This window comes from Notamacropus eugenii, chromosome 3, assembly GCF_028372415.1.
Source record: "Notamacropus eugenii isolate mMacEug1 chromosome 3, mMacEug1.pri_v2, whole genome shotgun sequence".
NCBI lineage: Eukaryota > Metazoa > Chordata > Mammalia > Diprotodontia > Macropodidae > Notamacropus > Notamacropus eugenii.
The window spans coordinates 193,438,973-194,544,628 of NC_092874.1; the positions used below are offsets into that span (position 1 = coordinate 193,438,973).

Consider the following 1,105,656-nt stretch of genomic DNA (forward strand, 5'->3'; position numbering starts at 1 on the left):
ACCCCTTCTTATGTTCCCATTTCTATTCCACCTTAGCACAGGCCCTCATTGCCACTTGCCTGGGTTAGTACATTTGTCTCCATTCCTTTGTCTCTTTCTTATCCATTCTTTAAATCAATTCTAGACTAATCTTCTTATGCATAGATATAACATGCAATTCTTTAAGATTCATAACATTTGGTGGTTTGAAATCATGTACGTAAAGTTCCAATCAGGGATATGCTGAAGCCAGATCCCACTGGCTCATGAAAACCCATTGGGAGTCTTTATATCTCAGAAATTGGCAAGGTACAAGTCAGGTCTTAATTTATGGTTTTTGGATTATCTAGCCTTCAGAAAGTAATGGAGAAAATGTTAATAATGAAGACTAAACTTAATATTTTTCCTGGAAAGCTGATTGTTAAACATTTGCCAGGACACCCCTAGTTCCAATTCATTTGCCTGGCATTCGAGGCTCTCCACAAAGGTGCTCACCTCTTTTCAGTCTGATCTTATAATACATTTTCTCCAGGCATTCTGCAGTCCTGTAGGAGGAGGACCAGATTAGAAACTCACAGATTCTATCCCTAGCTCTGAGATCAAGATCACTTTAAACAGGGTCTTCCCCCTCTTCTTTCTCCTTCTCTTTCTCTTCTCCCCATCTTAGGAGAAGGAAGTTTTTAGCAGTTAAGCCCGTTTTCCTTTCGGCATTAATATTCCCCTTTCCCTTGTGCAACAGAGATGCTCCCTCCTCCTGGTCACTGAGCAGTCAAATCTGAGAAATAAAAAAGTTTTAAAGTCTTAATAAAACTAATTCAAAACTCAATATTCCTATCATTTTTGGACTCTTCTGATTTAGAATTTAAAGGGGTATCACAGGTCCTCTAAGCCAACTACCTTGTTTTACAAATGGGGAAAAAGAGGCTGAGAGGGACAAAAGCAAAATGTGCTCCAAATCCCATTGATAAATATATTGCAAAGAAGTGTCCCTGTTTGCAAAGGCCTCTGGTATGAGTTTCTAGGTCTCTAAGTCAGTTTCAAAAGGAGGCTGACTTCATCAGGGCTGACAATCATCCTGACATGAAGCAGAGGTCTGTGTCAAAAGTTCAGGAGGAGGCAAAACAGGATAACAGGGAAAGGAAGCAATCTAGTCGACCTCAATTATCCTAAGCTTGAGACCTAGCATCTGGCTCCCAGGCTGCAAGAGGCCAGAAAGGGCAGTGTCCAGAGCCAGCCTACCAAAACAGTCATCCTGTTGGGGAAGCTGGGGCAAGAAAATGCCCAGGGGGCTGCACCAAACACTTGGCCAAAATGAGAGCCAGTCAGTGAGAGATGGAAGAGCCCTGGTGGGCCATTTAGTCAGGATGACTAACTGAGCCAGACTTAATGATACAGTATGCTCACAGCAGCCAATAGGAGGAAAGGAAAGGCTTAAGTATAGGTCTTCCTAGAGGCAGGTAGGTGGATAGGATGACTTAGCAAGGACTTCCTGGGGATCCATGAATTCTGTGTAATATTTCTCCTAGCAAGAAGAGGAAATAAGGTATTCAATATATTATGTAAAACATCTTGAGTTGGAAGGGCATAGCTGGTACCCAGTAAACAAGGAAACGTCAATAAGAGAGTATATTCAAACTGAAGGCAGATCAATATCCAAATAGGACTCGAAAAAAATGCAACCAGAACTCTAATCTTAATCAATAATACTAGATAGCCTGGTGACCTAGTAGATGACAAGCTGGAACTAGAAGTAGAATGACCTGAGTTCAAATTCTATCTCATGTAATTACTATTTGTGGCCAAGGAACTTGACCCCTTTCAGACTCAATTTCTTCATGTGTAAAAAGGGAATGATGATAAAACCTACCTCACAGCATTGTTCTAAGGGATTATCATGAGGCTAAAATGAGATAATACATGTAAATTATTTTTCAAACCTTAAAGCCAGTTAGTTAATAAACATATATTAAGCTCTTACGCTGTGCCAGGTACTGTGCTATGTGCTGGGGATACAAAAAGAGACAGAAGACAGTCCCTGCCCTTGAGAAGGTAACAGTCGAATGGAGGAGACAAGAAGCAAACAGATACGTACACATAAACTATACACAGGATAAATAGGAAATAATTAGCAGAGGGAAGGCGGTAGGATTCGGAGGGATTGGGAAAGGCTCATATAAATGCTAGCTATTCTGATTAATAAAAGTGCCAAAGAGATTCTCAGCATGAAATCTGTCTAAATCTCTCTCCATACAGAGCATTTGATCTGGAGTCTGAATGTAATGTATGCAATGGATCCACAAGCATCTATTAAGTGCCTGCTATGTGACATCCACTATGCTAGGTGCCAGGAATACAAAGACAGAAACCATACAGTATCTACTCTGGAGGAACTTCCATTCTATAGCAGAATAGAACATATTCATAGAAGAGTCAATACAGGATATTTACATGATACATAATACAAAGTGATTTCAGGGGGTAAGCACTAACACTTGAAGGAATTAGGACGGTCTATTGGAGGAGGTGGAGTTTGAACTGAACCTTGAAAGAAGGTTGGGATATCAGGAGGTGGGGATGAGGAGGGAGAACATTGCAGGCATGGGGAGAGCCCATGCAAAGATATGTAACTGAGAGATACAATGTGTTGTACAGGGAAGAACAAATGGGCCAGTTTGACCAGAGTAAAACAAGTGAAGGAGAGTGATGTGTAAGCAGCCTGGATAGATTGGCTGAAGCTAGGCAGGGAAAGGGTTTGAACGACAAATAGAGGAATGTGTGCTTTGTCCTAAAAGTAAAGGAAAGCAACATAATCATATCTGGGTTTTTTGGTACTCCCTCCTCTTTTCCACTCCTGAAATTGACTTGTATTTATGCTATGTCTATATATATATGCTTACATGTCTACATGTGGTTTCCTCATAGAATGTTAGCTCCCTGAAGACAGACTGTTTTTTTGTTTTTTTAACACAATGTCTAGTCCAGAACGCATACTTAACCAGTTCTTCTTTATTGTTTGATGGGGCTGGTCATGAATGATGACCACACAAAGGAAATCTAGAAGGATTTATTCAGTAGTTAGAAAGGGAAAAGATGAGATAACAGTGTTGCCAAAAATCCAGAAAGTAGAAAGTATCCAAAAGGAATGTGTGGTCAACGCGGGCAAATGCTGCAGAGAGGTCAGAAAAGATGAGGTTATAGAAAATGTCATTGGATTTGGTAATAAAGGGATCAGTGGTGACCTTGGAGATAACTGCCTCAATTGATTGGTAAGGACACAAGTCAAACTGCAAGTAATTGAGAAATGAGTGACAGCTGAAAAAGCTGAAACAAAGATGGCATTTTCTAGGAGTTAAAAAGAGGAGATATGAAGAATAACAACTTAAGGGCTTGGTAAAATCAAGTTACATATATATTATACATATATAGGTAGATAGATAAATATGTATACATATATTGTTGCTGTTGTTTGTTTTTAAGATGAGGGTGGGGAGATGGGAATATTTTTTGACTCCAAGGAAGAAGAAAGAGAATAAGAAGAAGTTTAAAGTTAAGGAGAAGGACCTAAGATGATGGATTAGGGGCAGCCACTCAGCTGAACTTTCCCAATGTTCCCCTCCAAAAAACCTTAAAATAACACCTCAAATCAAATTTTGAAGTGGCAGAGCCAACAAAAAGTAAAAGTAAGGAGTTTTCTGACTTAAGAAAAATTTAAGAGGTTGGCAGGAGAAGTCAGTAACATTGTGGTGGAGTTCTAGCACTAGTCTATTATGAAGCCACACATGTGGGAGTGACAGTCATAGTACCAGTGGTGTCAGGAACTCCTAACCTTGAGATTTTGAGGGATTCAGCCAACTACTAAGAAAGAGATTACAGGGGACTCTTTGCTAACAATGGGTACAACTGGCACTAATTGGCATTTCTATTGCCCACATGCAGTTCTAGGTCACAGTTTCAGGGCAGAGAGATGTGCTGGTGGCCAGTCACAAAAAAGCAGAGGCCCTGTCACAGTGCCAAAGCAGAGAGGAGTACTAGTGCATGCAGCTTCAGGGGGACATGGACCGTTACTTAGTGAAGACCAGAACACAGAGCAGGAGAACAGTGCGCATACCTCTCCCTAGATCACACTACCATGAAAGCACTGAAAATTTGCAGGCCCCCAGAACTAGCTCTGAAAACAGTAGCACCAAAAAGGCTTAAAGCTTGGGAAAGTACCTCTCCAACCCCAGATGAGCAGAGCCCAACTTTAACATAAAGTTCAAAGTGGAAAAATGAGCAAATAATAGCAAAATGAATTTAACAGCAACAAAAAGCTACTGTAGTGTCAGGGAAGACCATAAACTCAGAAGGAAGAAGATAACAAAGAAGACAACAGCTCCAAAAAAAGAAGCCTGAAAGAAAAATGTCAATTGAACTCAAGCCCAACAGGAATTCCTGAAAGAGTTAAAGAAAGAGATGAGTGGTAAAGGAGGGAAAATGGGAAAATAAATGAAAATGATGCAAGAAAATTAAGAAAGCAGAATTAATGGTTTGGTTAAAAAGACACAAAGGGGCAGAGCCAAGATGGCAGAATAGAAAGATGAATATACTCTAGCGCTCCCCCCACAGCCCACAAAATACCTGTAAAAAATGACTCTCAACAAATTCTAGAGCAGCAGAAGGCATGTAACAATAGGGTGAAAGAGGTTTCCAGCCAAAGGCAACCTGGAAGGTCAACAGGAAAGGTCTATCTTATGGGATGCTGAGCAGAGCCCAGCCCTGGCCACAAGGCACTGGGAGGAACAGGACCTGAACAGACCTCTGAGGCAGAATTCCCAGCAGGGAGGGTCCCAGATCCCTCAACCCACAAGTGACAAAGAAAGCTCAAAAGTTCAGTGTGGGAGTGCTTTCCCAGCTGGGCGAAGGGGAGTAGGTTGCCCCCAGCATTGGCCCCAGGCAGCAGCAGTGGATGGTAGGGCGGGCAACTACAGTGGCTGCAGAAGCAGGCTAGGTCCATTGTGCATGCAGCTCGGCTTAAAGCCTCTGGAGAAACTGAGCAGGTAATCAGAACCTCAGCCCTCAGTGGTGGCCCTGCCCTCACTCAAAGCCCCTGGGGGAATTGAGCAACTGATCTGAATCCTTGAGTATGGTACTGGGGGGAGGAGGAGCACTAGCACCCTCCTCTTGACAAAGGATTCAGAAGTCAAGTAACTGGCTGGTAAAATGCCCAAAAAAGGGAAAAAAATAAGACCACAGAAGGTTACTTTCTTGGTGAACAGGTGTCTCCTTCCATCCTTTCAGATGAGGAAGACCAAGGCATATTGTCAGAGGAAGTCAAGGCTTGTGCCTCCAGTACCTCCAAAACGAATATGAAATTGGCTGAGGTCATAGAAGAGCTTGAAAAGCATGTCAGCAGCTTGCTAAAAGAGAATCAAAAAAAATGCTGAGGAAAATAACACCTTTAAAAATAGGCTAACTCGATTGGAAAAAGAGGTCCAAAAAACCAATGAGGAGAAGGAGGCTTTAAAAAGCAGAATTAGCCAAATGGAAAAGAAGGTTCAAAAGCTCACTGAAAAAAATAGTTCTTTAAAAGAGAGAGTGGAGTTCAGGGAAGCTAATGACTATGAGATAAACCAAGAAGTTACAAAAAAAAACCCAAAAGATTGAAAAAATAGAAGATAATGTGAAACATCTCATTGGACAAACAACTGACCTGGAAAATAGATCCAGGAGAGACAATTTAAAATTATGGGACTACCTGAAAGCCATGATCAAAAAAAGAGCCTACATATCATCTTTCATGAAATTATCAAGGAAAACTGCCCTGATATTCTAGAACCAGAGGGCAAAATAAATATTGAAAGAATCCACAGATCACCTCCTGAAAGAGACCCAAAGAGAGAAACTCCTAGGAATATTGTGGTCAAATTTCAGAGTTCCCAGGTCAAGGAGAAAATACTGCAAGCAGCTAGAAAAAAACAATTCAAGTATTGTGGAAATACAAACAGGATAACACAAGACCCAGCAGCTTCTACATTAAGTAATTGAAGGGTATGGAATATGATATTCCAGAAGTCAAAGGAACTAGGACTAAAACCAAGAATCACCTACCCAGGAAAACTGAGTATAATACTTCAGGGGAATAAATGGTCATTCAATGATATGGAGGGCTTTCAAGTATTCATGATGAAAAAACCAGAACTGAATAGAAAATTTGAGTTTCTAACCTAAGAATCAAGAGAAGCATGAAAAGGTAAACAGGAAAGAAAAATCATAAAGGTCTTTCTGAAGCTGAACTGTTGACTTTACTACATGCAAAGAAAATATGTGTTATTCTTGAGACTTTTCTCAGTATTTGGGTAGGTGGAGGGATTGCACACACACACACACAGAGTACAAGTTGAGTTGAATCAGAAGAGATATTGTCCATAAAAAAATAAAATTAAATTAAGGGGTGAGAGAGGAAAATATTGGGAGGAGAAAGGGAGAAATGGAATGGGATAGGTTATCACTCATAAAAGAGATAAGAAAAATCTTATTCAAGGGAGGAGAAAAGGGAAGAGGTGAGAGGGGAAAAGTGAAGCTTACTCTCTTCACATATGGCTTAAGGAGGGAATAACATGCTCACTAAATTTGATATGAAAATCTATCTTGCATTACAGGAAGGTAGGAGAGAAGCAGGGTGAGGGGGATGATAGAAGGGAGGGCAAATGGGAGAAGGGAGTAACTAGAAGTAAACACTTTTGGGAAGGGACAAGGTCAAATGAGAGAATAGAAAAATAAGGAGGGACAGGGTAGAATGGAGGGCAATATAGTTAGTCTTACACAACATGACTATTATGGAATTATTTTGCAAAACAACACATAGATAGCCTGTATTGAATTGCTTGCCTTCTCAGTGGGGATGGGTGGGGAGGGAGGGAAAGACATTGGAATTCAAAATATTAGAAATGAATGTTGAGAATTATTATTGCATATAACTGGGAAATAAGAAATACAAGTAATTGGGTATAGAAATTTATCTTGCCCTACAAGAAAAGAGAGAAGATGGGGATAAGGGAAGGGTGGGATGTGATAGAAGGGAGGACACATTGGGGGAAGGGGTAATCAGAATGCAAGGTTATTATGGGGTGGGGGAAGGGGAGAAATGGGGAGAAAATTGGAACTCAAGATTTTGTGGAAATGAATGTTGAAATCTAAAAATAAATAAACAAACAAATTTTAAAAAAAAGAAAAAAAGAGACAAAAATACTACAGAAAGTAATACCTCAAAGAATAGAATTTGTCTAATGCTAAAAGAGGCAAGAAAAATTCACTTAAGAAAAGAATTCCTTAAAAACTAGAACTGGACAAATGGGAAAAGAGATACCAAACATATCACTGAAGAAAATACTTAAAAATTAAAATTGGACAAGTGGAAGCTAATAACTCCAATAAATTCAAGACACAATAAAGCAAAGTAAAAAAAAAAAAAAAGAATGAAAATAAAACAAAATGTGAGCTATTTCATTGAAAAAAAAAACAAAACACTGACCTGGAAAATAGATCAAGAAGAGATAATTTAAGAATTATTAGACTATCTGAAAGCCATGATCAGAGAAAAATCCTAGACATCATATTTCAAGAAATTATCAAGGAAAACTACCCCAATATCTTTGATCCAGAGGATAAAATAGAAAATTTCCAGTGGATAGAATCCATTGACTACCTCCTGAAAGACATCTCAAAATGAAAATTCCAAAGAATAATATAGCTAAATTTTGGAGCTCCCAGGTAAGAGAGAAAATACTCCAAGCAGCCAGAAAGAAACCATTCAAATATTGTGGAGCTACAGTAAGGATTATATAACATTTAGTGACTTCTGCGTGAAAAGAGCAGAGGGCTTGGGATATGATATTCTGTAAGGTAAAGGAGCTAGAATTACAACCAAGAATAACTTTCTCATCAAAACTGAGTATATTTTTCAAAGGAAAAATGGAATTTAATGAAATAGAAGACTTTTAAGCATTCCAAATGAAAAGACCAGGACTGAAATGGAAAATCTGACATTCAAACAGAAGGCTTGAGAGAATAAAAGAGCAATCATAAGGGATTCAATAAAGTTAAACTGTTTACATTCCTATATGGGAAGATGATATAAATAACTCCTAAGAAGTGTATCATTATTAGGGCAGTTAAAAGGAATTTATATAGACAGAGGACATGAGTATGAGTCAGTTATGATAGAATGAAGTAAAAATTTTTAAAAATGAGTGGGTGAGAAAAAAGTGCACTGGGACAAGGGGGGAGGGAGAGGTAAAATGGGGAAAATTTTCTCACATAAAAGAAACTTACAAAGAAGAGCTTTTATAATGGAGAGGAAATGGGCAGGATGGCAGTCAATGCTTGAACCTCACTTTTATTGGAATTGGCTCAAAGAAGGAGCAATATATACATACATATATATAGATATAGATATATTACTCAATTGTGTATAGAAATGTAATTTACCATTGCAAATCAAATGGAAAATGAATTGGGGAATAGCAGAACAAGTTGTAGTAATGAATGTAATTGAACACTATCGTTCCATTAGAAATGATGAGCACAAGGATTTCAGAAAAACCTGGAAAGATTTATATGAACTGATACTGAATGAAGTGAGCAGAATCAGGAGAATATCGTACACACATATATGTATATATATATACACACAATATATGTACAAGGCATCCTTGGTATTCTCATCAGATTTGTACATGACACAAAGCTAGGAGAGATGTCACAGTCTAGATGTCAAAGTTAGGCTCCAAAAACAATCTTGATGGACTACAGCAAACTCCAAAATTTTTTTAGGCATACCAGTAAAAAAAAATATTTCTGAGGACATATTCTTGAATATGAATATATGTTTATAAATTATATACATGTATAACTATGCTAATATAATATATATTATAAATAGAAATTAAAGCATGAGATAAAGATGGAGACAATATGTTAAAATATTTTTATTTTTGAATGATATAATATCTTTTTGTCCTCACTAAATTATTTTAATAATATTTTTTAAAGTATCTAAAAATATATTATGTAGATGGCTGTCAGGGCAAGGATATTGGGGTTGGGACTTTGGTCTATGCTAAGAGGTAAGGCAAGTTTGTAGTTGTAGGTGTGAAGGCATCAGTACCTCCACTTTGGCTGAGGCAGCCAGGGAGGAAGTGCGACTGAAGCTGGAGCTTCATACCAACATTGTGAGATGACAAACTTTGATAGAATTAGTACTTCTCAGCAATACAATGATCTAAGATAATTTCAAAAGACTAATGATGGAAAATATTGTCCAGATGCAGAGAAGGAACTATGAAGTCTGAATACAGATTGAAGCATAGTATTTTCTCTTTTGTTGTTCTTTTTCCCCCTTTTTTATTGTTTTTCCCTTTTGCTATGATCCTTTTTTCACAATATGACTAATGTGGAAATATGTATAATATAATTGCACATGTATAGCCTATATCAGATTGCAGGATGTCTTGAGGAGGGGGGATGGGAGAAAGAGGGAAAAACTTAGAACTCATCTTATAAAAATGAATGTTGAAAACTAAAAATCAATAAAATTTCCTAGTTTTATATATAATTTATATATAATCATTGCATTATACGCTATCTTCTCTTTTGTTCTAGTCTCTGAAGAACAGATCACTTCTATTTGCCCTTGATACCATCCATTCTTAGTTTTTCTATGAATTTGCTCCTTCAATTATCCTCTCATGCTTACCTATTAGAGAAATAGGAGGGGAAGAGGATAAGAGAAATGGGGGAGGGGAGTGATGGTGGGAAGGGAAGATTAAGGGAAACAGTGATTAGAAGTGAAGTAGGCTTTTGAGGACAGACAGGGAAAAGAGAAGGGCAGAGAGAGACAGAGAGAGAGACAGAGAGAGAGACAGAGAGAGAGACAGAGAGAGAGACAGAGAGAGAGACAGAGAGAGAGAGAGAGAGAGAGAGAGAGAGAGAGAGGAAAATAAGATAGAGAGGAAAATAATCATAACTGTGAATGTGTATAGGATGAGCTCACCCATAAAATAGAACAACAGAGAAAATGGATTAGAAACCAGACTCCAACAATACATTATTTACAAAAGATACACTTGAAACAGAAAGACACAGAGAGTTAAAATAAAAGGCTGCAGCAAAATATAATATGCTTCAGCTAAACCAAAAAAAGGTAGGGGTAACAAACAAATCTCAGACAAAGCAGAAATAGACTCGACAAAAAAAAGTAACCAGGGAATTTACATTTTACTAAAAGGTACTATAAGCAATAAAATAATACCAAAAAATTTTAAGATCAAATTTCTCTGATAAAGGACTTATTTTTAAAATAAATACTGAGAATAGGACTGAATCGAATTTATAAAATATGTACCATTCCCTAATTGATAAATGGTCAAAGGTTATGAATGGGTAGTTTTCAGAAGAAATCAAAGCTATCCATAGTCTTGTGAAAATAATGCTCTAGATAACCACTGATTAGAGAAATGTTAATTAAAACAACTCTGAAGTACCACCTCATACCTACCAACAATGAGAAATGCTGGAGGAAATGAGGAAAACACAGATATGCTAAAGAACTGTTGGTGGAGTTGGAACTGGGCCAATCATTCTGGAAAACTATTTGGAACTATGCCCAAAGGATTATAAAACTATATGTACCCTTTAACACTGCAATATCACTATTAGGTCTATATCCCAGAGAGATCAAAGAAAAAGGAAAAGGACCTATATGTACAGAAGTATTTATAGCAACTCTTCTTGTTGTGGTAAAGAATTGGAAATCAATGGGGTTGCTCATTAATTGGGAATGACTAGACAAGTTGTGACATATGATTGTGATGGAGTACTATTGTGCTATAAGAAATGACAAGGATGATTTCAGAAGAGAAAAAAAAAGCATGGCAAGACCCATATGAACTGGTGCAAAGTGAAGTGAGAACCAGGAGATTATTGTGCACAGTAACAGCAATGTTGTAATGATGATAACTGCAAAAAACTTGGTTACTCTGATCAATGCAATGATCCAAGACAATTCCAAAGGACTTATGGTGAAAGCTGATGAACTCTGAGTGTGGACTGAAGTATGATTTTCTCACTTTTTGTTTCTTTTTTTTTATTTTAGATGATATGAAAATATGCTTTTGCATGATTTCATGTATATAATTGATATCATGCTTCTTGCCTTCTCAGTGACTGGAAAAGGGATGAGAGAGAGAGAATTTGGAAATCAACATTTAAAAAGAAAAGAATGTTGAAAATAAATAAATTGGGAAAAAAACAAAAACAAGTTAGGAGAGAGAGGGGATAATTGAAGGAGCAAATTCCTAGAAGAACTAAGAGTGGATGGGATCAAGGGCAAATAAAAGTCATCTGTTTTTTCAGAGACTAGAACAAAAGAGAAGTTAGTGCATAATGCAGTGATTATTTGAAATGTCAATCTGAGGAGTTTGCCTTGGGTTGACTTCATTTTTTTTTTTAGTGAAATATGAAGCTAGGTCCTCTTCCCAGATAGAAGGAGTAATAAAGGTATGGGAAAGTGACTTAAGGCTTCAGAAGAGAAAAGGTTGAGAGCAGCTTCTGTGGAGAGTGTAATAGAGGGTCAGTCATGAGAGAATAAAGGAATTGGCTTATAGTATTGATGTTCCAGTTGAGATTGAACACTGTAAATTTGGAGTGGACTCAGTACAGTTGTGTGCCTTTCTCCATTTTCTCCATATCACATAGTCAGTGTCAGCGCACTAGGGCATGGCTGCACTCACTTTGTCCTTGTTCAACAGCAGTAATGACCAAAAATACAGTGAAAAGATTTGACTCTAGCTCCTCTCAGACTGGAAACAGATTGAGGATGGTTGGTTGCTGTGGGGAAAAAAATGACAAATAGGAGAGAGTGCACAACTTACACAACTGGCACAAGTGACTAGTGGAAGGTGGAATAAGCAGGGCATGGACAAAGCACTCCTTACATCTTTATTTTGACATTTTTCTCAGGCTATCCAAAATCCTTTCATGGGCCACAAGCTGCTGGTGGACTGTATGTCGTGCAGGCCTACTCTAGATTCCTGTTGAGAAAATCTGGGTTCAGATCCAGTGAAAATACTTATTATTTATTTGACAATTGGCAAGTTATTTTACCTTTCTGGGACTTTGTTTTCACATCTGTAAAATGAGGGGACTAGATTATATGATCTTTAAAGTTCCTTCTAGCTCTCAGTTCCGTCTAGCTCTCAGTCCTTTGATTCTGTGCTCCTACTTTTTCTCAAACTTTTCCCTTGCTTCTGTCCATTGATGAATCTAAAAAGGAATGTGAGCCAGTCAACTTCTTGAGCTAGGGCCTCATTGTGTGAAGAATCCTACATTGGTAACACAGAGATAAGGCAATGTAGTTCCTAACTTTTAATAGGATGGACAGGACACATACACATGAAAAATCCAAATTAGATCTAGAATCAAGGAGTTTTAAAACTGAAAGAGATAGTCCCACCTCTTTATTTTACAGGTCAAGACACTGAGACAAAATAAGTGAAATGACCAACTCAGGATTACAGAACTCTTAAGTTCTAGGGCTATTACTAGAATTAGAGTCTGCTGAGGCTTTCTACTGAATCCATAAATGAGCAAAATCTATGGCACAAGTAGATATTGCTTCATATAAAGCAAACAGCAGTGTACTGGAAATCATGAGAACTGGATTCTAGTCTCCAGCAGCAGAAATTGAGTTAGTGTACTTCCCACTGGACAGACTGGTAGACATCAGAGAGGAGTTGAGTTGTTAGATTATCCAAAAAAGTATTTATAAGATTCAATTATCTGGTAAGGACCTTGAAGACTCATAGATGTTTAGAGTGAAAGAGAATACAACCCAAACCCTTTAATTTTTAGATGAGATAATTGAGGCCCAGAAGACTTAAATGACTGGCCACATGACTACCTAGTTATAGAGCTGGAACTGAAATCCAGATCTCCTGACTTCCTAGTCCAGGGATCTTCCTAATTTCATTCAATAAAATGGAAGCAATGACAGTGGTATGAGAACCAGGTGCCCCCTCCACTTTCTCGTCATATCATCTCTACTTGTAGCCATGTCTAGGGACAATAAGAGAGATCTTCACGGTAGGGGTGAGGGTGCAGAGAAAATGGAGAAGACAGTAAAATCCAGGAAACTAATAGCAAACATGTGCTCATTCTGTTCTTTATTTGCAAGAAGAACAAGCAAGGCTAAGATGTAAGCAGGGTCTTAACACCAGCTTATTGCTGCTTGGAGAACCTTTAATGTTGTCTAAACATAATTTGGGCTGTTTATATGGGAGTAGCTACCGTACCGCATATAGCTCTTGGAGTGTTCTATTCTGTGTCTCCTGAACTATAGAGCAAAAGCTGCTGGCATTGATTAGGAGAAAGCCATTTCAGACAGGAAATGGTGGAGCTGTTTAGCTTTTATCTTCCCTTCAGGCTAAAGTGAACCATGGGGCTCCTTCCACTGCAGTAAATAGGAGAAAGAGTTTTGGCTTTGGACTCAGGAGATCTAGGTTTGAATCTTTACTAGCTGTATGGATGACCATGGGCAAACCACTTTATCAGTGTGGGCATCACTTCATCAACTATAAAACAGGGGGAATTTTATTGTGCAAATGGTTGTTGTGAGGAAAGTACCTAAAGAGCTATGGAAATATAAGTGCTGAAGTGAGTTGGACACAGTAGGAACCCTAGGCAAAGTTAATGTCCACTAGTGAGCCACTTGGTGGTTTCCTGGAGAATTTTCCAAGAAAAGCAATTAATAGTTAAAACTTTGGGTCTAGTTGGCTTTACTCCATTTCTCTGCCCCCATACTAACTCCTACTCTGACTAGCCTTTTTTTTGACATGGTTGATATACTAATGACTTCTAGATTCCTACTCCAATGATTTATTGTGGCATGGAGGTGATCCTGAGTTGACACCAGCATGAACTAAAGTTGATTCTAACAAGATGGGTACACCTTGAAGATAACCCTGCCTGGTAACATGTTGTTCAAAGATTAGCTTAGTTTAACACAGAGAGGATCATTATCAGGTTGGCACTTAGGTAGATTTTTATGGATATGACAATTATATACCCCAAAATACAAGATGACCTCCAGTCTCCTATAGCCTTTTTTTAAACTACCAGTTGAGGTTGCTGAGAATCACATTAACATAAGTGTTCATATTTCAGATATGAGCTCTCATAATCAATGATGCTACTAGAGGAACTGAACCTTACCAATGTAGACATTCTCACTCTACATGGAACTGAAAGACCTAAGGAAGTTTAATCTAAATGTATGGACAGTTCATAGGTTCTCCTTGGATGGGCAAATAAAGAAGTTGATAAAGTTGATTTTACTATATATTGAAAAGGCAAGGGGGAAACAGAGCCAAGATGGCTGAGTGAGAGCTCATACTCACTTAAGTTCTAAGACAAACTCCTTGAGATACCTCTAAAAAGAGAATCTGAACAAATTTTAGAATGGTAGAATCTGATAGAAGACAGACTGAGACAGATTTCCAACCCAGGACAGACTGGAAGGTCAATGGGAAGGATTTGTTGCATGGGGCAGGAGGAGTGCACAATGCACAGGCTGTACCAGCACGGACCCCACCATAGCAAAGCTGAGCAGGAAGCCCCAGGTGATCTGAAGCAGAAGCCTCACTTCAGAATCTCAAACATATCAGCCCAGGATGAGAGTCCAGTGGAACTGAGCAAGAAAGAACCGCAGAACTCCAGGTAACTGCAGCAGCCACTCTTGAGACTATCAGCCCACAGATTAAATGCCTGTAGGTCACCTACTTGAACTTCCAGGCACCAAGATGGTGGAGTGATCCATAAAGGCTCTACCTCTCCCCTTGTTGACCTTGAAAAACCCATAGAATCCCCAGGAAACCCCAGGAAAAATCCCGTAACAATAGGAACAGACAAAGGGGTAAACAGTCTCTTAGCTCTTTAGGCAAGGAAAATCACAAAGGGGGGTCCCTCTTGCTGTGGATGAAGGGGACTATTTCAGGGACTGGAGCTGCCCTAAGCAGCCCCTCCTCAGCCAACTGCGGGAAGGTCCTGAGCCCCAGGAGAGTAGAGCCCATAATCTCCAACACCAGGCATGCTTCAGCACAGCCAGGAAAAGAGGGAAGACACTAGTGCAAACATTAGTTCACCAACCACTGAACCTGCCTGTGCTCAGGAGAGGAGATCTCCTGTGGTCAGACCACCCCTTCCCCACACTTAACACAGCTAGCTCCAGGGTAACTCTGAGGAAACTCAGAAAGGCTTCACCTGGCCTATGTTTTGGCACATAAGCCAGCTCAGTACCAGGTAAGCTACAGCATTCTAGCCTCTAGCTGAAAGAACCAGAGGCCACAACACACAAAGCTTCAAGTTCTGAGCCCAAGAACAGTGGGACAGAGCTCCTTGTGCCCCAGAAGCAGAGATCCACTTTAAAAGCCAGGAAAAGGGTGATCATCATGAGCAAGAACCAAACCAGAAAAGATAAGATCACAGAATCCTTCTATGGGGATAAGGATCAAAACATAAATATCAAAAAGGGCAGCATTGAGACTGTACTCCCATCTGAAATTTCAGAAGGGAATATGAACTGATCTCAAGCCCAAAAAGTATTCTTGGAAGAGTTCAAGGAAGATTTTAAAAGTCAAATTAGGGAAGTAGGAAAAAAAAGTGTCCAATGATTTGTAAAATATGAAAAAAGAAATCATGGAAGAATTTAAAAGGAAAATTGGACTAATGGAAAAGGAAGCACAAAACCTAACTGAGAAAATTGGACAAATGGAAAAGGAAGTACAAAAACTAACTGGAGGAAGTAACTCCTTAAAAGGAATAATTGGACAGATGGAAAAGTAGATGCAAAAGTTAACTGAAGAAAACAATTGGATAAAAATTAGAATTAGACAAATAAAAGCTAATAACTCTATGAGACATCAAGAATCAGTCAAACAGAATCTGAAGAATTAAAAGATAGAAGACAGGGCAAAATATCTAATTGGAAAAACAACTAACCTGGAAAATAGATCCAGGAGAGAAAATCTAAGAATTATTGGTCTACCAGAAAGCAATGATGAAAAAAATAACCTGGACAATATCTTTCAAGAAATCATCAAGTAAAACTGCCCAGAAGTCCTAGATCAAGAGAGCAAAATAGTCATAGAAAGAATTCACCATTCACCATCTGAAAGAGATACCAAACTAAAAACACCAAAGAATATTGTTAACAAATTCCAGAACTATCAAGTGAAGGAGAAAATACTGCAGGCAACTAGAAAGAAATAATTCAAATATTGAGGAGCTACAGTCAGGATCACATAAGACCTTGCAGCTTCTACATCAAAAGATCAGAGAGATTGGAATATGATATTCTATAAAGCAAAGGAGCTGGGACTACAACGAAGGATCAATTACTCAGCAAAATTGAGCATAATATTTCAGGCAAGGAAATGGACATTGAATGAAATAAGGATTTCCAGACCTTCCTGATGAAAAGACCAGAGCTCAATAGAAAATTCAGTCTTCAAACACAAGTCTCAAGGAGGCATAAAAACGTAAAGAGGAAAAAAAAACTTGTTATTCAATATGGGCAAACTGTTTACATTCCTATAAGGGAAGATGATATGTGTTAATCTTGAGAATTTTATATTTATTATGATATATAAAAGGGATATACATAGATAGAGGGAGTGGGTATAAAGTAAACCATGTGATGATAAAAATGTGATTTAAGGGTGCAAAGGGATTATAACAGGAGATGTGAAAAGGAGGAGGCAGAAAAAAATAAATTACATCACAGGGAGAGGCACAAAAATATAGTACAGTAGTGGGAAAGAGGGGAGGGAGATGAGTGTTGTTTGAGAGTTACTCTCATCTGATTGAGTTCAAGGAGGGAACTACAAATGCAGTTAAGTATAGAAATCTAACTAGCTCTATAGGCAGTAGGAGGGGAAAGGGGAAAGAAAAGGGAGGGAAGTCTAAAAGGGAGGGAAGAAGTAGTAAGGGAAAAGGGGAGTAAAAGGGAGAGGGCCTGAAAGAAAGGAGGGAAGACTGAGGGAGGCAATAGTTAAATTAAAACTCTATTGTGGAAGGGAAAAGAGAAGGGAGAACTAAAAGCATAAATGGGAGGAAAGAGGATGGAAGGAAAGCCACAGATAGCAATCATAACTGTGAATGTGAATGAGATGAACTTTCCCATAAAATGGAGATGGATAGCAGAATGAATTGAAACCATAATCCAACAATATGTTGTTTACAAGAAACATACTTGAAATGGGGGCATACACACAGGGTAAAGGTAAAAAGGTTGGAGCATAATATATTGTGCTTCAGCTGATGTAAAAAAAGCAGGGGTAGCAATCCTAATCTCAGACAAAACAAAAGTAGAAACAGATCTAATCAAAAAAGAAAAAAAAGGAAGGAAACTATATCCTGCTAAAAGGCACCATAGGCAACAAAGCAATATCATTACTAAATATATATGATCCAAGTGGTATAGCATGCAAGTTCTTAGAGAAGAAGTTAAGGGAGTTACAGGAAGAAATAGACAGCAAAACTATACTAGTTGGGGACCTCAACCTCCCCCTCTCTGATCTTGATAAATCAGACCTCAAATAAACAAGGAAGAAGTTTAGGAGGTGAATAAAACTCTGGATAAGGTAGATATGATAGAAAAACTGAAATGGAGAAAACTGAATGGAGATAGAAAGGAATATACCTTTTTCTCAGCAGTACATGGCACATATACAAAAATTGACCATGTACTAGGCCATAAAAACCTCACAGTCCAGTGCAGAAAGGCAGAGATAGTCAATGCATCCTTCTCAGATCACAATGCAATAAAAACTATATGTAATAAAAGGCCTTGGAAAGACAAACCAAAACTTAATTGAAAACTAAATAATCTAATCCTAAAGAATGATTGGGTTAAACTACAAATCATAGAAACAATCAACAACTTCATTCAAGAGAATGACAATAATGAGACAACTTACCAAATCTTATGGGATACTGCAAAAGCAATCCTCAGGAGAAGTTTTATATCTTTGAATGCCTACATGAATAAAATAGAGAAAAAGGAGATCAATGAATTGGGTATGCAGCTGAAAAAGTTAGAAAAAGAGCAAATTAAAAATCCCCACATAAATGTCAAATTAGAAATACTGAAAACCAAAGGGGAGATTAATAAAATTGAAATTAAGAAAACTATTGAACTAATAAATAAAACTAAGAGTTGGTTTTATGAGGAAAACCAATAAAATTGATAAACATTTGGTCAATTCAATTAAAAAAAAGAAGAAGAAAACCAAATTACCAATAGCAAAAATGAAAACCGTGAACTCACCTCCAACAATGAGGAAATTAAAACAATAATTTTAAATTACTTTGCCAACTTTATGCCTAATAAGTTCAACAATCTAAATGAGATGGATGATTATTTTAAAAAATATAAATTTTCCCAAATTAACAGAAGAGGAAGTTGAATACTTAAATAACCCCACTGCAGAAAAAGAAATTGAACACGCCATCAATGAACTCCCTAGGAAAAATCTCCATGGCCAGATGGATTCACAAGTGAATTCTATCAAACGTTTAAAGAACAGTTAATTCCAATACTATACAGAGTATTTGGGAAAATTGGGGAAGAAGGAGTCCTACCAAATTCTTTTTATAATGCAAATATGGTTCTTATACCTAAACCAGGAAGAGCCATAACAGAGAAAGAAAGTTATAGAACACTTTCTCTAATGAATATAGATGCAAAAATTTTAACTTAGATTAGCAAAAAGAATACAGCAACTTATCATGAGAATAATACATTATGATCAAGTAGGATTTATACCAGGAATGCAGGGCTGGTTCAATATTAGGAAAACTATTAGCATTATTGATCATATCAACAACAAAACTAACAGAAACCACATGATTATCTTAATAGATGCAGAAAAAACTTTTGACAAAATACAAGGCCCATTCCTATTGAAAATGCTGGTGAGCATAGCAATAAATAGAACTTTCCATAAAATAATAAGCGGTATCTATCTAAAACCATCAGCAAGAATTATGTTCAATGGAGATAAACTAGATGTATTTCCAATAAGATCAGGGGTGAAGCAAGGATGTCCATTATCACCACTGTTATTCAATATGGTACTAGAAATGTTAACTTTAACGATAAGAGAAGAAAAGGGAATTGAAGGAATTAGAATAGGCAAAGAAGAAACTAAGTTATCACTCTTTGCACATGATATGATGATATACTTATAGAATGCAGAGAATCAAATACTTAGGAGTCTACCTGCCAAAACAAACCCAGGGATTATATGAACACAATTACAAGACACTTTTTGCACAAATAAAGTCAGATTTAAGTAAGTGGAGAAACATTAGTTGCTCATGGGTAGGCCGTGCTAATATAATAAAAATGACAATTCTACCCAAATTAATATACTTATTTAGTGCCATACCAATTAAACTATCAGACAATTACTTTCTAGAGCTGGACAAAATAATATCAAAATTCATTTGGAAAAACAAAAGGTCCAGAATATCAAAGGGACTAATGAAAAGAAATGCTTGGGAAGGTGGCCTAGCGCTACCAGACCTCAAACTGTACTATAAAGCAGCAATTATCAAAACCACTTGGTATTGGCTAAGAAACACAGAGGTAGACAAGTGGAATAGACTTGGCACTCAAGATGCAGTAGGCAAGGAATATAGCAACCTTCTGTTTGATAAACCCAAGGACCCCAGCTTCTGGGATAAGAACTCATTGTTTGACAAAAATTGCTGGGAAAACTGGATAACAGTGTGGGGGAAATTAGGCATAGACCCATACCTGACACCGTACACAAGAACAAAGTCCAAATGGGTACATGATTTAGGTATAAAGATTGATACCATGAATAAACTGGAGAAGCAAGGAGTAGTGTATTTATCAGATCTATGGAGAAGGGAAGAATTCTTTACTAAAGGAGAGATAGAATGCATTATGAAATGCAAAATGGATAACTTTGATTACATTAAACTGAGAAGTTTTTGCACAACCAAACCCAATGCAACCAAAATCCGGAGGGATGTAGTAAATTGGGAAAGAATTTTTACAGCTAAGCTCGGGGATAAAGGCCTCATTTCTAGAATATATAGAGAACTGATCCAAATGTATAATCATACAAGTCATTCCCCAATTGATAAATGGTCAAAGGATATGAACAGGCAATTTTCAGAGGAAGAAATTAAAGCTATCTATAATCATATGAAAAAATGCTCTAAATCACTATTGATTAGAGAGATGCAAATCAAAACAACTCTGAGGTACCACATCACACCTATAAGATTGGCAAACATGACAGAACAAGAAAATGATAAATGCTGGAGAGGATGTGGGAGAGTTGGAACACTAATTCATTGTTGGTGGAGCTGCGAGCACATCCAACCATTCTGGAGAGCAATTTGGAACTATGCCCAAAGGGCTACAAAAATGTGCATACCCTTTGACCCAGCAATATCGCTACTAGGACTATATCCCCAAGAGATCATAAAAATGGGAAAGGGTCCCACATGTACAAAAATATTTATAGCAGCACTCTATGTAGTTGCCAAAAACTGGAAGTCAAGGGGATGTCCATCAATTGGGGAATGGCTGAATAAATTATGGTATATGAATGTAATGGAGTACTATTGTGCCATAAGAAATGATGAACAAGAAGACTTCAGAGAGGCCTGGAAGGACTTATATGACCTGATGCTGAGTGAAAGGAGCAGAACCAGGAGAACTTTATGCACAGCAACAACCACAGTGTGTGAGAGTTTTTTCTGGTAGACTTAGATTTTTGTAATAACACAAGAACTTCTTACCAAAAAAAAAAAAAATCCCAGTGGAGGATCTCAAGGCAAAATGCCTGCCATACTCAGAGAGAGAAATATGGAAGTCACTCACATATTGTAGCAGATCATGTTTGTGTATGTGTATGTGTTTGTGTATCATGTTCTGATTTGTTATACGATTTCTTTCATTTATCTTAGTCTGACTACATAGCATGACTATAGTGAAAATATACTCAATAGGAAAGTATATGTAGAATCTATACAGAATTGTATGCAGTCGTGGGGAGGGAGGGGGGTAGTGGGGAGTAGGTGGGGAGGGATAAAATTGCAATTGTATGGCAGTGATTGTTAAACATTACAAAATAAAAATATTAAAAAAAAAGAATGCAGAGAATCAAGCAAAATACTACTTGAAATAATAAACAATTTTGGCAAAGTTGCAGGTTATCATGTAAACCCAGATAAATCATCTTCATTTCTATATATTACTAACAAAACCCAATAGCAAGAAATAGAAAGACAAATCCCATTTAAAGCTATGATAGACACTATAAAATAGTGAGAGTCTACCTCCCAAAAGAAACCAGGGACTATATGAACACAATAACAAAACACTTTTTTGCACAAATAAAGTCAGATTTAAGTAAGTGGAAAAACATCAGTTGCTCATGGATAGGCTGAGCTAATATAATAAAAATTCTACCTAAATTAATTTACTTATTCAATCAAATTGCCTGATAATTATTTTCTAGAGTTAGAAAAAATAATATCAAAATTCATCTGGAAGAACAAAAAGTCCAGAATAGCAAGTGAACTATGAAAAGGGAAGGTGGCCTAGCCCTACCAGATCTCAAATTGTATTATAAAGCAACAATTATCAAAACCACTTGATATTGGCTAAGGAATAGAGGGGTAGATCAGTGGGATAGGTTAGGTACTCAAAACACAGTAGCCAATGAATATAGCAGTCTACTGTTTGATAAACCCAAGGACCCCAGCTTCTTAGATAAGAGCTCACTTTTTGACAAAAATTGCTGAGAAAACTGGATAACAATGTGGCACAAACTGGGCATAGACCAATGCCTGACACCGTACACAAGAATAAACTCCAATTGGATACATGCCCTAGGTATAAAGATGGATACTCTAAACAAATTAGTGGAGCAAGGAATAGTGTATTTGTCAGACTTATGGAGAATGGAGACATTTTGATCAAACAAGAGATAGAGAACATTATGAAGTGCAGAATGGATAATTTTGATTACATTAAATTGAAAAGTTTTTGCATAAACAAACACAATGCAACCAAGATTAGGAGGGAAGCAGAAAACTGGGAAAGAATTTTTACAACTAGTGTCTGTGATAAAGATCTCATTGCTAAAATATACAGAGAACTGAGCTAAATTTACAAGAATACAAGTCATTCCCCAATTGATAAATGGTCAAAGGATATGAACAGGCAGTTTTCAGAGGAAGAAATTAAAGCTATCTATGATCATATGGAAAAAATATCCTAAATCACTGTTGATTAGAGAGATGCATGTCAAAACAACTCTGGGGTAGCACATTACACCTATCAGATTGGTTAACATGACAAAACAGGAAGATAATAAATGTTGGAGAAGATGTGGGAGAGTTGGAACACTAATTCATTGTTGGTAGAGCTGTGAGCTTATCCAACCATTCTGGAGAGCAATTTGGAACTATGCCCAAAGGACTACAAAAATGTGTATACCCTTTGACCCAGCAATATCTCTTCTAGGACTGTATCCCAAAGAGATCATAAAAATGGGAAAAGGTCTCACATGTACAAAAATATTTATAACAGCTCTCTCTGTGTTGGCCAAAAACTGGAAATCAATTGGATTCCCATTAATTGGGGAATGGTTGAGCAAGTTCTGGTATATGAATGGAATGGAATACTATCGTGCTATAAGAAATGATGAACAGGAAGATTTCAGAGATGCCTAGAAGGACTTATATGAAGTGATGCTGAGTGAAAGGAGTAGAACCAGGAGAACATTGTACTCAGCAACAAACCACAGTGTGTGAGGAATTTTTCTGGTAGACTTAGTCTTTCACAGCAATGCAAGGACCTAAAAAATTCCCAATGGACCCTTGAGGTAAAATGCCTTCCACTTCCAGACAAAGAACTATGGAATTGGATTGCAGAATGAAGCAGACCATTTTCTCTTGTGTTATGTTTTGTTTTGTTTTTCAGGGTTTCTCCAATTCATTTTATTTGTTCTATTCAACATGAGTAAGGTGAAAATGTATTTAATAAGAATGTATGTGTAGAACCTATATAAGATTGCACACTGTCTCATGGAGGAAGTGGAGAGAGAAGGGGGAAGAAAGAGAAAGAAGGGGGTAACATCTAGGATATATGGAAGTGATTGTAGACAACTGTAAACCAATAAATTAATTTAAAAGAAACATTGTAATCTGCTTGAGGGTAGGAACTCTTCTTTCACTTTGGCTTTCATTTCCCCTGTGATTAGAATAGTACTTAGAACATAGTGGAGACTTAAGAAGTACTTGTTGGTCAATGAATGCCATGGAACATAGAGTCATCTCCTCTTGCAATCTGGTGTAGATTTAAGAAATGCTTTTTGGTTAATTAATTCCATGGAACACAGTCATCTCATCTTGCAATCTGAGCTTATGATGACTGTAAACAAAAAGATCACCATGAAGATAATGACAAAATTTGTTTTAAAGGATAAAGAAGCTGCAAAGAACTTGACAGAGTCTTCCGGACCAAGAAAATATATATCTTCTCATTTAGTGACTTCAATATGGAGGTATGTAAAGGGGAGAATGGAAGAAAATATGATGAAAAATATGATCCAAGAGTAAGAAATGTAAATGTTTCCAGCCTAGTAGATTGATTACAGAAAAACCTCAGACCTATAAATCATGAATACTTCAGTCAAGCAGAGGATCAGAAGATTCTGGTCAGAGTAAGCACTGAGCAGTTCATAAGAACTGAAACTGACCATATTCTGACAGGGAAGAAGTAAGTAATTATTGATGTGTGGATAATTCAGAATCAGCTTCTCATGTGTAGCATGCAAGCAGGTCATCGAATAGCAAGATTAAAGATCAAAGTCCATAACAAAATGGAAGGACAAAGATGAAGAAACTTGCACCTGCTTGCACCTAGTTGTACACTGTAGTTCTGACTTGATCTATTCAAAAAAGACATTCATATTTAAAAATTGGAAACGGATGAATGTAGAAATCTAGTCTATCACCATATCTTTTTTTTAAGTTTAATTTCCATAAAATAACTGCCATTGTAGTGACAGGTAGGGTTGGTCAGTACAACATCCTGAAGCAACTAATTTTTCCTCATCCCAGCTGATAAAATAATAGTAATGTAAGGGGCTGGTAAGAGAGACAATAAGCTGTTACTACTTTAAGAGTAAAGAAGTGCTGACACATTCCTACCTCCTTTAAGAGATGTGAAGACATTTTTTGATCAAATTTGATGGAATTAGAGTCTTCAGCTATGGCCCTGGTGGCCCTTTGAATAGCCAGACATGCTCCCAAGGGACCTGGGGAGTTGAGAGAAAAGACAGCTCCCAGCAGTGTGAGCTCTAACAGTGGAGAAGAGAGCCAGCTAGGAAAGAAGAATGTAGCCCTTGAGAGGAAATCATTCCTCACTTCTTAGAGGGCTGGAGGAAAGGGATTTTTTTTTTATCCCCACCTCCATTAGCCCTGGAAACTTGTAGGGGAGTTACTCATGCAGTAAGAGACATGCATAATGCCCATCAGGGTAGCAAATATAAAAGCCACTGGAGTGACACGTCCAGCAGAAATGCTGTGCCTAGAGGAAGAAGTATGAGCATGCCACTATCAGAAGGAGGAAGGAGAAGCAAAAGAAACCAACATTTAGTGTTTACTATGTGCCAGGCACTGTGCTAAGTGTTTTATACATATTATCTCATTTGGTCCTCACAATAATCATCTGAAGTAAGTGCCATTATTATCTCCATTTTATAACTGAGGAAACTGAGGCAGAGAAAAGTTAAATTCTTTCCACTGACATTGCATGTAGTTGTGGGAGACTGCAACCCAAGTTTATGGGAAGAATTATTTTGTAGCTATTCCTTATTTTGTCATCTCAGCGAAAGCCTTTGTTTTGATTTGATTGTGTCCTCTGACTGACTATTCAAAGGGAATGCATCTATGGGATCTTGCTGGGTTTAGTTTTACAAGCCTGGCACATGAACCTGTGGTCATGATGCACTTGAGATTGGCAACCTGAGAATGGAAGCTAGTGAGGGCAGTTCCCAGAAGGAGGATGCTTCTCCACAATGACCAAAAGAGACAAATGCAATCTCAGACAGATAATGCTTGCTCTCCTAGACAATCAGAGAGTTAGAAGCTGGAAACAATCCATGCATGGTTAAGTGTGCAGACTTCTTTGTAAAACATCATAGAGCAGAATGGCATAAGATTGTGAGTAGAATCAACTTTTTAAAAAAGTGGAAAGATTTTTTAAAAAGGTGAAAGGTTATAGAGGAGAAAGTAAATCTGCAGAAAATTTGAAGAGATAAAATATTGTTATTGTTGCAGCTACAATTGATAATGGCATTAAATATATTTGAAAATCATTTTTTATCTTACTAGGTCCTCATAGCAATGCTAAGATAGGTACATCAAGTATTATTTTTCCAATTTTACAAATGAGGAAACTGAAGGCCAGAGAAGCTAAATGATGTGCCCAGGATGACAGAAGTCATTTGATTATCTCAACAGCATATATAGATGAAAATGCAAAGAAAACAAATAGATAGGAAATGAACCTAGTTGTCAGTATTTTATAGTGGCCTGTTGTTATCCTCCATGACAGTGTGACTACCGTTTTTGGACTCTAACACCTTAGTACCCTGTGTGACATATGAGAAAATAGAAAAGGCTCTTAAAAAAATTCATAGTCCAAGGATATAAACAGATAACTTTCTGATGAAAAAATCAAAACAATTTATGCCCATATGAAAAAATGCTCTAAATAATTATTGATTAGAGAAATGCAAATTAAAGCAACCTTGAAATGCCAGATTAGTTAAAATGATTGAAGGGGAAAGTGACAAATGTTGGAGGAAATATGGAAAAATTGAGACACATTCATTATTGGTAGAATTGTGAATTGCTCCAACCACTTTGGAGAGAAATCTGTAATTATGCCTAAAGAGTTATTAAACTGCCTATACTCTTTGACCTAGTAAGACCATTAGTAGCTCTATTTCCAAAGATGAATAGGAAAAAATTAAAAGAACATATACATTCTAAAATGTTTATAGCAGCTCTCTTTGTGGTGCAAAGAACTGGAAATTACAAGAATGCTCATCAATTGAGGAATGAGAAGTTGTGGTATATGATTGTGATGGAATACTACTGTGCTATAAAAAAATGATGAGCTCTGTGATCATAGAAAAGCATGGGAAGACTGGAACAAAATAATGAAGAACTAAAAGAGTAAAACCAAGAGAACTTTGTATAATAGGCAGTATTGTTTTAAGAATGACATTGAGCTTTGTCTGAGTTACTTGGACTATTATTAAGACCCAAATTAACTATAAAGGACATATGAAGAAAGACTATCTGCATACAGAGAAAAAACTGATAAATAGAAGTTTGTATATAGTAATTTCCATATATATACATATGCATGTATTTGTATCTAATGGTAACCATCTCTAGGGAGAGGGAGAGGGAAGAAAAAAGAAATTTATATGTTAACTTCAATATATAATTAAAAAGAATAACAAGTTATACATAATAGATTCATGTACAATCATATTTTTATTATACTGTTATAAAAATGCTTCTTTATTCCATAAAGTAAAAATAAAACAAATAAATGTAAAAAAAAAGAAAATGAGGTTAGGAAGAATAAGTGAATTAGAGCAAGGACACATAGAAGAGACTTGTGTTGGTTTTAGTAAGATATTAGAAGATTGGAGGAACTCATTTTTAAATTATCTCTAAGAGAGGAAGACATCAAAAAATTGAAAAAGTCAAGGATGGCATTATTGCCTTCCCCCCAAAAAATGATTGAGATAACAATCATAATTATGAGTCCATATGCCTACTTCATCTCTAAAACATCTTTATGAGACTATCACAAACATATACTACATACCTCCCTAGTGAGAATTTTTGATGAAAATATGAGAAATAGGCAATCATCCATGAAAAATTATTTATAGTGGAATATATCTGTATAGTCATACAACCAGGAAAATATAAAGATACAACTGTTTATGGTTTGTTGATTACAAAAATTCATTTGACTTAGGAGACCCAAACTGAGCCTTGAAGAATGTACTCTAACAAGGTGTCTCCCCTGAACCCATTAAGATCATGAGAGAGAATTTTACACAAGCAGCCAGCATTGCTGCATTCTTTAATGAACCTCTCATGATCACTATCAAATGAGGCTTAAAATAGGGGATTTATCTTCACCAAAGATGTTTGTCACTATCATGGAAGGTGCTCAATGCTGCACCCAAATGGAAGATACACTTCCTTGAGATGGGGAGGCCCTCCAGATGCTCCTGTTTATGGGTAACATTGAGTTGATTGTATCCAGCTGATCATGGGGCCACTATCACTAATGAAATCCAGAGCTATGAAGAAGAGAATAGCCTAGATATCCACAAACCAAAAACTACATTGTTCAAGAATGCTTGTTACCCAGACTGTTGTATAGTTAGATGGTAGTCCATTGAGTTAATACAGAAGTACCTATGTCGTGGACATGTATTTTAGATGAGCTTAATAACAATTTTGAAATTGTGCGATGCTTTTAGCTATCTCAAATGGCTCCTGGACACAAAAACATGTCTTTTTAATTCCAATATTCTTTTTTTTTTAATTAAATTTATTTATTTAACTTTTAACATTCATTTTCACAAAATTTTGGGTTACAAATTTTCTCCCCTTTTATCCCCTCCCCCCCCAAACACCAAGCATTCTAATTGCCCCTATGGCCAATCTGCTCTCTCTTCTATCATCCCTCTCTGCCCTTGTCTCCGTCTTCTCTTTTGTCCTGTAGGGCCAGATAGCTTTCTATACCCCTTTACCTGTATTTCTTATTTCCTAGTGGCAAGAACATTACTCGACAATTGATCCTAACACTTTGAGTTCCAACTTCTTTACCTCCCTCCCTCTCCACCCCTTCCCTTTGGAAGGCAAGCAATTCAATATAGACCAAATCTGTGTAGTTTTGCAAATGACTTCCTTAATAGTTGTGTTGTATAGGACTAACTATATTTCCCTCCATCCTATCCTGTCCCCCATTACTTCTATTCTCTTTTGATCCTATCCCTCCCCATGAGTGTCGACCTCGAATTGCACTCTCCTCCCCATGCCCTCCCTTCTATCATCCCCCCCACCCTGCTTGTCCCCTTATCCCCCACTTTCCTGTATTGTGAGATAGGTTTTCCTACCAAAATGAGTGTGCATTTTATTCTTTCCTTTAGTGGAATGTGATGAGAGTAGACTTCATGTTTTTCTCTCACCTCCCCTCGTTATCCCTCCACTAATGAGTCTTTTGCTTGCCTCTTTTATGAGAGATAATTTGCCCCATTCAATTTCTCCCTTTCTCCTCCCAATATATTTCTCTCTCACTGCTTGATTTCATTTTTTTTTAAGATATGATCCCATCCTCTTCAATTCACTCTGTGCACTCTGTCTCTATGTATGTGTGCGTGTGTGCATGTGTGTGTGTGTAATCCCACCCAGTACCCAGATACTGAAATGTTTCAAGAGTTACAAATATTGTCTTTCCATGTAGGAATGTAAACAGTTCAGCTTTAGTAAGTCCCTTATGACTTCTCTTTGCTGTTCACCTTTTCATGGTTCTCTTCATTCTTGTGTTTGAAAGTCAAATTTTCTTTTCAGCTCTGGTCTTTTCATCAAGAATGCTTGAAAATCCTCTATTTCATTGAAAGACCAATTTTTCCCCTGAAGTATTATACTCAGTTTTGCTGGGTAGGTGATTCTTGGTTTTAGTCCTAGTTCCTTTGACTTCTGGAATATCCTATTCCATGCCCTTTGATCCCTTAATGTAGAGGCTGCTAGATCTTGTGTTATCCTGATTGTATTTCCACAATACTTGAATTGTTTCTTTCTAGCTGCTTGCAATATTTTCTCCTTGACCTGGGAACTCTGGAATTTGGCCACAATGTTCCTAGGAGTTTCTCTTTTTGGATCTCTTTCAGGCGGTGTTCTGTGGATTCCTTGAATATTTATTTTGCCCTCTGGTTCTAGAATCTCAGGACAGTTTTCCTTGATAATTTCATGAAAGATGATGTCTAGGCTCTTCTTTTGATCATGGCTTTCAGGTAGTCCCATAATTTTTAAATTGTCTCTCCTGGATCTATTTTCCAGGTCTGTTGTTTTTCCAATGAGATATTTCACATTATCTTCCATTTTTCCATTCTTCTGTCTTTGTTCTGTGATTTCTTGGTTTTGCATTAAGTCATTGGCCTCCATCTGTGCCATTCTAATTTTGAAAGAACTATTTTCTTCAGTGAGCTTTTGAATCTCCTTTTCCATTTGGCTAATTCTGCTTTTGAAAGCATTCTTCTCCTCATTGGCTTTTTGAACCTCTTTTGCCAATTGAGTTAGGCTAGTTTTCAAGGTGTTAATTTCTTCAACATTTTTTTTGGGTCTCCTTTAGCAGGGAGCTGATCTGCTGTTCATGCTTTGACTTCATGTCTCTCATTTCTCTTCCCAGCTTTTCCTCTACCTCTCTAACTTGATTTTCAAAATTCTTTTTGAGCTCTTCCATGGCCTGAGCCCATTGGGTGGGCTGGGACACAGAAGCCTTGATTTCTGTGTCTTTGCCTGATGGCAAGCATTGTTCTTCCTCATCAGAAAGGAAGGGAGGAAATGCCTGTTCTCCAAGAAAGTAGCCTTCTATAGTCTTATTTCTTTTCCATTTTCTGGGCATTTTCCCAGCCAGTGACTTGACCTCTGAATATTCTCCTCACACCCACCTCGCCTCCTGGTCCTCCCAGCCAACGTTTGGGGACTGAGATTCAAATGCTGCTTCCAGCCTTAGGGCTTTTGGCGGGGGCAGGGCTGCTATTCAGTGTGAGAATTAAGTTCAGGTGGTCAGGTCAGGGCAGGGCCTCCTCTCAGGCTCAGTTCCCTCAGGTGGTTTATGCACAGACCTTCCACAATGGATCCAGGCTTCCGCCCGCTTGGGGAGCCTGGGTCTGCAGCCGCCTCTCAGCTTCTACCTCCCGGGGGGGCCTGAATTATGGGGGCACCCCACTCCCCTCTCGCCCCACCAAAGAGACTCTCTCACCGACCCCCGTCACCTGTGGGTGGAGGGACTTGTGGGGCCACTGGAGATCCCGTCCCTGAAGCCCGCTCGGATCTTTTCCTCTCGGTGCCGGGGCTGCAGCAGGGCTGCACTCAGCTCCCAGTCCTGGCGCCCAGTCCGCAGTGCGAAGGACCCCCGCGAGAGGTTTGCAGGTCTCTCCGGAATAGAAATCTCCCTCGCTCCAATACTCCGTGGCCTCTGGGTGCAGAATTCGCCATGAGTTACTTCCCTGTAGCCGTTCTATGGGTTGTGGGTTCAGAGCTATGTGTATGTGTGTCTTTCTACTCCGCCATCTTGGCTCCGCCCCCCCAATATTCTTTTATATTCTCCCAGTGAGATATACATTCACACACACATGCACGCACACACCCACATATATGCATACATAAATCTAAAAAATAAATAAAAAATGTAGGTGATTGTCGGAAATTTTAGGAGAAAACGAGAAAATGATAGGAACAAGTAGACTAAAAAATCTACCTAATGATGATTTGTGTCATATAAGGGGTTATCTCTCAGGAAATGCATAATCAGAAAAGGAGCTTAGACCATCAGGTACCCAAGGAATGAGGTTGGCAAGGAGTATACAAAGGAAAGTTTCTCAAGCAGGAATTGAAAAGGGAACTTTTAATTTAAAACACTGACGCCTTCCTGAAGCCTGAGATTGGGAGGAGAAGAAAATATGGTTTTTATCGTCTCTTGTGACAGGCCAAGGTCTCCCAGTGTATCCTAGGTCATCTCCAGTCATCCTGAGGAATATCAGGTCACTGGATTCAGATGGCTCTGGAGGAGAAGTGAGGATGGTGACCTGCACAGCCCTCCCTTGCTCAAAAGAAAGTCAAATGCAAGTCATGTCACCATTTCTCTGATGGAATGGTCTTTTTCGGCAACAAAGGACAAACACAACAACCCTGTCAAGCATATGGGTCCGGAGAAGTGAAAAAAATCACACTGGGGGAAAATGCCAGAGGAGAAAACATTGAGGAGGATAGGAGAAGGTGGGGTGTTTAAGAGCCATTGAGACACATTCCCCTAGAGGTGAGAAGGTAAAATGGGGCCTTAGGAGGTGATATTGTTTTCATCCAGAGAATGTGCATCTCAGGAAACCTCGAGTAAAGTCTCCTCTGAGTACAGTATCATGCTGTAGGTGCAACATTTTCCAAATCTAGACTGTTATATAAATGTTATCTGCTGTTACTGTTATTATGCTACTGATGTCCATAATGATGACAGTCACATCACAACCAAGGTAGAAGGGGACTGGTATTTTATTTGAAACTTTAAAATTTATATGCATTAATGATGATAGTCTATGAATCCCTTTCTTTGCTTTACCCTTTCTTGGTTTAGGTAGTAGTGCTACATTTGTTTCATGAGTACTGTTTGGCAGAATGTCTTCCTTATCAATTTTTTAGAACAATTTATGTAGGTATTAAATTTATTTATAATAGGCTTTTATACATAATTAATACCTATATAATTTATATTTATTTATACCTATGTAGCTTATATAGGTATTATTATTTTTTTTTTTACAAATCTGATAGTTTGTTTGATATAACTTTTCTCTTAATGTATATAGACCAACACTGTGCTTCTCCTCTGGCAGTTTCTTTTTGGCTAGCTCAATTTCCTTTTCAGACTTTTGTAGATAACCCTCTATTTAAAAAACATTCTCAGTTTTGCTATTGTAGCAAAGATCTACCTATTCTTTTCCAATTTCCTACTCTAATAGTTAAGTTTAGTCCTGAAGCAAGACTTAAGTACATTGCCCACTCAGGTTTCTGGGTGCACTCCTGAGGGATTTGAGATATTTCTCTAATATTATTGGGTTAAGCTGTTATACAATGTGTTCCCCTTACTGTTGAATGCCAGTGATTACTAACCAACTTCTACTTAATCAATTAATATCAATTAGGGTTTTTAAAAATATATGTACTTTATTTTTAAATCCATTTTTATTGATATCATTTTTAACATTAATATTCTTAACCTTTTCCCTTCCAAGGAGCTAACCCATAGAATAAATACTATTTTTAAAGAGGAAAAATAAGTTGAGAAAATCAGCAAAACACACCAATACATTGATAAATAGTCTCAAAATATACGATGTACCACACCTGTGCACCAGAAGACATCTAGACAAAGGAGGAGGATATTTTCTCCTATCTCTTCTTTTGCCATACTTGTTCTTTGTAATTTTACAAAATTCACTTTTGATTACTTTATGGTTGTTTTTTTTTCCATTTATATCACTGTAGTCATGTAATTTCTTGGTTTTGCTTACTTCTGTCTGTGTTGTATCATATAAATCTTTCCATGCTTTTCTGTATTCACCATACTCATCATTTCTTAAACCAAAGTAATATTTTGCTATATTCATGAAACACAATTTGTTTAGCCATTCCTGAATAGATGGGTATCAATTTTGTTTCCAAATCTTTGTTATCATAAAAAAAGAAATAACATCTTTAGGTTACAAGTCTAGCAGTGGAATCATTGAACTTTATTTATCATGATACAGAAGCCTTCTCACCCTGGAAAACACTGTTCCTCCTTTCTCTTATTGGTCAATTTCTCTTAGAATCTCTATTTTAAGGTAAGTGCCTAGTCTAGCCATTTTAATGCATTCATTTCTTGGTGGGATTCACTCCTGCTTCTCCATACTTCTCTCTCCACTCATTTCTCCACCCACATGGGTATTCCCTCCACTTCAGCTTCCTTTTATGCGTTGTTTTCTTCCATTAAAATTTAAGTTCCTTGACGGCAAGGATGATTTTCTTGTTGCTTGAACTTATATTCTCACTGCTCTACATAGTATTTGGCAAGTAGTAAATGCTTAATAAATGCCTTTTGTAATTAAACTTAGGGAAATTTTAATTCCTCCATTTTCATAATTCCAAATTGCTTTCCAAAATAGTTGTCTCAATTCACAGGTTCACCAACAATGCACTAATGTGCCAATCTTTCCACAAATCCAGCAACATGGATTAATTCCTTTTCTCATCCTTGCCAATTTGAAAGTTATGAGTTGAAAAATAGGGTTATTTTGATTTTCATTTTTATTAATATTGGTACTCTGTAGCATCTTTCACATGGTTGTTAATGATTTACAATTCTTTTAAAAATTATTTGTTTATATCCTGTGGCTACACTGTGAAAATTCCGACACGATGATTTTTTCTCCCACTTGACTGCTTCTCTTTTCATCTTGGGTGTATTAATTTTGCTTGTGCAAAAGCTTTTCAATTTCATATTGTCAAAATTATCTATTTTGTCTTTTGTAATTTCCTCTATCCTTTGGTTGTGAACATATCTTGTAGCCAGAGGTTTGAAAGGTTTGTGATCTGCTTCACTTCCATTTTTATGTGGTCTTTGATATTGAGGTCATATCCATTTAGAATGTATTGTAAAATATTTATTATTTCTGCCAAACTCCATTATTAAAATCCATTTTATCAAATAGAGAATTCTTTCCCAAGTAACTTATGTTTTCTATTTTATAGAACACTATTCTTGAGTTTCATTGTTTCCAATTCACCTTTTCCCAGTCTGTTGCATTGATTGACTTCTATATTTTATAACCAATACCAAATGGTTTTGATGTTTTCTTTTTCAATTGCTTTTTACTCATGTCCAACTCTTTGTGATTCCATTTGGGGTTTTCCTGGCAACGTTATTGGAATGGTTTTCCATTTCCTTCTCCAGCTCATTTTACAAATGATAAAATTGAAGTAAACAGGGTTAAGTGAGCTGTCCAGGGTCATACATCTAATAAATGATTGAGGCATAATTCAAATTTGGAAAGACAAGTCTTCCTGACTCCAGGCCCAGCACTCTACCCACGGGGCTACCTTGCTACCCTTGGTTTTGATGACTGCTTCTTTATAATATATTATGAAGTCTGGAAATACTATTCTCCCTTCATCCATATCTTTTTCATTATGGAACAAGAATAAGGGGAAAAAATATCACATAAAAGAGGTGCCCAAATAAGAGCTTTTGCAGTGGAGGGGGAATGGTAGGGTGGAAGTGTGGGCAATGCTTGAATGTTACTCACATTTAATTGGTTCAATCAGGGTAAACATATATACATACTAAACTGGTAATAGAAATCTATTTTACCCAACAGGGAAGTAGGAGGGGAAGTGAACAAGACAAAAGGAGTAGTGTTAAAAGGGAAAGAAGATAAAAGAAGGCAGTGGTCAGAGGCAAAACAGACTTGAGAGGAGGGACAAGATGAAAAGAGAGAGAAAGATAAACAGAAGAAAACAGAATGGAGGGAAATGCAGTTAGTAATCATAAGAGTTAATGTGAATGGGATGACTAACCATAAAGTACAAGTAGACGGCAGAAACTAGAAACCAACAATATGTTGTTCTGAGGAAATGTACTTAAAACATGGGCACACAGAGAATTAAATTAAGGAACTGAAGCAGAATCTACTATGCTTCCGCTAAAGTTAAAAAAAAGGCAAGGGTAATGGTTTGTGCAAGATTGAAAGTATAAGAAAAAGGGGACAGCAAAGGATAAGATTGGTAGAGTCCTGGAAGCAACAAACATGAGCTTGGACAGACTTCCGGAGATAGTGGAAGGTATAGGAGCCTAGCGTGCTATGGTCCATGGAGTGATAAAGAGTTGAACACAACTGAACAAGTGAAAAACAAAGGCAATCATGTTGGAATACTAATTCTGGAGAGCAATTTGGAACTATTCCCAAAGGGCCACAAAAATTTGCATATCCTTTGAGCCAGCAATATTGCTGCTAGGACTGTATTCCAAAGAGATCATAAAAAAGGGAAAAGGTCCCAGATACATAAAAGTATTTATAGCAGCTCTCTTTGTGGTGGTCAAAAACTGGAAATCAAGGGGATACCAATCAGATGGGAAGTGGAATGGAATACTATTGTGCTATAAGAAATGATGAACAGGAAGACTTCAGAGAAGCCTGGAAGGACTTATATGAACTCATGCTGAATGAAAGGAGCAGAACCAGGAGAACTTTGTACACAGGAACAACCACAATGTGCAAGGAATTTTTCTAGTAGACTTAGTCCTTCACAGCAATGCAAGGACCTAAAAAATTCCCAATGGACTCAAGGCAAAACACCTTCCACATCCAGAGAAAGAACTATGGAACTGGATGGCAGAATGAAGCAGACCATTTTCTCTTGTGTTATATTTTGTTTTGTTTTGTATTGTTTCCATGGTTTCTCCAATTCATTTAAAGTCTTCTATGCAACATGACTAAGGTGAAAATGTATTTAATAAGAATGTATGTATGGAACCTATATAAGATTGCATGCCATCTTGGGGAGGGAGTGGGGAAAGGAGCAGGGAAAGAGGGGGGAAAAGTCTAAGATATATGAAAGTGAGTGTAGAAAACTGAAAACTAAGAAAATAATTTTTTTTAGAAAAAGCAATCATGATCTCAGAAAAAGCAAAAGCAATAGACCTAATTAAAAAGAATAAGCAAAGAAATTACATCTTGCTGAAAGAAATCATAGAAAATGAAATAATATCAATATAAAACATATATGTATCAAAGGGCATAGCATCAAAATTTTCAAAGGAAAAGTTAAATGAATTATAGGAGGAAATAGACAGTAAAACTATTCTAGTGGAGGATCTCAACCTTACCCTATCAGAGCTAGATAAATCTAACCAATAAATTAAATTAGAAAAAAGTCAAGGAAATTAATACATTCTTAGGAAAGTTAGATATAATATACCTCTGGAGAAAACTGAATCAAAGTAGAAAAGAGTATATACCATTTCCTAAGCTGTACATGGATATATGGGGTACATGGGGTGTTTAGAGAGGACTAGCATCTCTGGTGTGAGGACTTACTGAGCTCTTCTCAGGGCTACTTTTGATGCTCACTTCATCCAACTCTCTCCTGTGGCTCCAAAAAGCTGTAGCACGTGCAGCAGCCACACCCCAGTATACTGATTTGGGTGATTGGCTAGTTCACAGTTGAGGGTGATAAAGTCCTTAAATCTGTTGATGGTGATTAGGGGGATATCTACTCAAAGCACGTGAAGACTCCTTAGCAGAATGGGTAGATGAGAACAACTTCTTCCAAGGGCCATTAAAGTAGCTGAAGCAGGCACTGTGAAAAGCTTAGTGCTTAGTCAGCCATCAAAGATGCCAAGGTTATCCACTGCAACCTCACCCATCACCAGTCATCTTAATTTGTGTCCTGCCTTTGGATTTTGATGACTCAAGAAGAGATAGAGAGGCTGATAAATTTGTGCAACTCTGTCTCACTTCAATTCAGTTCACACGCAAATCAAAAAATCACCTGTAATGTCACTGGTCCTCTTTGAAAACAAAGGATAATCAGTGGTGGATGACTTGGCTGCGACTGAGCTATGGAGCCTATGGACTCCAGGCCCAGGGAACAGCCTGCAGCCCCAGACAGCCAGCTGTTTCTTGTGAAAGGTGGAATTTTTCTTGCTACAGTTGCTGCTGTAACAGTGTTTACTGGTTTTGTTACAACTTTGTCACTGGCTAAAAAGAAAAGCCTTCAATGGTTCAATAAGGGAATTACTACCACTGATGCTTTACCAGAAAGTGGTTCTTTTCTTGACTTGTGAGGATTTGGTTGGGGCTCACTTTATGAATGGGTAAAGCTGGTGTAATCAGTTTTGCAGTCTGGAAAATTTTAGGAGCTCACAGTATGAAAGATTTTCAGAGTCAAATGCAATCAATATTTCCAGTGATTTCCAAGAACTTTGGGTCATCTGTCCCAAGTTTCTGGGAGGAAACATTGCAATCCAAATGAGACGAACATAAAAGAATTCCAAAGTGATTGTTATAGGGAAAGTAGCTTGGAGATGCCAAAATAACCATCCTCTTTAAAGGAAAAAAGAGATCAAATCGATTTCTACTCAGGAAAATGAACAAATCATTGATGGAACATGGACTCTAAGCCTGTCAGCATCTTCACTATAGTCTATGAAAACTCAGTCTTTCTGCATTTGCTTTATCTCGGAATCAAATGGGAGAGGCACATGTTTTCCAAGGTTTGGAGGGTTGTTTTGAAGAACATTAGTCGTAAGTAAGTAAATAGCCTCCCTTTGTGGAGGATATACTAGTAAAGAAAGTTGGACATATTTCTATAAACTTTAAAAACAAATCTCTCACTTGAAAAGTCAAGTTTCATTATAAATAGTCTAACAAGAATCTTTATAAACTTTTGTTATTTTTCACCACCAAGTTGGAAGACCAACCTAGAAATTAAAGGTGATGCATTTTCAAAATTTTAAAGATAACTTTAAAAAAATATTAGACCATAAGCTCCTTGAGAGCAGGGACTGTTTTTGTTTGTTTGTTTTTCTTTGTATCCCTAGAGCTTAGTATAGTACCTGACATGTAGGACGTGCTTAATAATTGCTAGTTAACTGACATGGCCCTAGCTAAATAATGAAATAATAGTGGCTCATTCTTTTAAATTAAATGAGTTAATTCCAAAAACCTCCCAAGTTGTGTGATTATCTGGCTATACCTGGCACAGTAATAGATAACTGAGCTGCCCAAACATTCACCTCTTGGTGCACATCATAATATTAGATCATTTGTCTGAAATGCTTTTTCTTTTGCTTTGTTCACTCATGTAGTGCCCCACTTAAAGGCCATTCATTATATTTCTACGTCTTATCCATTGAGGGAAATAAAAAACCAGCAACAGATTAATGTAATTTATTGTCTTTGTCATGTTGTCATTGGCATAAAGTGTACATTTGTGAGATAATTTAATACTAGATTCTTGAACACTATTGTTAGATTATAATTTTACCACAGGAAAGTAGCATAATGTTGAATCTACCCAACTAACAAATGTGCTTAACCAAAAACTCACATGGTATTGAGTCTAACATTCAATATTTAGTCTAATAATTCAAATGAATTTTCTGTGAGTAAATTTCTAAGGAATTTGTTATTAAGAAACACTCTGCTTTTCTGTGGTCTCTTTCAGAAACTCATGGAGAACAGTGCCTAATTGCAATCAGAGACTTAAAATTTTTTACAAGAACAAGAAATTTATTTGTTATTCTGAAACCTTTTAATTCTAATAAAAAATTAAATGTCAAGTGCATAATTTAGCATTTCCTCCAAACCATGATGCCACACTTAAATTGCTGAATTGTGATTAAATGGGTGTAATCAGTGTCTGGGTTTCTTATGTTGTTTATTACAAAAATCTAAGACTAAAAAGAAATTATAGTGAAATTTAGGACTACATATATAGTATGTATGTGTACAGTCTCAAGGTTCATCTCACTCATCTTTCATTTTAAACTAAATAATATAGGTGAAAAAGGTTTATAGACTTGGGTGAAGAAGACAAATCCAAAGGTCAGAAAATAATTCAAAGTGATGTTTTTTCTAACATGTGCATCAGGATGACATACATTGATACATGGATTAGTATGTATCTAGGTCTCTATGAAAAAATGGAGTAAGCACTATAGAAAGTACCTGTAACAACCTGTAGTTAGAATTTAAGATTCTTGTTTTTCTTTGCATGCAGAATTCCTCCATAGAATAGGGGAGGGGAGGAGAAAGAATGCACTTTTTCTAAGAAAATAGAACTGAAATTAACTTGTAATAGATTAATTATTTAGTGCCCATGGTTTGAAACAAACTTTTAGACTGTAAGCCCTTGAGACAGAGAATATCCTTTATTCTTTGTAAAACCCATTGTAGCACCTCCTTCAATGTTATGAAAGTTGTGCAAGATTTATTATCTCTTAATGTCGACGACAACCAATTCAGAAAATCTTGGAACATTTTTTTTACTAATTGGCAAAATAAATGGCAGAGTAGGTGCAGCAAAAACAAAAACAAAAAAAAGAAAGAAAGAAAACAAAAGACAAGCAGCAACAAGATTTCACCTTTATAAAAACTGACCGTGTATTAGGGCATGAAAGTCTCCCAATCAAATACAGAAAAGCAGAAATGTCAAATGTACCCTTTTCAGACCATAATGTAATAAAAATTAAATTTTATAAATGACTGTAGAAGTATACCTTAAAAGTTGATTGGAATTGAAACAATCTAATCCTAAAAAATGAATGAGTCAAAAAACATCATAGAAAAAAATTATTTCACTAAATAAATTTCACTAAAAATAATAACAACAATGAGACAGCCTTCCAAAATTTGTGGGAGGCAACCAAAGCAGTACTTAGGGGAAAACTTCAATCTCTAAATACATACTTCAATAAAAGAGAGAAAGAACAGATCAATGAATTGGGTATGCTACGAATTTTCTTTTTAAAGAACGAGTTAAAAATCTCTAATTAAACACTAACATGAAAATCATAAAAACCAAAGGAGAGATTAATAAAGTAAAAAAATTGAACTAATGAAATTAGGAGCTATCTTTAAAAAAACTACTGGTTAATTTAATTTTAAAAGGAAATTAAAAACAAAAACGAAAAGGGTGAATGCACTACCAATGAAGACAAAATTAAATCAATTATTAGGAGTTATTTCACCCAATTATATCCCAGTAAAACTGACAACCTAAGTGAAATGGATGGATATTAACAAAAATATAAACTGCCTAGTCTAACAGAAGAGGAAATATGATTTAAATAGCCCTATCTTAGGAAAAGAAATGAAATGTCATCAATTAGCTGCCTAAGAAAAAATCCCACAAACCAGATGGACTTACACGTAGATTCTACCAAACACTCAAGGAGCAATGAGTTCTAATACTATATAGACTATTAAAAAAAGGTAAAAGGTAAAAAAGGTAAAAGGTAAATTTTGTGACCAAATTCCTTTTATGACACAAATATTGTGCTTATACCTAAACCAGAAAACAGCAAAAACAGAAAGAAAATTATAGACCAATTTTCTTAATAAATATCAATGCAAAATTTTTAAATAAAATACCAGTAAAGAGATTATAACTATATCACAAAAATCATACATTATGAGCAGGTGGGATCTATACTAGGAATTAAAGTCTGGTTCAATATTTGGAAAACTCTCAGGATAAGTGATTCTATCAATAACAAAATAAACAAAAAAAATCATATATATCAATAGATGAAGAAAAAAGCTTTTGATAAAATACAAATCTCATTCCGATATAAAAAAACAACACTACAAAACATAGGAATAAGAGGAACCTTTCTTAAATTGATAAGTAGTATCTATCTAAAACAAATATAATTTCTAATGGGGATAAACTTGAATTCTTCCCAATGAGATCCAGGAGTGAAGCAAGGATGTCCATTATCACCACTATTCCTTCAATATTGTAATAGAAATGCTAGCTATAGAAATAAGAAAAGAAAAATAAGTTGAAGGAATAAAAGTAGGCATTGAAGAAGTAAAACTATCACTCTTTGTAGATGATATGATAGTATACTTAGAGAACCCTAAAGAATCAAATAAAAAAAAAAACTAGTGGAAATAATCAACAACTTCAGCAAAGTTGCTGGAAATAAATTAAATCATCATCATGTCTATACCAATAAAACCTAGCAGTAAGAGAAACAAAGAAAAATTCCATTTAACGTAACAGTAGATGATATAAAATCCTTGGGAGTCTACCAGCCAAGACAAACCCAAGGATTATATAAACACACACACACACACACACACACACACCCCTTTGCACACAAATCAAAATAGATATTAACAGTTGGAGAAATAGTAATTGTTCATCCGGAAAAACAAAATGTCTCTTGACATAACAAGGGAAGTAATGGAAAGAAAATGTGAAGAACGGTAGCTTAGTGGTTCCAGAATTTAAACTATATCATTAAAACAATTTGATACAGGCTGAAAAACAGAATGGTGGATCAGTGGAATAGATCACGTACACAATAAACAGTAGTAAATGACCATAGTAATCAAGTGTTTGATAAATCCAAAGATTCAAACTTTTGTGGTAAGAACTCAACATTTGAGAAGTTATTGGGAAAACCAGAAAGCAGTTTGGCAGAAACTAGGCATAGAAGAACATCTTACACCATATAATGAGGTAATGACAAAATGAATAAATGATTTAGACATAAAGGATGATGTCACAAATAAATTAGAGAAGCATGGGAAAACATGCCTGTCAAATCTATAGATAAGTGAAGAGTTTATGACCAAACAAGAGATAGAGAACATCACAGGATGTAAAATGGATAATTTTGATTACATGAAATTAAAAGTCTTTCGCACAAATAAAGCAAATGCAGCCAAATTTAGATAGAAAACATAAAATGGGTGAATACATGCTTCTTTGATAAAGGCTTTCTTTCTCAAATATATGGAGAAATGAACCAAATTTATAAAATAAGAGATATTCCCCAGTTGATTAATGATCAAAGAATATAATCATGCAGTTTTCAGAAGAAAAATAAATGCTATCAATAGTCTCATGAAAAAGTGATCTAAATCACAATTGATTAGAGAAATGCAAATTAAAACAACTCTGATACCTATCTGATTGGCTTACATGACATAAAAGGAAAAGAACAAAAATGCTGGAGGGAATGTGAAAAATTTGTGACCCTAGTACACTATTGATAGAATTTTGAACTGGTCTAACCATTCTGAAGAGCAGTTTGGAACTGTGCCCAAAGGGCTATAAAATTGTATATACCCTTTGATCCAACAATACCACTAGGTCTGTATCCCAAAGAAATACAATACACAAAGAAATACACAAAGTCTGTATCCCAAAGAAACCAAAGAAAAGGCAAAAGAACCACTTTGTACAAAAATAATTATAGCAACTCTTTTTGTGGTGGTAAAGAATGGAAAATTGAGGGGATGTCCATCAATTGGGAAATGGCTAAACAAGTTGTGATATATGATTTTGATGGAATGCTATTGTACTGTAAGAACTGAGGAGCAGAATGGTTTCAGAAAAACCTGGAAACACTTATATGAAGTGATGCAAAGTACACATTAATAGCCATAATGTAAGGATGAACAACTGTAAATGATTTAGCTACTCTGATCAGAACAATGATCAATAACTATTCCAAAGGACTCATGAGGAAAAGTTCTGTCTGTCTCCAGAGAGAGAACTGATGAACTCTGGCTGCAGTTTGAAGTAAGCATTTTTAAACTCTCTTTATTTTTATTGTTTTCTTTTGTTTGTTTTCTTTTGCAGTATGGCTAATATGGAAATATGTTTTGCATGATTTACATGTATAATCGATATCAAATTGTTTGCTTTCTCAAGGAGGAGGAGAGGTGGGATAGAAGGAGAGAATTTGGAACTCAAAATTGTTTTTAAAAATTTGTAATTTTTTTTACAATTACTTAGGTAAAATTTAATTAAATAGATAAAAATAATTTAGAAAATTAATTAACAGCTCAGTAAAAAAGGCATAGTGAAGAAAATAACTAAAAACATGTTGTTAGTTTTTTTAAAGAACTAGTATTTAATATTTTTTTGTTTTCCAGTTTATTTCTCTAATTTTTATTTTTTTTCTCTTCTGCTTATTTTACTTTGTCTTTTGTTTTCTATTTGGGTTTAATACATGGTTCCTGGGAGGGTGCTAGTTGTTTCAGTCCAGTATGTTCCCACTCCCCTCAACCACTCTCTGGCTCAGTGTAGCAAACATAGGATGGGAAAAGCTGTAATGATTTGCCTAGTGGATGAATTTTTGCCTAGCAAAATATTTCAATAGGTGAATCCTCACATCAACAGATATTTATTATGTCAAGAAATGTTTATTAAGGACTTATTATGTGCCAGTCACTGTGTTAAATGCCAGGGATACAAATACAAGAAAAAGGAGACAATCTCTACCCTCAAGGATCTTACCCTAATGGAGAAAGAAAAAAAAAGGGGGAGAAGGAGGAACCTTTATGAAAATATGGGGGCCAAGTAAGGAGAATAAAGGATGACTGATCTGAACTCTTTCTCAAAGGAAAGTAATGCACAGGGCCAGAGGGAGTTGTCAAAGTCCAAAGAGCAAAGCATGGCTGATCTGAGATCTTCACCAAAATGGAGGCTCCAGGGAGAGCTACCCAATGGAATAAGGGGGTTCTTGAAATGGAGAGGGAAGGCTATTGAAGCATGTTGATAAAGTCTAGAGAGAAATATCTTACACAGAAGGGGGTGAAGCTCCATGGTCTGTAATATTACAATGGAGCAATGCACTTGGAGAGTTGGGAGAGGGAAAAGGTACCCATGTGGGAAAAAGGTGGAAAAGTCTGAAGACTCAGGAGGAGAGCCAGGAGAGAGGTATGAATGGAGAGAAGTTCTTGTTACAGGTAGAAGTTAAGAATACTTGAAGTCTAACACTGACATGAACAGGTAAAGCTCTTGTTAATATTGGCAGGAGTGGAAAATTGTTGAATACAAGATCTTCCCTCTGTGTCCATTTTACTTCTATCTCTTCTTTTTCTCTTTGTCTTGGATCTTTCTGTTTTATGTTCCTCTCTCACAAGACCATACCCCAAGTTGCTGCTGCCCAAATGATGTGATCCCTGCTTCCAAGACCTAAGGATGCTAGGCTATGTGGGCAAATCAAAGCTCTGGAAACATGCAACAATGGCAGTGGTAATTTGTTTTATCCTTGTTATTACGTCAACAGAAACAATAACAGCAGCAGTGGTGGCAACAATGATAATAATACAAGGATACTTCATCACTTAGCTTAGGCAGATGGGTCCTATCATCTCCATATGGAAACACTCAGGTCAACAAGGCAGGATGTGGTGACTTGTGTGGTCTTTGGACATCCACAAAATCTGAAAGGTCCTGATGTCACCAAGGTGGACTTTTTATGCTCTTAGGGTGCCATATTGATATGGCCAGAGGCTACCAGAAATTTGTATCAAGGGAGGAACAGCTGGAGCCTTGGTTCTCTGGAGCCAATCAAATCCTGGGGATACTTTTTTCTCTTTTAGGGAGAATTAGCCATGCCCACATGAAGGGAAAAGGAGAAGGGAAAAGGAAGTGGATTACTAATGGGTAGGTATTGGTTTTCTTGTCTCTACAACTAGACTGTGAGATCCTGAAATATAGGACTGTTTCATATTTCCTTATTTCCCATAGTCATTCATGGTCACATGGTGCTAGGTCTGCAGTAAGACGTTATTTGTTAATTAATGGGTGCAATGATAGCATCTAATTTATGAGAATGGTCCCAATCAAAGTATTCCATCAGAGTCCTAGGACAGGAGATTGCAGCTGATAAGCTAATAACCCACTATATCTTTTTGCTGACTTCCTGTAACCAAGTCCTCTTGCCCCCAGAGGTGGGGCTGGTGTACAGATGCCTTTACATTTCTGGCCCTCAGATGACATTGAAGGCTGTTTCTGTGTAGCCAGGCCAGCTCACCCTAAATGAGTGTTCTGAGAAATGCAGATGTTGGCTGGATGTTTTTTGGTTTCAACCAGTGTCTTCCAATTTAAAGACTGGGGGAAGGGAGAAAAAGGCCTCTAGAGAGATTTTTTTAAATCTTTTTTGCTCCCCTTACACACACACACACACACACACACACACACACACACACACACACACACACACAGAATGCTCTCCCCACCTTCTTTCTGGCATTCTGTACTCAGATAAGCAGGATTCTTTATATCCTGATTCTACCTTCCCAAAAACTGTAGAGAGCTCTGAACTCTGAAGTAGACCTGAGATTCAGGTTGTGAGAAATATTGGCAACAGAATTATAGATTTCAAGCCAGAAGAGAGCTCAGAAGACAGTGAGACCACTTTCATCCTTTTTATGGATGAGGATAGTGAGGGCAAAGACTTGCCCAAGAATGCTCAGGTAATATATACCAGATATGGGATTTTAGCCCAGACCTTTGAGTCTAAAAATAGTCCTCTTTCCACTATAACACAGTACACAATTGAGAGCAAAGAAACATGGACTCTAGTAAAATGTATTACCTTAGATAAATCACTTAACCTCTGACCTTTTCAGTGATTTCTAAGTTCCTTTCAAACTTCAGAGGTCTCTGATCTGTTTAGTAGCTGAGTAAAAATAAAATAAGACAAACAAATTAAAAAAAAAACACTAGACTTGGAGTCTTGAAGAAGATCTAAGCTGAAGGCTCAACTTTGATACTTATTACTGTGTGCCTTGGACAAGTCACTTGCTTCATTTTTCTCATCTGTAAAATAAGCATTATTGTTCAGACATTTTCTATTCATGCACAGCTCTTCATGACTCCATTTGGGGTTTTCTTGACAAAGGTACTGGAGTAATGAGCCTTCCTGGCTCCAGGACTGGCACTCTATACACTGCACCACCTGGGTATCCTATAAAATGGGGATATACTTACATATTCGCTGTGTAGGTTGTTGCAGGGATCAAAATGAAGCTTCTATCTAAAGTACTTTGTGAGAGTTGTGATTTCATGATTGTGTAGATTCCCTCTTTGTTCATTACTGGCCAAACAAGCAAACAAACCAACCATCACCAGGTGGCTAAGTTTCTGGATAACGATATGTGCTTCTCTATCAACCGGACATAGTCTGTGTATAACATATGGCCCCATAGGAATGATAATGTCTAAAACTATATCTTATTTGTATGTGATTGTTCTTATGCTGTCTCACTATTCGACTATGAGCTCCTTGAAGACAGGAACTTCTTTTTTTTAGCTTTTGGGTTTCTTTGTATCCCTAGTGCTTAGGAGAGTGCTTAATACATAGTAGATATTTAATAAATTGATCTACTTCAAGGCTTCCAAAATGGTTTACAGACATAATTTCAGTTTATCCTCACAACAACTCTAGAAGGTAGGTGCTGTTATTATTGTCATTGTACAAAGGAGGAAACTCAGACAAGCAGAGGTTAAGTGACTTGTTCGGGGTCATGCAGCTAGTAAGTATCTGAGGCAGGATTTGAACTGAAGACTTCCTGACTTGGAAGAATCTTGCTTGTCTAAGTCCAGAGTGGAAGAGGGAAGGCAAGAGAGAGCATTCTTCTGTCCAGCATTCTGTTCACTGTGCCATATCTGTGTTGTTCAGTCATTTTCAGTTGTGTCCAATTCTCCATGACCTCATTTGGGTATTTTTTTTTGGCAAAGATACTGAAGTGGTTTACCATTTCCTTCTCCAGCTCATTTTGCAGATGAGGAAACTGAGACAAACCAGGTTAAGTGACTTGCCCAGGGTCACACAACTAGTATCTGACATTAGATTTGAACTCAAGAAGACTCATCTTGCTGATTCCAGGCATGGCTCTCTATCCACTGCTCCACTTAGCTGTCCACCTTATCCATGGTAGGGAGTAATATAAGAGTTTCAATAGTTTTTGTTGTCATTATCCAGCTGTTTCATTCCTGTCCAACTCTTCATGTGGTAATAATTAGGGACAGAAATGGGAGTCCAGAGACTGGATTCTGGTCTCTGATCTATAACTAATTTTGTGTAGGCAATGGTGATGAAGCTTGGGTGAAACATAGTGAGGCCTAGCACAGGAAGAGGAACATCCTGGTGGAGAAACAGGCCTGTGGGGACACTGTGTAGATGGTGCATTGAAGGTTTCACGTTGCCAGGGAGCAGTCTGGTTTGTAAATGAGACTGTCCTTCCAAAATACTAGGAATGCTATGAAGCAGTCTGCTGAAATATTCTGTAGCTGTCCACATTGAGCAGCCTGATCTGTAGGACCTCCTTGAATGAAGTGGAAAGTGCATCCTCAGTCTACTTGGAATAAGATGTTGCATGGAGCTTGGGGGAGAGTATTGTACATCCTCCAGGTAAAACTCATCATGTGCTTATGTACACAAAGAGTTAGGAAAGATGACTGGGCTTCAGCCAGTTGGGAGATCCCCTAAGCAGGGTGTGCTGGAATCAATTTTCAGCATGTGCATTTACACCACAGGTTGTATTTGTCCTTCATTTTCGAAGAGGACCACGACATCAGGGAGATGATGACATGACTTGCAGTTGACTTTGATTTGAGGGAGAGAGGGTTGTGCAAGGTGACCAGCCTCACTTTCTCCCCCAGAGCCATATGGGTCCAGTGGCCAGATATCTATCAAGATACCTAGAGATGGTCCAGAATGCAATGGGAGACCCTAGCCCTTCAAGGCTAAGGCATTTTCAGGTTCTCACTTTGAGGAACTCCTATTCAATGAATAGGCTTCTTTAAGAAGTGAGTAGTCAAGGGATGGTCCCTTTAATTAAAAAAAATCAAACTGGGAGGGGAAGACCCCTAGGATTGTTGGTCAAAAGAGAAACAGTTACTATTGACATTTACTCTGAACCAGTTGGGCCCCAAATCTAGCCATTAAGTGGTACTTGGGTTGGGACCTATTGTCCAATCTATGAACTCCAGAGTGAAATAGGTTTAAGGTTTGGTCTTTGAGGAGAGAGAGAGAGGGAGGGAGAGGGAGAGGGGAAGAAGGAGAGAGGGACAAGGAGGAAAGAAGGAAGGAATATAGCCAGTAAACTTTAGTTAACTGGGCTGCTTTCTGTCATTAAAATTTATAGGGAGAGGGAAGAGGGGAGAGGAGAGAGGAGAGAGGGAGAGAGGGAGAGCAAACACTCCAAACAAAGGCTTGAGTTATTGTTTTGTTGACTGCCCATACTTAAGAAAGAGCTAGAGAAAAATGTTAATGATGGAGATTAAACTTTAACATGTCACTGGGTACAGTGGTCCACACCACTGCCTGAGGGCTTACAGTTCAGTCTTCCGGAAGAGGCCCTGAACTTTCACAAGTGCCATCCCCATTCCTAGAGTGAATTTTCTCTTCAGCTGGGCTTTATGGAAGTCTTCTGAGGTTCATGTCAGGTGCTGCCTCTTCTATGAGGCAGTTATAGAGACTCTAATCACCTGGTGGAGGATTTAGATGGATACCTTGCTTACATGGGAATAACTGATGTTTTTCAGAGGAATCATAAAAACACTTGGGGACTGAGGTCTTATTTAAAAAGTACAATCTATTTAGCTGGGGCAGTTTAGAGACCTGTGACCTTTGAAGTGAAAGGTGAGTCATGGAGAGTCCGGAGGTCTTTGTTTAATTGGATATAGGAACCTGAGTGGAAAACCAGACGTAGGAACTCCAGGAGAAGGCAAAGACACTTTTCTGGCAAAAAGCTGTTTGCCAGAATTGTGACTGTTAGATTCAGTCAATTAACAGAAAGCTTCAACTAAGTAATTCCTGTTTGGAGAGAGAGAGAGAATTGATTTAATTGGTCTGGAGTTCTGGTGATGGCTCTTGTCCTTCAGTGTCCCTAGAAGCTGGAGAGAGATTAAAGCCTTTAAAAGGGTCTGTTGCTCTCTGTTGCAGCAGGGGAAGAAAGAACTAAAGGGAGGTAACAGATGCTTTGTATTTCATTGGGTTGACTAGGTTCATTTGCCTTGCATAGAAGTCAGCCTGAGCTGTGGTGCTGGAAGTTCTGTTCTGATTGGAGAATACAACATCCAGGTGAGTGAATAACTGGTTAGGCTTGTCATAGCCCAGAGATAGCCTTTGAAGTGCTCTGGTTTAAAGGGAACTGCTATTCACATGTCTAAAAGGCCTTTGAAGGATGATTCTTAGAAGAGGAAAGGATTTGCCTAGGTGAAGAGCGATGAGACACAATAGACAAGCAGAGAAGCAGTTTCATGGGGTACAGATGTTCCTGAATAGACCAATGATATGAAAGCCTGAAGTCCAAAATTGTAAATTATCCTAAACATATGGATTTTCCTCCCTCACATGCTTCCCTGCCAGTTTTCCATAAGTGTGTTCATTTTCCCCAATAGATACTGAGTGTATTGGTGGGAGAGGCTGGTGCAGGTTTATGTATGAATTTTTGAGGTTGTTTATTGTTCATGCAGTTGTTTGAATATATGATCATCTATGATGTTATTATTCATATTGCCTTATTCTTAAGTAAATGATTGTTAAAATTTTAAAATATTGTTATTGTAAATTGTTGGTTATGCAAATATCATGAACACATATACATGTGTTCTAAATGGCTAGTTGAGTGAGCTGGAAGTTTATTGGTAGGGGCTCAAGAACTAGAAAACCTTCAAGATCTTGACACTAAGGGCTGACTGTATGGTAGAAATGATGTCTACTGTTAATATTTGGAAGCATGATAGACTCAGCTGCACAGCTGGAAATGTTATCTGTGTTCTTATCTGAATATAATTTGGAATTAGGGAGCAAATAACCTGGAAAGTCCCTGCCATACTGGCTACTTTTTGACTAAAAAATAAATGATCCTTGATATTTGATTGGTTCAGAGGTCTAATGACTGAACCCATGTTATAACTTTCCATTTGCCTAAGGCATAAAAGCTGAGCACACAAGTAGCTGGGGATCCTCAGGCTTGATAAATTCCCCACTGCCCTTCAAGTCAATACACTCTGCTAACCACACACACCTCTTCGGGCAACTGGGAGTTGAGAGGTGCTGTGTGCAAAAGCATCAGATTTAAACTAGGCGTAGAATAACATCTCGCATCCTAAACCAAGGTAAGATCAAAATGGGTACATGATTTAGACATGAAGCATGATCAAATCTATGGAGAAGGGAAGAATTTATGATCAAATGAGATAGAGAACATTAAGAAATGCAAAATGGATAATTTTGATTACATTAAATTAAAAAGGGTTTACACAAATAAAATCAACGCAACTAAGATTAGAAGGAAAGCAAAAATCTGAGAAACAATTTTTACAGCAAGTATTTCTGATAAAGGCCTCATTTCTCAAATATATAGAGAACTGAGTCCTTGATAAGAATACAAGTTATTTCCCAATTGAAAAATGGTCAAAGGAAATGAACATGCAATTTTCAGATGAAGAAATCAAAGCTAACTATAGTTATATGAAAAAATCACTATTGATTAGAGAAACACAAATTAAAACTGCAAGGTACCAGCTCACAGCTATTAGATTGGCTAACATGACAGAAAAGGAAAATAACAAATGGTGGAGGGCATGTGGAAAAATTGGGACACTAATGCATTGTTGGTAGAGTTGTTAACTGATCCAACCATTCTGGAGAGCAATTTGGAACTAAGCCCAAAGGGCTATAAGATTGTGCATAACCTTTGATCCAGCAATATCACTACTTGATCTGTATCCCAAAGAGATCATAAACCAGGGAAAAGGACCAACATGTATAAAAATATTTATAGCAGCTCTTTTTGTGGTAGCCAAGAATTGGAAATTGAGGAGATACCCATCTGTTGGGGAATGACTGAACAAGTTGTGGTGAATGAATGTTTTGGAAGACTATTGTGCTATGTAACAAATGATAAGCAGATGGATTTCAGAAAAATTTAGAAAGGCTTACATGATCTGATGCTGAGTGAAATGAGCAGAATTAGGAGAACATACACAGTAATAGTAATACTGTGCAATGATCAAGTATAACTGACTTAGCTCTTCTCAGCAACACAATGAGCTGAGACAGTTTCAAGAGATACAGGATGACATCCAGAGAAAGAACTGTGGAGTCCAAATGCAGATTAAAACATACTATTTTCACTTTTTTTGCTTTTTGTTTTTCTTTCCCATGGTTTTTCCCTTTTGTTCTATTTCTTCTTTCACAATGTGACTAATGTGGAAATATGTTTAACATGTTTGGATATGTGTAATCTATATCAGATTTGCTTGCTGTCTTAAGGAGGGGGGGATAGAAGGAGGAAAAAATTTTGAAACTCAAAATCTTTTAAAAAGTAAATTTTGAAAACTATCTTTATATGTAGTTGGAAAAAGTAAAATACTATCTACCAAAAAGTGAATTAAGATTTTACAAATGCAACAGATTTAAAGTTGGAAGAAGTGATCTTGGACATCATCTAGTACAACACATCGATTTTTACAAATTAGGAAACTGAGGCCCTAGGAAAGCAAATTATTTAGTCAGGGTAATCTGGATTGGCACAACTCAGGCTGGTCTAGTCATTCAGGTTTTGGATTGGAATGAAATGCTCATTAAACAAACAATAAGTAACAAAGGAAGCTCAATCAACAAAAATATGGCAAGTATAATAAAATATTAGTGCAATTTCTCAAAGAGATAAAAAAAAAAGAACAACCCATATGTTCCAAAACATTTATAGCAGCTCTTTCTTGTAGTGACAAAGATCTGGAAATTTAGTAGGGGTCCATAAATTGGGGAATAGTTAAATTATGACATATAAATGTAATGAATTATTATTAGGCCATGAGAAATTATGAATAATATAATTTATGAGAAAATAGTATAATTTCTGTGAAGACTTGCATACACTGATACAGAATGAAATAAGCAGAATCAGGTGAAGCATTTATAAAGTAGCAACAATAGTTGAAAGAAAAACAAGATTTAAGAACTCTGATCAAAGCAACGACCAGAAAACTCCTGAATACTGATGATGAGATATCCTACCCACCTCCTAATAGAGGGTGATGGAAGTGACATAAAAATTGTCCAAGGATTGATTGATTGATAGTATGACTTCCAATCATACTTTTGAACATGCAGAGATAATTTAATAACCTGTTTATTATATGCTTAGAATAAACCCATAGATCTTAGTTCCTCACCAGGAGGAATATAATGAAATTTAAAGAGGGCAAGAAAGGGAAGGTAAAGATTTATACATTAAAGAACGTATAGCAGAAGGGGAAGACTGACATCAGGTAAAATTGTAGTCAGTAAAATCTAAGAGAAAAGCTGAAATGTACAGACTAACCAGAACCCCAGGGTTAAGTATCTGACATGCATTTAAAGTGAATATAGTAATAAAGATGAGCCAGAAATTCTCTTATCACTAACCAGTTTATCACCTGAGCCAAGGCTTGTTGATTCAGCTTAATTCTGCAGGCTCGAGCTGGTGATATGACTTACTTTCTCAAGCAACTGGCAGCAATATTCTCCTATGGAAGAATTAAGGTGCAGAACGAGATGTACATTTTTTTTGAACACGACAGTATGTAGATTTGTTTGCTTGACTGTTTATTTGCTAGAAGGATTGTTTTTATTTGGGAGTGGGTGGGAAGTGAAACTAGTAACAGTGTTGTCTCTGCCCTGCACCAAAAAAAAAAAAGAAGAAGAAAAGAGGTTATTTAAGCATTGATGTTATTCACAGAGGAAAATGGAAAGAAACACAAGTAGTATAGCTTTAAAAGTAACCCTGAATTTTTCTTAATTCTTAATTTTCTTAATTCTCAAATTCAAACTTCTTAATTCTCTTTTAAAAAGCAAGCTATAGATAATATTGACAGTTTCACATGTAATCATCTTTTTCTCTTCCATTTTGCATATGAATATGTTCTCTTTGAGGGAGATCCTTATTAATTGCAGAATAAAAAAAAAATTAAGTATTTAAAAAATAGTTCAAATCCCATCTTCCACAGAGGACTTTCCTGGTCCTCTTATGTCATTACATTTTGTCTATTTTTGCCTATGCATTTTATGTACCTAATTATTTCCATATTCACTCTTTCTCCCTCTCCTATCCCTCTCTTTGAACTCTAAGGTCTCTTCTAGGTAGATTCTACAGGAAAGATTTCTTGGAAAAATAGAGTTTAGAGGTAAAAGGGGTGAAATGGTCTATCTGATGTGAGAGGTACTTGAGATTATGTGCTGAAGGTAGGGAGGTGAGAGGAATTTTTTTTTTTTAATTTAGCTTTTAAAAAAAGTGTTAGTCATGTCCCTTGATTGTGATATTCATATTAAACTTTCCATTACAGCAAGTAAAGTTAAGTAAAACCAAAAGATGGTCACTATGTCTGATTGTGTATGGCATACACCACATCTCTAGCTCTTCACCTCTCCTCTGTGAGCAGGAAAAATGTGTTGGTCATTACAATTAATCAGTGTGAAATTGTTGTGTTGTTTTAGTTTATATCACTCTATGAATTATTTTCCTGGTTCTTCTTTACCTTTCTCTGCGCTAATTCATATAAATCTCATATTTTTTTTCCAAATTCCTCATACTTACTCTTATAACATTCCATTACATTCATATCCCACAACATGTTCAGCTGTTCCCTATTGGACAGGCATCATTTCTACCTCCAGTTTTTGGCTACCACACAAAATCCTATTGAGAATTTTATTATATTTGGAACCTTTCTGTGTTTTTTTTTTTACCTCTGTAACATTAACACTCATTATTAGTGGGATTAGTCACAAGTAATGAAAAATTAAGTGATTTTTCTCACTTCATTGCTCATTGGTTTTCACTATAGTTGGACTAATTCATAGCTCCTACAACATCATATTAGTGTACCAGTTTTTCCCTAGCCCCTCTAACACTGACTATTTTAGTCTTTATCATCTTTGGAAAGACTGAGAGGAACAGCAGCACTCTTCTCATTCCTCAGGCTACTGGGGTACAATGTCAGATGGGTCAGTCTCCCTCCTCTTCTCGTTGTACTGTCAAAATATACTCCAAGAAAAAAAAAGATTACCCAATTACTGGTCCTGAGCCACAATGCTAATCTTGTCAGATAATTCGCAAAAGAACAGTGGCTGAGTAAAGGCAGGCCCAGTTCTGGGTTGTCTTGGAGTTCTGTCAGCTGCTGCGTTGACTGGATTTTCAAGCATTTGGGTCAGTGCTGGGGCTGGTGCTGAGCCAATCTTATTGACTCAGAAGGGTCAGGAACTGGCAGGATTCTGAATTCTGTGAAGTCACAGTCTTTTGCCCTTGATCTCATACCCTGGAGCCTAATTGCTGTGCATTAGGCCTGAAATATTCCTTTTGGGTCTTCATACTTACATACAAGTACATACATGCATGCAAATACTTCATAGTACAAGCTATGTACAAACTTACTTGTTACAGAACCTGAAGAAGATGGCTTGGAAGTTGACCCTAAAAAATTCATTTGTGGCAATAATGTCATTGTTGTTCAATCATATCCAACTCTTCATGACCCCACTTGGAGTTATTCTGGCAAAGATACTAGAGTAGTTTGCTATTTCCTTCTCCAACTGATTTGACAAAAGAGGAAACTGAGACAAACAGAGTTAAGTGCCTTGCCCAGGATAACACAGCTGGTAAGTGTCTGAGGCTGGATTTGAACTCAGTCTTCTTGACTCCAAGTCTGGCACTCTATCCATTGTGCCACCTAGCTGTCTTGTGGCAAAAATAATTAGCTCTAAAACTTGTCTGCCCCTTTTTTCCTCTTGCCTTCTGAATTTCTGTCCTCAGAACTCCCACAAGGGACTATGTGATAATCAGTGATGGAATTTCCTATCCTAGAAATCATTTAGAATTGGATAGATTAACTTCATAATGGGTTCCAAACCACCTTTACTCTCACCACAGGAATTCTTGTACTTGCCAAGGTCGGACTACAATTGTTTCCTAAGGAAGTTTAAAGATATAAATCAGTCTTCACAAAGAGGAAACCAAAAGAACCTAGAAACAACCTCAGCCAGCAAACATTTGATCTTGCCAAGAAAAGAGATGACATCTAAGGATAACAGAGATTTAGATTATAAATTCATTTGTAAAGTCTTACAAAGGAGAATAATGGAAGATTATAAGCTACAGAAAGTAGCCATGTAGGGAATCTAATCCAAAAAGCATTTATTAATCAAAAACTGGAAAAAAGGAAAAACAAGTGAAAATGGACTTTGACATCACAGTTTCTGATGCGCTCCCTGGGGAAGTAGAAATAGGGTAAAAGAAAACAAGTATGAGAAGAAGTAAGTATACATGGGGAAGTCTTGTGTTTGCCTCCATTCTTTAAAACTATTTTTAACATTTTTTTATCTTCTTAGCTTTAGGCATGCCATTTCCATCAGCAGAATATAAGTTCCTTGAGGGCAAACACTCTTTCATTTTTGTCTTTGTATTTGTCAATCAATGTAGCTACTTTTAGATAGCCCCATTCAGTGCAATGATATTCCTGTGGCTTTCAGTTCTGGGTATTTCATAATGAACCTGTCTCTACACATGAGAGTGCACAGATCTGGGGGTAAACTGGAGCAATGTGAAGGAAAGACCTGCTTTTACAGCAGGTAAGAAAAATAATAAAAAAAAATTAAAATGGTACAGAGGTTACAATGAGAGAGGGATGTAGGTGGGAAAAGAGGTGGGCCATTCATGTATTGAAGACAAAGCAGAAGAACCAGACAGAAAACGCAATGCAAAGAGACTTAGAGGATATCCCCCAACATGTTGGGTAGAACTTCTATGGGAAATCATGGATAAGAGTTGTAGAGCATGAGAAGGTATACATGGTCTGAAATGCAGGGCTGGAAGGAGTATCCATGTTGAAGAGATCATAGATTCCTTGAAGGATGATACTTCTGAGGTCAAAATGACACTGTTTCGATGGTAAGGGGACATCTGAAGAAGAATGGTGCTGGAATACAGGGCAGAATTGTCGACACGATTCTCTCTGTTTCCCAAAGCCTGTTTTCTTTTAGGCCTAACCTTACTTTCACTAGGCCTTGAGCTCTAGCAACTTACCAGTTGCTGAAATATTTATTACAATATCCAGGAAATAATGCGTGTGTTCGTCCTTCATTGCTGAAGAAGACTATGCCATCAGAGAAATAATGACATGATTTGCACTTGACTTTGTTTTGAGTGAGGGAGGGCTGTACAGGGCACCAGCCTCACTTCTCTTCCAGAGCCATCTAAATCCAGTGACCAGATATTCATTAGGATGACTGGAGATGACCCAGAATGAGGCAGTTGGGGTTAAGTGACTTGCCCAAGGTCACACAGCTAGTGAGTGTCAAGTGTCTGAGGTGAGATTTGAACTCAGGTCCTCCTGACTCCTGCACTGGTGCTCTATCTACTTTACCACCTAGCTGCCCCTGGGGGATAGTGGAGATTCCCCAAAGAGAGTTTAGTCTATGAAGCATTGGAATGAACTATTCAGCTCTAAGTCTGTGATCCTTTGCTCTCTGAACTTTTTCATTATCTTACCTGGGTACGCAGTTGACACGTCCATGATTTTTGAATTGTCAGCAAATAGGAATAGTTGGACCATGTCTTTATCTATCTTCCTTAAACTGCTTATTCCAATCTGATCGCTATTGCTGGCATTCCAGAACTATATCAGAAAACGGTGGGAGAGTGTACATCCTTGCTTCATTCCCACACTATTGGAAAAGGTTCTAAGGCATCCTTACTGCATATGATGCTATATGATAGCTGATCTTTTTGATATTAAAAAAGTCCCTTGATGCCAATATGCTATAGGCATTGTTTTTTTTTAGCATAAAATAATATTGCATTTGGTCAAAGGCTATTTTTCTGAATCTAATAAGATGATCATGTAGTTTTGGATGTTTTAGTTTGTTAATTAGAAAATTAAAATAAACTGAGAGACAATGGTCCAAGCATGAAATTAGTTACACTAGCAGTACCCAATAAATTGGCATCTCAATAACCAAAGGCCCTGAGATAGGGCTCACCAGCCTTTACATAGTTTTAGGGAGTACAGAGTTGGGTAGGTGGAGAAGACAATGTAATTGGTTACAGGGCAGACAGAACCATGGAGGTGCGGACAATATGATTGGTTACATCTGTCCTTAAAGAATGATCAATTGATTTAGAGATCTCATCTGCATTCTGAAGACCTTGTTAGTGGACTAGGGATAACAGTAACCCTGGCTCCAAGGAGGGTTTGTTGGGGATATAAGACCCTCCTTAATTGTGTAAGGACATATGATATACTTTATGGAAATATACCAGATCAGCTTGTAGACCTTTAAAGATAAGGTATGGTAGATAACAGATGTGGATGCTTTTCTTTGATGATACCTTTAAACTAACTCAGAGCAAAGCAAAATTCCAGAGCTCAACTCAAGTATATAGCAAGGTGGCTTGAGGCAGTTGCACTCAATTACAAAATCAATACAGCGTAAAATTGCTTACATTGTCGAATCAATATAGTAGAATTCAAAGATCTTAAATATAAATAGATAAAACAATAGGAAAAACAGTAACAACAGAAGGAAATATGACATATGCAGTATAATCTAGAGGTAATATTAATTTTTATCTTTTCAGGTTTTTAATATAATTAATTATGTTGATTATTTTCCTAACGTTGCACTATTCTTGCATTCCTGGCAAAAATCACACTTGATCATAATGAATGATTTCTTATTATTGGATTACAGTTTTCTTTCTGTATTTTGTATTTTACTGGTTTAGTTATTAGATATATATTTATCTCAATAAAAAGTTCTGATAGGCTACTTTCCCCCCTCAGTTTTTGAGAATTTGTGAAGTATGTGAATAACTTTTCTTTAAAAATCTGATAGAGTTCTCCTGTGAGTACATCAGGACCAGGAGATTTTTCTTGGGTACTTCTCTTACAGCTAGATCTCTGAGATTGGGTTATTTAAGATCTCTTTTTGGTCTTCTGATAGTTTTGAGTATTTTATATTTTTGAAGACATTCCTCTATTTCTTTTGAGTTTTTGATTTTGTTAGCATAAAATTATGTACAGCATATTCAGGTTATTATGTTTATTTCTTCTGGTTTTGCTATAAAATACTCAAAACAATCGGAGAGGACAGAAAATCAAATCAGTAAAATAACAAATGAGCAAAGAGAAATTATAGTTATAATTTATATTATATATAGTTATCATTTCACTTTGCTCATTTGTTATTTTATTGATTTGATTTTCTGTGCTCTTTTTAATCATATTAACTAAAGGCTTATCCATCTCACTAGTCTTTTTATTTACCATTCTATGGTTTATTTTCCAATTTGTCTATTTCCCATAATATTTTTAGTATCTCCTCTTTTGTGCTTCTTTTAGATTTATTTTCATATTGGTTTTTCAAATTGTTTTAATGCATATTACATAATTAATTAATTAATTCTCTCTTTTTCTGTTATGTTAATATGTTTGTAAAACCAATAATGTTTATTTTTTCTCCAAAAAGAAATGTTTAAAACTCTTCTTTATCATTGAATATTTATCTTTCTTCAGGCATACTTAAACTGAGATTTGCAGAGTAGATCACTTTTAGTTGCCTCAGCTCAATTATTTTCAGAACACATTATTCTGTTTCCTTCTACATTTTCCAGTAGATGCAGAATAGTTTTGCATCATTCAAATGTCCTCTTCTTTGTATCTGAAGATCTTTCACCTGATTACTTGCAGAACATTATTTTGGATTTAATTGTTAAATTTAACCGTTATGTGCCTGCAATCTTCTGTTTGGCACTCTTGCTGTTTGCTTTTTTTTTTTTTTTCCTGGAATCCATGTATGAATTCTTTCAATTGAAATTTTTTTTGTTCAGAATTTCTGGGCAGTTGTATTCAATTATTTTCTTCATTTTGTTAAGTATTTTTTCCCCTTTCATGTTCTTCAGGGAGATCTATGATCCTTAGCTGTATCTACAAATCCTGTCTTTAAGACCAATATGTTTTACTTATAGCAAATATATTTTCTTTAATGGCATTTTTTCTTCTCTTCCTCTAAATTATCCTTCATTTCTTTATAATTGCATCCCCAATCTGTTGTTCTCTTTTGTTTCTTTGGTGAGACTTGCCGTCATAGATTACGGTGTTTATACTCTTCCCATTACGTTTGCTATGGAGAACAAGAATTCTGCTCTCTTTATTCTCATTTCTCTTTGAACTACTTAGGAACAGCATACTATTATAGTATGTTCTTCCCACATTCCACAGAGTCCTCTATTTCTTAGGAGTTGGATCATTTTCCTTTGTTCTACAGTATTTTTTCTTAGATTCCTGAACTCATTTATCATAACTGAAGGTCAGATTTCCTTCTGTTGTTACTGTTTTTCCTATAGTTTTATCCATTTATGTTTAAGATCTTTGAGTTTTCTTCCTCCTGAATCTTAGGTCATTTGTTTTCTTTTTTATCCTTGCTTTCCCTATCACTCACTTTCTGATGCTTTCTCCTCCATGGTTTCTTTGGGGGCTGGATTTCAAAGCATCTCAACTTTTCCCCACATTGTTCATGATTCAGTAACCTAGGTCTCTGCCCCAAGTGACTTTTTGGGTGGTGAAAACTGTCCCCAGCTGGATGCTGTGCTCTTTCCCTCAGGCTTAAAGAGGTATTGAACAAGCCCTGTAGAGTCTTGTCCTGATTCTATCCTGCTCCCTCAATTCCTTAGTTGTCTGGCCTGGCGCCAGCAGTTCAGACCTTTGCAGCACTGTTGCTACAGGTTTGTACCCCCTGGAAAAGTTTCGCTACTGAGACGCTATATTTTCCTGGCAAATTTTCATAGCCTCAATGTGGGGTCTCCATGACACTAGACAAAAGGAGGGGGAAACCCAAATATTGGGGATTTATTATAAATCTGTGGTGTGTCTGCTAGCGTAACTTTTGCTGCCAGTAGTGTGGGAGAGTGAGCTCAGCACCATTAAGCATCTAGTTCATGGGTTGGGGGTAATGGTGGTAGTATTTCATCTTCTTTTGGATTCTGGATTCCTAGGCCCTGGGAACAGCTCCAGTTGCTCTATGTTTGGTGCATGACTTCTGTTTTGGAAAGGTTTAAGAGGTCATGGGGATCAGAAAAAAAACTTCTGTCTTGTTCACATGGCCCAGAAGCTGTTGGTTTTTTCCTAATACTAAAGTTCATGAGGCCCCACTGGTTTGTTTTGTTTATCAATTGATATTGATTAGACATTCAAATTTAATTAGCTTCTAGAAGTGGGTATTCATTAAGGTTACATAGTAAGAACAATTGGTATAAGCATTTCCCCAAATTGGAGGCATGATCTCATAAAAGTACATACAAATTCCAGGAAAAGATGGTTTAAGCTTAGGGAGCACATATAGCAAAGGGGTAACTGCAACTCCTTGTGGCTGAAAGCTTTTTTCTCCCCTTATAAAAACACAAAGTTCCCCGTAGGCATGTATTCCCTTCTGCTGGGTACCTTGTAGAATCCCAAAGCTGCCTTTACTCTTTATATCTAGTTTATCCTTCACTCTCAATGCAAACACTGCCATCAGCTGTTCAGGAGACATTGCTAAGATACTTATGAAAATTCCTAAATATCCTAACCTTTTGGAGTTTACAAGGTCATATTCTGGTGGGAGAAGTATAGAAAAATAGAGGCTCTGCTCCTTCCTCCCCTCTCTCCCCCAGTAATTTCCTCCCAGGGGAAAGGAAATCACTACAGGGGTAGAGGAAGGGGATTTCCCCTTAATTGGCTGAACTGTTCTCTCTTCTAGACTGAGCCACCATTCACAGAGTGTGGCTAAGTCTCTTCACCCAATCATAGTACACTTCCTGTATAGCTTCTTTTTATTTCTTCTGATAGTTTTCACATCTTCCAGACTGATTAAGGACTTTCCATACCTAGTTTAAGGCCACTGATTTCTTGGTTCCAAAGGAATGTTCTATCTGATAAGGTAAGCTAGAGTATCATGTTCATTACTTTAATTGGGGTGAGGTATTTGATTAATTCATTCAACTGACTCCCCTTATGTTTGGAACAGATTTACTGTGCAGAGGAGATGAAAGGTTTCAATGAGAGTTGAGAAAAGGTATTGAGAAAACGTAAGTTATCTTCAGCATGTACATGTCTTAGTCATTTTTGGGTTGTTGGAAAACCCCCATTTGGCTCCAAGTAAAGCTCATTAGTGGCATAATAAGGATGGAGGATCTGCAAAGCTTCTGGGATTCCAAGAAGGGCTAGGATGTGACTCATACATTTCCTCAGGATCAGATTAGCCATAATCATTACTTTTCCCTGTAGAAAAAGGGTAGGGTGTGGGGTATCAAAGGGTGGGGGAATGTTGAGAAACAAGAGTCAACCCCCCCAAAAAAATAACCTTTTGTCATGACTGGGATAATGCTAGGAAGTCTGAAATTCTCGATAAGATATCTAGAGGAGAAGTCAATTTCATTTCGACTCACAAGTTTTCCAATCTTACATCAGGGTTGAGTTCTCTGCTTCAAGTCAAAATTAGGCCATGTAGCTGATTTCTTTGAAATAATCTCTTGAAAATACCTCATTTATTGGTTAGAGCTAACCTTTGGGACTCTGGAGCTAAATAAGATAACTACTGATCAGGCTGAGCAAATTCCCACTAACTTGAGTTTCTACAGTGATCATACTTTAGAAATCAGGGTATCCAGAAATTGCCCACAATTTATGTGCTTACACTGGTTTGTTTGAGCTGAGTGAGACTAAGATAGTGGAGTCTGATGACTTGCCATTAATGTTTCCTGTAGCCCTCTTCTCAAAAAAAAAAAAAAATACTGGGCAAATAAATGCCTAAAACTCCTCTAGGATGTCCAAACCTATAGCAAAGCCTGATAGTAATAGAATTGTGGGTTACAATCATTTGTAAATTTCAGGCTGAGCAACTGGGGCTGGGAAGATATGCGGCAAAACTTGTAATTTAAAGCATAGTCACAGAAGTGAGTAGGGCAGGGAAATTAGAGATCAAGCACAATTACAAAACAGACCCAGGTGAGCTAAGTGTTCATAACCAAGTACCAAAATTAAGCACAAGACCCAAGTAATAGTATTAATAGATGTAACTCAAGTTCCAAGCCCATTGGTATCATATTCTCTTTTCATTAGTGGAGATCAATACTCTGCATGTTGGGATAGAGTTGTAGAGACATTTCTTCGAACCTTCTTTGAGTCCTGCTATAAAAATCTTGAAGTATATGGGAAGGTTATCCTTATTGATGGCTTCCTTGGTTTGTTTTCATTTTAAAAATATTTTATTTTTAATTTATGAAATAAAAAAAATGCTCCATGACATGTAGGATGATAAAAAAGAGATGATTGCAACTGAAACGGCAAATCTCTTAATGTACAACTTGGTAGTCCTTTTAAATATATAAAAAAAATACATCATGTGAATTTCTTTTTCCCCTCTTTTTTCTTTCCTCCCCTCACCACTTTAAAGATGACTACTATTAGACACCAGAAAATATACACACGCATACATACATACATATATGTAAAATCATTCTATACATACTTCTATTTAATAGTTCTTTCTCTGGATAAAGATAGTAGTTTCTTTTATATGATTTTATAGTTAACTTGGGTACTTAAAGCAGTGAAAATAAATTAATTGCTTCTAAAACAATATTGCTGTTATCTTAAAACATATATATATTTACGTATTAATATAAATATATATACATGTTATCCTATAATATCCTATAATGGAACCTCTTGGTCCCATTCATTTTGTTCTTCCTTATTTCATGCAAGTCTATCCATGTTTTTCTAAAATCAAGCTTACGATTTCTTATAGCACAGTAGTATTCCCTCACAATCATATACAACAACTTGTTCAGCCATTCCACGATTGATGGGCATCCCCACCATTTTTAGTTCTCTGCCACCACAAAGAAAGCTGCTATAAATCTTTTAGAACATGTAGGTTCTTTTCCTTTTTTCCTTAATCATCTTTGGAAATAGACCTACTAGTGGTATTGTGAGTCCAAGGATATAGGCAGTTTAATAACTCTTTGGGCATAATTCCACATTGCTCTCCAAAATGATTAGATCAGTTCACAGTTCTAGCAACAGTAAATTAGTGACCTCATTTTTCCACAACCCCTCCAAAATTTGTTGCTTTTCTCATCAATCATTTTAGCCTATCTGACAGACATAAAATGGTGTATCAAGGTTGTTTTTAATTTCTATTTCCCTAATCAATAATGATTTATAGCATTTTTTTCATGACTATAAACTGCTTTGATTTCTTCATTAAAAAACTGCTTTTTTATAACCTTTGACCCAGGACTGGGTCAAATTAAGGAATGATTCATGCATATAGAGTTCACAAAGTTCTTTGTATATTTAAAATGTGAGACGTTAATCTGAGAATGTCTATAAAACTTTTCTCCCAATTTTCTGTTTTCTTTCCAGTGTTGGATACATTTGTTTTATTTGTACAAACCCTTTTTAATTTAATGTAATTGAAATTATCCATTTTACATCTCATTGTGATCTCTCGCTCTTGTCTACTTATAAATTGTTTACCTATCCATAAGTCTGCTGAGTAACATATGTTCCATCTTATATATCATGTATCCATTTTGATAGATGGTATAAAACTGGTTTTTATGCCCAGTTTTCCCCCCAAAGTTTTGCCAAATAATGAATTCTTAAAGTTATTATATTTATTTCCTACTGTGAATTGTATGTCCACTCTGTTCCATTAATCTGTACCAGATAGTTTTAATAATTATTGCCTTATAATATAGTTTAAGATCTGATACTGCTAAACTTCCTTCCTTTACATTTTTTTGTTAGTTCCTTTGATATTTTTGTCTTTTTATTCTTCCAAATGAATTTTGTTATGTTTTCTAATTAAATAAAATAATTTTGGCAATTTGAGATGGTAAAATTGTCATTTTCATTATAGTTGCCCTTCCTGCTCTCATGAACAATTAATATTTCTCCAATTATATAAATCTGATTTTATTTGGATAAAAAGTTTTTTTCCCCAATTTTGTTTATATGGTTCCAAGGTTTGTTTTGGCAGGTTTACTCCCAGGTATTTTATTCAGTCTAGAGTTATTTTAAATGGGTATCTTACTATATCTCCTGGTGGGGTCTTGCTTGTGATATATAGGAATGCTGATGATGTATGGGAATTTAATTTTATATGCTGTTATTTGGCTGGAATTATTAATTGTTTCAACTAATTTTTTAGTTAAGACATTAAGATTTTCCAAGTATATCAATCATATTGTCTGCAAAAAGATATATATAGTCCCCATTCTGATTCCTTCTCTTTTATTTTCTTCTGTTTTTGCTATTGTTAGGATATCGAACACAATATTGAATAATATTGGTGACAACGGGCATCCTTATCTTATACCTGATCTTATTGGGAAGTCTTCTAGCTTATCACCATTATAAATAATGCTTGCTGATGGTTTTATATAAATACTTTTTATATCAATTTAAGAAAAATCCATTTATGCCTATACTTTCAAGTGTGTTTAATAGAAATGAATATTATACTTTATCATAAGCTTTTTCTGAATCTATTTATATAATAATAATATGTTTTTAAAACTTTTATTATTGACATAATCAATTATGTTAATGGTTTTTCTTATTTTAAACCAATCTGCACTCTTGGGAAAAATCCCACTTCATCACAACGTGTAATCTTTGTAATACAGTGTTGTAATCTTTTAGCAATTATTATATTTAAAATTTTTACATCTATATTCAGTAATGAAATTGGTATATAATTTTCTATCTCTTTTTATTCTTCCAAGTTTACGTATCAGTATCACATTTGTTCATAAAAGGAGTTGGTAGAATCCCTTCTTTGCCTATTATTCCAAATAGTTTATTTAATATTAGAATTAATTGAGCTTTAAATATTTGATAAAATTCATTTGTAAATCTGTCTGGTTCTGAGACTTTTTTCTTAGGAAGCTCATTTATGGCCTGTTCAGTTTCTCCTTCTGAATAGTTCTATTTAGTTATTCTATTTCCTCTTCTGCTAATCTAGGCAAAATTGTATTTTTGTAAACTCTTTCATTTCTTTTAAATTGGTTTAGAAGCTCAGTGATGGAGTTTCTGTTTCAAAGGCTATATTCATTTTAATTACTTTATTTGAATAATTTCAAATAGATTTCCAAAATGGTTGTTCTATTGCACAGCTCCACTAACTATGTATTATTATACCTAACTTCCCACAATTCCTCCAACATTGACTATTATTTTTTTTTGGTATTTTTGCCAATTTATAGCATGTGAGATAAAAACTCTAGGTTATTTTGAGTCTCATTTCTTTTATTAGAGATCTGAAGCAGTCTTTTATATGGTGGTGCTTGTAAATGTTTTGTAATTCTTCTTTGAGAATTATTCATATCCCTTGACCACTTATTGATTGGAAAATGGTTATTAGTCTTATTTATATTTACTAATTACTTATATATTTTGAATGGCAAACTCTTATCTGAGAAAGCAATACAAAGATTTTTCCCCCATTTATCCAACATTCTTGTTATCCTTAGAGATAGTAAAGTCATCTGTTTTATCTTTTGCTGTTGTCTCTATCTCTTCTTACGAACACATGTCCTACTCATAGATGTAAAATGTATATGATCTGTTTCTTGTCTAATTTTTTACGGTATGCCCTTTAAAATATATTATAAAATATGGTAAAAAAAAAAAAAAAAAGGTATTACGCAAAGCCTAATTTCTGCCAGATTACTTTCCAGTTTTTCCCCAGACGTTTTTGTTGTTGTTGTTTTAATCAAACAAGGAGTTTCCCCCCCCCACCCCAGGAATTTTTTCCTAGGTAATTTTCCTAAGAAAGTAGAAGTTTTTCACTTCATCAGAAACTGTGTTGTTGAGTTATATTGTTACTGAATCTCCCTTGCATGGTCTGTTGGGTTCTATTTTTTCACCAATATCAACTAAATAGATTTAATGACTGCTGCTTTATATAGAGTTTGAGATCTGAAAGTGTTGTTTCTCCTTCATCTCTATTGTCTTCATTTACCTCGATAGTCTAAATTTTGTGTATTTCTTTTCTTTTTTATTCAATTTTATTTTTAAAATTTTCTCTCTTGTACCCATTGAGAAGGCAAAAAATAGAAAAGTTATTAGAAACATGAAGCAATGCAAAACAAATGTCTGCTTTACCATATTCAGAAAAAAATCAAGAAAAATAAAGAGACAACAATATGATTCAGTCTGCCCTCAGAGTTCATCAGTTCTTTCTCTGGAGGTGGAGAATATTTTTTTTTTTATCATGAGTCCTTTGGAATTGTAGGGAAGATGATTGTATTGATTATAGTTGCTATATTTTTCAGAGTTGACTATCTTCGTTACTTGCTTACATAGTTGACTATCTTACTATCTTACTGTTACTATGTAAATTTTTTCTCTTGGTTCTGCTCGCTTCATTCAGCATCAGTTCATGTAATTCTTTCCAGTTTTTTCTGAAATCCACTTGCTCATCATTTCTTATGACACAATAGAACTTAATTATTTTCATATATGGTAGTATGTTCAGCCATTTCCCAACTGATGAGCATCCCCTCAATTTCCAGTTCTTTGCCACCACAAAAAGGAACTGCAAATATTTTTGTACAGGTAGGTCCTTTCCCATTCTTAATGATCCCCTTGGGATACAGACCTAGTAGTGGTTTTGCTGGATCAAAATATGCACAGCTTGGTTGCCCTTTGGACATAGTTACAAATTGCTCTCCAGAATGATTGGATCAGTTCACAATTCCAACAACAACATATGCATTAGTGTCCCTATTTTTCTGTATCTTCTCCAACATTTCCCATTTTCCTTTCCTGTCATATTAGCCAATCTGATAGATGTCAGGTGGTACCTTAGAGTCATTTTAATTTGCATTTGTCTAATCAATAGTGATTTAAAGCATTTTTATATGAGTATTGACAGCTTTTATTTCTTCATCTGAAAATTTCCTGTTCATATCCTTTGACCATTTATCAATTGGGAAGTGGCTTGTATTCTTATAAATTTGGCTCAGTGTTCTATATATTTGAGAAATGAGGTCTATATCCGAGACATTGTTTGTAAAGATTATTTATTATTATTTTCCAGCTTTCTTCTTTCTTTCTAATTTTGGTTGTGTTGATTTTATTTGCACAAAATCTTTTTAATTTAGCACAATCAGATTGTCCATTTTACATTTGGTAATGCTCTCTATCTCTGGTTTGATCACAAATTCTTCACTTCTCCATATATCTGCTCTCCTAATTTTCTTATGATATCACTCTTTATATCAAATCATGTACCCATTTTGATCTTATCTTGGTATATATTGTAAGATGTCAGTCTATGTCACATTGTTTATCAATTTTTCTAGAAGTTTTTGTCAAACAGTGAGTTCTTATAAAAAAACTGGGGGTCTTTGGGTTCATCAAACACTAAGTTACTGTGGTCATTTATTACTATATCTTGTTTATCTAATCTAGTTTGTTGATCTGCCGTTCTATTTTTTAGCCAATAGCAGATAGTTTGGATAGTTACTACTTTATAACATGATTTGAGATCTGGTATAGTTAGACTGCCTTCCTTTGTTTTTTTCTCCATTAATTCCCATGATATTCTTGATCTTTTGTTTTTCCAGATTAATTTTTTTTAGTTCCATATTTTTTTGGTAGTTTGGTTGGTATGGTATTGAATAAGTAAAGTAATTTAGGCAGAATTGTCATTTTAATTATGTTGGCTCAGCCTACGTAGGAGTAATTGATACCTTTCCTCTTTAGATTTGATGTTATTTATGGAAGAGTGTTTTATAATTGTGTTCATTTAATTCCTGCATTTGTCTTGGCAGGTAGACTCTAAATATTTTATTGTCTACAGTTTTTTTTTCAAATGGAATTTTTCTTTCTATCTCTTGCTGCTGGGCTTTGTTGGTAATATATGGAAATGCTGACGATTTATGTGGGTTTATTTTATAAACTGTAATCTTGCTAAAGTTGTTAATTATTTCAAGTAGTTTGGGGGTTTCTTTTTAAGGGGTCTATTTATGTCTTCTTCAATTTCTTTTTCTAAGATAGAGTTATTTAAGTATTTTATTTACTCTTCTATGAATCTAGGCAATTTTTTTTGTAAATATCCATTTCCTTTAGCTCATCAGTTTTATTGGCAAATAGTTCCTAATGATTAATTTAATCTTTATTAGTTGTAAATTAACCCTTTTCATTTTTTGATACTAGTAATTTGGTTTTCTTTTCTTTTTTGAAAAAATCATATTAACCAGTTATTTAACTATTTTATTATTTATTTGGTCCCCCTCCCCCCCATAAAAGTAGCTTCTAGTTTTACTTTTTTATTTCAATGGTTGTTTTATTTTCAATTTCATTAACTCATTTGATTTTCAGGATTTCTATTTTGGTGTTTGAATATGAGTTTTCAACTTGTTATTTTTTCTAGTTTTTGTAATTGCACACCCAGTTAGTTGATCTGTTCTTTTTCTTTAATTGATATATGTTTAGAGGTATAATTTTTTTCCAAGTCAAAATTTATATAAATATTAGCAATGATAATGATGATGATGATGATGAATATTATCCCATTAATTTTGGCATGTTATCTCATTGTTATTATCTTTAATGACATTATTGTTTCTATGATTTCTCTTTGACTTGCGCATTCTTTAAAATTAGATTATATAGTTTTCAAGTGATTTTTAATTGATGCTTAAAAAACCCTTTATTGAATATAATTTGTATTACTTTATGGTTTGAAAAGAGTGAATTTAATCTTTCCTCTTTTCTGTACTTGTTTATTAGATCTTTGTGTCCTAATATATATTCCATGTATAGCTGGTATACACCTTTCTATTCCCATTCAGTATTATCTGGAGGTCTTTTATATCTAACTTTTCTAACATTCTGTTCATCTTCTTAAATTCTCTCTGATTTATATTATGATTAGATTTATCTAGATTTGAGAAGGATATAGGAAAGTCCCACATTAGTATAGTTTTAATGTATAATTGCTCTTGTATCTCATTTAACTTTTGCTTAAGAATTTGGATACTATGCCATTTGGTGAACATTTGTTTAGCATTGAAATTAATTAATTATCCTGGAGACCTTTTAGTAATATACAGTTTTAGTTAGGTCTATTTTTGCTTTTTCTTTGTCTAAGATCATGACTTCTATCCCTACCCTTCTTTACTTCAGTGAAGCACAGTAGATTCTGCTCTAGCTTTTTATTTTAACTGTGTGTCTCCTTCTGTTTCGAATTGGTCTCATACACAATGTATTGTTGGATTTCAGTTTCTAATCCATTTTGCTATCCTTTTCTGCTTTAGAGGTGAGTTCCTCCCATTACCATTCATTGTTAAGATTTCTAACTACATTTCCCTCCTTTCTATTTCTCCTTCTCTTTTTTACTCTGCCCCCTCTTCAAAAGACTTCTGAAGCCTTTTGATGAGGGTGAAAGAGGAGAGTGGAAAAGTTGGTTTGAGGTTTGACATCAAAGAAACTAATCTTGGTAACTAATCCCATCTTTTGTTGTTTTGTCATTCAGTCATGTCTGATTCTTCATAACCATATTTGGGGATTTCTCTGCAAAAATACTAGTGTGGTTTGCTATTTCCTTCTCCAGCTCATTTTATACATGAGGAACTTAAACAAATAGGGCTAAGTGGCTTGCCCAGGGTCACAGAGCTAGTAAAGTATCTGAAGCAGGAGTTGAACTCACAGAGATGAGTCTTCTTAATTCCAAATCCTGTGACATATCCATTGTACCACCTAGCTGTCATCACTTTCTGGCAAGTAGAGGGGGAAGAAATGGAAGCACTGTCAGACTTTATATTCTTGAACTCAGAGACCACCATAGATGGCAACTGCAGCCATGAAATTAAAAGATGATACCATTTTTTTTCTTCATGGTTTTCTCCTTTTGTTCTGATCCTTCATTCCCAACATGACTAATATGAAAATACGTTCAATATGACGGTCCATGTATAGCCTTTGTCAGATTGCATACCATCTTGGGGAAGGAAAAGGGTAGGGAGGAGGAAAATTTGAAACTCAAAATCCTATAAAATTAATATTGAAAACTAAAAATAAATTTTTAAAAATAAAATAAAAGATGCTTGTTCCTTGAAAGGAAAGTTATGGTACATCTGGACAGCATACTAGAAAAGAGAGACATCACATTGCTGACAAAGATTCATATACTCAAAGCTATGGTTTTCTATTAGCAATGTATGACTGTGAAAGTCAAACTATAAGGAAAGCTGAATACTGCAGTATCAAAGCTTCTGAATTGTGGTGCTGCAGGAGACATTTGAGAGTCCCTTTGACAGAAAGAAGATCAAATCAGTCAATACTTAAAGAAATTAATTTAGGCTGTTCTCTGGAAGATCAAATACTGAAACTAAAGCTTAACTATTTTGGCCACATAATGAGAAGATATGACTCATTAGAAAAGACCCTGATGTTGGGAAATATGAAAGGCAAAACAGAGAGGATATAGTACAAGATGAGATGATAGAGAATGTCATGGAAACAATAAACATGAACGTGGACAGACTTTGAGAGATAATGGAGGATAGAAAGGTCTGGTGGGATGTGGTCCATGGGGTCATGAAGTGTTAGACATGAGTGAACAACAACAATCTGTCTTCCTTTTTATTCTTTCCACCTTTTTCTTAGTTCCTTCCCCTCCTGTTTCCCTGTTGGATAACATGAATATCTGTACCCAACTATGGGTACATGTGTGTGTGAGTGTGCACACATGCACATGTGTACATCCATGTGCACATTCCATCCCTGAACCACTTTAGATAAGTGAAGGTCAAGCATTGCCCTTTCTACCCCTTTCCCCTCTCCACTGTACAAACTCTTTCTTGCACTCTTCTTTTAAGTGAGACAATTTTTTTTCTATTCTGTCTCTTCTTTCCCCTTCCTCTTCAAGGGCATCCCTCTTTCTCCCATTGTTATTTTGAGGTAATCCCAACATAATAATATCACACCCAAGACTTCTATTTAAGTAAACTCATTCTAAGATCTCTGTTGATGATAGAGTTCTGAAGGGTTACTTTATTAGCTTCCTATATAAAAACGTAAACAGTTTAACCTTCTTTAGTCCTTTATTATTTCTCACATATGCTTACCTTTTAAATCTATCCATCTATCTATATAATTTATTTAGTATTTAATTTTCTCTGGTTACATGTAAAAACAATTTTTAAAATTGGTTTTTGAAAACTTTGAGGAGGACAGAACCCAGATGGAGGAGTTGAAAGATGCACATACTCTAGCTCTTCCCCCACAGCCCATAAAATACCTGTAAAGAAAGACTCTCAACAAATTCTAGAGCAGCAGAAGCCACAGAACAACAGAGTGGAGTGTAGATTTCCAGCCCAGGGTGACCTGGAAGGCTGACAGGAAAGGTCTGTCACACCAGATGTGGAGTGGAGCCCAACCCAACCTTGGCCATGTGGTGCTGGGAGAAGGAGGACTGGAGTGGGCTTTGGGACAGAATCCCTACCAGCAGCAGTAGCTATTCACAGATCCCTTAACCCACAGGTGCCAAAGGTCAGCAAAAGGGCTTTTGCAACCAGAGTGAGAAGGGAACAGGGTCCTCCCCTAGCCTCGACCCTAGGTGGTAGCAGCAGCAGCAGCAGTGGTAGCAGCAGCAGAAACAGGCAGCAGGTGGCTACAGTGGCCACAGCAGCAGCTGGGGTCCATTGTTGGAGTGGCTCAGCTTAAAAAGCCCCTGGGGGAACTGAGCAGCTGATTTGAACCTCAGCCCTGAGTGGCAGCCCTACCCCCACCTAAAGACTCTGGGGAAATTGAACAGCTGATATGAATCTCAGCCCCAAGCCTAGCCAGAGAGTAAACTCCTCTCCCTTGACTAGGCCACCTTGGAGGAACTGAGATTTTACAGAGTATACCCTACTCTTGACAAAGGAACCAAAAGTCAAGTAACTGGTTGGGAAAATGCCTAAAAAAGGAAAAAAAGAATAAGACTATAGAAGGTGAACAGATGTTCTCCCTTATCCTGTTGGATCAAGAAGAACAATGTTTACCATCAGGGAAAGACATAAAAGTCAAGGCTTCTGCATCCATAACCTCCAAATTAAATATACAATGGTCCCAGGCCATGGAACGGCTCAAAAAGGATTTTGAGAATCAAGTAAGAGAGGTGGAGGAAAAACTGGGAAGAGAAATGAGAGCGATGCAAGAAAATCATGAAAAGCGAGTTAACAGCTTGGTAAAGGAGACCCCAAAAAATGCTGAAGAAAACAGCACCTTTAAAAATAGACTAACTCAATTGGAGAAAGAGGTCTAAAACGTCAATGAGGAGAAGAATGCTTTAAAAAGAAGAGTTAGTCAAATGCAAAAGGAAGCTCAAAATCTCACTGAAGGAAAAAGTTCTATAAAAATTTGAATGGAACAGATGGAAGCTAATGACTTTATGAGAAACCAAGAAATTACAAAACAAAACCAAAAGAATGAAAAAAATGGAAGATAATGTGAAATATCTCACTGGAAAAACAACTGACCTGGAGAATAGATCCAGGAGAGACAATTTAAAAAGTATGGGCCTACCTGAAAGCCATGATCAGAAAAAGAGCCTAGACATCATCTTTCATGAAATTATCAAGGAAACTGCCCTGATATTCTAGAACCAGAGGGCAAAATAAGAGTCTGACAGAATATCCTCACTGACCTTCAAAGTTGTCTTTGGTGTTTGTGGGCTGAGAAATCTGGAAACCCCACAGTGCCAGCTATTCAGTCTTCTTAGGCCTACTCTGGTTTTGCTGGTGCCAGTCTGTGCTAACCTGTGCTCATTTCTCAGCCTGGTGCAACAGACCTTTCCTGTTGAACTTCCAGGTTGTCTTAGGCTGGAAATTTGTCTCATGTTATCTTTTTTTGTGGATTCTGCTGTTGTAGAATTTGTTTAGAGTAAATTTTGATGGATATTTAGAGGGATTTAGTCTTGATTCTTGGGCTTGGGTCAGATTTTCTATTTAACTCTGGCCTGTTCATCAAGAATTCTTGAAAGTCCTCTATTTCATTAAATGTTTATTTTTCCCCTGTAGGATTATACTTAGTTTTGCTGGATAGGCTATTCTTGCTTATAATCCTATATCTTTTGCCTTCCAGAATATAATATTCCAAGTCCTTTTATAGTGGTAGATGCCAATCTATAATTACACGGTATTTGAATTCTTTCTTTCTGACTATCTGCAATATTTCCTCCTTATTTGGGATTCTACAATTTGGTTATAATATTCCTGTGAGTTTTCATTTTGAGATCTCTCAGGAGATGACTAGTGGATTCTTTTGATTTCTATTCCGCCCTCTGATTCTAACATAACTGGGAAGTTTACCTTTATAATTTCTTGAAATATGATGTCAGAGCTCTTTCTTTGATAATGGCTCTCAAATAGTCCAGTGATTCTTAAATTCTCTCCTCAATCTATTTTTTGAGTCAGTTATTTTTTTTATGAGATATTTCACATTTTCTTTGACTCTTTTGGTGTTTTGAATTTATTCTATTGTTTCCTCTATGTCTTATTGAGTCATTAGCTTCCCGTTATTTAATTCTAATTTTTTAAGCATTCATTTTCTTCAAAAGAGGTTTTGTACCTCTTTTTAGAATTTGGACAACTAAGGAGTTATTTTCTTTGGTATTATTTTTTGCCTCTTTTTTTTTTTTTTGACAAACTTCTGTTTTCATTTTTTTTTTGCATAGAAAGAAAAGCTGTTTCTTTTCCCAGTTTTCCTCTACCATTCTTATTTGATTTTTAAAATATTTTTATTTCATTTTTGATTGTAAAAAATCCTTTATGCTTTTCTGAAATTCTTGTTAGGTTCGTGTCCAGTCTGAACTTTTCTTTGTAGATGTTTCAAAGTCAATGTCTTCTGAGTTTTTTTGTTTCTTTGCTTTTGCTCATTTTTCCAGTCTTTTTTTTTCTTTACTTTATGTTAGAATAGTGTGTTGTTCACTCTCTTGGGGGAGTAGGATCATTAGTCAGATTTTCTGTCTTTTACATCCTTCTGCTGTTTTCATAGCTCAGTCTAAGGGCCTATAACTTTTGATGCTTTCGATATAGTAAAATCCATTCAAAGGTCTCTTCACTGCCCTCCTGTTCTGCATTCTGGTCCTTACATAGGTAGGGGTCCTGCCCCATCACAACTGAAATTATGAAATGAACTGCATAATAGGCAACAGAGTTGCCTTCTACAACACCTGCTACTGTACTGTGCCTCTGGCCAACCTGCCACCTCAGTATTAGCACACCTCTCTATCTTCCTAAGCTGTCCTAAATTGGAAAAAAAAAAAAGATTCACTATGCCTTTTTTTTCCTTTTCTCTTTAGAATTGAATTTAACATTTTTCCCCTTTGGTTTCTTTTAGCAAAGGGTTTGGAGAGAGTTTTAGTAGTTGTGACCTTTCACCACTCCATCTTGATTTTTCCCCTTCTGGTTTTCATTCTAAAAATGTTTCAAATGCCTCTTTATTATTGAGCATTCATCTTCTTTTCATTTATGGTTAAGCTTAGATTTTCATGGTAGTTCAACCTGGGGTAAACCCTGAGCTCTAATTTTTCTTCAGAATGTATTATTCTATATCCATTTGTATTTTCTGGACATTCAAATATTCTTTGCTTTGAATTTGAAAATCTTTTTTCCTGATTGCTTGTAGAACTTATTGTTTCTGATTGGAGTTATTAAATTTAACCACTATATGTCTTGGAGTCTGCAGCCTTCATTTGTTTATTTTTGTTTTTTTTTCCCCTGAGAGGCATCTATGAATTCTTTCAATTGGAATTTCATTATCTAGATTCAGAAGTTCTGGGCAGTTCTCTTCAATTATTTCCTTCATTGTGGTATTGTTTTTTTTGTATTTTTATGTTCTTCTGGGAGATCTGTGATCCCTAGGTTGTCTCTACACATCCTATTTTCTCTAAATCAGTATGTTTTGCTTGCACAATGAATATATCTTCTTTTAATAATAAAAAATGTTTTTGCTTCCCTTCTAGATTGTCTTTCATTTCTACATATTTGCATTCTCAATCTGTTGTGTTCTCTTTTTTATTTTTAGTGAGACTTAATATCAGCAGTACCAGTTTTTATTTTTGCTATGCAGGCCATAAATGCTGCTCTCATAATTATCATTTCTGTTTTGAACCACTCAGGAGCAGCATATTGTGGTCACATGTTCTCCTCACATCCTATAGTGTCATCTGTCTCAGTAAGTGTTGGGTCATTTTCCTTTGTTTTGCAATATTCATAAATGCTTGAACATATTTGCTAGATCTGGAGACCATCTTCCTTCTGTTGTTAATGTTTTCTTTATAGACTTATCTGCTTCTAATTTACATCTTTGAGGGTTTTTTTTTTCTTTCTGGGCCCTTTGGTAATTTTAGTCTTTTTTTTTTTCCTGTTTTTCTTCTAGTCACTTTCTGACTCCCTCCCCTCTGAATTTGGTTTCCTTCAGGGATGGATCTCAGTTACTCAGCCTTCTTTCATGTTGAACAGTTCATGGTTCACCAGCCTAAGTCTCTGCCTCAACTGACTTTTGGGTGATTAGAACTGACTCCAGGTGGATATTGTCCTCTTTCCCTCAGTCTTAGTGGAGTGTCACACAGTACGCCCCTCTCCCCATATGTATTGTCCTGTTCTTTCTCACTCCATCTATTTTTTAGTCCATTGGCCCAACATCAGCAATTCAGAGCTTTGCAATGCTGGTTAGCTGTGGAGTTTTAGCCCCTGTCAGGCTTCTTCTTCTAACATTTTGCAGCCTCCTGGCTGTCATATCTGAAGTGGACATTATTCCCCACCTCCCCCGGAGCCCCTAGGTTGAGAAATGTCTGTTGAGTTTCTACGCAGGGTTGGGCCTACTAGCCACTTTCTGTTAGTGGCTACACTTTCTGTTGTACCCTTTTGCCTAGCAGCTGCCTGGGCCCCCCCTCTCTGTTGTACCCCTTTGCCTAGCAGCTGCCTGGACCCCCCTCTCTGTTGTGCCCCCTTGCCTAGCAGTACCTAGGAACCCCTGTCAAAACTGTTCTGTGAAAAATGTGTGCTATTGGAACCGCAAGACTGTACCGGGAATTGCTAAGATGCTTAAAAGGCACACACACCTTTGTTCGGGGCTGCCTCTTCTGAAGACAGCCACCAGCTAATAAAGACGCTCCCAAATTCTCAATTGACTCTTGCCTGTGCTTGTTTCAGTCCGTCCATTTCAGTATCCAGGCAATATTCCACAGTCTGGAGCATGGTAATGAAAAGATGTGGTGGGAAACCATCATGTGAGAATAGGGTTTACTTTGGTAATCTTATATATCAAATCTTTGATTCTGCTAATGTAGCCTTGATTTTGGTAGGTTGGGAGGTGAGATCATGAGTTTCAATTGTTCCTTTTTGGTTGTTTTATTTTGCTTTACCTTTTTTTGAATTCTGGGTGTGCTAAACCGTGGACACTAATGAAGTTGCATTGTCTTTAGCACATTTATTTGTTTCACAGAAGTTCAAGAGGTCATGAATATTAGAGAAAAAGTATAGTCCTCTACTTTGTTGTTTATGTGACCCAGAAGTCCTCATCTAGTTCTATAAAAATTAGTTCTGTTTCTCAGATCATGTACTGTTCTGCTACTAAATTGATCTTTCTTATTTTAATGCATCATTCTTTCTTTCTTTTTTTTAAAATTTATTTATTTAGTTAATTTTTAACATTCATTTTCACAAAATTTTGGGTTCCAAATTTTCTCCCCTTTTGTTCCCTCACCCCACCCCAAAACACCGAGCAATCTAATTGCCCCTATCACCAATCTGCTCTCTCTTCTATCATCCCTCTCTGTCTTTGTCTCCATCTTCTCTTTTGTCCTGTAGGGCCAAATAACTTTCTACCCCTTTACCTGTATTTCTTATTTCCTAGTGGCAAGAACATTACTCGACAATTGATCCTAACACTTTGAGTTCCAACTTCTTTACCTCCCTCCCTCCCCACCCCTTCCCTTTGGAAGGCAAGCAATTCAATATAGGCCAAATCTGTGTAGTTTTGCAAATGACTTCCAGAATAGTCGTGTTGTATAAGACTAACTATATTTCCCTCCATCCTATCCTGTCCCCCATTACTTCTATTCTCTCTTTTAATCCTGTCCCTCCCCATGAGTGTCAACCTCACATTGCTCCCTCCTCCTCATGCCCTCCCTTCCATCATCCCCCCCACCCTGCTTATCCCCTTCTCGCCCACTTTCCTGTATTGTAAGATAGGTTTTCATACTAAAATGAGTGTGCATTTTATTCCTGCCTTTAGTGGAATGTGATGAGAGTAAACTTCATGTTTTCTCTCACCTCCCCTCTTTTTCCCTCCACTAATAAGTCTTTTGCTTGCCTCTTTTATGAGAGATAATTTGCCCTATTCAATTTCTCCCTTTCTCCTCCCAATATATTTCTCTCTCACTGCTTGATTTCATTTTTTTAAGATATGATCCCATCCTCTTCAATTCACTCTGTGCTCTCTGTCTCTATGTGTGTGTGCATGTGCATGTGCACGTGTGTGTACGTAATCCCACCCGGTACCCAGATACTGAATAGTTTCAAGAGTTACAAATATTGTCTTTCCATGTAGGAATGTAAACAGTTCAACTTTAGTAAGTCCCTTATGACTTCTCTTTGCTGTTCACCTTTTCATGGTTCTCTTCATTCTTGTGTTTGAAAGTCAAATTTTCTTTTCAGCTCTGGTCTTTTCATCAAGAATGCTTGAAAGTCCTCTATTTCATTGAAAGACCAATTTTTCCCCTGAAGTATTATATTCAGTTTTGCTGGGTAGGTGATTCTTGGTTTTAGTCCTAGTTCCTTTGACTTCTGGAATATCCTATTCCATGCCCTTAGATCCCTTAATGTAGAAGCTGCTAGATCTTGTGCTATCCTGATTGTATTTCCACAATACTTAAATTGTTTCTTTCTAGCTGCTTGCAATATTTTCTCCTTGACCTGGGAACTCTGGAATTTGGCCACAATGTTCCTAGGAGTTTCTATTTTTGGATCTCTTTCAGGCGGTGATTGGTGGATTCCTTGAATACTTATTTTGCCCTCTGGTTCTAGAATCTCAGGGCAGTTGTCCTTGATAATTTCATGAAAGATGATGTCTAGGCTCTTTTTTTGATCATGGCTTTCAGGTACTCCCATAATTTTTAAATTGTCTCTCCTGGATCTATTTTCCAGGTCAGTTGTTTTTCCCATGAGATATTTCACATTATCTTCCATTTTTTCATTCTTTTGGTTTTGTTTTGTGATTTCTTGGTTTCTCATAAAGTCATTGGCCTCCATCTGTTCCATTCTCGTTTTGAAAGAACTGTTTTCTTCAGTGAGCTTTTGAACCTCCTTTTTCATTTGGCTGATTCTGCTTTTGAAAGCATTCTTCTCCTCATTGGCTTTTTGAACCTCTTTTGCCAATTGAGTTAGCCTATTTTCAAGGTGTTATTTTCTTCAGCATTTTTTTGGGTCTCCTTTAGCAGGGTGTTTACTTGTTTTTCATGCTTTACTTGCTTGTCTCTCATTTCTCTTCCCAGTTTTTCCTCCACCTCTCTAACTTGATTTTCAAAATTCTTTTTGAGCTCTTCCATGGCCTGAGCCCATTGAGTGAGCTGGGATACAGAAGCCTTGACTTCTGTGTCTTTCCCTGATGGTAAGCATTGTTCTTCCTCATCAGAAAGGAAGGGAGGAAATACCTGTTCACCAAGAAAGTAACCTTCTATAGTCTTATTTTTTTCCCTTTTCTGGGCATTTTCCCAGCCAGTGACTTGACTTTTGAATATTCTCTTCACACCCACTTGGCCTCCAGATCCACCCAGCCAGGGCTTGGGGTCTGAGATTCAAATGCTGCTTCCCAGCCTCAGGGCTTTTGGTGGGGGCGGGGCTGCTAGTCAGTGTGAGATTAAGTTCAGGTGCTCAGGTGAGGGCAGGGCCACCTCACAGGGCTCAGTTCCCTCAGGGGGTTTATGCACAGACCTTCAACAATGGATCCTGGCTCCTGCCTGCTTGGGGAGCCCTTGTCTGCTGCCGCCTCCTCTGCTACCTCCTAAGGGGGCCTGAGTTATGGGGGCACCCCACTCCCCTCTCGGCAAGCTGAGAAGACCCTCTCACCAACCTTTGGGGCCCGTGGGTGGAGGGACCTGCACAGCTGCTGGAGATTCCTGTCCCTGAAACCTGCTCGGATCCACTCCTCTAGGTGCCACACTACCAAGGCAGGCCTGGGCTCAGCTCCGGGTCCGCAGAATGATGGACTTTTTGCGAGAGGTTTTCAGGGCTCTCTGGAACAGAAATCTCATCTGCTCCTTTGTTCTGTGTCTTCTGCTGCTCCAGAATTTGTTGGGAGTTCTTCTTTACAGATATTTTATGGACTGTGGGTTCAGAGCTAGCGTATGTGTGTCTTTCTACTCTGCCATCTTGGCTCTGCCCGCTAATGAATCATTCTTTTTTTTTATTTTTTTTTATTTTTTATTTTTTACTTTTAACATTCATTTTCACAAAATTTTGGGTTACAAATTTTCTCCCCTTTTATCCCTTCCCCCCCCAAACCCAAGCATTCTAATTGCCCCTGTGACCAATCTGCTCTATCTTCTATCATCCCTCTCTGCCCTTGTCTCCGTCTTCTCTTTTGTCCTGTAGGGCCAGATAGCTTTCTTTACCCCTTTACCTGTATTTCTTATTTCCTAGTGGTAAGAACATTACAGTTGTTCCTAAAACTTTGAGTTTCAACTTCTTTACCTCCCTCCCTCCCCACCCCTTCCCCTTGGAAGGCAAGCAATTCAATATAGACCAAATCTGTGTAGTTTTGCAAATGACTTCCATACTAGTTGTGTTGTATAAGACTAACTATATTTCACTCCATCCTATCCTGTCCCCCATTACTTCTATTCTCTTTTGATCCTATCCCTCCCCATGAGTGTCGACCTCGAATTGCATTCTCCTCCCCATGCCCTCCCTTCTATCATCCCCCCCACCCTGCTTGTCCCCTTGTCCCCCACTTTCCTGTATTGTGAGATAGGTTTTCATACCAAAATGAGTGTGCATTTTATTCTTTCCTTTAGTGGAATGTGATAAGAGTAAACTTCATGTTTTTCTCTCACCTCCCCTCTTTATCCCTCCACTAATGAGTCTTTTGCTTGCCTCTTTTATGAGAGATAATTTGCCCTATTCAATTTCTCCCTTTCTCCTCCCAATATATTTCTCTCTCACTGCTTGATTTCATTTTTTTTAAGATATGATCCCATCCTCTTCAATTCACTCTGTGCACTCTGTCTCTATGTATGTGTGCATGTGTGCATGTGTGTGTGTAATCCCACCCAGTACCCAGATCCTGAAATGTTTGAAGAGTTACAAATATTGTCTTTCCATGTAGGAATGTAAACAGTTCAACTTTAGTAAGTCCCTTATGACTTCTCTTTGCTGTTCACCTTTTCATGGTTCTCTTCATTCTTGTGTTTGAAAGTCAAATTTTCTTTTCAGCTCTGGTCTTTTCATCAAGAAAATTTGAAAATCCTCTATTTCATTGAAAGACCATTTTTTCCCCTGAAGTATTATACTCAGTTTTGCTGAGTAGGTGATTCTTGGTTTTAGTCCTAGTTCCTTTGACTTCTGGAATATCCTCTTGCATGTCCTTCGATCCCTTAATGTAGAGGCTGCTAGATCTTATGTTATCCTGATTGTATTTCCACAATACTTGAATTGTTTCTTTCTAGCTGCTTGCAATATTTTCTCCTTGACCTGGGAACTCTAGAAATTGGCCACAATGTTCCTAGGAGTTTCTCTTTTTGGATCTCTTTCAGGCGGTGATCTGTGGATTCCTTGAATACTTATTTTGCCCTCTGGTTCTAGAACCTCAGGGCAGTTTTCCTCGATAATTTCATGAAAGATGATGTCTAGGCTCTTTTTCTGATCATGGCTTTCAGGTAGGCCCATACTTTTTAAATTGTCTCTCCTGGATCTATTCTCCAGGTCAGTTGTTTTTCCAGTGAGATATTTCACATTATCTTCCATTTTTCCACTCTTCTCTCTTTGTTCTGTGATATCATGCTTTCTCGCAAAGTCCTTAGCTTTCATCTGTGCCATTCTCGTTTTGAAAGAACTATTTTCTTCAGTGAGCTTTTGAATCTCCTTTTCCATTTGGCTAATTCTGCTTTTGAAAGCATTCTTCTCCTCATTGGCTTTTTGAACCTCTTTTGACAATTGAGTTAGGCTAGTTTTCAAGATGTTAATTTCTTCAACATTTTTTTGGTTCTCCTTTAGCAGGGAGCTGATCTGCTGTTCATGCTTTTCTTTCATCTCTCTCATTTCTCTTCCCAGTTTTTCCTCCACCTCTCTAACTTGATTTTCAAAATTCTTTTTGAGCTCTTCCATGGCCTGAGCCCATTGGGTGGGCTGGGACCCAGAAACCTTGATTTCTGTGTCTTTCCCTGATGGTAAGCATTGTTCTTCCTCATCAGAAAGGAAGGGAGGAAATGTCTGTTCTCCAAGAAAGTAGCCTTCAATAGTCTTATTTCTTTTCCCTTTTCTGGGCATTTTCCCAGCCAGTGACTTGACCTCTGAATATTCTCCTCACACCCACCTCGCCTCCTGGTCCTCCCAGCCAACGTTTGGGGACTGAGATTCAAATGTTGCTTCCAGCCTTAGGGCTTTTGGCGGGGGCAGGGCTGCTATTCAGTGTGAGAATTAAGTTCAGGTGGTCAGGTCGGGGCAGGGCCACCTCACAGGGCTCAGTTCCCTCAGGGGGTTTATGCACAGACCTTCCACAATGGATCCAGGCTCCCGCCCGCTTGGGGAGCCTAGGTCTGCAGCCGCCTCTTAGCTTCTACCTCCTGGGGGGGCCCAAATCATGGGGGCACCCCACTCCCCTCTCGACCCGCCAAAGAGACTCTCTTACCGACCCCCGTCACCTGTGGGCGGAGGGACTTGTGCAGCCGCTGGAGATCCCGTCCTTGAAGCCTGCTCGGGTCTGTTTCTCTCGGTGCCGTGGCCGCAGCAGGTCTGGGCTGGGCTGGGCTCCGCGTCTGCAGCGCGACGGACCTTTTGTGAGAGGTTTGCAGGTCCCTCTGTGGGTGGAGGGACCCGCGTGGCCGCTGGAGATCCCATCCCCAAAGCCTGCTCGGATCTTTTCCTCACGGTGTCGTGGCTGCGGCAGGGCTGCCCTCAGCTCCCAGTCCCAGCACCCAGTCTGCAGCGTGAAGGACCCCCCGCGAGAGGTTTGCAGGTCCCTCCGGAACAGAAATCTCCCTCGCTCCAATATTCCGTGGCCTCTGGGTGCAGAATTCGCCGTGATTTACTCCCCTGTAGCCGATCTGTGGGTTGTGGGTTCGGAGCTATGTGTATGTGCGTCTTTCTACTCCGCCATCTTGGCTCCACCCCCTTAATGCATCATTCTTAATGGGAAATGGAAGTCATCATGAATAGGAGGTATATGGTATAGATAGGAGGGTGGGTGGGGTTAGACTCTGCCATTTTGAACCTCATGTCATGAGCACTCATTGTATGTATGTATGTATATTTATGTACACACACACACACACACACACATATATATATATATATATATATATATATATATATATATATATATATATATATATATATATATACATATGCATATATACACACATCAAAGGAAAACATAATGATTACTCATGAGTGGATTTCATTCTTTATGACAGAAAATTTCAGCCCAAGATCACAATAAGGCTTTCTTTGGTTGATATTTTTAAGGCACAATTCAAGGAAACCACAGAAACCATGAAAAATTAGTTTAGATTAATGCTTTTTCTCAAAATCATTGCCTAGTGACTGAAACTAATACTTGGGCATCACTTGATATGTTTTTGATGGAGTCCATTCAAAGCTTAAAAAAGCCAAACCACTACATAGTTATTCATCGTCAAAGAAAAATATTTGTTTTAAAAGCCAAGGCATGTTAGCTGAAGACGAAAAATGGAAAAAAACAAATCTAATAAGTCTTCAGTGAGAATTGGGAAGTGGCATGGAAATTAAAGCTTCCCTCATATATTTTTCATTGAGAATCTCACTTACCAAATGGTATTTATCAAATATTTGCATTGATTTTAAGAATATCTGGAGGGCATAGCTATGTTCTGTCAGGAGGTATGTAGCACAAAAATAACTTTGCCTATGCGCAAAGTTGTCATGAGGAAATCACTTCGTAAATTTTACATTCATAGAAACAAATTGTTTCAATTCCTTTACTCCTTCCATTGAACTTCCAGGTTTAGGCTAGTATGCACTAGGAAGTCATGACATAGCATCTGAGTCAGGTACTACAGTGGAACTTCAGAACGTTAGGGTGGGATGTCATTTTCCTGTGCAATGGGGGGCTCAGACCTGGTTCTGAGTGAGTAAATTCACATTAGTCACGCTCTCTTAGATTTAGGAGTTTCTCAAAGCTATCCAGAAGAGGAGGAGCTTGGGCATAGATCATCTACTTTCTAAGAACCTGTGCTCACAACAGCACAGTAAAGCACATGACTATCAAAGTGAGTATGGGATTTCCATATTCTGATCCTTCTTGTTAAATAGGATCAAGTTAGTGGCTAGCAGCAACATCTTGTGGTTGAAATAATAATGCTTAAGCAATGTGAATGTGGCATCTAGTGGATTATAAATTCTGTTAGTGCAGGAATTAAAGTTATCTAAATTTGCATCTTTATTACCAACTAGCACTGTGCCCTAAAAGCACCTAATTAGTATTTGTTGAACAAATATATTTTCTTTTATAAATCTTCCCTGTGCAAGTGACGTTCTTATGTGTTATTCTTCCCTCATCCCCACTCAGGATAAACATTTGCTAATAAAGGTGTATGGGATTTACCCTACATAACACTAACCAGTTCTTCCTCCTTCCTTTCCTCATATTTTTTATGATTCCCTTAAATTTTAACCCTTTAGACCTTTTTAAAAATAGGATTTAGAATTAGAATAGACCCTAAAGACCATCTAATCTGACTCCTCATTTAACAAATGGGGAAAATGATACCAACAGAGGCTAAATGACTTGTTCAAAGTCGTACCAGTTGAAAATGAGAGTCAGGATGTAAAGCCAAGGCCTCTGAACACAAATCCAGTTTTTTTTTTTCTCTTCTTCCACATTGCCTCACTTGATGATCCCTTTTTTATTCTTTCTCCCTTAATCTATTTTTTCATTTAAAAAAATAGCCTACAAACACAAGGGGATTGGTTTTATTATTCAGTCTTTTCTTTCTAAAAGTTAGTTTTTCTTTTCTGTATTTGAGACTGAGTTTCCTTATCTTGCTAGACTGGAAGTGCAGCAACCACTCACAGGCTCCATTCCACTGCTGATCTGCATGGAAGCTTTGATCTACTGCTTCCGATCTGGTCTGGTTTGTCACTCCTTAGGCAGCCTTGTGGACCCCTACTGCAGGAGGCTTACCATACTGGTGCCAGACTTAGAGAGGACACTTTCTAAACTGTAGATCTACTGTGGCTCAAAACTTCTCAGCTTAACCTTCAGAGTGCAGTAAGGTTTAAGGTTTTGGGAAGGGAGAAGAGAGGAGGGGAGGGGAGAGGAGGAGAGGAATCTAGCCAGTAAAACCCAAGTTAACTAGGCATCTTCCGGCCATCCAAATTTACCTTTCTTTAGAGAGGAGAAGGAAGGGGAGGGGGAGACAGACAAGAGAGGAGGCGCTGAGTTACCCAGCTGGCTGGGTCCCCTTTCAGGCACCTGCATCTACTCACAGATTGCTGTGTTCATCCTTCGTTGCCAAAGAAGTCCATGCCTCAGAGAAATGATAACATGACTTGCACTTGACTTTGTTTTGAGTAAGGGAAGGCTATGCAAGGTCACCAGCCTTACTTCTCCTCCAGAGGTATCTGGGCTTAACCAATCCATCTTCTATTTTCAGTTGCTTACCTCTGGCTTTCTCACTTTGTCCCTTCAGCCTTTCTATTGTTGTGGTACATACTTTTCTCCTGCACGGATCCCAAGGGTGAGTATCCTAATCCTCCTTGATATAGGGGATATGGAGGCTTGAGTGTTTCTCTACTCAGATTAAATGCCAAAGAATAAGCTTGACCCTCACTCATTTTCTATTCCCTTTGCTTTAAACTAAATGTGTTCTCTGTCTGATTAAGGAAAAATAAGTACACTGGTAGGGACTCATGAGATACAGTTTTGAGTAGATACAGACCCACAAAGTAACTTGAGCCTGGGCCTGTCATGTCTAGGAAACTGACCATTCAAGTTGGTAGGGTGTAACCCCCTGGGGTTACAATAACAAGAATGAGTATTTCTTTAGCCTTTTATGGTTTACAAAACACTTTCGACAAGTATGTGAGGTAGATGGCACAAGATGAAAAAAACTAAATGACTTGCCCAAAGTTACCCAGCTAAGAAAGAATTTGTAGTTTTATCTTCTGACTTCTAAAGCCCAGTCTCTTTAATACGCTATGTTGCTTCTCATTGAAAAGAATGAAGACTTGTGGTTATGGTGCTGAGTAATACAGAGGCCTATGTTCAGGGCTCCATGTCTGTTTTCCAACTGGCAACTTCATTTGGACTTTAGTATATGTGGTTCCTGATAGAAACTGACACATGTTTCTCTGAGAAATATGCCACAGGCCAAGTGGAGTCCATTCTGCTATGATCAAACTACAAGTTGGTTATGATGTAGGATCCAAGGTATGTCTCCATGTCAAGAAAATGCCTCTTTGCCTCAAGGGTTTGTGGCTTCCCTGCTAATAGAGACAGACATACTGGCTGAGAAACTTCAATCTTTTTGCTCCTTGATCTAGTGAGGCCTACAGATCACCAGAGGAAGGCAGAGGCAATAAAATGCTAAGGTTCCTGTAACTCATGTGGAATAAGTACGAGTTGGTTCATTAAATGTCAGGCCTGGTTTTAGCACTGTTGTTCCTTCCTAAATGTTTAAGCTACCCTGAGGTGTGAGAAAGCCCCAAGTAGAAGCAGGTTCCTTAACAAAATCTTTCTGAAAATTTCTTTCAACCAAATTTGGGATGGGGAGGGGAGCGGAGTGAGGAAGTGTACGTCAGGGTGGACTAAGCATGAAAGATTTCTGTTTAAATCTTCCATCCACTGCTTTCGAGGGCTTCTTCATCTCCCAGCTGCTTAGGTTTGTAGAAACAAGGGGTGGGTGCTGGGGGCAAAGGAAGGAGGGAGAGAGAGAGAGGATGCAGGAGGTTTGCCAGATGTGTGAACATGGTTCCATCCTGAGGAAACATCTGCTTTCCTTTGTGAAACACATGGCACATCCTGAATGATGGATCTTGCTTTCTGGCTCCCTCTGCTGGCACTTATCACTTCTAGAGCTCTGATGGGCAGTGGGAAGATCCGTGTGACACACTAGGAGTTCTCCATGTCTTGGAGAACAATTACCTTGGCCACTTTTGATTATGCTGCCTGGGTTTCTCTCATCTTTGGCCTTGAAGGTGAATTGAGAGGGGAAATGAGACTATGGGATCATTGGTATTATGACTATGGGTTTCCTTGCCAATTTGATGGGAAAAGTGCAGTAAGAGGAAAGGGCCTAGAAGTGCAACAAAGGGGGTATAAGTTAGAAATGCTGAAGGTGGTGGCAAAGTAAGGGTGAAGGTGGTAAGTAACGAAATGTTCTCTGAAAGCCTATATCTGCCTGGAATGAGTTAGCTTCTGGTACCTGTGGAGTCAGGGCCTTTGTTTCTCTGAAGTTCCATTGTCCTCTAAGATGAGATGATGATTTGATTCTCATCAACATAACCACCATTTCGCAAAATGATCTACTGTGTGTGACTCTACTGAAGTCCCATTTTGGGGGGAAAAAGAGAAAAATAATTTTAATTTTCTAAAAAATAGTCCTACTCCACAATCTTTGTGTGATGGAAATAACCTTGGGGTCTTGAAGTTGGTGCCAGAGAGCCACAAGCTTTGGCAAGTTCTGTCAAGGTAGAAAGGCTCTGACTAATGGCTTAGCTATGGAAAATGGACTATTGCAATAATGTGTTGGTTAGTTTGCCTCCCACAGATCTCACCCTTCTCTAGCCTACCCTCCATTTAGCTACCAAAATGATCTTCTTAAAGCACAAGTCTAGTCATGTCACACACATACCACCCCCTCTTCAATACACTCCAGTGGCTCTGTATCACATCCAGAATAAAAAATAATGTCCTCTGTTTGCATTCAAAGCCCTTCATAACTTAATCACCCCACCCTACTGACTTTCCAAGTTTCTTATTTCTTTTACCGCCTTTTCCCCTTACGTATTCTTCAATCCAGGGACACTGGCCTCCTTATTCCTCCTTGAACAAGGTGTTCCCTCTCTTTTCATCAGGAATTTTCACTCATTGTCACTCATTAATTCTCCTCCTCCTCTTCAACATCTCCTGGGTTCCCATCTTCTCTAGGAAACCTTTCCCAATTCCTCTTAATTTTAAGACCTTCTTTCTTTTGATTAATTCCAATTTATCTTGTATGTAGCTTGTTGTTTGCAGGCTATCTTCTCCATTAAATTGTAATCTCCTTGAGGGCAGGCACAATTTTTGCCTGTTTTTGTATCCCTAGCTCTTAGCACATGGTACTTGGCATGTAGCAGGTGCTTGATAAATGTTTCTTGACTGACTGGACTGGACTGGAGGTTTCTAGGCTGAGCTTTGTTGCTAAATTGTTGTATTATCAAATTACTTCATGTCTCTGGGCTTTAATTCTCTCATTTGAATAAAATCATCTTCATCTAAGGATGATGATACTTGTCCTGATGACGGATACTTCAGAAGTTCACATTTCAAAAAGCTTGGACTACAGTATTGGAAACTTGAATTTTACCAAAGAGATTAGCAGACAAATTCTTGGTTAATTTGCAGCCTGGCTGGGGAGATTAAGGATACTAAATTCTGGTTTAGTTAAGATTCAAGGTCAGTGTGACCTTGGAAGAGTTCTTTGTATTCTCTGTGCTTCATTTTTCTAATCTGTAAAATTAGGTGGTTGGATTAGAGGTTTTTTTGAGGTTCTTTTCAGTTCTAACAGTCTTGGTAATGATCAAGGAGTAGCAGCTCAACCATGTCCCAGCAAAGGAGAAAGATCTGATCAGCTTCTTTATACTAAAGTGCTAATGGTTTGTGGTATTAACCCCAACTCAGGGTTATAGCTGAAAGCCTGATCTAGAACCTCAGCTAATTATGTAACCATGACAAAGACACTTTGACCTCTGTGAGTCTGTTTCCTCATCTGTGAAAAAGGAATAATAATGCTTGTATTGCCTGACTAACAAGAATTTTATAAGAAAAGTTTAATGTAAATTCCAATAGTTATTCAATGTTTACCTCACAGGAATGCAATTCCTAGGGGTATAATGTCAGCATCTGTGATCCTAGGTTTAAGGAGACGCTTTTTTTTTTTGGTTGCTTCTTTCCTAGTTCCCCTTAAATCATATCACATGAACAACTGTCAACTTCATCTAGGTGTATTGGTTAATTATCTAAATTATCTAATATTTCTAAATAATTATCTAAAAGATGTCCCCAAAGTACAGCTCTCTATCCCACTCTTCACACTGATTACAGATCCAAGGAATTTTCTGGAGTTGGGTTGACACATAAAGCTAGCCTAGGGCTGCATGAGAGGTCAGGGGTCTTCCCACTTTAAAGTCAGGCTGCTAAGTAGAGTGCCTAGGGTCTCAAGTTATTGCTATTTCTTCTCTTTTCCTAGATCCTTAGAGGAGAGACTGGAGAGTAGTCAAAGCAAAAATGTTTATCACTCAATCAACAAACATTTAATAAGGACATTAAGAACGATACCAGGCATTGGGAATCCAAAGTTAAAAATCAAATAGTACCTGTACTTAAGGAACTTATATTCTTTTATTATGGGGGGGGGGGTAGGTGAAGGGGAAGAGACTTGCGCATATATAGGCACATGCCTCCAGCTAAATACCTCTATATTTTCTAATCTGATGTTTGTGGTTACTGGATATATGCTGTATTGAAGAGCAGGGATCTCCATAGATCTGAAGTGAGGTGGAGATGAAGGGTAAACTTTGGAGGGGAAATAGAATCTGAGATAGGAATCAGTGGGTGTGTGGGATTAGAAAAAGAGGGTGTCAAGAAAAGGAGGAAGTTAGTTAATATACACTGGCAATACAAGGATGACAATTTGTCCCCAGCCCTTATTTGAACTATCTAAAATCAACTTGGAAATGCAGGGATAGGAGTCACCATTAGGAAAACAGTCCAATCCCTGATTTTTTTTTTAATTTCCTGTCTCTGGTTTGACCTTTCCATCCCCCTAAAAAAAATCACACATGTATTCCGTGCCTATTCACTCTGATCTCTGTTCTGATAGGGAAGAGGAAAGGAGAGCAACAACTTCATCTCTGAATTCGCAACAGAGGAGAGGAAAGCTGAATATATAGTTTAATGAGAATCCTAGATATTGGGGAAACAACTTCCAGAGATATCAAAGAAAGATGAAGCAGAATCTCATGCTTTAGGGGAATTCAACCCAGCACAAGAAGGATAAGAAGTTCTCAAGAAAGAAATTCTGAAAACATGAATAAAAATTATTTGGGGGAAAAAAGAGAAAGGATAGGGGCTCTCTAAAGAAATGAGTGTGGATGTTTAGAGAAATGACTGATCATCTTAGTTTTTAAAGACACAGAAGACAGAAGCATGAGCAGGTAACTGTGGATAAGTAGAAAAAGTGTGCCATGGTCCTGTAACAATAATGTGAGAAATTCTAACGCTCCAAATGAGCTATGTGATAAAGAGTGCTGAGGAGAGGAAAAAGGACTTTGTATATTATGCTGGTTAAAGATGATCAACAAGATATAGGCACCACTGGCCAATAGATGCAGGGCACTAAAGAGAAGGCAGAACTACTAAGTACCTAATTTGCTATTATTTATTCTTTAAAGGAAAACTATCTCTGGTCTGTAAAAGAGAGGGGAAAAAATGTTTACAAAGATTTGAAAACCAAAATGAGTGAGGAGATAAGGAATAGCTAACTTCCCCTGGTGGGTTCTTCCAACAGATTCAGATGGCCTACATCACAGGGCCCTGAAAGAATTCGCATATGTATTTACTGATCCAGTTAGTGATCATTGAGACTGTGGAGAATGGGAGAAGTGCCACAAAAAGGGAACATGTTGTTCTGATTTTCAAAAAAAGAGGGAAAAGTCTGCAAACTATAGGCCAGGGAACTTGACTTCTATTATTAGCAAAATTCTAGGAGATGTTATCGAAAGGATGGTTTCTGAAACCACGAAAGGGAAGTGGTGATCATTAAAAGCCAGCATTGGCTTTTAGCCATGCCAGACATCTTATTTCCTTATTTTACCAATTTACTATGATGATAAATTAGAGGAATAGTATAAAGAGTTTGCATTTTTTTAAAAAAAATGCTATTCCTATAGATTATGTAGAGAGATATTGGTCAGATAATAGTGTACTTAAGTGGATGGAACTAGTTGAATGACTAGATTGAAGGAGTAGTCATTAATGGATGGATATCAAAGGAAAGTCATTGCGTCTATGAAGTAGTTTAGGAATAGGAAGCCCACCCTGAAGGAGGCATCCATCCATCAAAGGACCCCAAATTTAGGTAACAGATCTGTTAGAAGGACTGCTCTCTTGGGGATTAACAAGCTGGGTTAACATGAGCAGTGCCTTAACCTCTCAAGCAACTCTCTAATATGACAGGTTACAGAACAGTTGTCAACCTGTATTGGTGGAAGGAGTTTCCACACTGAAAGGTCTTTCACCCATGAAATCATATATTCAGACAAGAACAAAATTAACCCTAAGTACCTACTTCAAAGGGTTATTGTAATCATAAGTTTTATGAACTATGTAGTTTAATTACAAACTATTATGATGATTACATGGGCACGAATAGAGGAGAGAATGGGTTTGACTGTACAAATATGTATGTCCTGTGGGACCATGACATTCCATCTTCTCATTCTGTGTGTTTTTACTGACTATTCCCCATGATGCAATACTCTATCTCCTATTCTCCACATACTGACTTCCCTGAAGTCTTAGCTAAAATCCCACCTCTGCAAGAAGCCTTTTCCAGTCCCCCTTAATGCTACGGCCTTTGTGATTATATTTGATTTATCCTATAAATACCTTGTTTGTACAAAGTTGTTTGCATGTTTTCCCTCCACCCCCACCCCCATTAAAAGTGTATGCTTCTTGAGGGCAAGGATTATTTTTTTTTTGCTTTGTATCTTCTGTGCTTAGTACAGTACAATACCTAGCACATAATAGATACTTAAGAATTGCTGGTAGACTTGACTCCAATATACTTTTCTACCCCAATGCCAAATACAAAGGACCAGCCTCTACTTGTGGAGGAGGGCACAGATTTATTCATTTTGGCCACAGAGGGCAGAAAGGGTCAATGGGTAGAAGATTCAGGAAAGTTCAACAAAAGGAAAAGCTTCCTAAGGAGACTTAAATCCTAAAAGAGTTAAAGCTTAAGAGATGTAGACCCACTATTCTTATGACCTTTATGAGCCAAAATCTCAAACTGAACCCAGAAGCAGAAAGCTCCATTACTTTGTCCCCAATGGAATCATTCCCAACAGAGTCTATACACCAAGACCAGAAGGTAACAGGCCTGGTGGAACATCACCAGAGAACATCTGTGACCCTGTAAGGCCATGAAGTGTCCTTCTACATATGTGGCCACTTGTGTTCTGGGTACGTGTACTCACCCATGTGTGTTTTCTAGGAGTTTTCATGGAGGGCAAGGGTGAGTAATAATATTGTATCAAAAATACCTGAAAATTATAAATGTTCTAGGTTTATATAGCTCCGTATATTTATATGTACATATGTTTATATATAATATGACATATACAAATATAAAATATTTGAGGGAAAATATGTTTTCAGTTTGGCAGGGAATGCTTTTATGGCTATTTCTCTTGGTATGCTTTTTCATTAAAATGCCTTTGATTTGGGTCCTGTGGTCCCACTGGGTCCCATCGGTGGGGATGCATGTGCTATTTTTTTTCTTTCTCTTGTGTAAGTGCAGACCCTCAGCACACCTTGAATGCATGGGGTAGCTCTCTGAGGGCCTCCAGAAGCTACTGATTGGAGTCACTGCCAGAAGCTGGAGTACCTTCAATAACAGAAAGTATCAGGAAAGAAGAGGTTTTAACTTGTAAGTTCCCTCTAACTCCTCAATTTATTATGAGCCATCCATGTTTCCATTTTCCCTTCAACATGTCCTGCCTGCTCAAACCTGTGTTATTTCTCAATAACAATAATTTTATCCCATCGTGGAGCTGCCAACACATTTTACCTATAACAACCTAGTGGAGGTGTTTTTAATCCTGTTTTATTATTGTTGAGTTGTGTCTGATTCTTTGTGACCCTACTTGGGGTTTTCTTGGCACAGATACTGGAGTGATTTGCCATTTCCTTCTCCAGCTCATTTTACAGATGTTCCTCACCTGAGACAAACAGGATTAAGTGAATTGCCCAGGGTCACCCAGAACTCGGATCTTTCTGGCTTGATAGAGTCACCTAGCTGCCTTTCCCTGTTTTACAGTTGAGAAAAAGGAAGATTAGAGAAATTCATTGTTGTGATTATGATTACACTATTAAGAAATGCTGCATCTGGGATTTGAACCTCAGAATCTCTAGGTCTGAAGGTACTTCCGATGTCATTTAGTCCAACTCTTGCCCACACAGGACTCTTCACTGCAACATTCCCCAAAGTTGTTATTCAGTACTTGTTTCAAGATCTCCCATGCTTCTGAGGCAGCTCATTCCACTTTGGGAAAGTTCTAATTGCAAGACAATTTTTCCCTACATGAAACCTCCCTACATGTGACCATGGCGGGGCTCTCCTAATTCTAAGTCCTCTGTACCATGCTGTCTCTCCAAGGCCACTGATCCTTCATGTAGACTGAAAAAGTACACCTCCACTATAATGTCATTCCATCAACCACCCTCCATGTTTTTCACTTTAATGTGCTTTTTTTGTATTTTTGTCAAGCCAGTTAATGACATTGGGGAAGATATGCCTGTATTTTTTTATGTGAAGGAAGCAGGTAAGAAACATAAACACACCTTTTATGAAGACTTTTATTTTATTATTTTCAACCTGTACCATGATAAGATGATGGTTTAGCATACAATTTGGGTAATCTCAATTAAATGGTTTTGCATTCTCACCTCCACATGTCTAGGTTACCTGTAACAGTAAGACCCATAACAATTGTAGTGGATGGGGGGGAACAAGGAAAGTTGTGTGAGATGGCGATGGTCTTAGGGCAAAAGCTTGGGGTGAGGGAAAAGGAAAATAGGGACATCTGGGCAGTGCTATCAGGGATAGCATAAAGCTTTTACTGGTCTTCTTTTATGGCCCCATTACTTTCTGGGTTCCTGCTAAGCAAAAGGTTTTGGTATCTGAGAGAGGACTTGGGTGGAGGGGAAGGAGAGAAAGGTTCCTATGATCTTAGAACTCTGGAACTCTGTGGGGAGAGATCATTGCTGTTAGCCTGATCAGCTCATAAATGTTACCAGTCTCAAGAGGGTCTGAAAGAAATTTAAGTTTCATGTTCTTGAGAAGCAGCAGCATGTTTGTCTCTCCTTTTCTCTCTCGAGTTTTCTCTCTTGCTTTTTAGTTTCAAGATCCTATGAGACAGGAAAAATATGGGCAGAAGCACACATCTACCCCCACACACCTCTATGTAGAAAATCTGTGTGCTCTGATGTGTGAGTGTGTGTCAGTCTCTCTAGCGGTGGGTCCTCCACATTTGTGTCTGCCCGGTTACCTCTAAGCATCACACGACGGTGTGCTGGGAGGTGGATGACACATGACTGCCCCTCTGACTCCTCCTCTGACTCTGGCTGGTGTGGGGGCTCACGTGAGGGCTGGAGTGGCGGCTGGAGCGGCAACTGGAGAGGCGGCTGGAGTGGCGAGTGCTGCGAGTGGGGCTCTTGGGACTGCCACGCTCTCCCTGGCTCTGGCTTCTCTGGGAAGAGTCCGTCATCTTCAATTTCTCATTCTCCTCTTTCAGGAAGAAGTCCACCAGCAGGCTCTTCTCTTTTTTGATCTGATCACTGATGTCCTTGGGAATGTCTGGGATCATCCAGTCCACAAGGACGCTGAGGAACATCACAAGGTTCTGCCCAAGGCAAGAAAGGAGTTGGGGGAAAACAGACAGCATAAAGTGAACACTGGCAGGTTTTAAATAGTGTAGTGGGAAGGGCAAATTGGACTCTGGGTCAGCAGACCCAAACTGAGTCTTAGGTCTGACATTCCCCAGCTATGTGACCTTATCTGGCACTTTCCCTCTCCAGGCTTCTTTCCTTATCCCTAAAGTGAGGGATGATCTTTGATATCCTACCCCTTCTACACATAAGTCCTGCAGTATTAATAGGAGGTTAGCTGCTTCCTTCTTTGCAGCACAGTTTTTCTAATCCCCCTATTTTTGTAATTCCTACACACTTCTTCTTTTACTGGTCCTTTCAAACATCTTCCTTGCTGCCTCTGCCTACTTCAAAATGTTCTGTGCTCCTGCTGCTGGGCATGTGCATAGTGTTATTTCTTTCACCTTTCTAAGATGACTTACTGTTGCCCACCATTGCCTTATGATCTTTGAGGATTACCACCTATTGGTGGTCGCCTTACTCTTTCATCTTTCATAATACCCTGGCCAGGTACCAACTATACTACCCAAGCTGGACTTTTTGTGACATCCCATTAATCTCCCTTCTCTCTTATCTCTTAACCTCAGTCTAGGACCACATACGGTATAATCTCCCACCTGCATATTGCTTCAGATCTTTAGAGGGAAAACTTTGTAACAATTACAATGCTTACACAGCTGTTAGGAGGTTACAAAGCACCTTCACCATTTCAACTAGGTAGAACAGGTATTATTGTTTCCACTTTACAGATAAGAAAGCTAAGGTTCCAAGAGGATTGCTTGTGGTCCTAGAACTAAGCAAAGATTTGATTGCAAGTCTTGTGATTCTAAGGTCAATGTCCCTTACTCTAGACTTTTCTACCCTTCATCAAGTCACTCTTCTGTCAGTATAATTATCTACCCACCTTTCCCCCAAAAAACTCTTTCAACAACTTTGTTTACATTTTTTTTATTAAATGCAGAGCAATAAGAGTAACTCACACTTCTATAATTCTTAAAGTACTTTGACACCTCTTAACTCTGTGACCTCTGAACACCTTGGACTCTCACCACATTCTCTAAGATATTTAGTTGCAGAACAGGTACTGAACCGTATCATATATACAAGTTATGTACTCTGTAGGAGTTAAATCATAGATCCAGGCCAAAAACACAGGAAATTTTTTAAACAAACTTCTTTCCTAAAAATAATCTTGTGAGGTATATTTCTCTGTCTTGTCTTCCCTAGTGAACAGTGATGAAAGCCAGTGATGGAGTCTCAAATTCTGTTATCTTGGGGCCTTTTTCTACCTTTAAAATGCTGTAAGTCTTATGATTCTAATATCTTTCTTATGCCTCAAGGGTCTAATGGTCTCATATTTCACAGGGTACGGTTATCTAAGAAAGCTGAGGAGTACTCAGAAATGAAATGTCAGCAGTAACAAGCAGAAACCCCAAAGACCAATTTGAGTGTAAGGGGAACTCATCAACCAAATCTGATTCAAAAAAAATAAATGGATATAGGGAGTGGAAGAAAAGGTAAATTACTGAGGACAGACATGTAAGAATAGGATCATAAATGATAATACTAAGAATGAGCTATGGTTGATGGATACTAAAGCCAAAACAAGATGGCTTTAAAAAAAAAAAAAGCTATTTTGGAGAAAATGATAATGGATGAAGGTAAGAAGGCAGAAATACTCAACACTTATTTTGCTTCTCTTTTGTCTTCCAGGGAGAATGATCTTTGTTCTTGGAAATGTAGAACAAAAAATGGTTATTAAGGAGTAGAAATTCATTGTAAGGTATCAATTAGCTGCCTCGATGGTCACCCTACCCAAAATAATTACATCTTCAGGTATTGAAATAAAGGTTAAATATCATAATTTTCAAAACAGGGGAGGAGTCTAGAAATTATGGGCCAATGAGTAGAACTGTGAGTCCTCAAAAAACTGTAAAACACATTATTCAAAGGACTGATTTGGGGGTCGTCAGAAAGGCAAGCAGTGCTCACCAGAAACCAGCACTACATCAAGAACAGGCCATGCTTTTTTGCCATGTCATGACTAGCCTGGTAGTTAAGATAAATAATAGGAGCAGAATATTTTTACATTTCTCCATCTTGTCTACCAGAGAGTTTGAGGCAGGCAATGAACAAAAGTGGCATTTTAAGTTCTTTGAGGCAGGAGAAGATCAAAGAAGGGATATGCCTTCTGCTGGTGGTACACAGAATGTTAATAATAGGTACGAGAAGGCAGAACTGCTTAATATTTATTTTGCTTATGTGTTTTCTCCTAGGGATGGGAGATCTTTCAATTAAAAAGAACCAAACAAAAATTGGTCAACAGTAAGTTGGCACCCAATGTAAGCAAGGAGATAGTAACAGATCAGTTAATTGCTCCTGCTGAGTTGTTCCACCAGACCCAGTTTACTGAAAGAACTGGCAGATATAATTAAATTAATAAGCTACAGTTAGTAATCTTTCAAACGTATCAGAGAGGTTCTAGAATACTGCACAAGCACAAATATTGTCTTATTTAAAAAATAATAGACTATAACTTGCAAACTCTAGTAAGTGAGCTTGACATTGATTACTGTTAGAATTGTAGAATGTATTATTAAAAAGATATAAAGCATTTAGAAAATGTAGTGATCACTAAGAGAAAATTTTATCAAGGCAGGTCATGCAAGACTAACCTCATTTCAGAGAAATGCAGGTAATAGAACTTATCTAGAGTTTATCAAAGCACCTGATAGTCTCTCATGCTGTCTTCATGGAAAAGATGGGGGCAACTTGGGTGATGTGATTATACAGTTATATCTAGATTTGGATGTGGTTAAATGACTGAACCCAAAGAATTCCATTAATGAATCAATGTCAACTTGGAAGAAAGTCTATAATAGAGTGTTCTAGGGATCTACCTTTGATTTTATTATGTTGTTCAACATTTTTGTCAGTGATTTGGATAAAGGCACAGATGATACATAAACATGTGATACAAAATTTGAAAGAATAGCTTACGTTTTTTACAAGAGTGTTAGGAACTAAAAAGTTCTTGACAAGCTAAAATGATGGGTCACATTTGGATAAGATAAAATTTAATTTATCTTTATTAATAATAAAATAATAATAAGATAAAAATTTAATAGAATTAAATGTAATGTTCTAAGAAGTAGTGGAGTTGCTAGAGGGTTAGCCTCTAAGTCAGGAAAATCTCCTTCTGAAACTAGCTGCATGACCCTGAAGAAGTTACTTGAGCTCTAGGTGATGCTTTGAGGTTCTTAGTTGGAAAAAAAAGGTGCTTACTTGCATGGTAGAGGGAATTTCCTCATTTGGTAGTTTCCTATATCAATGAAATCACAGGTATGATCCCTATCCCCACCCTAAATGTAAAGTTCTATACTTGTGTTTAAAAAAAAACCTAAATTTTACAAATACAGGATTAGAAAATATAACTAGATAATCATTCATCTGAAAAAGTTATGGAGGTCTTAGTGGGCTACAAGATCAATATTAGACAAGGATGTGATATTGAAGTCAAAGATTCTAATGTTAATTTCAACTTAATTTGAGGAGGCCATAGTGGCCACAACATGGGGCAGTTCCACTACACTCTGTCCTGGTCATTCCTGTGTTAATTCCTGGAAATTGCATTTTGGGAAGATATAAACTAAGATGGCAAGGGACCTGGCAATCATATCATACAGAGACTGAGTGTTTACCCTAGAGAAGAAAAGGAGCAGGGGACTGAAGAACAGGATAGGACATGATTATTATATTCAATAGTTGAAGGCTGCCATGGGGAAGAGGGATCAGACATTTTGTGCCTAGCTACAGGGCAGGATAGATCTAAGGGCACTGAATGGAAGTTACACAGAGGAAGATTGAGGCTTGATACACAGAAAAACTCCCTGATGATCAGAAATGTCTCAAAGTAGAATGGGAGGTAAGGGGTTCCTTTTCACAGAAAATCTTTTTAGAAAGAGCCTGAATAATCAGCTGCAGAAAGGTTGTAGTAGAGGGTCTATTTTTAGTGTGTATCAGATGTGAAAACCTCCCTAATGGTTCTTCCAGTTCTGAGACTCAGTGATTCCATGCTTGGGGTTTGCTCTACCTAAACCTTGTCAGTTCAGTGAGCTCTTGTACAAGTAATCTGTTTCTTCTAGGAATCTGGGGCTGCACTAGAGAAATGTTATTTCACAGTCAGCTTGTAACATAAGAGAAATGTGACATGGTAAAGTTAGGAGTGTCTTGGGGGCAGGGGGGGCTGAGCACTTTTTCAAATATATCTCACCATCTTTTAGTGGAAAGAATGGTTGTCTTCTTTGAGTGAAAGACTAGATTCTCTAGTCTATAGGATGAAGGGATATTGAGGGGGGAGTACGTGGGATACCTTAGAGCCCTCCAGAGACCCCCCTTCAGGGAGTACAAAAGCCTTAGGGAGCCATAGAAAAAAAGAATATGCCCCTTGCACTCCTCTTTGCTTGTCAGATGCTGCGGATCTGAGTGGGAATCTGGGGCCCTCTGGCTCAGCATCGCAACTGGAGCCACAGCTATTGTCAGAGATAAGGGATCAGGGGCTCAGGTTTGCTATTCAGCCAAAATCTGCCTTTCATAGCCCCTTCCTACCAGATGTCTCAGGGAGTAAAATAATACCAAAATGAAGGAATGGAGGGAAAAGTGAAGAGTCAGGAACATAGCTCTTTGCTCAGGTTAGTGAGAGAGAAAGGTAATTTGTCTGAGTTAAGAGTTGGGAATCTTTTTTCCCCCTGCTTCTCTCCCCTACTCCCCATTTTTAGCTCTCCCTTGTGTTAAGTGGGAAACCATAGTTTCCCACCAGGCCACATCTGCCTCATTACTTGGCCTTTTCCCTTGCTTCTTTTTCTGGGAAGTCTATTTCCTTCAGAAAAGCCTCCCTGATGCTTCCTTGTCTCCTCTGACTAAAGATTCAGGAGACATCTGACTTGTGACCCAGAGACTCACACGAATATGACAAGGAAGGCAGCCAACATTTTTTTTCTATTTTTTTCTTTCTTTTTATTCATTTTCTTTATACTGGCTGCTGAATTTCCACTTGGCCAGCCTAAATTCAGGTGAAACTCTGGATCTTGATGGGGGAAGGGCAGGAGAGAAGACAGTGAAAGGGGGATGTGGGGGTGGTGGTGGAGTGAATCAGGGTTATATTTGATCCACCCAGCTGACTTACCTGGAAGATGATGACAAAAGCCAAACGGGCAGACAAGACAGACCAGTACTGCTTTGAAAATTCGTATTGGTTTGGGGCCCATGGTGGCTCTCGGTAATCCTTAAATCTGTCCAGGGAGAAAAGGTGAAGATTAAAGCTAGAACAAGAATTGGGTGGAGGATTAATTCAGTGCAGTATCTCTCTGGATGAAACCCCTAAGTAGAGACAGCAGTGAGGCCCTGCAGGAATACTTGCCTTTAATGAGCAATAAGAAATAGCTCACATTTAGGTAGTACTACATTCATAAGAACAATGAGATAGGCCATGGGAATATAACTTATTCTTATTTTATACATAACCATGGCTCCCTGGCTACTTCTTGGAGAGAACTGTCATAGAGATGTCAGACTCCACAAAGAAAGAATAGTCTCTGTCCCCTTGTGTGTCACCTGGAAAGAAGGAAAACAGGTAGGGCTGAGCACATGTATCAGATCTCTCGGCTCCTAAACCTCTTCTTCCTCCAGGACTTGTGGAGATTGTGGACATGGGATGGTAGTAACCAGATATGCTCCTGGCCTACCCCTATCCTTCTTCCTCCTCAGGAGAGGAAAAGACCATAATGTCTGACCCTATTGCCAGCCCAAAGTGGCCAAATCTCATTTCTGTTGTTTACTTCCTAATTGGGTCCTTCCCTCATGTATCATAAAGAAAACTATGGTAGGCACTTAGATCCTTGTTGGATATGGAGATATGGGAAGAGATTTGATCCCTTTCAAGAAATGAGTGACATCTCTATTTCAGCATGGCAGAGGGGAGGACTAGAAACTGACTCTGCTTGGATTTGCCCACCAACAAGATATAACCATGTCCTTAAAACACAATTTCTGGATAAATAAAGGAGTCTATAAACATATACCATAATTTCCATACCCCTACACCTAACATATAGATTTGCCTTTGAGGCAATGGTTCATAATGTGGATAAACCTGATGAAAGGAACATTCTGAGCCAACATCTCCTTGACCAACCTCACATAAAGGGATATTGGGTACTCAGAGGAATCGTCTTAAATGGGACTTTTTCCTTAACCACGTCAATCCCCATTTATTGTTATTACAAGGACTTCATGGTCTAACATCTATTACAACCCTCCATTTACATATCCTCCAAGGGACCATTATCACATATGGATTAAGCTCTCAGAAGCATAGTTATTTGCTTATGGTCAAATACAACTAGTAAGAATTGGAGCTAGGATTTGAACGCTGCTTTCCTGACTTACTTTCTGCTGTGTAAGAAGGGAAAGAAGGTAGAATTCTTGCTCCAGCCTTCCTGGAATATAGAAGAAGCATCTAGGTGGATAGAGTGCTACCCTTTGAGCCAGAAAGACCTGGGTTCAAATTCAGTTTCAGACATTTGCAAACTACAAAGCTGGGCAAATCACTAAACCTCTCCCAGCCTTAGTTTCTTCATCTGCAAAATCATCTATCTCTCAGTGACAATAAAATGAAATATTTGTAAAGTGTTTTTCAAACTTGTATTGCTTAAAAGCAATATAAATGTTGTTACCAATTATTATTATCATTTTTATATATATTCTATCACATTCTCTTCCAGGACCCTTGGTAGCCTCCTACAATTCCACCTCTCCCAGTTGCCTTGGCTGAATCTACATGGTAAGAAGGAAAACACTTGCTAGAGAAAGAAGGGAATATCTTAGCCCTGATGCCCTGGGAAGACACTACTCCAAAGTCAAACCCCTTGGATAAAACCTACCTGAATTCGTTTCTCAATGATTAACAAATGTCTACCCCATCGTACTGTCCCTACCCAGTGATCTGAACCCGAGAGCCAGTGTTCAAGCTCTGTTCTCCATTCCCACTGCCTGTTCCCCTGTTTCCATCCACTCCTTCACATCCCACTCTAAATCTTTCTACCCCTTTCAGTGTACATTTTGGAATGCCTGCTTCATAAACAACACACTTCCTTTTTCCTTTCTCATGTCTTTTATCTTCTTGCATTCACCAAGATGTGATTCCCTCCATTATCATAAAGCTTCCCTGGCCTCTCTTTCCAGCATCGATTACACTGTTTCACCTGTACCCTTACTTGACTATTCATGGTGGGGTAGTTGAAATATCTCTTTGCTACTTCGAGACTTTCCCTCTACGCCTGTCACTTCATCACTTCTCCTTTGAGGTTCATTCAATCCATATTTACTCACCTAATCAATATTCTAGTAACTTATCTATCAACCAACATCCTTCTTTCATCGACAAGCTTGTCTCACAGGCTTTTCCTCTTCCTCAATTTCTGTCCTCATACTAGGGGACTTCAAAATCATATTGATTCATCCTCAAATACTCTAACCTTCTAGTTCCCCAATGTACTCACTTCCTAGGACCTACTCCTCCGCCCTTCCTCAGCTACCAACAGATGGTCCCTTCATATTGCCACTATGTACAAATACTCCACTTCCATGTTTATGAACTGTCTTCTTTTTATTAATGGTATCCCCAGAGCTTAGCATAGTGTCTGACACATAGTAGGTGCTTAATAAATTTTTAGTAGATTGGATGATGTATAAAATTCCCTTGTCTGAACATAATCTGTTGTCATTACCCCTCTTCCTCTACCTTGCAACCTGTAACCCTATGATTCTGTTCATCACTCCACCCTCCAATCTCTCCAACCCTTGATTCTTTCTCAGACCATCAGCCCTGCACTGGCTACATTCTTATCCATGATCCTTCTTGGTCTTTTGGTGAAACTAGATCAACTCTACGTTGTCCTTTTCTTTCTAGAGTTCCTTGTTCTCTCATTGCCAAATGCGCCCTGCCAAGTCTTAGATTACACCTGCCATCTACTGCCTTCACCCTTATCCATGGGCTGGTCAGTGAAACTGGAGAAATTCATAAAACTATGTTGACTGGGTCCATTACAAATGTATATTGTGTGCTGTCAACTGGGCTCTCACTATAGTAAGGCAATTTTTGTACACTTCCTAATTGGTTCACTACCTACTCACCACAGCTGTTTGTCTAAATCTTTTTCTCCTTCCTTAAACCTCTTGTGGCTCCCTCTCCCTACACCCTTTTAAATGAGAACTTTGAGGCTATTTACTGAGAGATCCGTTTTCTCCTCTCTTCTTCAGAGCACATCCCTCTGATGGCTTCTGCCACCTTCTCTTCTTTCACCCTTTTCTCATGTGAAGAGGTGGTCCTTCTCCTTGCCAAGGCAAACCCACTATCATGAACAAGTGATTTCATTGTCTTCAGGAGATTACTCCCTATAGCATCAGACCAATCTTCAGTCTCTTCCTATATATCAGTTACTTCCTTATTGCCTACGAATATACCCATGTCTCCTCATCCTCAAAAAAACCTTCATTTGATCTATTATCCCTAATATTGGCCTATATTTCTCCTCCTTTTTGTGACTAAACTCTTAGAGAAGGGCATCTATAATAGGTACTCCCACTTCCTTTCCTCTCAGTTTTCTTTTTTTTAATTTTATTTTTAATTTATGGAAAAAACAAGTATTTTATAGCATAGTACAATAAAAAGGCAATTGCATATGAAACTTTAAATTTATTATACACAACTTACTATTCCTTTCAAATATACAACAAAATTATTGTGCAATTTTTTTTCTTTTTTTTCTTCCCTTCCTGTGCCCTCCCCCTGTCACCTTAGAGATGGCTACCATTACTTTTATTTATCAGTTCTTTCTCTGAACACAAAGAGCATCTTTCATCATATGTCTGTTAGAGTTAATTTGGGTATTTGTAATAGACAAAATAACTTGTTTGCTCAAACTATTTAAAACAATATTGCTGTTACTGTATACAGTGTTCTCGTTGTTCTGCTTATTTCACTCTTCATTATTTCCTATGATTCCTTCCATGTTTTTTTTTCTAAACTCATTGAATTTATTTCTTATAGCACAGTAGTATTCCATCACAATCACTGTCTTGACTCTACAGACTGGTTTCTGACCTAATCAATCAAAAGAAATTACTCTTCAAAGTTACCAATGATCTCTTACTGTCCAAATCTAATGCCATTTTCTTAATCTTTATCATATTTGACTTTTTTCTGCCTTTGATGCTATTGATCACCCTCTTCTTGATATTCTTTTCTAAAACTAATCTGTCTTCTGCTTTTTTCTACTTTTCTTTTCAGTCATGTCTGACTCTGTGGATCTATTGGTCAGTTTCTTTTGATGGATCTTCATCCAGGTCATGTCCATTAACCATAGGTGCCCCCTAAGGCTTCCTCCTGGGACCTCTGTATTCCTCCCTCTGTGCTATTACTTTTGATGATCTTACCAGCCTCCATAGGTTCAGTTATCATCTCTATGGTGATGATTCTCAGCTCTACTAACCTGGCTTTAGCCTCTTTTCTGACTTCCAGTCTCTAATCTCCAATTGATTATCTGACATCTTTACGTAATATCCTGCAGATGTCTTAACTCTGTATGTCTAAAACTAGACTAATGTTTATGCCTTCTGTTATATGTATATCTCCAAATTATTCTGACTATAAATTTTTGTACATAGCTATTTGAATGTTATTTACCCCCATCAAATTGTAAGGTCCTTGAGAGGAGGGAATTTTTTTTTTTGCCTTTCTTTGTATCCCCGGAGCTTAATTACAGTTCTTGGCAACCAATAGGTACTTAATAAATGGTTATTGACTTGACTTACAAGCATTCTTTCCATTAGGCCAAAATGAGAAGGGGTCACCAGGTCAACTGACAAAAGCTTGAGGGCCAAAGTAGCCAAAAGTCTGATGCCCCACTGTGTACTATGGTGAGCCTGGGTTCTTGAAGGCTTTGCCAGTGGATCCCAATCCCAATCCCTAGTAAGTTGTACCAAGCAACAAAACATTTGAATACAGATTGTGCCAGTGATATTGAAGTCTAGCTGCATAGAGAGAAGCTCATTACCATAAAGTTGATTATCAGGTGATGATTTATTTTGTTTGTTTGTCACAGAAGTTCATGAAATTACCTAAGAGAGACTGTAATTTGTTTTGGTGGAAAGAGCATCAACATACATGACATAAGGGGGTCTTCTGAAATCTTAAAATTGAAGAAGTGGTAGAAAGATCTCTCAAGTTCTAGGCACTGCCATTTGCTGAGACCCTGAGCAATTATTCTTCACATTTAATTTCTCTCACTCCTGGTTTCCTCATCTATAAAATAAAAGGCTTGGAATAGTTGAATTTAAGGAGTTGAATCTAACTCCAAAATTATACATTATATGCTTTTAAATTCCATACTTCCAAAGAATCTCTTAACCTAGAAATAATATTTTCCAAATTCTTCCCCAGTATCTTAGACATATGTTAGCGATCTGTGGTGTATTAGAGGAGGGCAGGTACTGCTGTATTTGTAATCATCTTGAAAAAATACATAATTCATCTATCTTGTTTCCCCTATAAATTCCCTATAAATTCTTGAGAACAGGGTCCACGTTTCTTTCATTTTGTGCACCTAGTACAATGTTCTATATCCTGTGGTCTCTGTGATAGTTTACAAAACAATTTTTAAGAGTAGCCCTGGGAATTTATTATTTGCAGGGCAACTAGGTGAACAGAGTACTGGGTTTGGAACCAGGAAGACTCAGCTTCAAGAGTTCCAATCTGACCTTAGACATTTACTTGCTGTGTGACTTTGGGCAAATCATTTAACTCTGTTTGCCTCAGTTTCCTCATCTGTAAAATGAGCTGGAGAAGGAAATGGCAAACCACTCCAGTATTCACCAAGAAAACCCCAAACGAGGTCACAAAGAATCAGACATGACTGAAAAATGACTCATTGTTATTCCCATTTTTTCTAAAGGAGAAAATGAAATTCAGAGAGATAAAGTGACACACACACCCCCCCTTAATAAATATTGAATTGATTCCCACAATTAATGACAACTAGATTTTGAACATAGTGTCAATACTAGGGCTAGATTGGAATCTTCTGGACCCTGCCTTCCTAAGCTACACAGCTAGATTTCTATACCAAAAGGTAGGTTGACTAATCAAGCTGGGGATCAATTAAGGAATGGTGATTGACAATCAGTCTCATTTGAATAACCACATTCCACAGTTTGTATACCAGAGTGGAAATGTATGTAAGGATAGGAGATCTAAGTGATTTAATAAGACCAAAAGTCAGCATCCTGACAACAGAAGTGTCTGCCTTTGCCTTCTTCCCAGGACCCTTTAAGAGAGCTTGGGTCATTCTTTATCTTTGGCTTGCAACCCACAATTCCTTATGACGCATATTAAAACTGGCCCACTTTCCCAGAAAACAGCTCTGTCAAGAGCCTGAACTCACATATTTCTGAACTTCTTATCTTGAAATAATGACAATTTTTGGGACAGGAGGAACTATGCTAGTTCATGGAACTATTCTTGCCATGGAGTTCTACATGTTGCCAGGGCTCAGTAAAGGATAAATGATCCCTAGAGAAGGAAGGGAAGGGGTGAAATGGGGTCACTGGTCGACCAATGCTTTGGGAGGAAATGCCAAGTAGAGACAGTACTGCACTTGGTTAGAAGTCTAAATCACTTCACCTGCTGTGTCCTCAGTTTGTCTTTCTATAAAATGAAGAAATTGGACTAGAATCAGAGCTTCTTAAGCTTTCTTGTGTTATGGTTACAGTGGCAGTCTGGGGAAGACCTTTCTCAGAATGTTTTTAAATATACAAATGGCATATGAAAGAAAACAAATTTGAATCCCTGGAAAGGACTGATAAATAGAAGTATGTATAGAATGATTTTACACACACACACACAGACACACACATTTGTGTCTAATGGTAGTCATCTGGGGGTGAGGCAGAGGGAAGAAATTTACATGACAGGTTTATTATATATTTAAAAGAAATAGCAACAGATTTGCAGCTTTGTGTGCAAGCATTTTTTGTCATACTATATTATAGAAATGCTTGTTCTATTACCTAAATTAAATGTGCAAAATAGCATATAAAGGGAAATAATTATACTGAAATAGTTATCAAAACTTTTTAAAAAGTTTATGAACCCTTGGTTAAGCACCTTTTGTCTAGGTGGTCCTTAAAATCCCTTTAAATTCTCAAAGTCTGTGATTCTGAGTTGCTAAGGAAGTCAGAGTACATTACATCCCCACAGTTTCACAGACTAGAGATTAGGAAGTAATAGTGACTGACTTTTGCACGTAGTTTTTTTTGGGGAAAGGCCTTCAAGAATGAGAGCTAGCCCTAATATTTTCTTTCCTCCCAATGGCCCAGTTGTTGGTTCCAGATCAGTATAAAAGCACAGGGATCTCTAGTCATCATGGAAAGGGCAGAAGAAACACTAAGATACCAGGAATGGGAGAGAGAAAGCCAGAGGTAGGGGAAAGAGATCATATGTGTGTGCACAGGGATATGGATAGAGGCCAAGGATTTGAGAGCTGATGCCCCCCACCCCAAACCCCATCCCTCTGCTCCTAGCAGCTGATTGCAGCTGTTGGTTAGCAAACTTGGTCTGATACCCAGATGGAAAAGGAAGCTTACTATAGCCAAGTCAAACACCGTGGGATTCAGTCATGTCCATCCACTATTGAGGGCAGAAATGCATTCAGTTCTGGACAGTCCTTGTTAACAAGGAGAGAGTGTGGATAAATGAGTCATGGAATATTAAAGCTAGAAGAAACCCACCTCATCTATCTCGTAGCTCTAGACAGCTCCACATTTAAGTGAATTGGGGCATGTTGTTTTCAAGAACTCTGGAGAAGTCTACAGACCTTATTTCCCCCAGGTCACTCCTAGCCATTGGAACACTTTTTACTGTATGGAAATCCTTGCTGGGATCTCTCCTCCTGCACCTAAATTCTTCCTTTTCTTCTCCATTACTCCTAAAGAAAGAACAGCTGGCCATTGACCTCAGTATTGTAGACATCTCTCTGTCCTAGCTTTTCCATGCTGAAAAGAATCCATAAATAATCCAATTCTGGTCCCACCTCTAATGCTAATGTACCGCAGCCTTTGGCAAACTACTTTGCCCACCCTGAGAATCTGAGAAATGTTCAGAATCTGAAAGATGTGTCATAAGGCCTTAGAGGGGAAAGTAACAGCACAATTTACCAGAAAGATCTACAAGAAAATAAATCCATGCCAATGGGTTTGTTATAGCCTCTGTGTTAAGGGCTTACAGATTGCAATTAAACATCAAACCTGGTAGCAAGGAAGAATACGAAGCAAAGGCATGGGTTATGTTTCTGTTTGCCTTTCTTTGCCAAAGTAAGTGTTTATTTATTTAAGGAAGCTTCTTCAGTACTTGGAAAATTAAAAACTTCACATGTAAAAGCCAATTTCACAATTTTAAAACAATTTTAACCCAGTAAGTCAGTTTTATCAGATCTGTTTCTGTTAATAATTCTAATCAAGTCAGTGAAAGACACTTACACAATTAATTTTGAGACTGTAATTATAAATAGATGAAACCATAACTGATGGATTTCTTTTTTCCCCCTCCTATTAATAAGCAGGATTAATATTTTAGCTTGGGGTATACATTATAAGTAAATAGCTAGGAAGTGCCTACCTTCTGGTAACAAATCAGAGAATAGACCACAGGTTTCCTTGCCTCTCAAGGCTTGTTATTTTTCAAAGCAGATTTATAAGCACACAAATGGAGCCACTTGAGGTCATCCATGCTACTGGCTGGCAAGAGCAGAGTAATTCTCCCAACTATTTAGGCTTGAGTGCTTCTAACCTATACACAGACTGAAGTCATTCTTTTGAAAACTACAGAGATGACAGTAGCCCATGTGGATTAGTAAAGTTCCTGTCTGTAATGGCAAGCTGGGGTTCAGTACTGAAGCAAAATGAGAAGCTTATAGATCATTAAAAGGATAACAAAAGGAGGTTTACTTAGACATAGCATTGAAAGGATATTCAACAGTGATACTGCCCTACTTAACTCCTCTCTAACTTAAGGCCCCTCTTCAGGTGTCCCTTCCCAAATGACTTGTCATCATAGCAGGGTATAATGACTTCTTGACTTGCATGATCCTGGGACATCAGTTAAATAAATCTGAAAAGCCTTTTTTATGCCTTTAAGTGACTAGAAAACCACATCAATATATACAGAAGCCTCAAGGAAGCTGAATCAATGATTTTTTGCCTCCTGAACCAACCAAAGCTTATGGATGGCTTTCTCGCCTTTTAGGGGAAATAACTAGCCTAACCTCTGTGGGGGAGAGGGGAGGGAGAAGTGTCTTGGTAGATAGTGATCATATCACACTATCCGATTCTTCATTCACATTCGCCTGTAAAGGGTGGTACTAGGGATCCATCACCTAGTCATTCGCTTATCCCTCTCCCCAGTAAGTCCTAGAACTCTTCTATAAAGTAGATATTGCCCTTGCCATGGCTCAGTTTGTCTCATTTTCATTGTCTCATTTCTTGCTAAAAGGAACCATAGACAAGAAGGAATATCAATACATACACACACACCAAATGGCATAGCATTCAAACTCCTAAAGGAAAAGTTAAATGAATGACAGGAGGAAGTAGACAGCAAAATTACTGGGGAATCACAACTGTCCTCTCAGAGCTACATAAATCTAAGTATAGAATAAAAAATCAAGAAGTCAAAGAGATGAATAGAATCTTTAAGAAGTTAGACATGATAGATCTTTATAGAAAATTGAATGGGAATAGAAAAGAGTAAACCTTTTTCTCAGCCATATATGGCACCTTCACAAAAATTGACCATACATTAGGGCATAAAAATTTCCCAATCAAATGCAGAAAAGCATGATATTAAATGCACCATTTTCAGAATAAAAATTACATTTAATAAATGACCATGGAAGCATATATTAAAAGGTAAATGGAAACTAAATAATCTAAAACCCAAAGAGTTTGTGGGTCAAAGAACAAATCATTTAAACAACCAATACCTTCATTAAAGGGAATGACAATAAGAGAAAGAGAAAAAAGAGTCAATCAATGAATTGGGAATGCTACAAAAAAAAAAAACTTAGAAAAAGAACAAATTAAAAATCCTCAATTAAACACCAAAATGTAAATACTGGAAATAAAGGAGAGATTAATAAAATTGAAACTTAAAAAAAACTTATTAAGCTAATAAATAAAACAAGGAATTGTGGTAAAAAACCACAATGACAATAAAATCGATAAACCATTGGTTAATCTGATTTTGAAAAAAACAAATTAGTAATAATAAAAATTAACAGGGTGAACGCACCACCAATGAAGATGAAATCAAAGCAATTACTTAGAAGTTATTTTGTCCAATTACATGCAAGCAAAAGTGACAATCTAAATGAAATGGATGAATATTTACAAAAATATCAACTGCCCAGATTAATATAAGAGAAATAGAATACTTAACTAATGCTATCTTAGAAAAAGAAATTGACTCAGCTATCAATAAGCTTTCTAAGAAAAAAATTCCTGGGATTAGATGGATGTAAAAGTAAGCTCTACCAAACATTTAAGGAACAATTAATATCAACACTATATAAACTACTTGAAAAAATAGGAAAAGAAGGAATCTTATCAAATTCCTTTTGTGATACAAATGTGGTTTTGATACCCAAACCAGGGAGGGCAAAACAGAGAAAGAAGACTATAGACCAATTTCCTAAATGAATATAGACCCAAAAATTTTAAGTAAAATACTAACAAAGAGATTACAGCAATATATCACAAAGATTATACACTATGACTAGGTAGGATTTATACCAGGAATGCAAGGCTAGTTCAATATTAGGAAAACTATCACCATAACTGATATATCAATAATAACCAAAACAACCAAAAATCATGTGATTGTTTCAACGAGTGTAGAAAAAGCCTTTGACAAATACAAATTTCATTCTTGTTGAAAAAAAAAAATACTAGAAAGCATAGGAATCAATGCAACCTTTCTTAAAATGAGACACAGTATCTATCTAAAACCAAGAATAGACATTATCAGTAACTGGTATAAACTTGAAGCATTTTGAGGATCAGGAGTGAAGCAAGGATACCCATTATCACCATTGTTATTCAATATTGGAGAAGATATGCTAACTATAACAAGAAAACAAGAAAAAATTGAAGAAAAATATGCAATGAGGAAACAAACTCTCACTCTTTGCAAATGAAATGATGCTACACTTAGCCCTAGAGAATTAACTAAAAAACTAGCTGAAATAATCAATAACTTATTCTATGAACCAAAGCCTCATGGAATGATACAGTGGGGAGGAGTCTTAATCATATGATCATATTTGAGGAATAGAGTAGTGTCCCTGGAGTCAGGAAGACTTCCTGAGAGACCTTAGAGATCAGATCTAGCTTATTCCCCTCATTTCAGAAATAGTTCAATGAAAGCCCAGAGAAGTGAAATGAGAAATTATCCAGTCTTGGGACAGTTTTTCATGTAGTTCTTGTTAATGAGATTGTTGAGAGACCAGGGGAGGGATGGGAGAGATCCAGCCAAAATTTTTCCTCTAGAAAGCATTTTTTAAATGCCTGACACCATACACAAGAATAAAATGATCTAGGTATAAACACTGATACTACGGACAAATTAGAGGAACAAGGGATAGTGTTTTTGTAAGATTTATGGAGAATGGAGAAATTTATGACCAAAGGAGATAGAGAACATTATGAAGTACAAAATGGATAATTTTTATTACATTAAGTTGAAAAGTTTTTGCACAAACAGACCCAATGCAATCAAGATTAGGAGGGAAGCAGAAAACTGGGAAAGAATTTTTACAAGTAGTGTCTGTGATAAAGGCCTCATTTCTAAAATATACAGAGAACTGAGTCAAATTTACAAGAATACAAGTCATTCCCCAATTGATAAATGGTGAAAGGATATGAACAGGCAGTTTTCAGAGGAAGAATTAAAGCTATCTTCAGTCATGTGAAGAAATGCTCTAAATCACTCACTTAGAGAGATGCAAATCAAAACAACTCTGAGGTACCACATCACACCTATTAGACTGGCTAACACGATAAAACAGGAAGATGATGAATGTTGGAGAAAATGTGGGAGGGTTGGAACACTAATTCATTGTTGGTGGAGCTATGAGCTTATCCAACCATTATGGAGAGCAATTTGGAACTATGCCCAAAGGGCCACAAAAATGTGCATATCCTTTTACCCAGCAATACCCCTCCTAGGACTGTATCCCAAAGAGATCATAAAAAAGGAAAAAGGTCCCACATGTACAAAATTTTTCATAGCAACTCTCTTTGTGGTGACCAAGAACTGGAAATTGAGGGAATGTCCATCAACTAGGGAATGGCTGAACAAGTTGTGGTACATGAATGTAATGGAATACTATTGTACTATAAGAAATGATGATCAGGTGGACTTCAGAAAAGCCTGGAAAGACTTATGTGAACTGATGCTGAGTGAAAGGAGCAGAACCAGGAGAACATCATATACAGTAGCAGCCAGAGTGTGTGAGGACTATTTCTGATATGTAAGGACCCAAAACATGTCCAAAGGACTCTTGATGCAAAATGCCATTCACATCCAGAGAAAGAACTATGGAACTGGAATGCAGAGTGAAGCAGACTATTTTCTCTTGTGTTATGTTTTGTTTTGTTTTTTTCTCATGGTTTTTCCCATGCGTTTTAATTCTTCTATGCAACATGACTAATGTAAAATGTGTTTAATAAAAATGTATGTGTAGAATCCATATAAGATTGCATGCCATCTCAGAGAGGGAGAGAAGAGGGAGGGGGAGAAAATTTAAGTCTTATGGAAGTAATTGTTGAAAACTAAAAACAAATAAATTAACTTTTAAAAATAATAAAAAAGAAAACATTTTTTAAATAATAAAAGGTATTTATATAGTGCTTTTAAGTTTACAAAAATTTTACATATGTAAGAGTGTGCTCTTTTTGACTTCAGCTAAAATGAAAGCCCTAAGGGATAAAAACAGAGACAATGAAATATTGGGGTGAGGCTCTTTCAGGTGTAAATGAAGCAATCAACACCTTGTAAAAGATTCTTTGAGCAAATTAATGCACATAAAAAGGCCAATAGAGTCAATTAATGTGAACTTGCCTCAGGGCACAATATCCCTCAGTGCCTTTTTCTGAGACTACTCGTTTTGATTAAGACCTAAAGGCAATCTGGTTGGTTGTTATAAATTGGGGTGTGGTAATTCACAGAGGTAATCCAGCTCTGAACCAAGAAAACTGTCAAATGATAACTCCAAGCCCAGGCTCTAATCTTCAGAGAAATGTTCTGTTTTTGAGTTCTTTCTTGGTTGTGTCTAACTCTAATCCCTTTAGTAAAGATATTGGAATGGTTTGCCATTTCCTTCTCCAGCTCAATTCACAGATGAGAAAACTGAGGCAAACTGGGTTAAATGACTTGCCCAGGGACACACAGCTACTAAGTATCTGTGGTCAGATCTGTACTCAGGTCTTGCTGATTCCAGGCTCAGCACTTTAGCTGCCCAGTGCTCAGAGAAGTCTCTGACCATGTCTGTCCTTCATAGTTCAATTGAAAGGAACATTATAACACCCTGGAATGAGGTTTCCAAACTTATTTGACCTACTACCTCCTTTTTTAAAAAAAGTACTCAGCACCCCCCAATCTATATTTTTTTAACCCTTTAATTTTTTTTGAAATTTGTATCATTTCAAAAAAATGTAAAATTTTTTTTTTAAAAAAAGAGGTATCTTAAATTTAATAATTTATTATAAATTTGTGGGGTTGTCCTGCATTGAAATTTTGATGATGCAATATTGTATCATGTAATCATATTGTATTATAAATTCCTGCTAATGCATGATGGACTACCCAGCAATGTGGGACACACCAGTCTGCCAACACTTGCTTGTTAAGACCTGTTGGCAGACTTGATCACTGATCAGTTATAACTTAAATTTTGTGTGTTCATTTGGAAAATAATGTAATCACTATGACTAACTCTGTCATATAACAGATGAAACATGTAGGAATTGTTTTTCAAAATGTTCTTCTCTTCTGTCCTTATGCTTCTATCACCCACTTATTTTTATTCAATGCCCCCTAATTGCCCCTGAGGCTACTACCACCCCCCTGGATTGTTCTAGTACCCCCTACGGAGTGGTATCTCCCATTCTGGGAACCTACGGTTTGATGAAAGAGCATGGTAATACCCAAATGAACATGAGACTGGAGTGAGTAGAGGCAACAACAGCCCATGGAAAAGGGAATCCAATTGTGCTTTGAGAGGATCTAGGTCAGCTTTACCACTCATCTGGCTGTAGGAAGATAGCCCAGACTAATAATGGAGTTGGAAGAGCTAGGTGATATGACGAATAGAGTGCTATTCCTGGAGTCAGGAACAATTATCTTCCTGAGTTCAAGTCCAGCTTCTGAGTGAGTCTGGGCAAGTCACTTCACCCTTTTTGCCTCAGTTCCTTATCTATAAAATGAGCTAGAGAAGGAAATGGCAAACTCCTCTAGTGTCTCTGCCAAAAAACTTTCCTAATGGAGACTGACTTTTAGTCATGACTGAAACGACCAAACAAAAGCAGTAGTTACTTGTGATCACTGACACTAACTTTATGAGGACTCTGAGAAAACAACATTGTGCTGTGCCACAGCTTTGAACTGCCTTGTTCATATGTATTTCCCACACACCCACCTCACTACTAGTGTACTTTAAGTTTATGCCCACTGTTCCCCAAACTCTTTGAATCTTTCTGAAGAAAGTGGAGCCTAGACTTTGAAGGGGAATGCATTGTAATTATAGTTCTTGCTATACCATTTGAATAAATACTTTTTCTAAAAGCTGAGTCTACTAATTGGTTGTTAATGAGAAATACATTGATGGAGGTTCATGAGCTACACTGTTAGGAGTAATCACGCATAAGATTACCTACCTAGAGAATCTGAGTTTGCAGTCACCCATATGGATTTTCACATTAAGGGAGTGATGCTACACATGCATTATCTTATGGTGTCATAATTTATTTTTTTGCAAGCTTTGGGGCTCATAGAAGTTAAATGATTTGCCCATGATTACATAGCTAGTAGGTGTTAAACGTAGGATATGAACACAGGGTCTACTGAATGTAAATCCAACATATTACCTCACTCTATCTAAAGATGAGAAGTTCAAGGTAAGGATGGGAAGGATCATTAGTTTTAGATCAAGAATGGGACTTTTATATGATAAATATCCCCCTATCCCTCAAAACAACCCCCTTAATCTTATGAACAAGGAAAGCAGAGGAAGATCTATGCCATATGCAATCATTAAACATTATTTTTTAAATAACATTTCAACTTAACTGTGAGCTAGTTTAGGGGGTCTGTCTGCCTCATATGCTAAAAGCATGTGGTAGCTTAAAAATCATTTGAAGGGTCTCAGTGCTATGGGAATTAATGCCATATTAATGCCAAACATAATCAACTCCAATGATTTTAAACCATGAGAGCTTCTTAAAAATTGCCTTCTGAAACTGGCCTTTAACAAGAAAAAGACAGTATGGGCAATTAGAAATGAATGAGAACTATGTCAATCTGGCCAGCTGATAAAGATCAGGAAAGAGCATACTAGGGAAAAGCTAAATCTGTACATTTCAACAGGGAGCAGATGATCAGCAGCTCCAGGCTCCAAGAGAATATGGAAGTACTTAGGAAATGCAAATAAACAGCCACCACCCAATGTCTTCTTTCAGGATGGCGGAATTATGCTTGCCACCTCCAAACAGATGGGTGACAGTGGCTCTGGGGCCCTGTCTGGCTCAGAAGCCAAGCTTATCCACTAGTGCAGGATAAAGAGGCCCAAATAAGGGACATGAAGCCCAGTTCTCCAAGGGACAGCCCCCATCCAGCCTCCCTGGCGACACTGAGGTCCTTCAGCCTCATCAGATGCTAATCACGTCCTGTGTATTGACGTCACTGGACTGTTTATGGAGCATCTTTGCCAGAGCACTCTGACTGCCACAGAAAATGCTGTTTCAAATATGTTGGAATGCATCCTGCAGGATTAGTCAGAGTTTACTACCTTGCTTTGCTACTTTCAGATACCTGATAAAGCTAGGTTAGAGCCCTGGAAGAATTTTTGTTTGACCATGTTTATTTCCCAAGGTCACTGAAAACCAATAATGAGTCAATATATCATCAATATTTTTTGCCAGGGGCAAGGTTTGCAGTTAAATTGGATATTGTTGCTGTTGTCTGTCCTTTCTGAAAGAGGACCATGACATCTGGAAGGTGATGCCATGACATGCAAGTGAATTGGTTTCAAGTGAAGGAGGGCTGTGCAAAGTCATCAGACTCTTTTCTCTAGAGCCATGTGGGTGCAGTGGCAAGATATAGATCAGGATGACTGGAGACGGCCCTGGATGTAGTGGGAGACCTCAGCCTTTTTAAGCTAAGGTCTTTCCTAGGTCTCAGCCTGACTGAGGCAGTGCTCACTCAGCAATTAAGGATAGGTAAGAACAGAGACTTGAGAAAGGACAGCCTACCTCCAAATTATAGAAAGATTTTCTGTTTTCTTTTTCCTTCATTTCTTGTTCTAAGACTGCCCCAACAATGCTCCAGAGAATTCAGTTTTGTCTTAATTATGATCCTTCTGGTACAGTTCCTGGGGCACAGAATTGGTCATTTTTTCTACCATTCTTAGAATACACAATATTTGGATTAAGTGCTAATTCCCAAATCATAGACTTGTGTAAACGTATAACACTGGAACAGGAAGGGACTTTTCAAGTCACCTAGTCTAACACTTTCAATTTACGGACAAGAAAACCAAAGCACCGAGAGGGAAGATGGTTTGTCCAAGATAACACAGAAATGAAAAGTGCTATCTCATTTGACCCTCCCAACAACCCTTTGCTGAATTCCACTACCTCTGCTTTTTAGCACTCTCTACACTGTAGAAGTCAGGTGAAATAGATTGACCAAAAAAGAGCTTTGTCCTGGATGTCCAAATCTAAAGGAGCCATTTCCTCTGCTACCTGAAGGTCCCAAAGTGATTTAACTCATTTAACTAGCAGATGTGTAAGCAGACCACTATGGTCACTATCTTTCTATTTCCTAAACCATTTGTCTAATATTGATATCACTTCCACTTGTCTGAGTCTCATGTCTATTCTGAATATACATAAAACTCTTCATTCCTCTGTGGCAGCTCATTTTTTAAAAGATTTTTTTATTTTAAAAAATTACACAAAAAGTCTTGCAGAAAAGATTTTTGAAACCAAAGGCTCAGCAAACAGTCATATCTCTACTGGTAGTAACTTCCCTAAAAATTCAACTAGCTCCAAAGTTTACTGCTGCATTCATTTTATCAGGATTTTGCAAATTTACTGAAGAATGGAGAGGTAGTACCTAGGAGTAGAAATCACTATTATTAAGGCATGACATTACTTCCAGTAAAGTCAATCATAACTAAACCTAGCTTCTCTAAGAAACTCCTCAGCAAAATTTGAAAAGCAAAATACAAGTAAACTTCTTTGTACAGCCCAGAACTACACAAGGACATGTCTAGAAGTCCATTGTCTCTCTGGTCAGGGCCATGCCAAAGGGACCTGAGGCAAGAGAAATGTCCAATAAATATGACCAGAGACCAGCTGGAACTTAGCCATGTATAACTGGAGCCATCATAGAGGACACAGGTAGGACAGTAAACAAGGAAATAGAGGCAGCTCTGTCCATGACCAGTACAAGACTTTGGGACAGTAGTCAGAGTTGCATTAGAGTACAAGACCAGCTCATGGTAGGTCACATCAACAAACACTGACGAAATGTTAGTCAGTCAACAAACATTGACTAAACTTCTACCATGTGCCAGACACTGCTGAACACTGGGGATAAGAAAAGAGGCAAAAAAACCAGACTCTGCCCTTAATGAGCTCACAATCTAATGGGGGAGACAACAAGCAAAAAAATATGTACAAATATGCTACATATGGGATAAACAGGAAATAATTAAAAGAGGAAAGATATTAGAATTAAGAGTGATTGGAAAAGGCTTGGAAGATGTGATTTTAGTTGAAATTTGAAGGAAACCAGTAGGTAGACATGAGGAGGGAGAGCACAGAACCATGAGGAACAGTCAGATAAAATCCCCAGAGCTGAGAGATGGAATGTCTTGTTCTAGGAACAGCAAGGAAACCAGTATCACTGGATTGAAATGTATGCAACAGACAATAAAGTGTAAGACTAGAAAAGGGTGAGGCATAGGTTATGAAGGGCTTTGGACAAGAAACAGACAGGGAACCACTGCAGTTTTTTGAGTAGAGACTGGAGCAGAGGAGGTAAAAAGGGGGTGGGTAGGGGAAGATGTGTGACGTGGTTTCATCTCTGCTTTTAGAAAATCACTTTGTCAGAGCCAAGATGGCAGAGTAGAAAGACACACATATGCTAGCTCTCTCCTCACAGCCCCTAAAATGCCTGTGAAGAAAGACTCTCAACAAATTCTAGAGCAGCAGAAGTGGAGAACAACAGAGTGGAGAAGATTTTCAGCCCAGGGTGACTTGAAAGGGTGATAGGAAATGTCTATTGAACTGGATGCAGAGCAGAGCCCAGCCCAGGCTTGGACCGGCTCTGGGAGGAGGACCAAGCAGGCCTGGGGGCAGAATCCCCAGTAGCTGAATCCCCAGTTGCAGTAGCAGGGGTTTGAAGATCTCTCAACCACAGGCACCAAAACTCAGGGACAGGGTTTTTTCAGCTAGCCAAGAAGAGAGAAGGCCCTTCCCATAGCTCTAGCCTCAGGCAACAGCAACAGAGGCCACAGCAGCCCCGCATCCATTGTTAGATCGTAAAACCCCTGGGGACACTAAGCAGCTGACTCTCACCTCAGCCCTGTGTAGAGGCCCTGCCCCCACCTAATTCCTGAGGAATTTGAGCAGCTGATCTTTATCTCACACTGAATGAGGGCCCTGTCCCTGCAGCTTATCTGAATCTCAGCCCCCAGTGCTGGCTTGGCAAAATTGGAGGCAAGGTGGTTGCGAAGAGGAAACTCTGCTAAGATTCTGGGCACAAAAATCTCTGGGTGCTTCCAGACTGGTGTACATGCTTGATTGTGCCACCTTGTAGGATCTTACAAATCCCCAGAGTATACTCTACTCTTGACAAAGGACCCAAAAGTCAAGTAACTGGTTGGGAAAATGCCCCAAAAGGGGGAAAAAAAATAAGACTATAGAAGGTTACTTTCTTGGTGAACAGATATCTTCTCCCATCCTTTTAGATGAGGAAGAACAATGCTTACCATCAGGGAAAGACATAAAAGTCAAGGCTTCTGTATCCCAAATATCCAAAATAAATATTCAATGGTCTCAGGCCATGGAAGAGCTCAAAAAGGATTTTGAAAATCAAGTTAGAGAGGTTTGTGGAGGAAAAACTGGGAAGAGAAATGAGAGAGATGCATCATGAAAAGCAAGTCAACAGCTTGCTAAAGAAGACTCAAAAAAATGCTGAAGAAAATAATACCTTTAAAAATAGGCTAACTCAATTAGCAAAAGAGGTTCAAAAAGCCAATGAGGAGAAGAATGCTTTAAAAAGCAGAATTAGCCAAATGGAAAAGGAGGTTCAAGATCTCACTGAAGAAAATAGTTCTTTAAAAATTAGAATGTAACAGATGGAAGCTAATGACTTGATGAGAAACCAAGAAATCACAAAACAAAACCAAAAGAATGAAAAAATGGAAGATAATGTGAAATAGCTTATTGGAAAAACAACTGACCTGGAAAATAGATCCAGGAGAGACAATTTAAAAATTATGGGACCACCTGAAAGCCATGATCAAAAAAAGAGCCTAGACATCATCTTTCATGAAATTATCAAGGAAAACTGCCCTGATATTCTAGAACCAGAGGGCAAAATAAATATTGAAAGAATCCACCAATCACCTCCTGAAAGAGATCCAAAAAAAGAAACTCCTAGGAACATTGTGGCCAAATTCTAGAGTTCCCAGGTCAAGAAGAAAATACTGCAAGCAGTTAGAAAGAAACAATTCAAGTACTGTGGAAATACAATCAGGATAACACAAGATGTAGCAGCTTCTACATTAAGGAATAGAAGGGCGTGGAATATGATATTCCAGAAATTAAAGGAACTAGGGCTAAAACCAAGAATCACCTACCCAGCAAAACTAAGTATAATATTTTAGGGGAAAAAATGGTGTTTTAATGAAATAGAGGACTTTCAAGCATTCTTGATGAAAAGACCAGAGCTGAAAAGAAAATTTGACTTTCAAGCACAAGAATCAAGAGAAGCATGAAAAGGTAAACAGCAAAGAGAAATCATAAGGGACTTACTATAGTTGAACTGTTTACATTCCTACATGGAAAGACAATATTCGTAACTCTTGAAACTTTTTGCAGTATCTGAGTAGTTGGTGGGATTACACGCATGCACACAGACACACACACAGAGCACAGGGTGAATTGAAGAGGAAAGGATCATATCTTAAACAAATGAAATCAAGCAGTGAGAGAGAAATATATTGGGGGAGAAAGGGAGAAATGGAATGGGGCAAATTATCTCTCATAAAAGAGGCAAATAAAAGACTTTTCAGTGGAGGGAAAAAGGGGGAAGTGAGAGAAAAAACATGAAGCTTACTTTCATCACATTGGACTAAAGGAAGGAATAAAATGCACACTCATTTTGGTATGAAAACCTATCTTACAATACAGGAAAGTGGGGGAGAAGGAGATAAGCAGGGTTGGGGGGATGATAGAAGGGAAGGCAATGGGAGGAGGGAGCAATTAGAAGTCAACATTCTTGGGGGGGGACAGGGTCAAAAGAGAGAATAGAAGAAATGAGGGGCAGGATAGGATGGAGAGAAATATAGTCTTACACAACACAACTATTATGGAAGTCATTTGCAAAACTACACAGATATGGCCTATATTGAATTGCTTGCCTTCCCAATGTGGATGGGTGGGGAGGGAGGGAGGAAGAGAAGTTGGAACTCAAAGTTTTAGGAACAACTGTTGAGCATTGTTCTTGCATACAGCTAGGAAATAAGAAATATAGGTAATGGGGCATAGAAATTTATCTTGCTCTACAGGACAAAAGAGAAGATGGGGATAAGGTAAGGGAGAGATGTTAGAAGGGAGGGCAGATTGGTGATAAGGGCCATAAGAATTCTCGGTGTTTGGGGTGGGGGAGGGGAGAAATGGGGAGAAAATTTGGAACTCAAAATTTTGTGGAAATGAATGTTGAAAACTTAAATAAAGGAATTAAAAAAAAAGAAAATCCCTTTGGTGGTTCAATGGAAGTTGGAGAGACTTGAAACAGACAGATTCAAGTAAGACTATTGCATTTGTCCAAACATAAGATGATGAAGACTTGCATCAAGATGGTATAAGTATCAGAGGAGAGAAGGGGCCATTGCAAAGGTAAAACAGGCCTTGGAAACAAAATGTATTTGGTGGGAGTGGGGGGAGTGAGAGATAGTGAGGAGTTGAGAATGACACCTAGGTTGTAGACTTGAGGCTCTGGGAGGATGGTGTTACCTTCAACAGTAATAGGGAAGTTATGTGGAGGGGGGAATTTAAAGGAAATTAAAGAGTTCTGTTTTGGACAGTTGAGTTTAAGATGTCTACTTAACATCCAGCTTGAGATGTCTAAAAACCAGTTAGAGACATGACATTGGAGATCAATGGAGAGGTAAGGGCAGGATATGTAGATCTGAGAATCATCAGCATAAATCCAACTATAGAGAAAGATGAGAAGAGGGCCCAGGACAGAACCCTGTAAGATACCTGTGTAACCATAAAAGGCTATGACCTAGAGGAGGACCCAGCAAATAAGACTGAGAAGTAGCAGCCAAATAGGTAGGAGGGGAACCGCCAGAGTGATGTTCTGAAACCCAGAGAGAAGAGAGTCTTAAGGAGAAGAGGTAATCAATAGTGTGAAAAGCTACAGAGAGGTAAAGAAGAATGAGCATTGAAACAAACAACATTGAATTTGACAATTAAGAGTTCACTGGTTGCATTGGAGAAAGCACTTTTGGTGGAATGCTTAAGAAGCTGGATTATAAAGGGGTGAAGAAGTGAGCAAGAGAAGAGAATATGGAAATGCTTATTGTAGATGACCTTTTTCAAGGATCTTGGTCACTGTGCAAGGAGATAGAGAAAGGCAGAAACATTCAAAATGCCTAGGAAACCTCCAGGAGGTTGGATATTAATATTCCAGAAAGTCAAGGATAGATGATATGGAAAAAAGACAGAGGCACTGGGGCTGTCATCTCCAGAAGTCCTGGACCCCCAATGGACCCCCAAGATCCATAGCCTGAGCTATGTAGCAGAAGACAGTCTCCTGAGTGATTGTGAATGAAGGGGAAACAAGAAATAGTGCTGAGGCCAATAGCTGCACTGGACCAGCAAGAGAAAGCAGCAGAAGAGAGTCAGGGAGAAAAAAAAATTATGGAAATGCTTGTTTTATACCAAAAAACAAAAATAAAAGAAATGTAAAAAAAAAAGAAAAAGCATTCACTGGTTCTTCTTTCTCTCTAATGCTCTCAGCAATGTGACCCTTCATGAGGACCTTACTACCTCATGTCTAGGTCACAGTTTCCTAAATTTTCCCACCTCTAGTCAATTTTCCTAAAATATGATATGTCATTAAATTCTCCTGCTCAAAAATATTCAATGACTTCCTATTCCTGATTGCATCAAGTCTTAACTCCTTCCTATGCCTGGATCTCCAGGTCTCTATAATTTGGTACCAACTCAACTTTCCAGTTGTATCTCTCCCCCACTGCCACTTTCATATAGTGAAAATACATAAAAATATTGAGATAAAAATAGAAACTATATAGAGAAAACATTATACATATATACGTGTTTTTGTGTGTTTACATATGTATATGTATGCATTTGTACACATACGTATAAATACACAGGGCAGCTAGATGGCTCAATGGATAGAGTCAGGAAGATCTGAATTCAAATCTGGCCTCAGACACTTATTACCTGGGTGACCCTGGGTAAGTCACTTAACCCTATTTGTCTCAGTTTTCTCATATCTAAAATGAACTAGAGAAGGAAATGGCGAACCACTCCAGTATCTTTGCCAAGAAAACCACAAATGTCACACAGAGCTGAACACAGCTGAAAGAAGTGAACAATAATAACAACAAAAACCAGAGAAAATATATAATATTTTCTCCCTATATCATTAATGTTGTACCGTTCCTCATCTGCAAGATTTGGTTCAGGTCATCATGTCAATCTACCTGCTTGAAATGCCCTGCCTTCTTTGTGGAGATTCACCTGATTTTATAGCCTTGGGTTACTTGAAGTGTTCAGGAAGCTGTGGTCTCATGGTAAACATTCAATTGATAGTCATTGAATTGACTGAAACTGAAACTGAAATTGACTTAAAACAAATTCCTTGTTTTAAGGAATGACAGTGAATATGGCTTTAAGAAAATCACTTTGTCTGCCTCTAAGCCTGTTTAATTTTATGAAAATGAGAAAATTTTCTCAATGCCTGGTTCTGTGTTAGCAGGTGAATCAGTTGATGACACATTTGGACTTAGAACCAAGATCCCTTTCCCAGATCACCATGGTACAGAGGTCACCAGTCCTCAGAAGTCTGCTGCCCCCACCTTCTTCTCCCACCCTCTACTTTTATCAAGAAGAACATTACCTGCAGAACAGAACCTCCTGGTCAAAATTTGAGTTCTGTGGCTGTGTCCCTTCCTTCAGCTGGCTGACATTGAAATAGGACAGAGTATGGTCGATGAAGCCATGAAGAGTCCCATTATGACTATAGGAGTATTGGTACACAAGGCGGGGGATGAAGTCGGAGGTGACAGCAATGACAAAGGCCTAAGAGACAAAACCAATTTGCTGTTGAATAGTGATATGGGATGCAGACAGAGGTATGTGATCTGGGGTGACATCTGATTGCTTTGCTTCAGCAAACACCCATTTCTAGGGACTCCTTGGGATACTGTCTCTGATAAGGTCCAATCATAATATAGCATGGGTGATGCTAAGGCAATCCTTTATGCAATTTAATAGACCAATAAGTCACTTATAGGTCTCTGAGGTCACATACCAGATTTGCCATCAGATCCAACAAAGGACATTGGCAAACACTGACCAACTTTGGAGAGCCAGTGTGATTTGCTTTAAAGAACTCGACTCTAAGTCAAATATTATGTTTTCAAATTTCACTTTTGCACATAATTGATCATGTGATTGTAAGCATGTCACTTAAACTCTTTAGATGAGCTTCAATGTCCTCCTCTATAAAATGGAGAGAAACATAATTGTTTTAGCTAAGTCATAGGATTATTTCAACAATTAATGAGATAACTAATGGGAAAGTAATTTGTAAAGTATAAATGGAAAGCTTTATCATTACAGTGTTAGAGCTGAATGATATCTTTGTACCAAATAATGGTCTCCTTTCCTGCATGTCTTTGAGAGGGAGCTTGGTGTACTGGAGTCAGGAAGCCCTGGACTCAAATCTTGTCTCTGATATGTGATCATGGTCACTCACTTAACTTCTCTAAATCTTGGTTTCTTCATTTGTAAAATGAAGGGGTTGGACCAGATGACTTAAAAAGTCCCTTCCAGTTCTAAATCTTTGATCCAAAGGTCTTGATTACATGAAATATGAGATTAGGCCCAAGATAACATCTTGTGTGCTGTATTTGTTTTATATACATACATACATACATACATATATATATACACACATATGTGCATATAAAACATACAGCACATAGAAGTATTCATTTTCTCATGAGTGACCTGGGAGAAATGATTACCAATGATACCATTTTTCAGTTTCTTTGAGGTATTCATTTCATCTTTATCTTTATTTCTTCACAAAATATTTTCCGTACATTATCTCATGATAGATGTCATTTCTCCCATTTTATTTGGGAGGAAGTGAGGCAGACTAGATTTTGAAAACAGAGTCTGCACCCTATCAGTGTTTAGCACAGCATCTCAAATATATACATGTTGAATGAATGAATATGTATGAGAATACATGTAAGAATATCTGCTAGGGAGAAAAATACTTCATTATTTTCTTTCTTGCCAACGATAATGGCGTTTTTGCTGAAAGAATTGAGAAGACAGCTAGATGATGGCACAGTAAATAGAACATTGGATCTGAAGTCAGGAGGACTTGAGTTCAAATCCAACCACACATACTTCCAATTTATGGGATCCTTAGCAAGTCACTTAATCTCTCAAACCTCAGTTTACTCATGTGTAAAATGGGTATAGTAAGTGCTTACCTCTCAGGACCATTGCAAGGCTCAAATGAGATATTTGTAATATACTTTGCAAAGTTTAAAGTGCTATATGTATACATGCTCATTTTTATTATTATAGTCTAGATGCACCCGCAGAGTAGATTTCAATTCATTTTCTATTACTTTGTTCCAGTGGTCCAAAGTAGATGCTTCCTAAATCCAACCTATTAGCAGCAAAACTCAGGAAAGAACTGACTGATCTTCCCTTCCATCAAGTCATTTTCTGCACTTCTATGAACAAAATGGATTTAGAAACCAAAAAATTGTTGTGGTTGAGAGGGAAAATAGGCAAAGATCTTTTGTTTCCTGAGCTAAGCTATCTCCCTATTAAACTAGACAAGTAGCTTAGAGATTCCATTGTCAAAAAAGAAATTGAAAAGTAGGAAGTTTTTCAGTCATAAAATAATAATGTGAGATGGTTCTTTTAGGTGTGTCAAGTATTCTTACATATGTTAACTCACTTGATACTCTCAATAGCTCCATCATATAGCCACAGCAAGTATTATCCCTATTTTATACATGAAGATACCTAGCCTCAGAGATGTTCAGTGACGTCCATGTTGATGTCCACAGTAACACACCTAGTGCATGTTAGAGACCTGCCGAAATTCATTTAGGGCACTTTCTGCAACTTAACACATGACTCATGATTCTAAATGAAGGCATTTTAGAGTTAAATAGAAAGGAGACATGCATGAGCTGTTCCTGCTGCTGGAAAGACCTGGACTCATCTGGTAGCACTCGAAGGAAGGTCAAAGGTGTCATCCATTTATACACTTACATTGCTAATAACGGAGAACTTTCCAATCCCTGAAAGGATGTCAAACCAAATTCCTGCAAGAAAGAAAGGGAAGATGCCAGGTCACTCTCATCACTGCGTTGCTTGATATCACTGTAGTATAACAGTGAAGGGAATGAAAGTGCTATTGTTCAAGATGAAGATTTACAGATAATTCATTTAAAATCGACAAACATTTATTGAATACCTAAACTTTGTACAAGGCAGTATGCTAGGTGAAAAGGAGATACAAATACAGGTAAGACCCTGACCCTATTCTCAAGAAGATCATATTTTCCTGAGGGCAGGGAGAGGTTTGGAGATGGGAAAAGGAGAAGGATAAATGCACACATAACTGTGGTACATGGGAAAGTGAGTGCAAGGAAGAGAACTAGGAAAAGTGGTATGAGAAATTTGAAGGAAAGATCACTTTCATCTGGGAATGGGATGGGAGAAGGCTTAGTGAATCAGAGGATCATGCAGTTAAAGTAAGAAGGGAACTGATAGGTGCTTCTCAGTGCCCTAGGCAACCAAAATTATAAATTGCATAGAAGGTGCAATCTGCATTTTTAGTGGATGTTTCCTCACCTGAGAGTTCCCTATACCAATGAAACCACAGCTCCCACCCCATCCCTATCCCAATGCTGTAAGGAGAAGTATAAATACTGTCATGCTAGAAAATGTTTATACTTCAAGAGCTTAACTTAGCCTGTGACCATCGAGAGGGACTGGTCCTGCACAGTGTCTGAATCATAATTCACTTATTTATAAGATGCAAAAGGTATTCTAATCCAACCTCCTACTTTTAGACTTGAGAAATTAAGGCAAAGAGGTTGAATGGTTTGACTCATACAGATAGTAAGCATCTTAGATGTGATTTGAACCCAGGCCTTCCTGATTCCAGTTTCAACTCTCTACCTACTATACCACACTGCCTCTAAGGACATGGTACATAAACAAGGCCCTGAAGGACCTTCAACGGGCAGATACCTGTCTGGGGTAGTCCATTCCAGGGAGGAGAAATATCATAAATAAAGCTACAGAGATAAGATCAGTGTGAAAATAAAGACTGAGAATAGTCTGGCTTGACTGATCACTGTATAAACATACATATATAATATGAAATATATATATGTATACATATATATATGAAATATATATGATGAGGAGTAATTACAGATGAGAAAGGACAGGTGGTTTCGAGCCAGAATACACACCTTGTAAGAATTTAAAATATACTGACCTGTTACAAAAGTTAAGCGTATGGGAAGAATTCTTTGAAACTCCTAAGAATGGGGGAGTTAGATGTTGGTCTAGGAGATTCCAGGGTCCCTCCTACCTGAAAGTGAGGGAATGGAAGGAGTAGCCTTTGGAAAGCGTTGTAAAACTTGGTGATTGAAGGATTAAGTTTTAAAAGCAAGGCTAGAGGTTGAGAGAAGAGGCCTTTGAACCACAGGTGGTAGGAGCTGGAGTGTACCCGTTGTGGGGAAAAGGAAAGACAACATACCTCATAGCTGGGTTACATACCTATATCTTTGGTTCTCACAGCATCAGGACGTCTCAGCTCTGTAACAAACTTCTTTGCATCAAGCCTGATTTCAATAACATTATTGAGGAGGGCAAACAATGGAGCCAGAGGAAAGGAGGCCACAAACAGGCTGACAAATCCAAATTGGATAACTGAGAGAAAAAATAAACATCATAGTTTTAAGCAGAAAAGAAGCAGCAATAATAATTTTGTTCAGATACTATGTATCAGACCAATGGCTGTCCTTCCTCTTTTAATCATAAAAAAAAAAACAGCTGATGTGTGAATAACTAATTAGGTGACTCAGTGATGAAGGGCTGGACCTGGAGTGAGGAAGACCTGATTTCAAATGCATCCTCAGACACATACTAGCTGTGTGACTCTGGACGAGTCACTTAATGCCCGTTTCCACATCTTTAAAACAGGGATGATAAGAGCACCTACCCCCTAGGACTGTGTGAGGATGAAGTAACATAATATTTGCAAAGCATCTTGTAAGCCTGAAAGCACGATATACATGCTGGCTACTATCATATAGCATTTTATGGTTCCAGTGGACTATATAACATTGTCTCATTCGATTTAGAACAACTTTACAATGTAAGAAGTGCAAGTGGACTCTCCCCAGCATCCTTCACATGAACAAACATTAAATGACATAGGAACTTGGAGTCCTATTGAGAGCAAAGAGCGGGGCCACGTCTCAAATTCTTTTCCTTTGATTTCAATGTTTGTACTCTTTCCACTACACACAGTAGGACTCTCCTTCCATGCTATGCTTCCTTCCTTACTAGGAAGGCATAAAGCAAAGTAACTCAAGGTCAGCCAATGGCATTTTCATTTGAATTCAATTCAACAAACATTTATTTTGCACTTATCTTGTGCAAAGGTCCAATCTAAACCATGGGGATACAAAGATGAACAGTGCCACAGTCCCTATCCTCAAGACACTTGCTACTTACTCTAACTGGGATACAAGGGAAAGTAGAATTGGGGGGAATTTGAAATCCAGAGAAAATGATCTTGGAAAATCTGAGGGAATGGGGAATGCACTGCATGCAGAACCTTATTAGAATCTATGATATGAGAAGATACATTCAAAGCAACTTCCCCTAGAAAGTCTATGACCTAGTAGAGAACATAGGGTCACTATTTGCCTTACCAAATTAAGTACACTTAAAAAAGATTGGCTCCATGTGAATATATGACCATTGTGTGCAGTGCATGCTGAGAGAACATGGAACCATGAAGAGCTTGGAGGTGAGTGTGAGTAATCAGATGATTCCAAGAGATCTCCCTGAAGCACTGACTCCTTCCTTTTGGACATTTCAGTCTGTTTCTTAGGGTGCCAGATTTTATAATGACAAAGGACCACAGAAATCAATCAACTAACATTTATTAGGGGCCTACCACAAGCCAGGTGCTGAGGCACAAAGACAATAATTAAAAAAAAAATTTCTGCCCACAAGGGCTAACATTCTATGGTGGAGACAACGTGTACACATATAAAGACTATCCTAGTTTAAAGTCTCATTTTGCACATGAGCAAATTGGGGACTAAAAAATCCACCTTGCTATGAGGTATAATGTCTTTCTTTTTCTCTACCACTGGCATACTACATACCTAAAGTCATACAGATAATAGGCAGTGAAGCCAAGATTTGAATCTGGCTCCTAAGCCTTTGGCTTAGTGGTGCCAGATGTGGGGTCAGGAGGATCTGAGTTCAGATCCACTTACTAGCTGTATGACTCTTGACATGTCATTTAACCCTGCCCATTTCAGTTTCTTCATCTGTAAAATGAAGGGAGAAGGGAATGACAAACCACTCCAGTACCTTTGCCAAGAAAATCCTAAATAGGACCACAGAGAGACAGACATGACTGAAACAACTGAACAACAACAACCTAAGCTTGCCATGACATAACTCCAGCCTACAATCCTTCAAGAGTTTATACCTCCAAGCCAAGATAAGAATGGCTCTCTCTCCCTGAGGCCAAAGAATGAATACAGCACAGAGGCCCACATGTACATAAGCATTTCAGATGTTTCTGGAGCTCCTCTCAAATACACCTATAGATAGGCTAGTGGTGTCAAAGAACAACAGGTAGAATGTGTTGAGACATGACAGAAATTACATATATATGTGTGTGTGTGTATGTGCATGTGTGTGTACGTATGTGTATATATATATTTATAAATGGGATGCTGGATATGAAGTGGGGGAGGAGAACTCCTGCTTTTCTTATTGTCACAGAACATGACACCATACAGAGTCGGGTCAAACAATAAACTAAATCCTTACCCATAGGAGGTTTGGGGTAATGGCATTGTTGTTGAAACATTTCAGTCATGTCTTCATGAATCCATTTTGGGGTTTTCTTGTCAAAGATACTAGAATTATTTGGCATTTTTTTTCCTCTACCTTATTTTATAGATGGAGGAATTAAAGCAAATAATGTTAAGTGACTTCCTCAGGGTCACACATCTAGTAAGTGACTGAGGCTGGATATGAACTCATAGAGATGAGTCTTCCTGATTCCAAGTCCACTGCTCTGTCCATTATGCCACCTAGCTGCTCTTTGTAGTCTGAAAGGAATGGAGAGGAATCTGGGGAAACTGACAATAGAGGAAAAAATTCAGACCCCACAGGTGGTAACAGTGAAATAAGCCGGTAAGCATGTAGAAAGCTGGAAAATGACATGCAATGGGAAGAGGAAGACGAGTCACACTGACGTGGGGGTACTCTGCTTTTTGTACCTTTTTAGTAGGCTTTTGACAAATGGGATCGTCAAACCAGACTGGCATGGTCAGTAGAAAGAGTACTAGCTTCAGAATAAGGTCACATGGATTTGAATGCTGGCTCTGACATTTACTAGCTCTGTGGCCCTATAGATGAGTCATTTAATTTCTCCAAACCTCAGTTTCCTTATCTGCAAGATGTAAATAATAATACTTTTGCTATCTTGAGTTTTTGTGTGAAAAGCCCCTTCTAAACCTTAAAATGTTACCTAGAGCTATTGTTACTAATACTTAACTTGATACAACAAAGATATGGTTTTATATGCCTTAGCAGAGTCCTAATGTTAAACTCTGCTCTGTGGGGGAAAGGGTCCTCTTTTACCTGCAACCTCCTTTAACAGAGCTCCATGCATCCTCAAGTCCCCCATCTGGCAAGTGTGGAGGGAGGAGAACCAAATCTGTACATTTCTCTGACACTGAAAATATATAATATCAACAAGAACTTACACAGGAAGGCATTGATCAGGGAAAGGGTGGCTAGAAATTTCATGAAGAGATCTGGGTTTGAATTCCACCTCACTTGTTAGTTGGGTGCTTACACACTAGTTACTTAATCTCTCCCTGCCTCAACTTCCTTTCCTGAAAGATGGTGACAATAATACTAAAACTACTGACTGACAGGGGATTATTGCGACAGAAGTGCTTTGCAAATCTTCAAATGGCATATAACTTTTTTGAGCAGGTAGGGATCCAGTGGGGGACTCTTGATGAGGAAGCTCATCCTTCCAATGCAGATTAATAATTATTCCACAGTTCAGAGTCTTAAAAAACTGTCTGGGGATATTGAAAAGTTAAGTGACTTGGCCAGGATTATACAGTTAGTCTGTGTCAGGATCCAGGTCTTTGTGAATTCCAAGGTTAGCTCTCAACTCCATTATTATCCTATGGGCTAACAAACAGACTCCAGTCTTTGTTTAAATCGATAAATAGAGATATATAGAATGTATAATCATTAATGCTTTGTTGTGTGAAGAAGTGGTCTGCTAGCAAGGACTTAATCAGAGGAAGTATAATTTGAAGAGGCCCTTGACCCCATGAGGTAGATTCGCCAAGTTGACAAGAAGGTTCTTCTAGATTGCAGGGGCTAGTGTGGCTTTCAAAAAGACAAGATGATCAAAGGAGGGACAGCTTCTAAGGTCTCTTCTAGCACTAACATAGAGCAGCTAGGTGGGTCTGTGAATAGAGCACAGGGCATGGAGTGAGGAAGATCTGAGCTCAAATACGGCCTTAGACACTTACTAGCTGAGCAGCCCTGGCAAATCACTTAAAATCATCTATGAAATGAGTTGGAGAAAGAAATGGCAAACCATTTCAGGATCTTTGCCAAGAAAACCCCCAATGGGGTCATGAAGAGTCAGACATGACTGAAAAACAACTCAACAAATAGCTTCCAAAAGGGCCAGAGGGTCAAAGGGATAGAATAGATGATTTTTAAGGACCCTTCTAGCACTAACATTCTATGATTCCCAAACTCCTTGGGGAGCCTCTGTCAGGGGCTCTGGGGGAAATTAAAGGAACCACAAATCCCTATTCCCTCCTCCTCTCCCCTGCCCTGCCTAGCTTCACCCTTCAAAATGCTGAGGATCCTCAAACTCTAAGGAAGAAGCAAGATAGAGAGGGTGAGACAAAAGTCACTGTATGGTCATATATTTTATTCATACAAAGAAAATAGAAAGACAAAATCTAAAACAAGTAATTCTTTATAATTACAGTCAAGAACTGAACACATTGGTTATGGCATTCTTCAACCATTCAGTGACTTTTGTCTTCTGTGTCTGTAGAACATATGTTCCCCCAAATGGTAATGGGTTCCATCACTGATGCTCTCATCAGCTGAGCAAAAGGGGCGGATCCTCAGCTTCTCTTGCTGTGCAAGGGGCCCCCTGGCCTGGGTCTATAAGGACACAGTGCAAGGCAGCAGTCAAATTCCCCTTTATTTCATCACTCAATCTTATAAAATTGTGCCTATCTATCTATCTATCTATCTATCTATCTATCTATCTATCTATCTATCTATCTATCTACCCACCACCTCAACACCTCCAAAAAGCTGTGATTTTGTTGGTGTCTATGCCTTAATAGACAGTTCAGTTCACAGGGAGGCAGTATTGTGTTGTAGGTGTAACATCATACTTAATGTCAGAAAGACCTGGATTCAAATTTAGCCTCACACACTGGCTAGCTGTGTAACCCTGGGTAAATCCACCTCACACTTGACCTCTCTCAGCCTTAGTTTCTTCACCTGCAAGATGGGGATGATAATAGTACCTAACTCCCACAGTCGTTTTGAGGATCAAGGGAGCTAATCTCTACAAAACACTTTGCAAACCTTTAGCTATGTAAATGATAACTATGCTAATTATTATGAATTACTATGGCTGAAAAATTCACCACTACCCTGAAGCTAATCTGCTGATGAGTCTTTCCAGACTTAGCTAGGCTGATCTTCACATGACAGACATGCAGTATTATCACCAGCTGTACTTTCCTACTTGGTAGGACCTATCGGAGCTCATTCTCCACTGGCATAACTCTTGAGAATCCAGGGTGATCGACACCCCATTATGATCTATCAGAGTAAGACTTCACTGAAAGATATACACACGGACAAAAATTACTGTATTGCCTTTCACATCTACCACTCAGTAGGCTTCATTTTGGTAGACTGGTTATGTTGGATATTGAGGACTATTCCAAATGGAGAGCATGCATCTCTGGAGGGCCACCTATTAAATTAAAGCAGAAAAGTCTTTGTGGATAGGCTTGGTATGTGGACCACACACAGGCTTCTAACTGAAGGACAGGCCTGGATAATTTCAGAGAGACTCATCAGGTCAGTTACTATGTCCAAACTTATTTTAGTCACTGAAACTCATAAAAATGGTTTGCAAAGGTATGGAGAGGTTGAGATCCTTCTGATGGAAAGAGAGTTCACACTGATGAAATTGACAGATCCTCAAAGTATATATGCAGGTGACACCACTCCTGATCACATGGTCTCAGCTGTTCTTACCAGCTCTTGGGATGAACTGGCTCTGAGACTGCACTTCTTTGTTGGGGCCATTTTGTAATCATTGGCACACACGGATGAGATGCCTGGTACAAGTAGGAATGCCTAAACTGAACCAGTTCTTAGAGGGCTCAAAACTTGGCTTGCTCTGTACTGTGCCTCTTGCAGTTCTTTGATGGACAGAGGACTTTGTGATATAAAAGATACTGGCAACCACAATTCTAGCTGCCACCACCCTTTCCATCAGTTAACCAATAAGAATTAATTAATACTCTTTATACCTATTACATGCCAAGTATTTCAGATATAAAGACTAAAATGAAGCAGTCCTCACCATCAGAGATTTATACTCTATTGGGGGAGACAAAATGCACAGGATACATACAAAATAAATACAGGGTAATTTGGAAGCTGGAAAGGAAGAACAGTGCCACCTCTGATGAACTACTGGTAAATAAACTATTAATAATGAAAATAGATGCTAACTGACATGATATTTATACTGTAATGCTATAAAGAAACAACTTTGAAAGTTTTAAGACCTCTGACCATTGCAATGACCAACTATATAATTCCAGAGAATTGATAATGGAGATTCTACCCATTTTCTGACAGGGAGGTGACAGATTGTGGGTGCTAAGTGAGACATACATTTTTAGACATGGCCAATCAGAGAATATATTTTGCTTGACAATGCATATTTGTTATAAGTTTTGTGTTTTTCTTTTTCTTTATCTGAGAGGGATAGAAAATAAATGCATATTAATTGAAAAAAATAAAGGAAACAGTGAAGAGGCATATACTATCATCATGCAACTTGTCTTCTTTGTGACTATCCAGTTTTGTCTTGAGCTACATTTGCTAATCATTTATTAAGCACCTACTATGTGCCAGGCACAAAGACACAATGAAACAATCTGTCCTCTAGGTTCTTATATTGTATCGGGAAGAAACAATATAAATACAGAAGAGGAAATAATATATCTGTAGTAAATACAAAGTAATTTCCAGGGGCAGTGCAGGGAGGGCACTCACCGCTGAGGGGCTCAGTAGAGCTCTTGTGCAAGAGATAGTATTTGAATGGAACCTTGAAAGAATACAGAGCTTCTACAAGGCAAAAGTGAAGAAGGCTTGTATCTGGGCATACAGCTGAACTCATGCAAAGATAAGGAAATGGGAAATTCAGTGTCATCTACAGGGAACTGCAAGGTAAGTTTGACTAGAATTGAGGATGCATGAAAAAGAATGCGTGATTGGCCTGCAAATATGGGACATTCCCAGATTGTGAAGGGTTTTAAATGCTAAATGGAAGAGTTTATATTCTATCCTTGTGGCAACTGGGGGATCACCGGAGTTTCTTGAGCAAGAGAGTAACGTGTTTTAGGAATAATATTAATTTGGCAGTGATGAGAGGGATGGTCTGGAGAGAGAAAACCCTAGGAAAAGGGAAATCAAATAGGAGGATATTGCCCAAATGAGATATGATGATGTCCAGAACTATGTTAATGGCTGCATGGATGGAAAGAAGGATTTGAATGCAAGGCACATGGAAGTAGAATCATCAATACTGGCCAACTGATTAAATATTTAGGGGCAGTTCAGTGGCACAATGGATAGAATACTGGGGCTGGAATCAGAAAACTCATCTTCCTGAGTTTACATTTGGCCTCAGAAACTTACTAGCAGGGCAACTCACTTAACCCTTATTTACCTCAGTTTCCTCATCTGTAAAATGAGCTACAGAAGTAAATGGCAAAGAAAACTTTAATGGATCTAGTATCTTTGCCAAGAAAACTTTAATGGATTCGTGGAGTCTGACATGACTGAAAATGGCTGAACAATAACCATAAATGAGAGACTTTCCCCAGTCTCCTCAGCTGGTCTTAATGCCTTCTCTCTGAGATTATTTATATATTTACAAATTGTCACCCCCATTAGAAAGTGAGCTGTAGGAGGATATTTGCATTGGTAGAGTTTCCTGTTCTGTTCCCCACCAAACAAAAACAAACAAAAACCAAACAAATAAAAGTGGGAAGGGCCATAGTAATAGTTAAAATAAGAGAAAAGACAAAGTAATGAAACTCAATGGTGTAACATTTCCCCATAAACTTCCAAAAAAAAAAAAAAGCCCAAGTCAAAGCAATGAACCTTTTGGTGAAGGAGCTTATGGGTTTTGTCTTTGTTTTCTTTTACCTGCTGGGACTCAGTAAGGGTCACAAACTCTGCTGGAATGGATCTGAAACTGGAGATAGTGAATTCTCTATCTTGAGCTACTAAAAAGTGTAAAGGAATAAATGAAATTGATAAGCTCCTCAATATGAACTTTTAATTTCTATCATTTGGGGGTAAGTTGCTGAAAAGGAGACTGCTATAAACAGCCCATTAATAAAAATACAAGTAACCCAGTAAGGGAGGCTAAGCAGAGTTTATTTCATCAGCCAAACTTTCAACTACTAGGCTGCATTGCTTTGCCTTCTAATTACAGACAAGGAAAACCAAATGTGTTCAGCAGTTACAGGACTGCATGAAGGCGTGACATGGAAAATGTTCTTAACTGTTAACTGACCCCATTAAAAGGGAGCAGACAAGGCTTTTACAAGATCGTCAGCAGGGCTTCGGTAGTTTCAGAAAACTGGAGAGGATTTTGCAAGAGTCTGGAGAAAAGTTCATTAGTGAGCCAAGGGACATAATGGGAAATTATCCTCAAGCAAAAGAACAAGGCCTCCTTAACTTTGGAGAAGAGAAGGCTGAGAGGGAATGGAAGAATTCAAAGTATTTTCAAGTGTATAAAAGCTTATTAAAATAGCATCTAGAGTCTAGAGCCTATAAATTAAATAATTGTAGAGTTGGAAGACACTTCAGAGGTTACTGAGTCCAATACCTGATTTTATTGATGAGAAAAATAAGCCCAACAGATTGTTAATCAATAAACATTTATTAAACATTCACTATATGCCAGGCATGGTGCAAAGTAGTAGGGATACCCAAGGTAGTAAAGGCAAAACAGAGATTCAAACTCAGGTTCTGGACTCCAAATTCTGGGCTCTTTCCTCTGCACCTGACCGCCTTCTACATATGGACACGTGGTGAGAGCAGGAAGGAATCTTAGAAATCATCTAACCCACCCTCTCTTTTTAGGGATTAGAAAACTGAGGAACAGAGACATAAACAACTATTCCATAGTCACAGTGGGGTCAAGAAGCAGAGCCTCAATTCAAACACTGGGCTCCTCTCCCGTTTTGTTTTGTTTTTTTTAACTATCCATTCTCCAAATGCACTGAAATCAGAGACAGAAGGGGAAAGTTGAAATCGTAATAATTTACTGAATTTAAAGTTGTAAGGTCCTAGAAAAGTCATTTATAAAGAATTTTCTTCCTTAAAGACCTTTAAAAATAAGGAATTTCTCCATCAATCCTCTAAATTCCCCTACACACACACACACACACACACACACACACACACACCTTCCAACCATGGTATACATAAATACACACACATACATGTTTACTGTATGTATATATATGTGTGTGTGTGTGTGTGTGTGTAATCTTGACTACTATTATGAAAGTAAGCTTTCTTCTAGGCCAGATATTCAATGTTTTTTCATCGTAATGTGATGTAATAATACTACACAATTTTATCTATTCAGTCCAATTCTTTACCTACCTAGTGGGGTAAAACTGCATTGGGAATTTGATACAAAAGTAGGAGAAGTCAATATGAAATTATGTTGACTTTTCCTCTTATTGTTGAGCCATCTTTGCATCCCTGGTATAAATTTAACTTGATTATAATAAATGACTTCTTGGATCAATCTCTACAGTCAGTTCTATAGGATTTTATTTTTAAAAATTTGAACTGATATTCATTAGTGCTATTGGCCTACAGTTCTCCTATCTTTTTGTCCTTCCCTAGTATAGATATTAGGACTATATTTGAAACCCAAGCAATAATATCCATGAAAAAATGATATAAATCAATTATATTAGAAAACATAAATAAAACTAACTTTGAGGTCCTACTTTACACCCAAAATGGGCCAAAAATGACTAAAAGAGGAAAATGGCATATTATATGAGGTTGTGGGAAAACAGGAACATTAACGCACAACTGGTAGAGCTGTACATTGGTATGACGATTCTGGAAAGCAGTTTGGCATTATGTCCTGTCCACTATATTCTACTAAACTGTGCTTATACTCTGACATTGAGATACCTTGTTCTATACCTCAAAGAGATCAAAGAGTAAAGAAAAGTACTTACATGTACAAAAATATTTGTAGTAGCTGTTTTTTCACAGTGGCAAAGAAATGGAAGCTAAGGGGGCTACCCATCAATTGTGGAATGACTGAACAAATTATATGAATATTACTTCATAAGAAATGAAGACGTTTTAGAGAAACCTTGGAAGACTTGTATGACCTGATGCAGAGAGAAGTGAGTAGCACTGGTAGAGCAATTTATACAATAATAATAGTATCAAGAGGAGAAAAAACAAACTTTGAAAGATTTAAGAATTCTCATCAGTGCAATTACTAGCAATGATTTCATAAGACTGATGATGAAGAATGCTACTGATGTCCTAGCAGAGAGGGGGTGAAATCAGAACGCAGAACGAAACCCATTCTTCATGGTCAATGTGGGAATTTATTTTGCTTGATGATGAATATCGTTTACAAAGATTTTGTTTTCATTTCTCCCCCCGGGGGAAGGAGGCAAGAAGAGAAAATAAATACTGAATTGAAAAATTAAAATAAGTAAATAAAAATCTAGAAGTTAGAGTAAAGACTGTAAGTTCACTATGAGTGATCAGTATAGCTTGGCAAACAAATCAAGTCAACGTGATCTTAGGTTTCTTTAAAAGAATACAACTGTACCACACTGGATTTGAATTGTGCTCTTGTCAGACCTCATCTGGAATGTTAAGTTGCATTCTGGACACAACATTCTAAGGACATTGATAAACTAGAGTATGTTGAAAGAAAATGATCAAATGTTGAAGAGTCTTGAAATCATGGAAGACTGGCAGAAAGAACAGGGACTGTCAGCTTTGAGAAGAGAAGATTTAATGGGGATACATCTGTCTTCAAGTATCTGAAGAGCCATCATGTGGAAAAGGGATTCTCTTTGACATGAAAGACAGAACATTTAGACAGTTTTAGGAGGGGAGAAAAACACAAATATTGTAACTATTAGAACTGCCCCAGATCAAATGTACTATAAAGAGTAGTGATTTCTTCATGAATGGGGGAATCAAAGCAAAAGACTGGTGGCCACTTGCAGGAAGCTCAAAGTGATTTGCTGATAATTGGGTTCAGACGCTGCATACAAGTACAATGTCAAGAAGCATGATGCGACAGCAGGTTGTAGAACACATATCTGCAGTTTATATTATTGCAAGTCCTTCCCTCAAAGGAGATTTTATATGTGTGTATATACACAAATACACATACACATGCATGTGTATTAATGTGAATAGACATACATGCATGTAGATATAAGAATATACATGCATATAATATATGTGCATATAAACACATATTCAAACCTGAAAACCTTATTAAAATGATGACGTTGTTGTTGTATCAGAGACTGATCTTGAAGGAAACTGAGCCATATTTGATCAGACATATTGGTGCATGTGGCCACTGTGCAGTAACTCTACTCTAAGAACACTTTAGCATCTACAGCTCCTAGATGGACTATCCCTGCCCCTACAGGTCTGCAAGTTGGATTCCTTGGGGCAGAATTATCAAATTTCCTTCCTGGAGTGTCTGGAATCAGATTAAAATGTAATTGGGAAATATTTGCAAAATAAATAAAAATATAATAGAACATACATAGTTAATATGTGGTTTTCTAAGTCAATATGCAGCAGCAGGGATCCTTATCTATGATTTAGTAGCCCTGCTTCTATTTGAGTTTGCCGCTGCTGCCCCAGGGGATGACTGCTCCAGGTTCAAGATACTCACAATTCTAAAACTACAACTCATGCATTTTCATGCTGTGATGACCTTGTCTCTAGTCAGTAGGAGGGCACAATTAGCTCAAAGCAAAGGCATGTAAGCAACATTAGCCACAAAACATGTCCCCCATAAATCTGGAGCTCATTCTCGAATAAATGCACACAGTGTTGTCAGTAGGAGGAAGAGATACCAAAAAGAGAACAAGGACACCCCAAGGCATGTGTGAGAAGGGACAATTTACAACCCCCATACTACAGGGCTGCAGGGTCCCAGAGGTCCTCACGCTGTTCCCACTGACCTTTATCTCACAGTTTCCATAGCACTAGATTCAGCTCTGAGCTCTATCATCACCACCGCCACCTTCTGTTTCAGCTACATTGCGGCCAAGAGTACTGTTATGTACTTGTGGAATGAAGAGGGCAAAAGAATAAGCATTTATGGATCACCTACGGTGGTTCAGGAATTGAGTCAAGCACTTCACAAACATTAGCCCTCAAGAACCCTGGGAGGGAGGTGCTCCTATTACCTTCATGTGCAGTTGAAGAAATTGAGACTTAATGACTTGGCCAGGTTCACACAGTAAATATCTGAGGTCACATTGATGATCCACAGTGTCATCTAGCTGCCTCAGTGCCTCTGATAATGACTTACAAACTAGCAGATGAAGTCTTGGCTCTGGGACCTGCCAACTTCAGAAGAGGATACTGATTCCAGACTCTGCACTCTCTACTCCATTCACTGACTTGACTTGATCTGTAGTTAGATTCCCCTCTCAGGCTGCATGTGGCCATTGTTTCTTATGGCCATGTGTTTCCAGGGCAAGATGCTATTGATAATGGACAGTGGGGAAGCGAGTAAAATTCCTTCCCACTTCCTTGTTGTGTCCTTTTGGCAACTCAGTTACTTCAGTTATATTTACCTCTCCATGACCCCATTTGGGGTATTCTTGGCAAAGACACAGGAGTGGTTTCCCATTTCCTTCTCTAACTCATTTTACAGATGAGGAAACTGAGGCAAACAGGGTTAATTGACTTGCCCAGGGTCACACTGTTAGTCAGTGTCTGAGGTTGGATTTGAGCTCAGGAAAAGGACTACAGGTCTGGCACTCTATCCATTGAGTCACCTAGTTGCCCTATGCTGTTAGGGACAGAAATAAAGGGGAGGGGTAGGGAGGAGGAGGGAAGGCCTCTTTGCCCTAGAAGTTCACACAATCCGTAGATGTGGGTGGACTCCTTCCTCTGATTGGCTGATTCCTCCCAGGATCTCCATTTTATGGAAAGTACACAGGCCAGTTATGTCTTCATTCCTCTCCAAGCTCTCCTTGTGACTCTGGACTTTTTCTCCCTTGCCTCTCCTCCCCTCCCCCTTCCCCTTTCCACCTTCACAAAATGGTAACTTTTGTGGGAGCACAGCTGTCTCTGTTTGCCGTTAGATTCTTTGGACTGAACACAGTTCTTAACACATAGTAAGTACTTAATAAATGCTTATTGATGAAAAAAACAGTTCTTCCTCTCCAGTAGCTGCAACTCCTTTATACTTTCTTACCGGGTTACTTAGGGAATTTCTTAATTTGGTCCAAGATTGTTACACATTTTTGGGGGATCATACATTTAATCAGATGAACCTCTTCTATCTAGAATGACATCCTGCCACATTTACAGCTGGGCTATCTCTTTACTCAGGCTGGGTAAGTTCCCTCACCTCTGTGGACTCCCGTTTCCTCAAGTCAAATGGATGAGCTGAACTAGATGACCTTCAAATGCCTCTCATCGTGCCCCAATGATCCATCTATAATTATAGCCTTTGTCTTGTCTGTGGCTAAAGACCTGCTATTATGAATGGCTCTTTAATACATAGAATCATTTGTCGTTGTTCAGCTGTTTTTAGGTGTGTCCACCTCTCCATAACCCCATTTGGGCTTTTCTTGACAGAGATATTGGACTGACTTGCAATTTCATTTATTTATTTATTTTACAGACGAAGAACTGAGGAGAACAGTGTTAAGTGACTTGCCCAGGGTCGCAGAGCCAGTGTCTGAGGTCAGATTCAAACTCCGAAAGATGAGTCTTCTTGACTTCAGATCTGACATTTTATCTACTGTACCACCTAGCCTAGAATCAGAGTATAATGGAAATCACACAAAGCAAAGTGATGATGATGATGATGATGAGATGAGTCTTGTGAAGTAGGTAGTGCAAATCATATCATTTCTGTTTCACAGATAAAGCAACTGAGGCTTTGAGAAGTTAAGTGACTCAGGCACAATCATACAACCAGTGAATTCACAGAAATTTGGGTTCAAACTATGTATCTGATATTGATTGGCTATTCAAGTCTGTATAAATCATTTCTCACCTAAGTCCTAGTGTCAGCAGTAACAAAAAATATGATTAATCCACAAACAACCATTATTCATTATATAGTTATTATGTGCCAAGCACCGTGAAAGGGGACTCAAAGACAAAGGTGAAGCAGTATCTGCCCTCATAGAGTTTAGATACAAACAGGAAGAACAACACACGCAAGATATATGTAGGTATATGCATGTAGGTATGTACATGCATTACACATATATGCATGTGTATATTATGTGCATGTTTGTACATGTGAATTCACATGTATATAAACACACATTCACACATGCATATATGTATATGCACACATGTATGCATGCATGTGCACACACAAGTACTGTGCACATGCACATAAGTATGTGTATGTATATGCACAAACTTAAGTGTGTGTGCATTACATGCATGCACATATGCACATATGCAGATACACAAATGTATACCATATACATTATAGCTATGTAATACCATGTTATTTATATATGTTATACATGTTTGTATTATAAAATGTTATATATACAATATGTGTATGTGCCCTATGTTATAAGGTGATGTATGCTATGCTGCATATTAAAGGTGTGTTATATATCATATATGTCACACATGTGCTATGGGTTGTATGTTATGCACTTGTCATATGTTATGTACATCATGTGATTGTACAACCACAAATTATGTCATATATGTTTCGAATATAGCATGGACATATGTTAAACTGTTGTGCATAGTTTGTTAAATGTATATGTCATGTATGTGTTTGTAGGAATTCTATGTTATGTATCAGCCGCACATGTGTGTCATCATCGACATATAGCATGTATCACATATGACAAATGTGGCATGCCTTCACATTTCATATATGTCACACATTCACTATATGTGTTATGCATCGTATATTAGTTGCACAACCACACATAAGATATAACATATAGGTGGTATGTGACATAAAGAACAGTATGACACATGACACACAGAACATGTGTGAAATATACAACATACAAATGTCTCACATGTCATGTGTAAAGTAACATGTTCAACATATGTGCAGTTGTGTAATTAATATATTGTGTATACAATACATGGAAAAATGTGTGAAATATGTAACATACAACACATGACAATATGATACATGATATATACAACATGCAAATGGTTCACACAACACATGTAACATCCAACATGCTCATGGCATATGTGTGGTTGTGTAATCAATACATGAACATGTAACGGCAACCGTGTGAAATATATAACACACATGGCATATGTGACATATGTGCTGCATACTGTGTGTCATGTAGGTTACGTTCGCTACGTGTTGTGTATGTCATATATTACGCAACACGTGCCAAAGAGCATGTTGTAGGTTTCATTGTTCTGTGAAACCATGTGCGTTGTATGTCATATGTGCTATATCATGTGCTGTGTGTCACATATGTCACACAGTTCCATGCATTGTTTGTGTCATATTAGTTATACAACCACACATATGGCCTAGAATGTGTTGTATGTTACATGCAACACATTTATGTTAAATTTGCATGTTAAATTTGTGTTCTACCTTATGTGTGGTTGTACAATTTATACATGACACACAACACATATAGCATGTATATGCACATATACACACATATGTATATGTCACATGTGCATGTACACATATGCATGTATACATACACTTGTGTGCCCGTGTGTATATACACATATATGCGATGTGTGCACATGCATGTGTGTATATGCACATACACATGTATCTATATGTACGCACACATGTAGACATGCATATATACATGTGTGTATATACTTATACAGTTTTATATATAGTTTATATATAGTTATATTAAAAAACATTCAAAACAGATGCAAAGTAATCTTGGAGGAAGGAGACAGTGGAAAAGGAGAGTGGAGTCAGGAAACACCTCTTATAGAAGAAGGTAGTTCTTGAATTGGTTCTCGGAGAAAACTAAGTATTCCAAGATGTGGAGGCGTAGAGGAAGTGCTCGTGCAAAGGCCCAGAGATGGGAGGTACAGTGTCACATATGAAGAAGTCCAAGAAGGACAAATTGGCTGGACCATGGAGTGTATGGAGGCTGAATAATATGTAATAAAGTTAGAAAGGTAACAGAGCCAAGTTGTGATAAGTTTAAGCTTATAGTTGATACAAGAGGTAATAGGGGAAAACTAGAGTTAATATATTAGGGGACAGCACTTTGGCAGGGGATGAAAGCTGGATTTTAGTGGAAGTGATTGGAAGCAGGGGGACCACACCTGTGAGAGGGGATGAAGGTCTAAACAAAGATGGTGGCTGTGTGAATGTAGAATGTGGGAAAATGTGTCATTTATTATTTCTACACACTTTCACTAAAAAGAAGTCTTGTCATGTCAGGGGGATAGTGGCTGCCCTAGTGGAAGTACAATTTAATGTTTAGTAAGATCCTACCTTAGAACCATGCAACCTTATTATTGCATGGTAATCTGAGACTATTTACTGGATAGGGTGACCAAGACATGAATGAAAAAAAAAAATCAGACACATAGCCTGACAACTCCTTTTGCAAAAGACTCAGGGAAAATGAGCTTTATTGACCTGTAATCTGTGATATATCACTGTAGGACTTCCTTATAGATAAGCCCACTTACAGTGCTTTTTGGTACCACTATCACTAACGTCACTTGGATGGGGTCCCAGAAGAGTCCACTTTGAACTATTTCAAATTCTTCCCTTTAGCAAACAATTTACAGTACTACATTTCAGAACACACACTTTGTGACTACACAATAGCAAAATTTCCTGGAGGAAGACATCATCCAGTGTAAAGTAAATAAGGTGCTGTAACAGTTCCATCTCTACCCCCAGTTCCTCATATGATCTGGTGCAAGACACTTCTCTCTTGGCCTTCATTGATAAAATGGTGGTGGATTGAATTAGATCAGGCCTGCATGGCATATGACCTATGCACTTCTTGCAGATGACCAAAGGATTTCAGGTGGCTGCAGAAAATGGAACAGTCCTGAACAACATTTAAGGTTAGGGTTAGAGTTGGAGGAAGGCCTGAATTAGATGAACTCTAATATTCTTTTTCCAATTCTAACAATAAAGAAAGTGTGGGCGAAAGCCAAAACAATCTTATTTTTTTTTTTTTATTTAGCTTTTAACATTCATTTTCACAAAATTTTGGGTTACAAATTTTCTCCCCTTTTATCCCCTCCCCCCCCAAACACCAAGCATTCTAATTGCCCCTCTGACCAATCTGCTCTCTCTTCTATCATCCCTCTCTGCCCTTGTCTCTGTCTTCTCTTTTGTCCTGTAGGGCCAGATAGCTTTCTATACCCCTTTACCTGTATTTCTTATTTCCTAGTGGTAAGAACATTACAGTTGATCCTAACACTTTGAGTTCCAACTTCTTTAGCTCCCTCCCTCTCCACCCCTTCCCTTTGGAAGGCAAGCAATTCAATATAGGCCAAATCTGTGTAGTTTTGCAAATGACTTCCATAATAGTTGTGTTGTATAGGACTAACTATATTTCCCTCCATCCTATCCTGTCCCCCATTACTTCTATTCTCTTTTGATCCTATCCCTCCCCATGAGTGTTGACCTCAAATTGCACTCTCCTCCCCATGCCCTCGCTTCTATCATCCCCCCCCACTCTGCTTATCCCCTTATCCTCCACTTTCCTGTATTGTAAGATAGGTTTTCGTACCAAAATGAGTAGGCATTTTATTCTTTCCTTTAGTGGAATGTGATGAGAGTAGACTTCATGTTTTTCTCTCACCTCCCCTCTTTATCCCTCCACTAATGAGTCTTTTGCTTGCCTCTTTTATGAGAGATAATTTGCCCCATTCAATTCTCCCTTTCTCCTCCCAATATCTTTCTCTCTCACTGCTTGATTTCATTTTTTTTAAGATATGATCCCATCCTCTTCAATTCACTCTGTGCACTCTGTCTCTCTGTGTGTGCATGTGTGTGTGTGTAATCCCACCCAGTACCCAGATACTGAAATGTTTCAAGAGTTACAAATATTGTCTTTCCATGTAGGAATGTAAACAGTTCAACTTTAGTAAGTCCCTTATGACTTCTCTTTGCTGTTCACCTTTTCATGGTTCTCTTCATTCTTGTGTTTGGAAGTCAAATTTTCTTTTCAGCTCTGGTCTTTTCATCAAGAATGCTTGAAAATCCTCTATTTCATTGAAAGACCAATTTTTCCCCTGAAGTATTATACTCAGTTTTGCTGGGTAGGTGATTCTTGGTTTTAGTCCTAGTTCCTTTGACTTCTGGAATATCCTATTCCATGCCCTTCGATCCCTTAATGTAGAAGCTGCTAGATCTTGTGTTATCCTGATTGTATTTCCACAATACTTGAATTGTTTCTTTCTAGCTGCTTGCAATATTTTCTCTTTCACCTGGGAGTTCTGGAATTTGGCCACAATGTTCCTAGGAGTTTCTCTTTTTGGATCTCTTTCATGCGGTGTTCTGTGGATTCCTTGAATATTTATTTTGCCCTCTGGTTCTAGAATCTCAGGGCAGTTTTCATTGATAATTTCATGAAAGATGATGTCTAGGCTCTTCTTTTGATCATGGCTTTCAGGTAGTCCCATAATTTTTAAATTGTCTCTCCTGGATCTATTTTCCAGGTCAGTTGTTTTTCCAATGAGATATTTCACATTATCTTCCATTTTTCTATTCTTCTCTCTTTGTTCTGTGATTTCTTGGCTTCTCATAAAGTCATTAGCCTCCATCTGTGCCATTCTAATTTTGAAAGAACTATTTTCTTCAGTGAGCTTTTGAATCTCCTTTTCCATTTGGCTAATTCTGCTTTTGAAAGCATTCTTCTCCTCATTGGCTTTTTGAACCTCTTTTGCCAATTGAGTTAGGCTAGTTTTCAAGGTGTTATTTTCTTCAACATTTTTTGAGGTCTCCTTTAGCAGGGAGCTGATTTGCTGTTCATGCTTTGACTTCATGTCTCTCATTTCTCTTCTCAGCTTTTCCTCCACCTCTCTAACTTGATTTTCAAAATTCTTTTTGAGCTCTTCCATGGCCTGAGCCCATTGAGTGGGCTGAGACACAGAAGCCTTGACTTCTGTGTCTTTGCCTGATGGTAAGCATTGTTCTTCCTCATCAGAAAGAAAGGGAGGAAATGCCTGTTCACCAAGAAAGTAACCTTCTATAGTCTTATTTCTTTTCCCTTTTCTGGGCATTTTCCCAGCCAGTGACTTGACCTCTGAATATTTTCCTCACACCCACCTCACCTCCTGATCCTCCCAGCCAGTGTTTGGGGTCTGAGATTCAAATGCTGCTTCCAGCCTCAGGGCTTTGGGCGGGGGCAGGGCTGCTATTCAGTGTGAGATTAATTCAGATGCTCAGGTGAGGGCAGGGCTGCCTCTCAGGCTCAGTTCCCTCAGGGAGTTTATGCACAGACCTTCAACAATGGATCCAGGCTCCTGCCTGCTTGGGGAGCCCTGGTCTGCTGCTGCCCCTCAGCTTCTGTCTCCCGAGGGGGCCCGAGCCATGGGGGCACCCCACTCCCTCCTCGACCCGCCAAAGGGACTCTCTCACCGACCCCCGTCACCTGTGGGTGGAGGTACTTGTGCGGCTGCTGGAGATCCCGTCCCTGAAGCCCGCTCGGATCTGTTCCTCTCGGTGCCGCGGCCACGGCAGGGCTGTACTCAGCTCCCAGTCCCGGCGCCCAGTCCGCAGCGCAAAGGACCTTTTGCGAGAGGTTTGCAGGTCTCTCCAGAACAGAAATCTCCCTCGCTCCAATGTTCTGTGGCCTCTGGGTGCAGAATTCGCCGTGAGTTACTTCTTTGTAGTTGTTCTATGGGTTGTGGGTTCAGAGCTATGTGTATGTGCGTCTTTCTACTACGCCATCTTGGCTCCGCCCCCCAAAACAATCTTATCAGTGCTAAGGACTATAATGCTTAATATTTAAGTATGTCCAGTGATCCTGGATCTCTGTTCCTTAGCCAAAGAGGATGAGTGACCTTGCTTATTTCTTAATAAGTTCTTTGGGAAAGAGGCTTAATAGTGGAGATTCCCTTGTGGCTTCCCACTCCAGGTTTCCCAGACTAATTCCTTCCTTTCATGTTTCCTTCTGTCTGGTGACCCCAGTTCCCCATCCCACTGCAAATGCCCCTTGCATGATCCATTGAAGCCTTACCTCTCCCTAATCTTCCCTTTGGTCCTACTTTAGGATTATAACCTGCCCTTTTCTCCTCTCCTTTTCAGTCGGACCTCCCCCCATCCCCTGCCCCTTGTACTTGTGTTCCAGCTCAATTTAGAAAAAATGTATATATAATAAATGTATATATAATACTCCTCTCCTTGCCTAGCCTCATGCCTTGTGGGGCCATTTAGGCTGACAGGTTCAGAGCTGAGCAGCTCAGCATGCTTCCTGTCCACATGGGTGGTCCGGATTGCTCAGCAAGGAAGTTGACAGCTGAGTAGGGGAACACTGTAGGATCACAGTGTCAGGCAGAGGGAGCAGACAGCTTCAATTTCACTGGGCTTGTCTTTGTTTGTAGCTTGGGCTAGAGGTTGGGAGGTCTGCCCTGATCAGAAGGAGAGAGGACCGACATTGTGCCCCATTCTCCCTGCTCCATATTGTTCCTGTGGACATCTTCACAATGGAAACCTGAGTTCTTGTCTCAACTCTATCTGTGGCTTCCTGGGGGTCCTTCAGGAAATGGACTTTACCTTTCTGGCTGCCCATCAGTTGACTTCAATAATACAGAGATCTTTGATTCCTACCATCTTCATTTTACCAATGAGACAATGGAGGTTCAGAGAAAGGACTTTCCTAAGGTCACACAGTAATTTAGTGGCAGATCTTGGACTAGTCCCAAAACCTTCTGACTCCTTATCCAACGTCTTTTCCACAGTACATCTAACTGAGATCACAAAGAAGATCAGGATAGAGGGTAGAATATAACTAGCAAACTTCTGATTTCTAGACTAGGATAATTTTTTTTCCTTCAGATAGTCACCTCTAAACTCAAAGGATGCTTGGTGAGCAGGCAGATGTTTGAAGGAAGCAAAAGAGAATGGGTAATTATCCACAATGCATCCCTGTTCAGGCAAGCATAGAGAAGTAAGCATTTACTTAGAAAGTGTGACCCCAGTCTTGATGAACTCCTCTTGAGCTGGAGGGTGGGCCCTGTAATTGGAATTTAGGTTAAATCCATGCCTCAGCAGGCAAACTATTTCTATGATTCACTTCCACCAAAGGCATGATCCCAGAGAGGGACAGAGGAAGTTATAGCCAGGGAAGGTTTGCTTTGAGTACCTCCCATTCCTTGCATGTAAAGAAATATCTTATTCATTTTGTATCCTCCTCAGAACTGTACATATAGTAGGCACTCCACAAGTGCTTGTTGAATCTAGTGGATTAATAAGTGAATATATCTCTGACACCAAAAGAAGCCCCAGTTATACAGGGTAAAGGGAAGTTGTACTTATATTTCTTCATTTATAAGATAGGAAAAGTTAAAAACAATTCCAGAATTACCAGGGGATGTAAGATAGAATCATAAATTCAGAGAATGCTAAAGCTGATGGGACCTTAAAGAGAATCTGTTCCAATTCTCTCATTTTACACATAGATAATTCAAATCCTTTGGAAACATACTGCCCACGTGACCTTAGCTAAGTCACATAATGTCACTGGAGCTCAGCTTTCTCGTTTGTAAAATGAAGTGACATCGATGTAGTCTGAGGACCCATCCTGCACTATTGTCTATAGTGTGATCCAGACTTTAAATCAATAGGTCAGACAGGTAGAGGGCAGTGGTATTAGAGAAAAAGATAAAAAGCGAAGTCTAAAAGGAGATGAGAAAGAGATGCTCATTTACCATTGAACAACAAATCAGCAGTAATCCACTTAGCTCCAGAAGCTGGATAAATGAGCCAGATACTTGGAGCTTGGTTATAGAATAGGACAGAGGAGAGAGTATCTCATGTCATTGACCCTCTTCCTGAAAATGAGTTCAGCCTTTCTGCTGAATGAGTTCTGCTCATCTAAGAACATGAGAGACGTAAGGGAGACATAAGTCTATTTGACCACTTGAAGATATGTCCCCAAATCAGGTTAGATAGAGGGCTTCTGATTCCCAACCCTAGCCATGCTCTTCCTATGCAAGAAAAGGGAGTACATGAAATTTCATCTCACCTGGGCACCACAACAAGCTCTATGAACAAGAATTTGATTTCCTTTCACTGTGTGTATTCCAGGGAGGAAACCCTTTTAATTATCCTTACTGATTCTAAGATTCTAGTGTTTGGGGTTGTGTTTTATAAAACTCAAGAGGAAAGTTAGAAAGGGGATAAGTGGTATCTACAGGGCAGGAAGAGTGATCTCTTTGCCAATCTCCTGGCCTGGTCTGCCTTCAGGGATAGGAGAGAAATGCTATGGCATCACCTGTTCCCACCGGTCCCCTTGCCTCATCTGCCTAACCCTGAGAACATATAACCTTGAAGTTGACCCCGAGTGAAGTTAATAACCCTCCTGAACTCATTCAGCAATGATTAACTGCCTCTCCCACCATAAAACCATCCTCAACCCAGTGATCCTGGGATTCTGGCTATCATATAAGTCTCTTTGTTTATCCTCTACTACCCATTCCCTCATTCCTATCCCTCAACTCACTACCACCTTTCAACATCACACTTTAAAACTAGCCTCTTCCACCGTACTCTCTGGAAAATGTGCTCCATAAATAATAAACTTTCTTTCATCTTAAATATTTTCCCTTCCTTCTTTCAACTTCTGGCTTTGAGAACTGGTTCCCTCTTAATAACGCAGTCTGCCTAGCCACCCCTTCCAGTAATGGTTGCTGCACTTTTACTTATTACCCCCAAACTCACTAGTCAAGTTGAGATGGTACTGGCTCCCCATTGCTATTTCCAGACTCTCCCTCTGCTGCTTGCATATTATTTCCCCTCCAGTAGTAGACTCTGGGGTAGGAGATAGAGTGCCAGCCCTGGAGTAAAGAAGACTCATATTCCTAAGTTCAAATCTGGGCTCAGACATTTACTAGCTGTGTGACCCTGGGAAAGTCACTTCACTCTGTTTGCCTCAGTTTCCTCATTTGTAAAAGGAGCTAGAGAAGGAAATGTCAAACCATTCCAGTATCTTTGCCAAGAAAACCCTTTAAAAGGTTTCACACAAAGAGTCAGACAGGACTGAAAAACAACTGAACAACAAATATCCCCCCAAATATCCCTTCAAACCTTCTCCACTACAAGCCCAATGAGGAATCAAAATTATGATAGAAACAGTGTTGAAGTGAAGACTAGACTTGAAGGCACATATGTCACAACCTGCCATACATGTTACACATGCAGCATACTGATCGTGGAACTATGCCTCATGTCATACATGTCTCATACATGACACTGACACGTGCTGTCCACACTATGTATGTGCTGTATGTTAAATATATGTGTCATATATGTGATGTAGGTGTTGTGTTGTCTATTAATCACACAGCCACATATGATACATGGCACACTAGTGAATGCCATGACATATGCTACATGTATATGACATACATTCCAAGTGTGCCATGTGCTATATGTAAGTTGCCCCACATGTGTTCCATGTGCTGGCACATGTCATGTCATGAGCAGCATGTGTCAATGTCATATATGAGACACAACATACATTTATGCGATTGCACAATCAGCATGTGTCAAGTATGACAGGTGTGTTACATGTATGACACATACATGACCTATGTGATAGCACGGCTTAATCCACAGCATTGCATACATAGCATATATATCATATGACACGTATATAGCATATAAAAAGACATAACACACATATATAAGCATGTATAACACATATACAGAATGCTTATACAACATGAACACATATATGACATATGACATAGATAGGATCTATATGGCATGTGACACATGCCATATACAATATACCTATATACAATATATCAGTCATTCAATTATGTCTGACTCTTCATGATCCCATGAACCATAGCATGCCAATAACAGATACTGGAGTGGTTTGCCATTTCCTTGTCTGGTAGATTAAGGCAAATAATGGTTAAATGACTTGGCTAGGGTCACACAGCTAGTTTCTGAGGCCAGATTTGAATGCAGGTCTTTGTAACTGTAGGCCTAGCGCTCTATCCATTGAGCCATCAACTGCCTCTACTACTCCATGCAACCCTTCATTCATCACATGCTCTCTTGGCCAGTTATCCACAGAAAGCTGGAGCAAAGAAAATTGATTCAATGGAGTGAGATTCATAAATGCTACTAATATGCAGTCTGATGGACATCCCAGGTTTTCAGCTGTACTGTTATCTACTTGCAGTCCAGTTGTTTGGGAGTTGCATATAGTGTTCACTCCTTCTTTAGGCATAACCTCAGCTTTGGTGCCTTGTGGTCTTCTGAACAGGGCATCTGCATCCTAAACATTAGGATTTCCTGAATGGTAGTGAATGTTTCATAAATAGCTGATACTGCCACTAATCCATCATCCAGATTGGGACTTAGCAAAATATGTCAGGGGATTGTTGTCAACCCACATTTGTAATTTTGCTCCATATACCGTCTCAGTGGTTGCCTACTTCAAAGACGAATGGAATATACTGCATGTTGCTCAGACTTATGCTAGCAAATGCAACTGGTTTCATGTGGCCATCACTGTTTTGGTATAGGACTGCTCCCAAGCCCTCCAAGCTGGTGTCTGCATGCATGACAAATGTCTCGTATGGGTCCTCATACGCTAACAGACACACACATGTGAGGCAGCAGACCAAGACTTTAAAAACTTGTTCAAATCTGTCTGTCCAATGGTCCTCAAAGTGCTCTGTTAGTTCTGATGGGGGGAAAAACCTTTGTGTTTTTTGTCTTTCTGCTTCTTTGCCTCTTCAATCATATATTCCTGAATGAGGTCATTCAGCAATTTAGCATAGCAACACAGATTTTAACAACATTTTGGTAGTACCTACTAAATCTAAGAATTTAATCTAATTGAATTCTCAAATTTTAAAGATTTTTTAACCATAGCCAAGTGAATGGTTTTACCTTCTCTGGGTCCATGTTGTGCTACAATGTGATCCACACACTTACTAGAAGTTGAAACTTGTCAATGAAGATCCAGTCCATTTTCTTTTAGCCAATCCAACACTTGTATAACATCTCTTTATGTTCTTCTAGGGTAGTCCCAAAAATGATGACGTTATTAAGGTACACCAACACTTAAAGGTAATTCATGTCTCCATTTACTTTCTCTATTGGGGAGAATCTTTGGAAGATAGCTTGTGTTCCTGAGATGGCTTTGGGACATACATTTGAACTGGTGAAATTCACCTGGAGGGATGAAAGCATCTTTTCTTAACTTCCTTTGCGATAGGAATCTAGTAATAGCTGCTGCACAAATCCAACCCAGGAACAATATTGGCTGCATAACATAATTGAGGGCATCTTGAACCCCTGGCATGGTGTTCTGGTCCACTTTGGTCCTCATGTTCTTTTTTTCCAATTTTAAATAGATTTTATTCCAGGAGAAGAACTGCATTTCCACTTGTTCGTACTTATTTGTACCCATAAAGCACAATGCTGTTCACTTCTCTCCCTCTGTATTCAGAATGCCCAGATTTACACAGTTGCTTAAATGTTACCTTTAAACCACTCCTGCCTTGGCTAAAAATTCGAGCCCTTCAATTTTTGGAAAGCTGTGTGGAAAGCTCTTTTTCTGGTATGTTTAGGCAACCTCTTCAATGGTGAGTCCAAAAGAAGCACCTTCAGATGGGGCTGCTCCATCCCCTGGGAGCGCACCAGGCATGTCTCTTGACACGCTCCTTCCACTCTGGTACAGCTTAGTAATGATGGGGTTGCAGACCTTCTCCAGTTCCTTCCCCTGACACTCTAATTCTTCCTTCTCAGCAGTCTGGTTCTTATCCAGCCAGTTGATTATTTCATTACATTTGTCAAGGATCTTCTGTTTATCTTCATCACCAGTTTTACCTTGTAGTTTTTCATCCTCTGTGGTAACCTTTATATTGAAAGGATAAGACTCCAGAGAATTCTTGGAAAACACCTTATCTCTCTGCTTCTCATCCTCAGCTTTGTATTTCTCAACCTCCTGGACTATATACTCAATGTGTTCTTTGTTCAGACATCCTTTATCGTTGGTGATGGTGATCTTGATCTCCTTTCCTGTGATCTTATCCACCACAGAAACATTGAGGATGCCATTTGCATCAACGTCAAATGATACTTCAATCTGAAGAGCACCCCTGGGTGCTGGGGAATTCCTGTGATCTCAAATTTCCCAGCAGGTTGCTATCCTTTGTCATTGCCCTCTCACCTTCATAAACCTGAATAAGCACACCAGGCTGGTTGTCTGAATAGGTGGTAAAGATTTGTGTCTGCTTGGTGGGGATGGTGGTATTACATTTGATCAGAACTGTCATAACTCCACCAGTAGGTTCCTTCTCATATTTATCTCCAGATAAAATAGCTGCACCATAGACAATGGCCTCATCAGAACTGGTACTCTTGTTGAGCTCCTTGCCATTGAAGAAGTCTTGACTTCTTTGATTTGTCCCACCAGGACAATGTAACGAATCTTTGATTTATTTAGCTTGACATTTCTTAAGGCCTTTTCTGCAGGGTTCAATGTGCCATGGAAGAGATCAGCATTCAGCTCTTCAAAACGGGCTCGGTGATTGATGTATACAGGTCAATACCTTCATAGAGGAAGTCAATCTCAATACTGGCCTGGGTACTGGAAGACAGAGTATGCTTTAAACATTCACAAGTGGTGTGAAGATGGTGAACAGCCCTCTTGTTCTCACTGACAACCTTCTTGTGATTTTGCTTGAACCATTTGGTTGTCAAAGTCCTCCCCACCCAAGTGGGTGTCCCCAGCTACGAAGATGCCATTTTTGTCTTCCTGAAATCTAATGGGCCTGTCATGGGGTTGTGTGTCTGATGTGCCAGTGACATCAGTCTGAAGGGAGATGCCATGGCAAAGATGCCATCTTCAATGGTAAGAATGGGATGTCAAAAGGGACACTTCCAAGGTCAAAGATCAACTCACTTTTCTCAGTACCAACCTTTTTGTCCAAGTCACAAGTAATAGCAGCAGTAGTTGGCTTGTTGATGATTCAGAGCACATTGAGACCAGTGATGGCTTCAGCATCTTTGTTGGCCTGATGTTGGGAATCATTGAAAGAGGCAGGTACTGTGACCTCAACCTTTGTGACAGTTTTCCCAAGATAATCTTTCAAGGTCCCATTCTATTCACAAGTGATTTTAGCCTGTCTGCAGTCATTTTCTCTACAGCTGTAACAGAGGTCATCTTCTTCCCTGATATTCTCCAGATGATGGTGTATGTGTGACAGTTTCTCATGTATTATGTTCTCAGTACTTTTCTCAGGAGATTAATGTTGTCCCTGACTCTCCATCAAAGCTATTTTTAAGCTTCCATTTCAATTTTTTCTTCCCCTATTCCATTTTATATCTTTGGTCTATATTTTCACATGAATTTCCCAACTATGTACATGTGAGATGTCAGAATCCTCAGGATGAGACTACTCCTCTTTTTTCACTCCCCTTTTTATTAGGAGACCCCTGTTTTCAAGAGCTGAAGTCCAGCAAGCAAGCTGTGCCCTGAGCTTGGCATAACAACAATCCATTGTGTTCTCCCTCTTGATGAACTCTGCTGCAGCAAAATCACAGAACTGTTTCACACTAGCCCTAGGTGCTCGCTGAGCTCAGACAAGTATCTGTAGGAACCACTTTCTGGTTATGAAGTCCTGGTATGAATCAGATTTGCCTCATTGCTGCTCTTAACCCCCATTGCCACGTCTACAGTACACTGTCTGTGTCTTTGTCTAGCCACTAGTCTATGTATCAAGACTTGGCACTGTTGTAGTGGGTGGTCTGCTAGGTATCAGAGCAGACCCCAGCACACGTGTCTAGTTTTCTTCATCCAACAGAATAAAGAAGGTTTTTTGCCCATAACTTCTAGAAGCTCTTTGGTCATTTATTTTTGGGGTTTGACAGGGATTTCCTAGTAGTTATCTTTTGCGACACCCCGGGTCTACGGGTCTATTTTCCACACTGCTTAGAGTATCATAGCTCTTCAGAACTGGATGGGTTCTCCTTAAAGTCTTGGTTGCCCAACTGTAGTCAAGCAGCTAGGCAGAACAGTGGCTAGACTAATGGGCCTGAAGTCAGAAGGATTTGGCCTCATATACTTACTAGCTGCACAACCCTGGCCAAGGCACTTAACTCTGTTTGCCTCAGTTTCTTCTGTAAAATGAACTGGAAAAGGAAATGACAAGCCACTCTAGTGTCTTTGCCAAGCAAACTCCAAATGGTGTCACAGAGTCAGACACAACCAAAACAACTGAACAATAGAAACAATTTTTTTTTTATATTTGAGGCCTGTGTGAGCTCACTCCAACTTGACCTAGTCCTTCGTGTCAGACATTTCTGCTCCCAGTTCTATTCATTTCTATAATTTAACATTCACACAAAGCACAGTCACATGGCTTTGCACCTCTGTGCTGATATATAGATGTAACCAATGTGAAATATGTATGACTTGGTATTTGACCATCCCCAAATAATTTTTTTAAGATTTTTGTAAGCACTTTTGCCATATCATGGCTAGAATCTTGGAATCAGACTTCCCAAAAGTATAAAAGCATTTCCTTTGAGACTCCCCATAAGCTTGTCCCTCTTCATTATGTTAGAGGCCCTCCAACTATAAAGTGCCACTGACTCCCACGTAATTTAGGTTTCCATGTTTATTCCCTGAGGGCATATTGCACCTCTTCTGAGAAAGTTTCTAAGTTGGGCTAGATATGTTTCTCTGCCAAGATTTACTTTGTCCTATGCCTGCCACCAAGCAGAGCTTTTCTGCCTGATCCAGTTGGCCTTTCCTCCTTTTCACTTCCAGAAGAGGGAATTGGTTTTGTTCCAACACTGGCTTCTATGAGGTTCCATTGATTTGTCTTCCTGAAACCTAATGGGCCTGTCATTGGATTGTGTGTCTGATGTGACACTGACATCAGTCTCAAGGGAGACATCCTGCCTTGGACATCTAGACGAAAGTAGAGGCACTCTTTGCCTGATGGAATATAGCCTCCCCATCAATAGCATATTTGTTGTCTGCTGCAGCCAGCCAAGAATTTTCCTTAACCTCTTGAACAGATGAGAACCCAAATGTCTTTTCAAGCTTGATCCTCAACTGCTTTATTTTTCTGTCCGCTTTGCTCACTAAAGTCATCATTTTATTAAAAGCCTCCTGTGCATCACATGAGTGGGGGAAGGGAGTCCCAAAACAATATCCAGTAACTGTTCACTGTTTGAATGTTTTTTGGAAACTTGTTACATTCATTATAACTCATCTGTAAGTGACTAATTTATGGTTTTCTTGTTGAATAAAACCTCATGAGAATGATCTCTTTTCATTCCTTCATGTCATTACCAGGTGAGATATTAGAAAAGAGGTTTTTTGACTCTTTAGAATGAGGGCATTGTTGGCAAGTAGAGGGAGCATAATACAGTGGGAAAAGTGCTACATGTGGAATCAAAGGAACTGCATTCCCTATCACTATCTACTATTCCTGGCCCCCCAACATAGGCCCTCCCTTTTAACAAATGTTTACAGTGAAGCAAAACAAATGTCTACATTGGTCATGTCTGAAAATGAATGCTTCATTTTACACCTCTAGTACCTACTCTCCTTGCCAAGAGGTAGGAGAAATAAATGTCTCATCAAGAATTTTCTGGAGTCACTATTGGCCAATGCATTGATCAGAGATCCACAGTCTTCAGAAATTGTTTTCCTTTACATTATTGTGGTTATCATATAAATTGTTCATATTCTGTCCATTTCATTCTGCATCAACTCACACAAGTCTGCTATTTCTCATAACAGAACACTATTCCATTACGTTATCATAATTTACTTAGCCGTTTGCCAATTAATAGTCACCCACTTTGTTTCCAGTTTTCTTTTTTTGTGACAATGGAAAGTTCTGCTATAAATATTTTTATGATTATGTGGGTCCTTGTCCTCTTTCTTTGAGTCCTAGTAGTAATCCTACTTGGTAAAAAGGCTCATGAAGTTGAGTATCATTTTTGATATAGTTCCAAAATATTTTCCAGAATTATTGGATCAATCATAGTTCCACCCACAGTGAATTAGTGTGCCAGTCCTTCCATAGCTCTTTCAACAGTTTTCCTTTTATGTCATCTTTGCCAATCTGATGGGCATGAGGTGGAACCTCAGTTATTTTAATTAGCATTTCTCTTATTATTAGTGATATGAAAATCTATTTTGACATAGTTGCTGACAACTTGCTTTATTCTTTTGAAAACTATATTAACTTGTGGGGATTATACATACATCATATGTATGCACATTTATATATGTATACATATATATGTGCATATTTATATATGTATATGTATGCATATATATATATATATATATATATATATATATATACATGTATATTAGAATAAGACATTTATGGGAGAAATTTGATCCAAAAATATTCCCCCACCTAGTTGTCTCCCTTCAGATTCAGACTGGATTTTGTTTTGGCAAAACTTTTTCAGTTTTGTATAATAAAAATTTTCCATTGCTTCTTTTGTGATAATCTTGGCATCTTGCTTGGTCACAGACTCTTCCCCTGTCCATAGTTATATAGGTATTCTCTTCCTCTTCTCCTCTAACTTGATTATGTATGACTTTTTTATACTTCGGTCATGTATCTATCCAACATAGCCCACAACTGGTAACATAGGGGCTACCCGCACACCTCCAAAATGAGGGATATCAACCCAGAGAGTCCACTGTACTTCTCAATATTTCTAATTATTAGTAAACTTTTCTTGACATGAAAGCAAAATTTGCTTTTTTTTTTTGCAACTTCTATTAGTTCTTCCTTTGGAGTCAACATAATAGATTTAATCTGTCTTCTATATGAGGGTCCCTCAAACTTTAAAAAGCATTATCATGTTCCCCAGAGGTCTTCACTTCTCCATACTAACCATTCCCAGATCCTCCCTTTGATCCCCATATTACATGGACTTAAATCCTTCCACTACCTTAGATTTCCTCTGTCCTGTCAGAGTCCTTCTTAAAATGTGGCTCCCAGAACTGAACACAATATTCTTAATGTGATGTGACCAGGGCGGAGTAAAGCACAATCATTTTTATTCATTCCTGAAAGTTAGCTTTCTCAATGAAGCCCAACATTGTATTAGTTTTTTTTTTTTGGCTTTTACACCACACTACTGATCTATAATGAGTTTGAATGACAATGATCATAGTAAACATAGAAAGCTACAAGAAACCACAGAGATAATTAGTCCAATCCCCTCATCTTAAATAAGAAAACAGACCAAGACATGAATGGACATGTCCATGGTCATACAGTTAGCTGACAACAGACCTAGGCCTTGATCCTAGGTCTTTTTACTTGAATTCCAGGGTTCTTTTTATGAAAATAATATATTATCCTGAATAAGACTAAACATCTATAAACACAAGCCCAGTTCCCACCCAAGTTTTACTCATTAGATGAAGATAAGTTCTTACTCATTTCCATATATTCAGGAGTCAATCCAGTATATGGCTCCAAGCTATAGTCCAGGTCCCACTGCTCAGGCTGCTTTAATTCTGAAGAGGCAGTTTCTCCAGGCTCTGTCTCATCCTTCAGCTTTCGCAATAATTTCTTGAGTTTTCTGAGGACAGAAATGGGCCAGTTACCAAAGACTACATGTAAGAATAACAACTCATGTTTATATGGTGTTTTAAGGTCTGCAAGTTGGTTTCCTTCTAAAACCCCATAAAAGGAAGGCAGTGCAAGCATTATTATCCCCATTTTGTATGAAAGGAAACCAAAACTCTGAGGGGCTAAGTGGTAATAAGTATTAGAGCCAAACGTTGAACCCTCCGATTCTGTTTTGACTATGTCACTCTGCGGCAGGGACAGTCCTGCCAGAATTTCTATCTTTCCCATTTCACAGAAGAAAAGACAACATGAGGATGTAAGACAATTTTCATAGTTAGAAAGACAGAAATGATTCCAAAATTTGCCTTTCTTTAAAAAAGGAATAAAGTGGGTAGGGATTTTTACCAAGGTAGGGATGCTTAGTTGGCAGTGCTTTCTTTAAAAAAAAAATTTCCACTTAGTAGTATTTTTTTTTTCTGACTACATGTAAAGATAGTTTTCAACAGTCATTTTTTATGAGATTTTGAGTTCCAAATTTTTCTCCCTCCTTCCCTCCTGTCCCCCCCCCCCAAGACAGCAAGCAATCTGATATAGGTTATACTTGTACAATCATGTTAAATATATTTCTACATTTGTCATGCTGTGAAAGAAGAATCAGAACAAACCATGACAAAGAAAAAACAAAAAAGCAAAAAAAAAGTGAAAATTAGAATGTTTTGATCTCCTTCAGACTCCATAGCTCTTTCTCTGGATATGGATAGCATTTTCCATCATAAGTCTTGGAATTGTCTTGAATTATTACAATGCTCAGAAGAGCTAATCTATCATAGTTGATTATTATATAATGTTGCTGAAACTGATACCGTAACTGTGCTCCCTTCACTCAGTATCAATTCATGTGTTTTCAGATTTTTCTGAAATCCACCTGCTTATCATTTCTTATACAGCACAATAATATTCCATTATCATCATATACCACAACTTGTTCAGCCATTCCCTGATAGAAAAGCATCCTCTCAATTTCCAATTCTTTGCCACCATAGAAAGAGGTGATATATTTTTGTATGTGTATCTAGGTCCTTTCCCCATTTTTATGATCTCTTTGGGATACAGATCTAGTAGTGGTATTGCTAGATCAAAGGGTATGCATAGTTTGATAGCCCTTTGGGCATAGTTTCAAATTGCTCTCCAGAATGGTTGGACCAGTTCACAACTCCACCAACAATTCATTAGTGTTTCAGTGTTTTCACATCTTCTCCAGCATTCATCATTTTCATTTTCTGTCATATTAGTCAATCTGATAAGTTTGATATAGTGCCTCAGAGTTGTTTTAATTTGCATTTCTCTAATCAATCGTGATTTAGAATATTTTTATATGACTACAGAGAGCTTTAATTTCTTCATCTGAAAACAGCCTGTTTATATCCTTGTACCATTTATCAATTGGGGAATGACGTGTATACTTATACATTTGACTCAGTTCTCTATATATTTGAGAAATGAGGCATTTATCAGAAACACAGTTTATAAAAATTATTTCCCAGCTTTCTGCTTTCCTTCTAATCTTGGATGTATTGGTTTTGTTTGTGTAAAACCTTTTTAACTTAATGAAATAAAAATGATCTGCTTTGTATTTCATGTTTCTTCCTCCATTGACTTGACAGGTAAACTATTCCTTGTTCTCCTAATTTGCTTATGGTATCACCCTGTATGTCTAAATTGTGTACCCATTTTGACTTTATCTTGCTATAGAGTGTGAGATGTTCTATGCCTAGTTTCTGCCATAAATTTTTCCAGCTTTCCCAGTAGTTTTTTTCTATCCCAGTAACTAGAGTCTTTGAATTTAAGTGCTTCAATTTTAAATGGTACCCTAATCCAGTTGATACAATTTCTTTGCACAAAGCCCAGGGATGAAGTAGAGGGCATTCTTATCTAGATAGGAGTTTAGCTGGAAGACTTCTGAAGTCTTTTCCAACTCTGAGATTCTGTGAAATCCTTATGAAAGCCGTTCTAGCAAAGGCTGGAGTTAAGTTTAAGGCAGATTTCAATCTGCCTTGTATGAGTATATATATGAGTTGATGGTGCTGTTTTGTTGGGGTTTTCTTTTCAACTCTCAGCTAGGAATTCACTTTTTCTCCTGCCCACTGCCTGCTTCTGTCACTGTCAAGCCATCTGATCTTCAATAGCAAGGTCCACTGATCAATCACTCAAACAGCAAGTATTTAAGGGAAATGTTTCAGACTGTGCTTTCTAAGTTCTGGGCACACAAGACAAAACCAATCCATGCTTCAAGAAATTTATATTTAATAATTGGGGGGGGTGGGGGTGGAGAAAGTACAAATGGAAACCTAAGCATTAGACTCAGAGTGACCTGAGTCTTATTTAAGCTCTACCCATTTTAAAAATATCAAAGAATGGAGATAAAGGAGCCTTGAAAAAAGGCTAATAGGTGACTTGATCACTCATGGAATTGTGGTAAAATCAATGAAGTTCTTCATGGAGGATGTGAACTCAAATCATGGCATCACTATTTACTACATCTGAAATCACAGGCAGATAACTGAACCTCTCAGGGCCTCCATTAACTCATCTGCTGAATGAAGGGCTGGGATTACTTAATTAGTAAGATTCCTTTAACCTTTGAATCCTATGATTCTAACAAGGATGCTGAACTACTGAAAATATAGGTTTGAACCCTAACCTCTGCGGGTCACCTTCTTCCTACTCCCTGAGCCATAGTCCAGAAATGTGGCCCTAAGTAGCAGATATTTAAGTTAAACATGAACAAAAATGTTTTTACATGTTAACCTTGACATATCTAAAACTAAATTCACTACCTTTCCCTCTCCCAAAAGCATCTTTTTTGTTAATTTCCCTATTATTATGAATGGTACCACTATCCTCCCAGTCATCTGGGTTTACAACCAAGGTATCATCCTCAACACCTTACTCTATCTCATTCTCTATATCCAATCAGTTACCAAGCCCCATTCCTCTTTTTCTAGTCTTCTTGCATCTTACTTTCCCCATGTGCTCTGTGAACTGGTGACACTGGCCTTTTTTCGGGTCCTCCTGCAAGATTCTAATATCCCAACTCTGAACCTTTTTACTAGCTGACCCCATTCCTGGAACACTCTCCTCATCTCCATTTCCTGACTTCCTTCAAATCTTAACTAATGACCCATTTTCTGTAAGAAGCCCTTCCCAGTTCTCCTTAATCTTATTGTCTTCCCTTGGAAATTATCTCCCAGTTATCGTGCACATCTTATTTGTACATAGTTGACTGCATGTTGTCTCTCAGATTGAGAGCTCCTCAAAAGCTGGAACTTTTTGCCTTTCTTGTACCCTGGCACTAAACACAGTGCCTAGCACAAAATAGGTACATAATAATCACAATAATAATGATAATAGTAACGACAATAAGCTTAATAAATGCTTGTTGACTTGACCAATGGATATCTAATAAAAAAGTGTTTAATGATTCAATGAAAAGATAACTAACATACCCTTCCCCAACCCTTCACCTCCCACCCTTAGCTCTTTCCAAAAATCTCTTTGGGGGCAGGAAAGAGTGGCTGCTACAAGGAATTTTAAAAAGACCGAGTCTTTCCAGAGTAGGAATTAACAGAAATCCTGTAAGTTATGTGACATACAGATGGGATGTTTGGAAAACTTCAGATTATGATTCTGACTGTTTATGATACACTCTCTCATTAAAATGATTTCTTTGATGTTACCCCATTTTCTTTCTATCTGTGCTTTCCTGTCCCCCTTTAATGACAAGTTCATAAAATATCCCCTAGAAGGCATGGAATTTTTGATTTTCTATTTCCTCAAGGAGTTGTCCAAATGTAGTAGTAATGGCAGTTGTAGCTCAGTCCTTAAGATGCTTGAGGTACCTGCTATACGAAACAAAAACTCTAAAACTTGGGATTTTGCTATCTTGACTTTCAATAAAGAAGACTGAATAACCCCTCTGATTAGAACTGCACTCTCTCACAGTTCAAAGAGGTCAAAAAGGCCATCTAGTTCCAACCTATATGGAAATAAGAATTCTCTCTATAATACACCTGCAAGTAGATATCATACCCACTAAGACTCTCACCTATATGGTCCTGAACATGCTACCTCTCTTAAAGCAGGCTAAGATTTTAGTATGCTTTGTCTGTCATATCACAATGTTAACTCATGTTGAGCTGCAGTACACAAAATTTCCTGGATATTCAACCATACCTCTTCCATTGAATGAATGCTTCTACAACTGATTTTTTGAGCCTAAGTACAAGACTTTACATTTGTTTCTATTAAATTTTATCTTATTAGATTTGGATCAATGTTCTAGTTTATCCTGGTTCCGTCTTTCATTGTATTTGCTAACCCAGTCATCTCTGTGTCACAAAAGACACATGAAGTAGAGGCACAGTGAGTTTAAGGGAGCTGTCTAAGGTCATAGAGCTAGTAAATGACATAGCTGAGATCAGGGTCCAAGTCTTTAGATTTCAAACTGCCTCTATTTTTCACATTAATGACTACTTTGGGCTATAATCTAGGAAAGGGCCACATTTTACTTATGACAACACCTTTCTATCTTCTGTTATGAGGAACTGCCTAACAGCACTGCCTAACACTTAAAAAAGCAACTTTTAAAAGTTGCATTCAACTTTTCTTTGAAAAAAAAATAATCATGGCTCTTCAGAGAAAGAGCTATCCAAAAGTGGTATGGGTTGTTCTGTGAGATAGTGGGTTTGAGTCTTCAAACAGAGGCCTGTTGACCATTACCAAGGCAGAATGTAGAGGGGAACTCCAGTCTATGTATGAATCGTTCTGCATGACCTCTGAAGTCTCTTCTACTCTGAGACTCCATGACTCCATGGAAGTGCTCCTTTTCAAATGTGTTCCAGCAAAGCTGGACTTGAATTTGTCGAGACTTCAAACGTGGGTTTTTTTTTTCAGGCATAGCACATATTGAGGCTGCCTACAAGAGGTTTCTTAGGCTGGTCTGGCCACAAAGAGGGAAGTTCTAAGGGTAACACTACAATCTGGACTCAAAACCCATTGTGCTTCAACCAGATGTTGGAACTACAGTAATCAGCTGTAGAAACACATGGAAAAGGGGCGAAAACAGTCATCCTAAGCTGTAAATAGCACAAGATTTGGTTCTTTCATTCTGCTTACCATACCCAAAGACTTCTTGAAAATATCTGTCAATATACATCAGGCTCTGACCCTGAGCCTAATGGTCTGAAGCCCATCATGTTTATAGTTATCTGACTGTCTGGGCAGCATCTGCTACAGTTGTTTAAGGACATGAAACCAGAGAGATGCGTGAGTGGGGAGAGTGTGTAAGGACAGGACACGCTACCAAGTTTTATCAATTATTAGCTGAAAAGCTGCACTCAGAGCACTTAATGACCCTAAGTTTATTGCCTCCCTTGCAACAATTTATTTTTCTATTTTGAGTCGAAAGTGGCAGCCACCATCTTCACAAGCATCTCAAGAACCAGACCCAGAACATCCATGAAGTTAGCATGGACTAGTGAAGAACTTCCTCAGATGGAGTCTGGTATGTGATGAGGAGGCAAGGGGAGAAGGAGGGGAAGGGAGATCACTTCTCAAGGCTACAAAACCCTTCAGTTTTCAATGGTGGCCAAGAGAGTTAATGCAGCTTTTCAATGTTATCCTAGGAGGGCTCTAGTGAAGTGCCACAAAACTCAGTCCTTGGAGATCTAGATAGATAGATAGATAGAGAGAAATACATACATAGATATAGATAGATACATAGATAGAAGTAGATACAGATACAGATATTTATATGTGTGTATAGATATATACATGCATACATATACATATATATGGATGTATGATATTTTTGATCAATACTTGGATCAAAGTATTGACTGCATACTTATTAAATTTGTGTATGATAGGAAGCTGACAGTGACACAAACATGTTTTTTCAAGCACACTGACAGTTTGAGGAATTCACTTCTTTCTCTTTTTTGAAAAAAAAAACATTTGCTCATCTTTAGTTCTGAAGTACTAGTCTCCTTTTTTCTTTTCTTTTCTTTTTTTTTTTTGAGGCCTTTGGGGTTAAGTGACTTGCCCAGAGTCACACAGTAAGTATCTGAGGCTAAATCTGAACTCCAGGGCTTGTCATTGTGTCAACCACCTAGCTGTCCCATCCCTATTGTTTTTAAACGATCACTGGAAACACCTCAGTAATCACATTCATCAATTCTTTCTATCTCCTCCATAAGACTTCTCTGAGGAAAGCAATTGGTAAGCTGTAGAGTACTATGAAAATCTGAAATAACCAGATAATTTGTTCCATCTCTCAAGTCTAAGAACTTAATCTACTAATGTTATTGCTCAAAGTGTGTGGAATTCTCCACTGGGATATCTTAAGGACATGGACACAGACACACACACAGCCTTTATTATAGACCTGACTCACTTTTTTAATCAAAGGTAATATAATTCTACTTCTCTATCCATCTCATTTACCAGACTTGGTTCCATATAACTTTTGATTGATACAGAAAATCATATCTATCCTCAAAGAACAAAGATTTAACACCATAGAGGATATTCAAAAGAACATGATGCAGATTCTGAAGATAGTTCCAAATATATTTTGGGCAAAGTTGATACCTATGGAATAAATTGACAGCCCCTCAAGGGCTGTTTGAAAGATACCATAGCACAAATAAAAGGGGGCATCACATTTGAAGCCAAGGACCGTGGGCTTAAAAATGGCTCTAGAACTTGATTGTGTCTGACCATGTGATTTGACTTCTATATACCCGAGCTTTCTCATATATAAGTGGAGAAAATGATGACCATTCTACCCTACCTTATGGGATTATTGTGAGGAAGACACTTAAAGAATCTTAAAATGCTACATAAATAGTTATTGTAGCTCACTACTCAGCCGGGTGCATAAGTCTAGGTATATTTCCTTAGAAGTCAGTCTCATATTGTTGTTATATATACATCTCCTTATGAACCGAGTTCCCATTCATACCTCATGGATTAGATTCAGATTAGATTTAGAACCCAAAGGGACCTTAGAAACCATGAAATACAACTCCTCATTTTACATATGAAAAGGCTAAGGAAGAAAGAAAAGTGAAGGGCCATGCCCCAAATTATACAGCTAACATGTGTCAAGGCAAGCTGAAAATCCATGTGTTGACTCTAGACCTTATTATCTTTCTAGAACTCCACACACACAATAGGGAAACACCGGTACTTCCAAAGGAAGGAGAATAACAACACAGGAACCAAGCAGAAGATATTTTCTGTGTCTGATTTCATGTCTTATCCGCCTTTTCTGCTTGCCCTTTTCCATAAGGGATAAACTTTGTTTTCTTCAAACATCATATAGGAAGAGGGACATAAGACATAAAGGGATGCAGCCAGTCTCTCCTAGCAGGCATTGCAAGGAACCCAATCTAACATCTTCAAAGAACGACCGAGCATGAAACCTAAGGAGCCACTTTTTACATGACTTTTGTATGCATATATGGTAGCCACAGAGGTGATGGGGAGAAAGTCTGTTAGTACATAAAGAAGCATGACCCCAAGCATCATTTTCAAACACGCTGCCCTGACTTTATAAATAGAGTCCACCGAACATAACAACCTGTTCCTGACAACTTAAGACCATTATTATGAACATCTACTATTGTTTTATTGTATAATACAGAGAAACATCCAGGGCACACTGAAGTGGGCAGGGATACTTGCTCCTCCATTAAATGGCCTTAGACTACTCATTATTTGAGATCTTACGTCTAGTGTTTATGGTTTTTGTCTCCTCTGTTCTCAAGACTGTCAGTGCTACTTCTCAGTACCGCCTAAAACAGGATCATAACCCCCTTCCAATTTCTTTTATTTTCCATTCAATTCAATAAACACTTAATAAGCATCTACTCTGCTCAAGGCCATGTGCCTTCTAATTTGCTGTAGGCTTGGTAATCAGATAACATGCACATTAAAATTACATGTAAAATTAGAGTAAACAAGCTGTGAGTATGGCCCTGAGGGGCTCTCTTATGAATAAAATTTATGAGTTTTTGTGAATAAACTTTGTGACATTAAATTTGTCTATCCAGAGACTTTTTTGTTGGTTTCCATCCTCTATCCTGAATGTGTACTAGGTAGATAAATTTGTAAGTTAGCTGAGTTCAGGACTCTCACTCCTCAGTGCTTGCTAATTTGACTTCTGAACTCATTACTCGAATGAGAAAGCCCTCTTCTAAATGTTAGAAGTGAGCCCATCTAACAAGTCCCCAACAGTGAGAAACATGCTCACCTTAAGCAAAGAACAATCCCTGTTGTAAGATCAGGAAAGCTTTTATTAATCTTTACATTCATTCTCCCTGAATGAATGGGTAGGGTTACAAGAAGACTGCTACAACATGTTCAGAAAAATGGAGCTTCTTATACTGTTTTCCGAACTTTGGATCTCCCAAGACATTGTCCCCTGGCCATGTGACTTTACGTTCTCCTCTCTGACAGGCTTTTCCTCATACAGCTCATTGAGCCTGAGCATTAGTTTCCAACCTCTAACCTGACCATGCTAGGTCACAGGACTCTGTGGAAACAGAACTTTTTTGTTTCCCACATAAAATAAAAAAAAGAAAACAAAACAAAACATCAGATTTCAAATTTGTTATATTTTATTTATTCTTTCTCCTTTGTGATCTCTTTGTAACATCTGGTACCAATTGACCACCCTCTTCTACATGTTCTCTCTTCTCTGGGTTTTTGTGATATTGTTTTCTCTTGGTCGTTCCTTTTCTGTCTCATTTTCTGGGTCCTTATCATTCATACCCCACCCCTTCTGTTTGTAACCTCTAAGCTCTACTCTGACTCTCACTCTATTCTGTCTCTTGATGACCTTAGCAGCCCATCATCTCCATGATGATGACTTCAAGATCTCTATATCCAGTACCTGGTCTCTAATCTGATCTGCAGGACCACATCACCAAGTGGTTATTTCTAACTCAATGTCCCATGAACATCTCAGGTTCAATATATCCAAAATAGAGCTGCTCATCATTTTTCTTCCCAAACCCCCTACCTCTTCTAAATTTCCATTTTTCTTTCAGGGCTACTATTATCCTTGCCATCACCCAGCTTAAAAATCTGTGATATCCTCAAATACTTAATCTCCCTCTTCAAACATATCTAATCAGTTTCTAAATCTTGCTCCTTTCTCTATAACTATTCATCATTTCTTTCTCTCCACTCTCAAAATCATCATCCCATTTAAGGCTTCTCACCTTTTTAACAGACTATTACAATAGCCTCCTAATTGATGCAAGAGGTCAGAACCAGGAACAATGGGTGGAAATGTAAAGAGGCAAGTTGAACTTGATATCAGGAAGAGAACTGTCCAAAAGTCTAACGGGCTGCCTTGAGTCATGGAAATTTTCCCTTGTTAGAATTTTCCAGGCAGAGATTGGATGACCACTTGTTGGCTATATAATAGAATGGCTTATTTTTATTTATGGGTTGGATTGAATAGCCACTGAAATCCCTTTGTACCCTGAAATTCTGTGATTCTGGGGTCTCCTTGTCTCAATCCTTTCCCTACTCTGACACATGTTCCACACAGCTTTCAAAGTGATTTTTCTAAGGCACATATAATTTGTTCTATCATTCTCTTACTCAGTTAACTTTAGTAGCTCCTTACTTCTTCAAACATCAAATATAAACTTCTCTGTCATTTTAAGCCCTGTGCAACCGTACCTCAATCTACCTTTCCAGTCTTATTACCTACTTATGTACAATACAGTTTAACTAAACTGGCCTACTTTGTATTTCTCATACAGAATACAGTATCTCCCATCAATATGTGTTTGTTTTGGCTGTTTCCCATATCTGGAATTTATCCCCTCCTCACTGGGGCCCATAGGATATTGAGTCTAGGATTCCTACTTCCTTCCAAGACTCATCTCCAGTATCACCTTCTACATGAAGCCATCCTGATCAGCAACAGCTACAGTTTCCTTCCCCAAATTCTCTTGTATCTATTTTTATCTCTGTGTGTGTGTGTGTGTACTTACATGCATGCATGCACATACTGTCTCTCCCTCACTAAATTATAAACTCCTTAAGAGCAGAGATTATTTCATGTTTGTTTCTGTATCACCAGAACCTAGTATTTAGTAGGCACTTCAGAAATATTTTTGATTGATTTTTATGTAACTAATCTATTTTGGTGGTGCTCCTAGGTCTGCAGCAGGAAATGAAAGAGATAGTGAACTTAGCTTTAATGATCTAATATGACTCACCAACTTCCAAATCTAACCTTTGCAATTGCCATTACCATCCAAGATACGAATCTAAATAGAAACCTAGAGTATGGCAGATTGATTTTTACTCCAAACTCAATAGCTATTCTTTTCATCTTATGTGTCGAATCTTTATTTGTGTTTTCCTGCTCAGACAGCAACTAGAATTGGGGTAAGAGGGGTACCTTGTAGTCACAGGTGACAGTAACTAGTTTAGATTTATGGAAAAGGAAAAAACTAGGCTAGAATGTCCTTACTAGAAGAGACTTTAGTAATAATTTAGTCCAACCTCTTCATTGCATAGGTATGGAAATTAAAAATTAAAAATATGCAATGACTTGTCAAGTATTAAATAGCAATATAATTCTACTTCTTTTTCAACATTCTACAAAATCACAATATCTAAGATCTACAATCATACAAACTGTTAATTAATATCAGCCAATTACAATAGAATCACAGACTTTCAGATGTGGAAGAGACCTCAGAAGCCACTTAATTTAATCCATATCTTCATAAGAATCCCCTCTATGTAACATCCCCTATGGTAATACAGGGAACACACACAGTGGTTACCTCAAAAAAAATAACCCATTTCAGTTTGGAGGATTTCTAGTTGCTAAGTACATTTTCCTTAAATTCATCAAAGATCTGACTTTCCATAGCTTCAATTCATTGCTCCTACTCCTGTATTCTGGAGTCAAACAGAAAAAAGATAATCCCTCTTTCCCATGCCAGCGCTTCAAATACTTGAAGATAACTATTATCCCTCTCACAAGGTTTCCCTAATGCAAGACAAATCTCACTTCCTTTAACCAATACTAGTTGGCACAGTCTCCATTTTCCTCACCGATTCTAGTCACTCTCTATTACTTATCAATGTCCTTCCAAAAATGTGGTGCCCAAAACTAAACATAAACATAATACTCCAGATATGGTCTGACCAGAGAGTTTCACCTCCCTAAGCTGGACTTTACACTTGATAGAATCCCAAATCACATCACCTTATTTGGTTATACCCCATGCCTGGAACTTTCTCCCTCCTCATCACTATCACCTAGATTTCTTCAAATCTCAGCTCAAGTCCCACCTTCTACAAGAAGTCTTTCCCAGTTCTCCTTAATCTTAGTGACTTAACTCTGAGACCACTCTGAGACTACTATACACCGAAGTACAATGGGCTACTTTTTGAGGTTAACCACAGTGTGTATGCTTCCTGTGTGACCACTAGGGGTGTTATGTAGAGGGGATTCTTATGAAGATATAGATTAGATTAAATGATTTCTGGGATCTCTTCCAGATCTGAGAGTGTGTTTCTACTGTAACTGGTCAATATTAGTTAACAGTTTGCATGTTTACAAATTTTAGAATCTGTAATTTTGTAGAATGTTAAAAAAAAAGTAGAACTATATTACTATCTAATATTTGACAAGTCATTTCATGTTTTTAATTCTTAATTTCCACACTTATATAATGAAGTGGTTATACTAAATTATTATTTTACATATCTTGTTTGTATCTAGTTGTTTGCATGTTGTCTCTCCATTAGACTATTAACTCCTGAAGAGCAGGAAATGGTTTTTTGTTTTGTTTTGCTTTGGGTTTTTGTTTTTTGCCTTTCTTTGCATCCCCAGCACTTAAAACAGCAATCTGGCACATTATAGATGTTTAATAAACACAAATTGACTGACTGGCTGCTAATATATTAAGCTTGTGGTCTATTAAAAATCCCAGTTCTTTTTCTAAACAAACTACTAAACTAGCTGTCACTCCCTCCCTGCTGTACCCATCTTGTACTTAACAAATTCAGCTTTTTAACATGTCTTTCTAAATTAAATTAACCTTTTCAGCTTGTTGAAATATTTCTGAGTCCTGCCTCCTAGTATGGTGCTTTACACTTAGTAAACATAAAATGAATTCTTATTGGCTGACTGTCATCCAATAGGTTAATAATCCCTGCAATGTTAATTTCAAAGTTAATAGAACCCTTGATCATCCAATCTAACTGATAACTTAGTGGGAATCTCTTCTAAAAACATGTTTAACAAAGGATCACCCAGATTCTACCTGAAAATCTCCAATAATGCCCACATTGTTGACTGATCGTGCCTATACTCTTTGATTGTTTACATCAGCATTGTCTATCTTAGATTTCAAATACTAGAGGATAAAGACCATGTGTTAGACTTGCTTTGTTTAATCATGGTTAGACAATTTTTGCCTATCAGGCAAGGAAAATTTCTGTGACACTGGGGAAATTGGGCAGATATTTTTTGGCATTGGTCACTTTCTGAATGAGATCAATTAGGTCCAGAAGATGTGAAAGGATGATGAGGAAACTGAAGTGTCTCTATCATATGAAGATCAGAGGATAAAAGATATAAGGTTAGAAGGGATATTGAGAGCCTTATAGTCTAACCACTTCTTACAAATGAAGAAATTAAGACCCAGAGAGATTAATTGACTTTTCAAGACGACAAATGTAACAAGTTATCAGGTCTGGTATTTAAGTCTAGGTCTTCTGACTCCAAATCTGATGCTTTCCCTCCCCCACCTCCATACAATGAAGGAAATGAGGATATTTATGCTAGAAAAGAGAAGACAACTTAAGGAGTATATAAATGTTTTTCTCAAGAAAGACAGATTAGATTTTTTCTGCTTTTAGTAAGAGCCTTTAAATATTTACGAAATGAGAAAAAGGCAGATTTTTGGTGTGATATAAAGAAAAACTTGCTAACTGATTGGTGCTGTCCAAAAGTGAAACTGTCTACTTCAAGAGCTAATCTCATCATGAGAGATGAAAGGCTGGTTGAACACTTGTGGATGGAGGTAGAATGGTTCATTGGGAAAAAAGCATGACTTTGGAATCAGAAGACCCAGGTGCAAATATCATCTCTGACATACACAACATATACGACCTGGGACAGGTCACAACCTCCCTGGATTTCAGTTTCATTATCCGTTAAATTGTGGAGTTGGAATAGTTGGTCCCTGAGGTCTCTTCTGACTCCAAATTTACAGCATGATCCTAGCAAAAATTCCTTTTCAAACATGGGATGGACTTGAGAGAACAGAGGTGTCAAAGTCACATTCTATAGGCTGCAAAGATCATATCTGACTCTTTGTGACCCCATTTGATGTTTTCTTGGCAAAGATACTGGAATGGTTTTCCTTATCCTTTTCCAGTTCATTTTACAGAGGAGGAAACTACAGGAAACAGGGTTAAGTGACTTGCTCATGGTCACACAGCTGGTAAGTATCTGAGGCCAGATTTGAACTCAGGAAGATGTGTCTTCCTGACTCCAGGCTCTATACTTTATGCACTCTGGAGCCACCTAGCAGCCCTACAATGGAACATTGATAATGTTAATTTACCAATATGCAGTCCACAAGGATCCATTTCTATCTGAATCTGATACCACTGGAATAGAGGACCTCCAAGGTCCCTTCCAGCTTCTTAGAGTCTATAACTCCGTGGAAAAAGGCAATAATCAGGTAGAGGTAAGGATCAGTACTCAACCAGTAACTCTGTTCTGGGAGGAGCAGGAGATCTGCATAAGTCACCAAGAAAAGCCACAACGTCCTTGCTAAAATACTTGTTTCTTCACTATAGAGTAGTTAACCACTGCTTTCAATTGTTGTTTGTGATGGTGGTGATGATGATGAGGATGATGACAATGATGACAAGAATGATAGGACTTTCCTTTGGGTACTAAGAAAAAGGTTCTCTTTGTTTCTTTTCTGAGCCTGGGAGAGATCTAATTTCTTGAAAGGGAGAGGTGTACTCCATCGCAATCATGCACTGCAACTTGTTCAGCCTTTTCCTAATTACTGGGCATTCCTGCAATTTCCACTTCTTTGTCACCACAAAGAGAGCTGCTATAAACATTTTTAAACATATTATCTTCGGAAACAGATCTAGTAGTGGTATTGCTGGGTCAAAGGGTATAGGCTTGTGATGGAATTCTACTGGGCTATTAAGAAATGATGAGCTCAATGACTTTAGAAAACATGGAAAGACTTGTATGAAATGAAGAGCAAAATGAGCAGAAACAAGGGAAAATTGTATGCAGTAAGAGCAATATTGTTTTAAGAATGACTTTGAGCAAATATGAAGAAAGATACTATCTGCTTCCAGGGAAAGAACTGATAAAACAGAAGTATTTATAATTTTACATATATATATATATATATATATATATATATATATATATATATATATATATATATGTGTGTGTGTGTGTGTGTGTGTGTGTGTGTGTGTGTGTGTGTGTGTGTGTATGTGCATTTGTGTGTATATATATGTGTGTATGTATGTATGTATGTATATTTGTGTCTAATGGTAGCCATCTTTAGAGCTGGGGGAAGGAAGAAAAAAAGAAATGATAACTTAATTATATATTTAAAAGGAATAGAATGTTGTATATAATAGTTTTGCAGTTTCATGTGCAGTCATCTTTTTTTATTATACTGTGTTATGGAGATGCTTGTTTTATTCCATAAATTAAAAAAAAGCAAATTTTAAAAATTAAAAAGAATTTTAAAATTGGAATTTAATTTTTTTAAAAAAAGGAAAAAATTATGAGAGGGAGAGGATTGTTGATTAGGTAAAGCTTCCTCAGGAAGCTCATCTAAATTGTGCTTCAGAGCTGTCATTGTTTTCTGAGGGAGATTACAGAAGTTCTTCTCCTCTATCACACCTTTCGGAATGCTACAGTCTAGGGTAGTCAAGTGTAAGCCAATGTGGAGACAAGAGGGTAAAGTGGGAATTCAGTTGATCCCCTTTGCATCTTCAGGAGTATCTTCATTATACACAGATCTGGTCATGTCAATATTATCCCCCAAGCCCTTCACTGAATCTTACAGTATACATATAATATTATTACCTTTCTGGAGGGCAGAGTATTCAATAGGAGACTGGATTTGTTTTGCCCTTATTTTGTCTTATGGCCTTGGTTAACATTTTAAATACCCTCCTCCTCCTGCTCTGTCCTCTCCATGCAACTGGTGAGCCTAACTAAGCTAATTTCAGAAAATAACCTTAATCAGACTATACCTCTGGGGCCACATTTGGATCTGTCATGTATGACCTGTAGCTCCTATAGGCCTCTCATTTCTGCATCAGAATATTCTATTACACTAGACTCTATGAGGCCATCAACAATCAGGTGACTTGTTGGTTAATGGTGATTGCAAATGTGGCCCTGGAGTCACATCACATTGTACCATTAGAATGATAGTGAATGAAAGAAATGTTTTCTTCTGGCTGATTTCAATATAGTTGTAGCTTTAGCTTACTTTCACTTAAAATGAATTGCAATTATTCTTTATCCTGTTGGCCATAACCCTTGAACACTGTGACTAATTTCAATCTTCCCCTTCCTCTAAAACACTTCATCCTTAGCAGGTGCCAAGAATCTAACTTTCATAGAAAACTGATATTTCTGGAAAAAATCCCTTGCTTCCTTAATTCAAAACAATTGCTGAAATGCACTAGACTTGGGCATGAAATATTCCAGAAACGCTACACCATTTAAATGGCCCAATTTCTTCCCTTCATTTAAATGTTAACAAGTTCAATAAGACATGAAAAGATGGTGGCATGATATAAACCAGGCCCAAAGGAAATTAATCCCTGTCATCTGTGTTTAGTCACACTCTGTGGGTCAGGCTGTTAGGCCATATCCCCTTTAATACCTGGGAGATTGAGGATAATTTGTATCAATGGCTCCAAATCAGTAAACCCATGTAAGAGAGAATATTTCCATGCTGTGTTCATTTAGCTCTTGATGACACTAGAAAAGTTCATCACAGAGACCCTGCCCACTGGCTTTGTGGAGAGCAGATCAAATTGCCCAAATTATATCCAAGGTGGGCTGCTTTTCAACACTCAGGACTCAAACTGTATTCCATCAATAGTTTCTCAAGTCTCCAGAGAAATCAAGATTGGGCTCATACAAGAAGAGTGTCACTTTGATGACTCTTGGGGCAATGTGCAACAAGACCTGTAATATTCATTGAATGGTACCCTCATCTTTTACTACTAGCCTTTGCTACTGAAAGGCCCTTGTTGGTTTTTGGATTTCTTAATGGAGTTTTTTATGGTATTCTTGTCTTTAACAGTGTAGTGAAAAGAATTCTGAATTTGGTGTCAGATGTTTAGGGTGCAAATCTCACCTTGGATGCTGGCTATGTGACCACTAGCACCTACACTCTCAGAATTTTAGTATTCTTACCAGTCAAATGGGAATAATATTTGTATTATTGTTGTGATGGAAGTACTTCATAAACTTAAAGGATTAAATAAATTAAGCTATGATTATCATTATAAGTGACTCTCAGGAGCTAGATTTTCTCTGCAAAAGTGAATTGTATTAGATAAGCTCTAGATCTTAAGAGAATAAGGTTTGGGGGGAAAATGGTAGACTAGGAGCCAGGTTCAAGGTTCAACTCTTACTCTCTCTGTGATCTGAAGCAATTCATTTCACCTTTGTGGGCCTCAGTTTAGTTGTTTTTGTTCAGTTGTTTTCAGTCATGTCCAACTCTGATGCCATTTTGGGGTTTTCTTGGCAAAGATACTGGAGTATCTATACTCTCAACCTCTTCTATAGCTCATTTTAAAGATGAGGAAACTGAGGCACACAGTCAATGTTTGAGACCAGATTTGAATTCTGGTCTTCCTGTCTCCAGGCCTACCACTCTATTCACTGTGCCACCAAGCATCCCAGGCCTCAATTTATTCATTTGTATAACGAGGAAATACTATATCATCTCTAAAATGCTTTCCAGCTCTGAAATTCTACAGCTCTATGAACCTTATCTGGAGCTTCTCAGATCTACTACTATGATGTCTTCTCTAGCCTCATCCAATTCAGGAGGCTATAAGTGGACCCTGACTAGAAATGTGTATTATACATACATTGTTAGAAGTATTAAGACAAACTTTGTGCAAAAAATCTAGAAAGATATGCTTATGGAAAGAACACTAGACTGAAAATAAGGAAATTTGGATTGTAGTTCCAACTGCCATGATAGCTGTGTAAACCTTGGGCAACTCACAACCAACCTGGGGCTTAGTTTTCTCATTTATAAAGTAAAGGAATTAGACTAGATGACCTCTAAGGTGACTTCTAGTTGTAGCATTCTATGATTTTACCTCCACACCATCCCTGGGGTTGGCCGGCCATGATTCTATTGTCATATCTCACTAGTAGGTAGCTGAAAGTTCAATAACTGGTCACAGCTACTGGGTCCGGAGAAAGAACTAACATTGGCAACTGTAGCTCTGACATAGAATACCAGTATAGGAGGAGGAGATCTTGTTATCGTCATTAATGTTATTAATGATAATAACATTCAATAGCAAATTTTATATGGTACTGACTATGTGCCAGGCCCTTTACAAATATTATCTCATTTAATCCGCACAGCAACATTATTATTCCCATTTTACAGATGAGGAAACTGAGGAAAAAAAGAGGTAAAGTGATTTGCCAGAGTTGCACAGCTAGTAAGGATCTGAGGCCTGATTTGAATTCAGGTCTTCCTAACTCCAGGCCTATCACTACCTGACTCCTCTATTGCAAAAGAACAAATGCTTTCCTACCTAGTCTTGGGGCATCTATGTCCCCTACCACCACCACCACCAAGGTTCCATTGATGTGCTATGCGTCTCCTTGGAGTCATCTTTCTCCCTCTCTCTACTGCTGTTCCCTCCTTGCCTACTGCTTCCTTTAACTTCTGCCTCCTTCAAGGGATCATGGTAGTCTGAGATCAGTTGTGAACTCTAGCATATGGATCTGGTGAGACTATCCCTAAGGGGAAAGTTTATCTTCTCTATTGGTATGACTGTATCTGATTTAGCAAACTATCCTAATATCATAAGATTATAGCTATAGAGTTGGAAAGAGCCTTAGAATTTATCTCATTTTAGAGTTGAAGAATACATATTTAGAGGAGGAATATATATACATACACATACATACACACATATAGTATGTATATATCATATACATTTTATATATACACACACACACGTGTGTGTGTGTGTGTGTGTGTGTGTGTGTGTGTGTGTAGAATATCAATATACAGAGAACTTAAAGGATTAACTACAGGTAACAAAGTATTGTTTGGTGACATAGGGATTGGAGAGCTCATTCTATTATACTATGCTACTCACATCTTTTATAGAACTCATCACAGAAAATGCCCAGAATCTCTTCCAACACGGGGCTTTGTGTCCCTAGATTTGTCTCCCCTCCAAATAATGTTGTCCCACTTTCTGGAATTACTAGATATAGCTGTTCCTAGGGAAGTTGGACAGTTGGAAGGAAAAGAAAGAAATTGGAATGTCAAAACTAGAAGGAGAGATGCAACTGAAGTCAGGACCAAACTCAGGTAAAGTCAAGACAGAAGAACATTGGGAGGAAGATGTCAGAATGCCCACATACGATGGCAAAGGATGAGAGAGGGCAATCAGAAAACACAACAAGAGGAGACAAAGAGGCAAAAACAAAATCAAAAGCCAACAGAAAAGTTGAGGTCTGAGGGTTCTGGATACTCACAGTATGAAGTATGCAGAGAACAGAGTACAAATCAAAGGGTAATAGATTTTCACAGAATCAGAGTTGGAAGGAAATTGAGAGGAAAAGGACACCCAAACCACAATTAGAAGGAAATCCCTCCATAGGTCACTTAACAAGGAATAATCCTTTTGTGTGAGGATCTCCAAGGAGAAAGGAGCCCAGTACAACAGTAAGTCAAGAGGGGGGGGCAGGGATCTTTTCTTGTTTGTTTGTTTCCTCGGTGCCTAACATAATGCTTTATACTCAGGAGGTACTTAAAATGATTGTCGGATTGAATAAAATTGTACTTTCCCACCTCTGTACCTTTGCTCCTGAGTCTGAAATGCCCTCCTTTTTACCTTATCACTGCCTGTTGAAATTCAAACTAAAATAATAACAGATCACATTTATTTAGTAATTTAAGAGTAGTCTCTATATTAGTCCCATTTTACAAAAGAGGAAACAGAGTCAGAGAGTTAAACAACTTGCCTAAAGTCATTTTACAACCAATGAGTGTCCAACCAGTGACTGAGTCCCAGGTTTACTGACTCAAATTCCAGTGTTCATTATGCAATATATACTAATTTTTACCCACCTGTTAAGACCTAGATCAAATGCCACTTCTTCCATTAATATTCTCTGATCTTTGCTCTAGCCTAGTTAGAAACAATTACTTTTTTTCTGATTTAACAGAGCACTCTATATACTTCTTAATCCTTCACCAGGATCTACATTATTTGCTAGTTATTTGTATGTTTTATCCCGTCTCTCCTGTCCAAAACAATTCTCTTTGTTCTTCATCATTTTAAGTTTTCTGAGGACAGGAACCATTTTTCTTTTCATCTTTGAATCTCCCCTGTTTATACAGCATGTTCTATACACTCTCTGCATATAATGTGGGGAATATGCCCAGCCTATTCTGGGGATGGTCATCTCACCCAGCAAAGATGTTGGAAAGAGATGGGCTGAAAGGTTTGGTACTTACGGGATACCAATCTCAAAGATGTTGTTCTGGATGAGCTGCTTCCCCAACATGATAATACTGAGCTGAAGGCAAAGTTCCATAAGGCAGCCCCCTGGAGCACACTGTGAAGGGATACAAAGAAAGTTTGTGGGACTGGAGGTATAGAACCGTAACTCTAGGGAGATGAGGATGTCCTGAATTTTCTGGATGTCTCCAGTCATTCTTTGTGCATTCCACTGAGGTCATTATCTCCACTCCCTGCCCAAATGAGTTAGGACTCTACTCTTGGAACCACCCTGGACTTTGATAGGATTAGTTCTTGGCTTTACCAGATCAGTAGGGTTACCATAGTTAATATGGTACTTCCTAGTAGGGGTACCATACTTAATTCACACTTCCCCCTTCCTTGCTTCTCTTTATGTTTTATATTCCCCTAATAGAAGGTAAATGCTTTGAAGACAGGAACAGTTTTAGTTTTTATTTATATCCTCGGTGCTGAGCATAATGGCACCTGGCACATGTTAAGTACTTAATAAAATTTTCTTCCTTCCTTCTTTCCTTCCTTCCTTCCACTCTCTCTTTCTTTCTTTCTTTCCTTCTTTCTTTCTTTCTTTTTCTTCCTATTTAGATGAGGGTCATAGTAGTGACACTTGCCTCTTCCATTCGGTAATTGTCAAACACATACACATAACTCCCAGGCCTGCCGACAAACCTGAAATTAAAAAGCAAGGCAACAGTTAGGGAAGGGAAAGAATAACTATATTGTTAGAGGATATGATTCATCTGTGAAATGGCATCCCTCCAGTGTCTTTCTTTGAAATGTCAGTATAAATATCCATGGGGAGGGGGTAAGTATAGATCAATCTTAATAATAGGTAGATTCATCTGGGGGTCAGGCAGCTTTGGTGTTATGCAGAAACCACAAAACTTGGGCTTGAGTACCAGCTCTACTACTTACAAGATGCATGAACTTACAGTAAAGTATGATATGGCAGGAAAAATACTGGCTCTGGAGTCAGAGGTCATGAGTCCAAACCTTGCCATCTTGGGCAAGTTACCTCTTGGTCCTCAGGTTTCTCAGCTATAAAGTGAAGGGGTACATTTGTTGATCTATGAGGTCCCTTCCAATTCGATATCCTATGAACTCTCTAAGACCAGCAAGCAGATAAGATTAGATGCAATATATGTGGCGGTGATGCGTAGCATATCTGGAAATGACAGGGAGTCATTGTAACTTCTTAAACAAGAAAGAGGCATGGGCAGATGTAAACTTTAGAAGGTCTATTCTGGTTGTTGTATGGAAAATGGGTTAGAGAGAAGGGAGGCTGGGATGAGGCAAATCAAAAGAAGGCTATCCCTTCTTTTATATGGTGAGAGATGATAAGTACCTGAACTAGGGTGGTGCTCGTGAGCAAAACTGAAACCAATTCAGTTGTAAGAGCTTTAGTGGAGACAGAATTGATAAGACTGACCTATCAATTGTAAATGGAGGAAATAAGGCAAAACAATAGCTCATGAGAAAAAAGGCTTGGTTTTTTTAATGGACTGAAAGGGTGATATGAGTCAAAAATGTTATGTGGCCTCCAAAAAATATAAATATAATTTCAAGTTGAATGAATAGAATCACAGTGTCCAGAACAAATGAGGTGATTATCTGTTTGTATTTTACCTTGGTCAAACTGTTGGGAATATTTTTTCCAGTTCTTGGAGCCACATTTTAATTTTTTTTAATTGGGGGGATATTTCTGAAATCCACCTGCTCATCATTCTTTATAGCATAATTAGTAGCATTCCATTATATTCATATACTTGTTCAGCCATTGCCTGATGGGTGTTCCCTCAGTTTCTGATTCTTTGCCACCACAAAAAGAGTTGCTATAAATATTTTGTACGGGTAGGTCTTTTTCTCCTTTTTTACGATCTCTTTGGAATACAGACCTGGCAGTGGTATTGCTGGATCCAAGGGTATACACACTTTTATTGTCCTTTGGGCATAGTCCAAATTGCTCTTGGGGTTACATTTTAAGGAAGTCATTAATTATTATTGAATAGTCATAGGAGAGTGAACAGGAAAGCAAAGGAACTGAAAACTGTAGTTGAAAGAACTGGGTAAATCTAACTTAGATTAGAGAAGATTTGAGAGGATATCATAGTTGTGTGCTCAAGTATCTGAAGAGCCACATAAGGAAAAAAGCTAGATTTATTTCTACTTGGTCATAAAGGGCAAAACTAGGGGAAATCATTGGGAGGTACAAAGAGGCAGATTTAGGCCTCATGTAAAAAAACTTCCTAACAGTTATGGCTATCCATCAGTAGACAGGATTTCCTTGGAGCCCAGTGAGTGCCCCATCATTAGAAGCCTTCAAGCAAAGAAAATAACATTGTTCATCATCTACATGGCATCATTTTGAGGACATGGAATGTTATAGAGTATGATTCTTATTTAGTTATCAGTTAAACTAAAAGAACTAATTCCCTAAAGGGAACACCATTCTTTCATTCATTCCAGTTCATAACCCAGGAGTGATCCTTGATATTCTACTTTCCCTCTTCCATCCCTCCTTCTCACCTCCACCAATATCTAACTGCCAAGGCTTGTTGATTCCACCTTCTCAAAATCCCTCTCATCAGTTTCCTTCTCTCTACTCATACCATAACTAGCCTAGCCTGGACTCTTATCATTCTTCACTAAGATGACTATAAAAACCTAAATGTTCTCCTTGTATCCAACATGTCCCCTCTTCAATTCATCTTCCACAGAATTGCCAAAATTATATTGTTGAAAGGAAAATTCTTTGGGCTTTCACCTTGATTAATGAGGCAAAACTCAGGACAAAGAGAATTAGAAGGAATTTATTCCAAGTAAGTTAAAGGAGGAACACATTGAGAGGCTGATCACTAGAGATTAGCAAAGGCTTCAAGGTTGGGACAGCTTTTATTGATAACTTTCTTAAGAGAAAGACAATTCATATAGGTTACTGATGCCAGTAAAAGAGGTTGGACCCTTGCACCTCAGTTCCTCCCCAAGGTAGCAAGCACATGACAATTTACAGGTATGATTACAAGCATTACAGGTACAGGACAAAATTGCAGACTCATTGCCTTTCCCAACACTGGTTGGCAAGCAGGGCTGAGAATGATATGAATCAACATAGCTTTCATTAATATTCCTAAAACACAACTATGTTCACATAACTCCCTTACTTAATAAGTGTCAGTGGCTCCCAATTGCCTTTAGTACATTCAAAATTCTCTATTTCACATTAAAGACTTTTACAATTTGGTTCTAGCATATCATGCCAAGGTGATAAAACATTGCTCTCCCTCATGTATGCTATAGGGCAGTATAACGGTAATTTACATGGGAAGACCTTTCCCACTCATTAATAGGCCTGCCTGGGTCACATGGAAGTCTGAGTCACATGGTGCCTGTGGTGGGAGGAGCTTGCTGAATTGGTGGAACAGAAAGGGTGGAACAGGAAGAGGCGGAGATAGAGCACAGCTGAGAGAGAGTTTGGTTATAAAGCTAGTCAGAGCTAGGAAGGATATGGACAAACAGGCAGCTGGCTAGTGGGAGTGAAAGGGCTTGTTTGTGATTTCTTTAATGGAGTTGGTTTGTGGGAAGCCTAGCAGGGAGAAGGCTTGGGGATGGTCTTTTTCTCTGCACTGTTACTATGTATAGATTTTTGTTACTATGATGGATTTGGCTTTCGGGTGTCTGAATAAATGTTTTAATTCTGTCTTCCATGTGGAGAGTCTGTTGTATTTTGTGATTGCATCAGGGATATTCACAGCACTGTAGGCTCTGTGAATATAGGGTTGGCACTATCGACAGTTAGGTGGTTCAGACCTGAGTTCAAATCTGATCTGAGACTTACTAGCTGTGTGATCTTGGGCAATTCACTTAACCTCTGTTTGCCTTAATCCCTTGGAGGAAGAAATAGCAAACCACTCTAGTATCTTTGCCAAGAAAATTCCATGGACAGTACTGGGGGTGCTATGGACCTTGGGGTCATAAAGAGTTATACAACACACACCTGAAAAATACATGCTATACTCCAGCCAAAGTGAAATCAACCTTCTACCTCTCCTCTCCTGTCTCCATGTCTTTGCAAAAGCTGTGCTCTATGCCTGGGAGGCTCTCCTTTCTTATTATGACTTCTTATAAACTCATTTCCCTTAAGGGCTCAATTGCCATCTCCTTAAAGAAGCTTTTCCTGATTCCCATGGTGGTTAGTCCCTCCACCTCAAGTCACCTCAAATCAAATTATTTAAGCAATAAACATGTAATATTACTAGAATGTTACTACTAGAATGAGAGCTCCTTAAGAGTAGGTATTGTCTTATACCCAGTGCCTAACATAGTTCTAGGTATACTGGAGGTGTTTAATAACAATAGCAGCTAACATTTACATGCTATCTTTAAGATTTGCAAAGAATGTCACATTTAATCTCATTTGATCCCCACCACAACGATATGAAGCAGTTGCTGTTACTGTTCTCATTTTGTCATTATTTAGTCATTTGGTTGTATCTGACTCTTCATGACCTCATTTGGGGTTTTCTTGGCAAAGATAGTAGAATGGTTGTCATTTCCTTCTCCAGTTCATTTCACAGATGAGAAAACTGAAGTAGAGTTAAGTGACTTGCCCAGGGTCACACAGCTAATAAGTCTCAGGTTGGATTTGAACTCAGGTCTTCCTAACTCCAGGGATGGCACTCTATCCTCTGTGTCACCAAGCTGACTGTTCTCATTTTACAAATGAGGAAACTGAGGCCTAGAAAGATTAAATGACTTACCAGGGATCAAATAGCTAACAAGTGTCTAAGGGAGGATTTGAACTCAGGTCTTTCTGACTCCAAATCCAATATTCTCACCAAGTATGACACCTCATTGCCACATAAATGCTTGCCAACTGATTGATCTGAGGTATTTTTCAACTCTGAGTTTATGTGATCCCCTCATTTTTCCAGGATTACTCCACTTCATTGACACATAAAACTGGTATTTGCCTCCTGAGTACAGCACCCATTTCTTCTGCTTCCTCTGGATTCTGACTCTGGTTTGAATCACTCAAGACATCTAACAAATATCTAGTGCCCATTTTGTACAAGGTCCCATGCTTGGGACTAGGGATGCAAAAATAAAATAAAATAGCACACATTAAAAGAATCCTTGCTCTTAAATAGCTTACACCCTATTCTACTGGGTTGGGAATAGAATATGTATACAAGTAAGTAAATTCAAAGTAATTTCAAGGAGAAGGTTAATAATCTTCAGGCTCAATTTTCATGAAAAGCAGTATCTATTCCCCACCCCTTTGACTGTGTTACCCAGTACTCTGTGGATTGTCTGTACTCCGGCTCTTCCCTCACCTTGGCACGCAGGCTGCCTGCATGGGACAACCACTAACCCAAGGTTGATATTCCTGGTCAACCAGGCGTGTTGTTTGGATTCTCCAGTGGTTTGTACTTGCTTGTGCCTTTTCTCCCCTAGTTAGTAAAGCTGACAGTTGACTATGCAAATAATATCACCCTTTGCAGGAACATTAATTTCCCAGGGGGGAAAAGGAATGGAAGTATATGAAATTCAAAGTAGAGATTACTAGAAGCAGAAGCAGAAATTGCATTCTTTGCAATTTCTTCCTTCTATAATACAAAAACTAGATGAGGAAGGTTTTATTCACTTTTCTGAGCAGGATCTCAGAGCTTCTGTAAGAGAAACTGGACAGAAGTAGAACTGAGCAAGGACAGAAAATGACTGTATTGGTGCTTTCCTTGCTCTTACTGACTTTGGATCCTTTGGTCTCACATTCCATTTACATTGATTTGCCTGGCCTAGCTTAGTTGCCTTTGTGAATTCCTACCTTTGATCTGAGTCTGATTTTTAGTTTTTCACATGAATCTTGATTTAGACTGAGGATAGAGAACCTGAAGCCTTGAGGCCACAGGTTCCCCACCCCTGATTTAGACCATGTCCTCTCTCTCTTTTTGCTCCCAGTCTCCTCATAGAAACTGAGGCCCAACAGAAGCAGGAGATACACAGGCCAGACCACTTGGTGCCAATGGCAGAACAAGAGAAACCTCATTTGTTAATGCAGCAGAATCCCAACGCAGTTATTAAATAAATGTTTGTGGAATAGATAAATGTTCCTCATCCAGGCAGCCTTCATTCAGCTGACATCTGGGGGCAGCAAAGGATAGAGGCCCTAAGAAGGGGAATTTGATTTCAGACTGTCAGTGAAACTTAAAGGGAAGCAAACATATCTCTGGACATTAGCATAAGCAAATGTACAGATACTAAAAAGGGCAGTTTGAAAATATGAGATGGAGAGTAGTTCAGTTTGGCTGGGACTTAGGCTAGATGAAGAGGGGCAGTATGAGATAATGGTGCAAAAGTATGTTTCAGCCAAATTGTAGAGGGCCTTGAATGCCACATTATCGGTTATTTATACTTGATTCACTAGACAATGCACAGTGAAAGTTTTCAAGTGTACAGATGAAGTGATCAGAAAAGTGCATCAAGAAGACAACTCAGATATTTTTGTGAAGGATAAACTGAAGAAGGCACATTTAGAAGGCAGAAAATACATTAAGAGACTAGGATAATCCTCTAAACAAGAAAAGAGGTAGGGCTACACTACAGTGGTTACATTAAGACTGAAAAGGAGAATTATTGTTGAAGTCAAATAATAAAAGCAGCTGACATTTTTATAGCCCTTTGATGTTTATAATCAAAGAACTTTCTATACATTATCTAATTTGATTCATTTTGAGGATCAAATTACCATACCTACTATAAAGTAGATATTGGTAACTTTTTTTTTCCTTTAACAAATAAAGAAACTTATTGGAGGAGGAGTGAGAAAATAAGTGCCTTCATGCCATGTTGATGGGTTGAGAACTGACCCAGACATTTTGGTGAGCAACTTGAAACTATGCCCAGAAAGGTACCAACTTGTGTATATCCTGTGATATTATCCAGCTATCCCACTAGTTGGTCTATACCCAAGGGAATCAAAGAAAGAGAAAAGGGATCTATATGGACAAAAATCTTTAGAACAGTTCTTTTGGTGGTAGTCCCAAATAGGAAATTTAAGAGGCTTTCTTCCTATTGAGAAGTAGTTAAACAAAGTGTACTTTTTGGATCTAATAGAATATTAATGTTCCATAAGAAATGAGAAAATGGACAGTGTTTACAAAGATAGCAGGAGAGAGAAAACAACCTTGAAATCAAGACTTTAAGAACTCTGATCAATACATTGATAAACCATGAGTCCAAAAGGATGAAGATGAAATACATCACTCACCTCAATGACAGAGAGGTGATAAAATGCAGAAATAAATATATTTTTGGACCTAAAGCGAGGTGCTGCAGTAGAAAGAACACCAGGCCTGGAGTCAGGAAGACCTGAGTTCACATCCAGCCTTAGACACTTAGTAGTTGTCTTGGGCAAGTCACCTGTTTGCCTCAGTTTCCTCATTTGTAAAATGAGCTGGAGAAGGAAATGACTAACCACTCCAGTATCTTTGCCAAGAAAACTCCAAATGGGGTCATGAATAGCTGGACACAATTAAAACAACTGAATAACAACAAAAAAAGTGGGAATTTATTTTGCTGGACTATGTAGCTATGTATTGAAAATTTTGTTTTTGGTTTTTAAAAATTGTTTAATTGTGAGGGTAATGGTAGGAACAGACTAGTAAAAAGATTATTACTTTAAAAAGAAAAAAAATTACAGGGAAAATTGAAACTCAAGAGAGATTAAGTGACTTATCCATGGTCGCACAGCTAGTACAAATCATAAGCAGGAGTTAACTTCAGGTCTTTCTTGACTTAAAATCTATACTTTCCACTATGCACCACCTAGCTAATACTTTCTATGTTATCTGTACTTTGAGCATTTTCCCCTCCACTTTCTTATTCTAAGTAGAATTGACAGTATTTGTCAACTGATTGGGTGTAGGAGATGAGAGAGGAAAAAAGTCAAGAATGATAACTTAAGTTTCAAGCTTGGGTGATGGAGACAATGGTGCCCTCTACAGAAACAAAAAGGACATTATCTTACTTGACTGGGTAGTTCAAATATTACTCTTCCCACTTGGAAGGTTAGGAAATGTAAGTGGTCAAGGTCCCAGGCTTAATAGTCATTTCACCACCCCATACTGTTTCTGGCCCAGAGAAATTGAGTAGCCACTTGGACCTAACTGCATAGGATGAGCAGCCCAGGAGGCTACGAGAGATGGGCTGCCTCCACTGCCCAAGGGGATGTCCAGCCTACTGGCAAAGTAAGGTGGAGTACATTGGATAATACTGGAGAAACAACCCTCTGCACCAATGAGGCTTACCTCCCTTTGAAAAAGGCCACGTAGAAAATTGAGGAATAGGCATTGACAAACTTCAGCAGGAAAGCTTTGAGGATCAGTCGTTGCTCAAAACTCTCTTCTGTTCTCGGCACCTCTGTAAGAGAACAACAAGCCTGAGCAGAGCAATGAGACCAAGGGGATATCTATGCCTCTCTCTCAAACCCACAGATCCAGTAAGATTGGGGAGCTGGGTTTGAATCCTATCTCTGGTCTTTTGCAGCTTTTGTGACTACAAAAAAAGGTAGTTCACATAGTTAAGGCTCAGTTTCCTCATCTTCAAAACGGGGACATATACACATGTGTCATATATCTCAAGAGATTCTTTTGAGGGAAAAAATATGTATGTGTATGTATATGTATTTCATTCATATACAAATTTTAAAAATACTAAAAATTACATCAACAAGTAGTGTGCTCCAACCTGATTAAAATGAGCTGTTCATGCTGAAAATCAGGGAATGGATAAAAGAAGAGAAATCAAGAAAAGACAATTACTAGTTCCCAGTACACAATAAGTGCTTAACAAATGCTTGTTGACTGGCTAAGGAAGGTTAATTGATATAAATCGATTACAACAACAAGGGGATGAAGAGTCAAGAAACTGATGTTCTTGCCAAGTGGAGACATACATCAGCTAATGGCAATGCTGATTTACAGTATAAACTTGTTTGTAATAGCTTACTGAGGAGCATGGTAGAAGATGACAAAAAGTAACCTCTCATAAAAGAACACAAAAGAAAGTGGAAGGGGAAAAATGCACAAAGTATGAATAACATAACATAGGGTAGCTAGATGGTGTAGCAGACAGAGTGATAGGCATTAGGAAAACTCATTTCATCAAATCTGGTCTCAGATATGTGACCCTGGACAAGTCACTCATCCATTCTGCTTGCCCTATTTTTCTCATCTGTCAAATGCTGAAGAAGGAAATAGCAAACCATTCCACTATCTCAGCCAAGAAAATCCCCAATGAGATAACAGGGTTGGATGCAACTGGAAATGACTCAGCAACAATAATGGCTAACAAAGATAACGTAAAGAGCTTAAGCCAAAGGGATGAATTTTTGATCTCACAGATATTGTTAAGGCTTGGTATGATGAGGTCTATTACCAGAATACTTCTCGAAAGAGTATAATGAAATAGGATAGGCAAAAGAAGGCATAGAGTAGCAATCTATGTTAAAAAGGTATATACACTCAAGACAACCCAGGGAATCAAAGGAGAAGCATTTAGCTAAAGTCCAATGGAGGCAGAAGCTGAAGTGTAACGATTAGGTGTTCTGAAACAAATGACAAGCCTTCCACTGAGACATGATGGAGAAGTGAGGGAGAACTTCAATTAATCCAGACATCTGCTAGAGTTATCTCTGCCACAAGCAGAGCAATGAATAATTTCTTCACATACTTTAATGATAATTTCCTCTTTTAAAAGGTAGAGGAAGCAACAAAATGAAATGCTGTTCTGGATCTAATTTACACTGGCCGCAAGGAATTGGTTACTGTTTACTATGGTAGAAATGCTGGAACCCTAGGAGAAAGTGATTATTCCATTTTAAAGTCTGTGATAGAGGAGGAAAAAAAAGCTGTGCTTAGTCTGATAGGTTTCCTAGATTTGAGAGAATACATTTCAGAGGTTAAGAGAAGGTACAGATAGGATCTCATGACCTAAAATTCTATGGGAGAATTCAACTCAGGAAAAATGGGCAGCCCTTAAGGCATCCTTTTATTTCAGGAAGAAAGGAAACAGAGATAGATAAACACCCTTTTCCCCTCCCTCCCCCTAAATTAGAACATTGGGGTTCCATTGAGTTCTCGACAGGCCCAAGCCTTCCTATATCCCTTCCCTCAAAGTCATAAGATTTTAAAAATTAACTATATTTTTCCTTATGGTTCAAACCCACCCTGAGAGGAGGAAACAGGTGAGAGATGTAAGGAAAGAGAAACCCCTCCTTAATATACTAGAGATACCTAGGAAAGGACAAAGGTCTGGCTGATTGGAATAGGGAGGGGGAGGAAATGGAGGTATATTATTTTTCTTTGGGTAGATGGAGGGCTGAAAACAATTTCCTTTTAACCTGACATTTATATCTTTACAGTTTATGTGAGAACAAAGCAGGTTTGGGTGAAGTCATTTCTCAGGATGGGGAAAGAGAGAAAAACATACATTAACACCCATCTCTTCTTGGTCATAGTCTTTCTCTACCCATTAACTGAGAAACAGTTAACTGAGAAAAGTGAAGGAACAGGAAGTGATGGGAGTCAGAGAAAGAAGGGATGTGTGAAGAGTTCCAGTCCACAGCTCTTTCCAAGAGAAACTGAGAGAGTAGGGGAAGGGTCTTCCATAGGGAAAAGGGATCTGAATGTGTGTGGACTTGGAAGCAACCAGCCATGTCTGCCAAGGCAAGGCAACCCTGCAACATCTCTTCCATTGGGGTGGGAAGCTATGCCAAACCCATTTCCTCCAGGGCACTTTGAGGTGACTCATCTTCCTCCTGTAGTAGATCTGCTTGTTCTATGGCCTTTAACATACTTTTCTTAAAGGTATCCTGGACATCATCCCCCATCAGAAATTCATCCAAGATGAAGTAGGCCTTCTCAAAGTTGAAGATGATGTCTAATTCACATAACGCTGCCAAAATATTTGTCCAGGAGCTTCACGTATCAGTGGATCAGTTCCACTGTGATGAGCTTATTATTTTGGCCCTCAATGGCGCAGCAGAAGTAGAGACAGGCATATCTCTTATTGACAGCTTTGAAGTCTCTCTACTTCAGGAAGCTGCACATCTTGGGCTTTCTGGCCAGAACCATCTTTTTTTCTCTCCTGACATAGCCAGGTACCATTTCTGCACCCGCAGTTTCCCCTGCCAGCTGAACAGTAGCATGAGCCATCTAGAAGAGGCATGCGCTGCCCCTTCGAGCTTTGACCCCCAAGATGTTCCAGTGGGTGTAGCCCATGCCCCTCACTTCCAGAGGTTCTTAATCTTTTGGGGTCACGATAGTCTGTGTCTTTGGCAGTCTGGTGAAACCTAGGGACCCTTTCTCAGAAGAATGTTTTTAAATGCACAAAATAAAATACATAGGTGTACAAAGGAAATCAATTATATTGAAATAATTATCAACTTTTCTCTAAAGTTCATGGACCCTATGTTAAGAACCTCTGTTCTAAGGATACAAAGAGAAATAATTTCTCTGAGAAGAAAAAAGGGTATATTCTAAAAATAAACATTAAAAATGTACATAGAACTACCACTAGCCAATTTGAATTTTAAGACATGTAAAAATGATGAAAACAAGTACAAGTGATAGAGATAAGTTGAAAGAAGAATGACATGTCATGGAATGACCTTGTAAGAACTGTGTCAAGAATACTAAAGGCGCTAGCAAGGAAACTAAGGATCACAAAAATTGGGGAATAGAATAGGATCAGAGAGGGTCAGCATGGTTGCTTGGGGGGAACAGAGTAGTAATAACTGATGACACAGAGAAAGCAGTAAATACTCAATTCCTTTTTTGCCTCTATTTTTTCTGCCAGTGAGAATGATCTTTGAACATACATGGTTAATAGGGAGTTATTTCTGAAGAGAAGTAAGGAGATAATATGAAAACACACTGCTCGTGACAAATCCAAGTCACTTGAAACAAAGGAATTACATTTTCAAGTACAGAAAGAACCAGAAAGATCAATGGCTTTGTCAATAAGACTGAAAAAAAGGAGAGGTTTTTTTGTTGGACAAAGGACAAATGTCTTGATTTTTTTAATGGAAGAGAATGGAATCTTCTAACATAAGATAGTAAGTTTAAGCTTTATTCTGGACACATTTCGGAAGGTAGATGAGTCAACATTTAGAAGCAGCAGTGATCATAAAGATATTTGTAAGATCAAGTAATTTGAGATGAATCCTTATTTCCTTTTCTTTTTCGAGATTGAAGGATCATTGATAGAAGCCCAGAAGGCACCTCCATGGCTGTCCCATCTACCAACCCTCTCATTTTACAGAAGAGGAAACTGAAGCCCAGTAATTCTAACTAACTGGCCCAAGGTCACACAAGAAGTGAGTATCATAGGTAGAATTTGAAGCCAGGACTCAAAATTCCAGAATCAGTATTCTTTCTACTACATCACACTAGGAAATATTATAGATAAGGTTTCCTTAGATTTTAGTTAATAAAGTCTTTCAGTGTAGTTTTGTGGGAAAGAGAGAGATATAAACTAAGCAATAGTACAAATAGATGGATTTGGAACTGTTTGAATGACTGGATAGTATGACTGGTATGGCACTGAATAAATAGATTAATTTAGGTAGAATTGTCATTTTCATTTTACTGGCTAAGCTTCCCCATAAACAATTAATATTTCTCCAGTTATTTAGATCTGACTTTATTTTCGTGAATAGTATTTTATAGTTGTGTTCACATAGTTCCTGGGTTTCCCTTGGCAGGTAGGCTCTGAAGTATTTTATATTATCTACAGTTATTTTAAATGGAATTTCTGTTTCTGTCTCTTGCTGCTGGACTTTGTTGGCAATATATAGAAATGCCTATGATGTATGTGGGTTTATTTTGTATCCCGCAACTTTGCTAAAGTTATTAATACTTTCAAGTAATAATTTTCAAGTAGGATGTAACTGATAGTTTTTTTCCAGCTTTTACCTTATTCTCTGGTTCCTTCAAACTGAGTTATTTCAAGGAACTCTTAGGATCTTTCCTGCTAAGGTACTTCCCATCCTGGTGCCTAGTCTCATCTCTGTTTCAGCCCCTGGGGACTGGAATGCTTCTCTTAAACACTTGAAAAAAGAGGATTTTCATACACAAAGCAAAAGATAAAAAGAGGATTCTATATGAAACCATGAATCTCCATTTCATACTTTTTTCTTTCAAAAAATATATTCTATACATTACTTTCAAAACTATCCTGCTCATCTGTGCTTCCTTCTAAATTTTATTCTGTCCTATGCATTAAAAAAAAGTTTCAATGACTCTATTTGGGGAGGGGCATCTCTTTTGTGAATCCCCTCCTCCCCCGCACTCTTCCTCTTTCCCTTTTCCTCTCCCCCCAACTAACCTAGAAAAAGAAAGTGGGTGAGGGTGGTAGATGGTGGGTGGGAAATCCTTATAAGAAATACATGTAATCAAGAAAAATGAATCCTTACAATGGCTATATCCAAAAATATTTATCTGCACCTTGTGTATTCTTCTCATGTACCATACCAGACTCTATGAGATTCTTATGTATAATAACAACAGCAATAAATAGCTAGCATTGGTATAGTACTTAAAAAGTTAGCAAAGTACTTTAAATATTTTATCTCACTTGATCCTCACAATAACCTCGTGAGAGAGCTGCTGTTATCTCCATTTTACAAATGAGGAGACTGAGGCTGAGAAAGGTCAGGTGACTTGACCAGAATCACATGGCTACCCCCACCTTTTACTCAATTAATTGTTTCTAAGATTCTCTAAGTATATTATCATAGCATCTATAAAGAATGAGAGTTTTGTTTCCTCATTATTCTAATTACTTTAATTCTTGTTCTTCCTCTTTCTTCATAATAGCAAATAACAGAAGTGAAAATGGGCATGCTTGTTTCACCCCTAATTGTACTGGAAAGGTCTGTAGCTTATCCCTATTACAGATAATGGTACTGAGGATTTTACATAAACATAACCTGTCACTTTAAGGTAAGCTCCATTATTCCTATGCTCTCTAGTTTTTTCAATAGGAAAGGATGCTATGTTTTTACAAAGGCTTTTTCTGCATCTATTGAGATAATCATATGATTTATGTAGGTTTAGTTATTGATATGGTCAATTATGCTGATAGTTTTTTTCTAATATTGAACCAGTCCTGAATTCCTGGTATAAATCTCCCCTGGTCATAGAGTATTATTCTTATTATTTATTTCTGTAATCTCTTTGTTAATATTTTATTTAAAATGTTCAGATCAATATTCAAATAGGGAAATTGGTTTATAATTTTATTTCTCTGCTTTGGCTCTTCCTGGTTTAGGTATAAGTACTATATTTGTGTCATAAAAGGAATTTAGTAGGACTCCACTTATTTTTCAAAATAATTTATATAGTATTGGGATTAATTGTTCTTCATTTTTTTCTTTTTTAAATTTATTTGTTTATTTTTAGTTTTCAACATTCATTTTTATAATATTTGAGTTCCAACTCTCCCCTCTGCCCACCCCAAGAGAGCATGTATTCTGATTACCCCTTCCCCAATCTGCCCTCCCTTCTCTCACACCCCTTCTTTCCCTTATCCTCATCTGCTCTATTTGCTTGTAGGGCAAGATAGATTTCTACACCCTGTTACCTGTATATCTTATTTCTCAATTGCATGTAAAAACAATTTTAACATTCATTTTTAAAACTTTAGTTCTAACTTCTCTCCCTTCCTCCTTCCTACCCATCCACACTGCAAAGGCAAGAAATTCATTATAGATTATACATATGAAGTTATGAAAAACACTTCCATAGCAGTCATATTGTGAAAGACTAACAATATTTCCCTCCATCCTGTCCTGCCCCCCCCAATTATTCTGTTCTCTTTTGACCCTATCCCCCCTCAAAAGTGTTCACTTCCAATTAGCCCCACCTCCCATTTGCCCTTCCTTCTATCATTCCCCCACACCTAGCTTATCTCCTTTTCCACTACTTTCCTGTAGTGTAAGATAGATTTTCATAACAAATTGAGTGTGCACGTTATTTCTTCCTTAAGCCAAATGTGATGAGAGTAAGGTTCACTTTTACCCTCTCACATTCCCCCTCTTCCCCTCCAATGAAAAAGTTTTCTCTTGCCTCTATTATGTGAGAGATAATTTGTCCTAATCTATTTCCATTTCTCCTCCCAATATATTCCTCTCTCACCTCTTAATTTTATTTTTTAGATATCACCTTTTCCTATTCTACTCACCTTGTGCCCTCAGTCTCTGTCTCTGTCTCTGTGTCTCTGTGTGTCTCTCTCCCTGTCTCTCTGTCTCTCTGTCTCTGTCTCTGTCTCTCTCTCTCTCTCTATATATATATGTGTGTGTGTGTGTGTGTGTGTGTGTGTGTGTGTGTGTGTGTGTGTGTGTATTTGTAATCCTTCTAACAATCCTAATACTGAGAGAAGTCTCAGGAGTCAAATTTATTATCTTTCCATGTAGGAATATAAACAGTTCAACTTTAGTAAATCCCTTGTGATTTCTCTTTCTTGTTTACCTTTCCATGCTTCTCTTGATTCTTGGGTTTGAAAGTCAAATTTTCTACTCAGCTCTCTTCTTTCATCAAGAATGCTTGAAAGTCCTCTATTTCATTGAATGAATATTTTCTCCCCTCAAGTACTATATTCAGTTTCGCTGGATAGGTAATTCTTGGTTTTAATCCTAGCTCCTTTGACCTCTAGAATATCATAATTGAAGCCCTCTGATCCTGTAATGTAGAAAAGGTTAGATCTTGTGTTATTGTAATTGTAATTCCACAATACTTGAATTGTATCCTTCTGGCCGCTTGCAATAATTTCTCCTTGACTTGGGAGCTTTGGAATTTGGTTACAATATTTCTAGAAGTTTTCCTTTTGGAATCTCTTTTAGAAGGCAGTTGGTAGATTCTTTCAATATTTATTTTACCCTCTGGTTCTAGAATATCAGGGCAGTTTTCCTTGATAATTTTTTTGAAAGATGATGTCTAGACTGTTTTTTGATCATGACTTTCAGTAGTTCCATAATTTTTAAATTGTCTTTCCTGGATCTATTTTCCAAGTCAGTTGTTTTTCCAATGAGATGTTTTACACTGTCTGCTATTTTTTCATTTCTTTGGTCTTATTTTATAATTTCTTAATTTTTCATAAAGTCATTAGCTTCCATCTGCTCCATTCTAATCTTTAATGAATTATTTTCTTCAGTGAGCTTTTGGACCTCATTTTTCATCTGACCAATTCTGGTTTTTAGGGCATTCTTCTCATTGGCTTTTTGGATTTCTTTTGTCATTTTGGTTAATCTACTTTTTAAAGTGTCATCTTCTTCAGCAATGTTTTGGGTCTCTTTTAGTACATAGCTGACTTGTTTTTCATGATTTTCTTGCATCACTCCCATTTCTCTTCCCAATTTTTGCTCTACTTCTTTTACTTGGTTTTCAAAATCCTTTCTGAGCTCTTCCGTGACCTGAGACCAATTCATGTTTTTCTTGGAGGCTTTGGATAGAGGAGCTTTGATTTTGTTGTCTTCTTTTGCAAGTTTTGGTCTACTTGTCACCAAAGTAAGATTCTGTAGTCTGATTCTTTTTTCCAGTTTTTGCTCATTTCCCCAGCCATTTACTTGACTTTTGAGCTCTTTGCCAAGGTAGTTCTTTGCTTGCAATGGGACTGGGGTTTGTATTGTCAGCCACTCTATCCCCCCATAATCTGTGGGCCTTGAGCTCCAAAAAACAGTGGCTGCAGCTGGCCCTGCTGATGCTGTGGCTGCCAAGGGTTCCTCAACTCCCTCCCCCCTCTGCCACCCTGGGGCTGAGGCCTGACCCCTCTACTCTCTCACACATGTCTCACAAGTTTTTTTCCACTGACCTTCCAATTTGTCCTCAGCATTTTGGGGTTGTGAAGTCTGGAAACCGCCACAGATGTGAGAGATTAAGTCCTCTGCAAGACCTGCTTAGGTCCATTCTGTGCTGGCACAGCCCACCCTGGACTGTGCTCTGCTCCCAGCATGGCATAATAGACACTTCCCAGTGACCTTCCAGGCTATCTTGGGCTGGAGATTTGCTTCACTCCATCATTCTGTTGGTTCTGCAGCTCCAGAATTTATTTAGTCATTTTTTTTACAGGTATTTGGCTGGGCTTAGGGGGAGAGCTCTAGAAAGTCTGTGCTGTTACTCTGCTATCTTGGCTCTGCCCCATGGATTCTTTAAATGTTTGGTAGAATTCTCTTGTGAAACCATTTGGTCCTGAGGATTGTTTCTTAGGATGTTCATTGATGGTGTGTTCAATTTCTTTTTCTAAGATTGGGTTACTTAAGTATTTAATTTCTTCTTCTATTAATCTGGGTAATATATTTTTTTTTGTACATACTCATCTATTTCATTTAGGTTGCCAAATTTATTGACATATAATTGGACAAAATAGTTCCTAATTGCCTTAATTTCCCCTTCATTGGTGGTAAATTCACCCCTTTCATTTTTTATACTATTAATTTGGCTTTCTTCTTTCTTTTTTAAATCAAATAACCAATAGCTTATCTATTTTATCCCCCTGCCCCATAAAACCATCTTCTAGTCTTATTTATTAGCTCAATGGTTTTCTTACTTACAATGTTATTAGTCTCTCATTTGATTTTCAAGATTTCTAATTTGTTTTTTAACCAGGGATTTTAATCTATTCTTTTTCTAGTTTTTTTTAAAGTTGCATGCCCAATTCAATGATCTGCTTTTCTTCTATCTTATTGATGTAAGCAATCAGAGGTATGAATTTCCCTGTAAGTATTGCTCTGGCTGCATCTCATAAATTTTGGTAGGTTTCTTATTGTCATTTTCTTTAATGAAGTTCTAAACTTTCTATGATTTCTTCTTTGGCTCACGTATTTTTTAAGATTAGATTATTTAGTTTCCAATTAATTTTTAATCTTTCTTTTCATTGTCCATTATTGCAATTTTTAAAGCATTATGATCTGAAAAAGGATGCATTTACTATCTCTGCTTTTCTGCACTTGAGTGTGAAAATTGTATGTCCTGATATACAGTCAATTTGTGTGTGTGTGTGTGTGTGTGTGTGTGTGTGTGTAGGTGCCAAGCACTGCTGGGAAAATGGTTTATAACTTTCTATTTCCATTAAAATTTCTCCAGAGAGCTATCACAGATAACTTTTTCAGAATTGTACTTACCTCCTTAACTTCTTGTTTAAATTTTTTTTTTGCTCAGATTTATCTAGTTCTGAGAGGGGAAAACTGAGGCTCCCCACTAGCATAGTTTTATTTATTTCCTCCTATAACTCATGCAATCTCTTTAAAAATTTAGATCTTGGTGGGATAGAGCCAAGATGGCAGAGCAGAAGGATGGACCTGCCCTAGCTCTCCCCCCAGCCCATAAAATACCTGTAAAAATGACTCTAAACAAATGCCAGAGCAGCAGAAGCCACAAAAAAACAGAGTGAAAGAGATTTCCAGCCCAAGACAGCCTGGAAGGTTGACAGGAAAAGTTAATCTCACTGAGCTCAGAGCAGAGCACAACGCAGCCTTGGCCACATGGCACAGCACAGACAGGACTAGAGTAGGCATTAGGACACAGAATCACAGGCAGCGGCTGTGGTTCCCAGATTTCTCAACCAACGAAAGCCAAAGACAGCTTAAATGGTCAGTAAGAAAGCTCTTTCACCTGGGTGAGAGGGGAATGTGGTCTGAGCCTGGCCCCAGGGTGGCAATAGTGTCTATTTTTGGAGCCCTCAGCCTAAAGACTCTGGGAGAATCGAGCAGCTGATCTGAGTCTCAGCTTTGAGTGGCAGTCCTGGGGTGAGGAGGAGTACTGGCATGGTGGAGCTGATTGTGGCTGGGCAGAGGGAATCTTACTCACAGATCCTGGGCAGAAAATAGTAGTTGTGGTTGCTCATAGGCAGGAGTGCAAGGCAGTAGAGGGGTAAACTCCTCTCCCTTGATTGGGACATCTTGGAGGAACTGAGAACTTACAGGTCCCTAGAGTATAACCTCCACTTGACAAAGGCTCAAAAGTCAAGCAACTGGCTGGGGAAATGTCCAAAAAAGGGGAAAATAAGGCTACAGAAACTTACTTTTTTGGTAAAAAGGTATTTTCTTCCATCCTTTCAGATGAGGAAGAACAAGGCATACCATCAGAGGAAGACATCAAAGTCAAGGCTTCAACATCCAAAACCTCCAAAATAATGCAATGGTCTCAGGTCACAGAAGAGCTCAAAAAGGATTTTGAAAATAAAGTAGAAGAGGTGGAGGAAAAATTGGGGAGAGAAATGAGAACGATAGCGATGCAAGAAAATTATGAAAATCAAGTCAACAGCTTGCTAAGGGAGACCCAAAAAATGCTGAAGAAAATAACACCTTTAAAAATAGATTAACCCAAATAGCAAAAGAGGTCCAAAATCCCATGAGGAGAAGAATGTTTTAAAAGTCAGAATTGACCAAATGGAAAAGGATGTTCAAAAACTCACTGAAGAAAATAGTTCTTTAAAAACTAGAATGGAACAGATGGAAGCTAAGGACTTTATGAGAAACTAAGAAATTATAAAACAAAACTAAGACAACGACAATGTGAAATATCTCATTGGAAAAACAACTGACCTGGAAAAAAATCATGCAGGAGAGATAATTTAAAAGTTATCAGTCTACCTGAAAACCATGATCAAATAAAGAGCCTAGACATCATCTTTCAAGAAATTAATTATCAAGGAAAACTGCCTTGACATTCTAGAACAAGAGGGTAAAATAGAAATGAAAAGAATTCACTGATCATTTCCTGAAAGATATCCCAAAAGGAAAACTCCTAAGAATATTGGAGCCAAATTCCAGAGTTCCCAGGTCAAGGACAAAATATTATAAGCAGTCAGAAAGAAACAATTCAAATATTGTGGAAATACAATCAGGATAACACATGATTTAGCAACTTCTACACTTAGGAATCAGAGGGCTTAGAATATGATATTCCAGAGGTCAAAGGAGATAGGATTAAAACCAAGAGTCACCTCCCCAGCAAAACTGAGTATAATACTTCAGGGGAAAAATGTAATTTCAATGCAGTTGGGGACTTCCAGGCATTCTTATTGAAAAGACCAGAGCTGAATAGAAAATTTGACTTTCAAATACAAGAATCAAGAGAAACATGAAAAGGTAAACAGGAAAGAGAAGCCTTAAGGAACCCATTAAAGTTGAAATATTAACATTCCTACATAGAAAGATGTTATTTGTGCCTCATGAGACCTTTTTCAGTATTAGGGTAGTTTGAAGGGATATATGTGTATGTATATATTGTATATACATACATATATATCTGTAGGTATGTATGAATATGTATGTATATAGATAGATATTTTATATGTGTAGGTATATAAATGTACATGAGTGTATGTGTATATGTGTATGTATGCATGCATACACATATACACACACACATACATATAGATAGAGGGTACAGTGTGAGCTGAATATGAAGAGAGAGTACCTAAAAAAAATAAATTTATTGTTTAATGGAATGTACTAGGAGTAAGCAAAAGAGAGAGGTAGAATGCAGCAAATCATAATGGAGGGGAAAAGGGTGGGGAGATGAAAGGAAATAATTGAGCCTTACTCTCATGGGATTTGGTTTAAGGCAAGAATAACACATACTCAATTGGATATGGAAATCTATTTTACCCTGCAGGAAGGCAAGGGGGAAGAAGATAGGAGAGGGAAGATAATAGAAGGGACAGTAAATTGGGGAAAGGGATAATCAGATACAAACACTATTGTGGGAGGACAGGTCAAGGGAGAGAATGAAACAAATGAAGGGCAGGATAGGACAGAGAGAAATGTGGTTAGTCTTTTACAACACAACTATTATGGAAGTGCTTTGCATTGTTACACACGTATGACCTATATTGAATTGCTTGTTTTCTCAGTGAGGGTAGGTGGAGAGGTGGGGAGACAATATGGAACTCAAATGTTTAAGAATGAACGTTCAAAATTGTTTTAGCCTGTAACTGTTAATTAATCTATACAGGTAATGGAGTATAGAAATCTATTTTGCCCTACAGGAAAATAGGGGGAAAGGGGATGGAAGAAGGGTGGGCAGTAGAAAGGAGGACAGACTGAAGAAAAGGGTGGATGAGGTGCAAGCTGTCCTGTGGTGGATGGGTGGGTGGGGAGAGATGGGGAGAAAATTTTGAAACCAAATTTTTGTGGAAGTGAATGTTAAGAACTGAAAAATAAATTATTTAAAAATTTATATGTTTTTCAATTTTCCTCCTCACAAGTGTTTTACTTCTGATCACCAACTTCCCCAATCTACCTTCCCTTTTATCATTCCTCTCTCCCCCTTATATTATTCCAATTCTTTTTTACTTCCTTATATAGTAAGATAGATTTCTATATCCAACTGAATGTGTATGTTATTCCCTCTTTGAGCCAATTTTGATAAGAGTAAGGTTTAAGCTTTTCCATTCATACCCCCCATCTTATCTTCCCCTCCACTATAATAGCTTTTTCATGGCTTTATCATGCAGGATAATTTACCCCATTCAATTTCCCCTCTCCTTCTTCCAGTGCAATTTTCTTTCTCACCTCTTTATTTCATTTTTTGGGGTATCATCCTATCAAAGTCACCTTATATCCACACCCTCTGCCTATATAGACCCCTTCTAACTGCTCTCATAGTAAGTTGTTAAGAGTTACAGATATCATCCTGCCATGTAAAAATATAAACAGTTTAATCTTATTGAATTTCTTTGATTTCTTTTGTTTCTTTTTTACCTTTTTATGTTTCCCTTGAGTCTGTTATTTGGAGGTCAAATTTCTTATTCAGTTCTAGTCTTTTAATTAGGAATGCTTGAAAGTCCCCTATTTCATTAAATATCTATTTCCCCATCCCTCACCCCTGAAAGATTACATTCAGTTTTGCTGGGAGGTAATTTTCGGTTGTAATTGTAACTTCTTTGCTTTCTGGTATATTATATTCCAAGCCCTCAGGTTATTTAATGCAGAAGCTGCCAAATTCTATGTAATCCTGATTGTAGCTCCAGAATATTAAATTGTTTCTTTTTAGCTGCTTGTAGTACGTTTTCCTTGATCTGTGAGCTCTGGAATTTAGCAATGATGTTCCTGGAAATTTTCATTTTGGGACCTCTTTCAGGCAGTGATTAGTGAATTCTCTTAATTTTTATTTTGCCCTCTGGTTCTAATATATCAGGGCAATTTTCTTTGATAGTTTCTTGAAAACTGTTTTCCAAGTTTTTTTTAATCATGGTTTTCAGGTGGTCTGGTGATTCTTATATTATCTCTTCTGGATCCTTTTGCTAGGTCAGTTGTTTCTCCAGCGAGAAATCTTATATTTTGTTCTTTTTTTCCTTTTTTTGTTTTATTGTATCTTGAAGTCTCATAGAGTCATTAGCTTCCACTTGCTCAATTCTAATTTTTAATGAAATATTTTCTTCAGTAAGCTTTTGTACTTCCACTTACATTTCGCCAATTGTATTTTTTAGGGAAATATTTTCCTCATTAAATGTTTGTATATCTTTTCTTATGCTCTTGATTCTTTTTTCACAATGCTCTTGCATTACTCTCATTTCTTTTCTCAATTTTTCCTCTTCTATAATTTGCTTTTTAAAATTCTTTTTAAGCTCTTCCAGGAATTCCTTTTGGTCCTGAGACTAAATTACATTTTTCTTTGAGGCTTTACATGTACCCATTTTGACACTATTGTCCTCCTCCAACTTTACATCTTGATTCTCCCTGTCACTATAGTAACTTTTGATAGCTAAGTGCTTTTTTTGCTCATTTTTTCTGCCTTTTTTTGACTTGGTGTTTTCATGCAGGTTGGGCTCTGGTCCTGCACAATCCCAGGCTTTTTGTACTGGGGCTTAGGGTCTTACTGCTGGCTTTCACTGAGCTTCAGGGGTTAGCTGCTTGATTTCACTGGAGAGTAGGTTTCCCTTCTGGCTTGTACTTGGGGGCCGGGCTTCCTCTGGGTGTGGAGCTTAGGCTCTGGCCTGCTCCAGGGGTGGGACCTTGCCACTGGGTTGTTACAGTAACAGAGCCTTTCTGGTAACTGACCTAGAGGAGTGATCTTGTTGCTAGTATGCCCCAGGGGTGGGACCCTGCTGCTAGGTTGCTATGGAAACAGGGCCCCTGTAATATCAGGACCTGGACAGTGAATTCTTAATATCCCTCAGCTTTTTGGTTTTCTCCTTTTTGACACACCCACAGTCACAAACAGGCTCATGAGATAGGAGAGAAAAGATATTTGATACCTCAGGATGCTACAGATCTTGGCATCAAACAGCTAAATTCAAACTAATGCTCATAACCATAATCCTTTTTCAAATAATCATTTGTGCTGATTATTTTATCTTAATAATTAACATTTTGCCCCACTCCAGTTAACTGCTGCTCTGTTTACTTAGGTTACCAAAAGATCTAAGCATTTTCCCCTCCTTCTCTTCAAGTTCTGACCCGACAGCCTCCCACCTGACTGATTTACACAACTCATCGGACTCTCCTGAGGCTGAGAACCCAGAATCCTCTACATGAACTTAGTTACCCACTCATCTGGAGAAAAGAAACCTGAGTCCCAAGGGTCTAATGGTCAAAAGCTTGAAAAATGTAGCTATTGATCCTAAAGACTCTTTCCATTCTTGTGATTCTAAGCTCAATGACTTCCCCCTCCATTCAAAACGGGTGAAAAAAATCATCCCCTAAATGAATAAGGCAGGGAAGATGGCATCTTCTGGGTGGCCTTCAGCTACTACCAGATGTGTTCAGAATTGCCAGATGTACTCTGCTATGTATGGTCACTGAATAAATGAATTTGCAAGATTTCTGGTATGGCTTCTATCATATAGATCCAAATGCTTAGCAACATCTGTCTACTGGTTTTACATGATTAATGTGGGAGGCATTAGAATATTTAATCAAATTTATGTTGGTGACTAGGAATCTGCCCTGAAGGCCTGAGTTATAAATGGCCAAGCCCTGTGGACAGTCCTAGATTTGAAGGGTTGAGGTCCAAATGTAATGTAGGTAAATCCAGAGACTGGAGAATGGGGGTAGCTGCTACATTTTATTTCCTCTCATAATCCTATTCAGACTGGCCAGACCTAGATCTCCCAATTATTTCAGAGCAACAGGGCAAGAATTTCCTAACAGCTCTTTGTGAAGAGAATCTGGTTCTTTCAGAATGATTGTTCCAACTGGAAATCATGCCCTCCTCTCTGTGATGATAAATCAAAGGGCTAGTTATTATTTATTGGTTTCATTTCTAAAAATCAAACTCGAGCTTTAAGTGCCATGAACAACATAAATAATGGGAATTGCCAATAAATAATCCGAATCCCCATGACGTACCACTAAATCAGAGTCATGCCCCACCTTATATAGAGGAACCCCCTGTGCTCTGCTGGGAGTTCCATGACCGTGGCCTTTGTTGGGTTCTCTGGGGAAGGAGAAAGGTTTAATTTTCTTAATATGGGATGGGAAAAGGAACAGCAGCCTGGGTTTCCTGTACTGTGGAAGAGATGGAGGCATGGGATTTTAAAAGGAACATGGACCAAATGCAGCACTGAACTCTCTAGACACCCTCCGTTATAATCCTACTCCAAAAGAACAGAAATCAGAAGGGAAAGAATGAGCAGAACATGATTGTATTGGCTGTCAGCACCTACTCAGTGTAAGATGAATTTTGCCAAATACTTTGGACAACCTTTGCTCCAGGCTATTAGGCAGTATTTCTAAGAGTGCCCAGCTCTGCTTCTAAAAAAAAAATATGATTTCGAAGACCACTAAATAAATGTCCTGTCCCATATCTTTCTAGGGAGACCCTAAAACTAGGCCCACTCAAGGAAAGAGCCTACATCTTTCTTCAATGTAATTATAATTTTTGTTGCTGTTGCTTCAGTCATTTCAGTTGTGTCTGATTTGTCTGATCCCATTTGGGGTTTTCTTGGCAAAGATACTGGAGCGGTTTGCCATGTCCTTCTCCAGCTCATTTTCCAGAAGAGGAAAGTAAAGTGAGCAGGGTTAAACAATTTGTCCAGGGTCACACAGCTAGAAAGTGTTCAAGGCCAGATTTGAACTCAGGAAGATGAATCTTCCTGACTTCAGGTCCGGCAATGGCTCTCCTTATGGTGCTCCACTATTAGGACTATGAATAGAAGAGATGACCAGAGCCAAGAAGGAAAGGGCAGGATAACCAGGTAGTATAATGGATAGGGCACTGGGCCTGGAATCAAGAAGACCTAAGTTCACATCCAGCCTCAGATACTTACTAGCTATGTGACCCTGGGTAAATCATTTAACCTATTTGCCCAGTTTCCTCATTTATAAAATGAGGATAATAATAACACCTACCTCCCAAGGTTATTGTAAGTATCAAATGAGATAACAATTGTATAGCACTTAGAAAAATAGTTAAGCCCACTATATTAATGTTACTGATGATGATGATGAAGAAATGACCAAGAGCTAGGAGGACAGGGCAGGATAGCTAGGTAGCTCAGTAGATAGAGCACTGGACCTAGAGTCAGGAAGACCTGAGTCCAAATCCAGCTTCAGACACTAGTTCTGTGACTCTGGGAAAGTCACTTAAACTCTGCCTCAGTTTCTTCAACTGTAAAATGGGGATAATAACAACATAAGGACGTAATATTTGCAAAGTGTTTAGCAGAGTACCCGGCATACAGTAAGTGCTTAATAAATCCTTCTTCCCTCCCTCTCTCTTTCTTCCTTCCTTCCTTGTAATTAAAAGTTCCTGAAATGCTACCTACTCCAGCTTGATTAGAGGAGACCAAGGCAATCTTTCTTGACCCTTTCTTACCTATAACTGTAATTACTGGCAGACAGAAAGGTCAAGTGGAACTGAAATACCAATGACTATTTCCCTCCTAAAATTATGTATACTAAATGTGACCCATGTGATCAGTTTTTGAAAACCTTCTCATTTTAAAGAGACAGAACCTAAGCTAGTCCCAGGGTGATAAACACTTTAAGGCATCTCCTGCTTCCACAGAAACACCACTGCCACGAGGGTGGAAGAAGTATTACCTGCAATTTATTCAGAACTTTGAAAGAGCATTGCATTAACGAACTCCATAAATCAATAGGACAGTCACAGTCCATTTCCAAGTCCATATTCTAACTAATGTCAGACCTGAGCTGTGCCTGGGGGAGCAAGTGAAGGAAACCCCTCTTGGCAGTGGGATATTCTAGGCACGCCTGGGTGGCTTTGGGGGAACCTCAACTGGAACCGAGTGGGAAGTCTGAACCTGTGTGGGTGAGTCAGTCAAAGAGCATGAGGTGCTAGCTCCCTTCCCTGAGGGCAGATCAAGCTTTCAGAAACAGCAATGTTTCCTGACAGCACTAAGGGCTGCCATCTGGTCTTATTTCTGTTTTTCTCTCTGTGTATGCTTGGGGGGGTGGGGCAGAGGAGGGAGAACCCACCACCCCTTTTTTCTCCCTGTAATGTTGTTGTCTTGTTTGTGCTGTGGGGAGGGAAACATCCAGGCGAGAGCCAGCTGTGTAACCAGACAGCCAGCTGTGGGAGTAGGGGACAGAGGGGAGGTTTTAAGAGTTCTCTTTCCACCCCCTCAGTTACTCTCTTCTTCCACGAGAAAGGAGAGAAGAGACTCAGAGGGGGTGGGAACTTAATACGTTTGGGTGTTTCTAGGACACACCTGCCAGGCCCAGCTGTTCTGAAGGGCTTCCTAACTGGAGGGAATCCGTGGTCCCAAGGGCTGAGAGATGGGAGACCTGAACCTACTAGCACCCTGGCTGAATGCCAGGATTCCCAAAGCCTTCTGCCTAAACCACCCTGAGGCATCTGACTTGTGAAGAAATGGGCTTACATTGTAAAGGGATAGATTTAGGTTAAATCTAAAGAGGAACATATTTGCAGGCTAATGAACAGGAAAGAAGATGCCACCTCCTTTCCCCAAGGGCTTTAAAAATCTTTCAGAGACATCCAACCAGGAAGCCTAGGTCTTTCTCTGATGAACCAGTCCAAAACTACTACTATAAGAAAGCAAAACCCTAACAATCCCCAGGAGAGATCCATGAAATCAAAGGTTCACATCCTACATAGACTAGCTCTTTGCCTCATTCAATAGTCACAGGCTACCATGACTCTGGGCCATCCTACACAAGTTGCCACTGGATATGAGGAAGACAGGTGAGACTGGCAACTTTATCCTTACTCAAAAAGCAAACAAATCTCAGGAGCGCACGAACAAGGATCACAGCACACAAAGCGTCCTTCCACAAAGTACCAAAATGTGTCCTCTTTCTGGTTTCTGGCAACACTATTGCATTAAGGAACAGAAGGGATTGAGACTGACCTTCGTGTACCTGCCTTGAGCCTGAGCAAGTACCTAGTCCAGCAAAAACACATTTAATGGCAAACTTAGAGCTCTTGGCTGATGCTGGCTTTCATTCTCTGTCCATTTCAGTTCCTGAATAATCCTGACTCCTGCTTTTGCATGGAGATTCTACTCTTTCTAGGTTTCTGGAACGAGCGTTAGCCTGGACTCCATCGGACATATATAGGTAGGATCATACAACCTGAGGCTTCCAGCTAGAAAAGATCTTAAGAGTACATCTAGTCCAATACTTTCATTTCATAGATGAGGAAGCTGGATTGGTTCTGCAAAAGGTAGAAGTTGCAAAGATAATCTCTCTAACAATCAGAACTATCCAAAAATGGAATGAGCAGCCTCAAGAAGTAGTGAGTTGTCCCCGCCTGGATGTCTTCATCTATTTCTAAGAGACAGGTATTAATTAAACACCTACTATATGCAAAGACACCGTATCAAGTGTTTTTTGTTGTTGTTGTTTTTACAAACATTGTTTCGTTTGATCCTCACAACAACTCTGGGAGGTAGGCACTATTGTTATTCTCATTTTACAGATGAGGAAACCAAGGCGGACAAAGGTCAAGTGATTTGCCCACCTAGTAAGTGTCTGAGGTCAGGTTTGAACTCAGGAGTTCCTAATTCCAAGTTCAGGGCTTTTTCTACTGTGCCACATAGCTGGCTCAAGAAAATGTTAGATTACCAATAGTTTAGTATGTTGTACATGCAACTTAGGTTCAAGTTTGGGTTAGTCTGAGTGCCCTCATAGCCATCCCTTCTGGTTTTGAGAGTCTATGAGGTAGAGTGACTTGGTTGTGGTTGCAGGTAATCACTGAGATTTGCTGTTCTTCTGATTTCTGGTTCTCATGCCCACCATCTTGCCCTCATTCTACCATCCTCTAGAACAGTGATATCAAACACATGCAAAAAAAACAAGGATCTCGCTGCTAGGTGATTTAGAAAACTACAAATTAACATTATCTATGTTTTGTTGTATTTTTATTTATTTTGTTAAACATTTCACAAGGATATTTTAATCTGGTTTAACCAGCACTGGGGATATGACCCTTTGTTCAGCACCTCTGCCCTAGAACATGCCTTTCTTTCAAAAGTCCTATTTGTCAGAACAACTTCAAGTTTATCCAAATTTATTCTCCATTCTCCCAAGGAAAGCAGGATGGCCTCACACATGTGCTTGGCTCAGGATATATGTTCTTGATCAGACTGGGGCTATAATGACTATGGCTCCTTTTGTCTCCAGTGCTCTGAGTCCAATAAAACCTGGGCCACATTCAGACAAACACTTTCACCCTTCTTTCTAAAAACACATATTGTAAATATTTGGAGGAAAATTAGATCCATCCACTTACACCCAGAGCCTTGAAACATTATTCTTTAAAAAGCTATTTGATGTCCCAGAAACCACTTTTGTCTTTGGTATTAATTTTGCCTCCAACCTCCTTTTTCTCTCCTAGTTAGTATTAACATATTTCCCTCTACAATGGATAGAAAATTAATCGTAACCATGCCAGAAGACTGACATTGTTGATATTTTAGAGCAATTCTGATACCCTAGTTATCCTAGTGATTTTCAGCTGGGAGAAAACCTAAGCATTGGGCTTGGAGTCTGAAACTCAAAGTCTACTTCAAAAGTTGTTCTAGTTTTGACCTTACTTGCTGTGTTATGACCTCAATTTCCCACGCATATAGCTTTCCAGTGCAGGTTTGTGATGTCTAGAGCTCCCTCCCTTCTGACAAAACTCTGCTCAAAATTCACCCTCTACAAGAAGCCTTGTAGACATAAACCTCCCAAACGCTGGGCGTGTTTATATACTTAGTCATTTGTACTTTTCTGTCCTGTTCATTTTAAATATTCTTGAATTTCTTCTTGTGCTTTCTCTTTTATTGACTAAGTTGTGAGTCCTTTGACAGTGGGGATCACCTCTCCCATTTCTTTAATGTTTCCTCAGAGACCACGGCATGGGGGCACTCAGTGGAAGTGTAATGACTGCTATTTAAGCAACGGGGCTGATTAACCTTTGTGCTGCCACCAGATAAGGAACCAGATATCCAGGGTTCTACTCCAAACTCTGCTCCTCAAGTACCTGTGTCACCTTGGGGAAGATATTTAACTCTCACTGAGCCTCAGTTCCTTTAGCTTTTCTTGATGGAACTATATTAACCTTTATCTTTCAAAGAGGATGAAGACTACTACTGTTTCTTTAAGAAAGAGAGTTGATAAAAGTCTCCATAGCCTCTGTAGAAGAGGTCTTTGAAACAGGAGTCAAAATGAGGAGACTAAGCTAGAGAACTTTGCAGCTCATAGGATGATATATTAGAGATGGAAATGACCTTAGAAGTCACAGATTGCAATCTCCTTATTTCATAGATGAGGAAAATAAAGCCCAGATAGGTTAACTTGCCCAGAGACACATATATGTTTAAGCTAATATTTATATCCTGCTTCCTGATTCCACTGCTGTAATCATTGTACAACTTTAATGGTCTATGAGTCTACAAATTTGCATATAATATTGAACTTAAGTATCTCAACTAATATCATTGATTGAGTTACTACTGTACCAGTTTTAGATCTGCAGTTGATTAACTTAAGGTCATTAATAACAGTTTGCATTTACACAGAGTTTTATATACATCAGAATCATAGGAACATTGATTCAGAGAGAGAAAGGACCTTTGAAGTCAACTAGTTCAACCTTCATCACTTTATAGATGAAGAATTGAAGCCAGGAGAGGATGATGGACCTGCCCATGTTCAAAACAGGCAGGGAGTATCAAAAGAAGGATTGGACCCAAGATTTCTGACTCTACAGCTAGCATGCTTTCCATTGTCTCACTGGGTCCCTTTTCTTAACTGTCATTGTTCTTGACCTCTCTCTAGCTTCTGGTACTCTTGATCATGCTCTTCTCCTTGATACTTTCTTCTCTCTAGGTTTTCATGATATTCTTCTTCCCTCCTATTGTCTGATTGTGCCTTCTCAGTTTCCTCTGCTAGATCTTCGCACAGTTGTCTCCCAACACTTTGTTTGGGGGCCCCCTTTGTTTTCTCTTTCTACATTTTGCTTGATGATCTTATGAGCTCCCATGTATTCCATCATCACCTCTATGCTCAGACCTACTTAACCAGTCCTAACTTCTCTCCAGACCTCTAGGCTTCATCTTCCATTGTCAATTGAACATCTCCCAAACTGGACGTCCTGTAAACATTTTAAACTCAACATGTCTTAAACTGAACTCATTCTCTTTCTCTGAAAGTTATTCTGTTACTGTCCTTATTACTGTCAAGGATACCACTATCTATTCCTTCAACTCTGAACTCAAGTGTCATCCTAGTCTCCTCACATTCTCACACTACTTATATCCAATCAATTGCAAAGTTCTGTTGATATTACCATCATAATATATTTCATATAAACCCCACCTTTACCCTCTGATGCTGACGTCACCCTGGTGCAGGTCCTTATTACTTCATGTCTAGAAAATTCAGGGGAAAGATTGGTTTAAAGCATCATGCAGGAGGTTTATGTAAAATATTGTGACAGTGTGTTTATGGCCACTGGGTCAATGAGACATTGGGAATATTTTTCTAGTGAGACTATAAAAATGTCCCACAGACCATGGAAAAATGTACCTGTCATATCTATGGATAAGAAAAGAGAAGATAACAGAAGATAAAGATAATTGTGGATAATTTTGATTACATGAAATTAAAAGGACTTTTACACAAATAAAACTAATGCAACCAAAATTAGAAGAAAAACAAAAAACTGGGAGAAAAATTCTACAGCAAGTTTCTCTAATAAAGGCTTCATTTCTCAACTATTTGGCAACTGAATCAAATTTGTTTTTAAAAAATGTGAGCCATTCCACAACTGATAAATGATCGAAGGATACAAACAGGCAGGTTTCAGAAGAACTCAAAGCTGTAATAATCACATATAATGCTATAAATCACTATTGCTTAGAGAAATGCAAATTAAAACAACTCTGAGGTACCATCTCACATCTATCAGATTGGCTAATATGACATAAAAGGAAAATGATAAATATTGAAGAAGATGTGGGAAAATTAGAACAATAAGGCATTGTTGGTGGAGTTGTAAACTGATCCAACCATTCTGGAAAGCAGTTTGGAACTATGTAAAAGGGGTTATAAAACTATGAATAATATCCTTTAATCCAGCAATACTACTACTAGGTCTGTATCCCAAAGAGATCATAAAAAAAGGGGAAAGGACCTAAATGTAGAAAAATATTTATAGCAATGTGGTAGCAAAGAATTAGAAATTGAGGAAATGCACATCAATCAGGGAATGGCAGAACAAGTTGTGACATATGAATGTAATTGCATGTTATTGTGCTATAAGAAACGAGGAGCAGGAGGTTTTTGGAAAAACCTGGAAAGACTTCCATGAATTGATGCAAAGTGAAATGAGCAGAGCCAGGAGAACACTGTACACAGTAACAGCAATATTGTAGTAATCAACTGTGAAAGACAGCAATTCTTGGCAATAGTCTGATTAAGACAATGATCCAAGACAATTCCAAAGGATCTATGATCAAAATGCTATCCATCTTTAGAGAACTGAAAAAGTCTGAGTGCAGGTTGAAGCATACTTTTGTGTGTGTGTGTTTTGTTTTGCAACATGGCTTATATAGAAGTATGTTTTGCATGACTCCACATATATAATTGATATCATATTGTTTGCCTTCTCAAGGAGTAGTTGAGAGGTAAAAGGGAGGAAAAGAATGTAAAACTACTTTTTTTAATGAATGTTAAAAAATTTTACACATAATTGGGAAATAATTGATGGAGTAAATAAAAATACATTTTGAAAAATTAACAAGAAAAGAGAAACAGAGAAGGAGAGAGAGAAAAAGAGAGAGGGAGAGAAGAAGAAGAAGAGAAAGAGAGACAGAGAGAGAGACAGAGACACAGAGAGAGAGAGAAAGAATGAGAATGAGAACGAGAATACAGAAGAAACTAAAACATTAAAAACAGAATTGGTCAAATTAGGGGGGAAATGTTCCACAACATGGAAGAACAGTTCAGACAGCCATCTGAATTTTCCCTCAAATTCCTTAGTTTTTCTTAATTAATTCCTCTTAGTTCCTCTTTCTTCTCCCTTAGAAACTGTCTCCTGACCTCTCTAATTTCCAGCTTGCCTCCTTAGAGACTTCATGGAATTTCCCTCTTTAGTGACACCAGGGTGTCTCTCTTTGAAATGAGATATTTCACTCCCAGAAGAAGACCTCATTCACCCTTTGAATTTTTTTATATATCTGTGTAACTTCTATAATTTCTCTTTGTTACTTAGTCAGATAAATAGATTTTCTCTCTATTCGCCATTTGTGATAGTCTTTTCTGTAACTAGCATTTAGTAGGAAAGGATCAAACTGAAGAATAAAAGCCCCCATTGTAAGAGATAGCAACAGAGAATGTGGTGGCTTTTTGTAGTCAATTATTTCCCTAGACCAGAAATACTGGAGGGGTTGATAGATATAATTCTAGTTCACCTCTCAGAGGTTCAAGAATAGAACTGAAGTTCTTCTCTTTCTCTCTTCAAGGCAAGAACAGAAGGTGACCTTGGTGAGCAGTGGGCAGGATTCTAGGGATGTCTATTGATGCCTTCCTATCAAGGCATTGATTTAGGAAAATCACATGGGCTTATACATTTTCCATTGGCATGTACACACCTTATACTTTGTATGGGGAAATGAACCTCTCTAAACCTCTGGTTCCTCATATATACAGTGGTGATAACAAATATCACTCGGACCTACCTCATACCATTTTGGATCGATTCAAAAGAGGTAATTGGTGGGAAATGTTTTGCAAGCCTTAAAGTCAGCTATTAGTATCTCTTCTGAATTCCTTCTTAGCATTTAAACCCCAACTTAAATGGAGAATTTAGAGCCAGAGTATACTCAAATCACTTGAGTCCTATAGATCATAGTTCTCTCATCTATAAAATGAGAGGGTAGGATGGGATAATAATCTCTGTGATCATGTATTATATTTTTTTCCTCTGAATAATTGGAACATTCTGTACTCCTCTTGAATACCTGTCATATTCTAATTTGTAGTATATGTATTTTTGTACACATATTTCTCCCTTCTGGATTACAAATCACTAATATGTACCAATAATAATAATAATAATAATTAATAATAGCCAGCATTTATATACTGCTTACTATATGTGAGACATTACGCAAAGTGCTTTGCAGATATTATCTCATTTTAACCTAGAACAGCTTTTTGTACATAATAAACACTTTATAATGGATGTCAAACACCATTGTAGAATGAATGAGACTGATCTTAATTTCTTTCATACAGAAGGAGAGTGATAAACCAGGTGACCATGAGAATTCCTCTAACCCCATATTTCTATGATAGAGTTTGAGCTCCTTGAGAAAAGAAATGTCTAATTATTTTCTACTTTTATCCATAGAATTTAGTGTAGTACTTGGCACACAGTAAGCATTCGATAAATGCTTTTTCATTTATTCAAGTGGTTTTCTTGACAAGCTCAAAGTTTCCTTTTAGTCCTAAAATTAGGGGTTTTTTTGGATTATTTGATAGACAAAAATAGTTCCTAACAGGCAGAGATTTAAGAACCTTCATTGCTATTAGCTATCGGTACTCAAAGTGGGCCAGAATAAGGTGGGACTACATCACATAGTGATAGTAAAATGTGTAATATTAAAAATAATAGTAATAGTAATATAGTACAATAGTAAAATTAGTAAATAGTAATAGTAAATATATACATATATATATATAAAATAGTGCAATAGTAAAAAAAAATACAATTTCTAATCACTGAGTCTAGTGGCATAGTACCAATTTTCGTGAGCCATTTGGCTACAGCACCGTAGATCTCATCCAGGATAAGGATGACTATCAGATTGAGTAGGACTGCCGTTGCTGTCACTGTCGCCCGGACATTGGAGCGGGTAGATTTGTTGAGAGACAGGGCAGCTGCAACTGTACTTCGGTATACAATCACCCCAAAGACAATGGAGAATGTCAGTGCGATCTGTCAAGGGGAAAAACAGGGAGAGGAATCATTCAAACCTAGTTCTGCTATTTGCTAGCTTATTGTAAAAATGGAGTTTCATATGGAAAATGAGGAGGTTGATAATATCTTGTCACTTCTAGTTTTAACATTTTGAGGGTCTATGAGTAGAGTCTTAGGCACAGATAGAGTGGAGTGTACACAAATGGATGGAACAGCCACACCAATAAGATAAAAAATCACTGAAGAAAGAATAATGAGCAACAAGACAATGTGTAATCAATATGTAATTAATTATCACATTGCCTTTCAGGCAAGATATGCGTTCCTATATAAGTTCAGAATTGCGAGAAGTCAATAGCAGCTGAGGTGACCATGAACGTCTTAATGGAGGTTTTAGGACTTGAACTAGGCTTTCAAAAACTGGCAAGATTTAGAGAAGAGGTAAATAGAGGCATTTTAAGCATTGGAGTAAAAATTGTGAATATAGGTTTAAAGGTAAGGAAAGTAGATTATATTCATGGGGGAGGAGGAACGGAGGTGAACATTATTGAAATAGGGAAAGTTGTAGGATATGTTTGAGTAAATAGGGTGAGTCCATATCATTAGAACTGAAACTTATAAGATGGGAAATAGGGAGTCATGGAAGGTTTTTGAGCTAGGGAACAAAACAGAAGCTGGAAATTTTGGAGGGACAGGATTAGTCAAGGGAGGAAAAAGAGGAGGAATCAGAATTTGTTTCTTCAAGCTTCACTTTAAACAAAGGAACACTTTGAGACTTCTCCTCCAACCAACTATTTGAAATGAAGAGCTCAGATTTCTCCATTTGGTGCAGAAATCTCTTGCCGTGACGCTGACTTAAAGCCGCTGTTTTCAGAAGGGAAATTTTACCAGCCACTTGACCTCTGGGTGCCCTGTATTTCCTCTCTCTGGAAATTAAGAATAATAAGGGGTTCTCCCTGCCTGCTACCCCTCCCCCCATATCATACTCCCTCCCATACTAAGGAAAGGTCATTACTATGTGTCAAGCACAGAAAAATTAGGAAAAGAAAGCTACCCCTGAACAGGATTAGTCTGAATCAGGATCCAATTTCGTAACAAGCAAAAAATTACCCTGTGTCTGAGTTGCCCTGAACTAGATTATATTTTCAATTTGCATCACTCATGTAGTTTTCTTTTTTGTGATCCAGGAAAGGAACCTGTTCTAAGTCATATCTCTTTCCTTTAAGGGGATGATGAGGACAAGCTAAATGAAAGACATTGGGCAAAGGAAGAGGGGAAGAGGCAACTGTTACTATCCTTCTATTGTTGTGGACCAAACAGGGTACAAGAAGGAAAGAGATATGGCCCCTGGTGGGGAAGGTCATAGGAGATGAAGGGGGCACTTTACTGGGTGGTTAGAAACTATTCTGTCTAGAACCAAGAACAGCAAAAGATTAGATGAGAAAAACATGGTTTGGGGAAGCCATTTTATGTGGATGAACTACTTGGGGTAGGGGAGAAAGTAAGGATGGTAAACAGCCTTGAGGGTTAAGAAATATCTGCTATGTAAGTAGAAAAACCAGGATATGACATCACCATTCTCCAATAATGTAGACATTTTCACTCCCAATTCCTTTGGGGTTGTCACTGCCAGACAGTGAAGGCCTGGAAAATGTGGTATGATTATTTTCTCCCAAAATCACTTTTGCAGTGATGGTTCTTGGTAGTGCTGATGAAGCAGAGGGAGACCTGAGGCTTATGATGGAGGAGGATGCTATGGTTCTGGGTCAAAAAACAATGGCAGAAATCTCTCTTTTGCTATGGGGATCTGGAGAGCCCTAACAGGAGCAGGGAGGGGTTGACCTACATTCTGTTTGCCTTTAGCTTTTCTCTTCTCTGAAAGTATACATACACAAAGGACTAAGCTCTGCTCAGGAAGTCAAGACATCACATTTTAGTTAAAGAATGTCCTCTCACACTAACTCTTTGCTCCCCGGATATACTACCTACCTACCCCTTTCCACCACCCCTACTCCCCCAAAAAAGTCCAAATTATTTGCTTTGAGATCTCCCAAAGCTCTCATTTCCTATACTTCTCATTTGGCATTTAATATATCTTACTTTGGAACCACAGAAATCTAGTGCTGAAGAAGCATCTAGGAATGTTCTCCTGACTTAGAAGACCTTTATCTCAACTGTGGCTATGTCATTCATTACACATATGAAGTCTTGTCAGTCACATGTTCTAATTTAACTTCTCTGAGACTTAGTTTTTTCAAAATAATGTAGTATAATGACACTGGTACTATCTTATCTATATCACAGGGATTTGGGGCAAGATCAAATAAGATTACACACATAAAATGTAGAATCAATACAGAGTGTATAGAATATAAAAGGTCACTAAGTGAGACTCATCTTTCTGAGACCAAATCTGTCCTCAGACAATTACTACCTCTCTGTGGCCCTGGGCAAGTCACTTAACCCTGTTTGCCTCAGTTTTTTCATCTGAAAAAATGAATTGGAGAAGGAAATGGCAAACCACTCCAATGTCTTTGCCAAGAAAATCCCAAATGGGGTCACAGAGTTGGACATGACTGAAACAACTAAGCAACATAGAGAATATAAAGTGCATTGTATTCATTAAGAGCTTTATAAGATGAACTATTATTTTTAAGGGATGTTAATCCAACCCAATTTCCTCCCATCTTCTACACCACTTTCAGATGAAAAAAAAAATTTGTTTGGGTTCCCACGGACTCTCAGAGACAAACTGGGATTTGAACCCAATTCATTTGACTTCTAGTCCTGTGCTCTAATACTCCATGATATGTTATTCATGATGAATTTTTGTACACATTCTGTCTTTCAGATTAGACTGGGAGCACATTGCAGGCCAAAATTATGACTTATATGTCTTTATATTGCCCATTGTGTTTAGTATGATGCACTGAAAAGGCAAACAGTATATGTTTATCTCTCTTCTATCATGTAGTGACATTCATAAACAGCTACTAACATAAAGGTGGTAAGTAAGAAAGAAAATAAGTACAAGACAGGAACATGTCTAGAAAGCAGTTTGCATACTCATAAATGGCACAGCATAGTGACCCAAAAAAGCTAATATTACCTTAGGTTGCATAAAGACAAGCACAATATTCAGGACTAAGGAGTGTGGTACACCCTTTGTACTCTAACCCTGTTCAGACCACATTTGAAATACTGGGTTAAGTTCTGGGTCCTACCTTTTACAAAGGCTATTAATAAGCTGGAGAGACACCAGAGAGTAATCACTAAAATGACAGACCACAAGATCCTCTGATATGCAGATCGGCTGAAGGAATGTTTAGCCTGGAGAAGACTTAAGAAAGACATTATGACTGTCTTTACTTGAGGGATTATCATGTGGGACACAAATTACATTTGGTATGAGAAAATAGAACTATAGCTATCCATAAAAAGATTTAAAATGAACACAAATTAAAAAATTTTAAGTATTAAAGTCATGCATCAGCAAATTGGGCTCCTTGGGAAGTAGTTGGCTCCCCCTTCCCTGGAGTCAATCAAGCAAAGAAAGGATGTCTACTTGTCTGGCATGTCCCAGAAGGGGCTTTTGGTTCAGATATGGTTTGTATTTCCTAACATCTGAGGACCATGCTGACGAATTCTGTGATTTTATGTGGAATGGAGGTGCTAATATTTGTACCACCCAACAGAGAGAGTTGTGGGAAAACTGCTGTGTAAATGTTTGTGTACTTTATAAATGTGAATTATTATCAGCACTGCCAGAATTCGATATCATGATCTCATTCCCATAATAGGCAAATGATGAATGAATAAAAACGCACATTGACATAGTACGTTAAGTTCATCAAAGTGCTTTCCCCACCATACATTTGTGAAAGCATTATTGTTCCCATAGTCCACATGAGAAACCTGAGGAGACATGAGATTTGCCCATTCTTATATATAGCTAATGTCTGAGGCTACACTTGAACCAGTTCATTAATTCAATAAGCATTTTGTTGCCTACTATGTGTCAAGTAATGTACTATGCACTGGGGATACAGTAACAAACAAAAAGATAGTCCCTTAACTCAAGAAACTTACATCCTGTTAGGAAGAAACAATTTGGACACAGACAAGTTAACACAAAATATTATACTTGCAACTGAGAAGATCAGAAAAGGTTCCACAAAGGAAACAGTACTTGAGCTCAACCTTGTTAAGGATTTTAACAGACTGAAGTGAGGCAGTAGTGCTTTCCTGACAAGGGGTAGAGTATTTGCAAAGGCATGGAGTTAGGAGATGAAACACCATATACTGGAAATAGAAGTAGTATTGTTTTGCTGGAACATAAAGTAATTGAAAGACACTAATATATTGTAAATCTAGAAAGGTAAGATGAGGTCAGTTTCTTAATGGCTGCAAATGTCGAGCATAGGATATATAGCTAAGGACTTCCAGTTAAGTTGGTGGCAAGAAAAGTTACGGAAGAGCTTAGTTCTCTCCTCTATAGTCCAGCAATGAGCTAAAAATGGGATAGATAAAATAATTATTAAGAAATCCAAAGATTAACAAAAGTAAGCTCCTTCATCCGGCCAAGGACAACACTAAAATATAGCCAGAAGCCATGAGCACTTCAAGAGGCAGCCAGCCAGGAATGCCAGCTATAGCTCAGGGGAACAAGGAGAGCCTTAGAGGGGAAGAAAATGATTTAGTCACAAGGATTAAAAGATCACTGGGGAAAAATGAAGGAGATAATTAAAAATATAATTAAAAATTAAATAATAGCTCTGGAAGAAAGAATTAGGAGAATACATATCTCAGAACAGAAAGCAGAAAACCTTACCAAAGAAATGGACTTCCTGAAAATTAGGACAGCACAGATAGAACTTAATGAAACCATGAGGCAAGAAATATTAGAACAAAATAGATGGAATGGAAAAAGTGGAAGAAAATATAGGGTTATCTGCTATAAAGAACAATTGACCTGGAAAATTAGTTAAGATAAGATAATTTAAGAATCATCAAACTCCCTTAACACCATTACTAGAAAAAAAAGCCTAGATATTTTATTTTAAGTAATCATAAATGAAAACTGCCTAGATTTACTAGAACCAGAAGATAGAGTAAAAATAGAAAGAATCCACCAGGAAACTTCTGAAAGAAATCACAAAATGAAGACTCTCAAAATGCTAGAGTCCAAATGCAACGGTTTCAGGTCAAAGAAAAAAAAAATACTAAAAGCAGCCAAAAAGAAAAGAATTCAAAATATAGGAACCATAGTCAAGATCACAGGAGACTTAGTGACAACTACTATAAAGTGGGGGAAAAGTCCAGGAATATTGCTATTCCAAAAAGCAAAAGATAAAGGCTTATTGTAACCAAGAATTACCACACAAAAGTGAACATAATCCTTCAGGGAAAAAAAAAATGAATCTTTAATATAATAGAAGACTTTTATTCATTCCTGTAAAAAAAATTAGAGTTGAATAGGAACATTTGAAGCCTTTTCAAGAAGGTCAGGGATATCTATTATTACCAATATTATGTGATAAAATTCTAGAGATGCTAGCCATGCCAATAAGATAAGAAAAATATATCGAAGGAATGAGCAAGTGGAAATAAAATGACTGAATTTTTTCAGATGACATTATAGTCTAGCTTAAAGAATTGTAGAAAGAAAATTCAAATTAATTGAAATAACAACTTCAGCAAATTATCAGATTATAAAATACACCCACCTAAATTATCATTCATTCTCTACAATTCCAACAAAATCCAGGAGGAAGAAATGGAAAAATAAATTCTATTAAAAATGACAGGCTGCAATACCTGGAGTGATATTAATTGCTCATGGTTGAGCCATCCCCAAATAATAAAAATGATAATACTCTCTAAATTAACTTACTTATTCAGTACCATATCATCCATATTACCAAAACATAACTTTAGAGAGCTAAAAATAATAAAATTCATCTGGAGGAACAAAACCTCAAGAATCTCAAGAGAAGTTATAAAAATAGTGGGAAGGAAGAGGACCTAACTCTACCAGATATCAAACCATAATATAAAATAAGTATTCTTCAAAACTATATAGTGCTAATTAAAAATAGAAAAATTGATCAGTATGGCATAATAAGAACACCCCTGGAGTGTAAAGATTAGTAGTCAGCAAAAACTACTCAGGAGAATAGAAAGTGGTCTATCAGAAATTGGGCTTTGTTCAGCATTGTATACCGCAATGAGTTCCAAATGAATCCATAACCTAGATATTAAAGCTCACATCATTTGAAGGATAAATATGATGAATAGAGAAGGCTATCTCAACAACTGAAGAAAAAGGCTAAGGGGGGGCTAAGCCAACATGGTATCTATGTGAGTGAAAAGAAGACAACAGAGATAAGAGATGTTATGAGAGGTTGTATAGTAGATTCAGTGTTAGATTTGAAGTCAGGAAGCCCAACATTCATAGCAAACACATTATCATCTATGTGACTGTAGGCAAGTCAATTAACCTGGAAATCTTGCCTTCAGAATCTTGACCTTGTAAATAAACTTCTTCAACTTTACACTGCTCTCAATCTTTGAATCCCTTAATCCCTTGTTTTCTAGCTTCTCATTTTGTTCCAAATACCAAACTCCTAGAGCACATTCAACACCGACCTTCTCTGCTCATGTTCAAATGCTGTTGACCCCACTGAAGGAAGAAAATAAATATTCACTCACTCCCTACAATGATTTTTTTTTAGAACCCTTTTTTTCTTTCTCCAGCTGCCTACATTATTTTCTCTCTGGTGTGGGGTGCAGTGGAAAGCCATCCATAATGAGCTCCCTCTTTTTTTAAATTCTGTACTTCACATCACCTTAGCATATCCTCTGTTTTTTAATTTTCATCTTTATGCTGATGATGCCAAAATCTATATATAGAGTTTATATCATTTTGTCCAGTCCTAATCTTGTTATCTCAAGAAACTCAGTTTGGCATTTAAAATCATTCTCATTACATGTATATCTTATCATTCTGTGTTAATTACACAAAACAGGAAAATGATACATGTTGGAGAAGATATGGAAGAGTTGAAACACTACTTCACTGTTGGTGGAGCTGTGAGCTGATCCAACCATTCTGAAGAGCAATTTGGAACTATGCCCAAAGGGCTACAAAAATGTGCATACCCTTTGACCCAGCAATAACACTTCTAGGGCTGTACCCCAAAAAGATCATAAAAATGGGAAAAGGACACAAATGTAAAAAAAAATATTTATAGCAGCTCTTTTTGTGGTAGCCAAGAACTGGAAATGGAGGGGATGCCCATCAATTGGAGAATGGCTGAACAAGTTGTGATATATGAATGTAATGGAATACCTATTGTGCCATAAGAAATGATGAATTGGAGGACTTCAGACAAACCTGAAAAGACTTATATGAACCGATGCCAAGTGAAATGAGCAGAACCAGGAGAACATTATACACAGTAAAAGCTACTGTGTGTGAGAACTGTATTTGATAAACTTAGCCCTTCACAGCAATGCAAAGACCTAAAACATTTCAAGACTCATGATGCAAATTTGATGCCATCCACATCCAGAGAAAATGCTATGGAGTCAGAATGCAGAATGAAGTCGACTATTTTCTCTTGTGTTATGTTTTGTTTTGTTTGGGTTTTTCTTATGGTTTCTTCCATTTGTTTTAATTCTTCTATGCAACATGACTAATGTGAAAATGTGTTTAATAAAAATGTTATGTGTAGAGCCCATATAAGACTGGATGCCATTGTGGGGAGGGAGAGGGAGAAAATTTAAAAATTTGGTAGAGAAAAGACCTCTGACCTCTTCTGGTAACAGCTAACCTATCATAAAGCAAGGCTGGAGGAACGAGCAGGCATCCTAGGAAAGAATCAGTGTTATCAGTATACTTTTCATTGCTTACCCATGCTCACCATTTGCATACATGAGCACCAAGTTCTGCTATTATTCTGCCATGTCACATCCTGCCTCTATTTCCCTCCTCTTGCATGACTGAGGGTTTGAGTAGGGAAGAAGAGGTAAAAGAAGAATGAGACTTCCAGGGTCTTGCAGAGTACAAAGTTACAGCCACTTGGACAATGTTTTTGCCTTATATTGTGAATTGTGCTCTTTAATATTTAAGACCTACATGTTGACTCTGTTAATAATGAAAATACTACGTCTAGTACTATCACACTGGTCCTTGCTTTTGGGGAAAATCAACTCCATTAAGCCAAGTTTATATGACTAGTGCTCCCTGAAACATAATATATTCAAAAGGTAAGGATAATAGTGGGTAGGAATTGAGAGCTCATTTCAGTTGAACAGAGCCACAAATATAAACACACCTGATAACAAGTGATATCCCATAGAAAGAGGAGAAATTAAAGAACAGAAATGTGCTGATTCAGGTAAATGTTGAAAATTTGGCATTTAATACTGCCTCAGTGGAGCATGCTCCAATAGTGAGTATGGGACCATCAGCACCACCTGGTGGGTAAATGAGCATTTAGCTAAAGACTGGACTTTAGTAGGGGAAAAATGGAAGAGAAGAAAACAGAATACTAGGTTCCACACTGGTTGATGAAACCTTTACCACTGTTTTTATAGATTACCCTCTTACCCATGATCCCAACCCCAATAACGATTCCAGGAATGGGGTAGCCCTTGACCGAGTAGAGTCTGGAATTGTTGAGGCTGAAATAGAACCTACTCACTCAAAGGGTAGAGAGGGAGATGAATTTCATCTTTCTGAATTACTCACAAATTTACTCCATGTCTTTATTTTCTTGTATAATTATTATCATTTTTTTCTTCTAATTGAAAACAAAAACTCTTTTAGATAATAAGTTCCTTGAAGGATAGTGCTATAAATTCTCTTTAAAAATGTAACAAAGTGCACAAGTATTGAAAACCTTCCACTCTCCCAATATTCCCATCAGTCTGACCTTCTACAAGGAGATTCCTAGTAAACCAAATAAATCAATAATCTTAACCAATAATCTAGCCTCTGATGGTGCCAAGTGAATTCAATTTAATTAGATTTAATTTAATGTACTGAGCTGGGTACCACAAAGGTTACAAAAAAGTATGTGACATTGTGCTTGTTCTCAGGTTCCATGAGGGGGGAGGTTATGTTCAATCTGAACTCTGTATCTTATCTAGCACCTATGATCTCTATTATATACATAATTAAATGTTTGCTGGTAAATGGATGAATGGATGATGATGCGGATGACAATAATGAAAATTCTAGTTCATAGCTGATGATCATTTACAAGTTAGCTGCAAAATGTTCTTAGTGCCAAGATCTATTCTTTGAATGAGAAACTTCCCCTTCTTTTTTTTTCTCCACCCCTCCCCATAATTTAATGTGTAGCCTTACCTAGAAATTTGTTCAGGCTAAACTACATTAGCAGTTCCCTAAATAAAGTTTACCATTTCCTGTTTTTATGCATTTTTCCCAGGTCATTCACCATGCCAAAATGGATTTCCTGAGCACCTTTCTTTAGAAGATTTCCTTGATTCTCCTTGGTGTTCACTCTCAAATTTACCTGGCATACTTTGTCTGAATTTCTTTGCCTGAATTATTCCATGCCTCAGAGAATCACAGAATTTTAATTTAGAAAGAACTTCAGCAATCTGGACAAGTATGGATTCAAAAAAGCCTCATGCATAAAACTTAGTTAACACATTTGAAAAATCATGATCCCATGTCTTCCTGACACGTAATGGTAATTTAAATGGGGAGATCTTTCCCATTCATTAATAGAGCCACATGACCTGCCTGAATCAAATGGATGCCTGAGTCACATGAGTCTGAGTCATGTCTAGCCTGTGGTGGGAGGAGTTTGCTGAATGAGTGAAACAGGAAGGGTAGCACAGGAAGAGGCAGAGCTAGAGCAGAGCTGAGAAGTTAGTGAGAGAGCAGTCAGAATTGAAGGGAACAGGCAAGCCCATAGCAGGTTGTGGGTATGAGAAGGGCATTTTGTTTAAGGGGGCCTGTTTGTGATTTGTTTAAGGGATTTGGTTTGTGGGAAACCTAACCGGGGGAAGGCTTGGGGATGGTGTTGTCCTCTGCATTGTTATTGTGTATAGATTTTTGTAGCTTTCTGGTGTCTGAATAAATCTTTTGGTTCTGTCTTCTATGTGGAGACTACAGTGTAGCACTTTGTGATTTAGAATTGTGCCGGGATATTCATGGCCACCATAGGTGCTGTGAATATTGCCTTGGCACTACAACTTGAAAACATAGTTGTTGTCGTTTTAAAATACCAGTTTCTCCTAGTGATGCTATGCTATTATCGTTGCAAACCATGGAATACCATAATCTCTGAAGAATCAAATCCGTCAGTGACCCAAAAGACAATGCAGAAATGTATGCTACAACACATTCCTAGTGATAATCTATGCACAAAAAGTAACATACTAGCATTCAGAATTTATATGATGGGAAGGGGGGAAGGAATCATTCAACAATAGGGAGGAATAACAGATGGACAGCCTAAGTAATTCAGTGTTATGCATGTAACTTAAAATAATTAAGGAATTCTAGCACATTAGCACATAAATCCTCTGTACAGGATTTAGGGAAAAAAATGGACAAGAATAAAGAAGGATGAAAATGATGGACTATGATGAATATTAACAGAGAAAGTATTTCTACATCTCCAGAGTGCTTAATATAATGCTTTGCATATAGTAGACAAATAATAAACGTATATTTTTAACTGAATTGCATTGAAATCAATTCTAACTACTTGAGAATTCAAACATTCAGAGACATTACCATGAACAAGATTGAAGCAAAGTTCATCAAGTACCCAGGTAAACGGTCTTTCCAATTCAACCTGTCATCCTAAAAGGAAACAAAAATTAGGACAAACATCAGCAAAACAATTATATACATTTAATTCTTGTGTGTCTTGGTAGGTAAGCTCCCAGATATTCACATATTCTCTAGTTATTTTGAATGAAATTTCTTTTCTTATCTTTTTTTTTTGATAGTATAAAAAAAGCTACTGATGTTTGTCAATTTATTTTTATTGGCTATCAGTTTTTTAATTACTTTCAGGAACCTCAAGGTTTTCTAAGTAAAATGTCATCTCAACAGCAATAATTTTGTTTCATATACCTGTATGCTTATTTCCATAATTCTATTTCTTGTCTCATTGCTATTTGCTAACATTTCCAGAACTGTGTCAAATAAAAATGATGACAATGGACATCATCGCTTTATTCCAAATTTTATTGGAAAAGTCTCTTGCATTTTTCAATTACAGATTATGGTATGCTAAGTCTTGTTTTAGATCATATTACATAAAGTTCCGTTTTTTCCTATACTTCAGAATATATATATATATATTAACAATAAGAGGATGTTATATTTTATCCAAAATTTTCCCTAATCTATTGATATCACCATGTGATTTATGTTGTTCTAACTATTTGTATAAATTATTAGGTTAACAGTTTTCTGAATTAATCCTAAACTATAGATATAAATTCAACCTGGTCATAACATAATCTTTTAAATATGTCTGTTTTAAAATATGTTGCTATCTTCTTTGCTAATATTTTATTCAATGTTTTTAAATAAATATTCATTAGTTGTTAACCTATAGTTTTCTTTCTTTGCTTTATCTCACTTTGTTTTATATATCAGTATCATATTAGTAGTTTGATAAGTGACCTTCCTCCCAGTTTCACAGAACTGTCATAATTTCTTTTGCATTTTTGATAGGATTTACTTGTAAATTCATCTACCCCTTTTGTTTCCTTTGTGAGTTCACTTGTAACTTGCTTAATTTTTATTTCTGTGATTAAATTATTTACTCAATTTCTTGTTCTGTTAATTTTTTTATTTTAAATTTTTTGTAAATGTGCCTCCATTTCATTTGTCAATTCTATTGGCATGCAATCAGGAAAAATGTTTTGTGGTGATTTCCTTTATTTTCTTTCCAACTTTGTTCTGAATTCCCTTTTTTCATTTTTTTAAATATGGGAATTTGGTTTTTCTCTTTTTGTCATCAAATTAGCTAATGCCTATTTTTAGTTTTTCTTTCAAAAAGTGTTACTAATTTTGTTAGTTTATTTTTTGTTTTCAATTTTGTTAATTTCTTGAGTTCCAAGAATTTTATATTATGTTTAATTTAATTAAAATATTTTGGTTTCCTGGGGGATTTTGTGTTTTATTTTATTTATATTTGTATTAATTTTATTTTATTTTATTTTATTCTTTCTCTCTTTTGTTGATTAAAATGGTTAGAGATATACAGTTTCCCTTAATGACTGTTTTGGCTGCATGCTAAAAGTTTCAGCATGTTATCAGATTGTTGTTATTTTCTTTAATGAAGTTATATATTGTTTTTATGATTTCTTTCCTTAGTCACATAATCTTTAGATTATATTCTATTTTATCCATTTAAATTTGAATACTTCAAATAATATTTTAAAAATTGTATTTGTTACTTTTTGTTGTCAGTACATGATGTGTTAAATATTTCTGCTTTACTACATTGGTTTATGAATTTTTAATGTCCAAGCACATGCTTTATTTTTGTTAAGGTACAATCCAAGTCTGAGATACAGATACAGACACACACACACATACACACACACACACATACACATACACATACACACACACACACTTTTGATTTTCATTCTATAATCACTAGAGATCTATCATGCCTAGTTTTTCTAAAATTCTAGTCAAGTACTTTACTTTTTTTTTTTGGTTTTCATTAAGGTATAAAATGTGCAGTTACGGTCTTCAACTACTATAGTTTTGGTATCTATTTTTCCTCATAATTCATTTAGGTTTTCTTTCAATACTTAAGTGTGATATCATTTGGTCCATAGAAGTATTGATAGTAATTCTGTACACATGGTGCCTTTAAGGATAATGTAGTTTCTCTGTTTATCTTTTTAAACCATGTCTGTTTTTTGATGTTACTTCGCATGGAATCAAGATTTTCACTTTTTTAAAAAAACTTGCCTGAGATATAAAAAATTTTATTTCAATCCCTCATTTTGACTTTTAGTGAATCATTATGTTTTAGATATGTTTCTTTTAAATAGCAATATAAATATTGCTGGATTCTTCTTTCTACTCCATTCTGCTACCTTCCTCTATTTTCTAAGTGAGTTTATTCTATTTGTATTAATGGTTATGATCATTAATTGCATTTTCTTTCATCCATCATTTTCTCTTTTCCATTCTTCCCTTCCTACAAAGAAAAATAAGGTAGGGCAAGAAAAGTAATATAATTGACATAGCAATCTATACTTTAAAGTGATATAATTATATTTCTCCACCACATATTGTTTCACAACGTTCGCACCTTGATTACTGTTCTTACGCTGTCCTTGGTAGATGTGCTATGTACCAAGCACTGTGTTAGACCCTGGAGCTGCAAAGGTAAAAGTAAACAATTCCTTGCTCTTGAAGGATCTCACATTCTATCAGGGGAGACAACATATACACATGTAAAAAGAATAAATGCAAAATGAATGTGGTGGTAGTTTAGGGAGGGCATTAGCAGTACGGGGGCACTAAGATTCAGGTAGAAGATAGTTTTAAGGGGAGGGAGCTGTTAAAAATAGGAGTATTCCACTGTGCACAATGGAAGGATAAGATGTAGTTGGACAGGGATGTTGAGGTAGTTGATGGATGTGAGAGTAGGGATCACATGAAAGGAAGCTTTGGAAGCACTATGTATCTTCCTGGTCTAATGCAGATAACAGGGAGGAGGGAAAGATGTGAATTCTAAAAGGGGGATTCTTGGAGGAAGTGGGATTTGAAAAGGGATAAATTGGAAAGTATAGTTGAGAAATCTGAGGGAAAAGAAAAGAAAATATTTGTTTCCTTTATGCACAGTCAAACTCCAAGACCATGAAAGCCCAAAGATCTATGTGAATTGGAGGTAGTGTGATGTAGTAAAAAAAGGACACTGGATATGGAGTCAGAAGACCAGGTATGAGATTCAGTTCTGACCTTGAACAATTCACTTTATCTCTATAACCTCCAGTTTCCTTATCTATAAAATGGGATAACACTACCTGCTGTAGGACTATTATTTCCCAGCATACTTAAGTGAATCAAAAGAGACAATGAATTTAAAGGGCTCTTATAAAACTTAAAGCACCATATAAATGTCAATTGTTATTAGGGTAAGCAGACCGATGGGACAAATTGTTCCAGAAATCAGCACTAGGAGTAATGAACCTAATGTATTTTTGGGTCCAGATGTAGCCTATTGTGTGCATAAATTACTCTGGGTGTGGGGACTGTAATTTAGGGTGGAAATAAATAATTCAGGTTGCCAGCACTGTAAATTAACACACCTGCTGGGATGGGATGGTCTGAGATGGGATCAGATGGGATAGGACTGGATGGGAAGGGAAGGAATAGGGAGGGGTGGAGGCATAAGGAGAAGCTTCGTGGTTGTTTTAATGCATTTTTTTTAAAGAGACTGATGCTTCTAAACCAAAGTCTGTTATGAAAACTTATCCCCTGACTCGACAGAATCAGAGCATCCCCAAAATCTAAAGGCTGAAAAAGAACTCAGAAGCATCTGATCAAAAATTTCCTCTATAATATTCCCCACACAAGTGTCCTTGTGGGTTTGTGCTGATGAAGACCTGTAATGGGAGAATCCACTTTCTCTCATGGTTGTCTTGTCCACTTTTGGGGAGCTTTAATTATTGGAAGTTTTGTAAATTTGACTCCCTCCAGCTTCTATCTATTGTTCCTAGTTCTTAGTACCAAGTTTATTCCCTCTTCAAAAAAAAGGACATAGAGTCACAGAATTTGAGAATAAGTTGACAATTTAGTGGCTATCCAGTCCAACCAATACCTGAAAGAAACCTTCACTATGACCTGAAAAGCAATCATCCAATTTCTGCTTGAAGACCTCCAACGTGAGGAAACTCATTTCTCTCTAAAATGGCCTATTCCACTGTTGGACAACTGAATTTTTAAAAAGTTTTTCCTTACACATTAAACTTAAATTTGCTTTATTTTTTTTGTCACTTGCAACTTGTTCAGATTGAATCCCTTTTCCTCATGATAGCTGTTTAATGGCTCAAGGACAGTTATCATGTGTCATGTTACTTCATCTTCTCCTTTCTAGACTAAATAGCCCCAGTTTCTTCAACTTATCCTTCTACAACATGACTTAGAGGCCTTTCACCATCCTGAATGCCCATTCCCCAGCTATCAACATCCTGCTAAAACTGAGACAGCAACAAATGAACACAAATACTCCCAATCTGATCTGATGATGACTGAACCCGAGATATTCTCCACTCTATATACCTTGAATCTATGTTCCTTTGAATACAGGTAATACATTAGCTTTGGGGGTCTTCCAACTCACATTTCTGAATTGTCTTGAGCTTGAAATCTATGAGAAAACTGTCAAGTCATTTTGAGATAGCTTCCATTGAACTTTTTCTTCCTTAACTTAGATTTGGGAAGTTTATTGTTTGGACTTGCAAAGAGATTTTACTTTTACTTTGGATACATTTCATCTTATTAGGGTCAGCTAGTCTGTTGAGATTTTTTTGGATCCTGACTCTGGCATCTGGTATATTAGCTATCCGTCTGAGTTTTGTATCATCTATAAATGTGCATCATCACTAGCAAACTATTTATACCTTTATTCAAATCACTGAAAAGAAATGTTAAACAACACATGACTATGTTTAACACAGACTTCTGGGATACTCTACTGTAGTTCTGGGGTACTCTACTCTAGCTCCACACACATAGACATGAAGCACTACCCATTGCATTACTGTTCTTTGCACTGTAGTAGAACAAACACTGGCTCTGGAGTCAAAGAACCAGGGTTCAAATCCAACTTCTTATTCTTACTAACCATATGACCTTGGACAAGTCACTTGATCCAAGTTTAAGTTTTCTCATCTGTAAAATAAATAGGTTGAACTAGATGGTGTCTAAAGTCCCTTATAGCCCTACATCTATGGTCATATATATTTAAGAAATAGATCATTTGCCTTCTGAATCTTTTCTTCTTTTCATCTCAATCCTATGCCACCAGTGTTCTAGCCCTTGCATACTTTCACCACCTCAAATTATTCTCTCAAAGAAAGATTTCAGCTTGGGCTATGCTGTTCTTAAAGTGTGCTTAGAACTGACTATATAACTCCCAAAACAGCCTTACTAGGCTAGAGCACAGGAGAACTATTATCTCTCTCAGGATGGATACTAGCAATCATGTTAATGCAGATCGTGATCAAATTAGCTTTCTTTTGCAATCATGTCACACTATGTACTTACAACACCCTTGCAGTCCCCTAGGCAAATATAATCCTTTTTCCTAAAGGGTCTTTCATTTTCATAAGAACTATTGTCTATCTACATCTCCATGATTCTGTATTTATGAAGCTGACTTTTCAAATCTAAATGTAAAAATTTAAATTCAATTTCAACTGACTATTCAATTGCTGATGGTCATCCAACATGTTAGCTTTCTTTTTATCTTCATGCCATCTGCAAACATGAGAAACTTGCCATCTATGCCATCGTCTAAGGCATTAACAAAAATGTTGGCTAACACAGGGTTAAAGGCAGCACATGAAAACACAAACCAAGTTCCTCGTCCAAGTTGGCATTGACTCATTTGTGACTCTGCTGTTCATCCAACTAGTTACAACTCTGGCTAACTATACCAACATATAGACTATATCTCTTCATACTATACACAAACATAAGAAGACACACTGCCAATTTTATTTTTGCTAAAATCTAGGAATGCTATGTTTAGATGACTCATCAGATTTATCAGTTAATTTCCCTGTCCAAAAAAAAGGAAATGAAGGTAGTTTCAAATAATCTATTTTTGATGAAGCCAGTACTTTTCATCTGGATTGGAAATGCTAGGTGATATAACTACAGATACCTAGTGTTCTTTTCATTTTTATATTTATTTTTCCTTATGTACGAACCAGCATATGAAAGGTCTTAAATCTATTAACTGAGTATCAGGCAAAGGAGATGAAAGTGTTTAGCTTGAGGAGAAAACTCATGAATATGATACCTATTTTAAACTAGGAAGGGCTGCTATACTTTGTACCTTCTAAGAACGTATGTGATATGTGAGGAAAAGGAATTAGACCTACTCTGTTTGGCCCCCTTAGGACAAAACCAGAGACAATGTATGGAAATCGTAGAGAGTTATGTTTTTAGGCTTTCTGTCAAGAAAAAGCTTCTTACCAGTTAGAGCTATCCCAAAGCAAAGTGTGCTGCTTTGAAAAGCAATGAAATCTCCCTCACTGGAGATCTCAAGCAAAAGCCACATACTAGTTAAGGTAGAGATTCCCCTCAGGTGTGAGTTGGTCTAGAAGTGTGCTGAGATCCCTTCCAAATCTCATCCTTTGACTCTGAACAACCTTACTTAATATGTTTCACCTAAGATGGGAGAACTGATTAGTCACACATTCAAATGAATGTCATTGATGGAGTGTCTTTAACATGTGCTCTGGATGTCATTTTAATATATGTTGTTGTAAATCACAAATTCTGATATGTTTTATTTACGTGAATGTAGTGTTGATATGCACATGCTAGCATCAGTGTTTTGTATATATCACCGATTACTTTTATGGCATGTATTCTAGCATTTCGTTTTATGTATGCACATCCATTGCTATATGCTTATGGCATCTTTTTTTATGAACTATATTTACATATATGCCATATGCCATTTTGTATGTCATTGTTATATGTACTATATTTCATCTAATTCATGTGACATATTTTGATATGCAAAGTTGTCTTATGTGCTTTGATTATATGCCCTGATGAATTGAATGTCTTAATACCTAGTGTCATGTAATACCACTGTGTACGTCATATCTTAAGCACATGAGAGTTTGTACCAAAACTGTGTTAACTCAGCTAGGTGCATTACCTACATGATTCGTCCATTTTTGTATGTTCCTGTGTATACTCACTGACATTTTTATGTATTCTGTGTGATTTGTGGAGACTGAAAATTTTTTACCTATGGAGGATGTGGTGATGAGCTCAAAGTTCCTTTAGTCTTAGATGACCATTTCTTCATATGAAAATATAAGAATGTGGCTAAACAGGTAGGAGAGATCTACTCCCTTGCCATCCTCTGTGGCATCTCCCCAGCCTCAGGCCACTCCAGAAACCATATTACTGCTTGACTGCTCACATAGCATGAGTGAGATAGGAGTCAGCAACTTGATCCCTTTCTCTCTCCCTTCCTCCAAACTTTCCTTCCTTCCTTCCTTCCTTCCTTCCTTCCTTCCTTCCTTCCTTCCTTCCTTCCTTCCTTCCTTCCTTCTATCTTCCCTCCTTCTTCCCTTCATCCCTCTCTCTTCTCCATTTCTTCCTCCCTGCCTCCCTCCCTTTCATGCTTCTTCCTCCTTCCCTTCCCTTTCCTCTGCCCATCCTTCTTCATGAGAGACAAATGAGGTTTGGTATTGAAACAATTAAGCAGGCCTGAACTCCACAGCCGTTTGGTGATAGTTCAGTGAATTACTCCTACATAGGTAATCACTAAGTATATAAAGATATATACCTAGTGGGAAATCAAATTCAGTAAGATTAGGGAAAGTACCATAAGTTTTCCCTTCTGAGGGTTCTGACAGAGAACTAAACTTATGGGCAAAAAATTAGTACAAAAGAAATCATTATGCCTAAGAAAATCTGAATTCTATTCTGTATCTTAATGGGTTTGGTGCTTTGGGAGAGAGGGAGGAGAATGGGGAAGAGAGAGAGACAGAGAGAGAGAGAGAGAGAGAAAAGAAGAAGAAGAAGAAGAAGAAGAAGAAGAAGAAGAAGAAGAAGAAGAAGGAAGAGGAGAAGAAGAAGGAAGGAAGGAAGAAAGGAAGGAAGGAAGGAAGGAAGGAAGGAAGGAAGGAAGGAAGGAAGGAAGGAAGGAAGGAAGGAAGGGAGGGAGGGAGGGAGGGAGGGAGGGAGGGAGGGAGGAAGGAAGGAAGGAAGGAAGGAAGGAAGGAAGGAAGGAAGGAAGGAAGGAAGGAAGGGAAGAAGGAAGGAAGGAAGGGAGGAAGGAAAAACCCTACTGGCTATGAAATGTTTTCTTGCTTTCTAAATATGACTCCAAAAAAAAAAAAGAAATTGGCAACTCCATAAGGAAAGTACAAAGAGGCCAGAAGGCTCTTCCCCCTGCAGTACTCTTACTGGTGCTGCTCAAGCTGAGTTATAGGAAAAAAAATAAGCTTTTAACCTAAAAGAGCAGAGTGGCACCCATTTTTCTCATGAGGATAGTCCTTTAGCCAGACTTCAACTGAAATCAGACTCTCCAGAGCCACCTGCCCATAGGAGCTCATGCCTGGCTGTGCCAGTATTAGCTACATGCTCAATGGAGGAGCATTCAGCTAATTAGCGTTCAGCTGAGAAGCGTCCAGCAGAATAGTGACTAGTAGAGATGTATCTGGTGGAAGAGCGTCCAACAAAGATGATTCCTGAGACCAGCAGTGTGCAGGGCCTATGAAAGCATAATTATGACATCACTAAAAGACATCGATGGCTTCGCAGGACCTGGATCATAATGCGTCTCTATATTTGTATTCTGCTGCATGTGTCTGCCCCATTACTCATGGGCCATGGTCACTCGTACGGCCTACCTGCAGATCCTTTCAGGACATACTTTACCTACAGATTTTCTCTTTCAAACATTTGCCTTAGTTACATGTGTTTCCAACATGTGTGTCTTTTTGTGCATCTGTCCTGGCTAAATGTGTTCCCTATGTGTTTGCCTCTCTGTGCATATGCCTTGGCCATATGAGTTCCCAATGTGTGTGGTTCCCTGCATGTTTTCCATGTATGATTATGTTTCTGACCGATGCGTGCATGTGTGTATGTGTGTGTGCATTCATGTATGTATTTGTGAGAGACTGTGCCTCAGGTTTATGGAAGAAACCTTTAATTGATACTTCTCTGACTATGGCATTTCATTATTTTCCTTTGCTTTGAATGATGTTGGTGGGGACTCATGAGTTGTGATTTATTTTAGCAGTGGCAGAGTCACACAGTACCTTGAAGCTGGCATAGGCTTCTCTAGAGGACTGGCTCTAGGATCTGGGGGGCTGACTCCACATACTTTAAGTGTGAGCTATTATTATTTTTACACCATGACATTGTGTGGTTTCTCTTCTGCATTAGTCCACAAGATTTAGCATAAAGCTTTGTACTGACTGTAGATCTTGACAGTGTCCTTGGATAGGAAGTATGCAGCAAGGTTATTCAAATCAACAGGTGATATTCTATGATTATTAGGAGCTATAAACATCACTAGAAGGATATTGTCGATAGAGACGAGGACCTTTGTTTCAGGAAGAAGCTTGGGATTATTAAATTCTCACAGGCAGTCCTACCCTTTCTTTTCCTCTTGTTCAATCTGGATTCCAACTCATTAATCAATCAGTGGAACTGTCCAAGACATATGTACAGATGGACCAACTCTTTGGGTTTCCCATGCAATTGTGTAGCACAGTCTATACAACAGACTTTCTTCATCTATTTGAAGTTGTCTGCAAATAGCAGTATCTGGAGGACCTCACTATCTATAACAGAGGCATCTTGCATTTTGACTCTGTACAGTATGTTTGCCATGATAATGACAAATGCCTTGATTATCCCAAGTCTGTCTGTTTTATGTTCCTTTGATAGCAATAATCAGAAAGTCATCATAAAAGTTATGTCCCTTGTTATATCTTTCAAAGAATCTTCTATGGTTTTGACACATCTTAAAAATACCTTATTGGAGGAATATTTTATTCTACCAAATCAAATTGACATACGCACACACATACACACACACTTTGGCCAATGCCTTTGAGGAGTCTGGCTGTCTAAGATTTGGTACCAAAACCATACCTCCTTTCATGCAGGTATTGCTGGGATATCTTCAGCAATTGCTATTGATTGGAATAACCTTGCTGCATACTTTCTATCCAAGGATACTGTCCAAGGTCAACCCAAAGAACCATGGGAAATTATGGATATTAGGATACTATAACATGTTAGTTACGACTTGTACAGAAAAAGTGGAATAAACGTCATCAGAGCTGTACAAACAGAAAAGAAGTTGGCCTAATAATGGATAGAAAGCATGGAATAACTGACAGTTTTCATCTTCTTTTGGTATCCCTGAGAGAGTAAGAGATCTAAAGGAAAGACTCTACAATTCCATAAGAAGGATTCACAAAGGACATGGATAAATGTCTGACAGAATAAAGAAGATACACGTTGGTTGCAATGTGCACTAGTGGAAGGAGTGCACACAGTGATGAGATCACAGATTCATCAAAACATAGAAGTACTGATGATGTTCTGGTTATTATTATGATTAGGGATAAGGATCAGACTGTGCATTGGCATAGGGAACTCCCAGGTGAGGAAAATCCCTCTATCAGAGCAAGTCCCATCTTCTCTGCAACTTACAGTCATAGAGCTGCCTAGAATGATGAGAAGTTAAGTCACTTGCTCAGGGTGACATCTAATAGAGGCAGGCTTGAATCCAAGTTTTCAGCTTGGTTTTCTCTATGCTGTTATGGTACTTCTCATTATCAATAATTATTATAACACATTTAGATTTAGTGCTTTGTGCTTTACAAAATGCTTTCCTCACAACACTGTAAGATAGGTAGGCAATGTGTGTATGTGTTTATACACACAAATAAGTGTGTGTATGCATGTGTAATTATTCTCATTTTACAAATAGCGAAACTCAGAATCAGTGATGTGAAGTGATTTAAAACTAGGAAGCATCAGAGCCAGAATTCAAACTGGTGTTCTCTCAAATGAACCCAACAGAACCCACTGCCTTGATGGAATCACCATCATCCTATGGAAAAATGGAAATTTCTTCAGAAAATAGGAAGCAGCATTTTCCTACTAGATAGACTACTCTTTCAAATAATCACTTTATATCAAAACCCTGTCACTACATAGGACATGCGAAGGAAGATGCTATCTGCATCCAGAGAAAGAACTGATAAATAGAAGTATGTATAAAATGATTTTACATATATATATATAAATTTGTATATGTACGTATATGTGTATACACATATGTATATACATACATATACATATTTGTGTCTTTAATGGTAGCCACCTCAAGGGTAAGAGGGGAGAAAAAAAGGAAAAAAAAGCTACATGATAACTTTATTATATATTTAAAAGAAATAGCACGCTGTACATAATAGATTTGTAGATTCTTCTATAATCATCTCTTTTTTTCCTATTCTACTGTTATGGAAATGTTTGTTTTATTTCTTAAGCTCAGAATAAAATAAGTAAAATATTTTAAAAGCCCTGTAAAACTAATAGATATTAAACTGTATATTCAACTCGTGTTTACTTTCTGATTGAGAGACTCAGACAATAATAAACAACACGTCATCCAAAAAATTAACTGAAACCTCAAACTCATCTTTATGCATCTTTGGATTATATTCAGACATAAAGGTGAGAGGTGCACACAGAAATAAGGGCAGTTGTGGTTATTGGAAAGAGTATTAGAATTTAAACCCAGCACTCAAACTTGTGAGCTCTGAGAACAGGCAAATCACTCACACTTTCTACTCTTCAGTTTCCTCATATGTAAACTAATGATGACAATTTTTCACCTCCCTGAGTTGTTATAAGGAAAGTACTTTTTAGAATGTAAAGTAACATATAAATAACGCAACTCAATATACTCATTTTGCAGATAAGAAAACTGAGGTCTAGGTAACTGAGTTGTCCAAGGCGATAAAAAAAGTGAGTCAGGACTATAACACAGGTCTCTTGGCCACCACACAACTTTGTCTAATTTTGCGTTGCTCTTGGGGATAGAACAGGAATTAAGAGAATGGTACACAGAAGTAGATGTCCGTTCACCATAAGAAAATAAAACTTTCTCATAGTTGGAACTAACAAAAATGTGAACTGCTTTAAAGCTCCCCATTCCTGGAAGGGTTCAAACAGTGCCTGTGGGACCCCATATCAATGATGCTGCCTTTTGTCAATTTTGTCTGTTCCTTTCTTTCTATTCCAACACCCTTTTTGCATTTCAAAAACCTTTCCAATGGTCTCCCTCACTTTGGTTTCTTCTCACCCCACATCACTGCATAGCGGTTTTATGGTCTCCTAATGCCCTTCAGGATGCCCTAAGACCCATGATGCTCTAGGCCTTCCTTTTCCTTTACTGGCACATCAGATTAGTCACAAGTTCTATCATCACACAACCCCCATCAGTCCCTTTTCAGTTCTAACTAACCATCACCCTAGTTCCCTCTCTGACCATGTGATGAAGTGGATAAAGTTCTGGGATTCTAGGCAGAAGTTGTACTTGGGATCCCTCCTGGAATTAGGGTTAGTTAGGGAGGAAGAATACTGAAAGTTGGGAGCATCAAGGAAGGCTTTGTGCAAGTTTTACTTAAGCTGCTATCTTGAAGGAAGAGAAGGATTCTCCAAGGCAGAGGTAAAAAAGGGAGTACATTCCAGGTGCAGGAGATAGCCAGTGTGCAGAAGTTCAGAAATTGGAGATGGGATGGCATGTGTGAGGGAGGATAAGTGAAAAGCCTCCACACGATGGTGTGTCCCAGACAAACTAGAGCCAAGGGTGGGGAACCTGTGGCCTTGAGGCTGCCCATGGTCTTGAGGCTGTCAGCTCCCCACCCCTGAACTCAACTAAGCACCATTTCCAGAAAATGCCTACCACTTCTGCTTCTGTATTTGATATTCCCTTGGCCTAGAATGTTCTCCTCTCCTAAAATTTTTACCTTTCTAATCCTTGTCTACAGTTTGAAGTCAGTTCAAATGTCATCTTCTCCATGTAGGCTGCTCTGATCCCTTTGGTTGGGAGTTTCTCTGAAACCTAACGTTTCATTTGCATGTCTCTTGGCACATGCCATCCTATGTGTTAGTTATATAACATATAAAAATATAGCATATATAATACACACACACACACACACACACACACACACACACACACACATATATATATGTTTACCACAAATTGTAAGCTACTTAATTATCTTTATATCATCTCCTGCCACCTAGAACAGTGGGATGTGTTTAGTGCAGCACAGCATATACATGATAGATTTTTATTTAATACATACCTGTTGAACAAGTGAGACAATGAATGAATGGTAAAACTCATGAACCAAACTGTAAAGTTTGTGCATAGGGCATGTATCTTCTGCAAGCCACAAGAGAATTCCAATTCAAATCCCAAAGCAGTGAACTAGATTCACATCCCATATCCCTCCTTAAGGGGCCAACACAATCACAACTACCACGTAAACACATCAACCTCTCCTCATATATCCCTGGGAAATCTCACTCAGTCAGAATTGACAGAACTTAATAGGTCCTGGCAAAGAACACTGTCTCAAATATAGCAGATGGCTGGCACGTGGCCCCCATAGATGCTGGCTGCCTCTCCTTAGAATAGAGCCCCCTAGGAAGGGAATAGAGCCCTGATGGGCCAGCATGCCTGCCTACATATTAGCTGTCTCCAGGTGGAAGTGGAAAATGGAAAACACCCCAGGACCTGAGGCAAGGTCAGTGTGGGAGCACTGAAAACATAACTGATGCATAAAAATCTCTGACAGTTTCCTATTCCTTGATGGATCAGGTATAGATACCTCTGTTAAGCTTTCACAGTCCATGATGATCTCACTTCTACCTTTTGTATTTCTTTGTTTTGGGCCTTAATTTTTGATTTTATCTGCTGATTTGATATAACTCTGTAACTTATAGTAACAGTACAGAAGCCACATATTTGACCCAATGGCTCTTAAATATATGTCTGAAATGATCTAGCACCCAAGATTTCCAAATATTAAGAAAGAGAAAGACAAAGCCTTCAGGAGGAGGAAAGAACATTTATACACCTGAAAATTTATACCCCTCGCATATCAGTTTTGATGCAAGGTGGCTTTGCCGGGACTCTGTTGAAATACAAAGGGGAACTTGGCATATGGACTAAAGCATGGCTAGAAGTTATCATATTTTGTCTTCAAGAAAGGGAAGTGATTTTCTCAGGTGTATATATCAGAAGCAAGACTGAAACCTAGGCTCTTCTGTCTCCAAAGCCAGCTTTCTATCCACTACCATACCACACATTCATTCTCTCTGTTTCTGTCTCTCCCTCTCACAATACTTTCAAACATAAATCCTCAGCCCAGTCCAGAACAATCCCAGAAAATCATAAATTTGGAGCTGAAAAAGAAGTTAGAGGCCATTTAGTCCAAACTCTGTAATTTGTAAATGAGAAAACTGAGGCTCCAAAGAGGTTAAGTTATTTGCCTAATGTCATTCTAACTGGTAGAGTCAGGATTCAAGCCCAGGTCTTCTTACTCTAAATACAGTATTCTAACCATGGCACCATACTGCTTTGTTTAGTCCAATTCCATCACTTTATTTTTCTTTTTAATTTTTTAATTTAAATTTATTTAAGTTTTCAACATTCATTTCCACAAAATTTGGAGTCCATCTGACCCCTCCCCCCACCCCAAAATGCCGAGCATTCTAATTACCCCTATCATCAATCTGCCCTCCCTTCTAACATTCCTCCCTTCCCTTATCCCCATCCTCTTTTTTGTCCTGTAGGGCAAGATAACTTTCTATACCTCATTATCTGTATTTCTCGTTTCCTAGTTGTATGCAACAACAATACTCAACAGTTGTTCCTAAAACTTTGATTTCCAACTTCTCTTCCTCCCTCCCTCCCCATTCTTTCAATATTTATTGATTTCAATATTTATTTATTTATTCAATGGATTCTTTCAATATTTATTTTGCCCTCTGGTTCTGGAATATCAGGGCAGTTTTCCTTGATAATTTCATGAAAGATGATGTCTAGGCTCTTTTTTTGATCATGGCTTTTGGGTAGTCCTATAATTTTTAAATTGTCTCTCCTGGATCTATTTTCCAGGTCAGTTGTTTTTCCAATGAGATATTTCACATTATCTTCCATTTTTTCATTCTTTTGGTTTTATTTTGTGATTTCTTGGTTTTCTGACAAAGTCATTAGCCTCCATCTGTTCCATTCTAATTTTTAAAGAATTATTTTCTTCAGTGAGTTTTTGAACTTCCTTTTCCATTTGGCTAATTCTGCTTTTTAAAGCATTCTTCTTCTCATTGATTTTTTGGACCCTTTTTGCCAATTGAGTTAGCCTGTTTTTCAAGGTGTTATTTTCTTCAGCATTTTTTTGGGTCTGCTTTAGCAAGGTGTTGATCCACTTTTCATGCTTTTCTTACATCTCTCTCATTTCTCTTCCCAATTTTTCCTCCACCTCTCTTACTTGATTTTCAAAGTTGTTTTTGAGCTCTTCCATGGCCTGAGACCATTGAATATTTATTTTGGGTGTTTGGGATGGTAAGCATTGTTCTTCCTCATCTGAAAGGATGGGAGAAGATATCTGTTCACCAAGAAAGTAACCTTTGATAGTCTTATTTTTTCCCCCTTTTTTGGGCATTTTCCCAACCAGTTACTTGACTTTTGGGTCCTTTGTCAAGAGTAGGGTATACTCTGGAAATCTGTAAGATCTCAGTTCCTCCAAAGTGGCACAATCAAGCATGTACACTGGTCTGGGAGCTTAAAGAGATTTTTGTGCCCAGAATATTAGCAGTTTCCTCTCCACAGTCACCTGTGTTCCACCAAGCCAGCACTGAGGGCTGAGATTCAGTCAAGCTGCAGGGGCAGGGCCAAGGCTGGGCTGGGCTCAGCTCTGTGTCTGGTGCAACAGACATTTCCCATGGGCCTTTCAGGTCACCCTAGGCTGGAAATCTCCTCCACTCTGTTGATCTCCACTTCTGCTGCTCCAAAATTTGTTGAGAGTCCCTTTCTACAGGTATTTTATGGGCTGTGTGGGGAGAGCCTGCATTTGTGTATCTTTCTATTCTGCCATCTTGGCTCTGCCCCCAATCCCATCACTTTAGAGACAGGAAACTGAGGTCTAAAAAAGTTAAGTGACTTACCTATCCAAAGTCTTACAGTTGGAAGCTGTACAGTGCCCTCCACTTTCCAAAAACAGATTTTCATGGGTTTGAGGGGCTGACAAAAATATTTATTTGTATTTGGAGAATATTATAATAATGAATAACTAGGGGAAACTGTCCTAATTAATATAAGAATATGAACATTTTCAAATGTATTTGTGATGTTTATTTGTCAAATATTCCTTCCAATGATGCTCCAATCAAAACCTAATCATGCCTGCTTATCCTGTAAATTCCTCTTTTCATGGATTCCTATAAAGTTGCTACAAGGTTGGCATGGGGACTCACCCAACATTCTGGTAGATGTCTTGTTGCAGTTGTTTTCTTGTTTTGTTTTGTTTTTGTTAATATCACAAGGAGAATACTACTTGGCTGTATCCTAGATATCAATATAGTACCACATGACCAGTCCATTTTTTTTTCAATCATACTTGTCATTGGTGACATTCTTTATTCTAGCTCATCATAGTTCCTTATTTATTACATGCTGCTGCCTACTCAAACTCACTGGATACATTCTGTTGCCCTCTGAGTGGTCCTTATTTTAATTCATTGGAGACTGTAATATTCTATGACTCTCAGTCAAGCAGTAATAGCTGCAGAATATTGGTATTAAAAAGATGTGATTTTATCTCTGAAAACCTGGGGTCCTTAAAAGAAGTTTGCAATTTCTCAAAGGCAGTTTAGCCCATTTTCCTCCCATGGGCCCAATTCCATATCCATTTCTATTATTTGTGCAAATTATGTACAATTTCAATAGATTGCTGATTTAACTGTATTTAACAAACTGGATAAAAGGTATTTCTCATCTACTTGATTTTCCATTGTTCCCTCCATATACCATGCTCATTTCTTCCTAGTTCATTATCTCACTCGTAGGACTCTTTCCTGACTCCCCTCCAGCCTTTCCAGATCCTACCCATTCTTCCAATATCAACTACTAGCTCTTCCCAAAGCCCTAAAAGCCCAAATACTCTTCTATGACAATATCTTCCTTCACTCTTATCAGGCAGATTTTAAACAATGGAAGGTATGGCAAACTGGGAGGAGCACTGGGAGCTCAAGAGGAGGGGCTAAGATGGTGGAATGAAGCTGAAAATTTTGCAGAATTCCTTCAACATACCCCCTCTAAAGAAACTTAAAAAAACAAACTACAAATTAAATTCTGAGCAGGAAAGCCAACAAAAAGTCAGTGAGTGATTTTTTTCAAGCCCAGGGAAGCTTAGGAAGAAAGAAAAAGAGGTACAGACACTGGGGTAGGGGCTAGCCAGGAGGGCAGTATGACAAAAGAAGCACTAGCTATGCCCTGTGGAGCTGGGAATTGAACACCTGGTCAGAAACAGAATATATGGAAGCCCTGTACCAGAAAAGAGAGCAGGAATTGGTGCCATTTTGTAGTACTGTCACTCATTATCCAATTCTGAGTTGCAGCTTTAGTGTAGAGAGGAATGGCTGAAGTTATGAGAGAGCAGGGTATCTATCTGTGTAAAAACTAGAACCCAGACCATAAGGGCAGTCTCTGGACTTTTTGGAACACATCACTTTGAAATCACTGAAAACTTATAAGCCTACAGATTTAGCTGTGAAAGGAGCAGATGAACATAAAAGAAATAAATTTAGGGAAGACATCCCTCCTACCCCCAAAGGTGAGCAGAGGCCAATTCTAACATAAATTCCAAAGTAAAGAAATAGGCTGGAAAAATGAGCAAACAACAACAAAATTAACTGGACCATTACAAAAATTACTACGGTGATAGGGAAGCTCAAGACAAACTCAGAAAAAGACAATGAATGGAAAACATCTATGATGAAGCCTCAAAGCAGAAGTGCATACTGGACACAAGTCCAACAAAAATTCCTAGAAGGACTAAAGAAAGAGGTTTTTAAAAAGAACAAAAAAAGGGTTTTAAATATCAAGTAAAAAAGATAGAGGAGAAATGGGGAAAAGAAATTAAAGCAATACAAGACAATTATGAGAAGAGAATTAGTAGCTTTGCAAAGAGATGCAAAATACTGTAGAAAATAGCTCCTTAAAAATAAAAACTGACTGAATGGTAAAAGAGATACAAACCTTACTGAAGAAAATAACTCCTTAAAAAGTAGAATTGTTCAAATAGATGCTAATAACTTCATGAGACACCAAGAAACAATAAAACAAAGTTAAAAAAAAGTCAAAAGAAAGGAAAAATAGAAAAAATAGGAAATATCTAATAGGAAAAACAATTGACCTGGAAAATAGATCAAAGAAAGATAACTTAAGAATTATTGGAATACCTGAAAGCCATAATGATAAAAAGAGCCTCAATATCATATTTCAAAATTATCAAAAAATACCCAAATAGATTAGAATCAGAGGGCAAAATAGACATTGAAAGAATTACTTCCTAAAATCCCTAACTGAAGACTTCCAATAATTGTAACCAAATTCTAGAGCTCCCAGGTCAAGAAGAAAATACTATAAGCAGCCAGAAATAAATAATTCAAGTACTATAGAGTCACAATAGAGGATCATGCTGGATTTAGCAGTTCCCACTAAATAGTAATGGAGGATTTAGAAAATGATATTCTGGGAGGAAAAGGAACAAGGGATTACAATGAAGAAAAACATACCCAGAAAACATGGGTATAAGCATACATGGATATGGATATTCAATGAATTGAGCACTTTTAAGCATTCCTGATGAAAAGACTAGACCTGAATAGAAAATCTGACATTCAATATAAAACTCAAGAGAAACATAAAAAGGTAAACATGAGTGAAAAACCATAAGAGATTTAACAAGGTTAAATTATTAACTTCCTATATGAGTTGATGATACATGTAAATGTCAAAAGCTTTATCATTAGGGTAATTAGAAAGGCCTTAGGGGGCATAGTTGTGGGTCTATTATGTGAGGGTGATCACAAAATAAGAGTGGAAGGCTGAGAAAGAGGGATATATGGGGAAGAGGAAAGGCAAGGAAGAAGGGGAAAATTTTGTTATATAAAAGTTATGATATATTAAAAAGACATACAAAAAAGTCTTTTTTACAAAGGAAGGAAAAATGGATGAGGGGGAGGGAAAGTAGGCCAATGCTTGAACCTTACTCTCAATTGTTAAGGATGGAAGAATGTATATATGCACTTTGTTGGGTATAGAAATTCTTCTTACCCAATAGGAAGGAGGGAGGGGGGAGGAGGAGCTAAGAGAAAGAGGGCACTGTAAGAGGAAGAGTAGATTAGGGGAGGTAATAGTCAGAAGCAAAACAGACTCTTGAGGAGGGGACAGGGTAAAAAAGAAGAGAAGGAACAATAGAAGAAAATAGAATGAAGGCAAATACACAATTAGTAACCATTACTGTGAATGTAAATGGAATAAACTCATCCATAAAATGGAAGAGGAGAGCAGAATGGATTAGAAACCAGAATCAAACAACATGCTATTTGTAAAACATACTCTTAAAACAGAAAGGTGCACACAGTCAAAATAATGGGTTGGAGCAAAATCTATTATATTATACTTCAGCTGAAGTAAAAAAAAAAAAGTCAGTTGTAGCAGTCATAATCTCAGACAAAACAAAAATAAAAATAAACCTGACTATAAGAGAAATCATCAGGGAAATTACATTTTGCTAAGAGGTACCACAGACAATGAATTAGTATCAATGCTGAACATATATCCACCAAACAACTTAGCATCCAAATTCTTAAAGGAAAAATTCAATGAATTACAGGAGGAAATAGATAATAAAAACTATATTATTGGGAGACTTCAATTTACTTCCTTTCAGACCTAGATAAATCTAACCATAAAATAAATAAGAAATAAGATAAGGTGATGAATAGAATTTTAGAAAAGTTGGATATGATAGACCTCTGGGGAATATCAAATGGGAATAGAAAGGAGTATACTTATTGTTAAGCAATAATATGTGCCAATAACTTTGTGAAGTCTACAGACTATGTATTAAGGCTTAAAAATCTCACAGACAAATGAGATGGCCATGTTGTTCAAATGCCAATTGCACACTTGCCTAAAAGACTATTTTATAGAGAACTCATACAAGGCAAGTGCTCACATGGTGGTCAGAAGAAGAAATACAAGGACACTCTCAAGGTGTCTATGAAGAACTTTGGAATTAATTTCATGACATGGGAGACACTGGCACAAGAATGTCCAGCATGGGGTTCCCTCATCAAAAAAGGTGCTGTGTCTATGAGCAAGGCAGAATTGAAGTAGCTCAAAAGAAACATGAGATGCACAAATTTAGAGAATCTACCCCAAATATTCAAATGGAATATTTGTGCTCAACCTGTGGTAGAGCACGCCAAGCTCATATTCATCTGATTAGCCACATTTAGACACACTATAACTTGACTCTAACATAGTGATGTCCTCTTTAAGAACAAAGGAAAACAACTTACCATAATAACTATGTATATGAGCACTCCTTCCTTTCCTGAATGCTCAGCTTCCTTTAAAGTTAATCTTGGGTGTCACATTTTACATATAAAGCCTTTCCTGAACCGTTTAACTCAGCTTTGGATACTCAAACACCTTACCAGCTTCTTCAGCTTCCTCTGCCCCTCTGATTACAAAACTGGAGCACTACACACACCCCCAAAGCATTCCTTTATGAAGAGCTGGCCCTGGACTCTCTGGCAAACTCTCCATTTTCCATCACATGTTTCTTCTTGATTTGAACTCCAATGAACATGACACCCCATGCTGGGTATCTCTCAATAAACCCCATTTCTAATTTCCTTTTGTATGTAGACTTCCTCCATTAGATTGTAAACCTCTTGGGGGCAGTCTTTCCTTTATTTATTTGTATCCCTAGATCTTAGCATAATGCCTGTCACACAGTGGGCACTTAATAAATGTGTACTGAATTGAATTAAATCCTGCCCTCTCTCTCTCCCCACTATATGTTAATGTTAGCTCCCAAATCAAATTACCTTGCATTTACTTCTATGTATTATATTCTCTCCCTCTTCCCACCCTATTGCATCCAGAGAAAGAACTGATAAATAGAAGTGTGTATAGAATGATTTTACATAGATTTACATATTTGTGTCTGATGGCAGTTACCTAGGGGGCAGGGAAGAAAAAAAGAAATTTACATGATAACTTTATTATATATTTAAAAGAAGTAGAAGTTGCACATAATAAATTTGCAGTTTCATGTGCAATCATCATTTTATTATACTATATTACGGAAAGTCTTGTTTTATTCCATAAATTAAAAATAAAATAAAAATAAATTAAAGAAAAAGAAAATGTAACTTTCTTGAGAGCAAGGTCTGCTTTATTTTTTTTTTTTTTTTACTTTGTACCTCTGGAGCCTGCGACTTAATAAACATTTGTTGATCTGAGTTAAGTTGAAGCCATAGGAAGAATGAGTATCCATTCAGTAGCAGAAAGTTGCTAATACTGTCAAAAGCTTAAGAGAGATGAAGGGGGATGAGGTCTGAAAGTAGCTTGGGGGACAAAAACCAGATTACAAACATGAGAGACTGAGGGAATGGTTATGCCAAACAGAAATAATGAAGTCATCAGGAAAGACAGGTTTAGCTGAGTTCTGGCAAGTTGAGTTTGAAGGTCTAAACTCCTCAGAGGGCATTGGCTTGTCAGAAAATTAACAAAGCACATTCTAGTTTCCTTTTAACGGAGAAGTTTTCTTTTCTTGTGGAAAGAAAAAGAAGACTTTTTTTCCTTTTGAGGAGTTTTTTCCCCTCTTTGCTTTTAGTTCTCCATAGTGTGACACTTCTAGAATGTTATGGGGGGCAAAGGGAATAGAGAAGTATTTCAGAATGGTGTGGGGAAGAAAGGGAAAGGGAGGTGGTTCTAAAAATAAATCAGTAGAATTTGGACAAGATACACAGGAGGGAAGGTGAGATGGTGGTAGGAGAGGAAACAGAACCCAGAGGAGAGAGAGAATATGTATACACACTTCTTTCCTTCTATAAACAATCAACCCCCTTAGCCCCTGACCCATCAAGGCCCCATTACGAGGAGTTTTACTTTTAAGCCCTGGTTAGAAAGGGTCTATGGCCTGGCCTTCTGGGTAATCTAAACTGGCAGGATTTTGACATGTAGTTTCCAGGGGTGGCCTTGAAGACATCCATGATGTTAATCTAGAAAGACTCTGAGTTTGGAACATTAGCTGCATATATTAATCTCCCATCCCCCTTCCTTAGGCCTCCCACCCTCTACCTCACAGATGTGACAAGCTAATTTAAGCTAAGAATTCTGAGGGTCTGTCTAACCAAAGTATGGGCCTAACGCTTGGCAGATGGATCCCAACATGCCCTTGAGTGTGGGAGGGTGAGAGAAAGAAAGGAAAAAAGACTGAGTATTGGGAGTGAGTGAGTCACTTCTGTCAAAGGACAGATGTTGGCTAGCCTATAAAATGTGATCCCTTCTTGAAGAGTTAAGAGGAAGGAAGGAAGGAAGGAAGGAAGGAAGGAAGGAAGGAAGGAAGGAAGGAAGGAAGGAAGGAAGGAAGGAAGATTAGTTTAGAGATAAGAAATAACTTCCTGAAGTTGGTGGGAAGGGGAAAGCATTGTGAGTCTATGGAATTAGCTGTTAGAGTCAGTTGGGGTACAGATACACACACATATACACACACACAGACAGACAGACAGACACACACACACACACATACACACACACTAATAGGGTAGGTGGAGATTTTTGAGATACACTTTGTCTATATCTTAGGACTCTTAGAACCCTTGCCAATCCAAGAATTCCACCATCTGTGTCAGTAGTAAATGTAACACTGCCCATTTGAGTTATAGAGGTAGTATAGCTAAGTATTAATATACTATGTGTTAAATGAGAACATCAGGGTCCAGCCTAGTTCATCCAATCCATCCAGAGTGTGTCTCATATGCTTTTATGCAGACGTGACTTTGGGGTCCTTCAATAATGCCCTCTCCTCCATCCTTTCCATCATTCATACCATACTATTCCTCAAGTTTGGGTAACTCGTGCCATCTGTCTCTTCTACTGCTATCCTTAAAATATTATTGGAAGAAATTTCAAAATCAAGTTGACTGGATTTGCTAAAAATTATGCTAGCTAACTTTAACTGAGTCCTTAAAGCTGTAATGCAATCCCAGTTCTTCTATTAACTTTTTATCACATTTCCTATGGCATCTGATAGAAATCTTCCTTCTCCTTTAGCCTCCAAATCAGTCTACAACTTCTTTGCTCTTAGAAGAAGACATTATATTTTGTATGACTTCTATATAATGAGCATTGTTGTTCTTGCCTTCTCAATGGGTGGGGGAGGGGTAGAGGAAGAGAGAGAAATTAGAACTGAAAATAAAATAAAATTGAATTAAAAAAAAACAGGACTTAGACCATTCAGTATGAACTCTCCACTACCCTCCTCTAAATTCTTTCCTGTTTCCTTTCAAATCTCAGAAGACACTTGCTAAATCACCAACTGCTCACATCCTTGGTCCATCAATTGTCTCTCCTCCATCTACCCATAGCCTTCCTGTATTAATTATCCCATCTCATGCATCTTTATTATTCTTCTTTCCAATGGCTCTTTCCTTTCAGCTGATACACTTCTTCAAGTTTCCTCCCTTATCTTAAAAATAAAGACAAAAAAGGGCAGCTAGGTGGTGTAAGGGATAAAGCACTGGCCCTGGAATCAGGAGGACCTGAGTTCATATCCAGTCTCAGACACCTGACACTTATAAGCTATGTGACCCTGGGCAAGTCACTCAACCCTGATTGCCTTGCCAAACATAAAATAAAATAAAAACAAAAAGCCTATTGATCTTGACACCTCTTAAAAACAAGATCTCTTCTCCTAGCTTGCTCCTTTCTTTTAATACCAACTCCTAGAAAGAAAACTCTATACTTGTTATCTTTGCTCCATTATCATTCAGTCACTCCTCAAATACCTGTAAATAGACTTTTATCTCCACCACTATAAAGAAACATTATTTCATAGTACTAATTTCACTACAAAATCCAGTTTCTGCCATGATTTTTGACATTTCGGTAATATTGGACAGGAGACCATCCCCTCCCCTTTAGTGGTATCTGTAGCATAAACTTATGGCTGTTTGTCACCTTTTCTAGTTACATCTTCTCTTTCTTCTTTATTACTTCTTCATCTTTCTCTTAAACCTGGATGTTCCACAAGATTCCATTCTAACATTTGATTTCACTATACTCTAGCCCTTGATCTTCCATGCTACTTTCAGTATCATCTCTATGAAGAGGACTCCTAAATCGGTACTTACCTTTTCTGTCTTCCTAGAACTCCAGTCCTGTATTTCTAACAACGAGCTTAATATTATTTGGATGGCTTTCCAGCATCTAAAACCCAAAATGTCTAAACCTGAACTCAGAATGTGCACCCCACTAAACCAAGACCTCTTCCTAACTTGTCTATTTCTATTAATATAACTCCCATTCTGCCAGTCACTCAGGATTATAACCTTGGCATCACTTATTACTTTTTTCCTACTCCTTCCCCATATGTATGTTAGATACAGGATTTCTCACCATTGATCACTTATCTTCTTTTCTTTTGTAATGGTGTTGATTCAAACATTCAGACCTTTATTCCAAGACCACTAGATCAGCCTGCCAACCATTATTCCTGCCTCCAGACTATTCTACCTCCAAACCATCCTAAACACTGGCCAATATTTATTGTTATAATTATGTTATTCTGCTATTTTTCAAAATTATTTATTTATTTTTAGTTTTCAACATTCATTTCCACAAGATGTTGAGTTCCAAATTTTCTCCCCATCTCTCCTCTCCCCCCACCCCAAGACACCATTCATTCTGATTACCTCTTCCTCCAATCTGTCCTCCCTTGTATCACACCTCTTCCTTCTCTTATCCCAATCACCTCTATTTTCTTGGAGGGCAAGATAGATTTCTATATCCCATTGCCTATATATCTTATTTCTCCTTTGCATATAAAAACAATTTTGAACATTTGTTTTTAAAACTCTGAGTTCCAACTTGTCTCCCTTCCTCCCTCCTCACCCATCCCCATTGAGAAGGCAAGCAATTCGATATATGTCATACATGTGTAGTTATGCAAAAGACTTCCATAAAAGTCATGCTGTGAAAGACTAACTATAACTTCCTCCATCCTATCTTGCCCCCCCATTTATTCTATTCTCTCTTTTGACCCTATCTCTACTCTAAAGCATTTACTTCTAATTATGCCCTCCTCCCATTTGCTTCCCCTTCACCCCTACTTTCCTGTGGTATAAGATAGATTTTCATACCAAACTGAGTGAGCATGTTATTCCCTCCTTAAGCTAAATGTGATGAGAGTAAGGTTCACTTTTTCCCTCTCACCTCCCCTCTCTTCCCTTCCATTGAAAAAGCTTTCTCTTGCCTCTCTTATGTGAGAGATACTTTGCCCCATTCTATTTTCCCCTTTCTCCTCCCAATATACTCCTCTCTTACCCCTTAGTTTTATTTTTTAAATATCATCCCTTCCTATTCAACTCACCCTGTGCCCTCTGTCTTTATCTACATAATCCTTCCAACCCCCCTAGTACTGAGAAATATCTCAACAATTATAGGTATTATCCTTCCATGTAGAAATGTAAACAGTTCAACTTTATCATCCTTTATGATTTCTCTTTCCTGTTTACCTTTTCATGCTTCTCTTGATTCTTTGTTTGAAAAATCAGATTTTCTATTCAGTTCTGGTCTTTTCATCAAGAATGCTAGAAAGTCCTCTACTTCGTGTAATGAACATTTTTGCCCCTGAAGTATTATACTCAATTTTGATGGGTAGGTGATTCTTGGTTTTAATCCTAGTTCCTTTTCCAAGGATTCCAAGCCCCATGATCCCATAATGTAGAAGCTGCTAGATCTTGTGTTATCCTGATTGCATTTCCACAATACTTGAATTGTTTCTTTGTGGCTACTTGCAATATTTTTCCTTGACCTGGGAGCTATGAAATTTGGCTACAATATTCCTAGGAGTTTTCCTTTTGGGATCTCTTTCAGGAAATGAATGGTAGATTCTTTCAATATTTATTTTACCCTTTGATTCTAGAATATCAGGGCAGTTTTCCTTGATAATTTCTTGAAGGATGATGTCTAAGCTCCTGAACTGTGCCATACCCACCGCATTGTGCGATAGACACTTCCAGGGGACCTTCCAAACTGTCTTGGGCCAGATATTTGCTTCACTCCATTCATTCTGTGACTTCTGCAGCTCCAGAATTTATTTAGAGTCATTTTTTACAAGTATTTGGCTGGCCTTGGGGGCAGGGCTCTAGAAAGTATGTGCTGCTACTCTGCCATCTTGGCTCCACCTCTACTCTGCTATTAAAAAAGATATTTAATGGCTCCCCTTTGCTTACCAGATGAAAAGTTGAAACTCTTGAACATGAAATTCAATGTCCTTCATAATTTGTTTCCAACCTACCTGTTTAAATTTATATCATATTACTCCTCTTTCTATATTTTACATTCTAGGCAAATTGAACTGCTTCCTGTATCTAATTCTTGACCTTCCAACCCCTATCTCAGTGACTTTCCATAAGCCATTATTCATTTTTAAAATGAACCCTCTCTTTCATAAGCCTGATGCAGAAGAAATAGAGCAATGGATGATTTCAATTATCAAACCTATTCTTATTCTGATTCATATTCTCTCTCTCTCTCTCTCTCTCTCTCTCTCTCTCTCTCTCTCTCTCTCTCTCTCTCTCTCTCTCTCTCTCTCTCTCCCTCTCCCTCTCTCCCTCTCTCCCTCTCTCCCTCTCCCTCTCCCTCTCCCTCTCCCTCTCCCTCTCCCTCTCCCTCTCCCTCTCTCCTTTCCTCCCTCCTTCCTTCACTTTCTCTTCCTCCTTTCTCTATCTCTGTGTCAAAAGAAAAACAATCTAATAACTTTTTGCCTTGCCTTAATGATAACTTCATCTATTGGTGTAGGTGAAAGGATAATTCTTACATGGGTCTGATTTTAACATAGATTAACTAGTTATTGGAATGGAAATGGCAAGAATCCCAAGCAAAATTACCCTCCCCAGAGTTTGTGATAGAAGTGAAGAAATCTGGGTGTTCAAATATACAGCCTAACTTTTGTTTGGAAAGACAAGTTTCAAAGGGATCAGAGGAAGAATACACAGTATCCTGTGGATTAAAAGTCTATATAGGAGAAGTCTGATGAGGAAAGGTGGAAAACTCTCATGAGTAACATGTTGAACACACCAAGCAAAATAACACTGATGAGGAGGGGGAAAAACTGTCTTTCAGAAGCAATGTGAATGCACAAGGAACTTGTCAACGGACATAGATTTTTTTGTGTTGTTTTGTTGTTCCCACTTAATAGTATTTTAGTTTTTCTAATTACATGTAAAGATGGTTTTCAACATTCACTTTTATAAGATTTTAAGTTCCAAAGTTTTTTTCTCTCTCTCCCTTCTCTCTCCAGGACAGAAAGAAATCTGATATATACTAAATATGAACAATCATAGTAAACATAATTCTATTTTAGTCATGTTGTGAAAGAAGAATCAGAACAAAAGGAAAACAATGAGGAAAAAAAAACAAACAAAAAAAGAAAATAATATGCTTTTATCTACATTCAGACTCCACAGTTCTTTCTCCAGATGTGGATAGCATTTTCCATCATGAGTCTTTTGGAATTATCTTAGATCATTGTACTCCTGAGAGAAGCTAAATCTATCAAAGTTGGTCATTACACAATGTTGCTGTTACTGTGTTGTCCTGGTTCTGCTCACTTCACTCAGCATCAGTTCATATAAGTCTTTCCAAGTTGTTCTGAAATCTGTCTGCTTATCATTTCTTATAGCACAATAGTATTCTATTACATTCATATACCACAATTTGTTTAGCCATTCCTCAATTGATGGACATCCCCTCAATTTTCAATTCTTTGCCAACACAAAAAGAGCTAATATAAATATTTTTGTACATGTGAGTCCTTTTCTCTTTTGTATGACCTCTTTGGGATACAGACCTATTAGTGGTATTGCTGGATCAAAGGGTACATACAATTTTATAGCCCTTTGGGCATCGTTCCAAATTGCTCTCCAGAATGGTTGGATCAGTCCATAAATCCAACAGTGCATTAGCCTGATAGATTTTTTTAAAGGGAGGTACAAAAGATGGAAAATGGGGCAGAAAGCAAAACACAAATATAAATACTTGAAGCAGTACTAAAGAAATGATGTCAGGAGTACTAGAGCTCAAAATAGGGTGAGAGTAAGAAAAGAAAGGAATAAAAAAAAGTTTGTGTAAAGGTATGCTGGAAAAAGAAGGATCAAAGAAAGGTTGTTGGTTTGGGATAGATAGAAAAATGATACTTCTCAGTAAATGAAAGATAGAATTGCTCAATCCTTACTGTTTTTATTTTCTCTGCCAAGCAGAATGGCCTTTGCATTGAAGAGGACAGAACAGAAATAGTTAGAAAGAAACTGATAATGTAAATAGGTAAGGAGTGAGTAACAGTACCTAGCTGATCTTAGCTAAAGGCACCTGGTCCAAGTGAACTATATCCTTGGACATAATGACAGAATTGGCATACGGATTAGTGAGTCACTGAATTACTCTTAAAGGTACTATGGAGAACAAAATAGGTGATGCAGGACTGGAGAAGGCAGGGGGAGGGAACCAGCATTTATTAAGTACATGCTGTGGTATAAAACACTGTGCTAAGAGTTTTACAGATAACTTATTTGATCCTCACAAAAACCCAGTGAGATAGGTGCTATTATTATCCCCATTTTTACATGTGAAGAACCTGAGACAGAAATGAAGTGACTTTCCCACAGTCACTCAGCTAAGAAGAGTCTGAGGCCAGATTTATAAATATAGATCTTCCTGACTCTTGGCCCAACACTCCATTTCAATGTTTTGTTCTAATTTTCCAAGAAGAGAAAAGAAGAGAATCTGCAAACTGGGTAAAAGTCTATAAACTTGACTTTGTTGGGAAAATTCTAAAATGAGTCAACAAAGGGATTGTTGTTTAACATTTAGATAAGGAAACAGTGATCACAAAGAATCAGCCTAGCTTCAGCTATTACAGGTCATCTTATACTAACCTAATATGCTTTTCTGATAGCATTACTAAACTAGTTATTGCTGAGTCATTTCAGTTGTTTCTGTCTCTTCATGACCCCATTTGGGTTTGTTTGTTTTGGGAGGGGGACATTAGAAAGATTCTGGAATGGTTTGCCATTTCTTTCATTTTACAAATGAGGAAACTGAGGCAAACAGGGTTAGATGACTTATCCAACCTCACACAACTAGTAAACACCTGAGGCCAGATTTGAACTCATGAAGATGAGTCTTCATGATTCTAAGCTGAGCGCTCTAACCACTGTACCACCTAACTGCACTAAACTGGTAAATCAGGGAATTATGTAGTTATAGTTTACCTAGATTTTTAGTAAAGCAATTTCATATTATTCTTGCATAAAGATATGGGCTACCTAACAATACAATCAGATGGGTTCAGAAATAGTTTGTTGGCCACACTAAAAGATCTATTTAGAAGTTGTTGAATGGATAATCTCAAAGAATCAGTGTTAATGGTATGACATTAACTTGGCAAGAAGTGTTCAGTTGAGTGCTTAGTACTACAAGCTTCAACATTTTTTTGAATGACTTAGATGAAGAAATAGATAGCATAATCATTAAAGTTACAGAAGAAATAATATACACTCTATCCCTTAGTCAAGAGACAATATACATGTGGGGCAAAAAAGATAATGAAAAGACAAATGCTTAATAAATATATAATTTGTTAAAATAGTAGCAGCAGGGGTAGAGCCAAGAAGGCAGAGTAAAAGCAAAGACTTGCTTGAGCTCTTCCTCAAACCCCTCTAAATACCTGTAAAAAAATGACTCTAAACAAATTTTAAAGCAGCAGAACCTGCAAAATGACATAGTAAAACATATTTCCAGCCCAAGAAAACTTGGAAGGTCGATGGGCAAGGTCTGTTGCACTAGTCTGAGAGACGAGAACAGTCCAGGGCAAGACACATGAGGACAGACAAGGCCCCAGCAAACCTAAAGCAGGCCTCAGGGGACTGAGTCACTGGCAGCTGTGGCTGTTTCCAGACTTCTGAAACCACAAAAGCCAAAGACAACTTAGAAAGTCAGTAGAAAAGGTCTTTTGGATCTGAGTGAGAGAGGAGTGTGGTCTGGACACAGTTCCGAGACAGTGGCAGTGGTGACGGCAGCAGCTGCCTCCAGAGCTCTTGGCCCACAGATGGTGGGGGAACTTAGTAGGTAATCAGAGGGGGATTGGGAGGATCTTTTTATTGGCTTTGAGGTAGGATTCTCTTGCTTTGTCTGTGTTTGGATTTGGGTCACAATCCTGGGTGGCAGTCTTGTGGCAAGGAGGAGCTGTGGCATGACAGACCTTGTGGTGGTGGTGGAGAGGGAATGCTTCTCATGTTTCCAAGGCAGAAAAGGGTGTCTGTGGTCACTCACAAACCAGGGCACAGACCAGGTGAGGCACGAACATCTCTCTCTTAATCATACCACCTTGGAAGAACTGAAAATTTACAGGTCTCTAGAAGTATCTTTGAAAATAGCTGCACAAAACTCCTGAAGCCTAGAACAGTATACCTTCCACACTGGAAGCAGTGTTTTACTTTAACAAAAATTTTAAAAGTCAAATAATTGGCTGGGAAAGTGAGCAAACAGTGGGAAAAAATTCAGATTATAGAATCTTACTTAGGTGACAAAGAAGATCAAAACATACAACCAGAAGAAAACAAAGTCAGGTCTCCTACATCCAAAGCCTTCAAGAAAAATATGAATTCATCTCAGGCCATGGAAGAGTTCAAAAAGGATTTTGAAAATCAAGTAAAAGTAGTAGGGGAAAAATTAGGAAGAGGAATGAGAATGATGCAAGGAAATCATGAAAAATGAGTCAACATCTTGGTAAAGGAGATCTACCTCCCAAATAGTGAAGAAAATAACACCCCAAATAATAGACTAACTCAACTAGTAAAAGAGGTCCAAAAAGTCAGTGAGGAGAAGAATGCCTTAAAAAGCAGAATTTACCAAATGGGAAAGGAGGTTCAAAATCTCACTGAAAAAAATAATTCCTTCAAAATTAGGATGGAGGGAGTGGGGCCAAGATGGTGGAGTAGAAGAATGGATCTGCTCTAGCTCTCCCCCAATAAGCCATAAAATGCTCATAACAAATGCCCCTAGACAAATTCTAGAGCAGCAGAAGCTACAAATTGACAAAGCAAAACAAATTTCCAGCCCAAGAAAGCCTGGAAGACTAACTGAGATCTGAGCAGAGCATAGCCCAGCCTGGGCCACATGTTATGGATAGGACTGGAACAGGCTTCAGGGCATGGAATTATGGGTAACAGCTGTGATTCCCATATTTCTCAACCCACAAACACCAAAAACAGCTTCAAAGGTCAGTAAGAAAGCTCTTTCATCTGGGAAAGAGGGGAGCATGGTCCAGCCCCAACCCTAACCCCAGTCCCAGCCCCAAGTAGCAGCAGCATTCCTTTTTAGGAGCCCTCTGCCTAAAAACCCTGGGGGAATCAAGTGAATGATCGGAATCTTAGCCCTAAGTGGTGGTCTTGGGATGAGGAGGAGCACTGGCTGCCATGGTGGAGCTGTTGGTGGCTGTGGAGAGGGAATCCTACTCACAGTTTGAGGGCAGAAAAGAGTGCTTATGGTTGTTCACATATCAGAGTGCAGGCCAGGAGAGGAGTAACCTCCTCTCCCTTGATTGTGCCACGTTGCCGGAACAGAGAATATACAGGTCCCTAGAATATACTCTCTCCACTTGACAAAGGACTCAAAAGTCAAGTAACTGACTGGGAAAATGCCCCAAAAGGGGAAAAATAAGACTATATAGAAGGTTAGTTTCTTAGTGAAAAGGTATTTTCTTCCATCCTTAGAGATGAGGAAGAACAAAGCATATGATCAGAGGAAGACATCAAAGTCAAGGCTTCTACAAATGAAATCTCCAAAATAAATATGGAATGGTCTCAGGCCATGGAAGAGCTCAAGCTCTAAAAGTATTTTGAAAATCAAGTAAGAGAGATGGAGGAAAAATTGGAAAGATAATGAGAGTAATGCAAGAAAATCATGAAAAGAAAGTCAACAGCTTGCTAAAGGAGACCCAAAGCATGTTGAAGAAAATAACACCTTTAAAAATAGACTAACCCAAATGGCAAAAGAGATCCAAAAAGCCAATGAGGAGAAGAATGCTTTAAAAAGCAGAATGGGACAAATGGAAAGGGTAGTTCAAAAGCTCACTGAAGAAAATAGTTCTTCAAAAATTAGAATAGAGCAGATAGAAGCTAATGACTTTATGAGAAACCAAGAAATTGAATGAACCAAAAGAATGAAAAATAGAAGACAATGTGAAATATTTCATTGGAAAAACAAATGAACTGGAAAATAGATCTAGGAAAGATAATTTAAAAATTATTGGTCTACCTGAAAAATCATGATAAAAAAAAAGCCTAGACATCATCTTCAAGAAATTATCAAAGAAAACTGTCCTGATATTCTAGAACTAGAGAGTAAAATAGAAATGGAAAGAATTCACTGATCACCTCCTGAAAGAGCTCCCAAAAGGAAAACTCTTAGGAATATTGGAGCCAAATTCCAGAGCTCCCAGATCAAGAAGAAAATATTACAAGCAGTCACAAAGAAACAATTCAAGTACTGTGGAAATACAATCAGGATAAAACAGGATTTAGCATCTTCTACACTAAGGGATCAGAAGACTTGGAATATGATATTCCATAGGTCAAAGGATTAAAACCAAGAATCACCCACCCAGCAAAACTGAGCATAATACTTCAGGGGAAAAAATGGAATTTCAATGAAACAGAGGACTTCCAAGCATTCTTGTTGAAAAGACTAGCACTGAATAGAAAATTTGACTTTCAAATACAAGAATCAAGAGAAACATGAAAAGGTAAACAGGAAAGAGAAGCCTTAAGAAACTCATTAAAGTTGAACTGTTTACATTCCCACATGGAAATATGTTATTTGTGCCTTAGAGATGAAGAAGAACAAAGCATATGATCAGAGGAAGACATCAAAGTCAAGGCTTCTACAAATGAAACCTCCAAAAGCAAATACAGAATGGTCTCATGAGACATTTTTCAGTATTAGGGTAGTGAGAGAGAATACATGTGTGTGTGTATGTGTATATTATATATATATATATGCAGGCATGTATATGTACATGGGTATATGTGTGTATGTATGTGTGTATACACACACCACACAGAGACACACATATGTACATATACATATATATGTGTGTGTATATATATACAGAGAGAGAGAGAGGGCACAGTGTGAGCTGAATATGAAGGGAAAATACCTAAAAATATAAAATCTACTATTGAATGGAATGTACTAGGAGTAAGAGAAAGGGAGAGGTAGAATGTAGCAAATCATCTCACATAAAAAAGGGAAGAAAGAGCTTTTACAATGGAGGGGAAAGAGGAAGAGGAGATGAAAGGAAATAACTGAACCTTACTCCCATGGGATTTGGCTTAAGGAGAAAATAACACACACTCCATTGGACACGGAAATTTATTTTACCTTGCAGGAAGGCAAGGGTGAAGGGGATAGGAGAGAGAAGGTAATAGAAGGGACAGCAAATTGGCGAAAGAGATAATCAGAAGCAAACACTATTGTGGGATGACAGGTCAGTGAAGAAAATGGAATAAATGAAGGGAAGGGGATAGGACAGAGGGAAATGTAGTTAGTCTTTTACAACATAACTATTATGGAAGTGTGTTTTGCATTGTTACACATGTATGACCTATATTGACATGCTTGTTTTCTCAATGAGGGTGGGTGGGGAGGGGAACTTTAAGAATGACTGTTAAAAATTGTTTTAGTATGCAACTGGAAATTCAGATATACAGGCGATGAAGTATAGAAATCTATTTTGCCCTACAGGAAAATAGAGGTGAAGGGGGGTGGAAGAAGGGTGGGTTAATAGAAGGGAGGACAGACTGGAAGAAGGGGTGGATAGGATGTATGCTATCTTTGGGTGAGGGTGGGGAAAGATGGGGAGAAAATTTTGAATTCAAATTCTTGTGGAAGTGAATGTTGAGAACTGAAAAATAAAAAAATTATATATTTTAAAAAATTAGAATGGGCCAAATGGAAGCTAATGATTCTGTGAGAAATCAAGCAAATATAAAGCAAAACCAAAATAATGAAAAAATAGAAGACAATGTGAAATATCTCAATGGAAAAACAATTATTGGATTACCTGAAAACCATGTTTAAAACTAAAGCCTAGATATCTTTCAAGAAGTTATCAAGGAAAACTGCCCTGATATTCTAGAACTAGAGGGTAAAATAGAAATGGAAAGAATCCACCAATCACTTCCTGAAAGAGATCTAAAAAGGAAAATCCCTGGAAATATTTTAGCCAAATTCCAGATTTCTTAGGTCAAATATTGGAAGCAGTCAGAAAGAAACAATTCAAGAATTGTGGAAATACAATCAGGATAGCACAAGATTTAGCAGCTTCTACATTATGGGAACAGAGGGCTTAGAATATGATATTGGAGAGGGAAAAGGATCTAGGATTACAATGAAGAATCACCTGCCCAGCAAAACTTAGTATAATCCTTCAAGAGGGAAAAATTGACATTCAATGAAAAAGAGTACTTTTAAGCATTCTTGATGAAAAGACCAGAGCTGGATAGAACATTTTACTTTCAAATACAAGACTCAAGAGGAGCATGAAAAGGTAAACAGGAAAGAGAAATCATAAGGGACTTATTAAAGTTGAACTGTTTATATTCCTACATGGAAAGATGATATTTGTAACTCATAAGCCCTTTTTTAGTATTAGGTAATTGGAAGGAATAGACACACACACACACACATACTGAGGGTACAGGGTAAGTTGAATATGAAGGGATGATATCTAAAAAATTAAACTAAGTTTTGAGACAGGAATGAGTGGGGAAAAGGAGAAAGGGAGAGGTAGAATGGGGTAAATTATCTCACATAAAAGGGGCAAGAAAATGCTTTTATAGTGAAGAGGAAGAGGGAATAGGTAAGAAGGAATGAGTGAAACTTCCTCTCATCAGATTTGGCTCAAGGAGGGAATAACATACACACTCACTTAGGTATGGAAATCTATTTTACCTTACTGGAAAGTAGGAGGGAATGGGATAAAGGGGGAGAGTAATAGAAGGGAGGGCAGATTGGGGGAGGTTGTAATCAGAAGCAAACCCTTTTGAGAAGGGGCAGGGTTAAAAGAAAGAACAGAATAGATGGGGAGTGGGATAGGATGAAGGGAAATATAGTTAGTCTTTCACAACATGACTGTTATGGAAGGGATTTCCATGACTACACATGCATATTGTGTAGTTTGAATTATTTGCCTTCTCAATGAGGGTTGGTGGGGAGGAAGAAAGAGAATTTGGAACTCACAGTTTTTAAGAAATAGAATGTTAAAAACTGTTTTTACATGCACCTGGGAAATAAGATATACAGGCAATGGGTATAGGAATTTATCTTGCTCTATAGGAAAATAAAAGGTAATGGCATAAAAGGTGGGTGATGCAAGGGAGGGAAGATTGGGGGAAAGTGTAATCAGAATGCATGTTGTTTTGGGGAGAGAGAGAGGAGGGAGAGATGGGGAGAAAATTTGGAACTCAAAATCTTATGGAAGTGAATGTTGAAAACTAAAAATTAAGTAATTAAAAATTTAAAAAAATAAAAATAGAAGCAGCATTTCAACTGGGTAGGGAAGAGACCATGAGGAGGAATAGGAGGAGAGTGAATTCCATTTCCTGTATGTTGTTTTCTGTTTAAAGAATTACCTACTTTATCAAGCCTATATACTAGTGGAAAAGCCTCAGCTGCCTTCCATGCCAGATCTTCTTTGGGGTTGTGACAAAAGGCAGTTCCCATACTTAGCTGGGGAGTATCTTTATCATGTAGGGAATGGTGAATAAAATAGGATTATCCTCTTCTTTTGCTATACATTTTTTCCTTCTAAAAACACAAACAAAAAAGGCTAGCTAAAGAACACTGGCTGGTGGAGTAAGAAAGAAAAGAAGGCAGAAAAGAAGGAAGGATGGAGGGGTGAAGGAAGGAAGAAGGGAGGAAGAGAGGGAAAGAGGGAAGGAAGGAGGGAGGGAAGAAAGGAGGGAAGGAGGCAAGAAATTGTGCCTGGGATGTGGGTTTCTGAGAAAGGGAATAACAATTGTTTTAGCTATTATTCAGACAATATTAGGTTCTTTCATTCTAAGATGTCCTAAGAATCACTAGATTATATTAAAAAATGAATCTTTGGATTATGAAAGTGTGAGGCAACAGAATGAGAGGATATAAAGAGGCTTTCTCTGAAGATTAGGTAAATAATCAGGAAATGGTTAACGATAATAACTTACATTTATGTACTGCTGAATAGTGAGGTCAGTCTTGCCATTCCAAGACTCAGACATACAGTCATCTCCTTTCACTAGTACTAGATGAATGGAACCCATTCATCTCTCCTGGAGTTTCCTCTCTACTGCTGTGTTCAATAGCCTGATCCAGAAGTCTGAGAGCTATATCTCAGCATCTATTATTCAGTGTTATAGGTGTGAGTGGGGGCATGTGCTGCACACAACCTCCCACCTCCGGGAGGGATTCTTGAATCAGCACTTTCCAAAGTGAAAGCCCCAGAGGGATAGGCACAGCAGGTGTGTTCCCCAGATCCTTTCTGTGCCCTGGGCAACACAGTTTATGACATTTAAAGTCGCAGATCTTAGATGCCTACGAGTGGCACTACTTAATAGATACCAAGGGCAAGTTCAGTCATAAATCTCAAATATTTAATAAGTCAAGGCCATGCCTAAGATGGCCAAAATCCCTTCCAGGATTTACCAGTGATAAGCAGGATCTGGCAGAATTGGGCTCGATTTCTGAAGGTAGTCTTAGGACTGAGAATTCTTGGATGAAACATGAAGTTTGAAGGAGTTACCACATCATAAAACATCCCTTTCCAGCAATAGCAAATGTCTTCTTCTTATCTATCCTATCCACCTTTTAATGCTATGATAAAAACAAAACAAGACAAAGGCAAACATAGTCCTTCAAAGAAACTTTCTCGAGCGCACCCATTACATATAATCACAAAGACACTATATGCATCTCATCATTTATATATATTTTTGTATGCATTTCTGGTGGTATTTTCATCCATGGCTACATTATATTCTCATTTTTATCACAGGTGTTGGGAAATTGGGAACTGTATTTTTCTACTTCTTTTATATCCTCCTCAAAGTGCCCAATATATGAACTACACATTGAGTAGCCACTGATCATATACAGCTCTGTTACAATATGACAATCTCCCTTCTTGCATTTTCCTATAACATCTTCTTTTAGTTATTTTTTAAAAATCTCTTTTTTTCAATTCAGGGAATAAAACAAGTATTTCTATAACATAGTACAATAAAAAAATGATTATCCATGAAACTGCAAATCTACTATGCACAACTTTCTGTTTCTTCTAACTATATGATAAAGTTATTATATTTTTTTTAAAAAAAATATTAAAACAATATTTCTGACCTCCCCTCCCTGCTTATAGACCAGAAGTCCAGACCATAATTCTCTTTCCCTTCTCTCAAGATGGCAGACAAAAGGATCCCAAAGGAATCAAAGGAAAAGAAGGTCAAAAACGGAGAACAAAAAGGGAAATGTGGCTGAAAAGGTGGTGAAAAAGTCTTGAAAGCAATGCAGTCAGAACCCCATCCTGACCCAAGGGATTGGTAGATACTCCAGAGCTGCAATGTATTGCTGGAGAGTCATGTACAAGAGGAAATGTGCTGAACCAAAAACCTAGATTGAAAGAGGAAAAAAAAGAAAAGGTGCCAGATACTATCTCAGCCAGCTGGCAGTGACAAGAATGGAGGAACACATGTGGCAAAGATTCACAACATGCCTAGTATTACCCTACTGAGAATGTGCCTTGAAAGCTGCTAAGTCATGGCAAAAAGCTCTTCAAACCAGCAAGTGAGGAGACTTTGAGCTAGCTTCACCCCAGGCACTGTTCCAGCTTGCTCACTGGCTGCCATAGGGGCAAGTGAGTGGTTTTTCTGAAGCAGCTGGCTAGTGGCTTGCTACTGGTTACTGGACCTCTGACCATCAACTATGTTCCTCTGAGAAGGACCCATCAGAAATTTATTAGTGTCACCTCTACCAGGGCTAATCTTTAGGTTGCAAAAATTCCAAATCATCTTACTGATACTTACTTCAAGAAGAGGCTTCATAAACCTAGATACCAAGAGGGAGAGATTTTTGGTATGGAAAAAGAGAGATATGAGATTATAGAGCATTGTGAGGCTGATCAGAAAACGGTGGACTCTCAGGTCCTGCCCAAATCAAGAAAATTCCTCCGTTCCATGGCTATCTGTATTCTATATTCTTTCTCTCCAATAGAGTTATCCTTACAAACTGGTGTTTTAAACACCTTGCAGAGAACTCTTATTAAAATATTTGGAGTAGCTCAAAAAAACATTGCTGTTATGGTATACATTGTCCTCCTGGTTCTTCTCACTTCATTATTTCATGCAAGCTTCTCCACATTTTTCTAAAATCACTGACCTCATCATTTCTTATACCACAGTAGTATTCCATCACAATCATATACCACAACCTGTTTGACCATTCCCTAATTGATGGACACCCCTGCAACCTCCAGTTCTTTGCCATCACAAAGAGATTTGCCACCACAAACACATAACTATATCTATCTAATCTATTTAAATTATAAATATGGAACTATAACCATGTGTGTATGTGTATATATGTGTGCATGTGTATATATATATGTGTGTGTGTGTGTGTGTACGTGTATATATGTGTGTGTGCATTCATATAATATCTTTTGGGGACCATGCCATTGCATTTATCACATTAGGTTTTGTCTCAGAATTCTTTCATGTATTTGTCATCTACCTGTCCCTAACTCCATTAGTTTTTAATCTCCTTGAAAGCAGGAATTACCTATTTTTGTCTTCGCATCTTTATGGCTTAAAACTGTACCTGGTACTTAGCAAATTTTAAATATTTATAAGTTCCCCAATTCACTGTTTTCAGTATAGACTACAATGCCCCTCCACCTCATGGCCCCTCATTCTAACTGATTTTGGCCAGATCTTTCCATAAATCCTCCAAAAAGGATGTATCCAATGTGCTAGATTTCCCTTTAGCTCTTCTAATAAGAGAATTGACAAATAGCAGGCACTTTAGAGATGATTTTTTAGAAAAAATTTATTTTTATTTCATAGAGTAAAATAATTCCATAACGTAGTAGAATTTAAAAAAAAACAAGATGATTGCACGTGAAACTGCACATCTATTACATAAAACTTGTTATTCCTTTTAAATATATAATAAAGTTATTGGGCAAATTTTTTTCCTTTCCTTCTGCCTCCACCATCATCCTAGAGATGGCTACTATTAGACACAAATAAATATGTCTAGATATATATGTATATATGTATATGTGTGTATAATATATACATGTATGTATATATGTACATATATAGTCAAAATGGATACATGATCCAGATATTAAAGAGAAAATACAAGAAAATTAGAAGAACATGGAACATATTACGTATCAGATCTATGGACAGACAAATAATTTATGAATAAGCAAGAGATAGAGAACAGAGTGGAGTGTAAAACGGATAATTTTGATTGCCTTAAATTTAAAAAGATTTTGTACAAATGAAACAAATGTAGCCAAGATCAGAATACTGGGGAAACATTTTTATAGACAGTTTCTCAGATAAAATATCTCATATCTCAAATTTTTAAAGAATTTTATAAAATTTATAAGAATATGAGTAATTTCCCAATTGATAAATGGTCAAAGCATATGAACAGGCATTTTAAATAAAGAAATCAAAACAATTTAGAGTCACATGAAAAAAATGCTCTGTCATTACTGATTAGAGAAATGCAAATTAAAAGAGATTTGAGATATCATTTTACACCTATGAGGTTGGTTAAAATGATAGAAGAGAAAAGCAACAAATGTTGGAAGGGATGAGGAAAAATTGGGACACTGATTCATTTTTGGTAGAATTGTGAATTGATCCAACCATTTTGAAGAGCAATCTGGAATTATTAAACTGTCTTATACCCTTTGACCCAACAAACTACAAGATCTGTTTCCAAAGATGAAGAGGGAAAATGGAAGAGGACCTTATCTTCCAAAATATTTATAGCGGCTGTCTTTGAGTTGGCAAAGAACTGAAAATTTCGGGGATGACTGTCAATTGGGGAACAATTGAACAAGTTGTGGTGTATGATTATGATAGAATACTACTGTGCTATATGAAATGATGCTAGAAAAACATGGACAGACTTGCATGAAATAATGAAGAGGAAAATAGGCAGAACCAAGAGAATGTTGGTAACAGTAACATAGAACAACTTTGAGCAAATAAGTCATTTTGACTATGATATCTATATCTATACATATATCTATACATATGTATATGTGTGTGTGTGTATATATATACATACATAAATACATACATACATATATATATATATATGTACCTAAATTGACTACAAAGGACATATGAAGGAAACTGCTATCTGCATCCAGAGCTGATACATAGAAGTATGTATTATTTTACACGCACACACACACACACACACACACACACACGCACACACACACACACACACCCAACTATGTACACACACGTGTATGTATCTGATGATAGCCATCTCTAGGGTGGAGGGGAGGGAAAAAGGAAAAAGCAGAAATTTACAAGACAACTTTATCATATATTCAAAAGATGTATCAAGTTATAGATAATAAATTTACAGTTTCAAATGCAATCATCTTTTTATTTTATGTTGTAGAAATGCTTATTTTATTCCATAAGTTAAAAAAAATAAAATTCAAAAAAAAAATTTGGATGACCCCTGCCACCTTACAGGTTGGTTCATTAGGACCTGATCTTGACACTATTTGATAGTATACGTACATGCTTTTGTCCTGAGGCTTTTGAAGTAAAGGGCAGTTTTGAAACCTAATAAATAATTACTCATGGACAAAAAAAAATCTCATTGGGATACAGATCTAGTAGTGATATCACTTTGTGCCTAATTCCAAATTATTCTCTAGAATAGTTAGATCAGTTCACAACTCCACCAGCAGTTCATCAGTATATCTATTTTCTCACATCCTCTCCAGCATTTATCATTTCTGATAGGTGTGAGGTGGTACCTCTAAATTGCTTTAATTTGCATGCTGTAAATTGCACTAAATCAATAGTGATTTAGAGGATTTTCTCTGAATAAGATAGCTTTGATTTTTTTTCTTCTGAAAACTGCCTGTTCATATTCTTTGACCATTTGTCAATTGAGGAATAACTCATATTTATTTTTTAAAAATTTGACTCAGTTCCTCATATATTTGAGAAATAAGGTCTTATTAAAGAAACTTGCTGCAAAATGTTTTTATATTATTCACTGTCTATGATAACTTTTAGCAAAATGTAGGTTCCCTGATTATTTTTTTTAGTTAGATACAGTTTTTGCATTTGACTTGTCTGAGAACATGATTGCTAGTCTTGCTTTTTGTTTTTTACTTCAGCTGAAGCATAATAGATTCTATTCTAGTTCCTTATTTTAACTGAGTTTGTATCTGACATTTCAACTGTCTCTTACAAACAACGTATTACTGGATTATGTTTTATAATCCTTTTGCTTTCTGCTTCCATTTTATTGGTGAGTTCACCTTATTCACATTCACAACTATGATTACTGTGTATTTTCCTCATCTTATTTTCTTCTTTTTATCCTTCTCTCTTTCTTTTTTATCCCATCCCTCCTCAAAAATCTGTTTTACTTTTGACCCCTGCCTCCCTTAATCTGCTCACCTTTTTACCACCCCTCCTTTTATTATCTACCCTATTTCTCTATCGGGTAAGATAGATTTCTATACTCAACTGCGTCTGTGTCATTTTTCCCTTTTTGAAACAATTCTGATAAGAAAGAAAGTTCAAGCATTTCTAGCCACCAATCCCTTATTTTCCCCTTTACTGGAAAAACTCTTCATCTTTTACGTGACAATTTTCCCCATTTTTCCTCTCCCTTTTCCCTTCTCCCAATGCATCCCTCTTTCTTCCCTCTTCATTTTTTTTAAAACATCCCAATAGAGCTGACTCATATTTAGACTCTCTGTCTATGTAGGCCCCTTTTCACTGCCCTAATGATGATAAAATTCTTAGTAGTTACATGTATCATCTTTCTAAATAGGAATGAAAACAGTTGACTATCTTACGGTTTCTCTTTCACTTTTACCTTTTTTATGCTTCTCTTAAAACATGTGTTTGAATGTCAGATTTTCCATTCAGCTCTAGCATTTATCAGAAATGCTTAAGAATCATCTATTTCATTAAATATATATTCACTCCCACTCACCCCCCCCCCCCAAAGTATTATACTCAGTTTTCCTGGGTAAGTTTTCTTAGTTTAATCCTAGCTCTTTTGCTTTCCACAATATCATATTCCAAGCTTTCCATTCCTTAATGTAGAAGCTGCTAAATCTTATTTAATATTGACTGTGGCTCCCTCCCTGATATCACAACGGTATATTTCTAGCTGCTTTCAATATTTCCTCCTTGACCTGAGTGTTCTGGAATTTGACGATAAAATTCTTGGGAGTTTTCATTTTGAGATTTCTTTCAGGAGGTAGTTAGGAGATTCTTTCAATGTCTATTTTTATCTTCTGGATCTACAATATCAGGGAAGTTTTCCTTTACAATTTCTTGAAATACGATGTTTAGGTTCCTTTTTTTTCAATTATAGCTTTCAGATAGTCCAATAATTCTTGAATTTTCTCTCCTTGATCTCTTTTCTAGCTCAGTTGTTTTTTCAATAAGATAGTTCATATTTCTTCAATTTTTTCCATTCTTTTGACTTTACTGTTTCTTGTTGCTTCATAAGGTCATTAGCTTCTACTTGTCCTATTCTAATTTTTAAGGAAGTATTTTCTTCATTTAGCTTTTGTACCATTTTCCATTTGGTCAATTTTGTTTTTTGAGTCTTTTTTCTTCAGTGAATCTTCATACCTTCTTTTCCATTTGGCCTATTTGATTTTTTAAGGAGTTCTTTTCTTCAGTGAATTTTTGTGCTTTTGCTTTTGCCATTTGGTCAATTCTGTTTTTTAAAGGTGTAATTATTTTTTTTTTAGTATTTTTGTGCCTCCTTTACAAAGCTGTTTAGTCTCTTTTCACAACTTTCTTGCATCATTCTCACTTTTTTTTTTTCTCAATTTTTTCTTTATCACTCATATCTTTCTCTAACTCTTTGAACTATTCTTGTTGGGCTTGTGTACAATTATCATCTTTTTTCCTTTGATACTTTGGCTATAGCTGTTTTCACATTTTTTGTCTATTTCTTCTAAGTTTTTGTTTTAAGGTCTTCCCTGCCATCATAGTAGCTTTTTATGGTCATTTTGCCATCTATTTTTCTTGACTTTGAACTTTTTTGCTAAAGTTGTTTCCTGCTTACCTGAGGGTGGGGAGACACTATCCCCAGCTTTGGGCTTTTTTGTGTTGCTACTTTCAGGTGTGATCCAGGGAGAGGTATAGTCACTACTCTCCTGGTTTGCATTCTCATTTTTATCCAGGAAAGGATTCCCTATAGTTACAGGTACTAGTATTCCTCTCTGCCCTGGAACTGCAACCCACAACTGTGTTTGGGCAGTGTAATTGAAAAACAACACCAGGTTCTGTACTCAGTGCCAGCAAAGGGTCCCCCATAATATTCTAATCAGTTTTCCAACCTCCTTACTTTACCTGGGCTAAAAGCTCCCAAATTATTACCATTATTGCAGGGGCCTTCAAGACTTACTGGGCATGTTGCTGCCATGTGCACTCTGGGCTGGCCCCAATGCCAGTGTCACAGAACTCTCCTGTTGATCTCCTAAGCTGTTTTGGGCTAGAAAATTATCTTCCCCTGACCTTTTCTTGATTCTACTGCTCCAGAATTCAATTTTAGACTTTATTTTAAAGTAGTTTAGAGGGTAATATTGAGAGAGTGTGGCTGGATTGATGCCTCAACTCTGGCTCTGCTTCTCCTTCCACTTCTTAATCCTACAAATTATGCGAAATACTTTACAAATGTAATCTCATTTAAGCCTCAAAAAAACCCTCACAAGTACAAGGTAAGTAGCACATGTACAATTATTTTGTACAACTATTACAAATGAGGAATCTAAGACTCAGAGATTAGACTCAATTTGTCCATTGTCAAATAACAAGTTAGTGATGGAAGCACGATTCAGACCCACATCTTCCTCACTGTGAGTCCAACACTCTAACTATATTATTCTGCCTCTCTAGTATTACTATCATATTTTTTTAAGAAAAGGTAACTGAGGCTTAGAGAGTTGAGTTTATTCCCCCCATATCACACAGTCCCAGTGGAGCTGGGACTTGAACCCATTTCTGATTCTTATGAAAGGTGGAATTTCATAGTGGCTAGAGAAATGGCTTCAAAGCCAGGCGAACCTGTGTTTATATCCTGCCTTTGACTCATACTGTCTGTGTGACTTTGGGAAAATTACTTAAATTCTTAATACTATAGATAACTCTCTAAGACTAAGTCTTAGAGAATTGCCAAGCTGCATTGTTAAAGAGAGTTTCTTTACCTGAGTGTTCCCTATATTCATATTAATGAATCACAAGTCTACTTCCTATTATATTCCTACATTATATTTGGAGTCCTTCCAATTGTCTGATTCTTTGTGTCCTACCTTTAACTTCACTGTCTCTCTTAAGAGAACTCTTTGACAGGACAAAAAAAAAAAAACCCACAAAAAAAACACCAACCATGTGTACCAAGGATAATATTTTGTAAACCATAAACCTGAGTTACAAATTTTAAAATATCCTAGATTTAATGTATTCTTGTTTGTATTATTTCACATCTGTCATCCTGACTTCTTGCCTGATTTATAAAGCATTTCCTCCAATATATTTGCACTCCCTAACTTCTGTCTTTTACCCTTCTAGTGTCACTTTAATCTTCTGCTTAAAGGCACTCCAAGGTTCTAGTCCCATCCTATCACAGGCTTTTTTTGGTCATCATCTAGGTCCTGATTTCTCACCTTATCTCTGGGATTTGCCCCCATGGCCATAACAAGAATGATAGCAAGCAGGCTGACTTCTACCCTACCAGGAGAAAGTGACAAAGAAGGGTCAGGTGAAGAATGGGAGAAGGGGATAAAAAGTCTCCTGCTCTGAAACGGGGCCACAGAAACATTCTGGTGTTCTTTTCTCTGAGGCTCAGCTCAGGAAGTAAAGCCTATTTTACCAACTAAACTCCTCCTTCTCTTCCGGCAAATAATTGTCCATGTCTTATTTGAAAACAATCATATCCATGGCAATAAAGCAACAATAAACTGATTTTTTTTTTTGCTAGATGTTGACATTAGCCAGGCTTTCCTGGCTAACATCAGCCTTAGGTACTGTGTCTTAACTGTGGCATGTTTAAGTTAGAGTTCACATGAAGAGATAGACAGCAAAGAGCACAGTCTGCTTTAAAGTGATTCAACTTGAATAAAGGAGTTTTCCTCTGTGGCTTGGTACCTGACATCAGCCTCAACCGAGGTAAGTCATTCAAGAGGGCTTCCATTGGCTAACCAGTATCATGAATGGAGAAACTAAGGCAGTGAGTGGAAAGGTGCCAAAGTTTATACCTTTCTTTGTTTCCCAATAATAGAAAATGTCCAACCAAAACCTTGGATTCCAGAATACTTGCAGATATAACTAAATAAAGTGAATTAATCAGAAGAAAAAATTAATCAAAAAAATCTTGGTTCAGATAGGTTTCAGTGATGTAAGAACAGTAAATTCACAGTTGCAACTAACAATGGATGTCTTGCAGCAGAAGTTAGCTAGCACTTTTGGACAACTGGGTGTTAACAACACTTGGCCGGTTCTGTGGATTCCTGAAAGTTTGCATCCCTAGCTGTGTGTGATTCTTAATCCCTTAGCTCCTGTTCTATTTGGTTACTGGTCTAAGACCTCTGTCTGGAAGTCCTGTTGGTTCTATTAGACAATAGGTTACACAGCCTCAGACTGGGGCTCTTTCAAGAACCAGACAACCTCAACTTTCTATTCTAGACACATAGCAGTCACCCAGCATGACTGTCCCACCCTCCACCTTCTATTGGCCCCAGTTGGTGAGGAATGACTCTCATTAGTTAGTACTTAAGAACTGAAGTCTCAAGGCTGTTTCCTCTAGTCTGCCTCTGTAAAAAGGAACAATCCATCTGTACCTTAGAGTCCTGATATGTCTAAAAGGCACATGCAGAATTTTTATATTCCTCTATATTCTAATTACAGACAGAATATCTCAAGAAACTAAGGTGGTTGGGAGGTCATAAATGTCAAATCAGCGAAAATGAGTAAAATGTTGGATTATTTGGACATGCTAAGTCTCCCACTGCAAACAGATAATCAAAAACTTGTCACTGCCTGGGGAAATCAAGGACTAGATGACATCACAGGAAAAACTCAATCTAAAGATACTGAGACAGAGAAAGCATAATGATGTGTTTCAATGGATAAATGAATGAAATCTCTGCCGGCTGTAGGGTAACTAGCTAGCCACATCTGATCTTTGAGGCCCTAGATGTAATGTTAGGAATGTAATGAAAGTTAGACAGTGTACTGAAAAATATGTCAGACTTTCCTTTCTATTTCCTTTTTGTTAGGAAATGGAGCTGGGTGTGCTTTTGAGGTGAAAGAGGAATGAACAAGCATAAACTTTACTGTACAATTTAGTAGTGGCTTTTGGATGAATCTGACCTTATTCTATGATCTATCCAATTCTCCAATAAGGTATGTGTGTGTGTGTGTGTGTGTGTGTGTGTGTGTTCTGGAGAAGCATAAATCAGGCACCGAAACTGCCATGAGTCTTGCTCGCTCCCAGCATTCACCAGTCACCATTCACTTTTCACTCCTCTCATTTTCACTTTACACTTTCCTCCTACTCTTTTTAAATGTTTTCTTGATATCTTTTTTATATCATATGCATATCATGATATATAACTACTGCCACCCCCAAGGTTACCATAAAACCCTTCCTTGTAATAAAGAAAAAAAGTTAAGAAAAACTGATTAATAAAGCAACTCTGCTTGACAATACACACACACATACACACACACATATATATGTATATGTATATATATATATATATAACACTGTCCCCCAAATTTACTAAGAGGAAATATGTTCATTATGTTCTCTAGAATCAAGATTTCATCACACACATTCCTATCACTACGTTTGGATCCATGCGGTTTGATCCAGGATACACCTGCCTGCTTCTTCTCTTTATCTAGCTTCTTTAAACATTCTAGCAAAAATACTATTACAGTCACTCTCCACTTGATTCAATTCTCCTTTCCATCATCAAGAATCCAGAAATTAAGCACAGGGTCATCCCTATACTTTCTTCCACTTAAGAGTTCTGTAAACCCCTATGCAACCAACTGTACTGCAAGATCATTGTAGAAGCCATGGGCTCCTACTCATTGTGGAACAAAAAAAAGTCAGATATTTTGGAACCTTACTGTCAGGCTTAGTGAAAGCAAAACAAAGGATGTCCTCGAAGGGTTTTGAATCAAGCAGGACTGAATATGTATCAAAATAAACCTATGTTCCCATATATGTCCTGCAATGTGTGCTATTTGTTCTAAATCCCTTGGACCAGCCTTGTGATTTAGCCAAGTCCCATCTCTAGTGATTACCATCTGCTAATCCAGACCATTTCTGTGGTTTCCAATACATAGGATACTGTTTTCCTACCCCACAGTTGTTATGGGATGCCAAAACTTGCTACAATGACATCAGGGTTTTTCACAATGGAATATAAACATCTTAGAAAGGTTAGAAGGAGGAAGATGCTATCACGAGTGAGGACATATTGAGATGTACCTTACCTGGAATGTCTTATTAACTAAAGAACTGAGAGAAAGGTTCCCACAAACACTGGTCCCATATAATCCATATCCAGAGTAAAAATTCAGTGAAACTGTCAAGAATATAAATCCTGAGAATGGTATCTTATGAAGGGATGTCTTACTCTTCAGACCCATGACTATGAGCTAGATAGTCAATAGAACATAAAAAGCACTGCACATGAAGTCAGATTTTCTGTGGTTCTTAATCCTGACACTGCCAATTTTAGTTGAATGACCTTAGGCAACTTCCTTGAACTCTTTATGGTCATATTCTATATAGTATATATAGATATATAGATATATATATTATATATATAGATATATAAATATATATAGATATATATATAAAACTCTACATAGTCATAGTCATCTCTATGTGGGGTCATACTACATGCTATTAATTCTCCTTTAACTACATACTCTCCAGACAGGTGGTAGGAGAAGGGAGAAAAAAAAATGGTTCTTTCTTCTTAACTTGGTGGCACACAAAAAATACAGTCAATCCTCAACATTTACACATTTAACTTTTGGAACTTCAAGCATAAGCATGATTTTATTAGTAACATCATTTTCACTTTTGCATGAGAGGTATATCCTCAGATTTGTGAACTGGCTGGTGTCCTACCAGGCTCTTCACTGGTCTTGTTCACCCTAATCTTGAAAAGAGCTTCCCATGCATTCATTGCATCTTTTCATTATTTGCCATTAAAACTCAAGTTTTGGGTGCAATTAAGACCTCAAAGCATAGTGGACATCTTTTGGGCTCTAAGCTCAAGTGTGCAAAATCAGTGGTGTGACTTAGTGAAGGTGTTAGATAAATTTCATGTCTGAATGTCTACAGCTGCTGTCAGCAGCCAGTTTGGTGTTAATGAGAACCCACAAAAAGGAGAAAAGTATTTCAAGCTTGTGTGTTCTTCATGATCTCCATCAGCTGTGAAGGACAGAACTTCAGAGGTGATGCCAAGACTCTACCAGTCCCACTCTGACAACAGCAACTAAACTCCCAACAACCTCTACCTTGGTTTTCAGAAAGTGGCCACAGTAGGAAGGTTTCCAGCATTATAGTATACAGTATAAGGCCCTCACGTCATCATCTGAGATAGTAGAAGATTCAGATTTAAAATGTTTCAGCTTTAAAAACTGTATTTGTTGTACAGGACTTAGGGTACTCCAGATTTCACGTGTAATAAAAAGTGAATATTGTCTGAAATCAGTGTGTGGTTTTATTATTATTATGAAGATGTCAGTTCAAAAGATCACAGAATTCTAGGCAATCAATAAAAATGTTTTGCATGTTACCAATTTTATTTTGTGTATTGCATATTTTATGGGTTATTACATGGATATTGTATTAGAAAAAAATGCTTAATGGCATAATTGAAGAATAATTAATATTTTGTTATAATCATATGCAAACATTCCATTTCAGCAATCTCTAGCAAAAGACTGAAGCTTTTGGTAGTCATGGAAACTTAACCTATTTCCTATCAGTTCAGTGTTCAACATTGATTTATTTTTATTTTTGTACCATTTTTTAGGAATGTTATCTTCACAAAAATTGAGGATTTGAGCAAGGTAATTCATTATTTCTGTCTTCCTGATAAGAGTAAGTTTAGCATTTCTAAGGCACTTTCTGCTAGTTGGGGAAACATTACCTTTTATTCAAGGTTATCTACAAATAATTTAGAAGGATAACATTTTAGAGTAGAACAAGAGGGACCTTAGTAACAGACTCCTCAGTGAAGAAATCCACTTTACAACATTTATGATGAGTGGTCATCCAGCTTCAACATCACCAATATTGACCATTTTACTATTCCATCATCATCATCACTAGAACACTTATACAGAGCTTAAAGTTTTGCTAATAATTTACATATGATATCCCATTTAATCCTCACAACAACCCTATGAGGTAAGTGCTTTCATTTTACAGATTTCCATTTTACAGACGAGGAAATAGTGGCTTGCAGATGTTAAATGACTTATTTATGGCCACATAATTATTATTTTCCAGCAGCATTTGAACTTCCAGACACCAAATGCATCCTGCTACACAATCTGCCACATTCTACATTCTAAGGCAGCCTATTATCGAAAAGTGCTAATTGTTAGAGATTGCTTCATAATGAAATGAAATCTGCCCAAACCTGAAACTTCTACACATTGGTCTTGATTCTGTCCTCTAAATGCTGAACACATTCCCTCTTTCACATTACAGCACTTTGTGTATATAATGAAATCTATCATTTTCCCCTTCTCTGAAATCTTCTTCAAACTAACAAATATTAAGAACAATTTCAACTGTTCACCAGATAAATCATTTCCAGGCCCCTCCAGAAACATTCTAATTTTTAAATGACTTTAAAATATGGTACTTAGAACCGGGCACAATATTGAGAATGTAATGTGATCAGGAAAGAGCACTGTCTTTATTCTGGATACTTTGTTTCCATTAATGTATATTATTTTGTATAATAATGTAGATCTATTAATGTAGATTACATTTGCTTATTAAAGCAACCATGTCATTTTGCTAGTTCATATTGTGCCTGACACCAACTAAAACTCCTGTTTCTGTTTGTAAATTAATTTAGTGATGATTGAGTAAGTAGTTCAATCCATGTACAGGAAATTGTCAACTTATGAATAGTTTTAAAATTGAGTTCAGTAAGAAGACAGTTCTTCATAAGGAAAATTTCAAAGGATTTCTAAGAAAAATTTCTGATGAAGAAAAAGGAATGTTTCTAAAGTAACTGAAGTGGAAGCATAAGAAACTTACCAAAAAAAACTCTGAATTTAAAAAATGTCCAGAAGATGGAAGCAAGGATAGATCATAGGAAATGAATTTTAAAAATGTGATACAATACTATAAAAATGGTGTCAGGACTGCTTAAGCTCAGAATGAGTTTATGATAAAAGGTAAAGGTGAACAACCAATTAAGGAAGAGGCCAAGTCAAAATGGAGGAGTAGCAGGAAAAAGTATAGTTCTTTCCTATATAACTCCTCAGCAAAGATGCAGAAAATACACTAAACTAAGTTCATATTGGGAAATCCAAGAAAAAAAGAATCACAGTAAGTCATACTTCAGCCCAGGTCAACGTAGGGACATCTGGGGACTCTACAGACAGGGTATGGGCAGAAACATGTTGCAAGGAGTATTTCAGTCACAACAACTGAAAGAATACTGGGGTATGCTCCAGACAAAGATGTACCGGCCTCATACAAGGGAGATGTGGGGCATGACTTTGTGGCAGATGTGGGAATGGGTGCGAACTGGCAGTTCTGTTTTTCACTATGTGTAAGACCAGTAGGAGCTGAAAAAATGATTTGTCTCTAGAGGTGGCATTAAAGAAGAGTGGCCATAGTCCCTAGCTATACATGAAACAAGTTCAAGAGAAAACAATAGCTCTGTGACTCTGACCCTAGGAACATACTGAGGTCTCAGTTGCAGCATGTAGCCCAGTCTTAAGTATGCAATGGAAGAGACAAGCCATCAATGCATTTTTTTTGAGTTGGCTGATAAAATCTGAGTGTAGCAATCTGCTGGAACTTCCAACTAGGGACAAGCCAGGAAGAATGTTATACAGACCCAAATTCAGGTCAATAATTCAAAGAATTCAGACCTGCAAGGTAGATATCAGACTTTTTCTTGGATCACACTATTTAGGGAGCCCGGAAAGATTACTGGCCCCCAGCTTGAGCTGTTGCTGAGATCTTGAAATAACACAATACTTAATACTTCAAGAAAGCAGTAGAGGACCTGAGAAGATGAAATCCAGTCCAAACATTCTCCCCAAAAGTGCACAGAGCCCAACATTAACATAAAGTCTAAAGTTAGAACACTGGAATAGTAAGCCAACATACAAAAATCTCATCAAAAAAGAGCTATTATGTTGACAGGGATACTAATAATACAAATGTAAAGGAAAATAATGACCCCAAAACATGTACAAATAAAACTTCAAAGAGAAACACAACTTGGTCACAAGTAAAATAAGAATGCTTGGAAGAAACGAAGCAAGATCTTTTCATTTAAGAGCTAAAAATCACTTTAAAATCAAATGAGTGTGCTAGTGGAAAATCCGGGAAAACAAGTGAGAGCAAGGGAAGAAAGGAAAGAGAATTAACAACTTGGAACAAGAAGTATAACATCTTACCTAAGTAACAAACTCCTTAAAAATTAGAATTAATGAAACAGAAACTAATAATTCCATGACACAGCAAGAAATAATTAAAAATTTTTAAAATAGAAGGAAATATAAGGTATCTCATAGAAAAAGAAACTGGTGTGGATAACAGATGAGAAGAGAAAATTTAAGAATCACTCAAATATCAGAAAGCCATGACCAAGAAAAGAGAGTAAATATGTTATTTCAAGGAATTATGAAAGAAAACTGTCCAGATCTTTTAGAATGAAATGGCAAAGGAGAAATACAAAGAATCCATTGGATACCCTCGTAAGACAACCCCAAAGTGAAAACTTCCAGGAATATTATACCCCAAATCTAGAGCTCACAGGCAAATAAAAGAATACTATAAACTGCTAGAAAGAAAGATTTCAAATACTTAAGAGCCACAGTCAGATTCACACAAGATTAGCAGTCACTGCTATAAAGAACTTGGAATTCTGAATTCAAGAAGACAAAAGAAACAGACCTACAACCAAAAATAACTTCCCAGTAAAATTAAGTATAATCCTACAGAAGAAAAAATCAATCTTTAACAAAACAAAAGACTTCCAAGTGTTTGTAATGAAAAGACCAAATTTATGTAAAATTTGAAGTTCAAACAGGAATGAAGGGGAACACATAAAACGTAAATACAAATAAACAATGGTAAGGGAACAAGTCAAGATAAACTGCTTACATTCAATATGGGAAAATGATACATGTCTCCTGTATACTCTATGGTCATCAGGATCATAGACAGAGAGATGAACAAAAGAGAAGACGTGGCTCTGTCATTTTTTTTTTATTATCCTAAAAGACAAAAAGAGAGAAAGAATACTCTGAATGGGAAAAAGGAAGAGGGAGGATGGGAAAATTTATCTTACATAAATGGGGTGTGTAAGTAGAAGGCCATAGAAATTAGGAGGAAGGGATAGGAAGAGTGGTTGATACTTGATCATCACTCATACAAACTGGTCAAAAAAAAGAAAAATACATACCAGCACAAACAGTTGGGTACAGAAATACATTTCATGTAATAGGGAAGCAGGAAAGTAGAAGACAGAAAGGAGAGAATGACAGGGAGGATGAATTAAAAGCAAAATTAGTCAAGCAGAACAAACTCTAACTAAGAAGGACATATTTAAAAGTGGGGATCAAAAGAAAAAAACGTTATTCCCTCTGTGTGAAGGAAAGAGAAGAAAAGGGGAAACAAAAATAACTGACATAGGAAATAGATTCAGGAGAGACAATTTTAAAATGATTGCACTACCTGAAAGTCATGATTTTAAAAAAAGAGCCTAGACATCATCTTTCAAGAAATTATCAAGGAAAACTGCCCTGATATTCTAGAATGAGAGGATAAAATAGAAATTGAAAGAATCTACTAATCATTTCTTGAAATAGATAGCAAAATGCAAACTTCCAGGAATATTATAGCCAAATTCCAGAGTTCCCAGGTCAAGGAGAAAATATTGAAAGCAGTCAGAAAGAAACAATTCAAGGATTGTGAAAACACAGGATAAAACAAGATTTAGCAACTTCTATATTAAAAGATCAGAGGGCTTAGAATATGACATTCTAAAGGGCAAAAGAACTAGGATTACAACCAATAATCACCTACCAAGAAAAACTGACTATAATTCTTCAGCGGAAAAACTGGATATTCAATGAGATAGAGTACTTTCAAGCATTCTTGATGAAAAGACCAGAGTTGAATAGAAAGGTTGACTTTCAAATACAAGACTCAAGAGAAATATAAAAAGGTAAACAGGAAATGGAAATCACAAGGGACTTATTAAAGTTGAACTGTTTAAAATTCTACATGGAAAGATGGTAATTGTAAACTCATGAGACCTTTTTCATTATTAGGGCAGTTGGAGGGAATATATATAAACAGAGGGTACAGGGTAAGTTAAATATGAAGGGATAATATGAAAAAATAAAATTAAAGGGTGATGGAGGAATGGATGGGGAAAAGAGGAAAGGGAGAGGTAGGATGGGGTAAATAATCTCACATAAATGAAACAAGAAAAAACTTTTATAGTGGAAGGGAAGAGGGGGAGGTGAGAAGAAATGAGTGAACCTTACTCTCATTGGATTTGGCTTAAGAGGGGGAATAACATACACACTCAATTGGGTATGGAAATCTATCTTACCCTACAGGAAAGTGGGGGAGGATGAGAGGGGTAGTAATAGAAGGGAGGGCAGATTGGGGGAGAGGGCCATCAGAAGCAAACACTTATGAGGAGGGACAGGGTCAAAGGAGAGAATAGAATAAATGGGGGTTGGGATAGGATGGAGGGAAATCATCTTTTACAACATGACTATTGTAGAAGTGTTTTACATGACTACACATGTATTACTTATATTGAATTGCTTCCCTTTTCAATGAACATGGGTGGAGAGAGAGAAAGGGAAAAAATTTGGAACTTGAAGTTGTAAAAATGAATGCTAAAAACAGTTTTTACATGCAACTGGGAAATAAGATACACAGGCAATGTGATATAGAAATCTCTCTCATCCTACAGGAAAATAGAAGAAGGAGATAAGAGAAGGGGTGGTGGTGACAGAAGGGAGGGGAGATTATGGGAAAGGGTAATCAGAATGCACCCCATTATGGGACGGGGAAAGAGGAGAGATGTGGAGAAAATTTGGAACTCAAAATCTTGTGAAAGTAAATGTTGAAAACTAACATAAATAAATAAATAAATAAATTGAAATGTGAAAAAAGTTTTAAAAAGATAAAAAATCAGTGGAAAAAAAGAGAAACAGAATCCCAACAATATGCTGTTTATGAGAAACACACTTGAAACAAAGAAGCACACATATTTAAAATAAGGAGTTGAAGTAAAACCTATTGTGCTTCAGTAGAAATCAATAATGTAGGGGCATTAATTGTGATCTTTGACAAAACAATAGAAAAAGTAAGATTAATGAGGAGAGATAAACAAGGGAACTTCATTTTGCTGAAAGATACTATAGACAACAAATTAGTATATCTACAAAATAGTATATCTACTGAATAAGAGAGCATTTAAATACCTAAAAGAAAAGTTAAATTAGTTAACGTAATAGTGGAAGACTTCAACTTACTGTATCTCAAACCTAGATAAATCTAAACTCAAAATTAAAAAGTAAAGTACCTGAATAGAATTTCGGAAAGTTGATATGATAGACTCCTTGAGATTTAATGGGAATAGGAAGGAACATAAGTAATTACTAAGCTGTGCATGGCACTTTCAAAAGAAAATTTATCTTTAATTAGTGCATAAGAACCTCACAAACAACAGTAGAAAAGGAGAAATATTAATGTCTCTCTTATTAACCACAATTCAAGAAAATTATATTTAACAAGACATTGTTGATGGAATGATAAATTAAAGATTAAATGTTCAATTGTTTCAGTTATACCTGAATCTTTGTGACCTCATTAGATTTTTCTTGGCAAAGATTCTGGAAGTTTGCCATTTCCTTCTCCAGCTCATTTTATAGATGGGGAAATTGAGACAAATGGGGTTAAGTGACTTGCCTGGGGTTACATAGCTAGTTAGTGTCTGAGAACTGATTTGAACTCAGAAAGGCAAGTCTTCTTGACTCCAGATCTGACACTATTCACTGTCTTACCTGGAGACTATGTACTTTAATTCAGAAAGAAAAGGTCAGCCAAACAATAAATCATAGAAATAATCAATAATTTCATTAAAGATAATGATAACAAGGGTGGAGCCAAGATGGCAGAGTGAAAGCAGGGACTCACTTGAGCTCTTCCACAAATTTCTTCAGATACCTCTAAAAAGTGAATCAAAACAAATTTTAAAGTGGCAGAATTCACTTTGAGTGTGGCAGATTTCCAGCCCAGGACAACGCAAGAGGTCAATGGGAAGGATTTATTACATCACCTTAGGGGAGTTCAGAGCATGCAGGCTGCACCAGAGACTTGGCCAGAGTGCAGCAAGAACACCTTGGATAATCTGAGTGGTAGTGCCAATTCCCAAAACTCTAAGCACAAGGTGGGAGTCAGGCAGAGCTGGGTGAGAGAGAAGCTTGGAGTCCATGGCAGTAGCAGTGGCTCCTCCTGGGGCTATCAGCCCACAGACTGGATGACTGAAAGTACCTACTTGAACTTCCAGGAGCCAAGATGGTGGAGTAAACTGTAATTGCTCTCACCCTCCATTGTTGACCTTGAAAAACTCAGAGAATATTGCCCCAGGAAAAATCCAGGAATAGTAGATCCAGCAGAAGGGATACATCAGTCTTTTAGCTCAGGAGGTAGGGGAGATTGATGCAAAGGATTCCTCTTGCTGTGACTGAAGGGGACCAGTGCAGGACCAGAGGAATCCTACCAAGCCCCAATTCAGCAGACCAGCAGGAGATCCTGAAGCCCTAGGGATTGAGCCATTAAACATCAACACCAGGACCCCAGATAGGCCTTTGCATAGCCAGGGGAACTGGCAGACACCAGCACAGATAGGGGTCCACCAGCTGCTGTGCCTGCCCGTGTTCTAGCACAGCCCCAGGGGAAGAGCAGACCTCCAGCAGCCAGACCACCCCTCCTTCATACCTTGCACTGTGAGTTTCAGTGTAAGCCTGAGGAAACTCAGAAAGACTTCATCTGGCTTTGGCCCTGGCACACACCAGCCAGCTCAGCACCAGGTAAGCTGCAGCATTATACAGCTTCTAGCTGACAGAACCAGAGGCCACAACACACAAAGCCAGTAACCAGGACCCTATCTGCCAGCACAAGAAATGTGGGATAGAGCCCACTGTATCTCAGAAGAAGAGATCTACTTTAAAAGTCAAAAAAAAGGCAATCACCATGAGCAAGAAGCAAATTAGAAAAGCAAAGACCATATAATCTTATTATAGGGACAGAGAAGATCAAAACACAAATTCAGAAGATGACAGGATTGACACTATACTGAAACCTCAAAAGGGAATATGAACTGGTCTCAAGGTCAAAAAGTATTCTTGGAAAAACTCAAGAAGTCAAATTAGAGAAGTAGAAGAAAAATTGGACAATGATTTTAAAAACACAATTGACAAAAATGAAAAAAGAATTCACTGAAGAGAATAGCTCCTTAAAAAGTAAAATTGGCCAAATGGATAAGGAAGTACAAAACCTAACTGAATACCACATCACACCTACAAGATTGGCAAACATGACAGAACAAGAAAATGATAAATGCTGGAGAGGATGTGGGAGAGTTGGAACACATATTCATTGTTGGTGGAGCTGTGAGTTCATCCAACCATTCTGGAGAGCAGTTTGGAACTATGCCCAAAGGGCACAAAAATATGCATACACTTTGACCCAGCAATATCACTACTAGGACTGTATCCCCAAGAGATCATAAAAATGGGAAAGGATCCCACATGTACAAAAATATTTATAGCAGCACTCTTTGTAGTTGCCAAAAACTGGAAATCAAGGGGATGCCCATCAATTGGGGAATGGCTGAATAAATTATGGTATATGAATGTAATAGAGTACTATTGTGCCATAAGAAATGATGATCAAGAAGACTTCAGACAGGCCTGGAAGGACTTATATGATCTGATGCTGAGGGAAAGGAGCAGAACCAGGAGAACTTTGTGCACAGCAACCACCACAGTGTGAGAGAGTTTTTTCTGGTAGACTTGGAACTTCATAATAACACAAGAACTTATTAAAAAAAAAAAATCCCAATGGTGGTTTTCTAAGGCAAAATGCCTTCCACACTCAGAGAAAGAAATATGGAAGTCATTCACAGAATGTAGCAGATCACATTTGTATGTGGGTGTGTGTGTTTTTGTGTATTATATTTTGATTTGTTATATGATTTCTTCCACTTATTTTAGTTCAACTACATAGCATGACTATAGTGAAAACATACTCAATAAGAAAGTATATGTAGAACTATACAGAATTGTATGCTGTCATGGGGAGGGTAGTGGGGGGTAGGTGTGGAGGGGATAAAATCTTAATTTTATGGTAGTGATTGCAGAACATTAAAAAAATAATAATAAAATTAAATAAAATTTAAAAAAACCTAACTGAAGAAAACAATTTGTTAAAACTTAAAATTGGGCAAGTAGAAGCTATTGACTCTATAGGACATCAAGAATCATTCATACAAAATCTAAAGAATGAAAAAATAGAAGGAAATGGAAAATATCTCATTAGAAAAACTGAAAAATAGACCCAGGAGAGAAAACCTAAGAATTATTAGTCTACTGTAAAGCCATGATGAGAAAAAGAGCCTGAACAGTATCTTCCAAGAAATCATCAAGGAAAACTGCCCTGAAGTTCTAGATTCAGAAGGTAAAATAATCATCGAAAGGATCCATCAATTACCTCCTGAAAGAGATCCCAAATTGAAAAGGCCAAAGAATATTGTTGCCAAATACCAGAATTATCAGGTCAAGGAGAAAATACTGCAGTCAGAAAAACCAATTCAAATATTGAGGAACTACAGTCAGGATCACACAGGACCTTGCAGCTTCTACATTAAAAGATTGGAGGGATTGGAATATGATACTCTGTAAGGCAAAGGAGCTTGGACTGCAACCAAAGATCAATTATCCAGCAAAATTGAGCATAACCTTTCAGGAAAGGAGATGGATATTCAATGAAATAAGGGATTTCCCTTCCTGATGAAAAGGTCAAAGTTCAATAGAATATTTGATCCAAGACCCAAGAGAGGCATGAAAAGGTAAACTGGAAAAAAGAAAGATAATGACAACAACGAGACAACATCCCCAAAATTTGGGGTATGCAGCTAAAGTACTACTTATAGCAAAATTTAGGTCTTTAAGTACTTGCATCAATGAAAGAGAGAGTGAGAGAATGAGAAAGAGCACATATCAACAAACTGGGCATACAACTAGAAAACCATTTGTTTTTTAAAAATTTAATTAAACATCAGAATACAAATCCTGAAAATAAAAAGATTTTAACAAAGTTGGAAGTAAAAGAATTACATTAATAAATAAAAGTACAAGCTTCTTTTCTGAGATGTTCAATAAATAAGATAAATTAATAGTTTAATTAATTTTTCAATAAAAAAGGAGAAAATCAAATTGTCAGAATCAAAAAATTATAAAGGCGAACTCACAACCAATAAAGAAAAAATAAATGAAGTTATTATGAACTATTTCCTTCAGTTATATGACAATATAGTTGACAATCTATATGAAATGGGTAAATATTTACAAAAATATGAAATATCCAGATTATCAGAGCAAGAAATAGAGAAATTACATAATTTAGCTTCAGAAAAAGAAAATGAACAAGTCATAAATTAACTCCCAAAGAAGAAAAAAATTCAGGATCAGGTAGATTTATAAACAAATTTTATCACAAATTTAAAGAATAATTACAATATTGTGTAAACTGTGAAAAACAGAAAGACAGAGTTTCTACTAATTTCCTTCTATGACACAAATATCATCTTGATACCTCAACCAGGGAGAGTCAAAATAAAGGGAAAAAAAAGCACAGACCAATGTCTCCAAAGAATATCAATGCAAAATTTTTAAATAAAATATTAGCAAGGATACAATAGTAACATATCATAAAGACCACATACCATGAAAAGGATGAATTTACACCAGGAATTTAACTCTAGTTCAATATTGGGAAAACTATAAATATAATTTGCAATGTTACTAATACAAAAATCATATCATATTAAAATAGATGCTAAAAAAGCTTCTGACAAGATCAAACACCCACTCCTATGAAAAACACTAGAAAGTACAGGAGTAAATGGGACTTCTCTTAAAGAAAAATAGCATCCTTCCAAAACCAAGAACTGGCATTATTCATAAGAATTTCCATTATAACTATTGCTAAGATTGCAAGTTTGATTACATCAAAAATTAAGTTAACATAAATATATTTAGCTGTATTAAAGTCACATCTTAACTTGGTAGCAACCTCTCTAACTTAGCGTACCCAACAATCTTCTGGAGGTTTAGAGTCAATTGCCATGTCTTCATTTTAATGAGACCACTAAACTTCTACTTTCTTTGACCAAAGATCAGGTTCTGGACCCCTACAATTTGAGCCATAATTACGCACTGTCCTTGCTGAATTGAAAAGAGTCTTGTGCCACCAATATTTTGGCCTTCTTGACTATAGTATGACTTTTACTTCATTAATAAAGGAAGAAGGGTGGCTTCCAGCATTACCACCCCACCCTTTAGTTGCTTCACCCATCCAGTGGCTTACTACTCTGCCCAGCATGACTCTGTTACTACAGGGCTTTCTCCAAGTCTTGTGAAACTCCAGAATATGGCTACACTTAATCTCTAAATGATAAATTTCTACTCTACAATGGATGTAAACTAGTAAGAAGTGCATGTGCTTATTTTTAATGGATGTTGCAACTTATGAAGAATAATAGTAACCTAACCCTAAACTATGATTAAAATGAAATGTTGCTATTTGAGGCAAAATCTAGTAGGTTTATAATTGATATTATTCTGAGTTTAATTTCAAGTATGATTGTCAGAAATGTCATTGTGCCAATGATCCATCATGTAGTAGCTCAATGGGAATGAGATCTGCGAACTGCTACTAGTGGATATCTATCCTTGTGGAATAGTTGAGGAAATGACCTTGAGAAACAACCAGCACTGATATTGTCATAAGCATGTTCTTACATATTTTTATCCTGAAAAATAATTTATTTAGCAGTGAATATAGTGTGTTACATTTGAATATTAAGGTAAACTGAGAGATGATGGTCTGAGCATGCTCAATTTATTAGGCTAGCAGTATCCAATAAATTGGGTCAATAGCATCTCTTGATGATCAAAGACCCTGAGTGGGGGCTGACAGGGTCTTTTAAATCTAGATGTTTCTTCTTTCTGATTAATCTAACAGTATATCATTTGAACCTCCCCTTGCAAAGGTAAGACAATTCCAATTGGTAGACATTTTAATGAGAAGGTAGGTTAAGTGTCAATCCAGATCCTTCCCATTACCTCCTCATTGGGAGACAGAGGTAATCTTTAGGCTATAGGATTAGTCTGCAGACATGGGTGTTGTCTACCACAGCTTTGATTGAATCAAATTGAATTTGAGTTAAGTGAGTGGTGGGTGAGGTTACAAAGGAACATGCATTTAGCTTAAATAGGTAGTGGGTGAGGTTTCAAAGGTGGACAATAGCAGGGTGGAGATACAAATTAAAATAATACAACTAAGACTCAAACAACTGTAGGTCACCTGAGTAAAGGGTGGAGGTAATTACAATATAAAAGCTTGACCTTTAGGCAAGTTTCTCCATGATTTAGGTGAAAAGTGAAGTTACAAGAGTAACTCACACCATGTGGGAGAGTACTAAGCCTATTCCAACTTTACTATGTCTTAAAAATTAAAGCCAATTTTCAATTTTACAATTCCCTCTTTGATTTTTAAGAGGTCATACCTCCCATGAATCACTTAGCCTGATTAAAGTTACAAATCAGATTACGGCAACAACAACAAAATTCAGTATGTATATCAAACGCTAATGTTTAATAAAACTGAAGTAATCATTACAGAAGCAAAAATGCTGTGCAAAGGAGGCTAGTATTTCTGCTTCTTTTAATGTTGTAACCCCAATATATGAGAAAGAGGACTAAAGAAATTTTAATCCAGATATTCTACTTAAATAGGACTAAATTGAGAGGAGAGAGACACCCACACCATCAAACTTAATCTCATAACTATTCATCTCTTGATCTTTGAATGACTGGCACATTGACAATAGATCTATAGTGTCCTACAGCAGTAAATCAAAATGAAACTGACAGAATAATCATAGGGAATGAAGAAGCAAAATTAACAATTCTTGTAAATGATATGGTGATATACTTAGAAAATCTCACAGAATCAAATAAAAATACAGAAAACAATGAATAACTTTAGTAAAGTTGCAGAATATAAAATAAACCCACACAAATCATCAGCATTTATGCATATTACCGATAAGATTCAACAGAAAAATGTAGAAAGATGGATTCCATTTAAAATAACCATAGACAGTATAAAATACTTGAAACTGCACCAACCAAGATACACATGGGAACTATGTGAATACAATTGCAAAATACTCTTTATAAAGTGAAGATCTAAATAACTGGAGAAATATTCATTGCTCATGAGTAGACTGAGCCAATATAATAAAAATAACAATACTTTATAAACTGATTTACTTATTCAGTGTCATACTATCAAGACCAAAGATCACTTTACAGAGCTACAAAAAAAAAAAAAAAAACATTTGGAGGAAGAAAAGGGTGCTCGTAGATTTCAAACCATACTATAAGCTATAATGAGTAACACAAATTGGTTCTAGGTAAAAAATGGAGCTGTTCAGTGGAGCAGAATAGGTATACAGTATACAGCAACAAACAAACACAATATTATGGTGTTTGATGACCCAAAGATCCCAGTTATTAAGACTAGAATTCACAATTAAACAAAAATTGATGAGAAAATTAAAGAGTAGTCTGACAGAAACTAAATATAGATGAACACGTCACAATCATAAAAAACAAGAAAAGCTTCAAATGAGTATATGACTTAGATATAAAAAGTGATTTCATGAATAAATTAAAGGATCACAGAATAAATGGCCTGTCAGATCCATAGATATGGGAAGAATACTTGACCAAAAAAAGATTGAAAGGTTCACAAGAGAAAAAGTGGACAATTTTGATTATATAAAATTGTTATATTTTACACATAAAAACTAATGTAGCTAGAATTATGAAAAAAGTAGAAAATTGGGAAAAGTTATGTGTAGCAAATTCCATTGATATAGGCCTCATTTCTAAGGTATATAAGAAACTAAGACAAATATGTTAGAATTAAAACCATTTCCCAGTTGATAAATGGCCAAATATGAACAGATAGTTTTCAGAAGAAAAAATCTCACTTATCAATATCCATATAAAGAAACATTTCACTAGTAATTAGAGAAATGCAAATTGAAACAGCTCTGAGGTACCACTTTATGCATCAGATTGGCAAAATTGACAAAATGAAAAATGTTAATTGCTATGAAGGGTCTATGGGAAAACAGGTATTTTAAATGTACCATTCATGAAGCTGTGAATTAGTCCAATCATTCAAGAAAGTAATTTGTAACTATATCCCCCCAAAAGTTATTAAACTGTCTATACCCTCTGACTCTGCAGATTACATCTGCATTTTAAAGATCAAAGAGAGAGGAAAGGTAACCATATGTGCAAAGATATTTACAGCAGCTTTGTTTGCAATAGCAGAGAGTTAGAAACTGATGGCATACCCATCAATTTGGTAATACCAGAACAAGTTTTGGTACAGAAAGGTGATTGGAATACTATTGTGCCATAAGAAATAATGATGGGGATGGTTTTAGAGAATCCTAGGAAGACTGAACAGATGCATAGTCAAATGAGAAGAACCAAGGGAACAAATTATACAGTAATGGCTAAAATAGTAAAATATTGTAAAGACAAACAACTATGAAAAACTTAAGAAATCTAATCAATATAATGACCAACCACAAATTCAAAGGATTCATGATCAGACAGACTATCTTCTGATAAAGAGGTGATGGATTCATAGGACTTGCTAAGATATCAATTTTTTTTGACATGACCAATGAAGAGTATGTCGTGCTTGCTAAATATTTCTAGAAGGGGATTTTGTTTCCTTGTTTTCACATTGTGTGTCAGGGCAAATGGAAAGATCAGAGGGAGGGAAGTCAGATCTTTGTTTGAAAAAATAATAACTTAAAGGAAAAGGAGATATAATGCAGATCCAAAGAGATAAGAAAGTTTAGAAACAAACTGAATTTTTGTAGACTATGAGGTTTTGGGTTTTGTCAAAAAAGAAGAATTTTACATCTACTCCTTAAGGAAGGAGATGTTTACAAAGACATGGACCTTTTGGAAGGAAAAGTTATCCTTCCTGATGATATGTAGTATTTTACGGATACCAAGAAACTGGCATAGATTTGGAAAATTGGACTGGAATGTAGTTTCCTTCAAGCAAGTAATGACTTTGAAAGCTGAATGAATGGTTGTGTGTGTGTGCACACATATGCATACAAATATAAAGACACATATGTGTGACCCCTATTTATATTTATTCATACTTAGTATATTAGGAATTAGGTCCCTGCTCAAGTTCCACTCAATGGTTGTTTTTTGGACCCTCCTGACTTAGAGTGAATGTCAATAGTAACTATTACCCTTTGAAACAACAATCCTGAGGGTCCTGAGGCCCTTCCCAGCTTTATTTATTTATTTATTTTTCCTTTTCTATTTAAAGGGGCCATCCCCTGACTACTTCTTAAGGAGGCCTCTTCACTGAATGGGCATTACCTCACTTAAAGTGAGTACCTGAAAAGGCCAAGGTCTCCCATTGCATCCTGGGAAGTCTCCAGGCATATTGATGAATATCTATCTGGTCATGGGATCCAGATGGCTCAGGAGGAGAAAGTGAAGCTAATGACTTTGCACAGCCCTCCTTCACTCAAAAGAAAGTCAAGTGCAAGTCTTGTCATCATTTCTCTGATGTCACGGTCCTCTTCAAAAACAAAAGATGAACACAATTCTTAAAAGTATTGGATTTCTAGTGAGGATTTTAAGTTGTAAAGTAGCAACCAACTTGCAACCCATGGATGGAGTTTTCACACTGGAATTTCCTACGTTAAAGAAATCACAGAACTGGTCTAAGAATTGTGGCCAAAATTCATAAAATATCTGAGAGCCAATATATCAAGGTATATTCAGAGATTTGCATAAATACAACTAAAAAATGTCCTTTAAGTAAATAATTACTTAAATAACTGGAGAGATATTCAAGGCTTATGGTTGGGCAGTGGCAATATATAAAAATAACAATCCTGACTAAACTAGTGCACATATTTTGCATTATGCCAATCATAGGAGGGCACTTCAGATGAAATGGCAAAATTCATTTGGAAGAACAAAAGGTTTAGAATATCAAGGGAAATGATGAAAAATGTAGAAATGAAAGAATAATACTTCTAGATGTCAAATTATAGTAGGAATAAAAATCATGAAACCTATTTGATACAAGCTAAATAATAGAAAAGTAAAGCATTGGAACGAGAAACAAATGTTCTTCATAATTCTGAGTTTGACAAAGCTGAAAACATAGACAAGATCCACCATTTGACAAGAATTGCTGGGAAAACTAGAAAGCAATCTGGGAGAAATTAGTTTTAGACCAACATTTTAAACAATAAGTTCCAATTAAAATGGATGTTATCTATTAGCATCATATTTTTAAAAATTAGATAACTAGATCTGGCACCTGTCACAGACATTTCTGGCAATAACTCAACAAAGGACAGAGATGATTATAAAAGATAAGAGATAATTATAATTACATGAAATTAAAACACTTCCAAAAAGCAAAATGAATTCAACTAGTATATGAACAGGAGGAAGTGGATTGGAAAGAAATATTTCTTTCAAATATTACTGATAAGCATCTGTTATCCAGGATATATAGAAACTAATGAAAATATATAAGAACAAAACCATTTTCCTATAGATAAGTGGTAAGATGATGTGGACAAGTTGTTCCCAAAAGAACTGCAAAGTATTAGTAACTATATGGAAAACTATTTCAAATCACTAATATAATAAGAGAAATACAACTCAATAAATCTGACTCACTTTACACTCAGCACATTGTCAAAGATAATGAAAAATGGAAAGAGTCAGTTTTGGAAGGATTGTGGAAGAACATGCACACTAGATCATTGCTGGTGGGAACATGAAATGATTCTACCATTTGGAAAGCAATTTGGAACAATACTAAGAAAGTGATTATCATGTCTAATATCCTTTGATTAAGAGATCCCACTGTTAGGCATATAACCCTAGGAAGTTGAAGATGAAAAGAAAAGTTTCACATACTCCAAAATAGTCATAGAAATATTTCCTGTAGTAAAAAAAAAAATTGCAAATAAAGTAGGGGCGCAAAGATTAGGGATGACTAAACGAGATTTGGTGCACAAATGTAATGGAATATTACTGGGTTGTAAGAAAAAAAATGGATATGATGTATACAGAGAAACATAGGAAGACGCATATGAACTGATGCAAATTGAAGTTAGCAGTGGAAAACAATATGCAGAATCACAACAACAGAAATAACAGCAACAATAGAAAATCAGAACTGAATGCTAGGAAATCATAATGATCAATTTTGGTCCCAAAGAAAAGATATCAGACAGTACTTACCTGAGTCTCTGCAGAGACAGGGGACTATACTATACCACACTTTTTTTATCTGTTTATTTTTCTTTTTTATTATTATAATAGATGGTTCTTTGAGAGGGGAAGGAGGAAGAATATATTGGGATTTGAAAGTGGAATAAAAATAAAATACATCAATAAAAATGTATCTAAAAATAAATGTACTAGACAGATGATTATCTATTGTGTTTCCAAAGACCTTCAGAGGAAATTCCACTGGATTTTTATTCTAAGAAATATCTCTCCATAACATACATATACAGAAACCTACCCTGTCATCCGATAAATTTTTTTTCCCCTTTGGAAATATAAGCAGGACTAGCAAAGCTGAGCAAAGAATGCCTGTGCTTTATGTAACTCTACTAAGGAACGAAGACTTCTATCAAGGCCATGATCTGGACTTCAAGGAATTTCATGGTAGGTAAAAGAATCACCTTTCCTAAAGGTTTTAGGGACCAAGGGGAATAACTAAACAGTTTTCGTGTTTTGAATTCAGACAAGAAGATGGAGTAGTGGAATTGTAGAGCATTTTCTGCCCGAATATCATTTTAACTTTAAGGCTTGTGCAGAGGTGAGGAGAATTCTTCAGTTAAAAAAGAACAATTTTAGCCTTTTGAGGGAAGAAGGAGAATGCAAAATATATTATCAAAATGCAAAGATCTGAGACTTCAGACAACAGTGTGGGTTTTCAGGCAATTATTCCCAGCTAGGACCATTGCAAGACAATTTAACTCTTCTCCCACCAGTTCTAGCTATTGGCAACCTCTCTATGGAGAATAAGTGGTCTGGGCACAATCCAAACCAAGCTGCTAACATTCTGGAGGAAGGGGTGGAGGTGGGAGGAGGAAGTGGTGGGGAGAGAAAAAGAAAAGGGCAGAGGAGGGCTAAGAAAGCACAGCTGAGTAGCCTGGTGTGGGATGGGGAGGAGTCTTCCAAGGGTTGCACCATTTGCAGCTGCTTGATTCACACTTAATACTACATATACAATTAGGATTTTCTTGCAAGTTCTGACCCTATGTTGTTGGCCTTCCAGCAGCTTCCTAAAAGGGGACTAATGGAGTTCTACAAAATGTACCATGACTATAGGTTTTTTCTCTTAAATTCTAATAGATTTTACTCATGTAGTCCAGCCCTTTGCAATCTGTCTTCAATTTAGGATTGTTTCTACTATCCAGGCCCTTAATTGCTATGGGGCTTTTCCATCTCTCTTCTTTCTGTGAATTTAAGGTTCAGAGGTCCCTTAGCTCCTTCCAAGAGCCAAGTAGTACTAGGTCAATGAATTTCACATAGTTCTCTGGACTGAAGAGCTGTTTTCACCATCATATTGTTCCTTCACAAACTAAGAATGACTCTCATTCCCTCCCACTCCCTTTACCTCCTATTTGTCAAGAGCAACCAAGTGTCAATCAGTCAAGAAATGTTTCTTGACTTAATATTAAGTACTGAATGTTAAGTACCTACTATATGCCAGGCACTGGGTGTGTGGAATACAAACACAAAAGAAATGAAATACTTCCTACTCCTAAGAAGAATTCAATACAATGAAGCATATTAGGAGTCCTGGACTGAACAAGAAAGTCAGTGTCCAGATCTGACTCTGGAGTTAACTATAAGATCTTGGCTTTTAATTTTCTGGGACCAGTTTCATTATTTGGAAAAAGAAGGGAAAAAGCTGAAAGATGGTATGATTTTATCCTGAGAGTAAATCCCAAGGTCTGAGCTCTTCTTAAATATTTTTCCCCCTTTTCTCAGACAACAGAGACTTTTGTGGGGCCACTCAACTTCTGCCTGTTTCTCTGCTATTCAAACCCTACTCCCCTTTAGTTGGTTGGTTGGTTGTTGTCCTTCATTCTTGAAGAGTACCGAAGTGACATCACTATGCTATAGTCAAGTTTCAATGTGTTCTACTGTAGCTGATCAGACCAACATGAGCTCAGAATGCTCTGTTTCAGATTGGACACAAAAATAGTTCATGTGAACATTTGGGGTGGATACTCTAAATTTGTGCATCCTATGTTTCCTTTCAGCTGTTTCAATTCTGCTTTGTTCATAGAGCACAGCACCTTTTCTGATGTGGACATGCCATGCTGATCAGTCCTGTGCCAGTGTCTCCCATGTCACACAATCAATTCCAAAGTTCTTAAGAGAATACCTTGAGAGTGTACTTGTACCATTTCTTCTGACCACCATGTGAATGCTTGCCCCATGTGAGTTCTCCATAAAATAGTCTTTTTGGTAAGTGTTAAGTCACATCCTATAAGGCAGCTAGGTGACAACCCTGGAGTCAGGAGGACATGAGTTCAAATTCTGCCTCACTAATTGTGTGTTAACCCTGTCTGCCTCAGTTCCTCATTTGTAACATGAGCTGGAGAAGGAAATGGCAAACTGCTCCTGTCTCTTTGCCAAGAAAACCCCAAAAGCAATTTTGAAGAGTCAGACATAACTGAAATGACTTAGCTAAATCACATCCTATTCTGAGAAGTATTCTCTGACTATTAAATTCTCAATTTCTCTCTCTTCCTTGTGAGTCAGGATCATTTTCTATATCCAGGGCATCATCTGGAACACTTAGATTCAGTATTGGGCACATGGAGACTCAATAAACTTCCTCTTTACCTATGAACTCATTCATTTTCACAGTTTTAGCCTATAATCAATTATCATCCATAACTCTAGCCCATACCTGTTAACCATACTCCAGTTCTGTTTCTAGATACTTATAGGAGTGTAGATTTTCAGTTGAAAGAAACCTTAAAAGGCAACCAACATTTCAGGGTCACTGTTGTTCACTTCCTAACAGGAAAAATGCAAATTTCACTCATAGATCCTTGGATCAGAGCAATGGATGTTGAGCCTGGAGGACCCAAGCTCAAATCCAGCCTCAGCCACATACTAATGTGACTAGTCACTTAATCTATCTGCCTCAGTTTGCTCATCCATAAAATGGGGATAAAATAATCGCACTTACCTCCCCCCAGGGAAGTTAGTGTGAGGATTAAATGAGATAAATACATGCAAAGCACGTTGCAAACTTTAAAGTTCCATGTAATTGCCATTATTATTTAATTTAATTAATATACATTGAGCCTAAATTTTCCTCTTTGCAACTTCCATCTATTCCTCATAGTTCTGCTCTCCAGGTTCAAAAGGAATAAAGTTAGTTCCTCTTCCATATGACTTAGAGACAGTTATCATGCATCTCTCTCCCCCTTCCACTGTCTTCACTCATTTTCTGTTCTCTAGGCTAAACATTTCCAGTTTCTTCAAACAAATACTTATAAGGCATAAAGTCAGTATGGTACAAAGGAAAGAGCAGTGACTCTCCTCTGGACAAATTATAGCTTATGAATGTCCTTCCACAAGTGTTAGTGCCTAGAACTAAAAACAATGCTCCAAATGCAGCCTGACTAAGGCAGGGAACAGTCAAACTTGTCTATCATGTCCTTGTTCCTGGAAACCATACTTCTCCATAGTAGCCCAAGATCACAAGAGCTAGTTTGGCATGTCACTGCTGATTCATATCAAGCTTACAGTCTACTAAAACCCCCATATCTCTTTCAAATGAACTTCTGTCTAACCATGACCCTGCTGTCTTATATTTGTGAAGTCAAAGTACTGAATCCAGGTATAAGATAATTATATTCCATTCAATGTGATAGCCTGTCCAAATTTTTCTGGATCCTGGTTCTGTAACCAATGTCTTAGTTATTTTTCCCTAATGAAATCGATGGATTGAATAAGTATGCCATCTAGTATGCCATGCTTTCATCCAAGGCACTGGTCAGAATATTAAATAACATAGGACTATGTGCAGGTCCCCAGGGTACTCCACTGGAGACATCTTTCCAAGCTGACATCAAACTATTAAGAATTTGACTCTAGCCATTCAACAAGGTATGAATCATTCTAATTTTACTATCATCTACCCAACATCTCTCCATATTTTCCACAAGAATAACACAAGATAATTTATCAATAAACATAGCATAAGCTTTTGAGAAAAACACAGAATTCATTTATGTTTTTAAATGTCCCAAGAATAATAGTTATGGAAAATTTCTTCTTTAATATTATCAGGATTATCTATCTAAAAGTATGAGCTAATGTTATCACAATGATGAAATACTAGTTTTACTGAATTGACTTGCCTAGGCTCACGCAGCTAATAAGTGTTTGAGGTTGGATTTGAAGCCAAGAAGGGGAATTATCCTGACTCCAGGGCCAGTACTCTATCCACTGTGTCACCTAGCTGCCCAACAAGAACAGAGATTATGCACAGCAGGACAGTGTTCAGTACCCCCAAGAACACGAAAACCTAATTGGGGAAGAATTTTGTACTCTTAAAGAACTGCCAAAGAAAATGAAAGTAGTTTGGACAATAATGATAAGAGTGAAATCTTGGACTATATACCACAGTAAGCTCCAAATGCATAAGCAATTAAATATAAAATGTCACATTGTTTTTTTTTAATTTTAAAGGAGAATGGAAGGTGATAACTTTTATACTTATGACTGAGGGAAATTCTTAAACAACAGATGGAGGGAGTCATCAAAGATAAAAAAAAGATCATAATTATTAAACATTAAAAAGCAGAGTGTTTGAATAAAGGTAATATATCTGAAATAAAAGCCAACTTTCAAGTAGAGAAAAGTCTTTGCAGCAAACATCATTAATAAAAGTTTGATATCTAAGTTATGTAGGAAACTGACACACATATATAAGACACTGAAAAGCAAATAAAGAGTAAGATTGTATGGTTTGTCCTCGAAGAGGACCATGACATCAGGAAGATGATGACATGACTTGCAATTGACTTTGATTTGAGTGAGGGAGGGCAAGGCAAAATCACCAGTCTCACTTTCTTCTCCAGAGCCATCTGGGTCCAATGGCCAGATACAGATCAAGACAACTGGAGATGGCTCAGTATGCAATGGGAGATGTTGTCCCTTTTAAGCTAAGGTTTTCTCAGGTTCTCAGTTTGAGTCGGGCAATATCCATTCAGTGAATAGGCCTCTTTAAGAAGTGAGTCAATGTGAACAAAGCTTTCAAAAGAAGCATTGAAAATTATCAAAAATCATATGAAATATTATGTGAAGTCATCATGAAGTTCATTAGAATATAGTAACCCTGAATAAGACTAAAGGAAGGTACGGAGGATGGTGGGAGGAAAAGGGGAGAGGAAGGATTGGAGAGCCAATTGTGCTCCTAAAGCATTTGTAGTACCAGAGATCTGGGGTTCAAAGGCTAGGAATAAGTGATGGCTAGATGCAGAGACAATCAGGAAATGGTGCTTAGCTAAGTGATTCATGAGATTAAGTGATCTCTACTGCTACCAAGTCTGGAATCTTTCAGTGGAAGAGAACATTAGAGGTCATCTTATTCAACCCATACCTGACCAGGAATCATCTCAACAACATGCCCCACAAATGGTCATCAAGTCTTTGTTCAAATATATTTAATGATAGAGAACTCACTATTTTCCAAATCAGTCTGCTCATTACTGGAAAGCCAGTAGGAAATTTTTCTTGCTAATGAACCTGTCCAGTCACTGCTCCTAGTTCCTCTGGTCTTTAAATTCACTACAGTTGCTGGTTCTCTGCAGCATAGTCTTGAATTATATATTAATTGAACTGACCATTGAATAGTGTGGACAGAGCATTAGGGGAAGAAGAAACTCAAAGTTATGCCCCCTGATGTAGGGAGGTTTAATGGTGAAAACAAAACAACTCATGAGGTTCAAGATCTGGTTTTACCCCTTATTGACAGTACCACAATAATCAATTTCACTTCATCTCTGTAGGCCTGAGCTCTTTCATCTGTCAGATGAGGTTGTTGTTATACTAAATCTGAAATTCTCACCCTAGAGTACTAAAACTCCCAAAAGTTAAGCAGATAGATTTCAGGGGATCCATAAAATTGAATGGAAAGAAATTTATAGCTTTATTTCACTATAATTGGTTTCCTTTGTAATCTCATATATTATTTTATTCATTTAAAAGTATTATTCTGAGAAGGGGTCCACTTCAGTGGCCTGCAAAGAGATCTGCAACACAAAAATGGCTGAGGTTCAGTTCCCTATTTGTAAAGTAAAAGGGTTAGACAGGTGCAGTCTAGAGTACCTTAGAGCTCTGTATCCTACACCTGAACCAGCACAGATAGATAAGGCTCTCCCATGACTATGAAGCTTGTTTCCTTCATAATGTGTTTCATTGATTAAGAGTTCCCAGGTTATATTCATTCTAAAGTCCTCCTGGAAGGTGAGGTAAGTTATTCCTTCTAGTTCAATTCTTAAAGCAGATAGCTACTGAAAAAAAATACATTGAGGAAGAGTCATTGTGATAGCAAGTGCTGCTAATATTTCCAACCAAGAACGATGGAGCCCAATGTGAAAATCTTCGCTTGGAACTAAAGCAGAAGCAGGCAGATGAGGTTGGTTCCCTCTGAGATACACAATTCCGTACATTTTATCTAATTATCTAGTGGTATGCCATGTATAGTCTTAGAGGGTAGGAGAATAAATGAGTAAGGTACATAGGACTTCCTTGAAGATAGAGACTCTGCAGAGGTAAGATGACTAGAGGGAAAGGAAAAGGGAGTTCTTGGCATCTTCAGGGAATTAAGAACACCCTGGTGTGCTGACAGCATCACTATCCCCTAACCACTGTGGCATGATTCTCACTAGCAGCCAGGATGCCTTGTTAATTCAAAGTTAACCAAATTCTACTGTTGGACCAAGTCCATGAAAAACACAAGCTGAATCCCTTTTCCACCACCAGCTGTCTAGGGTCCAGGCTGGAAAAAGTCAAGAACTTTCACAGCTCCTTCCTTCCCTTCAGGGCTCCACTAGGACCCTATTATTCTGGGGCTTCAGCTCAGACCATCCCTTTTCTTTCCAGCTCTCTGTCTTGCCAGAGAAAGAATAAGCTACGGAAACTGATGGAGACTAACTCAATTCTTTTGACTAGAATATCATGTGGATCAATGCCTATTCTCTTAATAACTTCACTTCCCAGATTTTATCTTTTTTGCTTTCTTCACATTCCTTCCTAGCCTAAGTATTTTAGGGGAGGAATAGGGTACTGTTGGCCTGCATGCAAAAGAATGAACTAACTTTGAACAAATATGCAAGAAATCCCACTTCAACATTTCTCTGGCTCTGAGTACAATTGAATTGAATGTCAGAGAATTTCATCAATACTTCTGCTAGAGCAGGGGTTCTTAACCATAGATCCATGAACTTTTTTGACAATTGCATTTCAAGACAATCAGTTTCTTCTGTCATCTGATATATTTTGTTTTAAGAATTTACAAACAACACTTTGAAAAGGGATCCATGAAACAAAACAAAACAAAAAAAAGTTAAGAATCCCTGTGCAGAGTTTTTGCAGATATATCTTAAATCAAATCAACTTCTAGGATATGATGAGCAGAGTATGAACTGAGACAGGTGATAAAGTAAGGGAAAGTCAATGAGATTTTTAATCAAGGATGTAGATTCAGGGAATAAATGAACTTTAAAAAGGAATGAATGTAGAAAGAAAGGAATTTTCTAAAGCATTTATTAATCTCTGACTGTATGTAAGGCACTATACTAAGCACTGGGAATATAAATAAAAGTGTAAAGCTTTCTTAACTCTGAAGGAACCTGTAGTGTTATCGAGGAGACAGCATAGATTGGGGAACATGACAGTCATCTTTTAATATCCAAAGGGCTGTCACATGAAATATGACAATGAGGGAAGCCCCATGGTACAAAGGAAAGAGTTCTGGATTTGGTTTCAGAGATCAGAGTTTAAATCCTGTCACTTGTGTACCCTTGGGCAAGCAAGTCTCTGAGTTAGTAAGTCAACAAGTATTTATTAAGTACTATGTGCAAGGCACGATACTAAGCCCCAAGGAAAAACAATCCCTGACCTCAATGAGTTCACATTCTAACAGGGAATACAATATGAAAACAACTGGCCAAACATAAGATACATACAGGGCAAAATTGGAGGTAATCTCAGAGGGCAGGTGAGCACTAGGAGTAGGAGGGAGCATGAAAGACCTCTTGCAGAAGGTCACTTCTGAGCTGAGTCTTGAAGGAAACCAGGGAAGCCAGAAGGTGAAGACAAGGAGGGAGGGCATTCCAGGCTTGGAAAATGGTCGGTGAAAAAACACACAGTTGGAAGATGAAGTGTTATGTTCTTAGAACAGCAAGAAGGCCAGTATTGCTGGATCACAGAGTACGTGTAAGGAAGCAAAGTGTAAGAAAACTGACAGGTAGGAAGGGGGCTATTGGTGAAGATGTTTAAAGGTCAAACAGAGAATTTGATATTTGATCCTGGAGGTAATAGGAAACCAATGGAGTTTATTTTGTATACCTGTTCCCTTGCCAACTGAGATAGAGTTCATTCTCTGTTTTACAAAAGCAGTTTAATAAAACCTGTTTTCTATGTGTGTATAAACATGCATATAAATATATAGGGACATAAATATGTGTGTATATATATGTATATGTATATATACATAAACATACAAATATGCATATACATCTATACATCTCTATATATGGCAGAAAGTGGCATAGCGGATACTGTGCCAAGAACATCTGTGTTCAAAGACCACATGTTGGCTGTGTGATCCTGAACAAATCACTTGAACTCTCAGAGTTCTAGGCAACTCTAAAACTATAAATTGCAGAAAAGGTATTGATCTGCATGGCTAGAGGGAATTTACCTATTCAGTAATTCCCTATACTAATGAAATTATGAGTACATGGTGTATCCATAGATAGGTATCTCTTTGTTGTATACATATAAATATACACACATATATACACACATTCACTCAGAGATACATATATATAAATATATCAGTATGTCTGTATATATGTGTAGCATATATATATCACATATCTATCTATACATATGCATGTTAAATTACAAAAGAGTTAATAGGATGGACAGGATTCTAGGGACCCATTCTCCAGTTTGCTATGGATACAAATTTTGTGTTATTCTCAGAGGAGAGCACTGCTGATGTATACAAATATCACAAAGCCTAAAAATAAAAGAAAAAAATAATTTGCTTGTTTTGGGAGATTGGTTGACCCTAGTTGCTCTATAAATTGCTTCCAGAAGAGAAAGTTATCAGAGGGACTTTCATAACTTTGCTGTTGATCACTCACCAACCAGGACATATTCTCAGTTGGAACTAAATTAAAAAAGAAAAAAAAAACTTCATCATTTGTTCCACTGATAAATGTTTGTTGAATTAAGTTGGATTGATTCCCACTCCCCAAATCAGTCCTGATCCACGAGATGAAATTTCCTCAGAAGAGTTTATGGTCCATTCATTGCCCAAGAACCATTTTTTCCACATAAGTAACTAGTTCAGAAAACAAAAAAAATTAATAAACTAGGGACAGAACCAAGGATCTTTAGTCTAATGCTTTCTCAGATGAACTGTTTCTGCCTCCCCCTGAAGTACTAAAGCAATGGATTTAGAAGATGTAGATGGGTGTATAACGTAGGGCATGATAAATACAACCTACCCATCCCAACAATGAGATGAAGAATCTCCTGGTCACATTCAGCACATGCAATTGAAATAATGACCCCAGCAGTAAATCTAACTTCCATTAGATACATGTTCATGTATAGTGAAAGTTTCTGGTTCTTTCAAAGAAGCTAGAGAGAATGCAAAAGAAGGCACCCACAGAAATGCAAAATGGGGTGTGATATTTTTGATATTACCTTAAACCAGAAAGACTATTACCCTCTCTTCACCTAGAGACAGCTAGGTGATGCAGTGGATAGAGTACTGGGCCTAGAGGAAGGAAAAACTGAGTTCAAATCCAGCCTCAGACACTCAATTAGGTGTGCAACCATGGGCAAATCATTTAACTTCTGTTTGCCTCAGTTTTCTCGTCTGCAAAATGGGGGTAATAAATATACCTACCTACTAGACCTGTTGTGAAAATCAAATGAGATAATATTTGTAATTAACACAGGAAAGTGACTAGCACATAAAAGGCACCATATGCATGTTGATGATGATGATGAGGAGGAGGAGGAGCAGGAGGAGGAGGATTCACCTAATCCTGAAAAACTTCAGCAATTTTGGAGGCCTCTATTTATCTTTAATCTATACAGGGTAGAGAGACAAGTCATTCATGCTAAGACTTCATGGTACGATGGAAAGAGAACTGGATTATAAGTCAAGAGACTCAAGTTTGAAGTTTACTCTTTCACTGATGAACTGTGTGAACTTGAAGAAGTCACTTTCCCTGTGAGTCTCAGTTTTCTTCATCTATAAAATGAGGGTGCTCAACTAAGTGGGGTTGCCAGTCATGGCACATCTTTCAGGAGTCAGTGGACCACTACTACTCCTTCCCTCCAAGAGCTATTGAAGATTATCTCAAAAGCTTCTAGGTATATCCCCCAAATTCCTTTAGAATGAGACAATCAGTGGTGATACTTATTTTGGTTATTTAGGGGAGGACAGTACAGAATTTCTTCAATACAGAAAAAAATCTACTCATAAAATGAAAGAAATAGTTAAGGAAGCTGAGATACTTGTTATAGGATGTGCCCATAGCAGTTAGCCTATATGAAAAACTACGTAGGGAGAAGTTATGGAAGTGATCAGAGCAGAGCAGATCTAAATCAGGCATTAGGGGTTTAATCACATCAGGGTTTGTATATTGGCATGCATGGGTTAAAATGATGTTGAGACAGTTGCTGCCAGTAACACTTCTCCTATGGAAATAAAATGTTAAAACAAAGTACCAAATGTGACATTTGTATGTAGAGACATCTTTCTTCTTCACTCCTAAAACACACTTCAATTCTACAAGCACAGTGAGCACCTACTATGTGCAAGACCCTGTGCAAGATATTGGGGGTATATAAACAAATAAAAAACAACCTCCTTCCTTGAATTTAAATCCTTGATTTAAAGAGTATGTATTACAGAATCACCCAATATTAGGGCTAGAAGAAACCAAATGTTGCTCAGTCATGTCTGACTCTTCCTGACCTCATTTAGGGTTTTCTGAGCAAAGATACTGGAGTGGTTTGCCATTTCCTTCTCCAGCTCACTTTACAGATGAGGAAATGAGGCAAACAAGGTTAAGTGACTTGCCCAGCGTCCCAAAGCAAAAAAGTGTCTTAGGCTAGATTTGAACTCAGAAAGATGAGTCTTCCTGACTTAAGGTCTTACACTCCATCCACTGTGCCATCAAGTGCCCTTTAAAGGAACTTTAGGTATCTGTATCAGCAAGGGCCTTGACACATCTAGGATGGCCTGCTGTATAGGTTCTTAGATCTGCTTTTCTTAGAGGGAAGGGCAACTTTTGAGGGGTCAACAATCACTTTGATCAAGCACATGTATCATTCGCTTAGCTCGGGCGATAAAGTCAGCATCCTGAACTTCAGAGAAATAATAATCAATAGACAGGGCTTCCAGCTGCCTGATCATAAGTAAAATATAGATCACAGATCAACAGACAGATCCAACTATCTGACTATACATACATAGCTACCAGAGAGAGAAGCACCAACCATTCTATCTACTCCAATCTCCTCATTTTACATAAACATTCAATGACTCTCCCAGGATCACAATAAGTGGTTATATTTCTTGGCTCTGAATCCAGTGTTCTTTCTATTTTTTACTATATCATAAGGTCCTGCCTTTAATGATACATTAGAAAATTGGCAATGAAAGATACAGTAAACACTATTTAGAAGAATCTCTTTGTTTTAGGGATGAAAAAATTAAAGTCCCGAATGAGATATTAGCATCCCCCAAATTTAGTAGCACCTTAATAAAAAAGACTAGAATCCAAGTCTCCTGGTTCCCCTTCTAGGTATCACTGTATAGGGACATAAAGGGGAAAAAAGAAGTAAAGATTCTGACATGCACTCTTAGTGGAGAAGTGCTCTTCCTGAGTGGGGCAAGGGAATAGGATATGATCATTTAGCTTTTCTAATCTGCTGGCTGCCCTACATTCCTTTGACCATGGCAGAGCTTCTCTAAACCTTTTTCTTAATCATGTTACAAAATATCTATATCAATACATGTTGGTATAAGCAATCTATTTTTAATAAAAAGCGTACACACATAGAAAAAAATGTGTTGCACTTGGTTGCTTGGTTAATGATGCTGATAGAAAGCCATTTGAAAAGCCCTGGCACCATCATGCATTTGGGAGTAACTCTCCCCAATTTCATACATAATGTCTAAACCATCTTTGCAAACCTAAACCAATAAAATTATGTCAACTGCCATATTGCTTAAGATCAAGGGGGTGCAACCTGAGGCTCATGAACTTTTTAAAAAAATTTTTGATAATTGGCTTCCTTTATGATTCTATGTGTTTTAGTTTATGTATTTAGAAACATTACTTTGACAAGGGGTTCATGATACACAAAACATTAAGAAGCCCTGCCTTAGATTTTAAGCCCTTATTCAGCAAGGACTTTGTCTATTTAATTTTGGGGTGTGTAGAACATGAGCACAATGCTGTGTTCAATTGTGCAATTTATAATAGCTTTCAGAAATGATGATCGTTGGTGGTAGAATGATGGATGATGTTAGACTAATAATGACAGAGAAACCCATTAGGAAAGCCCAATGCTACACTCCTGCTGGACTGATTACCAATTCCTGAACCACCCCAGAGAATCTGTAGAAGGGACAGGATACAGAATTGCCTGATATTTCCATTCAAGATACCACAGTCCAAACTCCCAAACAATACTCGTGTTCTTTCTCTGACTCATTGTGGGTCTTTGGCCTGGTCACTTCATAGTCCCACGCCTTTAAATAATCCAGATGGCAAATGGTTTATGGCAGTGTTGAGAGAATTAATTCATTCATGTTTATAAAAAAGCTAGCTGCAATTCTTGGATGGGAACTGCTATATGCTAAGAAGTGCAAATATTTGGATGAGTACTTTGCCAGGGCAAATTTCCTAACATGAAAGATCTAAACTAAATGCAGATGCCCAAATTCATGATGATATTTATGGAAGCTGGCCTGGTAGACTGTGTGCCATTATAATAAAAATGAATTTAATGTCAAATTTATGCAGCAACCAAAATTCTACCAACCTGAAATAAGACTCCAAAAATAAGAGAATCAGAATCTGAGACCGAGAAGAGACCTCAGAAGCCCACTTGAAAATGTGGTAAGTGGTCCTTCATCCTCTATTTAAACACCTCAGAAGAGATGATCATTTCCTGTACAATTCTCCTCTTCTCCAGACTAACCCTCCCGAGTTCCTTCATCTGCTCATCTTATGGGACAGTGTCAAGGCCCTTCACCATCCCAGTTGCCATCCTTTGGATTTTATCCAAAGATCAGCACCCTTCCTAAACCAAGACTGAAAACAATATACCAGATGTCTTAATAAGGCAAAGAACAATAGGACTTTCAAAATCCCCTTATCTGCAATGTATGGATAAAAAAATCATAGGTTCCCTCTTGCCAGAAGTCTTCAACAGATGTCAAAGAGTTTGTCAAGGAGCTCTTGCTCAGCTTTGAGTTCTGTGCCTCTTTCTAACTATGAAATTCCATGTTCAACATCTCACAATTAAGAAAAAAGCACTAAGAATGAAACGTAGCGGAAGATGGCGAAGAAAAGGCAGGGCCTTGTCTGAGATTTACCACTCTTCCCTCCAACTTTAAATAATGCCTCAAAACAAATTCGGAAGTAGCAGAACCCACAAAAGAATGGGGTAAAACAATTTTCCAGTCAAAGAAAACTTAGAAGGTCAGAAGGAAATGTTTATCATGCTATAATGACAGAGGATTGCAGTCCTGTGCAACAACACCTTGATAAGACAGAAGGTCAGGCTTCAGCATGGCAGCAGCAGACAGTAATGGTGACTGAAGTGGCAGCAGCAGCTTTGAGAACTCTCAGCCCATAGACAGTAAGGGAATCAGACAACTGCTCAGGAGGAGATTACAGAGGTCCCCTTGCTAGCAGTGGATGAAGGACTTTCTTGTATTGTCCATTCAGGGATCTGGCTCACAATATTGAGCTGGGGTCCTAGTTTAAGAAGGAATGCTGGCACATCAGAGCTTGAAGCTAGATCAGGGACCCTGGTCACAGTTTCAGGGTGGAAAAGAGTGTTTGTGGTCATGCACAGGCCAAGGAGTAGTAAACACACTTTTACTTAGACAATTGCACCTTGGGAGAACTAAAAACTTACAGATACCCAGAACGAGCTCTGAAAACATCTACACAAAAAACCTGAACCTTGACACAATGTACTCTCCAACCTTGGAGGAAAACCCAGTTTTAACATAAAGTTAAAAGTTAAGAAATAGGCTTTGAAGATGAGCAAACAACACAAAAAGAACCTGATTGTGGAAAATTACTATGATGACAGAGAAGAACATAATACAAACTCAGGAAAAAACAACAAAGTCAAAATTGATAAATATGGGGGAAATTATCTGACATAAAAGAGGTATGAGAGTTTTTATAGTGAAGGAGGAAATTAATACTCTTAGTAAAGTCAAAATGAGTTATTATGTAAATTATATATGGATTATGATTACATGAAGTCAAAAGAGGGATCGCCTATTGATAGTAAGATCCAGAACAGGGCTTGTTAATCTGGGATCCAAGCATTCCCAAGGAATCTGTGGATAGATTTCAGGGTATCTGTGCGACTTGGATGGGAAATAAACTACTTCTTTACTTTCATAAACTTTTAATTTTCTTTGTAATCGTGTGTATTCTATTTTATTCAATTGAACATTATTTTATAAAGGGTCTTTGGACTTCATTGGACTGACAAAGGAATCCATGACACAAAAAGAAGTCCTTGTCAGCAGATGTCATCAAACTGATTACATAAAGTGGCATATTTGGAATACTACAGAATAGCTCAGTGAAATTCATAACCACTCAAAAACAGGCAGCCTAACAGAGAAAAAAAGAAATGAAGAATGCCTATTGTAAAATGATGGTGTACAGTTGGATAGGGAAAGACACTGAATTCACTCATTAGTCTATTCATCTTTGACGGTCAATTCATATATACATGAGTTGTGTCTAGAGCTGTAGAGGAGAAATTTGCTTTTGGGGAAATGTGCTCTACTTTCAATAATCCCAAATATCTCCTTGACACAAAAATCCATCTTTCTAACACTGTAACATCAGTGATGATACATATTCATCATGCAGTTCATCACTGTAACATCAGTGATGATTCATATTCATCAAAGAATCACAATCACAGGTTGGCCAAAAGGTAATGGAGAGATGTATGGTAAGTTTCAATAGGTACCAACGTACTGCCAATGATGACTTGTGTACACGAAGCAAAATAAAAGATATTATGTAGGAAATGCATGCTTGGACAAAGAACTTGTGTAAGGCCTAACAGAGAAACAGGCACAGTGTTGCCCTGGACCCATGGAAGTTCAAATGAGCTAGAGGATGGCCTTTAGTACATTGAGTAGGTCCTCTACAGCAGATTTATAGAAAGACATTGACAAGAATCATATGAGAAGGCATAGCTGGATTGTAATCTCTCCTACTAGGGGGTGTAGCCAGGGCTGACCTACCTTCCATTATAAGGAACTGGGGCCCCTGTAGGCATAGAATAGTGAAAAGAATACTCAAGTGGGAACAAGGAGATGTGCTCTGCTCCAGGCTACACCACTAATGAGCTAAGTGACTTTGGGCAAGTAATTTGACTTCTCTGAATCTGACTTTGCATTCCTGCAAATCAGGGAGTATAGACTGGGTGATTTTTAAGGTCCCTTGGAGCTCTAAGATTCTATGATACTAATTCTTTAAAAGTTTCTATGTATCTTTCTATTAATTTCACAAAGATGCTACACTTATTTTTTTTAAGCACAGATCTAGTGATGTCATTTTTCTTATTAAAATTCTTCAATAGCTCTGAATTGTATATTAAATAAAGGTGAAATTTTGCCTCACATGCAAAGCCTGACATTGCTCACCACTATCATTCTCATCATCCTCATGTCATCATCACCTCCCACCTCTACCCCACCCCTCGGAAAATCTCATCATGGAGATTGCACCAGTTTGGGTATTTACACCTCATCAGTACTTCTCTGATTAGAGCACTGGAGTTTGAGGCAACAAGTTCCACCCCTTCTGGTTCCTTATTCCTTTTTTTTTTTAGTTTCCTTTTGTGTGTTGTGTTCCCTTGTTAGGAAGGATTTTCTTTTTCTTATTTGTTTCTTGTTTAAAGGGCAGCTAGCTGGCACAGTGAATAGACTGCTGAGCCTGGAGTCAGGAAGACTTTCTTCCTGAGTTCAAATCTAGCCCCACATACTTACTAACTGTGTGGCCCTAGGCAAGTCACTTAACCCTGTTTGCATCAGTTCATCTATAAAATAAGCTGGAGAAGGAAATGGCAAACCACTCTTGGTAAGTTTGCCAAGAAAATCTCATGGACTGTGTTGTTCACAGAGTCATGAAGAGTCAGATATGAAACAAAACTCTTTCATCCTTTCACAATTTCACTCACCACACTGACTTTTCCAAAACTTTTTAACCCTCCCAAACCTTCTATAGCACCCTTTCCCACCCACACTCCCATGCTCTGAGCTGGGAACCTTGCCTCATATTTCACTGGAAAAAAAATGAAGCTATTGACAGAGAACTCCCTTTTCTGTCTTGTTCCTCATCTCATATCACTAAAATGCTTCCTGCTACTGTGTCCTCCTTTACCTTTTATTCACAAGAGGCAGCCCTTCTCCTTGCCAAGGCAAATATCTCTGCATGCATAAGTGATCCCATTCTATCCCACGTTCCCCAGCAGATTGGTCTGATCGGCCACAGTTGGACACACTGAAACTTGACTCTAGCACAATGATGTCACTTTGGTCCTATTCAAGGACGAAGAACAACCAAGTAACCGACCAGGTTTTCATGATATTGCTCCATTCACTGCTTTGCTGGATGTTCATTCGCATCATGCTCACTGATGTTGGATATCCCCCAAGCTCTTTCCAAATAAGAGACTGTAGCTCTGATGGTTACAATTATTATACATTATTATGCAGATGACTCCCAAAGCTACCTATACAGCCCTCACCTCTCTCCTAACCTCCAGCATCTCATCTCCAGCTGACTATTAGACATCTCAAATTGCATGTGTTATAGAAATCATAAACTCAACATATCCAAAATTCATTATCATTCTCCCCCACCCCAAAACCTCTCCTCTTCCTAACTTCCCTATTGTTCTCAGGAATACAACTATCCTTCTGCTGACTCAGGTGCAAAATCTAGGTTTCATCTTGAACTCATTCTCTTACCCTCCTGCCCCCATATCCAATCAGTTGTCAAGTCTTCTCAATTCTATGTCATAACATCTCTCCTCTATGTTCTCTACTTCTTTTTCTCTTTCAACTCCAATTGATCTTCCACTCAGCTGTCAAATTGATCTTCCTAAAATGTGGTTATGACCATATCACCACCACCATTCACCCCTCATTCAATAAACTCTGGTGACTTCCTATTGTCTCCAGGACAAAATATAAAATCCTCTGGTTTTTTAAAGCTGTTTATAGTTTGGCCCCTTCCTACCTTTCCATTCTTCTTACATATCACTTCTTTCCATAGTCTACAATCCAATGACTCCCAGTAATTCTTTGTATAATAAGCTTCACCTCGTGCCCTTGCAATCAGCTTCCCACATCTCTGGAATGCTCTCCCTCCTCATTTCCATCGCTGTTTCACTGGTTTTCTTCAGGTCTCAGCTAAAGTTCCATCTTCTGAAAGAAGCCTTTTCTAGCCTTCCTTAATCTTAGTGCCTTCACTCTGAAGCTACCGCCTATTTATCCTGCATATATCTTGTTTGTACATAAATGCTTGCAAAATAGGTGGTTTTCTGAGGAAGAAATTCAAACTTCTAATGACCATATGAAAAAAGTCTTTAAAATCACTAAAAAATGCTATTCAGGCATTTTTCAATGATTTTTCATGATCCTATTTGGGGTTATCTTGGCAAAGATATTAGAATGGGTTGTCATTTCCTTCACCACTTCATTTTACAGATGAGGAACTGAGGCAAACAGAGCTAGTAAGTATCTTAAGCCAGATTTGAACTCAGAAAAATGAGTCTTCCCGATTCCCAGCCCAGTGCACTACCCACTGGACCACATTAAAAATTAGAGAAATTCAAATTAAAACAATTCTGAAGTACCATCGCATATGTATTAGATTGTCAAAGTTGACATAATAAGAAAATGACAAATGCTAGATGGGCTGGGGGAAAATAGCTACTTTAATGCATTACTGGTGGAGCTATGAACTGGTCTAACCATTCAGGAAAGCGATTTGGAATCATAACTCCAAAACCTGTTAAACTGTGAATGCCCTTTGAACTACAGATACTACTAATAGATTGATATCCCTCCCATGTTTTATAATGGCAAAGAGATGGAAACAGAGAGGATGCCCATAAATTGGTGAATGGCTGAACAAGTCATGGTATATGAAAGTGATATAAAACTATTGTGCTATAAGAAATTATGAAAAGGAAATCATTTCAGAAAAAGCTGAGAAGACTTAAATGAGTATATTCATGCAAAGTGAAATGAGAAAAACCAGAAGAACAATTTAAACAAGAACAGTAATGTTGTGTAAAGATAATTAACTTTAAAAGACTTAGTAATTCTGATCAACACAATGACTAACCATGATTCCAAAGGGCTCATGATGAAACACACACTTTAAACTGATGGACTAAAGAATATAGACTAAAGCACATTTTCTTCTTTTTCCTTTTTGGGGGGAGTGGCAAGGAGGGGAGTGGAACATGACCAGTATGGAAATTTATTTTACATGACTTTACATATTTGTAACAAGCTTGGATTTTTTTTCCCTTCTCAATGAAAGAGGAGTGGAAGGAAAGTAAGAAATCTGAACTAAAAGGAAATTAAATTAAATTAAAAAAAATTAAACATAATTATTTGCATGTTGTCTTCCTAGTTAGACTATGAGAGCAGCGACTAATTTTTGCCCTTCTTTGTATCCCAGCACTAAACATAGTGGTCTGGCATATAGTAGAGCATTCAATAGCTGTTTAATAAGTGATAATGGACCAATTAGATTCTCTGTGCTTTTATATCTCCTTGTCTTTTTTCATGATTTCTCCTGTGATTTGTATGACCTCTGCCCACCCCACCACAAATACATACACTATTTGAGTTTCTACACATCAAATATCACATGCTACAAGAGAGTACTGGTTATCACCTATCTTCCTTCAGATCCCTCATAGGACATGTATCATGTAGTATGGTTAAATGTGTATGTGCCATTGTAGCCATTGATGAATTGTCAGTTTCATGAAATTAAGGATGGTACCTCAAAAGACTTTTTAAATTTTTATCTCCCCCCCATCAAAGTACAGTGCCACATACAGTAAGCATTGAGTGTTTAATGAATTCAATAAGAAAACTGTCTCACAGAGGAAAGTGGCATGGATTAACAGCTCCCATTTCAAAATGACACATAAGAATTATAGTCTGCTACAGCTTCATGCAAACTAAGCATATAGCAAATTTTAACATTAAGACCTTTCTATCAGATCTGTACTTAACATCCAACAGAAGTACAGCAGAAAGATCATAATTCACCAAAAAGAAAAAGAAAAAATTCAAATGTAGTCCCAAACACTTTCCATGAAAAATTTTCCATTATGAAAGCTATATACTAGCATGATAAAATGGAATAATCCCTGTACTTGAAGACAGACGAGCTGATTTCAGGTATGACCTATATTTTCCATGTGCTGTGTGACTTTCAGGAAAAGTCACTTCCCTCTCTGTAGTGATTTCCTCCTCAACCTGTCAGGCAATTCTTCATAATATAAAAGGAAGTAGGGAAGGAGTCTTAGGCAATGACTTAGGTTGTGTCTTTTTTTTAATAAAATGAGTATAAAATTGTGCCTTATAGCCTCAAAAAATATAACCAGACTCAAATAAAATTTCTATCATTTAGTTCAAACTAATTTTATACATAAGGAAACAGGTCCAGATAGGTTAAATAATCTGATCAAAATTACTTTGTCTACAATTTATGTGTGTGTGTGTGTGTGTGTGTGTGTGTGTACACCTATCTGTGCACAGGTTGTTTCCTTCCAGCCAACAAAATATAAGCTCTTTGGGGTTGGAGACTATTTCACATTTTGCTTTTCTATTCTCAATGTCTAGCATAGAGCATGACACACATTGCTGGTGTTGAGTCATTTCAGTCTTTACTGACTTGACTCTTTGTGACCCCATTTGGAGTTTTCTTGGCTAAATACTGGAGTATTTTGCCACTTCCTTCTCCAGTCTATTTTACAGATGAAGAAACTGAGGCGAACAGTGTCAAGTGACTTGTCCACAGTCACACAGATAAGTGTCTGAGGCCATATTTAAACTCATAATGATGAGTCTTCCCGATTCCAAGCCCAGTGCTCTATACACTGTACCACCACACGCTGTTCTAAAATACTTTTTGAGTGATTGATTGATAAGGTTAGAGATGGTTTTTATTCAAGGGATTCAATGAACAATGGGAATAACTCTCCACTATCTTTATGAGTCATCTAAATTCCATCCCACCTTTGCCCAAAAGAATAGAGAATCCCACTGTCATCTTTCTCAGGGCCTCCCTTTCTCTCCCCTCTGTCACTGTCTCTGAGCTTCCTGTTGTTGATGTCTTCCTTCTTGTCAAAGGCAGCAGAGTCATACATAATGTATTTCCCATGTGTGTTTGCTGCTAGAGCCAGAGGCATCTGCTGTAAATGTTTTAGCTACTTTAACTTTAGATGAGTTCTCTTTTGAAATAACTGTCCCCAGGGTGGTGTGCTGCAACAGTAAATTAACACGCATCTCATCTGAAGTTCTCCTCTTGGCAAATGTTCTCCTAGTTTCAATGATTCTTATAAAACATTCATTGAGTATAATACAACAAGCAAGGCCAGGGAGTACCTGGAGGACAGATCCTTTCATCCTTATAGGTTAAATGCTTGGGTGAAAACTAGTTCTATGATGTAAATTCCAGGAATAAGTTAAACAGATTGTTATTTTTAAAGTCCCTTTAATGCTGGTAAGTGATCCAAGCAAAGGTTATACTAGCATTCACACTTGCCACACAATACGCTTCCTACTGATGAGCATCAACCATGTTGGTTCTTTCAATATTGTTCCTCCAAATTAGTTTCTCTTTTAGGACTAAATAAAAATATCAGAACTAGAAGAGACCACAACAATCTTCAAATGTATTCATTACACAAATGAGGAAACTCAGGCTAAAAGAGGTTAATGGTCACAGAGCCAGTAACTGAAACCTTGGTCTTCTAGCTCCATGTTCAGTGCTCTTTCCACTTGACTATATATGCAGCAAATGGGTTATTCCTAAGACTACCTCTTTTTCCTCCATTTAAACAGATATTTATTAAGTTCCTATGATGAGCAAGGAATTAGAGCTCCAAAGTCAACCTAACTACTTGTAACCCTCACTAGCCAATCAATGAAGCTTTAGAATTTTTAGGTCTTTCCACGTGTCTCACAGATAAAATTTATTTTATATATTGGCTTCCCCAGCTAGAGTATGAACTCCTTGAGGATAGAGACTCTTTTTTTTTTCTATCTGTATCTCCAGCACTTAGCACACTACTTGGCACAGAGTAAGTACTTTATAAATTTTTTTACTCATTTATTTTTTTAAAAAAATGAAAAAAGTCCCTTCCTATGGGATATTGCTATTGCATTCTACTACAGAGAAACAATAGCTAACTAAAAAACAAAAAAGAAGACAATTTGAAGAGGGAGGAAGGGAGAAGAGGAAGGAAGAGAGAGGAAGAGAGAGAGAGAGAGAGAGAGAGAGAGAAAGAGAGAGAGAGAGAGAGAGAGAGAATATGGTGACAAGTATGAGGATCAGGAACAGCTTGCTGTTGGAGGTGCCATCTCAACTAATTCTTGAAAGAAATTAAAGATTCTAAGAGATGAAGAAGTGAGAGATGGGATGCTGAATTTGGGTAAAAGCATATAACAGAGTTTGGTTAAAAAGCATATGTGAAGGGGATTGATATGAAATAAATTGGGGAACAGACTGGAGTTACTTTGTGAAAGTTTTTAAATGTCAAGTTGAGAGTATTTTATCAGAGGAAATAGGAAGACAGAGAAGACTTGAATAGAGGATTACTCGAATGACCAGATATTTGTGTTTTAGGAAGATCATTTCAGGAGATGGGGAAGGGAGTTATAATTGGGGGAAACAATCAATTCTCTTTTAGAAATACACAGAATAGTGTATTAATTTGCATGTGTCTATATGTCTTTGCTCTCCATGCCCTAACACATCCCTTTCTTGGAAAATGTTAAGCCAGGGAAACATCAATAAGTGTAAACCTGGAAGCCAGAACTGGCTTCTTCCTTAGAGGTGGTAAGAAAAAGTTTCAGAGAAAGGGACTGGGATTTTTTCCTTCTGTAATTCACAATAAAGGTAATTAATTCTACTGAATCAGATTCAATATTGTGGGGTACATGAATTGATAAGGAAGAGGAATCCATCATTTTTCATTATTTTTCTCCAGAATCTATCCTCCTTCTGAACTTTCCTAGTTGCTTAAGTTTACATCAAGACATCACCCTTGGTTCCATTTTCCTTATCACATGAGCCAATAGATGTTAAATCTCATCATGACTATCTCCAAAATATTTCTCATTTCCTTTCCTTTCTCCTCACACAGCCACCACCTTAGTTTTCATTCCCATTTTGTCTGGACTCCCGTGACAGCCTCTGAAGCATTCTCCCTATAGTGAATCTCTTCCCTATCCAATCCATCCTCTACACAGCTACCAAAGTGATTTGTCTAATGTGCAGGTCTGACCATGTCATTTCTGTACCTAATAAACTCTAATGATTCTCTATTGCCTATATGAACAAAATATATTCTTCTATTTAACTTTTAAAGTACTTTTACAACATGGCTCACCGTTCCAACCTTATGATGCATTTCTCCCTCCCTTTTACTCTATGGCTAAAGTGTCCTTGTGGATTTTCCTCACATAGTACTCCATTTCTCATCTCTATGTCTTTAAACTGGCTATGTCCCATACCTGGGAATGTTCTCCCCATCTCATGTCCATCTCTCAGAATCTCTTGCTTCCTTCAAAATTCTATTCCTGTCACTTTTTACATGAAGCCTTTCTTCTGGTTTCTTAGGCTTTGTAAACATAAAATCTTTCTTGCACCCCACCCAACTGCTAGTGTCCTTCTTCCCCCAAATTTTCCTTATATTAATTGTAAATATATTTTGTTTATGTTTATTTATGAACAAGTAGTCACCCCAATAGAATAAGGGAAAATTGCTTTGTTCTGTTTTTGTTTGTATCTTACGTTTGTATTTCTAGCACCTAGGACAGGGTCTGAATAAATACTTGTTGATAAATTGATCCAAGAGTAATGGGTACCACTCATTTACATTTATGGTAAAGTCACATAACTTTGCCAAGGCCTAGTTCTCTCATCTGTAAAATGAGGATAATGTTATTTGTACCACATTCTCTACAGGTTTATTTTGATTAAAAAAAAACTGTGTATACCTATATAAATGTAGATGATAGGATTTGAACGTAAGTCTTCAAGAGCCAATTTAATCAGCACACTTATATCAAGAAGCTGCCACAGTGTTAGGCAGTATGCTAGATGCCGGGAATATAAAGACAAGACAATCAGAGAATTGATTAACTGATGGTAAGAACTCATTTACAAGCTTTATCTAGTGCTAGCTCTTAGCCTGCATCAAGAAAGGTAGAGCTTTTAGGAAGAAACGTGAGAGTTCCACCATATTTTTGGTCTTGTCAATCTGTATCTAAAGAATTCAGTTCTGGGTGCCACAGTTAAAGAAGGACTTTAATCAACTGTCAAGAGGTAGGTAGCCAGAAGGATTAAAGCACTTGTGACTATTTCTACATAAATATGTTGAAGGAACTAGGGACATTCAGCTTGGAAGGAAGAGTTATTTTCAAATAGTTCAATGGCTTTTATTCAAAGAGGGATTAGTCTTGCTCTAGTCTTTGATCCCAGAGGGCAGAACAAGGAGTGATGGGTGGAAATGGAAAATAGATAAATTTTGGTTTGATATCAGGTGAAACTTCCAAACAGATCTTTCTATATGTAAAATGGTTTGTCAATGGAACTAATGGGTTCCCCCTAACTGGAAGCATTTTCAAATAGAGACTGAATGATTACTTTAGGAGAATATTTTATTGGATTTTTTAATGTAAGAGTTGGAAAAGATGACTATTGAGATTTGGTTTTCCAACTTTAAAATTCAGTGATTCAGATCATTCCCAAGAAAAGTCTAGTTTTTATTAGGATTTACATTTTAGATCTCAAAAGGGCCTTTAGAAATCAGTTAGTCTAATCCCCTGATTTTATACAGTATGAAAATAAGAATTTCCAATATTATAGGGCAGAAAAGTAGGGGAGAAGAGGAGAGGAAAGAGGGAAACGGAGAGAGAAAGCAAACACTAAAGACAGAGCTAAGACTAGAAACTCAAACCCAGGTCTCTTAATTCCCAAACTGATATTCTTTCCACTGTACCAGACCAAGAAGCATCAGTAGTTATGATCTTATTCCATTCCACAGCTATGAGAAATAGACAATGGATGGGGATAATTGGCCATATGTGACAGTAGGTGTAAAAATAAGGCAGGTACAGTGAGTATAACAGAAAGAGCCAGGGTCACAGACTAAATCTTGAGTGCTCTTCTGTATTTATCCCACAGCTACCTTTCCTGACTTATTTACCAATTTAAGTTCTAAAAATGTAATCTATACCTTCTTAAAAGTGACATTTTTCCACCAAAAGGAAGATTTTGCAGCTGAGTTCCTTAATTTTTGTAGCAATTCATCCTAAGTATTAGAATCTTAGTGAGGACAGCAACACGATAATATGTTTCAAGTCAACAATTATGTATTGTGTAAGGCATTGTATTAGGCAGTGGAAAAGCAAATTCAAAACCAAAACAGCTCCTGTCTTCTAAGAGCTTAGATTTTATTAAGGGGAGGTAACACACATAGAAATAAGTGTAGTAAAGAAGGATTAGACCACTAAGAACTGAAAGGGATCAGGGAAGGCTTCACAGAAGAGGTGACACCTGAGTTGAAAGTTTAAGAAAAACAATTCTTAGATGAGAAAAAAGTATATGGCAGGCATGGGAAAGAGTTTGCAAAAATATCCCAGAATGGAGTTGGGCACAATGGAATGACATGATCAGACCTGGGTCTTGGGAATAACATTTTGGTAGCTAGGTGGAAGGTGGAATAAAGAAGTGAGAGACTATGATGGACAACACTTGGGAAGCTATTACAGAATCAGCTCAGGAGCAGAACTGGGAGAGTGACTGTGTGAATAGAGAAAAGGAAATACTTACAAGGGATATGACTGGTGAGGGCTTTGGGTTATAAACTGGGTACCTAGGAAGAAGAGGGTATACTCAACAGAAGGAGAAAAGTTTGAAGAAAGTGTAGACTTAGAGGAAAGACTCTGAGTTTCATATTAAACATTTTTTTTTTATTTTGAGGTGTTTACAGTGCATCCAGAAGGAGATACCCAGTAAGTAATTGGTGATATGAGATTAGTCAAGAGGAGGATTTGGACTGAATATACAGATTTAGGAGTCATCTGCTTAAAGATGATACTTGAAGTCCATGGGATCTCATAACATCTACAAAAGAACACAGGTAGAAAAAAAAGAAAAAACAACTCTGTCTGGGGATTGTCTACACTAAAGGAGAAAGAGATAGACAATTAGCTAGGAAATGAGACTGATGAAGTGTTTAGATGAGGAGAAGAACCTGGAAAGAACCAGAAAACCAAGGGAGCCAGTGGTATCAAAACTATAGAGAGGTCTAAGAAAAAAAGGTGAGCATGATTTAGAAATGCTGTTGGCTTCAGAGATCAGTTGGATTCAAGTGGTGGTTCAGCAACTTGATTGCAAAGGATTGACAAACGAATGAGTAGTGAGGAAGGAGAGACAGCAAGTACAGACAAATGTTTTTGGGAAATAGACTGAAAAGAGGCAGAGGGGGATTTTTCTGAGATGATAGCTGTAAAAGATGAGCAGATTAAAGGAAATGTTTTTAATTGTGTATTTTATATTTTAAGGACAGAGTAGAACAGGTGAACCAATGTGCTGTTTACCTGAACCCTGAAATTCCCAATTTTATCATCTTTGACAATTTTATGGATTAGAAATGATGTAAGGACATATCGGTCAAGATGGCTGTGTCAACAAGAGGCATACCATCCAACTATCCTAAACTTGCCCTTCAATTAAACTGTAAAGTGTTCACTAGACCAAATAATGATCAAAAAATTCTTGGAAAAAATATAATGACGTCTTCCACCTTGGAAATGCACAAGAGGTCAGCCAGAAACTAGAAGGCAACAGGGAAAGGAAGCACCATTAAAGCCACTACCAGCACAGAGTAACCTCTTGCTATAATCAGAGATGGCCCAGGGATCTGTGCAGTCTGCAAAACTCTCTTGAGGCAACAAGATCAAACACCCTCTCAAGAAAACCCCAGAGAGGTCAGAAGGCTCCAAGGTAGGGACCCTGAAAGTCCTCGGAGTAGCAGAGAACAGAAACTAGTACAGAAACAATTAGCCTTAGGCTGGAACACCCTAGGCACAAGGATTCTGTTGTTTCTCACACAGGAGGCCCAGAGGATCCACTGTATTGCACCACAAAGAATCAGGGGAAGGCTAGCCCTAAAAATTAGAGGTCAGCACAGGAACCCAGGGTGAAACTAAGCAGATCTAACCACCTCCCCTAAAGCATCAGCAAGGGGCAGATCCTGGGCATTAGTATAGACCCCAATTAAAAAAATAAAACTGGAGTGCTGTGTAAAGCAATGAATTCACTGAAGAGGATAAAAAATTATTGTAGATCTAGCAGTCCATCAAAAGAAGGAATGACCAACTCCAAAACAAGCATAAGCAGGGATTCAAATAAAATATATTAAAAGGTAAGTGGAACAAAATGAAAAAAATGAAACAAGATTCTCTGATTCTATGAAAGCAGCTACTTACTAGGTCAAATACAAGTAAGCCAAATAACATAAAATGGCTTATTTATTCCAGGTCTAGGAGAATTTAGAACACTGTGAAAGCACACAGGATTTATTTAGTCAAAGAACCCTGCCCCTCAGTACCTAAGTGAAATAAGGCAAGCCTCTCCAGGCCTCAGTTTCTTCATCTTGAAGTCCATTCCAGGTGTAAATCTATGATTCTTTGTAAATAGAGGGAACAACGCTAGATAGGGAGAAATTCAAGTTCAGGGGATGGAAAGGCAGGGATAGAGAAGAATAAGGAGGGAGGAAGGGAGGGAGGAAGGGAGGAAGGGAGGGAAGAAGGGAGGGAAGAAGGGAGGGAGGAAGGGAGAGAGACAGACAGACGGACAGAGACAGAGAGAGAAAGAGAGAGAGAGAGGAATGAAAGAGAGAGAAGGGGAGGAAATAATTCTAAAGTATTTGGAATGGAGAGGAGGATGAAAATAATGTCATTTGATGAGTGTTTTTTGATAGTGAAATTGTGGTTACTGGAGGTAGCGCTAGTGATGATTATTTTTCCTAAGAACAAATAAATAATTTCCAAACAACACAACTCTGAGCAAGCAGAAGGCTTCTCTGTCTTATACTGAAGTACTATTGAAAAGACAGCCTGCGATCTGGTTTAAAAAAAAAATACCACATTCCTTTGCCTTTGACTCTGCATAATTTTGCATGTTAAAATGGAGAAGTCTTAACTCTAAGGATGTAAAAAGAAATAAAATGAATTCATGACAAATTTGAATTCAAATACAAGATACAGCAAGGGCAAATGTGAAAAACAAAACAGATTTTTAAAAACCTATCATTTCTTTCAGTCCATATTTGGTAGGGAGAGAAACACAAGTTGAAGATAGATGAGGAGAGTAGAAGAGATGTACACCATCTATAGTATCTTCTGGAATGTCTAACAAGGCACCATAAAAGTCCAAAATGCAGCACAAATGAGGAACCATCATTCTATATGTGAATTTTCCAGGATTCCTGAGCAAGCAGCAGGATATTAGAGATGATAATGGCAGCTTAGGCAGTTGACCTCAGGCCTTGGTAGTTTGATCCCCACCAGACATTGTGTAGCGTATCCTCTGAAATTACTAGTGAACCTAGAAGCTTAAGAATTTGATAGAGCCAAGGAGAACAAGGTCTAGATTGCTTCCCTCCCTTCCCCTAACATACTCTATCCACCTTTCTTAGAGTGAAAAAAATAGTTGAGAGCAAAGCATTGACTGAAGTACGTCTTGACTGCAGCAACAAAAAGAAAATTCTTAGTCTCATTTATTTTAATTCATCTATGAGGAAGGAATTCATCCACTTCCAATATTCTAACCTTTCATTTATCAAGTAGTTCCAGAAACAACAAGAAAATAATCTCGAGAAGTTAAAATTAATAAGGACAAGTGAACCCCAGAAACTTACCTCATCCTCACTCTCATTTTTTTCTGTTTCCATTTTCTGGACATGGGTCTGATGCTGTTTCAGTATCTTTTTGCGAACCCTAGTTTCATATTCAGGCCGGCAGTGTTCCTAGAGCATAAGATAAGACCAGAAGAGAAAGGAGGTCAGGAAGACTAAAAAAAAAAAAAAAGGAGAGTTCTTAGCCAGTGGAAAACAGCCAAACATCACAAATACATGAAAACTATGTTTCAGATTGGGCAAGGTAAGTCAATAACTGTTACAAATCAATCACAAGGAGTGGGGACCAAAAACACAACAGAGAACACGGGAAGAAGGAAAACACAGACATCTGTCACCATCTGAAAATCAAACCTGAATATTCTCCTTGGTGTAGTGCGGATGTTGAGGGAAAAAAAGAGGAGATATTAGCAGGTCAGCTGCTTCAGAAGAAAACCACATGCTTTGTATCAGAAACAGTTTAACTGAAAACACAATAGTGGTGCTGGCCATCCCACCAAAATCAGCTCCTACCCAAAACATGAAGACCCGGTCAGTCATCTCTGAGCCTGAAGGTCAGATGTGTCCCTACTGCTGGCAAGTAAAATAGGTATAGAACATCTGTTTGGGCTCCATTACTCTACTTCCCCAAATAGTTGATAACAAACATCAAAAGGCAAAACCATCACTTGGCTCAACCTTACATTGGATCCAGAGCTAAAAAGGACTTCCGAGATCTTCAAAGTCCAATTCCCTTATTTTACAAATGTCAAGGGAAGTTAAGTGATTGGGACAAAATCACACAGGGAGTAATTACTCTGTTTTACACTTGAAATATAATACTGTGTATAATAGCTATTTTGAACTGCTATCTTGCCTTCTCACCCAATTGCAAGTTCTTTGAGGATAAGAATTTTAAACCTTGTATTTCCTTCACAGCACCTATCATATTGTACACACTGTTTCATTTTATGTTATCAGAGCTGGGATTCAAATTCAGGTCCAATAATCTGAAATTCAGGGCCATTTGCATTATATCATATTACTACCATTAATTTTCATCTCATTCCAGGAAGGGTCTTTTTTTCCAGCTATGTAAGGCTGCTAATAACTTGTCTGAGGGTATATTTCCAAATTATGTAGAAAATACCCCCTCTTGCCTTCAGTTCTTCATTCAGTTCATTGATCCCTCTCCTAAACATTTCTCTGCTCATCTTTACAACTTTGTTCAAAAATCCATTCTTCCAAGAAACCATTCTTGACTTGGGTTATCCTACTCTACTGCCTGTAGCACATTGATTGTGTTCTTTATGGAAATAGTACTATGTTATAAATTCCTTTAGAGATCTGAGATCTGTCATATCTCTATTTCCTTCCCCATAATAGGTGATGCAAGGACGTAGACACATTGAATACTCCCTCCACAATATGTGACTAAAATGACTTTGCAGAAGACCCCTAAGGAGAGGAGTCTCATTGATTGTATCTGCCCAGTTCATGGTCCTTTTGAACTTTGATCAGGCTTCAGCTTGCCAAAGATTTCATGTAATCAAATATTTTCAGAGATATTACTGATGATGATGACAATGATGATGACTCACATTTCTACAATGCTTTAAGGTGCCTCCATTTTGCATATGAAGAAACTGAGGTTCCAAGAGTGATTTGCTATCAAGTGTTAAGTGTCACAGCCAACATCAAGGTTCTAATTCTGGGCCTTCTATAACTAGCTCTGTGACCTTGGGCAAATCATCTTACCTCTTTGAGCCTCAGCTGCTTTATCTGTAAAGTGTTTAGTCTAAATTCCATTTAAGCTCCCTTCCAATTCAAAGTCTGGAGGTTCAGTTTTCCATTGCAGCTCCAACACTGGGTGACCTTGGGCAAAATAATTTGCTTCTCTAGGCAAAGGCCCAAGGAAAGGTTTCTCCACCTTAAAAATGAAGGAATTGGACTAGATGATCTCAAAGCCCTCAAAGCTCTCACATTCTTTGAAAAGAGATAGTTGAATCAGCTAGAAACTCAGGAAGCAAATGATATGTGCAGCTATGGGGCTCTATTAACTACATGCCATTCACCATTTATCAGTCAGAACATGGGGGAAAAAGAATTCTTCACTCATGTGGCAGCTGCTTCAACCTTTATAGATGACCTTTAGGAGCAGCTCTTGCAGGACATTGAATCTTCCTTGCCTGCCCCCACTACATATCACCTCAAGCTGCATTTTCTTGACCCTCTTCTCCATCATCAATACTCCCTAAGATTAATAAAAGGCACCTATGGCTAAGGAAAGCTGTGGAAACCAAAACAAACTGGGCTAGCTGGGCTCCATTACTAACTGCAGCCAGAGAGAAAGTCATCTTGGCAAATGGGAAAAACTATTGGATTTGGAGTCACAGGAGGTACCAGGGTTTGAATTCTGGCTCTGCTACTTTTTTCACATTTCTATTTACCACGAGCACCCAACAAAACAGTATTTGTCTCATCACACCCTGAAGCAATTTTCTTTTTTAGTTTAACATCATTTGTTCTGGAAAACTGGTCTTTAGGAAAATCCACCCTTAATCTTTTTGTTCTTATCCCAATTTCCCACAGCCAGAATGATCTGCCAGAAATTTTGTTGTTCTTTCCAACAACATTAAGGAAGATTTGACAACCAGTGCCCTTCTCTCATCCCTACCCCACTCCCAAGATGATGCAAACAATCTGACAGAAGCTGCTTGGACATACGCATAAAAAAGTTCAAGGATAGCAAATACCAAAGTCTTTGAAAGTCTACCTATGGCTCCTTGTCCCCAAGGAAAGAAAAGTTCTAAAACACCATCCATAATTTTTTTTTTAAAAAAGCATTTCTATCTATGTTGATTTTTACCTGATTCATTGTCTTTATTCTGACTGGGGGTGGGGTGGGGATTAGGAGAGGAAAATTCCATTTCAGGGCCACCACGAAGACCCAGTGCTTGTCAGTGGTGCAATTTGATTTTATAGAAGAGGATATAGAGGCTCCAGGAGCATCTCAGGAAGGAAGGAAAGCAAAGAGCAGACACTACCAAGTACCAGCTTTTTTCTCTCCCCGCCTCCTCAAGACAGCAGAAACTCCCGGGGGAAGGGGAGCCAGATGTGCAAGGACAGACAGATGTGTAAGAAAACTCACTTCTTCCTCTTCTATGCCAGTCAGGTCCCAAAAGTAGCCTAGTCTCATCTGTAGTCGCTTCCAGTTTTCCAGAAACATGGTGGCTTAGGGTGAAGAAGTGAATGACAAAGAGAGAGACAGAGAGACAGAGAGAGAGACAGATAGAGAGAAACAGTCTGTTAGATTTTTCAAGACAATGCTTCGTTGTACCCCGTGTGTTTCAAAACTGGAGCCCATACCTTCCTCTTATGACATTTAATTCATCCCTTGACTTCAAAGCAAGACCAAATCCAAAGCAAATATTCCATATCCTCAGGTACCAAGAGATATACAAAGAACCTCCACTCTCCTCTCATTGTATGTATACTCACACACACACACACACACACACAAATTCCATTCCTTAAATTATATTACTATTGAATGAATGGAAAGAGCCCACTGATAGTGGGATGATAACAGTGGATGTAGAATGAAGAAAGACTCTAAAGATGTAAAAGAAGTTCACAAAATACCTACTATTCATGCAATTTTACTATAGTACAATCTCATGTTCTGCTTTTTTTTTTTACTTATTCCATTAAAAAAATAAATTCTAAGTATGAACTAACTATATATGCCTGGAAATTCTTTTGTCCTTAACTTCATGTGACTCAAGAAACCCTCCATAGGACGACAGAATCTGGGAATTAGAAGGAATCAGAAATCACCTAATCCAACTCCTTTTCTTCTCTGAGGTCACACAGGTACAAAGCTCCAAATTAGGAATTCACATACTTCTCAACATTTTTCATGAACCTAATGATAAACTTAGCAGACTTTGCACCAGAATAATGAGGGTTGTATTTATATTTCCAGGGTTAGCTGGCAGAGTGCCTGGCACATAATAAGCACTTAATAAATGTTTTATCTATCTCTCTATCCATCCACACAATCCAGTTTATTTGATATGGAAACCATAAGAATGAAGGCAATCATAAGGAAAGCCATGGTTTACAGGATTAGGGAAATATTTGTCATACCACATTTTTAATTTACAAGATCTACCTTAAGTGCTAGGCACTCAATAGATGATTAGTGGACTGGCTTGAATGGAATTGAAGTTAGCTAAATAATTCTTACATGGAAATTACAGGAAATCTTAATCTCTAAAGAAGACAGCAAATATATGCTTTCAGAAATACTCATATTCTCCTTCCCAGATTTGGCAAAGGGAGAAAAATCTTCCTCTCTCCCTAAAAAATGCATTTTGGGGTACAGGAGAAGAAATATTGAAAGAGGAGATGAAAAAGAAAAACATTAAGATATGGAAATTCTGGTAACTCTGCCCATTTAGAATCAAAATCCCTCTACCAATTGTTCCAGAGCACCACTTACCCCACAAGGCCATGAAGATGGAGAAAAAGACGGTGGCAGGGTTGTCAAAGAGGTGACTGGCCCGTGCTGTGCCACATGCACTACTGAGGTTCCAATAGTCACAGGATTTGTCACAGAGCGGGCACATTGTGAAACCGTTCTTCTCATCACACATCTCTTTGCTGAGGGGACAAAGGGAGGCAAATGGTTCAAACTAGGTCATGGGTGATTATACCTCAATGGTCTGTAGAACCCAATTATATAACTTTCAATAAATTCTCCAACCATCAGCTGACCTTGAAGAACTCATAGATCTTTATAGGTAGTAGGGCTGGATGGCCCAACTTCAGAATAGCATTTTTATTTTTTGGTTTCTAAGGAAATAGTAGGAGTTGTTACTAGAGGTGCTGTAATGAATGCCATAGATTTGAATCTTGTGTAGGTCATCAATTTGACGTTCCTGTATGACCATACCTTATAAATATATGGAGGAAAGATGAGACAAGGAGTGTAGAGAAACTGATGCAAACCTTTTCTATGTAAATCTGTTGGAAAAAATAATTTAAAGCCCCTTCAGTCACCCACTAAAGTAGAGTTTAGCACTAAAAGAACTGCATTTTCCCACAAAGGCTGAACTTTTCAGGATTTCTGTCTGACTTGTGGTTGTAACAGAACAATAGAGTAGTAAGATTTAACCAAATTGACCTTACATATGAAAATCTGGAACAAAATTCAGGAATTCTGAGATGCTCTAGAAATTCATTCCACATCAAAGTCACATCTGGTGAAACTAGAACCCTCTTACTCAACAGCTGGTCCTACTAAAGAAAGTTCTATCCCAGGAAATGGGCCTTAGTCAATCTACCGTCATCTACCACCAAGTCAAGACATCACCCTTGTGATGTCATCAGTCCTTCTCAAGAATGCACAAACAACGATATTCCTGTTTCCACTGTTTGTAGGTTTAAACTAACTCCCCAGAGCTAATAAATACAATGTAAAAAATTTTTAAAAATATGGCCTACAGGCATCCTAGGGGACTCTCAGATTTTTGGATATCTATTCTTGGCTTCACTGCTGATTTACAACAACCTCTGTGAGGAGGAGGAGTAGGAGCCCCACTGAGAACTCAAATAAAACTAGACAACTGGAACCAACTTGCTCACTTACATTCTTCCTTTCTTTCTTTGATCCTTTGCCTTGCCTTCCCTGACCTTCCCCCTATCCATATAGGGTATGGGTGCTCTCCCCAAAGGAATGTAAATGTTGATTGCTGAAATCTCTCAAGATATATTGGGGTTTATGGACTAGAAGGACCATGCTATAAATCAAATCACTCTGGCTGTCATTGATGAGCCAGCAATAGCTCCCAGGTCAAGCCCCACATGGTCATTATTTGGGTCCTAACTGGCTCAGAGTGAATGTAAGTAACAAAGGTTTCTGTTTGGGTCAGAAACTCTGAGGGTCTTCCCCTCCTAGATTGATTTTTCTCTTAACTATGCAAAAGCAGCTATTCTCTGCCTCATTTCTTACCTAGCCTTAATTACTGATTGGGTGTTTCCTCAGTTAAACTGAGACCTTTATATTAAAGATCTTAGCTTAAAAAGGCCAGTTTCTCATTGTATCCAGAGTCATCTTCAGTCATCCTGATCCATGTCTTGCCACTGGACCCAAGTGGCTGTAGAGGAGAATGTGAGGCTGGTGACTTTGCACAGTCCTCCCTCACTTCAATCCAACTCACTTGCATGTTATGGCATCATCTTTCTGATGTCATGATCCTCTCTGAGAACTAAGGACAAACAACAACTGATTTACTATATGATCATGCATTAGCCAATCCTGCCCCTACCTGGTTGCTCAGAAAGGAACAAAATAAACACTTCACTAGAATAAAAAGAAAGAAGAGGTTGAAATTTCTATTATTTTTCATGACAAAGGTGTGTGAAAAGAAGACCATGCAAACATGGCAGACGGGGATAGGAAGTGGGCATCATATGAATGTTACCCATCTCAACTAGACAAAGATCGATTGAACAAACACAAACATACTTATACAGAAGAGTTTGGTATAGAAAACATCAAACTCAAAAGAGAAACGTGATAAGAGAAAGGAAAATTCAGAAGAGGAAAGAGTTGGAAGAAAAACAAACTTCAGCTTTGAGGATTGATCCTAAAGGAAGAATTAAAAGTAAAAGTAATACAAGGTAAGAACTAGTGATCAGGATCTGGGTCAGGGGAAGAAAAGATGGATAATGGAATAGAAACAGATTGTTTCAATTAAGGAACCTCTGGTACTAATCAGTTTCTCTTTCACCACCATCTTCTTGAGAAAAGCACTGGGGTAAAGCGCTAAGCAGGGAAGCAGAATGAGAGGATGTGATGGAAGGACATGCAAAATTAACAAACATAACAGTGAATATGAATTATGAGAATTCACTTATGAGAAAAGAGAATAGCAGAATGGATTAGAAAGCAGAAAACAACAATTTGTGGTTTACAAGAAGGATACTCAAAGCAAAAAGATACAATAGAAAAAAGAGAGGGATGGAGAAGAATTTATTATACTATACAAGTAAGCTAAAACAATAGGGACAATAATCATGATTTCAGACAAGACGACTGTTTTGTTGATCAAAGTGGTCAAATTAAACAAGGAAATTACACTACACTTAAAGTCACAATGAGCAATTAAATAGCATCAATATTATATATCCATATACGTACACATGAACATACACATAGAGAGATATGTATACATTTGCATATATATGTATGGATGAGAGTATGCATATATGCAAAAAATGTTTAGATGTGTACATATGTGTATATATATAATATAAAAAATAAATACTACATGTCAGTACACACACAGACAGAGAAACAGAGAGGATATATTATATGTACTGAATGGCATGTCACCTGAAATATATAAATGAAAAATTAATCAATTATAGGAAGAAATAGTTATACTGGATCTGAATAGAACTTTGGAAAAATAAAGTATAATAGATCTTTGATGATTACTGAATGGGCACAGAAAATAATATACACATCTCTGAGCTACAAATAAGATGTTTAGAAAAATCAACTCCTTGTTAGGACATAAAATTTTCATAAACAGATATAGAAAAGTAGAAATATTAAATACATACTTTTATTAAATGCAATCCAACAAAAATAAAAATTAATAAAAGGTCTTTAAAGAAAAGTTTCAAATACAAACAGATATAAATAATTTAATATTGAATGACCAGTGGATCAAAGAAAAATCATAGAAATAATATAAAATTTCATTAAAGAAAATGAAAAAAATGAGTCAAACTTTTGGTATGTGGTCAAAGCAGTCTGGAGGGGAAATTTTATCTGCTAAAACAAAGAAAGAAAAGATCACCGAAATAAACATACTATCAAAACATTAAAAAAGCAACAATTAAAAAAAAAGCAAATACAGAAAGTGAAATCCTGAAAAATCAAAGAAACAACACAGCTGAAGCATAAAACACATTAAATTGATCAATCAAATGAAGATCTATTTTTACACTAGAAATAAATAAATCTAACTAGTCTGAACAAAAGGAGAAAATCAAATTTCCAATATCAAATGTGAAAAAGAACTCACAATAAATGAAGAAAAAATAAGTGAACTTATTAGAAACCATTTGCCCAATTATATGCCAACAATCTGATATCTTAAATGAAATGGGTAAATATTTATTAAAATATAATAAATCTATATTAATAGACAAAAACAGAGAATTTAAATGAGCCAGTATCAGAAAAAAAAAATATTTGTACAAGCTATAAAAGAACTTCCAAAAAAAAAGGTAAACTACTTAATTTATGAATTCAATCAACCTTTTAAGGAATAATTAATTTCAATAATTAATGATACTCTCAAAGGTGGAAAGCTTTTTATAATTTTTATAATTCAAATATGATTTTGATACCTATTCTAGAGACAAAAGAGAAAAAGAAAATTATAGCTCAATATTTCCTAATGTATATTGACTCAAAAAATAATAAAATACTACTAAAGAGACCACAGCAATATATCAAAAAAGATTATGTACTCTGATGAGGCTAGACTTATGCCTGAAAAGTAGAGTTGGTTCAATATTCGGGAACTCCTAAAACATAATAAAATATATTACTAACAACAGAAACATAATTATATCAATAGATACAAAACTACTTTTGACAAAATACAGCATCCATGTTTGTTTGAAAATATACATATACATATACATACACACACACACACACACACACATACACATATATATATATATTTTAGAGCACAGGAATGAATGAACCTTTCCATAATACAACATACAGTTATTTCTCTAAACCCAAGATCTAGCATTGTATGTAAAGGACAAATACTTGAGTCCTTTTCTAATAAGACCAAGAGTTAATTAAAAATGTCTATTATTATAATTATTTGATATAGTGCTAGAAAAACTAGTTATAGTGATAAAAAAGTAATAAAGGAAATAAAGACAAAGTAGTAACAAAATTATTGCTTTTGCAGATAATATGTTGACCTACTTAGAAAAGCTAAGAAACTCAACTAAAATTGAAATTCATCAGCATAGCAGAATGTAAACTATAACCACACATAAATCATCAACTTTTCTATATATTCCCAATAAAACCCAGTAGGAAATGATAGAAGGAAAAATTCTATTCAAAATACCTGCAAATTGTATAAAATATTTTGGAGTCATCCACTTATCAAGAAATATACAGAAACTATAAGAATACAACTATGAATCACTCTTTACAGAAATAACGACAGAGTTGAGTCATTAATTTTTTTATGATTGGGCAGAGGTGATATATTAACAATGACTGTACTGTCTACATTAATTAAATCTATCAGTGCCACATCAAACTACCAAAAGAATTGCCTTAGAGAGTTAGAAAGAATGCTAACAAAATTTATCTGCAGATGAAGGTGATCTACCCAAACCAAACTTTAAAATATCATAAAATTATAATCTTCAAAATTATTTGGTACTGGTCAAAAAACAGAAAAGTTGATCTTTGCAATAGATCAGGTACATAATATGCAACACAAACATAGCCACATGGTATTCAATAATTCCAAAGACCTGTAATGCTCAATGAAGGTAAAAAAGTTCAGTGTTCAACAGAAACTGCTGGGAAACATGGAATGCAGAATGGCAAAAACTAGGTTTCACAATATCTCTCATCATCTGCCATAATAATAATAGTTTTCTTAAAAGATAATATTATAAACAATTAAAGGAATAGGGAAGGGGATATCTTTCACAACAACAGATAGGTAGTTCTTCATCAAGGAATTTGAAAAGCATCTGCACAAACAAAATCAGTGTGAATAAAATTAGGGAGGGAAATAGTTAAGTTGAAAAAAATTTTTTGGAGCATGTTTCTCTGATGAAGATCTAATATCCAAGAAATTTAAATAATTGATTCAAATATACAAGGACCATTCTCCAATAAGTGAAAGGATATAAGCAGACAGTTCTCAATAGAAGAAATGCAAATTTTCAACAATCATATAAAAAACACAAATTAATAAGAAGAATGGAAAATAAAACAATTCTTGAGTTCTACCTCATACTCATTTAATTGGAAAAGATGACCCAAAAGAAAGGAAAAATGGCAATTACTGGAAAGGATGTAGGAATACAGGCACACTCGTGTACTGGTAATGTAATTGTGAATAATTTAAGCTATTCTGGAAAGCAGTTTGAATCTACATACAAAAAGTAAACTGCATACCCTTGACTAAATAATACTGTTACTAGTCTTATGTACCAAAGAGATCAAAGAAAAAGTACACATATCTACAAAAATATTTATAACAGTATTTATTGTTGTGGCAATGAATGAAACTCAGGGAAATGTTCATCAGCTGCAGAATAGCTGAATAAGTTATGGTAAATGAAATAATATAATACTACTGCATCTTAAGAAATTACAAAAGGGATAATTTCATACTGTACTAGGAAGACTTGTATGAACTGATGCAAAGTGAAATGAGCAGAACCAGGAGAACAATTTATGTAATAATAAAAACACTATTATTTAGAAAGAGAAATTTAAGAGCACTGATCAAAGCAATGATCAAATATGGCTCTAGAAAATCTATGATGAAAAAATGTTGACCATATTCCCTAATAAAGGGGTGAAGCACTTAAGATGCAGAAAGAAACATTTTTCCAGACACAATCATTGTTTGAACTTGTTTTGCTTGGCAATGATTACATGGGCTTTCTTTTTCCTTTTCTCCCTAAAAAGAGGTTGGAAGATTGAGGGAGACTTGCAACAGCAAAGTAAAAAGTGAAGAAATAAAAGAAAAGGAAAAAGAGAGAATAAAACATTTTTAAATACAGGAAACAGAACACAGGAAGTTCAGAAGGAAGCACCAACATATAGGATAGCATTGAAAGTAACATATTGAATTTATTATGTATTGTAAAAAGCAAGCTGTATGGAACAGATATTAATCTTTATATTCCATTTTGTGTATTTTTGGTGTTTAAATTCAGAATAAAATATTATTTGTTAAAAAGCAAATAATTCCAAAGAATTATTAGCCTGCAATTTTTCCAATTCTGTGTCCCCTACCTAGACAAAAACCCTCCTCCAAGAGGTTCCACAATGAATAAAATTAATGAAATCATCTATCTTGACTTTCCTAAGTCATTGACCAGGCAGTAAAAAACAGTGTTCGTAAATTTGGAGGTCAGCTGCAGAGAAACTGTGGATTCTGTGAAAATCAAATTTTGACCTGCCTCCAGAAGTAGGAGCAAAGAGTGCTTGGAACTCTAAACTTCAGTTATGCTTTCTACATAAAAGGGCAGCAGAGGGTGCTACTGAGCTGGGCTAGTAACAAGAGCATGAGGAAGAAGACTGCTGCCTTAATAAACTGTTTCTCAGTCCCCAGAGGCAAAGAATTTGGTAGAAAAAGTAGAACCAGTCCAAGGAGGTGTCCAGATGTCTCTTTCCCATGTCCTTGGAAAGTCAATATTAACAAGAGACTGGAAGGCTTATTGAGAAGTGAACCTGCCAGTTAAGGACCAACTTTCAGTCTGTCATGATGTTTACAAAGCATTTCCTCATATATAAAGGGAGAGTATTGTACTAGAAACTGGCTAGAGTTTCTCCCAGTTCTGAGATTCTGATACAACCAATTGCTGAGAGTAAAAATGTCATCTGTTAATAGAATAGAAAATGGAGAACTATGTCTAGAAATCTTGGCTTTTTGTATTGTCAGATTTTGAGGGTTTCTTGTCTCATTAAAAAAAAATTGTTTGCACTCAAAATGGTAAATGATAGGACTTTAGTAAGTTCAAATGTACAATTTTTATCCCCAAGTATTTTTTATAGAGGCTGCAGAAAAAAATCAATTAAGGTCAAACAATTGTTGGGGCTGTTAATTTTCAGCAGGGAGAGTGATCCCTAAAAGGAAATATTCATTCATAAAAATGTTTTGCTTAAGTATATTCTGATTAAGTATTCTAGGAGTTAAGCTGCTTTCTGGTAGTGAATATACCAGTGCAAGGGATCAAATCTTTTCCTTTTGCTCTAGAATTCCATATTTACAAGGCAGGAAAGAATGATAAGAATTGTATTCAGGAAATAAGCACTTAGTTGATGGATAGAAAGCACTTTGTATTAAAAAAAAGTTCATTATTAATAAAATATAATATTACATCCTGCCTTTGATCATCTGCACAAAAGCAAGTCAACTGCCCCACACATATGCCAAAGAATATATAATACAAAAATTATTTTTAATGTGATATTGGAATTCGTTATCAGGAGGACTTTTTGTTGCTTATTTTGCAGCAAGCAGTTCACCTCTTATGATGCTCAGCCACTAAATAATATTTTAATGATGTTGTTCAATTGCATCTGACTCTTTGAGACCCCACTTGGAAAAGATACTTGAGTGGTTTCCTTCTCCAGCTCATTTTGCAGATGAGGAAAATGAGGCAAATCAGGTTAAGTGACTTGCCCAGGGTCATATAGCTAGTAAGTGTCTGAGGCCAAATTTGAACTCAGGAATATGAATCTTCCTGACTCCAGGACCAGCACTCTATCCTGTGCCCCCCAGCTGCCCCTTTAATGTAACTATACATTAATATCTTATACAATACCTTAAATAACCTCTCAAGTTTGCTGAGTAACAAAGGAAACCAATCTAGAGCTAACATTTTCCCCCTAGATAATATACATAATCTATATTCTTCATGAGTAAGGGATAGAGTTTACTATAGCTACGAGCCCAAAGATATCCTTCTCTACCATATCATCTAACTGAGAAGTAAATATGACAGAGCTAACAAATGGTTTTTATCAATAACCAGATTTTTGAAACTAACAGGGAAGAACTACAAAGCCAATTAATGAATTATTCATCTCAAACCACAGTGCACTAAAACTTATCTCAAAGGACAAAAGAGGGGATTTGAGAATTTTAATCCAGACTATTTTGCACTTTAGACTCATCAAATAATTGCCTTATCCTCTAGTTGCCTTTGCACACATAAACACAGGTGCTTAGCAGATGTTTGTCAATAAGCCTACCAGAGAAGTATTACAAGTATAGAATATACACACATAAAATACTAGTTAGAATTGCTATCTCACAAATCAAGTTTACCCACATAGACTCCGGAAAATTTACTATGATATGTATAACCTCTTATCTCTAGAACTTTCCCTAAATGCCACACCCTGTTCTGATACTGAATAACTGGCAGTCTCCAAAGAAGTCTCCAAGTCAGTAAACAAAATGCTGTCTATAATGGACATGGTTGTATAATATATATGCTTATAGTAAATATAAGCTGAAAATTTCCAGCTTTAGCAGCCACTTTTACATACTTTCACTTCTGGAGAACTATGGCATAATTTCCATGTCCTAATATAAACCAGCGTACAGCTACCCCACCCATGTCCTAGCGGTGGTGGTGGTAGGTTTTTCTTGCCCATGAATGCACAGAACTGTACTTTCAATCAAACTAAGTTTCAGAATTGTGAGAATTAACAGTGGACAGCATAAACACAAGGTCACTGTTTCTGAAGTGGGCATTTAGGTCATCTTAAATCTATAGTAGACAGAAGAAAGAGAAGGAAGCTAGTACCTTGCTGGCTGACCTAGAAAATAATAATACTCTTTCCTATATTATTATTTGGGATGTTTCCCAAACTCTTAGTCAAGTACATCATACCTAAGACCCTTGTGCGAGGGACAATTTACGTGAAAATATATAACCCCCTTTCAGATATGAATTCCTATTTTTTTTCTGTAAGACATCTTGAAACATATATACACCATATATTCATATCATTTACATAATCATTCACATAGCTCCCATAAGCTCCCATTCCTTCATTTGGTAATGAACTGAATCATTTAAAAAGTGACCCCTTTCCTGTACACCAGTATATATTCTTCCCAGTCTTTAAATCATAGTTAAAGATCATTTCTTTTATGAAGTTTTACTGATTATTGCCATCAAACTGCAATCAGTCAAAATAATCCCAGATTAACCACTGAATCCCAATGCAATCCTCAACTAGAATAAAATGTCTTTGGATATTTGCATAGATCACATATTTATTTGGCTTCTTGGACTTATTAAATTATAATTTCCACATACACAATTTTAACTGTATGCCACAAATGACTAGCATGCTGCAATACTTGTTACTGCTACTAAAATACAAACTCTTCTCTGACAGTAATGGAATTTGAAATTGGTTGTTTCTTCTCAAACCCTTACATTCTTTTCCAGTGATCCCCATTCTCTTGTATGACTACCACCTTTCTTACCAATGGTTATTCCCTTTAGTTCCATTTTTCTTATTGACTACTAAACTCTTCTCCAGGGACTTATGTTCCTTTTCAAGACAGAGAATCACAGAATCTCAATGTTAAAAGGGACCTCATAAGTCATTTATTTCAACTTCTTAAATGAAATTAATCCCTTCCAAAATATCCTTCACAGATAATCATCCAGCCTCCATGTGAAGATCTATCTATCTAATATTGACATGAGGCAGGTCATTGCACTTTAAAATTTTTGTTATACCCTTAATTACTATTAACAAAGACAAATACATATGCAGAATAAAAAATTAAAATTACATATCTAGCTTTTAACAGTAAAAGCAAATTACTTTTGCTCTGTGTCCCAAGTCCATCTTTAGTTCTTATTTTTCCATATTTCTTTATGTTTATAATCACTCTTAAAAATATAAGAATATTTCACTTAGTTATTCTTCAATCACTGAATATATAGATTATATCCATAGGGGTTATTAGGAGGGGATATAACCAATAGATTTAGCAAATAAAAATGTTTGTAAAGCTATAAGTATTTTTGAATAATTCTTTTTCTTCACAGGACAATACAAGTAACAGTAAAATTGAAAGATCAAAAAGATGCAATCTGTTTTATTCCCATGATGTTCTACGGAATGTTTGTACTAGTATACAGACCAATCAACAACATATTAAACTATTTTCTACAACCCCACCCACATTCAGTTTTATAATCTTGACATACTAATGGGAAAAGGTGGTAGTATCTTGATTTTGTCTTGTTTTACTTTTTTCCAGTATTGGGGAATCTGAGCCTCTTTTCATATGATTACTAAGATTTTGAGTTTCCTGCTTTAAATATTGTCTATTCACCTCCATTGACCATTGTTCCAATGGGACATACATATTTGTCATACATAATTATGTATCAGTTCCTTGTAGATTCATTCTGGATATTAGATCTATTACATCTGACATATATACTACAAATATTTTTTTCAAATCTATTTTTTTTTGTAATGTTGAGGGTACTGCTTTTTATTTTATAAAATTCATTTATTTTTGAGTAATCAAACACTTCAATTTTATGTCCAGTGACTTCTTCCATTTAAAAAAAATTAATACAGTATTAGAGCAGAACTATAACATGTCTAGAAATGTTGAATCTTAGGTTCTTCCTTATTGGAGTCAATGTATCTTGTTTGTATACTATTATCATTTGTCTTCAGATATATAGATCTGTTCTGACAAACTGGGACCATGGTCTGTGTATACTTATGACTGACTTATTTTTGCTAATTCTGGAAATTTTTATTTCAGAATAATCTGGCATATCATGTTCAGGTTTTTTTTTTTCTCTAAAATCTCTAGGATGTCAATAACCTTAAGATTATTGGATCTGAAGCTATCATCTGGGCTTACCATTTGATTGTACATAGCTTCCCATTCTTTTTGATAATTCAGTGATTATCTGAGCCTGGGTTTCTTCCAATAGATATACATTGCTACAACTTTGTTTTCCGTTACAGTAAGTCTGTTGTTGCTTAAGTTGGTTGATTTCTTTTTTCAGGTCTTCTATTTTTATTTCATCTATTTTCTCTACAAATTCTCCCTAATCTTTTAAAGTTCCTTATTACTCTAACTTGAGTTTCCCAATAATTTAACTTTCTTCTGACTTTTTTTTAATCATATTATTTTCCTAGCAGTGTTAATTCCTGCTTAATTTCTTTAAAAGAATTATTGATCTTTCAGCTGTAGCCCTGAGTCTCAAGCTCTGGGTTTATAAGAACAAGTGTGTCCAATAGTTGGTACTCCTCAAAAATCACTCTTTTGGGCTTATTTTGTTCATACAGAACCTCTTCTGGAATCCTAAGATTATAGCTCCTGACTAGGTCTGCACAGTTGAGGATAAAAGTGCCCTAGCTCTCATGCAAGACTCATGGTAACAATAAATACCAGATCCAAGACAGTTTTTATTTCACCCCATAGAAAGAATGCAGAAAAGTACCAAAGAATGCCAGTAGCCCATAATAATCAAGACACTTTCCTCCTTTCCAATGAGTTCTACTTTCCTCCCCAGGGACAAATATAGTCATCCAGCTTTAATATACTAACCTAAATGAAAAGAAAAAACCCCCAAACTTGAAGTTTTTAGGGAGTCAAACCCCTTCAGATCATCTGTAGGAGAAGCACCAGGGTCACACATTCAGTTCTTAGTCCAGGAACTCTCAGTACTCCTCTACAAGGCAGAGATTCATGAATTCTCACCACTCCTCCAGTAGGTGAGGGTTAGGAAACTCCTACCATTTGGCTTTGGATTCCTCCCTCCCCCAGAGCTGCCATCTTTCAGACCAATAAACTCTGCCTCTGTCAATGTCTTCCATTACCACTATCTCTGGGGCAGATGGGAGAATACTTACTATATAGAAGGGTAGTCTTCATCTCCATGCCCCCAAGGATCTAGTTCTTTCATCTTTTGTTTCTGGTAGATATTCAGCTCCCCTTCTTCTCCTCCATGATCTCAGTTTTACTTAGTTTTATAAAACCATTTGTTAGCTTGACCTAATCAAATCATGCCTGACAATCCAATACACAGGAATATTTGCCACTATCAATGGGGCAGGTGGCCTGGTAAACAGAAAATTGACCTTGAAATCAAGAAGACCTGAGTTCTAGTTCAATGTCTGACACATCATTAGCTGTATGACATTGGGCAAGCAAACAATGGTTGGTACATAGCAAGCACTTTATAAATCTTGAATGACTGAGCAACAACCTATAGGACTATCAAGTTACAGAGATGGTGCTAAACTGCATTGGTAGAGGACATTTTTTCACCTGGGATTTCCCTATACCAATGAAATCATAAGTTTAATCTCTATTCTATGTCAGTAAGGAACAATCAGAATCTTCTACACAAAATCAAAGGCTAAAATAAAGACTCATACTGATGAGCCATACTCATGACCAATATTTAATGATGATAGCTACATCTCTCGAGGGAATATAAATTCATTAAGTTAATCTCTTGGTTGAAGAAGTAGTTCAGTGGATAATGTATTACTTTGTTTTTCTACTTGAATTGCTTCAAGTCCTTAAGGTTTGGATTTGGTGGGGGTTTTTTCAGTTTTCCTAAAAATTTATTCATAGTCTCTTTTGTTTATTTTCCATTTTGATTTCTTTCATGGTGCTTTTTAAATAACTATTTTCCTTATTTTTGGTGTTTTATTTCTCTCTCTTTGAGAAGAAATACAATGGTCCCAGCTCCCCTTCTGCTGTTATGGATAGAAACCAAACCATTATATTTTTGGAAAAGACAGGATACACTCTCTTATAATGAGTAGTAATGTACTTCCCTTTAGCTTCCACCCACTGATACTAGTTCTGCCCTATGAGGCTATACCATAAATCTAATCATGTTTTACATGACAACCCCTCTTATGTAACTGAAGAGTTATTGTGCCTCTCCCTCCAATTTTTTCCAGGCTAAACATCCCCATATTCCTTTAAAAGATCTTTGTATGGCATTGCTTCAATCCTCTTTATCATGTGGGTTCGATTTTTATATATGTGTTTTCATATTTTCCTTCCTTGAAGATGGTAATTAGAACTGCATATAGTACTCCAGATATGATCTGAACAGAACAGATTACAGTGGGATTAGCATTTCCTTTTGACATGAAGGAGGGCCAGAAATGCTACATAGATATTACAGATTACAGTGGCACTGATTCCCTAAAACCCTCTCCGACCTCCATGATGTAGAAAGGATAACTGTACGTACTACTGAAATCAGCTTATCAATTTTCCTTCTACAACTGCCTTTTTCCTGTGGCTTGAAACAATCTCACTTTTGCCTCACTTCTTGTAAATTGTGTAATCCTCTGCCCAAGATGGATGTGACCCTCAGGTAATCTTAAACTTATCCCCTCCCTTATTACTATATTTTATGATAGACCGTTTCCAATTCAGACATTGCAGAAAAGTCTGGAGTCAACAAATATTCTGACCTCTATTTGCTAATGGATATGTGACATTTTGATCCTATAAAGCATAGGAATAACCTCTTAATGAAATGGCATCACCCACTTTGACCAGCTGTTTTTTAAACTTTTTTAGAATATTGCTTTATTTAAAGCAATACATAGCTTTAATCCAAGAAAATTACTGAGGTTACCACCATGACGACCTCTAACTTCTGCTCTGTGTTCTAGGGGATAGAACTCTCTGTTTCTTAAATCAGCATCCACTATTCTTTTAATGGAAAGAAGACAAACTCTTTTGTCCCCAAAAAAGTTCTCCATTTTGAATTTGGTAACAGAAGGCATGCCTTTGGAATGGCATGTATCTGAACTAGAAAACTAAAATTTGCTTCAAATAATTGCTCATTATTTGGGAATTACATCAAGGAAGGACCTTTAAAGGCTTATGTTAAGGAGAATACACATTTGGGGTTGAATGACCAGGTTTATGAATAAATGATTCAAAAGAACTTTTAGAAATTGTATCTGGAAGTATCCTAAATACTTTAGTTTCCTCAGCATTCTGGAGACCTGGACTTTTTAGCCCTGGTCCTTTTTTTCTTTTTTTTAAATGGGCTATGAGAACCTGGAACTTAGTCACAGAGCAGTTCCATTCCACTCAATCCTATACAGTACATCCCAAGAGGTTGCAGCACCTCAAATTGAGATTAGCCTCCCAAATTTTTATTGCTCCGCTAATAAATTCAGAATAATGGATCACCAAACACATATAAGTCTCAGTTGAGAAGATAGCTACAATGCAAGAGGTAGTTCAACAAAGAAGGACTCTTTTGTTTCTCTGATAATTAGTAATCATAAGAGTGCTACACTAGGACTAAACAAGCCAGAGATGGCATACTATATTGTAGTGTTCCCTAGGGCAGAATGCCATGTCTTTTTACCTAGACATATTCCCTACAGGCAAATAATTGGTTTACTCTGGCTTACTGAATAGGACTTGGTAAAATTTTGGACAGGGATAAGTCTAAGTAATTTGAATATGACCTATATTTTGGACTGAGAGAAGTCTAAGTAAGTCAGAATGCTCTAATCCAGATATGACAGAAAAGTAAGATCCCAAAGATATCCTGTCCTTTTCTAGATGTATTTTTTTGTTCACTGATTAATATCTATGGATATACCACATATAGGTATGACATTTCAATCTTTTAATATTTTGTAGTCATTACTTAAAGAAGTTATGACACCCAAATTGACCAGTCATCTTTTAATAAAACTTGGAGCAATCTTGCTTTTCTAAAATGAATAAGTGGTTTTATCCCATAGCACCATCATTTTACAGATTAAAAAAAAAAATCTGCTTTTATCTTATCTATCATTAAACTCCAGGTGAATTTTCCTTTGTAGTCTAACTGATTTAGTCAATTTCTCTGAACCAAAAATCCTGATTTACTTTCTCTGTGCTTTATTTATATCATTCTACTCACCTTCCTATTCCTCTCCAAATGCAACATCATTCAAGTCCAATCATCATCATAAAGTCTACTATTTCCTTGAATCATCAATTAAACCTCTTATTATTATTTACCTTTGCATGTGCTAATTTCTTTTCTCCCCAACTAAACTGTAAGCTCCATGTTGGGTAGAAATTTTTGTCTCAAACTTCCCCAGGTTGCCTTCTGTCATCACAGCATGAGGCAGTTTTTGGTTCTAAAATGGATACATCTTCCAAATTTGGGGACAAAAATAAAACATTACCCTTTGATGCTAAAACTAATAAAAAAAATTAAAATCAAATGGATAAGATTAGCCTTCTTCAAAACCTACCCAACTTATGGGGCAATTTTGGAATGGGTTACAGAGGACACTATGGTATCTCAGTATAAGGAGATTATCAGGTCTCAATATCTCATCAGAGAAACACAAATCCAAATTTAATTAATGGAAGGAAAAACATATTGAGTACAGAGTTGTTGAGCACAGAGTTGACTTCATCCAGGAGACCAGGTCTCAGACAAAAGATATTTAAGCCTTTTGCTGAAATAATGCCCTTATTGACCCAAGTTAGAGCAAGAATGACACAATAAAACTGGGATGAAAGTATCTGGAATAATGGCAAAAGTTTTGGGCTTAGAATTAGAGAAACTGTGGGTTTAGATCTCAACTTTAATATTCCTGTGTATCTTTGGGCAAATCATTTTGCCCACTCGGATCCCCAGTTTTGCATTCATTAAATTTCACATACTGAGCAATACCAAACCGCATTTTTCAACTTCTCTAACAATTCTGCCTTACTCACTTTGGTTGTATTTGTCACAAACCTTAGAGCAAAAGAATCAGTGTGTAACTGGTCAAGAGCTGCCTGCCTAGATGCCCATCACCATTTCCCTTCAATGTGAAATGTTCTACTGAGATCTATCAAAATGGCTTTTAATGCTCAGCACATTGCCATCCTTCATGTCTTCTACTTCTGCTTCCATCCCAACTTGATTCCACAAGCTTATGGGGGATAAGTACACTTTTACTACAAACTTTACAAAGTTGTAAGAAAGTGCTTTGTAAACTTTAGGGGCAACAGAAATGTGAATTATCATGATGAGAGCAAACCAATTTATTGACATTTGACAGACAACTCAATCATCTCTTATGATTACTTACCTAGGAATATCATCTTCTATTGTTGCACAGCCATAGAGGAAGACTATCACTCCAATTAATGAAGCTGGAATGAGGAATGCAGTATATAAACCCAACCAAGCAAAATAGAGGCCAATTTTTTCTCCAAAATACTTTCTGGAAAACAAAAAGAAACATATATTAAAGATCTTATCATTTGTTTCATTTCCAGACATCCATCCATAGGGGTAAACAAATCTAAATCTGCCTCTTTGAAAATAATTCTTATAGTTCCTAGGCTTGCCAAGCAGGACAAATTTGATCCTTCTTCCATACCATCACCATTAAAGTATTTAAAAAGTTTATTTCCTGCACTAAATCTTCACTTCTGCAGGCTAAAATCTTCCCATTCCTTCAACCAATACTCATACATAATGGACTAAAGGCTCTTTACTAATCCAATTGTCCTTCTTTGGACATTTTCTACTTCATCAATGTTCTTCCAAAACTGGTACCCAGAAATGAACATAATACTCTAAATATGGTCTAACCAGGAAAGAATATAGCAAAATAAAATGTTTCCTCCTTTATTAAGAAATACTTGTTACATTAATGAATGCATGATTGGGGGGGAGGGTGTAGATACAAATAAAGTAACATACAGTCTCTATTTTTCAAGGGAGAGGCCACTTCTTTTATTCATTTATTTTAGTAACATTTATTAAGCACTAACAATAAGATAAGAAGATTACTTCTGGCTAAGAAGTTTATGAAAGGTTTCATGGAAGAGGTGGCACCATAGCCAGGGTCTTGAATGATTAGAATTTTAAATAGAAGAGATGTAGAGTAGAACATTTCAAGTACAGGAAATTGTTGGAATAAAAGCATGGAGGTCAGATAGAGTTAGAGATTTGAGGAGAAGAGTATTCCCATTTTAAACTCCCCAAATTATATGAAGGGGAGTAGTATGAGATCAGGCTCAAATATATATTGGAGATAGACTGGTTTAATGCCAATTCAATACCTGCTGCTATGAATTTGCATACATATTTTCAGAGTAGACTGGCAAAATATAATAAACTCTCTTCTTCAAAGGCAAAACCAAAACATTTATTTAGAACATCACTATTAGAATACCAGGAAATAAGATTTAGCAAGGTACTCATCATCAATCCAGAGAGCACCAACATCTTAAGTATTCTTTCTGTTATGCCTCCCCACAAACAAGTTCCCCTAGGCAAAACTCTTCCCTCTATCTGTTCATGTTGACTTGTCTCTCCCCAATATTCTATTAAGGTTAAAATTTCATTGGGCAAGCTCCTCCCACAATGGGTTCCATGTGACTCAGATTTCATATGACTCAGGTTGTATCACAGCTATGAGCTGGGCCAGAGCTCAAAGCAGGTCACATAGGTCTACTATTGGACGGGGAAGATCTTCCTAGGCCATTAACATTACAACTGAGGAGCCCTTTAATGCCAACCAGAGGATGTGTAGACAATGGAGAGTCACTGAAAACTTTTAATCAAGGGAATGGAATGATGAAAGTGGGTGTGTTAGGATTATTACTTAAAGAATGAAGAAGAGAAGGAGAAAATGAAAAAGTGGGGAAAGAGAAGAGGAAAGAAGAGAAGAGAAGAAAGGAGAAAACATGTTGAAGGAAGAATGCCAAAAATGAGCAAGAGGAAGAAGAAAAGGAAGTAACAGTAGCTAAGACCCTAGATAATCCATAGAATAGATACTCTGCACTTAAATCAGTGAATAATCACATCATAGCTTGTAAAACTATGTACAACTCAATGATTAATTACTTCAATATGAGCTTTTTTCTCTTACCCTACCCAATTAATTTCTCCAAAGTAAAATCAAACTGAATTGCTAGACTTCAGTCAATATGTTTTCACAGTAAAAGAGAAACTGAGGATTGAATTAATAAATTTGGCAAATTTGAGACATTCTTAAAGCCCATCTAGATCAAGCCAATCTTCAATTACCCAAAATACATATTCCTTAAAGTGCTATACAATGTCCAATTACCCCCGGCTGCTTTCAACTGAATAGGCCATACAGTGTAGAACAGAGGTGGGAAACCTGTGGCCTTCTAGGTCCTTAGGTATGGCCTTTTGACTGAGTCCAAGTTTTACAGAACAAATACCCTTAATAAAAGAATTTGTTCTGTGAAGTGTAGATTCAAAGGGCCAAACCTGAGAACCCAGAGGGTTACATGTGGCCTCCTGGCTACAGATTCCCCACCCCTGGTGTAGAAGCTATGGTAAGACAATAATAAAATCCTTATAAGTTATGTCTCAACAATGCTGGAAAATTAGAGCCTACTCTGATGGATTTCCCTGAAATAATGATACTTGACAAAGGCTTTAAAATGGAAGGGGGAAGAAAGAATTAAGGATAAAAAGCTGTCCCTAGGCAAATTTAAACAGGTCAAAATCAACAGCACTCATTTCCTCACCCCATTTTTCTGCGCAACCTTTCAACATACTGTAATATGCACATGCTATTTCTCCTTTCACTGGGACTCTCCCTTGTAGGACCCAATCTGTCCTATTCAAGTTAAGAAATTTCCCTCATCCCTATTCTGCACCAAAATTTCCTTTTCCTGTGTCTCATTTTCTCAAGAGCTTGCCTATATTAAGTAAGCTAATCTGATAAACCAATCTGTGCTATTAAATGAGTTCATGTCTGCTGTGACTTATTACTGTGTCCCAAGTAACATAACTGCTATTTAACAAAAAACAGGATCAAATTTACTGGACTCTGGGTGCCCAAAGCACTTTAGTAGAGGAACAACTCATGTTAATATATCACTTTAAGGGTCACAAAGCATTTAATAATCCAAATGGCTGACTCTCAAAAGAAGTTTAGAAATCCCAAACTTCAAAAGAAGCCAAGGAACAAGGCAAAATCTCCCCAAGATGGATATTAAATTGGTCCAACATGATGTGTTTTCAATAGTGTAGACGCCCTGATCCAGCATCATTTGCCTTTCTTCATGTTTGCAAATTGGCCATAAATTTAATGACTGGATGAGTCAACATGGGGTAGCGGAAAGAATACAAGTACGGAAAGTAAGATTCTAGTCCTTATACTATAGTTGACTGATTAATTTTATCCTTTAATAAGTGATTTAATCTCTCTGGTCCCTTTAGATTCCCCGGTTGTTAAGTAACTTAGCATAATGAAAAGATGGTTGTGTATGGGCTTAGGTTCTGTAAGGGCTGTATGAATAAAAGAAATTATCATTTTTCTAATATCTCTCAAGCTATCAAAGTTAAGATGACAAATGTAATTGTCTAATTTTCTGTAATTTTTCTCATTAGCTTTTAGAAAGCCTGTCACCAAACAGTTCAATAAAATATCTTAAGCGCTTTAAAAATAATACTTTACGATCCTAGGATAATTTCAACTGATGACAAAAGCTTCAAAAGATTGAGAGACCACATAAGAGTGGAAAGATTAATGGACTAGAAATTAGGAGAACTAGGTGGTGTAAAGAAGAGAGTGCCAGGTCTAGAGTCAGGAAAATCATCCTCCTTGGTTTATTTAACTGTAAAATGAGCTGGAGAGGAAATGGCAAACCACTCCAGTACCTTTGCCAAGAAAACCCTAAATGGGGTCATGAAAAGTCAGACATGACTGAAAAATGACTGAATGACAAAAAAATTTAAGCCCAAACTCTGGTACTTGCTAATCATATGACCTTAAGCAATGTCAGTTTCTTCAATTGTGAAATAAGGTGATTGGACTAGATCTTGAAGGTACTTTACAACTTTACAGATATTCCATAATCTCAAGAATTTAACAAGCCAATATGCTGTATTCAAGGCATTATGCTGAGATGCTGAGATGCAAAAATAAGACAGAGGTCTTATGAAAGAGAGAGACACAGATATAAATTTGACCCCAGTTTTAATACCTCCATACACAGAGAATATGAATAATGTTACTGTACATTTGTAAATGGAAGCAATCTTGGGTGAGAGGCAGTTTATCATTCTGCCTACTATTAACTACCAAAGCTGGAGAAAAATGGTAGTAGATACTGAGAGAGAAAGGTCTAAAAGAACTACTTTTCTGAGAGACTAATGGAATTAATTCTCATCTTTGAAAAAGACTAAAATAATATTTCTTGAAAGAATGAAATTTAATTCTTGAGTTGTGACTGCCATCCTGAGGGAACTGAAGGGTGGCCCTGTGTTTCCACAGAGTTAAGGAAAAGTCAATAGCAGCAAGTGATAGTGAGAATGACTCTGCCTGAGATCTATCTCATGTGATATAATTATTTAAACATGTCTTTGTATTATTTATTTCACTCTTAAGAAATTGTATAACCAGTAAAAAACCAGTAATCCAGTAAAAAGCCAGGAAAAGCAGGAAAAAAATGAGTTTTTTTACACCTAAAGGTCTAAGGGTTTGAAAGAAAAAGGAGGAAAGAAAGCTTATGAAAAGTAAGGCTCCCCTTGAGTTTGAGTTTCAGTTGTTGTTTAGTTTTGTTTTATTTTTTGTTTGGGGAGAGGGGGATGTTTCTCTGCAAACTGAAATGGTCACTCAGAGCTAATTGGTTAATGAAACAATCTGGGAATTTCTGTTAATTTACAAGGAAATGTCAGAATATACACAATAATTTCATGAGATATCAGGGAAAAATTTTAAGGAAATTAATCAGCAGAAATTTTAAAAAAAGTTGAACATACTAAGAAATCTGTTGATAACTTCTCATAGTTGATTCATGCCTTAGATACTGAATCACTGTCCTAAGTTCTTTTCTAATGGACTTTTGTTGAAGGTGTGGTGGGATCTGCTTTGAATACCTACATAATCTTTTCAAGCAATCAATTAAGTGGTCATAGTCATCAGAAGCATATTTGAGATTCTTGACAACTTTAATAATGGTTTTAATTACATGATATATTTTAAAAATTACATATACATGAATTGGATTGGACTGGATACTCTGTCACTCAACTTCTGTTGCTCATAATGAGTGTAAGCAAAAAGACATCATGAAGATGATGACATGAAGATGTAACTTAAGCCCTAACTCCTGGACAAGGAAGCAGAAAATAAGTCTACAAAGGACACAATAACACCTTCCAAACTAAGTTACCATAAAAATTTAACACTATATAACTTTAATGCATAGGGGAGAATGGCCAAAAAAAAAAAAAAAAGGTTGGAGAAAACAGTTTAGAATCAAGAAATAAAAAAGGTTGAAAAACTTGTAGATCATATAAAACTTCATGCCACACACACACACACACACACAAATTAAATGGATTGTATTTTCACAGGAAACAACTAATTGGTAACATGGGAGTCATTTCTGAATCAAATATATGTATAAAGTCAGAAAGTCTACGTAGAGAAAAAGATCAAACTCAAAAGCAGAAGAAAAATTTAAGAACTGAGAATGTATGCTGTACAACTAAAAGAATTCCAACTTAATGTAGATAAATTAGCTCTCTTCACCAAAACTTAGGAAGAGAACCAGGTATGGAAGAAAACTGAACCATTAGGAGAGGAGACAGATTTCCTTCTTCCACAAACTCACACACCATCAATCATATCATCTATTCAATCAGACAGTCAGTCAAGCACCAAGTATTTATTAAAATCTTAACAGATCCCAGACACCATATTCCCAGACATCATGGTTCAGTGATACAAAGACAGTCAAAAATATTCCCTAAGCACAGGGAGCTTTCATGCTAATGGAGAAGACAACATGTAAATAACCATGGACACTCAAGATACATACATACAAACACATGTATGTATTAAGAGAGAGAGAAAGTAGATATAAAGTAATCTCAGAAGGAAATAAAAAACAGTAGGGAATGGGAAGAGAGGAGGATGGAGATAGAAAAGGCCTCCTGTAGGAGATGGGACTTCAATTATTGAAGCTAGGAAGAGACAGAATTAAAGAGGAAGAACATTCCAAGTATTGGGAACAATCAGTACGAAAGCACGAAGATGGGAGATGGTGGGTCCTATGCAGTTGTTTGGATTGCAACATACGCAGAAGGAATAAAAGGTAAGAAGACTAAATAATATCAAAGGTATTAATGATGAAAATGCAAAGGAAGGAAGCCTAGCCATACCATACTAAACTAGCCATACTAAAACTATATTACAATGGCAATCATCAAAACTACCTGGTACAGGCTAGGAAATAGAGTGACCAATCAGCGGAATAGGTTAGGTACACAAGACAACAGTGATAAATGACTATAGTAATATATTGTTTGATAAATGCAAAGACTCCAGCTTCTGAGATAAGAACTCACTATTTGACAAAAAGTCCTGGGAAAACTGGAAAATAGTATGGCAGAGACTAGGCAATGACCAACATCTCACACCTTATCTCAAGATAAGGTAAAAATGGGTACATGATTTAGACATAAAGGGTGATACCATAAGCAAATCAGAAGAGCAAAGAATAGCTTACCTTTTATATCTATGGAGAAGGGAAGAATAAAAGACGAAATAAGAGGTAGAGAAAACTATGAAATGCAAAATGGATAATTTTGATTATGCTAAGTTAAAAAGTTTTTGCACAAATAAAAACAATGCAGCCAAGATAAGAAGAAAAGCAGAAAACTAGAAAACAATTTTTTCAAACAGCATTTCTGACAAAAGCCTTATTTCTAATATGTATGTAGAGGATTGAGTAAAATTTATAAGAATATAAATCATTCCCCAATTGGGTCAAAGGATATGAACAGGCAGTTTTCTAAGGAAGAAATTAAAGCTATCTATAATGATATGAAAAATGCTCTAAATCACTATTGATTAGAGAAATACAAATTGAAACAACTCTGAGGTACCACCTCACACATATCACATTGGTCTATGTGACATAAAAGAAATATGATTAATGTTAGAGAAGACATGGAAAAATGGGAAAACACTACTAGGTCTGTAAAACCGAGATCACAAAAAAGGGAAAAGGACCCACATGTACAAATATACTTACTGTAGCTCTTATTGTGATGGCAAAGAATTGGAAATGCCACTCAACTGAGGAATAGCTGAACAAGCTCTGATATATGAATGTAATGGAATATTATAGTTCTATAAGAAATGATGAACAGGTAGATTTTAGTAAAAAAAAACAAAAAACAAAAAACCAGGTTTTACTGAAAGACTTAGATGAACTGATGCTGAGTGTAACAGCAACATTGTATGATGATCAACTGTGATAGACTTAGCTCTTCTCAGCAAGACAATGATCTAAGACAATTCCAAAAGACTCATGATGGAAAATGCTATTCATATCCAGGAAAAGAACTCTGGACTCTGAATGTGGATCAAAGTATACTATTTCCACTTTTTGTTTTTTCTTTCTTTCTTGTGGTTTTCCCCTTTGTCCTGCTTTTTCTTTCACAACATGACTAATGAGGGAATTTGTTTAACATGATTGTTGATGTATAACCTATATGAAATTGCTTGCTGTCTTTGGGGTAGGGGGAAGAGAGAGAGACAAAAATTTGGAAGTCAAAATCTTATAAAAATGAATGTTGAAAACTATCTTTACATGTAATTGGGAAAAAAATACTATTAAGTGCAAAAAGAAAAGGTACTAGAAATAATAGGGAGCCCTGGAGCTCAATGAATGGGGAGAAGAAGTGATAGGTGATATGTGCTTTGTAAAAATCATCTTGGAAGATGGCAGAGTGAAAGCAACAACTCACCTAAGCTCCTGGACAAACTCCTCTGGATATCTCTGAAAGGAGAATCTGACCAGACTTTGGAGGTGTAGAATCCAGTGGGTGAGAGACATTAACAGATTCGGAGCCCAGGTTGGACTGGAAGGTCCACGGGAAGGATCTGTTCCGCGGGGGTAAGCCCCCAGCGCACAGCGCAGCGCGGTCAGCGCAGCAGGGCGGAAGGGACCTGAGAAGCCCGAGAGTGGCGGGCGAAACCAGCAGAGCAGGAGACAGGCCAAACCGAGCCGGTGAGAGCCGCTGAGCGCCAGATATCAGCGCAGCAGCCCTTGAAACCTTCAGCCTGAAGACTAAACTTTGGTAAGTCACCTACTTGAACTTCCAGGAGCTAGGATGGCAGAGTGATCAGTAAATGCTCTCTCCTCCCCGCTGATGACCGTGAAAGAACCATAAAATTCTTCCCCAGATTAATCCTGGATCAGCGGGAACAGCAGAAGGGGGCAAATAGTCTCATAACACCAGAGGCTAGAAAAATAGCAAAGGGGGATTCTTCCTACTGTGGCGGAGGCGATCTGGAAGGACAGACGACCCAGGGCAGAGAAAATTCTCACTGAGACCCAGGCAAGCCTCAGAGCCGGGAGACAAGCCCCAGGAGGGGCGGGAACACGCATTGGCTTCTAGGCGTGCCCCAGCCCTCCAGGGGAAAAGGGAAGACAATAGGGAAGCTGGGATCACCATCCCCTGACCTTGACTTTGCCTCAGGTCAGCTGAGGAGATCTCCTGAGACCAGACCACCCCTCCCACACACCTAACAAGCTAACCCCAGGGTTGATCTGGGAAACAAAAAAAAAAGCCTGCTTTTAGCCTAGACACACATCAGCTCAACTTAAAGATCTGTACCTTCTGACTGAAAGAACCAGAAGCTACAACACTCAGCCAACATCATGAATCAGAAAAAGCAGACGAAAAGTGAAAAAACCATAGAATCTTTCTATGGGGATAAAGACCAAAACACAAACACCAAAGAGGTCAGAGCTGAGACTGTACTTCCATCTGAAACCTCAGATGGGACTATGAATTTCTCACAAGCACAACTAAATTACCTGGAACATCTGAAGAAGGATATAAAAGAAAAACTGGCCAATGATTTTAAAATTATAAAAAAAGAATTCACTGATGAGAACATCACTCTGAAAAGGAAAACTGAACAAATGGAAAAGGAAGTTCAAAAATTAACTGGAGAGAATAATTCCCTAAAAGGAAGAGTTAATCAAACGGAAAAGGAAACCCAAAACCTAATTGGGAAAATTGATCAGATGGAAAAGGAAACCCAAAACCTAACTGGGAAAATTGGTCGAATGGAAAAAGAAGTACAAAAATTAAATGGAGAAAATAGCTCCTTAAAGGGAAAAATTGGTCAGATGGAAAAGGAGATGCAAAAGCTAACTGAAGAAAACAATATGATGAAGATTAGCATTGGGCAAGTAGAAACTAATGACTCAATGAGGCAACAAGAATCAGTCAAACAAAATCTAAAGAATGAAAAGATAGAAGAAAATCTAAAATATTTAATTGGAAAAACAACTGACCTGGAAAATAGATCCAGGAGAGAAAATTTAAGAATTATTGGCCTGCCAGAAACCCATGATGAAGAAAAGAGTCTGGACAATATCTTCCAGGAAATCATCAAGGAAAACTGCCAAGAAGTACTAGACTCAGAGGGCAAAATAGTCATCGAAAGAATCCACCGTTCCCCTCCCGAAAGGGATCCTAAACTCAAAACCCCAAGAAATATAGTTGCCAAATTCCAGAGCTATCAAGTGAAGGAGAAAATACTACAAGCAGCTAGAAAGAAACAATTCAAATATCAAGGACACACAGTCAGGATCACACAGGACCTTGCAGCTTCTACATTAAAAGATCGAAAGAATTGGAACCCAATATTCCATAAGGCAAAAGAGTTGGGACTTCAACCAAGGATCAACTACCCAGCAAAGTTCAGCATAACATTTCAGGCAAGGAGAAAGTCATTCAACGAAATAAGGGATTTCCAGAGCTTCCTGACCAAAACACCAGAACTCAATAGACAATTTGATCTTCAAATGCAGGTCTCCAGAGAATCATAAAAAGGTAAACAGAGGGGAAAAAACAAAAACAAAAACTTGCTACTCAATTAGGGCAAACTGTTTACCTCCCTAAAAGGGAAAATGATACCTGTTAATCTTGAGAACTGTGCAGCTATTATGATAAAAGGGATATATGTAGAGGGAATGGGCATAAAGTAAATGATGTCATGTCAAAAATATGATTTAAGTATGAGAAGGGATTGTAATAGGAGGTGTGAAAAGGGGGAAGCAGAAAATGGCAAATTATATCACAGGAAGAAGTACAAAACTATAGTAGAGGGAAGGAGGGGAGGGAGATGAGCATTGTTTGAGAGGTACTCTTATCTGATTTGTTCAAAGGAGGGAACAATAATCTTAAGTAAATAATCCTAACTAGCTCTATAGGTAGTAGGAGGGGAAGGGGGAAGAAAGGGGAGGGTGGCTAAAAGGGAGGAAAGAAGCAATAAGAGTAAAGGGGACTAAAAGGGAGGGGGGCTAAAAGAAGGAGGGGAAGGCTGCAGGAGGAGGGGGAGAAAAGTGAATACTATTGAGGAGGGGAAGGGAGACGGGAGAGCTAAAAGCAAAAATGGTGGCAAAGAGGTTGGAGGGAAATACACAGATTGTAATCATAACTGTGAATGTGAATGGAATGAACTCTCCCATAAAACAGAGACGGATAGTAGAATGGATTAAAAGCCATAATCCAACAATATGCTACTTACAAGAAACACATTTGAAATGGGGGGATACACATAGGATAAAGGTCAAAGGATGGAGCAGAATATATTGTGCTTCAGCTCATGTAAGAAAGGCAGGAGTAGCAATCCTAATCTCAGACAAAGCAAAAGCAGAAATAGATCTAATCAAAAGGGATAAGGATGGAAACTATATCCTGCTAAAAGGCACCATAGACAATGAAGCAATATCATTACTAAACATGTATGCTCCAAGTGGTATAGCATCCAGATTCTTAGAGGAGAGGTTGGGGGAGTTGAAGGAAGAAATTGATAGCAAAACTATACTAGTGGGGGACCTCAACCTCCCCCTCTCTGAACTCGATAAATCCAACCTCAAAATAAACAAGAAAGAGGTTAAGGAGGTAAATAAAACTCTGGATAAGGTAGATATGATAAATCTTTGGAGAAAATTAAATGGGAATAGAAAGGAATATACCTTTTTCTCAGCGGTACATGGAACATTTACAAAAATTGACCATGTACTAGGACATAAAAATCTCACAATCCAGTGCAGAAAGGTAGAGATAATCAATGCATCCTTTTCAGATCATAATGCATTAAAAATTACATGTAATAAAAGGCCATGGAAAGAGAAACCAAAAATCAATTGGAAACTAAATAATCTAATTCTAAAGAAGGGTTGGATTAAAGAAGAAATCATAGAAACAATCAACAATTTCATTCAAGAGAATGACAATAGTGAGACAACATACCAAAACTTATGGGATACTGCAAAAGCAGTTATTAGGGGAAGTTTTATATCTTTGAATGCTTACATAAATAAAATAGAGAAAGAGGAGATCAATGACTTAGGCTTGCAGTTGAAAAAGCTAGAAAAAGAACAAATTGAAAATCCCCAAGTAAATACCAAATTAGAAATACTGAAAACCAAAGGAGAGATTAATAAAATTGAAATTAAGAAAACTATTGAATTAATAAATAAAACCAATAGTTGGTTTTATGAAAAAACTAATAAAATTGATAAACCTTTGGTCAATCTGATTAAAAAAAAGGAAGAAGAAAATCAAATTACTAATATTAAAAATGAAAGGGGTGAACTCACCTCCAATGAGGAGGAAATTAAAACAATAATTAGAAACTACTTTGCCCAACTTTATGCCCACAAATTCGATAATCTAAATGAGATGGATGAATATTTTAAAAAATACAAATTGCCCAGATTAACAGAAGAGGAAATTGAATACTTAAACAACCCCACATCAGAAAAAGAAATTGAACAAGCCATCAATGAACTCCCTAGGAAAAAATCTCCAGGGCCAGATGGATTCACAAGTGAATTCTATCAAACATTTAAAGAACAGTTCATTCCAATTCTACATACACTATTTTTGAAAATTGGGGAAGAAGGAGTCCTCCCAAATTCTTTCTATGATACAAATATGGTTTTGATACTCAAACCAGGAAGAGACAAAACAGAGAAAGAAATTATAGACCAATTTCCCTAATGAATATAGATGCAAAAATTTTAAATAAGATTTTAGCAAAACGAATACAGCATCTTATCACGAGATTAATACGTTATGATCAGGTAGGATTCATACCAGGACTACAGGGCTGGTTCAATATTAGGAAAACTATTAGCATTATCGATCACATCAACAACAAAGCTAACAAAAACCACATGATTATCTCAATAGATGCAGAAAAAGCTTTTGACAAAATACAACACCCATTCCTACTAAAAACACTGGAGAACGTAGGAATAAAGGGAACTTTCCATAAAATAATAAGCAGTATCTATCTAAAACCTTCAGCAAGCATTATATGCAATGGGGATAAGCTAGATGCATTCCCAATAAGATCAGGGGTGAAACAAGGTTGTCCATTATCACCACTATTATTCAATATGGTACTAGAAATGTTAGCTGTAGCAATTAGACAAGATAAAGATATTCAAGGAATAAGAATAGCCAAAGAAGAAACTAAGTTATCACTCTTTGCAGATGATATGATGATTTACCTAGAGAATCCCAGAGATTCAAGTAAAAAATTACTTGAATTAATAAACAACTTTGGCAAAGTTGCAGGTTACAAAATAAACCCACACAAATCTTCTGCGTTCCTATATATTAGCAACAAAGTCCAACAGCAAGAGATAGAAAGAGAAATCCCATTTAAAGTTAGGGTAGACAGTATAAAATACTTAGGAGTCTACCTGCCAAAACAAACCCAGGGACTATATGAACACAATTACAAGACACTTTTTGCACAAATAAAGTCAGATTTAAGTAAGTGGAAAAACATTAGTTGCTCATGGGTAGGTTGTGCTAATATAATAAAAATGACAATTCTACCTAAATTAATATACTTATTTAGTGCCATACCAATTAAACTATCAGACAATTACTTTCTAGAGCTGGATAAAATAATATCAAAATTCATTTGGAAAAACAAAAGGTCCAGAATATCAAAGGGACTAATGAAAAAAAATGCTTGGGAAGGTGGCCTAGCGCTACCAGACCTCAAACTGTACTATAAAGCAGCAATTATCAAAACCACGTGGTATTGGCTAAGAAACAGAGAGGTAGACAAGTGGAATAGACTTGGCACTCAAGATGCAGTAGGCAAGGAATATAGCAACCTTCTGTTTGATAAACCCAAGGACCCCAGCTTCTGGGATAAGAACTCATTGTTTGACAAAAATTGCTGGGAAAACTGGATAACAGTGTGGCGGAAATTAGGCATAGACCCATACCTGACACCGTACACAAGAATAAAGTCCAAATGGGTACATGATTTAGGTATAAAGATTGATACCATGAATAAACTGGAGAAGCAAGGAATAGTGTATTTATCAGATCTATGGAGAAGGGAAGAATTCTTTACTAAAGGAGAGATAGAAAGCATTATGAAATGCAAAATGGATAACTTTGAAACCCAATGCAACCAAAATCCGGAGGGATGTAGTAAATTGGGAAAGAATTTTTACAGCTAAGCTCGGGGATAAAGGCCTCATTTCTAGAATATATAGAGAACTGACCCAAATGTATAATCATACAAGTCATTCCCCAATTGATAAATGGTCAAAGGATATGAACAGGCAATTTTCAGAGGAAGAAATTAAAGCTATCTATAATCATATGAAAAAATGCTCTAAATCACTATTGATTAGAGAGATGCAAATCGAAACAACTCTGAGGTACCACATCACACCTATAAGATTGGCAAACATGACAGAACAACAAAATGATAAATGCTGGAGAGGATGTGGGAGAGTTGGAACACTAATTCATTGTTGGTGGAGCTGTGAGCGCATCCAACCATTCTGGAGAACAATTTGGGACTATGCCCAAAGGGCTACAAAAATGTGCATACCCTTTGACCCAGCAATATTGCTACTAGGACTATATCCCCAAGAGATCATAAAAATGGGAAAGGGTCCCACATGTACAAAAATATTTATAGCAGCACTCTATGTAGTTGCCAAAAACTGGAAGTCAAGGGGATGTCCATCAATTGGGGAATGGCTGAATAAATTATGGTATATGAATGTAATGGAGTACTATTGTGCCATAAGAAATGATGAACAAGAAGACTTCAGAGAGGCCTGGAAGGACTTATATGACCTGATGCTGTGTGAAAGGAGCAGAACCAGGAGAACTTTGTGCACAGCAATGACCACAGTGTGTGAGAGTTTTTTCTGGTAGACTTGGATTTTTGTAATAACGCAAAAACTTCTTATAAAAAAAAAAAAATCCCAAAGGTGGTTCTCAAGGCAAAATGCCTTCCACACTCAGAGAAAGAAATATGGAAGTCACTCACAAAATGTAGCAGATCATGTTTGTGTACGTGTATGTGTTTGTGTATCATGTTCTGATTTGTTATACGATTTCTTTCATTTATTTTAATCTGACTACATAGCATGACTATAGTGAAAATATACTCAATAGGAAAGTATATGTAGAATCTATACAGAATTGTATGAAGTAGTGGGGAGGGAAGGGGGTAGTGGGGGGTAGGTGGGGGGGGATAAAATCTCAATTGTATGGCAGTGATTGTTAAACATTAAAAAATAAAAAAAATTTAAAAAAATAAAATAAAAAAAAATTAGATTAAAAAGCTCAGGGATACACTTTAGTCTGAGACCGGGCAGACATCTTAATTGACTCTGTTATGTTATTTGTTAATTTGTAAATTCTCTCTTTTGTTCTTGTTTCAAAAATTTAAAACTGCTCTTGCTTTAAAAAGTTGAAACATAAAAGGGGGATAGATAATTGATGGGTAGGATTTCTGAACGCAAGGACCCAATCTGGGTCAAAAGGAAAAGAACTTTGATATGGTAAGACAAGGTTTAGGAATGTCATTACAGTGGAAATGGGAATCTGATCAAAGGTCATGAAGGACAAATGCTGAATCCTTCATAGCCCAATAAATTATTGTCAGACTTCTTTATTATTGAAATATTCTTTCCCAAAGTGGGATAATTTTCTTAAGATCACAGAAGAAATATGACATCATCAGCAAAATCATTATCTGTCTCACATTAAAGAGTTTTATCATGACAAAAAAAAAATCATCTTGTCAGCAGAGGAAAGGATGCATTGGATTAGAAAGAACTGAAATAGAGAGATCAATGAGAAAGCTAATGTGATAATCCAAGTGAAAGATCCTGAGGCCTTGCACCAATGCCATAATTACGTGATTGTAGAGTATGGATCATATGAGAGATACCATGAAAGTTTGAGGAGTCAAAGGTAAACTGAGGTTGTGAGTCTGTATGACTCAGAAGATACTGTTGCCCTTGAGAGAAAAGGAGTTGGGGGGAAAGTGGGGAGAAAAGATGAGTTCCATTTTGAAATGTTGAATTTGAGAGGCCTCCAGGATATTAAGTTTAAGATGTCCAACATGCAATTGGTGATTCAGGTACTGGAGTTCTGGAGAGAGATAGAGATATGGATATAGAGATCTGGGAATAATCTTCATAGAGATAACTGATCTCATGACAGTAGGCAAGATCACCAAGGATGAAAGCATAGAGGGAAAAGCAAAGAGCTAGGACAGAAGCCTGAAGAACACTCATGGTTCATTAGTTTGATATGGAGTAAAAACTAAAAAGGGATATTGAAAAGATTGTTGGGCAAATAGAATCAGTAGAAAGCAAAAAAATAAAAAGTCCAAAAACTAAAGACAAGAGCGTATTTGGGAAAAGATTATCAAAAGTGCCTAATGATGTAGAGCAATCAAGAAGGATAAAGACAGAGAAAAGTCATTAAATATAGTAAAGAGATCATTGGATCATCACTTTGGAGAGGGCACTTTCAATTAAATGTTGAGGTTTTGTTTTTATTCAGTTGGTTCAGTCATCTCCAACTCTCTATTACCCTGTTGGGGGGTTTCCTGGCAAAGATAATGGAGTGGTTTGTCATTTTCTTCTCCAGCTCATTTTACAAATGAAGAAACTGAGATAAGACTTAACAGAGTTAAATGACTTACCAAGGGTCAGATAAGCTAGTGAGTATCTGAGGCCATATTTGAAGACAGGTACTCTAGGCTGGGCATTGTATCCACTGTACCACCTAGCTGCTCCCGATGATGTAGGAAGTTACATTACAGAGGGTTTATAACAGAATGAGAGGAAAGGATATAAAGGCATCACATGTAGATAGCTTTGTCAAGAAGTTAGAAATAAAAGGGAAATGGATGTAGGATGATAGCTAGCAGGAATGGAAGGATTAAATAAGAGGTTTTTTAAGGATAGGGAAGACACAGATGTGCTTAAAGACAAAAGAGAAGGCGTTCTTGATAGTGGTCATATGGATAGACAGGAAGAAAGTGAATGGGGATGATAGTGGAGAAATCTGTTGAAGAAGACAAGAGAGGTTGGGATCAAGGATGTAGGTAGAGGGGTTGGTCTTGGAAATGAAGACTACCTCTTCATTTGAGCTCAAAGTGAACAAGGAGATACTGAGGGAAGTTATCAGTCAACAAGCATTTCTTAAGTGCAGGCTTTACAGGCACTAGACTAAACATTGAGGATTCAAAGAAAGGCCAAAAAGAGTCTGAATGACAATTCAGTTTGAATGACAAAAGAGTTTGAATGACAATTTTTCCCCTGAAGTATTACACTCAGTTTTTCTGGGTAGGTGATCCTAGTTCGTTTGACTTCTGGAATATCATATTCCAAGCCCTTCAATACCTTAATGTAGAAGCTGCTAGATCTTGTGTTATCCCGATTATATTTCCACAAACACTCTAATTGCATCTTTCTGGCTGCTTGCAATATTTTCTCCTTGACCTGAGAACTCTGGAATTTGGCTACAATACTCCTAGGAATTTCTCTTTTCTGGTTTCTTTCAGGAGGTGATTGGTGAATTCTTTCAATATTTATTTTGCCCTCTGGTTCTAGGATATCAGGGCAGTTTCCCTTGAAGGAGCTTCCATCTTAATGTATAAACAAGACAAAAAAACAGTATATAAAAGATAACTTTGAAGGAAAGTCACTCACAGAGAGGTTTGTGGGGAGGAGGGATGGAGATAAAGTGTGAGGAAGGAACTAAACGGCCTCTAGGAAAATATAGAACTTGAAATGAGTCTTGAAGTAAGCCATATAAGCTAAGAGGCAGAGGTGAGGGGCACCTTCCAGGCACGAAGATTCATGTACATTCCAGCCTGCGCAAAGAAAGGCAGAGTTAGGAAACAAAACATCATGTGTGAGAAACAAGAAGTTGTTTTGTGAAGCTGGTCTGTAGAATAATGAGGTGATACTGCATTTAGAGCAGTTTGGTAGCATAGGAGATGCAGCGCCAGGCCTGAAGTCAGCAAGACCTGAGTTCAAATCCAACTTCAGACACCTACTAACTGGGTGACCCTGGGCAAGTCACTTAACCCTGTTTGCCTCAGTTTCCTCATCTGTAAAATGAACTGGAGAAGAAAATGGAAAACTTCTCCATTGTCTTTGCCAATAAAATCCCAAGTGGGGTTACAAAGAATTGGACACTACTGAAAAGACTGAACAACAACAATGTTCCTTTATGCAAGTAAAGTACAAGAAGAAGCGGAAAGTATGAAGGGTCCAGATTGAGAAGGGCTTTAAATACCAGAGGACTCAGAGTTGGTCCCAAGCTAACAGGAAGCCACTGGAGTCTATTTCATAAAAGAATGATATTGTGTGATCTTCCCTTTAGAAAAATCAATTAGGTAGCTGAGTGTGAAGAGACTTAAGGCAAAGAGATTCATTAAAAGGCTATTGCAATAGTCCAGACAAGAAGTAACAGGTGTCCTAGTATAGTAACTGTGATGTATAGAAGAGATTCGGGGAAACAGAAAGGATAAGATGTAACAATAGATTGGATAATTCGGTTTGTATAAAGGAGAAGTTGGAAGATGTAAGCACACTGTTCAGTCTTTGACCTTTAATTTCCAGCATCAAGCAGTATCTGGCACATAGCAGACATATAAGAAGCCCTTGGTTATTGAATGGCTGAGACTGAGATTCTAAGACTAGATGACTCATTGGGCATGATCCTGAGTAAATTGAAGAATTAGAAACTACGGTCTTTGAGGGAACATCAATATATATATATATACATATGCTGGGGGAAAAAAAGAAAATATGTGCATTAGTCTTCTGGAATGAGAACAGGATATGAGGAGGAAAAACATATTGTGAGCCAAGCACTAAACCATGGAGTTCATTCAAGAATGTCCTGGGGCTTGTCACTCGCCCCACAGAAGCATACCCTTGGTAAAGGCAGACAACTGGAGAAGTTTGTGAGTAGACAGAGGCTTAGTTCTGGTCCTCTAGGCTTGAGTGATAGAAGGAAAAGGTGAGCCCAGTAGTGATGCTTCAGCAGATGCTTCACCCAGGGCAGGCAAAGAAGTGACACCAGGAAAAGAGAGGATATTTAGAACTCTGCAATTAGGAATTGCTTTGGCCATTTATGGCTATAGGCATCTGCCTCACAGAACTTATCTTCCTTAGAGATAGCCTAGAATGTCAAAGCTGAAGGAGATATTGCCATGTGAGGTAGCTAAGTGTCCAACCACAATCATAAAATCTATCTTGTGGGAACACAGCTATTACATTGACTTCAGTAGGAAAAAAAATTGTTTTACAGCATACACTGGATCAACAGTGGGACATGCATTTTTCATTAGTGGAGCCTGCAGCATACTTGACAGTGCAGGAGGTTAAGGCTTGAAGTTTGTTGTGTCAAATGAGTCTGTCATTTCAGAGCTGGTGGACGAGATGATTAACTGATGGTGTTCACCTGATCCTGGGCATAGATAGACACTATGATATAATAGGGAAAGTCTTAGGTTCAGAGTCAGAGAAATTGGATTCAAATATTATCTCTGCCACCTACTGCCTATAGATTCTTGGACAGATCACCTCATTTCTTTGTGTCATAGTTTCCTCATCTGTGAAATGATAGAGTTGGACCATATGACTTCTGAGGACCCTTTCAGCCTATGAGCCTTGAATAAGTGCCTCTAGCCTTATAACTGTAAATTACTTTTGTTTAATCATTTCCAGTACTCTATAATTCAAATCCAAGCCCTGATCAGCTAGCAAGGTCAGCAAACATTTGATCTCCTTGCCAAAGAAAAAGATATGGCAGCCAAAGACAACACCAGTTTTGAATATAAATTCATTTGCAAAATCTTATAGAAGAGGTTAGGGAATATCATGAGCAATATCACCTCATAAAACAGTGAGAAACAATAAAGATAAAAACAAGTTTATAGAAAGCTTGGCAAGCAACCCAATTAATCCAGATCATTCTGTGCATATTTAAGGAAGAAATTGGAAGGAGAATTAAAAAAACAGGAGAAAAATGGAAAAGATCTGTGAAGACATCTACAACAGTCATTCCATCACTCCCTATGCCTCACTTCTCCTAAACTTATTCTTTATCCATATTGTGACCTCTAGTCCCTCCACCCCTCAGTAGTCTTTCAGGCCATCAATGCTACTCAGGCTTCCTTTTCCTCCCTTCCCAATCTTGATTAAACAGTTAACCAGTTCAACATTACAAGGCCTTTACTCTAAAATTTCTTCCCCTGTCCCCCAACTTGTTTTATCACCTCTCCTAACTTGCCAAACCCAAACCTTGCATTGTTCCTAGGAGCAGCTTCCTCCACTTCTACTCACTCATACCCAAATGCAGCAGCGGGGAGTCAAACAATTGAGATAATTGGGTTACATTTGTCATCTAACCTCAACTGGATCATTACTGCCAAAAAACAATCCTCTTATTCCTTCCTAATTAATTCTCTGTCACACTTCTCATAGTGGCAATTCTAAACCTTCTTTTCTCTCATTTCTAATCCTTTCCACCCCAATCCGATTGAGAACTGCCTCCCCACTTTATTAAGAAAATTGAGATCATCTCTCATCCCCTACTCTACAACCCCAAAAAGGCCTTGAAATCATCTTTGATTCTTTCCTCCTTTACTCGTCCCTGATAAAAAAATCACCCTTCCTCCAACCAAAACCAACTTCTATTTGTAGCACTAATCCCCTCCCTTCCTGTCACCTCCAACAGATTGCCACCATAATCATCCCCTTTCTTAGCTTCAAACTCTCCCTATCCATTAGCTCCACTCTGCTGCCTACAAACATGACTAGTTCTGCCCCATTCTTTAAAATCTTCACTTGAACCTACCGTTTAAGTCACAATCCTTTCTTTCTCTTCTCTTTCATAGCCAAATTCATGAAAGGAATTGTCTCCTGTCCTTGCCTCCCCTTTCCCTTGTTCTCTTCTCTATCCTTTGCAGTCTGGCTTCCTACGGTATCACTCAACTTAAACTTCTCTTTTCAAAAGTGCAGGTAATCCAGTTGTGAAAGATTTAGCTACACTGATCAAGACAATCATCCAAGACAATCCAATGCCTCGTGACAAAAAATGGAATCCAGTTCCAGAGAGAGAACTAACGAACTCTGAGTGCGAATTAAAGTAGAAATTTTTCTTCTTTTTTTTCAGCATAGCTAATGTGGAAATATGGTTTGCATGACTTCACATGTATAATTGATACTATACTGCTTGTCTTCTCAGTGGTGAGAGGGAAGGGACTGGAGAGAGCGAAAGAATTTGAAACTCAAAATATTTTTTTAAAAGAATGTTAAAAATAAATGCTAAATTTAAAAAAATTACAAGTGATCTCTTCATTGCCATATTTGATGGCTTCTTCTCAACATTCATCCTTTTTTCACTGCCCTATAGAATTTTAAAGTATTGACCATCTTCCTTTTCTGGATACTCCTTCCTCTATGGATTTTCATGAGACTATTCCCTTTTTTTGGTTTTTCTTCTATTTGTCTAACTGCTCCCTATATTGCTGGATCATAATCCATGCCCTTCCTTGTTTTGAAAGCCATCTGCAGAAGCTGCAAGGTATGGAGTTTCAGGGATATACAAAGATCTTTCTATACAGATACAATACTCCTGAGGTTTTAGCAGACAATCTAATGACTTTTGACTGAGTTTTACCAAATACTGTACCAATTGCAAAGGTGGAGGGGAGAAGCACTTTAACTTATTAGTAATTTGTTTTCTTTTAAATTTATTCTTAGGTTGTATTATTGCATTTTATGGTCCACTGGTGCTTCATTGCATTCTAATGCAGAACCTGAAATATCAGATTGGCACGTCTTGGACCTGACCCAGAATACTGGCTACAGTTACTATGCTAAGGCTCTAGGGGGAAATTGAAATAGTCTCTGTCTGTCATATGTATGTAAGTAAGAATATACGCATGTATATCTTATACAAAATCAATGTCAGATAATGTTCAGGAGGATGTCATCAGCATCTAGTGTAGGAGGGTGTGATGGACCAGGAATAATTTCATGTGGACATTGGTCTCCTTCAGGAAAACTTGCTTTACTAACAAAGAATATAAGCTTCATGAAGGCAGGGGCTGTTTTGTTTTGTATGTGTATCTCCAGCATCTAGAATAATTTCTTACACAAAGAAGGAAATGAATATCTATTGAATAAAATGGATTGTAGAGTTCTGACACCAGGACATGAACATCAGCAAGACAAGGCTTGTTAGGAGGGTGTAGAACCCAGAGTCCAGAAAGGCAGTAAAGAGTCTAATGACTGTCATAGTTTCAGCAGGGAAGAAGCCAAGAGTAAGGTTGTATAGTTCATCTCCCCAACCCCATGCCCAGGTTTGCTTTAAAAATGAACTTGAAGCAAGCTTAGCTATTCTCATGAGTCAAATGTGTTATACCAAATCGATTGAACTTCCAGCCCTTGTCATTTTCTTGCTTTTCTTTACAGGCAAATGCTGTGAGAAGGATAGAAGCTATGTGCAAGTGACATTTCCAAGTCCAAAACCCCTGCAAACACCACTATACATCAGGATGACCACTCGAGGGAAATGGATCCAAAACAAGAGTCATAACAGACACCATTTTGAGGAGTCCATTGGCTTTGCCAGACTGCAAAAACATGGATTACAGTCTTTCCATTGCTTTCCATTGCTCTTACATTGAAACACATTCACTTAAAACCACTTACCCTCCTCCATGGGCGAGAAATCTGAGCACCACTTATACAAGCAATCTTTCTGACCCTCTCCTCTCGTAATTGCAATCAACTGTTCCCCTTCTATCCAACTGCTCTCACAAAGCACAAACTGCAGAAGCTTCTCACAAAAGGGCCTGTACAGAAGCTGCCTTTCTAGCAGTTGTGCAATTGCACAACCTCCTGAAATCAAGAGTAGCAAAGAAGTAGATAGGATTGAGCTTCTCACAAAAGGGCCTGTACAGAAGCTGCCTTTCTAGCAGTTGTGCAATTGCACAACCTCCTGAAATCAAGAGTAGCAAAGAAGTAGATAGGATTGGAGAGATCAGGTGAAGGCTCAGGACATGGCAGTCAGTCAGTATCACAAGCAAGAGCCATGATATTAAGTTAGGGAAAAGCTAGTTAATGCAGGAACAGTGAGGCAGTTACCATGAACCTAGGAAAGGTCTAGATAACAGAAGCACCAAAAATTTAGAAAGGCAAATTTCAGCTTGATAAACTTATTTAAAATTGGAGTTATACAAAAGTGAACTGGGCTTCCTTATGCATTAGTGAGTTTTCCCTCACTAGAAGACTTTAAGGAAAGACTAGATGGCTACTTACTGAGAACAATGCAGAGAAGGTTTTCTATGGATTGGGCTAGCCACTCTATTAAGTGCCTTGCCTTCCCTGTGTGAGATTTTGGAGGAGGGGGGCCTTTTTTTTTTTTGTCTTTTCTTTTTTGCCTGTCCTAAAACCTGAGTTACAAATGTATTTTAAACCTCCAGTCTTTGGGACCAACCAGGTTGGAACTTAGCATACTACTTCAAGATTTTTGAATAGAATTTCTCTAGCATTTGGTAGGCCCCAAAGTAACTGATCTAGTTTCTGAAATTCACTTTAGAATGGGTTTTCAGGCTCTTTCTCCAATTGCTTTTTTGAAAACAGCACATGCAATTCATCTTATGTGGAATAGAAATTCATGAGAAACAAGAAAAGTTAGGCATCTTTTTTAAGAAATTGGAAATAGATTCTCAAATGAGTTTAACATTTGGCCAGTGAGACGACTGGAGTCAAACAATCTTTAGCTGGAAGCATGGGGCCCTAATGAAGGGGTTTGGCATTTCAGTTGAACAAGAGGAATGATTTCTGGGTGTGGCTCTGAAGTTGGGGGTGGGAAAATTTGGTCAGTTCTCGTAGGCAAATAAAGGTTTTCTTCTTCTTCTCTCTTGTAAGACTATTATAAGTAGGAGAAGGTGTTGGGAAGTAGGGTGTAAGGGTAGTAAGAATGGGGATGGGGAAAGCAGAAGAAGCATATATAAACTAGTTTAAGAGATATTGCATTGGAGGAGGAGGAAGAAGAAGCTGGTATGAGGGTTGGATTAGGGGTGTAGCTTGTAAAAATGGCTTCTAGAACATCCAGCAGCTCTTGCCCAGCAACAGTTTCTTATGATTTCAGCCCCAATACATTAGAAACATATGGACCAAATTCCTGCCTGCCCCCTTCCCTCATCTATAGAAAAATACACAAGGCTTTCAAAATTAAGAAGAAACACAAAATCTAGAAACCAAAATGTGTGGGGTAGTTTTAGACAAATTTATAAAATTCTGGAAAAATAATGGAAGATAATTAACACATCTGAGAAGCAGTGGCACCCAGCCCTGTCATTAATGTTCACAGCCAGGAAAGCAATGGGTATAAGGTAGGAGGAACTATGTGGTTTTCCTGAGGGATCTAAAGAAACATAGCTGCCAAACATCTTAGCACTCAGTTGAATAGGCAAGCTATGGTAACATTAGCATAAAATCTATAGGCTAATTGCAAGAGTTACTCCAACTTTAGTCCTTGGGAATTACCATTGAAGGGAAAATGACCAGCTGTACTCCATCTTCTCAGAGTAACATACGATGGTTTCCAGTGGACTGAGGAGAATATTTGTTGGACATCAAGAAAAATGACTAGTCACTCACAGGTGCCTAGTAAAAGGTCAAGTACCCAGTAGGCATTCAATAAATGCTTATGAATTAAACTGATTGACAATCAATGAGTATTTATTAAAGACCCACACAAGTATAGAGAAATGTGGCATGCTGAGGAAGATTCTTCATCTACTCAGCACCTAGCATAGTCCTCTGCTTATAAGAGGGATATTCAACAAATATTTGTTGAAAGAAAGAGGGGAGGAAGAGGGAGGAAGATAAAGAGGAAGAAGAGAGATAGAAAGGAAAGAAAGAAAGGAGGCACAGAAGGAACAAAGGAATGAGGGTAGAAAGGAAGAGAGGGAGCAACCTATAGAAACTTGAGATGTTTTTCTGCCCTCTGAGAGCACTCTTTGGAAAGATAAGGCACAAACTAATAATAGAAGACGTGATAAGTGACAATTGAGCATTTTGGGAAATGTGTCAATTGTTCTGGATTCCAGTTTGGAATTAGGCAAAAAAAGAAAGTTAACTGCCCATATTCTCTGATCTAGTGATCTCACTTCTGAGCAATACCCCAAGGAAGTCAAAGACAGAAATAAAGATTGATTATGTAACAAAATACACACAGTAACAAAAAACTCAGAATTAAGTGAGTCCAATTGTAGAATGGCTTAAAATAAGATATGATACGTAAATGTAAAGGAATATTATTGTAATTGTATAGCTTGAAATTATAAGTACAAGAGAAATGTGGCAAAGCTTGAATTAAATGATGTGGAGTTTAAAAAATATTTGTGTGTGTATAGAGTGATAACAACTCTAAATAACAAGGGAAAAACCCAAGAAGGTTCCTCGAGAAGAGCAGAAAATGAAACACATCTCACTCATGACAGAGAGATAAGAGCTTATTAGGACAGATAATGTATATATTGTTAGGCATGGTCTTTGAATCAGATAATTTTACTTGACTGCTTTTCTTTGTCCCTTGGTATGGTCTGAGGTGGAGAGGGAAGGACTGAAGACAAAAGGCATCATTAAAACATCCTTTAAGAGAAACTTCTTAAAGGCAAGCAAAAAAGGAGGCAATCACTTTTGCCTAGATTAGCAGTCAGGGAAGTGCAGGGAGAGGTGGACTTGGAGCTAGACATTGAAGGAGACAGAACTTGAATTAAGTAGTCAATTGTACACTCTATAAAGCAAGGAGCTCTGCTTTCTCTAAAATTTGTGCCACACCTTTTAGGGCAGATTGCTCTGCAGGTAATAGACACCTAATAAATGTTTGTTGAAATGAAATTAAATAAGAGGAAAGTAGAGGAAATGAAAAGATGGGTCCAAATTTGATCATCTGTGGGGAAACGGGAGGACATTGTATAAAAGGAAAGATGCCATAGCTCTCCAGTCAGATGAAATTTCTTAAATGGCGAACACCTGTCTAGCATTTTGTGCATCCTCAGGCACTTGGTAGAAACAATACTGGGTGGTGAAAATTCCACTGGAATTAGAGGGCTTGAGGGCTCTGCTAGTACTACCTAAAGGACCTCATGCAAATCACTTTCCTCTCTAGGTACCTGTAAAAAGGAGGGGTTTGTACTGGATTCTTCCTAAAGCCACACCCAGCTCAAAATACTTTGATCTTACATTAGTATTAGGCATCAGACTACATAGTCAAGGAAATCATAAACTATCCTCTTTTTTTTTTTTTTTTTTAATATTTAAGAGTAGAAAAGCTCCTATTCTCTGCCTCCCTTGGTTAGGTATGTGTATACTTGTTTCTGGAGGCAGAGGAGTGAATGAAATGACCTGTTCAAGGTCCTAATATTAGCTACAGGATTCAATATCTACAATTTGAAACCTGACTGGACGTTCATCCAATCAATTATGGAAATGTAAATGTTCAGTGATGGTATCAGATAGAGATCTCACTCAGCAAAAAGATTCTTATCACTTTCTTCTGTCCAGTAATGAGCCCTTCTCCCATTTCCACATTACTAACTTATCCTATGCTAGAACCACTTAAGTCTGAACCACTCTACCCATATGCATTCTCATCTTCACAGTTCATCTAAAGGGCAATCAAAAATGTAAAGAAAGAAGGGGCCTTGGAGTACAATGAGTCCAACTCCCCAATTTTACAGATGAAGCAAGGGAAGATTTTGCATCTGAACTAAGTATGGTCCTTACTGATGACTCCTAATCCCATCTTCTCCAAGATGCCTACCCCAAACTCGTCAATAACACTCTTCCTCCTCCTATTATATAACAAATTCCCAAATGATCCATCAAACCTCTAATAATAATGCAAAAAGAGGGGGTGGGGGCAGCAAGTGTCTCTGATCTCCCTGAGCTTGCTACTCTAATGAACATACGTTCTATATTTCATTACTTCAGGAGCTATGATTTATATAAGTATGCTCTCCACCAATAGAAATAGTAACTTCTATGATGTTTTGGTCTTTATGAATTGCCATAGCAAAAAACAAAAACATTTGGTGGTAAATACACTTGCGATTATCTCTCTGAGCTTCAGGTAACCATAGGATCAAAGATTTTGAGCTGGTAAAGGCCACTTAGAGAAGCCACTGAGTCCAACTCCTTCACTTATTGGACAAGGAAACAAACTAGTAAGTTTGTGCAAGGATTCAAATTCAGGCCTGCCTGACTCCAAATCCAGTACTTAATTCACTCTGTTACTCATGCTGCTCTAATGAATCGGTGAGAGGCCTTTATTTAAAGCCTTGTTGACTAATAGTTCCTGTTCAATCATTCAGTTGTGTTCAACTCTTCATGACCCCATGGACCACAGCACACCTCTATCATCCATGCAGTTTTCTTGGCAAAGATACTGAAGTAGTTTGCCATTTCCTTCTCCATTTCATTTTATAGATGAGAAAATTGAAGGAAACAGTGTGAGGTGACTGACTTAGGGTCACATAGTTAGTAAAGTGTCTGAGGTCAGATTGGCACTCAGGTCCTCCTGACTCCAGAGTCATCAATCTACTCGCTGAGTTGCCTAGCTGGTTTGTCAGAATGTGCCAAAATTAGGCTCTACTGACATAGCCTTTGAAAATCAAAGTTCAAATTCAAGTCATGAGACAAAAGCATAGACAGGATTTTAGTAGAGAATCATTTATATGTTTATTGGATTTGTTTACCTGATATCTCCAAGACTAGCCTGAAATCTCATTACTAGACTAACTGCAGAGACCTGCTTGCCTTATCTTTGCATCTCCTCAGTGTCTAAGATAATATATTGCACATAGTAGGTACATAATAAATATTTAGGCAACTAAGTGGCACAGAAGAGAGTGCCAGGGCCTGGAGTCAGGAAGATGAGTCTTCCTGAGTTGACATCAGGCTTCAGACACATACTATCTGTGTGACTCCAGGAAAGTCATGTGTCTCGGCCTCCATTTCCTTATCTGTAAAAATGAACTAGAGACAGAAATGGCAAACTTTTCCAGTATCTTTGCCAACCAAACCCCAAAAGAGGTCACAATGAGTTGGACACAACTGCAACAACTAAATGACAACAACAACAACAAATAAAAACTTATCAAATGAATATTAGCAATAGATGCTTGTTTAGTGTCATTAAAAGGGAAATGACTTCTCATTTCATAGGAGATGACCCCCCCTAGTCAGCTGATAGCACTTTATTCTATTCCCAAAGCTTTCTGTGTTAGAGATGCAAACTCCCAAGGTTATAGACTCCACTACTTAATGCGTTCATTCTTTCTGTAATGCTAGAGGAGACACTGAGCAAACAATGAAGTGCTAGTTGGAAATAATTAGCTAGGCACCTAACAATTAGCAAGGCAACCACAGAGATAGTTAAGAGCAATTTATTCTGCTGCAAGATGAGACTTTGCTTGTAAACATACCAGCAGTGAAGACTTGCCAAAACCACTATCTGCTCTAAGGAACTGAGAGTTTGAAACCAACTGAAATACAAACTACGCCAAACAGTAGGAACTGCTCATATTTTGAAGGAGGCTCTGAAAAGATTTGTTCTTCAAAGAATTTTTGGAGAATAAGACCTTTGTGAACATTTATGAGATAACAGAACTGGCTGTTTTGGAAAGTCTTTTCCTGGAGATTAAAAAAAAAAAGCAGATATAGCCTGAGATGGAATGAACAAAATATGTTGTTTCTTCTACCCCCAGCCTTTCTAGACAAGATCCCTTTGCTAAGAGATTGGTATAATTGTGGAAGAAAATCCTCCATTTAGAAAGAGATGGCTCAAGGAGGAGGGGGAAGAGTTTTCTCAAAGTGAAGCATTCCTTTGCTGATTTGCTCCATATTAAGTGCATTTACTAGTAGGAGAATCACAGAACTTAAGAACTGAAAGAAACCTTTAACTAATTAAAAAAACAACAACAAAACATTTATTGTGAGAGGCATTGTGTGTGCTGAGAGCTGGAGATTTTTTTTTTTAATAGACAAAATGAGACAAATAAAAAAGCAAACATTACAAGCTAGAAATGTGTTGAGAATAAAGGGTAAGAAAATTTGAGAAAAGACAAATTTCTTTTGGTTTGGGAGGGGTCAAAGTAGTCTGCACTGAAGAAGGATCACATGACTGAATTTTGATAGAAAGGAGAAAAAGCAGGAAGTAGATTCCAGGCAGAGGGAGACTGCCTGTGTGAATACCCAGAAGCAAGAGAGCACAGAAGGTGATCAAAGCACAGATAACAGACCAATATGGCTGGAATCTGCTAGAGTTTTGTGTTAATATCAGATCAAGAAAGAAACAATTCAAATATCAAGGTGCCTTAGTAAGGATTACACAGGACTTAGCAATTTCAACATTAAAGGATCAGGGTCTTGGAATATGATGTTCTGGAAGGCAAAGGAGCTTGTATTACAATCAAGAATCAACTACGCAACAAAACTGAGAGTAATCTTTCAGGGGAAAGATGGACATTAAATGATGTAGGAGACTTTCAAACTTTCCTGATGAAAAGACCAGAACAGAAAATCTGATCTTCAAATATGAGACTCAAGAGAAGCATAAAATGGTAAATGGGGGGTGGGGTGGGGAGAGAACTCATGTTATTCAATAAAGTTAAACTGTTTACATCTCTACACAGGAAAATGATACTTTTAACTCTTGAGAACTGTATCTCCTTTAGGGCAGTTACAATGAGTATACATAGACAGAGGGTATGGATATAAGTTGACTTTGGTGTGATGATATAACAAAAAAATTAAGGGGTTAAAAAAAGGATTACACTAGGAGGAGAGGAAAGGGGTAGGCAGAATATGGTAAATTGCATCACATGAAGAAGTGCAAAACACCTATTACAGTAGAGGAAAAGAAGGTGGGGGAGCACTGTCTGAACTTTACTCTCATTGGATTTGTCTCAAAGAGCCATAACATATACAATCGGTTGGGTATAGAAATTTATCTTACCCTACAGGGAAGGAGGAGGGGAAAGGGGAAAGCAAAAGTATGTGCAGGGGTGATAGAAGGGAGGGAAGTTTGAGTGAGGGAGGTGGTAATCAGAAGCAAAACACTAGTGAAGAAGAATAAGGTGAAAGGAGAGAGAAAAGTATAAGAATGGGGAAAAATAGAATGGAAGGAAATTTACCGTTAGTAATCATAACTATGAATGTGAATAGGATGAACTCTCCCATAAAACAGAGGCTGATAAAAGAGTGGAATAAAAACCAGAATCCTACAGTATGTTGAATACAAGAAACACATTGGAGTAGAGGGATACTCACATAGTAAAAGTAAAAGGCTGGAGCAGAATATATTTTGCTTCAGCCAAAGTAAAAAAAAAAAAAAAAAAAAAAAAAAAAAAGCACGGGTACCTATCCTAATCTCAGACAAAACAAAAAGCAAAAAATGATCTAATTAAAACAGATAAGGGGGGGCAGAATCAAGATGGTGGAGTAGATAGACACACATACACTAACTCTTCCCCCACAGCCCATGAAATACCTGTAAAGAAAGATTCTGTACAAATTCTAGAGCAGCAGAAGCCACAGAAAAACAGAGTGGAGGAGATTTCCAGCCCAGGGTGACCTGAAAGGCCAATGGGAAAGGTCTGTCACACAGGACATGGAGCAGAGCCCAGCCCAGCCTTGGTGGTGAGGCACTGCACTGGGAGGAGGACCAAAGCAGGCCTCGGGGGCTGCAGTAGCAGCAGTCTGGAGATCCCTCAATCCACAGGTGCCAAAGGTCAATGAGAGAGGATTTTTCATCTGGCTGACAAGGGAGCAGGGTCTTCCCATAGCTCTGGCCTCAGGTGGAGGAGGCAGAGGCCATGTCAGGTAGCAGCAGCTCCCACAGCAGCCCGAATCCATTGTTGGATCTTAAAGCCCTTGAGGGCAGCTGATCCTATCTCAGTCCTGTGTGGCAGCCTTGCCCCCACCTAAAGATCCTGGAGGAACTGAGCAACTGATCTTTATCTCACACTGAGTGGCAGCTCTGTCCCTGAAGTTTATCTGAATCTCAGCCCTCAGTGCTGGCTTGGTGGAACCGGAGGCCAGGTGGCTGAGAAGAGGAAACTCTACTACTCACAGATTCTGGGCACAAAAGTTTCTGTGTTGCTTCCAGACCAGAGTACACACTTGACTGTGCCACCTTGGAGGAACTGAGATCTTACAAATCCCCAGAGTATACCCTACTTTGACAAAGAACCCAAAAGTCAAGTAACTAGTTGGGAAAATGCCCAAAAAAGGGAAAAAAATAAGACTATAGGAGATTACCTTCTTGGTGAACAGATATCTCCTCCCATCCTTTCTGATGAGGAAGAACAATGCTTTCCATCGGGTAAAGACATAAAAGTCAAGGCTTCTGTATCCCAAACATCCAAAATAAATATACCATGGGCTTAGGTCATGGAAGAGCTCAAAAAGGATTTTGAAAATCAAGTAAGAGAAGTGGAGGAAAAATTGGGAAGAGAAATGAGAGAGATGCAAGAAAATCATGAAAAGCAGGTCAACAACTTGCTAAAGGAGACCCAAAAAAATGTTGAAGAAAACAACACCCTGAATAATAGGCTAACTCAATTGGCAAAAGAGGTTCAAAAAGCCAATGAGGAGAAGAATGCTTTCAAAAGCAGAATTAGCCAAACAGAAAAGGAGGTTCAAAAGCTCACTGAAGAAAACAGTTCTTTAAAAAGGAAAATGGAACAGATGGAGGCTAATGACTTTATGAGAAACCAAGAAATCACAAAACAAAACCAAAAGAATGAAAAAATGGAAGATAATGTGAACTATCTCATTGGAAAAAAAATAAATCTAACTTGAAAAATAAGCAAAAAAGAAGTTAAGGAGGTGAATAAAATTTTAGAAAATCTAAATATGACAAACCACAGGAGAAAATAGAATGAAGGTACAAAGGAATATACCTTTTTTTCTCAGTGGTATAAGGCACCTACATAAAAGTTGACCATGTATTAGAGTATCAAGACCTCACAATCAAATGCAGAAAAGTAGAAATATTAAATGTATCCTTTTTAGATCATGATGCAATAAAATTGACACGTAATAAAATAATCTCACTGAAAGAGATTAAAATTAATTGGAGGGGGAGGAGCCAAGATGGCGGAGTAGAAAGCTGCACATAGGCTTAGCTCTTACTCTACAGCCCATAAAATACCTGTAAAGAAGAACTCTCAACAAATTCTAGAGCAACAGAAGCCACAGAACAACAGAGTGGAGGAGATTTCTGTCCCAGAGAGACCTGAAAGACTGACAGGAAAGGACTGTCATGCACCAGACGTGGAGCAGAGCCCAGGCCTGCCTTGGCCACACAGCACCAAAGGAGCAGATCCAAGCAGGTTTCAGGGACAGAATCTCCAGTGGCACTGCAGATCCCTCAACCCACAGGCACCAAAGGTCAGTGAGAGGGTCTTTTCAGCTGGCCGAGGGGAGATTGGGTGTCCCCATAACTCAGGCCTCCTCAGGTGGCAACAGCAGAGGTGGCAGCAGATGAGGCTCCCAAAACAGGCAGTAGCCCCATCCATTGTTGAAGGTCTCATCAGAAAGCCCCTGAGGGAACTGAACCCTGTGTAGTGGCCCTGCCCCCACCTGAGCAGCTGATCTTAATGTCACACTGAATAGCAGCCCTGCTCTCCCCAAAAGCCCCTGAGGCTTGGGAGCAGCTCATTTGAATTTCAGCCCCCAAGTGCTGGCTTGGTGGAACTGGAGGCCAGGTGGTTGTGGAGAGGAAACTCAGAAGTCAAGTAACTGGCTGGGAAAATGCCCAAAAAAGGGAAAAAAAATAAGACCATAAAAGGTTACTTTCTTGGGGAACAGGTGTCTCCCCCCATCCTTTTAGATGAGGAAGAACAAGGCATACTGTCAGAGGAAGTCAAGACCTCTGCCCCCAAAGGGAACTTAAACTGGGCTCAGACAATAGAAGACCTTAAAAAACAAGTTAGGAGCTTACTAAAGGAGAACCAAAAAAAAAATGCTGAGGAAAATAACAGCTTTAAAAAGAGGCTAACTCAATTGGAAAAAGAAGTCCAAAAAAACAATGAGGAGAAGGAGGTTTTAAAAAGCAGAATTAGCCAAATGGAGGAGAAGATTCAAAAGCTCACTGAACAAAATAATTCATTGAAAGAGAGAATTGAGTTCAGGGAAACGAATGACTTTGAGTTAAACCAAGCAGTTAGTAAACATTAAGCAGTTAGTAAACAAAACCAAAAATTTGAAAAAATAGAAGATAATGTGAAACAACTCATTGGAAAAACAACTGAGCAGGAAAATAGATTCAGGAGAAATAATTTAAAAATTGTAGGACTACCTGAAGGTCATGATCAAAAAAAGAGCCTAGACATTACCTTCCATGAAATTGTCAAGGAAAACTGCCCTGATGTTCTAGAATCAGAGGGCAAAATAAATATTGAGGGCGGAGCCAAGATGGCGGAGTGAAATCAACAACTCACCTAAGCTCCTGGAAAAACTCCTTTGGATATCTCTGGGGGGAGAGTCTGACCAGACTTTGGAGGTGTAGAATCCAGTGGGAGACGGACTTTGACAGATTCGGAGCCCAGGCTGGACTGGAAGGTCCACGGGAGGGATCTGTTCCGCGGGGGTAAGACCCCGGCGCACAGCGCAGCGCGGTCGGCGCGGCAGGGCGGAGGCGACCTGAGGGGCCCGAGAGTGGCGGGCGAGACCAGCGGAGCAGGAGATAAGCCAGGCTGAGCCAACGATATCAGCGCAACAGCCTTTGAAATCTTCAGCCTAAAGACGGGACTTCAGTGGGTCACTACTTGAACATCCAGGAGCTGGGATGCCGGAGTGATCAGTAAGTGCTCTCCCCTTCCCCCCCCCCATGACCGTGAGGGAACCATAAAATTCTTCCCCAGATTAATCCTGGATCAGTGGGAACAGCAGAAGGGGGCGGGTGGTCTCATAACACCAGAGGCTGGAAAAGTGGCAAAGGGGGATTCTTCCCACCGTGGTGGAGGCTATCTGGAGGGACAGACTACCCAGGGCAGAGAAAATTCGCACTGAGACCCAAGCAAGCCTCAGCCCAGGAGACGAGCCCCAGGAGGGGCGGGAACACGCATTAGCCTCTAGGCGTGCCCCAGCCCTCCAGGGGAAAGGGAAGACAATAGGGAAGCTGGGATCACCATCCCCTGACCTTGCCTTTGCCTCAGGCCAGCTGAGGAGATAGCCTGAGACCAGACCACACCTCCCACACACCTACCAAGCTAACCCCAAGGTTGATCTGGGAAACAACAACAACAACAAAAAAAAAAAAAAGCCTGCTTTTAGCCTAGACAAACATCAACTCAACTCAAAAGATCTGTATCTTATGACTGAAAGAACCAAAAGCTACAACACTCAGCCAACATCATGAATCGGAAAAAGCAGACGAAAAGTGAAAAAACCAAAGAATCTTTCTATGGGGATAAGGACCAAAACACAAACACCAAAGAGGTTAGGGCTGAGACTGTACTTCCATCTGAAACCTCAGATGGGACTATGAATTTCTCGCAAGCACAACTAGATTGCCTGGAACGTCTGAAGAAGGATATAAAAGAAAAACTGGCCAATGATTTTAAAACTATAAAAAAAGAATTCACTGATGAGAACATCAATCTGAAAAAGAAAATTGAAGAAATGGAAAAGGAAGTTCAAAAATTAACTGGAGAGAATAATTCCCTAAAAGGAAGAGTTAATCAAACGGAAAAGGAAACCCAAAACCTAATTGGGAAAATTGATCAGATGGAAAAGGAAACCCAAAACCTAACTGGGAAAATTGGTCGAATGGAAAAAGAAGTACAAAAATTAAATGGAGAAAATAGCTCCTTAAAGGGAAAAATTGGTCAGATGGAAAAGGAGATGCAAAAGCTAACTGAAGAAAACAATACGATCAAGATTAGAATTGGGCAAGTAGAAACTAATGACTCAATGAGGCAACAAGAATCAGTCAAACAAAATCTAAAGAATGAAAAGATAGAAGAAAATCTAAAATATTTAATTGGAAAAACAACTGACCTGGAAAATAGATCCAGGAGAGAAAATCTAAGAATTATTGGCCTGCCAGAAACCCATGATGAAGAAAAGAGTCTGGACAATATCTTCCAGGAAATCATCAAGGAAAACTGCCCAGAAGTACTAGACTCAGAGGGCAAAATAGTCATCAAAAGAATCCACCGTTCCCCACCGGAAAGGGATCCCAAACTCAAAACCCCAAGAAATATAGTTGCCAAATTCCAGAGCTATCAAGTGAAGGAGAAAATACGACAAGCAGCCAGAAAGAAACAATTTAAATATCAAGGTCACACAGTCAGGATCACACAGGACCTTGCAGCTTCTACATTAAAAGATCGAAAGAATTGGAACCCAATATTCCGTAAGGCAAAGGAGTTGGGACTCCAACCAAGGATCAACTACCCAGCAAAGTTCAGCATAACATTTCAGGCAAGGAGAAAGTCATTCAACGAAATAAGGGATTTCCAGAGCTTCCTGACCAAAACACCAGAACTCAATAGACAATTTGATCTTCAAATGCAGGTCTCCAGAGAATCATAAAAAGGTAAACAGAGGGGAAAAAACAAAAACAAAAACTTGCAACTCAATTAGGGCAATCTGTTTACCTCTCTATAAGGGAAGATGATACCTGTTAATCTTGAGAACTGTGCAGCTATTATGATAAAAGGGATATATGTAGAGGGAACGGGCATAAAGTAAATGATGTCATGTCAAAAATATGATTTAGGTATGAGAAGGGAATGTAATAGGAGGTGTGGAAAGGGGGAAGCAGAAAATGGCAAATTATATCACAGGAAGAAGTACAAAACTATAGTAGAGGGAAGGAGGGGAGGGAGATGAGCATTGTTTGAGAGGTACTCTCATCTGATTTGTTCAAAGGAGGGAACAATAATCTTAAGTAGATAATCCTAACTAGCTCTATAGGTAGTAGGAGGGGAAGGGGGAAGAAAGGGGAGGGTGGCTAAAAGGGAGGAAAGAAGCAATAAGAGTAAAGGGGACTAAAAGGGAGGGGCGCTAAAAGAAGGAGGGGAAGGCTGCAGGAGGAGGGGGAGAAAAGTGAATACTATTGAGGAGGGGAAGGGAGACGGGAGAGTTAAAAGCACAAATGGTGGGAAAGAGGGTGGAGGGAAATACACAGATTGTAATCATAACTGTGAATGTGAATGGGATGAACTCTCCCATAAAACGGAGACGGATAGCAGAATGGATTAAAAGCCATAATCCAACAATATGCTACTTACAAGAAACACATTTGAAACGGGGGGATACACATAGGATAAAGGTCAAAGGATGGAGCAGAATATATTGTGCCTCAGCTCATGTAAGAAAGGCAGGAGTAGCAATCCTAATCTCAGACAAAGCAAAAGCAGAAATAGATCTAATCAAAAGGGATAAGGATGGAAACTATATCCTACTAAAAGGCACCATAGACAATGAAGCAATATCATTACTAAACATGTATGCTCCAAGTGGTATAGCATCCAGATTCTTAGAGGAGAGGTTGGGGGAGTTGAAGGAAGAAATTGATAGCAAAACTATACTAGTGGGGGATCTCAACCTCCCCCTCTCTGAACTCGATAAATCCAACCTTAAAATAAACAAGAAAGAGGTTAAGGAGGTAAATAAAACTCTGGATAAGGTAGATATGATAGATCTTTGGAGAAAATTAAATGGGAATAGAAAGGAATATACCTTTTTCTCAGCGGTACATGGAACATATACAAAAATTGACCATGTACTAGGACATAAAAATCTCACAATCCAGTGCAGAAAGGTAGAGATAATCAATGCATCCTTTTCAGATCATAATGCATTAAAAATTACATGTAATAAAAGGCCATGGAAAGAGAAACCAAAAATCAATTGGAAACTAAATAATCTAATTCTAAAGAAGGATTGGGTTAAAGAAGAAATCATAGAAACAATCAACAACTTCATTCAAGAGAATGACAATAGTGAGACAACATACCAAAACTTATGGGACACTGCAAAAGCAGTTATTAGGGGAAGTTTTATATCTCTGAATGCTTACATAAATAAAATAGAGAAAGAGGAAATCAATGACTTAGGCTTGCAGTTGAAAAAGCTAGAAAAAGAACAAATTGAAAATCCCCAAGTAAATACCAAATTAGAAATACTGAAAACCAAAGGAGAGATTAATAAAATTGAAATAAAGAAAACTATTGAATTAATAAATAAAACCATTAGTTGGTTTTATGAAAAAACTAATAAAATTGATAAACCTTTGGTTAATCTGATCAAAAAAAAGAAAGAAGAAAACCAAATTACTAACATTAAAAATGAAAGGGGTGAACTCACCTCCAATGAGGAGGAAATTAAAACAATAATTAGAAACTACTTTGCCCAACTTTATGCCCACAAATTCGACAATCTAAATGAGATGGATGAATATTTTAAAAAATACAAATTGCCCAGATTAACAGAAGAGGAAGTTGAATACTTAAACAACCCCATCTCAGAAAAAGAAATTGAACAAGCCATCAATGAACTCCCTAGGAAAAAATCTCCAGGGCCAGATGGATTCACAAATGAATTCTATCAAACATTTAAAGAACAGTTAATTCCAATACTACATACAATATTGAAAATTGGGGAAGAAGGAGTCCTCCCAAATTCTTTCTATGATACAAATATGGTTTTGATACCCAAACCAGGAAGAGACAAAACAGAGAAAGAAATTATAGACCAATTTCCCTAATGAATATAGATGCAAAAATTTTAAATAAGATTTTAGCAAAACGAATACAGCATCTTATCACGAGATTAATACATTATGATCAGGTAGGATTCATACCAGGACTACAGGGCTGGTTCAATATTAGGAAAACTATTAGCATTATCGATCACATCAACAACAAAGCTAACAAAAACCACATGATTATCTCAATAGATGCAGAAAAAGCTTTTGACAAAATACAACATCCATTCCTACTAAAAACACTGGAGAACGTAGGAATAAAGGGAACTTTCCATAAAATAATAAGCAGTATCTATCTAAAACCTTCAGCAAGCATTATATGCAATGGGGATAAGCTAGATGCATTCCCAATAAGATCAGGGGTGAAACAAGGTTGTCCATTATCACCACTATTATTCAATATGGTACTAGAAATGTTAGCTGTAGCAATTAGACAAGATAAAGATATTCAAGGAATTAGAATAGCCAAAGAAGAAACTAAGTTATCACTCTTTGAAGATGATATGATGATTTACCTAGAGAATCCCAGAGATTCAAGTAAAAAATTACTTGAATTAATAAACAACTTTGGCAAAGTTGCAGGGTACAAAATAAACCCACACAAATCTTCTGCATTCCTATATATTAGCAACAAAGTTCAACAGCAAGAGATAGAAAGAGAAATCCCATTTAAAGTTAGGGTAGACAGTATAAAATACTTAGGAGTCTACCTGCCAAAACAAACCCAGGGACTATATGAACACAATTACAAGACACTTTTTGCACAAATAAAGTCAGATTTAAGTAAGTGGAAAAACATTAGTTGCTCATGGGTAGGCCGTGCTAATATAATAAAAATGACAATTCTACCCAAATTAATATACTTATTTAGTGCCATACCAATTAAACTATCAGACAATTACTTTCTAGAGCTGGATAAAATAATATCAAAATTCATTTGGAAAAACAAAAGGTCCAGAATATCAAAGGGACTAATGAAAAGAAATGCCTGGGAAGGTGGCCTAGCGCTACCAGACCTTAAACTGTACTATAAAGCAGCAATTATGAAAACCACTTGGTATTGGCTAAGAAACAGAGAGGTAGACAAGTGGAATAGACTTGGCACTCAAGATGCAGTAGGCAAGGAATATAGCAACCTTCTGTTTGATAAACCCAAGGACCCCAGCTTCTGGGATAAGAACTCATTGTTTGACAAAAATTGCTGGGAAAACTGGATAACAGTGTGGCGGAAATTAGGCATAGACCCATACCTGACACCGTACACAAGAATAAAGTCCAAATGGGTACATGATTTAGGTATAAAGATTGATACCATGAATAAACTGGAGAAGCAAGGAATAGTGTATTTATCAGATCTATGGAGAAGGGAAGATTTGTTAACTAAAGGAGAGATAGAATGCATTATGAAATGCAAAATGGATAACTTTGATTACATTAAACTGAGAAGTTTTTGCACAACCAAACCCAATGCAACCAAAATCCGGAGGGATGTAGTAAATTGGGAAAGAATTTTTACAGCTAAGCTCGGGGATAAAGGCCTCATTTCTAGAATATATAGAGAACTGACCCAAATGTATAATCATACAAGTCATTCCCCAATTGATAAATGGTCAAAGGATATGAACAGGCAATTTTCAGAGGAAGAAATTAAAGCTATCTATAATCATATGAAAAAATGCTCTAAATCACTATTGGTTAGAGAGATGCAAATCAAAACAACTCTGAGGTACCACATCACACCTATAAGATTGGCAAACATGACAGAACAAGAAAATGATAAATGCTGGAGAGGATGTGGGAGAGTTGGAACACTAATTCATTGTTGGTGGAGCTGTGAGCGCATCCAACCATTCTGGAGAGCAATTTGGAACTATGCCCAAAGGGCTACAAAAATGTGCATACCCTTTGACCCAGCAATATCGCTACTAGGACTATATCCCCAAGAGATCATAAAAATGGGAAAGGGTCCCACATGTACAAAAATATTTACAGCAGCACTCTATGTAGTTGCCAAAAACTGGAAGTCAGGGGGATGTCCATCAATTGGGGAATGGCTGAATAAATTATGGTATATGAATGTAATGGAGTATTATTGTGCCATAAGAAATGATGAACAAGAAGACTTCAGAGAGGCCTGGAAGGACTTATATGACCTGATGCTGAGTGAAAGGAGCAGAACCAGGAGAACTTTATGCACAGCAACAACCACAGTGTGTGAGAGTTTTTTCTGGTAGACTTAGATTTTTGTAATAACACAAGAAATTCTGAAAAAAAAAAAAAATCCCAATGGTGGACCTCAAGGCAAAATACCTTCCACACTCAGAGAGAGAAATATGGAAGTCACTCACATAATGTAGCAGATCATGTTTGTGTATGTGTATCTGTTTGTGTATCATGTTCTGATTTGTTATACGGATTCTTTCATTTATCTTAGTCTGACTACACAGCATGACTATAGTGAAAATATACTCAATAGGAAAGTATATGTAGAATCTATACAGAATTGTATGCAGTCGTGGGGAGGGAGGGAGGTAGTGGGGGGTGGGTGGGGAGGGATAAAATCGCAATTGTATGGCAGTGATTGTTAAACATTAAAAAAATAAAAAAATAAAAATAAATAAATAAATAAATATTGAAAGAATTCACCAATCACCTCCTGAAAAAGACCTGAACAGAGAAACTCCTAGGAGTATTGTGGCCAAATTTCAGACTTCCCAGATCAAGGAGAAAATACTGCAAGCAGCTAAAAAGAAACAATTTGAGTACTGTGGAAATACAATCAGGATAACACAGGATCTGGCAGCTTCAACATTAAGAGATCGAAGGGCTTGGAATGAGATATTTCAGAAGTCAAAGGAACTGGGATTGAAACCAAGAATCACCTACCCAGTAAATGTCAGGATAATACTACTTCAAGGGAAAAAATGGTCATTCAGTGATATATACAACTTTCAATCATTCATGTTGAGGAAAAGACCAGATCTGTATAGAAAAATTTGACTTCCCAAGACAAGAATCAAAAGAAGCATGTAAAGGAAAACAGGAAAGAAAAATCATAAAAGACTCTCTAAAGCTGAACTGTACATTACTACATGGAAAGAAAATATTTTTAACTCTTGAATATTTTCTCAGGATTTGGGTAGATGGAGAGATTGAACATACACACACACACACACACACACATACACATAGATAGATAGAGAGTACAGGGTGTGTTATATCAGAAGAGATGATATCCACACAAATAAAATAAAATAAAATAAAATAAAAACTTAAGGGGTGAGGGAGGAAAATTCCGGGAAGAGAAAGGGAGAAGTGGAATGGGGCAAGCTATAACTCATAAAAGAGATAAGAAAAATCTTATTCAATAGAGGAGATAAGAGAGAAGGGGGGGGGGGAATAAAACTACTCTCTCCACATGTGGCTGAAGGAGGGAATAGCATGCTCACTAAATTTGATATGAAAATTCATATCACACCACAGGAAAGTAGGAGAAGAGCTGACAAGTGGGATGAGGGGATTGTTAGAAGTGAGGGCAAATGGGAGAAGGGAGTCACTAGAAATAAACACTTTCAAGAAGGGACAAGGTCAATTGTAGGGGGAAAAAATAAGGGGGAATAGAGTGGGACAGAGGGCACTATAACTTGTACTACACAACATGATTATTATGGAAGTCCTTTGCAAAAGAATACATATTTCATCTGTATTGAATTGCTTCCCTTCTCAGTGGGGATGGGGAGGGAGGGTGAGAAGGAGAGAAGTTGGAATTCAAAGTATTAGAAACGAATGTTAAGAATTTTTATTCCATATAATCAGGAAATAAGAACTACAGGGAATGGGGTATAGAAATCTATCTTGCCCTACAAGAAAAAAGAGAAGATGGGGATAAGGGAAGGATGGGGTGTGATAGAAGGGAGGGTACATTGAGGGAAGGAGTAATCAGAATGCAAGATATTAGGAAGCAGGGAGAGGGGAATGATGAGGAGAAAAATTGGACATGTTACAAAGTGAGGTAAAAGCAATTAATATTAAAACAATTTACTGAATTAATTACTGAGAATAAATCAATGACATCTTTAGTTTGGGGAAAAGAATTTCAGCCTAAATTTCCTAGAGAAAGGTAGCCTCGGGTAAAGTTTGGCATTGATGGAAAAGTTAAGGCTTTAATGGTAAATTTGATTTTGTGACTGCTATTTAATCAGGAACTAGAACATGTATAGAAAGGCATGTAAACCACTTAAGACTTGCCTCAAAAGATGTTCCTTAGCCCAAGTGAAATTATAATTACATTTGAAACCTGGTTATTGGAACTTGCCATTTTTTAGATGTTATGGGACTACTAAGTGACTGTTCTTCTGAGTCTAACTCCAGGTATGGGTAGCAAGAAAGGCAATCTGAGCCTCCAAACTATGATGTCAGTAAGCTGGTGAGATGCTGGTATGAACTGCAAAAAGTGATCTCACGGGAAGGGTGGGAGAGGGGCTGTTCAGCCTGGGCTGAGGTAGGATTCTCCTAACTCAATATCCCCACTGACACCTGGCAGACCTTAAGCCTGACTGAATGCAAGTGGATAATCTAATTCTGCCTGGAACTGACATGAAGTTGGGGAGATATTGTATCCCTGCAATGTCCCTACTCTTGGTGGCAATTTCTTATAGCCAAAAGGTTTGCAAGTTTAATAAATACCAGATCCATTCAATTATAGATTATTGGCAGGGGAACATCTGAGGTTAAGTCTAAAATTAAGCTATTAGGCATAGGACTTTAGACCAACAGCAATAAGTTAGGGTCCTTTAATTCTTAGCAATACTGTGGAGACAATTAGGTCAAGAGCTTGTGAAGTTAGCAACTTAAATGTTATTTGTGTCTCAGTTGGTTAATGTTAAAAAAAAAAATTCTTTTGTGGTCCATATTGTAAATGCTTTAAAAAGAAGTATCACCTGACCAAAAGTTTGAATTGTTTTATCTATTATAAACTGTGTTAAAAAATGAAAAATTAAAATTAAAAAAAATAAAACAAAATAAAATTCTCTTCACCTCCTTAAAAAAAATTAATTGGAAACAGTAATTTAATCCTAAAGAATGAGTGGGTCAAACAAAAAATCATAGAAACAATCAATAATTTCATCAAAGAGAAATAATGGCAATAATGAGACAACATACCAAAATTTATGGGATGCAGCCAAAGCAGTTGTGGGGGGAAATTTTATATCTCTAAATAGCTTCATAAATAAAATAAAGAGGAGACAAATGAATTTGGAATGCAACTTAAAAAGCTAGAAAAAATTTAATAATCCCCAATTAAATACCAAATTAGAAATTCTGAAACTCAAAGGAGAGATTAATATAAATGAAATTAAGGAAACTATTAAATAAAACTAAGAGCTAGTTTTATGAAAAAATAATAAAATGGATAAACTTTGTTTAATTTGATTTTTAAAAAAGAAAGAAGAAAAACAGATCAAAAATTAAAGGGGTAAATTCACCACCAGCGAAGAGGAAATCAAAGCAATAATTAGGAGCTATTTTGCCCAACTATATGCCAATAAATCTGACAGCCTAAGTGACATAGGTGAATATTTACAAAAATATAAATTGCCCAGTTTAATAGGAGATGAAATAAAACACTTAACCCCATTTTAGAAAAAGAAATTGAATGAGCCATCAATGAACTCACTAAAAAAAAATCTCTAGGGTCAGATGGATTTACAAGAGGATTCTACCAAACATTTAAAGAACACTTCATTCTAATACTGTATTAACTATTTGGAAAAATAGACAAAGGATTCCTACAAAATTCCTTTTATGACAAAAATATGGTGCTGATACCTAAACCAGGAAGAACCGAAACAGAGAAAGAAAATTACAGACCCCCTTCCCTAATGAATATTGATGCAAAAATTTTAAATATTAGGCAAAGAGATTACAGAAATTTATCATGAGGATAATACACTATTACCAAGTGAAACTTATACCAGAAATGCATGACTGGTTCAATATTAGGAAAACTATCAGCATAACTGATCATATTAACAACAAAACCAATAGAAATCATATGATTATTTCAATAGATGCAGGAAAAGCTTTTTTGATAAAATACTGCACCTATTGTCATTTAAAAAAAACTAGAAAACATAGAATAAATGAAGTGTTCCTTAAAATGATAAGTAGTATCTATCTAAAACCATCAGCAAGCATTATCAGTAATGAAGATAAGCTAGAAAATTTCACAAGAAGATCATGAGTGAAACAAGGATACTCATTATCACCACTATAACTTAACATTGTGCTAGAAATGTTAACGTTAGCAATAAGAGAAGGAAAAGGAATTGAAGGAATTAGACTTCCATGAGCCAAGATGGCAAAGTAAGAAGTAAGTAGTTGGAGTTCTCCCATATGCACCTCCAAACAACCATAAAATGGCACCCCAGAACAACAGATATTAATCCATGTCTGATTTCTGCCATACTGCTTTCTAGTTTTCCCCACAATTTTTTTTTACCAACAATGAATTCTTATCCCAAAATCTTGTCTTTACATTTGTCAAATACAAGGCTATTATGTTTATTTGCTGCTGTAAATGGCATGTTTATTCTATTCCATTGATCTATCTTTCTATTTCTTAGCCAGTACCATATAGTTTTGATAACTACTGCCTTATAATAGTCTAAAGCAATATTAATGAATGTTGGCTGACATATAGTATAGTTTTCCTGTTTTCCCCTTTTGGTTAAATCTATTTTAGCTTTAACTTTTCTGCCATCATGACTACTACTCCTCCACCAAAGCAATGAATCATTAGAAGTATAAGTCTCTTGACAGTTAATGGGAGGACTATTTCTCCCTGGGGTTAAGAAAGGGATTTCCCTAAGTCATCAAAGAGGAAGCTGCTTCTTCCTCCTAAAGTTATCCCTAGGAAAAAATGACTTCCTGTTAACATACTACATCGCTTTCCCCTTTTGAATATCATTCTTTTGCTGGATTTTGTTCAGTTTTAAGCTATTTTGGATTTTGCCTTTTCTTAAATTGTCACTAGGGAGGACAGATGTGATGCCCTACACAGTATAACTCAATTTTTCAGAACCCTTTTCAAGTTTTGTTGTTGTTGGATTTTTTTTTTTTTTTTTTTTTTTTTGTGAATAGCTGTAACTTCACGCACAGTTCACCTGGAAACTTTGCCTTATACTCTTTCTTCTCAAGATGGAAGTCACTCTGCCAGCTGTCTGAAAACTGGACCCCTAAGCATCATGGCCACAGTTCCACAGACAAACCAGACCTCATCCAGTGAAATTTGCCTATGACTTCTGAGGCTAAGGGAGCCATTTGGCTATAGGAAATATGCTGAGGAACATGGGAGCCAAACTAAAACCCAAGAAGGTTGTGGATGAGTGTAAACAGATAAGTGATGAAATGAAAACAAAATTAATTGAGAAGATCATAAATAGCCCTTAAAAAGAAAAGCCCTTAAAAATTAAAAGGAATTGTTCTCTATTAGGTGGCTTCCCTTGGACAATGGGCCACATAAAAATGTTTGTGGACAAGAAGGAAAAGCTAGATTTAGTGATCAAGTTCAGGATTATTGACTTTCTACTTATCAAAAGAATCACAGGAATGCTGATTCATTTTATAAGAGGCCAAGCCAACCAGAAGGAATCCAATATCCATCAGCAGTACATGAAAGATGAAGTCCTAGAGAACCATGATTCATATGATAATGAAAATATATTAAGGTACCTAGAAGTACCTTTTCCTCCCAATCATCTCCCCTTTACCACTGGTGAATTACTACAGTAAATGAAGGCTCCATTCCACTGTGGAAGCTTCTCAGTCACCAATAGCATTGGCTAGTGGCCTTGTTGCTTTCTCAGAAGTCCCACCCAAGTGACTACAGGCAAAGGTAAGCCAAACCTTCCCTCCTTTCTGACTCTCCTATTATTGTCAAAGATATCATCATCCCCTCAGTTATCCAGAACCACAACTCCTCTTCCCCCCAAAATACAATTAGTTGCAAAGTCTGTGAATTTTACCTTTGCAACATCTCTCATATACTCACTCACCTACCCACTGATACTACTGCCACCATGGTGCAGGCCTTTATCACATCATGCTCAAACAATTGCAATAGCCTGCTGGGTGGTATCCCTGTCACAAGTGTTTGTCTTCTCAGCTCTCAGACTGATCATCCTAAAACTGAAGATCTGTCACATCTCAATTCAGTAAATTCTAGTGGCTTCCTATGACCTACCACTAGGATCAAAGAGAAAATCCTCTATGAGACTTGTAAAATCCTTTATAACTTCTTGCTCCCACCTTTCCTATCTCTTTACAGCTTACTCATTTCCATGGAGTCTGAGATCTGGTGACACTGAACTCTTTGCTGTTCCTTGAACACAGTAATCCATCTCATGACAACGCATTTTCATTGGCTGTCCCCAGTGCCTGAGCTCTCCCCTTCATTTCCATCTCCTACTTTTCTATGTAAGGAGTCTCCTGCAACCCCCCAAATTTCCCTTAATGCTAGTGCCTTGCCACTAACATAAACTCTTTCTTGTTTGTCTGCATAGACTAACAGCTCCTTAAGAGTAAGGACTGTATGTGTGTATGTGTGTGTGTGTGTGTGCATGCATGAGCACATACACATGTGGGAGTTTTCTGTTTTGGTTTTGACCTTTCTTTGTCTCCCCAGAACTTAGTAAAGAGCCTAACACACAGTACATACTTAATAAATACTGGCTGACTCACTGTCTTGATTTGATCACACCAATGAAGACCAAATCCAGAGCAAAATCCTGCTCTTTGAAGTGTTAGTTAAAAGGGAAGGACTGAAAAGCTAAGAATGAAAAGAGACAAAAAATTAAAGTATTAGAATAATTAGGGGAAGAGGCACTTGTTTCACTAGGGTTTTTCTCTTTCCCCATTCCAGTGGGAGTTCTGTAAACAAGAGTTACAGAAGTCTGGTTAGAGTCTTCAAAGAAATAGCCATCCCTAACCATCACAATCATCCCTCACCCCCAGGATTATGCTTGCCAAGTTTACTAATTGTTGAAATCTGTAACACTAACAAAAGTTTATTTCTTACAACAAGGTTGGGGCAACATCAGTTTAATCGGAGTCACTGGTGGATGAATCTGTTCTCTACTCAAGGTATAACATAAATAAGCTTTGCTGTTGAACTTTGGATGAATTCACTCGCTAGAGGTTACGCTGCGCCTTCAAAAGACATCTGCCACTTTTTCAAAGATCCTCTGACAACCAGAGTGGGATGATCTCATGGTCCCAAGGGCCAGAACATCCCTAGTTCCAGGTGTGTATGGAAAGAGCTAGCATGGCCAGGAGGCAGGAGATAGAGCAGGGATGAAAGAGAAAGGTCCTGAGGGTTCACATGGCACAGTAGAAAGAGTCCAGATGAGTTCAGATCCAACCTCTGATACCTTCATTTGGATGACCTTGAGCAAATCGCTTAATCACTTGTCTAAGCCTCTTCACTGGAAAAGAAGGAGAATAGACTATAGATATATCCTTCCAATCACTGATCCAAGATACGATGAGGGCTGGTGTCTTATCCACACTATCTTGCCTCCTAACTAGACCATGAGCTCCTCAAAGAAAGGGAACTTGCCTTATTTAAACTCTGTATCTGTCTCAGAGTCTAGCAAGTTGATCTGTAATAAGTGTTTATTGCAGGATATTATAGTATGGTATTATTTATGGTATTGTGAAAAGAGAAAAAAAATGAGGAAATATGCTAGAGACCTGAAAAGACTGTGAGGAGATAGATAATTAGGAACCAGAGCTGGTAGAAGTTTAGGTTCAGGGAGAATAGGATCTTTTCTGGATTGTTTGTGTTTTCATCTCACTCATGGGAGAACTAAATATATTTAATGCTTATTAAATCTTATTCACAGAGACTTTTGTTAGTAATTATTCATTTTCCTTGTGGTCCCTTTTTATCATGTAATCTAATTGATTACATGATATGCACTACACACTATGTAAAGTGTATACTTCCCATAACATTACAATAATTTATAGTTTTATAACACTTGAAGGCAGGGTCAGGAACCTGCAGCTTCAAGGCCACATGTGACCCTCTAGGTCCTCAAGTGCAGCCCTTTGACTGAATCCAAACTTCACAGAACAAATGCCCTAAATAAAGGATTTGTTCTGTAAAACCTGAACTCACTTTCCTCATCATAAACCTGTCATGGTGCAAGGATTATCATCATCTTCATTTTACAGGTAAGAAAATTGAGATTCAGAGTTAAAATGATTTTTCCAAGGTCAAAAAGCTAACAAATGTTAGAACTTAAATTCAAACCTAGATCTGCTCACGTATACAGTCCTGTTTCCACTATAATCATACTGACAATTTCATATTCCTCACCTGCTGTTTAGATAAACTATTGCCAGTTTTCCCTAAAAAGATCCATGGTCCTAGACTTGATTGTTAATCCCTGTGGAGGGAGAAAAGGTAGAGGAAATGTAATTCCACAGCATGAAGATGAAGTGGGCCACAAATTTCTTGAGACAAGTAATCCTGATACAATTTTATTTTGTGACAGTAATGGTCATGAATGCTGACATGAGGCTGACTTAAAATATCATACTTTGACCAGATGAAACCAGATTGAGCTGGCTTTCTCATCTTTAGTTAGTTCTCTGCTAGCTTGTGCTAATTCTCTTGCCCTTTACACATGTTGTAGTGTTTGTTTTCTTTTGTTGTATTATTAAATTTGTGGTTTTAAAGAATGAATATTATTACAAAGAAACATGCAACATTTGTAGCTCTTAAAGAGCATATGTTAATGGTTGATAAGAGATACTGCAAGAGCTATTGGTATTGGATTGTCAAACATTTCAGGGGATCATTAAAGCCCATAATGTAGGAAAATATGATAAACACACACACACATACACTCACACAGAGCAAAACCAGAGAAATTACTGTTGTAAAACAACCTAATGAATCCCCATAAAACAAGCAAGATTTTTCAAAGCAACCTGCAAGAAACTTAGGAAGAAAAATACTCGTGATGGGCAAAGCAATACAAAGACTGGAGTATTAAAGATTAAATGGCAATTTTTATTACCTATTTCACTCAAGGATATACCAAAAACACTGCCACAAGAAATCCATCTCAGCCTGTAAGAACTGGCCATTACCACCCAGAAAATTTAGGGGTGGAGATTTGTTATTACTTTAAATATATCGGGAAAATCTTATCTCCTTTAAGAGAATGATGAAGTCTGATAAATGTGCTGATGTACTGAGAAGCAGATTTGTCCAAGAATCATAGAAATTCCCAGACGAAAGTAGAATATTGAAGCATAGCTATGTACCATGCCAATATCACAAAAGCCCAACAAATTTATCCAAGAGATGGAAACAAATATGTTTCAATGGTGTGAGAACTTGCTGGAATTAAACTTCATTGAAAACCTATAGGCTATAATCAAGGCAAGTTTTGAGAAAGTGGACTGTTTGTTGAAGATAAACCTACTATCAAATCTAATTTCATAATGAAGAATTCATAAATACATGTCAAAGTCTTATGAAGTTAATGCCAAATCATGGAGGAAATATTACCTATTAAAAGTTTTTGTAAAGATATAAAAGTTCCAACACATATTGCATGTCAAGAAGTTTTATTTTATTTTGTCCCAATTAATTGGTACATCTCTGTATCTCAATTGATTTGTACTCCTCAATAAACCTGATATACCCCATGTAAGTATGGTGCAGAAATATGGTAAGACATGACCAGTGTTCTCCACAACCAAGATTTCCTATGGGCAGGCTCTTGGACCTTCCCTTAAGAGTCATATTTGCCTCTTGTTTGCCAACTCTCCTGCCACACAGCTGCCATCCAACACCCTCCAAGCCACACACTAAAATGCCAAGCAGAATGTTCCACTCTTTCAGAGCTTGAAGTGTCTTTGATATACTCCATGTGTCCCATCAGGAAAACAGACATTCATCAAGTCTCCAAAATATAGCAGATGTGATCAAAGAATTAGAGGCAAAGGGAAACTGAGCTGGGGGAGGAGAGAATGTAGAAAGAGAGAAGAGTGACAGAAGAATGGAAGTAAGAAAATAAGGATGAGAATTGAATGTCACAAGGACTGGATGGGTAAAAATACTGTTAATAGAGACATGGTTCTAGTCACAGTCATGGTCACTGAATGTTAGTATGAGGAAAAGTCCTTGAAGATCCTCTACTCCAGTCTCCTTGTTTGAAAGAAGAAAAAGCAAAGGCTAAATGTGGGAAAGTGACAATCCCAGATCCATGTCCTTGAATTAAGTTCTTGCTAGTCAAACTAAGAGCATCTTCTCTATAAAAAGGAAGACAAATAATTTACAGAGTAAGAAGGCACCATGGCATGGAAAGAGCATTGATCTTGTAGTTAAAAGAGCTGGATTTGAATCTTGGACCTGCTACTTCCTACCTGCAAAGGCCAGCCAGTCCTTTCTTTGGACTTCAGTTTTCTCAACTGTAAAATGAGAGGTTGGATCCAATGATCACCAAGATTTCTTTCCAGCTCTGACTTCTATTAATGGGAGAGTGCTTTTTTATCCTCTAATTTTAATTTTATTCTGTATTTGACAAACACCAATAAACATGAACATTTCCATACAAGAAGAACAGAAAAAAAGCTTACATATGAAATGATGAATCTCTATTATATGCATCTTTGGCTTTTAGAAAAGTATGTAATAAATTTGATAATTTAGTTTCAAAGCTGTCCTGCTTATCTGTCTCCATCTGAATTTCCTCTTTTCTCTTCAGTGTATACTTTTTAATCCTTTAATGATGTTTTCCTTCTTTTCTTTTTCCTTTTGGCACCAATATCAAATCCAGCTCATAAACAACCCACAAATTTAAAAAATATTTTAAAAACATTCCTCACAATAAATAAGCAAAAACAGTAAAAACAAATCCACAGATTGATAATATTCAAAAACATATGTTTCATTGTACACCTCTAATCCACCACTTCTAGGTCAAGAGGGCTAATTCACCATTAGTCTTTTGGAGTTGAAGTTAGCCATTGCAATCTTCAGAGTTGTTAAATCTTTCAAAGTTATTTTTCTTTACAATGTTGTAGTCACCGTATAAAATGTTCTTTCAGTTATGCTTACTTCATGTGGCATTAGTTCATAGGAGTCTTCTCAGGTTTCTCAAAACCTCTTTATCATTTCTTATGGCACTATTCCATTATATTCATATACTATGATTTGTTTAGCCATTACCCAGTTCGTAGCATGTCAAATTCTTTCACACACAAAAATATTCTACTGTGGCTGTGTTTATACATATGAATTCTTTCTCTTTTTCTTTTATCTTCTTGGGCTAAAGTCCTAATAGTGGCATAAAAGAATCAAAAGGTATGCATAGTTTAATTACTTTCATGGTAAGCATCCAAAATGCTTTCTGGAATGGTTTGACCAATTTACAGCTCTATCAATCATATATTTATGTACCTGCCTTTGATAGCCACTCTAACAATTGTCTTTTTCCTTTTCTGTCATCTGCCAATCTCAGAGTTGTTTTAATTTGCATTTACTTTATTGAATTGGAGAACTTTCATATGATCCTTCATACTTTACTTTTCTTCCATTGAGCACCAACTGTTTGCATTTTTTGACCGTTCCCTCTGTATCCTCCCACATTTTTTTTTAGGTCAAGAACTCTTTTCCTAGTCATAGCCATGAAAGACATTTTTTCCCTACTCCTCTAATTTGTTTATGAGTGCATTATATCATGCAAGATCTTAATCTAAATTTAATTTCTGATAAATGGCTTTCTAGTTTAGAAAGATTCTTTTTTTGTTAGACTAGTAGCTGGGCACATTGAGTTAAATCTGAGTTAAAGGTTAAAGGTTGAGTTAAAGGTTTCTTTAAGTAAACTCTCTGCAAAAAGTATTTTTTTCTTCTGACAACTTATTTGATCATATTTTCTTGTCTTATTTGTATAACTAGCATTTCTAGGACTATATCAAATAATAGTGGAGATAACCAACAGTCTTTCAGTATCTCTAGCCTTATTAGAAAGGAGTCCACTGTTTCTGCATTACATATAACAATGCCTTTTATTTCAAGACAGATATTATTTACCACACAATGTAAAGTTTCAGTCATTACCATTATTTTATGTGTTTTAACAGAAATAGATTTTATACTTTATCTAAAGTTTTTTTCCCCTGCATCTATTGGTATAATCATTATTATTATTATAATTTTTACATTGACAAGCTTTCTTATGTTGAAATCAACCCTGCATTTTTTGTTATAAATTCAACCTATTCATTATATATACTCTTTTTTATATAGTGCTATAATCTTTTTTGTTAATATTTTATTCAATATTTTTGTATTGATATTCATTAGAGATATTGGTCTATAAATATCTGTTTTATCTCTCCAGAATTTAGGTATCAAGACTATATTTATGTCAAAAGAGGAATTTGATAGGATCCTTCCTTTTGATATTTTTGAAAATCGTTTATGTAATATTTGAATTCGACAGTATAGTTGGTGCAGTGGATAAATATTTGAATTGGACAGTATAAGGGGTGCAGTGGATAAAGTCCTAGAGTGAAGAAAACCTAAATTCAAATTTAGTCGATAATTACTAGCTGTGTGACCCTGACTAAGTCACTTAACCCTGTTTGCTTCAACTTCTTCATTGGTAAAGTGAGCTGGAGAAGGAAATGGAAAAACTCCAATATCTTTGCCAAGAAAACTCCAAATTGAGCCACAAAAAGTTGAACTTGACTGAAATGACTGAAGAACAATAATAATATTTGAATTAATTGTTCTTTAAATGTTTAATAAAAATAACTTGCAAATCAATTTAGTCCTGAGTATCCATCCTCTCTGTCCCTTCTTCCCCTCCCCACCCTGCGTTGGAAAGTTTTCCCTTTGGAGCACATCATGATTTGTTCAATTTCTTTTCTGGATATTGAGCTATTAAAATTCCCATTTCCTGTTGTGTTAATTTAAGTATTTTAGATTTTTATAAATATTCATTCATTTTAATTTCATTAACAGTTTTATTGAAATATAATTGGGGAAATAGTTCAATTGTGTTTATTTCCTCTTTTTGTCATTAATTATTTCTAAGTTTTAAAACTGGCAATTTGTTTTTTCTTTCTCTTTTTAAAAATTCAAATTTTTTAATGGTTTATTTTATGTTTAAAAAGCTTCCAGGTTTTTTTCTAAATTTATTTTATTTAGTTTCAATTTTATTAATCTCTTTTTTAATTTTTTGGAATTTCAGCTTAGTGTTTAGTTGTGATTTTAGAAATGTATTTGTTTTCTTGCTTTTTTAAATTGCATGACTAATTCACTGATTTTTTTTTTCTCTCATTTGTTGATGAAACTGTTTAGAGCTATATAGTTTTCACTAAGGACTTCTTTGGCTACATTCCAAAAGTTTTGGAAAGTTGTCACATTATTGTCATTTTCGTTGATGAAATTATCTATTGATTCTATGATTTGTTCTTTGACCTATCAAGTACCTAGTTATTTAGTTTCCATATCATCTGAAGCCTGTCTTAAAATATCCTTTATTGGTTTTATTTATTAAGTTGCAACTAAATGATGTTTAACATTTCTGTTTTATGCATTTATGAGCTTTTTTGTAAAAATGACATACAAAGTTGAAAAAATGTTTACTGCCTTTTATTCTCATTCATTAATCACAAAGTATCCATTGTATCTAACTTTTCTAACTTTCTATTCATATCCTATTTTTTCTGTCCTTTTTATGGTTTCAGATTTTTCTAAGTCTGAAAGAAGTATATTGAACTTTCCCACTCTTATAGTTTCCCTGTCCTATCTACCTCTAATTGAATTAATTTTTCCTTTAAATATTTAAATGTTATGGTAGCTAGGTAGTGCAGTGAATAGTCAGGCAGAGTCAGGAAGATTCATTTTCCTGTGTTCAAATCTACCCTCACATATATACTTGCTTTGTGACCCTGAGCAAATCATTTAACCCTGTTGTCTCAGTTGACTTACATATAAAATGAGCTGGAGAAGGAAATGGTAAACCACTCCAGTATCTTTGTCAAGAAAATCCCAAATATGGTCACAGAGAGTCAAACACAACTGAAAGCAATTGAACAACAATGGATGTAATATTGATACTATTTGCTTCTGTGAAACATAACATAGTAGAGTGGATAGAGATCTGGCTTCAAAGCTAGGAAGACTTGGATTAAAATTTCACTTCTGATACATACTGATGGAATGGCCCTGGGCAAGTCATTTAACCTTTCTCAGTGCTACAGGCAACTCTTTAATACTATAAGTTGCACAAAAAGTACTGACTGACCAGCATTGGTAAAGAGGGTTCTTCATCTGGGTTTCCTAGATCAAGAAAAACACAAATTCAGTCTCTATCTCTATTACTGTCTAAGGTGCCTTTAAGCATAATGTAGTTTCCCTGTTTCTCTTTTAACTATATTTTTGCTGTTGTCTTTTCTACTATCATGATTGTTATCACTGTCTTTTCGAGTTTGCCTATAATAGCACAATAAATTCTGCACCAGCTTGACATCTTAACTGTGTGAATCTTTATATTTGTGTTTCTTGTGCTCAACATATTGTTTGCATTCTGATTTCCAATCCATTCTGCTATCCCCTTCAGTTTTATGGTGAGTTCATACCATTCATCTTTAAACTCCTCAGTTCTCCCCCAAGCCATCTTCCCTGCCTTAGCCAATCTCTCCTCTTCTCTCTATTTTAACTCTTTAGCAAACCAATTTATCTCAACACACTCCTCTCCTCTCTTGATTCATTTGCCCCCTTATCTCCAATTATGCTCCGCTGTTGAAGCTTTCGTCTTGGATCACTCCTACCATTCGTTGCTCTCACACCAATACATGCGCTACTGAATGAATAAGGAGAAAATCATATAATTGTACTGATTGGATCCAATACCCTATTTATGTTATATACCTCAACTGGGTCTGCACTGCTATCATACTTCCTTACCAATTCACTATCTTTCCTGCCCCATTCTCTTTTGACCTCTAATCTCGCATCTCCAACTGCCTTTCAGATATCTTGAACTAAATGTCCAGTAGACATCTTAAACTCAATATGTTCAAAACAAAACCTATTATCTTTCCCCCTAAATCCTCCCTCCCCCAACACACACTTTTCCTATTACTGTACAGGGCAACACCATCCTCCTAAGTGCTCAGCCTGACAACCTAGGAGTCATTCTGGATCCCTCATTATATCTCATCCACCATATTCAAATTGTCATCAAGGCCTGATGATTTCACCTTTATGACAACCCTCAAATACTCACCCTTCTCTTGTCTGACACCATGACCATTCTAGTAGGTTCTCATCACCTCACACCTTGCAATAACCTGCTGCTAGATCTGCCTGCCTCAAGTCTTTCCCTACTCCAATTTATTCTCCATTTGGTCACAAAGTGATTTTCCTAAAATGCAGATGCAATCATGTCACCCCACTCACACTCAATAAACTCCAGCAACTTCCAGAAGCAAATACCAAATGCTGTGCTTGCCCTTCAATACCAAAACCCCACCTACCTTTTCAGTCTTGTTACACTTTACTACCCAACATGTCTTCTTTAATCCAGTGACACTGGTCTCCTGACTGTTCAAAAACAAAACAAAGAACTCCATCTCTAAGCTCCGGTGATTTTCTCTGGTTGTCTCCCATACCTGGGATGCTTTCTCTTTTCTTCTCTAACTACTGACCTCCCTGGCTTCCTTTAAGTCCCACCTAAAATCCCCCCTTCTACTGGAAACCTTCCCTAACATCTCAATTACAGTGTTTTCCTTCTTTTAGTTATTTCCTTTTTATCATATATATATATATGTATGTATATATGTACACACATATATATACACACACATATTTACATATATATTATATATACATACACATACATACATATACATACATATATGTATGTAAGTGTGCGTGTGTGTATATATATATACATATATATGCACATACATATGTATATTTGTTTGTATGTTGTCTTCCCACATTAGATTGCAAGCTCCTTCAAAGTAGGGATATCTTTTGCCTCTTTTTGTATTTGCCTGGCACATAATAGGTACTTAATAAATGCCTACTGATTGATTGACTTCATGATCATGGCCACCAAGCTACAGAATACATAAATCCTCTCTCTTCTAGTACCCATGGAGAAAAGACCTAACTGCCTAATGAACGTCGGGTATGGTGCTCACATGTTTGCATTCAGTTTGTACTGAGTGAAAGTAAATTTATTTGAACTTTCCCCTTTTAAGTATTCCCTTAGAAATTGCATTACAGTAGCAAGAGCTCATATTCCTTTACACATTGCTTTATGGTTTATGAAGTAACTCGTAATGCATGGGGTTCATAGCATCATAGAAGTATAAGATTTTAGAGCGCATTTAGAGGGCCCTTAGAGATAATCTGGCAACAAGAGTCCTTGACCTCGGATCCTTAAACTTGTTCTTTTTTAATATTTTGATAGCTATATTTCAATATAATTTATTTCTTTGGTAATCTTATTTATTTCATTTTATGTATTTTAAAAAGCAATTATTTTGAGAAGGGGTAGATACACTTCATTAGGCTATCAATGGAGGTCTCTGACACAAAAAAGTGTTAAGGATCCCTATGATCTAATCTGATCTTATTTTATTGATAAGGAAACTTAGATTTTAAGAAATAAAGCCACTTACCCAATATCACACAATTTTGGTAACAGCAGTGGTAAGATTTGAATTCAGATCTGACAAATCCATTGATCTTTCCACTTGCCCATACCCTTCAAGCCCTTTAAGAACATGGTAGATAATATTGATGCTTTCTTTCCCAAATGTAGGGGTGTAGTTCAAAGGATATGTGAAGGACTTCCAGCTGTGTGAAATATGACTCCAAGTGAAGTGTGCTTGTCTCAACCCAATAAGTATATATCAATTTCCTGTCATTATGTCATTATTATTACTACTGTTAATAGAATTGAAGATAGCTATAAAAATCAACCTTTGACCTCACTCTTTCCACAATAAACAATTCTAAAACTGTCCAGACCATGTCCAGTTTGATAAATCATCATAACAACAAAAAAACAAAATTGGTGGTACCCACCAATCAAGGAATGCCTGAAAAACTGTTGTATTAACATAATGGAATGCTGTTGTATTATAAGAAATGATGAATATGGAGAACTCAGAAAAATACAGGAATACTCTTATACAGGGTAACATAAACAGAACCAGGAGAATGAAACAATGATCAGAACATTTCTAAAAGGCAACCAAACGCTGATTGATTAAATTTGATCATTCTTGGTCCTAAAGAACAGATAAAAAAGACTTTCCTCTAGTTGATAGGAAAGTTGGAGACTACAATGCCAGATGCAGTTTCTGTGAAGGTAAGTTTTGCTTAACTATCTTATTATAAGGGAAATTTCAAGAGGGTAAGAAAGGTATATCAGGAAATGACTAACATGAAAACAAAAGATATCAATAAAAATATTTTTTAAAAGTGAACTCAGTTACAATAGAAGAAAAGAAAGGAGTCAGATCAACAATTCAGACTGATTTCTCTAACTATGGCCCAGGAAAACAGCTTTACTAATTAATCTCTACGTCTACTAATCATCTCCCAATGATGAGTGCTACAACTTTTTACTGCCAAAGGTGATCAAGCTCTAATGGTCAGATAACAATCTTTGGTAATTGTCTAAATGCAAATCCTAATACTCAGAGATTCTATGCTCAAACATTTAGAACTAGAAAGGCTCTTAGAGACAATCTAGTCAAAGCTCCATCCTTTTATAGAAGAGGTTTAAAAAAGGGGAGGTTTAAGATATTTGCCTAAAGTCATGCAGATACCAAGTAGTAGTCAGGATTCAAACCAATGACTTTGACTCCAAATACAGAAATCTTTTGACTACATCAAATGTCTTTAAGTGTTTTGAGATCTTTCGAAAAGTGATACAGAGGGGCATGGTTCTTCCAGACTGAGATCTTATTAGTACAGTTGGATTATTGCTACATTTTTCCCTTCTTGTTTCTGTCTGTGACTTCCAGACCCACAAAATACTGGGTTTTTTCCGCTCCTAAAACAGAGGCATGTGGCTATACACAATGCTCGGGTGTGCCCAGCTAATTAAATTTAGCTATCTTTGGGTTGTTGTTGTAACGTGTGTCCCAACAATGTTATTCAATGCCTTAAAACACTCTTTGTTTATGTTGGTTACATACCCATGTGGTGTGGGTGGGGAACATCACTCAAGGGAATATCCTTAGCAGAGATGGTAAGCTTTGAGGTTCCAGAGACATGTGGCCAAAGTGTTGGCTCCCAGAGCTGAAATCTATCCAAGGTAGCTTATCCAAATGCTGGTCCCCACTCTTTAGAAAGGACCACTCCCTTTGTGTTTGCCTATAGCACTTGTCTCCCACAGAATAGGAAGCAGACAAAGGGATTCCTTATTACCACATCTCATGGAAGAACAGAGAATTTTGAGAGTCATAGATTCTCACAATCACAACAATCATTGTAGCACAAATCTAAGAGGACAGTAGCTTATCAAAATCCCTCCTCCATGTTTTGGCCACTTCTAAATCTCAGGAAAAAATTCACGAACCTCTTTTCATTGAGCATTCCATCATTTCTTTTCCCCAAAATATTATAGATGATTTCATTGCCTCAATGGGATCTCAGCCCTTGAGTTTTCCTCAGTTCTTCTGAATTAGGATTATCCTTCTCTTTCTGAACTCACTCTTTACGTTACATTTTTTTCTCTTCTAACACAGAAGGCCTTAATCTGAATTGTTGCAACTCATCAAACTATGTTCTTTCCCCCCTTCAAAACTCTACTTTCCACCTCAAATTTACCTCTTTCATGAAATTCACCATTTCTGGACAACCTCGTCCAGAACTAGTTACAAAAAAGTTTCCAATATCCCTTGAGCCCTGAGCACTATATAAATATTACCAACTGTTATTTCTCTGCTCTTTATGTCACACATTTTTTTCATATATGTGTGTGTTCCTTCTCCCCACACTGCCTTCAAAGTTTCCTAGCTTCTTATTATGAATAGCCCTATAAAATGGGACTTTATGCCTAGTGGCAGAGCTTGAACTAGGAATTTTTTGCCTCTAGAGCAAATTCAGTTGGGTGAAGAGGCAACTTAGAGGATTAATTATGATTAATGAGTGCTAATGTACCAGGAGAGGAATTGACCTGACCTTGAGAGAGTCCAGCTTTCACCTTAGGAGAGTTAGGGAGTGAGAAGGTCTAGGAGAGCGTTGGCATGGCAAGGGATTCCCAGGTACGATGGGAAGGAAGGTAACTATTGCATTACATTACAACACAGGCCAACAGAGAACCATGAGGCAAGGCAATGAGTTAGAGGTGAACACAAAGATGAAACATGCCTACCCACATGTTTGGAAAGGAAACATATTTCCTTAGATTGTGGCATCCTAGGACAAAGTTAGAGTCCTTAGTGAACACTAAAACCACACTGTGAATTGCTTTTAACTGACTGATATTTATTTTAGAAAACTCTTTTGGGAAATGAAGTGAATGTACGAGGGAACTCCACAAATAAGTATACAAAAGGAATTCTGCAAAGAATCTTTTTACTATTATAGTTTTATTCTATAGTTGATTTACTCCCTTTCAATCCAAGAAAACAACCCCAAATAGAGAAGTCTTTGGATTTTCAGTAAGTGAGGTATTTTTTTGTGTGTCACAATTAAATCACTGCTATTTCTGGGAGTAGACAGTAAGTATAGTCATTATCCCTGTTGTACAATGTTTTTTAAAAGTTAGACTCAGAGACTTGACTATGATCTCATGGCAGGGATTCAATCCCAACATTCCTTACTACAACTGTTCTTTCTATTACATGACTGCTATCTGTCCATTCTCAGTCTCACTGTCCCTTCTCCTTCCCTTTTTGTTCCACTTCCTCTCTTTCTAGGTGAAGAGTTCAAGGATAAACCTGAATTCTCCCACTCTTCTTACTTAGCCTCATATGATCTTCTCTTTCCTTTCCCTTTTCCTCTGAGCCTCCTTTATTCCCCATTTCATTGGAAACACTAAGGAATGGAGGAGCCAGAAAGACAGTTAACAATATGCTGTGCCTAGAGCCTATACTCACTGCAAACAGAGTCATATGTTTACTCTGATTCTTCAAATATTCCATGGCATGATGGATATCGATAGTCATTCAACCAAAGAAAATTGCAATCCACTGGTGCCTTCTCACCCACTGGACTTCTATCTATACCTTCTCAGAGACCCTCAGGATATACCAGACACTATAAAGACTTCACTCCAGGCAGTTGCTAGTAGAATAACTGTGCTGTTCATCCATTTTCCTTTATTTAGATATCACAGAATCATAAATTTAAAACTAAGAAGGGGTTTCAGTGACCTTTTAATCCAACTCCCTCCACATTTTAAATATGAATAAAATGGGGTCCAAAGAAGTTATGTGATTTGACCAAGATCACAGAAGAACAGTTAGGAATATGAACCAAGATTCTCTGACTATACATCCAGCAGCCTCACCACTGTACCACACTGCCTCCATATTCTACATGAGCATCCTAGGTAATATAATTTAACCTGTTCTTTCTGCCTCCAAGTCATAATATGAAAAAAAAGTTCCATTATTCAGTTTTATAAATCAATATGAACCTCAGTATCTATACTAGATGCCAATGAGAAGATAACAAAAGGTTAGACTATCCTACTCCTACCTTCAGGGAGTTTATAATCTACTGTAGGAGACAGAACTAATATACATGAAAACATTTAAAATACAATATAACAATAAACAAAAAATAGCACGAGGAAAAAATTCATAATACCATCTCTCCTAATGTGATAAACATTTATTAAGGAATGAACAGTGGATTTTCCATCAACCTCACCAGTCAATAGTAAGAATGGAAGTCGAAACAGCCAATGTAGTCATTACAAAACCAACATATTAAAGGTCGGGCGGGGGAAAGGAAAGGGGTATACAGAACCAATATGGCAGATTAGAGACAGAAAACCAGACAAACTCTCCCAATATTTCCCTCCAAAAATCTTTAAATAACACCTCAAATGGAATTTGGGAGGGGAAGAATCAACAAATGTCAGGGTGAGAATTTTTTCCAGCCCAAAATAATTTAGCAGGTCACAGGAGAGGTCCATAGCACCAGAATAGGGGCAGGGACAAGTCCAGAGTGTAGCAGAAACAATAACAATGGTGGGCCTTGGGGCAGCTACAAAAGCAGCTTCAGGAGCTCTCAGTCCAGACAGTAAGAGAGTCAAACAACTGGTCAGAATAAGATGACAGGGGGCTTTTTGCTGGCACTGTTTGCAGCTGGCACTGCCTGGAAACCTGATTGCCCATACATAGTCCTGGTTCTAGTTTCAGGACAGAGAGGAGCTGATGATTGATCACAAGGGAACAGGGGCCCTTGTCAGAGCTCCAAGGCAGGAAGGAACACTAGTGCTCACAGCAATAGAGCAAGGGACCTAGTCACAGTTCTAGGACCCAAAGGACTTGAACCTACAAAAGTGCAGGAGCCCTTCCTGGGTAAAGACTAGAGTGCAGATCAGGAGAACAGTGACCACACTATCCCCAGATCACAACACCTAAGAAGCATTAAAAACTTGCAGATTCCAAGAACTGGATCTGAAAACAGTAGCACAGAAAAGTCTGAAGCATGACTCAGTACCTCCCCATACCTAGGTCAGTGGAGTCCAATTTTAACATAAATTTCAATGTCAGGAAACTAGCTAGAAAAGTGAGAAAACAACAACAAAAACATGACCAAAAAAGGCTATACAGTGGCAAGAAAGACCAAGACACAAATGCAGAAGAAGACAAGAATGCAAAAAAAAAAAAAAAAAAAAGCTACCACCAAAGCCACAAAGAAAAATTCTAATTGGACAAAAGTCAAATAAGATTTCCTGGAAGCATTAAAGAGATAAGAGTGGCAGAGGAAAAACTGAGAAAAGGAACAAGAGTGATTCAAGAAAATTATGACAAGAAAAACTTTTGTTCGTCCTTCATTTTCAAAGAGGATCATGACATCAGAGAAATGATGACATGACTTGTACTTGGCTTTGTTCTGAGTGAGGGAGGGCTGTGCAAGGTCACCAGTCTCACTTTCTCCTCCTGATCCATCTGGATCCAGTGACCAGATATCCACCAGGATGACTGGAGGTGGCCCAGGATGCAATGGGAGACCTTGGCCTTTTTCAACTAAGGCCTAATCAGGTACTATGAAAAGAAAAATAATGGCTTGGTAAATGATGCTCAAAAATTAGTGAACAAAATAACACTCTAAAGAACAGAAATGGAAGGGGGGGAGCCACAATTTGCTTGAGCTGTCCCCCAAACCTTTCCAAAATACCTGTGAAAAATGACTCTAAACAAATTCTATAGGAGCAGAACCCACAAAATGACAGAATGAAACAAATTTCCAGTCCAAGACAACCCATAAGACTGATGGGAAAGGTCTATTGCACTAGGTTGGGAGAGGAATGCAGTCTAGAGCAAAATGTACCAGCACAGACTGGGCAACTAGCAAACCCAGAGCAGGCCTCAGAGGCAGCTGTGGCAGTTTCCAGATTTCTCAACCCAAAAATGCCAAAGGCATTTTAGAAGGTTAGTAGGAAAGGTCTGTTAGCACTGGGTGAGAGAAGAGCATGATCTGACCCAGCCTCAGGGCAGCAGCAGCAATGGCTGCTTTGGTATCCCTTGGCTCACAGATGGTGGGGGAATCAAGAGGCTGATTAGAGGGGGATTGAAGGAATCTCTTTCCTGGCAGTGAGGCAGCATTCTCTTTCTATCCTTGTTCTGGGATCTGAGTCATAGTCCTGGGTGGCCAACCTGGGGTGGTGAGAAGGGTTGGGATGGTGGACCTTGTGATAGTGGTGGAGAGGGAATCCTCCTCACAGTTCCAAGGCAGAAAAGAGTGCTTGGGGTCACTCATAGACCAAACAGGCCAGAAGAGGAGTAAACACCTCTCTTTTGATCATTACCACCTTGGAAAACATGAAAATATGCAGGTCCCTAGAAGTATCTCTAAAAACAGCTGCACAAAAGCCCTAAAGTTTGGGACAGTACACCCTTCACGTTGGAAGTAGAGGCCTACCTGAAAAGGAGTTCAAAAGTAAAGTAATTGGCTGAGAAAAGGAGCAATGAATGGGGAAAAACTCAGACTATAGATATCTTACTTTGGTGAAAAAGAAGATCAAAAAAATAAAACCAGAGGAAGACCATAAAGTCAAAGCTCCTACATACAAGAAAAATATGAATTGGTCACAGGCCTCAGAAGAGCTCAGAAAGGATTTTGAAAATCAAGTAAAAGAAGTAGAGGAAAAATTGGGAAGAGAAATGAGAGTGATGCAAGAAAATCATTAAAAATTAGTCAACAGCTTGGTAAATGAGACTCAGAAGAATGCTGAAGAAAAAATAAAACCTTAAAAAGTAGATTTGATCAAAGGGCAAAAGAAGTCCAAAAAGTCAATGAGTAGAAGAAGGCTTTAAAAAGCAGAAGGGGTCAAATGGAACAGGAGGTCCAAAAACTCACTGAAAAAAATAATTCCTTAAAAATCAGAGTGGAGTAAATGGAAGTTGATGACACTATGAGAAATCAAGAAATTGTAAAACAAAACCAAAAGAATGAAAAAATAAATGACATTGTAAAATATCTCATTGGAAAAACAACTGACCTGGAAAATAGATCCAGGAAACATAAAGATCAAAGCCAAGAATTACCTACCCAGCAAAGTGAGTATGATCCTTCAGGGGTGGGGGGTGGAAAATAGATATTCAATGAAATAGAGGGCTTTCAAGCATCCTGATGAAAAAACTAGAGCTGAATAGAAAGTTTGACTTTCAAATATAAGACTCAAGAGAAGCATGAAAAGGTAAACAGGAAAGAAAAATCATATGGGAATTATTAAAGTTGAACTGCTTACATTCCTACATGGAAAGATGATATTTGTAACTCATGAGACCTTTCTCAGTATTAGGGTAGCTGGAAGGAACACACAGCCATATATATAGATATATATAGAGATATATAGATATACGTTTCATATATGTGTATATATCTATATCTATATATGTGTATATGTATAGACAAAGGGCACAGGTGTAGTTGCATATGAAGAGATTATACCTAAAAAATAAAATTAAGGGGTGAGAGAGGAATTGTACTGGGAGAGGGAGAAAGGGAGATATAGACTAGGGTAAATTATCCCAAATAAAAAAGATAAGAAACAGCTTGTACAATGGAGGGGGAGAGGGATGAGGTGAGAAGGAATGAGCAAACCTTACTCTCATCAGATTTGGCTTATGGAGGGAATAATATACACATTTAACTGGGTGTGGAAATCTATCTTACCCTATACAAAATAGGGGAGAAGGGTATAAGAGAGGGGGGAATGATAGAAGGGAGGGCAGATTGGGGAAAGGGGTAATCAGAAGCAAACACTTTTGAGGAGGGACAGGGTCAAAAGAGAGAATAGAATAAATAGGGAGTAGGATAGGATGGAATGAAATATAATTAGTCTTTCACAATATCACTATTATGGAAGTGTTTTGCACAACTACACATGTATAACCTATATCAAATTGCTTGCCTTCTCAATGAGGGTGGGTAGGGAGGGAGGAAGGGAGAGAAGTTGGAACTCAAAGTTTTAAAACTGAATGTTAAAAATTATTTTTACATGCAACTGAGAAATAAGATATATAGGCAATGGAATATAGAAATTTATCTTGCCCTACAGGAAAATATAAGAAAGGTGTAAGAGAAGAGAGGGGACAATAAAAGAGAGCACATATTTGGGGAAGGGGTAATCAAAATGCATCTCATTGTGGGGTGGGGAAGAGGAGACATGGGGAGAAAATTTAGGACTCAAAATCTGGTGGAACTAAATGTTGAAAACTAAAAATAAAATTAAAAAAAAAGAATTGATAATCAGGATGCTCTCAGGAAAACCTGGAAAAGCATACATGAGTTGATATAAAGTGAAATGTACTGTATACAAATACTGTAAGATGATCAGCTGTAAATGACTTAGCTATTCTCAGCAATACAATGTTCCAAGACAACTCTTAAGGACTTACAATGAAAAATGCCATCCATTCCCAGAGAAAGAACTGGTGGTATCTGAATACAGATTGAGGTACACTTTTTTTAAACTTGCTTTATTTCTCTTGAGTTTTTTTAATCTATGTTTTCTTTCACAACATGACTAGTATGGAAATGTTTGGTATTACTACTCCTATATAACCTATATCGAATTGCTTGCTTTCTCAAAAAAGCGGAGTGGGGAGGGAGGAAGGGAGAGAATTTGAAACTCAAAGTTTTAAAAACAAATGTTAAAAATTGTTTTTACATGTAATTGGGGAAAATAAAATACTAATTTTTTTTTTAAAAAAGAAAAGACCAGAGCTGAATAGAACACTTGACATTCAAACAGAAGACTCAAGAGAAGCATAAAAAGGACAAATATGAAGGAGAAATCATAAGAGACTCAATAAAGTTAAAACGTTTACATTCCTGTATGGGAAGATGATACATGTAATTCCTAAGAACTTTATCATTATTAGGCAGTCAGAAGCAGTCTACATAGACAGAGCGTATGCTTATGAGTCAATTATGTTGCAACCATCTCAAAGAAAAATAAAATAAAGGGGTCAGAAAGAGTGCCTTCATTCCTGGGAGAAGGGGTAAGAAAGAGATAGAATGAGGGAAACTTTTTCACATAAAAAGGCATGCAAAGAAGACCTTTTACAGTGGAGGGGTGGTAGGCAATGCTTGAACCTTGCTCTCATAGGAAGTGGTTGTGTATGCATGTATGTATATGTATGATATATATATGTATGCATGTATACATACATATGTATACACACACACAAACTCATTTGGATATAGGAATCCATCTTGCCCAACAGGGAAACAGGAGGGTAAAGGGATGAGACAAAGATGGGTGTTGGGAAGATATGATAAAGGGTAGGGCAGATAAAGGGAGATAGCATTCAGAAACAGACTTCTGAGGAAGGATAGGATAAAAAGAAAGAAAGAAGGATAAGCAGAAGAAAATAGGATGGAGGGAAATACACAGAAATTATGACTGTGAATATGAATTGGATGAGCTCCCCCACAAAAGGGAAGCAGATAGCAGAACGCATTAGAAACCAAAATCCAAAAAATATGTTGTTTACAGGAGACACACTAGAAACAGAAGGACACACACACAGAGTTAAAATAAGGAGATGGAGCAGAATCTCATGTTTTAGCTGAAGAAAAAAAGGCAAGGGTAGTAATCATGATCTCAAATAAAGCAAAAGTAGACTTAACTTAAAAGAGATAATCAGAAAACTACTTTTTGATAAAAAATGCCATAGACAATGAATATAAAAAAATTATATAGCAAATTTCTCTGACAAAGTTCTCTTTTCTCAAATATACATTCATACACATAAATATACATAGACATATATGAGTGTACGTATGTGTATGTGTATATATACATGTATGTGTGTATATACATATGTATATATACATATATACATACATACGGGGGGGGGGAATTGAGTCAAATTTATTTAACAAATGTCATTCCCCAATTGATACACTGTCAAGGGGTAGGGACAGGCAGTTTTAAGAAGCAAAAAAAGGTATCTAAAACCATATTTTAAAAAAAACACTAAATCACCATTGTCACATCTATTAGAAATGACAAATACTGGAACTGATAAAGGAAAATAGATATACTAATGAATTATTGGTAGAGTTGTGAACTGGTCCTAGCATTCTGGAAAATAATTGGAACTACGTACAAAGGGGTATAAAACTGTGCATATTCTCTGACCCAGCAATACCACTACTAGGTCTGTACTACTAAAAGATCAAAGAAAAGAAAATGATCTATATGTATAAAAACTTTTAGTAATTTTTTGGTAGCAAAGAATTGAAATCAAGGGGATTTCCATAAGTTGGGGAATAGCTAAACAGATTGTAGCATATGATTATATGGAGTACTATTGTGCTATAAGAAATGACAAGGGGGATGGTTTCAGAAAAACATGGGAAGATCTATATGAACTGATGCAAAATGAAGGGAATGGAACTAGAAGACCATTGTATCCAATTACAGAAATATTGTATGGATGATCAACTATGAAAGACTTAGCTGCTCTGATCAGTACAACAATCCAAAATGATTCCAAAGAACTCACAAATAAAAATGCTATCCATTTCCAGAAAGAAAATTGATGAACTCTGAGTGCAAATTGAAATATAATTTTCTCACTTTCTTTTTTTTCTTGCTTTTTGTAACATAGAAATATATTTTGCATGATTTCACATATTAAAAAAAGCCCAATTAGGTTACATAAAGGTAGAGGTTCATTCAGATTCAGGTAGAGGTTGTTGATATACACTCAATTCCAACACATTTAGGATTGTCTTTCTAAAATTTACACTAAAGCATTAGAAAGGAGTAAGAAAATGTAAGATCCAAAGACACTGATAGAAAAAAAAATAACAGCAAAGGAATAGATAGAAAAATTATAAAAAGAAAACCTATAAACTCCAAAGTCAACCCACCTCAATGGGTTGTGAGGATATTATTGTATTCTACTCCCAAAACAACAATGAATGCCCATATTGAAAACCTGGACTCACCAACTGAGACTTAAATCATAACTCACATTTGTATAAAGAGCCAAGCTTGGAGTCAGGAATACTTGAGTTCACATCTACCTTAGATCATTACTAGCTGTGTGACTCTGGGCAAGTCACTTAACTTCCCTACCTTAGTTTCCTCCTTTGCAAAATGGGGATGATAATAATAATAGTACCTACCTCCCAGGGTTGTATCAAGCGAGAAAAAAATTGCAAAGCACTTAGCACATGCTACATCAATGTCAGTTATCATTATTATTATTATTATTACACATATATATATATTACTTTCAAAAGTTTATTCCTTAAACTAACTCTAAGAGAGAGATATCACAAGTATAAGTATCATCATTTTGCCAGTGAAGAAACTTAGGGTCAGAAAGGCGATGTTTGCTTACTCACACAGCAAACCTTGGAATTAAGCCCAGGTCCCCTGGATTCTATTTCATTGCTATTTCCATTGTACCCGACTGTCTCTCAAATTATGGTCCAAACTTTTCTTTAAAATGGTAAGAAAGTCTGGGGTTAATTTCATGGAGATACCCATCAAAAATGCTTAAAATATAAGGGTCTTATGGTCATCCAGAATAGTCACTGATCAGAGCATTCCAGTCTCACTAGCAGCCACCATCTAAACTCCCTACCAAGCTTCTGTCTTAAGGAGTTTCACAAATTCTGGGAGACAAACTAACAACCTCAGGGGTACAGGTGATATTTTCATAGACACTGCTGACCAAAGATAAGGGTTTCAAAAGAGAAAATCATTCGGGGTAACTGAACACAGATAGTTCAAAAAAAAGATGCTATTCAGGAATGAGATCTAAGGTGACTGGCAAAATTATAGAAGAGTTGTTTTCTACTCTCAACTGTTTATTCTTTAACCTAACAACTTTGACAAATGAGAACTATGCATGAAATAAATCATAATTAAGATTAAATAAGCAAGATAAGAATACAAAAACACTGCTCAAAGTAAAAAAAACAACAACAACAACAAAAGAGGGAATAAGAGACAAAAAAGTTTCCAGGGGGCTAAAGATTTAAGGGCTCTTAAAGAGCCAGGAAAAAAAGAATTACTAAATAAATATTCTATGACTTAAATCCCATACAACAGGCAAATCACTACTCTTGAGGGGGTAAAAGAGTGAGAAATCTTTTCTGTAGGGAGAAGGCATTTTTAGTAAATTCAAGGAATATGGAATAGAGCAGGTACAGAGGTGGTAAAGAATCCTGTGGGAAAATATCAACATCATATTAGTATAAACACAACCAAATAGTCATAGGTAATAAAGTGCTGATTTAAAAGGGGAATATTATAAAGAGCAATTCAAAATAAATTAATGGAGGAAAAAAATACTGCTTTGTAATTATGATAACCAACCTTGACACTGGAGAAGAGCTGACTTGGTCTATGTGTTGGTTGTTTTTCAAAACATAGTTAATATATCATTGCCGTGTTTATTAAAGGAAGAAGGCATATCTGTGTACAATTGTGTTGTAAAAGAAAAAGACAATAATAAAAAAAAATTTCTAGGGATTTGGATTTCTGGATCATGATTTAGATTATATTAAATTTTCCAAATTGTAAGGTGGCTAGAGCATCAGGCCTGCAGGCAGGAAGACTCATATTCCTGAGTTCAGTCTCAGACATTTACTAGCTGTGTGACTCTGGGCAAGTCACTTACTCCTGTTTGTCTCAGTCCTTCATCTATCAAATGAGTCGGAGAAGGAAATGGTAAATTACAACAATACCTTTGCTAAGAAAACTCCAAATGTGGTCACGAAGGATTGGGTATGATGAAAATGACTGAACAATAACAACTCCAACTGACTATGCATGTAAAGTAGAGATTATTTAATACAGTAAGTACAAATGATGTCAATTTTGACTTGTTATATGTAAATCTCAACATGGCATGATTTGCAACATCCTCCCATCAATAAATATGGGCTCATCTGTCACCATTATGTTTACTATATTTGAACATGAAGTATGTATATGTAATCATTGTGTGGTTATTTAACCTCAATATAATCTATTTTAGAAAATATAATTTAAGAAAAAGAGAGAGAGACAGAACAGGTTTGAGAAGAAAAATCTATTGGAGCAGTTGAAACAAGTACAAGCAAATTTAGCAGATACAGTTAAATAGTAGAGAAACAGAAAGACAAAGTATAAAGTCATAATCCAGAAAATAAACCCCACAATATTTTTTTACTGGAATTTTCAAGTATTGTTATTGATGAAGAGGAAAGAACACTGTGTTTTCTTTGTATAAATATTTTAGCCACAGATAGTACAAAACCTAATGGCATGACATCTTGAAAGTGCACATGCTAAAACTATTGGCAAGTAACATTTTCAACAGACATCCAAAGGATTTCCTGCATCATATAACTCTACTTACAGAACTCCTAAGTGCAAAAAAGTCTTTTACTACAAGAGATACAATGATAAGTAACCATGACATTGGAGAACCTAGAGATAAAATTGAAATGATATTTGGAAAGTCCTATGATGAGTGGTTTTAAAATGTTACCACTTACAGATAATATGGTGGGAAGAACTGTATGTGTATTATAAAGACCTAATGTAATCAATTAATTGAGAAACTAAAATTTTCCTTTTGTTCACCGTAAGTGAAAGAAGCCCCAAATGCTAAAAAGTGTTAATAATTTTGCAAAAGAAAATGTCAAAACCTGTTAGGAAAGATCAGTTATTTTGTAAACATATTGATAGCTATGATCAAAACAGATCAACATAATTGACAGATTTTTAAATGAAATTAAATAATATAGGAGAATTGAATTACACTCTTCATTAATGGAATTATTTTGACGTCAGGATGAAGCAATGATCTACAAGCACTAGTTTAAAATGTGGCTCCTTAAGAAATATGGACTGCATACTTCATTGACAGTCTCTTGTATTTTAAATTATTAAAATGGAGCTACATGTAGGTTTTTAAGTTATTATGAGAATAATTAACTATTAAAAAGAAGTCCATTAACAAGGTAGCTTTTCGCAAAATTCTATGACAATATGGGAGCAAACTATCCATCATTTATTATTGCAAAACATGTTGACAAAAGAATTGCTATTTTTCTTAATAAAAATAATAAAGATTGAGGAAATTCATTTTCACATCAGAAATGTCCTTCCTTGAAAGTTTAAAAGCTTATAGCTCTAAATAAATCAGTAAAAGTCCATCAAATTTGTATTCTAATCCAAAAAGACAGCATTGAATATATGAAAAATTAAGATAATAAACTTAAAGAATTCAAATTAAATATTACAAAGTAAGCACTCAAATAATTATAGAATTACCATTATGCCCAAATATGATTATATTTATAACTCTTTTGACATGAACAAATATCATACATTTAATCATACAAAAACAAATCTGAACAAAAACAACTAACAGACTTGTTTTGTCAGATTTTGTTGAAACTTGTATTTGAAACTGAAAATCTCATTTTGTTTTGTCTAGTGGCAAATAAAGAATTTTCTGATTTATTTTGTTGAAGTGATACTTTTAAGATTTACTATTGTTAATAGCTTTTACTTGTAGGAAATAGGTTTTTCTTCCGTACCTCTTACAAAGATAAAATATCAGTCTTGGTTGAATAAGAATAGAAAAAAGCACCAGATTTGGAGAAATCTATAACCTAAAATCCCACTAATCATATCAATAATGATAGCTATTTTATCATTTTTATGTTACATGTGAAAATTATAAAATGTTTAATTATACATAAATATCCATGCCTATTATATTATTCAATGAATATTTAATGTTTATTCTGTGTTTATTAAAGACTGATTTTTAATAGACTATTTCTTAATAAAAAATACTTTTTTTGATTAAAATTGGGGAGTGCTCTATTTCTGTTTTTTTTTTCTTTTAAGGGATGTATAGAAGGTTGTATTGCTTCCTACAGTTTACAAACCACTAGTTTATAAAAAAGAAAGGATGCACTTTCAGTTAAGGATGAAGTATACTTAATGAGTTCTAGTAACTCAATTCAAGAAACATTGTTAAAAAACCTAAAATAAGTGTACTTGTGATGGATCTATCAAGCCTGCCCAAAGTAGAGATACTTCTAGCTGGATCAAGATGCAGAGTAATGCAATTGTTGACATTTTCTTACCAAGGACTCAGAATAATAGATTGGTGGACTTGTGGATAACATGAGTATATTCATATGTGGAATTCAAAGGACAAAGGGATACAGGCAAAAGCAAATGAGATTTCAGGAGATATAGTTAGAGAGGCTTTACCTTTTATCTTGGTCTAATGGGCTTTGATAACTGATATGACCACCCATACAGAAAGGAACGATTTTTGTCACAGCTGGCCATGGAAATCGTATAGAATCTCTATTCTTATCTATGCTTATCTATATCAGATTTGTGGTATGGATAATAAACTACAGAGCAATATTTTGATAGGTTTTTTAATATTTAAAAAATACCTGCCTTATAATTGAAATAAAGGAAAGTACTTATTAATCAGATGGCTAATTTACAGAAGTTAATGTCATCTTATCATAAAAACCTAGATAATTGATCATTTTCTTTTATCTAAGATGTAAGAAAAAAGTTGTTGCTATTCCTTCATTTTGAAAGAGGACCAAGTACGTCATGAAGTGATATCTTGACTTGCATGTGAATCAGATTTAAGTGAGGTAGAGTTGCACAAAGTTATCAGCCTTATTCTCTGTGCTTGAGTGAAGTCTAGCACACAGTCTGTGCTGCTCTCTTAGCAAATGTTGTGATTACTAGCACTCACTCTCCCTGTATCCAAAGTACCAAAAAATGGGAGCTGTATATTAGACAGATAAACTTCCTCATCTGTCCTTCTCAAAGCCTGAAAGCGTAGAGGAGTAATATATCTGAAAGAGGGAGTTAGATGTTAGAGGAATTTAAACTTCAGGCTAAGAATTTTCTGCTTTTTCCTAAACGTCATAATTGTCAGCCACAAAAAAAGGGGGGGGGGGAAGTGTAGTAGCAGGGGAGATATCTATGTTTTAGCAATGTCAATGGGGTAGGAGTGTGGTAGAGATTTGGAGACAAGTTAGGAGGCTTTTGCCATCATCATGATGAGACGTGAAGAGGGCTGGAAACAGGGTGACTTTTGTGAGTGGGGAAAAGAAAACACATCTGAGAGATACTGTGGAAGAAAAATCAGCAAAACTGGTATGCCACTTAATATGGACACAGAGGAATTCAAGGTTGACTCCAATGTCATAAATCTAGATGACCAGCAGGTTGATGTACAATCAAAAGAAAAAGAGAATTGAAAGGAGACGTTAGTTTGGGGGGAAAAGGAATGTTTGCTTTGGGACATGCTGAATTTGAGATGCCTATAAGACATCTAGCTAGAGATGTCAGCCAGCATTTAGTAAGTAATATGGGACTGGACCTTAGGGAGAGTTAGTTACAGAGTAATGGAAAGTTCTCAAGTAAAAAATTTTAGATAGAGTGACCAGTTTAGGCAGAGACAAGATGGCAGAACAGAAAGACACTCTTCCCCCACAGCCCATAAAATAACTGTAAAGAATGACTCTCAACAAACTCTAGAGCAACAGAAGCCACAGAACTATGGAGTGAAGGAGATTTCCAATCCAGGGTGATCTGGAAGGCTGACAATGGGAAAGGTCTGCTGCACTGGATGTGGAATGGAGCACAACCAGCATTGGCCACATGGCAGCAGGAGGAGCAGGACCAGAGCAGACCTTGGGGACAGAATCCTCAGCAGCAGCAGAGGTTTACAGATCCCTCAACCCACAGGCACCAAAGACAACTTCAAAGGTCAGTGAAAGGGCTTTTTCAACTGGGTGAGAAGGGAGAAGACTCCTCCCCTAGCCCCAGCCCCAGGCAGTGGTGGCAGAGACAGCGGCAGCAGCAAGCAGTGGCTGTGGTAGCTGCAGCAGGACAGCAGCTAGCATCCATTGTTGTAGCCCTCAGCTTAAAGCACCTGGGGGAATTGAGCAGCTGATCCAAATCTCAGCTCTGAGCATGGTCCTGGGGCTTGGTGGAGCTGGAGGGGGTTGCAGAGAGGGAATGCTACTACTGACAGATTCTTTCCAGAAAAGTTTTTAATCATTCCCAGGCCAGTGCATAGGCCAGTGATTGTGCCACCTTGGAGGAACTGAGAGCTTACAGGTCCCCAGAGTATACCCTCCTGTTGACAAAGGACTGAAAAGTCAAACAACTGGCTGGGAAAATGCCCAAAAAAGGGAAAAAAATAAGATTATAGAAGTTTACTGTCTTGGTGAACAGGTATTTTCTTCCATCCTTTCTGATGAGGAAGAACAATCCTTACCACCAGAGGCCTCCAAAATAAATATACCATGGTCTTAGGTCATGGAAGAGCTCAAAAAGCATTCTGAAAATCAAGTAAGAGAGTTGGAGGAAAAATTGGGAAGTGAAATGAGAGAAATGTAAGAAAATCATGAAAAGCAAGTCAACAATTTGCTAAAGGAAACCCAAAAAAATGCTGAAGAAAATAATATCTTTAAAAATAGGCTAACTCAATTGACAAAAGAGGTCCAAAAAGCCAATGAGGAGAAGAATGCTTTCAAAAGCAGAATTAGCCAAATGGAAAAGGAGGTTCAAAAGCTCACTGAAGAAAACAGTTCTTTAAAAATGAGAATGGAGCATTTGGAAACTAATGACTTTATGAGAAACTAAGATATTACAAAACAAAACCAAAAGAATGAAAAAATGGAAGATGATGTGAAATATCACATTAGAAAAACAATGGGCCTGGAAAATAGATCCAGGAGAGACAATTTAAAAATTATGGGACTACCTAAAAGCCATGATCGAAAAAACAGCCTAGACATCAACTTTCATGAAATTATCAAGGAAAACTTCCCTGATATTCTAGAACCAGAGGGCAAAGAATTCACTGATCACCTCCTGAAAGAGTTCCAAAAAGAGAAACTCCGAGAAATATTGTAGCCAAATTTCAGAGTTGCAAGGTCAAGGAGAAAATATTCCAAGTAGCTAGAAACAATTCTAGTATTGTGGAAATACAATCAGGATAACACAAGATATAGCAACTTCTACATTAAGGGATCAAAGGGCTTGGAATATGATGTTCCAGAAGTCAAAGGAACTAGGATTAAAACCAAGAATCACCTACCCAGCAAAACTGAGTATAATACTTCAGAGGAAAAAAAATGGTCATTCAATGAAATAGAGGACTTTCAAGCATTCTTGATGAAAAGACCAGAACTGAACAGAAAATTTGACTTTCAAACACAAGAATCAAGAGAAGCATGAAAAGGTAAACAGGAAAGAGATAAAGGACTTTCTAAAGTTGAACTGTTTACATTCCTACATGGAAAGACAATATTTGTAACTCTTGAGACTTTTCTCAGTTTTTGGGTAGTTGTTGGGATTACACACACACACACACACACACACACACACACACACACAGAGCACAGGTTGAGTTGAATCAGAAGGGATCATATCTAGAAAAATAAAATTAAGGGGTGACAGAAGAATATATTGGGAGGAGAAAGGGAGAAATGGAATGGGACAAATTATCACTCATAAAAGAGGCAAGAAAAAGGTTTTTCAATGGAGGAGAAAGGGGAGGAAGTGAGAGGGAAAAAGTGAAGCTTACTCTCTTCACATATGGCTTAAGGAGGGAATAACATGCTCACTCAATTTGGTATGAAAACCTGTCTTACACTACAGAAAAATAGAGGAGAAGGGGACAAGTGGGGTGGTAAGGATAATAGGAGAGCAAATCTTTTGGGGAGGGATAAGGTCAAATGAGAGAATAGAATAAATGGGGGGCAGGATAGGATGGAGGGAAATATAGTTAGTCTTACACAACAAGACTATTATGGAAATCTTTTGCAAAACTATACATATATAGTCTATATTGAATTGTTTGCCTTCTCAGTGGGAATGGGTAGGGAGGGAGGAAGGGAGAGAAGTTGTAATTCAAAGTATTAAAAATGAATGTTGAGAATTGTTTTTACATACAACTAGGAAATAAGAAATATAGGCAATGGTGTATAGAAATCTATCTTGCCCTACAAGAAAAGAGAGAAGATGGGGATAAGGGAAGGGTGAGGTGTGATAGAAGGGAGGGCATATTGAGGGAAGGGGTAATCAAAATGCAAGGTGTTATGGAGTGGGGAGAGGGGAGTGATGGGGAGAAAATTTGGAACTCAAAATTTTGTGGAAATGAACGTTGAAAACTAAAAACAAATAAATAAACATAAAAAGTTTAGTTACATAAAAACAAATTATTCCAATCAGGAATAAAGGATAGATCTATTGTCATTGTAAAGACAAAGAGGATAAACAAAACTTAATTAAAAACACATAAAGGGGATAGAGAGAGAGGTAATTCAAAGAGACCAATCATTCACTGCTCAGCTTGAATTTTTAAAAGTATATGAGGTGGACTGAGTTCCATCTTCTTGTCTTCTACAACAGATGTCAAAGATGAACAGTGATCTTATTGGTACAGGCAGCTTCTGGTAAGAAAATTCCATTTAAAATTGCAGATCATCCCTTATTTTGTAAGGTATAGTCTTAAGTCATAAAGGGTCTTTTAGAGGTTGATTGACTTGCAGAGGATCACAACAAAGTCAGTATATGATCAAGGTGGGCCTTTAACCCAAGTCTTCTTGACTCTAAGATGCTTCTCACACTAAACTACTAGGTCAAGCAAATGTTTGCAGCTTATCATACTTGAATGTCAGCAAGGCATTTGACAAGGCAGCCCAGTGGATGGACTGCCAAGTGCGGAGTCAGAAAAGCTAATCTTCCTGGGTTCAAATCTGCCTCAGACAACCAACTAGCTATGTGACCCTGGGCATGCCACTTAACTCTGTTTGTTTCACTTTCCTTATCTATAAAATGAGCTGGAGAAGGAAATGGCAGACCCCTCCAGTGCCCAAATGGGGTCACAAAGAATTGGACATGACTGAAAATGACTGAAAAACAACAACAAGGCATTTGACAAATTTGTTCATGCTATCTTTATGGACAAGACAGACAAATGTAGAAAGGATGGTAATTAGTAGCTAGGTACTCTCAAAACTGAATAACCTAAAACACTTAAGTGTAATCTTTAGTAGATCAACAGCAATTTAGATGGAGTTCTCTAAGTATATAGTCCGGAGATCTCTGCTAGACGGTGTGTTGTTTTGACATTTTTAGCAATAGTGCAAAGGGGAAAATGGCATAATTATAAATTTGCAAATAACACAAAGCTCACAATGATAGCTACCATGTTATAAGACAGTCAGGATCCCAGGATTTTCATGAAGTAGAATGTTGGGCTGAATAGAAGAATAATGGGGGCCATATTTTAGAAAAGAAATTACCTAGCTAATGCATGACCAGAGGAAGACATCCAGGATGGCAAGTTCATGCCATACATGGGTCAGTTGAATTTAGTAGGGATGTTTAGCCCAGAGGGAATATTTAGGGGAGTATAAGGGATAGAATCATAGTTGATTAATAGGGAATAGTAGAAAATGTACTGAACTCACAAGTCAAAAGACATGGATTTGAAACCTAACTTTGCTTCCCAGCTGTGATGGTGGAAGTCATTCACACCTTTTTGGGTCTTCTATATTCTATAGAATAAGGGTACTGGCCTAAATAGAGGCAGATAGGGGACTCAGAGGATAGATCACTAAGCCTGGAGTCAGGAAGACCTGAGCTCAAATCCAGCCTCTGATATTTACTAGTTATGTGTCCTTGGGCTAGTCACTTAACCTCTGTTTACATTAAACCTCTAGAAAAGGAAATAGCAAACTACTCCAGTATCTTTGCCAAGAAACCCCATGGATAATATTGGTGTGCTATAGTCCACAATGTCTCGACTGAATAACAACAACAAATTGGACTAAATGTTCACTAAAGTTCTTTCTAGCTCTAGCATTTATACATGTTTGAAGAAATGTCAAATTGAAATTTTGTGGTTTTTAATTCTTTTTCTTTTTGGGGTGTGGGAGAAGAGAGGGAGCTTAACTTGAGATCTCAGAACTGGGGAGAAGTGAGCTGAAGTAACAAAAAGGCAAAGTTACATTTTGTGTAAGGAAAAAAATAACAATGGGAGCTATTCCAAAAGTTTAAGTCTCAGGAAACCATGTATTCCTCTTTACTGGTAGTACTCATGTAGGGGATGGATCATTTTCACTGGGGGTACTTTGGGAGGAGTTCCTGTTCAAGTATAGTTCAAATATAAATAACCCCTGAGCTCTCTATTTAATGCTATTCTAAAATTCTTCAAACTCGGTTGGTTCTGTAAACACTACAGCTGATTTTGTAAGATGCAAATAAATAACAAATAACCAAACTAAGCCAGACTAATGTCCATTCGCCATACTACCTGTCTCTGAAAGTGAGGGACCATGGTTTTTCTATGGTCTTAGCAAATTACTCCATATTCCCCCTACCCCCAGAAAAAATTCCCTTAATTTCATTCATTCAAAAAGTGGTTGTAGCAACAAGGGAAAATTCTGTTCTGGATGTAATTTTCATTAACTCCTGCTAATATGTTAGTTGTTAGGATGAAACTAACAATTTTGTCCTGGAGTTTGTGATAGAGGAGAAGAAATTCAGGCAAATTATGATCATAAAGACTGGATTTACTTTCTTTTTCTAATTTTAAAAAAAACATTTATTTTATTTTTAATTTATGGGATAAAACAGGGATTTCCATAACAGTATAATTTTAAAAATGATTGCAAATCTATTACATACAACTTGCTATTCCTTTTAAATATGTAATAAAGTTATCGTGTAAATTTCTTTTTCCTTTTTTTCCCTTTTTTTCTTCCCTTCTCCTACCTTCCAGAGATGGCTACCATATAGAAAAACATGGGAATACTTGAAAGAAATAATGAAAAGCAAAATGAGCAGAACCAAGAGAACACTGTATACAATAATACCAATACTGTTTTAAGAACAACTTTGAGCAACTAAGTCATTTTGACTATTATAAATACTAGACTACACTGTCTGAATGGGGACCCAGCTAACTGGGCAACTCAGCTCATCTGATCCCTTCTGCACCGCTCCCCCCCTTCCTTCTCCTCTCCAAAGGAAGATAAATTTGTATGGCCAGAGGACACCCAGTTAACTTGGGGTTTACAAACCAGATTCCTTCTTTCTTTCCCTCCTTCCCTCCCTCCCTCCCTTCCTTCCTCTTTCCCAAAACTTTAAACCCAGTGCACTTTGAAGCCCATATATTGCACAACAATAGGTCCCTGCCCAAACTTCACTTAATGGCTCTTTTCCAGTCCCTCCTGGCTTCAGGATGATTACCAGCAGTAACTGTTGCTCTTTCCCTCCCAGCTTGATTTACTTATCTTTTTCTTTTGCTCATTAGAAGGGCCATTCCCTGATCACTTCTTAAAGAGACCTATTCACTGAATGGGCGTTACCTCACTCTAAGTGAGTATCTGAATGAGCCAAGGTCTCCCATTGTATCCTGGGCCTTCTCTGTTCATCCTGATGAATATCTGGTCACTGGATCCAGATGGCTCTGGAGGAGAAGTAAGGCTAGTGACCTGCACTTCCCTCCTTCAATCAAAACAAAGTCAAGTGCAAGTCATGTTATCATTTCTCTGATTGACAGTCTTCTTTGAAAATTTAGGACGAACACAAAAATGCTCAAATTAACTAAAAAGGATATATGAAGTAGGATGCTATCTGCAACCCAGAGAAATAAATGATAAATAGAAGTATGTGTATACAATGATTTCACATACACACACACACTCACACAAGCATATTGGTGTCTAATGGTAAGCAGACTGGATTTTGGGGAGATTAAATTTCAGAGGATTCAAATAAAATATAAGTAGATAGATTAAAATCTATTTGGAAAGTCAATTCATGAAGAATGGGAGATTTTCAACAGTGAAATCACTAACAAAAAAACATAAAAATGAGAAAACGTGGCACTAAATAAATCATGAAAAGGACATTTGTTTACAGTTTGAGAGCTGAAACAAGAAAGTAGAATGTCATCTTGTTTGACCTTAGTTGGGAATAAGTGCATTGGACAACTCAATTTTTTTGTCACTCAGCATATGTACACAAATGACTATGAATAAATACATGGTAAGTTTTGATTTGGGCATTACACATAAATTTTAACCAGTAACTAAATTCACAACTATGGAATCCATGAATAATGAGGATCAACTGTACTGTCATTTTTTTTATAAACCTCAACCTAACTCTATATTATGCCTTAAGTCAGCATCAAAGCTAAGACTCTCATCACTGATAGCCTAGAATAAGAAGTTTCCAAACATTTTTGGCCTATAGCCCCCTTTTCAAAAAGAATTTACTCAATACACTCCCCATATCTACATTCTTTTACCCTGTAACAGTTTTTTTTAAACTTGTATCACCTGAGGCTACTGCTTCTCTCCCCCCCCACCCCAATTGTTCTAGCATTCCCCAAAGTGAGTTATTGTGCCTTTTGAGAACCTTTGGTTAGGTTACTGCTGCAGTCTCCTCATTAATCTTCCTGCCTTCAGTCTTCCTCCACTCCAGTCCACTTTCCATACTGTCACCTAAGTGATTTTTCTTAAGCACACATCTGATTTTATCACTTCTCTACTTAATAAACTCTAGTGGCTCCCAATTTCACTCAGGATCAAATATAACCTCCTCTTTTTAACATTAGAAGTTCTTTATAACCTTGTCCCAACCCATCACATTAAGTCTTTCAGAACACCTTGTACTCGGCCTTCTTTCCATTTCCTAGTCTGTAAAATGAGGGCATTGAATGCATTACCCCATGGTCCCTTCTAGTTCTAAAGCTATGCTGCTGGGATCCTTCTAGTCAACCAAGTTGACAGTAATTGGAGACTCTTGATTCTCTCTCACCCCACAGAGTCAATTAGTAGTCAGGTCTTCTACCTCTACATATCTCCCTGTCTATTTCCTCACCACCCTAATTCTAGGATACAACAATTCTCAAATGGACTTGGGACAAGGGACTCCTGACTACAAATCTCTCTCCACTGCAATTCATCCTCCCAACCACTATCAAGATGATATCCTAAAACACAAGTTCAACCATGTCACTCACTCCCTTGTCCAATAAACTCCAGTGGTTCCCTAAGGGAAAAAGTGGTAGAGCCAAATCCTTTCTCCAAATGAGAGAGAACAGGACAAAGGTCTTTGATTTGTTTTTGTATGTTTGACTTCTCTTCCTAATTAGACTGTAGGCTACCTAATGGCAGAGACCTCACCACTTAATTCTTCCTAGAGAAGAGAAAACATAATAATTACTTTAAAATTCCTTATCAAACTGAATTTAATTGAAGACTATGGCTGCTGACCATTAGAGAACAAAGTAGTTCTCTAAACGGATGTAAAAGACAAAAAAAAAGACAATGATAAGGGATGTTGGACAAGGGTATGTGAGATTCATGGTAGTTAGGTGGCACAATGGAGAGAGCACCAGGAAGCAGGAAGACCTGAGTTCAAATTGAGCCTCACATATTAATTATCTGTGTGACCCTGGGCAAGTCACTTATCCCTATTTGCCTCAGTTTCCTCTTCTATAAAATGAGCTGGAGAAGGAAATGGCAAACCACTCCATGATCTTTGACAAGAAAATGGGATCACTTAGACTAAGACATGGCTAAAGCAACTGAACAACAACATGTGAGGTTCAGAGGATTATTGATTTATTTCAAATCCACCTTTTGTAGGTGAAGAAACAGAGACCCAGAAGGGCCAAATGACTCATAAGGTCACAGAAGTCACTATACTGAATTATCCCAGGTCTTGATTTTGACAACATAAAACTGAAGTGAGAATAACCTTTATTCCCTTAATAAAGATGATTGTCAACTTAATATATCTAATTTCATTTTGTGTTCAGCCTACATTTTGTGAATGTTGTTTTGAGTTAGTTGAACTTCCATAAGTTGCTTTTTTCAATGCTGACATGAACATTTTGTGGTATGATGGAGTAAACAATATGCGTGTATGTATTCTTGAACAGAGTGAGCATATGTGGACCCTCTGATAGGACAGACTACCAAAGAAAAATAAATATTATAAATAACTTTGTCAGTAGCTTATGCAATGAATTACCTCAAAACTAAGAGGTGAATAAATTAGGAAAACCCATGGCTAGAGTTATAAGAAACCCACTAGAGGCCCTAGTCATCAGCCTGCTCCTGGGTGTCAAACTAGGATAGTTTCCTAAGTTCCACCTCCCCCCAACTCATTCCCCTCTGGACATCCTGTGCTGGGCAGTGCCCATCGATAGAGGCTTGACAGACAACCACTTGAGAGGGAGATATACAGCTGGGCAGAGAGAGAACCTTGTCATGAGCATCGATGTGAAAGATATCACAGGAAGCAACTAAGAAGTTGGTGGTTTGTTCTTAGAGGTGACTGACGTTTATATTGTCTGCTCTTCTTGATTAATAATGTTTGATTATGTGCATTGAGAAGTGGAAAGAGCCCCAAGCCTGGAGTCAGGAAGACGAGTTCAGATCCAGCCTCCAAGACTTCCTACCTGGGTGACCCTAGGCAAAAGTCACTTAACCTCTGTTTGCCTCAGTTTCTTCATCTGTAAAATGGGGATAAGAATAACAACTACTTCCCAGGGATGTTGTGACAAGATTTGTAAAGCAATTAGTACAGTGCCTAGAATATAGTGTTATATAAGTATTAGCTATTATTAATATTATTGTTGTCTTTATTATTTCCATCGTACAACTTAGCATATGTAACAGCAAACTGGCCACAAGTGTATGTTGTGTGTTACTTTCCTTAATTTCCCCTTTTCCTCAGTGGAAAAAAGGAAGGAAACAAGAAATCTAAGTCCTTGGATATAACCTAGACCTGATGAGGCTCTAACTCCAAGGCTTGTCTCTCATGCTGTTAGAAAAGAGGCAGATAAAAAATCCCCTTCCGTTAAACACCAGGATCACAGTCCCTCTGCTGCATCACAAAGAATACACTCATTTGTATGATCACTTGTACACTGAAAGTTTGCCTGACATAGTGGAAAGAACGCTGAATTAAGAGGAAGGCTAATTAGTGTCTGAGTAGCTGGTGATTTCAATTTTATGCATATATATGCATATGTGTATGTATACACATATATATATGTTCTACTCTGCACAGTAATAGCAATATTGTAATGATAACCCACTATGAAAGACTTAGTTACTATGATCCATACAATGATCCAAGGCCATTCTAAAGGATTCATGATGAAAAACATGTTATCCTCCTCCAAACAGAGAGTTAACGAACTCTGAGTACATATTGAAGCATATTTTTTTACTTTCATAAATTTTTTTGCAACAAAATTAATATGGAAATATGTTTTGCATGACTTCACATACATAATGGGTATCACACTGCTTACCTTCTCAATAGATGGGGGAGGGGATGAAGGGAAGAGGAGAATTTGGAGCTCAAAATAAAAAAGGGAATATTAAAAATAAAATGTGTTGTGAAATAAGGTCAGATTCTAGAAATGCCATGTGGTATGGTAGTCGAGACCGGTCATCTAGTTCTAAAATCTTGTTACTTTGGACAAATAACTTGAGGTTCAGTCTCTGTATTTATAAAATAGGCAAAAAACCTTGTTTTTGTTTCACAGGATTGTTATGAGGATCAAATGAGGCACCATGTGTGAAACAGCTTAGCTATCACATATATATATGTATATATGTATGTATACACACACATGTGTATATATACAAGTGTGTATGTATATATGTATATATAAAATATACTACTATAAGTATAATATATAATAGATACTATAAAGTGTTCTATAAATACAAAGGATTACTATAATTATATACACCGAATACTTAATCTCCACCTTCTCCACCCCACTTCCATTCATTTCCAAGCTAACCCATTATGGGAACTCTGGATCCTACTCCTTTTTTAGTTGTCCTAAAAGTCTAAATGTTCTCCCTTCCCACTGGCTTTTATCACTTCTTGTCTTTCAGTTCCATCCTTTATTTCCAGGACAAGACCACTGCATTTTTTTTTGTGGCATTCATTTTTCTCCTACCCTTCCTGTCTGTATTCTCAGCTTAGATTTCAGAACTCACCACTACTCCACACTACTACTACCTTTCTCCTCTAGAATAATAAATTATTCCATAAGCATTTACATTGCTCTTTAAGGCTTAGGAGGTGTTTTACATGTTATATGTATAATGGTTTGCCTAACACGGTGGTGTTCTCCAATCAGGGAATGCCTAGGAAAGTCCCCCTCTAATACCTCCATGTTAAGGGATTTGGGCATGCTCCAAAGGCCCCATTTCATATCATTTCATCTTTCAAATGAGTATCTTCAATTTCCTTGCTGAAGTAATAAAATCTCTTTCTCAAGGTTCTTTTCTCCTGGCCTCTGGGATATATGCTGGGATATATACCTGCTCCCAACCCCCCACAAATCCCCACAATATGTACTTTCTGACAAATCCCTCCTTACATCCTCCTGATTTTCTTCACGTACTCCTCTGCATCACATCTCCCATATGTCAGTCTCAAGACCCTTCACTCCCTCAAGGAGTTCATTTACTAGCTGAACTCATTCTAGTCAAGGCAATTCTATAGACGAGATTCCTCTTGAAGAGTTCCAGGGGGCTTTCTTGAGGGCAAGTACCAAGTCTTCCCTTCATCCTCATAAGACTGGGCTACAGGAAACGATCTAAATTTTAGATCTTTCGCTGGTTATCCCACTTCATCTTCTTCTGTCTGGCAAGTAACTTAACTTCCGCTTGCCTCAATTTCCTTATCTGTAAAGTGGGGGTAATAATAGCACCTACCTCACAGGGTTTTTGTGGGGATCAAATGAGACAATAATTGCAAAGCCCTGAGCACAATGCATGATACATAGTAAGTTCTAAGTAAATGTTAATTATCATCATCGTCATCTTTACTATCTAGCAAATACTTTGAGTACTTGACCATGCCTGAGACATAGTGTGCCAGAAACTGAGCTTGATGCCTTTCTCCCCAAAAGCTCCAGACTGGATGTCATATCTGAATCTTCATCGTCTCTAATTTTCAAAGTGTCACTGACCTCTATGAGGCACAGATGATAGAGACCTAGACCTGAAGTTGGGACAACCTGAGTTCAAATTCCACCTGAAACACCTACTACATGTGTGGCCCTGGGCAATACTTGTCTGCCTCAGTTTCCTCATCTATAAAATGGGATAATGATAATAATAATGATGATGATGATAAAAATAGTATCTACCTTACAGGGACATTGTCAGGATCAAATGATAATATTTATAAAGTTCTTCAAAAACTTAAGGGGCTATAGAAATGTTTTGTTGAGGTTGTTTAGTCATTTTCAATTGTGTCCAACTCTTCATGACCCCCATATTTGGGGTTTTCTTGACAAAGATACTGGATTGGTTTGCCATTTCCTTCTCTAGCTCATTTTACAGATGAGGAACTAAGGCAAATAGATAGGGTCAGTGACTTGCCCAGGATCACCAAACTAGTGTCTGAGGCAGGATTTGAACTCAGGTCTTCCTGACTCCAGATCCAGTGCTCTAGCCATTGAGGTACCTAGCTGTAATCAGGAAGACTTGAATTGAAATCCAGCCTCAAACAGTTACTAATCGGATGGTCTTGGGCAAATCAATTAACCTCTACCTACCTTATTTTCCTTATCTGTAAAATAGGGATAAAAATAACACAACTCAAAAGGTTGTTGTAAAGATTAAATGAGATAAAATGTGGAAAGCCTATAAAAATGCTTATAGTTATTATTATTATATAAAAAAATCAACCTGAGGCAACATCATTTTATAGGTTAGGAGTTGGGTGGGTAAGGAACTACTGGGAGAAAAAGAAAATGAAGAAAGGCGCTTTCTGGATATGTCCCTGCCTACTCAGTCTTTGTGCTCTGATAGCTCCCTCGATGAATCATAAGCAATTGTGTTTGGGGGGGAAGAAGCTTCCAAATGAAAATATCTCAGAATAGCGCCTGTATATTTAAATGCTCCAGTGGGATTATGACTGAGGCAACTTACAATTTTCTTGGAAGAAGCTAGAGGGTGTCATAGTGGAGGAGAATGGAGAAAAAAAGATAGAAATAAAAGAAGTTTGTAAGAGCTAGACCCTGGAATCTCTAGCTCTTCCAACAAAAGTATAACAATTTCTGGCCAGGATAAGCTGAGCAAATTCCCATGACTAATCAATCAATAAGTATTTATTAAGTTCCTGCTATGTGTCAGACACTGATCCTAGGCCCTGGAAATACAAATACAAAAAATGAAATACTCCCTATTCTCAATGAGCTTACAGTCTAATGGGAAAGATAACACATTTGTTTACATATAAATATACACATGTATATATGTGTATATACACATGTATGTATATGTGTATACCAATATTAATATACTTTATTATATACTTATAGAATATATAGAATATAAAATAAGGACCTATTAGTTAATTACAAGGTAGTTTGGGAGAGACAGAACTACCAGTTGGCAGCTTCAGGAACGGCTTTATTCAGAAGATTGTGCCCGAGTTGTATCATAAAGGAAGAGAGGGAATCTGTGTGCTAGAGGTAAGTAAGAAATGCATTCCAGCCATGGGAGACAGCCTGTGCAAAGGAGATGCTCCTATAGAGCAGAGGTGGGGAACCCGTGGCCTCATGGCCACATGTGGCCCACTAGGTCCTCAAGTTGTGTCCTGTTTACAGAACAAATCCTTTTTGTGGCCTCAAGGCCACATTATCCATTGTTTTGGATTATCTCCATTAACAGGATCACAGTATTATAGGATTTAGAGCTCAACATGACCTTAGAGGTCATCTGGTCCATCCTCTACATTTTACATAAAGGGAAACTAAGGCCCAGATACTTGCCCAAAGTTATAAAGGCAATATTCTTTCTAACCTCAATTAGCATGATATTGGACAAATTTCTACATTCAGACTAACAAGTAGAGAGAAACAGAAATGTGCCACAATTTAAGCTAACACAAGATCGCTCTTCATAGAATCAGCCTTGTTGAATCCAGGGACACCCCAAATAGAACCCAGAGGTATGGGGTAAGGAAACACACACACACACACACACACACACACACACACACACACACACACACCTTTTAGCAGCCCACAAGGCAGTGACTAGGAGATTCACAAGGGAGCTTCCCCTCCATGTTTTCCAAACTATAATCTTTGTTTCTCTTGGGCAAATGTTGGCTGGAAGTTTCCATGCGGGAGCACTAGAGCTTGAGCTGTACCCAGACATCTGGAGTTCCCAGGGGAACCACACCATCTCCACTGCATAGTATACACAGATCAGATTTACATACTGAGGTGAGGTTTCCAAAGCCAAGGGAATATCCCAGCCTAGGGAATCCTTGAACAGGGAGGAAATAGAACTGGGGAGGAGGAAATCCACAGTCTAACAGTGCAACCTGCTGGGCTTTAGTTAGAGTGCAACCAGCTGGGGAGGACAGGGCAGCAGATCACAAGTGAGCAGCGTTAACTCCTTTGTTGCCTTTGTCCTCCAGATAAGAGTTTTAAAATCAGGCAAACTTATTGTAATGAAAGTCATGCTGAAGGTTACCTCATCTGTAAAATCAAAGGCTTGTATTAGATAATTTATAAGGTCCCTTTTAACTCTAATATCTATGACCAATCATCTATCAAACCATCAATCAACAATAATTTATGAAACACCTATCATCACCACAACGTAGCTTCAGCTAGGTCTTAGCCAGCCAAAGAGACAAGGTGGCTAGATGTGGGCCTTTTGAAATGGATGCAAGATTCCTCCCCTTCCCCGCACCCCCAATTCTCAATTATTTAATTTAAAACACTTGAAAATGTTCTTGGTGGTTGTTGACTAAGGATGATGGATTCAGAGGTGGGTCCTGGAGATAAGAGATAAGCTATTCAGACAGATTTAGGATAGCCAACACACTCCTGGGAACTGAGGGATCCTTAGGAAAGGACCTAGTTTTAACTGCAATATTGATTCACAGAAGAGCCCTCGGCTTATGGTGATATTTTAACACCCACATTGAAAATGGTGCTAATATCTTGGGAAGAGGCAAAAATCACATCTTGTGATCCTATGGTCTCCAAGGGCTGAGGATGAGATGGAGGCAAGAACAAATATGGTAAGACTCAAGAGAAGCCTTCTTTGGTCTCCTCTTGGTTCTTCATTCTTATCATGCCCTCTAAAACTGTCGGTGTCCTTCAAGGCTTTGTCCTAAATTCTCTTCTCTTTATCCTCAGTAGTCTTAGTTAGGAACCTACCTCATCAGTTCCTTTGGAATAAATTATCAACTCTATGCGGATGACTCCTGTGTCTATATTTTACAGTCCGATATCACAAACTAGACACCTCAAACTAGATATCCCACAATGCTTATGTGAACATAAAACTCAACAAGCCAAAAAGAGAACTCATGATCTTTCACCCAAAACATTCTTTTTTTTTCTTGAACTTGTCTTTTTCTTTCATAAGTATTACCATCTTTGACGTGAGCCAAGTTCACAACCTCAGGTTATCCTTAACACCATACTTTTACTCATCCCATATCAATCAGTTGCCATTTCTTACTTCAGAACATCTCTCATATTCACCCTCTTCTATCTATCCATCTAGTAACCCCCTTATTTCAAGCCTTCACTGACTCTCACTTGGACTATTGCCATGACCTCCTAATTGGTCTTCCTGCCTCAAGTTTATCCTACTTCAGTCTATCGTCCACAGCTGCCGCTCCCTTTAGGGCAGGTGCGACAAATCACTCTTTTCTGCAGTGATTCTGTGACCCTGCCTATTTCCTCTAGGATCAAATGCAAACTCTTCTGTTTGTCTCTCATTTTCACAACATTGTCCTGACTCTCGTTCTTTATATTTGTATGACCAGTGACTAAAACATTGTAGAAAATGAATAAATGCTTATTGATTGATTAGAGACCTGGAGATACAATCATGGGCCACTTTGATCCCTGCCCTGACTTGTTTCTACATTTATTACCTCCATAGCTGGGTATTTGGCAGGAAATGATAGGGAAAAGAAAGATCAGGAGAAAGAGTTAGGGGATAAATCATTCACTCCAGAGTCAGCTTAGCAGAGATAGAACAAAAGTCACAGAATTTAACAGCTGGAAAGTTGTGTGGCTAATAAGTGACAGGAGTGAGTCTCACTACCAAGAATCTCATTTCAAATTGAGTCACATTATTACTTAATGTAAGGAGTAGGCAGGAGGTAACCTTTCTAGGGAACACTAGAAATATTTTTTAATTCCATTTAGATTTCCTTCAGCTTTTGTTTATGGTACAAAAGATCTTTTTTAAAGACTAGTCAGTGGCACAGACCCAGTGATTCATAGAAATCAGGACCTCCCAAACTTCTTCTGAATACATCTTTGGGTACCTTAACTCAGTTTTTCAACCATCCCACTCTTACAGCATCTCCCCTTCCCTCTCCTACATGTATGAGATCGCCCCATCTTCTGTCCTCAGGAGCTATCTTGGCTCTATACTTTCTCCTATACTGAATTTCTCATTTCTCTGATCCTGCTTGTTTCTCCTCTAACATTCCCCTTCTACTATTCCCTACCTACCTACCCCCTGCCTTCTTTTTTCCCTAATGCAGATACTTCTTTCATTACCAGAAGTACCTAAAGTTCAGAGATAGTCTCATGAATCTTGATAAACCTTTCCCCTATGCACACACCATAGTGTCTCCCATTTCCACCCAACCAAACATCTCTCCTTCTCCTGAAGTCATAATGTCAAAAGCCTGCAGCGTCTGTCCTTCCCTACTTGGTCTCTGGCCCTTAGGTCCACAAAGATCCACAAAGACTGTGGGAGCTAATGTGAGGCAAGGGGTGGGGGCTACAGATGGCTAATGACTACAGCTTGGCTGGGTGGACCCACGTCTAGACGCAGAGTCTTCCAAGCTTTCTGTCCTAGAGAAACAAAAGGGCGCAGAGCAGTCCAAAGTAAATTCTTCACCTGCAGGTGATTGCCTTCAGTGGCCAAAAAAAAAGAAAAAGTACAAATTGGATCCAGTCACCTGCATCTCCTTAGGGAAAGGGAGGGGTTGTATTGGTCAGTAGTTTTTAAAATTATGCTTTTAAAAACGGAGGAGGCAGAGGGAACAAAAAACAGGGTGGCCGCCTGGGATCCTCATTTAGAAATCAAAGCCCAAGAAAGGACTGATGTGATTCAGAAAACAATCTAGGAGGTTGGCAGCACCAGCTTATATCAAGAGCCTTGCCCATGTATTTCCATCCATTTTCCCTTCTCCTAGGGAGAATACATTTTAGCACTGGAGAATATAATCTTCTATTCCCCCAATTACTTCCAAAGGACAGAAAGTCAATTGCAGGGACAGACGGACCATAGTGCTTCCACAGAGAGAGTCCCACACTCAGCAAGCGACCCAAAAAGATGAATGCCAATAACCAATGGATGAAGAGTATAACATACAGATCTACAGTAGCCCCTCTGCTCCATATTATCCTTTCCTCTCCTTTCACTGATTAAAATTCAAGAAATATAGCAAGAGAATGAGGATAAGGAAGATGATAAAACTCTTTTTGTGAATAACAATCCACATGAGATCTGGGCAATAGATGTGGCTCCTGTGATTAATGCTAGTCATCAATTAGCAGCTGAACATATAGCCACCTCATTGGGAGGGCCACAGTTATTATCAAAAGCAGCTAAAGCTACAAACTTGGGAAAGCCTACTCAGATCTTCATCCTCAGGATGCCACTTAAAGTTGCTTCTCAAGGGAAGAAAGAAGAAAGAAGGCATTTATTAAGCACTTACTATATGCAAGGCACTGTGCTAAGTGCTGGGGAAATAAATAGCGAAGGCAATCCCTGCACTCGGCTCACATTTTAATAGGGGAGATAATACATCCGGAAGGTTCCAAAACGCATCGATTGGAACCTGGAGAATGACTTTGAGAACAGGATTGACAGTAGGATCAGGGTGACTTCCACTTCCAGGATTCCTTTGTTCATCTGCCACTGGTGGCAATGATGAGGAAGATGTGTATCTTTCCAATAATTATTTTTCCCCCTCAATTATGGCTGTAGAGCCTAGGCAGGAAGCTGGTCTAGTGGCTTGGTAAGGCATTGTTATTCCCAGGGTTCTTGGGCCCAGAACCCTGAGCTGTCTCCATCAGGGTCCAAGGTCAATGTGGTGGTAGTGGTGGTGATTGTTCAATTTGCCTGGCATATGCTACCTCTCCCTTAGGGTAGCTTACTAATTCAGCTAGCCTGGCTTGATTGAAGCTGGTGACAGAGACTCAGAAGCAAAAGAAGGATCCTTTCCTGATGTCTCATCCTTCAGATACATCCTTCCAGCTTTGGGGAAAGAAAAAGGCTTAGGTAGAAGTAAGGGACACAATAGTGTGGATATTTAGGTGAAGGTTGCTCACTACAGGATGTGTGAAGGTGAAGATACCACTGGAAATGGAAATAGCATCTTTAAGCCTGGCACCAAAGGCAAGTGTACAGGAAGCCAAATTTATTTGTTCATCCTAATAGAATCAATTGCATGTTGAATAAGAAATCTACCCCTAACTCCTCTCATCTGCCAATCCTCAAAAGCTAGCATAGTGATTTATGTATAGTAGAGGCTTAAGAAATATTTGTTGAATTATTATCAAAGTCTATTAAATCAATAAAAGTTCATATATCACATACTTGTTAACTGAGTATAACTCCCTGAATCCAAGAGATTCAACCCAAAATGTACTGTATAGCAGCCAACCAGATTTTTCATCCAATTCTAGGTTAGTTAGGTCTCTATCTCTACTGTCTGTTCCACTCCAACATGTACTTTCCAAAGAGGGAGTATAAGAATGCTCCAGCCAAGGGTCATTAACTGCATTAATGGATGTAGTGTTGAGTCTGGACAAAGACCTGAGTTCAAATGTGACCACAGACACTTAGCTATGTGACCCTGGGCAAGTCACCTTACCTCTGTTTCCTCATCTGTAAAGTGGGGAGAATAATAGCACCTACCTCCAAGGGTTGTTGTGAGGCTCAAATGAGATAATATTTATAAAATGTTCAACACAATGCCTGTCAAAGAATAGGGGCTGTACAAATGCTTATTCCTTCATTCCATCTGTAAAATGGGAATAATAATTTCATCTACCTCCCTGAGTTGTAATTGTAGAGTGCTTAGCTCAGGGACTGACACATGACAAATGAGGTCACAAAGAGTCAGATAGGACTGAAATGACTGAACAACAACACTGTTATTTCACAAAAACAGAACATTAGGCCAAACAAGCATATAGGGGGAAATGAGTTCCATGGACCAGGACTCTTTATAGCCAGGACTCCAACTGTAGCTTGAATCATTACTGTAAACCATCTGATAGGCATCCCAGGCAACATGCCTATGGTGGGGTTTCCCAACATGGGGTCTGCTGATGAATGACAGACTCTCGGGTTTCAAAGGGACCTTAGCTGCCATCTATTCCAACACCTGCTAAAGCAGGCATTTTCTCCACAACATCCCTCACAAGTTGTCAGCCAGCCTCTGCTTGAAGACTTCCAGGGATGAAGTTCTGACATATCCATATTGCAAAATGGCATGGCTTGAGGTTACAGTATTAGCAATCTGCCTGCAGGAGTCTCACCTATAGTAACTGCCAGAACAAAAGTCATTCCACTGGTGACCAAAAATATATCATAGGCAAATTTCCAGACCTGTTCACTGGACAGGGTTTACATATCATTTGTAAAGTGCTTAGCACAGTGCCTAAAACACACTTAATAACTGCTTATTCCCTCTCCCCCATCTTCCCTTTAGGGCCAAAGACAGAAAAAAATAAGACATTCTTTTCCCATGGTGCATACAAAAAAAAAAAAAGAAATCACATTCTCCCTCTGAAAGAGTCTTACTCTTGACTACCAGATATTAACCAGATTTCTTCATCATCATCATCCTCATCAAGCTTTTTAAGCACTTACTTTGTGCCCAGCATAATACAAAGACTAGTCCCTTTTACACAAGCACAGTACAGTAGCATCCTGGGGTGCTTTTATTTTCTCATTCCTTTCCAGAAATTCCAGAGCAGACAAAATAAGAATGGAGAAAGGTAAGAAGAATGGGTGTTGCTAGATCAGGCCCAGATCATCATGATACAGTGGGAACGAGGAGACTTTTCCAAGGGATTTGAACCCAGGTCTTCTAATTCCAAATCCCGAACTCTTTCTACTATATCAAACTGTGAAGACACAATGCCACCTGTAAAGAACGTTTCCACAGCTCCAAGAAACTTCTGTATCAAAACGAGGACAGTGAGAACTGGACTCAAAGGAAGACTTAAAAAAACATGAAATGTATGGTTTTTTTGAGCTCTAAATACACCTGGATGTTTTTGTCCCATATGGGATAGCTGGAGAATTTGCCTTTGAGAAAGCAAAATGAGCACAACCTGATAGAGATTTAAAAGAATGGCAGATTTTTGCAGGACATAAAATAGCATTAATAACAAAATGGCCAGTGCAGTTGGAATCTTAGGGCAAAATCACATTAGAGAAAGATGATACAGGTCTCCAGGAGAAGATTGGCTCACCAGCGGATAGCATTAATTTCTATAGGCTCAGAAGCAAGTCTTTCTATTCTCATTAACTTTCAAATAAAATCATTCATACTTTGAACTTTGTGGGGTGAACTGGTGACTACCCTTGGGAACTTGTCAGATCCTGCAGTTCCCAGATCATCTTGGTGTGGGTCCCAATTAAGAGAAGAGGGAAGTTGTCCAGAGTATCCCAGGATTCTTCATGTTGGGAGGGCAATTAAGACACAAGGGTTATATTTACATTGCTTCCTCTCCTCTCCAGTCTATTCATCCCTCCATCACCTTTGCTCAAACCTACTGAGGAAGGAGAACAGGGGACAAAAGAAAGGAGAGCAGAGCAATAAATCCCTCTGCCTAAAAGTCAGTTTGTTTGGGCATCCCCACCTTCTACAGCATCCACAGCCTAAGCGCACCCTTGGTTTCTATTGTCCAAGTCTTACCTGATGAGATCAATAGGTTGAAACTTATAAAACACTCCATAGCGTGCCCATTCTTGGTAGAGGAGCTAAAAAAAAAAAGAGAGAGAGAGAGAAAGGAAATACAAAAAAGAAACAAGTCAATGTACTCATCTAGAAACCCCAGAATTACCAGCATCAAGGTCTCTGTTCAAACCTATTCCCAAGACTATTGGGTTCAAGTGGAGTGTTGCCTAAGAAGTATAAGGACCAGAAAAACTATTATGTTATATCATAGCAGAAGGTATTCATGACTAATAGGAAACTAAAGCTACCTCCTCATCCCCAAGAATATATGCAGTTCCAGAAGCCATGGGGTTTACTGCTTTATTGCCTTCTGGAAAGGTTCCACCCAAGCTTTACGTTCCCTTTTCTACTCTATTCTTTGGTTTAAAAATATCTAGTCCAATAAAATGATTCCCTACCCTACCTTGATTGAGGTAAGACTAAAGTGTGGACTGAGTAAGAATAAATAACAGTAACTAAAGAGTAGTGGAGAACCCTGGGTTTGGAATCAAAAGACCTGGGTCCCAGTCTTGGCCCTTATTCTTAATAACTGTGACCTTGGACAAATTATTTCATTGCTCTGAGGTTCATTTTGTTCATCATTTAAATGGAAGCATTAGATATATGGCCTCTGAGGTTCTTTCCAACTACAACTTTCTCTGATTCTGTGAAAACACAGGCTTAATGTGGCATTCGCAGCAACGATTTCGAGTCTGGCTTAAGAAAATGAAAGCTCATCTAAGAACAACGCCAGCAGCCAATTATACTATGTGGTTTTCTAGCTTCAGAAATACTGACAAGCACCATAGCTCCTATGCCAATAAATAAAGTAATTTAATAAAGCAACACAAATCATTCATTACCTCGAAATTCATGCTTAACACGGTCATTGTTGCTTGATCATAGAATAAACTTTAACATGATTTTATCATTTATTATAGCAGGTAGTTTATTTCCATGTCTTTTTAATAAAAAACGCACTGGAGAAATCACTTTGTTTGGGTCTGTGTGTGTGTTGTTTATTTTGGTTTTGCATTGCTTTTCTCTTTCTACAGAAATCCAGTATTGTGTAATGGAGAATCAACTCTCCATTGCTGCCTTATAATAAGTATCAGTTCCAAATGGCTCCATTCCTTTTATTAAGGGTCTTTGGTTACATTGTATCATTTCCATGAAACCAAAGAAGTTTCTGGCCTGGATGTAGAATGTATATTATCAGAATGTCTTGTGACAACTGACAAAAAGAAGTCCTCCTGTACCCTGCTGAAACCAACAGAAATTATTACCTGCCCCTCTTCATAGAGGAGGGAACAGAGGCACAGAAAGGAGCCCCTCAAGCCATAAGCAACGAGATCAGAGTTTAGATGTTCCCCTCTGTAATACAACAGAGCTCAGAAAGAGGGCCCCCAGGCCAGCTGTTCCTCCTTCTCTTCTCAAGTCACTCCTATAAGATGTTTTCTTGGTTGCCTCCCAAGTGCAAATCACAGTCTCACTAGTACTCAGTCATGGCAATGATGTCAAGTGGGGCCTAGAGGGAGGCAAATCTGCGTCACAAAAGAAAGACATTGCTTCCCTTAAGGGCCCAAGTCACATTAGTGCCTGGCAATTTCAACCCAAACCCAACCTTCTTCATATAAGCTGGGATAGAAGAGAACTCCTGTCCACCCTGAAGATCAAAATGTAAAATTCCCTAAGAAGGCAATCACTGCAATAGACAGTGCCCAAGAGTCAGAGTTCAGATCATGAGTTCTAACCCTAGTTTCGGCCCCAGACTCGTGAGTCAGAGAAACTAGATTCAAACCAGGTACAAGGTTCTGACATCCAGGCTCTCTCAGGTATGACCTTGGACTAAGGACAAGATCTCTGAAACTCTGAATCTTAATTCTCTCATATATAAAATAAAGAAGTCAGCATAGATGATGTATAAAGTTACTTCAGTTCTTAATCTATGATCCTATGATCTCAGATAGGTCTTCTCCTTCTCTAATTTCTTATCCGCAAAATGAACCAAATTGTCTTATCCCATTCCACAACTATTGACAAAAGCTCAAGGAAACCACTGGCCTACTTAAAGAAAGTGGTTTGTCAATCAATGGAAGAATAAAAAATAATTTATTAAGTCCTTGCTAGATGTTAAGCACTGGAACAGAAAAGGAGAGAGTCTCTGCTCTCAAGGATTTCACATTATGATAGAAGGAGACAACATCTATTTTGCTCAGTTGTTTTTCTTCCATGTCCAACTCTCCATGACCCCATTTGGAGTTTTCTTGGCAAAGATCATGGAGTGGTTTGTCATTTCCTTCTCCAGCTCATAGGAAATGGAGGCAAACAAGGTCAAGTGACTTGCTCAGGGTCACACAGGTAGCAAAATGTCTGAGGCTAGATTTGAACTCAGAAAGAAAGGCTTCCTGACTCCAGGCCTGGTGCTCTGTCCACTGTGTTACCTAAATGCCCACAACTATAGGAGAGTTCAGAACAGGAAGGGGGATTCAAAGGAAACTACTGATAATAGAGAAAACTAAAAATGCTTACAGGTGTAGAGCTACCCTGGACTAACATATACATACATACATGTCTATATGTGTATGTGTGTAAATGTATATATACTCACACATGTATGTGTATACATACACATAATACACATGTATATACACATGTACATATGTGTGTGCATAGATATGTACACATATGTATGCATGTATGTGATACACACGTGTGATGTTTTATATCATATATACACATACATACATATACATATCCACACATATATAATAGATTGTGCAATACACAAGCAGATTGAAGGTGCTAAAATGATGATATATCACTTGCCCATTTTTCTCTTTCTTTGGCCAACTGGCATGCCCACCCATTCTACCCTTCAGAGGGCAGGAAGGTAAAGACTGGAAAGTGCTAGTGGTCCTTGCCCTACATGATATTTAAACACTGAGAAAAGAAAGGTCCTCTAACTGAGGAAATTCTAAGACTTATAACAAGGCTGACTGATGTAAGTGATTATAGAGACATTCTCTACAGAACGGAAGTAATGACTCCAAGTCCAATGAAGGGTTATCCAAAGGGAAAGAGATACACAAGATAAGCTTTCACAATCCCTTCCAACCCAAGCAATCAGAGATTCTGATTCTAGAGACTTAGAATTTAGAGATGGAAAAGACTGTAAAGACTAAGTGATCCTGGACAAGTCACTTAACCCTGTTTACCTCAGTTTCCTCATCTGTGAAATGAACTGGAGAAAGAAATGGGAAAGCACTCCAGTATCTTTGCCAACAAAATCCCAAATGGGGTCATGAAGAGTCCAATATGACTGAAAAGGGATTGAACAACAACAAATGGTTCCCAGAAGCTCACTAAACTTTCTTCACAAAGAGGTTTGGGCAAAATACTAATGCCTGTAATTATGCCCAAGGGTGTATAACCCAAAATAGTCTGGACCATTTGTTCAGTAGTACCTAATGAAGTGGCTAGGTCTGGCAGTGGATGAAGTATTGGACCTGAAGTCAGGAAGACCTGAATTCAAATCTGGCCTCAGACATTTACTAACTGGTAACCCTGGGCAAATCACTTAACATCTGTTTGCCTTAATCCACTGAAGAAGGAAATGACAAACTACTCCAATATTTTTGCCAAGGAAACCCCATGGACAGTATGGCCCACCTGGTCATGAAGAGTTGGATATGACTGAACAGCTGGACAATGATCTAATGAGGAGTATAGATGTAGTAGAAAAGATGGTGAAACACAGCTCTGTGGAAGATCAATGGTTTTGAAAGTTCATTTTAGTGGAAAGAACCATTGAATTTGGATTCAGAAGACCTGGGCTTTCATATAGACGTTGTCATTTATTTCCTGTATAACCTTGACTAAGTCATTGCAATTCTGTGGGTCTTAGTTTTCTCATCTACCAAATGAAAGGTTTGAACCTGAGGTCAGATTTGAACTCAAGAAGATGAATCTTCCTGACTTCAGACCTGGCACTCTATCCACTGCACAGTCTAGCAGCCTTAAGCTGGGGACTATATTCAAAGGCTAAGATTATCTGTAGTAAAAATTTAAGTCCCTCCTGTCATCTTCTGACCAAAGGTTAGCAAGGTCTTGATTTCCTCATCTGTTAAATAGGCACTACTGAGAATGACTGAACAGACCATCAATGACAAGAAATCACATATAGTATGATGAAGTTTATGCCTCCTGAACCACTCTAGGAGTTCAAGTAGCCCTGAAATGCTTCCCGGGTAAATCATCCTAGGGCAGCCATACCCAGACTGAGAAGAAAGCAAATACTAAGGCAATTCAGTAGCCAGAGAATGAGATTTGGAATTAGGAGACCGGAGTTTTCCTCCTGACACTGGCCCTATTGGTGTTTGGGGGCAGATGAACTTTATCTGTCTCAAATTCAGTTTTCCCATCTATAAAACTGAGATGGAGATGGCATGGGACTGTGAAACTAATTCCTGCTTCTTCGTATCTCTGAGGGAAGCTGAGAAGAAAATGTAATAATCCATTATGATCATGCCAGAAAAGGGTTTGCAAAAATTACAAGATTGTTTTAACATTCTTTTTGCTCACATCACTTTGTAACAATAAATTTCATAAACTAAGTGTATCTAGAAGGTGGAAAATCTGGGGCAAGGACTTAAATTCTACCCAAACAAATATTTTTTCCATTCCATCAAACTTTATACCTCAGTTTCTCCCTATAAAAAAATGGGTCAAGGTCTGGGTTCTATACATCCATCTGACAGAATTAACTGTTAACCTTTAAGCACTTAATGGAAGGATAGCTCAATAGCTATTCCCCACTGAAGGAAGCAGAAGTGTTCTTCCAATACCCAAGTCACCTGCCCCTCCCCCATTGCCTAGGCTTTGAGGCAGGGATAGCCCTATCTTCTTCCACCCTTGCTCTCAGAGGAGAGGGATTCTCTTCTTAATTGGTCTGCAAGAGGGTAACGAGGTTGCCTGTTCCCAAATGGAACTGAGTCACTCAGGCTATACCAAAGCAGACAGGAAATGCCGCTCGTAGGGACTTGCCAGGCCTGCCTAGAATCAGGCTTAGAATTTGATCTTGGGGCCCAGGGGAATCCACAGGAATGGAAGACAGCTGGCAGAAACCAGTAGATGACAGCAAATACTTAATGAATTGAACTGGTACACATCCACAAAAAAGAGAGAGGATTCCCTTTGTGAGGTAATAATTTTCCCTCCCCCAACTGTAATCTTTGTGCATATCTTAATAACTCTTAGGGTGTTGCAGTCAGGAGTTTTTTCCTTGTATCCAACCCAAATTCCTCTTTCCTGTGGTGATGTCATAGAATACATAGCTATAAGCTATATAACACAGATTGTTAGCACTGAAAAAGACCTTAGAGATCATCTCAGTCCAGTCCTTATTTTACACATAGGGAAACTAGGATCAAGACTTATCCAAGGTCATACAGCTGGTACGTGGATGGCAAAGCCAAGGAGACAAACCCAGTTTTCTGGCTCCAATATGCTCTTCTATTACAAAAAGTCTAATGAAAACAAAATCATTTGCCTTTGTAGGATTTACTTTTTCTTCTTCATTGGGGATTTAAAATGCCCCTTCCAATAATCCCTTGATATAAGAACATCTGGTATTTAATACAACTGAAGGGAATGGATAGAGTCAGTAAAATGGACTCAGTAAGAACTAACCACTGAATTACAGAATCTCATAGCTAAAAGGGACCTCAAAGACCTATTCCAATGAGGACCTAAATAACATAATGAAGCGTTCAACCAGCCTTTGTTCCAATACTTATAGAAAGGAGGAACCCACTGCCTCCAGTAGTGGCCCATTAAACTTTTGAATTGCTCCAGTTATTAGAAAGTTTTACCTTACATCAAGTCAAGCTATGTCTCTTTATAACTTCCACCCTCTTTGGGTTCCAAGTAGAACGGGCCTAATTCCCCTTCCACATAACAGCAATCCATGTAGCCATTATCTCCCCCTAGTGTTTTTCCCTCCAGGCTAAACATATGCAACTCTTCAACCAATTCTTATCTGTCTTGGTCTCATAGCCCTTAACTATTCTTGTCATGCTTCTCTGACACCACTCAGATGGTCAAGCTTTCCTAAAATGCAGGGCCCCGAACAGACTACTGTACCACATTTGGAATCTGACCAAGGAATAGTAGAGTAGGACAATTACATTCCTAGTCAGTACCTTTCAAAGCAAGCCAAGTTCAAAGTAGTTTGGGAAGGACATCATGGTTTTGAGTCATATCGAACTTTTAATACTCTACAACTCCTGGATATTTTTCAAGATGAATTGCTATCATGCCACACATTGTGCACCTTTAAAAAATTCACAAAGGTGATGTGTTCAAACACAAAAATCAGACATGAAATTTATAACTGATAAATATTAAACAGCACAGGCCCAAGAACAAATCCCTGGTTTACTCTACTGGAGATCCCCTTCCTAGCATACAGTGAACTGAATTCATTTAACTGTCATTATCAAGCTGTCATTCCTCCATGTTTTTCACAAGGATAACATGAGATTTTCAAATGCTTTCCTGAACTCAGATAAACTGTATCTACAGCATCTCTCTGACTAACCAATCCAATAACTTTGTCAAAGAAAGAAATGAGGTTGGTCTGGCAAGAACTGCTCTGGATGAAGTCACGCTGCCCCATTATCATCTGACCACTTCCTTTGTAAGATGTTCATCTCTCTAATAGTAGAGTCTGGAATTTTTGCCAGGAAATGAAGTCTATGTTAGTAACCTACAGTTTGTGGATTCCATTCTCTTTCCTTTTTTGAAAACTGAGACATTTGTCTTTTCCAGTTCCGAGACACCACTCCCAAACTTCATAGTCTTTCAAAGATCTTTGGTAGTGACTCAAGAATCATATTTCATCAGTCTTTCAGTAGGCTAGGATATTGAGCTTCTGGACCTGATGACTTGAACTCATTAAGAGTAGCAAGGTATTTTACTTATTTATTTTACAAACTCACTAGTTATATTTGGTGTCAATTTCCAATCAACCATTTTTCCTTGATTCTTGCCAGTCCAAAGATTATCTTGCCAGAGATAATAGAAGCAAAGGATAAGATAAATAGTTCTACCTTTTTTCTGTCTTTAGTTACCATCATGCCATTCTCTAGAAGTAGCAATCAACCTTTGTTTTTTATCTTTTTTCACATAATAAAAAGAATAGCATCCTTAGAAGTCCTAGTCAGCTTCAACAAATCCTGACACTATCCTTACAGCATTTTGCCATACTACCACATTTATCCTCAATATCTGTCATTGCTTGCATCTCCTAAATCTGTCAGTCATTCAACATGCATTTTTTAAAAAACATTTAATATATACTAAGCACTATGTTAGGTGCTGTAAACAAGGTTCCAATGGGGGAGATGACATACAGATAATTATTTCTATACAAGAGATACATATTGTGGATGGAAGGTAATTTCAAAGAGAAGGCACAAGAAACAGACTCCCACAAAAGATGGAAATTGAGTTGTCTTGAAAGAGGACAGGGAAGATAGGAGGGAGAGCAGCCAAAGAAAAGGTAAAGTTGGGAGATGTGGTGCCCTATTCTAGGAGCAGCAAACAGAACTATATAACTGTAAGATAGAGTACGTGGAGGGGAATGACACTTTATCCTTCTAGTGAAGGCTAGAAAGGTAGGAAAAAGACAAGTTGTGAAGGGCATTACAGATCACACAAAATATTTTCCATTTGGTTCTGGAAGTAATAGAATACTACTGAAGCTTTATTGCGTAGCAGAGTGGCATAGTCAAACCTGTGATTTAGAAAAATCATCACCACTTGAGTGAAGGATGGATTGAAGGGGGGAGAGACTGGAGGTGGAAAACCAATAAGACTTATTACAATAGTCCAGGTGTGAGAAGGAGGGGGCCTGCACCAGGGTGGTGGCAGAAAGAGGGGACATATTTGAGAGATGTTACATAAGACTTGGCAATAGATTTAATATGTAAGGCAAATGACTGAGGAAGTCATGGATGACAATGAGGTTATGGGAAGATGGCAGTGCCCTTGATGAGAATATGAAAATGAGGAATGGGGAAGGCTTTGGGGGAAAATGATGAGTTTTGTTTTGGACATGTTGAGTTTTGAGATGCCTGTACAACATCCAGTTCAAGAAGTCTAAAAGGCAGTTGATAATGCAAGACTATAGCTTGGAAGAGAAAGCTGGAAATCATCTGCAAAGAGATTATTGAAACCCATGGGAGTTGATGGGATTACCAAATGGGACAGCATAGAGAGTTAGTAAGGAGTTAGTAGGTGAAACCTGGTCCAGCAAAGGGGATAGAGAAAGAACTATCAGACATAGAGAAGGCCCAGGAGACATTAGAAACACAAAAAAACAGAGAAGAAAGAATATCCAAGGAAAAGGTGGTATCAACAGTGTCTAAGGTTGCAGAAAGATCAAGAAGGATGAGGGTTGAGAAAAGGCATTGAAGAGATTTTTAGTAAACTTGGAGAGAGTAGTTTTGATTGAATGATGAGGTCTGAAGCCAGATTTCAAAAGTTTAGAAGTGAATGAAAGGAGAGGAAGTAGAACATGAAAGTGTCCACAGCTTTCTCAAGGAATTTAGCTGAGAAAGGAAGAAGAAATATGGAATGATCTTTCAGATACCAGTCTTCTTTAAAATCAAAGTTAGCGAGTTTCCAAATTATTCATTGTTCTGACACAGAGACAGACAGAGACAGAGAGCGAGATAGAGAGAGAGGGGGAGAAAGTGAGAGAGAGGGAGGGAAAGGGAGAGGGAGAGGGAGGAAAAGAGAGAGAGGGAAAGAGAGAGAGAGAGACAGAGAGAGAGAGACAGAGAGAGAGAGACAGAGAGAGAGAGACAGAGAGAGAGAATTCGAGAAAATGACTTCACACTTGGCTCATGATCCATTTCCTGAACTCAGTTATTTCTGTCTTCTGTCTCAGGGGTCTGTAGTATGCTCTGATATCAATATTGCTTCTTTCTTCCTTCAAAGCTCTGCTTAAGCACCAACACCTACACAAGGCCATTGCTAATCTTCCTACCTGATTCTGCTTACCTTTAAAATTACCTTGTGTATAAATATTCTGTATAAGTCAACTAATCAACAAGCATTTATGACATTCCCAACTATACACCAGACTACTCATCAAAAAAAACTAAAATACTTTGTCCTTAAGAGGTTTATATTTTAAAAATATAGATAAAATGCATCTATGTGCACATATATGTGTATATGTATGTACATATATCTAAGATATTCATATACAGAACATATATAAAGCAGATGCAAGATAACTTCGTGGGAGGAAGGCATTAGCATCTGGGAAAAATGGCTTCATGCAGAAGGTGGGTTATGAAGGTCTCAAGAGGCAGAAAGGACAAGGGACAGCATTTTTGGCTTTGGGGACAGCCTATGTAAAGGCATGGAGATAGAAAATAGATTTTTCCTGTGTGAAACATCAAAAAGGAGTGTTTAAGGAAGGTAAATAATGGACAATACGGCTGGAAAGATAGGAAACAGCCAGATTGTAAAGAGTGTAAAGCATCAAACAGAAGACTTCCTACTTAATCCAATGGAGTTTATTGAATAAAAGGGTTATGTGGTCAACCTTGAATTTTAGGAAATCCCTTTGGCAGCTGTGTGGAGAATGGGTAGGCTGTAGAGGGTCTACTTATATGTATACAAAATACTTTCCCCAGTAGACTGTAAAGCACTTTGATGAGAGGGACAATTTCAATTTTTATCTTGGTACCACCAGATCCTAATACAGTGCCCAACACATTATAATGTCTTAATAAAAGCCAGTTGATTGGCTAATGGATAAGAAGGATTAAAACATCCAGAAAGGAAGAGGAAACACATTCAAAGTATGATAGCTGGCCATGGAATGGAAGGAAGGCACAGATGTTATAAAGGAATTGGTGCTTTAAAATAAATGAGAAAAGGGGAAGGTTTCAGTAATCTCAGGATTGGGACCCTAACCCCCACCTCCACCAAATTTTCTAACCCTATACTAACAAAGTCATCTTCTACCTACCTAAACACACACTTCCCAAGAAATACTAGTGGGAACTGAACATCATTCCTAAAATGATGATGGTCTGAGGCTGATCTTAAACTTTCCTCTTTCTCCCCTTGGAAAAGCAGATTCCAAAAAATCATCCACCTAGACCAGGATAAAGGCGCTTTGTTTCAAACATCATGGGGACTTGTGGGCCTGTGTGTGTGTGCTTGGGTAGGTATGTATACACCAAGTTAGTTTCAGCACCAACAGGAACAGACCCCTTTCTCTCCTCAGTAAACCCTTTATAACCTTTCTAGATAATGTATTTAGAATTCTCAAGCCTCTCCTGGCTTTCCCCACCACCTATCTCTGGCCCAAGGATCCTCCCATCATCACCAGATGATTTATGGCATCTTAAATATTATTTTAAGTAAGCCCTCTTTAGGAAAGCAGACTTACCAGTTTTCAAAATCATCATTTCCAAAGCTAAACATAAGCAATTTAGGTATTATCTGTTGTTTTGGCTTATTCATGCCCTGCCTCTCCTTTCCTAGGCCTGATAAGTGAAGCTTGACTGAATTTGACTTCTGAGCGGCTAAATAATTATTCACCAACAAATGTGAGAAACAGAATCTCAGATAGGCTTACTAATATTCAGCAGGGAATCCCTAAATAAAGAGAAATTTAACCATCATTTAAAGGGGAAGCAAATAAATGTGAAGAGTGAGAAGATAGAAAATAGTTGGTATGAAAGAGGTGAGATGGGATAGGGAAAGAGGAGTATGGAAACGTTTCCCTCTTTCCCTTTAAATCTGATCCGGGACTTTTCAGGAAATTAAACACCGAGGCTATTAGCATCAGATAGAAAACAGATGAGGTTAAGACAAGGAAATACTACAGCAGATTCCCTGGGCAGGCAGTGAGGGCACATGTGCAAGCAATCTCAGCAGTATTTCTGGAAAAGACCTTTTATGTTTTTAATACTTAACACTTCATAACAAGGCCTAATAGGCAGGATAAAAAGAAACCTATTCAAAAGGCAACTTGGGGGATGAATGCTTTTCCAGACAACAGCTTTGGGTAGGGGGTGGGGAAGTCTTGGTCCCACCTCCTCCTCCTTCCCACTCTAGCCCACCCATTAGCCAATTCACCGTCCCCTACCGATGGGTTATGTTGGGAGGTTCCCACAAAATTAAGTAGGAAGATATCTTCAATGAGCTACTGTTGAGCTGTTGGAAGATAGACCAGTCCAAAGGTGGCAAGTTATACCAGCTTCTTCCTTAACCCTGGGAAGTGTAAAGGAGGGACTTTCTATAGACCACCAAGAGTCCTGCCCTGTGCACCAAGGTTTCAGGTTCCTTTTGGAGAGTGTTGTGCCTGAAAGTGATCATATCTTCCTACATTATTAAATTTTATATGCTTCAATTATCAAAAATCTACCATTTCCTCCTCCATTGAAAAAAAGGAAAAAATAATACATAATATATACGTCTATAGACAAGCAAAAGAAATTCTCCCGCTGGCTGCTGTTAGAGAAGAGGGGAGAGGGAGAGAGAGAGATGGACATATATACACACACAAACATATACCACCTATATATGTGTGTGTATGTGTATGTACATATATATGTGTGTGCATACATGTATAGAGAGGAACACACACACATCTGTGTGTGTGTCTTTGTTTGTGTGTCAACACTCAGTGTGAATCCATCACTTGCCAGGTGGACAGGTAGCACATTTCATCATGATTTAAAGGTATCTTTTTAAAGAGCCCCCTTTCCTCCTAATTCTTGACTCCCAGAATCATTGAATTCAAGATTCAAAAGAGAGCTCCACTATCATCTAGTTCAACTTTTCAACAAGACATCCCCACTATAGAGGTCCCCAGATGACCTTTAATAAGTTTTTCTCTCTCTCTCTACCATGTTACTCATTTATAGGTATTGGCTACACCCTATATCCCCTGCACATTCAGATAAGAAGACAAATTTTTAAAAAACGTAAGGAGTTTGAAGGGTGCTGTAAATTATCAGAGCCACAGAAATCCTGAAGTAAGCATTCTTACCCTCTATATTAAAACAGCAAATTTTAAATGGCATTTAAAAGTCACTCCTTTCATCCCAAAGTTCTAGCACATATGAGAAATCAATACCCGGGGAAATGTACAGCTGTTCTCCCCTGAAAGGTTTGTGGTACAGAGGGAGGATTCCAGTGCACAGAGAGAGAAACTGAAGCCTAGAGAATATTTCTAATGGTTCCTATATCAAGGCAATTAAAGACTTAAGAAGATCAATATTCAAATTCTGATCATACAGATACTGTGTGATCTTGAATGTCACATAACTTTGTGTCTCAGTTTCCTCACATGTAAAATGAGGGAGTCAGATTCAGTGGCCTGAAAGCTCCCCTCTAACTTGAAAGTTCTGATTTTCTGACACTCAAGCAATGGATATTTATGGACCACTTATTATATTCAATGTTCTGGACAAGGTATTTTATAGAATATAGAATCTCTGCCTTCAAGGAGCTTACAACCTAGGTAAAGTTACTAGTCACATATAAAGAATGTGGAAGAAAGAGAAGACTGGGGTTCTAATTTCCAGTATTTATCTTAGGACATTATTTTGTCTTCTAAAAAGACAAATCCCCAAGCAAGGGGTAAAGTTTGAGCAAAATAGTGAATACTGGTGTATGAAGTTGTTTTGTTCTCAGTCTTTTTTATTTTGATGTCTTTTGATTCGTGCATAAATTGGATTTAAGTGAGGCAGAGTTGCACTAAGTCATCAGCCTCACTCTCTCCTTCAGAGTCATCATAGTCCAGTGGCAGGACAGAACCAAGATGGCTGGCGATGGCTCAGGATGCAGTCGATGATCTTGGTGTCTTCAGTGTCTAACTAAGCTCTATGAGCTCCACATTGCCTCCTTCAGCTGCCTTCATGGCTTTGGGAACAAATTGCTCTCATCTGCCCATTCCACCAGAGCAAGTCTTCACATGCTTGAGGTAGACACCCCCCTAACTCATCAATGGGTTTGAGACCCCTTGGTTACCCTCAACCTGGTTTGGCCCATCTGTCAAAATGGTTTACTGGGGTGTGGTCCTCTGTATGCTGCAGCTTCTTGGAACCACAGGTTGAGTGGAACAGGTGGACACCAAAGGTGGAAAGAGCCCTGAAAAGGGCTCAGCAGCCATCACACCAAAAAGTACTGGTCCTCCCTGAACACACCCCACACCGTTGTTCTCAATCAGATAGTCAGGAAACTAGATAGATAGATAGATGGATGGATGGATGGATGGATGGATGGATGGATGGATGGATAGATAGATAGATAGATAGATAGATAGATAGATAGATAGATAGATAGATAGATAGATAGATAGATAGACAGATAGACAGACAGACGGACAGATATATACAAATAAATGAGCGATAGATAAACACACATACACACACATAAATAAACAAACAAGCAAGCAAACAGATGAGTGAGTGATCAGTCAGGATAACAGCTCAGTGTCCCCCCAGGAAACTCTTTAAAGACTGTAAGTTACAGAGGTACTAATCTATTTTGGTAGAGGGAGTTTCCACAAAGAAATTCCCAACACTAAAGGTGAATGTCTCACCTCTTTAGCTCCTCCCAATTCTCCATTCCCTCATTGTTCTCATGGGCACACAATACACTATCTTAAGTCTATATAGCCTTGTCTATATATCAGGCTTACCTTTCTGTCATTCATGTCAGTCTCAGGACCTTCATATTCACCCTGAAGCAAAGGGAGGGATAATGGATGAGTCAAAAAATAGAGAACTGGTGTCCCAAAGCTTTTTAAAATTCTGACCCATCAGAAATATTATTATTTTTTAAATTATTGATGTTTTTATACCATCTTAATTTCCCATCATATTCACCCTCCCTCAATCAAATGTCTTCATTTATAACAAAGAAAAAAGACACAAAGTTCAACAAAACTAACCTAGACTACACATCAACCAATTATATATAATGTTTCACAAGTTCACAGTCTCCAACCACAACAAATAGGACATGCATTGTCCTATCTCTTCTTTGGCGTCAGTCTTGGTCATCTTAATTACACAGCATTTAGTATCAATTTTTTATTGTTCTTTCCATTTACATTGTCATAGACATTATCTATGATGTTTTCCTGGTTCTGTTTGTTTTGCTTTATGTAAATCTTCCCACACTTCTCCATATTCTTGATCTATTTTTTTAAGTAATACAGTAGACATTTGTAGTAATTATCAATTGACATCTTTCCCATGTAGAATGTATCCACCATGTCTTTTTCAGAAAAAAGCTCATGTTCGATAATAGTGTTTGCTATAAATTTATTTAATTGACTTATATGAATTATCCTACTATGTCCATGTACCATATCTATGGTTATGAAAAGAACTTCCAAAGTTGTGAGGGAAAAAAATTCATAGATGAGAAATTTCTATGCCATCAATCCAGATATCATGTACAGTCCCCTCTTAATTAATCCAGGGTAAGTGAGGTCATCTGTAGATTATCCAAGCTTTTGACTTCTTTTCTTTTACCTCCATCATTCCTTCCACCATCTAAATGATTAACTTTCTTTCATCCCTCCATCAGGTCAAAGACAAGGAAAGGAGAAAACTTAAACTAAGGACAATCTATTTTGACCCTTGTTGTGAAATGCTTGAGGCTCATCAAATTCAATGGATATATATATATATACACACACATATATCTTTAACTGTGTTAGAAACTGATGACAAAAGTCCAGACATGGGGAAAGGGGGCAACTTGGCATAAGTGATTGAAAAAGCTAACCTCTAGTCAGGAAGTTCTGGATTCAGGTCCCACCTATGACACATACTGAATGTATAACCCTGAGCAGGATATTTAACCTCTTTATGGCAAGTTTCTAAGACTAACTTGCAGAACAGTCAGTGATCTGAATAAAGGAGGTTCCCCCCTAAAAAAATCCCTACACTGATGAAATCACATGTTGGGAATAACAAAAGATGTGTTAGAGAATTATCCATGGATTTCAATTATCCATGCTTTTTTGACCCATCATCCAGTTTTTCCACTCATTATCCAAGACTGTTGAGTGTCACTAGAAAAATGTAATGAAATAAAATGAAAAAATATAATGAAATCAAGCTGGTTTCATCCACTCACAATAAGTGATCAACTCACTGCTTTCATCTTTGACTCTGCCTCATTTCTGTGATCAGGCTAAACCTTTTCTTTTCTTGAGGTTACAAATAATGTTCCCCCACCACTAACATTTAGCCTCCTATTTCACTGAGAAGATTGAGAGCATTGGATGGAAGTTCTCTCAGATTCCCTCCATAAGTTGAAATTTCTAAGCATTTTCACCCCATCTCTCCTCTTCCCTTCCTCATCTCAAAAAATAGACATCTGTATTCCTTATTAGGGCTAATTCCTCTCCCTGAACTTTCCTGTCATCTGAACCCTTCGTGCCTCTTCCAGAACATTACTCCAGTAATTACCCCTTCTCTTTCATACATCTTCAATCTCTTTATCTCCCCAAATGGCTCTTTCCCATCTATCTGTAAGACATACTCAATTCTCTCCAACAACGGTCCCCCCATATAACCCTTCCTTTGACTCCTCTGCCCTATTAGCTACCATTCCATCCCTGGCATTGCCTTTGCTGACAAAAGTTTTAAGGAAGTTATCTTTATCTGGTACTTTCACTTCCCCAGCACCCATTCTCTCCTTAATATGAGGCAGCTTTTTGTTCCAGCCAATGGTGGGGGTTTTTTCATTCCTCAACTCCCTTACCTTTCCTGAAAGATTTGACAATAGTAATCATCCCTTCATTCTAGATATTCTTTTCTGTCTTACCTTATTTACCACATTCTACTAATTCTTCTCCTACCTCAATAATGACTACTTTTCTATCTTCTTCACTGTTGGGCTTTCCCAAGGTTCTGTATTTGGCTTTCCTTTTTCTCTTTCCCTACCTCCTATCCCTTGGAAATCTCATTCTTTCCCATGGGCTCAAAGATCTCATCTTACAGATGACTCTCAAATCTATGTCTCCAGACCTGACCTATCCTTTGAGTCACAGAATACTGTCCATATTAATACTTTAAACTGAACATGTTCCAAAATAAGCTTATTATCTTCCCCACAAGAATCTGTTCTATTTTCTGCCCCTTTGTGTCAATGGAGCCACCATTCATGCAGTCTCCCATAAGCTTTACCGTTATCTCTGCTCTTCTCAGTTTTCAAGACTTATGTCAAATTGGTTCAAAAGTATTATTTATTCTAACTCTGCAATGTCTCCCACATATGTCCTATCTACTCTTTACCCATGGCTCTCCTAGCACAAATCCTCATTACCAATTACCTGAAGTTGTCATGTTCATACTTCATTGCTGAAGAAGACCATGGCATCAGAGACATGATGACATGACTTGCACTTGACTTAGTTTTGAGTGAGGGAGTGCTGTGCAGGTCACCGGCCTCACTTTTCCTCCAGCGCCATCTCGATTCAGGTACACACTTAGGATGAGGTAATACCCATTCATTGAATAGGCCTTAAACAGGTAACTCATCTCCTCTTCTCCTTCCTTTCTTCCCCTCCCCTTCCTTCTCCTCTCCAAAGGAAGGTAAATTTGGATGACCAGAAAATGCCCAGGTAACTTGGGTTTTACTGGCTAGATTGTTTTCCTTTCCCTTTTCCTTTTCCCTTTCCTTTCCTTTCCTTTTTCTTCTCTCTTCTGAACCCTCTTAGCTTAAGGGTGATTATCGGTGGCCTGATGTCTTTCTTTTCCTAATGCAACAATCTACTAATGGATCTTCCCATTTCTCATTTTTCTATTTTCTGAAACATTCATCCCACCCCTATCAGATAAATTTTCCTATACTTCAAAAGTCTTCAGTAGCTCTTTATTGTCTACTGAATAAAATCCAAATTCTGTTCCCATCATTTATCTCCTAAACATAACTTGATTACTCATGTCTCTGCCTTTGTTTACTCCTTTCCATATGGCTCTAATGTATTATGTTCCATCTTTTCCCAAAGTTGGCCCATCCTTGAATGTCCAGCTCAAATGCAATTTCTTCCATGATACCTTCCCTGATCCCTACTACCCCTGCTCTCACTGGTAATGCTAGTCCTATCTTTCTATTCACAGACCTGACAAAGTAGAAGGAATCTCTCTCATGACTTCTAACGCCAAAAATCTGCAATAAGATTGATGTAGGTACTCCCTCCAATGATGCAGATCTCAAACCACCCACACCTTACTTTTAATCCTGTGTGCTTTTGTCCATGTCCACCCAAAAATTCTCCATAAGGGATTAGGAGGGTCATCCAATTAACTGACTACTTTCTTCTAGATGTCTTGACATTACATGGATACCAAAAGAGCACACAGGCTATCAGTTACCCCCTTGCTCTCATTACACAATCAGCCTGCCTCCTTTTTCAGTTACATATATCCCTGATGATATCTGTTGTACCACTTACCCTGGTTGGTTAGTGATACATTGCAGAAACACTACCTCTCCACTGAACTCTGAGTGGCCCTCAATTTTAATTCCTGGGGAGTATATTTCCCATGATTTGCTGCCACCAGAAGAAAATCATTGCTAAAAAACTGATCTTTGTTTCAGAAAGAAAGTTTGGGTCATTAAAAGCATGATATAGTTTCCCAGAAGCAATCTAATCCAATCCTCTTTAATTCTAAGCCAAGTTCACTGTTCATCTGCACTGCCTGTCCAAGATATATGTACTTATGGACCAAATTTTTACAGGCAGTCAATTCAACTACGTATCATAGTCAAACAATATGTATTCTTTATCCACTTGTTTGTTTGTTCCCCCCCACCTTGGGGGATAGTCATCTAGAACTCTCTGAGTATGCCTCTCATTGAGGAATCTCTGCAGTCTTTAGGGGCTTGATGGCATTAACACAATGTCATTTGCAGACAATAATATCTGAAGGACCCCACCATCTATAGGAAATTCCCTTTCTATTTGGATTCTGTACTACATAGCTTCCATGTCAGTGAAAATATCTTTGACAAGCATATGTCTTCCTGCTTTTGCGCCTTCCTTGATGTTAATACTCTGACAATCAAACACAATTATTTATGTTGTTACATCTCTCAAGGAATATTGCATGCTTCTGGAATATGCATATGAAATAGTTTATTGGAGGAGAGCTTTTAGGTGGCATTTTGCTCCACTAAACCAATTTAATTTGAAGTTTAGCTTTTTTTTTAAATTAGTCATCAATAAGCACAGTGAGATCTTGTATTTTTCATACCTCCCAGTCAATTATGTGACTCTGGTATAGACTATCATTCATGAAAGTCTGCCTGTTCTCATTCCAAACCTCCATCAAATATGACCTCAAACACTGGGTGGATAATTTTAACAAAAATTTTCTAGAAATGAAAAAATAAGCATATGGATCAGTAGTTATTTTTTTCCTTGATGACCTTTTTTCAGTAAATGAAAAGGTCTGCGTTTTTCCCTAAGCATTTGATGTCCTATCCTCTTTCAGAGATCTAGAGAATCAGTCTCTTAACAAACACCAATATGTTGCTTCCAACACAGATCACCCCTGTGCATATTTAGTTGGTCCAGCTGCTCTCAGCATTTTTGTTTCTTTAGTGCCATTGCTACATCCTCGTGTAGCATGCTGAGGATTATGGTATTAAGACTCCAAATGTGGTCACTCCAATGAAATTCATGGAGAACAGAATCAATTATGAAAATTTCCACATATTTTCCATTTTTTTGGTCTTGTTCCTTCTTCTCCTTCTTTCATTTTCGTCTTTAGGATGATCTGGCTTAATTGTGTCTCTCCCCAGCCTCTTTATAAACGTGGTTTCCCCTCTAACTGCTTCTCGCTGCTAGGTGAAGTGCATGGCTCATAATCTTCCACCATCTTTCTCCATAAGACTTTAAAAACTGAGTTCCTATCCTTAACTCATGCTGCCTGGGGCCTCCATGTCTCTCTGCTTGCATAGAGAGAGAGTACTGCTGATTGAAGCCGTTTTTAAACTCTTTTCGAATTTTTCATTCTAGTGACATTTACATTGATTAAAATTCCTTGGGAAATGCCAACAGTGAATGCAAATGTCTGTTCTTTTAATTCTTCCTCTCAACGCCCCTTTCTTTGGTCTTACTATGCTATTTAAATGGGTTAGAGTTTACCTGAACTGTATGCCATTATCTTCTCACTTTTATCTTTCCAGTTTGGTACTGATTTTTATGTTTGTCCTCACAAGTCTAATTCTATATAAACAATGGATTCAGAAACAACTCCCACATTGACAACTGATCTTTTAGAACATAAACAATCTCTTTTTCTATAATGGTATTCGATATTCACCTTATCCAGACCCTCCTGACAACTGTCTTGAAGAAAGTATGCAGACTATAGAGTTGTGAGGCTGCTTGTGGAGATTTTATCTTCATTTATTTCTAAATCCTAAATCATATTTTTTTGTCATAACCTTCATCATCAGGTTCTATGACTACCTTTGCCTTGAAGTCCCTGACCATTAAAGTATGCATTGATTTGAACTGAAATTCTTGTATCAGGAACTTCTATGCCTCATCTTTTGAAAAAGATGTTCATGTACATACCATGTTTGCTTTGTAAGTCATCGTGACAATATGACCAAATGTTTCATGAAATAATGTTGCTTGTTGCCTCTGGGTGCCCAGTAATACCAGCTCCACTAATTTCTAGACTTACCATTCCAATGAGTCATGTTTTCATTTAGCTATGACTTTTTTCTTTTACTGTGGCTTTATTTTAACTGAAAATGCCAAATATGACAGAATTCAGTTTCTCCACTGGACTAGTATTTGGACAAGGATTTCACATTTATAGTAGCAACAATTAAGATAACATACAAACAGGCTATGAGCTTACTGAATTAACTTCTCAGATATTGTTATAGGGTTACACATATTCACATTCACACACACATATTCTTGCTGATATCAGAGCCATGACTTTCATATATACATGCAAAGTGGTACCTGTTGTTTTTTCAATTGCTTTAAATTGTTTTTCAAATGATAATGATAACAGGATACCTACATCGTGAAGTGGATAGGCAGCCTCATAGATATTGTGTGCTATTAATGAATTAATACCTGCAAAAGAAGGAAAGACAAAGATGGTCAGTATCTTCAAGGGTAGAATCTGAATAGCATGACCTTGTGGTTGTGTTTGTCCTTCATTCTGGAAGATAATCCGTGTGTATTTATATTGTTAATAAGGATGGGTGATAGAGTGTAACACTGAAATTAGAGTGCTAAGCTTGGATTCAAGAAGGTATGTGTTAGATTCCTGCCTCTGATCATTCACAAGATACTTAATCATCCTTGACTTTTTCTAAATCCCCTATAAAGGATTTACTTGAAGTGCTAAAGTCATTACCCTGGTTCATGCACTTGTTCAATGTCTATTGTACTATATGAATATTATTCCTTTCCAACAGTATCTGTGTTGTTTGTTTTAGATCATAAGTTTCCAGGGATCAAGGACAAAATTGGTGCCTCTTCTTTTGTCCGTTATGCAGAATAGCACCAAAGAGATAAGCATTTACAAAAGGAAAGGAGGAGAATAGGGAAGGGAAGGAAAAAGCAGGGCAGTAGAAAAAAAAGGAGAAATAGAGAAGGAAGAAAGTAGGGAAATTTGAAAAGGGGGAGAAGAAGAAAATAAAGGTAAAAAAATTGGAGGGTTTTTGGGTAGAGCCAAGGTGTTGGAGTAACAGAAATCAGTGCAATGATGAGCTCCATTTCCCTCATTCCCACCAAAAAAAGTCATCCAAACAGTTCTAGAAAACATATCAGATCAAATTCTGACAGGGAAATTTAAAAAAAAACAAAACAAAAAAACATGGTGAATCATTTTTCCAGCCCAAGACTGCACAGGGATACAGACAGAAAGGACACTGGGGATGGGACCTGGTGTAGGGTGTGAAGGACACTAGCACCAAGGAAAGGCTGTGAACCTGGGCAGGGGATGGTCCCAGAACCATATCAGAAACTCGTGGACACATACCAGAATACCATGACTAGAACAGGTGCAAACTGTCTGCCTTGTTGCCAGTAGTAACCCAGTTCCTGATCAAAGATTCAGAGCTTACAGAAGAGAGGAACTGCATTCATCCTCCCCTCCACAGTGGTGTGACACAGATCCCAGGAGCAGAGCACGATGTCAGTTCTAGCTTCCAGCTACTCTGAAGCCTTCAGAAAAATAATCAGAACAGCAATCCCATACCAAAAGGGAGCTAGCAGTTCTGTTACTCTGAACTAACAGAGTTTTCCAGATGGCTAATAGTGGCTCAGTCTAGCAGCAATCCACTTTTGTTCAAACCCAAACCTAGGTCAGGTAATTAGTTAGCTCACACCAGAAGAGCAGCAATCACACTTTACCATGGATCAAACCACTCTAAGAATGCTGAAAGAACATAGGTGCTGAGTCTGAGCTGTCCCTGAGATCCTAGAACTATACTCATTACCCCAGTAAAGCAACAAAAGGACCAGCCTAGACCTTCCCTACAGAACTTTATAGAATCAGGCCATAATATCAAGTCCAAAGTTGGGAAGTGGTGTGGAAAAATGAGAAGGATTTTTTAAAAAAGAATCTCATTACAAAAAGCCATTATGCTAACAAAGATGCTCAAGACGTAAACACAGCAGAAAATTTTAAGAAAAGCTTCAAAGGAAAAACATAGCTTCAGTCAAATTCAACTAGAATTCCTAGGGAAAAAAATGAAACAGGAGGTTAAAGTGATTCCTCTAAAGGAAATGAGACTGCTAGAGGAAAAACTTGGACAAGAAATGAGAGCTACGGAAGAAAGAGTTGGAGGGGGAATTTACAGCTGGGCACAAGCAACAAGTTCCCTGAAAATTAGAATGGACCAGAAAGAAGCCAATAACTTCATGAGACAAGAAATATTAAATCAATGTCAAAATTTATCAAAGAGAAAAAATTGTAAGACTACTTGAATACCTTGATCAAAACAAGAGCACAGGCATCATATTTCATAAAAAAAAAAAAAAAAAAAAAAAAAGATCTTCAAAGAAAACTTCCCAGATCTCTCAGTACCAGAAGGCAAAATGGAAATAGAAGGAATCCACCAATCACCTTCTGGGGGAAAAAACACTTCCAGGAACATTGTGGCTATAATTCAGAGACAACAGGTCAAATAAAAAATACTACAAGGAACCAGAAGGAAAGAACTCAGTGAAGGAGGAGCCATTGTCAGAATCTCCCATGATTTAGCAGCCATCACTTTGAAGGAACAGAGAGCTTGGAATATTATATTCCAGAAAGCAAAGGATATGAACTTATAACTAAGAATTACTTGTCTAGAAAAACTGAGTATAATCCTACATATGGGAAAATGGATTTTTTTAATGAAAGGGAGGACATCCAAGCATTTCTGATGAAAAGAGCAAAGCTATGAACTTTGAAGTTCAAGCACAGGAGTTAAATGGAACATATAAAGGTAAACATAAACAATGATAAAGGACTAAAGAAGGGTGCTTATATTCTAGTCTGCAGAAGTGATACATATGTCCCCTTTGAGCTCTATCACCATTGGGGTGAACCTAAGTGAGTCTGTTATATTTTAATAATTTTAAAAGAAGGATGGAAAGGGAAGGGAAGAGAAATATAGTAGGAAAGGAAAGGAAAAATAAGGGTGGGGAAAATTATTTCACATAGGGTATGCAAGTAGACATCTATACAAATTAGGAGGAGAAGGTATGGGGAACAGCTGACACTTGAACCTCAGTAACATCTAAACTGGTCAAAGGAGGGAAGAATATATATACACACATATACATGCATGCATGCACATAAAGAAGCACCCACACCCACAGAGTAGGATATAGAAATACATTTCACTCAACATATAGGAATGAAATAGGAATGAAAAGGGAGAAATGGGGATTAAAGGGAGGGATTCATCCTAGGCAAAATAAACCTTAAGGATGCTCAAAAATATAGTCCCTATTGAAGTAGCAAAGTATGGTAATCTGAAGGGATGCCCATAACTGAGGAATGGCTGAACAAGTTATGGCATATAAATGTAATAGGATTCTATTGTGCTTTAATAAATGATTAAAGAGATGCATTCAAAGAAAGGTGGCCAGACATACAAACTGATACAGAGAAAAGTGAATAGGACTAGGAAAACAATTCATACAAAGATAGCAATATGTAAATAAGTAAAGTCTAACAATTTGGAAAGTATTAGGAACTCTGAGAGTGGAATGGTCAACTTCAATTCCAGAAAACTAATGATGAAACATGATGCCCTCTCCTGTTAGAGAATTGAAAGACAGAATACAGAATAAGGCATGTCTAGTTTTTGGACAAGGCCAATGTTGAAATGTGTTTCACGAGACTTTATGTGTTTGTAGCAAGGGTTTCATTTTTCCTTAATTTTCAAAGGTACAGGGAAAGAGAATGACCTAGGTGAGGAATGAGAAGGCAGCATTTTCCAGATTTTAAAAAATATTTTTAAAATATTAAAATGTATTTTTAAAAATATATTTTACTAAAAAAAAGTTTTGTTTTTGCTTTCCCACTATCCATATCTCTCTCTATATATAGATAGATATAGATATATATCTCCTCTGTAGTCAAACCAATACAGAGAAGATTAGTAGAATGTAAGGGTGAAAAATAGGTGAGTAGGATAGGTGAGTAGGAAAGGAGGGGAAAAAAATACCTTATGACACTAGGCTAAGAAACCTGATCACTCATAGCTCTAGCTAAGGTACAAAGGTGGATAACCAAATTAGACTATATCAACATTGTTAAAATTCATCCCCTATCCACCTTCCCTGTCTTTCAGTTTCTATACATAAATTCAGAACCATTGAAGTCACATTCAATTATCTCTCAATCCTCTTCTTAGAATTTAGTAACCATGCTCTCTTATTCAGCTGGTTCTAGGGTGCAAGGTTTGAACCCAAGAAGACCATGCTGCTACAGGAGATGACCCCACTACGAGATTACTGCCAACAATGGCCAGGAAGAAGGATAACTAATTCATGTAAGGCTATAGGGGACAGTAGGCTAGGAAGGGACAATCATCCCAATGAGTTGAAAACTTGGGTGGATTAGAGCAGAGATATCACCAGGGGTTGGGACTTCTTTTCTGATTTTAAGTTTCCTGTATATCAACAACATAAAACAGTGAAAAAATTGGAGGAGTTTTATTTGGAGGAGGAAAGGATAGAAGAATGCTTGGGTTACTCAATGAACTGCAGATTTGTGTTACTCTCAGGACTGTAATTTCACTCTGAGCATCATTAATCAGTTCAAGAATGGTAACCACAGTAATGTGAAGTCACCCTACAATAATCAAGGGGAAAAGTCCCAAGTGTCAGCAAGGGAGGGGAAGAAAGGAAGTTCAAAGTTTCAGAACGGCTGTCGACATGGATAAAAGCTGAAACATCACAGGCTATCAGCTCCCCTACCTCTACCCTCATCATCCCTCCCCACCACAAAGGGTTGCCATGGCAACTGGGGCCAGGAAATAGCAGAAAAGCCACTTGGGGGGCATCTCAAAACAGCAGGAAAGAGACAGAGCAGGTGGTTAGGCCACTTGGCCTTCCTCTGGTTCCCACTGTGTCCTGAGCACTATGGGTCCAGCAATCTGGGTCCAGATTGGCAATTAAGACTTGTGTCTTCCAATTCAATTTCTCTGACCAATCTCTCCTTTCCTCTCCTCTCCCAATCAAATCAGGACCTATTCTACAATTTTATAATCTTAGAAGATTGTCTATGCCATTCAAAAGTTATGTGACTTACTCAAGTCAAAAGCAGAACCTAAATTCAATTCTTTGTGATTCCAAGGCTGGCTTTCTAGCCATCATGACAAACTGCTCTCAACTTCTTTCGGAATCTAAAAAGGATCTGTCACAAAATGATCTACTTTCCCTGAACTCTCCCTGTGACCCTCATTCTTATTCCTTGTCCTGCAGTCAAATGCTTCTAGCTAGGGTACCATAAAGACCTACATGTCATATTTAGCATTTGTGCCACACAATTTGACTCCCAATTGTTTGCTGCTTTGTACTTTTTATGAATTTTCATAGGTGTTACTACAGTCTTGAGTACTTATGAACTTCCTGAATGCCTTCTTCTGGTTTTTCCGCATGTTTTATAAGCATTTAGCCTCTGTTAAGCACATAAAAGGTGCCAGATGAACATTTATTGACTGTCCTTACCTATCCTTTTTCCCCATGAAAAGGACGCCAAGCACCCAACTCCTTGCCTCGTCCATGTGATCCTGGCAATTACTTCAAGTTATGTCAAAGACCCAAGATCTACCCCAATGACATTTCAAGGGCCATTTTGTCAGTGGCTTCTGAGCAATGTGGGTAGCAAATAGTTCAACAGCTTTCCTTGGTCCCTTGGTCTGTACCCCAAACTCAGAATTCAACATACTACTCTTAATAGAGTAGGAAATAAGTTTAAAGGGGAAAAAAATCAAATGTTTTGAAAGGAGATCTTCCTTTGAAAATCATTTTTTCCCTCCTTTTTAAAAAAATTGGGCTAATTGATTCCATCATGTATAATCCATCTGGCCATACTAAGCTTTCTTTTTCAGGATCAGATCTAAGATTTTTCCTCCCTACAACCACCCCAGGGTACACCCAGACCCTCACCACAGGGCTCCCCTGGGGTGAGGAGTGGGAGGAGGGTAGATTAAGCATACTGGATTGGCTGACCTGGGCCCCATAGCCTCAGTTTATACAACATATTGGAATGGGGAATTCCTATCAATGTTAATGGGCATCTTGTTACATTAAAAACAGCTTCCTGGGAATCTAGGAGGTAGCTGGTTTGCACAATGGATAGACCATTGGACTTAGAATCAGGAAGATCTGAGTTCAAATTTGACTTCAGACACTTACTAGCTATGTGACCCAGAGTAGTCATCCTCAGGCTCAGTTTCCTCCTCTGCTAAGTGAGAATAATAACATTATCTACCCCCCAGGGATTTTGCAAAGATAAAATGACACAATATTTGTAAAGTACATTGCAAAACTTAAAGTGTGATATAAATGTTATTTATATATATATTTACATATATAAAAATGTATATATATGCTTACATATACACATACATATATGTGTGTATACACACACCACACACATACATACGTATGTGTGTATGTATATATATATACATAGATAGATAGATAGATAGATAGATAGATAGATAGATAGATAGATAGATAGATTAAATGTACAGAAGAACCTTGGGGAGAAAATCCCTCAAATCTAACTTTTCATAGGTATTGTCATGGTTTAGATATATAATATATGCATGTCTATGTATGTGCTTATATACACGCATACATAATCACACTTATGATCAATAATCAAATTCAATAAACATTTATTAAGTGCCTACTATGTGCCAAGCACCATGCCAAGTGATGGGGGTATAAATAAGAAAAAGAAAGATAGCCCTTAATTTGCAGCGAATAGAAGACCAGACCTTTTTAGATAACCGTTATATAGCACTTACTATGTGCCAGGCACTGTGCTAAGCTCTTTACCAATATTTCATTTGGTCCTCACAATAACCCTGTGAGATGGGTGCTATTACTATTCACACTTTACAGATAAGGAAACTGAGGCAAGCAGAAGCAAAGTGACTTACCCAGGGTCACATAGCTAGTACGTGCCTGAGGTCAGACTTGAATTCTGGCCTTCCTGATTCCAGACCTAATATTTTATCCATTGTTCCCCATAGTTGCTCTGGCCTTAGAGTCCTTGCTCTGGCACATACTTGACCATGTGAACATGAGCAAATTACTTAATTTCCCATTGTCCAAGACATCTCTCAGATAATTTATATTTGTGTATGTACACACATACATATTGTAGTAAATTTACTTATCCATAATTATATTATCATCCCCATTTCTTAGATGAGTAAATTGAAAGTTAGCAAAGTAATATGTCCATGGTCATATAGCTATGAATAATGAATCTAAGATGCAAACTGAGATCTACCTCTTTTTCTACCAGGCCTCTCTGAGAGTTTCTAGAGGACAAAGGGTATGAAATATAATGAAAACTAGTTTCTGACAGACTTGCTGCTTGTTTTCTTGCCTGATACCATTTGTGTCAGGACCAAGAGATAGAACCTAGGCTTTCAGGGAGCTGAGGACTGAATGTCAGAGGTTGAGGATCTTGTGGGGGCAATTCAGGAAAGGGGACGACAACTAACAAGTGACTGCATCCCCCAGTGTCAGGAAATAGTCTGAGAGCTAGTGTTGCTTTGGGGTAGGGTGGAAACCATCCTAAGTGTGGAAAGGAAGGAATGTGTACCAAGGGTTGGCATTTGGGCTGTTTCTGGGAGGCAGCTCTTTGGGATGAGTTTGGCATGAGAAGGACCCTCTGGATACATATGGGACCAAGTGGGAAAGTGTGAAATCAAGGCATCTTAGAAAGCAGAAGACACAGTCAGTAGGCATGGGAGAGATGTGAAAGAATATGAGTGCAAGGACAAGGCTAGGTGTCACCCTCCGCTGTTTGCTGAGATCCAATTTGCTAGAGACTACCTACAGATCTTGGTCCTGGTGCTCCATATCCACAGAGCAGGAAGAGAAGTGATGAAAAGTTGTTAACCAGATTTTGGCTTAGATAGCTTGTCTAAGCTGCAACAAGTCTCTTTTGAGCAAAGAGTCTAGAAACAGAGGTACTCTGAGTGAAAAGGTTATAGGTTATGAATGACTTTGACAGTTTCATGATACTACAACCTGAATAAAAATTTGAAAATAAAACAAATTTTCCTAGATAGTCTCATGGGCACCTCCACCTTGCTAAAGATGAAGAAAAAAATCAAGTAGCTAAAGTTTATGGCTTGACTCTCAAAGAGAATCTCACAAAATTGATAAGTACCTGTTTGGTGACAAGGTCTAACAACCCTCTTCCCTCTGGGACAAACTCAAAGGAACTTTTATCTACCACACAGGTATTTAGAGGATGATGATGTCCTAGCTCCTGAAAATCCATTTGGTTTTGATTCTCCCCAGAATAGGTCCCAGCTCACCAAACATTCTTCTTTCATCCCCATTCTCCAGCCCAATAAAAATCTAAACCAGATCTGCTACACTGTGCATTTAGCAGAAACTATATTTACCCATCACCAAATTGTCTTGACATGTGCTTAATTACTTAAATGCCTTTAATCCCGGGTCTTTTCTTCTAACAAAATATAAACCAGCTCAGCTGGCTAAATGATAAACCAGATGTTTACAACATATAGCTTGGTCTGGCTTTGGTCAAAATAATTAAGACATCATCTCCTGAATAGAGAGGGAGGGGGCATCCAAAGCTTCTATTTGTTTAAGTGCTCTGACACCAAAAGATCCATGAAAAGAGAGATCCATCAATCAGCAATTTTCTGTCCACTCAAGGTAACAATGGGTTCCATATGTAGGCCCCTTAGATATGGTCAAAGTGGGGTCTTCATGCTCTCTCTGGCCACAGGACCTCAATGGCAATGAAAAAAAAGAATCCCTAAAGAATCTCCCTCCCTAAAAAAAAGACTCTAGACTTGAGATCTTGTAAAATTTCCCCACAGCCTTGTGCAGTCCAATTTAATGTATTGATTTTGAGATATTAATAAGCCTGAAAAAATGATTCAAACTTAAGAGAAATCAGGCTCTCGTTAAGCCCTTTTGAATCAAATGTTTTCATAGTAATCATTTTCACACTAATTCTAAACTCTTCAAGACTACAAGCTCTTTCTATCACTTGAGGCATCATTATAGTCATATAAAAGCTACTCCTCAAAGTCATGGTAAATGTGGATGGCTCTAAAAGGACTTTGACTGGTTGCTAAAGTTTATTTACCTCCATAGAGAACACAAAAGAAGCTTATATAAAAGTTCCTCAACAGCCACAATTCTCCTGCCTCTCTAGAGGATTTTGAGCAACTACTCCCCCTCTGCTTGATCTCACATTCCCTCAGAAACTATTTGGTCCATGACTCACAGTGTCCTGTGCTACATAGAATTCCATTATTAATACAATCATAAAGATAATTTTGTTCAGTGACTGATTATGAATGCCAAATGCTGCATAAAACAGGGAAACCTTATTTGGCAAAGACATTTGTCATTTTTATGAAGGATGTTCATGAAGGATCCAAATGGGAAAAGGTTACCTATATATTGTGCCTGGGATTGTACCAGAGGAATTCATTTAAGCTACTTACCCACTGCTTTCTCCTGAATAAGATATAATCCTATATCAAGGTAGAATTCTCCATGATTATGGGTTCTCATTGTCTTCAGTAAAGATCATACAATACTTGGGTGTTACACACTTCAGCATATCACATTACACCTTAGGAGGCTCTCAGACTTACTTTTCAAAAGGAAGCAGAAAGCTAAGATAGAGGAACATAGAAAAGCAGTCAGATATAATGAGAAAATTCAATCTACATCAGATTTGGAGAGGGTTCTGTACATCCACAAGACCAAGATAGATGCCTACGGTGCACATGAAGACTCAGAAACACCTAATGATCCAAAGATGTCGTTTTCATGAGACAGAAGAAGGAAAGGGATTCAGAAACGCAACAAGAAAAGGTGGGAAAAGAGATAGAGTCACCCAATCTCATTCAGATCTGGAAAGAAGTCTTTGACCACACCCTTTTTTAGTCCCAAAGGAGAAAGATGATCATTCTTCCTATGTACCAAACAGAAACATGAACCTCTACCTTCTCTGGTACTGTGAGTCATGTGGACTGTATAGTTTCTGAGTGAAAACACAGTCCACTATGGGGTAAAGCTATTTAAAATCACCAGGAAAGGGGAGAGGAGAGTTTTCATGACTATTGAGCGATCTGTGATATCATTCTTCATTTTCTATGAGACTAAATAAAATCTATCATATAGTCAACGTCTTGTAAACCTAAGTATATGTAGTAGAGGTAAGAGTCTTCTTTTGGGAAGAAACACAAGTGAAATTCTGATATTACTTGTGGAAAACTTGGAAGAAACAAGAGGCAAAACAAATTAGTAAGTAGTTCAAGAATGTATGTAGGTTTATTGTGTCAGGGGTTCAATGAACACAAAGGTTAAACTAGCATGATCTTAATATATGCATGATTTTTGTTGAGAAATATTCTTTAAATCAACATTTTGCTCCGCTAAGTTAAATATATTTTTAAATTAATGTAACACTCAATAAATACATCAGTATCTTTTATTCTATTCATCTTTCACTATAGAGATGTGATCTTCTCTCAAAATTATTTGCAAAAAACCTATCTATTCCTTTCTGATATGTTCAACAAGGATAACATAAATGTTTGTATACATCATGTTAAGAAAGAAGGCAAACTGATTCATAATTACTGATGGCTTCTCAGTCACTTTTTTGGGGGGAGAGTAATAGGGTTTGAGCTTTTCCCATTATTTTCTCAGCAATCAAATACATACTTTAAAAATCTAAATTTTTTTAATGCCTTGTATATCTGCATTGGCTTCTTTATACAACACCAACCTTCCTTCCCACTGGAAATATTTTGTTTTGCACCTTCAAGATTTTATTCATAGAAGTGTCCTATCTTCCTCTCAGATTTTCTTTTCATGTAGAAGTTTAGGTCACAGGTTCCTACTTCTTAAACTTTTTGAAATCTCTTTCGAACTCCAATGTGCATATCAGACTTTGTTCAACTTTCCTTTCATTGTTTATCCTGAAATCTAACACGAAGTGATCACTTTACCCCTAAGAAACCCATCATGCCCACTTCACCAACCAAACCTCTTAACTGGTAGGAACCAAGTCCAGAATAGAAGCTCCCTTCTTTGCTTCCTCTGCTTTTTGAAGGATGGAGTTACCACTAAAGCAATCCAAAAACTTTCCAAATGCTGTCATTTTAGCAGTGAGGAGAACTCCACTACGTGGTCTCTGTGAACCTCTTGCTTCTATACAAGTCTGTTTGTCTACTTCCCAAACTCTTTGTCTATTTCCCCCTTCTGACCAGGTGATCTGTAGTGTACTTGCAATATACTCCAATGGCAATACAGCTTCTGTTTATCTCTCCTCTGATATTCACTGAACTACTCTATACTTCCTCTCTCAACCCTTATGTTCCCAGGAAGTGAATTTGAATTTCACAGCATATATTCATAATATACAGTGCTTCTCCCACCCTTCCTTCTCCTATCAATTTTGTGCCTTATTCTCATTGTGAGTCCTATTCCACAAAGTATATGTGATATCTATAAGTTCAAATTTGCACACTTCCACTAGAAATGTTGCGATGCTGATTACTGAAATTTTCTAGGCTTTTATATAAAAGTTATGGGTTTTATTATTAGCTTCTTAATAAGATTGTGTTTACTTTAAATTACTGAGCATAAATACTGCTATTCTCCCTACATTGCAATTGCTCTGTTCTTTGGTACCTACCTACCTTGGTCAATACACATAAGGCAGTTTTCTCCTTCTCAGTTTCAGACCCTTTTGATCAGATTTTCAAGACTCTAGGTGAACATATTTTTCTAGTCCTTTGTAGATGCACTCTGTCCCTAGCCAATATTCCTACATTTTAAGTTATGGTCTGAAAATCTCTATCCTATTCCCAGATACTTTTTTTTTTTTTTAACAAACCTGCCTATCTCTTCTGAACAACTTAATTTCATTATAAATAGTTTAAAAAGTCCAAAGTCTCCACTTTCTTGTTCTGGACTCCATTCTCTCTAGCACTTTTTTCTTGATTCTTGATTCCTTCTTGTGGTATCATTTCCTGACACAGGAATCCCCAGCAATTGGCAACATTACTCATAACTTAAAAGTCTTGCAAGACTCTCTCTCACATCACAGAGGTATACCTCAGTAATGTAGGAGGACGCTGTAATTAAGGTCATGTCTACAATTAGCTAAGTTAGCAAAAATTCATCAAGCAGGATTATTCAGCTCGTCTTCCACTCATCCTTACTAGATGACCTCTCTCTTTGGAGGCATCCTGTAGAAAGGTCATTTCTTGGTGTATCAGAAGCTGTTTCCAAATCTCAAGAGCTCCCCAAAAGTTTCCCAAGCTATTCCAAGTGTTCTCCACTGCTTCTTCTCTTTCTTAGCTACATGACAAGGATGAGAACACCATTAGACCTCTTCCAATTCTTTCTTCCCCTTTCTTTTTACCTTGAAGTCTTTCCTCCATTCTCTTGGCATGGATTCATAACTGACCCTATGAAAACATTTCCCACAATTCTTGAAGATGAGAAAATGTTCATTATGAGGAAACATTTTCTGGGTTATATTTCTCAGAAGATGTGATGTGGATAAGCCCAGACATGATAATATCAAAAGTCAAGGACTTTAACTAGTGGACAAAATTCTTCAAGGATGGACACTTAAAAAAATAGGGAAGCATAGGCAAGAAGAAAGGAGAACACAGTGAGCAGGTATAAGCATGGTGTAATAAGACACAGAATGAATGAATGAATGAGTGAATGAATGAATGAAAAAAGCATTTTTAAAACTTAAGATGTGCAAAGCACTAGAGCTCCAAATAGCATTGTGAGACAGTCATTTTCCTAAGGTGCTCACATTCTAAAGCTTTAAAGATCCAGATTTCTGTAATCTTAAAAGTCGTTGTTGTTTAGTCATTTTCAGTCATGTCTCACTCTTTCTGACCCCATTTTTGGGTTTTCTTGGCAAAGATACTGAAGTAGTTTGCCATTTTCTTCTCCAGCTCATTTTATAGATGAGGAAACTGAGGAAACAAGGTTAAATGATTTGCCCAAGATCACACAACTAGTAAGTGTCTGAGGTCAGATTTGAACTCATAAAAATGAGTCTTCCTGATCCCAGGCCCAGCACTCTATCCACCCACCTAACTGCCTTTTCAAAAGTCATAAACAAATTAAATATATTTGTATCTTTATATAATTTCTTACATTCAGAGACAAGGAGGAAAGCATTAAACACTTTGAAATGATGACAGTATAAAAGGAATATACCCAACTGAATATACCCAAGTAGAGATGATAAAGTAATTCATTTTCTAAATCTACATCAAGACCTAAAGAAAAGAGATAACATGCCATCAATAAACCCTGGAACAAATCAATGCTTCCCAACTGTAGTCTGTAGACTAGCATTCAGTCACTATGTTGAAATTTCCTTCAGCTCACAAAACTTTTACTATCAAAGGTTCTTACTTTGTAAAAACCTATAAATTAAAATTGGACCTCTCCTTGTCTTATACAATGCCTCTCTCTTTTGTTCTCCCTAGATGATGGCCCCCTATTCTGAGCCACTGAGAAGCACCATGCTGATATTATGGACATGAGAGAAGTTGAAGGGAAAACAAAATGGAGCTCTTTTACCAGTCTGACATATATTTGGGATGGAAAACAGTGACTCCTGAAATGACTCCTTTAGGTTCTGATATTTCATGAAATTCTAGAACAAGATGTATAACAAATGTGGCAACTGCCATATAAATTTACACAGCCCTTAGAAGTCACACTTCTTCAGAATTTAAACCACCTAAGGTTTCATTGTCTGGGCTATTTGCTATGTACACCTAATGAAGGCATTCCCTCATCCAAGGAAAGAAAACTACAAAGACTAGTCAAGTCTCTAAACTGGCATGCCTCTGAACAGTTTCTAGGGAAAGCTACTATTTCCATAATCCTTTTTCCTCCACTATCCTAAAAATGAAAAAATGGCAATAAAGACCAAGAAAGGCAAATTCCTCAGAACCACAGACAGCTGAGCTGAAAAGACCTTTGGATGTCATGTAATATGAATCCTTCATTTTACTTAAGTAGCTCCAAATTAGGGAAATGATCTGCCCAAGGTCACTTGGTTTGTCCACAGCAAAGCCAAGCCTAGAACTTAGATGTAGTCTAATTCCTAGTCCAGTGACCCTTCAACTACCAGGGGCAGGGAACCTGAGGTCTTGAGGCCACATGTGACCTTCCAGATCCTTAAGTGTGACTGAATCCTTTTGACTGAATCCAAATTTTGTAGAATAAATCCTGAAGACCATTTGCTCTTTGGAATCTTTCCCCATAGTACATATCCACACAAACCTGAATAAAGGTAGTTTGGGAAGGAAGGTTCAGACTAGCCAAAGAGGAACAGGGGAAACCCATTGTATAATAGACAAATTGGGGTTAATGATTATGCTCATTGCAAAAAAAGAGTCTTACCTTATATAAAAGGATTGACTCATCCTCTTAAATGGGAGTTTCTTTGTATTTAATTGTTGGTTTATAAACACATGACTATATTTTCAGAACCAAAAATCAGATCACTGGGTAAGCAACACCACTTGGCTGCCATGACTGGTTGGGCTTCTGTATTAGAGTGGTGCCATAGCAATCGGAAATATCCTAGCAGATCAGTACAATCACAGGACTGCCCACCCCATAAACTAAACACCCTTGTGCTGGATATTACACTTAAGTTAGCACAGACTAAGATGACATTAGGGGTTTTTTTTGTTTTTTGTTTTTTTCCCTGACAGCCATGTCGCACTGCTGACTCATACTAACTCAAGGAAGTCATAATCCCTAAAAGCCAAATCTTTCTCAAAGCTTGGAAACCATATGTCGTGGAAAGAGCACTGGACTTGGGAGGGAGAAGAGCTGAATTTGAGTTCTACCAATGGAGGTGCTAGCTGTGTAACCCTAAAAAAGGACCTCAGTTTCATCATCTGTAAAATTAGGGGTTGGACTTAATTATTTCTAAGGTCTATGATTCACTAATTTCATGAAACCAATTATTTTTTAATCTTTTCTAAAGTCTCCCACAAATTAATGATAAAGCATTTCAAAAATCCTAATTCAAATCAAATTCTAAATCAAATCCATTGACATTAATTGAGCAGTATGAAACTCTTCAAAAGAAACTTTAACAGCAAAGAATACCAGAATTTGCTGTTACCAAAGTACTCCTCTGGGACTTCATGAATACCAGAATTCCAGGTTCTCTATAATCTGGAGCTAATCTACTCACTGAGCCTTATTTATTTTCATGATTCTCCCTCCCATCTCCATGCATTTGCTTCTACCATCCCACACACTCAGAATGGATTCCCTCTGCCCTATCTCCATCTAATCACAATAATAGTTCATAGTTTATGTGTCACTTTGAGCTTGACAAATCACTACTGAGTGCTACTGAGGTAGAAAAGGTGATCATTATTGTTGCTATTTTATAGATGAAGAAACTGAGGCACATAAAGATCAAATACTTTGCCTACTGTCCCCCAGGTTAGAAAGTCCAGAATCTTTACTTCATTACTGGTTGAAAGTTCCTTCCTTGCTTTTTGCTCTAAATCTGATTTCACCTCCTCCATGTAACCTTCCCTGACTCCTACTCACCTTGCCTCTAAGGTGGAAGTGACTTCTCTCTCCTCAGATTTCTAAATCACTTTACCTTGATTTGACTTATCCCATCCTTGTTGCATCATAGCTACTTGTGTATCCCATTATTGGATTTTAAACTGCATGACAGTAGGACCTAAGTTTTATCTATCATTGTATTCCTATCACTTGGCACAGTGACTTTTAAAAATTAGGCGCTCAAAAGAACATTTATTTCATGAATGAATGAATGAAACAAGTTTGAGGAAAACCATCTCTGAGCAAACAGTCCCTGACCATCAGGGGATCATAGGAGCTTCAGCAACAACCAAACAGTGCTCCCAAGTTAGAGGGTTTCCTTATCTGCCATTTTTATTCTATTCCTCAAACTCTCCTAGGAAATTAATTAATGGATCAAAATTCCATAGTCTTAAAATGCCCTTGTGAACTCACTCTCAGTCTGAGTGCCATACAAAAGTCAATCTAACATCACTAAATTCCTCTCTGCCAGATACTTCAACTCAAATGCAAAGACTCATTCCATTATGGCCAGTCTTGTTTACATCATAGCAACATCTTATAAATGTGGAAAAGAAAACAGCATTGGATAAATATCATAGTTGTCTGCAAAATCTGAAGGGTGGTTATGTAAAAATAGAAATCGTTCTATATTATTCTAGAGGACTAGACCAGGACCAATGGGTGGACATTGGAGGGAGACAAAGTTTGACTTAATATAAGTAAAAATGTTCTACATTTCTAAAAATAGAATAGCATTTACTATGAGCTAGAGCTAAATACTAGTACTACTTACTAGTGAGCTTCCTGCTTCTATATGTATATCAAGAGAAATCATAGGGAAACACTTTATCCAAATACAAATCCAGGGAACGAGGCAATTAAATTAGAACAGACATTCTTAGTTTATCTTTTTTTTAACCCATCAGCAAGGAAGAGGTAGGAAAGCACAGTGGAAAGAGAAGTGATCTTTTTTCACAATGCTTAAGCATTTCAAAGATGTTTGCTGAATAGAATAAAATTCTTAAATGGAATGAGAACTTAATGGGCTTGTTAAGGTTGAAGGAACATTGAAAATCATCTAGCTTTCTTCAAGGCTCACATTACATACCACCAACTACAGAAACCTTTTCTGATACTCCTAATAGATGTATTCCTCGGCACAGAGTACAGCACCTTCCACGTTGTAGGCACTTAAATTGGATAGAATCTAGTCCAACCCACTCATTTTACAGATGAGAAAACTGACAGCCAGAAGGATTAAGTGATTGACTCAGATTCATATATAGAAAGTGAAGACCTGGGATTCAAACTCAGGGCCTCTGGCTCAAAGTCCAAGGCTCTTTCCACCCATTTGAAATAGAAGACCCCTAAGGTCTCTCCTATTTCTTGATGTTTTAATTCTTCAATTGTTTCAGTTGTGTCTAACTCTTCATGACCCCATTTGGGGCTATCTTGGCAAGGATACTGGAGTGGGTTCACCATTTCCTTCTCCAGGCTCTTAAGATTATTTAATTCACACATGCACATTCTTATTCTATCATGCCTGTTTCATCTGTCACCATGAGGGTTGATATAACACCAGACTACAAGCAACTAGAGGCCCAGAACTGTATGTCTAAAATGTTTCTTATCACCTACATAACACTGCTGGAAAACAGATGGCTATTTAAAAGACTTCAAAGATACTGACAGCAAGGTTGAGCAAAAGGTGGATGTAGGTGAAGGGTGGAGATAAATACAGAGAGAAGGAAAAGCAATTGTACTAGGATGAGGATTTGAGGAAAGGCCAAGGGCCAAGGAAGGGAGCAGGAACCCCTACAGGGATGGTATGACAGCTGGTCTTTTTAGGAAAAGTCTGTGCTTTCTCAGCCTGTGCTGAAGCACCCATCTGTGTTTATGTGTGGGTTGAGGGGGGCACAGGAGGGGTTGTTTATTTTTGTTGGTGTTTTTTTTTCCCACCAACTGAGTTGTTGAAAGAAGAGTACTTAGCGGCTCCATCAGCACTCTCGTCCACGTGACAATGAGCAAGTTGTACTCACCCATCACGTTGTTGGCGCGAGAACAGGATGTACGTTTCAAGATTTCATGCACCTAAAGAAGACAGGAAAGCCATGAGACCAGTTATTGTGTTCCTGGGCGACATATACATCTAAACATCACATGTGGGTTTGAGGGAAAGGGGGCTGGTGAAGAGACAGGGGAGGAGAAGGGAAAAGGGTATCTATGCATTTTGAGTGAGCTAAGCAAAAAGTCAAGCATATGTTGAACTCATGTACTGAATGCCAAACCCAATCAAACTAGAGTCCTGCGAGAGCACAAAGAATTCAGCTCCCCTATACAGTCCCTCCCCTTCATTCCACCTGGAAACAAATACGTAAAATGCAACACACTGTCATCCATATACTATTATACCACTCTCTGGGATTATGATGGTAACCTCTTGAAACTTTTTCCAATTCCCAAAAGTGGGAAAACACAGTGAACTCCTGTAAAGACCCAAAAGGAACTAAAGGGATTGACCATCTCTGGGAAGGAAGATGGAGGTCTTTGAGTAGGATGTTGGAACTTAATGAGAGAAAAGAAAATTTCAGCAGAGAGCTGCCCTTTCTATTACTTATGACTGTGGATACTGGCACAATTGAGCATTCACAAGCATTGTGGCTTATTATTGATCACTGATGGTTTTCAGTGCTTTCCAGTTAGACAGAAAACTCCTGGTGTATCCCTCACGACACCTGAGAAAGGGTCGAGAACATAGTAGAAACCTAACAAGTAGGACGCCTTAAAATCCATATGTCAGGAATAAAAAAAATCAAAATAGGAGCTACATATTCTAAGACCTGAAGGAAGTAGAAATTTAGTTTTGGACATGGGCTCTAACTTCAGGGATCTTATAATTTAGTAGGGATTATGAGGTAATAGGATCATAGTTCTAGAGCTGAAAGGGAATACCCAGAAGGTCATGTGGTCTAACCATCTTGTATTACAGATGTGGAAACTGATAGTTAAAAAGAGTTAAGGAAAACGACCACAGGTCACACAGTGACAGAGCTGGGATTTGAAGTGGGGTCATCAGACTCCAAATCTAAAATACTTTCAACTGAACCATACTGCCTCTAGGCAGGTCTAAAATTCTACCTTTTTAAGACTTTCATGAAAATCTGTGTCATAGGTAGGAGGAAGGGAGGATTTTAGTGTGCTCTACTTAGAAGTCACCTAAGGTATGCAGCTAGGTAGTTGCAGTGGATAGAGTGCTGGGCCTACAGTTAGGAAGACTCATCTTTTTGAGTTTAAATCTAACCTTATCAGCTGTGTGACCCTGGGCAAGTTACTTTGTCCTGTTTGCCTCAGTTTCCTCATCTATAAAATGAGCTAGAGAAGGAAACAGCAAACCAGTTTAGTATCTTCACCAAGAAAACCCAAATGGGGCTCACAGGGAGTCAGATAGGATTGAAACAAATGAACAATAACAACAAGAAGGGAACCCTGGTTACTCAGTATAAAGCTGTTATTTCAGACTGGCGAAGAGAATTAAAGCAGGGGACAACTCTGAGAGAGGCAGGTAGGTGATGCCATTGTACAAAGAATGCTGGTGCTGGAGTCATGAAGACCTGACTTCAAATCCAACCTCAGACTCTGAGCAAGTCACTTAACTCCTCCCTGCCTCAGTTTCCACATCTGTAAAATAGAGATAATAATATTGTCTACCTGCCAGGGTTGTTGTGATGATCAAGTGAGTTAAGTGATGGATATCTGTAGTAGGTGCTATATAAAAACTTGTTTCCTTCCCCGATGACCCCCTCCCAAAGATTGTATTTTGGAGGAAACAATGCAAACATGGCTGATTGATGGGTACAGTCTGAAGATGAATGTTTATGCCTCTCTGCCAGGGTATACTGAATTGCACCGAAAAATTGCTCTAGGATGAACATCTGTCTCACCCTGACCCCTACAAAGCAAAGGGTACAAGGAAGCCAAGTGTATCTGTCTTGTCATTTGAGCCAAAAGGCAGACAGCTGGGGCAGGGACAGATCCCAGCACTGGGTTGAAGAGTGTATGCCCTATGGTAGGGCAAGTTGGGGCTGCAGGAGCAGTGCTGATGAAGGAGAAGAACCTTGTCACTCCAACATTTCTTACATCTTATAGCCTAGCCCCAGAGTCAGCGGGAGTGGTGCATAAATAACTTCCAGTACAACTGGATCCAGCAGCCTCTAATCCTGCTTGTAATATGAGGCAGTAATTAAACAGTGATAATAATTAGGAACAGTATTTATATGGCATTTTATTATTTTCCAAGCATTTTGCAATTATCAGTTAATCTCCTTTACACCCTATAACTACTACCACCCCACTCACCCCAAGAGACACGCATGGAACTCAAACTGTGGAGAGATTTAAGTTGCTTGAAATAACACCAGACCAAGGGAGTGGAAAGGTATATGCTTCTTGTCACAACAACAAAAAAGAAACACCCATAAAACAGGTTAGTTTCTTTCTGACAAAATCAATGTACCCTTCCTGTTGTTCAGTTGTTTTCAGCCATATCTGACTCTTTGTAACCCCATTTGGGGTTTTTTTTGGCAAAGACACTGGAGTGGTTTCCTTTTCCAGCTCCTTTGACAGAAAGGGAAACTGAAGCAAACAGGGGTAAGTGACTTACTCAGGGTCACACAGCTAGTAAGTGTCTGAGGCCATATTTGAATTCAGGAAGATGAAACTTCCTGACTCCAGGCTCAGCGCTCTTTCACTGTATTACCTACCTCTATATCCTAGGTGAGTTCTAAGAATATTCTCAGGATAACATATCTCAAGCCATTGTAAGACTAAAGCACTAAGGGAATCAATCCTTTTCATTGTCTTGCCTCCATGGATACCTGAAATTTGTCCTGCTCAAGACAGGTAAAAATCTAGTTTTTTTCTTATGACTTTAATGACCTTTATGACCTTGAATAAGTCATATTACCACTCTAGCCTCAGTTTCCTCATTTGTAAAATAAGGACACTGGAACAGATGACTTTTAAGGTTCTTATAGCTTGCTTTCTTACCTTGCCGTCTCCACTTGGACCATCTTCTTCTTTTCCCTTCTCCTTTTCCCCCCTCCTCCCTCCTCCCCCCACAGTGAAAAGCTAGATTCTGCCCCCTGGAACCACCTGAAATTTTGATAAGCTAGCTTTGGCTTTATCTTGCTGTCTGTTAATGAATTGTTGACTCCTTTGTTTTCGGTCATTCCAAGAATTAATTTGGGATCAACAGCATTTCCTCACCATCTTCATGCCAAGCTGAAGGGGAGTACCTCTCCTCCACTCTCTGATTTCTAGCTCCCATTTATGTGCTAACTTTATCAGATTGTAAACTCCTTGAAGGCAGGGATTATCTTGCTTGTAATTTTATCCCCAGTACTTAGTATAGCATCTGGCACAAAGTAAGTGCTTGACAAATGCTTTCCCTATCTATGTAAATCTTAGGATCTCCAAAACGTGAAAATGCTATTGCTGTTCTCAGTCAACCTCACTCAAGTTTTCCTGTCTCTCTACTTTAACCCCAGGACTGTCTTTCAGGTCCCCAAATTTCAGTCATCACAAAACTAACTCCCTTTCAAATTCCACTCAATGGCATTGGGAAATTTCATATTACTCCTAGGATTTCTTTCTCCTTTTTGTTCCCCTTGGAAAAATTAATTCTTGGAACAAATGAAAACAAAGGAGTCAGTAAATAAAAAACTATGCCTCTATTAAATCAATTAAAGTTGTGTTCCTTGAAGGGAACAGTGTTAACAAATGTTTAGTAACCAACAGCACAGAGTAAATGGAGAGTCCGTTAACAGACTCAAACTTGCTAAGGAACCGTGGAATCTGAGAAGAAAATGGCCACTTGTCCTACTAGAAGGGCTTCATCCAAAGCAAAATCCACACAATTAGGCTTTCTTTAGAGTAGGCTGGTTCTTGATATTTGGTAAATATTTATTTCCAGGGCTTTCCATAATACAAATGACCAAGAACTCCTTGGAGAGGAGAAAAAAGGGAGGCAGAGGATAAGGGGAAGTGGTCATTGATTGGAGAATAGCTAAATGAATCTTAGCACAGAAATGTAATGAAATAGTTCTGTGCTATAAGAAATTATAAATATGATGAATACAGAAAGTGTGGGGAGGCAAGTGAACTGATCCTAAGTGATTTAAGCCAAACTAGGAAAAAATATACACAGTGTCTACAACAATGTAGATGGAAAGAATAACAAAGCAATTGAAATTTAAAAGATTATACATGTAACATACAATAATATACGTACAATATAAAATATATATCATATGTATCATTATATATAATATATAATAATAAATTAAGAAGATTATAATACTCGAGCTTGTCCCCAAAGAAGAAAGATGGGAGGCATCTCCCCACCTTCCTGGCAGAGGTGGAGAACCAACTACCTATGCCAGATTTTTGCCAATGTGTTAGTTAGTTTTGATGAACTTTTTTTTTTTACTGCTTTCTTATAAATGACAACCTCTGAAAGATGTTAAAGAGGGATACATTAGGAAATGTAGGTGATTAAAAGCAAAAGCTATTAATAAACTTTTTATTAATAAAACTATATTGAGAGATAGGAAACCTGGGTTCTTGTCCTAGCAGTTACTGCTAAACTATAATGTGACTTTGGCCATATTACTTCAAGCCTGTGGGCCACAGATTCTAGATGTGCAAAACAGTGGGTGGACCTGGACTTATCTCAAGGTGGATCATCTAATATTCTAGCATCCTGGGATTATCAGAAGATACTCAATTCTGGAAGAGTGTGTAAAGGTATTGCCTCCCAAACTATCAAGCACAGGGAGGTTTGTTTGCCATCTCTTTTGCCAAAGGGATTTGCCTCACTGTTGCTTGGCAGCCTCTAAGCAAATAATGTCAGAGTCAGCAGGTAGAATCAAGCACTCTTCCCCAACCCCATCCACTTGCCACTCCCTCCTCCTTACTCACAATGCGGCTTCTGGTGGCATTGTTAAAGAAGGTGTCCTTGTCCTTGATGTTGTACCTGTAGAGACCAAGAAAATTATGAACTTCTTCCATGGACCACATATTGTCCCACCATGTGCTCTATAGCTGGGCAATGGCCAGGCAGAATCACATAAACTCAGAGCTGGAAGAATCTTCAGAGGCTAACTAGGCCTTCCTACAACCCATCAGTAATCTCTTCCACAATAATATCAATCAATCAACAAGTATGTATTAAACACCTACACTATATCAGGCACTGTCCTAGGACCTGGGGATACGAGTGCAAAGTACAAGAACAAAGCAAAAATAATCCCTTCTTGTAAAGAGCTTATATTCTAAAGACTGAAAGAAAAGTACATAATCAGGAAAAATGTAAATGAATATGAATGTATACAAAGTAATTAAATACAAGGTAGTTTGGATATGAGCATTTGGGGGGATCAGGAAAAGTTTCATGGAGAGAGTGGTATCTGAGCAGCATCTTGAAAGGTGGGACTCCATATGAGGCAGAGATAAGGAAGGAGTTTGTTCTGGGCGGATAGCCTTATGTCGAGCAAAAGGGTTTAAAGATGGGAGATAGAAATATCAGGTGTAAGAATTATGCAGAAGGTTAGTTTGGTTATATTGCAGAATACAGGGAGGGGAGCATGTACAATGAGCCCAGAAAAAAATAGATTAGAATCTGGCTGGGTAAGACTTTAAAAGCTAACAGAGGAATTTGCATTTCATTCTGGAGGCCACAGGAAGTCACTGGAGTTGATTGAGAAAGGGAGTCACAAGATCAGATTTATGCTTAAGGAAAATTACATTGGTATTAGTGTGCAAAAAGAACTAGAATGGGGAGAGACTGGAGGTAGGGAGACCAATTAGGAGGAGAAAAGGGGTCAGATGCAAGAGAGAAATGGCAAACTTTAGCAAATAATTGGATATATGATATTAAAGAGTGTGAAGAGTTTAGAATAATTCAAAGCTATTAACCTAGGATACTGGAACAATGGAGGTGCCTGTGACAAAAATAGAGAAGTTTGGAAGAAAGAAGAGTTTGGGGAGGGGGAAGTAATGAATTCAGCTTTAACTATGTTGAGTTCAAGATATCTCCACCAGGATATATAATTGAAATAACCAACAGGTATTTGGTGATGTGAAACTGAGGCTCAGGGAAGACACAGAAAGAGGGGAAGAGGAAGGAGGGAGGCACAGAGAAAGACAGGTCTAGGAGTAATATGTACTGATAGTTAAATTAGAGCTGATGAGGTTTCCAAGAATGATCATAGAGGTAGAAGGAAGAAGGCCCAAGACAATGCCTTCAGGTAACATCAACAGGTAGGGATGATGGATATGATGACTAAGAGGTGATCACAAGAGACGTGGAATATGAATGAGGGGAACAGAGTATCATGAAAACCTAGAGAAAGAGCATCCAAGGGAGAAGGTAGTCAACTAGGTCAAATGCAATGAAAGAGTCTAAATGCATTAGGACTGAGAAAAGACCATCAGATTTAGCAATTAAGAGATCTTCAGTAACTTTGGAAAGAGCCATTTCAGTTGAGTAATGAGGTCAGAAGGAATGAGAGTGAGGAATTGGAAGCAGCAAGTGTATATTATTCCTTTTTTTTATGGAATTTGCCTGAGAAAGGGAGGAGAGATGGAGGTAACAACTGGAAGGAAAAATGGGATCCAGCAAGGGATTTTTTAAGGATGGTGGAGATGAGTATTTTTGTAGACAATAAGGAACTAATTGATGGATATAATGAAGATTGTAGAGTAAGGGGAACTGACTGAAGATGCAATTTGCTGGAGAAGATTGGAAGGAAGGGATCAAGTGAACATGTAGAGAGGTTGACCTTGGCAAGTAGAAAGTCCAGAGACTGAAGGAAAGAAGGAGAGAATGGGAAATGATTTCAAGAGTTTTTAAGATAAAGAAAATGAGGTAAGAGAGAGCTCACATCAAATGACCTCAGTTTTTTCAGTAAGAGGCAAGGTCTTCAGTTGAGAGAGAGGAGAAAGGACTGGGGATACAAGAGAAGGTCTTCTGTGGGAAGTGACATAAGGAATTAATGAGGGAGGAATAAAGTAGAGGGGGAGAGGGAGGGAACAAGCCTTTATTAAGTCTACTATGTGCCAGACACTGAGCTAATCACTTTATAAATATCATCTTATTTTAAAAGGACTGCCTTGCTGCAATGAGGGACCAGTTGAAATTAGGGAACGTGAATCTGTAATGTACGCAGTCAGCATGAATGGGAGACTTTCTCCAATTTTATTCAGCAGCTCCTCAATAGGAATGGGGGAGTTAGATGGTGGGAGTAATCCAGGGCAGATATTTGACCAGAGTCTTTGTAGAAAAGAGTACATTTAAGTGCAATCCAAAATCTGTATCCTGGAAGTTAAGTTTGGGACAAAAACTGGATGGAAAACTTCCTGTTCTTTATGAAATAATAGGATTTAGGACTGCTCATCTAGTCTAAACTCTTTATTTTAGAGACGGAACTAGAGAGGTCAGTAAAGGGGTCACCTGTACAGAGTCACATAGTAGTAAGACATAAAGGGTTGCAGCCTTGATTGTGATAACGCTAAGGACAAAGCAGGAGGAGAAAAGAGGTCAATTTGCTGTAAAAGGCAACCCTGTAGACTTTGGCAATCCTAGGTTATATGAAGCCTTCATTCATTATTCCTTCAAGTTTAGTATTAGGGAACGTATTCTATACATCAGGGCTGCTTAGTAATGCAGATAGAGGCTAGTCATTTCACAGAGAAGAGTGATGGGTTACTCATGTAGGTTTTCCACCTCTGGTATCACAAGCAGGGGAAATATCCTAAGCAACAAAGGCATGAGACCATAAACAGTCCATGGTATCTCTCTTCTACCATCATGAACATTCATTTGGATACTCCCACTGTGTTTCCTTCAATTTGATTAGAAGATGATGGTGATGATTATTAATAAATGGGGAGTCATTTCTCCAACATAAGATTCCACTCTATTCCATAGCTCAGTACAATAGTAGCTCACGGCTTTGAGAATCCTACAATTCATACTTAGGAAAACAACAAGGAATTTTCAGAGGAAGAAATTAAAGGTATCAAGAACCATATGAAAAACTGAACTCTGAGTACAGATTGAAACATTTTTCTCTTTTTAAAATTGTCTTTTTTTAATGTGGCTAATGTGGAAATTTTATTTGCATGACTATGATGTTTGTAATAAGTTTTGTTTTTCTTGACTTCTGAATAGGAGGGTGAGGGAGACAGAATTTGGAACTAGAAAAAAGAATTTTTAAAAGTCTCTGTACTTCAAAAAAAATCAGAAAGAAAGTAGACTGAACTATGATTTCATTAGTATAAGAAATTCCTAGCTGAGTAATCTCCTACCCTTGCAGTTCAGTTAACTTCTCTGCATCTTAGAAATGTATAAAGCACCTAGGGGTTAAGTGACTTGCCCAAGGTCACATAGGCAATACATGTCAGAGGAATGACTTGAATCTCTTTCCAGCTTCAATGTCAGCTGTATATGCACAATGACATGCTACTTTTCTTAATTCACTCTTATTCTGTCAGAAACATATGCCTTCATTGTCATCATTTCCCTCACCTTCAGGAAAGCTTCAGCTTTAAACTTGTCTGCAGAATTCCAAGACTACTATTAGCTTGATGCAGTAGAAGCAATATTTTAACTCCTCTCACCCAATCAGGTTAGTTTGTTGTTGTTTTTTTCTTTCCTTAAAAGATTGAGAAATTCTTCAAGATCTGATTGGCTCAGTACACTCAGGGCTCAAACTCATGATGCCACTTCCTCACTACAGTCACAAGGAGCTGGAAAAGCTAAAGGATGATTGGCTGATGGATCAACATGGAATCAAATCAAGCCGAATCAACTCTCAGTGTCTATCCATATCAGATGTTATCCTCCTGCTATGGCTAAGTAAATCTTCTTTTGTTCACTGTTGAATGATTTATGAATGTCTCGTTTTGTTACATTATCAAACTTAAAGTACCAGGTAAATGTCTCAGGTCAAACCTAGATCAAAACAACTGTCCTGACAAGACAATGAAGTGAAGGATTGTACATTTTTAATCATTGTCTGACTACATCCTTCATAATAGCTAACACAGTATCTTACAGAGTACCAAGTTAATATTTACTAAATAAATGGATGAATATATATAAAGTTCCTACTAGTCATGGGAGACAATATAATATTGCAGAAACAAAACACAAAACAAAAAATATGTAGTAGAAATAATACTGAACTTTTAGACAATAGATGTAGGATTCAATTAAAATACATCTGCTTACCGCTTGTGTGATCTTGGACAAGATGCTTGTTAACCTCTCAGGGTCTCAACTTCCTCATCTATAAAATGAGGAAGTCTAACGAAATGACCCCTAATCAGTCAAGCTTTAAATCTATCATTCCTTACAGATCTAAATTTTATGATCATCTAATTCAGTGTCCTTCACAATTCATGATGAATGTGAACATAGTTCATAAAACACAGCAATTTTTCCTATAGCCACAAAGCCCACTTGTGGAGGAGATGAAGCCCTTACTCTTCTCAGAATAATCAGTTTCTGAGCTGAGCTCCTCACTATTACTTGGGCCATAAAAGGGATTTTATTTGGATGGCAGGTATGAGATACCTCACCACAAATCAATCACTCAACACATTTTTGGAACAGTCGACTTTGAACAGTGAAGAGCAATGAACTAGAAGGCAAACCTTCTGAATAACAATTCAGTAGGAGGAAATATTGTCTGTGGTTAAGTGAAATCGCATCAACAGTTATCTGCCTTACGTTGGCTAGAGTGGCACAATTTAGGCCTCCTCTCTCCACCATCTCAAAATAAGCCTTCTTCAAACTAATTCCTCCTCTGCCATTTGACTGATAAGTGAAATCTTTCAGCAAGAGCATCATCCTACTATCTTCAATCTCTGGTTTCCATTAAATGTAAAGGCTCATACCTAGACTCTAAAATTTATGGACAAGTTAGACTTGTGGGGAATATTTGGTTGTCCATGCCTCTCCCTATAGGGCATGGACATGTCTGTGAGTCATTATTAAGGGGACAAAATTCAACTCCTGTTTAAGTTTCAGTGACAGTGATGACCTGGAAAGTGATTTAGTTGACTTGGACTTCTTAGAAAGATAGAATCTTATCAGAGGCTTGATTCACTCTCTTGAAGTAGTCTTTGAAAGACAGAAGACAAATAGGTTTTTTTGCCTTTCCTTTTGGTGTCTTTCTTCTAGCATCTGTACATGTGAGATATCTCTATCTCAACCCCAATTCCTTGCTACCTAAGATCTAATGATCAATTTAGGGCAAAAGCACATGGAAATGCTTGCCCATAGTTTTATGAGCACAGGTTGAGACAAGGTCAGACCAAAGCGACTGTTTTCCCAGCCAAAGACAGCAGCAGTGCATGAGCAAGAGTTCCTGCAGAAGCACATGGCCAAAATTGCCTAAAAGGAAAGTCCATGAATAATATTCTCGAACCCAAATCTCCTGTATAAATGAAAGGAAGTCTTGATTTCCTGGGGATCTTGATGTTATAGGCACTATGTTACCATAATTTTAGTATTCTAGCCATTGAAGGGAGATTCATGGAGCAGAGTCAGTGTTTAGTATTGCTTTACAAAAAAAAAATCAGCATAAGAATTCAGTAATCTGACATTCAAAAAACATAAGGGTAGATGTTTCACTGAACAGAACCCCAAATCTGAAGCAGTAGTAGAAAAGATGGAATGATGCAATCATGTAAAGATGCAATGGGAAAGCAGAGACAGACACTCTACAATCTGGCTTCTGACTTCATGCCTTGCCCAAAGTTACCAGTGATTTCTTAATTACCAGATTTAATGTTTTTTTTCTCAATCTTCATCCTTCTTGAAATTGCTAATCACCACCTCCTCCTGAAATCTCTCTCCTCTCTAGGCTTTCATGACACTGTTTTCTCCTGGTTCTTTCCCATCTGTCTGACTATTTCTCAGTCTTCTTTGCTGAATCTTCATCTATCTCAATTCCTCTAACCGTGGGTAACCCCAAAACAATGCATTGGGTCCTCTTCTCCTTTTACACTATTTCATTTGGTGAATTCCTTAGTTCCTGTGGGTTCAGTCACCATGTCTGTGGAGATGCTTCTTAGATCTCTCTGTACAATCTGAGTCCCTCCTGAGCTTTACTCCCCCATAATCAACTGCCTTTGGGCACCTCAAAGTGGATCGGCTTCTCAAACTCAGCATGTCCAAAACAGAACTCATTGTCTATCTCCCCCCTCCCATCTTCTCAACTTCCCTCTTACCCTTCCTCCAGGTTGTCCAGGCTCAAAACCCCAGTGTCATCTTTGACTTTTCCCTCACACTGGAATTCGATCGCAGAATGAAGCAGACTATTTTCTTTTGTAGTATGTTTTGTTTTGTTTTATGATTTCTCCCATTTATTTTAATTCTCCTATGCAACATAACTAAGGTGAAAATGTATTTAATAGGAATGTATTGTAGAATCTCTATAAAACTGTATGCCATCTCAGGAAGAGAGTGGGGAGGTAAGGGGGAAGCAGGGGAGAGGGGAAAAATATCTAAGATATATGGAAGTGATTGTAGAATACTGAAAACAAATAAAATAATAATTAAAAAACTTTTCCCTCACACTCATCCTAGTCTTATGATCTGTTGCTAAATCTTGTCATTTCTGCCTTTATGATATCTCTTGTTTGTGTTCCTTCTTCTCTTCTCAAATGGCCACATCATATCTCACTTGGAAGATTGTAATGGATTCTAGTTTCTCCCCCATTCCAATTCATCTTCTACTCAGCTGCCAAAGTGATTTTCTTCTCCATTACGCTCTTCTCCCAGGCCAGTTCACCGGCCTATTTACTGTTCCTCAAACACAGCACTCCATTTCCCAACTCCAGCCTTTTCCCTGGTTGCCCCTTCATGCCTGGAATGCTCTCCTCCTGTGCCTCCATTTCTTAGCTTCCCTGACTCCTTTCAAAGACTCAGCTCAAATCTCCGCTACTCCAAGAAACCTTTCCCAGTTTCTTTTGCTGCTAATTCTCTCCCGTCTGAGGCTGGAAATAGAAGAATGGGGAGGTAGAGAAGGAATTGAGGGAACTCAACTCTCCTTCCCCTAACAAACACAGACTCTTGTATCTATATCCTGCATGAAACTAGTTATTGGTTTATCATCTCCCCCATTAGAACATGAGCTTTTTGAAGGGCAGGAACAGTGGTTTTGTCTGTTTGGGGGTTTTTTTTGTATCTCTAGCGCCAGTTCAGTGCTCAGTACACAGTAAATATTAATAAATGCTTACTGACTAAATGACTGATCCAGCCACCTACTACTATTATACTGAATTATTTGGACAGTGTAAAATATGATCGCCAATGGAGACTGACGGGAGTCCAAACCACAGGGGAGCACTGCAGGTTTGGAGAGGTTGTGTTAGGACTCTGTGGGAGAGCTAGAGATTCATCAGAATTGCAGGGTGTTACTCGGCTGACAAATCCAAATTTCAATTATCCTTCTGAGGGAGTCCACAGCACTGAATTAAAGGGACGCTGGATCCAGGTGGAAAAATAAGACTTATCAAAGAGGGGGAAGAATTTATTATATAAAAACTACAAGAAGGACTTTATGTTTCCTATATTTGTATATAGACTCCATAATATAGGGGGTGAAATAAAAGTTATCTTCTACCCGATATGTATGTTACGTTGACTGCATGTAGAAGAGCTAGGGATATGTTATTTACACTTGTAGAAACTTAGACAGGAAGTATATATATGACCTATATTTGGAGATAATTGGGATGCGATTCAAGAGGGGTAATCATAAGCCAAATGTGATGTTTGGTAGTCTACCCCTAAGACCAGATCCAGTTTATGTGAGTCAGAGTCTAACACTAACTGGAAAAAGGCAGAATTATTATAGCCTTCTAAACCTCCCAACTAGAATTTTAGATCTGTAAAGTGCAAATCACCTTGTCTGGAACTCTTTTGCGTTCAGGGTTCCCTACAAACAACTCTGTGTCCTCTCTTTTCCTCCTCTGTTGGGTTCCAAACAGCTTTCCATCCTGAGTTCTTTGCCCTTTCATCCTGGGCTGTTGGTCCATAGACTCCACTGGAATATTACTCCCATTCTAATTCCAAACATCAACAAGTATTTCCCTTTTATAGTCTCTCCAGAATACTCACTCCTGCTTCAAGACTATCTTTCTGGAGGCTCCCCACAGGTCAAAGGACTCAGGAATAAGAGGCTGGGAATAGAAGAATGGGGAAGTAGAGCAGAACTGAGGAGACTCAACTTTCCTCCCCCTAACAAACATACCCCCCACACATGCATGCACATATGCATACATGTACACATACACGTACATGCACATACCCAAGTACACACACACACACATGCACATAAATGCAATGCTTTCCAGTTTGGCTATAATCTTCAAAATCCAAAATCTCAATAGGGCTTTCTGCTTTAGGCAGATAATTAAATGGATTTTTCATTCTTTCTCCTTAGTCTCCTCAAAATAATTAAAAGCTACCTCCCTAGACCACCAACTCACTACAAAAAGAATAAATCTTTACTATATAAATAATACATTTATAAATATAAAATAACACATATAAATAATGTAGAATATAAATTATAAATGAGGCTAATAACATCTCTAATACCAAACTCAGAAGACCAAATGAAATAATGAGACACAGTACTATGGTAGAAAGAGCCCTGAGTTTGAAGTTAGAGACCTGAGTTCAAATTCCTACTCTGCCACTTAACACCCCTGCGACACTGTTTTTCTGACCTCAGTTTCCTCAACTAAAAAACAAGAAAATTGGACTAGATAGCCTCTGAAGAACATTTTAGCTCTAAATCTATGATCAACCATCCATAAGCATTTTTGAAGTGCCTACTATGTGTTAGGTATTGGGGATACAAACACAATGAATTTTTTTAAAATGCAATTCACAAGGAACTTGCATTTTACTGAGCATCCATGAGTAGATGATGTCTAATTTCTTTCCATTGCTAATGTTTTAGGCTTTATAATACATTCAAAGTTTCTTAGGAAATGTAAAATTCTATATAAATGTCAAGTATAATTAACATTACCCTAACCCTCCCCTGGGACAGACATCCATTTTTTTAAAATTCTGTGTCCCATGTGACACCAAACCAAATACTCACAGATACAGTTTCTCCCTGGAGAAGGGGTAGGACAGATTTTTCATCTTGTTGTTGCTGTGTTCCGGTATATGGGGCAGTAAAGGCAAAGTCAACTTCTGCACAATATCATTGAACTTCGCTGTAATGGTGTTTTTTGATTTGATTTCATACATCTAGAGAAAACAAAGCCATAAGGGTAAAAAGGAAGCAAACAAAAGATGAGGAGAAATGAATCCTTATTTCTTCTCCCAACCTCATAATGTCAGGATACCTTGGCTGATACAGCTGATACATTTTGGAGGAAGACATTTTCTAAAAGAAGACCTGTTGACTCTTCCTTCTTTCAAATGCCTTTACAAAGAGACCTTGGATTGAGTCATGAATGCCATGTTGGTGAAGTTGTGAACTGATTCAACTATTCCAGAGAGCAATTTGGAACTATGTCTAAATGGCTATAAAACTGTCCATACCCTTTGACCCAGCAATACCACTACTATATCTGTATCCCAAAGAGATTTCTTAAAAAAAAAAAAAAAAGGAAAATGACCTATATGTACAAAAATATTTATAATAGTTCTTTTAGTGGTATCAAAGAAGTGGAAATTGGGGAATGGCTGAACAAGTCGGTATGTGATTGTGATGTAATACTATTGTGCTTTTATGATGAGTAGGATGTTTTCAGAGAAACCTACAAAGACTAACATCCAAAAATCCAAAAGACTAGCATGAATTGATGCAAAGTAAAATGAGCAGAACCAGGAGTACGCTGCACACAGTAACAGCAATGTTATACAATGATCACCTCTGAATGACTTCTCAGCAATACAATGATCCAAAACAACTCCAAAGGATTTATGATGAAACATGCTATCTACCTCCAGATAAAGAGCAGATGAAGTCTAGCATACTTATTTTTACCTTCTTTCTATTAATTTTTAGTTTTCTTTGTTTCTTTGGTCTCTGTTTCTTTCACAACATTGCTAATATGGAAATACGTTTTGTGTGAGTGCACATGTATAACATATATCAAATTGTTTGCCTTCTCTGGAAGGGAGAGGGGGGAAGGATGGAGGGAGGGAGGGAGAGAGAAAGGAGGGGAGGGAGGGAGAGAAAAACAGGGAGAAAGAGAGAGAGAGGGAGAGAGAGAGAGAAAAAGAGAGAGAGAGAGGGAGGGGGAGAGAGAGAGAATTTGGAACTCAAAATTAAAAAAAAAAAGTCGAATGTTTAAAATTGTATTTACATGTAATTGGAGAAAAAAAAGTAAGTAAGAAAGAAGTCTTGGCAATAATTTACTCTTATCTATGCTAATACAGGAGAGAATAGTAAAACAGTGATTTAGGTTCTCCCAAAAAACTTTTAAAAATTCAATAATCTTAAAATAATAGAATTTCCTAATAAAAGGGACTTTAACAATCACCTAATCCAATTCCCTCACCATACAGATGAGGTATGGAGACATAAAGTGACTTACTGAAGGTCATTCAAGTGGTTAGTGACAGAATCAAGGTTAAATCCCAGGTCCTCCAACTCTAAATCCAGTGTTTTTTCAACTATCCCATCCTGACTAGCTTCCATTTATTCACTACCTTAAGGTTTACAAAGTATTTTCCTAACAACCCTGAAAAGTACGAAATGCATGTCTTACAACTTCCCATTTTACAGATATGAAACACCTTGGCCAAAACCAGATGATTAATGAGTGGCTAAGGAAGGACTTGAATGCAGGTCTTCTACTAAAAAACCCACTATATCAAATCATTTCCATTTGTCTCTGGGCTTAGGTGATCCTTTTGGGAGCCACATATTAAATTTCTTGATTAGGTTTTTCTTTCCATTTCTTGAATACATATTACTATTATCCAAAGCGTATAAACTCCCTTGCATTTTTATCATTCATCCTTCTTCTCCACATTGGACTGTAACTTCTTGAGTATCAAAGGCACTAAATTAAAGCTTATTGCTGCTATTAGTGTGACCAGGAGGACAGAAAGGACTGGAGGTAACCTCACAAACCCCATCTATTCCACCACCTCTCTGTGATAGCTCCCTAGCAATACTAGTGATTAGAAAATAATTATTTTCATTCATCAACACTCACCACCTTCAATAATCCAATTATCCATTATCCTCCCAGTAAGGACAATCCTTCCACAGATGCCAAACCCGACTCCTCTCTGTACTCTATAAGATTCTTTATGAGATACTCAGCCTCAAAACTGCTTTCTCCCTCCAGTGATCAACCCCAAATTTAGCTTAGCTATAGCCTGTTACTGGCCCACATTCAAAATCTTTCTGGCCTGCTAGGACTTGCCAAACCTCACATTCTGCCAGCATGCTCTTTGTCAAACCAAGGTCATCTCCCCACAAATCTGGTCTGGCATTCAAGGCTCTCCACAATCTGGCTCCAACCTATCTCTTGAGGCTCATGTCCTCCAACTTCCCTCCACACTCAAATACCAGACAGACGGAGGTGTTCTTTGTCTCTTTGTTCGGTCCTCTCCTGTCTCTTTGGAATTGATTCCTCCTGATCTCTGTCAAAGCCACTCTCTTCCTTTGAGACATCGGAGATGGACTTCAGTGAAAAATACATATACATACCTCTGATACAATGTGCTTATTCTAAGGATAATCTCTCTGTGTTGCTATAAAACTGTATTCCCCCACCCACCCAACACATACTCGCATATATTGTCTCTGCAACCTAGGACCCATTTTGCAGGCTGTCTCCATAATCTGGGTCCCTCAGTAGGGCTCTGGAGCCTTCTCTGCACATTCTTTCTTTGATTACAGAAAGAGAGTGCTGTCTCCTGACAATGTCCTGGTGGAATGTCTGTCTCCCTGCCTTCAGATGCCTGATTGCATTCAGTGTTAGGGACCTTCACAGAGCAAATATTTCCTTTTATGTAAGGAATCCTCACTTCCTCCATTTCATCTCTAGCAATAAAGAGTCCAAAATCATTACAATCACAATCCTAGATTCTGATGAAAAATTCCATATCCTTCATCCTTCCTCAACCTCATCTCCAGGGTGAGTTCAGAAAATGCTCACAGATCCTCAGCTGATCCTTTCTGTGTCTATCCTCTGAAGTCTTAAGGGTTACTCAAGTGTTTAACAATGAGCCTTGGAGACAACTGATCTGCTAACCCCAAAATCCTTCTCCCTGATAAAAAAAAAAAAAGTAGGCAGCCGTAGGTGGAGACAACCCTACACAATGTGTAGATGAAGAAAGTGCAGTGCCCTGGAACAGAGAGGCACTTGACTGAAGTAAGGGAGTGAGAGGTAACAAAGTCAGGTGTCACAATAATTCATATCGAGAGAGTGAAAACAGCCTTATTTCCTACATATATGATTGCATGTAATGATAAATTACATATGATACATATAATATATAATGTATTATTATATAAAATATTATATTAATATTACATATTAATACATACCATATTAACATTACATTATTACACCATTATTAATATTACATATTACAATACACACCATATGATTATATTACTACATACATGTTATATAACAATATTTCATATATTATATTCTAGTTATTATTTACATTTAAAAGATAAAGAAACTGAAGCTTAAGAAAGTTAAAGGACTAACTCAATGTCATACAACTATTTAAGCACAAAAACCAGGATTCGAATCCAGGACTCTTTTGACTCAAAACTCAATGCTTCTGCCACTACTGGACACTAGGGAGAACTCAAATACCTTTCCTCCAAGTCCCTATGCCTAAGACTATGTCCAGAAGTTCATTGTAAGTACTAAGCACCACAATTGTTACAAAACTAGAAAGAATATAGACTATGGAGCCTGAGGATATGGGTTCAAATATGACTTAAACACTTACTGGCTGTGTGATTTTGATCAAGTCACTTCCCTGGGCCTCCTCTGTAAAATGAGGGGGTTGAACCAAACTTCTTCTAAGTTCCTTCCAACTGAAGCTCTATAAACAAATGAGTTTTCTTCCCTCCCACCCGTCAGAGAGTATCAGTTTCCCAAAGGTGGTTTCTATTTTCTTTTAGATCTAAATATTGGTTCTGAATCATAGTGATTCCATGAAGCAAGGCCAAGGTATGACCTTTAAAGTGGAAACGGAATGCCTCAGAGAGCAGGAGATATCCTGAGGCCAAAGAATATGATGGGGAAGAGAAAGAAAACACAGCAGTCCAGGATCCCTATCTAGAAGTTAAGCCAGGCAGTTTCAGGATGCAGAATCATAAATTCAACTTAAAGGGTGTGATGCAGACTCACCTTTCTCCACAATGAAATGCATACACCTCTTGCCACCATCAGAGTCAAGGTCTAAGCCAAGAGAGGATGGTAGACAGTACTGGTGGCAGACAAAAATAAAACTCAGGCTCCAGTATTGCAAAGCATCCAGTCAAAACCTACAAATATATACCCCAAGTCTGATTCATTTTTCTCCAAACCCTGGCCTGGGGGAAGGGGGGTGGGGCATCTTTTCTCACTGACAATGGCTATGATGGAACTAGTTTACAACAACAACAACAAAAGTACTCAAGGACCTTGAAGGATAGTTTCTAAAAATCAATAAGAATTTCCTATAATACAGTGAAGAAGACTAGATTTGGAACAAAGAGATATGGGTTCAGTGCTTGACTCTTCCTTATCCTTCTAGCTATGTGACCTTAGGCAAATTACTTAACTTTCTAAGTTTCATTTTAGTTTTCTATAAAATGGATATAACAATGCTTATATTCACATTCTCCCAGGTGTGTTGTAAAAATATCAAGGACATTATCATAAAATGATCCCTCTAACATAGAGTTCATTCTAGAGAAGGAAAGTAGACATGGTATAACTTGGGGAGAGCCAACTTAAAAAGGTTCGGAGAAAGGGGGCAGAGCCAAGATGGCAGAGTAGAAAGATGCACATATTCTACTTGCTCCCCACAGCCCATAAAATACATGTAAAAAATGACTCTATACAAAGTCTAGAGCAGCAGAAGCCACAAAACAACAGAGTGAAAGAGATTTCCAGTCCAAGGTAGCCTGGAAGGCTGACAGAAAAGGTCTATCACACAGGTGCATGGAGCAAAGTGCAGTCCACTGAGCCCAGCCCAGCCTTGGTCTTGCGGCACCAGCAGGAACATGACCAGAACAAGCCTCAGGGGTGGAAGTCCCAACAGTAGCTTTGGTTCCCAGATCCCTCAACCCACAAACGCCAAGGACAGCTTCAAAGATCAGTGAAAAACCTTTTTCACCTGGGTGAGAAGGGAGCAGGGTCCTCCCCTAGCCCCAGCCTCAGGTGGTGGCGGCCATGGCAGTGGGTGGTGGCGGCAGTAGCAGCAGCGTCCATTTTTAGAGCCCTCTGAATAAAGTCCCTAGGGGAATTGAGTCACTCATCTGGGTATCAGCCCTGAGTGGCAGCCCAGGGGTGAAGAAGAGTGCTGGCTGGCATGGTGGAACTGGTGAAGGCTCTGGAAAGGGAATTCTACTTGCAGATCCTGGGCAGAAAAGCTTTGGTAGCTCCCAGAACAGAGCACAGGCCAGGAGAGAAGTAACTCCTCTCCCTTGATTGTGCCACCTTGGAGGAACTGGGAACTTACAGGTTTCCAGAAAATACCCCTCTCTTGACAAAGGACTCAAAAGTCAAGTAACTGATTGGGAAAATGCCCAAAACAGGGGAAAAAAGCAAGACTATAGAAGGCGACTTTCTTGGTGAACAGGTATTTCCTTCCATCCTTTCAGATGAGAAAAAACAATGTTTATCATCAGGAGAAAACATAAAAGTCAAGGCTTCTGCATCCAAAATCTCCAAAATTAATATGCAATGATCTCAGGCCATGGAAGAACTCAAAAAGGATTTTGAAAATCATGTAAGAAAGGTGGAACAAAAATTGGGAAGAGAAATGAGAGCAATGCAAGAAAATCATGAAAAGTGAGTCAGCAGCTTGCTAAAGGAGACCCAAAAGATGCTGAAGAAAATAACACCTTTAAAAACAGGCTAACTCAATTGGCAAAAGAGGTCCAAAACGTCAATGAGGAGAAGAATGCTTTAAAAAGCAGAATTAGCCAAATGGAAAAGAAGGTTCAAAAGCTCATGGAAGAAAATGGTTCTTTAAAAATTAGAATGGAACAGATGGAAGATAATGACTTTATGAGAAACCAAGAATTACAAAACAAAACCAAAAGAATGAAAAAATGGAAGATAATATGAAATATCTCAATGGCAAAACAACTGACCTAGAAAATAGATCCAGGAGAGATTATTTAAAAATTATAGGACTATCTGAAAGCCATGATCAAAAAAAGAGCCTAGACATCATCTTTCATGAAATTATCAAGGAAAACTGCCCTGATATTCTAGAACCAGAGGGCAAAATAAATATTCAAGGAATCCACAGAACACTGCCTGAAAGAGATCCAAAAAGAGAAACTCCTAGGAACATTGTGGCCAAATTCCAGAGTTCCCAGGTCAAGGAGAAAATATTGTAAGCAGTTAGAAAGAAACAATTTGAGTATTGTGAAATACAATCAAGATAACACAAGATCTAGCAGCTTCTACATTAAGGGATCGAAGGGCTTAGAATATGATATTCCAGAATTCAAAGGAACTAGAATTAAAACCAAGAATCACCTACCCAGAAAAACTGAGTTGGCCCAGAGCAAACATTGCAATGTCACTAGCAGTGGGCCTTGGAGGTGGCTGCAACAGTGAGCAGTAGCAGCTTCAGGATTTCTTAGCTCAGTTATTAAAGGGGTCAGACAACTTGTTTGTTGTGTTTGTCCTTCGTTGCTGAAGACTATGCCATCAAAGAAATGATGACCTGACTTGCACTTGACTTTTTTTTTGAGTGAGTGAGGGCTGTGCAGGTCAGCATCCTCATTTTTCTTCCACAGCCATCTGAATCCAGTGACCTGATATTCATCAGGATGCCTGGAGATGGCCCAGGATGCACTGAGAGACCTTGGGCCCTTTAGGGCAAGGTGTTTGAAGGTACTCAGAGTGAGCCAAGGCCCATTCATTGAATAGGCCTGTTTAAGAAGTAGCCAGGGCATAGCCCCTCTAATGAGATAAAAAAAAAAAAAGAAAGACATGTGGCTGGGAGGGAAACAGCAATAGTTACTACTGATAATCAGTGTAAAGCTAGGAGGGTCCAGAGGAGCCCTTAGGCAGGGGCCCATTAGTGTCCCAGCTTCAGAGTGCATTAGGTTTAAGGTTTTAGGACAGGACAGGACAGGACAGGGGGAAGGGAAGGGAGGGGAAGTGAAGGGAGAGGAGGGGAGGGAAGGGCTGGCAAAACCCAAGTCAAGCGGACATCTTTCAGAGAGGAGAAAAAAGGGAAGGGGAAGGCAAATAGGAGAGGAGGAGTTGAGTTATGGGTCCCCATTCAGCCAGCTGCGTCTACTCACAGGGTTGTGTTCGTCCTTCATTGCTGAAGAAGACCATGCCATTAGAGAAATGATGACATGACTTGCACTTGACTTTGTTTTAAGTGAGGGAGGGCTGTGCAGGTTACACACATTGCCAGAGCTAGCTCAGTGTTAGGGAAGCTCCAAAGAAAAGTGTGGGAGAGAAGAGGTATAAGACTGACCACCAAACTGAAGGTCTACAAAACTGTTGTGCTGGCCTTATTGTTGTATGCCTGTGAAACATGAACAGTCTACCAGCACCATAAACCGGGAAACTGAATCATTTCCATTTGAACTGTCTTAGGAAAATTCTGAAGATCACCTGGCAGGTTAAGGTACCAGACACTGAGGTCCTTGCTCGAGCTAAACTGCCAAGCATTCAAACTATGTTTCAGAGAGCTCCACTCCAATGGGCTGGCCATGTTGTTCGAATGCAAAATATATGCTTGCCAAAAAGACTATTTTATGGAGAACTCACATGGTGGTCAGAAGAAGCGATAGAAGGTCACTCTCAAGTTCTCTCTCAAGAACTTTGGATTTGACTGTGTAACATGGGAGACACTAGCACAGAACCACTCAGCATGGCAAGCCCACATCAGAAAGGGTGCTGTGCTCTATGAGTGAAGCAGAATTGAGACAGCACAAACTAAAGGTAGGATGCGCAAATTTGGAGTATCCACCCCAAATGTTCATGTGGACTATGTGTGTCCAATCTGTGGTAGAGCATTCCAAACTCATATTGGTCTGATCAACCACAGTCGCACACATTGAAACTTGACTTTATCATGGTGGTGTCATTTTGGTCCTCTTCAAGAACAAACGACAACAACCATAACCACCACAGGGGACAGAAATTACAGGGGATCCTTTGCTGGCACTGGGTACAGCTGGCAATAATTGGTAACTCAATTGCCCATACTCAGTTTCAGGTCACAGTTCTGAGGCAGAGGTATGTGTTTGTGGTTGATCACAAGGAAGCAAGTACCCTAGTCACAGTTCCAAGACAGAAGAGAGCACTAGCCTTGAAGCTACAGAGGAGCAACGGCCCTTCTTGGGTAAAGAACAGAACCTAAACGGCAACAGTGACGACACCTCTACCCAGATCACATCACATTGGAAGCATCAAAAACTTACAGGCCTCCAGAACTAGCTCTGAAAACAGCAGCACAAAGAAGCCTAAATCTGAGGACTGTGCTTCTCCATCCCTAAGTGAATAGAGTCCAGCTTTAATATAAATTTCAAAGTCAAGAAATAGCCTGGGAAAAAAATGAACAAACAACAACCAAAAACAAAGAGAACTTGATCATAGAAAGCTATTATGGTGGCAAGGAAGGCCAAGATACAAACTCAGAAGACAAGAATGTGAAAACAGCTATAACCAAAGCTCAAAGGATAATGCTAATTGGATAGAAGCCCAACAAGAATTCCTGGGAGAGTTAAAGAAAGAGAGGAGTGGTAGAAGAAAAACTAGGAGAAGGAATGAGAGTGATGAAAGAAAATTATGGAAAGAGAATTAACAGCTTGGTAAAAGAGGCACATACACAAAAAAAATACTTAAAAAGCAGACTTATACAAATCGAAAAAGAGGCACAAAAGCTCACCAAAGAAAATAATTCCTTAAAAATCATAATTGGGTAAGTAGAAGCTTATGAAACTTCAATAAACAATAAAACAAGGTCAAAAGAATTTTTTTTTAAAGTAGAAGAAAATTTGAAACGCATCATTGGAAAAAACAACTGATCTAGAAACTAGATCCAGGAAAGCTAATTTAAGAATTATTGGTCTACCTGAAAGCCATGATTTAAAAAATAGCCAACATGTCATATTTCAAGAAATTATCAAGGAAAACTGCCCCTATATCTTATATCCAGAGAATAAAATAGAAATTAAAAGAATGAATAAATAACTTTCTGAAAGTGAAACCAAAATAAAAACTTCCAGGAATAATATAGACAAATTCTAAAGTTCCTAGGTAAAGGAATAAATATTGCATGCAGCCAGAAATAAACAATTCAAATATCATGGAGCCACAGGTAAGATCACATAAGATAAAGCAACTTCTATTAAAAGAAGGGAAGGGCTTAGAATATGATATTCTGAAGAGAAAAGAAGCTGGGATTATAATCACAGATCATATACCCAGCAAAACTGTGCATAACCCTATAAAGGTGGAGGGCATCAATAAGCATCTAATGAAATAGAGGACTTCCAATAATTCCTGATGAAAAGACAAGAGTTGAATAGAAAATTAGATATTCAAACAGAAAACTCAAGGAAAGCATAAAAAGGTAAACATGAAAGAGTAATTATAAGGGACTCAATAAAGCTAAATTATTTACATTTCTATATGGGAAGATGATACATGTAACTCTTAAGAACTTTATTATTATAAGGGTAGTTAGAAGCAGTCTACATAGACAGAGGGCATGGATGTGAGTCAATTATGTTGCAAAGATCTCAAAAAAGATTAAGAAAAGAAACTATATATATACACATATATATACTCAGTTGGGTACAGAAATCTATATTACCCAATAGGTAGAGAGGAGAAGAAGGTGATAAGGTATGTGACTGGGGGTGTTAAATGAGAGGGTCAATTAAGGGAATCAGTGGTCAGAAGCATAACAGAGTTTTGAAAAGGGACAGGAGAGAGCAAGAGCAAGAGAGAGAGAGCGAGAGCAAGAGAGAGCGAGAGCAAGAGAGAGAGAGAGAGAGAGAGAGAGAGAGAGAGAGAAACAGAAGAAAATAAGATGGAAAGATACACAGTGATCATAATTGTGAATATGAATGGGATGAGCCTACAAAACAGAAGCAGAATGGATTAGAAATCAGAATCCTATAATACATTGTGTATGAAATGGAAAGAAAGAGTTAAAATAAAGGGCTGGAAAAGAATCTATTATGCTTCAGCTAAAGTAAAAAAAAAAAATAATAAAGTCAGGGGTAGCAATCATCTCAGAGAAAGCAAAAGCAAAAATGAATCTAATTAAAGGGGATAATCAGAGAAACTACACTTTGCTAAAAGGTACCATAGAAAATGAAGTCATGTAAAAAAAATTGTATAGCAAGTTTATCTGACAAAGGCCTCATTTCTCAAACATATAGGGAACTGAATCAAATATATAAAATAGGAGCCATTCCCTAACCAATAAATGGTCAAAGGATACGAATAATCAGTTTTCAGAAGAAGAAATCAAAGTTATTTATAGCCATTTGGGGGGAAAAAAACATGCTCTAAATCACTAATTAGAAAAATGCAAATTAAAACAATTCTGAAATACCACTTCACACCTATCAGAAATGACAAAAGCTGGAGATAAGGAAAATAAGTAAACTAATAAACTGTTGGTAGAGTTGTGAACTGATCCAACTACTCTGGAGAACAATTTAAAGTCATACCTAAAGAGCTATAAAACTGGGCATACCCTTTGACCCAGTAATACCACTACTAGGTATGTACCCCAAAAAGATGAAAGAAGAAGGAAAGGGTCCTACATGTACAAAAATATTTAGAGCACTCTTTTAGTGGAGGCAAAAATTGGAAATTGAGGGGATGCTCAACTGGATAATGGCTGAGCAAGTTTTGGTATATGATTGTGATGGAGTACTATTGTAAATATTGCTATTATAATGATGGGGATAGTTGTAGGGAGAAAAGTATGGCAAAATCTATACGAACTGATGCAAAGCAAAGTGGAAAGAAGCAGGAGATCATTTATGCACAGAAGCAACAATGATATAGTGATGAAAAACAGAGGCTCAGCTCCTCTGATTAATACAATGATCAAGATAATTCCAAGTAACTCATGATGAAAAAAATACTATCTATTTCCAGAGAAAGAACTGATGAACTCTGAGTGCAAGGCAAGTATAATTTACTTGCTTTTATTTTCACTTTTTTTGTTGTTGTTTTTTTGCAGTATGGCTAATATGGAAATGTTTTGAATGCTTTCACATGTATGATTAATGATACCATTTGCTTGTCTTCCCAGTGGGCAGAGGAGAGATGGCAGGGAAAGACAGAAATTGGAATTCAATTGAAAAAGAAGACAATGTTAAAAATAAGTAAATAATTTAAAAAGAAAAAATAGATCATGTCATAGGAAGATCTATATGAACTGATACAGAATAAAATAAGAAACCCCAGAATATACACAATGAACTCAACAATGTAAGATTACTCAAAGGCAATTGAACTTCTGAGTAATAGAAAAAAAAATTATCATCCTAGAAAACAAATAATGAAACATCCCTCCCTCTTCTCAGGAGAGAGGTAAGGGATAACAGTGCATATACTGTCATATAAGATCATTACGTTGGTTATTTTAGCTTATTTTTATTTGTTACAACGGAGGGTTCAATTTGTAGGAGGCAATGGGGGAAGATTTTACAGAAGTGGTGGTAATGTAAAAAGACATTAAAATTCATTTTTAAAAGGACAAATTCTAACCAACTCACTTCATCTTTTTACATAAGAAAACTACACTTTTATGTCAGGAAGATACCCAAGAAATAACATACCTAGGTTTAAGTAAAATATTTTATTAAAGCTTCTCATGTTATCCTTCCGTGTAAAATGCAGAGATACAGCTAGATGATAGGGACAGTTTGAGCAAGTAACTGAGTCCTAAGAGGGACTAAGTTGGCAACAAATGAAGATGCAGTCCTTAGCAGAGTGTCTCAGGAAGCTGTCCTTGATCCTGGGTTATTTCATACCTTTTTCAAAAAGTTAGATGAAGGCTTAAATAGGATGCTTGTCAAATATGCAAATGTCATAAAGCTGGGAGTTACAGCTAACACTGCATGAGAGGGTCCAAATCTAAAAAGACCACCCAAGCTAGAAAAATGAGCCAAATTAAATAAAGATGGAATTAAATAGGAACAAGTGTAAAGTTCTACATTAGCCATGTCATATTTGAAACATGCTGAGTTTGTTATCTATGAAACCCCTAGGCTTATTTCACAGGAATGATTGCCTAAATTTTTGAAACCTAAGTGTCAAACTTTACACAATACTCCAAGTGAGAACTGAAGGAAATAATTGGGACTTTTTAGAAAAGACTTCAGGGGAAGAGGAAGACTATGAGAGCTGTCCTCCAGGATTTGAAGGCTTATTATATAGAAAAGAGATAAGATTTGTTCCGTTTGGCCACAAAGAGCAGAATCATGAGCCATGAACGGAAGATGGTGAGATAGAGACTTAGGCTTGATCTCAGAAAAAAAACATCCCAATATTAAGAGTTATTCAAAAGCAAACTAGACCACAAAAGGATGGAGGAGGTTCTCTCTTCCTGGAGATCAAGAAATTGGATCAGCTGTGGAAGGAATTTTTGATTAAGTATGGCTTTCTTAACCCGGGATCCATATGGGCGGAGGGGGGGAGGGTCCGTGAAGTTGGATGGGAAAAAATTACATCTTTATTTTCACTTGTCTCTAACTGAAACTGAGCATTTCTTTCAATTATTTCAAGACATTATTCTGAGAAGAGGTCTCTAGGCTTCACCAGACTGTCAAAGGGCTGTAGGACACACAAAAAATAAGAGCCGCTGAAGTACATGTTCTCTGAGCTCTTTTCTGTGTCTTGGATTCTATGACTACATAAAACTTAAGGTGCTACATAAATGTGACATTTCATTACCCCTTCTAAGAGATACCAGAGAAGCAGAATGCATGGTTCCAGCCTTTGGGGAACTTAACATCTAGTGGGGAAGATAATATATTAATGCATGAAGAGAAATTGACATTCCAATAGAATGTCAACTTCTTTGGGACAGGAATTGTTTGTCTTTGTACCCCTAGGACCTAGCACAGTGTCTGGCATGTAGCCTAACACTTAATAAAAGTTCATTCAACTGAATTGAATAACTAATATAGCAGGCAGTTATGTGATAAGTGACAATTAAGTGGTATTGAGACAATGACTCTATTTTTCAAATCAAAAATCGAGACACGTGATTTAGCAAAGGGAAAATGATTTGTAAAAGCCTTAATTAAAAAGTATAGAGGCAGCTAGTTTGCTCAGTGGATAGTGCACTGGGTCTGGAGTCAGGAAGATCTGAGCTCAAATCCAGGCTCAGACGATAACTAGCTGTGTGACCCTGGGCAAATCACTTTAACTTCTGCCTTAATCCACTGGAGAAGAAAATGACAAACTACTTCAGTAACTCTGACAAGGAAACCCCATACACAGTATTGGTGTGCTATGGTCCACAAGGTCACAAAGAGTTGGACACAACTGAACTTTTTTTTTTTTTTTTAATGAAAGCTGTCCCTCAAAATCCGGAACATCGTAGATAAAGATTTTAGTACTGTAAGAATTTAGAATGAAGAAAGTACGCATTGTTGTGGTCAGGAAGTCTTCTTAGAGGAGGGATGACTTGAGCAGGTTATTTAAAAAGCATAAGCTGCAGGTGGGTGAAGAGAGAGGGAATGAGGAAGGAATAGGAGGTAACTCCTAGCCCTAGTTCCCTCACTTTCACACCCCCAACATTTGACAGTGACTTGAGCATTGTTCTCCCCTGGAGAGAGTCCGCAGATGAATCTATCTTCTGGCTGGTCTAAAGCTCATCCACACATCCTCACTGGAAATCCCCTACCTATCCCAGATCTGACCCAGAGGGTTTGAACAAAAACAGAGCAAACTTGGAAAGCATAAGGAGAACAATTCCAGTGGTGGTCACCAATCCTGGTTATTCTCTCTACAGCTGCTCATGGGGCTAGCTTGGGGAGAGACAATGATCTTCTCTTTCATTGCCTGCTGACCCTAAGACAGTCCCTCAGAACCAAGGACTCTGGCCGAGATTCACCTTTCCCAAACTTCAGCCATCATCCAGGGGCCAGAGCACTCCTTCACAGCAGGCTCTAGGAAAGCCTCCTCTTTCTATTTTATTATTATTAATACAATCATCAGCAACAGCAGCATCATTATGACTATTGTTCTTGGCCATCGGAGAATTATGAACATCCCAAGATCAGTGAGACACATGTGTGCCAGCTGTTCCTCATTAGGCCTTCCCTGGGTACATGATACGCCTTTCATGTGCTTAAAATCATAAATAATTTTTAAAGTATGTTGCTCTTTTTTTAATTTCAGGATTCAAATATGGTTCTAATAAAATCCTGCTTTGACCTCATTGTCACAGTCTAAGGATCTTACTGAGGTCCTTTTGTATTTCTTTTTCGCCCCTTGTGTCCCTAGGTCTCTTTACTCTGAAGGGGTGAATTCCGGAACCCCTAACTACAAGTATCAGTGTGGTCTAAAAGCTCTTCCCTTTTCTTCTCTGCATTAAAAACATTTGTACTTCAGAGAGTACTGAGAAACAAGACAGGGATGGAGAGACTCTGTATAGATTAATACATTCAGCTCTCAGTTATCTGTAGGTAGATTATCGGCAGTCGCTGAGAGCTGCTTTTCCCTTAACAGCTGGAGCCGAGCTGACTGCCAGGAGAGTAGAGCCCGGAAAGAGTCAAAATCAGGAAAGAAAGATTTGAGAATGTCCTTTTTAGGGCAAACTGTGCTTCTGGTTATACTCTCTTTTTTAAAAATAAATTTTATCAGTATCTCGAGGTTTTTTTTTTTTTTCACCATCAACAAATGTTTCCTCAGGATCTCTCCCTTGTCCCTTCTCAATTAATAAACACGTGTTACAGACCTACTATGTGCCAGGCAATATATTAAGTGCTAAGACGACAAAAAATAGCAAATGACAACCCCTGCCCTTAAGGAGCTTAGAGTCATTTTATATAACTAATAATATTTTTAAAGACAAGGAAAAAAAGGAAGGGAAAATCTGCAAAACTGCTCAATACATCACAAAAGTCTGAATAGATGTGCGATTTACCACACTCATGGAAAAGGGAAAAGTTATCTTCTTCTCTTTCTTCTTTGCAGTCATAATTATATTTATAATTTCACAACATTCATTTTTGGTTTGGGGTTTGTTTGTTTTTTGGTCGTTCTTCCATTTACATTGTTGAAGTTAAATTGTATGCTGTCCTTTTGGCTCCGTTTATCTCACTCTATGTTGGTTCACGTAGATCTTTCCATGCTTCTTTTTATTACACATATTCAGCATTTCTTACAGGACAGTGATATTGTTACTTTCCACAATTTGCTTAGCTATTCCCCAATCAATGGGCATTTGCTTTGTTTCCTATTCTTTGCCATCACAAAAGGTACTATCATAAATATTTTGGTGTATATAGAGACTTTCTTCTTATCATTGGACTCCTTGGGGTAGTAGAATCCCTGGGTCAAAGGGTATGGACATTTAGTCACATTATTTGCATAATTCTAAATGGCTATCCAGATTCACCATTCCACAACCATGCTCTAGTGTGCCTATCTCCCCATAATTCCTCCAACATTGACTATTTCCATCTTTGCCAATGCATAGAGTATGAGCTGAAATCTCAGGGATGTTTTGATTTGCATTTTTCTTATTATTAAAGATTTGGAGCATTCTTTTTTTTTTGACTGTTAATAGTTTGCAATTCTTTTGACAACTGTGTGTTCCTATCTTTTGCTTATTTCTTGGGAAATTGCTTTTAGCTATACCTATATAATATGCATACATATATATATAAACATATCATATGTATGTGTGTATATATATACATATATATATGTTTGTAACATAAGTGTAATATTTTGCATTTATCAATTTCCTTGAGGTCAAGAACTGCTTAAATTCTCAGATCCTAGCACGCATATAAGAAGCACCTAACGCAATTTCTAATTGAATTTAGCCCACCAAACTTCCATATATTTTGTAAAGCCAACTCTTTCATCCAGTATTAGCTATCCTACCCATCTCTGGGTCATTTGTAAATTTGATAAGCATTCTTTCTATGTCTCTGTGTAAACAACTGATAAAAATGTTTTTAACAGCACAAGGTCAAATTCAACTTCCTGTATCAATTCATGAGAAGTCTCCCTCCAAATTGACACTAATATAATAATGCCTAATCATTGTGTTCAATTATCCAGCCAGTTCTGAATCTAACTATACTACCAGCTAGCCCACATCTCTCCATCCTGTCCATTAAAATATCATTTAAATAACCTTTGAAATCAAAGCAAGCTCTATCTGCAGCAATCCCCCAATGTGCTAAGACATGAGGCAAGTCTGATATGCCCTATTCTTAATAAAGCTGTGTTGTCTCTCTGATCACCAATTTGATTTTCTAGAGGTTCACTGACCACATCCTTAATTATATACTCTAGCTCATGGACTCATCTTTTACATTCTCTATTCTCTTCCCTTTCTTCAAAATCAGGATGACATTGAACCTTCTCCAGGCCTATGGTTCCTCCCACATTCTTCATGAGAATCAAAGATCATTGACAGTGGCTCAACAATCACATTCACCAGTTCTTTCAATAGCCTGGGAAGCAGTTTGTCTGTCGCTAAAAATTTTAACCCATCAAGGATGGCTAAGGAAGTTGTCTCTTATCTCTTTATTTATCTTGTATAACACTTTCCTATTAGTTATTTTTGTTCTGTCCTTTCCGATCCATTTTCCGTGTCAGAGAAAAATTCAAGACAAAAAAAAAAAGTTGAGTTTATTTCTGCCTTCATTCAGTCTAGTGTCTATTTTATTATATTGCCTAACCCCAAAGATCTACTAGTATCACTCCTTGATAAATCTAAAAAACAAAACCAAAAACACCTTTTTACTGTTCTTATATTTCTAACCAGTCTAAGATCACTTAGAGTTTTCATAATTCTGACACTATTTTTACAAAACCATGCCATCTTTTTGTATTTTAGAGGACTATGGAAACAGAGGTTGGAGTCATTCAAATATGGCCTCAGTCACTTACTAGCTGTGTCATTTAATCCTGTTTGTCTCAGTTTCCTTATCTGTAAAATGATCTGGAGAAGGAAATGGCAAACCACTCCAGTTTCTTTGCCAAGAAAACCTAAAAATGGGTCACAAGGAGTCAGACATCACTGAAATGACTCAACAACAATAAACAGTAGTTGGGAAGTTTTATTCCATTTTATTTTTCCTTACAGAAAGCCTAAATTTGCACCCATGTAATATGTAGCAAAACCACAATTAGAATTCATATCTTCTTATTACAAACCTCTTTCCCATTGATACTACACTGTTCTCCTTTTAAGTCTCCTACAACTCCCATATAAGAGCCTCCATATTTGCAGGGACACTTAACAACAATGCAAGAGTTTCAATACTCCTAGACAAGGGGGAATAAATATATAGATTATATGCATAAATATATGATGGGTGTATATATATATATACATATATTTCTATCTACATACAGATATTGATATGTATAGATATATAGGATACTGGAAGAGAGATCACTCATTGGCTTGACATTGTCCCTCTAAAATGCCATATTCATTCCCACCCCTGCATTCTTACTTATGTTAAAATATCTGTCTTTCTCCCTTTGCCCACCCACATCTTCTCCATCCTTCATGGCTCACCTCAAGTCTCACCTCTACCAGGAAGCCTTCCCTGACCACGTGTCTTTTCCTGCTCTGGATTCTCATCACACTTAAAAAGTTTACATCCATAAGTCCTTTATTGTGCTCTGATTATTTTATGTGGATTTTGTCTTCTTGACAAAGATCACAAACTCCTTGAAAGCAGAGCCTGTGTTTTTATCTTTGTGCATATCTAACATAGCTGTTAACATAGTACTGAGCACACAACACAGTAGATGCTCAAATATTTGAGGCATTGATTTTGTCTATTCTGTCCCCTACCTCTACAGTCCACACTCCCTTAGGCTTTCTGGGGAGACAAAATACTTCTCTGTTTGCTGGTGGCACAGCAGTAGCCCTGCTTGTCTTAAGGATCCAATCTCTGGAAGGCTGGAGAAAGTGGTGTCTACATTCAGAATTACACTTAATGCTTTACATTTGTACCATACTTTACTGTTTGCAGACAATTTTCAAATCTATTCTAATAATTATAATAATAATAGCTAATATTTATATAGCGCCTACTATGTGTCTGGCACTATGCTAAGCACTTTACAAATATCATCTCCTTTGATCCTAAAAATAGCCCTGGGTGGCAGGTTCTGTTATTATTCCCTTTTTTCAGAGTAGGAAAGAGGTATACAGAGGTTATAACTTGCCGAGGGTCACTCGACTAGTGCGGGGGCCAGGATTTAAACTCATCTTCCTGATTCCAGACCTGGTGTGGTATGCCCCATGGTCCCACCTATTTCCTTAGTGAGACAGAGCAACTTATCCCTATTTTAAAACGAGGAAATGGAGGCCAGAGAGATGTGAAGTGACACCGGCCATGACTTGTAATTAGGTCTTCTGATTCCAAGGGCAGCGTTCTTGTTACTATATCACACTATACTTAGATACATGCTGTGAGCCCTATGAGGCAGTCCAGAATCTATGACAAGTCAGAGGTCATAGACTGATAGATCATTGACTGGAATGTACTTCAGAGACAATCTGGTCTAACATCTTCATCTTACAGATGATAAAACCAAAGACAAGAGAAGTCAAGTAAATTGCCCAAGATCATATAATTAGTATCCGAGGTAGGATTTAAATGCAGGTCCTCAATTCTATATAATGAGCTAGAGAAGGCAATGGCAAACTATTGCAGGATCTTCACTAAGAAAATCCCAAATGAGGTCATGCAAGGTCAGACATGACTGAAAAATGTCCAGACAACATCTGACTCTGGAGTCCTGTGTTCATTCCATTGTACCATAGTGGCATAACAACTGGATCATACTGAGGTATCATGTCCATGGGGATGAAGGAAAAAAAATTGGCCAGGTCCTCCTGGGTGAATGGGCTCCAACTTTTGAAAATCAAAGTCTTCTTTCCCTTAGATTTTAGGTAACATTTAGTTCTTAAAGAGTCAAAACAAAGTCACATACACACGCACAGAAGCACACAAAGTTATTTCTTGTTCAACTATATTGCTCTTAACAATTACATTCTGGTCACTGGATTCAGATGGCTCTCGAGAGGAAGTGAAGCTGGTGACCTGCACAGCCCTCCTTCACTCAAGACTTGGCCAATTTGATAAACATGAGTTGAAATCTCAGATTTATTTTCATTTGCAATTCTCTTATTAGGGATTTGGAGCATTGTTTCATGTATTTATGATTAGCTATTCTTTTAAAAATCAGTTTTTATATAACCTTTAGCCACATGGCTATGGAGAAATAATTCTCAGTCATATACTTGAAACACTTTCCTATATATCTTGAATAATAATTTTTTTTTTATCTAAGATATTTAGAGCAAAGAAATTGTTTGCCATTTGGTTTCAATTCTTAATCTAGTTACGTTGATTTTATTAATACAAAAGCCTGGGTATAGTGGGTAATAGCACTGGAATTAAGAGTCAAGAAGACCTGAATTTAAATCCTGTCTCAGACACTTAATAGTTGTGTAAGCAAGTTAGAGCAAGTCATTCTGCCTCTCTAAGTCTGTTTCCTCATCTGTAAAAAGGGGATAATAAAACACTAACCCCACAGGGTTGTTGTAAGGATCAAATGAGATAACATGTGCAATGCTTTGCAACTCTTAAAATGTTATACAAATGATAGCTATTATTTCCTTTTGTAAGCTATGATCGCCACTATTTCTGTTTGGTTATGAATTCTCCTTGGCACAAAGGTCTGAAAGGTACTTCTCTCCCATTCTCCTCTGTTTTAATAATATATTTTTTCGTTTCATTTTTGCATTTGAAATTACGCCTCCTCTCACAAAAAGCCTTTTCAGAGAAGTCTAGATGTTACTGCACTCTTTTTTCAAACTATCTTCTCTTTACATATTGTATACTTTAGTAGGATGTAAGCTCTTTGAGAGAAAGACCTATTTTTCATTTTTGTATTTCTATCACCAATACCTAGAATCATGCCTTGTTTGTTTGTCAGATTAAGTGGACTAACAAATAACTGACAGACACCAGCAAACTTGGTAAATGTGATCACAGAAGTATATTATGTGCTTCAGCCTTGAGGTTAAAACCAATATGAAGTAAGGGGTTTGAAAAAGATATACAAATGTGTGTAAATACATATGTATGTATGTAGTTCAGTTGTTTCAGATGTGTTTGACTCTTTGTGACCCCATTTGGGGTTTTCTTGGCAAAGATACTGCAGTGGTTTGCCATTTCCTTCTCCACTTCACTTTACAGAGGAGGAAACTGAGGCAAACAGGGTTAAGTGCCTTGCCCAGTGTCACACACCTGGTCAGATTTGAACTCAGAAAGATAAGTCTTCCTGATTCCAGATCTGGCACTCTAGGTACTGTGCCACTTAGTTGCCTATATTCATACATATATGTGTATATGTGCATATATGCACACATATGTATGGGTGTATATACATGTATTTATGTGTGTATATATATGCATGTGTGTATGCGTGTATGTGTGTGTATATCCAGTTACACATTATTCTTTCTTTTTGCTTGGTAAAAATGCTTCCCTCATAATACTATGAAATGGTTTGTGGTATAAAAACAAAAAGCACGAATAAATAACTATTTTTAAATCTTTCAAGGATGCAAATCAAAGCAACTCTGAGGTTTCATCTTACAGTCATGAAATTGTTAAATGACATAAAATAGAAGTAATTCATGTTGGAGGGGTTATGGCAAGACCAGATACTCTAATACATTGTTAGTGGAATTGTGAATTGACTTAAAGATTCTAGGAAGCAGTTAGGAATTATGCTTAGAAAGTAACTAAAATATCTATATCCTTTCACTTGCAGATACTATTGTTAGGTAAAAACAGAAAGAAAATCCCATATACACAAAAATATTTGTATCAGTTTTGTTTTATATATGTATATATACACACACACTCGCAAATAACTAGAAACAAAGTCTGCTTTGGTTTTTGTCCACTAAAAAAGGAATGGTTAAACAGAGTGATAAATGAATATAATGGAAAACTGTTACACTGTATGATGATATGAAGAATGTGGGAAAATGGAGAACATAAAGAATAATGAAAACATAATTCATTAATAAATTAGACAAAATAATTAAAATAAAATTAATTTGAAATTCTTATATGTGAAGGTGTTTTAAAACACATGCCTGAGTCTATTTGTCATTTTTGTTCCACTGACTACCTCCCCTCCCCTTTATGCTTGACAAATTTTACTTGACTTTTAGGGAAGAAGCATTAAAGAAAACCAAAAAAGAACTTGAAACATTTTGCATTCTTTCCGCCGTATTTAAATGGCAGGCAGAATGCATGCACCCATAAAACCTTTAAAGATATAAAACATAGTCTGGGTCCTTTCCCCTGTTTCTCCATTAAAAGCAAATGTTTGGGATTGGCTGTACTAGGACAACAAGGGAAAGGCTCCCAGCAACAGTCAGCCTTGTATGAAAAAAAAATTGTTTTCTTGAAAAAAACAAAGAATAAAAATGAAAACTAGTCCATTCAGAAAGAGGTATTACGAGGACTGAGTAGATGCCACATAAGGAGCATATACATATACATCAGGAATTTCACCTCATCATTTCATACCCAGGTAGCCTTCTGGATCTCATGATCTCCAGAAACTCATCATTTTGTAAGATGAAATCAACTCTGAATTCACACCTCCTCAGATCATTTCCCACCCAGACTGAAGGACTCCATTTTTTTTTTTTTACATATTGTCTTCTCCCATTGGATCGTAAGTTCCTTGAAGGGGTCATTACCAGTCATCTTGAACAATGGCCTCTGATAACTCTGGAGAAGAGAGTGAGGCTAATGACTTTGCATAGCACCATCAAGACTTCAAGAAAGAAGACCAAACTCCATGAGACCAAGAATTATCTTTTGCCTTTCTTTGTATCCCCAGAGCTTAGCACAATGCCTGACACGTAGAAGCTGCTTCATGAATGTTTATTGACTATTAACTAGAAGATAGCAGCACCTTAAGCAAGAATCCACATGTTCTCCATCCCTCATAAAATTGAGGAACTTCTCTCTACATGTGCTACTTTTTGGTGACCAGAGTGGTTTCAGTTAGCATTTTAAAGACTGAAGAAACTCTGAAGTGCATTTACACTAATCCCATCATTTTACAGATGAAGAAATCAAGAGAGGTGACCTACACAAAGAAACACAACTAGGAACAAGTACTCAGATCTTCTCAGTTCCAAGTTAGAGCTTTTCCACTGAACCAGTAACATGATCCAAAACGTATGGTCAATAAATGTTTGTGAAAGAAGAGCTGGGAAGGAGGGGAAAATAAGGCAAAAGGGTGACTCCTTTAAGGCTTTCACGTAATATATATATATTTTTATGCTTAAATATCTAACTTCACATGCGCAGGGTCATATTGAGAGACATGGAAATGGTACTTCCTTTACCACAACCTATGTTGGGATTGGGGTGGCACTAATATTGGATGAAGGTACAATACTTTTAAAATGAACTTAAGAATTGATCCTGATAGTAATTATTTGTTCAGTTAACCAATCAGTAAGTATTTGTTGTACTGCTACCTGTACTAAGAGCTATGACAGCTACAGCAGAAATAACACTGTTGTAGAGGGGACAGGACCAGCACCCCCAAAGGTACAGAGGACAACAAAAGACCTGATGGTGTAATGCTGAATATAAGTACAACTAGGCCAGCTAGGTGTCACAGTGGATAGAGTACTGGGTCTGGAGTCAGGAAGACTCATTTTCCTGAGTTCAAATCTGGCCTCAGACACTTACTAGCTGTATGACTCTGGGCAAGTCACGCTTAGGTTTGCCTCAGTTTCCCCCATCTGTCAAATGAGTTGGAGAAGGAAATGGAAAACCACTCCAGCATCTTTGCCAAGAACACTCCAAATGGGGTCATGGAGAAGTAGAAATAACTGAACAGCAACAGTATAATAGGAACTCGTAGAAGTGAGCAGATGGAAGCAGTAAGGAAGACCAAATGAAAAGTGTGGTTTTGAACCAGGCCTTTAAGGATGGATAGGCAGAATGAGACATCTATTTTTGGACACTTCTATGTGGGAATTTTTGTTGCTTGTCTATGAATAATTGCTACAAGGATTTTGTTTTATTTGGGGGAGCGGGCACAAAGAGAAAATTAATACTTCTCAATGAAAAAAAATTATTATTTTTTAAAAGTATTATATGGTCAAGTAGAAAGGAACACTGTTTTCTACCTGACATGGATCGAGGGAAGTGAAAGCTTCTGAAAGTGTTTTCTTTCCCTGAAGAGGAGACTTAGGGAATAAACAAATTTACACCTCTGAGGAAGATGATTTCTAAGTCCTCTTCTTGTTGTAAATTCCCTAATCCTATGAACTCAGTTCTAATGTTCATATCTACATACTTAAGATTAAACATCTAAATGCAGTATGAATCTCAAGAACTCATTTCTTTCCAAAGTTCAGGAATACAGAAAAAGTCCTACAATGCTGTCTTGTTTTAAAACAAAACATCTACCAGATCACAAAAAGCTAGAGGGTTACCCATAGATATAAGCAGCATTTTCTAGTTTGATCCACAAATAGGATATTACTACAGTTAGGAAAGGCTGGTAGATAATGTGTAGAACAGGTGAAATGCTATACAAGCATTTACAGCAGTCTAGAGGTGGCTTTTTCATGGGGAATTTAGCTGAAGAGAAAAAAAGACCAGAAATATTAGTCTGGCAGACTGTTGTTTCCAAGGTCAGAATCAGAAGAAAAATCAGCATTCTTGTGAATTGAGGTTCTGTTTATACTTTTTGTTTTACTTGGAGCTGTTCATGAGAATTCTTTATCTGATGGTCCCAGCTCTGCTACCCAAAATTCTTCTTGATAAACCTGGGATGCATTATGTATAAAATTCAGATCTGCTTAGGAAAATGCTATTTTGTGTCCATTAACTGATGGATTTAACCAAGGCAAGAGCTGTTACTCAAACTAGTGATTATTCTCAGGAATAAAAATGCAAGCAAATAAAACATGAATTTACTAAGCAGCTCTTTTCTACTTTTGATTACTACTTTTTATCTCTAGTACGTGTGTGTGTGTGTGTGTGTGTGTGTGTATGTGTGTTAGGAGATTCTATCCCCTCCACACATTCAACAAGCATTTCCCAGTCCCTTTCTCTGAGCATATCCAAGAAAACATTTTGGAAGGAGCTCATTGAGAACATCGCATACCTTACATGGTGCACCAAGATTTCAATTTTTACATTGTGAGGTCTAATGCTAGTCAACAAGCATGAGCAGTTAAAATGTAGCTGTTGTTCAGTCGTTCAGTCAGGTTCAATTCTTTGTGACCCTGTGGACCATACTGTCCATGGGATTTTTTTGGCAAAGACAATGGCGTGGTTTACCATTTTCTTCTCCAGTGGATTAAGACAAACAGAGGTTAAGTGATGTGCTCAGGGTCCCACAGCAAGTGTTTGTAGCTGATTCTGAATTCAGGTCTTTCTCATGCCGTGCTCTATGTTCTATCCACTGTGCCACCTGGCTTATACAGAATAAGTCATCAGTCATCAAGGATAAAGCCAGAATTAGAACTTGCTTGCCCTTGCTATCGACTTTGGGTTCCCTGATCCTTGATTCTTCTCCACTGAACTAGACGCCCACAAGTCACAGAATCAAAAAATGTCAACACTGATATGCACCTTAGATAATATCTAGTCCTCCAATCCTGCCTTCCCAAGTTTCTATGGCTTGAGTCACTTTTCCCACCAGGCACCATGATTACTCTGAAGCAGATCTCTCCCATGAAGCCTTGCAGTTATGTTTATAGACCCCATGGTCTCTGTAAAGGAGATCCCTGAACAAACATTTCTAGGGCCATCTGTTCTTAGCCTCTCTGCTAATTTCTAGGACATGGACCTGGTTCTGTGTAGATTTAAAGGGCCAGGACTACTTTTCTATCATGGATTCAGATGTACACTTTGGAAGAGAATAACTTAGAAAGAAAGAATAGCCAAAAACTGTCCTTTCTTCTACTCTACCCTTTGGGGAAGCTACAACCCCCACCCCCTCACCTAGTATAAAAAAGGCAACATTAGATGGTTTGCACATAGTTTAAAAAAAAACAAACCTAATTCCTGACTATGTAGAAAGAAAAAGTCTGTATAAAAGGTCCAAAGAATAGTATGTTTAGCTTAAAAAAATGCAATTTTATTACATACTTCCCCTGGAAATTCTTAAACAAATATTCCCTGTCAATTAGCATTTATCAGCATGAATAAATTAAAGTTAAGGACATTTATAATCACAAGTAGCCTCCGCATTGTTCATACTCGGCTAAATTGTCCGTTGTTGTTTCAGTAGCGTCTGACTCTTTGTGACTCTTTTTGGAGTTCTCTCAGTAAAGACAGTGGAGTGGTTTGCCATTTCCTTCTCCAAGCTCCAAAGATGAAGAGACTGAAGCAAACATAGCTAACTGAATAACTTATTTCCTAGATAATTCAGCAACAAATATAGGGTACCAGGTGGCACAAAGGGAAATTTTTTTCAGAGCTCTTGACAAATGATGACAAATTTTCAGTTTAGTCAAGTCTGGACTTTATTGCAGGTATTACTTAAGTTTGTAAATAAATTCACTTAGAAAAGAATTCCCAGCAGAGGGCAAAACTAACTGTCCCCTCTTCATTTCTTTTTATTGCCTCTATGTTCCCATCTTCTCTGTCATAATAGTTCTCATTTTCATAGCATTCTCTCATTGTGGAAGAGTCTGGGAGGTATTATTATCCAGAATTTCCAGATGAAGTAACTAAAGCTCAAAAAGAGTCTTGGAATCTTTTGATACCAAGTTAAGTCCCCTTTTCACTAAACCACACTCCCCCGCCCCAGGGCACAGAGAAGAATGTGCCCAGACAAAGCCCATAAAAATAGATACCAAGGGAAGAGAGAGTCTCACATGAGAGGGGAAAAATGGAAAAGAAAAGGGTGAAGATGAGAGTAGTTTTAGACACATTCACCTTGAGGGCATCCCATGTGGATATGTTCAGGAAATTACCAGAATCTTAAAATGTAGAAAGAGCAAAGACAACAAGAAGCAAAACGAGACTTCTGGATGTGACCACTGATCTCCTGCAATAAAAGAGTCTGAGGAAAATGGAAAAACAAGGATCACAAATGGAGGGGGTCGGGAAGAGGGTCAGTGAGGAGACAATGGAAGCAGGGATACATCATCAAGAAGTGCAGTCATGGGAGAGTTGGAAACAACATGTGCTAGAGAGAGAAAGGTGGTATTTCTTTGGTCATTTACTCATTCAACAGACCTTTACAGAAAGCTTACTATGTGCTAAGTGTTAAAGAAGGCACAAAGTTAATGACAAGTAATGATAATTCCGTTTTCAAGGAGCTGAAAAACAGAAGGCAGATAAAAGCAATATTATGGGAAGCAGAACTGGCAGGTGTTGGTAACTGATTGGATGAGGAAAGATCCAAGATGGTTACAAACCAGGGTGACTGGAAGAGTAATGGCACCGTGATCAGAAATGGGGAGGAGCTGGTTTTAGGAGGGAAATGGTAAGTTTAGTTTTAGACACTTTGACCTTGAGAGGCTGATAGGGCACCCATGTGGATGTGTCCAGGAAATTACTAGAAACCCAAGTCTTGAGTTCAGGAGAGAGATCAGGACCAGGGCCGGTGACTTGGAATCAGGCACGGGGTGACTGTAGAAATAATGAGGCTGTCAATAGAGAAGTAGGTAGAGAGGGGAGAAAGAAGGGCAGAAAAAAATAGCCCTAGTGAAAAGCCCTTCCCCAGAGAGGAGAATGAAACAGAGATGATGCTAAAGTCCAAAAGGTGGGACTCTTTGGAACAAAGGCAGCAGGAAGACCTCACCCAACCTCTCCCAACAAGCTTCACATTAACTTGGGAGCAATGGACTCCCCAAGCTAGTGGCAGGGTCTTCCTGCCTTCTTCCTGCACACAGTTCCTGAATGTCCCTCACAAAATGCTGGCTCCTCTGTTGTTATTTTCAGAAAATAATCACTTCCTTCCAACTTTCTCCCTCCTGGTTAATTTCTGTGTTTCACTCTGGACAAGTTATTTCAGATTTGTCAAGGTCTGTGATCGCCATTTTGTGATTTCCTTTCCATGTCTCAGTTTCTCTAGGAAGCAGTTAAGGTCCCAACCTCTATCACCCTGTATAATGTCCTAATTCCTCCTCCATCCCCCACCCTGATCTTACCACCTATGTTCTGGCATTCATTTCATCTCTGGACATGATGAACTTGTTCATTCCTTAACTGTGATTATTAAAGACAATGTGGATGCTCCTGGCACCAAGAACAGTCTCTGAAAGAAACATCCAGATTCTCCTCCCCTCTCTCTCTGACAGGTCTGTTTCCCTGCCTACCTGGGGCTCTAGTGAGAGGGTAGATATATTTGATTCAAAGAAAAAAAGCTACTATGTAGAACTACAAGTTTCCCCTTGTTTATACTGCCCCTGCTAGGAAAATCCCAAATTATGAAATTCTAAAACTAATGAGATACAGAGATAGAGACAGAGAAGGGACTAGAGAGAGAATTTCTATAAGCATGTCCTTTGAAGTGGATGAGCCTACCAGAGCACTTCTTTACTGATGTATGACTCTAACGCAGAGTCATGGAGGAAAATTCCTCCTTGCTTATTTGTCTAAACCCCTCTCTTCTGGAGCCTCCTGGTTTAAGAGCGATTATCAATAGTAACCGTTGCTATTTCCCTCCCAGCCAGATGTCTTTCTTTTCTTTGTCTCATTAAAGGAGCCATGCCCTGGCTACTTCTTAAACAGGCCTATTCAGTCAATGGGTGTTCCCTCACCCTAAGTGAGTACCTGCATAGACCTTGGCCTAAAGGGGAACCATTGCATCCTGGGCCATCTCCAGTCATCCTGATGAATATCTGGTCACTGCATTCAGATGGCTCTGGAGAGAAGTGAGGCTGGTGACCTGCACAGCCCTCCCTCACTAAAACAAAGTCAAGTGCAAGTCACGTCATCATCTCTCTGATGGTATGGTCTTCTTCAGCAACAAAGGACGAACACACAAACCCCTTTGACCCCTTGTTCACAAGAGACTCCTAGCATTGATCGAGGATACATAAGTCTATGAAAATAAGACTTGATAACATTATGCCACATAGAGAGCTAGAGACAGGTCAGTATACATTGCTCTAGAGGGAACCACATGGACTAAGAAATCAGTACCAGATGGATCTAGAAAAAGAGAGATTGAACCTTGAAAGGCCTGAGATAGGAGAGATGGAGCTTTGATAAGAGGGTAAAGGTTCTATAGATCACTTGAAGACGGGATAGAAAATTGGAGCTCCTATGGGAGAAGGAAGGATTAGGGTTTATAGCCTTAGGGCACCTTTTTCAATCTGGGTGAGGCAGAGAATTTTCTTTTTTCTCTTTATATCCCTAGCACTTACCACAAGGACCCAAAGGGGAAGAAGGTTTTCTACTACCAGGAACTACATGCACAGAGAAACAACTTGTATATACTCCTTTTTTTGCTGATATTGTAAATGATATGGACTGTGTAAGTCCCAAGGAAAGGTGGGACCTACTAGAGAGGAGAGGAAAGTTCTAACGATCCAGAGGCTCGTTCTATATTTTTTTGTTGTTGGGTTACATAAAAACTTGTCCCATACTTAATGTCTTCTTAGCCTGAATATTTTCTGGGGAATTCAGAATACTATGGGAAAGAAACAAAATGAGCCAGATGCTGAATTTTTAGGATTTCCCTGGGTGGAGATGTAGGCTAGAAAGATTTTGTGGGAGACATAAGCCAGATACCAACATTGTCACATTGTCAGGGATCTTTGGATGGAGGCATATACCACAGTGACCATGTTATCACAGACCATAGTCAAGCTATACCTAGGTCCATAACTAAACAGGGCTCAGAAAAAAAAACAACCAGGTTTAATAAATAATTTAACCACATCTATGCACACAATCTCAAGAGTCAAGTCATAAACTCATCCATTTCTAAGGATCTTTGGGCCCAACCCTAAGCACTTCTGGATCATTCTATGTGTCCTGCGATTAAACTCAGACACACACACACACACACAGACACACACACACACACACACATATAATCTTGCATAATCCAGGAGTAAGCTTCTTGTGAACATGGACTATCATGGTTTGTTTTTTCTTCTTTTTTCTCTTCATATCCCTTGCATTTAGCACAGAGCTTAGTACACAGTAAGCAATTTTTTTTTATTCATTCATTGAGGAAACCATCTTTGAATTAGTTTACCTATCTCAGTTTCTTCACACCAAGTACATAGCATTCAAATACATAATTTGTAATAACCAAGTTAGAATGGCAAAGAGTGCATATATGGGGCATGGAAGACGGAGTAGGATTTGGTTGGGAAAATAGAAAACAAAAACAAGTGAGAAAAACAGCAAGACATGACAATCCAATAAACATGCTAATCATCCTAAGTGACTTGATTACAGACTATGGAATAGTGTAAACAAGACCTAACCTATAAATTATAAACTCTAGCATTCCTGGTACAATGAACATTTCATTACAGACTCATATCTAATCAAAGCATATCTAAGCATATAAATTATTCTGGCAGGAAAACCATTTGGGGATACAAAGGGATTGAGAAAGGGAGGAATGTGGAAGTAGCAGAGGTAATGAGGGAATAAAGAAAAGAAGCAGGGAGGGAAGGAAAAGGGAAGTAAGAAAAGAGTAGGCAAAGAATGGGAAAAAGAGAGGGAAAAGAAGAAGATACTGTTGGTGACAGGGGAGAACTCGTAAAGGTAGGCAACACTTTGCTGAGTATATGCACACACACGCGAGCATACACACACACACATACACACACACACACACACACACACATCTACTCAAAGGATCATCCTGAGAGACCAGGGTCATTGCTGAAGGCAGGGATTTGCTCACCTTCTTTTGGAGGAGAGGCCAGCAAACAGAAAAAAGAATAGAAAAGAAAAAAAAAGTGAGTGACCAAAAGAAAATCAGACATTGACATAAACCAAGGAGCATAAAGGGAAAGATATGAGCAAAACAAAATGAATATCCAATATAAATTGTAGAAGGCCCTCTATGGGAGCAAAATGACCAAAGAAATCTTAGTCGAGGGGAAGCAGAGAGGGAAGCCAGTTTGAGAATAAATATTCCAATGGTAGAGTGACTAGTAGTCAATTAAAAGGCATTAGAGAGAGGAATGCTCCAAGCAACGAAATACACTAAGTTTGTAATTAAAAGGTTAATTTTTGACAGATATACCCTCACATAATCTTTCCCCTTCCCCCAAAAAATGACACTTCAAGGATATATTTAGTTAATATCATCTATTTATGTATTCATTCAATAGTGATTATTCATGTCTCAGTCTTCTCTATATTTTGGCAGAGTATAGCATTGTCTGTTTTGAATAGTTACTACCTAAGGGCAGGAATCTGTGTCTTTCTAATTTTCTTTGCAAAGCACCTACTACCATGGTATCATGCACAAGGAAAGCATGCTTCTTGGTGATGGTGATGGTGCAAATAATAACAACCTCAGTGGTGATGGTGAGGATAGCAGTGGAGACCGTTATGACAGAGATGTGGGTGAGCACAGTGATGGTGGTGACAAGGCTGAAATTCAGAGTAGCATGATTATGATTACGGCAGTGTTCCTTGTTGTGATGCTGAAGATGATGATGATGGAAGGAGGAATAGGACCGGTGGTTTCATTAGTAAAGGGAACTCTGCCCAAATAAGATGTCCTCTTCCTATGGTAAAACTCCTTGAAAGCTACTGACAGATCCTCACACTCAATAATATTAATTAACATATTGGTTACCCTCTAGACAAATCTACTCTCAGTATTTGGTGGCCCTTGTGATTGAAAATGATACGGATAATGGGGATCTATGTTAGGAAGTCAAAGAGAACAGCAGCATGTGCTGTCCTCATTCCAGTGTCCAGATTCCCAGAGAAGCAGCTAGCAGTGAGGAAGGCCCAAAGAGGAAGGGGGAGGGACAGTTCAATGTTTTTGGCTTCATCACAAGCATAGTCCAAGCAGTGCTTCTTCTTGCCCTCAGGTGAGAGCCCAGTATGGTGACAAAGGACTCAAAGTCGTTCCTTGCCCCTAGTTTCTGGTGTACCAACCAACAGGTATCTGGGAAGACGACTCTGCCCATACTCCCCAGTCAGGGCCACAAACTCCATGTCCCCAGAGCCATGAGTATGAGTTTAATTTCACAAAGCCCACATTCCACCTGCCTCATTTGACACACCCCAACCCTCTCCCTTCTCCAGCCCCCTAGCCTTCTCAGCCTAGAAGCCAGGCACACTTACTTTTTTGGTGGGGACTTTGATCTTCAGGAATTCAGCCTCTCGGGTCAGCACCTGCCATGGGGCGTGTATCCGGACAAAGCTGGACCCCTGGTTCTTGTTCTGTAATGCACAGGAGGCAAAACAACAATGTGAACATGAACAGATGCTTAAGCTTAAAATCCCAGCCTTCCATTTCAGAAGCCTAGAACTAAAACTTGGATATAGTTCAGTAAGGGAAAAAATCCAATGGTCTGGGAACCAGGAGACTCTCTTCTCGTCCTGCAAATAACTAGCTGGGAAACCATAGGCCAGTCAATTCACATTTGTGAATCTCACTTTCCTCAACAGTAAAAGGAAGGCATTGGATCAGATTATTTTTCTAAAGTTTCTAACAAGCACTAATATTCTAGTCACAAGATTTAGAGCCAGAAGGGATCCCAGATATGATTCAGCACAATCATTTTGCAGATTAAGAAAGAGAAACTGAAAGACATTAAAAAAAGTAGTTTAGGATCACACAAGCAAGTAAGTGCATGTAAAAGACAAAAGTCAGGATTTGAACCACCGTGAAAAGAAGGGATATCAAAGGTCATCCTGTGTAACCTGTACCTGAAGAGAAATCCCCTTTACTCCACCACATGAAAATTTCCATAGATTGAGATGTCATCCACTATCTCCCAAGGTAACTCACTCCATCTCATGAGAAACTAAGGGTGAAAATGAGCCAAATAAAAAGATTCATTTAGAAATCCCCCTGCCTTCCTCCAAAATTGACTCAAGTCCACGGAAACCCAGGGATTCTCTTCTGGGTCATAGGGCTACATAACAAAGGATATTTTTATTCCCTCTCTGTCAAAATGGACTTAATTTGATTGAAACAAAAAAATGCATATAAACCTGTAACCGTGATTTCATCACGGGAACCACTTTTGCACCAAAGTATATTATAACCCCTTTACACCTTAGTGGATGTAAGTAACCATGCCCAACAAAAGCATCACCTGGTGTCACATCCTTCAGTGATAACTTATTTAGGCATTATCAGATAATAGACATAGGTTCCATACCCTGGTTCCTACTCAGAGTTGTACTTGCCAGAGCATAGATCCAAAGCACAGAGCCTCTGAGAACTTCTACATCATGATGAGATCACAAAGTAAAACTTTTTGAAGTAATGAAATAAGTCTGAAGTTCATCTGTTATGAACAGGTCTTCAACAATGGCCAGCTTTATTCATTCAAAAGCTTCCCCATGAATCATTGCAACATACAACTACAAGAGCTCAAAAGGTTAAAAAGAAAAAAGAAAAAACCATGGCTTACACAACTCAAAAAAAAAAAAAAATTCACCGTAACACAGCAAGCCCTGTCCTTCTTTCCCTTTACTCTCACCCTGTCTTTACCTAATACAAATCCTTTAACAAGCAATCGTGTATTTTTAATAAGGCTACTTTAGTATTAGACCAGACGGTATGTAATCCAATTCAATCCAACAAGCATTTATTAAGTGCCTACTATGTATAAGGCAAAGTGAGAACTAGAGATAAAAAGACAAAAAATGAAAAACAGCCCCTACCCTCAAGGGGCTTATAATCTTTCTTTTTTATGGCGGAGGCAAGGGAGGGAGAGCAGGATGAAAAGGGAAAAACAACATATAAGTAACATGCGAATTACATTTGGGGGTGTTAAGGCAGTATGAGAAAAAAAATTGCTTCCTTCATTTTAGGGATATGGTTAGTGAATCTTTCAGAGCTATAGCCCTATAATCGATACCAGAAGACTCTAGCACAGGAAAGTTCTAGTGGTTCAGCTGTTGTCTAGTCATAAAAGAGGAATATATTTGAAATTGATCACCATGTGTGACACAAGTCCATTCATCTAAATTAAATCTAAAGAACCCACCCAGGTCCAGTTGCGTAGTTTCTAACAAAGAAGAGAGATAACAGCTTTTAGTAATAACATTTCAGAAGCCCCAACTCCCTTGGTAGAACAGCATTTGAAAGGCTCTTATTGACTCATTCCCTCCAACAATATGCCTCAGGTAAAATGCAGCATCCTTTCAGTCTAAACTTGATGCTGAGCTTGACGAAGCACAATAGTGAAAACTCACATCAAGTTCCAACACATAACTTCTAGTTCACCTGAGGTAAATGAAGATCTATCTTGCAAAACCACCATGTCTAGCAATCTTTGTGCTGCAAATAAGACACATAGCTGTAATTCTTGTGAAATTATGCTAGAAAAAAAGCTGCATGTAGTAGAGACCCATGATTTTGTAAGCAATAACAAAAGAATTGCAATTACAAAATTACCAAAAAAAAATACAATTACAAAAATATTTCTTTAATGGATTTAAGAGTAGTTCAAGCCAGTTTCAAAGGAAGACTACAATAATTAAGAAATTGTTCCCTTGAAATGATACTGTAAAACCAATGAGTAGTCTGACCTGTGCCTTCCTTGTCACCTCCTAGAGGTAAAAATAATTGCTTTTGGCAGGTCATACATAGTAATTTAGCACGAATTACATTCCTTACAATCTTTTGAATAGCAGAATCATTTCCAGGCCACCAAATGGAAGCTCCAACCGATAATTTCATGTGAACAATTACCAGATTTGCACATGTAATTAGCCAAAATAACATGAGATTAACATCTGGAATAACGCAGCTTCCCTTTAGAAGGCATCTTTCACTAGTAGATAACTCATGTTGATGGCCTTTCCACATCCTGTTCAAGGTGGAGATCTATGATCTCACTAAGTTAGTGAAGTGATGTGGTGGGCCTAAAGGGAGCAAAAAGATCTAATTTAAGAATTTCCAACAGAAGTAGAACAAAAACTGGGACCTGAAGTAGCAGATGACTTATGGTATTCAATATCCAACATTACTCTTCCAGGTCCTACGGGTTGCATGGGAGACTCATACTGCCTACATGCTGACATAATTAACTTTAGATTTATACTTAGAAAAGAATCCCACAAGAGGTATGACTGTGAGAATTTTGTATATCCAAGGAAATGATGAGGAGTTCTTTGTAATTTTGTCCATACCTCTATTTTATTGGTACCATTGTGCTTGAGAGATATTGCTTTAAATGTTGCTTCAGGGTCATCCAGCATTTTGCAACTGAGAATAGCTCCTTAGGTGAATCATAAACAGTTATGATAGAGGGCAGTTTCATTTCAGGAGTCATCCTTTCCCTGCTCTACATCCAATCAACAAAATGCAGTTCAATCCTTTTGTAACTTCTGGCACAGCAGGAAATACTAGAGCAATTTTTACCATCCCACATTGTGTCTTGCCCACTTTCCAAGGAGTTGAAACATAAATGGCCGCCCCATATATATCTGCAAGGATAATGAGGTTCCTGTGGTTGGGGGCACCACAATGTTCAAAAAATTGGGAAGAGAATCCAGGTTTACAGAAAGAAATGTCTTCTATGTCAATTGTGTGTGATATGGAAAAGTAAGGGCATAATAGTCCATGTGGGCATTCACCATAGAAAGGTGGTTCTTGCTCAGCTAAAAATGGGGAAATATCACGCAAATTTTTTTTTTAATATAAAGCCAAACCTCAACAATTTGAAAAGAAAAAACCACTGAGAAGATATAAGAAGATGTTCTAGGGCAAGAAGCAAGGGCTGGCAATAATCCAAGAATACAAAAGAGCACATCACAAAAAAGTGGCAGAGTCAAGTACAGTAAAGGTCAGAATGAGTTAACAATAAAATACTAATACATGTTGCTGTTGTTTTTAATTATACTAAAAAGAGCAGATCCAAAAAGGGAGAGGACTTAGTTTAGAGTATGTAGGATGATGACAATGAGTATAGAATGAAGGCAAAATTGCCCACTTGAGTTCAACGAATCAACCTCATCAGTAAAAGATGTGAGGTGTGACCAGAAATTTGTCTGAAAAAGTTTTATAAGTTTTACTGAAATGAAAGCTCAATATTATTCAACAGTGAGATACAGAAGTCAAAAATATGGTGACCGTAAGCTGCTTTAAAAGATGCATAACATCCAGGGTCAGGGAAGTGAAAATCCCACTACATGCTGCCATGAGTGAAATGTTCTGGGCACTTCATATTACTGAGGGCATTGATAAATTAAAGAGAAACCAGAGATGTCAATCAGAATGGTGAAGGTCCAAGATTATACTATATGAGGGGCAACTGAAGGAACTGGGCATGTCTAACCTGAGGAAAAGAAGACTTGGGGGAACCTAACCCAGTGTCTTCAAGTATTTCGAGAACTATCAAGCAGAAGTTTAGTCCCATAGGGTAGAATTAAGAACAATAAAGAAAAGTTCCAAAAAAGGCAAATCTAAACTTGACATCAAGAAAAATTTCCTCAAAACCACCCCAAAGTGGAGTGGACTATCTCAATAGTCAGTTGGTTCTCCCTCATTGTAAAGACTAAAAGAATGAATAAGCATTTGTTAAGCACAAACTAGACTATAAGTACTAGAGATACAAATGCAAAAGCAAAGTAGTTCCTGTCCTCAAAAAAATCTTTTTGTTTTGTTTTGTTTTGTTTTAAATTAATGGAATACAGGGAAGGGAGTTTTTGGTCTAAATATCCATTGGAGTGGTGAACGTAACAGTAGGACACTCAGCCGCCAGACCCTTTTCCAGTAGCAATGTTAATAATGATCTGATTACTGTTCCCAGAGGAAGGGAAAGAAGAAGGAAGGGGACTTTAGAGGGTGGCAGCAGGACAGATGATAAAATGGCCAGGTAAGCCTTGCATTCCTGGTAGACGGCTGGATGGCGTGTGAAGTAGGTGTGGGGCCAGTTAGATATGGTTCTTTAGGTGAGTTTTCATTCACTTCTCCACCAATTAGGACAGTTCAGGTTTAGAGTGGATGATCTGTTAGTGGATTAACTAGTGGGGAATAGAGGACTGGGGAGATAAGGTCTGGCAGTCCAGGTAGGGAGAAAAAGGGGAAACAGAGCAGGGCATATGGCAAGATGCCTGTGTAAGCTCTGATTTCCGAGTAGATAGCTGAATACAAGATGAAGAATGACTGCCTTCAAACAAAGGCTGAATGAGCATATGGAAATATTGTGTAGGATATTTTTGTTCATGTATCATTTGGGATGGTGGCTTCTGAGGTCCCTTCCAATTCTAAAATTAAGTAGTTTTTTTTATATTTGTCACAACAGAAATATGTTGGCCATTGTACATATAGCAAATGGAGTCAGATGCTAAAGAATACTAACTTTCAAAGATGTTCATGGTGTAATCACCCCCCCACCAGAATCCTGACATCATTTTAATATCAAGCCTAATGAAAAGGGAAATTGAGAGTGGCACTTAGACATCCTTTGTGGGGGGCAAATAACTATCATAAAATATGATCAGTCATGAATAACCTCAAATTCAATACCATATAGCCTCCAGCTAGGATAGTATGGCATCATTTTTTAATTCCTTTCCTTAGTGACTTTGAGAAAGGCCACACACACACACACAGACACACACACACACACACACACACACACACACACACACACAGAAAATTCAGTGCAATTCAACAGTCATTAAGTACCTAGCATTACAAGAGACTTTGTTAAGGTACTGTGGATACAAAAATGACCCATTGCCTGCCCTCATGGAGTTTATAATCTAGTAGGCAGACAAAACAAGTACATAAATGAGCATGATACATGAAAGAATGTAAAATGGACAAAGGAAATATCCAAAGTATTCTACAGATTCTTGAGGGATAAGAACCCTCAGGGGTTTACTTTTGAATCGATTTTATCTCCGTAAACACTGTTCCCACATTTTCTGTTTGTCAGTATCTCTAAGAATCTTATCCAATTCTAAAATCCTAATTCCATAATTCCCTCTTGCCTTTCTTAAAATTCTCCTGGAAGCCAGTGTGGTATACCAGGAAAAATATCTGGTTTTGGAATGGGAGGGTCTGGATTCAAATCCTAGCTCTTCCATTATTTAACATCTATGAGCCTCATTTCTTCATTAGTAAAAGGAGATGTATGGATTAAATCAAAAGTCCTTTCTACCTCTAACTCCACGATGCTGTGAATTTCTCCTGTATATATAAAACAAATATTGCTCACACTCAAAGATTAAACTGAACAAAAATTATAAAAATTATAAAAATTCCTACAGCTATTTCCCACTATCTCCAACCAAGTGCAAGATTTTACACGGATCAAATCAGAAAGTCTAACACCTTCTGCACATGACATCAACTTTGATTTACTTGAATATTGCTATGATGTCCCTCCTGAACTTCTCTTCTGCCAATTCTTTCAACTCATCCTCATATGTAATGAATTCAATGCCATTCACTAATCTGGTTTCCCTCCTCTTAATCTCAATTAACTCTCAAACATAAATCATAATGTCCAAAAAAAGTCTGACAAGGGCAGAGTGCAGTGGGATTAACACCTCCCTTTTCCTAGAATCTACGTCCTACCTAATACAGTTTAAGACTATATTAGCTTTTTTGGCTGCCACATCATCCCCTCCCCCTGACTTATATTGAGTTTATAATTCACTAAAATTCTTAGATCTTTTCAGAATAAATGCTCCCTACTGATTCCTCATCCATTTTATACTTACAGAATTGATTTTTGTACCTAAGTGCCAGACTTCACATTTATCCTTGTTAAACTTCTTGTCAAGCCAATGCTGTAGCCTGTCAGTATTCTTTGGACCCTCCCTCCATCTTCCAGCTTAGCTATGCCTTCCAACTTTGTATCAACTGCAAATCTGAGGACTGGACCATCTAGGGTCTTTATCCAAGTCACTGATAAAAATATAAAACAGGACAGGACAAACACATATCTTGTAGCCTTCTTTCATCAGTGGGTAGATGCCCAAGCTTGCAGTACTCCTCTCTGACCTCTCATCCTAAGATCAGAAAATGGAGAAGTAGAGGAAGTGGGATCCCTCACGTTGGCATCAGTCTGAACTAAGGGCATATGAGATGAAAGTATAATCTTCTAGGATTATGAATCCACGCACTTTGTATCTTCTGTAGAAGAAGGAGAAGGATCCTTAAAGTTAGTCTTGATTTTTCCTGGCACAGACTCACGAAAGGGGGAAACAAAAATTCTACAATCTGGAGGCCTTCAGGACCCATACCATCACTAGCATGTGGAGACATTCAAACTCTAGCATAATAGACTTGTAGAATCTTTCTATCTTTGAAGCTTAAAGCTTAAAACTTCACTCAGACTTGTGGGACACAAAAAAGAGAGTGGAAGGAGGATTTGACTGGGAACTGGATGACCTAGATCTGCTGTTCAGCATGTGACCTTGACTATATCAATTAATCTGCCTCAACCTCAATTTCCTCATCTATGAAATGGAGGGGTTACACTAGAGAAGCCTCAGTATTTGTGAACTAACATTTATTAAGTGTTTTAAGGTTTGCAAAGAGCTTTTCATTTGAGCTTTAGGATGGCCCTGTGTAATAATACTGAATTTATTATTATCCCCACTGGATAAAGCTCAGAGTGGTCATATGACCTATTCCCCTGCTTACACAGCTCATTTTGGAGGTGAGATTTCAATCAAGGTCTTTCTGACTCCCAATCTAGCAGTCTATTTACTATCTCAGACTGCCTCTCCATGGTCACTTCTCATTCTAAATACTATGATGCCTTTAACTGACAAAGCCAAAAGTCTTCAAGAGAACTCTGAAGAAATAAACTCAGACTAAAGAAAACTAGACTGTGAACATAAAAGATTTTCAAGAGAAATTTTAAAAAATACTCTGTGATTTGAGCCTAGCTGACATAGATCCTATCACTGTGATGCTTGGGGACTATGGTTTGCAGACTAAATGAAAGTGACATAGACTAAATCTATCTGCAGAAACTTGGGACGGGAAAAATAATCAGTCCAATATAGTTTAAGTAAGGATTTGCTCAGAGGCAGGGGAATGGATTAGGTGGTTGCTGTTAATCCCTTCTGACCTGAGAAGTATGATTTCAGGATGGTTATTATTACCAAGAAAAAGCCTTCCTCTTCCTCACTCAGGGGGCACTTCTTCCAGCAGATGAAGACGAAGCCCAGTTTGAAACAATCTCCCCCTATTCAGCCAAAACATTCCATTCTTCAGTTTCATCCTGTTGCTCCAAGATCTGCCTGTTGAGTTCACCCTTAAACACACCTCTCCCCTCTCTGGCCTTGGGACTGTGGTCCCTCCCCTCAGGCTGCATTCAGCCGTCTGGAAGAGGGGGTGGTCAACAAGAATACTAATTAAATCTGCAGATGATAACAAACTGGGCGGTGTTGCAAACAGCACCAGAGAGGATGGGGAAATAAATGAGAAGGAGCCTTAGGGACTTTCAAAAATATGGGACAGGAAATAACAAAATGAGATTCAATGTGGAAAAATGCAAGCAACTCTATCTGGGGGAAAATAATCAGAAACATAGACACTGAAGGGGAAGGGGAAACTGGAAAAGAGCAGGGTAGAACTAAGGGCAATGATGGAGAGAAAATAGATGGGAGCAACGGGGAGGGCAGTAAGGAATAAGACACAGAGAAGGAAAGACAGAATGACTCAAATGTTTTCTTGAATTCTTATGGTTATCAATCATTAAGGTCCAGTTCAAATCCTACCCCTTCCATGAAGCCTGTCCTGACCAGTCAAACCTGCCTCCCCCTTCTGGGAATTCTTACAGCATTTATTGTCTGGACTATTTATTTGGCATCTAATAGAAACAGTATTGCCTTGTATTGTTGGTATCTTTTTCTGTGCATATGTCTAATCTCTCCAACTAGATTAGGATTTTCTTCAGTTCATGAACTTTGAATTCTTTTTTTAAAAAATACTCTCACAGCACCTAGCATGGTGCAGAATATTTACTGGTTAACTGATTAAGACACTGTATCGGTAGGGCTAGTTCTGGAATGGGAGTAGTGGTATTAACACAAAGCCTGGCACATAGTAGGTGCTTAGTGTTTACTGTTTGATTGCTGTAAGATCCTACCACTATGTTGCCAAAAATGTGGGGAATAGGGGACAAAGGAGAATTAAAAAGGACAGGTTTTATGGGCTAAATAAAAAACTGTCAAATCTCACAAGGACAAACACAGATCCCCAAGTCCAGCCACCCGAGACATTTATAATCCATTCAACTATACAATCTTTTACCCCATAGCACTCCATGTTCTTTTCACAAAATATGACAAGATACTTTATCAACAGCTTTATAAAATGCAGGTAGAAAATGAGGTTAGTCTGAGGCATGATTTGTTTTTGATAGAGTCATGCTGACTTTTTATAATTACTATTTCCCTTTCTTAGATATTCAACAATCACCTCTTTAATGAGTACACTGTCCAACAGATGGTCATGTGCGACTGCAATGGCATGGAAATGGGGTAGACTGAAAATGGACATAAAGATCATCAAGTCATCTGCACAGAAATGATGATTAATCCATCAGGAGATCATGAGGTCACCAAGTGAGACAGACAAAGGAAGAAGAAAAGAGAGCCCAGCACAGATTCTGAGAATAGCCACCCTTAAGGAGTGTGATACGGATCATGAGCTAGCAAAGGAAACTGAGACTTCTACCCGAGAGGCAGTTACAAAAAGAAACAGAAAAGAGTAGTATTATGAAAACCCAGGGAGGAGAGAGTTTCCAGGAGGAGAGGATGCTCAACTGGGTTAAATGTAGCAGATAGGTTTTTAAAAATACTAGGACTGAGAAAAAAAACTATCAGGTTTAGCAATTAAGAATAACTTTGGAGATTACAGTTTCAATTGAGTGATGAGGTAATAAACCACAGTGCAAACAGCTGACAAGTATGAGAGGACCAGAAGTGGAGACAGCAATATGTATGTAGCTATTTTAAGGAATTGGACTGAGAAAGACAGAAAATATGTAGCTTGAGAGGATATTAGAGTCTAGTAAAGTGAGGTGCGTTGTGTGTCCATGTTTAAAGATAAAGGAGATTTGGACATGTTTGTGGGTAGCTGAGAAGAAACAAGAAGGTTAATGATAGGGATGGGGGATTTCTTCTCAGAGTCATGGGAGCTGGCTGGGCCCTTGTGTCCTCTTGGAATGCCAGGGGACTACCTGCCAGCCATCTGTCCATGCCTCTGTTTCCCATCCTCAGGCCTCCAAGGCCTCACTGACAGCCCAACTTCAGTCAGTTCAATCTAGTCTAGACTGCCCAGGCCCTTCAGTATATCCCACAGCCTGGAAGGATAGTCTAAGAAGCAGTCATCTGTGGCCAATGCATTTGACTAGGTGTAGCACAACAACCTGCCAAGTCATCAGAGGGCTGGAGAAGATCCTCTTCCGCAGCAACTGCAGCTGAATCTGGAAACTGCAGGCTTGAAAAGTGTTTCAACCTTCTTATCCTGAAAGTTCCCTTCTCAGCCTTTCCCTCCTTAGAGAAACTATACCTCAATAATACTGGAGAACTGGACCATTTTCATGGCAACTCATGACCCTGTCAATATAGGAAGTACAAGATTTCATGGTCCCTCTGCAAGAAAGTCTTTCCTAGAAGACAACTTTGATTCAAGTAACCCAATAGAGGGTATTGTCAGTGGCCAGATCAGGCTGAGATTTATAGGAAATACCTAGCTCCTCCTTCATTAAGATTATGGCAAAGTTGGCACCTGATGATGCTACTACTAGACCCAGAAGAAGCTATGCTTTGCTCATGGAGCACAGTGCCTTCTTTGATGTGAATACGCTATGCTGGACAGTCCTGTGCCAGTGTCACCCATCTCACAATTGAAAGTGCTCTTGTATCTCTTCTTCTGACTTCTGTGTGAGCACTTGTCTTGTGTGTGTTGATATGACTACATATGAAGAAACTACTGGAACTCAATATTGATGAGAATCCCTACTTATGGTCCTCATGGCTACATTTTATATGAATCACCCATATCACCCCTTGCCCAGCTCTCTCCTCCTGAGAAAAAATTTCCATAAAAGCAGATTATGGGAAAACCAGCCCATCGTGATACTATTAGAGCTAGAAGAAACTAAAGCAGCTCTTTCTGATTGAGAATCCCTATTTTCTATACTAACTGACAGTCAATACATTATATAAAACATGGCTACCTTCCCTTCTTAGGACCTCTCTTCCCAGATTGATGAGAGGACAGTGTAGAGATAAAATAGCCAACTGTTTTCTGGCCAGTGTGGTTGCCTACACAGAGACAGACAGTTCACTTTCCCATACCAGTAACAGCAAAAATTTTAAAACTTGTTTCAAGCCAAAATAAAATATCTCAATGAGACTCCATAGTAATGACTCTACCCATCTTAGAAACACAGAAAAACTCAGCCAGAAACCCATGGACAATAGTAAAAGTGCCAAAAGGAAGAAGTATACAGACACAGGCAGACAAGGTGTGTACCTCCTAGAAACAAGAGACTAATCAGAGACACATACATCACAGTGTGCGAGGAATTTTTCTGATAGACTTAGTCCTTCACAGCAATGCAAGGACCGCAAAAATTCCCAATGGACTCTTGAGACAAAATGCGTTCCACATCCATAGAAAGAACTATGGAATTGGATCACAGAATGAAGCCAACCATTTTCTTTTATGTTATACTATGTTATGTTTTGTTTTGTTTTATGGTTTCTCCCATTCATGTTAATTCTTCTATGCAGCATGACTAAGGTGAAAATGTATTTAATAGGAATGTGTGTGTAGAACCTATAAAAGATTGCTTGCTGTCTCAGGAAAGGAGGGAGGAAGAAGGGGAAGGAAAGGAAAAGAATCTAAGATATATGGAAGTGATTGTAGAAAACAGAAAACAAAATAATTTTTAAAAGCTCACTAAAGAAATTAATTTCTTAAAAATTAGAATTGAGCAAGTAGAAAATAATGACTCCAAGAGATTTCAAGAAAACAATAAACCAAAGTCAAATGGATTAAAAATAGAAGAAAATATGAAGTAACTCAATGAAAAACAATTGACCTGGAAAATAGATGTAAAAGAGATAATTTAAGAATTAGACCACCTGAAAGCCATGATTTAAAAAAGTAACCTGAACATCATATTTCAAGGAACTGTCAGGGAAAACTGCCCCTGTATCTTAGATTCAGACAATAAAATGGAAATTGAAAGAATTCACCAATGACTTCCTGAGATTCCAAAATGAAAATTCCCAGGAATATCATAGCCAAATTCCAGAGTTCTCAGATCAAAGAGAAAATATTACAAGCAGTCAGAAAGAAACAATTTAAATATCATGGAGCCAGGGTCAGGATCACACAAGATTTAGCAGATTCCATGTTAAAGGAACAGAGGACTAGGAATATGATATTACGGAGGACTAAGAAGCTAGGATTACAACCCAGAATAACCTATCTAGCAAGACTTAGTATAATCCTTTAGGGAGAAAAAGGACATCTAATGAAACAGAGGACTTCTAAGCATTCCTGTAGGACTCAAGACAAGCATAAAAAGATAATCAATAGAGAATAATCATAACAGATTCAATAAAGATAAACTGTTCGCACTGTTTGCATTCCTGTATTGGAAAATTTTATATACATATATATAATATATATATATATGTATGAAGGGAGGGAGGGAGAAAAAGAGAGAGAGAAAGAGTGAGAGAGAGAAAGAGAGAGAGAGAGAATACATGTTTAGGTGAGAAAGAAGGATGCACTTAGAGAAGAGGCAAAGGACAATTATTGGACTACTTAAAAATCATGCTAAAAAACTGGGGGGTATAAAATTTTCTTAAATAAGGGAGATGCACAATTAGAGGTTTTCATAGTAGAGAGGAAAATGAGGGGTGTCAGGCAACACCTGAGTGAGGCCTTACTCTCATCAGAATTTGTTCAAAGAAGGAAAAATATATATACAAACTCAATTGGGTATAGAAATTTATCTTACTCCACTGGGAGATAGAAAGGGAAGGGGACAGGAGATATGAGTGGGATAGATGGAATGACAAAAATGAGGTAGATGAGGAGCGACCGAATAAAAAGAGAGATAAAGAGGAAAATGGGATGAGGAAACGCACAGTTAGCGATTATTAACCGTGAATAAAGATGGGATAAATTAACCCATTGAATGCAAACAGAGAGTAGAATATATTAGAAACCAGAATCCAACAATATGTTTTTTAAAAGAGACACACTTGAAACAGAAACACACATGCAGAGTTAAAATAAAGGACTGGAGCAGAATCTAATATGGTTCAGCTGTAGTAAACAAAAAAAGGCAGGTGTAGCAATAGTTATCTCAGACAAAGCAAAAACAAAAATAGATCTAATTAAAACAGATAATTCAGGAAACTACATTTTGCTAAAAGTACCATAGAAAATGAAGTAATAAAAAAAAGTTTACATCAAATTTCTCTGATAAATGTCTCATTTCTCAAACATATAGGGAACTGAGTGAAATTCATAAAAAATTAGACCCATTCCCCAATTGATAAATGGTCAAAGAATATAAATGGAAAGTTTTCAGAAGAAATCAAAACTACTTATAATCACATGAAATAATGTTCTAAATCACTACTGATTAGAGAAAGGCAAATTAAAATAACTCTTAGATACCACCTAATACCTATAAGAAATGACAAATGCTAGAAGGAATAAGAGAAAATAGGTATATTAATGAACTTGATGGAATAATGAACTGGTCCAACCATTCTAAAGAACAATCTGGAGCTACGCCTATAGTGCTAAAAAACTGTGCATACCATGTGACCCAGCAACACCACTGTCACTACTAAGAGATGAAAGAAAAAGGAAAAGGATCACTATGTACAAAAATATTTATAGAAGCTTTTTGAGTTGGCAAAGAATTAGAAATTGAGTGGATGCCCATCAGTTGGGGAATGGCTGAACAAGTTGAGGCATATGACTATGATTGAGAACTATTGTGCTATAAGAAATGGCAAGGGGAGTGATTTCAGAAAAACACTGCAAGACCTATGTGAACTGATGCAAAATTATTAAGAAGAACCATAAGATCATTGTGCACAGTAACAGCAATGTTGGAATGATGATCAAATGTGAAAGACTTGGCTACAATGATCAAGGATAATTCCAAAGGAGTCATGATGAAAAAATTTCTAGTCACCTCCAGAGACCTAACTAAACTCTGAGTGCAAATTGAAGCACAATTTTCTAACTTTATTTTTTTTTGGTTTTTTTTTCATGTTATGCCTAATATGGAAATAGAGTTTGCATTATTTCACATGTATAATTGATTTTATTGCTTTCTCAGTGGATGAGGGAAGGTGAGGGAGGAAAGAATCTAAAACTCAATGTTTTAAAAGAAAAAAATGTTAAAAATAAATAATAATTTTTTAAAAAAATTAATAAAGAATGATTGTAGTTTCAGAGATATTAAAAGATACAACCTAGAGAGAGTATCTCCATAAACAACCTCAAGCAGAGACTCAAAAGATAAAAACACATTTCCCACAAGGACTCCATAAATACCAAGAAATGAAAAAAGATAAAGATAAGATAAAAAAATAGATACTTTGAAGTGAAAATAACAACCTTACCAAAGCAATAAGCCAAACAGAAATCAATGATTGCATGAGACAGGAAGAAATGTTGGAATAAAATCAAAAGATTTTTAAAATAGAAGAAAATGTAATATTATCTAGTATCGAAAACTATTGACCTGGAAAACAGGTCAAGGAGGATCATTTAAAATATATTATACTTCTTAAAAATCATATTTGAAAAAAACTGGACATTATATTTAACAACTAATAAATGAAGACAGCATAGATCTATTAAAAAGAGAGTCCAAAGTGAAGCTGAAAAGAATTCACCAATCAAATCCTGAAAAAACTTCAAGATGAAAAACTCCAGGGATGCCATAGTCAAAGTTCAGAACACATTATAGAAAAATATTACTTCAAGTATCTAGAAAGGATTTCAAGTTCTAAGAAACCACAGTTGGGATCACCTAAGACTATAAGTTATGGTAGACACAGTCTATTATAACTATGGAGAGAACTTGGAATATAGTATTTCAAAATACAAAAATTAGCGGTTTACAACCAAGAATAACTTAACCTGCAAAACTGAATATAATCCTATGTGGATAAAGAGTGGGGGTGATGCAGGGAAATATTAATGGAGTAGAGGACTTTCAAGCATTTATTTTGAAAAGACCATTGCAAACACAATGGTCATGAGAAAACCAGAAAAATAACTTTAGTTGAGCAATTGGAAGGAGCTGCATTGTGATGAGGAGCTAACATTTTTAAGGGGGAAACACCTTCAGAAGTTTAATGTTTTCAAAGAGTATTAAGGGAGTTAAATAAGAAAAAATAGGACACTTGCAGGTGGAATGAACACACATGAGTGCACACACTGTTTGGTATTGAAATATATCGATTCGACAGGGAAACAAGTAAAGGTAGGGAGGGTAAGTTGAGAGAAAAGAGAGTTCCAGGTAGACAATAACTGCAAGCAAAAAAGTCTGAAGGAGAGTAGATAAGAGAAGAAGAAAAAAGCACCACATATTACTATGCCATCTTACCAAATGCTTTTTGTTAATTTTGTTTTGTTAATTCTTTCTTTTATTAAGAAAGAATTTTATATGAATTGATGCAGAGAGAAGTGAGCAGAACCAGAACATCATACACTTTAGCAAAAATACTGATCAGTTGTAAATGAATTATGTTACTATTCTCAGCAAGACAATGGTCTAACACAATTTTGAATGACTCATGATAAAAAATTCTAACCACTTCCAGAAAAAAGAACTAATGGAGTCTGAAGGCAGATTGAAACTTTTTCATTGTATTTTTCTTTTTCTTTCTTTTTCTCTGGTCTGTGTTTTCTTTTGCAACAATCTAATATGGAAATATGTTTTGCATGACTTCACATGTATAATCTAGATCAAACTGCTTGCCTTCTCAAGGAGAAGGGGGAAGAGGGAATAAGAGGATGTGGAACTCAAAATTTTTCAAAGCAAATTTTGAAAATATTTTTTTCTTATATGCAATTGAGAAAAATAAAATAAAATTTTAAAAAGCACCACAAAACTGGAATCTCTGGGGGTGCACCCCAACTGAGGAGTGACTGTAAACAATTTTGGCATGTGAATAGAATAAAATATGATTGGGCCATAAGAAATGGTGAAAAAGATAATTTCAGAGAATCTGGAAGATTATGAACTAAAGAAGGGTGAAGTAAGCAGAACCAAGAGAACAATCTATACAATGAAAGCCACACTATAAAAAATACAACAACCATCACCCTACAACACTTTAAAACTCTGATGAAAGCAGTAGCCAGTAATATCTCCAGAAGACCCATGATGAAACATGCTACCCACTTCCTGGGAGAGAGGTTATCATCTCTCAAGGTTCAGAAAGGTACATATTTTTTTGAATATGGCCATCTTGGAAATTTGTTTCACTTGATCATAATTATTTTTAACAGGGTGTTTTCTTTAATTTCTATTTTCAACTGGGTATGTGGTAAAAAAAAAGGACAGAAGAGTTAATAGTGATGCCAAAAAAAGATGGTCAATGAAACATTTTTAATACACAGATGAGAAGGGCAAGAACTTCAAAAATAAATAAAGATAAGCAATATTGTTTTAAAAGTAATGTATGAAATTTATTGTACACTTCTTTAAAAAGCAACCAGTAAGAAACAGAAACTTGTGGTTTCATATACAATCCTCTTCTGTGTTCTGCATATGTAGAAATATTCATCTTTTTCCAGTATTAAGTTCAGAATAAAAAAGTTAAATTTAAAATATTTTAAAGAAATGTATGAACTATTAGACTGAGAGGGAGAAAAGTGAAGTCCAATCAGAGGTAATGGTCTGAGAAGAGACATTCAGGTGGATGAATAGAAGATCTTGATGCAGGCAATGAATAGATTTGATATAGATTGAGATATAGCAGAGGGAGAGGTGGAATGATAGCAGGTTATTGTCAGATAGTAGGATGTCAGAGTTTCTAAATAAGGAAGTGGGATGTTTGTAGAAAGATTAACATATGACCATTCTTATCTGTGGCTAAGGTGAAGTGAAGAAGTAGGTCACAGGATTTAAGGAGGCTTTAGAATTAGGTTAGAGAGTTTTGAGAGAACAACTATATAGATTATGGAGCAGGAGTTGGGAATGAAAGGAAAATGGTAAGTCAACGGCCAAACTCCTTAAAAAAGGAAGGAGAATGCTTAGACGGTAGGGATACTACAGCTATCATGACTTGAACAGAGGCAGGGGGAGATTTTTGACTGAATGGACTTCAAAGGAGGAAAAGTTGTTGAGTAAAGAAGGCAAAAGAAAAGTCTAGAAGTGACCTGCAATTTCGCTGGCATAGGGACTTCTTTCCTGGGGAGGAAATTCTCTCTACCAATAAGTCTTAGGTAGTTGTCTTGGAGGCACTAAAAAACTAGGTGGCTTAACCAGTGCATCTCAGACATGGGACTTAAACACAAATCTTGAATAAGAGGCCAGTTCTCTATCCAATGACACATGACTTCTGAACAGTTTTTAAACCAACTGCAGACTATCAACAACTATATGAAAACATACTGCAGATCACTAATAAGAGAATTATACATTTAAAAGGCTGAGAAGTTTCAGTTTATAACCTGTAAACTGACAAAAATGGATTAAAATTGGAAAGAGTAAATGTTATTAAGGCAATAGGAAGAGTTACACTTCTGATAGAGTTGGAGACTGACCCATCCACTGAGAAACAATTGGAATTTTGAAACTGTCCATACCCTTTGACCACTTGCCCCACTATTAGACTAGAGAGCTTAAAAAAAGTTGGTCCAATACTAAAATCTTCATAGTAGTACTTCTTGTGGCAGGAAAGAACTAGAAACAAAGTAAGTGTGCACTGATAGGAGAATGGTTAAAAACTTTGCTTGGAGAGGATTTCTCCATCTCTATCCACTGAACTCTTTCAAAGACCATCTCAAGTAGCACCTCCTCCATGAAAACTTTCTCCATTCCTCCTAGTTGGTGCTCTTTCCCAGCTCAAAATGTACTTATCTGTATATTTTCAGTGAAGCACTAAAGGTGTATCGAGTGGAAAAAGTTTAAGAAGCCCTGCTTAAGTCTCCCTCTAATTAAATGTCCTTTTTTTTTTTTGCTATATATTTCAGCTTCTCTTTGCCCTTATCACATTCTACTTTGCATAATATTTATTTGTGCATACTTTGCATCCTTCCTATTAGATTAGAAATTCCTTAAAAGCCAGAGCTACATTTTTATCTTTGGATCTCAATATCTTGCATAGTTGCCCTGGCTAAACTTTTATTGAATTGAATTAAAGAATTTTCCCATAAGAAGACATAGCCATCTAGAGATAAGGCTATGATGACAGCAGAAGCATCTTCAGTTCCTTCCATCTGATCTCACAGTCCTCTACTCTTCATTACATAGCATTCTTCCTGTACCTCCATAATCCAGACAGAACTGAGCCCGTGCTTCCAGACTCCTTGTCACAATACTTTTTAGAAAGAGAAGTAATTGCACTATAAATACATGTTCTGTGAAAATGGAGGAGGTGTGCTTTAGGTCATGCAAAATTTTAAGTAGCCTAGAAATATAACAAAAGGGGTATAACCATTTTGGGTAGCTTGTCTCAGGCAGAGAATGATCCCTGATATATGCCTAGTACAGAGCTTTGCACGTTATTGTAGATTCTCAATAAATATTGACAAGTGGAGAAGGGGCCAGTAACTCCCATGAATAACCACCAATCAACTGCCATAGACAAGGCAGGCAAGCTGGTCTAGCAGAATGAACAAGGCACCCTGAGGGAGAGCAAGGAGGTAGCATGTACCAGGCAAATAAAACCACCATCACCATGACCTTGACCTCCAGCTCCCCTAAGATCCTGTTGGGTACAACCCAGGCTCCTGAACTCAAAAGCTTTTGGAAGAAAAATGCTTCTAGTCTAGAGTCATATGGTTCAATCAGAAGTTGATATGATGTTATTAGAGGAAATGACATTAAAGAAGAGGTGTTACCATCTGCTTTGTTACTATAGCCTAAAGACCACAGGACCTTTCCATTTGACTTGTACTTGAAACCTCCTATAACCCTAACCCTAACTCTAAATTGTGTCTCCATCAGAATGTGAGCTTCTTGAGAATAAAGCCTGTATTACTTTTCTATTTGTATCCATAACATTTAGCACAGTGCTTTGCACATAGTACGCACATAATAAATGCTTTCTTCATTCATTAATTTGGAAGTGAATTAATGAATGGTAATAGAGTCACCCAGCAAAACACAAATAAACAGTCAGTTAATGAAATCACAGAGAACTCGGCCTGTACCATCAACTTACTGTATTTCTCCATCTGTAAAATGGAGTTGGTTTTTATGTTATCTATGGTTTTTTTTTTTCATTTTTAAAATGCTATATAATCCTAGAGAGCAGAGATTTTTAGTCTTTTTGGTATCATGGACCCTTTTGACACTCTGGTAAAGCCTACAGACCCCCCCTTTTCAGGATAATATCTTTAACATATTTAAATATTTTAAGCATTTCTAAATGCTTAAAAAATACATAGGATTACAAAAGAAATAGTTTCCAAGAATAATTTTTTCAAAAAGTTCACACACCCAAGGATAAGAACCCCTGCCATAGGAATATGCTAGGAATTTGGGGAGTAGAATAAAGGACAGGTCCCTGCTCTCACTAAGCTTATACTCTTTGAAACAATCTTAAAAATGAAAGAAATCACAAATTATCTAAGTCCAAGCCCTTACTCAAAACATGAATTTCATCTAAAATATCAGAGTCATCCAGCCTCTACTTGAAGACAACTTTGTACTTTGTAACTGACTGCCTGTGGTGGGAATCCATTCCATTTGGGACAGCATCAGTTGTTAGGAAATTCCTTCTGTTATTGGGCTAAAATGGGTAATTTCCATCTCCGTCTCCAGTTCTGCCTTCCAAAATCAAGCATAACACATGAAATCACTCTTCCTCATGGAAAATCTTCAATATTCAAAGCCAAAAGACAGTAGAACATGTGCTATGACAATAGTATGCCGGGACAGGTAGCCAAGAAGTGGGAGGGGAGTTCTGTCGCTCATTCAGTGAGGATGGGCTCCCCCAGGAACTAGATATCAAGTTTTCCTTATCCTCTATTCCCTTGAAAACCTACTGCCTTGTAGAGGTATCACTAAGATAAAGGGTATTCATGATTTGGTAATTTGGGGGATATCGTTTCAAATTGCTTTCCAGAATGCCTGGAAGAATTCACAACTCCCCAAAAGAATAAAGAATGAAGAAAAGGGTCTATACATACAAAAATATTTATAGCAACAGCTGTTTTTGCTATGGCAAAAACTTGGAAATTAAGGGGAGTGGATGCAGTGCCCATCCATTGGGGAATGTATAGTGGAACAGATGGTTGAACAAATTAACACATTCTGTGAACGTGATAGAATTCTATTGTGCTAAAAGCGATGAGAGAAAGAAAGAAGGGTATGGTTTCAGAGAATCCTGGGAAGATTTGTATGAACTGCTGCACAGTGAAGTGAAAGGAACCAGGAGAACAATTTATACAATAGCAGCTTTGAAAGACTGAAGAGCTCTGAACAGCCATAATTCCAAAGGACCAAAAGAATGTTATCACCTCCTGAAAGATACATTTTGGGGCATTTAGGAATTTGTTTTTACTTGATGGTGCTTTTTGTTACAAGGGTTCGTTTTGTTTTTCAGGAGAGGGGTCTGGGAAAATTGAATGCTTGTTTACTAAAAAAAAAAAAATGAATTTTTAAAAGAGTCTGTGTCTTACTGGCTAAAACCTAGGGGTGATGAGGAGGCAGAAGCTGTATGGACCTCAGATGGTCAATAAGCTGAGCAACTAAGTGCTCACATACTGCTTTAGGACTCAGAAATCTTCTCCTTGGGTTATAACGTGGCAAGCAGCCTCACCAGCAAATCAGACCCTGGGCAGACTGTCTAGACCCAAGAGCTGTCTCTGTAGAGTCACAGCTGCTCCTTGGCTTGAGCCGCCTGGGCTGCCTCTACACGTGCAAGCCCACGTTTTGGCAGTACAACAAGTCCTGCTCCTGGCAGCTCCCCAGCGCTATGGAAGTCAAGCCAAATTTGGATCATGGAAAGACCAGAGGGATCCTCCCCAGAAGCGAGAGGGCCAAGCAAAGGATATTGACCAGGTCATGTTCAATGATTGGAACCTAGTGTCTGAAGAAACCATCTTATGTGTATCACAATCTTATCTTCTCCATGACATGGGGTCTTGATATTCACAAAATGATAGAAGAATGGAGGAAGAAGGGAAGGAAGCCTTGGGGAACCCATGATAGATATGGGAAAAGACTCTGTTTTTAAAAGCAAGATGCCAAGAATCAAGTAGAGGGCATTCAAGTATAAATTATTTGAGCTATTTGGCAACTTGTGGATATGTGCCGTATCCTGCACCCTTTTTAATGAAAAAGAATGTATATGTCAGAAGACTAGTTTTGCATACCATTATTTGTCTATTCCTAATGACACACTGACTAACCTAAACAGAGGAAGAATGTGAAGGTTAGCATTTATTGTAGCCCATGTCCCTTTATTTTACCTCTATTGTACCTCCAGAAGTAGGGCCCTTCCCACCAATGAGGCATGTCTTCCCTAGATGGACCCCTTCTTCCTTGAGAAAGAGTCAGATGTATCTTTGAGAGAGACCAAAAAGATGGAGATGCCTCTAGCGATTGGTTTGTCACTTAAAACCCATGGATATTCTTCAAACTTGAAATGAATATCTAAGCATCCAAAAAGGATCTAGATAGAGGCATGAAACAGATTTCCATTTTCCTTCTGACTGGAAACCAGAGCCTGGCTCTACACAAATAAAGGAAGGCAAACTCAAAATAAATAAACAAATAAATGAAAGAACAACAACAAAATAAACCAAAAAAAACCCACACAAAAAGAAAAGAAAAGAACTTAGGACCAGAAGTAGAAGTTTTACCTGTTTCTGTCTTGTTTCATGAACTGTTGAAGAACAGAATGCCTCAGGATTCAAGCACTCAGATGTGCAGGGGTGTCTGCCTTCCACTGTCATGGTAACATGGAACTTTAGTGAACTGATATTTCCCCTACCCATGTCTACAATCTCCAGTACCTAGAATTCCTTCTTTCATGTTCCTCAATACACTGGACCAGAAAGTGTAGGGTTTTTGTTTTTTTTTAATAATTATAGCCAATGTACTAAAAGAAATTGTCTCACATTTGAAATAATGGCTTCAAAATCTTGTCATTTAATTACTTTCCCTCATGTCCAATTCTTCTTGACCCCTTTTTGGGGTTTTCTTGCCATTTCTTTCTTCACTCCATTTTACAGATAAGCAAATGGGTTTAAGTGACTTGCCCAAGGTCACACAGTTAGAAGTATCTGAAGTCAGATTTGAACTCAGGACACTTCTTGACTCCAGCCCTGGCACTCTATCCACTGCACTACCTAGCTGCCCTTCAAATTCTATACTGGTTAATAATTATAGGAATGATCTTCCTTATGGTCTCAAAACAAAAAGTAAGATATTTGTGGATTTTCACATGAAATTAGTCCCAAGTCTCTGATCTTTCATGCAGAAAGTGTTTCTAGTTATGAGCAAAGATGAATTGGAGTAGACATGCATTCAGGCCCTTCCCTTTCAAAGTCCTTTTCCTTGGTTTCTCTAAGTCAGCCCACTTAAATCTAAAGAGATTTAACAACAGGTTTCTGAGAGTGTTTCTAATCTGGTGAATGGTCACTATAGATTCTTCAAGCATCTCACCATCAACTCTGAACATCATAGCTGCAATAGAACTTCCTGCATGGCCAATGGGTCATCCATTCATTCCTTAGTGAGGAATCAGGAGGGAGGGAAAGAAGTAGACATTTCCTAAAACCAGAGAAGTGATGCTTTCCACAAAGAGGAAAAGACAAGTGATTTCATTGTTGTGAAGAACTTAAAATGAAGACACTCCCTTTGCTAATGCAGACTGGCAACTACACTGCCCCTTACAGTTTTTGCAAAATGCTACCACCAAGAAGTTAGGGGACTTACACAGAATTCGACAGAAGCAGGACTTAAACCCAAGTATTTCTCACTCCAAGACCCACTCTTTATGCACCATACCACGTTACTGCCCCTAACCCTAGGTAGTGTGCCTAGATATCTCTTCAGTTTTGTTTTATTTTATTTTATTTTATTGGAACAGATCTGTGACTTATCAGCATAGGAAACTACTGGTAATGGAAACTCCTTTCACCAAAACTCCAACTCTTCTACTCACTAACTGTGATCTTATGCAAGTCACAACTTCCCAGGGTCTCAGTTTCTTCATCTGTAAAATGATGGAGTTGGACTAAATGATCTCTAAGGTTCCTTCAATTCTAAATCAATGATTCTATGCCATATTCCTTGCTCCTCACAATCATTTCCAGACTTGCCCACACCAGCATCACTAAGCAACTTTTTCCTATGAAGATTCACAATCATCAAAGTGTCAGTCTTGTTGAAGTCATCTGCCTGCCTCTAGGTCACTCCTCCTTCAGTTCTGAGCATCTCAGTACCTGATCAATTCATCCTCTTCACCTTAACTCCTACTATCCTGTTCAAGGGGTTTGATATAGATTAATGTTTCCTCAAACAGCCTGGCTTCAGGTTCAATTTATCAGCCTCCTCAGTTCCCATGAGCTAAATCTCCATTCCACTAGACACAGTCACAGGGGTGATCGTACCTTCAGACTCACCATAACACATAACTGGACAGTCTTCATGATCTTGAAATTTCCCCTTTCTGATCATCATCCTGCCCTTTCATTTATTCCTCTATGTCATTCTTCTGACCCCTATTCTTCATTCTCACCTTATTCTCTCATTCCCATACCACTTCTGGCTTCTCTCAATCTATCTCCCATTTTCTGGCTTCACTTTTCCTCCCTCCACAGTATTGATCCTATAACTAAATTCACCAACAACACACTGTCCTTTACTTTTGGATCCAAATGCCAAAATTGGTCCCCTGAATTCCAATCTTGCATCATCAACTGGACATTTCCACCTGGGTATCCCCTCACCATTTCAATCTCAACAGGTCTAAAACATCTTCCCCTCCTAAGCATACTATTTCATTTGTAGGAATCACTGCCCTTCTAGTCATCTAGTTCTGTTACCACAGAATCATTTTTGACTCTTTCCCATTCTCCACATCTCCATATTCAATTAGTTGTCCAGTCTTACTTCTGCCTTTCAGCTCTTCACTCCACGTATCCTCTTCTCTCCATTCCAGTTGTTATCATTCTAGTTCAAACCCTCATCATCTCTCATATAGAAAACTACAACAGCTTTCTAATTGGCCTCCCTACTTCCAGGTTCTCACTTTTCTAGTTCAAGTCTCCAGAGAGCTGGCAAAAAAAGAACAACCTACTATGGTATGAATCTTACTATGCTTCTCTGGTGAAAAATTTTCACCAGCCCCTTTGGCCTCTTAGGATAAAATAAAATTAATATCTTAACCTGGAATTTAAAAGTCTCTACAATCTGGCAACAACCTTTCCAGACATGGCAGACCCCTTCATGCACTCCATATACAAGCAAAAGAAAACAAGCTTTCTAACTTTTCCCTAGGATCAGTCACCTTCTCTGCAACTTTTCTTGATCCTCCTGGATGTTAACATGCTCGCTCACTCTCTCTCTCTCTCTCACTCTCTTTCTCTCTCTCTCCTCAAATTATCTTGCAGTTAAATTCATGTACATATCATACCCTGCCTTTATGTAAATTAAGCTCCCTGAGGGAAGTGATTGTTTCTTCTGTGTTTGTAGCCCTAGAACACAAGACAGTGACATGCACGTTTGTCAAATTCAATGTTCCCCCACATCTTCTCTTTCTTTCTCCTTTAAGCAAATATTACATGGTTTTTTTTTTTCAACTCCCTTTACCATCCTGTTTTCATCATTTTCTAGACATACTACCATGTGCAATGTGCCTTTAAAATACACCATCCAGTACAAGATATAATACTCCAGGGAAGGTCAATGTACAGAATGTATGTCATCTTCATTCTGGATGCAAGAGAGAACTGATTTCCCCAACTCTTAGATTATTAGCTCTGGGTATAGAAACATCAGTTCTCTGGCTGGGAATTGAGTATAGTTCCCCATGTCCTTATTTCTCAGGCTATAAAGCCTGGTGTGATTGAAAATATAATCCACCAGATGGTGAAAGCACATTGGCCTTCTTGGTCTTCTGGCAGAGCAAATTTCATAGACTGGAAAGTCAAGAAAATAATCCCTCTTAGATTCTCATTCCTCCATAAAATACCTACTTTAATGCATCATCATGACTTTGCAGAGAGACAAATTTGGCCTTGATAGAAGGAAAACCTTCCCAGCAATTAGAGCTATCCAAAGACGGAATGAGCTGCCTAGAGAGGTAGTAGTTTCCCCCTCAGAGATCCTCAAGCAAAGATGAGATGACCAATTGCCAAGTGTGTTATAAAAAGAATTTTATTTTTTAATCTAATGAAGCCAGAACTAGATAGTCATTAAGGTTCCTTCCCACTCTAAAATTCCATGATTCCATAACTAGAGGTGAGCTTCTGTCCTCAAAAACTAAACCAACAGTGCTAAAGCTATGACAGGTTTGATCAAACTGAGAAGGTTTAGAATACATGGTCCCACTAATATATGGGTCTGCTGTCCAAAAAGCACATTACCTAGTTACAATTGGTCATGACCTAATGAATTCTAAGGCCATGGAAACTTACAGAATAGCAACAAAGCACAAAATGACTTTCAGTTCTCTGTGACCCTTTTGGCCTCTATACTGATGGGGGCAGAGGCTAGAATGGAGAACAGAGGGGTGATTATTTAAATTTTCATTGGGAATATTTACAGCTTAGAAATCAGAACATGCAACAAATCAGGACTTGATATATTATAAGTTCCTTGAAGGCCATCTCTTGCCTCTTTTTACATCCCTAGCACACAGTGACTGGCACATAGTAGAGATTTAATCAATTCATAGCAAACATTTGCTCAGAAAACAGTTTTTCTTTATCTGGAAACAAAATCCTCATAAAAATACAGATAAAGAAGGTTTAAATACATAGAATGGAAAACTCCGAAGGATATCACTGCCATTTAACCAATAAGCAATGAGGCAAGAGAGAAAGAATGAAGAGGGACAACTTCACTGTGTCTCACAACATGGCAACAGGTACATCCAGGCAAACACTGAATTCTGTTTAGACAGATTCTTCTAAAGAGGATCAGAGAGTCAAGGATGATTCCAACTGCTCACTATTATATTCAGTTTGGGATAGCAATGGCCTTCCTTGATATTACAGCTCAACACAGTGAATTCCTGTCTGGTACCTCTCTCTTTCCCTTTCCCTCAAGGCTCCTGCTTTTCATGATACTTCAATTCCTCTTTCTAGATAAGAAAAACTATGCTTTTCATTAGCCCCCTTACTAATAAGTAAGTACAACTGTCTTGGGATATTTATAAGCATTATCTCTCAGCATTCCATTTATGGAAGAATTTTGCTCAATAAATATCAATATATAAGAAGTAACTGTATTATGACTTTGCATAGATTGTTTCACTTGAACCTTACAACAATGCTGTGAGATAAATCAAGCAAATATAACCATTTTGTAGGTGGATGAACTGTTGTTCAGCATGCTAACCAGGCTTGCCCAAGGTTAGTGGTTGACAGAGTCTCAAATACAGGTCTTCTTTCTTCAATTACTTTATCCATTATGCTATGCTGTCCCTCTTTCAGTCTCTAAGCACCATCCTTGCCTGTCTCACATCCCATACCTCTACACTCATCATTCTCCTGTACCATCTGAAATATCATCCTTTGCCTTTATTGTACCTCAGTCTATGTGTCTGTTCTTCATCAAGATTTCATTCAAAATTCAATTCCTCTATTGAAGCATTGTTTAATCAACAAGCATTTATTTAATGCTTACTATTTGCAAGAGCTCCCATTGCATCCTGGGACATCTCCAGTCATCTTGATGAATATATGACCCCTGGACCCAGATGGCTCAGGAGGAGAAAATGAGGTTGATGACTTTGCACAGCCCTCCCTAGCTCAAAAGAAAGCCAAGTGCAAGTCATGTCATCATTTCCCTGACATCATGATCTTCTCCAAAAATGAAGGATGAACACAGACATACTATTTTTCAGACACTGTACTAAGTGTTGACTATATAAAGAAAGGCAAAAATATGTTCTCTGTCCTCAAGGATCTCACCTTATAATAGGGAGGACAGAAAGCAAAGATATCTGTAGTGTAAATGATTAGCAACCTTAGAAAGAAGGCACTCCACTAGAGTAAAACCAGGAAAAGCCTCTTCCAGAAGATAGGATTTGAGTTGAGTCTTGAAGTAAGCCAGAAAAGTAACAGGAGGCAAGAAATCTGGGTACAAGTCCCCTACTTCAACTATGACTTAGAAGTCTATGACCTTGGTTGAAACCTTGAGATAGTTAGGTGATGCAGTAGATAGGGTGCTGGACCTAGAGTCAAGAAGACATGAGTTCAAATTTGACTTCAGCTACTTAACTAGCTATGTAACCTGAGGCAAGTCACTTAACCTCTTCCTGCCTCAGTTTTCTTAGCTGTAAAACAGGTGTCAAATTAGCACTTACAGGAAAGGGTTTTTATGACGATCAAATGATATAATATATTAAATGGTAAGTACAGTGCCGAGCACATAGTAGGTACTTAATAAATGCTTATTTCTAACTCCCCTTCCTTTGAGCAAGCTAGTTAGTAAAAATGTTAACAAAAACATTTCATGACTTGCATATAGCTGTGTATGCAGCAAATATTGGCATGGCAAAATCCATAGGAGGAAAGGTGGTACTATCAAGGAATACCCCTAATGACTTGGGTCAAACACCATCATGACAGAAGTAACATTGGAAAGCTACTGAAGATCTGCAAAAAGTCATTGGTATTTACCAATCTCAATCCAGTACGCACAACAGAAAAAGTGAACACCATATTGCCCAATTAAAGACAACCAAAAGTGTTTGGAAAAGAAAATGGAAAACCAAAACATATCAGAACTTCTATATTCCCTTAATCAGCAGCTGAAAGCAAAAATCGAAAGGTTAAGACAATACTAGGGGGTAAAGTATCATAAAGAACAAAATTGCTTAATGTCAATCAAAACCTTTATCAGAGACACTTGAGTAAAGAATCCAAAGAAGGATCACCAAAGGAAGGTGTGGAAATTGATGACTGTATACAGAGTCACAAGAAATCCGATATAATAAACTCATCAGATGACAGGAGAAGCCAGAAAGCTTTCCTATCACCAGCGTAACAGTTACATCAAGAAAAGTGACAAAATCTCAGCTTCTATGAGAAATATTGAAAAGAATCAGCTACAAAGCATAAGTAATTATTAGTTCAATGGCACATACATTTTTAGCAAAAAGATTTACAGGCTCCATCTCAAAGCTTGATTGTACATTTCTAGAAGGCATGAGATCTTGATTATCAAAGGATTAGAAAACCAGTGGTGACTCTAAACATATACTAATTGCATGTTTATGTCCTTTATACAGGACATTCATAACTTGGATCACTAAGAACAAATATATAAACACTTACAGGAAAAAATATATTGACTGAAAAATAAAAAGGTACTTTGTAAGCTTTCAGGGGTATAAAAAGCAGCTTATTCATCATCATCATCATTATTAAATAAGCTGCCCAAAAGTACAGTGACATTATTTTTATTATCACAAAGTCTTTAATTCTGTTTCGCACTCATGGTTTGTTCATGTACTAGAAATATACAAAAATGACCCAAGTCTAATGAGGATGCTTGAGTATTTGATGCCCGGGTAGAAAACTGTGCTCTATTTAAAATATTCCATCAATATAATGTCAAGAACAATTGATATCAAACATGGCAATGAAATGATTAAAGTCCATTATGGTTCTTCTGAGCAGTAAACCCATTATCTCTCCTAAACAGAATTAAATATGGCTTCCAAATTAAAGGGGGAGTCAAACCAGAACATCTTATTACTCATTTGATGTACACAGAAAATACTGAGTTATATGACTCAAACAAAAAACAAGTTAAGCAACTCCTTCATCTCACAGAATTTTTCCTAGTACTCATCAACCTAAAGCAACTACAGAAAGATTAATGCTTCTTTACCAACAAAGATTGATAATTATCCTCAGAGTATATGATAAAGTACTTTGAATTTTATATTAATATTTTTGGATTCAACAAACCTCACTTCACAAACAATAGCAAAAAAATACACCAGTGGATTTATAAAATATAACCAAAATTAGTTTACTTGTATATGAAGCTTTTAAAATATCTAAAATCTGAGAGTCAAATTAAAAAGCATGATGACATCGATGTCAACTCAACAATATCTTGACAAAGGAGTATTGAAAAAATGACTGAGCATATAGATTTCTTTATAGAAACTAAGGAGTTTATGACAATCCCCAGATTCACATCACTGTTGCCAGAAATTATAGAAAAGTTAGCCTTAAGGAGTCTGGACTTAAAGATTAGTGCAGATTATATTTTTGAAATAATGGAAATGTGCAGCAAATTTTAACATTTACTAGATACTGAGGAAGACACAATTAAGTGGCCAGAATTATACACCAGAAGCTCACTATCCTTAAAAGCAAGACAAAGCCTCATACTTCAAACACAAACCCCAAAATATCCTTAAGAAGTTGACATAAAAACTATCCAGGGATCAGAGAATCATTACAGACAGAACTGTTGCTTACAACTGCCTGGAATTAACACTGATCAACAAAAATTTAAGAGTAACCTTCTTAATACATGTTTCCTTATCAAATATTCAGAATCACCAAACTGCATGGCATGAAAAGCTTTCAAAATATAGAGACAACTAGAAAAACAATTATAACTCTATGGAAACAGGAGGAAGTACAGGCAATCCTGTCTGATAATAGAATTGTTCTGAAGATATTTTTATTGAAACTATGGGTTATACTATATTTTACCTCATAATTGTTGTGTGCTGTTTTTTCAGTCCAAAAATTGAATTATAACTTTTCCTCCCATATTCATAGCTTGGTATAAAGCTGTTTCTCATGCAGCTTAAAAGGTAGACAGAGCAGCAAAGTATTCACCAGTGGCTTATGAATACACATTTATCCCTCACGCATTGTGAGCCATGAGCCTAGAGTTCTCAGCCCAGTGTGCTGTCAGTATATTTCCAAAAGCTGACTTGTAAGATTTGTTTAGAGCTCTGCAGTACTAACTGTATTGTCACTCAAACCAATGAAGAGGCATCAGGATGGGGCGGTGGGGGGGGGGGGGCAGACAGGCAGATGAAGCTTCCATGAGTATGTCACATGATATGGTAAGATTTGTGTTTTCCCAATTTTAATGTGTATTCATGAGTATTTCATGCATCCTAATCTTGCACCAAAGACAGTTTAGTAATAAATGATTTTTAAGTAATACTGGAAAAATATTTTAATAAGTTTCACATAATGGTTGTACCCCACTTTTTGGTTAAAAAAATTTGGCACAAAATCCGTGATGATCATGTGATGAAATATGGTAATTTTATATTCCAATACTTTAATTCAATTACAAAATGTAGTCATTTTAACCCCCTGCACAACAGTCCACAAAAATTAAATATAAAAGAATGATAGCAGGATAGCAATTTATCCTGGGACAAAAAGAATGATATGTGATTTTTTTTTTAAAGTTTGTATAGTGTTTTATGTATATTTTTTTTATTTGATCAGTTTGGTGTTTGTTTGTTTGTTTTTTTTGCTTCTCAGTTGCCTCATCTGTAAAATGAGGTAACAATGGCCTAAAAACAGGAACCTAGACTAGATGACCTCTTGAGATGCATCATAAATCTAAGCTCTATTATTCTAAGCTTTTCCTGGCTAACCCTACCTTGTTCTCATGAATCCATTCACTCAGACCACTATCTTATGCTTTAACATATCCTATTTCTTGGCATATGTTATAGATGTTTCATTTTCTGCCTTCCTCATTTGAACAGAAATTTTAAAGGGCAGCAATCATAGCTCCTTCTCTATATATCTACTCTACCTAGCGTAGGGCTCTGACTCAGCAGAAGACACTCAAATTGAAAGCATTAACTCATAACCAAAATAGCCCAATAAATTGGTATAGTAGCTATTTGCAAAACTCATCTAAAAAGTGAAGGATGAGGGGGGTGGAGCCAACATGGCAGAGTAGAAGTATAGACCTGCTAGAGCTCTCCCCCCAAATTCCTCAAAAAAACCTGTAAAAAATGACTGTAAATAAATTTGAGGGCAGCAGAAGCCACAAAATGACAGAAAAAGCAAATTTCCAGCCCAAGACAGTCTGGAAGATCAACAAGAAGAGTCTATCACACCAGGCTGGAAGCAGAGCACAGTTCTGTGTGGGCCACTGATGGAGCTGGAACAGGTCTTAAGGGGCTGAATTTCTGACGGCTACTGTGGACTTCTCAACCCACAAACACCAAAGACAGCTTTAAAGGTCAATGGGAAGGCTCTCTCGCCTGGCTGGGCAGGGAACATAGTCTAGTCCTAGGCCCAACCTTGGCTCCAGACCCAGGGTGTCACCAGTCACTGCTGAAGCAGATGCTGCTTCTAGAGCACTCCACTTAACAAATAGCTCAAAAGTCAAGTAATTGCCTGGGGAAATGAGCAAACAGGGGAAAAATAAAAAGATTACAGATTCTTACTTTCTTGGTGAAGGAGTGCTTTCTTATGTCATTGCTAACAAGGAAGATCAAAACATACAACTAGAAGAAGATGACAAAGCTAAAGCTCCTGCATCCAAAGTCTCCAAGAAAAATATGAATTGATCTCAGGCCATGAAAGAGCTCAAAAAGGATTTTGACAACCAAGTAAGAGAAATAGAGCAAAAACTGGGAAGGGAAATGAGAGTGATGCAAGAAAATCATGAAAAACGAGTCAACAGCTTGCTAAAGGAAACCCAAAAGAATGTAGGAGAAAATAATACCTTTAAAATTAGACTAACCCAAATGGCATAAGAGCCAATGAGGAGAATAATGCCTTAAAAAGCAGAATGGGCCAAATGGGAAAAGGAGGTCTAAAAGCTCACTGAAAAAAAATAATTCCTTCAAAATTAAAATGGAGCAAATGGAAACGAATGACTTCATGAGAAACCAAGAAATTATAAAAACAAAACCAAAAGAATGAAAAATAGAAAACAATGTGAAATATCTCATTGGAAAAATAACTGACCTAGAAAATGGATCCAGGAAAAATAACTTAAAAATTATTGGACTACTTGAAAGTCATGATCAAAAAAAGAGCCTAGACATCATCTTTCAAGAAATTATCAAGGAAAACTGCCCTGATATTCTAGAACCAGAGGGTAAAATAGATATGGAAACAATTCACTGATTGCCTCTTGATAGACATCCCAAAAGGAAAACTCCTAGCAGTATTCCAGAGTTCCCAGGTAAAGTAGAAAATATTGCAAAAAGCCAGAAAGAAACAATTCAAGTATTGTGGAAACACAATCAGGATAACACAAGATTTAGCAGCTTCTACACTAAAGGATAGAAAAGCTTAGCATATGATATTCCAGAGATCAAAAGAGATAGGATTAAAACCAAGAGTCACCTACCCAGTAAAACTGAGTATAATACTTCTGGGGAAAAAATGGAACTTGAATGAAACAGAGGACTGCCAAGTGTTCTTGTTGAAAAGAATCAAGATAAGCATGGAAAGGTAAACAGGAAAAAAAACCATGAAGACCTTATTAAAGTTGAACTATTTTCATTCCTACATGGAAAGAAGATATTTGTAACTCATGAGACCCTTCTCAGTATTAGAATAGTTGGAGGGAATATATATATATATATACATATATATATATGTGTGTGTGTGTGTGTGTGTGTATGTGTGTACATGTGTATGTATATACGTGCATATATGTATATGTTTATGTATATGTATGTATGTATGTATATAACAAGAGAGACAGAGACAGAGGGCACAGAGCAAGCTGAATATGAAGGGATGATGTTTAAAAAAGAAAATTAAGTGTTGAGAGGAATGTACTAGGAGAAAGAGAAAGGAAGAGGTAGAATGTAGTAAATCATCTCACATAAAAGAGGTAAGAAAGAGCTTTTATAATGGAGGGGAAGAAGGGGAAAATTACAGGGAATAAATGAGCCTTCCTTTTACTGGATTTGGCTTCAGAAGGGAATAACATACACACTCAATTGAGTATGGAGGTTTATCATACTATACAGAAAAGTAGTGGGAAGGGGAGAAGAAAGGATGGCAGATTGGCGGAAGTGGTAATCAGAAGCAAACACTTTGGTAGAGGGACAGGTCAAAGTAGAGAATAGAATAAATGGAGGATGGGACAGGACAGAGGGAAATATAGTTGGTCTTTCACAACATGACTGTTATAAAAGTGTTTTGCATGATGACACACGTATAACCTATATCAAATTGTTTTCCTTCTCAATGAGGGTGGATGGGGAGAAGGGAAGGGAGAGAATATAGAACTCAAAGTTTTAAAAAATGAATGTCAAAAATTGTTTTTACATACAACTAGGAAATAAGATATACAGGCAATAGAGTATAGAACTCTATCTTGCCATACAGAAAAATAGAAGGTAAGGGGCTAAGAGAGGGGGATGGTAATAGAAGGGAGGGTCAATTGGAAGAAAGGTTAATCAGAATACACACTGCCCTGGGGTGGGAGGAGATGGGGAGAAAATCTGAAATTCAAAATTTTCTGGAAGTGAATGTTGAAAACTGAAAATAAATAAATAAAAATAAATAAAAAGTGAAGGATGCCTTTAGGGCGAAAGAATATAGAGACATGAAGAGACAACAGTAGTATTCCCAGCCTCTCCAAAATGAGTCTTTCAGAAGTAACAAGTTCATTGGGATGGAGAAGGGGCACCTAAGAGCTTACTTTGTAAAGATCAAAGACAAGATATGAGATATACATAACACATGTAAGGCTTAGTAATATACTAAATGAAAACCAGTTTAAACCATCTAGAGAACTATACATCAAAATGACCTTAAGGAATTTTGGATCATGGAGAAAGCAAGCTGCCTTTAAATAGGAACATTAGCAAGTAGAAAATGCACCTCCCTCTCCCAGAAATCAAAGATTTTCAAACACCAATGGGGCAGAAGGAAGGTCTTGAGTTAACAAACTGTTAATAACCATATGACAAAAACAATTAAGTGCCAAGAGAAAGACTTCAACAATGTTCCACACACATTTCTCCCTGATGGGTGGTTAGATAAAGATGGTCTGCAACTGCAACTCAGGAGATGGAGTTATTCTGCCAGAGATCTGCTTGGAATAGGAATATGGACCAAATGAACTAGAAAGGGGATGTACTAAAACTTGTGCTTGTTATGACTTTTGAGGTGATAACAATAATGACTCACTTACATAACAAATCACTTTCCTCTAAGCATCCTTGGAAGGCAGGCAGGGTAAGTATTATCATCTGTTTTAGATAAGAAAACTGAAGAACAGAAAAATGAAGATAATGAACACAAGTATGAAGGCCAAGTCAGGTGCTCCAGTCTGAAGAGTCCAGCCCCAGAGAAATAGGTTGGGGATGCAGAAGGGTGACATGCATGTGGAAAGGGAATTTGGAAGTATGCAAAGTTTGATCCCAGCCTGTTCAAGTCTTCTCTTCCCTTTCTGATCTCCTTCATAGGGAGGTGAATTGATCGATGAGACTTTAAAATGTAACTTGTTTTATCGGTTTTTCCATTTTAACCAAGATAAAAGCTTTAAGCTAAAAAATGTTTTCAAGGGAAGTTAGGTGCAAAGTTGATAGAATACTAGTCCTGAAGTCAAAAAGACTCTCTTCCTTAGTTAAAAATCTAACCTCAGACACTTATTAGCTCACTTCAACCTGCTTACCTCAGTTTCCTAATCTGTAAAATGAGCTGGAGAAGGAAATGGCAAACCACTCCAGTATCTCTGCCAAGAAAACCTCAAATAGGGTCATGAACAGTCAGACATGATTGAAATGACTGAACAACAACCACCTTCCCCCCCGCAAAAAAACAGTCCTACAGAGGAATGTCAGAGACACTTCCTGGAGTCCCCGAAGTTACACCACACAGTCAGGGTGAACTACTCTGCCATGACTGAAAAGCTAGGACAGGGAAGAGAGGAAAAGTAGGGGAGGGGAAGAGAATGGGAGGAGAGAAGTGATGGGAAGCTAAGGAAATTGAAGCAGACCAAGGTCAAATTTATTGCTCAAGGTCACGCAACTAGAGAGTATCTGAGGCTGGATTCAGACTCAGGGGGGAAAGCTAACATGAGACTAAAGCAAGCCAGTCCTCAGCCTCAATGGCTTTTCTGGAGGGGAAAAAAGAAAAAAAAAATTATAATAAGCTGTACCAGCTCTTCCACTCATCTTCGGGCAACCGCAACTCTGATTGAGTAACCATTCAGCTGCATCATATAGAGGAAAGTACTCATGATTTGGATTACGAAATTCTGTATTCAGATTCTGAATCTATTACTTACTCAGCTGAGTAAATGAGCAAATCATTTCATCTCTCTAGACGTTAATTTTGTCCTTTCTAAAATAAGGGATTTGGACTAGAAGATCTGTAAGAACACTTCTGTCTATAAATCCTCTGATTCCAGAGGGTGTTTTCTTTCATACACATACAAACCTGTTCCTATGTCCTGCTTCTGCCTTTCAGGCCATGCCAAATGCTCACAAGGACACCTTCCAGGGTCAGTCTCACTCTCCACTGTGGCATACATACCAATCAACATTTGATCTTTCTGACAGGACCTCAAGTAGTGACTGGGGTGGGGAGGCCTTGTCTTACCCCCATCCAAATGTGTTTATTCTGTATCTTATTCTCACAAGGTCTTATAAAATCATAGGCTTGTTGGCCTCTGAGAAACCAATCTGCTAAGGTACCAATGGTCAATTCTAGTTTAGTGCCAGATAACATTCTTGTATTTTAACCAACTCATTTGGTGTTTTAACTTAAGGTTAATGTTGAATAATGATGGAATCTGGCATGCAGATGGGGCAGATATGTGGGATCAGTGGGGATTTTCAGAACCAACAGCACTCTTTCTATAGGCATAGGTCCTAGTACTCCAGAATATGTTACAACTCTGCTCTTTTCCAAGGGACAGCGACCACATATACCAGGCAAGTAGCACAGGATTCAGACTTGCTTTGTTTTACTTTACAGAAAGGTGTCTGGTGGCTGATAGACTTTTTTTAAAAAATCAAATTTAATGGCCACCAGTGCTTCCTTCCTATTTTCAAGGACATTGTAAATTCTTTTACAGACATGATAGAAGGGATGAAGGAAAAGTGCTGGGAATGAAAGCCTTGTAGAGCCTCTCCCAGAGGCAGACTAGAGTTCTATTTTTCCTGAGAGTGCCTACAATGAACTTCTTAGACAATTTGTTTCTCCTCCAGCTGGTATCCCTTAGGATTTTAGTCTTGGCCCTGCATTTTTCTCTGGACATATCATTCCAACAGCAGAAGGGATGAAACCAGACAATGCTCAGTGCAGATGACAAACAGATTTGAGACCCTGTGGACAAATGCCTGTCAAAATGACTTTGCACTGCCTAGCATCCTACCTCCCTCCCTCCTTTGTCCCAAACCCATGTTCTATCCCTCTGGAAAAATCTTATCCCCTCAGAGTTGCTGCCTGGTTATGAATACTAATAGGGACTAGGGGGTTCTATTGGAGGAAGGAAGGGAAGGAACACTAGAGGTCTGGGAGAAATATCCTATATGTTCAAGATAGACTAGGTTGTGCTGAACTACCAAGCCTTCACTGCCTGTTCTTCTGGGCTTTCTGTCAACACAGTGAGAGAAATGAGGTGTTTCTGTCATTCACAGAAGATGTATGTCATTCTAAACAGAACCTCACTGGGGCAACAGGGCTGTTTAGGAGATATTCAATATTTAAATAGACTTCTCATACGGTGAGTGGGTGGAGGAACTCTTCAGAGGGATGGCTCTCTAGGTGGCCAATTAGTAAGCTAGGAAACGCAGTTGAGCCTGAGCCAGAATTCCATGACTACTAAGGTCCCTTCCATCTCCATGTATACTTTGGGGAGGATATCTCTCACTGACAAATCCCAGGGGCTTGAGATGTGGCAATTCAAATCCCCTAAAGGGAAGCCCATATCTGACCCCAAATGTCCTATCCCAGAAGTCCAACTCCTTAGGGTTAACTCTGAGGAAACCATGCTTTCTTTTAACCGCATCCACAACCCTTTTCCACACATCAACCCACACCACTTAGGGAACTCTGAGGTTGGAGTCCTAGAATTCGAGTTTTTATCCTTGCTTTGTCATTTTCTGGCTTGGTCGCTTTCATTTCCTCATCTGGAGAATGAGGGTTTTTGGACTAGGTGGTCTCTCAAGTCCCTTCCTTTCTAAAATTTTAGGATCCAGTATCTACCAGATGTGGGGAACATATGACCCTCTAGGTCCTCAAGTGCGGCCCTTTGACACTATCCAAACTTCACAGAACAAATCCTGGCCCATGGGACCTTGGGGCCAAAGGTTTCCCATGCCTGCTTCTAGTCTCTTTACAACAGACAACACAGGCTCAAATCCATCCATTCTTTTCTATCTTTACAGTTACTTCTTCCTGGTCCAAGGACTAGCCTGAATGATTACCACTTCATTTTTCCAACTTTGTGCCTGCTGTTGGATTCATCGAGTTCCCCCATGGCATTCATCCAGCTTGGAGGTGGGGAACCTAGCTGCATGCACCCTTGGCTATGATTATCCTTTTTCCCTCTGGTTAGAAACCCTGATACTTTCCTTCAGACTTCCTCATCAGCTGTCTGTTGTGACTTAGCCACCCATTTTTGTGGCAACCATGAGTTACTTTCTCCCTCTTTTAGAGACCATGAACATTTTCTAGGTGCTCCCCAAGTTCCTAGTACAGGTCTAGGCTCTATGGGGGTACTCAGTAAAGATCTATATCACTGATCTACCATGTGTCTCTCTGAAGCTATATCACCTACAATCATCTCTCAGATAGCTAAGTTCTCTTATCTATAAAAATGGGGGGCTGATGATAATGTCAGCATTTGACAGGGGTAGGGAGAGAGATAATCTTCCTACTTGGCAATTATAAAAAATAAAACTCTTTCTAAAATTGTTAAAGCACAAGATTAATTTGAACTATTGTCTCATTTTCCCTGGAAATCATTCCAAGAAGCAGAAAAGGGAAGAGCAGACTGACAGACAGACAAACCTGCATGAGAAGGTGGCTCAGGGCCTAACCTTAGCCACACAAGTTTCCAATGTACCTGCCAGAGAATGCAGAGAATGCAAAAGCACTCAGCTGGCGTCGGCTTCTGTTCTTGGAGGGACCTCAAACGTGCTACATCAAACGGTGCACCTCCCCATCAAAGGCTTGGACCAGATGGTCCCATCTCCTGAAACAGCTCCCCTCCAGGGAGTGGGGTCAGCCTCCGGAAAGCTGCCATCTGGGGAAGCCGCTGCCAGCCCCTTTAATCTCAACCCACAACAGCTATGAGATAAGGAGGACCTTCAAGAGACCATACTGACTTCATCCCATGGACTGTGCCCCAGGGTGCCCAAGTTCCAAGGTGGAATGACCACCAGAAAGCAAGTTAAGCCAATCTCAAAGGTGCCAGGTCACCAGGCAGAATTTCCAGAGGGTAACAATTCATTGCTATTCCCACACAAACACCTGGAAAAGCACACAAATTTCAAGTTTCCTTCATAGGTCACAAGACAAAGGTCCCAATGAACTCTGGGGTGGTCTCAGTCCTCTGGCTTTATTTTACTGCAGGCTTGACAACCTGACCCAAGACCCTCAACTGTCATTCCTCTGATAGCTGCGTGGGGCTGTTAGAACAGTGAAATAATGTCTCATACTTCTTTTAAGGGGTTACAAATGGTGAAATCATCTGGTCCAAGAACTGTATTTTACAGATGAGAAAACTAAGACAGTGATTTGCCCTATGCAATTACAGACGAGGGCTGCTGGGTGGCAGAGTGTGTGGAGCACCTGGACTTACCTTCCCAAGTTCAAACCTGACCTTAGACATTTACTAACTGTATGATCCTGGGCAAGTCACTTAACTTTATTTGCCTCAGTTTCCTCATTCATAAAATGAGCTAGAGAAGGAAATGGCAAACCACTGCAGTATTTTTGGTAAACAAATCCCAAAGTCAGATAGGACTGAAAACACCTGAATAACAATTACACATGAAGGCTAGAGGCCTAATTCTAACATCCTCTGGTTTCCAAAATTCTTTTCAATTATAACAGTTAGGTCCCTGAGTTCTAACCAATGGAGCACAGACTCTGATAAAAAGGTAATAGCGTTTTCTCCTGGAAAGTTGCTCAGTCCTTAGTTTTTTCCTCCCTTCCTAAAACTGTTTCTCTTTAGGATCTGCCCTGAGAGACAAGGACCCCCTGAGAGTTTCTAGGAAGAGTCATCGATTCTCACTGCCACCTGTTCCCCCCAGCCCCTTACAATTTCATTTCTGAATCCACCACTTGACTCAAATTGCTCTCTCCAAGATTATCAATGATCAAGTCTTAACTACTAAATCATCAAAGAACTTTTTCTCGGATCTCACTCTCCTTGACCTCTGTGTATGTTCAACACACTTTGGCAAGTTCTCTCTCCACATTTGGCTTCCATGACTCTTGGATCTCCCTTGCTAGTTCATCATCCATCTCCTATCCCAAAATGGAGCTGTCCCCCAAGGCTCTGCACTGGACCCTCTTCTCTCATTGCTGCCATGGGGTCAATTATCATCTATACAATTGATTTCCAAATCTCTCTCTGTCTCTCTCTCTCTCTCCCCCCGCCCCCCATAGTATAAACCAACTTCCTGCTGGACATCTTTACTTACATTGCCCACTAGAATCTCAACTCAACATAGCCAGCTAGGTAGCACAGTGGATAGAGGGAAGGAAGACCTGAGTTCAAATCCTGCCTCAGACACTTAATAATTGCGTGACGTTTAGGCAAGTCACTTAACACCTCCACACTTCAGTTTCCTCACCTGTAAAATGGAGATAATAATACAGGTTTGTTGTATCAATAAGTTAACATAATTATAAAACAGTTTTCACAACTTAAAATTATATATAAATGATAGTTATTAGATATTATTATTGTCCCAAAGGCAACTATCATCTTTCTCAGACTTTCTCCAAACTTCCCCATTTTTGTTGCAGACATTATCTTCCCACCAGTCACTCAGGTTTATAATCTCAGAGTCATCACTGACTCTTCCTTCTCCTTCCATATGTACTTACTGCCATGTCTTACTAACTTTTACCTGCACAATATATTTTACATGTGCACACTTCTCTTCACTCACATGACCATAAACCCTACTTCAAGCCCTCACCAGCTCTTGCTTAGATTCATGTAATAGCCCCGTAATTGATCTCCAGCCTCAAGCCTCTCTTCTCTACTCTAACTTCTATATAACTAGAAAAACAATCATCCTAAGGCATAAGACTAAATCATGCCCATGATCAAAAATGCTCAGTGACTCCCCAATGCTGCTAGAATAAAATACAAACTTTTCAACCTGACATTTAGGACCTGCCACTATTTGGCTGCAAGTTTCCATTCCAGATTTATTTAGCATGATTCCCCTTCACACATTCTACTTTCCCCAAACATAGGGATCCCCCAGGCTCTGCCCTGGGTCTTCCACTCTTCAGACTATCTCCCTTGGCTACTGTATAAGCTGCTCTTGGTTAAATTATCATCTGTACATATGATTCACAAATTCAACCAAACTGTATTACTAGCTATTCCCCAAATTTAGCATTCAATCACCCTGTTCATTTGAACAAATCATCCTTGCTGTTTAGAATTCCCTGCTTTACCTCTCAGAATCCTGATCTTCTTTTGAAGCTAAGCTGAAGGGCTACCTCTAACACAAAATATTATCTGATTCCTCCACTTATTTCCTCTCCCTCCTCAAATTTCCTTGTTATTTTTCTGCATATATGTTACATCCTTCCCCAGTATAATATAGATTATTCAAGCACCAAACACAGTGCCTTGCATACAAAAGAGCTTATTCAATGTTTGTTAAGCTAATTTTAAAAGAATAGATTCTAATGATAGCACATGTGTAACCTGTATCAGATTGCTTGCCATCTTGGGGAGTGGGGGTGGGAGGGAGAGAGAAAAATTTGGAACTCAAAATCTTATTTAAAAAAATGCTAAAATCTATCTTTACATGTAACTGGGGAAAAAATAAAAAAACTATTAAAAGGAAAAAATAGATCTTAAGAAGAGGCATATTTTAGCTTATTGCAAAGAAAAAGGATTTCTGTCAAGATGGCTAAGTGATAGTTCTTTTCTAGAGCAGTAGATTTGGAGCCAAGGAGCCTGAGTTCAAATCCCACCTCTGTTACTTGCTATGTTACCTAGCGCAAATCAATTGACCTATCTGAGACTCCATTTCTTCATCTATAAAATAAAGGAGCTAGAATAGATAACCCCTAAGGTCCCTTCCAGGAAGAAATCTTTAAATATAAGAGCCTATAAGCCCAGCTCATTTTCATCATCTCAAAAAAAGAAATATAGCAAAGAAAGTTTTTTAAAAGTGACTGAAAACAAGATGGAAAAGGATAAGCCAGCAGACATTGAAAAAATGAGTAGGAAAAGTATTCCCTTAAACAAAGATGAAATAGTATAAGGTAAGAGAATGTTAGGCAAAATCTCCAAAAGAAAACTCTGCATGAGCAGAAATAACTAAAGAAAGTAGAACTCAAATAGCCCCCCCTTCCCTCTTCAAGAAAAAAAAAAAGCTCAGTGGTAGAAAAAAATCTAACCAAAATAATGATGGAAGAAATTCAGAGTGAAGTTATAGCTTTTAAAGAAAATATTGAAAAGAGAATAGATATTGGAGAATTTTTGTAAATCAGTGAAATTGCAGAGAATGGGAATAAGGGAATTAGAAATATCAGTGATAAAAAAATGCATCATCACAAAGCCAAAAGAAAGCAGACTTGGAAGAACATGAGTTATCTCAGTAAGCCAAGGTCTTGAACATCTTGGAGAAAGAGGCAGTCAATGCGAGACTCACTAACCACCCAGAAAAATAGAAAGGAACAAAAGGCTTAAGGGCTGTATCTCAGAAAATCACAGGAGAAAACGTCTGAAATGTATTGCAACTAGGGAGAAAGTAGACATTTATATACTCCACAGGATCCCAACAAAGCATAATCTTAAATTTAACTCAGTCAGAAATGTATTTTTCAAGCTCCAAGACAAAGAGAAAATCTTACAAGTGGCCAGGTAGAAACAAAATATACACCAAGGAATGCCAGTCTGAATTACCTGGTATGACTCAACAACAATTAGGAAGAAAAAGCAAAGGCTAGAACAGGATATATCAAAAAGCACAGGAAATGATTTGCTGCCAAAGATAAGTAATCCTGCTACAATTGAACTTAATACATTTGGGTGGATGGGTAGGTATTTTTAACCTAAGTAAGGACTTCTAAGCATTCATTTTAAGGAAAACAGAATTCAGTAGCCTGAATTTTGAAATTCAAAGACAGCAGACAAAAGGAAACTAAGAAAGAAAAGCTAAACAAACTAGATTAAAAGGCTAGGTAGCGCTACAGTGCTTAGACGCCGCAAGAAAAACTGCATTGTTTCTTTGGAACTCCTGGTTACCAAGGGTCATTTCAGAAACAAAAAGGGTAGGGAGAGTAGGGTGTGATCTGTCATCTCATCCTCCCTTGGGCTCATGTTAGAGACCTTTTAGGTTCATGACATAGCTAACTAAGCGTATGAGACCCCCACTTTGCATACCAGAGTCCCAGAAAAGGAGAAGGGAGAATTAGGAAAGGGGTTTATATTATTTAAAGGCAACTACACAGCACAGTGGATAAAGTATTGGGCTTGGAGTTAGGAAGACTTTGTATGACCCTGGGGAAGCCTGTCTGCCTCAGTTTCCTCATCTGCAAGATGGGAATAATTATAGTATTTACTTCACAAGGTTGTTGGATCATTTAAGATAACATATAAAGTGATTTGTAAATCTTAAAGTGATATATATCTGTGTGTATGTGTATATATGTATATATGCATGTATATGTATATGTTAACCATTACTATCATTTAAATTGTAGTACACCAGGTCAAGATCACTCAAATAAAGAAGTCAGAGTAAGGTAATAGGAAGTCTCTTGAGCTATATTTATCTGGACTGGGCAAGGAAAACATAGAAATAAAAATAGAATAAAGTGAGCAGAGGATGGAGTTGGGAAGAGGAAAGAGAGGAAGAGTCCTAAGTCTGAGGATAGAGTGAATGAGGGGGATGGTTTCTAGCAAAACAAGTAACAGCTGTGGATGGGGTGAATACCAAAAAAAAAAAAAAAAAGTAAATGGGATGTGAAGATCTATTAACTTGGATATGGGCTGAGAGGGGAGGAGGAAAGGAAGGAACCTGGGATCAGACTGTTCTCAACAAAATAAGCTACTGTTACATAGTTTAAAGGAGTAATGGAACTGAATTTGATGGAAGGAAGAAACAAACTTAATATTAGAACCTCAAATATTAATGGGATGAACTCAATTTTACGTAATGAATTAGAAAGGCAAATTCCACAATTGGATGAACACAAGAAGGATATTCAAAATACAAATTCACAGAGTTAAATTGAGAGATTGAAGTAAAATTTATCATGCTTTAGCTAAATTTTTAAAAAAGCAGTAGTGTCAAATATGACTTTAGGGAATGTAGTTGTAAAATAGATATTGTCAAGAAAGGCAGACAGGAAAAATATATTAAGCTTAAAAGCATCATGAACCAGAATCAATATTAGATATATAAACATATATTTGTAACCCCTAAGTATTAAAAGGAAAAACTAACTGAATTACATGAAAAGACTTAGATAATAAAATAATTATTGAAGGTGATTTCAACAAATCTCTTTCAAATGTTAAACAAAAATATAAAAGACAAATAAAAAAAGAAATGATACTTATGAACAGAATGTCTACAAAATAGGTATGATTGACTTCTCAGAGTTGTTAAATGGAAATCTTAAATAGTATGTTTATTTTTTGACATGTTATACTTTCACAAAAACTTAATAAATAACATGAATTAAACATAAATTAACATAAAATAAAAAACATAATAAATTTTTCAATAAAGGCAGAAATAGTAAACTTCTTAAATACTATAATATGATAAAATTATAATCAATAAGGGAAATATGAACAAAAAGCAAATTTAAACAGAAGCCAAATCATAAGAACATAGAGTTAGAAGGAACCATATCTATAATTTAGAACAGATAAAGAAACTAAGCCTCAGAAAGGGGGAGTGACTTGTTTAATATTAGTAAGTATTTAATGACAAATCTAGGATTCAAACCCAGGTTCTCTGACTCCAAATCCAGCTTTTTTTTTTTTTCACTGTACCATGGTATCTCAAAGAATAAGGCATGGAAGCAATAATCAAATTAAAGATTTACTTATTATCATGCTAAAGCAGTCCTTACATGAAAGTGTATGTTTCTGAACACATATTTAAAAGAGAAAAATAGATCTAATGATTTGAGCATTCAACTATAAATCAGTCAATAATCATTTATTTAAGCATGTACTACATTGTGCTACGTACTGGAAAAACAGTAATAAAATAAAACAATCATTGCTCCAAGAAACTTAAATTCTATCTGGAGAGAGAGAGAGAGAGAGAGAGAGAGAGAGAGAGAGAGAGAGAGAGAGAGAGAGAAGTACTTTTAATAGAAATAGGGAAGTTTTGATAGAGGGGAGGGTTTTAAGAGAAATATGAGTTCTATCCTGGATATGCTGAGGCTGAGATGTCTCTGAGACATCTAATTTTAAATGTTGAATAGGCAGCTGGTGATGTAGAATTAGAGCTCAGAAGAGACTTCAGATGGATATACAGGCTTGAGTCATCTGTGTAGAGATAATTAAACCCATGATAGCCAATACAATCAATAAGATCACTGAGAAAAAAATATATGCAAAGGAAACGAGTTTTTAAAACACCTCAAAATGGACATTTATGAAACAGTTTCCAAGTATTCCTGTTGAAACTGAAGAAACTTTGAAAGTTCAAACACAGGAGTTAAAAGAAACAAAAATGTAAACAGAACTGAATAATCATAAAGGACTAAACAAGAATAACCTCCATACATCCTAATATGAGGAGGTGATACACATGTCCCCCATCATCACAGGGAGTCTAATTAGACCAAAGATCTGAAAGTGGTTCTATTGTGTCTTGATTTTAAAAGAAGAATGAAAAGGCAAGGGTTGAGGAGAGTTGAGGAATATACTAGGGAGAGGGAAAAAAAGGTTGGGAAAAATTATCTCACAGAATTGGGGTGAGCAAACAGAAGTCTAAACAAACAAGGAGAAAGATATAGGGATAGTGATTGATACTTAAATCTAAAATAACATCACTAGAGGCAATGCTGAAAAGAGGCACCCAGGCTCCAACCTCCAGTTCCCTGGAATTTGCCAAATTTGTCCTAAGTGATGCTTATTCTGAGGATTAATATGCATTAGTCAGGGTTATACAGTTATAATACTCTTTCCAGTTTATGGGAAAATTCAAACAGGATCCTGTTCTACTCAATTCTCTACTACCCACTGGTGAATGATGTGACAGAGCCCGGCCATTTGTGGGGTCTGATGATCTACAAGAATGCTCACTAGGCAGCAGCCCAGCAGATGAAAGGCTGCATTAAAAACGACATTGATGAATTGGAGAGCATCCAGAAGGGAAAAACCAGGATATTGGTCATGCCATGAGGGTTAGTTGAGCAAACTGATTCTGTTTAGTCTAGAAAGCATGGTATAGTGGAAAGAACACTAAATTTGGAAGCATGAGACCAATTTATATCTTGGATCTTCCATTCAATATTGGTATGAACTTAACGTCTCAGACTCAGCTGAAAAGAAACGAGATTGAACCAGATCAACTTTAAGGTGCCATCTAGATCTCAATCAATAATCTTAAAGTACTATGATTTAGGAGGAGACAGGTTGGGTATCCTCAAGTATTTGAAAACCTGTCATATAGGAAAAGGGACTATATTTATTCTGCTTTACTCTAGAATTAATAGAAATTCCTACAAGTCATAGAGAGGTAGATAGCAATTAGATGTGAAGAACATTCTCTAATAGTTACTACACCTACCCAAAAATGGACTGGGTTTCCTTGGAACGGAGCATGTTCCCCTTTATCAATTATCTTCCATGATGATTTGTTGGGTCTGATGTGGAGGAGTTTCTTGTATGAGGACAGAGTCTAGAAAACCCATTCTGAGCTTCTGTGATTCTCTAAATTCCATACCATTTCTTTGTTGGACAGATAAAGAGACAAAATTCTATCCATTTCAATGACATAAACACAGAGGACTGTGAAACTCTGAAAAAACTTCCTGACCCTGGGCTACATCATGAGTTAGTAAGTAGCAGAAATGGAATTAAGATTCCAAACCCCTAAAAAAGCTGAATGGCCCTAAGAAATGCCATGAGATTTCTTTTGCAGAAAAAATCTGTAAGAGCAGGAGAGGTCCCACCCAGCCCTATCAGGTGGATCTCTCTTGGTTGAGCTAGTCTGCTTCAAATCAAGATAGACAGGTTGACCTCAGGAAATGCCTTTCAAAATCAAATTTCAAGGAGACTAATTCCACCTACTGAAAAAAATATCCTAAATTCAGACAAGAAAGGAGGGGTTCTGTGGTCATTTCATCCATCCCCCTGCCTCTGGGCAGGATGTCAAAAGCTTAAAAAAAATAGTACCGTCAGTATCCAAAAGAAAATACATACATGCACAGACTTTCCAGCAGGAAGGGAGGAGTAAGTGTGTCTACCCTGCCACCTCTTGGCTTCTGGCGGGAGGAATGGAAAAACACGTCATCAGCATGGCTAGCTGCCCCACAAGCTGAATGTACCAGGGGCAAGAGCCAAGTCTCTGTGAAATGCATTAGATCAAACCCAATGATCAATAAAATCAAAAAGCATCCCCAAAGCCAAAGGAGTGGACTTTCGGAAGGGACAATCCCATTGTTTCTCTAGGGGCCATGGTCATTTTGGCAAGACTTACAGTTCAAACCAATTCCTTAGATCAAACCATTACTGTAAGCCAGAGCTTTTGACCAGATAAGAGGCCAGAGTCTGGGGATTAATGATATAGCAATTAGAAAAGACAGGATTTCCCCCCACCCACCACTCCTATCAGAAGATGTCCAAACCGTGAAGGAGGTGTTTAATCAATCAGACTATAAAATCAAATAGCCATAGAGTTCAGCTGGAAGTACATTCTTTTGTTTTAAAATATCTATCTGGAACACACATAGTCTCATTGTTCCATTCCATGCTGGAGACCGAACCTATAGAAAAATATTTGCAGCAATAATGCACATCCCTGACCTTATCCTGCTGGAAAGTAGGGACTTCCCAGCCAGCCGAAGTAACTCTTTCAGATCTTTGGTGTGGAGCATGTGGTCTGATGAAGAAGGGAGATGCTGCAGCGTATTAGATAGAAATTTCACCGGATTTGGAGGCAGTTGTTAAATTTTCAGCATTGAATATTCACAACTTGAAAATCAGTAAATAATATTAATCAGTGTTTAATTTATTGTTTTGTTGATTTCTCGACATAAGAAAGGGTTAAACTTAAAGTGTGTTATGTTGTGTGTATATCTGTGTGTGTGTGTTTTCCAAAGAGTCATTGACCATTTATCAGCATACCAATGATCACATAAAAAGAGCACAGAGCCTCTTTACTTTAAAGTCTTCAAGGGAAAGCTAATTTTCCCTTAAAATGCATAGTTCTCATTATGTCATTGCTTTGGCTCTTCATTTCCCAAGGCATAAAGTTCAAACCCTTTTGTTCAATAGTCAAGCCTTTGCATAGTCTGCTGCTATCCTACCTTTTTTTACTTTATCTTATATTATCTCATATTAGCCCAGCAAAATTAGACTACTCTTGGTCCTATAAACATGCCCTGCACAGTTTCCTATGTCCATAATAGATTCCTCTTCCCTTTCTCCTTTTTCCCCAGTTGAATTCTTACCCAGACTTGGAGTCAAGAAAACCTGGGTGCAAGTCCTACTTCTAACTTTATCTGTAGACCTTGGGTAAGTCTTTTAACCTGTCTACCTCAGTTTCCTCATCTGTAAAAAATGGGCATAATAGCACCTACCTCTTAGAGTTGTTGTGAGAATCAAATGAGATAAAATACATAAAGTGCTTTGTAACCCTTAACATACTAGATTAATGTTAGTTATTATTATTAAAGGCCAAAACAAATGCTACCTTCTCCATGAAACATTCCCTGATACAATTGATCTCACCTATTCAGACTTTGAAAAGCACGTTGTTTTTTAATCTCTTTAACATATTTATCATGTAATGGTGTGTCTAACTGTCTGTATACACTATACATGTGCTGTGTCTAATTGTGTATACATACACCATACATGAATCTTTCTCCCAAGATCATACTGATACTAGTTTTCACAGGCAAAATTCATAACTAGCTTCTCTATCTGCACATTTGGTACCATTTCCACTATACTATATTCTCCAGGTTAAGCACCCCCATTTCCTCCAATTAATTCTTTGATGAAATGACCCTGAAGATCTTCAATATCTGATTGCCCTTCTCTGGATTCTTTCCAGTTTATTCACTAAGATAGGGAACTGTTCTCATCTAAACTTTGAATGCCAGAGTGTTTTGCACACAGTAGATATTTAATAAATGTTTATTGAATTTTCAAATTGAATCAAAATTTCCTAACGTTTTCTTTTTTTTTTTTCTTTTTGGACAGGATTACTAAATGGAATGGAATGAAAAAAGCATTTATTAAGGATTTACTATGTGTCAACCACTGTGCTGAACACAAGAAATGTAAATAGAAAATCAAGATATCCCTTGCTCTCAAGGCATTCACATTCTTATTAGGGGAGATAACATAGGAAGGAAGGTTCACAATTTATGTTCAGTTCATGGTGGATAAGACTACATAGTACTTAGGCAAACAAAGTAACAGGGCAAGATCCTCCATGGCAAGACCAAGAGGATCTTGGATAATAATATCAAGGCAATGATCTACCAAGAATAAGTGGATTCGAGGGTTAGAGAAGAGTGGGGCTCTGGGATATCATCAGCCAAGGCAGACATCTGGGTGCTAGTAGCCAGAAAATAGTTCACATCCTACACATGGTAGGAATTGGCCAATGGGGCAATGAGGGTTGGTTGAGGAAAGGACAAATCTTTTATTCCCCTCAATGGTGGAAGGTGTTGCTGTTCTGCCTTCCTACTGCCCATCGGCAGGTTAAGTAGGGAAGAGCAAGCGCAGTGAAGGTGGCTAGTCCAGATCATTGGGGAATGCTATGCGTATAGTTTATCTAGATTTTAGCAAAGTTTTTACCAAAGTATCTCATGAATCTTATGGCAAAGATGGAGAGATAATGGATTAGACAATAACACAATTAGATTCAGAACTGATCTGATGACTGGATTCAAAGAGTAGTTGGTTTAATATCAACATGGCAGGAGGTCTGCAGTGGAGTAGCCTGACCCCACGTTGTTTAGCACTTTTATCAATGATTTGGATTAAAGCAGAGAAGATATGTTCATCAAATTTTTAATGACACAAAGACAGGAGGGAAAGCTCAGTGAAAGACTTTTCACAGGATAGGATAGAACACTGGACTGAATCTAAGGTGAAATTCACTAAGGATAAATGTATCCTTTTGTACTTAGGAACAAAAAAATATCTTCATAAGTTTAAGATAAGGGAGGCAAGGGTGGACAAACAGAGGTTCTGAAAAATAACTATTTAATGCAATGAACTACAAACACAATTCAAGGCAACCGTGTGATATGGCAGCCAAAAAAAGTGAAGGCAATCTTAAGTTACATTAAGAAGGACTTAGTATTGTGCTTTTAGCACTTTCGTTAATAATTTGGGGGACAAAAACATAGTCAACATGCTCATCAAATTTACAGATAACACCTAGGAGGGCAAACTAACTCACTGGATGATAAATCCAGGATCCAATAAGATCCTGACAGGACAGAACATTGGGTTGAATCTAATAAGATGAAATTGAATAGGAATAAACATGAAGACATATTTGAATACAAAAAATCAACTGCATAAGTACAAGATGCGTTAGGCATGGTTACATAGCAGTTGTTGTGAAAAAGATGTCAGAGGTTTAACGGACTGAAGACTCAATATGAATCAGCAGTGTGATATGGGAGCCAAAACATCTAGTGTGATATTAAACGTATTGAGTAAAAGCTTCCGGGAATAGAAAGTTGATAGTCCCACAGTACTCTGCCCTTATCAGGCCTCCTCTTGAGAGCTGAGTTTAGTTATGGGCACCACAGTTAGAGAAGGACATTAATAAACTGGAAAACATTCAGAGGAGGGCGATTAACATGACAAAGAGCCTTGAATCCATGTCATATGAGAATTGGTTGAAGAAACTGGGCATATTTTATCTGGAGAAGAATCAGAGGAAACATGACAGTTATCTTCACTTGAAGGTTGTCATATGGAGGTAAGATTCGACTTGCTCTGTTTGGCTCCATAGGGCAAAATCAGGAGTGACAGATGAAATTTGAAAAGAAGTCAAGTTAGGCTTTATATCAAGTAAAAACTTCCTAATGATTTCAGTGCTGTCAGTTAACTAGGACAAAATAAATCAACGAAATATATTGACATACCATAAGTGTTACAACTTTTTACATCCACTTAAAAAGGTTTAACATGCAACATATCATTTGCTCCCATTACTCATTTTACACAAGTTGGCATCAAGGTCACAAAATTTTGACAGATTTCTGAATTTTTCATCATGAACCCACACATCACATTGGATATTAGGAGTACTTTGGATAAATAGTTCATTTCTCTGTATGGCTAACTTTGACTATAGCCAAAGGTTTTCAATGGGTTTACATCAGACAAGTTCCCAAGCAATTAAATCATGTTTGTCTTCATCTCTTAGATAAATTTCTTATCTTTCTGTGATGTGTGTCACCATGTGAGGCTATGTTGCAGGCTTCTATGTCTTTCTGAGAATTTCTGTAATACTAATTCTTCTAAGTGTTTCAATATATTTAATCAGAGTATATGTGTAACATATATCACATTGCATGCCATCTTGGGGAGGAGGGAGAACAGGAAGGGAGAAAAAAATTTGGAACTCAAAATCTTGTAAAAGTAAATGTTGAAAACTATTTTTGAATGTAATTGTAATTGTAAAAAATAAAATACTATTAACTTTATTGTGTGCATGTGTATGTGTGTGTGTGTATGTGTGCATGCATGTGTAATCAAAATTTTATCACTCCTCCAATGAAAATAAGACTTTTAAACCACTGGAAGTACAAAATTCCCAGGACATTTTGGGGATTTGTAATAGGCAGCTTCATTAGACTATAAGACATTTTACTTCTTACAAATTCACATGGAGTTTTTTGCAGGGTATAGCCTTGACTAAAAAAGTGAGTCATCATAAAAATCACATTTTCCAATCTATTCTTTGTATTCAATTTCCCATGCAAAACTTTTTGTCTTCATAGCAACATTTAGTACCTATGTTTTTCTCCTGGTCTTCTTGCTGTTCTTCCAATTTTAGGAAGTCTACACCCCACTGTTAAATAACTAGCAACAATTTTTCCAGTTACAAGGTCCTTCTAAAGGTCTTTGCTTGTTTGCTGAAGATTAATTAGGTTATCATCAGTTTATTATCATCAGTTCTTGGTATTTGTTCATTTTCAACCTCACATTTCTGTTACACTACTGTTTCATTATGACTTGGAATGATCTGAAGCCACTGATTTATTGCAAGAACCACTACAATATTTCTAATAATCACTGAAGTGTGCTTAAGAGCTACAACTTTTACACATTTCATTGGAGTAATATCTATCTGTAAAAACCACAGAACTAAAACTGCAAGAGAAAAGAGCAATAAAATGTCCCTATGGCACGAAATCCAAAACTCAGCTGATAAAGAACTAACTAATGGTGGAGAAATCAACTCAACCCAACTTCAGCTGGTCAAGATCAGTCTTCTGAGTCAACTACTATAAGTGAAAGTATAAATGCATACCCTTTGCTGACACAAAACAAAACATCAAAGTTATTTCTTCTTCAAAACAATTTACACATCAATTCAGAGCTATCCAAAGGTGTAATGGACTCGAGAATGATGGTTCCTACCTCCTTGATGATTTTCAGAGAGAAAATGGATAATCATTTGTTGGGTATGTTATAGTGAGAATTCTTTAATATATGAGTTGAATTAGATGTTTGCAGAATTTCCTTCCAAGTCTCAAATCCTATGATTAAGGAAGGAGCCTGGAAGTGTTTACAGTAAGATTTAAGCCACAGTAATATTCATTGTATTCAATCTTTATCAATGAGGTCTATACAGTTCAGTCTCCAATGCCCCAGAGAAAGCTAACACCCAAGTTTAATGCTGCCTCCCCACTCTGCAGAAAAAGAAGACTCCCAAGATTAACATAAGAAGAAATTAGCAGGAAGTTGACCTTGCAATTTCCATTTTATAGGTGAGGAGTCGGAACCTCTGGATAACTGGTACAGAAGTGTGAACCCAAGTCTTTTGATTATTAGTTTTCATGCTCTATTCTCTCCATTCTCAGGTGACAAAGTTCAAAGGAAGGTGATGCACAAAAATGCCTAAAAGAAATAAGTCAATTTGAATCTGAATATTTCCTCACAAGAACAAGATTAGGATGTTTCGAGTTATGGAATTCTTGGGAGACTCCAGGGAGGGTCAAGGGCAGTCATTCTTAACCTGGGTCTATGAACTTTTAAAAATATAAATATTTAGATAATTATATTTCAAAACACTTGGTTTACTTGCAGTCCTATGCATTTTGCTTTGTATATTTATTTACATCCTTCTGAGAATAGGTCCATCAGCTTCACTAAACTGATCAAAGGGATTCACACAAAAATGTTAAGAACCCTAATCTAGAAGAAAGAGCACCAGTGGCTTGGCTGAGATTCAGGGAGTCAGAGAGCCAAAAATAGGGTGGCAGCAGGATCCCTTTGCTGAAGAGGTTAGAAAGTCAACATCAAAAGTGAAAAAGTTATCTGAGAGGTCTGCTAAAGGAGAAGCAAAGGGGTAAAAGGGAAAATTCAAATCTCCTATAGCCCAATCAAGCATCTTTTGTTTTCCTATACCTTTTTGGCTTATCAGAACAATAATAAGCTTACAATAAAAGATTCATGGGGTCCAGGATTCACACTAGCATGGAGAAGGAACGAGAATGGAGATTAAAAGAGTAGGGCTGGAAGAAGGTTCGACATTAATGATAAAGAGTAGGACAAGAGATCTAGAGCTGAAAGGGAATTTAGAGGCCAATTAGTCCAACACTTTCATTTTCCATATGAGGAAATGAGAACCAGGGAGGTTAGAATGACTTGCTCAAGGTCACACAGGTAGTAAACATCAGAGGTGAGATTTTAATTCAGGTGCTCTGCTTGAATTCGCTGCCTCCAAAACAATGGGGAGAAGGGTATTACAGGTATAATGAGGCTCATTTTACAGATAAGGAAACAAGGGCAAGAGAGCTTAAGTGACTTAACCCAGAGTCACACAGAGGGCAGAACTAGGAGCTGGACCATTATGGACCAAAGCTCTATTGAGCATTCCATTATGCTATTCTGTATCTTCTTTCCATTGAGTAACTGGGCATCTAGGTAGTGCCATAGTGCACAGAGGACTTGCCCTAGAGTCAGGAGGATCTGAGTTCAAATTTGGCCTCAGACACTTGCTAGCTCTGTGACTCTGGGCAACTCTCTTATTCCTATTTGCCTCAGTTTCCTTACCTGTAAAATGAGCTGGAGAAGGAAATGATAAATTACTCCAGTATCTTTGCCAACAAAACCCAAATGGGGCTGCAAAAAGTCAGACAAAAATGAACAACAAAAATCTAACAACACAGAGAAGTAGTAAGACATAGAGAGAAATGGGCTGCCTCCAAAGTCAGAAAGACATGAGTTCAACTCCTGCCTCTGATACATAATGGTTTTGTGACCTTGACCAAGTCAGAACCTTTTAGTGCCCCAGGTGACCCTTTAAGGCTATAAGCAATAAAGCAATGTGTTGGTTAATAGAGATTACAACACCAAAGACATCACTGGTACAGCCAAAAAACAAACCCGAGAACCTGTCTTTGAACACATATATCTCCAGGACCAAATCTAATTCCCATGTATTAAGCCTGTGGAAGAGACTTGGGAATCCCACTCTCACCACTGTATCACCAATGAATGAGGTAGAAGATAATCATTCTTAGGAAAGCAGTTTAATCAGAAAACTGTCATACCAAAGAAAGCAGGATTTTTACAGTCTCTTCTAGGCCCTAGCAGGAGATAAAGATTACTTATGCTGTTCTCCACCTTTTTGTTGTTGTCCAGTCACTTTGTAGTCATGTCCAGCCCTTCATGATCTCATTAGTGGTTTGCCATTTCCTTCTCCTGCTCATTTAACAGATGAGGAAACTGAGGCAAATGGGGCTAGCTGTCTTACCCAGGGACCCAGAGCTAATGTCTGAGGCCAGATTTGAACTCAGGAAGAGGAGTCTTCCTAATTTCAGGTCCAACACTCTATCCACTGTACCACCTAGCTGCGCATTTCTCCATCCTACTTTTATTCAAAAACCTTCCTAATAAATATTTAAGGGGGTGGAGCCAAGATGGCAGAGTAGAAAGACGGATCCGTAGAAGCTCCCCGATGTAGCCTATAAAATACCTGTAAAAAATGATTCTAAAATTCTAGAGCAGCAGAAGTCACAAAATGACAGAGTGAAAGAGATTTCCAGCCTAAGATAGCCTGGGAGGTCAACAGGAAAGGTCTATCACACCGGGCACAGAGTGGAGCATAGCCCAGCATGGGCCACCTGGTGTGACAGGGACAGGACCCAGAACAGCTTCAGGGTGCCACTGGCAGCAGCAGTTCCCAGACTGCTCAACCCACAAACGCCAAAGACAGCTTTAAAGGTCAGCGAGAAAGCTGTTTCACATGAGTAAGAAGGTAACACAGTCTGGACCCATCTGCAGCAATGTCCATTTTTGGAGTTCTCAGCTTAAAGACTCTGGGGGAATTGAGTGGCTGATCTGGATCTCAGTCCTGAGTGGCTCTCCTGGGTTGTAGAAGAGTGCTGGCAGTGGAGCCTCTGAAGAGGGAACCTTGCTGGCAGATTCTGGGCAGAACAGAGTGCTTCTGGTTGCTCCCAGACCAGAGCATGGGCCAGGAGAGAAGTAAACTCCTCTCCCTTGATTGTGCTACCTTGGAGGAACTCACAATTTATAGGTCCCCAAAGTATACCCTCCTCTTGACAAAGGACTCAGAAGTCAAGTCACTGGTTGGGAAAATGCCCAAAAAGGGAAAAAAATTAAACTATAGAGGGCTACTTTCTTGGGGAACAGGCATTTTCTTTCATCCTTTTGGATGAGGAAGACCTAAAAGTCAAGGTTTCTGCATCCAAAACCTCCAAAATAAATATGCAATAGTCTCAGGCCATGGAAGAGCTCAAAAATGATTTTGAAAATCAAGTAAGAGAGGTGGAGGAAAAAATTGGGAAGAGAAATGAGAGTGATGCAAGAAAATCATGAAAACTGAATCAACAGCTTGCTAAAGGAGACCAAAAAAAAATGCTGAAGAAAATAATATCTTTAAAAATAGGCTAGCTCAATTGATAAAAGAGGTCCAAAAAGCCAATGAGAAGAATGCCTTAAAAAGCAGAATTAGCCAAATGGAAAAGGAGGTTCAAAAGCTCACTGAAGTTCTTTAAAAATTAGAATGGATTAGATGGAAGTTAGTGACTTTATGAGAAACCAAGAAATTATAAAAACCAAAAGAATGAAAAAAAATAGAAGATAGTGTGAAATATCTCACTGGAACAACAAGTGACCTGGAAAATAGATCCAGGAGAGACAATTTAAAAATTATGGGACTACCTGAAAGCCATGATCAAAAAAAGAGCCTACATCATCTTTCATGAAATTATCAAGGAAAACTGCCCTGATATTCTAGAACCAGAGGGCAAAATAAATATTGAAAGAATCCACTGATCACCTCCTGAAAGAGATCCAAAAATAGAAACTCCTAGGAATATTGTAGCCAAATTCCAGAGTTCTCAGGTCAAGGAGAAAATATTGCAAGCAGCTAGAAAGAAACAATTTGAGTATTATGAAATACAATCAGGATAACACAAGATCTAGTGGCTTTTACATTAAGGGATCAATGGGCTTGGAATATGATACTCCAGAAATCAAAGGAACTAGCATTAAAACCAAGAATAACCTACCCAGCAAAACTGAGTATAATACTTCAGGGTGAAAAATGGTCATTCAATGAAATAGAGGACTTTCAAGTATTCTTGATGAAAAGACCAGAACTGAATAGAAAATTTGACTTTTAACATAAGAATCAAAAGAAGCAAGAAAAGGTAAACAGGAAAGAGAAATCATAAAGGACTTTCTAAGGTTGAACTGTTAACATTCCTACATGGAAAGATAATATTTGAACTTTTGAAACTTTTCTCAGTATTTGGGTAGTTGGAGGGATTATACACACACACACACACACACACACACACACACACACACACACACACACATATAGACAGAGAGCACAGGGTGACTTGAATAAGAATGAATGATATCTAAAAAATTAAAATTAATGGATGAGAGAGGAATATATTGGGAGGAGAAAGGGAGAAATGGAATGGGACAAATTATCACTCATAAAAGAGGGAAGAAAAGTTTTTTCAGTGGAGGAGAAAAAGGAAGAGGTGAGAGGGAAAAAGTGAAGCTTACTATCATCACATCTGACTTAAGGAGGGAATAACATGTTCACTTAATTTGGTATGAACATCCATCTTACACTATAGGAAAGTAGGGGAGAAGGGGAGAAGTGGGGTGGGGGATGATAGGGAGGGCAAATGGGAAGAGGAAACAATTAGAAGTAAACACTTTTGGGGAGGGACAAGGTCAAAAGAGAGAACAGAATAAATGGGGGGCAGGATAGAATGGAAGGAAATATAGTTAGTCTTATATAACATTACTATTATGGAAGTCTTTTGCAAAACTACACATAGATAGCCTGTATTGAATTGCTTGCCTTCTCAGTGAGGATTGGCAGGGAAGGAAGAAGGGAGGGAAGTTGGAACTCAACGTTTTAGGAACAAATGTTAAGAATTGTTTTTGCATACAACTGGAAAATAAGAAATACAGGTAATAGGGTATAGAAATCTATCTTCTCCTACAAGAAAAGAGAGAAGATAGGGATAAGGGAAAGGAGGGCTGTGACAGAAGGGAGGGCAGATTGAGGGAAGGGGTAATCAGAACGCATGGTGTTTTGGGGTGGAGGTAGGGGAGGGGGGGGAATTTTAGAACTCAAAATTTTGGGGAAATGAATGTTAAAAACTAAAAGCAAACAAATAAAAAAGGCAAAAAAATTAAAAATAAACATTTCAATGTGTATACATGGATATTAAATATTTATAATATTTGCATATTTTTATGGAATGCAAAAAGCAATTTGTTCACTTAAAAACTAAGGGTTTCTATACTCTCTGTACAGTATTTCCTGTGTTCTTACAATCTTATCTCTCCAACATTACTGTCTAGCAAACGCACTTACTCCGTTACATAGAAATAGCTTAAATAATTTGCTCTGTGGGTATCTGAGCTATACGACTGCTTCTCTATCCCTTTTTGTTATCAAGCTAATCTTTAGAAGAAGGAGTAGCTTAGAGACAGAATGCTGACCTGGGAGTTAGTTCCAAGCCTGACACTGCCATTAAACTGTGTTTCTTTGGGTGAGTCAATTATGTGATTCTCAATAAATGGTGAAGATGTGACAGTTGAGCCATATTATCTCTAAAGTTCCCTCCAGGTATATGACATTCTCTAGTTTGAAGAGGCATCACATGAATGAAGGTGTTTAATAAGTACTTGGCAGTTTGTTGCAAATCTGGATACTTCCCTAACACTGGCACCTTCTTTCTGATATTGAGAGACACCTGAGATCAGTGGTGATTTTAGTAGATGCCACCTCAATGGTGAAAAATTCACAAGAGAAGATTAGGTTACTAGAATTCTTTTCCTTGGCATAAACTTACTGACAGTTCTGGTTTCAGAAGTGTGAAGAGGGAAGCACTGTGTAGAACAAAGAGTCCTGGACCTGGAATTCACAAAACTGGGTTCAAATCTTGGTTTTGACACTAGCATTGTGACCATTGGCAGGCAAATTACTTCTTCTTTCTGAGAATTGGTATCCTCATCTAAAAAATGGGAATAATAGTACCTTGCCACCCCACAGAGTCATTGTGAAGAAGTTTTTGTTGCTGTTGTTGTGACTGAGGAGTTGTGTCTCACTTTTCATGATCCCATTTTGGGATTTTTTTGGAAAAAATACTGGAATGGTTTTCCATTTCCTTCTTCAGCTTGTTACTAGATGAGGAGCTGAAGCAAACAGGATTTAGTGACTTGCCCAGGGTCACACAGCTAGTAAATGTCTGAGACTGAATTTGAAATCATCAATATGAGTCTTCCTGATGCCAAGACCAGTGCTCTATCCATTGTACCACCCTTAGGCAAATCTTATGATCTTATATAAATATGAATCATATGCAAAGGAATATGCCCTCATACAATCTGCTTCACCTGCTCAAGTGTTGATTGGTCTGGATGCCAAGTAAATCACTGAAATGTATTATTCCTTATTCCCAGAATTGATTGTAGCCTTACAAGTATTGTTGTTGTTCAATCTTTCAGTCTTGTCCAACTCTTTGTGACCCCACGTACCATAGCATTCCAAACCCTTCTATTCTCTACCATGTCTCAAAATCTGTCCAAGTTCACATTCTTTGTTTCCATTTCATCCTCTGTCATTTCCTTTTCTTTTGCTTTCAATCTTCCTCAACATCAAGGTTTTTTCCAAATGAATCCTGTCTTTTCTTCTTGTGGCCAAAGTATTTAAGCTTCAGTTAATAGCCTTAATTAATTAATTGTTGTAAGTATTGACTGATTTGATCTCTTTGCTGTCCAAGGGACTCTCAGCATCTTCTCCAGCACCACAAATGGAAAAGATTGATTGTATAGCACTCAGCTTTCCTTACAGTCCAATTCTCACAGCTACATATTGCTACTGGAAAATCCATAGTTTGGCTATGTGGACCTTTGTTGGCAAGGTGATGTACATTGTCCAGATTTGCCATAGATTTCCTTCCAAGGAGCAAGTGTCTTTTAATTTTATAACTGTGGTTGCCATCAGGTAACTCAGTATAAACCAAGACGAATGAAAAATACAAAGGTAGATTACTGTACAATAAGATGAAAACACAATTAAGTTCCAAGAGAGTAATGAGGATCCAATCTGGCGAGCTCTGAGCTAACCTGGCCCCTAGATCTAAAGCTAGGTTACCCCTGGAAAATGACCAGTTTAAAAGCCTTATGTTGATTTTGCCAGTCAGATCAAGGTCATTCAAGTCCCTTGTTAAGATCTATTGCTCATTATACATTGTATGTAACATATATGTAATTATACATAATTATGTAATGTATATTATATATACATTATAAGGAGGTTCATTATCCCATAAGTTTTCCACCAAGTAAATGGTGTTGAACTCAGAAATGGAGGCAGCATCAGATTTTATATTCTTGCACTTAAAGAAGATGGTAACTGCAGCCATGAAATTAAAAGATTCTTGTTCCTTGGAAGGAAAGCTATGGCAAATCTGGACAGCATACTAAAAAGCAGAAACATCACCTTGCTGACACTGGTCCATACAGCCAAAGCTATGTATGGCTTTTATAGTAGCAATGTGTGTCTGTAAGAGTTGGACTACAAGGAAAACTGATCACCACAGAATCAATACTCTCAAATTGTGGTGCTAGAGAAGACCTTTGAGAGCCCCTTGGACCGCAAGGATATCAAATCAGCCAATACTTTAAAAAAATTAATTCCGGCTATTCACTAGAATGTTGAATACTGAAACTAAAGCTTAAATACTTTGGCCACATAATGGGAAGATGGCACTCAATGGAAAAGACCCTGACGTTGGGTAAGATTGAAGGCAACATTAAAAGGGGACTGCAGAGGATGAGATGAATAGATAGTGTGATGAAAACAAGGAAGAAGAACTTGTGTAGATACTTGAGAGACAGTGAAGGATAGAAAGTCCTGGTGTGCTGTAATCCATGAGATCACAAAGAGTCAGATATGACTGAACAACTCAACAACAACAGTAAATCTGTATGTAATGATCCTTGTGGGTGGCAAACGGATTTCATTTTTAAAATGCAGTATTATTTGAGTTTGATTGCATTTGTATTTATTTAGTTAAATGTTTCTAATTACATTTTAATCTGGTTTGCCCCATGCTCCAGAGGGTTGTGGATCATAGGCACTCATGAACCATGTTTTTAATACTTTTGGTGTAGTGGAGAGAGAGCCTACATTCAAATCCTGGCTCAGCTACTTAGGCAACCTTAGGCAAGCTGTTGAACTTCTCTGTTGCTCCATATCAAATGAATGAGTTGGATTAGATGATTTCTCAGACTCCTTCCAGTTTTAAATCCTGTGCACCTATGAGTAACCACCACTGGAATCTTCCTCCACCCTCCACAATATTCTGGGCTGCTGACTGCTCTTAGTCATCCAAATGAAAAATAAATCAAGGAAAAATGTCAGGAAGTACATATGCTGATATGTAAGCCCACCCTCAGCCTCCAAGGCTCAGCAAAGATGGATGAAAATGGCATTGCAATTCATACTCTTGATGGGAAATGAAGTGGTCCAAAGATGTGGACACCACTCTCCTTTCCATCACTACTCAAGGCCATGTTCAAAAATCTGGTTCTAATTTGTTGCAAACTTCCTATCACTAATACCAGCAGAATTAGAACACTTTGCATTTTTATTCTCCTATTCATTCCCCTGCAGGCCCAGTCTGCTTTGGCCTCTTCTCAAGTTAATTCATATGCTACGTAGTCTGGGCAACCCCAATGGTGGGGTTGATGTCTCCAGTTGGTTTTCACCACTTGGAAGCTGAAAAAGACTAAAGATTTGGCTGCTAATCCCTGTATCCCTGGTCAGGAGATGTATAAACACATTAGGAACCCCCTGACTCACAGAAAATGGTTATGAAGGAGTGGCACTTAATAAGGTGTCAAATTTTTTCCCAAGCCTTAGGGTCTAGGAAGTTTGCAGAAGATGGTGACTGAAGAGCCACATTAGGACCCCTTACTTTCCTATATTTGCTGATAAATGATTAAATCTATAACAGGGAGGTAGCTGGCAGACCAAGCTGAAAGCATTTTTTAAAAAGATATTATTCAATTCAACCAAACAATTAATAATTAGTTAAGTATTTACTACCTACAATGCACTTATTTTTAAAAAAAAAAAAAAAAAAGGTCCCTGGCATCATATCAAGGAATAATCAAGTGGTGGAAGAAGAAAGACAACTACACAGACAAAAAAAGAAATGACACTGAATTAGAATCCAACATAAAATAACAGACATGAACTAGAGATCCTGATGCAAGGAGCAAATGTGACTTCATATTTGACTGCTAAGACTTGGTAGGATGAGAACCATGACTGGATTATGGTTCTGGATCCCACAGACTAATTAATACTTTATTGAAAAGGAATAACATAGGTAAAAAGAGGCGAGTATCATTATATGTAAAGTAGATAAACTCATACGAAGAGAATGAAAAACCAGAGGTGACAAGGAAGGTGGAGAGTATTTGGATAAAGATCAATACAGGTAGAAATCAAAATATAATATAGGGACCTGGGCAGGAAGAGGAAATAAATGATGAATTTGGGAAATATATCATAAGCCTGACATGGAAGGTTACTATAATATGATGGGCAATTTTAACTATTTGGTCATATCATGGAGCTCTTCTTCTGCCTAACGCAGAGCTGCCAACAACTTGTTGATTTGTTTTAATCATCATTTTATCCTTCAAAAAGTAGAGGAACCAACAGGCACATCCCATTGGTTTTGGAGTGATGAATCTTACTGAGTCTGAGAGGTGGTCCCAGAACCAGGAAGACCCACGTTAAAATCTTACTTCTAACACTCTTTAATTGTGTAAGCATGGGCAAGTTGTTCAACCTCTCAGTGCTCTGATTAACTCTCTAAGACTATCCATTTCAGAAGTGCCAATCTGCCTTCAGGGTGAGTGTTTTCTTGTCTAGAGACTTCAATATACAAATGATGTCATGATGTCATTGGTTCTCTTGAAGGACAAAGAATGAACAACAACAAATGAAATCATAGTTCCAGCCCTTATCTCCTTTCTCAATAAAAAAGGAGCTCTAAGTTACAGAGGTAGAAATAACTGGAATCCTATCCCACTCCTCTGTTTTACCAATGAGGAAGTATAAGCTGTTAAGGAAGAAATAATGCAGAATCTTAGGAGGAAGAGACCATCCCATCTTAAAATTTCTTACAGAAAGGAAAGTTGGATGTGGACAACATACACCCTGGATTTTAGGAGAACAGAGTTCAAAATATTCAGAAATGGGATCATTAAGTGATCCTGTGGACTAAATTCTATAAGAGAGGTCAGCCCACAAAGAAAAGGAAGGTCTCAAGAATGAAATTCTAAAGACCCAAAGAGAATCAGTTCCAATAAGGAGAAAGAGGAGTAGTGGAAAACCCATCAACCAATTTAGATTTTATAAGGGATGCACAGAAAGTGGAAGCAAGGGCAGGGAACAGACATGCAGAAAAAATTATAAGCAATAGGTCTGGTAAAAACCAAATTACTGGAACACTAGCAAGAAAAGGTAAGGCCACTATGAGAGATTGATTTAAAAGTTAAATTGGGGTAAAGAGAAGGATCACCTAAGAGATAAAGCTGCAGTTTCGGGGGAGTTGAGTGGAAGAGTTAGGTAATAGGGAGAAAGCAGAGCTGCTCAACTCTTAATTATTCTTGTGTTTTACTTTCAAAGGAAAATGAACTATTATTAGACTATTAATACTATTTTTATTATTAGGCTATTAGAGGACTGATTTTACTTGTCATTAAAAAACCTGGTGAAAATCAACTAATTAACATGTTGTGAAACAACTCTTGTGCACCAGGCACCAGGCTAGGTCCTGAGGACTCAGGCACAAAGAATGAAACAAGCTCTACTTTCAGGAAGCTTAAATTTTAATGAGGGAGACCACAAGTACACACAAAGGTCTATTGTATAAATAGAGAGCTAATAAATACAAATATATACAAAGTAGTTCAAGATAAGGTAGTTGAGGATGGAAAGCACTAGCCATTTGGGAAGAATCAAAGAAGTCTTCCTGCAGAAGATGGTTCTTGAGCCTCTATGGAGTGTATTAAGGAGGGAATACATTTCAGGTGAGAAGTGTCACTAGTACAAAGGGTCAGAAATGGCAATCTATAGTGTCATGTGTGAGGAACAGAGGGAAGGCCAGTTTGACTGGACTGAAAAGTACAGAAGAGGAAGTTAGGGCTAATGAGTCTGGAAAAATAAGTTGTGACCAGGCTATATGGGGCTTTAAAATCTAAATAGAAGAGTTTATACTTCATCCTAGAGGCCATTGGAATTGACTAAGCAGGGGAGTCACAGGGTCAGATTTGCACTTAGGGAAAATCATTTTGGCAATATAGTGCAAGGTAAACCAGAGTGGTGATAGATGTGTCAAGGAGACCAATTACAAGGTCCTCCATAACAATAATCTAGGTGAGAGATGATGAGAACTTTAACTAAGGTGGTAGCTGTGTGAATGAAGAGAAGGGATTGAATGCAAGAGATGTTGTGAAGGTAGAAATAGCAAGATTTGGCAGTTGCTGAATATGTGAGGTGAGGGAGTGATAAGTCAAGGGTCATGTCAAGATTATGCACCTGGAAAACTGGAAGAATAGTGGTGCCTTTGACAGAAAGTAGAGAAGTTTACAAGAAAGAAGGGCTGGAAAGGAAATATGAGATTAAGTCTTGAACATATTAAGTTTAAAATGACTCCAGGATATCCAGTATGAAATGTTTAATAGGCAACTGGTGATAAGGGACTGAAACTAAAGGAGAGATTGGTTATCTGGATTTGAGTCATCTACATAAAGATAAAGGAGAGCCACTGAGGTTACCAAGAGAGTAAGTGATATGGTTTCGGACAGAATATTTGGAACACTAGTAATTATAGGGTATGATATAGATGATGAGCCAGCAAAGGAAATTGAGGAGTAATCAGACAAGTAGGAAAAGAACCAGGAAAAATCCAGACAGGAGAGTGTATCCAGGAAATGGTAGGCAACTGTGTCAAATGCAGCAAAGAAGTTCAGAAGGCTGAGGGCTCAGAAAAGACCATGAGATTTAGCCATTGGAGATCATTGGTCACTTTGGGGAGGGTTGTTTCAAGTGAGTGATGAGGTTGGAAGCCAGATTGTAAAAAGTCAACAAGGAAAGGAAAGGTAGGAAGTAGAAGCAACAAGTATAGATGACTGTTCTCAAGTAGTTTGACTATGAAAGGGAAGAGAGCTCTAGCATATATCAGTGAACTTTGATACTACAGAATGGAAGGGATGATGCAAGATTGGAGATGAAAATCCTGATTTTCGAAGAAGGGACGACAATGAATTTTGGAAACTATGTGACAGTGAAGTCATCTGCAATTTTTTGCAAAAGCCTAGAATGTATTATTAAAGTGACAATTAGTGAATATTTTAAAAGGAAAATGGTGATCAGATGGAGCCTGGGAGGCTTTATCAAATAGGTCATACAAATCTCCTTTTGTATCAGAGCTCCTAAAATGATCAAGGGAATGAGAAAGTGTTTACTATGTGCCAGTTGATTTGGTAAATGCTATAAATGAAATTTATGCACATTTTTACCACAGTAGTTAACAAAATCTCTCGTGCAATTCTTATGACAAGATGTATGAACAGCAGTTAGATTTGGAAATGGTTGAGTAGCTGAACCATAGTGTATTTATGTTCAGTGTTCATGATTCAATGTCAGGTTGGAAGTTACTCTCTTGTGGTTGGGTCCATGAAGTGGATATGTCATAGATAGCATAGTTCAATGGGATGGAGAAAGACATCAAATCATTCCAAAACAAAAACAAAAAAAAAGGTGCACCACTCTCTTCCTTCTAGCATCAAACCTCACCCACCAAAAATTAAGATAAATTGTCAACTACTTCATCACATGAAATCTCTCAATACCAGGATCGTTTGGCTAAAGGACAGTCTTTTCCTTACTGTGGCAGCTCAGAGAAAGCATCATGACAATAATTATGGAAATAAAAATGACGAGTGACATTAGTGTATCACATCTAAATTTGTAAAACTTAACCTCACTTCAATCTTACAACTATTCCATGAGGTATGTGTTACAAATATTATTGATGTTTTTCAGTTGAAAAAACTACTCTTCTCCCTTCTTCCTCCTACAAATCTGATCCATCCTTCTCCGTCTCTTTTCCTTATGTGTGGCTATCTGCCAGACCTTAAGCCTGGATCTCTTTTCTTTCTTGATGAACTTATCTACTCCCACAGGTTCAAATTATTAGTTCTATGCAGATGACTCCTAAAACTACATATCTAGAGTTCATCTTTCTCCTGAGATCCATTTCCACATCACAAACTGCCTGCTCGATATCTCTACCTGGATAATCCAAAGGCATCTTTATACTTCACATGTCCAAAACAGAAGTCATCTTCTCCCAAAATACCATCGCTCTTCAGAATTTCCCTATTGCTCTGCAAGGCATCTCTATGTTTCCAGTCACTAAGATTTGCAGTTATGGAATTTTCCTTGACTCTTTCCTCTCACTAACACCCTAAGTTACCAAGCTTGACAACATATCTTGTTTTCATCCCATTTTTTCCACTGACACAATCACCATGCTAGTTTAAGCTCTTAACTTTTTCATGAGCAATTTTAATAGCCTCCCAATAGGTCTCTCTATCTCCGCTCTTTTCTCCTTCTAATGCATCTTCCACAGAGTTGCCAAATTGATGTTCTTAATGCACAGGTCTAACTATGCCCCTCTGCTTCCAAAGAAACCCAGTAGTTCCCCACAGCCTCTAAGGAATTTCTAAATCATTTGTTATGTCATGGACCCTTTTGGCAGACCAGTGAATCTCAGAATCAGCTTTTTAAATAACTGAGGGAGATGCTATATTACAGAGGTTAAGGAAAATAAATATTTGATTTTCCCCCCACTCAGAGTTCACAGAACCCCTGAAATCTATCCATGTACTCCTTGAGGGACTCTGCTCTAGAAAAAATTGCAACTTTTCTGCCTTGGCTTTTACAGTCTTTTACAGTCTGACTCCAACCTCTCCTTCCAGAATTCTATCTCCTTATTTTCCCTTCCAATTCTGTCTTCCAACCAAATTGCCCTATTCATTGTCATTCTATCTCCCATCTCCTTGCCTTTGCACAGAATTCCTCCCATATTTGGAATGCCCTATCTCTTAACCACTTGGAATCTCAAGTTCAAGACTCAAATTTTGGTCTCTCCTCAGAGAGGCCTGTTCTAAGCTCCCTCCAATTGTTAGGCTTCTCCTTCATCTTCAAACCACTTTGTATTTACTTTGTCTACATTTTATCTGCATGAGCATTACTTCTCCCTCAGTAGAAAGAGGGCAGCTAAGTGACACAGTGGATAGAGTGCCAGGTCTGAAGTCAGAAAGATACATCATCCTGAGTTTCAAATCTGGCCTCAGATACTTACTAGTTGTGTAACTTTGGGCAAGTCACTTAACCTTGCTTGCCTCAGTTTCCTGATTGTGAATTGAACAGGAGAAGGAAATGGATGAGGAAACATTCACTATGAAGGCAGATTGGCACCTTCTCTGAAACTGACAGTATCTTTGCCAAGAAAACCCTAAATGGGGTCATGAAGAATCAGACATGACTTAAAAATCACTGAATAGTAAAAGAATATAAGCTTCTTGAGGTGAGAGGCTATTTCTATTTTTGTCTTGTATCGCAAGATCTTGGGTTAAATGTAAATGATTCTCTAAGACATGGAACCAATTCAAGGGTAGCAAATGAGGTGAATTGCTCCTTGGAAAGAACATTAGCTTTTTTGCTTATCGTGTTTTCTCACTTAGCCTCCCTCTAGGAAATTAAACGACATTTTTTGCAGCCTAAAGAACTTCAAGCAATCACACTAGGAAACAGAGATCCAATGGTAAAAAGAACACAGACAGCTTAGCCTTCTAATGTGGATAAAAGGAAAATCACTGGTGTTTTCAGGTGCCAAGTCCCTGGGGCTCAGAGATTCCATTCCTTTATTTTTCCCTTTTCATGCAGATACCATATGCCTGAGGGATATGCCCATCCAGCCCAGTGGTGATAAACTAGGAGTTCAGTCTCACAGGCATTGAGTGTTCAGCAGCATGGAAAATTTTACCCATGTGGTGGAATGAGGAGGAGAGAGAGAAGCCTCTCATGGATACTGAGCTAATTCCTCTGGTATAACCAGCACATACAATTCAGGGCCAGGCCATGGGCCAGAGGGTAGTCCATTCTAAAACAGGGTACCTAAAATGAGCACTGGAAGAAAAAAATAACTATCATGTTTAAGGTTTTTGGAATTTTTCTACAAAAGACCCTTCACTACAATTGTACCCAGGGAAAAAACATTCAGCTGCAAAGGAAATCCTTCCTCCACAATCTCTCTTCTCATTTCCTTAATCTGAAGATGATTATGTTTGGGCTACACTGTCTTCTAAAATTCTCTCAGGAGGTCTTATACAATGGTATGTGATAAGGAAACTTTCATACAAGTCTACTGCTGAAAGTGTAGCCCATTTCAAAATGCATTTGGATTATTGTGTTCAGTTTGGAAGCAATATTTTAGAAAGGGTATTGAAAAACTGGAGTTGTTCAACAACATTTGGGCAGCAAGGTAGTATAGGGTGGGTATACCACTGGGCTTGAAATCAGAAACACTCATCTTTCTGAGTTCAAATCTGGCAATAGACACTTAATAGCTGTGTAACCCTGGGCAAGTCACTTCACCCTATTTGCCTCAGTTTCCTCATCTGTAAAATGAGCTGGAGAAGGAAATGGCAAACAACTTCAGTATCTTTTTCTTTTCGAAGAAGTAAATCAGCTTTTAATACCAAAACCAGTCCAACAGCACCAAGAGCAGTATATAAGCCAGGGCTGGTCTTAACAAAATATCCCATTAATGGATGATTTATACACATACACACACACACACACACACACACACACACACACACACTGCAATAAAAATAACAAACTAAAAAAGTCTGCTTGCATAAGTGATAAAAAAATGTACAGCAAAACTTTCAGAGTACAAAAAATGTAAAACTGCTCTTACAGTTCATAAAACTTAAGTCTTGTTTCATATAATCAGTACTGTTTTGAAAAAGTCTCAACTGTGAGACAAGCTTATAATAAAGGAAATTTTTCCACTAAAGAAAAAAAATCTACCATTCTCTTCTCTCCTAGATCCTCAAATTCCTAGTTTCTAACTCCAAAAATGACAGATTCACATTCAATCATGGTGAAGCTTCCCACCAAGGCTTGGCTCCCAGAATGCTAAAGTACCAGAATATTTGTTAAAGAGGAAGATCAGTTTGCATTCTAGGGCTGCCCAAGAATTTAGCCACCAATGGATTCTGTCATCTCAATGGAAACAGGGACTAGAAAAAAAAAAAAATAACTTTTCTCCGTGGCCAATTTGTGGCAAATATTTTGAAACGCTCAGTAGCAAACATCTCAAATTTGGGATCTTAGTTAAAAGAATAAAAATAAAAAACAAAAATACCCCCCACGGAATCCTCTTCTCATCTCCTGCCTCAGAACTCTCCTGTCAACCTTTCAGTATGAGCAGGAGGCTCCTTCCTCTTTACCTTTGGATTCCCTCACCACCAGGGAGCTAAAAGCAAAAACACCTTCTGGAATTACGTGTCTGCTTCTCTCTCCTACTCCCTTTAGAGTGCTTAAAAGAAAGTTTTGGTGGTGCAGAATAACGTTTTCCTTTCTGATCACAGTGAATTAAAAACACCTTAATGAAATGACAAGTCATTCTATAATGACCCAAGTTGACCTGTTAGACTACCTGCAGAGGGTAAGGCGTCAAATGCAAACTAACCTTTCTGGCCACATAGGAAAAGAGATCTGTTGGGTTTTTTTTGTTAACCACAAAGGTGTCCTCACACCTGTTTCCTGATATTCTGACTTCTACAAATCCCCTACCCCAGGCCCCCAACAAAGAGCTTTTCCTAGCCAAGATGGACAGAATGCTCTTGCAGTTCAGCTCCAATTGCTTCAAAGTGATTTCCAATTGATTGGTTTCTTGCCAGACTTCTTTAGCAACTCTTTGATCTTGGAGAAATGCCTGCATCTAAGGAATCCTCTATGGACAGAGAGAGGAGGGGATAGGCAGTCTGCAGGACATGGTGGTGCTTCCTGTCAATGGAGAGGCTTTTTTTCTGAGCATAGGCCCCCCCCACCCAGAGCATGAAGACCAAGCCATTCAAGTTCTTATTCAGGCAAGACACCACGGTGTCTGTGAACTGCTCCCAGTCTCTGTCCTTATGGGAGTTGGCCTGGTGGGCTCAGACTATGAGCACAGCATTGAGGAGGAGCAGACCCTGTCTGGCCCATCCCGACAAATCTCCATGACCAGGATGGACAACTCTTTATAAATACATTCCAAACTGGGAGAAGGTGGAACAGGCCTCTAAATACTGAAGCAGAGTCCATGAGCTTGGTTGGGTCTGTGGCATGGGTCCTGCCCCAAGATGACCACTTTGACATCTTTAATTTCATGCAACTGTGTCCGGGTGAAGACTTGGTCTGCAGGTGGTTAGATGCTATGTTTTTGTTCTTCTGAAACAAATCCCATTAGCTTGATGAAATAAGGTTTGCTGAATTCTGCACTAAGTGGCCACTTCCAGTTCTCTCAGAACCCCATAGGGACGTTGCAGGAGGTGAGTCAGAGCAGGGACTCCACCTTGTTCTTCTGGATCTGGTGCAACTGCATGGGGCTCAGGGGAGATGAAGGGTGCTGGGCTTGTCTTCAGGCTGACTCTTCTTGGCCCGGCTGACCGAGACATCCTAGCTCTCTTCCATGCTGGGGTCTGCTGGCATCTCAGTGCTCAAGAGCCACTTTCTGGGGGTGCTCGAGGAAAAGAAGGAGTAAAAAGTCTTCTGTCCAATCATGCCAGAAGACAAAGTGGCAGCAACAACAGTAGCAGCAACCACAGGCCCACCACTCCACCACCACCAGTCCCGTGACTGACTAGCTCTTCTTCAACTTCAGTATCTTTGCCAGGAAAACCCAAAGTGGGGTCGCAAAGAGTCAGGCACAACTGAAAAATGACTGAACAACATTGTCAAGATAATCTCAGTAAAGTCCACAGAGCCTTTAAGTAATCCCCACAGAAGACTGGCTGAAGGAACTAAGGATGTTTAAGTATGAATATGACTTAGAAGAAGGACATTTGTCCATAAGATCTGAAGATTTCTTATATGAAAAGACTTATTTTTCTTAGCCCTAGAGTAAAGAACTGGAAACATGAGTAAAAGCTGAAAAGGAAGAGAGTATGGTTCAACATCAGAGAAAATGTCCTAACAGAGCTGGCTCAAGGACAGGCTGCTTCAGGATGGATAACGACTTGTAGGGAAAACTCTGAGAGGATTTTTATTCATTTATAAATTCATTTTATTCATTTATATGACCTCAGAGATCCTTTCTAACTCTCCAGGTTCTGGGAAAATAAAACTTTCAGGACTAAGATCCTTGAATGGAGAACTCAGATTCTCCTCTCTGTTTCTTCACATTTATCCCTTATCACTAACCTGAGTTCTCAATACTAGACATCAAGAGGAAGAAAAGAAAAGAAAGATCATCAAAGGTAAGGGAGGAATGATGCCCACCAAAAATTTTTCTCAGAGTCATTTTGAGCTGTTTGTAGAACATGGTACCTGCAGGTGTAAACTCTTCTGAGTGAAACTTCTCCTTGGGTGCCTGTGACACATTGGGCAACCTGTACACTTTTTCCAATGGATCCTCTGACTCTGAATAGGACAATCCAGATGGGGATGAAGATATATATATCGTGCCAGGTGTCCCTGAAATGTACAGAGCACACCAAATAGAAATCTGAACTCCTCTGACAGGAGAACAAGTAGGCTGAGCTCAGAACAAAGGGAAACAAACTGAGGTGAGCACTGATAACATGTATGGCTCCCTGAAAGGAAATTAGCACTCAGGTGAATTAGAATCAGCCCCTTGGGTGGTAGATGAGGTTTCCAAGCTTAACAACATATGGGCCCTGTCGCAGGTAACTGAAGGTCTTTATGGAGAAGGGGAGAGGCGCAGAGATCAATAAAGGGATTTTTTTATCATCCCAAAGTACAATGTGTCCCCATAAAAGGATACCCTTCCTCCATTACACTTGTATCACAAGACTGATTGGAGAAGTAACTCAGTAGCTTAGAAAAAGTCTTTTGAACTACCTGGAGACCTCTAGATTTTATGCATTAAAGGGGGCATCACTATAATTTTGTGAAGAATAGTTTACTCTGACAGTAGGTTTCATCTTCAAAACAGATTAAGAGCAGATGAACTCTAATTTAAAAAAAAAAGCAAGGGAAACCTAGATGTAGTCAAGCGCTAAAAAGACAAGGGAAATTTGTATACATGAGGTAAAAGACATTTGTCTAAAGCCACTGAAGGAATGAAGGAGCAGGCCAAGGGAGTTAATGAGCTATCTCTCCATCTCATGGCTCTTGTCCATTGCTGCAAGTCTATGACTCTTCCCTTTAATAAATATCTGATGGGTTAATGTGGATTAAGTTTTGGTTAAAAAGAAAGGAAAAACTCAATGATTAAAAAAGAAACTTTTGGTTAACAAAAATAGGCTTTTGATTCTAATTTAAATTAAATGCAAACGTATTTTTCATGCATGAGATGGAATTGTCCTATGCAAATGACCATAAAGAAAAATATGGTAAAGATCAGTGCCTTAGTGGAGAGGACAGGTTTAGCAGACTGTCTGCTTGGTCTCACTGAGTGTTACTGAGCTTTGGGAATTCTCCTCTCTCTATCCTCACATAGAGTTAAGAAAAGCATCATCCCTTTTTCCTCTGCCATCTGAAGTTCTTACCCCTGCTGACTCCATGTCACTGGGTTCTACAGTAAATCTCTCAGGCTGTCATTGACTGAGTGACATGTCCATTGTATCTTGAGTAGATTTTGAGCTCCTTGAGGGCAGAAACTGTCTTTGCCTCTTCTCATATCCCCTAGGACTTAGCACAGTGCCTAGCAATTAGTAGGAACTTAGTAAATGTTGATTGGTTGGTTGAAGTTCTACTGAAACTGGGCAGAGCTTTTCATAGGATCTATTTAGAGCTGGAAAAGAGCTTAGTCATCTATATGAATTCTCTAATTTTAGAAGTTGGGGCAGCTAAGTGGCATAGTGGCTAGAGCACTGGGCACAGAGTCAGGAAGACTCCTCTTCCTGAGTTCAGATCTGGCCTCGGACACTAGCTGTGTGACCCTGGGCAAGTCACTTAACCTTGCCTGCTTCAGTTTCACGATCTGGAAAATGAGATGGAGAAGGAAATGGCAAACCACTCAAGTGTCTTTGATAAGAAAACCCTAAATGAGTTCATGAAGAGTCGGACATGACTGAAAAAGGACCAAACAACAATTACAGGTTAGGAAACTGAATCCCCAAGAGTTTAAGCAGCTTCACTGAAATTGTAAAGGCAAGAAAAAGTTGAGATAGAATTTGAACCCAAATCATTTGACTACAAATCCTGAGCTCTTTCTCTATACCACATATTTTCTCATGTCTATGTATATCCTACAGTAGGTTCCTAAAATCCCACCCTGATTGGTTAAAAATATTTTCAGATATTTGGTCAAGATATTTTTGTGGATCCTATACCAAGATCCTTTAAAGATTTAAATTATTTAACCACTCCTGTTACATGGGCTTTCCTTTACAAGTAAAAGAGAGAGTTTAGGTTAAAAGATGAATCTATGCTTAGATTTAGAGAAGTTCCTTCCCTCTTTTCTATCAATATATATTTCCCCTCCAGTATGATTGTTGGTTCACATTGGCTAGGCTTTCTTTGAGCTTATAAGATCTATAATTATATGATGTGTAGCCTTACCGGCACTATACCTTATATACAGTGTATGTTCAATGAACATAATGCAATGTGGTACACTGAAGGGGGAAAAAAAGGCATTGGCTCTGGACTCAGGTGATGTGAGTTCAAATACTTACTACCTGTATCACTTTAGGCAAATCATCTAACCTGCATGGGTTTCAGCTTCCTCATCTGCATAATAGGAAGAGGGGATGCATTGAATGATCTCTTCTAGATCTAGATACATGAGCCTATGGGCAACTAGGTGGTGCAGTGGATAGAGCACCAGTGCAAGAGTCAGGAGGATCTGAGTTCAAATCTCACCTCAGACTCTTGACACTCACTAGCTGTGTGACCTTGGGCAAGTCACTTAACCCAAATTGCCTCATCCTGGGTCATCTCTAGTCATCCTGATGAATATCTGGTCACTGGATTCAGATGGCTCTGGAGGAAAAGTGAGGCTGGTGCCCTGCACAGCCCTCGCTCCCTCAAAACAAAATCAAGTGCAAGTCATGTCATTATTTCTCTGATGGCATGGTCTTCTTCGGCAACGAAGGATGAACAAGCATGAGCCTATAATGAATTTACTGATCGAGTGGCAAGATGATCTCTACAGTTTTCAAGCTTGAGGGATCTGGAATAATCCCTCTAGTGGTCATTTCAGATCATACATGAGAGTCCTTGTTAATAGCAAGAAAGGGAAATTCAATTATTTGCATTTTACAAAAGAAACTACATCAAAAAAGATTAGTGACTGACTTCTTTCTCCTCTCCCCCCCCCCCCCCATCACACACTAATGCCTATGGATTTAATGATGCTTAACTGGCTAAAACACACAGGAAAACCACACCCAGTAGAATGGGTGTGGAGGTTGCTGAGAATATTGAAACAGTCCTGTTTCACACAGAGCTCTCAATGCAGGGGGCTCAACGTTCTCCAGAATTCTCAAAAAAATGTTTCTGAGGACCAACAACCTTCATGCTTGAAGTCTGCCAGCTGATGGGACAGCTAATCCTTTTCCCTTTGCACAGTGGTCATTCACACGGCTTTCTGTTTCCTTATGAGTTGGGCTAAGGGAGGGATGAGGGGGGGAAAGGAGGGTAGGGGTGTTATACGTTCATGGATTTTTCAAGCTGCAGCTGTTTATTCCCCCAGATGAATTTAAGCATTGCTCCAAATTCATCAGCATCTTCTCTGGAAGACTTCTAACTAGCATCATGTTCAGAGAGCCAAGAACATGGTGGGGAGGGGGAAAGTGGAGGAGGAAGAGAGGGAAAGAGAGAGAGAAAGAGAAGGAAAGATAGGAAGAGGGAAAGAGGAAAGAAGGAAAGAGAAAGCATAGAAGGAGACAGAGGACATGAGGGAGGCAGGGACCCCGGAGACCTGATTTCAAACTCTTGTAGCATTCACCCAAGAGTTCTGGCCTCTTTTAAACCTGTATCTCTTGATGCCCACAAGGGGGCAATCTGATGTAATGGCAAAAGCTCTGAATTGGGACTCAGTTTCTGATCCTGACAGTCACCAATTAACTATATAATTTTGGGAAAGTCAGTCCCCTACTCCAAGCTTCATTTTTTCCATCTGAAAGATAAGAGGTTGGACGAGGTAATTTTCTAAGACCTCTTTTAGTCCTACAAGTCTGTGAAACTGAAGGTAAAACTTTCACGACTTTTCTGTCTCTGGATTTGTAGCATCATAATGAATAAACAGTACCAAGAAATCAACTTAAACTTCTTGTTCTCATTGCTAATAAGGACTGAAATGAGATGACAGGAAGGCTTTAAAAAATCACCTAAGCAAATGACTATGCCTAAGTATTCTTGAGTCTTTGCTAGAAATACTGGGCTCCCCTAGCCCCAAAATGTATCTCCCCCATTAACAATATTTAGCATCTGCCTACAGGGAGCCATTGTAAATACTTTCAATTGAGCAACCAAAAGCTTAGGATAAGCTTGTGATCAAAGTTTAAAGATCTGGGAACTAATTACTACTTCTGGATTTAAGTTGATGATTTTGCCCCACTCTTCCCATTTTGCCCAACTGTCAGCATAGCCTTGACCAGAGAAAGGGATATGCACCTGAATGGAAAACAGTCAATCACAAAGCAGCAACTTTCCTCTACTCCCGCATTTGGCACCCATTCATTGCATCTGCCAAGTATTTAATTAGCATTGGGAATGTCTGTTTGGAAGTAATCAAGGCAAGAGGGTAGGAAGGTGGTCTCCTTGTTCTCGCACTTGAGACCTAAAGGAAGCCAAACAGCTGGGGCAGGTCTCTGTCCAGATACTTTCCCAGCAGGTGGAATTTGTATCAGTCCAGCAGTCTCCCGGGAAGGGCCTGAACATCAGATGAGGTGGAAGCCCCTCTCAGCGGCATAGATGATTTCTCTCAATCGCATTCACCCCCCAGCCTCCCTTTCCAGTGGATAAGAAGTCCATGCCAAGGGAGACTACTGTGGCAGGGAGATATGAGCAACTGGGAGCAGGAAGCAACAAGAGCAGATTCAACCTGGAAAAATGCAGTGGCTGCATCTGGGGATAAATAATCAGAACACAAATATTCAGGTGGGAGGGAGATCCCTGGAACAGGAAGCAGCCGGACAGCAAATTGGACAGGAGCATGCAATGCGATCTGGTGACAAAGAAATTGCTGGGGGATTCAGGGGCTGGATGCATGGAGGTGATACCCCAAGGTGAAGGAGAAGGAAGTGGGGGTGGGGGCAAGCAGCTGTTCTCCATTTCCCTAGAAGCCAGGACTGACTGGAATAAGGGTCCCAAACAACAGCAAGAGAGATTCTGGTCAGACACTGGAAAGAACTTCATTGCCAAAAAGCAATGGGAGTTGTTACTTGGAGAGACAGAGAAGTGTCTGGAAAGGCTATTGAAGACATAGGCCAAGTACTTTCTGGCCCAGGTGAAAGGGAGTGGACAAGATGACCTCCTGACATCCTTTGTAAAAAACCACCCAGGAGGCTATGATTCTGCAAAATATTATGAATTATCCTGACCTGGACCCAGATGCAGGAGTCAGTAGAAGGAAGAAGCCACTCTGGAGGAAAATATTTAAATTCAGTATCTAGGAGAGGTCACCTGATCTATCATGAGTCAGAAATGGAATTGGAAAAGAACAAAAGTCCATACAAGGCCTTATTTGCCTCTTCTCACAGAGCTAACTTTTTTCCCCGGTCCCTCAACCCCCACCCAGGACTGAGCCTGGAACTGTACAAGGAAATGAAATTATAAACAAATCCTCCCATTAGAACTGAGGGGGTCAGTGAGATGTGCCATCCAATGAGCACTAACTTGTAAGATGGTAAATGAGCAACAGAAAAAAGGTCATCTTCCTGGAAATAACAAAGGAAAAATCCTGTCTAGAGCTGTCTTTTACGTGCACAATCAACCTTCCACCCCAGCCACATCATAGCTACTATGACACATGGGTGTACTACTTCAAAAAAATCCAATTTATGCAAATCCAGATAAATTACCCAGGGACTCTTGGTGAGATTTTTTTAAATAGTTCCCAGAATGCTTAAGAAAAATTATTTGATTTACAAAAATTTAGTTTCCTACAATTTTTCAAGTACCCACAAAGTCCTGTCTGAAGCCCCATCTAGGGATGAAGTGACTTCTATGCCTTCCTTCCCAGGCTCCAAAATTCTTTGATTCTGATGATGGCCTCAGATACCAAGACCTAACTTATAGGAAATTTACTTTCAAAGAGTTGTTCTTGTCCCTCAGACCCATGATTATTCTACAAAAAGAAAGTGACCCTTAATACCAAAACCTAAACAACCACTGAGAGCATTCAAAACCAAACTGTGTAGAAATTAATGTTTTTGTGACATGGAAGAAATGACTAGAATATTGAAGCATTCACATAGAAAGCAACTGAGATTTTAAAAAAAATTGTTATTGGTGGGAAAAGGGACTAAAGTTCAGATCTCCTGAATCCTGGCACAATACTTTTTCATTAGATCATAGGATATGGTGCTGGAAGGGACTTTCACAATCAAAGGAAGGCCACATGTTATAGTGATGCTGAACTTAGAGTCACAAGACCAAAGTTCAAATCCCAGCTCAGCCACTTAATTAATTGTGTGATTTTGGACGAGTCCTTCAATCTCTCTGGTCCTTTTCTTCATCAAGAAGGAGGAAATTGAACTAGATAACTTCAAATTCCCTTCTATTCCTAAGACTGTGACTCCATACTTGTAACAGCAGGGCTGGGAAAAGAAGATACTGCCATCTCCCTTACACTAAATCTGGAAGGGCTTCCTAAAAGTAAGCTTTTAGGAGTTTCTTGAATAACACACACACACACAAAAAAAAAAAATGGTACAGAGGGTATAAGGTGAAGACACCATTAAAGTATTCAAGTTCCATAGAATAAATAAAGGAAATCAAGGCAAAAGGGGACACAGTAACTTTTCTCTTTGTTTTTTTCTCTCTTTACAGTTGTTTAAATTATGAAAACAAATAGAATAATTCCATATAAAAGGACAGAAAAATAGAGTTATACAGGAAACTATGAATTTATATTATGCAAAGTTTTAAGTGTATACTTCATTTAACATAATAATACTAACAATGTCCTTTTTGTCTGTTCCTTTCTGAACCTCCTTCTATGTATATATTTTAATGGTTCATTGATACTCTATTTCTTTTCTTTTTTTGCCATCACTATCACTGACTCCTTTCATTACCTCTATAACTCTTCCCCCACCAAAAAACCTTTCTTTGTAAAACAGAGAGATATAGAGAGGTAGATAGAGAGAAAAACAGAGAGACAGATAGAAAGATAGAGAGAGAGGCAGATAGACAGATAGACAGACAGACCGACAGACAAACTCTAAACAAAACTACACATTGGCCATGTTTGAAAATGTATGTCTCATTCTGGGTCTCAGTTTCTACCAGGGTTGGGGAACTTGGGACCTTGAGGCCACATGTGGCCCTTTAGGTCCTCGAGTGCAATCCTTTGACTGAATTCAAACTTGACAGAACAAATCCCCTTATTAAGAGGATTTGTTCAGTAAAACTTGGACTCAGTCACAAGGCTGACTTGGAAGACCACATATGGCTTTGAGGCCACAGGTTCCCCACCCCTGCTAGTCCATCATACCTCTGTCAAAAGGTGGGAAGTATGATCTATCATCTATCCTCTGGGAGTTATAATTGGTCATTGTATTATTTCATCTCCTTTGATTCCCCCTTTTCTGATCTAGCCGGCAAAGCTAAAGTTTGCTATCCTCCTTGACTCTCGTTTTCTTAACTCCCCACTTCTTTCTCTGTCTCTTTTTTTCCCTGTAGAATTTAATTATTTCTGTACCAGAAATAATTAATTTAACTCTATACATTCTGGGATGTGCATGTGCATGTATGTGTAGATGTGTATTCAACCTTCCTCTGGCTCAGATAAGAGATTTACGGAATGTCTCCTCTGCAACCCTTTTCCTCCAAGTTTGTATGTTCTTCCTTCTATGTATCCCAGTTATTACAAATTATAAATTCTACCTCCGCATTTCTTTTAGATTATATTCCTTGTTCCTTTTCTCTCTTAAAACAAAAGCAAAAAGACCTCACTCAGCCATTATGTTTGTCTCTCCCTCTAAAACCTTTGGAGACGGTGGAGTTCTGAAGGGACATCTATCTAATGTCTTCTATAATAATGTAAGCAATTCATCATTTAGCCCCTTTCCAACAATCAAATGCATTTATCTTGTCTCCTATGCTTACATTTCAAATATTCTATCCAACAGCGGTCTCTTTCATCATGAATGCATGAAAGTGCTCTACCTTTCTACAAATGTTTGTTTTTCTTTTTAGGATTCTACTCAATTTTGCAGAGGAAGACCTCAGTCATAAGCCTTTATCTTTTACCATTTAAAATATTGTATTCTGGGATTTTCTCTCATTTGTAGTCATTGTGATAATCTGTGATCCTGATCATGGTTCCTTGGTACTTGAATTCTTCCTTTTGATGACATTTTTATTTCATCTAGATTACAGGGGTGGGGAACCTGTGGCCTCAAGGCCACATGTACCCTCTCGGTCCTCAGGTGTGGCCCTTTGACCAAATCCAAACTACACAGAACAAATCCCCTTGATAAAAGAATTTGTTCTATAAAACTTGAACTCAGTCAAAAGGCTGCACCCAAGGACCTAGAAGGCCAAGTGTGACCTGGAGCTCACAGGTTCCCCACCCTGATAGGAGCTCTGAATTTTGGCTATGAGATTCCTGGGTGTGTTTAATTTGAGTTTTCTTTTAATCTGAGGATGCAACAAGAGATTCTATTTCTACTTTGCCTTTTGGTTCTAATAGGTCTGAATATTCTTTTGTGATTTTTTTTAAAAAATATGCTATCTAGTAGTACTTTTTAAATTTGGTCATGGTTTTCAGAGAGTATAATGAATCTTAAAATATATCTCCTCAATATGTTTTCCATGTCAGTTGTTTTTGGTAGAAGATACATATGTTCCATTTATTTTCTGTCATTGACTTTGTTCTAACATTTCTTGTTGCCACATGGAATCATTAAGTTCTCTTTGTTTCATTTTATTTTTCAGGCAGTCTTCAGCAGAAGCAAGGTTTTCCACCTTCTATTCTAATCCATTCCCTATCCTCATGGTATTTTCCTCAAGGACTTTACTTTCACTATCATATGCTTACTTTCTCCCTATTTTTCATTACTTTCTTTCACTCTTGGAATCCTTTGGGTTAGACCACTTTCTTCTCTACTTGTACTTGTTGCCTCCTGTGGGTTAACCTTTTGGGCTTTTTTTAACCCATAGTATTTCTTCATTGTGTTCAATTTTTCTGTTTGCTTTTATCTCCAACTTCAGTTTCTGGATTAGAACTTTGTGTTACCGTCAGCTCTGCCCACTCCCATGCTCTTGGATGAGAGGACCAGATCTCATTGGTTCTATCACCCACATTCTTCAGTACAGATTCTGTAATAGGAATCTTTTCATTGACCAGAGATACTAAAGTCAGACATTGGAAATGGAACAACTTAAAGTGTGATTTGATCATCAAAACAGGATTTCATAATCTCAAGCGCAAACTGTTTTAAATTTGAGTGCTGAATTCTAACTCATCAACATGTAGATTACTCTTGTTTTTCTCTTTTAATAAACTGCCAGTATTCCAATTTTAAAGTTTTTTCATCAATAACGTATAACTCTACTAAATTTTATTTGCTTGCTTGAAAAACAAAACAAAAAATTACATATGCACATGATATGGCCAGATCATCCTAAAAGTGTTCCTCTTAGTAGGAACTCTTTGTTTTTAACTCCTCTATGGTCAGATTTTAATATTCCCATAGCTATTTAAAAGTTCTCTTGCATTCTTAAGGCTACTACTGAATTTTTTTATAAAGTTTATGTTACTATCCTATGCAAAGCACCATAATAATTTCTAAGAGGAAATTATATTGGGATTTCTGCGGTAGGATTGAGGGGATCAGAACAGCAAGCGGTAGTGGGAATTGGGTGAATCACACTAATTCCATCTTGTGATTCAATTCTGGAGCTAGCTCAATTCTTTTTCTATTCAGTTGTGGAACTACTTCAATTTCTGTCTTATGAGAAAACTTTATTCAGTTGTGAGAAATTGTGAGAAAACTGTATTCCATTGTTTTAATCTAGCCCTATGTGGCTGGGAAGCTGTACCACTTCTACTTACTGCTTAGAGACCCTTACCTCAGACCTAGGTTATACTGACCAGAAACCAAGTCAGATCTAAAGATTGATACAAGGAGTTTCTTCACCATTATATATCTCAAGCAAACTATATGTATTATCTGAAAGCAGGCCCTGTACTTGTCAATTGGGTATTATTTTCATGTTCCTTTGATTGAACAGACACTTGGGGAGAGGGAGCCAGAGAGACACCCCTTTTCAGATTTCAGAGAATTACACCAATTTCTCTACCCCTCCCAGCTTGGAAAGTCCCTAATTCATTCAGTTAGAAGTATGATTACCTAATTTTTTATCCTGGTTAATTGCTTTCTTTCAACTAACTGGCCTTATTTGATTGTTTTTAATTATATATAATATTGTATAAAAATCTGTCTTCTCTTGTATTTGAGGCCTGGTGCCAAAGCTGGGGAACTCTGGTCCCACTTTACTGGGCAATTGGCATGTATTGTTTAATAAAGCAATATGCTCAGAAGTTCAAACCATTGTTTCCTCAGGCACTTCATCTATTAATCACAAGATTACAGTTCTAGATGTCACTTCCATCACATTTGTGGATGGGGTGACTAGGACCAGGCTCCACCTCCTTTCACAATCCCTGACTTCTCTCATTTTCCTAAAGGCCCAATTTAGATAGGTGTTGGTCTTTGCCTTTCCCTGTTTGCTTCTCCTTGTACTATCCTCAGCCAGGAGCTGGTTCCATCTCCTTCTATGGACCTGACAGGATCTAATTAAAAGTTAGAGATCACTTTGGATTCAGGCTGCCTGCAAGACCCCAAAGCAGGTGGACTAGCTCATTCCACTGGCCTTGTTTCTTACTGAGGCTTGGAGTGCTCAGTGATCAACCATGATTCCAGAAGACTAATGATGAAGAACGATACCTACCCTCTTAAGAAAGTAGTAATGGATTAAATATGCAGAATGAGACACGTTTTAGGTTATTTCAAAATAGAAAGTTGTCATACTTAACTATTCATATTCATTACAAAGATTTTAATTTTATTTTCTTTTTTCCCACTGATTAGGGGTGAGGATTTGGGAGGCAAGAGGGAGAAAAAGTAAGTGCTCAGTAATAGAAAAAAATGAAATAAAACTCATAATTTCTTCAAGACTAAATTTCTAGTGATGGGTCTCAAGGAACTAAGTTGGGTTGGTCTTCAGACAAAAGACAAAGAGTACATTTCTGGGTCCACATTTGGAGGGAGGGAAGGAGGAAGGAACAGAGGGAGGGAGGAAGGAAGGAAGGAAGGAAAGAAGGATTAAGTGCCTACTATGTGCCAAGTCTTCCCGATTCCAGGCCCAGTGCTCTGTCTGCTATATACCTGCCTTAGGAGGACCAATTGGAACTTGGGCTATATTATCATCTGTCAGAGCCTTTGGGAGCCTAAAGTTATATCCACACCACTTTGTGGCATCAAAGAAGAACTTTAGCGGAGGCCTCTGTAAAATTAGACAGAGAATTATTCTCCGTAGTAGTCTTATCTGACTGAGACTGAACCAGACAACTTATGGGTTCTTCTAAATTAATAAATCTATGATTTACTTTTCCAGAAGGGATGATGAACAGGAATAGGCTGACAATCCCCTGGAAATTCTAGCTTATGGTCTGGGGCATACATTGTGCATAACTATCTTGGGTGAGACTATGAGAGTTCACCCACACAGTCTAGGCCCAGGGGCTCCCCAACCTCATGCCTTGATCAGAAGTTATAAAACATGATCCAGGCTGCTGTCATCATGTTTTGTTTGTGAAGTACCTCATTATTGAAGACAAGAGGCCCCAAAGGGAAACAGACCTCACTTAGAGACTGCTCCAGAGCGACTGGGGCTAACACCAAACATTGCAAGAGACAGCCCAGTCCCTGGAAACCTGGAAGTTGCCTTACCTATATGATTTATGACAAATCTCTCAAACTCTCTGGGCCTCTCAAGAGCAAGCCTAAAAGTACTGCAGTAACAAAGGACAATGACACATGCGATTAAAGACTGTTGAGGGGGAAGGTCTCTGTGAGGTTAATTCTAAGTCCTTTCATTTTCAAAGTGGGGAAATTGAGGCCCAGACAGTGATGTGTAGGAATGTTTCACAGTAACTCCAAGGAGATTAAAAGAAACAAAGGAGATAATTCACTGACTAACCATCATGGACCATCTCTTTTAGAATTTTCACAGGATTCAAAGTCAAGCTCATTGACCCTCAGAGCATAAGTTACATTCTTTCCCCTCCTTTCAACTTCCACCTTCTTCTACCTGAGTCTAGAGAGAATTAGAAATAATGGGTAGAAGGCCTGAGGAGGCAGCTTGAGGCTTCTCTACAAGGGAAAGCTTCCTAATGATCAGAGTTATCCCAAAGTGGACAGGGTACTAGGTCACCCCTTACTAGAGGTCTTCAAGCAAAGGCTGTATGACCACTAGTTGAGAAGGTGGTGGAGAAGATTCTTGTCCAGAAGCAGGTTGAACTGGAAGGCCTTTAAGGCTCCTCCTAACTCCTAGATTCAAAGATTTTTCCTGTTGCCTTTGGGAAAGGATTCCCAATTGCCTCTCCCCACCCCCCAAGCTTATGCCTTAGGCCTACCCCAGGATCCAGTTAAAAAGTTATCTCTTCCTACATCCTGACTTTCCTCACACTTGAGCCATCTCTGCCCAAAGGCTGGCTGTGCCACTAGCCCATTTTTTCCTAGTGGCTTCCTGGACAGCCTTCCTACCTCTGTAGTTCTTACAATGTCATCACACTGGCTCCAGGGACTCCACTAGCCAAGCTCAAGGCCCAGGCCTTCCCAAAACAGTCTCTGAGGCTTTCAGGAACAGATTAATAACTGCTGCAAACAAAGCCCATTGACAATTTAAAACATTTCCAGGGAGCCAGGAGCCAGTTGTCCAAGCAGCCTGTAGCTGCCCTCTCAGGCTGGCCAATGTGGAGAGAAAGGAAGTTTGGTTTTGTTTTATTTTTTCCAAAGAATGACCTTTAATTCAGGGTACTCCATCTCCAATGACTCCATTTAAGAAACTGCTGATTATTGAAGAGACTTGTTTTATTCCAAATTGCCATTAACTAGCTGTGGGAGTTGGGGCAAATTATTTCACATTTCTGAACCTCAGTTCCTTCCTTTTTATAAAGGAATATTTTATAATGACGGGATAGAATCAGGTCCCTTGGAGCTCTAACATATTGTGTCTCTAATAACCTAAGCAAAACACCTTCTACAGAGAAGGGCAAACGCTCCCAGATCCAGGGCCAGTGAGCAGACTATTGTCTAATACCTAGGGTGACTGAATGTCTCTCCTCCTCGAAAGGGGGGTAGAAAAGTATATGATTACCCTCAGATCCTGACATCTCTCCCTGCCCTTTCGCTCTTTCTGCCCACGTTCATCTTTCTACAAACAAAGCTTTTTTCTGCCCTTTCCTCTCAGTGCAAGAGGCCTGAAGGTTGCCATGGCAACTCATCTCTCCTCCCCAGGTGGGAAATGAGGAGCTTTTCCCTTTCTGCTTCACCCTACCCCCCCAAGGGCAGAACAAGAGATGGGAAGAAAAAGATAGTACTACAAGGGAGGTAAACTGGAGAATAGTGGTGTGAAGAGTAGGAAAGAGAAATATATTTATTCTAGAGCATTCAAGAATCAAACAGGAAAAAGGTGAGGCAAAAGGCAGTGGAAGCTGAGGTTTCCAAAGAGAAGGGGGAACACGGAGGCTGGGGAAATTCTACTTCCTCAGTGAGGTATTCCTTGACCACTGCAGTTGATCTCTCCCTCCCTAGAATTCCTATGACCCTCATTTGGCACCACCCATATACCGCTTTGTGTTATCTATCCATGAGTGAAGGAATCCTAGAACTATAGAGCCTGAAAGTGGAAGATCATGTCCACTCCCTCAATTTACAGGTGAGAAAACTGACCGCCCCCCTCTAGAGACGTGACCTTCCTGGCAGAAGTTAAGATAAGAACGCAGATCTCCTTACCCCTCATTCGGTCCTCTTTCCATCACACTGGGAGCTTTACACATATCTAAGAAAATCTGAAGAAATTCAGTATTCTGATTGAAATAGGGAATGTGTATGAATTGTGCAGATTCTTTTCTGGGTTCTAGTAACCTTCCCAGTCTCCAGCGTCATGTCAATGGGTGTATAAGAGAAAGAATGTTCATAGTCCCTGGCACACAGTAGGTGCTTAATAAATGCTTATTGAATGAGAATCTGACATTTATCTTCCAGTCAAAAGACCTGGCATTGACTCCAAGTCTTGACACTTAGTGACCCTGAGCAAGTCATTAACCACCACTCAATACCAGTTTTCTCATCTATAAAATGGTGATAATAATCCTAATCCCTCACTGAGTTGCTGTGAGGAAAATCCTTAATGCATTGCAGAAATGACAGAATTTTTTAAATGGCCAGAGTTTCCAAACACCAGTTACAGGAGTCTGTACCTGCCCCACTCCCCTCCTCCACCTCTACTCCCTCCCATCTTTCTCCTGGGTCTATGATGATTTGAACAACTCTCCAATTCTACTGTGAACAGTGAACACATAGCAACATGTACAACATGGTTACCAGGGAGGGGTGGGCCATTTGGGGAGTCAGAGCAAGAACCCACACAAAGGCCTGGGGACTGGAAAATCTTGTGGGGTAGGGGAGGATAGGAGAGGGTTGCAGTTGTTGACAACTGACAAGGGGTTACACATGGACTCAATCCTTAAACAGCTTCCTGTTCCTAAGAAGGTGCTAAAACCCACAGGCCCACTTCCAGACTTGGGATATCTCTGATCTCCAAAGTGTCTCTTCATGAGCTAAGTGTAAGTGAGACCCACATGTAGAAAGGATTTGCTATGGAAACACATAAGTGAGGTGGGGAGAGTTCCTTAAGAGAAAGGAAAACATGGGTTTGGTAGTAAATTCCACACTGTACATAGCAAATAGAGGTCCTGAAAGAACCCCTAAAGCACTTAGAGACGCAGAACAGAGATGACCACTATCTATCTGTGTGACTTTCAGTCATTTAACCTCCGTTTCCCTCAGTTTCCCTCAACTGTAAGATGGGGATAATAACAGTCTTTATTTCCCAGGGGTTATCGTGAGGGTGAATAAGATAATATCCTTCTTTCTGTCCTTCCTCTGGGCAAGGTGATACCTACGTGAGCCCAGACAACCAAATGACTTCTACTTGTTAAAGTCCTCCAAAAAGAAATTTTGAACCCCTTCCCTGTCTTTCATCACATCCACTTTCCTCATTAGCTTCATCTTCATGTCTAAATCTACTTGACCAAATCTAGCTCTTCATGTTGTATTCATTTTATCCTTACAATATCCCTTAAGGGTAGTGCTCATATTATTTCCATTTTACAAATTAGCAAACTAAGGCAGGTAGAAATTATATGACTTGCCCAGAGTCATACAACCAGTAAGAGTGTCTGAGGTAAGATTTGAACTGAAGTCTTCCTGACTCTACATTCCCTACTCTATTCACCATACCATCTAGCTGCCTACTAGTCTCTTTCCACTCCAATCCTTCCTCCACACAGATGCTAAAGTGATTTCCTCAAGCAGAGGTCTAACCATATTACTCCTGTACTTAATAAACTCCAATGGTACCTATTACCTCTAGGATCAAGTATAACTTCTTTGGTATTGGTAGCTCTTCTCAAACTGACCCCAGTCTACTTTGCCAGTCCTATCCCACATTGCTTTCCATCATGCACTCTATGGTCCAGCCAAAATGGCCTACTTATTGTTCCTCATGTACCACACCCCAGCTCCTAGCTCTATGCCTCCGTCTATGGCTGTCCCCATGGAGATGATACTGGCCACAGCAAGGAGTCTTTTCTCAAATCCCAGAGGATTTAAGAACAGGCAGTGTAAAGAATTACATTGTGTAAGTCAAGACTGAACAAAAACCCATCCAGTAACAAACTGGGGTCTGCCTCCCCACCACAGTATGGCATATAACAAAATCTACTTAACTTGACTGGGACTTCAAGTGTTTTTGGAAAGAAGACAGGGGACTTCAGCAGACTAGCTGTCCTTGTTCAGTAAAGAGGTATATGTGGAGTTATACCCTTAGTAAAACCTACAGACTATCATTCCAATCCCTTCCTGTAAACACCAGTTAACTTTCACTCATTACTACCAAGGCTAGCACAACTGACATTCAATACATCATGGGGTCTGCTGCCTTTGTTTGCTTGCTCGGTTGTTCATTTGCTCTGAATATAGATCATTTAGACATATAAAAGTAAATAGTATTACATCCTATAAAGAATCACCACCCATTAGTTTAAAAAAAAAACATAGTACTTGTATTTGACTCTGAGGCTTGACTTTTAATAACTGTTTAACAATGGACAAGTGACTGAACTTGCCTTCAGTCTCAGTTCTGTCATCCATAAAATGGGAAAAATAATAGAAACATAGAATTTCCAGTTGGAGTGGGACTTCAGTCACCATCTATTCCAATCTATATCTGAAGAAAAGGAATGCAACAAATAACCTTCCAGCCTTTTCTCAAAATTCCCCAATAGAAACCAAGTATCTCTAGAGGCAACTCATTCCACTTTCTGATAGCTCTAATAGTTAGGAAGTTTCTACCCTTACCAAGTCTATTTTGTCCTCTTTGTACATCTACCCATTGCCCCTCATTCTGCCTTCTGGGGTGAAACAGAATATAGCTCTTTGGATAATTATCATGTCTTCCCTAAGTCATATCTTCTCCAAGCTAAATAACCCCAAATAATCCTCCTATGACAGGAATCCAAGGTCTTTCTTTCCATGTCCTGGTTGACTTCCTCTGGGAAGTCTCCAGTTTATCACTGTCCTTCCTAGAATGTGGCACCTAGAATTTGAAACAGTATCCCAGACATATTTTAACCAGATTAGAGTACAATAGTTCTCTCACTTCCTAATTTCCTAGACACTATTACAAGTTAATGATACATAAGCTTTCTTAATGTCAATTATGTAAAGGCCGTAGAAAACAGAGAACCGGTCTCAGATTCAGGAAGACCTGAGTTCAATATCCTCTGACAACTACTAGCTGTGTAACCTTCAGTAAGTCATTCTCTTGCAGATAAGATGCTGATTTACATTGGTAAAGAGTTGTTTATGCTGAAGGAAACCACCAGTTCAGACCAAAGGAGAATAAAACATCAAATGAAAATTACTATACTATTACTCCATGGAAAAGAATGCAAACTAGCTCTTGATTTTAGATATATGTTTCTGACCATATTAAACAAAGATACTTCCATGACTATCCATTTAAAGAATTTAAACATAAATGGATACTGGATTTCATTGAGACTGTTTTCTGCATCTATTAATATAATCATGTGATTTGAGTTGTTTTCTTAACCATGCCTTTAAGCATAATGTGACTTTCCTGCTTGTCTCTCTTAACAGCAATTTTTTTCTGTCTAAATTATCACATTTTACCATTATTTGTGTCAGAGGTAGGATTTGCTATTCCATACCTGAAATAATTATTGCAAGTCATGCTTTTTTAGAATTGTCTAAAGAATAATTAATTTTGTCGTAGTCCCTCATCGCAACCTTTGGCCTTTATGTTTTAGCTGAATAACTTGTATACTACAAATTGTTGGATTTTGTTTTCTTATCCATTCTACTATTCTCTTCCGTTATATTAGTGAGTCTAATCTACTCACTCTTGTGGTTAAAATTGTTTAGGTTGGGTTTTCTCCACCAAATTCTATTATACATTTTTTTCTCCTGATTTAAATCAGTACTAGGACCATATTGTTTACTCATTCACACTAATTTGATTTCCCTCTTCTCCTAGAAAATCTCTCAGACAGAGAGACTACTCATTACTCAATCTTAGCCAAAATTCTTGGAATCTTCTTTTTATTAAGATGCAAATCAAACATCATCTTTTACATGTGGTCTTTCCTGATTCCTATTTAGTGCTAGTTCCTTCCCTCCCAAACTACATTTCATTTAACTACTATATGTGTACATGTCCCATTTGCCTTTTTTTTACTTATATTTACTTACATTTTAGCTGTATATATTTTTATATGTACTTTTTCTCTCCTCCATTAGGATGTAAGCTCATTGTGTAAGTAGGGATTGTTTCATTTTTATACTTGTAAACCCTTGTGCCTAGCCCAGTGCTTGGCACAAATTAGAATTTAGAGGGAGACAGGGTCTTAGCAAATCAGGTTAAGTGCCCTTGCCCAGGGTCACACAGCTAATAAGTGTCAAGTACACCAGGTCACATTTGAACTCAGGTCCTCCTGACTCCAGGGCCAGTGCTCTGTCCACTTTACCACTTCACTGCCCCTAAAAATTAGGATCTTAACAAATATTTATTGATATTACATTTTCTCCCTCCCTTCAGTCTTCTCTCAGCACAGACTCCTCTCCACCCACACAGCTACAATAATCTCACCCCATTTTACATGATATTCATCTGTGATGCTCCTTTCTAAGAAAGGTTTTCTTAATTAATCCCATTCTTTACTCCTTCCCCTTTCTAAAAATACTCTATATAACATGACCTTCTATTCTTGGGCTTTACCTAGTGGTACACTGACTAAAAGGCAAGCATGGAATCAGTAGGACTTGACTTCAAGTCCTGCCTCGGACACATACTTGTTATGCTACCAAGAGTAAATAAATCACTTAACCTCCAATTATTCCCAAATAACTCTTAACAGCATGCTAGTCAACTACATGAAAAAATGTTCTAAATAACTAAAAATAAGACAGGAGAAAATCAAAACAATATGGTTTTACCTCATCCCCATTAGAGTGACAAAGACAAAACCGGCAAATTTTTAAGGGGTTGTACATAGGAAGATAAACGCACTATTGGTGGAGCTGTGAATTGATCCAACCATTGTAGAAAACATTTTGGAATTTTGCTAGTTCCAAACTATATGTAATCTTTGACTCAGTGATAACCCTAGTTGACAAGGATGTCAAAGACAGAGGGGAAAATTCCATAGATATAAAAAATATTTATAGATGCATTTTTGTGCCAGCAAAAACGTGGAAACAGCATTGGTATCCATTAGTTGGGGAATGGCTAAATAAACTGTGGTTTATGAATGTGAAGTGGCATTACTGAGCTTCATGAAATGATGGGCATAAAGAATGAAGGGAAATTTGGTAAAACTTCCATGAAGTAAATAAATAGAACCAGGTAAAAATTAGAGCAAACAGGTCCAAGGAACCTAGACGATGAGCATAGTGAATGTCCAAAAGTGAGCTCATTATCTCTCCCCCCAAAACCTTCCCCTTCCCTTCCTCACTTCCCTATTGCTGTTAAGGGTGCCACCATTCACCCAACCATCCAGGCATCATCCTCAAATCCTTATTCTCTCTCATCTTCCATTTCCTATCTACTGCCAAGTCTTAACTTCATATTTTTTTTACCTTTTACCTGCCCCCTCCACTTTTATATCTTATAGCCCTCTTCCTCATATGCTCTATGCTCCAATGACACTGGCCTTCTTTCTTTTCCTTGAACAAGACATTCTTTCTCAAGTCTTGGGGTATTTTCATTGGCTGTCCCCCATACCTAGAAAGCTCTCCTTCCTCATCTTTATCTCCTGGTTTCCCTGACTTTTTCCAAGTCTTGGTTAAAATACCCCTAGAGGAAAGGGTGAATGAAAACAATTGTTCCAATAGCCATGAAGGCAGTTGAAGCAGATGCTAGAGAACACTTAGAGCTTGGTCAGACATCATAGGTGGCAAGGTCATCTACTGTATCCTGGGTCACCAGTCATGCTAACTTTTGTCCTGTCACTGGGCTTTGATGACTCAGAAAGAGAGAGTAAGGTTCATGAGTTCGTCCAACTCTGCCTCGCTTAAATCCAATTCACATACAAGTCAAGAACTGTCTATCCTCCACATAGCTGCCAAAGTGATATTCCCACAGCACTGGACCCACGTAAATTCCAGAGGCCTCTTATTTTCTCCAGGATGATGATACCATGATATCACCGGTCCTCTTCAAAAAAGCAAAAAATGAACAACAAAACGCCACCTCCTACAGGAAGCCTTTCCCTATCCTTCCTAATCTTAGTGCTTACCACTGACTGGAGACTAAAAATAAGAACTGTCAATTATATAGTACTTTAAGACTTGCAAAATACTTTACAACCACGACTTCATTTGAGCCTCACAGCCCTCCTGTATAAAACACACACCTCTCCTACAAATAGGTCCAATAGGTAGTTGGTGATATGTGGGACTGGAGCTCAGGAGAGAGAGGACAAGGCCTATAAATACAGATTTAGGAGTCAGAAGTGATCATTGAATATATGTGATCTTGTGAAGTTGCCCAGAAAGAATATAGAAATCCAAGAGCATCCAGGATAAAGCCTTGGGGTATATCTACAGTTCATTGGGAAGGGGACCATTGTGGATGGAGATATAAGGAAGGAAACTAAGGGGTGAACAGAGCTGAGAGAACAGTTACAAAACCCGGAGAAAGAAGCATTTAGAAGAGTGTAGTCACCAGTGTCCAGTGCTGCACAGACATTAAGAAGGATGATGGAGAAAAGTTATTCATCAGATTGGACAATTAAGAGATGCTTCAAAATCTGGGGTTTGCCTATTTGTTTTGTCAAATCCAGGAGTCTCAATTTCATCCTCTTTAATATGAGGGGCTTAGATGAGCTGGTCCTTAAGGTACTCTGCTCATGTTCCTGGAAAATACACATATATATGTTTATATGTATACATGGATGCATGGATGCATGCATATGTATATAGGTATACATCTATATGTGTGTATACATATCTTATACACTTGTGTGAACGTATGCATACATATACACACATACATACATAACATATGCATCTATACATATGTGTATATACATAGAGATGTATGTGTGCGTGCATGTCAATCTACTTCCTCTCACCCCCTCACCATCCCTGTAATTTTCTTGACTAACGTGCCTCTCCCAGGCTACGATCCCCTTTCTGTCTCCCCCATTAGAATATAAACTTCTTGATATATATATATATGGCTTTACTAAAAGTAAGTTATCATTGATCACATTTACATGAATAGGAAGGACATTGCATTATCTTTTGATTTTGAGGGTCAATAAAAATTTTAAATTAGACCAAAACAAAAAAGAAATGTAAATTTTTCTTCAGAACAGTGACTGCCTTTGCTTTTACATTTACATTCCTAAGTGTGCAGTACAGTGTTTGCCAATTGTAAATACATAATAAGTACTTTTCATGCTTTCCTTCATTCAAATGCTACCTCCTTCTGGAGGTCCTCCTTGATTTTCACTGCTACTGGTGCCTCTAAAAAAATTACCTCAAATTTATTTTATATATGTGTACATGTTGTTATCTTGAAAGAATATAAATTCTTTGAGGGTAGGAACTGTTTCATTTCTGTCTTAGTATTCTCAGGACCTAGTACATTATCTGGCAAATATCAGGTTATTGGTGATTACAGCTAGGTGGCCTAGTAGATAGAGCACTAGGCCTGGGGTCAAGAAGATTCATCTTCCTAAGTATAAATCTGGCCTCAGACATTTAATAGCCATGTGACCTTGGGCAAGTCACTTAGCCTCATTTGCCTCAGTTTTCTCATCTGTAAAATGAACTGGAGAGGGAAATGGCAAGCTACTCCAGCATCCTTGCCAAGTAAACTCCAAATGTGGTCACAAAGAGTCAGGCACAACTGCAAAACAACTGAACAACAAAAAGCTGATTACTACTGATTAAAAAATCCTTGTTGATTGATTGATGGAAGCTGCCTTCCTGGGGAATTACAAGAACTCAATTCCCCAAAGACCCAATAAAGAATAATGTCAAAACTTCATAATGATAAGTGACATCCAAGAGTGAAATGGGATGTCTTAGAAAAAAAGGATTTCCCCTTCATGAGAGCCTAAGCAAAGACTGACTGATCACTTGTCAGATTCTTGCTGTAATATCCTGTTCATCTCTAAAATTCTCTAAAATTCTGCTTGCCAAGTTCAAAAAGTACAAAGGCATGCTCTCAAAACCTGAGCCCACTTCCTCCTGGACTCTACATGCACTTGTGGGGAAAGTATATCAAGGCAACCAAGTGGCTTGATGGATAGAAAACACTGGACTTAGAGTAAAGGACACGAGTTCAAACCTAGCTTCAAATACTTACTAGCTGCAGGAATCTAGGCACATCAGGTAACTTCTATTTGTCTCAGTCTTCTTAACTGAAAAATGGGGACAATAACAGCACCCACTTCATAGGGTTGTTATAGAACCAAATGAGATCATATTTGTAAGGTGCTTAGCACAGTACCTGGCACAGAGTTGTTATTTTGTCCCTTTGCTTTGAAGAGGACCAATTAAATCACGGGGTGATTTGGATTTGGATTTAAGTGAGGCAGAATTGTCAGCCTCACTCTGTCTTCCAGAGTCATCAAAGTCCTTTGTCAAGACAAAAGTCAAGATGGCTGGCAATGGTTCAAGATGTGGCTCTAAGCACTCCACGGCCTTAACAGCATGCTCCCTAGTGCCTTCTTCAGCCGACCTCATGGCCATTGGAACAACTTGTTCTCATCAGCCCATATTGCCAGGGGAAGTTCTCACATGCTTGGGATAGACATCCCCCTAACTCACTAATGTTTTTGAGGCCTGTCAGTTACCCTCAACCCGGTTTAGCCCATCTGCCAAGACAGCTTTATTGGAGAATGGCCACTGTGAATTCTACAGCTTCTTGGAGCCACGGGTAAGAGCTGGGTAAAAGTAGCTCAATAGTAATCAAAGTAAGCAGGAATTCAGTGTTAATTCCATGTAATTCAGAGATGAATGGAAAGGGAGATGGGACCATTTTGAGGCCAACAAACACACAATCTTTTCTCCCTTGCTTACCCTCTCTTCTGGTCTTTCACTAGGTTAGTTGCAACAAAAAGGCTGGACATCTCAAAGGAATTCTTAGTTCCTCTCTCTTATCCACATTTCTTTGAAGTATTTATGGTATATATTGTATATATTGTCATTTCTTCTTCCCTAATGACCTCAAATAAACATAAAAGATTTCTATGTGTAAATATTAATATGCATAAATATAATCTCTATTTTGTAGACAAAGAAACTGAGGCCAAGAGACGGGGAAACTATTTCCTCAAGGCTACACAATTAATAAGTCATAGAATCAGGTCGCACACCCAACTCTGTTCATCTCTGCCTTGTGATCAAATTGAACTATTTGATATCTCCTCTTCCTGACTTTCCCAAAGGATTTAAAGTTGGAGGAAACTTTAGATATAATCTAATACATAATACTGTCTCTGGGATGCCACTTTTTGCATAGACTCTTCCCTGACTCTGCAGCTACAAACGATCTCTTCTTTCTCCAGTTTCTCCTGGCACTTCACATCTCTCCTTTATTACTTTTATCATAGCTGCCTTTATCCTGGTTATTAGCATATGGACATCATTTCTCCATTAGAATAGAAACTCCTTGGGGCAGGGTCTGCATCATCTCATTTGACAGATGAGGGAACAGAATTCTATTAAGTGACTTGCCCAAGATCGCAGAGCTGATGAATAGAAGAGCTAAGACTTGAACCCAGGGTCTATGATTCAAAATTCAGGGCTTGTTGGACTGCACCATGCTGCTTAGCCCAGTGGCATATCCCATGTCTGAAATTGTCTCCTCTGCATCTCCTGGAATAGCCTCCATGAGTGTTACCTTCTCTCTCCTTCTCCACTCCCACCCCCTTTCAATCCTTACAGGAAAAGGAATCAAGGCAATCCTGCCATAACTACTAAAGAAAAAAAATGACAAATGACTGCCTTCTCATAATCCCATAATTCTCATAATCTCATAATTCTCCATACCAAAACTCCCTTAGATCTATTTTATACCTCTTTGAGAAAGATAAGTTCCTTGAGGATGGGAACTATTGCCCTTCTGTTTGTATTTGCAAATGACTTTTTTTCAATCATTCATTCCACCTTTTAAAAATGTCTCCCTTTCAGAGCTCCATAATGTAAATAGCAAATATTTCAACAGTACTTTAAGGTTTGCAAAGGGCTGTCCATATTATCTCATTCATTCTTCACAACAATTCTGTAAACTAAGTGCTATGATTTGTGCCCGTGTTACACATAAGAAAACTGAGGCTGAGAGGTTAAGTGATTTGCTCAAGGTAAGTGTCTGGAATAGGGTTTGAAGGCCAGCATTCCTGGCTTCAGGTCCAGCATTTTATCTGCTCCCCTATGCTGCTTGTCAGGTGCCATTTCCTCCATAGAGTTTTCTTTGACTGTTCCAGCTAAATATGATCTTCTCTTTCTCACATTTCTCCTAGCACTTTAGATCTCTCTTTTGTTACTTATCATAATTTGCTTTTATTGTGATTATTAGCATATGTATATAACTTCCCCATTTGACCAGAAAGTCCTTGAGAACAGGGTCTGTGTCTCATTTTTTTCTATCTTAGCACAGTGTCTTATACATAGTAGGAGCGTAATAGATGCTTACTGAATTAAATTAAAATGAATTTGTGGTGAGGGCAAGAGAATCACAAGGTACAAAGAGAACAAATCCATGGAATGATGGTGAATTAAAGATGAGCTCCTACCTCACTCTCTCCCTCCCATGAATGAAGGGTCCTTGCTGGTCATCCTTCATGCCCCTCCCAGCTCTGCTTCTGACTCTCTGGACTTTGGCACCATGCCCCTAGGGGGCACCTTTCCCCCCTCCCCCAATTTTCAATTCCAGTTTTCATGTTGTTGCCTTTCCCCATTAGAACATAAGCTCCTTGAGGGAAGGGATTCTCTTTGCTTATATCTATATCCTGTCCTTAGCACAATGCTTGCTACATAGTAAGCATTAATAAATGTTGGTGCCAGTCTGGCCACAAACTGTCCCCTTCCCCAACCTTACCTCCAAGTCCTTCTCCAGCTCCAGTCCAGCTTCCATGAGGTTATACTCAAATTCCTCCCTCTGCTCCTTCCTTTCCTCCTCCAAGGCATCCTGGGGTCCCATTTCGATCATCATGTCCCCTTGCCTAGAAGCATTGGGCTCCTTGCCCATCTCCCCATTGGAGATGACAGCCAGGGGAGCCCTGTGACCACTGGAGGAGCCCTGGACTGGCTGGCCTCCTCGATTCCGATAATGATAGACAAGGACATAATCGACCTTCCTCTGATTGTCGAGGAAGTGCATGCGGCTCTGGCGGGCCTCAGATGATGTTGGGTCATTGGGATCCAGGAAATTATTGATAACCTTGCAAAAGTAAGAATGAGACAAGATCAGAACAGGTGTCCTGAATGCAGAGCTAGAAAAATACATAAGGGTATGCCCAAGGAGAGTCCCTTGGGTAGAAATCAGATGCCCAAGATACCAAGGAGAAATTCCCTACCCCACACTGACCTACTCCAGACTCCAACCTACATACATACAGTGTACCTAAATACGTATACACACAAATACACTTACACCTGTGTACATGCACACACATGTACACATCAGTCATTCAATGAATACCTACAATGTGCTAGGTAGCAAGGTCACAAAGTCATACAAAGTCAAAAATGAAACCTTCAAGGTACTTACATTAGGAGAAGACAGTAATATAAACATATCATTATAGGAAACATAGGTATATGTAATATAAAATTCATATGCACATATATTCATGCACATACAAATGCATATCAAATAAAGATCAGGTCATTTTGTAGGAGGGATACCAGCAATGATGGAGATCAGGCAGGGCCTCATGTAAAATACTATTTAATCTGAGCTTTGAAGGAAACTCTGGGGTCTAAGAACCCGACAGAAGGGAGGCTGTATATTCCAGTCATAAGAGACATCCTGTCAACACCCACTCTTGCATGCACCCCCATATCTGCATATTCACATGTCCCTGTATCAGTCCACACACCAACTTTTACACACACCTGAGTGTACACACAGACACCTTTGCCATGTACGTGCACAGTATACTCACAGGCAGATTCTCTGGATCCATTTGAGCAAAAATCAATTCCTAGCCCTATCTGCCCTACTCCTCTGTGCCCCTCCCCTCCAAACCGCACGTGTTTACTTCCCACTGTGCTCCTCACAACCCCACATCCTCCTCCTCCTTTGCATGTCAATAGTGAAGACTTGGTCTTCAAAACTGACACCTGTTCCTTTCACCCCGCCCCCTCGTTGTGGGAAGGTTCAGAAAGGAGGAGGAGAAGGAAGGTGGAAGCCGGGGAGAGACCCGCCTCCCTGCCTTTGGGTGTTTCCCTGTTTATTATTGTGGGCTCGGTACCCAGCTGCCTTGGCAGTCACCTGAGAGGTCACCTGGGCAACCAGATGAAGCTCTGAGCACAGGGGAGAGGTATAAGAGAGCCATAGAGGCACCACTGAAAAAAAAATCCTGCCTTTCTCAACATAGGAAAAGGGAACTAGAGGAGGTACAAGCCTCAAAAGTGGGATCATTAGCCTGGTGTGTCTCAGTCTCTCTCTCTCTTTTCCTCCTCTTTTTCCATTGTCCTTTGAGAAAAATACACCTACCTAAAGGGAAAGGTAGAAAAATGATGGTCCCAAAAATATCTGGGCTGAAATATCAGCATCTTTAGGAGGGAGAGAGCTATCTTTGGGCCCCTACTCCCAGGCCCCACTAGCTAAGTGATCCCCTACAGGTGAAGAGAGGGGCCCAAGACGGTCCTTCTGTTCCCTGCTTCTCCCTCCCTATGAGAGAGATGATAGCCTGCAGTTCTCCCTCATCTCTAAGCAAATACTCACAGAGCTGCTGGTGGTCCCATGTTGCTCAGGATCTCTGTTGACTAGTCTCAACTGACCAGGGGACAGCGGGGGAGGCACCTTGAGGTTCAGCCCACTGTGTTTTGGGCAAGAGGCCTCTCTGGTTACTGTTCGGGAAGGCATCCGGCGTGGGGAGCAGGGGAGCCTGGGAAGGTCTAGGAGAGGGGAGACACCTGTGGAAAGTGAAGAGAAAGGTGGATGAAAAATCCAGGGAACTCCAAGAGGAGAAAACCCAAGTAGCACAGGGAGTTCCGATTAGATATGCTGGAGGGGAGGAACCCCTAATCTTTACTTCTACCTGGTTTGCCTGTCACTGTATCTCCTGAGTAAGATATGCTCACATTTTGAGGTGTCTGGCATGCAGAAAAATGCTTGTTGATTGGTTGATTAATTGCTTTTTGTGGAAGATGTTGATGGGAATGGAATGAAGAGGAAAGGATGAATGGATAGGGGACCTCTGAATTCCTAGTGCTGCAGCCCTCCCCAGCCTGGGTCTAACACTCTGACCCTGACCCCATAAGCTCTTTTGAGTTCCCAGTTCTCATTAATGCTATTATCCTTGAATAGGAGGAGAACAGTGGTTTCATCCCAGGGAGGGGTTAGCTGGGATTCCAGTTGGAGAGGCACCTTGAATTAGCTGACCAGGGATAATACTTTAAGCCCATCCCCCACAGAGACAGCCTAGCCCCTAGTTAGTATGGAGTCCTTCCCCTATTCCCAGACCTTCTGTAATACCCCAAGCCCTGCTAAGATCAGGCTAGCAGCCATAAGAAAAACTCCAACAAGGCACTCTGCTCTCAAGTAGAAAGAGATATAGACAAGCAGGCAGGCAGCTAGAAAGGGTTGTTAGTGCAAAATATTAAGAGGTCTAAGGGCTCTCCCTTAGACCTAAGCCTAAGAGAAGAGCAGCAAACATACAATAAATTCCTCCAAACTTCTTTTAACTCTGGTAATATTTCAGTAATGTTAGCCCATCTTTTCAACCTGTTCACACACAGTTCTCCTAAAATTCCCCGCTGAACAACACTTTGTCATTTTAGAAAATTTAGGTATCTAGGGTCAAAAGAGGGGAGGGGAGCCTATGGGTTGAAAAATCATAATTTAGAGCTAGAAAAGACTTTCTAGGGAAAAGTAGTGCCCCCTGAAACTACTAACCCCTCTCCTAGTCTGACCTACAAGGTCACCATCTAGGGGGCAACCCTATCCCTGATAGGACCTATACCAACCAACAACAAACCAACCAGTCTGGCAAGCCAGCTTAAGTCAAAGCAGCCAGGCATCCTGAGAGAGAGGAAGGGAGCAACATATCTCTTGCATGTCAAGCAAATGGCACCATCTTGACTAATACCTCCATCAGAAGTAGAGACAGCCTGGGACCCTGTGCTCCAGAACCCTGAGAACATGAACACGTCCCAGAGCACCAGCCTTTCTTGCTGCCTAGCACCTCCAGCCGTCACTTTAGGGGAGCAAAACTTTTGAAGATTTGACCTTTGGCCTCTACAGATGCTGTGATCCCCACCTCCTCAGCATCCACAGCTACTGAAGATCCCCAAAAGGAAGTTCTTAGCACCAAAGGCCTTTACATCATCAAATGGTTCAATGTTAGAAATGGTTTTATTCATAGAAATAACATTAAGGAAGATGAATTACATGTGTTTTTTCACTATCCTAAGGACCACTGGGGCTTTCCATTTGACTTAGACATGAAACCTCCTATCATGTGATGTTTCCTCTGTTAAAATGTGACCATCTCTAGAACAAGAACTGTCTTGCTGTTTTTATGTATATGCCCAATGCTTAGCACAGCACTTTACACAAAATAAGAGCTGAATAAATATGGTTTTATTAATTTGTTTACAGATAAGAACACTAAAGGTCAGAAAAAAGTGATTTACCCAGGTGGGTCACACTTTAAGTTAGTCAGGGTCCATCCCTCTAGGCTGGACTTCCTTTCATCTCTCCCATGTTCCATTCCTCTCTGGGAGGAATGTCTCCCACATTCTCTCTGTCTTTTAAGAATTTCTCTTGGGGGCGGAGCCAAGATGGCAGAATAGAAAGATGCACATACACTACCTCCGAACCCACAGCCCACATAATATCTGTAAAAAAGAACTGCCGGTGAATTCTGGAGCAGCAGAGGCCACAGAATGGTGGAGCGGAGGAGATTTCTGTTCCAGAGAGCCCTGCAAACCTCTCACAAAAGGTCCGTCGTGCTGCGGACGTGGAGCCGAGCCCAGCCCTGCCGAGGCCACGCGGCACCGAGAGGAGCAGATCCAAGCAAGCTTCAGGAATGGAATCTCCAGCGGCTGCATGGGTCCCTCCACCCACAGGTGGCAGGTCGAGAGGGGAATGGGGTGCCCCCATAACTCAGTCCCCCTCGGGAGGCAGCAGCGGAGGTGGGAGCAGACTGGGGCTCCCCAAACAGGCAGGAGCCTGGATCCATTGTTGAAGGTCTCTGCATAAACCCGCTGAGGGAACTGAGCCCCTGAGGTGGTCCTGTCCCCACCTGAGCACCTGAACTTGATCTCACACTGAATAGCAGCCCTGCCCCCACCCAAAGCCCTGAGGCTGGGAAGCTGCATTTGAATCTCAGACCCCAAGCACTGGCTGGGAGGATCTGGAGGCCAAGTGGGTGTGAAGAGAACACTCAGAAGTCAAGTTACTGGCTGGGAAAATGCCCAGAAAAGGGAAAAGAAATAAGACTATAGAAGGTTACTTTCTTGGTGAACAGGTATTTCCTCCCTTCCTCTCTGATGAGGAAGAACAATGCTTACCATCAGGGAAAGACACAGAAGTCAAGACTTCTGTATCCCAGCCCACTCAATGGGCTCAAGCCATGGAAGAGCTCAAAAAGGGTTTTGAAAATCAAGTTAGAGAGGTGGAAGAAAAGTTGGGAAGATAAATGAGAGACATGCAGGTAAAGCATGAACAGCAGGTCAGCACCCTGCTAAAGGAGACCCAAAAAAATGCTGAAGAAAATAACACCTTGAAAAATAGGCTAACTCAATTGGCAAAAGAGGTTCAAAAAGCCAATGAGGAGAAGAATGCTTTCAAAAGCAGAATTAGCCAAATGGAAAAGGAGATTCAAAAGCTCACTGAAGAAAATAGTGCTTTCAAAATTAGAATGGAACAGATGGAGGCCAATGACTTTATGAGAAACCAAGAAATCACAAAACAAAATCAAAAGAATGAAAAAATGGAAGATAATGTGAAATATCTCATGGGAAAAACAACTGACCTGGAAAATAGATCCAGGAGAGACAATTTAAAAATTATGGGCCTACCTGAAAGCCATGATCAAAAGAAGAGCCTAGACATCATCTTCCATGAAATTATCAAGGAAAACTGCCCTGAGATTCTAGAACCAGAGGGCAAAATAAGTATTCAAGGAATCCACAGAACACCGCCTGAAAGAGATCCAAAAAGAGAAACTCCTAGGAACATTGTGGCCAAATTCCAGAGTTCCCAGATCAAGGAGAAAATATTGCAAGCAGCTAGAAAGAAACAATTCAAGTATTGTGGAAATACAATCAGGATAACACAAGATCTAGCAGCTTCTACATTAAGGGATCAAAGGGTCTGGAATAGGATATTCCAGAAGTCAAAGGAACTAGGACTAAAACCAAGAATCACCTACCCAGCAAAACTGAGTATAATACTTCAGGGGAAAAATTGGTCTTTCAATGAAATAGAGAACTTTCAAGCATTCTTGATGAAAAGACCAGAGCTGAGAAGAAAATTTGACTTTCAAACGCAAGAATGAAGAGAAGCATGAAAAGGTAAACAGCAAAGAGAAGTCATAAGGGACTTACTAAAGTTGAACTGTTTACATTCCTACAGGGAAAGACAATATTTGTAACTCTTGAAACTATTCAGTATTTGGGCAGTGGGTGAGATTACACACACACACTTGCCCACGCACACACACACACACACACACATAGAGACAGAGTGCACAGAGTGAATTGAAGAGGATGGGATCATATCTTAAAAAATGAAATCAAGCAGTGAGAGAGAAATATATTGGGAGGAGAAAGGGAGAAATGGAATGGGGCAAATTATCTCTCATAAAAGAGGCAAGCAAAAGACTTATTAGTGGAGGGATAAAGAGGGGAGGTGAGAGAAAAACATGAAGTTTACTCTCATCACATTCCACTAAAGGAAGGAATAAAATGCACGCTCATTTTGATATGAAAACCTATCTTACAATACAGGAAAATGGGGGATAAGAGGATAAGCAGGGTGGGGGGGAAGGATGGAAGGGAGGGCATGGGGAGGAGGGAACAATTTGAGGTCAACACTCATGGGGAGGGACAGGATCAAAAGAGAGAATAGAAGTAATGGGGGACAGGATAGGATGGAGGGAAATATAGTTAGTCTTATACAACACGACTATTCTGGAAGTCATTTGCAAAACTACACAGATTTGGCCTATATTGAATTGCTTGCCTTCCAAGGGGAAGGGATGGGGAGGGAGGGAGGTAAAGAAGTTGGAACTCAAAGTTTTAGGAACAACTGTCGAGTACTGTTCTTGTCACTAGGAAATAAGAAATATGGGTAAAGGGGTATAGAAAGTTATCTGGCCCTACAGGACAAAAGAGAAGATGGAGACAAGGGCAGAGAGGGATGATAGAAGAGAGAGCAGATTGGGGTTTGGGGCAATTAGAATGTTCTGTGTTTTGGGGTGGGGGGAGGGGACAAAAGGGGAGAAAATTTGGAACCCAAAATTTTGTTAAAATGAATGTTAAAAGTTAAATAAATTAAAAAGTATATTATAAAGACAAAAAAAAAAGAATTTTTCTTTAAAAACTTGAACACTCTAGTCAAAGTATAGACCAAACCTGACTTCAAAAAACTAAGTAGCAAAAGTTTCTATAGTCCTTTCTTTTTCCTCTTTGAACATTGACATGCTTTTCAATTGTTGATTGTAAGGGAATTGCCAACCCTCAGCTCTCTTGGACGGCGTACACCAATCATGGCTCAGGTAATCTGAGGGGAGATTGGTAAGGCATGAACAAGATGGCACTGGGAGGAAGGGTTCCGCCCCTCTTTACCACCAGATACTTCCTGAAACGTGGCTGGAAAGCAATAGCAAAACTTGCTTTAACTAGTTTAATCTTACTTGTGCTGCTTACGTAACTAAGGCATACATGATACTATATAAGTGCCTGAGCTAGTTTGAATAAATGGAGTTGCCTTACATCTTTGCCTCCCGCCTCATCCGTTACTCACAGCGAGCTCCTTCAGGGTCGACAGGCCCTGCTGGTCAGATAAACCTGTCGGCTCAGGTGAATGGCCCCGATAAATCCCGTTCAAGTGGCACCCAAACTCGGGGCAGTAGATATGAATTCTCAGTGACTGTAGGAAGTGGAAAGTAGTTGGTAACGGTCGTAGGTTATCAGAGACTTGAAAGACAGAAGACTTGAGGGTCTCAAGATAACAACAGGAGCGGACAGTGCGGGGGCAAAAGCGTGACCTTGTAGCTCGAGAAAAGACGTAGCCTGCATTCCTCGGACAGTGCCTCACGACAAGGGTGGGACATGGGACAACGCGCACTTCAGCCGTCCGGGAGACAAAGGAAGAAAAAAGAATTTGAGACTGTGAGTAACCTGCTTATATATATATGTATATATATATACAAATATATATAGGTAGGGAGCTAGGTTTTTTAGCATTAATGAGGCTAACAACATCAGCAGAAAAGCTAGATAAGAAAGCTAAGAGCCAGGGAGTTACAGTGCAGTTAAAATTAATTAGAAAATTTTTAGAACAAGTCCAATACTCAGAACAGTCCCTGGGTGGAGGAGTGACCCTCCTTATCTACACATACTTGGCAGATGGTGGGAGAACAGTTAACTGCTTATGACCAGGAAAGTCCTGGAGTTATATCACCACATACTTTTTATCTATATAACATTGTAAAATATTCTTTTCAAGCAGAAGAGGGAGGTTGTGATAAACAAGTTAGACAATTTTCCACCTCAACACAGACCACTCCTTCAAGCTCTTCAGAGAGCTCAAGAGAGCATAGCCCAGAAAGAATGTATCCTGATTTGCAGAAGGAGCTATCAGAGTGGAAAGAAAAAAGAAAAAATTAATAATTTGGAGACTGAGCTTCTAAAGATAAGCAAAAAATTGAGGCAATTAGAGTTTAGAAAGAATGTGTCATTTAAGGAGGACATTATAGATCTCACGCTGAATATATGGAGCCAACAAGTTTAAAATTACTCTTGAAGGAGATTACTTACTGTGGAAATTTGAATTTCATGAAGTATGTTTGGAACTAAGTAAAAGAAATCAAGCTATAGATATAATTTGTGCAGAGGATTTCTGACAATCTTTTCTCAGTTTTTGAATTTTTTATTGTCTGTATATGTGTTCAGTCTTTACATGTTCTGTGTGCGTGTGTTTGTGAGTTATTACGGCCAGCTCCATTGTAGCTGGAATTCGGAATGTTATCTCTTTCCCTCCCCCTCACCCTTCTCTCTGATGGCTGCAGCATCAGGGAGGAGAATGGGAGAGAGAAAGAGAGGAACTAATCTTATATTATTTAGTTTATATGACTGCTAAATGCAGTTTTACATAAGAAATACAGGGCAATAATATGTGAAGTTTTGAAGGAACTTTAATCAAAGCCCACTAGGAGTACAACATGGGTATGAAGTTTAAGGAAAGCATAAAAGTTTTGGAATTTATTGTTCAGTAGTTGGTAAAATTCTCTCTCTCTCTTTACCTTCTAACCCTGGCCAGGTTGTGAAGGTGGAGAGAAAGACAAGAAGAAATTGGGGAAATTTTTCCCCTCCTATCACAAAGGCAGATTGAAGAGCATTTTAATTATCTCATGCCTCACCTAAAAGAGAAAAGTTTTTGTGTATGGGATACAACTAAAAGGTAGTTATTCTGGTCATATTTTAAGTGAAACATGTCGCTCCTAATTGGATGTTTAAGACAGGTCAGAATTTATTGTATTATTTGGCATTAAGGCAAATTGAGAATACGCATAAAACTAAAAATGAAAAAAGACACCTCAGAGATGAAGATGTGAACTTCCAAGTGGAGAGGAGGGGACTGGCGCCACTGGACTTTGTTCCAGAGTCTCCCTCACTTCCACTTGCAGTTTTACAACTTTTTCTTTCAAATACATTTTTAAGGAGTAGACATAGATATGAAATTTTCTTGAGTAAAAATTAGAACCATTGTGATTTTTATTTTACCCTGTAATCAGAAATGGTATTAGAGAAAGCAATTTGTAATCTGAATCTTGTTGAAACTAAAAGATGTTGGAAAAATTGTGTGTAGCCATTTATGTTACTTAAAAATTTTATCGGTCCTACTAACTTTATCTTATAATGTTTTGTAATTGCCATTTAGAAAACCAGGTATTTTCACCTTTTCCTGTTAAAGAAATTACAGCTAAAATAATTTGTTTATCATTTATAAAAGTTGTAAGATTGTTAACTAAGTTTTTGAAGTTGCTGTTTTAATGCTAAACCTAATATTGTTAATTGATTACTGTGTATAGAAAGAAAAGAATGGAGTAAAAATTTTATTTAGACTGGTTCTGCCCATTCAGAACAGTCCAGACAGTATGTTTGGGGTTTGGCAAGCATGGGATTCATGCCAATTCCTTTTATTTTGTAAAACTGCCAAGGCCTCTTTCATGTGGACAAGGTCATCAGTCCTAAGGAAGAAATTTGTTTGGCTTATATAATTCATAAACAATGAATGTGATTTGCTCAATAGTTGTAATAGATAGAAAAGATTTTTAATAATTGACTTTTATATCAGGACAAGTTTTAAATTTGAGAAGGAAAGATCTTAAATGAAATTTCTTATGTATGTGAGTCCTATTAATCTTCATTGCTTATTGCAACTCCATGGGAATACAAATAACTGTATTTGGCTTTAAGTTGGGACTAGTGAAATTTGCTGTTTAAGGTAAAAGCATTTGCTACCATAAATATTTTTGTTTAAGTGTGAATTTGGGTATAGTTGTCTGCATTAGATCAGTATCTGAAAGAATATGCCACAAGTTACTCAGAGGGACTGTGATCCTGCATCCTGTACTGTTACCAATGTGAGATTCTATTATGTACTTTTATTAAAGCATTTTGTGATATCTAGGAATTCTGAAATACCTAAGAATTTGGTTTGTTATAATACTTTGGGAATTTATATTCCTTAGAACATTTTTATACCAACTAAGTTTTAATAAATTTTAATTTTAAAAGGTTTATTTTTGCTTCAAAGTGAAAAGACAACTATCATTTTAAAAGGTTTCACCTAATCTTCTTTTTAAAAAAAAGTTTAGTAACTCTCTTAACATTATGATAAAATTTCAACTGTTGTAAAAAAGAACAGGGAATATTTTTAGAAGAAATATTTTTCAAAATAAGGCTAAAGCCTATTAAAGTTTTCATTTTCAAGATAATGTATTGCTACTTAATATGTAATGATCTACAAAGCAGAACAGATCTTGTTATTTTAATAAGCAAAAGTTAATATTAATGTGTGAACTTATTAACAACTTAATTTCTAAAGTTTTTTCTTCCAGAGTGAATATAATCAGAAAAAAATAAACAAGCTGATGAAACAACGATGACCATCTATTCAGTTGTGAGATTCAACTTAGAAATCTCTTTTGTGTAAGACAATACAGCTATGCTAGTTAACAGTAATAACTTATGCACTATCTTGTCTATGGTAGAAATATAAAGGAATATGAAGCAGTCTGAATGATCAGTTCTAGAGATTTGGAAAGCTAAATACAAGCTTGATCAAAATATATAGAAAGCAGATAAGGAGACTGGAGACAAATGTGAATCATCCAAGCCCCTCCTATCCTAGATAGTTACTAAGTATGTCAAGGGAGTGTGAGGATGTCTGACAGTATTCTCACACCCACCTCACTTCTAGTTATTTTATTCTTACTCCTTTTTGATTCTTGTTTGTTTAATCTCTGTGCCAGATTTGTGTCTTCTAGGTTTCTTTGTCCAAGACCATCACCTATCACCCTCTGAATCATCAAGTTCCTCATATTGGTTAAAGACACAACCCCTACAATGTTGGGACCCTGTGAGGCAGGGTCAGCTCTACATCCAATTTCAGCAGGAAGCAATTTCAGAAGTCGAGACCTTCATCTCTTATCCCAAAATATGTTGGGTCTCATCTGTTTATAGTGGGACAGGGTGGGGTGCTTGAGTGCCTGTACTTGGGCCCCAGTTCTAATATTGAATTTCTTTTTATAAATCATTCATATTTCAGGAATACCATATAACTCTATGAGTCAGGCAATAGTATGTAAGAAGAATAAAACTCTCAACCTGTTCCTTCAAAAACAAATAGGGGAATGTTTGGTAGGTCCCCTCAGGAACAATTGGCACAGGCCATATATACAATGAATAACTTAACCTTAGATTATGACAACCTTACTCCTTCACAAATATTCTTTTCATTTTTGGGCCGTAATGATATCAGAATTATTAGTAAAAAGAAGACTGCACCCCAGCAACAATAGGTGTTGTGGAAGGATGTCAGTGAGGTGTGGAGAGGCTATCAAGGATGTCAGAGCACACCTCTTACATTGCTTTGCCCATCATGGTGTGCCAAGAAGTATTAAAACAGACAGTGGTCCAGCTTATACTAGCAAAGCCATTCAACAGTTCATGGCAGAATTCTCTATATCACATGTTACTGGAATCCCCCATAATCCTACTGGTCAAGCTATAGTAGAGCAGGCAAATCACTTGTTGAAAACTTATTTGCAGAAACAAAAAGGGGAAGCTGGACCAGGAGTTGATGACAAATTACAATTGGCTGTTTACACATTAAATTATTTGAAATTTGATGATGATGGCTTATCAGCTGCTATGAAATTTTTAACATCTCCTACAAAGACTGAGTCTATTAAGACCGAGTCAGTTACAACAAATGCATTGAATGCCAAAGCCCATAAGGTGATGTGACATGATGAGAATAAACAATGGTTTGGTCCTCGTATAGTATTAACTTGGGGAAAAGGGTATGTTTGTGTTTTAACAGATGACAACAAAGAGGTGTGGGTTCCAGTGAAACATATCCGAGTGTTGGAAGACAGCAATCATGATGAAGAAGTCACAGGGGGCACAACAGAGACAACAAAGAAAGTTAAAGAAACTTTGTCAGGTTTTTAGCCATCTACAACATAATGGTGCTCCTGATCTTTCTCGCAACAGTCCTACTATGCAACCATGCTGCACCCCTTCTTCAGACACAGGAGAAGGACTCTGGACAGACAGAACAACTGAGATGAGCATTCGTCATGGAATCACCATGGCTGAGAGTGATGTCATGGAGTGAGACAATGCCAAAATTCATTCTTCATGGTAACATTTCCCACATGTATGGAAATGATGGAGTTGACACAGAGACAAAGACTATTAATGAGACTATATTTCAGAGACATTTTAATTTTTGAGGCTTAGCTTCAGATTTTCCATTCTGTCTACAGAAAGGTATTTCAGGGATCTGGAACGGGTCCAGTTTCAATTATACGCAGGTGAAGGGGACAGAAAGGTATCCTTGGTGTGCCACCATAGTGGATGGAAGAGATGCTTTAGATGAGAAAGATTGGCGACATGCTTATTATTTGTTCACCTGGAGAATAAATGGGACAATGGTAACCTGGTCAAATACAGACTTTGCAGGACTTTCTCGGGGTATGGGATATAGACCATTTTGTGATTTGTTTAAAAAGAGAAATGTAACCTTATGGCATCTATATACAGGTTTTTTATTGTTTGAGAATTGTCATACCCATACATGTCAACAGAGTTAACATTTGGGAATTACACAGAAATGTTGTATTCATGTCACAATCTTTCATATGCACCAGATGCAAGATTTGCCCCAGAGTTTCCTAGACAAATGTATATCAACCACAAGGGGTATCCTCTGATAGGAAGACCAGTTCAGGGGGTAGACAAAATTATAATGGCTATGGGAGGACAGACTATACAGGCTATGCCTGCAGTTTCTAAAAAGGACAAAAATAATGTTATTTTACTGACAGGGAGAGTATGTTTAGGGAATAAATATGCATTTCTTTGGGATAGAGACAATAGATCAACACTGGAGACATATAGAAATCGGACAGGAATTTACAATTTCACTTGTCAGAATTGTTCTGTACAAGAATGTATAGGGCCAAAGATTGATGGGAGAGTATTCATTTTAACAAGGCTACACTATGCTTTAATAGCAGTTAAGGCAAAAGGGTGGTATAAGACACCCAGTGATGAAGTAACATATACACTGGACAAATAATTGGATGAATTGATGATTAGAGTTAAAAGATGTGTTTCATGTGTAGTTTTAGGAATTACTTTATTAGCTGAAGTTATCTTGGTGTCTACTTCATTGTCTATGTCAATTTCTAATACCCAAAATGAAATGGTTCAAGCTTCTGAATTACATGCTCTTATGAAAAATGTGTCGGCTGGATTTAGACAACAAGCAAAGATAGATGATGAGTTTTATAAAGCCCTTTATTCTTTACAAAGGCAACTGAGGTAATTGGAGAAGAAGTTGCAATGATACAACTGCAACAAAAATTACAGTGTGATTACAGATATAATACATTTTGTCTAACAAAGAAAAAATATAATGAGTCTCAGATGCTATGGGAAGAAATTAGGACACAGTTACATGGGTTAGTTGCTGACAACATTGGAAATTCAACAGTTGATAAAACTAGCACAAGAGATTGATGAAGAAGCAGATACTGATTTTGTACATGAAAAAACAGCAGCAAAGATAAATGATTTCTTTAAGCATATTGTTTCATGGGGATCTGTCAAAAACTGGTTTGCGCCAAGTATTATAGGCTTTGTAGTATTGTTTTTAGGATGCATATTATACCCATATGTATTAAGTTTGCATTGCATAGTTTGTATAATGTTCTACTTTCCAGTAAGCAAAGTGTTCTTATCCTTAAAGATCGGATGTATCAAAACAAAAAGGGGGAATTGTAAGGGAATTGCCAACCCTCATCTCTCTTGGACGGCGTACACCAATCATGGCTCAGGTAATCTGAGGGGAGATTGGTAAGGCATGAACAAGATGGCACTGGGAAGGAGGGTTCTGCCCCTGTTCACCACCAGTTACTTCCTGAAACGTGGCTGGGACCAGTAGCAAAACTTGCTTTAACTAGTTTAATCTTGCTTGCGCTGCTTACATAACTAAGGCGTACATGATACTATATAAGTGCCTGAGCTAGTTTGAATAAATGGAGTTGCCTTACATCTTTGCCTCCCTCCTCATTGTTACTCACAGCGAGCTCCTTCAGGGTCGACAGGCCCTGCTGGTCAGATAAACCTGTCAGCTCGGGGTGAATGGCCCCGATAAATCCTGTTCAGTTGATGATTGCTAAATCCACAAGCGGATTTTTTTTTTTTAATTTAATGAACACTGGAGAAAATTTTAATAGCACTTTCCCTGGAACCTGTCTTAAATAGGAATTTTAGTGACTATTGAAAATTTTGTTGGTGGGGATGACTCCAGGAAATTCTATTGAGGAAGAGGCCCCAGACATCTCTAAAAGTAAGAGAAATGTTACAAGCATCCCCTGTTAAAAGCATGGCATGGGCTTCCAGGGCAATCTTTCTAGATCAAGGTATAGTCATGCTTGGCAAGGGGATAGACTATTACTTATAGCATCTAGCCCTCAAACCTCTGGTATGGTTAAGGACTGACCACCAACTCTCAGGGAAAGGAGAAGGAAGGAGTTTGACAGGAGTAGGAGTACAAGTAGGGGTACCCAGAAAGACAAGGAGGACATGGTGATAAGATCCCAAGGCTAAGTAAAACTAGGAGCAGGGGAACTGGACCTGAAAAAATATATAGATAGACATAGAAGAAGAGGAGGAGGGAATGTGGAGGGGGACAGGGATGGGGATAGGGATGAGGACAGGGTCTGGAATGCTTATATTGGATAGGGATGGAGACAGGGATGGGGATGGCGACAGATATGGAGACAGGGATGGGGATACTTTGACCAAATAGGGATGGAAATGGACATGGAGAGAGAGAGATGGGAAGGGAGAGAAAAGAAATGACAGAGACATAGATATATGATAGACACGACTCTCAGGGGTTATAGTCTAATGGGGAATATGTACTGTCAAAGGAAAATGAGATAAGTGTGAAGGAAGAGTCCATGCAGAAGCCTACCAGCGATGGGTGGGTAGGGCTTTACTCCAGGCAGGGGAGAAAGTTAGAGGATGTTAAATTGGCCTGTAAATGAGAGTAACAGGAGAGGGGCAGGACCAGCAACAATATAGGTTCCTCTAATAAATGCTCTAAACCCAACACCTCCATCAGGATCTAGGGAATCTGGAGCCAGTTGTCTCCTCTTTTTTCAAAAAACCTCAGCTCTAAGACTTTGGATGACTGCCACATGAGCTAAGTCCAGGTGGGAGCATGGAGATAGAAATAGTAGGGGGCTTCTAATCTTTAAACAGTAAATAGTGTTGCCCTTCCACTTGACTGTGGACTTTTCCACCTCCCTTCCTCTCCTGTCTCACTAGGGGTTAATTCAAGTCAGGAGATTGGGATGGAGATGGCAATGAACACTACCAGAGGATCCATGAAGAGAGTAACATTTCAGAAAATTCAGGTCCCTGGGGCTAGAGAGACCTCCAGACCTGGAGTCAGGAAGACCTGAGTTTAAATCTGCCCCTGGACACTCACTAGCTGTATAACTCAGGACAGATCACTCAACCTTTGCTTGCCTCAGTTTCCTTAACTGTCAGATGGGAATAATAATAGAACCTACCTCCCAGAGTTATTATAAGGATCAAATGAGATAATAGTTGTGGAGCACTTAGCACATAGTAAGTTGGTATTTAATACATGCATCTTTCCTTCCATCATTCCTAAAGATGAAACCCTGTGGATTCTGAGAAATACACCTAGAAATAGGAGGAAACAAGTTAAGCACAAGTTCTTAGTTCTAAGAACTAGAGCCACCTCTCAATTATCTGTGCTGCTAAAAGAAAGAAATGGGGGGGCAGAGCCAAGATGGTAGAATAGAAAGACGCAGATACACATAGCTCCGAACCCACAGCCCATAAAATATCTGTAAAAAAGATTCTGGAGCAACAAATTCTGGAGCAGCAGAAACCACAGAACAACGGAGCGTAAGAGATTTCTGTTCCAGACAGACCTGACGCGAAAGGTCCGTGGCACCCCAGACCTGGAGCCCAGCCCAGCCCTGCCATGGCTGCACAGCACCGAGAGGAGTAGATCCAAGCAGGCTTCAGGGATGGAATCTCCAGTGGCTGCATGGGTCCCTCCACCCACAGGTGACAAGGGTCAGTGAGAGTGTCTTTTTGGGTGGCCAACAGGGGAGTGTGGTGTCCCCGTGGCTCGGGCCCCCTCGAGAGGCAGCAGCAGAGGCGGGAGCAGACTGGGGTTCCCCAAGCAGGCAGGAGTCTGGATCCATTGTTGAAGGTCTCTGCATAAAGCCCCTGAGGGAACTGAGCCCCTGAGGTGGCCCTGCCCCCACCTGAACACCTGAACTTGATCTCACACTGAATAGCAGCCCTGCCCCCACATAAAGCCCTGAAGCTGGGAAGCTGTATTTGAATCTCAGACCCCAAGCACTGGCTGGGAGGATCTGGAGGCAAAGTGGGTGTGGAGAGAATATTCAGAAATCAAGTCACTGGCTGGGAAAATGCCCAGAAAAGGGAAAAGAAATAAGACTATAGAAGGTTACTTTCTTGGTGAACAGGCATTTCCTCCCTTCCTCTCTGATGAGGAAGAACAATGCTTACCATCAGGGAAAGACACAGAAGTCAAGACTTCTGTATCCCAGCCCACTCAATGGGCTCAAGCCATGGAAGAGCTCAAAAAGGATTTTGAAAATCAAGTTAGAGAGGTGGAAGAAAAGTTGGGAAGACAAATGAGAGACATGCAGGTAAAGCATGAACAGCAGGTCAGCACCCTGCTAAAGGAGACCCAAAAAAATGCTGAAGAAAATAACACCTTGAAAAATAGGCTAACTCAATTGGCAAAAGAGGTTCAAAAAGCCAATGAGGAGAAGAATGCTTTCAAAAGCAGAATTAGCCAAATGGAAAAGGAGATTCAAAAGCTCACTGAAGAAAATAGTGCTTTCAAAATTAGAATGGAACAGATGGAGGCCAATGACTTTATGAGAAACCAAGAAATCACAAAACAAAACCAAAAGAATGAAAAAATGGAAGATAATGTGAAATATCTCATGGGAAAAACAACTGACCTGGAAAATAGATCCAGGAGAGACAATTTAAAAATTTTGGGACTACCTGAAAGCCATGATCACAAAAAGAGCCTAGACATCATCTTTCATGAAATTATCAAGGAAGACTGCCCTGAGATTCTAGAACCAGAGGGCAAAATAAGTATTCAAGGAATCCACAGATCACCGCCTGAAAGAGATCCAAAAAGAGAAACTCCTAGGAACATTGTGGCCAAATTCCAGAGTTCCCAGATCAAGGAGAAAATATTGCAAGCAGCTAGAAAGAAACAATTCAAGTACTGCAGAAATACAGTCAGGATAACACAAGATCTAGAAGCTTCTACATTAAGGGATCAAAGGGCCTGGAATAGGGTATTCCAGAAGTCAAAGGAACTAGGACTAAAACCAAGAATCACCTACCCAGCAAAACTGAGTATAATACTTCAGGGGAAAAATTGGTCTTTCAATGAAATAGAGGACTTTCAAGCATTCTTGATGAAAAGACCAGAGCTGAGAAGAAAATTTGACTTTCAAACATAGGAATGAAGAGAAGCATGAAAAGGTAAACAGCAAAGAGAAGTCTTAAGGGACTTGCTGAAGTTGAACTGTTTACATTCCTACATGGAAAGACAATATTTGTAACTCTTGAAACTATTCAGTATCTGGGTACTAGGTAGGATTACACACATACATACATACACACGCACACGCACACACACATAGAGACAGAGTGCACAGAGTGAATTGAAGAGGATGGGATCATATCTTTAAAAAATGAAATCAAGCAGTGAGAGAGAAATATATTGGGAGGAGAAAGGGAGAAATGGAATGGGGCAAACTATCTCTCATAAAAGAGGCAAGCAAAAGACTTATTAGTGGAGGGAAAAAGAAGGGAGATGAGAGAAAAACATGAAGTTTACTCTCATCACATTCCACTAAAGGAAGGAATAAAATGCACACTCATTTTGATATGCAAACCTATCTTACAATACAGGAAAGTGAGGGTTAATGGGATAAGCAGGGTGGGGGGGAGGATGGAAGGGAGGGCATGGGGAGGAGGGAGCAATTTGAGGTCAACACTCATGGGGAGGGACAGGATCAAAAGAGAGAATAGAAGTAATGGGGGACAGGATAGGATGGAGGGAAATATAGTTAGTCTTATACAACATGACTATTATGGAAGTCATTTGCAAAACTACACAGATTTGGCCTATATTGAATTGCTTGCCTTCCAAAGGGAAGGGATGGGGAGGGAGGGAGGAAGAGAAGGTGGAACTCAAAGCGTTAGGAACAACTGTCCAGTAACGTTCTTGCCACTAGGAAATAAGAAATACAGGTAATGGGGTACAGAAAGTTATCTGGCCCTACAGGACAAAAGAGAAGATGGAGACAAGGGCAGAGAGGGATGATAGAAGAGAGAGCAGATTGGTGATAGGGGCAATTAGAATGCTTGGTGTTTGGGGGGGAGGGGACAAAAGAGGAGAAAGTTTGGAACCCAAAATTTTGTGAAAATGAAAGTTAAAAGTTAAATAAATTAATTAAAATTAAAATTAAATAAATAAATAAATAAATAAAAGAAAAAAATGGGAAAGCAGGGGCAGTGTGGAGCAGAAATTCAGCACATCCCCAGGGATTCACTCACTATTTTATCTTTCCTAAGGTTTCAGAACTCTAAAATATTCTAGACCTCTGGGAGCAAAAGGAAGTAGAAAGCTAGCACTGATTTTATTTATCGTAGAAGCCTAGAGGGTGGAAGTTCTGATTAACCTATCACTTCCCATGGTGTGGACAGTCTTTTGTCAGCTCCTGCTCTTCCATCCCTTTTACCTAGATACTTGGCTGATGCCAACGTCCTCACTTTCCTTCTAGCCCTCCCTTTTTTCTCATCTTTATCCTCTTCAGCCCTGTTCTTCCACAGTCCCACTCCTCCTCTGCCTTGCTATTCAATGGTAATGCTTTGTCAGTAAGTTTCCTTTTATCCCAGATCTCTTTATACTCTTGCCAGCTTCTTGGTCTGACAGAAACCTGGCTCTCCCCAGAAGACCCTTCATCCTAGGCGTTCTCTCAAATATTAAACATTTCTCTTATGTCCTCTGAAGCAATGAGCCAGGGAGGGCAGAGATATGCCTGGTTCTTCCTCTCATTTAATCTGTATAGAATGGAAGGTTATAATGGGGGGATACTGAAAGAAATTTCTCCATTTTCACTCAGCTACTTTCCCTTCGAGGCAACAGAATTTCCCAGGAATATCTGCCTCTGCTAGGAAGTAGAAGAACTAAGACGTAAAATAAATTTCTGACCAAAAGTTAGATGAGAGTTGAACTGAGGGACAAAGAAACAAAAGAAGAGAGAGTAGTTCAAAAAGCAAAGAAAATCTTAGTCTGAGTATCTGCCACCATTTAGAGTGACCTGGCTGAGGGAATGTGTGTATACACAGACACAGACACAGACACATATATGTATATGGCATACATGTATATAAAATATATTTGTTCAGTCATATGCAGCTCTTTGTGATCCTGTGGCCCATATCAATATTCATAGGATTTTCTTGGCAAATATACTAGACTGCTTTGTCATTTCCTTCTCCAATGGATTAAGGCACAGAGAGGTTAAGTGACTTGCCCAGGGTCACACAACTAGTAAATATCTGAGGTCAGATTTGAATGGAGGGAAGGGGAGGAGAGGAGAGGGGGGTGGGGAGAAAGAGGGAGGGAAAGAGAAGGAAAAAAGAGAGAGAAGGGGGGAGGGGAGGAAGAGGAGAGAGAGAGAGAGAGAGAGAGAGAGAGAGAGAGAGAGAGAGAGAGAGAGAGAGAGAGAGAGAGAGAGAGAGCGCATTTATTTAGCATTGCTAAATGTTAAGAATAAAAATACAAGAGACACAGGAGAAGGCAACACGATAAAAGGCAGTAGCAGAGCACCTGCTAAGGGGCAGCACTGCTGGGGAGGAGGTAGAGAGGAAATCTGGAGAAGAACTCAAATAATGAGGGAAGTCTGGCTGGGCCTCTCTTGAAATACTAGTCCGGGCTAGAAACTCACAGCTCAAGAGAGTGGACATCAGAGAGGAGGCATCCATCAGCAGAGTCAGTGCCAGAGAAGAGGTGAAGAGAAAGTCCAAATTCAGCATATTCAGAACGAAATTCCTATTTTCCATATATTTACATGTGTGTACACACACACACACACTCACACCTCTCCTCCAAATTTGCCCTATTTGGCAGTAGTCGCCACCATTCCATCAGTTGCCCATGTTCAGAACCTCAGAGTCATCCGTGGTTTTTTCCTTCCCTCTACACCTCACTCCTCCAATCAGGTGCCAAGGATTGTCAATTCTACATCCACAACACCTCTCAAATCTGTGTATTCTCTTCTCCCCGCTCACATGGCTTCTAGCCTAGTTTAAACCCTCACTGCCTTTTGCTTGGATTACTGAAGTGGTCTCCTAATTGATCCTCCCCTCTGCTAGCCCCTCTCCTCTCCAATATATCCTCAACAAAACAGCCAAATTGATATTTCTGAAACCCAGATTTGACCATGTCAGTCCAAATCTTTAATAGCTTCTAGAATAAAATACAAAATCCTTAGCCTGGCATTTAAAGCTCTCCTCCATACAGTGCCTACTAATCTTTTCAGTCATTTCATAATCCTCCTTTTTATGCACTCTCCATTCTAGTCCAACCAACCTCCTAGCTCTTCTCTTTACAAAACATTACATCTCCCATCTCCAACTCTTTGCACAAGCTGTCCTATATGGAAATATAACCCAAAGCCCATCAATATGGGACTGTCTCCTCATTGGTGGAGATCAATGCCCCTGCCTGTATGAGGGACTGTGTGGAACTGGAGAGAAGAGAGACTCTCTTCAGTCTCTTGAGTGTCTTCAAGTTTCTTCAGTATCTGTGGACTCAGGGACCGGCACATAGTAGACACTATATAAATGCTTATTCCCTTCCCCTTCAGACTCAGCAATTGCTTCAGGTGCTTCTGGCTTCCTACTTTGAGAGAGAAGATAGACAAAACCAGCATCACTTCAGTGTGCTAGAAAGAGAATAAAACTCTGGGAAGAAGCTGAGATGAGAGGAGCAGGCAATCTCTATTATATCCTTGTTACTGCTTGCTACACTAGAGCCTTGAGGGAATTTCTCCTTGGATAGGATCTGAGCCTCTCCTTTCCAGTTCAGCTGAGTTACTTTTGTCCCAGGAGGAGAGCTCCATCACTCTTCATTGTCTGGTATATATTTTCCTATGCATACTTTCTCTGATTGCTACTCTGATTTTGCTACTGATTTGGATAAATGGGTCTCTGTTATTTTCCACATGTGTATTTATTGTAGAACTGATATCTGATAGGAAAGGGGTCAATCCTTGGATGTAGAGCTCAGAGCCCTCCTTTCCTCATTGATGCCTAGCAATCAAAAGTTTAGCTTGAACCTGAAAAACTACCTTCCATAGACTATAACGATACTTATAGGAACAGATATAATTCTAGCCTAGGAGAATGGCCAAGTTCCTGGCTCCAACCTTCCACTTTCCTTCCTGGAAGGAAATAAAGTCACCCTTGGAGAAGGGTTGAGGGGAGAAAAGGCTAGCCTGTCTCTTCTGCCTTTTTTCAAGTTGTTCAATGACATTCACATGGATCATGTTGGGGACAGCCTTGCTACATAAGCAAGATATAATGAGTGTCTGAGCTAATGTGCTGGTGGGAATGGAAAGGAGAGTACTAAATAATTAGTGGAATGCACTCCTTCCCCTGCCCGCCAGCTTCTGACCTCCATTTCTGTTAAATAACCTTTCACTTTTAAAGTCCAGTTTGAGTGTCACATCTTCCATGAAGCCTTCTCTAATTCCACCTAGTTAGAATCTCATACTTTCTATATGACCTCTCCAACACTGTATCATGCATTAATCTGTATTGTAATTATTTGTGTATATGTCTTACTTGCTACTAAACTAAGGTACCTGGTGACTAGGGGAGTAAGATACACATTGTCTTACTTCTATATATTCTTAAACTCTAGCACAACAGAAAAGATATCCCAAGTAAAGGAACTAGCATTAGCAAACACTTTGCCCATAGAGGAGAGCTAATAACTTTTAACTTAATTCTGGTAAAAATCAATTGACAGTTTATTGGATGTGGAAGCTATGGGACAATCAGGCCAATATAGCACTGAGTTTTCAAGCCTGAGAGGTATCAGCAGTCCATGTTCATCCTTCATTTTCAAAGAAGATCATGACATCAAAGAAATGATGACATGACTTGCACTAGACTTTGTTTTGAGTAAGGGAGAGCTGTGCAAGGTCACCAACCTCACTTTCTCCTCCTGAGCCATCTGAGTCCAGTGACCAGGTATTCATCAGGATAAGGTACCAGCAAGGGAAACTGGGAAGGTAGAGAAGCAGGTAGACTTGGGAACACTGAGCCTGAAATGAACACCAAAATGTAACCATCATGTGAGAGCATCCCTGATGAGAAGGCCAAAGTATAGTTTGAGAGGCCTCCCAAAAATTCTCTCTGGCTACCATGACTCCACTCAGGGACACTCTGGGAACTTCAGTATCTGACTCATTTTATCCTATCGCCAGCCTCACAAAGGAACCCCTGGCTCCACTGGCACTGGAGAAATCAAGGTAATGGTATCTAGTAGGTAGTACAGGACTGGAAGCAAAAGCTTGGCTAGAGATAACAGATTCATGAGTCCTCAGCACTGAGGTTCTCATTTAAACCAGTGAAAGTAGACAAGAACCCTTTGACCCAGCAATACCACTTCTAAGGCTGTAACCCAAAGAGATCATAAAAATGGGGAAAGGACCCACATGTGCAAAAATATTTATAGCACTCCTTCTGTTATGGCCAAGAATTGGAAACTGAGGTGATGCCCATCAATTAGGGAGTGGCCAAACAAGTTGTGGTATATGAATGTAACAGAAGACTGTTGTGCTATACAAAATGATGAGCAGGGGGCTTCACAAAAACCTGTAAAGATTTATATGAACTGATGCAGAGTGAAATGAGTAGAACCAGGAGAACACTGTACACACAGTAACAACCATAGCGTGCTAGGACTAACTTTGATAGACTTAGCTCTTCTCAGCAATGCAAGATTCTAAGACAACTCCAAAAAGCTCCTGACGGAAAATGCTACATGTATTCAGAGAAAGAATTAGAGTCTGAATGCAGATCAAAGCATACTATTTGCTCTATCTCTTTTTTGTTATGTTTTGCTTCTTCCTTCTCATGGTTCATTCCATTGGTTATAATTCTTCTTTACAACACAACTAATGTGAAAAAATGTTTAATACGAATGTATATGTAGAGCCTATTTCAGATTGCATGCCATCTTGGGAAGGGGGACAGGGAGGGAGGGGAAGAAAATTTAAAACTCAAAAACTTGTGGAACTGAATGGTGAAAACTAAAACCAAACAAAAAAAGAAATAAAGAAATTAAAAGTGGATAAGATAATCAAGAAAAAGATCACAAAGAGAGAAGAGAGACTAAGGAAGGAGCTTTGGGCAAACCCAGACAAGAAGGGATTTTTTTTTTAATGAATATCCTTCTCCACCTCATTTTACTGATGAAGAAACTAAGATAAACTGGATTAAGTGACTTGCCCAGGGTCACATAGCTAATAAGTGTCTGAAGCTAGATTTGTACTCATCCTGACTCCAGGCACTCTATCTGCTGCACCACCTAGCTGTCCCCTTGGGTCCTCACATAGGAATTAATTTGTTGGTTACCACTCCAGTTTCCCAAAAGCCTTCATGTGTCACCACCCATCAGTTGGTTCTAATGAAACAGATAATGATGCCATGAGGGAAGCTTCAAGGAAAAGATTGAATAACTGGGAGCTCAGCTCCTCCTCAGAGGTTTTCCCTGATAAATCCCCCCTCCAGAGGCTCTGGAAACACCCTTGCTCTGTGGTGACCTTGTCCAGCTGCTACCTCCAGATGAATTCTTTGATTTGTCACTTCCCCATTATAAGAATCAAGGTGGTATAACTAAATCAGAACATCTGGGTTCCCTTCTGGACTCTGCCATTTATTAGCTATATGGTATTGGTTCCAAATATGTAAAGTGTATACTATTCACCTTGTAGGACTGATGCAAGAAAATTCTCCAGTGCTCCATAACTATGAGCGCTTTTATTATTCCCCTCCAGGGTCCTGCCCTGGAGGCTTAATTCATTTCCAAGGGTTTCTTTCATCACCTTCATATCAGATACCTAGGGGAGCTTCCTTTTAGACACTATGAGTTAAGACCAGCCATATGCGTAGGACTCACTCAAGAGAGTCCTCCTTTCCCCAATCACCCTTTCTACCACATCATCTCAGATGTCTAAAATGATACTATTAGAGATCCATTTATTTAAATAAAGGCATTGTGCTCAATTAAAATATATTTCATAAATACCCCTGAAAGAAGTAGCATGCAGCAAACCATTATCCGTCATCCACACCTTAGCGTTTGAAAAGTCTTTTCTAAGTTGGTTGCTGGCTAAAAGTCAAGACCAAAGGGAAAAGACCAAGAGAGTTTGGTCATGAGAAGAGTGGAAAGATGTTGCGTTGTAGTCCTCATCCAATCATGTGATTGTGGGTCACTTAGATTCTCATTTGCTTAATCTGAGACTTGGATTCCCCATCTGTCAAATGGGAAGAATAAGATTTTCACTACCAGCCTCGGTGAGTTGTAAGGCTCAAATGTAATAATTTAAGACCTGTGTCCTAGCCCCATTCCTCAATGTAAGGGTTCTTGGTTCACATGAACTGGGCTCAGTCTTGCAGGCTGGACCTGAAGGGAATCAGCTTCTCTCTTTGACTCTTTCCCACATCCTAGAGTTTCCTGAAGTTTAAGTATAGTTTGTGTATAGGTGCTTCACAGGGTCTCCAAATCCTGCTCTGCTATTCAGTGCACAATATGGAACATCCTTTATTTCACCCACCACAGAAAGTGAATGTAAGAGGCAAAAGGTTCACAGGAGTACGTGAATAAATACAGAAATTTAAAACATGCCAACAGCTACCCTTTCTGAGGCAATTTTTTTTTTTGCCAGGGGAGGGATTATTAAATTCCTTTCACATCACACCTGTATAGTTTGAGCAACTCAGGGTAACAATAAGGAAGAGTTGGAAAGGTCCAGATGTCCTGGCCCCCATTATATGAGTACTCAAAGGAAAAGGACATAGGACCTAGACAGTTTGGAAGTGAGAAGAACTGATTCCCAGAGAGGATGATGAGAAAAGTAATTATTTCTCTATTGTATTTAATAACTAATTACTAAATTAGGACCAAGATCTTTTACCCTTTTCTACTTTCTCATCCAGAAATCAGCCAGTGTGGGAAATCTTGTTCAAAGGCTTATCCTTCCTGGAAAGCTAAGATAGTAAACAAATTCTAAATTTAGGTAAAGGGGAAGATTCCTGCTCACTGTTTTTACTCAGGTCTGTCAGGTCAGGAAAGTGTGGATTGTCCCTTTTGTCAGATAGGTGGTATGGAAATTGATAAGTCTCTTTGACCAAAATCCTATACCTCAAAATCCCCACTGGAATAAGCTCACTTCTCATTATAATATTCATTCTCTCATTATTTTCTGACCAATCACAGGTGATTGCCACCCCCAGGAACACTCATCCTTCCAAGAGTGGGTTTCATGGAGGGTCTTTGGCATCTGAGAGTGTCACTGACCCTTTTGTTAATAAACTATTATTAATAAAATGACTAATTACCCAGGAACTATGTCTTTCGAACCTTTTTAAATGTTACAATGAGGACCTAAACTAGGAAAGACAGGTCACAAAGGACTAAAAGGTCTAAGTCTATTCATTGGTAGGGAATGAGATAAAACCACTTGAGTGAACAAGATGTTAATAGTATATAAATTCCTATCAACATCTATTTTATATGTTCCCTTCTCTCTACCCAAATATAGTCCCTCATCACTTTTCACCTGGACTATTGCAACATTCATATTTCATTTTCAAAGGAGACCAATGACATCACAGGTGATATCTTGACTTGGGAGTGAATTGGATTTAAGTGAGGCAGGGCTGTACCAAGTCACCAGCCTCACTCTCTTCCAGAGTCATCAAAGTTCAGTTGAAGGACAAAGTCAAGATGAGCCATCACTCAGGATCTAGTAGATTCCCTTGGCATCTTTGATGCCTGACAAAGCTCTAAGCACTCCACAGCACCTACTCAGCCTCCTTCATGGTTATTGGAACAAATTGTTTTCATCCATTCACTGTGTTGGAAAAAAGTCTTCATATGCCTGGGGTAGACCTCCCCCTAACTCACTGGTGGATATGAGGTCTGTTGGTTACTCTCAACCTGGTTTGAGAATTTGGCCCATATAATGAGATGGTTGTTGGGGTATGGCCACTGCACATACTACAGCTTCTTGGAGTTACAAGTAAGAGTTGGGTGAAGGTGAACACCAAAGATACCCTGAAAAGGACTTGGCAAGCCTTAACACCAGAGATTCAGCAGTGATCAGTCTGCCAGCATGATGCTCCCTTGACATATTTTAATAAACTCTTTTAAATTTTCTTTGTCCTAAGTTTTGAGTTGTAAATCAGGGAGAAAATCCAAAAAAAAAAGAAAGAAAGAAAAAATTTTCCTTTTGACAACCTATTATCAAGGAACTCCAAGCAAAAAACAGATATAACTTCCTAAAAAACAGGGAGATGACAAGTAGTACAAAATCATCTCAAATGTCTTGCCCAGAGGCAAAATTAGGACAGGTTGACCCAGGCTTTGTCATAGGGCACTAAGGGGTGCACGGTGTGTTCAGTGAGGACTTCTGATGGGCCTCCCTGCACCATCATTCCCCATTCCCTTCTAAAATGAAGGTCTGACCATATCATCTCACTATTCAATAAACCTCAGAGGCTCCCTATTACTTCCGTGATGAAATATAAAATTCTTTATAAAAGTCCTTTATGACCTGGACCTTTCCTACTTTTCTAATCTTCTTACACTTTTACTCCCCCTCCATTCATTCTATGACCCAGTATCACTGGAATACTTGTTATCCTTCACACATAACTGGGTGCGTTTGTACTGGCTATACCCCTTCCTAGAATTCTCTGCCTCTTAGCTTCCTGGCATCCTTCAAAATGCAGCTCAAATCCCACCTCTGCGGGAGGCCTTTCCCAGCCCTACCTTGGTCAGGTCCCTCCTTCCCAAGGTGCCTTCCCTCTAAGATCGCCTCCCACATCCTCCACATAAATCCTGTATGTACAAAGTGATTTACATGTTGTCTCCTCCATTATACCATGAACTTCTTGAGGTCAAGGATTGTGTTTTTGCCTTTTTTTTGCATAGTACTTGATATTATGCAACGGTATGTACACTTTTAGAATTAAAGACACTACTCATAGATGAATATCATCTAGTCTAACCTTATTTTACAGATGAAGACACTGAGAGACAAAGGGAAACATATTAATTTGCAAAGCTACAATGGTCCCCTAGTAAATCAACTTCAAACTTCTCTGACTGGCATAAGAGCACCTGGGAACTCTAATGATCAAAGTATCAGTCAATAAATCAATAAACTTTTATTTACCACCTACTATGTGCCAGACACTGCACAGAAAGTAGAGTATAATTTAAGATATTGTCTTCAACTATCACATACTTTTAAGGCACCTCAACTCCCTGGTGCCTATTACCTGTTCTGAATGTTGTTACAAATAGATATGGGGTGGTTAGGTGACTCAGTAGACAGAGCTGGGCCTGGAGTCAAAAAGACTCATTTTCCTGAGTTCAGAATCTGGCCTCAGATACTTACCAGCTGTGTGACCCTGGACAAGTCACTTAACCCTGTTTGCCTCAGTTTCCTCATCTACAAAATGAGCTAGAGAAGGAAATGGCAAACCACTCCAATATTTCTGTCAAGAAAACCCCAAATGGGGTCACAAAGAGTCAGACAGGAATGAAAAATGACTAAACAACAACATTTCCATGGATCTTCAGTCTTATTGATGTAGGTACACCTTTCAATGGCGCTGATCATAAACCCACCAATTTCTTTTGTATGATTCACCATGCCCCCCAGTAAATCCCCCATGGAGGGTCTACTCCCTCTAAGTGAGTACATGAAAAGGCCTAGCCTAAAAAAGCCAAGGTCTCCCATTGCATCCTGGGCCATCTCCAGTCATCCTGATGAATATCTGTTCCCTGGATCCAGATGTTTCAGGAGAAGAAAGTGAGACTGGTGACCTTGCATAGCCCTCTCTCACTCAAAACAAAGTGTAATTCATGTCATCATTTCTCTGATGTCATTGTCTTCTTTTGAACATGAACACAACAACTTACCATGCTTAGGGCTTTCCTTTCTAACATTTGACAATATGTGAACACCAAGGATAAGTACTCCCTATGAGAGAGAGGAACTATATCTGATAGCACCATTAGGGTTGGGAATCCATTGTAATCCCTTTTCTCAATACACAATCAGTCCATTTCCTGTTTGAATCATCCATCCCCCTGGTCACACTGATGGAATCCTAATAAAGCTGCCCCTAGCCCCTATATTCTAACTTCCTTAATGTCCCACTGAACAGCAGACCCACTGCCCCTACCTAGCCACTCATCCCCCCCCCCCAATATCCTAATTGCTCACTAGAACTACAGGTGTGTCCATGAACTCATATTTCTCACAGAAACAGCAGGTGTGTCCATGTGATGGGATTCTAGATACTGCCTCTAGCTAGCCACTACCCCCAGACTCACTCCTCACATTTCCCACAGAAACAGCAGGTGTGTCCATACACTCAACCACAACCACATCCATGTAGCCTTAGACAGGACCATAATCAGAATGCAGCACCACCATAACAGTAAGCACCCCAATATACACAGGGGAACCTGCTATCTCAGGTTTTTAGATCTGCATTCATAAAAGGGAAGGCAACTTTTGAGGGGTAAACAATCACTTTAACCAAGCACATATATCATTCACCTAATTCAGGGGAGTTAGCACCCTGAACTTTAAAGAAAATAGAGAGAAATTAAAGATCAACAGGCAAGACTTCCTCTTCCTGAATTCAACAGACAGTTGGACCCCAATTGTCTGACCATAGTTACCAGAGAGGGAAGCACCAACATCAGGATTTTCAAAGCCAGGGGCTCCTTTAGTAGCTTCCCAGAGTCCTCATCTGGTCAAACAAACACTTCCAGTCAATAAGCCCCAAAATAATGAACAGACATAGCTTCCTCTGCCTGACCATAATTCAACAGACAGGTACAGCTATCTGACCATAGTTACCAGAGAGGGAAGCACTGATATCTGGGTTTTCAAAGCAAGGGGTCCATGGTGCTCTTTAAAGTAGCTTCCCAGAATTCTCATCTGGCACTCAAAATTTCTTACAAAAACTAAGCCCCAAAGTAAAACCTCACCCTCAGAGTATTTATACATTTTTAGAGCCAGAGGGCATAACCCTCTGACCCAGTGCCTCAATAGAAAAAAAAGGTACTTGGGACCCTCCTACAAAACAATTCCCCTAACCAAGCTTCCCACAATGGGCAGGCCCATCAATGGATGGAGAAAATCTTCTTTAATCACATTACTCAATCAGAGGCACTTTTAGTAAAACAAAAACAGCAAAAGTCTAATTTGATTGCCATCACAACCAACAGGATGCCTGAGCAGGATATGGACCCCAAAACAACAGAAGTAGGCACCTGCGTAGTAATAGTAAAGAACTGACATAATGTGAACTTATGAGTTAGAGAGGCTTACTCTAATATGGGTTTTTCTGTTATGCATCGTGGATAATCACAGAGCATAGTTCCACTGTGACTGGGACCCCTCCCCTATTACCTAATCCCTTAACAAACCCCTCCTGCCTTTTTAATATTCATAATTTCTGTTAAGTAATTGCATCTTTACACTATAAAAATCCATTTTGATTTCCCTGAAGTTGCCAGTTCCACTTGGAACTTAGTCTGCTTCATGAGAGGAGTCAATCTCAATAAATGCTCATATTTGGATTAGAGGTGGTCTGACTACTGTAGTGGAACTACAGTTCCACTACATCACATCATGAAACAGCAACAGGTTTTGGCATCCCTGGGTGGGCAGAGTTGAAATCACAACAATCCTTTATGTCACTTCTACACATTGGTTACATGTGGCAGCCTACTCACATTCACTTCTCTGTAATCCTTAAAGAGTCTCACAATTGTAATTCTTTGGAGAACATAGTATTCCATAATTCACAGCCTGTGGCATCAACCAGAGAATAATGATGATAAAAAGATGAGTTGTTTCAGAGAAAGGGGAAAGGAAGGAAACAGGTATTTATTAAGCACTTACTATATACCAAGCTGTGTTCTAAGAGCTTTACAAAGATTGTCTGAGACAAGTTTCAGGGAGAAGCTTGAGGTCACTAAAAGCACATTGCAATTTCCTAAAATCAATTCAACCTCTTCTCTTCCTCCTATTCAGTTCTAAATAGTTCGTTATTCATCCCCAATGATTGTTCAAGTGTAGGTACAGACTGGCCCACTCTACTGCATGTCATATGGCCAAAGTAAATAATTAGGATGCATTCATGGGAATTCAACAGGAAAACAGAAAAGAGGAAGGAAAAGTCCAGGATAGTTAGAAAGGCAAAAGCTAACAAGAGATTTGATCAAAATCTACAGAAAAAAATATAGTCAGAAAGACTTTGGGTGTATTCATACATGTCAGGACCATAATTAACCATTAAGAGAAGCTTAGATTCAGGCAATATGACTATATTCTTGCCAATGAGCAAAGGGATCATACAGGTGAGGAAAAGTGAGGTCTGTCTGTTTATTGTCTATTGTATTTACAGGAAGAAGGCAGAATCTGAAACCTGCTAATTACAGGGCTAACGGTGGGAGGAGGGGAGTAGACAAGCAAATCTGGGAGTGCCTGGGCCTCTTAGGAAAAATAGAGATGTTTCCACAGGGAGGCAAAGATTCCTGAGAAAAAGTCCCTCCAGACACAGGAAATCTGTATCCTGAGAGATCTTTTGCATGACCTCCCTGAAGCAGGCCATGCTTCTCTTCCTGCCCAAGGTGGTTATCAATTATGCATACTGTAAATTCAAGCAGGTCTCCCTTCTAGAGAAAAGGGCAAATGAGCTTAAGGAACATTTTTTTATATTCTAAGTTATTAGAGAGGATTATGGGTTCCTAGATAGGAAGGGAAAAAATAAATCCAGGAGCGCTGTCAGAAAGAAATTGATCCCTAGGGAAAAGAGGGGAATTAAAACAAATGTCACCCAGTGGAAAGATATGCATATGGAGGGAGGCTGGCAAATAGCCTAGGAAAGAGGGAAGGAAAGAGGGAAAGAGGGAGGGAGGGGGAGAGAGGGAAAGAAAGAAACAGACAGAAAGAGAAAGAGATAGAGAGAGAGCAATACTGAAGCTAGACAATGGGCAAGAAGTTGTTACTTTGCACAGGAATTATGATTCTTCTGGAAAAGCTCCAACATCCCCTATCCAAAAATCCCTAAGGAAAATCTATAAGTACTAGTAGATAGGGAGGAATTCAGGTACTATTCCCTAAAAAAGAACTTCATGAATGGGGTTTGTGACTCCCTGCTAATGGGTATGAAAGGGACATAGGTGCCACTGCCTACCTGAAATAATATCTGAAAAATGAGATCACACTAAATCATACAGACACTGTATCACTTTTCATCTTTGCCTAAGACAGTGCCAGGAACAGAAATGCTGGCAGAATGGGCTTGATTTCCTTTAATTAGCCTGAGAATTCTTTGAGTAGATGAAGCCTGCAGTATGTCAGATGACATGGAAGTGTTGGCTAAGAAATGTAACCTCTTGCAGGCACAGGTGGTGTGTGTATTTATGTCTTTCCAGTTGAAGGTCATGACTTGGAAAGAGGAGGAAGGATGTGAGAAGTGAGCATATCAAAAAACAGGATTTAGTTTGTCTGGCCATGATAATAACAATAAAGGATATTCCTATTATTCATAAGGTAAATAACACAAGTGTCATGCTCATTTTGGTCCAGATTTGTGACTACATCAATTCAATTCAAAAAGTGCCTACTATGTGCTAAGCATCATTGTAGGGAATTCCAATTTGGAAACTACTTTCACCTATGTAAATACGCAACTTGTCTATGACATGTAGTGCTATATCCTAGAACACCAAGGGATTAAATGGCCACTCAGGATCTCTTATCCAGTATGTGTCAGAGGCAGAAAATGAATGTGAATGTCCCTAACTGCAAAAGTACCTCTCTATCCACTGTCAAGATCCCTTTCCCTCATTAACACAGGGGAAAACTGACCCTCAGACAGGTGAAGTGAGATGTCTATGGTCACACAGCCAGTAAGTATTAGAACTGAACCCAAACCTGGTCCTTTCTGACCCCAAGGTCAGTTTTCTTAATATGTCCCTCCAGTCTGGTAACTAGAATGAGTATCCTCCACAGAAGCTGGAAGCGATGTAGTTTGGCAGGATACTTGCTGATCTAATCAGTAGTACGTTAAACTGGAGTCTAAGTAGAGGAGGGAAAAAAAATTCCAAGCCAAACTATTAAATCTAATATTATGAAGGACAACAAATGTGGCAGGAAAAAACAAGAACATAAAGGAGATACCCAATAATCTCAAGTGAAAACACCAGGATACAGATAGGCTATAGTTATAGCCCCAGATGTGTGTATATATGTATGTATATGTGTGTATATGTGTGTATATATGTGTGCATATGCATATATACACATGTGATTATGTGTACATGTGTAGGTACATACATGGCTGTGAACACATTTTATATGTGTAGGTATATAGGTGTTTATTGCATTACATATGTGTATTTTGTGAAAGTATATTATGCATATATATGCATGTTGGTATATGTATATGTAAGCATTGTATGTATGTGTGCTATGGGTACATATATACATTCCTATGGCTATATATACCTGCAGAAAGGAGAAGATATAGATTGTTCCAAAGAAATAACAAGTAGAAAGAAAATGAAGTTCCATTGTGTGCTATAATGTATGGAAATCCATTAACACAATGTTGTCAGATAAGTATAATACAGACCAACTTTGCATACAGAGAATATGGGCAATAATTTCCTTACGCACATCACAAAACTGGCCCAGGGGCAAAGTAAAGTAACTATGGAAACACCTCGACTCTTTAGAGATCTCCTTCTGACATGACCAAAAAAATCAGACAAACTCTTGACTTGTTTTGTTGACCAATTAATCTTACAGATAGTAGAAGAAGCAACAAGGGAAACTGCGACACTAGGCTTAATTCTCATCAGTAAGGAATAACTGACTGAGTCACTCTTTCATGCTTTTTTTTAGAGTTTATACTATTGAAGGAAGGAAATATTGGGTATCTAGACTTTAGGAAAGGAGATTTCAAAAAAAAAATCAGAGGAAAAGCATGCATGGTTCCAGCAAAAGGAGGGAAAGGGGAAGAATGGAAGGGAATATGAGGGTAGGTAAGTACTGGGTTCCCTGACCCATCCAATAAAAGACTAGATTTGGATGAAATGATTTGTGACAATCCTAGATGATCTGGATCTAGCCACAGTCCAATAACTAATGGAATAAGTGAAGTGGGAAAAGACTTCAGAGGTCCACTAGTTCAAAGAATGAACTGTCTCTACAGAATAGCCTTTAATAGATTCAACAAAAAAAGCTTTTGGAGAAACTGGAAAGTGGTATGGCAGAAACTAGATAGAGACTAACACCTCACTCCTTATATCAATATAAGAACCAAATGGATATATGATTTAAATAAACTGTAAATCATAAACAAATTAGAGGAGCATGGGAGAAATTACCCGTCAGATCTATGGAAAGGGGAAAAATTCATTACCAAACAAGAGATGAAGAGTATCACAGTAGGTAAAGTGGACAATTTTAATTACATAAAATTAACAATTTTTGCATCAACAAGACCAATGAAGTTAAAATTAGAAGGAAAGCAAGAAATTGGCGAAGGTGAAGGGGACTTTTGCAGTAGGTTTCTTTGATAACGTTCTTATTTCTAAAAAGCATATAAGGAACTGAGTCAAATTTCTAAGAGTCATTATCCAACTGATAAATGCTCAAAGAATATGGATAGGCAGTTTTCAGAGGAAGATATCCAAGCTATCAATACTCATGAAAAATGCAGTAAATCATTAATAATTAGAGAAATGTAAATTAATACAACTCTGAGGTATCTCATACTTAACAAATTGACAAAGTCGACCAAAAGAAAAGGAAAATAACAAATGCTGGAGGGGCTATGATAAAACAGGTACATTAAAGCACTACTGTTGGAGCAGTGGACTGATCCAGTCATTCTGAAATGCAGTTTGGAACCATTCCCAAAAAGTTGTGCTTACTTTTTAACACAGAGATGCCACTGCTATAGCTATACCCATACGTGTGAAAATATTAATAGGAGCTCTTTTCATGGTGTCAAAGAATTGGAAACTAAGGAGGTGCCCAGCAATTGGGGAACAACTGAACAAATTTTGGTATATGAAAGTATTAGGATACCATTGTGCTGTAAAAAAATGATGAAGATAGTTTCAGAAAAACTGAGATGTGTATGAATCTATGTAGAGTGAAGTGAGAAGGACCAAGAGAATAGCATATACACTAACAATACCCTAAAGACAAACTATGACTTGGCTACTGATAAAATGACCAACCACATTCCGAAAGGACTCATGATAAAATATGCCAGCCCCCTCTAGATAGAGACTGATGAATTCAGAGTGCAGACTGAAGCATATTTTCCATATTTTATTAGACATAGCTAATACTATAATTTGGTTTCCTTGACTACACATACGTGCAATGGGTTTTCTTTTTCTTGCCTATTCAATGGGTAAGGAACATGGAGGTGAGAGGGAGAGAATTCAGAAATAAAAATAAAATAAAATTGAATATAAAAAAAATTCCACTGATAGGACACTTGCTACTTATTTATGGCATCTCATTCTAATCTTGGACATATGTAATTTTTAGAATTTGTCCTCTAATTGTCTCTGAATAATGCCAGTGGTCCTAATCCTGTCCTCTGAATCTGACAAAAGTCCCTTCCTAGCTATTTGTTTCAATTTTCTCAAGTCTCTTTGCGAGATCATCATGCCTTTCCCACTCCATGTCTATGCTGTTGCCCCAGAGTTCTCTTTTCTCACTATTTTCTCTCTCCCCTCACCTTTCTACCCATATTTATATATCTCATATCGTTACCGAGTGCTTGTCCTATGCCACAAACTGCCTGCTAGTTAGACACCCCATAGGTAATTGAAACCCAACATATCCAAAACAAAACACACTGTCTCCTTAAATCCACCATACAACTCCTTCATATATACCTATTTCTGTTCAGGACACCATCATCCTTCCTCTTACCCAGTTTCACAGTTGTCTTCTCCCACCTTTCCTTTATCCCCAATATATAATGAATTCCCAAGTCTTGTCAATTCTACTTCCAGAATATCTCTTGCATCCATCCCTTTTTCTCCATTTATATAGTCATCATCCTAATTCAAGCCTTTATCACCTCTTGCTGGTACTTCCTAATTGGTCTCCCTTTAATGAACCCTTTCCATCCACCTGCACACAGCTGACAAACTGGTATCGGTTTGGTTCTACAGTATTGGTCTGACCATTTTAGATCCATGTTCAAGAAGCTTCAGCAAACCCTTTTGCCTTTAGGATAAAACACACATTCCTCTATTTGGTATTTAGAGCTCTAAAAAAATCTGGCTCCAACAATGTTTTCCAGACTAATATCGAATTATTTCCCATGATGCACTCTATGTTCCAGTCAAATGATCTATTTACTGTTTCTTGTACATGATTTTCCAGCTCCTAGTCCCATGCCTTTCTTCAAAAGTCCTCCCTCCTCACCTCTGCCTCCTGGAATCCTTCAAGATCTAGCCATCTCCTCTGCGAGTCCCGTCTTGATTGTTGTTTAATCATGCATGACTCTTCATGACCTTTGTTGGCAAAGATCCTGGAGTGACTCTAGTTCATTTTATAAATGAGGAAACTGAGGTAAACAGGGCAAAGTGACTTGCCCAGGATCACACAGCTAGTAAGTGTCTGAGGCCACATTTAAACTCAGGCAGATGAGTCTTGCTGACTTCAGGCACTGTACTCTACCCACTGAGCCACCTACCTGCCCTGCTTTCTTTATTGCCCCAGCTTTTGTGATTTCTCCCATCACACCAGCATAATTCACTTATACTTATTTTGAATGTATTTTTGAATCTATTTGAATATATATCATTTGTGTATTGTTCCTTCCCGTGAACCCTCTAGGACCAGGGTTCCCTCCATTTCCCAAAACAGGTATTAATTAGTGTTTCCTAAAAGGCAAAATAGCTGTTTCTGGAACCTAATTAGCTCCTGCCTCCCTTGGCCACTTCCTGGTCACCTAAGGACATAAGAATATGGACCCCTCTGACTTGATGGATGTCTGAGGAATATAGGAGCACACCCTACCCTGCTGAAAAGATGTGTTTCCACATGAAGACCACAGAAGTGAGGTACCACTGTATTTTTGTTGTATATTTTTGTTATGTTAGAGCTAAATAAATCTCCTTTTGTTAACCGTTTGATGACTTATGAGTGCTTCATTTCCTCCCAACACTGAAGCTAAGGTTAAGGCACTGACGTTAGGGTTTGTCCCTAACACCTCCCCCTCATTGAATATAAGAGTCTATAGAAAATAAGAATATGAGACTATTCCATTTTTTTTTTTTTTTTGCCTTTCTATCCCCAGAACCTGGCACAGTATCTGACATATAATAGATGAATAACAAAAGCTTTTCTGGTCCTCAAGGACTTGAAGACAGCTCAAAAACTCCCTAAAGTATTCTCTTCTCTACAATAAGTATCTTTGCTTTTTTTTCCAACTAATCCTTATATCTTGGTCATTCTTCTCTGGACATGTTGCAGCTTGCCAAGGTCCTAGAATTTCTAAACATGATTGAAGGAGGACTGTTGGCTCTAAAAGTGAAATCATTACAACATAATTGTGAATAATATCAATGAAGAAGAAAAATAAGTGTTTTCTAATGTTATAAGCATGATCCCATCAGAGCATGAGCTTTGGCACAAAATAAATACTAAAGGGTACTCAATCTTTTGCTAAGAACATTAGTAACCCCCTTTGCATCCCCATATCAAGATAGTTAGTTATTATGCCAAGAAGATTGGCTACTGGGCTAAACCTCATCAGATCTTAAAAGGAGTGTTTCCTCACCTCTTTCCATCTGCTAAGCACATGAAAATTCTGTAAGCTTTTCTCTCCTCTTTCATAGAAGTTATGGTAGTTGCTCACTCATGGCAGTGGGTAGTGGGTACTGGGTTTCCTACATAAGCCTGATTGAACTTCGGGAACCTCGATGCCTCTTCTGCTTTTGTTTCTTTGCCTGAGCAAAGATGACTAAATAGTGATCCCAAGATGGATATGTCCAGCCTTAAAGGCAACCTTGCGGGTTCAAGATTTGGGGAGCATTCAAAGCCTTTGATAACCTAGCCATCTGCCCTACACACACACACACACACACACACACACACACACACACACACACACACACACACACACACACACACACACCTTTTTCCAGACTTTTGACACTTTTAACTCCACTATGTATTCTTTGATCCAATGACACTGGCCTCCTTACTGTTTCTCAAACAGGACACTATCTCTTGGCTTTGGAAAATGCCTGGCATATTCTTCCTCCTCTTCTCCATCTCCTGGCTTCCTTCAAGTCTCAGCTAAAATCCCACTTTCTACAAGGAGCATTTCCCAATCCCTCTTGATCCCTGAGTAGCTTTCCTCTGTCGACTATTTCCTATTTATTTTGCATGTGACTTGCTCATATATAGTTGTTTGCCTGTTGTTTCCACCACTAGACTTTGAGCTTCTTAAGGGCAGGGACTATCTTTTGCCCTTTTTGTCTCCTCAGTGCTGACACAGTGCCTCATACATAGCAGGCATTTAATAAATGCTGCTTGTTGTTCAATCTTCATTTTTGAATAAAACCAAGGACATCACACTGTGATGGTGATGTCCTGACTTGCATGTGAATTGGATATAAGTGAGGCAGAGTTGCACAAACTCATCATCCTCACTCCCTCTTCCAGAGTTATCAGGGTCCAGTGGTGAGACAAAAGCTAAGACAACTGGCAACTGCCCAGGATGCAGTGGATGCCTGTGGCATTTTCAGTGTCTAACTAAGCTCTTAGAGCTCCTCAGAACCTGCTTCAGCTGCCTCTATGGACATCAGAAAAACGGTTTTCATCTACTCATTCCACTGGAGGAAGTTTTTACATGCTTAGACATCCCCCTAATTCATCGACAAGTTTGAGGTCTGTCAGTTACCCTCAACCTGGTTTAACCCGTCTTTCAGGGTGTGGTCACCATACAAACTCCAGCATCTTGGAGCCACCAGTGAGAGCAATAAATGTTTACTGACTGAATGATTGACAGAAAAAGCAAGTTTTCTGCAACCACACCCTTCTTGAAGGTAACCAAAGACAAAAGGATATACCTAAACCACGTATATTTTGCCAAAAAAGAGATATGGACTTTAAGGGAGTGGTTCAGATAAGGCAGAGCAGAAACTAAGGCATCTCAGGCTTTATTGTTTTAAATCTTAACCTCTCAGGAGAGAATAATGGAAATTATGGGTTGTTATTTGGTGATGTGTGCCTATGATTCTTTTGTATAGTAAACCTTTCTTTGGTGTGGAGAAAATAAAAGATTTTGTATACCTGATCTACATTTGTAACTCTGTACTTAATTAAGTACATTAATTGTACTTTCATTATACATGAAATACTTTCTTACTCCCATTTGTTTGTTTTTTAATACAATCAAGGTTAAGTGACTTATCCAGGGCCACATAGCTAGTGTCTGAGGCTGTATTTGAACTCAGTTCCTAATGATTCCAGGGCAGGTACTCTATTCACTGCATGACCTAGCTTCCCCATCTACTCCCTTTTAGAAACATCCTAGACATGAATTAAGCCTAAGCTTTCAGTAAGTGATCTTCCTTGTGACTCTAAAATAGGAATATATAAAAAGTCAGAGGGGTGGTGTGTGGAGTCAAGATGGTAAAGTAGAAGGATGGACCTGTAGAAGCTACTCCACATAGCCCATAAAATACCTATAAAAAAGGACTCTAAACAAATTCCAGAGCAGTAGAAGCCACAAAACAATAGTGAAAGAGATTTCTAGCCCAAGACAGCCTAGAAGGCCAACAGCAAAGGTCTAATCCCACCCGACGTAGAGCAGAACTCAGCCTACAAAGCCCAGCCCAGCTTTAGTTGTACAGCACCAGCAGGAACAGAACCAGAGCAAGCCTCAGGGAAGAATCCCTGGCAGCAGCAATAGTTACCAGATTGCTCAACCCACAAACGCTACAGACAGTTTCAAAGGTCAGTGAGAAAGTTTCATCTGGAAGAGAAGGGAATGCAGTCTGGCCCTGCCAGCAGCAGCCACTGCAGCAGCAGTGGCCATTTGGGAGCCTTCTACCTAAAGCCCCAGGGGGGAATTGAGCAGCTAATCTGGATCTTAGCCCTGAGTGGAGGCCCTGGGGTGAGGAGAAAGAGTGCTGACATGGTGGAGCTGGAGGCAGTTGTGGAGAGGGAATTCTACTCATAGTTGCTGGGCAGAACAGAGTGCTTGTGGTTGCCCACAGACCAGAGTGTAGACCAGGAGAGAAGTAAACTCCTCTCCCTTGATTGTGCCATCTTCGAGGCACTGAGAACTTACAGGTCCTCAGATTACACCCTCCTCTTGACAAAGGAATCAAAAGTCAAGTAACTGACTGGGAAAATGCACAAAAAGGGGGAAAAAAGACGATAAAAGGGTACTTTCTTGGTGAACAGGTATTTGTTCCATCCTTTCAGATGAGGAAGAACAACGCATCCCATCAAAAGAAGACCTAAAAGTCAAGGCTTCTGCATGTAAAACTTCCAAAATAAATATGCAATGATTGCAGGTCATGGAAGAGCTCAAAAAGGATTTTGAAAATCAAATAAGAGAGGTGGAGGAAAAATTGAGAAGAGAAATGAGAGCGATGCCAGAAACTCATGAAAAGCAAGTCAACAGCTTGCTAAAGGAGACCCAAAAATTTCTGAAGAAAATAACTTTTAAAAATAGGCTAACTCAATTGGCAAAAGAGGTCCAAAAAGCCAATGAGGAAAAGAATGCTTTAAAAAGCAAAATTAGCCAAAAGAAAAAGGAGATTCAAAAGTTCACTAAAGAAAATCGTTCTTTAAAAATTAGAATGAAGCAGATGGAAGCTAATGACTTTACAAAACAAAACCAAAAGAATGAAAAAATAGAAGATAATGTGAAATATCTCATTGGAAAAACAATTGACCTGGAAAATAGATCCAGGAGAGACAATTTAAAAACTATGGGACTATCTGAAAGCCATGATCAAAAAAAGAACTTAGACATCATCTTTCATGAAATTATCAAGGAAAACTGCCCTGATATTCTAGAACCAGAGGGTAAAATAAATATTGAAAGAATCCATTGATCACCTCCTGAAAGAGGTTCAAAAAGAGAAACTCCTAGGAATATTGTAGTCAAATTCTTGAGTTCCCAGGTCAAGAAGAAAATATTGCAAGCAGCTAGAAAGAAACAATTTGAGTATTGTGGAAATACAATCGGGATAACACAGGGTCTAGTAGCCTCTACATTAAGAGATAAAAGGGCTTGGAATATGATATTCCAGAAATCAAAGGAACTAGGATTAAAACCAAGAATCACCTAGCCAGCAAAACTGAGTATAATACTTCAGGGGAAAATGGTCATTCAATGAAATAGAGGACTTGCAAGCATTCTTGATGAAAAGACTGGAGATGAATAGAAAATTTGACTTTCAAACACAAAAATCAAGGGAAGCATGAAAAGGTAAACAGGAAAGAGAAATCATAAGGGGCTTACTAAAGTTGAACTGTTTACATTCCTACATGGAAAGATAATATTTTTAACTCTTGAAACTTTTCTCAGTATTTGGGTAGTTGGAGGGGTTATACACACACACACACACACACACACACACACACACAGAGCACGGAATGAGTTCAATAGGAAGGTATGACATCTAAAAAATAAAATTAAGGGGTAAGGGAGGAATATATTGGGAGGAGAAAGGGAGAAATGGAATGGGGCAGGTTATCTCTCATGAAACAGGTAAGAAAAAGCTTTTTCAATGGAGAGGAAAAGGGGAGAGGTGAGAGTCTCTTCACATTTGGTTTAAGGAGGGAATAACATGCACACTCAATTTGGTATGAAAATCTATCTTACACTACAGGAAAGCAGGGGAGAAGAGGAGAAGTGGGATACAAGGGATGATAGAAGGGAGGGCAAGTGGGAGGAGGGAATAATTAGAAGTAAACACTTTAGGGGAGGGAGAAGGTCAAAAGAGAGAACAGAATAAATGAGGGACAGGATAGGATGGAGGGAAATATAGTTAGTCTTACACAACATGACTATTATGGAAGTCTTTTGCAAAACCACACATATATAACCTATATTGAGTTGCCTTCTCAGGTGGCATGGGTGGGGAGAGAGGAAGGGAGAGAAGTTAGAACTCAAAGTTTTAGGAACAAATGTTGAGAATTGTTTTTGCATGCAACCTGGAAATAAGAAATACAGACAGTGGGGTATAGAAATCTATCTTGCCCTACAAAGATGAGGATAAGGGAAGGGAGGGGTATGATAGAAGAGAGGGCAGATTAGGGGAAAGGGTAATCAGAATGCACAGTGTTTTGGGGTGGGGGAGGGGAAAGATGGGGAGAAAATTTGGAACCTAAAATTTTGTGGAAATGAATGTTAAAATCTAAAAATAAATAAACAAAAATTTAAAAAAACAAAAAAAACAAAAAAAGTCAGACATGTGAGCAAGAACTTTTTGGAGGCCAGGCTCCCCTAAGACTGAGATCAAACCAGGTGAACCTAGAATTGGGCCCCCTTTGAGTGGGAGAATATGCCTCAACCTCCCTGAGCCAGTGGGTCCTTTATTATGTTAAAGAAACCAATGTGACTAAACAGGTAATTAGCTCAGATTTTAAAAGAAAATTCAGAAAACAATGAAAGTAGAAGCACATAACCAAGAATGAATGGAAAAGAGTAGCAAGAACATGTAAGGATAATGTTAGAAACATTAATGCCCAAAATGTGTTAAGGCTAAAAAATCATACAGGCATAAGAAAAGGAATTTTTCAAGTTACCTTCTGAACAAGAAGACAAAAAGAATTTACCTACTACCTGGGAATGATTGTGTAATGTTATTAAAAGACAGAATTCAGAACTATTCAAATCCTTTTTTTTTGATTTTTGGCTTCTACTTTCCATCAAAGAAAATGATCTTCAAATTGGAAAGGTTAGAATAAACATAATTAAAAATTGGATCAAAGCCCCTTATGGGGGAGAGAAGGGAGTAAGAATAAATGCAGTAGCTTAACATGAATACCCAGATCCAAAAAATTATATTTGAGAATATTACATTCAGTGTTGGCAAATTAGAATGTATTGAGGGAAAGGAGTATGAGATGGTTGGCACAAGGATCAGACTTGGTACAAGGGAAAGAGCACTGACTCTGAAGTATGAGGATCTCAGTTCAAATCCAGTCTCTAGCACCTGTTGAACCTTCGTCAAATCAGCCTCTCTGGTCTTCAGCTTCCTCCTTTACCAAATGAATGGACTGAATGAGATGTCTTCTGAGATTCCTTCCCACTTCCAAAGTCATGGTTCTATCTCTTCCAGCTCAAGATCTTAATACTATGATCAACTCATATGAGAAATGGTTGCAAGAACTAATGCTGCTTTAGCCTGGAGAAGAAAAGACTTGGAGGGCATATAACAGCTGTCTTCAAATATTTGAATATTTCACAGTCACATGGAAGAGTATTACATATTTTGAATTACTCAAAAGGGCAGTAGAAGAGAAGTTAGGTGGTAGGAAACAGGGCAAGGCAATACATTTGGGTTAAATGCAAAGAGGAATTTCCAAAAATCAATCAGTCTTATTTAAATATGCAATCAGGAGTACTAGGGGTATAATATCAAAAATGACAGGTTAATATCTATTCAAATCCAAGGGAAACTGTTCAACCATAATACAGGTCTGTGCTCCAAGCACTGATGCCAAAGAGTCCAAAGCTGGTCCATTCTAGGAAGATCTACAACATGTTTTAGAAATAAGACCAAACGAAGATGTCACATTCATCAGGGGGGATTGGAAAGTTTACATAGGAAGTAAAAAGATAATTGGAATAACAGAAAAGTTTGACTTTGAAGTACAAAACGAAACCAGGCAGAGACAAATAGAAGTTTGCAAACACTCTTTTTCAACAACCCAGAAGATGACTTTACACGCAGACATCACCAGATAGTCATGATCAAAATCAAACTGATCATATACTTTGCAGTCAAAGGTAAAGAAGCTCTATAAAATCAGGAAAGCACAAGACCTGTAGGTGACTGTGGCTCAGATCATGAACTTCTTACTATAAAATTCAGACTTAAATTGAAGAAAGTAGGGAAAACCATCAGACAGTATAGGGATGATGTAAATATTATTCCTTATGAATATGAAGTAGGAAGGATTAATAGATTTAAGGGATTAGAACTGGCAGACTGAGTACCTAAAAAACTATGGCCAGAGGTTCACAATATTGTACAGGAGGCACCAATTAAAAAAAAATTTTAAAGAAAAAGAAAAGCAAAAAAGCAAAATGGCTACCTGATGAGGTTTTACAAGTAGCTGAAGAAGGAAAATAAAAGGGAAAGGAGAAAGGGAAAGATACACCCAACTGAATACAGAATTCTGAAGAATATCAAGAAGAGATAAGAAGGTTTTCTTAAATGAGCAATGCAAAGAAATAGAAGAAAAATTATAGAATGGGAAAGACAAGAGATCTCTTAAAGACAATTACAGATATCAAGGGAATGTTTCACACAAAAATGGGCATGATAGGACTTCCAATGCCAAGATGGCAGACTGAAGAAGGAACCCTCTGAAACCTTCCAAAATTTCCCTCCAAACTAGAAAATCACATCAGAATTGCTCTAGGAGCAGGAAAGATGCTTACCAGCCTGCCGGGAAAGGTCTGTTTAACTGGGTAGGAGAAAAGCGAGGTCCAAGAACAGTAGTCAGCATCACAGGAAGGGCCTGCAGCAAGGCTCTGAGCCTGAGGCAATCCACCATCAAAGCCCACCCTTCTTCAAACCATCAGACCCCTAAGCAAGTGAGCAGTCTATGGAGCACAGCAAGGACTCACCCAAGTGACCCCACCCCCCCAGCACAAGCCACTAGGGAGGCCTTGACCCCATTTCTGACCTGTACAAAAGACTTGTCCTGAAGCTGGTCAACAATTAGACCCCTCCCCTGGCATCTACAGCAGATAGATCCTGTTTTCATAGCAACCTAGCAGCAGGACTCCACACCTAGGACAGACCAGCAACAAGATCCCTCATTCAGGGCCAACCACCAGAAAGACTCTGTTACCATAGCAACCCAGCAGCAACTTACTACCCCTGGAACAGACCAGCAGCTAAACTCCACACCCAGGAAAGGCCAAGAGGAAGATCCTACCACCCCCCTCCCCCACCCAGTACAAGCCAGAAGGGAAATCTACCCTCTAGAAAAAGCAAGAATCAAAGCTCTGAAGTCCAGTGAAAGTCAGCAGTAAGATGCAGAGCCCCAGCACAAAAAGCTTGGGTAGTGCAGGACAAGAGTCCAACTCTCACATAAAAACACAGTCACAAAAAAAGACAAAAACAATGCAAAAGACAAAAAAAAGAGCTTGATTATAGAAAGTTACAATGGTGATAGGGAGGATCAAGGTATAAACTTAGAAGAGGACAAGTGTCAAAATGACTACATGTGAAGCCTCAAAGATATAATTTAATCTCAGGCCCCAAAGAAATTCCTGGAAGAGCTTAAAAAGGATTTTAAAAAGCAAATTAGTGAAACAGAGGAAAAATTGGAAAAAGAAATGAGAGTAATACAAGAGAATCATGAAGAAAGAGTCAATAGCATGGGAAAAGACATAAAAAAATTTACCAAGAAAAGTAACTCCCTAAAAAATAGAAATGACCAAGTGAAAAAGGAACTACAAAAGCTCACTGAAGAAAATAATTCCTTAAAAATTAGAATTGAGCAAGTGAAAACTAATGATTCTATGAGACATCAAGATATGATAAAACAAAATCAAAAAAGTAAAAATACAGAAGAAAATGTGAAATTTCTCATTGGAAAAACAACTGACCTAGAAAATAGATGCAGGAGAGATAACATAAGGATTATCAAACTACCAGAAACCCATGATTAAAAAAACATAGACAACAGGAAATTATCAAAGACAATTGCCCTGATATATTAGAACCAGATTACAAAATAAAAATTGAAAGAATTCACCAATCACTACCAGAAAGAGATCCCAAAACAAAAATTCCCAGGAACATCATAGTGAAATTCCAGAACACACAGATCAAGGGGAAAGTATTGTGAAGCTACAGTCAGGTTTATACAGCATTTGGCAGCTTTCACATTAAAGAAGCACAAGACTTGGAATATGATATACAAGAAAGCAAAGGGGTTAGGATTGCAACCAAGAATTACCTACCCAACAAAATTGAATATAATCTTTCAAGGGGAAAAATAGATATTTAACAAAATAGAGAACTTTCAAGAATTTCTAGTTAAAAAACTAGAGCTACATAAAAAATTTGACCTCTAGATACAAGACACAAGGGAAACATTAAAAAGGTAAAAAAAAGAAAAAGAAAAAGAAACAAAAAAGAGAAAACATAAGAAATTCAACAAGGTTAAACTGTTTATATTTCTATATGACAAGATAATATTTATAACTCTTAAGAATTTTATTACTATAAGAGCAATTAGAAGGAGTATATATAGACAGAGGGTGTGGATATAAGATGACTTTGATGGGATGATACCCAAAAAAAAATATAAAGGGGTGAAAAAGAAAATTGCACTGGAAGAAGAAGGAGGGGGGAGATTGAATGGGGTAAATTATGTCATGTAAAAGAGGAATGAGAGTTATGATAGTGGATGAGAAGACGGGGGTAGGGGGAGTAGTAGCAGGCAAAGCTAAAACCTTATTCTCGTCAAAACTGGCTCAAAAAGGGATTAACATACACACTCAATTGGATATAGAAATCTATTTTACCCTATAAGAAAGTAAAAGGGAATGAGAATAACAGAAGGGATGGGTGGACTAACAAAAGGGAGGGTAGACTAGGAAGGTAATAATCAGAAGTAAAACACTTGTGAGGAGGGAAAAGGTGAGGTATAAGAGAGAGGGGAGATAAACAAGGGGGAAATATGGAAGGAAACACAATTAGTTATCATAACTATTAACATGAATGGGATGAAATCACACATAAAAGAGAAATAGATAGTAGAAGGGATTAAAAAACAATCCTACGATATGTTGTTTACAAGAAACACATTTGCAACAGAGAGATACACACATGGTAAAGGCAAGGGACTGGAGCAGAATCTATGATGTTTCAGCTACAGCAAAGCAAGCAGGGTTAGCAATCATGATCTCAGACAAAGTAAATGTAAAAATAGATCTATTTAAAGGGATAAAGAAGAAAACTATATCTTACTGAGAAGTACCATAGAAATGGAGTCATATCGCTACTAAAAAATATGTGCAGCAAATGGTATAACATATGTATTTTTGAAGAAATTGAATGCATTCCAAAAGGAAATAGACATTAAAACTATAGAGTAGGAGACCAACTTTCCCCCCTCAGAACTAGATAAATCTAAACAAAAAATAAAGAAAGAAGTTAAGGAGGTAAAAAAAAAAATTTGGAATAGTTAGATATGATATAACTCTGGAGAACATTGAAACTGAATAGAAATAAACATACCTTTTTTTATTCTCAGCCATCCATAGCACCTACACAAAAATTGACCATGTATTAGGACATAAAAACCTCACAACTAAATGCAGAAAAGCAGAAACAGTAAATGAATCCTTTTCAAATCATAATGCAGTAAAATTTACATCCAATAATCACCAGTGGAAAGAGAGAAAAAATTAATTGGAAATTAAATAATCTAATCCTAAAAAACAAATGGGTCAAAGAACAAATCATAAAAATGATCAATAATTTCATTAAAGAAAATGACAACAATGAGAGAACATACCAAAATTTACGGGATGCGGCCAAAGCAGTACTTAGGGGAAATTTGATATCTCTAATTGCTTACATCAATAAAATAGAGAAAAAGAAGATCAATGAATTGGGCATGCAACTAAAAGAACTAGAAAAAGAACAAATTAAAAATAATAAATTAAACACCAAACTAGAAATCCTGAAAATCAAAGGAGAGATTAATAAAACAGAAAGAGAACCATTGATCTAATAAATAAAACTAGAAACTGGTTTTATAAAAAAACAATAAAATAGATAAACCATTGGTTAATTTGATTTTAAAAAGAAAGAAGAAAAACCAAATTACTAGCATCAACAATGAAAGGGGTGAATTCACCAATTATATGTCAACAAATTTGATCATCTAAATTAAAGAGATGAATATCTACAAAAATATAAACTACTCAGATTAACAGAAGAAATAAAATACATAAGTCAATCTTAGGAAAAAGAAATTGAATAAATGATCAGTGAACTTCCTAAGAAAAAAATATACAGAACCAAATGAATTCACAAGAAAATTCCACCAAATATTTAAAGAATAATTAATCCCATTATATACACTATTTAGAAGAATAGGCGGAGGAGTCCTACCAGATTCCTTTTATGACTCAAATATGATGCTAATACCCAAACCAGGAAGAGCCAAAACAGAGAAAGAAAATTATAAAACAATTTTGCTAATGAATATTGATGCAAAAAAGTTAAATAAAATACTAACAAAGAGATTACATCAATATATCACAAGGATCATACACTATGACCAGGTAAGAGTTATACCAGAAATGAAAGTCTGGTTCAACATTAGCAAAATTATCAGCATAACTGACCATATCATTAATAAACAGAAATCGTATAATTATTTCAAAAGATGCGGAAGAAACTTTCGACAAAATACAGCATCTATTCCTATGAAAAACACTTGAGAGTGCAAGAATAAATAGAGCTTATCTTAAATGATGTAATATTTATCTAAAACCATCAGCAAGCATTATTTGTAATGAGAATAAGCTAGCAATTTTCCCCAATACAATCAGAGATGAAGCAAGGATGTGTATTATCACCTTTGTTATTTAATATTTTACTAGAAATGTTAGCTATAGCAATAAGATAAGAAAAGGAAATCAAAGGAATTAGAATAGGCAATGAGAAAACTAAACTATCACTCTTTGTGGATGATATGGTATACTTAGAAAATCCTAGAGAATCAACTAAACAACTACTTGAAATTATTAACAACTTAAGCAAAGCTGCAGGATTCAAAATAAGCTCACATAAATCATTAACATTTCTATTTATTACCAATAAAGTCCAGCAGGAAGAGATAGAGAGATTCCATTTAAAATAACTATAGACAATATAAAATATTTGGGAGTCTACCTGACAAGACAAACCCAAGAATTATATGAACAGAATTATAAAACAATTTTCACACAAAGTCAGATGTACACAGTTGGAAAAAATATTAATTGTTCATGGGTCATCCAAGTTAATATAATAAAAATGAAAATTCTGTATAAATTAATCTATTTATTCAATGCCATACCAATTGAACTATCAAAAAAATTTAGTAGAACTAGAGAATAATAACAAAATTTATCTGGAAAGACAAAAATGAAAGGATATCAAGGGAAACAATGAAAAAATGTGAAAGAAGGTAGTCTAACCATATCAGATCTCAAACTGTATTATAAAGCAGTAATTATCAAAACTATCTAGCTAAGAAATAGAATGGTGAATCAGTGGAATAGATTAATTACGAATTACATTATAGTAAATGGCAATAGTATTTTAGTACATGATAAACCCAAACATCCAAGCTTTTGGAACAAAAACTAATTACTTTAATCTGCTGGGAAAACTGTAAAACAGTATGACAGAAACTAGGTATGGACCAATATTTCACACCTATACCAAGATAAGGTCAAAATGGGCACATGATTTATAGGTAAAGGGTATGCAGAAGCAAATTAAGAGAGCATGGAATAGTTTATCGATCAGATTTATGGATGAGGGAGGAATTTAGAACCAAAGAAGATATGGAGTATTACAAAATATAAAATAGATCATTTTGATTACATAAAATTAAAAAGTTCAAAAATATAAGGAAAACAGAAAACTGGGGGGAAATTTTTTGCAACAAATATCTTTGATAAAGGCTTAATTTCTCAAACTATAGAGAACTGAGTCAAATTTATAAAAATACAAGTCATTCACCAAATGATAAATGGCCAAAGGACATGAACAGGCAGTTTTCAGATAAAGAAATCAAAGTTATCTATAGTCATATGAAACAATGTTCTAAATCCCTATTGATCAGATAAGTGAAAATTAAAACAACTCTGAGGTATGACCTCATACCTATCAAAGTGGCTAATATGACAGAAAAGAAAAATGTTGGATGTTGGAGAAGATATGGGAAAACTGGGACACTAATGTACTATTGGTGGAGTTGTTAACTGATTGAACCATTCTGGAGACCAATTTGGAAATATACCCAAAGGGCTATCAAACTGTGCATACCCTTTGATTCAGCAATACCACTGTTATCTATATCCCAAAGACATTCAAAAAAAAGGGTGAAAGGACTTATTTCTACAACAATTTTTATAGCAGCTCTTTTTGTGGTGACTAAGAATCAGAAATCAAAGGGATATCCACCAACTGGGGAATGGAATATTATTGTGCTATAAGAAAAGACAACTGGGATGATTTCAGAAAAACCTGGAAAGACTTAACGTGAACTGATGCATAGTGAAGTGAACAAAACCAGAAGACTTTGTACACAGCAACAAGCAATATTTTTCAAGGAAAAACTGTGAATGACTTAGCTATTCTCAACAATACAATGCTATAGTCCATGAGGTCGTGAAGAGTCAGACACAACTGAATGACTGAACAAGAAGAGGAGCAGCTTCTTTGGGAACTAATTCTTTTCATGTCATTGGAAATGTTCCAGCAGAAGTTGGATGGACTATCCAGCATGGACTGCTGACAATAACATAGTGTTTGATAAATTCAAAGATCCCAGCTCTTTGGGGGTAAGAATTCACTACAAAAACTGCTAGGAAACCTAGGAAGCATTTTGGCAGAAGCTAGGTATAAACCAACACTTTACAATATATACCAAGATACACTTCAAATGGATATGTAACTTAGACATAAAGAATTAGGGGAGCAAGGAAGAAATTAGATCTATGGACAGGGTCTAAGAATTCATGATCCCTAAATTATCAAGGGATAGAGAACACAGAACACAAAATGGACAATTTCAGTGGTATAAAATTAAAAAGTTTTTGCACAAAGGAACTAATGCAGATAAAACTAAAGAAAATCAGAGAACCAGGGGTGGGAAATCTCAGGAAGTTCTCTTAAAAAATTTCTGCCATCTTCAAAAAAAACCTTCAACTGATCAATCAGTCCCTGCTATCATTCCAGAACTCTTCTCACTTTTATGGCTTAATTATTTAAGAAGACTGTCTACAATAGGTGCCTTCACTTCCTTTCCCTTCACTCATATCTCTCTGAAGTCTGGCTTCTAATCTTACCACTAGTCAAAACTCCTCTCTTCAAAGTTACCAATGATCTTTTAATCACTAAATCTAATTGCTTTTCCACTGTTGCTCACCCTCTTCTGGATACTCTCTTTTCTCTAGGTTTTCAAGACATTGATCTGTCCTGGTTCTACCTGTCTGACCATTTATTCTCAGTCTCTTTTGCTGGATCTTCATCTAAATCGCTCCAATTAAATCACTCCAGAGCTCTTTCCTGGACTCTTCTCATGTCCCAACCCATTTCACTTGGTGATCTTGTCAATTCTCATGAACCCAGCTATCCTCTCTATGCCAATGATTCCAAATTTATTTGTCCAGCCTTACCCTTCAAATTCACATTTCAAACTGAATGTTTCATAAACATCTTAAACTCAGCACATCTAAAACTCATTATCTTTCCCCTAAAACCTTCCCCCCTTTCTAACTTTCTTACTACTATCCAAGGTACATCTTCCCAGTCACCTAGACTGTCAACCTAGACATCGTCCTATACTCCTCATTCATTCTCACCCCCTATACCCAATTAGTTATTAAGTCCCACTGTTTCTACCTTTGTAACATTTCGTATACTCCCCCTTCTCTTCACTAACACTGACACCCACCCTGGTGCAGGCCCTCATCACCTTATGCCTGGACTATTACAACAACTTGCTGCTTGGTCATCCTCCCTTGTCTCTTCCCACTCTAATCCATCCTCTATTCAGTTGGATGGATGGATGGAACGGGCATTTGCTAAGTGCCTACTTTGCATCAGGCACTGTGATAAGCACTGTACAAATGTTATCTCATTGGATCTTCATAACAACCATCAGAGGAAAGTACTATTATGATCTCCATTTTACATTTCAGGAAAATGAGGCCAACAGAGATTAAGTGACTTGCCAGGGTCACACAGCTGGGAAGTATCTGAGGCTGGATGTGTAGTCTTCCTGACTGCATCCATTGCACCATCTCAATGACTTAAATCAATCCGTTGTCAATTTGTTCCTCCTAAAAATTAAGTCTGACCACATCATCCTCCCCAGTCCTTTCAATCAATGCTAGTGTCTCTCTGTTGCCACAGGATCAAATATGAATTCCTCTGTTTGACTTTTAAAGCTTCCCATCACCTGGCCGCTTCCCACCTTTCCAATCTTTTTACACCTTACAATTCCCCACCCTCCAAACATACTCTATGATACAGTACCACTGGCTTCCTTGCTGTTCTTTGAACAAGAACTCCCATCTGTCTGGAATTCTTTCCCTCCTCATTTCTACTTTTTCAGGTCTCAAGAAAAGTTCCATCTTCTGCAAGAAGTTATTCCTGACCCCTTTTAATATTAATGCCTTCCTTCCGCTGATTTTTTTTCAATCTAGCCTATATGTATCTTGTTAAACATACCTGTTTGCATTCTGTCTCCCCATCAGACTGTAAGAGACTTGAGAGCAAGGCCAGTTTCTCCCTTTCTTTAAATCCCCAGCACTTATCACAGTGGTTGGCACACAGCAGCGATTTAACAATGGTTTAAATAAATGATTCAAATTTATAATGTTAAGAGTCATTCCCCAAATGATAAATGGATAAAAAATATAAAGAAACAGTTTTTAGAGGAAGAAATTGAAATTTATCAATAGCCATATGAAAAAAGTTCCAATATCACTAATAATTAGACAAATGCAAATAAAAGCAACTCTGAACTTCTACTTCACAGCCGTCAGAAGGCAAAACTGACAAAAATGGAAAATACAAATGCTAGGGGAACTATAAGGAAAATAGGTACATTAATGTACCATTTGTGAACTTATGAATTAGTCCAAGCATTCTCAAAAGCAACTTGAAACTATGCCCAAAAGATTATTAAACCTTGCATACCCCTTGATCTAGCAATACTACTATTAGGTCTATGCCACAAAAAGAAAAAAAATCAAAGAAAGAGTAACAGAATCCTAATAAAGCTTCCCCTCACCCCAATATTCTAACTTCCTTATAGTCCCCACTGAACATCAGGTCCACTGCCCCTACCTAGCCACTCACCCTCCCCACTCAAAAATCTAACTTCCTCATATATGCACCTCACTGCTCACTAGAACAAGAGATGTGTCCATGAACTCATATTTCTCACAGAACAGCAGGCATGTCCATGTGATGGGATCCCAGTCACTTCCCCTAGCTAGCCGCTGCCCCCAGACCATTTCTCATATTTCCCACAGAATCAGCAGATGTATCCATGCAGTCAACCTCAACTACATCTATCTAGTCTCAGACAGCACCACAGTACTCAGCCAATCAGAAAGCATCACCATCAGGATGCCCAAGCAGGACGTGGACCTCAAAACAAAAGAAGAAACTTTCCCTAGGTAGGTACCTACGCAGTAATAGTAAAGAACTGACCTAGAGTGAACTTATGACATAGAGAGGCTTATTATAATACCATTATCATATATACATACGCCCCCATGGGTTTTTCAATATGGATTGTGTGTAATCGCATACACAGTTTCATTGAGGCTGATACCCCTCCCCAATTATCTAATCTTTTAACAAACCCCTCCTGACTTTTTAATATTCATAATTTCTGTTATGTAATTGTATTTTTACCCTGTAAAAATCCATCTTGCTATCTCTGAAGTCTCTGGTTCCTCTTGGAACTTAGCTCACTTCATGAGAGGCATCAATCTCAATAAATGCCTATACTTGAATTAGAGGTGGTCTGACTGAATTCTTTGAGATGGTTCCACAACAATGCATCATGAAACTGCAACAGTTTTGGGGGTCCCTGGGTGGGCACACACTAACCTTAAAGAAGAGAAAAAAGACTTAAATGAATGAAAATATTTATATAGGCAAAGGACCAGAAACTTTTTGTGGTGGCAAAGAACTACAAACTAAGTGGATGTCTAACAACAGGGGAATGGCTGAATAAATTATAGGATACAAATCTGATGGAATACTACCGTACTGTATGAAATAATAAAGGGGAAAGTTCCAGAAAAACCTGGGAAGACTTGTGTGAACTGATATAGAATGAAGTGAGCAGAATAAGGATAATGACTTGTACATTGTAAAGACAAACAACTCCAAAGACTTTAGAACTCTGAACAATGCAATCACCAACCACGATTCTAGAGGACTTATGATGAAACATGCTACCCATCTCCTGACAGAGGTCATGGACTCAGGATAAAGAAACACACATATATACATCCACATATATATATATATATCAGACATGGTCAGCATAGGAATATTTTTGCTTGACTATGTATAATAGTTACAAGGATTTTGGTTTTCTTTCTTTTTTAATGGGGAGAGGTGGAAGGAGAAAAAATTCATTCATTAAAAATAATTAAATTTCTACAAATGAATTATTTTATTAATACAGAGATTAAACAAGATTCCTATAAAGCTCCTTCCAATTCCAGAATATAACAATGCAATTTCTTTTTGTATGTAGTTAAATTTGAAGGTCACTTCAGGTATAACAGGATGCTTGAAAATGAATACCTGCTGGTTTCAAGGAAGAGTTCCCAGAATTTCCCCTTTCAACTCATAATCCACTGCCTTATGAGCCTTGACTTTACCTGACAAGCTAACCCCTCCCATACTAAGGTATGGATAACCCCAGAATCTGTGAGGAGGAAAAGAAAGGATAGTACTCAGTAACAAGAGAATAAAATCTATGGAGGCATCAGGAAGCAGCCACTATTGACAGTGAGAACTAGGACCTGAGACACTAGGGAGGTTCTCTATTGAAAGAACAAGTTAGGACTTCTGAAACCAGAGCTGATGATACTTCATTTCCCTTCACCACTTTTTACTCTCTCTGAAAAACAAAAAAAAATGAGGTTAATGCTTTCCCAAGGGTAAAAGGTTCACCCAGCTTCTTTAAAGTTTGTTTACCTTTCCATATTTAAGTATTTCCTTTGTTTCTTAAGCTACCAAAACAGCTACCAAAATCTGTTAGGGTTGATTGGGGTCTGCTAACCTCAAGGATTTTGCCAAAACTCAATCTGTCTGGGGGTTCAGAGTTGTTGATACATTTTATAACTTCTCAAGGTAGAAAGAATAGCTGTACTAAGGTTCTTCTAACCAATGAGTCAGCAGTGACTGTGGTAGTGCCTGGGCGATGTCACTGAGGCTGGGTCTCTGCTATTTGTCCTGACATTGGTTTGAAAGTAATGGTATGCACTAATAATATTTAATATAAATTTTAGACTTTAATAAGGGCCAGAGCTTGAATTAAGAAGAGTCTGGACCTAATAGTTTGTTCTCTGAAGTAAACTCAGAGAATGCCTCTTCCTATGTCAACAAAGCCAGATGGGGCTAACTTAGCTTTCCTTACAAGACCCTTACACTATCTTGAATAATGGGATGTTTTCCACTTCCTATAGCATGTTAATGGTAAAGAAAACACAGATATCTTGGGTCGTAATTTCTAATGAAACTTTGTCAACTCTGTTAAAAAATGCCCTTCCCTGTGTCAGCAATTTCAAAGACCTGTTTATGACAGAATGCCTGCCACCAGAGTGGTGGGATTTTCTCCTTATGGTGTGTCATAGAGACATATGCTACACAGAGGAAATTCACACATCCTGGAATCGTAAATTCCCACTGATGTTACTTTGTTAATTTTCTTGTCTCACTAAATTTACAATTTGTTCAACTAAGAAAGTTCCTTTCTCATGGTAAAATGTATTTAAGCCTGATCATTCCTGTACTGGGTCAGTCAGGACTGTCCTAGCTCCATGATTCACATTCATTAACTATAAGGGAATAAAATGTATGCATTTAGCCTATTGCCTTTTCTTAACCAAGCTTTCAGGTTGACAGCACAAAGGGGAGGAGGCAAGGGAGGAGATGGAGAGAATATCACACTCAAAGAAAGGAGCAGGCTGACCCAGGAAAAGTGGGGAGCAAGAAAGAACAATTAGGATTCCTCCCTACTTATATACCATGTCAATACAGCAGCCCCCACCCCACTTCTAGACAGAAAACAAAAATATGCTCTTTTGGCCTGATAAAACCATGGGACTCAACCAGCATTACAATTTTTAATTGTATTGACTGTTGATTAATTGATTGTTAATTCAATTCCTTAATAGTGACCAAGACAACACAGTGAGCAGATACAAGAATACAGTCACTTTAGAGCTATATTAACTCTCATCAATTATTAAATTATTACTTCTAGTTTTATAAATCAGTTTCTAATAAGTATGGGCAATGTGAGTCAATCTTACCAGGGTTTCATTACCCTTCAGGAAGCTGACTCTGGACCTGAAGAAAGTTCACCTTTTCTATCACATGACAATATGAACTGAACAGCTTTACAAGAACAGTCGCTCCAGAATTTGGTCACATCCAGTCTTCAAAATGGGCATTACCCTCACTCATATTTTTTACATTTTATTCCTTTTCTAGTGTCTGTTCTGCTTTACCACTCTAACTAGCAGAACGTAAAGTATCTTGGGAAACTAATAACAGCAAAACTAGTCCTACTTCACATTCTCACAAAACAATAAATACAAGAGATCTCCTTTGCTAGATCATCACCCCCTCTTGCTCCTTAAGAATGGATGTTCTCATTGGAAATTGAGAGGATGCTCATCAATTGGGGAATGACTAAACCAGTGGTTGTTTATGAATGTAATTGAATATTATTGTGCTATAAGAAATGATGAGCAGGTGGATTTCAGAAAAACCTGGAAAGACTTATATGAACTGATGCTTGAGTGAAGTGAGCAGAACCAGGAGAATATTGTACACAGTAACAGTAACACTATAAAATGATCAACTCTGATTCACTTAGCTCTTCTCACCTGTACAATGATCCAAGACAATTCCAAAAGACTCATAAGGGAAATGCTATCCACATCCAGAGAAAGAACTGATGGAATCTGAATGCAGATCAAAGCACACTATTTTCTCTTTTATGGGGGGTGGGGTGGGGGGAGGAAGTATGTTTTTTTCCTTTTGTTCTGTTCCTTCTTTCACAACATGACTAATAGGGAAATGTTTTACCTGACTGTAATTGTAGAATCTATATTAGATTGCTTGCTGTCTTGGAGAAGGAGAGAGGAAGAAAAATTTGGAACTCAAAATCTTTCATAAGATCAATGTTGAAAATTGTCTTTAAATATGGAAAAATTGAAATAATATTAAATAAAAAAGAAGAAAAGGAATAGATCTTCCCCAAGACTCTGTCCTGAGCCCTTTTCTCTTCTTGCTGCATACATTCTGTTGGTGATCTCATCTGTTTCCAAAGGTTCAATTAGCATGTATTTTATAAACCTTTGTCTAAATAATTCCCTAAACTCTATGCCCATCCCTAATTGCTCTTCTGAACTCCCATCCTAATTCAATCAACAATTAAACAATATTTGACTTCTACAACTGTTTGCTATAAGATGTCTGTCTCATCAGTATCTCAAACTCAACAAAGTCACAAACAAATTGATTTTCTCCTCAAAATGTATCATTCCTCCCAACTTCCTTATTTTAGTTTAAGGCCAACAACTTAGCAGTCCCCAGGTTTGTAACCATAGAGGCATTCCATACTCTTCCCTGTCCTTCACATTCACATCGTCAATCAATTACCAGGTTTCATCTATTCTGCTCTCACAACATCTCAAATACCTGGATCCTTGACTCCATTCACACACCCATGGCCCTAGTCCAGGCCTTCATTACCTCTCACTTGGGGGATACTCCTAACTACTCTCTTTTCTTACAGTTCCCCTCCTCCCCTCATCCTTTTCAATCAGTCTTCCCCAAGCTGCCCAAATAATCTTCGTAAGGCACAGGTATGACCACATGTGAAGGACAACAATTTACACTGCCTCCTCAGCCATCAGTGTGACAAGCTCATGCCACACATTCCAAGCTTCCAATCAATTGATAGAAAATTCTACAAAGGACTACCAAGAGGAGGGTATGACCTTATAAAGAAACGATCAAACACCATACGTGTGTGTGTGTGTGTGTGTGTATGTGTAAGTTCCAGCACTTTCCCTGTGGCAGAAAAGATTCAATTATGAGGGAAAAAGCAGGGAGTCAAGGGTCACTTAGCTCTGGATCATGGTCCCTAACAGGACCAAGCACCTCCCAGCTAGAGTAGCCCATCTTATACTGCAGCATAGACTTCTTGGGGCTCAGAGTGACTGGGAGTTGATGTGGTTTTCTCTTGATCTTATGCATTCTTTATGAACCTCATCTAAAAAGCAACCATGAGTGCCTCACATGGTCACTTCCTTCACCTTCAGAACCTATGATTCGGTACATCAGCAAGAAGGTTATTCACATGTTCAAAAGCCTTCCATGACTCCCTATTTCCTCTAAGATAAAGTACCATCTTCTCAGCCTTTCATTTAAGAGCCTCCACAATGTGGGCCACGGGGTGTCTCTGGTTTTTGTCTTTGTATACCTAGTCCCTTGCTTGTGGAAAGTGTTTTATAAATGGCTGAATTAATTGAATTAAAATGCTAAAGATACTGCATTTCTTCCAGATTCATTGCCTTATTTTCACCTGGTCTTTCAACTTTGACACTTACATAAAGGCTGATGACTTTATAAGGCCAGATAATTTTCAGTCCATGTCGAACTTTAAGGAACTTTTTCCAGCCCTCTATCCCCACTCTTAAAATATAAACATTTCCCATAAACATTTAAAATACATGTATTTTAGTAATCTTTTATGGAATAAAATACTCTGACACTAATCTGGGCCTAGTACTTTCAGGTGCTGATGAGCAGCAAACAGAGAAAGTGTGAGCCAAAAAGAATGAAGAAAGGCATACAGTAGCAGTCTCCTAAGCCCCTTTTTTCAGGAAAATGGGAATGAACAAAAATGAACCCCAATAGCCAGCTCCCCAAATGGAAAATTTATGACCCAAAGATAAGCATCTTCAAAGATAGAAGTGCAGTCGAAAAGCAGTGACTGACGTGACATTAAACATAACACTTTAAGTGCGTAGGTCTTCAGCTCATCACTAAGAGATGACCTCTAAGATCCTTCCCAACATGGACATTCTATTCTGAGAAGAGAGTTGTTCGGGTCACCTTTGTGTATTTTAGGACAAAAGCAATCACTATGACAAGCCAACAAGATAGAAGCAGAAGGAAAGATCAGGACTCTGCCCATAGAGCCCACTCTCCAATCTCCTGCCACAAGTGGTCTCCAGTTCTACAAAGGAGAGTGCTTTACCATGAAATCAGACCTTTTTCACCACGACCAGTCTGGTCTGGCTCAAGAAACCTCAAAGTACAGCAAAGTTTCACATAGGTGTCTTAGAATCTTTTCCAGCAGAGCCCACAAAAGCACCAAGACTTAATGAGAAATGAATCTAAGAAGTATCACATAGCCCATGGCCTTCTCTCTACCTAATTCATGCCAGCTGACACTGAACAGGAAACAAGGCCATAAAACCATGGTCCCTCGAAGGAGCAGCCTTAGGGAGGTGGTGGTCTATGCCTGGGATTTCAGAATTTCTGTACCCCATATACACACATACTTCCTCAGTCTGTCAGAACCTGAAATTACCTGAACAGGTGACAAGACTTGCCATTCTATGATTACAAAGGAAAGTAATCGTAGCTTAAATTCCATCGACCACTGACAGTCTCCCCATTAAAGTGTCTCTTGGGGCAACAGGGTGGGGGGGGGGGGGGCAGATCAGGACAGTGGATAGAGCGGAATCCTGCAACTTCTAAAAGGGAGGGGGGGGTAGGACCTGGGAGGAGCTTGGAAAGTGGGAAAGAGGGCTAAAACAAATCTTATATACTTCACAATTTCCCCCTAGGGGAGGCATAGGTCTGCCAGTCCTAGGAATCCCACCAGAACTCCATTCATTCTACCCAACACAACGGCTCTCCTCCAAGTTTTCACAGGTCCTGAAGTTTGGAAGGTTAACTCAAGCAGCCAAAGCAATTGCTATGTTCCTATTCCCTACCCTGTCACTCCACCCTCACCTCCCTGCAGTGCATCCTCTCCTTCCTAAAACTTGTCCCCTGGAATTCTTCAATTCCCCATTGCCCAGCCAACTGTGATTCCTTCTTGCACCTGCTGGCCCAGGTTCAGACTCCTCCCCAACCCAGGACAGGGAATGTTCCCTTCACCCGGTACCCCTCCACTCACCAGTCTGCGCTGTGCCCAGAGGACACTCACCATGCGCCCTGGTGGCCATGGTGCTGGACAGCGGGGTGCTGGACAGCGGGGTACTGGACTGAGAAAACCAGATAGCCTAGCTGCTGGCGGGACTGTGCCGGTTTATCTCAGCGAGGCTAATTCCATCGCGGCTCAACCTGCTCAGGACTAGCCCGCCCCAGCCCCTACAGCTGCCGCCACCGCCGCCGCCTCCTCCCTCTCCTCCCCTTTCCCACCCCGCCCCCTTCCCCCTTTTCTCTTCTGTCTTCTCTCCTCTCCCTTCCCCTTCCTGGGGCCGCTGGCTCAGAGGGGCCATAGAAAGCCCCTCCTGCTCAGCACCCCGGACGCACAGACTCTACGTGGGCAGGGTAAGTGGTCCCTGTGGATGCTGGCTTCCTTCCCTACGGATTGAGCGCTGAAGTGTGCAAAGCTGGAGGGGGAGAAAAGGAAACCTCCAGTCAATCCCCTCCTCTGTGCTTGTTTTCTCCTCCCCCCCGGACTCCCCTTACAACTCATCCCACTGTGAAATATTCTAGCTGATTGTAATCCATCAGAATCATCTGGATCATTGACCACCTGGAGAGGCGTTCCTCCCAAGGCAATAATAGCAGATTACCCTCATGGGGCCCCTACTCAGATCCAGTCTCTACCCTGACCTGATCCTCTCTAGTGCTGAATAATGAAGCAGGAAGGGGCGGGGGAGGGGAGGAAGAAAATGAGGAAACTAGGTGAATTTACAAGGAGGGGCAGGAGAGGAAAGGTACTCTGTCTGCAAGAGAGAAGTTAGGTATCAGGAAGAACTTGTAGACTGTCAGTTTCTAAGACACTAGCAGGTTGAAGGAAGAAGAGTGGAATCTTCTCAAGTCAATGCTGTCTGGCTCTGTGATGAATGAAGCGCATGACTGCCCAGAGAACAGGGGAATGGATGAGATTGAAGCTAGAGGTTCTTTTTCATCCTATGGAGTATAAGAGCCCAAGATGCCCTAATAATTAAATAAGCTGCTAAACCAAACAGTATTTCTAGGATCAGCCAGCTCATCATTGTGGATATTGCGTTCATGCAGATCAAAAGCCTTCCATTCTTTAGTAGGTAGATGGTATTTGTGAGGTGCGGCTAGATCCATCTTTATATATTTTTGTTATAATAGCATAACCTCTGAGAAACCATTGTTAGGTCTAATCTTACCTTGATGCATTTGAACAGGACTTGAAGAGAAATTTTTGTAAGGCAGTAATGGGGGAACTCCCCAGATTTCCTGGACTCAGGTCATTTGTGTGGATGGCTTTGCATCCTGGATCCTTGCTAAAGTACAGACATGATGAAACGACACCTTGTGGTTGCCATGGTCACAATCATTGGGAGGGCTATCAAAGAGAATTGGCCTTTGAAGCAGGAGGAGCAGACCACTTAGTAAAGTGTAACTGTGTTCTCTGCTGCTCTTTTCTTTTCTTTGGAGTATACTGTTTGTGACTCAGGCAGTTTGTCCCTTGAACTTCCAGCAAGAGGGAAGGAGGCCTCTCTCCCTTATTTTCCTCCTAATGTAGGTAGCAGCAAAGTCAGTGAAGTCATGTGCTTGAGGGTGAATGTCAAGTCCTTAAGGTATTTTCTATCCTTATGTCTTTTCCTGAGCAAAACAGTAGTCCTAAGATGGAAATTTCTAGGCTAGCTAGCTAGCTTGTAAACTCAAGAGTTTGGGACCTCCTGGGTCCAGAAGCTATTTGCCCTGCAGAACATGAACACCACTGGGATTCAGAAGAGTGAGGTATCATGGACAGATGAAAATCAGTGGTAGATTTAGCAGAAATGATATTCTCATCAGAGTATACCGTAGATGACCTGTAAATCCTATAGAGGAAAGTAATGGAAGCCAAGATGATAGAGTATAGGCTGACTTTCCCACCATTTCTCTCCAAATAACTTTAAAATAACACCTCATTTTGGAGCAGCAGTGCCAACAAAAGTTCATAAGGAGACATTTTTCCGAGCCTGAGACAACTTAGTAGATCCACAGGAGAGGTCTGCAACCTTGCACTGGGCACAGGCTAGGGAATGCCAGCACAGCAGAAATACAAGCAGTAGGACTTGGGGGGACTGCAACAGTAGCAGTTTTGAAAGCTCGGCCAAGAGACTAAAAGAAGATTGAACAACAAGTCAGAAAGAGATTACAGGGAACCCTTTGCTGATACTGGGTATAGCTGGCACTGAATGGCAACTCTCTTGCCCATATGTAGTTCTGGGTCACAGTTCCATGGCAGAGAGGTGTCATGGTGGTCCATCACAAGAAAGCAAGGGTCCTAGTCTAAGTTCCAAGGCAAACAGGGGTACTAGTTCTTGTGGCAGCAGTTGACCATGTTATTGGCCAGGAAGATAGTAATTATACCTCTCCCAGGATCACACTACTTTGGAAACATCAAAAATTTTTACATTCCTAGAACTAGCTCTAAAAGCAATAGCATACAAAACCTGACACTTGACAAAGTGCCTCCCACTCCTGGATAAGCAGAACGCAACTTTAACATAAAGTTCAAAATCAAGAAATAGAATGGGAAACTAAGCAAACAACAAAAAAATTAAAGAACTTGACAACAAAAAGCTACCACAGTAGCAGGGAAGACCAAAATATAAACTTAGAAGAAGACAACAATGTGAAAGCAGCTACAAGCAAAGTCTCAAATAAAAATGTTAATTGGGCACAAGTTCAACAAGAATAGTAGAGGAAAATTTGAGAAAAGAAATGAGAGTGGTGCAAGAAAATTATGAAAAGATAACTAACAGCCTGGTAAAAGAGGCAAAAAATATACTGAAGAAAATAACACCTTAAAAACAAAAGTGGCCTAATGGTTAAAGAAGCACAAAAATTCACTAAAGAAAAGACCTCCTTAAAAAGCAGAATTAACTAAATGGAAAAAGAGGTACAAAAGTGCATTGAAGGAAATAATTCTTTAAAAATTAGAATTTGGGAACTGGAATATAATGACTCCATGGAACTTCAAGAAGCAATAAAACAAAGTTAAAAAAATGACAAATAATAAAAGAAAATGTGAAATACTTCATTAGAAAAACCACTGATCCAACCATTCTGAAGAATAATCAGGAACTATGCCCCAAAGGTTACAAAATTGCAAATACTCTTTGATCCCATAATATCACTACTAAATCTGCACACCCAAAGAGATCAAATAAAAAAGAAAAGAACCTATATGAACAAAAATTTTATGCCAGCTCTTTTTGTGGTGGCAAAGAATTGGAAAATGAGGGGATGCTCACCAATTGACAAATGGCTAAACATATTGATTGAGTATTATTGTACTATAATAAATGATAGGTAAGGAGTGATTGCCCCCCCAAAAAATGGCAAGACCTACATAAATTGACAAAAAGTGAAGTAAGAAGAACAAGATCAGGGTGCACAGTCATAGTAGTGTTATAATGATGATCAATTGTGAAAAACTTAGCTACTCTGATCAATGCAATAATCCAAGACAATTCCAAAGGATTCATGATGAGAAATGCTACCCACCTCCAGAGAGAGAACTGATGAACTCTAAGTGCAAACTGAAGTACAACTTTTTTGCCTTTTTTTTTTTTGGTGACATGGCTAATATGGAAATATGTTTTCCATGATTTCACATGTATAATTGATATATTGTTTGCCTCTTGGTGGGTGGAGGAGTGGTGGAAGGGAAGGAGAAAATCTGGAACTCAAATTTAAGAAGAAAAGAATGTTATAAATAAATAACATTTTTTTAAAAAGAAAGTGGAAACATGTAAGTTCTGGAAACAGATTAGAAGTCTGACACAGAGATATGAAATAGCAGTGATAGGGGACCTTAATTATCTGTAAATCTGCTGGAGCATTCTCTCTCTCCTTGCCAAAAGCAGATCAGCTAATTATTTCCTGCCTTACCTTAATGACAATTTCATCCTTCAAAAGGTGAAGGAACCAACAAAGAAAACTGACGGTTGAAGTAGAAATTACAGAAACCTTTTAGGAAGGTAACCACACCACTTTAAAATCTGTGATAGAAAAATACAAAAAAATATGGGCATAGGCTAAAATGCACCCTAGATACTTGGTGAACAGATTTAAAAGGCATAGAGAAAGGATAAATAGGGTCCCTTGGATCAAATTTCTATACTGAGCATCAGCCTCAATGGAAGGGAAAGCTCTCAAGAATGAAATTACTGAAGACATAAATAAAAAAAATCAGATGAGGAAGAAAAGGATTGAAGAGGATGCACAGAGAAGTCAGATTTTTTTTTAAAAAGGCATAAATCAAAAAAGGAAAAGAAAGCAGGTATCAGATGATGTATAAAAAAGCATATCATAGTCCTGTAAGAACAGTGTAATGAGTTCTAAAGCTCAGAATGAGTTTAGGTTGGCAAGGAAACTGAAGGAAAACAAAAAGGAGTGTTTTTTAAAGCATTGTGAAGAAAAGAGGAAAGTCAAAGAGAGAAAATTTGCTGCCCAGTGTAGATGGGATGATGATAATGGATGACACAAAGAAGATGGAGCTGATGGAGTTTTACTTTGCTTCTATTTTCTCTGCCAAAAAGAATAATCTTTGCACTTGGAAAGGACAGAACCACAATGATTAACTGGAAGTTGAAACTAGAAATACATAGGTAGATAGCAAAAAAACACTGAGCTGCCTTTGATGAGTCCAAGTCACTAGGTCCAGATGAACTCCACTCCAAAGTACTAGAAGATGTGCCAGATGTGACTGCTGAGTCACAATCAATGATTTTGAAAAGATCATGGAGAACAGAAAATCCACAAGGCTAGAAAAGGGCAATATTCCAGAGAGAAGAGAGTATGTTATAGGTGTATGAGCTTGATTTCAGTTCATGGAAAATTCTAAAATCTTAACTTAAAATGATATTTAATGGACACAAAAATGAGAATGTTGATCAGGAAGAGCCTGAGTGGTTTCATCAAGAACAAAATGCAAGACCAACCGTATTTCCTTTTTATACTTATTAGACTAATCAGGGGAATATTACAGAGTTTGTCTAGATTTCTACAAAGCAGTGAACAAAGTCTTGCCCGCTATTCTTGCCAACAAGATGAGGCATGTGAACTAGAAAATCAGATAGGTGGACCCAGAACTGGTTAACTGACTAGATCCAAAGAGCAATCATTAATGGGTTAATGTTGTAAAAAAAGTGTCTTGGATAGGGTTGCCAGAGTTATATTCTTGGCTCTAGGCTTTGACAAAAAAAAATAATAATAAATGGGCATACTTATCCAATCCAACATGACACAAAGCTCAAAGAGACAGATAACAGTTGGATGAGAGTATCAGTATCCAAAACTATCTGGAAAAGCTAGAACATTGGGTCACATGAAATAAGACAGAATTTATAAAGACAAATGTAAGCAGTAGGTGATAGGGAAAGTGAAAGGTAAAGGTTTGTGTGAGAGTGTTTAGTCCTCCGCCTCCCCAAGGAGGGGTAAATGTTTATATTGGGTTTCAAATGTTTACCTGGGTTCAAAAAATCCACTTGAAATAGAAGCGTAACTATACAGGAACTCATATGAAAGAGTCAGAGGTTTTAGTGGAACTCAGACTCATAATAATATGAATTGAAAGAACTCAGAGAAGAGGTTTGAGTTGCTGAGGAATATGGTTGTTGTTGCTTAATCGTTTTTCAATCATTTCTGACTCTTTGTGACTACATTGGGGGCTTTCTTGGCAAAGATACTGAAGTGATTTGCATTTCTTTCTCCAGCTCCTTTTACAGATGAGGAAACTGAGGCAGACAGAGTGAGGTGACTTACCCAAGGTCACACAGCTAGTAAATATCTGAGACTGAATTCGAAATCAGGAAGAGGAGTCTTCTAGTCTCCAAGTCCTGCACTCTATCTACTGAGCTACCTTGCTGCCCCTAGGGACAAGATAGCTATCACTAAGTATTTGAAGAGTGGTCCAGTGGGAAAGGATTAGACTAATTGGATAGAATGGTGGTTTGGAGTCAAGCAGACTCATCTTCCTGAGTTGAAATCCTACCTTAGACACTTATAGCTACATGACCACGGACAAGTCACTTACTCTGTTTGCCTCAGTTTCTTCATCTGTAAAAATGGGAAGAACAATGATAATATCTACCTCCCAAGGTTATTGTGAAGATCAAATATGATATCTGTGAAGCACATAGCACACTGCCTGGCACACAGTAGGCACTATAAAAACATTAGCCATCATTATTGTTGTTATTGTTATTTCTTAGTTTTATTATTTCTGCTTGGTCTCAGAGAAACAAGTACCACACAGGCCAATACCTGAATGACCCACCAAATTTTGTCTTTTGCTACCAAAACACAAAACATTAAGATTTAACCCTAATCTCACTGCTATGTGGTAGGTCTAATAATGTTTTATGTCTGTTGGGAGTGACGGGGGGAGAGTTACCAGAAATTCCTAACAAGAGAAAAACAGATTGGAGAGACCCTGAAAAGTGTCTGGACCTAGTCATGAAAACATAGGTGTGTAGGGCTATTCACTTATTCTTTGGTTGCCCTTAAGAGTCACTGCCTGTCAGTCACAGGCGACCTGAGGGGCAGAAAAACACCCCAACTCACCTGGAAGATCCTTGTTCGCCACATGAGTCATTAGAAGGAGGATTTCAGAATGGGATTCCGAGTTACTAGTGGGAACGACCTGTGCCTGTATGTGGGGTGATCAGAATGTGGAAGCAAGATTGGACCAATGGCTGTCAACTGACAGATTGGCAAATTTGTGGGGTGAAGAGAAAGGTGGGAGGGTGTGGGAGGTGTGGTGGTTCTGTATGCCTGTCCTTTGTACTGCCCTTGCCTCGCTTTCCCTGGCCTGGTTCATGACCCAGAGCCATAAACCAGGAGTTAAGCACCTTTTCTGTGCTCCCCTGAGTTTACAGTCCCAACCCTGAGGTAGGGTCCAACACGTGTAGCTTCTTCCCTAGATCCTTCTCATGCTCCATGGAGGTAGAGTGCTTTAGGACTGTTCCTCAAGTAACCTGGGGGGAAAAAAAGAGCTGGGAGGGCAAGCAGGAGAACGTTTCTAGGTGAGGTTGGGTAGAGGCTTCTATGTGGATTCCAATTGTTAAAATTTTTCCAAGTATTTTTTCCTATGTCTAATAAGTCACGTGGCCACAGTGAACTGAGTAATGGTATCCTATGAATGTGTGGGGGAAGGACCTATGGGAAAGGGGTACCTAATTAAGAAGGGAAAACCCAGATGTGGGGTAAAAGTAGAGCCATGGATTTTCCAATGATTCTTTTCCTCACTCTGCTTTACCCTAATTTATCATCTTCTAATCTAGATTCAGATTCTAACCACTAAATTTTAACTCTTGCTTTACCCCCAACCCACCTGAGCACCCAGAGTTATGCAGTTTGTCAAGATGACTATACAAACCAAAGAGACTTGGACAAAATCACATGGCTGATACCTTAAGTATAGCACTACTACTTGACCACCATATGACATTCTCTTGCTGGGTAATCAGTGTAATACCTTGGGTTCCTGTAGGCTTAAGGAAGGCAACACATGAACAAATATGGACTACTTTATTGAAGCCTCTCAAGAGCCACTCGTATACCCACAAAGTGCACATACAGCCTACAGATAGGTCAGGCTTGGTTTCTTTGTCCATTTCCCCAATTCAAATCCTTCCCCAGTCAAAGCAATCCCCCAATGTAACAAGAAAAGTTATTGAATCCTTTGCAAGACAAGGTACATGACTTTATTGTGGTGCTATGGGGGAAAGGGGACCACTGTACAAAAAGGCTGAGAAGCAGTCCCAAGGAGGTAAAGAGGAACCAAAGGCTTGGTTTCTCCAGCAGCAAGCAAGTGCGGGTCCCCTCCTCCACTGCTAAAGAGCTTCATGTGGTGCATTTTCGGGGGGAACATTGACACTTCAAGGCATTGAGAACATCGTGGTATATCACAGAGCCGTTGGTACACTGTAGGGGAACCCTCACAGGCTCTATTTCTGTTGGGGAGCAGCATGAGCACTGGTCTTGTACATTCTGGAAATCAATGGAGTAGATGGCCTTGCTAGGACATTTACCCTAAAATAAGGAACAAGAAGGGATCAGGATGATGACTATAGCAGCCACAGATAATACTTGCTTTCAAGTAAGACAATACCTTTCCCAGGAAAATAGAAGACCTCTATCCTCTATCCTATTTCTAAAGATCTCTGGGGAAAGGTCACAAGCCTCTTCACTCATTCATTTCCATGTTTAATAGGTCTGACCATATACCTCACTTAAATCACTTTTAGGGCAATATTAACCTTGTTTTATCTTCAAGAGATATGGAGAAGTGTGTTCCCCCACCCTCCTTCCATTAATTTCAAGGCAATTATTAAGCCTTCACTCTACCCTTTTTCAGGGACCCAAATAATCCTAGTTCCTTATTCTTTTCTCCGTTGACCTTATCAGCCCAGTTTCTCATGTCCAGTTTCCACATCCTTTGAGAGTTGTAGGCCTTGTTCTCAACAGTGGTGGTCAAATAGGGCCATTCTCTCTCCATCCCCACCTTCATCCCCATGATGGGATGGGGATTCTAGCTGAGTCTCTGAACATTACAGCCCCCACACCCTTGATTTACCTCACAATAATGGATGTTGATTTCCACCTCCGACTTGCAGGTTCCAATCTTCACATACTGTAATTTAGCAGTGATATCTTTGCATTCAGCCTCAACACCTCAAGAACATAGACAGAGATAGAAAATTAAATCCTTAGCATTAAGCTAGGCTGCTTGTGAGGAGTTGTGTATATTTTTCAGATGCGATCTCCTTCACTGCAATGAGACAATGTAAATGTCCCTAATCACATGAAGGAAAGAAGGAAGGAAGGAAGGAAGGAAGGAAGGAAGGAAGGAAGGAAGGAAGGAAGGAAGGAAGGAAGGAAGGAAGGAAGGAAGGAAGGAAAGAATGGGCATTTATTAAGCACTTACTATGTGCAAAGCTCTGTACTAAATGCTGGGGATACCAATAGAAAAGCTAAACAATCTTCTAATGGGTAAGACAACACATATAGATTTCAATTATGTCAGAAGTCCTTAGTGACAAAGCTGATGGTAGTAACTCTTCTTCAAGATCATTTCCATTGATAAAAGTGTATTTGTCTCCTATGTGGAACCCAGACAGTGCCTGAGGACTGAGGTGCTGAGAACTTTCTTCTCCAGGTCAGAGGAGGCCGGGCCTGCATTACCAGGTCACATCTCCACAAAGGTTACTCCCCTGGGTGATGACTATCAGGGCCAGGCTGGAAGAACCTTTAAAGCTAGCACAAAGACTTGTTGCTCAGTCATTTTCAGTTGTGTTTGACTCTTTGTGATCCCTTTGGGATTGTTTTTCTTGACAGAGATGCTGGAGCTGTTTGCCATTTTCTTCTCCAGCTCATTTTATAGATGAGGAAACTGAGGCAAACAAGGTTAAGTGACTTGCCCAGCATCATATGGTTAATAAGTGTCTGAGGGCTGGATTTGAATTCAGATCTTCCTGACTCCAGGCCCTGCACTTTATCTACTGCACACCTAGCTGCCCTAGGCAAAAAGAGGACAAATATATTTTCTTCCTTGCTTTCCTAGGGAAAGGGGGATTTGTCTTCGTTTTCTGCAGTTGTAGACTATGATAACCCTAATGATTAAGTCATTCCTTCCCCATCAAACTTTCAGTTGCATCCAGAAGCTAATAAGCAGGAAATCCAGCCCATCCATAATTGAACTTGGACTCTGCCCCGAGATCTGAAAGGTGAGCTGTTGCTTATGCTGTCCAGAAACAAGTCACTTCCCAGCCACAGCCAAACCACATCACCTACCTCCCCTTTCCAATTCTTGCTCACCTTTATGTATTGTCTTTTCTCCTATTGGAATATAAGCTCCTCGAGCACAAGAAATGGTATTAACTGGCTTGTTTTTATATCCGCAGGCTTTATGATAATGCCTGACAATATAAGCATTTCATCAATGCTTTTTCATTCATTTATTTTCAATCATTTATTCAATCAATATGCATTCATTTGTTCATTCATTCATTCATTTATTTATTTAGCAGGTACTATATGCCAGGTACTGTGCTAGGTTGTGAGGATATAAATGTTAAAGTATGGACTTTATATTCTACCTATATTCAGGGTCTCTGAAGCAATTTAATTTTGTAAATATGTGTTAAATGTCTTCTCTTTTCCCAGCCCTGAACTAGGCAATCAGGCAGACAGGAGTTCCTCAGGAACTCTCCCCTTAGACAGCTGAGCTGTCCAGGATTGCTGGTCTGCCTTTTCTTATGTCTGTGACAATAATAGCCAAGGATGACATTCTACCTGCCTTTGGAAAATTCAGGATTTCACATCCAATCATGAAATATTTACCTGAGAATCTAAGAAGCTGAAATCTAATAGACACAAATGTCTCCAGCAGAGATAAAGTGCTTTACCCTTGGTTTCTACAAAATCAGAAAATCTAAAATTCAAAATCTCATTCTGTATGTAAGCACAGAATGAAGGAGACATAACTAAATATTTGTTCGTGTAAAACATATGGGGGTTAACCCAAATATGTGTGAAAATAAATGTTAAAAGTTTAATAAAAAAAAAACATATGGGGGTTGGTGTTTAGTGGTCTGTAAGGTAAGTGAATCAAGTGTGTGATATGGTTGCCCCAAAAAAGCTAATTGAATTTAAGCTATATTAATAAAAATAATAATAGGTAGCATTTATATAGTGCTTCAAGGTTTACAAAGTATCTTTACAATATTATTTTATCCTCACAACAAGGGAAGAGTAGGTGCTATTATTATCATTATTACCATATAATTAATTAATTACTTGATGCCATTAATATTAATATTATTATCATTTAACAGATGAGGAAAGTGAGACACAGTGTTTAAGTGACTTTTCCTTGGTAATACAGCTATTAAATGTCCACAGCTGGATTTGAACTCAAGTCTTCCTGCCTCCAGGTCCAAACGTCTATTCAATGTGCCATCTAGCTTCCTCTAAGAGAAGAATAGTGCCCGTAGAGGTAGGGTAGGAGGTGTTCTGGGTGATAGGCTTTCTCTACTTTACTCTGGTCAGATCCACCTGTCACATTTTAAGAACATTGAGAAACTGGCACATGTTCACAGCAGGGTAGACAGGTCACTGAAGGATCAGGACAGTGATCATGCCAGAGAAGATTCTCAGAAGTAACTTGGAGAAAGGAAAACTTAACAGAGGGGAGGCAATAGCTATTTTAAGGTATTTGAAGGGCTGTCATGTGGAAGAGGGATTAGATTGGTTCTGCTTGGCTAAAGAAGACAAAATAGAAGCAAAGGATAGAAGTTTCAGAAGTAGATTTAGAAAAAATTTTTCAAACACAAATAGCTGTTCAATGGTACAATGGATTGCCTCAGACAGTAGTGACTTCTGCATTGCTAAAAATCTTCAAATAGAGGCTGGAGGACCAGCAAAGGGGTATGCTGCTAAAGCACAAGTTCAATTTAATGATCTTTGAGACTCCTTTCAATTCTGACATTCTGTTTCCATTTAATAGTTCTAAATACAAGGCTACCCCAACTTTTAAATAATGCCACCCCTGTGTGGAAGTAGTGCAGTGGGAGCTCTGGGCCTAGAATCAATAAGACCTGAATTTGAATTTAGTTTCAGACATTTACTAGCTGACCTTAGAAGTCATCTGGTCCAAAATCCTCATTTTTCATATGAGGAAACCGAGGCCCAGTGAGGTTCAGTGAATTGTCTACGGGCACATAGATGACAGTGATGATAGTTAAACCTTGGTCCTCTGACTACTAATCTTGTGTTCTTACCATTATGCCATCCTACAAGACTTTCAAGATGGTGACTCAGAAAATCTAGGTTTACATTCACAGCAATCTAATTGTCTCCTGTTTTCTGTGGCTACAGTCTCCCATCTGGTTTTTTTTTCCTTTTAAGTTTGATCTTAAAACAATATAAATATAAAATTCAATAAAAGTCTGTTGTTTTGTTTTAAATAATTTCCCCTTTTAAGTAAATAAATGATAAGGTTCATCTATGGAGATTTAAATGTCTTTTATGGTTTCCTGACTTCGTTTTCTTAGTACTTGAATTTAGATGGGAGGTAGGAAGGAGGGGGGAAATAATAGTTTTGAGAATGTACTTCCCCAACTTGGTGTTTGGTTACAGTACTCACTGGGACTGTCCCTGAGTGTACTGTCTTTAATTTATAATCTTAATTCAGTATTGTATGGCTCTTCATAATCTACAAAGTACTTTCCTGATTTGATACTCATAATTTGATCCTCATAATAGCACTGAGAAGTAGACAGAGAAGATTACTATCCCCATTTTGTAGATCAGAAAACTAGGACTCAGAAAAGTTAAGTGACTTGCCCAAGGTCACAAAGTTAATAATCAGCAGTACTAAAACTTATTTCTAAAGCTGTTATGAGATATTGAGAATCATTTAAACACAATAGCTTCCTATTCAGTGAGTAAGTAATACCACTGAAGAGGTAAGTAATCAGCTAAGGCTATAGGACTCATGGGCAGCTAGGCGGCACAGTGGATAGTGTGCTGGACCTGGAGTTAAGAAGACTCATCTTCTTGAGTTCGAATCTGGTCTTAGACACTTACCAGCTTGTGACCCTGGGCAAGGCACTTAACCTTGTTTGCCTCAGTTTCCTCATCTGCAAAATGAGCTGGAGAAGGAAAAAGCAAACCATTCCAATATCCTTGCCAAGAAAACTCCAAATAGGATGATGAAGAGTCCGACACGACTGAAAACAACTGAACAACAACAAAAATGTGATAAAGACTAAATGAATGACATAAATAAATGCTATGGGAGTAGAGGAGAGGAAGTGACATCAGGAAAGGCTTCTTGAAAAAAGTAGAGTTTGATCTAGAAAAATAGAGTTTCAATAGAAACACAAAGGCTTTGGAGTCAAGTTCTTCTATGTATGACTTCATGTGACTTTTATGTGAACGTGAGGATGCCATTGACCTTTTCACCTATAAATGTGTGGCCTTTAAGGTCCTTCCATGTCTAAATCTCATGATTTTATGAGTATTTCAAAGGAGGAGCCCCTCCACATGGCCTTTCTTCACTTTGAGAAATCTTGAAGACTGCGGCATTGGGAATAGTCATACTCACATGTATCACAGCAGGTGCCTTGAATTTTCACAACTTTACCCTAGAAAAATATCACAAGGTCTCATATTAGGCACAGAAAGCTCATGTCATCCAAATAACCAACTGAAATTTTAAAAGAATTTTATCTACACAAGAGCACAATGGCAGAGGTCCCTAGACCCGGTCACTTCTGTGATCACTCTTCCAAACCCTTTTTCATCCACAAAAGTGAGGGATATAAATATCCTTATAAAATTTGGTCTTGCCAATCTGGATTGTTCTGATTTCACTTTGACCATGAAGGTAATTATTCCCAATACAGACTAAGACATTTTAACCATCACCTCCCAACTTGAGGATTCTGGGCAGAGCCTCCCTCAGAGAAGGTTTTTACACCTGTAAACATGCATACACTTACATATGAATAAAGTCCTAGTTATTTACAATACTAATAATCTCACATTTATGTATTACTCCAGGTCTTGCTAGGTTCTGTACTTATACAGCTACCACATGGCTCTCATCCAAAGTAATTATGACAGTATAAAAATAACTCAGATTTGTTACTGCGTATATGTAAACTATTACATATCACTCACATTTGTATATGATATGCTACTTTCAAAAATCCTTCCTCAATCCTTCCTCAATCCTTCCTCAAATCCTTCCTCAAAATCCTATTTCCCCTAAATAGGCAGTGAAAATATTATTGTCAATTTTATGTAGATTCAGATCTGAAAGGGAAATAAGAAACCATTACTTGGTCCACCCTGCCTTATCTTTTTAATACACAGGTAAACAGAGGTCCAGAGAAATTAGTGACTTGCTCAGGATCACCCAGTTTTTAAGGGGTAGAGAAAGGATTCCTTATTGTAATGCTAACCAGGGTTAAAGATCTTCCTCACCCACTAATGGGCCTGTCCATTAAGGGAAGTTTGATTAGGGAAGATATGTTTTATAGAAACACCTCACCTTTGTTTGTCTACACCTCACCTTTTGTTCATTTCTAATGAGGCACTGATTCTCAAGGTTTGTGAAACCCTCTGGCTCTGAAAAGTGTATATATACTCTGAGGTGAGGTTTTACTTTGGGACTTATTCACTGGAAGTGTTTATTTGGCCAGATGAGACTCTGAGTAGCTGCTAAGGAGCACTCCAGCTTTGAAAACTCAGATGTTGGTGCTTTTTTCTCTGGTAACTATATATTTATGTAATGATCATTACAGTTGCATCTGTCTGTTGATCTGTATTGTATGTACTGCTTATGGTCAGGCAGCTGGAAGCCCTGTCTGTTGGTCTTTATTTCTGTTTGTATTTTCTCTTAAGTTCAGGGTGCTGACTTTTCCCCCTGAACTAAGTGTATGATTATATCAATTGATTAGTTTGATCAGTTAATCAAGCACATATAGTACTTGATTAAAGTAGATTGTTGACCCCTTAAAAGTTGCTCTCCTTTTAGGAAAGCAGAACTAAGAAGGTGTACAGCAGACGTTCCATTGTATGCCAGGATTCTTGCTGCTACACTTATCCAATAATCTTTCCATTACACCTTGAAACTCTCAGAAGAATAGAGCTTAATTGCCCAGGTATGTACAGCTAATAAGTGTAAGAACCAGGATTCAGACCTGATCTCTTGACAGCAAGCCCAGTGTTCTTCCACTATTGTATACTGCTTATGAAGGGCAGAGTTAGTCCCCCAAATAGTCTTAATGCCATACATTTGTTCCTTATAAAATTAGGCCACTGGCACTTCTAGGAAGTCCCACCTGAGTTGTATTGACTATGGTTCAAAAGATGGGGCAGGAATGTCCAGGGATGATCTTCTACAATAGAATACATTCCACCAATTGTCTGTGTGGGGTACAAAGCCAGCTTTGTTAAACTGTATACCTCAAAGCTGTTGTCATTAGTATTATTATGAAAGGCTTATCACCAGGTTGACTGCATTGTCATGAATGTTTTGGCCATAACAACTCTTGAAGACCATCTACTGAGTTACAGAGAGATTGCACTCTATGATAGTGAAGGAAGTATGCCCACCAAAGTAATGTCAGATCCCTGAAATATTATTTTTGTTATTATCCATATCAGCATGTAAATATCAATCTTTCAAAAAGCATTTATTAAGTGCCTACTATGAGCCACACTCTGTGCTAGGTGCTGGGGAAACAAAGAAAAACAATTTCTGCTCTTAAGGAGCCTACATCTATATGTCAAAAATAGAACTCTTATTCTGAGTTATTGCTTACCCCATCAGCCAAACACTTCTGTAAGCTGAAGGGTGGGCACCCAGTGACTCTCCGCTCCCAAATAAACTCTCCTCTCTCATTGATCCTGCAGAAGTGACTATCACAGCCATCCTGGATAGTCTCATTGGCCTAAAAAGGAGTGATAAGAAGTGAGTAGAGGGAAAATCTGAAGACACTCTCAGAAAGAAGAAGACAGCCCAGATCATGACCCTGATTAAAGCTGTATATTGGCTGCAAGAGATAAGCCAGTGAAGACGTTTATAAAAATAAACATGATATAAGTGAATGAGAATGAGTTCAAGCATGGAAGCCAGAAAACTTATAGTCAAATCCATCTGTAAACTAGTTTGCTATGCAATGAACTGTGTAAAGGTAGAGGAGCATGGGGAATGTACTTGTCCATTTAACCCGGGTTAAATGAGGCCTGGAGAGTGGGATAGGTATCAGTGATGGAGTAAAGACTAGAACACATGCTCTGGTCACATTAGCTGGTTCTTTCTTTTGAAAGGCCTGAGTTTGTTACTTTCAGTTCAATTTTAAAAAGACCATCTTATAGTTGGAAAGGACCTCAGGGGTCAGGAACTCCCTCTATAACTTCTTCAAGAATGATATCTATCCTCCATTTGAAGATCTCCAGAGATGGGGAAATCACTACCTAATAAGGCAGTCAATTTCACTCTCAGGCAATCCTAATTACTGGAAAGTTTTCCCTCGTAACCAGCCTAAGCTGGTCTTTCTTTACCTCCTATCCATCATTCTAATACTATCCTTTGTAGTTTAGCAGCATAAGTTTGCTATCTCTTGCCTACATTACACACTCTCAAATACTTAAAGATTCCTATAATTGGATTACTTATCATTCAACTTTTTTTTTGTTTTTGTTTTCTGGTTTGGTTTGGTTTGGGAGGCAATTAAAGCTAAGTGACTTGCCCAGGATCACAGAACTAAGAAGTGTCAAGTATATAAGACCAGATTTGAACTCAAGTTCTCCTGACTCTACGGCCAGTGCCCTATTTACTGTGCTACCCTTTCAGCTGGCCCATCAACTTTTCATGGAGAGCATTTTTAGCAAGAACAGAGAGCTTGGAGAAAGCAATATGTATTGACTCAGAGGTGTAGTGGTAAATGTTCAACAACCAGCTCTTCAGAGGGAAAAATGTACATATAATGCACTTTTAAATGTACTCTTCATTATTAACATTTCCTTACATCTAGACAATCAACAAGGGAAGAAATCAAGCTCTAATATGTAGTGCTTGCCCATTTCCAAGGTGTAAATGCTCCATTGAAAACTTAACAATTGGTTTTCATGAGCTTCCAGCTGGCTTGAATACATCCCTAAGTGTACTTTACTCTGCCCACATCAGCCTTTATCTGAAGTACGTTTAGCTTTGGGATCCACAGTTTAAGAAGGACATTGATAAGTTGGAGTATGTCTAGGACGATCAGCTAGGATGATGATGGATCTTAATGTCATATGAAGATGAGTTGAAGGAACTGGACATGTTGACCCTGGAGAAGGTTTGGACATTTCCTGGGAGCAATGGGGGGAAAGAGAAAGAAAAACAACAGCTGTGTTCAAGTTTAGACCCAGAAGACAGAACCGGGAGGAATAGGCAGAAATTGCAAAGAGAAAAAATGTAAGCTCTATGCCAAGAAAAATTTCTTACTAATTAGAGCTGATTCAAAATGGAATGAGCCAACTAGAGATGTGATAGATCCCCTCTCCCTGGAGGTCTTCTAGCAGTGACTAGTGACTAGTGACTTGGTGAATATGCTGTAGTGAGAATGCCTTCATTTATAGATTGGACTAGATGGTTGCTGACATGCCTTCCAACTTTCCAATTCTGTGATTCTTTTATTGAACTAAGTCCTGCTTGGCTATCTGAAAAAAGAAGGGCTCCCAAAGGGAAATTTGATGAAGAGATGACACAGAGATGTCAAGTTTAGTCTGCACTTACCTTTAGTGCCATGATTGTTCCCCTTCTCAGCTGGATGGTACAGGCAATGGGCAGACATTTCCCACAGCAAGAGCCCTCTACTTTCTCCTCCCTGTAACCCTGCATACAAGAAAGAATAAGGCTGCTACAGTCATACTCCTTTAAATATCCCAAGAGTAAAGTTGCTCCTACTGGACTGGAAGGTCTACAGAGCAGGAATCATGTCTTCTTGGTTCTGTCACTCTGGATAAATCACTTTACCTCACAATGCTCTAGGCCAGTCTCTTAAGAGAAACAAAAAGTACCAACCTTGCATTGGTAGAGGAAGTTTCTTCACCCAGGATTTCCCTGTACCAATGAAGTCATAAGTTCTATCCCCATTCCTATCCCTCTCTCCCCTGAGATCCAATCCATCCACCAGGATGCTAAAGTCTTATATTTAATTTTGGGAGCCACAGTTTAAGAAGGACATTGGAAAGTTGGAACATGTCTAGGATAATGAACTAAGATGATGATGGGCCTTAAGACCATGTCATATGAATATAGTTTGAAGGAACTGGGCATGTTGACCCAGAAAAAGAAAAGAGTTGGATGTTGGTGCAGAGGGGTGGGGGGAGAAAGGAAGAAAAATGACAGCTGTGTTCATCTTGCTATGGGAAACACTATCATTGGGAAAGGTATGATAAAAAAGGAGTCTGATGGATATATTCATGATCCTATGACTCGCCAACCACAATCCCCTTCCCTGACCACCACTCCCTTAGATGTAATTTCCCCCTGTAAGAATGTAAGTTTCTTGAAGACAAGAACTGTCTCACTTTTGTATATACATCCCCAGAGCCCAGAATAGTACCTGTCACATAGCAGGGACTTCATAGTTTCTTCATTAATTGATTTATTCACAGCGCTAGGCACACAGCAGGAGTTGTATTGAATGTCAAGTGAATGAATAAATGAATAACTGAATGAATGAATGAATGAATGAATGAATGAATGAATGAATGAATGAGTCTCAGTTATAAGTAGGCTGGTAACATGGAAGGAATGCAAAGTGCTCCAAAAGAACCTCAGAACACCAGAAGAGCCTATTAGAGAGTGGAAAAGGGTAAAGGGACAATGGTCCCCCAAATGTTTAACTGATTCCCAAGCCAGGGTAAAACACTGATTAGGCTTTTTACAAATATAAATCCAGCCACAAGGGGAACAGATTTTAGCTTTGCAATGGCAGGAAGGATAAACACTAAGGAGACAAAACTGTGAATTTGACTAAGTTTGACTTCGGCACCCCTTGTACCCTTTTAGTGCTTCTTCCCTCCCCCACCTAGTTAGGTCCTTTTTAGTCTATTAAAATAGCCCATCTAAGGTGTTAATTGATCACAGAATCATAGATCAAATAAAGCTCAGAGGGACCTTGGGAGTCTTACAGGTCAACCCTCTCATTTTCCTAATAAGGAAACTGAAGTTAAGTAGATTCACTTCTGAGAGGCATAACTTGAAAGTCGAGTGACTTGCCCAAGGTCACACAGGTTATCACAGTGATCATTCAAAGGTTTATTCCCAAGTTGCAGCAAAAACCTCAAGGCAAAAAAGCCTTCAAATCTCCAATGAATTAATCTCTAATGTAAAATTTGGGGCCACCTAGTCAGGTAATTAAGATGGCTATACCTCTCTCATCATCTTCGGCAAATCACTCAAACTCTCTGAGTTTCAATTCCCTTATACATAACATGAGTGGGTTGCACTAATTCACTTCTAAATATCCTTCTAGCTCAGCATTTATGATCACCTATTTATCTGTCTGTCCAGTATCTATCTATCTTGCTACCCATCTTCTGAGTAAGCCCATCTCTTTGTATAATTTGAGTTTTCATTGCTGAAGTTTTCTCCTTCTGCTTCATCCCCAGCCTGGGGTAAAAATAGATGAATGGATATATGACACAGATAAACAAAGAGATAAGATAAATGATAAATAGCACTTAGCAATGTTTGTTGATGATTGATTGATTAATCATGCATTTGGTGCTGAAGGAGACCTTGAAGATATCTGGTCCCATTGCTTCATTTTACAGAAGAGGAGATTGACTCAGGCACATTGAATGACTTGCCCTAGCTCATTAAAGATAGATCTATCTCCTTCCTATGGTTTAACCAGGTGCCCCAAAATTATACCATTAGAGATTAATTATTCTTTGTGGTCCTGAAGAGTCTTTGGTATTGAAGATCCTATTAATACAGATAGATACATAGATAGAGGGGTGTGTGTGTGTGTGTGTGTGTGTGTGTGTGTGTGTGTGTGTGTGTGTGTGTGTGTGTGTGTGTGTGTGTGTGTGTTTAGAATTTGACTCAAGCTAAAAACTATCTGTATAGTTATTTATACTTATTTGTATAATATTTGATGACCTTTTGGGTATGATTGTGTTAGAAGGTAGAGAAAAGGGGAAGGAAAGGTTGATTTCAGAAAGACATGTGAATATGATAAATGAGGAAAGGAGAAGAGGAATGAAGGTAAAATGTAGATGGATTGAGAGGATTAACATAAGTGCTTTAAGAAAGGAATAAGGGAGGCAAGTAATAGAGTTGGATTCAAACAGGGATAACTTGCACCAGTACTTGGACCAAGGGCATTGCTTGATGACTCTGGGGAGCAGATCAGGGAATGAATACTTCCTTACCTGGCCTGAGGTGGAGGAAAAGGACTGAGTTCTGGAAATGAGGCAGGAGGGAATAGAGAGAGGCCACCAGAACAGAGGTGACAGCTGTTGAGTTTGGAGGAGGAAGGCAGAGGGAATTCAAATCCCTGCCAGAGGGTGAGAAAGTCAAGAGGAAGGGCAACAAAGGGGAGCAGAAGAAGAAAGAAATGAATTTAGACAAAGTGAAGGGTAGAAAGAAAGGGAAGAAGAGGGTGAGAAAGAAAAAGGAGAAAGAGAGAGAATGAGGAGATGTAGGCAATGGAGTAAAAGAAAATAGGAAAGGGAGGGAGAGAGAGAAGCACAAAAGAATTCATTTTCAGTCTTGCATAAAGAAAGCAGACACTCCTGCCTTTCTTCTTCTCTGTTAAAGTGAACTCACAGGTGCACAATATGACTGAGGAATTTTTTTTTAAACCAAGCTGGGTTTCCAGGGTTATTCCTGATAGGGGGTATGTGTTCCATATGCTTCTCTCCATGAAATACGGCAGTACATAATGTGCTCAAACAGGAACCACTAAATCATCAGCAGTTTTTTTCTCTTTCCTCTGAGGGGCAGCTACTTCCCCCTCCTGCTGAGCAGCACCCCCAAACCTAAGCACAAAATATTTTTGTAAAAGTTTGCGCAACCAAAATAACCTTCTTCTCCCTACCTATGCCAATTCATCCTGCACAGTATAATTACCTTAATCCTCTCACAAAACCCTTTGGTGTAGGAAGTTACCTAGTATCTTCTCTAGTCCAGTCCCACATTACCAACTGCCTAGTGCACATTTCAAAATGCTTATGTGGAGGGGTCTCAAACTCAGTATGAACAACACAGAATTCACTGTCTTTCCCCAAAAAACTCTTCCCTCTCTCAATTTTCCTATTATTGTAGAAAGCACCACCATCCTTCCAGTCATCCAGGCTCTCAATTTCAAGATTATCGTCGATTCTTTACCTTTACATACCCTCTATACCCAGTCAATCCATTACCAGGTTTCATTGTTTCTACCTTCATACATCCCCCAACCCTCCTTTCACTTTATCATCTTACTGGTTCAGGCTCTCATCAACTCCAATGACTTTATCAATAGCCTTCTCTTTGGACTTCCTGCCTCTGGCCTCTCCCCACCCTAATCCATTCTTCACCTAGCTACCAATATGATTTTCTCTAGGAAGAAGATCTGAACATGTTATCCTATTCCCCATTAGACCAATTCCAGTGACTCCCTCTTGCTTCTAGGATTCATAGCCTGGCCCCTCCTATCTTTCCAGTCTTCTTACCTTTTAACTTCTGCTTCACAATTCACATTCCAGCCACCCTAATCTACCTCCCGTCTCCCACCTACATATGGTACTCCAATTTCCATCTTCATGTCCTTGCACTGACTAGCTGTCCCCCATGACTGGAATGCAATCCTTTCTCACCTATACTCATTAAAATCTGATTGCCTTCAAGACTCAGTTCAAGTTATTTTTCTTTGTGTTCCCAGCTTCTAAAGCTCCCCTTATCCAAACTACCTTGTTTTCATTTTATATACATTCTGCATGTAAGTATATGTGTATATGTTGTTTTCTCCAGTAAAATATAAGTTTCTTGAGGGCAGAGTCTATTTCACCATTGTTTGTAGCCCCAACACTTAGCACAGTGCCTGGAATATAGTAAGTGCTTATTAAATGTTTGTTGATTGTTTGTAGGTTACTAACAAACTATTGTCTAAGCCACAATAGTCCCATCATGGCAGGAAAGGGATACAACAGAATCAGAACTCATGGCCATAGTGGTAAAAACTTAAAGCCTCATAGAATTTTACCATCTCATGCCCTGATTCCTTGGAAGAGGTGTGCCCATTTTCACTTCATGGAGTCCCTAAGCTACCCCCTCTCATCTAGGAACAGGCTACCTTCCTGCACACAAGTCTGTATTTGAAGATGATTAAGAAAGAAACACATGCTGCCCTGATATTCTAGAACCAGAGGGTAAAATAGATATTGAAAGAATTCACTGATCTTCTGAAAGAGATCCCAAAAAGGAAAACTCCCAGAAATATTGTAGCCAAATTCCAGAGCTCCCAAGTCAAGAAGAAAATATTGCAAGCAGCCAGAAAGAAACAATTCAAGTATTGTGGAAACACAACCAGGAAAACACAAGATCTAGCAGCTTCTACAATAAGGGATCAGATAGCTTGGAACATGATATGCCAGAGGTCAAAGGAACTAGGATTAAAACCAAGAATCACCTACCCAACAAAACTGAGTATAATATTTCAGGGGAAAAAATGGTCATTCAATGAAACAGAGGTATTTCAAGCATTTTTTAATGAAAAGACCAGACGAATAGAAAATTTGACTTTCAAACACAAGAATCAAGAGAAGTATGAAAAGGTAAAAAGGAAAGAGAAATCATAAGGGACTTACTAAAGTTGAACTGTTTACATTCATAGAGATTTGTAACTCTTCAGACTTTTCTCAGTATTAAGGTAGTTAGAGGGATTATATACATATAGATAGAGGGCACAGGGTGAGTTGAATAGGAAGGGATATCTTAAAAAATAAAAGTAAGGAGTGGAGGAATATTGGGAGAAGGAGAAAGAGAGAAATAGAATGGGGAAAATTATCTCTCAAGGCAAGAAAAAGCTTTTTCAATGGAGGGGAAGTGGGGGGAGGTAAGAGGGAAAAAATAAAACTTACTCTCATTAGATTTGGTTTAAGGAGGGAATAACGTGCACATTCAATTTGGTATGAAAACCTATTTTACACTACAGGAAAGTGGGGGGGGAGGGATTAAGCAGGGGTGGGGTGGAGGGATGATGGAAGGGCAAATGGGAGAAGGGAGTAATTAGAAGTAAACTCTTTTGAGGAGGGATAGGGTCAAAAGAGAGAATAGAATAAATGGGGGGCAGGAAAGGATGGAGGGAAATATTGTTAGTCTTTCACAACACAACTATTATGGAAGTTTTTTGCATAACTACATATGTAAAACCTATATTGAATTGCTTGTCTTGGAGGAACTCAAAATTATAAAAACAAATATTAAAAATTGTTTTTACGTGCAAGTGGGAAATAGCACATACAGACAATGGGGTATAAAAATCTGTCTTGCCCTACAACAAAATAGAAGAGATGAGGATAAGAGAAGGAAGGGCAAATTGGGGGAAGGGGTAATCAGAATGTACACTATATTGGGGTAGGTGGAGGGGAGAGATGGGGAGAAAATTTGGAACTCAAAATCTTGTGGAAGTGAATGTTGAAAACTAAAAAGAAATTAATAAAGAAGAAAGACATGTGTACAAATATCTGTATATTGAACACTTTGTGGGCACACATGAGGTGTCCCTGTCCTTCTGTCTTTCACCTGGAGCAGATAGCTTTCTCACATACTGACTATATTTGAGAAATGAGGTCTGTATTGGGGAATGACCATGGAACATTGGTCCCTACCCACCCCAGACCTCCCACACACATGTAGTGAGTGTACACATGCACAACACACGCATACTCCCCTGACCTTCCCTCTCTCACCTGGGGACAAGGGTGGCAAGTAACCTTTCCACACACCAACTTATACTTGAGGATAATACCACTCTCCATGCTGCAGTGGCAGGTGGTACACTGATCTACCATCAGGCTGCCTCCTGGCTGGAATGAAAAAAGTCAGTATTAGTCCTGGGTGTTCTCCCTCTCTCTCTCTTCCTCCATGACCAGGTACAAATGAGACCACCACAAGCTTGCTCAATCTCTTTCTTACATTATTTAAATCCCTTGTTCATGCTCACAACTCCCTTCCCTCATCCCCATCCCGAAAGAGTGAGAATGGTAAAAGTGAGACTCCTGTTAGCACCAGCCCCCACAGAAGCAGTTACAGGTGGCTGGAGGGTCAGGCTATCCTGAGAACAGAGTCAGAAAAGCAGCTCATTATGCATTTGGAGAAGCTTTGGCAGGGAAGGGGTGCTATGTTATCTGATTCCAGATGACTAATTGCAAGCAAAGTTAAACACCCCTTGACTCTGAAATAAAGATTTAGGACAAGATGAAGGAAGAATGTGGGGTCAATGAGGTTAAGGGTCAAGAGGATTAAAAAATATATAGTCCTGGCACTAATTTAGAAATACTAAGATGTGACCCCAAAGGAGAGGAAGAAATTGCTCAGACTGAGACCCACAAGAGAAGGCCTGAGGAATAGGTTTCCAGAATCCCTGCTCCTTCTGCTTCTGATCGTATATGATGACTTTCTCAGGCCTTGCTTAACCCTCACTCTAGCAGTTATGAAAGCCCATTGCAGGAGCATGGCCCTATTACATGCACCCCAGAGCAGGTAGCATCTTACCTTAATGATGGTGTCATTAACCACACAACCCTGAACAGGTTCTGCAGAAGGAAGAGAGAAAGAAGGCAGTCACTAGTGCTTACTAGCCATAGTTCTGCAAGGCATGTCCTCCCTCCCAAGATAACTAGGGAGGTGAAGAAGGAGATGTGGAGGCTGAAGGACTTAACATTTATCTTTAGGACTCTTCTACTGCCCCTTTCCATGATTTTTCCACCCCATTTTCTTCCACATCCCAAGTACCTTCATCCTGCTCAGTCCCTGGGATATTGGACTCATGTCTAGCTATCCTTTCTGGTAATGCCCCATGATTATCTTTTCTGTCCCCACCAAAAACATTCAAAATATTTATCCTTTGGAGGATATAGAGGGGTGCTCGATAATTTTACTCATATCTGACTCTTTGTGACTCTATTTGGGATTTTCTTGGCAAAGATACTAGAGTAGTTTGCCTTTTTCTTCTCCAGCTCATTTTCAGATGAGGAAACTGAGGCAAATAGGATTAAGTGATTTGCCCAGAGTCACACAGTTAGTAAGTGTCTAAGGCCAGATCTGAACTCAGGTCTTCCTGGATCCAATCCTGGCACTCTACCCACTGTACCACCTAGCTGCCTTGGAGAGAGATAGAATCATCAAAATGTCATGAAGAAAGTGCCTGATTAAACTAAGTCACAGTGAGAAGCACATAGCTTATATCTCTTCTCAGGGACATTTGCATTTTAAAATAAGAGGTTTGTTAACCTATATAAATAAAATTCTAACAGTGGTATTTCAGGCACTGTGGCAATGTCAAATAATTTCAGAAAATGTGGAAGGTCTTCCTACCATCATCCCAGTTCTTATGATAGGTAACTGGAAAAAGTGAGAGGACCTTGGTTAGGCTCCCGGTTCTGTTACTTATTACATGTATGAACTTGGATGAATTATTGGCATTCTCAAGACTTCCGTTTCCTCACTTGCAAAATGAATAGTTTGAACAAGATGACTTCTCAATTTCATTCTTATAATTTTATCATTTTAGGTCTTATAATTTTAGGATGGTACTCAGAAAATAACAGTTAATTTAAGTAAGGTGGATTTTATTGTGTAAGGTGGATTTTTGTTATTCTTTCTTAGAGTTTGGTTCCCCAGGATCCATGGCCATAGCAATCTCTATTTCCCAGGTTCATAACTTGTAAACTTCTCCACCACACTTGAGCAGCATTATATAATAATAAATAATACAAACATTTTTACTTAATTTGTAAATATTCACTGTGACTGTGCAGTGGATATAACAATGAGGTAAAGTAAACTTGTGAGGTTATTGCTGGCAATAAGCCTCCTTTGTCTGTTGTCCTATAAAGTAGGTGGGCACTACTCAATGAGTGGGGAACCCTTAGGGTTGAGTTCACAAACTGGAATGCTTTGTGTGGCTTGATCAGCCCCCATCAAAGCTTGGGGAGGTATCGATGTTTGCCTCAACTGGCCCTCAGTGAGGCTTGAAGGGATTTAGGGGAAGCACAAGCTGTGCTTGTCTCAACTGACCCCATCAAAATAAAGGGGTAGCTGTCCCCCTTTCTCACAGGCCCCTGTGAGAAAGGTGATTAGGGAATGCTATAGGAGTTGGTGCTCCCATTGTCAGCAACTCCCCTTGAGAAGACTAGACTAGAATGAAGTAAGATTTTTAATCCCTCCAAAGCTCTCTTCCTGTCTGATCCGATCAGAATGAACCTGTGCAAGCAGCCATCCTGTGTGCTATAGTGTTACCTGTCTAAAAGTTAAATTCAATCCTGGAGTGTTAGAAGGGCAAAGAATGTGTAATCCAACAGAGAAAGGAGGAGGAGAAGCCAGAGCATCAAGTCCAACACATACACACACACACACACACACACACACACACACACACACACACACACACACAGCCAAAGACTCCCAAGCTCATCCAAACTAACCACAACGGCAGGAAGGGCAGCACTCTGTGGCCTGACTACAGCTCAGCTGGAAGCCCAGAGGGCAGGTAGGGACATCTAACTGAGGGCAGGAGACATTCCTCTGCTGAACAAAGACTTGCTCCTTCACTCGCACACACTCGTTGATAAGGCAAGGGTTCTCAGGGGAATGCCATCGTGAGCCAACCTGTGGAGGAGCAGAGTAGGATAAATCAGTAAGTCTCTAGGGTGCAGTTTTCTCATCTACAAAATGGTGATAATGATATCTGTACCTCCTATCTCATAGGATTCTTAGGATAAAAGCACTTTTATAAACCTCAAAGTACTAAATAAAAATGAGTTAATATTATTTCATCATTGTGTGTGTGTATGTTATAATGGATAGTCACCACAGAGCCTGGAAGACGTGTTCAGTCTAACCCACTTGGCTGTGTTACCCTGAGCAAATCACTTATTCCCTCAATGCTCTAGGCAATCCTTTCACAATACAAAATTCAAAGAAGCTGCTGACTTGCACAGTTCAATGAAGTTTTTCATGTAGACTTTCCTTATATCCATGAAAAATATGGTATAGGTTATAGTCCTTATCCCATATTGCTAATTTTTATAAGATAAAAAGTAGGCCTATGGATTGGTAGCTATCGATGCCCTGGGCATCACCTGCTTTTGATGGGAATATGGCTTGTGATTTTTTTAAGTATCTTTCTTTCATTCTTGAAAATTGATACTAATGACTAACAGGGAGTTGATATCCAAGATAAGTAAAGAGATAGTGAGAAAATCTAGCTCCCTTAATGAATTCACATCACCTGGCTCAGATAAACTACATTCTCAGGTCCTGAAAGAATTGACAGATGTGACTGCTGAGCTACTATAAGTACCATCTGAAAGACCGTGGAAAATGGGCATGGTACCACAAGATTGAAGGGCACAATATTGTCCCGATTTCCAAGAAAAGAGAAACAGAACAGTGAGTTTGAATTAGACTTCAATTACTGGAAAAATACTAGAATATGCCACTAAAAAGATACTTAGTGGACATCTTTATAGGAAAATGGTGATTACAAAGAGTCAGCATGACTTTATCAAGAATAGGTCACGTCTTGCAGACTTCATTTCCATTTTTTATAAGACTATTAAGTTAGTAGAGAAGGAGACCGCTGTGGATCTAATTCACCAAGAGTTTATCAAAACTTTTTATAAAGTATCTCATATTATTCTTGCAGAGAATTTGGCAAGACTTGGGTTAGATTACAACACAATAAGCTGGTTTCAGAGATGAATGTATGACTGGACTGAATATCAACATGGTTTGAGGTGTCCAGTATGGTACCTCAGCAACCTGTGCTTGGCCCTGAGCTGTTTCACATTGTTATCAGACATACGCTCATCAGCTTTGCAGATAACAAAAGGCTGAGAGGGAAACCTAACACAGTAGATGATGAAATCAGTCCAAAAGGACTTCAACAAGTGCGGCTGAATCTAGTAAGATGAAATGTAATAGGAATAAATGTAAAGTCATGCACTTGGGCACACAAAAGAAATCGATTCCACAAGTATGACAGAGGAAGCATGGATAGACACCAGTTGTTCTGAAAAAGAACTAGGGGTTTGAGTGGACTGCATGTTCAAGTTCAACATGAGTGTGATGCAGTAGCCAAAAGAAAAAGAAAAGCTGATACAATTTAGCTTCCAAGAATAAGAAAGTGATGCTTTGCCCTTATTAAACTTCATCAGGAATAGTGTATTCACCATTGAGCACCATGCTTTAAGAAGAAAATTGGTAAACTGGAGAGATTCCAGAAGAGAGCAACTAGAATGGTAACAGGCCTTGGGTCCATGGCATATGAGGATTGGTGGAAGGCACTGGGCATGGTTAGCCTAGATAAAGGAAGACTAAGGGAGAACAAGAGAGCTGTCTTCAATTGTTTGAAGGGCTGTCATAGGGATTGTTTTATTCTGTTTGGCCCCAGAAGGCAAAATCAATGAATCAAAGTAGTCAATAAGCAGGTTTAGGATTGAGGTCAGGAAAAAATTCCCAGTGATCAAAGCTGTCCAAAAATGGAATGGGCTATCTCCAGAGGCGGTGAGTTTCTCCAGAAGTCCTTTCATCCCTCCTTGGAAATTTCTGAGCAGAGGCTGGGATCACCACTGGTCAGGCATGCAAGATGGGGAATTCCTTTCACATATGGATTGGATTAAATGGAGGCCACATGAAGCCCATTCCAACTCTTAAATTTTGTGATATCATGATTTGTCAAGTAAGAGATCATTTGTAACTTTGGAGATAGAATAATATTTGTTCTGTATTGTCAGGATCAAATAAAAATGGATGTGAAAACATTTTGGTTTATAATCATAAAGGGTTATGTAAATGTTAATATAAGCCAGTGGGGTCAAGCAAAAATAGAAGTGAGGGTCACTAAACTGCAGGCATCTTATTGACTTAGAAAACCACATGTTAACATTATCTGTGTTAAACTGTATTTTTTAAAAAATTTTATTAAATAGTTCCCAATTACATTTTAACCTGTTTGGGCTGGAGTGTTGCTACAGCTGGCTCAGATCTGACACCTCTGAAGTAAATGAAACCAACACTACAATGCAGCTGAACTCAGATTCATTGTAAAGACCAGTCTTGATCCTAGAAAACAGAGGATGAAATACTTTTGCTTCCTCTTGGTAAATAATTGTGGGACCACACATACAACATGTTGGCTATTTGGTCAAATATAATTTCTTTTCCAGTTTGGATCTTTTCTTTCATAAATATTACTGATGGCTTTAGTTAATATACCATTGTCATTTTCAATAAACCCCTTGCACACAACAAGCACCCTCCTTCATAAAAAAGAGAAAACTAACACAAAATACAACTGAAAGCATTCCATACCCATAGTCCTCTATCTTTTTACTGAAACCTGGGAGGTCCATTTCATCATCTGATCTCCAGGACCAAGATTAGTGATCATAATTATTCCATTATTCTTAATTCTCTCAATTTACATCATTGTATGTATTAACTATATTGTTCTTCAGGTTCTTTTCGCTTCACTATGCATCAGTTCATGCAATTCTGCCCACTGATTCTCCAAATTCCTCTCATTTGTCACTTCTCATTGCACAATAGGAGAAGGGAAAAGAATGGTATTTATTTATACAGTGCTTCTTGCATGCCAGGTATTGTGCTATGTGCTTTACAAATGTTCTCATTGGATCTTTGTATCAACTCTACAGTGGTACTGTTATAATCTCCATTTTACACTTGAGGAAATTGAGGCAAAGAGTAGTTAAGTGACTTGTCCAGCACAACCAGTAAGTTGTCTGACATCACATTTGAACTTATTGTTCAAATATATCTGACTCTTTGTTCTCTTGGTAAAGAAATTGTCATTTTATAAACGAGGAAACTGAAACAAACAGGATTAAGTGACTTGCCCAGGGTCACACAGCTAGTAAGTATCTGAGGCCAGATTTAAACTCAAGTCCTCCTGATTCCAGGTCTGGCCCTTCTATCCACTGCACCGCCTTGCTTCCCGCTGAGCCAATAGTCTCCAATAGTATCTGATTACTTTCATACCCTACAATTTGGCTAGCCATTCTCTAGTGAACAGATACCAAATTTTGCCTGTCCATTTGGTTTTAACATTTTCTTTGTTATAGGGGAGGACTCAGAGTAGGGCAGTATTTTGTTGTTGTTGCTGTGTTTATTTACGTATTTATTCATTCGTTTATTTATTTTTTAGGGCAGTGTTTTTGGAACCGTGGGTTGTGACCCCATATAGGGTTGCAAAAAAATTGGCAACAGTAAAAGGTTTCTGAACGTGCAATGACTAAAAATTAATTAAATATCAAGCACATAATGAATCCAAGGTGTTTCTGGCAGCGCTTGCCCATGTTGCATTGCACAACAGCCTTGGTTCTGAACATACAGCAGGAGCACTTGGCGCTGCGTGTGCCGCCAGGTCACCCAATGGCAATGAACACTGACGAGATGCAAAAAGGTGTTGCAAGCAGAAAAAGTTTAAGAAGTCCTGGTGTAGCAGTTGTCAGAAAAGTAGTCAGAAAAGACTGATCATAAAAGAAACAAACTAAAGTCATAGCACCATACCACCTACCCAAGGAGGAAGCAAAATGAAGCTATCAAGGCAGAGTTTTCCTAAGCCCTCAAATCTACTCTTCCTCACTTAGTGGGACTAAACTATGACTATCCCCAATTTCTGCTGATTTTAATATCACAGAAAATCCCAGTGCTCCAAAGGCAGAGAAGTCACTCACCTGCAAACTCGAAGGACCTGGGCTACCCTTGCCATCAAACTGGGAGGCTCTTCCCCACTTGACCCAGAACTATTTCTTGTTCCCTGACCCTGCCCTAATTTTAGGATAGGATTTTCTAGAATGGGGCCATCCTGAAGTTGCAGCCATAGACATGATCTAAATGAAAACTGGTTTTGGTGAGGCTTAGAATCTACCTACAAGTATCTTTTTGAAGGTCAGTACTAGAAATCAGTCATTACCATTCTGTCATTACTTAGTCATCATTCAGCTTAACTCATTTTAAATACCCCCAGGTCCAGAGTAAGGGGTGCTACTATTATCAGTACTGTAACTTCCAGATAGAGGGGCTAAGTTTTGTGCAGTGGGGGCCGAGGATTGGGAGATATGATCCAGACTGGAATATCTAGACCAGAGGTGCTTAACTTTTTTGTATGTCATGGATCCCTTTGGCAGCTCATTGAAGCCTAGGGATTCCTTCTCAGAATAAAGTTTTTAAATGCAGAAAATAAAATTCATATGAATATAAAGGAAACTAAGTTTTTAAAGTAGTCATCAAAAAAAAATTTCAAGTTCACAGACTCCAGCTTAGATCATATAGACATTCCTTCTACAACTGTACTTCTGCTGCACTTCCCTTCAACCCTGTATCTTCTTCAGCCCGTTGGTGTCTCTGACTTCCAACTCTATCTCACAGGCAGATTATTAGGAGAGGACATAAGGCAAATGATCGTTTTCTTCTTTCAGGAAGAACAATGGTAACTGTACCAGGTATAAAAGGAAGGAAGAGGAAGGAAGTATACCCGTCCCCAAACCCATCCCTGTAGTTTCAAACTCATGCCCAAAGGCCTATTGACCTCAAGACTTACATTCTGCCAGTGAGTGTCTGAGTCTCCCCGGAACGAGCCACCCTCCACCTCACAGGCTGATGGTAGGCATCTCCCACAGCATTCACCTTCCTGAGAGACATAGGTGAAGCCCTGGAAAGAGAAGGAAAGGGGAGGTGTTAATAAGAGGAATAAAAGTAGCAAATAGAAGCGTACTTTCTATCTGGCAAAGCAATATGTGACTGTATAAATAATTTCAAGATATACACAATATAAATGCTTCAATTTATGCTCAGTTCTGTGAAAGGCAAGAGGATTTCAAAGAAAACCCTGGCTTGACAGTAATCATCACTATCATTGCTACTATCATAGTCTGGAAATATTCCTGAACCATCTACCAAGCTTGCACTATGTCACCTCCAACTTCCATTTTGACCCTAAGATGCTACCTAAGTCACAGTAAATAACTGTATCTCTCTCCTATTCCATTGAATTTGTCTTAATTCATATATTATCTTTGTATTGTGTTCATTTAACTTAATTTAAATTTAAGTTAAATTTAAATTAAAGTTAATTTAAGGACAATTCAGTTGTAGTGATGCTTATTCCAATTAGTGTGACTAGTCCTAAGCTATCAGTCCTCAGCTGCCCCAAGTACCAAAATCACTAATTACGGATCTGCCTTGCTACTCCCCAGACACATGATACCCACTACTGCCTCATATCTCTGCCCATTCACCAATACTTAGAATGCCAGGCCTCTCTTTTCTTCTTGTTCAAATCTAACACATTCTTTAATCTCATCTCAAATATAACCTGCTTCCTCAAGCCTTCTCTGATCCTATCAACCCATAACATCATCCCCCTCCTTTTAGTTCCTGCAACACTTTAGGTCAACATCATTGATATTGGTTTCTGGTTAATCTTTTTGTGTCCTTTCATTCAATAAACTATAACTTCTCTGAGGGCAGGGAGCTTGTCCTACACTTCTCTGCATCCTTCTAATATTGAGCATTGGTCATTTTTTATGTTAGGCTCTTAATAAATGATTGGGTTGGTTGCATGAACAAATATAGAAAACGTACAGACAACTGAACCAAAAAAAGTTAATGACTGTACAGAATTATGGGTAACAACTTTCACCACATGCAAAGTATTAAGTGGAGGCAGGGCTCTTAAGTGAAAGGGAATTGCTAGAATTTCACATTTGGATAGAATGATTGATTGGGGGTAAGACGCAGAATCTCAGAGCTGGAAGGGAACTCAATAGTCATCCAGGCCAACCTGTACTTGAAACATGAAGCTTGTATGAAATATGCTCAAAAAAAATTTTCCAGCCTTCTACCTGAAGAATTCCAAAGACAGGAAAGTCACTACTTTATTTCACTTTAGAACAAAGAACTAATTGTTAGGAAATACACCTCCCTAGAACTTCTACCCATTGTTCCTATGAGACCACCCACAGCAAGCATTCTACGTGACAGATCTTCACATTTGAGAGGCTTCAAAGAGTTTTCTCTTCCAAAGAATTAAATATCCCAGCTCCTTCAGCTAGGCAACAGCATTGCCCTTCAATTATTTTGTGTGACATGAGGAGCTGAACCTGAGACCAGGGTTAAAATATTACGGAAGCTCTCAGTGCCATCTTTCATAAGGGCATGGCTTAGAGAAAGGTGAGAAAACATCAATTCAGTCTCTTCCTTCAGAGATCCAAGTTGTTTAGAGTTCTGCCCATTCCTCACTGAGAACCAAGTGGCCTTGTCCTTATTAGTGTCACATGTAGAGTATCCCTTCTCATAAAGGTCAAATGTCTGGGGATCCAGGAACCCTGGATTCTGTTCCCAATTATTCTACTGGGTTCTTCAGTCTATACATGGTAAAGATAGCCCAGCCTCTACCACATCCCAGAACCATGCATTGTTCTGTTTGTCTGTAAGATAACAGATCTTTCCAAAGTGAACAAGTCTGGCCAGTGGCCTAGTGTCACAGGCATTTGCCTGGCCCACCCTTCCTACAGCTTTCTCCATACTATCTATTTGATGTCCTTCAACATAGAACATTCCATTTCCTTTTACTCCCCATCTCAGCTTTGGCTTTTAGAATCTTAGCCTCTTTCAAAGCTCAGTTCAGGTGACACCTTCCATATGAAGTCTTTTCTGATCCTCCCAGACTCTAGAGCCTCTGCTCTGAAATTACCTTGGATTTCCTTTGTATATATTGTGTATGTGCTTATCACAGTCCCCACCCCCATCCCAAATAGAATGTAAGCCCCTAAAGCATAGAGATTATTTTGCTTTCCCGTTTGTAACCCTAGTGCATAGCACAGTGCCAGGCGCATAACATGTGACTAGTAAACGCTTGTTGATTGGATTACTGATTGGCCTGCTATAGCCAAGTTATTCAATTTTGCTGAAAGGATGTACTCTGATATCTGCCTCTGAAAGCATAAAATGATACACAGAGCTAGAACTGAAAGGGACCTAATCTAAACCTCTCATTTTACGAATAAGGAAACTGAGGCCTGGGACAGGGAGAGGGTTAAATGAACTTCCCAAGGTCACAGAGGTCATAAGATTAGAAACAGAATTTGAAGCTAGGTCCCGTGTCACCATGCTCTTTTTTGGCTGCATCATATTGTCTCAATTACTTAAGCAATGACGTCTTTGTGTATGTCAGAAGCCAAGGAAGAAGGACCCAGAGCTGTGCCTGGTCTCAGAAGCAAAGCTCTCACTAGGGAGTGAACAGCCACAGATGCTCAGAAGTATATCTCCCAACACTCTCCCAGCCTTGGGACTATCAGAGAAATTGCCCATTATCCTTCATATTAACATGACACTCTCTGGAGGGGTTCCAATGCTCAGGAGGCCTTACTGAACTGCACGACATCTCCTTGGGACTGATGATGAACCTCACTCTTGTCAAGTGGGAAAAGGAGGCAGAGAGAGAGACCATGATTTACCAATGGCAGGAGATCATAACCTTTTTGGCATTATGGCATCAGACCAGACCACATAGAGCATTTGAGCTGGAAAGAACATTGGTACTCAGCTAATATAATCCCTTCATTTCACAAATGAGGACTGGATCAAATAGATCATATTCACCTTAGAGAATTTAGCAAAAGAACTTACTAGAGATGCTCTCCAAGGCATTGAACAAAGCACAAGGACTGTTTTGTTGGATTAATTGCAAGAATTCACCCTTTTCTGGCCTATGCATGGTCCCTTTATCTTCTCCCCAAACCAAGGCATCATTGACACAATACTGATATCACCAGTATCCTCACTGTTGTCATTATTATTATCATTTATAAAACCAACATAATGTACGTTGCTTTGTTACCCACCACTCTTCTTATAGTAGTATTATAAAATCTCACATTATAATGTATTTTAAGAAGTTACACAGAGTCCAAACTACAATTTCCCTACTAGTTTGTCTTCCTTGGATCTGGGATTTCCAGATAACACTTAGATTTGACTCATAGAAGATCATCTCCAATATTGGCTTAAAAGCGTTGGAACCAGAAGATCACCTACTATTTTCATCTATCACTCAACAAGAACATTAAGCACCTACTATGTGCTAAGTTTTGAGCCAGGTTTTAGAGAAAAGACAAAAAATTAACAGTCATTGATCTCAAGGTGTTAGGGAATGAGGGGGTGGAGGGATTAGGATAATGAGCAGGACCTATGAGGGAAAAGGTGATTGGAATAGAAAGGGAAAAGAGGGTATTCCCAAATTTTTCCATCCTTTCCATTTCTTTCTTCTACCTCCTTTCTATTTCACTATGAACTACTACAGATTCATACTTAAACTTTAATATTTCGGCAGATCTGTGATTTCAGAGGGGTAGATTCTACCACCACTGATATAGGACATAACCCTTCCACACCTTAGCAAGCAGTTTCCATGAGCTACCAAAGCTAAAAATTGTTGTCACCTGGCAAACAACACTTTAATGCCTATTGAACATCTTGATATGGATGTCCCTTAGACACCTTAAATTCAATCTGGCCAAAGTCCAACTCATTATCTTTCCTCCTAAACCCTCCCTTCTTCCTAGCATTCCTATTATGCTTGAAGGTAGCACCATCCTCCCAATCCCTCAAAACCTGGGTGTCCTCCTACACTTGTCACTCTCTCTCAGTACTCATATCCAATCTGATGCTAAGGTCTGTTGGGTTTACCTTTATACCATCTCTCACATAGCACAGTGTTGGGCATGCAGTAGTATTTATTGACTAATCGATGAGGATTCTCTTTGAATTTGTCTAGTCTAGTCTGAGGACAACTCAGTCTATTATTTAACCTGCCCAGGAAGCCTCTTCAGCTTGGCAAGATCTGCCAGAGCTTATGTTCCCCTAAGGTAACCTTCAAGAATTTAGGGTCACATCCAAAACCTCATGAGTCATCAGAATAGAGCTTTAGTTCATCTGGAATCCCATAACTGATTCAAAATTTGAAGAGGGATTTAACTAATGCTGAATATAATGGGAGGATGACCAAGCATTTCTTTTCCTAGTCCAGTTGCTTTTTGCTGGGCTACTATCCATATTCTAGCCTTAACCCTTGCCCCACATGCCTTCTTTGTCCCTCCCCCTCTGCCCAGCACATCATGTTATACTTTTAATGTTTGCTAATGGCTATTAAAAGGATGATGAACATTGAAAATGCATGTGGTTTTCAATTCAGGGACTCTTTTATTCCCTTCCTAGAGTCCTTTCTTTCTAAGGATTTACTGCCCCAGTCCAGGGGTCCCCACCTGGTGCCCTACTTACCTGCTGGCAGCTCTCCTCACAGGGTTTCTCGGAGCACTCGGCCACATGCAGGCCGACAACAGCATCCTCCATATCAGTGCAGGTGCAGGTTTTGCAGCCTTCCTCCCAGAACTGCCCCACAGGGTAGACTGTGCCATGGTGCACACAGACCTGGATGCAAAAAGTTTCAACTTGTTTATACCTAGAACGAGCTAGAGGCAAGACGGAGCAACTTTAGCCAATCATATCAGCTAAATTTCAGAGATGCCAGACCATTAGTTTGAGTTTCCAAAGAATATTACTGCTCTTTGTTCATCTCCCAACTCTACCCCTGAAAAGGACACATAAGTAATTCTACAAAGCAGTAGGCTCTGTGGGTACGCATGCCCTGCTTGGTAGTCTTTCTAGTAAAAGGCAACCATGGCAAAGTCCCTGCTCTCAAAGAGTTTAGTGTCTAACTGGAAAGATGATATATGCATGTGAACCAGTTAGGGGAAAAAAGTTCATTTCTTCATTTGGATAGGGTCAGACCACATCTAGGGTACTGTGTTCCATTCTAGGCACCACAGTTTGGGAAGGATGTCAATAATTTGGAAAGTATTAGAAAGAATACAGCCAGGATGGCAAAGAATCTTAGGAAGATCAGTGGAGAGAACTGAAATTGTTTAGACTGGGAAAGATGCAACTTAGGGGAATATGATCATTTTGTTCGTGTATTTTTATCACTCAGCAACCAACATTGTGAAGATGATCCTCTCTGAACTTGGCCAGGCTGGTCCTCAGATAACACATCCACTGTCAGATGGGTCTTGTTGTGCCCCAGATGACAGAATCAGGAGCAATGTGTGAAAATTCCAAAGAGGAAAATTTCAACTTGATGTTGGAAAACTTCCTAACAATTAATTATAAGTAAAATGGGCTGCCTAAGGAAGTGAGCATTTCCATCCCTGGAGGATTTAAGCAAAGACTGGATCATGACTTTTCAGATATGTTATAGTCTAGATCAGGCATTGATTGAATTAGAGGCCACTGATATTCCTTCCAAAACTAAAATTCAGAAAATCTATCATTCAGTAATCCACCAAATTGCTACTGAGCCTTACTATATGTGGGCAGCTAGGTGATGCAGTGGATAGAATGCCTGGCCTGGAGTCAGAAGTCTTCTCTTCATGAGTTCAATTCAGCCTCAGATACTTAGTAGCTGGGTGACCCTGGGCAAATCACCTAACCTTGTTTGCCTCAGTTTCCTCATCTATAAAATGAGCTGGAGAAGGAAATGGCAAACTACTCCAGTATCATTGCCAGGAAAATCCCAAATGGGGTCATGAAGAGTCAGACATGACTGAAACAAGTGAACAAGAACTTAATATGTATATGTGATACTGTGATAAATATACGAGGAATAGAAAAAAGTATGAGTAATCTTCTTATATTTAGAAAGCCCATGTGTCATAGGGAATAGGATATGGATGGGGAGCCTGTGGTCTAAAGGCCACATGTGGCCCTCGGTCCTCAAAAGGGGTTCTTTGACTGAATCCAAGGTTCATTAAACAAAAATCCTTGATAAAAGGATTTGTTGTGTAAAACCTGGACTCTGTCAAAAGGCCACCCCCAAGGACCTAGAAGGTCATATGTGGCCTCAAGGCTGCAGGCTCCCTATCCCTGGACTAGATGGTGTCCAAGATCCCTCCCAAATCTATCCGTCTAGCTCTTCTCTTCTTCAGGCTTTGATGTTGGGAACATACTCAAATCTTGCTCTTCTCTTAAGAGACTTTGCTAAGTCTGGCTCCTGCTTCTCCAAAACGTTCTCATATTCATTGGGCCAGAATGTTCCAGAGAATTCACCATTTTGCCTCCAGAAGAGTCATATCTCAGACAACTAGATGCTTATTTTACTGGAAAGGTAAGATGGATTTGATGATCTCTCAGGTCCCTTCCAACTCTGGATTTTATACTTTCCTTTCTAAGGACCCCCAAGGAAAGACAGGTTACAGACTCCCTCAATCACCTGTCAGGGCTTATTCCCTGAAAACAAGATTGCCAAGATCTCTGATCCAAGGTTCTGTTAACTTCAGTTCCTCCTATTTCAGTTTCCTTCAAGTCTGTTCTTCACCATGAAACCTTTCTCTGAATTCCAGCCAATACAATCATTCTCCTTCCTGACTTCTCACATACTTAGTGTCAGCAGCGTATGGTTTGTTGGATGAGTCAATTCAGTTTAGTCAAGGCAAGTCCACAGGTATTTATTAACTGCTATTATGTGCCAAATGCTGCGTCAAGCACTGGGGAGATAATGAAAAGCAAAAATAATGCTTGCCTTCAATGAGCTTGCAATCAAATGGGGAAGACATCTACAAACAGCTATGTACAAAAAAAAGACATAGGCAGGATAAATTGGAGACAATCTCAGAGGGAAGGCACTAGCATTAAGGGAGACCAAAAAAGTTTAGTACTTTATTATTTATTGTCTATATTGCCCTTGATCAGGGGTGGGGAATCTGTAGCCTTGAGGTCACATGTGGCCCTCTAAGTCCTCAAGTGTGGCCCTTTGACTGAATCCTAGTAACCTAGAGGTCACAGGTTCCCCACCCCTGCTGTAGATTATTAAGCAGTTCATAAACTAGTGCAATAGGGACAATACCTAAATTCCACCTCTCCGTTATCTCCCATAGGATAGTGCTTTGCACATGGTAGACACTCAGTAACTACCAGATGAATGAATAAATGAATTATTTCCTAGTTGGTTCATATGTTTGCATCTTCAACTAGGCTTTAATTTCCTTAAGGAGAGGGACCTTTTCTTCAACTGATTTATTCTATGTCTCCCACAAGAATCTAGAAGTGCTAAGCACATGATAAGTACTTCCAAAAAAAAAAATGTTGCATTCAACTGAATATCTACTTAAGGTAGGTTAAGAACCTAAAGGTTGTGATTATATGATTATGATTATCCTCAATTTGGAGACCAAGGAATGAGACGGGGGAAGCCAGATTCTGGATGTTAGGAATGCAGAAGCTGCAGGCACCTTACCTTGTCAGGGATGCAGGTGGTACTGATACAACCACAGTCATTAGTGATGGAGGAAGACAGGTAGCCCAGCGGGCAGCTCATAGTAGAATTAAAACAGCTGCAAGCACACTCATACTCAGTGCAGCATTTTGTCTTCCGGGGAGTCAATGTCCGGTGTGGAGGGCATGAAGGGATAGGCTCGTTTTTACAGTCCTCCTCCTTGCAGGCTGGAAAGATGGACAAACACAGGGAAAATACCACTGGGCTCCTCCTCTACTGAAAATTTCACCCAAGGATAGTTGGCAGTGGAATGATGGTAACACAAAGTCCGAGCAGAGAGTTTGCCCAGAATATTAAATGGGTGATGTAAATGAGTCCAGGCCTCTCCAACTCAGAGTCTGAAAGAAAGTAAATAGGACCTAACAGAAATTAAACTTCAGGGAAGTAAGGATTTTAGGCAAAACTGAAAACATAGAATTGCCTTCTTCCTTAATCCCAATAACATCTATCCTCTTAGACATTACTGAGATTCAGTAATATCACATGAAGCATCTCTAGGACTCTGGAAGGACTCAGAACGATATGTCCTAATTAGAATTATTTTCAAGATGATCAGTTATTTGAAGCTCCCTAGAAGGTTGCACTAAGTGATTCCGGTGTTATTCATAGACCTATATTTCCACCTCTGTGTTACTAATCCCTTTTTTCCTCTTCTATTCCTTCTGCCTATATAACCAGTCCTCATGCTCTGGCCCATCAAATTCAAAACCACTCAACAAATACCATCCCATTAGGACATGCGCTGTGTCTACCTTCGAAACAAGACTCCTTTCTCCTACCACCCAAACACAGATTCTTCAGGAAAATCAATATCTGAATTAGCAGAGTATGGATTCCTCTGGATTGAGGATTTCTATTCCTTGATAAATTTCATTTTCTTCTCACCTTTTCTAAATGATGCTTCCAGATGCTATCTGCATCCAGAGAAAGAACTGATAAATAGAAAGATGAATAGAATGATTTTACATATGTATGCATTTGTGTCCAATGGTAGCCATCTGGGAAGGAGAAGGAGGGAAAAACAGAAAAAAAGCAATTTACATGATAACTTTATAATATATTTAAAGGGAATTGCAAATTGTACATAATAGATTTGCAGTTTCATGTGCAATCATATTTTTTATCATACTCTGTTGTGGAAATGCTTGTTTTATTCCATAAATTAAAAATAAAATAAAAATTTTAAAAAAATAAATGATATTTTCAGTCCACCAAAGTTAAGTCTGCAAATTCTCAGAGAAGTGAGGGAATTAAATCTTGATTCTGTATTTTATTTTATTCAGTCATCCTATTCTGTGTTCTATGTAATAAGCCTGGCCCTCTTCTCTGTCTCTGGGCAAAGTAGCTTATATGTGCTAAAGTTCACCTTCCCCCTCTGTAAAAAGAGATACCAAGGGTATTATTGCTGCTAGTTAAAGAAAAATTCTGTTCTCAATACTCTCATAAAACACTGTCTCAGCATTTCCTGCAAGGTTTATGAGGTATCCCTGAGAAGCTAGGACTACCTGACCTTGTCACATCTTAAACAGTTAAGGTGGTTTTATTTAATTCTCCAGTCACCAGTAAGCCTTCCCTTAATAGCAACCTCAGCATGCAGCTAAGACCCATAGAATTCACAAAAGCATTTCTTAGAGATAGAGAGATATGGCAGCATCCCATCTGTGGGTCTGACTGCTTTCTTTGATCCAACCCATAATCTCTCACCTCTGTAAGGCTAGGCAATTACATGATCTTGTTCAATCCTCTGTTCTATGCTTATAAAAATATGTTGCCCCCTCTATTCAGGATCTTTTGGCCAGAGGCAGTGCCATTAGACCCATCCTTTATTTTCAGGGGGCATGCACCTGTTAACAAATGATAACGTGCTTGGAGAATTGCCTCACTTAACCCTTTTGTTAAATTTCATTTGTGACAGTAGCTTTATCTGGGAGCCAGAGACAGAAGGTAAAGGAGGGCAAGGAATTTTTTTAGAGGAGAGAGAATTTCTCTCTCCCATCAGACCTGTGCGTGGGAGCAGAGCAGTCCACCATATGACTATGAAGTAGCATACATATGCCCCCTCAAAAATTCTAACTTTCTTTTGTCTCACTTTCCTTTGGAAGGCAATGTGAGGCAGTGGAAAGAACAAGGATTCTTGAGTCAGAGGACTTGAATTCAAATTCTGCCTCTGATGCTTAAAGGGTGACGCTGGGCAAATTACATATTATCGCTGGCCTGTTTCCTCATTTGTAAAATGAAGAGGTTGAAGATAGCCCCTACAATCACTTCCAGCTCTAAATTATTACCCTATGGTTCTGTTAACCTCTAAAAGAATGTGCTGTAGCCAGCCATCTACAAAGACTTCCATCTATAGGGACAACAACCTTGCCCAAAGATTTAGGGCAGGGGTAGGGAACCTGCAGCCTCAAGGTCACATGTGGCCTTTTAGGTCCTCAGGTACAACTGAATTCAAGCTTGTTCTTTGACTGAATCAAAACTTCTTGTTCTGGAAAGTGTGGATTCTGTCAAAGGGGTGCACTTGAGGACCTAGAGTGCCATATGTGGCCTCTAGGCTGCAGATTCCCCACCCCTGATTTAGGTACAGATGCTTCCAAGAATAAGGATAGCAGGGATATTTTTTTAAAAAAGGCTTTTTTCCCTAAGATGAAAGAATATTCGTTTCCTAGGGGGCAGGAGAGAAGAAAGCCAACATGGATTCCATTTCTTATTCCAGTGGTCTCTAAAGTAGGGACCCAGCCCCACCACCAAGTTGTGGCATGACTCTAAGATGTATGTGACTAACACAATAGAGGGTAAGAAGTTGGATCACACCGTACTATATCTTCAACAGCTAGTCTTCTGGATTATCTCTAACACAGCTACCTTCCCTCATCCCACCTCCTCCCAGTTTCTCCCTTTCTGTCTTGGCATGAGCCCTTCAGGGCAGTTTTAACCTAACCATGACCTGACACACACACCAGCAGCTGTGGGTATACTGTTAGGAAAATACCTCTTTCCCTTTGCCTAGAACACACAACCATGTGTATTTCTACATCACCAGGTGGCTGCAGCCAGAGTCCTTCAACCTGTCTCAGTACATCCTAGCTGGCTCTGGGCTCTGGGGCAGTGGCCAATGAGTAGTAAGGCACAATGAGTAGTAGATGAGCACAGTGTTGGAAGACAGGGATGTGTCATAATCTGCATCACAGATCTCATTAGCTTTCCCCAAATCTGGTCCTCTTCTGAACCTCCCTTTTAGTGTCCAGTGCACCACCAACCTGCCAGTCACTCAAGTGCACAACCTCAGTGTCATCCTTGATGCCTCACTCTCCCTCACCCCATGTACCTAATCAGCTGTCAAATTTTGTCATTTCTGCCTCCACACATTCTCCCTCACAGCTGTATCCTCGGGACTACGGCTCCGATGGGTGAGTTTTTGCCTTACCTTGCCCAGAACCATCTCCTACACTACTTTCTAGACCACATCATGGCACCACACGTGTGACCCTCATATTCCAACTCCTCTTTCTTTATGTGTTGTCTTTTCCTATTAGAATGTAAGTTCTTTGAAGAAAGGGACTGCTTTGCTTACTTATATTTGCATCTCCATCATTTATCATAGATTCCGGTTCATAGTAAATATTCATTAAATGTTCTGTAATCTACCTATCATCCATCTATTTATCTGTCTGTCTGTCCATCTATCTGTCTGTCCATCTACCTATTTATATATCTATCCATCTATCTGTGTATCTATGTGTCTATGTGTCTATCTATCTATCTGTCTATCTATCCATCCTTCTTTCCAGTCACACAGTCATCAACCTAGTTCAGTCCCTCATAGCCTGTTACTTGGTCTATTGCAAGAGGTTTCTAACTGGCCTCCCACCCTCAAGTATGGGAACCTCCCTAACACTCCCCAGTAGTGACGTCCCCCCCCCCCAGCTTTTCTCTGCATAGCCCTTCACTGGGTAGGAGTGGTTGGATCATCAGGAGAGAGTGGAGGATGAAGGAGATGCTTAGGACTACATGGAGCATCAGAGTCAACTAGGGTAGGGACACAAAAACATCCAGAATAAAATGACCTATGCTTCCAGGAAACAGTTTGAATTTGGACAATTGACTACATTTGGCATTCTGATCTTCAGAACATGCAAACTTACTCATCAACAACTGACTCCTGCATTCAGCTCAATCCCTTGAATATCCAATGATTCACAGTTACTCAGATACCTGATCTAGCCTGGCCATCAGATTAGATTTGCTTTCCTTTCATCTTTAACCTTACTTCTTCCACTCCAGAAAAGGGTGTCTTTCCAGAACTGTACCCTTCTCTCAACCAGGAATTTCCCTAATTACAGGCTCAGGCAAGCTCTGTCTCACAACGCAGGACCCTCACCATAAAAGACTGAGCTAAAGGCCTTACCACAGACATAATTTGGTTTGCATTCCCCTGGGTTGGTCAGCACTGGCTGAAGACCATCTTCACAGTGAGGTACAGGGGGCACGTCACAGCTCTCTGGGTCACAAACTAAAGGAAAGAGAAAAGGACAGAGCTAGTTAACAGCAAGAGACAGTCATATCCTTAAGAGGTTCTAAGTGAACAAAAATACCTAAATCCTCTCCTTAGGAAGCTTATAATTCAATGCTATAAGACAGGACAGTCTAGCACTCAAAAAGAATGAAGAATACTTACAGAGAAACTCAATATATATACACACATATATACATACACACACACAAAGCATAGTATAGTATTTGATTTTAAATTATTTAAGCTACTAATTTGGATTTTCCAATCATTTAAATAGGGGCTGGCTTAAATTTTACCTCTCTTTGTGTAATGGGGGAAGGAGTATGTGCCTGGCCAAGGAGGGACCAAGTTCTCAGAACAAGCACAACATACCTCTCCTAGCACCAACTCTCAGGGAAGTTTGGTGAGCCTGCTTCTGATCAAGCATATAACAGAAGGTCACTTTCCCCATATCCAAGCATGAATAGGTAGATGTTCTTTGACTATTTCCTATCTGTTTATTTTATGGTGATGAAAAGCCTTGGCAGAACTGAATGTGTATACAAAAGACAGAAATAGATAGAAGTGCCCTCTCTCTCTCTCTCTCTCTCTCTCTCTCTCTCTCTCTCTCTCTCTCTCTCTCTCTCTCCATCCATCCATCCATCCATCCATCCATCCCTCTCCTCCATACCCTTCCTCCCTCTTTCCCTCCTATAAATGCCTGGTTTGGGATAGCTAAACATTTTGTGGCCTTATTTATATATGGAAATGCTCATGTTTATTCATAATTTTCAAGTTCATAATAAAAATAAAAGTTTTAAGAAACCTAAAGGAAGAATGTTGGGTGGATCCCTATGCAGAATATATGGGAAGAAATGCCCAAGAGCCACATAGTATGAGAAAGCATGAATGGATGAAGGGAAGTAGCTTTAAGAGCAGGGAGATTCCAAAAAATCTCTTAAAGGTATCTGTTCAATAAGAATAGTTCTTATTCACATCGTATTTTAAGGTTTACAAAGTACTTTCTTCATAAGGGCCTTGTAAAATAAGCAGAGTCAAGTTTAATGATCCCCTTTTATTCTGACATCAATCACATTAGCTATTACTCCCAGCTTAGTTTCACCCATCATATTGATGAGGATGACTTCTATGTCTTCAGTGAAGTAAGTGATAACAATGTTGAATAGATCTGAACCCAGGGAAAATTTCTAATCAATTGAATTAAAGTTTCAGGCTGAACAAACCATTAATCAATAATCTTTGGGTACAGTTGTTAAAAGACCAGTAAATCTCTTTAATTGTGTAATTATATAATTCATATTTCATTGTTGTATCCACAAGGACATCATGAGAGACTTTTTGTTAAAGACATTAAATATCAGAATGCTGATATTAAATACATTACATCTATAGTATTTCTTTCATCTAACAACTTAGTGTAGTTATCCAAAAAGGAAATGAAGTCACTTTGGCCTAACCTGTTCTTAGTGAACCCATGATGGTTCATAGTGATCACTACATTCTTCTCTAAATCTTCACCAACCATCTGCTTCATAATCAATTCCAGAGGTTTGCTAGGGGTCAGGCTTACTGGACTATATTTTCTAGATATCAGACTTACTAGCCTATAGTTTCTACAATCAGTTTTTTTTCCTCCCTTTTTAAATATCAAGATAACATTTCCCTACTTCCAGTCTTCTAGCTCCTTTGCCTGTAATTTCTCAAAGCATATAGTCAGTGGCTCTGAAATTATACCTGTCAGTTATTTCAACACCCTGTTATATAATTTATCAGACTTAAACACAAAACCTCAGTGAATTTATGAGACATCATAAATTAGGTACATACCACACTCATACTCTGGGCAGCACTGCTCTGGATTCTGATGCAAACGGGCTACTTCACAGGGACCACAGGTGGTAGCTACAGGAAAGGAGGTAAAGAAAGAATATCTCTTTTAAAAAGAGAAAGAAAAGCCTGGCACAATTTGGAGAAGTTATATGTTGGAATAGGGGATCAAGGGAAATGAAGAAGCCTCTTTTTTTGGATTTCTTGATGAACCCAAAGTATATCCCTCTACCTAGGAATATCAGCCCTTACAATAAATATGGGTCCAGTGCCATAAGAAATCATGCAGTGGGACTAATGATCAAGTAAACCTCTTGTGCTCAGCCTTCCTAGGGCTCTGTGCATATGACATCAGTGTGTGTGTTGGATATGATGAGAGCAGTGTCCTCAAAATGTAGGTTAAGGTAGCAATATGTCAGCCATGGGGCTGTGGAAACAATAACTGTAAACCAATACCTGCCTTCAAGGAATTTGGTTGAAATAGGCAAGAAAATACAAAACATATGCATACACAAAGCAAATACACTGCAACTTGGGTGAGGGATTCAAAGTCTCTTGAAGGCATCTGCTCAATAAAAATAGTTCACATTTATATATAGTCCCTTAAGGTTTACAAAGCACTTTCCTCCCAAAGGCCTTGTGACAAGTTTAATGATCCCCTTTTAAAAGAGGAGGCTCAGAGAGGCTGCCCAATGTCACATAGCTAGTCAGTGGTGGAACTAGGACTCCATCTTTCCACCCCTGAGTCTAGTCCTCTTTCCAGCATCCTATGGTATCAAAGCCTGTGGTAGTGTAAAGAGGTAGTAGCCAAGAGGACTCACATTTGGCTGTATGGCAAGGCTGTGAGGTACAGTTGATCTTCCGATTGCTGAGACACATGCAGATCTGACAGGGCTGGCCAAAAGGCACCCATGTTTCCAGGTACTGTGTGAGAAGTGAGAAGCGGTAAGAGCCCTAAAGTACAGGTCTGACTCTGAAACCCCACCACACACTCAAAAAAAAAAACTTCCAGTGGCTAGGATCAAATCATACTCCTCTCTTTGACATTTAAAGCACATTATGATCAGGACCCTTCCTATCTTACTCCATGGTCACATTATTCTGTATCCACATATTCTTAAATCTAGACATACTGTTCTTTTCTGCTCCTTACACACAATCAGGGGTGTGCTGATAAGTGTTTAACAACCAGCCCTCTGAAACACATGACAGACTTTTAAAGCTTAATCTTCACGAATAACATTTTTACCATTATTTTCTTAACTCTTGCCAATCAACAAAACAATAAATGAAGACCTTAATGCACTGTTTGCCAATTTCTAAGGCATAAATACACTGAAAAATTTGACAATTGGCTCTCTCAAACCTGTATTAGGTAGCTCCAGCATATCACCAGATATAATACTCCATCTCCAGTTTCTAAACCTTTGCATTGACCATCACATGCCTAGAATGTTGTGCGCACTTTCATGCTCTCTCGCTTTCTCTCCCTCTCCCTCTCCCTCTCCCTCTCCCTCTCTCTTCCTCTCCCTCTTCCTCCTCTCCTCTCCCCTTCTTCCCTCCTAATCTCACTATCTCTATCTCTCTCCCTCTACCTCTCCCCCTTTCCCCTCCTTTCCTCTCTCCTTCTGTCCTAATCTCTCTCCCTTTCTTTCTCTCTCTGTCTCTCTGTCTCTGTGTCACACACAAACACACACACACACACACACACACACACACACACACACACACTTTCAAGAATACCTCCTTTCCTTCAAATGACCGCTTCTTCAGGAGGATGTTCCCTAAGGTTCCTTCTATTCCCCCTTCACCCGAAGTTTAACATCTTCCCCTTACATCTCTTCTAAATGGATCTTGTCTCCACCTATTTAGGCACACACTTATCTCTCATTAGAATGTAAACTCCTCAAATTCAGGATTTCATTTTTGTCTTATAGTCACAGCACTTAGCACAGTGCCTGGCACACCCGTAGCAAGCAAGGAACATGTACTACATGAAGGTTGGAAAGGCTGTCTGGGGCTGACCTGTGACTTGAATGCCAGGCCAAAGGACTTGGACTTTAACCTACACAGTGGGGAACCATCGAAAAGTTTTGAGCCAGGGAGTAATCTAATGGAAATGGTGCTATAAGATTAATCTGACAGTGATTTAGCACTTAAGTTGTAAAAGAAAGAGGCTGGAGAAAACAGAAGGCTATTGTAATAATCCAAACATGAGATAACATGGACCTGGACTAGACCAGGGGTTTTTTTTTTCGTAACCAAAGGAGCACAATAAATTCCTAATGAGACTAACAAGATCTCATGTAGAGCTCTAATGCGCAGGCCACAACAGGCTAGATTTGCAAGACCTGCCAGATTGGGCCACTTTCTGGGTCTTCTTTTTACCTTCCCTCCTTCTCACCTCTGAAATCTACCCCAGCTGTAAGAAGAAAACAAGCTAGATGACTTTGAAGAAAGAAAGAAAGAAAGAAAGAAAGAAAGAAAGAAAGAAAGAAAGAAAGAAAGAAAGAAAGAAAGAAAGAAAGAAAGAAAGAAAGAAAGGAAGGAAGGAAGAAAGAAAGAGAGAAAGAGAGAAAGAGAGAAAGAAAGAGAGAGAAAGAGAAAGAAAGAGAGAGAAAGAGAAAGAAAGAAAGAAAGAAAAGAAAGGAAGGAAGGAAAGAAGGTAGGAAGGAAGGAAGGAAGGAAGGAAGGAAGGAAGGAAGGAAGGAAGGAAGGAAGGAAAGAAGGAAGAGAGAGAGAAAGAAAGAGAGAGAGAGAGAAAGAGAGAAAGAAAGAAAGAAAGAAAGAAAGAAAGAAAGAAAGAAAGAAAGAAAGAAAGAAAGAAAGAAAGAAAGAAAGAAAGAAAAAGAAAGAAAGAAAGAATGAACGAAAGAAAGAAAGACTTAAGTTAGGAAAGGTAAAGATAATGGGATTTTTTAAAAACCCACAGGTAGATTTCCATGTTCCTAGACTAATTTAGGTAGCTCTTGCTGGAACTGCATGTGCTCTGAAGTGCCTTCTGATTCTAAACCTCATGAGCAAACTTTCCAGGGTTCCACGGTGGAGTTATGCCATGACTTGCAAGTGAATTGGATTTAAGTGAGGGAGGGCTGTGCAAAGTCACCAGCCTCACTTTCTCCTCCAGAGCTATCTGGGTCCAGTGACGAGATATAAACCAGGACTGGAGATGAACCTGGATGCAGTGGGAGACCTTGGCCTTTTTCCCCAGATTGGGGTAAAACCTTTCCTGAGGCTGACAGCTTCTATCCCTCAAATGGGCCAGCAGATGGCACTCATGTACCAATCACAGAGGGCCCCTGTCTGAGGAAAGGATACATAGTCATGATCTCAAGCTCACAGGATCAGTCAACAAGCGTTTATTAAGTGCATACTATATCCTAGGTGCTGGGAATACAGACACCCCAAAAATGAGAATCTCATCTCTCAAGGAGCTTACATTCTGTAGTGATAGATAAAGAGATAGAGAAATAGAGAGAGAGACAGACTGATAGAAAGATAGAGACAGATAAACAGACCGATTGATATTAATGGATGATAGACCAGATCATTGATAGATTAGATGGATAATTGATAGATGATAGATTGATAAATGAAATACATACATATGTATGTACAGATGCATATACATCTGTGTATCCATACTTATATACGTAATAAATATTTTAAAACCTAACAGTTCTGATAAAAAAATAAAATCAGTAAGCCTATAGAGATAGGAAATATCTTTATTATGATCAGTATAAAATATGGGACCAATTCTAACATTTCCATCTTATGGAAGAAGAAACTTCAGTTCAAGTTGAATCACAGGATTTCAAAATTTGAAAAGACCTTCAAGCTTCCTAGTCCCACCAGAAACCAAAGAAAAAAAACTCCCCTCTATAATATACTCAATACGTGGCCAGTTTGTCTTTACTTGAAAACCTCACACAAGGGGACAAAGGTCTTGCACAATCTCCCCAGACAGCCTATTCCACCCTTAGGAGGCTTCAACTGTGAGGATATTTTTCTTTGTCTTAAGCCTAAATTTGCCTTTTGGCAATTTTCATTCATCACTCTTACTTCTGACCTCTGAGGCCAAGCAGAGAAGTCTAACTTCTCTTCCATATTCCAATTGTCATGTCTTTTTAATCTTCTCCAATCTAATTATCTCCAGTTCTTGAGCCAGTCTTCTTATAAGAAGATCTTGAGGCCCCTTGCCCTTCTAGATTTGAAACTAGATGAATAATCAGACTCAAAGACTAAGGAAGTCTTTAGTGAAGCACTTTAAGGATCTGTACCTGAGTCTCACAGTTGTTCAACATTTCTATCAATGCTTAAAAAACGGCATGCTTGGCAATTTTTCAGATGATACAAAGCTTAAAGAAGCAGTTAATACATTCAAATTCAATTCAATAACCATTTATTAAGCACTCATTATGTGCAAAGCACTGGGCTGAGTGCTGGAAAAGAAAGATAAAATGAATATGAATGAAAAACAGTTTCTGCACTCAGGGAGTTTATATTCTTCTGGGGTGATCCAACATGTCAGCAGGTAAATGAATACAAGATAATTTACGAAGGGAAAGAACATTAATAGCTAGAAGGATTGGAAAAAGAAGGCAGTACCTGAGTTAAACCTTAAAGAAAGTAAAAGATTCTAAGAAGTGGAACAGGGTTAAACAATGAGACCTGAGAAAAGGCCACCAGATTTAACAATTTAGCAATTTTAACAATTTGATCTTTATAATCTTGGAGTAGGAGTAGGTAGTTTCAGTTTAGCAACCAAGTCAGAAGTTAGATTTCAAGTAGAGGAGAAGTGAGTGCTAGGAAAGTTGAGCATATATATAAGTATACGTATATATATATACATATATATACACATATATAAGTATATATATATATATATATATATATATATATATATATATCTGTGAGCAAGAAGTGAGATATGGTCAGACATTTAGTTAAAACATAACAACTGCCACCTCTCCCTTCTTCTCCTTGTTCTCCAAAATTCCACCAAATTCCTACCACAGTGCATGAAAAACCTCCAGCACTATCTCCATTGAAGGCTGATCTTATGTTAATTTCCTCTCTTCCCAAGATTCTATGCTTTATCAGAGGTACTGAAGGAATCAACAAGACAGTGTTTACATATGTAGTGTGACATCATTTGGTTTTTTATGCTTTTGCTATAATAGATTAGTATCTAGAATATCATTTCTTTTCCCTTATTAAGTAAATTGTTACATTTAAGATCACTAATCGGTCTGGTCATCTTCCTTCAAACACTCTCCAGCTTATTAATACTCCTTTTTTATAGTTTATGTTTTTGTTTGTAAACTTTGAATTTTAAACTTAAAGATAAAATAAGAGAAGAAAAAAGAAACAGTACGTTTCTTAATATGTGATGCTCAGAACTGAACTTTGACTCAAGAGGCAGTCTGACCATGGTGGTTATTTTCACCTCAATAATCCTGAGGGCTCTAACTCTCTTAATGTGATTACACCACCCTCTATGGTGTATCATATGATTACATCAGCTTTGTTGACTCTCATCACATTGTGTTAACTCCTATTGAGTCTGAAATCCACTAAAATCTCTAGATCTTATTCACACAAACTGTAATCTAGCATCATCCCTCCTCCACACTAATACACAGACATCACACTTGTAAAGTACAAAACTTTACATTATCTTATTTTTATTTAGTCCAGTGTTTCAGCCTGTCAACATCTTCTTAAATTCTCACTCTGTCATACATTATGCTAACTCTCCTTCCTCGTTTTTTGTCATCCGCCCACAGGTATGCCATCTCTACCTTTATATTGATAAAAATGCTGAACAGCATAGAGTCAAGCCCAGATCCCCAAACACCTCCATCAGAGAACTTCTTTGGAACTGACATTTATCCACTGGTGACTTGCCTTTGGATCTAGCCATTTAAACAATTCTGAATCAATCTAAGTATATAACCATTTGCCTTGCTTCCATTTTGTCCATAAGGAGAGCATGGAAGACTTTGCCAAATGATTTGCTAAAAATCTAGGTTAACTATATTGACAGAAGTCCCTTAGTATACCAGTCTAATGCAAAAATAAAATAAGATTAGTTTGACACGACCAGTTTTCAACAAAACTACACTGACTCTGCAATCAATGCTTTTTTTCTAGGAGTTCACTAACCATCCCGTTAAGGATATATTCTAAAATTTTTCCAGGAATCAAAATCAAGATCACAGTCCCACAGTTCACTGACTTTCTTTTTGTTTTTTAATTGGTGTGCCTGCCCAGTTCTACAGTACTGCTCCCATGCTCATTCTCTCTCTGAAGGTGGAGGAGGGGAGAGAGCGAGTGTTTTAAGGCCGGCAGAGATGGGAAACACCAGTCAGTGACATGAGATTCTCCCTACTGAGTCCAGGAGACAGATGAGAAAGCCTAATTAGGACCATATGTTCTTACCTCATGATGGACCCCATCTTCAGTGATGCACTGGGTACAGGCTTCTTTGGGGACGCAGCTTCCCTCTAGCATTACCTGCTCAGGAGGACAGAAGCAGCCCTCTGAGGGGTGTTCCACACATGTACTTAAGTTACCATCACAACTCTGAGGACAGACTTGCTGGCAGTGATGATACACCATAGAGGGTGGGCACTTCATAGCTATAGAAAGATAGGCATTAAAAGTCTCAACAAGACATCAACTCAGTTATCTATATGAAATATCAATAACAATGATTCTCTAAGTAATAATAACAAATCATATTTATATAACACTTTGGGGTTTACTAAGCATTTTCGTCACACTAACACTAGTATTGTCTCTATGTTACAGATGGAGAAAGGTACTTGCCCTACGTCATACAGCTAGTCAGTGAAAATGCATGGAAAATATAGAATAACAGATAATCTCAGTAGCACATATATTAATATGAATGTTTTTATTTTTCTACAATTCACATAAAATAATAAATATTTAGGTACAAAGATCAAGCTTGGAAGAAGCAAAAAAGCTATCTAGTTTCCCCATTCAGTCACATGCTCAACTCTTTTCATCAGATCACTACGTTCTGGGAATTAACTTCCAGAGAAGGTGGGAAGTGGGATTAATTTCAAAAGGTTTCTCTGCATGCACAGTAAATGCGCAAGACATCCATACACTAAATATATTAAAGAAGGAGATACCATCAAATCACCCCAAAATCAGTATTTGCATTACAAATGTGCGGGTAGATTGAGTTGATGCTATTAGCATCAATATAGAATCAAAGCCATGCAGACATTTAGAAGAAGCCTTAAAGTTCATCCTGCCCTTTGATTCCCAACTAATTTGACCACAGAATAATTTTGGGCTTAAAACACATTGATAAGATCTATAAATGCTGATCCATGGGGCCTGGTATGGAGAATCCCAAGAATTAAAGGATGAATAAAGCTAATTTTGAATCAAAATAAAGAAATTAAATACTATTTTCATAATAAAAATGCTACATGCAGTATATTTTTGAAACACACCTATTTCCTTATTAATTTTTTTGGAGGACTAGCAGCATTGTTAACAGAAGTCCTCTAGTATCAAAGTAGTTTTGCTTATTTTGCAAAACTTCAGAGATGAATGACTTTGTTTGGGAAACATGGATCTAGTCTAAGCTCATTACTTTATAGAGGAGGAAATTTAAATCTAGAGAAATGAGCTAATTTGCCCAAGATCATATAGCTAGTTAATGGAGCCAGACCTAGTCTTCTGACTCAGCCTAGTGTACTTTCTAGAGTTCTCTTCAAAGATGCTTCCTCATTTTTTAATCTTATCTCATCTCTTATTTTATCTTCCTCAAAATGACTGGCAACTAGGTGATTTGTTGACCAAAATTATGATTAACCATTGACTAAACTGGAAACTGAGACACAGGGTGATTAAAGAATTTACAAAAAGTCAGCAAACCTAGAATGGACAACTCCTAAGACAATACAACCTCTATAAGTAAAGAACCTATACAAAGTGGAAGGGAAGGGTCTAATAGAACCTAAATTGTCTTCTTACTATCCCACCCAATAATTGATTTTCTAGGAATTTCACTTGTGAAAGGTCTTTTATTGGAGTGAGGACAGACCATCTTAATATTGCACATAGAAATAAGAGAATTTAAAAGTCATAAGTGGAAAGAGGAGCACAGAAATAAATCCAAATGCATATAATTTAAAAAACTTCATGAAGTTAAAACATAGCAAAGAAAAAGAGAATAAAGGTGTGCAGGACTGAACTTGATAAAATAGAGGGTAGGTTCATTAATTGTTATCTGGAATAGTATTTCTGCATAATTGTGATGTAACCAAGAAATTTCTATCATAACAAAATATGTACTGTAAAAAAAACTGTGCTAGGCCAATGTATAAAATATATGCTTAGAACAAATAATTACTAAAAACAACAACAATAAAAATATTTTACATTTAAGTAGAACTGAGGTATCTGTGTTCTCATTTCATCCTCATATCAGTCCTAAGAAGGGTAGGTCATGCAAGAAGGCAATTTTGTGCAGTGAAGAGAGCTTGACTTGGAATCAAAAGACCTGGATTTGAGTTCTACCACTTACTAATCAGGAATTAGTCATCATCTCTCTGAGCCTTAATATCCTCATCTAGAAAATAAGGATAATATTCATATTATTTAAATCTCAGAATTGTGAAGATATCATCTTATAAACCCTGGAGCATCTAGGTAGCACAGTGGATAGATCGTTGGATCTGACATCAGGAAGACCTGAGTTCAAATCTGGCCTCAGACACTTAATGGCTGTGTGACCCTGGGAAAGTCATTTAATATTTGTTTGCCTCAGTTCCCTCATGTACAAAATGGGAATAATACCTCCCCAGGGTTGTTTTCTCAAGCTGGCCAACAGGAACTAGACTCACCACAAAAGTCTTCTGTCCTCCAGTTGACACAGACTCCATGCGTCCGGCAGAGGTGGGCATAGGAGGAAATCACATCACACACTTGCTCCTGCTGACAGCTGTTCTGCTGGCAAATGGCATAAAATGTGGCTGGAGCAAGGACTTGGTGGCATTTGGCAAACATGGAAGACATGAGGACCTGGCATTGGGAGCCACTGGAGTCCAGACACTGTTGCTCTGGGATGGGTTCACACGTGGTACCAGGCTGCTGAACTGTCCATTCCTGGATGAGCTTGTTGTGGTCTGTGGTGACTGTGCCATCTCTCAGCATGAAGTCATTGGCCCCATTCTCATCACAAATCCCTACAAGTAAAGAATGGGAAAGGATTGTACCAGCTTCCCCAAAAATAATGCCATTGATCTGGGACCCCCGAATTCTGCATCTTCATTTTGTTCAGAACAGATTTTCCTACTATCTTCAGGTCTGCAAGGACCTAGAACTCCAGGAAAGCAGATGGGTGAAAGTCATACATTAAAAGGTGACTGATGAAAACAACAAATAAACAAGATCTCTCACCACAGAGTCCATAGGTTTTGGAAGCAATGGTCTTGGGGCTGAGTTGCAGCTGAAATTCGTTGTTCTGTGGTGTAAATGTGAAGAGATGGTTCAAGTGTGTGAACTTGATCTCATGCATGATAGCTCCATAGTTGTTGACTTCCATATTTTCATCCACATAGGGAACTGAAACCAATCTCCCATCCACAGTCACCTGTTCAGGTAAGGAAGAGAAGACAACAATCCCATTTGTGAAGTGTTTTCAGGTTTGCAAAGTGCTTTACTCACAACCCTTTTGTTGGCGTCCATTTTACAGATGGGAATACTGAGACAAAGAAAGATAGAGTGACTTGCCCTATGCTAGCAAAGTGAGGGAGCAGAGCTGGGATTTGAACACAGATTCCCAATTCCAAGTTCAATATGCTCTCCATTCAGTAATGCTCCCTCTCTAAAATGTGTCAACTACCCATCAATGGGGGAATGACTAAACAAGTTGTGGTATATGAATGTAATAGAATACTATGGAATGCTATTATCCTATAAGAAATGATGAACAGGCAGACTTCAGAAAAACCCGGAAAGACTTTTATATGAACTGATGCTGAATGAATTGAGCAGAACCAGGAAAACATAGTACACAGTAACACCACAGTATGGGAAGGCTGATTTTGATAGACTTAGCCCTTCTCAGCAATGCAAGGACCTAAAAGAATTCCAAAGGACTCATGATGGAAAATGCCATCCCTATCTAGAGAAAGAACTGTGGAGTCTGAATGCAGAGTGAAGTAGACTATTTCCTTTTTTGTTTTATTTTTTTCTTTCTCATAGTTCCTCCTAGTCATTCTAATTCTTCTATACAACATGATTCATGTGAAAATATATTTAACAGTAATGTATATGTAGAGCCTGTATCAGATTGCATGTTGTCTTGGGGAGGGGGAAGGGGAAAGAGTGGGAGAAAAATTAAAACCTGTGAAAGTGAATGTTGAAAACTAAAAATAAATTAACTTTTAAAAATGTGTCAACCAGTAAGAATTCTGCCAGAACTTCATGTCACAAAAGAACCTGGGTCTTCTGCCCTCACTGCACTTAATTAAAATTCTAATATTTATCAGAAACAACTAATGGGACAGCCAGATTTCAAAGATATTTGGAAAGGAAGGAAGAGGTGTATGAAGCATGCTACCTGAAAAGAAATAGATTAGAATATTAAGTGTGAATGTGAATCAGGGGTTTTTCACCCATATGCTTGATTTTAAACAGAACAGAGACAAGCTCCCTGAGAGAAAGGTGGGAAAAATTCTTATGATGCTTGGTAACCACAGAGAATTCCAAGGGGCATCAGGCCCTAGAACTTTACTCCAGAAATTTTTGCAAAGTGTGGGGTAACCCAGGAAAAATGCCTCGATGCCATCTGGAAACACTAAATATTGTTTGCCTAACAATAATGATAACAACAACATTTCCGTAGAGCTTTAAAAGGTGGGAAAAGCATTTTATATATCACTCGATCCCTACAATAACCCTATGAATTAGGTGCTATTATTATCCTTATTTTACTGATGAAGAAATTGAGGCAGTCAGAAGTTAAGTGACCTGGCACATATTAGGTGTTTAATAAATGTTGATTGATTGATTGAATTGCCCTGGGTCACTCAGCTAGTGAAGCGTCTGAGGCAGGATTTGAACTCAGGCTTTCCTGATTCCAATTCCCATACTCTATCCACAGTTCCACCTATCTTCTATTTGGACACAATAAGAAATGAAATGGTCCAACGTTGTTGTTGTTATGTTTATCCTTCATTCTCAAAGAGGACCATGACATCAAGGTGATGACATGACTTGCAGTTGACTTTGATTTGAGTGAGGGAGGGCTGTGCAAGGTCACCAACCTCACTTTCTTCTCCTGAGCCATCTGGGTCCAGTGGCCTGATATTCATCAGGATGACTGGAGATGGCCAAGGATGAAATGTGAGACCCTGGCCCTTTCAGTGAATGAAATCCGTTCAATGAATAGGCTTCTTTAAGTAGTTACTCAAGGGATAGCCCCTTTAATAAAAATTTAAAAAATCAAACTAGAAGGAGAAAACCCTCAGGGTTTCTGGGTAAAAGAGAAACAATTACTATTTAGTTATTACATAAGTTGGTCAAAAGAAGCATGGATGGAAGCTGGAGGGGGAACAGCAGGAGGACAGACAGAGAAGATAGAGGACATTGAGATTCCAAAGTGCTGGGAGTATGAGTTATATCAGTCATATGTGTTCCTAACATATGTGTCTCTTTCACAGTTTACTCAGCAGCTAGGTGACATAGTGGATAAAGTGCTGGGCCTGGAGTTAGAGACTCATCTTTCAATTGATGAGTTTGAATCTGGCCTCAGACACTTACTAGCTGTGTGACCCTGGGCAAGTCACTTAACCCTGTTTGCCTCAGCTTCCTCATCTGTAAAATGAGCTGGAGAAAGAAAAGGCACACCATTCCAGTATCTCTGCCAAAAAATGAGGTCACAAACAGCTGGAAACGACTGAACACAACAACACTCTCTATTCCCCAAATGATGACTATTTTGAGTGAACAACAACACAGTCGTTTTCTCTGTGTTCCCAGGCTTCTCACTGATATTGTAGGTACTTGTGGGGTTGATTGGGGGCTCAGTGTCAGGTTGGCTCTCCAGAGTCTCTTCCACTGCCCTGACCCAGGGGCCTTCCTTCATCCCTCACCTCCATGTCACTGTGGAGCTCGACGGACAGACCCTTGTGTTTCACTTCTATGGACTTCATACAGGTGGGCTTCATCCCAGGGTTACAGACCCCGTTGTGAAGGTGGATCTCCAGATCTTGCTCTTTGCTATCAAATAGGACATAGGAACAACTGCCAGTCAGCTTGAAGTCCTGGCCATCGAAGGTCACAATGTGCCGGGTTGAACTTCCCATACATAGGCCTAAACACAACGAGACGGAAGAAAAATGATGAGATGAACAGAATTATTGGGGTATCTCACACATGACTGGTACAAGAAAAAGAGTAAGTCTGGACTTGGAGTCAGAGGACTTATGTTTGGGTGCTGGTTCTGCTAATCAATGCTTATGTGACCTTGAGCAAATTATTTACATTTCTGAACCTCTGTTTCCTCATCTATAATAATAAGTTGGACTGTTGTTTGTTATTCAGTCATATTCAATTCTCTATGACCCCATTTTGAGGGGTTTTTTTTGACAAAGATACTGGAATGGTTTGCCATTTCCTTCTCCAACTCATTTTACAGATGAGGAAACTGAGGTAAGCAGGGTTAAGCGGTCACATAGCTAGTAAGTGTCTGACGCTGGATTTGAACTCAAGAAGATGAATCTTCCTGACTCCAGGCCCAACACTCTATTCACTCACTGCGCCACCTAGCTGCGCACAGGTTGGACTAGCTGATACCTAAAAATCTCTTCCAGTTCTAAATTTGAAGACCCTAAGTTCTAAGACCCTGCATGCTATCTATATGGATAACACTCATGTTCCCACAACATGAGTTTAAGGTAAATAGACTGTCAGAGATCATTTAGTCCAAATCTTTCATTATACAGATGAAAAAATCAAGGCCCAGGGAAGATAAGGTCCCACAGTTAATTTGTGACATCCTAAACTCAATTAAAGGATTTTAATGGCCCTTAAAGATTTTTTGAAGCCAAGCTAAAAAGCTGAGCATACAGCTAAAAAGAAGTATATTTCATTACCTACCTCCTCCAAATTAAAATGTACAAAGTGAATAATTCACTCTACAGGGATCCCTTGGCTTAAGAAACAAAGTCAGGTTCCAGAGGTATCATGGATCATTGACATTTTAAGTAAGCATGAGCTCATTCGGAGGAGAGCTCACCAAATGACAAATGTATTAGACTGGCTGCCAGATGACTCATAGTGTCAGTAGTAATTTTGACTTAATACCTTAAGAGACCTTGCAACAAGGCATGTTTCTGGAGCCAAAACAAATGGTTGAGTCTCAGCACTCTTTCTTTCACCTTCATTTGCAATAATCAATAAATCCTCAAAATTCGTATTTAAGTATCATTTGCAAGTAAGTTCTAGTTATCATGGAGCTGGAAAAAATGGTTTGGTGAAAATTTTTACACTCAAGCAAGTATAAACCACGCACAAAGAAAAAAGCTTGGGCTTCCACTTGACTCACCAGTACCATGTCTACACTGGCAACTGAAGAGACAAAGGAAGAAATATATAGAATAGTAGCATCCCCATCACTGTAACATCATTCTCTGTCAAATATCATTTTCATAGGATGCTATCCACTAAATGCGGACTAGAACACAGACTTTTTTTAAATTAATTTTTGATCATAGAAGTTATTACTATTATTTTAAACTCTACTGAAAATATTTTGACATGAATTTGGGTGAAAATTCTAGAGAACTTGTCCAGCAACGTGTATAGCTGGGATAGAGCAAATGATCAATGAGGAATAAGGGGAGGAGAGCGAGCTAGATTGCCTTTGGGACATTTCATTTAATGACCCCCACATTTCTCATAGACAAAGGTCCATCTTTTTAATACCAGCACTCTAACAATGTAGCAGTATGGCAGGAAGACATAGAAGATGATCATCTACAAAGAGCTAAAAATGAATATTATGATGGGCAATGGAGAGGTGCATGGTGGGTAACCATAGTTGCTGCTGTTGAGTAATTTTTCAGTCATGTCTGACTTTCGTGACTCCATTTAGACTTCTTTTTTTTTGGCAAAGACACTTAGAATGGCTGCCATTTCCCTCTTCAGCTAATTTTACAGATGAGGAAACTGAGGCAAAAAAGGTGCAATGACTTGCTCAGGGTCACACAGCTAGTAAGTATCTGAGGCTAGACTTGAACTCAAGAAGTCTTCCTGACTCCAGGCCAGGCACAAGATACACTGCTCCACCTACCTGTCCTAGGGTAACCAATGAGGAACTTCAGAGAAGAAAGGGAATAAGAGATTTTGTCAAGGAAAAGTATTATAGTAAAAAAACATGGGTTGGTTACATGGCAAGGGTGAAGGATGCCAGTGTTCAACCAGAGAGCTCCATTGTAACTTTGCGAGGTCAAGATAAAGTGAGGAGGGCCTCCATCACATTGAGTAGATTCCATGGCAACTTTATGGGAGAAAATGGACAAGATTTGTATAGGATGGTCAGGTACAGGATGAATTCTGCTTTATTGGAGGGAACCCCCAAATCAATGAGCACTCAATACCATTTGATTATTCAACTAATTAATAATTCAACAATTCAACAATTAAATATTTACCGTGCACAACAAATACCAATTAGCCAATAACTAAGCCAAACCTGGAAAAAAAAGCTACAACCAAAACTCAAGTTTGAACCATTAACTTCTTAACTAAATATGGAAGGGGAAAACAATTTAATAGTATAACATATTTAACCAAATAAATCTGAAAAAATTAATGAAGTGTGTTTGCTTTGTCCGTATCCCTTTCTAAACTTTCTAACATTCCATTAGTTTTGACTTTGCTTTATTTCATTTTTTATGTAGCTATACCACAATGATCTGGGGGTGGGGCGATGGCCATGTTGATGAGGTTTTAGATCTACTGGGTTATTACTGAAGTATGATTTTAATTCTGGGACGTAATCTATTAGTATTCTAAATGCTATTACAGCAAGCCTTCAAATTAATTTGCAAAGTATTGGGAAATGAACACATTTTTACTATTTTTGCTTGACCAAACCATAAGAAGGAGATATTCACTTTTTCTTGAATTCTTCCTTTATTTTTACCAAAGAGCACTTGAAATTTTCCTTATATAAATCTATTATACGTCTTGATGAGTTGATATCCATATCTTGAATTTTGTTGCCATTGCTTCAGTCACGGAATGTCATATCTGACTCTTCACGACCTTGTGGACCATGCCAATACTGTCCATGGATTTTTTGGGGGGTAAAGATACTAGAGTGGGGGAGGGGGGGCAGATAAGTGACGCAGTGGATAGAGTGCCAGATCTGGAGTCACAAAGACCTGAGTTCAAATCTGACCTCTGACCCTCAGTAGTTGTGTGACCATGGGCTTCACTTAACTGTTTGCCTCAGTTTCCTCACCTGTAAAATGAGCTAGACAAGGACTCTAGTATCTTTGCCAAGAAAACCTCAAATGGAGTCACAAAAAGTTGGACACAACTAAAATGACTGAACATTGCCATTTCCTTCTCCAGTGGATTAAGACAAACAGAGATTAAGTGACTTGCCCAGGGTCCCACAGCTAGTAAATGTCTGAGGTCGAATTTGAATTCAGGTCTTCCTGACTCCAGATCAAGAACTTTCTCCATTGCATCACCAAACTAATTCATTTGTTATCATTGTTATAAATGGTATATCTCTATCAATTTTTCTTAATTTTTTATAGTAGTATATAAAAAATGCAAGTGATTTGAGGATTGATCCTCTAACTAGTAACTTTGCTCTAGTTCAGTATTTCAATTTTTTTCTTAAGTGCTTTGGGTTTTCAAGATATGTAATTATGTCATCTGCAAATAGAGATGTTTTATCTTCTTCATTATCAATGTCTATTCCTTTCATTTTTTTCATGTCTTAGTAATATTGCTAACATTTTAAAGACTGTGCTATATCAAACTGAGAGAGAAAACAGACCTACTTTATATCTGTTTTCAATGGAAATGTTTGTAGTGTTTCTCCATTGTGTATAATATTAGATCATGATTTCAAATAGATATCTTTATCATATTAAAAAAGAGGTTTTTATTCTTTTTTTAATGTTCTAAGTAAAAATGGATGCTCTATTTTATCAAAGACTTTTCCTACATCTAATGATATAAACATATAGCATTTATTTTTCCTTATTGATATAATTTATTATATTATTTTCCTAATATTAAACTATAAATGTATTCTATGTATAAATCCAGACTAATTGTAACTGGAGCATTTATACATCACTTTTTAAAAGAACTTTATATACATCATCTCATTTGATTCTGACAATAGCCTTGTGAAATAAGTACTATCAACATTGTTATTCCCATTTAACAAAAGAAGAAACTAAGACTTAGCAAAGCTAAGTGACTTGCTCATGTCACCTAGGTAGTGAGCATTGGAGCCAGGACTTGAACTCAGGTCTTCCTGAAATCAAATCTAGAACTCTGGTCTGTATTCCATTTTGCCTCACAATGGTTGTGATAGGTAACACTTCTATGAATGTTTTTTTTTTTTTTCAGTTCCTAACAGAAAACTAAGTGGTGCAGTGGGTAGAGCTATGGGGCCTGGAGTCAGGAAGATCAGAGATCAAATCTGGCCTCAGATACTTACTAGTTGTGTGACCCTATCTTCTGCCTGCCTCATTTTCCTCAACTGAATGAGAATAATTATAGCCCCTACCTCTCATGGTTTCTGTGAAGCTTAAGTGAGATAATATTTGTAAAGCACTTAGCATAGTTTCTGCCCATAGTACACACTTAATACATGCTTATTTATTTCTTTACGTATTGATCTTATCTATTTAATATGTTTGTATTTATGTACATTAATGATACCATCTTGTAACTTTTTTTTCTTAGTCTTGTATTTGTCTGCTTTAGAAATCAAAAACATTTACCTCAAAGAAGTTAGGCAGATACTTCTGTATGTTTAGGAACTTTCTATATCATATAAAGAAAACATTATAAATAAGGTAGAATTCACTTAAAAACCTGTTTGGTTCCAGTATCTTCTTCCACAGCAAACATTCAATGATCTATGCAATCAGCTGCAGCAAGGTACGGTTGAAAGGTCAAAAGCTATGGAGTAGAGGACTGGGGTTCATCTCTTACCACTGATACATATCTGCGTGCATTGGGCAAACCACTTAACTTTTCTGGATCTCTGTTTCTTCATCTATAAAATGAAGGAGTTATACTAGATGACCTCTAATGTCCCTTCCAGTTTGGCCATAACATTTATCCCTCTGAGATGGGTCTCTCCAAATCTTATTTCGGTATCTTATATTTTTGTAAACTATCATCCATTTGATTATAATCTCATAACTATTACCATTGAATTGCGTGGAGCAAATTCTGATGGGTTTTTTTAAAACTTCTTTTTTCCTCATTGTGATCTGCTCTTTTCTTTTTTTTAATTTTGATCATTGGAACTTACATTTTTCTTGTTAGAGTTATATTAATGATCATAGCCCTCCTTCACTCAAAACAAAGTCAAGTGAAAGTCATGTCATCATTTCTCTGATGTCATGGTCTTCTTCACACATATTAACGATCAATCATATCAGTTATAGAATTTTCAAATGAATAGGTTTTGTCATGTTAATTTTAGCTATTATCTTCATTATTTTTTCTTTTTCTTTTTGTTCATTATTGCTTTGTTCGTTTTCTACATTTTTAAATGCACATGCAATTCACTATATTGCTTGTTCTTATCAACATAGGAAGTGCCATAGATTTGCCTCTGAGGACCGACTGCTTTAGTTACATCTCATAGATTTTGATATGTAGCCACTTTGTTGTCGTTTTTGCTGCAATTCATTCCTTTACCAAGGCACAATTTAGTGATATTTTTTCAGTTTCCACATGAGCCTACAACTTTTAGTTCTACTTTTTGGTTTGGAATTTTTCATCTGCACCTGTGTATCATTATAGGGAATTCATTGGTATGAACAGTCTCTCCACTAATGCAGATTAGCAACTCATTTTTTTGTATCCCTAGGACGTAACATAACGTTTTAGATATTGTCAGCACTTAACAAATGTGTTGAACTTAATATAGCATACTAGCGTATCTACATGAGGTATAATCTGTGTGCTCTGTCACCTTTATAGACACAACTTCCACCTCTTGCTGCTACTGGTTTGTTTACTTATTAAGTCTCTATCCAGGTGCAAAGCAGTCCAGGGTATGGTTATCTCAGAAACTGATAAAACTGCAGAAATTCTCTAATCAATTCACCCCCTAGCCCCACCCTACACCAACTATTCCCCCACCTCAACCTACATTTTGGAAAATATATCTCTCTTCTGGTTGGATTTATTCTCTCTCAATCCCAAACTATACACTTATAGGCTTACACATAAATCATTGTAATCATGATATGTAATGATATTTAAACTTTAATAAAATAACTAATAAAATAATAAATAAATAAATATTTATAGGATACATATTTATATAAAATAATATATAAATATAATATTTATATAACATATGTATATAATATGTAACATAACATAATACAGTATAATATATTATAATCATTATAATCATATAATAAATAATGTAATATTTATTAATAATAAATAAAAATAATAAATGCCATAATCTTAAATAGCATAAAAATGCAGCTAAGCATCTAAAGGAACAGGATTCCATTTGTAGGTTATGATGGCTACATCTGGGCTAAGCCTCTTTCCATTTTCTCTCTCTCTCCCTCCCCCCAACATGATTAAAGGTGAAATAGTAATCAATGTGGCTGGTAGGAAAGGACATCTGGAATTTTTTCTGGGCAGTGCTCCAGGGATCTTTTCTTGTATATGTAATGATATGTATATCTATGTATATATACATAATTATATATTATATGTGTATATAATATATTAATACACACACTATTTATATATATAAATTGTCACTTGCTTTTCATCATTCTAGAAGCTTTTGTTTTTCTTGAAATAGAGTGCTCATGTTCCTTTTTTTTTTAATTTTCCTATTTGTCAATTACCCTGGGATTGCTGCATTTTGACCTATGCACTATCTGTATATTTTCCAACTCTCTTAGCATTTATTTCCTGAGGTTGTTTTTTTCCCTTCTTTTATATTGCCTGCAATTTTGTTTTTCACTTGTAGGAAACACATTGTTTTTACTTCTGTTCATTTTTTTCAGATTTTCTATTATGTTCTCCTTAATGGCAATTTTTTCCATTATTTCCTCCTATTTTACCATCTTCAAATTCCAGCTTCAAATTTTCCCATAATTTTTAAGATTTCTAAAAGTTCTTCATTTATTTGTTCTTGTAATTGTCTTACAAGTGTTAATTCTCATGTAAATTTTTTAAATCTGTCATTTGTCTATATGAGGATATCTTTTAGTATATCTTATTTCTTATCTACATTATATCCTATAATTTAGCTATTTCATTGTTCCTCAGTATTTTTAACTACTCTAGAACTTTCCTCACTTTGCCCATTTTCTTTTAATTAATTTTAGAGCAATGTCCAGTCCTCCCAAATCCATGCTGGGTTAGTAGGAGAGACATGGAGAACTAACATGTCCAGAGATGAAAAGAATCTTCCTTTTCCTCTTTCTCTTCCTTTGGCTTCCCTGCATCTTGCATAGTTGGTTACTCAATGCTAGGAAAATCCTTCCAATATCAAAAAACACAGACACTTGGGGAATTCTTGGTAATGGCTTCATGCTAGCATTCCTGCTCCATCAAGTTTCCATGACAGTTTCCTTGGGAGAGAGTTTATGCTGTTTTCCTGGATGGGTAATTCTTGGTTCATGGTCTTTACTTATTAATTTCATGTCATTTTATAATTTCTCTAGTCATTCCTTGTCTTACTCAAGAAGTCTACCATGATCCTGAGTGATGTTCCTTGGTATGAAATTTCTTTCTTCCAGCTCACCAAACTTGTTCTTTGTCATTGTAATCCTGAAATTGAGCTATAAATGCTAGGATTTGAAGGTTGGACTTCTGAGTTCAAATTCAGTGTTCTTGAGCAAAATGTTCAAAGCACTACCATAGAAATACTGCAGTTACAGAATTACAAAATCCTAAGAGTTGTCAGGGATCTTGAAGGACATTTAGTCCAAGTCATTCCTGAGTAAGAATCTCCTTTATAATCTACCTGACAAGTTGAAACACAGACTTTGCTTGAAGGCTTGCTAATGAGGGAGAATCGACCATTTCCTAAGGCAGCCTCTTCTACTCTTTGCTAGTGCTTGTGTAAGTATCTGAGTGAACGTATGTTCAACTGTCTAACCCTAATCCTTCCCTCTGCTCTGCCTTAATAATCATGCCTCTGGTTTCCTTTCCCTGATCTTAGTACACGTTAGTACTGAGAGTCCCTATCACACTCCCTCCACTTTTAAGCGAATGTCCAGACTTTAGAAAACAAATGGGGGGTGCCCCATATACACACACTTTCTTTGAAGGAATGAGGTTTGAACTGAGAGAGAATCTGAGTAAACACACACACACACACACACACACACACACACCAATTTCATGTTTTCCTCAACTACAGTTCGTCCAAGATAAAGGTGGTAACCTTGAGGTTACAATGACGAGGCAGGAAGAAGATTGGGGAGAATGAGCAAAGGGAGCATGGGCGGGGAGGGGAGAAAAAGAGGCAATGATTACATTCTGCCCCATAATCCAGAGTTTTGCTGAGTGAATTAATGCAATAGATGGAATGTGCCAGAAGATCAGTACATTTGCCTACCCAAGATGGGGGCAGGGCCAGATGGTGGAAAGAGGAAGGACAGGAGACATGTTAAAAGAGAAAAAAATAACCCTGATGATTTAAGTCCTTTATATGGCACAATAAAAGCAAATTTTGTTCCTGTAATTTTCTACAACAGAAAGACTCATCTTCATGAGTTCATATCTAGCCTCAGACATTTACTAGCTGTGACCTTGCTTGCCTCAGTTTCCTCATCTGTAAAATGAACTGGAGAAGGACATGCAAACCAGTCTAGTATCTTTGCCAAGAAAACCCTAAATGGGGGTCACAAAAAGTTCAACACAACTGAACAACAACAAAAATTTTCTACAGATCCTATAGCAAATTCATTTAAATAACTTGTATTCCCAAGGATTTACTCTCATGTTACATATCTGGAGGCTGCTGACTTATCTTCATTTATAATGTAGCCTATACCCAAATACTTCAGGTAATAGATCAGTGATTTTGTGACTCTAAACACAACCCACAAGCTCCTTCAAGGACCTGAGGTATGAATGCCAGCCTAGTGGGTTAATGAAAAATTTATTATTCAATGAAGGATATGTGAATTTTAAAGAATCATGAAAGAAATGCAGAAGTTTGCAGTAACATGAGTATTCAGGCCTTTACCAGGCAGGATTCTCAAGGCCCTTTCCATGTCTAGAATACAAAATTAGGTTACCTCCCTACAACCTACTACAAAAAGCACACCTTTATTGATAAGATAAGGAAACCTTTCAAGTTAGCACATGATATTTTGTCCTTGGTACTAAAAAAAAATATCCCGGACCAGTAATAAGCAGGCAGTGCATAAGTATCTATCTCTTTATTTATTTATCTACCTGCAAGTTTTTATTAAGGTCCTATTATTTGCCAGGGACTAAGCCAGGTGCTGTGGATATAATTACAAAGATTAAAATATTCTCTATTTTGAAGAAGCTTATATCTTAATATATGCATATGTTTGTGTGTGTGTACAGCAAATTTAAAAAGAAATACAAATTAGTTCAATACAAAGTAGTTCAGGATGTAAGATATTAGTAGGTAAGAGTTGGGAAGAATCAATAATGGCTTCATGGAGAAGGTGGTACATGTGTTGCATCTTGAAGGAGTCAGGGACTCTATCAAACAGAGGTAAAGTGGAAGTGAATTCCAAAGTGGGGGTGGGGGGAAAGCTTCCTTCCTCTCTGAACTATCCTCTCTCCTCTCTCTCCTGTTCATTCTCTTCCCAGTATCAATCTAGCTAGATAGTGTCACCCAGGTAATGTGGTTGGTGGTTTTGCTGATCATACAGCATCCACTACTGTGTCCTCAAGCCCAGGGTCTTTTGTGCCCTCATTAATGAGGCACAGTGAGGCTACAATGCCAGCAACCATGCTCTGTATTGGTTTTAGAAACAGAGTTTTCCTCTCAACCTCCACTGGACATAATCTGGAAAGGGACCGTAGAGATGTTGTATCGACTCAGATCATAGGATTAAGCACTCCAAGGAAAGTACTTGGAGTCTTTGATTTTACAGATAAGAAAACTGAGACCTAGTGAGCTGAAACGACCTGCTCATAGTTGTACCATGGCAGAATGGAAATTCAAACCCAGGTCTCCAAATTCCAAGCCAAGTACTCTTTCCACTACACCAAACTGTATCTTTCCGAAGGAAAAGAGGGGACAAGAATGCTCAGGGAGTTTTGTCATAAACAAACCCTTCAAACCTAGGATGGGTGAATACTAATGATGGAATGGTGATATAGGTGAGAAGGAGAAAATTCCTCTAGGCTAACAATAGATTTTTTTAACTTATTTGCAAAGTTGCGCTAAAAGAATTGCTGTTTTAGCTGACCAAAAGTGGATGGTAAGCCATAAAATATAGAGACTCACAGGGGCAGGTCCAGCGACAACCACAGGTCTCCTCTACCTTCACAGCAGGCTGGCTGTTAGGGCATGTGGGTCTGGGTCCATTTTCACAATTGACCCTGTGACTCTCCATCAAGGTCTGGCCATCTGCTAGACAGGTTATAGTGTGACACTTATCAGCCAACATCCATCTGTCCCCAGGCTGTGTGGGAAAAGAGAGCCATATTCAGACAAGGATAGAAAGCAAGGGCTATTTTGATAGGACTGATAGGACAGTTTTTCCCCCAACCCACAAGCAAAGTCCAGTCTTTTCTTCCTTCCTTAATCCTTAGACATTCTCTTTCCCTAAAAGGAGACAAAGTTGTCCCCAGGATATGATTGGCCCATTTTCTCCAAGGCAGCTTCCTGGCCACCTAAAAACACAAAAAATCTCAACCACAGGCAACCCTAGGACCACACAAGTCATCATACCCTAGCCTGCCCGCACTCTGTGCTGCTGACCAGACATTTTCCTTATGGAGATGAGACAGGTTGTGTCTACAGAAGTTAAGTATTACTGTCCATATTGCATATCTCTGCTGTACTGAGGGCGAAGTAAACCCCTTGTTGCTAAGTATTCAATAATTTATGAGTGCCTCATTTCATCCCAACACTAAACTCAAGCTAAGAGAGTGCTGGTGTCAGAGCTGCCTCTGACAGTTATCTACTTGGACCCTGGCTTGCAGGTCTGAGTAACCACCAATCAGAATACTGAGATCTAAGTATGGGACCAAAAACCTAAGGAAGTGTTATCTGGGAAAGCAGAAGAGAGGAAGGAACCAAGTCACGGGATCATAGGCCCAAAGAGCAAAACACTGGTAAGAAAGAAGACAAAGATTCGAGTTACGACCTACCCAGAAAGCTTCCCACTTCAAGCAATGTTTCCCAATACAAAATCACATTTCCCTCAAAGTCAACCACAGAGCACTTACTCTCTTTTGATTTCCTTCTTCATCCAAACAGACTTTAGAGAAACCTGAAACAAAAACAAAGAAAGATCTCAACCCACCACCAGATAATAATTCTCTCTGTGGACAGAGGTCTTCACTTTTTTTTACATCATGGGCCCCTTTGACAATCTAATGAACCCTTTTAAGGATAATGTTTTAAAACAAATAAAATAAAGTACAAAGGACTATAAAGGAAAACCAATTATATAGAAATATTATTCATATTTTTTATAAATCAAGGTCGCAGAGCCCAAGTTAAAAGCACTTGCTTTGTCATATTCAATTACCTGAAATGACTCTCTGACCTGGACCCAGCTAGGTACAACTATAAGTTACAAGAGACCTACATCTAAACATCCTCTGGTAGACCCCCCCACACACACCTTACTATCATCCTCATTTCTTAATTGATTAACCAGCTGATTCTTGAGGAATAGCCCAGTTAATAACCATGACCTATTGTTGTTCCTTGTGTTACATTAAAATCAGGAAAATTTTAGAGGAGATTTAGAAAAGGACTCGCTCATCTTACACTGAGTGCACATAATGAGAAAGTGAATGAGACTGAAGTTGATTCTAGCACCACTCTGGCTAAACATGAAGTTCAATGGCAGAAGTATTTAGGTGCAAATAGACTGTTCTCTAAAAAAAGGTCTCAGCATCCATTGACTGGTCATTTGTCTCCCTGTATTTCTTTTATTTCCCCTTCTCTGCTCAAGTTCCCTCTCTGCAACAGGTATGGGTTTTCAGCATAAATGTTTATTATTGGTTGAGAGAAGTATTGTATACTAACAACCTGTTAATAGGTTCTTTGTAGAGTTTAACCTTTGCAGATCTACCTCTTGGAGAGAAACTGAGAGTAGCCTGTCCCATTAAATCACCTTAAATAGGAAAAGTAGGTCAAATATATGAGCTTCTCATGTCTCTAGAATGGATCCTCAGAATATAGAAGGTTTGTGTAGTATATGGGAAAGAGCTTTGTTTTCAAAGTCAAGATGACCTGGTTTCAAATTCTGCCTCTAAATTTACTGTGTGACCTTGTGAAATTGCCCTGGACCTTAGATTCCTCATCCATGATTTAAGGGGATAGGACTCAGGGGACTTCAAGGTCATTCCTAGATATAATATGATTTCTCTGGGTTTCCATTTCCAGTAAGATGATGGGGGGAGAGGGGTAGACTAAACAATCTCTAAGATCCAATCCAACTCTAACTTCTGTAATCTTTATGATTCTGGAAGACTCAAAATGGACTTACCAGAGCATAGCTTGGACATAAATCCATTGTCCAGGGTGACCATAGTAGAGAGATCTTCAATTCGTTGGAGTTCCATGATGTTGGAGGAGGACGCTGTCGCTGCCAATGCCCTCACCTGGGATTTATCATATTGGTGGCCAATTACAATTGGGAATACTGAGACTCCTGTAGTGAGTGGGAAGGAAGGGAGGTAAGAAAGGTCAGAAAGAAATCTGCTGTAGATGGTCAAGTCCCAAAGGGACTGTTCCAAGGATTTAGTTTGTTTGTTTTGATCTTTTCTCTAGAGGGACCTTCCTTCCATTTCTCAAGGATGGAGTAGAAAACTCTTCATTCTACAGTTCCCTAATGATAACAATTCCTATGAAGGTACAGGAACTAGAAGTTAGCTTTGCTTTTGTTCTGCTCTTCCATTAAGTAATATTCTGGCCCTTAAAAATGTAAGGCCAACTGAATTTTACATGCATTTTTAAGCCCCTCCCATGGGAGAGGTTGCACAGTAAAGTAGAAAGAACCCTTGTCTTAAATTTAGAAAACTTGGAACCAAGGCCCAATTCTTGCTACCTAACAAGCAAAGTGCTTTGTAAACCTCCAAGTGCCATAGAAATGGCAGACAACTGGTGTCATATTGGACAAAGGGGATATAGAGGGCTGGACTGAGAGTCTAGAAGAACCCAGTTCAAATCCTCTCTCAGACACTCACTGTGTAAACATGGAAAATGCATTTAACTTCACAGCCTCTGGTCCCTTCTATGTAGAATGGGGTTAATAAAAGGCACCTACCCCACAGATAGTTGTGAGGATCAAAGAAAGGATGGCATATAAAGTACTTTGCAAATACTAAAGAGTTATATAAGTGCTGGCTATTGTTAAATAATAAGTTATTATTTCAGAGACTAGCATATGAATGGCCTACACATCTCTGGCTTCTTAGAGCTCAGTCATCCCTGTATCTTCTCAGAACTAGTTCCACAATAGGAATTTCTACTTGTCCATGTTTTCTTAGGATGTAATTAATTAGGATGTGTTAATGTTTGTCCAGCCAGTGTCTGCAATTTGACTGAGACTGTTCTTACAGGGTTCCATGTAGGACTTTCTGATGAGAGGGCATATAACAGAGCTGACTACTTTTCTCTGCCCATCATAAAATATTCCAATAAATTAATCATACAGATCATAGATAAGGTACATTATTGAGGAATAAAGAATGTCATTTTAACGGAGAAGATGGTTGAAAAAATATTACTCTGATGCCTATCATGTGTGCAAATAGATCCCACGGTAGAAACCAGAGGGATTTCCATAGAAATATAGAATATGGAATAGAAGACATAACCCACACCCCAAGTTCCTGACAGTCTAAAGTGAGAAAGGACAGATATATATGGGGCACATATTGGGAAGCACAAATAAACATGCACTATTATTTCATGTGGAGAAGCTAGGTGGCACAGTGGACAGGGGGCTGGACCTGGAGTCAGAAAGACTCAATTTTCTTAGTTCAAATCTGACCACAGAAACTAACTAGCTGTGTGACCCTGGATGAGTCACTTAAACTATTCCAATATCTTTTCCAAGAAAACCCCAAATGAGGTCACAGAGTGTTAGATATGGCTGAAATATGACTAAAATATTACTTTATGTACGCTGAATAACATAAGCAACTAGATCTTATTGTTGGACAACTCTAGGAATTAATGATGTCCTCCAATACTTAGAATATAACACTAATCCTGAGCTCTAAAATGAACTGACACCTTTTAAACCTTGAAATGATCTCCATGCTCACTAAAGAGTTTAGGAAAAACCAAAATGAGAATAAAAAATGCTGATTTTCCCAGGCTAGATGGATAATTAGATGGATAATCCATAGAACTAGTGTGTACATGTAACATATACATATGTATCTGCCTATACATATATATAGACATATACATACATATGTACACACACATACACATATACATACATATGTAATATGTATATTTGTGCGTATGTATGCATAGATAGATATAAAAGTATATTGAATGGACACATCAGCCAGACTGACATATATGTGCATGTGTGTGCATGCATACACATGTATATGTGTGTACATCTTGCATGAACAATGAACTGGACCCAGAACTGAAGCGGAGAAAGAGAGCAAGCTCAGTTCCTTTGGGAAATGGCACTGTACTTTTAATGATGCCAAGTTTCTCTGTGAAATAAAGATCCATCTTTACTCTTCCAACAATGCGGTATAGCTAGGAGTCATACAATACCACTACACCTAAAGAGGTCAAGTTGGAGGATCTCCTAAAAGGGCAATGGAGAGGAACATGGTGGATATGAGGAGCTATAGAATCTTAGCAGTGAAGAATGACCCAGGAGAAGGACGGATGAAAGTCATTGAATACATATATGATCAGAAAAGGTCATACAATCACTTGGTGAAAGCAAGGTATATATGACAAGTTGAGTCTGAATATTGTATTGATGGTAGCCAAATGATGACAAGAGATCTATAAAAGCCCTTGTGGCAGAATTACAGAAGGACCAAGGATATTGCACAGAATAAGAAGCTATGGATGGGTTGCTTCACTGAAGAAAGACCTTCCACCAATCAGACCAAAGATCCATCAAAGAGAGTTTTTTAGTATCACTTTAAGAGTATTTTCACAGTTCAATACTACAGTAGAAAATGAAAAAAATATATATCATCTTTTCTAGCGGGAAGGTAACAAAAGAGGAACACTTACGGCTGGCTCTGGCTGCATCAGCAGCTACATCCACAGAATCTGCAGAGACAGCTGTTACCAAGATAACTATCACCTTAGAAGCATCCGGCCTCGCACCATGGACTTCGGAAGTGGCATATCTGACAGCAAAATTCAATGCGTTCCCTGAGAACAAAAAAGCAGGCCCCTAAAGAACCAATATTGATAGCGACATTACAAATACCATAGTCCTAATGCCTTTGTATCCAGTATGAGAAATGATGTCTTCTGAACTTGTTTCAGCCAATTAATCAGCCAGTATTGATTAAGCACCTACTATATACCAGGAACTGATCCTGCAGATTTTAGAAATTTATGCCAATAATTTATGTGCATTTTGGGTCTAGGGGATAACTTTACAAATAGACACATCTAGATGATCCCATCATTTTTCCTCTTCTCTCCAATCTCCACATCTCATTTCTTCCCTTTTCATAAATATTCCACAGCCCCTAAATGGCTGATACAAATTCAATTAAATTTTAATTCTATTCATGAACTGTTTAGTAAGCACCTATTATGAGTAAGATACCGTGTCCCCTCCTATGTTCTTGTAGGAATCCATGGCTCCAGTAAAATCTATGTCCACTGATGGTATCTGAATTCAATTTATTTGGTTCTGGTGTGATCATATTGTATCTAGGATTTCACAGACTCATAGAATATCCAAGTAGAAATGGACTTCAGAAATCACCCAGTCCAAATTGTACTTGAAACATGAGTCCTGTACTAAATATCCCCAGGGAGTTGTTTGGCACTGATCAAGTACCTCTAGTGACCGGAAAATCCCTCACTCCTAAAGCAACCCGTTTCTACTCTGGAAAACTCTATTAAGAAACTTTACCTTATGTCAAGCTAAAAATCTCCCTCCCTCTAACTTCTATCAATTACTTCTACCTATCACTCTACCCTCTGGGGTCAAATGAGTCAAATACCTCTTCCATGTGACAGCTCTTTAAATATGTGAAGAGCTTCCAATATAGCATAGGATCTCCCCCGAAGTTTTCTCTTCAGGCTAAAAGCCCTCAGTTTCTTCAGGTAAATAACTACTTTCCCTTTCAATTATTTTAGGCAAGTTTAATGATTGGGTCAGGGAGGTGTAAGAGGAATGAGTTACTTGTCCAAAGTCCTACCTTATCTCAGCAACAGGGCTTAGCCTAGTCCCTAGTCCCAGCCCCTAAGTATAGAATCAGAGAATGGAGCAGGGGAGACCTGCAGCCTCGAGGCTACATGTGGTCCTCTAGGTCCTCAAGTGTGGCCTTTTGACTGAATCCAAACTTCATAGAACAAATCCTTTTATTAAGAATTTATTTATTAAGTCTAATCTAGACTGTCATCTGATCTCTCAGTGAAAAAAGCAAGCAGTACCTGCCGCCATTTAGAAAGGGCAGCCACAGCCTGGAGCAGAGCTGGCCCCCTCCGCGAGCCTTAACCATGAAAGTGAGACCACGGTGAAGGTACTGAAGAAGCTCTCGGTGCCACCTTCCAAAAGAGCATGACTTAGAGAAAAGTGAGGCAGCCTCAGCTCAATCTCTTTCTCCAGAGATCCCTTCTGCAGCTCCCATACTTCATCCTGGCCTTTGCTGACATATCTGAAGCAACTCTCAAGAGGTTTTCTTTCATATACATGTGTATAAATATGTGTATATATATATATATATGCACATACATATATATACATATATATGCACATACATATACATATATCTCTATATACACATGTACATACATATATTCACATGCATGTATACACATATATTTATATGTATATATTTCAGACAGAGAGAGGCAGTAATTCTGGGAGTCTACTTATATCATATATAGGTAGCAGGTCCTAGTAAAATAACTGAGAATAGAATTCAGGGATCCCAGATCCCTTATCCCTTCTCTCTCTCTCTCAATCACTCTCTTCCATTCTCTCTCTCTCCATATATGTGTGTGCATATATATGTATATGTATGTATATGATATATATGCACATACCTATATGTATATCTACATATACGTATTATATATATATACACACATACAAGCTATAGGTAGCCCCCCAGCATCACTACCTCTCACCATCTTTTATCTCTGTATCTTATCCCTATATGCCTTCTAGTCACAGAAAAACCATAATTTCACTTATCTAATCTGCTTGGCTCTGAGATCACTATACAATCTGCTTCCAATATTGTCCAAGAAATCTTCTTCCCTATATTCCATGGATGTATTTCATTTGGCAAGCAAACCTTTAAAATGATCCAGGGGGTTTGTGACTTTTTCCCCCTGAGAACAGAGAATATTCTTTCCATTTTGCAGATTGGAAAATGAATCCCCATTGAGGTCACATGACTTGCCTCAGTTCTGCCAATAAGTCAGGGATAAAACTAAAAACAGTGATTCATCATCCCTCTTGGAAAATATCCAGTTGAATGCAAGGCAAAAACCAAGAAAACTGTTCATTAATATCATGTGTTAGGTACTGAGAAGCCCAAAGCAAGATCTATTTTCTCAGGAATTCATTCTGAGTCAAAGAGTTGGGATGGGCTCGGTATTCCCAGCCTCATTTAGCCCTTTTGTAATAACTTCTTACTAACGTAGTGTTTGGAAGCTCATATGGCCAGCCCAAATAATCATGGAATTTAGATTTATAAAGAATCTTAAAGAACATCTAGCATTACAAGTTAATTTTATAGATGAGGATATTGGGGCCCAGAGAAGTTGAAGGACTTATCCAAGGTCACACATCTAGTCAGCATCAGAGTTGAAATGGAACCTGGGTCTCCTGACACTTTCATTCCTACACAATTACCAATTAAACTGGGGCCTCCTTCAAGCCGCATAGGATCCACAAGGCTCAGTATGTATTCTTTATCCTGGCGCACATCCCATGGGATGTCAATGGTGGTGATATGTCCATACTGGAGCACTGATACTTTAGTGGCATGAGGCCCTAAAAGAAAACATAGAACACAGACTGTGTCATCCCTCAAACCAGGTGGGACCAGTACATCCAAGTGCTAGCATCTCCCCTCCATCCTCCTTCTTCTCATCCCCACTCACCCAGATTAGCTTTCTTAATAATTGCCTTGACAAAATTCTTCATTTCTTCAAACTGAGAAGCTGGGACGTTTGAGGAACCATCCAAGAGGAGCACCATGTCCAAGGGCTGAGTGCAATCTGTAAAAAGGATGAATGTGATATGGAGTTTAGAATGGAGTGGTCCTCAGTTGACTGAAAAGCATGGATTGTTCATATGGTCTCTCTGCCCGGTAGCATACATTGCATTCATAGACCTCTGTTTTTTTCATATTGGATCCAGGCTAGTTTTGAAAGTGAGAAGAAAGATATAATCTTGAAACTCAAGAGTATTTCAGCCTTCAGGGCATGGAGAAGACTTCTGATGACATATTATATTCCTACTGCCACTAGTGTTGGATGATATTTCCTTGAATAACAGAAGACTACAGTTCTAGCATAGATTAAAACAGTGGCCTGGAGGTATGAATAGAAGACAAAATGGGAGCAGGACGACAAGGTGAAACACACACCTTGAGACATTCTTGAAACAATGTGTGGACAAGTTCTGAGCCCTAGTTTTTTTAGGGCCAAGTCAATAGGAAATACATTATTGTACTAATATATGTGTGATGGTAATAATAACATGTTGGATGACACCAGGTCAACAGGTCATTATAATCTAGTCTGAGGTGTAAAGAAGCTGCTTTTTGATAAGATGAGGATGTCACATAGCTTTCTGTTAAGAAGAAATGATCCAAGAAGAGGTCACGGGATCATAAATTTAGATCAAGGATGGGGACTGTTACCTTGACTCAAGGCTACATGTGGCCCTCTGAATTCAAACTTCACAGAAGTTTGTGAAGAAAATTGTGAAGTTTGGTTTCACTCAAAGGCTGCACTTGAGGGCCTAGAAGACCATATCTGGTCTCAAGGCTGCAGGTTCCCCACCTCTGAGTCAACCCCCTAGTTTTACAGATAAGGAAACTGAGATCTAGAGATGTTTGGTGACTTTCCCCAAGCCACACAGATCTTAAGCGTCAGATTGGAACCTAGGTTCTCTGACTTAAGAGTATTCTTTCCACAGTAGCCTAGTCACTAAATGGAGATGACTTAAAAGTCCATGAGCAGCTAAGAGGTACAATGTCAGAGTACTGGCCCTGAAGTCAGGAGCACCTATCTGGCCTCAGACACTTTACTAGCTATATGACTCCGGGCAAGTCACTTAACTCTCATTGACTCAAAAGAAAAATTCTAGTATAAGCATTAAAAAAGAACAACTAATGTGAAGCCAATAATTCTGTCAACTTCAGTGACTCAACTTAAACAAGTGTCATTATATACAAGCACATCTACCATGTAAACAAAAGAGCTGCACTGCCACAGCAGATAAGTTTAGGATGATCTCTTAAAGGCAGCAGACAGGTTACCTCATTGGTACGTTGGCACAACTGAGATGTTAAAAGAATAATAAGAGGAAGGAATCTGGTGTGTTGGGTGTTGGAAAGCATGAGCTAGAATCACACATGACTAGAAAGCTCTGAGTTTGATCAGCCAGAGACTATGCACCCCTAGAAAATTTCAAGAATCCTCAGTGAGAGATCAAAGTGGGACTTTGGTGGAGAAAAATATATTACTCTATGAAACAAAAATGAAAGGATAATTTCTCCAGGACCTTCCCTCAAAAAGGGTCAAATATTTGAGCTGATCTCATACATCTTTTAAGACACATCTGGAAGGTTAAGAATATTCAGAGATGAGTCTCCCTGTTTAAGAAGGAGTAGAAGGTTTGAGTCATGGAAATGGAGCAATGAATGGGAAAAAAGAGGCTTTCTCAAAGTCATAGCACTAGTTAGTAATGGAATAAGGATTAGAACCCAGATCCTGCAGAACTCCCAGGCACTCTTCTCAATATTAATGATATTCCTGGCTCTAAATCTTGGAGCGTCAATTAAAAACCCAGCTTCTAGATCTTCCCCTACAATGGTAGAAAAATATTACCCAGGGCTGGTGGTAGTGTGGGTAGTCTTATTCCCTCATCAGAGCAACACCTCTGCAGAACCAAATCAGGAGCTTCCCAAGGCAGTCTGTCAAAGTCATTTATCAGGATTGGAACATTGGGCCGGCTGAGCATCTCCAACTCATGGATGTCAGCATTGGGGCCCACACCAATGGGGATCACCTGAATGTCCTGGGGTAAACGTTTGATCTCATCAGTGGCAGGATTGCTCACTACCATGTATACTAAATGAGGCGCTTTCTTCCGATTGCCTTGGCTAGAAGAGAAGGTATTCTCAGAAAGGTATTCAAGGGCCTTCCCAGTGTTGGTCCTATTGCCTCCCCGATGGTGTATCTGCTCTATCCTGTCCAGGATATATCTCTTAGACTGAGTCTCATTGAAGGAGAACTCCACAGTCACTGTATAGGAGTACTGTATGATGGAAATGTGGATGCTCTCTTGACTCACATCCATCCGTTGAATCACCTGCTTCATGAACTCCTTGATCTTGTTGAAGTTGCCTTCACCGATTTTGTCTGAGCCTTCTAGCACAAACACCACATCCAGAATCATGTGTCTACTGTGTAGGGAGGTTGGGGATACCAAGAGCTCTGGACTTGCAGTAACCTGGGCTATCTGGGAGGGGACAGTAGCAACAGGAATATCAGGTACCAGATCACAGAGGTAGCCCAGGATCTCATCCCGCCTTTGTTCCAGCTCATTCACACCACTAAGCAAGTAGGCCTTGTTTTCTGGAGCCTGCTTCTCAATGAGACGAATCTGCTTAAGGCTAGCATGGGGCCCTAAGCCTACTGGGATCACAATGACCTTTTTCTTCTTCAGGCCTTGGACATAGCGGGCTATACTCCTGGCCATGGGAGGGGGCTCTTCACTGGCTGTCAGAAGCAAGGCAATTCGAAATGCTTCAGGGCGGTCAGCTTTGCTAAAGAGATGGAAGAGGGTGTACTTCAGGACCTCGCTGGTGGAAGCCACCTTGCTGCCAGCATACTTCACCGAACTGGCAATGCGACGAAGTTCTGAGGGCCGCTTCCGGTCTTTCAATGCAATGTAGGAGTGGGTACCATCATGGTATTCCACAACAGCCACCCGGATGCGCCTCTGAGAGATGTGTAAACGCTCCATCACACCGACTACAAAAGCCTTCAGCACCTCAAACTCAGCCTCCGACAGTTTGGAGGAGCCATCCAGCAGGAAAGCCAAGTCCAACAGCTTGCTACAGTAGAAACTGTGCAGGGGAGGCTCAGGGGTATCCTCATGGTATGCTGTGGTTGGGGCAGCTGTGGTGAATGATGAGGGCAACTGCAGATCTGGCTTCTGGCAGGCTTCACAGGTCAAGTTCACACCATCACAGTGGCTGTGGGGGAGAGCCAGAAATGGTTGAAAATGCTGGAGAATCTAGAATAATCTCTAGCTTGGTCTGACATAATTGTAAACCTAGTCCATGTATGAACATGCTTTTAGTAATATGTACCCCTTAAATTAGAGGCAGCTAACTGGTGAAGTGGAAAGAGCGTCGGACCTAAAATCGGGAAGATCTGAGTTGGAATCCTGCATCACAATTTGTGACCCAGAGCTTACCACGTAACCTCCCTCATCCTCTCTTTCATACAGTAAAATGAGGCACTTTGATCCAGTGATTCCCAAGGCTCCTTTCAATTCTAAATCTCTGATCCCATGTTTATATTATTGCACATACACTTATCTGATCCGAACTTCCATATCATGTATAGCATGCCTCCCCACCACCATTAATACACACCAATTACCTAACTGATAGAGGTATCTGGGTGGCACAGCAGATGGAACGCTGGGCCTAGAGTCAAGAACTCCTCAATTCAAATCCAGCCTCAGACATTTAGTAGCTGCACAACCTTAGGCAGGTCATTTTACCTCTGTGTGCCTCAGTTTTCTCATTTGTAAGATGGTGATAATAATATCACCTACCTCCTAGAGTTGTCATGAGAATCCAATAAGATAATATGTGTATGTTGCTTAGCCCAGTGTCTGGAACATAGTAGGTGCTTCATAAATGCTTGTTTCATAAGCTCCCTTAAATGGCTTGTGAGACAGCCAGTGACTCAAATGGATACACTTGAGTTCAAATCTGGCCTCAGATGCTTAGCAGTTATGTGACCCTGGACAAGTCACTTAACCTCTACTTGCCTTAATCTACTGGAGCAGGAAATGGCAAACCAATCCAGTATTTTTACAAAGTAAACCCCATAGAAGGTATTGGCATGCTGTGGTCCACAGGATCATGAAGAATCAGACATGACTGAACAACTGAACACCACATGACTTCTACTTTCACAATAAAGAAAAGCCTTAAATTATAGGAGGGAAAAGTAATCCATTCCATGTATAAAGAAAAAAAATTTTTGTGTTTGGTCTATGGACTCAGTAATACATGGTGACTCAAAGTTAATTTATTTTCCTCATGTGTCTTCTTAAATAAAAGCATGCAGTTATAAACCAAACCCCATTACTACCATTTCTAAGGAGTTACTGGAACTTGGTTTTCATCAAATAACACACACATACACACACGCACACACGCTAAAAGCTTGGAAATATTCCTTACAGAAAAAAATTGATGTTTAGTATTTGTTGTAATAGGATTTCATAAGTATAATTTGATAGTTATATTAAAATAATAATAATTCTCATCTACATAGAATTTTTAAGGTTTACAAAGTATTGTTTTGTTTTTCATAACAACACTGAATAATTGGCAGCACAGGTATTAGTCCCATTTCATAGTCCCATTCCCATTTGTTGCATTAGTACCTATCCTAGCCCCCAGCTGTTGTCCAGTGGACCATCTCATAGATATAAGACATTTCAACATAGGAAGCACAGGGAAAAATTCTGGATGAATATCAATTTCCAGAAGGGGAGACAAAAATCCTGATGGCTGCTTACTACCAGGTGGCCTGAGTCAATTTACATAACCTATCCAAAACTCAGTTTCTCCATCTATAAAATAAGAATAATAAAAGTTGTCTTGCTCACCTCGGAAAGCTCTCATGAGGAACAAATGTATAAGAAGCTATTTTCTAAGCTACAGCATATTATATAGATGTACAGCATTAAGTGTGTGTTTATTCTGTTGGGAAGCAAAGAGAAAATAAGGCTAGTGGAAAATATATTATTGATCTTCAGTAATATAAATGGGCATCAAATACCTGAATTTTTTTCTCTTTTACCCAATTCTTATGTTATAAAAATTGTAATATGACAAAGTTTATTGTGAAAAATAGATTCTTCCCAGGAACAGAATTAAAGAAGAAAATGAAACATTCAATTTTTTTTTAAACTGATTAAGACCTTGGAAAAACATAATACCTGCTAAATTTTTCAAGACTTCCATATATATCAAAGTGTTTATGGCAAATGCGGCAACAAAGAACAGGAAACAGATGATCATCAACTGGATGTTATGAAATATCACTGGGCACTGCAGAAGCAGTGAGTGTGGTAAATAAAGAGAAGCATGGAAAGACATGAACTAATGCAAAGTGAAGAAAGCAGAGGCAAGGAAACGAAAGACATAATGGCCACAACAACAAATGAGGGAAAATAACCTCCAAAACAACTGAAAATGAACAGAAAAAGCATGGCCCTAAAGAAGAAATATAACAAGACACCTCCACCTATTACTTTGCAGAGGGTGGAGAGTGGAGGAATGCAACATGGTTGTAGGACATTGCCTATATTGTCAGATTTTTTTTCTTCTTTATCTTTTACAAAAAATATATATATATTTTATATGGAATGGTTGGTTCTCTGGAAAGGGATGTGTGTAGAAAGACAAGGATATGCATACATTTTTACATTTATTGAAGTAGCTGAACTTGAAAATGGTGTACTATGGGTTAGACTAAATGTCCTCGGAAGTTCTGCCCAGCTATAGTCCTGTAAACAGGATGAGATGAGAGTAGAATGGTCAATTTCAAGGCCATAGGTGCAACTCCATCTGGTTGTACACAATTACTGTTCCACCTGTCCTTCCCACATGAACACAACACAAAGGTAAGGGAAGATCAGTCCCCACTGAAGAGAAAGCAAGGTTGCTTTCAGATATTAAAGAATGACTTCAGCACGTAACCCTTTGGACTGTCACTAACATTTTCAGAAATCCTGCTGCTATTCTGCTCAACTAAATAAAGATCAAAAGTTCAATGCTTGATGAGCACATCAGCCCCTTGCAATGAGTCTGTGGCCCCTCAGAAGTCCCCACAGTCTAGGAACCACTGGACTAAATGATTAAATTCTTGATGCTATTATGATTCTGTGCAGGTATCACCTTTTGTCACTTTAGAATGCCATATGCAGAGTAGGATTGTCCCAAATGCCAATTAAGCCATTACCCAGTGGGCTGAGAAATAAAGGGACCTGTATTTTTTAAATGATCAGAGAGAAAATGTCAACTTCTTAAGCCCCTGGAAACACTACCCAGAGACCATCATGAATGATTTTCTCATTCTGCTTTGGAGAGGCCATCCAAATCCTTACTAGAAGTAAAATTAAAACCTCTATTAGCAATCCTCTTCCTCCTTTTCAGGGGAGGTGAGGGATATGTCCATGTTCTACTGCCTTTATTTCTTGAAATCCCTAATCCAGGCTCTGTCCTTCATTTTCCATCAGTTTCAACTTAATCATGGGGAGGAAAGTGGGGCAGAGATTCATTAGGAAGTTAGTTCCTACTTTCCATGGACTCAGAGTCCATAGGATTTATTGCTTTAATCCTTGGGTTAACATTATGTGAGTGACATACTTTCTAGTTTCCTGTTTCCTCTGGGTCTTTGCTTTAAAAAATCACCCTGGGCAACATTTGCTCTTGTTTATACAGATGGTGGGGCAGGATCTGACTCTGGTAGCTGTGGCCAGAGCACGCCCCCCACCCCACCCCAGTGGGTTAAGTTCTCGGAAGGGCTGATCAGCATTAGGGAGTGGTGTTGAACATATTGACATCTTAATATATGTTAGGTTACTATGAAAATGGCTTCAGAAAACTCATACCTCTCCACTAGGAAACTGCACTGTACTCTGGGATGGGAATCCAGGGGAGGTAGATATTGGCAGAGGGCTTAGGGTCAGGGGTCACAATACATTAGAATTAATCTGCGAATTTTCAGCGACATGAGTCACTTCCTGCGTCCATAGCTAATCCCTCCACCCAAGGTGCTCTTAAGGCAACAGGAGTTCCTCCCTCCTTTGCTCTCTATACATTCATTCCCAGAAAAAGTCTGATATTCATAAAAAGCTTCCTGTGGTCCAGAAATGACATACTTTGGACATAAGAGCTCACATTACGCAAGCATTTAAGATTTATAAATCACTTTCTGTGGGACAATCTTGGTCAGTAGTGCTAATGTTATCATTCCCATTTTACAGTTAGGAAAACTGACACTCAAAGTTGCTTATCCCTGGTCATATAGCTAGTGAGACTCAGAACCAGGATTCAGACCTAGTGTTACTGACTCCAAAATCAGGATTTTTTTTCTCTCCACCATTAAGTCAATCTCCTGCATTCAGTCAGAACTATATCTAACCCTTTGGGGATCCATAGAACATGGGGAATGGGATAGAGGGTTTTTAAAGATTTATTGGGAAGCAAAATTCAGAAAATTCCCCTGCTGACCACATCTAACATTTCTGAATCTACACAGTTGCAAAGGCTTACCTTATGTAATAATAGCAACTAACATCTACATAGGACCTACAATGTGCCAGGCACTGTACTGGGTGCTTCACAATTATTGTCTCATTTGATCCACAAAACAGTCCCAGGAAGTAGGTGCTATTATTATCCTATTTAACAGATGAGGAAACTGAGGCAAACAGGGATTAAATGACTTGCCCAAGGTCAAGTCCCTTGTAAGCTCTGAGGTTGGATTCCGGTCTTCCTGATTACAGATCCAGCACTCCATCTACTATGCCACCTAGCTACCTGATTATGCTGGATTATGTGTAATCAAAACATTCTATTCCTTTCAGCTGTAAGTGAAAGTCAATTATTAGTACCCCATGTCACTTTCCATGATGAAAATTTTTCACTTTCCATGATGAAAAAGGATACCAACCTCCATAGAGAGAACTGGTAAGTTCTGCATACAGACTGAAGCATATTTTTTTTCACTTTGTTTTTCTTGCTTTTTGTATGTGGTTTTGTTTTGTTTTTTTTTTTTTTGCAATTTGACTGGTATGGAAATATGTTTTGCATGACTTCATATGTACAATTGATATCATAGTGTTTGTCTTCTTAGTGGGTGGGAAAGGGGCAAGAGGGAGAAAGACAATTTGGAGTTCAAAATTTTTTAAAATAAATTTTAAAAACTTTTAACGTAATTGGGAAATATTTAACAAAATTATATATATAAAATATGATATATATATATTTAAAGCATTTGTACTTTGTCTAATATGCATCTACTTTACCAAAGTTTGCAAAGTTTGGGATCATCCTGGTTCAAGAAGATTCTCTTTCCTTGTGAAAAGCGTCGCCCCTCCAACTCACATACGGGACAGTCCACAGGGTCAATACAAGTCTGTAATAGTTCATCCAGGATCTTCCCTGCCCAATAATACATCAATCATTTCATTAGGAGCTGTGGTTTCCACCATGCCCAATGTAAATGACTCCAAACTAAGAGGACAAACCCCAAACTCAAACTCTTGCCTCTTCCAATGATTAGCTAAGAATACCAGGGTTTATCTGCCTTACCTCTTGGTGCTTTTGTTTCCCCGTCTGCAAAATAGGAAGAGCCCAATTCAGCTGAGCCCACTTTGTGCTTTAAGACAAATAAAATTCTATCTACAAGTCCTTATAATTCTTCAAAAGAATGACACTACATAATCTAAGGTGAGAATACAAGGCCAAGTGTGGACAAGGAAACCACAGAACCTCTAATGTACTCTAAGGTCTTATTGAAATGACTAGTTAGATCTGTTATTAACTTTTTACAGAACTAGATTTGCAAAAAAAAGAGCCTGGGATAATAAATTTGGAGCTGGAAGGGAATGTAAAGGCTCTCTACCAATTACACCCTCCCTTATAACATATGAAGATTTTAAGTGGCTTGCCTAAGGTCACACAGGCAGAGATAGAGCTTGCACCTGGGTTCTCTGGCTCTAAATCTAGTGCCTGATGTTCTAGAGTAGAACAAGGAGAACAGCTGAGAATACTTAATGGATGGTCATGGGTCCAACCTGCCGTATTTAGTTTCCTTTGCCAAGGATGGTCCCAGGGAAACCAGGCCAGGTAAGGTTAGCCCACATTCAAGTCTATCATACTCTTCTAGTCTATTACTCATTCAGGGATTAAATCCTCTGGGGAATCCCATAATACAAATGGGAGTAGTTACCTGGAGGGCAATGTGCATGGCATCCTTCCACACATTGTACTGGACATGAAAGTGGCTCAGGGTGTTGGCATGTGACGGGGCAGGCAGAAGCACAGCTATTATAGCGCCACTCACACTCATACCCACTTTCTCTACGATTCTTCTCCTCACAACTTTGTGCTGTTTAAAAGAGAAGAAAATCTACAATTATGATCATTAAAAAAACCAAAGGGTGATGGGAATGCTAGTGATAGGGGGAGAGATAAAGAAAGTGATAGAGGTGGTTAGGGGATGCTGGTATTGATGACAGCAAAACCACGATGGGAGAGATGATAGTAACAACGTTCTGACATTGGTCAGTGGTGTCACAATGGGTGTTACAGCCCAGAACTTCTCCAGGTCTCATTTTTGTTGTTCAGTCATTTTTCAGTCGTGTCCAACTCTTCATGACTCCATTTGGGGTTTTCGTGGTAAATAGTGGAGTGGCTTGCCATTTCCTTCTCCAGCTTATTTTACAGATGAGGAAACTGAGGCAAACAGGATTAATGGACCTGACCAAGATCATACAGCTAGTAAGTGTCTGAGGTCAAATTTGAACTCAGGAAGATGCGTCTTCTTGACTCCAGACCCAGCGCTCTATGCACTGCACCACCTAGCTGCCCTGTGTCTTTTATAGAGAACTGGAAATCACTCATGCTAATGGAGTAAATGTTTTACAGTGACATTTCATCTCTTTAGGTCCCCAAAGGCATTAGAATCTGTCCACAAAGTGAACCAAAATTTTGTATGAGTTACCACCAGAAAGAGACTGCTCTGACTCTCCTGATTTTCCTCCTTCCTATATGACCACTCAGTCTTTGCTGTCTCCTTTGCTGGATCCTCTCCCATATCATACCCTCTAACTGCAGGTTTCCCAAAGGGATCTGTCCTGGACCTTGTCTCTTCTCCTTCAAGAGTACTTCACTTAATGGGCTTAATTACCATCTCTACACTGATGAGTCTCAAACCTACCTTTCCTGCGCTAATCTCTCTCCTGATCTCCAATCTCACATCTCCATCTGCTCCTCAGACATTTTGAACTGGATGTCCAATTAACTCATTATATTCAAAAAAGAATTCATTGTCTATCCCTCTAAATGCTCCTGGCCTCTTACCTTCCCCATTACTATAGAGGGCAACACCATCCCCCCAACTCTGTCAGGCTCCCATCTCTCAACCCCCATATCTAAGCTATTACCAGAGCCTGTCACAACAAGCCTTTGCAACATCTCTCTCTCCTTTGTGCCCCTTTCTCTCCTGACACTGTAGTGCACTCTAGTGCAGGCCTTCCTCATCTCAAACCTAGATCACTGCAGTACCCTGTTGGTAGGATCACCCACCTCAAGTCTCTCTGATCCATCCTCCATTCAATAGTCACTAAAATGATTTCCCTAAAATGCAGGTCCAATCATGTCACCCCTGCCCATCACCTTCCACTAAACAAACTCCCCTGACTCCCTACTGCCTCCAAGAGCAAATACAAATGTTCTATTTGGCATTCAAAACCTTCAAAGCTTAGGCCCTCTTACTTCTCCAGCCTTCTTATTCCTGAACATGTACACTTCTATCCAGGGACACCAGCCTCCTAGCTTTTCCACAAACAAGACTCTGAACTTTCTTCCAGCTGTCCCCCATATTTAGAATGTTCTCCTTCCTCAGCTTCCCATTACCTCCTGGATCAATTATAAAATTCTCTGTTTGGCACTGAAAGCCCTTCACAACTTGGTTTCTACCTTTCCATTCTTACACCTTACTTCCCTCCTTGCACTATATGATTCAGCTACACTGGCCTATCGTCGTTCCTCACACACAACACTCCATCTTCTCATTCTGCTTCTACCCTACAATGTTCTCTGTCCTTACTCTACATCCTACCTTCCCTTAACTGCCTTCAAAACTAGCCCAAATCTCTCCATCTACAGGACCTCTCCTTGGCCCCATCATCTCCATTAGACCTTACATTTACATCATATATATCTTGCATATACATAGTTGTTTGCACGTATTCCCCCTCCCCATTATAGTGTGAGATCCTTGAGAACAGGACCCATGATAGCCTTTCTTTGTATTTCCTGTACACAGCACAATGCCTGGGACATAGTAATCATTCAGCAAACGTTATTAACTGACTAACTAATAGGGGTGTTAGGATCCTTGCTACATCCAATGTGATTGGAATCTTGGGTATCCAGCTGAGGTTGCCTGAGACTTGTGCTTCAGAGGTGAGCTAGGTCAGTGGCAAGGCCTAAGACTGGCAGCTATTGAGCTGAAGGAGAAGACTGATTCTTACATCACTCTTCCCTTGATTTCCCCTAGCATAGTCTGTGATCTGGTACTAAAATCCTATACACACACATACCTCTCCTCTCCTTCATGTTTTAATACCAGATACATGGTGATAAGTAATTCTGAGAAGTCACTTCAACCTTGATCACACCATGAACTCTAGGGTGATGCCATGATGAGTTCCATGACTTACGGCATAATGTGTCAGTCCTCCAGTTCACCACTGTACCATGCTGGGCACACATGTAGGCATAGGCAGCAATGACATCACAGAAGCATGCACAATCCCCAATGGATTCACAGGAACAGGTGTCATATATGCAAATATCCAGGTATGGCTCTGGGTCCACCTATGGAAAATGTCAAATGCCAACACTGAGAAGTACTAGTAATTGGGTAGAGAACCATGGCCAGTGGCTGTGTCCTGTGACCCTGGTGAGAACAAAGACTAATGTTTAAGGCAAAAAAATAAGAGAGAAAATGAGATCCAGTGGTTGGAGAAATGGGAATATGCAAAGAGTTCCTGAGTTGTTTTTGATTCTGGGGGATAGTGTTGATTCAAGCAGAATTTCTCATATGTCCTGGCCCTGAAACACTAGAACATTCTCCTTATACATCTCTCTATCTGTCCATCCATACATGAATGTACATAGTGAAGCACATTTTATCTGTGTTTGCATACATATATCCACACCAGCAATCCTCTTGCTTCTCTCCCCCACAGTTTCTCTTTTCCTTTGTTTTCCTAATTGTAAGGTACCAAAAAAGCACAGGATATCAACATATGTCGAGAATATCTTCATGATCAACTGGTCAAGAAGTATAGGTTTAGAAATAACCATAAGGTAAGGGCCTGAATATTATTGTTAATGCTGGTAGCTGTATATTTATATCTCTTTGTGGTTTACAAAATGCTTTCCTCACAGCAAATATTATTTTCCCCATTTTAAAGATGAGGAAACTGAGACTCTGGAAGTCAAAAAATTTGTCCAAAGTCACGTAGCTAGCAAGTGTTGGAACCTAAACTTAAATCTAGGTCTTCTGACTTCTCATCCAATATTCATTCCCCTATATCACAGGATGGCTATATGGTCCACTTCCAGTCCAGATGGAGTCATGAAAGTCCCTTCTCTCCAGTGGTACATTAGAAAGAATACTGGATTTCAAGTTAGACACCATGGGTTATATTGAGTGAGGTGCTGGAGTCAGCTTGAACAGAATGATGCCAATTGTTATATTATCAGTGTGAATGTTTATAACTAGAAAATCAGCCAACACTACACATCAAGAATAGGTTTCTTGTTTTGTTGCCTGTCTGGACTTAAGAAAGTAATGGAGAAAATGTTAATAATGCAGATTGAACTTAAAAGAGTGTCCTGCATACATTCCATTTTTCCAGGAGGCCATTTGTTAAACATTTACCAGTTCACTTCTGGTTTTATTCCAGGCTGATCTATCTACCTGCTACTATAAATTAAATATTCTGTGATAACGCATTTCACAAACTTTAAAGCATTATGGAAATATTAGCAATTGGTATCATTACTTGTATGATCTTAGACAAGTCACTATACTTCTCTACGTCTCACTTTTCTTATCTATAAAATAACGGGGATTGACTTAAACAGCCCTAAAGTCCCTAAAGATATCATGTAGCTGTACTTAACCTCTAAGTGCTCTGGGCAACTCTCTAAAACATGGGTTCCTAACCAGTAGTCCATGAACTACTTATGGGGAAAATATTTTGATAATTTTATTTGATATAATTTATTTCCCTTGTAATCTAATATATTTTGCTTTATGCACTTAAAAACATTTTGAGAAGGCATTTATAGTCTTCTCTAGGTGGTCTAAAGGGTCCAAAATACACAAAACCCTTAAAAATCCATGCTCAGACTATAAATTTCAGAGTAGATGCCAACTTACATTGATAGAGGGAATTTCCTCACCAGAAATTCCCTTCACCAATGAAATCATTGTTCCAGATACCATCATCCCTACCTGACCCCAAAGAAGGTCTCTATGGGCTCTAAGTCTATGTTTGTATGAGTCTTTCCAATGAAGAGCCATGAGACAACCCAGATATTTCAAGTTGATGGTATGGATATGGGTTGATATAGGTACATAGAACGGTCTTGATTTCCCTCAGCCTCTTTTCAAACCCTTCTATCTACTCCCACCTCTAATCATAATCAAGAAGTAAGAGCTTTCTGTAGACCAGAAGACCATTGGAAATCATGTAGTTCATACAACTTTTCCAGGAACAGAGAAAAATGATGAGGATAAAGAAATTGGGGGCTGAATTAATATCATAACCACAACTAAATAGCACTTTAAAGTTAGCAAAACACTTTATATATGTTAGTTAATTTTATCCTTGCAAGAACCTTGGGAAGATAAGTAAACTGAGGTAGGCAGAGGATAAGTAACTTACCCCAGGTCACAAAGCTATTAAGTATTTGAGCCATATTCAAACTCAGATCTTCCCAACTCCTTGCCCAGAACCCTAGTCACTGGACTCTGCCTCCCATCCAGCCCTCCACACCATAAAAGGAACAGTACTGAAAAGGAAAATTAAGTTATTATGATTAACTTTGTTTCGAGAATTCTGTGGAACTTCTTGAAATAAATGGAAATATTCTAAATCTTAGCAAATCTGTTTTAGAATAGACTAAAAGGGAGTTAAGAGGAGATAATAAGATCTGGAAGAGATTTAGGAAAGGAAAGAGCAGAAAACTAGAGACAGCAAAGGGGACATTCTTCTTCTGAGACTTGAAGAAAGAGATTTAAATCCTGAAATCTGAGTCTCGATCCAAAGGGAAAGCCTAAATTTGGCTAAGAAAATGAGAACTGAGCAATTGTTATACCACAAAAACTTCTGGCTAATTATACCTCTCTTTCTCATGAATGGATTGACTCATCTCAGAACGAATGTGTCTATTATTTTCCTCATTCCCATGTGGAGAAACCTGAGATATGGACTGAGGAAGGGATCTGGCTCAGGGCACATAGGATATTCTAAGGGCAGAAGTCAGCATCTGCACTCTCCACCTTGAATTACTCAGGTGATTGTTCCATGTTTAGAGCTCCTCCACCTTAAGTTACCTCCTCCAGGTACTTACCAATTTATTGCACTCCCGGAAGGTATCACTAGTCAGGATCCTACATGAGGAGTCTACCACCGTCTGCTTCATGATATTGTTTTGACAGGTGGCAGGGGCACCCTCCGTCAATACCTGGGGGACATCGAGGAAGATAAAATAAACAAAATTGGTTGAGCACAGCCCAAACTGAAGTGAGAGGTCTGTTTCTGCCCCTTCTGCCACCACATCAATCCCCTCCTATCAGCATTCCACCTCCTACCCCTACAATGAGGAGAGGGGAAGAAAATTCAAAGAACCAGACTTCCCTGAGCTCAGCCAACAAAAACAAGTACTACTCACTTCAGTGGTGTCGGCACACTGTGGGTTCACTTTCCAAGAATTCCCAAAGTCCACTGGGCCCATCTCCAGCTGCAGGCTGCTGCTGGTGAACTCATTGTTCTGGTTGCCATCAAAATTTCCACACAGACCACACACTCTCTCCTAGCAAAACAAGAGTTAACAAGATAACGATGCTGAAGCTGAGGAAGAGGGTTTTCTAGAGATGCTGAGTAGGTTTGTGAAACAATAAGTAAGGCATGGCTAGGAAAAGAGGAAGCAGAGATCCATAAACCAAAGAGTTAAGGCTTACACTCATAGTTCTCTCAGGGGAAGCTAAATGGTGCAGTGAGTAGTGCATTGGACCTGGAATCAGGAAGACTCATCTTCCTGGGTTCAAATCCGGCCTCAGTCACTTACTAGCTGTGTGACATAGGGCAAGTCACTTAATGCTATTTGCCTCAGTTTTCTTATCTGTAAAATGCAGATCTGTAAAATCTGTAAAATGCAAAATCTTTAAAACCACTCCAGTATCTTTGCCAAGAAAACTCTAAATAGGGTCACAAAGAGTGGGACATGACTGAAACAACTCATCAACAAAGGTTCTGTCTCTTAAAAGAGTCCCATTATAAAGTTAAGAAAAGTAAGAGCACCTACTCATAGAACATTACAGCTGGGAAAAGCTGAAAAAGCCACAGATAATCGATGAAATCCATTCATTTTGCATCTGCTTGGTACCCACAACTCATCAGTGTCCCCAACTGGACTCTCTGACTGGAGGACCTGGCCATGGGTTCTAGAGGTCTATTTCAGAAAAGGCCTTAGCATAATCTTCTTTGGACTTCTCCATCATATCCCCACTGCAGCTACCTTCCTCCAAGTCCCCCTCCTCATCCCCTGCCTTTCAGTTGTCATTTATGTGATGTCTCACCTACTAACCTATAAACTCCTTGAGGGCAAGGGTTGTCTTTGTTTTATTCTCATGTATATATCCAGAGTTTAGCAGACTGCCTAGCCAGTAGTAGGTACTTAATAAATGTTTGTTTACTGACTATGACTGTAGATGAAGAAGCCAAGATTTAGAAGTGTGTATTGATGCTACATTTTTGCTTATTGTTAATATAATTTTGCTTCTTAATGGGAAGATCTTCCCCATCCATTAATAGGCCCATGGGACCTGCTTAAGTCACTTGGAAGCCTGAGTCACATGAGTCAAGCCACATGGAAAAGGAAGGGGTGAAGCAGGAAGGGTGGAACAGGAAGAAGCAGAGCTAGAACAGAGCTGAGAGGAAGTTGGTCAGAGAACAGTCAGAGCTGGGAAAGGCAGCAGCTAGTGTGAGTGGGAGAGTTTGTTGGTGATCGTGTTTAAGGGAACTGGTTTGTGGGAAGCCTAGCAGAGGGAAGGTTCAGAATGGTGTTGTTCTCTGCTTTATTGCGTATAGATTTTTGTTACTTTTTGTTACTTTGATGGATTTGGCTTTTTTTTATCTGAATAAATGTTTTGGCTCTGTCTTCCATGTGGAGAGTCATATTTCATGTTTCAGAATTACAGTGGCATATTCATGGCTGCCGTAGGCACTGTCAGTATCATGTTGTTGCTACAAAGTAATTCATCTAAAGTCCTGAAACTTAAGAGACAGAGCAGGGTCCTAACATAGGTCTCCTAACTTGACATCCAGTTCATTTTCCACTACACCACACTATCTGCCTTACTCAAGAGATATGACTTATGTGGGTTTGTGCCACCTATCAGAGGCAGAGGTAGGCAACCTTGACCAGGAAGTCTCCAGTCTGACATGTCATTCTGTGTCCTAAAGGGGTAGACAAAGGTAGGTGATCTGTAGGGAAGTGAGGAGAGTAGGAAGGGGGCTTGTTTAATATTAATAACACTTTATAATTATGTTTTCCTTTGGTGAAAAGCTGACTTAATAGAAGTATCTTGAACTAGGCTCTGTGGACTGGCCTGTCCACATTCCATTCACTTGTGAGTTCTAATCTTTTAAGAAACATTGACAAAGTATAGCATATCCAAGCAGTCTTAAAGCCATGTCATAGGAGATAGAGTTAAAAGAAAAGAGAATCTTTAGCCTAGAAAAGAGAATTTTCTAGAACTCTAAGATACTCAAAGGATAGCAAATAGATAATATTTGTTTTTCAGTCATGCCAACTCTTCATGACCCCTTTTGGGGTTTTCTTGGCAGAGACACTGAAATGGTTTGCCATTTCCTTCTCTATCTCATTTTACAGATGAGGAAACTGACGCAAACAGAGCTGTGACTTGCCCAGGGTCACACAGCTTGAAAGTGTCTGAGGCTAGATTTGTACTAATGAAGATGAATCTTCCTCACTCTATGTTCACCTAGCTGCCCCAATAGATAATGGAGTAGATTTATTTCTCTAAAACACAGAGTGAGGCCAGTTATTAGAAATTACAAGGAAAGATATTTTACTTGAATTTTAAGGAAGAACTTTATCACATTTGGAACCTACATGAAATTGTGAGCTTCCCCTTCACCAGAAGGGTTCAAGCACCTGCCAGAAATGTTGTAGAAGATGTTTTTTATTGGGTAAGATATTAGACTAGGTGACCCTGTATTCCTTTCCAACTCTAATTCAGTGATTCTATGAATGTGGGTGGACCACATACCCACAATCAAAGGAAGACCAAGTGAATGAAGGGAAAGAAAAATAGAAAACAGAGCAATGACTAAAAAGAGAGGGCCACTTACCTGATATGTTTGTTTCAGAATAACGGAGATTCCCATGTTCTTATCCCAGATAAGGGAGATCCCTTTGCCTAGTAACAGGATGTAATAGCGGCCTGACTCCACCACCTCAAATTGAGTCTCATCTTTCAAAAGCTTTTTCACATTCACCTGAAGGGGAAAATAGATAGGATAATGAAAATGTGTTCTTTTCTAGACCTTTCCAAACAAGGTTTCAGAGAACCAACCATCCCTTCCTCAAAGTTGTTAGTCCTTTGGCCTCAGAGCAATGACTGTCTTTCCCTTTTGTACCACATGGTCATTCAGGAAACAAAAGTGGAAATGGTAATAATTTTTATCATCACATCAAAGATACATGAAAAACAATTAGGGGGCAGCCATGCCACCGCACACACACACACACACACACACACACACACACACACAGACCTTCATAAACAAGTCCTATTTGAATACATATAGCCTTTTAAATAGGTTCTAACGGGTTAATGACACCATTAACACAGCCTATTTGTGATTGTGCTCTTCCTTTGTTTTTGAAGAAGACCATAACATCAGAGAAATGATGACATGACTTGCATTTGACTTCATTTTGAGTGAGGGAGGGCTGTGCAAGGTCACCAACCTCACATTCTCCTCCTGAGCCATCTGGATCCAGTGATCAGATATTCATCAGGATGACGGGAGACAGCCCAGGATGTAATGGGAGACTTTGGCCTTTTTCAGCTAAGACCTATTCAGGTACTTACTTAGAGTGAGGTGATGCCCATTCAGTGAATAGGATCCTTTAAGAAGTAATCAGGGAGAAATAGAAAGAGAAATCCCATTTAAAGCTAGGGTAGACACTATAAAATATTTGGGAGTTTACCTGCCAAAACAAACCCAGGGATTATATGAACACAACTACAAGACATTTTTCACACAAATAAAGTCACATCTAAGTAAGTGGAAAAACATCAGTTGATCATGGGTAGGCCAAGCCAATATAATAAAAATGACAATTCTACCTAAATTAATTTACTTATTTAGTGCCATACCAATTAATCTATCAGATAATTATTTTCTAGAGCTGGAAAAAATAGTATCAAAATTCATCTGGAAGAACAAAAGGTCCAGAATATCAAGGGGACTAATGAAAAGAAATGCTAGGGAAGGTGGCCTAGTGCTACCAGATCTCAAATTGTATTATAAAGCAGCAATTATCAAAATCACTTAGTACTAGCAAGAAGTACCAAGTACTGCAGAAGTACCAAGTACTACAGAAGGGTAGACAAGTGGAATAAGCTAGGTACTCAAGACACATTGCTATGAATATAGCAATCTACTGTTTGATAAACCCAAGGACCCCAGCTTCTGGGATAAGAACTCACTATTTGACAAAAATTGCTGGGAAAACTGGATAAAAGTATGGTGGAAACTAGGCATAGACCAATGCCTGATACTGTACACAAGAATAAAATCTAAATGGGTATATGATCTAGGTATAAAGATTGATACTATGGACAAATTGGTGGAGCAAGGAATAGTGTATTTATCAGATTTACGGAGAAGGGAAGAATTTTTGACTAATGAAGAGACAGAAAACATTAGGAAGGGCAAGATGGATAATTTTGATTACATTAAACTGAAAAGGTTTTGCACAACCAAACCCAATGCAACCAAGATTAGGAGGGATGTAGAAAACTGGGAAAGAATTTTTACAGCTAATGTTGGTGATAAAGGCCTCATTTCTAGAATATATAGAGAACTGAGTCAAATGTTCAAAAATACAAGTCATTCCCCAATTGATAAACGGTCAAAGGATATGAACAGGCAATTTTCAGAAGAAGACATTAAAGATAGCTATAGTCATATGAAAAAATGCTCTAAATCACTTTTGATTAGAGAGATGCTAATCAAAACAACTCTGAGGTACCACATCACACCTATCAGATTGGCAAACCTGACAGAACAGGAAGATGATAAATGTTGGAGAAGATATGGGAGAGTTGGAACACTAATACAGTGTTGGTGGAACTGTGAGCTGAGCCAACCATTCTGGAGAGCAATTTGGAACTATGCCCAAAGGGCTACAAAAATATGCATACCCTTTGACCTAGCAATATCACTTCTAGGACTGTATCCTAAAGAGATCATAAAAATGGAAAAGGGTCCCACATGTACAAAAATATTTATAGCAGCACTCTTTGTGGTAGCCAAAAACTGGAATTCAAGAGGATGCCCATCAATTGAGGAATGGTTGAATAAATTATGGTATATGAATGTAATGTAATACTATTGTGCTATAAGAAATGATGAACAGGAAGACTTCAGAGACACCTGGAAAGACTTATATGATCTGATGCTGAGCAAAAGGAGCAGAACCAGGAGAACTTTGTGCACTGCAATGGCCACAGAGAAAGATTTATGGAATCCAATCACAGAATGTAGCAGATCATTTTTTGTGTGTGAGTTGCATTTTTGTTTGTTAGAAGATTTCTCCCATTCATTTTAATTCTTCTACATAGCATGACTATAGTGAAAATGTGTTTAATAGGAATGTATGTGTAGAACCTATATAAAATTGTATCCCGTCTTGGAGAGGGAGGGGAGAGCATGGAGGGAGGGAGGGAAAAACAATAATCTAAGTTATATGGTAGTGATTGTAGAACACTGAAAATAAATAAAATTAGTTTAAAAAAAAAAGAAGTAATCAGGGAATGGCCCCTTTAATGAGCAAAAGAAAAAAATATATAAGTAAATCAAGCTGGGAGGGAAGGAGTAACAGTTACTATTGCTAATCACTCTTAAGCCACGAGGGTTCAGAAAAACAGCCATTGAGTGAAGTTTGAGCAAGGACCTATATTGTCCAATCTATGGGCTTCAGAGTGAACATAGCCTGGTAAGCTAGTAGAAAATATATCAACCTACCACATAACTGTGTTAGTCCACCTACTTTCCCCAGATTTTCCCAGATCCCTCAAATGTGGTACTGATAACATATCTGATGGCAAGTGGCAATAGCTTGGACAAACACGTGATAATTCTGTGAATTATATTTTAACAAAGAACATAACCTAAGGCAGGTCTACACAACCTGAGGTCTGAGGGGTTTGGGTGGGTTCCTTACAGCCCTCAGGCTGCTTTCGGCAGGCTAAAGGATTTCCAGAGGCCAGTGAAAATGTAGAGGAAAATATCCTTTGTATATAGAGGAAATTTGCACGTGGAGGAAATTCTTAAGCTTGCTGCAAGCCTCAATCTGCCCATAGGCCACAGGTTGTGCAGACCTGCCCTAAGAGGACCCTGCTCTCCTAAGTCTTCTAACTGATGGCTGCCTCTCCCTAAACATTATTTCAGGAAAGCCCCATCCACACTTCCCCTCCTCCTTTCTGCTACCCACCCATGGCTGTGCACATACCCTTTCCTCCTTAATCCTGCCAACTAGGAACCATAATCAAATCAACATTGGCTCTAGATGAGGTGTATCATCTACCCACTAAGGTGCCACTGCTCATTATAGTAACTTTCCAAAATGCCTCTCCCTGGTACAGGTGTTGTTACTCCCTTCTCCACCCCTCCCCTTAAAATGTAAGCTCCTTAAGAGTTATGTCTTTGCTTTCATATTTCCATCTCCAGTGCTCAGCACAATGTGTGTAAAATGCTAACCCTGACCCAGAGCAGCACTTAATATATTTTCACTCACTAGCAGTGTCCAAAATAAAGATATTTTTCCTTCCATTTTGTCAATATTTATTTCCTTGATTTAACTTTCCTGTCTTATTGCATTAGCCTGAAATTCTAACACTCTATCAAATGATAAGGGTGACAGTGAGAATTCTTGTGTAACCCCTACCCTACTGGGAAAGCTTCAAAGTGTAAGGATGAATTACTATTAGTCATAATCACTCCTTCATCTTGTTTCGGAACAACATACTGTTTGTTTGGATGACTATTGAGGTCTATCTACTCCAGAGTTTCTTAGCCTTACTTTGTGTCATGAACCCCATGGCAGTCAGATGAACCTTATGGTCTTCTTAGAATAATGTTTTCTTGTCTACATTTGACAAAAGTCAAGACAACTGGCAATGGTCCAGGATGCAGCATATGACCTTGGCATCTTTGATGTCTAGCCAAGCTCTAAGTGCTTCACAGAGCCTTCAGCCACCTTCATGGTTGTTAGAGCAAATTGTTCGCATTAACTCACTCCACTAGGGGAAGTCTTCACATACTTAGGGTAGACATCTCCCTAACTTACAGATGGATCTGAGGTTTGGCAGTTACCTTCAATCTGGTTTAGCCTGTCTGCCAAGATAGTTTTACCAGGGTGTGACTGCTGTGCACGCTATAGTTTCTTGGAGTCACAGGTAAGAGCTGGGTCAAAGGTGGATGCCAAAAGTGGACAAGAAGCCCTGAAAAGATCTTGGCAAGCCCTCAAAGCAGAGATGTTAGTTCTGAATACCCTGTACACCTTCTCTCCCTTACAAGTCTTGAATAAATCTTTGTTCTCTTAGTAGCACCATATTCTAACCAAGTTCATTAGCCCAAATCTAATAAGACATTAATCTTGTAGCAAATAGGGGTCAAGGAATGAGTTTGTCAAATTCCCTTTGTTTAGTATTTAGTAGAAAACTACAGTCTAGTAATGAATAAATGCTTCCTCTTGATCATAAGTCTTGAGCTTAAAAGGACATATGTCCTCCTCATTTTACAGATAACGCTAAGTGACTTGCTCAAGACCACACAGGTAGTAAGTAATTCAGGTCTTCTGACTCCAAAACCACTTTCCACTCCACCAAGATAAAAGAGCAAAAGATGTATAGATATATAGATATAGATATACATATACATATATATGAGAAGAAAGGGATGCAGTTGGTACCTACCTCGCCATCAAACAGCTCTATCTCTCCCTCCTCAAACAGAATGGTGACCCGCTTACTGCATTTCACTGAGGAGAAACTGCAGTCTTCATTCTCCACCAAGATCCTAAAGGTTCCAGGGCTGTTGCCACAGTGATCCTAGAATGTGGGGGAAATGATGAGAGTTCAAGTTCTGGGGAACCCTTTACAGTTTACAAAGCACTTCTCTCACAATAACACTGTGAGGTGGGTGCAAGTATACCCCCATACTACAGATGAGGAAACTGAGAGGAAGAGAGGTTGAGTGACTTGCCCAGGCATATAGTAAATATTGGAATGAAAACTTGAACCAAGGTTTGCTAACTTGAACTCCAGTAGCATTTCCACCACGTTGGTTTGGGGAAAGTGCCCATCTCCCTCTTAGTTCCTGTTACTATCCTTCCATCTCCTGACCACAAATCAGAAGACTCACATGCATATTACTCAGAGGTCTTTGTCAATGGCAACAGGTATGTGTGTGTGTGTGTGCGTGTGTGTGTGTGTGTGTGTGTGTGTATGTATTTGGAGAGGCAGTGAAGACTTTATAGGTTTAATATGTTTTCATATGATGTACGGGCTACTAGATATATTAACATAAACTTGTGCAATAAAAGAGTGGAATGTGCTGTTTGGTTGATGTATTTATCTTATTTTTCTTTTTAATGATGTCTACCAAAAGAGCAGTTAGATGTCACAGTAGAGAGAGCCCTGAGCCTGGAGTCAGGAAGATTCAAATGTGTCCTTAGATATTTACTAGTTGTGTTACCCTGGGCAAGTTACTTGGCCCTGTTTGACTCAGTTTCCTCATCGGTAAAATGAGCTGGAGAAGGAAATGGCAAACCACTTCAGTATCTTTGCCAAAAACCTCCACGTGACCCAATTTGGGTCACAAGGAGTCAGAGGTGTTTGAAAAGAAACTGAATAAGGCTGGACCAAAAGGTGCCTTTGATAGGTGCCTATTAACATAGTGTCTAGAAGAATCTGACTACCTCTCTTAACTAGGAATTATTTCAGTTTTTGAGGTTGATTTGTGGTCCTTCTTTCAAACCATCTCAATATTACTTCCACTCCCAAGTACAAAAGCACAGAGAACAAACTTATTTAAAGCTTCTCAAGGGAAAATTATCTCACTCTTGTTATGGTAAAACCCACCATTCCTCCACGGTTACCTAAGATTCACAGGAACTTACGTCAAAGTCAAAGAAAAAGGAGGGGTTATCAACCCTCCACTCACCAGATAAGGCTCCTAGGCTTTTGTCTCCTCAGTGGACAGAATTAGCCTTTCTGTTCCTTAGCTCCCACCCCTCCTTCTTCATAATTCCCACTCCCCCAATGATACTGTGTTGAAAAGGAAATTTTTGGAAAGACCAAAAGAATCTTGGAATAGAAACAACTTCCTAAAGTAATTTCATTTGTCCCCCGGCCTTGAGGGAGGACTTCATCATATCATCTGTAGAAAAAGAAAGCATCTTTCAAGTCATAAATTCCCAGGAAAACATCAATAGACTCCATTGCACCTTCCTCACAATGTTTTTATTATGCAGTTGTTTCAGTCACAAGTATCACAAACCCATCTGGGGTCTTCTTGGCAAAGATACTGGAATGGCTTGCCATTTCCTTCTCCATCTCATTTTACAGATGAGGAAACTGAGGTAAACAGGTTAAGTGACTTGCCTAGGGTCACACAGCTAGCAAGTGACTGAGGTCGCATTTGAACTCAGGTCTCCCTAACTTCAGGCCTAGTGCTCTATCCACTGCATGATCTAGCTGCCCTTTCTTACAGTAGCAAGCATTATCATCCATATTTTGCAAATGAGCAAACAGAAACTTGTTAAGATTAAGCAGCTTGCCTACATTCACATAAATGATATCAGTGCTGGAGTTCAAACCTATATATTCTTTCCAACACACCACACTGCCTCTCAAGGTTCCTTTCTCAATAGATGGAAAATAGACCTGTACATATCAGGCTGTAGGATCTTTCTCTACAGAGAGCAGCTCATAATCTTATATGAAAAGTCCTAAAATTATGGGAGTGCCCACCTTTTGGTCTATCCCCATATACAAATATTGCTTTGTCTACCCTAGTTCTTACCTGCGCCAGAACATATTGACATTTTCCCGGGAACGTGTATTTGAGGCCATCAAAGGTCAGGTAGTGAGCCGTGCCAATCACCGAGCAGGTGGCATCACACACTGTGTCCGTACAGTCCCATTTTCTATTACGGCACACACTTGAGAGAAGAGAGAGAACAGAGCAGCACAGCGCAGTGAGAAACAACTTGGTGGAGTGGAGGGAGTGCTGGACCTGGGATCAGGAGGTCTCTGCTCAAATAACATCTCTGACACTTACCAGCCACATGACCACAGGTTAGCCAATTCACCTTTTTTGACCTTAACTTTCTTCACGTGCAAAATAGGGCTAGTAATTCTTTGTATAGCCTATCTCATGGGGTTATTATGAGGAAAATGCTTTTTGAACCTTCATGGGCACCTAGACCTAGAGGTGGAAGGGACATCAGAAGTCATATAGTTCAAACTCACATACCCCCATTTTACAGATAAGGAGACAGCCCCAGAGTGGTTGGAACTTGACCATCATTATTTTTGTAGTAAATATCAGATTTCAACCCAAGTCCTTTGCTTCTAGACCTGGTGCTTTTTCTACTCCACTTAAAATGCCATGTAAATATTATTCCAGCAGAGAAAAAGGTTTTGGTTTCTTTTTAATATGGGGATAATCATTTTTCATATTTGGACCCTAACACAATGTCTCTCTCATACTAGGTAGCACAGTGCATAGAGCATGGGGCCTGGTGTCAGGAAGATCTGGATTCAGATCCAGCCTCCAATACTTACTAGCTGTATGACCCTGGGCAAATCATTTAACCTCTTTCAGCTTCAGTTTCCTCACCAGTAAAGTAGGGATTAATAATAATAACACCTCCCTTACCTCCCAGGGCTAGTGTGAGGATAAAATAGCATTTGTAAAGCATTTTGCCAACAAAAGTACTATTACTAAAGGTACTTAATTGTTTGAATTAATGGGCAGAGAAAATGATTATTTACTTTCTTTGAGCATCCCTCCCAGACATTTCTCTGATTTTTTCTCTGCTCTCTCAGGCAGCCTTCAGGAAAAACAAGGATTCTAATCTGTGGCTTATCATGTGAGTGATGCTCCAAAACAGACTTTGCATATATGACTTCATCTGTCTTCATAACATGGCACACAGCCCAAAGAGAGGCAGAAGCTAAGGGATTACTGAAAGAGAAACTGAGGCATTCAGTAGGGAAGACTTGCCCAAGATCCTCTAGTCAAAAAGGTCAGAAAATTGGAAAAGTCCAGAGTCAGGACTTTTATTAAGGGGATTTGTGCTGTGAAGTCTAGATTCAGTCAAAGGGCCTTACTTGAGGACCTACAGGGTCACATGTGGCCTCAAGGCCACAAGTTCCTCCCCCTGGTCCAGACTCTTCATCCCTTTATAACAGATGGGCCCTACAAGGGCCTGAAAGCATAACAGCATCAGAGCAGCTCACAGTGGGAGGTGGCACACCACCACTATAAACTCAGACTGTCTCAGGTAGAGGGGTTTTGAGTGACAAACCATCATTTGGCTGATAATATAAATACTTCCCTTTGTATCACACCCTCTCTTAAATCAAATGACTACATCTCCTACTTAGCCCCTACATTTGATTCATCATGACTCTCATGTTCACAATTTGGAGGATATCCTCACATCTTTTGCTCAGGTCCTGGAAACTGTTCCTAATAATCATTGCTTGTGAGCCCTCTCACCCATCAAGGAGTAGGGATTTACCACATACTACTATTTCTTATAAGTCTCAGCCATTGCCTTGATGGAGCAGAACTCCAAAAGTCACTCTGGGCCTAAAATAAAAAAAAATTGAGGTAAAGCAGAAATATTCTTAACAACATAAATGATTACAGAAATACTGAAGAACTGTGATCCCATGATCAAAAACTTTTAGACCTCGACATTAGAGATCTAGTCCAACATCTTTATTCTGTGGAGTAAAAAAAGAAAATGACTTGCCCAGAGACATTCAGCTAATGCATAGTTCAGCCTAGTAGAGTCAAGTCCTCTGACCACCTCCCACCAAATCACAGATTATTCCACTATAAAGTCATGTGTGAACTTTTAGGGGGAGAAAGAGATAGCCAAGAAGCAGAGTGGACACAGTGCTGGAATTTGTCATCTAAAGAATGGAACTTTGCATCCTGCTTCAAACACTTACTAGCCGGGTGATACTGAACAAGTCAATATACCTCTCCAGATCTCAGTTTCCTCATCTGTACAATGAGAAAGTTGAACATGAGAGCCTCTGAGGTCCCTTCTAGCTCTAAATCTATGCTCCTATGTAATGTAGACTATGAGTAAGGTATCAAAAACTTTAAATCCAAAGGGATTTGTCTTCTGCCATAAAATGTTCTCAAGGCAATTTCTCCCAGCCTACTCCAGCCTCTATAAATTTAACAAATATCAGAAAGGCCTCAGGCCTAGAGAAAAAGGAACACTACAATCCTACTCCAAATTGGAGTCACAGCCCTCTCTGGACCACCTCCCTATTGATGCTGAACACACTCCAGAGGTTGACATTGAAATGTATACAACTGGAGATGAGAAAAGCTTCTGAGAAGAAAGACCTATAACTCTCCTAAGGAATTATTCAATGTCCTTTCTTGAATATAAAACTCTCCAGAGGGAAGGCCTTTCATCATGTACTTATGAGGTGGAAGGTCAAGGAGAATACTGCAAGGGACAAAGGCCTGGAAGTTGGAACACCTGGCTTCTTTCTATTCCCTGTTTGGTCATAAACTTGACTGTTCATTTTTGAGCAAATCATTTAACTTGCCTTGACCTCTATATCCCTGTAGACGTCATAATTCCTAAGATAATGCTCACAAGACCAAGCATGCAAAAACACTGATGACAATGACCCTTCAATGCTCCAAGGAGCTATGGCTTCTTCATCTATCATTTCTGCATCAATGATGCAAAGAGTAACCCCTGCCTGCACTTTAGCAGAGAATCTTGTCACCAAAAATTTTCATTTTCCAGATGAAATCATCGGGCAATGAGCCTCTCTGGACTTTAGTGGGGCTTTGGACAAGAATCACATCAGATCAGACATCACCTGAGGCCTTTCCAGATTGGGAAGACCTGAAAGAGTTTGCACTTCTCTGGCATAGATTTAGAGAACCTAGGAATACCTCCACATCACAATAAGGTATTGGAAGAGATATTTAAGTTAGATGCCTTTCAAGGTCCTTCCAAACTTGGGTTAATGGAGGCCCTGAACATGTGCAGATCCCACTCTTTGTTTGGGTGATGCAATTTCTTCACATGGAGGATGCTAGGGAGTTTTCATCTGGGAGGATTATCATCATGTGTAAGGAAAGTACATTGGAGCAACTGTGGAGAACTTGTAGACATTCTGTAGCTGGTTCTGGTTGGCTAAATATATAGAAGAGAGGAAGCTCATTGATCGACTGCAGATGCATTCACAAGCTGGCATGCCATCTGCAGTTACATCTTCTTTGGCCTCATTTGCTCTTGGGATATCTGAGGATGCTTTTGCCCATGATACACAATGAGGGGAGGGGAGTCTCTGACCTTGACCTTGAGAGTATAGACAGATCAGAGTAGAGGCCAAGGGCTATAGTCAACTCAGGCATCAATACTTCCATGGAACAATGGCATAACCTTTGGGAATCTAGCCCAGCAGGAGCTTAGACAAGAACTCCTACAGTTTAGATGCTAACTTTGGATAGTTACTTGAAAGGATCAATGTTATATATGAATTGAAGTAAGTTTTAAGCTGACTCCCCCAAAGATAGAGGGAAAAGGGGCTTAGAGGAGAGTGTGTCCTTGAGTTGTTAGGGGAAATGTTATAAAATTATAACAATACCTTTGAAGGTAAATATCTTTTGTAAAAGATAATTTATACTTAAATTAGTCTAAGTGTTTGGATGGAATTTGGGTACTAAGTCATTGGCCTTTGTAACAGTAGAGGTGAATAGAGATGCTAAGGTCTCAAGGTAATAGCAGTAGAGAAGAGACAGCCTAATTCCTCAGTGCACCCCCCAGAAGGCTGAGGAGTGGTCTAACAGGGCTGGCTCCAAGAAAGAAGACCAGAGCACATGTGCTACTCTAGGTTTCTGTGACATTTAGAGGTGATGAAGGTATTCCTTAAGAGTCTCTCTTTCCACATATGTGTAGAGCCTATATCAGAATGTATGTATAGAGCCTATGTCAGATTGCATGTTATCTTGAGGGGAGGGGGGAGGGAGGAGAACATTTAAAACTTACAGAAATGAATGTTGAAAATTAAAAATAAATTAATAAAAATAAATAAAATAAAATAATTACAGAATATACAAAATATTTTGAGAGTCTAATAATACTTGCATAGAAACTATGGACATTACTATAATATACTCTTTTGGAAATAAAGAGGGGCGTAAGTAAAAAAAAAAGAGTCTTTCCATTTTACAGGTCATAGGGAGAGGGAAAGAGGTATGTAAATTCCCACAAAATGAAGACGGGAAGTCCCTGATTTTCCTGACTGTCCTTCTCAATTGTCATCATAATGCCTCCCATTTCTTCTCCCCCCTTTTTCACACCCTATATTATCCCCATACTACACCTTACCAAGTATTACAGTCTATTTTCACCATTTCTCCTGGGTCATATTCTTTGCCCTTGTGGAAGCAGGGACATCTTTCTAGGGCGACACATCTGTTTCCATGCCGGACCTAAAAGAGACAGAACCCAGACGTTTTGTGGGTGACAATGACTCACCTGAAACCTCACTGCAGTAAAAATCTGTCTGTGTGTGTGTGTTTGTCCTTCATTTTCAAAGAAGAGCATGCCATCAGAGAAATGATGACATGGCTTGAACTTGACTTTGTTTTGAGTGAGTGAGGGCTGCACAAGGTCACCAATCTCACTTTCTCCTCCTGAGTCATCTGGGTCCAGCGACCAGATATTCATCAGGATGACTGGAGATGGCCAGGATGCAATGGGAAACCTTGGCCTATTTAGGCTGGCCTTTATAGGTAACTCACTTAGAGGGAGGTAATGCCCATTGAGTGAATAGGCCTCTTTAAAAAGTAGTCAGGGAATGGCACTTTTAATGTCTGTTGATTTAGTTATGGTAAAATGAGCCACTAACCAATACTAGGGCTACAAGGATAGTGGGGCCCTAGTTGGGGGAAAATATCAGTTAAAGAAAAGAAAAGGGCAAGAAATTTTTTAAACATACATGTAGATTTATTCTGATTCATCGATTTCCCCACTCAAAGTGTCCTCTAACTCTAGGAGTCAGAGATTATTCCTAGGAAAGATGGGATAAATGCACAAAAGGTAAGGGACCCATTCTCTGGGAAATCTGTAGATGTACACATACACATATACATGCCTCAGGGCCAATAGGGTTAGGTCCCAACCCATAAGAATGCAAGTCAGAACTAGGACAGATCACAGAACCATAGACTAGAATCACAGTCTCCTATAATGTCACTGGAGGTCTCCACTTGGAGGTTGGAAGACCATTTTAGGGGGATATGGTGGGGAGGGGACTCTTGTTCAGGTCCAGGTTGAACTAGAAAGTCCTTCTAGCTATGAAATTCCATCATCAATTAGAAATTACATATCACCTACTATGTGCCGAGGGCATTAAAATATTATCTCATTTGACCTTCACAACAACCTAGGAAGGGAGGTGTTCTTCTTATTTTACAAATGAGGAAACTGAAGCAAACAGAGGTTAAGTGATTTGCCCTGGTCACGCAGATAGTGTTTACAGCCAGATTTGAATTCATATCTTCCTGATTCCAGGTTTAGCACTCTATCCACTGTGCCACCTAACTGTGGCTAATTGTGATATCAGAGCTAAAAGCAAACTTCAAAGTCATCTAGAAGGCTATGACCTTGAGTGAGTTATTTCACCATATTGAGTTATCTGATCACCACCCCCTCATTTTTCAAATGCGGCAGCTTACTTCCAGAGAAATGACATTACTTGTCCAAAGTCAATATTAAAGGATAGTGGTCTAGATTCCACGTCTCCTGACTCTTACTCTCCTAGGCTAGTGTTCTTTTCATGCCAATAAAAGCACTATGAAAATGTGTTAGTGTGGCTTTTCTTATCATCATTTTGTTAAATTAAACCACCCTGCCTTAGTTCCATTTAGGAGTCCATTTAGGTTCTGAGGCTCTCCTTCCTCCCTCCAAGTACAGAACTAATGATCACATTTAGTTCTGGATCATTAGTCACCCAGTGCTCTTCTCACTTTTCACATCCAGTCAGTTCAGTCAAGCCTCTATTAGCAAGAAAGATATATGCTAATGATTTCACTTCATTGTGACTATCACCGTCTTAGTACCAAGACATGTTTTAGAATATGGATTCTTTAAGAACAATATCTTGTATTTAAATAATGCATTAAACCTTAAAAAGCTCACAACAACCTATGCATGAAGAACAATTTTGCATTTTGCAGGTGAGGAAACTAAAGCTCAGAAAGGTGACACTGTAGGTGTAAACTTGGGTAAGTAGAGGATGAAAGTGCCCTTGGCAGAAATAGGATTACCACTCCTCCTGCTGTACTCTCCCAATTGGACCTCCAGCTCCCACCCTGGGGCCACATTGATTGGTGGACCTCCAGCTCCCACCCTGGGGCCACGTTGATTGGTGGACCTCCAGCTCCCACCCTGGGCCCATGTTGATTGATGGGAGCTCACTATATCAAGTCATCCCTATCTTATTATTGGTGCTATGCCACTCACACTAACGTTCTTCCCCTCAGTCTTATGCCCCCCCCACACACACACACACACCTCCATTCCTTCTATTCAATTGTTTTAAGGCTCCATTGACCACAACTGTGACTTTCTCCTTCCCTAACCATCACTCTCCTATATTTTTTGTTTCCCCATTACAAGCTCTTTGAGGACAGGGATTGTCTCTCTTTTTTATTAGTGCCACTAGGCTTAGCAAATAGTAAGCCTTTAATAACTGCTATGTCATTCATTAATTCAAGTTCAAAAAAGAGTTGGACTTTTAGAGAAAGATGATGAGTTTTGTTTGGGGCACACCGAGGTTGAGATGGCTCCAGAACATCTATTTGTAAATATCTAATATTCAGTTAGTGATACATGATTGGTACTCAAAAGAAAGAGTAGGGTTAAATTATGAGTTCCAGATGATTCCACTTTACTCTCTCAGGGGCATTTGCCTTGTAAAAGAACATGATTATTAACCTAAATGAATCTTCTATTGGCATGATTTCTGTCAGTTTTACGAAGTAAGAACTTCAGAAAGTATAGGAAATTTTCTAAGTGTAATGGGACCTTGGTCAACATGAGCCCCATTCTCAGAGCATGTGCAACTCTGCCTGATGCCTGAGTTTGAATTATCTATGGGATCTCCAGTTTGAGATGTCCGAAAAGTAGCTGGAGATTCGAGACTGCAAGTCAGGGGAAAAGTTAAGGCTGTATAAACAGACCTGAGAATTATCTGCATAGAGATGATCGTTGAAGCCATAGGAATTAGTGGGATTTACCAAGTGAAATAATATCACTGGAGAAGAGACAAGATGCAGCAAAGGAGACTGAGGAATGGTTATACAGTAGAAGAAGCAGGACAGAAGAGAATATCAGGAAGAGAACGATTAACAGTGACAAAAGCTTCAGAAAAGTCAAGAAGGATGAGGATTGAGAAAAGGCCATCAAATCTGGTAATTAAGAGATAATTGGTGATGTTGGAGAGAGTGGTTTCGTTGAATAATGAGGTTGAAAGCCAGACTGCAGAAGGTTTAAAAATGAGTAAGAGGAGAATAAATAGAAGTATCTAGCTTTGCCAGTTTTGTCAAAGATTTGATCAAGAAGAGGTAGAAGATACTCTGATCAAGATGAGGATCCAAGACGATTCCAAAGGACTTAGGATGAAAAATACTGTCCACCTCCACAGAGAGAACTGGTACACTCTGGATGCACATTGAAACATACTCTTTTCACCTTCTTTTTTTTTTTATTATTTAACTTTTAACATTCATTTTCACAAAATTTTGGGTTACAAATTTTCTCCCCTTTTATCCCCTCCACCCCCAAACACCAAGCATTCTAATTGCCCCTGTGACCAATCTACTCTCTCTTCTATCATCCCTCTCTGCCCTTGTCTCCGTCTTCTCTTTTGTCCTGTAGGGCCAGATAGCTTTCTATACCCCTTTACCTGTATTTCTTATTTCCTAGTGGTAAGAACATTACAGTTGATCCTAACACTTTGAGTTCCAACTTCTTTACCTCCCTCCCTCTCCATCCCTTTCCTTTGGAAGGCAAGCAATTCAATATAGGCCAAATCTGTGTAGTTTTGCAAATGACTTCCATAATAGTTGTGTTGTATAGGACTAACTATATTTCCCTCCATCCTATCCTGTCCCCCTTTACTTCTATTCTCTTTTGATCCTATCCCTCCCCATGAGTGTTGACCTCGAATTGCACTCTCCTCCCCATGCCCTCCCTTCTGTCATCCCCCCCACCCTGCTTGTCCCCTTGTCCCCCACTTTCCTGTATTGTGAGATAGGTTTTCCTACCAAAATGAGTGTGCATTTTATTCTTTCCTTTAGTGGAATGTGATGAGAGTAGACCTCATGTTTTTCTCTTGCCTCCCCTCTTTATCCCACCGTTAATAAGTCTTTTGCTTGCCTCTTTTATGAGAGATAATTTGCCCCATTCCATTTCTCCCTTTCTCCTCCCAATATATTTCTCTCTCACTGCTTGATTTCATTTTTTTTTTAAGATATGATCCCATCCTCTTCAATTCACTCTGTGCACTCTGCCTCTATGTATGTGTGCGTGTGTGCATGTGTGTGTGTGTACTCCCACCCAGTACCCAGATACTGAAATGTTTCAAGAGTTACAAATATTGTCTTTCCATGTAGGAATGTAAACAGTTCAACTTTAGTAAGTCCCTTATGACTTCTCTTTGCTGTTCACCTTTTCATGGTTCTCTTCATTCTTGTGTTTGAAAGTCAAATTTTCTTTTCAGCTCTGGTCTTTTCATCAAGAATGCTTGAAAATCCTCTATTTCATTGAAAGACCATTTTTTCCCCTGAAGTATTATACTCAGTTTTGCTGGGTAGGTGATTCTTGGTTTTAGTCCTAGTTCCTTTGACTTCTGAAATATCCTATTCCATGCCCTTCCATCCCTTAATGTAGAGGGTGCTAGATCTTGTGTTATCCTGATTGTATTTCCACAATACTTGAATTGTTTCTTTCTAGCTGCTTGCAATATTTTCTCCTTCACCTGGGAACTCTGGAATTTGGCCACAATGTTCCTAGGAGTTTCTCTTTTTGGATCTCTTTCAGGCGGTGTTCTGTGGATTCCTTGAATATTTATTTTGCCCTCTGGTTCTAGAATCTCAGGGCAGTTTTCCTTGATAATTTCATGGAAGATGATGTCTAGGCTCTACTTTTGATCATGGCTTTCAGGTAGTCCCAAAATTTTTAAATTGTCTCTCCTGAATCTATTTTCCAGGTCAGTTGTTTTTCCAATGAGATATTTCACATTATCTTCCATTTTTCCATTCTTCTCTCTTTGTTCTGTGATATCATGCTTTCTCGCAAAGTCCTTAGCCTCCATCTGTGCCATTCTAGTTTTGAAAGAACTATTTTCTTCAGTGAGCTTTTGAATCTCCTTTTCCATTTGGCTAATTCTGCTTTTGAAAGCATTCTTCTCCTCATTGGCTTTTTGAGCCTCTTTTGCCAATTGAGTTAGGCTAGTTTTCAAGGTGTTAATTTCTTCAACACTTTTTTGGGTCTCCTTTAGCAGGGAGCTGATCTGCTTTTCATGCTTTTCTTTCATCTCTCTCATTTCTCTTCCCAGTTTTTCCTCCACCTCTCTAACTTGATTTTCAAAATTCTTTTTGAGCTCTTCCATGGCCTGAGCCCATTGGGTGGGCTGGGACACAGAAGCCTTGATTTCTGTGTCTTTGCCTGAAGGGAAGCATTGTTCTTCCTCATCAGAAAGGAAGGGAGGAAATGCCTGTTCTCCAAGAAAGTAGCCTTCAATAGTCTTATTTCTTTTCCCTTTTCTGGGCATTTTCCCAGCCAGTGACTTGACCTCTGAATATTCTCCTCACACCCACTTCGCCTCCTGATCCTCCCAGCCAGCGTTTGGGGACTGAGATTCAAATGCTGCTTCCAGCCTTAGGGCTTTTGGCGGGGGCAGGGCTGCTATTCAGTATGAGATTATGTTCAGGTGGTCAGGTCGGGGCAGGGCCACCTCTCAGGCTCAGTTCCCTCAGGGGGTTTATGCACAGACCTTCCACAATGGATTCAGGCTCCCGCCTGCTTGGGGAGCCCCAGTCTGCAGCCGCCTCTCAGCTTCTACCTCCCTGGGGGGCCCGAATCATGGGGGCACCCCACTCCCTTCTCGACCCACCAAAGAGACTCTCTCACCGACCCCCATCACCTGTGGGCGGAGGGGCTTGTGTGGCCGCTGGAGATTCTGTCCCTGAAGCCTGCTCGGGTCTGTTTCTCTTGGTGCTGTGGCCGCAGCAGGTCTGGGCTGGGCTGGGCTCCACGTCTGCAGCACGACGGACCTTTTGCGAGAGGTTTGCAAGTCCCTCTGTGGGTGGAGGGACCCGCGTGGCCGCTGGACATCCCGTCCCCGAAGCCCCCTCAGATCTTTTCCTCTCGGTGCCGCAGCCGCGGCAGGGCTGCCCTCAGCTCCCAGTCCCGGCGCCCAGTCCGTGGCGCGAAGGACCCCCCGCGAGAGGTTTGCAGGTCCCTCCGGAACAGAAATCTCCCTCGCTCCAATATTCCGTGGCCTCTGGGTGCAGAATTCGCCATGAGTTACTCCCCTGTAGCTGTTCTGTGGGTTGTGGGTTCAGAGCTATGTGTATGTGCGTGTTTTTACTCCGCCATCTTGGCTCCGCCCCCCTCTTTTCACCTTCTTTATTTTTCTTGCTTTTTTCTTTGCTGTTTTTTCCAACATGGCCAATAAGAAAATATGCTTTGCATGAGTTCACATGCATAATTTATATCATATTGCTTTCTCAATGGGTGGGCAGGAGGAAGGAGGAAAGGAGAGAATTTGGAACTCAAAATTTTAAAAAAATGAATGTTAAAAAGACGAGGAAAAAATGTTGAAAAGACAAAGTATCAGGGGTGACTGGAGCAAGTGAAAATATTTTTAAGGATGTGGGGTGGGGCACGCATGTGTTGGTAGGCAGCAAGGAAAGAACCAGCAAATAGAAAGAGATTAAAGAATAGGGAGTATGGATGATGGAGTAGGCAATCTGGAACTAGCTGGGGATAACTAAGACTATTGAAACAATTTTTTTTAAGTAACCATAACACAAACATCAGTCATAAGCATCCATTTTGAACCAAAAAGTACTGTCAAACTGGCCAATATCATGTATTTGACAACTAGAACTGCAATTAAGTCCTTAGAGATGGCTTTGTGGGCTCTATTGTATATAATTATATATTGAATGTTTACATTATTATATTATACTATATATAATATAATTGTGTATAATTGTATATAAGTGACACTATAGGTCACTTAACCTCCCTAGGCCTCAATTTCCCCAGACGCAAAATGAGGGAAGCTGGACTGAGTGATCTCCAAGGTCCCTTGCAGAGTTGAACATCTTGCTAACAATAACTTAGCCAGCTGTACTCTGTCACCACCCTGTGGATGAAACAGGTAATACTGGGATGCCAAAGAACAAAAGATGCTTAGTTCAGGAGTTTGCTTCAATTCCAAAAGCCTTTTTTAAGGGTCTTCTCTGTGCTGGATGCTGGGGATACAAGAACAAAAAAGAAAACAGTCCTTGCCCTCAAGTAGCTTATATTCTACTGGGGAGAAATAGTATATACACAGAAAAAAATTAAAAGAGACGCAAAGTGACATTACAAAGGAATTTGTGGTTCAGTCATTTTCAATCATGTCTGATTCTTCATGACCTCATTTTGGGGTTTTCTTGGCAAAGATACATGGAATGGCTTGCCATATTCTTCTCCAGCTCATTTACAGAGGAGGAAACTGAGGCAAACAGGGTGATTTGCCCAGGGTCACAGAGCTGGCAAGTGTCTGAGGCCACATTTGAACTCAGGAAGAGTTAAGGAAGAGCCCTGGAGAATAAAATTCTGGTAACACAAAAGATCCTGGTGAAACATAAAGTGGAGAGCCATCTATAGAAATCATTTTGTATGTATGGGGAACACAATAAACATCTTTTGTAAAGGCAAATGAGTAGGAGATGAAGGCGAGAATAGGTGACTAAGGAGCAACACAAAAGATTATCACAGATACAATAAGATAATGTCAAGTGTTGTAAATCTCACTTCAACCCAAAGTTGATATTGAGTATGATAAAAAGGAGGTTGTGCTGTTATTTCGGTTTGAAGCTTGGCTATAGTGAAGGATCACAGGACAAAAATAGATGACACAGTGAAGGTATAACTATTCTTCTCACTAATTTCTATTTTCTTCACCAGGAAAAATAACCCTTAGAAGATAGGACTGAACAAATTCTAGAGCAGCAGAACCCACAAAAAGAGTGAAAAATGTCTAGTGCAAGACAACCTGGAAGGTCAACAGGAAAGGTCTGTTGTTGTACCAGGTTGAGAGAGGAGGGCAGTCCAGCACAGGTCACACCAGCTGGCACAGACCTAGCACCAGCAAAAGTGAAGCACGACTCAGGGGACTGAGTCACTGACAGCAGTGGCAGTTCACAATACTCTCAGTGCACAGGTGCAAAAGATAGTTTAGAAGGTCAGCAGGAGGGGTCCATTGGTCCTGGGTGAGAGAGAAGCACAGTCTAGCATATGCTTGCCAGTACAACCCATCCCCAGCAAACCAGGAGCAGACATTGGAAGTGACTGAATTGGTGGCAGCAGTAGTGGCAACAGTGGTAACTATCAGCCCACAGACAAATTGTGTGAAAGTCATCTACTTCAACTTCCGAAAGACAAGATGACAGAGTAACCAATAAGTCACTCTCACCCTCCCTTATAGACCTTGAAAAACCCAGAGAATATTGTTCCAGGAAAAATACTGGAAGAGTGGAGTCAGTAGAAAGATGAGATGCAATAGTCTTTTATCTGGAGAGGCTAGGGGGATTAATGGGAAAGGTCCTTCTTGCTGTGGTGGAAGGGATCCAATCCAGGACCAGAGGCATCCTGGCAAGCCAGTGGCAAGCCCCACCTCAGGAAACCAGTGAGAGATCCTGAGCCCCAAGGTGGTGGAGCAGGCAAGCACCAACACCAGGACCCTCACATGCCTTGGCACAGCAAGGAGAATTGGCAGACACTAGCGTGGGGAACCACTACAAACACTGGCAGACAGGCGCCCACCAGCAGTTGAGCATACCTGTACTCTAGTAGAACTCCAGGTGAGGAAGTGACCACAAGTGGACAGACCACTCCCACCCCCACCCCATGAGCTTCATTGTAACCCCAGAGAAATGTAGAAAATATAGAAAAATCCCCCTGGCCTTTGCACACACCAGGCACCACCAGCAACTCCAGCTCAGCACCCCTACAGTCTACCAGACTTCTACAGTCTCCAACTGCCAGCACCTGAGGCCCTAGCACACAAAGCCAGTAACCAGGACCCTAGCCCGCAGCACAAGAAATGTGAGTCAGTGACCCTGTGTCTCAGAAGCAGAGATCAACTGTAAAAGGCAGGAAAAAGGCAAACACCACAAGATAAAAGCAACAAAGGAAAGCAATAACCATAGAGAATTATTATGGGGAGAAGGAAGATCAAAACGCAAATTAAGGAGAGGACAATATTGTCAATATTCCCACATCCAAAACGTCAAAGGGGAATATGAATTGGTCTCAAGCCCAAAAAATCTTCTTGGAGGAGCTTGAGAAGGATTTTAAAAGTCAAATAAGAGAGGGAGAAGAAAAATTGAACAATTTCTTTAAAAATACAATTGACAAAATAGAAAAAGAGTACACTGAAGAAAACAATTCCTTAAAAAGTAGGATTGGTCAAATGGAAAAGGAGATACAAAAGCTAACTGGAGAAAACAGAATCGGACAAGTGGAAGCTAATGACTCTATGAAACTTCAAGAATCAGTCAAACAAAATCAAAAGAATGAAAAAATAAAAGAGAATATTTTTAAAAATAATACTTTGTTTTCATTATTCTGGTTAATTCAATCACAACAAACTGCACATTAATCTTATTTTCTAATGATCTGAATCAAACAATAATCCAATCTGTAACAACACGGACACCAGCTAAGTACATCATAACTACCTATTGTTGGGGTACAAATCTCCCAGTTATCTGACAAGTATTCAGCTCTTTCCTCTGAATCCATGCCAAGGATAAGGAATCCCCAATATATCTTCATTTTATTCCTTTAGACTGGCCATCCACTTAGGATTTGGAATAATAAAAATTATCATTGTGCTTATTAATATTTAATCATGTTTATTCTCACTGTCTCTACCAAAAAAAAAATTAAATCCAACCACAACAACTTCATTGAGATTCATTCTGAAGGAGCTAGGAATAATTCCTATTCCTAGAATTAATCCAGTATCCTAGATGATGCTTAAAAACCTCTTTCCTCTCTCCAAACCTCATTTCCTTTCTCATATGAAAAGAATTGGATCTTCTATGGATTGTGTGAGAAGGAATAAAGTTATATTTATTAAAGATTCTGAGTCCTCCAGGAAAGATGCTAAAGGTGGCAGGAAACTCCTTGTCACCCTATGCCCTCCTTCATTTTTCTGGTGCTTTCACAGACCTGAGGTTTTCAGTCTAGATTTTAGACTATAAACACTCCAAGCACAAGGAAGATTTTGAATCCTTTGTCTTTGAACTAGGCAGCATCTAGCACAGTTCCTCACATATGGTGTCCAAAAAATACCTGTCAGATTTCATTTAACTAAAGTACCATCCATTCTAAATAATTCCCTTATGCTAAGGCATAAAAAACAAGGCTTCCTGTGGGCACCATAGGTAGGTTGTATAAATATCAATAAGGCCCCTGAACTATTTCTACTAAGTTTTCAGTCTTCTCAGAGGTCTGGTAGGGAACTATAGCTCAGAAGAGAATTGTCAAGAAGTACTCCCTAGTGGCTCTCCTGGCAAATTCAGAAGGGTTTGGAGATGGGAGGCATGGAATATATAAAACTCTTTGCAAGCCTGAAATTTCATCTTTCCTATCAAATATTACTTTGCAAAAGTCTAGCGACAAATAACTGAGTATCCAGGAATTATTAATAGCCCAACATAGTTAGCCAGGGCTCTCCCTTTTAAATCCCTAGACATGTATCCCCTACTTCTATGCTATAAACATATAGTATCAGTGATATCACATAGATGAGAAAAATCCAGGGAAATTGATCATAAGCTCTTTGAGAACAGGAATCATTTCCAATTTTTTTTAATATTCTCAGCACCTAGCAGTCATACTTTTTACATAACCAGTGTCAACAGTGTGCTTGGTGTTGAGGGAGATAAAGGTTTAGATTAGATAAGATATAGCCCACTATCTTATCAAAGCTTACCTAAGAAGAAGATAAGACATAAACACTGATAACCACAATAAGCAATCTTACCTAAGTACACTAGAGAGATACAAAAACAAAGGGGGAAAGTCATAACTGATAGGCCAGAGTACAAATGAGGGCAGGTAGACTTCAAGGAGGAGGAAGACTCTGAATTAGACTTTAAAAACTAGGAAGGAATCCAAGAGGTGAAGAGAAAGAGTGAGAACTCTCAAGCATAAGAAACAGTAGTAAGAAGCATAGAGGTCAGAAGAGTCTGGCCCTATTATTAAACAAAAAACATTCCACTTTAGAGCGTGGAGTTGGACCACAAAAGAATGCAGGAAGCCAATAAATATAAGATAAGGCTGGAAAGATTGCGAAGGGCCATGAATGCCCAATAAGAAAATATAAAATTCACTTAGTGAGTAACAGGAAGCCATCCAAGCTTTCTGAGCACAGAAGTGACATGAATTGATCTATAAGAAAGATGATTCTGGCTGGGGCATGAAGGATGGAAGGGCAGCCATGTGGTGTGGTAGATACAGTGCCTAGCCTGGAGTCAGGAACATTCATCTTCTTGAGTTCAAATTTGGGCCTCTAATACTTACTAGCTGTGTGACCCTGGGCAAGTCACTTAATGCTATTTGTCTCAGTTTCCTCATTTGTAAAATGAACCAGCGAAGGAAATGACAAACCACTCCAGTATGTTTGCCAAGAAAATTCCAAACGGGATCACCAAGAGTCAGACAGGACTGGAAAACAACTGAACAATATGAAGGATAGTGGTGGGTGTTGAAAGTGGAGATAAGAAGACCCATTAGGATGCTTTTGCATTAATTCAGAGAAGTAGAAATTTGAGTGTATGTTAGGGTGGAAGCCAAGGGAAGAGAGGAGATAAGAGAGGGATGGAGGCAAAAAATGGAAAGAAAGATAATTTGACAGGACTTGGTAACTGAGAAAATATATGGTGAAAAAAAGGTCAAGATGGTACAAGCTTTCTAAATTGATATAAAAAGAGAATGGTAGTCATTAACAAGCATTGTGAGGTCAGGACAGGGATCAGGTTTGGAGGGAAAGATACTAAGCACAACTTTGAAAATCTTGAGGTATTCTGAAGTTTAAGGTGCCGAGGACACATTATTGGCAGCGGGCAATATGGGTCTGGAGTTTAGAAGAGATTTTGGAGCTATAAATAGAGAACAGGGAGTGATGTGCCTAGGGATATAAAGCAAAGGAAATGGATAAGATTTTCATGGGAGAAAACAGAGAGAAGGAGGGGAAGGGCTAAGGCTGTAATCATTTTAAGAAATGTCCCTATTTAGTAATAAAGAAGAAAATATAAAATAAAGAAAAGACAGGGAAAGACTGGTTCAAGAGACAGGAGAATCAAAAAAGTAGACAATGTAGTAGGAAGAAGTAGTCAACTATCTCAAATGCTTTTTTTTTTTTTTTTTTGCCTCTCATTACTCATTTCATAGAATCCTGAAATGTCATAGAGATCTGAGAGATAATCTTCCTTCACCAAATCCTAAAACTCCAGCTTTTTGTCCTTCAGAAAGATAAGGTGGAAAAAACAGAGACACATGATATCCACTCCTTTCCCTAGCCACAAATGAAACCCCACCTTACCATTCCTGGAGGACAGAGGCATCCAGAGACACAAGCATGGCTAACGCACTCCAAATCATAGTTCTGACAGGTCTTGGTGCATTCAATCCCTTCAGCTTGGGGGTTGTCAGCAGGACACACAAACTTGACCATGGGGGGCCGGCAACTTAGGCTCCTTTTAACTTGGAAACAAAAAATCAGAGTTTGCAATTAATATGGGTTCTGTGATTCTGTAGCTTAGTCGCTCTCATAGATGGGCTGGCTATGTGACAACATTAGGCACTACCCCAATAGAGAATGTAAAAGAAGGCTCTGGCTAGGGTAGAACTTTGCCTTAGTATCAGGCTAATCTTACTTCTGTGAGGCCAATCAGAGCCACCATGACCAAGAACAACTCTTTCATGTCTTGATTTTCTCAATCAGTGTCCTCTCTGGGCACTGGATTTAGGGAGTGTCCATGTTTCTAAGGTGTCTTCCTCGGGTTTTATATCTTCATGCTTATGAAATATCTTCCTGTTCTTCAGCTGGCCAAGTTACCTCATTCCTAGCTCTTAACTAGAGAGGACATATTTAACTTGGAGAATTTAGATTTTGCATCACATACACAACAATCAGCTTCTGTCATCTACCCTTCCTCTTGTGCGCTACCCCCAAAAGATTTCCCCGAGGCTCCAGTTGTTGGTGCCATGCACCGGCACTCCTTTCTTCCTGCACTGGGTTCCTCATATGCTTCTTATCCTTCCCCCTTTCTACTTCCTGATTTCCCTGGCCCTTATATTGATCTAGAGAAGACTGTTTTACTATCACCTTCAACTCCAGTAGAACAGGAAGACCTACTTATCAGACAACATTCAACCTGATCTGGGTCTTGCAGTTAATTAAGTTTCCTCTTCTATGTATTTATCTCTGTCTTTTTGTCTCAGTCTTTGTGTCTCTGTATGCCTGTCCTGCTCCTCTCTCTGTCTCCCTTTTTTCTTCCTTTCTCTGTCCCTCCCTTGCTCCTTCCATCCTCATCTATTTTCCATGGGTTCCATAAACACATCTGTACAGGTGACTCCCAGCTTATATAAAGGATCATAAAATCATCAGTTTAGTGTTGGAAAGGACTCTGGTGGTCATTTGGTCCAATTCCATCATTTTATAGACAGGGAAAATAAGACTCAGGGGTTACATGATTTGCCTGTGGTTACATGAGGAGGAGTAGGACCAGAATTTGAACTGAGGTTCACAGTCTTCCAATCCATCATTATTTCTAACTGTCCCACAATTCTATGCGGCTCCATACTTCCCTAATTTCAGTCCCACATTTTGCTGCTGTTGGTTGTTTGGTTATTATATAAATCATGTCCAACTCTTTGTGACACTATTTGGGCTTTTCTTGGCAAAGATGCCAGAGTGGTTTGCCATTTTCTTCTCCAACTCATTTACAGATGAGGCAACTGAGGCAAATAGGGTTAAGACTTGCCTAGGATCACACAACTAGTAAGATTTGAACTCAGAAAGATGGATTTTCCTAATTCTAGGCTGGTCACTCTATCCACTGTGCCACCTACCTGCCTACTGATTGCCTGTTAGACACTTCCAAATGGATTTCCTATTGCCATCTCAAATTCAGCTTATCTAAAACAAATCTCATTATCTTTCTCCAAAATTCACCTCTCTCCTAACCTTCCCACTTCTACTAAGGATACCACCATCTTTCCAATCACCCAGGTCCTCAACCTCAGAGTCACAGAGACATCTTTAATTCTTTCCTCTCCCTTACCACACCATACATAATCAATTGCCAAATTTTGTAAGTTCTACACTCAAAGCATCCCTAGTATCCAATCAGTCAAATAGTACTTAAGTGTTACTACATGCCAGATATATGATCTGCATTTTTTTTACTTTTTTATATATCACAGAGTTCTAGAATTTGCAACTAGATTGTATCACTGTGAGAAAATTATCATCATCATCATCATCATTGTTTTAAAGATGGGCCTTTGTGTCTGAGAGTAGCTTGGAAATGTTGAAAATGTTGTCTGATTTCCCAGCTGTGACCTTTTCCATTCTCGTTCTCCTTTTCAATTCTGGATCTCATTCAATGTCCATTTGTTATGTCTACTCAAGATGGGCTAACTCAATATACTGCCCATTATAATAGACTCAACTACAATTACAGTCTTCCTTATTAGATTATAAGCTGCTTGAGGGCAGAAGCCCTCAAGGTTCTTTGTCTTTTGCCTGTTTCTGTAATCTTAATGCTCAGCACAGTGCCTGGCACATAGTACACAATAAATGTTTACTGATTAATGGATTGATTGAGTTCAATGTTATATCAATACTGGACATTCTTCAACCATTGGGTTTCTCCCATGCAGATTATTAACCTGATCTCTTTTGAATAATAGCATGTCTCACCAGGGATGTTCGATACTTTCAGGAGATTGCTACAATCAATACCATTTCATTTAGAAACCATAGCATTTAGAGGCCTTCACCATCTATTGGGCATAATTCTTCCATTTGGGCTCTGAACAGGTGATTATATGTCTTTCTGTTTTATTTCACTTAATATCGACAATTAAAGGGCAAGAATGATTGGGGAAAATCATAAATATTGTTATTACTCCCAAAAAGGGGAAGGATAGGAGGATGTAGCAATCACTCGTCAATATGTCTATTTTCTCATCTCCTTAATTAAAATATGAGAAAAGAAAGATTTTGCAAATTATTTTCTGTATCAGATCACATTCACAGTCATACAGATTGACTAAAAGCTATAGAGAATATAGGATATAAAATCCTACCATGTTTATTGTTTTGGGTTTTTTAAGTACTAGCAGCAAAGTAAATGCAGCCTTTTAAAAGGCTCTTCTCAAAAAAGTTACCTCTCAAACACAGGTTAAGAATATACATGATTGTTTGCTGGATCCAACCACAGGGGAAATTTCAGATCATCCTTTTTTTTTCTCCTAGTTTTATTGCTGATGTCTCAGGAGTTGAGCTCTAGGTCTCCTCTACTCTGGGATTAGATGGAGCTAAGGATGTTTCCTTTGTCCTGGGAGTCTTTCTTTTGCCCTGAACTATTCCTTTCCTTATAGGAAATTAGGTGGCACACTGGATAGAGCACTGGGCCTGGAGTGAGGAAGGCCTGAGTCCAAATCTGGTTTCAGACACTTGCTAGCTATGTGATCATGGGCAAATCAATTAACCTCTGTTTGACTTAATCCACTGGAGGAGAAAATGGCAAATCGCTCCAGTTTGCCAAGAAAACTCCATGGACAGTATGGTCCATGGGGTCGTGAAGAGTCAGACACAACTCAGGGACTGAATAACACCTCTTTTCTCAGATTCAGACTAGTTGGAGTGGCTTTTCCTTCACCAAGGACACTGATGTTTGTCCCTTCCCTGTGTGACTGGTCTTAGTTAATAGCCTTTTCTTGGAAAGAAAGGCCTTTCCTTCAATCCTCAGAAGTTAACCTTCTCTGCTTGAATAGACCCATTTGAAGCCTTTTTCTAATTTGGAGGGAAGGGACAGGAATTAGAGAGAATGAACTTTTTATCTTTATCTCACTATGTTGAAGTCCTTTTCTTCTGTAACCAAGTAAGGCCCACCTGCTCATTCCCCCTCACCTTTTCTTTCCTCTAAAAGCAACTGGTAGCCAAGCAACCAGGCAGTTAGATTTTGTTTGTTTGTTTGAGGGTTGTTTGTTTTTATGCCTCTTCCAAATGAGATTATCCTCACTCTTAGAAATTCTTTCACCTTCACTTTCATCTCTCAAACGACCTGGATCATACCCATAGCCAGTCTAGCGAGGTAAACTGTTATGGTAACTAGGTATTTACTTCATGCTATAGTAGGGCTGAGCCATACCATTTTCTTCTGTCCTGCCATCTTGGCCTCCTCTATGGATGTCCCTTGGCCAATTTTGCCTTTATTCCCTTGAATGCTTACAGAAAGAGACCATTTTACCTACTTTTGGGGAAACCTAGATATGAACTAAACCAAAAGTATAATAGATTTTCCTAGAGCAACACCAGTGCAAGAAAGCAAAGAGAGAAAATGACCTTCTTGGGATCAGCCCCCCGTATTTAAACCAGCACATATGAGTCCAGAGTCTTGGAGGCCCTGGGTCACAAACTACATTGTGATTTCACTAACAAGCACTAATGCAATTACACAGAAAATTCAGTCTCTATCTTTCCCCTCTGACTACCCAAAAGAAACCTTGCTTTTGTCTCAGTTTTCTAGACACACAAATGCAAGTATATGCAGAAAGCACACGCAAGTCAGTACAACGAGGGGTCTGGTCAGTGATTACCCAGGGCTCAGAGCATGGAAAGTATTCTCTGCTTGTTGAAGTTACCTCTTAGATTTCTGCAAGTTGGTTTACAAAGTCTCTTTGTAGTTCAGGTAGCAGGCAGAGCCTGTTCTGAGGACTGGGACCTCACTGGCCACTCCTTCTATTACATACAGATAATGTGGTAAATGAGGGCAAACAAGGATGCACTGACTCATCACAGTCTAGCTGTACTCACTTCGAGAAGATGGGCGACTGTCAAAGATAGCATCTAGCAACATGGTACCAGGAAGTCCATTGGTGCTACAATGCATGAAACCATCTTCACAGTAGCTGCAGAAAAATAAAAACCCATTTAAATCCTTCCCATAATGGAATAAATAGATAGGTCACACACACTCTGATTTTTTACTAAGAGCCTATAAAAACCTCTCCCCCAGGATCCACCTCCTCTCTAACAAAATAAGCACAGGGCTCAAAATTTCAAAGGAACCTTAAAGAAGAACTCGTCTGACTTCCAGTCTTAATCTTTATGACTTGGCAGATTGGGTTCAAAATACGTCTCAGTCACAAAAGTTTTTACTGGCATCCATCATGTTTACCAATACCACACCCACTAGTTCTCCCAAGGATTGTTTGAGAATTGAATAAGTGAGTACAAACAGAAAGAAAGTTCTCTTTTCTGGGGTGGGGCTGGGAAGAAAAAATGGAAAGGAAAGGAAAGGCAAAGGAAGGCAAAGGGAAGCAAGAGAAGGGAAGAGAAGGGGAAGGGGGGAGGGGGAGGGGAAGGGGAGGGGAAGGGAACAGACAGGATTGTCTCCAAAATACTGTGTGTTGAATTACAAAGCATTGGACAAAGACCAAAAAACTAAAGGAAACACACAGCAAGCTAGGAGAAAAGAGAGCAAGGAAAGGAGAACAGTCAAGCAGGAGGACTCCTTTGTCCAGAAGATGTCCTTGGCAGATTCAGTCCATAAGATAGAGTGACTGACAACACAGGCTGGGGTCTAGTGTTGGTCCTACTGTAAATTAATTGAATGACACTGGCCATCCTATTGCAATAGCTTGAGCTGCACAAAATGGAAAAGGGACATTGCACGGAATCACTCGTGTCTCAGAAGGGACCCCATGAAGCACAGCAGCATCATGCTATGGTTGGCCAATCACATCTTTAAAGACTATCATATTTCCTAATATATTTCATTTTTTCTGGCCCCTCACCAAAGAGCTCAAACACTTCACCTAATAATAGTAGCTAATAGCTTGGATTTATATAGCCCTCTATGAGGTTTGAAAAGCACTTTACATAAATTTTCTCATCTGGCCCGCACAACATCCCTGTGAGGCATTATCTACACTTTAAAGATGGGAAAATTGAGGCTGAGGAAGGTTACACAGGTAGTAAGGGTCTGAGGCAGGATTAGAATCCAGGTCTTCCATGACGACTCCAAGTCTAGCATTCTGCTTACTTTACCTACCACCTAACTCTGCCTCTCCATCCTCTCCTTTGAGTCTCATCACATTCACTGAGGCCAAGAAGTAGGACCAAGTAACCAAGAGTGCAGCAGGAACAGTGAGAGAATGTGAGCTCTTGGGCATAGTTGACATTAAATAGAACCAAAGATTCTGAATTCCTAGCCTAGGGCTCTAGTTTTCCCAAATGGCAGTGGAAGAGAATCAGGAGACCTATATGTACCATTAAATATAACACGTGATCTTGAGTAAACTACTTTATCTGGGTATCATATTCTTCATTTGTGAAATACAAGGAAGGAAAGAAATGAGCATTTAAGTTGCTACTATGTGCCAGGCTCTGTGCTAAGTATTTTACAAATATTATCTAATTTGAGCCTTACAATAACCCTGGGAGGTAGGTGTTCTTATTATCCCCATTTTACAGATGAGGAAACTGAGGCAGACTGAGGTTAAAAGGTTTGCCCAAGGTCACTGAGCCAGTTAACGTCTGAGGCTGGATTTGAATTCAGGATTTTCTTTTTAAATTTTTTTTTTATTTTTATTTTTCACCAGTTACATGTAAAAACAAGTTTTAACATTTGTTTTTAAAATTGAGTACCAAATTCTCTCCCTTCTTCCCTCCCCACCTCTTTTCATTGGGGAGACAAGCAATTTGACATGGGTTATACATGTGTAGTCAAGCAAAACATTTCCATAATAGTCATGTTGTAAAAGAAAACATAGGCCAAAGAAGGGGGACTCCTCAAGGAAAATAAAGAAAAGTTTTAAAGCTATGCTTCAATCTGTATTCAGACACCATCAGTTCTTTCTCTAGGGATGGACAGCATTTTTCATTATAAGTCCTTCATAGTTGTCTTGCTGAGAATAGCTAAATCATTCATGGCTTATCATCTTACAATACTGTTATTACTTTGTACATGGTACACTTCATTTTGCATCAACCCATGCACGTCTTTCCAGGTGTTTCTGAGAATATCCTGCTCATCATTTCTTACAGTACAATGGTATTTCATCATAATCACATACCACAACTTGTTCAGTCATCCCTCAATTGATGGGCATCCCCTCAACTTCTAATTCTTTATCCCCAGAAAAGAGGTGCTATAAATATTTTTGTGCATGTAGGTCCTTTTCCTTTTCATTTATATCTTTGAGGATACAGACCTAATAAGAGTATTGCTACATCAAAGGGCATGCATGGTTTTATAACCCTTTGGGCATAGTTCCAAATTGTTCTACCAAATGCCAAAACCAACTCACAACTCCACCAACAGTGCATAAAGTCTCATTTTTCCCACATTCCCTCCAACATTTGTCATTTACCTTTTCTATCCTATTAGCCAATCTAATAGGTATGAGGCAGTATAGTACCTCAGAATTGTTTTAATTTGCATTTCTCCAGTCAACCTTGAGTCAGAGCATTTTTTCATATGGCTACAGATAGTTTTGATTACTTCATCTGAAAACTAATCATGTTTTTTGATCAGATATAAATTGGGGAATGGCTCTTATTTTTTATAAATTTGACCCAGTTCTCTAAATGTTTGAGAAATGAGGCCCTTATCAGAAAAACTTGCTTCAGAAATTTTTTTCATTGTTACTATTGCTAACTGTACTTCCCTCCATTCCACCCCACCATTCTCTTCTTTCTCTCCTTTCACCCTGTCCCTCCTTAAAAGTGTTTTGCTTCTGACTACCCTCTCCCTCAATCTGCCTTTTTTCTGCCCTTTCTCTTATCCCCTTCCCCTCCTACTTTCCTGTAGGGTAAGATAGATTTCTCTACCCAATTGTGAACTCAGGATTTTCTATCTACACGCCCAATACCCTATCTACTGCACCAGCTAGACTGGGCTAGACAAGCTCTAAGACTACTTCCTACGATGCTGCCATTAGGCACTCACCACATGGTATGATGGTCTGAGAAGATATCTTCAGGCTGAAAGATCTCACCATCATAATAACAGGGGCACTGGGCTTTGGGCACACAGTTCTTCTTCTCATCAATGTGCAGCCCAGGAGGACAAAAACAGCCCTCAAGGCAGACCTCACTGCATTCCATGTCTGGATAGGAGAGGGAGCGGCAGGTCTGGTTGCAAGGAGTCCCACATTGCTGATATACCTGGCCCTTTGGACAACTTAATGCTAGAGAAGAGAAAGAAAAGAATAAGAGTGAAGGGTTTGGTCTTGGCATTTGTGATGGTAGGGCAGGAATGCTCCATATGTACCCTCCTCCCTAGACTGCAGTCATGATGAATAAGCCCCTTCCCCATTCTATGTGTATTGACACTCTACCTCTTCCCACTATCCACAGTCACCTTGTACATGTTGGCATGAACAGGAATCTTGAAGATGCTATTTTTATCATTAATTGGGTGCACTTGTTACATCATCAGAACATTGGGGAAAGAGGGAAACCAAGGTAGAGTTGCTCGAAGAAGCATAGGGAGAAACTGTGGGAGAGAGGGGGAGAATGAAAAAGTATAGTATAGACTTGGGCCTAGGGGTTTTCCCTGGGAGCCCATCAAGAATAGATTAAGTACCAAAGTTTGTTGTTGTTCAGTTGTTTTAGAGTCTTCATGATTGCATTTGGGGTATCTGAAAAGATACTGGAATGGTTTGCCATTTCCTTGTTCAGTACATTTTACAGATGAGGAAACTGAGGTAAACAGGATGAAGTCACACAGCTAGTAAATATCTAAGGCTGGATTTGAACTCATGAAGATGAGTTCCTGATTCTAAGCCCAGTCCTTTATCCATTGAGCTATCTAGCTGACCCAAGTATGAACTTAAGAATTCACTCATTGGTCTAGTAGGCTATAAAAGTGAGACAAGTTTACTAGGCTTTCCAGGTGAGCTAAATAACAAAACTTTCTATTCATAATTCTCCTATCTAATAGAAGCTCTCAAATTTCTCACTGTGGTATTTATACTTTGCTGGTCATGTGATAACACTGCTAGTGCGTGGCTCAGAAGTGGGAGAATGAGAGGTGAAATGTTCTAAGGAATAGAGAGCTGACCTAAGAATCCCGAAAGACCTGGGTTCATAGCCTGCCTCTGATATATACACCCTTGTATGACTGAATAAATCATTTTCTCTCTAGCAACCCATCAGGTAGCTCAAAAAGACCCCCAAATTTGTAAAGCAGATGCAGATATGCCTTCATAGAGGGAGTCCCCACTACTTATAAAAGCACAAATCCAATGCCCCTCACAAAAGATCCGTTTGCCAACAAGGTCCTAACACACAGTCTGGAGTTGATGGTTCTGAGAGAAGGGACAATGTCTCAACCACTTCCTCCCCGCCTTCTGCTAACGATTGGGATGGGAGAGACTACAATGAAACACTTTTAGCCCAGCTTCAAAGAATGAGGCCAAGGTTGGGCTCTGACATTCTGGGAGCAGATGACAAGGCCGTCAGAGCAGTGGCATGGTGTATGGCAATCAAGCTTAGGGTTGCCTCTTGAGAAAACACTTTGGACAAGCATAAACAGCAACGGTCTCTCTTCATTAGCACAGAGACAACATTGTGGGGCAGGGGAAGAAAGTCCTAGCTCTAGCATTAATTAGTGTTATTTGAACACATCACGTCTTGGAAGGCTCAAGTGATATGTACTCTAATGTGTATCAAGGTCCTTTGTAACGTGAATACTTCCCAAGGCACTGTTATTTGCAGGATTGTTTTTTTCTCTTTGTTTAGCCTGAAAGAGCTCTTTGCCTCCAAACTGGTCTTTTCAGGCAGGCTGAAACTCACTAAAAAAAAAAAAAAAAAAAAAAAAAAAAAGCAGACACTTTCTGTAGCAAAATCAGGTTACTGCAGCAGGGGTATGTTTGCTCATTAATTCAACAAACATTTATTAAGCTCCTGCTGTGTTCAGAATCCTGTACTAGGCCTTGGGGGAAATACAAAGTTTAACTAAGGCAGTCCCTGTGGAGAAAAGAGAAGTAGACTATTATAATATTATGATATTGGAGGAGTCAGAATGTGTAATGGATAGAAGGCCAGCCTAGAGTCAAAAAGTCCTGGGTTTAAGCCAGAAATATGCTGGCAAATGTTCAACAACTGGGCTTGAGGAGGAGGGCAAGGGGTGTGGGGTGAAAGGAGCATGGATGTACATACACTTTTGACTTGCATCTGCTCTTAACAGCTTTAAAAATCTAGGCAATCACCAAAACAACAAATCAAGTCCAGCTTTTTATCTAGTGCCCATTTCTAACCTGTAAATGCTCCCACTGAATATCTAATGGCCATTCTGCACATTCGAGCCTTAATTCTGACAAATATGAGCTGCTTAACAAGGCTGCCTCACACCGCCAGGCAACTCCATAGCATTATAAATTGGCAAGGAGCTGTGGCTCTGCCAGGGTGAATGGAATTTCCCTGAGATGAGGCCTTCCACCGATGAGGCCACAGGTCCAGACCAAATATAATTATATTACATAACATTACATAAATACATTAGAGAAGAACCAAGCAGAGTGCTATTTGAGGGAAAAATCATCAGGAAGGGTAAGGGAAAGTAAAAGACATTTTCAGGGGGGAGGGGGGTGCCACTTAAATTGGACTTTATAAAGCCTGGGTGGAAATTCAGCTGGCAAAGTGGAAGAGGGAGGACATTAGCAACAATTCAATCCAAAGCAGGGAGAGAAGAGTGTTTAGGGGACTAGAAATTGCTTCATATTTTGTCTAGGAGGAAGAGCATAGGGAAAAAGAATTATAATAAGACATAAGATTAGGAAGATAGGATAGCATCAAATTATGGAGAGCTTTGAATGCCAAATAAAAGGGTCCAAAATTTTCTTAGGAAGAAATACAGGGAGATCATTGTCAATGTTCAACAAGGGACTCTCCAAGACACCTAGGAAAATTTCTGCTAGGAAGAAGGAGAGCCCTAGTTCTCTCCTGACTGAATCTGCCCTGCCTGACCTGAGGGAGCATGGTACAGTGGGGAGAGTTGGTTTAGGCGTCACATGGCCTAGGTTCAGCTCCCTGCTCTGCCATTTACAAACAGCGCGATTTGGGACAAGTCACAACCTCTCTAAACCTGAGAAGCCTCATCTGTAAAATGAAGGGATTGGCCTAGAACAATCTAAAGTCTCTCTTCCAGCGCTGTGATCCTAAAATTCCTTCAGATGAAGAATGTATGGTTGTTACTGTGATCTGTCAGGTATCAAAACAAAGTCAAGTGCAAGTCATGTCATGTCATCATTTCTCTGATGGCACGGTCTTCTTCGGCAACGAAGGATGAACACAACAAGAACAACTTGGATTAGACGGTCTCTATGCCCAAAGGACTATCAAACTGTGCATACCCTTTGATCCAGCAATACCACTGTTGGGTTTATAGCCTAAACAGCTCAAAAAAAAAAAAGGTGGTGGAAGGACCTAATTCTACAAAAAAAAAATATCCATGGCTATTCTTCGTAGTGGCTAAGAACTGGAAATCAAAGGGATGCTTGTCAATTGGGGAATGACTGAACAAGTTGTGGTATATGATTGTGATGGAATGTTACCATGCTATAAGAAATGACAAGCAGGATGATTTCAGAAAAACCTGAACTTACATGAACTGATGCAGAGTGAAGGGAGCAGAACCAGAACTTTGTGCACAGTAATAGCAATATTGCATAATGAAGAATTGTGAATGATTTATCTGTTCTCAGCAACACAAATGATCCAAGACAAACCCAAAGAACTCATGATGAAGCATACTATCCACCTCTAGAGAAAGAACTGATATCATCTGAACACAGACTGAAGCATACTATTTTTTACTTTATTTTTTCTTTCATTCTTTTTTTGTCTTCTTATACAAAGTTATTAATATGAAAATGTTTTACATGATTGCACATGCATAACATATATTGGATTGTTTACCATCTCAGAGCGGAGGGAGGGAAGAAAGGAGAGAGGGAAGTAGGGATAGAATTTGGAACTCAAAAGCCTTTTTAAAAAATGTTTAAAAATTGTTTTAACATAAAATTAGGGAAAATATAAAATATTTTTTTTAAAAAAAATTAGATGGACTCCATCAAAGGGAAGGGACTCTTCCAAGTCTGAAGTCTTTTTGATTAGGGAGTAGATATGACTTCAGTCTCTCCTATTCTGCCTTCCCTTGAGTCTCAGGCTTAACAAGTCAAAGCAGGTCAGGGACAAACTGAGATGCCCTTGAGGAGGAGTCAGAATTTTATTTAAGAAGAAGAAAGGAAAGGAATAAGAGGAAAGGACTATCTAGCCTCTATACTTTTAATTACACTCTAGTCACAAAGAAAAGGGACCTTTAGGCCTTCCTCTAGCAAAATGAGAAACACTATATGACTCAGAGAACCAACGTTCACACTTTCCCCTTCCACAACGCCAACATTTCTCATGCATCTCCATTCCCCAATTAGAAGGGCTACAATGGGTACTCCTTCATGGAGATTAAGATGAGTATGATAGAGGACTCAGAGGGTTCAACAGAACAGGAAGATTCAGAGGAAAGGTTTGAAGGTGTTGGAAAAAGAAGGCTAGTATGCTTGGATTCTATCCATTGAAAGACATACTTGTTCAAAGGTATGTTCATGGGCCTGTCTCAAGGAACTGCTAACCATTAAGGTCAGAAGAGCTCAGAGTGGGAGAGGTATTTTACTTCTTCAAACTGCTTCCCCCACTTTGACCTAGCAATATCCCAAAGGGGAAAAGAATCCATGTGTGCAAAATATTCAAAGCAGCTTTTTCTGTGGTGACAAGGAACTAGAAACTAAGAGAGTACCAAAAATTAAGAGAGAATCACTTCAGGGACTGGTTGAACAAATTATGCTACATAAATGTAACAGAACACTTGTGCTATAAGAAATTATGAAAGGAAGAGTTCAGAGAAACCTGGGATGACTTACATGAACTGATACAAAGTAAAGTGAACATGACATATATGAATTGATGCAAAGTAAAGTGAACGCAATCAGGAGAATAATTTATATAATTTTATATATTATATATTATCATATATTATATATAAATATATTATTGTGTTATTTATATATTATTATAATTTGTATAATTACAACCAGCTTTGAAAAAAATGCAATGACTAAATAAAACTGATGATGAAGCATGCTGAAAAGTCCATCATCTCCTGAAAGAAATGTGGGACTAGGTTGCAAAATGAGACATTTTTGTGGACATGGCCTAGGTAAGAATTTGTTTTGCTTCACTATGTGTATTTGTTAAAAAGGCTTTTGTTTTTCTTTTTTTTTCTTTTTCATACAGTGGTAAGGAGGCATTAAGAGGAAGAGCAAATATTTTTTTAATACAAAATCACCTGTTTTGTCTTCATAATCTGGCCTCCTACCTTTCCAGTCTCCTTGTGTGTTGCACCTTTCCACACACTCTGAGACCAGTGACACTGGCCTCCTTGGATTCCCTCATACAAGACCCAACAATCTCCCAGTTCCAGGCAATTTCAGTGGTTGTCCCCCATGCCCAGAATGCTCACCCTCATCTCTGCATCGCGGCTTCCTTCAGGTCCCATTTAAAATTCTACCTTCTATAGGGAGCCTTTCCCAACGTGCCTTAATTCTAGTGCCTTCCCTTTGTCCAGTTTATCCTGTGTACGTCTTGTTTGTACATAGTCATTTGCACGTCATCTCCCCCGTTAGACTGTGAGCTCCTTGGGAACAGGAATTGTCTTTTACTTTTTTTTATATTCCAAGTGCGTAGAAAAGTGCCTGGCATGTACCAGATGCTTAATAAACGATTATTGACTGACTGACTCCAGGACCTAAATGTGCAACTGATACTTCATTAGAAAGTAGATTGATGCCCACCTGATGCAAGAATAACTTGCATTTTAATGAAAATGTTCATCTTATCAGATCTTCCAAAGAGATTTTAGAAAAGCTGCCTCAAACTATGAAATTAATGAACAATGACAATAGCTAGATTATTCCTCATGAATATCTGAATATTCATGAAATAATAGACAACCTAAACTGTCAGCCAGTGCTTTCTAAATCTGAATAGACTCATCCAAGAATTGTTTTTTTGTACTTAAAACATGAATATTCTGATTCACTGAAGAATTATCACATGGGGAAAAAAAGGTAATTTGGACTCTAACTTCTAATTTATTTAATTTTTAAATTCTAGGGGGAAGTGTATCTTTTCTGTGTAATTAAACTTTTACATCTGATTAAAAATTTAGTAGAAAAGCCCACTAAGTTTTGAGAAATCATGCTTTGAGCAGAAGGAAGTTGAAAAAGGGACAAGGATAAGCAGGGAGACTGTTATTATCATGTTAAATTTAATATATATGTTAAAATCTATGCCTAACCAAAGTTCACAGTCTCATGTACAATACTTTTTTTTCTGTTAAAGCAAACAAACATCCCTAGTCAAAACTTTCCTATGGATATTTAAATCCATATTATTCTGACGACTCCCTAGAACTTATTTACTCAATGTGTTATTCAAACCCTAGGTTGTTGAACAAACGCTCAAAAAATTGGATATCAATTCATCTTCCAGTTACTCTCTGGGTCTGGCCTCTCTAATTAACTTCATATCTCCTAGGGGAGGAACCACAGCAGGTATTTTTTAATGATCTCTTTCCTCTCCCCACCCCCAACACACAGAGAGCTGTTTAAACTTAAACTACTAAAGCTTAAAAATACACTAAGTATTCTGGGGCAGGTAGGTGGCTCAGTGAATAAAGTGCTGGGCCTACAATCAGGGAAATCTAAGTTCAAATCCAGCCTCAGATATTTACTGGTGGTGTGACCCTGGTCAAGTCACTTAACCCTATTTGCCTCAGTTCCTCATCTGTTAAATGAACTAGAGAAGGAAATGACAAATTACTCCAGTATCTTTGCCAGGAAAATCCTGAACGGGGTCATGAAGATCTGGACATGATGGAAACAACTCAACAACATACAGTGTTCTAAACATTCAATTCAATTCAATTCAACGCTCAAGATACAGTGGTCACCCTCACTGTTTGAAAAGTCACAGGATCATAGGATTCAGGATTAAAAAGGATCACAGATGAGAAAACTCAGGCCCCCAAAAAATGAAGAGATTTGCCATAATCACATATCTACTAAATGGCAGAGTTGAGTTAAATGTAGATTCTCTTACTCCAAACAGTGCCCCATTCATTATGTTAACATATGAATTGGCAGTACCTGTTTACCTCCCAGGAATTCTCCAAAATCTTCCATCAGGATCCAAAAGGCATAAGAAAGATATTTTCTCTAGGCTATTGGCTGGTGATCATTCAATAAACATGATCACCCTCTAACTTTAAATGGTCACAGTCCTAGCTACAGGAGCAAATACAGTCATGGAAGTGAATATCAACTGGGATAAGTTAAGATAAAACTGTGAAAGAATAGACAGTTTGCCCCATCTTCCCCCATCTCCTTCAGTTTTAATTCACTTTCCATTTTGATTCCAACATCCAGCACAAGATGGCACTAGATACAGGGAATTTCTGGTACCAGGGAAAGGCAAAGAAATGTCTTTGACAAAATGTCTTGGGGGTTCAAGAAAACCCAAGGAAGGCCTTTGGCATATGGGGCAGATATCCTCTGTGGAGAATTTGCTTAAAAACAAGAATCTCTCAGAAAGAGAAAGTATGGAGGGGCTTTGATCTTTATCAGTACAGACCCCACACTAATAAGATCATGAGAACTTATAAAATCAAATTCAAGTAGGACAGGACAATATGATGCATGGTAATTTTACCAAAATTTCCCTGGAAGAAGAGATCATGCCTCCGTTGTTTCCATCCCATGGGTATATAGATGGAAGAGAAAATTGGCTAAGATTGAAATAATAGAGTCCTCACTCCTGAAAGGCCCCACTCTCTGACTTTGATCAAATGAAATCAAATCTAGGGAAAGTGTTCTAGAAAATATAAAATGCTATACATAAATGCAGAACCAAAACCAAGACAAGAGCACCAAGTATTCCTATACTTAGAGGTAGGAGGAATATGTTTACCCTTGTAGCTGAGGTAGGTAAGAGCAGAAGCAAGGAAAGAACAAACACACTCTAGTTTTCATCCTAGATGACAGCTTTCTATTTTATCCAATTATTTTTGTTACCTAAGTGTTGAGTTCTGATGTTTTCAAGCAGCCAGAAGACTTTAAGTGCATTAGCACACTCTAAATTTAGCACACTGGAAAAAAGCTCCAGTTACTCCACCCTAGTTTCAATTCTGCAAATACAAGTCATTACTAATTAGACCAAGCTGGGAAAAGCCCCATGTATATCACTCCTCAGGCCTCCAGGAAACTATTCTGTTGGCTCTGTGCATCAGAAGGAAATGGTACCCACCGCAGAAGCCTGGCTCCCTCCACTCGATCATAATGCCCTTTCTGGCACAGGCTGAGGCATAGCTGGCCACTGCTGAGCACAAACAGTCCTTGCCATCAGAGCAAGAGCAGACGTCATAATGGCAGTTTTTCACATAGGGAGTTGGGCTGATCACAGGGTGGCATGGCTCAAACTTGGAGGACTTCAAGAGAGAACAAGACTCCTCAGCATATTTGGCTTAAAGGAAAGAAAAGGAGAGAGCCAGATGTGACATTTTTCCCTTAATAACACTGCAGAGGTTGAGCACCAGTCATGCATAGGCATTATTCATATACAGACCAAATACAAATAATGTCAACTTTCAGTTATACATGATGATGGAGGAATCTGCAATCCAATATAGCAATTAATCCATAAATGGTAGAAACAATCAAACAAACAAACAAAAAATTGGATTTTGAATTGCAACATATATATAATATATATTTTACAAATATATATTATATATATGGGATGAATACGTGTATGCATGTATATATATGTTTTATATATACATATGTGTATATATATTATATATACGTGTGTATATATGTATACATACATATATGTGTATATATACATCTGTGTGTGTATCCTCAGCTTGATACGCCTTCTTAATAACAGCAATACAATTCAGCATTGGGAAGGAACTTCAATATCTAGTCTGCATCCACTTAACAGATGAAGAAACTGGGGCCCAGAGGAGGGAGTGATTTGCCCACATCACATCGGTAGTAGGCAGCAAAGCCAGAATTTGCATGCTGGTCTTTTGACTCAGTTTCTACTGTATCACACAATCTCTTACGAGTTACTTGACTTAGGCTTATAGTAAATGGAATTTTACTTCCTTGTTACTTTACTTATATCATTGGAGGTAGATGGATCAGAAGTTGTCACCTGGGGTATGATGGATAAGGATTGTATTTAGAGTCTGCAAACCTATGTTCGAGTCTTGATCTACTTAACTTGAATGAATTGCTTCTCCCCTCCAAACCTCAGTGGTCTCATTTATAAAATGAGAGCAGTAGAATCATTGCACAATCTACCTCCTGGGATTGTTGGGAGGAAAACATTCAGTAAAATGAAAAGCACCTTGTAGACATGAGTTATTCTCATTATTCTTCCATTAGAATCTGTAATGCTAATCAGAGAGTTAAAGATCTTCCCCATGGAGGAAGTCCACACATTTTGTTCATTTCTAATGCACTGGTTCTCAAGGGTTATGATACCCTCTGGCTCTGAAAAGCGTATAAATACTCTGAGGTGAGGTTTTACATTCATTGGAAGTTTTTGTTTGGCCAGATGAGACTCTGGGCAACTGCTAAGGAACCCTCTGGCTTCAAAAACCCAGGTGTTGGTGCTTCTCTCTCTGGTAACCATGGATGTATGTATGTATGATCAGATAGTTATCTATCTGTTGATCTGTGATGTATGTATTGCTTACGGTCAGACAGTTGGAACTGACTGTTGATTTTGATTTCTCTGTATTTCTCTGAAGTTCTGGGTGCTGACTTTTCCCACTGAACTAAGTGAATGATATATGTGCTTGATTAAAGTAAATTGTTGACCCCTCAAAAGTTGCTTTCCTTTTAGAAAAGCAGATCTAAGAATCTGTAGAGCAGGCCATCCTGCATGTGTCAGGGTGCTTACTTTTACCGAATCCTACTCCATTGCCTCTCTGAGGTGTCCTGTCTGTAGTAAGTTCTACCAAGCTGAAAAGGTTCATAAGATTCAGATTTAGAAGTGCAAAAGACTTGGAGTTCCGTTTTGGATGAAGTTTACTGTATTTATCCAAGAGGTGGTTTGGAAAAGTTCCAAGAGGCATGACCACTAGATGTTAAATTGTTTCATCCATAGCAATTTCCAAAGACCATCAACCAAGAAATGCAATCTCTGTCGATGAAGGGAGTACCCCCTACTCATTGAAGTTTTAAGCATTATTTTCATTATCTATCATCATCTTTATTATTAGATGATAGAACAGAGATGCTTAACCTAGGGCCCATGAACTTTTTATAGATGAACTATTTCAAAATTTCAAAATAAATATTTTATGTGCATTTAAAACCATAATTCTGAGAAAAGGTCCATAAGCTTCATCAACCTATCACATATCCATGTGATAGAAGGAAGCCAATGGAACATAAAAAATTTGCACAGATTTACCTAGAGAATAAGCAACATGAAGATAATTAAGAGTTGACTACAAAATAATCCATCCATACCCCACCTCCCACTGAGATGTGGGTTCAATGAATCTATTACACTCAATTTAAGATCATCACATTTGGTCACTGCCCTGGATACATACTTAATCGAGGGTTAAGATTGCAGGGGTCACTGTCCTGTTTCAGCAAATCTTGGCAATCTCCATTGAGTTTCCAACAATTTCCAAAATCTTCTACCAAAGGCTCTATCAGGCCAGAAGGGGTGAGAAAGTCATCTGCTTTGTTGCCATTGTAATTCCCACACAGGCCGCAAGTCTTCCCGGAGTACACTGGAGACAGCTGCAGAGAGTTAACAAGATTGGCTGGGAGTGCTCCTCCGAACAGGGACAATTTCATTTTGCTAATAACCATTATAATCAAATGGCTTTCAGATTCAAAAATAAATCTAGATTTAATAAAAGGCAGCTGAACCTCAGGCTGCTGGGAAAATGAGGGTTCTCTGCAGCTCATTTGCTCTGCCAATCTATCATCTACCTTCAGAGCCTAGGATAATAGAACCATAGGGCTGGAAAGGACAAGACAACAAGCATTTGGTGTAACTGCAACAACAACTCCCATGTATATGGTACGTTAGGGTTTACAGCGCACTCTCTTCATAAAAGCTTTATCAGATGGTGTAGATATTGTCTTCATTTGTAAAATTAAGAAGCCAAAGCCCCGAAAATATTTTACCCAAGGTGAGTCCCCTTCCTCTAAGGGGCAGCTGGATGGTGCAGTAGAGAGTGTACTGGACCTGAAGTTAGGAAGACCTAAGTTCAAATCCAGCTTCAGGCATTTGACTAGCTAGTTGTGTGAACCTAGGAAAATCATGTAACCTGTCTACCTCAGTTTCCTCAACTGTAAGATAGAGATGATAATGATAGCACCTCTTTCTCTCAGGGTCACTGCGAGGATCAAATGAAATAATGTTTGTAAAGTGCCTAGCACAGTGCTTGGCACATAGTAAGCATTATATAAATGGTAACTATAATTATTATTATTATTAATAAATCCCTATTCCCTTTCTTCCTCCCAAGTCTAGTGCACTTCCTCTACACCAATTTCACTCAGAAACAGAGGCCCTGACTTAAAGCATATGACTTCCATGTTAATTTTCTGCAATTAGCCCCACTAGACTGTGGTCTCTGAATTCTTATGAATTCACCCTGTGCTAAATTCATAGAATCATAAACTCCAAAGATGAGATGATCTAATCCAACCTCTTCACTTCATAAATAAAATAACTACCTGAATCATAGCTCTAGAGCTGGAAGGCACTTTGCAGACCAGTCTAATCCAATCCTTGCATTTTACAGATGAGGAAACTAAGGCAAAGGAGATTTGAGTGACCTGTCCAAGTTCACACAGATAGTAAGTGAAGAAGACAGGAGCAAACCTAGGTCTTCTGACTCCAAATCCAGCATTCTCTCCATATACAATAACTTGAGTATTCATTGTGTGGTACACATTCTCAAGACTTCTTTGTGTAAGCATTCTGTCCCTCCTGTGAGGTCATAGCTCCTCAAGAGATACAATATTCTCTAAGATTCAGTTTTCTCATCTCTAATGTGATAGCTTTACTACCAACCCAACAAGTGCTGCTGTGAGGTTCAAACACAATGGTATAGACAAAGTTTTCATAAATATGAACTCTCACTATCCATCCTATGTCTTTCACATCTGCTCATAGCACCACACAGAAGGCTTGGCGTACAATGGGCATTGAGGACACAGTCTTGAGTGACTGACCTTCCCTTAGGGATCTCAAAGCATCTAATAAGAACATCAGTTCAGTTCCACTGAACAAGCTGTATATCTGAATGACTGCCAGCATTCTTGTGGTGGGGACTGGAGAGAAACAACACTGCTTCTCCCTATTTCCAGGAGGAGGGTTGGGAAGGAATAAGTGAAGCAGACAGCAGGGAAATTAGTCTGGATGACTCACTCAGGGTCAGGATAAACAATCACTTTAAGACAAAGAATAGAAAAACAATCCAGAGATAAGGATGGCTCTCCAGAGACATGGGTTCGCCTTCCCAGAATCCACTAGTGCCTGAATGTCAAACCATAGAAAAAGCATCAGTGAGCCCCAAATGGCTCCACTTTGATGGGTGGTTGATGAAAACATACTCAGCCTACTTGTGGAGCTGAGACAGAGGAAACAGACAAGGATGCTTAGCAAGGAGGCTGAGGACATCTGCCAGGGAGACCATCTGAGCTATAAGGGACCTTAGAAACCATGGTGTATAACCCCCTCATTTTACAGAGGAGGTGAATGAAACAAAGAGAGTGTAAGCATTTTGCCCAGGGGTCACATAAGTAGTAATGTCTATCCTGATGACCTGCGGGATCCTTGATGCACTTTCTGACTTGAGAAACTATTGTTAATTACCTAATATCCATGCCTTTATCCGTTTATGGCCAAAATAAGCACCTGCTAAATTTAAACCAAGACCCCTTCTCCGCATTGTATAGATTAGGTTTTATTTGGCACCAGGACTGGGAAGAGCATCCAAGAGGGCTTCCTCCTAATCTTGTGGGTCTCCCACAAAACCAACAAACTACTCTGAGGCCCTTGGAGCTCCAGGCCTACGCCCAATGGGATACATTCTTAGGGTTGCCTCCAAATCCTAAGAGCTATAAATCTATGCTTCTGTGAAATATGAGATTAAGTTTTCCTCAGAACATTATATAAAATAGGAAACCATCCCTAGGCAAAATGCAAAGTAATTGAAGTATAACTGTGGCATTTCCTGATTTCCCTGGCAACATCCCTCTTCTCTCTCCTGACAGCCCCTTTTTCCTACCCTCTAGACCAGAGACTTTTAGGTATTTTAGACCTCTGAATTCCTGGTAAAGTCTACAGACTACTTATCAGAATGCTTTTAGATATATAGAATAAAGTATATAGGTTTAAAAAGGAAACCAATTATATGGAAATATATCAACACGTATATTTTTTAAACAAATCCATAGACCCCAGGTTAAGAACATCTGCTCTGGCATTCAATGCCTTTATATTGACCAAAATTATATTGACCACTACATTCCTTTCCTCTTCTTCATAATACTCTTCACCCCAAAACAGAATTTGCCTTTTTTTAGTGGAAAGGTCCCACTTAGGTGTTGAAAAGAAAGCAAACTCTTCAGAACTGAATAGTGGTATAATGGAGAGAGTCCTAAAGACTCCTGGGTTCAAATTCTGTCACTAACACTATTTGATTCTGGGAAAGTCATTCAAAGTCTCTGAGTCTCATTGCCTGTTCACTATGTATTTTAAAACTTGGGAGAAATAATAGATCAGATAACTTTGACAATTATAGCTAGGGGAAATATTCTTAGCCAGATCTCTTAGGCATAGGGATGATCATAAAAGATAATTTTGATCACATGAAATTGAATGGCATCTATGTTAAATAATAATAATAAATTTTTAAAATTCAGTGTAACCAGGACAAAAAAGGAAATTGTTGAGGGAAAAATCTTCACATCAAATATCTCTGATATATAAGCATATAAGATCAAGAGCAATTGCTCAAGGACTAAGTAGCCAAGGGGTATGAACAAACAATTCTTGAAAAATCTCAAACTATTAGCAACCATATGAAAGACTGCTTCAAATCCCTAATAATAAGAGAAATGCAAATCAAAAATAGCTCTGAGGTGTCACATCATGTTCAACCAGTTGACAAAGATGAAGGAAGATAGTAAGTGGTAGAGAGGTTTTGGAGAGGCAGACACATTAATACACTGTTGGTGAAGCTATGGCATTGTCCAACCATTCAGGAAAGATAAGAATTGTGCTAAGAAGGGGGCTAAAACATCCACATTATTTGACCCCAAAATTCCACTATTAAGTCTATATCTCAAGGATGTCAAGGAGAAAAGAGAAAGGTCCCATATTCACCAAAACATTCATAAGAGCACTTTTTGCGTTAGTAAAGAACTGAAAACAAATTGATACCCATAGGTTAGGGAATGGTAAAACAAATTGTGATATATGACTATAATAGAACATTTTTATTGTTGTTGAATCACTTCAGTCATCTCTGACTCTTCATGACTCTATTATGGAGGGTTTTTTTGGCAAAGATACTGAAGTGGTTTGCCATTTCCTTCTCCAGCTCATTTTAGAGATGGGGAGATTGAGGCAAACAGGGTTAAGTGACTATCCCAGAGTTACACAACTAGGAAGTGTTTGAGGCCAGATTTGAACTCAGGAAGATGAGTCTTCCTGACTCCCAGAACTCCAGCTACTGTGCCACCTAACTGACCCTGGAATAAAGGTCATTCTATCCTTGGGATTTATTCCCTTGGGATCCTCTGAATCCCTAAAACTAAAGAATCCTAATAATTGGCATCAGCCAGAAACCAATAGCCAGATTACAGGGAACAAGAGAATCCTGTTCTTGACTCTGCGTGTATAGAGGCTGAGTGTAGAAACTGAGATTCTTTCCCCATCACACAAAGTCATTCTTGCTTCAAGCATAAGGGGACTTTTGTGAGGGCCCCAGGCTGTGGAAGATGAAGGGGGAGGCTCTCAAAGGGGACTTGCCTTCACTAGCAGCTTTCCACTCCCATCCCAGTCTATCTGCAGGTCCTCCCCATAGGTAAGGAGCACTGAGGCCATCACGGTCTGCTGGATCCTGAGGTCACCTAAAACAGAGAAGGTACCAGAATGTAGACAAGAAAGTGCAAAAGAGAGTAGAGAGAAAATGCAAATGACTCTAACAATGAAAAATGCATTGGGATATAGGGAAGGTCCAGCATCCTAGGAAAGAAGCCAAAACCAGTCTGGGGGAAACACAAGGAGGAGGGAGATGTCTGCATTCCCACATCTTGAACTGTCTACTGCCACCAGAGGGTGACAGAGGCCACTGTGTATTAAGAGAGAAGGGAGAGGGCTTTGCAATGGAATTGTCCTTTTATTTGTAATTGGAAATAAAAACTAGACCTGTGATTTCACTGGTTAAAGGGAATACCCAAGTAAAGAAACTTACTCTAATAGGGCAGGTTCTGCATCAATTTTTGTTTTCAGTTTATAGTATTTTTACAGTGTTTTCTGGGGCCCTGAAAGGTCAAGTGATTTGCCCTGGGTCATAAAGCCAGTAAGTGTCCTACTTGGATTCAGGTCTTATTTTTTTTTTAATTTAATTAATTTATTTGTTTTCAGTTTTCAACAATCATTTCCATAAGTCTTAAATTTTCTCCCCTTCCCTCTTCCTTCCCTCTCTGAGACAGCGTGCAATCATATATGGGTTCTATACACACATTCTTATTAAACACATTTTTACATTAGTCATGTTACCCAGAAGAATTGGGAGAAACCATGAGAAAAAAATAAACGAATGGGAGAAACCATGAGAAACACCAAATCAAACCAAAACAGCACAAGAGAAAACAGTCTACTTCATTCTGCATTCCGATTCCATAGTTCTTTCTCTGGATGTGGATGACATTTTGCCTCAAGAGTCCTTTGGGAATGTTTTAGGTCCTTGCATTGCTGTGAAGGGCTTAGTCCATCAGAAACAGTCCTCACAGAGACTGTAGCTGTTACTGTATATAATGCTCTCCTGGTTCTGCTCATAGCACTCAGCATCAGTTCATGTAAGTCTTTGCAGGTTTTTCTGAAGTCCTCCTGTTCATCATTTCTTATAGTACAATAGTATTCCATTACATTCATATACCACAGCTTGTTCAGTCATTCCCCAATTGGACTCAGGTCTTACTATCTTCAAGGTCAGCTCTCTATCTAGTACATCACACTGACACTAACTGTGTGTATGTATATATACATATATGTATGTGTATACATGTGTGTATGTATATGTATGTATGTGTATTATGTTATATATATGTATATATATTTAAGTTTCTACCTTATATGTATAGCAATTTACAATTTTAAAAGTTCTTTCATGTGAGTTTCAAAACAACCACATGAGACAGCAACTCAGTAGGTTTTATTCCATTGGATTCCATGCCCCATTTTACAGATGATAAACTGGCTATGAGATTTGCCTAAGGTCACATGACTAGTAAAGGACAAAATGAAGACTAGAACCAGGTCTATGAAAAGCTAGTCTTCTTTCTTCCTAGGCATCTAAGGGGAAAGTGATTGGAGTGCTAGATCTGAAGTAAGGAAGACCTGAGTTCAAATCTAGCCTCAAATACTTACAAATAGTAGTATCTTAGATAAGTCACTTAATCTCTACCTCAGTTTCCTCAATTGCAAAAGGCACATAATACTAGCACCTACTTCTCAGGGACATTGAGAGGATCAAATGAGATGATATTTGTAAAACATGCTTAGCACATTATCTGTCATACAGTCTGTCTGTCTGTCTGTGATCATCCTTTATTTTCAAAGAAGATCATGACATCAGAGAAATGATGATACGATTTGCAGGCACTTAATAAATACGTAGTTCCCTCCCTTCACCATACATATGTTAACATTAAATGCAAGGGCTTTGCTAGAATGGGTAGAGAATCCATGAAAATGGAGTTGGTTTGGGAAGAGTTTGTGCAGCTTTGAAGAAACAAAATCTCAAATGTGAGAGAGACGAGGTAGGAGTATGGGAAAAGAGAGGAAAGAACCAAGCCCACCCTTGAGATACAAGGGATGTTTACCTTGCATTAGAGGCATCTGAATGTCCTGTCCATTCAGTGAGACCATACCCCCATGCTTTAACTTCACAATGCTGTTGTGTGGATGAAGGAGTCGGAGGGTGACGGAGCGGGTACAAACAGCATCTGGGTCATTAGCACACTGGAGAGAGGGAGAGATACAAGCATGACAAGGTTTTAATATACAAACATACATATATGTTGTATGTAAACATATATGCAGCCAAACATACATATATACATGTGTGTATATGTTTATAGAGACAGAAGCATGACAAAGCTATATATTACATTATATAAACATTAATTTATGCAAATATATTAAAATACCAGCCCCATCCCATTATCCTTAAAACTGTTCCCACTCAGAACGGAAATTTCTCAATTCCCTAGAGAACCTTGCCCTACTTATCACTCAATGCCTCTCCCGTTCCCCTGCCACCATTTTTTGGGTCCAATTCCACCATTGCTAGGGTTTTTTATAAATGTGATTAAACTCTCATAATTTTAGTCTTGGTTTGCTATGGAGAAGAAGCTAGTCTATAACCATTTAGAGCCTCTGACTGTGACCTAATTGATTATCCTTCTTAGAGGCCAGACAAACTAGGTAACTTCTTCAAGTCCTTTCCAGTAAAGATAACAGGGATGGATTTCAGGGGAAACAAGAGGCTCGATGTTATCATGGAATCTCAGACCTCCAACAGACTTTGGAGATCACCTAGCCTAACCTCTACCTGAGGCAGGGGCTAGATCTGATGACTTCTAAATCGGAACTTCTCTGAAAATCACGATTCATGATTGAGAGAATGAATTCCTAAAGCAGCCCATTCCACCTGCAAACACTTCTGATTGCTAGAGGTTCTTCTTTAAATCAAACCAAAATCTACATCCCTGTTATTTCCATACACTGGTCCTAGTATTTTCCCTTTGGGCCAAAGTAATTCTTCTTCTACATGAAAACTCTTCAAGTTCTTTTTTTTAAATAAATGTATTTATTTTTAGTTTTCCACATTCACTTCCATTCACCTTCCTCCCCTCACCCCTCCCCAAAATGGCAAGTAATCCAATGTAGGCTCTACATATACAATATTATTAAATATATTTTCATATTAGTCATGTTGTATAGAAGAATTAGGCTGAACGGGAAGAACTATGAGAAAGAAAAAACAAAACAAAAAAGGAGAGCAGATAGTATGCTTTGATCTGCATTCTGACTCCATAGTTCTTTCTCTGGATGTCGATGGCATTTTCCATCATGATTCTTCTGAAACTGTTTTAGATCCTTTCATTGCAGAGAAGAGCTAAGTCTATCAAAGTCAGTCATTGTATACTGTGGCTGTTACTGTGTACAGTGTTCTCCTGGTTCTGCTCCCTTCACTCATCATCAGTTTGTATAAGTCTTTCCAGGGAAAACCTTTCAAATTCTTGAAGACAGTTATCATATTCACAATTAAGTCTTCTCTTTTATAGGCTAATCATCTCTAGTTCCTTCCACCAATCACCTTAAGGCATGGTTTTGTGTCTCTTCACCATCCTTTGGACTCATTACTATTTGTCCTTGTCTTTCCTAAAATGTGACCTTTAAAACTAAACATATTAACCCAGATGGAATCAGGCTGACCATAGTCTTACTCTAGTACAATGAGAACAATAACTTCCCTTGTTTTAGACACTATTTGTCTAATGAATATAAAATACATGGGAAAGAGATGTGTTTCTCTCATATACAGAAAAGTCCCTCTGGGCTCCCATCTCCTTGGATGGAGTTTCGCTAGGAGCTGCCTTCTCCCCCTCCATTCATCTGGCCCCAAACAGCAGCTCACCTGGACAGTTTCTATGATGATGGAGAAGGTGTGATCCTCACAGTCCCGAGCCAATAAATACTGGCAGATTCCACTGAAGGTAAAGTACTTGTTGTCAAAGCTCTTGAAATGGGATTGACCTGTTACCAGACACTCCCCTGGAGGAACACAAAGAGGAAGAGGAAGAGATGAAGAATTTTGGTGACCATGTAAAAATGTAGAAAAAGTACAAGACAATGTTATGAGCAAATCAGATACACTCCCAAACATATTCCTTTCCTATGCAGCCTGAGAAATCATCCTCAAGAACTTCAAAGAAACTGAGGTAGAATCTTCTTGTATTCACTCATTAAACCTTTACAGAATGCTACCATCAGCAGGACTAAGTACTAAGGTGAATGAAATAAAGGTATTGCCTTAAAGACCTTACAATCTGGTAAAAGAGATGATCATAAGGATCAGAGGCAAGAACCTCAGAGCCCATATGTTCCAACCCCTTTATTTTACAGATAAGGAAACTGAGGCCCAAGGAAGTTCAATGATTGCCCAAGATCACATAGCCAAATATCACAGCAGGATTTGAAGTCAGCCATGGAGTAACCAACTGGCAGACCTGACTAAAACGAGTTAAGAGCAAAACATCTGACTCCAGAGAAGCCAGTTGATGAGCTGATTATCATACACAAAATAAGTGCAATACAAGATTGATTGTCATAACTGCCATAAGAAAGAAGCCAGGATGTAAATAAAAAGATGGATAAATCTTGATCTTGGAACTGCCAGAGGCCATGCATCCTGACTTCACCCCAGCCATTTTCTGTCCTGCTGCTGTGAATGCTCCACCCTCCCAACTATACCTCTAGAGGAATCCATGCCCAGGAGGGACCAAACCACTCACCTGAACATCATGGAGCCCTGCATCCTCACCTTCACCCTCACCATCTTTTACCCTACTGCCCTCCTCTTCCCCTCACTCCCATTTTCTACCTCTTGCTCTGAGAATTATAACCAAATTAACATTACCATTGTCTCTGGATTTGAAGATGTAATCTGGATTTCAGGGACATTAGGAATTTAATAAGAGGAAAAAGACATTTTCTACTCCCAATTCAGATAGTTGTCTATGGCCAAGCATCTTGAGGAGTAAGTTGCTCAATAGAAGACATAAAATTTCTGCCTGGGGCATTCTGTGGGCTTTAGCTGGTGGCCTGGCTGGGTGTGGTGGCTCACAGCTCTAAGATCATCTGTCTGGATCATTCCCTGCTAGAAACAGATTTTGTTGTTGTCCTGACTGAGTCATTTCTCAGCTGTGTCAAACTCTTCATGACTCCATTGGGGGTTTTCTTGGCAAAGATATTAGAGTGGTTTGCCATTTCCTTCTCCAGCTCATGTTACAGATGAGGAAACTAAGGCAAGCAGGGTGAAGTGACTAGTCCAGGGTCACACAACTAGTAAGTGTCTGAGGCTAGATTTGAATTCAGGAAGATGAGTCTTTCTGACTCTAGGTCAGACACTCTATCCTCTGTGCAACCTAGCTGCCCTTTATTAGTTGTTATATGCCGGTAGATGACAGCAAAAAGTGGCAGAGAAGTGTGTTATCAGAGAGAGTCTCAGAGAAAATGATACCCAGAAAAAACGTAGTAGATAGAAACACAGTGACATCCTCAGCAGGTATGTTCTGGGTGTGACTGGGTAGTCGCTGGAGTCTCTCCTAGATCTAGACTTAAGATCCTAAAGATCCATGATACTATATGAGTTATCCCAACTATGAATATATACTGGACACACTGATCTCTATATTTGTGCACTCCACACATCCTCCAGGAATGTTCCCTGGCTACACATGCTACCTTTGTGGGAGCCTTGTTTTCCCTAACCATGCATTTTCTATATGTATATGCCCTACTCCCCTGGTGGGATGGTCATCTGGGAGAACACGCACCTGATGCATGCATAGGGGGACTTTTCTTTGTCACTTTATTTGTTATACTATTTCATAAATGCCCATAACTTTGAGCTAACATGCCCTCTATTTGACTGATAAAAATAAACACATTAGTGAGGGCTTGTGAGCTATTGTTTGGGTTGGATGCTGACCCATAGAATGCTTCAAACATCAGGTAGCTTTCTAGGGGGTCCAGGTGCTACATTCGTAAAGTGTTATTTTTAAATGTCCTGAATTTCCTTGGGTTGTGATTTCTGAGCTAGGTTTGGAGGACTCAACTGAACCTATACCATAATGTTTGAATAAGGAAGAAAGGCAAGTATCTCGAAGTACATCACCAATCATCCATAGCAGTGCTTGAAACGCCAAAGAAGAGTTCAGTACCCTACACTGTCACAAACTTCCCTATGGGATGATTCTCAGAGCAACCTCATAATCCCTCTCAACACCCCATCCTGTTCGTATGCCCCAGATGACTTCCTACAGTTCCAGCCCCATGACTGCATCCTGGACCAATGAAGAGCTAGAAACACCATCTGGCCATGATCTCATCACTGGTGCCTGGGAAGTACTGACATCAGCAGCTTAAATCCCCAGCCCGGGCTGACACTGTCTGTGGGTTAAAAACTAAACCCTTTCCTTACCCCAAAATACTTCCTCAGGCCTACTCTGTTACCTTATACTTTTTGCCCCTAACCCTCTGGCTCCCTGGGATTAGTTTGCTGCCTGCCAGACATTCTATATTCTAGGGGTCATTTGTCCAGATTGGAGTCTCTGCCAACATCTCCAATGCTCCCTATCCCTCCCCTTTGCTCAGGGCACCTCCTGCTGTAGTGTCTGAGGCAACTGCCCACAATGAATGCATTGAGGCTGAAAGAGTAGCCTGGAATTCTTCCCAATTTCCCTTTGTAGTGTTTCTTCTGCCCGTCCTTATCTTTGTCTCTGTAGTTGATCACTTTAAAGAAAAATTAAACCTGTGTGCTAATCCCCTCTTCTCTAAAGCTAATAAGATATATATTAGTCTATATTCAACATATGTGCGTGTGGTGCTATGACTAAAATATAGATGCACACACATACGTGTAGGCACTATACCATTCCCAAAAAAGAGACGCCTTAAGCACTGAGATTTAGGAATTGCAAACAGCAGGCTTGGGTTGAAGGCCTGGGGTCCCTTTAAGAGATAGTTCAGAAACATCCTGGCTTTTGTCCAGGGGCTAACAATAGGCTCTGTCAGACAGCCAGGGAGTCACCAAGGGCAACAAGGGAGATTCCATCGACCCTTCTGTTTAAAACTGGACTCTCTTTGATGAATCTAGACTGGAGCTTTTCTCTTTGGGGCTCCACAGGCCTGTTAGTTTCCCTGGTTGGAATCCTCCCATACCCAAAGACAGTCAAGGTATTTATCAGGTATAAAAGTTAAAAGCAGATGGCCCAGGAGACCTTAGGAAATGAGCAACTCTTTTACATGTCTAGAAACTAGAAGAACTGCCTCTTAGATAGCTAAAGAAAAGAAGCGGTTGCCTATATTTCCAAGATTCTGTCTAGTCTTTTTAGAAAGGAGGGAAAGGGAAGGACACTCAAGTTTCTCCTGTGAGCAGCAGCCCCATAAGCCCTGATAAGGGTTGAGCCAGTAAGATACATGCTACAGGGTCTATGAGAAGAGAGAATGGAAGAAAAGGAGGGAGAGGGAAGGGTGGAAGGTCATTATCACCATGGACTCTGGAAATGAGGGAGTACACAAAAACAGGATGAAGGAATAGGAGGAGGTAAGAAAGTCTCAGACTGGCCTAAAAGAATGCTGGAAGTGTTGAATCTGGTGATATGACTAGAAAAGCTTTCAGGAGATGAAATGCTTTAGGAAACCAGTAAAACCCTAGACATACAAACAAACGATTCCTGTCAAATACCTTAGCCCCTTTGCAATGAAATGGGTGGGAGTTCCTCCCCACTCCCTCTCCTTCTTCTGGATACAGTTCTTATCTCAAGAAGAAATTAGTCCTCTTTCCCCTTAATATTGCCCAGGAAAAGAGAGGTCATTAGAAGACTTAGAAATCTCTGAAAGTAAAATGGACCAAGAGATGCTATCTGATGCCCTGAGTCAGTTTCCTTTTCAGACACTCACAATTTAGGAATCCTAGAGCTCAGAAGAAGCAGAAATCTAAATATTGTGCTTAGCTTATCTCATTCAAACAATCCATGGAAGAAGCTGGAACTACAGGAAAGCAAAGAACCCCTGGTAAATGAGATGTTATGTCTCAATCTGTCACTGACTGCTGCCCTTGGTTTCACTATAGACCAGGATCAGTTATTGTAATGGCAGAGATTCTGCCAGGCTAACACCCATCCTTCTTCCAAACAGGCAGGTACAGAGGCAGCCCAAGGAAGCCAAGGAACCTCAGGGATTGAAGGGAAGGGTCAAAGAGAATCGTCCCCTAGTAATCCTGGGCACACCAAGATCTGGTGAATAAAAATGTACTAGGAGGGGAAAAGAAGGTCCTTAGGTGTTGGGAGAGAGCCTCTCATTTCTGTAGTATCCTAAGGTTTATGAAGTGTTTTCAGAACCATCTTTTGAGGAAGGTAGCATTGGTATTTTTACCCTATTTTACAGATGATAAAACCAAGAGGTGAAGTTAATTAAATTCGTGGAACTAGCACCCAGTATAATCAGGATGTAAAGACCCTCCTCTGCACTCTAAGTCCGAGATTCTCTTTATTAGCCCACGATGGTATGTTAGCATGAGCTCTCTGAGTTCAAATTCCAGCTATCTTTTACCAACTGTGCGGCCACTGACAAATCACTTATCCTCTGTGGGTCTTTCTCATACATGAAATTTGTAGTGGTAGTAGTAGTAGTGGTAGTGGTAGTAGTAGTAGTAGTGGTGGTAGTAGTAGTAGTGGTAGTGGTAGTGGTGGTAGTGGTGGTAGTGGTGGTAGTAGCAGTAGTGGTAGTAGTAGTGGTGGTAGTAGTAGTGGTGGTAGTAGTAGTAGTGGTAGTGGTGGTAGTGGTGGTAGTAGCAGTAGTGGTAGTAGTAGTGGTGGTAGTAGTAGTGGTGGTAGTAGTAGTAGTGGTAGTGGTGGTAGTGGTGGTAGTAGTAGTAGTGGTAGTGGTGGTAGTGGTGGTAGTGGTAGTAGTGGCAGTGGTAGTAGTGGTAGTGGTGGTAGTAGTGGTAGTAGTGATAGTAGTGGTGGTAGTAGCAGTAGTAGTATAGCTTACATTTATATAGTACTTGCTATGTTCAAGGCACTGTACTAAGCACCTTACAATTATCTCATTTGACCCTAACAAGAACCCTGAGAGATACGTGCTATTATCTCTAAATTTTTGTGGTTATTGTTCAGTCGTTTTCAGATGTGTCTCATTCTTCATGACCCCATTTGAGTTTTTCTTGGCAAAAATACTGGAGCCATTTCCTTCTCCAGCTTATTTTACAGATGAGGAAACTGAGGCAAACAGAGACTAAGTGACTTTCCCAGGGTCACAGAGTTAATAAGGTCTATGGATGGATTTGAACTTACTTCTCTCTGACTCCAGGCCCGGTGCTCTATCCATTCTTCCAATAATATCAGGTCTTTCCTAGTCCTCTCTAAATTTACATTTAAGATTTAAATTTAAAATCTCTCTGAGATTACCCCAATTTATCCTTGTTTGTTTATAACTCTTGCAAGTTGTCTACCTCCATTAGACTGTGGACTGCTTGAGAGCAGGGGCATTCTGTTGCCTTTCTTTGCCTGGAACATAGGAGGTCCTTAATAAAAGCCAGTTGCCTGATTGACTGATTAAATTACATGACTAAATTGCATGATTAAGAGGAAAATATTTGCAAGCTGTGTAGCATCATAGAAAAGTGAGGTTTTTATTCTGAGCATACATATTTAAGGTCCCTGGTTTTTGTTCCTAAATTTCCAGTGTAGAGCTCACTTGTTTTTGCAGCTTCAGTTTTTGTCCAAACCACCTAATTCTATTGTTTCCCATATAAACCAATTAAGAAAATATCAGTGTCTGCTCTCACAAATTTCGTTACTTCCCTATGACAAACATTTTTGTGAAACAAACACAAAGATAATGAATGGGAGGCCTCTAAAGTGCCTCATTTCTTTAAGAACTGTGCTGATGACATTTAGATTCCAGGAGTATATGAATACATGTAAATGTCCATAGTTGTCATCAAGCCCAGATGTATAGATGTTTTTATTAGAAGGAACATCTATTTTTAAAAAAATAATAATGCCTTAGGCTTAAAGGAGGTTGACCATTAAATTTAAAGAATCAGAAAAGACTAAGATAAATTGGGGACAGCTAAGTGGTGTAGTGGTTAGAGCACTGGTCCTAGAGTCAGGAAGACCTGAGTTCAAATCCGACCTCAGATACTTACTAGCTGTATGACCCTGGGCAAGTCACTTCACTCTCTTTTCCTCAATTTTCTCATCTGTAAAATGAGCTGGAGAAGGAAATGGAAGAACCACTCCAGTATCTTTGCCAAGAAAACCCCCAATGAGATCATGAAGAGTCATACACAACTGAACAGCCACAAAGATGAACCGCATATGAAGTCAGGTGATAAGTCAGAAACTATAAAGCTATAAATACAGTAGAACTTAAGCCATTGGCTTTTTGGAGAAGTCCTTAAGGAACAGACTTTGTTCTGGAGTTCAGAGAAATTGTTCATTTCCCTCAGCTAAGAGGCAATATAATCAGTTGGAGGAACTGAGAGCTGGGATACGTGGATCTAAGTTCTGACATGACCACTAACTTGGCAGTGGTACCTTGTCATGTCATGACAGTGCCTGGTATCTAGAAGGTCCTTGATAAATGTGACAGTTCTCTGTGCCTCAGTGTACTCATTTCTAGTTCAAAATTTACACTGCTATTATCCTATGAATCTTTCAGTTTCTTTTTATTCTAAGTTCTACAATTCTAAAAGAGGAATTTGGCTATTCAATTGCTGGAAATGCCGCTAGGATCAGACAGAACTTGAATCACGTAATTAAAGGGAGATGTTAGAACACATTGGAAATTGCTCTGGAAAAAAAAAAGGAATAACAACTTCGCCTAGAGAGCTCATCTCTGTACTAGGAAAGTATGAGACCTTTGAGACAAGTACCCAGAATTCCCTTCATGGACTTTACAGAGCTCTGGCTGAGTCCAAATGCTGTTGTTCTCTTCTGGGCTTCTCCCACCAGATTTCACTGTCCCTATCACATTCTCTTCTTTTCCTTGCTACCATGACTTCAAACTCTTTTTCTAATTCTAGCACTTTAAAACATAAAATAAAAATCTTAAAAATTGATGTGACCTAGAGTACATCAATTTACTTCTCTGAGATAGTTTCCTTATCTGTAAAATTGGGGTGGTGTTGGCACTGCTTACCTTACTGAACTATTGCAGAGAAAATATTTATAAACCTGAAAGCACAATATAAATGTACACTGATATCGCTATTACCAATTCAGCTATATCTGGGTACATGAATTTCTCTTAGAACTGCCTATATCAAAGGCGATGAAGTTAATTCAAGGACACTAGAAAGCCCCCAGAGCAGCTAGCAGGGCAGTGGATAGTGCCCAGCCTGGAGTCAGATTTGTGAGTTCAAATCTGGCCTCAGACACTCACTAACCATGTGACCCTGGGCAAGTCACTTAATTCTGTTTTCCTCAGTTTCTCATCTTTAAAATGAACTGGAAAAGGAAATGATAAACTGCTCCAAGTATCTTTCCTAAGAAAATCCTAAATAGGGTCATAAAAAGTCAGACATGACTAAAAACCCCCAACTCATCCCATATAAAAAAACCTCCCTCATCTCCAAGCTGGTGCTTGAAATTTTACAGTTTGAGGTGTATTCCTTTGGCTTATGATTGTATCCCCTGTTGAAATACAAATCTCCCTTGGAGAGAGTAACATGTTAAGCCAAATTAATCATTCACACTTTGGTGTGAATTCACTTGCTAAATCTTTTCCTGAGGATGTTTGTTTCTTTCTTTTCTTTTCTTTCTTTTTTTTTTTTTTTTTAGATGAAGGAAGCTGGAAAGTACAAAAGGAGCCAAGGACTACATTCAAATCTTACCTGGCACAATTTTACCCAAGACCAGATCTATTAACCTACCCTTGCATGAAGACATTCCTGTAAGCCAAGCCAACTTCCCCTATAGCCCCACTCCCTCTATTCTCCATCTTCCTCTCCCTAGCTCTTGCACTAGAGTTTCTTTAGTTTTACACCCCCACTATGAATCATTTTTGCAACATTTGGTCTTACAGAACTACTTATAAGACCACTGAAAAGTTAAGTGACTTGCCCAGGATCACACAGTCACCATGTGTCAGAGGCAGGATTCAAATCCCGTCCTTAGTGACTTTGAGGTCAGTACTCTATCCACTACATCCTGTTGCCCACAGTGTAATCATCACTAGTGTTAGACTTTCCAAGTGGGATTGCTTGGTGCTGTGGTTTCCGTAAGTCTTTAGCCATGGATAGTTCTTTTGCCTGGATATTTAGAGGATTCTCCTGTCTACTTAAAGTACAAGATCCCACAAGGTCCCTCATCCCTCCAAGTCCAGCTTGTATGCTTTTAAAAAATGCATTTCCTGTTGGCTCCATCAGCCTTGACTGTTACAAGTCCCTACAACTCCACTCAGAAATGTTCCTCTAGGCAAGCAAGCCTTGGAAAAGACATCTAAGACATAAACTCAACTATATTCTCTCTCTTTTAATCCCTAAAGTACCACAGTTTTCTGAAAGGAGTCTATTTGTCCAGTAGAACACAACAAAAATCCAAATTGAGTCCAATAGCATTTTCTCTTTTAATCACTACAGCATTACTCCTTTCCTTCTCTCTTCCCACCTCTATCCTACCTGCTAGAATATCAACCCGCTATTGGCCCAGATGCATTTAGCCTTGCATGCTTCTAAAAGCTAAGTTACAGCAGTGCTTAACCAGTACAAAGAGGTGGTATCTTCTCATAACGTAGCTATAACAGGTTGCTGTTCAGTCTATTTTTCAGTCATGTCCAACTCTTCATGACCCTATTTGGAATTTTCTTGCCAAAGATACTAGAATGGTTTGCCATTTCCTTCTCATATTATGGATGGGGAAACTGAGGCAAGTATGGTTAAGTGTCTTGCCCAGGGTCACACAGTTAGTAAGTATCTGAGGTCAGATTTGAACTCACATAAATGCGTCTTTCTGACTCCAGGTCCAGCACTCTGTACTGCACCACCTAGCTACTATAACAGGAGACAACTCTGTTCTCAGAAAAATTCAGAAAAAACTGGATTGAAGGCATATAAGACCTACCAGGGCAATCTTCATTACTACAGATCCATAGGCTGTTCCGACAAATGCTGTGAGGAAGGGAAGAAGAAACACATATATTTTAAGTACAAAAGTCCATAGGTGAAACTCAGCCTCATAGCTAATGCCTCATTGCCAACTAAGACTGCCATGATAAAGTACTAGGAAATAAAGTTAGAAATTCTCCCACATAAGACCTTTCTTGATTCCCCTAGCTGTAGGACCCCACCCTCCATACCCCACTCCAAATTTGCCTTGAATATATTTTGTATTTATGTATATGGGTTCATGTTGTCTTTTTACCATCACCTAGCTCAGTGTCTGGCACATAGCATCCTCTTGACATAAATACTTGTTGACTGACTGACAAAAATTGATTCATCGAGGAGCAGGCACCAGAGGAAACATTAAAAGAAAGGAACAAAGAGCATATAGGGCTATAGAAAATCAAAGTTATTAAGCTTAAGAAGTCTTAGTACAATTTTAAGCTTTATAGTTTAAAATTGCACTAAGATTTTTGGGATGCCCTATATCATGAAAGGGAGGGGAGTCTACAGGGCAGCACAAGAAAGAAAACATAAGAGTGAAGGTCCCAGAAATATAGTCAAGTGCCAAAGGACCCTTGGCAAGAGAAGAAGTTTAGAGATTTCTGATGATTCTGGAATTATTAGGATTCCAGAATTCTGATCCCTAAATCTTGCCGGGGATCCACATGAAATAGTAATGGGGAAGACCTCTCTTGAAGAGATGAGAGCGAGAAGCCAGGGAAATGAGGAACTCAGAACTATTGAGGGATGGATGTCCCATCCCAAATGCTAGGCAGCCCAGAAGAAGCTAATGGTCATCACCTAAGGACTTTCAGAAGTGAAAGTCAGGTAAAAACACCCCAGATTTCAATAAAACATGGGGTGGGGTGATGTGAAATGGTGATTGAAAAGGACCTATGCAGGGTGTGGCTAACTAGAGATAGCTTTGGGCTTTCTCCTCCACTGGATTCTATTGTTTCCTCTTGCCTAACAAGAGGTTGGGCAGGAAAAGAACTGTTCAGCTAAGGTACCAACACACCTCAGTTGACCAAGTTTTTGTTTTATTTTCGGTTTTTATTTTTTTAAAGGCCTGAGATGAGAAGCCAAGCTTGTTATGTGCATATCAGCTTCCTTCCCAATTCCCCAGAATAGATGAGTTTATTCCATTCTAGCCTTAGACTGGTCACTAGATCACTTCTGCTTCCACCTTTGTCACCTTCCCAATTCCTACACCATCTAGAACCAAGTCCTCCTAACCCATCACCATCACTAACTTTCATTCTTCCCTATCCTGTCCCCTACTCTGCCCCTTTTCTTATCTCCCAGGGGCCATAGCACCTGTCCTATCTTCATGTAGCTTCCACACTCTACAAGCCCACCATCTTCATAGCTCATGCTCTTCCAATCTACTTACCATGTGTTACAGTCCTGGGAGATGGAGGAGCCAGGTGGATAGTGTTTCCCAGAATGCATGCAGGAACACTCTGAACTTTCCACACAAAGGCCATTGTCAAGTAGCTTCCCCTCTGGTTCAAGGACAAAACAGCAAAGTCTTAATACTTAGATAATTATAATGTACATTATGCCATATGTAATCATCTTCAAAAGGCTTAGAAATTAAAGCTGTTAGGGACTCTAGATATCATCTAATCCAACCCAATCATTTCAAAGATGGAGAAACTGAGTCCCCAGGTAGGTCAAGTCAACTTTCCAAGGCAACACAAGTATTAAGAAATAGACTTCATGGAAATCAAGAGGATGGCCATGGGGAATGACCAAACAAGTTGTAGCATATGGATGTAATGGAATACTATTGTGCTATAAGAAATGTTGAGCAGGAGAACTTCAGAAAAACCTGGAAAGACTTATATGAACTGATGCTGAGTGAAGTGAGCAGAAACAGAAGAACATTGTTCACAGTAATAGCCACATTGTATGATGACTTACTTTGATAGACCTAGCTCTTCTTTGCAATACAAGGACCTAAAACAACTCCAAAAGACTCATGATGGAAAATGCTACCCACATCCAGAGAAAAAAACATGAAGTCTGAATGTAGATCAAAGCATACTATTTACTCTCTTTTTTGCTTTATTTTGGTATGTTTTGTTTTCTATACTGCATGACTAGTGTGAAAATATGCTTAATAAGAATGGATGTGTAGAGCCCATTATACTGGATTGCATGCTGTCTTGGAGAGGGAGGCAGAGAAAATTAAAAACTTATGGAAGTGAATGTTGAAAACTAAAATAAAGAATTTTTTTAAAATTAGAGTTCAGCTCTCAGTTTCCAAATCTAATGTTTTTCTAGAGTCTTTATAAGAAAAGTTCACAAAGCATACATGGTCTTGTTCATTGTTACATCATCATCTGAATCTACAGAGGCAGGATAGTTATCCCTGAGAAAAAATGATACTGAAGCATAAGGAGGAAAGGAATATTGTCCAAGGTTACTCCAGAGTAGCAAGGACAAAGCTAGAGGACCTAAGACCGAGGTGACTGACTACACACTAACCGTAACTTAAAATGATACTGTTCCCCCAAACTAGCAAAATGCTTTCTTGCTGTCAACTGCCCTTATATCTGGGTCAAAGCTATTTTTCAGCTTAGTCAAAATGACTAGCTCCGGAACTATTTGGAAGAGTCTTTCCTCAAATGCCAGCCACGAGTTTCACTGCCTATTAGAAAAGACAAAAGAATAAAACACAAACACATGCTCCCTACACAAAGTTACCTTTGGAGCCCTGGACCATTTCCCCTTTGTTGTCTTAGACAGAAGCACTTTCATCCACACCAACAACGGCAAAATTTAAAAGAAAGTACCAGTGCTACCCTGATCACACTGTACAAAGGCTTTAAATAAAAAATAAAAGGCCTCTGATTTCAGGGACAGGAGAACAAATACAAGTTGTCTTCATCTCATACCCCAGAACCTCTGCCAAGAAATCTGGTAAATGAATAAAGTGATAAATGTATTACCAGGACAGCTACAGCCATCAGTGCATTGCTTCTGACATACTTCATTGATGTGTAGACTCTGACAGGTTCTGGCACAAGGCGACACACACTCCTTATACTCCATGCCAATGGGACATGCTGGCCCTTAAAACGAAATATTAAATCAGCAATTAAATCAGCAATATCATACATAAAGCCTTTATATCAGCCTTACTGCCCCCAGACTTTTCCCAATTGTCTGTGGGACTCCAGTGACTCAACTCAAGGCTCAGCATTTCCCCCTGTCCTGGCTCAGCTCAACTTTCCCATCTCTATTGAGATATGCTTCCATGGTTGCATGTCCTTGGATCTGTCCACAAGAACTACATAAACCCTTCCCTGCCCATAATCCCAACAGAGGGTGTGAATTTCCCTAACAATTGCAAATTTCCCCTGATTCCCATATCCTTACTGATTGTACCTTTGCCCAGGCAGCAGCAGTGAGAATCAAGATGTTACCACTCTGAATTCTATCATCACCAAGTTCACACACTTGAGTTAGCCTTTGGGACTGGACTTTAAAATGAGGTGGGAACTGGGCAGAAACAAATACAGAAGGAAATGGAGTCCTGAAGAGAGACTTTGAGAAAGGAGTGATCCTTCTGAAGGAGAGAACACCACAAACTCCAGAGATACTCCTGAGACACAGTATGGAGAATGAAGATATATAGATATATAAGGAGAGATACACACACAGAAGGAGAAACTGAAAGAGAAGGAACACATAGACACTTACTACTCCCTCCCCAACATGTACATTCAGCAAGAGAAAATATAGACATGCCAATAGGAGCCCAGCCATAGAGATTTCAGGCTGTACACTGGTTTATAGGGAATGCACATCCATGTAAATTCTAGAGGAAAGTACATAGCAAAGATCATCAAAAGAGAGAGGAGGGAGGAAGAGAAAGAGGGATAGGGATAGGGAGAGAGAGAGAGAGAGAATCATCTACACTGAGAGGTAACTCAGAACCATCCCTTTTCCAGTCATGTGATTCAAAAAGAAGATGGACCCACCAGAGAGAAGGGTTATTTAACATCCTGGAAAAGAGAAAATGTTTATACTCTTGGGAGATAAAATAACTTTTCAACTATCCAGGGGGCTCATATGTGCCTATCTTGTGTCATTATTGAATAAATTATTCTATCTGATTGATGCTTTGTTATCCTGTTTAAAAGAGAGCCGAGAGCCTTTTGTAGAGAGTCATAAACAAGTTTCTGATGTTCATAGGAAAAACTTGGAGAGAGAATCCCCAAAATGAGCCAAATTTTGATGTTCCAGTGAAAGGCTTGTTGGAGACATGTGATACAAAGATTTTTATTGAGAAATGCTCTCAAGGTAAACACAGTACAGAACTCTAATGACTCACAGGTGACATGTCCATTTCATTAGGCCCCTATACAAGCTCGCAAACATCGCTGACCCTTCTCTCTCTGTCCAATTAATTCATAAATCCTACTGCTGCTTGCTTCCTGTGCTGAACCCCTTTTTCTCCATATCTCCCATATCACATAAAATATTATGACCAAGTAATCTCTTAACTCCCAGTTGCAACTCCTTTATCACAAACTGTCATTTGCTATAACTCGGTATTGAGTTATATTTTTCTCATTTATTGGTTCCACTGCATCACTCCTTTTCCATAAAAACTCATTTTTTTGAGGTCTTCCCCTCCCAAATTGACTTTTTTGTTTAGGTAAAGCCTTATTCACTCAATGGATGTTGCCTCAGTCAAACTGAGACCCACTAAAGACCTTAGCTTAAAAAGGTTGTCTCCCACTGCATCCGGGGCCATCTCAAGTCATCCTGATCTATATCTCACCACTGAACCCAAATGGCTCTGGAGGAGAAAGTGAGGCTGGTGACTTTGCACAGTCCTCCCTCACTTAAATCCATTTCACTTGAATGTCATTTCATCACCTCCCTAAAGTTTTGGTCCTCTTCAAGAACAGAAAAACAATAACCTTTTCTATAAAAACTCATTGACTCCTCCCCCCTACTATATTAGGGCTAGAAATCTAACTTTGGCTTAAAAGTCCATACATTACATTCTTTCAGTGACCCCACTTATACAGTAAATGATTGTGATTACATGGGCTTTATAGCTACTAAGGATATTACTTACATAGCTTTACCCTCTTCTTTTCTATTCAGGTAAATCTCTCTTTGAACCTTTATGCCTTCTGTTACATTGTTCCCTTTGACCAGAATAAGTCCCATAAAGTATAGACTCATCTGCTTGTGAGTTATTCCATGTTCAAGATTGTCCTAGACCCAGAGCCATTCTAATTCAAAAAAGACTTAAACTTAGAATAGCCCAGAGGTTCTTGTGCATGTGTCAACCAAATCCAACCACCCAGGGTTCTATCCAAGCAAAGGACATAATAATGTTCTCCATCATGTTTTGCCCAGCCTTCAAAATTCCATCCTTCCATCCAGAACTCACCTGCTCCACAAAAACTTCTTTGATTAGAAATTCTTCTAATCATTCTCTGCATTCTATTTTTCTCTCCACTCTCATTTTGTCCAGGTGAAATTCATTACACTTAATGTTTATGTCTTCCTTTGGGACTGTTCTCAAAGTATATATTCTGTAAATCTATTTCCTGTTACCCCCATTAAATTGCAAACTCCTCCCAGGTTAGGACCCTGCCTTCTTACTCAGTAAGTGTGAGTGCAATGACCAAGATGATAGGTCATAGGTCAAGGGCTGGAAGATACCAGAGAAGTGATTCAGTCTGATCCCCTTGTTTTACAGATGAGAAAACTGAGGCCCAGACAGGTTAAGTGAGAAAGACTTTTTTTAAGACAAGGTCTCACTAGTTATAAATATCAGAAACAGGAGTTGAACCCAAGACTTCTGGACTCCAGACTTAATGCTGTTTCCAATATACTATGCTACCTTGTGTTCCCTGAGGGAAAATGTGACATATAACACTATTTAGACCACCATTCCACCCCAGTCCCACCCTTCAAAATTTATATTCTTTCTCCCCACTTTCAAAGAATTCCACCCACTTCTGGACTGAGGACTAGCTGTAATGCTAATGAGAGTTAAAGATCTTCCCCACCCACTGATGTGCCTACCCATTAAGGGAAGCTTGATTAGGAGAAGCCTACACCTTTTCTTAATTTCTAATGAGGCACTGGTTCTCAAGGGTTGTGATGCCCTCTGGCTCTGACTCTGAAAATACTCTGAGGTGAGATTTTAATTTGGGGCTTACTCATTTGAAGTGTTTGTTTGGCCAGATGAGACTCTAGGCAGCCACTAAGGAGACCCTGTCTTTGAAAACCCAGATGTTGGCGCTTTTATCTCTGGTAACTACGTATGTATTGCTTACGGTCAGACAATTGGAAGCCCTGTCTGTTGATTATGATTTCTCTGTATTTTCTCTGAAGTTCAAGATGCTAACTTTTCCCCCTGAATTAAGTCAATGGTGCATGTGCTTGATTAAAGTGATTGTGGACCCCTCAAAAGTTGCTTTCCTTTCAGAAATGCAGATCTAAGAACCTGTAGAGCAGGCCCTCCTGTGTATGTCGGGATCCTTGCTGTTACACAAGCCCAGCTGCTAAAAGCCACCTTTTTCTCACCAATGGGCTATAGATTTTTTTAAAAGGACCTAAATCACAAAGAGCAAAATGCAATGTATAACTATGTCTGTTCCTGTCCTTGTTGTCTCCATTAGTTTACATACTAACTATGCTCCACTTTAGGTCTATCTACATTGTTCATGGCCATCTAAGAATATACAGCCTTAGAAGACTGGGATCTTAACTGCTTTAAGTTACTCTGCAAAATAATGATCACAGCTCCTTGTTCAAAAGGGCAGTTAATTAATTTTGCCATTTGATGGCTATGATGATTACATATTCAATGAGTATATCATAAGAACAAAAAATAGGGTCTATGAGCAAAGATTAAAGGAATCGAGACTATTCCTCCTAGAATTCAGAAGATGCCTGCCTTAATGGACCTTAAGTAGACCTTAACATGAGTCTTCAAGTCATTATGTGGACAGTTTTGACCTACTCCATCCTCCTCTCCACTAGGGACAGCCAAGGCAGAAATAGACTGGAATTACAACAAAAACATAGGTTAGATGTGAAGAACTTCAGCGAAATCCCTAAGTGAATTACTGAGGGAAGCTATGAATAAAAGAATAAGAAAAGAAGCCACCTCTAATGGAAGCTGCTGTGTACACTGGTGGGGTTGGTTTTCACCCCACAATTTCTATGAGTTCTGTGATTTGGGCTGCTGCCTTTTACAACTAGCAGGGCTATGACCATGAAGTGGGAGCTGAACATTGGCAAGGACCTTTGGGGAATTCTGGTTAGGAAATGAGGAGCTTTTGCTGACAGGTCTGAGATGTGATTTGTTGATATTGCCCGGGGACAGAGTGCCTCCTTAGGAGCCAGGTCTCTCTGGTTTTGCCTCTTTTTTTTTAATCTCCATGACTGGCACATAGAAAACACTTAATAACACGGGCTGACCAACTGATATGATACAAAGGAACAGGTTCCCAGAGAATGCCAAGAGAATACTCAGAAAGAGCTCTCTCACTAGGGTGAATGAAGAGTTACTACAGTAGGAGGGCCCTTGCCAGACAGCAAGAATGATCGCAGGAAAGAAGGTACATATCCAGGTGATCATTTACACCTAAGAATTTGGCACATCCAGGATGATTTCAGAAAAACCTGGAAGACTTACATGAACTGATACAAAGCAAAATGAGAACCAAGAGAGCATTGTACACAATTACAGCAGTACTGCATGATGATCAACTGTGAATGCCTTAGCTCTTCTCAGCAAGGCAACGATCCAAAACAATTCTAAAGGACTCATGATGAAAAATGCTATCTACCTCCAGAGAAAGAGCTGATGGAGACAGAATGCAGATTCAAACAGACTAATTTTCACTTTATTTTTTTTCTTGGGGTTTTTCTTTTTGGTCTGTGTCTTCCTTCAAAACATGACGATTATGGAGACATGTTTTGTATGATTGCACATATATAATCTGTATCAAATTGTTCACTGTCTCAGGGAGGGAAAGAGAAAGAGAATGTTTTTATGTTTTAAAATTAATGTTAAAAATTTACAAATAACTATTTTATTTATTTGCATATAATTTATATATGTATATATACTTATATATGTAATTTATTTACATGTAATTGGGAAAAATAAAAGATTATTTAGAAAAGAATTTGGCACATCTACAAATCAGAACTTGACTTATTGTTTTATCACTTAAGAAAGTGATTGAGAAGATATTAATAATGTAAATTAAACTTTAAAGAATGTCCTATGAATATAACCCCTCCCACCAAACCAGTTGTTAAATATTTACCAACATATCACATGTGTCCCACTTGACTTACAGCATTTGCTATCATGAGTCCAATCATTCAACACCAGTCCCTGCTGGGCACAATTCCGGGCATATTCCAGGAAGACTGAGCAGGCACATCCTCGTTCCTGGGTACAGTGGCATAAATCTTTTTCACACAGGGCAATAAAAGGTTCAGGATCCACCAGGGGATGGCACTGGGCAAACACTGAAGAGCTTTTCAAGGTCTGGCACCGTTCTTGTAAAACCTAGAGAAGCAAGATTATGAGATTAATAATCACAGATGCTCAGTCTCCCAAAAGTACAACTCATCCAGTAGTAGAGAAATCATTACCTAACAAACAGCCCATTACACATTTGAACAACCCTAATTATAAGTTTTTCTGTATCTCTAATACAGAAAATTTCTAATTTCTGCCTTTTTGTTCACTGCAAAACTGATAAACATGAGACAGTCTCAGTGATGAAGGGAGTTGCCAAAATGAACTCCTTCCCTCCCACCTGAAACTTTTTTTTTTCATTCAGCTGGTAGGTTTGTCCCTGGGATTATCTGGCTAGGTTAACTCCCATTGAACATAGTCAGGTAGGCAAATCTTTCCTTACAGATACCTATTGTGGCCTGGGCTTAAGGTTAAATTTCAAGGCTGCTGAGGTTTGTGAGCTACTGGAGATATCAGTCATAGGAAAACAGTAGCCCTATCAACGAATTTTATCACATTATTAACTGTTAACAGAGGTTATCACATTACTAGACAGCTAAACATACAATTAGTTATTAGCTACAAGGATATTGTCTAGAAATTGCTGAAACATATGTCTTTGTTCAACAAACATTAAGCTCCTGATGTATGCAGAACATTGTACTTTCCACTGTGAGAGATAACCACTAGATTTAAAGCAAAATCCCTACCTCAGGGAGATCATAGCATGAGAGAGGGATAAGGTACTTGAATAAATAAATCTAATATAGAATGTTACACAATAAGTGCATCTGTGAATTAAAAACAAAGCTATAGGTAAAGTTAGCTATTTTTATAGGGAGTTCTCAAGTGAATGTATATCACCCACTGTTCTTCAAGGTATAGTCTTAAACTGTTGAAGTGTTATTATGCACTTATGCATGGTTTATGCAATATTAATAATTTGCATAAGGGAGGTGGTCCATAAATACTAAGCTTAGTAGTCCCTATGGATTCTGAAGAACCAAAAGTTACACACACAAAAATAAGCCAAGGCAGCAGCCCCATCTTGGTGTTATAGAAAAAGTTCTGAATTTAGACTCAAAAGACCTGTATTCAAAGTCCACCTCTACCAATTATTAGCTGAGACCTTGGTTCCCTCATCTATAAAATGAAGGGTTGGACCAGAGACTCTCTGGTGCCTTTCAGTGATTAGTCGTGTCCCATCCCAATCTTCCTCTTCTCAGATGCTATCTTGAGCCAGAGGATAATATTTTCCAGAAATCTGTGATTTCTGCTTACTGTACTTGGAAATTCTGCCAAGTGGTCTGACATCGAGGCTCTGCACAACCTGCTGTTTGAGGGAGTCACACTTTGATCCCACCTCCACTTCCTGAGACAGGAAGTTAGGAACACTACCACCTTCTGAAGAATAGTCTTTGGAGAACTAAAATCTATTTGGAGAACAAATATTCACCCCTTAAGTCCCAAGGGAGTTAAGAAAAGCAAAAGCATCTAAACTTTGTAGAGGGAAAAGAGACGAGGGTAAATCTATCTCCAAGGGTAGAAAAGCAGGGAGACACAAAGTAATGAGGAAGACACAAAGTAGTTATTTCTCAGAAACAGAAATCTCTAACAGTCTAATTCATTCAGGTATAGCTTTTTGATAGCCAGTTGTGCTTGTCATCACTTCTGTTTAGCAAAAAGCTATTCAGATGTTCTCACTGTGGAAGGAATCCCTTGGGGAACCCCACTTTGAATCAACATCCAGGCTATTACAGGCTGAATACCCTGGACCTCTGCTTTCCTGGCACCAAACAGGTGAAACTGGATATGCAAGGTATATGTATGCATGTCCAGGTGTCCAAATGATTTTGATCACCTTCTTTTGAAAGTTGGTATCTCTCTAATTTACTTTAGTATACTAGATCAAAATTAGTGGAGATACAAGGATTTTTAATATCATCCTATATTTAACAGCATCCTAAACATATAAAAATAAGATTGATATGGATTGTGTTATACTGAAATGGAAGAAAAATGCACCCAATTTAAGACTTGCTTAGCTCATGGGTTCTAAGACCAAGGAAGACTCAAAAGGTTCTCCTTAATTGGAGGGCCATCCTGGAGGATAGAAAATCTTTGGTCTAGAAGGTTTGCCAGACACTCTACAAATCAGAGCTCTGTTTGTTTTAGATTTCCAGGGGTCCCCCACTAAAGAAGGAACTTCTGCCTAAGTTGTGAGGTACTAAACAGGGGAGGTAGAAAGGCAAGAGTTGAGACATGAGCAGATGAATATGTAGACCAGATAGTGAGAGGAAAGAAGACAGGCAGATGACAGGAGTCTACTGGAGCTAAGATCAGACTGAATGAGCAATTGAGGCAGTTGGTAAAAAGTCAAGTCCCTTCTTTCCACTGCTTTTCCCAGAGCACAAGGTTGGGAAATGTTCCACCCATACTTTAAATCTCAGTTTCTTTTTTCCAACAACTACTATCCAACTTGGTGAAAATCAGGTGGAAAAAGGGAGAAAAGTGTCGCTATAAGGCTCATTGCAGTCTTCTGTAATTTGACTGTCTGCATTTCTATGTTACTTGATATGGCTATTGAGCTAAATGGCCATTAACTGTAACTTTTCTAAGCCTATAAATTTATGGTTTGAGACTGAGAGAAAAAATCCCTTGGGAGAAGAGATTTCCCTGGTATTAATCCAAAATTGGGGTGAGTCACTTAATAAGATAGTTTGTGATTTGGGAAATTTGCTGAGATATTCTGAAGCATACCCATTAGACTATAACTGAACCCAGAGTAAGAATTAATAAGGAGCTGAGCCAGTAGTTGAGGTAGGGGTTGGTAGGGCTGTCTCTGTATCACACCCCCCCATACCACATAACTACACTTCTCTTCAGAAGATTGTGCAGAATGATTCTGTTATTCTGGATTGGGGGGGGGGGGGGGAGGGAAGAGTGCTGTATACACTGCCTGCCTAATTAAGAAATGGCTACTATAATAAGCAATGGTGCCACATTCTAGTCTGCCCCATAAAGTTGAAGATAGACTCAACAGGTATTAGGAGGCTCAATTAGTTGGTCCAGTGTTCAGTGACATTTGAGTTTGTAAGTACATATAAATACTTGGAGGGCTGCTCGCCTAGTCCCTATCCCCTATTCTATATAACCTATAATATATGCATGAGACACAAAGAACTCAGGGTTTGAAGGCAAAAGATTTCGGTTTAATGCTGCTTCTGCTACTTACTTACTACCTGGGTGACCCTGGGCAGGTCTGAACTCCAGTTTCCTTATGAAAGGAAACTCTCCAGGCAGCTCTCCCTATTTTCCATCAGTGGCTCTGCTTGGTTTTGACTCCACAGAATGTCATGCTTCCTGGTGCCCCAACTTCCTCTTTTCAGCTTCTTTTTGTATATTGTCTTCCCCACTGGATTTCAAGCTCCTTGAGGCAGGAGCTGTTTCTTTTTCTTTCTTTTTTCTTCTTTGTTTTTTTCTCTCTTTGTCTTATTTGTATCCTCACCACTTAGCCCTGTGGCTGGCACATAGAAGGTATTAAATACATACTTATTGAACTGAATTAAGAGGGTTGGATAAGATGACCCCTAAGATCAATTCCAATTATAAATTTCATGATTCTATAATTCATTGATCCTAGTAGGGAGAATAAGGTTCTTATTGAAATGTAGCTCAAGGGTTCTCCGTCCAGGAGTATCGATTGCTAAGCCCTGCAGAAATCATTACAAAAGATTACTCTGATCATGCTCAAACACAACAAGATTTCTCTGGTCCAGGAAAATGAATTTCCGACCCATTCCAGCAGAGTTTGCTTAACTTAAAGGTGAGTCAAAATAACAAGACTGTACAGTTTTCCATGTCACTACTTCATACCACAACCGGGAAGCTGTAGGAGGGCATAGTTTCTGCCCAGATCTAGACTACTCAAGACTGTTAGTCCTCTGATTAGCTAAGATTCATTTGATATACCCTTCTTCCCAGTCTCTCCAGTAGGAGTTGTTCATATTCAAAACACATTCTTAAAACAAAAAGTAAAGCTGTAGAAAAAAGAATGTTAAACATAAAGTCATGTGACCTGAGTTTGACTCCATCCTCTGTGACTTTAGACAAGTCACCTGACTTCTCTGGGTCTCAGTTTCCCCATATGTAAAATGAGGGAGTTGGACTAGATAATTTCTGAGGGACCTTCCAGCTCTAGACCTATGACCCTCTAATCCTCACCTCCTGTGTGCCAAGAGTGGAAGGGGAGGAGGACAATGAGAGATTTTTCCTTCCTGAGGTTGTTGCAAATCACTACCAACCAGTTGTGCCCCAACCAGAAAGTTAGCCCTGCCAACTTCCTAGTGATCTTACATCATTTTCTTTACAAAGAATATGATCATGGGTTGTATTATTATCAAAATTACAAATTATTAGTGATCACCCCCACTATTGCCTTTCTACAGTGAGAAAACTGAAGTCCAGAATTGGGAAAGACAGTAAAGTAATAAGATTCTGACAAATCTAGAATCAGAAGTAGCAATCTTCCCAAGACCTATCCCCCTATCTTGGCCATCAGACCCACTCCACTCCTCCCCCACCCTTCTTCTACAGTTCATTCCAATCCTAATGATTAGTAGAGCAGGAGGTACATTTTTCTGTCACTCCTCTCCAGTGGCTTCTGATTGACATGACAATTTAGCAATTCTGCCACCATTTTTAGCAGTTTATAATGAGAGTAGCATCTAAGTAAAGCTTTACTTCAGGTACAAAAATGTTAGAGAACATTGCCAGCACTCTCCTAGGGCACATAACTATCTCCCTTTTTCCTCTCCCCCTTCCTCTCTGTTGATATACCCAGCATTTTGACCTCCAGCAACTACCAGTCCTTCAACAAGGTAGAAACCTTGAGGTGTCACAAAACTAGTTTCTTCTCTTGGTGTCCACACTACAGGTCACAGTTCCTCAATATTTCCAGAAGAAGCTGGAGAGAAGCCTCTTTATGTCCAGGATTGAGCTCCCTACAGTCACACGACAGGTGAGGTCCCACCTTCTCTCTTGATTCAGGGTTACCCCATACCCAATTAAGTTCTGGAAGAATATATGAAAAGCGTTGTGCTGAAAATAGAAAATACTATTCTTTTCTAACTTTGACCCCATTGGTCCATACTCCACCAGAAGAGTGAGTTTTCCTCCTAAGAATCCCACTTTTTATTTTTATTAAGTTCAAATCTCTGAATCCTTGCTGGCATAGTACACCAGGGGGACAGAGGCTGAGAGGTATGATTATTTCCATCTTATCACAACACTTGGTCCTCAATAAAGCAACTCATCACATAAGGAAATTGTATTTTTATCATGTGACTTAGGATATAATTGGTCAGCATTTATAGTTCCTGGTTTCCCTATTCTACTCCCACCCCTAAATAGACCTAAAGAAAAATTCTATAAAGTGACTGCATAGGCATTTTTCTCCAGAAGAGGGCAAGTTTAATTTTCCAATTAATCCCTGACATCACTATTGAAAGTGACTTGGAATGATTCCAGCACCACCACTACCAATCCCTGTTACAAAGGACAAAACTGAAGTATGAAGAGGGAAAGGACTTAGTATTAGCTTAGACAAATTAATATTATTGCAAAAGGACCCCAGTTGCCCCAGGTCTAAGAGTCCCAAAGTTCTTCTCAAAATCAGGCCTTGTAAATAATGACTTATCATTAGGAGAGGTCCCTTGTGACTTGCTCCAATGCCTTCCCAGTTCATAATCTGCACTGCAGTCTAGGTAAACTAATAGAGTACAAAGACACAGCTGAAATCCTAGGTTTGGGGAATTTTTAGTCTCTAAAAATTTCATCCCATAGAAAGGCCAGAAAAAAAAAAGTCAAGCATGCCAAGATATTAACATAGCAAAGACCAACACTCAAGTTTGACAAAGGTAGCCTAAAGCTTCCTTTTCTTCTGAGGAGTGAAGCTAATTGTGTGAGTTTCTCCGAGGACCCCTGAGATAAAATGGAGGGCATTTTCAAAGATCATTTGCCAGACTAACCTGCGAGGGAGGAGTAGTTTTCTTCAGAAACAGCAATTTTTCTTCTTAGAACAATGGCCCTGATAGATATAGCCTAACCAACTAGGACCAAAAATGAGCCCTCCAACCCCAAACCAAATAGGGAATGGAAATCTGTATGTATAAAGAAGCCCCAGAGAGAGTTCACACATCATAGACACAGCCATACAGGTGTTAGAATTAAGAGAGGAATTTGTCATAATAACTTGTGTTCATATTGCATCATGTTCATATAGCATATAACTCGTGTTCATATGGCATATAGTTACAAAGCACTCCTATGGGGTGTAGAGACATCCATTCTCTCTTTGGTTTGTACAGCCCATGTAATCACATCAATTTACATAGACTGCAGTGCAGATTATGAAGTGGGAAAGCATTGGAGCAATGGGCACAAGGGACCTTTATTACAGGGACCCCCAAATGGGGTCATGAAGAGATGAACATGACTGAATGACCGAACAACAACATCATTCTAAGCACTGGGGATACAGACAGAAAGGAAGCAGTCCCTGCCTTCAAGGATTTTACAGGTTTGTTGAGGGAGGGATGTACATAGAAAGGTATATAAAACCATAGCTGAAATAAAGACAAGGTAACTGTCTTACCTAGGGGTTGGCGGGAGGGGGGATGATGGAGAGGGCACTAGCATCTTGGAGCAGGGTGTGATGGGGGTGATCAGGAAAGATAACACATAGAAGGGAATACTTGAGCTGAGTATTGAAGGAAACTAAAGGTATGGAGTTAAGGAGGGAGTATATTTCAAGCACAGAAGACCGACCAGCCCAAAAGCATAGTTTGGAGATGAGGTGTCATCACTTCATTATTCAAGGGATAACAAGAAGTCTTGTTGGACAAAATGGTAAAGTGTAGCAAGGGAAGCAATACAGATTAAGGCTGGAAAGGTACACTGCGTCCAGGGTGTGAAAAAAGATTTAAATACCAAATAGGAGAGTCCATGTTGTACCTTCAAAGCCACTGTGGGACTAACATGACCAAGCCTGTGCTTTAGGGAAATCACTTTGTCCACAAGGTAGAGGATGTGTTGGAGGGGAGAGACTTGAGGTAGGAGGAGCAATTGGGACAATATCATTGCTGTTGCTGCTTGTTTGTCATTATCAAAGAGGACCCAGGACATCAGGAGGGTGATGTCTTGACTTGCAAGTGAATTGGATTTAAGTGAGGCAGAACTGTAAAGTCATCAACCTCACTCTCTCCTGCAGGGTCATCTGAATCCAGTGACAAGACAGGTCAAGACTACTGGAGATAAGCCCAGATGTAGTGGGAGGCCTTGGCCTTTTTAAGCTAAAGTCTTTCCCAGTTTGTTGAGGCAACACTCATTCATTGATTTAAGGCTAGAGAAGAAATAAGGCAAAAGAAGGCCTAGTTTGTCAACTCAAAAAAAAAAAATCAAACTGGGAGGGTAAGACACCCAGGGTTTTGCTATTTTTGCTAAAGAAGGCTATGGTAGTAGTCTACAGAAGAGATGATTAAGGCATGAAATATGGTGATGACTGTGTAAGCTGAAAAGGGGGCATGAGTTTGAGAGATGTTGTGGAGGTAGAAATGACAAGATTTGGGAAATGATTGGATATATGGGGTGAGGAAAAATAAGGAGATAAAAATAACATCAAGATTACAAACCTGGGTAACTAAAAAGGTACTGGGATATTTAACAGAAATAGAAAAGTTCAGAAAAGAGACAGATTTAGACCAAAAGATGAGTTCTATTTTAGACATGTTGAATTTGAGATACCTATAGAATATGTAGTTTGAGATGTCCCATATGTATTTGGAGATAGAGAGACTGGGGTTGAATGTGGACATAGGAAGGACTTGCATGGAGATAATCACTGAACCCATGGAAACTGATGAAGTCACCAATAAGAGTGTTGAGAGAAAAGGGCCCAGGTAAGAGCTTTGGTTGACCCCACAACTAGGGATGCGGATGATGGAGAACAAAGGTGGTGGAGGAGGAATGATCAGATCAGACCAATAGGAAGAGGACCAAGAGAATGCCTTTTTTTCCTTTGGTCTCATTTTAGCAAGAATTTCTATATTGAAATGGTTCAGTAGTCTATCATCTTGCTCATAACCATACAAAAATATCACACAGTTACAGTTTGCTGATAATCTAAAAACCGTGACTTTGGTACTCTCTGTATCTTTTTTCAACACTGATGTCATCACTACAAAAGCAAAAGAGAATCTCAGAGGTAACTAGGGACCATTTGGCATTTGTCTGTATTTTCGTGGGTCCATTCTAGCTGGGGAATTCATTACATAGTGGCCAACCCAGGAAATGATAGTGATGAGCATCTCCTTACTTAGGTAGGTTGGTCCTCACATAAACAATCAAAGTTTTTTTAAAAATGGACTAAGCCATCAATGAACTCCTAAGGAAAAAAAAAAACAAGGACAAAATGGATTTATAAGTCTATAAAACATTCAAAGTATAATTAACTTCTATACTATATAGTTTGCAAAAAGAGAGAAGAAGGCTTTCTACAAAATTATTTGTAAGACAACCATAGATCCAGAGCCAAGATGGCGAAGTAGAAAGACGCACATACACATAGCTCCAAACCCACAAACCACAGAACGGCTAGAGGGGACCAAGCCAGGGCGAATTCTGCACCCAGAGACCATGGAATATTGGAGCGAGGGAGATTTCTGCTCCAGAGAGACCTGCAAACCTCTCGCGGGGGGTCCTTCGCGCCGTGGACTGGGCGCCGGGACAGGGATCAGAGTGCAGCCCTGCCATGGCCACGACACTGAGAGGAAAAGATCCGAGAGGGCTACGGGGACGGGATCTCCAGCGGCCACGCGGGTCCCCCCCACCCACAGAGGGACCTGCAAACCTCTCGCAAAAGGTCCGTCACGCTGCAGATGCGGAGCCCAGCCCGGACCTGCGGCGGCGGCGGCCACGGCTCCGAGAGGCACAGATCTGAGAAGGCTCCAGAGACGGGATCTTCAGCGGCGGCACAAGCCCCCCCACCAACAGGTGACTGACGGGGGTAGGTGAGAGAGTCTCTTTGGCAGGTTGAGAGGGGAGTGGGGTGCCCCCATGATTTGGGCCCCCCCAGGAGATAGAAGCTGAGAGGCGGCTGCAGACAGGGGCTCCCCAAATGGGCAGGAGCCTGGATCCATTGTGGAAGGTCTGTGCATAAACCCCCTGAGGGAACTGAGCCAGAGAGGCAGCCCTGCCCCTGACCCCAGCACCTGAACTTAATTTAACACTGAATAGCAGCCCTGCCCTCGCCAAAAACCCTAAGGCAGGAAGCAGCATTTGAATCTCAGTCCCCAAACGCTGGTTGGGAGGACCAGGAGGCGAGGTGGGTGTGAGGAGAACATTCAGAGGTCATGCCACTGGTTGGAGAGAATGCCAAGAAAAGGGAAAAGAAATAAAACTATTGATGGGTACTTTATCGGAGAAAAGACACCTCCTCCCTTCCTTTCTGATGGGGAGGAACAATGCTTGCCATCAGGCAAAGACACAGAAATCGAGGATTCTGTGTCCCAGCCCACCCAATGGGCTCAGGCCATGGAAGAGCTCAAGAGGAATTTTGAAAATCAAGTTAGAGAGGTGGAGGAAAGACTGGGAAGGGAAATGAGAGGGATGAGGGAGAAGCATGAAAAGCAGATCAGCTCCCTGCTAAAGGAGAACCAAAAAAATCTTGAAGAAATTGGCACCTTGAGAACTAGCCTAACTCAGCTGGCAAGGGAGGTGCAAGGGGCCAATGAGGAGAAGAATGCTTTCAAAAGCAGAATTAACCAAATGGAAAAGGAGATTCAAAAGCTCACTGAAGAAAATAGATCTTTCAAAACTGGAATGGTACGGATGGACTCTAAGGACTTTATGAGAAAGACAGATATCTCAGAACATACCGCGCAGATTCGAAAAATGGAAGATAATGTGAAATATCTTATTGGAAAAACAACTGACCTGGAAAATAGAATCAGGAGAGACAATGTAAAAATTCTGGGACTACCTGAAAACCATGATCAAAAGAAGAGCTTAGACATCATCTTCCATGAAATTATCAAGGAAAACTGCCCTGAGATTCTAGAACCAGAAGGCAAAATAAATATTCAAGGAATCCGCAGAACACCACATGAAAGAGATCCAAAAAGAGAAACTCCTAGGAGCGTTGTGGCCAAATTCCAGAATTCCCAGGTGAAAGAGAAAATATTGCAAGCAGCTAGAAAGAAACAATTCAAGTATTGTGGAAATACCATCAGGATAGCACAAGATCTGGCACCCTCTACATTGAGGGATAGAAGGGAATGGAAAAGGATATTCCAGAAGTCAAAGGAACTAGGACTGAAGCCAAGAATCACCTACCCAGCAAAACTGAGTATAATACTTCAGGAGAAAAAATGGTCTTTCAATGAAATAGAGGACTTTCAAATTTTCCTGATGAAAAGACCAGACCTGGAAAGAAAATTTGACTTTCTAACACAAGAATGAAGAGAACCATGAAAAGGTGAACAGCAAAGAGAAGTCATAAGGGACTTACTAAAGTTGAACTGTTTACATTCCTACATGGAAAGACAATATTTGTAACTCTTGAAACATTTCAGTATCTGGGTACTGGGTGGGAGTACACACACACACACATGCACACATGCACACATACATAGAGACAGAGTGCACAGAGTGAATTGAAGAGGATGGGATCATATCTTAAAAAAAAAATGAAATCAAGCAGTGAGAGAGAAATATTGGGAGGAGAAAGGGAGAAGTTATATGGGGCAAATTATCTCTCATAAAAGAGGCAAGCAAAAGATTTATTAGTGGTGGGATAAAGAGGGGAGGCAAGAGAAAAACATGAGGTCTACTCTCATCACATTCCACTAAAGGAAAGAATATAATGCACACTCATTTTGATAGGAAAACCTATCTCATAATACAGGAGAGTGGGGGACAGGGGCACAAGCAGGGTGGGGGGGAGGATGGAGGGGAGGGCATGGGGAGGAGAATGCAATACGAGGTCGACACTCATGGGGAGGGAAAGGACCATAAGAAAATAGAAGTAAAGGGGGACAGGATAGGATGGAGGGAAATATAGTTAGTCCTATACAACACAACTAGTATGGAAATCATTTACAAAACTAAACAGATATGGCCTATATTGAATTGCCTGTCTTCCAAGGGGAAGGGGTGGAGAGGGAGGGAGGTAAAGAAGTTGGAACTCAAAGTGTTAGGACCAAATGTAATGTTCCTACCACTGGGTAACAAGAAATACAGGTTAAGGGGTCAAGAAAGCTATCTGGCCCTACAGGACAAAAGAGAAGACGGAGACAAGGGCAGGGAGGGAGGATAGAGGAGAGAGCAGATAGGTCACAGGGGCAATTAGAAAGCTCGGGTTTGGGGGGGGAGGGGATAAAAGCGGAGAAAATTTGTAACCCAAAATTGTGTGAAAATAAATGTTAAAAGTTAAATAAAAAAAAAAAAGACAACCATAGTTCTGAATGCTAAAAGAGAGAGAAAATAGAGAAAGAAGATGCTAGGTCCGATATCTGTAATTAATAGCAATGCAAAAATAACTTGAATAAACTATTTGCAACATATCAAAAGGCTGCATATTAAAGCAACATATTAAAAAGGTTATAAACTATTGTCGGGTTGTTTCTATACCAGAAATGCATGTTTGGTTCAATATTAGCAAAATTATAAACAAAACACAACTATATTAATAATAAAAAACAATTGAAAGGAACTTTGCTTAATATGGTAAAATCTGTTTAGCTAAAGTCATGAGATAATGAAGAACTAGAATATTTTCTAATAATCTCAGAAGCAAAGCAAGAGAGTCCATTGTTACCACTATAACTGAATATGGTTCTAGAAATGCTAACTATTACAGTAATACAGAGAAAGAAAGAAATGGAGTGAGCATAGACAAGAAGAAACAAAATTATTGAATTTAGGAAATGATTTGGTTTACTTAAAGAGTAAAAAACTAAAAATTAACTGAAGTAAACTTCAGTAAAGTCTCTGAATATGAAACAAACTTATAAAAATTATCAGACTTTCTATATGTGACCAAAACAACCCAGAAGAAAAAGATAAAGAAATTCCACTCAAAATAACTAGAAACTATATGAAAACATAAGAAATATCTTGGAGTTCACCTACAAGGTGAATTAAATGAACAAATATAAAAAGAATATATAAATATTCTTTTATTAATATATAAATAAATATAAAAAGAAATGTAAATGAAGGAGGTTTAGCTGTACAAGATCTTATCAAATATCTGGTATTGACTAAAAAATAGAAAGATGGATCAGTGGAACAGAGCAGACGTACAATACGCAATAGTAAATTGATTATAGTAATCTTGTGTTTGATAAATGTAAAGAGCTAAGCTTTGGGGATAAGAATATACTATTTGGTAAAAAGAAAAATTGTTGGGAAACAGAAATTGTGTATAGACCAATATCTTGCACCACTTATCAAAATAAACTCAAAATGGAAATATGACTTAGATATAAAGGGAAATATCATAAGAAAACTAGAAGAACATGGAACACATTATCTATCAGATTTTTGGAGAGGAGAAGAACTTACAATAAACAAGAGATAAAGAATATTGTGAGGTATAAAATGGGCAATTTTGATTACATTAAACTAAAAAGGTTTTGTACAAATTAAATCAATGTGGCTAAGATTAGAAGGAAAGCAGAAAATGGGGAGGGGCATTTTATAGACAATTTCTCAGATAAAGGTTTCATATCTCAAACATATAGAGAACTTTATCATATTTATAAGAACATGAGTCATTCCACAACTGATTAAAGGTCAAAGATATGAACAGGCAGGGGAACTTTTGTGAAAAAATCAAAACACTGTATATATTTTAAAAAGCTCTAAATCATTATTGATTAGAGAAATGTAAATTAAAACAACTTTAATAGATTATCTCACATCTATTAGATTGGTTAAAATGATAAAAGGGGGAAATGCCAAATATTGGAGGAGATATGGAAAAATTGGAACTTTAATACACCGTTGGTGGAACTGTGAACTGATCCAACCATTTCTAGGAGCAATATGGAATTATGCCCAAAGAGTTATAAAACTGTGTATACCCTTGGACCCAGCAATACCACTATTAGATCTGTTTCCTAAAGTGATCAGGGAAAGAGGAAAACAGCCCATATGTTCTTTTGCAGCTCTCTTTGTGATGGCAAAGAACTGTAATTTGAGGGGATACACCCATCAATTTGGGAATGGCTAAACAAGTTGTAATATATGATTGTGATAGAAAACTACTGTGGTGTAAGAAGTGAGGGACTGGGTTGGTTTTAGAAAAACATGGAAAGACTTGCAAGAAATAATGAAAAGTTAAATGAGTGGATCCAAGAGAACATTATAGACAGTAATAGCAACATTGTTCAGAGATGAACTGTGAGTGACTAAGTTATTCTGAGTATATAAATACTGAAATCAGCAATGACAAAGGACCTATGAGGATGCTGCTATTCACCTCCCAAGAAAGAACTGATAAATAGAAGTACGTATAGTATGGTTTGTATATATAAATCCGTGTCAAATGATGACTTTCTCTAGTGCAGGATGGAAAGGGAGGGAGGTAAACAGTTTGGAACTTAAAATGTAACCAAAAATTTAAAATAAATTTTTTAAAAGACATAAAAAAAGTTTAAATAATTGGAGAACTACTCATTTATCTTGACTGGGCCATGCTAATATAGCAAAAATGAAAATGTTATCTATACTAATTTACAGATGTAGTGCCATATCAAATTAGCAAATTGTTACTTTACTGAACTAAATAAAATAATGATTCAATGCATCTGGAGAAACAAAAGGTCTAGAATCTCAGAGGAAATAAGAGAAAAAAGTACTGATCATCAAACTATTCGCTACTAATGAAAAAATAGAAAAATTAATGAGAGGAACAAATTGGGTAAACAAAAATCAATCAAACATAGAGGCAGAGCCTTTAATAAAATCAAAGAGTATAAACTACCAGGATAAGAACTCCCTGCTTTACAAAATCATTAGGAAAAATGGAAAGCAGTCTGGTAGAAATTAAATTTAAGACCAATCTTTCACACCATATATCACAGTAAGTTTTAACTGCAAATCTGTTCTAGATTTAAAATATAGGATTATAAACAATCAGAGGACAAGAGAAAATAATAGCTATGGATAGAAGAAAAATTCTTAATCAAACAAGGTCGCAGATGATAAAATAGACATTTTTTTTAAAAAAATTGAAAATCTTTCACACAAATAAAATCAATAAAGTTAGAATTAGAAGAGAAACTATTAACTGGGGAAAATCTCTGCAGCATAATTCTCTTATAAAAGTCGGATATCCCAAGATATATAAGAAAATTATATAGATATATAAGAACAAAATCTATTCCCCCCAAAAAAGTAGTCAAAAGATATGAAAAGGCAGTCTTCAAAATAAGAAATGCAAGCTCTCAACAATCATGTTTTTTAAAAAAAACTCTACAAATTGCTAATAACAAGAGAAATACAGATTTTTTTAAAACCCTGACGTTCCATTTCATACATATCCAGTTATCAAACAAGAAAAAAAGGAAAATGGTAAGTGTTTGGTGGGGATGTGGTAGGACAGGCACATTAATGTCCTGTTGGGATAGTGAATTGATCTAGACATTCCTAAAAGTAATTTATGAACTACACTAAAAACATCACTAAGTTGTGTGTATTCTTTGATCCACTCATACTACTAGTCATATACACACACGCAAACAAAACAAACAAACAAAGGGAAAAGACCCATGTGCACAAAAATATTTGTGGCAATACTTTTTATTATATTAAAGACATGGAAATAAAGTGGGTCCCCATTAATTGGAGAATAACTGAAAAAATTATGGCATATGAGTAAAATGGAATATTATTGCCTCATCAGAAATGTCAAAGGAAATGGGTTCAGAGAAACCTGAAAAGACTTCTGTGAATCTATGCAGAGTAAATTGAGAAGAACCAGGAGAATAATTTATATATAAAATATATATTATATACGGAATATATTTAAATTAAATTATATATAGAATATATTATATATTATAACAACATAAAAGAAAACAATTTTGAAAGTGTTGAGAACTTTGATCCATGCAATGACTAGTCAAGGGTGATAGACCAGGGGTACAGAATGAAACATTCAATGTCAGACACAGCTAATGTGTGAATTCGTTTTGATTGATCATACTTATTTGGCATGAGAGAGAGGCTTCCACTGAAGAGAGGGAGTTGTGAAAAAGAATAGACAGGTAATGACAGTGAAGAGAAGAAGAAGAAAGAAAGAAAAGAGGTTCAGTGAAACTTTTTCAATACATAGAAGAGAACAGATCAAAGTCCAGAAGGTGATACAGACAGACAGATCAGTTTTGTCACTGTCAAGTTAAATTTTATATTTATTTTTCTTAAAAATAATCTATAAATAATAGTTTTACAATTTCATATAGAATTCTTCTTCTGTGTTCCTTTGTATATTGAAATACTCACATTTGTTGATTTTTGTTAAATTCCCAATTTAAAAAATAACTTTTTAAAGTGTGTGCCTGTCTGTAGACCCACCAACAATGTTATCATAGCATTTTTTTCCTTCTACAACCCCTCCTATTATCAACTTTTACCTTGTTTTTGTTATTGCTGTTAATAGGCATAGTAGTATCATAAGCATCTTATTTGCCTTTCTCCAATTATTAGAGATATTTAATGTGTTCAAGCAATTGCTGTTCTTCCTTTGAAAATTGTCTGTAAATATTCTTTGACTATTGCTATGGTGAGTTCCATTTTATTAGTCTTGTTGATATATATCTGTTCCTTGTGGATTTTAGATGTGATGCCTTTATCTGAAATATTTACTGCAAATATTTTCCCCATTTCTTTTCATTATAAAGTTAACGCTTTTTGCTGCACCACAGATCCTTATGATTGGATCTTCAGTGATTTCTTCCATTTGTCTGATTTGCAAAAATATCCCTCTTCTCTATAGTTAAAACAAGTGTATTATTCCTTATTCTTTCATTAAAAAAAAAAAAGATAATCCTGGATTCTTGAATAACCACTATAAACGTTGAGGAGCTTTTTATTTTAATTCAAATTTCAATGTCCATAAATAAAGTTTTATTGGAATATAGCCACACTCATTTATTTCTGCATTGTCTATAGTTACTTTTTCACTACAGTGGAGACTGTTTATGACCCCCTCATCACTTTATACTGCTGCTCAGAGTACCATAGATTTAAGTAATACAGTTATAACTTAACAGGCTAAGGAAGAAATGTTTCTGAACTAGAAGAACCACCCTCAACCACTGTCATCAAATGCTGATTGGCTTTCAAAATTGGCTTTTGCTGCAGACTTGATGATGCTTCTTAATGAATTCAATCTAAAATAGCATTTATATGTGAAACACACTGCAGTAAATCAGTTCAGTGACAACTAACATTGTTTGAATCAAAAGTACTGTCATGCTGTTTTATATATTTTCCATGCTATCAAAAATTAAAGCAGTCAGAGAGTTCATCCCCACACAAATTTGCAGCAGATATATTCTCTGAACTCTAATTCCAGCAGCTTTTTTCAGACCTTGATGCAAGTGCAAAAGAAATTTCCATAGTTCAAAATCCATTTAGCTGTGCAGTTGAGGAGTTTCCACCTAATCTTTAATTGGAAGTGATTAATGTGCAATGAAATGACATGCTAAAAGGCAATTATCAAGAGAAGAATCTAGCAGAATTCTATAAATGCCTTCCAAGCAAAGAATATGATCAATTAAAATCACGTGCTCATGGTCTGACATCAGTATTTGTGTGGAAACATTTTCAAATATAAAACACATAAAATCTCATTAGAGATCAGCATTAGCACATAAACACTTGAAATTGATTCTGATGATAGAGAGCACTAACTTTGAACCCTAATTATCAAGTCATTCTCCTCCAAAAAAGAATTCTATCCTTTTCATTAGTAGATCTATATTGTTAAACAATCATAATCAATTTATTATTATATTTTTAGTTCATCAATAAAAAATTTATAGAAATTCATTGTCTTTCTTGTTCTAGAAGTATCTGCATAATATCATCCTCTATTTTGGAATCTTTCCCCATGAATTCTAAAACATTTACTATTTGTCCCTGTACAAAAAAAAGTTTGCCAATCTGGGATTTAAAGGATGATCTCAGAGGTCATTCAGTCAATTAATTAACAAGCATTTATTAAATGCCAAGTACAGTGTTGTACAAAGACAGTCTATGCTTTCAAGAACATCACAGTCTAATGAGGTAGACAGCATGCAGATAACTATGTACAAACAAGATATAGATATATATATATATTTAGATATGTGTTTGCATATATGTGTGTGTGTATACACATATATGTGAGGAGAGAGAAACAGAGAGAGAAGAAGAGAGAGGAGAGAGAGATGAGGAAGGAGAGGATTCCAGGCAAAGAGAACAGTCAGTAAAAATGCTCTCACTGGCCTTAAAGGTAAGGAAACTGAAGCTGAGAGACAGTAAGTGATGTGCCCAAGGTCATGTCATTAAGTAGCAGAGCCAAAATTTGGTGTGGTTTTTTCCTTTTTTAAATCATGCAAAACATATCTCCACATTAGCTACATTTTGAAAAAGAAGAGAAAATAGACAAGCTTCTATCAGTACTCTGAGTTCATCAATTCTCTGTCTTTAGGTAGAAAGCATTTTTCATCATGAGTCCTTTGGAATTATATTGGAAAGTTGTATTGAGCAGAATTACTAAGTCTTTCACAGTTGATCATCTTACAATATTGCTATTAATGTGTACATTGTTCTCCTGGTTCTGCTCATTTCACTTTTCGTCAATTCATAGAAGTCTTCCCTGAAACCATCTCCTTCATCATTTCTTATGGCACAATAGTATTCCATCCTATTTATATACCAGAACTTTTTTTAGCCATTCCCCAACTGATGAGCATCCCCTCAGTTTCCAATTTTTGGTCACCATAAAAAGAACTGCTTTAAATATTTTTGTCCTTATGGATTCTTCTCCTTTTCCTTTAATCTCTTTGGGATACAGACTTAGTAAGGGTATTCCTGGATCAAAGGGTAGGAACAGTTTTACAGCTTTTGGGGTATAGTTCCAAATTGCTCTCCAGAATAGTTGGACTAGTTCACAGCTTACTCTAAGGATCCTTGTCCAAACTCTGACACATATTGATGATTCCTAGTCCCCAAAACAAGGCTAAATCCCTCCTCTAAGAGTTCTAAGTCCTGTAAGAAGTTGGGGGTTATTCTCTAATGCCATTGACTTAGTCCTCACTAATGCCATTAGTTGAGAGTGCTGTCCCCCAAGATTTTCAACTGAAAACAATTTTAGTCAATCAGTATTAAGTAACTATTAGAAATGTGTGTGTACTAAAGTGGTACAAGTAGAAACAGTTGATTTAAACATTCCCTTAAAAATTCAAGACACATTTTCTCATAAGTACGTACAGAGCTGAAGGGAGAGTGGGCTCAAATTGAGAGAGCACACATGGTAAATAAGTTACCCACAGTTCCTAGTTACTAGAAATCTCCTCCTCCCACTCTCAGGAAGTTCCCTTTATATGATAAAATATAAGCCTTTTTAAGCATGATATAATTTATTTGCTGGGCTTCTTGTAAATCTATATCCAGTCTGTCCTCAGTTCTCAATGCAGACACTTCTGTCAACTGATCCAGAATACCACTAAGACATTGATGAAAGGATTGAAAGCCCAACATCCTCTCTTTGAAGTTTTGGGGTCCTTCTCTGGTCAGAAGGAAAGAGACCTGGCCAAGCCCCTTCCTTTCTCCCTCCCCCAGGCATTTTTTCTTCAGGAGTTTTACTAGAAAGCTACTTTTGCTCCAACCTCTGAAAAGACTTGGGACTCACTGAAACTCCCTGGTTTTGGTTAACAATGCTTTTATGTAGGACTCAGAGGATATGATGAACTCCATCAGCCAATTAAAACAGACTTCCTGTCTGAAATCATTGAACTTCATCCAATGGTTTTCAAAGATTTTTCACACTTAGTCTAAAACCTATGATTGGGATCAATTGATTGGACATCTTATCATTTTCTAGATGTGGGGTAGGAGGTCTCGATTGAGTAGCTATCAACCAACCCCACTCTTATACTTGAAATCTGTGCCGATGGAGTACAAGCTCTGGAAAGTTCACACAAGGGAAAAAGGCTTTGAGTTTGGGTCTGGCCGGACTACAACTAAACATATTCATTTTATTTGTTCTGTTTATAATGTGATAGGCGTCGTCAGCAGGATCTGCACAAATTAAAAGGAAAGCATGGGGTTTTGTGGGACTGGGATAATTGTTGTTTCCCAGTTGTGGTTGCTATGGTTCTGTGGATCCCCGAGAAGTGGGAATGGCCAGAGACTAGACTTGAGTGGATTAGCCCAGCTCCTGACTGTGTTAGAGGAGTGAAGACCTTGAAAGTATATTGTATTCAGAAACCAGACCAGAGCAGCGAGAGCTTGGAATGGAGCCCTAGAATCCCAGCAGAAAACTGCCTTCCTAGTGACCCAGCGGAAGTGGAAAACTGACAATGTGCCAACCTCAGTGAGGTGAGGTGAGAACAAAAGTGGAGAACTACCAGTGTGCTAGCCTTGGAGAGGTGAGAGGAACAGGAGTGGAGAGCTGCCTGTGGGCAGATCCGGGCAGGAGTTGGGACCAGCAGGCTCCTGCTGGCAGAGGAGGAACCCAGGAGCTCAAAGTTCAGCTGTGGGACAAGGTAGGGACTGTGCAGCAAGGCACTGAGTGTGCTTTTTCGCAGCATTCTCCTGGGACCCAGGGGGTGGGGTTTGGGACACAGGGGGTGGAGTTTGGGACACAGGGGGTGGAGTTGCTTATGGTGGGTGGGGGCCCTGTACCCCTCAAGGACTCCACCCTGATGACTTTGCTGTCCAGCTGCCCCTCCCGACTTGGAAGTAGGCTGACTTGGCTCATTAGAGCCTACATTTAAGAGTGCAGGGTGCGGAGGACACACACTCCAGAGGACTTTGCTTGGATGTTTCTATTTGGGATTGAGGAAGGAGGAGCTGGTTGTTCTCTCCTCAAAGAATTATGTTAAGTTATGCATGTACCTTTGGGTTTGTTTAAAGCCATATGGTCACCCTGGTAATGAGTTACTATGTTATGTATTCTGTAAATGTAAAGTTCATGATGTGTTTATTTTGTGGGAACTATGTTGTATTTACTAAAGAAATGCTAATGCCTATTCAGATTAAAGTTGCCTATGTGACCTGCTTAAATCACCTGTATTTGGGATCATAAAATATAAGCCCTCTATTTGTTCCAGGATCCATGGCCATTTAGATTGTAAGGCCAAGAATCCTGGAAGGGTGGAGTGTGATGGCAATCAAATTAGGATCTTTTGCTGTTTTTGTTTTACTAAAAGTGCCTCTGATTGAATAATGTGATTAAAGATCATTCCCACCCATTGATGGGCCTGCCTATTGTTGTGGAATTGTTTTGTAAGAGGGTCCCAAATACATTTTGTTTTTTCTGTTGAGGCACTGGATCAGAGGGTTATGCCCTCTGGCTCTAAAAAGTATACGAATACTCTGAGGGTGAGGTTTAACTTTGGGGCTTAGTTTTTGTAAGAAGGTTTGAGTGCCAGATGAGGACTCTGGGAAACCACTTTAAGGAGCCCCCTGACTTTGAAAACCTAGATATCAGTGCTTCCCTTTCTGGTAACTATGGTCAGACAGTTGGACTGTCTGTTGAATTCAGGCAGAGGAAACCATGTCTGTTGATCTTTGATTATTTTGGGGCTCACTGACTGGAAGTATTTGTTTGGCCAGAGGAGGACTCTGGAAAGCCACTGAGGAGCCCCCTGGCTTTGAAAACTCAGATGTCAGTGCTTCCATCTCTGATAACTATGTCATACAGTTGGACCTATCTGTTGAATTCAGGCAGAGGAAGTCATGCCTGTTGATCTTTGGTTTCTCTGTATTTTCTTTGAAGTTCAGGGTGCTGACTCCCCTGAACTAGGTGAATGTTGTATATGTTTTGTTAAAGGAATGATACATGTTCTTGATTAAAGTGATTGTTAACCCCTTGAAAGTTGCTTTCCTTTTATGAATGCACATCTAAGACCTTGTGATAGCAGCTCCCCCTGTGTATGTTGGGGTGCTTACTGTTACAAGGGTATCATAAGGAAACCATCCCCTGGTTAATTGGTGATAGTAAGTAGCCAAGTTATAATCTCTTCAGGCTAGAAGGAAACTTCAAAGATCATCTGAAGCATCCCATTGTCTAGGCATCTTAGATGGGTAATTATTTTATCTACCAGCCCTGAGATAATGTTCTTCCTCTTTTGTCCTCTCCCTCAATGCCTCCTGTTTCATTTTAAGCTTTCATTCTCTGGTTCTGTCATGCTCTTAGACAAAAGATGTCCACATTCAAAAAAGCATGTGTGTTATCTGGAACTTCTCAAGAAACAGAAACAAGAAACAGAAGATGGCATGACCACAAATATAGAAGCTGAAGCATAGTGTAATCTGAGTCCCAAGTCCCAATGATACTGGACTTGCTCCTCAATTTTTGAGATCAATGCCCTGCACCCACATGAGGGATAGGGTAGGGTTAGCCAGAGTGGGAGAGGGGAGAGCTCTGGGCTCTTCAAACTTTCCTCAGTCTCTGGTGAGTCTCCTTGGTTTATTTTAGGCTGTGCAGTCACTTCAGATGCTTCTGGCATCTAGCTTTAAGAGGGAAGTGGATGATGTCAATCCCACTTAAAGTTGCTGAAAAGAGAATAAGATTCTTGGAAGAAGCAGATATGAGAGAAACTTTCAGGCTCCATCATGTCCCTATGTCTAACTTGCTACACTAGAGACTTCTGGGGAGATTAGGTTTTCTCTCTTTTGGTTGAGCTGAGTTACCTTGTTCCCAACGAGACAGATGCTTCATTCTGTATTGTCTAGTATGTATTCACCTATGGATACCTTCTCTAATTTCAGTTCTGCCACTGACTTGCATAAATATATTTCTTTGTTGTATGTGTGTTCATTATGGAACTGGTATTTAGTAGGAAGGAAATCAAGCTTTGGAGGTAAAGCTTGGAGTCCTCCTCTCCTCATTAATGACTAGCAATCAGAAGTTTAGTTTGAACCTGAAAACCACATTCCCCAGATTAATAATATTTACAGGAGCAGATAGCTATAATTGCAGTCCAATAGCCTCTGCTCTCTGAGAAGAGCAGAGCAGCCATCCTCTGTCCTCCCTCTTCTACTTCCCTTTTGGAAACAATTAAAGTAGCTCCTCTTAGTGGCACAGGGGATATAGCACCAGGCCTGGAGGCAGGAAGACCTGAGTTCATATCTGGCCTCACACAATTACTAGTTTTATGACTCTGAGCAAGTCACTTAACCCTGTTTGCCTCAGTTCATCATTGTAAAATGAGCTGGAGAAGAAAATGGCAAATTATTCCAGTATATTTGCCAAAAAAAAAACAAAAAACAAATGCAGTCATGAAGAGTCAGACATGAATGAAAAATGACTGAACAGCAACGGTAACAACAAATGCCGATGGGCTTTGGGACTCATGTTACAACAGAAAAGAGAAGACGTTGGCCAAGTCATGGAACAAGGATTAGATCAGAATCCTTGGTTTCACGGGCTAGACACTGCTATCAGATCCCACCCTGCTTCCTAAAAACGAGAGTAGATGGGCCAGACCACGGCCAGAGAAAGCCTTGTAGAATCCTTCTTATAGGTGAAGACCTACAAGAGCTGGAGGAATCTCAGAAGTCTTTTTGTCCAGCTCCCTCATTTTACCGATGAGGAAAAGGAGGCCCCAAGGGGTTCAATGTCTTGTTTAATGTCACAACCAGGAAATAGAGGAGCCAAGATTTGACACTTCCAGGGCTTTTGCTTCAACTAGTGGTTTGTTTGTTTTCCTTTACACTGCTCTCTCTTCTTAGCCCCTTGAAAAACCCACCTGAGCAGGGCTCGAAATGATGATGACCAAACCAGCTCATTCCCAACATTCTCCTTGCTTCAGTTCCTGGCATGAGTTAATTTTGTCCATGGGGCGCTGGAGAGCTAATGAAAGAAAGAGCCTTGGTCCCTCCCAATTTCCCTACCCAGCTCTCTGCCAAATGATACCATTACTTCATCCTATCCACCCCCACCCTCTGCTATACAGACTCAATTGTGGTCTACTTTAATTATATTTTCAGACCATTTAAAATGACCAGACCTCTTCCCTAGAGACTCTATTCCCATCCAAAGGGATGAGGAAAAAAAACAGAGTAAGGCGTATCTACTCCAAGGCAGGCAAGGGGGAAGAAGGAACAGCAGTAATTGGAGACATAAAGCTGAACTATTGTCTTTCCCTCCTAAACGGCTGACTCCATCGGAAGGGGGCTGAGAGAAGGAGGAGGGAGGCATTCTTTGCAGTGAAGTTAACAAAGAAAGATGACTGTGATGAAAAGAGCAAAATTCTTCAGCCTGGTCTTGCTGTAGCTACTGCCATAGGGGGCCAGGAGGAATGAAGCCAACCCTGACCCTGAGGGCAGTGCAGAGGCAATGTCGTAGGCTCAGGAATTCTTACCCTAACACAACTGGTGAGCCAGGGAGCTGGATATGCAAAGCAGAAATATCCTAGCAGGATGAAGAGGAGGGATTCTCATTCTATTTATGGGACCTTCCCACACACAATCAGAGTACACTTGAGCAGCCTCTCAAAGCCCTCTTGATCCTTTCTTAATGACACCCATAGAGGAGGTCTTTTAAAAATAAGATCTGTGCTTACAATCCTGGAATGATTGAAGTACAGTCTTCTCTGAGCTAGAGAGGGTTGGTCTAAACTATCTCTGCTCAAGGAATCTGGGGCTCTGGTTTCTTTCTCCATACCTCCTTAGGCCTTAATTAACTCAGGACACTGTGGACAAGAAATCCTCCAGAGGGATCAGGCAAGTTCTCCAGCTTTGCTAATCTTTCCTTACTGTTTCCAAAAGGGAAATATAAAGATTCTATTAAAGGTCCAGAGTTAGAAGACAACCTGGCCTCAGGGACCCACCTAGGAAACTTATTCTCTGTTTGCAGTCATTCTCAATGAATGGCTTGTGACCCCTCTGCAACTGCACTCCTGACTCTATTGATCTTTTCATATGTATATGTGAATTCTCCCTTACTAGACCCTAAGCATGTTCTATATCTCTGGATAGCTCCCATAGGATCCAGCAGATATTTTTTAAATAAATGTTTATTGATCGGTTTATGACAGTATTCATATCCATGCTAGTCTTCTCCCTCTTTAGTGAGAATGATATCATTTTGATAAGGGATGCTGAGATTGTAAAGTGAGAGAGGCAGAATTGGGAATAGAAAGAAAATTATTGAATTGAAAGGAGATATACCAAGAGAGAAAGAATGTATGTAAGTACTGAATAAATGTGAGCTATTACTATCTTTTAGAAATCTGGGCACCAAGAGACTTTTAAAGGTTCCTCTCCTAGTGTAAACCATATTTAGGATTTTAGGGACTCCACTTTTAAAAGTTCCAATAGTCACCTGCATAGAACTGTTTCATCTTAAGAGAAGACTCAGAGGAATATAGTCCTAATATATTTCTGTTCTGCATGGAACGCAAGCTTACATATTCTGAAACCAAATCCAATGCTTCCAATAAACCCCCTTGCCTCCAAGGATGACAAAGTCCAGCTGCAGAGCTAAGAACCCAATGTACCATTTCTATGTTATAAAGACATTAACTTCTATCACCAATTCCACACTAAATCACATGAGCTCAGAAGGAAATGATATCTTATAGGATCAGGTCAACAGCAAGACAAGGTTTACTCTTCCTAGAGGACATTCAGAAAATCAAGAACCTGAAATTTGAGCCAGGTGCCCCAAAGCCCACAATTCAGTGCACACGTACTTGATGTACCCTTGTTCCTTAGCCTACACAGAGTTTGTTTTATAAACTGCTGCTAAGGCAACATGTGGCACATGTGGGGAAAAAGTATCCTAAGTTTTAGTCCAGGTCTGACACTGGCTGACAGTTTCACAGAATCACAAAATCTGAGATCTGGAATGGACCCAGGGGTATGCTAGAGCCAGATCCTGCTGGTTCAAGGAAGCATTTACAGCAAGAGCATTTACACCAAAGAAATTGGCAAACCCTACTGCATGGAGGGGCTTGATTTATTTTGTTTTGTTGACTATCTGAACTTAAGAAAGTGATGGAGAAAATGTTGATAATACATTTAAACTTGAAAGTGTCTTGTGCTTTTTTGGAATGCTCTTTGTTAAATATTTATCAGCATATCTCTGAATATAACCTGTACCTGAATAAAAATGCTCTCTAAAACATGACCAATAAAAGGGCCATCTACCCTCTCCTTGAATACCATCAGTGAAAGAAACTCACTACCTCCTGGGAGATTCTATTTCCCTTTTGGGGAGATCTGATGGCTAGAAAGATTTCCTAGAATCAAGCTTTGATCTATCTCCTTGAAACTCTCATCCATTGTTTCTAGTTCTGCCCTCTGGATGGACCAAGCAAATCAAGTTTTATGTCTCTTCCATATAGCAGTCCTTCAGACTCTTGAGGATAGGTAGCAATCTCTCCCTTCATTCTTCTCTTCTCCAGGATAAACATTTCCAATTTTTTCACCCCAATCCATGTAAGGCATGTTCTCCAGTTCTCTTACCATCCTGATGTGTCTGCCTGATGCGTCCTGATGTATCGTCTTGTCATGCTTACTCTATGTCTTTTCTAAAATATGATGCCCAGACCTGAATACAGTACCAAATTTGTCCTACCCAGGAAGTTTAATAAAGTTCCTTCATTATAGATATCATATCTCTCTTAATGAAGCCTAATGATTTCATTACTTTTTTTGATCACTCAGTAAACATTTCTTAAGGGCCTTCTATGTTCCAGGTTAAGTGCTAAGGAATATAAAACTAGATAAATGGATAGACAGATAGATGAAATATACATTTTAAAAAGGAATATTGAAAAAGCCAAAAGATAATCCCTGCCCTCAATGACCTTACAATCTAGTAGGGGAAAAAGGAAGCAAACAAACATATGCAAACAGGCAATATACAGGATATGTAGACAAAAGCTAAAAGTGGAAAGATATTAGACTTAACAGAGGTTGGGATAGGTCTCCTACAGAAGGTGCAATTTAAGTTGAGAATTATGGGAAGTCAATAGGTGGAGATGAAGAGGAAGGGTGCTCCAGAATAGGCCACAAGCAGGGAAAATGCCCAGAACCAAAAGATGGAGTGTCTTGTTTGCAGATCAGCAAGGAGGCTGGTGTCACTAGAACGAAAAGTACATGGTGGAAGACAAGGTGTAAAGAGACTGAAAGGTAGGAGGGGGTTAAGTTATAAAGGGCTTTGAACACTAAACAGAGGGTTTTATTTTTTATCCCAGAGGTGACAATGAAGTTTATTGAGCAGGGGATGACATGGTTACACCTGAACTTTAGGAAAATAACTTTGGTAGATGAGTGGAGGATAGATTAGAGTGGGGAAAGATGTGGCAGGCACTTATACATGTAGAGGGGTTAGCCTTGGTAAGGAGTAAGACCACCTCTTCACAGAGACAAGGATGAAGGAGATAGTGGCAGAAAGCCATGAGTGACATATGATGGGGAAGAGAAGGAAAGAGGGGGTTCATGGTGAATGGCCTTAATTTTTTTCAGTGAAATATGGAACAAAGTTGTCACCTGAGATGGTGGGAGAAGGGGGAAACAATAGGAGGTTTAAATAGAGATGAAAGTATTTAGAAGAGCTGCTGTGGAGAGTGCTGAGGAGGGTAACAGATTTCTATCTTAAGGTCACAGTGGAGAAGAAAGGAGCCACACAGGTGGGAGCATAAAGCATAGGCCAGAATGAGAGCAGGGAGGTTCTAATAGAGTTGTGTGCACTTAGCTCAGAGCAGTTAGGTGGCTCAGTGGGTAGAGTCAGCCCTGGAGTCAGGAAGAATCATCATCCTGAGTTCAAATCCAATTTCAGACACTTACTAGCTGCATGACCCCTGGGCAAGTCTGTTTGTCTCAGTTTCCTCATCTGTAAAATGAGCTGGAGAGGGAAATGGAAAACCACTCCAGTATCTTTGCCAAGAACCCCAAAAGGGGTCACAAAGAATCAGACACAACTGCAATGAGTCAACAACAAAACCCTTAGCTCACAAATTATGGTATGATAGCAAGGAACTTGCAAACAGAGGATCTGGATCCGGGTCCCAGCTCCACTTTTGGACTAGCCACTTAACTTCTCTGTTAACTAGGCAACTTTCTAAGATTATAGATTTGCAGAGAAGGTGCTGATTTGTATTTTAAGAGGACTAGATGACCTATGAGATTCCTACTGGCTCTAAATCTATGAATTATGAACACTATTTTCCCTAGGTCTTGCTGATTACAAACTATTTCATATTTTCATTTGAATCAATGAAATTATAAGCAACTATTAATCACCTGCTGTAAACTATGCTCTGTGATGGGTTCCAAAAATGGAAGACCCCACTCTTTAGGAATCTAACTTCCCTTGAGTGAAGTACATGTATATACAGAAGTAAATACAAAATAGAGAGTCTCCCAAAAGTCTTGAAGTTTTAAGCTTTAGTTGATCAAACTACTAAAGTACTTCTTTAAGTAGGAAATAGGTTATGTAGGTTAAGCTCCTATGGTTTAAGACTGCACTAAGACTTTCTCCAGTGATATCCATGTATAGATAGTACAAGTAAATACTTGAAAACTTCCACCTGAATGAATCATCCTTCCCAATGTACTCACCCTCTGCTCACATATTTACAGGAATGTCATCAATCTAATCTGGGGATTCAATGGTTAATTGTTAATGAATAAATGAGGTGCCTCCTTGTCTCCCTTAGTAGAGATTAAAGTTTCTGAGTAGATGAAACTAGATTTAAATGGAGTAGATTAAATGGAAAGCCAGTTTTCCTAGAAAGAAGTTAGGGACCAAGAAAAGGGAACAATATTTAGTTGGTACCAGATGAGGAAAGAACTCCACAGTATTTGGATAGAATTCCTATTCTTCAGAGATCCAGACAACAGAAGCTCTGAACTCAGAAATGGGAGGCTTTGGGATCTGAATGGAAGAACTCAAAAAGAGCTGTTTCTAGTAACAGGAATCATTAAATTTAGAGACAAACCCTGATACTGCTCCTTACAGAAGCGTGACCTTAGGTAAATTACTTCCACTCTCTGAGTCTTAGCCTCCCTCATCTGTAAAATTAGAAGGTTGAACTAGATCAAGGGGTATTCACCCTTTTGGGGTGTTGGAATCCTTTGGTGTCTGGTGAAACCTATGCACCCCTTCTCAGAATCATGTTTTTAAATGCATAAAATAAAACATATAGGATCCCACAAGAAACCAATTATATTGAAATGGTTATCAAAATATCTTTTAAAACAAGTTCATCTTAAAATCTGTCCATGAAATGGACCCTTTGTCCTTCCTTCCTGAGACCACAAATGGCAATCAAACACCCTAAGCTTCAGGTATTTTGCAGCTAAGGTACATCCTCCTTTCCTCTGGGGTAGGAGAGGGCACTGCTGTTGTAAAACCCTGAGAGAGGCTTCTCACTCCCACATAGGTACAACTGCCCCCCGCCCCAAACTCTGATAGTTTTCTATCCCAGGGGTTTAGTCAGTCTGCTACTCAGTACGGCTTTGCCCCCACCTCCTTTTTCCCCTGGGTTCCTCTCCCCAGTATTCCCCAAAGACAGTCTCAGGTAGTTTCTCCCATGACTTCATCGTAGTGGTGGCAAAATAAGTACAAGCGAGAGAGAGAGAGAGAGAGAGAGAGAGAGAGAGAGAGAGAGAGAGAGAGAGAGAGAAAGAGAGAGAGAAAGAGAGAGAGAGAGAGAGAGAGAGAGAGAGAGAGAGAGAGAAAGAGAGAGAGAAAGAGAGAGAGAGCTTCAAAGTTACCAGAAATTTTGAAAGTCAGTGGTAAAAAAAAAAAAAAAAAAAAAAAAAAAACCTGACTTTTAATGAAATGGAAATAGAGCGAGGCCAGAACTTCTTTGACTCCTTTCCTTTTTCACTGACTCTTCTTTTTTAGTTCTAGTCTATGAGCACGGTCCCACCTGAATTCCCTAGCTTCCTCTTTCTTCCCAGAGCCCAAGATCTTAGATCAGGAAACAGAAGGATGTCTTCCCCTTCCTTTTTCCTCATCCTTAGATCCCTGGGTAGCACATGCACAACTAGCCAAGTTCATTTGCATCTCTGGGAATTGTCAGCAGTCAAGTTCCAGTCCCCCTTCTTATAGGGAAGGTTGCTGCTGTTGCTCACTTGTGGGACCCCATTTGGCAAAGATATCAGAGCAGTTTGCCATTTTTTTTCTCCAGTTCATTTTACACATGAGGAAACTGAGGCAAACAGGGTTAAGTGACAGGATCACATAGCTAATAAGCGTTTGAGGCCAGATTCCAACTCAAGTCTTCCTGACTCCAGGCCTGGCACTCTCTCTACTGCAACACCTAGCTGCCCCTTGTCAGGGAGGAGGAGGAAACCTAAAAATCCAAAAGTCAGTTCCTCACAGGGGGCATGACACAAGGACATGAAAGTGACTGAAAATGATTTCAGCTCTGTTGCTAAGTGAGCCTCTGCCTCCTGGTACCCCAGGGCCTCAGAGAGGCCCAGTCTCATCTGACATCCCAGAGACTGCTCTGGGCAATTTAGAAACCAGGGATGCTGAGGCTTTCAATGCATGAACACAGTATTCAAAATATGCAAATACACACAAAATTCTGTGCAAAACAGCTTTGGCTTTTCTTTGCTGAAAGGCTAAAACAACTTCAGAACAATTACATTTCAGGCTAATGAGCTGCTCTAGACTTTGTTGAAGAGAAACCCCAAGGCTTGTTAGCACGACAAGGGAACATTTATTCCTGAAGGAAAAGTAGCAGGACTTCAGCTGTATTTACCTCCCACTGTGAATTGGCTCATCCCCTGGTTAGCTCTTAGAAAGCTGGAGAGGGGTGAAGGAAGGTGAAGGGAAGCACTGGCGAAATGCATATTTATTTGAGTCGAACATTCCAGAACGTTGTCACATTTTGAAACTCACAACAGCTGGATGTGGTAGATAATGTAAATGCTAGGATTTCATTTTCACAAATGAAGAAATTGAGACAGGCCAGTTAAGGGACTTGCCCAAGCTAGTAAACACTGTGTTCGGGCAGCTAGGTGGTGCATTGGATAGGGCACCAGTGCAGGAGTCAGGAGGACCTGAGTTCAAATCTCACCTCAGACACTTGACACTCACTAGCTGTGTGACCTTGGGTAAATCATTTAACCCCAATTGCCTCATCCTGGGTTATCTCCAGTCATCCTGATGAATATCTAGTCACTGGATTCAGATGGTTCTGGAGGAGCAGTGAGGCTGGTGACCTGCACAGCCCTCCCTCACTCAAAACAAAGTCAAGTGCAAGTCATGTCATTATTTCTCTGATGGCATAGTCTTGTTCGGCAATGAAGGATGAACACACGCATACTCTGTTAGGCACACAGCCTTTATATTCTAAGAGGACCACGGCGTACTGGAGTTTAAAATCCATGGGACAAGCCTCCTTTAATATTACGAGCTTTTGAATCAAGTCCCTAAGTGGAACCAAGTTGCTACAAATAGTTCAGAAGATAATTAGTAATCACTTCCCAGGAGATTTCATTGTCTTTCTCAACCAATTATGTATTTCCTCTTTTGGCCGAGTCCAGTTGAATTGACTTACACAGGGCAAGGCCTCCCTTCCCAGTAAACAACCTGCTGCTAAAAGTTCTGAACAGGGAGGTCTTGGTTCACTGAGGGAAATGACTGAGTGTTTGGAGGTCCTGACACAGTCTGAAGCGCCTGAGAGCCAACATTGCCAGGAGGATGGTTGTTAGGAACATTAAATGCACCTTGGGGACTAAATGAGTACTAGGCAAACAGCTGGAGTCAGCCAAAGGTACTGGCTGAAAGAGACAGACAATGTTTTCCCTCTGAGCCTATGTCTTTTGTTGATGCTGGGTGACAGGTAAGTCAGTTCAATTCAAGAAATCTATGTTAAACCCAGCTCTGCCTCTCTGCACCCCCTACATATTGGGGTGGGGGGAGTGGAGAGAAGGAAACAAGCAATTATTAAGCACTTACTGCATACCAGGCTAAGCACTTTGAAAATATTATCTCATTTGATTTTTATAACAGCTCTGAGAAGTAGGTGCTATTATATTAGCCTTATTTTACAGTTGAGGAAACTGAGGCAGGCAGAAGTTAAGTGATTTGCTTACAGGTCATACAGCTAGTAAATGTCTGAGACTGGATTTGGACTCTGGTTTTCCTGACTCCAGGCTCACTGGGCTATATGTTACCTCTATTTATTTATCTTGAACATATTTCTTTTGCATATGTTTGTAGCTGATGATGTATACACATTGTCTCCCCTCTTAAAATGTAAGTTTTATGAGGATAGGAACTGTTTCCTTTTGTCTTTTTATTTCCAGAGCCTAGCTGAATACCTGGCTTGATAAATACTTGTTGGTTAATCAATTAATTGTTAAACACCTACTTTTTACAAAGTACTGTGCTAGGTATTAGGGATACAAAAAACAAAAATAACAAGAGAAAGTGACATAGCCCTCCAGGAACTGATATTCTACTGAAGGACAGAACTGTAAACTTAGATAAATATAACATACATTAATCTGAAGAGGGAGAGAGAATGAGCTAATAACTGGGGGAACCTTTCAAGAAAGAAGTGACCCCTGAGCTGATCCCTGAAAGAAGAGAACGATTCATGGAGGCAGAATTGAGGAAGGAATACATGACAGGTATGTACAACATCCCAAGTGAGGTGGGGAGCTGGGAGATAAAACATTAAGAGTAGGAGAAAACTAGCAATAGTCAATTTTGCTGAAACATAGAATGAATGAATTCTATACAAATATAATATAATATAAAATTGGGCTAGAAAGGAAGGCTGGAAGCAGACTGTAGAAGGCCACAATGTGAATGCTGGCCTAAAGAGTTTGGCTTTTATCCTTGAGGCAACAGTGAGCTATTGAAGGTTTTTGAGCAGCTGAGTGGTGGGTTCAAGCTCATAACCAAGGAATATTATTTTGGCAGCTCTGTGCAGAATGAATTGTAGAAGGAAGAGTCTGGAAGTAGGGAGACCAATCAGGAGATTATCACCATATTCCCAGTAAGAGATAAAGGCCTAAATTGGAATGGCAGTCATATAAAAGGTGAGAGGGAGAGAATGATATTGGCTCTGGGAGCTGGAATTCCTAACTGTGGTTCTAAGAAGCTTCTTTCTTCTCCAGCCTCTTCTTCCTTTCCCTCTCCATTCGCCTGCCTTTTTCCTCCCCCTTTCCCAGTCCTCCTGCACCATATGGCTTAGTACCCCACACTCAGAAGGCAGGTTAGCATAGTTAGTACTACCACAAGCAACATTAGGAGTTAATTAAGCTTTACTAAGCTCATGTGGAAACCTCGCCACCATTTGTAAGCACTGTTTCTGTTAGAAAACACATTCCAAGTTTCAAGCTATTGACTTGCAAAACAAATTGGATTGGCTTACATAGGGCAACACAACCTGTTCATAAATGGGGTTTTATGTATAGCTCAGGTGATTGGTTTATAATCAAGCCAGAATATTTCAGGACCCCCTTAATTCAGGAGGTCAGTTTGCTCCAAAGACACTGAAAGGCTATCATTAAATGAGTAAGTCAGAAACAGGAGGGCAGCTAGGTGATGCAGTGGATAGAGTGTCAGGCCTTGGTTCAGGAAGACGTGTCTTCCTGAGTTCAAATCTGTCCTCAGACACTTACTAGCTGTATGACCCTGGACAAGTCACTTAACCCTGTTTGCCTCAGTTTTCTCATCTATAAAATGAGCTGGAGAAGGAAATGGGAAATCAATCCAGTATCTTTGCCAAGAAAACCTCAAATGGGTTTTCTTATTACATGCCTACTATATGCCAGGTACCACCCTCCATAAGACTCTCCAACTAAGGCTTATTAGATCATGTCTATGTCCACAGAGTCTGGGTGAGAATGAAGACAAGTTATAGAGGAATTGAGGGAGGGCCTATATTTTTTCTCTTCAATCGTGCGATAAACTTCCCTCACAAGCCCCAAGGGAAGGATTCTAGACTACTAGACCCACTCTGGGCTGTGTAACAAGGGTCAGTCAACTTCAAGGACTCCCAGGGTAATATATAAAATAAGAAAATTAGAGAACATTAGATCTGAAAAGGAACTTAGAGATCCCTTAGTCCATACTGCCTTATTTTACAGATAAATAGAAATAGCACAATGGTGGAAGAAAAGTACTCAGCTGGACATCAAGAAGCTTCTAGTCCAGGATCAGAAGTGACCAGGATATGAGATGCTTAAAAACAAAATTTGGGCAACATTATGAAAAACAATTTCAACAAGGAAGAAAAATGGGGTTTGTGTGAAGAGACACATGGAATTTACCAATCAACTTACATTTGAAAAAATAAATGTGTAAAAGATAGAAGCAAGGCCAGGTAAGGAAAGATTAAAAATAAGAGAATGGCACAGTTCTGCAAAATTATGATAGGAATACTAAAGTTCAAAATGAACTGAGGCCAGTGGGGGAAACTATTGACAGCAAGAGATTTTTCTTAGCTATTTTAGGAGAAAAAGTAGGATCAAAGAAAGGAAAGGATGTTTGCTTGTGGTGGTTGAGTTGAGGTTAACTGACAAAAAGAGAGAAGGGAGGCTTGCTCAGTTCTTATCCTTTTCCGGTTTTCTCTGCAAAATTGAATGACCTTTGCATTGGAAATGAGAGAAGAAAAACTGATTAACAGGGAGGTAGTACCAAAGGTAAACATGGAGACAGTAAGAGAACACTGAGGTGCCTTTGATGGATTCAAGTCACCTAGCCCAGATGAACGATATCCCCAGGTATGGAAAGAATTTGCAGATGTGATTGCTAAACCACTTTCAGCAGTATTTGAAAGATCACAGAAAATAGAATAGGCACTGCAAGAAAGACAAATTTTGTCCTGATTTTCATAAAGCGGGTGGAGGACCAAGGTTTACAAACTAGAGGGCAATGTTTGACTTCAATTCCTGAGAAATTTTGGAAAAGGATCACTAAAATGATGGTTGGTAAATATTTAGAAAGGGAAGCAGTGATTACCAAGCACTATTATGCCTTCATCAAGGACAATTGTCATGTCAGGCTACCCTTATTTCCTTTTTTGATGAAATTACTAAACCAGTCAATGAGAGAAATGTTCTGGATATGTTTTGTCTAGATTTTTGGAAAGATTTTCATGAAGAATTTCCTACTGTTCTCCTGGGAAAAAAGCTGGAGAGAGATGAATTAGGTGATCGTACAATCAGATGAATTCATAAGAGGGCGGATGGCCTGATTCAAAGGTAGTTGTTAATGGGTCAGCGTCAATACGTGCCAGGAGGTCTCCAGAGAAATACCCAGGGATCTGTCTTGGTCTTGTACTGTCTAATATTTTTATCCATGATTTGAATAAAGTAATAGATGATCGAGACAGAATCCTAAAGGATCTTGACAGGCTAGAGCATTGGGCTGAACTCAGATGAAATTCAGTATGGAGATGAATGTAAAGTCTTGCCTTTGGAGTAAAAATCAAGTCCACAAATATAAGATGGGAAAGACATGGCTAGATATGGTTTGTTCTGAGAAGGATCTTGGGAGTTTAGTGTACTGCACCTCCATAGGAGTCAGTCATGTGAAGTTGTCTGCTAAAAAAGCAAATTCAGTGGTGGGCTGCATTGAGGGTCAGAACTTCCAGAATTAGGGAGGCCATAGTCACATTATACTTTGCACTCCTCAGACTTCATTCATAGTATTATGGAAACCTCAGTTTAAGGTCATTGATGAATTGGAGAATGTCCCTCTGGAGCAGAGAAAGCAGAATAGAGAAGGTCCTTGAGTCTGAGAAGTATAAGGGTTGGTTGAAAGAACTTGGTATATTAAGTCTGGAGGAGAAAAGACTCCAAGAGGATACCATAGATGTCTTCAAGTATTTGATGGCCTGTCAGAGGAGGGATTTGACCTATGCCACATGACCCTAAAGGGCAGAGCCAGGAGCAATGGGTAAGATTTACGAAGAGGTAAATTTATGTTTGATCAGAAAAGACTTCCTACCAGGGCTACCTAAAAGGGGTGTGGGCTACCTCAAGAGGGGATGGCTTTCCCCTCATTAGAAGTCTCCAAGTAGAAGTCGTGCATCCACTTGCATGGGACATTATAATATGGATTTCTCTCATGTACACGTTGAGTTCAATAGCCACCAAGGTCTCTTTTATTGCTCAAATTCCTTGTCCATAAAATCACACCAGTTAAACACTGAGGGTACAAAGACAAAAGTAATAGTGCCACTGAGAAACTCCCAATCCACTGGAAAAGACAACATAAAAATAGGTAAGTATAAACAAAACAAATACAAGAGAAACACAAAGTAATCGGAGGAGAGGCGCTAGAAGTTGGAGGATGGAAGGGATTGGGAAAGACCTCAGGTTAGAAGGCGGTGTCTGAGGTGAGCTTTGAAGGAAAACTAGAGATTCCGAGAGGCAGAGATGAGGAAGGAATATGTTCCAACATGTGAAAAGGCATGGGGATAGAAGAGATGTTGTGTGTGAGAGGCAGCAAGAAGGCACTGGAGGAGAGCTTCGTCCAGCATATTTATACATGGGAAATCAGGGTAAAATTAGTACTAAAAGTACCTTTGCAGGGAAATGGAAGTTCCTATACCAGCTACATGGGCCCTGAGGGTGAATGGACAGTTCTCCTTCCTGAGACTTGGTGATGGGGCTTAGGGATGGTGAGGAAGAGCTAAGCCTAGTAGTTTTAACTGGGACCAACTCTTTGTGACCTCATTTAGAGTTTTTTCAGCAAAGATGCTGGAGTGGTTTGCCATTTCCTTCTCCAGTTCATTTTACAGATGAGGAAATTGAGGCAAATAAAGTTAAGTGAGACCAGATTTCTCTGAGCCACCTAGCTGAGTGGATCAGTTTAATTGATCTAATTATATGTTTCAGGCTCCAAGCGCCATTAGTAGGAGCTGGCCAGAGCTGCATCCTTCTCCTCATTGCACTAGCAGCAGGCCTCTGCAAATCCCAGGACGCAGGCCGTGGTTCATTATGAGACAGGCAATGCTGAGCCCTAGCATCTATCAGCAATAAGGCTGGCTAGGTGGAAGTTAGGGATGAATAAAGGGTAAAGGCAGAGAGATTGGTGGGCAGTGGAAATTTAATGGAAGACACCAGGTTGATTCCAGGAAAGAAACCAGCCAGGTGGCCTTGTTACTGTACCCACATGTTCCCATTCTGTGGAAGTACCCAGGGGCCTTGTGGTGAAGGGTGAGTTTCTTTTGTCTGTTTTTTAAAATAATCAGATAAGTGCAGCACTTGTCTCCCAGTTCAGCCCTAACCACATCTCTGGTTGCTAGGCGGAGGAGGCTAAAGTGAGGGTTTCCCTGCCTAGGCTCCCCTGCAACATTAAATTCAACATCAGAAACCCATTTACTTCTTTTTCCTTCACCTCATAGGATTTGAGAACAGAAATTTAAAGATTATCTGGCCCATCCCCTCATTTAATAGATGGGAAGACTGAGGCACAGAAAGGTAGAATAATCTGCCCCAAAACCAGAGAGGCAATAGCACTCGGGATTCCAACCAATATTCTCTGATTCCAAATCCAGTCTTTCTACTAAACCAAACTGAACTCCTCTCTCTTCCATCTTCCATCTTCATAGACATAATTTCCAGATCTAAAAAGCCAAATTTATATTCTCCATCAGAATAACTCATATAATCTCTGTCCTTGCTCCTTTCCTGGATACAAGATACCATAGGTACCACAAGTCTCCACTGTAAACTACAAAAGGGTCACAGTGGTTAGCAGGACAGACTTGAGAGTCAAGATTCAGTGCCCAATAGACCTGAGGAAAATCACAAATACATATTACCTCAGCTTCACCCAGCTCTAAATTAGAAGCCGAAAGAAGCTAGCTTTACTTCCTCCATGCTTTGTAGAATCGTGATGAGCAGTAGGCCTAGACAGTGTTTTGACTTGGGGGGGTGGGGGGAGGGGAGTCTCTAGTAAAATTCCCAAGGACTGGGAAACAAGATAGGAAGTTAGTGTACAGAAAGATTTTTAGAAGGGCTTGCTCTATAGGCCAAAATTCTGAAGTAGAGAAACATTTTCAGTGATCTTTATTTACTTCCCAACCTCCATTACTTGCCCCCCATCCTCTCCATTAGCTACCCTCTGACCTGGTGTTGCAAGACCTCATTTTCTCTTATCTCAATATTCATCCCATTCTGGAAGAAATTAGGGTTACATCTCACACCATGTACCACAATAAGCAATAAATGGATATCTAAACATAAAAAGTCACAGCATATACAAATAAGGAGATCAGACAAAGAGATTCCTTTCTTTCATACCCTTGGATAGAGAAAGAGTTCTTTAATAAATAAGGGCTAAGAGAGGATGAAAAGGGATAAAATGGGTAATTTTGACTATAGAAAATTGAGATTTTTATCACAAAGCAAAATCAATTCAATTAGTACTAAAAGAGAAACAATAAACTGGGAAAATCTTTTCAGCAGTTTTCTCTGATAAAGGTCTAAGATTCGAGGCATATGGGGATTGACCCAAATATATAAGAATAATAGGGGCAGAAGGTGGCATAGTAGATAGAGCACTATGGAGTCAGGAGGACCCCAAGTTCAAATCCTACCTCAGACACTTACTGGTTGTGTGACCCTGGGCAAGTCACTTAACCCTGATTGCCTAAAAAAAAAAAAACAATAGAAATTCTAAATGGCTAAAGGCTATGAACACAAAGTTTTCAAAAGAAGAAATGCAACACCAACAACCATATAAAATGATCCTTCAAAATACTAATAACAAAAATATAAATTAAAACAATTCTGAGGTTCTAAATCATACTCATCATATCACCAAAGATGGCAAAAAAAAATTAAAATGACAGTTGTTGAAGTGGCTATGGTAAGAATGCTACACTAATAACTCTTAGTGGGGCTGCAAACTGGTCCAACATTTCCAGAAAGCAAATTGTAACTCTGACCCCCAAAATCACCATACCTCTTGTCCCAGAAATGCCACTACTAAACATATATTTCAGAGAAATTGGAGAAAGAGAAGTCCCAAATGTCCCAAAATATTTATAACAACATTTTTGTTGTAGCAAAAATTTGGAAATTAAGGTGGTTTCCATCAATAGATGAATGGCTAAATCTTGAATTGTGCTCAAATTATGCTACGTGAATATACTAGAATGCTATTGAACCCAAAAGAAAATCATGAAAGATGAATACAGAGATACCTGAGACAACTTACGTGAAGTGACACGAAGTGACCAAAACTTGGAAAACAATTTGTATAATGATTAAAACACTGTAAAGGAAATCATGTTTTCTTGAGAACTATGACCAGTGTTGTCATACATTGTAATCATCCAATCAGGACTTCCAAAGACTGATAATGACTCGCTTCCCAGCTCTTAGCAGAAAAGTGACAGACCCGAGATACAGAATGAAATATACATTTTAGACATGATTTGTTTTGCTTGAGTATGCTTATTTATTATGGGGAGGTTTTTTTTTACAGGGAAGGAGAAGAGAGGGGGAATAGTGATAATGATGCAAAAAATGATGAAAAAAGGGTCAATGGAACATTTTAAAAGTACACAGAAGAAAGTAGAAGAAAGTTTCAGAAGGGGACATGCACAAACAGGGCAAGCATCGGAATACTGCAATATACCTTTTTTAGCTGTAATTAATAGGGATTTACAGTTTCATTTATAATCTCCTTTTTCTGTTCTTGATACTTGGAAATGTTTGTGAAGTTCATAATAATAAAAATGAAAATCTAATTTAAGAAATAGAATATTCCTTTCTAAGGTACTTAGCTGACACAGTGGAGTCTTCAGTCACAGAAATGGGCTTTGAAGGATGAAAAAGACCTCAGAGATCACTTAGTCCATCCCCTCACTTTTCAAAAGTTACAACAGGAATTTAGTAAAGAAATCTGACTTGCCCAAGAGCACATGACATATAAGCATATTTTTGATATGCCTACTATACATGTGTGTGGTGCAGGGCCATGCTGATAAATTTTTAACAATCAGCTTTCTGGGGGGGGGGGGGAGTGTACACATGACACATTTAAGTATAATCTTTATGATTAACATTTTCTCCTTCAGTTTTTTTTAAGTCTAAAGAACAAACAAAAAAATAATTCAAATCCTAGTATGTAACTTTTGCTGACTTCCAAGTCATTAATGCTCAAAATGAAAACTTAACAATCATCTCTGGTAAGTCAGTATGAACCAATTCTATTACTCCCACATGTGTGTGTATGTGTGTGTGTGTACACCTACATAATATATATGACATCAATTTTGCTGATGGAAACACTTGCCCATGCCAGCCCCATAGTAGATAGCACCTACCTTCTCCATCTCCACAGAAGAGATATTGCATGTGCCACTTGGAAGAGAGACTCGCTTACACCCATGCTCTGCACCACGTAAGGCCCAGGAGTTGGCAAAGTTGTAGGGGTCAGAGGTCAAAATGCCTATGGAACAAGGTTTGGAACAGAGAGGAGTCACCAGATGTGCCTGCCCCATCACATCTCAATACATCTCTTCCCTTTAGGTAAGTCTGCTTCTATGTCAGTCTCCCATTCAACCATTAGCACTGCAGAATGAGGTTCTGAGGGCAGAAATCCCTCCTTTATTTGGGGTAACCTTTGGATTAGCAACTTGAGGAGTACTTCAAGATTGGATAATTCCTAGATGGATTAACAATGACGGCAAGACAATTAAGCTGCTGGGGAAAGGAAAGCAACAGCAAAAGGAGAGAAAGGAAAAAGGGAGAAGAGAGAGAGGCAGGTGGAAAAAGAGGTGGAGGAAGAGAAAAATGGAAGAGAGAGGAGGAGGAACAAGAACATGAGAACAGAAGGAGGAAAAAAGAAGGAAAAGGAGAAGAAGAGGAGGAGAAAAAGAACAAGGAGAAGAAAAAGGAGAAGGAGAAGAAGAAAGAGAGGGAGGAAGAGGAGGAGAAAGAAAAAGGAGAAGAAGAAAAAGAAAAAGGAGGAGGAGGAAGAAGACAAGGAAGAAGAGGGGAAGGAGTGGAATGAAGAGAAAAAGAAGAAAGAGAAGGAGGAAGAAGAGGAGAAAAAGGAGAATAAGGAGAAGAAGGAAGAGAAGGAGGAAGAAGAGGAGGAAGAGGAGAATGAGAAGGAGGAGGAGGAAGAGGAGGAGAAAGAGGATAAGAAGAAGGAGGAGGAGAAGAAAGAGAACAAGGAAGAGGAGGAGAAAGAGGAGAAAAAGAAAGAAAAGAAGCAGAAGAAAGGAAATTAGAAGGAGAAAAGGAAAGGGGAAATTAAAAGGATTACAAAGGGACAGAAAGAAAGAAGAGAGAGGGGAAGAGATGAAGGGAAAGAAAGAGGGAGAGGAGGCAAGATTAAAAAAGAGAGAAGAAAGAGGGAGCGACAGCAGTACAAGAGTCATGATGGAAAATGTTATCCACATCCAGAGAAAGAACTATGGAGTTTGAATGCAGATCTAAGCATACTATTTTCACCTTTTTTGGTTGTTGATTTTTCTCATGATTTTCCCCTTTTGCTCTGATTCTGATTCTTCTTTCACAACACGACTAATGAGGAAATAAGCTTAACATGATTGTACATGTATAACCTATCTCAGATTGCTTGCTCTCTTCGGGAGGAAAAGGAAGGAGGGAGAAAATTTTGAGACTAGCAGAGAGACTAATGTGATTTACCATTTCCTTCTCCAACTCATTTTAGAGATGGGGAAGCTGAGGCAAATAAGGTTAAGTGACATCTTACAAATAAGAAAAATTATATAGAGGTTAAATGACTTCAGAGAAAATCTGTAAGTTGAAAGAGATCTCAAAAGCCATTGAATCCAAACCATGTCTAAACCCTTACTGCATCCTGAAGCAGACCATTCCACCTTTTGATTACTCCAAGTATTAGTAAGTTTCTCCTCATACTGAGCCTAAATCAATTTCTCTGAAGTCCTCATGTTTATTCTACAGTTGGGGGACATGAAGAGTAAGTCTCATCTTGACTCTTCTACATAACAGCCCTTCAAAGAGCTGAAGACAAATCATGACTTCTTTCAGGTCACCTGAATCTCCTCTTCTTCAGATTAAATATCCCAGTTCTTCCAAATGATGCTCCTATAGCTGGTCATTTTCAGACCCCTCACAATCCTGGTAACATTCCTCTCAACACACTTGATGCTGACAATGTCTGTCCTAAAAGATGGTACCCAGAGCTATACACAATACTCTATGTGTGTTCTGATCAGGTCAGAGTCTACTGAGAATCTATCACCTCCCTCATTCTGGGAATGATGCATCACAAGTATCCCATGATTACATTTGCCTTTTTTGACTGCCACATTATACTCTGCAATCATAGTGAATTATTTCACATGTCGGTCCACCAAAACCATCAGATCTTTTTCAAATAAACTATTGTCTAGACTTGCTGCTCTTAACCTGTACTTGTGAGGTTGATTAGCTGAACTCAGAAATAAAAGTTTACATTTATCCCAATTAAATTTCGTATTATTGAATTTAACCCATCCTCTCTAACTCATGATTACCTTTTTTGGATCCTGACTGTTATCCAATATATTAACTATACCTCTCAGCTTCATGTCTCCAAGAATTAGAAAAGCATTCCATCTATGCTTCTTTCAAGTGAGTGATAAAATCTTGATACTTCAGTGGATCTGTGATATAATCAAGGCAGGTATTTCATTCAATGTGACTGATTGCCCTATCACTCTATGCCAGCCCATGACCTCTTCTGTGGCATTTTTATCTATGGGGCAGCTAGGAGACACAGTGGATAGAGTTTGGGGTCTGGATCCAAGAAGACTCCTCTTTGTGAATTCAAATCTGTCCTAAGACGCTGACCCTGGACAAGTCACTTAACCCTATTTGCCTCAGTCTCTTCATCTGTAAAATGAGCTGGAGAAAGAAATGGCAAACCACTCTAGTATCTTTGCCAAGAAAACCCCAAATATGGTCATGAAGTGTCAGACTCATCTGACAAAATGACTCTACAACATCCTTATCTATGTCTTTCTATATATCCTCCACAGTGTGTGTAGGTAGCAATGAAGGACATCAGTTATCTTTCCCTCTTGCCATATGAACAACCCATCTTCTTCTCCAGTCATGTATAATTAAGGAAGCACATTGTAGTGGACAGCATATTGGACTTAGAGTCAAGAAGACCTGGATTCCAATCTTGCCTCTGTCTCTTGTTAGCTATATGATTCTGGGCGAGTCACTTAGTTTCTCTCTGCCTCAGTTTTCTTATCTGTAAAATGGGTATAAAATAGCACTTACCTTAAAGGGTTGTTGTGAGAATCAAATGCACATATTAGTTACATATAATAATATGCACATGTTATCATACATAAAGTGCTTTGGATACCTTAAAGTCAGGCATTATCATTGTTGTTGTTCAAATATGGTGACTCTATTACAACTAATGGAGAAAATTTTTTGTTACAAAAATATTTTGAAATCTTTCCTTTCATTTGTTTGTTGCCTTGCCAGTTTCCTCCTTATATACCTTCAGAACCTCTTTGCTTAGTTGAGTCTCTCACCAAGTTTCATGGAATCTTTTTTTTTTCCCTTCACTGCTTGTCTTTATTTTATGGGGTGATAAACCACTCATCATTTTTCAACATCCTTTTCCATAATGATCTTACAAACGAGCCCATACATGAACTGACACTGTCCTCAACCTACCATTATTTATCAAATTGGCAAAAAGAAGGTAGGCTTTTTTGGTCTCTTTGTTGTATAAAATCCACATTGGTTAAAATCTTCTTAGGAAATAAAAATGGTCTGTCACTGTCTTTTCTGATATCCATTTCCTATTTTCAGTGCCAAAAGTTATCATCTTCATACCAGATAATGTTTATTTACATAACATCTTAAGATTTAATTTTTAAAATATTGAACAGCTTAGGGACAAATCCAGATTCATAGAGAATCTCTCCAAGCTGACGCTGGTTTGTTAATGGTGATACTGGGATCACCTGCAACACATCTCTCGATCTTATCCACAAAGCCAGAATGAGAAACTTTCAAATTCTTTGGAGAAACCTAGGTATATCATGTCCACAGAATGCTTTTGATCTGCTAGTATAGTTATTATTTTAAAATGGAGAGAGAGAGAGGTTATCTCAGCATTACTTGTTGTTAATTAAAACATAATAGCTTAAAGGTTTACTCTCTAAATACTCAACATTTCTTTCATACTACATCCTAGAATCTTGCCAGAAATTAAAATCAGGCTCACTAGCTTTTTCTTGAAAATGAGCACATTTGTCTATCATGATTCCATGGCAAGTCTCATTCTGCACAAGATCTGAAAGATCCCTGACTGGGGGTCAGCAATGATATCTCACAGTTCTTTAAGGTGCCTGAGATAAAGCTTATCTGAGGCTAGTGAATTAAACTCGTTAAGGATAGGCTAAATGTTCTCATGTTGTTATTGTTATAATTTAAGAAGATAATACAATGAAAGCTATAATCCTACTATATAAATCTCTAATACAATTTCCTTTTTGAAATTATTATTACCCTTTGAACAGGATAGGAACAAAAACTTCATTCCAAAAAGCTATAATAGCCACAAGAACTCAAAGGAAACCTTAAGTCATTGTGGCAATGTTAAATTCTGACCATAGAGATGGTCACCTGTTGTCATGGTTCCGTCAACCCTAAACAATGATATTATTCCTTATTGAATCCTCCTTCTATTCCCAACGTAACTAGAAAAGTCTTTGTTTGTTTGTTTGTTTGTTTTCCTTAGGATTCATAGCCGGTCACATCCTGAGATTTTGGGATCTGGACACTTTCCTTGCTGGACTGTCCTGGTCTTTTTCATTCATCCTCTGTTATGTGTTATGTATTACTCATCATCTATTTTTGCTGTTCACTAGCTTCTATCATGTCCAACTCTTTGTGACCCCACTTGGGGTTTCTTTGGCAAAGATGCTAGAGTGGTTTACTGCTTCCTTCTTCAGGTCATTTTATAGATGAGGAAACTGAGGCTTTATTTTATAAGGTTAAGTGACTTGCTCAAGGTCACACAGCTAGTAAGTGTCTGAGGCTAGATTCCCCAACTCCAGGGCCAGCACTCTATCCACTGCACCACCTAGCAGCCCATCTTCTATACATGTCTTTAAAATGTAAGTTGATAAAAAAAAATAATAAATAACATTTTTAAAATGTAAGTTGATCACTGTGAAAGACTTGGCTACTCTAATCAATACACGGATCCAAGACAATTCCAAAGGAATCATGATGAAAAAATACTGTCCACCTCCAGAGAGAGAACTGATAAACTGAGTACAAATTGAAGTATAATTTTCCTACTTTCCTTATTTTTCTTGCTTTTTTTTGAAATATGGCTAATATGGAAATATGTTTTACATGATTTCACATGTGTAATTGATATCACATTGTTGCTTTCTCAGTGGGTGGGGAAGAGGGTGGGAGGGAGGAAAAGAATTTTCAACTCAAAATTTAAAAAGAAAAGAATGTATAAGCTAAATAGAGTAATGATTTAAAAAAAAAATAACCAATCATTGAGTTCCCAGTACATTTATGTCAGTCTCTTTAGGCATATTATCTTTTTCTTTATCATCAAAATTATTTCTATTGTATCTTTAGAATTTCCTGTTGGATGACTAATGTGAAGATGTGTTTAATAAGAATGTGTATGTAGAGCCTTTATCAGATTGCACATCATGCCCTAGTTAGGGGGAGGGAAGGGAGGCAGAGAAAACTTAAAACTCCAAAGATTATGGAAGTAAATGTTGAAAATTAAAATCAAATAAATTTCTAAAAAAAAAAAATAGAATTTCCTGTTGGATTGGCATTCTCTGTAACATTTTAGGCCATTGGACCTACCAATGCCTTTTATGATCTCTTTCAAATCCTAAAGACATTAAGACTATGCCCATCTTTCTGCTCGTTCTCTCCAACAGATTCTTAAAGGGAATGATCACTTGCCTCCAAAGTCCTCATCTTCTGTATCACAGCAACCACTTACTTCCTTTTTGTATATCAAAATTAGATCCAAAATAGTAACTACCCTCACTTCCTCCACATTTTGAAAGATGAAATTATCATTATGATAAACCAAAAGCCATAGGCTTCTTTGCTTTGGCACAGAAACATTTTCATAGATGTCTCAATAACAGTTCCTAATCATTATTATATTATGTGTCTGTGACAGGTTTATGATCTATTTCCTAAACGCTTCAGTTATTTCTGTCTTCTTTCCGAGTGGTCTAGGTGTTTCTTCCCATGTTGAGTCTCACTCAAATGTGCTCTCTACCACACATGTCACATGGGCTTCCTTGCTGAAGTGAATGCTATTATCCATTCTGTCCCACTTAATACCTTTCCAGAGCCTGAGTCTGAAGTCCCATCCTACCAAATTTCACAGATATTTTATGATTCAATATATCAATTGATCCATGACTTCAGCAATATGGAATTCCTTTAGATGATGAAAAGTGAAATAAACCTATCCATGCTTTCTCATTCTATACCTTCCTACATATCCTCAATAGGATTTCCATCATATATGCTGGTGCCCTTCTTTTAGGTCTTTCAACATTTGATAGGTACCATTGTGTTGCTTAGACTTTTTCTCATTTTCACTACAAGTTGGCCTCTTTTCTAATCACAGATCTCTTGGAGATCATTTATGCCATTAATTCTATGTAAATAAATGATACTTATGTGGTCAACTTTTCTTCCTTGTGTTAAGATCTATAGTTTGCTCTATTGTTCATTTTTGTACAGACAACTGAGGCCATGGATATTTTTGCCAGTTTCCTGCTTGGATTGAATGACCCTGAGCAAGTTAGAACTTCCCAATGCCCCCAAACATCTTTCTAAGACTCTTGAGTTACACATGAATTGCTGTTCTGCAACTGAGAGAAGTTTCCAACCAAAAAGTTCCCCTACCAAAAACTTCCCCAAATCTATTAAATCACAAGTATATACCTCACCCCACCCTCAGAAAAAAACCATTCCCTCCAGTTGTCCCTCCATCCTCCTACCCCAGGAATAACTTCAGAGTTCTGAGTTCTAGCCTGGCACAAACTGATGGCTGTTTCTTCACTTTGGGAGTCACTTTATGCTCTCCCTGAGGTTGGGATGCAAGGTTAAAAAGAACAGGTTTTACTGCCCAAGAAGAAAGGGCATCATTCTTCAGCATGCTCATGAAGACAGTGTGGAGCAGTAGAAATAGCACTGGACAGAAAATTGTGGGCTAGGAGCCTTGCTGTGCTACTTATTCACTATGGGACCTTGAGTGAAGAATAACCTCTCTGAGCCTCTTTCCTCATCTAAAAAATGGGGATAATAATATTTCTATTATCTACCTCAAAAGGTAACATGGCATAGCCAATAAAGGATTCACCTTGGAATCAGAAAGACCTGGTTCCAGTCCAAGTTTCTGACATAAACCAACTGTGTTGCTGGGGGCAAATCACTTTATTTCTTAGAGCTACAGGCAATGGTCTAAGATTTAAAAATTACAAATAAGTTGCTGATCTATGTTGGTGGAGGAAATTTCCACAATGGAAGTTCTCCACCAATGAAATAATCTCCTTTCTCCCCACCAAAAAAGCTATCTATCTCATATGTCTATTGTGAGATCCAAATGAGGTGAGATATATATATGTGTGTGTGTGTGTGTATGTATATATGTGTACGTGTGTGTGTGTGTGTGTGTGTGTATAGTGTAAGGTGTTATCAGTTCCTGATTAATAAGGGGTTAATTACCAGTTTATAATTACCCAGTGTATAATTAATTATTCTAGGTTCTGAATTCTCTTTTTCTCCTCCCTTCTACTTATGTTCTTGGAGAATATCCCTGCTTACTAGAATCTCTACTGAGGAGGGGGAGAGTAAGGAGGTGGGGAGAAAAGAGGGGAGGGAACAGATAGGGACAATAAGAATAAAGAAAAACTTTGATTCATCCATTTTTGCTACCATCTGGGAAGAGCTCTAATCAAATAAGTTTGGTGATTAAAATGACCAGCCAAAATGAGACTTAGGAATTATCAGTGCTTTTCAATTATCCATGCTACACTTGGTTGCATATAAATGAATAAATGGATGAATGAGAAAGTATTTATTATATACTTACAATGTACTATGCACTGCACTAAGCCCTGGGGTTACAAATTCATGAAATCATGACAGTCTCTGCTCTCAAGGACCTTACCATGGATAATCGAACATCGATTTCATTGATCATGGTTCAGGTCAGTAATAATAAATCCTATTTCTTATGTGTCATAAGGTATAAAGGGTACTTTTCCCATAACATCCTTGCAAAGTAGGTAGCATGAGTATTGTGACCAGGCCACCATTTTCAAATGAAGAAATTGGCAGTCAGAGAATACATCTTGACCATGGTCACAGAGATGATAGACATCAGAGATAAAAGCTGAACCCAATTCTTATGATTTAGTCCATCATTCTTTCCATCATACTCTGCTGACTCTCTATACCCTGTTTGCCAGAGCATCAGTTATCAAAATGTGTTCTGGAGACTCCAAGGGTCCTTTCAGGGGGTCTACAAGGTCAAAACAATTTTCATGATAATGCTAAGATATCTTAACTTCTAAAATGGTAAATATTGATAGATGTAAACCAGTATGAACCAAAGAAAGCTCTTTGCAGAAGGCTTCAACAATTTTTAAGAGAATAAAGAAGTCCTGAGATAAAAGAGGGAAAAAAGTTTGAGAAATATGAATCTAGAGTTGGGAAGTGGAAAGTGGAACAAGCATTTGTTAAATACCTGCTACGTGCCAGACAAACTGTGTGAAGCACTTTACAAAAACTATCTCATCTAATGGTGCTAATTTCAGTCACTTCCCTGCAACCATTTCTGAAGAAAAAGGTAGTTCATTAAATCCTACCTTCCTGGGTCACAAAGTCATCTTCTGCAAAGTCATTGAAGTTGCCACACAGTCCACAGGTCTTATTGTAGTGTCTTTCAGGCAGCAGAAGCTGAAAGTTCCCATCGGCATCGATCTTGGCCACAAAGCCATAGACCTCACTGGACAATTTGTAGTAACCAGCCTCCATTTCCAAATGCAGCCCTTTGGAGGCATAAGGAATGGAGATTCTGCAAAAGAATTCATCGGCTTACAAGTGACATGTTTATATCTCAGTCTCCACAATTACTCCCCCAATCCCATTCCTTTTAAAAAAAAAAAATTACTTTATTTTTAATTTATGAAATAAAACAAGCATTTCCATAGCATAGCATAATTTTTTAAACAGATAATTGCACATGAAACTGCAAATCTACTATGTACAATTTGCTATTCCCTTCAAATAGGCAACAAAACTAACATGTAAATTTCTTTTTTTCCTTCACTCACTCCCCCATCCTAGAAATGGCTACCATTAGACAGAGATAGATGTGTGAGTACGTAAAATTATTCTATGCATACTTCTATTTATCAGTTCTTTCCCTGGATAAAGATAGCAACTCTCTTCATGTCCTGTATAATTAATTTGAGTACTTATAGTATCCAAAATAACTTATCCACTCAAAGTCGTTCTTAAAACAATATTACTGTTACTACATACAACAGTTCTGCTCATCTCGCTCTTCATTATTTCAAGCAAGTCTATTCATGTTTTTTTAAGATCATTAAGCTCATAATTTCTTATAGCCTAGTAGTAGTCCATCACAATCATATACCACAACTTGTTCAGCCATTTCCTTTCAGCAATTCCTTCCAATAAACATTTGATAACCAGAAGCCCTCGGTTCCCTCACTTGATTATTTACAAGTTTTGAGAATACAAACAAGGCATTTCTCTCTTTTAAGGTTCAGTTTCCTTCTCTGTGAAATGGAAATGATATTTTTGTGATATATAGCTCACAGGTTTGTTGTAAACAAAACATTTTATAAATTCTGAAGGGTATAAATGAACATTCTTGTTATGAGGAACTCCTGTATACAGAACATCTCCAGGGGAAAGACAGAGCTTGAATAAGATACAGTCCCTGTTCACATGGAATTTCCTTCTGGTTCAGCCAAGTGAAACATCATGGACTCATTCTATTTGATCTCAGGATTTAGAACTAAGATCTATAGGTGGAATTTGAAAAAAAAAAAAAAAAAAGGCAGATATGTAGGCTTGAAGCAAGAAAAATCTTCCTAAGAATTGAAGTGGGACAAGGGGGAATGGAGGAGCTCCAGAAGTAGTGCATTTTCCCTCATGAGGCCTTTAAGTGGAGGCTAGAAGACCCTTTTCAGAAACATTATAAAGGTGATTTGCTTTCCTTTATGGGCTGAACTATTTGGCTTCTAATTTCCCTTCCAACTCTGAAAGTTTCTGGTGGGAGAAGCCACTAGTAGGTATAAGGAGACCTGAGTTTCTCTCCCAGCTCTTCCTTGCACTATGTGACATTAGGCAAGGTTGGGTTACACCACTAGCAAACCATGATAAGTTATTTCACCTCTCCCTGTTTTCTTGTCTTTCAAATTGGGGTGTTGATAATTCTACCACTGGGTATCTCACCCAAAGACAGCAGAGAAAGAAGGGTCGCATCTATACCACAATATTCATAACAGCACAGTCTATGGCAGCAAAAATGAAAGCAAACAAACCAACCAACCCAAAACCTAGAAACAAAGTAAGACCCCGTTAAATGGGGAATGCCTAAATAAATTATGCTAGATGAGTGTACCACAAGAAACAATGAGTGTAATAAATTCAAAAAGTAAAACTAAGAGAAAATATGTACCATGACCACAATAATGTAAATGAAAATGGAGCTAAAAAACATCATATTTCAAGCTAAATGCAGCAATTCCAGGGATTTGATGATGAAGCACCATTCTCCTAGTGGACAGGTGGTGGACTACAGGTGCAGAATGGTCAATATGCTCTCAGAAGCAGTAGTTTAACTTTTTCATTGTTACAAAGAAGGATCGTATTGGGAAAGAAGTATTGAGAAACGTTAATAGTGTCAACGACAAAATTCATCAATAAAACATTAAATATTAAAAATGACAAGGCTAAGTTAGATTATCTCTAAGGTTCTTCCATCTCTGTAACTTTCTGAGTGCTTGGCTTACCTTTGGTATCCCTGCGTCACAGTGCCATTGATAAATAAGTGGATGTCAAAAAATTCCCCAAGATACACAGAGAGACTTTTCCTCTTGCCATTTTCAAAATCCCCTGTAATATTAAAAGGTTGAAATTATTAAATAAAAAGACCTACTTACAGAATTCTTTAATCTATGTAGTACAGAACACTTTGAACTAACAGAAATCCTCCCAAGCAAACAGATATTTTGGAGTTATTTTCAGTTCTTCTGTCTTCCTCACCACCCCAGTCCCCACATCTAATCAGGCCTAGAATTCTATTCACCGTACCACCTAGCTGCCTCTAACAATCTAACAGATTCCCTAAGGTAAAATTGACTGGATGACCATTGGCTGGGTATATTGTAGAGGGCTTTCTTGTTTGGGAATGATTTATAGTAGATGACCTCTGAAGTCCTTTGTAAGCCTGAGACTCTGTGCTTCCAGCAGTCTTGCTCCTTTCTCTTCTCTATAGAGCCTCATATCTCCCACCAAGGCCATGAATAAGGTTGGTGAGAACCCGTGTACCAAACAATTGAGCTTCTGGAAGTGAAATGAACAGAGAAAGGGACTTTAAATCCAGCAGAGTTTATTTAGTTAACAAGCCATCAGAAACAAAGCACAAATAAGGTCCCATGAATCATAATTCCAGGAGATGGGATGATTTCGACTGAGATTTCTCCCTCTGATAGGGGATTAGGAAAAGAGCTAGTCTGGTACTGGAGACAGAATCAGAACTTGATATTCAGGAAGACCTATGTTCTAACGTGAAGAAATAATGGATTTTAAGGGTCAAAAGACATGAGTTTAAATTCCACATCTGCCACTAACCCCTTGAGTGACCTTGGTCAAGTCATTTAACTTCTAGACATAACCCTAACCTATAAAATGTATATGGGGGGAAGGAGGAGAGGGTGGCAGTGAGGAGGAACACTAAGTGATTTCCAAGATTCCTTCCAGCTCTGAATCTATGACCTTGTGACCCATCTCAAACCCCACCTCCTTCATGAAACCTTCCCTAAGTACTCACTGGTGCTCTCTCCCTCTTCTCTGAATTACTACAGTCAACACCAACCAGTTTAGCATGTCATCGTCCTCTAATTAGTTTATGTATAAGGCTTATCTCTTCATCTAGACCATAATATGCTTCAAGGCAAAAACTGTTTCATCCTTCTTGGTGTTCCCCACAATACTGAGCAAAGGGTTGTGTACTTAGCAGATACTACTTATTATAATAACAGCTAGCACTCACATAGCCTGTTTTACCAGTACTATCTCATTTCATTTTTTCATCAACTCTGGGAATTCCCATTTCACAGATAAGGAAACTTAAGCACTTGCCTCAAGGTCACATGGTAAATGTCTGAGATCATATTTAAACTCAGGTCTTCCTAAGTCCAAATCCAGTACTGCCTGTGGTGCCAGCTAGCTGCCTGATATTCAGTGAAGACTTATTGAAACATTCAGTCATTTCCAACCCTTCATGATCCCTTGCTGGGTTTTCTTGGCAAAAATAGTAGAGTGGTTTGCCATTTCCTTCTCCAGTCTGTACCCATTTTACAGTTGAGGAAACTGAGGTCCAGTGACCTTCCCAGGGTCACACAGCTAGTAAATATCTGAGGCAGGATTTGAACTTAGGTCTTCCTGACTTCAGGCCCTGCACTCTGTCCACTGCACCACCTTAGCTGTCACTAATGTTTATAACACACTCTAGAATCCTTAGTTTTCTTCATGGCTCATTCTAAGTGCTGTCTCCTATAGGAAATCTTTCTAGATCCCCCTAATTGTTAGTACTCTGTCCTCAAATGACACACATACACACACACACACAAACATATATATTGTATAAATGTGCACATGTGTATATGTATATGAGTATCTGTATCTGTTTAAATGTGTCTTGTCAATAGAATGCCACCACAGAATTAATTTAGTAAAAATGGTGCATAAAACAGGGAGATATGTGCTTGCCAAAAGGATTTGCCACCGTCCTGGAAGGTATCCTGTGCAGAGTCCAAAAGACAGAGGGATTCCCTCTAGACAGTAAAGTCTTCTAGACCTCCTGCTTATGTGGGATATTATAGTTATTGCCTCAAATCCAGAACATTATTGGGCTTCCTCAGCAAGATCCACGTTTATTCAAAAAAGTTCAACCTAACAATCCACACAGGAAAAAACAAGATGGATGAAGAACATCTAGCTACAAACATGCAGCTGAAATGCCAATCCGTTAAGTTAGTAAATTCAGACATGTATCTGGAACGGACACAGCAACTGGGCAATGAATTAAACTCAGAATTCAGTGGGTGGAAAGGAACAAACTAAACTACACTTGGGAAATTCCATATTGCTTTTAATGATTCCACGTTGTTCGCCAGCGCAACAATCAATCTTTTTAACTTAGATGTTATATGGTTGCAAGTCTTAGAATACCACAATTTCCAAATAACTAAAGTTACAGCTAAGCCAAAAGTCAATAGAAGTGAATGGTAGGAGCAAGAAGGTGCCAACATATTTCCAATGATGACATCTGCTCTAGAAGTGGCATAAAGCATATGATTCTTAATCTTTAATTCCATAGGGAATCTCTCTGTGCTGATGATGATGTGGTATAGAATTAGTGAAAAGAACCTAGCTTCAAATCATGGTTCTGTTACTTACTTACTATGTGACCTTGGGCAAATCATATCATGTCTCATTTATAAAAGAAGGGTATAGGAATACATGATCTCTATGGTCACTTCAAGATCTAAATTCTTTGATCCTGTAACCCCAATTAATGGATCATAGAAAAATCATTCTCTTGTTCGGTGACTCTTCTCGAAGCCAGCTTGCTCTTTGACGAGTCATTATACTAAGTCTTAGCTCCTCCGTTCAATGTCCACTCACCCAAAATGGAGAAAGAGTGCTTCCAGCAGTCTCCAGTCAAGAGGTAACTGCAGTCTCCACCAAAGCTGTAGAAGCGATCATCAAAGGTTTTGATGTGGTCATCTCCGAAAAGGGTGCAGCGACTGACTGATGTCTGACCTTTCTTGCCTTCCACGAAGAAAGATGAAAAGGAAGCTGGGAGGATAGAATACAGGTCAGTGCTACTGGGTCCACCAACCCAAGCCACATTTGACATGATGAGGCTGAAGGAAATGAGACTGAATCCACCCAAAACTGGGCTTATAGATACTTCAGTGTAGATCCAATATGTGCCAGGCTCTGTACCAAGACACTTAGAGAATTGCTGTGACTTAAAAATGCCATCATCCTATTGCCAGAATGATGAAGGGCCTCTCTTACACTTAATGAATAGTTCTTCAATTGTTTGTTCAATCAAGATAATAGTATATTGCTTATGTTTTGTCATTTAGCGCTATCCACCTCCAGAGAAAGAGCCCATGGCATCTGAATGCAGATCAAAGCATGCTATTTTTCACTTTATTTTTTGTGGGGTTTTTTTGGTCTTTGTTTTCTTTCACATCATGATTAATATGGAAATATGCTTTGCATAATTTCATATATATATATTAACACATACACACACACATATATCCTATATCAAATAAGGAGAGGGAAGGAAGGAGAGAATTTGGGGATTCAAATTTTTTTTAAAGAATTTTTAACATTGCTTTTACATGCAATTGGGAAAAGATAAAATACTAGTTTTTTAAAAAGGGTCCTATAGAGTTCTTATTTCTTCTTAATGGCGCTGGAGTGGGAGGTGGGAATAGTGGATATGGAGCAAGGTTAGAGAGTCTGCTGGAGTTGCCTATTACTGGAAGGCGAATTGTTCAATTTTCAGCGTAAGCATTTACACCTCAGAAATTGGCAACGAAAATGAGGGCATAATTCATCGTTTTATTGATTTTTAGACTTAAGTAAGTGAAGGAGAAAATGTCAAAAAATGTACATTAAACTTAAAAGTTTGTTCCACACCCCTTTTCCCTCAGAGAGCCAACACACTACTGAGCAAGAGATCTGCCAAAGCACCCAAAATCTCAAGAGGGAGAAGGCAGACAAAGCAAGAAAACTAACATTTATTAAGTACTATGTGCCAAGCACTGTGCTGAGCATTAAGACAGCAAGTAATTTAAATATTCTGCACCAGACCAAAACAGGAACTCTCTCCTTACCTGGTGTGAGGAGGCCAAGAACAAGAGGTACAAATGTAATCAGCTTAAGGTATGTCATCTGTGAAGAGGATGGAGAAAGAATCCTGTCAGTAACACTTGAGGTCCACCGTAAAAATATATGGTAGAATGATTTATCACTGGCAGGGTTTGGGGTCAGGGGAACAAGGTCCTGTTTCTCTTCCTTTCTCTTCCTCCTCCTCCTTCTTCCTTCCTTCCTTCCTTCTTTCCTTCCCAAAATGAGACACCTCCTATTTGTTTTAAGCACAAGTGCCATCACAGCCCTAAATATGAGAGGCAGCTATAGCTGGTGGAAGGACCATTGGAGTAGAAGTAAGAAGGTCTGGTTTCAGCTCCTGGTGCCATCCCACACTAGGGAGGTGGCCATGGGTAAGCCATGTAACTGCGCTGAGCTTATCTGTCAAATTAGAATACTAATAAGTATGCCACCTAATTCATTGACTGTTGTAAACTATAATGTGCTATAAGAATGAGATGTTTAGGCATAGTAACAGCTAGATGGTGCAGTGGATAAAGTACTGAGCTTGGAAACAGGAAGACTCTTCTTTGTAAGTTCAAATCTGGCTTTAGATGCTTACCAGCTGTCTGACAATGGGCACGTCACTTAATCTTGTTTGCCTCAGTTTCCTTATCTGTAAAATGAACTGGAGAAGGAAATGGCAAAACACTCCAGTATCTTTGCCAAGAAAACCCCAAATGGTGACATGACTTAAATGACTCAACAATGACAAGAGTTCAGGATCCCTGAATCCATAATCCAAAGACCCAAATCAGTGAAAAATATTCTCCTTGCTTTCTTTCCCGTGTTAATTTCTTCTGATTTTTATTATACTTCAGATTATAGAATCATAGACTTAGAATTGAGAGGAACCTCAAAAGTCACCTAGTCCAACTCTCTTAATTTATGGATGAGGAAACAAGCTAAGTCAGAATCAAATAAACACTATTAAGCACCTACTATGTGCCAGGCTCTGTGCTAAGAGTTAGGCATAAGAAAGGCATAAGACAATGCCTGTGCCCAAGAAGCTCCCAATCTAATGGGAGGGTATAATACATAAAAAGAAGCTGAAAAAAGAGAGGAAGAAAAGAAGGTTACCCCATGCAGGGGCATGATGAAGTGCAGCAAAGGTGGGAAATGATCTGACGAGAGGAGAATTTCAGTCTTGATTTCCTCTTGCAGAATGGTGAGTTTCTGGAAATCACAAAGTCCAGAAAAGCAGCCTAGAGGGAGAGAAATGCATTTCCTGAAAGGATCAGGTCTCCACTGCCAACTCAGGCAAGTTAAGTGACTTACCCAAGGTTACATGGGTTGTCTTATGATCACCAGCAGAATGAGGCTAAAAAATATTTAAAAGGCAGTCATTTTTTTTCCAAGAGCCTAAAACTGTGGACCATAAGTTTCTGGTATGACTGTGATGAGTGGTTTTATTTAATTGTTTCGGTCCTTTCTGATGCTTTGTGGTCTCTTTTTGGGGGGTTCTCTTGGCAAAGATATCAGAGTGCTTTGCCATTTCCTTCTCCACCTCATTTTACAGATGAGGAAACTGAGGCAAACAGGGTTAAGTGACTTGCCCAAGGTCACCCAGCTAGTAAGTGTCTGAGGCCAAATTTGAACTCACATAGAGGAGTCTTCCTGACTCCAAGTCTAGTGCTCTATTGCTGTGCCACCCCGTGATGAGTTATTATTATTAATATTATTAAATAATATTAATTAGTTATTAAAATATTTTCTATTTTATTATTAAATTAATAATTTAATTATTAAAATTATTGTTTTAATTATTAAAATCTTCCGTGATGAATCATAGCCTTTTAAGGAGGGGAAGAAACATGCATTTATGTAATACCTAACTATACTAAGTGCTTTACAGATATGGTTTCATTTGATCCGTACAGCAACCCTGTGAGGTAGGTACCTGGGGTTACACGCTAGCAAGTGTAAGATGCCAGATTTAAACTCCCGTTTTCCTAACTCCAGGCTGGGCTCTCTATCCATTGTAACACTAACACTGTAACACTACTCATCACTTCTCTAGTCAGTTAAGCACATACCCACATTGGCCTAATTATAGGTTGCCCTCAAATGTAGGTGAAACCACTAAAATGTGATATTTCTAATAGGAAAAAATATCTAGGTATACACTTGGAGAAAAAAAAATGAAACTGATCATAGCTTCGTTCAGGTTTACACCAGTCAGGTTTACTTGGGAAGGACAACAATGTTGAGTAGGCCTTATTTTTTTAATTAACATGGTCATTGATATTCATCGACCATAAACAGGCCACAGGGGAAAGATCTGACTGTCCTCTAGGGATAATCTTGCCCAGGTGAGCTATAAGCAAAGGAAAAATAGGGAATCATGAGATTTAGATTCAGAAGGAACTCAAGAGATCATTCTCAAAGTCCCTTCTTTTGGACAATTGGAAACTGAGGATAAATAGGAAATAATCAACAGAGGGAAGGCACTAAAATTAAGGGGAACTGGGAATGGTTTCCTATAGAAAGTGGGATTTAGTTGGGACTTGAAGGAATCCAGGGAAGCCAGGAGGTGGAGAGGAGAAGGGAGAGCATTCCAGGCATGGGGGACAGCCAGTGAAAATGCCCAGAATGCAGAAGTGGACCGTCTTATTTGAGGAACAGCAAGGAGGCCATCAATAACTAAGAGGATGTGGGGGGAGCGATGTTAGAAAGAGGAAGGTGTAAGAAAACTGGAAAGGTAAGAGGGGAGTAAATTATAAAGGGCTTTGAAAGCAAAACCGAGGATTTTATATTTGATTCTGGAGGTGATAGGGAGCCACTCAGGTTTACTGAGGAAGGGAGGTGGGTAACACGATCCAAACTGAGCTTTAGGAAAATGATTTTGAGTCACACCACCTGAGTTCAAATCCTAAGTCCACTATTTCTTGCCTATGTAATCTTGGGCAAGCCACTTTAGTTCAATAGGCCTCAATTGCCTCATCTGTAACATGAGAGGGGTGGCCCAGATGATGTCTGAAGTCCTTGGCAGCTCCATGAGCCTATGATCTGAAATACTGTATTTAGAGTTAGAAGACTCCAAAATCTATACTCAGCTGTACTAGCTGAAAATCCTTGGACAAGTCATTCCATTACCATAACATTCATCAGGTAGCTCATTTAGTCTCTCTGAGACTTAGTTTCTCCATCGGCAAAATGGGAATATATATATAACTATAATAAATGTTACATTCTATAATATGATATATTAATATAACATATAACCATTTATATAACATATTACATATAATATATAGCTATAATGTAGAATGGTATATTATATAATATATTAATATAACAGAACTATTTATATAACATATATCTATATAATATATTTGATATTATATGATATATTTACATAACGCATAACTATCTAGTATAACATGTATAATATATAACTATAATATAATATATAATAAATGTATAAACATAATTTATAACCATAATAACATGTCCCACAGGAGTGTTGTCACAATCAAATGAGATAACAGGTGCAAAGCACATGATACACCATAAAACACCATGTAAATGTGTTATTTCCAGCACTGCACCCTGTAGAAAGCCCAGATAAACAAGAACAAGATTCCTCTCCATCAGGGCACTTCTAAATCTTATCCCATCTTCCCTCACTTCTCCCTCCTCCCCTGTCAAGCCTCCTCCACTCCTCCCTGGCTCGTGCTGAGCAGTGAGATTTTCTCCAAACAAACGGTACCTTACCCTGGTGGGTCTCTGAGGCCCTCTGGTAAACAGCCTCCAAGATAATCAACAAAAGTCCTCAGGGATCCATGCTTCCCAGTTTGGGAGGTGGGGGTGACTAGATCAGAACTCTTTTGACTCTGAAATGTCTAGTTATTAAGCAGCCCAAGAGCCTAGGTCTTTATGCAAAGGGATATAAAGTCAAAGTGTTGACGTCAGTCAGAGCATCCCCCACCCCCATCCACAATAGCCAACCTGCTTCTAGGGGGAATTGGCCTCCACTTAATTGCCAGAAGGAAAAAAAAAACAAACAATGGAAGGAAATGGTATTAGACACCCCACAGTGCTGATAAGACTTTGAAGCGTTTGGTGGGAACTCTCATTGGCAAGGTTCTTAAAGAGCTGAACTTGGCCTCTCCATCCTTTCTGTCTCCTGAAAGAACTCTTAGGAGGAGAAAGTAAAAAAGCAGACAATGCCCAGGCAGAACTAGGCACCAGATCAATGCCTCTACTTCATCTGGCTACTGGCCATAGTAGGGTTCTGGGTACAGCGGGAAAGAAAACACAGAGACCAGAGCCAATTTGGCAGCTGTTTTCTGGGGAAGTGGCTCCCTGACCTCTCCACTCCACCTCCTCCACCCCTCAACTGCATGTCCCAATCACCAAAAATTTATATATAATTTTTGAGGCTTTTCCAGAAATGGACCTCAGCAAAATTATGAGAAGTCATATGGTGCAGTGGAAAGAGTGTTGGATTTGAAGTCAGAGACGTGCATCCAAATCTTGACCCTGCTGCTTACAAATTGTGTTAAAGATAATCCAGTTGGATGAAATTCACCATTTTTCTTCAGCATTGTCCATCTTCCCTATAATCCCCTGTGTCCACTCCTTCCCTTCTGATCATCTTCTTACTTTCAAACTTATATTCCCTTGTTGGCTCAGCATCTGTGAAACAGATCCCAATTACAAGGGGCTAGTCAATCAGGCTAAGATACTTTCATGTAATTTGTAGCTGGAAGAAACTTTTAAAGATCATCACGTCCAATCCTTTCATTTTATAGATAGGAAACTTGAGGCCAAGAGAGGTAACCTGATTTGCTTGAGGTTACACAGCTAGTCAATGGCAAATCATACCATTAGTTGTTCAGTCATTTCAGTGGTTCTGTCCAACTTCTTTCCAAATCCATTCTGGGCTGGATGTGGCAATGTTTTGCCATTTCCTTCTCCAGATTATTTTACGGCTGAGGAAACTGAGGCAAACAAGGACAAGTGATTTACACAGCGTCATACAGCTAGTAAGTGTCTGAGGCCAGATTTGAACTCAGGAAAACAAGTCTTCCTCATTCCAGGACCAGCACCCTATCCATTGTACCACTTAGCTTCCCCTAAACTATGTCTTACCAGGACCAGAATTCAAGTTTCCTAACTCCAAATTAAGTTCTTCCAAATATAACTCTTCCTCATCTGTAATATGGGGAGGCTAATAGCACCTACCTCCCAGGGTTATCATGAGGATCAAAGGAAATAATAATTATAAAACACAGCACAGTGCCTGGCCCAAAAGAAGCATTGTATAAATGTTAGCTATCAGTGTACTTCAACTGCTGTTAATGGTAGAATGTCAATGGTAGAATTTCGAACACCTTCAACAGGCACAATGACAAAAATATTTTTGGTTGGAAGACTCATCCCAGTCAATTCAATTCAATTTATTAAATTCAAAATACTGTGCTAGGTAATGAGGAAAAACACAGTTCAATTAAGATATTTGCCCTTTGGAGCTCAGTTTAGTAGGGGAAAGGAAACATGCCCAGATGCCCCCTCAAGATCTCAGTCTTCCCTTCATGAGTCCTGTTCTCCTTCTTGGGAATTTCAAGGTATACATCAATGATCCCTTACACTTCAGTTCACCAGCCTCTCATGACCTGAATCTTCACTACAACTGGACAACACATGGGGATGATCTCACCCTTACCCATAACTATTCTATTACCATGATAAAGAACTCTGAAATTCCTGTCCCTAATCACAACCTTCCATCTCAAACCTCTGAAACCTAGTATCTGTCCTCCCTGAAACTTCCAGTCATTTCTCTCTCTGCTCCCCAACACTTGTTTCCTAGATCCACTACAAAAGAAATTATCCAGTCTCAACAGGGCCCCCAGCACCGGGCAATCCTACTTTTGTTCCAACCTTCAATCAGGTTCTCCACGTGGGTGTTCAAAACATTCTCAGGTTGCTCCCACTCTCTTCTAACTTGTGCCTCTTAGCACCCCTGGCTTCCTCCAAAGCAGAGCTTAGTTTCCATTCCCTACAGAAGACCCCCACTACTTAGTGCCTTCCACCCCTTCCTCTTACCTAAATTATTTTGTATTTGCTGTTTAATTTTTGTATTTATTTGTACACAAAGTGTTTTCCTCTAGTAGAATTCCTTGAGGCCAGGAATAAAAGTTAATCCTGTGATTGGCTGGGAGACAATTTTTTAACAATAACAAATTTTCTTTTTTTGTATACATATTGTTTTCCTCCTGTAGGATTCCTTGAGGACAGGGATAAAAAACGGACCTATTATTTCCCTGGCACAAGGAACTCCCAGACTGGAAAACTCCTTCTGTCAATGTGATTTAGAGAGTTGTCTGGAACATTGAGAGGTAAGTGACCTGCCCAGGGACATCTGTCTAAAATGTTAGAAATGTGAACCTTCCTGGTCTGAGATTAGCTCTCTATAAACTGTACCATACTGCTTCTCTTGATCCCTAGCATATAGTAGGCGCTCAATAAGTACTGCTTAAATTGAGTTGAATTGAAATGAAAGTCTGCTAACTGGTCTCCCCACTGACAGTTTCTTCCCCCTCTAATATATCTTCTATAGTGCTGCCAAAATAATCAGATAGTACAGGTCTGCCCATGCCACTCCCCATCACGAGTCCCAGTGGTTTCTTACAACCTTTAGATCAAATACAATAATAATAGCTAACATTTATTTAGCATTTTAAGGTTTTCAAAATGCTTTATGTATAGTTCTGAATCTGACACTAAAAGCCATTCTCAAACTGGTTCCAGAGTCTAACGTTTCATTTAGGTCACTTTATTCTCTTTCACAAATTATCTTTTAACTAAACTGGCCTATTTACTATTTCCAAAGTTGGTGCTCCATCCCAGTGGTATGCTAGTAAATGTTTAACAACCAGCTCTTGGGGGGGAGAGAGGAGATGTGACACACAACACACTTTTGTCTAATCTGTGTTATTAACACTTTCTCCATAGCTTTCTTTTTTTAATTTTTTACTTATTTTACTTCTAATTTATGAAATAAAGCATTTCCATAGCATAGAATTACAAAAAGATTTGTACCTGAAGCTGCAGATCTATTATGTGCAACTTGCTATTCCTTTTAAATACATAATAAACTTAATATATGCATTTCTTTTTTTCTTCCTTCCCTGTCCCTGCCCTAGAGATGGCTACCATTAGACACAAACATATACATATGTAAAATCATTCTAAATGTATTTCTATTTATCATTTCTCCATCATTTTCTTAAGTCTAGACCAGGAGTCAGCCAATTATGACCCTTGGATGAAATCCAGCTAGCCCCCTGCTTTTGTACCACCCCTCGAAGAATAGATTTTTACATTTTTAAATAATATTTTATTGCATTTAAAAACATAAAATTCATTCTTAACTCAGCAGACAAAAATAGGCTGCAGGCTAGATTTGGTCATAGCAGACTCCTGGTCTAGACAAACAACAAAAAAATAAATCAGGCTCTGATTTGCAGCTATTTGACAATTTCTGAGGTATAAATGTCCATAGAAAATCTACCAAACAGTTCTCATGTAGTTGGAGCTGGCTCCCGCATCCCCTGTCAGCCCTTCTCTCACTTCTGATGCTTTTTTTTTTTTTGCTGTATTTGCTTGCCTAAAAAGCATTCTTTCCTCTCTCCTACCTCTTAGAATTCCTAACTTCCTTCAAGGATCACCCTGGGTGCCATCAGTCTTATGAAGTCTCTCCTCTTCCTCCTAGTTCTTAGTGATCTTGCCTAATTTCATGGGGTTTTTTTTGAACTTTTTATTTACTTCTCTGTTTACATATTAACCCTCAATGGTATATAAGCTCCCTGAGAGCAGAGACTGGTTTGGGTTTTGGTCTCTGTATCTCCAACACCATCCACAATGCCTTGCAAGCAGTCATTGCCTCAAAATTGCTTATTGAAATGTTTGATGAATTTGGAAAAGTCCCTCCCTTACAGCACTCCTCCTCCCCATCACACTGTGTTAGCAGAATCCTCTTCTACCTAATCTTGAGGCTAGTCCTGAGAAAACCTCTTGGTATTGGGAAAAGAGAAGTGGTTTTAGAATCGGAGAACTTGGATTTGGATCCTAGCTCTGACACTGGATTGATAACATGAGAAATTCATTTAACCTCCTTGAGATTCCGTTTCCTCATCTGTAAAATGGGGACAATAATACTTATATTGCCCAGCTCACAGAGTCATTGTGACGAAAGTGCTCTGCAAGTCCTTAAGTATATATAATTATATGGTATCTATTATATAAATGTATGTTTATATATAAATATTACATAAAGTACATAAATATGAGTTATTATTATTATTGACCTTTTTAAAAACTTACCTGCCCAGCCACCATTACTTTCCATTCCAGGGAAGGTGGGGATGTTCTAGAATAACAAAGATATCAACAAGGCAAAAGAGTCAGGATTAACATGGTCTTACTTAATTTCTCTGGGCCTCATTTCCTTAGCTTTAAAATGCCAACAGCAGGCTCTATAATGTCCAATGTCATGTCCAGCTCCAACAGTCTATGATACTATGAGAAGGTCTAGAACTCTCCTACGTCATTCCCTCTTCTTACTCTTTCACTGGAATGGTCAGCTAGGGCCTATCTGTTCTTGTCCTCCCCCATTCATAGAACCCCACAGAATTTACTGAGGTCATTCTTCTCTCCTTTTCCTGCTCCTTCCTTTTTCCCTCCTATCCCATACCTCATCTACAGCATGGAACAAAAAGTCCTGAGTTTAAATCCAGCTTTGCTATTTGCTAGCTGGGTGACCTTAGACAAGCTATTTAACTTCTTTCTCTGAGCCTTAATTCTCCTCATCTATAAAACGATGGAATTGGATTAAAGATAGTTTAGACCAGCTCTTCCATTCTATGAGTATAACACCTTCAAAGAGTGTGGCCTTGAGTAGACCTGAGATGATTTTCTAGAGGAAGAAAGCATTACTAGGGAGAGTGAAGTAAAGATCAACAGTGAAGATTGAAGTTGGCTGTTAACTAGGCAGGATGTGTTCACCCCCGGTACATCAGTGCAGCTTACAAGATTGTTAGGAACAGGAATGGGGGAAGGAAACAACGGAAACAGATGGGAGTATCCCCGTCTGGACACATTGGTCAGTATAGTGGACATGATGGCGCCAGATTTATTGACAAGAAGCCCAGTTGAGTTATGAGGTCCAGATTATGTCCCAGAGACACTGAGACTAATGCATGAATTCCTTGGATTTAGTGCTGGGAAAAACCTTAGAAACCATGGAATTCATCTTCCCAATTCAACCATTTAACTAAATTCAACAAGCATTTATTAAACTCTTCCATGTGCCAGAAACTACGCTCATCATGAAAACATAACTACAAACTGAAATTTTCTCTGCCCCCAGGGAGCTTACATTGTGTTAGTATCATTTTTAAAATGAGGAAACTTGAGTTCAGTGACTTGCACAAAACCACATAGAAATGGGATTGGAACCCAGTTCTATTGGCTTCAAGTCTAGAACTCTTTCCATTAAATCATTTTGTCTCCACAGACAAATGGAAGGGTCAAAGAGCAAGGGAAAGCTTACTTGGTTAGTGGCAGAGAACTATAACCAAGTCAACACTTTTCTCTCCATGTAGATTTATCTCTACTGAGATATGTGACTAACAAGGGCTTGCTAAAATATTTATAAAAGTCTCTGAATTTTCTCACCATGAGAGTTGAACAAAAATGGAATGAACTGCCTTGTATAGCTCCCATGTCACTAGATTTTTTAAGCTAAAGACAAACAAATACCAGGCAGGCATCTAGATAACCTCTAACCTTTCTCCAACTCTGAGATTTTATTTGGTACTCATTTGGCAATGGATGCTGCCTGAGACTTTTGAAAGATACACATCTCCTCTCCCTTTCAATCATTTTCCTGCTACAGGAAAGAAAGGAGGTACAGGAGCCACAAGAATATTAAAAGGGCAAAAACAGAAAGGAATTGTGGTACTATAAACCATAAAAGGAGTGTTATGTATAACAATGGCATTTTTACAGGGGCCTTCCAGAGACACCACACCTTAATAAAGAAAAAGCAGTCATTAATGGTCGCTAAGTGTGTCCAGATGATTGGGAGATTGATTTTTTGGACTAGAGTCCAAAAGTGAGGTTCTTCAATTTCCATTCAATCTTCTCATAGGTCATCTTTACGAAAAACATCTGATCTCCAAAGTAGAAAACCTCCACCAAGCATGTCAAACAATTTTCCAGGATACCAGACCACCTGACTGAGCTTCTGAGTAAGGGGAAAGGGTTAGAATTATGGCTACAGCAAAGCTGGTACTTGGCAGGACAGTCATTGCTTCCTCCTACCACTCAACCATCCACCCCTCTTCTGGAAAGTCCCAGTTAACCCTGAGGCCACTGGGCATTTGCCTTCTGGAACTGGTTTGCCATAGGCATCTGAGACCCAAGTTCTGGGCAGAGGTGACAGAAAATGTTAGGAGAGCAGTAAAAGAAATTTAGTTCCAATTGTCTTTCTTCTCAAGATGGAAAAGAGAGGAGGCGGAGAACCCCTGGAAACCTAACTTTCCTTCCAACTGCTTCCTCTCCCCACAGCTCTCATCTCGTGACCTAGTCCAAGCTTCTAACTGGAAATCACTATAAAAATTTAAGTCAGTTTATGGACTTCTCCCTTGATTCTTGATCATGGAGGGACCCTGAGATATGGTTTCTACCCTGAATGCTTTTCCCAGAAAGTAGATTTGAATCCAGGACAATGCTGAGGGTGTGACCATTGTATTACAAGTAGTCGCCAGAAAGGGTTTCTAAAAATGTGTGTACAGCCATGTTCCAAGGATCTTCGACTGTGCAAGTGAAAGTTCTGAGAATGCCTTTTATAACGGAAATTTACTGATTGGCATAGAAGAGAAAAGGAAAGAAGGAGCATCTTCCATTGGAATGAGCACGAGGTTGGAATCAGATGACCTAGGTCCAAATCCATACCTTCCTATCTAACATCATGCAAGGGGCAAATCACTGGGTTTCTCTGAACTTCAACTATCTACCTCACAAGGTCTGGGGAGGTGGGGAGAAATACTTTGAAAACCTTAGAACATTCTACAAATATGAGTTTGTTGTTATATGAATAAATGAATGAAAAGCACGTATTAAGTGCCTGCTGTGAGCCAAGTACTATGCTATGTGCTTGGAAATACAAATATCTAACTTCTTTGGGACTCAGTTTCTTCCTCTATAAAATGAGAAACTTCAACTAGATGATCTTTTCCAGCTCTCACTCTAACTATCCTAACTTCTGGGGAGCTTTGGATGGTGGGTCATGTATCAAAATGCTCGTATGACCTCCTTCGGTGATGCTTCCTAGGTAAGGGAGAAGGTAAAGAAGACTATGTGCAGCGTGTGCGTGTGTGTGTCTGTGTGTCTGTGTGTCTGTGGCGGGGAGGAGTGGAAAGTGGAGAGAGAAAATCTTAACAATTGTTAATAGCTGAAGTAGTAACACTTATAATAAAACCACCAGTGATCTAAGCCCAGGAAACAAAAGCTGGATACAGCCAAGGCCAGCAGTATGAGAAACAACAAACATTCCCAGCAGGAAACAAGGGGGGTGGAGGGAAAGGAAAGCACCCACTTTGAAGGTTCTAGTTCCTGAATAAGTCATCATAATGGAGGCCCCAAAATCGGTGAGCCAAACTCAAATCCCAAGTAAGATTGGGGGTGAGAAGGAAATCTAATTTATGTAGCCCTGACATGGCCTCAGACTCACTCACTATCACCCAGAGGCATGGTGACCAACATGTCATCCACATCTGGCTTTTCCCCACCAGGCAGCCACCTAGCTACAGTCACACAGTTACTATCACACCGCTACTACTCACAACTCTTTCAGTGTGCTGGGGATAATTCTGGTGCAAAAAAGACATTACTCAACATGGTAATTCCTGAGCCCCTACTGGTGTGCTTCCCATTTACCTAAAATCAGTCCCCATGAGACCATGAACTCTTAAATATAAAACATTTAGTTTTTTAAAAAAGTTTAAAAGTCCTAATTTTTACTCAATAGAAGGCAAAAACAGAAATAAACAAAACATCACGGTCCATCCATACAATCTTCATCATAGCCTCCCATGTACTTATAAACATCTAGCAGGGAGGAACATGACTAGAGTAATTCACCTCTGGACCATAAGCCCTGATGTCTTTGTTTATTTCAGAAACAATCTGAATCACACAAAGCTACTTCTCTGATAGCTACTTCTTTCCGGATTTTTACCATTCTCTTGGGAAAAACCATTCCTCTTTGCTTTCAAAATGAAAGAGCAGTGACTACCTCTTTTTTGCCTCAACAGAGAGCTGAGGGGAAAAAAGTTCTGACTTCAGGGACAAGCAGTTTCCTTAAGCCAAAAAACAGCCAAATTCCTCAGACCTGCAGATATTAGAGGATTATTCTCTGTCCCACTGAGTCCAAACCACAACCAAACCAAACGGACACAAAGCCTGTACCTCTCATTCTCAAACCAGAGAGGGCAGTAAAGAGCAAAGAGGCATTCCTGACAGGTTTTCACTCTCTCTGACTATAGATGGCCCTAAAGAGCGATAAGCTCCAATGGCCAGATGCAGGATTCTGATCTCCTCCAATCAGCTGACCCAAATCTGCCCCAAACTCAAGGTATTCTGTTGGTCTGTATCCACCCAAAGCTATAGCTCAAAGAAGGCATCCATCAATATGTTAACTTCTTACCAATAATTGAAAGGATATAATTCTCTTTCAATAGATAGATAGAGAGATAGATAGATAGATAGATAGATAGATAGATAGATAGATAGACAGATAGACAGATAGATAGATAGGATAGACATATGGATGGGTAGGTGGATGGACAGATAGAGAAATGGATATAGATAGATGGGATAGATATATGGATGGGTGGGTGGATGGATGGGTGGGTGGATGGATAGATGGATAGATAGATAAATGGATAGATAGATAGATAGATAGATAGATAGATAGATAGATAGATGATAGACAGATAGATAGGATAGGATAGAATAGACATATGGATGGGTGAGTGGATGGGTAGATAGAGAAATGGATAGATAGGTAGATGGGATAGACATATGGATGGGTGGGTGGATAGATGGATAGACAGACAGACAAACAGAGACAGGCAGACAAACAGACAGATAAATAGATAGATAGATACCATAGTCTCCCTCTTGACCTCTGGTTCTACATCATCTACTGCCTATAAGACATTTCATACTGGATGTCCTATACATATCTCAAAATTATTGTGAGCAAAACTCATTATCTTTTCCAAAACCTCACCTCTTTTCTGAACTTCCCTATTACTGTTGAATACATTATCACTCTCCCAGTCACCTAAGCTCATAACTTCAGGATCATCCTCAACATCTCGCTCTCACTCACTACCCTCTAATGCCTGTCTTCTGACTTTTGCTCATGCTGCACCCCATGCCTGGAATATTCTCCCCATTGACTTTCACCTCTTGGAGTCCTCAGCTTCCTTAAGACTCCACTCGCCTGTGGCTGCAAAAAGCTGTAGCAGGTGCAGTGGCCACACCCTGGTAAAATCATCTCAGCAATTGGCCCAAACCAGGATGAGAGAAACCAACAGGCCTAACACCCGCTGGTGAGTTAGAGGGGTGTCTACCTCAAGAATGTGAAGATATTACCCTGGTGGAATGGGCAGAGGAGAATAATTCGTTCAAACAGCCATGAAGGCACCTGAAGGAGGCACTGTGGAGTGCTTTGGTCAGACATTGAAGATGCCAAGTTCATCCACTGCATCCCAGGCCATCACCAGTCATCCTGACTTTTGTCCTACCACTGGAGTGATGACTCTGAAAGAAGGAGTGCAGTTGATAACTTTGTGCAATTCTGCTTCACTTAAATCCAATTCATGAGCAAATCAAGACATCACCCCACGATATCACTCGCCATCTTCCAAAGTGAAGGACAAAAAAAAGCAACAAATACCAAGCTCTTTAGCAGGCCTCTCCCCTGGCCCCTCAGATGTTAGTACCTTCCATTCTAGGGTCTGCACTGTGTTTGTTTTATGTACATGTAGTCTCTCCTGATTGAATATAAATTTCATGACTGCAAAAACTGCTTTATTTTTGTCTTTATCTCTGCAGTACCTAATATAGTGCCTGGCAAGTTAGAAATGTTTAATAAATGCTTACTGGCTGATTAATTAAAGATATTTAATATAATAGCATAGTGTAAAAGTGGAATTGATTGATTTACTTTATCAAATCATCCTACTCCACTTAAAGGAAGCCCTCAATCAAGCACTCCCAATCATGAGTTTTTGACTATGTGTGAAAAACCTTTAGAACTGGAGTGAATTGGAGTACAGGAACTGTGTCTAGATAAGCTGAAGAAAAATGACCATGCCTCAAGGCTGTCTATAAATTAATTATCCAGCTGGTTTAGAACTGGGATCATTCTAAAGGTTGGCATTCCAGTAAAATCCCTGAAAAAGAACTGCCTCGAGGAAGGCTTAGCTATTGTGGTGAGTGGAATAATGAATCAATTGAAGGGGGAGCAAAAGAACTGTCTTGCTACTATGGGGACACACTTAAGATTACAGCATCTAAATTTGTCATGGATCCAGACAGAATCTCTATGTGATTAGTATAGCTGACTAAATGAGTCTGAACTGATAATTTTGTGGGGAAGCACACGGTAGGGGCTCAAACCAATGGCACTAGAAAACTCACCTCTGCCTCCTCAGAGGTAGCCTTAGAACTCTAAGAGGGAGATATAACATTGCTGCAATTCTTGAGATTCATTTGTCACAGTTGGGATAAAGATCCCCTAAGTTTATATAGATAATAACATCTCTATACTATTAAACTGCACCCCTCCAGAATTAGATTTGGTTCCTTCCAATTTCAGAGTTGACTCACAATAACACATTGTAACCTGCCCATGGAAGTTCTCCTTAATACTTAATAAATGCTTGTTGACTGACTAATAACCTTTAAATAACCTAAAAATTCTTCCCCATATATGTGTCTAGTAGATCTACCACAGACTCAGCAAATGCCAACCTGATGAATTAAGAAAAACTCCAGAAGGGAATGTAGGTAATTCCAATAGTGCAGAAAAGAGGTGGACATGGGAAAAGTAAGAAAATAACTAGGGAATTAGTAAAAAACAAAGACTCCACAGAAGATTGGATCTAGATTTCCTATACATAGGCTGTTCTAGGATTGAAACAAAAATTTGGGCTACCATCTCTTGGTGAATGAACCAGTGAGTCAGAACTATTGCAAATCTGGAAGATATACCTATTTTTTGGATGACATATGTATGTTCCCTGCATTTTCACTGCTGCAAATCCCTGTGTGATTGGCATCTAAAGAAGAGTAGGAAATATAGATTCTCAATCAAACAATAAAAGCATGGCTATTGGCACTCCATGATATACAAGAAAGGGTATGTCCTGAAAGACCACACATAAGAAGAGAACTGTAACTGGGAATTCCAGCCCCTGGAGCAAATTCAGTTGCTAGGATGAGAGGAGACACCCTGAGATTTGCCTCCAACACAGGTTGTTGCTGACTTCGGGCATTCCATACCACATGGGTGTGGTGGTACAAAATCCATCTGCGCTGACCAAGTACAGTCACACCAATGCACTAGTGAGGGAAAGTGGGCCTCAATTAAAGGGAATGCTGGCAATAGGACCATCATGGAGGTGGGAGTCCAGGTGAGGTAGAGATTCCCTATTTTCTTCCAAGTGTTGACATCCAAGGAAGTGAGATCCAAAGATCCTTACTAGGAAATGCCATGTTTTGTGGTCTTCCACTAGCCCTGTGTCATTCAACATAAAAGGACCACCATGGGGTACCCTCCTCCTCACCCAGAGTGATTCAAAGCCACAGGCACAATTCTTGTCTAAGTGTAATTTAAAACCACTTATAAGTTCAGAGATCTTGGATGCTATACTCTTTCCCTATCCAGTAAGGGGTCACTTTTCTCTGGACTCATGAATCTGGTCTGGAGTGGGATCAATCCTGATGGACTGTGACCTTTAATTAAAGAAGTTCCTTTCCTCACACCCTTCAGCTTGCTACATCCCTATCCCAGTGCTCTGAGGGGAAATTAAAAGTTTAACTTTTTGGCTTATATCTGAGATGTACCCAAAGTAGGGGGAAGAAAGATATATAATTGACAACATAAAGTGTTCAGAATGGGTATTTATCCTACATACAAAAGAAATGCTATACACAAAAGGTTCTCACCAAGTCATATTAAAAGAAAGACAACAGAATGCCGTAGCTAATAACTATTCTTATCCTGAGAGCACAAGGACTGAAAGTTAAACAAGTGAGAGTACCGATTTCTTCCAGTAGAAACATAAATATTGGAACATGAAACAATTTTCAGAGATGCTCAATGAGCCTTGCTGTATTTCATTCTGACTGTCTACTATACAAACAACTCTAGGTATATATCTATATCTATATCTATATCTATCTATCTATATACATATATATATATATATATATATCTCTTCTGGAAAGCCAGACCAGGGCTTTGACCCAGTCTCAGGTTAGTGTTTATCTTTTCTGATGCAGAAACTCATCTTCCCACCAACCAGCTCCAACCAACAGAATGGTTGGATCACCAAGTCTGGAATTCATGTGATTGCCTCCAAGACATATCCATCTCAAGATCATGCTCCATTTATAATCTGGGGGAAAAATAGACAATAAACAGACAAGACCTAGTAGAGTTCCCCTGATCTAACTGCCATGTGGAAGGAGTTGTCTTATGGCCAGAGTGCGGGATGGTCCTAGCTACCCACCCTCACCCTTGCAGTGATAAACTTGAAGAGTACTCATACGAAGTGAGTACCACTTTCCATTAAACTGTGAGCTTCTTGAAACCAGGAACTGTGTTTGCCTTTCTTTGTGTCCCTAGCACAATGTCTGGTCCATAGCAACGTTTAATAAATAATAATAGTAACAACAAAGAACAAAGTTTAATAAATGCTTTTCGACTTGACAGCTGAGGTTGAGTCACTCCCTTGTAAAGGCCCATCGGTGTTTTCTGCTCAGTAGCCAATAAGGGGATTTCTTTTTCACCCCCCAAAACACCCTTCAGCACTGAGTCCCATGCAGCTGGTAGAGGAAGCCAGGGCCCCATCATCTCTGAGGCATCCAAGTGGTGAGCTAATTAATACCTGTGGTCAGCTGGAGTCGGGCAGGGAAGCTCTACAAATGTTCTGTGCAACCCCAAGTGATACATGTTTTTCCTTGCAAAATCTTTATAAAGGCTTTTCTCAATGCAAGGGAGGCTTTCCTCGAACCCTTTCGATATTTGATGAATACTGGTTGAGATTCTATTTGCTGTTCCTTCCTTCTCTTCACCATATGACTGACCCATCTCCTTTTCTGGCCATGCAAGTCCTTAAAGATATCTTTCAGGCCACTTTTAGTGGCAGAAGTCATTCTTGACAATATACAGAAGGCTGCTTCTACCTACCATGTGTCTTTCTTTGTATGTGTGCTTTTATTAATGCTTTTTTAAAAAATAGTATGATCCATTTCTCAATATACTTACCCCATGTCAATGGAACCTACTCTTGTAACAAAGAAAAACAGTTAAGTAGCCAACATTACCAAAGTAACCTGGTAAGCAACTACATATGCTACATTTTCCACCTGTAGCCTCCAATTTTCTATCTTCCTGGTCCCCTTTTTGGGGCACATGATCCTCATCATGCCCCCTAACTGTGAATGTTTCCCCAAAGTTCTGCACCATGTCCCTCTACTCTCCTTCTCTAGTCTCTTGGTAACCTGATCATCTCCCATGGACTTAAATATCATATTTATGGAAATGACTCCTAGATTTACATTAAAACCCTAGTCTCTCCCCAGAACTTCAGTCCTTCATCATCAATTGCCTATAGGACATTTCAAACTGGATGTCCCGGAGACATCTTAAAATCAACGTCCCTAAAACTGAACTCATTTTCTTTTCCCCTAAATCCTCCCCTCTTGCAAACTTTCCTTTTTCTCTCAAAATACCACCATCTTTCCAGTGTCTCAGGTTCATAATCTAGACAATATCCTGAACACCTCACCCTTCCTCAACCTACATATACAGTCATTTACCAAATCTTGATATTTCTTCCTCTCATGTCTCACATTTGACCCCTCCTCTCCACTCACACAGCTACCAACTTAATTCAAATGCCCATTACCTTTTGCCTAGATTATTGTGTTAGCCTCCTTCCTAATTGATCTCCTTACCTCAAATTTCTCTCTCTGTCTCACTATCTCTATCTCTGTCTCTCTTTTTGTGATTTCTCTCTCTCTCTCTCTCTCTCTCTCTCTCTCTCTCTCTCTCTCGGTCACTCTCTTTCACATACACACACACACACACACACACACACACACACACACACACACACACAAAATCTACTCATTGCTAAGAAAATTATTTTCCTTAAGCACAAACCTGACCATGTGACTCTTCTTTTCAACCAACTCTAATCTCCAAGATTATCTGGGCAGCTACATGGCACAGAATGCCAGGCCTGGAATCAGGAAGATTTAAATTTAAATCCAGTCTCAGATGCTTACTAACTGTGTGACCCTGGGCAAGTCACTTAACCCTATTTGCATCAATTTCCTCATCTGTAAAATAAGCTGGAGAAGGAAATGGCAAACCACTGCAGTTTCCCTGCCAAGAAACCCCAAGTGGGGTCAATAGGAGTGGAACAAGACTGAACAGCAGGAACCTCCAAGAAGTGAGAGGCACCTTACTGGAAGCAAACAACATCTCTAAATGCATCACTGAAAGCATCACCAGGAGAACAGAAGCCAATCTGGAGTGGAAAGAAAATGAGGTCACCTTTCTCTACATGCCCATCACCCCACTTCAACAAAATCATTTTGTTCCAGTCCTACACAACTATGCCAATTGTTCCGGGTTGTATCTAACTCAGGTCAATCTCTTGGTAGTACATGTTTGATCCTGGAATGAAATGAGACACTTATAGGTCATTCAAAAGTTAGCAAAAAGAGAATGACTTAGCCATAGCAGGAGAAGGATATTTGACAAGAGTGGAGGGCACCCCAAGTTGATTCATTTGAGCAAAGTTCCTTTACCGAAGCTGCCCATTATTGTCCATCAGCCAAGCATCAGAGTGTGCCTGGAAATTCTTGTAATATTTTTTGTACTCAGGCTACCAGGAAATGGTGTTAATAGTCTGAACCTTTCTTTCCCCTGAGTCAATGATATATCAAGGATGTTTTCAATATCTTTTAAAGAAAACTTCCCTAACTTGCATGGGGGCAGGATGTTGGGCTATTGCTCCTTCCCTCAAAAAGGGAGACTTCCTACAAGCTGGCGTTCCTCTCTTTCCCCCTAATATCATGAGGATATCAATGGCACACATGGTCAGTTCACTGATTATCAATCTCTCTCACACCATGAGCAGCCCATCTTTTTGATCACACATTTCTGGGTGACATCCTTCATTCTGGTTCTTCACAGTTGCATATTCATCATGTGTTGAAGCCTGCTCTCACCTCCACTGGCATCTAATTGATAATCATTTTTACTCCATCAGAAACTGTCATGTGCCATGACTTGCAACCTTACAGCAACTCTGGAATCATATTGGTATTTTTTTTTAATGGGCCTTTTGTTTCAGGGAGAAGTTCAAGATTATTAAAGGAGTTTTTCAATGCTATGAAGTCAATTAAGCCCACTCTTCTCCTCCTCCTCTTCTTCCTCTTTATAATTCTCCAACATGAGGGAGCGCGTGTAATAAATACTCTGATCTCCAGACCCAAGATTATTCATTACAATTAATCTGGATTCAGCTGCTTTTTGCTTTTATCTTCATTTACATCATCGTATTCATTTTGCATATTGTTCTCTGGGCTCTGAAACCTTAAGGAACCTTAAGGAAGTTACTCCTCACCTCTCTGGGCCTCAGTTTGCTCATATATGAAATGAGGGAGTTGGCATAGATGATCTCCAAGACCCCTTCCATATCTAAAAACCATTATCCTATGATATCCACAGAGGGGCACTGACTTGCTAAATTCACACAGCTTGTTCATAACAGAATCAGAATTGAAACCTAGCTTTTACCTAAATGTTTAGAGAAAAGAAGATGAGTTTTCTAAGGAGGGAGACATTAGACATTTTGGTACAACAGTTCAAAGGCCACTGGGATTAGCCAGTTGGGTGTACAGGAACCCAACCAGAGCAAAGATTCTAGCCAGCAAGGAGAAGCAAAGTTGGAGGGATGAGGGTGAAGGCTTTGCAGCTCAAGTCCAGAATCAGGATGATACCTGAGTGATGGTGGATGAAATAATGATAACAACAACACCATCTCTTTAGTGCTTACTATATGCCAGGCTAAGTGCTTGACAATTATCATATCATTTGATCTTCACAACAACCCTGGGAGGTAGGTTAGTATTATCCCCATAAAGGAACTGAGGCAAACAAAGGATAAGTGACTTGCCCAGGGTCACACACCTAGTAAGTATCTAAGGTCCAATTTAAACTCAGATCTGCTTGACTCTCAGCCCAGCACTCTGTGCACTCTGATGCCACCTAGATATCCTGGCTCTGCTACTTCTGACCCACATGACTTTAGGCAAGGCTCTTTACCTCAGCTGGCCTCAGCTTTCTTATCCACAACATAAATTTAAGATGTTGGATGAAATGATCTCTAAGGAACCTTACAACTCTATGATCCATAGGAAGGCTCCTGGACCTCAAAGTCATCATGGATTTCTGAAATAAAATTACAAGTTCAATAAACTTCTCATCCCCATGTCCCTCACAGAAAAGATTCACTGACCACAAAATAAAGAATTCTTTCTGCTTTTTAATGTAGACTTTAACAGAATCATATGGTCCAGTCCTTTACCTTTGTGTAAACTAGGTGTAATTGCTTGTAACCTCTAGCTATTTTTAAAGAACTATTAGTCTACCTTTAGAAGACAGTAGATTTCTAGGCAGTGTTCCATAGTAGGAAGAAGATAAGACAGCTGGCAAGTGAAGATATGAAACTCAATGAATACTATCCACTAGAGGTCATGAAACTAATGGAATGATACATCCAGTGGACATCAGAAAAGCCCTGGGGAGAGGTAGACACCAGAAGAGAAATTAATGTCTAGTTACAGATATAGCACAGAGCAGCATAATAGCATCACCAGAAGATGGTGACAGCCCTGTGGGATCAGAAATTTTCCATCCACATGTTTACTGTAGCCATATGTGTTCTCCAGGTGTGCCCTGGTCACACTTGTTGGGTATGCCTTCATGAATGATCTCTAATGTTCACTCTTCCTCCCAACCAGTATGTGTTTGTGGTAAAGTATGTCCTAGGTTTCTTGGAAAACTCTTCTATTACTGCTTTTCTTATAACCTCATTAAATGTCTTTTGTTTTGAACTAATTGCATCTTTTGTCTGGCTACAGACACATCAGTGGGGGCTCATGAGCTATGTTTTGACTGGATGTGGACCTGCCAAGCAATATGAACCTAAGGAATTTATCAAAGGGTCTCATATACAAAATAGTATGTCCCAGGTGCTACGTGTAAGTGAAGATAGATAATCAAAGGTTCTTACTTTTAATCAGTCAGTCAGTCAGTCAAAAATCATGTGAGCACATGCTAAGTACCAGGATCTATACCAAGTTCTGGGAATTCAAAGAAAGGAAAAAACATAATCCCTGCCTTCAAGGGATCTACATTTGAATAAAGAACTCATGTAAGTAACTAGGTACATGCAAAATAGTCACAGAGTAGATGGAGGTTGTGGTTGTAGTTTTTGCCCTTTGTTCTTGAAGAGGACCATGACATCAGGGAGATGATGATATGACTTGCAATTGACTTTGATTTGAGGGAGGGAAGGCTATGCAAAGTTGGCAGCCTCACTTTCTCCTCCTGAGCCATTTGGGTCCAGTGACCAGATATTCATCAGGACAACTGGAGATGGCCCAGGATACAGTTGGAGACATTGGCCCTTTTAAGCTAAGGTCTTTCCAAGTTCTCACTTAAATGAGTCAAGGGATGGCTCCTCTAATAAAATAAAAAATCAAACTGGGAGGGGAAAACTCTCAGGATTGCTGATCAAAAGATATATAGTTACTATTCACATTCACACTGAGCCAGGAGGGCCCAAAAGTAACCATTAAGTAGTGCTTGGGCAGGGACCTTTTGTCCAATCCATGAAATCCAGAGTGAACTGGGTTGAAGGCTTGGTCTTTGAGAAAGAAATCTGGAGGTGGAGCTAAGTGTCATAGGAAGACAGGGAAACTAAGAAGCAGAGGTGAGGAGGTCAAAGTGTTCCAAGAATGAAGAAAACCATTGCAAAAACATGGAGATGGAAAACAGAGGGACATGTTTGAGGAACTGCAAGTAGACCAATGTAGTGAGATATACAAAGGTTAGAAAGATAGGAAGAGTCTTAAATAGCCAACAAAACAGAGGAACAGAAAGTGATTCATATTCAGAGTCACACAGAGTAGCAATAGAAATGCAGGGCTTATGGATGTGCTGGTACTGGAGAGACACAAGGGAAGTAATAATTAAGAAACCCAGACAGAAGCAACCAAGGCATGAGGTCAATCAATATCTAGGACGTTCTCCTTGACTGATGAGAACCAGGTTTTAGCTTCAGTGGAACTGCGCCCCTCTCCCCCCCCCCCCCCATCTTGGGAGGCAAATATGATGCCGCTTTTGTGGAACTCACTTAACAGGGAATTTCTGTCCCTGGCGGTCAAGTATTCTGGGATTATAGGAGAGCGAAATCAAGTTTTAGGAGAAAAAAAAGAGAAATGGATTTTTTTCTCCTTTTCTCTCTTCTTTCTTTTTTTTTTTTTTTTTGGTGGGAGAAGTTGATGATGAAGGAAGGGTTTGATAATAAAGCAAGAGGAAAGGAAAAATGATGTACTCTCCCAAACTAAAGACATTTCCCAGATTCATGTCTTCTACCCTACCAATCTCCAACAACTTATTTTTCTCAAAAAAGAGCCCAAGAAATGAGCCCAGACACTCCCCTATTTAACCTTAGGGATAAGATTGACCTTAGATGAAAACAGAATCGCCCTATAGACTCACAGAATATCAAACTGTCAAAAACCTTCAAAATCATCTTGACCAGTACAGGCTCTGGAAACCCCCTTGAACTCTCCTTGAATTTTCCTACTTGAACAAGTCTCTGGTGTTTGCCTAAAGCTATAATACTCTCAACTGGCTTTTCATTGTTCACATCCAATCTCCCAATTACCCCTAACCTAGCCCAGCCCTTCATTGTCTATTACCTCCAGAAGGCCTACGACTGCTTCCCACCCTTGATCCTACCTAGACCTCATTCTCCCTTGGTTTCAGTCCAGATTCCTAGCATTTCGGCCCTTCTCTGTTCCTATTGACCGTTCCTGATCCTCCCTAGACCCTTCCTCCAGTCACCCCAGACTACTTGGCCACTCCTAGATCCCTCCCACAGTCTTTCTGTATATAAGATCCATCTCCTTTCCATTAAAACAGTCAGATTCAATCTGGGCCTCTTGCCACAAATATTCAGATTCCTTAAGAGTCTGATCAATATGGTAGATTTTTAAAATTATGCCCACTTATCAGTGTTTTAATAAACCTTGTTTTTTTCTTTAACTGAAAGAAGGCTTGGGTCAAATTCATTCAAGCAAGACCCCATTGTTTTGGGGTCCCAGCACCCCTAAACCTCAACAATCTGGCTCAGCCCCCTCATCTTACATGTAAAGAAACTGAGGTCCCAAAAGGTGGATCAACTTGACTAATAATATGCATTACTATATATGTTATGTTATGTTATTGTGGGAAACAAGGAGTTCTGTTTTCATACGTTAAAACTCCCAGCTTTAAATGATCAGAGTTATGACCTAGCACAATCAGATTAAAGGTCAGAAACTTGTGTGCAGCCTTGATGAGCTGTTTGAGAGAAAGTCTCTCAGAGAGAAGAACATGAAGTCACATGGCCAATGGATGGTGTGGTGGGAAGTCCAAAACTCAGAACACTATAAAAGGCTTGCATTGGTCTCAACAAATTGTATTCTTCCTGTAGCTTTACTTAGGAGCTCCTAGTTCATTCAAGCGGAATGAATATATAAGGCACTCCCTCTTCCTGAAAAGAGGGGTGGGGTCCACTTAGGACAAAGCATTAAATTCCTCTGAACTCTGTTGTAACAAATTTTCCTTCATAACTTTTTGTGTCAAGTGTATTTCTAACATTATGTTTGTTATGTTATGTTATGTTATGTTATGTTATGTTATGTTATGTTATGTTATGTTGAATTAGTGGTAGAATTCATATTAATTTACTATATGATTTTGAGTACTCACCTACATAGTGTGATTTCAAGATCTCTGAAAAAGCTACAATGTCTCTATTAAATATCTCCTCCATTTGAGGGTTAATGCCTAAAATTTCATCATTTTTTAGCTTTAAAAATTACTATCTGTTAAAATGCAAGTCTTCTGTACAGGCAATGGGGTATAGAAATCTATCTTGTTCTACAGGAAAATGGAGGGGAGGGAAATGGGGAAGGGGGAAGATGATGGAAGGGGTGGTTGGTGATCATACTGCCCTGGGGTGGGGAGAGGGGAGAGATGGGAAGAAAATTTGGAATCTTGTGGAAGTGAATGTTGAAAGCTAAAAAAAAAATAACATGTAATAGAAAAAATAAATAAAATGCAAATCTTCCAGTAATAGCACATTCAGTTACCGGTAATCACTTACTCCTCACAGTAAATAACTTTATTAGATCTTAGAAAAACTATAAAATTTCAGAGGCGGAAGGGGCCTTAGAAATCATCTACTCTAATACCCATCAGAGAATCCCAGAATTGGGAGGGAGCCCATTGCCTATCTAGTCTAAGTCACATCTGAAACATAACTTTCCTCTATTATCATCTCCAGTAAGTGGTTATCCACAAAAAGACAGAGTGAAACAATTTTCCAGCTTGTAATGACTTACATGGATGTCAGGAAAGGTCTGTCTCACTCGAGTTAAAGGTCTTTGCTTGAATTTTATATGTGAAGAAATTAATACCCTGAGAGTTGAAGTTTTCTTGACACCAGTCAAGATAGACCTAGAGTAACAGAAAAGTGGGTACCTCAAAGATGGAGGTAATGGGTCAGGAAAGGAGTACAGATTGGGAAGACTGAGGGACCCAAAGCTGAAGTCATCACTTCCCAGCTATGCCTGAGTTTGGCCAGGCGGGGAATGAAGAGAGCACGCAGAATTCATTTTGCCATCGTAGTATCTGGCTCTGGGTCAGTCACTTCAGGAGGGTTCCTGTAATGGGAAGATATTCAGAAGAAGCTCCTGGGAGCTCCCATCTACCTGAGGCCTAAGCCAGAGCAAAAGAGAAGGCCTCAGCATGGCTCCCATACCCCTACCCCAACATTTCCTGTGTAATGTTGGTTTCCGGACCTAGGTATTTAATTTGGCTCCTGGCAGAGGATCAGCTCTGTGAGGAAACCCTAATACACCTCCCAAGCAACAGAGTAAACAAATATCCTGGGCCCAGAATACAAACAGGAGCAGACTCAGTGCCTGCAGCTGCAGCCACAAACTCCCTGCCATGTTGCGTTTGGACAGTCCCAAAGAGAAAGCTCAACCTGGAGTTAAGGCCCATCTCCCCACCCACCCCTGTGACCACAGACACCCTTTCTCTGAATCCTTCCCTCAGGGCCAGGCTCAGGGACCATGACCAGAGCCATAACTATCAATGCTGGGACCCAGGGCTGGCACCGCAAAATCCATTCCAGAGCAAGCAGCAGGCAAAGCCATCTACCTGGATTAGTGCAAATTCAGTCGGCAGAGTCAGGGAGGAGAGGCCTTAGACATTAGGAGGACAGATACAAAGACCCCACGACACCACTGGGAAGGTTACAGCAGAGGCCACAGCCAGGGAGGGAATAGGATCCTGCTGGGGCAGGAAATATCCCACCTAGGATACAGCTGCTAGACAGAAAGAGCAGCGGCATCTGACAACTTTCTGTTTTAACTAACTCCTGTTGACAAGATGGAAAACTCAGTTATTTCAGTCAGATAAATAGAAGGGTGGTCAGTAACCCATAAATGTTGGTGCCCTGAAGCAAAGACCTTGTCAATCCATTCAAGTTACAGCCCTGCCTGTTATATCCTCCATGACAAAGGGCAAAATGGAATGAAGCCCAGTGATAAAGCTGGCAGCTTACAAAATGCATGAGACTGCTCCTATGGCCTTTCTCCTCAAGAGATGTGGAACTTGATGAGGAGAAGGAAGGGAAAAAAAATAAAGGTTTGTTGAGGTAATCAGCACCAGGGAGAGAGAGCATCTATACTGTACACACAACTACATAATTCACCAGAGGGAAGACCCAATACCACAGAACAAAGAACTTGAGAGCTGGAAGAGACTTTAATCTAAAACCCTCATTTAATTTATTTTTCTTTTTTATTATGATTCTAACCATCAACAAATTCAAATATTTCAACACACAGAGAAAAACAAAAAAGAGAATTGAGTATGAAATTATTAGTTTAGGTTAACTAATTTAGGCTTTTTCATTTTTATTCATCTGGGTATTTTTCATGTTTTATATTTAATTTTATTTTTCATGCTTTATCTTTAATTTTATGAATCTCTATCACTATAACTCCTACATCCCCTGTCCCAAACAGAAGCCCTCCCTTAGAACAAATAGACAGTCAAGCCACACCAACCACATCTGAAAAATCTACCTCATTCTGTATCTTGAGTTCATCACTTCTCTGCCAACAGGTTACACTGTGAGTTCCTGGAGGGCAAGGATTGTCTTTTGCCTCTTATTGTATTCCTAACACTCAGTAAAGTGCCTGGCAAATAGTAGGTGCTTAATAAATGTTTATTGAACCAAATTGAAGAAGTAGGAGACATGATCCATTATTAATCATTTAAAGTCATGTTGCAAACCCTTCATTTACAGGTAAGGGAACCTGAGGACTGGGAATTGACTTTCCCGAGGGCATATGGCTAGATAGTGGGGGCAGCTAGGTGGTGCAGTGGATAGAGCACCAGTGCAGGAGTCAGGAAGACCTGAGTTCAAATCTCACCTCAGACACTTGACACTCATCAGCTGTGTGACCTTGGGCAAGTCATTTAACCCCAATTCCCTCATCCTGGGTCATCTCCAATCATTCTGATGAATATCTGGATTCAGATGACTCTGGAGGAGAAGTGAGGCTGGTGACTTGCATAGCCCTTCCTCACTCAAAACAAAGTCAAGTGCAAGTCATGTCATTATTTTTCTGATGGCATGGTCTTCTTCGGGCAACGAAGGACGAACACACACAAAAGAGGCTAGATAGTGGCGCTCCATGAATTAGAATGCAGTTCAATGCTCCTTCTATCACACCATCTTGCCTTCTAGACACACTGATGCATCCATCCATATATACATACATGGCTGTGTAGGTATTCAGGTTTACGATGTTGTACACATGTATAGTCAGGTGTACACTCAATGAAACATAGATATGCCCAAGGAATTCCTTTCAGGAACCTCCATCATGCTGAGACTCCCTAGAGAACAAAGAGGTTTCCTGAACCCCACCCCATAACAGAGGACCACCCAGTGCTTACCCTGGATCCCCTCCTTCTTCACTCCAGCATCCTCCCACCCCAGTACAAGCCACAGCATGACACACTCTGGATCGCACTTGGTGCAGGGCATTCAGGCTGCCCAAACACAGTGCAACACAATAGGCCACTTCAGCCTCCTCCTCATCTGACCAGCTGGAGACTCAGGGTCAGGCCCTGGCTCTACTTGGGACTTGTTCTCTTTAACGAAAGGAATACAGAAACAGAGGAGTGAGATCAAAATAGCAAAGAGGGGAGGGAATAAACAGCAAGATGATGAAAGATGTTGTGGAACCCCACGCAGCTCACACTAGGCAGTCCCAAAGAAGGAACAGTAAACAGAGAGAAGAAACTGACTTAAAGAACCCCACTCACTGGGACAGGACCAAAGGAAGTTGTCAGATTTCTATCCCAAGATTTGTTTTAAAAAATCTTTTACAAAATCTTTTTAAAAAATTTTAAAAATCTATTCCCAACTTATTTTAGGTTTGGCTTTATAAAAAGGAACAGGAGTGAGGCTAGACCAGATGAGATTTGAGATCTTTTTCAGCTCATGAAGTTAATGTTAAATTGTTCTTTCTTACCTTTTCCACTTACCAATTTGAGAATGCATGTTATCTTAATAGAAATTTGCATTGTTTTTATTTTTTTTTTTATTTTTTGAACATAGCAACAGGGGACCCAAGCCAACCAGGGGATGATATAAGGCTACTGGAAACTTGACAGGAGAAATAAAGGACTCCTAAGTAACTGAGATCCATTCTCAAGTCCAATAGCTAAGAATTGCTGGGATTTGCCCCAGCAGCTTTGTGGGAGTTGTCTCAGCCTGGCCAAGGATAATGTTCCCACCAGGTCTCACCATGTCACTAACTGTTCAGAAACCCTCAGTGGCTTCTTATTACCTACAGGATAAATTGCAATACCTCCACCTGGCATTTAGACTTCCACATCCTGATGCCAATCAATATAACTTGCCAAGTCAACGAGTACTTATAAAATGTCTACTATGCACCTGGCTTTCTTCCAGTCAATTTCATACAACTCCCCTTTATGCACTTTACATTCTAGACAAACTGGAGAACTAAGTGTTCCCCAATCTTGTCCTGCAGTATCCTGCCACCATACATTCACAGAAGCTGTCCCCCACGTCAAGAATATACTCCTTCCTCATCTCAACTCATTGAAGTTCTCTTCTTTCAAAGTCCAGCTAAGGTACCTTCTTATCCACAAGAACTTCCCTGATCTTCTCAGGTGAAAATAATTTATTCTGTCTCAAATTTTTCCCTAAATCCTAAATTTTTTCCTAAATTTTTTCCTAAATCTCTCCTTCACCTCTGTTTTCTAACATATTGCATTCTATCTTGACTCAGTGTTTGTGATATGTACATAAAGCACTTTGCATAAGAATAATGCATTATATGTCCAGTGTTATTTTTATCATTATTCTATCTATCAAGTAAGCTTTTATAATTTTGACATAAGCATGTTTTAACCTATGGCCTAGCCCTGTCCCTGTCATCCCTTCAACCCCTCACCAAAGATTCTGGGTGAAGTTCCCTGGTGATGACTCCAAGATGGAATGGCTCATTCACCTTCCCTTCCCCCTTCCCCCCAATTACTCCAAGAAAATCTCCTAATTTCCTTGGGTAAATACATAGATTTCCCAAAATGTGGATAAAACAGGTCCATAGATCTTATATAATAAGCAATCATAATAATGGAGATTGGGTAAAGAACAATTTTTATTTCACCAAAGAGAAAAGGCATAAGATGTAAAGGAACTCATCAGAACTCTTAAACAAATACAGAAAAGTAAAGTACTCGACTAGACCTCTGGGTTGCTATGGGGGCAACCCTTTTGACATTTCAGTGAGTTCTTCTTTCCCACAGTCACACATGATTTCTCCAAGATTTCTAATACTATCCAGTGGTTCACATCCCCTGGAAAGTACATATACTTTGAAGGCTGCTAAACAAAGTATCCTCTTGGTGCCCATTAATTTGGGAATGGTTGAACCAATAAAGATACATAAATGTAATGGAACATGATTTGCTATGAGAAATAATGGAGATTTTCAGAGAAACTTGGGAAGATTTCTATGAATTGATTCAGAATGAAGTGAGCAAAACTAGGAAAACACTTTATACACTAATAACAACATTTTTCTCTACAGAAAAACAACTTTGAAATATCTAACTATATTGTTCAATAAAATGACCAAACACAATTCCGGAGGACACATGAAAAATGTTACCCACCTCCTTACATGGAGGTGATGGACCTGGTGTACAGATTAAGACATGTAGTTTTTAGACATGTGCAATGCAGAAATTTGTTTTGCTTGATTATTTATTACAAGATTTTTTTTTCTTTTCTCTCAACAGAAAGAAGTGGAAAAGACAGAAAATTAGGTTTTATTCATTGAAAAAATTAAATTTAAAAAATTATCCCCTTCCCAGCAGACCTGTACTGTCCACAAAATATGCCTTTTGTTCTTCAAGGAGGAGGACATGCAGGAAGTATGTAAACTATCCTCTTCTTTTTCAAAGTATTATGCTACATCAGGAAATCTTTCTCTAGTAAGGCTGATCACTCAACTCTTGAACTTGGGAATTCTTGAACTTAGCACCTCTCATATCTGAGAACTCTCAATCTTAAAAAGCATCAACTTTGTAATATCTGCCTCTGCCATTTGCTATTGTCACAGGTTTCCAACAATTGCACTTGGAGGGAAGAAACTGCCCACGGGTTGCCTACCGCAACCCAAGAATATAGATCTGCTCCACTATGCCCAGTTCTGTCTTCTCTAATTTTGAGAATAAGAGAATGTGCAAAGAAGACCATGACATCAAGGAGGTGATGCCATGGCATGCAAGTGAATTGGATTTAAGTGAGGCAGGGCTGTGCAAAGTCACCAGCTTCACTTTCTCCTCCAAAGCCATCTGGGTCCAGTGACCAGAAACAGAGATCAGGACAACTAGAAATGGCCATCACTGATCTCACAGTTTGGTGCTGACAGACCATGGGGAGGGGCAGGTCCTACTAGACTCTGGCTCCCCTATTCTTAGTCAAGTAATTATCTTCAGCTTTCTGTGTTGTATCAAGTAAGCTGCAAGTGAGCACACCCATACTCTTACAAGGAGGTGGCCCTCAGATGGTCAGCTTATCAAATTAACTGAAGAGCTCATCGGAGACTACTTTGCTCCATTCCCTTTACATTTGAAAAACCTCTTGTAAGAGCTTTTAAGGTAGCATTTTGCTCTGCCAAATCAAACACTGTTTTTATAGTTGTAAGTTACATATGTGCGCACATGTAAAACTCTGTGTGTGTGTGTGTGAGAGAGAGAGAGAGAAAGAGAGAGAGAGGGAGAGAGAGGAGGAAAGAGAGAGAGGGAGAGAGAGAGAGCACTGTGTAAAGGTATAACTCAATGTGGGATGGATAGATGGATAGATATGATCTGAGGACTGTCCCACCTCTCTGAAGAGAAGAACGAAGGACCCTACCCATGCCACCAGCATGCTAACTCCAGAGCAAGGGGAGACAGGCCCTAGGAATGCCACCAAGCCAGTCTCCAGTCTCCAAAAGAAATATTGAGTTAGGATTATATCTTTTGGCCACCTTCAAATATTGGTAGTTCAAAAACTTTCTCGATCATAGTTAAAGGGTGGTATAATATTTAATCCCTTCCCACCAAATGCTAGTTATATAAAAGGACATCGCAAATAGTGAATAATGAATAAATCCATCTATCCAAGCAAAATAAAAATCAGAGAAGTTTGAGAAACCAACAGGGAAGCTGAAAAAGTAGGTTCCCAAAACAGCTAAAATTAGAGGGAGAGAAGCACAGAATAATGACCCCACTGAGAAGATCCTTCAGTGCTAAATCTGTGAGATGAGGCAGTCACAGTGAAGTCTGGTCTCCAAGTCAAGAGTCAAAAAGTTCAAATTCAAAGGGCCAACAACGTAAGGACATGATTTGGGGGGACCATGAATCAGGAGAATCTGTATCATCTCCTACTGTCTAGCTAAAATGAGGTGGCAAAAAGCAAAGAGGAATGGCTTTCCACCAAGAAGGTGTTTACATCTATAAGATTACCTAATCATGTCCAGGTGCGGGATTGGCTAGGATTGGCTATGATTGGCTCAGCACCTGGTTTTGTGTTTAGAAAGGTTACATATACCATTCTCAAAAGAGCAAAGGGAAAAAAAAAAAGGCTGTGGTCCAGGGTAGGTTCTTCCTTAAGTATGAAGAATTGTCAATGGGAGGTTCCGTTCCTAGTGCAACTGGCCAGAATTTCAAATTCTTTTCCAAGGTAACTATCTCTAAAGGGGCTAATCAATAGGAGGACAAAGAATATATATGTGTGTGTATATGTATATATTATGTACATGTATGTATGTGTGTATGTGTATATATGGGGGTGTTATGTACATTCTATATTATATATGTTATATATATTGCATATTACATATGTATTACATATTTATATAGATATATGTGTGTAGAAAGATAGATTGCTAGAGTTGACTCATGGGGAGATTTGATTTTGAAAGTTTTATGGAAAGATTGATCAGTGGCTATTTAGGAATTCTTCCCAGGTCACCTTTTGATGCATGAGAAGAAAGGGAAAAATACAAGTTAGTATCTCTGATATTCCTGAATTGTTCTGAACGCTAAAGATCAGGCTCTGTCATGGAACTACTAAGATGACGAAGAGTGGCCAAGAGGAGAGAAAAACCATGTAGACACTCAGAAATCCTTTCAAGTTCAAGGGTTATCTTCTTATTCTGATAATATAAACAGACCAGAAAGAAAAGATAATATGAAAGGTCAGAAAAACACACCAGATGTGTGGCAAGGAGAAGCCAGACGTGAGGCAAGGAAGAGTGAATGGTACCAAAATGTTATAACCACAGAGAATATGAATCAAGGAAACTTAAGACCAACTTACCCTTCTATGGGCAACCACTTGATGACATAGAGACTTGCTATTTTTTTCCTTTTCACAAGTTGGATGTAATGGGGCTCCTGCAAACTAATTACAGAGAAAAGGCACAATTTATTCTTTGGAATAAAATCTGTTCCTTGAAATGACTTCAAATTATGACCTGTACAATATTCAATGAAATTAATTAACATACGAAACAAAAGCACCATTAAATGAGATATTTGGTCATCTCATGCTGCAGTGCCCAGATGTTATCTAACAGCATCTGTTATAAAGGATGGAGAGATCAAGAAATTCTACAAAAAATTCGATTAGACTTTCCATACCAAATCAGTGCATGTATATTTTTCCTGATTCTCAGGTGGGGCACAAGTGACAATGGAAAAAAAAGGTGTTGAAACATGTACTTGGGGATAAGGAATAAACAAGTTTAAATACCTGTAGATTACATAGCCTCAACAAAACTATAAATGTTTTCTTTACTACAAGAATTGGAAGGTGATAGACATGGTGAACACCAAATCATACCAACCCAAAAAAATCAAATTTATTTTAATACACAGAGAACAAGGTTATGATATGAAAGACTTTCCTGAAATAGTTGTTTGTGCATGGCCAAACCATTATCTTAATGTATTAGAGCAAATATCAAAAAATTATACAAAGCCTGAATTAAACTTTTTTAAAAAGCATGACGTGATTAAAACAGCTACAACCTAACCTATTTAAACAAGTTAGTAGCTCTAAAAATGGAAAATGGATGAATAAAAAGGCTAGTGACCCTGATTTTAAGAATTTCATACAGAAATTAAATAAGTGTAAAATAATTGCCATAATAAGAAGAATAAAAAAGTCTAAAACAAACTTATTTAACACATACTTTTCATGTGGAGAAATGTGACATCTAAGGGCAACACTGACACTGAAGATAATCTTATTTGTGAAGTTTTATGAAGGCAGATGGTGGAAGATTATGAACACTACAGCCACATAAAACGACAAGAATCTGTGGGGAGAGGTAGAGAGGTTTGAGGGAGGGGTTTAAAGAAAACTTAGTAGAAGACCCAACTAAGGAAAGCCATCCCAAGGGTATTTATGGAGAAAAGGAAAATAACCAGACAAAAGAGGAAAACGATCTGCAAATTTCTTTTTAATAATAACAATAGACATAATATATCTGAACTTAACAGCACCAAAGATGTGCTTTTAAAAGGAGCAGAAATAGCACTAGAGAAAACAAGCAGAAAAGTCATTGAGTTGAGCCAAGTATATGCAGGAGAGACACAATTTTGAGGGTATTAAGGAATTTTTCTGAAATTATCTGAAAGTGGGAAGACATTGTTGCTATGGAAAAAAATCTAGACTTTATTATTGACCTCAAAAGATAATATAAATAGCTACTGACCCATATGCCTACTCATTTATCTATATAAAATGTTGATGACAATAGTCTACACATGCATTGGGATCACCCTTAATTAAGGTATTAGAAAGAACAGAGAAGCCTTCACATGCAATGTTCTATAGGTGGTATATACCTCTTAACCACCTCACAATTAACTGTCCCCAAGTAAATACCAAATTAGAAATACTGAAAACCAAAGAAGAGATTAATAAAATTGAAATTAAGAAAACTATTGAACTAATGAATAAAACTAAGAGTTAGTTTTATGAAAAAAACAATAAAATTGATAAACCTTTGGTCAATTTGATTTAAAAAAAAGAAAGAAGAAAACCAAATTACCAATATCAAAAATGAAAAGGGTGAACTAACCTCCAATGAGGAGGAAATTAAAGCGATAATTAGAAATTACTTAGCCCCACTGTATGTCCATAAATTCGACAATCTAAATGAGATGGATGATTATTTTGAAAAATATAAATTGCCCAGATTAACAGAAGAGGAAGTTGGGTACTTAACCCCATCTCAGAAAAGGAAATTGAACAAGCCTTCAATGAACTCCGTAGGAAAAAATCTCCAGGGCCTGAAGGATTTACAAGTGAATTCTATCAAACATTTAAAGAACAGTTAATTCCAGTACTATATAGACTATTTGGGAAAATTGCTGAAGAAGGAGTCCTACCAAATTCTTTTTATGATACAAATATGGTTTTGTACCTAAACCAGGAAGAGACAAAACAGAGAAAGAAAATTATAGACCAATTTCTCTAATGAGTATAGCTGCAAAAATTTTAAATAAGATATTAGCAAAAAGAATACAGCAACTTATCATGAGAATAATACATTATGATCAGGTAGAATATATACAGGAATGCAGGGCTATTTCAATATTAGAAAACCTATTAGTATTATTGATCATACCTCACAATTAACTGAAAGATTTTGAAAATACAGAATCTTACTGTGCTTATTATTTGTGGAATATTAAAAGTATGTTATTCAATAAAGAAAAAAGGATGCTTTAAGGACTTTGCTTCAACAACATGTCTTCAACGCATATGTCAAGCTTATGCAAGATTCCTTGAAATACATAACAAAGATCACCTTGTTCAATTACCTAATGAGGAGAAAGCAGTGTTTGGTATAGAGGAAAGAGTACTGGTTTTTGAGTCATAAGACCTGGATTCAAATTCTGCCTCTCAGCACTTATTACCTATATTATTTTGGTCAAGTCACATGGTTAAGTGCCCTCGTCTGTAAAATAAGGAGGCTAGACTCGATCAGGGATGTGCTGCAGCCAGTTTGAAGTGACTGGTTGTTAAATTATTAGCATGAGCATTTATACCTCAGAAATCATCGATTTATTGATTTGTTGATTGTCCAGACTAAGAAAGTGATAGAAAAAAATGTTAATAATAGATTAAACTGAAAAGTGTGCTGTGTGTTCATATTTTTTTCCAGAAATTAGGTTGTTAGACATTTTCCATCATGTCCTTAGTTGCTATTGTTATTTCTAGCTCTAAACCTATGATGCTATGAAGCATAAACAAGGAGACATGCTCAGCAAAGTTCTTCAACACTATCATAATGGACCCCAGCACAGAATTCAAGTCAAAAGAGAATTCCTTAAAATGGTGAAATGCTTCAGTTGCTCCTGAGATGCCTAACTGAGATTAATAATTACCCAACAGTTTGACTTTGCTACCCATACCAGAAACACCAAATGAATAAGGAATGCCTATTGCTGAGTCTATAACATACCACTGAATGGGCAACCTATGGGACTGCTGCATAAATAATTCTGTTGTGTGTTTGTCCTTTGTTGCCAAAGAAGGCCATGCCATCAGAGAAATGATGGCATGACTTGCATTTGACTTTGTTTTGAGTGAGAGAAGGCTGTGCAGGTCACCAGCCTCACTTCTCCTCCAGAGCCATCTGAATCTAATGACCAGATATTCATTAGGATGACTGGAGATGACCCAGGATGAGGCAATTGGGGTTAAGTGACTTGCCCAAGGTCACACAGCTAGTGAGTGTCAAGTATCTGAGGTGAGATTAGAACTCAGGTCCTCCCGACACCTGCACTGGTGCTTTATCCACTGCACTACCTAGCTGCCCAAGAGGTAGGCTACTCACACAGTAAGAACCAGGGATAACTGATGGATAGTCCAGGTGCTCCACTGGTATTTTCATGCTATCAAGGAGAAATTGAAAAGGAAGGTCTAGCATGCTGAATGGACTTCTTGTGGCAAAGGGAAGATATGGACAAGAGTCTAAAGAATGCTCAGGAATTAATGGATTGCAGTCTGTATTGTTGGAGAGAATATTCACATCAATAAGATCATAAATCCATTATGTAATAAATATAATAATATCTAAGTTTTTTTCTGCCATTAATATTTTCATTTCCTTCGGATACCTTAAAAATCTATTCCTCAATGCCATCAAAATTGCTTTGACTACAATAGAGCCCTGCTCTATACACATTTGGCTTAATCTAGTTGCTTTTCTTCTGTTTTCCTTTGGCACCATTTCCAGTTCCTCAAGAAGAACATCTGCAATTATGTAAAAGTACAACTGTGGCAACTCCATTAACCTTGATAGTGGAAAAATAATTGTCATAATAATCTTTCTATTTTTTCATCTGTTTACAATCCTCCTTCCAATTTCATCCTTAAATACCCTTCAAGATGATTTTGCTCAGTTGGTCTCTTGCTTATCTTCTTCAAAATTATTCCTTCCATTGCTTCTTGCTATTTTAGGAGGTAGTATTGCTCATGATCTCAATCTGATTATTAATCAGATTAACTATATGATTATTAATCTCAATGAAGCCATGAAACAGGGAAATGTGTGCTCACCAAAAGTGTTTGATGAATGAATGAATGAATAGCATTAATTAAGGGCTTACAGTGAGTCAGGCATTGTGCTAACCACTGGAGAAATATATATAATTTATATTCCACATTAAGGTTGAAAAAAATTAACAACATGGAACTACATAGGAGCAGTGTTCTAAAGTATGTCTCCAAGAAAATGTATGACCGAAAAAAACAATGGCCTGGGCATTTATTGGAAGAAAGAGATAACCACTAGACTGCTCATGTACTCCATTTGTATTCACACAATGTCAGGAGAATTCAAGAAAAATCCCAAACTTACTGGTTAGGTCCCAAATATAAGCAAACTTACAGGAGGATGTGGACAAAAGTTGCACAGACTGGAAAGGCATGATGAGTTGCAATCTGTATTATTAGAGGGAATGTCAACATTGATGCTATCACAGGAGCATTATTACAAGTTCCTTGAGGTCAAGAACAGTTTTATTTTTATCTTTGCATTTCCAGCATCTAACATAGTGCCCTGAACATAGGAAGTACTTAATAAATGTTTAGGCATTGAATTGAATTGGAAAAACTGAGACATAAAATGAAAGGAAATGACTCATCCAAAGTTGCCTAGTTACACAAAGAGTATTGAAGTCCTGCCTGTCAATTAAGCCCAGTTTTTCAATAAAACTGAGAAATTCCAGCAAAGGAGAGTTCATGTTTTAAGAGCCAGTAGAGAGTAGTGTCCTCAAAACCTAGAAAGAAGAGAAAATCAAAGAAAAGAGGGTGATCAACAATGTGAAAGTTTGAAGAAAGGTCATGAAATAGAGAAAAGACCTTCATTTTTAGCAATTAAGAGATCATCAGTAACTTTGGAGAATTTTGTTTGAATAATGAGAATAAATAATGAGAAAATCCAGCCTGCAAAAAACTAAGAAAAGTATGAATGGAAAGGAATTGGATCAATTGTAGTTGGCCTTCTCATAGAATTTAGCCAGGAAAGAGAGCAGATACATAGGATAATAGCTAACAGGGATTCACAGACGGTGGAGGAATTGAATGACTGATCTGGGTCACAGTCCTGGGTAGTAGTCCTGGGGTAAGAAGGAGCACTGGTATGGTGGAGCCAGTGGTGAAGAAGGAATTCTACTCTCAGTTCCAGAGCAGAAAAGAGTGTTTGTGGTTGCTCATAGACCAGAGTGCAGGCCAAGAGAGGAGTAAATACCTCTCCTTTGATCATACTGCCTTGGAGGAACTGAGAATTTACAGGTCCCTAGAGTTATCTCTGAAAAGAGCTGCACAAAACCCCTGAAACTTGGGGCAGTACACCCTCCACTTAACAAAGAGCTCAAAAGTCAAGTAATTGGCTGAGAAAATGACCAAAGGTGGGGGGTGAATAAGACTATAGAAGGTTACTTTCTTGGTGAAAAGTTATTTTCTTATGTCCTTGGGGATGAGGAAGATCAAAGCATACAATCAAAGGAAGATCAAATCATACAAATGGAGGAAGACAGCAAGGTCAAGGCTCCTCATTCAAAGCCTCCAAGAAAAATATGAAATGGTCTCAGGCCATGGAAGATCTCAAAAAAGATTATGAATATCAAATAAGAGAAGTAGAAGAAAAATTGGAAAGAGAAATGAGAGTGATGGAAGAAAATCATGAAAAACAAATCAATAGTTTGTTAAAGGAGACCCCAGAAAAATGTTGAAGAAAATAACACCTTTAAAAATAGACTAAACCAAATGGCAAAAGAGGCCCAACAAGCCAATGAGGAGAAGCATGTCTTAAAAAGCAGAATGGGCCAAATGGAAAAGGAGGTCTAAAAGCTTGATGAAGAAAATAATTCCTTCAAAATTAGAATGGAGCAAATGAAAGCTAATGACTTTATGAGAAATCAAGAAATTATAAAACAAAACCAAAAGAATGAAAAAATAAAAGACAAGTGAAATATCTCATTGGAAAAAACTAATGTGGACCAAGGAGAGATAATTTAAAATTATTGGTCTACCTTAAAACAATGATCAAAAAAGAGCCTAGATATCATCTTTCAAGAAATTATCAAGGAAAACTTCCCTGATATTCTAGAATCAGAAGGAAAAATCCCTCGATCACCTTCTGAAAGAGATTCCAAAAGGAAAACTCCTAAGAATATTGTAGCCAAATTCCAGAGTTCTCAGGTCAAGGAGAAAATATTACAAGCAGCCAGAAAGAAACACAATCAGGATAACATAGGATTTAGCAGCTTCTACACTAAGGGATCAAAGAGCTTGGAATATGATATTCCAGAGGTCAAAGGAGATAGGATTAAAACCAAAAGTCACCTACCCAGCAAAACTAAGTATAATACTTCAGGGGAAAAAAATGGAATTTCAATGAAATAGAGGACTTCAAGTATTCTTGTTGAAAAGACCAGAGCTGAATAGAAAATTTGACTTTCAAATACAAGAATCAAGGGAAACATGAAAAGGTAAATAGTAAAGAGAAGCACAAGGGATTCATTAAAGTCAAACTGTTTACATTCCTACAAGGAAAGATAATATTTGTTAGCTCATGGGACCTTTCTCAGTATTAGGGTAATTACAGGGATATATGTGTGTGTGTGTGTGTGTGTGTGTGTGTGTGTGTGTGTATGTGTACATATGTATATATAATATGTGTGTATGTATGTATGTAGAGAGGGACAAAGGGCACAGGGTGAGCTGAATATGAAGGGAGGATACCTAAAAAACAAAATAAAGTGTTGAAAAGAATATGCTGGGATAAAGAGAAAGGGAGAGGTAAAATGTAGTAAACCATCTCACATAAAAGAGGCAAGAAAGAACTTTTACAGTGGAGGGGAAGAAGGGGGAGGGAAGAGGAAATAAGTGAGCCTTACTCTCATCAGATTTGGCTTAAGGAGGGAATAATACTACTCAATTGGGTATGGAAACCTATCTTACCCTGCAGGAAGACAGGGGGGAAGGGGATAGGAGAGGGAGAATAATAGAAGGAATGAGAGATTGTGGGAAGGGGTAATCAGAAGCAAACATTATTGTGGGGGCAGGTTAAGGAAGAGAATGGAATAAATGGAGGGCAGGACAGGATAGAGGAATGTGGTAAGTCTTTTGCAACATGACTGTTATGGAAGTGTTTTGCATGGCTACACATGTATAATCTCCACTGAATTGCTTGCTTTCTCAATGAGGGTGGGCAGGGAGAAAGCAAGGGAGATAATGTGGAACTCAAAGCTTTAAAAATGAATGTTAAAATTGTTTTTGCATGCAACTGGGAAATAAGACGTATAGATAATGGAGTATAGAAATCTATCTTGCCCTACAGGAAAATAGAGGGGAGAGGGATGTGAGAAGGGGGGTGATAGAAGGGAGAGTAGATTGGGGGAAGGATTGGTTGGGGTGCATACTGTCCTGGGGTGGGAGGAGGGGAGAGATGGGGAGAAAATTTGGAATTCAAAATCTTATGGAAGTGAACGTTGAAAACTGAAAATAAATAAATTATAAAAATATAGTAATCAACAAAGAGTAGAGTCAACACATTTGGACTCTAACATCATAGTAATTTATGTGTTATATGTAAAAGTAAACAATAAAGAACCAAAAAGATGGGGAAAAAAAAGTTAAAGAAATAATGTTAAAGAATAAATAAATGGGAGGAACAGTGGTGCCAGAGTTAGTGTATATAGAAAGCGTCCATGTTAGAGGTCATTTAATTTTGACAGTGTTGAGGGACTTATTCTCAAGATTTCTGAAAGAAAAGAAATAGCAAACGTTGAAGGATTGTAGAGAACTAGGATCGTGGAACCAAAGGAACATGCTTCTCATCTGGAAGCATCCAAAAGGAACATTATGGATTTTACATTCCCTATATTCACTATCCAGGGGCAGCTAGGAGGTGCTGTGGACAGAGTTCTGGGCCAGAAGACCAAATTCATGAGTTCAATTCTGACATCAGACACTTACTAGCTCTATGAGCCTAGGCAAGTCTTAACCCTGTTTACTTTCCTTTACTTTCCTGTGCTAACTTTCCTCATCTGTAAAATCAGCTAGAGAAGGAAATTGCAAACCACTAAAGTATCTTTGCCAAGAAAACTCCAAATGGGGTCACAGAGTAGGACATGACTGAAAGTGAAATAGTAAACTTCAATAAAATCCTGTTAGACTATGTATGAACTATGCTTTGGATTTTGTTTTCACTTTTTAGTGGTACAGAAGCAATATTTATCAAATAACTTTCCATTTAAAGACTATTTTCTGTTAAATGTTGAGGAAGCAGAAAGACAGCTTAATCGTTAATCCCTGGAAATACCACTACAAACCTAGGATGAATGCCTGGGTCATAGAGTTGGTCCACATAGACATATGCTACAAATAAACAATGAATTGGTCCCAAAATGTGGCGTATGTTACCTTTGGAAAGCTAAGCAGTACTTTTAATGGTGCTAAACTTTTCCCTATAATAAAAGTTCAATTGTTTAATTACCAATATTATCCAATCACGCTATATAGCTGTAAATTATAGAATACCACAGGCACTGAAGAATTAAAGTCAACCAAAGGGCAATGGATTTTCAACACTTTATGATGTAAGCAGGGCATCTGGGACAGCTTTTTTCACTTCTCCCATAGATGGTGTGGGACATTCTCTAAGCCCAATTGTATTCTGTTTTCCTCTAGCACCTAGGCACTCCACTTCTCACATCAGAATAGTTATTGCACTAGGTTCAAGGTACTCTGCAAGTGTCCATACATTCAGAACTACAGTTCATGAGCCCCTACCAATTTTACTTTTTATGTAGTCAGCTAGATGATATAATTAGTTCAAAGCAAAAATATTTAATGAAAGAACATAGTAAGAAAAGCCATGATTGGTCATGTCACACACACCACCCCCTCAACACACACACACACACACACACACACACACACACACACACATCTTGTATATAGGTATTTATAGATAAAATAAATATAAGGCAATTGGGTGGGGAGGACATTGCTAGTTGTGGGGAGAGAGAGCACAAAAAGCCTTATGTAGGAACCACATATGTGGAGGAGCAGTTCATGCCTCCAAAACTGCAGCAATACTGACCAACATTTTCCAGTGATGAATGAATGGAAAACCATTTGTCAGGTGTTTACTATGTGCAGAACAGTGTGCTAAGTGCTAGAGATACAAATAAAAGATTCCCATCTCTCAAAGACGTCATATTTTAGTAGTAGGGAAAAAAATGGACTTTAACTGCAAGTCAGCTGGAAAGACCCAGTGAACCTTAGGGTACAGCAGTAAAGCAGACAGCGATGCATCTTTGTCTGTCGTTACCATTAATAAAACTATGTTTCTGACATAGAACTGTTTGACTGTGCCAATGACTTTGGTAGTGAGAACTTCCTCTTCCGAGCTTCAAGTAGCTGTGGCTGCAAAGGAGAGGGCTGGACAAGAGTTACCTGCCTCCATGGTGTGGAGGGAGGCTAGTGGTCTGGGAAGCACTGCTATTCCCAAGACTCTTAGGGTTACCTGACCATGGTGGCATTTAGTTAGCAGTTGGTGGTGGTGCTGTAGGGATGGTACACTCCTTCTCCACATTGCACCTGCAGTCTCATGTATCTTCTGGGCATTGTTCTGCTGGTCTTACGATATGGGTATTATTCCACTCGTTTCACAAGTATTGGCTGCTCAATATTACTCCATATTATCGGTTTCCGGAAACAACTCTTTAAGATTGCTATAAAGTGGCAACCTTAGCTATAGTTTACTTAAAATAGTGACTAGATCCTCTCTCATCACTGTATAAGCAGACCAGGGGTGTCCTGGTTAATATATAGATATAGATAAAGATATACACAATATACAATATGCTTTCAAGTTTAATCTGCATTATTAATGTTTTCTCCATCATTATCTTAAATAGAAAACCAATAAAACAGTAAATCAAGCTCCGATTTCTAGCATTTGTTGATTTCCACAGAATAAAAACTTGCATTGAAAATTTAACAGTTTTCCAGAGCCATTTCAGCAACCCTTGGGAAAGTCCCATAGCTTTTAGCCATAGCTACCACACCCAGTTAGCAAAAATCAGGTGGAGTGCCCACAGGCTAAGTTTAGGCGTTTTTTTCCCAAATGTGTGCCAAGGGATTACAGCAATTCTGTTACAGGTAACTAATTCCCAAGAAGTTCTCTAGCTTAGCATGCAAATGAACTTGATAGATTAAACCTCTCAAGCTGAACTAACCCATGTGAACACAGCTAGGTAACGCCATGAGTAAGCAAATTTAGGAGGTCTGGTGAATAAGAAATGCACACTTCAAGCAAGTTCACTGCCCCGGTTGTCTTCTTTGGAAGCTGATCTGTTGTTGGTGAGAGGCATAGTGGAGGGCAGGCTGTGGAGGAAGTTGAGGAAAAGGCAATATCATGAAGTGTTTGTCTGAAGAAAGCTGATTTGCCCAGGATACAAACCACCTACATTCATATCAATTATTCCATTATACATATCTGTCTTATGTCTTTGGCTATGCCATTTGGCTCTGCATTTCCTTTCAAGGTTTTATATAACAGACAATATTACCAGCAAGCAGTGTCCCCCCCTCCATTTTTCTCCTTCTTCCCCTTTATGTTTGTCAGAATCACCAAGTTCATTTTCTTACAGAGTGAAATTTTATTGCAAAGCCTCGGTTCCCAACAAGTCTGAGGATATTGTTGATCTAGGAGATCCTTCAAATTAAGCTTCTAGACAAAAAGACAAGTAAGATATGCTACAGACCTCTCATATTTTGTCTTTTATCATCTGCTTCTCCCCAGTGAAGGCCCCCTCTCTGGGGAGGCTTAGGATCATAGGATCATAGATTTAGCCCTGGAAGGAATCACAGACATAGAGTTCAACCCCCTTATTTGACAAATGTGAAAACTGAGGACCAGAGGGGTAAAGGGCGTTAGTTGCCTAGAGTCACATAGCTCGTAAGTATCTGAGATGGGATTTGAACTCAGATCTTTCTGAGTCCAAGTCCTGTGATTTCTCCACTCTGCCAGATTGCCTCTCTCTTCATCCTCTCCTTAAAAACTTTATGGCCCAAAGACCTTATCCTTGAGAGCAAAGAGTATATTTTTTTTCCATCTTTGTATGCCCAGCATCTAATTCAGGGCCTTGTGCATGATGGGCATTTAATCATTCAATAAATACGTGTGGAATTGAATGGAACTGGAAGATAAGGTTGAAGAAAGTAGGTTGGGACCTTACTAGGGAGGTGAACATGTCAGGATTTTAGCCTACAAGTCATAAGACAGTTTCTGAAGATATGGATAGGAGACAAGTACTTGGCATTTGACAAAATAAGCACTAGGCAAAATGCGTGCAAAAAAAAAGCACAGCAACAACTCTGCAGTGGATCCCATATTAGTCATATGAAAACCTGTGGCTATTTAGTTTTGTTTTCCTGGCTTGGGAACTGACACCTGAACCTTGATTTTAAGCACTCTCTGGCTACCACGCTCACTGGCACAGCCTAAACTGTTCCTCCCTCCCAGAACATCCAACTGGGGAATGAGGTGGAGGGGAATGAGGTAGAGGCAAGATTCTCTGCAGAAATGTGCCTGTGCTGGGAAGTACAGGGTGTTACTGTGATTACTCCAAACATATCCTGGTCTGAGTGTGCATGACCCAGGGCATGGTGGTGCATTCAATGACAGGAAGGGCTCCACATAGCAGAACAAAACAGACAACTGGAGTCCCACCCACTCCTCTGACCTCCCCCACCCCCTTACCCAGCCAACAAAACAACATCCCAGAGGTGAAGATGGAGCATCCGCCACTCAGGTCTGGGACTTCCAGGTCCCAGAGCCACATCTTCCCTGGAATGCTATCACTTCCGGTAAAACTACCCCCACCCACCTCCAACATTGTAGACTCAGGCCACCAGCACCCCCACCTGCCAGACCAACGCAATAGCCAGTTAGAAAAGAAGAATATTGACTGGTGAGACCAAAACCTTACCCAAAAGTGGCTCCAAATCTATTCATTTGTGCATTCCACAAATATTTAAGCAGAATCTGTTCCATGTATTTCTCACTTTATTTTTCTTCTTTTTTTTTTTTTTTTTTTTTTTTTTTGCAACTTGGCTAATATGGAAATGATGAGAGTTGGAAAGGGGAGGGGCATGGATTCTGAGAACCCTCAAAGACCAGAGTACAGGGTCAAGTCATCTGGAATAAATTCATGGATTCAAGCATTCTTGAAGTTAAAGTGGTAAAGATTTACTGTTACACTTTTCAGTGGGCAAGAGTTTTTAGGGAAACTGCAATTTGGAAAAGGTACACGTAAAGTTTATACAGGATATTCTACAGTAAGATATGTGCCAAACATGCTACCAGGATGATTCAGGGCAGGATTAGGGAGTGGTTAAGGAACAGCTAGTTCTTAAAGCTAGTTTTAAAGTCTTAAAAACATGCACTTTTACTATCTACTGCTCAGGTATTTTACCCAGAGTTCACTGGGAAATAGCTCAAGGCAGGGGCAGGGTAGGGGGGGGTGAGGTTTACATGGAGGTGTGGTTTTAGGCCTGAAATGTCCCTCAGTCAACTAATGATCAGGGCTGACTGAGAAATACCCAGGCTGCTCCCATCAGTGTCTTGTTAGACAAGATAAACATAAAGGAGTATACATCTATCTAAGTCTAGGATACATATGATTGGTCAGTGAGTAGTAAATATCTTTGTGACCCAGGACACAGCCAGTTCAGTTAGGATGCAGCTGGTTCAAACTAATAAATTCTACAGGTACAGCTGGCTACTGTATCAGGAAGAGAGATCAAAGTTTTGCTAGGGCAGGTTTTCGTGGTGCTGGAGAGAAACTGCCTGGGATAATGTTTTGAGACTAGGGAGAAATGTGATTTTTGGAGAGAAATGTGACTTTAGAATTGGAGTCCAAGCACAAGCGCCCAAGCACCCCATCAGAAACACATTCTACATAGGGATCTCATATGGATTGCCTTCTCAGTGGGTGGAGGAGGTGATAGACAAAGAGAGAACATATAACGCAAAAAACAGTTTTGAATAAATGTTCAAAATAAATAAATAAACAGTTTTGAAAAAGAAAATCTACTATATTCAAAGCACTTCCTTTAGTTTTCTAGATAGAATTTAGTATTCTCTAGACAAAATCTGCTTCTGGGCCTTCTATGGCAGCAGTCGACAGTTTTGTTATATTTGTCTGTCTGTCACATTATGAATTCTCCAAAGCGCTTTCACACACATTTTCTCATGGGATCCTATGAGGTAGGAAGGATAAGTATTATTATCCCCATTTAACAGATGGGAAAACTTAAGATTCAGAAAGATTAATCCTGGCCCAAGTTCATACAACAAGCTAATGTTGTCATTGTGATGAGCCAGATTTCTTGACAGCTCATTGAGTGGTCTATTCATTGCTTGTTATCTTATACGGATAGACTTAAATCCCAGGAAGCAAGATGCCAAAGTCTATTTCTGGCCCTACTTAGTTGACTAAGAGTCAACAAGAATTTGAGCAAATGTTTCCATTTCTATCTAGTATATGAAATCATCAAATGTTAAATCTAGAAGAGAGCTTAGAGATCATCTATTCCTAGGTCCTTACTTTACAGGAGAAAAAACTTATGGTTCACAAAAGCCAAATGAACTGGGAAAATGTCATAAAAGTTAAAGAGAATTGCCTTGAAGATTATCATTACAGTTACTTGCACTCAACAAATACACATTGATTGACATTGATGGTGTCAGCAAAATAAATTGCATATCACTGGGTTAATATGATGAAAGACAATAAGAAAACAATAAAAATGGCTCACATTTCTATAACAATTGAAGATTGATGGTTCATTTCTCACAACAACCTCCGAGGTAGATAATACAATTATTATTAAATCACAGCTCTGTACTGTGACCTTAATCACTCTATGACTCTTTTGGCTCATCTGTAAAACAGGAATAACATACTTCCTACTTCACAGGTTGTTTTAAGAAAAGTGCTTCATCAACCTTAATGAGCTATGGAAATGTCAGCTACCATTGTTATTGTTATCACTATAGCCTACAATTGCCATGGAGACACCACTTATCATCAATCAGTCAGTGATTTTTTATAACTGGAATTGTGGGATACTTTCACAGAGAATTCTGGGAGAAAGATGTTGGAAAGAGAAGAGTAAAGACAGAGGTATGGAGTTCATGGAGCATCATTTGTCTTGGCAATCATGTGGACATAGAGGTTAGAGCACCAAGATTGATTTTTTGCTGTTGTTGGGCTTGTACTCTCCTCTCTCTGCCCCTGAGGGACTAAAGCCAGTGGTGGCAGCTGCTAAAAGATGGGGTCATTGATGTCCTAAGAAACTGACACAGAATGATATTTGATTGGTGTGACTCTTCCTCTACCACCTCTGAATGACCCTTGTGGTTCCTTCCTCCCCGGGGATTAAAGAGGGTGGGAATGGGGAGTGGAGGGCTCCTCCTAGGTCCTCCATTGAAGGAGGTCACCCAGGGTAGCCATCTCTTCATTTCCCACTGGGTTGTTCTCCTGCAGACTGCATCACACCCTGGAAAAGGGTACTTTCTCTACCATCCCTTTTTCTTTTCTATGTTGTCATCTCTCCCTAGTTTGAGAGCTTTTCTGTCTTTCATTGCATCACCAGTGGTTATTTAGTAGGTACTTAATAAATATTTATTCACTGACTGACCAAAACACAGTAACTTTCTAACTGAGCAACTTTTTTAAATAAATTCACCCTCCTTTCCCCAAGGGAGAAGGAAAGTAGCAGAAAGGCTTCTCTATTCTGGTGGTCAAAAGTGCCAGGCACTAAGCAGAGTCAAGAAACCAACATACACAATAGCTACAACTATGTACATAGGAAAAATGACATCCCCAAAATCAAGAGTAAATAACCAAATTATAAACATCAAGCGTACTCAGATGAAGAAATATAAGAAGTCAATCCCAATCTACCCCTTTGTGGATGTAGCAATGTTATGTATGGCACATGTTTTGGGATTTTTTTAATATATAGATAAATTATGCCAATCTTTTTTCTTTGCTAAAAAATATGTTTTGTCACCTCAGATGGCCCTCTGAGAGGGAAGAGGATATTTGGAATAACCATGGTGATGTAAAAAGCAGGAAAAAAATCAATAAAAAAAAATTTGAAGTGCCTGGAGTTGGCAGCTATAGATCCAATGAACTGCCCTTCTTTTGTTCTCTCCCAAGATATTGTGTTGTCTATTTCCCTTTATATAAAAGAAATTAGAGCCTACTATAAGGAGCTAATGGGACTCATTGAACAAGGACTGATGATCATACCACACTTTTCAAAAGATTACTTTGGTGGCTGAGTAGAAGATCATCTGGAGGGAGAGAGCCAAGGCAGGGAGACCAGCTAGTGGTCCAGGCAACAGATGATGTAGACCTGAATAAGGGCTGTGACCACAGAAGTGGAGACAAGGGGAATCTATCTATAAAAGAGATCGTATGAAGTAGAAGTGACAATGAAAATGAATTGGATGTGGATTGGATTGGATTGAGAAGCAGGAGGGACACTGGGCGAGGAAAACTCCCATTTGTGGTTGATCTTTCGTCACCCCTTGTACTTCTGACCATGACCATTTCTCAGGAACCAGTTGTTTCCTCCTGTGAGCAACTGACTCATGAGGCAGGAAACGCAGAAATTCTGTTGCCATGGAGAGAAACCTTCATTTTGACCAAGACAAATATTACTTCTGCTGAGGACAATAATCAGTTTCTCCTACCACCTCCTTCCTGCACACATTTCCAAGCAACACCTCAGCCTTCCCTTTGAGAACTAGTGGGAAAGACCGTCTAACAGAATCCTTCCAACCTAAGTCTACTTTTTCTTTTTGGTGGGGGTTGGGCAGGACAGCAAACTAGATAAACCATTAGCTAATTTGATTTTTTAATTTTTTAACATTATTTTATTTTATTTGTATTTTCAATTTCAATTTGAAATTTTTAATTTCAATTATTGCTCAATTTTCTTCCTCACCTGTTAAGAAAGCAAGAAATATTCATTCTACATATAAAGTATCACAAAATATTTTTCCATTTATCAATTTATCAATTTAGCATGAGCTTTAAACTTTCTTTTACTAACCCATTGTAAGATGTTTTTACAATATTAATGTTTAAAAGTTTTTAATCAATTTTGTACTTAAATATAAAAAACATTTTATGTATTACTCAATATAAAATCATGAATTTCCATTTCATATTATTTACCTTTTTTTCAAAAACTATATAACAAATAGTACACATCATTTTCAAAGACGCACTGCTTTTCTGTGCTTCCTTCTAAGTTGTCTCTTGTTGTCTGTCATAGACTTATTTTTTGTCTCCCTCTCTCCCTATCCTGCCCTAGAGAAGGTTGTGATTAGACACAAATATGTATATGTATACATATGTAAAACCATACTACACATACTTCTATTTATCAGTTCTTTTCTGGATGTGGATAGCATCTTCCTTCATAGGCCTTTTTTCTGGTATAAATCCCACTGGATCACAATGTATAATCTTTATAAAGTCTCAGCTAGTATTTTATTTAGGATTTTTGTGTCTATATTCATTAAGGAAATTAGTGTGTAATTTTCTTTCTCTGCTTTTGCTCTTCCTGGTTTAGGTACCAGTACCGTTTCATAAAATGAGTTTGTTCTTAGTTTTTTAAAAAAAAAGGAAGGAAGGAAACCAGTATCAAAAATTTAAAAACTGAATTCACAATCAATGAAAAAGAATTCCAAGTAATTATTAGATACTCTTTAACACAATTAAATGCCAAAAAAAAAAAACTAATAATGAATGTTTACGAAAACATAAACTGCCCAGATTAACAGAACAGAAAATAGAACTAAATGACCTACCACAGGCTACAAGGACAATAAAAAAGACAATCCCTTTCCTTTATAACAGTCACATCAGAGACCTACCTGCCAACTACAATCTCAAATCTGGCTCAGGATGCTTAAAGCATGACTGATGCTCATTACTGTACTTAGAGTTTTGAAATGAGCCACCAGCCAGAGAACAGAATGAATAGTAATAATTTTCTGAATATGAAACTAAGCCCAAATATTATTTTTTCTTTTTTGTTTTTTGAGCATAATTTTCTTTTTTTATCTAGAAAAACAATTAGTAGTGTCACTTTGAAGAATTTGCTTCCATATTCTAGGAGAGAGATGGGGAACTGTCAGTAAGTGGAGCAGTCAAAACACACATTTTTTAGATTCAATGAACCATCTTATAGGTCTGGCTTGTGATGCCCCAAAACACTCAAGATCACTAATCACAAATCACCATAACAGATATGATGATGACGATGATGATGATGATGACGGTGATGGTGGTGATGATGATGAAAAAGGCTGAACTGCAAGTTTACCAAGATATGACAGAGTCACAATGTGAGCACAGGCTGGTGGGGAAATGGCATCGATGGACTTGCTCAATGCAAGGTTATCACAAGCCCTCAATTTGTAAAAAATGCAGTATCTGCAAAGTGTGATAAAGCAACGCACAATAAAATGAGGTATACTTGACTGTCAGACAAAAATTGAGGTGGCCTGGGAAAAGACTAGAGTCAGTCAGGGGGAAAGGAGAGCAGGTAAGGCTAGAAGAGACATTAGAACAAGGATTAAGTCGGAGAAAGCTAACAGAGAAAAATGAGTTTGACACAGAACTGGATTAGAAGTTCCCACAGGCATTTGGTGAGAATAAACCAAGTGCAATCCATAGCTCCTTTCTCCTCCTGCTCCCCCAGAGCTATGCTGAGGAAATTTTGATCCAGAATTTACAGCTCAATCCCTTTCCTTTTGTATTTTCCTCAGACAGGCTGAGAGGAGGAATCTATAAGGCAAAATTCAGCCCTATTACATCTTGATACATATTGTCCATGTGTAGTTGCATTTCTATGTAATATGATACTGCCCATAAATCACAGGTCCATTAATAAGAATTTACCTAATTGTATGATTTTGGAGGGTTTGAGATTGATGTGGGAAGCTAGACTATATAAGGTGGGGAGCTGGAATTGAGTCAATTAGAGTTTTATCTTTTTTTTTTTTTTTTTGGTGAATTCTGATTAAATCCAGGACATGCTCATTAGACTTTGAACTCAGACAGAGAATTAAGGAAAAAGGGACAAGGGTTGGGGGGAGAGATTGTCCTTGTGTGCACCTTTTGGTACTCTTTCTAGCCTAAGCCTAAAATGATACCTCAGCATCCATACTCATCATTCCCCTCCATTTTTCCTATTTCCACTCACTGGGAACAAATTCTTCAAATGTTGTTGTTATTCAGGGATTCAGTCATGTCCCTAAGGTATTCTCAGAAAAGATACTGAAGTGGTTTGCCATTTTCTTCTCCAGTTCATTTTACTGATGAGGAAATTGAGACAAAAAAGGGTTAAGTTACTTGCCCAGGGTCACACAGCTGGTGACTGAGGCTGGATTTGAATTCAGAAACCCAGCTGTCCGTAAAAATCCAAACATGACTCTACTTTTATCCCTATCAAATTCCATCTTATCAGATGGCCATAAAGGTTCAGGAAACAAGATCTATGTTGAAATCAATATGTACATTTTATGAGGTAAGCTTAACAATGGTTATTCAAATAACAAAATTTTAGATATATACAAGAAAAACTATGTGGTCTGCTACAGAAAATCATTTGCAAATTTTGTCAGCTGCCTTCCCATATTTTTGTTAAGAGCAACCTCTATAAGTGTGTAAATAATTCTCACAAAGATTTTATGGAGACGAAAAGTAAACACATGGATCAATCACTACTGATGTTTTTCAGTTTCATTTTTTAGCAGTAATGCTGTCAGTAATTTTTTCTAATCAGTTGCTACCTTCTCCTTTCAGATATCTTGAGGACTGATTTTTCACCACTTTAAAAAGTGGGTCACCTCAAGAAAGGATTTGTTATATGTTGGTCTGGTCCAATTGCCTTTTCCTATCTTCATCTTTTATGACATTTCTACTTTCTCATCTGGGAGTTCAAATATACTGGTTGAAAATATTTTACTAAAGAATGGTTGACAATTCTGACCCATTTTACATCCTTTTGTTGTTTTTCCAGTATCATCTTTAAATGCTCTTGGAAAAATCTGCTTTAGTTAATGTATCACAACAATCTTTGTGCAGACCAATTTTCCTTCCACTAACTTCCCTTTATGAGATAAATTCTCCCTGTAATCTTCCAACATTATTCCCCACAACATAATCCAAATGAGTTTATGTTTTAAGTCAGCATTGTCTTTGACTGGTCATCTCATCTCACTTAGACTAAGAGTTTGCCAGCTAAACATTGTTGCTAGCCTCCTTTTGGCCTCTTCTTTGTGGTGATTGGTTTAAACTGGTTAAATTTCTATAGAAAATCATCACTGCATGGATATCTTATTTATTATCCATTTACCATTTTTTGCATTCATATCTTAAAATAACAACAATGGGTCATGGCAGATCTACTTCAATTGTAGGGAGCATGTGGAAGAAGGGAGATGGATTTTTCCAGGGATAAGTGCCAGAATTAGGATAGAGAACAGGGTATAGAGTTGGAGAAACACCTGTGAAAGTTTGCTGCAGAAATAAAATAGATTTGTATGTTTTCTCAACCTAAATAACAATTAGGCAGATAGAGATGACTCAGAGAGCAGAGAAAGAAGGCAGTTCTTAGGAAGAAGGCAGTCATTAGGAAATGAGGGTAAAGGTAAAGGTAAGTGCTTGACTTTAATGATTTGGGAAACAATCCAGAGTTGGGAAAAAGTTGGCTTTAGGGTTTGTGTTTTTTTCAGGGTGGGGGAAGAGTTGATCTGGACTTATTACTTTATTGGTATAGGGAATTTTCCCCTGAGGAAACTCCCTCTATCAGTACAGATCAGTCACTACTCTATTTTCTTTGATTTAAAGTCTTAGAAAATGGTCTGAGACTGAAAGGCTGCTTGCCCAAGATCATGAAGGCATGTAAAAAGCTGCAAAGTCTAGAGAGAGGTGTAATGTGATAGGCCAGAGCCACAACTAAAAATAAGGAGGAGTTTATGACCATACAGGCCTTTATACAGTATAGGATATGAGTCCTTCACCAGGTTTAAATGGTCAGAGAAGAAATAGGTCCAGGGAAAGAGGAAAGATTAGCCTCCTATGGAAGTCAGGGAAAGAAAATGCTTTGCCTGGAAAAAAAAAAAGTAGGATGCCCTGGATAAAACATTTAAAAAGACATGAAGTTGGGAATAGGAAAGAATGAATGGAGGAGATTATTCAATTCATAGGAAATGAGAACCTCTGAAGAAGCCATGTGTAAGCAGAGACCTAGGCTCAAATCCTACTTCTGACACTGAGTGTGTTAAAATAGGCAATAACCTCTTAGCTTCAGTTTCTTTATCTGTAAAATGGAAATAATATTTATTGTGCTGACCTTTTGGTCAAGTCAGTAACCTATAGGGTTATTGCAAGTATCAAATGAGAAAATGTACGTAAAGAACTTTACAAACCTTAAAGTGCCATAAAAATGTCAACAATCTCTGTTTGCCTCAGTTTCTTCAACTGTAAAATGGTAGTAGTTCCTAGAATCCTTGTAAGGATCAAATGAGAAAATATTTGCAAAGTGTTTAACACAGTGCCTGACACATAGAAGGCATTCTACACAGGTTTTTTTCATCAGTACTCTCAATTACAGTCTATGGATACACCCCAAATCAACAGTTCTTTGTGAGGATCCTTGTTCATCTTTGTGCCCTCTAACTGAAGAGCCATTTTTTTTACACTTAATAGTATTTTATTTTTTTCCAATTATATATGTAAAGATAATTTTCAACATTCATTTTTGTAATATTTTGAGTTGCACATTTTCCTTCCTCCCTCCTTTCCCTCCTCCTTCCCCAAGACAACAAGCAATCTGAAAAAGGTTATACATGTACAATCATGTTAAACATGGCTGTTTGTCCTTCTTTCTCAAAGAGGACCATGACATCAGGGAGGTAATGCCATGACATACAAGTGGATTTAAGTGAAGAAGGGATATGCAAAGTCACCAATCTCACTTTCTCCTCCAGTGGCTAGATATGGATCAGGACAACTGGAGATGGCCCAAGATGGCCTCAGAAGGAGACCTTGGACTTTTTAAGCTAAGATCTTTAACAGGTCTCAGTTTGACTGAGGCAGTGCCTATTCAGTGATTAAGACTTTTTAAAAATGAGGCAAAGAATGGCCTCTTTGAAAAAAGAAATAGATCTGAGAGGGGAAGACCCTCAGAGTTTTTGGCCAAAACAGAAACAGTTGTTATTTGCTTTCATTCTGAGCCAATCAGGACCCAAATAGTGACCAAATGGGGTTTGGTTGGGGACCAGAGTGATTTGGCGTTAAGGCTGGTCTGCAAGAGAAAAGTTTTTTTCTTTTGTTTTTTTTTTCTTAAATGTTAAACATATTTCCACATTAGTCATGTTGTAAAAAAAAGAATCAGAACAAAAAAAGAAAAACCACAGGAAAAAAAAAGTAAAAATACTATGCTTCAATCTGCATTCAGACTCCATAGTTCTTTTTCTTAGTTCATTTTCTATCATGAATCTTTTGAAATTATCTTGGATCATTGCATTGCTGAGAAGAGCTAAGTCTGTCATAGCTAATCATCACACAATGTTGCTATAATGGTGTACAATGTTCTCCTGGTTCTGCTTAGTTCATTCAACATCTGTTCACATAAGTCTTTCCAGGTTTTTCTGAAATCCTTCTACTTATCATTTCTTATAGTGCATAGTATTCCATTATAGTCATATACTATGACTTGTTCAGCCATTCCCCAATTGATGGGCATCCCCTCAATTTCTCTTTGCTACCACAAAAAGAGCTGCTATAAACATTTTTGTACAAATAGTCTTTTTCTATTTTTTAATGATCTCTTTGGGATACAGAACTATTAATGGTATTGCTGGATGGGTATTTTTATAGCCCTTTGGGCATAGTTCCAAATTGTTCTCCAGAATGGTTGCATCAGTTCACAACTTCACCAACAATGCATGAGTGTTCCAATTTTTCCACATCTTCTCCAGCATTTATCATTTTCCTTTTCTGTCATATCAGTCAATCTGATAGGTGTGAGGTGGTACCTCAGAGTTGTTTTAATTTGCATTTCTTTAGTCAATCATGATTTAGAAGATTTTTTCATATGACTCTGGATAGCTTCATCTGAAAACTGCCTGTTCATATCTTTTGACTATCAATTGGGGAATGATTTGTATTCTTACAAATCTGACTCAGCTCTCTATTTTAGAAATAAGGCCTTTATCAGAAACACTGGCTGTAAAATTGCTTCCCATCTTTCTGCTTTCCTTCTAATCTTGGTTGCATTGGTTATGTTTGTGCAAAAATTTTTTAATTTAATCTAATCAAAATTATCCATTTTTCATTTCATAATGTTCTTTATCTCTTATATAATCATAAATTCTTCCCTTTTCCATAGATCTGACAGGTAAATTATTCCATGCTCCCCTAATTTGCTTATGGTATCACCCATTGTGTCTAAATCATGTACACATTTTGACATTATCTTGGTATAGGGTATGAGATGTTGGTCTATACCTAGTTTCTGCCACACTATTTTCCAGTTTTCCCAGCAGTTTTTATCAAATAGTGAGTTCTTATCCCAGAAGCTAGAGTCTTTGGGTTTATCAAACAGCATGTTCCTATAGTCATTGATTACTATGTCTTGTGTACCTAACATATTCCACTGCTCCACCACTCTATTTCTTAGTCAGTACCAAATAGTTTTAATGATTGACACTTTATAATATAATTTTAGATCTGATATGGCTAGACCACCTTCCTTTGCATTTTTTTCCATTAATTTCCTTGATATTCTTAACCTTTTGTTATTTCAGATGAATTTCATTATTATTTTTTCTAGGTCTATAAAATAATTTTTGGTACTTTGATTGGTATGGCACTGAATAAGTAAATTAATTTAGGTAGAATTGTCATTTTATTATCTTAGCTTGGTATACCAATTGATAATTTTCTATTTGTTTAGATGACCTTATTTGTGTGAAAAGTGTTTTGTAATTGTATTCATTTAGTTCCTGGGTTTGTCTTGGCAGGTAGATTCCCAAATATTTTGTATTGTCTACAATTATTTTAAAACAAATTTCTCTTTCTATCTGTCACTGCTGGGTTTTGCTAGTAATACATAGAAATGATGACTTATGTGGGTTTATTTAACAACACTGCTAAAACTGTTAATTGTTTCAAGTAGTTTTTTAGTTGATTCTCTGGGATTCTCTAAGGATATCATCTGCAAAGAGTGATAGTATTGTTCCCACATTATCTATTATTATTAATAATAGCTATTATTATTACTTACTCCCTACATAACAATATAAAGTGAGACAATCACAAATTTTAAAAGCCTGTACTTGAAAATTCTACCCCAATATCTCTCAAAAACATCCTCCTGAGAAGAAGAATCCAGGTATTCTTTGAGGAATTATCCACTTCCCTGTGTTGTTGTCTGCATACCAATAATCTGGAAAATTCAGAATTTGACACTTCTGCCCCCTAGATTCTAATCACCATTTACCATTACAAATGCCCACTTTTTCAAAGGTGAAAGTATGAACAGGTTCATTTATTTTTCAAAAAAAAAAAAATAGAATTCATAACAGGGTCCACAAGAAAAAAATTCATACCCACCAATGCCAGCCAGTGCTAGGCATTGTAAGGGGCATAAAAACAATAAAGGGGAGAATCCCTACCCTTGGTGAACTTACAATCTAGTTACTACCAGTTTCATGAATACCCAAATAAATGCGCAATAAGGTTGACCAGGGCTCTCTCAGCAACCTACTCTCTTTTACTATGTATCTTAATTCTTCTAGCCAGAATGAAGGAGCAAGTTTATACCTGTTTGTTAACTCATTTCTTTTACTGGTAACACATTAGGAATAAGAAGCATGAGTCACTACTAGACTAAGAATAGATATCAAGTTTTATATCTTGTACCTTTGTTGAAGTTTTGGGGTGCTGGGACCCTGAAATAGGTCCTCCCCAAATGTATTCAACCCAAGCCTTCTATCAGCCAAAGAAAAACAAGGTTTGTTAAAGATCCACCATGTTGGCCAGACTCTCAAGGAATCTGAACATTTGAATTGCTAATGTAAACTGGCCAGATTGAATCTGAGCACTTTCATGGAAATGAGATGGATCTTATACACAGAAAGACTGTGGGAGGGGTCTAGGGTTGGCCAAGTGATCTAGGGTGACTGGAGGAGGGGTCTAGGGTTGGCCAAGTGATCTAGGGTGACTGGAGGAGGGGTCTAGGGAAGATCTTGATGAGAGTGGCCAGTAATCTGGGGTGACTAGAGATCTGAAGCCAAGAACCAAGAGAATAGGGTTTATATAGGATCAAGGAATGGAGGTTTAGGGTGGGACCATGTGCAGACAATGAAAGGCCAGTTGAGAGGATTACTGGAATGTGTAGATGCCTCAGGAGAAGCCAGATCAAGGCGGGAAATTCAAGGAAGGTTCAAGGGGGTTTCCAGAGCCTGTACCCCATCACCTTCACTGCCCAAAGCACAGAATCCTCCCTGGGATACCCAATGTGAAAGTGTCTCTCTCATTCTTGTAAAACAAAATCCCATCCAGAATTGCCCTCACTCTACAACATCCCTCACTCAGGGCTTTTTGCTCCCTTGCTTTCCTTCTTATTCTCTTCCTATTTTTTCTCTGTTTCCTCCTTCTCCTCCTACTTCTCCCTTGCCTCATTCCTCCATTCACTTATTTTCCTCATCCCCAAAGGGCCAGGCTCTACCTGTCTTCCAAAGGGGTAATTAGCTCATTTGATAAGTTTATTACATTATGTGCTGATGAGAGAAGGCTATAAAAGTTTTTCAGAACCCTAGCTTCAGTATTAAGACAAAGATAGCTAAGACCTTTTGGAGATAATAAATAAATATTATTTGGTCTTTTTAATCATTTTATAGTTAGGTGTGGTAGTGGGAAGGAGTAAAGAAAGAACAAGTAAATCAATCTATAATTGAGTAGCTAAGCAATTATACTAACTCACTATATTCTACAACATGATGTATGGGAGAGATCTGTGATTTCAATGGAATGAGGAACTCCTGGTGTAAGAAATCCCTCTATCCTGTAGATAGCAGATCAAAACTCCTTCATGACTTTAGTCCCAGGAAGTTACCTGAGCAATAGAAAGGTTAATTTGAATTTCTCAGGATCACTCAGTGTCATAGGTGGGAGCTGAACCAAAATCTTACTGATTTCATACCCAGCACTGTACCTACTATACTCATGTTGCCTATAGTGTAATAATTTCTAAAAGTTAAATGAAATAATAAAAATATATAAACTAGCACTGAGAAAATTATCCAGGAATCTCTCTGACATAAACTTATACATGGTTTTTTTCCAAAAAATTACATTCTAAAATGTCACCAGTGGGCACCACTCCTATTGGGAGTAAGCATAGTTGGTACCATTAATTTAGGCAATTGTGGCTGGATCTGAAACATAGGTTTATCGTTTGTTTATCTCTCAGATTCTGGTGGAAACTCTTAATGGACTCCAAAGCAAGCAAACTACCTCCCTGGACCAAGATAGAAACCCATGAATACTCCACATTGACCTGCCCTTGTGAAGACACAAAAAGGAAGAAAATCCAGTCGCTAATATTGGTGCTCTACTGATATCCCAGTCCTCCTGACTCAACCAAATTATCTGCTTACACACTCACCACATGTTCTACAAGATGCCACATAAAAAAACTAGAATATACCATCTCTACTCCCACTGACTCCTCTAAATACCTTGGCAATAAAGCAACCCCAATCAGCAAGCATTGTATGTAATGGGGATAAGGCAGATGCATTTCCAATAAGATCAGGGGTGAGACAAGGATGTCCATTATCACCACTATTATTCAATATGGTATATTGAATATATATATATTCTCTTACTGAATATATATATTCCCTTATAGTTTTAGCTAGAAGAGGAAAAGAAATAGAAGGAATTAGAATAGGCAAAGAAGAAACGAGGTTATTACTCTTCACAGACAATATGATGATACACTTAGAGAATTCTAGAGAATCAAAAAAAGACTACTTGAAATAATAAACAACTTTGGCAAAGTTGCAAGTTACAAAATAATCCCATATAAATCATTTACATTGCTATATATTACTAACAAAGTCCAACAGCAAGAGATAGAAAGAGAAATACCATTTAAAATTACTGTACACACTATAAAATATTTGGAGTCTACCTACCAAAACAAACCCAGGGCTATATGAACACCATTACAAAACACTTTTCACACAAATAAAGTCAGATCTAAATAATGAGAAAAACATCAGTTGCTCACCAGTGGGTAGCAAAGCTAATGTAATAAAACTGATAATTCCTCCTAAATTAATTTACTTATTCAGTGTCATACAAATCAAACTACCAAAAAAATTTTATAGAGCTAGAAAAAATAATATCAAAATTCATCTGGAAGAGCAAAAGGCCCAGATTATCAAAGGAATTGATGTAAAGAAACTCTAGGGAAGGTGGTCTCACATACCAGATCTTAAATTGTATTATAAAGCAACAATCATCAAAACCACTTGGTACTGATTAAGAAAAAGAGGGGTAGACCAGTGGAATATTTTAGGTATACAAGACACAATAGTCAATAAGTATAGCAGTATACTGTTTGATAAACCCAAGGAAGCCAGTTTCTGGGAAAAGAACTCACTGTTTGACAAAAACTGCTGGGAAAACTGGAAAATAGTGTGGTAGAAACTGAGCATAGACCAATGTCTGACATCACATAACAGAATAAAGTCCAAATGGGTACACAATCTAGGTATAAAGGCTGATGCTATAAACAAAGTAGGGGAGCAAGGAATAGTTTATTTGCCACATTTATGGAGAACTGAGGAATTTATAACCAAACAAGATATAGAGAACATTATGAAATGCAAAATGGATGATTTTGATCACATTAAATTGAAAAGTTTTTGCACAAACAAAGCCAATGCAACCAAGATTAGGAAGGAAGCAAAAAACTGGGAAACAATTTGACAACTAGCGTCTGTGATAAAGGCCTCATTTCTAACATATATAGAGAATTGAGTCAAATTTACAAGAATACAAGTCATTCTCCAATTGATAAATGGTCAAAGGATATGAACAGGCAGTTTTCAGAGGAAGAAATTAAAATTATCTATAGTCATATAAAAAATGCTTTAAATCACTATTGATTGGAGAGATGCAAATCAAAACATCTCTGAAGTACCACATCACACCTGTCAGATTTGCTAACATGGCAAAACAGAAAAATGATAAATATTGGAGAAGATGTGGGAGAATTGGAACACTAATTCATTGTTGGTGGGAGATGTGCACTGATTCAACCATTCTGGAGAGCAATTTGGAATTAGGCCTGAAGGGCTACAAAAATGTGCATACCCTTTGACCCAGCAATACTGCTTTTAGGGTTGTATCCCAAAGAGACCATAAAATGGGGAAAGGACCCACATGTATAAAAATATTTATAGCAGCTCTTTTTCTGATGACCAAGAATTGGAATAGAGGGGATGTCCATCAACTGGGGATGGCCAAACAAGTTGTATATGAATGTAATGGAATACCACTGTGCTATAAGAAATGATGAACAGGCAGACTTCAGAAAAACCTGGAAAGACTGATATGAACTGATGCTGAATGAAGTGAGTAGAACCAGGAGAACATTATACATAGTGACAGCCGCAGTGTAGGAGCACTGTTTTTGATATACTTAGCCCCTCACACCAATGCAAGGACCCAAAACATTTCCAAAGAATTCATGATTCAAAATGCCATCCACATCCAGAGAAAGAACTCTGGAGTCGGAATGCAGAATGAGGCAGACTATTTTCTCCTTTATTATGTTTTGTTTTCTTTTTCTCATGGTTTCTCCCATTCATTTTAATTCTTCTATTCAACATGACTAATGTGAAAATGTGTTTAATAGGAAGGTATGTTTAGAGCCCATATAAGATTGCATGCCAACTTGGGGAGGGGCGAGGAGAAAATTTGTAGCTTATGGAAGTGATTGTTGAAAACTGAAAACAAATAAATTAATAAATTTGGGGAAAAAAATAAAGCAACCCTAGCATGGTCAGAGTGTCCCAGAAGAATATCTTACTTCCTATTGCCTTTCTAGTGCTCAGGCAACTCCCTGAAACTAAAAGTCACTGAGGTGTTTTGATGTGCAATCTACAGGGTAGAAAGATTTCCCGCATTAGGAGTTCCTCATTTTGAAGAAATCATAGCTCTATCCCATACTTCTCATTGCACAATATAGTGAGATACAAAGTGCTACATGAGCCCTATTCTACCTCAATGGACCTTGGTGACCCAACTCTCCTGAAAACAGGAATATTTTTTTTGTTTTTGTTTTTGTTTTGTTTCATTTTATTTTATTTATTTATTTTTAGTTTTCAACATTCATTTCCACAAGATTTTGATTTCCAAATTTTCTCCCCATCTGTCCCCTCCCCCCACCCCAAGACACTATGGATTCTGGTTACCCCTTCCCTCAATCTACCCTCCCTTCTATCACACCCCTCCCTTCTCTTATCCCCATCTTCTCTCTTTTCTTGTAGGACAAGATAGATTTCTATGCCCCATTACCTATATTCTTATTTCCCAGTTGCATGCAAAAATAATTCTCAACATGCATTTCTAAAACTTTGAGTTCCAACTTCTCTCCCTTTCTCCCTCCCCACCCATTCCCACTGAGAAGGTAAGCAATTCAATATAGGCTACATATGTGCAGTTTTGCAAACGACTTCCATAATAGTCATGTTGTATAAGATGAACTCTATTTTCCTCCATCCTATCCTGCCCCCCATTTATTCTATTCTTTCTTTTGACCTTGTCACTCCCCAAAAGTGTTTACTTCTAATTACTCCCTTCTCCCATTTGCACTCCCTTCTATTATCCGTCCCACACCCCACTCATCCCCTTCTCCCCTACTTTCTTGTAGTATAAGACAGACTTTCATACCAAATTGAGTGTGCATATTATTCCCTCCTTAAGTCAAATGTGATGAGAGTAAGATTCACTTTTTCCCTCTCATCTTCCCCCTTTTCCCCTCCATTGAAAAAGCTTTTTCTTGCCTCTTTTATGAGAGATAAATTGCCCCATTCCATTTCTCCCTTTTCCCTCTCAATATACTCCTCTCTCATTCCTTTTTTTACATATCATCCCTTCCTATTCAACTCACACTGTGCCCTCTGTCTATACATATGCATATAATCCCTCCAACTATCCAAATACTGAGAAAAGTTTCAAGAGGTACTAAAATTTTCTTTCCATGTAGGAAATAGTTCAACTTTAGTAACTCCCTTATGATTTCTCTATTCTGCTTACCTTTTTATACTTCTCTTCATTCTTGTGTTTGAAAGTCAAATTTTCTATTCACCTCTGATCTTTTCATCAAGAATGCTTGAAAGTCCTCTATTTTTCTGAATGACCATTTTGTCCCCTGAAGTATTATACTCAGTTTTGCTGGATAGGTGATTCTTGGTTTTAATCCTAATTACTTTGACTTCTGGAATATCATATTCCAAGCCCTTCTATCCCTTAATGTAGAAGCTGCTGGATCTTGTGTTATCCTGATTGTATTTCCCATAATACTCCAATTGTTTCTTTCTGGCTGCTTGCAATGTTTTCTCCTTGACTTGGGAATTCTGGAATTTGGCTACAATATTCCTAGAGTTTTTCTTTTCAGATATCTTTCAGAAAGTGATTGGGGAATTTTTTCTATTTTTATTTTACCCTCTGGTTCTAGAATACCAGAGCAATTTTCCTTGATAATTTCTTGGAAGATGATGTCTAGGCTCTTTTTTTGATCATGATTTTCAGGTACTCCCATAATTTTTAAATTGTCTCTCCTGGATCTATTTTCTAGGTCAATTGTTTTTCCAATGAGATATTTCACACTGTCTTCTATTTTTTCATTCTTTTGGTTTTGTTTTCTAATTTCTTGGTTTCTCATACAGTCATTAGCTTCTATCTGTTCCATTCTAATTTTTAAAGAACTATTTTCTTCAGTGAGTTTTTGAACATCCTTTACCATTTGGCCCATTCTGCTTTTTAAAGCATTCTTCTCCTCATTGGCTTTTTGGACCTCTTTTGCCATTTGGGTTAGTCTATTTTTAAAGGTGTTATTTTCTTCAGCATTGCTTTGGGTCTCCTTTAGCAAACTGTTGACTTGCTTTTCATGATTTTCTTGCATTGCTCTCATTTCTCTTCCCAATTTTTCTTCCATCTCTCTTACTTGATTTTCAAAATCCTTTTTGAGCTCTTCTATAGCCTGAGACATTGCATATTTTTTTTGGAGGTTTTGGATGCAGAAGCCTTGACTTTGATGTCTTTGTCTGATGGTGTGGTTTGTTCTTTCTCATCTGAAAGGATGGAAGAAAATACCTTTTCACCAAAAAAGTAACCTTCTATAGTCTTATTTTTTTTCCCTTTTTGGGAGCATTTTCCCAGCCAGTTACTTGACTTTTGAGTCCTTTGTCAAGAGGGTATACTCTAGGGACCTGTAAGTTCTCAGTTCCTCCAAGGTGGCACAATCAAGGGAGAGGAGTTTATTCCTCTCCTGGCCTGTGCTCTGATGTGCTCAGAAAAGCAACCACAAGCTTTTCTGCCCAGGATCTGGGAGTAGAATTCCTTCTCCAGAGCCTCCACCAGCTCTACCACACCAGTGTTCCTCCTCACCCCGGGACTGCTACTCAAGGCTGAGACCCAGATCAGCCGCTCAATTCTGCCAGGGTCTTTAGGCTGAGGGCTACAAAAATGGACACTGTGCTGCAGTGGTTGCCACTGCCCTGGGTCCAGGACTAGGGCTGGACCCTCTTCCCTTCTTACCCATGTGAAAGAGCTTTCTCACTGACCTTTGAAGCTGTCTTTGGCATTTGTGGGTTAAGAAACATGGGAATCTCAGCTGCTGCCCGGGATTTCACACCCTGAAGCCTGCTCCAGTCCTGTTCCTGCCACTCAGAGCAGCCAAGGCTGGACTGCACTCTATTCCAAGCCTGGTGCAATAGACCTTTCCTGTCGGCCTTCCAGGCTGCCTTGGGCTGGAAATTTCTTTCACTCTGTTGTTTTGCAGCTTCTGCTACTCTAGAATTTAGAGTCATTTTTTACAGGTATGGGCTATGGGGGGAGAGCTACAGTAGGTCCAAACTTCTACTCCACCTTCTTGGCTCCACCCCAGTAGGAATAATTTTTTTTAAATATCTCTTCTTCTTTAAAAGACTAGTGACCAATTCAATCCAACAACCATTTATTTAGTATCTTTTCATTTATTAAGTTACATGCTGTGTGACCCTGGGCAAGTCATAAACTCTCATTATCCTCTAAGATTATAAATTGCAAAGCAGGCTCCAACTTTACATTGATGGTCTTAGGCACTAGGATAGACCACTGAGTTAGATATGATACCGTGACAGGGAATACAAAAAGACTGCCAATAGGAAAGATATTTCATTATTTCCTTGTTACTTGTGTTTGTTTATGTCTGAATGGACAGATTGGAAATCCCAATAACATCTCTATTTTTAGGGGGGGAGGAGGTAGGTGGCCTTTCCATTGCCCTTTCACAACATGCTAACTGCCCACCTACCTACCTATCTACATGGTAGAACATTCTACAGGGAAGTGCTAAACAAACAAATGGAATAATAATAACATCGACAGCTCATATTTACGTATTACTTTAATGTATGCAAAGAGCTTTTCCCACAACAACCCTGTGAAGCAGGTTGCACAAGCATTACCATCTCCATATGTGTTGACGAGACTAGTTAGTGTTGTAGCTGGAACAGAAACCCAGGACCTCTGCTTCCAAGTTCTGTACTTTTTTCCCAACTGCATCATGTCACCTCTACAAGGATCCTGGACTTTCTGAAAGCAGATGTCCCATGCAGATGAGTGAACAGAGACATTTTTTAATAATGTAAAAGGGCTGGGGATAATGCCAGTTCTCTTTGGGATTACAGACTCCCTCCCCCACCCCCATTTCCCCACCATACTCATGCCAGAATGTAAGTCACTGATGCCACAGCACAACTCACTAAGTTATCCTCACATCCTAGCGCAGCTCACGTGGGAGATGGACTTTCAAACTTTGATGTAATCCCAAGTAGAATCCTGAGAACTCACTAGTCCAGTACCAGAGAGAACAGCATTCATATTCCAAGACTTAGTACCTTCAGCACTCAACCAATAGAGCAAGTCATTTGCACATTTTGTTTCTCTTGGTGATAGACCACCCTGGGGATTTAACAGCACAGGAGAGAGACATCCTAGACTTTCTACCTTTTATTTATAAAGGTTGGGAAGAGTATTTTCTTGGAAAACAGGTCCTGAGAATGTCCATGTTTATTTTCATTTCCTTATTTCTCTTGCATTCCTATTTTAAGTAAATTTCTTTTTGTATCATTCAGCCCTCATGTGTATGGAACTCTGGCTAATTGTGATTCAGAAGGCAAATGAGGGTCCTATGAGCACTCTGTTAGAATATTGTCTCCTCTTATATCCTAAGCTCCTTGAAGGCAGGGATTGTCTTTCTTCTCTTTTTGTATCCCTAGAGCCTTTACACAGTACCTGGCACGTAGCAGGTACTTAATAAATGTTGATTGATTGAATATGGACTTGAATGGGGCTTTGGATACCTGAAGTTAGCATTTAGGGGTTACAATAAGTATTAAAGGCAATTATTAGAATAGATGTTTTCTAAAGTACCTTCCAAATCTAAAGGCCAGCTAGGTAGTGCAGTGGATAGCACAGTGGGCCTAAAGTCAGGAAGACCTGCATTCAAATCTCAGAGACTTACCAGCTGTGTGACCCTGGGCAAGTCATTGGACCTCTGTCTGCCTCAACTATAAAATGGGAGTAATAATACCACCCACCTCACAGTACTGTTGGAAATGAAAGTAATATTTGTAAAGTGCTAAGCATAGTTTGGCATTATGTAAATGTGTGTTGTTTTCCCTCCCTAAGAGGCTATGATTAGGATACCTAAAAAAACAAAGCACATTTAACAAGGAATACCTACCACCATCAGATCTGAAACTCTACAGTTTTAGGCCCCTGAAAAAAGCTTCTAACCTTTCCTAGGTTCCATTCACCGGGGATCATAGGACAAGGTACACAAGTGCACACAAAAATAAAAAATTCAATATGTCATACACTAAATCTTAAGAGACTATCATATTTATATTACTTTATGAGTAAATTTTAGGCACACAACTTTAAAGCTTTTATAAAGGCTTTTATGAAAACAACTACCCCAAATAGGTTGCAAGGCTCTATTTTGGAAGGGGGAAGAAGTTGGCAAATAAAAATATTTTATTTTCAAAGCATAATGGCTATATTTCTCAAAATGCCAGATAGCATATGCATGCATTTTAGCAAATATTTCCCTGCACCTCGTTTTGCTTTTTTCTCTTTGAATTTTTTTTGTATTTTTTCCAATTACATGTAAAAACAATTTTTAACATTTGTTTTTTTTTAATTTTGAGTTCCAAATTCTCTCCTTCCCTCCATCCCCTCCCCCTCCTTGAAAAAGTAAGCAATTTGATATAGATTATACATGCCTATATCTTTTTTTAAAATTCCATGTTCTTTGAAGTTTTTTTAAGGCTAAAGACTGATTAAGAAGCTTTGTCTCCCTGCTGCCTGTCTCTAGCAATTGTTCTTCCTCAAAAGCTCCTTTTCAAATCCATCAAACTAGATAGATGAGAAAAGGAAAAAACACAGAGAAGTAAAATCTAAACTACACCCATATGTTTACGAAATGTATTTGTATTTATGTTGCACATGTCATAAGGCCCAAACTACTAGCAGATGGGCTGTGTATATGTGTATGTGTGCAAATAGTAAATGCTCAATTCAGAAAGTAATAGCATATTTCACTTTTCAATTGTTTCAACAGCTTTATTGTGCTTGTACTTTATTAGAATTTGTATTGGAGCTTAATAATTAAACATTTCACTACAAAAAAAAAATTTTATAAAACATATCCATCTTAGATCTTACCCAAGGAAGTGTTTGGTTTCCAGTTTAATTCAAGACATGTTCTTCTTCTCAAAAAGTTTAAAGATCATTGCAAACCTGTAGTTTCGAAGAAAGGTTGTGGGTATACATGCCCTTTATATGTACAGACTCATGAAATCTTTCTGGAATCATTACACAGATTGATTCTACCCTCTTCAGGGTATTCATTAAGTACTCATCAGTAAAAAGAAGTTTGGCACCTAAATAATGTGACTGTCCCTGCCTCTTGTTTAGAGAAAGATACTTTGTTCTGTTTCTACTTTCAAAATATGACTAACGTAGAAATATGTCTACACGATTGCACATATATCAAATTGTTTGCCATCCTGGGAAAGAGGCATGGGAGTGAGGGAGAAAAAATTTGAAATTCAAAATCTTATTAAAAGTGAATGTTGAAAACTATTTCTGCATGTAATCAGAAAAAATAAAATACTATTTACCAAAAAAAAATTTAATTTTCATTTAAAAAAAATAATAGAGAAGGAGAGAAGAAAAGATTGGAAAAACACACAGAGATTCTCTGATATTCAGCCCTGTCAAGTTGGTCCCTGAACTGTCAACTTTGAGGATAGATCCTGAGAGATGTCGTTTTGGAGATTGCCTAGGGCCTGAAAAATAAAAGAATTATTTGAAGAAATAAATTCAACATTAGGTCTGGAATGTTTATGTTATATGAATAGGACATAAGATGTGCCCAGAGAATAATACATATTTTACCTCCACTATCCCCAACTCTAAGTTGTCCTATCTAAAACAATCTTAAGAGTCGTTCGTCATGCATCATCTATAGTAGTGGTACGTAAGAACACTTATAATGTGTGTGAACAATGAACACCTTTGATATCTATATCTATGATATCCATAATATTTATCAACATCTATAAATAAAGAGCAAAGGTAGAGCAGGTCACCAATTCAGGATGTCCTCAGTTATCAACTGAGTAGTCAGTGGTTCTCTAGAATGGTCCTTTATAGTGGGTACTGTCATAGAGAAACTGGCCTTCATTTGTTCAATCTAAACCAAAAAATCACAAGGGATTTAGAGAATACCGCTAACTTTTTAGCAGCTTATAGAGAAAATCATAAGCAAAATGAACTCCTTAAAGATGCTTGTCAAGAAGGATTACCTCATTGTGTTTGAGGAGACATTGGAAAAATATAAGGAGAGACAGCAGAGGTGGAAATTAGGTTGGAAACGACTCACCTAAAACTATCTAGTACCATGTCAGACTGGCCTAGCATACATCAAATATATGGGGTATGCAGAATCTCAGCACAGAGTATCAGTGATGAGAAGATGAAAGTTCTCATTAACTGAATTATTAAAAGATTGTTTTGAACTGAGACATTTTGGGGAGCTGGAAATTATTATCAGTGACTTGTAACCAACTAGGTCATCACTGCAAACTTCCTCAATGACTTTCCTTGTGAATAGCTTATTGGAAGCAATCACAATGATAATGGCAAGAATGACCATAGCATCACAGAATCTGAGCATTGGAAGATATCCTAAAGACCATCTAGTCCCACCCAAACTTCAGTCCACTGTAAAAGTCTTGGAAAATGGCAACAGGACCAGAATCAGGAGATACTTTGGGCCCCTGAAAAAAATTCTTTCTGCCTCTGTAACCTGATCAAGTTCCATTTCAATAACATTCCCAAAAAGTTGTCATCTCTGTTTGAATATTTCCAAAGAAAAGAAACTCACTGTCCCCAATGTGGATTATTGTACATATAGCCTTAATTGTTAGGAAGTTTGTTATTTGCTGTTGATGTCATTCAGTAGTTTTTCAGTCATGTTCAATTCTTCTTGACCTCATTTGGGGTTTTCTTGGCAAAGATAACTGGAGTGGGTTGCCATTTCCTTCTCCAGTTCATTTTACAGATAAGGAAATTGGGGCAAATAGGGTTAAATGACTTGCCCAAGGTCACAGAGCTAATAAGTATCTGAAGCCAGATTTGAACTCTTGAAAATGAGTCTTCCTGAAGTTTGTACATCAAACTTAAGTCTACCGAAGGACAGAGCCAAGATGGCAGGGTAGAAGAACAGACCTGCTCTAACTCTATCCCCATAGCCCATAAAATACCTGTTAAAAAATGACTCTAAACAAATTCTAGAGGAGGAGAAGCCACAAAACGACAGAGTGAAAGAAATTTCCAGCCCAAGACAGCCTGGAAGTCCAACAGGAAAGGTCTATCACACCAGGCTCAGAGTGGAGCACAGCCCAGCTGTGGCCCTGCTGAGCAGCAGGGACAGAACTGGAACAGGCTTCAGGGCATGGAATCAGGGGCAGCAGTCCCCAAATTTCTCAACCTACAAATTCCAAAGACAGCTTGAAAGGTCAGTAAGAAAGCTCTTTCACCTGGGTGAGAGGCGGTCGTGAGTCTGGCCCAAGCCCCATGGTGGCAGAAGTCACTGCAGCAGTGTCCCACTTTTGGAGCCATCGGCCTAAAGACCCTGGGGAAATCAAATGACTGATCTGGATCTCAGTCCTGAGTGGTGGTCCTGGGGTGAGGAGGAGCTCTGGCATGGTGGAGCTAGTAATGATGGTGAAAGGGGAACCCTACTCACAGTTCCTGGGCAGAACACAGAGCTTGTGGTTGCTCACAGACAAGAGCACAGGCCAAGAGAAAAGCAAACTCCTCTCCCTTGATTGTGCCACCTTGAAGAAACTGAGAATTTACAGGTCCTTAGAGTATGCCCTGCACTTTACAAAGGATTCAAAAGTCAAGTAACTGGCTGGGAAAATGCCCAAAAAAAGGAAAAAATTAAGACTATAGAAAGTTACTTTCTTGGTGAAAAGGTATTTTCTTCCATCCTTTCAGATGAGGAAGAACAAAGCATACCACCAGACAAAGACATCAAAGTCAAGCCTTCTAGATCCAAAATCTTCAAAAAAAATATGCAATGGTCTCAGGTCATGGAAGAGCTCAAAAAGGATTTTGAAAATCAAATAAAACAATGTGAAATATCTCATTGGAAAAACAACTGACCTGGAAAACAGATCCAGGAGAGACAATTTAAAAATTATGGGACTACCTGAAAGCCATGATGAGAAAAAGAGCTTAGACGTCATCTTCCAAGAAATTGTCAAGAAAAACTGCCCTGATATTCTAGAACCAGAGGGTAATATAGAAATAGAAATAGAAAGAATTCCTTGATCACCTCCTGAAAGAGATCTGAAAAGGAAAACTCCTAGGAATATTGTGGCCAAATTCCAGAGTTCCCAAGTCAAGGAGAAAATATTACAAGCAACCAGAAAGAAACAATTCGAATATTGTAGAAACACAATCAGGATAACATAAGATCTAGCAGCTTCTACATTAAGGGATAGAAGGGCTTGGAATATGATATTCCAGAGGTCAAAGGAGATAGGATTAAAACCAAGAATCACCTACCCAGCAAAACTAAGTATAATACTTCAGGGGGAAAAATGGAATTTCAACGAAATAGAGGACTTCCAAGCATTCTTGTTGAAAAGATTAGAGTTGAATAGAAAATTTGACTTTGAAATACAAGAATCAAGAGAAACATGAAAAGGTAAACAGGACAGAGAAACTTTAAGGAACTCATTAAAGGTAAACTGTTTACATTCCTACATGGAAAGATATTATTTGTAACTCATGAGACCTTTTTCAGTATTAGGGTAATTAGAGAGAATACATACATACATACACACACATGCACATGTGTGTATACACACATATATACACATATATGTGTATATATGTAGGTGGGTATAGGCATGTGTGTGTATTATGTATGTGTAGGTATGTATATGTACAAGGGGGGGTGTGTGTATGTGTGTGTGTATACATATGGTGGGGCACAGAAGCTCAATATGAAGGAAGAATACCAAAAACAAAATAAAATTTACTGTAGAATGGAATGTACTAGGAGTTAGAGAAAGGGAGGGGTAGAATGTAGCAAATCACTTCACATAAAAGAGGGAAGAAAGAACTTTTACAATGGAGGGGAAGAGGAGGGAAATAAAAGGAAATAACTGAGCCTTATTCTCATGGGATTTGGTTTAAGGAGGGAATAATATACACTCAAGCAGATATAGAAATCTATTTTACCCTGCAGGAAGGAAAGGAGGAAGAGGATAGGAGAGGGAAGATAAAAGAAGGGACAGCAAATTGGGGAAAGGGATAATCAGAAGCAAACACTATTGTGGGAGGACAGGTCGAGGAAGAGAAGGGAATAAATGAAGGACAGGATAGGACAGAGGGAAATGTGGTTAGTCTTTTACAACATGACTATTATGGAAGTGCTTTGCCTTGTTACACATGTATGATCTATAATGAATTGCTTCCTTTCTCAATGAGGGTGTGTGGGGAAGGAGGGAGAGAATATAGAGCTCAAAGCTTTGAGAATGAATGTTAAAAATTGTTTTAGCATGCAACTAGAAATTAAGCTATAAAGGCAATGGAGTACAGAAATCTATTCTGCCCTACAGGAAAATAGAGGGGCAGGTAAAATAGATGGAAGAAGGGTGAGTAATAGAAGGGAGGACAAACTGGAAGAAGGGGTGGATGGGGCGCATGCTGTCCTGGGGGGGGGGGAATGGGGAGAGATGGGGAGAAAATCTTGAATTCAAATTCTTGTGGAAATGAATATTAAGAACTGAAAATAAATAAATTACGTATTTTTTTAAAAGACAAGAAAAATGAAGTAAAAAAAATTACAAAAAAACTTGTCTACCCCTATATAACTAACTTTTTCCTAACCTTTTTCCCAGATTTTCTCTGTGAGAACAATTCTAATCATTCTTCTACATGATTGTCTTCAAATAGCTGAAGGCAGTTATTGATTCCAACTCTAATTGTCACACCCATCTTATCATTTCTAGGCTATCCATAGTTTTCCAAGAGTTTGGGGGAGTTGGGAGGCATGTTTTCTGGTCTTTTCACCATCCTGGTTACCCTCCCCTGAACATACTCCGACCTGACCATTTCTTTCCTAAAATGTAGTAGTCATAACTGAACTCCAGATATGACCTGAGTATATATAACTTTTGTTTTATTGGTTGCCAAGATACACTTGACAAATATTGAATAAGATTCACAAGGACCTTTACACTGATAAGAAGCTTAATAAGGGAAATAAAATGCAACTTGAGTCACAATCTAGTCACAACTATATTTATGTCCAAATCCATAGTGATTCTGCATTTAGCAGGATGTTTATGAAATGGCTCATGCTGATGCCCCCAGTTAAGAGCAAATATCTCTAACAATGGACTAGGGGGTGAGATGCCATCTCTGCACTAAGTTCCTCTCTCCTGTATGGCTCCCATCATACAATCATGCCACAAACAAAAGAACAGTAGGCACCATAAGGACAGGATTGACCATGGGTATTTATGAGAAATAATATAAAACCTGGCAAATAGAATCTTTGACAGAATAAATTTAAGAAAAACAGAAATGCAAGAAAGACTAGGGTGGAGAAGAATCTGTTCATTGTTCCTCTCTCCACAGGCTTGTTTCTCTCAATGCTCTTACTCCTGGTCCAGCAAGTATCCACAAAAAAAAAAAAAAAAAAAAACCACATAATCACATGTGCCTCTGTTTGTCCACTCAAATGGAAGTTGTGTCGCATGATCTCACCAAAGGGAATTGCAGATGTGGTCACTCCAGTTTCCTGAGAGGACTGTTATATCTCCCTTTTTCTCTTCTTGTTCTTCTTGAGAGTGCCACATGACTGAAAAATCTCCACCTCCCCTACATTTGCAAGTTTCCTCTCTTCTCAAACTGGGAAGATCTGAAGTCCCAGAAGCCTTTGTGGCTAGCCAGAGCTTTGTCAGGGATTGGTACAAAAAAGAAGATCCAATATGTGTGGTAGTAGAAATAAAATCAGTGAAAGAACAGAAAATGATGATTTCAGTGGGAAATCTTAATGATAAATTAATGATCTTAATAGATCATTGGAAGAATAAAATGGTGCAAATAAATGATAACAATACCACAGTGGCAGGAAAAAAAATAGCAAAACAAAAATTTAAAATTGAAAGATTTGAAATTCTTATAAATGAAAGTAATGGAACTAAGGGAAAGAACTCAGTGAAGGAAAATTGAAAACCATGGGAAGAAACATGAGAGTACTATATTTTAGAAATTCATACAAAAAATTTTAATATTGAAAACAGGACGCAAAATACAAATTGAGAAAATCCATAAGTTACCTTCAAAGAGAAGTCCCAAATTTGTTCATCCTGAAATGTTATTGTCAAACTTAAAAGCCCCAGCAATGAAAAGAGAATTTTACAAGCAGTCAGGATGAAGCAAACCGCATGTCAAAGAGCACCAATTTAAATGTAGCAGAATTTCTTTTTAAAAACATGAGAAATGATTGCAGAGACTAAAAAGTGAAATGCCAAAGGAAACTTGGCTTTTACCCCCCAAAAATTTCTCATCCTGGAAAATTGAACTTATCCCTTCATGATAAAAGATGTATTTTTAATACAACCAAAGACTTCAAAACTTTCCTACAAAAGAATCCAGGGTCTTTGATGGGCAAATAGGCCACAAAGCACAACCACAACAGAGTGGACAATAATTTATTTTTTTCTATTTAGGGCTGGGTCTTTTTTTGTTTTTGTTTTTGTTTTTGGTTGGGTTTTTTTTTTTTTGAGGTTGTTTTTTTTAAAGGCAATTGGGTTTAAGTGAATCATCTGAAGTTATGCAGCTGGTAAGTGTCTGAGACTGGATTGGAACTCAGGTCAGCCTGACTCCAGGATCAGTATTCTATCCACTGCACTACCTAGCAGCCCCCAGGAAGAAAGTAGCCAATAATTCAAAGCATGGAATGAAGTGATGATTCACAGTGTTTGCGTATTATAGGACACATAAGCAATTGCCTCTGTCCTTGTAAGGACACTGAAAAATTGTGAGAAAAACTGAAAAACAAGCAAAAGCAGATGAATTTATGTAGGAAAGGGAAAAGAAAAGGAGAATCTTTATCTCTCAGTTTGAGTTCTTCAGGTAAAGAATAAGCAAACAAGAAATGGAGAAAGGATGGAGGAAGGTTTTCCCCTAAATCATATTCTCACCTCAGACACTTGACACCCACTGGCTGTGTGACCTTGGGCAAGTCACTTAACCCCAGCTGCCTCATCCTGGGTCATCTCCAGTCATCCTGATGAATATCTGGTCACTGGATTCAGACGGCTCTGGAGGAGAAGTGAGACTGGTGACCTGCACAGCCCTCCCTCACTCAAAACAAAGTCAAGTGCAAGTCATGTCATCACTTCTCCGATGGCATGGTCTTCTTCGGCAATGAAGAACAGACACACATTAGGTTAATGTGCTTATATGGAAGAAGAGCAAAGGCAGTGAAGCTTAGAAAAGACAGTAAAAGTAGAATCCCAGGATCTATGGATTTGTTCACTTACTTGTTTATGTTTGGGAGTAAGAGGAAAAGGGAACAGAGTCTTGTGTATTTAAAGGCTAGGACTGGTGTAATACTAGTGAAACAAACTATATTTGTACATTATACTGACAAAAAACAATGTATCAGAGAGAAAATCAAACCATTCAAACCAAAATCTAATCAAAATAACCATGAATATAGCATATATAATAACGCAGATTGCATTAGAAAATATGCCTCAACAATATGATATTTTCAGGATGTACACCTGAAGTGCAGGATTACATACAGATTTAAAATTAAATATTGGGATAAAAATTTCTTATGTCTCAGCTAAAGTAAAAAAAAAAAAAAGCAGGAGTGTCAATCATTATTTCAAATAAGGAGGAACCATAACAGATAGCAATAAGGGAGACAAACAGGGAAACTATACTATGCTTATTATCATCCACAGACAGTAAAACAGTCTGTGAATGAAATGAAATGAAACAGAACAATATTAATATAAATGTATGTGTGTATGCATACACACACACACACACACATACATAGAACAGCTTAGCAGATAAGTACATAAAGGAATAGTTAACTGGAATGCAAAAAAGATTTAGCTAATAAGGCATTTAACAAAAGAAGATTTTAATGGTCTTTGACCAGAAGTTGGCACTTCAAGTAGAAAGTTAAATATGAAGGACATACCAGAAAACAGAATGTTGGAAAAACTCGATATTATAGACATAGGGAACTGAACTGAATAAAGAACTGAATGGGAAGCTCAAAGAGTTTACATATTTTTCTAGCATGCAAAGTAAATTTTCCAAAAACTGATTATACTTTAGTATAGAATGAACTCATAGATAAATGCAAAAGGGAAGAACTCTCAAATCCCTTAAAAAAATCATATGGCAATAAAAATAGTAGAGAGTTAAAGAAATAGGAACAAAAGGCAGTAGCTAAAAATAATGCCAAATAGCAGAAATAATTAAAATTATATTAAAGATAATACCAATAGCGATGCAACATATCAAAATTTATGAGAAAGAGTTAAAGCAGTTCTCAGAGGTAAATTTATATCCTTGAACACTTAAATTAACAAAATAGGGAGAAAAGAAAACTAATGAACTGAACATGCAGATTAAAAAATTTTAAATCAAAAAATCTCAAAAAAGTACAAAATTTGAAAATTAAAAGGTAGACAATTAAAATTTTAAACTAATCAGCTAAACAAAAAGATTGTTTTAAAGACCTCCAAAATTAATAAGCTGTTAGCTAATTTAATAAGAACAATTTATCAAAAAAAGAAGGAAATGACAAAGAATGTAGTAAAAATAAAGAAAATTTAAGAAATTACTCTAGCTGGGGTGACAGAAGAACCCTTGATTTGCTGGCCTGGAGAACCTTCTTTGGAGCCTGGCATGTGTTCAAGCTCCTAGCTGAGGGATCTAAACCTTGCTGGGATTACATAAGGAATTCCAAATTGCTTCCCACTTACTTGGGAGTAGGGGGTACTGAAAATAGTTACTGAATGTGAGAAGGGACAGATTCTTGTTGGAGGAACCTTCCTATTCTGTGGTCTAAAAGAGCTATAGAAGTATCTCTACCTCTTTCTTTTTTGGCCCTTCTTTCTTTGGGATTCGTTCCCAATGCTTTCTCTTCTTCAGATTTCTAGAAAGGAGAGAGAGGTTGGGAGGAAACCTCCACCATCATTGATGGCTAGCCACACAAAGCTAGAGACAGACAAACCAGACAGATCTGAAACTATACCTCAAGTACCTGACTTGCATTCTGCATTCTGTTCCCTTCCCTTGAATACGAAACAAGTAGCATTGTTGAGAAATAAATGCTTCCCGTCTTAACTGTTACCTTTTGAATTCAAGGGCTCTTTGGTAAGGGATCTGGGCATCAACCAATTGAAGTGAGATTTCTAAAAGAAGATGCTTCTAGGATGAGATGACCACCACTAGGCTCAATCTGTAATCGAAGTGTGAAAGAAAACCTAACCTTGGATGTAAAATATTAGATAAAACACAGGCAAAGAAATTACAGCTATATACCCAAAAATTATTCATTTTGACTGAATGGCAGCTAGGTGGTACAGTAGATCTCTATCTGTTGCTGGGTCTGCAGTCAGGAAGACTTGAGTTCAAATTCAGCCTCAGACACTTATTAGTTCTATGACCCTGGACAAGTCACTTAACCTCCACCTGCCTCAGTTTTCTCAACTGTAAAATGAGGATAATAATAACACGTATCTCACAGGATTGTTGTGAGAAGGAAATGAAATAATATTTATAAAGAATTTAGCACAATGTCTGACACCTAGTAGCATGTCCCTTTCCCTTCCCTACAGGATAGTTCAACATTAGAGAAATAATTAATATGAGAAATTACATTAAAATCAAAATTTTTAAAAATAAGACCTAATGGAGTTATGAATTGATCCAACCATTCTGGAGAGCAATTTGGAACTATGCCAAAGGGCTATAAAACTGTGTATACCCTTTGATCTAGTAATACCATTGCTAGGTCTGTATCCTAAAGAGATTTTTAAAGGGGGGGCAAGTGGTGTGGAGGGGAAGAACCTATTTGGACAAAAATATTTGTAGCAGGTCTTCTTGTTGTGGCTAAGAATTGATAATTGAGGGGATATCCATCAATTGGGCACTGGGTGAACAAGTTGTTGTATATGACTGTGATAGAATATTATTGTGCTATAAGAAATAATAAGCAGGATGACTTTGGAAAAACCTGTAAAGACTTACATGACCTGATACAAAGTGAAGTGATCAGATCCAAGAGAATATTGCACACAATGACAACAATACTGTACAATGAAGAACTATGAATGACTTAGCTGTTCGCAGCAATTCAGTGATCCAAGACGATCCCAAAGGGACCCATGATGAAAAATGCTATCCACCTCCAGAAAAAGAACTGGTGTTGTCTGCATACAGACCAAAGCATACTATTTTTCATTTTTTATTTTTTTGTTTGTCTTCTCACACAAAATGATTAATATGGCAAGGTTTTGCATGATTGCACATGTATAACCTATGATGGCTTACCATCTCAGGGAGGGAAACGTGGTAAGATGGAATGGCAGAATTTGGAACTTAAAACATTTTTTTTAAGTGTTTAAAAAAATTTTTACATATAATTGGGGAAAATTTAAATTTTATTTTTATAAAATGATATCTAACATTTATCTAGCATCTTAAGGTTAACAGAGTGCTTTACATGTATATATATATGTCTGTGTATATATATATACATATATATATATATATATATATGTATATATATATACACATATATATATCTCATTAACTCCCCACAAACACCATGTGAGGCAGGCATTATTATCCCCAGTATTAGATGAGGTTACTGAGTTTAGAGAAGTTAAGAAATTTGCCCTGAATCACATAGCTCGTACTGGAAAATTTCTCAAGCTGGGTTTCATGGGAGGCCAGGAAAAACATCACCCACTAACCATTAAGTCAGCAAGCATGGGGGTCAAGTAAAGCAAGCAGCCAAACTGAAAGGAATATCAATATTTATTAGCACAATGATGAAGGCTGCTTGTATGCAGCACTTTCACCTTTCTACAAATTTGGCTTATTTACAAATTTTTCAGGCCTGCTTAGGGAACATAGCCAATCAGCAGCATTCTATGGTATCTTAATGGACCAATGGGATATCGTCTGTCCCCACAGGAAAGATTGAAAGGCAAAAAGGAAAAGATGATGGCAGATGATGAAATGGATAGATAATATCATGGAAACACTACGAGCTTGAACAGACTTAGATAGTGGAGGACAGAAGCACCTGGTGTGCTGGGGTCAATTGGGGTCACCAAGATTCAGACACAACTGAACAACTACAACATAGGAAAGTCAGTCTGGAAAGTCCCTAAGTGTGTATCGGGTGCAACATTTGTGGGCTTGTGGGCTGTGTGCATCTGAGTTACGTGTATTCACCCTAAGGGGGGGGGGGTGGCAGAAGTTGAAACAGGTTTAGTTAATCATTCTACAAAATAATGGGGGATGGGGCAATTTACTCAGGTTTAGTATATTTAGTCTGCAACAGAAGGGGGGTGAGGGAACCTTAATTAAATCAAATGGCAAGTTCTGCAAACAAAGCTGTTTTTTTCTCCACGACAGTAAGTGTCTGAGGCAAGATTTGAACTTGGGTCTCCCCTCAAAGATCAGAATTCTATTCACTGTGCCAAAGCATATAATTATATCAACAGATTTGGGGGAAAGCCTTCAGTAAATGTATTTTTTTTATATTTTTCATGTAAAGACACTAAAAAGTATAGGTAGGAAAGGTTCACAGGATCACAAAATCTAAGATTTGGAAGGAAAAATGGAGGGAATAAACATTTATTAACCTTATACTGTGTGCCAGGCACTGTTCTTTACAACTGTTGTCTCATTTGATCCTCACAACAACCCCAAGAGGAAGGTGCTACTATTATCCCCATTTTATAGCTGAGGAAACTGAGGCAGACAGTGGTTAAGTGACTTGCTCAGGGTGTAAACAGCTAGGAACTGTGTGAGGTGATATTTGAACTTAGATGTTCCTGACTCTAGGCCTCTACATCAAAGGCTGTCCAGTTCACTCTACCTAACCAAAAGTCACAACTACGATGTCCCTGACAAGCGGTCGTCTCTAACCTGTTTTAAGATAATGCAGTAAAATCCCCAACCTCATGAGGCAGCTCACTCCACTTTGGAGTTGTTAGAAAATATTTCCTTTCATCAAACCAAATTCTGCCTCTGTGCAACTTCCCTTATTTCTCCTAGTTCTAGCCTCTGGGACAAGATAAGCCTAGTCCTACATGAGTGAAAATTCTTCAAATGCTTAAAGATGGTGATTGTGTACCATCTAAGGTCTTTTTAGAGACCCCATGGAGAACGAAGTTAAGCACCCTTCCACTGGTCCTCATGTGGCTCAATAGAGAGGACCTTCCCCAATTAGGCAGTCCTCCTCTGGATAAGATATCTGCCTAAAATATGGCATCCCAAACTGAACATTCCAGGAATGATCCAACCAGAGAAGCATTCAGTAAACCTACTTGCTTCCACAGTCCTGGACAAGATCCATCTCTGAGAGTCCTTCGAATCTGAAAATTTTATGATTCTATCAAATCCTTGCACTGGGTCCTATGCAAAATACAAATATTTATAAAATATAGAAAGCTACTATGTGTACAAATAACTGCAATATATAACAGCATAGAATATTTATTGAGGGTTTGTTCTACGCATGGCCCTGTGCAGGGCTGTGCTGGTAAATGTTTAATAACCACCTCTCCAAAAATGTATGCAGCGCATACTCTTAAATTTAATCTGTCTTATTAATATTTTCTTCATCACTTTCTTAAGTCTAAACAATCCACAAAACAATCAAGCAAGCCCTGTTTTGTAATGTTGACTGATTTCAGGGCTGTCGGTGCTCTCTGAAAATGTGACAATCCATTGTTTCTAGCCCAATTTGACAAGGCTACAGCATACCCCTGACTGTGTACTGGTCACTTTGAAGGATACATAGAAATGGCGCACCTTTGCCCTCAAGGAGTTAATAGGATCAGAGGTCTAAAGCTAGGAGAGACCTTGGAAGCTATCTAGTCTGACTCCTTCACTCTACAGATGAAGGAAATGAGGTCCACAGACTTGTCTATGATCACATAAGCAGTTAAGTAGCAAAGCCAGGATTCCAACTCAAATCCTCCCACTCCATCTTCAGCATGCTTTCTGCAGGAACGAACTGCCTCATGGTTTATAATCTTCATTCGACAGTTGATATTAGCATAAAAAGCCAAGTTTTTAAGTTAATCCAAGACAGTATCTAAATGCCAACTTTACAACCCACACTTCAATAACGTTCTAAGTTCAATTAAGCTCTTTCTTCTCAACAACCCTATGAGGTAGTTAGCATAAAGATTATTAGCCCCATTTCACAGATGGAGAAGCTAAAACTGAGAAAGGTTAAGTGACTGGCCCAAAAATAGAAATAGTCACTTATTTGTTAAAGGAAGAAGCAGAGGAGGAGATGTCAGGAAAGAGAGATTCCTTTTGGCTGGAGGGATGAGAAAGGCTTCGTGTAGGAGATGGAATGTGAACTAATCAGGAAAAGGAGGGGAGAAAGGGAGGGGGGGAGAGATAGAGAGAGAAAAAGGGAGGGAAGGGGAGGACAGGAGAAGACAGGAGAGGACAGGAGAAGAGAGAAGAATGGAAGGACACAAGGACAAGGAAGTACATCAGGAAAGAAGTTCAAGAAGGAAATTGCAGTCAACATCCGTGAAATGCTGCAGAGTGGTCAGGTAGAATGAAGACTGGGAAAATGCCATTTGAGAAGTCAATTAGGAGAATCCTGGTGACTTTTGAGAGATCAATTGTAACTTTATTGTCCTTTAGGGACAACATTGTCCTTTTTGTGACTAGAAAATGAGAAAGCATTAATGTTCCATTTAATAAATGTTTGTTGAATGAATGTTTCATGGATCTGGGTAGTCAGAATCACTCCCAGGACTTGTATGTAAAATTTGCAACACTAAGAAGACAGAAGAGTCTAAGTAGACCCTCTGCCTGAACTGGGGTTTTTCCAATGTTAAAATAGATGCCCTGAGGGAATGAAGGAAAAGTTGGGGATACAGGGAGTAGGAAGGGATAGGTATCTAAAACTTGGAAGGGTCCTCACAATGACTCCTTATGATCTCAGACTTAGTGGTTTCCCCAGCTTTTCCTCTCCCAACTGGTACTTTCATATTGTCTCACATCTCCTCCTCCTCCCGCCTGCCTGCCCATTACACTTATTTGCCATATATAAACAATTTTCAGCATGTTTTGACTCTTGGTTACATTTAGTTTAGTGCTTCATTATATCCTGCCCTGTCTTGTTTTCGTCCTTAATTGTTTCTTGTGTAGCTCTTAGTCATCACCCTCATTATAAACCACAACAGTCAAGATCACTTTGACGGTTGAATGGAGGGTGTCCTAGAATGGGGAAAGCCTTGTGGCAGGATATTGCCATAGTTCCAGCATGAGATGATGAGGCCCTGTGTGAGGATGGAGGCAGTGTTAGAGGAATGAAGGGGCATGTGCAAGGGATGCTATAAAATTAAAATAAACAGGACTTGGCAACAAACTGGGGATGGGGCGAGGCATGATCCTAAGCTCTGAGCCTGAGTGACTAGAAGGATGGTGGTGCTCTCAATAGTAATAGAGAAGTTAGGAAGAAGGGAAAATTTGAGAAGAAGGATAATGAGTTCAGTTTGGGACATAATAAGTGACATATCAATGAGATATACAATTCAAGATGTCCAGTAACAGACTAGAGATTAGAGGTCAGGAGAAAGGTTAAGTCTAATTGATTAGATCTGAGAATCATCTATGAAGAGATAATAATTACATCCATGGTAGCTGGTGAAATCACCATGTAAAATAGCATAGAGGAAGAAGAGAAGAGGTCCAGGGCAGACCCTCCTCTATGTGATGTGAGATGAGAAAGACAGAAGGAGCTCTCAGGGAATGGCCTCAGCTTTTTCAGTGAAATATGAGGGAAGGGTCTCAGCTGAGAGGGTGAAAGGAGGTTGACTTGAGAGAGGTTTGAGCAGAAGTGAAAAGGTTTAGAAAACCTTCTAAAGTTGTTCTTTGTTCTTCAAGAGCACCAAAATGACTTCACTATGTTGAGGTCAAGGTACAGTGTCTGATCAGACCCTACCACAGGTGGGGTACAAATAGTCACTATGAAAATCTAGAGTGGACATGTCTCTAAATTTGCCCATCTTCTATTCCTTTTGAGCTACTGCGATTCTGCTTTGCTGATAGAGCACAGTCTTCTTTGATGTGGGCATGCTGTTTTGAGCCAGTGTCTCCCATGTCTCACAATCAATTCCAAAGAGAGACCTTGAGTGTCCCTGGATCATTTCTTCTGACCTCCATACGAGCGCTTGCTTTGTGTGAGTTCTTCATAAAATAGTCTTCTAGAATACAAGCATACGTTTGGCATTCAAACAATGTGGCCAGTCCACTGAAGTTGCACTCTCTGCATTACAGTTTGAATCCTTGGCAGTTCAACTTAAGAAATGACCTCAGTGTCTGGCGCCTGAACTTGACAGATGATCTGAATCTTCCTAAGACAGTTTAAATGGTCCATGTTTTCTGTCTCTTGTTTAGTCATAAATTCTTCCCTTTTCTATAGATCTGACAGGGAAACTATTCCAAGCTCCCCTAATTTGCATATGATATCCCCCTTTATGTTTAAATCATTTACCCATTCTGATTTTATCTTCGTATACAGTGTAAGAGTTGGTCTATACCTCGTTTCTGCCAGCAGTTTTTGTCAGTCAGTTTTTGCCCCAAAAGCTTGGGTCATTAGGTTTATCAAATGTTAGGTTACTATAGCCATTTACTATTGTGTATTGTGTACCTAATCAATTCTACTAACACCGCTATTTCTTAGCCAATACCAGATAGCTCCAACTATTACCGCTTTATAATACAGTTTGAGATCTAGTACAGCTAAGTCCCCTTCCTTCACATTTTTTCCATTAATTCCCTTGATATTCTTGACCTTTTATTCTTCCAGATGAATTTTGTTATTATTTTTCCTAGCTCTATAAAATAAAATTTTGGTAGTTTGATGGGTATGGCACTGAACAAATAGATCAATTTAGGTAGCATTATCATTTTTATTATGTTAGCTTGGCCTACCCATGAGCAATTAATATTTTTCCAATTGTTTAGATTTGACTTTATTTACGTGAAAAGTGTTTTGTAATTGTATTCATAGAGTTCCTGGGTTTCTTGGCAGGTAGACTCCCAAGTATTTTATATTGTCTGCAGTTATTTTAAATGAATTTTCTCCCTCTATTTCTTGCTGCTGGACTTTGTTGGTAATACATAGAAATGCTGATGATTTATATGGGTTTATTTTGTATCCCACAACTTTGCCAAATTTGTTAATTATTTCTACAATTTTTTTAGTTGATTCTCGAGAATTGTCTAAGTATTTGCAAAAAGTGATAGCTTTGCTTTCTCATTGTCTTGCCTAATTCTTTTCATTTCTTTTTCTTGTATTATTGCTATAGACAGTATTTCCAGTACATTATTAAATAATAGCAGTGATAATGGGCATCTTTGCTTCACTCCTGGTTGTGCTGGGAAGGCTTCTAGCTTATCCCCATTACAGATAACCCTTGCTAACGACTTTAGATAAATATTACTTATGTTTTAAAGTAAGCTCCATTTATTCCTATGCTTTCTAATGTTTTTAATAAGAATAAATATTGCACTTTGTCACAGGCTTTATTTGCATGTATTGTGATAACCATTTAATTTCTGTTGGTTTTCTTACTGATATGGTCAACTATGCTGATATTTTTTCCTAATATCGAGTCAGTCCTACATTCCCAGTATAAATCTCACCTGATCATAATTTATAATCCTAGTGATATATTGCTATAATCTCCTTACTAGTATTTTATTTAAAATTTTTGCATCAATGATTATTAAGGAGATTGGTGTATGTAATTTTCTTTCTCTGTTTTGGCTCTTCCTGGTTTAGGTATCAGCACTCTATGTGTGACATAAAAGGAATTTGGTAGCATTGCTTCTTTGTCTATTTTTCCAAATAGTTTATATAGTATTGAGATTAAACATTGATAAAAAAATAATTATTATTTAATTATTATAATTTTGTAATAATCATTGTAACAATTATTAATTGCTAATGAAATTGATATTTTTGATTATATTAAATTAAAGGTTTTGCACAAAGTCAATGTAATCAAAATTAGAAGAACAGTAGAAAACTGGGGGGATATATATTTTACAAATATCTCTGATAAAGGCCTTATCTCTCAAATATATAGAGAAATGAGCCAAATTTATAAGAATACAAGTCATTCTCCCAATTATAAATGGTCAGAGGATATGAACAGGAAGTTTTCAGATGAAGAAATTAAAGCTATCATATGAATCACATAAAAAAATGCTGTAAATTACTATTGATCTGGGTACCACCTCACACCTACCATATTGGTTAATATGACATAAAAAGGAAAATGATAAATGTTAGAAAGGATATGAGAAAAGTAGAACACTAATGAACTTTTGGTGGAGTTGTGAACTAATCCAATCATTCTGGAGAGCAATTTGGAAGGACTATAGATAGAACTGTGCATACCCTTTGATTCAAAAAAGGAAAATGACTTATATATACAAAAATATTTATAGCAGGTCTTTTTTTAGTGACTAAGATTGGAAATCAAGAGAATGTCCATCAATTGGGGAAAGTGTGAACAAGTAGTGGTGTATGATTGTGATCAAATATAATTGTGCTATAAGAAATGACAAGCAGGATGGCTTAAAAAAAACCTGGAAAGGCTTATATGAAATGATACAAAGTGAAGTGAACAGAACTAAGAGAACATACTGTACATAATAGCAGTAATATTATACAATGAAGAGCTTTGAATGACTTAGCTATTCTCAGCAATACAATGATCCAAGACAATCCCAAAGGACTCATGATGAAACATGCTATCTGCCTCCAGAGAAAACTGATATTGTCTGGATACAGACTGAAGCATACTATTTTTTCAGTTTCTTTGGTTTTTGTTCAAGTTTTCTTGTACAAAATTACTAATATATGTTTGTACATGTATAACCTATATCAGATTGCTTGCCATCTCAGGAAGAGGGGTAAGGGAGGGAGGGAAGGATGGATAGAATTTGCAACTCAAAACTTAAAAAAAGTTAAGAAATGTTTTAACATGTAATTGGGGAAGGGGGAATAAAATGTATCTAAAAATGGAAATAATTCCATTTCCTGGCATGACAATAGTATACAATCCAGGTTTTACAAGCATACAACATCAGCACAATGGCTCTATAGACCTTTAATGTGATAGGAGTCTAATACCTCTTCTCTCCCACACTTTCATTCAAAGCATTCCAAAGTAGAGCTAGCTCTAGCAATGAGCGAATCTATTAGGGGATGTCCTTGCTGCACCAAGATTCAGTTGAAATTATGTTAACATAAATGTGCAGTGGATCGGTTAAGCAGTTTCATGATTTTTTTCCAGCTTTGTTCATCAGCATGTGACAAGGAGCAAAGGTGGTAGAAGTAATCAAGCTAAGACTGGCAAGGTAGGATATTTGATAGGAGAAGGGGGTAAAGTACTGAAGGGAAGAGGGCAGTGTAGAGTTGACCAGGTTCACCAAGGAGTCAAGATAAGGAAAGGAAAAAAGAGTAGTCAGTTAGGGGATAAGAGCTTGGGAAAGAATTGAGGCATGGAGAGATTAGAGATAATGGGAAGGATGAACAAGAGATTTGGGGGTTGAAAGGTAGAGGGAAAAGCGAAATGATAGCAGATTGTGATCAGATAAGATGGTACACTTGTGCTTGATTGCATGACCAAGGTCTTTAGTTGAAATGGAGTGGAGGAGTAGGTCAGGAGAAATGAGTAAACTGAGGAATTGTGAGATGAAGGTGTTTGAGGGAATTTCAATATGTATGTTGAAGTCTCCTCGTATGAAGACAGGAATTGGGGAAAAGAGAAAGATTGTGAACCAGATACTGAATTCATGAAGGAATGAAGTAGAGCCCTGGAGATTGGTAGGCAATAGCTACCAGCATATTGATTAGGAAGGTAGCAGATACAGATTGAACCTCAAAGGAGGAGAGGTTAATAAGTGATAATGGTAGAGGGAGAACCTGGGAAGTGGTCATGGGGAATAAGAAGTATTCTAACTCCTCCACCACAAGCAGCGAGTTGCATAAGAGTGAAGTGAAATCAGTGTTGGAAAGGGCTTCCAGGAAGCTGTGTCATCAGGAGGTAGCCAGGTCTCAAGGAATAAAAGAAGGGAGAGGAAGACAGGAAATGGTTTACAATAAAGCTAGTCTGCTACTTCTGGAGCAGGAATTCTAGAGAGCACAGTAGAAGAGGTTGTGGTGGTGGTGGTTGTTGTGTTTGTCCTTCGTTCTCAAAGAGGACCATGACATCAAGAGGTAGATAGTTTTAGAGTAGGATTGGATAGGGGAGGTTAAGGGGGATGGGAACAAGGAAACAGGAAAGCTCAGAGAATAGAGACTGATCAATGGCAGTCAAAGGTTCAGAATCACATGGATGGAAAGGGTCTGATAGGTGGAAGTACGTTCATCATTGAGGAATGAATTCAGGTGGGTTGCTGTCCATAGGGGTTTTGTGTAGACTGGACTTGTCCCAGGATGTCAAGAAGCTATGTGTAGCTGTAAAGGGGTAGGAAGAGGGTTAGGGTGGGAAGAGAACAAGGTGTACCTGCAAGGATTAACTAATCTGGAGATATAAGAGGCTGGATATGGGACACCTGTTGTGTGCTGGAATGGATGTACAAGAAGGCAGGAAACTCCCCTCCTTCCTAGACAGGTACAATCAAAGCAATTCTAATAGTTTCCTATCACCTCCAGAATCAAATACAAAATCCTCTGTTTGGCTTTGAAGGCCTTTCATAACCTGACCCCTTCCTACTTTTCCAGTTCTCTTATACTTCACTTCTTTCTACATACTCTACTATCCAATGACACTGACCTTCTTACTGTCCCTCAGACACATACTTCATCTAGCAACCCCAGGCAGGGCTGTAATGTTAACCCTTCTCATCTTGACCTCCTGGATTGCCAGGCTTCCTTCAAGATAGAATTCAAATCCCACCTTCTACAAAAGGCCTTTCCCAAATCTTCCCATTCATCAATAGAGCCTTTCCTCTGACATCTGTATCCTATACACATTGGTATATATTTTGTATGTAAGCAATTTGAATGTTATCTCCCCCATTAGAAAACATACTCCTAGGAGGCAAGCTCTGTGTTTTTACTTTTCCTTGTCTTCTTAGCATTTAGGAGAGTGAGGCACCAGTAAGTGTTTCATAAATCCTTATTTGTTGACTGACTGACTGCCTGATTAGTTCCTACAGTGTTCTACCTGGAGAGAAAAGCCAGTGAAATATTCAGACATTGCATATCCAATGGACATTAGAGCAGCTAGGTGGTGCATTGGATAAAGCACCAGTGCCGGAGTCAGAAGGACCTGAGTTCAAATCTCACCTCAGACACTTGGCACTCACTAGCTGTGTGACCTTGAGCAAGTCACTTAACCCCAACTGCCTCATCCTGGGTCATCTCCAGTCATCCTGATGAATATCTGGTCACTGGATTCAGATGGCTCTGGAGGAGAACTAAGGCTGGTGACCTGCACAGCCCTCCCTCAATCAAAACAAAGTCAAGTGCAAGTCATGTCATCATTTCTCTGATGGTGTGGTCTTCTTCAGCAACAAGGATGAACACACATCCAATGGAAAAGGATGCTTGCTTGGCAGCTATAAGCCCAAGCAAAGTGGGATTTTTTGTTGTTTTCTTTCTGGAGTTCAGTTTCCCAGGCTCATTGAAAGCACCTGATGGATAATTCACAGCTGTGTTGAGTAACATGGGTTATGATACCATCTGGCTCTGAGCCTATTAGTTGAAAACTATATATACTGGGAGGTTGGTATTTTACTTTGTGGGTTTCACTTATGAGAAGGACCTTTTGATTCCCTGGATGGGACTCTGAGTAGATGTTTGTTTAGAGCCCTGCCCCCACACTACTCAGTTCTTGGTGCTCTCCCCATCTGGTGGTATATGAAGGTGGTTGTAGTACTTTGCTCAGACAGTTGGAGCCCTGTCTGTTGAATCTCTGTGTTAATTTCTCTGCTTGTATTTTCTATACTCACTTCTTTCTAATTAAAGTAAGATCGTTGACCTCGTTAAAAGTTGTCTTTCCTTTAGCCAAGCAGATCAAAGAACCTGTGCTAGCAGGCCATCCTGGATATGCTGGGGTGCTTGCTAGTACAGCAACCCCTAAAATATATTTACCTTCTAGGAGAAATCTAAACTACAGATTGATACTATGAACCTTGGTGGGAACTCTGAAGGACTCTGGCCATAAGGAATGTTAAAAAGTTGTCTTGATGGCAACCCCAAGTTTACTTCCTTTATGAGAAAAGTCAGTGGGTTATTTGAGTTACTTGTATATGTATTTTTTTTAATCTATATATAGGTTCCTATGAATGCTCGTAGAGCAGCTAGATGGAACAGTACATAGAGCACAGTGGAATCAAGAAGACTCATCATTGTGAGTTCAAATCCAGCCTCTGACACTTACCTAGGCAAGTTGCTTGACCCTGTTTGTCTCAGTTTCCTCATCTGAAAAATGAGCTGGAAGTGGCAAACTATTCTAATATCTTTGCTAAGAAAACCCCATGACAGGGTCATGAAGAGTCAGATGCTAATAAAAAAACAACTGAACAATAAATGGATCCTCATATTTTCTTCAAGGTGAAATAAAGCCTGTATTATACCTATCTGCCACCTGGAATATTTGTCCAGGAGCTGGTGACCCTGTTATTACATTTGAGAAAAGCTAGACACATGATACCTTTTTTGGAAGTTTTCCTACATGTAACACCAGGTAGCAGCAACTCTACAATAACTCTCATGGAGTAAGATTCCCAACAACAAACCTATTCTGTATAAGAAGAAATACTTGAAACCCTGAGCCCTGGTTTATGCCAGCATATATAAAGATGAGTAAGTACAATAGCTTGTATTTCTGTAGTACTTTAACATTTGCTAAATGTTTTTCTTATAAGACCCTGTGAGATAAGCAGTACAAACATTGTTGTCTCCATTTTACTGAAGAGGAAACTGAGACTCTGAGACATGAATTTACTGAAACTTCGTGGTTTAATATCTGAGGTAGGATTTGAATCCAGGTCAAACCTCTTTCTCTCCTATCTCTTCCTCTTCTAACTAAGCAGGAAAAGTGGAGAGGATAGTGAACATCCCGATCAGTTCCAATTGCCACTAACCTGTCACATCTAGAGTCCCAAATAAGGAGGACTCTAGAAATCATGTGTGGAATGATCCTGTCAGCAGCAGGATTCTATCAGGTACAAAATGTATGGTCTCTTCCAGGGGTGGGGTCAAAACAGACAGTTTTTTGATGAAGAAATCAAAACTATATAAAGGCAGGGTTGCACATTTAGTGTCTGAAGCTAGAATTGAATTCAGGTCTTTCTGACTCCAAGTCCAGAGCCCTACCCGCTCACTGTTCCACCTAGCAGCAGCAGCTCTTTGTCCTCCTCCCTCTTCCTTCCCTCCCTTTCTCCTCCCCTTTTCCTTCTCCTCCTCATTTCCACTATAGGCCTACTACACTAAACTTGATCTTGTTGAATCAGTATTTCCATGCCTTGTGGAATCTCTCTAGCTAAAGTTCTAGACAAGAAATGAATTTACCACTGGATTCAATCATTTTGTTCTCCTGAAATGAGGTTCCCTTTAGTTCAAGATAAGATATCCTTTTCACTACCTCTTTTATATTCCTGATGATCAGAAATCTCCTCTAAGCAAAAAATTGATGTGGTCTATTATTTTGACCACGCCCTCTCTATCTCTGGAGCTATTCTGTAAATAGGCAACTTTCCCAAACTCTCAACAATTTTGTATGGATTACTTTTGCACTGATCTGCTCACTTAGGTGTCCATTGTACCAAGGTTTCCCAATAATCCTTTTTCCATGTGGGAGGTCTTAACAAAGGGCTCAGGCATCACATCATCATTTCCCATCAGATCTCTTCTGAGCCAAAGTCATGGATAATTGGTGTTCTTTTAGCTTCTCTCTCAGTCAAGAGATGTGTAGATTGCGAGTATTTGCATCATCTCCTTTCTCTGCAACTCCAGTGCTCATGTCAATAGTTAAGCACAGTTCTCACCCAAAACTTAGTAAATATGGTGTAAAGACTGTGGCATCATTCCTGGTGGAGTTGTACATGTGTACTGGAAATGCCACTGGAAAGCATTTTAGTAAAAATTGGACATAGACTAATATCTTACAACCATTTACCAAGGTAAGGTCATAATGGATACGTGATCTAGATATAAAGAGAGATAACATTTTCAAAAATTAGAATAACGTGGAACATATTATCTGTCAGACTTATGGATAGGAGAACAATTGATGAACAAACAAAAGATAGAAAACATTGTGAGATATAAAAGAATAATTTTGATTCAATTAAAAAGAGTTTGTACAAATAAAACCAATGTAGCCAAGATTAGAAGGAAAGCAGAGTGGGAGATTGCAGAGGTGGAATTTATGGACATTTTCTCAGATAAAGGTCTCATGTCTCAAATATATAGAGAATTTTGTCAAACTTATAAGAATATAAGTCATTCTCCAATTGGTCAAAACAGGCAGCTTTTTGATGAAGAAATCAAAATTGTATGGTCATATGAAAAAATGCTCCAATTCATTGTTGATTAGGGAAATGCAAATTAAAACTACTTTGAGATATCATCTTACACCTATCAGATTGGCTAAAATGATAGAAGGAGAAGTGACAAATGTTGGAGGACATGTAGAAAATTGGGATATTAACACACGATTGATTGTGAATTGATCCAGTCATTTGGAAAACAATCTAGAATTATGCCCAAAGAGTTATAAAACTGTGTATACCCTTTGCCTCAGCAATAACACAATTAGATCTATTTCCCAAGATGATTAGCATAAAAGGAAAGAAACTTACATGTTCTAAAACATTTATAGCAGCTCTCTTTGTGGTGGCAAAAAATTGGAAATTGAGGGAATATCCATCAATTGGGGAGTGGTTAAATAAGTTGTGGTAGATGACTCTGATGGAATACTACTATGTTATAAAAAATGATTTATTTTAGAAAAACATAGACAAATTTGCATGAAATAATGAAGAGTGAAACAAGCAGAACCAAGAGAACACTGTAATAACAGCAGTAATGTTCTAAGAACAACTGTGAACAACAATCATTTTGAGTATTATAAATATTCAAATCAACTGCAAAGGACACATGAAGGAAGAAAGAACTTTTCCAGAGAAAGAATTGATAAAGGGAAGTATGTATAAGTATGGTTTTACATATGCATGTATGTATATGTATATGTAAACATATACATATATATATTCACACACACATTTATGTCATTGGTGGCCTTGTCTTGTGTGGGGCGGGGAGGGAGGGATTAAAAATAAATTGAAAGCACACTGTAGAGAACAAAAGATGACTCAGAAGAAGCACAGAAAAGCAGGGTAAAATGATGTATAGTATGTATTACATAGTTTTAAAACTTTGTGTGGTATTTATTGCATAGTTTTTTTTAAAAATACTATGTGTAATATTTATTTCATAGTTTTAAAAAAGTAAGCTGAAATGGAGATTCATGGTTTCATGTTGAATCTTCTTTTTGTGTTGTACTTTGTATATGAAATTTTTTTCTTTTTGTATTTAAATTCAAAATTAATTTTAAAAAATGTAAAGCCACATGTTGACTCCACTGAGATTTATGTTCCTAACATGTTCAACAGCATGTAGCTGAAATGCTCAGGCTATGTGAATGGTAGGATATAGTTCTATATTCCGTGATATCTGTCAAAGCTAACATTTCTTTATTTATAACTTGTTCTCAAAGATTCTGGATCTGAGAAGGTCATCTGTATATGGAAAAATACTCTCCCACAATACTTAAAAGAACTATGGGAATTATCTGGTTCCTAGTTGGGTATAATGATGAAACGATAAATTATTACTAAATATGACATTATTATTTTCTCCTTCTAGAGGTAAAAAGTCCACATAAACAAGTTCTAAAGGTTTGCTAGTGCATATATTCTCTAAATTTGCAGCACAAGTTGGCAGTATTTTTCTTCACATACCAGGTACAAGTTTCACACTTTTTTGTGACATCTGATGGCATCTTAAACCACTAAAATATGTTTCTCATGAGCTCCAGGGTCCTTTCAACTCATTTGTGATATGATCTATTTAGCATTCACTGCTTCCTGGTATACACGTAATCAATCACAATCGAGCATAATGTTACGTAACTCTATTACATAACTCCAACTTCTGCCCTGGTCTCAATAGTAAGGTACCTTTGACTAACTGAAATGAATCCTTGAATACCACTCATTCACTCCTTAATTTGTTTCAGTTCTCTTAGAACTTCTTTCATCAGTCATCTGCTCTCACTGTTGGTCATCCACACAGAACAGAGGCAAAGAAGGGTGATTCAATGGAACAATTCACTCCTACACTCAGATCCAGCCAAATGGATCTGTCTCTGACACTCCAACTCCAACTCCATTCTTTTCATCTTTGCTCTGGCTCTCCCTAATTCTGAGAATGTACTTCCTCCTTACTTCTATCTCACATTCTCTCTCTTTAGACTATAGCTTTCTTTAGACTAATAACTCTTTAGATCTCCACGGGGGGGAAGAGAGGGGAACAGGGAATAAAATAAAAAGTGCAAAGAACAAAAGAAAACCTAGAAGGAAGCACAGAAAAGATGGGTTGCTTTGAAAAACAACACATAAGATTTATTACATAGGTTTTTGTGTTTTATATTGAATCTTCTCTTATGTTCTGCTGTGTACATGAATTTTTTTTCATTTTGTATTTAAGTTTAAAATGAATTCTTTAAAAAGAATGTAGCTCAAGCACTATCTTCTGCATGAAGTTTTTTCTAATTCACCCAATTCCTAGTGCCCTTTTCTCAGACTCCCTTTTATTTAACTAGTTTGCATTTATTTGTCTTTATTCTCTTTATGTTGTTATATATATATATATATATATATATATATATATATATATATATATATATATATATATATATATATATATATATATATATACACACATATAGAATGATAGAATTATTGGAATATGATGACAAAATGAGGTCCAGGATAGCAGTGCAGTCTACATTCTCAGTCTTTATTATCACTCCTTCATAAGACTCTACAAATCCAAGTGAAATAAACTCATAAGCAATAAATGATGAGGTCTTTGTCACTGCTTGGAGGGTCTGGGGCTACCTCCTACCCTGGCCCCAAATTCTTCTTCTAATATCAGGTCAGGAGATTTTAGCTTCTGCAGAACAAAGGTTGCACTTCTTCACTAGCAAATCCTTTATATGTATGACCATCTAATCCATAATTTTTTTAGTTAATTAATTTTTAGTTTTTAACATTCACTTCCATAAGATTTTGATTTCCAAATTCTCTCCCCATCTCTTCCCTCCCCCATCCCAAGACAGCATTCATTCTGATTACCCCTTCCACCAATCAGCCATCCCTTCTATAACACAACCCCTTCTTTTATCCCCTTCCCCTCTATGTTCTTGTAGAGCAAGATAGATTTCTATACCCCATTGCCTGTATGTCTTATTTCCCAGTTGCATGTAAAAACAATTTTTAACATTCACTTTTAAAACTTTGAGTTCCAATTTCTCTCCCTTCCTCCCTCCCCACCCATCCCCACTGAGAAGGGAAACAGTTCGATATAGGTTATACATGTATAGTCATGCAAATCACTTTCATAACAGGCATGTGGTGAAAGACTAACTATATTTCCCTTCATCCTATCCTGCCCCCCATTTATTCTATTCTCTCTTTTAACTCTGTCCCTCCTCAAAAGTGTTTATTTCTAATTACCCCCTCCTCCCATTTGCCCTCCCTTCTATCATTCCCCCCATTCCCCTCCCCACCCCCACTTATCCCCTTGCTTGCTACTTTCCTATAGGGTAAGATAAATTTTAATTCTCAATTGAGTATGTATGCTATTCCCTCCTTAAGCCAAATCTGATGAGAGTAAGGTGTACTCTTTCCCTCTCACCTCACCCCTCTTCTCCTCCATTGTAAAAGCTTTTTTTTTTTTTGCCTCTTTTAAGTGGGAGATAATTTACCCCATTCTATTTCTTCCTTTCTCCTCCCAATATATTCCTCCCACTCCTTAATTTATTTATTTAGGTATCATCCTTTCATATTCAACTCACCCTGTGCCCTCTGTTTATATCCCTCCAACTACCCTAACACTGAGAAAACTCTCAAGGGTTAAAAATATTATCTTTCCATGTAGGAATGTAAATAGTTCAACTTTAGTAAGTCCCTTATGATTTCTCTTCCCTATTTACCTTTTCATACTTCTCTTGATTCTTTTTTTTTTTTTTTGAGAGAGAGACAGGCAGAATAGCTCAGTATTTTGGTATTTTTTCCTTTTTTTTTTTTTAAACAAAATTGCAAAATAATTCAGTAGCAGCTCACATTTATTGATCCAGGATGCCCAGAAGATCAAGACTTGTATTTCACTAGTTCTTTCCACAAAGGCAGGAGCTTTTTGACACTACTTACATCTCGGTCCAGGCCAAAGAAATGTAAATGAGTTTCTTGACTTCTTTCCTGACCTCATTTTTTGGTATTATCTCATTGCACTGTAGCAGAGGCATAACTAGCAATTTTGGCACCCAATTTCCTATCAACTTTTAAAAAATTTATTTATTTCTTTTCAGTTTTCTATAATTACTTCCATAAGTCTTAGATTTTCTCCCACTTCCCACCCTCTCGCTCCCCAAGACAGCATGCAATTTTATATGAGTTCAATGCTTCTCTTGATTCTTGTATTTGAAAGTCAAATTTTCTATTCAGCTCTGGTCTTTTCACCAGGAATGCTTGAAAGTCCTTCATTTCATTAAAAAACCATTTTTTCCCCTGAAGGATTACAATCACTTTTGCGGGGTAGGTGATTCTTAGTTTTATCCTAGTTCCTTTGACTTCTGGAATATCATATTCCAAGCCTTTCAATCCTTTCATGTAGAAGCTGCTAAATAGCTGCTAGATGTGTTCTCCTGATTGTGTTTCTATAGTACTCTGTTTCTTTTTGGCTGCTTGCAATATTTTCTCCTTGACCTGAGAGCTCTGGAATTTGGCTACAATATTCCTAGATTTCCTTTTGGAATTTCTTTCAGGAAGCAATTAGTGGATTCTTTGAATATCTGTTTTACCCTTTGGTTCTAGAATAATAGGGCAGTTTTCCTTGATAATTCCTTGAAAGATGGTATCTAGGCTCTTTTTCTGATCATGACTTTGAGTTAGTCCAATAATTTTTAAATTGTCTCTCCTGAATGTATTCTCCAGGTCAGTTGTTTTTCCAATGAGATATTTCACATTGCCTTCTATTTTTTCATTCTTTGTTTTGTTTAATAATTTCTTGATTTCTCACAGTCATTAGTTCCATTCTAACTTTTAAGGAATTATTTTCTTCAGTGAGCTTTTGGACCTCCTTTTCCATTTGACCAGTTCTGCCTTTTAAGGCATTCTTCTCCTCATTGACTTTTTGGATCTCTTTTGTCAAGTGGGTTAGTCTATTTTTTAAGGTGCTATTTTCTTCAGCATTTTTTGGGTCCCCTTTAGCAAACAGTTGACTCATTTTTCATGATTTTCTTGCATCACTCTCATGTCTCTTCCCAATTTTTCCTCTGCTTCTCTTACTTGATTTTCAAAATCCTTTCTGAGCTTTTTCACGGGCTGAGACCAATTCATATTTTTCTTGGAGGCTCTGGATGTAGGAGCTTTGACTTCTTTGTCTTCTGGTTATTGTTTTGATCTTCCTTGTCACCAAAGTTAGATTCTATAGTCTGATTTTTTTTTTCTGGTTTTTGCTCATTCCCCAGTCAATTACTTGACTTTTGAGTTCTGGGGGAGGGGTGCAGGTTTGCTGTCAGCCACTCAATTCCCCCACAATCTGTGGGCTTAGAGTTCCAGAAACTGCTTCTGCTTCTGCTACTGTTGCTGTTGCAGCTACTGTGGGCTCCTTGCCACCTCTGGGTGGGGCTGGGGCCAGACTGAGCTACTCTCTCACACAGGTCTGACAGTTATTTTGCCACTGACCTTCCATGTGGTCCTCAGCATATTGGGGTTGAGAAGTCTGGAAACTACCACAGCTGCCAGCGATACAGTCCCCTGGGGCCTCTGCTCCAAGACCATTGTGATAGACACTTCCTGTCCACGTTCCAGGTTGTCTTGGGCTGGAGATTTGCTTCACTCCATCATTCTGTGGGTTCTGCAGCTCCAGAATTTGTTTGGAATCATTTTGTACAGGTATTTGGCAGGGTTTGGGGGAAAGCTCAACCAAATCTCTGCTTTTACTCCACCATCCTGGCTCTGCTTCCTCTAATCCATAATTGTTGACAGAAGCTGGATATGCTTCTCTGATCATGTCCAGATGGAGGTGTTCTTGTATCAGGCCATTAAAGCTTGCATTCCCTTGACTCTCTACCTTTCCAAATACAACAGTTTTATCCATCTCTAATTCAATTCTCTTTGCCCTCCTGTCTTTGAATATTCATTTGCAGCATGACTCTCTTGCTTTGCTTCTGTAATCTATATATAAAAAGATATTCCCAAACAAGTCAAGGTTAAGCCCTTCTTTGCAATGGTAGTGAGATCCCACATCTCTGTTAATATGTGCCTCACTTTGGCTAACTGTGGCTATGACTCAAGGCCAATAACATGACCTACATGAAACTGTGTTGGCCACAATCTGACTTTATACTCTTTCTAAGTTTCTAACACACCTCTCTCTATTAGTCTCTATAACTGATCATCTACTCTAAACATAAAATTCAAAGACCTTTCTCCTTTACACTGAACAATAAAATTGATAAATATAGTACATACCTCTGTGATGTCTGATCACCACCATATTGTATCTCTAGGTTTTGTAAACATGCATACCCTGTTTTCCATGTTGTATGACCTTTAAGCCTTTCACAAAGCCAACAGCCATTACTATAAGCTTTCCATCAATCTTCATCTCTTTGCTGACTCTAGTGCCCACCAATGCTGTAGTGTATCTGACACTTGGCTAATACAGGCTTCCCATAATTGTTCTCTTGGGTGTCATGTTTCTTATCCTGAAAAGATCTGTAATTTGTACCCGTACTAGCTCTCTGTTACAGGAGGTCTGGTTTTGGCTTTACCTACATGGGAAGTGTTGTTTTCAGTCTCAAATGTGATTCTCAGTTTCTCTGTGAGAAAACCTTTGTTCAAGAGAGATCCCACTTTTCTAAGTAGCTTCTCCTCCTCAGGGGGTGGTTTAGAAATTATTTCCCAGATACTATTCTCTATTTTTACTACATCAGGAAAGTTTGAATGATCAAATGGATCAGGTAATTCACAGATTAATGACCTCACCTATCTTTTTTACTATATAGAGGGGATCCTAAAAGCTTTAGGGCAATGTTAGGCTATTAAAGCACAAAACTGCACTAAGACTTTTAGGATACCATGGATTTCTCTGTAACACTCCAAGTCTTCTATATTGCTTTGCAATATCTTTATTCTTATAAATACCTTTAGTCATAATCTGAGTCTACTCATACTATAAATGGAAGTCTCTATAACTTTTGATCCCTACGCTATGACAATACATTTCAACCATTTCAGCTCAAAGCTCAAAACCATCACCAAAACCCCAACCCCAAGATGGCCTTTCAAAATGATAATAAATCATAAATCCTAACGACAGCACAGAGCAGCAGCCAAAAAAAAAAAAACTTTGAAAATTCTTTCCTAAAGATAAAATTTTCATATGTAAGGAAGTTGATTAACCATATTTAGGAGAACTATGTATAGAAAAACTATCTCCTTCCCTCCCTCCCCCTACTCAAGATAAGAGGTATGAGTAATAGACCTAATTCTTCTATAAAGTATTATCACCTCTACCCTGCCCTAGTTCAGCTTGCACTTTCCAAGATTTATCTTAGGTCCAGCCTCTGTGTGTGTGTGTGTGTGTGTGTGTGTGTGTGTGTGTGTGTGTGTGCGTGTGTGTGTGTGTATGGATATGGATATAGATGTGATGGATTTGGATATGGATGGAGGTGTGTTTCATGTGTATGGATGTATATGTATGCATATGTTTTCCTATTTATTGGAAACTTGTGAGTACTTACCTAGGTTCACAAGACTGGTACATTTCCCTTCTCCATGGATTTCCACAGGGAATTGGAGTCAGTGGCAGCTACTCCTCCCACTGAGCCTTAGCACCCTACTCAAACAGAAATGAATCTACCATTTCTTTAAAGGGATCAAAAAAGTCTTCAAAAATCTCTATTCTCACCAGCATCAATCCCACTAGGCAAGGATTCAGCAGTCACTGAATTTTCTTCATGTATAATCAGATGCTGGACATAAACAACAATGGCGGAGGGGAGGGGTGTGAAATAGTTGGAAGCTAGGGACATGATGGAGATTGCTCCTTTCATTTTCCCAGAATTTTGTCCTTCAGCAACCTAAAGTGAAGTTGCATTCATCTATCTTCTCTCTCAAAGTAGGAATATAGAAGCACCTGAAGAGACTGGAAGCTTAAAGAGCTCTGAAGAGACTGGATCTTTCCAGTTCTCACCAATTCCACCCAGCTCCTTACAGGGCACTGGTCTACACCAATGGGGAAAAAGAGTCTTATAGCAATGGGTTTGGAAATGGAGTTACAGAACATAAACAACATAAACCAGTACTGATCATTTTGTTTAGAGTAGTAAAATGGAGGAACCAGTAGGAATCTAAAAGTTAGATGTAGTTTGATCTTACTAACCACACTTCCTCCTGCTTGACCCAAGACAGACAAATTCTTCTATTCTGACTTCCTCCTCCCAAAATCTTCCATAGCCAAATTTGAAGAGAATTCATCATTCTAGGATTGCATCTGCTTGAGTCTCTTTTTTCTGTAGTGATGCCATCAGGTAGAGGGTCAGGGAAATCAGTTACATAATTTTTAAATAGTTCTGATTCTCTTTTGACTTATTAGCTTATATATTCAAGTGAGTTGATGTAAATTTACTACCAGTATTTTAAAATTCCATATCTAGAGTGTTCTGTAATTTAGGTTCTCAACAAGAAAGGCAATTTCTACCCCCTTGTCTGACCAGGGGCTCTCCTCAGTCCAGGGTAAAATTATTGGGTTTCTTAAATGCAGTGTCTACTTTACTCCAAGCAATAGCTTTCTCAGCAGTTTTCTTTGCTGACTGGGAAGGAAGCTGGGCTTCAACCTTCTTGACTTGATGCTTCAATGTAACAGGGGCTGTACCAGCCCATTTTACTACATCTTCTGTATCAAGTGGATGGCTTGTTTCTTTTCTTCTAAAGGCAGGCCTTCACTTTACCTCTTTCCAATTCAGCTAAGATAGCTCATTTTCAAGATTTTCTGTCTCAGGCTCAAATCTATAATTTTTTTTTTCAGATCTCTTCAATACTCTCTGAATACCAAAGATTTCTGCAGAATTTTGTCATCTTTATTTAATTATTGATAAACTCAGACTTTCTCCCATTGATGAGGTTCAGACTCTAGGAACTTCCTTGAGCTCCCCTGGAATTTCCTCACAGACTCTGACCTTTCATACTCAAATTGATCTCTTCCTGTATCTCCTCACAGAATCTGGCCTTTCATACACAGATCTGTGATCATTGTCTGTTATCCCTTGATTGCCCTACCTGCTTCCCACTTAGGCACCCCCAAGTCTGATATTTGTTGACTCTCCTCAAGACCCTTCCTAAACCCCTCCTCCCATCACCCTGGACTACCAGACCACCCCCCCACCCCCCCCCCCCCCCAGATCCTTTCTATACTCTTTTCTGTATTTAAGTTCCATCTTGCCTCCATGAAGGTGCTCAGATTCAATCCAGCTCAGACTCTGTCTAGCTGGGATTGTGTCTGGCCCGCTTGTGAATGCAAGCGTTACAAAAGCTTAGGCTCCTTAAGAGGCAACCCAATTAGGCGAATCCTTAATAAACTTTGTTTTCTTTGGCTTTAAGAAGGCTTGAGTCGAATTCATTCGAGCATGACCCGGACCATCGGTATTTTGGGGTTCCCCTCACCTTTAACCTCATCACCATCAATTCTTTCACAATACAGATTCTTTGGGTATCAGCTTCCTCTGAACCAAGTGAAAATACTCATCATGAGTTCATTAATAATAGCTAACATTCATATAGGACTTACTATATGCCAGTCCTTGTGCTATAGCACTTTATGCCTATTGTCTCATTTCATCCTCACAACAATCCTACAAGGTAGGTATTACTAGGAAACTGAGCAAACGGAGGTTAAATCATTTGACTAGGTCACACAGTTAGTAAATGTCTGAGGCCAAATTTGAACTCAGGTCTTCCTGAGTCCAGGCCTGGTGCTCTATCCCCTGCCCATCTAGTCTACATATGTAACAGAAAAATTCTGCTTCTCAAATTATAATTTTCTAATTGTTTTTAATTAAGAAAAATGTATTCTCTCTCAACCCCTGCCTTCCCCTTCCCATAAAAAAGAAGAAAAAGTCCTTTAACAAATACATGTAATAAAACAAAATAAATCTTTACATTGACCATGTCCAAGAAGTTTACTTCTCAATCTATACTTGGGCCCATCTATCACCTCTCTGCCAGAGGCATGTATCATGTCTTATCACAAGTCTTCTAGAATTGTGGTTGGTCATTTCACTGATATCTTTATATGTATCCTGGCTTGCCAGAAGAGACGGACCTTGAATGAACTGCACAGAGTTAGGGTAAAGATAGTAATGTATAAAAAGATCAAGAGATATAATTTCTGGGTAATTAATCATGTTATTAATTATGGCTACCAAATAATAAAAGGACTGGTCATTTGGCCCATGTCTCATGAACCAAGGATGGATCATGGTGCCTTATTGATGCTTATATGCCCTTGGAAGAGTGCATGTTCCTGACATACAGTAATAAACTCTGGTTAACAATTAAGAGAAGAATAAACATTATAATAAGAGGAGACACAGCTTTGATTTTGCCACCTACTCCCAAACCACCCCCAGTCTTATGCAATCTAGATATAGGATCCACTGACACCACCCCAAGTCTGAGTAGAATACAATAGGCCAGAATTCACCCAGATCAAATTCTGTTTACTCTTAAAACTAATCTTCCCTAGTTAGTAACTGAACAAGGCTAAGGAGAATTTCAAAATCCAATCTCATTATTAGCCCTATTCTTCAGGGACTGATTTGACCTAGTAGAGAATAAGGAAATAGGGAAAGAAAATTCCCCCAAATATTAACAACTGCTTATTAATATAAGAGAGAAACAGGATGTTATATTTCTCTCAAGATGTTATGACTATTCGACAGTTCCACAAAGTATTTCATGTTTAATGTTAAGTATCAACCTTCTGGGAATATAATGTATCATAATTATTTGTCAATGAGCACCTATTTCTCTAGTGGTGGAGGAAATAAATAACTATAGTGATCACGTTTGCACATTGAATACCTTTTTGGAAGGTACTCTAATAATCCCTTACAATAGATAGGATAATGTGGACCAAGTCCATAAAGCAATATACTCTTCCTAGTACCAACCTGCATGGAGACTTGGTGAGTCTGTTTTTAGAAATGCATGATGGGGGCCCTTTCCCTCCTGATTCAGAGCATGCACAGGTATCTTCTTCCTTTTTTGGGAGGGGGAACTTACTGCATGGCTATAAATAGCATTATAAGTGGATGCTGAGTCAGAACTGAGTTTGCATATAAAAGGTTTGAATGAATTAATTTTCTCTCTTCCATGTAGGCAATTACTGCTGTAGAAAAAACCAGATGAGAGAGGGAGGCCTCAGGCTCTCAGGTTCTCTCTCCTACACGGCTACCAGATGGTCATGAGCACACGACACTTCTGTTTCTTCTTTGTGTTTATCCTTTTATGATCTTAGGTGAAAAAGTGACAGAAATGAAATGGATCAGCCTACAATAGTATGAGGTTTGAAAGGTCATAAGAAGCATCAAAGGTCTCCTCAGCAACTGGAGCTGGTAGCAGCAATATTCAAGTCCTATGCTAAGCAGTGAGCTGCTAGACCCAGCACAGCCAAAATATTGTGTACTGTAAACATGCAACCCTGAGAAGTGAACTTGCCTGGGGGGTGGATAGGCAACAGTCTTGTAAAAATAACTTGAACCTTAATTCTACTTTCCCTGAGGAGATTAAGTCATAATCTGCTCTGTTCAGTCTCTGACACTCATTTACCTAAAATCAGCAAAGAATTAACACAAAGAAATAAGAGGAGAGAGATAGAGAGAGACAGAGCGAGAGAGAGAGGTGGTATGAATTCAGAGGCAAATGGTTTCCCATAGTTCTTGCTTCGCTTGCCACCAGGGAAATAATGGCAATTTTTTAAAATATGCATACTCAGCTTTGAACCAGTAGCCAATTAATAGGCTTTTTATCGCCATCCTTAAGGTGATAAGAAACAAAGGATACCTGTGCCTGCTCTGAAGTGATGTAGGAAGCCAGCCCTCCATCTTGCATATGCTGAAGCAAATTTAATAAGACTCTACATGGATTTTTACCAAGTAGAATATATTTCACATGTTGTAAGGAATTGATGAGGTTTCGGGGTAATGGGGGACCCCAAAACACCGACAGTCCGGGTCGTGCTCGAATGAATTCGACTCAAGCCTTCTTAAAGCCAAAGAAAACAAAGTTTATTAAAGATTCGCCAAATTAGGTTGCCTCTTAAGGAGCCTAAGTATTTGTAACACTTGTATTCACAAGCGGGCCAGATAGAATCCCAGCTAGACAGAGTCTGAGCTAGATTACATCTGAGCGCCTTCATGGAGGCAAGACGGAACTTAAATACAGAAAAGAGTATAGGAGGGATCTGGGGAGAGGGGGTGGTCTGGTAGTCCAGGGTGATGGGAGGAGGGATTTAGGAAGGGTCTTGAGGAGAAGTGCAAGGAGGGAATCCAAGGAGGGTCAAAGGAAACAGCTGGAGGCTATCAGGAGGTATCAGACAATGGAGGGTTTGGGTGGGAAGCTGGTGGGGCAATCCAGAGATCTTGATGGGGGCAGTATGGGAATGGATACAGATCTTAAGAAAGACCAGATTAAGTGGGAAGATTCAAGGGGAGCTCAAGGAAGCTCCCAGAGTCTGAACCCCATCAGAATGAGCCCTCATTGAACAGTGCTCCCCCATTATATCCTTTTGAGGAGACTCTACACATAAGCCAACCTTAAACATTGTTCAAGAAATTGTCCCCAGAATTCTACTCTGGAATCAGGACACATGGAGTCAGAGACAATGATTAAAAACAGAAGGGGGATGTGTGTGGATGATGCATGGGTTTCCCAAAGATTAAACCCAGTGTGCATGATCCCAGTATCAGGGCTTTTTTGGAAGATACACCACTGCTCCTAGGTGTAAGGGATCTTAACATAAGAAAAATCTTCCTAACAATTAGAGCTATCCAAGAGTGAAATAGGCTACTCAGGGAAGTAGTAGGTAACCTTTCATTAGAATGTTCAAGCAAAGGTTGGATGACTACTTTAAAACTGCACTAAAACTTTTAGGACACTATATTACAAAAAGAATCCCAATTCAGCTACAAATAGGACCTCATGATGTCTTTAAGAAGGACAAAAACCAACAACAAGGGTTCTGCATGAAGTCTCTACACAGAGAGGATTTTCCAAGCAACAGCTCTGCATTAAAACTGCCCATTTGAGCTGAAGTTGGGGACTGCTCCTAATTTTCTTCTTCATTTATTTATTTGTATTAGGTTTTGATTTTTTTTCCAAGAAGTGGGACTATTTACTTTTGTAGCCTGTGGTTTTCATTTTTGATTTCTTGAAATATAGCTCTGAAAAAAAACAGGTTTTTTAAAACCCATTATGTTTTAAATGGAGCTACTGGACTTAAAATCCAAATCACTCTGGCTTGAAAAGACAGTTTGAATAAGCTTCCGCAGTTCATTGTTTAAGTTTTTGATGGCTTAGATAGAATGAGCCTAAGTAGCAATTGTTTTCTGTTCTGACCAAAAACTAGGAGGGTCTCCCCCTCCCAGAGATATCTTTGCAATGGTAAAATTAAGCCATCTTTTGTCTCTACTCTTACCCAGCCCTCAGTTATTCAATGGGTGTGGCCTCAGACACTTGGGAAAGACCTTAATTTAGAAAGGTCAAGGTCAACAACTGCATCCCAGGCAATTGCCAGTCATCTTGACCTTTGTCTTGTCAATGGAACTTCAATGACTCCAGAAGAAAGAGTGAGGTTGACAACTCTCCACAGCTCTGCACCACTCATATCCAATTCACAGCAAGTCAAGACATTGCCCTCATGGTGTCACTGGTCTTCTTCAGGAAAGAAGGAAGAATAACAAGAGGACTATATGACACTCAATATTCAAATGAAACTGTTATTTCACCAATTTAGGAGTTTTCCAATGATATAGATGCAACCCATCTATGCTTGCCCATCCTGGGCCATTCTTGACCATACTCTTCCAAAAGTTCAGCAAAGGGACTCTGCCCAACATGCTCGAACCCTTCCCTGCTTTCTCCTGACATCCTAAGGGTACTAGTGGAGCACTCTGGCAGTCTACCGGTCATTCTTCACATCTGTCATGTTGACCAATTCATCTTCTCTTTCTGTCACACAATTTCTTGATGATATCTTCCCTCCTGTTCTTCAGAGTTCCACAGTTACATTTGCAGCCTGCTAATTCACACCATCCCACCCCCTCCATTATCATCTGTGTACAACTCAGCTTTAATTCTATGGAGATCCAAATCGCAGTTCTACACAGCAGTGTCAGTCAAATGCTAACACTGAAAAGATTCATCTTTGCTTCCTTGGGTAGCTTGACTTCCCGAACCAAATCAGTAAAAGAAGAGTGGAAGGAATGAAACTGGTTTCACCCTCCACTATTCCTTCCCTCACTTCAATTTCTCTCAAGCAATCCAGCCCACTCTTCTCCTGCTGTTCAACTCTAAGTCCAGATCATTGTCCACTTGCAATGCACCTCAAATGTCTGACAATACTGTTGGACAAACTCAATTGAGTGTACATCCAAATGCATGTTGAAATCTGGGCAATAGACATTCTTCATCCATTTGGTCTTTCCCATGTGGATAGACAGACCTCTGGTGTGATGCTGCTCATCCATCTTTGGTGTTCACCTGTCATCCAAGTCTCACCTGCAGCTCCAAAAAGCCTTAGCATATGCAGGGGCCACACCCCAGTAAAATCTACTTAGCAGACAGGCTAAACCAGGTTGAGGGTATCTGTCAGGTCTCAAACTTATTGATGAGTTAGGGGAATGTCTACCTGGTAGACTCCACCATAGAGAATTTCTCTAGACTTTGACTTTGTGATAGGTTTCTCCTCTTTATAATGATGAATTTCTTTAGCAAACACATCTCCTTGTTTCATGTCTCACCTGATGTTTATTATCAGAGGATCATTGAACAATATTATTTCTATTGTTATAACTTCCAAAGAATATTGAATAATCTTGATGTATGGGAGATATTCTGTTGTAAAAGTCTGTAAGTCATCATTTTGTTCTACCAAATCAAATGCTTTTTATTTTTTGTAATCAACAAATAATTGTACAGTTGGATCTTAAATTTTTATATCTTTCAGTTTAATTATGAAATGGTAAATATTTGGCTGATTGTTGAGTATTATTTCTAGAATCCCTGTTTTTTCTCTACTAACACTCTCATAGAAGATGCCTTCAATTCATATATAGAAGACTTTTACAAATTTTGAAATAGGAGAGAACAGGTACACATAGTTATAAATATTTTCTCACCCTTTTCAGTATTAATGAAGTCCAAGATTTTTTCCACACCTTTTATATCTTCTCTTCCAGATACTTTTTATCTATATTGCTTTCTCAACATTCTTTCAATTGTATTGTCCCAGTTTGAATCTCTTCTATAAATACCTCAGTCGAATTCAACCACTTTCCTTGGTTCTCCTTGGTATCATTTCTGAAACTTTTGTTTTGGTTTGGTTTTTTCTCTTAAAGACCAGTCTTAACCGGAAATCGCTCTAGTTCGAGAGCAAACTACTTGGTCAATTTGGACCCTGATTGACTCAGAATGAACATAAATAACAATTGTTTCTTTTTGACCAGAAACCTTGAGGGTCTTCCCCTCCCAAATCTATTTTTTTTTAAGAGATCATTCTTTGCCTTATTTTTGTTAAGCCTTCATCACTGAATGGGTACTTACTCAGTCGAACTGAGACCTGTTAAAAACCTTAGCTTGAAAAGGTCAAGGACCCCCACTGCATCCTAAGCCATCTCCAGTTGCCCAAATCCACATCTGGCCACTCAACCCAGAGAGCTCCTGAGGAGAAAGTGGGGTTGGTGACTTTTCACAGCCCTCCCTCACTTAAATCCAATTCACCTGTATGTCCTAGCATCACCTCCCTGATGGCATGGTCGTCTTTGAGAATGAAGGACAAACTGCAAGCAACCTAGTGTCATTTCTACCTCCTCTGTAAATACATCTGGGGCTGTGAGGTTAGAGTTTAAGCATGGTGCTACTACAGTCCTTAATCAGGAAAACAGTTTGTTCCCATAGTTTTTGTAAATCTTTCCCCTTTTCCTCTGTTAGGAGTCATTCTATTTTCATCTCTGAATGTCCTTGGATTTACTTTGCTTAGTTGGATATCTTGCCAAGCTTCATTTAAACCGGTTTCACACTCTACTATTCCTTTTTGCTTTATGAGACAATAGTGCTCATAACCTTCAATCATCCTTTTTTAAAAACGAGTTTCTATTTTAACCCTATGTTGCTTTTGGCAGCTGCCTCCCTCTTCTTGGCAAGTCAGTTGTTTATTTCTGGGCTCTTCCTGGGCTCTTTTTGTCTCCTTGTAGTAGCTATTAATTCATATTACTACAGACAGTGACTATACTCCCTTGTAACAAAAACATATTTAAGGAAAAAAAGCAGTTCAGCAAAACCAACCAACACATCCACTGGCTCTGACAGTATGTACACCATTCCATAGTCTCCTACCACTGCAAAGAGAGAACGGGTTATTTTCTAAGTTCTCCTCTGATGAGCTTGGCTACTTTGCTAAATGAATGGATCACTTGATTGGATGCAAGGTTTGGGAAATGAGATAAGTAGGAAATTTCTCTTAAAACGAAGCCTTAAAAAGTGCATCCAACTAGGAACGAAGAAAAACTGGAAAGAGCTGGTAGGCGTCTCAGCTGTACTCCTTACTATGCGTGAGATGTTGAGCCATAAGTCATTTCTTTTCTTATGGCTTCAATTTCCTTCATCTGTAAAATGAAGCGATGAGATTTCAATTAGAAGAGTTCTGTGTTCCTCTCCAGTTTCAAATCTTAAGGTTTTAGGAAGCAAAGAGGGTCTCCAAATGCTCTTAGCAAGAAGAACTCGGTGGAACGAGCCCGGAGTGGGTAAGGGGGGGATTCGATGGGCATGCCCACAGCATCCCCGGAAAGGTGTGAGGCTGTCGGTGGAGCCGCCTGCAAAGACCTCTCTGCATTGCTGAGGCAGGATGGAAGGTGCCAGCTGGCCATCGCTTTCTTGAGGATGGCACAACAATCTCCTGGACACGCAGCTGCACCTTGACAGTGGCGGTGCCAGTGCAGCCGGCGCTGGAAGCCGCAAGCCAGTCTGCCACCTCCTAGACTGGACACAAACCCCAGAACTCGGGTGGGGCGAGTCAGGAGGGCAGAGGCGGGGCAGGTGCTGGAAAAAGGGGGAGGGGTCTGCGGGGGCGGGGGCACGGAATTTCTTCGCACATGCGCACAGAACCCAGGCGAAGCGCCTTAAGGAGTGGCACTTTTTAAAAGTGCAGCCCTAAGGCCACCCAGTACCCGCTCCTACCTTAGTTTAGTTACTTGTTGGGTCCGATCCAGTCCCTGTCCGCGCCCGGCTTTCCTCCCTAAGAACCCAAACCCAGCCCAGCCTAGTCTCCACCATGCCGGTCAAAGGAGGTACCAAGTGCATTAAATATCTGCTGTTTGGATTTAACTTCATCTTTTGGGTGAGTGAGCAGAGGTAAACGCCTCGCACCCCTGTACCCTGCACCCCATGCCCCGCTCTTCACCTGCTCCCTCGTCCTGCATGGAACAGAGAGAGCTGGCAGCCGGGCTGCTTGGTGCGGGGTCGGATGCCAGGGAAGATGGCAGGGACGGGATGGGGAAGAGCGGTAGGACTCAGGAAAGAGTGTCTGTCCTTGTCGCCAGGTGGCATCTCCTCCGGGTGGCGTGCGACTGCACGGGTCGGGACAAGCCAGTACAGAACCTGAAAGGAGGAGGAGGAGGAGGAGTTTCCTTCCACCTTGCACTAAGGAGAGCTGGGTGGGAGGTGGAGGCGATGGTCACCGAGGATTCCTTTGGGCACTGGCCAGGGCATGGGACGGACGGGATGTTTACGGTCCCCATGAATGTCTTATTGGATGTGGTTATAGGGTTCTGGGATCCAGGGTATCTTTCCGCTCCTCTTGCACCCCTTGGGTGAGGACCGGCCGGGGCTTGTTTTTCCACCACCCTGGAGTCTCCTCCCCGGCCCCACCTAGTCCCCACCCTGTCCCGAGTCTACTAGCGTTGAGGAAGCTTGTTGGGCTTTGCTAGCTGGTTCAGGGTAGGTCTAGAAGGCAGTGTTTAAGCGTGGAGTTGATGTTTTGGGGCGGTGCAACTTGAAGGAGAGTTATTGGGAAAGGGGTGAAGCTGCTAAGAATTTTTTTTCATTTTTCCCCCTCACAGAGAACTGGGAAGGAGGTGGGAGGACACTACACTCCTTTGTCATGCCTTATTTTAAAGTGCTTCTAGTGGCTGTACCCCTTTACCAGGCCCTTCTAGGGGGTCAACGTGAAGAACCTGTGTCCCTCGCGGCCCTACGCCTCACCGTTAGCGGGCTTTGACTCGTGAGAAAGTCAGAGTTTCCGTCAAACCCTACCTGAAAGTCTATCCTATCATATTTTTTCTTCTCCTTTGTATCCTAACTGGGAAAATGCTGGGGGCTAAGGGAGGAGGAACTGTGAGATCTCTATCAGTGCTGGTTTCCCAATTGAGTACTGGGCTTCTCATGGCTAGGAGCATGCCTGGCTATGAGGAATCAGGTGCCCTCATGCCTAAGGAGAGAAATGCCTCACCTCTTCCCCCAGGTCTAGGTGGCAGCAGGGATCTGCAACCCCATTTACCCAGACCTTGGACTAGCTACCACTTTCCTGAGTTCAACCAAGGACTAGGACCCTCCCCCTTCCTGTGGCCCCACCTTCTCAGAGTAGAAGAACTGAGCTTCGGAGAGAAAAATAACTGACCCCCATTCTGTTCTCCCCACCCGTATTTAAGGTGGGTCAGAAACAAGGACTAAGACTTAGGTGTCCCAGCTCTCTGCACAATGCTATTTCAGAAAGAGACTTGGGAAAAATTCAGTTCCTTTTTAGATAAATATGTGGCTAAATGCTACTGTCCTGGCTGAGGAAGGTTGGGGTGTGGGAGAATGGGGAATGGTGAAGGGTACTGCATTTCTACCTATTCGCTGGAATTAGGAATTCCAATTCCAACAATTTGGGGAAAAAATCTCTCTTTACCCTTTGTTGATACTCAGAATCCCTTTTTTTCATCTAGAGGATCATAGACTGGAAAGACCTTAGAGATCATCTAATCCTACCCCTTCATTTTAGAGACAGGAATCTAAGACCCCAAAAGGTAAAAGATTTTTGCCCAAGGTTGCACAGTAAGTGGTAGACCCAGGATTCCATCCCTAGCCCAAGGCTAAGAGAAGGCATAGATGCGGGGGACATCGTACAGGGTCTCTCATCATCCTTGCAGAGTCTTCCCAGGCTAGACACAGAGCACTGAAAGCTGGTACGGAGAAAGCCACCATCAGGACCATTACCTTTGCCCCTCTTTCTCACTATTCTGGGGGATGCCTGGTGAACCCTTTTTGCTGATCAGCTCTTTCCTCCTGTATTCTGCCACCTGTCATCTTGCTTATTATCTCCCTCCTTTTTAATACTTAAGAGCTGAGTGGCTTCCATAGTATGAAGAAAGTATCTTGGAAGAGTTGATCTGTCCCCACCCCAGCTTTCAGAGGGAAACAAATATGACTTAACATTTTCCTAAATGTTATGCTTCCTCCACACCACACCCCAGTTAGCTGTAAACCATGAACTGGTATCTAGACACAGGGACCCCTTGTGTCTCTTCCTCCTCAGTGAAGGGCCATGTTCAGATCCTCATGGTTATCCCTTCCCAGCCCCACCGAGCCCCTTGTACTGCTGGTTCTTCTGGTTCTTACTTCCTTTTCCTAGGAAGGTACTTTCAGTATTAGGACAGACCCTGGTCTCTGTGCCCCTACTCAGTTAGTGGAAGATGAGAGAGGGTAATAAGACATTAAGCTTTTAAAAATCATTTAACTAAACTCCATTTTATAAAAAGTGAGGAAATGAAAGCTTGGCAATAAGTTACGTGACCAGGGATGTGGAGAAATTTCTAATCCGGCTCTGCCGCTAATGAGTAGTCTTGTCTTCTGACTCAGTTCAAATACTTTTTACTCAATCGGTTACTCAGTGGGGGAGGAGAGAGGGGGCAAAGGAATAGCATTTGTGTCAATCCTCCAAATACTGAAATATTGGTGGGGCACTTGTACTGATGTTATCTATGTGTGTGTGTGTGTGTGTGTGTGTGTGTGTGTGTGTGTGTGTGTGTGTGTGTGTGTGTGTATGGTGGGGCACTTGTACTGATGTTATATAGTGCTTTACAACTACTAGGTATCTTTACATACACTATATCTATCATTTGATCCCCACAACAGCCTGGTTATATGGTGAGTAGTATCCCTGATTCACAAATGAAGAAATGACTTGTCCAAGGCTAGTGGCAGAACCAGGTCTCAAATCCAGGTTTTTCTGATTCAGCATTTTCTATTCTATCATGACATTATAGCTCCATTTTCTGAGAGGTGCTGATCTGAGGGAGTTTCAAAATCCGACAAATAGCCATGTTTCTAGGGGGAGGTTGAGGGGAAAGGAAGTATTGGGAAAGGAAAGGGACCAGGAACCATAGTGGCTTCTTGGGATCATGCCCTCACTTCTCTGCCTCTCTGTATCAAGAATTTCAGCATACATGTATTTTGGAGCAGATGTTAAAATAAAGAGTTTGTGAGGGATTTGGGGAAAACACTAGATGAACTAAAAAACTACAAGTCCCTTATCCATCCATTTTTTTTTTTTAATTTGCACCCAACCTGTATCAGCATTTGCACTGGAAAATCCCAGTGCAGAAATTCTCCCATTTTAAGTCAGTAGCCACCTGCTCTGCAATTTATAATCTTGCCTGGGACTCTGGGGGGTTAAGTGACTTTCCCAGGTTCATACAACTGGTATGGGTTAGAAGTGGGACTTGGATCAAGTCTTTTCAAGCTCCAAGGCTAGCTTTATCTTCCAAGTTCCCTTTTTTATTTCCCACTTAAATTATTGTATGCTCGATTATCTTAAAGTACTTTTGCATCAGATGCATCCTGTTCTGCTGAGTAGACTAGAAAGCACCTCAAAAATTACTTTTTTGGCTTTTGTCTGTGTATTTCCACATATTTCCATATGGTAGGTGCTTAATAAATATGATTGTTTTCAATTGGTCATCTTTGGGCCAAGGGGTACCCAACTAAAACATATCCTTGTTCTTGGCCTTCTGACATCTAATCTAGGCCAGCGTTCAGGGGCAGTGTGTAGCTTCTTGGGAAGCCCGAAACCACACCAACAATCTGCTGTCTTAGTGACTGAATCGTTCAAACTGCCCAGTTTGATGATAGTTTTTCCTTTTCCTTTAGACTCTCCCCTCTTACCCACCCTTTCCAAAATAAGTGCTAGCCTACTTGATACAGGACAGAGTATAAGCTATGCTGTGGCATTCTTATATAGAATATGTTCCATCTTATATGGAATATGTGGGTGGAATAGCACTCACATGGGCTAATCAACATCAACCCTCTTTGGGCATATTTGATGGGAACATAGAAGGGATTCCTAGCTCCCTGGTAGTTACAATTGAGAAGAATAATCCTCTCCTACATAACCCTGTTCTTTTCCACCTCCCCAAGTGTCTTACCCATGATACTCCTGTGAATAAGACCTTTGCAGGAGGGAGGAGGGAGAAAATGGCAAAGCAACCATCCCGTTACCAGGAAGCCCTGTGTAATAAGTGGAAAGAGCTCAGGGCCATGCACCAACCAAGGGCTTAATATACGCCTCTTGCCTGGTATCAGGGTTTTCATAACTGGCACCAGATGTGCGACCACTTAAAAGTCATTAATCTTCTCTGGGCCTTGGTTTTCTCCTTTATAAAATGAGGGTCTTGGACTAAGTGACCTCTGAGCGTCCCTTACAGAGTTAGGATTCTGTGAAACTTCTCCACCTCATTGTACTCCTGTAGCAGGACTGATCCAACCCTTCTGCCATCTTGAAGCAGAAACCTAAAGCTAGAAGTAAGCACAAGTTGCGCAATAAATAAGCCTAATAGCTTATTGGGAAGCTGAGAAGATTATCAAGATTATGCCAGTTTTCACAGGTCTTGGTTTCAGTTTTATATGATATGGTAGAAAAAAGCACCGTATTTAGGGTTCAAAGATCTAGCCCCATGCAGAGCTATTGGGTGCTAGCTACATCACTTCAGTACTCCTGGCTTTAGTTCCTTGTAAGATAAGGGAATTGAACCATGCCATCTCTTTAAGGCCCGCTTCCAACTCTAAATCCAGTGGGCCTATTTGTGGTGCTGTAGACCTCTAGAATGTAATTCTTAACTGTGTACTCAGTAATGAGCCTTGCCCACTGCTTCAGACTTGTCTGTGCCAAGCTGCTGACTGGGGGTGGGGGCAGAGGGAGGCTCTCTGCTGGTTCTGAGCTTAGGCCTATTCTGTTTGGATATTCCTGTTCCTCACCCACACACAGAAGCCTCTTATGCTTTTAAAACTAAACTTCACTTTTAAAAAAAGTAAGGGAGGGGTAGAAAGGAGGAGAAGCCGGCAGAGTCTGTAATGGGATGGCAGCAGTTCCTGGTGGAGTTGTGAAAGTTTGAACCCTAAACACAGCTGTTTCCATAAAGGTATATACAACCTTTGTTCTGCTCCATTCTCTTCCCTCTCCCTCCTTCCTCAGTGCCAGGAGACCCTATACCTTCACTATCTCTGTAATCACTGAATCATGTAGCCACATTTCATAGGTTAGAACTTGTGAGGCTATGGGGCAGTGCCCCGCCTTTTTAAAAAGAACAACTTTCCAGTGCCAGCATGTACAGCAGGGGTTCAGGGAAGATACAAAAGGAGCCTGACATCCCTTCACCTAATTCCCTCATTTATCCCGAGTTCCAAGGAGCTCTAATTCTTGACGTGGGCATTTTGGCCAAGAAAACCATCTCTGAAGCACTGTACTGAAATGGCTTCCCTCCTCTGGCATCTATACAAAATGGGCGGATGAGGTTGTTATCGCCAAAACTCTGGCTGGTTAGGGAAGGGAGAGGGTAGGGCACCTGAAACCAGAGAAAGAAGGACATCTCTTCTCTATCCTTTTCCCCACCCCCCTATTCAGGAACAATGCTTTCAGAAGGCAAGTTACATGGGAATTTTCCATTCTTTAAAAAAAAAAAAGACAAACCTGGTGAGTTCCATTTGACGTCATTTTAGTTCATTTATAAATGGGTGTGGCCACTTTGAGTGACACCTGGCTCTACATGGGGCCTTCTAATTATCACATGATTTAAGTCTGGCAGTCAAGTGAAAAATAACTGGAAAAATCTAATATATTGGAGTCTTAAAATCTATAAGCAAAATTGTTAGAGATCACGTCATCTAAACCTCTATTTACAAATGAAGAAATTAGGGCCCGATAGGGTTATGTTCCTGACATAACCCAAGGACACAGTTAATGGCTTAGCCAGGACTTGAATCCAACTCCTCTGAACCGCAATCCAGCCTCCTTTTCACTATACAAACTCCCTGATCACAAGCGGTACAACAAATTTTGCTAGCAGCAAGTTGTCAAGCTCTGTTGAGTTGGAAGAAAGGGGAAGTTAGAATTTTTTCCCCTCCGTATTCATCTTTTGTGTTCCAAGCTCCCCTTTCTCATGTTCCACCCTTTGCTCCAGTTAGCACTAGTATATGTTTTATTTGAATCAAGCATTGACTATGCTATCATCTGTGCCTTTGGCTGGCAATAGGAATAGGCAGTGGGGAACAATGTGACCTTAAATCCATAACAACCTCCAGGTGCACAGCATGCATCTGTCTTGACAGCCAAGTACAGTCACCACTGTCAGCAATGTCATTTTTGGAAAGAGAAGATAGGATCTTAGAAGCTTTCTCTCAGGATCAATTACAAACCATAGATCCATGGCCCCACTAAGTTTTACTTCTCACCAAAGGGGGGTCCAAAAATCAAATGTGGCATCTTCAGATTTGGAGATTTGTGATATTTGATATTTGACAACAGCTTATATACTTCATTCCTTTAGAAAACTCACTTTCATTTTCTAGTGAGAACCTTCAACTGTAGAAGGCCCATCTCTATCCCAGATGGGATACCTTGATAGCAAGTATATTTTCTTTGTATAGACTCATTGACATGTGGATTGCCATTCTGAACTCAGTCCTCTGCTAACATTCCAGTGATTATCAGTCAATCATTAAACATTTATTAAGCACCTACTATGTGCCAGGCAGGGCAGCTAAGTGGTGCAGTGGATAGAGTGCCAGGCCTAGAGTCAGGAATACCTGAGTTCAAATCTGACCTCAGATCTTTTCTAGCTGTGTGACCCTGGGCAAGTCACTTCACCCTGTTTACATCAGTTTTCTCATCTATAAAATGAACTGGAGAAGGAAATGGCAGATCCCTCCAGTATCTTTGCCAAGAGAACCCCAAATGAGGTCACAAAAAGTCTGAAACGATTAAACAACAAATAAAGTGCCAGGCACTGTGCTAAGTTCTGGGGATTCAAAAAGAGGCAAAAAAAAAAAATCCCAGCTTTTAAGGAACTTATACTCTAATGAGGGAGACAACATTCAAAAAATGTGTGCAAAGCGCTGGAGGGGAAGGGGGTGCAGTAAGAGAAAAGGCACAAGAGGCAGTTGATGGCTCATCCCAGAGTCGCTTGATTGAAGAGTAAAGTCCGGGAGCAAAGTATAAGACTAGAAAGTTAGGAAGGGGCTAGGTTATAAAGGACTCCAAATGACAAACCAAGCATTCTGTATTTGATCCTAGAGGCAGTAAGAAGCCACTAAGTTTATTGAGTAAGGGAGGGTGACATCATGGGACCTGTGATTTAGGAAAATTACTTTAGCGACTGAATGGAAAATGGACTGGAGTGAGGAAAGACTTGAGGCAGGTGGACCCACCTGCAGGCTATTGCAGTAGTCCAGGTGTGAGGTGATAAGGGCCTGCACTAAAGAGGTGATAGTATCAGGGGAGAGAACCAGGTGGATTCAAGAGCAATTACAAAGGTGAAACTAGCAGGTGATAGGGAAAGTTGCAGGTGGGGAGGGATATATACATACATGAACATACACACATACATGTACATATATGTGTATATACACATACAGAGAAAGAGAGTAGAGGTTGAGTTTTATTTTGGACATATTGAGCTTAAGATGTCTACTGGGCATCCAGTTTAAGATATCTGAAAGGCAGATGGAGATAGGAGATTGGGGGTCAGCAGAGAGATTGGAGCAAAAACAATAGATCTGAGAATCCTCAATATTTTGTTCAGTCATTTCAGTTGTGTCTTACTCTTTGTTACCCTTTTTGCAGGGTTTTCTTGGCAAACATACTAGAGTGGTTTGTCATTTCCTTATTCGGCTTATTTTACAGATGAGGAAACAGAAGCAAATAGGATTCAGGAGTGACTTGCCCCAACATCACATACCTAGTAAGTTGTCTGAGGCCAAATTTGAATTCAGGAAGATGAGTGTTCTTGACTCCAGACTCTCAGCACTTCTATCCACGGTGCCACCTAGCTGCTGGTCATCAGCATAAAAATAGTTTAAATCCATTTGGTGATGAGATCACCAAATGAAGGTAGTATAGAGAGAAAAAAGAAAAGGGTCCTGAGCAGAACCCTGAGGGATACCTACACTTATCATCCCCCATTTATCTCAAGAAGCATCATTCCCCAGGTGGTTCCCCTCACTCTGTCTTGTGTCCTATCACTTTCCCATCATGCAGTATTAGATGTCTATCCCTCAGAAATTTTCTCCCTTTCCCCACTCCTGTCCTCAGGATTGCATATGAAGAAGAAGGTGTAAATTGCTCTCACCGTTCTGGAAATTTATTTAAGATAATAGCAGAGAGAGGAAGGGAAGGAAATCAACAACCTGTTCGTACTCTTTGGCCCAATAATCTGGCTACCAGCTGTATGCTCCAAAGAGGTAAAAGACAGAAATGAAATATGCCAAAATTTCTATTGTACTCTCTGGTAGCTAAAGTCAAGAAACAAAGGCGGTCATCAATTGAGGAATAGCTCGATAAATTATGGTTTATTAATGTAATGAATTACTATTGAAGCATAAGAAGTAAAGGTTCAGAGATACATGGGAAGATTCTCATGAACTGTTGCAGAACAAAGAAGCAGAACCAGGAGAATATAATTACAGTGAATTACAATAACACTAAAAATTGGTAATGACCCGTCTTGGTCCAGGAAAACAGATGATGAAACATGCCTCCTTTCTCTCCATAGAAAGGTGTGGAATTCCTCTCTGGAGTCTGTGGATGTGGAATGTTGCATGTGATGTCAAATATAGGCCTTATATTGTTTTTGCTTGAAATTTCCTTTTAAAAAAGAGGGTTTTGTGAAAGGAAGGAGGAAATCAGGAAACTATGTTGTACGAAAAAACAAGATTTCAGTAATACTTTTTTTAAAGTGGATGGAAAAAGAACATGTTTTCTTATGTTCAGAGAGAGCCTAGAAAAGCTTCCCCACCCATCCTGGCTCTGATTTGACCTAATCAGAGCCTCAAGAAGAGCTTTGAACCCTTTTCCCTCTTTCTTTTCTAAATTTAATGAGTGATGACTTACATTTGTAGTTCAGACAAGTGGAACTTTATTAGCTTCTTGCCAGGCTTCACCTTTTAGGTTCAGTTTTCCCATAGCTTGACACTATTTCAGAACAAAGAGAAGGTTACCCATGAAGGTCATATCCTTTTTCACTTCTCCCCAAAATAGGGGAGATAGAAAGTCCTACTTGATCTTTCCTTGAATGATTTCTGAAAAAAAGGGAGATATTCAGCTCCAGAAGAACCTTTTGCTTACATGAAGGCTAAAATATAAAAAGGTAGATCAATACAACGGCGTAGACATACAATTTATAGCAGCAAATAAATATAATAACCTTGTATTTGACAAATGTAAAGACTTAAGACTTGGGGAGAAGAATTCATTATTTGGTAAATATTCTTGGGAAAGCTGGAAAACAGTATGGCCAAAATTGGGCATAGACCAATTTATCAAGATATAGTCAAAATGGACACATGACCCAGATATAAAGAGAGATTACTCCAAGAAAATTAGAAGAACATGAAACTTATTTCAGACATGGATAGGCGAACAATGTATAAATAAACAAGAGATAGAGAGCAAAGTTAGGTAAAAAATGGATCATTTCACTTCCATTAAATTAAAAAGGTTTTCTACAAATAAACAAATGCAGCCAAGATCTGAAGGAAAACAAAAAATTGGGAGGGGAATTCATAGTCTCATGTCTCAAGAATATAAAGAACTTTGTCAACTTTATAAGACTATGAGTCATTCCCCAATTGTAGGATAAACAGAATTTCAAGAATTGGAAAGGACTTTGAAGTCACCTGAACAAGAATCCCCAACTACAATATCTTTAACAACTGGTGATCCAACCTGTACTTTTGAAGGCCTCTTGGGTACCGTAACTTCTTCAAACAACCAACTGTTTTTTAATTCCTCTAATTATTAGAAAGAGTCTTCCCTTACTTTGAACCCAAAATCTTCCTCTTTGAAGCTGCTACTTATTGCTTATAGAAGATACTCTGGAGCTAACCAGGACAAGCCTAATTCCTTTTCCATGTGACAGCTATTTAAATATTTAGAGACTGCTGTCATGTTCCCCCCTCTGTCTTTTGTTTTCTCCAGTTCAGTCATCCATAATTCTTTCTACTGACCTCCATATGTGGTTTGGTCTTGAGAATTCTTCCCTGGTTGGCCTCCTCTGGACACTATAGTTGTTCTTCCCAAAACATGATGCCTAGAATTGACCCCAGTTCTCCAGATGTGGTTTGATTTGAGAGAGAGTGCAGAAGAACTATCCTTTCCTAGCCCTGGATTCTCTGCTTCTCTTAATTCAGCCTAATGTGGCATTACCTCCTTTTAAGTGAATACCTGAAAAAGGCCTTAGCCTGAAAGGCCAAGGTCTCCCATTGCATCCTGGGCCATCTCCAGTCATCCTGATGAATATCTGGTCACTGGATCCAGATGGCTCAGGAGAAGAAAGTGAGGCTGGTGACACTGTACAGCCCTCCCTCACCAGTATCACTTTAGGGTTTGTTTGGGGGTTTTTTGCGCTGTCATGCTGTTAACAGCATTTGCCACTTGTATTTGCAATCTAGTGTGTCCACTCTGATCTTTTTGATACAGATTGTGGGCTAGTTATATCTTCTTCTGTCCTGTACTTGTGAAATTCATTGTTTTTGAAACTGTGTAAGATTTATCTTGTTAGATTTGGTCCATTGTCCCCAAAAGTCAAGAGCTTTTTGTATCCTGACTCTAAAATACAACACACTGTCCTTCCTTACTTGGTATCATCCTCAAGCATTAATAGTCATGCTTTATGTCCCATTATCCAAGCCACTCATTTTTTATTAACCCCTACTATAGCACAGAGCCAAGGACTGGCATCTAGGGCATTCACAGCTAGAGACCCAGTGATTTGGGAAGAAAAGGTCAAGATTAATGGCAGACACAGATACGTTAGGGAAAGTGATTGAGTTTGTTTTTGTCATTTATGTTTTCATTTCCCATTCACCAAAGGTCTTCAAGAAAAGGCTAGCTGTCTGTGAGTTATTTTATGACAGGAGGGGGACTTCTTTTGGGGAATATGAGTTATACAATATTGCCAGTGAGGTCCCTTTCAACTTAGGAAAAAAAATGTTATTCTATAAAAAGGACATCTAATGAATAGATCCCAGAGTTTCAGAACTGTAGAGGTTTGGGGACAGATTATATATGGAATAATTCACATATTTAAAGTATCTCCCCAGACCATTGCCAGCTGATAGATTTTGATTGCTCATTAAAGGGGCTCCTTTTTTCTGCTCTCTGCAGGTTCTTGACTAGCTCATGACTTCCATCCACAAGATCCCTACTCATACTTCAGTCATTTAGTTTTGGTATTGGATAAGGTTGATAATAAGTGTGCATTTATATGGCCCTTTAAGTGCTATACAAATGTTTGGGGCAGCTAGCTAGGTAGTGCATTGAATAGATTGCTGAGCCTGGAGTCAGGAAGACTCATCTTTCTGAGTTCGATCCCACCTTGAACACTTAGTAGTTGTGTGACCCTAGACTCCACATGTTCAAATGTGCCCGACTTGTGGTAGAGCATTCCAACCAACCTCATACTGGTCTGACTGGTCATAGTTGGATACAACTTGACGCTAGCCTAGTGATGTCATTTTGGTCCTCTTGAAGAACGAAGGACAACAAGCAACCAACTATAGACCAGTCACTTAACCCTCTTTGCCTCAGTTTCCTCATCTGTAAAATGAGTTGGAGAAGGAAAGGGCAAACCACTCCAGTATCTTTGCCAAGAAAATCCCAAATGGAGTCACAAAGAGTTGGATATAAGTGAAACCTGAAATGATGGTACAAATGTAAATTCATTTGATCCTCTCAGCAACCCTGACAGGTAGGTGCTAATGTTATTCCCATTTTATAGATGAGGAAACCAAGGCAGAGAGGTTAAGTAAATGACACACAGCCAGTAAGTGTCTGAGGCAGAATTTAAACTCAGATGTTCCTGATGGCCAGTCCACCACTCTGACTCCCTCTACTACCTAGCTGTGACACCTTGCACATAGTGGATGATTAATAAATATTTTAGTTGAGTTGATATATGACGTTGAAGCCTCATGCAGAAATTTAATGATAGCCTTAGTGAATAAGACCGAAATCCCTGATCAAGATTTTTTCCTGCACTTAGTGAAGTGCATGCTGTGCGTGTACACAGACGAACTCACTCACATGTCGGTATAGCAGAGAAGACGCGGGCTGAGAGCAGACACAACCCAGATGCAGCAGTAGCAAAAAGGCCAAGATGTGCCTGAGGGGCAGAAGTCCTGGAAAAGCCTTCACCCAAAAGCCCCTGCCTCCACATGGCCTACTATTGAGCAAGAGCAGAGAGAAGCTTGGGCCTGTCATGAAGCCATTTTATTGCCAGGACATAGCTGTTGGAAGAGGCAGGGCATTCTGAGAGTGGGGCCAGTGGCTGATAAACTGCTCTCTGTCCACAGCCACAATGGCCTATTGATAGATGCACAGTGGCAGCCCTTGCCAGATTTCCAACTGCAGCCAAGCTAAGATGACTCCCCCCATATGCACACTTTTTTTTTTAAACAGACTGAAAGACAGATGTGCTAAATCACTTCTAAGAACCTGCTCCAGGGAGTGGGGTTTATGGGCTAAAAGAGGCATAGGCCCTCCCCATTGTGGGCCCTGCTCTAGAGAACAGCCGTGCAATCTCAGGCATACCCCTTCTATTGGCACTAACGAGTCTCTCCAGCACCACTTTAGGCAAAATGGTGTTACAAGGGAGCGCTTTGTTTGGGATAATAGAAACCAAGTAGCAACAGACCAGTTTTAAAAACGGTTCCTAATTAGGAGATTTTAGTTAGACTCTGCTGGGAGCATTATATAGAGTCTACCTGTACTTCTATTTCTAATCTTGTACCACCGATGAGTTTTGCTTTTATATCACATTTTCTGACTTAGACCTTGAACTCTTCCTTTTAACAGGGAAAAAAGCCAAAAAAGACCCAAAATAACAACTAGTATTTATATAATTCTTTGGCAACAAAGCCCTTTCTGTATCTCATGCTGTCCTTACAGCATCCCTGGGAATTTGGATGCTATTATTATCCCCGTTTTACAGATGAGGAAACTGAGGCAGAGGTTAAGTGACTTGCCCAGGGTCACTCATACTAATTAGCTATTAGTATCTGAGATTGAATTTGAACTCCGAACTTCTGCCCACAGATCTAGTGAGTGCCCAGACTCCTGTGCCAGGTAGGCTTCTAACACAGCGATTGCATTTCTCGTCATGTGTAACGTTCCATACCCACAGTCTCCCACCTTTCTATGGAGATATATACTATTCCATACCCACAGTCTTCCACCTTTCTATGGATATGAGAAGTATATTTTATCATCTATTTTCCTGGACCAAAATTGTTCATTATATTTAACCAGATTTTGGCTGCCCCCTTTAGTGTTGTGGTTGGAATGTGAAGGGTGTCTTCGAATCACTGAAAAGTCTTAGGGTTTTCCCCCTTCCACTCCTAGACAGCAGCTCTTGTAGTTTCTGTGAAACCTGCAGGGACCAGAAGTTTCTCCTTTTGAGTCAAGATTGCAGGTTGCAGTGAAGGAAGGATTAAAAAAAAACAATTGTATTGGAAAGGATATGTAGGATATGTGCACAGTAAAAAATAAGAGAGAGAAGATCATGAAAGAAAGAAAAGTAAAAGGAGCAGAGACCTGTGGATTCTGGGAAAATAACCTGTGTGACTAAGGGCCAGAAGGCGGAGGAAGGGAATGGGGTACATAGAGGTTGGCTTTGACCTGGCTAAAATAATAACTCTGTTTCCCTCGCCTGACTCAAGTGCTCCCAATGACCCAGCCTCCCCATGAGTTGTGCTTAGGAAATAGATATCTTTGTGAAATGTCAAAGAGCTCCCTTTGCTTGTGGTTCTGATTCACTCGTGACTTGGACTTGCTCATTGGAGTGCCTTGCTCTGTAATAGGAGCAGCGTCCTGGGTCACTAGTAGAGGAAGTGTCTCTGAAACTACTGATCTGCAGATAACGCAGGAACTTGTTGGCGGTGGTGGCATGATTTTGAGTTTTCAGTCTCATCAAGACCTAGCATGATAGAAAGCAAATGTTGCAAGGTTTTTTGTTTTTAAATTCCTTGATCAGATGATTTTTCTGGAATTGATTTAGTTTCCTCTTAAATCATGTGCAGTACATACCATGTTGAATTGAATGTGTCATTGATAAATATCTGCTGCGTATAAGATTATGTTCAGGGAAAAAGGAGATTGCAGTCTCTGATCCCAGGGTTATAGCATAATGGAAGAAAGGAGTTGACATGTATACAGATGAACATATAGTAGATAGAAAATGATAGTTAAAGAGAGACAGAAGAGAGAAAGAGCTGAGTATTGTTGTGAAAAGTCCTAAGAGCATCATGGACATTGGACAAGGCTTCACTGAGGGACTGACTTGTGAATTGTGTCTGAAACTAAGGAAGGAATTACAGTGGAAATGGAATTGGTGGGAGGAGACATTCTGTTCCAAGTGCTGTGTTTTGTTTGGCCTGAGCAAAATTAAAGATATGGTAGGACCGTATGTGGACAGACGCACTTGTTTAGCAAGACTTAGACTGAGTTCAAAGCTTTTACCCACTGTTTAAGACTGTTTTCTAAAAAGCAGACCATGCTAAAAAGCTATTTAGTCCCTAGGATGATGGTTCGGATTTTGAATTCATCTCTACCTCTAAAAAGACTTCTCAAATCTGCTGGTTTTCAAATTCTTGCAGCTGCCTGATTTTTTCCCCTACACTGAAGGACTGATGAGAGACTACTGATGCTGCCCTTAGGCCCCAACTGGTGGGGGAAGGGAGGGAGGTTGAGTCCTGAATAGTTGTGTTAGAATAACATATGCTGAATCTGCATTGCTTATGTAGTAAGTCTCCCTTGGCTTGTGTTCATCCCCTCAATAGAATCATATGATCAGCAGCCTCGGGAGACCTCAGTAATATCTCTCCCCATTTTACCTCTTTTACTATTCAGTAAATGGTGGTTTCAGAATTTGTCCCCTCATCTGCCTCTACACAAGAGGCATGTCCTGACATTTAGGTAACTTTTGAACAACCATATTCTCCTGTTGAACCCAGGTCTTCTCTCCCCATCCACTCTGCGTCTGCCCCTCTGACCTTTGAAGCATCCCAGCTTGGTGACCTTGGGCAAGTCACTTAACTTCTCTAGGCATCTCGAGATGGTGCTGACCTGAATGAGTAAGGGGAATTTTCGTATCCACTGTAGCAACCACTGAAATAACAGATCAGGTTCCTACATCTCCTTATTCTCTTGGTGTTCTATGGAACGTCACAGTTTCCAAAGAATTAAAATTGAGGCTGCTCACAGGGCTACGTTGAGAGGCATGGTGGGTGTGTGCAACCCTTCATAAGGAATTACACAAGAGAAATGTTGTAAAGTGCCTCCTCAGGGAGACTTGCAACTGGACTGGTTCTGTGGGGAAACCCCAGGCTAAGTACTTGCTAAGCTGTGTGCTCCTTTGGAGTGCACGTGATGGCCAAGGACCTGGGGAAAGGAGGCTCCTGGTTGAAGCTGGGGCGGCCAGTGTGGGAATTCCCAAGAAGATATTGAGCAGTCACACAGAGTAAGAAGGAATGCATGGGTGAGGTAGGTGGGATCTGAGCCATTCCAGGAAGTGCTCATATCAATGAGGTCATGAATACCCATTAAAGTGTTTGCTTAGAATTAACAATAATCTTAATTAGATTCACCTCTGCTCCTTAGTTGACTATGTGACCTTGGCCAAGTTATTGGATTTCTTGGGAATTCAGGTTCCTCCTCTCTTAAAGGGATAGATTTCCACTGGATGTTATCTAGAGCCCTTTCCAACCAGAATGATTTCTACCTGAGGATTGTTCTGGTTCTTTGGTTTTGGAGCAAAGAATTAGAAAGATTTTTTTCACTTCTCAGAAGTTGAAACTAAGGATAGCTAGCATTTACCTGGCTAAGGTTTGCTATGTGCTTTATGTAGATTACCTCATTTGACCCTCTCCACAGGCCTGGGAGGTAGGTGTTTTCACCCCCATTTTATAGATGAGGAAACTGAAGCTGAGAGAAGTTAAGTGATTTGCTCAGGGTCAAAGAGCTAATAAATGAATAATCCTGCCTCCTTTATGAGCCTGGATTCGAACTCAAGTCTTGTTGACTCCTAAGTTCACCACTATCTTCTGGTCTCTTTAGAACCCTCTGTTTTTTCTCTTGCCCCACTCCTCAGACCTTTTTCCCATGATGATTTGACTTGTCTTACCTGGCACCCTACCAATCCACATCAAGGTTCTGGGAAAGGGTAAGGAATTAAAACATTCCTTGATATTCCCAGACTCTTGGATAGAGCAGAGTTCACAAACCAGAAAGGTAGATGAGAAAAAGTCAGGGAGCACAAGCCTTGTATCCACTGCTGTGCTATGGGATTGTCTTTGGACCACCCTTTTTCCTAACCTGCTCCTACCAAATGAACTTGGATCGATCACCTCTTCTACTGCATTAGACTTGCTTCCCTACTTTTTTTGTTATTCAGTTATGTCCGACTCTTTATGACCCTGTTTGGAGTTTTCTTGGCAAAGATACTGGAGTGGTTTGCCATTTCCTTCTCCAACTCATTTTACAGATGAAGAAACTGAGGCAAACAGGGTTAAGAGACTTGCCAGGATCACACAGCTGAAATTATCTGAAGCCAGATTTGAACTCGAGAAGATGAGTCTTCCTGACTCCAGGTCCTGGTGCTCTATCCCCTGCACCTCCCAGCTGCCCTCTACCTCCCTCTTAGAGCTTTGAAAATAGCCAATCCCAGAGCCTGAGTTCACAAGGTCTAGAAGTGTCCAAACTGCTATACAGTAAGAATCCTCTAGCCCCTACTTATCAAACTCCAGTGAGGAAGAGCCCACTACCTCCCAAAGTAGTCCCTGGCACTTCTGCATAGCTGTGTTGTTGGGGATACTTTCCCTATGTGAAGCTTAAAACTGCCTCTCTACAATTTTAACCACTGCAAGACAAGTCCAACCTGTCTTCCTCATAATAGCCTTTCAAATACTTGAAGATCCCTATCATGTTTCCCTCTAGTTTTCTCTTGGCTAATTATAATTAGCATGAGGTTAGTGGGGATTTTTTGAGGTTGGGTTTTGTTTTTGTTTGAACTAGGCCTGTTTTTTATTGGTAGAGAGAACTCTCAGTAGGGAAACTCCCTCTGTCGTTGTAGGTCAGCAACTGTTCTTTGACTTGATCTTATAAGACTGCATGAGGGACTCTAAGAAGTTAAATGACTTGCCCACAGTCACACAGTCAGTATATGTCAGAGGTGGGGTTTGAACCTGGGTCTTTCTAATTCTGAGACTGACTTTCCCTCCATTAGGCCATGCTACTTTTCTATTATTAGTCACTCTCTTCCACTAAAATCCTCTAATTGCCTCATCTTTCCATCTCACATGAATAAAGTAGGAGCCAAAGCAAACCAGAACTAAAACCAAAAAGGAATTGAGAACTCTAGTAGGTCGCCATCATTTGAATGATGAGGTCAGAAGCCAGATTGTAGAGGGGTTAGAACAGAGAGGAGGGGAAAGTCTCTGACTTACTCAAGGAATTTAACTGAGGAGAAGAGATATTAGGATGGATTAGGAAGAGATTATCAGGGATAGTTGGATCAAGAAAGAGGTTTTTTTATGGATGGGGAGGACAGAGTGTTTATAGGCAGCAGGGAAGTAGCTAGTAGGTGGGGAAATTTGGAGATTAAAAAGAGAGTGGGGATGATGGTCAGAAGACAGGAGAAGATGGGATCAAGTGTGCGCATACGGGGATTGGCCTTGGCAAGGAGAAAGACCACTTCTTCACCAAGACCAGAGTGCAAGATGAGATAGAACGGAAAGATGTCTGAGTCATAGGAGATGAAGAGGAAGAGAGAAAAGGAAGTCTTCGGACAATGACTTTAAGTTTTTTTAATGAAGTATAAAATAAGGGAGTAATTAGGTGGTACAGTGGATAGAGCAATGGTGCTTAGAGTCCAGAAGAGCTGAATTCAAACCTGGACTCGCTCAACCCTGTGACACTGGACAAGTCACTTAATTCAGTTTGCCTCAGTTCCCTCATCTGTAAAATCTGGAGAAAGAAAATGGCAAACCATTCCAGTATCCTTGCCAAGAAAACCCCAAGTGGGATCAGAGTCAGATATGACTGAAACAGCAGGAGCAATAGAATGAGGTCCTCAATTTAAGAGAGTGGAGAGAGGAAATGCTGTGTAAGACTTAAGGGGAGACAAGATTTGGTTGTGAAGATTAAAGTAAAATTAATTTAAAAGGAGTAAAAAAACATTTCCTTTGTGGTGAGGGCCCAACTGGCATGAGGTAACTAATTTATAATGGACCCATTCGGCACATTTTAGTGATTTTTCTCAAGCAGTACAAACATTAATAAGACTGAAGAGGGTGGATATGGGAATGATCCAGGATTGGGGTTGGCAGGGTACGATCAGTGATAAAATGGGGGTAAGGGATTCAGATGAAGAGGGTAGCGTAGAGTTTAGCTGGTTCACCAAAGGGTCAAGATAGGGCAGGCAAGAGCGCACAGCCAGGGCAGAGATGATAGGTAGGAGAGAGCTGAAGGTAATTTGTGCTGTGAGAAATGAGGAGCTTGTTGATCTTAAAAAAAACCTGGATGGACTTGCACAAAAAAATGAAGAATGAAATGAGCAGAGCCAAGAGAACATTGTATATTGTTTTAAGAACAACTTTGAGGAATTAAGTCATTTAGACTTATAAATACCTAGATTAATTACACAAGACTATGAAGGAAGATGCTTTATGCATTCTGAGAAAGAACTGATCATTGGAAGTATGTATAGAATGATTTACATGTGTGTTTATACATATATATTATATATATACATATGTGTATGTGTGTATCTGATGGTAGCTGTGGGGGAGGGAGGGAAGAAAAATAGAAATTTATATGATAACTTTATTTTATCTTTAGAAGGAATAGCAAGTTGCAGCAGTTTGAAGTTTAGTCATCTTTTTTTATCCTATTATATTGTGGCGATGCTTATTTTATTTCGTTAATTAAAAATAAAACAAATAAAATTTTAAAAGAACTAAGGGGGTTACAGTGAGGATAGAAAAACAGGGTTAGAAATCCTAAGGCATAGGCAAAACTGGAATTGTCCAAGATTGTGATCAGATAAAGGAATTTTGGAGTTGATGAGCATGTAAAGTGAAATGTCTGGGTGAGAGTACAGTCACATCTGGGGAGAGCTGACAAGTAGTTCTTGGGATGTGAATGGATTGGGAAAGTGGGATGTTAGTTTATTTGAGGATCACCAAAATGTTTATTGAATTTCCCTAGTGTAAAGGCAGGATGTGGGATGAAGAGAAACTGTGAGCCAGGCACTGGCTCGTCGAGGCTCATTCCTTCTGAGGGTCAATAGATAACTGACTGCCACCGGAATCTACATTACTTGGATAGTATGAGCCTCAGAGGAGGAGAGGTTGCTGACTGGTGGTGGTAGAGGAAAACCCTGGAAGTGGCATTGGAGAACAAGGAGTGTTCTGGGACCAGAGTGGAAAGAAAGGGTGGAGAGATGAGAGAAAGCCAGTGCTGAAATGAGTCCTTAGGGAAGTTAGTCCTGGCTAGAGAAAACCTTGAGGGGGAAGTAACCCGAGGAACCTTGGAGATAGACGACAGGGTTGAATTCTAAGGTGGAAGCTAGTAAGAAGGTGGCTGAGTTGGACTCTTCTAAGGTCCAACTACCTGGTCTGGCCCTGGGGGATGACTTGGCCTAACTCTGACAGTAGAAGCGAGAAGATCCTTGTTGATAAACTGCTGACCCTGGCAGTTATGCCCTGGTTCATATTTCTGCTGGAAGAAGTATTCATATCCATGATCTTCAGGAGATAATATGTAGTACTAATAACAATAACTTATATGTATCAATGACTTCTCCCTCTTCAAACTTTCTCCAAGAATCTTGGTATAGGGCTCTCTCTTTTGTCCTTACCACATTCTGTTTGTGCCGTGTTTATTTGAGTTCTTTCCAGATTCTCCCTTCTCCCTCCATTGGTTTTCAGCAGCCCCTAGAGTTGTTGGTTGCTTATTTATTTTTCCTTTTCTGTCCCCAGCTGAACTGTGCCTTGAACAGAAATCAAAAGATCTGCGTTTTCCTTGGATGGAGGGTCTCCCTCTGCTAAAAATGTCCCACTTAAATGTAGGTGACTGGTAAAAGAGCTTCCTGAGGTTCAGAAAGTCAAACTGACTTGTCTGTGGTCACAGGGTTAGTGAGTGTCAACATCTGGAGATGAATCCAAGTCTGGCACCTTCTATGGTTCCAAATGCCCTGTACGTAGTGGATCCTTCATAAATATTTCTTGAGTTATATAGAGATTTCAAGGTGCTTTGCATGCATATTCTTAATTATGCCTTACTACCTTTGAAGACAGAGGGAACAAGGAATGGCACCCCTCATTTTACCAAGGATTAATGAAAGCTTTGTACTTGTTTAAGAGGTAGTGTTAATGTAAGCAGATGGAGGGCTTCCCTATAAGTAAGGAAGACATGAGTTTGAAACCTGCTTCATTCACTTATTACTATCATGACTTTGGACAAATCATTTTACATGTCTCTGCCTCTGTTTCCTCACTCATAAAATGGGAGGGGGGGGGGAATAATGCCTACCCAGAGTTGTGAGATCCTAGCGAGTTAACTGCTGTAAAAGTGCTTTGCAGATGTTAAAGAGCTACACATCTCTTCTAGAGGGTCATAGGGCTAGTGGGAATTTACCTGTATTGTTGCTGAATCTAATTAGGTTAGATCCTGCCTTGAGGGACTGAAGTCATGGTTCTGGGGTAATGGGGAAGTTTGTCCTGTTACCCGCTTCTTCCACCTTCCTTCCCACCCATCCCCAGCCTTGGAGACTGGTGTCCTGAATTTCCCAGGCTTCTTAACTGCCTTCTGCAAAGGAAGAGGAAAATCTACTCAGCCTCTAAGAGTATCACTGCTATCTTGCCCCATCTTTTCAAAACACAGCTATTTTGCAGCATCTTTCTCCTTCCTCCCCTTCTCCCCACCATGTATCCCTGTCCCCATTCTTTAAGGTCAGATTAACAAAAGAAATAATACCTTCAGGAGAGTTTAGATAGAATATGGGAGAAAACTTCTTGCAAAAACATGCTGATCCTGACTCTACTTCCTATTTTTTAAGAAGCAATTTTGTACCCTAACTCTAAGGCAGATAAACTCAAAGTAAGCACCAATGTAAACTGCTTTCTGTATTGGTACTCAGTACACATTCTAGGCTCTCAAGGTCCTTGGGTGTGGCTTTTGACTGAGTCCAAGTTTTACAGAACAAATCCTTTCATTAAGAGGATTTATTCTGTGAAGTTCAGATTCAGTTAAAGGGCCTCACTTCAGGACCTATAGGGCCACATGTTCCCCACCTCTTCTCCCCCAGGACAAAGTGGTACATATTTTCATCAGTTCTGAAGGATAGACGTGGGAAGGCTTTGGTGTGGAAACAGTCTGTTAAAATTAACACGGAAATTAACACATTAAAATTTTTAAAAATGAACACTGAAAAATTAAAAAAATAAAACTTGAGTCAATAGAGGAAATCCAGGGTATCCATAGGGAAGAGACCTAAGGAAACATAGTTAAGTAGGAAGGGCTTAAAATTTTTTGCTGTAAGGAGACAGTTAATTTCAACTAGATTTGCCTTTGAGAACAGATTTCAAAGGGTTCAGAGAGAGGGATAGGTAAGATCCCATGGAATAGGTTCAACAGGAGAGGTCATCCCCTGCTATAACCTTAAGCCTCATTAAGAAAGACACAGGAGCCAGGATTAGGCAGGTCACAGTTCCAGTGGAGATTGCCTGGGTTAAAGGCTAGGAACTTGTCTCTGCCTCTGTGTGATGGTCCTATGTTCTAGGGCAGATTTTTGATGTGAATTGGACTACACGGCTTCTGGTGTTTCTTCCAATTCTGACATTTTGTGGTTCTGTGACAGATCTGAACCTGTTTCTTTTTGATTTGCATAATTTTTCCCCTCCATTTACTCCTAGATTCCTCATCTTCTCTTGCCCCCTCAATCCACACCTACTTCAAGTGTTTCTTTTGATCTGGCTGACTGAATAGGAATACTCACATTCTAAATAGAAACCAGTTTTGCAACTTTTGTACTGCCAAATGACCCAAATCTCCCTAATACTTTAAAAAAAGATTTAAGCCTCATTTTGAAGTGGAAACTTGTTTTTCATTTCAACTATGTGTGCTTTTTGTTGCACTTTGATTTCTGATCTTATCCTTATAAAGATTTAATTCATAAAAAAAGCTATGAGGAAAATCTTTGAAATATAATATTTTATATAATTGGGTAAAAAATAAAATATATTTAAAAGATTTTCCCATGTTTTGTTTTGTTTTTTAAGAAGTGTTGCTCTTGGCTCAGCTTAATGTACACTTATAGAGGTGAGGGAAGAGGAGATGGGGTAAGAGAAACAACTAAGAAATGGGCTGGTGCTTAATTTAGAACTTTTTTTGTTTCCAAAGCTAAGGTGACTCCTGAATGTAAACGTGATATGGCTTGGCTACTGTCAGGCTATTTAATTTGTTGAGTAGAAAGTTTCATGGCCGAAAGGTCAGGAACTCCAGGGTCTTTAAGTAGGTGAATGACTACATTCTAGGACGGGATTTTTGCCTTAAATATAGATTGAACTACAGGTCCATTTGAGAGTCTATGGGGCTAGGTTCTGCAGCTCTGAAGCTCTACTGGGCTATATGATTTTAGTCCATTCTTTTTTCTTTCTGAGTTTATTTATTTCCTCATCTGCAAAAGACCTTGCTTCACCAAACCACCCAAAGAAACAAAACAAAACAAAAAAAACACCTCTGCCTTCTAAAATAATCTAGCACCCAGACATGTGACTTCTTGCCATCTTGAACCAGCCTTGCCCAGAGCCAAGTGCCCATTCCACATTCAAGTAGTCTTTTGGCTGTCCATTATTCCTGTCACTTTAGGGTAAGAAAGGAAATGAGCTATAAGTGCAAAGAGAGAGAAAATCACATAGCTAACTAGTGGAAAAATTTGGAGTAGAGCCCAGCAATCCTGGGTCTTTACCCTTCTCCCTTCGCATCTATTTCAGTGTATTCTTCTGCTCCCAATCTACATATCCATCCCCAGTCTTTCTGCTGAACCCTACTTCACCAGCTTCCTACTGAACAGCTCTTCCTAGATGTCCCACCTCATCTAAAAAAACTCAAAATGAAACTCATCTCCCTCCTCACCCCATACTGCCTTCCTCCAAACTTCCCTATCACTGTTGAGTCACCCAGGAGTTATCTTTAACTCTACCTTCTTCATCAACTCCCATTTCCAATCAGTTGCCAACTCTTTTTAATTCTGCTTTCGCACCATCTCTTGTATCCATCCTTTCTACATGGTGGCTATCTGATTAAGAGCCTTATCACCTCTTGCCTGGACTGTGACATAGACTGCTGGTTGATCACCGTTCTTTCCCTTCCCATAGGGTCATAGATGTAGAGTTGAAAGGGTCTTCAGAAGTCATGTAGTCTAGCCTCCTCATTTTACAAAGAGGGAAACTGAAACCCAAAGAGTGACTTGCTCAAGGTCTCACAACAAATGACAGAGCTGAGTTGCCATTCACAACCTGACTCCATTCTACTTTTACAGATTGATAGAGTTCTTCATCTTCCCTCCTAAATTTAAACCTAACTAATCTACTGTTTCCAGATCTGGGCATGCTGGCTCCTGTCTTCATGCATTAGAATGGGCTTATTTCCCGCACTTGAAAATAAGCCAGAAGGCTCCTCACCTCTAGAATCCCTAGCTTCCTTCAAGATTGAGAATAGATATTTCATGTTTCTATATAAGCACAATCAAAATAATTTTTTTTTATTTCAGTCCTTTTTTTCAACTGTGTCCAACACTGCGTGACCCTATCTGAGGTTTTTTTGGCAAATATACTAGAGTGGTTTGCATTTCCTTCTCCAGCTCATTTTACATATGAGGAAAATGAGGCAAACAAGGTTAAATGACTTGCCCAGAGTCTCACAGCTGGTAAGTGTGTAAAGCCAGTTTTGAATGCAGGAAGATAAGTCTTTCTGACTCCAGGCCATCTAGGTGCCCTCTATACGAAATAAAAGAAAGGTAATTTGGGGGGAAGGTACTCACATCTGGGGAGATGGGTGGCAGGAAAGGCTTCATGTGAAGGATGGTGTTTGAGCTGTATTTTGAAGTAAACTAGGCAGTCTGAGAGGCCAAGTTGAGGAGGGAATATATCCCAGCCAGCCATAGGAAACGGTCAGTGCCTTGACTTGGAGACAGAAGTTGGGACCTCTTACGTGCAAAATATAATTAAGGCTAGCTTGGCTAGACTACAGAGTGCACAAAGGGAAGTAACAGGTAACAAGTCTCAGAAAGGTAGTGCAGAGCCAGATTGTAATAGCCTTTAAATGCCAACCAGAGGCGCTTCTATGAGTCTAGGGATAATAGAGAGCCAATGGAGTTTGAGCCGGGGAACGACATGTTCAGACCTGCATTTTAGCAAAGTGACTTTAGCAGTTTGGTGGAGGAGCCAACTTGAGGCAAAGAGACCGATAATTATTATTAGTAGTAACAACGAGCATTATATAGCACTTTGTTATTCAGCTATTTTCAGTCTTGTCTCATTCTCTGAGACCCCATTTGGGGTTTTTTTGGCAAAGATACTGGCATTGTTTGCCATTTCCTTCTCCAGCTCATTTTACAGATGAGAAAACTGAGGCAAACAGGGTTAAGTGACTGTCCCAGACTCACACAGCAAGTAAGTGTCATAAGCCAGATTTGAACTCATAAAGAAGTCTTCCTGCCTCCAGGCCTGGCAGTCTGTCTGCTGCACCACTTAGCTGCCATATATAGCAGGTTTAAGTTAAGGTTTACAAATTGCTTTTAAAAAAAAAAATCACATTTTATCCCTCATGACAACCTTCAGACTTAGGTGCTATTACTATTAGTCCTTTACAGAGGAGAAAACTGAAGCAGACAAAATTAAGTGACTTGCCCAGGATCACAGAGCTAGTAAGTATATGAGGCCTGATTTGAGCTGAGATCTTCCTGACTCCAGGTCCAGTGCTCTATCTACTGTATCACCCAGATGTCGATTAGAAAGCTACTATAGCAATGATACAGGCAAGAGAAATGATGAGGGCCTGAGCTAGAGTGGTAGCCTTGTGAGTAGAGAAGGGGTCAAATTCTGACTGTACTAGGGAGGTAGAATCATCCAAACTTGGCAAATGATTAGATAAATGGGGTGAGGAATAATAAGGAATTTAAGGGACTGCAAGATTAGGAACCTGGGTGACCAGAAGGGTAGTGGTTCCCTTGAGGATATTAGGGAAGTTTGGTGATTCAGTAGAAGACAGGACCAAGGTCCAGCTAGAAGAAGCAGGAGAGGAGGGGATGCCCAAGGTACCTATTCCACAGACACAGAATTGAAAGAAAATGGTGAAAATAGAATGCAGTCATCCAGAACAACATGAGACGCTGTCTCCCTTCTGCTTTTATCCCTCTGGCCAAATAAACAAGCCACTTGCTAGTATGTACCCAGTGCTTTTCTCAGCAGAGACAAAATATTTCCATTCTGCTATGGTTAGGAAATAAAATGAAGCAGAGTAAACTAGTTCTATCCTGAACTGTGAGTATAGGCTCAGATTCCTGCTTGTCACGTGATATAAATATGACCTTGGAGCAAAAGTAGCTTTCTTCCTTCTGGGGCCCCAGGTAAAATACTGCCTAAGAACATCCCCTGGGTCAGACAGATGGCAATGCCATGATGGTAGACAATTATGGGACAAGTGTGAGAGGAAGGATGGGGTATTGAATTCTGGATTTGGAACTTGACTTTAAATTGTCTCCTATCTTTATCAGCTATGTGACCATAGCTAAGTTATTTAACCTTTGAGTTTCATTTTCTCCCTCAATAAAATGAAAATAATAGCATGTATTGTACCTACTTCATAGGATCATTGTGAAGATCAATTGGGATAAAACTTAAAACATGAGCTGTTAAGGTGCATGGCGACCGTGTGCTGCCATTTTTATGACTGAGTTTCATTTCATCATTGTTGAAGGATATCCAGGCAATTTCTTAAGGCCTCCCCTGCCCCCAAAGTTTCATTTGTTTATTTTCTGAATTTATTTTTATTTTCTAAATTTGTCCTGAGTCGTTCATTTAGGAACAAAAATCCTCTTTAGGAGAATTCAGGTTATTTCCTGGGCTCTAAATAAATTGGCAGCTTGAGACAGAAGGTACTAGTCTGACCCTTTCAGAGTTTAAATATGGCATTTCTCATATCCATCAAAAGTCAAAAAGAAACTCTGTTATGATCTAAATATAGTGGGTTGGACTACAGATAAAGAAACCGAGACCCAGGGAAAGGAACGACCAGTTATTCCGCTCACCATTCCACCTCATCTCACAAGCATGTGAGATGTGCCTAGCATTCACATCACATGAAGTTTGGATTCAGTCAAAGGGCCATACTTGAGGACCTAGAGGCCACAGGTTCCCCACCCATGTCTTAGACCCATCTCAATGCTTCTTCCTCTTCCCTTGTTTTCTTTTAGGCTCTCCTTCCTCAAACTACCTTGCTTTATCTTGTCTGTTTACATGTTATCTTTCTCCCCTTTTTTTGTTTGTTTGTTTCACTTTTGTCTTGTCTTTGTATCTCCATCACCTAGTATCTTTGTCTTTGCACATAATAGGCACTTTAAGAAATGCGCAGTTGGCTTGACTTGGATGTGACTAGGTCAAAGTTACATAGCTAATAATTGTCAGAGTTTGGACCTGAACCCAGGCTGTCTTTCTGCTCCTTCTGCTACATCATCCAGGGTAACCAACAGACCTCAAACCTGTCAGTGAGTTAGGGGGATGTCTGCCCCAACCTTGTGAAGACTTCCCCTGGTGGAGTGGGTGGACGAGAACAGTTTGTTCCGGCAGTCATGAAGTGGCTGGAGCAGACGCTGTGGAGCTCTTAAAGCTAGGACTGACATTGAAGATGCTGACATCATCCACTGCATCCCACACCATCTCCAGTTACCTTGACTTTTGTCTTGCCACTGACTTTCAATCACTCCAGAAGAGAGAGTAGTGAGGCTGCTGACTGTGCAACTCTGCCTCACTTAAATCCAATTCATGAGCAAATCAAGACATCACTCTCAGTGAAGTCATTGGTGTTCTTGGAAAACTAAGGATAAACAACTACAATAACTTGCCCTGGGTTACCCACTGAGTATGTGTCAAAGGCAAGGCTTCCTATCACACGGGCAGTGCGCTGTCCACAATTCCATTACTAGCTCTTGCTATGTATACGGTAAGCACTTCATAAATGTTGAATTCTTTAGTATGCTTACAGTTTCTTGTAAGTGTATCTTGATCTGTTAGGGTCCTGTTATAATTGTTATTTTTAGTACCACTTACTGTCACCTTCCATTAGCCCTCCTTGCATGTCCTGGAAGGCAATTTCTTCAGCAGCTTTAGAGTAAAGTGATGTCTTCAATAGCATACATGGCATCTTCTCCTTTGGCTAGTTAGATCCCTAATTCAATCAGAAAAGGAAACAAAGGTCATCTGTCCATCAGTGGCTATGAGTTTTGTGACTCAGAACTCCCAGCCCTGCCTCACTTCCTTTTCTTTTCAACTTCCTTTTAAGTTTAATTACTCAGGGAGGCTGAGACATGATTCTTTGTGCCACTCCCAAACCAATTGTAACTAAGTACTTTGTCTTTGCAAACAGGCAATGGTACTGTTAGTTCTGGGAAGAAAATGGGAGTCCTAGTCTTGGTCTATGGTGGGATTTGCAGCTTCTGAGCATTTCTCTAAGCCTAGTGTGAATCAGTAGAAAACTCTCTAGACTTGGAATCTGAGGATGTTGGTTTGAATCTTAGCCTTGTCCCTTGTTACCTTAAGGGACTTTGGGTAGGTCACTTAACCTGTTTCTACCTCAGTTTGCTGTCCATAAAAAGCTTCATGTTCTTCACGCAATATAGCCGTGGAAGAGATCTCATCCCAAACCCCTCATAGAGAACAAAACTGAGCCAGAGAGATGTAGCGATCTAAGTTCACAAAGGGAATTAGCTGCCAGGCTGGGACTGAAACTTGATCTTCTGACTCCTTCCAAGTCCACATTTCTTCCCACCTCATCTTTATGCTTTGAGATGAGAACATAAAGTCTTCATGTGTTAGTTTGGATTACCTGTCGGCATTTTCGTGGTGCTTTTTGATGTAGGGCTTTTCTTGGCATACCAACAAGTAAGTGTATAACTATAGTCAACCACTTGCTAATAGGTAAAATGACTTGTGATGACTCAAGCCAAGTAGAGGTTCAAAGCAAGAAAGGAAATCAGACTGTCCCACAGCCCTAGGACGGTCTTTTTCCAGGCCACCACTGCTCCTGGCTATCAGCTGTGTTCCATCACAAGAGCACTACTGACTAAGGAAAAATATTTGTGGGCTGAAGGGTGTCCAAAAACAAGAGCCCTCTGCCAGGGCCCAGAACTGTGTGTAGGGTTGTATCCTATTTGCTTTAGATGGTAACCCTTTCAAGTAAGGAAGGTAGCCAGGAGGCTGAAAGGAAGAAACTGGAGAGACTTGTTACTTTTCCCACCCTCCATGGAAGCCAATATGGATTTGTTCTCCCTCTGCTTTTCTGCTGTCCTTAATACTTAATAGTGAAAAGGAACTGCTTTGTTTAAAGAGGTGAATCGACTCCCTTAGAACCTCAGGTGAGCTCCCCCGTTGTAGAATCAGAGTGTATTTAGTGTTTCCCTAAAATCCAGTTCAGGGATCTATCCAGATATCTAAGAATCTCAACACTGTTTTACTAGCCAGAATCCTGGATGATCAGGTCCTGGGCCTAATGTGGCAAAGTAAATAGAATCCCAGACTTGGAGTTAGGAAGACCTGCTGCTGTGTATTTTACCTCTCAACCTCAAATTTCTCATCTATGAGATGAGGATGTTGAACCAGATAATTCCTTCCAAACCTCCATCTGTACCATTATGTTTTTCCTACACAGTGTCATCAAGGTAAGAGAGTGGAGGGGAGATGCTTTACTAAAGGGATGCTTTATTTTTCTTTATAAATAGACCCATGGACCAATGTCTCTTTGCATGGCTATTTGTAATTAAACTAAAAATTTAGCCTGTTTGTCTGAACTCAAATGATCTTCTCCTTCAAATCTTTTTTTTCTTCCACAGCTGTCCTCCCATCAGATCTGGTCACAAAGGTCAATAGACTTAGACTGATACTGCGCAATGAACCATTTAATCTGCTGACCCATGGTGGGGATTGGCTAATCAGTGTTCAAAGGGCAGTCTCAAGTGACCTTACCACTGTGATTCACCATGGGGAACTTAAATGATGTGGAAAAGGGGTTTCTATGTTCCGTCCGAGCTGAAAGAATTCAAAATCCCTCTTTCCAAGTCACTTCCAACCTACTGCTCCTTCACTAATCCCCTTGAAAGGCATATCTCACTTTGTATTGAAGTTCTTTACCATATGTATATTCAGTATTCTGTCTTAACCATATATGTCGTAAACTATAAATTCTGTGAAGGCATGGACTTTTTCTTATCTCAAGTTCATGTCTCTTCCAGTTCCTAGCCCAGTATTTGGCATAGAATGTTTGTAAAAAATGTTTGTTTGATGTTATCTGCCTCCGGAGAAAGAACTGATATTGTCTGAATGTGGACCAAAACATACTATTTTTCACTTTCTTTTTCTTTGATTCTTTTTTCATTCTATCTTTTTTTGGGGGTCTTCTTGTACAAAATGACTAATATGGAAATATTTTACATGATCTATTTCAGACTTCTTACCCTCTCGGGGAGGGATAGAATTTGGAACTCAATACTTTAAAAACAAATGCTAAAAATTGTTTTACCAGGAAATTGGGGGAGGGAATAAAATATCATTCTAAAAAATGTTTCTTTGAAAAACACAAGCAAATATTGTAGTGTTAACATGGTGTGTCCCTTCTTCCATATTGCCCTATTTCTGGCGTACTTTTATCCTTCTAGTCCCCCAAGTTCATAATCCTTATTATCCTTTACTCCTCATTTTCCCTCCATAGGAGGGAACCTTCCCACATCTGATCAGTGGCCAAATCTTTGCATTTTTTCCTTCATAACATCTCTCTCAGTCAGTACTTTCTCTCTACTCACATAGTCAACAAGCATTTATTAAGTGCTTACTATGTGCCAGCTACTTGGTCTGGCGCTGGGGGATGATTTGGGGCAACTCTCATAGTATAGGCTTCTTTCTTCATCATGACCCAGAAACCTCTTCATCCTTTATCCCTAGGCCCTGTCTTTGATTGATGGCTCCTCCCAGAGCCTCCATTGAAGTAGGGTGCCCAGGCCAGCAATGTCTTTATTTCCCACCAGGCTGCATTCCCCTGGATTCTACCCTTTTCAGCTTTCTTTTACCTGTTGTCTTCCCCGTTAGAATGTAATCCTCCTTAGGTTAGGCACTGCCTTTTTTTTGTTCGTATTTATTTTCCTTGTACTTAGCACAATGCCTGGCACATAGTAGAGTCTTAATAAATATTTACTGAGTGATACAAAGAAAATCAAAAACGGTTCCTATTTTTGCCATTGAGACATTTCAGTCGTGACCCCATTTGGGATTTTTCCTGGCAGAGTTGCTGATGTGATTTGCCATTTCTTTTTCTAGTTCATTTTACAAATGAGGAAACTGAAGCAAACAGAATTAAGTGACTTGCTTGGGGTCACACAGCTAGGAAGTGTCTGAAGTCAGATTTGAGCTCAAGTCCTCCTGACTCCAGGGCTGGCACTCTATCCACTGTGCCACCTAGCTGGTTCAATTCTAGACCACCTCAGTAAAGTAAATGTTGCATTAAAGTGAGGCATACAAATTTATTTTGTTTCTCAGTGCATAAAAAAGTTGTTTATAGTGTACTGTAGTACAGTATACTGTAGTCTATTAAATGTGCAGTAGCATCATGTCTAAAAGAAATCAATGTACATACCTTAATTTTAAAAATTTTATTCATCATCTGAACCTTCAGCAAGTCAGATCTTCTTGCTGATGGAGGATCCTCTGTGCTGATGGCTGCTGTGACTAATCAGGGTGGTGGTTGCTTGAAGGGTGGGATGACTGTGGCAATTTATTAAAATAAAACAACAATGAAGTTTGCCTCATAAATTGGCTCTTCCTTTCATTTGAACATTTAAAGGCCATTGTAGGATTATCAGCTGGCCTAATTTCAACATTGTTGTGCCTCAAAGAATAGGGAGGCCTGGGGGATGGCGGTGGAGGGGGGGAATCTGTCAAGGGTTGAAATAGTCAGAATATGCACAACATTTATGGATTAAGTTCCATGACTTATGGGTGCAGTTCATGGTGCTCCAATGGTAATATCAAAGGTCACAGATCACTCTAACAGATATAATAATGATGAAAAAGTTTAAATATTATAAGAATTACAAAAATGTGACACAGAGACATGATGGGAGCACATGATGTTGGAAAAATGGTGCTGATAGACTTGCTTGATACAGGATTGCGCAAACTTTCAGTTTTTACAATTAAAAAACTGCATTATCTGCCAAGTGCAGTAGAGCAGAGCTCAATGAAACAAGACATTCCTATAGTGCCCTCCTCCTTACCACTGCCTCATAGAGTTCCAGGCACCATCTTTTACATGAAACCTTTTCTGATTTCCCTGCCCCAAAATTGCCAGTTCCCTCCTCCAAAAAAAAAAACCTACCTTGTATTTAATTACTTTGCATTTCTTTGTATTTATATGTGCTTGTGGTCACTTTTTGGAATGTAGGCTCCTTGCAAGTTGAGAATATTTCATTCTTTGAACTGGAAAACCCAGACCTGGCACAGAGTAGGTAATAAAGACTTGTTGATTGATTGACGCTTGGCCCTTTATCTTGTACTTGGGCAAATAACGGTACCTTATTGTTTTGCTAAAGGTAGAAAAACTGAGGCAAGTAAACTGAAATCCAAATATACATATTTGTTCTTCTCTAAGCCTGAGGAAAAGCTCACATAAAAGTACCAAATCAAACTGAGTCAACTTGGAACTTGGAGAAGGAAGATACGCCTCACTTGGGAGTGACATACAGACACTGAAAAGGGGCATCTTTTCCCTTGCTGCTAGATACATTAGATTTAAAGTGACATCCATAGCAAAGATGACTTTGTAAGACTTTCATAAAATTCTTTCCTTACACCAACCTCATGAGATAGGTAATACAAATATTCCCATTTTATAGACTGGGGAAACAGGCTGTGACTTAAGAGTACCCTACTTCAGTCATGTCTGACTCTTCATGACCCCATTTGAGGTTTTTTTGACAGATATTGGAGTGATTTGCCATTCCCTTTTCCAGCTCATTTTACAGATGAGGAACTGGGGCAAATGTGATTAAGTGACTTGTTCAAGATCACACAGCTAGTAAGTGTCTGAGGCTGGATTTGAACTCAGAAAGATGAGTCTTCCTGACTCCAGGCCCAGCGCTGTATCCACTCTGCCACCCCGCTAATGAGATTTTAGGTAGAGATCTGTAGTGTACCAGCACCCAGGATAGACCAGGATAGGGTAACATGAAGCATATAGCATTAGAAAATCTGGTCTTTGTCCTGTTGACCTAAAAAACCCAGGTTGCCACACACTGGGCAAGCTAGGTATCCCCTGTTTTCCCATTACTCAATTTCTTTATCTTTAAATAAGGTAATTTCTTTCAACTGAGCAATCATGATCTCATTGGTTAATATTTACTGGTCCCCTAGTTGGAAAAAAAATATTTCCATTGAGGGCTCATGGATTTGGTGATTACTGGTGGGAGATAAGATAAACTGGGGAGATGTAAGGAGGGATAAAGTTAATTCTTCGATATTCATTCCTTCAAACTATGAGGAGTTAGGATAGCATGTTCATCCTCATTTGCGTCGTTGAGCATAGTAGATGCCATTTTATGTGTAAAACCTGCCGGTTGGTAGTCTTCCCTGGCATGTGGTAAGGAACACTGACTAAGCACAAAGCACTTTGCAAATATAACAGTTTGAGGTACAGGAGGGTTATTCTCAATAACAGCTATTAATATGAGTGTGTCTTCTTTCTCATAGCTTGCAGGAATTGCAGTCCTTGCCATTGGCCTATGGCTAAGATTTGACTCTCAGACGAAGAGTATATTTGAGCAGGAAGACAACAATTCCAGTTTCTACACAGGTAAGGCCAGAAAGGGAGAAAGAGGATGGGAACCTCCAGACTGTGGAGAAGTGATTTCTTGGGGAAAGAATTGGAGGACTAGTTTCTCCAGCTAACTGTGCTTACTAGGAAGTAATATAAACTGTATTTCCTTTCACTACTGTGGAATCCCAGAGCTTAGCTAAAGGTAGGCGTTGGGAGCAGAAGGATTATTTTTCCAATTAAACTTGAGTAGGGGGTACTTTGAGCCAGAAGTATTAAGTTGGTTTTAGGAAGATAGTTTGGGCCTCAAAGGATGAAAAAAAATCCTTCCTTAATGAAAATCTCCTTGTGACTCTGCTGCCCCTTTTACTCAAAGAATTCAGTCCAGTTGATTCACTTATACTGACCAAAACCCAAAGAGGGAGGGAACTGCATTGACTTTGTTGTTCAAATAAGAGAACCTGAGACTCAGGTAAGACTTATTTCCCAAGCCATTGAGAGGTAGCACATCAGAGAACCCAAGAATGTAGACTTCAGATTCCCATGTGAATCCCAGGGTTTGTTTTCCAAGTTGCTTGCGTTAAATGGTCTGGATTTGAAATTTAAATGCAGGAAGGAAGGAAGCAAGCAAGTAAGTAGTGATTGAACACATACTACGTTCCGTGCAGTGTGCTAAGCACTTGCACAAATGTCATCTCCTTTGAATCTCATAACATCCCTAGGACATAGGTACTATTATTACCTCCATTTTATAATTGAGGAAACAGGGGAATAGAGGTAAAGTGACTTGCCCAGGGTGACACTGTGAGTAAGCGTCTCAGGCTTGAATTGAACTCAGTGCTCTATCCATTCTGCCTCCTAACTGCATGGGGACGTTTGAACAAATAAAAACCCAAGTCTTCCCCCATCGATGTGTGTGTGTTCCTCCTTTCCTCCAATTCCACCCCAGAGCTTTCCATTTTTTTATTTTTATGGCTTTTTCATGACCCAACATGTCATCCCTTATAACAAAGATTCTAAAATAAGATATTAGAGATGGAGGAGAAAAGCAGTACAGCAAAACCAACAGCCATCTCTGCGGAGGAGGGAAGAAGGTGCATTTCCTCAACTGTTTTCTGGAGCCAAGCTTCACCATTATTTTAATTCATTCCCTCTTACATTGAAGCTCTTCCAAATACTATGAAAGAGCATCATGTAATGGAGTGCCTCACACAAACACAAGGTACAAGGCAGAGTTAAATGCTGATTGAGGGCCATCAAACTGGATTTCCAGGCTTCCAAGTAAAACACGGAATGTTCTATTTTCTGCTGAGTGTTTTGAATAGGTGGCTTCATTTACAAAAAACAAAAGAAGCTTCTTTAATTTTCAAAGGATGCTATCATAGAGCTCAACTCTTCCCACTTACCAAAGAAGCCATTTAAAGGAGGGGGGAACAATATTGGTGGACAGAGGTTCTCTTCCCCCTCACCCCGGGACGGGATGAGTTTCGATTTGGACTCTCCACTGGGCCTGGTTGGAGCAGGAAGGAGTCTGTTCACACAGCCTGTTTGGTTGCATTCCAAACAAGACTCAATGCTGGGACTTAACTGGTTTGTCTTTTGTTTTGTTTTAGGGTGTATCACCCCCTACCAAAAGAAAGTGAAATAGAGAAGTGAGCACAGTGTCAAAAAGCCAGTTTTGAGAGAACAGGTTTCCATAGTGTCCCGGCTTGTTTTTAGTAACAGAGAGAAAGGGAGAGGCCACAGGAGGGTTGTTGTACCATCTTGTACAGTCAGCTTCAAGAGAAGTGTTTACAAAGAGGTAGCTTAAAAGAAAATAGAGAAAGGGAGGTTGGAGGCTCTTTGGAGGTAGGGAGTGGGGTTGGGAGGCAAATTATTTCCTTTTGCTGTAGAATAGCACTTTTGCACTTTAAAAAAAAAAAATCCCTCCTTTCTGGCCAGAAAGAATGTCCAAGTCTTTAAAGGGATGTCATGTGGAATCAGGATTCAATTTGTGCTGATTAGCCTCAGAGGGCAGCAGCAGGAACAGTGAGTAGGAAACATAGAGACAGATTTCCTAAGTTAGAAGTAGGTAGCAGGTTCCTAGGACAGCACCGTGGCTCAGTGGATAGAACACTAGGCTTGGAGTCAGGGAGACTCCTTTGTGAGTTCAAGTCTGGTCTAAGACACTCACTAGCTGTGTGACACTGGGCAAGTCATTTAACCCTTTTTCGCCTCAGTTTCCTCATCTGTAAAATGAGTTGGAGAAAGCAATGGCAAACCCTTCCAGTATCTTTGCCCAATAAACCCCAAAATGGGATCATGAAGAATCAACACAACTGAAACAACCAAACAACAAATATGGGTTTCTGCTCACCCCAGGTCTTCAAGCAGAGTTTGTTGGATCTTGTAAGCAGTAGAAAAACCAATGGCTCTAGAGCAGAGGTTCCCAAACTTATTTGACCTACTACCCTCTTTAAAAAAAAAAATACTCAGCACCCCTCTGGAAATCTACTGTCTTTAAACCTTTAATTTTTTTTTTTTTTTGAAATTTGCATCATTTCAAAAAAAGTAATTTTTTTAAAAGACATTTTAAATTTAATAATTAATTGTAATTTGTGGAGTTTTTCCTGCATTGAAATTCTAATGATACAATATTGTGTCACATAACCATAAAGTATTGTATTGTAAACAAGTCATTACATGTAAGTATTCCTGCTGATGCCTGCTGGACTTCCCAACAATGCCTGAAACACATGCCTGAAACACATGCCTGCCAACACTTGCTTGTTAAGACATGTAGGTGAATTTGACCACTGATGGCTTATAACTTATATTTTGTGTGTTTATTTGGAAAATCATGTAATCATTACAACTTTAACTCTGTTACACAACAGATGAAACATGTACACACATTTTTTTCAAAATTGTCTTCTCTTTCCTTATGCTTCCACCACCCCTTTTATTCAAGGCCCCTCAATTTCAGCCAAGGCTACTACTACCCCCATGGAGAATTCCAGTGCCTTCCAGGGGGCATTATCATCCACTAGAAGTCCTTTGACACCTTCCCATCTCTAGATCTAGGATTCTAGGATCCTAACAGGAACATCTGTACAATTAGAGGTTCGCCTCTTGGGTTCTTCAGAGTCAGTAAAGCTTTTGGCAGGGAGTCAGGAAGTCCTGCCACGTAGTAGCTGTATGACTCTGGGCATGTTGCTTAACTTCTGTTTCCTTAACTGTAAAATTGGGATAATCATAGCACCTACCTCACAACATGATTCTGAGGATCCCTTGATTATATTTGTAAATATAAAATTTGTGCCTGGCACATACTGTAGTTGGTGTTTAATAAATGCATGTTTTTTTTTCAACTCTGAGTTTCCTTAATCCCTTTAGGGAAAGTAGAATTGACAATGAATATCAGGAGCCATTTCAGTGTGTCTTTCCTGACATCAGCCCAAAGTCATACCAATATTCCACCCCCTCCCCCCAAAGAGTCCCTTAATTCTTTCATTGTCCTCCCTGCAGGGTGAATAACCTCTCCATTCTGATTGCTGCTGACAACCAGATGTTTTATTTTATTAACTGTGGCCTGGATCCTGGCTAAATTTGTTGATCAGGGCAGATTTAGAATGTACCTTTTGTAAAATGGAGTGAATGGATGGAGACTTACAGTGTTATCTGTCAAATGAGACAGTATTTCTATAAAGTACTTAGCACAGTGCCTAGCACATGGTAAGTATGGAAATACTTATTCCTTTTCCACCAAACCTTTCCCCTGTGGTTTGGAAGGTAGTCACATGTGTCAAGTTGAGTGGAGGGCCCTTTTTTTCCTTGCACTTGGAGACATCTGGTCAATGCAGGGAATACCTCCAGCTGATCAGTGGCCCTGAATGCCTCAAAGAGCAGGAAAGAGTATTAATTCTGAGCCAGTCAAGAGTCTGATCCTTGTTGTCACTCATAGGATGGGAACTGGCCCCCCACCCCCAGCAACCGAAACTAGGCAAATCAGCTGCCCAGGGCTATGTTTTTGTGATGGTGAGCAACACTTAGAATCTTTTGAGGAATGCAGATTTGTTTCTCTCTAGTTCATTCTACCCTAGACCAGTCACTGTAAAACTGGCAGCTGTGCCTGAAGTTGAGAAGCAAGCCAGAAAATCTTACAGATTCCTGTGATTTAGAGCTGGGAAGGACCTTCAAGATCATCTAAGCCAACCCCTTCTTCTTTCAGATAGGCAAACTGTTTATGAAATATGTATTAAGGAATATAAGAACAGAAGCTTCCTCCCTTCACACACACACAAAAAAAATGACGGTGATGTTGAAAAATCTTCCTATATGGCCAGTGTCACAATCCCCATCACCTTTTCCTATGCTAATCATAGGTACCATTTTTCAGGCACCACCTTCTCTATATAGACTGAAGTTTTTTGTAAGGTGACCACTTTCTTAGAGTATAAAGAGGGAGACTGGATCTGTGAATTCATTGGTATAGGGAATTCCTTCTACCTATCAGGTCAGCACTTTCTCTTCATCTTATAGTCTTTAGAGAATGGAGGAGTAAAAGTGACTTGCCCAGGGTCACCCAGCCACTAAGGGTCATAGGCAGACCTTGAACTTGAAGTCAGCTTCCTATCAACTATGCCACAATGGCCACTCATGTGAATGAAGGTAATGGGAAATAATATTGGGTGGGACGTGGCCATAGGCTAGCCTAAGTGGTTAGACACTTGATCTTATGCCCACATCTTGTCTGTTAACCCTTTGCTAGTCCCTCTTCACCACTTATGCCAGCTGCCAGTCTTCACCTGGGCATGAGTGAAGTAGTCAATTTATGACTGTGATAACAGTAAACTGTCTCAGTCTCAGCTAACTATCTTGGGATGAATAATACATTTCATATAATAAGACAAGTTGCATGACTGTGGTTTGAAATATTTTGGCAGTTAAGTAAAGGCTAAAAACTTAAACTGTGTAGTAGAGTTGCCAAAGAGACTTTGCTATTTTTATAACCTCACTCCCATCATCGTTTTAGGAAACAAATAGTTTGCAGAAACTTTTTACAGGTCCTCTCCCATGGAAATAAACCCAGAGGCTCTGGGACTGGCCACAGCGCCCTTGGCCCTAGAGAGCAGCTACTCTCTCTTCCTCCACAAAGGCTCTTGATAAATTGGGACCCTAACAGAAAGGAGCCTGACTTGTTGTGCTTGTTCAGGTGGTAGGAATGACCATACACTTCCAAGTGGAACAGTTACCTGTGTAGGTGACCAGAACAGGTCACTCAGAGGAGCACAGACAATAACTTGTCAGAACGTCTGTTTAATGTTTTCTATGCATGCGGAGACAGAATGAGTCTCATAAATTGGGTTGGGGCAGGGAGCCACAGAGAATTGATTCAGGAAGCAATGTAGCTATCCATCCAGGCACTAGTATATCAATACCATTGTCCCTAGGACATATGCCAGACCATTCAGCTGGTAGTAGCACCCCAATACTCAACTGACTAGAAAGCCCATCACTGACACTAACAGCCACAGTTCTTACAGTAGGGAGCAGACCCGCCAGGAAGTCCAGCAGGATGTCTGTGGTCAGAGAGCCTCCATAGGAGAGCTATTGGTGAAGCTCTTAGTATTGGAGGGTTGGAACGCTGATAATGCTAATGGCTGAGTGCCTTGTGGTTAGCTAATACAAGCAATTAAATTCTATGCTTTCTGTATCTTGCAAGAAAGTAACAATTGCTCTTACCTAGAGACCTTTGAGGGTAAAGGAGTTCTTAGTATTCGTGGATTCAAACAGGCAGTAGGCGCTTGGGATAAATGTTTGGGTATGAGGAAAGAGCCTACTGTCACTGGAAAAAAAATGTGTTTTGACCTGAACAGGCAACCAGATATTTGGGGCATCAGAAAGAGACATTAAGTTTTTATCCCCTTGGGTCCTCCAAGGATGCATATTTTCAAAGAAAGAACTTGATAAAAATTGGTATCAAGAGAATCAGATATATAAAGTAGTTTCCCAAATTCGGTCCCAATATGTGCTTCTCTGATAAGAAAGAAATGAGAAATATAATTATTCCGAACAAGTAGAGCCCAAAGGCTTTCCTGGATTTTATTTATATACAAAAATCCCTAGGTGGTCTGGGAACTCTCTTGTACAGCTAAGTAAGTACCATTTCAGTGGAGGGAAGTGGAGGAGGGGGGGAGGTGGTCAGAAGGATCAGTAGGAAATTTTCTTTTCCTTTTGCTGAGTCTCAGAAAACTAGTCATCTATCCTGGTGTGATGGTCATCCCTGCATATTATAACCATCACACCCAAAGTTCTGAATTTTCCTAATCTGAATGCCTGAAATGTGTGTGAGGCCTGAAGCCTCTGCTTGAAAGAATGGTTGTTACAGAAGTTAATACTGTAATCCTAGAGGAGAGAATGCCCAGCTACAGATGACTTTTTCCATGAGTCAGACCCAAAAAGCTAACATGCATTTGTTTTGTAAACTGTAACAGCTTGTCATTGGCTGCTGATCCTAAGGGTTATTGGTTGGAAATAAGGGTGGAATTTCTAATGGAGACAAATAAGCTGCCTGTTTTAAAACCCAGCCCTACTTTGAAGGCTTTAAACGGGGGCCTGTTTCTGGTTATAATTTGGTATCTCCTGCTAAAAACATCTGACTCACATCTTGAGAAAGATACTTCAAACTGAGAACTCTTTCCCCTCCTTAACTTCCTAGCTTCCTTGGCTTTCTTCAAGTCTTACCTTCTATAAGAAGCTGAAATGGCATTTGCTGTTTTTTGTTTTCGTATAATCAAGTGCCTTGGACTGAATCTTGCCTTTATCTACCAGATACTTTACTAGAAGTAAAGTACAGAAACCAGAGTTTCTTTTAACTAAAAACCTATGTGTAATTGTATTGTTAATTATTTTAATGTGATTAAAGATCTTCCCCACCCATTAATGGACCTGCCCATTAAGGGGAGTTTGTTTAGGGAAGATTTGTAGGAAGGCCCACACCTTTTGTTTATTAGGCACTGGTTCTCTGGAGTTGTGATGCCCTCTGGCTCTAAAAAATGTGTAAATACTCTGAGGGTGAGGTTTTACTTTGGGGCTTACTGACTGGAAGAGTCTGGGAAGCCACTGAGGAGCCCCCTGGCTCTTGCTTCCCTCTCTGGTAACTACGTATGAATGGTCGGTCATCTGTCGATCAGTGATGTATGTCCGACAGTTGGAAGCCTGTCTGTTGATCTTTGATTTCTCTATATTTTCTCTGAAGTTCAGGGTGCTGCTGACGTTTTCCCCTGAACTAAGTGAATAATAAAAGTGCTTGATTAAAGTGATTGTTGACCCTTCAAAAGTTGCCTTTCCTTTTAGAAAAGCAGATCAGAGAACCTGTGATAGCAGGGTCATCTCTATGTATGTTGGGGTGCTTATTGATACAGAAGCTTTTCCCAGTCTTCCTTAATCTTAGTGCCTTCCTTCCAAGAATATCCCCAGTTTATCCTGTCTGGATCTGTGTGCTCATAGTCATTTGCCAAGCGTCTCCTTCATCAGATTGGGAACTCCTTGAGAGTACTTGGGACTGTCTTTTGTCTTTCTTTGTGTTCATGGGTGCTTGTAGACTGATCAAAAAAAGTTGTATTCTTAACACTTAGCACACAGTACCTGGAACATAGTAGGTGCTTAAAAAGTACTTGTTGACTGATCAACAAAAGCCTCCATCCTCCCCACCAACTGTTCTATAGCTCTCTTAAGTAAAAAAAATCATTGAAAGAACTATTAAGACAATTACATCTATGATTAGAAAACATTCTTTATGCTCTCCTTCCCCATGAAGAGTAGCCTTATTCTTGATTTTTAAAACCACTAGAACAGATTTTGTTTTCTAGATGAGCCTGGATTAAGTTAAATTCTCTTAATGCCTTCTCCTATAACCATGGTATCTCTGTTTTATAAAATGGAATTTGAACAAATTTGGAGGAATCTTTCCACCTTCATGAATTGTAAATCATTTTTAACTTCTTAGTCACTTCCTTTATGAATAATGACTAACATTAACATAGCATTGTAAGGTGTTGCAAAGCACTTTACAAATTTCTCATTTTCTCCTTGAAACAACCCTGGGAGGCTGGTGTTATTATTATCCCCATTTTATAGAGGAGGAAATTAAGACACAGAGAGTGTTTTGCCCGGGGTCACACAACTACTTAGTATATGAGGTTGTATTTGAACTAAGGTCATTCTGACTTTCACATTCTATGCCATCTTTCATTCAATTCAGTAAGTAATGTTTAAGCACCTAGTTTGTGCAAGACACAGTGCTCCTCCAGGAATCCAAGGACAAAAGGATGTCAAATATCCTTGATCCTTTAGAAGCACTCAAAAGTAGAGCCTAGATCTGGAAAGGCTGAAACAAAATAAGGAATCTGAGCCTTCTGAGCATGGGAGTAAGGAAAGGCTTTATTTAAACGCTTAGAGGCAGACAATGACATAATGGAAGTAGCTACTCGTCCAGTTTGGCTGGAAATTCATCAAGGGGATTGTTGTGAAATGGCCAGAGAGGGAGAGGAGAGCCAGATTGTAGAATGCCTTGACTCAACTAATGCTTTTTATGCCTCAGGTAGAAGCAGGAAAAGGCACCAGCTTGGGGGGAGGGGGGAGGGGCAGCTTCCTAATCCCCAACCAAGAGGCTTTGTTAGTAGCAGTTAAAAGAGCGCTGGACTTGGAGTCAGGAGTCCTGGATTCAAATCCTGCCTTCTGACACTAACTACCTCTGTAACTGTGAGCATCAGTTAAACTCACTGAGCACTGTTTTCATCCTCTTTAAAATGCAAATAATACTTGTACTTTCTGTGTTGTGTGATTGTTTTGAGGAAAGCATTTGTTCTTCACCACAAAAACCTTAAAATATTAGCAGATAGGATGTTTTATGGTTGTACTGGTTCTGCATGATGCATAGTTTATATCTGTTGGTAATACAGCTTGGTTCTAAGAGTTCCAACATTTAAATGTAATCTGGGTTTGTACTCCTCCCCCAGATAAGTCATTCAACCCTGGAATTGTCTAGAATTTATAACCATAATTAGCAAGGATTTTACTGAGTGACTTGACATCGCTGGATAGGTGGTGGTCAGTGAAGACAGAGGAACTGTGAATTCTTGGCTAAAAGCCTTCCACTTCCAAGTCACCCATCCTGCAAATGCATGCACAGCTGTGACTCAGTACTGACATGGGCCTGGGGCTTTCTGGCCTGGGTGGGTGCAGTGGGGATGAGAATCATCACTACCCTGTTTGCTGACCTTGAATAAGTCCATTCTCAAGCCTATGTTTTTTATATCTATAAACTGGAAGTGGTTATCAAACATTCGTGGACAGGAATGAAGGAGATGCCCGTAAATGCTTGAAGCCCTTGAAAGAAGCAATTGAAGAAAGGTAGCTCTGGGTGGTGACAAGGGAAGGCAGAGGGCTTGTGTTTCTTATCTTTGTGATCAGGCAGATCATCTCTCTGGATGAGATCCTCATCTAAAACATGGGGGAGTTAGTTTAGAAGAACTCTGAGGTGCCCTTCCTATCTTATCTTTGTGACCATATGATCTTAGTGTTATGATCTCAACACTACCCATATGAGTAGTGACCATTTAAACTATAATTCTGTGTATTCATGAGAGGCAGTACCCCATATTCATAAGAGTCTTGAAGACCTGGGTTCTAGTCCTAGTACTAGTGGCTAAGGAGAAAAGCAAAAACCCCCTGCCTTTAAGGAGCTTGGATAAACATCTATATAAAAAGGTACATACAGAGTAGATGGCTCTGTAAGCATTGTACGTGTGACCGTGGCCAAAGAACTTAGCAACTCCCTGTGTCCCAGTCAGCCTTCAAAGACTCTTAAGTTAGGGAAGAGATGCCAGTTTGGCAGGGGTAGAAAAAGCTTCCAACCAGCCAATGAGATCACAGGTCCAATTTCTTAGACCTGCTAAAAGTCAGAATTTTTTTTTTAACCTTTCCACAATGTCTTGTACATAAGGTAGGTCACAGTCGACTGTCCCGTGAGACTTCTCAGTCTGTTGTATTCTGGTACTGCCTTCACCACCCAATTGGATGTGTAGCCAGAATAACCCTTGGACTTGATGGTAGTCTTTCCTACCTCTGAGAACAGTAGTATAAATAATAGCCTAGCAAGATGAACAGATATAAAATCTGGGTCCTCCAGAGTCTTCTTAACTTGACCCCTAGCAGAGCATGTGCAGATCTGAGGTCATCCCCACCAATCTTAGTGCTTCTGCTATGAGGCAGGCAGTATTGGCCACCCATCCACTTTCCTCACCTTCTTTCCATATCCCTTTATCTCTTAATCTTTAAAAGTGCTATTCCATTCCAAGTTCCATTCTGGTATTCATGAACCAGTGAGAGCAACAGAAGCCTTTTCATTCTAAACATGCCTAAGTCCAGATAAAATAATATAAACCCTTTTAGAGATAGAAGGGGACCTTAGAGATCATCTAGTCCAGGAGTGGAGAACCTGAGGCCTCAAGGCCACATGTAGCCTTCTAGATCCTTAGTTGTGGCCTTTTGACTGAGTCCAAGTTTTATACAACAAATTAAGAAGATTTGTTCTGTGAATTTTGGATTCAGTCAAAGGGTCACACTTGAGGAGCTAGAGGGGACCCCTGATCTAGTGCTATCCTCTCATTTTAAAGACTAGCCATAAACCATGGGCAAATCATTCTACTTTCCTGAGCCTCAGGTTTTTTTTAATCTGTAAAATTGAAACAATAATAGAAAAGTCTTAGATTGCTCCATAAAAGTGAGATTATAGACTGTAACAGTCATCCCCAATGACATACCTGAGTCTTAATGTTCAGACAATGAGCAACAGTGCTCTAATCCATTTTAAAAATTTGACTAGTAGCACATTTGTCATCTCCTCCATACAAAGATCCAAGCTTTGGGGACAAAAACTCACTCTTTGATAAAAACTACTGGGAAAATTAGAAAACAGTATGGCAGAAACTAAGTATAGAACATCTCACACTATATGCCAAGATAAGGTCAAAATGGGTATATGATTTAGACATGAAAGGTGATTCCATAAGCAGATTAGGAATGTATGGAATAGATTACCTGTGAAGTCTATGGATCAGGGAAGAATTTAGGAGCAAATGAGAGAGCATCGTAAAAATGAATAGTATTAAATTTAAAAGTCTGCATAAATAAAACCAGTGCAACCAAAATTAGAAGAAAAGCAGAAAACTGGAGGAAAACTTTTACAGCAAGAATCTCTAATTAAAGGTCTAGTTTCTCAGATATATAGAGAACTGATTCAAATTTATAAGAATACAAGTCATTTCCCAATTGATAGTCAAAGGATATGAACAGGCAGTTTTCAGATGAAGAAATTAAAGCTATCATGAGTCACATAAAAAATGCTCCAAATCACTATTGATCTGGGTACCACCTCACAGCTATCAGTTTGATTAATATGACAAAAAGGGAAAATTATAAAATGTTAGAAAGGATGTGGGAGAACTGGGACCCTAATGAACTGTTGGTGGAGTTGTGAACTGACCCAACCATTCTGGAGAGCAAATTGGAACTATGCCCAAAGGGCTATAAAACTGCATACCCTTTGACACAGCAATACCACTGCTAGATCTGTGTCCCAAAGAGATCAAAAAAAGGGAAAAAGACTTATTTATACAAAAATATTTTTGTATAAAAAAGCAGCTCTTTTTTGTGATGGCAAAAAATTAGAAATTGAGGGGATGCCCATCATTTGGAGAATGACTGAACAAGTCATGGTGTATGATTGTGGTGGAATATTATCATACTATAAGAAATAACAAACAGGCAGGTGTCTGAAAAACCTGGAAAGATTTACATGCACTAATGCAGAGTAAAGTGAACAGAACTGGGAGAACATTATATACAGTAACAGCAACATTGTATGATAAACAACTGTGAATGACTTAGCTGTTCTCAGCAACAGTGATCCCAAAGACAATCCCAAAGGAATCATGACAAAAAATACTGTCCATCTCCGGAAAAAGAACTAATGGCACCTGAATACAGATTGAAGCATACTATTCTTCTTTCTTTCTCTTTCCCTTTTTTTTGTTAAAGTTTTCTTCCACAAAATGATTAATATGGAAATGTGTTTTACATGATTGCACATCTATAGCCTATATCAGGGCGAAGGGAGGGGGAGGGAGAGAATATGGAAATCAGTTTTTTTTTAATAAATGTTAAAAATTGTTTTTACATGTAATGGGGGGAATAAAATGTTTTTAAAAATTTAAAAATTCATGAACAAAAACATTAATGATAATTGTAGCTAGCATTTCTATTAAGCACTTTAAAGTGCTTTATAAGTATTATCTCATTTGATCCTCACAACAACCCCGAGAGGTGGGTGTGATTATTATCCCCATTTTACAGATGAGGGAGCAGATGAAGCCAACAAAGTTTAAGTGACTTGTTCAGGGTCAGACAGCCAGTTACTGGCTTCCTGACTCCAGGTCTGGTCCTCTATCCATTAGGTGCATTGATAAGCACCTCCCTAACTGTTATCCTGTATAAGATGCTTTATAAAGAACATCACACACAAAGCTATTCCTATTTTGTAGAATTTACAGTCTTAAGAAGCTGGCAACTCTTCACTTTACAAGACTTTAAGTCTGCTTAGACCATAATAGTCCTAGAGGACTATATTTCCTAAAGGAAATTTAATACACCAGCCACTTCCCTGAATCATTAAATATTTCCTTGGCAACGTAGACACATATTGTCCGTATGTTTAAAAAAAATGGTTGTCACGTTCATTTCACATTACAATAAAGAAATGAAGAGCCAGAGAAGCCCACTGATTTGTCCAGGGTGATCCAGTTATATCTTCTGCCTCTAAATCCAATATTCTTGTTATTTCATGATGCATTTTCCTTGGGCCTAGTGTACAAAATCAGCCAGGCCAGTAGATGGTTTTTTGGTTTGTTTGACTTTTTAACGATTTGCAGAGCTGTGCTAAGGAGTGTAGATTGAGTGTGTGTTTTCTTCTCTCCTTTTCTCTCCTCTAAGGTGTTTATATCTTGATTGGGGCTGGTGCCCTCATGATGCTGGTAGGTTTCCTGGGCTGCTGCGGGGCTGTGCAGGAATCACAATGCATGCTGGGCTTGGTGAGTGTCCCTTTTGAAACTGTCTCATCACTCCTCTCTGATCCTGTGTCCCATCCAGGCACAGATGACAGAGACCCCCTCTTTGACTTGGAATAGGGTTATTCAAGGAAATAAACTGTCCCAGTATCTCCCTAGCACTCTCTTCCCTTATGGGAGACCTCTCTGTCTATTAGCAAGCGATGGGGGTGGTGGGTGGTCAGCCTAGTTATATCTAGTTCTCCTTGGTGGTGACTGGTTTTCTCTTCTTTCCTCCCTAAATCCATCCCATGGCTGCCCCTAGGCAACTAAGTGCCAGAACTTTGCTTTTTCTTTTTTTGAAGACCACGTTTGCTTTTTTTCCCTGAATCCACAGGTATCTTTTTACTCTCTCCACTGAAAATACCTCTAGTTCCCTTAACTCTTCCCAGAATCTATCGCCTCCTTTCCCTTTTTCCAAGATTTAGGATCTTTGCAAATAAAACATAGCCATGCTTTTGTAAACTGATCAATTTAAAGATGACTTCCTATTCTCTGTATTTTATCTCTTCTAAGTCTTTGGCTTTTTTTTCTGACATTTAATCCTACTGCTACTATAATACTTTCCCTTTTTCTCCCTAACTTGTGACTTAATTATTTGTGTCCCCAGAAACCCATTCCCTAGGGTTTCCCTAGAATTTCCATTCTCCTTTGTTTCAGGATTCATTGAGTACTCGACCAAGGATATGCTTAAAATTGTACAGAACACATCCTGAAATCCCATGCTCTAACTACTTTTATGTGTGTGGGGTTTTTTCTCCTGACCCCTGTTCCCTTTTTTGTCTTTTAGTTCTTTGCCTTCCTGTTGGTGATTTTTGCCATTGAAATAGCTGCTGCCATCTGGGGTTATTCCCACAAAGAAGAGGTAAGCTTTGCCTGAAAGGACTCTCTTCCATTTCTTGGAGTAGTCTGGGTTTGCCAGGCATTGCTCCTGCCTATCCTCTTTGCTACTCTTTAAGCAAAATCTTGGTTTATCATGAAATAACACAAACACATACTCATACATGTGCAAGTATGCCCATGCCAGGGCCAGCAGTAATTCCATGTTTGCTCCTTCAGTTAAAAAGTGTTGAGGAAGTCTTTAGTGGAAACTAAAGTGGCCTTTTCTCAGGCTTCATCCCCTTTGGCTCTCACAACACTTGGATGAATATTGTGGGCTACCATTTCCTCCTCAATGCCCTCTCCAACCCCAGCCTTATTCTCCCACCAAAAAAAAAAGAAAGTACCCAAGAAGACATGGCCTTCCAAGAAAAACAGAGATGAGATGGACACTTTGGTATCTTTTTTTAGTCAGTACATATTTATACAGTATCTATTCAATAAATGTAATAAACATTATAGTGATTATAAAGCTGTAGGAAGCAAGGTTCCTCCCCTAGTAGAAAAGATACGACAAAGACAAGTAACCAGAATACAAGGCAGACATGATGGAGTGTTCTGAGAGGTACCAAAAATATCGTAAGTCCAGAGGGAAGAGAGGTCTCCCCTCGCGGAGAGCGTCCAAGAAAGTTTCATGGAAGAAGGCAATATTCAAGCTAAAATTTCTTAAGGCAGAGATGGGGTGAGAGATTTCAAGGAGAGAAATGGTAAGAGGTAAGACAAAGAAATGGAGAGTCATTTAGTTTGACTGCGTTGTAAAGGAATAAAGTGAGAATGTCGCATGGGGGAAAAGGACAACTGAATGCTCAAAGGTAGAAAGGTGGGAAGAGATTTCTCTCTCATCCTTCCTTTATATTAAAGCTTAAAACATCACTGAGACTTTTGGGACACCCACTCTATATGTGTACATCTACTGAAAGAGGGAAAGGAGGTTGGGAACTTAAATAGAAATGGTTTTCCACAGTTTCTACAAGGAATGAGCAAAAGGTTTTGTGAAATAAGTGTCTTTGTTCTTCCTTGCATCCACCCATAGGTGATTCGTGAGATCAAGGAATTTTATAGGGAAACATACAACAAGATGAAGACTAAAGAAGGCCCCTACAAGGAAACCCTCAAAGCCATCCACCATGCGGTAAATCTCCCTTCCACACTTAGTTTCTCTAACTTCTTCACAAGAGAGTGAGGATGTGAGTGTGTGTACAGGTCTATGTCATGCCAACTCAGCTAATAGTTGAACCAGGCTTTTCTTTTCTGCCTTTTTTTATGTGCCCTGTGCTTATCCCATTACAGCTAGATTGTTGTGGCTTGACTGGAGTTTTGGATCAGTTGATCACGGACACCTGCCCTAACAAGGACTTGATCTCAACAGTAACCATAAAGGTAAAAGCAGCCATTTCTTCTCTCCTCATCACACCTTCCCACACCAGCTGTATTGGCCAGTCGCCATTTAATATCCAAGCATCTTCTAAAATAAATCCCTCCTCCCCTCTGGGGTAACAGGCAGCTTTGTCTTTTCTATTCTTTCCTGTATGATACCCTCCTGCCTCCATTTTGTCCACAACAGCAAAGCAGGAAGATCTAGATGTTCCTTGGCAATCCCTATCTCATACAGAGGGTAAAATTTTCATAACTTAGAGCTCCCTCCTCTGACTTGCCATACAAACATTTTTAATATGACACATTTAAAAGAAGAATGAATGTAGAGACCTGGCTTCAGCTCCTTGATCCAATGCTTAACGTCTATGTTATTGAACAAATAATTTTGATATCTCTGAGCCTATTTGGCATCTATAAAATAGAAATAATTTACTACTAACATTCCAGGATTGTCATGAATCTCAGATGACAGTGAAGTATGAAATGCTTTCTAAATATGAAGTGCTGTATTAATGTAATTTTTAATCAAAGGAAAGTATGTAACCTGAGACCAAACCTAAACTCTAAGGTAGCAGCTTAAAATTTTACTTCTCTCCCAGCCAGTTTTTAGTAACCCCTTTTCCATATTTTTCCAAGTTTTCCTTCTTAGCTTTCAGACAGGATTTCTTCTCATGAACTATCTTGTTCTCTGCATTTTCCCCATTTGTGATCCTCCTCGTCAGTCTATCTCAGAGCATACTGTTTGCAAAAACATGACTAGTATCTAATAGGGAAAGTTGGGTCAAAGCATGGGTTGTGATACGTGTCCTTGTGTTGTCTCCCTAAAGCCTTGCCCAGTAGCTATTGAGGAAGTCTTCAACAATAAATTCCACATCATTGGAGCTGTCGGCATAGGGATTGCTGTTGTGATGGTGAGTAGGAGCAGGGGATGGAGCGGTTGGTTGCCCATGGTGTAATGCTAGGCAAGGTTAGAAAGGAAGTTCTATAATCAGGTCTGGGTCACCTGAGAAGGTTCCACTCCAGAATGGGCATTGGCATGAACAAAAGTGTGCCACTGAATAGGGCCATTAAACCAGGATATGAATGAACAGGGTATTTGTTAAGTGGTAGATAGATGAGTATCACCTAGAGAAGGATAATCAGGGAGGAATAATTGGAAGATCCCCATGTCCAGATTCAATGGGCTGGGGGGAGCCCCGTAGCACTATGCTATGTGTGAGTCATACTACCGATTATGTTGGCACTGATTCTCCACCCCCAGCTTCATAAGTATGGATTACTCAGTTTTCCAAGGGCTGATGTCAGATTCCATATTGTTATTCAGGCCCTTGACTAATTTGTCCACAGTCCTAGGACTATTTTGCCGTTATTGCAAACTCTTCCCTTACCAGCTTTTTTCCAAACCAGTTCTGATGGCTGTGAGCTAAATTTGCTTAACTAACTTTTACCTCTTAATTTTTTAGTCAGTAGCATCAGCTCAAATCAGCATGAGCGCTTCTGGAAAGGACCTTAGAGATTATCACATTCAGTACATATCTTAAAAAAAACTCCAAAAGGTAGCCAGCTAAAAAAAAAGAAGAAAAAAGCCCTGAACTAGTGAATAATTCACTTTATGGCTAATCAACACAGCCTGCAATTTATTCTGAAGTCCCTAGACAGTAGCCGAGAAGAGCTGCCCTAATAATAAGTAAGCTGTCTAGGAACCTACCTAGTTCTTTTATCTCTGATGGAAATAGGCATAACCAAAGAATAGCCAGCCAAAAAGAGAATGATAAGGCAGGAAAAGACTTTGACCTTTCTTAAACAAATAGGTTTTTGTCTAGTCTAGGCAAAGAGCTCTGACTGAGACAGATCTCCCGCTTGAATTCCAAAGCAAAGACCCACTGGTAGGCATCTTCCTCTTGACCTGTCCCTGATATCCCCTGAGCCAGTCCTCATAGTGCAAAGGAAATAGTTCTGAACTCGTCCTAAGATCTGGATTCTGGTCCAAGTTTTGCCATTTTCTCCTTTGACTTTGGTCAAGTCCCGCTGGGCTTGTTTCCTCAGGGGATCCAGAGCCCAGAGGAGCTTAGGGATCATCTAGTCCAGTCCCCTGATTTTATAGATGAGGAAACTGAGGCTCAGAAAAGTGAAATAATTTGCTCAGGGTCACACAGATAGCAGTACTAGAATTGAGACCCAGGTCCCCGAACTCCTAATCTCATGTTCTCTCTACTATACTGTGTACTGCTGTCTTCTGTGAAATGAGAGATTGATCTTCCTCACTCTGACTGATTTTCTTACACTAAAAGATCTCCAGGGTAAGTAAGAAGGTTCCCAGCTTTCAGAGACAGCAGATTAAAACAGAAGTTTTAACAGGAAATTCTCTGATACCCGAGTTAAGTAATAGTTTCCTATAAACAATGCCCTACCTTAAAGACAGTAATTCCATTACCTTCCCTTCAGCCTCCCCCTTTCTTCCTTTTTAAATGTTTTATTGATGCACTTCATTTTGAAAAAATCAGTCCTTTCCCTTTGATTTCTCATCACCTCCCGAATAGAACTCTCTCTTATTGTATATAAGTACAATTTAAGAGCACAAATAATTCATTAACCATGTTTATTCTCTATGACCCTTGTGCATCACCTTTCTGCCAAGAATAGGACAGCCTGGTCTCCTTATGATAAAACCATCTCATTTCTGGCCTCTTTTTTTTCCAGATCTTTGGCATGATTTTCAGTATGATTCTATGCTGTGCTATCCGGAGGAACCGAGATATGGTCTAGAGTCTTTGCTTTCATCCCCTGAGCAGGAAGATCTGCCCTCTAGAACTGTTCTGTTTGTGTCTTTTGTTTTGTTTTGTTTGCCACTAACTTTAGTGTTCATTCTGCATTTTTAAACAGACAAAGTTGTTCTATATTTGTTATCTTTTTAATGCCTTATTTGATACCGATGTTTGTAGTTGAGGGTTTTTTGGTTTTTGCTTTTATGGTTAAAGAAATCCTGCAATGAAAGGTACTATATTTGCTAGACTCTAGTTAAAGATATTGTACAGAATAAAGGACCATATTGTTGGCCTTTTAAATAGATATAAACAAAATACGTCTTATCTCAGATTTAATCAGGTTGTAACTTATGTTGAAGACCATTTCATACATAATAAACATTATGACAATAAGTCTGACTGGTTTTTTTATATCACCTCCTCTCCCATGACCATTGAAAAGGAAATTGTGTTATTGAATTAAATGCCTACTATCCCCTTTTTTTAATGCTTTATTGATGCCTTGGGTGTCTTCCCTTTTCCTACCCCCAATCCATCCAGAAATGGAATTTTCTTGGTTGCTGTAGTGTCAAAACAACCCATCTGTCTGGTGAGTCCCACCTTTCAGGCCCCCTAGAGTCTTGATTCATGATGCAATCGCTGAATCTTGAGTTGGAAGGGACCACAGTAGTCTAGCTCAAGCAGTACAGGAACAAGAATCCTCTCTGCACCATGCCCCCACATATGATCATACATAAGCACTCCATCCAGGGGGAAGCCAAGGTGACCCATTCTCTGAATTGTTACAAAGACTTTCCTTTCATCAGGCCTTCATTCATTTCTGCAAATTTTGCCCATTGCTTCTCCTTCTGTTCACTCTGTCAAAAGGAAAAAGCCTGATCCTTCCACATGATAGTTCCTGAAATGCATAAAGAAAACTATCAAGTCTCTGTTAGCTGGACATTTAACCACTTAACATCAATTAGCTTTTATAAAGGGACATTTACTTTAAAGATGTAACAAGAACAAAAGTTAAAATACACACCACCACCCCCAATATTTTAGGGACCCACCCTCCCTTATCTTAGGGATCTAACACCTTAGTTTTACAAATGAGGAAGCTAAGGCTCAGAGAAAGGGAGTAATTCCATGTCAGTCTCTGAGGAGAGTAGACTCACTTTCAGCACAGTTCCTCCATAGCATTGGTCCCACCAAGTTCACATCCAGGAGCATCACCACCAGATGAGTCCTTGTCTCAGCCACCTCTGTTTGTGTCCTGACAGTCATTCTTTGCTCATCAGGGTATCAATGCCAAGCTGACTACACAAAACATCGAGTTCCCAGAACGTCTAGTTCCTTCACCTAGAAGAGAAAAAAAACAAATAAGACCAGCAAAGAACTCAGGCTTATAGTCCCAAAACCATCTAACTTCTGGAGATGACCCAACATATCTTCCCTTCCAGCATGATCTCTCGCTGGGCACCATTAGTAGAGTCAAAGAGAATGACCAAGATTATGTTACCAAAAAGAACAACTAAGTCTTTTGTCACTAGTCCCTTTTGGGAGAATAACCTTGCTTCTCACTATGTAGACAATCAAAAAGTCTTCTAACCATGTGATTAGCAGACTGGAACCAGTTATAGAATACCTACCAATGCTCAAGTCTTTCCAAGATGCTTCAATTGCATGTCATCACAAATCTCCTGGATACAGGCCCTTCTCATGGAGAATCAGCAATACCTTGAATATGTGCCATTCCCTATTAAAGATGGATGGGGAAAAGAACCAATAGGTAGGACGAAATGCAAAATTAAAATGGAAGCAATCTTCTAAATAAGGTGTGATTAAGGATGCATTTAAAACAATATTCAAATTAAAAATTTCCTGCCTTCATATTGACTTTGATAACCCCAAATTAACATTATGTTGTATATTCATTTATTTTGTTAAACATTTATCAGTTGCATTCTACTCTGGTTTTCACAGCACATCTCTGATATAAATGAATTAGCCTTGGGAAAGAGAAAGTCTACCTCTTCAGAAACAATAGCTAAGGAGGAGATAGTAGGGAAAGATATTTAAGCAATTCATAATAAAGAGGAGGGTGGGAAAAGGTGCTCTCAAGTGAATGGCCTGAATTTTTTTCACTGAAGTGTGATGTGACATCCTCACAGGATGGAAGGAGAAGTTTCTATGAGAAGTATAAGGAGAGGCAAAAGACTTGAATACCACTGAGGCTAGCAAATCCTTAAGTGAAGCCCAATTGATATTAGATACTGTTGTTTTGTCTTTCATTTTCAAAGGCAACGAATGACATCATAGAATGATGTCTGTCTCATGTACTTGAAAGAAGAGATATGAAAAGATATTTCTAACCCATTCCTTTGCAGAGCTGGGAGCACATTGTACATTTTTCAAACATTTTCAATATATTGGTCAGTTATGTTAGTGTTTTTTATTTTCTGTCTTTAAAAAATATTTGTTCTATAGGATGGCTCTCTGGGAGGAGGGAGGGATTCTAAGGAAAACTATAGTGATGTAAAAAGACAATGTTCATCACTATCAACTTATTTTTTAAAACATGAAAGTCCTTGCATGCCAAGATATTGAGCTCAAATTTTACTCATTTAGCCATCAGAATCCATTAAAGCCACTGGGAGTTATTAAAACCATTGGGAGTCTTTTTGTATATTATGAAAATGAGACTGATAGGGGTGAGAAAGATGGACTGTGGTGAGAGAGTGAAGGCAGAAGAGCCTGCTGTTGAGAGTGAAAGTAATTGCAGTAGTCCAGGCTAGTAGGAATAAGGGCTTCTATTAGTGTGGTAACAATGGAATTAGAGATGAGGGAAGAAGTGTAAGTAAGTGATATTGTGCAGGTAAAATCCATTGGTGATTGATTGGCTTTGACAAGCCAAACTAGAGAACAGTCAAAGATAGCATTCAGATTTTGAACATGAGAGCCTTTGTGAAAGGTAATACCATGAAAGCAAAGTCTGAAAGAAGGATCAATTTAGGGCAAGAGATAACTTCTATTTAAGACATCTTGACTCTAGCCACTGATGGGACATCCAAGTAGAGAGATCTTTTGAGTAGTTGAACGTGAAGCTGAACATCTCTCATGAACAGTCAACCCCTGCCCCACCCCCACCCTCACCCCCCACCCCCCACCCTGTAACACACCTCTTTCAAGAATTTCCCCACAGGATGGGCTCTGCTAGAGCTAAAATTCAACCTAGAAGTTTGAGGACTTGTTCCAAAAGGAAGACCATAAGAACTGGTGAAACAATCAGCAAATGAAGATCTGTGAAGTCAACTGGTTTCACAAATGACTTTTCACCCTGAGATAGTTGCATGTTGCAGCCTGAGTGATTGCCTCCCTCACAGTGCTGTTTTCCAGAGGGAGGCTGAAATGATATTTTCCGAAATAAATATGGCCTTATAGTTGCCATTACTCATCAGAATCTTATAGGTCCCCTTAACCCTGGGGAGGAGGGAAAATTGGGCAGGAATGATGTTCTCATTGGGCTTTAACCAAGGCATAGGAAGCCTTGCTCAAGGACTCCTGGGCATCCCTAGCAAAGCTACCTGCCCTGGAAAGCTTCCAAGTTCTGTTCACTTCTCTCTCTTCTCAACTCCAGTGGTGATGAAACACAGACAGGATGTGTTTGACTCAAGGATCCCTTCACCCCCTAACCTTTAACGCTGTTATTGGTAGAGTTCTGAGCACCTAATGTAACTGTCAAAACTGAAGCAATAGCAGATCCTGGGGGCAGCAAACTCAATTCCTTTCCTCTTAAATTGGATTTTCGTGAACATGTATTGTGGAAATGTCAACAGGCCATATCTCATCCTGGTCAGATTACTATGGTTTCTCGTACTCTGGAGGTGGGTTGTGGCTAACAGGCATTATAGCTACAACAACATCTACAAGTGACCCAAAAAACCCAGCAAAGCACCACCTCAAGTTATGGAAGCCAGGTCTTCTGACACCACCCAATAGATAGAGTCTAATTCAGCGAGCCTATAAGGAAGGTCAGAAGGTATAGGGAGGGAAACAGTCCTGGGCTGCTACAAATGCTCTCTCTGGTTTATATTCAGATGCCAATTTACAATGTCACAGAACTTCAGAGACGAAAGAAATCTTAAATTACAAAATGTCAGAGCTAGAAGATATCTTAGTAATCCTTATGTCCTCTTCTGCAGATGAGAAAACAGTCCCAGAGAGGACAAGTAATTTGCCCAAGGTCATAAGAGTTAGAAAGAGGTAGGGACAACAAACCAGGCACTGGCTTTACCCCCCACTCTACAATGGAAGTGTAGTCACAATTCCTGTACCCTCTTATCTCCTTGGAAACTCATAGCAACCCTGTGAAATAAGTAGAGGAAGGATTATTGTTATTATAGATGAGGGATCTATTTTCCATTTTACAAATGAGGAAACTGAGTCCCAGAAAACTTAAAGTTGCTTGCCCAAGGTCACAGAGCAATTGACAGAGCCAAGACTAGAACTCAGGTCTCTTGGTTCCTAGTGCACACTTTTCCTCTCACCCATCACACTGAGTTCAAATGCTGATGCATGGCTCTCAAGAGTCTTTCCATAATCTGACCATTTTCTATGCTATCGAGTCTGATCTCCCATTTTTGCATTTTGGCCCAGCATTTCATGACACAGAGAAAAAGCCTCACATTAAGAGGCAGCTAGGTGACACCATGGTGTGCAGAGTACTGGACCTGTCATCAGGAAGACCTGAATTCAAATCCTTCCTCAGACACTTAACTACTTGTTAATGTTGGGTAAGTCATGTAATCTCTGTTTACCTCAGATACCTCAGCTGTAAAATGAAAATAATAAGAGCACTTACCTCCCGGGGATGTTGTTTAATAGTAAGGTAATATTTGTATTGAGATAATGAGATAATATTTATAAAACAGAGCAGTGCCTGGCCCATATGTTTATTTCCTTCCCTTTTCAGTTGATCAAACTACAGGGTTAACTGGTAGTATTTGTATACTAATCTAGTGAAGTAATCTAGTGAACATAAGGTATTAAAGATGGATGTGTCCTGACTACCTCACAATCACCCAGGTCTCAATGTTGGTTCTAGCTCTGAAAGATTAAACAGTGCAATTAACCCTATTCAGACAGATTTGGGGTGACCCCAGGCAGTTAAAACCCAAAGGATGTTATACAGAGATACATCAAGACAAGCTAGAGTCATTTATAAATGCGTTCAACATGATAAAGACAAGAGTAAGTACGATTCCTTTGGATGAGGGCTAAGAGTTATACATAATGGACCCATCAATCATTCTAGCGTCTTCTGTCTACCTGTCCCTCCTGTTCCCTCTAATCCAAGGGTTCTTAACCTAGGACCCAAGGTTAGATTTTGTGGGGTCTTCAAACTTGAATGGGAAAAATATCATCTTTATTTTCTAAATGAAATTTGGCATTTCAGAGAGAGGTAGCCATTTTGGCAGAGCAGGAAGTAAGTAAAGCCAAGCTCCTCAAGGACTTCTGGGCATCCCTAGCAAAGCTACCTGCCCTGGAAAGCTTCCAAGTTCTGTTCACTTCTCAACATAACTCCTCCTCAAGAAATCTAGGGGAAAAAATCACAATGAATGCTATTTCCAAACTAGGTCAATATAGGATGACAAAGATGTCAATGGACACTCAGGACAAGTTCCTCATCTATATGGCTAAGTCCTGATTGGTGTGAATAATGAAGCCCTTGAAGCAGTTCATTCAGGTAAAATCATTCACATTCACACTGCATACTTCCAGTGAGTTGGAACCAACAACCATATTTTACATAATTTTAACTTTGAATAGATGAACTCAAATACATACTACCATTTCAAGAGATTCATTATTCGCACTAACTGAGAACTGGCTATAAAATAAGGGGGGTGTACTAGATGATCTTTGAGTGGGTAGAGCACTGGCCCTGGATTCAGGAGGATCTGAGTTCAAATCTGACCTCAGTTATGTGACCCTGGGCAAGTCACTTACCCCAGATTGCTTCCAAAAAAAAAGGCACAGAAAAAGATCACACAGGTAATAAGTAAGCTGGCAGAGTGCTCCAGGTTCATAGCTTCCACTGTACAAGATCTTGTGGCCCAGACTTATCCTTCCATGAAAACTTTGTTTTGCAGAAAGAAGAAAATGCAGTTTGAATTTAAAGTTTACCAGCCCCCATAGGTGCTAGTAGTGCTTGGAGAGAGGTAGGAAATAATCATTTACCAAGTTCCTACTATGTGCCAGCACTGTGCTAAGTACCTCACAGATACCATCTCATTTGATGAGAATAATAGGACACTTGAGCTCCCTGGCTTCAGCAATGGAGGGAAGGTCATAGAAATGGGTGAAGAGGAAGGATATGAGTGAATGTGATCCTCTGTTGGTAGCTTTCAGAACTGGTTGGATCCTTTCTATTTAAATGAATATACTTTCTTCCCAGGGGTACAGATATGTTGTTTGGTCCCCACCTAACCTATTACTTGTACAGTACCAGAGGTGTGCTGGAGCCAGCTCATACTAGATCTAAAGAGCCAATTGTTAAGTTTTCTAGTGGGTGTCTTTACACCTCAGAAATCAGCACTACAGAGCAGGGCTTGATTTGTTGTTTTGTCAATTATCTACAGGTGAAATTAAAAGTCTACCATGTATCCATTTTTTAAAGAACTGCTTGGTATACATTTACCAGCACAGAATCCTCCTGTGATAAGACTTAACTGGGCCCGCCAGTGTTAAGTGACTCCACCTTCAAAGAAGGGAGAGAAAAGAGACCTCCACATCTCTGGATAAAGGGGAATGTCTACTTACATACATATGGAACCACAAACTATAAACTCCCATCAGTCAATTCTAGCTTTCCAATCTTAGTATGCCAGTATCCAAATCCACTGAATGTTGAAACCCCCTTAGTCACAAGCTTCACCATTCACTTCTGAAGGTCCTCTGACTATATGTGAGACTTCATACAAGAATCAATCACTGCTGTAAAAACCCCAGCTCTCCCAGACTGGGAGAGTTGGCATCAATGGCAGAAGAGTCAGAGATAGAGACTGCCTTGGGGACAGCAGCATTCATATCCTGATCAATGACTGTGTTTCTTGTTGCCCTAACTCCCCATCTTACAGTCCATCTCAGAATGCAGATAAATATTAAGTAAATGGTGAATATTAAGTAAATATTCTGGCTATATAACATCGAGTCAACAAGTCAGACCAACAAGTATTTCTTAAGCACTTACCATTTACCAAGCACTATTCTAAGTGCTGGGGGTACAAAGAAAGACAAAACACAGCCCTGCCTTCAGGGAGTTCACATTATAATGGATGAGGTAACATGCAAACAATTATGTTCATACCAGATATAGACATATATACAACAGTAAAATGGAGGTAATTTGAGAGGAAGGGCACTAGCACTGGGAGGAATCAGGTAAAATCTCTTAACAGAAGGTAGAATTAGAGCTGAATCTTGAAGGAAACCAGGAAAGCCATAGGGAGCTTTATAGGAATTAAAGACGAATCCTAAAGCTGGGAGATGGAGCATTGGGTATGAGACACCAAGAAGTCCAGAGACATTTGATCATAGATTATGCAGAGAAGAGTAAGGTTTAAGCTGACTGCAAAAGTCACATGAGCAGAGGATAGCATGTTTCATCCTGGAGGTAAGAGGGATCCAGTAGGCATTTGGGGGTAGTTATTAAGCATGGTTAGATCTTTGCTTTAGGTAGATCGCTTTGGCAACTGAGTGGGGGATAGATTGGAATGAATTGCAATTGAGGCAGGGGGATCCACTTGGAGGCTCTTGAAATAGTGCTGGGGTGAGGGGATGAGTGCCTGCCCATGGTGGCAGCTGTGGTGGAGAGAAGGGGACTTATACAAGTAGCAATGACAGCAGTTGGCAATGGATCAAACGTGTGGGGAGACTGCCAGGGAAGAGTCTGTGTCTAACATACAACTGCTTTAACTGATCTACGTTTTACTCTTTCGTTTTTATTCTTTGTTATCAATGCTAAAAAAAAAAAAAGTCCCATCTGTACTGTAACATCACATACATGTATGTATACGTATACACAGATGCATATGTTTATATGTATGAATATATATATGTGTGTATATGCACACCTTAAATAGCCCTGGAATTCTTTATTCCAATTCACATACTAATGGATCAGGTTCTCCCAGGAGCAAGGCTCAGAACTGACTATATCCAACTCTCCAAAATCTAGAAGTACCCTAAGGGATTCACAAAATTTTTGCTCTACATCTTGAGGCCCTATTGCATTATGCCATTCCCAATGTTACCAACCATTAATTAGAGCCCCAGAATTATTTAATCAATTATCATCAATTAGTTTCAATAAAGAGATACTTATTGAAAAGATATAACAAGAACAGGAGTACAAGCATTTCCCCCCAACAACTTCGTGCATGTTCTATCATTCTACCACTTCAGTCTCTGGGGAGAAGACTTAAAATAGCTTTTTTTTTTTCTGGAACCTGTATTTCACCAGACTTGACTCTCTTTCTCAGCCTTCCAACCACCTTCGTACCATGTAGTCCAGGACAATTGGCTGACTTCATTTGGGTGTATTCAGATATCCCCATAGTTCATATAATATATTCCATTCAAATAAAGTAACATCTGCTTGGCTGTATAGATGATTCAGAATTATTGTGTTCTGTCCCACATATTTCATTTTTATCTTAACAATTTTTGTACCTATGATAAGTAGGATTCTCCAAAGTGCAGGGTGCCCTCAGGTACAGGATTCCCCAACAAAGACCCCCAGTGCCAGGTCTAAGAGCAGAACTGGCTGTCATCTCAGTAGTACTCAGCATCTGAAAAATCCTGGCACAGACTGCAGATTCAGGAACTCTTGTATTCACTAGTGTGGGAACTTGATAATTAATCAATTTATTAGGGAGTCCAGGGGTCTCCATTCAGTTGGGTCTAAGACCTTCCTCATGGTCAGGGACCCCTAACCTTGGGTGTTTGCTACATTTATGTACTTGGGAGAGCACTAAAAATAGAAGGAGGCATTATAATTCACTGATTGGTCAATTCCACTGGAGAAGTCAGGACTGGAAATTCCTACCTCAGCCCATGCCAAAAGTCACTCTCTCCACCTTTCTTTGAGACAAACTCTACCTGAACTAGTTTGCAGATGTTATTCTCATTAGCTGCTTGTCTCATAGATCATTGGCTCAATAGTTCCCGATGATCATACCTGGAAACAAAAGCACCTAGTTGGCACAGTGGATAGAGCACCAGTGCAGGAGTCAGGAGGACCAGAGTTCAAATCTCACCTCAGACACTTGACACTCACTAGTTGTGTGACCTTGGGTGAGTCGCTTAACCCTCATCCTGGGCCATCTCCAGTCATCTGCATCCAGATGACTCTGGAGGAGAAGTGAGGGTGGTGACCTGCACAACCCTCTCTCACTCAAAACAAAATCAAGTATAAGTCATGTCATCATTTCTCTGATGGCATGGTCTTCTTCGACAATGAAGGATGAACATACACACACCTAGAAACAGACTCAGTCCACAAAACTCTTATTAAAACATAAAAATTCTAGGGGGAAAAACCATTATTACAATTCTTAAAGACTATTATCACATTCATTTTAATAACTCAACAGGAAAATGGCCCCTCTAACATTGATCACTAGTCTTAACAGTATTTCGCAATAATTTAGAAAAATTTCACATAATAGTAACATCAAACTTCTCAAATTTTGCCTGCATACACTCCTATCATTTCCCCCCTTGGTCTTCTATGCAGATATAATAAAGCCAATGGGAAAATATCAGGTCATTTCAAATGGAATTCAAAGAATAACTTACCAACCATAGTCTTAATGTATGTTCAACTTGATCAGAACTTTGAGGATGGTATGGCATGTGGAACTTGGGAGTGATACCATGATTAGAATACATGTGAGAGAGAAAAGAATCGGTGCAATGAGATTCTCTATCATAGTCTATGTAGACAGGTGGGCCATACCTGAGCACAGTTTTCTTGGTGAGAACTCTGGTAACAAAAGCTTCTGTGGCTTTAGAATTAGGGCATGCTTCAACCTAGGTCAACAATGACAATAAGATGTTTATAATGGCCTGTCTTGGGCATATCAATAAAATTTATCTGTAAGTGCTCAAAGAGAGTTTAAGCTTAAAGAGAGGATGTGACTCAAAGTGCATGCTGATTAAAAGTTATCACTGGGGTGATATCTAGAGCAACCCACCCTTGTTTAATCAAATCTATTATCCCTTGTGTGCTGCTGTGGCCTCTTATGAACAACAACAAAAAAAGGGATACCTGGTCATGGAAACTCTGAGAGAGGAGTGACTTACCTTCATCAGTCATTGACTCAAGATACCTGTTTAACCTTGAACTGTTCTTTCCACTTCCTTTCAGCATCGTTGTAGGGACCAGGATGCTATTGTCTTAATAAGTATCAGCACTTGTATCCTTATACAGTAAGCACATGTTCACACACAGTGAATAGTTCAAAATACAATTTTATGATTTTCCAAATGATCTTAAATAAAATTCACTTATTATTTGAAGTTTAACTTGTACATTTCTCCACTGTGACTGAAGGAGTTCCTTAAGCTGCAGAGTTCAATTTCACAATACACTGTCAGGAGGGCTATTAAAATCTCAACCCAGCCAGAATAGGAAGTGATAAAGAACTTCCCAGACAAGGATCTCTAAAGAGGAATTTGCTGCTCTTTTCACCCAATAATGAATCATTATTGTTTTTTAATTTAAAACAAAATAAAACCCTAGCTAAATGAGTAGTTTTCAGACACATAGTAATACCGTGTAACAGATATGTGTATCATCTAACAATATTCAGTTCAAAAAGGGGAAATGACTTAAAAGCTTTTCTTAGCCTTCATAATATAAGAGAAAATTTTGCATCTCATGTATTCAAAACTTTATTACCAGTCAAGTGATATTAACTTAGTCAAATACATTGCAAATTTATCAATTCATAGAATTTATCTTGCATTTTCATACTAGTCATGTCTTAGTACAACTATCCCTTCCACATCGTGACTCTACGTATCATGATTTTGATATATCTTGAGTTGGCATAAGAAATTAAATGAGAGTTTTGGGGGAATTTTGCAGAAGCTTTAGACAACACGTGAAGGCCAACAGATGATCAAAAAAGAGTTTTAGAAAACTCAGAAATGCATAAAATACATGTATAGTCTTGTAAAATATTAATATATTTTCTTTAAATACCACAAATATACACAATTTCTTTTTTAGAATTAAAATAAGTAAAAAGTTAAAGTTTGTAAAAAGAATGGGAAAGCCAGAAGATGACATACAAAGGCTACTACATTTTATATGGATTTTCCAGATTGCAGGGGTCCTACATGCCTAACCCCCCATGATGTGAAAGGGATAATGTAGTTGATAGAGGGCTTACCACATATCAGGCTTCTTCTAGCTCTTAAAAATTGCTTTAAGAAATTTCAAATGCCTGTTTTTGGTAGCACTTTAAAATGTTTTGTCTGTGATTTTCCGTCATAATTTTAATTCCTGACACAACCAGCAAGTTGTCTCAGTTAAAAGTAAAAGGCTAATGTAATGTTTTTGTACATAAAGAGACCCAGAGATAAGTTTCAAAATAAAAGACAGGTTTTAGATCAATTTATAATCAATTTTACTTTTAAAAAAAAACTTATTTTATATGTTAAAATTCTAAGGAAAAAATAAAGCTTAAAAAAAAAGGAAATCCTCTAAAGGGTCTAAGTTTGCTGGCAGATGCTTTAGCTGGTGTGAAAGGGAAAGTGGCACTAAAATTCTGCAAGCCTGCCTAATCCCTCCATCCTTTATGAAGAGAAGAAAGGGAGGAGGAATTCGGTTTGTGTGTATTTTTAAATCTCAGGGCAGTTTTTAATCAGTTTATCAAGTTTTCTAATTCCTAAATTAACCTACATGCTGTAGAGCCTTCCAAACTAAAATCATCTAATGGAGAAATATTTATTTCTTTTGGAAATTATTGCTAGTCCCTTTTTCAAGAGAGATTAGAGACCCTTTTCAAAATCAAAGTTAAAAAAGCCATAAATTTAGAAACTCATCACCTGCAGTTTGGAGAGGCTTCCTGTGGCTTAGGGAATTTGAGTACCAATGATTGAGGGGAGTCCAACCTCCCAGGGCCACCCTCCTCAGGGGAGCCAATGCTGAGAAGATTCTTTCAGGGACTACTCCTTTTTGGATCCCTTGGAGGAGGGCAGCCAAAGAGAGTTGGATTAAACACACATCTCAACCTCCTGGCTGGCTTGCCAAAATATGGACCAGAAAATTCCAACCTGTAATAAAAGTCACTAAGAACTGTAAGCATGATTAATCACTTTCCTCATGGTCAGGATCCCCTCCCCTTGGATGCTTGCTACTTTTATACATTTGGAAGAGCACTGAAGATAGAAACGTAGAAAAATAGAAAGAGGCATTGTAATTCACTGATTGGTCAATTCTAGAAGTGGAGATATCTTGTAGTTGGCTAAAGGAGATGTTCATCAATCGTAACCACTTTGTCAACAGGCATTTCACAGATCATGAAACCTTCCCACAGGTCATCAACTGTAGATCTTCCTAGCAGGAGCTTTCCAAAGGTCATAAAACCCTGCAACACTGTCTCAGGCCCTTCTACAAGTCAAAAGATCCTATTGTTTGACCAACAGTATCTTAGAATCCAAAGAAATTGTGGATTTGAAGCAGAGGTCACTAGAGAGTGGACAGTAGGATGGGGTAGGGTTATTGCATCAGTAAATGAACCTTATCATGGCGTGCTACAGAGCTGGGGGTGTGGGGGAAGGTGTTAAGAGCATTCAGAACTCTTATCCTAACAATTTTAACATTCATAACTAACTTAGACTTAATCCTATTCTGCTTAATTTGCTAATACAATCACTGATATACCAAATCATAATAAACTGAATAAATACTGATTAATTTGAGTAGGGGGTATCAAAATTATCATCACACTATCCCAACTTTTTTTTTAGTTTTTCACAGGATTAAAGCCATCTTTAATATTCCTTCACCTAAAATTAGAAAGAACAAATACAAAGTGACAAAAAAAAAAAAAAAACGACACACACAGGCTGTATTCATAGGTCAAATGTTTGCCCAGGTGGGAAAGATTTCTCTCACTTAAACACAAGCAGGCAGATAAAGAAGAGAAAGAGGTTCTTTGACCAGTTGGTACTTTTTAAATCTAGCCCAGCTCTATCTTCATCCTTTTTGACCTCTCTGCAGCCTTTGACACTGTTGATCACCCCATTCTCCCTGATATTTTCTTCTCTCTAAGTTTCCATGACACTGTTCTGTCTCCTGGTTCTCCTCCTGCTTCCCTGACTGCTCCTTCTGTCTCCTTTGCTGGATCTTTATTCGGGTCATGTCCACTAACCATGGGTGTCTCACAAAGATCTGTCCTGGCCCTTCTTTTCCTCTCCCTTTCTACTACTTTCCTTGATGATTTCATCAGCTCCCATGGATTCAATTATCATCTCTGTGCTGATAATTCTCAAATCTTCTTATATTGCCCCAAACTCTCTTCTGATCTCCAGTCTCCCATCTCCAGCTGCCTCTCAGACATCTTGAATTGTGTCCAGTAGATATCTTAAACTCAATATGTTCAAAACTGTGCTCATCTTTCCCCTTAAACCTCCCCCCATTCTAAACTCCCCTGTTACTACTGAAGACACTACCATTGTCCCAATCACCTAAGCTTACAACCTAGGTGTCATCCTTGACTCCTCACTCACTAATTTCACCTTTGCAATCTCTCTAATAAACCCCCTTCTCTCCTCTGGTACTGCCACCACCCTCATATCCTCACACCTGGACTATTGCAGTAGCCAGCTAATTGGTCTGCCTGACACAAGTCTCTTCTCACTCCAGTCTAGCATCCATTTAGTTGCCAAAGACATCTTTCTAAAGCACTAGTTTGACCATGACACCTCCACAGTCAATAAACTCCTGTGGCTCCCTATAATCCCCAGGAACAAACACAAAATCCTCTTTTCAGTGTTCAAAGCTCTTCATATCCTATCCCCTCCCAACCTTTCTGTCTTCTTATACCTTAAACCCTGTACTCTTTGATCCAGTGACACTGGCCTCTTTGTTCTTCCATGAACCAGACACTCTACTTCTCAGCTCTGGACAATTAATTTCTCTGGCTTCCCATACTTGGCTTACTTTTACATATCTGTTTGCATGTTGTATCACCCATCATATTGTAAGCTCCTTGAGGATGGGGAATGTCTTTTGCCTCTTTTGGTACCCCTAGCACTTAGCATAGTGCCTGGCATATGGCTGTTTTTATGGACCCTTCTGGTTTAGAGTGAATGTCAACTGTTTCTCTTCCAAACAAAAATTCTGAGGTTCCTGCCCCTCCCAGTGTGATTTATTTATTTATTTTTCTTTTCTATTTAAAGAGGCCATCCCCTGACTACTTTTTAAAGAGGCCTATTTGCTGAATGGGCATTACCTCACTTTAAGTGAGAACCTGAAAAGGCCTTAGTCTAAAAGGCCAAGGTCTCCCATTGCATCCTGGGGCATCTTCAGTCATCCTGATGAATATCTGGTCACTGGATCTAGATGGCTCAGGAGGAGAAAGTGAGGCTGGTGACCTGCACAGCCCTCCTTCACTCAAAACAAAGTCAAGTGCAAGTCATGTCATGATGTCTGATGTCATGGTCCTCTTTGAAAACAAAGAACAAACACAACCCCTAGCACTTAGCACAGTGCCTGGCATATAGTAGGTGCTTAATAAATGCTTATTGACTTACATATGTGTACTTAATATTACACTGTTATAGGCTAAAACTGCACCAAGTCTTTTGGAACACCTTATATATGTGTGTGTGCATGTATATGCACACATAGGTATATACATATATATGAATTTTATATGTACATAAAATATATGCAAGTATATTTAAATATTCATATATTTCTATATGTAGATACATATATGTAACAAGAGTTCTAATGGGGTTTGAATTTAGTAACAGAAATCCTGTCTAACACCAGTTGGCATCCTCAAGGTCAGCCACTGCAATGCCAAAACCACATAGTCCCAGTGATAGTTTCTATTCCACTTTCCAAGTCCTCATCCCAAACCCTCACTTCGGCTATTTTTTGGATCACTTATCCTTATATGATTATAAGGATATAACTATATAAATATATGTGTGTGTATGTATAACTATAAATGTATGTATATGTATAAAACTATATTTATAGTCTAAAAGATAAGCTTAATTTAAATACTTCCTTTCTTTTCCACCTATTGGTTACAGGACTTTCCCATTCACGCAAGAAAATATCTCTTGTTTCTTTAAAGGAGGAAAAAATTTCTCCTCAATGACCGTCTTTAGTTTCTTCCTTTCCTCCCAGTTTCACCATTCTGCTGCCATTAACCACATCACTCTGGGTTGATAACCCCCAGATTTTCATTTTGTTTTGTTTTATCAAACTTAGGAATTGAGAGGTTAATAGTCAGAGAAACAAAAGCATAGACCACATCTATTCATCTATCTGGCTCACAGCCAAAAACGGACAAATCTCTTTCACTCCTCTCCATGATCAGGCAAAGGAAAACAGGAAGTAATTGTCAAAGTGTTCAAAGGAGGAACAGGTGTTTTTAAGCCAAGTTTCCATTTAGGAGCAGAGAGGAAACAAATAATACTGACCACCCAGGCTCATCCAAAATGCCTTCTGTCTTCAGCCCACCAGCCTCTGGCAGTCTCTGGAGGTCTCAGTTCTGACATCTGTAAGACCCACCAACAAAGATGCCCCTAAGAAGGGTGTGCTACCCTGACTCCTAGCAGCCCTGCTTCTTTTAGCTAAGCAAGTTAGATGTCCTAGTACTCTGTCCCTTTCCTGGTTACTTCTTTCAATACCAAATTCCACAACAAGGGCCTTTGAAAACTCTGGGTAACAATGTGTGTTCAGCTGCCCAATCATCTCCTATGTCTTATATAAACTGTATGAACCATGACAGTCCTGAAAGAATGATCAGCCAGGTGGGTTACAAAAGAGATGGATAAGTCAGTAGTTAAGAGAGAGGTATAGGATATATTCAGAAATAAAGGTGATATAAAAACAAAAAGATATCAATAAAATATTTGTTTAAACAAATGGATGATAACTGACAGAAATACATAAGAGCAAAAGTTCTCGTTAGATAAAAAGTCAAAGAATATGAAGTTTTCTTTTTGCTATATTTTTATTTTCAGTTACAAATTTCCCCTAATCATTAAGATGGTAAGGAATATAATATCCATTATACATATGAAGTCATGTCAAAAACTTCTGCATTAGCCATGTTCCAAAAAAAAAAAAGTAAGAAAAATAAAGGGAAAAAAGATGCTTCGATCTTTATTCAGACTCAATTCTCTATCTGGAGGTAGATAACATTTTTCATTATGAGTTCTTTGAAGTTCTGGTGGATCACTGACTGAGATGCTAAGTCTTTCATAGTTATTTAGCTTTACAATACAGCTGTCATGGTGTACATGATTCTCTTAGTTCCACTCAATTTACTTTGCATCAGGATATGAATAGTTTTCAAAAGAATTGCACACTATTAACAATCATACGAAACACTGACAAAAAGAGAAATGTGAATCAAAACTACTTTGAGGTTTTGACTCCCACCCAACTAATTGACAAAGAAATCAAAAGAAGGAAATCAGTCCTGGAGAGGTTACAAAAAGACATGCGGGCACTAATTGGTTCAATCATTCTGGAAAATAATTTGGAATTAGGATAAGAAAGTGACTAAAATGTCCATAACTTTTGACCCAGAGATCTCACTGGCAGGCATATGTGTCAAGGAGGTCAACAAGACAAAGAAAGTCTTTATGTACTACAAAATATTTATAATGTAACATTTTATAGAAGTAAAGAACTGGAAACAAAGAAGATGCCCATTGATTAGAGAACAGCTCAACAAATCAAGGTATATGAATCTCATAGAATATTACTGAGTTATAAGAAATAATGAATATGATGCACACAGAGAAGCATAGGAAATCTAATATTAATTGATACAAAATGAAGTAGGCAAAGTCAATAACATAATATGACAATAACTATAATAATGTAAACCTGAAGTTCCCAAACTTATTTGGCCTACCTCCCCTTTTTCAAAAAAAAAAGTTACTCAGTGCCCCCTGGAAATCTACTTTCTTTAACCCTTTAATTTTTTTTGAAATTTCCATCATTTTTAATGACACATCTTAAATTTAATAATTTTTATTGTCAATTTGTGGGGGTTTTCCTGAATTGAAATTTTGATGATGCAATATTGCATCATGTGACCAGATAGAATCATATTGTAAGCAAGTCATTACATGCACATATTCCTGCTGATGCATGCTGGACTTCCCAACAATGCACAACACACTAACCTGCCAACACTTGCTTGTTAAGACCTGTCAGCGGACCGGACCTCGGATCAGTTATGACCTGCATTTTGTGTGTTTATTTGGAAAATAATGTAATCACTACAACTTTAATTCTGTTACACAACAGATGAAACATGCACAAATGTTTTTTTCAAAATTTTCTTCTCTTCTTTCCTTATGTTTTCACCCCCCTTATTTTTATTTAATTCCCCACAGTTGCACCTGAGGCTACAACTGCTCCTCTGGATTGTTCCAGCAGGGACAATCTGCCAAGGGCCAGTATCACCACTTTGGGAACCTATAAATGGAAAGCATAAAAAGAAAACAAATGAACTTAAATGCTGTGAAATTATAATGGCCAAACTTGGTACCAAAGAACAAATATGAGAAGAGGTCTCCCAGCCTTCTTTGAAGAGGTGGGAGCCTATGTATGTGGAATAGTGCATATAATGTCAGATTTCAAGTGCTGATTAGTTTTTTTTCATCTTTATTCTATGTTATGAGTTTTTCTGGAAGGGGAGGAAAGAAAGATATATTGAAAAATTTAGGTTATATAAAAACAAAAGCTATCAATAAAAAAAATTTTAAAACAAAAATTAATGGTATACACCTATAATCCCTGCTAATGGGAAAGGCAGAAGCTGGTGAATCATTTAAACATGAGTTTTCTATGCTTCAGAGCTGATGGAATGTCTGTACTAAGTCTGGCACCAATACGATGAGTCAGGAGCAGAGGGTCACCAGGCTACCTAAGTTGGGTTGACCTGACCCAGTTCAGAAATAGGCTGGTCACAGATTCTGTGCCTATCAGAAATGGGATCAGGCCATGAGTGACTGCTATTCTTCATAATGGTCAATATAGAAAAAAAAAAGATGATAGATAGATAGATAGATAGATAGATAGATAGATAGATAGATAGATAGATAGATAGATGAGAGAAATGGAGGGAGAGTGGGAGAGAGAGAGAGAGAATTAGACAAGAGGTCTAAGGATATGAAAAGTTTTCCCAAAAAATTGCACACAACAACCATGTGAAACACTGATAACAAGAAAAATGTGAATCATAACATAAATAGAAAAATATACAGATAGATGATAGATAAAATAGATTAATTAACTGTCCTTTAATGAGATTCTGCGTATCTGAGTGATCTCCTTGGCAATCTACATAAGGCTTTAGACCATCTGAAGTGACTGGCCCTACCTATTGTTTAACTAGATGTCTCCCACCCTGGAGAAAAGACTTGTTATTTTCCCTTAGCACCTCTTGCAGGATAAACACCTTTGGCTTTAAGAAGGCAGTTTGATATTCTCATTGATGTCCTGTCTGAAGGTGGACCCCACTAAGTAAGATAGTGACCCTAGTTAGGTAAACAAGGCCTGCTTCTTCTACCTTGGAAAACAAGAGGGTAGAAAGGCATGAACTGACACTCAGTCCCTATTAGTCCCAATTCCCCCTCCATCCCAGCCACCTTGTAACCACAAATACATGGCACCCAAAGTATATACTGCCTATACAAGCCTAAGCCTGGATTTGGGCTGCCTCTTTTGTGTTCTTCCTTTCCTAACCTAAAAGTGAATGAGTATCTATCCCAAGATGAACATTTCCAGGTTTAGGGGCAACCTTGTAAATTTGATGGGTCCAGAGATCCTGTGTCCTTCTCGTCAGAACTGAGTGGCCATTTAGGAAGGAGTGCCCAGAAACTTTGCCAGCACTCTTGAAAAAGATGATCACCAACAGGAGGATGGTTTCTAATGAGACCCACATGGGATGTGAAGATAGAGACTGAAAGTGTTTGGACAGTGAAAAGGCAGCCATTTAAGTATCAGCCTCCCAGCAGACTGTAACAATCATTTTAAGTCAAGTTACTGCTTGCTTTGTTTTGGTAATGCATATCACGTGTCTTTTATGGGTCCAGAGCTGGTGCTCTATTCATTGCTCCACCTAGCTGCCTCTTCCAGAAGGTTTTAAAGGTCTTCAGACCTGGCCCTAGCCAGAAACTTGAACTCTCTCTGGAAGGGAAACTTGTCCCTGGAACAGTCCTCTTATATTTTAATGAGTCCCACTTTTTTTGTTTACATTTCTTTTTTTATCTTTTTGCAATTTTATTTTTAGCTTCCAACATTCACTTTTACAAGATTTTGAGTTCTAAATTCTCCCCCTCCCTCCACTCCCCTGTCCCCAAGTTAACATGCCATCTGACATAGGCTATACATGCACAGTCATATTAAACATATTTCCACATTAGTCATGTTGTGAATGAAGAATCAGAATAAAAGGAAAAAAAAAACATAAGAAAGGAAAAAAAGGAAGAGACAATAGTGTGCTTCAATCTGCATTCAGACTCCAGAGTTCTCTGGATGTGGATAGTGTTTTCCATCATGAATCTTTTGGAATTGTCTTAGATCATTGTATTTCTCAGAAGAGCTAAACCTATCAAAGTCATTATCGTACAATGTTGCTGGTACTGTGTACCATGTCCTCCTGGTTCTTCTTACTTCACTCACCATCAGTTCATGTAAGTCTTTCCAGGTTTCTATGAAATCTGCTTGCTCACTATTTCTTATGAAACAATAGTATTCCATTACATTCATAAACCACAACTTGTTCTGCCATTCCCCAGTTGATGGGCATCCCCTTGATTTCCAGTTTTGGGCCACCACAAAGAGAGCTGCTATAAATATTTCTGTACATGTGTGCCCTTTTTCCTTTTTTATGATCTCTTTGGGGTACACACCTAGTAGTGGTAGCTCTAATCCTCTATTAATTATGTAGTGTGCTTAAATGGAGATTCTCGTGTGGTTCACAGTGGTTTCATATGTGTTCATCTTTCTCGCTAAGTAGACTCAGAGCTTCTTGGAAGCAGGGGAAGGTATTTTATATGACCCTGTACTAAGTACATAGTTGTTGCTCAGTAAGCACTTCATTGTTTCTGGTCTCAGCTCTTCTTTTATTTCTTTGTGTTAACCAGATGCCAGCTGCTACCCAGTGCCATGCCTTGTTTCACCATGAACTCTGTGGACAGTAACCAGAACGAACATATAAGCTAGCGATGGTAACCTAAGTCAAGCTGATTCTCAAGTAAATACACGTGTATTTGGAAGAACGATTTCTTTGAAACTAAGAATATCCTTCGTGCATATATAACTTTTCTAATTAGTCCCCAGAGGGTGGGGAAGGGGAAGCTGCTTTGTTATGGATGCAGTATCCCAAAAGGGCACCTTGCCTCAGAAACTGGAATATTCATAGGCTTGTGGTTCCAGGAACTTCATACTTTCTCCACTGGGATATGACATGGCTAGGGAGACAGTTAGGAATATGATCATCTGCTGAACCCATTATCCCCTAATAAATCTGAGCCTGGAGTTCTTAAGTTTTTTTTAGTCAGGGACAGCTTCTGGCAGTCAGGTAACACTGATGGACTCCTTCTTGGAATAATGTTTTTAAATATTTGAAAAAAATGCTAAATTTCAGTTAGAAGTTAGTAAAAGTAAAGATATAATTGTTTTCCCATCCAAGTTCACAGATCCCATTAAATCTATTAAAGTTCTATGGATCCCAGGATATGAATCCCTATGCTAGGCTGGGGAGAGGGAAGTGCTAGAGATGGAAAACTGAAAAAAATTATATACTGACTAAGGTGGTGCAATGAACAGAGCACACAGTCTGAAGTCAGGATGGCTCATCTTCCTAAGTTCAAATCTGACCTCAGACACTGACTAGCTGTGTGACCCTGGGCAAATCATTTAACCCTGTTTTCCTCAGTTTCTTCATCTGTAAAATGAGCTGGAGAAGGAAATGGCCCCAAATGGGCTCACGAAGAGTCTGAAACAACTGAGCAACAACAAAAATATACTCAATAGAAGATGCAGAAAATCATGGGTTTTCAGGACTGGAAGACACCTGTGATAGGCCAGTAATTGACTTGAACACAACATGGAGGACAATAACTAACAAGAAATTGATATCAGGTGGCTGCTGGAGAGGAGAGGGGAGGAAAGAGGGGAGGGGAGGGAAGAGGGGAGGAGAGGAGAGGGGAGGAGCACAGAGAGGTGCACAACTAGAAAAGAAATACCATTCTGAGAAGGATATAGAGTCTATTCCACCTACCCCTCAGGAGCACCTTCCACCCCACTCCCTAGTGCTTGATTTTCCTAACGTACAAACCTCACCATGTCAACCCTACTACTCAAAAAACCCAAGTGACTGCCTATTCCAGGACAAAACATTTCCAGCCTTATTGTATGTTACTAATTTCCATTAATACAATGGTCCTGCCAAACTGATAGATGCTATCTTACTAACTATCCCCCCATGTCTGGAATTCATTTACTTGTCCACCTCCATTTCTTGGAATCCCTGGTTTCCATCGAAGCTCTTACTCAAGCACTGACTCCTAGAGGAAGCCTTTCCTAATGTTCCCAGCACTAGTAGCTCTCCTCCCAAATTAATTTTATCTGTGTTGTATTACAGCCAGATCGCATGGCCCCAGAGAGCAATAACTTTAACTTTGGTCTTTGTATACTGAGGTGCACAGTATCTGGCACTGAGGGCCATAACTGTAGACTAAGTCTAGCACTTTATCAGCTCCCCTATGCTGCCTCTGCAGTAGAAGCTTAATAAATTGAGCACAGCTCAATCTACATTCTTGTACCTCAAGTTCAAAGACTGTGGTTCCTAGTTCTCCATTGGTCTTAAAAGGTCATTTAATATAGCCTCCTCATTTTACAGATCGGGAAACTGATGCCCAGAAAGGAAATTTTCATACCTCAGGCCACATAATTAATTAGAGGTAAAACTGGGACTAGAATATGGGTCTTCTAATTCCTAGAGCAGGGTCTTTCTACCACACTATACAAAAAAAAGTTAGGGAAGGCATCATAGTGGGCATCATGAATCCCAAATCCTCCAGTATTTGATTAAGCAAATTTTCCAATGCTCCCAAGTCCCACGATGAAGGAAACCACCTCCTCCATGAAGATCTCCCTGATTCTTTCTATTAGTAAGGATCTTTACCCCCCTCAGACATGACACCCCATGGTATTTTGTTTTGCCGCTCTCTGATACAGTAATCGTTTATTACCAAATGTTATGGTTTTCTCTGAGTTTCTCCTTTCTTTTTTTCCTGCCCAGTTAGCTTACTTGTAACTTCCCATAAGTGACATTCCACCTCCCGCTTCTAAAGATGACCCAGCTTCTCCTTCTACAGGATAAGAACTCTATATTTTCTCATGTTCAGCAATTACTCTTCATCCATCTTTTAATTTTTTAATGAATAAGTATTTTAATATTTTAATATATACATTTAAAACAGAATATACATATGGTGCTTACATAGCTCTCTCCTTTTTGGATTGGCTACATTATTTATATATATATATATATTCAGCTTTCAGAGATGGACAACTGAAGAAAAATTATAAAAATTACTCAGATACTTATTTTCCATAAGAAAATATCTCCAAATTTGTAGTTTTGTATTTGCATCTTTAAAACAATTAACTTGTGTTATTTAACATTCTTAAGTAAACTTTATAGAATTCATAATTTCCATCATGTACCTTTAGAATCTACAAGGATTTTTTAAATGTCATTTAAATGTTATTTTCATAATATGTCATTTGGGAGGAAAATGTAATTCTATTCACCATAATTTATAATAAAAATTATGGTAAATTTATAATATTTATAATAAATAATAAAATTTATGATAAATAAATTTCTGATGGTTGTATTCTTTTTCACTGCCTAACACAGCAAAGTCCCCACTGCCTCTTTAACCTCCTTTTTCTTCTTTTTTTCCTCCTTGAAGCACTTTAATTATTTCAAGGAACACTTCATTGCCCCTGATGACTTGGAGAATAAAAATGAGTTCCTCTAGCTCTTTCAATTTCTCATCTAGGACAATTTGCACTCTGGACATACACAGGTTTTGCACTCTCCTGGCAAAAACACAAACAGCATACTCTCAACAGGTCACAGCAGAAGTCTCCTTGTCATCCATACTTGGATGAAAGAGTCCTTTGTTCTCTCTCTTGTCTGTTCCCTTGGGGACTCCTGTAGCCTCCTACTGTGGCAAATTTCCTACTTGAGAAACAAGAGATTTGAGATTCAAAGGTAATGAAATCCACCCACCTCATTTCACCTTGCCAGAGCAAAACAAGCCCAGTATAGAGGAGGCTTGGCCCCAGGTGCCACCATCTTGGGGAGCTGGAACTGCTCAGCTGTCCTTACCTGCCCTCTAGGCTGCCCACCCTCAGGGTCCTAGGGCTGTCAACACCAACCTCCCAGTTTTTGCCTACCCACCATGATGGGAATGACTAAACCCCTGACAAGTACCTGGACTAGGGACCTACATCCCTTGGATATGGTCCCTGGGTTTAGTGGGGCAAGCAGGACATCAGTGGGAAAGCAGCAGCGCAAGCAAGATGCCTCTCCTCACAGGATCTTAGTCCAAGCCTACCCCTGGCTGCTCTCCTTTCGTTCTCCTCCCTTCCCATGGCGCCCCCTGAAACCTTCCTCTAGTGTTAAAACTTGCCTTCATCCCAGATCTCTTCCTCTCACTCTTGAGTACCTTCTGTCTTGTATGCCAAAGATACCACAACACCCAGTTAGCAAACTGCTTTATCATCTGATGAGACTTAGGAGCAGTCTCCAGTTAGAAGTTGAGTTACAAAGTCATGCTTAAGGTATTTTGTTATGGCAGACTGAGTCTTGTATGTTTTAACATTTATTTTTGCATCATAACAACTAACATTTACCTAGCATTTTAAGCTTTGCATGTCTAGTTCCTTTTGATGCTCCCAACAACCCTGTGAGGTAGGTACTATTTTTATCCCCATTTACAGTCGAGAAAACTGAGGCTGAGAGAGGTTAAGTGGTTTGTCTCGGGTCACACAACTACTGAATATCCGAGGCGGGATTTGAACTGAGGTTTTCCTGACTAAGTCCCACATATCCATTGCATCACCTATCTCAAATTTGATTCATATTGTAACATATATCCCCCTTTTGGGGAAACAAATAAAATCCATTACCTAAATTATTAGTAAATTTGCCTCCAGAGTATTGGAAAGGGAATTTAACGAGCAGAAAACCTGACCTATCTCCTTAGATGTAAGAATTGAACCTGGTTCAGCAGCATTTGTGGGTCCAGATTAGAGAAACCCTTCACTGGAGAAAGCAACAGCATGGTACTCCAGCCCCTGTGGATTCAACAGCAATTTTCTAATGTTAGTGTACCTTCTCACTGCTCAACTCCCCAAGGCTGCACCCTACCTCTGTAATGGCAAGTAAAATGGGATTTTTTGCTGTTTTTGTTTTAGTATAATCACAAAGTATAATGCCTTTATTTGAATGTGATTAAGGAGGATGTTTTCCACCCATTGTTGGGCCTGGGAAGATTAGTAGGAAGGTTCACACCTTTTGTTAACGAGGCACTTGTTCTCAAGGCATGGGATGCCTGTATTTTGGGGCATACTGACTGGAGTGTTTGTTTGGCCAGATGAGGACTCTAGGAAGCTGCTAAAGGAGCCCCCCTGGCTTTGAGAACCCAGATGTTGGTGCTTCCCTCTCTGGTAACTATGGTCAGACAGCTGGACTGTCTGTTGAATTATGGTCAGGCAGAGGAAGCCATGTTTGTTGATCTTCAATTTCTCTGTATTTTCTTTGACATTCAAGGTACTGACTCCCCTGAACTAGGTGAATGATATATGGTCTTGGTTAAAGGAACAATACATATGCTTGATTAAAGTGATTGTTAACCCCTCAAAAGTTGCCTTTCTTTTTATGAATGCAGATCTAAGAACCTGTGGTAGCAGGTCTCCCTATGTATGTTGGGGTATTTACTGTTACAACCTCATAGGTACCATAACTCCAAAATGTCTCCTCCAACCCTCAAAATATGCTCAGGGCATGAAGGCTTAAAATTTCCATCCTTTCAGAATAGGTCCTCCCAGACAGTTGACAAAAGTAAGAAATTCATTAATGACTAGGGATAGTTTAAGGGGTTTACTTTTCTAGGGTTTTTAAAGAATGGCCTCTGAATACAAAGGAAAGGACATTTAAAGAAATTTCAGCAAATATTTTTGGACAAAGGGTTTTTTGTGGTGCTTTCCAAATTAAGACAGCCTTCCTGCAATTGTGATTTTGTAAAACTATGATTGAATTTGTAATTGTGATTTTGGAAAAAACTATTGTTTAATGTTGTAATTATAAATGATAGGACTCCAATATATAATTGCTTAAGCTAAGTGGTCCTAATGATCATAAATATATAAACAAGGACAGCATGTACTTTTCCACTGACCTGACTCATTTTAAACATATAAATGATCCGAGATTCCCAGTTGGACAAGGCTCTCAGTCTACTACAATGACAGAACATCAACACTCATTTCTGGAGTCCCCAATTACCAATCAAGCACTCACCCAATTTCTAGACCCAAGTAGGAAACTCTCCGACCTGAGTCTGGTATCCATAAGGACATGGGGAATGGTCCCCACCACCTCTGGGTCTGACCAGGAATGCCCCTCCCATATCCAACACTGATTACCTGTTCTCAGCCAAGCTGGTCTTTAAGGAATAAAAACTTCCCTGCTCAGACCCTACTCTGAACGTGTTCTTCCACCCAGATCTTGCTCCTGGACACATCTCCTTCCCATCAATGACCTTGGTGCAGTGTGGTTGAATCTCTGTCACAACATAGCTTGTGTGTATTGCTTAGTTTTTGCCTTCTTGTTGTGCTGCAGAATAACAAAGCTCAGGCTGGCATTAGCTCCCGAAGTTAACAATTTTGTGTAAATTCTCAAACCCAGGTCTTTGCTCTGAGGTCAAATGGCCTCCTCAGGGACCCAACCCATCTGAACCCTGGCCTAGGGGATAGGAGTTTCCCATCAGCCTCAGGGACTCCAACTTTCAACTCTATGGAGAAACTGTGAAATGGTAAGTACCTACCCCAGAAACCTGAAGCATCCATCTTGACTTAGGTCAACTGCTTTAGAAAAGATATAAACAAACAGAGTAAGTTGGTGGAGGGAGGCCAGGGTCCCCTAATGAAAATGCTCTGGGAAGAAAAGTGTATCTTTCCACTCTGTACCATGGTAACCACAACAGGGCCCTTGTCTTTCCATGCCTGGTTCTGGAGAATAGTGCTGAGTGATTTTTTCTATCACCCACCCTTTCCTCTATCCTTCCTTCCTTCCTTCTCCTTTAGATCCAGAGAATGTTTATGTCTAGTCAGTTCCCAAGGTGAACTTTGGGGAGTACAATGGGATGGAGGCTTGGAGAGGAACCTGGGTTATGCCTTGATGGCAAAGGAGATTATCTGAGGACAAATTCTACTGTTGGGGAGAGGAGGGGAGGGGAGGGAAGTGGGTTGTCCCTGGTATGAGGAGGCACAGAAACCTAGTCGGAGGACTATTGGGTAGGAGGAAGTGGAAGGAAAAATAGCAGGAGAGGAAAGGGGAAGGAGAGGAAGAATGAAGGGATAAGAGGAACAGCAAAATAAAGAGGAGAGAAGGGGAGACAATAGGAGGAGAAATAGATTAGAGAGAGGGAGAGAAAAGGGGAAAAGAGAAAAGTGAGAGGATGAGAAAGAGGAGGAGGGAAAAGGAAAGAGTGTGGAGAAACAAAGAGAAGGGAGAAAGAAGTAGGCAGCTAGAAAGACACGGAGCATTTATTTAGGAAGCTGCTTTGGAAAGCCTGTAGAACTACTTCTGACTCTGCTTCCAAGATTGCTGTTTTGTTTTGTTTTGTTTTAATATGTTGTATGGATCTGGGTTCAAATCCTTTTCTGCCATTTACTACCAATATGGCCCTGGACAAGCTGAGATTTGGGCCCAGGTGAACCAGCTCTGCAGAAGCTGATTGCCAAAAAGAAGAAACAACCAAGAGGCATTAAGGGAGAGGAATGTAAACAGCTGAGAGGAGAGGAGGCAGCTGCTTGGTGCTGAATGCCTAGAGAATGCCTGGGTGGGGTAGGAGGGAGGAGGGGGGGGGGGTCACACTGGTAGCTGGAAAAAAGGGAGGACTGCTTTGTGAGAGATGGGAAGGGGGAGGGAAAGAGCCAAAGAAGGATGGGAATTCCTTCCGAGGAGGCCCCAGCACACAGGGGCCTGGATCTTCCATTGGCAGCTGAACCGGACCACATTTCTGGGCCAATCAGAAAGAGGGAAGCTCTTGGAGCCGCTGTCCAGAAAGTAACCAGACTGGCCTGGAAAGGGGCTGTAAGGGGACATGAAAGAATCATTGTCAAGGGTTGCTGCTTTGGGGATTCCTTCCATGTACAGATTGGACTAGATGACCTCTAAGGTCCCTCCTAAATCTCAAACTCTCTGCTTCCGTGAAAGCTGAAAGCTCAGGAAAACAACAGATGGAAAGGATATTAAAATGATAAATTATAAAATGATAACAATTTATCCACCCACTGAGTAAAGTGCTTGGCACGTAGTAGGTGCTTAATAAATGTTTGATTGACTGCCTAAAATGAGAACATAAAAATAACGGTCAACTCCCCTTGCTTTTATAATGTTTCTTTGACTCAAAGCAAGACCTTCTATCTGAAACTGAACCTCTTTCAACAAATTCAGCATTCATATTGCAAAGCACTTTTCCTCACAATAGACAGCCCTGATGAAACAGGTCATACAAGGCCTATTATCTCCTTTTTACAAGGGACAATCGTTGATGTTTGTCCTGCCTCACCATATCCCCTAGGAAACTGCAGAAGGAGTGTCCTTTACAGCAGCTAAATAGGGATACCAGGGGATTTACGAGGCTCTGAATGTCTGTTGTTTTTCTAGGTGCCCAGGGACTAAAGAGCACCCATACTGATCAAACAGCCATACTAAAGGTGGAAATTATTTGTATCATTAAACCTAGATGTGTGTTTACAGCTGTACAATGAAAGTTAGACCAGTTGGTCCCTAAGGGTTCTACCAGATGTAGTGTTCTCAACTAAAGCAATTAACAAAAAATCATGAGCCTTAATTTCGAAACAATGCCCTCTAATGAACAGATGTCATTTTTTAAAAGAAATATAATCAATAAACAGAGCAGTTAGGTGGCCCAGTGGATAGAGGACTGCCCCTGGAGTCAGGAGGAACTGAGTTAAAATCTGACCTCAGACTTGTACTATGACCCTGGGTAAGTCACTTATTCCCAAATGCCTCAGAAATTAAAAAAAAAATTTAATCACTAATGACATAAAGTCTAAATAAAAGCCCAGGTACCTTCTGAGTAACTCACTTAATCCTGAGTTCCTCTAGGTCACATCTCAGCAGTTCAAATTACAGTCTTAAAGAGGGTAAATATTCATCATTTCCATAGAGGTAGGGAAAATCATCAACACAGAAGCTAATCTAAGCCTTTTCTACTCAATTTGGGAAGGAATTTGAGCCTTTCAGTGTGGTAAAGGAAAATATTCCCACTCAGTTTACACTGAGAAAGTGTGTAGGTAAAAACCACCCAGTGTTACCTCCTCAGGGCAAATTGAATAATGTAATGGGGCCTTGGTGCCAAACCCCCATTACATGACACAACCATTTAAATATTTTTTCCAGATTGAAGTTTCCTCAATGCCTATTCTTGGAGTTTTTTTTTTTAATTTACTTATTTATTTCTAGTTTTCAACATTCACTTTTATAAGATTTTGAGTTCTAAATTCTTCCCTCTCCCTCTACTCTCCCCTCCTCAAGATAGCATGCCATCTGATATAGTCATATTAAACATATTTCCACATTAGTCGCATTGTGAAAGAAGAATCAAAACAAAAGGAAAAAACCACGAGAAAGAAAAAAAGAAAGAAAATAGTCTGCTTCCATCTGCATTCAGATTCCATATTTCTTGCTCTGCATGTGGATAGCATTTTCCATCATGAGTCTTTTGGAATTGTCTTGGATCATCGTACTGCTGAGAAGAGCTAAGTCTATCAAAGCTGGTCATGATACAATGTTGCTGATACTGTGTACAAGGTTCTCCTGGTTCTGCTCTCTTCACTCAGCATCATCAGTTCATGTGAGTCTTTCCAGGTTTTTCTGCAATCTGCTTGCTCACCATTTCTTATGAAACAATAATATTTCATTCTATTCCTAAACCACAACTTGTTCAGCCATTCCCCAATTGATAGGCTTCCCCTCAGTTTCCAATTCTTTGCACCACAAAAAGAGCTGCTGTACATGTGTATCCTTTCCCCTTCCCGATCAGTATGCACATTTTAAAAGCCCATTGGGCATAGTTCCAAATTGTTTTCCAAAATGATTGGATCAGTTCACAACTCCACCAACAATGCATTAGTGTTCCAATTTTCCCACATCTTCTCCAACATTTATCATTTCCCTACTTTGTCACGTTAGCCAGTCTGATAGATATGATGTAGTTCCTTTAAACTGTATTTCTCTAATCAATAGTGATTTAGAACATTGTTTTCTTTTGACTATAGATTAATGGCTTCTTCTAAAAACTGCCTGTTCATATCCTTTGATCATTTATCAATTGAGATATGAATTGTATTCTTATAAATTTGATTCTGTTCATGTGTTCAAGAAATGAGGCCTTTATCAGAGACATTGGCTGTAAAAAATTGTTTCCTAGCTTTCTACTTTTCTAATCTTGACAGCCATTTAAATTTAAATAGGAGAAAATAGGTTGAATTACTTCCTTCCTTTGACTACAGCAATGAAAGGGGTGGGGGAGGGCAAGAGGGGTTCTGATGACCCATGGATCTCAAAGCACCTGACTGAGCCAGGACAGGTTATTAAGGCAGGTCAATTGACTGCTGTAGGCACAAAGCAGCACTATTATTTCTGCCCCTCTATCCACCGCCTTCCTCTAAGGTTTTCATTTTTTAGAGGGAAGGTGGGCAAGGAACTCTATACCATTCCCAGATTTTGTGGACCAACTGTCCTGAGAAAGAAAAGAGGGCTGGCAAAAAATGGTGGGGAGAGGGTACACAGACAATTCTCTTATCTTTGGATGGGTCCAGCTCCCCAATATCACCCTGAATTCCAAACTGCCCTGACCAGATGAGCCTCTCACCATCATTTCATGTTTGCAGATAACTGGAATTTAATTCAAATTAGTAACTATTTATTAAACATTAGCTGTGTGCAAGGAGCTGAGCATGCAGGGACATTTGCTGTTGTTATCGGGCCATTTCTCAGTTGTGTCTGACTCTTTGGGACCCCACTTGGGCTATTCTTAGCAAGGATACTGGAGGGATTGGCCATGTCCTTCTCCAGCTCATTTTACAGATGAGGAAACTGAGGCAAACAGGCTTAAGTGAGTTGCCCAAAGTTACACAGCTAGTAAGTGTCTGAGGCTGAATTTTAAGTCAAGGAAATGAGGCTTCTTGACTCCAAGCCCAGCACTCTACCCACTTCACCACCTAACTGTCCATGCAAGCATACACACACACACACACACACACACACACACACACACACACTGTACACACACATCTCTCCTCAAACCCATTTTACTGGATAAAAAAAATCAAGGTTCAGATAAATAAACTGAGGCTCAGAAAGGAAAAAAGTCAAGCCAATCTCAAAAGGAGGGAAAGAAGTAGAAAGTGAATCCATGAGAAAGTTTACATTACATCTTGCCTCCATTAAATTATAAACTCCTTAAAGGCATGAATTGTCTTTTGCCTTTTTTTTTAATCCCTATACTTAACATGGTGCCTGACACATACTAGGCACTTAATAAATGCTTATTGATTGATTGACTTATATAGATTTATAGCTTATTAAAACATTTTCCTCAATAATATTATGTGGGTTTCTCCATTTTATTTTTTTTTTTGTTTTTCTTCCCAAATTAGAAGACTGAGGTCCAGAAAGGTACCATGAAAGGTACCAGAAAGGGCTCTACATCGGAATCGCAGGTCTACTTATTTCCTGTGGGACTTTGGGCCCACCCTATGCCTCAATATATTAAATGATCTCAAGGGCCCCTTCCAGCACTAAAGCCTATGTTCCCATAAGTGACTGACCTGCCCTGACTCATGCACCTAGTAAGAGACTATACTGGGACTTGGATTTCTGACTCCACAGCCTTTGCCCCATACCGCCTCTTATAGGGACTAACCTATGATGCCTGCACTGGAAGATCAGGACTCCCGGGTTCTGGGAGGGTCATGGGATCCTTCCCCACCTGTGCCTCAGGGAGAAATTGAGGCCCAGAAAGGGCAAAGGATGCCAGGAAGGGTTAAGGAGGTCAGAGTAAAGTATACAGTCCCCTTCAATTTCTTAATTCCAGCCTGAGCTCTTTCTGAAACAAGGAAAGACTATATCTGTTCAGTTTTGCCCAGGCTGTGGGAAGATAGGGAAGGGCAGTGGATAAGGGGGAACAGATGGAGTGGGTAGGCAGGAAGCCCCAAAGAAGGCTGACTCATCCTTCTACCATAGAAGTGAGTCAACCACAGGAATGAAAGCCTGAGTGCCCTGCCCCTAGGAGCTCACAAAGCTAGTTCTGTCCTGTGGGGGGAGGGGACTCCCTTTTCCTGGCCACATCTAGAAAATCAGTCAGGCTTCCCTCCCTCCACTCCCTCTCACCCCTTACCTAAACAGTTTCTCACCATGCCCTTCTCTCTTTCCTCCTTCTCTACACCCCCACCTTTCCTCCTCTCCCTTCTCTCTTTCTTCAGATCTTACCCTCCCTACTTCCCATGATGGTTTAAGGTTAAACAACTGGAACACTGGAAAGGGGTTGCCCTCTTCTGAGTCATAGACATTTAAAGTAGGCTAGTTTGGCCCAGCCCTGTGAACCATGATTGGGAGCCAAAGGTCCTACCTCTTCCCCTTCTTCTTCCCTTTTAGTAATCTCCAAGAAACAGCCTGAGTTCATTTGCACAATCTAAGCCAGCTGTCCCAGAGAAAAATAGGAGAAGGAAAGACAAATGGAAAGAGAGTGGGAGTGACTCTATGAAACCCTAAAAACTTGAGTATTATGTAACAGTTCTTTCCTACCTCTGGGACACTGAATGCCTTTGGACTATCTAAACCTTCAAAAACTCCATAACCAAGTTTCACAACCCGAGGAGCCAGACCTCTATCACTGTGAGTTGAGACTACAGTATAAATTTTCCAGTGGCACAATGATCAGCAGCCACACCTATCAATGAATCCTTGGACAAATTTTTATGCCTCCATAGTCCAGCTGCTTCAGAGCTGGTGAATAGTACCATCTCCTAGAGAAGATCCTCAGGAAAGCAGCAAAGCAGACCAGAGGACAATTTCAGAAAGAAAATGTCCAAACACCAGCCAGCTACTAAGGACAGCAGCAATGGAATAAGGGAGCATCAGTAGAATTGCTAATGAACGAGCAGTGAGATGTAGAGCACCACTGTAGAGGAGTAAAGTCAGTACTGAAAGTCGTCCCTTTGGTGACCCACAGAAAGGGGGAGTTGGAGCATGACTCCATATAGATTCAGATGTGAAAATCTCACTGTAAGCTTTTTGTTCCATTCTTAAAGCCTTGTACGAAACTGCAAAAGGCTTGTGCAACTGAGATACTAGATCTGAACATTTCATTCAGAGCTTCACAACAAACAAACATTTGTTTGGAAGTCAGTTTTGATGTCTTTCACCAGGCTAGCCTAGGTCTCAGACAGACCTTAACATTGAACTGGATACTGTGAAATATTGCTATTTCTGTTGAGGTATAGGGGTTCTGGGACCCCAAAATAGTGACACCCGAGTCTTGCCCAAATGAATTCTACCCAAGCCTTTCTTTTAGCCAAAGAAAAAGAAAGTTTATTAAAGATCCGCCATATTGGCCAGACTCTTAAGGAATCTGAACATTTGTAATACCAAAGGAAGTGGACCAGACTGAGTCTGAGCACTTTCACAGAAAAGAGATGGATCTTACATACAGGAAGAATGTGGGAGGGGTCTAGGGTTGGCCAAGTAATCTAGGGTGACTGGAGGAGGGGTCTTGGGAGGATCTTGATGGGAGTGGCCAGTGGGCTGGGGTGACTAGGGACCAAGATAGGATGGAGGGCTAGGCTAAATTAAGGGTAACAGAGTTGGGCTTAGTGATAATGAAAGGCCAGTTGAGGGGATTATAGCCTCAGGCAAACACCAGATCAAGTGGGAAGATTGAAGGAGAGTTCAAGGGGGTCTCCTGAGTCTATACCCCATCATTCCCATCTATAGAGACAGGAATGGAGGAAGTGGGGATGGGGGGAGGGAGAGAGAGAAAGAAAGAAAAAGAGAGGGAGGGAGAGAGAGAAGGGGGGAGAGAGGGAGAAAAAAAGACAAGAAGAGAAAGAGAAGGGGGGAAGGAAGGGGAGAAAGACAGAGCAAGGAAGGGAGGGAGGAAGAACAAGGGAAGGAGAAAAAGATGGGAGAGAGATGAGAAAGAAAGTGGGGAGGGAGGGAAAGAGAGAAAGAGAGGGAGAGAAAGCACTCCTATAGCTCCCCCTGAGAGAGGGGAACCAGAGTAAGTCAAAGTTTTACACACACACACACACACACACACACACACACACACACACACGCACACACACATCCCCCGAGGCGTTTTGTCTCACTCCTGTCAGCTGCCCTTCCCCCTTCTCCACACCACCACCTTTACTCACAGCCAGCGTGGCCTCTTTCTCCTCCCATCAGGTTGAGGTTGTAATCTGTCCCTCATCCTCGATAGTGACCACATCATCAGGAAAATGATGCCATGATTTGCAAATGAACTGGATTTCATCAAGGAGTTCTGTGCAGAGTCCCCAGCCTTACCAGTCACCATTCTCAACCATTCAAGCCAAAATAACTTAAAATAGGTTCCAGGCTTCGAGGCCCAAGATCTGCCTCTTCTTTTCTCTCCCTCTCATTCATTCCCAAATTAATTGGCACTAGGTGCTGAAGCACAGAAGAAGCCATTCCAGGTTTCTGGGACAAAAACAATGTAGTAGAACAAGAGGGAGCCTTGAACACTCAGGCTTCTCCCTCTTCTTCCTGACTTATTCTCTCCTTTCACTCTCCTTTCAGGGCATGGACAAATAAGGGTAAGAGGTAAGGTTGAGAGTGGGACCAGCATCTCTCTGGTTCCTAAGCCTCTGTCTCCAGGGAAGTTACCCCTTCCTTAGTCACTACAGACTCAGGATCGTTACATGAGGTTAGGATTGGAAAAAATTTCATCAACCGCCTCCCTAACTTCTAGATGGGGAAAGTGAGGCCAAGAGATCACGAATAAGAGGTTTACTCATGAACACACAAGTCATAAGTGTCAGAACAGAGCCATGAACTCAGTCCTTTACTGCATACCTCATTCAGTATTCTCACACATGCTCACAGTCACAGAGCTCTTCCTGTCAATAATAACTGGCTTTATATAGCATGTTAATGTTTGGGAAATATTTTACATACTCATCCTGTGAGGTAGTTACTACAAGTAATATTATTCCCTTTTTACAGGTGGGAAAACTGAGCCTCAGAGAAGTGAAGTGACTAGCGAACAAGCGTGTCAGAGGTGGAATTCGAGCCCAGAACACCACAGGAGGCTTTCCTTAAGTGGTCCACTTGCTTTGTTCACAGCAGAAAATGAAAATGGCAATATAATTACCAACTCTGGACCTTAAGTTTGAGGAGAGAAGCCCCAAAGGGAGGCAAGGAGATAGAACCCCAGCATGCTACTATTCCCTAGCTCTGCAGTGCCCTCTGGTGGTGTGTTGTGGTTATGTCCACCTCAAGAAGAAGACACCTTCCATAGGTACGAGGCAGGCTAGAGAAGATGGTACATTGCTGTGGGAAAAGCACTTGTCTGATGTGTTTTTCTGTCTTTCTTTTCTTCCTCTCAAGCTTTCAGTCTGTCCAACCTTGGCTACCCTTCTTGGTTACTCTGAGTAATTGATGTTTGATTTCGCTGGCATGGGTGTTCTCTCCAGCCATGAAGATTGCCATCTCTCCACACTCCTTCCTTCTTTGCCTTGTGGCCAACCTTTTGGTGATAAGGTCCTCTAAACTTAGCCAAGAATAGCAGCAGTATGTCTGTTGCCAGGCTGAACTCAGTGTTTCATGGGACCTTCCAGGATGCGTACTTCAAGGATTAAAGCCTTCAGAAATATAGAAAAACCTGTTTCACACTATGAAAGGCATAAGAACAGGACTTTAGAGGGTGAATTATTTTTTAAAATTCTCATTATAACTTTTCCCCAAAATTTATTAATTTGTTTTCAGTTTTCAACATTCACTTCCATAAGTTTTAAAATTTCTCCCCTTCCCTCCCCAAGATAGCATGCAATCTTTTATGGGTTCTAAACATACCTTCCTATTAAATACATTTTCACATTAATCATGTTGTATAGAAGAATTATAACAAATGAGAGAAACCATGAGAAAAACAAAACATAACAAAAGAGAAAATAGTCGGCTTCATTCTGAGTTCTGACTTCATAGTTCTTTCTCTGGATGTGGATGGCATTTTGCATCATGAGTCCTTTGGAAATGAGTCCTTGCATTGCTGAGAGGGGCTGTTATCAATATCAGTCTTCTCACACTGTAGCTGTTACTGTGTGTAATGTTCTCCTGGTTCTGCTCACTTCACTCAGCATCAGTTCATGTAAGTCTTTGGAGGTTTTTCTGAAATCTGCCTGTTTGTTATTTCTTATAGCACAACATTCTAACTTTTTTGATGTTTCATTTCCCCCTAAGTTCCTATGGCTACCCTCTTGGTCTTTCTGTCTCACTGGGTTTGTTCCTATCAAACTTATCAATCTGTTCCAGTCAACATTACCCACAAGGCAAGTGCATCTACTCTCTGCCATGTTAGGTGAGAGGACTTTAAGCAAAGTAAAGGGAGAATCAGAGCTCCTCAGTGCTATTCTTCAAAGTCTGAGCTAAAATCCTACCCTTTGCAAGAAACCTTTTCCAGTCCCCCCTTAATGCTAATGCTTCCCTTCTGTTGTTTATCTCTGTCTGGACCTACACAATCCTCCCAACCACTCTACATGTGCACCTCTGATTCTGCAAAGGGTACTCTACACCCTACCCCCCCTTTCCCCACACAAAATGTCTAAGCAGTGATATGCTGGTAAAATTTTGACAATCAGGCTCTCTGGGAGTGGGGGAAAAAATGTAAGCACAATGCACCATGCACCTTTAAGTTTAATTGGCATTATTAACACTTTCTTAAATCTTAATTGGGTCAGCTAAGTAGCATGGTAGATAAAGCTCCAGGTCTGGAGTCAGGGAGACTCATCTTCCTGAGTTCAAATCTGGCTTCAGACACTTACTAGCTGTGTGACCCTGGGCAAGTTACTTAACCACATTTGCCTTTTTGTCTCATCTGTAAAATGAGCTGAAGAAGGAAATGGCAAACCACTATCTCTGCCAAGAACACCCCAAATGGGGTCACAGAAAGTTAGACACAAGTGAAAAAGACCAAACAACAAGGACAAAGTCTTAATCAACAAAACAACTCAAGTCTTGATTTGTTGCAAATACCCATTTTTCAGGTGTAAAATAGTCATATTGGGGGGCAGCTAAGTGGTACAGTGGATAGAGCACCAGTGCAGGAGTCAGGAAGACCTGAGTTCAAATCTGACCTCAGACACTTATTAGTTGTGTGAACCTGGACAAGTCACTTAACCCCAGTTGCCTCATTCTGGGTCATCTCCAGTCATCCTGATGAATATCTGGTCACTGGATTCAGATGGCTCTGGAGGAGAAAGTGAGGCTGGTGACCTGCACAGCCCTCCCTCACTCAAAACAAAGTCAAGTGCAAGTCATGTCATGATTTCTCTGATGGCATGATCGTGTTCGGGCAATGAAGGACAAACACACACATAGGGTAGCATTTTCCATTATGAGTTCTTTGGAATTATCTTATGTTATTATATTCCTGAGAAGAGATAAACCATTGATAGTTGATCATCACACAATGTTTCCAGCTCATTTTTTTGCAGATGAGGAAACTGAAGCAAACAGGGTTAAGTGACTTGCCCAGGTTCACGCAACTAATAAGTGTCTGAGGACAGATTTGAACTCAGGTCTTCCTGACTCCAGTACCAGCACTGTATCCACTGTGCCACCTAGCTGGCCCATAACATAAATAATGTAAATTTGTGGTTTTTCTAAGTCAATATGCTGCCCACAGGGATCTGTTTCTGTTTTTGTTTGATGTGATAGACTAGGTGATCACTAAGGTCTTCCCCACATCTAAGTTCCATGACCCTGTGATTTATGACCTATTATCAGTAAGAAGTCATAGAAGTTACAGGGTTGAGTCAGAGATGGGAGGAAACTAAGCAAGATTCTTTATAGATAGGTTGACAGCGACTGCTAAGAGCTCTGGTGCCTGACTTTCAGTGTTTTATCTTTATTTAGGTAAAATACAAACTCCTCTACTTGAAAGCACAACCACCAGCTTGTTACAGAAGGTCCTGAGAGTAGGGATTGCTTCATTCTTAGTATCTGTATCCCAAGAACCTAGCACAGTGCCTGACACATAGTAGGTGATTGATAAATGTTTATTGATTAACTGAACAAGAAAATCATCTCCCACTTTTCTTGCCTCCTCTTCTCCAGCCCCTATCAGTGTCTATCCTAGTCTCTGCAATTAATCCGACATATGTTTGTTGAACATTATGTACTTTCATTCAAGAAACATTTATTGTTAACTAGCTATATCAAGGATTTAAGGAAGTTCTTCCCCACCATGAATCAGACAGATGCCTTCTCACTCTGGAAGGCCCCCTTCCATCCTTGCAGCCCTTTCCTTCCAACTGATAAATTCCTCCATTTTGAGGAAATGCTCAAGTCAACCATCCCTCACTCCTTTCCTAGCTCCACTCCTGAGTCTCCAGACTTTGTCCCCTCTTGAGTACCCTCTCCTCTCTCTCCCTCCCTCCCTCCATCCCTCCTTCCCACCTCTTTATATGCTGTTTCTTGTAGGGACCACTTTTACTTTTGCTTACATTTCTGTTCCAGAATTTAGCACTATTTTGAGCACATAGCAATTACTTAATGAATGCTTGTTTACTTGACATCTTGACTAAGGAAATTATAAAAACTATTCTTGTACTCAAGGGAATATCTGTATTCTTAATTTGCTTGATCTTTTTTCATGCTGTTGCTGATGGCTCACCAAGAGAACTGCCAAAATTGGATCAAAGGGAGAAGTCAGAACGAGATGAGAGGCTGACCAACTTAGGGCTTTCAAAGAAAACATAAGGGAAAATTTTTATTCTCCAAAATACTACTTGGTGTCACTCATCTTTCAACAACCACACAGCCAGGAAGAGGATGCTACCCTGTATATGGAAACAAAAACCTTTGCAAACTCCTAAGATTTTTCTTCTGTTACATATAAAAGTATGGTTTCAAAAACTTCCTGAGGGGGAGAACAATCAATTTTACCAATTAATTATTTTATTATATACATAAATATATATTTATACAATACTATTGCGGTAATCACATTTATATTATATTTGAAGTTTATTCAACTTAATTCAAAGTTGTGAACCCTATTCTCAGTTTGCTACAGTTTGCATATGTCTGCCTATAACAATTTCTCTGAAATGAGTGGGATTCTAAAAATCAAATCTGTAGATGTGGTAAAGAAATTTCAACTCACACAAATACCCCATGATAATCTCAGAATTGTAGATATTGAATCTGTTACACATTTACTATGTTTATTGCTAACCCTTTATTAGCTAAAAATGTTACGTTGGCCAAAATGCTTGAAATGTATGTTTTAGGCTTTCCACAAGCATGGCTAAGATGTTTTGAGTCATAAAAAGACCTTGGTTGATCATAAAAAGAGATAGCCAAAACATGTGAGTTTTTAATTGATTATCAAAAAGTTTAACAAAGAAGAAGCAGCAGATATTCAGATCTGGATAAGTAGATCTAAGAATCACAGCACAGAGATAATCATTAAAAACATGGAAGCTAATGATACAAGACAATTCCAAAGAAGCCATGATGAAAAATGCTATCCACCTCTAGCAAGAGAACTGATGAGCTCTGAGTACAGATTGAAGCATACTCTTTTCACTTTATTTTTTTTGCTTCTTTTTGCAACATTAGCATAAGGAAATATGTTTTGCATGATTTCGCATTGTATAATTGACATCATACTCAATTGACATGCCTACTCAGTGGGTGGGGAAGGGGCTGGAGGGAGGGAAAGGATTTGGAACTCAACATTTTTTAAGTGAATGTCAAAATAAATAAATAAAAGATAATTATTTTTAAGAAGAAAAAAATAAATTGTTCTCTTGGTCCTACTCGAATTTTCACCATTTTTATATGTCATCCCAGATTTTTCTTAAACCATCCCCTTCATTATTAATAAATGCTTTTTTTTTTCCATTCTCTCATAGCCTTCAAGAATCCAGGGTTACTACCATTCCATAAAGATACACTAAAGTTAAATATCTGGGCACTAGATAATGAGAGTCAACTTTTATATAGTACCTTAATGTTTAAAAAGTATATTATTATCCCCTTTTCATAGATGAAGGAGTTAAAGTTCAGAGATGTATAGTGGCAGAAATAGAGCCAGGGACCTGAAATTGTTAGTCATCCAACTTTAAATCAATATTTGTTCTCCTATCACATGTTGTACCCCTAGACACAAACTAAATGTTGACATTTCCACGAGAAGCCCTGGAGAGAATACACAAGTCCAAGAGGGTACGATTATTGGAGAACCCCCAAGTTTGAACTCAGAGCTTTTTTTTATATCACAGGTTATACGGAACTGAATCAGGACCAGAAGAGGGCATCTTCATCTAGAAAATGACTTTGTGGTCCCCTTTATCATTGCTGTTCAGTCATTTTCAGTTGTGTCTGATTTTTCCTGATCTCATCTGGGGTTTCCTTGGCAAAGATACTGGAGTGATTTGCCATTTCCTTTTCCAACTCATTTTACAGATAAGAAAACCAAGGCAAACAGGATCACACAGCTAGTCAGTGTCTGAGGTTGTATTTGAAATCAGGAAGATAGATCTTAACTCCAGGCCTGGCACTCTATCCACTGTGCCACCCAGCTGCCTACCTAAGGTTCCCCCTACCAGCTCTAAATCCTGTAATCCACCTTGAGTAATGTAGATGCTCACCAACTTGGAAATAGAGAGAGTCATTCTGGATCTGGGTTACTAGGAGGCCCAAATGCTGTTGATGGTAGCAACTGGGACCAATGGGAGAATGGATCTGTTATTATTCAAAGTGCCCCAGAGATACCCATACCATGGGTTTCTGTCTCAAAAGTGTCATTATAGGGAGGAAGCTGTCCTTCATTTCTATTGAGGTAAGAATATGAAGAAATTGGGCGAAACTGCATCAGGAGGGATTCAGATAAAAGAAGAGAGACTCCCTGATAAGTCTGAGTTGTCAGGCATCAGAATAAGTGACAATATTTGCCTCTCCCTAGAGAAGGGAGATCCTATGATCCTAGGTTGGGTGAGGTGTGATCCTGTTGCAAAGTTGTGGTAGTTTTGTGACTCAGTCATTTTGGATTAGTGCTCCAAGGATTTGGTCATTGTGACTTTGTATTTCAAGAGGCATAGAGTGGGTTCCAGTTAGCCATATTTCTGGCAATGGGCAGGGGTAGGTAATAAAGTGCTTTAAACAAAGATTTTACATTTGATCCTGAAGGGGATAGGGAGCCACTGGAATTTACTGAGTGTGGGAGTGCAGGGCGGGATTGGGTGCATGTTAGATTACTTTGGCAACTTGAATGGAGGATGGACTGGTGTTCAGAAAGATTTGTGGCAGGGTGACCAACCAGCAAGCTATTGGAATACTCTAAGCATGAAGTAATGAAGGCCTGACCAGAGAAAATCATTAAAAATATGGGAATTCATGAGACCATCAGATAAAACATTATAAAGAAAAAAGAGGAGGAAGCAAGATGGCAGCTAAGTGGCACAGTGAATAAAGCACCAGCCCAAGAACCAGGAGGACCTGAGTTCAAATGCAACCTCAAATAATTGATACTTACTAGCTGTGTGACCTTGGGCAAGTCACTTAACCCCAATTGCCTTGCCTTCCCCCCTATGAAAAAGGAAAAAAAAAGAGAAGAGGGAGGGTCTAGGTCAGAGTCCTGGGGGACATCCATGATTAGCAGGGATGATCTGGATGAAGTTCCAGCAAAGGAGAAGATGAGTGGTCAAATAGGTAGAAGAACCAACATTAGTATCGTGAAAAACTTGAGTGATCAATAGTACAAAGCCTGCAGAGAGGGCCAGAAGGATGAGGACTGAGAAAAAAAAAATCAAGTTTGACAATTAAGACATAATTAGTGACTGTGAAGAGACCATTTATACATGAATGATGAGGTTGGAAGCTAAATTGTAGAGAGTTAAGATAGTGTGTTCATCCTTTGTTGTCAAAGAAGACCATGCCATCAGAGAATAATGACATGACTTACACTTGACTTTGTTTTGAGTGAGGGAGGGCTGTGCAGGTCACCAGCCTCACTTCTCCTCCAGAACCATCTGAATCCAGCGACCAGATATTCATCAGGATGACTGAAGATGACCTAGAAAGAGGCAATTGGGGTTAAGTGACTGCCAAAGGTCACACAGCTAGTGAGTGTCAAGTGTCTGAGGTGAGATTTGAACTCAGGTCTTCCTGACTCCTGCACTGGCACTGTATCCACTGCACCAACTAGCTGCCCCAAAGAGTTAAGAGAGTAAGAGGAAAGGAAATGGCAGTACCTCTCACAGACAGTCTTCCCAAAAAAGAGGGGTAGTATGGCATTTATTAAACATTTACTGTATGCAAATCACTGTACATAACAAGGAGGGTACAAATAGTAAAGTAAACCAATCTCTGCTCTCAATGGAGGAGACAAGAAATATGGAAGAATTCAGCTACACATACAACAGAAAAGTCTCCCATCCTTTGAATACAGAAGCAAAGCAGATATTAATGCCTCTTCTTTAATGTCATTTCCACCGAAAAAATCCTATCCATTTCTGATGTTGAACCATTTGAGAGCATCAAGGGCTTTGGTGAAAAGAACTTTGCTTTCTGCGTCTTCAGAGGCTGCAGCAACAGTCTTAAAGGAGCAATGAGCAGGCTGCATCTCCAAGGACAGTGACCACCAGCACTGGGCTGAAAGCATTGCTATTCCAAAAGCTCTCTCTATAAATGCACAATTTATTCACTTTCCCCACCCCCACCCTTGCCTTTTTGCAGAAGTGGAAAGTTTGTGGAAGTATAACATTGCATGCATTTTCAGACTTTTCCAGTATGTTGATCAATTTTGCTCATTTTTTCTCTTCTTTTTTTTCTTTTTTTACTTTTTCTATAAAAATATTTTTTCTCATATGGGATGGGACTGGGATGGGGACTAGATAACAGGAGATACTGGGAGAAATTTAGCTGATATGAAAACAAAAGGTATCAATAAAAATTAAGTAATTTTTTTTAAAAGACACTTCAAACTCAAAACAATGGCAAATTTCCCAATATTCTCTTGGCTCACCCACCCATACTTTATTGCATTCAGAGAACCAGCACATCTTAGGTGCGGGAGGGAAACCTTGAGCATGCCAAGAACCACTCCCTCATGGACCAAAGGTGATGATTTGGCAACACTTGCCCCCTTCCACCCATCCCCAGACCAGCTGCTCCTAACATAATTCTGACCCTTGACATTAAACTTCCAGGTGCCTGGGTATTATAAAAAGAAGGGAAAAGGAAAGAGCATTTGTATAGTGCTTACAATGACGCTATACTGAGTGTTTTTACAAGCATCATCTCTTTGGATCCTCACCACAACCCGTTGAGGTAGGTGCTGTTATAATTCCCATTTTACACTTGAGGAAACTGAGACAAACAGAGATTAAGTCGTCTTGCCCAGGGTCACATAGCTAGTAAGTCTCTGAGGACAGATTTGAATTTAAGGTCTTCCTGAACACAGGCCCAACACACTATTACAGTTTCCAGCTGTGGGAAGTTCAGAGATATCTATCAATTCTATGGACTTCGTTTTGGCACAGAAAGAATGTGTATCCCAAGAGAACCTTTGCTACTTTAGTGGTATTTGAAATAATCCATTGATTTTGTTACTCTTTGTTCCAAACCAAGTCCTTGTAGTTCTGAGTAAAGAAACCTTCTTGAAGAATTCCTCATAAATATGACCAGGGGGTTGGATGGATGGATTATGAAGCACCATAATCTCAGTACTGTGTACTGAGACAGAGGTATCAAATTCAAATAGAAACAGGGCCCACTAAACCATTCATAAGGATCCCTGAAGCCACATATTAACTTAGAAAATAACATTAATATATCTGTTTTCTATCACATTTTTACTTTGTTAAATATTTCCCAATTAAATTTTCATCTGGTTCCCATGGCACTTGAAGCTTTGTGGGGCAGGTGTTTGACGCCTCTATGTTGGGGTGCTGGGCCTTAGGCACTAAGATTCAGGGAGGGCCATTTTATTGTTCCCATACTACTGGATACTTTGCTTAGAAGAGTTCTATGCTGCATCCAGCTAAGAAAGACCGTATGATCAGTCAAGGGCAGAACTCCTTCCCTGATACCAGTGGGGACAGCATAGTGCAGTGAAAAAAAACACAAGATCTACAATCAGAGGACATTACTGTGTGATGCTGGGAAAATCCTTGAGCCTAAGTTTCCTTATCTTTAGACTGATAATAAGGCACTCTTTCCACCTCTGGTAGAGAAGGGATGTTCTAAGGGTACAGAGAAATACATTTTCAAACACAAGCTATTTGTGTCATTATATAGGAAGGGAAAAAGAAAGAAAAAACATAAAAGAACAAGTTGTGATATATGATTGTGATGGAATACTGTTGTACTATAAGAAATAGTCTTAAATGATCTCAATAATCTTTGTAAGTGTCCACAATCAGATTTAAACTCAGATCTTCCCGAGTTCATGGAGCCTCAGGCCTGTCATGTTCCATAGTTATCTGGTGTATCTATCAGCCTGTATGTTCAACCACAGGAAACAGAACCCAATGGAAAGTACAGCACAGATTTTCTGTGATTTCCCTCCTTCCTTGGGTCATCTGTAACATAACGGACCTAAACATACCCCAAGGGTAGGGTAATAATAATTGTTAATAATAAAATTAAATTAATTCAATAATTTGAAAGTTAATAATAATTGTTCATGGTGCATAACCCAACCAAGACGGGTTTTTTTCTCTCCTCTCTCCTGGACCTCATAGAATAACCAAGACTTTCCACATGTTTCTAAAGGTAATTTTTGGATTTCATGGCCCTCCTTCTATCAACTCCATTTGGGTTTCCAGCTTGTGTCCCATTTCTGAACTATACTTTTTCCATCCCTCCAGGTAAAGAGTCACAGTAACTCTTTCCCAGTCTCATAGCCATACACAGCACACCAGCCAAACCCTGGAACAATGTCTCCAAGGGCTCTGTGTCTTATCATCAGAACACCTAGTCATTTTACTGCCTTCCGTGGCACTTTGTTGCGATAATTTCATTCATTCATCTCCCACACAACACACACTTCTGTACAAACTCTGCTTTCTACTCTGTTTTGTTGGGGTTTTTTTCTTGACTACATATTTTTCTGCATAGTTAGTGACTGGGAAAGGTGGAAGTTGTCCAGGCTTTTCCAGTATATCCTATACATACCCAAGAGGGAGTCTAAACGGAGGCTAGGCACAACTGCCCCCAGGGAGATTTTGAGTGTACAGGACCACATCGCTCTATTTTTCTTTGGCCTCCAGAATAGCACATTCCTCTGGAAACTGTTTTATCACTTCAGTGTAAAGACTTTTAATCTACCAGCTGAGGGTGCCTTCCTCACTCCCTAGTCATCCCATGTTCTTTGAAATGATGGTTCACCTTGATTCTGAACAGTGCTATTTAAGTCCTTTTCTGTTCTGGGTGGGCAAGTGCATTGTTCAGGGGTGAGAGTGCTGCTTCTAATGTCTAGTGGATTGGCAGAGGTACAGACTTGGGCAGACAAGAGAGATTCCAGCACAAAGTGTACTCAACCCAAAATTGGTAGAAACTTTCTATGAATCCATCCTCAAATAGACTTGAGGGCCAAGGAGGGGGATTCAGAGGAAGCGTCTGAGCCCAAGGTTCAATTGCTACAACTGGGTCAATAGGGATCGTGGCAAACCCAGCCATGGACCATACTGACGCACCACAGTGGTGTCCAGGGACACAAGAAGCTTCTATAAAACACAGACTAAAGCTCCAAGGAAATTAGTTGAATAAAATGTAATGATTTTTTCCCTGCATATTCTGCATTGTGCCTCCCAATCTGGTCCTGCCCCGTGGACCTGAATCTATCCTCCCACAATCCATTTTCCTGTCATTTCACTCTTTGGCTAATAGCACTCTGAGTACTGATGCAGCCTGCTCTTTTGGTTTATAATTGTGTCCTTACTTGGACACTACTACTCCCAACTCAGAAGCACACTGTTCTTCCCCTGCCTCAGTATTTTGCTAAATTTTGTCAGATGCCATTCCTTTCAACCTGGACATATTCAACAGCTCCATTAGAGCTTTGGAGTTAGTTAATTTTTAGATTATAGGCTTATCCTAATTCTGTTCCTTCATCAAGACCTGTCTTAGCTCTTCCCTCTTCCCCCCACCCTTTCCTCCCTCCACCCAACATCCATCTCTGCCTCCTCTGAATACATAGCATTTTTTGCGTACCACTCATTTGGCAACTAATTATGTACTGCTTTTTTCTGTTTCTTATGTTTTTGCTTTGCTTTTTCTTCCCCAAAAAAGAGACTAGAAGCTTAGTAAGGGCAGAGGCTGTGGTTTATGCCTCTTTGTATTCCCCATGGGGCCCCCTACCTTGTGGTTGCTCGGTTCAGATTTGGTGATTGGTTCAGTGGAGCGTGCCCTGTTGTTTTGCCTGCTTTGTGGTCTATGTGGGCAAATCTGATTTGACCATGTAGCCTGGTTGAGGGAGACAGAGCACTTGAAGGGGAAGTATTAAAGTGAGGCGACCATGGGTAGGATCTAAAAGAAGTAGGTTCAACATGCTGGAAACATGCAAGAGCAAGGTTCACATTCACATTCACTCAGGACCACCCAGTTCTCACCAGTATCACCTGGTCTACTCCCCACCCCCATCAATTAAAAAAAAATGCCATTGTTCCTGCAGTTCTGGTTGGTCAAATAGAATGAAATGCTTGGTCTCCATTGACAGCCAAATTGGGTTGGCTTGGAGCCAGGCCTCTCTACAGACAAAATGAGCTAGTCTGAGCCAAATTGAATGACCTCAACTTGAATGGCGGGCTGCATGGAGCTCCTGCTAATTCACCCTAGGAGTTTTGTGCTGAACGTTCTTTCAGAGTACCGTCCATGTCGGATCAGCACCTACAGGTGATTTCCCTCATACCGGGAGGTCTTTATGTTGTTCTTGTTCATCTTTCACGCTCAGAGAAGACCAATGACATCATGAGAGTGACGTCTTGACTTTCAAGTGAATTAGATGTAAGTGAGGCAGAGCTGCACAAAGTTGTCAGCCTCACTCTCTCCTCCAGAGTCAGCAGGGGGTCTTCAAAGTGTTCAAACCAAGAGCTACTATAGCTACCTTGACTGTTGGGATGCTTTGAGAGCCATTCTAATTCCCATTACAAACATTTATAGAAAGATCACCCTATGGATAAAGGCATTTTGGTATCTAGGTTGAGACTCACCAGTGGTTTTAGCTCATCTGTTTTTTTGGCTGCCACTTCTAAAGCCACCAACATTTCTGCCTCTACTCAGTTTCTGTGTTTCTAAGGTTGTTTTCATTATTATAACCCAAGCTCCCACACACATGGTGGAGGAGGGGCTGTGCATATAGAGGGAGATGTGATTCCCAGTGGTAGAGAGAAGGCTGAGATAACATCTACATGAGGGGTGGAGTTGATGACAGTTTCTTAGGGGAGAGACATATGGTGCCAGTGATTTTACAGTAGCTACCAGTAGAGAGGAAGACATTAGAAGCTGCAGATCTTTTCTCAATCCTAGCAGAAAACCTTTCCCCTCTTGTGTTTTTCCTGGAGTAATTCACAAATTCCTATTTGCTATTTTGCTTAAATGGTTTACTTGTTATATGCCAATTGTGATGGTCTGTTGTATAAAAATTATAACAGCTAACATTTCTATAGTACCTGCTACATGCCAGACACTATTCTATATATCTATAAATATTTTCTAAATATTATCTCACTTGATCCTCATAACAATCTTGGGAAGAAGAGGTAGGTGTTATCATTATCCCCATTTTACAGATGGAGAAACTGAGTTTAAGTAACTCGGTGAGGATCACAAGGTCAGAGCCAAACTCGGGTCTTCCTAACTCCATGCCCAGTGTGCTATCCACTGCTCCACCTACCTGCCTCCAGATCAGCATTTGGCAGGAATGAGCTAAACTGGAAAGAGCAAGCTCAGGGCTAGCCTCACCCCTTAGAATGACCAGGAAAGTCGCTTTTGCTTTGAACTCATCCAGAAAACAGTACACACTAACCTCAAAATACATCAGTCCTCAAACTCACAAGGAGCTCAATGAAAAAAATTTTATATATTGAAGAAAAATGCACATGCAGCTAGCTACGTTGCTAATTTAAATGTTTAGTTTGCTGTGATTCTTAATGGCAAAGGATACAATCCCATGACAAAGAGAGTTTGAAAATCACTGACATACATTGTAATTTTTACAGAATTCCCAGGAGAGTTTGAGCTTTTTCATGCTTTGGAAGAACTATGGATTTCATCTGTTTGGGAGTAAACCAATCCATCCCTGACTTCTCATTCTGTGTTATTCTTGTCCACCTCCTCCATGTGTTCTGGAAGAGCTTTATGGTTCCAGTGTCTCATATGATCTGTTAACCAATCCCTCCTTCTCAACAGTGAGCCCACCTCCATTTCCACAATGGCACCTAGGTGATGCCATAGTGAACACAACACTGGGCCTTGAATCAGGAAGACCTGAATTCAAATATGGCCTCAAACACTGCTGTGTGACCCTGGGAAAGTCATCTAATAATCTGTTTGCCTCAGTTTTCCCATCTGCAAAATTGGGATAATAATAGTTCCTACCTCCAAGGTCTGTTGTGAACATGAATTGAGATAATGAATGCAAAGTGCTTAGCATCTTGTCTGGTACATAGTAAGTGCTGTATAAATGTTAGCTATTATAATCTTAGTTCTCCACAAATGGTGAGCCCCATCTCCATTTCCACAGGGGCCGCTAGGTAGCACAGTGGAGTCAGAAGGCTCTGCATTCCAATCAAGCTCAGACAATTGGGTAATACCGTCCCTGGGCAAGTTATTTAATCTCCCTCTGTTTTGGTTTCTTTATCTGTAAAATGAGGGTTATAATAATAAAAATCTTCCTCCCGGGGCTGCTGTGAAGATGAAGAGAGATGATATTTATTAAGCTCTTTGCAAATCTTAAAGGGCTATCTAATTCCTAGCCATACATAGAATCATAAATTTAGACCGAGAAGGAATTCTAAAGATCATATGATGCAGCCCTTTCACTTTTACTTGCCCAAGATCAGACAAGTGGTAAGTAGCAAAGTTCAGGGTCCAAGATTCAAACCCAAGGTTCTTTCTACTATCCTGTGTGGCCTCTGTCTTCTAGTTTTATTAATAACAAGCATGCTGATCTGGATCTGCAGAAGGAAGAGATCCGTTTGAGTGCTAAGTCTCTTTCAGCACTAATCCTAATGGTCTGGCAACCCCCTCAGCCATACCCAAGTTGTTGGTTCTTTGAATCCTGTTTGCAAATCTACAGCTATAAACCCCTACATGACTTTGGGCCACCCAAACCAGGTGACATGAAATCAGAGTAATAAAGATTTAATAAAATAGCATGGAAAAGGTAAGAGGCATATCGGATAGAGAGATGGTCCAGGAGTTAAGTAGAACTGGATTCTCAAGCCCTCCTCTGACATATGCTATATGTACAACCCTGAAAAAGTCACTTAACTTATAAGGGCCCCAGGCAACACTCTAAGACTTGGAGCTAAAGAGAAAGTTCATTCTTTACTTGGAACCCCCAGAAGTGATGGTCAAGAAAAAGTAAATAATAAGGAATTAGATCAAATGTGTAAATGTGCTTGGTACCCACTCTATTCCCCTACCAAAAGTCTCCAGAGAGCAATAATAATAATACTGTTTATATAATGCTTTGACTTTACAAAGTGCTTCATCTGACAGTCACAACAATTCTGGGAAGTAGGTGCTATTATTTTCTCCATTGTACAGATGGAAGAACTTAGAGAGAGATTAAGTGCCTTGTTCAGGGTCACATAGATACTATTTGAATTCAGGTCTTGACTCCAGTTTCAGCTTTCTATCCACAAGGACAACTTGTCTTCCTAACACCACTGGTGAGGGCCATATTCGCTCATTCACAAAGAGACACTAGGGTCTAGCATTCTAAGAAGGTTCTGTCGTTGGTCACATCCATTCAAGTGCAGTATCACTCTTGGGAGAACTGATTCCCCAGTACAGCAATCAAAAAACCTTGAAACCTTGGGCAGCAGAAGCTCATGTCATCATCATCATGGTCTGGATAGGACAAGGGAGCTCAGCATGCAGCTGCCATTTTCTTCAGTCCCTGTCTCCCAGTTATCACAACCAGAGGTAAGCTGGAGCCAGCTCTAAAAGGCTGAAGGAGCTGGTAGGTAAATTTTCAGTGTGAGCATTTATACCTCAGCAATCAGCAATCACTATGAAGCAGGGTTCATTTTGATGTCTAGATTTCAGAAAGTATTAATAACAAAGATTAAACCCAAAAATGTGTGTATATACTTTGTTTTCCTAGAGAGCCAAGCTATTAAATGTTTGCCAGCTCACTCCTATATTGCTCTATAAACATTGCTTGAGCAAGAATACAGTAGAAGGTTCAGGGAATGAAGTCATTATCAGACTGGTGATCTTGATGACTACAGGTTAATATCATAGGTTTTACATCAATCATCTCATTTGAATTTCACAACAATTTTCCTGATCACAACTCTAAATCTTATACTTCCATGAGACGCCTGTCTAATTTTTAAACTACTTAACCAGAGTACCAGCTAGATGACTTTGTCATCCTGAGGAATTCATTCACAACTTCCTGGGATATGTAGTCTGCAATACTTTTCCCAATGACTGAGTCCTCTAAGTCCTAAGAATTATGTGAACATGGAGTGTATTCATAGATATGACTCCACTATAATGTGCCTGGTAAAAGAGGAGGCAGGGAACTCAGTAAGAGAGGCTTGCAGACTCACGAGTACCATATCTAATTACAGAAGCCATATCTAATTAGATTGTATTTCCAGAGACTATCAGCAAGGTGGGGCTATCGATCCTCCAATGTAGATGGTGGAACTGTGGCCAGTGTTTGAAAGAAACAGCATGGTCAGGGAACATAAATGGGGAACTAAATCATTTGGGGTTTATTTTTATCATTCCAAGGAACCTGACTTCAGAGCAGCCAGGGTTGGGAAAGAGTTCAGGGAGGTGCCTTAAATGACCCAAATAACTCACCCTTCTAGCCTATGTCTTCTCTCCATGGCCTTAGGGATCTGCCAAAGCCAACTCTTCCCTAGTTCCCACCCTTGGGAACAGATCCAAACCAAGGGCAGGGATAATCCTGGGAAATACAATGAACCAGAAAAATGGCTTATGTTCACAGAGTACTTCGTAATTTTATAAGTTTTTTTTTACAAAATTTTTTACAAAGTTTTCCTTTGTCTCATTACATATCCTTTCTCTCACGGTCCTCTACAATTTAGGGACTTCCAGAAAGGCAAAGGGAGGTGAAAGTTCATCTAATCCACTTGAGGTCTATGAATTTGTGTTGGCTTTTTAAAAATATATTTTTATAACCATATTTCTATGTAATTGGTTTTCTTTGCAATTCTACATATGTTATACATTTTAAAACATTATTCTGAGCAGAGACCCATAGGCTTCCCTAGACTGCCAAAAGGTCCAACGTTAAGTTAATTCTAACTTATTGCCCTCATTTTACTTAGATGAAAAGGTTGAGACCCTGGGAGGAAGGAAACAAGCATCATGCCTACTGTGTGCTGAACACTTTGCTAAGTACTTTACAAATACTATCTTATGTGATCTTCTCAATCCCGAAAGTTAGGTGCTTTCACTGTCTCCATTTTAAAATTTAAAAAAAAAAAAAAACAAGGCAGACAGAGGTAAAGTGACTTGCCCAGTGTCACACAGCTTGCATGTGTCAGTTTTCCTGACTCCAAACCTCCAACTCTATCCAGTGAGTCACTTACCTGCTTCTAAAGAAAGAAAGTGACTTACCAAAGATAAATAACAAAGTCAGAATTTGAACACAGGTCTTCTGCTACCAAATCCAATACCCTTTCTCTCCTATCCCACTCCATCCTCACAATATTCCAAATACGCTTTGGCCACAGTATGTTTCCTTTTACCTATTTCCTAACCCTAACTAGGAAAAATAGGCTATGTAATAATAACCAAGATTGTCCCCAAAGATGAGAGGAAAAAATTCACCTCTCCCCTCTTCTTTTTAGAGGTAGGGGACTATGGGTGAGAACTATTATATACATTGTCACGTTTAATTGATGTGTTTAATGGTTTTGCTGAACTGCTTTTTTTCTCTTTTCTTACTCTTTATTATAAGATGTAAGAGAGAAAGCATATATTTGGAAATCAAGGTGATACAATTTTTTTTAAATCAATAGCCATTTGAAAAAGTTAAAGACTATATCTCTATAAGTCTTTTGGGAAAGGTAGAAACGCAACAAAAGAAGGGGAGCTCTCTAGTTGATTAATGGGCTGGGGAATTATGGGAGGAAAAAGGGGAGAGAGAAAAAAAAAAACCTGTCCTTTATCCAATGTCTTGTTAGCCTGAATATTTATATGGTACGTAGGGGCACTGACAGAGTCATAAAAATGAATTCCAACGTTCCAAGGGGAAAATTCTAACTGAGGGGAAAATCAGCAGTATTCTGATCTTTCCTAGATAAACAGTGGTGGGGACTTAAGACATCACAGAGATTATCTGTTATAAGAAGCCTTTAATAACAAAGATAGTCTCCGTGATCTAAGAGCTGGAGTTCTGAACCACAGGTCACAACTGAATTGAACTGAGGTATTTTCCTTTTGATCTTTGGGAAAATCTGTCCTTTTGTGCATTTCTGCGGGGAGAGAGTAGAAAGCATAGAATCAAAACTTTGTAGCTAATAAATATTTTAGAGACCATTTCATTCAATTCGCTGACTTTATAGCTGAGGAAACTGAGACTCAGAGAAGTGACAGACTGATTTGCCCAAGCTAGATAATGACAGAACTGGGTGACCTTTGACCTCAGTTCTTGAGAACAGTGTTCTTCCCAATAACAAACACGAAGCTGACTCTTCTAATAGAGGGAGCCACAATGGCCCACAATCTCTGGAAGCTCTACCAAATGACTTGGTCTACCTCAGTACTTGAGGTTATCCAACCTCACCTGTGCTCCATCACTTACAAATGTAAGACCTTGCCTCTTCTTGGGGCAAGGAGAGTATGAACCCCAGTATTAAACCCTTCCTCCCAGGATGGAAGGGTGGTGACCAATTGCTGGTGCCTGTTAATACTTCATTATCCATGATGACTATTAGCTCCTGCCTTGAGAGATGAAGATTGGGTGGAGATGTCAGGCACCCCCTTGATTCACCCTTAATGTTTTCAACAGCTCTAGGGAGTCTCCCTCATCCTTTTGCCAAGAGAAGGTGGAGAGAAGCAGGCTTTGAAGTAGCCAGATTCTTCCAAAAATTTGAGACAGCTCAGTCTATAAATTATTATCCCATTAATTACAATCTGGCTAAAGCAGTTAATCCCAGGAAATCATTACTGCGGACCATGATCCTTCTACCAACAGTGGTGCTGCTATAATCAGCTGCTGGGGAATGAAGCCTGTCTGTTCTCAATGAAAGGGAAACAGAGGCATAAAGAGAAAAAGATTCATGTTCAGGCTGTGTAGAGAGGTCTTTGTATAGCTAAGAAAAAGACTCAGTTATCAAGATGTCCAGTTTGAGTCTCTATCTGCAGACCAACAAAATTTAGGCATCTCAGACTTGGCCTATTATCCTCTAGCTCTCTAAGCTTGGAAAAGAAACTTCTGGGTTCTCTTCTTGGCTTCACAGAAGCATTTCCCTGGAATGAACTTGTTGCTCCTCTCTATCTGTTGAATCTTGCAGCTTTAAGATGTTGAGGCCAACTTATCTATGAAGTTTTCCTTAATTCTACTAAGAGACTGTTTTGGTTTTTTCTCCCTCTTCAGATTTTCTTAGACTACTTTCTCTGGATCCCTCCTTGATCCCTATCACATCTTACTTTGTATCATGCTGTTTGTCTTCATGTCACAGGAGTCATGTAATTTTTATCTTTTTACCTTTGCATCCATAAGACCTAATACCTGTACCTTGCACCTACTTGATAATAAATGTTTATATATTTGAAATAAATTAAAATAGAGGGTTTTTCTCTGTACTTTAAAAGAGGACAAGGAAAACTGAGGCCCCAAGAAGGGAGATTCATGTAACAATTCACAAATAAAACTGAGGAATCCTGGTCACCAAATCAGGACCAATTTTGCTAAACTATAACTCCCATTTTCTGAAATGTCCTCTGGAAACCTCTCTTCTCAGAAGACCTAGAAAGAGTCATCAGGACAGAGGCAGAGGATAGTCTTGGACAACAGCCATGAGGATTAGAGAGGAGAGATTAGAGGTTAAATCTCTCTCCCATCACTTAGCCCTATCTAACCAAATGGACTCAAGAGAGCATAAACCTGGGAAACATTGTGGTAGAGCAGAAAGGGCTTTCAATTCAGAGGATGTAGATTCAAATCCTGAAACTGACAACTACTGTCTTTGTGACCCTGGGCAAATCACATAGCCATGTGGAGCCTCAGTTTCCTCACATGTAAAATGAAATTGTTGGACTAGATTTCCTCAGAAGTCCCTTCTAGTCCTAGATCTATCTATGAGCATATCCTTGAGGTACTCTGGACCTTAGTTTCTTTCTGCATGGGCATAAGGTCCTATACCCTCCTTCCTTCTTCTTGGGGAATATTGAGAGGAAATAGAGATGACCTCCACAAAGAGCTTTGAGCTTCTTAGCACTAGACAGCTCTGAGGCATTGCTTACCAAAAGTAATCATCATCTCTTCCAATGCTATATTATCTTTGGTTCCTGTTTTAACCCCCAGAACTTACCAATTCTGTCTCCTTCATAAGAGGGCAGCATGCAATGGTAACAGCTGACATGGATGTATAGCTTTATAAAGAATTTTCACACTTTATCTTATTTACTCCCTACTGATATTAGTAAACCCATCTTACAGATAAGGAAATTGATACTCAAAGAGGTGAAGTAACTTATCCTACATCAGGTAGTAAACAGCACATTCAGGATTGGAAACTAGGTCTTCTGGTTCTAAGTCTAAAGATTTTTTTTTTCACCACACCAAATTGAAAAAGAGTAGATTTATATCAGGTGAAGGGCCCAGGAGGGGGAAATAAAAAGATTTCTAAGTTCTATAGGCCCACCATTGCCTCTCTTCTCTCCCAATAATTAATCCAATTGATCAGCAATTGACTAGGAAACAAGAGGATAAAGGTTGGGAGAGAGTTAATTAAGACTTGTATAACAGTGAAAACTGAAAAGGAGGATACTGGAAAAAATGGAGGCTGCCCACATTAAAAGAAATTCTTTCCTCTATGAATCATTTCAGAACTGATTTAGCAGGACTTAGACAGGATAGGGGAGGTTGTGGATTTCCTCCTTCCACCAGCTCCATTTCCATTCCTTGCCATAAGACCCATGAGGATGAATTAGGGGATATGAGAGAGAGAGAGATTATTATTTGAGAATCAACTCTGAGTGCTATGATCTGAAGGAGATATAATAGTAATAACTAATATTTTTCATAACACTTATTCTGTGCCAAGCCCTGTGCTAAGTGCATTATAACTATTGGTTCATTAGATCCTCACAACAACCCTGGGAGTGTTATTATTATCCACCATTTTACAGGTGAGGAAACTGAGGTAAAGAGAGGTGTGCCCAGGGTCACACAGCTACTAAACATCTGAAACCAGATTCGAACTCATGTCTTCCTGACCCCAGACCCAGCACTCTATTAACTGTGCTGCCTAGCTGCCCCATCAATACTTATCACCTCCCTCCAATTATAAGAACATAAGATTTAAACCTAGAAAGGATCTTAAAGATCATCTAAACCAAATCTTTCATTTTATAGATGAGGAAATTCAAAGCCAACTAAGGGAATTAGGAATTATAAATATGTAGTCCATTTTCTACTCCACTCTCTAGTTCCAATGGAGTATTTTGGAAGTAAGTTTATCTCAGTCAGGACTTGAGCCCCCACTACAACATGAAACTTCAAACCTCTAAAATCAACTTGAGTCTAGGTACTTAATTACTACAAAGCTAGGAAAAGAAAGGAAAAAAAAACTAGGAAAACCATAGCATAGACTCCTACTGAGTAGAAGCAGTTACTTGAAACAAAAGAAGAAATGAAACAAACATTGGAAATATCCTTAGCAACCATGACCTAAATGAGTACATTCCTATTGCCTTCTTCCTGGGCCAACCTCAAGGACTCCAAACGTCTTTCATAGTCTGGAGAGAAAACTCTCCTGTATCCAGATTCTAGCCTGAAAACTGGGGAAAACAGTGGGACATGTTGGGAACCCTGAGCTCTGACACAAATAACTCTTGTCCACTACTCCACCTGGCAATCTCACAGAATTAGTGACTTGCCTTCTTATAGTTGGTGCCCCGCCCAAAAGTCGATATATGGCTCTGTTCTAGTTCAACACTCCACCCTTGGAAACTCAGGACTTTCCAGACACCACATCTCATCCTCCCCCTTGGATTCTTTCTTCTTCCTTCATCTCTTCTCAAAATTTCCCTGTACCCATACACCAATTTCCTAGAAGGTGAAGTAATGGTCAGACAGATTTGTGTCTGCAGAACAACAAACTGGGAAGTGTAGGACTGTTGCTGTATGATATAAATCCCTCAATGAAAGATTTTTAGTACCTGAAATATATACAAGTTATGGATGGAAGGGAGGGAGGGAGGGAGGGAGGAAGAAAAGAAAGAAGGAAGGAAGGAAGGAAAGAAGGAAGGAAGAAAGGAAGGAAGGAAGGAAGGAAGGAAGGAAGGAAGGAAGGAAGGAAGGAAGGAAGGGAGGGAGGGAGGGAGGCCAAGGTCTACCCCAGTTATAATCCAGGGCATCTTTTCTGATGACATGGAATATTGATCCATCTTCATCTGCTTTTTCAAAGTCCAATAGTCCAGACACACCCTAATCTTCAAAGCATTCTTACATACCATCACTATGTGTGAGACATATGGATTATAGGGTTCTATGACAATGTCAAAGATGACTCTTTGGATTTGGCTTCAGAGAATATTGGGAAGACTTGTATGAACTGGCACAGAGTGAAGTGAGCAGAACCAAGAAAAAAATGCATAAATAAAAAGACCATTGCAAAGATAATATTGGACGACTTAGGAACTCTGATCAATGGAATGATCAATCATGAATGATTCCAGAGAACTCATGACAAAAAATATTATACATTTCCTGAATTCAGAGTGCAGACTGAGACATATGTGTATTTATACACATACATATATACAGAGAAAGATATACATACATACATATATATGTGTACATGTGCATATATGTCCAATTTGGAATTTTGTTTTTCTTAACTATATATGTTTGCGATAGAATTCCATTTTTCTTTCTTAGTGATTGAGCAAGGGATAGGGGAAGTGTGTGTGTATTCGTCCTTCGTTGCCAAAGAAGACCATGCCATCAGAGAAATAACGACATGACTTGCACTTGACTTGTTTTTTGATTGAGGGAGGGCTGTGCAGGTCACCAGCCTCATTCCTCCTCCAGAGCCATCTGAATCCAGTGACCAGATATTCATCAGGACAACTGGAGATGAGCCAGGATGAGACAGTTGGGGTTAAGTGACTTGCCCAAGGTCACACAGTAGTGAGGGTCAAGTGTCTGAGGTGAGATTTGAACTCAGGTCCTCCTGACTCCTGCACTGGTGCTCTATCCACTGCACCACCTAGCTGCCCCAAGGGGAGGTATATGAGAGACAAGACAGGTTTTCATTGATTGAAAAAGAATTAACTAAAAAAATGACAAAGATGTCCCATTCAAATGGCTCCTAAAGTCCTCTTTAAAAAAAAAATTACTGATAGTACTCTGAAAAAAGCTGAAAGCTATTGATATGGGTTGTGTGCATAACTCCCTGTCTAAATTCCATATCCTATTCACACAGTGAGAATAAGACAACCCTAAGAAGGAAGAAAATATGAAGCAC

The 1,105,656-nt window shown here is 38.7% G+C and overlaps 3 protein-coding genes, 1 long non-coding RNA gene and 2 pseudogenes across 7 annotated transcripts; 2 read left to right on the forward strand and 4 right to left on the reverse strand.

Annotated features, from left to right (window-relative positions):
• Positions 1–92,587: 92,587 nt before the first annotated feature.
• On the reverse strand, positions 92,588–671,456 carry ANO2 (anoctamin 2). 4 transcript variants are annotated; one of them, XM_072653705.1, is made up of 25 exons: positions 671,278–671,456; positions 613,122–613,312; positions 611,268–611,609; positions 515,505–515,603; positions 483,879–484,030; positions 474,667–474,721; positions 469,728–469,779; positions 452,378–452,433; positions 446,005–446,046; positions 432,243–432,307; positions 339,401–339,535; positions 322,955–323,115; positions 321,599–321,681; positions 318,472–318,579; positions 223,288–223,356; positions 212,330–212,525; positions 186,417–186,528; positions 178,722–178,779; positions 178,089–178,189; positions 158,100–158,245; positions 126,385–126,537; positions 124,861–124,913; positions 122,450–122,631; positions 98,858–98,963; positions 92,588–93,647 (listed from the first exon to the last, which is right to left on the reverse strand). In XM_072653705.1, exons 1-25 carry the CDS (start codon positions 671,324–671,326, stop codon positions 93,303–93,305), a joined length of 3,111 nt encoding a protein of 1,036 aa, XP_072509806.1. In that variant the 5' UTR covers positions 671,327–671,456; the 3' UTR covers positions 92,588–93,302. The 4 variants fall into 4 exon arrangements, with proteins under 4 accessions (XP_072509806.1, XP_072509807.1, XP_072509808.1 ...); XM_072653706.1 differs by lacking the exon at positions 671,278–671,456 and adding an exon at positions 655,753–655,839; XM_072653707.1 differs by lacking the exon at positions 671,278–671,456 and adding an exon at positions 618,372–618,456.
• On the reverse strand, positions 188,708–189,316 carry LOC140531342 (AP-1 complex subunit sigma-1A pseudogene; annotated as a pseudogene).
• Positions 583,956–586,371, reverse strand: LOC140533674 (uracil-DNA glycosylase pseudogene; annotated as a pseudogene).
• Positions 671,457–678,819: 7,363 nt separating the features above from the next.
• On the reverse strand, positions 678,820–892,308 carry VWF (von Willebrand factor). Its single transcript, XM_072653709.1, has 52 exons — positions 892,122–892,308; positions 888,371–888,428; positions 887,139–887,312; positions 884,240–884,342; positions 882,059–882,267; positions 873,500–873,624; positions 833,777–833,993; positions 828,379–828,501; positions 826,815–826,926; positions 825,378–825,424; positions 816,161–816,297; positions 814,341–814,479; positions 812,263–812,363; positions 807,812–808,007; positions 805,483–805,698; positions 797,066–797,306; positions 793,927–794,021; positions 789,421–789,581; positions 776,910–777,013; positions 772,328–772,466; positions 770,218–770,352; positions 765,359–765,505; positions 762,654–762,794; positions 762,333–762,446; positions 759,404–759,560; positions 756,907–757,065; positions 755,981–756,116; positions 749,521–750,893; positions 747,565–747,681; positions 747,314–747,454; positions 744,496–744,639; positions 741,758–741,922; positions 740,484–740,527; positions 739,537–739,714; positions 728,936–729,156; positions 726,237–726,429; positions 725,681–726,022; positions 723,231–723,430; positions 717,605–717,707; positions 716,784–716,858; positions 714,849–714,953; positions 710,405–710,610; positions 707,395–707,544; positions 702,656–702,766; positions 697,515–697,698; positions 695,584–695,624; positions 694,779–694,895; positions 688,606–688,704; positions 686,645–686,773; positions 684,418–684,457; positions 679,885–679,982; positions 678,820–679,340 (listed from the first exon to the last, which is right to left on the reverse strand). Exons 2-52 carry the CDS (start codon positions 888,426–888,428, stop codon positions 679,152–679,154), a joined length of 8,451 nt encoding a protein of 2,816 aa, XP_072509810.1. The 5' UTR covers positions 892,122–892,308; the 3' UTR covers positions 678,820–679,151.
• A 43,062-nt stretch (positions 892,309–935,370) lies between these two features.
• LOC140531343 (uncharacterized) lies at positions 935,371–947,029 on the forward strand. The gene is made up of 2 exons (XR_011976329.1): positions 935,371–935,460; positions 946,796–947,029. It is a non-coding gene; the product is annotated as an uncharacterized lncRNA (long non-coding RNA).
• A 49,151-nt stretch (positions 947,030–996,180) lies between these two features.
• On the forward strand, positions 996,181–1,048,277 carry CD9 (CD9 molecule). The gene is made up of 8 exons (XM_072653710.1): positions 996,181–996,448; positions 1,029,652–1,029,754; positions 1,042,751–1,042,848; positions 1,043,654–1,043,728; positions 1,044,776–1,044,874; positions 1,045,033–1,045,122; positions 1,045,947–1,046,030; positions 1,047,820–1,048,277. Exons 1-8 carry the CDS (start codon positions 996,383–996,385, stop codon positions 1,047,883–1,047,885), a joined length of 681 nt encoding a protein of 226 aa, XP_072509811.1. The 5' UTR covers positions 996,181–996,382; the 3' UTR covers positions 1,047,886–1,048,277.
• Positions 1,048,278–1,105,656: the final 57,379 nt, after the last annotated feature.

What these genes read in the sequence shown, in the direction of transcription:
- VWF (XM_072653709.1), bottom strand. Translation starts at nt 888,428, where the DNA reads ATGACATACCTTAAGCTGATTACATTTGTACCTCTTGTTCTTGGCCTC. An exon ending in TCCCAGGACTGTAACACATG is followed by an intron (nt 825,425 to 826,814) that starts GTAAGTAGATTG and finishes CCTTCCTCACAG; the next exon opens with CATTTGTCGGAACAGCCTAT. An exon ending in TCAACATCCATTATTGTGAG is followed by an intron (nt 679,341 to 679,884) that starts GTAAATCAAGGG and finishes TCCTTATTTTAG; the next exon opens with GGTAAATGTCCTAGCAAGGC.
- CD9 (XM_072653710.1), top strand. Translation starts at nt 996,383, where the DNA reads ATGCCGGTCAAAGGAGGTACCAAGTGCATTAAATATCTGCTGTTTGGA. An exon ending in CACAATGCATGCTGGGCTTG is followed by an intron (nt 1,042,849 to 1,043,653) that starts GTGAGTGTCCCT and finishes TTTGTCTTTTAG; the next exon opens with TTCTTTGCCTTCCTGTTGGT. An exon ending in TCAAAGCCATCCACCATGCG is followed by an intron (nt 1,044,875 to 1,045,032) that starts GTAAATCTCCCT and finishes ATCCCATTACAG; the next exon opens with CTAGATTGTTGTGGCTTGAC.
- ANO2 (XM_072653705.1), bottom strand. Translation starts at nt 671,326, where the DNA reads ATGGCCACCAGGGCGCATGGTGAGTGTCCTCTGGGCACAGCGCAGACT. An exon ending in TTGCTTCAATCTTGTTCATG is followed by an intron (nt 212,526 to 223,287) that starts GTAATGTCTCTG and finishes TCCCCTTGACAG; the next exon opens with ATCGCACTGACATTCTCCAT. An exon ending in AGTTCTCCGTTATTAGCAAT is followed by an intron (nt 122,632 to 124,860) that starts GTAAGTGTATAA and finishes TTTGTCTCTTAG; the next exon opens with GCCTTTGTCATTGCTGTCAC.